Source organism: Felis catus, chromosome D3 (genome assembly GCF_018350175.1).
Source record: "Felis catus isolate Fca126 chromosome D3, F.catus_Fca126_mat1.0, whole genome shotgun sequence".
NCBI classification, from domain to species: Eukaryota; Metazoa; Chordata; class Mammalia; order Carnivora; family Felidae; genus Felis; species Felis catus.
In genome coordinates this window covers 62812976-63966408 of record NC_058379.1, presented here as the reverse complement: position 1 = coordinate 63966408, position 1153433 = coordinate 62812976, and the positions used below count along the sequence as shown (strand labels likewise).

The following is a 1153433-nucleotide window of genomic DNA, read 5'->3' as shown; positions in this document are numbered from 1 at the left end:
GATTCTGTGTCTCCTTCTCTCTGCCCCTTCCCCACTCTGTCTCTCTATCTCCCAAAAATGAATAAACATTAAAAAAAATGTAGAGGATGGAACTGGAGGGTATTATGCTAAGTGAACTTAGTCAGAGAAAGACAAAAATCATATGACTTCACTCATATGAGGACTTTAAGAGACAAAACAGATGAACATAAGGGAAGGGAAACAAAAATAATATAAAAACGGAGGGGGACAAAACAGAAGAGACTCCTAAATATGAAGAACAAACAGGGTCACTGGAGGGGGTGTGGGAGGGTGATAGGCTAAATGGGTAAGGGGCATTAAGGAATCTACTGAAATCATTCTTTCACTATATACTAACTAATTTGGATGTAAATTTTAAAAAATAAAAAATAAAGTTAAATCAAAAAAATTAGAAAATAGGTTAACAAGAATGAGTAGAGTTAATATGCAAATGAGAAATTGAGACTTGTCAAATCTTGTTGGCTATTTTCAAAGTGAAGAATAGGAAAGATTCAAGTGTCCTGGTGAGGAGGGGGTTAAATACAGGCTGAGGGCTTGCAGCTGGCAAAAAGTTTATAATTTCTCTGCCGAGGATGTGCATAAATTCCTCCTCTTACGGCTTTCCAATCCTATTTTAAAAGAGACTGTCTTAGCTAGGCTTGCTTGCTCCATTTTGAAATCTCCCTTTACGAAAGAATGGGGTTCATAGGAGGAAGCTGCCTGGCATCATAAGTAGTGATATCAACAGTTCTGGCCAGTATGCACCCTGCTGGCTTAAATACATTTCCTGTTGTTACTGTAGAGAGATGGTTTAAAAATGAATACCAAGACCCATAAAAATAAAAGCATTAGGAGATGGGAACTACTGAATAAGGAAGGCCCTTTCAGTAATATAAGGAAGTGGGGAAGTCAGTCAGGAAGGCATTAATTCCAGTTTTAAAGTAAATGCATAAACCGAGACTCAGAAAACTTAAGCAGTTTATTCACAGTGCCAGTTTTAAATGCTCAGATCTTCTGTGTTCTATTCTCTTTCCATTCTGCTGCCTCTGAAGTCACAATGCATGGGCAATCATTTTCTCCCTGTGATTAAGGCTGAGCCTCTGTGGGAGTCTCAGAAGGAGTTGAAAATACGCTTTCCTGTGAGCAAGATTCTCACACCCTGAAAATGAGTAGCCTTGAGAAAAGTCACTGTGTCATTTCAAAAGCTTCCAAAGAGAGTCAGAAAGGGTTGGTTTTGCTGGATATAAAATGTCTTGCCATGAAGTCCCATCAAGAAGCTTTCCAGTTAGCCCCCTCCTTCATAATAACCCCACGTGTAGGATTCTTTCCCCTAGAAACAGAACTAAGAATGGTTGATTTTTCTTATATGACTGACACATGTTGCAGACCTGACACTTCTTGGATTTCTGGGCCTTTAATCTTGTTCTTTTCTTCTCATTGGAATATTCATAAAAATAGTAGCTGGCATGCTCTTGAGTCTTTTGCCCCTCATTTTTCACCTTCACCGAAGGGTCTCCTCATCCTCCATTCTCTGTGAAACTCCATTCATTATTCAGGTCCCAGACCAGCCCTCATGACCTCTGTAAGGCTAACTTTCAGAAACCACCCACAAGACTCAGATAACAACAATCATTTGACTAATATAATACTTTCCCAGCTAGTGTAGTTTTAAGACATAAGGTTTTTAAATCAGAAGACTTGAGTTAGCCTTCAGCTTTCATCACATAAGCCATGTAGCCTCAGAAAGGCTACTCATGTTCTTGTGTTGGGGTATTTGTTGTTGTTATTGTCTGTCATCAATGTTTCAATATAAAATTGGATAATAAAAATAATAATAATCAGAAGAAAGAATAATATATCTGAAGATACTTTGCAATACTTTGCCAAGGTATAACTTGACTTTTCAATATAATTATAAGGTCCAGAGGGACCCCCTCATATATTTATATACTTTCCCATATATCTAAACACCGTGATTTGTGCATCATATAATCAATAATTATTTACTGAATAAATATAACTTCAGCTCCAAATTTTATTTGAAAGTGGTACAGTATGTTGGTGTATTCCCCAGCCCTGTTGCAAATTTCATCTATAAGCTAAAGAGTGAATAACGAATGAAAATAGAATTAATAACTACAACTAAAGTTGACACACACAGTCACATGAAGTATTGATACAAGGTTTTAGTTTTTCTACAATTTTCTTCCCTTGGATTGTGCCTTGGCTACAAGTTCTCTTATTAGGCTAATAAAGACATAATGAAATATTAGAAATGAATCACTGATTATATTATGGTAATAAGTAAATTATTTTACCAGACTAAATGACTATCATAATAATAGCATAGCTAAGATTTATAGGTAGTTTTTTACTCTCAGCTGTTAACCTTATTGATGAAATAATAGAGAAATTAGTCTCTGCCACCTTTATCAAATGACATATTTTTTACAGCTATTCTTTTAAAAAATTTTTTTAATGTTTATTTTTGAGAGAGAGAAACAGACCACAAGACAGGGAGGGGCAGAGAGAGAAGGAGACACAGAATCTGAAACAGGCTTCAGGCTACAAGCTGTCAGCAGAGCCCGACATGGGACTCAAACTCACGAACCATGAGATCATGACCTGAGCTGAAGTCAGATGCTTAACCAGCTGAGCCATCCAGGTGCCCCCATCAAATGTTTTATTACCCACTTGACTAGTGAACATTAACTAGGTGCCTGAAAGAATAAAATAGTGCAACTAGTCAATATCTTTGAGAAAGAAGTTACATAGTTTAAAAATATTTACTCTTTGAGTAGAATTACTTATTTGGGAAGAAAAGCTTGATATGCCTGTCAAAATATGTCACACCTCCTTAGCTTACCTCTCTTCAGTCTTAAGGTACCATAAAAAAGAAGAAATGTTCTAATTCTGATGTGTTTATGAAGAGGGAACAAATGGAAAGCTGTGAAATGTACAAACCTCCATTCTTCTCCATCTCCTTGACTTTTCTGCCTGAATTTGAAGAGCAGTAGGACTTTGCAAAAAGTCCTTCTTAAAAAACTTTTAAGAAGACAGAGTTGATTGAGGAAAGGCATCATGTTTACTTGATGTCCTTCAGAGGCCAAATTTTACGCCTGTGGAAACTCTGACCATGTGGTATTTGTCAGGACTTAAGCTCATGATAAATTTTCCATGTTACGATAATTGTTCTATTAATGTTGCCTTTGTTTCCCATAAGCAGACTTGAATTAGGGCAAACATTTTTTAAAGTTTTTATCCTTTAATAGTCTCTCACTTATTGTAAAACAAACCAAAAACTTACTCAGGGCCATACCATAACTGGTACCTGCTTATCTTTACATAGAATATAAAGCAAGACTGCACAAAATGTGTAAATTATATGTTTGCTGTCAAAATATGAAGTGCAGGATTGTGATACTTGAGAAAAGGGAAAAACACTATGTGAGTCCTATGATTAATTCTGCTTCTTTCCTCAAAGCAGAAACATCCATTCATCATACAGAAACTCTCAGCCAGAGAAAGCCAAGAAACAATGAAGCATCAGTAGCAAGAATAGCACTTAACACTCAGATCTTCATTTCTTTTTTTTTTTTAAGATTTTTTTTATTCAAGCGTAATTAGCTCACAGTATTATGTTATTAGGTATACATACAATATGATTCAATAATTCTATACATTTTTCTGTGCTCATTGAGATAAGTATACTTTTTTTTTTTAGGTGATGGATATGTTCCCGCCCCCCCCCATGGATATTTTATTTTATTTTTTAATTTTATTTTTAATTTTTTAACATTTACATCCAAATTAGTTAGCATATAGTGCAACAATGATTTCAGGAGTAGATTCTTTGATGCCCCTTACCCAGAGATAAGTATAATTTTAAACCCTTTGTCTATTTTAGCTCTCTCCCTCTTAACCTCTCCCCTGGCAATCACCAGTTTGTTCTCTATGTTTAAATTATGTTTTTTGGCTCTTCTTTGTTTGTTTGTTTTGTTTCTTAAATTCCACATATGAGTGAAATCATATGGTATTTGTCTTCCTCTCACAGACTTATTTTACTTTGCATTATACCCCATAGGTCCATCCATCTTTTGTAAATGGCAAGATTTTATTATGGTTGAGTAATATTCCATTGTGTATATATTACCACATCTTCTTTACCCATTAATTTATTGATGGACATTTGGGTTGCTTTCATATCTTCACTGTTGGTAAATAATTCTACAATAAATAGGGATGTATATATCTTTTCAAATTGTTTTTTTTTTCATTTATCTTTGAGTAAATACCCAGCATTGGAATTATTGGATCCTATGGCATTTCTATTTTTAATTTTTTTGAGGAACTTCCATACTATTTCCTACAAAGGCTGCACCAATTTATATTCATACCAGCTTTGCATAAAAGTTCCTTTTTTCCCCACACCCTCATCAACACTTGTTATTTATTGTGTTTTTGATTTTAGTCATTCTGTTCAGTGCAAAGTAATATCTAATTGTGATTTTAACTCACATTTCCCTGATGATTAATGATGTTGAGCATCTTTTCATGTATCTGCTAGCTATCTGTATGTCTTCTTTGGAAAAATGTCTTCTCAGTTTCTCTGCCCAAAGATTATATATCTTTTTGGTGTTGAGTTGAGTTGTATAAGTAATTTTTTTTTAATGTTTATTTTTTTTTTTTGAGAGACAGAGAGAGACAGAGCATGATCTGGGGAGGGGCAGAAAGAGAGGGAGACACAGTATCTGAAGTAGGCTCCAGGTTCTGAGCTGACAGCACAGAGCCCAATGCGGGGCTCCAACTCACAAACCGCAAGATCATGACCTGAGCCGAAGTCAGATGCTTACCCGACTGAGCCACCCAAGCACCCCTCTAAGTTCTTTATATATTTTGGATGTTAACTCCTTATTGGATATATCATTTGCAAATATCTCCTCCCATGCAGTAGGTTGCTGTTTTGTTTTGTTTTTTTTTCCTTGGCCTTGCAAAAGCTTTTTATTTTGTTGTATAAAAAATATTGATGAAAAAGGGACCCCTGGGTGGCTCAGTCAGTTGAGCATCCGACTTCAGCTCAGGTCATGATCTCACAGTTCGTGGGTTCGAGCCCCATGTTGGGCTCTGTGCTGACAGCTCGGAACCTGAATCCTCCTTCGGATCCTGTGTCTCCCTCTCTCTCTCTCTCTGTTGCTCTCCCGCTTTCTCTCTCTCTCTCTCTCTCTCTCTCTCTCTCTCTCTCTCTCTCAAAAAGAAATAAACATTAACAAAATTGTTTAAGAATATTGATGAAATAAATTGAAGATGACACAACCAAATGGAAAGATATGCCATGCTCATGAACTGGAAGAACCAATATTGTTAAAATGTCCATACTACCCAAGGCAATCTACAGATTTAACATAATCCCGATCAAAATACCAAAAACATTTTTCACAGAACCATAACAAATACTCCTAAAATTTGTAATGAACTACAAAAGATCCTGAATATCCAAAACAAGCTTGAAAAAGAACAATAATGCTAGAGTATCACAATTCCAGACTTCAAGATATACTACAAAGCTGTAGTAATCTGAACAGTTTGATACTGGCACAGAAATGGGCATGTGTATCAAAGGAACAGAATAGAGAGTCCAGAAGTAAACCCACACTTTTATAGTCAAGTAATATATGACAAAAGAGGGCAAGAATATACAATGGAAAAAAGACAGTCTCTTTAACAAATGGTGGTGGGAAAACTGGACAGTTATATGCAAACGAGTGAAACTGGACCACCTAGGTGGCTCATTCCATTAAGAATCTGACTCTTGCGCTCCTTATCAGGGAAATACAAATCAAAACCACACTCAGGTATCACCTCACGCCAGTCTGAGTGGCCAAAATGAACAAATCAGGAGACTATAGATGCTGGAGAGGATGTGGAGAAACAGGAACCCTCTTGCACTGTTGGTGGGAATGCAAATTGGTGCAGCCACTCTGGAAAACAGTGTGGAGGTTCCTCAGAAAATTAAAAATAGACCTACCCTATGACCCAGCAATAGCACTGCTAGGAATTTATCCAAGGGATACAGGAGTACTGATGCATAGGGGCACTTGTACCCCAATGTTCATAGCAGCACTCTCAACAATAGCCAAATTATGGAAAGAGCCTAAATGTCCATCAACTGATGAATGGATAAAGAAATTGTGGTTTATATACACAATGGAATACTATGTGGCAATGAGAAAAAATGAAATATGGCCTTTTGTAGCAATGTGGATGGAACTGGAGAGTGTGATGCTGAGTGAAATAAGCCATACAGAGAAAGACAGATACCATATGTTTTCACTCTTAGGTGGATCCTGAGAAACTTAATAGGAACCCATGGGGGAGGGGAAGGAAAAAAAAGAGGTTAGAGTGGGAGAGAGCCAAAGCATAAGAGACTGTTAAAAACTGAGAACAAACTGAGGGTTGATGGGGGGTGGGAGGGAGGAGAGGGTGGGTGATGGGTATTGAAGAGGGCACCTTTTGGGATCAGTACTGGGTGTTGTATGGAAACCAATTTGTCAATAAATTTCATATATAAAATAAAAAAAAAGAATCTGACTCTTGGTTTTGGCTCAGGTCATGATCTCACAGTTCATGAAACAGCCCCACATCAAGCTCTGTGCTGACAGCATGGAGACTGCATAGGATTCTCACTCTCCCCCTCAGTCTCTGCCCCTCCCTAGCTCATGGTTTCTCTCAAAATTAAAAAAAAAAATGAAATTGGATAATTTTCTTACACCAAAACAAAAAATAAACTCAAAATGAGTTAAAGACCTAAATGTGAGACCTGAAATTATAAAAATCCTAGAAGAAAATATAGGCAGTAATTTCTTTGACATCAGCCATAGAAGCATTCTTCTAGATGTGTCTCCTCAGGCAAGGGAAGCAAAAGTAAAAATAAACTATTGGGACTATACCAGATCTTTAATATCTTTCTCCCTTAAAAGAAACAGGAGTCCTTAGAAAAAAAGACTGACTCCCACCCTAAGGCAGTGAATGAACCTAGATTATATTGTTGCTCCAGAGAAAGCATGACAATGTTCATGGCACATATCAAAAACACACAGAGACCAGGTTGAAGGTGCTTCCACTTGCCAAACTTGGGGCAATTTGAGTATCAAAATAAATAATGAAAGCAATGAATAAAGTAAGAATCCATGAATCTTTATGGATATAAAAAATGAATAAATTAATTAATGGCAAGAAGGAAAATCTCTTTTAGATACAGAAGGCATGGTACAGTTAAACAATCATCAAGGAATTCATAAATTAGTGGGTGACTGATAAGCATATTAACATTTTCTCAAAGTAATAACTAATTAAAAAGATAAAATGTTAACTTTATGGTGCAGATCCCTGGTGGACACCACCTTAACCAAGTGATTAATGTCACCAAAACTGGGAGTAGCTGACATGTGCATTGGTGATGAACTGAGAAGGGCACAGCATCACTTCTGAGAACACATGCAAGGGAGGGATTATAATGGTTGACCATGGCCTTTCAACTAGCTGAGGAGTGAGGACAACCTGACGGTTGTCTTTACAACTCTTAGCCTCACTTTACAGATAAGGACACTGAGATCCAGTAGGTCAACTGACCTGTTCAAGTTCACCAACGAATGAATGCCAAGGACAGTTTTAAACCCTGTACATTTTTATTCTTTGTATACAATTTTAAACAAACAAAATATGAGATTAAAGAATGGGAATTAAATGGGTTTCTTCCCAGAAAAAACTGCATAAATTTGGACTCTTAACTTCCCAAGATATCTATTACCATTGCCAGTTTACAATTGTGCTGTTATAGAAGCAGAATGCCTGTCTGTGGCATAGAGTTCTTCCTTAAATGGCAGCCCAGCTTCAATATACTCACATCAGGTAAATATATTCTTTGTGAAAACCTCAACACATTCAACATTTTTATGTGAAGCATAAGTCCATTTGGGGATTTTTGTCTGTTGTCTACAAATTGTCAGAAACACAGGAAAGTCAAGCAGCCAGTACTTGCAACATAAAACACTGTGCCAATAGACAATGTTTCTATGAAGTTTTCATTTAAAATACCTCACCACTCAAAAAACCAGTTAAGAAATCTCCCTTCAGAGTTTCCAAATCTGTCACAGCTTTACTTCTGTCTGGAGGCAGTTATAAAGAATTGCTCCAAATGCAGTATTCTTTGTAAGTTCATGTCAATTCCTTTAGTTTAAGTTTTAAAAAATTTACAAAAGTTTCTGGTTTCTTAGAAGTTTTATAGTAAAAATTTATAAAACATAACTACATATAAAATATGGTGCCAGAGTAGAAATCTGTGAAATGCAGTGCTACCTCAAAGAGTTAAAATCTCACTGATCCAATACCTAATATACATGCACACACAAAGGACTGAATGTAGCTATTATAGAGCCAAGGCAAGGTTTGTTAGTTCAAAGGCAAAGGGTGCCTGATCTGGGTCTGTACTCTAAGTATGAAAGTGTATATTTGGATAAGGGAGGATAGGGGTTGCCCAAATGTCCAAATAGAGAATGCATACAGAGGAATTCTGAAATGTAAAAGCAAAAGTAAGCACAAGGAATTATATTTAACAGTTGTATGTAGTATTTCATAGGCTTACTCAACATACCCAGATGTTAATGTTTGTTTGGGTTGAAAATGTCTTTTATCTGAAGAAACTCAGAGATAATCATCCCATAGGTGGCATCCCAGTGAGCCAGCAAAGTATCTGCTTCAGGATTAGTTGCTAGTGGTCCCAGGAAGGAGTCTCACTCCCACCTCTTCCTATGTTTGCTCTGGCTGATATATTCCTGAGTACATCTGAGGCTTTATCACCCTTAACAAACATAAGCAGTAAAGGGGATCAAAGTTCCTTTGGTGTTCAAGGAGAAAACATACTGAAGGTCCTCTGCAGTGATGGAATACAGAAACTCCATATGACCCCATACTAATAAAAGAAAACACTCAAGCAACATCTACAAATTATGTATTATGAAGTGCTTACAGGAGAGATTAACACCTGTATTAAAGGTATTAACACCTGTATAAAAGATAACTTTATTGATTTAATCGAAGCCTTAAGGAGGGAAATGAATGACAAGAGATTAAAAATTTAATACAGGTAGAGTCAAGTCAGGAGAACTCTCTGCATAAGAAAAGAGCAAGGCAGAAAGGTCCCTGCATAAAGGCGAACACTATTTTTATCTCTAACAATTTAATTCAAAAACAGAGACACCTATGTCTTATTCAGCACTTCTGTGCCACAGGTAAGGTCTAGTTCATTACATATATTTAACTCCTTGAATCTTCACCATGACTTTAAACAGCATGTAATATTTTAAATGGAAATGATGATGAAATTAACTGTATTCCAACATTGGGTTTTGAATGAATACTTTTCCTTTTCCAAATCTATTTACACCTATCTCAGAATTTGAACATTCACACAAACAAAGCATTAAAATAAATAGGAATTTTTGCTTATTGTTAGGTTTTATAATAGTCATTTGGAAAAATCAATGAAACTATACATCCTGATTTATGAAGAAAACAATCATTAATTTGTTACATGAAGTTTGCCTAATAGAGTTACCCACAGACAGAAAATGAATCATGATATGTTCCTTCTTTCTTCCTTTTAATCAATGTTTACAAAGAGGGATTTTGCTTTTGTTCAGTTTCCTAAGAAACCTGATTTGAAAAACCTAAGTTCTATTCAATTATATAGCAAATATCAATTTTTTGTTGTTCTTTCTTCAGTAATAAATATCATGCCTATGCTCTCCAATATGGTAAGCACTATGCACATATGGCTAGCACATACAATCTGACTGGTCCAAATTGAGATGTGCTATAAGTAGAAAATGCATGCTGCATTTCCAATATCAGGTATAAAAATTTAAAAACAAACAATGTAAACTGTATCATTAAATTTTTATATTAGTTGCATTTAAAAATGATATTTGAATATATTCAGTTAAGTTAAAAATATGTATTATTGTTATGAATTTCACCTATTTCTTTGTAATTTTTTTTAATGTGGCTACTTGTAAATCTAGGGTTATGTATGTGGCTTGCATTATATCTCTATCAGGCAGTGTGAAGGTCCAGGCAGGAAAAGTGTTCTTTCCATATTGAGCATCTAGTTTATGTTCTGTTACAATGTTTGTCTTCTCTTGTCTACTCCTTTTTTCATCTTTCTTAGTGCTTATACTTAGTGTTTAGTGCTTTCTACTATTAGAAAGGTAAACAGATAGTGAGAGATCATCCCATTTATTCTACAAACTATCAGTGAAAAGAACTTATGCTACACCTATGGTCTATGGTCATATCACTCTCTAAATGAATTTCTTCAATGACTTTCTGTTTTCCTCAGGGTAACATGCAGGTATCTGTCACATAACTTATAAGACCTTAAATAACCTGGCCCTAGCCTTTGGTCAAGCTTCATCTCTTCCTACTTCCCACCTAGCAATCATATCACCTCTATGCAAATTTCTGTTTGTTCCTTATACAGGACATCTGTTTAATCCTATTTCATGCGATTAAATTTGTTCATCCTCTAGTTGCTGGTATCTGGCAAAAGGAATTCCTTAATTCTCTAAAGCTCTAAATTTGGGTTAGACATCTTAATTATATATTGTAATATCCCTGATATGAGCTGTGATGCTATATTTTAATTTATATGAATTATGTGATATTTTAGGTGTGCATTGTCTTTCTCTCCTGTAGTGTTTCTTCAGAAGAGACACTATAAACACTTTGGGCAGGCAATTCTTCATTATATGGGTCTCTCCAAGGCAGTGCAGGACGTTTATCATACCTAGAACTTAACCACTAAAGATCCACAGCACTGCCCAATCATGTCAGTCAGTAGCACCCAAGCTCTCTCCTCCCCCCACTACATATACACACATTCACCTCTTGCCACTTTTCCACACCCCACCTAAGGAGATTAATCACTCCTGGTTGAGACCCGCAGGACTATAAGCCCCATGAAATCAAGAGACCATGTTTATTTCATCATTGAGTCCCTTGTACCCAATGTAGTATCTACCATACAGAAGGAGCTCTCTGCTTATTAAAGCAGGATTTATCCTGGTATTAGTTTGTTCTTTATAACATGATATACCCCTACGCATTTTCTATACAAATCAGAGCGAATTTAAGGAATTTATACTCCATATTTAGCAAATACTCACAGAGGTCACCACTATTCATCCATTCCTTGTTGAATCTACAACCCAGGCCCTGAAATGAGAGTTGAGGAAACTGTCCTTCCCCTCATAGCCTCTGAATTCCAAGCTCTTTTAAATATCAAGGTTTATACACTGGTGCAACTCAAATGAATTTATGCAATATCCAACTTAATAAAAAGTCACTTCTAATACTTCAGATATTTAGTCCATGATTATTGTTCAATAAGCATTTGTTAACTTAGGAATAATATGTAAGGGACAATTTTCTATAAAGATAATAAAAATACGTGTAAAATTTAAAGAAAAAGGAGTAATTGAGTTTAACTACTATGTCGACTAATTCATGGCAAATGATTTCCTGTAATCCTCCAATTATATTGGTTAGTATCTAAGCAGCTTATCTAGAAGAGGTCGAATCTAATGCTTACCTGGGCTATCTCGTCACCATCCTCCATGCTTGTCCCAATGTTCCTCCTTGCTACCCAAGGTATCAGTGTTGGCAAAGCCCCAACATCATTTCTACTACATGCCATCTGTGTATTGCAGCTTTTGTTGTAATGAGTCCTAGATCCTAAGATCTGGCCATTAATGGTGTGAGATAGAAAATGAGGATTCGTATTAGGTGCAGAGATAAAGACTAGAGCCCAGCTTCAATAATCATCATTAAGGCAACTACAAAAATATTCAGAAAATAAAAGCCAAACACTCAGAACAACTAAATGAACAGTATTTTCGTTTTGAAATATCATTATAAGCAACTTAAAATGATTTTGGATTAAAGTTTCAGCATAAATAAACTGAAAGTCAAATGTGTGTTATTATTTTAAGGGGGAAAGATATTATTGATCTTGGTAGCTGCCCTAAGAACAAAAATCAACATCTGCAGGGAAGGAGTGATGACTTTGGATTTTCATTGTTGTTAGACACATTTGTAAACCACCTGGTACACCATCTGTACCAAGAATCTGACAAATTGAAAAAAAATTGATGTGCAAATGTGCAAGCTTAAAAGTAAAACAGTTTCCTCTCCCACGTCCATATTTAATCCACCACCTGAAAATACGTACTTACACAGTTTTTTGGAATGAGCTATTTCAGTTCATTGCTATCTTTTCCCTGCAAGCAGGGGCTTATTGTTCTATTTAGATGTTTCAACAACCAGATTATTCATCCCTGTTGATTCTCAGCCTGAAAAATATCTCACCAAGATTGACTGTCTTATCATTTCATTAGTTTCCTAGACACAGCTCTTCTAACCAATTTTAGAAGTAAATTATGTCTTATTTAAACTAATTACTATTCCATATGTTTGTCTTCCTTCTCAGATGTACTAAGAGAATTTTCAATCTAAGCACCATATCATTACAGTTGTATACATTCATACATAACTTCAGTTACTCATTAGTCATGAATTGAGTGCGTACTGAATAGAAATGCCAACACTAGTGTATATTTGAATAAAATGCAAATATTGCCTACAAAAGGCTGCATTTAAGTGGAGAAGGGATACTTGAATAAACAGCTTCAATTAAAGATAGTGAAAGGAAGGAAGGGGCAGTGTCTGGTATACATTGAAAGTGTAGATAATCATCTCTATTCTGCAGAACCATGTTATTGTACATAACGCCTGAAATCCCTTTTTTAATAGCTACCTATTCAGTTATAAAGCTTAATTACTAGTTAAGAGTCATAAAAGTGAGAATATTTCAAGGACTACCACAAAAACATTATGTTAACTTTTAAAATGTATCTGGGCATCTAAAGAGACCTCACAGTGTTCAGAAGACTCTGGATCCTGGCTAAATATTAAATAAATAATTGTTTAGATATTGGGGCTGTAGTGGACACTGTTGGTGCCTCTCCCAGATCCCCTTCACCAGCCTGGTGTACGTGTTCCCCAGCTGCTGTGAGTGTTGGTTGCTAATGCTCATGATTGCACTGTTCTCTAGAGAGAATTATCTTCAGCCAAATGGGAGCTATCTTGCCTTATGTTCCTCACCTCCACAACTAGTTGTATCAACTGACTGACCAACATGAAAATACAAATTGCCAGCTTCCTGACTTTGGGTTTTTCCTCTGTGTAGCACAATTTATGTTCCAGAGCTCCCATGGAGATCAGGCTAAAGCTAGACTCCAGCTGAGATACATGTTGGCTTTCCTCTTTTCCTTTCCCTGTCCTGCTTCCGTCATGCTCTTACTCCTGAAGGCACTGCCTTAAAGAATCACATGGACTTGAATCTTTGTCAGCTTTTCTTTTTAGGGAATCTAACCTCACACAGAGTTTGAACTAAATTAAAAATACTTGTGATAGTATTTCTGACTTTAGAGAATATATAGTAACCGGCTAGTATCTCATTTTGCCATTTTTCATTATAAAAGAGAATTATGCATATGGTAAATATGATCTAATCCATCAATGTTTGCATACTGAAGGGCTAAGAGAACTTTATGAAATAATTTCCTTTATAAAATATTTCCCTTTTAATAACATTTACTGAGCACTAGTTAGGCATGATGTCAGATGTAGAGATGATTTAAAAATGTAACTCTACTCAAGGCTTTTTTTGAAAAAAGATTACCTGAGTCAGGATAATGTGGAGTTAGTTCTTAAAAATAAAGATTGCTGGGCCCTTAAGAGGCCTTTTATCACACTGAGTAAAGATGGACATGTAAATAAGTACCAGCAATACAAAATAGAAAAATAAATTACTTTAATAAACATAATCACATTTGCATGGGTAAAGAGAAGTCTTTTAATAGAGAAAACTTTTATCATAACATTAAGAGTAGTGCAGATGGTACATGTAATGTATCCTGAAATGGTTGAGGGAAAAAGTACGTGTGTGTGTATGTGTGTGTGTGGAGAAAGGTAGGGAGGAAAGGAGGAAGAGAGAATGGTGAAGTAACCACATGAGGTTAAATGTTAATAAAAGATGAAACTAAATAAAGGGTATATGGATGTGTCTTGTACTATTTTTATTTCTGGCACACTGTGTAAATCTAATAAATGAAAAGTATTTTAAAATAATGCAGAATTTTGTTGACAAAATTTGCTCCATGATGAAACAATGGTGTTACGCTGGAGAATATATCTGGTGCTTGTCCCATGGAGTCCTAGAATTTCCTAAGTAATAGGAATGTTTTCTTAATGCTAATGAGGTGACTAGGTGGGCCCCTAGATAATTTCAGAATGACATATCCCAACTAAAAGATTAACAGTTTGGAACTTTGAACAGCCTGACCTCTAAGTTTAGGGGGTACTACAGATGGAATTCAGTCACCTGGCCAATGATTTAATCAACCATGCTTACATGCTCACTAAAAACTCTGGACACCAAGACATGGTAGAACTTCCTGGTTGGTTCGTGGGGTGATATTCCCTGACTTCATAGAGAGCAGGCATGGCAGTTCTGTGTCTGGGACACTTCCAGACCTTGTCCTATGTGTAGTGCTTATAAGAAAACTGCAATAAAAAGAACAGTGTTTTGAATGAGTTCTGTGAGTCATTATAGTGAATTCTTGAACCTGACAGATTTGTGGAAACCCTCCAATTTATAGCCAGCTTGTCATAAGTGCAGGTGGCTCCTAAAAGTTGGGTTGGCATCTGAAGTGGAGAGCAGTCTTGTGGGACTGAGACCTTAAACCTGTGGGATTTTACACTGACTCTGGGTAATTAGTGGTGAGAACAGAATTAAATTGCAGTGTCACCCGGTTGTCATCAGGTAATTAGTGTTAGAGCATTAATGGTGTTGAGTTGTTCAAAAATATGATTGTACCTTATATCTTCCTCATTCAGTGGCCTTTAGAGTTGGGTTCACCTCATGGAATTGAGTCCTCTGTTACCTCTTACTGTCTCTGATTCTGGAAGCCACCATTGAATTCTCAAATCCAGAGAGTTTTATGTGCTCAAAGAAGCATTATATATTCTAATTCTTCTTGTCATTGGCACAATTCTTGTCTTCTTTGCATTATGGAACCTCTTTGGTCACTAAAAAATAGTATAATTTTATATAAATACATTTACCTCAAGAATATAATTTTCTCATACATGACAAAAGATGGAAGATGGCAGAGTATATGTATTCACCACTTTCCCCACATCCCTCCATCTCTTGCCTCTTATTTCATCTACCTGTGGTCATAAGTGTGTTCTCTGCCGTGATCACTTTGTGACTTGCTCAGGTCCGGGTCAACAGAAACCACCCACATTTCAGAATATGCAATCATAGCTCACCTTTCTTTTCCCAACCAAACATGAAAGATTTCTCCTTACAGGCAGTCAGAGTTTATTTTTCTTGTGAAAGCATGATTAGTGTGTGTGTGTGTATATATATATATATATATATATATATATATATATATATATATATATCTGTTAGAAATTAATGACTAGTATATAGACATGGTAAACTATAGATGAAAACTGATTATAGTGTTTGAATGTTCCTGTTGCTAAAGTTGTCTAACATTAGATTGGAAGAAATATCAAAAAAGTCTGTTCTTTCTTGAGTGTGGCATGGATAGAGTGGCATAGGAAGAAATAAAACCATAAAGACTGGATAGTGTTAAAAGCACAAAGAAAATCTAATGAGAAGTGGAGTGTTTTGGACTTTATTCTGTAGAAAACAAGGAAACTCCAGTGTTTTTAAAGGGAACAGACATTATCTGACTGGAGACTTAGGATGATAAATTGGGCCACAGTGTGAAAGAAAGACTGTAAAGGAGTGATAATAGAGTCAGGAGTCCATTGCCACAATTACCAGGTAGGGGACAATGAAGACCTGAATGGGATCAGCAACAGGGGCACGAACTACATAGGAGTGGCTGTCTGAATGTGGGGGACGGAATCTAAAATGATACTGCAGCGTGGAGAAATTTAAGGCATCATGTTTATGATTATTGAGGGTAACATGGATTTGGAACCAGCCCAAAGGGAGATGGTGGTCTTCTAGAGCTTTGAAACATTTGGACATAGCAGAAACAAGAAATAAGGTTAGGTTTGATGTGGACAGATGTGAAATACAACAAAGGCAAATGTTACATTTCCTTCTTCCAAATATTCATATATGCTCTCCCATCACTACAGCTAAAGCAGTCTAGTAACAGCATCCTATATTATGGAAGATCATTTGAATTCCTAATGTCTTTCTATGAATCCTATTTTATTTTAATGAGTGTCATTAGCTTTCATTGGGATATGATTTGGGGGGGTCATATGGAGTCGATGACTCTTTAGTAGGACTATCCTGCACCTAGAATGCATATAAATACATCAATTATTACTAATTAAAGCAACGCCATCCATTATACAGCCCTGTAGACTGGTCATTTTATCATCTTAGAGCTAATTGGTGGCATTTTGGAAACGCATATGCAGAAATGCAGGCACCAGGTGTGTGCGTGTGTGTGTTTTCATTTTTAAGAAATATATATCTTGCCAATGGACTATTTCAGCACTGAAATGTAAAAAGGACTTGATATCATCTATTTTATTATTCTATCTTTAGGTAAACTTTCCTAGCTTATGTCTTTTTTAAGCTGTCAGTATGCTTTATTGTTATAATACCATGTGATCATTTTAAGCTGAATACCCCATATAAATAATATGTAACAGTATGGTAGTTCAGGCTAGCATGAAGCCTTTATGTGGAGATTAATTTTGTCAGTTGAGCTAAATTATCCCGTTGCTAAAACAGCCCTATGATTTTTGAAGCACCTGTGTAATGCTTATTCAGTTCATTTAATACATTGGGGTTCCTTAAAAATATTTTATATACTAGCTAGTATAAAGAAAAATTGTTGGCAAATAAAAATATATATTTATAAGATTTTTTCATTTTATGTCAAGAATTTTAATATAATTACATTATCATTATGACAGATAATTCTACTTAGAATTATATGCTCTTAAATATGGTACTAACATTTCCATAAGGTAGCAACAGGGAGAGCTAATATCCCTGGGACTTTTCAACCTTCATCACATGACTGGAACAAATTTATTTTTTTCTTAATTTTTTAATGTTTACTTCTTTTTGAGAGAGGCAGAAACAGAGCACGAGTGGGAGAGGGGCAGAGAGAAAAGGAGACACAGAATCCGAAGCAGACTCCAGGCTCTGAGCTGTCAGCACAGAGCCCGACGCAGGGCTTGAACCCACTAGCTGTGAGATCATGACCTGAGCTGAAGCCAGATGCCCAACTGACTGAGCCACCCAGGTACCCCAGTTCTTGAGTCTTAAATAAATTGAATTCTGCTGTTTAAAATCTGAAAATGAGAAATCTGAATAATACCAAACATGTTGACTGATTCCATTGCCTTTTTGAAGTTCTCAGAAGTTAAAAAAAAAATCTAAAAATAGCTTATTCAAGTCACTCCTGAACCAACACCAGCCTGAGTGATAAAAGGTGGGGGAGAAGATGGAAAAAATCAGAGTCAGGAGATTTTCTGTGGAAGGCCAGACAATAAACATGTTAGGCTTTGGGGGGTCATCCAGTCTCTGATGTAACTACTTAATTCTGCTGTTGTAGTGTGAAAATAGCCAGAGATGATCTTTCAATGAATGGGTATGGCTGACTTCTAGTGAAACTTCATTTGCAAAAGTGGGAAGATTGAGCTCATGGCCCATACTTTTGGGATCCCTGCCCTCCCTACACTGTAGGTTTCATGAGGGGAGGAGCTTTGTTTGGTTAGCTTTGTTTGGTTTAATATAATTACACTATCATTATGACAGATAATTCTACTTAGAATTATATGCTCTTAAGTATGGCACTAACATTTCCATAAGCTAGCAACAGGGAGAGCTAATATCCCTGGGACTTTTCAACCTTCATCACATGACTGGAACAAATTTATTATTTTTTTTTAATTTTTTAATGTTTACTTATTTTTGAGAGAGACAGAGACAGAGCACAAGTGGGAGAAGGGCAGAGAGAAAGGGAGACACAGAATCCGAAGCAGTCTCCAGGCTCCAAGCTGTCAGCACAGATCCCAATGTGGGACTCAGACTCATGAACTGTGAGATCATGTCCTGAGCCGAAGTCAAATGCTTACTGACTGAGCCACTCAGGTGCCCTTGGAACAAATTTCTTTGGAAAGAACTAAGACTTCATCCTACTATGACTATTACCCATTGTGATAACTCCTTTTCTGCTATTATTAGTATGGGAGTTAATGAACAGTCTCCTGTGCTTTACAGGAACACATTTTGATAAAATAATTTAAAGCAATGATTTATAAGTATGGCTATGCATCAAAATCATCTGTGAATTTTGTTTATTTCTAAATTTCAGATATACCAAATGGAATTTCTGATTCCTTGGGAGATTCTTACACAGTAATCCCAATATTAATCTACAAATAGACAAGTGTTTAGGTATCACTGATATGATCAATGTAAAGTCTTCCAATTAGTATTACCCAAACAAAGTACTCAAATATCCTTTTAAGAAGCTATGCTGCTCAAAAATGTCAGTACAGTCTAGTGGTCAAGAGCAAGGAGTCTGAAGCTAAATGACCTAAAATTTCATTTGTGCTGTGCCAAGTTCCTTAAATTCTCTGTTCTCACTTTCCTTGTCTGTAAAATGGGTTTATATGCATATTAAATGAGTTAATATTCATGGTATGTATTTAGGGTTATATAAATGTTTGTTAAATGGCAAATCTAGCAGGTTCATTTATAATGATGCAGAAATAATTTTTCAGGGCACAGTTGGACCTCTTTAGGGAATGTACAGCCTTATTCCAAAAGCCTGCATGTCTAATGGCAAATGTCACACAGCAATGAAGAACTGGTTAGCCAGATAGATTTTATTTATTTCTCACTAATTCAACAATATCCCCACAATAAAGCACACAATGGCCTCGGAGAGAAAAATGCAAGAATTAGATACACTGCCTATATTTAACAAACTAATAATTTAGTTGGGGAACTAGCATGTAAATTAATAATTTCAGTATGATATGCTAAGTATGCTAAGAGTGGCAGGTTTATGGGTGGTGATCACAAAAGGTAGAAACATTTGAGCTTAAATTTGAAAGAATTGTGTGAGTTCACCTGAAGACCAGTGTATGGTAGTCATTAGTGTTGTTAGCCAGAGTTTTGGTTCTTCCTCCTCTGGGGAACTTTCTCCTTTCTTCCACTAGATCAGCCAGGACATGGAGCTTCTTCCTTTTCTGTCTGGCACTGTGACTGGCAATGCTCCATGTGGTGGCTACTCTGTGTGTTGGGTCCCTGTGTGTGATGAGCACATGCCTGTCCCAAATGCAGTGAATGTTCACCAGAAATGAAGTTGTGTTGGTTAGCCCTTGGGATTTTAGGGTTGTTATTGTTGTTTTTACCATTATTATTTGCCACAGATAATATAATTCTGCCAGTAAGACAGAGATAGCTGAGATGAAAAGGTGTGAATGTGAGAGCCAGGGTATTTGAGGAGATTATTAATAGTTCCTTGGAGTCTAGGGTGACTTGTGAAAACTGAGACTCATGAAAGAGGCAGGACCAGCTCATCAGTCACTTCTTTAAGGGATTTATAAACTAGTAAATGAGATTTCAACAAAGAGTTCTACTTTGTTGAACAAAACAATAAGATCCACTAACTGAACTACTAACTAGATCAACCTTTTGGCAGTATGGAAGTTTAATTCAAGGAGAAAAATTAAGAAGGCAAGAGGAGGAGTTAGACTGGCTCATTTTTTGCCTACCCATTTTTCCTATACTAAAGACAATCCTCCCTAACAATGATTAATGCCAGTCCTTAAAGATTTTCAAATGCAACAACATAGGTAAGGTGCCAAGACAACATAGAGATGCCATGAGGTTGCTGGAATAAACATCAGCCCTTTCCCCTGAAGGAGTATTCCCTACTACATGAAGGATATTTTAGTATGTTTGTAAATTGTTGTGGACTATGGGTCTGGAGTTGTCTCTTGTCCAGCAAGAGAGCGGGATGCAGGATTAAAAATGCGAGAGAGGCTAATGTCCGGGAGGAGACAAGAGCCCTGAATAAGGGTCCTTGCTCAGGTTTTATTAGGATCAGAAGGCTTACAAGCATGATGGACATGCACAAAGAGACAATGAAATCTTGATCATTAACTCATGGGCGTGAGGGAAAGGAGGTTTCGAAGATATGCTGTGTTAGTGGTTTGGGTCAATACAAAACAAAATCCTGGTGCTGGGCAGATAGTTGTTTACAGCAGACATAGGGCCCCACCTCTGCTTACCTAAACTGGTCGAGGGGACAAGAAAGACAGAGCATGCTACCTCAGGGTCAACAAGGCATCTTTCTTTTACTAATTAGCCCTGCTCTGGGCACCTTCATCCCCACTGGGGTCTATAGCCCTATTTACCTGTTTACCTAATTTGGTCCTTCCTTCCTATGTAAGCAGCTTTCTGCTATTGTACTAAGTTGGGGGGCATTTCTGCCCTGAATACCTAATCTTGTTGAACTCATCTTGGATGTTTTCATCCTGAGAGTCCCTATTCCTATTTCTTTGTCCTATACTGGGACCTTTGCCCCGTTTACCTGACCTAATTTACCTAGTCTTGGATGTTTTCATCCAGTGGCTTGCTGATTCTTTATGCCTTGTTGCAAGTTCAGGGTGCAAGCTCAGGGAATTCCCAAGCTTATTCCTCACAGTAAATTCTATCTACCTCCACCTAGCCCAGCAACCTGCTGTGCCTGCTTGCAACAAGATAGAAATAGATAGCTGGAAAACAAGTGTGTTAGGAAACATCAACCCATTACTCCTCTGACTTGTTTTAATGATTTTTATATCATAACAAAGACTCTGCCCTTGACCAACCTTTAGTCAGGCTCCCCTGAGTTCTCTTCCCAAAATCTTGATCTTGGCCCCTGTCCTTGCTGAGTTCAGATTTAGCAAGAATCTCAGTAATTTAGTGAGAATCCTCCACCCTTGCTATCTGATCACCCTGGCCTGCCTTCAGCAAGAATCCTGTTAAGTGGGATTAACAAAAATGCTTCTATGCTTGATGCTTCCTCCTTGTATATTCCATCCACTAATTCCCTCACTCTATTGGCTATAAATCCTCAGCTGTCTTCACTGTATTCAGAGTTGAGTCGATCCTTCTCCCCTATTGTGAGTCTTGCACCTGTTACTATAGTTCCAATAAAGTCTTTCTTATCATTTTAACAAGTGTTGGAATAATCTTTTTCTTTATAAAAATTACAGGGCATTGATATTTAGATTTTGTATATAATGGTCTCTGTAGTTCAAATTTGTGAGGGAGGAAGCAGGCATGAGGTGAGAGGGCTGTTGGGGAAGTCTAGGTCAGAGGACAGCCAGGTTTACCTTAGAGCAAAAAGACCATAGGACATTTAGCAGAGAGATTATGAAGCAGGCATTTGGTGGAGAGTGAATATCACAAAATTCAGCAAATGATAATGTGGGTTGTGATGGACATGATTGTGGATCATAGGAGATATTTAGAATCATAGTTTAAGGACAGTGTGGAAAATTGGGAATCATATAGAGGTTTTAGAAACCTTATTCCTTAGAAAAGGAATCTAAGGAAGACAGGAATGGAAAGCATCATAAAATTAGTGGTTCTCATCTCTGTGGCAAAGTGGTTGACTTTTGACCTCTTCTTCAAAATATTTACTTGGAATACTATGGAGATTTCTGGAGAGAGGTGGGATTGCACTACTGAAGTTTTTTTAAACTTAATTTTGCCTTCTATTAATTCTAAGGCATAAGAAACTATATTAAAGCTTGTAGAACTACGTGAAAATAAAAGAACTAAAACCTGAGAGTAATATCTGCAATAATTATTATGCACAGGTTTTATGAAAATTTTAAGCTGCTTTTGAGTTGTTTCCTGCTTTTGATAATGTTTAAACTATTAAGAAGGAGCAAGCATTAAGCTCTACTTGGATAAGTTGTAATTATTACTTTAGTTTTTCATACGTATTGTTATAGAAAGACCAGAGGACTTGGAGTCAGATTACCTGCTTATTTGCAACCTTATCCTTACGGCTGTGTTTTGCCCCCCAAGATGTACATCAGAATCACTTAGGAACTTTTAAAAACAACTAATGCCCAGACCCACACTAGAGAAACTACACCAGAATTTCTACATTGGGGTCCAGGCAATGGTAGTTTTCAAATTTCCCCGTATCATTCTTCTGTGCACACAGAACAGAGAATCTTTGCTCTATGGCGTACTAGTAATTGCCAATGTAGCTAACCTCTTTCAACTTTGATTTTGCCTGTCAAAAAAAAAAAAAAGAAAAGAAAATAGGAATGATTTCTCCTACTTAGGTGCTTATTAAAAAATTAAATATCATCCTTCAAAACTTAGCACTGACATTTTAAATACCATATATACGATGTGTCTATCACAATGCCTTATTTTCCCCTAATCAACTGGTTGCTTGCCTCAGCATAAATTACAAAAAGGACCAAAAAAATCACTATGCGCGCTGCAAGTAGTTTAGAAATGATGATGTGTATGATAATCTGCTAATATGTTGCTTGTTCAGGCATTAAACAGGTAATTCTAAGCCAAGACCTAAATGGAGATACAAGTAACTTTACTTAAAGAAGTTATCTGCAGAGGCTCCTGGGCGGTTCAGTCGGTTAAGTGTCCGACTTCAGCTCAGGTCATGATCTCACACTCCATGAGTTCAAGCCCCGTTTCAGGCTCTGTCCTGACAGCTCAGTGCCTGGAGCCTGCTTCAGATTCTGTGTCTCCCCTTCTCTCTGCCCCTCCCCTGCTCATGCTCTGTCTCTCTCTGTCTCAAAAATAAATAAAAACATTCAAAAAATTAAAAAAAGTTATCTGCAGGTCTTGTTTTGTTTTTAAATTGTGTAGTTTTATATAATTTCAAATTTACAGAAAAGTTGCAAAGTGGCACAAGGACTTCCTGTGTATACTTTACCCAGAGTCAAATTGTTTATATTCTGCTTCACTTGCTTTAGAATTTATCATATGTTTGTATTTTTTTCTGAAACATTTCTAGATAAGCTGAGGATAATGTACCTCTTACCACTTAACATTTAAGCTTATATTTCCTAAAAACAAGGATATTCTGTTACAGAACCATTAGAATTATCTAAATTAGGAAATACGATATTGATAAATAAGACCATCTAACCCATACTTAGATTTCGTCAATTGTAGGTATGCTTTCAAATGATTTTTAGCTAAGATTTTCTTACAATCTATTTCAGCGTATGCAACCATATATATGGAGGCACAAGATAAACTATCTTAGAAAGCTGTGACCTTCCCCCAAGTTAATGCAGTTGCCCCAGGACATAAGCAAGATCAAACCACCATCTGCCTATGTCCAAATAAATGTCCTTGCTTTAGTCTGCTTCTTCCAAAAGCTTGGATGGCTCCTTTCATCAGACTAAGAATAATTAGTACCCCCACTAATTTCATCACCATTCTCCATATGGGTCACTAACATAGTGAACGTCAGCAAATGTCTGTTGGTAGAATAAATGAATGAAAGAAGAAAGTCATGTTTTCCACCACTAGGAATGACCCTCTTTCTCTACTCCATACATTCAAAATCTATTCCTGTGTTGATTTACTAATCTTTTTTAAATAATTCAGAAAATTGTTATTAAGTGTCTATTATGTGCCAGACTATGGATTAGGGGCTAGAAATTCAACAGTAAACAAGACAGAAAAAATGGTTGTACCCCATGCTTTTCATTCCAGTGAAGGGTAAATTGTGTCTCAGTGGGTTTCTTCTTTCTTGGCCACACTTGAATACTGACATTTGAATATCTAACTTTTAGTATTTCGTGTTGTGTTTTGTTTTGTTTTGTTTTGTTTTTGCTGTATTCATCTCTAATTGGTTTGTTTGTATGTTTTGTCTTTAAGAAGGTGATACAGCTTAGAGGTAAAAAAAAATTCAAGGTTTATGGTCTTATTGCCTGGGTCTGGGTTCTGCTGTGCTATTTTCTAGCTGTGTGGTAGTGGACAAGTTTATCATTGTAATGAGCTTCCCAGGAATAGAAGTAGGGGCACTCACAACATGGGAGTGAAGCAGATAATGCTTACAAAGCACTTAGCAGAGTGTCAGTCATGTAATAAACATCCATTAACCATTGTTTGTTAAGATTAACTATTAATGTTGAGGCCAAATACTTCCCTTTGTACTTTATTTTTAATTTTTTAAAAATTTCTTTATTTCTGAGAGAGAGTGTGCATGTATGCTAGCAGGGGTAGGGTCAGAGAGAGAGAGAGAGAGAGAGAGAGAGAGAGAGACTGAGAATTAAAAAGGCTTCATGCTCACCATGCAGCCCACATGGGGCTCGAGCCCACCACCCTAGGATCATGACCTGAGCCAAAATCAAGAGTCAGACGCACAACTGACTGAGCCACCCAGATACCCCTGTATAATTTTTTTCATATACCCTTAACAATTAGAATGGTGCCAGGTACACAGGGAGGTAACCATAAATTATTGATCAGTTGAACTGCCATCAAATCAATGTGAAAACAATGTGAAAAATGTGAACACAATGTGAGAACAATGTGAAAAAGGCTTATCTACAAATAATATTGCCTAATAACCACACAAAAGAAATTTTTTACTCTCTTCACTGGTATACAAGTATAAAAAGCTAATTTAATTTTCTAAATATTCACTCTAATATTCACTTATTTCTATTGTGTTGAGGTGGTAGGCTATTTTTAGAAATAATGGTTATATTCATTATTTTTGCTATCATGTAGCAAAACGTAAAAGTTATGAACTTTCTGTCAGTACCATAAAAAAATACTTCTGTGAAAGATATAAGAATCTGAATTTACTAATAGATAGTAGTAAGTCCCTCAGATTTAGAAAGGACTTGAATTTTGTTGAGAGAAATCCCAAGTTCAATCCTGAGAAACCAAATTAACAATATCAACATTCATAAAATATAAACAGTAATAACATATACTTCATAAGTTATGAGGTACAGTGACATAGAACATATGAAAATAATTTAGTGATAATAAAATATACTGACAATTGATTGTTAGTATTTAATCTTACATTATGCTCAAAGGTATAGGATTAAGATTTATTAACACTTTTTCATGGGTAAAGATAATGGAATTGAGAAACAGTTAAGTCAATGGATATGCTGTAAGCATAGATACCATAGGACAGTATTCTTGTTTCTTTGAACATAGTTTGAGATCACAGTCTACCTTCCCCAGGTTAATCAAAAGGCCAGAGTATTGTAAGTGGGAGAGGGGCACATACAGCAGACTTTCAGCAGGAGAGCCCTTGCCCTCCCACTTGCTTGGTGATTCCTGATTGTCTTTAATAGCACCCTACTTTGTTATTAAAGGATCACAGATAAAGGTTAAATTGCAAAGCCCTTTGGAAAAAATAATAGTGATTAACCACTTTCAAATCAACAGATTGCAGGAATAAATCACATCTACAAAATACCTTCATGGCAACACCTAAGGTTTGATTAATAACTAGGTAGAGTGTGATAGCCTAGCCAAGTTAACACATAAGGCTAACCATTACTTCTGCTAAGTGTGAGAGTATGTGCACCAGTGCCAGCAGCACAGGGCACTTCCTTTTGGTTTCTATACACTACAGTTCTAGAGAACCATGGGTGTTGTGTCCAGCATTTAGAGAAGTTATAAACTTGGCCCATGTTTTTATTCTTTGCCTCTCCACCATCTCTGCATCACCTCCCTGCTGCATCCCATCTTGTTGCTGTGCTCTTTGTAATCCTTGGATGCTCAGAGCCCCCAGAACAGTATTGCCCCAACCCACTTCCCCTTAGCAAAGCACAGAGCTTTGGATCTAAACTTTCTTCCATTCCTATTTGATGGCAGCTACTTATTTACCATATGATCTGCTCTTTTTTTGATCTTGCTTAACTAATTAATTATAAATAGTTAATTTTGTTAAGACTAAATACCAATAATGGAATAGCATCAATTTGGGAGTTAGATATGTGGACCTCAAGTATGGACTCTGCCATGTTAACAATCATGTAATTCTGAATGATTTGTTTAATCTCACTGAAGCAGACTCAATTTTCTCATGTAGGTGGGTAAAGAACATTCTATAAAGATAAAATTTATTATTCTCAGTCACAAGCTAGAGCCAATCATGCTTTTTTACTTAGTTTTTAAAGATGCCCTTTTTAGACTGTTTTCTTAAACTTTTTAAATTTTAGAATGGCTTTAGGTTTAGTATATTTAATTTTAGGTAAATATTTCTGTCTTTATTTGATCTTCCTACTGAGTAAATATGGTTATAAATTTCTATAAAATGATATTGTAGGCAAAGATGCAAAGAAAACTATTAATTACCCTTGAAGGCTTGGCAAATAAAGGAAATTATGCATGATATTAAGTCAAGAAGACACTGAACCCCAAAGAAAAAAAATGACAAGGAAAAAAGATGGAAAAAATTAAACTCAATATATCCTATAAATTGAATTAAATAATCTGTATGTAGTTTTGGAGTGAAAAAAGTTAGCATGCCACGTGCATTTCTTTTTCTTTCCTTTTTAATGTTTATTGAGAGAGAGAGAGAGAGAGAGAGAGAGAGAGAGAGAGAGAGAGAGAGAAAGCAGGGGAGGGACACAGAGAGAGGGAGAACAGAATCAGAAGCAGGCTCCAGGCTCTGAGCTGCCAACACAGAGCCTGACACGGGGCTCAAACCCACATATGCCAGATCGTGACCTGAGCTGAAGTTGGCTGCCTAACCGACTGAGCCACTCAGGTGCCCCCCTTACATTTCTATTGTAGCGATGGCCTAAAACAAAGTGTCACATATTCCTGGGTTACTCTTGGAAATGAGTGATAAATATATGCCATTCAACTTTCTAATTCTTGTGTTGGGTGTTTTGTTATATTGGATTTCAGCAACAATTATAGGCAAGTAAGTTACCCCATCAAGATAGCACTGATTTTCTTATGGTTGAATATGAGCACTCCTACCTTGACTTCTACTGGCTTCTTCTGTGTGAGTTCTATCACTAAAAGGAGAACATTAATTCATTAAAGGCCTTAATTAGACTCTGACCCTCATTCACCCTTGCTAGCTATAGCATCCCACAGAAAGCTGGTCTCAGAGAGACTTTGGAAAATTCTCGTTTCTTTGAACATACCACTATTTTTTTTTCAATCACCATACACTAGACAATCAAATAACACTTTTTATAGACTTGAAAACATAAAAACTTTTTGTTGGTTTCAGTAATTACACACAATAGGCATGGCACAATACAGTTGAGCATACTAGACAAAATATCATGGCCAACCTAAAAAGGCATGCAAGCCTCCAAGATTTGTGAAATGATGAAAACAATTACCAATGCTTTCTTTCCTGTGTTTTAGGCACCTGATGCCTACATAAGGATAAACTTCATTCAAATATCTAATGAACAAAGAGTATTTGATAAACTAATGAATGTTCATTGCCTATAAGTATGTGTATGGTATAAACTTGGAGAATCTCATCAACCTTATATCACAGTATGAATTACATATTATCTAGTTCTATAAAAATCATCTATATAAACCATGTGGATAAAACATAATATAGAATGCTCTTTTGCTCCAGTTTCTTACATTATCATTCAAACATTTACAAATGTGTTAATTCATTGTTATTATTTGCACCATGCCCCATCCTTGCTTACTTCTCTTTCTGGTTTTGGTTGTAACTCTGCATTTAATACAGGGCCAGAGCTTTCAGTGTTCTAATAGAAATACTCTGCTGACCACACTATTCAGAAAAAAAAAATCACTGGTCTTTTTTTTCTTTTATTTTTTTTAATGTTTATTTATTTTTGAGAGAGAGAGGGAGACACAGAATCTGAAGCAGGCTCCAGCCTCCAAGCTGTCAGCACAGAGCCTGATGCGGGGCTTGAACCCAGGAATCGTGAGATCATAACCTGAGTCCACTCTGGATAATTAACAAACTGAGACACCCAGGTGCCCCCAAAAATCACTGATCTTAATGACAGTACCAAAGGGGGACACACTGAGTTAACAAAGTAAAAATTACATATTTTACTACTGATTTATTTGCTCTTCCAGTTAGAGCAGGCTGAAATTGTACATGGTCCAGGTGCAGGAGGAAGATACTACAGATGCTTCCATGCCTGGACCCCTTCCGATAGACAAAATGGAATCCCCAGATTAACGTGGCATTACCCAAACATTGTTCTGCCCATACCTGACTTATGCTTACATGTACTTACTGCTGGGTAAATGCTTCATCATCAGTCTTTGAAAAGACTTCTCTTCCTTGGAATGACAGTTTTCAGACCCAACAGGGCAGTGAGACAGAGAGGCAAGAGGGTTGTGGCCCATCAGTTCCAAAGATATTGTCCTACTCTCCTTCAGTAAGAATTGGAATACTGGGAATGACTGTCTCAGTCTCCTGATCTGTCCAGAAGGTTTAATGGGTAACCACAGAGGCCAATAATCCCTTTTCTCTGTGACAATAGAGTTCTGAGTCCAGCTGTGTCAGACTCAAAGAAGAGTGATTCCTTCATATGAATGTCGGGACTCATCTAGTGTGAGAAACCCATACAGTGTTGTAACTTTGAGGAGATGTGGCAATGATAGGGCGGTCCTGGTTGCTGGATCTATGTGATGCATAGCTCAGTGCATATCTTTGCAGTCAACAAGACTCTCAGCCAAGAAGAGAGAATCCTTTTTGTACCAAGTTTCTTTTTACCTCATACTCTTTTGTAGAGGTTTCTGAGTTGCAGTGGAAAGATGGAAATGTGCTGTTTATCACATCAGATAGTTTTCCCTTCAAACACCAGTCTTCTGGGAGTTTGACTGAATTTAGATCAAAGTCTACATGTGCCACATCCAAAGAGGGGACGGAGAATTTAGGAATGGGATCAGGAGTCATCACTACTTGGAAAATGTCCTTGTACTTGCTTGTTAGTTTATCTTTTGCTGAGGGCTTTCTCAGTCTGGAGCTGGTCCAAGCAAACATGCTTCCAATAGCACTCTTCATGGCAAGCTGAGATGCTGCCGACAGCATGATTTCAACCTGAGGGTAGATTGAGTCTCAGACTGTGAGCTGATTGAAATCTCTGTCCTGAAGCATTGGAGGGAGCTTGTCTTTTATTAGGCCAGACAGCACTCACTACGTCATATCTTATCGTGTGTGGTCAGATGTCATTGGCATGGCAACAGAAGATAAATAGCCTGCTAAACTCCAGCTCAGACTCACCTGGTGATTCATGAAGCTCCTTTTCATTAAGGCAACTTAAAGTGTTCCATATAAAACAATGTTTCTTAAGTGTTACTACTGTGAGTTCAGATTTAAGTAAGAAAATGAAGTAAAATTATTAAGTAAATTTATCTAGAAAAAAATGCATTTATAACAATGTAAATTTGCATTAAGTTTGCTGCTAAAATATGAGCATGATGGTAAAAAAAAAGTTTTGTTAATGTAGCAAACGTACAAAAAGATTTAGGTATGGCTGGATTCACTAGAAGGGGCTTTGTCTGTAATTTATAGTGTCTTTTTATTGATGGCATGTTTATTGATGACATGTTATTGTTCATGTTTAGAGCAAATCCCTTTTCATTTCCAGAAGCATCTTGAAAATGCCAAAAGATATTTGTAAAAGGGTAGAGAACTGATATTTTTATAAGATGAGGGAACAAATTGTTTATACATATATATAATGCTTGATAACACATGATAACACAAGAATCTGTCACTTTGTAGTAAGCATGTCCTAGTGACCTTATAACATGCTGACTCACCTGGAAGCATAACAAAACATAGCCCCTGGCTTGCAGAAACTTATACTGTAGACACACATTCATGAAAAATTGTCAGAGAAAAGGAGTACAAATTAAAAGCCTGAGCTATGTGTCTTTCAGATTATATTTGTGATTCTTAGAAGTATGGACATAGTAATTAAGGGAACTCTGGGTGAGAGAGAATGAGGGATCATCTTTAGAAAAAGGGAGGAGAGCATAGAATGTAGCATGGGGCAGGGGTGAGCCCCTAGGCTCTTGTGCAGCTGTTAGTTGGAACCACTCAAGAGGGAGATGGGAAGGAGCAGTGAGGGGATGGGAACAGACACCTAGGGAGAGCTTGAAAGATTAAAAGAGAAGCATAAAATGCACATGCCAGACAATCAGGAGACACCATTGTGCTGAGAATGTAACTGCAGGTGCTGATTAGGTCAAAGATTCCACATTGCCTTTTCATGCACTGATGAATCCTGTGCTTGTTTCCAAGACTGAAGTTTCCTTTTAAGCACTAGTTGCTATTTTGCAGTTCCCAAGATGCTTGAAGTCTCACCCAGTCGCCACTAATCATTCACTCATCACTTACTGTACTCAGCTGCCCCAGATCCTGGTTGGTCTGTCAGCCTATCTGGTTTCCAAAAGACTGCAAATCTCCTGGAGCACTTCAGATTGGGCTTCAGTGGGGCTTCTGATGGAGTCTTCAGTCTTCCTACTCCAACAAGCAATCTGGGACTTGGAAGAAACTCCTTCACTTTTCATTCATTTTTATGTTAGTAAAACAAAACTATATCTTTGGAGTAGGGATGTGTAAATTTCATCTGCTTGTATCCTAGGAAGTTTTGCTATATTCCTTTTATTACTCCCTATTGGAGGCAGCTGACTGAGGGGGGGTGGGGGAACTATCTCCTTAGCTGCTGCTGTTCCTGCTAACAAGGGGGCAGCTGTGTCATAGTGAAAAGCTAAATGACTCCTTATGCAGAAGACCCCACTGGATTCATGCTCTGGATCTGCCTGAGAGCAATTCTTTTGGGGTCTCAGTTTATCTGAGAGCTGTCCCCTGGCATCAGGGTTAAATAAAACAACTTATATAAAATACACTATAGTGGCAAAAGGCTAAACATTTGTTTATTAATAAATAGATTTATCTGTTCAGACAAACACACACTGAAATATCCCCTATGATCCATGCTTAGCACCGAGGACACCAAGGTAAAAATGGGTATGTTTCTCCCTCTCATAGAGCTTCCAAACTAGTAAATTGAGGATTTTGAAGACAAGGAAAATGTCTTTGAACTAGGAAGAAAGAGGAAAAACACAAAGGATGCTAGGCTTAAAAGCATAGAAGAATTAGGTATCTTAGATGAGTTGTGGACTATAATTTCTCCTACAAGGAACAAATTGCAGCAGGACCTGAACTTTCTTCTTCGTGATCTATTTCTTTTCTCTGATACCAGCCCTGCCCTTGCCACACAAGATCTGCTGAAATTCGGGCTCTAGCCATCCTTTATAATAATCCAAGACTAGGTAGACCTACCACTCTTAGAAACCCCATTTGTTGTTCTGGCACGATAAGAATCTTCTCAGGCTCTTGGATGGGAACAGTTGGTTGCAGAGACCAGGAAAATACAGAGAGGAAGAATTAAGGCAAAGAAGACAGGGAGAGAGAGAGGGAGAGAGAGAGAGAGAGAAGCAAAAAAGAAACAGTAGGTCTGGAGAATAAATGGTTAAAATCTTGACATTCTTGTTTATTCCTTTAGAACATCACACTAATATGTTCATTCTTTTAGCTTTTATTGTACTTTGTATCAGTACCACAAAATACAGCACTCAGTCACATTCGTTATATAGTTATGATTATGGTTGCTAGAAACAAAAACTGATTTGAATTAAATTAAGCAATAAACTAATACTAAAAATAATGAGAGTTATTTATTCTAATCTGCAAGGGTGGCACACAGAATGAAAGGGCAGAATTATAGCCGGGTTCAGGAGAATAAAAGCAGAAAATGCAAAGCTATCATAACTCTCTTGTTGACTCTTGTCTCTGCCTCTCCCTGCGTGTTTGCTCTCTCAGCTCTCCCTGCACTGCAGCTCTCTGTTGCAGACTTGGTTTCTGGGAGGGAGGGGCTGAAATGGTGGGGATACAAGATATTTATTAGCAATCACTGTGAAGGAAAGGGGGGCAGAAACACAATCGGGCAAGGAAACTGTCAAACTGTGGTGCGTGCTGCTCTTCTGGCAGCGGGCTCTGGAGCAAGTTATCACCCATCAGGGCTGTCGTCTGTCAGGCTGAAGTGGGGCACCTTTAGACACCCTCTTCTGTGGCACAGGATTTGGGCTGTCCCTGAAGAGGTGTGAAGGACATGACTTCAGGAAAAGGGGGCTCTAGGGCCATGGAGCTAAGCAGGAGCCACAGGAGATGTCTGCTGACCCCGTTTCCCACAACTGGCAGCAAGTCTTTTCTTGAAGGGGGTCTGAGTAGCACCTTGCCATGGCCACCGCGCTTGATTTTCTTGTCTTGGTGGAAGTGTGGACATTCCACAGCAACTGAGTTTCATTCACATGCCTTCTCACCACTAAACTAAGTTTTAGAAGGGAAAAATGTCCCTTTCCCTTTTCCCCACGGGAGCCTGAGCAAGTCAGACACTAGACACCCAGCTCACCACCACTACATGAAGTGTTATGCTCAGGAAGCCCTAGTGAAATTCTTCATTGGTTTCTGGGCAGGACAGACATAGATGAAATTAGGAATTTTTATACTTTGGTTGGACCGAGAGAAAGGATTCTATTAAGAAGGAATAATAGAATAGGGTACTGAAGAACTTTGTGGAACTTCTTTTCCTAGAGAATGTTAAAGGGGAAAATAGTTTTTTAATGCTGATTTATTTTTGAGAGAGAGAGTGCAAGTGGGGGAGGGGCAGAGAGGGGGAGACACAGAATCAGAAGCAGGCTCCAGGCTCTGAGCTGTCAGCACAGAGCCTAACGTGAGACACCCTGGCACGCCAGGAAAAATAATATTTTTAATAAAAACTATGTGCAAGGGTCAAGTGTTGGCAACTATAGTTTCTGCCTTAGTTCTACTAATTTTATGTGTGACATTGTTCAAGGGATCTTATGTTTTAATCTGTTAAGGGGTTGGGATGAGATGTCACTTTCATTGTACTATTTGATGAAATCTGTAAGAACACAGGTGGTGACATGAAGGGATTTGGGCTATTTATCCCTGAAAACTAGGTATCAGCCCCAAGGATTAGTTGTTTTTTGTTTTGTTTTTTCTAAATTAGGGCTTTTCTGATAATAGAATTGAAGGCTTATGTGATAAATGAATAAAGGAATAGAAAGAAGAGGAAACAACACTGAGAAGACAAGTTGAAGTAAGACACTTATGGTTGGCCTGGGTAACTACAGTAGAAAAATATTTTGAAGCCTTGGATTTTATAATAGAGAAATTTGAGTTGGAATTCATCTTCTTCCACTGATCAGCTCTGTGACTCTGGATAGGCCACATAAACCCTCTGAACCATTTCCCATACCACTTATAAGAGCTATGAATAATATCTAACGTATGTAACTCGAGGGAATATTATAAGGTTATAATCAGATAATATATGGGAAAAGGTGCTTTGTAAAGCATAAAGATTTATACACATCATAGTAATCTGGTTATAATTCCTTCAATCTTAGATAATGGATTTGGTATTTTGAAGAAGTTTAACCATTAGCAGCTCAGAGTGGGTGGATTTACGATGCCATGGAATCTGGGATGATCTAAGGCATTAAACACTTGAACAAGAGGTAGAGATGCTAAAATATGGAGAGGTATAAAAATCAGAGTTGGGGTGGAAAAGGTAAACTTCGGACTTCCGATTTTTCTACCATCTAGCTCTGACTTAGCGTATGTCACCTCTGTCATTTCTAACTATTTCTTGATAGAGAATTTGTTTTTCCTCCTCAAGTTTGCTGAAATGCAGTTCATGAGAAGATGAAGTAAAACTTAGCTCTTAAAGAAATAAAGCCAGCCATAAAATGAAAGCCCTCTTTAAGCCATAAACTTCACTGAAGCCAGCCCTTTCAATTAGAGCTCATTCTGAGCATCCCTGATGTTTTCATCTTTTTCTCAGTCATCAGGACTTTTCATGGAGCAGGCATAAACTCAGTAATGGATTAATAGTTCTGTGATTAATAGGAGAGTTGTAAAATCATCATTTTTAGTCGCTGTAGTTTATATGTGGGAAATTGCACAATAATGGTAAATGATGATAATGTTTATAATCCTTTCACCCTATACTCGTGTAATGCTTACCAATTTTGTTTCATGTGTGTAAGTAAAATTGGTATAAATAAGCATTCATGAGCATGCTTTCTCAAGATAATCCTTTGTAAAACAAAGATTAATTTTGTAGAGTGCAGGATTGGTTCATACCTGTGAGGCTTTGCATAATCATCTATTGGGATTTTCAGGAATGAAGTATGTCTCAGTTCCTATTGATATGCAGTCATTTAAAGCTGGTAAGAATACTTGAAATTATCTTGTCTAACCCCTTTTATCTTTCTGGAGGATAAGCTGAAACCCTAGAAAGTAAGGAGATCTGCCCAAAGTGACGGCACTTTATTAGCAGAGCCTGAGCCTGAGCTCATGCTTCTGATGCACAGACCGGGCCACAGACATTGTGGCCTTAGACTTCCATGCCCTCAGTATATGCGTAATCACTTCCATAGAGTTCTGGATACATGAACTCTTTCTTGTGCCCACTAGAAAGCCCCTGAGAATAACCCTTTATTCCATGTGTGACTCCTTCTAACAAAGTGGCCATAAAAACCCTAATGGAGCACCTCTAAAGACAGAAGCTTAACTGCTTTATGTCCCGATTGTAGGATAGTTTGAAGCATTAGTTATTCATCCATCTAAAACCATAATCTGAAGATAAGTGAGGTATCCATTGTTCTTCTTACTTGTTCTTTCCCAGTAAACATAAAGCATTAAGCCATGTGCTGACCCATTATTGTACCATTGTATCTACTAAAAATCTTTGATCTCAAAATTTATTAGGTCATTCACTCATTCCCCATACATTTGAGAACTTCATGGCATCAGAGAAAAGAAAAAATAAATTTATAAATGGTACTATTATAATCAATTCATAGTCCAGTAGAAAGAAAAGTTAGATAACTAAGCACTTGTAAAACTCCTGTTTAATCATAATATAAGTTATGCAGTGCAGTTTATGAATGAGCAATTGAAAGAATGTGCCAAAAAAGCAGGGAGAGGCAGAGGTTTCCAAGATGCATGGGCATTGCAGAATTAACTCAAGGACAAGAAACAGGAGTGACATTAAAGATCACTTCCAATTTGCTCATTTTAGAGGTGGAGAAATGGAATCTCAGAGAAGTGACTTCTCCAAAGTTCTATAGTTTCTTTAGAACTAAAGTGAGGCTTTACTGAGAAACCAAGGTTTTCAGTAAAAGGACTGAGCAGGAATTCAAGAAGCGGCAAGGGATGGGAGGGCACTTTAGATAAAGGGAATAGCCAGTGTGAGACCTGGAGGCAAGATTCTTCAGGAGTTGTCAGGTAGCAATGGTCAGTTCTGTGTGGTGAGGCCGTGTAGCATGGGGGAGAGTAACACTGAGAGAAATCACTACTAATAAACATAAAACTTTAAAACGTCTAGTATTTCCTTCGTTATCCAGTTCCAGTCTTTCCCAGCCTCCACTGTCAGAGAATTCTTTCTTCTGACTAACATCATTTATTTGCTATTACCAATCAGGCAGAATTATAGCAAAGAAATGGGTAAAGTTGTTCTTTATTCATTATTTTCCCTCAAACAAATGACTCTTCAGCTTCAAATGATAGTTTCCCTAATTTATACCATGTAAAGAATAAGGGGGTAGATCTCTTGTTATCACTTTCTTAATTTTCTTATTATCTTGCAGCAGGGAAAACTGGGCTAAGACATTGCAGAAACTTCCTCATCTGTTCCTCAGCCTTTGTTTGGTTGTCCTTGGTTTCCTTCCATTTGCTTTTCTCCACTGACATGGCAGAGCTACTATTGACTTCATGGAACCATTCCTTCTGCAGGCTTTGCTTCTCCTCCACTTGCTCTGATGTTACAGAAAAGGACCTTAGAGGAGATGATCTGAGAAGCAGGCCTGTGTCAGTCACCGCCATTAGGCTTCCAGGCGGGCATATGTGTGGCTGATGTTCAACAGAAAGTAAATAAATGCTACCCTCTGCTGTTTCTCATCTGTAAATATGAGCATGAACTCAGGAGAAATAAAGGTAAAATCCTGTCTGCTTAAAAACAAAATAGCTATGTGAAGCCTTAAAAGCCTATAATTTACCCAGGAGCTGAAACATATGTACTCTCAAAACAACCAAAACAAAGAAATAATCTATTTAAAAGCCATGAGCATTACAGACTCTTAGCTCAAAATTATACCTTCCATTAAAGTGGGAAAAAACCACTTGGATGCGTTGTACAGATAAACAACAAATGTGTGCTGGCGAGTCCCCTGAAAGCTTCAAGGTACTTGTGGTCTATAACTCACCATGAGGAAGAGCGGATTCCCTCACAGATAGCTAGGGTGTCTGCTTCTGAGCAGACAGCCACAGAGAAAGACGTGGATTCTGGATGGGAGTGTCCTGAATATGAACCAGTTTTCATAATGGCAAGATGAGAAATGTTTTAAATGACATTCTGATATAATGGAATTTGGGTGTTTAGATTCTCTGGAGAGTAAAAGATCTCTTTGTATATCACTTCTCCTTTCTTCCCTGGAACCACAGCCCCCACTGCAACACACACACAAACACACAGTCTTATCTGTGGATTTGGGTAAATAAATTCACAAGACAACCCCTCTCCCTACAGTGTCTGATATTAAACACTGAGAGTTATGACTATCTTCTAAGAGCATTCTAAAATAATCCTCAAAATGACTTGGAAATTAGGGGAGTTTTTTTAAATTCATTTACTTACTGGTTAAACCAAGGTCTCACCAAGTGCCACAATTCTTGCTGTGGCAGAACTCGCAGGCTACAAGAGGAGACAGATATGTAAACAAACACCAAAGAAAATAGCAGAATTGAGTCCTACGGTCATGGGTTTTATTCCAGGAGTTGTAGACACATAGGTAAGAGGAAGTCTTCAGGAAGTTCTCCTTAAGCTTTTGGGTTCGCAGCCTCCCCCTTTCTCCTGGCCTCATTCCCTGCTGGCATTCACTTTCCTCACCAGATCCCCCTACTTCTTGCTGCCCCCATCGCCAACATCACCTCCCTCATAACATCCAGATCTGATTTCCAATCTATTCAGTCTAAGATATAACTGTAGAGAGGGTGGCCAGCGGGTTAGGGGCTTCATAAAACTCTAGGAGTATAGTTTTAGGCAAATCTAATGGACAGAAAGTGTTTGTGTAAGGAGTATAGTGAGGGTAGGGAGCAGGCATCAGGCCCTTGTCTAGGACACTTTCACTGTTCATGTCAAATGTGTAGAACTAGGACTGGAAGCACATATGTGGCTATTTCTACTTTGGGGTAAGCATGTAACCCTTTGTTCTATCTTCACATGCTGATGCAAAACCCAGCTCCTTGCCATGTTCCTCTTCCCTGAAGAATTTGGGGGTGTGTGCAGAAAGTAGCTCACAGGGGTGCCTAGGTGGCTCAGTCAGTTAAGCATCTGACTCTTGGTTTTGGCTTAGCTCATGATCTCAAATTTTGTGAGTTCAAGCCCTGCATTGGGGTCCTCGCTTAAAGTGTGGAGCCTGCTAGCGATTCTTTCTCCCTCTCTCTCTGCCCCTTCCCTGCTTGTGCTCTCTCTTTCTCTCAAAATAAATAAATAAGCTTAAAACATAAAGTAGCTTGCATACACTCAATAATAAACACTACTGATGTCACCTGCCATTTATTGCCATATATCTCCTCCACTATTTCAGTTCCTCTTCTTGTGTAGCTCAGTGTCATGGATTTACTCTGCTTTCAGTGATTTCAGAAGCTGATGTTGCTTCCTGTAGTTTATCCTATGCTTGGCTGTTATTCCATTAGGATCTGTACAAGAGGTATATAACAAATTGCCTTCACCTGTTCAGATACAGTAACCATAATTTGCTCACCAAAACATGGGGACTAACAAAGAGACTTTTTCCAATAAGTGATACATTTATCTGAAAACTCTTATGTTCTTATAAAAAAATAAATCCACATTTACTCATACGGTTACATTACTAAGTATTAATGCAGTTCCATTATATGGAAATCATTAAAATAGTTTCCAGAAGGGTGATGGGTATGGGTTGAGTGAAATAGGTGAAGGGGATTAAAAGTACACTTATCATGATGAGCACTGAGTAATGTATGGAACTGTTGAATCACTATATTGTACACCCGAAATTAATATAACACTGTATGTTAATTATGGAATTAAAACTGAATAAAAATAAATAAAATAAAAACAAAAAGAGATTATTTTAATTAGTCACTGGTTTGATGCAGCTGTTGAAAGCTCAGTTTGCACAATAAGCATTTTTTAAGAGAAATGATTCAGTGTGAATCTAGTTGTCTTCATATTGGAATTTTCAGGGCATTTCTATGGTATATGAGGAAAACTGGTATGGATATTTGAAAATGGATATTTGAAATTGCCCTCAAGTTCTCCACAGGAAGGAGATAAGCAAATTGTAATGATTTCAACAGTAAGTTGCAATTATTTTACTTTTTGTTTTAATTTTGAAGTTAATTTACTTTAGGTTAGCAAATAAAACTGTTTTTGTGTTCCTGTTGGTATGAAACTATCTAGTCAGACAGATGTCTGCTTAAACAACAACAACAAATCATTTTGAAAAGCTAATCATAGAAACTATTTTAGTTGCCTTTTTACATTGGTTTATGCCATCTTTAATACTTCATAGGTAGTTTTTCCTACCTGATTACTTTGGAGGCTTTTCAATAACCAGGTTGTAACAGTGGGTGAAGTAAAGAAAGATGGAGGTTATATGTATAATTTTATGATGTGGAAGTCTACTAAGGCATAGTAGGACAATCATGATCACATTTGAGCGCTCTTTGTGCTCACCTAGAATACAACACCCATTGTTCCCATCCTTTATTTTCCCAGCCACATCTTCTTCATAGGGTCCCTTGTTCTTTATACAATAGTGAAATGAGTAATGCAGACAGACTTCTTGGAACATGTCTTGGTCCCTCTCCTTCCGACATTTGAACTTTCTTTGTATTGTTTTTACTAACAGGTATTTTTCTGTATTTCTTAACTAGTATCTACAAACCTCTAGACAGCATAGATGCAGTTCAAGGCATACTGATATTGTATGCACAATTGGGGGTCAGTATATTTTCAAGCATTTTTCTGGGAGGAGATTTGTTAACGTCTAATAAATTCTCTAAAGACCATTCAAAAAATTACAAATCACTCTGTTATATGCCTTGGGTTTTTTTAAAATTGTTTTTAGTGTTTATTTATTTTTGAGAGAGAGAGAGATAGAGAGAAAGAGAGAGAGAGAGAGAGAGAGAGAGAGAGAGAGAGAGAGAGAGAGAATGAGTGGGGAAGGGACAGAGACAGAGGGAGACATAGAATTTGAAGCAGGCTCCAGGCACTGAGCTGTCAGCAGAGAGCCTGACATGGGGTTTGAACTCATAGACCGCAAGATCATGACCTGAGTGGGACACTTAAACAACTGAGCCACCCAGGTGGCCCAGCCTTGGGTTTAGTTTCTGATTATTGATGTAACTTATTCTTTATAAGCTTATGTTTTCTTTGCACAAAATTCCTATGTATTCTTTCTGTAACACCTTACCTCAGTTTTGTGGTAAAATTCAAATTCTTTAAGCTGAAATTCAAAGTCTTTAAAGATACAGTGTTAGCATGTCTTATTATAGTCATATATGAGTATCTATATTTTTTAATTGATTAAACAATGGGGAAATAATCATATTTTAACAAATTAGTCATTTATGGTTAGTCATATCCAAATAAGCAAAACTTAACCCTTAACTCAGATCATATGCAAAAATTAATTCAAAATGGGATATAGACTAAAGTTTGAGAGCTAAAATTCTAAAGCTTTTAGAAAGAAAGAAAAAAAGAATATTTTGGTGACTTTGTGTTTTGACATGAGTTCTAAAATAGAACATGAAAGCACAAACTATAAAAGAAAATATCAAGAAAGTGGGCTTCATCAAAACTAAAAAGGTTGTCTGCTAGAACTGATAAATGAATTCAGTGAAGTTGCATGATACAAAATCAATATACAGAAATCTTTTATATTCCTATACACTAATAATAATGCAACAGGAAGTGAAATTAAGAAAACAATCCCATTTACAATGCACCAAGAACAATAAAATACCTAGGAATAAAATTAACCAAAGAGGTGAAAGACCTGTACTCTGAAAACTATAAAACACTGATGAAAGAAATTCAAGATGATGCAAAGAAATGGAAAGATATTCCATGCTCGTGGGTTGAAAGAAGAAATATTGATAAAATGTTTATGCTACATAAAGGAATCTGCGCATTCAATGCAATCCCTATCAAAATACAAATGGCATTTTTCACAGCACTAGAACAACCAATCCTAAAATGTGTATGAAACCACAAAAGACTTTGAATACCCAAAGTAATATTGAAATAGAAAGACAAAACTGGAGGTATCACAATTATAGACTTCAAGTTATATTACAAAGCAGTAGTAATTAAAACAGTATGGTACTGGCATAAAAATAGATCAATGAAATAGACAAGAAAACCCAGAAATAAACCCACAATTATATGGTCAATTAATCTTCAACAAAGGAGGAGTGACTATCCAATGGAAAAAAAGACAGTGTTTCCAAGGAATGATGTTTAGAAAACTGGACAGCTACATGCAAAACAATGAAACTGTTCTACTTTCTTTCACCATACACAAAAATAAACACAAAATGGATACAGACATAAATATGAGACCTGAAGACATAAAAATCCTAGAAGAGAACACAGTAATTTCTCTGACATTTTCTAGATGTCTCCTGAGGCACCCCAAAACAAAAGCAAACATGAGCTATTGGGACTATATTAAATAAAAAGTAGTGAAGGAAATAACAAAACTGAAAGGCAACCCATTGAATGGGAAACAACGACATACCCTAGAATTTGGACAATGATTCATATTCTCATAGGAATATATCAACATTTAGAAGATTTAAGAAAAAAATAGATATGTAGGCCATCCCTTAGTTTTTGCTCCTATTTTTTGATCAAATACAGGTTCTTCTGTCTATAGTAAATCATGGTATTTCAAACCCAATAATTTACAAACATTTCTTCAAACAGAATGAATGTCTAATTCATTTTTTAAATGTCTAATTCTAATGAAGCACATGAATGATCTGAAGACAGAAAAAGCAGGACATTTAGAAATGATAGATTGAGAAAATGAAATGGAGTTTCTGTGAGATTGTAAAGGACTCCCATCAGGCATGCCTGACTTCCCATGGTCATGTAGGAAGAATGAAACAGAGGAAAATGTTGCTAAAATAAAATGCCTGGCCATTTCTTACCACCCAATGCTTATTCTCTAGAAAGTAATTTGTCCACGAAACTTTTGTTTTTCTAAGATATCAGGCAGGTCCAGAAAGTAAAAATGTTTTCTCTAAGAATTTTATTTTGCATTTGTAGATATTTTAAGCCATCACTTAAAGAATTGCAAAGATTTTTGCAGTGCATCTGATGTATATATATATATATATATATATATATATATATATATGCACATACACACACATCATATCTATCTATATATCTATAGATATCTATATATCTATCTATAGATATCTATAGATCTATAGATATCTATAGATCTATAGATATCTATATATCTATCTATAGATATCTATATATCTATACATATCTAATTATATATATCTGCATATATATATATATATATATATATATATGCACATACACACACACATCATATCTATCTGTCTATCTATCTTATATATAACGTAGAAATAATTATAAAGGGTAAGATTCTCAGAAAATATCAAAAATATCAACAATACTTCACCAATGTGAAGTGTCATTTAATAAATAAAATGATTTACCAAAAATCAATTTTCCATTTTTTTCCCTAGGGGTTTAATTTTCTTTCCAAATAGTTTGACCACAAGGCCAGGAAAAGCCAATAGAGAGGTGGTGAGAATGGATGGATGAAGCCAGTCAATCAGAATATTATTTAAATGACTCTCAGTATACCTTATATCACATCTACACAGAGTTCAGTCATATGCCAAATCCTATTTTAAAGCTATTGGAAAAATTCTAAATTTAAAGTAAACCTGATACATATCAAGTTGTCTTGATAGAAACACTATTCTTCGCATTTATGATTGTGCCATTTTATTATTTTGTTTTAAAAAAAGAAAGATTTGATTATTTTTGTAAACAGGTAATATTGCCACAAAGTGAATAAAAGTCCAATGGGAGATTAATTTTGGGCTAAGTGAAGAAGTATTTGGAGTATGTGGGATGATAGAGAGTATGCATGAGAAGTGTTCCTATGGCCAAAAAAAAAAGGGGGGGGGTGGTGGATCAGGACAAGTCCACCACATGTATTTAGTGCTTGTTATTCACAGGACTGTTCTAGGCCCTGGGAGTCCAGAGATGAGCAAGACATAGCTTCTTCCTGACAGAAGATAAAAAGAAAGAACATGTCAATCCATGATGTTGCCTATGGGTTAGTTGTGAGGGAAACTGGCCCAAGTTTTTAATTCAGGAAAGGTTTCTTTGAAGGGAAGATGTGTGTGCTTACTCTTGAGGAATGATTGAAATTCCAACTGAAGAAAAGCAAGAGCATTGTTCTAAGTGAATGGAATGAAAACACCAAATGTCTGAAGCATGGAATAAATATATAGGTGTAACTTTATAGTATTTAAAGTACAGGATAAAATATGCCTGGGAAAATAGGTCACAGTCTGCTTTTAGATGCAGAGTTTTGTTTGCTCTGATAAGAACCTGCAGAAGGGCTTAAAACAGGGCAGGAAATATGGTTTCATTTTACTTTTTTATATCATAACGTTCATGATCAAGTCTGCTACTGGAACAAAGCAGAATATCTCAATTTAAACATATGTTTTCTCTGTTGGTTTGGGATTGAAATGAGATTGGGAAAAAAAATATTTCATCACAGAATTTGGAAACCAGCTGGCATTGTTCTCCAAATCAAAACTATAAGGTTTGCTGTTATTATTTTAATCACCTTCTATCTAGTGCTTGGTAAGGGAGGGTTCATACCCTCTGGTTATGAGGATGGTCAAACGTTATGATTGACACTGAACACGTAAGATAAACAGCATTTTATTAGTTGTATATGCTGTGAAGTATATTAGTCACATGGCGTGTAAAGTCCAGGGAGGAGAACACTGTGTGCCACTTGTGGCCACACAGGGTTTGGACTGAGGAACAGAGTGAAAAAAAGTGGCTGTGAGGAGCAGAGTCTGTAAATCAAGAGAGTGTGACGACCCCTAGTTGTTGCGGAAGCTATGATTGGCTTGTTTAAATAATTATACGAACTGGCACAGAATTGGAACCACATCATTAGGGGTGAGCAGGAACTATGTCTGGTCCCCCTAACAAGGAGGTTGTTTGGCAGGGGTACTTTATCCATGGAGCAGAGTAGGAGGAAATCTGTGGTTAAGCCATTCCAGGTTCGCCTGGTTTCGGAGATTGAGGCAGCACATACCGGGCCTTGAATTTAAGGATCACCAGTGTCCCAAACAGTGAAGATCATAATCATCCCTAATATTTTTTGGCCATTTTATGTGTCAGGCACATATTCTAAAAGTATTATAGTATTATTTCTTTTAATTAAAGAAAAACCTTCTGAAATAGAAACTATAAGTGTCTTCATTTTAAACACAGGAATGGAGTCAGAGAAAGGTTATTTGATTTTTCGGTTCACAGGTAGTGAATATTAGGATCAGGATTTGAACTCCAATTTGTCTAATGCCAAAGTCTTCAGAATACACATGATGCATCATAGTAGAAAAAAATCATTATTCCATGAATTATGTGTCAGTTAAATCCAGCACAGATATATAATAAATTAAAATATAAAATATGCTTAAATTTTTAGGACAAATTCAGGTGATTTTATGTCCAGAGGGAGTCACTTTGGATTCTGATGCTAGATCTCCTGGTATATACACTGACTCCCTCTGCCTTTAATGATACTTCAGTGGAAATATGGAAAAGCACAGGTGGTAGGAAGAAGTCTGGGTGTTGGTTCCGGCTTTGCCTCCAAGGGTAAAACCTGGTGTAAATCATTTGACTTCCTTTGACTTCAGCTTCCTCACATATTAAAAAAGAGGCTGGATTAATTGTCCTCTGAGAACCTAGACAGGGCTGCGGCCACCCAGACATGAAGAAAACAAACCCTGCCCTAATAGTGCTTACATGCTGGTTATAGAAGACAATAAATAGTTTAAAAATAAAACAAATCAGGGGCGCCTGGGTGGCTCAGTCCTTTGGGTGTCCGATTTCAGCTCAGGTCATGATCTCTCTCGTGGTTCATGAGTTTGAGCCCCATGTTTGGCTCTGTGCTGTCAGCTGGGAGCCTGAAGCTTGCTTTGGATTCTTTGTCTCCCTCTCTCTCTGCTCCTCCCCCACTCACGCCCTGTCTATCTGTCTGTCTCTCTCTCTCTCTCAAATATGAATAAATGTTAAAAAATTAAAAAAATAAAACAAATCATATAATTTCAGATAGTGATAAGTACTCCAATAAAATGAATAATGTTGGAGAGTTAAATCCAAGGGAAACAAAAATTCCAAACAGAGTAAAGAAAACAAGGTTCCTGATATGTGTCTGCACAGCAAGACCAGGGGATCTGAAAGTACAGAAAATGATGAGCAACACAGGAAGGGTTTTGGGGGACAGGCAGGCACCAGACCCAGTGAGAGAGGCAAACCACAACTTTGAAACTTGTATCTGGATTCTTTCAAGTAGGATATGTCATCTTTAGAAATATGACATTAGGAAAAATATGTTAAAAAATGCAGTTATCTGAACAGAATATTTCAGGATCTAGAAGGCTTCTATTTGTTTTGTACACACAACATCATCTAGGATGGAGTCAGGCTCTACCTGGTGAAGGTATGGAATCAATCCCTAGATATTGACACCGCACAAAAAAGCATAGACATCATAACAAATAGACAAAACACAGGCATCAAGAAAGGTAACATGTGCCATAGTTCCATGAAAACACTGATGAGGTCACTGGTTAACTTTACTGTTTCAGTTTAAAATTAGGGACAGAAATCACATTGTCGTTGGTCAAGGCATAAATGAGAGATGGGAAGGAGACAGTGGGGGCTATTCTGTCAGGAGAAGCTTTATATAGTAAATAAAGAACAAACTTAGGTGGGAGAATAAAATTAACTATAAGACTGATGTGAGGCTTTTAAATATGGTAGCTGTTTATGCATATTTTGTGCAGGGAGTACCAATAAGGAGAAAGAAATTGAAGCTTCTAAAGAGAAAGGGTATTTGATAGAAAAATGTCTCCATTTTAGTCTAGACTGAACCAGGACAAAAAAAGAAAAAGAAAGCATGAAAATCAAAATCTAAACCGGCCTTTACAGGCAAGAGGAAGGGGTAGCAAAGGCCCCAGATGTTGGGAAGATAGCAGAGCAGTTGGTGGGGGATTATGGGCAGGGGGCGGGAACAATAAAAACCTGAGAGTGAATACTGGAAGGTCACAAGATTTTGGAGATAAAGGAGTTCTCAGCGGGGTTTGCCATTATTTCCTAGAAGTCCAAAAAGATTGCTTTCCTTCTTCCCCTACCTTAGAACCATCATATGAATCACTTTGTGTCATTTCTGTGGTGCATAGTTGCTTCCTAACATGCTGTACTGAGGGCTTTGGGACGTGCATCCTGTTCTGGCTATAACATACCTAAGGCTAACAGTGGAAATATGAATCTGGATTAAAAGAAGAAGGTGATTTGACTGATATTACGAAATAGAACCCCTCACCTTTTCAGGCTTTATTCTGTATGTCTGAAATTGCAGTGTCTTTTATTGATTTTGAAGTGGAATGCCAGGGACTGTGCTAAATGCATAAACTTTAAGCCTGAGCAAGAGCAGTAACAGCCCCTGTGCTCACAGACACAATTTTTTTTTTCCAAATGCATCATACTTTGAAATTGGCCTAGAGCAATGCTACTCAGAGTGGGGACTGTGGACCTACATCCATTTAGGAACTGTTTGATACCAGTTTGTGATGAGTAATGAAATTAAGAGTGAGTATATGGAAGTCTTTGGGCCAATGTGCAAGCTAAATTTACGTCTGTTGAATATAATAATTTAAAATGGGGGACTCAATTGCATTATGTATGTCTTTGCTATGTTTGTATTTCGTTCTTCTACGACTTTATTTCTATTGTACTTTCTAAAAGTAGTACTCATAACACATTGAAGAAAATAAACTATTCCTTTACCACAGGGAAGGTTATTTAAGAAGGATTACCTTTTCACAAGTTCCAGGCAGTTTTTTTGGTAAGAAAAAGACTTGTGTTTCAGGATCACAGGGCTGATTTACATTCTTGCTTCCTCTCTCAGTCTTCACATAATATAAGCCTTCCCCATAATGCCTGGGCCTGCAGTTACACTTCTAGGGCCCTGACTGGCATAAAATTCTGTAAGTATTAGTGCTCTCTCAATAACAGGATGTTTATTTAAAAATATATATAATGGAATAACATATAGCAACATATAACACACATATACCAACAATAGCAAATAAAACCTGAGAGGTCAATTTATTAAACTCTAGAAAAGGAACTTGGGAAAAATATCCCAATTTTTCAATTAATTTCATTATCAATTCAAAAAGAAATTCACTATTAACTTCTAAGACTGAGGAATTTGAGTAGATATTTACTTTCACACTCAATTTTGAATATGGTATTTTAGTTTCTGGTTACATAAATGAAGTGTATTAAATATCTTTTTATAAAGCACATGAATGCAAGTGAAGTAAATTCAAAAATGTAGAAGTAAATGCAGGTAAATATAAATGTTTCCGAATTGGATTACTCTGAAGATATAGTGAAAAAAACTATTGATATTTGCTCTTATTTTTCTGAATGCTTTGTTTTTACTGATAGCATTATTGAGATTACGTTTCAAGTTTAGAAATTTCATGGGACAGTCTATCCAACAAGCTAAGATTTCAGTTCTCTCAAGAATATAAGGTACTCAGGCAATAAATGTGAGAAGTGGTTTAACTTCAGGGCACCATGTTACCTGGAAACACCATGTACCTAATACTTGATGCTGAAAAGAGACACAGGCACAGAGCTCAACTGCAAAAACAATGCCTGGTTGTTTTCCTCCATCGGCTGCTGAGAAATACCAAATGAGCTCTGTAGGTGGCAGCAGCAGCCTAAAGACTCCTGTTGTGTAAAGAATGTCTGCCTATGTCCAAGGAAAATCCAAGACAAAACCAATGTTGAAAAACAAGCTTTCTCTTTTTTTATGTCTGCAGCATGTTAGAATTTCTTAACTGCACAAAGCATCTTGGGATTTTTTTTAACCAACTGAATAATATAATACAGAGATAATGGCTGCAACACAATAGTAGCAACTCAACCAGGCCACGTCTTCTCTATCTTGGAAAAATAGATGGTTGTTTAATATTTTATTTCAGCAAAAAAGGAGGGTTCCAGGGAATACAAATATCCTCTCCCCAGAACCATATGTGCCTGAAACTGTACTGTAAAAATCCTAAGCATTTTTTTAAGGTTTTGATCACAGTTAAATACAAATTTCCTTGGGTGACATAGCATTTAACAGACCAAGTGAGTGTCTAACTTTAGAGGTGGAAGGGGCACTGGGGTTCTCATCTTGCCTCCTCTCCTCACTTTTCCCTTGTCACCCTTCTGCTGTCCCTCTACTTCTCATCTCTTACTCTATTTCTTCCACCTCTCCTTTCCTTTCTTTTTTTTTTTTTTTTTTTTTTGGTATTATGAGCCATGTCCACAATGTAAAGTCTGTGCATATAGGCCAAGAAGAGAATATTTGGAATTTTCAAAGTCCATAAGAAAACCATTTTTGTAGGTGCTTTTCCTAGAGGAGAGGGTTACGGGAAGAAACAAAATTCATTTCAGACCAAATGTCACTTTCTTAAGGAAAAAAAAATGATCTTGATAATGGAAGGTAAAGCCTGGAGCTAGTTTATAAGGAAGAAAAAGACTAGAAATACACAATAAGTTAATATAATTTAAGTTTTCTGTGGCAACCTGGGAGGTCGAGTTTCAGGAGCCAGACCTCAAATAGGAAGGAAGGTAGGAGACAGTTCCTGCAAAGAGATAGACTAGGTCCTTGTTACTTGGCAGCAGAGGATGTCAGGGAAACAGACCCTTGATTTCGGCATGAACAAGGACATTATGAACACGTTGAAAGGAAAATATTTCTCTTACAGAAGCGCTTACCTGCAGTATCAAAATTGACTTTTGTATTTCTTTTCTTTTTCTTTAAGAGAGAGAGAGAAGGGGCCAAGTGAGCGAGGGGCAGAGAGAGGGAGGGGGAGAGAGAGAGAAGCAGGGCTCACTCAAAGAGGGCTCGAGGTCATGAACGGTGAGATCACGACCTGAGCTGAAGTCAGTCAGATGCTGAACCAACCAAGCCACCCAGTAACCCCAGCTTTTGGATTTAATTCCAAATACTTTTAGCCTGCTGAAGCTGTCATTGGACCATGAACTTTGACCCTAAGACCACCCTTACTGGAACTAACATTTTCCTGACTAGGGAACAAAGAAATTATTTTAACCAACCATATACATCCCTGTGGCCTCATTGCATCCTCTCCAGCGTGCTAGGTTTTAGTACTTACTGAGTACAACCACCATGAATTTCTCCTTTGTAATTCTGCAAGATTCCTGAGTTTTTCCCTCACCAAAATACTCAGTGACTTTAATCACTAGTGTGTATTTCTTGCTTGTCACAGATAATGGAGACTCCGCTGTGTAATTTTTGCTCTGTTGGCATTTGTTTTATTTGACAGGCTGATGGCTAATACTTAATTTGAAGACCTGATCCTTATTGTCTTCTATTTCCCCTTCCTTATCACCAAACTTTAGCTAAACTCCAGTATTCAAAAGAGTATTCTCTCCAGTAATGTTTTGGGAAATGTCTCCTGAGCACCTCACATTTATTCTGTTCTCCTTGTAAAGGCTCTCCCTCATCAATATGACCCTTGAATCAGCCACCCAGTTTTCTCTCTTATTCCCATGAGAGTAAAGTTCAATGACCTGTTTGGAGAGGATAAAATTCAAACTCATGGAGTTTCATTAGAGTTGCCACATCCTGTCTTAAAACATGTTTCCAGTCATGTCTACCTCTCGTCTCCTAAATGTGCTCATTATTGATTTCTTTCAAATGTATCTATTTGTTAGACTTTGAATCTGCCCAACTTAATTACTGCCTTATTTCTTCAGATTCCTTTTTCCACCTAGAATATCATGTTTGCCTCTTCAAACCCTACCAATGTTTAAGGACCTGATTAAAGTCCTTCTATTTCCCAGAAGCCTTTGAGAGTTTGACCCTACTCCTTTCTCACATCCCCCATTTATTTGGTAGCTATGTGAACACTCTTGACTTGTGTTTCTGTATTGTAATTTAGCCTTCCTCATATGGCTTTTCTCAAATTCATGCCACATGAGGGTAGTAGGTCTTTTCTTTTACACATCTTTGTATTTTCACCAGTAACTGAATTGGCCCATTGAGCACCGATGATAAAGCATCCATCTAGGCTCAAGGTATATCAGGATGCACTGGGTTATAAATTTGGTCATATATAACCTGCTAATATTAGCGGCTTAAAACAAGAAAAATTTATTTCCCTCTGAAGCAACATGTCTATCAAGGGTTCTTTGGACATCCTGCTCACTCCCAGATCCAGGCTTCCAGAGTAGAAGCATGTCTGGAACATAACTGCATCGTTGGCACAGGAAAATAAAGGATGGTAAGTCTCACACTGACCCTAATGCTTTCCACATGAAAGTGGTATACATTACTTCTCCTATTTTACTGGCAAAGCAAATCCCATGGTCAAACCTTATATTAAGGGTGTAAGAAAGTGTAATCTTACCATATGCCCAAAAGAGAACTTGAAAGGTAGAGTAGGCAGACAACATGAAACAGAAATAAATGTGTCATCTACTTCCCTCAATCTGGGAAAAATGCAATCTCACATGGTAACCCGGTTGTCTTTTTATGGCATCTATTATAAACTTTGCATATAGTAGTGGGTACTATTGAAACATGTCATATATATTCAATCAACTGGCATTTAATTATGTATTCAGTATATTTTCCTCCTTCTAACAATCAAGTGTTTATTAAACTTGCTAATAGTGAAGGATGACTGCATCCTTGTCCCAGCTTGTTTCTTTGTCATATGCTCCAAATAGTTAAGCCTCATAGTTAAGCACTAGTCAAAGCTGAATGACAATAAGAAGCAATGAATTTAATTATTTCACCGTGTAGTCCTGGAAAGAAGAGCTAGTTAAAGCAGAAAAGAAAAATAATTTAGAACTGGAAATAATCTTATGCTTGTTTTGAAAGGTTACTTAAAATAAGATGTGAATTTGTTTGGAAAATATGCTACCTGTAAAACACAAGCAGTATTTTTACTGTAATTAATATTCAAAATAATGTAAAATACACTAACTGAATTAACCCCTCATAAAATTCATAGGCTCTGGAGCGTATCCTCGCACCTGAGTGCCTGTAGGAAGAGAAACCTTGCCATCTGCATTTAATTGGAAATTGCCTGTTGCTTTTGTTCCATAAAAAGTAATCTTATAAAAGACATCTGTATTAGTAGGGGAAACAGAGAACCTCCAATAAAAACAGAACCCGAAGGCGTTGCTTTCTCCACACAGATATTGGTTCTGTAAATCCAGCCTTGCCTTGTAAAGTTAATGAGGCTCCTCCAAGCCTTTAAAATGACTACAAGGTGGAATCCACATAACTAGAGAAATAAATGGAGGTTAACCATACCGTGGGGTTATTATGCTTCCTATGCTAACAGTCCCATAAAAACCTGGGCTAAGTGAACAGTGATATTAAATATTTTATTGCATATATATTGGGGTTAGTCCAAACTGGACAGTACAGTTAGGTCACCAAATATAAGGTCTTTGTGAAGAGGAAGGAAAAAGAATAGCTTCAGAAGTAATATAAGATAACAGGAAAAATAAGAAAGCACCAGACAATAGCAGCGTACATGAGGAGAGAGGAACAAGAAGTGGAAGAAAGGAGGAAGAGAAAGAGAAAAAGAGAGCACAATGAGCACAATGATATGTTGTGTTGTACTTAAGAACCTGTACTGTAATTGTTAACTAAAGGCACCTAATTTTCTCTTTGAGGTATGTGTGTGTGCCTGTGTGCCTGTGCATGGATGTGTGCATGCATATGTGTGTGTGTGTGTTTGACTCTAAACTATTTTTTTTTAATTTTTTTTTCAACGTTTATTCATTTTTGGGACAGAGAGAGACAGAGCATGAACAGAGGAGGGGCAGAGAGAGAGGGAGACACAGAATCGGAAACAGGCTCCAGGCTCTGAGCCATCAGCCCAGAGCCTGACGCGGGGCTCGAACTCACGGACCGCGAGATCGTGACCTGGCTGAAGTCGGACGCTTAACCGACTGCGCCACCCAGGCGCCCCTACTCTAAACTATTTTTTAGTGAAGTATATTACCATACCTATACTAAAAGACCCAAATTTTAAGTGTGCAATTCAATGAATTAAAAATAATTAAACTGCCTATATAATCACCATGCTAATAAAAATTCAAAACCTTTCCAGAGCCCCAAAGACTCCCTAATTTATTACCTCCACAATTCACTACACCCTCCCATACTCTGTAGCTATATTTTAACTTTTATATCCATACATTGGTTTTGGTTTTATTTGAACTTTTATAAAAATAGAATCACGTGTAGTCTCTTTACCTCAACAGTCTGAGATTCATTCATGCTATTTTATGTGGCTGCCATTTGCCCTTTCCCATTGCTCTATCATATTCTATTCTATGAATATACTGCAACTTGTTTATTTCCAGTATTGATAGTCTTTAGGTTTGGTTCTAATTTAAGGCTATTATGAATTCTGCTGCTAACCAGTCTTCTTGGACATGTCTTCTAAGGCACATGTGTACCCATTCAAATCTGCATCTCTCTCTTGGTGGCCAGAGAGAACTCCAGACTCAGTCTGGACAACAAAGGACTACTTTCTTAAAAGACTATCATTCCTCTCCTGTCGCTTCTCCTACCTCAATGGGGCATCTTTCTCTTTGTCAGGTGATCCTATATGTATAAATCTTTTTCAGGAATCTCTTTTCTGTCCCATTGACTTATTTAGCTAACTTTACACAATAATCAAGCTGTTTTAATTACATAGCTTTATAATAGGCTTTGCTAGTATAAATTCTCCATCTTTGTTCTACTTCTTACTTGCTGTTCTTGGGCCTATGCATTTTCATATAAATTTCAGAATTAGCTTCAGCTAATTAGTTAGCATCAGTTTCTACATGCAAAAATAAATGATTGCTAGTCTTGATTCATATTGGATTAAATCTTTAGATCAATTGGAAAAAAAAGAAATCTTTACACTACTGGGTCTTTCAATACATGAACATGTTCTATCTCTCCATTTATTTAGATCTTCTTTAATTTCTCTCAATAATTCTATAATTTTCAGAGTTGAAATATTACCAATTATTACCAATTGGTGTTGGTATTACCAATTGGTATTACCAATACCAATTATTAGATTTATTCCTAAATATTTGATGCCATTATGAATGGTATTTTAAATTTCAGTTCCATTTAGTTGCTGCTATTTTATCAAAATATAATTGAAGTGTTCATATTGATCTTGTATCCCCAAAATTAACTAATGGTATCTACTAATTCTAATCATTTGTCTTCAAAGTCTTTATATTTTCTACATATATAATCATGTAGTCTACTTATGAATTTATTTTTTTCTTTCTTTATTGGTTTGGCTAGGGTCTTCAATATAGTTTTGAATAGCACTGATGATAACAGACATCTTTATTTTGTTCTTGATTTCTGGGATAAGCATTCAATTTTTCTCCATAAATGTAACTACTGTAGATTTTGCTAATTTTTGGAGATAATCTTTTTATCAGATTAAGGATGCTCTCTTCTTAGTTTAAGAGATTTTTTTTTTTATTCATGACTAGGTATTGAATTTGTTTAAACATTGCATTACCTATGGAGATGACAGTATCATTATTATGTTAATGTGGTGATTAACATTGACCAACTTGTTTTCAAACATGGATTGAATTCAAAAATTGAAATTGGAATTATTAAAATTACAGCCAGTGAAAATATTCTGCATGTTTCAATTTGCTTTATACTTTTATTTGATTTATGATCCAGCATATCATTCATTCTTATAAAAGTTCCATGGTTACTTAAAACATCTTTTCTGCATTTGTTTGTGACCTTACTGAGATCTCAGTCAGGTCATTTTGATAGTAGTGTTTTTTAATTCCTATGCACATCCAGTCCATTCTCATCAGCTTGTCTATCTGTTCTTTGTAAGACAGTTGTTCTTAAACCTCTTATTGTGATTTAGACTCTTCTATTCATCCTTTTATTTCTGCCATTATTTTATATTTGAAAACACACAGAATACTTAAATGTTTCCCATTGAACTAGATTTTTATTAAATCCTCCTCCATCTCCCAAGTAATAATTCTTGCTTCAAAGTATACTTGGTAAATTTAGCTATGCCAAGTTTTTGTTATTTGCATAGTATATGTTTTTGAACCTTTTAAGTCATTATATTTAGGATGTGTTTTGTTCACGAATCAAAATTGTTTGCTTTTTCTATTAGTTGGTCTCTTTATTTTTATCCAGTCTGATTATCTTTTTTGCTTTAATTGGAGTATGTAGCTTACTTATACTGTTTAACTACTGTTATATTTGGACCTAAATCTGTAATTCTGCCCTTTGTTTTCTTTTTAATCTCATACATTCTTTGTGTCTCTATTATTATTGTCTATAAGACAACCTTCTGTTGTCTTAATGTATATCTATATTATTGGCTTATTTGGTTTATATTATTTAGCTTAACACTTAGGTATTCCATTTTCCTCTTTGACTATTAAACTTTAACCTAGGCCTAATAAACTACATTCTTAACTTATTAGGTTCTTCCTTAAATTAGTATTTTTTGTATTTTATGGATAACAAAAAGTCTTATAAAACTTAATATTCATTTACTCCCCCTACTAACTGCTGTCATATATTTTGATTCCACATACATTTTAAATGCACAAGAAGTTGTAAGCAGTCAATTTTCATTTAGATGTTCCCATATATTTACCTTTTCATTGTTCTTCAGTGAGTCCTACATTTACTATACGTCATCTGTGATTATTGTCAATCTTCCCAAAACACTTCGTTAGAATTAATTTTAGTACTTGTCTGCTGGCAATGCAGTCCCTCATTCATTATTTCGCTTTTCTTTTTGAGTAATATATTAGCTGGGTAAACAATCCAATGTTCTGAGTTTCAGCATTTCAAATATGCCATTCTTATCTCTGGTTTACCTCTTTTCAGTTTCTTATTTCTTCTGTGAAAGCAATGTACTATTTCCTGGCAGCTTTTAAGTTTCTTTTTGTGGCTAGGTATAGCTTTTTGTTGTTGTTACTTTGTTTACTTCTTGGAGTTTGCTAAAATTCTTAAACCTATGGCTTGAATTTTTCCCTCGGTTTTGGAAAATTCATACCCAGTTGTCAATGCAAAAAGAAAAAAAAAACCTTTTAAAATTTCTAGAAGTAAGGAAGAGAATTTTATTGGAGCCCACGTTAGGACAGCTGCCAGTGATACACAATCTTCACAAAGAAGAGAATACTCTAGCAGAGGAACAGTTGGTGTAAGGTTCTACACATTTTTTACATAAAAAGTTACAAATCATTAAACACAGGACATTTCAGAAAGTTGCAGATCTTATCTTAAATTTCTAGTATATGCGGGGCTGTATGACTTTAATCTTGTGGGAACCAGGAAGTTTCTTTCTTTTCCTTATCTTTTGTGCTCAGAATGTTCCTTTTTTTTTTTTTTTTTTTTTTTCTTTAACAAAGCAAATGTAACAATGTGTGTTCAGGGCAGAAATAGACCCATGGTTTGAGGTGTTGCTGAGTCATTTTGGCCTTGATAAGTGTTAAAATATAGCTTCCCTGGGAGCCCAGGATCAGGGCCCTTAAATATTAAGTTGAAAATTTTCTTTATTGCAGCATTGCTTTTAATATTGATCCTACCCATTCCCCATTTCCTTTCTTTTGTGATTTTGCAAAGACGGAGAATGGGTTGTATTAAAAAGAGGGTGCTAGGGGCCCCTCAGTGGCTCAGTTGATTAAGCGTCAGACTTTGGCTCAGGTCATGATCTTGAGTGGGGAAAGGGTTAACATTAGGCAGGGAAAGATAAGGGACCTTCAGGAAGGCAGACTGCAGCTGCAAAGTGGAGGATGAAGAAGTGGTGAGGTTTAGGAGAAAAAAAAAAAAAAAAGGATAAAGGTATTCTAGACCTGTTGGAGCAAGGTGCCATGAGTGGAGTCTCACAGACTTTATGATAAGATCCCAAAAAAATGTAGGGACAAAAATCCTCAGTGGCAACCCAGTCAGGACCCCTCTCACTCTTGAGAGCTTTATACTTTCCCTCAATAAACTCTATCGCTTTGCTCGCTCTCCGTTGTCCGGGAGATTTATTCTTCCACTCTGTGAGACAAGGACCAGCATCTCTCCCACCCTCCTGTAACAATCTCACTGCTCTGAGTGAGCTGGATCCCCGACTTGGGCCCTGTGCTGACAGCTCAGAGCCTGGAGCCTGCTCTGAATTCTGTGTCTTCCTCTCTCTCTGCCCCTCCCCCGTTCATACATACATACATACATACATACATACATAAATGGTACTCTATTTCCAGTTTTTCTTATTACTTGGGTTTAGCCTTACCCGCTTCACAACTGTATTGACCTGGGTCCTCTTTACTCGGTGGAAACTTGAATCTAATTTTTTTAATCATCTGATAAAATTTATCATTAGAACAACAAAACTCCAGCTTTCTTCACTGAGGTCTTTGGTTTCTCAGCAGCTGCATGCTCTTTGATTTCACAGTGTTGTGCTGCATGCTCAGCCTAGGAGTCAGCAAATGCCTTGAGAGAACAGTTGTGCACAGAATATGGGGTGCTTTAGCTTTATTTGCCCAATTCTGGCCCCTCAAGTGCTGCCTGCTTAATAGCCCTGAACTTCATTTTTGTGTGTGGCTGCGCTGTTTGTCCTGTAACCTGCAGGAATTTGGCAAATGTCTCAAGAAAAAGAAGCAACAGAGAAATCAGGGTTTACCTCACATTTCCCTGGGATTTCAGTTTCTTCAGTCCTGAATGCTTTGGTTGCTCTCCATTGCATTTGAGCAGCTGTTGTATGCATGGTATCCAGCTTTTATAATTGTTCTCAGTGGGATTGTTAGTCTGATACCAGCTAGTCTGATACAGCCAGCAACAGAAGTCTCCTCTCTTCCTTTATATAGCAACATTAGTCAACAAGAACATGGCCCTGTTACATTTCAGCATATTGAGCAATGTCTCAGGAAAAGTGCCACAAATAAAAATATATTGTTTCTCTATACCCCATGAATTATTGGGATGATAATTTAATCATGAATTACAATTTCACAGCAATCAATGTTGTGATAGAAGCAACTGATGTAACCTTTTTTTCCACAGCCTTTATTTTAACCAATGATTGACTGCCACTCCTTTCTTGCTTGCCAACAATTAAAGAAGTAAGATAGAAGTATGTTTGGGAGTAGCCAGGAGCCATTTTTTGATACAATCATTGACTTCTATGAGACCCAAGCAAAGAATGTGGGCAGAGGGATTATGCATTACTATGTTATCATTTATCAGAGCAGAAACCTCTGAGGACTATTGTCTTGGGTCATTTCTGGTGGATGCTCCTTAGCTGTTCTGTCAACAAAAACACAAGGAAAGCAACACAGTGGGAGTCAATGTACTGAATCTACTCAGGCCACCAAAAACAGATCTCTTTTTACTGATGCATATTTCATTTTCTTAAAATAAATAAGCCTTCTTCTGCTTAAACTGCACCTGGCAATTATTTTAATTTTAGACAAAAATTAAAAAAAAACAATTTTATCAGTTCTGGAGGCGTAGATGCATTTGAGATGTAGTTCAGGAGTCACACTACAGCCTGCCATCCAGATAGAACCTGTGCCTATTTTTGTTTAAAATCTCTAGTTTTTTTAATGTTTATTTGTTTTTGAGAGAGAGAGAGAGAGAGAGAGTACGAGCAGAAGAGGGGCAGAGAGAGAGGGAGACACAGAATTCGAAGAAGGCTTCAGGCTCTAGCTGTCATCACAGACCCCTACGCAGGGCTCAAGTCCACCAACAACAAGATCATGACCTGAGCCAAGGTCGGACACTTAACTAACTGAGCCACCCAGGTGCCCCTATTTTTGTAAATAAAATTTTATGTAACACAACCACACTCATTTTTTTTGTTTGTTTTGCATGTTGTGTATGACTGCTGTCACACTGTAACTGCAGGATTGTGATAGTCTGGGTGTGGTCTGCAAAGTCACAAATATTTTCTATCAGGTCCTTCACAGAGAAAGTTTTAGATGCTAGTTTAGATACTAATAATGAACTTCATCCCCTATCTCATAAATAAGAAATGGACACTCCAAGGCAATGTTAGGAGACAGAATTCTGGTATGAGAGGAATAGTTGAACGCCAAACACACAGCTCAAAGAATGAAAAAGGATCTGTGTCCTCATGAACATTTTCTGGTATGCTATCCAGTCCACTTGCTAACCATATGACTCACCATCTCCAAGCTCTGCTATCCTCAAATGTAATTGAGGATGATAATATTTGCTTCATGATGTTGTGATGATTAATGAAATATTACTCGTAAAATGCTCATGTCTGTATTCCATAGAATAAATGCTCAATAACTTATTATCTCTTCTTTCTCAAAGTCTTTTCAGAGACCAGAAAGAAAACTTTCCTAGGGAGATAGATAAAGGAATTTTAATTAGTCAATTTTGACTTAGAGATGAACTCTTTTGTAGTATGCTTTCTCCAGATGTCAAAACCTTGGCTTCCCAAGTCCTGCTTTAAGATTCATACTGGCCAATGGATAAGTGTTAACATATCCTTCACTCTTCAGTCAAGCAGGAAAGGAGTTATGTTGCAGAACAATTTGTCCTAAAACATATCATCAGTTTTAAATATGACCCATTTAAATCCATAAGGATTTCATAGTTTAAATATCATTGAATTTTACATCTCCAAAAAAATTGAATAAACATTCAGAAACTCCCTCCATTGCATTCTGCAAATTAAAAAAAAAAACAATGAGACCCAAAGACAATGATTGCTTTTGTTCATAGATAGTTAGGGAGTTGGGGTCATCACTGGACCAGTATAACATATTCTTAGGCTAGCATTCACTCTCCTATCTCTGACTCTGCTATTACTAATGCAGCAAAATTCTGAAGACTTTTGTTCTCTTTGTTTTCAATAATTTTGTCGTTGTTTTGACAAATTACCCCTGAGATTCATGAGGATATTATTTAGAAGCATACAATTATGTCTTGATTGCTGTTTGTTTGTTTGTTTGAATCCAATAATGCTTTTTAGTCTCAAAATTCAAATTTTCCCTTTCAATTGGTTTAGCTCATAATTGACAGCAATTATTTATTTTTATTCAGAGAAACTAAAATAAAAGATGTGATTAAATTCTCTACTGCAATGACATGGTATTTATTTGATCATTTCCAAGTATTTTGTTTTTCTTTTTTACATGAGATTCTTATTGGGGTGCTATGAGGATTAGTGATAAACTATATTACAGGAGGGCTGAGGAGGAAATTACCATGCAAGTATAAAATGTAATAGTTTTGTGTTTGGATGCTTGGTAATTGAGTTAGTTTTTACAAGTTTCTCAGAAGACTGAAACATTCAACTTAGCCTTCTTGTGGGCCTTTGGTTAATCTCACTAATCTCTATGGTCACAAAGCATTGACCTTCAAGTATGGGCCTAGCTATCTTGGAGACATATTTTGTACCCAAAGGGTCATAAGTACAATCACTTTTCAGGGTATGCATACTACTAAAGGAAATGAGCAGGGTGCAGTTTTACATTCTCACCTGATAACTTTATTCCACTAGTTAGTCAGGAGCATATTATATGCAGATCCAGCATAGCTTCTAGAGTCAGATAGCCTGGGTTCTAAGCCCAGCCACCACTTAGCTAGATTAGTGGCAGTGAATAAATCATCAATCTAGGGGAAATTTCTCTCATCCATAAGTCATTAACTACCTCAGAGATTTAGTTATCAGGATATTGGATAGAAAACACATGTAAAGCACTTAGCCAGTCCCTACCATTCAGAAAATGTTAGTTATAATAATGATTATGATAATTATCAATATTACTTTTATTAATGATAAGTCCACTTTTGCCATTTCTTTTATCATCAAATCATACAATGTGGAAAAATCTTTAGATCCAAGCCGACATTCAGTGAGCAGATGTGTACCACTGGGATGGATATTTGGAGAAATACCACAAATACAAAAATGATGAAACATCCCATCCAAGACAGGTCAACTTATCATTGCAAAAGAGCCTTCTGTAGCGCTCGAGACATATCTGAAAACCTCTGGTTATGGGAAAATTACAAGTTCCTGACCCAGCATAATTCACTATTGAACAGGTTTTCTCTAAATTTTCAAGCCCAGTTAACCTGAGTGGTCACGACAACAGCAGCATCAGCAAAGAAACAAAAATAAAAATAAACAATAATCTGTTATGCCGAAGTTTATGTTTGTTCCCGTTATTCTCAATGCATAACACACCACCCCAAACACAGTGATCTAGAGCAATATTTATTTTGCTCATGAATTCTTTGGTTTGGGAATTAGGAAAGAACACAAAAGAGATGTTTTTTTTTTATTATTATGTTTTTCTTTTCACAATGTTTTGGAACTCAACCAGGAGGACTTAATGGCTGGAGGTAGATTAATGACTGCAGGCTGGAGTCATCTGAAAGTTCACCCACTCAAATGTTGGGTAATTGGTATTCACTGTTGGCTGGGATTTGAACTGAGCCTCTTGGTTGGAACACCTGCATGTGGTTCCACCACATGGCTATTTGAGCTTCATCCCCGCATGGCAGCTGAATTCTAAGAGAATAAATTCTAAGAAAATCTGATGAAAGCTCTATCACCTTTTATGACCTCACCTTGAAAATCTCATAATATGATTTCTGCTGTCATCAAAGCCCACCCAGCATGGAGCATGGATCCTACATCTTGATGGAAGAATACCCAAGTTACATTTTAAGAAAAGCAGGTGTGATGAAAGGTATTGTTGTAGCTGTTTGGGGAAAATGCAATCTGTCAGAATGATAAAGGAGATTTCACTGACATTATCAAAACTTGAACAGATTTTGGAGTTCATCTAATCCAGTCTTCTGATGAAGACACAGGCTAGAGATATAAGGCAATGCCATTTACTTGGTCAGAAAATTTTTGATATTGCGCACATTTGGAAGTAATTATTTAACCCTTTCCCTATTCTTCCATCTTAGTCTATTCAGGCTGCTTTAGCAAAATGCCACAGACTGAGAAACTTAAACAACAGAGATTTATTTCTTACAGTTATAGAGGTTGGGAAGTCTAATATTAATTAAAGTGCCAATAAGGTAGATTTCACTCTAAAGACTTGTCAGCAGCCATCATCACACTGCGCACTCTCCTCACCTCTTCTTTATGTGTTCGTGGAGAAAGTGAGCTCTCTGTTGTCTCTACTCATAAGAACACATTTCTGACAATCAGGGCCTCACCTTTAGAACTCATTTAAGCTTAATTGCTTCCTTACAGGCCCCATACTGCAATAGAGTCACACTGGGATTAGGACTTCAACATATGAATCTTAGAGGACACATTCAGTCCATACATCCTGAAAAAATTTAATAGACAAAAATGGTATTTATAACCTTATCTTTTATGTTCAAAGCAATCCTAGAGTTGCTGCCAGAAAAAGCTTTCACTAATTCTAATTATTCCCTCCTGGCCTCATTTTTCCCAAGAATTTTGTTTTGCCATGACTTCAGCTCATGACACAGCTTTGGATGTAGACAGGTTATCATCACTTTCCACGTTTATTATGTATTCACTATAATTGAGTAGATCATTGTCTACTTGTCACCTTTTTCTAATAAATACCAAGGATATGAACAAACTGAATATTTTTAAGCACAAAAGCTGAGCTGTTTTTAACTATCAGCACCCATGTCATATTTGGGATTCATAATAATGCATATGAACAAGGAACTAAACACAAAATTGAAAAAATAAAATACCTAAAATGTATAAGTATAGAATACAGGCTATTTTTCCTTTTAAGGGTTTTGCTGTTAGGATATTGTGTAATTCTTTTTTTTTTTAATTATTGGAAAAAGACTCTATGAGATGCAAATATAATGATCGATTTTAAGATAGTTGAGTCTGTCAGCTTACTATTGAATTAAAGGAATATTGTACTCTCATTTTAAAGTTTATTGCTAGTTAAAGTTCATTTTCTTTATCTATTGGGAGAAAACCTTATCATATTGGTCTTATGCCTAGTACAGAAATAAACACTAATGACCAGCAAGTCTTAGTAATGCAAAAGGCATAAAGGAACTGAATTCATGATGACTCTGTTGTATGAGCTGAGTTTGTACTCAGCTTTGCTCTTTATAAAGCTTGTACTCAAGTTGACATGGGGATTTTGGTTAGGAGTCTTTGACCTTTAAGAAAACCAATTGTGCCCCTCAATATGGACCAAAAAAAAATCTTCATGCCAAACACTGAGATATAAGATTTCCAGGCCCTGACTTGGTTTGGCCAAGGATTTCTTTTTAATTGAGCACCTGTATTTTCTTTTGTTGCTACTGATGGGATTGGGGGACATATTAACCACTGAGTCACCATTTTTAGTGATTAGAAAACATGAAGCTTTCTGAATCATTTCCAACTTATTAAACACAAAATGATTCAGACCAGCGGAGGAAATTTATATCTTGGAGTGGGACAGGAACATTGAATGTCTGACTGGAAATTTATAATTTGTAAATCAGGCATAGTTTTTTTTTTCCTTATAGATGAAATTCTTTGCTATCTTTTTTCTTTATCAAAACCCAATACAATTTCATTTGAGTTATTTGACTCTGCAAGGCCTAGTGCCAAATGCAATGAGGCATAATGAGGTTCAGAGGAAAACAATATGTGACCCAAAGGAACTCGCTGCCTACAGCAGGATGTAGTTAAGTACCTGAATATAAAAGAACATAGTAAGTTCTCTGAAGAAATAAAAGCAACATTTCCCATGTAGGGAACTTAATGAAGGTGTGGTGCCTGAGACTTAAGGACAGAAAATTTTCAACATGAAAAAATGCCAGAGGGAGCACACCAGGTAGAAAGAGAAGTGCATGAGCAAAGTACAGAGGTACATCCTCACCTGTGCAAAAAGACATTTTTGTCTGAGGATGCTCCTTACACCTGGAATTACTCCATGAATTTGGATTTCTATTCCTTCGTCATGAATGCCTATTGCTTTTTAACACTAAAATTGCAATAGTTAATTAAGCTTTCAAGTGTGTCCAAATATGAGTTACCCAGACCTCAATAAAAGGAATGAACCACATGCAGTTTATGTCTTCAACTGTAGGTTCGTCTGAAGTCCTTGGGAAGGCATGTTATATGAGCTCCTCTGGGCCTCCCAACATATAGCATAGAGTCATATGGGCCCAGAAAAGGTGGCTGATGCCAAAAAATGGATGACAACAAGCAGAAGGGGAAGATCAATGATCAAACCATACAGACTTCCATCAAAAAATGAAAATTATTGGTCAAAATAATTCATTGAGCCAAACTCCCAAGCTTCTATCTTCCTATTTGTCTACTCTACTGACCTAATTCTATTCACATCTGAACTATTTAGGTTTTCTCAAATGAGGAATGTGGTTCATCTCACAGCACACCCCAAGTCCCTCTTCTGAAATATATGGAACCTACTTTCTAACTTGGTAATTGCCCAAACTCACTTCAAATTTTAATTTTTCTGGGGCACCTGGGTGGTTTAATCCATTAAGTGGCTGACTCTTTATTTTGTTTCAGGTAATGATCTCACAGTTTGTGAGTTCGAGCCCTGCATCAGGCACTGTGCTCAAAGCACAGAGACTGCTTGGGATTCTTGCTCTCCCTCTTTCTCTGCCCCTTCCACACTTGTTGTGTGTGCTCTCTTTCTCAAAAATAAACATTTTAAAAATTTTAATTTTCCTGTGAAATTCTCTGTTTTCATTATATTCTTTCACTATTTATTTAAAGTTAACTTAATCCAGCCTGCCAAGGATCTCTTATGTAAACTGGAACATTAGTCAACAATTATTTGTCTGTCTGCCATCTCCCTCACCATACTTTGACCCTATGAGTTTAGAAACTAAGCCTATTTAGTTTTAAATTTCTGTGGCCCAGTATGCAGTAAATAGTATGCATTTTTCTATTTAATAAAATGTGGGGAATAAATAAAGAAACTAAGGCAGGGATGAGAAAAGCATGAGGAGAGCCAAAGACCAGAGTAGAATGCAAATAAGTGTGAGACATTTTGCTAGAATATTGTAGGAAGAATTGGAAGATGAGATCCAAAGTCAAGGTCTTGTTATTGAACCTTTAACAAGACTTACTCCCTTTGTAAAGTTTGTCCACACATAGCCTTGTAGAGTATGGCAAGACTGATGGGAAAAGTGCCCTTGATGGGGCCTGATAAAATCCACTGGTAATTCAATTAGAGAAGGCAGTTGATGAGGCTAGTACTGTGGCTAAAATAAGTCAATACAAATTGTCTTTACTGAAAGTTGGAATAGATGAGATTGTTGTTAGATGCTGAGATAAATATTAGTCATGGTTCTTGAAAATCTTATAATCCAACAGGACAAGTAGAATTTGAATAATGAAAGAAGAAAATCATTTTTTTTTGAGAGAGAGAAAGAGAGAGAGAGAGAGAGAGAGAGAGTGAGCACATGAGCAGGGGATGGGCAGAGGGAGAGGGAGAGAAAGAATCTGAAATAGGCTTCATGCCCAACACAGAGCCCTGATGTGGGACTAGATCTCATGAGATCATGACCTGAACCAAAATTAGGAGTTGCAGACTAAACTGACCGAGCCACCCAGGTGCCCCCAGAAAATCATTTTAGTTGGGAGATCAGGCAGGGATGGTTGTGGTCTGTCTTGGGGACAGGAAGGAAGAAGGCCAAACTGACTGGACAATGGGTATACATCGGAAAATAATTTTAAGTTATGCTAGATCTGTGTTGTCATAGGCAAGATGGATGTGAGAACTGAGACCCTTACCTGCCCACAGGTTAAAAATCAATCACTAACATTAATTGAGTTCTCCTCTGTTATAGGCACTAATCAAGAAACAGTCAAAATCTTCATAGTAACAATGAAATGTGTTTTGAATCATTCCTGTTTGTGTGGGGAAAATTAACAGTCTTCAAGATTCTTAAGACTCTGGATTTCCCATGATTGAGAAGCTGCTATGAAGCAAAGAATCAAACTCTAGTGTGTCCAACTCCAAAGTCCATGATGCTCCTTTTTCCATTTTCTTCCTTGGAGTGGTGTTCATGAAGTTACTTCCTCCACTGAGCAATAATTTCCACTTCTTTTTTTTATTTAAAGATTTTCTCTTTTTTTCCCCAAGGTTACTTATTTTTATTGAGAGAGACAGAGAGCAAGTGGGGGAGGAGCAGAGAGAGGGGGACAGAAGATCTAAAGTGGACTCTGTGCTGACAGCAGAGATCCTGATGTGGGGCTTGAACTCACAAACCACAAGCTCATGGCTGAGGTGAAGTCAGACATTTAACCCACTGAGCCACCCAGCACCCAAGGCTTCACTCCTAGAGATATTTTCAGGTGAAGAGTTGTTCTTGTTAATCTGAATATTTTCTAGAAGACAAAAAGAAAAAAAAATCAACTCTAATATTAAAATATTAAATGATTTTTTTAACTAAAGGTAAAATCTTATCTTTGAAACAGATATAAAATGAACAGGTAAAGATTTTATTTAACTTGTTATTAATGAGGGAACTCTGGGATGTTATAACCACTTCTAAGCAAAATCCCCCAAACACATTTATAGGTCAGGACTGTTGAAATTAATTTGGACAAAGATATAAAAATAGCTATTTGGGGGGCTGGAGGATTGCCCCTCCACTGAACAGAATTCACCTTCAATAATTGTTTGGCATTTTTATCAGTTATCTACAACTTTTAGAGTTGTAAGTTAGCTCAAAGAAAATGAAAGGCCTCAATCAGATAGCCCAAAAGCGTATGTTCCACACTCTTCAATTGAAAGCACTAGTAATATCCAGTAATATTTATTTGCTTATTCCAAATTCTCTTACACTAACTTAATAAACTTTAAGTAAAATTAAACACTTGGCCATAAATATGTCTCATTACATGGAAAACAGGTCACTCAGAACAATTTAAACCAAGGGCTCTAATGCTATCTTATCATCCTTTTTTTTTTCTTCTTTATTCTTGGTATAATTTTATTCTCTCCCTTTCCACCAATTACCTTTTCTCTTCCTTCGTCTACATATTAATCAGTTTGTGCTGCTATAACAAAGTTCCATGGAGTGGGTGGCTTAAACAACAGAAATTTATTTATTGCGGTTCTGGGGTCTGGTAAGTACAAGATCAAGGCACCAGCAAATGTGTCTGTAAGGGCCTGATCACTGGTTTGTATATGGCCATCTTTACCTTGTATCATCACATGGAAGAGAGCAGAGAGAGCTTCCAGTGGTCCTTTTTATAGGGGCATTCATCCCATTCATGAGGACTCTATTCTAATTACTTCCCAAATTCTCCTCCTCCTAATATGGTCACGCTGAGGGTTAGGATTTCAAAATAGGAGTTTCAAAGAGACCTAAAAATTAAAGCCATTACATTCCATAAAACAGAATAATTAATAAGATATGGAGACTTGAATTTCATTTATATTGAAAGATGGCTTTCCCATGTCTTTAGCCGTGTCTGTATTCAAATCCTTGCTCCAGAGGAGCACGTTATTTTTAGATTCTTTAATATTTTTTCTGTCATCTGTGTGGCCTTCTCCTTTTATTGAAAAATATAATGACAAGTTGATTCTATGAGTATTGGTTATAATTACATGTTTCAAATTCAATTTAATTATTTGAATAATGTAATGTATACTTGGGGAAAATGAATGAATGGCCATAGGTTACAAATGCTCTGAAAACTCGGAGGATGGAAGTCTGTCACTACCTGCCTACTTCCCTGTTCAAATGCAAATACCTTTCCCATAGGTGTTCTGTCTGGCTCCCCAAACTCATTCTCACTTCACATTTACCTTCATTCTGAGGATGCAGAGGAGCTGAGGCTGACTTTTGCCAGCTTTTCCTTCTCCTCTAAGGACTAAGTTCCTAACCAAGTGGAAATGGAGTATGGGTAAAGGAGACAACATGATCGTTAAGAAAAGTCTTTTCCCACAAGGAGTTTACAGTTATGCTCAGGTTTTGCAGCTGGACGCTGAAAGTAGGGGAGGTTAGTAATTAAACCTAATTGTCATAATGGCCAGAGGCCTGGAAGGCAAAAGAACTCAAGGAGATATGCCCCAAATCTGTCCGTGAGCAGGCGGCATTGTATCAGCAGCTGAAGGCAGAGTCTAGCCAGGGAACCACTCAAGCTGGCCAAAAAGTAAGGGAGTAAAAGAAAGGATAAATGATTTCTCATAAAAGGTAGTACCTTGACATACAGGTAGCCTTCCATGTGAATATACACTCTGTTTAGATCAGGCATTGTGGTAAAAACAGTTCCAGGTAAACCCTGGTCTGTAGGGGGTTTGTCCTTCTGTACCTGTAACAGAAGTCCTAAAATTAGCGCCCAGTATTATGTACTGACTTGACATCTGAAACAAGGAGTGCTTCGAACAACCCTTCTTATCTGGAGTCCAGTTCCTGCTTATTCCAGGGTTGTGTGTTTCAGTTCTCTGACAGAGTATAGAATTATCCAAACAAGCCAGTCACATCCTTCAGCGGGAACCGGGGACACCTCATCATCCTCGTCATACTACAAAGCCTGCCACAGCCCCTGGTTGTTCATTGTGTCACCAGGTGCAATATTTGTGTGACTCTGCATGGCTTTCAGGGTCCTCCTTCCTTAACTGGGCTTTGAGTATACGTGGTTGATAAACTCCTATTGATTTCCTCTGTCCAAGTGGCAGGTGTCGAAGTTTGGCCTTCTCCAAAACCTTAGGGCAGAAATTCCTCCCTTACCAACAGGGAGAGGAGGAGGCAGTAAAAAGAGTCTGAAATTGGCTGAGGTGTTTCATAACCTGGTTCATGTGCGACTTCTTATTTGCAACTAAATGTAAAAGTATATGCTTAATGCACTACGTAAGAGTGTAGATTTGATAACCCCTAGGGATGCTGAAAAAACTTAATGGCCAGCTACATAAAGAGATGGAAATTTCCTTGCTTCTTACATGCTGCAGTGTGTATGGTACCACTCAAACACTAAATATCCCACCACATGTATCAGTCTAATACCCCAGGAATAGCGGACACAATTCTCATCCTTTCAGTGTACTTCTTCTAATGAACATGACAGAGAAAACCTACCTTTCAAATCTTGATTTGGTCTTCTTAAGATGTAACTTGTTCCATTTCCTCCAAAAAGTTTCCTAAATACTTTTCATTTTCAGTTATTAATTTATTAATGCCATTTTGTGAGACCCTTTATGAGAAACTACCTGTTTGATATGAACATGTTCTAAATTACCAATAAACTAAGTTTTACAAGGTTGAGGAGAATGTCTTGTATTTGTGTGTGCATGTGCATGTGTGTGTATTCAAACACATGCTAGGCTAGGCCAAGGTCTGTGCTTGTCAAGGATTTGCTGCTTACTGTTGCCAAGAATAAAAGCAGTCATCACAGGGCAAGCTAATGAGTAATCATTTCCAATATCTTGGATTGTTTACCTTTTTAGACCATGCTTGGTACTTTCAGAGGAAATATGTTAACTAAAACAATTCATGTAATTATTTACATAAATCAAGTGCTCCTTAAATATCACTCCTCTGATCCTTTTTACTTCCTCTTACACTAAAAGCAACATGTTCACAAGAAACTTAAACCAAATGAAATCTAATCTCTGTTTGCCACCTTTTCTGCATAAGGCTGAGAGGGTGAGAGAAGCCACCTTACAAATCCTTGGCCAACTATTATAGATGCATGATCTTGCTACATTGCTCAAGCTTTTCAGTGTATCTTCTGCCAAAAATGAATGGTTTAATGAAATTACTCTTACAGTAAATTATATAAATTAGACAAAGTACTTCTGTGCACAGATGAGAACGGTATTGGCAAAACGGTACTGTCACCACACTGGAAAATGCTTTTAAAAATATGTATAAAATTTGACTTGAGATCTAGCAAAAGGATTTTGTAGTTGAAAAGCCCTTAAGTCTTATCCATTAAAAATAGAAAAAAGAAAAAAAGCTACTCAGATTTATTTAAAGAAAACCATTCTAAATATATAGTATCAAAACCAGTTTAAACCAAAAAGAAAAAAGAAAGGAAAAAAAACCTTAGAAAATTTTGAAGCAAAAAGAGCATAGTCCTTGCATATGCAAACAAAAAACTGAGTAGACTTGCAATATTAATAACAGGCAAAGTAGAGCCTCTTTTCAAGGCAAAAATGAGCAAAGTAGGACAAAGAAGGTCATGTTTTAGGGCAAAATGTAAAATCTACAATGATGATAAGAAGGTCACAAACTTTTATGTGCTGAATAGCAGAAAATTAAAATGTATTAAGTGAAAATTCCTGTAAATCAAGGAAAGCTGAGAGGACATAAATAGTGGAGATTTTAGGATATGTCTTTTGGTTCCAGTCAGATCAGGTAACACCATTGTAAATAAGGATAAAGATACTTAAATAATATGGTGAATAAGGTTATTTAATAATTATACACTACATATTAAATTTCATACTCTATACACATAAAATATATCCTACTCAACATGCCCACAAAACACTTTCAAAATAACTGGCTATCCATTAGACACAAATAATATACCTAAAAAGAGAGATAATACAGTACAGGCTCTATTCTTAGATCATAAAGTAATGAATCAGAAATTGATCAAAATCAGAAAGAACAACAATAATACAACTGCTTAAAAATTAGCTTTAATGCTTGTTACAACCCCAATATGGAATAAGCCAATGTGCATTCACTTTGAAGTAATGGTATTTCTGTAGGTAATGTAACTTCACATTAACAGGTCTTCTAGTGAAAAGCCTAGTTTCTTGTCCTTCAAAACAAGGGATGTCTTCTTGCTGTACTATGTAACATTGTTCTATATCCTTGCCTAATGCAAGGCACTCTTTGTTCACAAAAGAATAGGAAGAAAATGGTGGCAAGGTTCTTCTTCTATCCTCCCTTCTTCCTCCATTACATCAAAATCAAGGCTCATAGATGGGAGTTTTTTTCTTATCCACTCAGAAGCAGCCCCATCATTTAGTGTCAAAACTAATTAGATGAGTAATAAAAAAAATGAGCTTCAAACTTATAGTGGAAAGAAAGAAAGAAAGAAAGAAAGAAAGAAAGAAAGAAAGAAAGAAAGGGAAAGAAAGAAAAAAGAAGAAGGAAAAGGAGGCAGGAAGGGGAGGAGGGAGGGAGGAAAGAAGGGAAGAAAGGAGGGAAGGAAGGAGTGTGTATTATTATAATCAAATAAAACTCAGTCAGGGATTGAGAAAACTGAAAAAACACCAATGAATCTAGAAATTTTTCAAAAAAGCTGACTTGTGAGTTTTCACTATATATAATAATCAACATTACTAAAAACACAGAAATGTATGTGATACTTGTATTTACTCATAGAAAAATGAGGTACTTATTTTAATTATTGTCACAAGGATGTGAGTTGCCTGACAACAGAGAACATTTTTTTCTTTATTTCTCTGGTGCCTGGAGCAGTACCTGAAATATTACAGGAACTAAATAAATGTTTGGTAAATATATAAAATAATAAATAATAAATTAAGTCTTTAACTCTTGGGGACAAAGTAACAGCAAAATTTGAGCAATGACTAGTGAAGCATGGAAAAGAAGTCTCCGTGAGGGGCCATAAGGTACACAGGTGAACCAGAAATGTCAAAATGGCATGCAGTGAGACAAATTCCCTCCAAAAACTTGGGCAGATAAAGAGATGAGTGTTCATTTTATCTTACAATGCTTCAACAGCTGTAAGAGGACATGAAAAGAGTGTTCAATCTAAGTGACAAGGGTCATTGCTTTGTGCTCTGAAGTTTCTCATAAAAGGGTACAATTCACATTAAATTCCTCCTACATTTCAGAAGAGCTTTGGGATTTATATTGAGAATCTCTTTATGATTTTTTAGACATAACCAATTAGAATAAGATCATCAGCTGAGTATAATAGTCAGGATGTTCTTTTTTTCTGTCCTGCCCAATATATGGTACACACAATGGTAGATTTGGTAATGATGATCCCTGCTTCACTCCATTCCTTCTATATCTGCCATACAGATACTTACTCTATTGATTGGATAGGAGAAATTAAGACTCAACTTTAAATAATGAACGAATATTGAAATGTACTGCATGAATAAGCTACCAAGAAGGGGTGTGTGATCAGACATGCCCTGGTTGGGGGAGCCAAGCAGAAGGTCAAACCAGTAACAGGAGGTAGGATAGCAAGTCCACAGTTGCACAACTAAACAGACCTCCAACAAGGTCCTTAGAGAGAGAATGGTTTCCAGCTAAGTCAGGTGAGGGAGCTCATACACAGGTTGTAATCCACTTCAGAAAGCACAAGGAGCCATCTGGTCTGTGACATTTTATTGAGCACAACTTTAGAAATACAGCATACCTCCTTCTCTCACTCTCTCTCACACTTACACTCTTTCTCTGCCTTCACTAAATAACTTGCAACAAGGTAAACTGACTTTATTTTCATTGTATTTGCTTTAAAACTCAGTCACTACAGAGTGCCTGGGTGGCTCAGTTGGCTAGGCATCCAACTTTGATTCAGGTCATGATCTTGTGGTTCACAAGTTCAAGCCCCGAGTTGGGCTCTGTGCTGACGGCTCAGAGCCTGGAGCCTGATGCCAATTCTGTGTCTCCCTCTCTCTGCCCCTCCCATGCTTGCACCCTCTCTCTCAAAATAATAAACATTAAAAAAAATTAAAGTCAATCACTGCAGTCTAGGCTAAGGCACCATAATAGAACTGACCTTAAACACTTAGCAGAGCATTAAGACATGTATAATTTCAGAAGAATCAAACCTGTCCTCTGTCAATTGTATCATTTCTATTGTTTGTAAGCATGTGAGACTATAATCTTCAATGTGCATGGGTAAGAATGGACTATTTCTGGGACTTAGCAGCTATGTCATTCAAGCATTTAAGAACTGTCCCAAGAAGAGTGAAGACACATTGATACTCATTTGCCCTTTTAAGATGTGGGCCATAGCAATTGGGTCAGCAGCCAATCTGACTGATTCTGAGCCAGGTGGAATCACCTTATGTCACAGCATATCTATTCAGATCTCTGAGGATAAGTGGGCATGTGTGATACCCTAGAATCATAGATCCTACCCTTTAACCAAGGACTATAATGAAGGAAGATATAATTATCACCAGATAGGATGCTTTGCTTTTGCTAGAATCTGTAGCACAGTGGGGGCCATTCAAGAAATTTTACATGAAGCCAACAGATCTAGTTGTCTTTTTAAATGCCATCTCCCTCTGTCCCTCCTTCCCTCCCTCCTTCCTTCCCATTTTCCCTTTCTTTCTTCCTTCTTTCCTTCCTTTCTTCTTTTCCCAAGCCTTCCTTGCTTTCTCCCTCATTTCTTTCTTTCTTGTAAAGGTTCAGACATTGATTCTGATTTCAAACATTTATTTTCTAGGAGTTTAGGAAATATAAGTTTATTGCTTCAGTGCAATGAAATTATTATTTTTCATTGCCAGATTTGCCCTCCAGATAATGTTAAGGTTCAATTTAAACTTTTCACTCATTCTAGTCCCCTGTTGTCTTTTTTTTCTTTTTCATATGCTGAACTCATAGAAACTGAGCTCTGTATTTGGCAGTCAGTCTATCATCTGCTATGAAGGTCACCAAATTTATGTCTTTTTCATATTAATATTTGCACATTTATTCCTTGAATATGTATCAGAAACATTCAGTGTGTCTATGTTATATGTACATTGCATGTCCCACAGTGCCTACTGCAACATTGGGTACCTAATAAGTGCTGAAAGAATTGAAATGATGGCCAGGTTCACACATTAGGGACATACACACAAAGAAGAAATGAAATAGGAAATGCTGAGGGAAGATTTTACGCTTCTTTGGGGATACCACAGGCAGCTAGAAAGCTGAGGAGACCATAAAGGAAAAGATTGATAGACATATTTTAGTTTCATTTAAAAGTACTCTACACTAAAAAAAAACAGTCAAATTATGAATTGAGAAAAAATGTGTAACATACAAGACAAATAATCATATTTACATCTTTATATAAAATATTATAAATCGTTTAGAAGTAAATATAGGCACTATTCTACATCTGAGGAATACCATCAATGAATAAAAAAGGCAAATTCCATGCACTCATTGCATTGATAGTCTAATACAGTAGACAGAATACATCTTAAAAATAAGTAAATTTTAAGATGTCTTCTGACTGTGGTCTGGGCATTTAAACTATGCTGTTTGCTTAGAAAATAAATATTCTGGTTTTCTTTACATCACGTGTGCACTTGCACATACACACACACACACATGAGAAAACACCTTGAAATGGTAACTGACAGGAAACAGCGGGAAGAACTAGGTCACATCAGGATCACATCAGCCAGTGAGTGCCATCACCTTGCCAGGGGACAGGATGGTCAAGTAGGAACGTGCAGCACAATTGCCTTGTTTGAAACAAGGTTCTTACTTTATCAAAGCAGGCAAAATAAATTCTGTAGGATAGTAGAAGAGAGCAACCAAGCTGGGGAAAGACAGTAAGTTGCTGTCCCATTTCCTTTTTTGAGACCATTAACCATAGATAATGATAAGTTTTAGTTAATGAAACCTGAGGTTGGAGTTGACTGACGAAGATACTTTTTTTGCCTCAACCTGTTTAGTTCAGAAGCTGCAAGCTGCTTGGGAATACTCCACTGAAGCTATCTATCCCAAGCAAAAAGGTGATACAGACAAGATCTGCCTCTGTCTAAAATTTAAATAACTGTTGCAAGGTCCAACACTGTGATATTTCTAAGATGGCAATATGGAATCTTTTTATAAAATGATTGATTTGTATTTCAAAGGAAATCTCTTCTCTTGAAATCTGAGCAAAGTGCTTGAGGCTTTTCACAAGTATGACATATGGAATATTAACACTCTTCCATTAACTGCATTTTACTCCATTCAGAGGCAGAAAAAACTCATTTTAGAGGATCAACCAAGTTTTTAAAGACAAGTAGATGATTTTTTCAACCTGTTTAGGTTTATTCAAAGTCCCCTTAGCGCAGCTAGGTGAAATATTAAAAGCTAGCATCTCTTTCATATGAACATCAGATTCAGTTCTGAAAGCCCTCTGGCAATGCTCAGAGCCCAGAAATCCTCCAATTTTTATTAACATTTATAACTGTGATTCTGTTTTAATGCGGGAAGGGATATCATTATTCTAGTTTCTGTATAGTTAAAAGACATTTCTGAGGTAAAGAACCAAGGATTCTTGAGGTATAGATGTTTCCCACCAAAGGACACACTGAGATTTTTCGAAAAATGTTTCTCAAAATACAGGTTTTAGTGACCATTAGATTTGAAGCTGAGTGTCCCATTTCGTGACTCATGACTCGTAAGAGGATCAGGAACTCAATTTTGTGAATTATAGCTCAGTTTTGTTTTGTCACTGGAAAGTATTGGAATAGAATGGAATGGAATGGAATGGAATGGAATGGAATGGAATGGAATAGAACACAAAGAATAGAATAGACCAGAGTTAACCACATATACAGAGGTCACATGTGGGCAGAAGAGATTACATAGGTTTTTCTAATTGTTGAAGTGACACATGTTTATTAGAAGGGAATGGACACAGAAAGAGCAAGTTAACTTCTAAATAGTCCAAGACACGGGGTTGTTTTAAATAAATGGAAATGAGTATTTAACTGCTAAGGAGGGCCAAATTCCTACATTTCACAGGTGGCCACAGTCAAGGCCCTCCACTGGTGCTAAAGCTGTAAAGATGAAAAAGTCTAACAGCCTCTTTTCAAGGGTTAATTGAATTATAGCACCATTTTTGATAATTCACTCAGTATCATTTTGGTCACAGCATCATTTTGGTCACAGTTTATTTGTAAACTATTAATTTCTACCTAATGTGTAAGTAAGTACTTAATTGTATAGATGTTAATATATTTAAAGATAAGCCTGCAAATCCTGGCGTTTCTGATAATGAGAAATAAGTACCTTGAAATTAGTTCTGGTGGGGTTTTTTTGTTTGTTTTGGGGGGGTGTTGTTTGTTTTTGTTTTTGTTTTGCTTTATTTTCTAGATTCTAGATATTATGGGATTCTATAAATGTTGCTTAATTTGAATCCTGTACTGTCCCCATTTACTAGATTTATATGTGATAGACCGATCTCCTGCCATGAAGACCACATAGTGTTCAGGCTCAGTTTTTATGCTTTTCAGATGAAGTTCATTTGCACAACTCATGGATTTGTATCTATCTAAATATTTATTAAGTTGACATGTTGATATTGAAGGAAATTGTTTCTGATAAATTATGTTCTAAAGAGAAACAGGAAGTAATCAGGAACTGTGCAACATTGTTAATGAAATTTTCTTCTATATGTTTCCAACATGCTGCCTCAAGAATAAGCTTTATAGGGGTGCCTGGGTGGCTCAGTTGGTTGAGCGACCGACTTCGGCTCAGGTCATGATCTCACAGTTTGTGGGTTCGAGCCCCACGTCGGGTTCTGTGCTGACAGCTCAGAACCTGGAGCCTGCTTTTGATGCTGTGTCTCCCTCTCTCTCTGCCCTTGCCCCACTCATGCTCTGTCTCTCTCTGTTTCAGAAATAAATAAACATTAAAAAAAATTAAAAAAAAACAAGAATAAGCTTTATAAAGGATGGTTTGGGCAGCATTGCCTTACCTCATAGTCTCCAAGTCAGCTTCCCCTACCTGAAGGAACATGGCACACTGAATATTCAAGCCCTCCAATAGGTGTTCACAGTATATTTTTTTAAATAATAAAGAAAAAATTAATAGTATAAGTTAAAAAAAAAGAAATCCTACTTATCTAAGAAGGACTTCAAGTACCTGCATTTGATTTTACAGTGAAGAGAAAGGAGACAAGTGAATTCTAGAAGCTCTGTAATCCTGAGGACTTTCACTGTTCAGAACGGAGGAGTAGATGATAGGGCAATTAAGGAAAGTGGCTCTGGTCATTGCACACTTCTATAAAAAAAAAACCTTTTGATGATTGTACACTACAGCTTTAATATAAACACCTCATCTAGGTGCTTGAATAAATTTGCTAAGGCTGTTGTAACCAAGTGCAACAGACTGGGCTGCTTAAACAACACTTTTTCACAGTTTGGGAGCCTGGAAGTCTGAGACCAAGGGCAGAGCTGGTTCCTTCTCAGGGCTGTGAAGGAAAGGATCCGTTCTAGGCCTCCTTCCTTGGCCTATAAATGGCCATCTTCTCCTTGTGTCCTCCCTTTGTATCTTTCTGTGTCCAAGCTCCCCTCCCGGTCCCCCCAGGACACCAGTCACATTGGGATGGACTTACCCTAATTACTTCATTTTAACTTAATTACCTCTCTAAAGACACTGTCTCCAAATATGGCCACCTTCTGAGGTACTGAGGGTTAGGACTCCAGCATAGGAATGGGGAGGGGCACGTGTCGGCCTATGACAGTAATGACTCTGAATACCTTCAGAAATAACTATTTACCAGTGAGGAAACCAGTATTCAAGTTAGGGGAATGGTCTAAAATCACAAAGCAGTTAAGGGGCACATTCAGGACATGAAACTGGGTATCTTGGGTCTAATTGGGTCTTCCTCCTAGTTCCGCACTGTCTGAACTACAAGGAACTTAGAATATGGCCCTGCCTCATGCTTTTCATTTTACCTCTTATTTGCCTTTGTTCCTTTGCAAATGTCTTTCGATTTTCACTTCTATCTCTGCCTGTCAAGATTTTATCTATCCAAAAAGGTTCTACGTCAAATATAACCTATTTCATAATTAAACACCTGATAAGATTTAGAAAATCTTGATGTCCTTCCTACAACCCATGCCAATTAAGTCAGTATCTCTGGAGGTGGAGAACACATGAGTATTTCTTAAAGATCCCTGGTGATTCCCACGTGCAGTTAAAGTTGAGACCCACTGCCTTAAAATCTTTTCTCATTATCAACATTTTTATCTTTAGCAACATTTTTCTGTATTAGATTTTTATACCAGAATTACCTTTTACTCATTTGGTCTTCTCCTTGCCCAATTCCCACCAAACACAATGCCTTACATATTTCAGAAATTCAGTAATAATATTCTTAATTGAAATGAATTGGATTCACCAGAATGAGTATGGGGAGGAAAGGGAGTGGTTATGGACTCATTCTTCAGGAAATAATTTTAAACTTTTTTCTTTGGAAAAGCAACTTGAACTTTTAGCCCAAAGACATCCATTAAGCAAAACATAATTCAAACATTAGTTCCTCTTTTAAGACTTCCCCTTATGATGTTTTCTGGCTTATTCGTTCAGTTGAGACCCTTTAAACTTAATGCACACAATTTGGAATTTACCACTTAAAGCAATTACCCATTCATTTGTAATATCTCTCTTATATTAAAGACAATATGATAATGGCCTGAAACTATATAGCTGTCATGCATCAGAGTATTTATATTTCCAAGAAAGCCAGATGAGGACATTTTATTCTGATTTGCTTTAGATCTTTTATTGCAATATCCATTGCTTGTTGGTGCTACAGAAATGTTCTCACACATATCTCTCTGGCAAGTTGTTATTAATACTATCTCCACCGGCATCCTCTTCCTCCTCATCATAATTGCTTCCTAGCTATTGACCTCAGGGAGTCATTGTTGCTCACTTTGACTATTGCAGGAGATTCCTACTTCATCGCCTGCTCCCCTTCCATTCTCTACTCTTTCTTCTGCTTAGCTTCCACAGGTACTTCCCAGATCCAGATTTGCTTCACTTAGTCCGCAGCTGAAATACCTTCAATGGCTCCTTCATGGCATAGAATCATGTTAACACCTGACATGCAATACCTGGCATTCAAATTCCTGTCAAATATGACTTCACCATGAAATTTGCCTTATTTCTTTTCATAATATACTCCCTACCTTGTACCTTATGATCTGTAGAGAAGCAGTCACCATTCCCTGAATATATCCCAAATATATTTTGCACACACAATATCTGTCTGAGGAAATCCGAAAATTGCTTTAAAATCACATGAAATTGATTGATTGGCATTCTGTGGCCTCAGTACTATGTAACTTTTCTCTAGCAAGTTAGACAATACATGTATAAGAATGAGGTGGCCAAGCCAACTGAGCAATATCATAAGGAACTTTTAAAGAAATACTAATTTAATTTTTGAATTAAAAAAATTTTAATGTTATTTTTAAGAGAGACAGAGACAGAGACAGAGACAGAGACAGAGTGCAAATGGGGTAGGGGCAGAGAGAGAGGGAGACACAGAATCCAAAGCAGGCTCCAGGACCTGAGCTGTCAGCACAGAGCCCCACACAGGGTTCCAACTCACGAACCATGAGATCATGACCTGAGCCGAGGTCGGACGCTTAACCAACTGACAGCCCCCAGGCTCCCCAAAGAAATACTAATTTTAAAGAAATACTGATTTCCAGGAACAAGCAGCTGACATTTTAAAATAATAGTGGAATTCACCATCAAAAGGGTTTGAATTCCTAATGAAATAAAGACTCTGCTGGATGAGAAGAAATGCGAGAGTATTTTATTTTCCTGTCTGCACCTCTCTAACACCTAATCCAGTTCGTTGAGGTAACCGGTACTGGATATCAATTTATGGATTTCATGATTAACTAAGTAAATGAAAAGTGCACATGTGATGGAAACATATATATCTCCTGGTGATAAATTACTGAAACTGGCAACATGGTGCGTTTATATCATCTGACCTAGAAGGAGCAGCTATGCCTTAGGTAAGAAACGTTTGGAAACTATTTCCCTTTACCCCCCACTACATAAGAAAAAGTGAGTTATTTTTTACAGATCATGCAACTATTGCGGTGAAAATACTAGACCAAAAATAAGTAGTATCCCATGTGCATTAATAGCTGAAGTTAAACTCTATTTGGCACCAATTTATCAGGACTGTATCGCTGGTGGGTTATGGCACAGCATAGGTGGTAACTGTGGAGAGAAAATCAGACAAGAATGTGAGAAATTTTGCCTTTGAATCAATGCTTAATATCTAACCTTCAGCACTTTTGTGACCTTCTAATTCTTTCAACACATCTCGATTGATAAAGCAAAAGAAAAGGGGCGGTGTTAGCTTAAATACTTCACAACAATTTTGGGTGGTACCTAATATTGGAATAGGTAAAAGCGAATTTTATGACAATGTTTGATGCCCAGGCTAACTTCTTACCATTACTGACATTTCCTAGATGGGAACAAACAAACAAGCAACAACAGAATTGTACAATTAACTGGGAATTTTGAATTGGAGCTTTGAGAACTGTGGTTTCCCACCACCAGTGGACACCATGGTGGGGGGATGACAGCATGAGATTTTCCAAAGTTAAAAAGTGTTAGAAAGTTAAAAAGACGTATTTCCTGTCCTTCAAACATGCATAGTGTTTGCAGTGTTTAAGTTGCCATAGGCCATCACTGCTGTAGGAGCAATGAAACCAGGATCCCACCAGGAGGAAGAGCTTCCTAACAGCATGTTCTAAGAAGAAAAATCAGTCTGGGTTCTTAGTTTGCTGTGATGTATGGCATAGTTTCGGAACAACCAGATAATGTGTCTGTTGCGCTAGCACATTTCATACAGAGGCAGAGTTGGAAGCTTCATCCAGCCATAGGAAAAGCCCATTATCCTGGTGAAGGCAGCCATCTGATTACAGAAAGAGCAGGAGGCTGGCTCACAGCAGGGCTTGCCACATTAGCTGATGACAGGGCAGAGAGCCCTGCTTGACCACCCCAAACGAAGTAGGCCCTGCTCATCTGATCCAAAGCCTGTTAAAAACCGCCATCATTCCACCATCTCAGATGTTTAAGACAGGTAGTTTCTTTAATTTGGGTCAGGATAAGTAAATATTGTTTCTTAGTCCCTTTGTGATTGCTTTGAGATGCAGTATATGCCGATTGCCATGGTTGTTGTTAAGGTATTGTATGTTTGGTTGCTTCTGCCCAGATTTGCCACAAAACAAAAATAGCTCTGAAGTGCGGGCATATTATAGAGATCTTTGGTACTACAGAGAAGCTATATCGGCTGTGTAGATCAGTGGTTCTTAACTCGGGTGTGACCTGGAGGTGACTTGTTAAAACACATTACTGACCCCACTACCAGTGTGTATGATTCAGTGGGAATAGGTGCTGAAGTAGGAGCTGGTGATGCTGACCCTGCTGGTCCAGAGAGCACACTTTGAGAACCACTGATGTATGGATCAGAGAGGAGATGTAAAATTATGAGGAAACTTGTGCCAGTTCTGAGGTATCTGTCACTTTTGATATGGGAAGATCCTGATGCTGTCCATGGACATGCTCAGCTTTGGTAGTCATCTATTCATCCATGTCTGTTTACCTTCCAAGAATGGAATAGGTTTGTTCCAGTGTAGCTACTCCCTTCGCCTGCTTCCTTCTCCTCCAGTGGTGGTGGTTGAGAATCATCTAAAAGGCTACCAACTACTTTGAAAGACACTGATTCAGACCAGCTCAAAGAATGAAATATGAACTTAATAAAGAAAGTATGTTTTCCCCTATTTTTAATATAAGTTGGTATAAAACATTAATCCTGCTATATTTTTTTATGTTTATTTTTTCTTGAGAGAGAGAGAGTGTGTGAGAGGGGAAGAGGCAGAAAGAGATGGGGAGACACAGAATCCTAAGTGATGTTCAGGCTCTGACCTGTCAGCACAGAGTCTGATGCAGGCCTGGAACCCGGGAGCCATGAGATCATGACCTGAGCCGAAGTCGGACACTTTACAAACTAAGCTACCCAGGCGCCCCAATCCTGCTATATTTTAAAAAGGAACACTAATCATTTTCATGTTTTCCTTTTTCTTCCTTTTATTTTTATATTTAGATTTGCAAGTTTAGTAGGCATAGCCATGTGAATAACCACACACACACACACACACACACACACACACACACACACACACACCCATTGAAAATCACTTGCAAAGAGAAGGTCAGACATCTAATCTGTTTGTTTTATGCTTATTTTAAATAAATGTAACCATGTTTTTCAACCATACCTTTAATTAGCACGTTCCTTTGGGGAAGACACCATTTCTCTTCGTTTAAATCTTATCTTCTGACACTTGCATGACTCCAGAGACTAAGTTCAAGTTAGCACTTAAAACTTCTCACTACTTGTTTATGGGTCTGTCAACTTAGTGTAAAATTATAAAGACTATATACTTTCATAGCCTACTTCTGGAGAAATATAGTGCTGTTTATTTCCTTTGTTTTTAAACTCTTTCTGAAAATACTAAAAAATTACAACATATATCTGCCTAAACAACCGTATATATTTTTTCTGAAGTAGATTATTTCCTACTTGTCCCATTTGAATTTATTTTTTTCAAAGAAACTCTTTTTACTTAATTTGTTTGGTTTTATTAGCTAAGCTATGATAAATCTAAACTTAAAAGATTCACATTTGCTCATAATGTAGAGATATTAATTTGTAAAACTCACTTTATGGCAAATATTTGTTCTTTAAAAAACAGAATTGTCAGAGACACATTATTAACATAGGAAATTTGGGCAAGATTTTAATTTTTTTCTTGTAAATACTTTACATTCTCGAGATCTAAAGTGAATGATAAAAGTGGGATTATCCAATTTGGCATCTGTATATTCTGCATGTTAAATAATTGCATTTTGATGAATAGCATTCCCTCTGAGAAGTTGTGGGGCCAGATTTTTTTAATATATTTAAAAACTTCCTTTTATGTTTGTTAAGATTCAAGAAATTTAACCAGTATGAATGCATACATAGATTGGTATGGAGAACTGACATAATTTAAAGTGTGGCACATCTTTAGGTACCTGATAAGACACTTATGTGCAGGGCACAGTGGGCAAACAACAAAATAGGATTCATATGTGTAGGGAAAAAAACAGAAGGATACACATATGTTAACAGTATTTTTGTTGTAGTTTTTCTGTTTATTTTTCTAGGTAACGGAATTGTTTTTTTTTCTTTTGCTTTCCTTTATCTGTCTGTATTTGATGATTATGATATAGTGAATTCATGTTGCATTCATAACATTCTTGAAGGTCAGTGATTAAAAACACCCTAATTATGACGGTCACTGAGCATAATGATACATTGAAGTGTTACCTTCTTTGAAACTGCTAGTAGAAACTTGGAAGTATTTTTGGTTTGGCTGGTCAAATTGTAAATTTATCCCAGAAAGTCAGAATGGCAGATTTTTTCAAACTATGACATCAATGTCTATATTATTAAACAGACACATAATAGATACATGTTAACCTATTAGTTTAGTGAGTCTAGATTTATTAATTGTTTTATCAACTGTGTTTAAAACATGTCAAAGAACTGTTAATAACTGTCAATTAACTTTGGCAGGATTCTAGACTATTCTATAGATTTTTTTTTAAGTAAGCTCTATACCCAACATGGGGCTTGAATTTATGACCTCAAGATTAAGAGCCGCACACTCTAACAATTTAGCCAGCCAGGTACCCCTGTGGCTGTATTTTAAAATTCTCCCTGACTCGTTTTTATTTAATGTTTATTTATTTTTAAGAGAGAGAGAGAGACAGCACACACACACAGGTGTGCACACACATAGGCACGCACACACATTCACAAGCCGGGGGAGGGGCAAAGAGAGAGGGACAGAGGATCCAAAGCAGGCTCTGGGCCAACAGCAGACAGCCCAGTGTGTGGATCAAACTTGCGAACCTGCAGGGCTCAAACTCGCAAGCCATGAGATCATGACTCAAGCCAAAGTCAGAAGGTCAACTGACTGAGCCACCCAGGTGCCCACTTACTCCTGTTTCTAAATTAGGATCAGTTATGGCATGTTTGTAAGATGTTAATGTATTTATGACACCATTCTTTTTACTTTCCCTACTCCTCTATCTTACTTCACATATGGGCTTCTATTTCTCCTCATTTCCACCACTACCTCTCTTGGTTGAGAATAATAATTATAACTTCCTTATTAGTTATTCCTCTCTCCGCACAGTTTGTTCTACTTTTCAATCAGTTCTACACATGGTTGCCATATTAAACTCAATAAACAATGAATTTCTAGTCTAGACAGATTTCAAAGGATTCTATGAATTAACCCTAAAATGCTTTCAAATTCAATTTACTCCTAAATCTCTTTCATGAGCTGTGTACTGTGGCCAAATGTAACTACTCATCTTTTCCTAAACAACCCTTAAGCATCTGTATGCATAAAGGCAAAGTACTTTGCATAAGCTGGCCCAGAAGAGGTGCTCAGAAATGCTAGCCTTCCTTTTTAGTTGTCCATATTCTCTCTTTACCTACTGTGATAAAAAACCCTGAAAAAATGCCATTGCATTCATAGAACCTTCCCTAAAGTACCCTTACTAGAACTCATCTGTCCCTCTTTTTGATGGTCATAACACTTGGTTGTAGAATTCATGACTATTACCTTTTGTACCCTGTGACATAGCCATTTCTGTATTCCTCTTTATTGAACTGAGTGCCCTGAAGTTCATGGTTTTGATAACTCCAGTGTGCTTAATACACACTTCCACGTTGTAGGTACTCAACAAGTATCTATTTAATTAAGGAATAAAACCTGCAGCCTCCTGGAGATCCTAAGTGGGTTCCCCTATTGATCTGAAAAGTAATCCTTTTCCTGATGATTTCTTGGCAAAATTCAGAATTCAGTTGTTTGAAATTGTGGTTTCAGGAATGGTAATTTAAAACTATCACTAATAATCATTTGTATTTTTAAACCGCTAAAAAATAAAAATTCTCACTTCAGAAAAAAAAATTAATTCTGTTTTATTTCTATGCATACAAAAATATGTGTACCCAAACATGTACTTTTTTCTCCAAGATTTCCCATTGTGTTATAATTAGCAACAATGTTATTCTTCTTAGGGAAATGTTTTCATTGGTTAGAATAAGCAGAATTCTAAGCATCAGGCCTACAAAATTTCTGGAAGTAGAGATTGGAAATTTGATTTTTTATAAGCTCCAGAGATTTATACAAGCTAAATCTTTAGAAATGAAGATTTAATAGGCTATTTCTCTTGAAGAACAGTGACATTCTAAAAGCTGTTTTTTAATTACTAACTCTACATGAAGTGCTAATGATACAAATATTAGCTAAAGCCATGACTCTTGTAAGGGTTCCCTTCCATCTCTAGGATGGTTGGTTCTGTTCTCTTTGGTTCCGTTCTCCTTTAGGAGTAGAAATCAGGAGTTCATTGATAAAACTGTTTAAAAATTTGAATATTCTTTGGTTGTAGGAAAATAGTTGCAGCTGCAGGTCTGCTTGCTACTTGATGAGAACTAACAGTGAAAGATAAGCATATAGAAGCGAGGAAGAGCTGGGAGGAGTAAAATCACATCACATTTGCTTATACACTTATTTGGATTAAATGTATTGGATTTTACTCCATTAAGGAGCAAGGAGTTTCCATTTTCTTCTGACAAGTACAAAAACAAGAATGATTGTCAGTACCATTAATTACTAAGTAACCATTATCCAAAACTACCTTATTATGAATGGGAATTGCCATCCCAAACCTGTCTAAAGGATGTTAATAAACTGCATTAATTATCAAAGATAGCAAGAAAATAGCAAGTAAGAAATTGCTCACCAGATTAAAATTTCCAACATTTCAATTATAACAAGCCATCGAACATACAAATGCAATGAGCCTTGTAACACATATGAATTATGTTCTGGCTATGGGAAATAGCATCCCAGTGTCTCCACCTGATAAATAGCATTCCATTCATTAATAAAGGCTGGCAATGCAAATGTTAAAAGGCTGTTGGAGTGAATGCACACTCATCAACACTCTATCGGTGTCCTAGGTCATTTCCTCTTTTGCCCTTACCTCTTCATCATGTTTCAATGTCAATGGCATCTCTGCAAAGAGAAGGAACTTCCTGATGCTTTTTTTACTAAATTCAGCCAATATTAGATAGTGATTATTGTGAGCTAGGGAAAGCCATTTGATCCTTAAAGTAATTTAAGTAATTAAAGCCATCCTTGCTTTCTTATAAAAATACATGGACAGTTTCAGCCCAACTGTCAGAAAGAGTAACTTTTTTTTCAAATGTTTATTTATTTTGAGAGAGAAAGAGCATGCATGAGAATGCACTCATGTGCAAGTGGGGAAGGGGCAGAAAAAGAGGGAGAGAGAGAATCCCAAGCAGGTTCCACTGGCTGTGAGCTCAGAGCCACATACAGGCCTCATTCGCATGAATGTGAGATCATGACCTGAGCCAAAATCCAGAGTTGGATGCTTAATTGACTGAGCCACCCCTGCGCCCTGAAGATCAACTTTTATGTGAGAAATGGATATACATCTTTTTAGTTATTTAATGTATTTCTGCCTATGATTCATTCCTCTTTTCCCTAAGATTTTTTTAACAGTTTGAATTTCTTTTCTGCTGTATGATAACATGATAATATCTCACTTACTGTTTCCCATATTCTTGGTAATTAATACAGCATGAGTATCTTTTAGGTAAGCTCAGAATGACAAGGATAATACATGGCAATGGTAAAGAAGTGCCACAGTAACAAAAGTATGTAAAGAGTGGCAGAATATGGGGTGCCTGGGTAGGTCAGTTGGTTTAGTGTCTCACTTTGGCTCGGGTCATGATCTCACAGTTCATGAGTTCAAGCCCCATGTCAGGCTTTGTGCTGACAGCTCACAGCCTGGAGTATGCTTCAGATTCTGTGTCTCCCTCTCTCTGCCCCTCCCCCACTCGCACTTGTCTCTCTCTAAAAATAAATAAACATTAAAAAAATTTTTTTAAAGAGTGGCAGAATATGCCACCCCCAAATATGCCATTTGGGCATAAAGATTATTTTGAGCTAAAGGCACTTGAAAAACAGAAGGTACAACAAGGGTATCTATGAGTATTCCCTTTTCTTCCTGAAAATAGGAGATAAAAACTCCAATGTGAAATATGCCTTCCTTGTACTGGAGGAAAAAAAGTAACAGTTTTTGATGAAGACTCTTAGCTGAGAGACTTCTGCACAAACAGACCTTGTTAAAATAATTCTTATCTTCTTTAACTTTCCCACATAATTTGGTTACTTTTCCACAATTGCTTCTCTTTGTTCAACCTAATAAAAAAGACTTCAGATTTTGACATGTCTTTGAATCTTTGTTTCCTTCTGAGGGCTCCTCTGTCACATAAACCTTATATAAATTGGTATGCTTTCCTCCTGAAAATCTGTCTACGTCTGTTTAATTATTAGGCCTACTCAAGAAACCCTAACTTTTGCTTCCCCTACATGTGTGAACAGGAAAACATTATTCCTCCTATACACTTGCTGGAGAATACCATGTTACACACAGTAAAGCCAATTTTTTTTTGTTTTCTTTTTACTTCCACCTCAACACCTTTGTTATTCTTCCTAAAATAAGTTCTTGCTAAGATGGGGCTAGTTGTAGCCTATAGTTTGTATCTTCCACTTCCAGAAAAATGTTATGAAGCTAATCCCACCCCCAGATATTCTGTGTGTTTGTGGCAGTGGAGAAGGGTGTTACTCAGTAGCTCATGGATCTGTACTATAAGCATTATTGTTGTCCACTGTAGATCTGCAGAATTTAAATCTCTTGTGTAGGGCCCTGCAGTCCTTGTTTTAACAGTCTCTCCAGGTGATATTTATGCACAGTGAAGTTTGAGAAGTCCTGCTTTGATTGTACTTTGTATCATTGACTCCTTTGGGAAATATTTATTGAGCACTTTTGAAATCAAGGAGCTAGTCTAAGTGGATCAGATAGAAACCCTCTCCTGAGAGACTACACACCATCTAGTAGAGATGGCAACTAGTGTAAATAAACGTTTGAAGTGGATATTGTAATAAGAGATTCAAAGTACTATGAACAATTACATAAGATTAAGATTCTTTCCAACTAAGATGCTTTGAATAAAATCTTATGGAGGGGTGGATTGCAGCAGGACTTTGATAGATGAATGGATATGGAGCTACAGATGGAAAAAGGAAAGGCCAATGGTATGGAAGACAGAAAACACAAAAGTACAAAGTGGGACCATAGGCAAGAGCAGAGAATAGCAAGTGGTTGAATCTGAATGAAGCATAAAGCTTGTAAATGTTAATGGTTGGAAACAAATTTAAAGAGTATGGCTATTCAGAGAAGGTTTTGAAAGAAAGTCTAATACATGTATATTCTACATTATTTTTCTATATTTCCAGTTTAATCTCAGAAAAAAAAAAAACATGGTATTAACACACAATGAAAATTCCTTAAAGGCTTAACATCTTTGTATCTACAGTTCCTGGCATGGTTCCTACACACTTTAAAGACTTGATATATATTGTTATGTAAATAAGCAAATCTTTATTTGGAAAGTTAAACATTTAACTAAAGGCAAATAGCAGTTTTAACTCTGTACACAGTTTCATGCATCTGGTTAAAAAATTAAAAGTCCCAAGGGAAATTTAGATGGTTAGCTAGGTCCAGATAATAGACATGCAAAATAATGGAGTTCATCTAAGTAATCACTTTTATGATTTATAAAAGTATAGTGGCAGTGAAATGCTTTTTGAGGAATTAGAAAAATGTCAGCATATGCTTTACATGTTCTCACAAGTCTAGTATTGGATTCTACTTCACCTCTTATGGGCAACAGGCAAAATTCTAAAACTTCAGACAAAAAGAGAAAGTTATTAGTTTTTCCAGGACAGATATCACATTTATTAATCTATCCCACATAGTGTCTTGTACATAACAGGTGATCAATGAATGTTTTGTTTTTTAATTAAGTAAGCACCCAGAGAAGTGCTTGGGACAGCCAGATTTTAGAAGGTTTTAAAGACATTACAAATTGATAATGGTTATGACAGAAATAAAAATTTCTGGATTAAACAGGATGCATTTGCAACGGTAGGTTGAGGTGGGGATTTTATTGCTATGCGGGGAAAATATGTTGTCAGCCTTGCTGGGAAGTCAGAGGGTCAGCAGAATGACCCATGCACATCTATAATCAGAATTTTATTGTTGCCCTGGGATTTGGACAGCAAATAGAGACAGTTATGAAGCCTTTTTTGTGAACACAGTATGTCCACCTTAAATGAGCCGAGATAAGTGTAGTAATATTCCGTACCTTCCCAGAAAGGGGTCGTGTTACGCTTAGGGCTCCAAGATAGAAGCTAACACTGTAATGGGGCAGATCTTTTTTTTTTTCCTCCTCTCTTTCTTTTACAACTGTGGCTCAGCAATATTGCAAAGTTGGTTGCTTAATTACTCCTTTATGAGTCTCCAGGGTAGGTTTCTTTTCACAGAGCTTTCAGAAGAAATGGAAATAGAAATGACTGTCTCACCCACTTTTTTGTTGTGAAAAATAAGAAATGAGCAGTCACCTCAGCCTGTAAAGTAGCTAACAGGCAAATCTGTTTCATACAACAGGGCTAGAATTTGATAGTCTTGTAAAGAAAATAATAGTTTAAGGGCAAAATGAACAAGTTCTTTCTCTCATCCACTTTTTTTTCCTCTTTTCTTCCCAAAATGATTGACAGCTCTATTAAATATCTCCTTGGCTAACCGGGAAGACAAATGGTTTGTCACAGAGATTGCTTATCCTGGAAGACATTAAACCTTTGTCTACCAGACTGGATGTGCTGTCAGTGGGGGCGAGGAAGGTAACTTGTTAGGATCTGAGTCCTGCCCTCCTTTCTGTACCCAAATAGAGAATCCCATTTCCTATGGTGGGGGCTAGCTAACTCCAGATGCTCAGATCTTTTCTTGGGGACTTTGAAGTAAGCATGAAGGGTAAAAACTGTCATTTTGAATTATTTGTAGGCTATGATTTAAAGCGGTGTGTCCTTTTAATGATTTGAAAACCACTTGCAATGTAGTGCCATGTAAGAATACTTTGAACTTCCTAGAATTGAAATACTTTCTCCCAATAATGTTTCATATTACAATTTCAAAATATAAAATCCCATCTAAGTCCCTATTATATGCTAAGGAAAATGTTAATAAATTATGTAGCTTATTCTCTCTCTCTCATTAACTATTGCCCCTCTACCACCCCACTCCTCAAACAACTACCACCAGCCAGAATATAAGTTCCAAGAGAACAGAGTTCTTTTGTCTGATTTGTCAATACCTGCTTCCTCTGCTTAGAATTGAGCCCAAGACTTAATAAGTGAAAATATTTTTGAATAAATTATTCCCATACAATTAATAAGGAGTGTGTTGGTTGTATCTTACTCAAAGTCACAGAGCCACATGGAGTTGAATTCCGTTCTCAGCCTGGGGCAGAAAAAGAAGGTGTTTCTTTTTTGATACTCACGAAAACAACACAGGTGCTGGCAGCCCTTGTACCAGAGAGTCTCTGAGCAGGAGTGATCAGCTCAGTTCTCTTGATTTAACAAACTGTGGAGGCAGGAGGCCACACAAGTCCTGTATGACTTCAGCCATGCTTTCTCTGCTATATCAACAGAGAAGTATTCACTTTTTGGTCAGTGCTCTGTACCCATTTCAGAGTTATAAGGTGGTGGGGAGGTACCAGTTCTCTTTGGAAAACTAGTCAAAGCTCAAAGCTCTAAACCCTCTCCAGACACACACACACACACACACACACACACACACACACACACACACATTTCTGCACAATTTTTTAAAGTTCACAAAAGGACCTGAAGCAAAGATTAAGAATGCTTGACTTAGACATTACTCTTGTATAATTATCACTTGTGCTTGTTGTGAGCCAGTTTGGAAATTGTACTAGAACCCCTCCTTTTTCTAATAAGCACCTATACTTGATTTTTAATGTAGAATCTGAAAATAGGTTTAATGTTTCTCAGTAGCTCTGGAAGCCTTATGGGAGAGGGTTCAGGTTTTCCATTGGTTCCTTGTCCCCTGGTCAACTCCTGTTACTCTTACCATCCTACAGTGAGCACTGAGAAGTACACTTTTCAAGGGCAAATTTTATTCATCATAGCACTGCTAGTTTTGAAGCATTCTTCTTTTTGTCTGAAACAGTGCAGCCATGATGTCAGAAATGTGACAGTTAGTTCCAAACATAGGTAACACAGGGAAATTCATTAATAATAAAATGGAAGATATGTACCTAATTTTAATAGGTAAATTTAGCTTTAAAATCTCAGTAGAGATTTTTAGTATTTGAAGATAAAATCTATTCATGAATGTATTATCTCTTTGGATTGAACATTCAACTTTTGTTTCTAGGAATCTAAATGAATAAAATGATAACAAACTTTTAAAAGTTGGAAAACATTTATGAGCTGGACTTATGTTCTTAAGACCTGATTTATTGACCTAATAATTGGTCAGAAGTACATCTAGCCAAGGAGGCTACTTCTGATCTAACAAGGAAAATAAGGATATTTGCCACAGAACTTCATGGTTGCCATTGAGAAAATCTCCCAAGTGGTAAATAAAGGATATTACTAAGAAAATTCTTACTTAACAATCCACTGGAATTTTGTCTAATGTCTTTTTAGAACGAGTTGTTATTCACAAAGAGAATTATAGAGTGATGTTCTTGCTAAGCAAATTTCTGTTTGATTCAAGATAAATGATTACTTTCATCGTGGCATTTCCTGGTAGCTTCATTATACCCACGTGTAAAGACCATTTCCTGGACAATAGTTACTTCATTTGCTTATATCTTAAATGGCTCATGGATTTTTCACCTCTTATTTAAATCTCTTAAATGCAAGTTGTAATATAGCACATAAATGAAATGAGAATAAGGTCTTTAGCAAAGTATTTTCTACTAACAAGTGTAATGATCATGTGTTTTTGTTCATTTGTTATCTAAATCCTAATTGCATTTCTACCCTGAATCTTGACACAGTAATTTGTATCTCAATGCATTCCTAATTTAAGCATTAAAAATAAAAGCAAAATCTGTTTTTGGTTCTTGAATAAAAAGCACCATAGCACCATAATTGTAATTAGTGACAAACAGTGCTGTAGTTTTCTTATTATAGTGATAGATAAATACTATAACTGCATTGCTGTCTCCTAAATGAAGTATAATAAGCTCTGTCAGCACAAGATGGTTCTCTTTTAGATATGAATACATTTTGCCCCATAAAACCACAAAATCCATTTTTGCTGCTATTAATTTCTTGATTATTTATTATACAGAAGACATTTAAATCATATTCCATGAGATAGCTTCACATTGTCCTGCATCCTTTGGTCCCAGAGATTTTTCTCCCTTCCCATCAATGCATACTAGCTATGATAATAGAAATCTAGTCAATTCGAGTATTAAAAACAAGCATAGAAGTTAATTGATTGGAAATGGCTGTTGGTCCTATTCTTGAGATCATCTAACCTCATCTTTTTCTTTGTTAATGTACTATTGTTCATTGCCTGATTTGTAGGGTAGAGTGGTAACTTGCCTACACAGAGATGAAATAATGACAAGAACAGTCTCCTCTGGCTATAGTATAATTTGTCACTAATTTAAAAGTTATATCCAAACAGGTTATTCAATCACTGGTGTGTGGAGACTCGACCTCAAGCTGTTATGCATTCCTTGATTCTGGGTTGAGACATCCTTTCTTCTACCAGGCCCTTGGGAATATCATGGGGTCATTAATTTTCAGTTTGCTTTAACAGCAAGATTTCTCAGGCTCACAAAAAGGGAATTGAACTCTGTGCCCCTTAGTAATTTGGTTCTTTGTGTTTGGGATTGAGGGCAGGGGAATACATTGGAATGCATTTACATCCAATCAATATTTATTGCTTATACAATATGGTAAGGTAAAACCTGGCTGCAATTAAGCCACAGGCTGTTAGAATCTTCCCAAATTCTGTTATATGAGCAACTGGAGGAAAAATGAATAAAGGTGCAACCCCACACCTTAGAGTTTCTTTACAGAGATCAAAAGGGAGCTCGTAGAAAACACCTGGGGTACCATTGCCTCTTCTTCCTTCAGTTTCTCCATCTTCCGTACCCACACACGTAGGCACAGCTTTCTGAGCAATATGTAGCACATACATCATCCCAGATAGCACACAACTTCAGCAAAAAATTACGGCTGCAGAGAGTACATTTTGAACTCTCCCACAGCCGAAAAGCTGTTTACCATAGGATTAGTTGATTGGAGCAGGGGAGATTCAAGCCAGATTCATTCTTCTTGTTTGCATGCCAGGAAGGCAGAGGCCACCCAGAGCCTCCCAGCCCACAGCTGTTTCAGAGAACTACTTTTCTGTTTCTGAGTGCAGAGGTGGTGCCATCTGCACTGCTTGAGGTTTTCTTGTAGGCACATTCTGTACTCTGCTACAGGCTTTTTAATTAACTGAAAGCCAGCTAAAGGGATGCTCATCTATTGAGGCTGGAGAGTAGGAGAAACAAAATCACAGAAGATGAAGAAAATGAAAAAAAGTCTTTATTATCAGAAGACTAATATTCTGCAACAGTACCTTGGATGAGGCCCAATGTTTTGAACCAGCCACCAGGGAACAAGATCAATTGCATAAGGACAAAAACATTTATGCTGTATTAAGAAGGGGAGCAAATCATCATAGTTATGCAAAGCAGGCAGAGCATTATGCTATAGGGCTCTATCCATAAAACATAAGTGTTTGATAATTATCATAAAGGTAAAATGCATTCGCTAAAATAGTGTGCCTTGGAAAGTAGCATGCACCACACAGTTTACTTTTGATTTTGCTGGAGGTGTTTTCTTAAATAGCTCAATTAAAATAATTTTCTCTACTTATGAGTTAAACTCAACATAAGTACAAATCTGTGCATATAATGGCATAATTCAAACCTACATCCATATCTAAGTACCGTAGAAAAAAATTCATAATTCTTTCTTATTGCTTCTGCCAACTCCCTGCCCTGCGGGCCTCCTTCACAATATTCCCTCCCTGCTCCCAATCCAGCAGACTTTCCTCTCCAGCTCTTCTGGGATTTTTCCTGCAGTCTTATAGATGGTTTTCTTTAAGCAGTAACATAAGTTGTTTAAAGGTCAATTTTGATGGAATTCTAATAAACACTTAGTTATTGCTATTAATATTCTGTGTACATAAGTACTACTCATCATAGTTATTCTTTTTTTTCAGTCACCACAAGTGACTCTGAAAAAAAATCTCTGTGCCTGGTCTGATACAACTCTAAGGCAACCGAGTTGCATTTCCTTTTGATTTTTAAAAAAGAGGAAACAAATTGGACCTCTGCAGTCAGATTTAGTCTGTGTAAATAATCCTCACTGTTGATAAGAAAAGATTCCATAATACAGGATTTGTTAGTACAGCAATTTAAATCAGTATTCTTTATCACTGTATTCCTGCAATAAACCAGTGTTTGTTGAACATATTGAAACAAATGAATTATTACTTCTTCATGGGTTTTCATCTTGAATCCCAATTTCAACTCTGGGTTTCAACCCTACCTGTCTAAAGGCTTGTTGGATATTTCTGTTCGTAGTTAGTTAGCACTGCTCTCTCACTTAGCAACACCTTCACCACTAAACCTACTTCCCTTTAAGACTACCCTTCATCCAATTTCCATCACTAATGGGTTGAATGTACCCGCCACCAACATTCATGAGTTTGGTGATTTTCCCCTCTCCCTCTGTTTGTGTTTCATTTGGGTTACTGTCAGCCCGGGTCCTTGAGAGAATGCAGTGAGCACTTCTCTGCTCACCCTTGTTAGACAGGTAGTGTGAATACAATATGAGTTTTTGGTTTTTAAGCATCAAATATTTTGTGGTTCTTTGTTATCACAGAATGATCTAGCCTGTCCAGACTAATATAATCATACTGAATTCTACATAAACAATTTATCTCTCAAGAGTAATGACAATTTAATGTCTTCCTTTTAAATAACCCTATTTTATAGGTTTTTCTTGTCATAGAGCTCTAGCCAAAATCTGCACTATATTATTGAATGAGTAAGGATATAGTGCACACTCTTGTTTTCTTCCTAATTATAAAGAAAATACCATTTAGTATGAGGTTTATCTTGAGCAATTTTGTCAATACTTTTTAGCAGATGAAAATAATTTTCTCTTCCATTCCTAGTTTGCTAAAGGAGTTTATCTTTTTTTTATGATTTAATAAGCTTATATTTTACCGGATACTTTTGCATATTACTAAGGTATTTTATACGACCAAAGAAATTCGCCATAGGCTTTCCTTAAATAACATGCTCCCATTCCTTTTATTAAATCTGAACTATCTGCTCACTTACCAAATGCTAATCTAAACTAAACTTTTTTTTTAATATATATGAAATTTATTGACAAATTGGTTTCCATACAACACCCAGTGCTCATCCCAAAAGGTGCCCTCTTCAATACCCATCACCCACCCTCTCCTCCCTCCCACCCCCCATCAACCCTCAGTTTGTTCTCAGTTTTTAACAGTCTCTTATGCTTTGGCTCTCTCCCACTCTAACCTCTTTTTTTTTTCCTTCCCCTCCCCCATGGGTTCCTTTTAAGTTTCTCAGGATCCACATAAGAGTGAAACCATATGGTATCTGTCTTTCTCTGTATGGCTTATTTCACTTAGCATCACACTCTCCAGTTCTATCCACGTTGCTACAAAAGGCCATATTTCATTTTTTCTCATTGCCACGTAATATTCCATTGTGCATATAAACCACAATTTCTTTATCCATTCATCAGTTGATGGACATTTAGGCTCTTTCCCTAATTTGGCTATTGTTGAGAGTGCTGCTATGAACATTGGGGTACAAGTGGCCCTATGCATCAGTACTCCTGTATCCCTTGGATAAATTCCTAGCAGTGCTATTGCTGGGTCATAGGGTAGGTCTATTTTTAATTTTCTGAGGAACCTCCACACTGCTTTCCAGAGCAGCTGCACCAATTTGCATTCCCACCAACAGTGCAAGAGGGTTCCCATTTCTCCACATCCTCTCCAGCATCTATAGTCTCCTGATTTGTTCATTTTGGCCACTCTGACTGGCGTGAGGTGATACCTGAGTGTGGTTTTGATTTGTATTTCCCTGATAAGGAGCGACGCTGAACATCCTTTCATGTGCCTGTTGGCCATCCGGATGTCCTCTTTAGAGAAGTGTCTATTCATGTTTTCTGCCCATTTCTTCACTGGGTTATTTGTTTTTCGGGTGTGGAGTTTGGTGAGCTCTTTATAGATTTTGGATACTAGCCCTTTGTCCGGTATGTCACTTGCAAATATCTTTTCCCATTCCGTTGGTTGCCTTTCAGTTTTGTTGGTTGTTTCCTTTGCTGTGCAGAAGCTTTTTATCTTCATAAGGTCCCAGTAATTCACTTTTGCTTTTAATTCCCTTGCCTTTGGGGATGTGTCGAGTAAGAGATTGCTACGGCTGAGGTCAGAGAGGTCTTTTCCTGCTTTGTCCTCTAAGGTTTTGATGGTTTCCTGTCTCACATTTAGGTCCTTTATCCATTTTGAGTTTATTTTTGTGAATGGTGTGAGAAAGTGGTCTAGTTTCAACCTTCTGCATGTTGCTGTCCAGTTCTCCCAGCGCCATTTGTTAAAGAGGCTGTCTTTTTTCCATTGGATGTTCTTTCCTGCTTTGTCAAAGATGAGTTGGCCGAACGTTTGTGGGTCTAGTTCTGGGGTTTCTATTCTATTCCATTGGTCTATGTGTCTGTTTTTGTGCCAGCTAAAGGAGTTTAAAAGAGAACTTTCTATCACTTTTATGTACAGAAAATTCAGCAGCACACACTTAGCCCAGTTTGGTGGCCAGTTCTTTAGACTTTGCCTTTTCCAACTTGGTAATGTGAGCCATCAACTTTGGACCCAGGATGCTGTCTCCCCAATAAAGATGGATCTCATCATATCTGTCATTGTCATTGGTCCCAATAGTTTCCATCAGCTTATCCAGAGCTCCTTTGTTTTCCCAGTTAACCTATGTGAAGATGTAGGTCTTCCTGTGGACAGGGTGCCCCAGCCTGGCTTTCCCCTTGATGATGCAGTAGGGAACCCCATCTTATGACACAGCAGGCAGGAAGACAATCAATTCAATGGGATCCACATCATGTGCAATCACTACAGGCTGAGGCTTCTTGTTTTCCACCAAGGTGGTGACAGTATTAACCCCAGCTCAAATGACAGGCAGCCTCTTAGTGGGGACATGCCCTTTGCTGGCAGCTTTCTTCTCAGCCCCAGGGGCCAACAGTCTCTGCTTCTTCTCTTGCTCTATCTCTGGTCTGTATTTGTGAGCCAGCTTAAGCAGTTGAGTAGCTGTTTGGTGGTCCAAAGCCTGGGTGAACTGGTTAATTGCAGGAGGCACTTTTAGACATTTATACAGAATAGTCCTTTGCCACTGCAGCCAGAGGTAGTGGGGTCATTTGACAAAGCGGGTAAGGTCCCTTTTGGGCTGGATGTCCTGTCTGAAGGCAGAATTCTTGGACCTTTTCTCAAACAGGGGAGTGACCACCTTCTTGTTCTCCTGCTTCTTCACGACAGCAGGAATCAGGGCCACCTTTTTCCCCTTAGCCTTCTCTCCTTTTTTTGCATCTTGGATGGCTGGAGGAGACAACTAGACTTTTTTTAAATCATCAGTGGGTTGTCAGATCTTATCAAATGATTTTCCTACATCTGTTGACATGCAGATATAGTTTTTCCTCTTTTAAGTTTTTAATGTGGTGATTTTATTACTTCATTCTTCTAATGTTAAACCAAACTTACATTTCTAGGTTTAATTTAACTATACTATCCTTTAAAATGTATTGCTGGATTCAGTTCATCAACGTTCTTTTAAAAATTTTGTCATTTATAGTCTTGATCAAGATTGGTCTATAGTTTTCCTTTCTTATATTTTCCTTGAGAGGTTTAGGAATCAAGATTACAAAATGAATTGGAAAGTATTCTCTGTTTATCTAGACTCTGGAGAAGTATATATAAGATAGAATGTATCTATACCATGTGTGTATAATTCACAAATGAATAAATATTCATATAGTGGGGTTGAACTAAGCTTTTTTAATGATGAAGGGATGTTGAAATTCTTTGGTGACTAGTGATACACATGAAGCGTATAAATTCCCTAGTTTGACATTTGACACTCTCTACAGTCTAGCTCTAGGCTCTTTTTTCCAATCTTAAGCCTTAGGGGAAAATATTACTCTTGATTTCCATTAGCAATATTCCTTTTCTTTTCCTAAATTTGTAGAACTGGTATTTTAAATCCACAAGAGAGCTTGTATGGTCTCTGGAAAAGTCTTATCCTTTTTCAGATGAATTTATCTGGTCTCAAGAAGGTTGAGTTAGTTTTCCAAAGTCACGTGACTAAAAGAGTCACCCTGTAGGTTCTAACCTTCTTTGTGAAGTTGTCTCTTGTTTTTCTAACCACTTTCCTGCAACAGCAGCATGACTCACCACTGCAGTTATAACACACTATACCAAACTCATCCCCTCTCACAATACATGACTTCCCCAGAAGACTGCTAGTACTTATGACAGTCTGTTATTTATGTGGGTAGAAAATGCAGGGTATGCTATAGACACACAATAACTTGTGGATTGAATGTGCTGTTGAATGCACTGTGTGTTCCATTACACTGTAAACTTCCTGAAGACAAATTCAGTGCACAGAAGGTGTTCAAAACATGTACATTAAGTAAAGGAATGCATGGGATAAACCATATGGTTTGGAATAAACCATGAATAAACATATGAAATAAACCATAAAGTGCTAGAACCAGCCCAGTGATTTTTTTTCTACTCTAGCTTGCTACTCTGTAGACAAAGGACATAAATTCACAAACAATACATATTTGAAACACCTTACTTTATTTTCTGAAAGAGAACTGATTATTCAGGAGTTAACAGGAGAAGAAATTCCCTAAGGAGATTTTTTCTAAAAACAGCCTGTTTCGAAAGGTTGCCTCAGGGATTGTTGTGCTAAATGTTCTCAGCAAAATGCAGAATAACAGGCATCCATGTGCTCTTTGTGTAATCAAAAGGACTGTGCTATTCATGTGTGTGAGTGTGTGTGTGGAACAAAGAAGAATTTATAAATATTTATAAAATATACTCAAAAGTAGTACGTGCTTCCAGAGTTAGAAACGATGATTTGTGCAATAAGATTTAAAGTGTGGTATTTTCTTTAATTAAGCATTTATAAATTAATAACACAACCTAACATGTTCTATTTAAAGTTAAGATTTTATTTTTTATTGGTATTTATAAAACAGCTTTATTGAGGTATCACTGACAATGAAAAACAGTGTAAATATTTAAAGTATACAATTTGAAAAGTTGACATATACACCTTCATGCAACCATGACTACAATCAAGATATGAACATATCAATCATCTCCAAAAGTTTCCTCTTGCCCCTTTGCTATCTCTCCCTTCTCCTCCTATCCCTACCAACTATGTCCAGGCAGCTACTGATCTACTTACTGTCATGAAACATTAGTTTTCATTTCCTAGAATGTTATATAAATGGAGTCATGTGGTATATATACTTTCTTTGTCTGGCTTATTTCAGTAAGGTTAATGACATTGTGATTCATCCATGTTATAGTATATACTAATATTATAATTCTTTTTTTAATTGCTGAATAGTAGTCCATTGTATGGATATACCACAGTTTGTTTTATTCACCTAGTTGATGGCCATTAGGATTGTTTTCAGTTTTTGACACTTAAGATTACTAGATATTAATGCACAAGTTTTTATATGGACACGTATTTTCATTCTTCTTAGAAATACTTAGGAATGGAATGGCTAGATTCCATAGTAAGTGTATTTTGGGGGGAGAGGGTATGTTTTTTGCTTTTCAAAGAAATTACCCAAGTGTTTTCCAAAGTGGCTGCACCACTTTATGTCCCCACCAGCATGCTTAAGAGGTTCAACCTAAAGTTAAGATTTTAAACAACTAAAGTTTATAATGTGCTCTTTGTTTTTTATTAATCTGTGCATTTCCAGAGTACCTATCAGTTATTGAAAATGAAAATGTAATTGAAACACCGCCCTAAGGTTGAGTCATTAATGTTTTTTTAAGGTTATTTGTTTGAGACAAAGAGAGAGCACAAGTGGAGGAGGGACAGAGAGAAAGACAGACAGAATCCCAAGCAGGCTCCTCACCATTAGCACAGAGCCTGATGTGGGGCTTGAACTCACAAACTGCAAGATCATGACCTGAGCCGAGATCAAGAGTCGGACACTTAACGGACTGCGCCACTCAGGCACTCCAAGTCATTAATGTTTTATAGAGGACACAAATGCTGACAAATTTCATGTATTTGGTCATGATCCTCATTATCACCAGGTTGTGAGTCAACTCATGTAGAGATTCTCTAGAGTCACAAGAACAGCATATACCAAGGCCCAGTCAGAGCCTGTGGAAGGTTGAAGAGAAAATAGGATGCAGAAGTATTTGAACTTTGCTTATATTCCAAGGTGACAAGTCTGGATGTTATTCAAGAAATTATGGAGTGGCAGGAATAATATCATTTTATATTGTTTATATGATTGTCAGTGTAGTACAGGGTTATGAAAAGCAGTGTTGTGTAGTGGATAAGATCATGGACTCTGAAATCAGATTGTATGGGTACATACCCAGTGCTGCTTCTTTTAAGCTGCATAACCTTAGGGAATTTCACAGCTCCTTACTTTCTTCATCTACAAATGAAGACAACAATTGTAACAACCTCCTTGGGTTGTTTGGAGGATTGATGAATAATAAATATAAAGCACTTAAGACAATGCCAAGCATACTGAAGCAGCATATATGCTAAGTTGATGATGATGAGAGATGATGATGATGATGATGATGATGATACAGTATTAAAATAGAATTAACATTGAGGTCCATAGTTGGAAGTGGGGAAAGCATTTAGAGAAGCAAAATTTTACCTTAAAGAGAATGACTTTGAATAATGACCAGATATGCTATTATATTTACTCCTTGTCTCTTCTCTTCTGGTCAAACTGGGGTCAGACATAACTCTTGTTAGACAAAGGTGTTGAAATTAAATGTGATTGGAATATAAAATCTGGAATTTAGATGACTGAGATTTGGAATGGACAAGAAAATGTGACCTTACAGTAGCAACTTCTAAGAAGTTCTTTTTATTTCCCCCTATCAAATAGATGTAGGGATTATAGTATATGCTAAGAGGAGAATGACATTGAACAGTGAAGATTTGGGAAATTAATGTGAAGAAATCTTTGTGAAAGACTCTCTTTCTGTCAGCTTCCATCTTAATTAACTCTATTGGAATGGCTGGCAACACAGTTCTTCAAATAGTCCCGAAACACTTGCTCTTAACCATTATGCTACACACGACTGCTGGGGGTGGGGTGTTGAGAGGTGAATAGTTCTAAATGTTTAAAGCAACTAGATCCCTTTTTAGTAAGTTCACTCTGGAACAGTGTGAAACATGGTTTGAAATTGGGAAGCACTGAGAGTAAGTAGTCCAGATGCATGTTCAATAGTCCAAGGTCAGAAATGGTGAAGTTATGGATCATGTCAGTAGAGAAGGAGAAGTATTTTAGGATAATGTTTTGGGTTTGTTGATAGCATCTAAGAATGAGAGAAGTTCATGGGGTAGATGTTGAGAGTGTTAATTTTCCTTAGGAGCACAGAAGTTGAGAGTGTTGTTTGTGTAAGATAATTAGGTGAGAGACATATTAAGTTAGTGTTGTCTGAAGCTGGTCCTATTTGTGATCAATTGAAAATAAATTAGAGTTTCTGAATAGCAGGGGCACATGGGTGGCTCAGTAAGTTAAGCATCCGACTCTTGATTTTGGCTTAGGTCGTGGTCTCATGGTTCATGGAATCGGGGCCCACCCTGCATAGGACTCTGTATTGACAGTGTAGAGCCTGCTTGAGATTCTCTCTCTCCCTCTCTCTGTCCCTCTCCCTCTTGTTCCTCTCTCTCTCTCTCTCCCTCTCTCTCTCAATAAATAAGCATTTTTTAAAGAGAATTTCTGGAAACAAAATGTATGGAGATTTCATCAACCTGGAGCCAAAGGCAAAAATGGATAAAATTACCAAGAGAAAAACATGTAAAACAAACAAACAAACAAATGGAACAATAACAGAAAGCTGGAAAACATTGGCATTCAAAAGGAAGATGAAAAGTAATGTGAGAGGAAAGATGAGCAAATTTTCCTTCAATGACCTCTTCATCCTTCCCTTATATTTTGATGTTCCCAGGGTACCATGTTCAACCCCTGTTCTTTAATGTATATACCTTTGTCTTCAGCTCAGAAGCCAAAAAGCCAACTGCCTACTAGATATTTCCATTTCAGCAGCCCCCACCTGGCAATTCAAACTCCTCCAGGGAGTCCCTCATTTGACCATATTAAGTCCAAAAACTCCTTTTATGCCCCCTCTTTTAGTGAAGTGCACCATCATTCACCTAGTGGCTCAAGTCTAAACAAAGCTCTGGATCATTCTATGGTACTTTCCCTTCCACATTTTCTAAATTTAAGTTTACTGCATTTCAAAAATTCTATACCATTTAGAGCTAACTCACTCCTTCCTCTTATTAACCATAGTAACTCCCTTTTAAGTTAGGCTTTCACATTTATTCATCTGGTTGCTGTGCAGTTTCTTAGTTGTGTATTCTGTCACCTCATCTCCTTCTGCACTTCCCCTGTGATTGTTTATGTCATTTCTCGCATTAAACATAGTATTGATTTCCCCATGGATAAAATTCAAATTCCTTGGAATTGTATATAATGATTCTTCGAGTCTTGGCTACCTATTGATCTTTATCTTTCACAAATTCTTAAGTGTGAAGCCCCTAATATATATACCTTGCTGGTTTGAATTTCAGAATGATCGGATGTAACTGACCATGCATATGTATTTGATTGCTTGAAATGTCTAAATCAGTGGTCATCAATTATGGCCTGTGGACCAAATCTAGGCTGACATCACTTTTATAAGTTTTATTGGAATACATCCATGCCTCTTAATTTACATGTTATATATGGATTCTCTCACACTATGGGGCAGAGCTGAATGATTGTGATAGACATCATCTGCCCCCCAAACCTATAGTGCTTACTCTCTGGCCCTGCACAGAAAAAGCTTCCCTAACTTGGGTCTAAAGTGATGTTATAAATACTAAGGAAACTTGATCCAAAATAGGATTTTGGAAGTCAAGGAATGTTTTTGCAGGGAACTATGCATCAACTTCATATAAGTGCATAAGTTTAAAACAACAACAACAACAAAACTCTGTCTCTCGTATATTATAGGTAGAGCTTATATCTATTGTGTCCTCTTTATACACAAGAGCTGAGATTGTCATGTCATCTCCCAATTTTCCACCCACTCTGACCACATTATTGTCTACTTTGAAAAATCCCTTCATTAATGGCCAGAAATCTGAAACCAAACACTTCAAGGCTTGTGGAAGCTATGGGAAAGGGCTTCACAGACTCCAGTCACAGACAACATGGTTGACTGAGGGCCAAAGGCACTGAGCTCTGATATCCATGGCTGCTTTTACACTGAGGTCATCCTCCCCAAAACTCTTGCCAGCTGATGAGTTCAGTATTGACTCTAAGGGAAACCTGTTCCTAGAAAACACATATTCCTCTGATGCTGACTTTGGCCTGAGGATTCCTTGAAGGCCTTGTCAAACATCCCTTCACTTGCATGGGGTCTAGGATGCTTATACCCAACCTTCCTCTTTCCTTCACTCAGAGACAGACTTGCATCACTACCAACTGCTCTGCCAGCCTTCCGTGCCTCCCTTTCCATTTTTCTTTCATGGGCATTTTCCTACTAAATACTTGCATCTTAGCTCTCTCTAGGTATCTTCTGCTCAAGGGAATTAGATTTTGTTTCCCTTCTCTACAGAGCATGTCTAGTATTTTAACTTTCCCTCATCTTTTCCTCATTCCTCATTCCTCCCCCCTCCCCACTACTTCCAAAAAGAAAATCAACTTTTTTTTTTGTCAAGATGGTTAAAAGTCTATAGTGGAACATTCTTAGTGAAGCAATATAATGGAGACATTCTGGATCTTATTACCTCCTTAAAAGCATCAGAGTCTGCAGAATCTCAGAATGAGGTGAGCATTATTTTCTGTGACTTACTCACACAGCTTCAGAAATAGTAGGCAAATGGGACACATGCATTTCTATTTTCATCTGGGACTTTTCTACTCTGATTAATTAAAGAAATGAAGAGAACTAAACTGGGTTATTCTCACATGGTGTCTAGTCATTGATTTATTAAGCAAATATTTATTGACTACCAGCTATGTGAGAGTCAGGCACTGTTCTAGGTCTGTGAATCAGGCCCTTCATTCCCAGCCTTTGAGAAGTTAGTGCCAAATATATCATGCAGGCTCTGCCTCTTGAGAGTAGCTTTGATGGCTCAGAGATTAGTCAAGAATTTACAAAGTACCCTTTGCCAACATCTACCAGCCCACATAGTCTACAAATTAGAAGTTAATTTTGTCTTATTTTTAAATTGCAAATATATGGGCGCATGGGTGGCTCAGTCAGTTAAGCATCTGACTTTGGCTCAGGTCATGATCTCACAGTTCATGGGTTGGAGTCCCGTGTCAGGCTCTGTGCTGACAGCTCAGAGCCTGAAGCCTGCTTCGGATTCTGTGTGTGTGTCTCTCTCTGCCCTTCCCCTACTAACACTCTATCCTTCTCTCTATCTCTCAAAAATAAATAAACATTTAAAAAAATGTTTAAGAATAAATTGCAAATATATCTTTGAAAAGTTAAGACTAAAATTGGGTCACAACCTGATGTTTTGATTCAATCAAACAATTACATCAACTAGTGACTTGGGAAATCTGCCAGTGTGAGCTTAGCAATGTAAAATAAACTAAATAAATCATACAAGAACCAAACATACATGAAAAAATATAACAAAAATAAATTTTTAAAAAGGAAAGATGAAATACATATGAAGAATGAATTAACAAACCAGAAGAAATAGAAAGAATAAAGAAATAGGTAGAAAAAATATAGCTACGATATACAGAATATAGAAATAAATGTGATGGCATGCAGCTAGTCCAAGAAAGGGTGAAAACTAAAATTAAGAGGAATAAACACTCAAGCAAATAATGGAAATACATTTTTAAAATAATTTTTAAAGAGATGACAGATCTCTGATGAAAAGCGCCTGTAAAGTGCCAATAAGGAAGGCACTTGGACATCTTAGAAATGCAAGATTACTATAGATGCCAAAAACATTCCAAAAGCTTAGAGAAATAACAGATCATGTTCAAAAGGAAAAATGTTTTTAAGATTACACTAAATGCAGCATGGAGTATAGTTTTCAAGATACTGAAGGAAAAGATCTTAGAACTTAGAGTATTTGTCCAACAATACTGTCATACTAGAATAGTCTGTCATACAAGTCCTTGGAAATTTTAGTCCACATCACTGACTAGGGATCAATAAAAAAAAATTTAACAAAAATAAAAGTACCAGCAACATAATTTTAAAATAGGCAAAACAAGTTTTCTAGAAAATGGAACACATATGACCAGTAAACAACCTGAGATATGGTCGATATCTCTCATAATCAGGGGAATTGCAAATCAAGATTGCAATCAAATAGAATTTTAAATCCATTCATTAAGGAAAAAAAAGTATAGGAGGAGCCATCATGGGGGAGAAGTAGGGGGACTGGAATTCCCCTCATCCCTCAAACATAGCAGTATTGAGGTGAGAACACTTGTAATACCAGGAATCCAGGCTACACAGAGTGGCAGAAAAACCTCCACAAGGTACAGACACAGCTTGTGAGACACAGGTGTGTGTTTGCAAATTGAGAGAGATAAAACTGCTGTGTAGACATGGAGGGTATTGACCCCTTTGGTGAAGAAACAAAAGGGAGAGAATTTGGACAAGGGAAAAACCTCACCCGACCACAGAAAGGGGAATGAAAAATACAGAGAGATCTAGTTTCTACTTTGCAAATGGCCTTAGAAGTGACGATCAGAGTTTTCAGGGTTGTGCAACTTTCTCCAGACTAGAGCCAGCCACATACTTGCACCTGGGGGCCGGGGGGAGCCAGCTCTGCAGCGATCTTGAGGGGTGTGCTGGAAGAGAACAGTTCCCTCCCTCGAGTACTGTGGGAAGAGGGTATATTGCTCCCCCCCCCCCCACCTCCAAGGAAAAAAACCCTGCAGGCACCAGCCAGAAGCCCCTTTGTCACTGGGCAGAGTGGTGCTACCCCAAAACCAGGTCCATGTGGAGCTGGATCCTTTAAGACATCGGGTTTTGAATTCCAGTTCATTACCTTTGGAGCAGGGCAAGCCAGCTGCCCACACTGCTCTGTGACAACTGCCTAAACAATGTGGTTTGAGACAACTGGTCTGGGGAGGAGAGATTGGGGTGTCGCCATTTACTCTCTATCACCATCATGGTAGGGCTTCAGGGAAAAAGGTTGGGTCCCCAGTGGAGGTGGACCTTACACCAAACCCTACCCCTCTGTGCCTGGTATCTCCTTATCTACTGGAGTGAGATTGACACTGACCAAACCAGGCAGCCTCTCCTCCAGACCAGCACAGCCACTGGTCCCAGGCACCAACAGACAACTGTCTTGAGGTTTTGTATGTTACTTTGTTTATTTTCTATTTTTTATTTACTTTTTTTGTTTTATTATTATTAGTATTATTTTTCTCTTCTTCTCTTTTCCCTTCTTTTTCCTTCTACCCTCCTCCCCCCTTTTTGCCCCTTTTTCCTTTGGAATCAGGCTCATAGTTTCCGATTTGATTTTTGGTCAATTCTTATTATATATATTCTTTATTTCTATGTTCTGGTTGTTTGTTTGTTTAATCAGGAATTTTTACTCTATTATTTTTATAGCTTTTCTGTATTTCTTCTTCTTTATTTTCCTCTTTCTCTGGATTAAGCCTTATAGTTTCTTTGATACTCTGCCTGGTTGTTTTTTCTGCTCCTGTCATTTCTCTCTTTGTATGGGATAAGGCCCCTTCCACCACCACCCCTTTTCCCATTTTTCCAGGGTTACTTCAATGAACAAATCAAAGCACACCTGGTGGAAGATCCAAACCACCACTATGAACAGTGAGATGCAACAGATATGCAACAACAGAGTACACGAAACACACTCCAAGAACACTTCCTGAAGTTCCAGGCCCTGGACACTGTATGACCCCTTTTTAATATAGTGGTAGAAATTCCAGGAGGAAATGACAGCCAGAGAATTGCTCAAAACAGGTATAAACAATATATATGAACATGAATTTAGAATAATGGTCATAAGACTAATAGTTGGGCTTGAAAAAAGCATAGCAGACAGCAGAGAATCTATTGCTACAGAGATCAAGGACCTAAGAAATAGTCACGGTGAATTAAGAAATGCCATAAACAAGATGCAAAATAGGCTACATGCAGTGACAGCAAGGATGGAGGAAGCAGAGGGAAAAATAAGTGAAATAGAAGATAAAATTATGGAAAATGATGAAGCTGAGAAAAAGAGGGATAGGAAATTACTACACAATGAGGGGAGAATTAGAGACCTAAGTGATTCAATGAAACGTGATAATATCTAGTCCCTGACTTTAGCCTGTACTACAAAGCTGTAATCATCAAGACAGTATGGTATTGCCACAAAAACATTCACATAGGCCAATGGTATAGAATAGAGAACACAGAAATGGACCCACAAATGTATGGCCAACTAATCTTCGACAAAGGTGGAAAGAGTATCCAATGGGAGAAAGACATGTCTCTTTAGCAAATGATGCTGGCAGAATTGGACAGCAACATGCAGAAGAATGAAACTGGACCATTTTCTTATACCATACACAAAAATAAATTCAAAATGTATGAAACACCTATTTGTGAGACAGGAAACCATCAAAATCCTAGACGAGAAAACAGGCAACAATCTCTTTGACCTTGGCCTTAGCAACTTCTTACTTGACATGTCTCTGAAAGCAAGGGAAATAAAAGCCAAAATGAACTATTGAGACCTCATCAAGATAAAAAGCTTCTGCACAGCAAAGGAAACAATCAACAAAACTAAGAGGCGACCAATGGAATGGGAGAAGATATTTACAAATGACATATCGGATAAAGGGTTAGTATCAAAAATCTATAAAGAATGTACCAATATCAACGCCCGAAAAACAAATAATCCAGTGAAGAAATGGGCAGAAGACATGAATAGACACTTTTCCAAAGAAGACATCCAGATGGCCAACAGACACATGAATAGATGCTCAACATTGCTCATCATCAGGGAAATGCAAATCAAAACCACATTGAGATACTAAATCTGGTAAGAGCAGCTAAAAATTAGCAACTCAGGAAACAACAGATGTTTGGCGAGGATGTGGAGAAAAGGGAAGCCTCTTGCACTGTTGGTGTAGATACATATATACATATATACAATGGAACACCAATAGGTGATGAAAAATAATGAAATCTTGCCATTTGCCACAATGTGGATGGAACTGGAGGGTATTATGCTAAGTGAAATAAGTCATTCAGAAAAAGACAGATATCATATGTTTTTATTCATATGTAGAATTTGAGAAACTTAACAGAAGACCATAGGGGAAGGGAAGGAAAAATAAGTTACAAACAGAGAGGGAGGCAAACCATAAGAGAATCTTTTTTTAAAAATTTTTTAATGTTTATTTATTTTTGAGAATGAGAGAGAGAGAGACAGAGCACGAGTTGGGGAGGGGTAGAGAGAGGGAGACACAGAATCGGAAGCAAGCTTCAAGCCATCAGCACAGAGCCCAATGCGGGGCTCAAACCCACGAACCGTGAGATCATAACCTGAGCCAAAGTCAGTCGCTTAACTGACTGAGCCACCCAGGTGCCCTGGCAAACTGTAAGAGACTCTTAAATACAAAGAACAAACTGAAGGTTGATGGTGGTGGGGGTTTGGGGGGTTAGGGAGAATGGGAAATGGGCATTGAGGAGGGCACTTATTGGGATGAGCATTGGGTGTTGTATGTAAGTGATGAACCACGGGAATCTACTCTCAAAAGACAAGACTACACTGTATATACTGTATGTTAGCTAACTTGACAATAAATTATTACAAAATTTAAAAAGAAACACAATGTTAAGATTAAAGACTTTCCAAAAAAAAGAACAATCTATAAAAATTTAGACATAACTCCATTAATTTTGTTAGACATCATAATCTTATTTTCCTCTTTATTTAAGGAGAAAGGATACAAAACTAAAAATTAATCATTCCAGCAATCTGTATGTTTTATGTCTTATTAATTAAAAGTAGAATATTAAACATTTTATAAGATGAAGGTTGTAGAACTACATAATGCATTATATATTGTTGATAAGAATGAAAATTTTTGCAACCATTTGGATAATAGTTTGAATATACCTTTTACATTTGACCATTTTTACATCCACTGGTCCAACAATTTCATGTCTAAGTAAATATCTTAAAGAAAAATGTCTACATGTACAAAAGGAGATGTGTACCAGAATGTTCTCAGAATCACTGTTCACAGTAGCAATAGCCTGGACACAACATAAGCACCCCTCAGTGGGAGAGTAGAAGAATAAACAATGGTATATTCACTCCATTGAATAGTTACCAATTAGTTTCCCAATGCTGATATATGAAATTACCAACAACTTTGACTTAAAACAATGTAAATTTATTATCCTACTGTTCTGGAGATCAGAAGTCTAAAATAGTCTTACTAGCCAAAATCAAAGTGTTAGCAGGGTTGTTCCTTTCAAGGGAAAAATCCATTTTCTTCTCTTTTCTTTTCCAGTTTCTAGAGTTTACCTATATTCTTTGACTCTTTGCCCCCTTCCCTCTTATGGCCATCAATACCTGGTGGTGTCCCTCTCACATTATATAATTCTGATATACTTTCTCCAGCCTCCTTCTTCTACTCATAAGAATGCTTGTGATTACATTGGACCCATCCTAATAATCCAGAATAATTCTACAAGGCCATTAGCAATGCTGTTTTCACCTATGATCATAATTCTCCTCTGCCATGTAATTTAACATATTCCCAGGTTCTGGGACTAGGACAGCAACATCTTTGGATGCCACTATTCTACCTATCATAGTATACAACCATCAAAACAAATAAACTACAGTGATTTAACATCACAAGATGAACACAGCAATACAATATTAAGTGGAAACAATCACTCTCAAAAGATTACATATAACAATATGTCCTTTTTATAAAATAAATAATAATGAGTTTTGAAATGTGTATGGTTGAAAAGCATTGCTAAAAGAGATGGACTGAGATGAGACAAGTGAAATATCAGGATATCTACAGTGATGCCTCAGGGATAGCTTACTTTGTCTTACTCTATCAGGTAATTTTTAACAGTGTGGATTTTAAATCTTATTATTTGTGATAGGAAACATTTTCTATAACCTACAGAAAATTTAAATCAATATTGCTGCTCTTTAGTTAAAAAAAGAAAAGAATATGTATATTCAATTTTACATATATAATTCTATATATGCAATTGTAATGAAAGAAATGGAAATGTGATTTTGTGAATTTGAAAGCACTGCTCTGGGTTTCCAGAGTCAGGCCATCAGCATCATCTTACTGAGTCCTCATATCACACATTGGTGTTTTTCTCATTTGCATGTCTACTACAGTAAGATTAATCTTATTTAGGCCTGACTAAAGTTATAGATTAGATTATGATTGACTTTGTTTTTTAATTTAGTGTTTTCCCTTTGAATGAGCATGCACAGGGGAGTATCTACATGCTGTGGTGTGAGAGGCAGGGATATATGGAACCATGTGCTAACTCTCTCTTCAGAACATCATGATGCTTCATCTATACTAATTAGAATTTCAGAAGCTGAGCAGGAAATCATTCATATGTAGAAGCAAGATCAGTTGGTCACAGAGTGGATGTATTAATTCAATTTATTGGTCACTTAAGAGACCTGGACACCCCAAATTATTTTATAATTCTCTGCACACATATCATATGTCACACTTTTCAGTATTCTCTCTGTTCCATTATCTTATTAGAGCTCTCCTGTGATCCTGTAGGATGGGTTGAAAAGGCATAATTAGTGCTGTTCTACAGATGAGAATGCCAAAATATGGCAAGAGTAAATACTCATCTGAGTTTAAACCTCATCTCTATCTGATAATAGAGCTCATAACAGAATTCCTGTCCTCAAAAGTCTAGCTATATTAACTAATTTTGTTTGTTGCAACAAATACTAAAATGTGCAATAGCTAATATCTGATAGAAGTTTCTCATTCAGGTAAAGTCCAAAGAAGGTGTTCCTAATCAGTAGGCAATTTCTTCAAAGTGTGAATAAAGGACACAGGCTTCACCAGTAGCTTCCAAAGTCACTGTCCCTATCTGCATCAAGCTAGTATAAGAAGAAAAAATATGGAAGATTTATATAGGCCAGGTCCCCAAGTGGCAGGCTTTACTTCTACTCATATTACATTGGTAAAATTCCATTTAAAATCAAAAAAAGATAGGAAATGTTATCTGGTTGTTTCCTGGAAGAAGAAAGTGTTCACAAGTATGGTGAACTCTTAATTTCTTTCTGGCATACTAATCAAGCCCTTTTTTCTTTTCTTTATTTTTTTTTAATGTTTATTTATTTATTTTGAGAGAGGGAGAGAAAGGGAAGGAGAGCAAGAGAAAGTACATGCATGGGGCGCCTGGGTGGCGCAGTCGGTTAAGCGTCCGACTTCAGCCAGGTCACGATCTCGCGGTCCGTGAGTTCGAGCCCCGCGTCAGGCTCTGGGCTGATGGCTTGGAGCCTGGAGCCTGTTTCCGATTCTGTGTCTCCCTCTCTCTCTGCCCCTCCCCCGTTCACGCTCTGTCTCTCTCTGTTCCAAAAATAAAAAAAAAAAAGAGAGAGTACATGCATGCTAGCTAGAGAGGGGCAGAGAGAGGAAAAAAGAGAATCCCAAGCAGGCTCTGTGCTGTCAGTGCAGAGCCTCATGCAAGTCTCAATTTTATGAACCTTGAGATCATGACCTGAGCTGAAATCCCGAGTTAGATGCTTAACTGACTGAGCCACTCGGGTGACCCCAAGCACTCTTTTCATTGTACCAACTCACTGCAAAGGTTAACATACACCTATTTCCCCACCTCCCCGGAACAAGCCACAAGACACTGAAGAATGAGAAGTTATTCCTTGTCAGAATCAGTAACAGATTAAGTGAATTAACATGTTCAATGGATACTCTGAATGTGTTTGTTGACCCAGTTCCAAAAGGAGTTCTCTAATAAGGGGACACAGGGTTTTCATGGCTAACATTGCAATAGACACTTGAATTAAGACATAGATAACAAATTGATCTATTTCTACTTAAAACACTTCTGACACAAAATGTGTGTAGAATTTTTTCCACACTAAGAAGTTCTGCAACTCTTTGGACACCAGCTGGGTGACCTATAATTTAATTCAATTCTGACACTAACTACCCAGAATAAGAGATACATACAGCAAGGTATAGAGGAAGAGATATAAGCCTCCATGCCCTTTTTGGGAGTGTTACCTTCCAGAACCTAGATATGTTCACCACTCCAGAAGCTATCTGAACCCTTTGTTCAGGGTTTTGATGGAGATTCCATTACATAGACATGATAAATTAAATCATTGGTCATTAGTGATTGAACTCACTGCCCCTCCTTGAAGGTCCAAGGGTAGGGCTGGAAGTTCCAAATTTATAATCACTTAGTTGGATTTTCTGGTGACCAGCTCCCATCCTGAAGCTATCTGGGAGTTCCTCAACCAAGAGTCATCTCTACCAAGGCACTTTAAAAAAAAAAACAATTATTTATTTGGGGGAAGGTGCAAGTGAGGGAGGGGCAGAGAAAAAGAGACAGTATTTTAAGCGAGGTCTTTGCTGACAGGCTGATAGCAGGGAGCCCAATGTGGAGCTTGAACCCATGAACCATGAGATAATGACCTGAGCCAAAGTCACATGGTCAACGAACTGAGCCACCCAGATGTCCCTAAAATGCATTATCCAAAAAAAAAAAAAAAAAAAAAAAAACCACACACACAAAAACAAAAAAAACCAATAAAGTTTAAAAATATACAAATAATTTAAAAATAAAGTGCATTTCTACTACGTGAGCTAAGTATAATAGATTCCAATTACCTGTGGTAGTTATGTTCTATAAACTTTCTAAGAGCTGTGAATTAGTGGACACTGAACCAATGCTCTTATGGGAAATACAAAGTTACAGTCCTGTGAGACTCTGGTTACAATATTTTCATCAATCAATCAATACACAACCACATTTTATGTATGTTTCAGTTTGAAGACATCTGATTTAATGTATGATGTTTATTTATTAACATTAAACTCAAGGTCAAGAGCACTATAATTCATGCCTAAATGAAGCTTATCTAGAACACATTTTCTCCATAAGGTTCCTCATATATTTCTTGTATTTAGGGACACTAGACTGCATTTCAGCACTATGGTTGGGAACAGTTTTAAGCAGCAAAATCACTAAGAAGAATCATAGAAATGTGTAAAACATGGCACTAAATATATCATGAAAAGGACAATTGTTTATAAGAGGAGAACTGAAACAAGAGGAAGAGTATCACCTTGTTTAACATAAGCTGGGGACATGAGCATTGGGCAACTCAAATTTTTCACTGCTCTGTGCATGTCTGTGAATGACCATGAAAGCATCACAAATATAGACTTTGGGGTTGCCATAGATTTTAGTGAGTAGGCAAATCTACAATATATAGAATCTGAATAATGAGGATTAATTGTGCCATTATTATGGCCATTTTACAAACAAAGAAACAGATTCTTGCAGACATCAAGTTACTGCCAAATTTATATAATTGGTAAGTGGCATATGTGGAATATACATGGCTCCTGAGGCCAAATTTTAATTATGATGCTATTTATCTCATGATCCCCTGGGTGTGTTCAGGAACCAGGGGCCCTCTCTAAGAATTGTGGATATTTAAGCCTAGAGACCATTAGCCTAGAGACCTTTAAAATATCTCCAAATCTTAAGATTCAATTATTTTAAGAGATATAGTTGTGCAAATTCTAATGCATTATGGGGCCACATTTTTAATAATTTATCTAACTATAGTATATTTTTCTATAAGCTCTTAATAGTTTTTTTCTAATTTTTTAAACATTTACTCATTTTTGAGAAACAGAGACAGAGTGTGAGTGGGGGAGGGGCCGAGAGAGAGGGAATCAGAAGCAGGCTCCAGGCTCTGGGCTGTCAGCATAGAGCCCCCAATGCAGGGCTTGAACCCACAAACTATGAGATCATGACCTAGGCCAAAGTCAGACGCTTAACCGACCGAGCCACCCAAGTATCCCATGCTCTTAACACTTTTAATGAGATTTCATTATGACCTATTTGTTTTGTAAAATTTCTTTACCTTCCACTATAATGTAAAAACATTACATTTAAATTGTTTTACTAAGATTTTTTTAAAAAATATATACCAGAAATTTCTCTGGATTTTGCTGTTATCATTCAGTGAAAACCATAGATCTAATTTTGTGCAGGCTATAGTTTGCTTTTGATTCATATCACATACTTCTGGTGACCCTTTGGCAGGTCAATAATGATGGTCAGGAATTGCAAATATTTAGTTGGCCTTTTTCAGGAACTCAGTTTGACCTCAGCCTTCAAATGTAGGGGTTCTGAAATTCTTCTCCAGAAATGACATTTTTTATTATCATTCCTTTCCTTTCCAGTTTTATTGAGAAATAGTTGACATATATAACTGTATAAGTTCAAGGCATAGAACATGATGGTTTGATTTACATATATTGTCGAATGATTGCCACAAATAGGCTCAGCTGACATCCATCTTCTCTTAAAGATACAATAAAAAAGAAAAGGAAGAAAATATTTTCTCTTTGTGATGAGAATTCTTAAGATTTACTCTTTTTTTAAGTAAAAAAAATTTTAACATTCATTTTTGAGAGACAGAGTGTGAGTGGGGGAGGGGCAGAGAGACAGGGAGACAGAATCTGAAGCAGGCTCAGGCTCTGGGCTGTCAGCACAGAGACCAACACAGGGCTCGAACCCATGAACCGCCGAATCATGACCTGAGCTGAAGCCAGACACTTAACTGACTGAGCCACCCAGGTGCCCCGATATTTACTCTTTTAACAATTGTCCTGTATATTATAAAGCAGTGCTAGCTGTAGTCATCATGTTGTATATCACATCCTTAGTACTTATTTATCTTCTAACTGGAAGTTTCTACCTTTGACTATCTTCCTCCAATCACCTCTTCTCCTACCTCCACATCTGGTAACCACAAGTCTGCTCTCTTTTTCTGAGATTTTTGCTTGTGTATTTGTTTTTGGATTCTACATATAAGCGAGATCATATGGTATTATCATTCTCTGACTTATTTCACTTAGCAGAATCCCTTCAAAGTTTATCCATGTTGTCACAAATGGTAAGATTTCCTCATTTTTAATGGTTGAATAATATCACATTGTGTGTGAATATACTATACTACACTATAATATAATATAATATAATATAATATAATAGTTATTGTATGTATTTGTGCACGTGTGTGTGTGTGTGTATGATGTATATATCATGACTTCTTTATCCATTCATCCTTAGATGGACACAGGTTTTTTCCCTGCCTTGGCTATTATAAATAATGTTTCTATGAACATGGGAGTGCAGATATCTTTTTAAGTAAGTGATTTTAACTCCTTTGAATATATTCTCAGAAAGGGAATTGCTGGACCATATGGTAGTTCTATTTTTAATTTTTTAAGGATCCTCCATACTGTTTTCCATAGTGACTGTACCAGTTTACAATCTCACCAACGATGTATAAGGGCTCCCTTTTCTCTACATGTATGTCAGCATTTGTTATGTCTTGTCTTTTAGATGATAGCTATTCTAACAGGCATAAATAACATCACCTTGTTGTCTTAATCTACTAGTGGAGGGAGGCAACTCTTTAAGCTCTGAGAGTGGGAATGGGGTATGCCCATGGCTGTAACCCACAATGCAGGAGAGAACTGGTTGTACCTCTTGCATTCTCTTTTTCCACTGGAAGAACTGAAGGCTCAGGAAAAACCTCTCTGTGTGGTGCTGTACTAACTGGAGAAGGGGCAGTGTTGTGCAATGGGGTGTTTCAGCCTTACCCTTGTGTTCTAGAACTCTCTCAGTGGTGTCTTATTGTTGGATAGTTGTAAATTGTTTTTCTTGTGAGGGAGAGTGAAGTCAGGAACAACCTGTGTTGCCATCTTGGTGAAATCACTTACCAAAATCCACTTACAGTACTCCCAAAAGTGTACCATTCAGGAAAGGCAGGAGGCTGCTGTGTATGCTTGTGGTGCTGGCAAGTCCCAATTCCATAAGGCAGACCAACAGTCTAGAAACTCATGCAAGTTTTTATATTACAGTCTTGAGATGGAATTCTCTCTATAATTTCTAACTTTAATTGCTCATTTGAATTATCATACTTCTAATTGGATAAGCCACCCTTTTATTTCCATCAACCTGCTTATGAACTCCCCTTCTTGAAGCAATTAGATTTTCAAAGGGACCTTCTCGAATCAGGGAAGAAAGGGCCAGGAATTGAATGAGAAACTTGATGCAATCTCAAAAAGATATGTCCTGGACATTAAAACAAATCCTCCAAATCCCTACTCCTACATGGTTATTACAGTAGGAATCTGTGCAAATTATTTTGGTAGAGGGGTTGCTGCCATGAAATGCAAAGGTTACCAAAAAAAAAAAAAAAAGACTTGTTTTTACAATATAAGAATGCATCCATTTTTTGGCATCTTTTTGGAAAAATATAATTAGAATTTCTTCCTAGCAGCAAGGATCTGGCTCAATTTGTTATTTTCCTATAATAAAAATTACTATCTCTTTATATCCTCTGTCAGGATATTTTTTGGGGGATACTATGTGAATGACCTTTTGAACATATTTGCCCCATTGCAAATATGTCATTGGTCTTGACTTTTCTTAAGCCTTGTTTGAATAAATGAATATTTCATGAACAGCTGCAGCTACAATTATCTATAGTTCAGGGACGATGTATAAAGGAAATAGTACAGTGATCTGTGATGCTTTTAACCTCTTCATGGAAATTGAATTAAGTCAGTAGATCGGATGAAGAACCCATGTACCTTTCCTTGTAGAATCAGAGCCTGATCAAATCCCCTGCAACTGGCAGAGGTCATTTACAGCAGTCTGTTCTCCAGCCTTAGTCCCTGAGAGCACAGTAGACAGCATCCCATGTACCCAACCCACTCATTATTCTGCACTGCCTCTAGGAGTGTCTGTTTGTCTCAGCAGCCCCTGCCCATCCCCTTGATCTTCTCTTTCTTACACAGTCATTTCTGCAGAGGCTACCTCAGTTCCTCAACCTGTCACAAGAGCAGCAGAAGCCTATGTGTCACCATCCATCTTTGGAGGTGAGTCATGCTGCTCACCTGAACAGGATCCAGCCTGGCTTCTGAGATGCTGCATTCCCATCACCTTTGTGGACCAGTCAAGTATTTTTTAGAGGCTTTTTTAATGATTGAGCATTTTCTTCAAGTGAAATCTTTCATGAAAGTCTACTATCCTATACCAAGTAGATGAAAGGTACCTACTATGCACAATAGATAAATTAGATCTATTTTGAGTTGGGGGACCCAGATTTTCCTTGCTTAACGACTGCTCTTACAAGTGGCCTCTGAAACATTACCATAGGTCCCCGTGTCTTTGTGGTCTAAATCTGCTGGACTAGGCCAGAAACCTAATTGTGCCTTGATTTCCTCTTACTTTCTGGAAATTCTCAAGCATTCTTCCTGCTATAACAGACCTCCTTTCAGACTAGTGTATTATACTGATCCCTCAATAATGGGTGGGGCTTTTGGAACTCCTGCAAGCCCTTCCTTCCCTGAAACCAGAGCCCCATTGTGAATGGACAAATTGCTTTTATTGATTTCATCCTCCAGCTTGGACTCCACCCTCCACCTAAGGACTTACCAGCTTCTGATGGCTAGAAGTAGCCTATGTATGTAAAGACAGAGAGATCCAAATTAAGTATAGTCCAACATTTAAGATCTCAGCCTGGGACTCCTCCCAAGTCTTCATCCTCCATCTTAGTTGCACTTTGACCTGGGTGTAGTGCTTTTTACATCTGGCCCACAAGTTCTTCCAGCAGTTCCTTAACCCCCCCATCCCAAGAAAGACTATTAAATATTTTGTCACTTTGTCCCTGGCTGCTGAATATGTGTTTGTGTGATGGCACCTCCTCCTGGCTTCATTCTGTTCAGGGAAGTGGAATAGAAAGTCTGATTTTACTCAGTATGCCTGTTATAGTGGAGACCTTGTAGTGAACCTTTAAACCCTGGTCTGAGGAGTCCTAGATGAGGCTATCTAATGCTGGAGGGGCTACCCAGGAGATTGGGCTACCTTATGTTGAGCATTGCTGTCCTGAGGGCTGACAGGATTAAGATCTTCATACATATATAGCTCAGTTATGCCCAGTGTGCATTGCAGGCTACACAGTTTGGGTTAAACAGTAAGAGACAGAAAGAAAGAAGAGTCAGCTCTGGGGCCCTGGTGGCACAGTCTCCTGTGATATTTAAGCAGTCGGTCTGAAAGATCAAAAGGTACAAAGGTAAGATGACAATGGTGGATCCCTTTAAAAACAGTCATGGTAGTTTCCTCTACCCTTATTTCAGACACTTTTCTAAATTTCATTAGATAGAAGTCTGTCTACATAAGCCATACAAGCCACATACACAAGCTCGCATATATGTATATACATGTACACCTGTTCTTGTCTGAGTAAAACACACACCTAATTAGTAATTTAGTATCTTCGAAGGTTTTATGTTGAGCATTGCCTTTTGTTCTGAATGTTTGACCTTAAGTTTCACCCACTTTAATATCACTCTTATTATTATTCATGAGATGCATACAGAATGAAGAATTCTTACTGAAAATTTTCACTGAAGTCTGATTATAACAACCAAACCCACTTGGCCACCCCCATAGTTTTGATAATTTTATCTTAGGTCAGAGAAAAATGGTTATTGATACCATGGGGTCTAAAGGGATAGAAATTCCAATAGTTGGGGTATAGAAAGGAAACCAATTTTCTCATGTAAGGGAACACAATCAATGATGCATTACTTTAAAACCAAAAGTGAAAGGGGTACAGCTATAGAACTATTTCTACCACCAGATGGTGTTTGTCTGCTTCTGTGTACTAATTGCTATCAATAATTAAACACAGGTCTCTGATTCATATGCACAGAGGCAGTGATTCTTAAATTAAACATTTTAGAATAATTATAGTACATTTTATAGGTTCAGCTAAACACAGCACTCTGGATGATTATGATTAAACATACTGATACTAAATTACATATTGATCCATAAATATCAATGTGCACAGAGAAGCAATGAGAATAATGCTTGTAACAAGAAGGAGCATTTTAATTTTAGATGATAATGGGTACAGCTTTTAATGGGACATCTTGCAGAGGTTTGGATTATTCCAGTTGACTTTCATCATGTAGGAAATAAATTTTATTTTTCCTTTTGTAATATTAAACATTAATTATAGACTATATCTAATTTTCTGAAGTACATATCCAGCAAAAGTAGATTCAAGTATCTCAAAAATGAAGAGAAGAAATAATTTGTGTTTTTCCCCAGCATTTTCTTATAACTTTAAACAGAGTAACATAACTTAAAATTATTTCAACTTCCTTGAATGTTTATCAATAAGAGAGACAGATGAACAGAGATATTTTGAACGGAGATAGCATTGGTTGATTAAAAAAAGAAAAAGTGTGGTTCAAACTGGATTCTACCATGTGTATGACCTTGTACCAAAACTCTATGACCCTGAGTGATTATGTCTCCACCAAGATTTTAAATAAGAGAGTATAAAGATCTCTGAAGTCTTTTCAGCTCTAAAATTACATGATTTTATTATCTTATTAAAATCCACATGTATTTGAGAGGAAGCTGCATTAATGCAAATGGGAACTGAAGTTGCTCATAGAAGCCAGAAGTTGCACTTGATGATTCACTCATTTCCAGTCATATCTTCTGCTGCTCTATTGACTAATGCAGATACTTTACACATTCTGCATCATCATCCTCAATCAAAGCCATCAGATGATGCACATGTATAAAGAACTATCTCTCAATTATGAGTCATGTGTTCAACTTGCTTGAGGAGACAATAAATAATAAAAAAATATATTAGAAGTGAAAGGACACTGTTCTCTATAAAAATAGATAAATGAAGCAATATTCTTATGGCTAAATTGTTCATTGCTCTGAAAAATATTGTGTGCCAGTGTTACTCAGCTGATTAGAAAACTGTGGGAAATTATAGTGTATGAGGTACCTAAAGAACAGACAATACTTTCTTAGAATCTCAGATATTTCATAAAGTTTTTGTCTTCAAGGGGTTCCAAACACTTTGCAGTAAATTTTAAATGTCATAATTGGTTTATTCTCCTTTCTTCTTCATCACTTTGGTTGGCTACCAGAGTGCCTATGCAGGTTGGAGAGGAGACAGTATAGCAACAAAGCACATTGCCTCAACAAGGTCAAAAGTTGAGTTAACAAAAGTTAACAAAACAAACAAAACAAAAGTTAACAAAAATGTATGCAGTGTAAACAAAGTCATTTTTATCTTTTTATTTTCCAGTGTGGCTTCAGGGACTTATCAGTTCCATCAACATCTGTGGAATGCATTTTTTAGCAGTATATTTATAAAGGTAGGTAAGCTACAAAAGAGGAAACCCCTATAGTGTCTATGCTGTGCCTTAATATCCTCATCTATAAAATAGATATATTAATACTCTAATAAAAATATTAAATATATTCAATAATAAGGTTTGTCAAGGAATGGAATTATATAAACCTCATGTTGTATCCCACTGTAACCATTTTATACCCCTTCTGATTCATTTAGAGGTAAACATTGTGCCCACTGTCCTCTGTAGCCTTTTCAAACTTTTCCTACCAAACAGTTATAATGACAATGCTGGGTTTGTTTTTTGGAAATTTTCACTAATGTTCATGAAATGATATTAATGATGTTGTTATTTGGGGTTGATGCAATCATCACAAATAAGCATATGAGGTTTCAACATAAATGTAGGATCATTTTAGATTGCTTGCCCAGGATTTTGAAGAAGCCAAGAGAATGGCAGTGTAAAATTTTTAACATATTGATCTGTATTGTATGAGTTATAAAAATACACATTGCCTAATAAAACAAAAAAATAAAATACCAAGAATAGGCAAGAAGCACAATACGTTGTACTTGTTATAGAAGAGGTCAAGTATGGCATGGAAGTGTCATCCTTACCAAGTTTGGTGATGTAGAAAAATAAGAGAACATATTTTTATTTTTCTAATACTGTGCTTCAGAGTGAAACCTCAATAGATACTGACACAAGGTAGACTAAAGCAAACATCACAACATCACAAGGGACCATAAAAATGACACAAAGATTGGATGATTGTAACTAAATCTACAGAGACCTGGGAAGAGAAAATGCAGCTTGTGGTACATACACAAATACAAAGAACCACATTATACATGTAAGCTGCTGCCCAGGCAGATAAGGAAACATTATTTATTATCAGTTATCTGTTCTCAGGTTTTAGTTTTGACTCCGGAGTTATTGAAGATATTGCAAAAGTAACAAAGGAAAATTACTTTCATCCCTGCCTTCTTGAATAAACCCTTGTTTTCAAGATTCATCTGAGTTTTTTCAAGCTGCTCAAAGACTTCAAAATCTCATGACAGAGAGAAAACATATATCCTCTCCTCTGATCACAGAGAAAAGTCAGCTGAAAGAGAGATGCAGAGAATTATCAAGACAGGGACAATCCTTATAGCAAAGAGTCACCAATGTGATTTTGTATATAGTGTCCCTACCACAGCATTCAAAACTTTTTTCATCTTTTCCTTACAAGTCTCATGTTACAAGTCTCATGGTTTTTCAAGTACAGTATCTGCTAAATTATAAATAGAACATAAGGGGAATAATTACAGAAAGCCATTATGACTCAATACTGAATTGAATCTAATCAATCAGATAAGTCCTAGCAAGGGTGGGGAAAAGCCCAGAAAAGTTTTTTTAAAAAGATGAGAAAAGTAAAGGGGAAAAGCCAAATTTGGGTTTAAGGTAAATTCTTTACTCATTGTGGGTGCCATGTGGTAAATTCTGAGATTTTCAGATGCTTAGAAGATGAAGAAGAAAAAGAAGGAAATGTAGAAAGTGAATAGGAAAATGCTGAACACAAATTTTTCTTTCTTCATTTTTACACCAAGGACCACTCTTACTCATTACCTGGCAGAGGAATGTTGCAAAACAGGTTTCACAGTTAGAATTACCCTCAATACCTTTTAACTCTGTCATTCATTTTCAAGGACAGCAGCAAAGGGAAACTTTAGAAATAGTCGAAAAGGATAGTAAATATTAAATGATCAAAATACAAAACCAGAAGGAGAAGCTTACAGAACTGGATTCCTTTTGGTAGCACTTGTGGTAGAATGTGGTAATAAAATCTGTTTATCTAATAGAATATCAGTTCCTCAAAGGCAAGGACCATCATTATGCTTCTATGTATTATCCCAAAGTTCCTAAAACATTTTTTGGTCCCTACATATGCTCAATAGATATATGTTCGTTCTCTTTGTTAACTCCATAAATGGGGATCAAATGAGTCTAACAAAGGTGTACAATTCTAGAAATGAGCTTGAGTTCTAAATTCATAACAGCACGAAATTTTGGTGATGACTTAATGCAAACTTGAGACCACCCCGGGTGCTGCTAATAATAACCTGAAGACTAGCTGGCATAGGTTGATAATCTCTGGGCAGGAAAGGCATAATTCATGAATGACTGGATTTGGGAAATAGATTGAAATAACTTCATTTACTCTTATGAAAGAGTTACAGTCATTTAAAGTTACCTTAGATAGGCACTCCTTACCCCTTGAAAGCATAAAATATTTTCTTTTTTTAATGTTTACTTATTTATTTTTGAGAGACAGAGAGAGAGAGAGATCATGAGCAGGGGAGGGGCAGAGAGAAAGGGAGAGAGAGAATCCCAAGCAGGCTCCACACTGTCAGTGCAGAGCTGGATACAGGACTCAATCTCGAGAACCATGAAATCATGACCTGAGCCAAAATCAAGACTCAGACACTTAACCAACTGAGCCACCCAGGGGTGGCTTATATTTTCAAATAATCACTTGGTTAGAATGAGTAAATGTGCATTTCCATTTATAACACTTATTGCATGTTATTGTGATTCTTTGATGATGTTTATAACTTTATCTTCCTCACTGGAATATATATTTCTTCTGTATAAACACAGTTTAATCCACCCTTTTAGCTTCAGTCCTTATAGTAGCCCATAGGTAGAGACATACTCAATAAATGTTTATTGAATGGACAACTCAAAAAAGCACAAATCTCTTAATTTGGTGTTTAAGCTGTACCACAAACTCTTCCCAAGCCATTTCCAGTATTTTAAGCACTTCTGTCCTGTCCCAAAATCTAATTTCTGTGTGTAATAAGCCTGTTTAAACCCTTACATTTCAGGGAAACATTTGTTGATACAGATCTTTTATATATATGTGTCATACAGTCATTTGTACACTTTTCCTTTGCTAAACCTTTGTTAAATCATGGTTAAACCAGACGACTGATAACAATTTACATTTGGGGCTAGTATTCTAAAATGGACTTTAGTCCTACCTTACTACAAGAAAAGCCAGAAACTTTGACATTGGCATATGTGCTTCCTATTAATTTTTTAAACTAAACATTTTATATTGGAATAATTTTAGATTTATATACAGGTTGCAAAGATAATATAAATGTCATAAAATTGTATGCAGAAAATCCCAGGGAATAATAATAATAATAAAATAATAATAATAATAATAATAATAATAATAATAATAAAAGACTCCAAGAGCTAGTAAGTGAGTTTTATAAGGTTCTAGGATACAAGGTCAATATAAAAAGTGTAATTGTATGTTTCTATGTACAAATTATAAAAAATTGGAAAACAAGATTTGAAAACACAATATCACTTAAATAACTTAAAAAATGAGATACTTAGGTATTAATCTAACAAAACATGTACAGGAGCAATATTCTGAACACTATAGAATGTTGATAAATCAAAATGACTTAAATAAATGGAGAGAGTTACCAAGATCATGGTTTGAAAGACTCAACATAGTAATCATGTTAGTTCTTCTCAAAGTTATCTATGAAGCTTATACAACACCAAACCAAATCCCAGCTGGAGTTTTATAGATGTAGACAAGCCAATTCTAAAATTCATATGAGAGGGGGGCTCAGTTGGTTAAGCATCTGACTCTTGATTTCTGCTCAGGTCATGATCTCATGGTTTGTGATTTTGAGACCTGCATCAGGCTTTGCACCGACAGCATGGAGCCTGCTTGGGATTCTCTCTCTCCCTCTCCCTCTGCCCCCCTCTTCTCAAAATAAATAAATAAACTTACAAAAATAAATAAAATGTATATGAGAGGTTAAAGGAACTAGAACAGCTAAAGCAATTTGGAAAAAAAGAATAACGTTGAAAGAACCACACTACCAAAACTTAAAACTTACTATAAAGCTACAGTAATAAAGACAGTGTGGTTTTGGCAAATGGATAAACACATAGATCAACGGAATATACTGAAGAGTTCAAGATAAACCTATGTAAATGTGGCCAGTTATCTTGACAAAAAAAATGCACAAAAGTAATTTAAGGAAGAAAGGAAAATCTTTTCAACAAATAATATTAGAACAGTTGGTAATCCATATGAAAACAAAAGTGGAGCTTAACCTAAACCTTATACCTTATTTAAACATTAACTACAAGTAGATTATAAATGGAAATGAAAGGAAACTATTAAGAAAAAAAAAACTTAAGGTAGGGGAATGTGCAAAATGTGAAAGGGCATGGGAGATACAGGCTTCCAGTTAGGGAAAGAATAGGTCACAGGAATTAAAGGCACTGCATAGGTAATGTAGTCAATGGTGGTGTAATAGCTTGTATGATGACAGATGCTACCCTTGTGGTGAGCAGAGCATAATCTATAAACTTGTCTAATCACTATGTGGTACACCTGAAACTAACGTAACATTGTGTCTCAACTATATTCAAGAAAAAAAAAAACCTAAAAAAAATGTTCCGGACTAGGGTTAGATCAAGAATTCTTAGAAATGACAGCAATACTATAATTCATTAAGAAAAAAAATGATAAAGAATTATACTTTTCAAAATTAAAAAACTTTGCTTTGCCAAAGTCACTGTCAGAAAATTCTTAGGGGCACCTGGGTGGCTCAGGTCACCATCACACAATTTATGAGTTCAAGCCCCACATCAGGCTCTCTGCTGTCAGTGAGGAGCCCACTTCAGATCCTCTATGCCCCTCTCTCTCTGCCCTTCCCCAACTCTCTCTCTGTCTCTTCTCTCTCATAAATAAACACTAAAAAAAAAAAAGAAGTAGGGGTGGCTTGGGTGTCTCAGTTGGTTAAGCATTGGACTCTTGATTTCGGCTCAGGTCATAAAGACCCGTGTCAGGCTCTGTGCTGACAGCATGGAGCCGGTTTGGGATTCTCTGTCTCCCTCTCTCTCTGCCCCTCCCCCACACACTCTCTCTCAAAATAAATAATAAACATTAAAAAAAGAATGCATAGACAAGTTTCAGATTCATGGAACATATATGTAAATCACATAAGAGATTGTATATATATGTATATATATATAATTCCCCTATGTAATATATATATATTCCCCTTATAATGTATATATATATAAGTATAGATATTATATTATAATTATTTATATTTTATATATTATAAATAACATATATTCCACCAAAATATACAAAGAAATCTCAAAACTCAGCAATAACAAAACTAACAATCCAATTTTAAAGAAATAATGAAGTGGGCGCCTGTATGGCTCAGTTAGTTAAGTGTCCGACTTCAGTTCAGGTCATGGTCTCACAGTTCGTGGGTTCGATCGCTGCATCAGGTTCTGCACTGACAGCTCAGAACTTGGAGCCTGCTTCAGATTCTATGTCTCCCTCTCTCTCTCTGCCTCTCTGTGTCTTGTGCTTTCTCTCTCTTTCTCTATCTCTCTCTCAAAAATAAACATTAAAATTTTTTTTTAAAATAATTAAATATTTGAACAGTGTTACATTAATTAACCAAAGGAGGACTGGGGAATCTCTCATGTCTTTGTAGCCTATGTAGCAAATGGAAACCTAAGCCAGAGTCAATGCACTAGAATCCAAGAAAATGAAACTTAAGAACATCCAATCACAAACAACAAATTTAGCTTCCCCACATTAAGCAATCACTTAAACTGTAGCCAATTAAATAATCGCTTTGCTTCTAATTCTTCTCTATACAAAATTTGCCCCTAGCTCCTGTTGATAGAGCATTCTAACCACTTTTTGTTTGCTTCTGCCCAATTTTAAATGATGTATGTTCAAAGAAAGCCCTGAATATTTGAATGTGCCTCAATTTATCTTTTAACAACAGACACTCCATCAAAAATGATGTAAGCACATGAAAAGATGCTCAATATAATTAACCACTAGAGAAATGCAAATTGAAACCAAAATGCAATATCTCTATACGCCTTGCACACCTAATAGAAAGACTAAAATGAAAAATGCTAATAATACCAACTGTTGGTGAGGATGTGCACTGGAACACATGTATTACTGATAGAAATGCAAAAATGAACATTTAACTTTGGAAAAGGGTTTAGCTGTTTCTTATAAAATGAAACAAACTTACCACAAGACCCATCTATCCAACTCCTGGGCATTTACCCTAAAGAAATAAAAAGATTTTCACAAAATCCTGAGCATGACTGTTTTGGCAGTTTTCTTTATAATAGACAAAAACTGTAAACAACCCAAATGTCTTTATTGGGTTACTGACACACTATGGTTCATCCATAAAATTTAATACCACTTTGCAATAAAAAAGATCAAACTGTTAATACATGCAAAACTTGATGATTCTCATAAAATGCTATGCTGAGTGAAAGAAGGCCATCATACATATTATTTGATCCATTTATGTGAAATTCTCAAAAAGATAAAACTATGGTGATGGAGAACATATCAATGGTTGCCAAAGTTTGGCAACTTTGTGGGGGGGATATAACAATAAAGGTGTAAAACAAGGAAGTTTTTTGGGGTGATGGAACTGTATCTTAATTATGGTAGCGGTTATATAATCTACATGTGTGTTAAAATTCATAGAAACATACACAAAAAGAAAAAAGTTAATTTTGCTGTATGATAATATAAAAAGTTTAACAAGGGGCCCCTGTGTTGCTCAGTTGGTTCAGCGTCCGTCTTCAGCTCAGGTCATGATCTCGCGGTTTGTGGGTTCCAGCCCTGCCTTGGGCTCTGTGCTGACAGCTCAGAGCCTGGAGCCTGCTTCAGATTCTGTGTCTCCCTCTCTCTCTGCCCCTTCCCATCTTGCGCTCTGTCTCTCTGTCTCTCTGTCTCTCAAAAGTAAATAAAAATATTAGAAAAAAAATTTTAAATAAAAAAATAAAACATTTAACAATAAGCCCAGGATAAAAAAAGACAGCTGACAAAAGGAGAAGACAGAAGAAACAGAGCATAATAATAGCAGGAGTCAAAAAGAAGCATATTTCTGTGGCTACTAACCAGCCATTTGCTGGTGGACTACTAAATTAGATATAACTTTTCTACTCAAAAGGAAATTCTTTTTTCTTTTCCTCCCTTCTCCTTCTCTTCTCTTTCTTCATTAGTTCCTCACTTATCTCTCTGCCTAACTTATTTCCTTCTCCAGTACTCTTGCTATCATTTCTCTGATTTTCCAACCCTTTGTTGTCTCCTTTGTATTGTGTGTGTGTGTGTGTGTGTGTGTGTGTGTGTGTTTTCTTTTCTTCCTTTCTCTATTTGTTTCTTGGCCCATGCTGCATTCTAGACATTGATAAAGTTTAACCTTAGATGTTTTGATGACACTTCATAATTTTCTAGAACTTCAGTAGAAATCAACAATTCTGGGAGCCACGACTACACTTCAAATGGACTAAATGCGTTTGATGCCAAAAGTTAATTAATAGATTATATATCAGTTACAAAAAAGAATGGGAGGGGGACAGGAAAATGTACAAACTAGACTAAATTAATTTTAGCTATTTCTAACTGTGTCACTGTGGTCAGTCTTCTAAAAATACAACATTTTAATAGTTATGATTTGACTTTGATATAACCGGCAGGAGCTGGTTGCCAAGAAGACCAATCTTGTGATTAGAGGATTGAAACTGTGGGGATGGAAGAATCAGCCCCTGGACAATGGCTTAGTCAATTATTACTATGCAATGAAGTCACCATAAAAACCCAAAAGAACTGGGCGTGGAAAGCTTCTGGCTGGGTAAACGGGTAAACACGTGGATATCAGGACAATGGAGTGCTCTGAGAGAGCATGGGAGCTCCTTGTCCTTTCCCTATACCTCACCCTACATATCTCTTTATCTGCCTGTTGATTTGTATCCTTTATTATATTTTTAATTAGCTGGTAAATGTGTTACTCTGAGTTCTGTGAGCCTTTCTAGCAAATTAAATTCCTTTAATGAGGAAACTTTGGTGTGTAGCCAGTGTGTCAGTGGTGACCAGCATTTGGAGTGGGGGGTGGAGGACAGTTTTGTAGGACTAAGCCCTTTAATCTGTGGAATCTGTTATCATCTCCAGGTTAGTAGTGTCAGAATTGAGTTGAGGATACCATCAAGGTATCTGAGAATTGCTTGGTCTTGTGTGTGTGTGACCCCACCCTGTCTATGAAGAAATTGAGTCCAGGAGCCCTAAAAGACTTAAGCAAACTATCATTGACTTTTTCTTTCTCCAGATTATGGACACATTGTTGAGTATCAAATGATTTTCTGAGTTAAACTTTTCAATTTCTTGTCTTTTTTTTTCCTTCCCACTTAAGTAAATATCTTTAAAAATTGATCTTAATTTTCCCGATATTGCTCAAATTTGTGTTCTGCTTTCCAAGAAGAGATACTGTGAAGAGAGATAAAGTAGCATAATCACATTGATTTTACATGATTACATTGAATTATGTGATTTTAGAGGCTCGGGTAGGAAGACAGGTTATTTTTCACTCCTTTATTAATTTCGTGGGGTACAGAAGCATGTTTGGTTATATTCACAGATACAAGTATTTAAAATACATATCTTCTCAAGAGAAGTCACAAAAGGACTTTATTTCAAAGTATGCTGTGAGCAATAGTTATTAGTTTTTCACCTGAAAGAAGGCATGCGTTTGTGGAGGAAAAAAGGGAAAAACCGGTAAGCAGATGAATACTAACTTGGTGAAGAGTGACTCTGTAAGGTAAAGAAAGTTTGCATGAAGCAAGGATGATGATGTCAAAGCCACATTTCACCTTCATTTTTTATTCTGGACATGTGCTTTGCTGTATCTGGACTTCTGGCATTGCAAGCAGTACTCAGTGCAGAATGGGTTCAGTTATGTGAGGATTGGAGCTGTTTTCCTCTGGGATAATGGATTGTTTCTTAGCATTGAATAATTGGAAGGAAGTACAAGGTCATGGAATTCTAAACCATCCCATTCCTATCCCTCCAATCTGATGCTAGATGATGGTTTCAGCACCCTGAACTTTCCCCCTTGCTGAATTATATACATAATCCAACTCCTCACATGTTGTGGAGTTTTTAGGATTGCCAGGTGAAATGTATGACTTTAATCTTCTTCATTTCTTTTGGTAAGTCTGAGACCATGGGAAGAACATTTAAAATGCATATTCATTTTATGTAGAAGTTCAAGAAGTTCACATTTAATATACATTTTCTTTGCATAGTCTTTATATGCAGAGCTGATTCCTAGTACTTTCAGTCCCATACCATCTATTTTTATAACATCTGTACCTGGGTAAGGAAACAGCTTAGAACTGATATATTACTGTAAATCAATAGGGGAACTGGAGGTCATTGTGAAATAGGATTCAAACTGAGTAGGTACTGGGAAAACTAAAGTTCAGAATACTCAGTTTGGGGAGGGGGAAAGATCATAGTTGCATAATAAATTATGCAGAGTCCATCTCTAATTTATTTTTCTGCTTTACATCCAATTACCAGTGATATTTTCCTCCCTTACATGCATTTACTTTAATATCTACCCTACTGTGTTTGTACCTGTCCTTGAAAATATATTTACCCATGTAAAATATGTAGCAAACTGAAACGTAGAAATACACACACACACAGACATACAACATAGTACACAAAGTATTACTGAACAACCTAATGTATTAAAAGAAAATCCAAAGTACTTAGTAACTACTGTCCAGACCAAGACAGGGAATATTATTAACACCACAGAAATCTGTACTGTGCTTCATCTCAATTTTTACCTCCTACAGAGATAATTACTATGTGACTTCTATTAACATTGATTGGGTTTTCTTGAGTTTTTTTTTGAAATTTAAAGAAGTTGGATCTTCCTGTGTTTAATTTTTCTTATCTGGTTTCTCTCATTCAACATTGCAGTTATGAGGTTCACCTTTGTTATATACAGCAACATTTTGTTCTTTTTCATTTCTGAATAGTATTCCAGCATATAAATTTATTTATTGAATCTAGTTGTTTTAATTTTTGTCTACTGCGAATAATGCTGCTAGGAACATTCTTGTACTTGGATGTAGTCATTTCAGTTTAAAAGTTAGCAATGGTTGGAATTGCAGGGCCATAGCTTAGGTCTATGTTCTGCTTTAGTAGATACTGTCAAACAGTTTTTCAAAATGTTTGTACCAATATAAAGACCAAAAGCAGTGCTTAAGACTTAATGTTGCCCCACATTCTTATCAACATTAGGTATTGTCAAAAAAAATTTGGTTTTGTCTTCATTGACCCTTTTAAGCCTTTCAGTGGTTGTGTAGAACTGTCCTGTGGGTGGTTTTAATTTGCATTTTGTAAAGACTGCTGCTGCTAAGCTCCTTTCATATGATCATTAGCCACTGGGATATTATATCTTTCTCAGTGATGTGTCTCTACAATCCTTTTGTCCATTTTAAATTGAAATGTGTCTTTAAAAATTTATTTTTCTTCACATATTTTTGGATATAATTCCTATGCCAGAAATAAGCATTGCAAATATATTCTCTAACTCTTGCTCTGTGGCTTGCCTTTTTTTTACTTTCTTGTATCATTTGTGATTTGTACTTTTCTCTCCCTTTTGTTTTCTTGTCAATGTTGTCAGAAATTATCATTAACATAATCCTATCAAAAAAATTATTTTAGATTTGTTGGGCTTTTCTTTTTTACTCCAGATTTTTTTTTATCTTATTAATTTATTTTTCTGTCATTTTTTTTCTTCACATTCTTTGGGTTGAATTTCCTTTTTATTTTCTAACATTCTGCAATAAATAGTGAGATCACTTTTCCCCATTCTTTTCTATTCAAATATGTGCATAGAAGTCCCTATATTCTCTAAGCACATTTTAAGCTGTATTTCATAGATTTTATCTCTGTTTTATAGTGTTATCATTTTCATTCAGTTTACACTTTTTTCCTAATTTCTGTTGAGATTTCTTCTGTGACCCATTGGCTATTTAGGCAGATTTTGCTTAGTTTTCTAACAGTAGAGTTTTTCAGAAAGTATTTTCCACTATTTTCTTGCTTAATGCCTCTATGGTTAGGGAACAAACCGAATTATTTCTGTCCTTTGAAGTATTTTGAAACTTGTTTATGGGCACCTTATAGTCAGTTTTACTAAATATTTTATATTCACTTGAAATAATACTACGTATGGAATTTGATAATTAGCTCAGACTTATTAATTCATTTAGATTTTGTAGGTTTTTTATTGAGCTGTGTCTACTTCTATCAGATATGAGAAAGCCTGGGAAAAAGTTCCTTCAATGATGTGAATTTCTCTATTTCTCATCTAACTCTTTCAATTTAGGTTTTATATAACTCAAAGCTATATTAATGAGCACATACAAATTTAGGAATTTGTCTTCCTGATATAATTACAAATTTATCATTTTATAATACCCTTTATTGTCTTTCCTGATGCCTTTTTGTCTGAATTAAAAATCTACTTACCTAATATATGTATATCAGAAAAATAAATATTATAGCCCTCTTCTGGATGGTGTACAGGAGGTGCATTTACTATACTTTGATGTTTTCTGTCTTTTAAAATTTTATCTCTTGTAACTGCCATAGAGTTGGGGCTATGGGTTTGTATCTTTTCTCCAGTCTGACAATATTTTACCCCTTTTTAATAGCAGTATTTAGTTCATTTTAGTTAATGTAATTACTGATATCTTTGGGTTACTATCCTCCAAATTATCATTTGTATTCTATTGGACCACCTGTTTCTTCTTTCTATTTTTTCTTTTATCTTTTAGCTTTTATTAGCTTTTTCATATTTGCTAACTTCTTGGATACACGTTTTTTTTTTTTCTACTCTTTGTTCAGAGTTTCCCTGGGTAACAAATTATTCCTTTTACCATTTCTCAGGTTTTAAAACATTGGAACTCAACTTATTTTCTCTTATCCTCTGAATTAATGTTAGCCCTATATCCAGTTATACAATATTTTAGATAACACAGTACATTTTTACTGTTTTGAGCAGTTAATATTATTCATTTATACTTAGACATATATTGACCCTTTTCCATGTTCTTTATTTTGATTGCCATTTCTGTTTTGGTCGGTGATCATTTTCTCTCATTTAGTTAGCATTTGCTGTTAATTAATTCTCTCAGCTTCTACTTTTCTAGAAATTTCTTTCATTCACCTTGACTTTTGCTGATATAAAATTCTAGATTGACAACTATTCTTTTTTATCAGTTTAGAGTTATTGTCTTCGGACCTGTCATCTCTAATGGGATATCAGATGAGTCGTTTTGTTGTTTTTTGAAGATAATATATTGTATTTTCTGATTGTTTTCAAATTTCCTCTTTGTCTTTTGTTTTTAGTCATTTCACTGTGATGCACTATGTGGTTTTCTTTATATTCCCATTGCTTGGAGTTCTCAATGCTTTTTTAAGTATATGAATTGATATTTTTCTTTGGGTTGGGAAATTCCATTATTTTCTTTTCAAACATTACTTCTACCTAAGTTGCCAGATTTCAATCACGTTATTACCTTTTATCATGCCCCATGTATCTCTGAAGCCATTTTCTGTATTTTCCACACCTTTAGTGTTCTGTTCTCTAGTATGGAGATTACCTATAGACTGTTCTTCTGGTTCATTAGTTATCTATACTTTATTTAATCTTCTCTTCATTTATATCTATCCATTTCTTAATTTCAAAAACTATATTTTTCCATTCTGGAATGTTATTCTGCATCTTATAAATTCTAGTTCTCTAGTATTTTATTTTATTTTATTTTATTTTATTTTATTTTATTTTATTTTTTTACTTTTTTTTATTTTTTTTATTTTTTTTATTTTTTATATGAAATTTATTGACAAATTGGTTTCCATACAACACCCAGTGCTCCTCCCAAAAGGTGCCCTCCTCAATACCCATCACCCACCCTCTCCTCCCTCCCACCCCCCATCAACCCTCAGTTTGTTCTCAGTTTTTAACAGTCTCTTATGCTTTGGCTCTCTCCCACTCTAACCAGTTTTTTCTTTTTCCTTCCCCTCCCCCATGGGTTCCTGTTAAGTTTCTCAGGGTCCCCATAAGAGTGAAACCATATGGTATCTGTCTTTCTCTGTATGGCTTATTTCACTTAGCATCACACTCTCCAGTTCTATCCACGTTGCTACAAAAGGCCATATTTCATTTTTTCTCATTGCCACGTAATATTCCATTGTGTATATAAACCACAATTTCTTTATCCATTCATCAGTTGATGGACATTTAGGCTCTTTCCCTAATTTGGCTATTGTTGAGAGTGCTGCTATGAACATTGGGGTACAAGTGGCCCTATGCATCAGTACTCCTGTATCCCTTGGATAAATTCCTAGCAGTGCTATTGCTGGGTCATAGGGTAGGTCTATGTTTAATTTTCTGAGGAACCTCCACACTGCTTTCCAGAGCGGCTTCACCAGTTTGCATTCCCACCAACAGTGCAAGAGGGTTCCCGTTTCTCCACATCCTCTCCAGCATCTATAGTCTACTGATTTGTTCATTTTGGCCACTCTGACTGGCGTGAGGTGATACCTGAGTGTGGTTTTGATTTGTATTTCCCTGATAAGGAGCGACGCTGAACATCCTTTCATGTGCCTGTTGGCCATCCGGATGTCTTCTTTAGAGAAGTGTCTATTCATGTTTTCTGCCCATTTCTTCACTGGGTTATTTGTTTTTCGGGTGTGGAGTTTGGTGAGCTCTTTATAGATTTTGGATACTAGCCCTTTGTCCGATATGTCATTTGCAAATATCTTTTCCCATTCCGTTGGTTGCCTTTTAGTTTTGTTGGTTGTTTCCTTTGCTGTGCAGAAGCTTTTTATCTTCATAAGGTCCCAGTAGTTCATTTTGGCTTTTAATTCCCTTGCCTTTGGGGATGTGTCGAGTAAGAGATTGCTACGGCTGAGGTCAGAGAGGTCTTTTCCTGCTTTCTCCTCTAAGGTTTTGATGGTTTCCTGTCTCACATTTAGGTCCTTTATCCATTTTGAGTTTATTTTTGTGAATGGTGTGAGAAAGTGGTCTAGTTTCAACCTTCTGCATGTTGCTGTCCAGTTCTCCCAGCACCATTTGTTAAAGAGACTGTCTTTTTTCCATTGGATGTTCTTTCCTGCTTTATCAAAGATGAGTTGGCCATACGTTTGTGGGTCTAGTTCTGGGGTTTCTATTCTATTCCATTGGTCTATGTGTCTGTTTTTGTGCCAATACCATGCTGTCTTGATGATGACAGCTTTGTAGTAGAGGCTAAAGTCTGGGATTGTGATGCCTCCTGCTTTGGTCTTCTTCTTCAAAATTCCTTTGGCTATTCGGGGCCTTTTGTGGTTCCATATGAATTTTAGGATTGCTTGTTCTAGTTTCAAGAAGAATGCTGGTGCAATTTTGATTGGGATTGCATTGAATGTGTAGATAGCTTTGGGTAGTATTGACATTTTGACAATATTTATTTCTCCAATCCATGAGCAGGGAATGTCTTTCCATTTCTTTAAATCTTCTTCAATTTCCTTCATAAGCTTTCTATAGTTTTCAGCATACAGATCCTTTACATCTTTGGTTAGATTTATTCCTAGGTATTTTATGCTTCTTGGTGCAATTGTGAATGGGATCAGTTTCTTTATTTGTCTTTCTGTTGCTTCATTGTTAGTGTATAAGAATGCAACTGATTTCTGTACATTGATTTTGTATCCTGCAACTTTGCTGAATTCATGTATCAGTTCTAGTAGACTTTTGGTGGAGTCTATCGGATTTTCCATGTATAATATCATGTCATCTGCAAAAAGCGAAAGTTTGACTTCATCTTTGCCAATTTGGATGCCTTTGATTTCCTTTTGTTGTCTGATTGCTGATGCTAGAACTTCCAGCACTATGTTAAACAGCAGCGGTGAGAGTGGGCATCCTTGTCGTGTTCCTGATCTCAAGGAAAAAGCTCTCAGTTTTTCCCCGTTGAGGATGATGTTAGCTGTGGGCTTTTCATAAATGGCTTTTATGATCTTTAAGTATGTTCCTTCTATCCCAACTTTCTCAAGGGTTTTTATTAAGAAAGGGTGCTGGATTTTGTCAAAGGCCTTTTCTGCATCGATTGACAGGATCATATGGTTCTTCTCTTTTTTTTTTGTTAATATGATGTATCACGTTGATTGATTTGCGAATGTTGAACCAGCCCTGCATCCCAGGAATGAATCCCACTTGATCATGGTGAATAATTCTTTTTATATGCCGTTGAATTCGATTTGCTAGTATCTTATTGAGAATTTTTGCATCCATATTCATCAGGGATATTGGCCTGTAGTTCTCTTTTTTTACTGGGTCTCTGTCTGGTTTAGGAATCAAAGTAATACTGGCTTCATAGAATGAGTCTGGAAGTTTTCCTTCCCTTTCTATTTCTTGGAATAGCTTGAGAAGGATAGGTATTATCTCTGCTTGAAACGTCTGGTAGAACTCCCCTGGGAAGCCATCTGGTCCTGGACTCTTATTTGTTGGGAGATTTTTGATAACCGATTCAATTTCTTCGCTGGTTATGGGTCTGTTAAAGCTTTCTATTTCCTCCTGATTGAGTTTTGGAAGAGTGTGGGTGTTCAGGAATTTTCCATTTCTTCCAGGTTGTCCAATTTGTTGGCATATAATTTTTCATAGTATTCCCTGATAATTGTTTGTATCTCTGAGGGATTGGTTGTAATAATTCCATTTTCATTCATGATTTTATCTATTTGGGTCATCTCCCTTTTCTTTTTGAGAAGCCTGGCTAGAGGTTGTATCAATTTTGTTTATTTTTTCAAAAAACCAACTCTTGGTTTCGTTGATCTGCTCTACAGTTTTTTTAGATTCTATATTGTTTATTTCTGCTCTGATCTTTATTATTTCTCTTCTTCTGCTGGGTTTAGGCTGCCTTTGCTGTTCTGCTTCTAGTTCCTTTAGGTGTGCTGTTAGATTTTGTATTTGGGATTTTTCTTGTTTCTTGAGATAGGCCTGGATTGCAATGTACTTTCCTCTCAGGACTGCCTTCGCTGCGTCCCAAAGCGTTTGGATTGTTGTATTTTCATTTTCGTTTGTTTCCATATATTTTTTAATTTCTTCTCTAATTGCCTGGTTGACCCACTCATTCGTTAGTAGGGTGTTCTTTAACCTCCATGCCTTTGGAGGTTTTCCAGACTTTTTTCTGTGGTTGATTTCAAGCTTCATAGCATGTGGTCTGAAAGTATGCATGGTATAATTTCAATTCCTGTAAACTTATGAAGGGCTGTTTTGTGACCCAGTATATGATCTATCTTGGAGAATGTTCCATGTGCACTCGAGAAGAAAGTATATTCTGTTGCTTTGGGATGCAGAGTTCTAAATATATCTGTCAAGTCCATCTGATCCAATGTCTCATTCAGGGCCCTTGTTTCTTTATTGACCGTGTGTCTAGATGATCTGTCCATTTCTGTAAGTGGGGTGTTAAAGTCCCCTGCAATTACCACATTCTTATCAATAAGGTTGCTTATGTTTATGAGTAATTGTTTTATATATTTGGGGGCTCCGGTATTCGGCGCATAGACATTTATAATTGTTAGCTCTTCCTGATGGATAGACCCTGTAACTGTTATATAATGTCTTTCTTCATCTCTTGTTACAGCCTTTAATTTAAAGTCTAGTTTGTCTGATATAAGTATGGCTACTCCAGCTTTCTTTTGGCTTCCAGTCGCATGATAAATAGTTCTCCATCCCCTCACTCTCAATCTGAAGGTGTCCTCAGGTCTAAAATGAGTCTCTTGTAGACAGCAAATAGATGGGTCTTGTTTTTTTTATCCATTCTGATACCCTATGTCTTTCGGTTGGCGCATTTAGTCCATTTACATTCAGTGTTATTATAGAAAGATAGAGGTTTAGAGTCATTGTGATGTCTGTATGTTTTATGCTTGTAGTGATGCCTCTGGTACTTTGTCTCACAGGGTCCCCCTTAGGATCTCTTGTAGGACTGGTTTAGTGGTGACAAATTCCTTCAGTTTTTGTTTGGGAAGACCTTTATCTCTCCTTCTATTCTAAATGACAGACTTGCTGGGTAAAGGATTCTCGGCTGCATATTTTTTCTGTCTAGCACCCTGAAAATCTCGTGCCAATTCTTTCTGGCCTGCCAAGTTTCAAAAGAGAGATCAGTCACGAGTCTTATAGGTCTCCCTTTATATGTGAGGGCACGTTTACCCCTTGCTGCTTTCAGAATTTTCTCTTTATCCTTGTATTTTGCCAGTTTCACTATGATATGTCGTGCAGAAGATCGATTCAAGTTACATCTGAAGGGAGTTCTCTGTGCCTCTTGGATTTCAATGCCTTTTTCCTTCCCCAGTTCAGGGAAGTTCTCAGCTATTATTTCTTCAAGTACCCCTTCAGCACCTTTCCCTCTCTCTTCCTCCTCTGGGATACCAATTATGCGTATATTATTTCTTTTTAGTGTATCACTTAGTTCTCTAATTTTCCCCTCATACTCCTGGATTTTTTTATCTCTCTTTTTCTCAGCTTCCTCTTTTTCCATAACTTTATCTTCTAGTTCACCTATTCTCTCCTCTGCCTCTTCAAGCCGAGCTGTGGTGGTTTCCATTTTGTTATGCATTTCGTTTAAAGCGTTTTTCAGCTCCTCGTGACTGTTCCTTAGTCCCTTGATCTCTGTAGCAAGAGATTCTCTGCTGTCCTGTATACTGTTTTCAGGCCCAGCGATTAATTTTATGACTATTATTCTAAATTCACCTTCTGTTATATTATTTAAATCCTTTTTGATCAGCTAGTTCTCTAGTATTTTATCATCTCTTTTATCAAAATATTAATTACCATTATATCACTAATCTATGGACCTTTTTTTAATTGTGCATTTTCTCCTTGGTTTAGTTTCTCATTAGGCCTGATATTTTTTATTAAATGATGGGCATTGTATATGAAAAGTTGTAGTAGCTCTAGATGATATTATCTTCTTCAGCTTGGGTTTGGTTGGCTACTTTTGTGGGGAAATACATCACATTAATCCATTTAGGAATTAAACTAAATGGAGCCTGGGTCCTAATTCTGTAGGGCTCATTCTTCCCCTGATTTATCCTCTCTTCTTGATGTAGTTCTTTAGTGCTTCCAACTGAAGCCTATAGTGATTACTAAGGGTCTTTCTCACTGATGAATAGTAAGGCATAATTTTTGTTCCCTCAGCTGCATGAGTCAACTGAAACCATAATTTTGTTTTTCAGTGCCTTTTTGTTTAGCTTCTAAGACTCTTGCCTGCAAAGTTGAAGAACTGAGCATGTGTCTTGGGTGTAAAATCACTCAGTGCAGGAGCTATCTCTGTACCTCCTTCCTTTCCAGGATCCCAGCCACTTCTTTCCTCACTGTCTAGGATTTCCCTAACTCCAATTATTGCCTCTCCAGTCCCGTGAGATTGCCAAAAAATCTGTTTGTTTTTCTGTTTCGTAGCTCAGCTTCTTACCGATTTTTAAGAATCAGCCAATTTTCCTGAGAGGAAAAGTGACTTGCAGAATATCAGCTCATCTCTCTGCTGTTTCACTTATATCTTGGCCCTTGAAGCCTTAGTTGTTTCATCAATTCATAAATGCTTTAAAACAAATTTTTAAAACAGATTTTTACGTGGATTTTCTAATTATTCTTGGCAGGTCTGCCACAAATGAATCCACTAGAACCTGAATAAAATCTGTGTATTTTTTTTTTTGAAAATGTGCAGTGATATTTTTTGTGTGTATGTGTTTATTTTGCGTCAACGATATTTTTATGTAACTTGTTTATTCAATATTTTACAAGATATATATGTATATATATGTATAGTTTGTATATGTGCATATGTGTATGTGTATATGTATGTATGTATATATGTATATATGTAGTTAGTATAGTTTGTTGTTTTTAACTCCAGGATAATATCACATAATTTGCTTTCAACACAAATTATGTATTCATCTACATTGTGCTGGACATTCACATGTTGCCTTTAACTCATTGCTACCAAGGACCATTTTATTGTGTATAATAATATACATATCACCTCATGGTCCTGAGTGATAATTTCTTTGTGATGTATATGTGCTAACGAGGGAATAGTGGAATGAATGTTTATACTCATATAATTATTTACTTCTTTAAATGATGTTCTAATGTAGCATCTTCAAAAATTATTTTGTGTTGATGTTTAAGTCAATATCTTTTAATAAAATATTATCTAGATTTTAATGTCATCTCACTTTTTGAAAAATTCTTAGTAACACTGCATTACATATTTGAGAAAATTTCCCTGCTTTCCAAGAATTTGTATGCTTTAAAAATTAATTGTTTATGGTTTACAAAGACACTGTCAGTAACACTGCCCCACCCTAGATAAGTGGTCTAAACCTGTAATTATGATGATCTGTAAGTGGCTGAAAGAAATGATTATGTCTATTAAAAAGTAATGTTTCAGTTTATTTTTCTTCACCACTTACCATAGTTTTGCATTATGTATTTAATGATAAGTTATTTGGAGCATAAGCCTTAAAAACTTTTATTGTCAGTATATTCTTTTACCTATATAAATTGCATATTTTCTTGCTTTTGATATGTTTTCTTGACTTTTTAACTTTAATTTTTCATCTCCATATTTTTAATAAATCATGATACATTCTATTATTTTAATATTGTAGTCATTGTTTGGTACTTTCACTGTAAGCAGTATATTGTTAAACTTTATTTTTTAAACATATTATGAAACCATTTATCTTGGAGTTTGTAAATCTTTTTGCTTACTTAGATAATTACATTTTAATTATTTTGTCTTTTTTTATATCGCTTATAGTCATTTCAATTTTGCCCTTGCTGTCTGTTCTGTGTTATAGCTATTTTATGGTAGCTATAAATAAGTCCAATGATTTATTAGACATTAATCTTTGTCAATTGTACCAGTGTTTTATTTTTATATTTTAAAAAATAACATTAATTATTAAGTAATAAAATATTTGTTAAATCTCCAGTATTTCAGTTGAAAATTTTAGTATAATCTTTCTGATCCCAGACTTCCCAAAGAACATAAAATATCCCAATTTTTATTGTTATTGGAAGGCTAAGAGAAGTCTCACTTAAGAATAGATTGGAAGACCGAGGATAGATGTGTTGTAAGGAGCTAACAAGAAATAGCTTCAAGGTAAACTGAAACAGGACAAGCTTCTAAAATGGCTCCAGTTTGGGGTGCCTGGGTGACTCAGTCCGTTAACTTTGGTTCAGGTCATGATCTCATGATCTCATGGCTCCTGCTGTAAGCACAGCGTTGGCTTTGGCTCCCCTGCCTCCCTCTCTCTCTGCCCCTCTCCTGCCTTTTACGCACACATACTCTCTTTCTCAAAATAAATAAACATTAAAAATAATAAAAAATAAAATAACATGGCTACAGGTCAAATTCTTATTAGAGGACCAAGATCCAAGGGTTAGAGATGTCATTTCAAAGATTACAACTTAAAAACAAGCCTGGAATGTAAAAATAAAATGAGGTCAGGAGGCATGAAAAAATTGATGCAAAGAAGATCATGAACAAATGGGAACCTTGTGGATTATTTGGAGTGAGCATTGGTGGAGACCTTTGATGTATTTTTATGGGAATTGTTGGTATATAGCCAATAATATGTCAAGCTGACTTAAAGGATTTCAGTAGAGATAGTGTTATAAGAATTTAAATTAGAATGAATCCTTGAGTAACTGGAAAGTCAGAAACTTTGGAGTATAAATGAAACTTTAACTGACTCTTAAAGGAGAGAGAAGATGTGGACAAACATAGGAAATGGAAGAATGCAATCTAACACAATAATAATTAATCTATAATTATGAAGAGAAGGGTCAATAAGGACAGACTGAATATCTTTGGAATATTGTTGGCCACTCTTTTTTTTTAAGTTTTAATTTTAATTCTAGTTAGTTAACATACAGTGTTATATTAGTTCCAGATATATGATATAATGATTCAACAATTCCATACATCACTCAGTACTCATCATGAAAGTGCACTTCTTAATCCCCATCACATATTTAACCTATCCCCCCCCCCACCTCCCCTCTGGTAACCATCAGTTTGTTCTCTATGGTTAACAATCTGTTTTCTTGGTTTCTCTTTCTCTCTCTTCCCTTTGCTCTTTTCTTTTATTTCTCAAATTCCATATGAGTGAAATCTTAGATATTTGTCTTTCTCTGACTATTTCATTCACAATTATACTCTCTAGCTCCATCCATATCATTGCTAATGGCAAGATTTCATTCTTTTCCGTGCCCAAATAATATTGAATTGTATATATATATATATATATATATATATATATATATATATATTACATCTTCTCTATCTGTTCATCTTTTGATGAAACCTTGGGTTGCTTCCTTATCTTAGCTATTATAAATAATGCTGCTATAAACATAGGGTGTGTGTATCCCTTTGAATTAGTGTTTTTGTATTCTTTGGGTAAATATCAGTAGTGTGATTGCTGGATCATAGGGTAGTTCTATTTTTAACTTTTTGAGGAACTCCGTATTTGTTTTCCACAGTGGCTGCACCAGTTTGCATTCCCACCAACAGTGCAAGAGGATTCCTTTTTCTCCATACCCTCATCAACACCTGTTGTTTCTTGTGTTGTTGATTTTAGTTTGATGCCATTTCCCTGATGGTAAATGATGATGAGTACCTTTTCATGTGTCTGTTGGTCATCAATATGTCTTTGCAGAAATGTCTGTTCATGTCTTCTGCCCATTTTTAATTGGATTATTTGGTTTTGGGTGTTGAGTTTTATGAGTTCTTTATATATTTTGTATATTAACCTTTTATTGGATATGCAATTGCAAATATCTTCTCCCATTCTATAGATTGCCTTTTAGTTTTGTTGATTGTTTCCTTCACTGTGCAGAAACTTTTTATTTTGATATAATTTATTTTTGCTTTTGTTTCCCTTGCCCAAGAAAAAAAAGTTCCCATGGCCAATGTCAGAGAAATTACTGCCTGTGCTCTCTTCTAGAATTTTTATGGTTTCAGGTCTCCCATATAGGTCCTTAATCCATTTTGGACTTTTTTTTGTGTGTGTATGGTGAAAGAAAGTGGTGCTGCTGACCAATCTTGTAGGTCATGTAGCAGGCAAATGAAATATAAACATAATTATCATCTATTTTTCCCAGTTCTAGAGGAAAAGCTGCCCATCTGTCCTGTAGTCTATAAACTCCATTAGCGTAGGTATTGTTTTTATCACCTTTACCAATATAAACCCCCTACTTACCAAAAACCTAAGAGTTAGTATATGTTTAATAATTGTGTGTTGAATGAAAGAAGAAAGGAAGGAAGACGATAAGCTTTTTTGTGGTTGGGGTAATGAGTTTTTCACTCATTAGCCATCACAGCCTAATTTAGTTTGTCACAGAGTAAATGCGGAATACGTTGAAGAGAAACAAATGTAGAAATGGTGCATAGTGAAGGGATTTTTGTGATACCAAATGGGAAAGCATTTGTCTTGCAAGGTTTCGAGTTGGGTATGCTTGTAATGGAAATATTTTCCATTAACATCAGAGCCAGCATTCTTAATAGAATGATATGGAACATTACAACAATTATCCATTATCCATTATCAGATACTTCACTCTACTCCACCCACATACCAGTAAAATGTCTTGGTATTACTAATCTGTGCATTACTAAAGATTGCTGAAGATCACTGTAACATTTTCAAAACCTTTTGAAATTTTCTTTTGCCTGACAGAAGATCCTAAACACATCCAACAATACTATTTTTAAGAAACCAGAGTAAATATAGATTAAACTATATAATTAATAAACTATATAAATAAACTTTGTCAATCTATGTATTAAGTAAAATTATTTTAAATGAATAAAATGGATGGAAACAATCAGATAATGAATCATCAATAGTCTTCAACTGGATTTCTTAAAACCAAACTGAATTGAAATGTTCTGTTTTTTTCTCAAGTATGTATAGATATTTGTAATTGAAATCTGAAATAAAGTAGGGTAAATACTGAACCATTTCAACAGTGAAAGAATCATTCTGAAGTAAACACTGCCACTTGTACAGAATGGTCTACGTTTCCCAGGGTGGGAACTTGTTTGAGGCTGTGTGTTTTGGGTGGCAAAAAGGTGGTTACCTAGCAACAACCCCTCCTCCCAAGTCTATGCTGCTAGAATGGTATTGTTCACGTCAGCGAATTGATTACTTGTTTGCTGAATCTAAAGAGAACAATGCAATAATGTGGTAGGGTATGAATTTCAATCATAAGAAACTCAGGTTTGTCCTCTGTGTTGGACCAGTTTCTCACTCCTCATCTGGTGCTGGTAAAAGCTGTCTAAAGAGATTGGATAATAAATAACATACTATTCATCAAGAGGAAATGAGGAAAACCTCTGACATTTTAATTAATAACATTTATTTCAGTTTGCTTTTAAAGCAAGCAATGAAACAGTTACTATATCCACAATAGCATTAGCTCTGGGCAAGATGTAATTTTATCACAATGTGTCCTTAGAAATGAGACAGCCCAGGGTGAGATAGGGTTCTATAGAAACAGAGTTTAAACAATCTAGACAGGTTTTAGATGACAGCATCTTGCCACCTGAAGGTAAAATTAATGAGATACTAATTTATATAGAACATACAAATAAGGTACTTATGTTTACAACAAATGAGTTTAACCATATGTTAGCAATAACTTAGCCAGGAAACACGTTTTAGTGAACCTCACACTATATATTTTGTTTACCTATGCTATGCATCGCAAATAAATACCACTGTCTCTTTCATCTAATGAATGTCTATTCCTAGGGACAATCCCACTAGGTGCAAGCATAACTGAGGAAGCAAGTAATCTGAATGAAGTGAAAAGGTAAGGACACAAAATACAGGTTCTGCCAATAGAAAAAATTAAATACAGTAAATTGGTTTGTGTGTTTTCATAGCATGGCAATATAAGGTTTTAAAAAATCTGTTGGAAGAATTTTAAAATGCCAACTATGTGGGAACAAGTGGAAAGGGAAAGAAAAGGACTTTGGTTCATAAAATTTTCCATGATGCAAAAGACTGAAGCTAATTTTTCCCAAGACACAGTCCTGACACTCAGAGTGACTGCTCGCCAATGTGCAGGAACCTGTCACTTGTATAGTAGCTTTCTGAGAGTCACCCAATGCCCCTTCCTCCCCCATTCCAGTATATACTAAATGTCATTTGCTCCTAAGCTCCAGAGCAAAGGAATTCTTTGTGGAGCAATAATTGATAGTTGGAGTTACAGCCTGAGTTCTCTCCTTTGGAAAATTTCTTAACATTTTTAAAAGGCTCACTCTTCTGATTAAAATTAATCAGAATCTGACACCATATATTGCCCAGTTCCTCAACCCCAGAAATATCATCAGTTTAGAAAAAAAAATGTTTTCCTTTGAAAATAACCAATAATTATCATATCATTCACTTTCAGTTTCAGTCTGATTCTTGTAACTATTTTGCACAATCCTATTAGAAGTCAGGGGTTTTAACCAGAAATGTCATTCCAGGAGCAGTCTCATTATATGCAAAAGTCATAACCGAGAGTGAGTCTGAATACAGAAGGGATTATTCCCATCTGTTCCTAAGTACTTTAACTGGTCAAATGTCAGATATTAAAGGGGAGAGAGCTGACAGACAGATGGAGCAACAGCATCAGCAAAATGTTTAGACTATTTATTAGGAAATAAGTGATTATAGTGGGAAAACTGTTGTCTTATTTCAAATGGATCAATGTGCGGTGGATCTTTTCTAACGAAAATATATCAAAGAAAATTTCAGAAAGCAAGAAAACATATTCTTGCATGTCACAGTGTTCATATGATGCAGAGATTTCTCTCTTCTCACTCTTACCCGAAATCATCTCTGTAAATTGCATTATTCTGATAACTCGCAGGCACATTTTTACTGATCTAGATGATCAGGAGATTTTCTATTAAGAACTGACACGAATGAGTTTGGGGGCTCATCTCCATGTGCTTGTGAGCCCCCACAGAATAGCAAAGCTAATCTCCAGTAGTCCAACAGTTAAAATAATTGATGAGTATGTGTTGAATCCTCAGGAGAGACGGGAGGAAGAAAGAAGGAAAGGGAGAGGAGAGGATTGGAGGGCGGAGGGGAGGAGGGCAGGTGCTGATTTCAACCCTGTAGCGTCAGGATTGCGTCAATTCGGGTTTCAGCCACGTCTAGAGTCTCAGAGACGAGCTTCTCAGAAGAGCCAAAACAGGAACAGGGGTGGCAAATCACTGTGCGAGGGCGAGTGGACCACCCCCTCCCCCCTTTGCCTCCTCCCGGTTCCAGGCGCAGGTCCCCTGGGCTCTGCGCTGTTGTTTTCAGCACTCGGGAAAGCCGGCGCTTCAGATCCAGGCAAGTGAATCAAGCCAGGGAGTTTTCCGTTCAGCACCTCGGACAGAACACGCAGCAAAAAATGGCTCCGATCACTACCAGCCGGGAAGAATTTGGTAAGCAAGTTACTCAACTTGTAACTGCGGTTGTTTCTTGAATACTCCGGGGTGGGCTGTGTTGTTGTTGTTGTTATTTTTATTTTTCCATGGGATGTTGGATATAGATCTCCTAGGTAGTTAATCTGAAAAGAAAATGAGAACTGTAAAGGGGCAATCGTGGCTTATCTGTTGTTTCTCCCTTCCTCCCTATCTTTCTCCTCAAAAAAATTGCCGTCTGCCAGGGAGATTTTACATCCAAGAAGTTCCTAAATGTTCGGGTAGCTCTGTAAATTGCAGCACGCGCTGAGTAAAGGAAAGGGGGTCTGTTGTTTGCAGTTGGTTTCATTAATTCTGTAGGTGATTTTTATTTGTAAGTAAATCTGTATTTAACTTACCAGGAGAAGCCAATGTTTCTGTGATTACATAAGGGTTTGATCTCGGTATAAAACAACTTATATGTTGAGGGTTTGGAATGTATATTTTATTATAGAGTGTACCATAAGGTTGTTTTTCTCTGCTATGTTTTTCTTGTATTCTTGAAATATGTTGCTAGTGAAAAACACAGAATCCTATGATGCTAGGGTGTTAGAGTGGTATTTGAAATGAACTAGCTTGGCCCATTGCATTTCACAGGTGAGGTAACCAGAGCCCAGAGAGATGAGGGACGTATTTTAGGTCAAACAGTTAATGAAAAGCTTTTGGAAAGTAGAATTAGGACTCCTATTTTCCAATTCAATTTCCCTTTTCCTATACCAAATTTTTGGCATCATTGCTCTCCTTCTCTCTTTCAGTAAATAAAAACAGATGTACTTCAAATTAAAAAGTAGTATTTTAGGTCACATTATATTCCAAAGATAAGAGGTAGAGTTTTACTTACTTCACAAGTATTCAAAAAAAAATCAAGAAATTTTATAGAAGTTTGTGAATAATGAATGATATCTATGAGTCCATGATAATTGTTATTTAACTGAGTGAAATGACTGAGGTCTTTGCTCTCAGAAGCTTAAAATCTCATTGATAGAGAACATACAAGGAGTAGGTGAGTCTTTCCATGATTTAGTGAATATTTTGCCTTGTGACTTACGTATGAAATAGGGACAATCTGTGACATTATATTCAGAAATGAGTTTCCTTTACAGGCTTCCATTTGGGTGATTGATTTATATTATTATGATGTGTATTCCCAATTTCTGATTTGAAAATAAGAAATTTTCTAATACTGAGGCATTTTCAGAGATTGTGCTGGTAAAAAATATGTTTCAGCTTGGGCCATTGGTCTGTTTAAGAAAAAAAAAAAGAAGGATCATTTTCTATTGCTTTTATTGTTCTCCTAGCATTGGCTAAAGAATTGCCTTAGTTCATGACTTTGGTTTTGCTCCCTGGCCTTGGATTATTAGAGTCCAGGAGTGGATTCTCCCCTGCCACCCCCCCACCCCCTCCACACACAAAGACTTGAATAGAAGAAAAAAACTGAAAAGCTGATACTAAGTTTAGCTGATTATCTTTAGCTCTTGTTTAATTCTTTTTCTGTAGCATTTGCTGCGTTTTCTACTTGGGGAATTCAAAGGTTTATTTTTCATCTCTACATGATTCAGTTTCTTGATATAATTAAACTATAGAATTTTTATTATTGTTTTTTAATATTGTTATATATGTCTTCTCTTATTTGTCATTGCTGGTTCTTATATTCTTTGAGTTCAGTTTTGAAATTATGAAGTAGGTAGGCAGAAGATTTGGGGGGTGGGGGAGGGGAGTAACAAAAGATTGTTCTTTCAGGGGTTATTCAAACAAGGCTTAACCCTTTTCTAACTGGGACTTTTAACTTTATTATTCACTATTTGGGATAAAAATAGATAAGAATGAAACTAAATGCAGATAATACTACATTAGTTATATTCACTATGACTGTATTAAACATTGACTCAATTGATGCACTGTGTCCAGATATAGCAATACTGCTTTTACTTACACACTGTTACTAATCATTTGTTGGAGAAATATGCTTACATATGGCACATGATAAGCTTCATGCATAATCAGTATTTCCTAATGTCAGTAATTTAATGTGCCCTCATTCAAGAAAGAATGCCAAATTCAATTTGATTACCATTTGCCATGTGGAAATATGCTAGAAAAAATCAGTTATGGATAAAATTGAACTCTAAATTATCTATTCTCACTCTTTACATGTTAAGGAACGATGATTCATTCATAACCATTGTTTTGTTTTTATCCTACTTAGGTGTAATTAATTTGTTCTTTGGGTAATTCAGTGTTTGAGAAATTATGAATCTGTATCCAAGGAGTTTGTAGTGTTAAAAGTTATATAATATTAATATCCTGTTGTTCATCTTTTTTGTTCTTTTTTTCCTAATATATGTAACATTTCTCTTATCAGAATTGGGATGGAAATTATTGATAAGTTTGTGACAATAGCAGATAATGTTCCTCCATTTCTTAAAATTATTGGAACCACTGAGCCCTTAGATGTTTGCTTCTTGAATCCGGGATAAATAAAGAACTACTAAGAATAAAAAATCTCCCAGTATTTCAAAAATGTGTATTTAGAGCTCCATAATCAGTAAAAATTGATGCTTCTGGAAAGCCTCAAAATGTCAAGAAAACATAATGAAATTAGTACTGACCTACCATGCTGTAGTTGACTCATGTTATCTGAGAAAACAAAGGTAGGTCAGGGTCATTTAGCATCCCCCATCCCGACCTAGGCCCTGTTTCATCTTTTCTTTTTATTTATGAAAAAAAAAACTGAAATGAAGAAGTTTCTGTCATACGGTATTTTTTTCAGCATGTCACACAGTGGATGTGTTTATTCCTGAAGGTGACATGAAATGTGTACATAACTCATACCCAGAAGAGTTGGAAAGTAATCCAATCTGTGCAGCCTACAGCATTTGCCAGCTCCAGTATGCTTTTCAAATAGGCTCATATCTCCAACTCTGCTCCTTTAATGTATGTTATTGGTCATTTGATTTTTCAGATGAAATCCCCACAGTGGTGGGGATCTTCAGTGCATTTGGCCTGGTCTTCACAGTCTCTCTGTTTGCATGGATCTGCTGTCAGAGAAAATCATCCAAGTCTAACAAGACTCCTCCATATAAGTTTGTGCATGTACTAAAAGGAGTTGATATTTATCCTGAAAACCTAAGTAGCAAGAAGAAGTTTGGAGCAGATGACAAAAATGAAGTAAAGAATAAGCCAGCTGTGCCAAAGAATTCATTACATCTCGACCTTGAGAAGAGAGATCTCAATGGCAATTTTCCCAAAACAAACCTCAAAGCTAGTAGCCCTTCTGATCTGGAGAGTGTGACCCCAAAGCTCTTTTCAGAAGGGGAGAAAGAAGCCGTTTCCCCTGATAGCTTAAAGTCCAGCACTTCCCTTACTTCAGAAGAGAAACAGGAGAAGCTGGGAACCCTCTTCTTCTCCTTAGAGTACAACTTTGAGAAGAAAGCATTTGTGGTAAATATCAAGGAAGCCCGTGGCTTGCCAGCCATGGATGAGCAGTCGATGACCTCTGACCCGTATATCAAAATGACGATCCTCCCAGAGAAGAAGCATAAAGTGAAAACCAGAGTTCTGAGAAAGACCTTGGACCCAGCTTTTGATGAGACCTTTACATTCTATGGGATCCTCTATACTCAGATCCAAGAGTTGGCCTTGCACTTCACAATCTTGAGTTTCGACAGGTTTTCAAGAGATGATATCATTGGAGAAGTCCTTATTCCTCTTGCAGGAATTGAATTATCTGATGGAAAAATGTTAATGAACAGAGAGATCATCAAGAGAAATGTTAGGGTAATTCGTTTTTAGTGCTTAAAGTATTTATAAACATTCTTTTATTCAGCTTCTTTGTATCTAGGGGGTTTTCATTAAAATGATAAGTTTTATACATATCATCTTTACCATGTTTAATTATTATTAATCATAATCAAATGGGGAGCAAGGGAATAGAGGAGATGAAAGAAAATTTAACCCACAGCTGAAATGTTTAAAGTATTTTAATTATATCAAATAAATAGGCATCCTTTGTGGATATTTAAAGAATACTTATATAAATATTTTTGTTAATTTCTATCTTAAGTATTTTGACTGCCACTTAAACTAAAATGCAGGCAAATATTTCTTATAAGCAAGTTAACAAAGATGTTTCATAATTGAATTTGAAATTGAAATTGAAATATAAAATTAAATCAATTTGTCCTGAGGATTTGGAAGTTATATTGACTTTTCATGGAATTGCTTTTCAAGGAGGAGACATCACATCATATTGAATTATAAATGTCCATGACGATGTTGTATGACAAGAAGTGAGTTACTCTGCCTTTGTAGGTATACTGCTTTGGTAGTTCTGAGACTATTATAAGATATCAAATTAATACTATTTCCCCTTTAAATATAGAACTTAATTGATTTAAACTATAATATTTTAGAAAGATTCTGTAGAATACTGTAAAGCTCACCTTTATTTCTTTGTTGAAATTAATGAAAAGTCAGAGTTCAGAAATGCTAAGTGGATTGTTTGAGATACTCAGATGTTTAGCAGCATAGTAGGAATAAATATCTATTCCTACTTGGACTGTTTATTCATATAATAACCCCATGTGCATATAGACTGAAGAGTTAGGAGCTCTGGCCAGCCATCATTCTTAGTTATAATCCAGCTCTGAGTTTTCATTTTGTTTCATCAGTTAAAACTTGTACTTTGAGTTCTTGGTCATCTTAGCTAATGTCTTTAAAGTGCAAATAAAATCTAAGTAGTGTACAAAGAAGGATCTTATGATACTCTTCAAAAACAAAGTATTAAAAATTGAGTCAATTCCCTCCAAAACTTAATTCATTCCTTGGATTAAATGAGGACTTTGAGTGGGGGCTGAGGATAGAGAATTTTAATTCCATCAGCCCTGTGAGTCAGGAGAGTGGTGGCAGTCAGAATAAATTTCAGTTAGTCTGAATTCAAATTCCAGTAATGTTAGTGTTTTTTTTTTTAATTGAAATCAAATCAAACTTAACATGAGTCATTTTGCCCTATACAGATATTTTCAAATGAATAGACAATTTTCATTACTATTAGTAACTTCTAAAAGTAATTATTTAGTTAAAAAGCAAAAGTAAAAAAAAAATCCTCTGTAAAAGCTATACTCTAAATATCTTTAAACATTTCTAGTAATGGGTGTGGCTAACTCATTACAAATTTTAACAACCTGTAGTACCTAAAAACACCACAAGATGGCAGCCACCTGTTTTTAGAAAGTGGTAGCACTGCACAAAAGCTTGCAGTTACTCAGGTTCCTTAGCGTAGTAAAATAAAAATAAGTAGGAAAATTACATAAAACTAGCAATATTATATTGCTTTAAAATGTTGCTATAAGCACAAATTTCAAACCCAAGAAAATAATGAGAATACTTATACCACATCTCTCTTTGTTTAGAAGTCTTCAGGACGGGGTGAGTTACTGATCTCTCTCTGCTATCAGTCCACTACAAATACTCTCACTGTGGTTGTTTTAAAAGCTCGACACCTGCCCAAATCTGACGTGTCTGGACTTTCAGGTAAGAATGCTTCTGAAAAATTCAGTGTCAGTGAACAGTACATTGGGCAAAATAGCATCTAACGTGAATTTGATTTGCCTTTTACTCATAGTTTCAAGTGATGTGATTGTTTTTCCCTGTTTCTCATTATGGAATAACGATGTGATTCAATGCCATTAGCAAGAAAAATAAAACTACATAGTTCTACCAACTAAGCCATTGCTAATACATGATAGATGTCTGATTGAGTGGGTTTGAAGCAGAAAACAGTGATAAATGCAGAGGTAAGAAGCCATTGCCAGAAATATAGCAATTGTTTGGGAGAAGAGTTCTTCATTTTAGTGTTTTTAATGAGCCAACCTACACTTATTCTTCTGGTGTTCTTTTTATTATTTTTCCTTTAATTCCTTATGTATCTTCTTGAAGAATTAGCTCTTAGTTTTTGTGACTATTAAAAAAAATTCCTCATATCACTTTGTGAAAAGAACACATGACCTATGGGTTGAAAGGATCTGAGTTCAAATCCTAACCCTTCCATTTTAGCATATAACCTTGGCTATGTTTCATAATTTCTACACAAACTAATAAGTAATGATACTTACCTTGAGAGAGATTGTGAGGACTAGAAAGATATGCTTCATTAAATATCACCTACTTGTATTATTATTTTTAATATTATTATTGCTATTATTTAATAATGGCAGTTGAACACATTGTCTTAAATGTTTAGATTAGGAAGCTCAAATGAACTCATATGCTTCAACCAGAAAGAGGCAAAAAGAATATAATTAAATGTGTGAAAAAGTAGCATGATCCTAAGATCCACATATTAAAGGAAGATCAACTCTGAAAAACAGGAGGCAAACTCAGCAGGTGATTAAAGAAGCACAAAATTTAAAGCAAAAAGGACATTGCCATTGTGAATTCTAAATGCCTGTTCAACAGAAAAAGCAGAGAGGTAGAGAGGCTTATCCAAAGTCATACAACTCAGAGAGGTTAGATCTTGTCTAATGTTTTTTTCTTCTATCCTATTTTCTGGAATGAGTTACAAGTAATCAGAGTGTGCCTCTGGAATATTTTGTTTTCTTCTCCTCTATATTATCTCATCTTCCTGCCATTGCACTTCTGTTCTCATCCTCTGGTTTAGAACAGTTTACTCTTCATATTCACGTTCTTATTGTCAATTTGTTGACAGTAGAGAAGCCAAGCTATATCCATGTTTTCACTTTGTTCTGACTCAATTTCACTGCAATCTCATTTTATTGGCACGCAGTAACCTCCAAGGGCACCGTTATATTGAAATCAACTCTCCAGCCAGGTTCTGCCAGTGTAACGTCTGTTGTTTACCATTGCAGATCCCTACGTGAAAGTGAACCTGTACCATGCCAAAAAGAGAATCTCTAAAAAGAAGACTCATGTGAAGAAATGCACCCCTAATGCAGTGTTCAATGAACTGTTTGTCTTTGATATTCCTTGTGAGGGTCTTGAAGAGATAAGTGTTGAGTTTCTGGTTTTGGATTCTGAAAGGGGATCCAGAAATGAGGTGATAGGGCGGTTGGTCCTGGGAGCAACAGCAGAAGGAACCGGTGGAGAGCACTGGAAAGAGATCTGTGACTATCCCAGGAGACAAATTGCCAAGTGGCATATGCTCTGTGATGGGTAGCATCCTAGACATGATGAGTTGGAACTTAATGATTTTTACTAGGCAAGGAACAATTTCCTTTCTCTTTTTTTCTCTGATACATGATTGCAAGCTTGTGACAACAAGCTACTTTTTTTTTTTTGGTTAGAAATGGATTGAATTAGCAAACCCGAAAGTAACTGTCAATGTGTACCATGATCATTTCCCCTGATATTAAAGAAGTTGGGTAGATTTTCATGAGATATTCAATCTCTGCTGCAGGTTACCAAAGTAGCCAAACATTTTATGAATATTACAGTGCAATCCCAAGCTATTGATGTGGTTTAGAAGGTGGTGATCTCATGTCACTAGAAAGAAATGTGATTTTTAGGATTTAGAAATGAAAAGCATGCTTTCTCTTATGAAAATTCATCCATTTTTCTTCAGGTGGGGAAATTACTTTTTCTTTAAATCCAAAGATATTAAAGAAATGTTCTCTGGTTTGTTTTCATCCATTATGTCATGTGAAAATGGTCGTCTTGCATATAAAAGTATATGGTCCTTTCTCTTTAGTTTGTAATTATTTGATACAATTTTATTATATAAGGAGTAACTTGGTTTTCTTTCAAAAGGACAGTGAACAAGCTGAGAAATCATTTTATCAAAGGGCTGAGTTGAGAACACTGTGGCTGAAATATTATTTTTCTCTCTCCTAAGGTTATATGTGAGTCAAATGTTATAAAATATAATCTCACATAAGAACCATGGCCTTGAATTATCCACTGACTATCACAAACATCAGTGTGGTCTAAGCAAGCCCTGTTTACCTTTGTTAAGTTGTGGAATTAGTTAGTGGTAAAGAAACAAACTTCAGTTAGAAATCCAGCTAGAAATGCAGCTTCCTGAAAGGAAATATGTATAGTATGCAAGTGTGCATTCAAGTCTATCCCTTGTACACAGAAAGGGCATGGCTAACTAAGTCTTTGTTTAGCATCTTCTTTCCCAGAAAGGACTAAGCTACTATTTGGAAAGAAACAAACAAGATTTAAGTTTTTTCCATTACTGGATAGAAAGCATCACTTAAACCAACAAAGTAATGACTAAACTATAGTTACACAGCGAGCCTAATATAATTTACACATGTTCACACAAAATGTATTTAGGCTGTCAAATTAGCACAACAGAGTATGTTTCACTATCTTTTCTAGGCTAATTTGCCTTGAGCTGTTGTCTGTGGAACAGTTTATAGACTTGTGTCTTGTATGGTTTTCCAGTGCCAGGGCTCTGAAATTCAATAAAAACCTGCTAGAGCAAAGTGGTGCCCTGTGATTACTTGAAAGAATGAACTTGAGATAATGTCACTATATCTGAGTTTTTAGAGAGTATGAGTGAAACTGGGTACAGTTGAATTATTAAATATGCAAGTTAGAAATAAAGTCTACTGAAAAATTTACATTTTGAGTCAGGTTTTGTGTCCGTACTTTAGCAGTTTTTGAGAATGTGTTTGATATCACAGTGTTTGTAAATTCTCTGACAATGCATTTTCAAAACAACTTATACATGCTTTTTATGACTATGCCTAATGTAAAGAAAATGTTTTACATTCCGTATGTACAAAGATTGAAGTCAACCTCTTTTTTGTGCTTTAAGATGACTTTGGGATTAAAAAAAATATTCCCCGATCATTGTCTTTATTACAGCAGAAAGTCACCTCACAGCATTTCTATGAAAACAACATGAAATGAATTGTAGTCAGTGCATGGTTTGGGGAAGTAAAATGGCCTTTTTATGTATGTATATTTGGTTAAATAGGCCATGGAATATAATATATTTTGGAGCTCTAAATAGTTGTGAGAAGTCAACTCTAAGTATCCTTCACAGAAACCAGAAGTTAATGGTTATACCAAGTAAAGTATAGTTGTTGGAGGGAGATTTTTTTAAGTAGAACAACAAAACCAACAACAAATACTTTTAAAATTACAATGAAAAATTTGTAAATAGTTTTTAGTTTTTAAAATTTAAAGTGTTTTTGAGTGTGAAAAGTTGAGTATAACTCTTTGTAACTGCTTTTAAGGAAAGAAAGAAGGAAAACTAGAAAGGAATTGAAACAGGCAGGGACATATGTGATCCCATCATCTTCTGAAAATTATACTGTTTTATAATGTATTACAATATCAGTGTGAATATCTTGAATTCTGTTACAAATCCTGCGCTGTATTAAACATGTAAATTAATTGTTTGTCTGATTAGCCAATCCAACCACCCTAAAGGGGAGGTCTCCATGTTTGAAGAACTGTGTAACTCAGTAACTGACTTGTTCTGATGTTGTAACTCAATAGAAGTGATTTGGAAGGAAGCATGGTGTATGAGATGGTGTCTGTTCTTTCGTGCCAGCTCTGTATGATGTTTGTAAGACCATGTTTGTAAGACATGAATAAATTGCTGCTTTTGCCCAACCCATTTCAACTCAAACTTTCTGCCAATGGACTCTGTAATAAGACTTCTCTTATATCTTTCTAAGCTTTAAGGTTCCTGAATAGATCCCTTGGCATTGAACAGGGATCATCAGTGATTCCGCACCAAGGTGTTTAATGTGTCTTATTTTATTTTGTTTAATCCTTCATAACAATCATCTGGTACAATTATCATTATCCCTATTATACAGAAGCAAAACCTGAGACTCAAGGAGCTTAGGCATTTGGCTCCAGTGCACATGGATAGTAAATAAAAGATTTTCATGGCTTACCACACTCTTCCCTCTGTGCCACACCACACACTCCTCAAGGAGACTTCATCAACTAGCTCTGCTAGAACCTTAAAGGAGCATATGACCAAATTCATTTACTTTTCCTATATTCATTTTCCATATTTTATTTATCTTTTTCAGTATTTTCTGTCACCATTCTTTATTTCCTCTTCTTTTTTTCTCTTTTATGATCTGTTTTTTTAATATTGATTTATTTTTTTTATGTGTGAGAGAAAGAGAACACAGGCACGTGCATGTGAGTGGGGGAGGAAATCTTAAGCATGCTTTGTGCTGTCAGTGCAGAGCCTGACATAGGGGTCAACTTCATTAACCATGAAATATGACCTGAGTGGAAACCAAGAGTGAGACACTTAACCCACTAAGCCACCCAGAAATAAAATGCCCCCATCTTATTTCTCATTTTAATCTCTTTCATTACCTATTTTATATTACTGCCTTTTGTTTTCTTTTTCATTTTTCCCATATCCTTGCACTGGATTGATTTGGTTAGAAAAATGGTGTGGGAATGGAAGTCTTATTTCTTGTTAGAAAGGGGGAGAAAAAAACCTCATTGATATCTGCAATGTTCTCATCAAACACCAGCTAAGGTGACTGGGAACTATGAGGTCCACCACTGGAGGATCAGCCATCATTTATAGCATCAGTCTATATCTAGAGGTGTTCTGTGTTAACACACTTGGAAAAATGGCTTTGTAAATGGAATGCAGCTAGAACTGCCATTTTATTTTTCTTGCAAATCATATCAGCTGTGTTATGAAGTTGCACAGGTATGTCAAAAGAGTTAGTTGGCCATTATATTTAAGTGTTCAAATATATTTTAGTTGTCAAAAGCAACCAGAGACACTGAGGAGATTTTCCAAGGGAATTAGTCATGAAGGAAATGCTAATTAAAACCACAATGAGATATGACTGCACATCTATTACAATGGTTGAAATTTAAAAGTTTGAACATGTCAAGTGTTAGTGAAGATTTAGAGGAACTAGGTCATTCCTAAACTGCTGGTGGGATGCAAAATGCAGAACTAGTTTGGGAAACAAGTAGTCTCTTAAAAGTTAAACATACATCTACGCTATAACCCAGTCATTACACTTCTGAGTATTTAGTAAGAGAAATGAAGGAATATATTTACACAAAGATTTGTACATGCGTTCCCATAGCAGCTCTATTTGTCATAGACAAAAACTATATTCAACCTAAATGTTCATCAACAAGTGAATGCTTAATGAATTGTGTTATGTCTACACAATGGAAAGCTACTCAACAATGAAAATAAATGAACTACAGATATACACATTAGCATATATGAATCTTAACAATGATTACTTTGACTTAGGCCAGGTAATCTCCCCAAATATATAGAGCATATAATGTAGATTTCATTTATAGGAAATGTTGGAAAATGCAAACTAATCTGTAATGATAAAAAGCACATCAGTATTCACTTGGGATTGAAAGGGGGAGTATGGAGAGGTGTGAGTGAGAGATTAAAAAGGAACAGGAGGAGACTTTTGGGGTGATGGATATGTTCATTTTCTTGCTTGTGATTATGGTTTTGTGGGTATATGCATGTATCAAAATTTATCAAATCCTACACTTTACATGTGTGTAGTTTATTATACCTAAATAAATCTGTTAAGAAAAAAAAGTATAAGAGGCAAGCAACTTATAACCAACATTTTACAAAAAAGGATAATGTTACTAACATCACTACCAGCAATATGATTTCTGAATATTAGTATTTAACATAGGTTGGGGGCAATTAATTTTTCTTAACATGTATCTCCCAGGAATATATAGTTCAATGACTGTTTTATAAGGTCTTTTGAGATGGTTCCTATGTAAGTGTGCCACCAACTACTTAAAGCAAAGTTTTTATTTGCTTTCATTCCTTTTTTCTTCCATTTTCTTTTTTAAAATTAATTAATTAATCAGTTTTGAGAGAGAGAGCATGAGTGGGTGAGGGGCAGAGAGAGAGGGAGAGAGAGAATCCCAAGCCGACTCCACACTGTCAGCTCAGAGTCAGCTAAGGGGCTTTATCTCATGAGCCATGAGATCATGACCTGAGCCAAAATAAAGAGTCAGACACTTAACTGATGGAAACACCCAGGTGCCCCTATTTGCTTTTATTTCTATTTTTAATAAATTGATTTTTTTTTAATTTTTTTATTGCGTTTCTTTATTTATGAGAGGCAGAGAGAAACAGAGCATGAGCGGGGGAGGGGGAGAGAGGGAGACACAGAATCCGAAGCAGTCTCCAGGCTCTGAGCTGTTGGCTCAGAGCCCGACGCCAGGCTGGAACCCATGAACTGCGAGATCATGACCTGAGCCGAAGTTGGACACTCAACCGACTAAGCCACCCAGGTGCCCCAATAAATTGATTTTTAAATTCAATTTTGTTGTATAGTTCTATGAAATATTTACATATTTGATTTAATATGTAAATATTTACATTTTTCAGGGTGTCTGGGTGGCTCAGTTCGGTTAAGCATCCAGCTCAGGTCATGATCTCACAGTGTGTGAGTTTGGGCCCATGTCCAGCTCTGTGCTGAGAGTGTGGAGCCTGCTTGGGATTCTCTCTCTCTCTCTCTCTCTCTCTCTCTCTCTCTCTTCTCTCTCTGTCTTTCTCTCAAAATAAATAAACTTAAAAAAATAAATATTTACGTTTTTCTTTCTTTCTTTCTTTCTTTCTTTCTAGCACATGTGTGAGAGAGACAGAGAAAGAGAGAGTGGGGGAGAAGCAGAGAGAGAGGGACAGAGAGAGAGAATCCCAAGTAGACTCCACACTGTCAGTGCAGAGCTGGACACAGGCCTGAATCCACAGACTGTGAGTTCACAACCTGAGCCAAATCAGAGTCAGACACTTAACTGACTGAGTCACCCAGGCACCCCTATATTTTTCTAAAGATATATTTACAAAGCAAAGTACATTAACAGAAGCCCATCTTCTATGTCTATAGTCAACCATTTCTCTGTTCTCATACATAATAAGTTTTAAAAGTTACAGTTTAATCTTTCTAATTTTTAATATAAACAAATATGTATCTATATTCATATTCCTCTTTTATATGAACAAAAGCATGCTCTACAATATATCATGGAGATTATTCTCTGGCTGCATATAAGGCTAGTCCTTATTCCTTTTTATGGCTGTATATTACTTCTTTACAGTATCAATATTAAATAGCTATTTGGGAACTTGTGTTTATTCTCCCATTATAAGATAAGGCTTTGTGTGTTTCATTGATCTTTATATATCTAAAGTAGCTAGGTTGCATATAGTAAATTCAATGAATATTTATTTAATTAAAGTTTGAGCCATCATAAGTGTCTGATAAATCAAATTTAATTAATTAGTATATGGGAAACATTATAAAAACACTATTGTTAAGAAATAATAGTAGAAAAAAGTTACTACAAGATATAAAAACATTTTTTGTCCTTCTGATGTAATATATTGTATATGGGAAGGAATATTAATATAGTAGGCATCCCAGATTTTTTCAAATTAGTTTTCGGATAAACTATGTTTTATTATTTATTTCTTAGAATTAGATTTACACTCCTAATTTCTAGTATTAAGCTAGTATTAAAGTGGTTCTGTGTTCCCTGTTAGGACATCATATGAAGTCAAGGAAAGACAATTTAAAATCAAGTAGGATATAGATTTGAGTTGAAGATTTACTATGGATGAAAAAAAAAAGAAAATTTACTGTCGGTGATTTGAAATCTTACCATTGAGATTGTACAGGACACATGAACATAACTCAATGAAATGCCAAAGCTCATCTAAGCAAAAGATTTTTTTTTAAGTTTGTTGATGGTAGTAGGTAACACAAACATTTATTGGATTGAAATTTAAAACAATACAATGCATTTTCTAGTTTATATCCTTTCACTTAATATACAGCACAACTCAAGATATAGATAATATTCCTTTAGTTCTATTGATGATAAAGATAAATCTTAGCATCTCATCTAATTTTGAACCACAGAATGGCAGAGGTGGGATGGAACCTAGGACCTCCTGAATACAAAGTCCTTATTGTGTGTACAAGCATCACACTCACCCGCTTTTAAGCTAGCACAGAATCACATGTTTTGCTTCTCTCCCAATTCCTATGATAATGTGAGATGTATGGCAAACAGTGAAATAGTGGGAAATTATGGTTGCATTAATTCCCTAGGTTTATTCATTCATTCTTCCTTCCTTCTATCTTTCCTTCATTCCTTCATTCCTTCCTGCCTTCTTTCCTTCCTTCCTTAACACAGATCATACAACAAAGACTCCGTCCTTGAGCAAACTTTATTCAACCTTCTAGGATCCTTCTTCTTGTCTATGCCTCAACTTTAGCCTGCTGAACCAAGATTTAGTAAATGATCCTACTAAGTCATGGGGCACCAGGAGGGCTCAGCTGGTTAAGCGTTGGACTTTGGCTCAGGTCATGATCTCATAGCTCGTGAATCTGAGCCCCGTTTCAGGCTCTGTGCTGATACCTCAGAGCCTGGAGCCTGTTTCAGATTCTGTGTCTTCCTCTCTCTCTCCCCCTCCCTTGCTTACTTGCTGTCTCTCAAAAATAAATAAACATTAAAAAAAAAGAATACTACTAAGTCATTTTATTGAAAATACCTTCCCCCACTCTTGATATATGATCATGTTCTTCATCACCATATTGGGTATCTAAGTTCTTGGTCTACCTTTAGCAAGAATTCTGTCAAGTCAATTAATGAAGAATCTCTCTATTCTTGATGTCTAATGAAATCCCTCTTAGTAATTTTCCATCCACTGACCCTCTACTCTGCTCACCGATTATAAATCTCCAGTTATCTTTGCTATATTCTGATTGGAGTTCAATATATCTCCCCAATACATTTTTTTTGAAAGAGAGAGAGAGAGAGAGGGAGACAGAGAGCTTGAGTGGGAGGAGGGGTGGAAGGAGAGAGAATCCCAAGCAGGGTCCCCACTGCAAACACAGAGCCCAACACAGGGCTCAATCCCACAATTGCGAGATCATGATCTGAGCCCAAATCAAGAGTTGGACATTTAACTGACTGAGTCACCCAGGCGCCCCACAATAATCTTGAATAAAGGAATAAAGTCTTCCTTGCTGTGTTTAACAAGCATCAGAATATTTTCTCATTAACAGTGGAAGAAAATGAAGCAATATGTGTTTCCAGTAAAAGTTTTTAAGAATTTCTGTCTACTCTGAACATTCACGTTTGAAAGTTTGATCCAGAGGAGGTGACAACACAATGTCATCCTGAATAGCGTTGCTATGCTGTCATGCCTGTTTGGAAAAACATGCTGAGGTAGATTTTGAGGCCAAATCATGTCTTAACAGAAACTTAATGGGCTTAACTATCTATGTACTAGTTTAACTATCTACGTTCCTAGTTTAAACAAAACATTTAGGGGGTGCCTGGGCGGTTCAGTTGGTTAAGCATCCAATTTCAGCTCAGGTCATGATCTCACAGCTTGTGAGTTTGAGCCCCACGTCAGGCTCTGTGCTGACAGCTCAGGGCCTGAGCTTGCTTCAGATTCTGTCTCCATCTCTCTGTCTCTCTCCCACTCATGCTCTCTCTCTCTCAAATATAAATAAACATTAAAAAATTTTTAAAAAGGATACATTTCTATTCAGTCTCTAGTAAGTAAAATTTCATAGTTTTGATTTTATGTTGGTAAAATATGAATTGAGTTGCTTTATTACATCAACTTCTCTTTTATATAAAATATCTTCATTATCTCTTTGTCTTAATGGATAAAAAAACCATGAGCTCCATATTTAGCTTCCCTTGGTCTGAATCTTGACTTCATTTCTTATTAGCTGTGTGAGGACTGTTTATTATTAAACACTTCTGTGTCTCAATTTCTCCCTCTCTAAAAAAGGGCTGTTAATAATTCCATAACAAAATGTCCAGATTGCACAAAAGGATAGTGGTGAAAATGATTAATTCTGTGTGGAAATGGGTTTTCAGAAAATGTGCATAGAATTTCTTTGGATCCAAAGAAACAAAAAAGAAAATCTAGTAAATTAAACTGCAAAGTCTCTTAAAAAGAGGTATTGATATCTGTTAATAGTTCAACTGTTTCTAGAAGTTTACAGTTCTGTATTACATCATATTGTTATATCCACTTTAATATGTGATCCTTACAATGAATTCATGAAGATGGTAGGAAAGATATTGTTTTCTAACATTTGTGAGTTTGGTGATTTATCAGAAATTAACTTCTGTATTTTACAAATGGAGGCAAATTGGGGGATGGGAAAAAATCATAGGGCTGGAAGGACAGAAAATTTCAGAGAGGGTTTAGGTTTAAGGCAGGACAGAGAGAGTCAAAACACACAGAAAACAGAAAAAGCATTATGATTTAGAAAAATTCCAAACCATCATGATGATGACATGGGATGAATGATGAGATTACATGGGGTCAAGGGAACAAGGAGATATTACCACCTGCATGAAAAATATTTTAATTTTTAAAAACAAAATTAGAAAAATGCTTTATTTTGGCATAATTGAAGCATCACATTTTTATTTGTTAACCTACTCTATGGTTATATTAACTCAGCTCTGCCTTCATCCATGCGTATTACTATATACATACAGAACCCTGGGTACTTTGTATCAAACATTTTACTAGGAGCAAAAGCAAAATATTCTACTTTCTTACATTTCCAACACTGTAAAGGAAATAATATTAAGGCAAATGTTTCTGAAGTATTTGTAAAGATGAGCATCATTAAATATCATTTGTTTTACATAATAATTTTATTTAAATGATTATAATGGAGACAAACAATTCAACTTAATTATACGGTGACAGTATATAGATTTGCACTCTGAAGAATGTAAAAAAGACTGATGGTGAATTAGTTTGCTAGGGCTGCTATAACAAATAGCACAAATTGAGTGGCTGAAACAATAGCTATTTATTTTCTCACAATTATAAAGACTAAATCCAAGATTAAGGTGTCCATAGGGTTGTTTGTTACAAAGGCCTCTCTTGGCTTGTAGACGGTCATCTTTTTCCAGTGTCTTCACCTGGCCTTTGCGTTTGCTCTCAGTCCTTCTCTTCTCTTATAAGCAGGCCAGGCATATTGAATTAGGGCTCATCCATATGACCTCATTTACCTTAATTACCTCTTTAAAGGGCCTATCTCCAAATGGTTGCATTCTGAGGTACTGGGGGTTAGGAATTTAGCATATGAATTTGGGGGAAAAAGCACAACTCAGCCCATAATAGATGGAGAGAGAGTGAGGGAGAGGGAGATCTATTTCCTCAATATGTTATTTTATATTCACTACAGTACTTCCGGATACCACACTGTTATCCAGACTTTTCTTACTCTATTTGCTCCTCCCTTTGAAATATATGGGCAACAAGGTCTGTTTAATTATTCCCAAAAGGCAGCCACAAGGACAGTCATGTTTAACCAGAGAGAAAGAGTATAAACATTGTAACCTCCTTCTGTATGTACATTTTGTAGGAATAAACTAGTAAGAAGTATTTCACTATTATTGATACTTATAATACTTTGAGTAAAATAAAAAAGGAAAGGCAGATAGCATGTTGGTTGGCTTTTTTACTACTGAGAGAAAAACTAGTCATTCCATGAACTATAGACAAGATTTTTTGCTTAAAAGTAATAATGAATTTGCTATAAAATGTAAAAAATTATTTTCATAATTTTATCATGTTAATTATCATAGAAATGTGTGTATTAAATAAAAATTATGAAGAGGCAGTGTGAAACAGTGCTACAGTGAAATAGGACTGGTGGTTTCAACAGCAATGTTTTAATCTAATCTTTGTTATTAGCATAGGGAATCAATTCCATTTTCATATTTTAACGTCCTATGATTCTGTATGACCCAAGATAACTTAGTTCTATTGGATGTCATTGAATTCCTTAACAACGCTGGTCAATTCAATCCTTCCACATTTTCATGAAGGACAGTCCAGAAAGGAAAAAAAAAAAAAAAAGACAATAGAGAAATTTCAAGCAACAATGTTGAAACCAAGACTTAGATTTGGTCCATGGGAGCCCTTTATTCTTTCTGTAGTGGTTTCTCCCCAGCTGCTTCTTCATCGCCCTCACGCAGTCATGACAGATGAGATATAAAAGAATCAGGTGACTTCAGAGGCTGACTTGAGACCTCAGCTGCTGTCGTGTTCCCTCAGCATCTTCTGATTGACTGAGGTCTATTTTTCTCTGCAGGTAAAACAGACTACTTCCCAAGCTGCATGTACAAAAAGTTAGAAAACAGTGCCTTTCTTTAAATAGCTATCTAGCTGGAAATACTTTGTTGTTGTTTTCCCTGTTCATTCTTTAGAATTCAATGTTACCTCTTCCAGATGCTCGCTGCGGAATATGCTGACATATTACTTGACATTACTTAAGATACGTAAGAAGCATGATACATAAGATGTTCAGAGCTGAGGTGAGTGAACGTAAATTACTCAGGTTATGTGGCAAGAGGTGCTGGGCTCCCATCTGTGAGGGAGAGGTGGCAAATGAAAAGGGAAAGAACGTGCGAAAGAATGGCAGATTCTGAAGGTAAACCCAAGCTCTTCAAAATTGTCTTACAGGTTTGGCCGTGGAGTTGTTATAGATCGTGTCATCCAGAGATAAACCGATTAGAAAATTTTTAACAGAACAAAGTTTTGTGTGTTAAATCCTTTTTAATACTGATTTGACTCCACAGAATTGTTTATAAGGGGACATAATTTTTAAAATATACTATATGTATTTGATAGATTTGGAGCAAGGAGTTTTAAACCTAGGAGAAACAAAGCTGAGCACCTTAACTTTTTAGAAAGATTAACAAGCCCACCTCTTGAAGTTTCTGTCTTGACAGACTTCAGGTGGGGTTATGTAATAAGTTCAAATTTTTTTAAGGTTTATTCATTTTTCAGAGACAAAGCATGAGCATGGGGGGAGGCAGGGAGAGAGGGAGACACAACCAGAAGCAGGCTCCAGGCTCTGAGCTGCCAGGACAGAGCTGGAGGCCGTGCTGGAACTCATGAACCACGAGATCATGACCTGAGTTTGTCTGACCCTTAACCAACTAAGCCAGCCACCCAGACGCGCCAGTTATGTATTAAGTTTTAAAAGCAAACATACAAATAAACCTCCAACCAAAACCAAATGGAACCTCAGCAGGCACTTTTTATTCCCAGCAACTCTTAAGCAATACTAATTTATAAAGTAACTTGGTAGACTTCGTACACATCAAATATTCAATAAAAAGTCCTGTAAATAATTTAGGATAGTTATTTTTTAAGCCCATTTTACAGATGAAGGCACTAAGGCTCAGAGGCATTATATAACTTGTCCAAAGTGGAAGAAAGAGGGCTTTGAGCTTAAGTCTTTAATCTTTAAATTTCATAGTCATTCTTCAATACCACACTATAGAGAATATTTTTAAAAGCATATTCTTTTGGGTTTTTTTGGTTTTTTTTTGTTTTGTTTTTTTTTCAACGTTTATTTATTTTTGGGACAGAGAGAGACAGAGCATGAACGGGGGAGGGGCAGAGAGAGAGGGAGACACAGAATGGGAAACAGGCTCCAGGCTCTGAGCCATCAGCCCAGAGCCTGACGCGGGGCTTGAACTCACGGACTGCGAGATCGTGACCTGGCTGAAGTCAGACGCTTAACCGACTGCGCCACCCAGGCGCCCCAAAAGCATATTCTTTTGAACGGTGAATAATTTCTCAAGAAATTTTCTCAAGAAGATAGATTTTTTTTTTCAGTTGGCATTTTCTTCTGTTTTATACAGGAATTCTACCTGGATGTTTAAATCTGGTATCTCAAGTTTAGCACATCCAAAACAGAACTCCCAATGAATCAGCTCCCTGTCAGCTGCAAACCTCTTATAGTTTTCTACTTCTCAGTGAATGGCCTTTGCACTCTTCCTGTTACTCAATCCCAAATCATGCAGCCATTTAAATTTCTTCCCTTCTCTCATACCCACACAACCAGTCTGTAAGCACATCTGTCCATTGAAAACAGCTCACCGTCTCTACCAATACCATGCTACTCCATATGTTAGAAGCACTTTAAACACCTGCTCTCTCACAACCTTTATAAGTCCTGCCCCCTCCCCCTAAATTCCAATGTGTTTTGTTCCTGCATTTCCTCCCAATGTATACTCAGTGTCCTTTCACCAGGGAAATTTTCTGTGAGCTCCATCTCCTGCCCCACCTACACCTTCCCTATTTTTCTCCACAGGTCTCATTTCCTCCTGAGAAAGTATTTACTTGTTAATTTTCTGTCTCCAGCCACCAGAGTGAAGTCTCCATTAGAGCAATGACCCACTTTCTTATTCCCACGTCTTATACACTTGAGCACTTAGTCAACATTTGTTAAATAGATGTATACATGAAAGAAAGGAGGCCCACAGATGTTAAAAGCAAACTCCTTCAAGTTACACTTGATCTTTGTGAGTTTTGCCTTTTCACTCAGAACCCTTTTGTGGCAGTCCTGAAGCCATGGAGTTCAGAGAAGCAGATCTGGGGTGTAGGATTCCCTAATGTTCTTTGCGAAGTGATTTGTATTTTCTGATATCTAATAGTGGAGGAGAAGAGTCAGTCCCCTTATTGTTTGCTCAATATGCTACTTTATTCCCAATCTCCTTCTAGGATGCCTTTTAAAAATGTAGTTAACAATTTGACAGTTGGGTATATTCAGAGCCTAAGTCCCTAATTAGTCACCAGTGGGAAGATTGGCAAAGGGACATAAGTAGCTGAAAACACAATTTGGACTCTTCAATTTTTACTTTTATCCGATTTCTTAGGAAATCCCAAATATGAAAAAAAAAAATTTCAAAGGAAACTATATGCAGGACCTTCTCTCCTGAATCTTAAGCACAAAATACTCTCAGAAATTGTGCCTGACCTTTGGAACACGACTGTCATCTGCTTTCAGTTGACAACTCCCACTTTGCTATGAAGGTGAAAAGGCTCGATCTGTCATGGGCATGCTGGAAGCAAAGTGGGATGCAATGAAATCCCACTGAGGGAACAGGAGACTGCCCCTTTTGTTGGGTTGTGATTTGAAATAACTTCCAAGAGATGAAAATGTTACCAATATCATGCTATGTCACATAAGACTTACAAATCAACAGAGGGGGTTTAGGTCTGTGAGCTTAAAGTGGCTGGAGGCAGAGAGTTCCCCTCTCCTGTGCAAGATGCACCATCCTGCAGCATTCTGCCGTCATCCTGGAATTTCCAGGAGTGGCAACAAACATGCAAGGCTCTCTGACAAAATCTCAAGATTCAATCAGAATCCGAGTGATAAAAATTTAGAACTTGCAGATGTTAGAGATCTAGTTAACCTAGCATCCTCAATTAATAGATAACAAAACTTTGGGGAGGTGCCTGGTAAATAATAGCTTTACCAGTGAGTCCTACAGAGCTGGGTTTGCACACCGGCAAGGCATAGTTGGCTTCCAGTACTTTATGGCTCAGACTATCTGAATATCTTATGCATCACCCTTTGCATTATCACAAAGGAGGAGCATGGCCTGGTGGATAATTTAGCTTGATGTGGAGTCAGAGGTTTGGAAACAAATGCATTACTTACTGAGAATAAGAAGTCGGATTCCCTGGCCAGATGAAGAGCAGCAAAAGGGTGTTTGATTTCCTGTGAAAGTGAGGGTGGGAAATAAGAGCTCTAGAATATACTGCAGAAAGACTAGGAAATGAAATGTCAGCTTTCAGTCACTAGTGTAAAAATTCATTTTGCTTGGCCCAAGTTTCCTCATCTCTAAGATGCTATTATTTTTCTGGCCATAACCAGTTAGGGATGACAATGAATATCATACTCACAGCCAGAAGCAGTAGTTGTTGAGATTCTCCCTCTAATGCTCCTGGTTCCAGAATTATGGGCTCTTCTCCCATCTCTCCATCCCAGCCCCACATGATTTTCTGTTTGTGAGAGCTCCCAGGAGCATCACTCTTAGGCACACAAGTGTGCTATTTATTTTCAACACTGGTCATTTGCTCCGGCTCACCAGACAGGTGCTCTCCTGTGGTTATATTCTGGAAGCATCAGGGACTCCAAGGATTCTTCCCTAAAGTCACAGTGAGCTTCCTCTTGCCACGGCCTCAGCTCTGCTGGCAGTGCTCACACTGCAGACAAAAATGCCTCCTGTTTGAAGCTGCTCCATTGGCCTAGACCACCATTACTGCCAGTGCAAGCAGTGTGGCACTTCCCAGAGCCTGGAGGTCACAATCTAATCCTGTCCTTCCATGGACATTCGGAGAATTCCCTGCCTCCTAATTTTGTGTCAAATTAGGTGAGTCCTATAGATTCTCCCTCTCCTGTAGACAAGTTAAGGAAATCCTTTTCAGGGCCTTCCAGTTTTCATTTTGCTAGCTAGCCATGGCCATACTTTGTATGTGCACTTGCCCGGGGATAAGGTGAACATTAAACTGGGTGAGTTCATCTTGTGGTACTAATGATCTTCCTACACTGCCCCCCATATCTGACATACTACCTTTGGATTTAATTTATAGGTCTGATTTTTTTCTGTCTTTGGATTCTATGGTATCATGTAAAAAGAACACTAGCAGGGCCCTTTTAATACCCTTACATGTTTTCTAACCATCCCTGAATCCCAGGGTAAACAGAGGCCAGCTTTGTGTTGGGTAAACTCCTAGTGGGTTAGATGATCCCTATTGTTCTCCCAGCACTAAAGCACTGTCCTCAAGTTAAGCATTTGGCAAAATTATCATGATGATATTATGAGTCATGAAATTCTTATCTCTGAGAAGCTAAATCAGGGCTCTGAGATTTTGAAATTGTCAGTTACCTAGATCTAAACAGTAAGGTCTTTTAAAGATCCAGGAATGTTTCAAAAGTAGCAAATAATATTTGTGTGGTGGCAGGGTACTTTGGAGGCAAGTGGTATACTGGACGAGCAATGGGAATTTCTTTCAAATCAAGGAAAGTATTAGACACACAAATGCTTGTAGATTTGCAACTGATGGGATTAAGAGATCAATAAAACATGGTTCTTGCCCTCAAGGCCTCCACAAAAAGAAAATAGACATTTGTACAAGACTTAAACTACAGGGCAGAATGTGTTGCATGTTATAATAGTGATATAAAGTAAGAAGGACTGTAGAAAATGGACAGAATAATTAAAACAAAAAAGACTACTGGTATTACAGAAATAACTTCAAGCTAAAACTTTTAAAGTTTGATATTGATAGGCACTTATACAAGGAAAAATAAGGGTAAAACAAAAGGAAGTGCATAGCTTGTCAAAAATTATCAAATAATCCACTGTGATCAGAGGTTAAGTGCTTCGGAGACAGAGTGAAAATGTGTGTTTTGACTAGATTTTGGAAGGCTATGAATGATCTGCTAAAGCATCTGAATATTATTCTGTATATACTGAATAAATTGAAAGTTGTTTGATACTGTTTCCCTACACCTTTGGGTTTGATCTTTCACCAAAAAATGAAGGAAACAGATGTAGAGTTTCAAATACCAGGTGGTCTTATTTATTTGTTTGTTCGTTTGTTTCTTCCCAATAAAATATAATCTCAGTAGATGGCTGAAAAATTATCTTTCTCCTTAAAGAAAGATCTCCAATCGTTGGCAAATGGAAACAAAGGTTGAAACTGAAAGTTAAATTTCATATCATATATTTTTTCCAGAGTTGCTTATAAATTTGGAGTGGCACAGTGACAGTACATCTTCATGAGTGGTTGCTATAAAATCATAGAATTCCCCACCTTCTATCCTCTCCTTGACAAGTGGACATCTCAGTTCTTTGTTTGCTGTCTGTATGAAGTATATTATTTCTTGGAACTGTATTGTACGTTAATCAAATGAGCCTGATTCAACATCTCTAAGAGTTCCAAACAAAAGTGACGTCTGTCTCTCACAGTTTCTTAACAAGGTCAAGTGTGATAATAATGCAAATGCATAAAACTTCCAGATATAAAATTATAATTATCATCATAATTACCAACACTATCAATAATAGTAGTAAGAATTAATTTCAGGAACGGTCCTGCCTCATGCCTCTTTCCTCAAACTCCAGAATTTCAGGCTGCTTTTTCACAGCCCTCTATCACATTGAATTCCTGACACCTTAGCTCCCAGGGCTGGCACTTTCCTTCCCCTTCGGAAAAGAGACTTTGTCCCTTTCTTATTATGACTGGGGTCTGTTTTTGGTGTGGTAGAAATAGGTATTTATGAATTAATCCAGTGATCTCAACTATTCAGTTGTTTTGGCTGGTTTGTGCTCCCATCCTAGGGGCCAGAGGGACTGACTGAGTTAAAACCAACCTGTTTTCAGAAGGCTTACAGGAGATAACTCTACTTTCTGGCAGTGATAGTAGTTGGTGCCAGAGTTCCTCTTAAATGGGAAGGCAACCATGTACATCTCATGCTACATCTTCATTCTCAGGAGTGGGGTTCCCGGGACATGTTATAACTTATAACTTAGGACCCCTGGATGGCTCAGTCGGTTAAGCCTCTGGCTGTTGGTTCCAGCTCAGGTCATGATCTCCCAGTCAGTGAGTTCGAGTCCCACATCGGGCTCTGCAGTTAGTGCAGAGCCTGCTTGAAATTCTCTCTCTTTCTCCCTCTCTCTCTTCCCCTCCCCTGCTCACCCTTGCTCTATCTCTTAAAATAAATAAATAAACTTAAAAAAACAGATAACTGATAACTCTTCCCAGCTTCCAAGCTCCCACTCCTTCACCAGCATAAGAAGATTACACTTATCCCATACACTTTAAGTTGGGTGAGTCCATTTGATTTATTTGAGCCAATTAAACGTGTAGAAGTTATACTGTCATTTTATGTGGAATTCTGAAGAGGCAGGAATGCTCTGCCAGATTCCTTTTTCCTTCCCCCAGGTTGGTATTCAGCAATATTTCAGATGGAGCTATTGCTTTGTTATCCTGGTTCCCAGGATGTGGAGTTGAGCTTACTGCTAATCTGCTATGGTTAAAGCCACTGAGATTTGGGAATTGTGTGTTCCTGCTATTATTCCCCAAGTTTCAAAACTGCTAGTCTAAGAAGTAACATGAGTTCCCCAAGGTCAAACTAGTTTGAAGCAAAGTACTCTAGAATCTTACTACCAGTTTTGTGACTCTCTCACTCTGTTCTTCTTCCGGTCTTAAATTCTAACCTTCCCTTGGCAACTCTGTTCATCTAGCCTGTCCTTCTGGAACCATCATACCTTCAGTCTTTGTCAAGACTGACGCCATTGCAGAAGTGCCTTCCTTTAACGCTACTGAATTTGCTCCCTTTGAGCCTAATTTTAACACACCGGAGTTTTTTTTTTTGAAGAGGGCCTCATTCTAACACAAGTGGAGGACCCAAATACTATTTTTAAACCGTGAATTTAGGACAATTTGCTTATGCAAGATGAAAGGAAAACCTGGCAGTGCTGGAATCATATGTTAAAAGTACAACTGGCAACAGAGCTCAGGTAGTCTCCTGCCAAGCCTATTTATTTTCAGATCAGATAGCATGCAATTCAAATTATGCATATTTTGTTGAAATTTATTCCAGAGAATAGAAAGATATGCATAATTCCCTTGGAATACTAAAGAATCTGGAAAAGAATGAATTAGTCAATCATTTTATTGTCGTGGAGGGAGAAATTTATGTTGCATTTATTGAAATGTTGGTGCACATATTTCTAGTTACATTTGTTGAGGAGATGCTGTTTCTTGGTATTTTAAAGCAAAATTTTCATATTATTAATACTTAGTGTCCTGCTTTGTCATCAGCATCATAGCTTTGTAAAATTTTTTGTTATATCTTACTATCTTTTGAAGGGGTTAATCTTGCTATGCTGGCAACCCCATATTAGATGTAAGCATCTTGGCAGTTCTAAAGTTTTCATTTTACTTTACTCCCATTCTCATCAACTTCAGATAATGACCCTTGATCATTTAGCTAGGATTCTGACTGAGCAAGAGGCAACTTGGCATTGCTGGAAAGTGGTATAGACTATGCCAACAGACTGGTCATGGTTTAAACCTTATTTTTCTCAGTTATTGGTTCTTTAGCTTTAAGCAACTTATTCTGAGAACTGTTATTTTCATCTGTAAAATGGTGCAGTGAAGACCTTGCAGGTCTTCAAAAAAATGCATATAAAATGCTTGACAAATTATACATGATCAATGATTGAAAGCAATTAAGATTTCAGCTCCATATCTGAATTGGCTTTCAGGCTGCCTTGCAGAACTTATAAGTGTGCAGAACCCACACTTATCAGCTACACTTTCATTTTCCTCAGATGCCAAGGGTGCACAACACCACAGTCAAGAGTAGATAAGACCTGGTTGGGGCCATTTTCCCCGACATAGTTATGCTTTTATATGCACCTGTACATGTGAATCACCAGGAATCAGCAATACTTGTACAAGTCTCCCTGTCTTGTCTTCATTTCCCATAGGTTAATTGTTTTCTCTTCATATTTTAGACACATACTCCTCCCAAACTTTATACATGGTATTTTTACCATACTTGATTTATGTTATATTTCTCTTGACTCAACATCAGCACACCTACTCATACCTTGTGTCTTCTTGTTTCTTCTGCTTGGCTCTTCTCAGATACCAACAGAATCTCCAGAGTCATATTTATTTTTTATGGTCTCAGTAGCAACCTTAAACCCTTACCTGGTTTTACCTACTGAACTCAACTTACCTGGTTTTACCTACTGAACTTGACTGAACTCAAGTTGGCTTCATATATATTCTTTTTTTTTTTTTACTAACTGTCCCCAGAAGTCCTTGTAAACTATATCTCAGTCATAGAACCATGTCTAGTCCATCCTGTATTTGCTTGCTTACTGCTATTGATAACTTAGTGCTGATGCTAGGAAAGATGAAATGTGGACTAAAATCACAGACACTCAACTGTCAATTATAAGGACACAAATGTGTAAGCACAAGAAACAGACCAAGGGAATTAAATCATGACCACATTTCTTTTTACTTTATATATTTAGAGACCAACGCTACAGCATTCCCACTCCTCAAATGTTTATATCATTAAACATAATTTAGGTCCTATTTCTACCTAGAAACTGATCTAAATGGGACATAGGTTCTGCAAGCTGAGCATATCTGCCCTGTTTTCCATCCAGGCTGATAAGCCCAGGGAATATTCACAGAGAGGCTGAGTTGTGTTTCACTCAGCAGCCTCAGGATTGAGGATCATTTGAATAAGCAATTTTTCCAAGGTTGAGATTCTGACCCTAGAGGGCTCATCAATATCCATAATGTCAAAAAAGACACTACAGTTGTGGAATGCCTAGCATACAGACATTGGGTCTAGTTTCTATTGAGGCCTCAGTGAAAATTCTCTGGCTTTATGTTAAATTTTCATGCATTGATTACTTCTCTTTTAGTCAAATCCAACTACTGAATGTATGTGATTTAAACCCATTAGATTCATTACCATGTAAGCAGAGATTATGTCTCATGTGACATCAAACATTTACAGGTAAATTTAAAACAGAAGTCTAATCCTTGGATGTTTGAGAGGTATCCAGATGACTAGTACATTCACTGTTTCTCTCCCAGCCTCCAGAGTCATGGGAGACTCCATGGGGGCTGTGGATCTCTAGCAATTATGAGGATCCTAGTGACCATGTATGTGTGTGTGTGGGGGGGGGGAGCGACACACATGTGCAAGCACACAGTGGGGAAATTAACAAATATTCGTTAAATACATGGGTCTGACTTACTGGTTTACAAGAGAAGTAGAAAGATAGGTTATAGCTATCCCACTGTACATGTATTTTCTACTTGCCAAGATCTGCTATACATGTTTCATAGTGGTTTATTAGAATGAACTCAAGTCTTAAAATGAGAAGACTTTGATTTTTAAGCTTAGGTTTGGAATTCCCTAATTGCAAGACTTTCAACAAAGCATTTACCTTCTCTGAGTTTCAGTTTTCTTATCTGTAAAATAGGGTAATAATATTCTTCCTTTCCAGTCTATTGAGAAATTCATGGCAGAATATGTTAAAGTGAGTTTTCAAGTCATTGTTGGGATTCTTCTGTAAAATTAGCAATTATCCTCACAATTGCCTTTTGCAGATAAATGGATCCCAAGGGCCATGACATTTGCTCATGCATAATATATTCTATTTGATTCAGTTCAGTTCACATCCATTTGCTGAGCAATAACTAAATGTTTGGTCGTGGGCTATTTGTGATGTATGGTTCCTACCTGAACCACAGGGGAAGCTAAGATATATAGAATTGGTTAGTGTATAGTATACAAAGCTAACATCTTAGAACAATGCAATAAATAAATGTAGGTACATTGAAGAGTGAGCCATTATTTTCATCTGGATTATCTGAAGAACAGAGCAAATGAAACCAAAGCCAGTGTTAAGTTACTGATGGAGTTTTGAAGATATAGGAGAGACATTTTAAGTGAATACTTCAAACTAAATATGTTCTAGTAAAAGCAAAATCAGGTTGGGCTGAAGACCAAGGCACATCTAGGGAGAAGTGAGAGATATTCTGGGAAACATAGATGAGAGCTAGATTGCTGAGGGGCCTGCTGTGAGGACTAGAACTGTGGGCATCATTGTGTAGGAAATATTTTAGAGCTTAAGCAGGGAGCTTTTTGGATCTAAGCAGTGCTAAGATGAGCAAATATCAGTAGTCTATAGGAAAGACAGACTCAGTGAAAAACAAGTAACTAGAATGCAGAGAATAAGGTAATTTTTTTTCCCTATTGTTACAATCAGTAGTCAAATCAACGCATGTTATACAATGTGAGAAAAAGCTGCAAGTGGAGAGCCTGGCTTTGTGTCTGTGATAATATATTACTTGTCATATTATTACTTAATGGCACCTATATGGTCCTTTGACATAAGAGTTTGGTCTATTTTATTTGTGTTTGTGTCCTACTGACTAGTCTCTTCTATTGTCCCTCTTTCTTTCTAAAGTCAGCTCATCCCTTTAATGTCAGATAAAGACCCACCATTTCTATGAAGCTCCTACTTGCTCTTTCAGCTCTTGTTATTCTTCCACTTCTTTGAACCCATTCTTAATTTATAATCTAAGGCACATAAATAAATATCTAGTTTTGTTTATATGGTACATGGTTCACTTATTTATTGTGTATTCATCTTGAATCTCTGATTTATATCTAACACCTTTGGTATGTGCTGTTCTGTAATTTACACTTACTGTTTTGAGCATGTCATAGATATGGGGAGAATTTGTGTAGAGGAATTACTTGATTGAGTTATGGTAATCCCTTTACTGCAATATTACCTATTCTTCTCCAACACTTGAAAATCAGTCAATCGTCACACATAGAAATTTCAATTTGGATAGAGACAAAGAGATGTTCAACTTTTAACTCTCTGATTTCATAGGAGAAATAAAAGAGGGACCAGAAAATAAGGACAGATCAGGGAAAATACTTTCACATCGGTCCTCTGCTAATACTTGAAATCAGAGCTTCAGTTGCTGGAGAAAACTGGATCTATGGATGTGTGTTTAACCACTTACGTTCTTACTTGTTGAATATGCAAGCACAAATATTTCTTCTCAGGGCAGAGAAGGGAAAAAGTTATTCCTTAACAAATTTCACCTAGTGTGAAAGGTGAAATTAATTAATTGCTATACTTACGTTCTTAATTTGAAAGATCTAAACAGAAATTCACCTGAGTTTATAATTGCTCCTGTCTGTTTCATGGCATGAAGAATTAAGCGGTTTTTAAAGCACATCTTACATCTTATAAGCTATAGGACAAGAAAAAAAAAGTAAAATTTCATGATGAAGCCAGTTAGGTCTAAAGTATCCAGATAATTAGTATAAAAACACACACTATAAAAAATATTAATGAGTAAATAGAAACTTAAAGAGATTATGTGATTCTTCCATGGTCATTCTTTAAAATGTGAAAAAATAAAAACAAAAATATCAAATGTGTTTAAATTCATGACATGGTGGATTCTTTCACCTCATTTTGCACTTACTTTATATGGTTATCATCACTCCAAGGGTTAAGACATTTTAAAGTATTCTGAGCCTGTAAGTAGATCTAAGAGGAAATTTTATGGGGTATATATGGATGAAGGAAGTAAAATATCTAATTTTATCATGGTTTCCTCTATAAAAACAAGAAAATATATGGTTTCTACATCACAAAATTTGGGGTAATGACTGAGTTCAGTGAATTCTTGCATTGATGGTGGTGAGGTAGATACAAAAACAAACCCATGCACTAATAGGACTTCAATAGTAATGGTGGCAGAATATTTTTCAAGTTCCTCTAATTTAATTTAAACTCTAAATTTATTTAAAATTTATTAGCTTTCTGAGGCTATGAGCAAATTGAATATCTGAATTTAGTGATAATGTTCAAGCTTCGGATGTATTCAAAACACAAAATTCAACCAGGACAACCAACATGGGACTATTTACCTCAGTCTTCTACTCCAAAGTAGTTGCATATATTTTCTTGAGAAACTGATAGTGAAAGTTGAAAAGACAGAAAAATAGAAGTAATGGAGTTGGAATTTTAAAAAGCATTTCAGGGACCCCTGGCTGGCTCAATCAGTAGAGCATGCAACTCCTGATCTCAGGGTTGTGAATTCAAGTCCCATCTTGGGTGTAGAGATTACTTAAAAACAAAACCCTTGTTTTTTTTTTTTTTAAAGCCTTTGATACAATGTCATATGAAAGAATAATATGTAAGTCTGGCAGGTAGGTAGCCTTGATGAAATAGTGAATTGGGTAAAAATTGGTTGGGATACAGAGGCCATACTACACTGGTAAACTGCCCTCATAATGGAAATAGCAAAAGTTCCATCACTAGGGTCATTTACAATTGAGTTGTGAAAGTATTAGAAAATATTTTTTTTTAATTTTTATTTATTTATTTTGAGAGAGAGAGTACGCAATCGAGAGAAGGGCAGAGAGAGAGGGAAAGAGAGAATCCCAAGCAGGCTCTGTGCTGCCTGTGCAGAGACTGACATTCACACTAATGATGAGATCATGACCTGAAACAAAATCAGGAGTCAGAGGCTCAACCGACTGAGCCACCCAGGTGCCCCAAAAGATATTTTCTGATAACAACCCTTGAAGAGATGGAGGAGACATTCTAGTAGGTTTTTCATTTGTCTACTCTAAGTGCCTAAGAGACAAGTAAGAAGTTGACAGGTAGAATATTCAAGAGAATAATTAAAGCCTGTTAATATGAGATAGTGTGAGAACAAGAGAAAAAAAGTGCTGAATTCTATCTCATGAGGTAGGTAATGACACCATATTGCTTGCTTTAAACTTGAGAAGACCAGGACAATTCAGTACATCTAATTTAGTAGCTAAAAATAAATAAGTAAATAAATAAATCTCTTCCTCCAAGTTTGTCTCAATTAAATACACAGAACCAGATGAAGCTCACAACAATGAGCTTCATAATCTGCTTCATAATAAGAACTATTTTCTTATTCATCTTTGCATTCCCAGTCTCTAGCACAGTGTCAGACATGGAGTAGACATTAAAAATTCTCATTGAATTAATGAATTGGTAATTAATTGATATACTACACGGTAGAAACTAGACGGGTACAGAACAATAGATGTGATGAAGACATGATAGGGCTAAGAAAATTCACATATATGACAATGATGCTATTTATACTACAGTAAGAACTAAAAGCATTTGTTAGGATGAACTTCAAAGAGGAGAAATTAACATCAGTCCAGGGATTTGGAAAGTCTTCATGGAGGGCCCTGCTTGTGATGGACAGGACATTAATCACTTGGGATAGAGAAGATGTCTATAAAAACAAATGAGAACAGCAAAGAAGTAAACAGAATATGTTGGGACAATAAATAGTAAGTGGTTGAATTTCATTAGCTTATAGGTATGTTTAGAGAAATTGGAGGAGACAAGGAGACAGAAGAAACTTCGGGGGATAGTTTTATCATGGCTTTTCTCTCTTCCACCTCATGTGTTCTCAAAGATCACCTTTTAGATAATCAATTTCAGGAGAACTTAAAATCATGTAAAAACACAATAATATAATAAACATCTACATTTTTATTATATCAATTGTCAATGTTTTGTTACCTTTCACCCATATGTATTTACATTTGTATATATGTAAAATAAAGCACTATCTCTTATAATTCCATTATTATTCCCAGATATAACTAGATAGATAATTTCAAGGATATTTTACCTATCCATTTAAAATTTTTATAATAATATAGATGAGAATATGAATAATATATTAGATTTTTCGGTACATTATGTACATACATGTGGAACTATTAGGATACCTTGTATAATTTTTCATTTTGCTTTTTTTCACTCAACATTGTATTTTGTGAACTGTGCCATATTTGTTCAGTATTCCGTTGTATGAATATAGCATCATTTGTGTATCTGCTCACTGCCTATAGGTCATTCAATTTGTTTTATTTTTTTGTCTTAAACTTTGTGTTATTTCAAACAATGCTGCAATCAGCATCTTTGTAAATGTCTCCCTGTACTCAGTTTAGAGGTTCCTCTAAGGCAATGGTTCTCAAACTCCACCATGAATCAGAATTACTTACAGGACCTGTTATAACAGATTTCTGGCTCTTCCCTTGGATTTAAGTAGAAAAAGAATGGAACTCAGAATTCTCATTCTGACAAGTCCCTGTTGATGCTTGTTCTGCTGATCTTGGGGACCAGACTTTGAGAAAAACTACTCTCGAGAAAAAACTAGGAGAATTTCTGCAATGTAGGATAAGTGTATTTGCAGTATGACTGGATACTGTCAAAGTGCTCCTAAAAGTGGCTATCTCCTTATACACAACAGAATATTAAAAAATATGATTTCCTTCATATTGGTTATTACTCAGTAAAATCAGTTTTATTGATATTATTGTCAGTGCTATGACTGAAATTATAACTCATATTTATATTTAGATGGCATTAGAGAAATATATTTTGCCATAGATTTTGGGCTCATCAGTTACCTCCTTAGTGAGTTTCTTATTCACATACTTTGATTATTTTTTCCACTAAATTTTTCTCCAATAATTTGTGATTTTTTCCATTAATATGGATATTAAGAGTTTTTTCCATGTGTCACAAATAACTTTGACTAGTTTCTATCTTATCTTTATCATTTAACATTTAATCTTGTTGACTACTTGATAGCTGGAATGTTTTCCCCATTTTGTAGGTGATAACACATAAGTCCCTATGTATGAGAGCGTGATCACTGGGCAAAAGGGCAGGGTCCAGGCTGAGCCTTTTCTGCTTTCTTATTCTACTTCTACAGTGCCTTTCTAGCATACTTATACTGCTTATCCAAGATCCCAATTAGTACACCTTTCCTTTTGAACGTTCTTGAATATGTGTCCACATTTTGGCATTTTCCTTTGGATGGTTTCTGAGAAAGGTATCGCACTTTAAAAATGGTACAGTCTCAGCATACACAATAAAACAAATGTGCATAAGCTAGAAATCTCAAGCCTGTAGTACACCATTAAGTAGACAGCTGTGTCATTTAAGTGGGAAAAATGTAGAAATTGAAACGTATATAAAGTTTAATTGTTTCATGTTATGTTTGCTCAACCTAGTGGTTTGGTAGACATCCCTTAATTAAATTAAGAGTATGCATTCTCCTATCCAAAAGTAGTTTTAGGCAATTGTTCAGAGACAGGCTGCCTTCAAATTTCTTTTTTGATGATTTTAGTTAAGGTAAAGACTCACTCTATGCTAATTACCTAATTATCTCACTTAATCCTCTCAAAATAATCCTGCATTTCTCATTAAAGTGTTTCATTAAATAAGTAATATAAATGTGGCTCAAAAATGTTAAACAACCTGACTAATGCATAGAGCTAGTAAGAGTGTGAAGCCAGGATTAAATCTTGGTCTCTTCCATTTTTTTTTTTTAAAGCCTGTACTCTTCAGTGATACCAAAACTGCTTCTAAGAAGTGAACACTATTTTAGTTTTCAAAGAGAGAACTAGACTACTTGAATTGAGGGCATGCAAGTTTCATTGTTCTTTTCCTTGGTTGAATCACATCCAGAGCATTGAATTAATTAGAGGAAAGAACAACGTGGCTGGTGAAGTTACAAACAAACCATATCATGGAAGGAAGAAAGAACTTAGAGGTGTTTGGCTAGAAGAGGAGGACTTTTGTCTTAAATTAATTCCAAATCTTTGGAAGGCTGCAATTTGAAGGGAGGTTCATATTATCTTGTGAAGTAATTAGACAAAGAGCAGAAGACATGGAAATTGTTTCAATATATGAAAGGATTTTTCTCTTCTAGAAAAGCCCTAGACACATAATCCATCCATGACTTTATTGCTTTGATCCAGACAAGCTATTGTAGAATGGGGTATTATACTGACTTCTCACATGTAAACAATTGGAGAAGTTTTCTCTCTGACTAAAGGTTAGTTAAAAATTTATTTTCAGAAAGACGTGGTTTTCATCAAGGAAGCTCCCACCAAAACACATGCAAATAATAGTGGCATAAACCATTTAATTTTCCATTTTTTTCTAGGTATATGGTCAAAGTGGACCCAGGGAGGATTGTATCCTTACATGACTTGCCTTAATGTTTATTTCTATACTATCATATATGCCCATTCTTAAGTCTATTCCAGTTCAAACATCAGTGAAGTTTCATCACTTAGAAATCTCCTTTAAGTGCAAAAGTCATGTTAACATGGAAAAAACAAGATAATAATCTCAAATACAGATTAGTGCAAATGACTTAAATAATTAAAATACTAACTCTGGAGTAATAAACTTCCTTACTTTGCCTATTGACCTCAGATCTGCTCAGCCAAATTTGGATTCTACCCTTGACTTCCTAATTTCCTTTTTGTAAAAAATTCAAGTATAACATACGGTGTTACAGTAGCTTCAGGTGTACAATATCATAATTCAACAGTTATATACATTTCTCAGTTTTCCTCGGGATAATTGTACTCTTAATCCTCCTTATCTATTTAACCCTAGTATCTATTTCATCCTCCTTCCCACCTCCCCTCTGGCAACCACCAGTTAGTTGTTTTTTTTTTTTTGTTTTTTGTTTTCCTGTAGTTAAGAGTCTGTTTTTGTTTTTTGTTGTTTTGTTTTTTGTTTTTTGGCTCTTTTTTCTTTGTTTTGTTCCTTAAATTCTACATATGAGTGAAACCATATGGCATTTATCTTTCTATGACTGACTTATTTCACTTAGCATTATACCCTCTAGGTCTATCCATGTTGTTGTAAATGACATGGTTTCATTCTTCCTGATGGCTGAGTAAGATTCCATTGTGTATTTATACCACACACACATATATATCACATAATCCTTGATTTCTTGACCACCACCTGTTCTTAACCTCCACGCTCTCTGTCTACACTTAATTTCTGATTCCCCTGGACAATCTTTCAACCCCTTCTGTTTTTCAGTCCTGTGTCTGTCAACTATAAAATTTCTCTTATAAGTGGGAGAGATTTCAGACATGTGCATGAAATCTGGTTAATCTAATGAGCCAAATACCCTTCTGCAGTAGTTCTCAAATGTTAGCATGCATGAAAATCAGGTCGGTGGAGAGAGAATATACAAATGCAGATTCTGTGGACCCATCCTCCCAAAATTGACTCAATAGATATAGGATGGAAAACACAAAATTACATTTCATCAGCCATTCCAGGTGATTCTGAAGCAGGTGCCTCACACTAGTTGCCTTATCATTGAATTTGGCAATATGATAATAATAACACCATTTTTGCTTATCTCAAGGGTTTTTGTGAGGCTTAAAATGGGTTGATGACTATGATGTTTATTATGATTATTAATATTAGAAATGCTACTTGCATATTTTGTCCCATGCATGTTGCTTATTCCCTTCTTATTAGTCCGGGTTTCCCACTAGTACCTGGATAATGTTAAGAATTGTAGAACTTTAGGAGTGCCTGGATGGCTCAGTCGGTTAAGCATTTGACTCTTGATTTCAGCTCAGATCATGATTTCAAAGTTGTGAGATCAAGCCCCATGTCAGGCTCTGTGCTGAACACTGAGCCTGCTTAAGATTCTCTCTCTTCCTCTCCCTCTGACCCTCCCCCCCTCACACATACTTGCCACTCTCGAAAGAAAGAAAGAGAAAGAAAGAAAGAAAGAAAGGAAGGAAGGAAGGAAGGAAGGAAGGAAGGAAGGAAGGAAGGAAGAAAGAAAGAAAGAAAGAAAGAAAGAAAGAAAGAAAGAAAGAAAGAAAGAAAGAAAGAAAGAAAAAGAATTTTAGAACTTTAGAGGTACAAGTGGTTGTGGAGACTCTGTACACCCAGACTTTTCATTCATTAATTCATTTGTTTACTCAGTTGCTATTCTGGAGGCAAGTACACCATTTACAGAAAACCGTGGAAAAGTGTTAACAATTTCCAGGTGAAGCCAAGAGAGGATTTTCTAAAGCAAACCTTTGATCTGGGTCTTGAATAAAGAGTGAAATTTTGGCAAACAATTAAGTATGGTAGAGGCGTAAGGAATTATTTGGACAACAGGCATTTTAATAGAGAAATTTTATTCTGTCATGCTGTTGGGTGGGTTTGGAATTTGTCCAGGAGGCAACAAAGAATCATTGGAAACTGCTTTTATTGTGTCCACACACACACACACATACACACACACACACGCTGTATGATGATTATGTTAATGTGAAGAACTGTGTGGAATGTGGAGGTGAGGAGATGAGTTAGGAGTTTATTATTGTAGTCTACACAGGGTACAGGAACCTAAATTAGACCTGTAGGAGTAAAACGGAAGGAATGTGACTTAGGAAACACTAAATTAAAATGAACATATTTGTCGATGATAGTCCCTAACAGGGGATAGAATCCAGAAATTCCTGGTGTCTGCTATACTTCATGGTGATAACTGAGCCAAAGAATGAGAAGATTGGATAAGTTGGGGAAACTAACAAAAGGCCAGAAAAATAGGTGGCAGTGAAGCTCTTGAGAGAAGGTACCATTTATCTACTGAGGGTGGTACTGGGTCTGTGGCTGAGCTGGGTTAGACTCTGAGGTTTAAGCCCAGCAAAATCAATTTACCAAAGCAAACCTTAAAGCAAAGAACCATGGCAATACTATGGGGCTCTTGTTCCTAAATTATATACAATATTGCTTTATTTCTTGTGCCTATTTTTTCTATGCAACTTGATCATAAATCATTAGATTTAAAAATGGTAATCTTACACATCTCCTGTAGCAGGGGTTTAAAAATAGTTATTAAGGTGAAAAGAAATCAAAACAAAACAAAATGAAAAGGAAATCTTAATTGTTAGGGACACCAAATCATTTCTTTAATCCTTCCCTTGTTATCCCATTTGTTTTTTAAGTGTCAACTTGACTTGAATTATGTACATTCTGGACTTGGCCTTATGGTGAATATGTTCTTGTTTGTCCAGGGAAGTAAGACTATTGGTCTTAAAGATAAGATAACCACCTACAAATCCATACAATGTAAATACCAGGAGAAAATGCTGAATTACTTGTGATACAAAAGGATATAATTAACTCTTGGGTAATGTGAGGAAACTGCAAAAGAGTAAATTGAAGGAAATCTCAGGGAACTAGTCTCTAAGGGTTGGACATTGTAGAGGTCTGATGCAGAAACTACCCAATGTATAGTGGGTACTCCGGCATTTTAAATACTTCATTCATACCAGGCAGAGGCTGAAAATATTTTTCAGAGAAAAATGATGTCCTGAAAGGAAGGGACAAAGAAAAAGTTAAAATCCAATCCTTGTGATCCTTGGAATCATCATTTTTTTCATTACTTTTAGAAAAGGGAGACAAGATTGAGGTGATCAGGGCTACACATACCATTACAGTAGAGGGTTCAACAAATGTCTAGAAAATTGAACTGAATAAGCAGTGTGTGTATTGTCAAAGCCATTGAAGGAATTTGGCAATTTGTGATTTTTTTCTATATCTCTATATCTCATTTTTTAGAGTTTTTACCTTGAACTGTGCCTTCATCACTTCTACATACACACACAGCATACACATTTCTTTCTCTGAGAAAGCATTGAGAGTTATTGTAAGCGTAATGAAAAATAAATGGGAAAGCTGTTTGCAAACAAGACATGGCACCATAGAGAAGCTTGCTAATAATTGAGGGCAATTAACTATTTCACAATAAAACCACATGCCTATAAGTTAGTAATTGCACTTTTTTTTACCCTTACCTAAATGCAATTAGGTGAATTTGCCAGCAGTTGCCATTGCAATCTTGGTATCTATGGTAACCTCTGAGAAGGAAAAGAATGGACAGCCTTTGTGTTGCTCCGTCCCGATATTTAAGGAGTTCTTGGAATGTGTATGTTTTAAGCTATAAGAACTATAACAATTCACAGAGTGTTTTTGTTTATCAGAAAACAATATCTCTTAGGGACAAAGTATCATGTTGAAAGTGAGCACTACTGGAATTAGTGGTACCAAAGAGATGTACCTTGCCCTTGGACCTGACCAGCCACAGTTGCAGATGCATGCCATGATGTCCTGCTTTCTGACATAAGGGATGAATGAGACAAAGAGAAGGAGGGTGGGGTCAGACATTTCTCCAAACATTCAGTGCACTCTGCCCCATGGAGTTTGAATAGCCTTCATTTCTACAGTGCTCAATTGGATGTTTTCCCTGTCTCATAAAGGTGGTAAAAGGGCTTCCATGTATTCAGGCATTTCTTTCCATTGTTTAGAGTAAAGGAGAACATGTTTCTGATGTCCGTATCTGCTCACTCTGATCACAGTTTCCATTCCCACCAGAGTAGCAGAGTCTGTTACAAGGTGACAGCAAGATGGAACTTTGGAGATCTGATTTGGATTTTACTGTTACTATTGAATAAAGCGTGAAGGATATTGTGTAAGATGGGAGCCCCAGAGAGGGAAAACAACTACCTCAAGATTTATGGAACTAGTCCACGGAAAAGCCCTTTCACGTTTTCTTCACATTGCCCCACTCCAACATCCTTGTAATGAGAGAGGATATAAATATATGTCATGGAAGCCCTTGTAGGAACAAATAACATCGTCTTGCATAAATTGTTTTCCTCACAGTTCAGCAGGAACATGCTCGGATTCATATCTGATTAGAATTTCTGGTTCAATTGCATTTTAATTCTCTAACAATTATTTGGAATTCAATTTTATCCTGAACTGCATCATTTAATTTTCCACCTGCAAATTACTTTGAAGTCCCCAGAGATAATGCTAACTAAGCAGAGGACATCATTACAGTGTTCCTATTACTTGATAGCTACAGGTACTAATGAATAACTCTAAGCATGGTGGTATTTATTTTTATGTAAGACCAGATGTCAGCAGATCTCCAATGGTCTGATTAATGTCAGAAGTTCCCCCTCGGTGATGTAGGAGAGAGAGGAGCATATGTTCTTGTTTTCTGTCTAGATTGAAATATTCTTGAAAGGATCATTTCTCATGTTCTTATAATTCTTCAATGCCTACTATCAATAGCTATCATTTATTGAATCTTAACTCTGTGTTAGTGACTTTAGAAACATCACTAATCCCCATACCCATCCTACAAAGATTATATTAACCATCTATATTCCACCTTTTTTATTACAGATCAAGATACTAATGAACATAACAGTTAAATAATTTATTCAGAATCTCACAGCTAATGTGGGACAGAGCAGAATAAAAACTATTGGAGTCTGTAAGAGTCCGAGCATTCCAATGTTTTCCCATTATGTCACACACAGAGTATCTCATCCCACATAGTACAATTTCAACATGTCTGCAATGTGTAGTATATTATATGAGAGCTAGAACTTGGGGGGAATAAAAGGACTCTAAAAGGAAACAGATGTCGTTATCAATTCCACAAAGAATTTTGCAATAATAATACTATACTGCATTTTCAACATCTCCAATGCATTCTTTGAGTTCACAATAATTTCTTTCTTTTTACTTCATGTTAATAAATGCTGTTATCTGCATTTTTACACAAAACAGTGCAGAGGCACAGAAAAAAAATAACATGGGATCCATATCTGCCAGCCCTGAAAAAGACTGGGAATTATTAGGTACAAGCATATCATTTAAAAAATAATAAAAATGGGGAACATTTGCTAATTGTCTACACTGTCCCCACTGTGTTAAGCATGACAAATTTGTATTAATCTAATCCTCACCTTATTCCTGTGAGGTTGAGCATACAGGAGGTTACAGAGGTTAAGCATCTTACCCAAGATTCCTTACTAGTTAGGGGCAGAGTAAGTATGAGGATTTCTCCTGAGGCTTGGATTCAAACCTCCCAAATCTTGTTTGAGTTTTTCCTTGGATGCTTAGTTACCACCCACCACTTCACTTATTCCAGTGGCTCAATGGTATGAAATACTAAAGAAAAAACCGAAAAGCTTTCCTGTAACCTCAGTCATATTCCCACAACCTGTAGGTCACATGGAAAGCTCTCTTCTATGACTAATAACCAAAGAATCCTCTCAAATCACGTGTCCAAATGTTTTGGGTATCAAGAATGATTTGCTTGTGAAAGTAGGGGGCTTTGCTGCCTTCCACATGGTTGCAGTGATGGAAATACACTTTATGGCAATCTACAGCATAGAAGTCATGCCTCCTCCAAGATCTTTTTCTCACACCAAAACCGATGAACCAAATTTGAAAACTTGATTTCAAAAATGACATTTCCCTGCTTAAAACCATTCTATGTCTCTCTGTCTCATTACAATTCAGTCTGATTTCCTTCCTGTAATGTGAACATCTGCTACAGTTTCGGTAATTTTTTTTTCTCTCTTTCTGGGAATTTACCTCAGCCCGCATCATTGGAGCAGGGCTGACTTTATGCCCAGCACTATTTGAGTCATGTGTGCTCAATCAGCACACACCAGCTTCGTGGTCTCAATAAATGTTTATGGACATGCATGTGACCAAACTTGACCAATGAGAATCTTTGCAGGGGAGTATGGAAACAGGATTAATTTCTCTGAGAAAGCACAGGAGAAGAAAGAGGAGAGTTGCTGATGGCTATCTTTCCCACTACATATGAATGGAGAATGTGGTTGAGAAGAAAGGAGATGGTAAAATTCACCTGAGAGAGGGAGAGAGAGAGAGGAAAAGAGAGAGAGTTTCTCATGACTGCTTGCTTTCATTCCTACATCATGCTGCACTTTCACAGCAGTTCCACATTGGAATTTTCAGTGACTTAAGCTAATACATTCTCTTTTATCACTTTGCTTAGTTTAAATTGGGTTTCTAACACTTTAATCTACACGAGTTCCATCTAACCCACATGGACTATAAATTCCTCCTTGATCTTTATGCTGCCTACTTGCTTGACATCAGTCTTGCTTGACATCACTCTCCTATTTGCTTACTACACTCATACCACACGGACTTTTCATTTTCTATGTGTCAACGTCTTTCCCAACTTCACACATGCAGTCCATCTGCCTGGAATTCCCTCTCCCTGATACTTTACCGGATTGGCCCCTCTCAATATTTAGGGCTCAGCTCAAATTTTACCTACTCCCTGACCACTGTCCCTGACCAATGTTCCCTGACCACTGTCTCTAAATAGATCCATCCCACGTATTGTCAGTTACAGGTTTTCTGTCCATTGTTTTGGTGCACTTTCCCAATTTTAGTTTCATATATATTATTTGTGTATCTGAGTTTGCCTTGCTTCCTCATACTTAAAAGCCTGTGCACTCTATGATAGAACCACATGTGATTTATTCACTACTTTGTCAGAATGTAGCAGTCACTGGTGCATAGTAGCCATTTGTTTTTGAATGGATGAATATATTTAAAAATACCCTCCAAAATATAGGCTGAAACTTTCTGAGGATAACTAAATTTGAAGAGACAGAGAGAATGTAGACTGAGAGGGAAAATGTGAAAGTTTTCCTATCAGGAAACCAGATAGCAATCATCGATAGGACTTCAAGAAAAAAAAACTTGACATATGAATTACTCTTTAAAAATGATGTTACTTATTTGAAAACGTGCTATTTCACTTAAAATAGTCATCTAACTCGGGGCTCCTGGGTGGCTCAGTTGATTAAGTGTCTGACTTCAGCTCAGGTCATGATCTCATGGTTCGGAAGTTCAAGCCGCATCAGGCTCTGTGCTGAAAGCTCAGAGCCTGGAGCCTGTTTCAGATTCTGTGTCTCCCTCTTTCTCTGCCCCCCTGCCACTGACACTGTCTCTCTCAGTCTCAAAAATAAACACTAAACAAAAAAACTTTTAAAAAGTACTCATCTAACTTGGCACTCATTACTTGCTACTTTTTTTGAAGGTAGAATATATATTATAGAATATCCTTTTTAAACTGTCCCATTTTATAGATAATGAAATTCAAGTACTGAGAAATTAATAAACTTTTCCAAGACTATACAGCTAGGTAGTTACAGAATCACGATAAAAACTCAAGCCTTTCTACCCCATCATATTACATTTTACTTCAATTGCATCATAATCAATGTCTCAATCAATGTGGATACCATGTATAGATTACAGCTGATTGGGTACTTAATCAACACTGTGCGCTAATCAAAGGACCCCCTATGATATCTGATCTTTCTGAATTAGCCAGAAAACTTCAATTGTCTCCTCTACTCACCCACAACTAAAGACAATTAACTCTCAACTTGATGTCTTTACTCATTTTACATTTCCCCCTAAACTTCTGGTCCTCCTCTCTGACTAATCAAACCTATAATGCTTTCAAGAATCACCTCTCACAGATACCTCAGCTAGCTATGGCAGCCTACAGTGTTTCTTCCTCAGAACTATTGCAGGTGAGCATCGTTTCCAATCACTTCAACAACGAAGTAGGCCTTGCTTTTTAATTAGCTTCCTATCCTTAGAGATTTCCTCAAAGTAGATGAATGGTATTTCCTTATGTGAAGGTTTCCACAATGCTGAGCATATCCACCCTTAACAACTATTTTGGGGAGGTGCCAACTGATTTATTGGCCTTGCGATAAACCTAGTCATGCCAACTGAGCTTAGGTAGGTTATAAAATCCAAGAAAAATCCCCATGTTGGAATTATTAATCTTATAGTTCAAAAGAAATGTTGATTTAAAAAATCATCATATTAAATTTCACCTTTCTCGTAATGGCCTGATCAGACACCATGAAAGAAAACAAAAACAATTCTCCTTTGGAGAGTTCAGACGCACTATAATACCAGTGGCTTGGAATGTGATCAAAAAGACGTGACCTCCAATTGACCCCTGAGCTGAACCTGTGCACTCAGAGGCTCCTCCCCTCCCCCCCTGTGCTCAGAATATAGGTTCTGCTTGCCTTCCTGCTCCCAGAGACTGCTCCAAGGACATGGCCTTAGGATGATGATGTGATGTTGAAAACACCTGCATGGTATATGTGGCTGAGCCCACTTAGGGCGTCTTTATAAGCTTTTAAGTTTTGGAGGATGGGTGCATGGATCCATTTGTCTTACTGCCACAGAAGACAAGCTTCATAGGTAAGTTCCCTTTGCTATCATTAAAATTGTCACCTACCAGTCTGGAGTGGCCTGTATCTTTCTATGGTTTCTCCTGGCCTTCTAGGTGTGGGAGCTGGTTTCAGATTACATCAGGAAAGGTCCCAGAGGGTTGTGAACCTACATCCAGGAAAGGAGTTTATAGGTAAAATGCTAGTCAACTATGATTATTCATGGTACTAGAATTTTATGTTATACATCCCTATCATGTTTTAAATCCAGTGACCTCTCTTCTGATATGAGACGTAATTGCCAAAGTGCAATTTTGAGGGACACAGACTAAAAAAACAAACTAAACAAAACAAATTCCACCATGATTGGAGATTAAGAAGGACCTGCCAACAGCCATAATATTAAAATAATCATCCTTCAACCAGTAAGAATGATTATACTTGGGGATCTATTATTCAATAGTTGCTGTTCAGAATAAGAGTTGTATTGGGGCTTAAAAAATTAAGCAATAAATAGACTGTAAGAAACACAGTAGTCTGTCTGATTAATGCCGTTTTGTGAGAAAGTCATGACACAAAGCAATCTTTTGCAAGTTTCCTCCCAAGGCTTGTAAAAGCCATTGCTTCTGATTGACTTCTCTTATTTTTATAGACACAATATTGAAGGATGAATTATTTATTGAACATAAGAGGCAAAAAGACTAATGAGCAGTTTCTGGGTGCCCTTATTAAAAAAAAAAAACAACAAACAACTCAGCAAACTCTTGGTGCTGCAACAAGGAATTTGGGCCTTCCTGGGGTAGAAATGTCCATTAACATCTGTGTAATTTTCGAATTCCATTCATTTCTGGAGTTTTACATCAGAAAAGAAAGGGAATTCATTATTGCAGCCTGTCTGGATGATTTTTTTTTTTTTACCTATGTCTTCCATCTGAATAAAAGTTTTATGTCCCAAGAAAGGTCTAATTGCACTGAACAAGAGAGGACAATTTAAACCACATTTGGTGACAAACTTATTCTGTTCAGGGCTCACCTGAAGAAATGTTACCTATCCTCCCCCTGCCAATCTGTGTTTCAGTATATTCCTGATCCTTCCTGCTGTCATTCACCACCCTATGTCTTCTTCTGATGCTGTTTTCATTCTCCTCAATTAATACAGAAATAGAATTCTAGAACTTTAAAAAAATCTTCCTACCGATGTTACTGCTTTTTTCTCCCTTCTCATAAATCATAGAACAACAGTATTGTATATTTGAAAGAAAACTCTTATGTATGCAGGGAGCTATAATATCTGTATTCTCCTTGGGAAGCAAATAAGGAAAGTCAAGGAGAAAACATTTTTACAGGAAGCCAGAGTATCCAATACAGACTTAAAGGATTGATGGAAGAGTCACTGAACACACCCAAGAGATGTATTTTAATAAAGGAGAAGGGGAGATGTCTAAAAGTTCTAACAAGGAGAGTTTAGGGAATGAACACTACCTTTGTGGTAATTATGCATTTTATTACAGATTAGCAGGGATATGAAATGTCTTTGGTTTTTGATTGGATGCATGCAAATTTAGAATATTTTTAAGCTTCTGTCAGATGGTAAAAAATGATAAAAGTTATCTAATTTTTATAGTGAAGTGATCAGAACATGTTTGTCCCTGCCTGCTCTCGCTGTTTTAGTGGAATGGGCTCCTGGACATGGGAACCATTCTCTGCATATATTCTGCTGTTTTTGAATGTTGCCCTGCTACAGAGCTTGAGATAAGGACGTAAAGGGATGGGGTAAAGGATAGAGGCAGAATGTCTATGCAATTTTTAATACAGCTGCAGGTCTAGGCAATTCGAAACCAATCCTCAAAAATGAAAGCCTTCTCTCCTATGTTTGCACTCTGCCAGGGGAATGTGTGCTGGGAGAGAAGATTCAGAGGTGGGGAAGTACTGTGTCTCAAGTAAAGAGATACTGGAATGAAGGTAAGAAAACAGGATTCACTCAATAGCTACATGATCGTGCAAACAATTTAAACTTGGCTAGCCCTGGGATCACATCTGTAGGCAATAATCTTATTTTATTCACATCAGACTTGATTAACTTGAAGTCAGGTGGATAGCAATAAATAGTGCTTCTCCAGCTTGTGCCTGTTGTATTGTGGGAATTTTTGCCTGCCACCTGTCTGCCAATCCCTTTATCATTTGGGAGGAGCTTTTCTGTAGAAACATCCCATGTGTATACATCATTTTTGTCTCTTTTTCCTCTCCCTATTCCCCATCTAGTATGTTTCCCATGAAGCCATGAAAAAATGGTAGCTACTGGTTTCTTCTGTTACAGATGTCCACATATATGAAAAGGAGTCTTACCTACCTGTATCTTTAAGGCCAATACAATTGTTTCCCCGCAGATCGAACTGTTCTAATGCTCGGTTTTACTAAATTCATGGAGCTATTTTGTGTAAGGACATCGGTGGAAGCCTGGTAGGTAGAGGTGGTCTCTACCCTCTATCTGAAATCTATTTTTAAAGACAGACCACACCTGGAATAATTTACCAAGATCCTTGCAGAAAAAACATACAACAGATGAAAGTGACTATTTAGAGTCCAAGCCCTGCCGGAGGTAAGTCACAGCCTGGCTGGTGGATGGAACTGAGCACTTTAACTGCAAAAAGTCAATCAAGAGGAAATGACAAATATAGATTGTGGTTAAGGAAATACAGGATACTATGTTTGGATACTGAGTAAAATCTTGCTTTACTTTATAATCTAATTTGGAGCAGCCCCAGAAAATTGAAAGATCTTCATAGACTGGAAATTGGAGTTGAAGGAATTTGAAAGATTATGAATATTCAAGGTGATGAGAAATCTTAATATACACTTGTGCCATGACATCAACACCTCAGGGGGCCATAGTGCAGAAAGCTGTCAACAGGCTGAGGGAAAGTGAGAGAATGTGTAGGCTGGAGGGAAGAGAAAAGAGGAAAGACCTGAAAAAAAGTGACACAAACTAATGAGGGAGATCCTGGGGGAAAATGAACTGTGAATAGTCCCCAATATTCAAATGACCACAGAGAAAGTAATTCTACTAAGAAGGGAATACATCCACATTTGTTTTGATAGAAGATGACTCTAACAGAATTCTATAACTCAACGTATGCTTCTGAGTGGGAAAATAAGAATGTTTAGGAAGAAAGATCAGCCAAACCCCAGAGCAATTGGAGAAATAATTATTGCCCAAATCACCTGAAGAAATCTCAGCGTGTATCAGATTAGTAAAAGAGAAATTCCCTAGAGAAATCTCATAAGGAGTGCTATAAGTAAAAACAAAAAAGTGATGAATTTGTGCAGTGGACAATCCCCTACCTAACTACCTGAAAAACATTAATACAAGTCAGTTTGTGGTAACTCCTATGTGTTTATAAATGGCTTAAGGACATTTTTTTTGAAATGACAACATAATAATAGTGTAATTGTGCAGATAACTGAGGTAATATAAATGAAAGTTTTTGAAAGTTTTATACATTAATGTAAGTGCTGTTGTGATATCAATAAATCGGATTTAAAAAATAGAAACCAATCACCATATGGAGCCAAATTTTTCCTATAAAAATGAATTGTTTACCAAGGATAGTGATGGAGACATATCCACAGCAGACAAAAATGCTGTGTTTTAACCAACCCATGTCTTTGATTTCCTAAGCACACGGGAAAATTCGATCTCCCACTCCTCCTGGTATTTAAGCCAGGCCAGATAACTCATTCTGGCCAATGGATTATGGGTAGCAATGCTATAAGTTACTTCTAGGTTGTTAGCTGTAAAACCTCTTCTCCTGGGTGTTCTCACTTCTTTCATGCACCTGGAGGCAAAGACCTGTGAATGGCAGAGCCAAAGGAAGTCGGAATCTAAGAAACACCACATAAAGGATAATGGCCCTGTAGAACACAGCCAGTAGCATCCATGTTGGACATTTACAAGCAGATGATATAAATCTTTGTTATGCTGCGTTACTCTGGGAGTTTACCTGTTATCATTGGACACTATCCTAATTGGAGTAACCTATTGCTAATTACATACATATTCCAAGACTGTTTTATAATTATCTTTTATCCCAGGAAGCACTTCCATTTTTCTCTTTTTTCTGACAATGGAAAATGCTGTTGGTGACACAAAGCTTAAAATGTCAACTCCACCCAAGTTTTATAATTAACTTTGCCTCCTTCTCTCACTCTGATACCATCCACTTGGCATATTCATGTGGAAATGTGGAAACAAAGTGACACACCTCTATTGTGGTTTAGGTAGCACTAATTATATTGTAACTATTATCTACTTTTATCCTGAACAAACATCTTCAATTACTGGAATCTAAGATTTGATTAGATGTTTTTAGTAGTTGCTGTTACATTTTTTTCCCCATTTGACTCGTAATATTGTGAATTATAACTGTCTATTTGGTCTTTAACTCCTTTCCTGTCACAGCGCTCTTAAAACCCTTGGAAATTCTTGTGATGAGAGCCATTAAGGTGCCTTTTATTAGGTTAATGAGGTTAACTTTTGAAAAGTATCTAAGGGTGGGGGCTGATTGCCAATAGAGTCAACCTTGTAATTAGAGAGTTGGAATTTTCAGAACTACTCCCAGACCTTTTGGGAAAATAAAGGGATTGGAGATTGAATTTGATCATCAATGGCCAATGGTTTAATCTATTAGGTTTATTGTGAGAAATAATCCCACTGACCCAATCAAAGGAGGGACAGGGAAACTGGGAGCACAGTGAAGCAAGGCTGTAATCAATGTTCTTGCAAGAGTGGGTGTCTGACCAAACTCTGGGCAGTTAGAGCAGGCAATTTATCTTCTAGCTCGAAGTCCCTCCTCTGATTCCTTACTGGATGAGTACTAAAGAGGTTACCATACCTGGAAGTTGCCTATGCCCATGCAAGGCCAAAAAGTAGTCTGATTGGAACAAATGTACATTCCTTGAGATGATGCAGAGACTTCAGTTCTTTGGCACATGCTCATTGCAAAGTCTGTGAAAAATAAGCCTGCAAAATGGAGAGGGGAAGAATAACCAGGAAGTGAAGTGTCTCAGAGTTTGGGGCTCTATTGTGTGTATGGGGGGGTGGAGACGTGTGTGTGTGTGTGTGTGTGTGTGTGTGTGTGTGTGTGTACATACTTCCAATAGGTTGTAAACCTATTGTTAACTAGACAGCTCAGCTTTTTTCCTTTCTTTCTTTCTTCTTTTTTTTTTGATGTTTATGTTTGAGAGAGACAGACAGACAGAGTGCTAGTGGAGACAGCACAGTTTTTGTTTGGTATTTCTGAAAATGAATCATCTCACTAACTTCTCACATTTATGTAGTGAAGCCTCCTCAAAAACCCAGAAGGACAGTGTTTGGAAAGCTTCTGGATTAGTGATAATGTGGTGATTTGGGGAGAATGGTGCTTTCTTGGAGAGGGCATGGGAGCTTCTAGCCCCTTCCCCATACCTTGCCCTATGTATCTCTTCCATCTGGCTATTCTTGAGTTACGTATTTTTATAATAAACCAATAATCTAGTAATTAAAATGTTTCTCTGAGTTCTGCTGTCTAGCAAATTAAACCCAAAATGGGGATTTGGGAAACTTGGATCTAAAACCAGTCGGTCAGAAGCACAGGTGATGATCTGGACTTGGAATTTTCATAAGTGTGTGTATGGGAGGCAGTCTTATAGGACTGAATCCTTAACCCTTGTCATCTAATGAAATCTCCTCGTAGACAGTGACATAATTGAATTAATTATAGAATACCAGCTAGAGTCTGAGAATTGTTTGATGTTGGGGGGGGGGGAACCCATACATCAGAAATGGGTACAAAACTGTAATTCATGATAGGTTTGCATTCCTATTACATATTTCATATTAATTGTAGTTATGATAGATTTTTCCTAACTATCTTTCCTAATTATCTTTCAGTGTGTACTTTTGCTCTTTTGAAGTTAACATTAGGTTGTTGTTCAGAGACAATTTTTAGAGGAGTTTCAGTCTTGCAGGGAAGCTGAACAGAAAGTACATATTTCCTATGTACCCTCTATTCCCCACTTGTACAGCTGCTGCCACCATCAACATCCTGTACCAGAGTGGCACACTTGTTGCAGTCATTGAACCAACATTGAATAGCATCATCATCCAGATCTGTAGTTCACAGTAGGGTTCAATTTTGGTGTTGTACATTCTACGGGTTTTCATAAATGTACAATGATGTGTATCCAACATTATAGTACCACATATAGTAGCTTCACTGATTTAAAAATCTTTTGTGGTCTATTATTCATCCCTCCCTCTTCCCTATGTCCTGTCACCCACTGATATTTTCACTGTCTCCATACTTTCACCTTTTCCAGAATGTTGTATAATTGGAATCTTATGTATTCTTTTCAGATTGGCTTATTTCACTTAGTATTATGCATTTAAGAATCCTCTGTCTTTTTATAACTTGATAGTTCATTTCTTGTTAGCACTGAATAATACTCCATTGTCTGCATCTACAACAGTTGCTTTATCTATCCACCTACTAAAAGATGTCTTGGTTGTTTATACATTTTGGCATTTATCAAGTGAGTTACTATAAGCATTCACATGTAGGCTTTTGTGTGGACATAAGTTTTAACTCATTAGGGTAACACCAAGGAGTACGATTGTTATAGTATATGGTAAGAATATGTTTAGTTCAGTTAAGAAACTGCTACACTGTCTCCCAAAATGGCTGTATCATTTTGCATTCCCATTAACAATGAAAGAGAGTTCCTGTTGCTCCATATATTTGGTAACATTTGATGTTGTCGTGTTTTGGATTTTGACCATTCTATTAGATGTGTAGTGTATCTCATTGTGTTAACTTACAATTCCTTAGTAACATATGATGTCAGACATCTCTTCAAATACTCCTATCTTCTTTGGTAAGTTGTTGTTCACATCTCTTGCTTATTTTTTAAAGGATTTTTTTTTATTCTTCAGTTTAAAGAATTCTTCATGTATTTTGGGTAACAGTCCTTTTATCAGATATGTCTTATGTAAGTATTTTCTCTCAGTTTGTGGCTTGTTTTCTCATTCTCTTGATAATGTCTTTTGCAGAATAGAAGTTTTTAATTTCATGAATTTCAATTTATCAATTATTTTTTAAATGGATAATTCCTTTGGAGTTGTATCTAAAAGTCACCATCAAACCCAATATCATCTAGATTTTCTCCTATATTATTGTCTAGGAATTTTATAGAATTGTGTTTTACATTTAGGTCTGTGATCCATTTTGAGTTAATATTTTTCTATGTCTCCATTCATTTTTTTTTAATGTGTGGATGTCCAGTTATTCCAGCACCATTTATTGAAAGAACTATCTTGTCTCCATTGTATTTGTCAAAGATCAGCTGACCTTATTTGTGTGTACCTACTCTGGGCTCTCTACTCTGTTAAATCAATCTATTTTTCTATTCTTTTGTTTAGTTTGTTTTTTTAACATTGCTGCTGATTTCTATTACAGATAAGAAAGGGCTTTAACATTTTGTGAAGGGAGAGTAGGGTGATTTTTAAGTCTTCCAAGACTTAGTATCTTTGAAAGCTATCCCAGTTTTCCACACTTGGCAACTTCTTTTAAATAGTATTTTGGCACACAGGAATAGGTAATCCAATTTATTTTGCCCAGTCTTCTAGTGAATAAATTAATAGTTAACTCTCTTACAATATATAAAGGAAACCATATATATATATATATATATATATATATATATATATATATATATAATTATTAAATCTAGAACTGAATTGCAGAATAGAGTAATATTTTACTTAAATATTATGATTAATAAAAAGTAAATTATGAAGTGGAAATTGACCAAAATGCCAATTTGCCAATTCCCTTGAGAGAGAGAGAGCAATTTTTATTATCCAAATTAAAATACAACTATTTTAACCTTTCCTTTCAAATCTATTTTTGATTTAATCACTGAATATGCTCAGAAATTGCTAATATTTTCTTCCACATTCAACAGACTTTCAATTATTTGCAGTGCTTGATTATTGCTATTTCATAAAAGTATTTACTTTAACACATAGGAGTAAATCAATTTTAAATATATTTAAATAGGTGTTTTTCCATTTAAATTGTATTTAAGGAAGGACTCTACTTTTGATTTGGCCTTTTCCTTTAATGTAGAAAGAAACAGAAAAAAATTTTTTTCTTATAAGGTGCTTTTTGACCTAGTTAGTTAATTCATTAATTTGAATAATTTAGATAGTGTTTTCTTAATTGTGAGTCCAATATTAGGTATGAATCCAGGTGCAAAATCACCTCTGACAATTATACTCTTGGATAAATGAGACTGAATTGCCGTGATTATGAGGAGATTCTTCTGCTATTTCATTCTAAGGGCAATCAAGTAGCTGGAGCACATTCTTCAACTTCTCAGATGTAATGTTTTTTGAATAATTGATTGAAATATTGAAAGATATTGGTAACATAAGTGACTTATAAACCCAAAGTAACTTACTCTTCAATATTAATTAAAAAAATTTTTTTAACCTTTACTTTTTTTTTTTTTTGAGAAAGATAGAACACTAGCAGGGGAGGGGCAGAGAGACAGGGAGACACAGAATCTGAATCTGAGCTCTCAGCACAGAGCCAACATGGGGCTCAAGCTAAAAAACTGAGATCATGACCTGAGTCGAATTCAGCTGCTTAAACCACTGAGCCACCCAGACATCCCTTTAGTATTAGTTTATATTTGTATAAGCTGTTTATATATCTTTGTGAATAGTTTATCATTATAAAAATATATCAATATTTCTTTACAAATCCTTTAGTGCCTGATAAACATGGAAAACAAAAGTTACATTGCAAACAAAGTAACTTCTATATTCCAGACTCAAGGAACCAGAGAAGAAAAGACAAAGAAGATTGCAAGTCTAGAGAGCTGGGAAACTCAAGACATAAGTCCCCAAATTGTTCCAGTTGTTTCCTTGGAGAAATAACTGACTACAGCCTAATGAGCTAGAATCCAATCAGAACCTAGCAGTTTTGCTGAGATGAGGAGGCATAGATACTTGTGAATGGAAGCTGAAGCAATGCAGCAGAGAGGGGAATTGAAGAAAGAAGGTAATTTCCAGAAACCTGTTTGGGTTTCATGTGTCTTCACCTGGGTAGCACCTGCACAGAATAAGACTATTTGAGGGTCACCAAGAATAGCTGCTGTGAAGCTGAGAGCAGAACAAAGGTACTAAGAGGTCTAGTGATGTTGGGGGTCATTATGTTCTCACAGAGCGTCAGAAATACCTAGTACCTCATTAACATTCTTTAGACACCCTGCTGAGACTTCAGAAAAGTCTCCTGTAAGAAGCAAGTATCACATCCTAGAATAGGACCTACTCTAGATCCATGCTTACAGAGTCTAAATCAAATCCTTACAAGATATGCAAGAAAGACCGTTTGAGTAGCATCTAGTTAGAGAGGTTTGAGAAACATTTTAGGTTTTCCAGAGACCTGCCCTAACAGAGCATCAAAGCAAGCCTAGAGTAGGATGGGGTAATCACTCAGTAGTTACACTGCCTACTACAAAAATCAGCAGTCTGCAGAGGAGAATGACAGAATCCAAAATTTTTGCAACATACTATCTACATTGTCCAGGATGTAATAAAGATTTCCTAGATATGCAAAAAACTGGAAACTTGTAGCCATAGTTCAGAAAAAATGGCACTCAATAAAAACTGACATTGAAATAATCCAGATAGTAGCGTTAGCAAACACCTTAAAGAAGCTATTACAAAATATGCTCACATAATTAAAGAAAAATATGATTTTAATAAGGAAGCAGGAAACTTAACAGAGGAAATAAAATTACAAATAAAGAAAGAAAATGGATGTCTTAGAACTGGAAATTACTCTAATTAAAATAATAATATAATAAATGGACATAATAAGAGAAATTTTATGATCTAATATAAAGTTAAAGACATTTAAAAATAGTCATATTCATATATAAATACATATATAAATCAATAGAACAAAATAACAACCTAGAAATAATTTACATGTATATGTTCAAGTGTTTTTTAATCCTGGCACTATGGTAATTGAAGGGGAGAAATGATACATTCTTTTAAAAGAAATGGGACAGACATAACTAAATATTGATATTAAAAATGTGAAAATTAACCCTTATTGCATATCATAAACAATTTTATTTCAAAATTAGTAATTAGTAATGATATTAAGTATCTTCTGATGACTTTCCTATATCTCCTTTTGTTAAGTATCTAACACTTCACGTTTTTAAAATGAGTTGCTTTTTTTGTTGAGTTCTAAGGGTTTATATAAATTCTGGATGCAAATATTTTGACAGATACATGTATTGTGAATACTTTCTTCCACCCTGTAACGATTTTATGCTTATAAAAATTTGTTTCATTTTTTTATTCAAATTTTATTTAAATTCCGGTTAGTCAATATACAGTGCAATATTGGTTTCAGGAGTAGAATTCAGTGGTTCATCACTTACATATAACAACCTGGGCTCATCATAACAAGTGCCCTCCTTAATACCCATCACCCATCTAATCACCCATCTAGTAGCCCATCCCCTATCCACCTCTCTCCATCAACCCTCTTTTCTCTATCATTAAGAGTCTCTTATGGTTTGTTTCCTCTATTTTTTCCCCCTTCCCATATGTTCATCTGTTTTCTTTCTTAAATCCCACATATGATTGAAACTATATGGTATTAGTCTTTCTCCAACTGATTTATTTGGCTTAACATAATACACCCTAACTCCATCCACATTGTTGCAAATGACAAGATTTCATTCTTTTCAATGGCTGAATAATATTCCAGTGTGTGTGTGTGTGTGTGTGTGTGTGTGTGTGTGTGTCTGTGTGTACACATCTTCTTTATGCATTCATGAGTCAATGGATATTTGGGATCTTCCCATTATTTGGATATTGCTGATAATGCTGCTATAAACATCTGGGTGTACGTACCCCTTCAAATCAGTATTTTTGTATCCTTTGGATAAGTAACTGGTAGTGCAATTACTGGATTGTAGGGTAGTTCTATTTTTAAGTTTTTGAGGAAACTCCATGCTGTTTCCCAGAGTGGCTGTACCGGTTTACATTCCCACCAACTGTGCAAGAGGGTTCCCCTTTCCCTACATCCTTGTCAACACCTGTTGTTTCTTGTGTTGTTGTTAATTTTAGCCATTCTCACAGGTATGACGTGGTATCTCATTGTGGTTTTTGATTTGTATATCCCTGATGGTAAGTGATGTTGTGCATCTTTTCATGTGTCAGTTAGCCATCCAGATATCTTCTTTGGAAAAATGTCTATTCATGCTATCTTCCCATTTCTTAACTGGATTATTTCTTGGGTGTTGAGTTTGATAAGTTCTTTACAGATTGTGGATACTAACCCTTGATCAGATATGTCATTTGCAGATATCTACTCCCATTCTGTACACTGTCTTTTAGCTTTGTTGATTGTTTCCTCACTGTGCAGAAGCTTTTTTCTTGATGAGGTCCCAATGGATCATTTTTGCTTTTGTTTCCCTTGCCTCTGGAGATGGGTCTAGTAAGAAGTTGTTATGGCTGACGTCAGAAAGGTTGCTGCCTTTGTTATCCTCTAGGATTTTGATGGCTTCCTGTCTCACATTTGGGGTATCTCATCCATTTTGAATTTATTTTTGTGTATGGTGTAAGAAAGTAGTCCAGTTTCATTCTTCTGCATGTTGCTGTCCAGTTTTTCCAGCACCATTTGTTGAAGAGACTGTCTTTTTTTCCATTAAATATTCTCTCCTGCTTTGTGGAAGATAAGTTGACCATAGAGTTGTTGGTCCATTTCTGGGTTTTCTATTCTACTCCATTGATTTGTGTCTTTATCCTCATACCATGCTATCTTGATGACTACAGCTTTGTAAGATATCAGATCATGACGAATAAGATACCTGTATATCTGTAAGATACCAGAATCATGATGCTCCAGCTTTCCTTTTCTTTTTTGGAGTTGCTTTGGCTATTTGGGGTCTTTTGTGGTTCCATACAAATTTTAGGATTGTTTGTTCTAGCTCTATGAAAAGTGCTGGTGGTATTTTGATAGGGATTGCATTAAATGTGTGGATTGCTTTGGGTAGTATAGACCTTTTAACAATGTTTTTTCTTCCAATCTATGAGCATGGAATGTTTTTCCATTTCTTAGTGTCCTCTTCAATCATAAGTGTTCTATAGTTTTCAGAGTACAGATCTTTTACCTCTTTGGTTAGGTTTATTCCCAGTATCTTATGGATATTGGCACAATTGTTAACGGGGTCAAGTCCCTGATTTCTTTTTCTGCTGCTTCATTATTGGTGTATAGAAATGCAATAGATTTCTGTGTATTGATTTTATAGTCTATGGCTCTGCTGAATTCATGTATTAGTTCTATCAATTTTTTGGTGGAGCCTTTTAGGTTTTTCCATAGAGTGTCATGTCATTTGCAAATAGTGAAAGTTTGGCTTCTTCTTTGCCCATATGGATGCCTTTTATTTTATTTTTTTATAGTTGTTGTTATCTGATTGCTGGGGCTAAAGACTTCCAATACAATGTTAAATAGAGATGGTGAGAGTGGACATCCCTGTATTGTTCCTAACCACAGAGAAAAAGCTCAGTTTTTCCCCATTGAGGATGATATTAGCTGTGGGTCTTTCATAGATGACCTTTATGTTGTTGAGGTATGTTCCTTCTATCTTTATTGAGCATTTTTATCAAGAATGGATGCTGTATTTTGTCAAATGCTTTTCTGCATCTGTTGAGAGGATCATGTGGTTTTTATCCTTTCTTTCATTAATGTGGTGTATCACATTGATTGATTTACAGATATTAAACAACCTCTGCAGCACAGGAATAAATCCCTCTTGATTGTGGTGAATAATTCTTTTAATGTTTTGTTGGATTGATTTGCTAGTATCCTGTTGAGAATTTTGTTCATAATAATTTGTTGTAAAAAGATTTTTATATTGCTGAATTTCAACTTATCTATTTTTTGTGCTTGTTTTTTCTTCCAGTATTTTTTATATTTCAGCTTCTATATTTAGATCTATTACTAAATAATGATAGATGAATGATAGATGAAGTAATTGGGGAAAAAAGTTAAAAGTTAAAAAAAAATACTAGCTTGTATGGAGGCAAGTTTTTTTCTTAACTTCTTTAAAGACTAAATCATTTATTTACTTCTTACACTGTTCAAAAGCCCAGAAAAAGAAAAAAAATACTGCACATTTATTTTACTAAGTTAAAATATATCTGATTCCAATATTGCATATAGAGGTACAAATTTAATTTAAAAATTAGTAAATTCAGTCAGAATAGTGTTGCAAGATCACTTATAGCTTATTGCAAAAATAAAGGAAAGATGAGGGTATTGGGAAATATATTATAAAAAGTAAATAAATCCACTAAAATTACATTTAAACCACATTTGGAGCTTGCTTTAATTTAAACAATTTCTGATAATAATATGCCAGCTTTTTACGCTACTTAAAACCTATTTGACCTTTTGGATTTTTACTCCGTATCTCGAACTTGTTACAGAAACATGTTCATTTCATTAGAATGTAAATCCTCAGGTAACACTTTTCAAATAGTGCTCCTTCATATGTTTATGTACTACTGCTTACTTAAAAATTAGTTTTAACATATTGCTGATAATTTAGGGAATTAACAAGATCACTTTACAAATATGTATTAAATTTAACAAACAGGAAATGAATTGGTTTGGCTGCCAAGTTTAATTTGTTTCCATGAAGTTTACAGAATAAAACTCCTACTAGTGCTGTACATACAGTTAAGTTTCTTGGAAATGTTTTGCTGTGCAAGTTTGCAGCTCTCTATTGGTGTTTTCTTTTGATTATTTCCTTTATTGTTGTGTTTGTCGGTTTTGCCTATTCAGGCCAACTAACTTGAGGAAACTTAAAACCACAAGGCCAGCTTATTTAAGCTGAACATGGGAAAGGACTCAGATGAGCCTTCTAGATTCATTCTCTTGCTTTGGTGTGATTGTTGTACAATAACTGGTGAACATGGAACCAGCTTTCTTTTCGTAATAGTGCATTATAATTCATTAACTTTTGGATAGTCCCGATTATAATTTAGAAAGATAAAGAATCACCATTCAGATATACTGGGTCTTATAGTTAGCCTGCTTAAAACTGGACTTAACCTGCAAAACTAAATAAATTATTACATTTTTAATTTATTGATGAGATAAGGGATGTATTATCTTTGGATAATTTGTTAATATCTGTTGAAGTTACCTGAACATGAACTTTGGCAAAGTAGTATCAATTCTAGGATTTATCTGTGGTAGAGGCTTCTATTGCTCCCACACATCCACCTCTGTCCTTCTGGGCAAATGAGAAAATTATAATTTTATGTCCCTTGGCAAGTAGAATTATATAATTAATTCTGGCCAATGGCTGGGGAGAATAAGTGGTAAGTGTCATTTACACACTGAAACATTTAGTTACTGCTGTGATTCTTGAGTCTTCTCTTGCTGTGGTGATCATGGAGTTAGCCACTGGTCAGGATAACGGAACAAAAATTCAAAATAACAGAAGCACTGTGTCACCACATGGAGGACAATTCCTTATGAGATTCTTTGAAACTGCAGCAGACTTTGTAGATAAGAAATAAACTGGTTGAACCACTGACGCTGTGGAATTGTTACTGTAGCCTAATATACTTCATAAAAACATCACTTGTAGGGTGCCTGAGTGGATCAGTTGTTTGAGTGTCTGACTTTGGCTCAGGTCATGATCTCATCTTTCATGAGTTAGAGCCCAGGATCAGACTCGCTGCTGTCAGCACAGAGCACACGTCAGATCCTCTGTCCTCCTCTTGTTCTCTCTCTCAAAAGTGAATAAAATAAAAAAAAAAAAAACACTCACTTGTGCACTCCAAAATATATGTACAAGGATGTTGATTGCAACAGTGATATAATAAAAAGACTGGGAAAAACTAGTATCATAAATAGGAAACAGATCAAATAAATTATAGTAGTCCATACAATGCATATAGAAGAATACACAATATATTTTTGACAATAATAATTTGTTTTTTTAAATGTTTTTATTTATTTTTGAGACAGAGAGAGGCTGAGCATGAGCAGGGGAGGGGCAGAGAGAGAGGGAGACACAGAATCTGAAGCAGGCTCCAGGCTCTGCACTGTCAGCACAGAGCCCTACATGGGGCTTGAACCCACAAACTGTGAGATCATGACCTGAGCTGAAGTCAGATGCTTAACCGACTGAGCCACCCAGGCACCCCTTGACAATAGTAATTTGTGATGAGTCGTAGGATTTGTGTCAAGATGGAGTGAAACTCATTTTGCATGATAAAATCTTCACTTTTTGAACTGTAGCACATGCTAATATGTTATTTTTATAACAATCCTTGTTTAAAAGTTTATAGTAATCTCTATTGAATCCTACCACATATACGGCATTTTCAATCTTAAAATTTTATAAGATATGTTAGAAAAATTATTTTGGCTAAACAACGAATATTTATAAATGTCTGACTATATTATTCAATCTCAAGTTAGAGATCAACAAATATGTAAATTATTAAAATTAAAAATTAAATTTGAATTTGAAAGTTCAAAACTATTCAAAATTGAAAGAAAATTCCATTTTTCAAATTGAGACCAATTCATTGGAAAATAATCCTAGATTTCATAGATTAAAGGGTTACACTTTGTAATATTATAGTTTGTTATAGCAGGATTTCAACCTAAACAAATTACAGAAATAAATATTTAGCCGAATATTTCAGGTATAAAACTGTAGCTTTGAAATTTTTTGGTCATAAAATACTCATTCCTTCTATTTAGTTTTGTAATACATAATTAATAATTTAAACTCATAATATAAATTTATGGTAATTAAATACTTGTCTTCTTATGTATTGCATTACTGCCTAAGTTTTTACTTGCATAAACTGTTTATTTAATGGAAATGATCATGATGGATCATTTTCCAACTTGAAGATTCAATAATTCCATGATTATTTTCTAATAACTGCAAGCCATAGTTTATAAAGTTTGTTCATTTACTTGACACCTGACACAGTAAGTATACTTCTTCAAAAGAGCCTAAATAAGAAAATTAATTACCTTTTTTGAGTCTGGAAAACTAATATACATGATGCACAAATGCTTAGTGCTGAAATAATTCACTCAGTGAGGAAAATGAAAATAAGAACATTTGACAAGTTCCTAAAGAGCAGTCTTCAGGGGAAGTACCCTCTTTATATTCATTTGTGAGGTTCCTAATAATAAAAGCTTCACTTAAAATACTACCAGTTGTTTAACAGGGGAATCATCCCTGAATTGCCGACAGCTGTCAGTTAAAATAAATTTTTGTAACTAATCTTCAAGTGTTACATTCATTTTACACAGCTTTTATTGGACTCTAATTTCAAAGAAACTTAAAAAAAAAACCCAATTTACAGACTCAAAGCATTCGTCTCTTAGTTTTTTTTTTTTAATGTTTTTTTTTTTTCAACGTTTATTTATTTTTGGGACAGAGAGAGACAGAGCATGAACGGGGGAGGGGCAGAGAGAGAGGGAGACACAGAATCAGAAACAGACTCCAGGCTCCGAGCCATCAGCCCAGAGCCTGACGCGGGGCTCGAACTCACAGACCGCGAGATGGTGACCTGGCTGAAGTCGGACGCTTAACCGACTGCGCCACCCAGGCGCCCCCCTAATGATAAAAGCTTCACTTAAAATACTACCAGTTGTTTAACAGGGGAATCATCCCTGAATTGCCGACAACTGTCAGTTAAAATAAATTTTTGTAACTAATCTTCAAGTGTTACATTCATTTTACACAGCTTTTATTGGACTCTAATTTCAAAGAAACTTAAAAAAAAAACCCAATTTACAGACTCAAAGCATTCGTCTCTTAGTTTTTAAGGTGATTTTCATTGGCAACAAAACCATCCATGGTAACTTACTGACCCCACAACGTCTCTGTTCTTTCATAAAATACCTATGGTTAGTTATTTTAACTATAGTTTTATTTAAATAAAGTTTCCTATGTGCCAAGCACAGCGCTTGGTCTGAAAATCTGACTGCACTAGGTCTCTGCCATTGAAACTAACTTCCAGTTTATATGTTAGTCTGGTCTCTAGTGCTTTCTGTCTCTCTGTCAGTCTTTTCTATGCAGACATACACAAATTCATGCGCAGAATTGCATGTGCACACAAACATACACACTCAGACTCTTGCACACAAGGCTGCACACCCCCCCCAGAGCTTTATTACTAGTTTTTGCTGAGGTTCTTTCTTGTATCATTAATTTTCAGTGTTATAATAGCTGTGTTCAAGTAGAGAGGTGTTCGGATGCCACTCAGGAGAAGCACGGTTTCCTGTCACAGCACATATTAGTTGATCATTCTGTTCCTCAAACCAAATGATGGGTTACTTGTAGGAGTCTAAGTGGCTCACATAGTCTTAATGAATGAATAGAAGGAGCATCTGTGGAAGAATTTGGTGCAACAGTTGGCAGCTGGGGAGATTTCAACTAATCCTGCCTTCTTGTGATCGGCGAGGTGTCTCTGAAATGAGTAAAATTGATTATGATGGGTTTTTTGGAAGTGTAAATAATGTCTTCTCTTTTTATTTTTAAAGTCAGCTCCTGTTCGTATTTGCATGGCCAATATTTATTATCAGCCTGCTCTGTCTATTTATATTGATCATTCCAATTATGGAAAGTAAAGGGAGGGTATGGGAAATATGTTGACTACTATTACCTGGCATGGTGAATTATAATGACTAGCTCTCATTCAAACGTACATATTTCTCTTATTTTTGCCTTGTCTGGTTTGCTGTTGGCCATGATTTGGAAGCAGAAGACAGAAAGATGCAACTCTGAGAGCAGCAAGGAACATTTGAGAATTATGCAAAAACGGCGTCCAAAAGTTTTACCAGGGATTTGAGTTAAACACGGAGTGAAATTCTAGCCTGAGATGCTGACTGAATTTTAATGATATCATTTCGTTCCTAACTTATGTCTCAGGCAGTCAAGTTTAGAAAAATGTAAAATATCTTGGGAACTGAAGATGACATAGCTTGATGACACCTGTCTCCTCACTTAATTCTGAAGCATTTGTCAGTTTTACCTGCATGTGGCATCTTTTTGTTATCATCTCAGTAGCTAAGGTTTCTAGTTCCAGTCACATGAAGTTTTGCTCAAATTAGACTTTTCATTAGAAAAGCATCACTGGTAGATTAGAGTACTCCAGAATGCATAAGTAAGCACCCACTTAAGTTCAGGTTTCCAGAGCAATAAAAATTAAAAGTAGCTCAAATGTAAAAACAAAATCATAACTTTTTATTTACTATTATTACAATAAGAATATTTTCAAATAGGCATGCCAACATTAAATTAAGATAAAGGTAAATATTCATAAAATTCTTTTAACAGGTACACATTCATTCTATCAGTGCTTCTTTTCCTAAACCTGTTTAGTTCAGAGACATCCTTGGAGTTTATCTTTAAAATAAGACTATACATTGTATAAGAATATTAACATAATTTATCTGGGTTCCTATTTTTGCCAGGCCCAACAGAAATCTATCTTGGTGTGGCTATTATGCATGTACCATGCACCAATCTTAAGTGTAGGGGGTATAAAAACACAAAATCATACACTGATGAACATTCTGGATGTTACTGTTCTTATCATAAAAAATGGTGCAATAAAATTTACGTTCCATTGGCAGACAAAGATATTAAGTAACCAAAAAAATAATCCCCAAACTTCCTTTGAGATAAATGCTATAAAGGACAGAACATAGTGGTATGAAAATGTGTAACAGGTGGACCTAATTTAGAATGAGGAAAGTGATATTTTATCTGGGGTATAGAAGATGACTTTGTAAAGTTGGAGGACATTGGAGTTAAAAAAAATTCCCAGGAAAGTAAATCATATAAAAAGTGTCCCTTGGAAAGCAATATGTATACAAGGAACTGAAATGGGTGCTGTGTCTGACTTGTAAACCCTATCTCGTTCCTATTCCTGTTTGTCCCTCTCTCCTTAACCCATTTTGCTCAACCTCCTAACCCCTCCCCTCTGCCAACCATCAGTTTGTTCTCTTTTATAGGTATGATTCTGCTTTTATTTGTTTATTCATTTCTTGTTATTGTTTTTTAGGTTCCACTTATGAATGGAATCATATGGTATTTGTCTTTCTCAAACTTATTTCACTTGATAATACCATCTATGTCCTTCCATGTTGTCTCTAATGGCACAATCTCATCCTTTTTTATAGCTGCATAATATTCCTCTGTGTTTGTGTGTGTGTGTGTGTGTGTGTGTGTGTGTGTGTGTACAACACATTTTCCTTACCTTTGGTTAAATACCCAGTGGTGGAATTATTGGACCGTATAATATTTCCATTTTTAATTTTTTGAGGGACCTCTATAGTGCTTCCATAGTGGCCACACCAGTTTACATTCCCACCAATAGTGCACGAGGGTTCCTTTTCCATATCCTTGCTAACACTTACTATTTCTTTTCATTTTGATTTTAGCTCTTCGAATTGATGTAAGGCGGTATCTCATTGTGGTTTTTATTTGCATTTTCCTGATGATGAGTGATGTTGAGCATCTTTTTATGTGTCTGTTGGCCATCTGGATGTCTTCTTTGGAAAAATACCTATTCAGGTCCTCTGCCCATTTTTTTTTTTTGGATTGTTTGTCTTTTTAGGGTTAAGTGTAAGTTCTTTATACATTTTGGATGTTAACCCCTTATTGAACATATGATTTGCAAATATCTTTTCTCTTTCAGTAGGTTGTCTTTTTTGTTGTTGATTGTTTCCTTTGCTGTGCAGAAGCTTTTCATTCTGATGTAGTCCCAACCATTTAGTTTTGCTTTTTTTCCCCCTCTTGCCTCAGGAGAGGAATCTAGAAAATTGCCACAGTTGATGTCAGAGAAATTACTGCTTGTGCTCTCTTCTAGGATTTTTATGGTTTCAGGTCTCACATTTAGATATTTAACCCATTTTGAGTTTATTTTTGTGTAGGGTGAAAGAAAGTGGTCCAGTTTCATTCTTTTACATGTAACTGTCCAGTTTTCGCAGCACCATTTATTAAAGAGACTGCTCTTCCCCCACTGTATATTCTTGCCTCCTTTGTCATAGTGTAATTGACTATATATGCATAAATTTATTTCTGGTATCTCTGTTCTTTGATCTGTGTGTCTACTTTCGTGCCAGTACTATACTGTTTTGCTTACTACAGATTTGTAGTATATCTTGAAATATGGTATTGTGATACTCCAGCTTTATTCTTCTTTCTCATGATTTCTTTGGCTATTTGGGGTCTTCTGTGGTTCCATATAAATTTTAGTATTGTTTGTTCTAGTTTTGTGAAAAGTGCTATTGGTATTTTGGTAGGGATTACACGGAATCTGTAGATTGCTTTGGGCATTATGGGCATTTTAACAATATTAGTTCTTCCTATCCATGAACATGGACTATCTTTCCACTTTTGTGTTATCTTCAATTTTCTTTTATTAGTGTTTTATAGTTTTTGGAATATAGGTAGTTGACCTCCTTGGTTAAGTTTATTCTTAGGTATTTTATTCTTTTTCATGCAGTTGCAAATGGTGTTGGTTTTTAAATTTCTCTTTCTACAACTGGACCTAACTTTTAACCAACTGTTTGCAAATCTATGGAATCATTCTATCCTATCCAGTGTGCTAATATGTATGACAACCGTGAACTCTCACTTTTTAGAATTAACAGCAATTATGACTTTTTTTTCCTTCAGTGGGCTACTTGATGAACTATTTCCTTGTCAGTTGTGTACTTCCTTCCTGGTAAGTTAATAGACTCAAGATGAAATGTTTTATCTCCAGTCTTTCCTGTGTGATATATCCATGATAGTTTTAGAAATCTTGTAATACTGGAGGTTCTTCAGAGAGGCCCGTTTGATGTACATTACTAAGTAAAATCTTTTAATGTAGCCACTTACCTCTCCAGATGTCAACAATACAATCACTCTCAAATTATAATATATTTAGTAATATTATATGATTAATATCTTTGTTCCTTACAAATAAACAAGGAAATATAAGAATCTGCTGCTTATTTAGTCATTGATATTCATGTGTATTTTTCTGTCTTTTCCTTCTAGAAGGAAAAGCAAAGTTTTTGTCTACTTATTTGCCAGTGGGTTCCCAGTGACTGTCTTGGGAATAAATTGAGCCTTTTTCTGAATTCTTAGATTGAGGAGAGGAGAAGCATGACCTCTTACAATGTAACAATTACTTGGCTTCCTCCAGCAATTTACTGTCTTTGTGTATGACATTGTACTTCTCCACATTAGGTGCTTTCTTGAAGTTCTCTCCTCTTTAAGAAAATGGATACTGTGAACCATATATTACTCACAATGCCTAAGAATGAGCACTCAGTATTTCCTAGATTCTATACTAAGCATGTTACATGTATTAAACAAAGTGGTAGTCACAACAACTCTATAATTTAGGTCCTAATAGACCTGCCTTTGAAAGATGAGAAACCTAGAAGTTGAAAAGATGAATTTAATTGAGATCACAGAAAAAATCAAGTAGTACACAGGAAACATAAACTCAGAAAGTTTGACTCTTTTTAAATTTTTTTTTACTGTTTATTTATTTTTAAGACAGAGAGAGACAGAGCGTGAGTAGGGTAGGGGCAGAGAGAGAGGGAGACACAGTATCTGAAACAGGCTCCAGGCTTTGAGCTGTCAGCACAGAGCCTAATGCAGGGCTTGAACCCATGAACTATGAGATCATGACCTGCACCAAGGTTGGACACTTAACTGACTGAGCTACCCAGGTGCCCCAGAAAATTTGACTCTTAACTGCATCTACCAGTCAGCAACAGATTTAATTTTTCTTTATCTTTTTCAAATAATCTACAGGAACAATAATTCGATTTATGTTTCTCATCACTAGAATTCATATAAATTTTGTACTCTCTCTATATATATATTTAAGCAAAGTTCTATTTATTAAGGTTCCTCTTAACTGGATCTGTGCTTGATGTTTGCCTTTTAAACCAGAATTTGGATGAGATTTAAATATCAATTGGGCAAGAAATTTTGGGTTTTTTTTCTCTTGACTAAGGGTGCTAATTTTTGAGTGTTGAAGTAATATCTGAAAAATATTAATAATGATGGCAATGGTGATGAAGATGATGATACTAGGATGTATAATAATGTCCAATTCCTTCATAGGCCACATCTAATTTGATTGTCTTTTCTTTATTATTAGATGATTATTTTGTTCCCACTCAACTCAAAGAGCTTTGGTGTTCTCTGATTCAGAAATTGACTTTTCCATGAGCTTAGGCATACAAACTGGTCATTTTAGAGACTTTATACAGATAATCTTGTGAAATGATTTCCTTGGAATTGTACTTTATCTCTTTTATTTATGGAGCAGCTTGATTGTGACACTGGTAGATTATTAATGAGGTATATAAGCTTATTTTTAGAAGAGAAGACACAAATTCACACAGGTGTTTTATTCTTTCAAACTGTATAATGAGCTATTATAAGACCTGCTTTTCAGTTCTTTAGATATGAGAGAAAACGCCATTGAGGTAAAACCCATTTCCAAGGAACACGGGTACTTTAATGATGTTGATTTAGTAATTCTGCTTCCCAGGGCCTATTAAAAACTAAATGTTGATCTCATCTATTTACATTAATCATAATCCCATCCACTTATGTACCTGAATAAAACAAACAAGCAAACATGAGTCTGTTTTTTAATTCAGGTATATAAATAAAAGATGCTAAGTAAATTAATAAAAAAGAAGAAACTAGCCTGAGTTAGTTTGAACTCCTTTGAAGGACCTTTAGTTTATCTACTTGAGGAGACTAAAGCAACCCCAAACTTTATTAGGTTAATCAATAATCATTTATTTCCCATTAATTAGTTTTATATATGTATCTGCATCTCAGTGTATATTTTTAAAAAGTAGCTCCTTTTCAGTCAAGTTATTTTCAGACTTAAATTGTGTCTAATTTAAATTGAACTTCTCTCCCAATGGTCTCAAATGTGTTGGATGTAACTTGAGATCATGCTGACAGGGAATTGATTTAAGAGAAGAATGTCATTTTAAGCTTTTCCAGTGTATCTACACTGTAACTTGAAAGTGAATTCTCAGAATGATAATATCTGTTAATATTTGGCCCAATGTCCTACAGTAATCTAATTTGCTTGTTTGCAAGCCAGTATGGCTAATGAACTGTACAAATGATGAGAACCAGTATTTGAAAAGTCCATATCGAAGATAGCATGCAGCTTTGTGAACAGCCATTCCTCAGGGCTCATTTTTGGCAGACAATTACTGAACTGTGGTGGGTTTAATTCAGAGCCCACCTACAGTGGAAGTGGTGCTCATAAGTTACTTCTGGTATTTGTTTTTATTGGCTTTGGAAGTAAAATCTACAGAACACCAAAGTAAAATCTCTGTAATAACATTTATGATAAAAATATGGGCCAAGTTAAGTTCATCATATGCACCATCTTGTTAAAGCAAACTAGGGACATATTGTGATGTTACCAGTCAAAGAATATTAGTTCAATTGATTTTCGTTCATAAAGAATCTGATATTCAGGCTTTATTTCTTAGGTTACTTTTTTTATTCCACAAATTTGAACTGAATATCTACTGTGTACCTGGCACAGGTCCTGGAGAGGAATCAGAGGATGTTGTAGAAAATCTACAATCTTTGGAGACCTATGTCTGTGGCCATGTTCCCTACCTATCAGCTCTTTAGCATTAAAGGACTTACATCTCAGAAAAAGTTAACAGCACTTAAAATAGCTGGAAAATGTTTAAACAGAATGTACAACACACAGTAGATGCTCTGTTAATACTGGTTTATTCTATTATTGACCTTATTTGGGGGATTTAAGTATTAATAATAAATGATCTTGGCCCACCAGGAGCATATCTTATTCATAAAAACTTACTCCAGTTTTTTAACTCCTTGTGGGTCAAGATCATGTATTATATGGCTAAACCTACAGGAGATGATGGTGATGATGATGGTAACACTGTGCCTAACATTGTGTTAAATGCTTTATGTTATTTTGGGTATCTTCAATATGGCAGAATAAAGGAATAATGTTTATATTATTAAGATTATTGTCAAATGTAGAAATTGAGTATTATAAATGTAAAATGACTTTCCCCATATCACACAGCATGTGTGCGAAGAAGGGATTAAACACAGCTCATGTTCATAAAAGACTAATCTTTTATTAACATTCCAGCTTAGTCCTACAACTCCAATGTAACATTCTCAATATCGTTTGTTTGTTATCGAAAATGAAAAGGGAAATATATTTTAATATTTGTAATATTAAAATACAGCTAGTGTAAACCCAGATTGTAACTAGACATTGGCAACACAATCACTTGTAAATTTTTAAAAAAGACAATTTCTTACTGATATATGAATATACCATTCTATTTGTAAACACATTTATTGTACACAATGTTGTCTTTATGTGTGAGACACCTTACAAACAACCTAAAATACACATTCATCTACCTTGTAATAACCTAGAAATTACTGAATTCAGCCAACTAGAGGCCTTCCAGCTGTTTTTATATATAAACTAATCTGACTTTCATTTCTTTCCCACTGACTTTCTTCTCTGAGGTGAATTTTTTCATGATATTATATTGTTTTCTTCCTCCCAAGGTGCCAACAATAATACATTTTTTGTACTCTAAGAGCATGCATTTCAAGTGATATCTTTTTGAAATTAGTTTTATTTTTATTAATTTAACAAATTTAAGGATTATTAGTAATCTAAAATGTTTTAAAATGTATATATACAGAATTTATAATGTTTATTAGCTAATTAATATCATATAACTTCTTACTGGATAGAGCTATTGCATACTTTCATAAAATCATCTGCATAAACAAAGACCCACCTTCCTACTGCTCTGAGAAATAAGTGTGGCAAAAAATAATTGAAATACACAGCTAATCCCAGGGTAATGTATGTGTGTGTATTTTTTAGGGAGTTTTATAATAATACATATAAGAATGAAATGGGCATGAATAGCACATTGGCAGTGGATTGAAAGAAAGCACAATTGAGAAACATCGTGAACTTTTACTTTGGACTTCACTAAATTTTTAGAAATGGTGGGAGGTTGCCTGGCTGGCTCAGTTGGTTAAGTGTCTGACTCTTGGTTTTGACTCAGGTCATGATCTTATAGTTTTGTGAATTTAAGCCCCGCATCTGTGCTGGCAGTGTGGAGCCTGCTTGAGATTCTCTCTCTCCCTTGTTCTCCGCCCCTCCTTAACTCACTGTGTCACTGTCTCTCTCAAAATAAATAAATAAACTTAAAAAAATGGTTGGCCATATGTATAAGGAAGCATATTAAAATTATTTTTGAATTTTGAACTGACTTGGAATGCTATCCAATCATTCCAGCACAGAAACAAACAAACAAACAAAAATCAGAGTTCACCTACTTCCGAGATTTGGCAGTTAACTGACTGGGTTAAGGTTTCCAATTTGTCCCCCCCAAAACACACAACAAAATGAAAAGAATCAGGATATTGGAGTAAGAACCCCAAGCTGCAAAATGTTCAGTCAAGTACACTTTAAGGCATTTTTTATTCATAGAAAACATGGGAGAATCATTAGAAAGAGGTGAAAATGTGTGTGTGTGTGTGTGTGTGTGTGTGTGTGTGTGTGTGTGTGTGTGTCAGTGGGGGGAGCTGCAGGTGATAATTTTTATTGGAATCAACAGACTGTAAGCAGAAACTTCAAGTGTTTTTGTAGTCTACTTTGTTTCAGAAGCAGTGAATAGTATGACTGATTCAATTTGTTTGTAATCGGATTCACCATTATGTTATTTTATTTTTAGTACTTTGACATGTAAAGATGTAGGTTTCCACTAGCTGAACATGCAGCTGAACATTTCCAGTAAACTGAATGTTGCTGCTTAAGGAGACTCTTTCCTTTAAATATCTGATAAATATGATGGTGATGGTTTGTCCCATATAATACATACATATATATATATATATGGGGAGAGATTTTATATATATACATATATATACATGTATATATATGTATATATGTATATATATAGTTAGGATTTACTCTGAATGATTTCTATATTTTCCTAAAATAAGAGCACAGAAATTTGACTAGAATTTAGAAATCTGACTTAAATTTCAGTGTTTAGCTCTCCTACTTGCTGGTTAGAGTATTGATATACAACTTCTGCTGAGGGCAACATGGCCTTAGGATCCATTGATAGAGCAATTCCAGTCCTCAGAAAGTTGTTTCCGCTATACCTCTAAATGTGCAATAGAGTAAGAATATGTGATTATTGATTTCATCATTGACTGAAGGAATAATAGGTTAGAGTCATTCCAAAGTCTTAATGCAGAGTTTCATAAATACAGAAGAATGGAATCCTTTTCCATTTTACTATGAAATGCTATTCAAGGTGCATTGGTAAATTAAAAAAGCAAAACGGGCACCTGGATGGTGCAGTTAGTTAAGCATCTGACTTTTGTTTTCAGCTCAGGTCATTAAAAATTGTGATTTAAACTATTAGCAAATACAGTTTCCTGAATTTATTTACCAAAGTCCACTGGCAGGTTTTTTTGTTTTTTGGGTTGTTTGTTTGTTTGTTTGGTTTTTGCTGCCATGTGCAGTCTAAGGATGGTACAAAAAGGTACTCCAAGGCATAGCAGTGTCACTAAGAAAGGATTTCTTGGGCTTCTTTGTCTCTTTTCCAAAGCTATAAGCCACAATAACATGTCTTCCACAGAATATCATATAAACATGCACTTAATTTATGCCTCTTAGTTAATTCATATATCTAAGCCTGCCTGACATAAGCTTAAATATTAATGTACATATTGCAATACAGCTAGTAAACTTGGAAAAGTATGTGAAATGTATTTAGAAATAATGCAAATTGGAAAAAGAAATTCTTCAAAAATATCTGGAATGCTTCTGAATGCAGAATGAGCATCCTCTGGGAATATTCCAATTTCACCTGCTGTCATCTCTCTCCAAATTACTTCAGAAATGCCGTGCTTGGTTGAGTGCTGTATACACAGGTGGCTCTGTATCAATGGTGTTTAATGATGGCATGCATGGGGAAGAGAGAGGAGGAGTAAAATACCATTTTAGACTATGTGGCTTTTAGTAGAACTACATTAGCAAATGTAAAGCACATTATAATAAAACCCTCATCATCTGGAAAGCTATTGAAGAAGGGAAAGTATTCTAGCCACCTGAATTTCCTGGTCTTTGGGTGATTACTCTGTTTCATACTTGTTGAAATACTTTGTAAAATACATATATTCACTTCTCAGATTAAAAAGTTGGCATTAAGAATATTATTGAATTGGGTTTTTAGACCATGTATTATTATGAAAGGTTGAGAGTAGAAAATAAATGAGCTATAGTGGATTGAACTGAACTGCACTGAGCCTAACACATGCCCCAGTATGGTGTGTGCCAGTGATATACAGGAGGTGACAAATGTATTTGTAACTCTGACCTATGTTGTTGCCATGTACTACCAAACATTGTAACATGGTGAATTCAGTCAGTTGAGGGTATTAATAAATAGAAACTGACTTAGCTGCACCTAAGTACTCACTTGCAAAGTGGAAAATCAGTGCTGGTGCTTGTACTCTATTCTTTTAACTCTTCCTGGCTCGATGGCCAGCTGAAAGTTGGTGGCAGATATGCCTGTAGTTATTTGAAAATCCTTTTTATAATTCTATATGAAACCAGGAATGTCAAAGAGATAATTTCAGAAACCATAAGGTAAAGTGTCAGTGTAGCCACTAACTAGTCATGTGACTTTTAAGTGGCAGTTTTTCACCTTCAAAACAAAACATTTTGATTGAATCAATAATTTCCATATTTGAGTCATGTATATTAAATGACCCTACATCTCAGTTTGCCCAGAAAAGATCTGATTTATGCCTGGCCTTACCAAGTAATTATTATTTGTGTTCCCTTTCACTTTCAGAGTATCCCAGTGGGATAATAAATTATATATGTGCTGTATTTATGGGCGTTGTTAAGAGGCAAAAACTTATTCCTGGATCCTCAGTGTGCAAAAATAAAGCTAAAACTAAAATCTACATGAGTATAATTCTTACATAACCTTACAAGCAAAATAAATTTATAAATGAGATAAAGAACAATCTAGAAAAAACATAAATTCTAATAACCATTAAAGATCTGTCATGGATTGTGTTTTTTTTTTCCTGAAATTAAATCACTGATATTAGATCTAATGTTATGAAAATGTAGCTTGGGAGGAGGTTCCACATTTAATCTTTGGGTTGTTATATTTTTAAATATATAAATATTTTTTCTTAGAATAATGGTCTCATAAGTTTTTTCACACGGTTGTAACCAATAATTTCAAAGCTTTTTTGTTCGGGGAAATCAGATTTCAGGTTTTACTGAACTCTTCATTTTAAATGAAGTTAACTTGATAACTCTGTGAGACTTTTCCAGTAGTGTTGCAACTTATTAAAAGCAGTTACTAATCTAATAAAATTATTTGCCAACATGGGCAGCACAATATACCTCAGTAAGTATTCATCACTTATGGCCAAGAACCATCACAAATTGACTTGCCTAAAACATGCTGTGGTTCCTTGACCTCTGTGTGCCTTCCTGTCATCATCAACACTGTGAGCCACACCCCAATACTCACTAAAATTCTCTTTCTTAGTTCAGTGGACCCATCAGATGTTGGAAGTACTGAGAGATGATTGGACTTTCACTTGGTGGAAATAATATCTCAGGTCCAGACTTGAAAGTGGGCAATAAAAGTGAATGGCTGTTCTGGGTTACAAATATAACTGGACACTGCAGGTGCTCAGAATATACACTATTATGACAAATAAAGCACTCAATTAAAAAACTTTTTCCAAAAAACCTCAGTAACCTCTCAGAATATGCTTGAGCATCTCCTTAAATGCTGTATTAAGAAGCCATCCAATTGGAAATTCCAGTTATAATTGGTGACTCTAGTTGTAATTTGGCCTTTGGAAACTGAATTACAGCACATTGTTCCCACATATTAAAATTGCCTGCTTTACAGTGTCTTTAAAATGATTTGGAGATCAAGTTACATTTAAAAAAAAATGGTTCATTGTGTCCTAAAAAATTGTGAATTTTGTACTTACTTTTTTTTTTAATTTTCTTAATTTTTTTTCAAGCAAATGAGACTTTGAGAGGATTGAACAAAAATCACAGGACAATTTTAGAGGTAAGTCTATGAATTCTTGTTGACCATATATGGAGAAATCGAAGTTGTGAAGCTATATGAAAACAAAACAAAACAAAAACCCAAAAAACAAAAAAACCCTGCAGTTCAGAGGCCCCAAACCTGCCATGTCCTTGTTTTCCATTTCTGATATTGCTTTTGACATGTCATATTGTGTGGTGTCAAACACACCATGCACTATAGGAAAAGATATAATCAAGAAAACACAGTTTGAAATATTTGCAAAATGATCTGCCAGCTAAAATTTTTCAAATGAGTCTCCCTTTATTTTTTTCCCTTCTATACATTTTCCCTACTCACCTTTTCAAAGGTAAATCAATGCTTTGAACTATAAGTAGGATTTCTGTTTCATTCCAGTAAGCATTCATAAAATTCTTAGTTCCTGCACGATGGCTATTGTGACTAGTGGGATTTGGAATGGAATATGGTATAATGACTTTTCTTATCTATAAAATAATTATGACCAAAATGCGTTCCTCAGTCTAAAGCTGGAGGGCCTGTTTATTGTAAAAAAAGGTTGTAGGCAACCCTGAGTTGCTGAACACAACTTGGTTGTTAGATTATTTTGAGTCCACTTGGCAAGAAGGAGGAATATGCAAGTGTTTTAAAACTAGAGAAATTTCTCCTCTGCATTTTGAGAAGGAATAAATATAAAATATAGTATTCCTAAGAGGCAATACAGGCTGAAAACTATACAGTCTTAGGTGCTTAGACACTGTGGGAGATTAGGAGGTTAATGAATGGCTTGACCCACTATTGACTTATAAAAATACAAACATTTTTTAGTATCATATTAAATTATAAATTTCTGTCAAACCTAAAACCAAGAAACCCGTTCAAGAAGCAAGATGTTTATTTGGGATCAAAGAATTGCATCAGAGTACACAAATTTAGGTAGAAACCCAGATAGTGTCCCATTTATAGAAGGTGAACTCAGGGCTTTTACGGGAAAAAAGGAAAATCAGGTAAGTTGTTTCTAGTAAGAGTTCACTGGTGCTGACAAGAAGGGCTATATTTCTGCGTACTTCATTGATTTGTCAGGTTAAGTGGTCACTTGGCAAAAGTTCACTTTTATCAGTCTTTTCAAACAGGATATTCTTACTCTTGCTGACTTCTTGGAATATTGGTGGTTTGCCCCAGTTCAAAGGTTTAGAAAACAAGACATGCAAGGCAGTTCCTCCCAAATGGAATGGCTGTCGGTCTCGATTTTAAAAAGGGCTCAACTTATGTTATTTTTCACACTTTATAGAATCAAAGAATCTTGTTCACTTATGTATCCACAGTGCCCGCACAGTTCCTTAACACAGCAGGAACTTAACACAGTCTTTGAATGACTTTGAGTTACTGACATAAATCCAAAGTGGGTCCTAACCAGGTTATCCAGTTGGGAAGACACAGAGCAATAATATGTTTTGGACACAAATGATCAAAAGCCACCTTAAATAATAAACCTGTTAATTTTAACATCTTTAATAACTTCATACTAATTTCCTACTCTGAAATTCTATCATAGGGAACATTACAAGTCTACTAGACAAAAACAAATGGGAAATGATGCCCAGCACATTCAAACATTTTGATGAGCCACTTAAAAAATAAGTATTAGAAAATACCATTTGACTCCTGGTCATGACACCATGTGTGGCCATGGTTGGCCCAAACTGTCTATTCTTGCCGATCATCTAAATTATGACTTGTATGAGATGCAAACTGATTGATTAAAGGGATTTTTCATGAGACACCTGGGTGGCTCAGTCAGTTAAACTTCTTACTTCGGCTCAGGTCATGATCTCGCAGTTCATGGGGTCAAGCCCTGTGTTGGGCCCTGTGCTGACAGCTCAGAGCCTGGAGTCTGCCTCGGATTCTGTGTCTCCCTCTCTCTCTGCCCCTCCCCTGCTCATGCTCATGCTCTGTCACTCTCTCAAAAATAAACATAAAAGTTTTTTTTTTAAAAAGGGATTTTACATGACTAGTCATCTCTATGGCTATCCAAATGACCTAGTGTCATTTACTGATAAAACCATCCTTTCTTCACTGCTCTGAAGTAATATTTTTATTGTAATTCTTATTTCCACATCTGTGTGGGGATATTTTGTACCAATGGTTATATTGGTTTCTTAATGTCTCATTACCATGTTGGTTTTATTACTATTTTATTTTAACCTTTGTTGATAGCATATCAAAGTCTTACAATATTGTTCTCCTTCAAAACTATTAAGTTTTCTTCATCTTTTGTGTTTTCTTATGGATTTTAGAGCCAGTTTGTCAATATCTACAACAAACTTCTGCAGGGAGTATGATTAAGATGGCAGTGAATTTAAAAACCTATTTAGTGGGACTGATGCTTTTGTAATATCAAGTGTTTTATATTATAATTTAAAATTTATATCAAAATTTTATGTTTCCTTGGGTAGAGACTTTCCACATCTTTCATTGAATTTTTCTAGTTAATTGTTTCTATTTCACATCTATATTTAACATTTTAAAAGTCATCCACTTAATAGTTTTTAATTATTTATTATTTGTATATGGGGAAAGAGTCTATTATTCATATTGACCTTATATCAGCTAATAAAAATTTCCTCAAGCAGCCCTTAACGGCCCTTCAAAAGTTGAGTACATATTTCCATTATCATTTAATTTAAATCGTATCTTATTTCAATCGTGATTTCTTCGTTGACCCATAGTTTGCTTAATATGCAAGCTGATTTTGGTTTTCTCTTTCTAGGTCAATTCTCTTGTGTTCAGATAATATTTTCTAAATTATTTCAGTCTTTTAAAATAGAAGACTAGCTTCTTGGCTAACGTTAATTTTAGTAACTTTTCCATGTAAGTTTTAAAGAAATATGTACATCAAAAACATTAGATCAATTAGTTCACATCTATGTAACATATCGTTCAACTCTTCAATATCTTTGCATTCCCACCAACTTGTATAAAGGTCCCAATTTCTCCAGCTCCTTGCCACACTTACTGTTTTTTATCTTTTGATTATAGGCATTCTAGTGAATGTGCAATAGTATCACACTGTGGTTTTGATTCAAATTTCTCTGATGGCCAGCAATGTTGAGCATCTTTTTATGTGCTTGTTAGCCATTTGTATATGTTCTTTGGATAAATGTATTTTCAAACCCATAGCCCTTTTTGAATCAGGTTCTCTTTTTGTTCAATTATAGAGTACTTTATATATTCTAGATACAAATCTTTTATCAGATAGGTGACTTACAAATATCATTCCCTATTCTGTGAGTTTACTTCATCGACAGTGTTTGGGAAGCTCAAAAGTTTTTAATTTTGATGAAGTCCAATTTATCTTTTTGTTGTTGCTGTAGATTGTAGTTTTGGTGTTATATCTTAGAATGTCTTGCCAAATCCAAGGTCATGAAAATTTACTTCTCTGTTTTCTTCCAAGAACTGTACAGTTTCAGTTGTTATACTTCAGTTTTTGATCTATTTTGAGTTAATTTTTGTAAATGGGATGTAACTTTATTCTTCTGCATGTGGATATCAAGTTGTTTTAACACTATTTGTGGAAAAGAATATTCTTTTCCTGTATTGAATTGTTTTGGGACCCTTGTCAAGAAGCAATTGACCATGAAACTAATGGTTTATTTTTGGATTCTTAATTATATTCCATTTATCTATACATCTACCTGAGCTCATACCACACTGTCTTGATTGCTGTTGCTCTGTAGGAATTTGTTTTTTTAATATACTTTGTTAAAGGACAGTTTACCATAATTTATATCAAAGGCTTAATTAATTAAATATTGAATATATTCTTTTAAAGAATGCTGCTTTACTCTTAATCCAAGAGCACAGATATTAGAGTCACCCTATGAAATTTTGGGTGTTTAAGCTGGCTTCTCCATTTGGCAGAGTTCTGAACTCCTTCCCTCCTTCATCCTGTCAGCCACCCAGAGTGCTGTTCAGCTCCTAAGACACTGCATTTCAATTTGAAAACGCTACAAGAAAAAGTGGAGCACCAATTGTCAGACTCACCTATATGTATTTCTCTAATGTCAATGAACTTAGCCCTTCAGATCTTGGAGGCATGGTAATTTTCTATTTCCTTCTTAAAGTTTTGGGTTTTTTTTCCAAAATATCTTATCCAGTTCTTCCAGTTCTTCTCAGTGGGGGTATCAGTTAGATATAACCTTCTGCCAAAGCCAGAAGCAGAAATCAAAATTGCCTTTAATGTGTATATAAGAATAGAACAATCTTGTTGGAGAACAATTAACAGATTCAACCTTTGAAAGACATTATGTAAGTAAATTTGAGAACTATCATAGAACAATTCTCAAAATTAAAAAAAAATATTGGATTACCCAGGGAGGTCTTCCCTGAGAATGTAGGAACAGAGTTGATCCTAAAAGAAAAATAAAACTCTCAACAGGCAAAGAGTTCTGTGGAACGAATTATTCCATAATAGCTTTTTGATAAACAGTATAATGAAATAAAACATCAAACAACAGAGACCTCAGTGAGAAAAGTATACCTAGCAAAAAAAATCTGATTCATATTATAAATCCTGCAATTATTCTATGATTACAATTAAATCAAATATGTCAGTTAAATACTATGGATTCTATTATCAGAATTAATGATGGGACCTACAAAAATAAAATGTATCAACTGGGGGAAAATAAAATTCACCAACACAAAATAATAAGAAGAATAATACTAACCCTTCAATCAGTAACTAATGCTAAGTCAATTAATGCAAATAAAGCTCCCTAAGATGCTTTGATGGAAATATCTTTGAACTATCAACCTATTATTATTGCGTATTAAAAAAGAGCTTATTTAATTCATTGTTCTCTCATCTGGAGGTGGCATACATTATAATATAAACAAAGGGGGTTAGTGATTTACAATGCACAGTTTTCTTTTCTATAAGAACAACTGCAGTGTTCTTTGGATGAATTCCTGGCAAACTGCAGAGCACTGTTCTTTTCTTTGTATGCCCATGTCAGTGCATTTGAATCACTCTATATTCTATTAAGTTGACAAGGGCTCCTCACACCTTGCCTGAAGCCAGTGTAACCCATATTACGAAGCAAGAAGCAACGCCAGGCTTTCTTCCAGCATTTTAGGAAGAAATTTCTCTCTGCTTTTGAATGGTTGAAAAGTAGGAGTAAAGAGATGAGAAAGGTGAGGAAAAGCCCCACTGAAATCCTTATGGACCTGTTATGGTCACAGTGGCAGACGATGGCTTTTGTAACTGGTAATGTACTATCAAACTTCCTGGTGAGATTAAATGTCTCAGGTCTCAGTTCACAGAAGCCTACTTTCAGAATTTGCTCATAGTTCTTTGCCAGGTAAAGACCAAACTGGCATTATTAACAAATTCTCAAAAAAAAAAAATCTTGATTCAATTAGAATTTCTGAGAGAGTCAGGATTTTTTAAGTTTACAAACATGAGAAGGTAATCCAACCCTGCGAGGATAAGCAACACCTCCATGGACCATAACCATTTCATATTCTCTGAAAACAGTCCCAGACTCTCCCTTTTTCCATTCAGTGTGCCAACATTCTTTCTATCTCTCCTGAATTCTAATCAATCACAAGAAGGCAGGCTGCCAGGAATGATTTCCTCAAAACTGGGAAAAAGTTTAACTATCTCAGGCTAAGAAAATTATATATATATATATAATATATATATAGTATATACTATAGTATATACTATATATATATTATATATATATATATATATATACATACACAGACACACACACACATATATATATATATTCTATGTTGCTTCTGGACTTTCTTGATGTGCATAAACTCATAGCAGTAACAATGTGTGTGCTGATAAGAAGAAAAATTCAGACAATCTGATTTCACGACGATAAAGCATCAGACAAATGATCCCGACTGCTCAGAACATATATTCTGTCAAATTATAAGATCATTTTTTCATATTTCTGCTTAAGTTTTAAACTTCATAGACAAATGTGGAAAGCCTCCTAAATATGTACTAGGTCACAAACCTAAATATGTACTAGGTCACAATATGTAACTCATTGCTGAAAGTCTGATCATCTTCAAAGTCAAAGTCATATATCTCCTCTTCTTTAAATGCTCCCCAACGTCCTCTCTTACCCCCTGGCCAGAATTAATTACTTTTTTTGTGGGGGGTTGTTCTCACGCAGTCGTGTCTTCTACTTAAAACACAGCATGTACTTAGAACTTTGCATGAATTATCTCATGTAATGCCCATGCCACTGCGATGAAGCAGGTATTGCTTTCCCTATTTTACGGAAGAGGTAACAGAGACTCAGAAAAGGCTAGTGACTCCCCTGTGGTCATTTGTGAACTTTCTTCTGATTGACTCAAAACCAGAGGGTCGGTCTACTCTGCCATTCTCCTTGGTTCTCATTATTTCATAAAAGAATTACGTACGATACTTGTTAAAATGATCTAAAAGCCTTCAGCTTTACGATATACAAACTTTCATAATATCCACATCAAAGTTGTGTAAATGATTTTTAAGCTTATCAAAATCTGTCATTAGTTTCTCTTAACAAGCCACAAGGAAGTACATGCATTTCTGCACCTGATTTTAGGAGCCTCCATGCTTTCGTCCTAAGATTCCCTGTTAGCTTTCTCTATCAGTGATCGCTTCTCCTGTCTGATCCATCCAAACTGACTTTTCCTTGTGTCCTTAAAACACTTTGCCTGTTCCTGCCTCCCTGTTTTGGTAAAGTTGTTATATGATATACATATATAATATATGTTATTGTACATTATGTATATGACATATATCTATGTATCTATGTATCCATATATTTTTAAAAAATTTAATGTTTATTTATTTTTGAAAGAGAAAAAGTGTAAGGGGCAGAGAGAGTAGTGGACAGAGGATCTGAAGTGAGCTCCATGGTGACAGCAGAAAGCCTGATGCGGGGCTCAAACTCACAAACCATGAGATCGTGACCTAAGCCAAAGTTGGATGCTCAACTAATGGAGCCACCCAGGTGCCCCTATCTATGTATCTATCTATCTGGAGAGAGAGAGCCAAAACTAAATCAGTACCAAGAACCGTGAATTATAGCTATTGTAAATTATACTTCAGTAAAAAAACAAAAACAAAACAAAAAACCTGAATACAAACAAAAATCCCACTATGGTTTATACCTCTTTGTCCCCTTCACAATGGTGTGACTGATTTTTCAAACTATAGATGTAAAAGTTGAAATGGTTAAAATATATCCATAGTTATTTCAGGGTATTCCTTGGATATTAACTCTTAAAATATAAAAATACAACCAACGTCTCAACTCCTCCACCCTTGGAATATCCACTTTCTGCAAAGCATATATAAGAGAATTCAGATTCCATTAACACGAGGACCCAGTTAGGTGAACCCCAACAAACTGAGGGCCTTGCAGTGAGTGAAGGTAAGAAGGGCTGCCGAGAACTTTCCCCATCTCTGATGCTACCTCCTGAACAACTTAACCTTTCCATACCTTGTTTTCTAACTCTTGAAGAAGAAGACAACTCTACAAAACAGTTCCAAAGTTATTTTGAAGTTATGGAATAGAGTCAGTGGAAAAGTGAAAATTGTATCTGGTAGTAACTGCTTTGGAAATAATGTGGTATTTAAATAAGATATAATAGTAAATTGTTCTAATAATAACGTTCTGACATGTAGAATTCTTAATGCCAGATATGTTGATAGTCTTTTCTTATCTCCCTCTATGTTACATTATTTTCTTTGTGAAATGGTTTTATTATTCCTCGTACATTAAGTTTAAGCCAGTAACCATATTTCAAGCCTTATCGTTCTGAAGCAGCTATCTTTAGTGCATTTCAGATGGTATTAAGACACCAGACTGAAGTTCCACTGATTTCAGCTATGCAGGATTTCCTGAGATAGCCTGTCTTATTGCTGTTCAAAAATAAAATTGGGACATAAAATATGAATTCTGATTAGTCTTCCCTGCAGTCAGCACCTTTATGGTTAAGAGTATGACTTTACTGACAGCTGCTCAGAATACCTCATTGTTGTCTATTACAAACCGACGAACACCAATACTGTTGCCTGAATTTGCTAAAAGAATTAAGAATAAAAATATAGAGAGATTTGTTTTATGTATAAGGTATTCTAACACCAAAAGTATAATGCTATTGGATTTCTGCATAAAAAGCAGAGAATGGCATGTGAAATTAAAAGGAATGTAAAGGAAATTTCCTCCCCTATAACCTAATAATAATGTCAAATAAAAACAAATCTGGACTTAGGTAAGGAAAAACTTTATTTATTTAAATTTTTAAATGTCTGTTTATTTTTGAGAGAGAGGGAGAGCAAAAGAGGGGCAGAGAGTGAGAATCTGAAGTGGGTTCTGCACTGACAGCAGGGAGCCCTATGTGGGGCTCGAACTCAGAGACCAAGAGACCATGACCTGAACCGAAGTCAGATGCTTACCCCACTGAGCCACCAAGGTGCCCCAAGAAACTTTATTTTTAAAAGGCTATTGCAATAGTGTCCCAACCAAAGGATTTTCAAACATCTCAAAATCAAGCAGGAAAAGACTTTTCTCTATAGGGAAGGGCAAGCAGGGCTGTGGGAAATTTTGAGGGAGAAATAGGCAAGCAAATGGAGGTGATCACAGTGGTCTGGTGGGAAATATTTTTAGCTATGGTCCTCAAAGTGAACTAGTAAGAGGGTATTTTCTATACTTTAGTTGTTGCTTAGACTCGGGGGCAAGCCAGAGTTCAGGGACCTGCAGGAAAAAGAGAAGTCTGATTAAAGTTTGGTCAGGTTAAATCAGTGAGTAAGTGACAGGAAATTATGAACAGTTGGTCAATGATTTGCTAGAAATCCTATTTTAAAATCAAATTCAAATGAAATCAACAAATACAGTTGAGTGTCTACCGTCTATAGGACACCACGTACTATGGAGAATGCTAGACTCTGAGGTAATCTTAGAATTGGAATTGGAATTAGAATTAGAATTGGAATTGACCATTGGGAAATTTGTATTCTACTCACCTTGATCACACTTGTTTCCTGATGCTTGAAATGCTTCAGTGAATGAGGGATGACAAAGCAATAAAAGTAAACAAAGTTATGATTTGTAAGTTCACAAAAATGACCAAAGACAGTAGTAGGCATATTGTGTCTACAGATGCATTTTTCTTGGCTGAACTTATAAATAATTTATGCCAATGAAATGTCATGGTGTGTGTGTGTGTGTGTGTGTGTGTGTGTGTGTGTGTGTTTGTGTGTGTGTGTGTGTGTGTGTGTGTGTGATGGCATCAAAAGAGACAAAGTGTCAAGATGTAAAGTTTCTGGCAGGGCAAGTGGTCTATGTTTGGATTGAGTGCCTTTTCTCTAGAACATAAGCTGGGTACTTCCTAAATAAAATTAACCACATGTATTGCCAAGGAGATGACAGGAAGGAGCATTAGGCAAGAAGCTAGATATCTATTTTATTTTTTTTCTGGAACTGCCTGTAATAATTAGGGTGATATTGTACAGTCACTTAAGCTCTTTGAACCTCACTGCTAATATCTTCAGAATGAAGGTATTTGATAAACTTTAAGGTTGTTTCCCCTCAGGTTTAACTTAACAAACTGTGATCGTCATTAATGATTATACAGTTGCATGAGAAATTGTATGTGCATTCATAGAGGTATATGAAAAGTTAGCGAGCAGCATTTCTTTGCTTAAAGACAACAGAACAGATCTCAAATAGTACATGTGATTAATTATAAAATAAATGCTACAGATATTCACGTAATAGTAATTCATATAAGAAGGAGAACACTTCCAAAATACATGGCAAAAAATGAAAAGAGGTCTTTGAATTTTCAGTTTAGTAGTCTTTTTGTTTCTGTTTTGAAGCACATTAGGTAATCTTATATGCTGCATGTTTGGAAGCTAGTATATCAGAGAAAAAAAAGCATAATGTTTAGGGCATCTGGGTGGCTCGGTTGGTTAGGTTAAGTGTCTGGCTTTGGCTCAGGTCATGATTTCATGGTTCGTGGGTTTGAGCCCCATGTCAGGCTCTGTACTGACAGCTCAGAGCCTATATCCTGCTTCAGATTTTGTATCTCCCTCTCTCTGCACCGCGTCCCCCCTCCCCACTCATCCTCTGTCTCTGTCTCTCTCTCAAAAAGAAATAAATGTTAAAAAAATTTTTTTAAAGCATACGGCTTACAGTTTTTCTATTTTGAGAACCATTTGTGAAAATATTTTCTCAGGCCATCCACATTTATTTATAACAATTGGGGTCTGAAATGTCTGATCCCTCTATATGTCTGTATGGATGAAGTTTTAATCAACATGTGTAATATTTGTATTTACCAGCAGGGTGATATAATGTTTAACTATAAAATATAGCTTATGCATAATAATATCAACTTTCAAAACCTAAGAAAATGAAAAGTGAAACTTGATACCTTTTTGATGTGATCAACCTGGAGATAAATGGTGGTTAATAATTAATTGTTTAGCTTCATATTAGGCTGAATTTCTTAGCATTTTTAATAGAATCTATTCAAGTATATCAGAGGAAAAATAAATTTTCTAGCAACACACATAAATAAGCTATAAATACAATTCACTTAAATGTACTGAAGTTTAATACAAGCAGTCCCCTTAAAGCGGCTTTAAACATGACATATTTAAAATAGGATGTGGTTATTATAGCTAAAATAAGAATGAACTTCGAAATAGCTATAGAATGTGGGAGAATATTAATCTATGTTTAAAGAGACTGTCTGACATTTGGGCAGTAGTATTTTGGTATAGGTAAGATCAGCATTACATGATTTGCTATGAACCAGAAAACAAGATTAATCTGTACCCATCTATCAGGAAGACTGATGGCCCCCTTTTGCTGGTTAATGCTGGGTCCTTTTTCAAGTATCGGATGTCTTGTGATGTGAATTTTATGGCTCAACAATTTTCCAAGGTTACTCTATTTATGGTGGAGAGTAATTTGCCAATTCAACTACTGTTGCTTGGAATAACATTCATTCTGATCTTCAACTATAAGTTTATATTTATTGTGATATATGATGAATTGCCTGTCACTGCTGAGTGAGGCCCTGAAAGTTTACTGTGATCACTCAGAAGCAGTCAAAACTCATCACAAATTGTTCTTTGGATTGAAAACATAAATGGCGTTACATTCACATCCATTGTTAACTAAGTCTCATACTTACTTGTTGATGCTACGTGATTTCCAAGATCTTTGTTCTGTTCCTTGTTATAGTTGCTGCAAATAGAGCCAGTATTTTTCAAAACTTTTGGAAATTTATATCAAAATTCAGTGAGTTTCAATTATGCTTTATAAAATACATTTGGTCTGGGAGGGGGAGAGAAATGTAAACTTACAGCTGACATCAGCTGAGAACTTCCTGTGTACTGTGCAATATGTCACATAGAGTATTTCATGTAAATCGTAAAACTTCTTATTACTGTGAATATTCTATGAGTGGCTGGAGGACTCAATTGTCTTTTGGAGGAATGAAATAAATACACCCATGTCTCAAACACAAGGCATTTCCACAGCTAAAATGCAAAGCTATATGAGTAGTAATCCAGTATGAGCAGTAATCCTGAAATATAGAAGACCATACAGAGAAGTTTCTGAATTCAACAATTATTTACAAAATACTGCTGAGTGTCCAGAACCATCAAAGTGTAGGTGATTTAAGAAAATTTCAATGTAAGAAATTTTAAAAGGAAAAATTCTTAGTAAAAAAAAAAAAAAAAAAAAACAAAAAAGAGGAAGAAAGTGTTAAGGAAAGCTATTACTAAATACTGTATCACTTCCTAAGTGAATTTTTAAGGAGTGCAAGAAAGTTTGCAAGGGAAGAAAAGTAGTGAAAATATTTTTCAATAAAACAACAGCAGTTAAATCCTAGCAGTTAAAACGAACTTGACTGTCAAACCCTAAATTTGGTCACTCTATTGCAGGGGAAATTGGATGGTCCATATGTTCCTCAAAACTCAACTACAAGTGATTTAGGTTTCTTGACTAGCTTAGACAAAAGGAATCTAATGTTTTGGACATCTTAGAATATTTTATGCCTTTCTCCTCTAGTGGTCATAACTCTTACAGATCACTTATTGCTAATGCTATAAGCCAGAGGCAAAATTGAAATAATAAAAAGTAATTTGTGAAAGTCAGGCCTAATTCACAAGGGCCCTAGGTTAATGTGAACCATTAAGAACAGGCATGTTAAATATTCACTTGCATTTTTTCTGTGTTTTATGTTTTTTTCTTTAACTTTTAAATTTAGCTTAAAATCCTTTTATACACAGTATAAGATGTGATCATTCATTTCCCTAAATAATGTGTTATGTAATGAGTATTGTGATGTTTCTCTTTTCATGTATTTCCTAATTTCCTATATATTTATAATTTTACATATGTATATATATGCATACACTCACATGCATATCTGGTACAGGATTATGTTTTGTTTTATTGATTTATCAATTCTTGCAAAACCACCACATTGTTGTTTGGGAATTGAGTACAAATGCCACCATTTATTAGTTTTTATTTTTTCAGAATATTTTAACTGCTCACTGTTTTAGGCAAAGGGATTTCCTCATTTTATTCAAAAGCAAATGTTTACTGAGACTCTAACGAGCGGCTAGGTGCAATAGAACAAGACCTAAGTGGTCTTGAGGCTCACAGTGTAGTACCGCGTGTCCAAATTCTCCTTTGTGTTTCTCCTGAGGTGCACTAAGCCAGACTCAGAAGAAGTCTCATAAATATTATTTTATCTTCCTCCCTTTGTGCCTTAATCAGAGCGTGAATTTATCAGCCTGCTTCATTCCACTTTTCACTCCTCCACTCATCAGGAACTTTTGCCTCCTGAGTTGAAACAGTTGCAAAAGTAAGTTGTATCTCTGCAGTCCCAGATCCCTGAGGGCAGGAACTCATGCTTCCCTGTTCATATGGTCTCTCTAGCTCATGACACTCTTCCTGGCTTGTAGCAGGCAGTAATTGTTTAATATGGCAGACTGGCTACCACTATCTCGACATCTCTTCCAAATATATAACATTGCCACCACATTGATACTCTTTTTAAGCCTCCTCAATTCAGAATCCATTTATTCATTCACTCATTGACTCAGTCAACAAAGACTATTGGTTGTTTCCAATACACAGGTGTTTTCATGCCTCCACCATTCTATTCCTTAATCCTGATGCAGGGAAAAGTCAGGCCACATTCTATAATGGTTTCACACTGAGTGTGCCCTTGTTGTATGCATTTAGTCTTTGGCACACCTTAGACCGCTTTTTTCAGGAGTTTAGAATCAGAATAGGAGGAAGAGGCTGAATGCAGGTATTGATATCTACTAAAAGCCTGATTTCTGGGGGTGCCTGGGTGGCTCAGTCAGTTAAGCATCGGACTCTTGATTTCCACTCAGGTCATGATCTCATGGTTAGGGAGATCAAACTCCACACTGGGGCTCCATGCCTGCAGCGAGACCACTTGGGCTTCTCTCTCTCCTCTCTTTCTGCCCCTTCCCCACTTGTGTGCACACGTGCACATTCTCTCCTCCTTTCTCAAAATAAGTAAATAAAAACTCAAAAATGAAAGCCTGATATCTGGCACAATGGATAGAACTACTTTAGATATATATCCATCTCAGATAGACTCTTTCGTTAGCTCTTTCTATTAAGATCATAAAATGGGAATGGGTGAGGATTGTTTTAAGCTGTGGACTTTTCCTAGTGAACTCCTCTCTTTTGTACTGCAGAGGAATCCTTTCCACCTTCATTGTGTCATCTTTCTTATCCTGCCTCCTGAGGGTAAGTATTTTCAAAAATTTCCCCCGTCATTAACCTCTATTTCCACAAAATCATCAAATCCTGTTTCCATTTAACATATCGCTGGACCCAGCACCTCTTTTTCCCTTCCCCTTACACTATTGCAGATCTATTACACCACCCACCCCGACTTGGCCAAGTGGTCTTCCTGCCATCTTGTCTCCTCTAATTAATCTAAACATTGCCACCCAGCTGCTCTTCTAAATCATTGCTCTGATTTTGTTCCTAAGACAAGACCAAAAAAATCATAAGACATAGGCTGCTTCTCCTGAAAAATTCTCTATTATAATATGAGATAAATAACTCATCAGATTTCTAGTTTTCCAGGATGCCTTGAATTAAAATTAATGCCCAATTTCAACAAGAGTCCTTGCCTGAGATTTTCTTTTGGAATTATCACACCCACTTCAGTTTTGGCTCTCCTCTTTCATCCTTTTGCAAGAGTGTACTGTTAAATGTAAGATCCTTTTGTGAAACCAGTTAGATTAAAAAAAATAAAAACAACTGAAATTAAAATTTGTAAGTATTTTTGTTCTCTTCAGAAAGTCACATTTAAATATAAAATAGAATTTTCCTTTAAAGTAAATTATTTCTTTTCATTCTCAGAAAACCTCTTAGCAGAGCCATGCCTCTGTGGTCTTTAAGTCTGTCTGAGAATAGAAAGCTACATCTACATAGGTCTACAATATATTATAAAATATCTACTGGCCACACTGAGTTATGTGTTTTAGTGAACAGTCTCTATTGGTTGCCCCAGGTCTAGGGTACAGTCTTCTGTCAGTGCTGACCTTTATAGACTTCATCAAGTAGGTCCCTTGCCCTTTGTTTCTGGTTAGGTTCATCAAAGGGGACATACCAGCAAGAGATCAGAAAAAGAGAGAGGAAAGAATTTGGTTATTTATCTCCTTAGTTCTCGGCCTTGCTGATGGGTGGTTGTGCAGTAGTGGCTGAGCTTCTTCTGTGAAGTGAGCATCTCTTATGCCTACAGGTCTCACTGGGTCCATAATAGCATTTTCCACTTAGAATGGCTCCCTTGGTGTCATTAGCTTTACCATTCCTTGGTGGCTCCTTTAATACCGGTCAACTTTGTAAACAGTATTTATTAAACACTCTTTCATTACCTTTTTTGAGTTGCTGTAACTTTGAAGTCTTTGCCTCACCAATACATGTAAGTTCTTATTTGCTTGAGCAGGAAAACAGAATTAAAATCTCTGCCCATCTGACCTAATCTGTCCTGGCTGCAGAAAGTCATGAGCTTCACCTCACATGAGACAAGTCAGAAAAAAATTAGCTAGATTGGTCCAGTGATGTGATACATTATAAAACTGACTAATTTATGATGTCCTGAACATAATGGGTTAGTCTATTATCCTTTGATGTAATTTCATTGTCCAAGTGAAGGTTCTAAGCCAATGCAATAACCCATGGGAATAGAAGCTTTTGCTGTTCATCATCAGTGGGAGGAATTGATTCTATGAAAGGGCATGAGAATGTGGAAGATGGGCTCTAGGCAAGAGTAAGGAAGAAACATTGTCTTCTCTCTGAGACATAAGTCAGTTGGGCTTAGAGCATAGGGCATGATAGGGCCTGGGCATTTCTGGTGAGTGTAAGCTGAGTTTATATGGAATGAGTACTAGAATAAGTACTAGTCTAAGGCTTAGGAAGGCAGCCTTAGATAGTACTGCTTTTCAATTAGCAATAGTTCTCTATGTTCTACCTGCATTCCTTAGCAAGATTTTACTAAAAATGTTTGGATTAATGGAATGATTGTGTCTACTGGTGGATTAAGGTGTACATGGCCCAGTGGTGAAAACTGAAAGATAGTTGTATCCAGGAGAAAGTAATTTTAGGAGGGGCATCATCAAATGAGATCTCAACAAAAACATACAGGTTCCAGGAGGCTGATCTTGAGCCTACATACAGTAGCAACTGTGGGTACTTTTAGAAGTCAGGGAAACATTTGAGGTAGGCTAATTTTTGGCCATCAACCTAGCAAGAGTTCATGTATACAAATCATAGTTCCTAGAAGAACTGTTGACTCTATTTTATATTTAGTTATTGATGAAACCAGGCCATTTGTAGTATAATTGTTTAATGTTTGTCTATACTCTAAGTTTACTGGCTGCTAACCTTTTACTTACCTCCAATTCCTTCTGGCTGCCAAGATATGAGTAAAAATAAATCCTTAGATACATACTCAATAAATATGTATACAAAGTGGGAAATATTAGATAGATAAAAGAGGCAATATTATAGGGTGGATGAGATCCAAGAGTTTCAATAGCTGTGTGACCATTGGCAAGTTGCTTAACTCCTCTCTGTCTCAGTTCCTTCATCTGTAAGTGAGCCTAAGGAAAATACAAAGGATTGTTGTGAAGAATGAAGTCATTTAATATATGTAAAAACCTGGGCGCCTGAGTGGCTCAGCTGGTTAAGCAACTGACTTTGGCTCAGGTCATGATCTCGCAGTTTGTGGGTTCAAACCCCACATCGGGTCTGTACTGACAGCTTAGAGCCTGGATCCTGCTTCAGGTTCTGTTTCTCCCTCTCTCTCTGCCCCCTCCCCTGCCTGTACTCCATCTCTCTCTGTCAAAAATAAAATAATAATTTCTAAAAAGTATATATGTAAAGTCCTTAGATCCGTGGCAGTCATTTGGTAAGCTCCAAGCATGTCTGCTATTAATATTATAACGACCTAATTGTTATAATGAATTGTTATTATTGCCTTTATGACCAATATTTAAGAAAATGACTAAAGAAAGTATTTGGATAGAAACTGGACAGTTGTAACAGCTGAAACTCTTACTTTTTTTTTTAATTTCTAGAGAGAGAGATAGCATGCAAACAAGGGTGAGGGAAGAGGGAGACAGAATCTGAAGCAGGCTCTACACTCAGCATGGTGCCCGATGTGGGGCTCAATCCCATGACCCTGGGACCTGAGCCAAAACCAAGAGCCAGACACTCAACTAACTGAGACCCAGGTGCCCTGAGACCCTTCCCTTCTAAGACATATTCCAATAATTGTCTCCAACTATTTTAGTTCACAATCAACTCTCCAATATTTGAGCTACTCTGATTTTATTCTACTTATATACAGCTGTGTAGGGAGTAATATGCTTTCTTTATTTTCATTTGTCTCATGTTTTACTGTCGTAAGAGTTCTTCAAATTTACCATTCCCTTGAGGATGGCGTTTTCTCATGCTCCCTTTGCTTTCCTTCTTGTTTCTCTTACATTGTTGACTGAGAGCTTGGGCACAAATTGTACTTACAAAACCACAGAAAGTGATTAGATAGGAAATTGTTATGAACATTTTTATCATCACTACATATCTCTGCATCATTAACCTAGGTTTAGTAATTGGAAATTATAACTTTTGCATTAATAGTTTTTATTGGACAAACAGAATTTGATTATTTTCCTCTTTAAAAGTTCAGTAATTTCTCCTTTACTACATTACATCAGATAAAGCCAAAATGCAGGGGTTAGAAAGCCAGAATGTACCTGTCAGTTTGGGGAGAAACAATGGTGAACATGACATAGATGACATCCATTTATGAAAAGTACAGATACCCTGAGGACAGAGGAGCCCAGTTTGCTTGGACTATAGCATTATCACTATCCCAGTACACTCCCTGGAGAGACTGGCTTTATACAAGTAGAGTTGACAGCTGTTTACATTATGCAACTTACGATCTTTCAGGAAGGCCCTACTTGAACAAAACCATTTCCCAATTACTGTGACACCTGAAAATTCATCACAGCCTTTTTTCCACCTCCTTTAAAATAAAGAGGAAAGAGAAATTAAGACATTATATAGGCCAAATAGTCCTTCAAGCCTTATCCATAGTGACCAGTACTTTGGAGTAAGTTGCAACAGATCCAGGTGATAAAGAATCTGGCATCATGAGTCAGGCAACCTGGGTTCTAATTCCAAGTCTGCCACTACTTTGGCATACAACCTTCTGCAGATAAGTTCATTGCTTTTAATGTCATCTGTTCACTCACAAAGCACATCTGAGGGTAAAACTGGGGTAACATGGATTCCAGTTTTGAGAATATGATGGGCCATTCCAGGAAACAGGACGGCCTATGTCAAAAGTTAAGTACCAGAGCAATGCAGTATATAGTTCTCAAATGACTGCTACAAAAAAATATAAAAATTACAAGGTTAGGTGATCACTGTGGACTGAGGGGTAGGGGGAATAAGATCAGGGAAGTCTGTAAAGGGTGAGGTGGGGGGAGGTCTGGGAGAGAGTACAATGGGAGCTAGTAAAATGCATTATATTAGGTAAGACTTTGAGTATAAACTCGGGATACAAACTTTTTATGACTCGTTTAAAATAATTATAATGAGGGAATTTAGTTTTATGATCTCATTAAAATTCCTGATAGCTTATATAGAATCTATGCCTCTATTTTCATTCAGTTTGTTAGCCAAGAGGTAGCATTCACTGTTTAACTCAGGATTTATATCGTAAGGAAATAATTGGAAGATCTAGATGTTTTTTTCTGCTTTAATAAAACTTAAAAAAAAGATTTTTTAAAAAACAATGCCAAATGGAGCCATCGATTTTTATTTCAAACTAAGCAACTACAGTCTATTCTCTGATAAAAATGAAGAATTCCCTCTTCAGCTGATAAGGCATAGAGTGTTTATCTTTGGCTGATCATAGAAAGAAGTTGGCCTGTGCTATCCATCTGCTTTTATGAGGCTTTGTTAACACAAAAAGACAATGAGGCCAAAAGTGGCCTTTGACTTATTGGGTCCTTATTATATCTGGCATCCCTACCTGAAGGAAAATAAAAGTCAGATGGCAGTTAAATTAGGTGAACTTTTCTAAAATAAAAACAAATGTGGGATATGGTAAGTTTCTCTCCCCATTCTCAGGAGCTATATGAGAATTAATGTTGCTAGTGATTTTGAAGAATGAAGTTCACTTTATTTCCCTGGCTTAGCAACATGTGCACATGACGTGTAGTTAGCATAGCACAGGAACAAGGAAAAAAACACAGGAATTAATCCCACACCAATTCATTTTAAAATCCTTCTTGACAAATGTGTACATGGTCCAGGTTGTCCCGTGTAGCCAAATGTGATATAGTCATTGCACAGTGAGGCCAAACATACCCTAGGGACAGGATATTGTTTTGCTCTAATACTGTAAGTTTGCTCTGTGTTGTATGCAAACCTCAATATACATTTTTTAACATGTTAAAAAGTTAGTCTCAAAAGCATTGAACATTTTAATGGCAAATTTGAATTTTATTATGGAAGTGAAGTCCTTTTCATTCTCTATTGCTGCATCTGTATTTCAGGATGCAGAGAAACAGCCTCAATGGTCATCCTGTCTACAGAATTAGAATTCCTTCTTAGGATTTTTAACAGGTGCTTCTTTGATATCTAGTGAACAGCTCCACTATAGGGAGTTTCTATCTGTGGAATCATCTGGTCCTACTGTGCACAGCTCAATTTGTCAGGCAACCTCTCTTTGGCTGAGTTTTCTCTTAATATACATAAATTAGCAGTAGTTTTTACAACACAAACAGCACTCTGTCTACATACCAGTGCTTGGAATATTTGAAGAACTCCTCTTTATCTTATTTTTCTTACCTTTCTCTTTTATTGATATACTTACGTCCTGTAATTCTTACTCATGCAACTTTGTTTCTAAGTTTGTTATCATCCTGAACATTCTGCTGTGGATTTGCCTTAATCTATCAATAACTCTTTTAAATAATTTACCCAGAACTGAAGGCTATATTGGTATGAGCTGATGAATGTAGAATATGGGAAAGTGTGATTTAGACGGCATTTTTGTTAATGTAAGCTAATGTTGATTTTCATAGCAGTCATATCCGTAACTTATAGCCAGCCAAAATCTCAAGACTTTTTTTCCAATTTGATCACTGATACATACTTTCAGATAGATACTTAACACACACACACACACACACACACACACACACACACACACACACTAGGTATAAGGGTTAACATTATTTCTGTTAAATTTCAACTTGTCCTTTGGACCCTGAATTTGCATTGTATTTATTTTGTACATTTATGATTCTGGGACTTCTGGGACTTCTGGGACAGTAATTACAAACATCACAGGCAATTGTCATGGAGAGAATTCTTGAATAAAATGAAGTCCTCCAGGATTTTCTTGTCAATAGTCCTAGGAAAATGTTCTTCTCTCACAGGCTTCCTATTATTCCTTGGCTTTCCCTAAACTCTGCAGGCCTTAGCAGCCATGTTTCAGTTCAAGTCAAATGCACACTACAGGGGAGCCTCAGGAACAAAGGCCTGTCTCTTTCTCCTAAACCCAGAGATTTTGTCCAAAATTTCAAGTGTCCAAAAAGAAAGTAAGACAAAGGAATGGAAAATATTAATAAAATTGCAGTGCTCTCGGAAATGGGATTTTTACACTGACAAAAGAAGCAAGTCCGTGCCAGGAATACTCATCAAATTATCAATTAACAAGTAACATTAAAACTATTCATGGTGTAGGGCATAGAGAGGAGGGTCAGATATGATTTGTGTTCTAAAGGAACATATATTCTAATCAGGACATTCAGGGGGACAAGGCCAGCAAGTCAAGAAGTTAAGGAATATTAAATGTTTTAGATAGATATTTCAACTGACAACATAGCAGAGAATGATGAGTGATGGTGAAGTGAATCTCATAGATAATGATACAAGTAGTTGTGTGGTGGCATGGTCCAAAGAAGTTCTAATAGGAGGGACCACTTGAACAGAGCTTTTAGGAGAATTGGGGACAGCATTCTAAACAGAAGAGCAGCATGAGTTGTCATCATTGGCACCTACTCAGTTATATTCTAGTATATTTTGCTGTTCATATGATCAGGCTCATATTTATTTTAGAAAATGAATTTAATTCCACTCCAGCTCTTGAGACAGTCCATTATTAATTATTGGTTCCAAGTAATGTGACTGAGTTTTGGGTGTTTAATTTATTTTTAGTGTTTATTTGTTTTCGAGAGAGAAAGAATGCGAGCAGGGGAGGGAGAGAGGTGGGGGGTGGGGGACACAGAATCCAAAGCAGGCTCCAGGCTCTGAGCTGTCAGCACAGAACCCAATGGGGACTTGAACTTATGAGCCCCAAGATCATGACCTGATATGGAGTCAGACGCTTAATTGAGCCACCAAGTCACTCCTTTTTCATTTATTCTTTTTAGTCTTGTGACTGATTTTTAAACAAACATTGGACTTATATATTCCAGTGAAAGCTATTTTCACTTTTTTTCCAAATGAGGATCTTGGAAAGTGGCATGTCACTTCTGGAATCCTATGAGGGTAATGAGAAGAATCAGGGGCCAGAGCAGGACAGTATATGAAGCTCAGAGAGGCCAGATCTGGGAATGGCCGTAAGACCCAGTAACAGAAATTCAAAGGCACCCGCAGAATTTTTCTAGAGAGATTTGAACGCAAAGTCTAGGGATAAGACTAAATTCAGGAATATTCCACTTTTTATGAGCTAAAGAATGTAAATTTGGTCTTAAATTTTAGAATTTCTTCAGATTTCCTTCAGTTCCTCTGAACTGTTTTTATACAACTTCTTATCTTAGATGCTGCTAATGGGTACCAATGGGCCATTATACCATATACCTAGACCAAAGAGGCTATTTTGCTGAAAATAATCTTAGATATTTTCTTTGGAAATTTATATACAGTATGAGGTAAATTTTTTGGATGCAGTTATTAGATAAGGTAATTAATAACTTGGAACACAGTAAATTTAAGAGGCTTATGCTTTCTGCATTTTGTGAACTGAACCTGAAAATGAGCTCAAAAGAAGAATTGATGAAATATTTAGCCATCTTGCAAATAGCTATAATAACAATAGACTGCTTTAAAGTATAATATTAACCTGTGTGCATGAGCTTCAATCTATTTATAAAAATATCAGTCGCATTAATTTAAAATCACACCAGATATTGTAGTTATGAGCCTACAGAATTAAGAGGCACACCATTATATGTTTTTGAAAAAAAAAACTTATCTTTATTTTTCAATTTAGAAATCATTTTCTTCATATTTAAAGGCAAAAGTTGTGCTCTTTTTATGACTAAGGCAATTGTAATTTTGAAAAGTTGAATGAAATAAAATTTGGCTGCAACATCTACATTTCAAAATTCTATCCATTAGAAATGGTCTCTGGAAAACTCCCACAGAGTGCTACACTAAATAATGCTGGTGGGGGAGGAGGGTGAAGCAGGGAATGGAAAATCATGGGATATCACAGGGATTATTTTACCCTTCACCTTGGTTTATAGGCACTTTTAAAATTCAGTAATTATCACCTTTGTCTCTATTAACATGGTAATAAAGAATGGATATGGCAAAATGGGATGGAATTTGATCATCCTGAGGCTCCCTATGCTTGCAGAGAGCATGAATATTCTTCCTTTGGGTTACTTTTCAGTCTCAACACTGACATTTTTTTGACCAACTTGAAAGCAATTATCATGGGATTTCTGAACTAACAAATTTCTAAATTCCTAGCAAACTATAGATTATGTACAGCAAATTTTCCCTCAGTACACTGACATGATGCATATGCATTTTAATTAGTATCAAAGTGAGAAATAGTATGAAAAAGTAGGCTGTCTGTTGCAGAAGAACAAGTGTATTAAAGAGTTCAAACATAGATTTTCTATTGGTTAGAGAAGTGGGAGTCCCTCTGACCTACAGGAACGGGTCCCAGACTCATGGAGAAGGATTGTGTCCAATGAGTAGAAAGATCCTGGGAATACAGTGGTATTGATTTCTCCTTCATGTTCTGGGTAAGGTGCTTGCAGGAATTTACCCCTATAATGTGGTATCTACTCTTACTATTCCATAGCACATAGTAGAAAACCTCAGAGAATGTTTCCATATTTTTTATTTGCTGTTTATAATATGTCTATGTAGAATGGAATGAGGAACCCTGAGGAATAATGGAAAAGCTACAAACCAAGTTTTGAATTCTCTTCCTGGCATGGTAATCCTGGAGGTGTTACTAACATCTGTGGACCTCTCCTTCCTCATTGACAAATGGTGATATTAATCCTTACCTCATCCCCACTAAGTTGAGGATTAAATAAGAGAGGAGATGCAGTATATGCCTAAGAGCCACGTGTGCATTATATCACCATCTTGTTGAAGTTCCACATCTGGATTAACTTTCTTTGAGTTTCTCGTAGTGTGCATGTCCCCAGTCAAATGCATCCCCCTCAATGAGGACATTGTTTCTTTCCCCAAAGTCTAAGGGGTCTGTCTTAGGAAAGTAATCAATGGTCTCCTCACAGCATTGTCTGTGTTTACTTTCCTCTGAGTCATCTATTTGTTTGGTCATCTTTCCTGTAAGGTGTTAATGACTAGGCAGTAGGACCAATGCATGTTACATGTACTCACATGTACTCACACAAACTCACTCCCTCAACAACACTGGTCTCCAGTCACTTCTCCAGCCAGCCAGCGTTCCTCTGTGGAGAAATTAGAAGGTTGGAAAGGTGCATATTAATAGAGGCAAAAGCTAGCTCCTGTCCAATTTATTTAAATCCCCTCTGGTGTTTTTTTCTTTTTCTATTTTCCAGCTAAGTTCCTCATTCCTTCTTGCCGTTTTTAGACTTTTGCCCTCTGGACACATCCAGAGTATTTGGCAGCCAGCTTATCACCCTGTCTCTAATCAATCCACTCCTGACCCATCAAAAATGAGCTGGTTCTTGCTCCCATTTACATTGATCAGGCGTGTGATATTTTTTATTAAATACCAAAAGAGGCACAATTATAATGCACTTTATACAATTAGATGGTGGTAGTGGGGGAAATCTCTTCATTAAAAAGAAAAGTGTCAGCACTTCCACACCTGATAGGAAGCCTCCAGGGCCTGCCTGTGCCATCGCCCCCTGGACTGCCCTTCAGCATGCAGAAAATTCACTTCCACACCAGAACTGGCATGTGAATGGGACTAGCTTCTGCACCTTGGCATTCATATTCATTATAGCATTTTTCCCCCCTAGGGACTGAGGAGTTAGGAAGGAGATAGGGAGGATCAAATAGAAAGGGCATCATCAGAGAAATCCTATCTTGAGAGAGCTATGGTGGTTTGATTTAATATTTCTCATAAGCTGCAGTTGCTCTAAAACATGTGTAGATGTTTCACCTCAATTTGACTGGGCCATCTTGCAATCCCTAACCCTCCCCTGCCTGTCATGGGCTCTGACAGCAAACCCACAGTTAGGAAGGTAACAAGGAAAAAAATTCTGGGTTGTCTGAACCTAACTTGTTTTAGGAAAAGTCAGGTTTTAAAAGTAGAACTTAGGAAGAAGGGAAGTGTAGTCATTAGACTAGAAATCAAGGTACCTGGGTTTAAGGTCTTAACCCAACTACTAACAAGATAGACAATGAGCCTGGTTAAATCACCAAGTCTCTTTAGATTTCAGATGTTTAATGCTTAAAATATGGAGATGGAAATAAACCATTTCTAAAAATCCCTCTCAGCTCAAAGATGTATCTAAATCACTAGACTTCATTATACAAGGACATTTGTGTGGTGTAGACATTTGAAGGTGAAATTCCAAATCCCTCAGAAAGGAGACCATATACCTGCTTACCTGTAGGACCAATCTATAGAAGATTCCCAGACAATCTCAGTTCACAGGTAGTCCTGAGCCAAGTATGCAAACTCATACACAGATACACGAGAGAATGTGACTTGACACAGGTCGATGTCTGAAGCAATATCACAGAAAGTTCTGCTGTACACATTCTAAGTACTTGAGAAGTGTCTTAAGATGATTTTTAAATAAAATCAGCAAAAAGTGCCTGAATTATTTTCTATCTGCAAATCGGTAATTAAAATTTAGCATATTTTGTACATCACAGTAAAATTTTATTTTCCCTTCAAAGTTTCCTATTTCCCGTTCAAATTAAAATGCATATTTCGTCAGGCTGTTATTCAGAAGTAGTAATCAAACACTTACATTAAAAACAGATCATTCACCTGTAGCGTACGCTGCTATAAAGTGTGAGGTGAACTTTTTCCAGTCTGTCAGCTTACTTCACGTATATCTTCATGAAAAATAAGGCCATATCTGGTGGTGTTAATTCTCAAATTCCTCTTCAAAATGTAAGTATTTCTCTGAGTTTTAATTTTTATCCTAGTCTTCCTGGGCTTATCTGTATCTGTAAACTGTGCACAAGTGTAACTTTGATTCATTTTTTATTTTTATTTTAAACTTTTTAACGTTCATTTTTGAGAGAGACAGAGACAGATGTGAGTGGGTTAGGGCAGAGAGAGAGGGAGACACAGAATGCAAAGCAGGCTCCAGGCTCTGAGTTGTCAGCACAGTGCCCCACGTGGGGCTTGAACTCGCGAACTGTGGGATCATGACCCAAGCTGAAATCGGATGCTCAACCGACTGAGCCACCCGGGTGCCCCAATTCATTTTTTAAAGTGCTAACATATTTTTATTAAAAACATTTTTGTTAATGTTTATTCATTTTTGAGAGAGAAAGTGAGACAGAGCTTGAGTGGGGGAGGGGCAGAAAAGGGAGACAGAGAATTGTAAGCAGGCTCCAAGCTCTGAGCTGTCAGCACAGAGCCCAATGTGGGGCTTGAACTCACAAACTGTGAGATCATGACCTGAACTGAAGTAGGACGCTCAACCTACTGAGCTACTAGGTGCCCAGAGCTACCATATTTTTTAAATATTTATTTATTTATTTTGGAGAGAGATGGCGTCAACAGAGGAGGGTCAGACAGAGAGGGAGAAAGAGAAAATCCCAAGCAGGCTCCACATGGTCAGCAGGAGAATGACATGGGACTTGATCTCACAAGCTGTGAGATCATGATCTGAGCTGAAATCAAGAGCCTGATCTCAACTGACTGAGCCACCATGTGCCCCTAAAGGGCTAATATTTTTATTTAGACAGAAAAATGACAGGGAAGGAAAATTCCAATTAGGCCTGTTTGCACGCAGGGTTGATTTCTGTCCATTTATAAGTACAGGTCTAGCAGAAGCTGCATGCAAATTTTAATGATTTCGTGAAAATCAACTATATTCAAAGCAAAATGTAAACATTTTCTAGTGCTGAATCTTCCCCCAAAGCAGTGTGCCACGAGCTGGCGGTGACAGGCTATTTTCTTACAGACAGCTTGGTGCGGAGACACCTTGCTCAAAGAGGCCTGGTTGCTCTGTTTGAAAACATTCATATCTCGAAGATCCTCTCCAGTGGAGCTCCCTGGGGGGCTTATTAATCTCAAAATCACAATCCGGAGAATCCAACCTGACCTTTTGCCTTAGAAAGCCCCATGTTCCCTCAGCTGCAAAGGCAGCTTGACGCTCCACTGAGGGGGAAATCCTCCCCCTGCTGATGCCAGGGGCAGCTGGCTCATTTCTTGGATTTCCTATAGCTGACCTGTGCAAACCTCCCTCTCTGGGACGCCCCTCCAAATCTAAGGGATGTGACAACGAAGTCTTCAACTGTCTAAAAATACTTCTCTGATCTGAGAAAAATGTCAGAATGTCTGTCACACAAAAGTTGGATATTTTCCTAAAATGGCTTAAAAAAAAAAGATGAAGAAGAAAGGAAAAAGAAAGAAGAGAAAAAAAGGAAAGAAAATGCTCATAATTTGGAATACATCAACTTAAGAATGCTGAGAGGAAAATAAAAGAGGGAAAAATATAGGAATGAGGGCTATAATTCATGTGACACACACACACACACACACACACACACACACACACACACACACACACAGGAGAGGATAGAGCAAAAACCCTATCATTTGTGGAAAGGATGGGCCAGGATACAGAAGAGCAGGCTTAGTGGCAGAAGCACAGTGAGTCCACTGTTACTTCCGAGAAACAGCCCCCACCACAGTGGCAGGGGGCTGGGGAAAGTCTCAGCACCTCCACCCTATGCAGTGCCTTGTGCAGCACTCTGAGAAGACAGACTGCCTTTGCAAGTAAAATCCGTGCTTGCTTCTGACTTATATCTTCATTCCCAGATGCTCAATAGTTTTCGGGTTGACCTTCAGTTAGGAAATGCTCCAAGGCTTTAGCTTTGAATTCCATTTCCCCTTCTCACCATTCCCTATGGTCTCTCAATCACATGTTTGATGATCTGGAAATAATTAAAGGTACTGGGAGACTGGGATGCTATTCAGGGAAGCAAAGATGGGGATGCCAAGTGGATTTTTTAAGAAAATTTATTTAAATTCAAGTTAGTTAACATACAGTATAGTATTGGTTTCAGAAGAACCTAGTGATTAGGGAATTATCATTTACTAACATATTAGTATTAGCAAGTTCTGATCAAGGTGTACCCATTTTTTAAAAGAAGCTAGCCTGTCCTAAGTCTTGACATGATGCAATGGCAATGCTCTTGTATGGCTTACATATGGACACTGAATATTCACAATGAAGCCTTTTAGTGAACATAGGTTAATTGCATTGGAGGCAGGTGGTCTTTGCCAGCTTCCTTTTTTTTTTCTTTCCTGAGATTCTAATTTTCTTACCTTGTGTGAGAAGAATATTTAAAGAATTTTCCTTTAGGAGGCTTCTGGGATATTAGCTAGGCTGCTGTTCTGTTGAAGTTTCAAGTACAGTTTAATTAGACTCAATTTAACATATAATCTCTCTGAGGACCTACTGTGAGCCCAGAACTATGCCAGGTAACATTAGGGTTTCAAAGGAGCAATCTCCACTCTTAAAAGTTTGACCATCAATTTAGTGAAGTAACAGTCACAAAATACACAGTAAAGGGAAGAGGATTTGAATGAACATTCATATGCAAAAATCAAACAAAAACTATTTTAACAAATGCACAGATAACTAGGCTAAAAGATGCCTAAACAAAAGCATACAATTCTGGTTCTGAGTCATCCCACCAAATCCAGGAGCTCTCTGTGATACAGGAAGTGTTATGCTCACTTCTAGCCCAGTATGGTAAGCAGCACTGAGAAACCAGGTATGATATGCTCAGAGGAAGGTAGACAGTACAATGGAGTGTGTGTCAAAAGGAAATCCTCATAGCAACTGAGGGTACTTTCCTCCAAAAAGACAAATCCATGCTGGAGAAAGTAACTTCTTCCAAACATTTGAATATTTATTTTTGATAAGGATTATATTTGCACTCTGACGCTGCACACGGTAAAACTCAAGCAAGTAGGAAGAAATGACAAAGAAACCACTATCAACAAATTAATAATGAGAGAACCATATGCCATAAGTTTGTTTTACATTTTGGAATAAACAAAACCCAAGTAATATTTGTATAGTCTATGATGGATGTTATTCCTAATTTTAATTTTTTTGATTTGTTTCTATTTTATCTATAATGGAAATGTAAAGCATCTTGCTTCATCCTTGGAGTACATGTCAAAGCTGAGATTTAAATAATGTCCTCTGGTGCTGGGTCCCTAACTGAGCCATTACTGGCACCTTAGATTCATGCTGAAGACTGGTTTGCTGTCTGTCACTGAGAGGATTCAAGAAGACACAGCAGGACCATCTGTGGGAGTCCCTAATTAGTTGGCAAATTTTGCTGGGACAAACTCTCAGCACTTTTGCAGCTCTGAGACTATTTTTTTAAATTATTCATTGTAGAGTCCTCAAAGTAAATTCGTAAGACAATTTCTGTTAAACTTGTTCATGGCTAAGAATGACTTGGATAAGTTATTTTCAACTGATCCTTTTCTTATTTGAAAATCTAAGTTTCCTAGTGCTACTCTATGTAGAAAGCCCAACTGGGTTTCCGTTTGGGAGACTCTTACTTTCTACTTCAAGCATCTAACAGATATCTAATGATATTTCTGCCTCAGTCCTTAGCCAACTTCCTTCCGTTCACAGACTGCAGAGAACTGAAGGCTGTAATTCTTAATGAATAGTAACTTTTTTCATCAGGTATCCTAATCTTTCTTCTGCAAACCCAATAATACCTCAGCAGCATTTTTGATGCTTTAAGAGGCTTAATGTGTGTACTTAGTCTCACAATGAATCAATACCTACCAATCTCAATAAGGACTTTGTCTTACTTTTTAATTTGTCTAACATTTAGTCCACATTATTTCCTTGAAGTTGCCAATGTCTTCTCCCATTGGAGATTGAGATTAACCACCCAAATCCACTACACTTTACATTTTTGGTCTATTTTGGGGTGTTTATGAGAGGCAGTAAGTGCATCAGCAAGCAAGGAGAAATGCACACCTCATGAATATTTCATGGCTTCTGCTGTCCTGGAATTTGGTTGAGGCATTTCTGTATCCAAGCACAAATCCACTTTTGGAAAAAAAATGGAAACTGTTCCTATATATATATATATATATCGCACAGCAATTAAACCCAATAATTACTTCAGATGAGTTTTGGGGCCACATGGAACTGTGCAGGATGTTTTTTGAATACTACAATTGCATCAGTTTCTCCCGTCTCACTGTGAGGAGTTTAAATTAGCTGACTGGGTGGACAGGCAGATATTATGAATTTTCACAGCTATAGCAATAGGAAGAATTTAGAAGTGGACCTTTATATGAGGGTGATTAAGAATACTAAAAAGTCTTAATCTGTGGCATAAAACTGTTATGGAAATTTTGTACCTGGAATGAAAAAAAAAAGGAAGATAGAATCATTGTACTAAATGATGCAAGGGGCTTTCTCATCAAAGCGGGACCAGACTATTTCTACCTTGCTTCTGAAGACAGAATTAAGATAACCAGAAGATAATACAAGAAAGACTTCATCTCAAAATAAATCAATTATTTGTAATAACCACAATGATTAAACACTGAATTAGTTCATCCTGAGCTCTCAGTCTGTGAAGTATCAAACCAAAGCCAGGTGAATGCGTCTTTCACTCTGGGATATGAAAGATATTGCAAGGATGAAGAAGTAGGTCTAGGTGACTGACAAAGTCTTTCTGGAATTCAGGCTTCATATTATCTTCTTCAAAGGGCAAATTTAAACCAGAATTCTGCTTGATAAATGCAGAACTAATGTGATCCAAGTGCTTAAGGCAGTGGCAAATTTCTTTGGCTCCTGGAACTCTCCTGATCACAGACAGGGGCTCCTAATTTGACATAAGGTACATGGTTGAAGCCTTGTTCTCCACTGACTTCCATTTCATTTTTTAGGTTTCTTCCTGGCCATCCACCTTCATGTAGACCAACATACTCTTTCTTATGCATCTTAATGAACTATGCTCAGTAACAAAATAAGACCTCTTATGGGGGCTGAAAACCTGACACATGAATTAATTATTTGGATTTAAATAATTAACTTATATTTTCTGGAAATCAGATCTTCTCTAAACAAAGTTCACTCCTGGATGAGCTATTTCCCATATAACACATGAAGGCACTAGTTAAGTATGGATTGATTCATCAGTCCAGGAAATTTCTCTTGGCTGGATCCCACAGTGTGTGATTTGGGTTCTTTTGTTTTTGCTGGAATTTCATTGTTTCCACATTGGTGTGATATTGGACATCTTCCTCAGAGTATCTTCTTTTAGCTTCTGTTTTGATATCTTTCCAAGATGTTTTTCTTTATATTTCTTGCCTAAGAAACACACATATCAGTTCAGTGGAGAAAAAAATTCTACTTCCTCCCTGCCCTACACTTGCTCCTATAGCAGTTGGCTTTGGATCTTATGGTTTAACTGGTGCTTTGCATCAAATCCAGCACTATGCCTAGTGCACTCATCATTCCTGCTCTAAAAGGAACGAGGAGAAGAATGAGTCAATGATAGTCCGATATCCTCCACCTCTATTATTTCTATCATCATTGTTATCAACTTTCTTTCCTCTGCATCCTGGGAAGAGTTCTTAAGTTTCTCCTCCACTTTACTGATTGAAGTTTTAATAATTTCAGGTCTAATTTTACCACCTTTGGTTTGGGTTTAAACTCCTTTATTGAAATAGAAGTTTCTTTACATTTTCAATAATATTTTCTATTGTTACTATTTTTCATCAGCCTATTGTCATAGCATATAGGAACTGATATGCTATGTGCCAAAACTAGTATCTGATACTATAGTAACATTCATTACTTTATGGTTGATAAATTGTATCTCTGCTCTGCTCTGAGTTCCTTCTGTTTGGATAGCATTCTATTTTTGTGTAGAGACTCTTCTCATTTTAGAGCTTTCTCCTTTTCTAAAAAGGCCATATTCTGGCATACTCTTAAAAATTTGTAAATATTCATTTCAAGCAAAAATTAAAGAATTTTAAGATTTCTAGAGGTCTTAGTTTTCTCTTTATCATCAGGATAACTTTTTTATGGTGCTAATAATTTTCAGAAAATCCCTTTTTGGTTACTCATCCATCCTTAGATGTGTGGATCTGTCTAAACCTGTTGGACCAGACTAGTTGTCCTCACTCTCACTTTCCTGAACAGGAGTACTTAGATAATCGACAATATCTAGCATGCCTTCCTTCTAGGGCCATTCATTTATCTGGTTTTGTTGAAACTTACTTTCCAGGGCACAATACTTAAATATCCATACCTCTCTCACGTACCTGACACACTGCCACTTTCTGTGAGTTGCAGTTATGAATATATTTTCTTGAAAGGTGTTAGGAAAGTGGGCTTCTGACCATTTCAAAAATCAGCATTCGGAAAGTGGAATAACCCATGTCTCGTTTCATGTTTGGTGCAAACCTTCATCTCTAAGCTGAGGGTGGATGCAAAGAGAGTATAAATTTCACAAATTTCCCTATTACTTTTTTGGACCACAGACTGATTGATTTCATCAAGCCAAGTCCAGTAAAATGCTATTGTTTTCTCTAGTTAGCCTCATTGTTCTCTGACTTTGTCTTCAGAGCACTTGCTTTTCTATTTTCTTTTTTTTTAACTTTTTAAAAAAATGTTTATTTATTTTTGAGAGAGAGAGAGACAGAGCACTAGTGGGAGAGAAGCAGAGAAAGGGAGACACAGAATCTGAAGCAGGCTCCAGGCTCTCAGCTGTGAGCACAGAGCCTGATGCAGGGCTTGAACTCAAGAACCACAAGATCATGACCTGAAGCGACGTTGGACGCTTAACCGAGTGAGACACCCAGACGCCCCTGGTCTTCTATTTTCTACATCTTCATAATTATTTTAGTTAGAATGTTAGAGAAGCTAGATATTACTTCAAATTATTCACTTTCTATCATAATTTCTTTTTGCAATACTGGCAAGCTATAGAGGTGAATTGAGAAAAAAATTCAGAAGGTCAACAAAATATATCCCAGGATTAGGGGACAAGACATATGAGTTTAGACATAAGGGACTAAATTTACACAGTCTACAAAAGAGAGGTCTCCAAGGGAAGATCTCTGTGACATGATCTATAAATATCGTCAAGGTAACAAAATAAACAAAGCAAATTATTTATAGTCACAAAAGATAATAGGACAAGAATGATTGTCTTGAGTTAAGTGAGGGAACATTTATAATAGGTTATAAAAAGAGAAAGTTTTTAGCTGAAAGCAAAACCAAGCAATATAACTAACACACAAAAGTCAACATCTATCACAGACCTGTAATAAAATGTTATTTTAAAAAATTTACAAGACTAGAAAAAAATGTGTATTTAAAAAATAAAGGTGAATGATCAGTAAGTATTCATTGTCAAAATTAAGATCAAGTCTCAGTATGTCCTGTTCCCTACTTGTAGCATCTTTGACAAGCTATTTTTAAATATGCATAATGATAAGGACATTAATTGATACGTACAAATATTGTGCCCACTATATTTTAGTAATGATTTCCTGTCAGTTCTATAGCCATTCCAAGTCATATCTTCAACAAGAACAACATATGATCTTATCACATTCTTTTCTGTCACTATCAAATTTTTGAAATGAAAAGTATATCATCTGTGCTTAATTTCTTAACTCCTACTCATTTCTTCATCTTTTACTATCTCACTTCCATGCTTACTTTTCTACCAAGATTGCTTTATTCACAAATCATCTCTCATTTCCTAAATGGAGTGACATATTGTCACTTCTATGCTTATGTGACCAACCACGGTTTAGCACCTCTTGCTTCAGGAAGGCTCTCCTTGCTTGGATTCTATTCTTCTGGTGACTTTGCTACGTCTCCGTATGTTTCTTTTTTCTCCTCTTGGCAATATTGACAGAGGCCTCATAGCATTATTGTGCAGATTCAATAAGAAAATGACCAAAGATTTCTTATCCAAGTACCTTGCACAGAGTACTCAGCAGTTGTTATCTTGGTCTATTATAGTCCATTAATAAAGACACCCTTTATTCTTTCAACTTTATAGCAAGCACTCCATAGGGAATCTCATCTCTTGCTGTGTTTTCATTTACCACTAATAAGCTAAAGATTTCTTAATCTATAATCTATATCTCTAAGGCTATGCTTTTCCTCTGAACTCCAAACCTATCATTTGAAACTATTCTCCTTATATATCTAACCAGATATTCCAAAAGTACCTTAAATTTAATACAATCATAATTTGACACATTATTCACATCTTTCTCCTTTACTTCAGCCCTGCCCACTCTTTCTCTATCCTATATCTCAGGCAGTGATACTGTTAAGTTCCTGGTATAACCAGGGATCCAAGCAAAACATGTCAGCCAGTTTGGTTCCCCCAGGTTGTCAGCCATGGACCCAGTTCATCTAGTTTGAATTATTATATACTCTCTGCTGGATGACTAAAACAGCCACCCAAGCCATGTTAATGGTTTCTAGCTTATTCTCATTGTAATCCACTCTTCACACGACCTTTAGAGACAGCTTTGCAAGTTTTGTAAACCACACGATTGTTCATATTATGCCTCTGCTTAAAAACTATCCCTGGTTTCATGTGACTTGCCTGGTAAGTCCAAACTTCTCAGAATTACATAAACAAACAAACAAAGTCATCCATATACTTCCAAACTATGTTTCCTGATTTCTCTTCTGCCACCCCCCTACAACATGCACATACCCTCCTACATAGCGCACACTAGACAAAGCAATGGCCTCAAGCATTAAGTGCTGTTTCTTCTATGATTTTGTACAAACTGCACCTCTCTCACTGACCTGTCTGTGCCTGCTTCAATTCGGTGTTCACCTTGCAGGGGAACGAAATAACCAAGACTCTCAGGCCATTTTTCTCTTTCTTGCTTGGTGTGTGATGAGTGAACTTTCTAATATTCCAATTTTATACCATGAATGAGTGTTCCCAGGCACTGAGTTTATATCATCTCATTTGAACTTCACAAATACCAAACATGTTAGGTTTTTGTTTTGCAGATGTGAAACTAAAGCTCTCAGAGGTGAGATTTGTCCACTTTCACACGGTTAGTAAGTTGGTGACAGAAGTCAGATCAATAATGACGCCCCTCCTTCAATTGATGCAGAAAAAGCATTTGACAAAATTCAGCATCCTTTCTTAATAAAAACCCTCGAGAAAGTCGGGATAGAAGGAACATACTTAAAGATCATAAAAGCCATTTATGAAAAGCCCACAGCTAACATCATCCTCAGTGAGGAAAAACTGAGAGCTTTTTCCCTGAGATCAGGAACACGACAGGGATGTCCACTCTTACCGCTGTTGTTGAACATAGTGTTGGAAGTGTTAGCATCAGCAATCAGACAACAAAAGGAAATCAAAGGCATCAAAATTGGCAAAGATGAAGTCAAGCTTTCACTTTTTGCAGATGACATGATATTATACATGGAAAACCCGACAGACTCCACCAAAAGTCTGCTAGAACAGATACATGAATTCAGCAAAGTCGCAGGATACAAAATCAATGTACAGAAATCAGTTGCATTCTTATACACTAATAATGAAACAACAGAAAGACAAATAAAGAAACTAATCCCATTCACAATTGCACCAAGAAGCATAAAATACCTAGGAACACATCTAACCAAAGATGTAAAAGATCTGTATGCTGAAAACTATAGAAAGCTTATGAAGGAAATTGAAGAAGATACAAAGAAATGGAAAAACATTCCGTGCTCATGGGTTGGAAGAATAAATATTGTCAAAATGTCAATACTACCCAAAGCTATCTACACATTCAATGCAATCCCAATCAAAATTGCACCAGCATTCTTCTCGAAACTAGAACAAGCCATCCTAAAATTCATATGGAACCACAAAAGGCCCCGAATAGACAAAGTAATTTTGAAGAAGAAGACCAAAGCAGGAGGCATCACAATCCCAGACTTTAGCCTCTACTACAAAGCTGTCATCATCAAGACAGCATGGTATTGGCACAAAAACAGACACATAGACCAATGGAATAGAATAGAAACCCCAGAACTAGACCCTCAGACGTATGGCCAACTAATCTTTGATAGGGCAGGAAAGAACATCCAGTGGAAAAAAGACAGTCTCTTTAACAAATGGTGCTGGGAGAACTGGACAGCAACATGCAGAAGGATGAAACTAGACCACTTTCTCACACCATTCACAAAAATAAACTCAAAATGGATAAAGGACCTGAATGTGAGACAGGAAACCATCAAAACCCTAGAGGAGAAAGCAGGAAAAGATCTCTCTGACCTCAGCTGTAGCAATTTCTTACTTGACACATCCCCAAAGGCAAGGGAATTAAAGGCAAAAATGAACTATTGGGACCTCATGAAGATAAAAAGCTTATGCACTGCAAAGGAAACAATCAACAAAACTAAAAGGCAACCAACAGAATGGGAAAAGATATTTGCAAATGACATATCGGACAAAGGGCTAGTATCCAAAATCTATAAAGAACTCACCAAACTCCACACCTGAAAAACAAATAATCCAGTGAAGAAATGGGCAGAAAACATGAATAGACACTTCTCTAAAGAAGACATCCAGATGGGGTGCCTGGGTGGCTCAGTCGGTTAAGCGGCCGACTTCGGTCAAGATCAGGTCATGATCTCATGGTCCGTGAGTTCAAGCCCCGCGTCGGGCTCTGTGCGGACAGCTCAGAGCCTGGATCCTGTTTTGGATTCTATTTCTTCCTCTCTCTGACTCTCCCCCATTCATGCTCTGTCTCTCTCTGTCTCAAAAATAAATAAATGTTAAAAAAATTAAAAAAAAAAAGAAGACATCCGGATGGCCAACAGGCACATGAAAAGATGCTCAATGTCGCTCCTCATCAGGGAACTACAAATCAAAACCACACTCAGATATCACCTCACGCCAGTCAGAGTGGCCAAGATGAACAAATCAGGAGACTATAGATGCTGGAGAGGATGTGGAGAAATGGGAACCCTCTTGCACTGTTGGTGGGAATGCAAACTGGTGAAGCCACTCTGGAAAACAGTGTGGAGGTTCCTCAGAAAATTAAAAATAGACCTACCCTATGACCCAGCAGTAGCACTGCTGGGAATTTACCCAAGGGATACAGGAGTACTGATGCATAGGGGCACTTGTACCTCAATGTTCATAGCAGCACTCTCAACAATAGCCAAATTATGGAAAGAGCCTAAATGTCCATCAACTGATGAATGGATAAAGAAATTGTGGTTTATATACACAATGGAGTACTATGTGGCAATGAGAAAGAATGAAATATGGCCCTTTGTAGCAATGTGGATGGAACTGGAGAGTGTGATGCTAAACGAAATAAGCCATACAGAGAAAGACAGATACCATATGTTTTCACTCTTATGTGGATCCTGAGAAACTTAACAGGAACCCATGGGGGAGGAGGAGGAAAAAAAAAAGAGAGGTTAGAGTGGGAGAGAGCCAAAGCATAAGAGACTCTTAAAAACTGAGAACAAACTGAGGGTTAATGGGGGGTGGGAGAGAGTGGAGGGTGGGTGATGGGTATTGAAGAGGGCATCTTTTGGGATGAGCACTGGGTATTGTATGGAAACCAATTTGACAATAAATTTCATATATTTAAAAAACAATAATGAGGCCCCTCTTACACCAAAATCTGAGAGCTTTTCCATTATCTTGGGTTGTCATAGTGGACTATTTTGTAAACTAATAAACTCTCTAATACTCATTATTCAAAGAATTGATCAGTAATCAGTGAGTATGAGATATCTTCCCTAGATGGAAGGTTCTCCTAAATGTATTCAAGGTACCTCCCAAATTCTAATTTCTTAGCTCTCAGGGGAAACTAAGGCAGTCTCACAAGTAACTCTTGGTAGAAATGTAATAATATCTCAATTTTTAAATGCCAGAAAACTATTATCTTAATGATAATAGCAAGGCTGTGTGGTGGTATTTGCAACAGAATATATAATTATGCAAGTACAATATTAAAAAGCTTCATTATCTATTCAGTCTGGTATAGCACCATTTTTTTATATAGCACCATTTTTTACATTAATGTAGTTTTAGTAGTCTCTTATTTATGCAGAATTTGAATAGAATATATTCTGGATATTCAATAATTCAAGCTGATAATTGATAGCATCTATTATAAGATAAAATCATAACAAGTAGAATATATCAAAATCATATTGGATAAAATTATTTCTTGAACACTACATTATATTACATCACATAGCCTCAAAAATATCACTGCATATATTAATGTAATTATACCACAGACATACAAAAGTAAAAGACAACTGAAGTCTCTAGTCAATAAAATGCAGGTATAAAATTTGAATATTTCTTGGAAATTTATTAGTATACAAAATTTTATATTTTTCTATGGTATTAATACTCACTCCCTTATCTTGTCCATATGTTTAAATAGCCTGAGCCCTAATTTTTTGCTTTTACAAGGTGAAAGTCAATTCTGATGATTGAGTAGTAAAAATTGCAATCTGTAGTAACGATATCAGATTTTACTATGAAGTATAGTGGCCAAAAAAGCCTTAACATGTTTTTATTGATCCTTTTTGATATGTCAGCCCTTGGCCCAGAACCATGGGAAATATAAAGAAAAAAATAAGGTACTGCCTTCTCACGTAGACTACAATTTAACAAATTGTGGGATGCCTAGTGAAATGAGTGTCTACAATAATAATAAATATAGAGAAATTTAAATTTTTTTTACCATTTATTTATTTTTGAGACAGAGAGAGACAGATCATGAATGGGGGGAGGGTCAGAGAGAGAGGGAGACACAGAATCGGAAGCAGGCTCCAAGCTGTCAGCACAGAGCCCGATGTGGGGCTTGAACTTGTGAACCACGAGATCATGACCTGAGCTGAAGTCGGACACAACCAACTGAGCCACCCAGGTGCCTCTAGAGAAATTTAGCTTAGTTTCAAATCTCAGGGATTTGACAAAGCCACAAGAGCTTAATGAAAAAAGTAACTTGAGCAATAACTTGATTTTCCTCTAATCAGAAGCTTGTATTTTTACTGTTCAAAGTTGGCACCATGCTTTTTTTAAAGATAAAGGTTAGAGGCTCCTGGGTGGCTCAGTCAGTTAAGCGTCAGACTTCAGCCTAGGTCATGATCTTGCAATTTCCGAGTTCAAGCTCTGCATCGGGCTCTGTGCTGACAGCTCAGAGCTTGGAGCCTGTTTCAGATTCTGTGTCTCCCTCTCTCTCTCTGCCCCTTCCCCACTCACACTCTGGCTCTCTCAAAAATAAACATTGAAAAAAATTTTTTAAAAGGTAAATTTTAAAAAAGAAAGAAAGAGAAGAAATTCAAACTCTGCTATAATTTAAAGCTTGCAGTAATTCACCTACCATCCAGCTGTTGTATCATGTTCTTATGTTCTTCCGTATCAACCAGATGGCATTAATATGCAAGTCACCACTGTTCTCTCTAATCTTTGGCCACCTCTGTTTTTGTTATTTCTTCCATTTTAAGTCCTATTTTAAATCTAGTCCAAGTTACTCCCCCTTCCTTGACACCCCACCTTGTTTTTTTTTTTATTTGAATCATTCTCTCCTTCCCCCATGTTCCTATCAGACTCTGTTCATTTATCTATTCAATTACCTGTCACATTCCGACTTATTCCAGAAACTGGTATGCAGGTGTCTCTCCTACATGAGGATATAAACACTTTGGACTCATGGACTACATTGTGATTTTCCTTATTTTTTCTAAAAACCCTAATGCAGTTGAATGAATGATTTTGAGAAGAAGCAAATTAATCCATATTTAAAGAATGAATCCATGATAGAATAAATAAATGAAAGAATGCAGGTTATTTAAATCACATATAAGAGCCCTGCTTTCAGATATTTTAACCTTAATAACCCTTTAGGAAAAGTGTTGAATTATTCCCCAAGACTTATTAATACCTAAGGTGAATTTTACTGAATATGATTATGAGGAGGTCAATGTGATACAAAGGTCTATGCTGTGCAGATGGAACTCTGCCTTCCATCTGCAAAATTAGCTGTTTTCCACTTGATGTTGCCAGCTTTGTTTGTTTGTTTGTTTGTTTGTCCTGAGCAGTTGTGCTATCTTCTGGTTTCCAATAGTCTTATATTTCACAGTGAGAATGTGCCTGCCAAACCTGAATTTACCCAGAGGTTATCAACTAAGTTGCTATTTCTTCCGTCCATGACTTCTCTTTTCATTAGGATACAAATGGTAAATAATACACTTTGGAAAGTTAATTTAATTAATGGAGCAATAGACAGTCACCCAGTTGGCACAATTAATTCCTTCATTTAATAAAAATGTCTTGTCAGGTAGTACACACCAGGCACTGTGCTAAACTCTGGAGAGATAAAGATGAATATGGTGGCAGGGTCACTGCTTGTGAGTAAAGTGAAATAGAATGTAAATAAATCATTGTAATAAATATCATAAATACTCTAACAAAGGGAAGAGTGGCTTTGCTGACAATGGCGTCAGGAGCTCTGCTTTTAAGTGAGTAGTTAAGTAAGAAAGGAACTCTGAATGTGCCTCACTTCCCCCTAGAATGAAGTAGGATGTCGTCCACAGTGACTGGATGCCTTAGATGTCCCTAAAGGACTTTAGAAAGATATCCATGTAAGTAGGTTAATGCAATCCTTCAGAAGGAATTGCTTGTCCTCTAAGGACTTGAAAGGTGAGCAGCCAGTGACAGAAAGGAGGTGGCATGTACTTTGATCTTACTCAGGGAGTCAAGTGGCTCTGAAACAACATGCAACACCTGGGTCTTCATCTAAAGGACATGAACACTCAGTGGGAATCATGTGACATCCTAAAAGGATGGCAAGTGCCAGGGTGGGTTACAGGAAGCAAATACAGACTTTAATCATTTAATAATTTTCCATTGAATAATTTTATATAGCAAAGTAATCTGCCATGTACCGACTTTAGTTGCTTAATTATTATATTTCAATTACCATTTATACACTTGGAAAATACCTTTCTCTTTCTTCATCCCTCCCCTGTGTCTTCCCCTTTCTTTCTCTCTTCTTCCCTCTTCCCCCTCATCTCTGCCATGTACACACATACCCACATACATGCCCTTAGACTTTTGGGTGCACCAGCCAAGGAACCAGGCACACAGATTCACAAAAGTTCACTAACTAAAACTGAAAATCAGTAGCATTAGGATGCTCCAAAATTCAAACATCAATCAGGAGGTATTGTGGCCCTTAGTAACTCAAGAGAAGGCACCAGAGTGGAGTACCTTTGAATTTCAAAGAAGAGGTAGACAAAGAGAGCTTTATAACTAGGGAAGTCCCCCTGTACCTCATGTTTATCATCTCCCATGTAAATAGGGAAATATCTTGCTGACTTCCATTTGAGGAATATGGACAGATGAGTAGACACTGAGGAGAAACTAATGCACTAAATTTCCCTCTCACAATGCCCATTGGTATTTGACAAGTCACCCATCCATTTACTGTTAAGGGACATTTTCATGTATCCTTTTCTCTTAACCGATATTAAAGTAATTGTAAAAGAGAACACCAAGGACACAGCTGGCATGACAGTCCCTATGTTTTACCACCAAATCAGAGTGGCTGACATGGAAAACAGAGTAACAGATGGTGGAACAGATAGCCAGAGGGTCAAGTGATTTGCTCAAGGTCATAAGAATTTTGTACCAGAAGTAGAAACAAAACCCAGAAAGACCTTGAAGCTAAATGCTGCTGTTTACATACCTCTTTTCATGGAGGAATAAAGTTTCAATGAATCAATTAAAGGGTAATTACACTAAAGCTACCGTTTTTTATTAGATCCAATTATGGAAATGACTGTTTTGTTGGAAGAGAGGCAAGTAGCCCACTCTGCCTGACTCTGTTCTATGGAGTGTGAGGACACAAGAATGGAATAAATGCTTCGTGTCCCTATGTCCCACTCTAAGCTATTGGATCCATTATTTAGGCATTTGACTCATGAATATGTGTACAATAGGGTTGGTCAGGTCGACACTTAGGTAGATTTCCCTGACATAGTATACAGGATGAATTCAGCAGTGTGGAAGGGGGGAGGGCAGAGAGACCATACTCAGAGAGGACAGGTTGGAGGACTCTTCAGTCATGGAGATCAGATATGAGAGAGGCTAAACTACAGCTAGGACTTAGCAGGTGACAGTGCTCCCTGCAAAGACAGAGAACAATGCTGACCTTGTTATTGAGGATTAGAGTGATATATTCAGGGTGTCTGATGGGAGCATCCAGGAGGCAGATTCACTTTTGAAGCTCAGAGGGAAAACACAAATTAGACTCCATCAAAATTTAAAACTCCTGCTCTTTGAAGGATACTACAGAAGAGCCATAGAATGGAGGAAAATATTTTCAGAACATATATCTGATAAAAGGCTTATATAGAATATATAAAGAACTATTAAAACTCAGTAATAAGGAAACAAACATCTTGATATATCTGTCTATTTGACATAAATTTTGAACAGATATTTTACTAAAGAAGGCATGCAGATGGAATAAACACTTGAAGAGACGATTTTCTCTTTGGGTGAGTGTGTGTAAACAGTGGGCTGGGAGCACCATTAACTCAAAATTATCATCATCATCATCATATCATATAGTTAAATAGTGCTTATAATTTTGTAGACACTGTTTGAAATATTGCATAAACATTAAACTCACTTAATGAGTTAATAGAGTAGGGATTTAATAAACCATTTTGTAGATGAATAAACCGAGGCACAGAGAGGTGAAGTCATTTATTCAAGGTCACCCAGCTAGTAAGTGGCTGAGTCCAGATCTGAACACAAGCAATGAGTCTTCAGAGCCTATGGTCTTGGCTGTAACTATGTACTACCTCCCCATCTATCAACAAAAATACATTGAACATCTCCTCTGTGCCCAATGCGTGATCACACACTATAAAGTCATAGGGAACTGATTAAAAATAGTTCCTTTCCTAGACAAGCCTGTGTACACCAAACATTTCACTGCATCTAATCATGATCCGATTTCAGAATCAGAAAGTCGACAATAAACATGCAGAACATCATCATCACTTGTTTGAAGAATGGGCTCTAACTATGACCATTAGGGATTCTTGAAAGCATCCTAAGACCTCTAGAATTTAGAAGGTTTCCAAAGAAAAAGAGACAAAGCAGAGGAAAGCAGAATTTGAAAGAATTCCAATAAGAGATAGGAGTTTGGACATCTGAAAAAGAGTCTTCTAGGATCTTTAATACTGCCATAATTGTCATCAAAAATGTTAAGAATCTCTTTCCTGCTTGACAGAATTGTTGTGTTTTAGATTATTCTTAATAAACTAGTGTAAACAAGGATGATCTATGTCCAGACATGACAATGACCTAATTCAAATACCTCCTTATGTGAGAACTGCAGCTGTCAAGCAGCTGAAATGATTCGTGCTAGCCAGCTATTATTTTGACAACACTAAAGACCGGACCTTAAGAGCCCTGAGTTATGTTTTGTTTTGTTTTGTTTTGTTTTGTTTTGTTTTGTTTTTGTTTGTTTGTTTTCCCCCTTCTAAATTGGTAACATCTCTTTTCCCCAGAATAAAAACTGCAAGAAGATGGTGAGAAAAGCAAGGGGATAAGCAACAGACATCTTCCTTCATTAACTGACTCTGATTAAAAGAAAATAATGTCTTTGACGCTGTAGCTACAGAAGTCAGCCTGTGAGACGTAGCATCCTCCAAGTCTCAGATTCACTCTATTCTAGCAGCCCAGGCTGGAAAGTAGCCAAATGTGTGCTTCTAACAACTGCCACCAAGCAGGGGGCAGGAGAGGGAAAGGAGAGAGTGAGGAAGGGGAAGGAAGAAAGAAGCAGAGGAAGGAAAGGGGGGGGAAAACCCAAACAGACAGAGACAGAGAATGAGAGAGATCGCGGGAGACGGGAGAGTGAAGGATCGGAAGGAGGGGGGATATAAAAGCCAGATTTTTATTGGAAGCAATTGACGTGGTTGCTATGAGACCCGCTCCTGCACAGGACCAGCAGCCAGCCCGGCGCTGATGGTTCTTACCTCCTACTAAACCTTTCTTTTGACACAGTTTTAGAGTTGCTTAATATCTGAGCGAGCACCTGACACGGGCGACTTTTTCTTTCTTTTTTCTCCTCCCGTCTCTCGGGTAAGATGGAGGTAGAAAGCGAAGCCAGCTGCTCCCCCAGCCGCGCATCAGGCGGGTCCAGAGAGTACAAGGTGGTAATGCTGGGAGCTGGGGGAGTTGGTAAAAGCGGTAAGTTTTAATACCAAATGCTGGGGAAGGAGGGAGCTCTGGAGAGGCAACTCTATAGAGTCAATAATGATGATAATGATAATAATACTGCCGTCGGGGGCTAGCTAGCTATGGCAGGTAAACACCAAGTATCTGGCAGGATGTTTAAAAGTAATAAGGACTGTTAAAAAGATGTAGATGAGTCGGGAGAATGGAACGACAGCCAGTGATAATGTGTAGAACTTAAGATCTTTTTTGTTGCTTTGATTTCTGCTAGGTGATATTTGATCGTAATTTCTATGTCCTTTTTAAAAAATAATTAATAACATATTTATGAAATAGTCCTGGTATGGGAAAATATTCTCCTGTTCTCAAAAATACTCCCATAAAGAAAAAGGTGCTATGAATATGCAATGAAACACACATATGCAAAGGCAGACACACAGGCAGGATTATCAGTGCTGATGGTTGTGTTTATTTCTTTGATTAGGAGCTTCCTGTCCTCTTTCCTTATCTCTGATCTGATCTAGCATGGTGTGGTCTTTGAATGTCTGGAAAAAAGTGACAGAGGTTGAAAGATGGTATTCTTTGTGGGACTTGAGCAGGGTGATCAAATCATATTTTGTGGTTAAACAGATTTAGAAGAGAAAGCTACAAACATAAAAGGATATGGGATGCTAATGGAAGTAAACACTGGTACATTTGTTATGCTACATTAAAAAAAACTTGTCAGTGGTTGGGTTTCTTGAGGGGCTCAAAAGGCCAAATAGAACAAATTAAAACAAAAAATAGTAGTGTTTGAGGCTGATCAAATGGTGAAAGAATATCTTGGGGCTATGGTTATCAATAGAAAATAAAAAGGCAAATATAACTTTTTTTCTATAAATACAAAAAGATCCCCACGGGGGGATACATCTGTGGGGATGCCAGAAGACAAAAGAAATATTAAGAGTTAACGTTGACAAAAAGTAACAACAACAAAAAACACCTCAACAGTTTTATGCTTGACAAAAAGATTCAAAGTTGAGGCAACACTCTTGGCATAACCCCCCACCAAAAGGCTGATAACTTCGGTAGTGAGTCCACAAGTGGTAAGAAAGTTGATCAGTAAAGGAAAGAGAATAGGGAGTGAGATTCTAGCAGACAGCAAAGGTAAGGAGGTTAGAAAACTGGGAAGAGACATAAAGTTGAATACCCCCAACACCCTCCTAAAAAAATACCACAAGGTATTATAAAAAGAAAATAATAGGTGGATCTGGACTTGGCCAATTGTTAAATGCTTGTCCAAGTGAGAAAAATAAATCATCTCATGTAGTTAGGAAATGTGAAGTGTAACACTTCGAACTGTGTAGGAGTGAGGAATTTTCTACAAGCTTTTCTTCTTCTTTAATGTGATGATTTGAAAGGGGAAGAGTCGAGATAGGTGAGGATTAGGGAAGGAGGGGAAGGAGGAAGGATAAAGAGAAAATAGTCCATACAAAATAAAGCTATCTTTTTAAAGAATATAGTCAGTTAGATACAATGAGGTAGAACAATTTGAGAATAAAACAGGAGAGAAACAGATCTAAGAAAAAGGCGGGAGCCAAATGAACAGAAATGCCACCAGGGGTGTGTGAGGTCAGAGACCTGCAACAGTCCCATAATGTGCCCATGTATTACCTTTGTTTGCTGGCTTGTTGTTTTCCTGTTTCACCAGGAGCTTGGGGGATGTGGGAATAGAGTGACTAGTTTTTAGTCATATTCCATGGAAATGGACCTTGGAGACAGGAGGTGTAAGACAGTGGCATCCTTCAGCAATGTACTTATCCTGGAGGTGGTATTAGTCTACTGTTTTGACCTTCCCCATATACTATTTGTAGTGACTAATCATTGTCACCTTTCTAATAACCAGGCATTTTTGACATAACAAAATGTTGGCAGAAATTTTTGATGTAACAAAATGCTGGGTTGCTCTCACCTTCAGTGTGCACATTAAATAGTTGAGCGAAACTTATTCAGTACGATTAAGACAGGAGTAGCCAGGTCACCTCTGAGATGGTCAAGGATAAAAGAGAGCAAATAGTTCCATTGTACTGATTTTATTAATAGTGTACTTAGCTGTTACTTTAGAGAGAATAGAATTCCTAGTACAGTTCCACGTCCAAAAAAGTCTGTCCTTATGGCTAAATGTTGGGAATCAGAGTGATGGAATCACATCTTGCTCTTGGGTTTTGCCCCTATGATTCATTGGTGTTAACAGTTGATAAATGTTCAAGCACTGATTCTCACTATGAACCTTCCTTTGAAGGTTAAAATGTTTGCTTTCAAATGAACTAAAATATTTTTTTTAATAAAAAAGCCACTTTTTGTATTGCTGAGTATCTGGGTCAACAGAGGCCAAATTTACTTTTCTCCCCACAGTTTCAGTGGTTTATGTTAAAGAATTGTACAAACCAATTAAGGGTGATTGTATGAGGGGATTTCAAGAAGTCTGTGTTCTGAAGAAACTAAAGAAGATGTATCAAGCTATCATCTGCCTCTAATTCTGACTCATTCCAAGTCAGCCTTGTACATGAATGAGAAATTCAATTTACAGGAACCATAATTTTTAAATGAACAGAATCTTGGAGATTGTCTATGCTTACTGTGAAATTAGCTTTTTCTCCCTGTCCCTATTTTACTAAGATATCCTTTAGTGAGTAGGGAATTTGGGGGGCGGGGGGGCTTATAACTTTACTAAAACAGGAATTCCCACAAGATTTAAAATGCATGGGTAAATAAATGTACTGTGATAAATCTCCAACCACCAATCAACACGTTTTTGAGCACATACTATGCATGGGCCCTGTGCTAGTTCCTACAGAGAGGAAACAAAAATGAAGTAAACATTTGTGTGGCAGATATGGGTATATGGTTTTCATGCTTATATCCAGTCTTAACCACAATCTAATTAGCTGTCACCATTTTGCAAATGGAAAAACTGAAGCCCAGAGTGACCACTTGTGCTTGGTCATAGAGGTAATAATAGAAGTCTGTGAAGTTTTAACTGACTCTTCTATATTATATTTAATGCCACGGAGGGAATTGCAAAGATTTTTAACACTTACAGTCAAGAAGAAAATAGGCCTGTTGGTAAGGCATTCTCTACTTGAATGTTATAGCTAAAAAATATTTCTGGGCGCCTGGGTGGCTCAGTCAATTAAGCAGCCTACTTTGGCTCAGATCATGATCTCTTGGTTCATGGGTTCAAGCCCCGCATCAGGCTCTATGCTCACAGTTCAGAGCCTGGAGCCTGCTTTGGAGTCTGTCACCTTCTCTCTCTGCCTCTCCCCCACTCACACTCTTTCTTTATCTCTCTCAAAAATAAACAAACATCAAAAAGTTTTTTAAGGGGCACCTGGGTGGCTCAGTTGGTTGAGCGTCCGACTTCGGCTCAGGTTATGATCTCACTGTCTGTAAGTTCCAGCCCCATATCGGGCTCTGTGCTGACAGCTCAGAGCCTGGAGCCTGTTTCAGATTATGTGTCCCCCTCTCTCTCTGCCCCTCCCCCACTCATGCTCTGTCTCTCTCTCTCTGTCAATAATAAATAAACATTAAAAAATTAAAAAAAAACAGTTTTTTAAAACATAAAAGAGATTTCTACCATCTAGACTAACACTTTCATTTACACATCTATATATTTTTAATCTTTAAATGAATATAAGTAAACATACATAACATTTATATTATTTATAAATAAAAACATTTGTATCATATTTATATACACATAATTAAAAGAAATACCTAATAGTAGCTAAGAGCCCTATAAGTACTGAGTAAACAGGATAAACAAGAAATAGTCCTCACCCTATTTGAAAGATGAGGAATTGGGGCACCTCTGTGGCTCAGTCCGTTAAGTGTCTGAATTCAGCTCAGGTCATATCTCATGGTTTGTGAGTTCGAGCCCTGCATCGGGCTCTGCTGACAGCTTGGAGCTTGGAGCCTGCTTTGGATCCTGTGTCTCCGTCTATCTCTGCCCCTCCCCATCTCATGCTCTGTCTCTCTCTCTCTCTCAAAATAAATAAATAAATAAAAACATTAAAAAATATATGGGAAATCAAGTCCCCAGGAGTTGAAAGAACATTCCAAATTCATGCTACAGTTGTGGCAGAGTCACATCTGGAACACAGTTCTCCTGACCCCCACGAAGCTGCTTTTACTCCATAACCAAGTTTTTATACAGGGTATTATAAATAAAACTTGGACCTATTATGCAATTAATTTGGTATAAATTAGGCACATTCTAGTCTCCATCGCTCTTTGTTCCACTGCCTACCATCCCTTCCCCTCCCTCAAAACAGAAAATAATAAAATCTCACAGCTATGGCTTAAGAGTTTAGTGGAGTCTAAACAATCCTCGTAGCTGTTTTAAACATTTTCCTTTCCCTGTCTCTGTAGTTTTATAATACAAAGGCTTTTCCTCCATGACAGAGCATGGCAAGTATCTGCTTTCTTCCTCTGCATTCGCATCTGGTTCTTCCAGTTCAGACTCAAATTATTCAGCAAGTCTCATCCAATAATAATGTGATCTTACTTTCCAAGATACATTCTTTTCCTATTCTGTTTTATGATCTGAATTGAGGGTAAAATAATTTAAGGGGAGTGGGTCATTTATTCCTTGAGGTCAAATGAGGCATCTGAGGCAAAGAGGTACTGATTTGTCCGAGTACACAGAAGTAAGTAAGAAATAGGGGGCTTAGTCAGTTAAGTGTCTGACTCTTGATTTCGGCTCAGGTCATGATCTCACAATTCCTGAATTCAAGCCCCTCATCGGGCTCCACTCTGACAGCCGGAGCCTGCTTGGGATTCTCTCTCTCTGCCCTTTCCTGCTTGCTCTCTCTCTCTCAAAATAAATAAACTTAAAAGAAAAATTTAAAAAAAAAGAAATAGGAGAGTAACTCATGTTTCTAACTCAAAATTGTTTTCTATCAGATTTTGTGAGAAAAGTAGAGAAAGTATCCGAACATCAGATGAGGTCTACATGGTCTTCTTTACTTCCCGGGATACATTTTGGAATTACCTTGGTAAAATTTTGTGTGAAATTTTGTCAAGGGTGAAATTCGTATGAAATATTTTGCAAGTGACTGGGAAGAGACAGGGTGATATCCCTCTTTGCTATTGCAGACATGACCCCTGGACTCCAGGAACTCACTATCTCATGGGGGGAAATATGTTGCATACCACAAAATGATAAGTTTATATCAGGCCTGTGTCATAAGAACTGTGGGAGCTCAGGGTAAGCGGTGTCTAAATCTGCATGCAAAGGCTAAGAAGGAATCTCAGCAGAGAGGATACTTGAATTGAGTGTTAAGTGATGAGCAAGATTTCTTGAAGTTGAGAAGGAAAAGTACAGACAGCGTGGGGTATGGAGAGGAAGATAATTTAATGGGAACAGGGCATACAAAGAAAAAAAGCAATGTGAAGACTATCACTTTTCATGGAGGGGTCTTGATAATTTGGTGTCTATGGGAGCATTTGGAAAAATCTCCCCGAGTTATGCTTTAAAACTCTTTTAGAGAACTGTGAAAAGTAAAACCAAACAAAGCAAATAAGGTGAAAACATAAAAAGTATTAGGGAACTCAGAATTTATTAGAATGCATCTATTGTGAATTTTTTGTAAAGAGGAAACTCATTTATAAAACAGGCAATCATACTCTGCCCCACATTCTTCTGCAATTTGTCTCTTTTATACATTGAGTTTTGTGAAGCAGGATTTTATCAAATGAGAGCAGTAACAATATTTTCTGAGGTAAACAGAAAGCAGCACAAAACCAATTCCTTCAACCGCAATGAATTGGTATAAGCAGGTAGAAAATCGAGCCTTTATCTGATGAATTAAATCAAGGCAAACAACCAAGTGCATCACCCATGTCCCTAAGGCTCTGTGTTTTACCTCATTAGCAGAACTTTGGATCTGACAAAGCTGAATAATTGTCACATCATGACCACGTGTTATTTGAACCCTCTGGAATGCAAAAGCAAAGAAAAATAAACAAGGGAAAAATGAAAGGATTTCAAGACTCAGAGGCCCTCCGTTCTCACCCTTCATTGTCACCACCCTAATTATACTGCACATCATCAGTCACTGTAATCCTGTCAGCAAGCATTGGCCAAGAGGTCCAAGTAAGGCTAGTAGAAAAGTAAATTGGTATCTACTTGCTCAAATAATGATTGAAAGTGTAATTTAGGTAAAAGGTGTTGACGAACAATATTTCCAAGATTATATGCACTCTATAGATTTTAAACTGATAAAAGAGACTTAGTACCTTCCTGTGTCTTTATCAGAAAAAGGACCTGGAGATGAATGAACTTGTATTGACCCCTGGCTATCCATATGCTGCTGGGCTTCTTACATTTACACATTCACTTTGGAGCCCCAGGGGCCAATGACCTATTGCATTCATCCGACCCCATTCGCTCCTCACCTTGATCTTGTGAAGTAGATGTTAGTGTGTGCACTTTATACATGAGAAAACTGAGGCTCACAGAAAAAGTAATGTGCCCAGAAACACAGAGATATGAAATGATGAGCCCAAGGCACCCACACATACATATATCAGTTAAGTACTTATTTTCATTTTCCCACCCTGAGAGTTTTTGTTTTATTTCTTGAGGAATGATGCAGTGAATGTGAGTCCTGATTTCAACTGAATCTTCACAGTTATATTTGAGACAGACAAAATCATATATACCAAAGTATGTGGCAAATTTTAATTTTCTACAGAAACAACAAAGACTGCCCTTGTTAGGTACAGTTGGGGGTGGCATGGGAAGTTCTGACCAACAAGATGTAGGCGCTGATGATATTTCACATCCTGGTCTATTCAGGGGCCTGGACAAAATCAAGTAACTCAGTAATAAGAAACTATTAAAAGCTGGGATCATGTTAATTAAGGAAGTAAATGAGTAATTGATGTATCAGGTGGATTTTTGTAATCTCTTAGGTACTGATCTGTCTTAGGGAGAATGTTTTCTCTATATGTGTATATTACAAGAGTAATTGAAAGTAACTCCAGGTCACAAATGGGAAGTAACCTTCTTTGTTCATTTATTTAATAAGAATAGATGGTGTGTGTGTGTATGTGCATGTCTGTGCACATGTATATGTATCTGTGTGTGTCTGTGCATATCTGTGTATGTCGGTATATCTGTGTACATCTGTGTGTGCATGTGTGCAAGTGTGTGTATCTGCATGTGTGTCTTACGTGCTTGCATATCTTTGTGTGTGTGTGTGCATGTGTGTGTATTTGTGTGTCTGTGTATCTGTGTCTGGCATGTATGTATATCTGTATGTGTCTGTGTGCATGTGTGTATATCTGTGTGTGTCTATGTGTGTCTTGCATGTGTGCATGTCTGTGTGAGTCTTGCACGTGTGTGTGTGCATGTGTGTGTGTGTATCTGTGTACATCGGTGTGTGTCTGTGTGCCTACACCTGCGAAAGGCCTTGAACTATTAGCAGGAATTACAACCCCCACCCTGTCTAGTGGGGTGAAAGAGGTGAACTGTAGTGCAACAGGGGAGGTGCAAAGGGAGAGATGTACTAGTGGTATTTTGAAAACAATGTACTTTGTGTGTCAGGAAGTTAGAAGAACTTCCCATAGGTGGCTCACTTGCTCAGCTACAGCGCTGGAACCAGAAGCCTCATGACCTCTTGGCTTCTTGGATGATGGACTTTTCCATTGAATCATGCTGCCTTTTGTAAACCAGCATAAAATCTGCTTCTCTTAACTGAAGTTTGGGCTGCTGATGGTGACTGGTGTGTGTGTGTGTGTGTGTGTGTGTGTGTGTGTGTGTGTGTCTTTGCGCTGCAATGGCAACATGAATGTATGTACACTGATGGAGGGCAGTCCTCTGCATTGCTTATAAGAATGTCTGAAACTCTCTTATCACTGAATTTGGCTGTTATTTACAAGGCCCAGCAATGTTCTCAACTCAGTCACTTGGGTTTTGTTCATAAATGTCAGCCCTCTGACAACCATCACCGAGCAGTGCCATCTGCTCTTCTGGTTCATCAGCAGGCACCAGCTAAGTGTCCCTACTGCCAACTGTGCCAGGTAATCCCTCCTGCCCTTTCCGCCTGCCATGACCCTGCTCTGCCAACACCACCACATCGGCATTGGAACGTGACATGCTCGAGCCTCCACACTCGCAGGTCCCTGAGCATCCTGCCACGGCCAAGGTCCCGGAGAGATAGTAGTCTGTGCCAGATTCTCCCTGGAGTGTACGTGAAGCATGGAGTATGCGGAAGGATGTGGGAGGAAACTGAAGATGTAGTATTGAGAAGGGAATCAGAGGATGCACAAGGTTTAGAATCCCAAGAAAAAAGTTTTACTTGAGCTGGAATAAGACTGTATAGAAAATTGGTGGTCTCACAATAAGACACCAGATCATTAGGTAAGTTGTGTGGTAGGGGGAGGTCTTTGTTCAGAAGACTGCTTGTACAGGGAGGCATTGTTCGGGTGTTTGAGTAGTTATGTATTGAATAGATAAGGAAACCTTACATGATTTATCACTCCAAAGTTTCTCTTAACATGCTTTAAAATGAGAAACAGGGGTGCCTGGGTGGATCAGTCGGTTGAGCATCTGACTCTTGATTTCAGCTCAGGTCATGATCCTAGGGTCATGGGATCGAGCCCCATGTGCTGAGTGTAGAGCCTGCTTAAGATTCTCTCTCTCTCTCTCTCTCTCTCTCTCTCTGTGTGTGTGTGTGTGTGTGTGTGTGTGTCCCTCCGCCCCTCTATCTGGCTCATACGCTCTCTCTCTCTCCATCTCTAAAATAAATAAATAAATAAATACATAAATAAAATTAGAAACAAACATGTCAGCATATGCCCATGCTCAAGCCTCTGTGTACCCACAAGGAGGGATGATTTCTGTTCTGTCCAAACTATTGCTCTGTCTTTTAACTTCTTGGCCCAGGGAAGATAAGAGCCCGTATTTCTGAGTCTTCAATGGGCCCAACTCTGTTGTAAGTGCTTTCTGTACAGTAATTCATGGAGTCCTCACAAAACACTGCCGTGTAGCTGTGGTGATTATCCTTAGCTGACAGAAGACAAAAGTGAGGCTTGTGGAGGGACTGGAGGAGGGGGCCTGCAGGAGTCAGCCTCTGCCAGATCCCAAGCTCTGAAACATTGTACACTAGACCACTCACCGTCCATGCTCTTGATCTGCCCTTCATCTGCAGTCTGAGGCCTCAGCAGAGAAATTAGAACAGAACAATGTGAACTTCAGGTTTGAGCATGCAGAAACCCAGATTTTATGTTTTCTCATCTCTAGATAGGGATATTAACTTTACTGACTGCAATGATTCATGCTTGGGTATTTATAACAAAACCTGGCACGTTGTAAGTGCTGAATAGCACATATAACATGAATGGACATTTTTTTTTAACTATTTGTCTTTAATAGCATCTGACCTTGCATGGACCAAGCAAGCCCTTTGACTCTCCATTTTCCCCATTCTAAAAAGAATGGTGTTATTTATAATTACCTCAAAGAGTTGCTACATAGATGATATTAGAAAATATTAAATAGGGGTGCCTGGGTGGCTCAGTCAGTCAGTTACGTGTCCAACTTCGGCTCAGGTCATGATCTCACAAATTGTGAGTTCAAGCCTCGCGTCAGGCTCTGTGCTGACAGCTCAGAGCCTGGAGCCTGCTTTAGATTCTGTGTCTCCCTCTCTCTCTGTCCCTCCCCTGCTCGCTCTCTCTCTCTCTCTCTCTCAAAAATAAAAAAAAATAAAAACATTTTAAAAATGCTTTAAAAAATAAAATGTTAAATAAAAATGTGAAGTATAGTGCCCAAGAAATTCCATTCTTATTAAACTTGTTACTTGCTGTCCTCCCTCCCTTCCTCCCTTTCACCTTCCCTTCCTTCCCTCCTTCCTATCTCCACACCTCCACCTAAGGCAGTTTATCTCAGTACGATGGGGGAGAGTGATGGAAGATCTTTCAATGTGTTACAGGAAAATGCAATTTGGGTTGAATATTGTAAATGTGTCATTGTATATCCACTTGCTCTCTGCCTGCTCTTGCTCTCTATGTCCTTATATTGATTAGATTCAGCTTTAGTCTCTTGAGTAGTAATTTCGGTGACAATAATAATGGTGGTTTGCTAGTTACCCTAGTAAACAATCCCTTTATTCATCCTAATTGACCCATCACACACACACACACACACACACACACACACACACACACACACACACACCATTGCCTTGTAGGGAAAGGATTTGAGGATTTGAGGACAATTGCCTGCCTGCTACAATAACTAAAAAGGGTCTGCTTGTAAGGGCTACTGTTTATAAAAGAACATGCCTGTGCCTAAATTTGGACTGAAATGAATTTTTCTGATACATGTGTTGTTTTAATAAATTTTGAATAATAATATGTTCCCTTTGTTCTCCATACTAGCAGCATTGCTACATTGAAATGGAGAGTCCTATTTAATGGTTGCAGGAACAGCTAATAATAAGCTACACATATAGATTTTTTTAAATGGAAAAAATCAGACTCTTTATTTAGAAGCGCAAAGGGCACATCTGTTATTTGAAATTGAATTGTACTTTAACTAATTGGTCTCCTCCCATCATTTTTTAACCCACCACATCCCATTGCCTTTTGCTCCCCATATCACCATCAGGACAACTGTCTGAGATTCTGTTTTGCTTCTTTCTTCTCCTTCTCAGATGTCATCTGTGGCTTGCCCATTGCCAACAGGCTGACATCCAAAGCCCACAGGATTCCTGATGTCTGAGACCATGTGGGACTATCCATCAACTAATCATCAAGGAGGCATCCCCAAGGCTGGACACATAGGGAGAGTTGTACTGGATGGCACAGAGGAATCAATCTGGATAGGGCAGAAATTTGGGAACCACAGAATAGAAACAAATGTTAGAAGCCAGGAGGGGTCAGTGATGGGTTGAAATGGAGTCAAGAATACTGTGCTAATGGAATCAGATGAAGTATAAGCCAGGTACTCAGATCCAGAACTGAGGTTACAAAGGCCAGGGTGCTGCAGAAATGTTATTTTATGTTGGCCCTGGTATGATATGATTTGTTGCACCGTATCTCTCATTTCTGTCTCAGTCTCTCTGTCTTTCCCCCTCCCTCTGTGTGAGCTATGCCCTGATCTAAAAAGATCCATGAGACTACCAGAATGATCTGTCTTCTAGACAAATTATTCTACTTTTAGCCCCTCAAATCCTTGAGGCTTCTTGCCTATAGTATTCACATAATTATCCCAACGTGAGTTCTCTTTTCCTTTCTCTCAATTTATCCAGTTTTGTATTTCCTTCCAGATTCTGCACAAGTATTTTCTTCTCCTTAATATCTTCCCAGTCTACTCTAGTCTAACATTTGTCCTCTTACACTTAAAATTCTTTCTGATTGTTCATTTCACAACTGTTCACAATTATACAGATTCTTCTAGTATCTGGTTTGTGGTCTTAAAATGTTATTTAAATCGTTCATTTTTATGTAACTTGCAGCCTTTTTATACTTCCCATCTTGAATGCAAATTCCTGCAGGATAGGAAATAGATTTTATATTGTCTTTTCTCTCCCATGAAATGCATGGTAGTAAATTCTCAAAAAATATTTATAAATTCAATTCCCCCCCTCATCTTTGAGAAAGGACAGGGAATAAGACACCACACTTATGTAGTGAAATAAAACTAAGCAATATTCTAAAATTCTGTAATACAAAGACCCATGAATCTAAGAGAAAGAAATTGGAACCAGTAGAAGTATAGCAGGTATGTGAGTGTGGGGCAGGCTATGGCTTGGGAGGAACCTAGGCTCAGACTAGCATGAATACTTTTTGGTGGCAATGGATTTGAAGATGAATAATTCCACTCGATGTACGGGATGCTCCATAACATTAAGAGGTCAAAGTAAGGTTGTGGATCAAATTTTGGCAGATAGGCAAGAATAAGTAAGATGCACATGCCATGTTGTAAGAAGGGATTATGTGCCAGGCAGATACTGTAGAATCGGAATGGTACACATTCCTCGAAAGCCGAGAGACTGGGATATCTGACAGCTGAGACACTGATAATAACTCATTTTATTTACCAAACCACTTTCCCCTGGACACCAGGAGGAAGGGGGGATGGAAGAAAATCATTTTATGAAATGTTCTGGAAAAACCTTAGTAAATAGCCTGTAGAACTTGGCTTACTCCTGCATTTTTTTAGTTCAAAATGCTTACGAACATCTCTATGAAAAATTATTTCTTGATTAATACTGAGAAAAACTGAGTTAGATTGTGATTGTAACTCTGAATTCTAAAGCAACCACAAGTTTCCACATAGTTTTCCTTGTGAGGGTGAAAACCATCCTGGGTCATGATTTAATTTTGCCAATGTCTATTCTAAAATGAAGGGAAAAGAGGAACCCCTGAGAATAGCAGACAATCACAGGACCAGATTATAATCAAGGTAGCACACTTTCCTTCTGATTTTAGGAAGCTCTAAAATCAAAAAGGCAAAATCCACTTCATAGGTAAAATGGTTGCTACTATTAAAATAATAAAATTTTCTGTGCTAGTATTAGGAGCTTTTTCTTCCTTTTGTTTACCTACTCACTCCACTCTATGTGCTTGGTTACAATCAAAGAGCTTAAGCAATTTAATATCAGCTTTTATAATTTCTTTAGGCCCACGCCACAAACACCTTTCATATTTTTCTGTCCTTTGACAATGTATCTCCCACTTACTTCATTCATCACACAAAAGCAAATGGAAAACATTTTTACAGAGAATACTCTGCTGTGACAAGCACACCAGTTATCTGCCTCTCTGAACTTATTTGCATTTTCCTGGGTATAATTCTGAGACAGCCCAGCATGTCTGAAACAGTCTGGACTTTGAAGATGAATAGACTTGCATTGAAATTCAGTTCTGCTACTTATAAGGTGAATGACTTTGCTGGCTCTTTTTTCTTCTTCTTCCTGATCTCTTCATGTTGAGGATCCAGGGTTTATTCCTTGAAACTTACATCATCTTTAATTTCTTAGAATATTTCATCCAGCCCCATGGCTGTATTTATGTATCTTTGTATCTTTAGATGAAATGAAATTTGACTTATGTGTAGATTAAAACCAGAAGGAGACATCATTAAAATGACCAAAGTGAGAGACAACAATACCAAATGGAGACGAGGTTGTAATAGGAGTATAAATTAGTACAACCACTGTGGAAAATGATTTGGCCCTATGTATTAAGCTGAAGAAATGCATAAGTTGATTGTATGATCTAGCAATTCTATTCCTAGCTATAAATACCCAACAGAAACTTACACATGTGTGGGCCAAGAGGCATTGCCAGAGTGTTTATAGTAGTATTATTCCTAATATTAAATTAGGAATAATAATTAAAGTATGTATATGTATGTATGTCTCAAATTAAAAGTGTATATATATATATATGCATATATATATATATATATATCACAAAAGAAGGAAATAAATAAAATATGGGTTTATTTTAACATTATAAAATTTGGATGTTAGCCACCTATTGAGGGAGGGAGTTGGGGACTCGAGTTCAGGAAATGTTCTTGTTTCCGAATAGGTGGTGGTAGCAGGAGTGTTCTCTTTGTAATCAACCAGAGAATTGTAAAATTTTCTCTCATGCACATTCTTAAACTAAATTCCACACAAAAAAAGTTTATGAAGTTCTAAAACATTATATCTCCATTGCAGACTTCCTTCCTGAACTCCGGTTAGGTATTCAACTCTCTGTACTTGACATCTCCAGTTAAATAGCTAATAGCAATTTCAAACTAACTTATTTTATTGAAAATCTTGCCGACTTCTAACACTTTCTTATAATATCCTTTCCTCGGTCCACATTTTTTCTTAATATACCAACATATTATTTTCTGACTTAATTGTTTATTATGCTATTGGTTATTGTTGGCTTTCCCCAACTAGAATGTCTTTGTTCTCTCAAGTTTCCAGTGCATAAACGAAATACAATTACCTAAACTTGAGAAGCTTCCATTTCTTTATCTCTAGAGCATGAATAATAACACCACGCTTGCCAGTGCGTTGTAAGATTCAAGGTAGTAGCAGTGAAGATGAGAAGTAATAAGATTCTGGGTAGGTTTTGAAAGAAATGCCAAAAAAGAAAGCAAAGGATTTACAAGATAGGAAAGAGTTGTTGGCCCAAGCAATTAGAAGGATAGTTTTGCCATTGACTGAAATAGGATTGTATATATAAAGTTCTTGGCACTAAAAAAACCCAGAAACTTATCCTCTTAATCTTATGTAGCTAAAGAGAACATACATAGCTCTTAACATTGTAAAGAGACACAACATAGACCCATTTTATAATCGCTAAATGCTTATAATCCAGTTGGGTTTGAGACTTTTTCAAACAGAGCTTATACTGCAGTTGTGAAATGAAGATTAAATCCAAATAAAGCAGTGCCATACTTACAGTAGGTGTTTGATAAATATTTGAAATTTTTCTTTATATTAATAAAATGGCTCATACTTGATGTGAGGAAGAAAGGGAAACGTTAATAGGTATAAGATAAATGTACAAATTTATATTTACCCATTCTGGAGGGAAGAGTAAACAAAACTTATGTGTAGATCAGAGTGATCTTGGAAATCTCCATTAAAGATATTTTGAACCAAACTATCTGTGCATTTAATATGCGGCTTCTAAGTATTGAACTCTTGCTTTCCAGACATTCCTCTCAGTACTTAGAAACACAACAATGAATTACCTTTTATCCACCTTCACAAAAACTGGCATAATGGTAAAGAGAGACAGGGAAAATTGCCATCACCAAAGCTTTAAAGCTGATACTGTTGGTGTTCACTTTCCTGCTTATCTTTTCACATAAATGTGCCTTATGTGATTTAGACAGAGGCAAAAATCAGAAATCTCCATCCCCTGCTGTCCTTATTTGATCCTTTCTCATCAGTCTTTGCCAATAGCATGGAGGTTTCTCCCATGTGCACAGCCCAGATGTTATCTTCTATTCTTGCTTTTTCACCTTCTCTATTTCATCCTAAACACCCATGTGACGGTCCACTCATCCAAGTCTGGGTTTGTTTTGTACAGTGTGCTTAAAGAGCACAGTTTTGAGATCCTGTTTCCAACATTCAAATGCTGGTTCATTCACTTAGTCTTGGTGTGATCTTGGGGATATTGCTCAGCATGTCTGTATCTCAGCTTCCTTCACAGTCAAATAAGGATGATGACACACTGGTCTTGCAATGAATTTATGAGAATAAAGTGCTTAGAACAGTACCTGGCACTTCTACAGAAGTGCTAGCAACTGCTGTTATTGTTGTTGCTTTGTCACTATTATTATTATGTCTTTCCAAGAATGTTATTCAGTCTTATTCAGTCTGAAGACTAGGTTTTCTGCATTTTGTCCAATGCTGAGACGACTTCCCTTTCCCCTTATTCTCAGAAGAGCATTTTTAATTTACTTCCCTACCTGCAACAACCGCTATCTGGAGCCTAGCGTAAAAATATTTATGTAGCTCTGAGCAAATGGGCAACAGTGATGGGGAGCCAAGGCCAGTTTTTCTAATTAGTTTCTAGGGAATTAGGTGGCTCATGATTTCTAAGCCTCCAGTCTTTCTCAGAAAGGATGAGACATGTTTCTGCCCTTTTTGAAAACTCTGTTTGACCATAAAAGGTCCCTACATGGAGTCATCTTGAACACTCAGAGAACTTTCTAATACTTTTTCCGACACTGTAAGATTTGGTCTAGTGTGTTAAGTGAAAAACCTCACATGCAATGGGATTTTAGAAACAAATGAATTCAAAGGAGAATTAGAGAAGCCAGGATAGTTTCAGTAGTTTGGTTCAGTTTGAGCTTATCATGGAAGGTCACAGCTTTTACATCTCTCTGGGTTGCTTTCCATCACTCCTGGCATGTGCAATTATTTTTAATTTTCAAATTTTATAGCTAGCACTTGAGCTACACCAGCTAATCCCTATCTAAGTAATAAGGTCCTCTGCTTCCACCTTTATTGATTAATTATCTGTTGCAGTTTTTAATATCCATTTGTGTTTAATTTGCTGATATTAAAAATGCCTCATTCCTGAAGGTGATGAATTGTCTTCCAAAGGATAGGGCTCTGATTTTGATTTATGTAATATTGAGTTCACTGGAGTCTAGCTGGAGGCCTGCCATGGGAGATCATTGTAATAAACAGCCCAATAAGGGACACTCTTCAGGTCTTTGAGAACTTCCCTACTGCCTGGTGGATAAACTTGTTTTGTTTTGTTATGCAGACTTCTATGTAGATCATTTAGCATCAACTTCCAGTAAGATGCTCTCAGTGTGGACTACTGTTTCCTTGCACAAATGGTTTGTTTCAGTCCGTGGGACCCAACTGTCTCCTAAATAAACCTTATGCATACCTACCTAATTTTGGCATGAGTAGTCCTACTCAATGACCATCCAGTTTCAATGACCTTATGAAATTTTCTCTGCCTTTTTAAATTTCATTTGTTCTTGGAGAACCAGGAGGTGAACATCCAAACCTACTGTAATTTATTCTTCCTTCCAATATTTCTAGCTTTACTTTATACTGTTCATTTAAAACTTAACATATTCTAATATATAAATTTAACTTTCTCTGTGTATATACTATGTATTCACTATATTAAAAATTCCTTACTTTAAATCTAGTTTAATATGCTCTATGCCAATAGTTCTTTTCTTTTTTTTAAAAGTTTATTTATTTATTTTGAGAAAGAGAGAGCAGGGGAAGGGTGGAGAGAGAAAGGGAGAGATAGAATCCAAAGCAGGCTCTGCACTGTCAGTGCGAAGCTGAAGGCGATGCTCAGTCTCACAAACTGTGAGATCATGACCTGAGCAGAAATCCACAGTCAGACACTCAACCAACTGAGTCACCCAGGTGCCCCATATGCCAATAGTTCTTCAAGTGTGATTCCCTGGTCCTTAGCCTCTGCAGTATAAGGGTATTTGTTAGAAATGCAAAGTCTTGGGGCTCTTGGGTGGCTCATTCAGTTGAACGTCCAACTCTTGCTTTTGGCTCAGGTCATGATCCCAGGGGCCAGGGACTGAGTTCCACACTGGGCTCTGTGCAGAGCACGGAGCCTGCTTGGAATTCTCTCTCTCTCTCTCTCTCTCTCTCTCTCTCTCTCTCTCTCTCTCCCTCTGTCCCTACCCCTTCCCCTGCTCATGCTCCCTCTATAAAATAATAAGTAAAATAAAATAAAATAAAACAAAATAAAATAAAATAGAAATACAAATACAAATTTTCTCTTGTCCCAGGAATACAGAATTAGAAGCTCTGAGGTTGGGAGCCAGTAATTTGTGTTTTAACAAGGTGTTTGGATATTACTGATGTAAAGTCAAGTGTGAACACCAAACTTGTCCTCAAACTTGGTTGCACATCGGAATCACCTGGGAGGTTTTTTAAAATACTCACACCTGGGTACCATTCCCAGCGAATTGGATTTTACTTGGTCTGGGGTGCAACCTGGGCATTGAGATGTTTTCAAAGCTCCACATATGATTGTATTTGGGAATCAGTATTCTGTATCACACTTCTTTTTCCTATTTCTTCCTGATTCAGTCTTGGTAGGTTGTGTGTTTCTAGGAATATCCATTTCTTCTAGGTCATCTCGTTGGTTGGCATATAATTGTTCAAAGTAGTCTCTTAGGATCCTATGCATTTCTTTAGTATCAGCTATAATGTTACCACACTGCTTTCTTTCTCTCCCAGTATTGCCAAGGCTAAGCATATACTGGACACTCATATATTTGTTTATTAAAATGGGCAGTTTTATTGTTTCATTAAATATATTTAATTACCAAATGAACATGATTTCTAAACCATTTTAGATATTATAGTGTGGCAAAAGAGTGACATAGAAAAAAAGTATCTCTCCAGCAGTCATCAAAACAGAATACATATATAACATGTTTCCATGCGAGTATGTATCTTTGAATGGAACAAAAATATAAGTATATATTATTGTCACTTGAACAGGAATTTGCCATGTTATGAAATAATCTTTAGAATCCTATGATATGATGATAATGCTTTTATTAAGAACGTGGATTCATTTTTAGGTTAAGGAGGACCGTCCCCTTTCTAAATCTGAAGGGATAGTGTTTAATAACCTGACAGGGGGAGAACATGATCCTTGGCTCAGTTCTGTGAATTACTAATGTGGACCATGACAATTCAAATCAGCCAAATTTTATAGTTCTAGTCAATTTTTTCTGTGTCTGTTTGGTTGATGCTTATCTAAGCTGCATTAATTAGAAAATGCTCTTTCCTATGCCTCCTAACACACCCTAGGTACATACTTGTTGACAAATTGGTGTTTATATTCATTCCTTTGTTTGCTTCCTTCCACCTTTTACTCCAGTGTGAAGTGTTCTCCCTGCTCTGGTAGTTCTATTTTTTGAAAATGTTCCCTATAAGAGAATGTTCCTGATGATTGATACATCTGCATAGTTTTGATTATTATAAATATAGATGTTGTTATGTATAAATATTCACTGTGCCTTGGTAAGTCAGAGTCTCTTAACTGAGAGTGAGGGAAAAAAGTCTCCTAATTTTAAATTCCTCACCTTTGATATGAGAAAGAAGCAAAGTAGATAATATCCAAATTCCACATAAATTTTTTTCAGAAATAATAATGTTAAATATCTTGTCCAATCAAACTGTCTTGGCAATCGAGTTAAATGCTTAGAGTCCACATCTTTGAAGTACTACTCAATTTACCAAATCAGTCAGTGCATGAAGTTATAGTACAGATAAACACATAAATAGGTATTAGAGATATAATTTCACTTATGCCATTTTGGTTTAGATAATATGATTACATTAAATTTTAAATGAAGTTTGCCTTTCTACATGAGCTGGTAGTTTGAATACATTTTCTCCTAAGTAGTAAGTTTTAAATTTATTTGTATATTTGTCTATGTTTTCATACTGGATGTACCATCTCAGCTTTTCTAATTGATGGGAACAACAGCTTATTAATTTATGACTGTTATTTTGTTACTTTTTAATCCCTCATTTCTTGATGCTATCTCTCCATATGCCTTTCCAAATATCTACATTAATTAATTAATTGTGAAGCTTTTATACCAACAGTGCATGCATGTTCTCAACACACGTTTCCCCAAACATTTCCATGTGAAACTCGCTGTCATTTCCCGTGTCATCAAACCCCTGTTGTCCTGAATGTCATCTTTAGTTCTTCTAATGACATTCAATTCAATCCAAAGTAATTAAAAATCCATAGTGCTATCAAGAACCAGTTAAAGAGAAAATATATTACACATTATATGACCACTGATACCTACACAGTATACAATGACTGGAAGGCCAGAGGGAGATAAATATAAAGCCAATCTACATACAGGCCTTTCATATCCAGCTCCAACCAAAATTCTGTAAATACTCAGCCTCTATAATTCCACTGCTATGATAGTCAATGCCATGAAAGTATACAATCTCTCAATTTCCCTCCAGCTTTCCTTGATGTTCCATACTCTCCATCAGGCCATACCAGCCACACAGGAGCCTGAGGCAAAATGAAAAACAAAACAAAACAAAACAAAACACTAATAATGACTTTGATAAATTTTTTGCATTACTTTTAAATTTTAAGTATTGTAGTGAAATTATTTTTTTATTATTGAATTTTTTGGCTCCCCCTAAATTTTGTGCTTGCCTCACCCTATTCCCATCTTGACTTTTAATTTTGCTCCACGTATACATTATTGTCTGTGTAACTCCAAACTTGAAAGCTCATCTTGCTCATCAATGTAATGTAAAAATGAAGATTGCGTGATGAAAATAACATGGAGTTTTCCAAGAGACAGTGGCAGTAGTGACATTCTGAGGGGCAACTAGACCCCACAATTTGCGTGGCCTTCATAGGTTACCACAGATGTCCCTGTTTCCGATTTATCTCCTTAACCAAAGTGCTAGAAGTAATTCATGCAGAAACAAAGTTTTCTTTTCTTTTCTTTTTCACTGAGCTACCACAGAACTGACTTCTTTCAAAATTTCAGTTCTGAAGAAAGCATTGCCTTCTCCATGCTAACAGGTTCCATCACCTGCAAGATATTCACTCTCTATTCTCTTGTCGTGTATTTAAATGTGTCTGCTTCTGAGAAATGCATCTCCCACCAGTCCTCAGTTACTAGAAACAGAGAGGGGGGATCACTACGAGAGCAGGGTCTATAACATTAAATTGTTGGTGGTAATAAACATTTTAAAAAACACATTTCCCTGAGATATAGTCAAAGTAAGTCTGATTTATTGCTACAGAAAATCGGGGAAGCACATTTTCATCTCCTCAATGAAAACCAGTTGTTAGGCTTTGCCATTGTTAGTAGACAGTAAATTACAGCAGACTCTGATGGACTCAGGAAGATGAGCGTTTTTCCTTGATTGACAGTGACACAATGTAATAAGAATTACCACAGTAACCTGCACTCCTTTGGGGCTCACTTCTCTCATTTAAAAAATGAAAGCACTGAATTAGTTTAACTCGAGATGCTTTCTAGCACTTAAAAAAATTTCCCACCTGCTCACAGGATTCCTCAAGAAGTTTCTCTGTTTGACTGAACCTAATAAATAAGTGTTAGTAGGATTACCCTGTAGTTTCATTCTTTGTTAAAATTATGATACCCATTGTATAGAAATTGTGTAGAAATAATCCCACTTCCATATAAAAATACAGCATGCATTTTCACATGCTTACATTAGCTAATGTTTGGTGACGAAAATCACATCGTTCAAATGGTATCTTTCATTAACGGAAAGATTGAAACTTCCCCTTGCCATTCCACACTGGCCCAACACAAAGGCAAAATAAGCTCTATATCATAAGACCTAAGTTCCAGCCATATTTCCTTGCTTTAATAATACTATATTGTTTCCAGTTATATAACACCATCTTATCTCACAGTCAATTCTCAGACATTTACTTGATAACAAATAACATGTTTGAACACAAAATGTTTCTTGCCCACGGAGCTTCTGTCCTTACAAGTCAATATGAGCTTATATTTGAAGCCTTTATCCTTCCATTTTACGATCACATTGGTTTCTCATCCACAAGTCTAAAATTCTCCCATAATGGCCAGTTAATCTTGAGACTATATTTAAGTTATAGAAACTCAAATGTACACTCCATATTCAGTGTGATACCATTTGCATGTGGCGAAATAACAAACATTTAATTTTAATTAAATACATTTCAGACAATAAGAGCACTTTTATACAAAGTATCTCATGGCATCTCATTTAAATCTCATAACATTGTGAGCTGGTCAGGCAGGTATGATTTCTTCATTTTAAGCATGGAGAAATAGGTCTTGGATTGTGGTTCTTGAAAACAGATGGGACTTCGAGTCTCCTAAATCCAAGAGCCCTGATTTGGGGGATTAAGGATTTATATCTCTATGGAGCCCTTACTAAAAAAGCATGTATCTCCTAGGAAGGATAACTGTGTGTGCATCTGAAGACCAAAAACTCTGTTTCTGTGCCCTCTAACAACTTTACAAATGTGGTGGATATCCTGGTAGCTTGAAAAGTAGGCATTTTTTAGAAAATATTATGTTTGCATGTGATTCCATAGATAGTTCTGTGACCTGTTCTAACCATAACTATCACTAAAATCATCATGCGGTAATGCATATGGAATGACAAATGATTCAGCATATCAATATTTGGAATTATTTAAATCCTTGGAATTGTTTCATATAGATATATGTTGCTAGTGCTTGGCTCGATGTAGCTAAGATCCAAGGATAAATGGACTCAGAGGTTTTAAAAATATTGCTAAAGAAGGAAAGGTTAAATAAAACAGATGATATATTCTCTTAATTATCACAGGCAGGAATAGAACCACGAGCATTAAGAATCCTAAATAACAGATAATCCAAAGGTCATCTTTGTATTTGGAGCATATAATGTAATTTCTTTGTACCACATCTTCTTCCTGCTATGGAACCGAAAGGCCAATTTTGTTTTAATTTCCGGAGAATGATCCAGTTTAACGTGAAGGACTCAGGGGCACATGTGGCTCCCTGGAAATTGGACTCACAGCCCCAGTCACAGGAGGGGGTCTGAATAAAGATGACCATTAACTACTGCTTATGGCCACATTTACCAGAAGGAAGGAGTTTCCCAGTGGTCCACAGGAAAGATGGCATTATTCAGCATTTTATTTCTTCAGCATCTTTCATACGCTCATTTGTTATATCACCCAGAGCAAATCCACAGTATAAGTGACGAGACAGATGTTTAAACTTTGAGCTAAGTATGTTAGTGAAATTCACTGGTCATGGTGAGAAAAACAAAAACAAAAACAAAAAACAAAGCTTGCCTCTGTCTCAAGATTTGTGTGTACAGTCTGGTCTTTCCTTTGAATTAGTATATGAACATTTTAGGGCACAACAGTTACATTGATTTTTAGTATAGCACAGAGGCCAGTGCCTTGAGCAGAGTAAATATTCCATGTATATATGTTAAAAGAAACAATGAACAAAACATATTCTCTTTATTTACTTTTAAGTTTAGAAGAAAAAACTGGGGACTTGATTTAAAAAGAAAAAAAAACCTACCTGGAGAAGTATAGATTGGCTTTCAGTAAACTTTATTTTCAGTGAAACTTCATTCTATATTTTCCCCCAGTAATCGATAAAAAAACTTTTACAATATCTTTTCCCCACAATTAACACTTTCACATAAGCCTCCTAGACTGCCTCTTTCAGGGACAAGTACCATATGGAGAATACCAAGCATATGTTCCAATTGAGTTTCTCTTTGTTGGCTACTATGGATTCAGGTAATTCAGTGTTGCTGTTTGTTAATGATCCAAGGAAAGTGGAATGAGAACTGTGGAAATAACAACAACTATATATGTGTATATATATATATATACACATATGTGTGGAACTGTGGAAATAACTATATATGTGTATATATATACATATACACATACATATGTATATATGTATATATATGTATATTTATATATATACATATATATATTTTATATATATGTATGTATATATATATATATATATATATATATATATATATATATACCAATGTGCTGTGTTCATCAAAGTTCACTTCAAGTTCAAGAACGTATTTGTGGACAAATGTCATGAATAATTCATTTTGAATTTTGCTATTAGCTGTTAATAAAATCACAAAATGATTTATGATAGATTAGTTTGGTACAACTTAGTATACTTCCTACTATCCTGTTTCTATTCTTGCCCTGAATTATACCAGTTGTGTTTTATTTTTTATGATGAGAAAATTTATGTAAGATAGGCATCATAAAAGTCTACCTCCTATGTTCTCACAATATAGGGATGAGGCAACTTTTCATACTGTTTCATTTTTCTGATTAACTACTCTTACTGTACTGCCTACAAATAAAGCACAGTTTATTAGAAATACTTCAGCACTGAAGAACTTGTAATTGGGCATCATCATTTTATACATCATCATTTAAAAAATATTAGGTAGCTCAAAACATCTCCAGAAATACTGCTTTCAAATACTAATTCATTAATAATCCTTTAATAACATTTGGAAGTCTACAAAGTTTTTGCCCTGGCTTTGCACAGTCCCTCTGAGAGCCAGTAAAAGCTGGTATAGAGAGTAGTGTGCCTATTTCAAAGATGACAAATCAGACACACTGTTAGCAGTTTTGCTCAAGACTATGCAGCTATAAGGGGCGCCTGGGTGGCTCAGTCGGTTAAGTGTCTGACTTCAGCTCAGGTCATGATCTCACAGTTTGTGAGTCTGAGCCCTGCGTCAGGCTCTATGTTGACAACTCAGAGCCTGGAGCCTGCTTCGGAGTCTGTGTCTCCCTTTCTCTCTGCCCCACCCCTGCTTGTGCTCTGTCTCTCTCTGTCTCTCAAAAATGAATAAATTAAAAAAAAAAAAAAGAAAAGAAAAGAAAAACTGCAGTTACAACCTAGTCTTAGGATTGGCACTTGACTAATAAAATTGAAACAAAATGCCATAATTAAGACACAATAGACTAATGAGTATGTTTAACTTGAGGCAAATTTTAACTTCTAGATTTTATCTCTGATATCATTTCTGATTGGTGTGTTTCCAAAAGGAGGTTGTTATATTTGTGGATGTCACTGAAACAGCACATGGTGGTACAAGAAGTGGGGTGCCTTTCCTTACTCTCTTCACATCTGTTTGCTTCTCTACTCCAGCCCCTCTGGGTCCACTTGAACAGTGCTATTTAGACTGGGGAGCAGGAGAACGGCAGCCAGCCCCCAGCACTATGGGACCCAGAACCACGAAAGGACAGCAGCAACTTTATTGTAGGAATGATAAAGAGCAAGTTGATCCATTGTGATCCAATGAGTGTTCTCTGCACTGTTGGGGTAGTTAAGTAAATTCCCTCAGTCTCATAGCTGCAACTAAGAGGTCTAAAGGGACACGAAAAAGATGTCTTCTGAAGGGAACTTTGAAATAAGGCCATGTGTGGTTTTTAGTCACAGTATTACTACAAACAGATGCTCTGGGTTGAGAGAGAAGAAAGAATTAAGTCCACTACTTTTGTGGGGAGGAGTTGTGAGAAAGGTCAACTCACAATTAATTAAAATTAGTCAAAACCTAAAAAAGTTGTTTGGGGCTCAAAGGGAGAAATAGGTGCTTAAGTGATTCATAGGGTTGTTTTGAAGATTAGCTACATTAATATTAATGTATTAACAGCAGTACATAAAATGCTCAGAATGGTGCCTGACACATAGTTGAGAGCGGTGTGTTATTATTTACAGCAACTATTGAACATATCCTAGAGTTATAGGGCATGGTCTTCTCAGCCAGAGGTCTGGAGTCCATGGGCTTCCTGTTGTATGTCTGTGGCCCTCGCTGTGCCTCCCTCTGCCTTCCTTATTTGACTGTCAGCATAGCTGCTGAGCCTCTGTTCTGGGCAGCTCTTGAGTGCCTTTGGTGGAGTGTGATGTGGTCACCATTCTCAGTCTTCACGTTAAATTGTACAACCTATAGTGGGTCAGTCAAGGCCTTCAACGGGTGCCTGGGTGGCTGTCAGTTGAGCAGTGGACTCTTGATTTTGGCTCAGGTCTTGATCTCACGGTTGTCGACATCCAGCCCCACATGAGGCTGACAGTGCGGAGCCTGCTTGGGATTCTCCCTCTCTGCCCCCTCTCAAACAAACAAACAAACAAACAAACAATTTTTTAAAGGCCTTCAGAATCTGTTTCCTTTTGTCCCACCAGCCACTTGTAAGTCCTACCACAGCTATCTCTACAGAAACTCTCTTCTTTCATTCTTCAATTGATCTCCTCCTGCCTGCCTGCACTGCCACTATGGGATTTCCTCAAAGAAACCTTTCCCTTCCTTTCCTTTCCTTCCTTCCTTCTCTTTTTTCCACCTTCACCATCATCCATAAGGTGATAAGGAGCTCCCACTGCTCCTTACACATGACTGTGATGCAGGCTACAGTCATCCTTGATTTAAGCTTTGAATCCCCCCATAGAGTACAGTGGTCCCCTCCCCCACATCTGTGGTTTTTGTTTTCCCCTGTTCAGTTATATACAGTCAACTTTGGTCAGTCCAGTGTGGTAATAAGTGATCCTCTTGGAATCACCAGAAGGTGAATGATCTCCTAACACTATGTCACAGTGCCTGCATCGTTCACCTCATTTCATTCATCATGCAGGCATTTCATCATCTCACATCATCACAAGAAGCGTGAGTACAGCACAGTGAGATATTTTGAGAGAGAGGCTGCATTCACATAATTTTTGTTGTAGTATATTACTGTAATTGTGGCAACTTATTATTGGTTATTGCTGTTAATCCCTTCCTGTGCCTAATTTATAAGCTAAACTTTTAGCACAACATAAAATAGTATATACAAGGTTCAATATGATCCTCTGTTTCAGGTAGCTATTAGGGGTCTTGGACATGCCCCCCTCAGATAAGGGGGAACTAGTAAACAGGAGTGGCCTGGTCTTTGAGTGCCTGTACTTAGCCTATGCTACGAATAAAGCAGGTCCTCACAGATGTTGGCTGATAGAAGACAGGAAGGAAGAAAGGAAGAAAATGGGAAAGAGGGAGTGTGGAGGGGGGATGGATAGAAAGAAGGAAAGCTCAGGAATGTAAGAGGAAATGCAGCTTGTGTAGGCCTTGAAGTGCACAATAAAGGGTCAGAGCAAGATTCTGTGAGGTTTCATGATGATTAAAAGGAAATTCATTATTCGTGAAGTACTATTTGGCAAAAGAGGGAAAAATAAACAGGAAACAAAAATACCTCAGTTTAAATAGTGCTCTCCCGGGGTACCTGGGTGGCTCAGTTGGTTAAGCTTCCCACTTAGGCTCATGTCATGATCTTGCAGTAAACAAGTTCGAGCCCTGCATTGGGCTCTGTGCTGACTGCTCAGAGCCTGGAGCCTGCTTCGGATTCTGTGTCTCCCTCTCTCTCTGTCCCTCCCCCACTCATGCTCTGTCTCTCTCTGTCTCTCAAAAATGAATGTTAAATGTCTCCCATGTAATAATTAGAAACAGTTACAAAGGACTTGTTGGCCCCTCTTTGCTTTAGTTTGTTCTTCTGTGAAAGAAGCAGGAAACATGGTACACTTCCTGTTTATCTCGGGGTGAAGGAACCAATAGCACACAGTGGTTAGGAACACATGTCTAAGAATCAGACCTACCAGCAGTATGACAATGAGGTTACCGTACTTCTCTGTCCCTCACATTCTTTCTCTGTAATATAGAAAAAACAATAATGCTCTTTCCTTAATTTACTGAGAGGGTTGATGGAGAGGATGCATTTAAAGCAGTTAAGACATAATAGTTGTTCAGTAGATATGAACCATCATTATTATGACCATGATAATTATTATATACTTTCTAAAATAATTATATATAGTATATATAAATCACAAAGTGTTGTGGCACAAGCAATGCTATAATCATTATTCTAAGTATTTCTATGTAAAAAAATAGTTCAAAAGCCCAAGGAATTTTGAAGTCTCCTGACTAGTGTTTGTAGACATCCATTAATAGACATGTATATGATGGTTGTTATATCAATGACTGATAAAACTAAGCTAGTTTTCTTACCTAACAGAGACCATCACATGTCACTTGAACTTCTGGCAGTTTGCTAATAAGCATTGTGATTTTTCAAGAGAACTGCAAGTTCCTTACAACTGGGGTGACCGTCTGCTCAGGTCTGCCCAGGGATCCTGGTTTATTCCTGTTGTGCTGGCTTAATTACTGACAGAAGGCCCTTTCATTCTCAGAAGTGTCCCAGCTTGGATAATAAATCAATGGGCATCCTTCATAAGAAGAAGAACCCCCAGAAGGTACACAGATCACGATAGGAATAGGAGTCCTGGTGGGCGGCAGCAGGTGACGTTAAGCCAGTCACTGAGCTGCTTCCTAGGGTTTCAGTTTCCTCTGCAGAATATCGAGAGACTCAGTTTTCCTGTCTCCCTTGCTTTTCAAGAGTATCAAATGAAATAAGCACATAATGGGTTTTGAAAAACAAAATGATGTCCATGCTGATTTTTTAAAAATCTAATGGCAGCAAAAAACAAAGCAGCAGTACAGCAGTAATGGGGGATAAGGAAAAAGTAGAGGCAGTGAGGTAGGTAGGTAGGTTATTTCGACATTTAGCTCAGGGTTTCTCTGGGCTGGATGTCTGGGTCAGTGTGATCAAATATCCAAATGTTGTGCAAAAGCCCTACCCAGTGGTGGAATTCACAAGCAATAAATAAGTGAGAGGAGAGTGTGAGGAAGCAGAAGGTCATGGGTTCAAATCCCACAGCTATTACTTACAAGGGGTGTGGTCTTGGGGAAAACACTTAGACCATCTGTGGACCCCGTTGTTCTTATCAGGAGAACGGAATAATATTTGCCTTTGCAGTGTCAGGGTGAGGAATTAGAGCAAGGTGCACACATTCTTTAACAGAGGATGATGTTCTGCACAGGGTAGGAACTGAATAAAGATTGGTGGTCTAAAAGTCAGTAAGATCCAGATATTTTAGTTTCTAATAAATAAATAAATAAATAAATAAATAAATAAATAAATAAATAAATAAATAGGTAAGAACTGAGTGTAGTGAATGTTGCACTGAGTGAAGTTGAAGGCCTTGATGCCTCAGTTCATTGATTAGTTTTTGGAGATGGAAATTAACCAAAATGTTAACGAACTTACAGTGTCTGATACCATTTTTCTTCACATGTGATGACAGTGAGTTTTGCAGTCTTTGTGACAAGACTCAAGCACATGACAGAAGGCACTTTTTGCCAGCAAAAGCAGTGCCCTAATGCTCAGGAGTCTCTCATCTTCTAATTTGACAAGAGCTCAGAAATTTGGAGACAGGCGAGACCTCATTTTCTTTGTAGGTGAGAAGTCCAATAATGATGAACTCACCACTGGCCTATAGCAAGCCTGACGAAACCAGAATGGAGACTCCAAACTTCCTTTTGCAGGCAGTGTGTCCTAGCTTCGTTGCACGTGCTGCTGCCAGAGCTGAGAATAAACAGGAAAACTAACACTGACTGCAGATATGAGGAAGGAAAACCATTTTGGGGACTCACCTGTCATAAATCAGGTCATCCTCATTTTCAATTAACACACGGTGCCCCCTTGATGGCTTTAGTTCTTGTCACAGCTCCACTTAAAGATGACCCTTGGGGATCCTGTCAGCCCTACAGACAAAAATGGAAGTTCTCCCCTGGGAAATGAGTTTTATCTGAATTCAGATGAAAATATCAGAATGATGAACATTTGCTTAATGTCTGGTCACTTGGCCACCAAATTTCCATGGTGGGTTAAAAATATATTAGTTATATTGCACGTCCCTTTCTTTTTTTTATAAATATAAATTCTATAGATCCTTTATTATTTTTCAGTTCAATCTTTGTCCCCCCCCCATTTTATTAGTCAAAAATGAATAAAACAAAGCAAATCCACACACACGCAAGTCTTCTTACCTCCAGCATTCACTGGTGGATGGTCCTGAGTGAGTTTTACAAACCCCTGAGACTTTGCTTTATTGTCAGTGGTAGTGGTTTTTTGTTTTGTTTTGTTTTGATTCTTCATTTGAAAGACTAAAAGGTTAAATTAGAAGACTTGTGAGGCTCTTTACTTCTATAAGTAATCTGGATACCCCTTGGAACAATAAAAACAACCATAAAATACTTGTCTTCTTTTTAAATGAAACAAATTATCTTTAGTGTTCACCCTACAGAAAGAGTACTAAATATCCAAACAGAATGTAATGTATCCGACTTGGATCTCCTCTGTCACTGGAATTATATTTCATTACAGACTAGATCCTGTGGTACAACCAGGGCACATCCTTTAAATTGACCATGTCTCCTGGTCTGCTGAACCCTGGTTCCTCTTGGTCCAAACACAGACTGATGCTGCTCAGATGGAAATGATGCAGTCACAGAGAAACAACAAATCAGAAGAATAATTAAGAAAGAAAATCTGAGATGTTGCCTCCTGCTCTCCTGAGTCCAGAGCTCCTTTGCTGAGGCTGGTAATGATTGGGGGAACAGGAGTTTGGGCTGCCCCTCACCCTTCTCCTTGCTTTGCCTCAGCTCTGTATCCATTTGCTATCCCTGCCTCCTCCTGGAGGAAGTTAAGGAATGCTGGGTGGTTGTGGAGCCAGGAATATTTAGCATGTATACAATCCAAGGATTAAGGGGGCTTAAAGGAATTTACAGACTATTTGGGGAGCTCATACATATCCATAACAATAGATGCCAGCATTTCTGGAATTCAGAGGTTATAGAGTTACAGAGGTTGCAGTCATCAGGAAGGGCTTTCTGGTAAAGGTGGGAAATTAGCTATCTGTGGAAGAAAAACTTGCTGAAGGAAAGGAGCAGGCCCTTCCAGTCAGGCTTGCACAAAGCTCCAGAGGCACAAACACCCCTGTCAGCCGGAGGGGTTCGGCAGAGGTCTGGCTCAGTGCGTGGAGGGTTTGGGTTTGTGGAGAGTGGAGCTGTTTGAGATGGGGACAGACTGTGGAGAGATTTGAAATATCAGCCAAGGAGATTACAATCAGTGAAGTTGATGTTAAAATCACAAAGTAAGTATTCACAGTAATAACTTAAAAAGCAGAAAGCTTGGGGCGCCAGGCTGGTTCAGTCGCTTAAGTGGCCGACTTCAGCTGAGGTCATGATGTCGTGGGCCTTGAGTTCAAGCCTGGCATTGGGCTCTGTGCTGACATCTCAGCCTGGAACCTACTTCGGATTCTGTCTCCCTCTCTCTCTGCCCCTTCCCCACTCATGCTCTGTCTCTGACTCTCTCTCGAAAAGAAGAAATGAATATTGAAAAAAATGTTTTTAAAAAGCAGAAAGCTTAACTGTTCATGACATGCAATTTGCTGGGGTTGAGTATAAGATTGGGCCTGGACAGGGGAAGACCGTCCTTCATTTGCAATCCTTTAGAAAGAAATGTCTTTGGAGGAAGCAGAGAATGTCTGTCTGAAAATAAAAATGTTTTAGTAAATGCAAGGGTTTGATGGCAACAGTAGGCTGGATTTGCTGGTAAGAAGTTAATATCTAGGTAAATTTTGCCTCCCTTTACACAGAAAACAGAAACATAATACCATTAAAAAAAGTCAATGTCCTAGAAAAAAAAAAAACAACAACTATATACTACCTGCTCTGGACACTACTGTTTTAATCTCCAGTGCAGTCTAATAAAGACTACCTAGGTAAATGCACAAAGACTTTGTGTAGGCTATCGACATAGACAGGATGATAGCGTAGGGGACACAATAGCTGTCAGATCAAAAAAGACTTATTATGTTGCTCATGTTACAGTTTAAATCCAAAGATGTTACATGAGTCATCACAGCCATAAAGGTAGCTAGTGTTCAATACTGGACTAGAACCTGAGTCTCCTGACAATATACTATTCTCACTAAAAATGTAATAGAGATAAAACAGATATGATCTCAAGTTACAAAAGGCCAGACTTAAACTCAACATGAACAAGTGTTTCCCTGGGATAGAAGCTATCCAACAACAACAATGGCACAGAGGGAAGTGTTTAAGAAGATGCTTTGGCCATCCAGTCAGGGAGACAAGCAAAGAATTTTTGTCTCAACTGTAAGTTTACACTAGGTGCTATTAGCTACTGATGGATTGATGATTTGGAGGTATAATTCTGTGATAAACATTTACATATGCCCAAGCAGAATCTTGCCTTCTCAATAGCTACCTATAGAAAGTTGTCTTATGGGTCATTTTCACCGCCATCATCCCATACCTGAGCTTGCTCTAACAGTGTTTGTAAAGGAACAAATTATAAGTCATAGCAGTGTTTGATTGAAGATTTTGAAAATGAGCCTCTTAAAAAGAAACAGCTAAATCTTTGATGTTGTTACCTCAGGACAAAACACGCCTCTCTCTGTCTTAATAGATGCTGCTTTGGGAGGGAGGAAATCACCCCTGCTGACTGTAGGAGGCAGGACCACTCAGGGAGTCATAATACAGCTCTAGAGGCAGACACCCCTCAAACCCAGGCCCTGAAATTCACATATGATGTGAAGGTAGCAACTTAGTTAATGGTTCTATGGCTTTGTTTCCTCTTCTGTAAGGTAAGATTAGTATGTGTACCTACCTAATTGCTATTAGGACTAAATAAATGACTTAATGTTTTGAAGTCCTTACACATATTTTGTGTTCATTAAATATTTGCTGCTATAAGATTCATTATGGTTGTCATTAATATGGTATTTCCCTTTTGGGGGGGGTCTGGAAGTAAGTCAGTTCGCCTTTTATACTTCATGTATTCCATGGTTTTCATGCAAAAAATATGTTACAGGAATTCAATATTTCACTGTTATGGAATATATGTGGGTCTTTGTGTATGTGTTTATATGTCTGCATATTGTTAACATTTTCACGGAGACCATTTTAAGTACTGCTTTATATATAATAACAAGATGTTAAGTATGGAAATATAATGTACTGATGATTCTCAGCTATGCCTACTCACTCGGTAATTTTAGAAATGAACTTTAGAACTAGTGGAAAAAGTTGTGGACTCATTGTCAAAGAGCAGGATTCAAACCAGATGCCATTAATTATTAGGCATGCAACTTTGAGAAGATATTTCATAATCCTAAGCCTACTCTTCATTTGGAAAATAAGGATGACACTAATTTATCAATGTTATGAGGTGGTGACAAGAGACAAATGAGAAATAAATGTAAGATTAATTTGAAAATTGAAGGCCCCATATATATGTTATTTATTTATTATAAATATTATTCAATGTTATTTATTATCTATGTGTATATGTCTATACATGCATTTCAGGACATGTGGCTATTTGAATGGCAGAGAAGTCAGGAGTTCACAATACAGAAGCATACGGACCCCTGGCTTTGGGTCTGAGTTTTTATCTGACTCTGCTCTTCACTGGCTGAGTACAGATTTCAGTGCCCTCCCTTGGTAAATAAGCTGCCATGGTTTGTCCCAGAAAATTGATGAGAGGATTAAAATAAGCACTGTATATAGAGAACTTAAAGTACTTAGTAAGTATGAAGCACTCAAATGGTTATAATAATTCCCATTATCACTCAGAAAAGAAAAAATTGACAAAACCCCAGCTGAGCCTCCCCGTGATGTCTAGTAGCTCAGCAGGTTATCAGATTGCAGCACGGCAAGAATGAAAGTCTACAGTGTAAACTGAACTTTCCTTAGGATTTAACTCATGCCTAGGTCATTTTGGTTACAGGAAACTTCCCTTCTTTCCTCAGACGTGGAGTAGAGACATCCCTCTAGGTATGTGCAAGGAGTGTCCCTTTATCTCCAATAGGGCTTTAATAAAATGTTACCTTCTCTATGAGACTGTCCCTGGCAGCGGCCCTGTCCCCAACCCCTGCATATAGTTTAAGTATCTTCTTTGCACTTACCACATCCAGCATAATTCATATTATACCTTTTGTTTTCCTATTGTCTACTTCTTATCACTATCTGGAGCAGGAATTTTTTTTCTCTTCTCTTCACTGCTGCTGTATCCCATGTAGTAGATTCTCAGTAAATACTTATTGACGTGTGTGTGTGTGTGTGTGTGTGTGTGTGTGCGTGTATAAATTAAATTTCAGGGAAAGAAGTTTATAACTGTGCAGCTTTAGTAGAGGGACATTTCATAAGCACTGAATGAACTATAGCAATCAGTCAACACATTTTGGGGATTGCCCTGTTTCTACCAATATCCTATTCATCCAGGTTTCACTCCTATTTTAAACTCTTTGGAAGAAAGAAATAATATATTCTCAGAATTCAAATAATGCAAAGTTGTAAGTACCCCATTATAAAGCAGAGGAAATTGAATAGAACTTAGATAGTATCACAAAAAAAGAAACCTTTCCAGGAATGCCAACAACACTCTAAAGCCAGGCCTATGTGTTCCTGTCCTTCATCTCTGCTTGCTTCTATTGAATTAGCTCCCCATGTTAAAATGATAAAAGATGATACTTGGTACTGCAGGATTTTGCAAATATCCTTTTATTCACTAAAGCCAGAAAGGAAATGAGCTTTGGATTCATACAAAATTCAATCATCTTCAAAAAACCCATTTTTCTCTCCTTTCCTTTTTGTCTAGTACTACAGCTTGAAAAAAGCTAGGGCATTTCTGCTCATTTGATGAGGCTGACAGAGTTCTTAGACAAAGTGGAAGGGCGGGGGGCAGAATGAAACTTTGTGCCAAAATGCAAAATGGCAGCAATTTTGAATGATGGTTGCAACTATAATTCCAATTATGATTAAATTATGCTGAAAATAATATGCATGTATATTTAGGCTTAGAAACAAGTAACATATTTAGGCAAAGTCCACAGGACCTTCATGTTTTAATTTGTATGCTTTAACACAGAATTCAATTTAATTTTCTATAAAAAGCCAATCTGTAACAAAACAAAATAAAATATGTATATATTGAGTATGCTTGGGGCTGGCTATATCTAAGCCTCTTACAATTTCTGAACTAATTAAACATTAACATTTACAAAGGAGTCAGTTTCTTGTCAAGAATTCCTTCAAAGACACACAAAAGAAGAAAATACTAGTTAAATGTTGTCACCATCATCTCTGTTCATAGCCCTTCATGAGAGGTCAAACTAATATTTTTTTTACTTGTATCATACATAGATTGGTGTGCAAGAATGGGTTTTTCATTGCTAATCATGGACATATGAGAAATATAAGAGGTAGATCTATTTATTTGAAAAAAGTAAATATACTCAGAGAATATGTAAGCATGATACCAAAACATTATATGTATTTGTATTTATTTTTATTTTTATTTGGCTTTAAACAACCACCACAAAACTAAGAATGATAAATAATTTAAGACACATTTTGGTACTATGTCTTTATAAAGAAACTTAAGGCACAAAATAAAATGGGACAATGCACAGTCCTTGATGGAATCCGAGATTAGACAAATGGTCCGTGAAAGATATTTTATGAATTATTGGGGAAATTTGAAGAGTCTAAATTTTAGACAAAATCAACATTTATTGAAGTAGAAACATGGAAAGTATTAGCTGCAAAAGGCAAGTTATGAAACAGTATGCACAGTGTGACCTCATTTTGGCTCAAAAATACGTATACAAGCTGGAGCGACAACTTGCTGGGTCCTCCAGGACTGAGACTATGCAAAAGGATGCAGGACTGTCATCTGGCTGGAGAGACAGGGACATTACATTTTCCCAATTATGCACCCCATCTTTCTCCTCAAATAGGTAGAATATGGCCCCATTTGGAAGTCCTATACTTAAGTTGCCCTTCTAGTTAGAAATAGCAATTTACTGGGAGGTCACTTTTAAAATTCAGATACTTCTGGTATCTGTTAAAATACAACAAAGGGGTGTGTGGGTGGCATAGTGCGAGAGAAGAGAGAAGTGGGCAGCCTAACAGGCTTGGAAGAGAGGCACCAAGCTTTATTCTCCTTACTCCCCACAGCGCCAAATTCCTAGCAGGTGTTCAGCAAATGTTAAATGAAAGAAAAAGTAAATGCAAAAAGAATTTCTCCCATTTTTTTCCTATCAATATCACTTTCATTAAGAGATTACTTACTTACTACCTTGTGAAGTTACAAAAAGCCTGAACAAATGAGGATTCCGAATAAACAGCTATAATGTAGAACAGAGATTTTTTAAAAGGGGAAGACCTATGGAAGAAAACAGCATAGGGGGATAATCCCCAATGTCCTGTGACTAAAAACTAGAATAAGCAATTCATCCTAGCTGCTTGGCTGGAATTGATGACTAGTTTGCTAATTGATTGTTTTGTTTTACACTGTAATATTACGATTGCGATTTTCTGAGGATTTGAAGAGTTTCTTTCCATTTTTCTTGAAGAATGATATCTTATTTCCTTTACGCAATTCTGCATAGTCATTAAAAAGCTCAAAAGAACCCTTGGTACTAAATGACTGGCTGAATTTTTAACTCTGCCAACAATCTTAGGAGCAGATTGATCTGGAAAAAGATTTAGAAGATAGATTCCAACTCTGGAAATTTCTTGGTGAACGACACAGGAATATTAATACCAACAATTTGAGCATTAGATATATGAAGGAATATTCCAAAAACTAACAATTCTTTTGGCAATTGCCTGATTCAAGGGAGTCTAAGTTTGTGAATAAAGAAAGGAATAGGCCACACCAATCTTTCGGGTTTTAAGTTATAGACCCTTTGAGAGTCTGGTAAAGCCTACAGCACTCCTCTTCAGAACAATGCTTTCAAACACTGGAAATAATGGACATGAAGTTACGAAGGAAACCAATTATGTTGAAACTCACTTATCACAGTATTAATAAATGTGATACAGTAATGTAAATGCTTGCCTAATAGCACATTAAATAAGATCAATCAGAAGGGAAAAGAACTACTGTAATTTTAAATTGTGATAATCATCAGCTACATCTTCAGAAAGCTGCACAACTTGCAGATGATTTGAAAGTAACTGTCATTTCTATTTCTATTGGTGACAGAGTCACAGGTACCATTAATAGTACTCCAGTTGGTTGACTGTATGCATAATGGAAGAAATTGCCAACAGTAGAGATTAGTTAAAATAAAGATGCTCTCTTTTTGTCCTATTCAAATTCACAGATCCTCCCCCCCCCCCCCATGAGAACCTGTGATCCAGTTACATTTATTTTGGCCTCTCCATGGATAATACTCTACGTTAGAGTTAAAATAAAATGTAAGACTCTAATAATTCAGAATTATCAAAGAAAAGGCTTACTCCAAAGCAGTTTTGAAGGAGAGGATCTTCAGGAATTTTAAAGATAATTTACTTCCAAATTTCAGAGGAACTGAGCCGCTTCAGCAAGCTTGTAGAACTGAAATTCTCGTTCTTCACAGATGTAATGGAATAAATCTACATGATCTCCATCGTTCAGATGGAGGAATCCAGAAAATGATTGAGAAAAATAAACATTTCTCTTTGAAGTAATAAAAACCACAGAAAAGCTACTACTCTTTTATGTTTCTATGCTAAATTGTTTCAGAGGCACATTTTATACTAGTGTAACAAGAAAAGGTTAATTACCAGCTCCTTTACAGGGATAAGGGGTGATAAAATTGGTTGTATATGGAATATAAGCTGATAAATATAGAGCAGGCTTGGAAGTGCTGGGAGCATGTGGACTGTTTTAGCAATACCCAAATCTATGGGCAGACATTTCACTGACTGGGTTACTGCTGTATTTCTCCTAGGCATCATCCTTCCATAAAAGGGTTGCCCTGGTAATTTTCAACTGGATATATTCATTGTGTTGGAGAAATTCACTACATAATAGCTGATGCAGTTAATGAACACTGTGGTAAACAGGCAAACCATGTTTTCATATAAATAACAAGATCAATAAAAGCTACTTCTCTTATTCCCTGCTGCATTCACTTTGGTTAAAAAATGCACCCCATGTGACCGGAGAACAAATGTGATTTTTGGTCAGCCCATAATTTTTCGTTCTAAAAGGGCACGTTATTGTTGTATCCAGCACAGACCTTGGCACGCAGGGACTCACTGTAGTTTTATTGAGTTGAACCCAAATAATCACTCTTTTAATTATATCCTGCACTGTTACAAATGAAGAATTTAGAGATCCGTGGCAGCATTTGCCTCTTGAAATATTTCTATGTGAAGAAAGAGAAATTGTGCTTACAGCTTTCCTTTGCATTCTTACGCTTTTATATCCTGGCGAAGTGATCGCAATCTATTGATTATCAATTTCTGCTACCTCATATTGTCTATTTGACAGTGCAGTGTTATGCCTTTTCAAATATAGCCATGGGAAATTATTTACAAAGAAAACTTCTAAAGGGAATAAGTATTCTCCTTATTTGCCAACAATGTACAACATTGTTATAAGCATTCTTTCCTTTCTCTGTCTATTCATTTCACACATATATTTTAATGTTATTCTGTGCAAGACTTTGTCTAGCTGCAGGGGCCTATGGAATAGACATTTTATTTTATTTTTTTAAGTTTATTCACTTATTTTGAGAGAGAAAGAGAAAGAGGGGAGGGGCAGAGACAGAGAGCGAGAATCCCAAGCAGGCTTCTCACAGACCATATGGAGCCAGATGCAGGGCTCAAACTCATACCGTGAGATCATGACCTGAGCCAAAGTCAGACACTTAACTGACTAAGCCACCCGAGCACCCCTGGAATTGCCATTTTAGAAGATGTGTGTGTATGTGTATATATATATATATATATATATATATATATATATATATATATATCTTTCTAAGCATAAGTATACTTATTTATATGTAATGAAGGTAATGGGAAGTGCTATGACAAAAATAAGAGAGGTAGAGAGTCATGGGAAGGTTATAACCTATTGTGTTCAAATATGTCCTCTCTGAGGCAATGTCACCTCAAGGAAGGAAATGAGGCTAGAAAGAAATGAGGGTGAAAATATGTATGAATATCTGGGGAAAGAATACTCTAGAAAGAGGCCCATTAAAGTATAAGGTCACAGAGATAACAGTGGACAGATCAGGAAGGCCATGAAGATATTGGTGAGGATTTTAGACTTTATATTAAGTGAAAAAAGAAGACATTGGCGGGTTCCGAGCAAAGATGTTATGTGATTTATATTTCCAAGTATCATACTAATTGCTCTATGAACAATAGACTTAGGTGGGCAAGGAAAAAAGCAAGAAGGTTGTTTAGATGATGGACACAAGTTGAGTCCAGCTGGGATTAAAGAGGAGGTGATAACTGGTTGAATTTCCAAGTTAACAGAAATAACAGTAAGGATTATCTAGAACAAGCTGAATTTAGGAAAAAAGTTACATAATCATATAGACTGGCATCAACACAAATCAAAGCTTGTAGTCTTCCTCCTTGATTCTCTCACTTTTCTGAACTTTCAAAGCACTAGCTATAGTCACATCAATCATTTGCTTACCTGTGATATTCCTTGTATTCCAAAATTCTATGAAAGCTATTTTCACAGAGGTCATCTTATAGTTGCCAAACCAATGATGAATTTTTTTAAATTAAGTTTATTTGTTTATTTTTGAGGGGGGAAGGGGCAGAGAGAGAGGGAGATACAGAATCCAAAGCAGGCTCCAGGCTCTGAGCTGTCAGCACAGTCCCAACACAGGGCTTGAACTCATAGATGCGGAGATCATGACCTGAGCCGAAGTCGGACAACCAACCAACTGAGCCATCCCGGTGCCCCCAAAATGATGACTTTTTAGTGGCTTCTCAAACACAGTTCTACAATTGACCCCTGCTTTCTTCTCCAGCCTCTTGACCACCATGACACTACGCAGTCTGGTTCTCCATGAATCCCTCTGATCTCTGTCTCACTCATAGGCTAAACTTCTAACAAAATAATAAATATCAAACACAAATGCTGGTGCTCCCCAGGGTTCTGCCATTGCCCACAATTCTTCCTACTACACATTTTCCTAGAAAAGTTATATAATGAAGTGTCTACAGGTGGATTCCATGGAGTCAGATTTCCTGAGCTTCAGTCTAAGCACCAACCCTCCACAGCCATGTGACCTTGGGCCAATTTACCTCTTGACACCAATCCTCAATTTACTCATCTGTAAAATGGGGATTTTACTAGTACCTATTCCATAGATTTGTTGTGAGTCTTAAATGAAATAATTCATTTTAAGAACTTTGGAAAGAGCCCAACCCCTCCTATAGTTGTTCAATAAGTTGTATCTCTCACTAAATTGTTCAACTAGTAAGTTGTTGAATCTTAAAACTGTATTTCCAGGTCATACTATTTTAGGTTTATATATACATCTGTCAATAGAGGCTTTAATTGGATATCCCATAAGCCTTATACTCTCAACATGTCAAAAACTAAAATTCATCATTTTCTCTTCAAAGTTTTTTTTTCCTTCTTATATTTTTATTCTCAGTTGATGGGTATCTCTAAGCTGGAAAACCAGTTTATCCTTGATTTTGTCTTTTCTGTCACTCCTCATTTAAGGTCAAGTATCCTATTGATTTTACCTTTTAAGTATAATTTTTATTTTTCTATTATCCATCCCTATCACCAGTATTCTAGCCCAAGGACTCATCATCACTTTGAGTAATGTTACAAGAGTTCTCTGTCTACACTCTTTATTCTTTTCCCAGAGTTATCTGATTAAAACACCCAGCCAACTGGATCATCCCTTGTGTTCCATGCTTCACTAGGTCTTGATGGTTAAAGACAAAGCACCTTGACATCAATTTACTACAAGCTGCTGTCTACCTTTCCAGTTTCATTCTCTATCATCTACTGCCTCAGAGTTTTCACTTTGGCAGTGTTAAAGGAATGTTTATTCATGCTGTTCTTTGTTGTTTATATGCCCCACGCCTCCCTCTATACATACACACATGCTCAAACTTAAACACAATTTCAATTCACTATTAAACACGTAGCTTACTCATTTCATCTTTCCTGGCCTCAAAGTTCTCTATCAACCTCTCTGCCATTGCACATCCTTCTTCTTCTATGTCAATAGGACTGTTTCCTCAGTTAGACCATGGACTTTGTGGCAGAACCATGCATTCATCTTTATTTCTCCAGCACCTAGCATTCGGGTAGAATCTAGGGGCTTAGCTAGTTAGTTGATAGAATACTTAAATGAACAACTTATTTCAAAAGTTCCTCAGTGTCTCTTAAAATGAAATTCTCTGAAATATTTATTCTAAAGTGCCAAGTTGATGGTACTTTTAAACTCTAATGGGTCTACATTGACTATAAAACAGTGCCTCTTAAATTGAGGTTTACAGATCTTTGCTATCAGGGTATGGAATTTCTCTATGTTTTTTTTTAATTGTGTGAATTCATTTGAATAACAATTTATAAATCAATATAAGCATATTCTGGATCATTCTGGATAGCCACATTGTAATCCAGATTTGCCACTTAGTTTCAGTGCCTGTGCTTATGTTTTTAATACAATAATGATGCGTTCTTTAAGTGTTCACTTAGAATCATGTTCACCCAGAATCCACATCTGTCTTACCATTAAGATATTTTTGTTGGAGATCCACCAGGTTTTAAACTTGAGAAATGTTGCTATAAGTTAAAATGTATTGTCTTATAATATAAGCACTCTATTGATCTGAATATAATTTTATAGTAGAAACATAAATGCTACTCACTAAAGCATGTTTGTTTGTTTGTTTTTTACCTTAACTCCACACTTTGGAGTTTTATCTACATATATGAAAGATTTTCCACCTGCCATTTCTGCCTCTCTGAATTCTATTTCTTCTTCATTTTTTTACTCAAATGCTCTATGACTGTAGGAAGTTCAAGTTACCTAGTTCTACGTTCTTCCCCTCTTTTTTTTTCTTACCACACAATTCCTAATAGCCTGTATATGTATCCAATATTTTCCATTTTTTAAGCCAAAGGTTGGGATGGGTGGGTGGGATTAGAAGTATTATTTATTTTTTAATGAATAAAGAGAAACCACTTTGATTACTGTTACAGTGACTGTGTATGTACTACTGATTAAAGATATTTGCCCAGCATCCCAGAAAGTTGTACTGATTCGCCTTGACATAAGGAAAACAGAGAAGTACAAGCAAAACCAGAAAAGTGTCCATTTAAAATAAAATGAGTTGCCATCCTGTGATTTATTTTACATGCTTAGGAAAGGTAAACATGGGGGGAGGACAGAGCTCGTGATGACAAAACTCAGTAAAACCTAATACCTCCCAATAAAATAAATCTATTTGGATTTTTATTGTGAAGATGATAGAATATAAAAACTTTGGTTGCATTGTAGTTACACTGACATGTGGTCAATTAACTCATTAAACATTAGAATTTGATGCTCTGATTTCTAGAAAAGGATCCTTATCAGGACCATTGTTATTTCAGAACTTCATTGTAAAAGGCATTTCTGTTTAAAATACATCATATGAACACAGAAGAAAAATTGCTTGAGAAATCATATTGCTCTGGTTTTATGGAGACCTGCCTGGCATCTACTGATCCCAAGTACCGTGTTCTGTGTGAAATTGCATCTCTTTATTTAATTCCCATGTTATCCTGAGGAAGTGTGCATAGCTTAGTAATAGGATGTAAAAGGAGATTTCTCACCTCCAAAATATATATTACTTAGAGATACTGCAGTCTGGGGAATAAGCTATTCACCAATAATAAATGCACTTAACTCTCTTCGGAAAAGGCCATGCATTGCTCTAACTTGAAACAAATGCTTAACAAATGTTTTTATTAGTTTATTATATATTCTGGCGTGTGACTTTACAGTGAATTGGGATTTCTGGAGCTGGGAAGATGCCAGTTACCCCTGACTTAATCTGTTTTCTTTCAACAAATTTAAGATTGGATTCCACTTGTTTCTGTTCTGAAATTTGTGATCACTTTATGAGGGCATCCATCCATTAAGTTAACAGCCTTTATTGATTGAATGTTAGGGAAGTCATGAAATCTTGTGACTGCGTCTAGTACTGCCACTGCTTAGCTTATGTCCCTCACCAAATCTCTTAGACATTCTGGACATAAGTGTTCTCATTAAAAAACAAAAACAAAACCAAAAACAAACCAAAAAAACCAGTTGAAGTTTTAAGATGCTTTTCACTCATTCCTTCCTGTGATTTCCACGTATTTCAACTCGCAGCTCTTGTGGGTTCCTAATAGACGTTTCCATCATCATTTTCATGGCCCACTTTTCATTTGTAGCATACCATGCTGTTTAGTATTTAGTATTTTGTCTGTTTAGTAACAAAATGAAAGAAGTATATAATCCTTGATTTTGAGAAAAGCGTTTTAGTTCTCACTATTTGTTAATTTTCTCAGCTGTTATTTGAGAATTGTATTACTTTCATTTTCATATTGACAGGAAATCTATACCCTAAACAAAGGAAAATAACTTTGAATCAAAATTGAACTTCAAAGTCTTTGGATTGGATTCTTAATTGGAACATATTACTGTGAGAGGGGGCCATAAAACTTCTCCCTAAAGTTAAAAATCAGTTCCAAAACAGAAGTAAAATAAATGACTTCTATCAAATGTGTGAGTGGCTTAGAGTTAGCAGTGTTCCCATTTCTTACAGGAATAGAAAGGTCTTGGTTGGGTATTGTGTTTTAATTCCCTGCATGTAAACAAGATGTTTCAACCCCAAGAATCACCCATGGAGCCAAGTTAGTCAGTCCATATTGGTCAACACTCTTCAAGCTGAAGGTGTAGACCCTATGCTTTCAATGGCTGGTTGGGATAAAAGTTCCAGACACACATATGGTGACTCTTATTTTAAACTACTCTCTCTTCCAATAGATTGATTATGCAATCTAACGATTTCATACTGTAATTTATAAAATATATTATCTTTTTTTTTGCTCAAATCTTATTTACTGGAAAACATTAAAAAAAATTTTTTTTTAACATTTATTTTTGAGGCAGAGAGAGACAGAGCATGAATAGGGGGAGGGTCAGAGAGAGAAGGAGACACAGAATCAGAAGCAGGCTCCAGGTTCTGAGCTGTCAGCACAGAGCCTGACGCGGGGCTCAAACCCACGGACCGCGAGATCACGACCTGAGCCGAAGTCGGACGCTTAACCGACTGAGCCACCCAGGCTCCCCGGAAAAACAATTTAAAAGAAAGGCATGATTCCAGCCATACTTTAATTTTTATGGTTTTACTTAAACTTGCTGTTTTGTGACTCAAGCTTCTTGTTCTTGTTTTCACCCTCAAAGTAACTGCTGCCGGAACCATCTCTTCAGTATGTCCTTACCTTCAGTAAGTCCCCAGCCTTTCCCCTTTAAAAATAACCATAAGTTTCTGGGTTTTTTTCTTAATAGAATTCATTTATCTTGGCTGCCACACATTCTCTATTGTCTACACTATACTCGACTTAGGGAGACTTCGTCTAATCAGTGCTTTATATGCCACTCTGGATCCCTATTTGCATGTCAGAATTGCTTTTTCCTTTTCATGCACTGAGTTGATACTGCATCACTAACACATATTTAAGCATGTAGTCATTCCACTCTGTCAAGTAAGATGAATATTTATCAAAGTGTATTAACTTTTTTTTAGTAGTGTGCTAGAAAGTCTAGGCTGTTGGAGAGGCTATTTAAACTAATGATCTTAGTGTTGTTGAGCTCCCAGATTTACTGGTTCTCATGGTGGGGACAAAGGATGGCTAATCAAATTTCTGGGAGTATTATACAATTTGAAAGTGCATATTTAATATTATAATCCAATTTTCTTTCCAATAGAATAGTAGGATTCATAATTCCCATATTATAAACTACAAAAAATAAGGCTCAACAAAATCTCTTCAGCCACTGAGAAGTGTAGACTATATTACAGTATATGTAGAGATACACAGAACATATAGAGGGAAAGGGAATGTAACATTCTTATTTGTAATTGGAACATCTTGAGGTATTTCCTCTTCCATGTGTTGAAATATGGTATATACATTTACTCTCAACTATCCTGAAGGGATATCAAATATGTTTCCACAATATATTATACACCAAAATTAATGTTTTATTGTTATCAGTCTATAATAATAAAAAATATAACCATAACCCTATAATAATTTTTATCCAACTATATCCCTAATTTCTGAATAGCAATTCATATTAAACACTAAAGACATGTTACCTTTCCAGGGTCCATGTTACAGAACCATGCAGAAAAGTCTGGTCCCCCACACTTATTATTTTTCTCTCACGAACAAAAGTCATGGATTTTCTGTGAATCAATTTATATATTACACCAAAACATTTGAGAGCTCAAAAAGATTTAGAAACAGCAATATATTTTGTGGAATATTCTTTCACAGGAGTCTAATTAATAGAGTTGCAAACTTATCATTATGGAAAAATAATAAACCTAAAATGTCTTAGGGAGTCAGGAAATAATCTATCATAAAATGATAGTGAGTACTAGTTTTGGAATCTGGCAAATTTGAGGCCAAATTCTGTCTCAATCATTTATCAATTATGTGATGTGCTGGTTACAGGATCTTGGATTCTCAGTTTCTTCATCTATAAAGTGAGGATTATAATATCTGGTCACAGGGATTGCTATAATAATTTAAATGAGTGCGTAGTAAGAATTTTCCATAGAGTATGCCATGGTCAAATATTTAGTTGCTGTATTAATGATTTAAAAAGTTCTAGACATCTGCTCTCTACCGTACTCATCCTTGGCCTGTGTGAGGAATAAAGATACTTTCCTCACATTGAAGTGGGGTGGGCCACTTGGTTTTATAGAAGGATGGAACTTAATTAAGACTTATTTTGATTGCCAGTCTAACATGAGATTCTTTTCTTACCATATATAAGAGATTCTGTGATCATTTTTTAGTTCATTTGCTTATTTTTGCTGAATTACCTTGGATGCACTTTATTCAAATAAAATATGACTATATATTTTTTTCAGTATATGAAATTTATTGTTCAATTGGTTTCCATACAACACCCAGTGCTCATCCCAAAAGGTGCGCTCCTCAATACCCATCATCCACCCTCCCCCCCCCCCACCCCCCATCAACCCTCAGTTTGTGCTCAGTTTTTAAGAGTCTCTTATGCTTTGGCTCTCTCCCACTCTAACCTCCTTTTTTGTTTTTCCTTTCCCTCCCCCATGGGTTTCTGTTAAGTTTCTCAGGATCCACATAAGAGTGAACACATATGGTATCTGTCTTTCTCTGTATGGCTTATTTCACTTAGCATAACACTCTCCAGTTCCATCCACATTGCTACAAAGGGCCATATTTCATTCTTTCTCATTGCCACGTAGTACTCCATTGTGTATATAAACCACAATTTCTTTATCCATTCATCAGTTGATGGACATTTAGGCACTTTCCATAATTTGGCTATTGTTGAGAGTGCTGCTATAAACATTGGGGTACAAGTGCACCTATGCATCAGTACTCCTGTATCCCTTGGGTAAATTCTTAACAGTGCTATTGCTGGGTCATAGGGTAGGTCTATTTTTAATTTTTTCAGGAGCCTCCACACTGTTTTCCAGAGTGGCTGCACCAATTTGCATTCCCACCAACAGTGCAAGAGGGTTCCCATTTCTCCACATCCTCTCCAGCATCTATAGTCTCCTGATTTGTTCATTTTGGCCACTCTGACTGGCGTGAGGTGATATCTGAGTGTGGTTTTGATTTGTATTTCCCTGATGAGGAGCGACGTTGAGCATCTTTTCATGTGCCTGTTGGCCATCCGGATGTCTTCTTTAGAGAAGTGTCTATTCATGTTTTCTGCCCATTTCTTCACTGGGTTATTTGTTTTTCGGGTGTGGAGTTTGGTGAGCTCTTTATAGATTTTGGATACTAGCCCTTTGTCTGATATGTCATTTGCAAATGTCTTTTCCCATTACGTTGGTTGCCTTTTAGTTTTGTTGACTGTTTCCTTTGCTGTGCAGAAGCTTTTTATCTTGATGAGGTCCCAATAGTTCATTTTTGCTTTTAATTCCCTTGCCTTTGGGGATGTGTCAAGTAAGAAATTGCTAAGGCTGAGGTCAGAGAGGTCTTTTCCTGTGTTCTCCTCTAGGGTTTTGATTATTTCCTGTCTCACCTTCAGGATTATGACCATATTTTTAAAGCTCATCTGTTTATTTATCTTTTGCTCCATGGACTTAGTGTCATTGGCATCAACCAAGATATCAGATTTAGCTTTGCCAGTGGAAGCTGTACCAAATACCGTCTAGAATAATACTGAGGGATTGCGATTTCTCTCAGAGCATCTCCTTATCCCCTTTCCAACCACTTAGGCACTGAAGTAAAAGCACAATATTATCTGTTCAATTATTCTGGCCTCATTTTAACTGCATTGTGAGGTTTGGAATCAAGTGCCTCATTGCAAGAGATTAATGGCGTTCAGCATTCTACCTGACTGGGGAGTTTATTAGTCAAAGCAGTAAATGTATTTGACTATGGATACAGCATCAAATAAAGAGGAGAATATTGGACAGGCTATCAGGGTACCAGACTTCATTCTTTACTCTCTATGATTTCAGATTCAGGGAATTGGAATGCTGTACTCTATAAAGTTTTCCCCTGCTCTAAAATTCTATTGTTTTCTCAAAAGTACTTCTCACTACATCCTTTCAAATGACTTATTTGTTTAAAACTCTGTGTTTTCACAGATAAAGTTCAGTTAACAAAGGGAATAAAGACTATGCTTGAAGCCTAACTGTCCCTGATGCAAATGTCCCTGAACTTGCCTTGGAGGCAGATGACCTGTCGCTTACTTCCCACTTGGTGTAAATTTCTAAATTCTAGGACCGACTCTAGGGCATTTTTAAAAATCAGAGGTTGTCCAGAGCCTGCTAGTCAATTAATCTATAAACACATTAAAAGCTAAAGGCAGGAGGGGAAAAAAAGCTAAAGGCAAGACACAGTGCCATCTACTCTCTGGGATAAAAGACAGAGGTGTGGGAGGTCCCCATCTCCATTAAGAGGTTCCCAGTATAGCTGGAGAAATTCCACGTCTGGTGGCAATAGAGCAATTCAAGTTAGGAAGTAGTCAAAGTGATGTGAGTCTAGTAAGGTTTTACAGAAGCTCAAAAGAGGTTGGAATAGATGTGTATCAGTTTAAAAAAAAATCTCCATGCAAGTATAAACATTGAATTGATTTAGGCAAGATGAGAGGATGGAGGACTCATGAGTTCTGTTTGTCTTCGTATTTTGAACACAGTGATGTTTTCTTAGTCAAATTTCTGATGTATATGTAGTCTGGGGACAGTTCCTATTAAATCCTGATATTGCTCAAGCTTGAACTAGTACCAAATCCTTGTAAATTGGTGGTATGACCCAAAAGGAGACTAACATAGTGCTTATGTTGAATGACTATTATGAATATGAATATGAATAGACTCTTGCAGGTCTACTTTGACCTTAGGTAATTTACTAAAGTTTTTGAAACTTACTCTCAGCATCTATAACACGGGGGAATAATCATATCCACATCGTAGTGTTATTAGGAAGATAAATGAGATGATGTGTATGAAAACCCTTGCAAGGCAGTTTTGTACACTGTATGTGCTCAATAAATACTAGTGATTACTCTTACTACGTTAAGAAAATTTCAGAGCATCTTTCACTGCAAAAATGGGGAAGAATCTTTATTCCCACATTCCTCAAGCCTACAGCCCCTGTGAAAGCTTTCCCATGGTGTAAGGCCAGTAGGGATGGGAAACCAAGGTAAAGATTGGGGGCAAATGATTTCTGAGAAGCAGAAGACAGGGAACAGTATTAGTTATAGGCTCAAGGCTGTAGTGTGCTGAAAAGTGAAACAGCCTCTTTTATGAACTGTGATTTTCAACGACAGTGTGCTTCTTATGTATGTGTCCTGCACACTCATGTTCACAAACACGGACACATCACCTACGTTAGTATAATAGAGCAGTGTATTCACACTTCAGTGTCCATACAAATCACCCAGGGATCTTGTTAAAATGTGATCTAAACCAGTAGGTCTGGGGTGTAGTTTTAGTGTCTGCATTTCTAACAAGCTCCCTGAAGAATCCAAAACTGAACCACTGTTGGAAGAGCAAGGTAATGTAGAATCTTAATTTCTGAGTCATAATTCACAGCTGAGGCTTTCATTCATGTTTGCCACATATTTGATTCCTCCTTCTGTAGATCCAAAGGTAATTTTGGGGTCAGTAAGTACTTTTATCAAATATATATATGGCTCAATGTGACCACAAAGTTACAGTCAGACTATGATTCTAAACCATCTAACATGGCAGTGAAGTATTTGACTTCTAAGCCACTGCTCACTTCATTTTTTTGTTCATTTTAATTACCACTTTAACTTAGATATAATAAACTGACCAGATGCCATGCTAAAAAGAAAATCTTCCCGATACAGTTCCAATTAGCTTTGTTTGTCCATTGGGTGCAGCCTCTTCTCATATAGATCCAGAAAGTCCAATATTGTATCGTGTGCCCAGCAGGACACACAAAAATCCTCCTAAGGATATTTGGCTTCTGATCTAATTCTAATTTCTCGGCCAAAGCCATTTGCTGCATCTGGCTCTGCTTTAAATGATATACAAAAAAGGAAGTGTTGATCCTTTGGAGGTTAGCTCCATCACTAGAGAAAATATCAACATCTGCTGTTCCATGATTGTTTGATGCTCTGGGGTGGAGTGTGGCAAATTGAAGAATGCTATCACCAAATCTTAAACCCAAACTAAAATGCCTTTTGTTTTGCATGCTGACTAAATACTGAAACCCTTGTAAGGGAAGGGTTTAATACACACACACGTGATGAATCCTCACCAAAACCCATTCAAGATGATCCATGCTTAATACCCCCATATCCTTTACATTATTGAGAATGTGTTGAAACATGAGATTCATAAATGCCTAACTTTAATAGAGGCTTGCCCTTTTTCAATGCGAGGTAATATCAAGAAAGTGTGTGGTGCTATTTGGAAAGAAAATCCTGGAGATGAGGTTGACAGGTTTATGGCACTGGCCTTGTCTTATTTGCAGTAACTCATTTTATATATAGTGCTTCACATTGGGAAAGCCAAGGGCTAGAGCCTTCTGTGATTTAACTCAAACAATAAGTAAGATCGTGGTATCAAAGAGGGCAGAAAATAGGTCTGCTGATTAGAACAATATATTAGGGGACAAGAAGAGACCAAAAAAAATCAGGATACAACAAATATGAATAAGCATTTCATTCTGGTAGCAATTCTCCCTGCCTTAATAAATGGATAACACAATGTACTATGTATCCAGAAATAGTCCGCACTGGCACCCCACATTTATATAACACTCCGGGATGGTTCAACTTGCTTATCTAACCTACATCGTAAGAACAAGAACAAAGAACTTTCTTGCTTGCCTGCTTCCTTGCTTTTTTTTTTCTTGCTTTCCTTCTTTCTTCCTGAACTCAGATCATGGAAAGACAAAACCCTATGAATATATTTAAATAAAAGTTTATTTTGACATTAGTATCACAAGGCAAGAATAATGAAAGAGGGAGTTTGCTTTGTTTGCTGAAGGTAACTCAAAACCTGTAGCAGTTTTGGTCAGTGAAAAGCTGTTGTCCCGGTCATTCTTCCTGGCAAGGCCTAGGGGACCCATGATGGCAGAAGTCCTTACTGACGCCCAGAAAAATTCACTCGTTTTCAGTGCCTACAATCCATCTTCCGAGACTCCATGGGGTTTGGGTTCCCAAGCGTAGGGTTTCAGAAATCCAAATTCTTTACTACCTTCCTGATTTATTTCTTCAATATGTTCAAAGTGTAATAAAACGGCTGTCAAGGGCTGACTTCTTGTTTCATAAGTGCTGCCGCTTACACTGTCCCCTATTGGTCATTTCTCAACCTAAAATATGATGGGTGATCGAGTTACCTTTAAACCACCGCTTCTGTAAGTACTTATTTCCCTGGGAGAAAACAGCTCTGGGAAGCTTCCCAATAATCTTTTGCAATAAATGTTTATTAACTTTGATGACAGTGTCTGTGCAGTCTTGGGAGGAATATTACTTTTGTTGGTTTTCAGATTCAGTGTGCTGTGGTATTGATGGGTTTTGCAGTGATGGCCTAGCTTTACAGAGAGCTTGAGTCATCCTTTAGCACCCTGGACTTTGTCTTTAGCAGTAAGTTTTAAAGTGCAAATGCTGGGGCGCTTGGGTGGCGCAGTCGGTTAAGCGTCCGACTTCAGCCAGGTCACGATCTCGCGGTTCGGGAGTTGGAGCCCCGCGTCAGGCTCTGGGCTGATGGCTCAGAGCCTGGAGCCTGTTTCCGATTCTGTGTCTCCCTCTCTCTCTGCCCCTCCCCCGTTCATGCTCTGTCTCTCTCTGTCCCAAAAATAAATAAACGTTGAAAAAAAATAAATAAAGTGCAAATGCTACTGGTACTATTAAACATATACGGTGCTGGGCACTGCTGGTCAGCTCTGGCTTCTTTGGGTGCGATACAACTGGGCAGTTACTGAGTGTCTACTGTGAGCAGATGTAGACATGTTACTGAGATGTCCTCATTTAATCTTACTTTTACAAAGAGGACTGGACTCTTTCTCTGTGTAAACATTCATCTCTGTGCTCTAGGTCACCCACACATGGCAAGGAAGCCAATAAAATTCAGAGAACAGTTGAGGGCTAAGTACAGAGTTCACCGAATTGAGTCCTGATGTTTAGGCTGATATTGCTAACCCATAACTTTTAAAGACCTGTTTGCCAACACCTAGAGTGTCTGCCTACCCCTGGCTCATTTATTTTCCTTTCCTGCACCTATATCCTTGTTTAGTAGACCATAGTTTCCCATAGTTTGAACTTTTACGTTCCTTTGTATCCAAATTATTCCCCCCTAGGCCAATGGCATGCACAAAACCTCAAAATCAGTCCTACAGTAGTACCCCTGGTACTAGACAATGTCATCTATTCCATGTGGGAAGTGGATTTTCACTTTGTGCTATATTTTAAATTATATCATTTTCCTCAAACACAGTGAAGAACCATTTTAGTCTGTGCCTTTAAGGAGTTACTGAAGGAAATACCAAAAAAAAAAAAAAAAAAAAAAAAGTAGCATGCATCCTCCCTATTGTGGACAGGGTTGAATCTATTTTATTTAATCATTTAATCAGGTTCATTTTTTATTCTTTTCTGGGGAACTTGAAGAACATCATGTTTTGACTTGAGGTAGATACACTTGGAATTGAGAGACTGACCTAACTTATCTGCTTATAACTTATAAGCTCATCTGCTTCTAATGAAGCCTCTGGTACAGATTTCTTAAGACCCATGAGCATGATTTCTGTCTTGATTTCTTAGTGCCATTTCATCATTGTTTTCATCATCAGGCATCCATCAGGCACTACCGGAGGACGTGGCCCTGCATGAGGCCCTACACAGAGGGAATTAGGCTGCTCGCACAGGTTTTATCCATAAGGCGAATATGCCTACCTCTTTCTGTTTTTTGAGTTTTTTTTTTTTTTTACATGAACAATTGAAAAGCTATCCTAATTTATTGGGCTGCCCTTTTCTCAGACACATGGCGTTATTGTAATTCAGAAGGCACAACAAATGCACCATCAGAATCAGCTGAAGAAATTTTCACAATAACAATATATCAGCCCCAGGCGTATTCCACAGGTCTGGAGGGTACCTATGAACTGATGCATTTAACAGCAACCAAGGTGAATGCAGTGCACACAGCTAGATTCGATAACCAGAGAGTAGATGAAAATATCAGCAGATCGAAAGCCACAAATATCACCATGGGAGCATCTCTACAGAATCAAGATCTTCTTTGCTTTTCAGATTTGAAAACAAACTTTTATGAGTGCACTATGGGATTAATAAATCCTGAGACTAATTCACCCTAATCAAATTTTTTTTATAAAATGAAGAGTAATTTAAGAAGCAGAATGGCTAATTTACAATGAGAGTGATTCTTTTTCAAATGACCAGAAACGTATTTTCTGTTATTCCAGGAAGCTCTTCTATTATCAAGATACCAAACAAACAGAATAGGAAAGCAAACAGTTTTTAAAAATTGAAACATAGTATAAGAAATCAGAGAGGTCTGTGGAAAATTTTACCCAGATTATTCTAAGAGTCCACCTTCCTGATGATTAAAATAATCATTTGGCAGATATCATTTATATTCCCTTAGACATTGTTAGATGAGTCCTTACATGTTCTCTTCAATTAATTTTCTTGATTCCATAGAGACCCTCTTGTTTTATTACAGATGTTTCCTGACTTATGATGTTTTGACTTATGATTTTTGACTTCCCAATAGTATGAAAACGATACTGATTCAGTAGAATCTGTACTTTGAATTTTGAATTTGGAACTTTTCCTGAGCTAATGACCCATGATATGACAGCCCAGTGATATCTGGCATAGACAGGGAGCCCCAGCTCCCAGTGAGCCAAGGGATCACAAGGGTAAACAATGTATACATTTACAACGTTCTGTACCCACACAACCATTCTGTTTTTTCACTTTCAGTATGGTACTTAATAAATTACATGAGAGAGTCAGCAATTTCATTATAAAATAGGCTTTGTGTTAGATGGCTTTGCCCAACTGCAGATTTATGTAAATGTTCTGAGCTTTAAAGCAGGCTAAGCTAAACTATGATGTTTAGTCTGTTAGGTATATTAAGTACATTTTCAACTTATCTTTTCAACTTAAACAGGTTTATCCAGCTGTAACACCATTGCAAGTTGAGGAAGATCTGTGTACCTCTTTTCTTTTTCTTATTTTAACATGTTACTTAACATCATCCAATTTAGCTCCTAGAAGTTACAGATTAGTCTTCTTTCTGAGATACAGTAATCTTTTTAATCTTATTTGTAACACATTTATAAATTGCCTCAAAGGGACACTTTTGGATCTCATTTTGGAACTAACCATGTCCTCAACTGGGTGATGTCATTATCCTGTCTGCTGTCAATTCTTCTATTTTTTTCCAGTATTTGCATCCTGACCCAGCTGCACACTCTAGCCTTGTCATCCTTGCTATGAGACTGGCTAGAATTTGGAGGTAGGGACACAGTAAAACTGTCAACAAAGGGAAGATCCCAACTTTTCCTCTCCTGGTATAGAATTGCAAATAGAGAGTACCATATACCTGATGCATGCCAGGTGATCTGCTGAGGGTACTTTTAAGTATTAGAATATCCCAAAGGGAGTAATGATAGAAAATGATGGAGCAGAGTCCAAAATATATTTAAACTGCTGTATTATAGGCAAATACGAGTAAGGCAAGTACTCAGATTCTGAGGCAGATTATATTGATGGTTTCTACCATTAAATGGATGTCAGATTCAATGAGGGAATTTCTCCCACAAGGAGCATAAAGCAAGGCTCGATTATTTACAATGATTTAAACCTAAAATAATTTAGTACTATACAAATGTATCTGTCAATATTTGAGAGCACCCTACCTTTTTTCTCCTCACCATATTTCAAAATGGCTAGTATTAAATAATGTAATCAATAGGTATTTATGAGGCAGTAACTATATGCACAGAATCACTTTTTGATAAAAAGAGGGAGATAAAAGATTGAATTCATGTCCCCTCCCATTCTTCAGGCAAATAATGAAGACAATGACAAATATGATACATCTAGTTACTACTATGTGCAAGCTACTAAGCTTAGTCTTTCCCTATCATCCCATTCAATCCTTCGAACAATTCTATATCCATTTTATACAAAAGGGCACTTTTGCTTTTTAAAGAAGTAATGGTAGTTTCCCATAGATGCATAATGATGAACAGAGTGATTCAGAGCATGGGCTTAGACTGCTGGGGATTCAAGTCCAGTTATGGCTCCCATTTTATGACCTTGGGTAAGTTACCCAAATTCCCTGTGTTTCAGTGTCCTTATTTATAAAATGAGGATAATTTTAGTACCATGGCTTAGAGTTTTTGCTCACAATCTTACCAGTAATAGGTGTGTGAAATCCTTAGCAGAGAACGTAGAAAATATTTAATAAGATAGTCCACACAGCTCATGAGCAGCAGCACTGCCAGCACCCTGACTTCAGAGCCCACATCCACTACACTCTGGCCATGGTTAAGAGGAGGAGGAACACATACCAGAAAGCATTGGATTCAAATGCAGCTCCCCATTGAAAGACAGGTGGTGTGTGTGGGAGTGGGGGGGGGGGGGGAACTTGGCAAATTATTTGAACCTCTCTGGGACTCAGTGAATTATCCACAAATACTTAATGTCTATATAAAATTACTATTGAGAGTTGAGAAAACATGCAATGTGCCTGCAATGAGCAAGCAAGGTGTAACAGTTATCTCCTGTTTGCCCCTAGCCACTTCCTGACCCTCTCCCTCATAGGCTACTTGGGAAAACAGACATGAGTAAATCAAGAAATTGAGAAAGGAGACAAAGAATAAATGCTTAAGGTATTTAGAATACCTGAAGATTGGAAGGATCAGAGAAGTTCTCAGAGAATAAGAAAAACTGAGCTAAAGGGTGCTGAGTTTAGGCAAAGAAGGAAACAAGCACCTAAGAGACATGGCTGGAGACAAACCACAGGTGTGGAGTTCACAGTTTTATGTTCAGATTCAATCTATCACATTAGGAAGGATTTTGAGCATCAAACCAGAGAGTTTGGAATTGATTCAATATGCAAGGAGAGTCTTGAATGGAGGATTATATGCTAAATCCCATGGATGATTCAGGAAGTTAGAGTTAGGAAATATTATCATCTGTTTTCAAATTAGATTTTACATCATACGAATCACCATGGACACTGTGATAGAAACAAATAAACCCAATTAATAAATCATTTCTATATGTAGCTCTTCATTCTTTACACAGTCCTAATTAAAGGCCTTAGAGCATCCGTGTTTCTGTAGTGATTTAGGTTCATATCTTTTTCACATATATTAATGGTATTATTTAACTTTTTAATTATGTATGTAATAAAAGTTAATACAATAATTAAATGTTGACATAGTAAGAAGGAAAAAGGACTTGATTGTTATTTATTAGCCATTGTTGAAGAGAAGAACAATGACAGCAAAAGGAGGAAAAGCTTAGGACGAATTCACACTGAGAGTGTCACTGTTCAGGGGCTGTTGTCTGGCAATACTTGGTTTGTAAAACTTTGGTAGAGCTCTGAGTACCCTGTCTGTCTCTAGGTCGTATAGGATACAAGCAGTCTTGTGATAATCCAAAATGCCACATACAAAGATAGGGGAAGAGTGGGAAGGAAACAAAGGAAACTCAAAGGAAGCTCTAATTTGAAAAAGTATCAATCTCCTCTGGGAAAAGGTAATAGAGGAGTATCCTAAAATACATTAAAGACTTGAAAATTGAGCATTTCTTTTGTGTTCCTGATTTCGTATTTTGTGGGTTAATTATTAGACAACAAGTGTTACATACCTTTGAGTTAATGAGCTACTTCAAAGCAAGAGCAGTGCATATGACAAATACTTAAATGATATTTATTTGTTCAATTATTCATATTTAGACCAATGACTATAGCTAGCATATAGTTAGTTAACTATATACGGTTAACTATAACTAGCATATAGTTAACACTAAAATTTTTTTCTTATTTGAGTTTTTTTGTAAACCGAGTTATAATATTATTTAAAAAGATATTTGAGGGATCATCTTCTTATTTCTAGACTCATGTCCAATTTTTAGATAATATCTTCCACTATAAATTAACAGGAACTTTAAACTGAACCTGTTCTATATGAAAATTTATCCTCTTTTTTGACCTTTTACCACTCCTGTGACCTCTCAGCAAGAGGTACCACCCCATACAGCCCCAAAACTAACTCTCTTTCACATCTCATACATTTAATCAGTCTCTAATTCCAGTAAATTATCTTCCTGTAATATTTATCAATCCCATTCCTCCCTTCCCACTTCTGCTGCTGGAGCCTTGTGTTGACCCTTCATTTTTTTTACCTAACTTTCCCACCGCAGTTTCCTAACAGGTATCCCTGCACCCAGGAAGGCCACTTCATATCTATCACTTCATTTTTGCTATGGGTTTTGTTTTCAATATGCAATTCTGAATATGTCACTTCCCTCTAAAAAATCATTTCGTGATTACCCATAATGTTTAGCATGGCATAATAGGCCCTTGGTAATATGACCTTGGCTTCTCTGTCTATCCTCCATCTGGCCCTTCCACACCCTGGGCTCCATCTATATTGAGTTACTAGAAATTCCTAAATGTAGCATGTTGCCTGAGCTTTTGGGATTCCGAAGCGTGCCTGGAAGTCTCCACTAGTCCTACTCTATGCACATTATTAATACATATTCACTATTCAAGATTCAGAATTGCCTCTCTCCCAGTCAGAAAAATAATAACTCACCTCTGAGATTGGATTACATTTCATTCTTCTTTGCCTAAATAAGAACATGTGATTATCATAACATTTAGTGTCCTGCACTCTACTGTGCATTCCTTGAAAACAAGGTTTACCTATTTCAACACTGTGTCCCAACATTTAACAGAATAGCTAAGTGTAGTGCAATTGCTTGTTAAATAAAAGTACAGAAGAATAAAAGATGAATACTGTATCTAGTATGGCCCTTGTGGATTAGCACTAAGGAAATTGAACTAGAGTTGTTTTTGTGATTTGTCTATATTAACTTAATGAGCCAGCATTAGCCATTGTGAGAAGCAGCTCTCTTGACACCATTGCTCAATGATCTTTCTATCAAACCCTGGACAAATTCCAGGTAATTCTTACTGTGTCATTGTTTATAAAGGGAAGTACAGCCTGTCTTTGAGATTTTGCATGCCAGTATTCACCATCATCATGTACTTCGATGCTGGTTTGTCAGTTATTTCTTCATAATTCATTTAACTTTTATTCCAGAGAGTTTTATTATTTCTTCATAATTCATTTAACTTTTATTCCAGAGCTGTACTAGTAATGTTGCAATTTGTATACTAAGAGAGCAAATAACAGAAAACAACTCTAACCATTTTTTTTCATTTTAGTGTAATGTGGTTGAAACAATTTTAGAAACCAGTACATTGATTATATTCTCTTCTTTACTAACTCATTAATTCAACAAAAAATAAATGAACAACTGGCATTCCCAGGATACTACAAGGACTATCAAACAAAGTGTACTCATAAAAGCAAAACACCAGTTGATTGAAATGTTATATTTCAAACAGATGGGATAGCATCATATGAACATATGTGAGTTGTGGTTTACAAAAACATTGTATTCTAGCTAATTTGACCCTGACACCACAATGCAATATTGGAAAAGAGAAATCATATAAATCATTCAAAGTAAAAGAGTTTTAGAAATCTTGATAAGGGGCGCCTGGGTGGCTCAGTCAGTTAGGCATCCTACTCTTGATTTCTGCTCAGGTTATGATCTCAGAGTCATGAGATCAAGCGGCTCCACACTGAGTGTGGAGCCTGCTTAAGATTCTCTTTCTCCCTCTCCTTCTGCCTCTTTCTCACTTGTGCTCTCTCTCTCTCTCAAAAAAAAAAAAATCTTGATAATAATGGTCACTAAGGGCATAGAATCACCCAGTCATGAGTTTAAGTGCTTTATATATATTGTTTCACTTACTTTTTATAACAACATTTATACATATTATTATTATTATTATTAATCCCACTTTGCAGATGAGACAACTAAGAAACAAAAGAAAATATTTCCTAAGTCCCCCAAAGACACAAACATGTAATTATCAAAGTCAAGAAAATGGCCCCAAATCCAGAAAATGTGTTAATCCTCTTAACCATTTCACCAAACTGACAATTGAGTGTAATCTTACAACCTAAAAACATCCATCTCTTTGAATTATTGGTTTCAAAAATTTTGATGGATTAATTTGTATCAGTGGCAAGTCAGTCACCAGTCTTTACTGAATACCTACTACATTTAGTGTCATGTTTGATAATGGATATTATCCATATGGTTACAAAAGAGAAATGCAATCCTTGTGTCTGATCTCAGTTAGCTTTGAATCTAACTTTACATATAGTGGAAGATGACACTAATTAATATAATACAATGATAGTTAAAATAACTGTGTTACAACTTTGAAAATCTCCCAATTTAATGGTTCAAGCCCCAGCACAACACATGATGGGAAAGTCAGATCCTTTGGTGAGTCCACAGGTGACTTAAATTTCCCTGGGTCAACCTCCACCAGTTGCTTCACTGGTGTCTTATGCTTCCAGGTTTGCTCTCAAGTTCCTAAGGCTGCCATGATCTGTAACCAGTCATCTTCCACCCCAGGGTGGGTCTAACAGGTAGAGCACCCCGACGTCTTGTGTGTAACATCGTTTTAGTAAAGAAAAGGAACAACAGAATGTTAATTTCAAAACAAAGTGAAAACAAACTCCGAATTTAACATCTGTCTTTAAGTTGCCTCAAATATTCTAGCCATACCCCACTGCAGAGTCTCTCCCATGCGTGTCCCTTCTCTCTGGGAGAAATCGTTCCAGAATAAGAGTTTAAAAACAAATCTTGATATGTAATAAGCTCCTGGCTTCAGACTTTGTCATAGCAATTTCTTCCTTTTTTCTTCCCATTTCACTTAGTCTTCATTTCCCACTTCATAAATAAAATATTTATTTTAAATGTTTATTTTCCCTTTATGTTGTTTCTAAGAATATTAAAGATGTGTCTATGGAAAAATTCAAACATTACATTGAAGTATAAACTAGAAATTTAGTTGTGGTGTTTTGTTTTGGTTTTTTTTGTTTTGTTTTCAGAAATGTCACCAAAATTTTAATTTTACCTATCCTGAGGGAAGAGTAGGGGAAGATCTGTTAGAAATACATGAAAATTTTATTTATTAAACAAAGCATTTATTTTTATTTTTTACAGTTTATTTATTTATTTAGAGAGAAAGAAAGAGAGAAAATCCCAAGCAGGCTGCATGCTGTCAGCACAGAGCCCAAGGTGGGTCTCAAGCCCACGAACTGTGAGATTGTGACCTGAGCCCTAAATAAAGAGTTGGAAGCTTAACCAACAGCCACCTGGGTTCCTCCAAATAAAGCATTTATTTTTAATTCCATAATTTGATATTATGTGCATTTGTGATACTGGTAAAGTCTACTTCTGGCAGCAACTTCTGGGAAGAAAGAAAGAGAGGAACAGGGAGAAACAGTTGTGTGTAGAAAGAGACACATAGTGAGGGGAAAAGGGAAAAATGAAAATGAAAAAGGAACATATGTCAGCACAATGGTCATGAATATATGACATAGAGATGTAGAGGAGGAAAGGTAGAAAACAGAAGGAAATGAGGAAGAAGAAAAACACAGAGATCTGGAGTTATAGTTAGGTATCTTGACCAAGTGGGCTTCCCTATTGTTTTATCTTTAATTTTAGGCTTTCAAAATGTTATTACTTGAGGTGTGAATAATCATAGATCTTTTCACCTACCTTTGTTTAATCAGGGCTGAGGTTTTGCTCTAGATCAGTGGTACTAAAGCATTTTGGTCTTAAAATCATTTCAGTCACTTGACAATATTGAGGACCCAAAAAAACTTTTGACTATATGGGTTATTTCTATTGCTGTGTACCATATTATAAATTAAAAGTAACAAATATATAAAATTGAATAAATGCATTAAAAAGTTATAATAAGTATTAATTAAAAAATATATTGCAACAAAATATAAAAATATATTTCAACAAATAACATTTTTTAAATCTGTATTTTTCAAAACAACAAAAATGTTTGAGAATAATGGCATTATTTTACATATTTTAAGATCTCCAAAGATATCTAGCTTAAAAGACAGTTGGAATCACCTATCTGCCTCATAGAACTTCATTAACCCTTGTGAAAAGGTCTCTCAGATCCCTCGGAGTTATTTGACTGCACATTGGGAACCATTGCCCTAGACAGAATAAGCAAGATTAGATTCTATAAATGTTGATGGATCAAGCACCTGAGTTGTCCGCCAGTACTGTGCTTTCAGTCTCCAGGTGGCCAAGGCCCTGACCTATCAGGTGTTTGAAAGCCAGCTGAAGAAGCCCAGTTGTAGGCAGACCTCATGTCAGAGTCATGTTGGGGTGGAAGCATGTTTGTCATGGAGGCTGGATGAGTGCTAAATCCAGCTCGTGGATTTGTACATGTCACCGTAACAAATCCAGTATAAAGAACCAAACAGCAATATGTTGAGATTTAATAATGAGATTGTGACAATCTGCCCTAAATGGTGCATCTCCTTTAAATTTTATCTTGAGTCATAATTATTGAGACCTAATCCTAACCTCCATGTCATTTTTCATTTGAAACAGGTATCATACCAGGTTGAACTCATTCTATGCTTCTGTAACTGTAAAATTGATTATTCTAACTAAAATGTAAGACTTTTGCATTCATATTTCTGGCTTTTTCCATTATTCCATTCTGCCAGGATTACCCTAAATCTTGCTTCTCATACCCAGTCTATTAGCCTTTGCTTTTAGATTTGTCATTTCATATATGCTATAAAAAGAAGCATATAGTTTAGATAATGTATAAACCAAAAAATGCCCTTAAAAGTATATGGCATTATATGTAAAAAAGTATAATGTTATAAAGTTTATTATTACTAGCATTATTAATGTAAACATAGATGATCTGGGTAAGGCCACAGAAAAATTGTACCTTTTATTCAAGGTATCACCCTTCTTCCCTTTCCAGAGCTTTTCTCTCTGGGTGAAGCATCTACTCTATCAGGAAGGACTATAAAAACTGATAGAAGCTAATGATGTTTTAAGAAGAGGGTCAGGTAATCCAGGTTTATTTAAGACATTAAATGGGAAATTTCAGTTAAGAAGAAGGGAGATATAATGGGGCAGGAGAAAATAATTCATTCACTCCAGTGTCCTTCTGGTAAGGTCGGCAGCTGGCTAGTGCAGGGGAGGAAAAATCTCTTCTCTACCCTTCTCAAGCTAGAACCCTGTAAGCTAGACTTGACAAGAGATTCACAAGAGAAAGCATACAAATTTACTTAAGTTTTACAAGACACTGGAGTCTTCATAAGGAAAGGAAGACCTGAAGAAGTGGCCAAGCCTAATTATTTTTATAGGTTTAAGGAAAAGTGAAAAGCCATAAAAATGTGATACGACAGAAGGGTATACCCTTTTGGTATATGGGTAAATGGGGAGTACTTACCAAGTCCTGTTTGTTCTGATTCTCTCAGCGTCCCTCCTTCTTCAGAGGTAAGGATGCTCTTTTCCTCCAGGTATAGGAGGGCAGCCCTCACATGAGGGTCTTATGACCTGCTTCAAGAGAGACTGAGAATCTTTCCTACACCTACTGCTTCTCAAATTCCTTCACTTTAAAATATTCAATATGCCAACATACCATATTCGGGGGTAGCATGTTCTGAACTTTATTACTAGTCTATGACCTAGTCTATAAAGAGTATCACAAAATTCCTAGAAGTAAGATGGAGATTCACCTAATAAAGAAAAATTCTTAGCAAATATGAAACTATTACAGTAACATAAGTCACAGGTATTTTATGCTTTGGGAATCTTATTCCAAAAGCTATGAAAGAAAAACCTTCAGCCCCAAGATGTATGATGTCTATCAGTTACTAACATGATGAAATGCCAGCAAATGCTTTGACTGCAAGATCAGGGTGTCAAGACAGAGTAAAATCTTATTGTAGCAAATAATGAATATATAAATTCTGATATAGACTAGATATTAATGTCTATCGTAATTCCATGACAAATCAAATATGTCCTAAAATCTGAGCACTTTAAGACTCTTTCTGGTTACTGTCATCCATTCACATGAATCAGACTTCAATAATTGTCTCCATTATATTCTAAGAATAGAGTTAAGTAAGGAGAAAGATATTTTCCTATGTTAGTACATGTGTGTAAAGCATTAATAGTATTTCATTTACCTAAAGAGATGAGGTTTATCCTAAATGATAAAATACTTGGAAAATGATTGGTGAAAATATCTATTTTTCTTCTTTGTTTCATTGAGTACAGAATAAACTGTCAGCAAAGAGCAAAAAGGAATGAGTGGAAATATTGAGTTTTAATATCCATCACTTCTTTTTGTGTGGCATCAATCATCCTTGAAAATCAGTCAGTGAAGATAAATAGAATTTTTAATGTCCTGAAAAGCACCATTTCTCTCTGTTGGCAGAGAGTTTATAGGGGAGAGGAAGAGAAAGAGAAGTGAAGGGAAGCTCTCCATGGAAGGGAAAACCCTCTGGGAAGTGGAGAACTACAAGGGCTGCCTCTCCCATCCATCTCTCTGATGAGGTCCCATTCCCCCAACCAAATGGTGCCATTTTCGAATCTACCCCTTACCCTTCAGATCTCAAGCCCTTCCCTCTCAACAATCCTTATCCTATATCCACAGATGTATGGGAACAGGGAAAAATACCAGACCTGCAATAAATGTTTTATAACTAAGTGAAAAATTATTAAGTTACAGGGCGCCTGGGTGGCTCAGTCAGTTAAGCCTCTGACTCTTGGTTTTGATTCAGGTCATGACCTCACAGTTTGTGGTTTCAGTCTCTGCACTGAACTGACAATGTGGAGGCTGCTCAGGATTCTCTCTCTCTTCCTCTTTCTCTGCCCCTCCCCTGCTCGAACTCTCACTCTCTCTTTCTCATAATAAATAAATAAATTAAAAAAAAAACATTTTAAACTCTTCAATTATTAAAAGCTGCAAAGAAGAAAGGAGGAATCTTTGAATGTCTTTGATAAAGACCCTCTTATACTGTTATTGTTAATACTTCCCTATCACCTTGACTTTAAAAAGATCCCATTATTCCTGTTTGGGAGCATTACATGTTGAGAGCCACCTTATCTCTCTCAAGGTAATGAGGAGGGTGGCCTGCCCACCTTGGGAAATACCCCCATGCTATGTCTTTTCACGAGGCTGTTTCTGACCCCTAGATTCAATGCATTTTAGAAAATGTTTGTACCTGTGAACGCTGGTGGAAAAATAAGAGAACTATCAACCATTTTTACCTGAGTTTTAGTATAAGTTACGAGACAATTTTAGACTTATTCACTTATTTATTCATTCAAAAATATAAAGATTTCTCACATATCCATGCTTTTATTCAGCAAATGAGCTGCTCATGAGAAAGCACAGGTTTTCAGTTAAGAGAAGGGAATTAATAAGGAGCAATTAGCATAATGGAAAGTGACTGACTTTGGAGTGAGTACTATGGCCCAACCAACTTGATTCTGTAATAGATTTGTGACCCTGGTCAAGTTAATGCATAGATTTTAAAACATTTTTGTTAAATTATTCCTTAAAGGGATTTTGAAAGATTAGGTACCCAACTTGTACACTTTTATGTATTTAACTAATTTATTTATATTTTTTAAAGAGAGATAGAGTGGACAAGCAAGGAAGAAGGACAGAAGGAGAAAGAGGGAATCTTAAGTCCCAATGTGGGCGTGATCCCACAACTCTGGGATCATGACCTAAGCTGAAATTAGGAGTTGGATGCTCAACCAACTGAGCCACCCAGGTGCCTCCCAACTTGTACATTTTTAGATTGATATTTAAAAATTTCATCATAAATTTAAATTGCTTTAAAGGATACAATTCTCAGCTTATTTTAAATAATGATGTTTTAAATAATGATATATTTCTTATAAATATATCAATTGAGTCATAAAAGACATTTTCCTTTTAAAAACTAAATGAACAAGTTCTCGAATAGTGAAAAATGTGACCTTGTTCCTCTTCTTCTTGGAAATTGTATATCCATTAATTTTTTCCCACAGAACTCCATCTTAATGTAATATATCTTTATATTTTAATAATGATCCTATAATAATTTTACTTTTCTCCATAGTAGTATTTGTCACCATCTAACATACCATTGATATATATGCAAGTGTGTGGCATTTTTATTTTTGTCTCCCTTTCCAATTCCCCCCCTTCTAGAATCTAAGACCTTAAAGGGCAGGGGTCCATTTTCTTCAGTGCTGTGCCCAAAGCACCCAAAGTAGGGTATGACACATTATATAAAGCAGTGTCTTGAACCTAATAGTTTTAATAGAATGAATGAATGAATATCAAGAAGGGAGCATAGGGAGTTCTAGTGAGGAGGAATGGATTTTGATTTAAATTCACTGGTGTGAGAACACCTTTCAAAGGAGGTCACATGTGAATCATAATCTGATACAGACAAGCAAAGCATTTATCTAGGTATAGAGCATTCAAGCAAAGTAAATAGCACCAGCAAAGGCTTCCCTGGAAAGGATCACAGCTGGAATGGTTTGAAAAACTCCCAAGAAGTCAGTATGGCTGGAACAGAATGACTAAATAAAAGAAAGAACTAGAATAGAGACAACAGAATGAGATCCTAAATGGAGGAAGAACAGATGATGGTGGGGAAGGCAGGATGAACAAAGAGGGATTGCAAAATGCTTGATCCGGATGCATTTTTTAGTTGTCTTTTCTCTTCCCCTCATTTTGCTAAGAAAAATAACATAGAGAGGTTAAGTAATTTTATTAAGACACCACAAAAAAACAAAAGAGAAGTGGAAGTACATCTTAGTGACCAGATTCCCATCATCTTTCCTACTCCACTGACAGGGCTTAACGTCCCAAAGGGAAAGCAATGACTTGTCAAATTCTATCTTTGTGTAATTAGATTGTATCATTCTCCAAAGTGTTTCAGCTCAGTACTTTCCATAAATATTAAACTCCTTTGGGGGTGGGGGAGCTGAGGATAGTAATAATAAAGTAGTGTAATTTTATGCAGTATTTTAATCTATTAAAAAATTGTAGAAAATTTTTCCTTTCTTTCTATAAATTTTCTTTTTCATAACTGATAGTCTCTGCCTCAGGGCAAATACCATTGACATTCCAAGCAAGGTGATATATAATATTGTCAGATTTTTTGTGTAGGTAAATTTGATGGCTTAATACTGAATTATGCAAAACGAGAAAGCGTTGATTTAAATTTAACTTTAAAGTGAAATAATAAATTATTGGAATATCTGAATAATAAAATGGAAATTTAAATAAAGAACATATGCATGCAAAAAAGGAGTCCAATCAAAATGGGTTTGTTTTAAAAAAAAAAAAAGATTGTATTTAATCTCTCACCACTACTTTGTATGAACATCAAAATGCAATTGCCTATTATTTATCATATGTATTAAATGAATGTTTTATAAAGTTCAGGCAAGCGCTACATCTACATAACGTATGTTAATGGATGGCCACTAGTAATGGAAAAGGTTCTTTGATACAAAACCATCAGGTACTTCCTGATCTGTAACTTAGTATTACATAAATGTCCATTTCAATGGAAGGGGAGGGGAAGTATCTTGTTTGCTAATAAAGGTCATCCACTAACTGTAATAATTTTAGATATGAAAAAGAGTATGAGTCCACCAAATATTCTTTATTTCTATCCCTAATTACTTTTTTAAAGATTACAGTGGATGACTCAACTTTTTGATCTTTAAATGTCTTCTCTACCTGTATGTACTCTGTTCTTTCTTTGTATTCCTAAGCCAGTGATAGTCAGACTGACTTAAGGAGAAGTGCTTGTGTGTATGAGCATGACAAACCTCCCACCACTATTTCCTGTCCAGATTTTTCATGATGGTCACAGAGTTCACCTGCAAAAAACAAAACAAAAAAAAAAAAACAGCAAACAACAAAGTAACACTTTACCCATCATTTCAGATATACTCCCAGCTAGAGAATTAATTTTTTTAAATCTACATTATCAAATTATGTAGACTTCCACTATGTAGATTACTTCAACTTACAAAAATTTAAACAAGTATGTTTTTTGTCATAATTCCTTGAAGTGTTCAGCAAAAATTAAAAGATGCTTTATTTAGAAAAATATTGAATTATCCCTCATGGAAATTAGTAAGAAAAACAGTAACATAAGACCTTAGTTTTTCAGGGAATGATTATTCTTTTGGGGAGGGGAAAGTGACATTTTATTTTTCTTCATTTGACATTTTCACATTTCTTTCTGACGGTCTTTTCCCCTGTATGCCAGAGACTCCTATGTGTTCACCAAAATCCATTTCCTTTCTTTCCTGACCTACACCTCAGGTTCATAGCCCCATAAATATAGCCAACTGATCTTTGACAAAGGAGTAAAGACAATATAATGGAGGAAAGATAGTCTCTTTTTTTTATTTTTTTTTAATTTTTTTTTCAACGTTTTTATTTATTTTTGGGACAGAGAGAGACAGAGCATGAACGGGGGAGGGGCAGAGAGAGAGGGAGACGCAGAATCAGAAACAGGCTCCAGCCTCCGAACCATCAACCCAGAGCCTGACGCGGGGCTCGAACTCACGGACCGTGAGATCGTGACCTGGCTGAAGTCGGACGCTTAACCGACTGCGCCACCCAGGCGCCCCAAACATAGTCTCTTTAACAAATGGTGTGGGGAAAAAAACTGGACAATCCCATGGGGGGGGGGGGGGGAGAAAAGATTCTTGACATAGACCTTATAACAGGTCAAAAAAATTAACTCAGAATGAGTCATAGGTCTAAATGTAAAATGCAAACCTGGAAGATAACTTCTAGATAAACTTCTAGAAGATAACATAAGAGAAAATGTAGAGGACCTTGGGTATGGTAATGTCTTTACAACATCTTTACATAATCAATGAAAAAATAATAAGCTGGACTTTATTAAAATTAAAAACTTCTGCTCTGCCAAAGACAATATCAAGAGAATTAATTAGAAGATAAGTCACAGACTAGGAGAAACTATTTCCAAAAGACACTGCTGATAAAAGACTGTTATCCAAAATATACAAAGAACTCATAAAGCTCAATGACAAGAAAACAAACAACATGATTTAAAAATGGCCAAAGACCTTGCCAGATACTTGCTGAAGAAAAAACATATATGGCAAATAAACATATAAAAAGATGTGTCACATGATATGTCACCAGAGAAATATGAATGGAAATGAAACACCACTATATACCTAATAGAATGGTTGAAATCAAGAATACTGACAATACCAAATGCTGGCAAAGATGGGGAGCTAAATTTCAAATAAATTAACTTATATTCATTTTCGGTGGGAATGCAAACTGTTACAGGCACTTTGGAAGACAGTTTAGCAGTTTCTTACAAAAGTAAACATATCTGATATAAACATAGCCAGCAATCATACTCCTTGGTATCTACCCAAAGGAGTTGAGAACTTATAGCCACATAAAAACCTACAAACAGATATTTATAGCTTTTTTTCATAATTGCCAAAATTTAGAAGCAACCAAGATGTCCTTCAGGAGGTGAGTAAATAAGTAAACTGTGGTATATCCAGACAATGGAATAGTACTTTGTGCTGAAATGAAATGAGCTATCAAGCCATGAAAAGACATGGAGGAAAAATAAGAATAGGTAAGTGTGAATAAAATAAACTTACCTATTAAAAGAAAACAATTTTCAAATTGGCTATTAAACAATTTCCAACCCTATGTAGTATACAATAGACCTGCCTAACACACAATAATTTAAAATGACAAAAGGAAAATAATTGGCAAAGAAAAACTAAGCAAATAAAAATAAAAATAAAGCAGTGATTACAATCTTGATATCAGATGAAAAAGACAAAAATTACCAAATGAGATGAGGAAAGATACTTTTTAATAATAAAAGCCATAAACCACAATGAAAATATTACAGTCACAATATTTATACACTGAATAAAACAATAGTTATGTATAATGTGTGAAATATACACCGTTATCAACACGAGACAGATCAGTAGACAAAATATAAGGTTATAAAACAGTTAAAAATAATAAAGTAAATCTTACTGATGCATATATCAAATACTACTTTCTTATCAATATACTTTATTTTACTAAACACATTAATTATATATTAAGATGCCAAAAACATCAGCAAGTTACATAGAGTTATTAGAAATAATACTCTCTGATCATAAGGCAATAAAATTAAAATTAAAAATAAAATAAGCAAAAAATCTCTTCCAGCTTTGACTGAAAAGAGCTTTCTATTTATTGACTCCTAGGTAAAAGGAAAAATACAAATATAAATCTTAAATTTCTGAAAAATAATATCAAACTATTGATAGACAGAAAACTGAGATAATGGATAATTCATATCTACAAAAAAATTACCAACAAAAATTAAAATGATAAAAATAAATGAACTGAGTTAACAAAAAAGTAAACCAGAGAAATACAACCAGGAAAATAATAAAGAAAAAGCAGCAAAGGAAATAAAAGAAAGCCAGTGGATAATATTATTAATAATAGTAATCATTATGAAATAAAAATTAAAAGTCTTTCAAAAAATCAACAAAATAGACAAACTAGTAACTAATTTAAGCAAACAAAAAATTATGAGAAGGAAATAGCTAATGATACAATCAAAATTTAAAACATCACAAGGCACATTTCTCTGAAAAGACTGAAAACCTAGATGGGTAAGTTCTTAGGATAATACGGTTTCCTAAAACTGTCCCCAGTAGAGTTAGAAAACTTGAACAGATAAATATGCACGGAATAAATAGAAGAAAGTTAAATCATAGTTTTTATGGATGTCCTCTTTTTAAGCAAAAGACTGGTTTCTGACCTATGTGGGTATTTGCTAGGACAAGTGTTTTTACTTAGGACCTAATGGTCCCCACATATCTCTTAATATTGTATACATATGTTTATAGGAATGTATACTTTGGGAAGAAGACATAGACCTTCATTTTCATTAGATACTTGAAAAACAATGTATTAAGATATTATAAAGGCAATACAATAATTCTCTAAAGAAAAAGGAGGGGCTATTTTTGAGTTTCTGACAGAATGACTGTATGGCAAAAGAAAATAGAATCCCCTGATTTTGAGGATGTAAACCTGTGTATCATAAAATAAATAAAATTTAGGTTCCAGGACAATTGATAGATATTTAGCAGATTACTTATTTCAACATTGAATCTGACATGTATTTAGGAGAGATTTTTCAAAAATTGTTTGTTTTACATATTATCTCCACAAAGGGAAATGGCTCTTAGATATCCCATCAGGCATCCACTTTGTAAAACACAAAAGAAACTTTTACAAATCAATCTTTCTAAAATTATCTTTTGAAGTTCTGGAACAAAGCTCAGCTGGCTCTCTCTTCTTTGGTTCTGTCTCAGTGGTAGGTCAGAGGATTTGAGAATTGAAGGGCTTTTCCAATTATACAATAAGCAGCAGGTTTCCATTAAAGCACAAACTCCATCATCTAAATATATGCTAGGTATTCTTATAAATAAGTGTAAAAGGTAAATCTTTGGCTGATTCATTTATTTCTGACACTGGCTTTGTGAATCTCAAGTCTAGTATCTTATATATCTATCAGTTCTTAAAATGCTTACATATTCTTCCTTACAGTTGTTCCAAACTTCACCTTCAAAATTCTTTGCTAGGTTTATAGAAATTAACTTAGCCCCTAAGTATATACAGTGCTTTCTAATGCTTCTTAGGAACTTCCATGGCTATCATGTATTGGTACCTGGTCAGTGAAGAGTTTAAATGTGTTGATTGAGTGGTATGACAGTTGAGTGGAGATATTAACATTGTCAAAGAAAAGCAGAGCTGGACAGTAAAGTGGTAAAGATGGATTTCATTCAGGAACTATTACAATAGGGGAAAAAGGCTTCCCTCAGTACAGAACTGGGCTCAATTCTGAATACAGGAAGGACAAGTGGGAATGTATAGCCAAGGAGTGAGTTGGGGGTCAGTGGATAGAAAATCACTAAGAGGGTAAGGAGGATTCTGGTTAAATAAACTTAATAGGATTCTTGCTGAAGGTAGGCCAAAGTAATCATGGGGGATGAGGAATTTGATCAGTTACCAAGGGTGACCAGATATCAAGTGTGGAGAATTCCCTCTAAAATGACTTTGTAGGATTCTTGCTAAAACTTGGCAAAGCAGAGATGAGCATGGAAGCCTGAAGGTCACAGCCTGGTTGAGAGGAGGGTTCAGAGGAGCCTGATGAAGGTTTAGTCAAGTAGAATCTTTGTTAGTATGATATAAAAATGAGGGAGAAGGTGAAGGCCATGCTATGCCATAGGACAAAGGCATCCTCATAGGTGGAAAATCCTTTCTTCCATAAGTCTGAGAACAGGGAGAAGCTGTTTGGGCAGTACTGGAAGTCAAGCCTGAAGAGGTATGATGGGCACATGAAGGACCACATATGCTAGCATGGTTTTATCTTAGCAGTTGCTGACATATGAGTAGCAGGATTTTTTTTTAAAAAATGACTCCGGTGTCTTTGTGGAAGGTTTAATGGAAGATAAATAAAATAGCTATGAGAGTCAATTTTAAGTCTATGGCAATAGGGATTTAAGATATAAGATTTTGAACTAGAGTAATATCAGAAAGAAGACATACTGGACAGATATTTTGGAAATAAAATAAAAATTCATGGAGACTAGATGGAGGATATGAAAGGGAGTATATCCAAAGACATTTTTCAAGATTTTAGTCTAAATAATTATCATAAGATGGATGATGCTCTTGTCACATTGTATAGAGTTGTATATCTCTCTGCTTTGAGTAGAGTGGAGTGAGAATCTCCTCATTTTAGTTCTAACTTTAACAAGTCTGAACTATCTTTGAAATTTAGTTGATTGACTAGCCAAGCCAAGTGTTCACTGGGAGGCCAGGCCTCTGACCTTTGTGCTCTAGCTGGGAATAAACCAACAGGTGGTAATAGATAGAGGAGACTGCTCTTTTTAAAACTCATGAAAATGTTTTCCAAATTCCCCCTGATATCTACTTAATAAACATGTTGCTTTCAGTTTTGTTTACGTGAAATATCCTAAGTCCTAAAGCTATCTGTTAGAAATGTTCATTTGCATTTCAAAAATTTGCCCTAAACTGTCACATTGAGTAATATTTTCATATGGAGACTTCCTTTGTCAATTCGAAGACAGGAAGTAAACACTATTAAAGTGTAAACAGAAATTCTTTTTCACTGGGTCAGGTTCTGTTTCTTTGCATTTCAAACTGAGTTTAGACTAATGTCTTATACAAGTTTGTTGAATTTAACTGTCTTCCCTGTTCCAAACATTTGCTGAAGCATGAACACATTGTTAAAGGAAACCAGAGCTGGACAGTAAAATGGTAAAAATAGATTTTATTCAGCAACTGTTGCAGAAGGGGAAAAGAGAACTCATTAAAAAACTGGACTCAATTGTAAATACAAGGGAAAATGAGAATTTATAGGCAAGGAGTGGGGACAAGCATTGGTGGAAAATTGTTAACAGGAGATATCAGAAATAGGGGAATTCTTGTCAAATAGACCTAAAAGGATTCTTGCTGAAGGCAGGCCAGGGGGATTCGGTATCAAGTGTGGGACATTCTCACCAACATTATTTAGCAGCTTTCTTGCTATCACTGAGCTATGCTGGTCTAGCAGGGACAGGAACCTAGGTCAGGGTTTCCTTGAGAGGAAGACTCAGGGGAGGCTAACTAAAGTTTGATCAAGGAGAGAGTCTTTGTCACACGCGCAAACACACACACACACACACACACACACACACACACACGCGCACACACACACACACACACAAACACAGACCAAGAGAGAACACACAAGAGAGAAGGAAGATAACTATATACTAATTCTTTTCCCAAGTTTGTTGCTTTACTTCAGCATTGCATTTGTCTACTAATAATGAAAATTTACATGAAGAAGCTATAATAGAAACATTATAAATATTTTATAAAATTATTGATTTGAAAAGAATGTGGAGAATTTGGAGGAAATACCTCAGAAAGTAATGAAAATTAATAAAAGGACCTAAATAGCATGGATTAGGCAAAATAAAAGTGACAAATAATTTTAATTAAAAAGCTGGCTAAGGATAAAAATTCATACAATCATGTACCTTTATAACTAATAGAGACTTCAGAGATTATCTCCTTATCTTAACAATGAGGAAGATAAGTCCCAGAGCACACACCCGACCTGCAAGGAAAAGAGCTTCCCAACTAATACCAACTGTTACACCAGAGCAAGCCAAAAAGGCCCTTACAGCTACTTTATATTCTCATTATGTCAATATCCTTCTTGTTTTTACCACAAGGCAATTTTTCATTAAAATACACTTACAATTTAGACATATTTATTCCAGAGAGAAGTTTCTGGCATTGTTTTCCCTTTAGACACATTTTTTCTCCTCTAGAACTTTCCCTATCATTTGGTGGTTCATGTTGCATAATTAAACTAGTCACTCACTCGGTCACTCAGAGAAATAAGTCACTGACTAGATCTTATTAAAAGACTGATATTTTTGGAAAATAAAACTTTATTAAATAAAAAAAGACTGATGAACTACATTGGTGAATAATTTATTGATGAGCTGGTGAGTTGTTATTAAATTGCATTTATTTTTTTTCAGCAATGACAATGCAGTTTATTAGTCATCAGTTTCCTGATTATCATGACCCCACTATTGGTGAGTATAAGCCTCTTTTCTCCTTTACCCCAAATAAAGAGACACTATATAAGTGGCTGACAAATATTGTTGATGTCTATAGACAATAAGAAATATGTTTTACACTTTGACCCAGTACACATACACATAAATACAGAATACTTAAGGTCCCACAATACAGACTTTGAGAAACGATATTTGTCCTTACTTCTTGATATGCACTCTTGTATTTTCCATTCTATTCTATTTTTTTTCTTTTTAATTTATTTATTTAAATTCAGGTTAGTTAACATACAGTGTAGTATTGGTTTCTGGAGTGGAACTAAGTGATTCATCACTTACATGCAATACGCACTTACATACAGCACTCATTCAAACAAATGCCCTTCTTAATGCCCATCACTCATGTAGTCCTTCCCCCCACCTGCCTCCCTTCAAGCAACCCTCAGTTTGTTCTCTGTCTTTATCCTGATAAACGATGGCTGGAGTACATTAAGTTGATTTCAGAATCCACTAACAGATATCTACCTGCATTTGAAAAGCTCTGCTTTGGATAAGATAAGTGATGTTACTGTATGCTTATGTGGTCATTTGCCTACTTTATCAGTGTCTAGATCTTGTATTGCACAATTACTTAACCATGTTAATTGTTCATTTGGAAAGTACTTTAGGTATAGATATAATTTTATTCACCATTCTCATTGTAGGTGGGGAAACTGAGACCCAAAGAATCAAAACATTGTTAGAGCCAAAAATCCAGCCATGTTTCATTTTTCCTGTCCATTTTTCTTTTTTTTTTTTTTATCATACTAAGTATAAGAAGATTGTAATTGGGAACAAGTTTTCTCCCTCAATCAGAGCAGAAAAGATGTCTTTAAAACTGCTTTACTCCTGCAAAGAGCTTACTCTAAAGGATCGGTTGAAAATTCGCAGAGTCTGCCATAGTGCTAATGGCACTAATACACTAGCACTGAAAACACATCAAAGTGTTAATTCATGGGAGAGGAAAACACATAGTTCTGGACCCCTCATGGTTGCCAGGTTGCCTGGACTACACATCTCATCACTTATCCTCTTTCTTCCCTTTGTCTGATTATCACCTATCCTCACTTCCAATGGGTATGATCCTCTAATTCCTATTTTGCTCATCAGGCAATTTCAATTCAAGGTCCTACTGTGTTTAAAAAAATGTTATCCTATATGTGATAGGATATAGGACATTTGCCTAAATACTACTACTGAAATGAATAAAATGTACTTGTTTCTAAATGTTCTACAATTCAGCAAGACTTCATCAGTTGAACTGATTAGTAAGATTTCAGTGCAGGAAATTTATACATCATTAATTAGAAAATACTTCCTCAAGGAGTTGATTTTTGTTTCTGAAGAGACAGTAATCACTTTGTAAAGTTTTAGAAGCAATCCTCTAAATCCATTTTCCAAACATCTTGATTCTGGAATGCTGGTGACTTTGCCTAACACACTATGAATTACAGAAGAGGAGAAATCTCTAGGCAAAAGCTCTGAATCTTTTATCTTGTTGGAAAATCCAACAGTACAGTATATCATTTATTAAATCACAAATTCACTCTGTTGTTCATTACTTTTCATCATTGTTTAAGCTTTATATGCATTGGTGTTTGCAAAAGCTACCTTTGCTCACCAGCCTTTCATCTAATGGCTTGATTAGGGCAATATGTGTGAATAAATTATAAATGGTTCTTTCAAGGGGAAGAAATGAGAAGATGATGATGATTTCTTTAGATTTCTATGAAGTACATCCATCATTTGAAATTAAGATAACTGGACATTATGTATTAACAGACATCTAAAATCATACCTTTATCTGGCTATAAATAAAATAGCTTTAGAGGAAGAATTTTGAAAGTGGAGACACAGAGCACTTTATTACTATCAATTCAATTTTCCCATCATTTCATTTCCTGTCTTCTCTAATGAAAATATTGGTTAATAATTTTCCATTGGTATCCTGTTTGAAGAAGGTAAAGGTGCCAATAATTCACCTTTCATCTGCTCAAGCTACATAACTATAACTCAGGCTGGCTGACTTAATAACCCCTCAAGAGGAAATTTGTATTAGTGCATTTTGAAAATCATACAAATTAGAGAAGAATATGCCTATCAAGGATACTTATTTCACAATTTATGTAGGAAATGAATACCTTTTCCATTCTGTGCAGATCTGTTTGTCATCCTACTGACTGAGGTTTTTGGAGAATTTTTCTCTGAAATGTTTGAAGGATTTGCATAATTTCATTCTCTCCCTTATATTTATCTTAAAATTATTTTTCTCTCAAATCTACATCAATTCTGAAAGTTTAGGTTTCCTTTATTACTGACAAGAATGAAGGATATTATCTGGTACCAATGATCTAGCCGAAGGAGTAATTGCTTTCCTTATTAACTGAACATTTTCAATGTCAGTAACCAGTGGGTCTAGCATCTGCAAATCCACTGAAGATACTACGAAAGGGATATTGAAAGGTATTGATTCTATTCTTTCATAAGAAGACCTCTCAAAAATTAAATTAAGTTTCTTAATTTAATTTAATTTAATTAGGTGCCAAATGTGGATAAATTGAAGCTTTAATTTAATCTTTAAAATGAGTATCTCTAAGCATTAGGCATTAAGTACAGTTTGATTTTCCCATAGTAAAGTAATTATGGAATAATAAGAAGAAATATTTTGACCAAAGCCTTGATGTTCAACCCTTTGTAATAAATACACATGCTATTTTTAATTAGCAATAAGTCATTAGAGATAACCATTGCTTACAATTAAATTAGCAAAAAATTTAAATGCCTACTCTTTGCCAAGCAATCTGCTGGTCCTCTAGAAACAAAAGTTTAATATAGCACAGTTCAAGCCCTCAAGGACTTTTCAACTCAACAATAGAAATTAAGACAAATACACAGATATTTAAGCCATCTATGAAGTCAGTTATTACTATAAGAAAGAAGCAAAGTGCTGAAGGATTTTGAAAGAATGGAGAGAAAGTTCGGTGACCCCCTCTTAAAGTTGTATTCACTGTGATTAGGATCACAGTTTCTGATGTGTTTTAAAAACCAAGACATTCCTGCTATCCATTCTAGAATTCAAATCCTTTGAGGAGACTTTTCAGAGAAGTCTGGATTTCTCAAAAGCTTGAGATATTTGAGAGAATGACTTAGAACAATTTGTTTTGCTGTGTTCTTTAAATTTTATTGTAACTTGCTCAAAATTAAAAATGTTATTGTATGTAATTTTAATTTATTATCCATTAGATATCAAGTTGTTGTTTTTTTCTGAAATATAATATGGTGTTACTTTCCTCCAATCCAACAATGTAAATATCAGGTTCTCATTTGTGGACTGTATATTTAGTCCACATTACTGTTTATTAATGTCTTTATATGTTGAGAAGTGTTTCTATTCATGCTTTTATTCATAATCAAATGAAGGCAAACGTGAACATAGAAAAATAGGTAACTTTGCTTGGCAAATTATGCAGATGGAAAAAGATGTAGTATCAAAAAGATTGCTCTCAATATAACATTTAATATTGGATGGAAAACTCTGAACCGTGAAGGATTTGTGTTCACTCTTCATTATGGAATGTCATAACTTTGATCAAGTCATATTCATAATTATCTCTCCCTGTCCTCAAAGACTATTGTTTTAGCCTCCTTTCTCTGCAAGCCTGTTTACAGGAACCACCCAGGCGCCCCTGTAAATATATGTAAAACTCATATATCTATTTAGTACATATTAGGTGTCAGGTATGATGTTACACACTCTATACATAGAGATAAAAACACAATCTGTGCTTTCAAAACACTCCCAATTAGGTGGAGAAGATAAATCAGCAAACAAGATCATCAATGAGTTTATGAAAGAGAAAAACACAAGGTGCAGAAGAAGGACAATATAGGAACATCTCACCCAACTAGAAGGGGTACAGAATACGTGTAGAGCAAATGTTTTCTGTACTGAGTTTTGAAGGGTGCATAGGAATTAGGCAAGTGAAGAGGAAGGAAAAATAGACATTCCCAGAAGAACAAAAAATACTGGCACCAAAACAAAAAAATACAGCATGTGACTGAGATGGGGCATTTCTGGAACCAGAAGTCCTGAAGATGAAATAAATGACATAATGTGCAGAGTGGCAGGAGGGAGGTAAAGATTTGTCAGGGATCAGGTCTTCAAAGGTCTTACAGGATTGACTAAAAGTTTAAATATCTGAAGTCTTGTACTCTTACCTGAGATGAAAATAAATATTATTGACAGACCACTTAACTTTGTACATTTAGATAGCTCCAAGGCAGATAAAACTAAACATGCCCCAACTTTAACTAATAACTGATGATGCTTAGTAGACTTCCTTCAGGATTATTCATCATGGTAAGCCCCTTTATCCACCAGGATCTCACGCCAAAGCCCAACAGGAATCCTTGATACCTGTCTCAACTTGTCCTATATTAATCACTCACCAAAGTCTGTTGTTACTACCTCCTGAAACTATCTTGAACCTATCCCCATCTTTCCATAACCTCTGCTGCCTTCTTATTCTAAGCTACTTCCATTTCCAATTTAGACTAACTCGTCCAGTTGCTTTTTACACAGAATCCACAAATATCTTTAAAACATAAATTTGCTCTTCTTAACAATCCCCAATATTGTCAATCGTGATTAGGATGAAAAATAAAAATTTAAGCATAAAGACTCTCATGGTTTGCTATTGTTGCTTACACACTTGTACACTCTACCCCCTTTTGGGCTTCAAATACATCTACCACTTTTTAGATTAGCCAACTTCCAAGCCCTTTTTTGCCTTAGAACATTTATGCATATATTTTAACCCTGAATGCTCTTTACCTCTCCACTTTCCATCTTTGCCTGGGCAACTCATACATTGGTGAAGTTTCAGCTTAACTATTGCATCCTCAAGAGAGCCCCCTTTGATTACCCAAAATAAAATATGTCCTACTTTCATACATTCATTCAGAACCTTGAATATTATGTTAATATCATTTATCAATATATAATTAAATAAAATTTAAAAATTTTAATGTTTATTTATTTATTTTCAGAGAAAAAGAGCAGGGGGGGCAGAGAGAGAGGGAGAGAGAGAATCCCAAGCAGGCTGTGTGCTCTCAGCATAGAGCCCAATGTGGGGCTTGATCTCATGAACTGTGAGAACCTGATTTGAGCTGAAATCAAGAGTCAGGTACTTAACCAACTGAGCCACCCAGGTGCTCCTTTAATTAAATAACTTAAACAAGTTTATGTTTATTTATTTTTGAGACAGAGAGAAACAGAGCATGAGCAGGGGAGGGGCAGAGAGAGAGGGAGACACAGAATCTGAAGCATGTTCTGGGTTCTGAGCTTTCAGCACAGAGCCTGATGCAGGGCTCAAACCCACCAACCATGAGATCATGACCTGAGCCAAAGTCGGACGTTTAACCGACTGAGCCACCCAGGCGCCCCTTAAATAACTTTTAAAATTAGTTATCTGTTTAATTAAAGGGCAATAAGGTTAGGAACTGCAATATACTATTCACTAGTGTTTGCCAAGGCCTTGGTAGGGTGCCAGACATATAGTAGATCCTCAATAAGTATTTACTGAATGAAAAATGGATGAACAAATACATTTCTAGAAAAGTATTAATTTTACACTTTGTTACAGTTAACTTTAGAGTCCTAGGGAACAATTAGACTAATAATTAATCAGAGGTGTGTTAGGGTCGGTGTGTTAGGTATGTTGATAGCTATTTCTTGACCTAAAATGGTTGCCAAAAGAAAATTTCTTTAAAAATTAAAAGGACTATGCTAATGTCAATTATTATTTCTTCTTTCTCTTTTTACTCTTTCTTTTCTTCTGCTTCTTCTTCTCCATTCAATATTAATTTATTAAATATTTCTTGGGTAGCTACCATGATTCAGGCATTGTACAAGGCACAGGAATGAATGGTGCACAAAATGGTAGGAGTGCACTGTGGAACATTCTTCACTGAGCTTCCCTGCCTGATTTTTTAAAAAATATTTTGTCTACTTTTGAGACAGAGACAGACAGAGCATGAGCAGGGGAGGGGCAGTCTCCAGGCTCCGAGCTCCAGGCTCCGAGCTGTCAGCACAGAGCCCAACACAGGGCTTGAACTCACAAACTCACAAACTCACAAACCGCGAGATCATGACCTGAGCCAAAGTCGGACGCTTAACCGACTGAGTCATCCAGGCGCCCCTCCCTGCCTGACTTTATTTCATTATCTGTAAGAGTTGATCATATCTCTTTATTTGGAGTCCAACTGTCCTTTTTTTCCGCGTCGCATTAGGATGACTTGAGGTCATTAAAAAATGTACAGCACATAATTTGGTTACAGGAAACTGGCCTTAAAGACCTATCCAATTGTTTCTTTGTGCTGCTCTTCCTGCAGAAGGAAAATAGCTTTAACAAGCCAGGAATCAGTTATCACTATATTAGTCTACCTGTCCATATAGTTATTCAATTTTCATAGTGCCCAGAAATGTATATGACCAACAGGTTTCCAGCTGTTCTTACATATCCTATCTTCAAGGAACACATACTTTTGTAATTGACTCAGCTGTGAATGCTTTTCCTCTTTTAGTGTTTTAGACCTCCAGTTTCACTTACTGGCTATGAATACTGCATAACACACTCATCTGAAAGATTTATATTCTTTCTGAACAATCGGTAAGGACTGTAACACACTCTACAAGAAAAGAATAAAATGTCATATAGAGATTTAAGTCTCCCTGAATGATTTGGGAAGCTTGAAAAAACAGGGGCTTTGCATAGGTGGCAAAGTACATCAAAAATATACACAGGTCATCTGTGGATAGCATTCTGTCTAATGATTGTGATTGCACTGCAATGTGTGAGCATGAAATATATCAGTGTGATTATACCAGTGTAGGAGAGATATACCACATTAAGTATACATTTTTCAGTATCTCTGGTGAAATACAAAGTTCTTAAGCTAAGGATTTTAAAGAAATAGTGTGTTTGAATCACACTGAAATGGCCTGTTCAATGTCTAAAATGTGCACTAATAGAGTCACTTCTTTGTGTCACTAGAAAACCTGTGTTAAAATGTAAATGCTCAGGGGAGAGGTAATGCCCAGAATCATTAGGAGTCATTTATACATTAGCATAGATTAATGTATCCAATTATTCTAGTGAGCCAACCACAAAGCTATGGTCTACAGAGCAGCACTGAAGGGATAACATGAGGTTTGGAGAATGAGGTGTATTATTACCAGGTAGAATAAGTGCCAGAGTAGAATTCTTGAAGGAAATCAAGTCTTATAAACTGAAATTGAAGAATTACATTATTGAGTGACTCTGGAAAGCCAAACATGTTAAAATAGAAAGGAAATTAGTACGGAATCAGATCAGAAATTGAATTCTGCCTACACACTGGCCCCTGATCTTTCCACTCATCCTGTAACACCCTCTTGTTTGCTATGCCCCAGCCACACCAGTATTTCCTCAGTTCCTTAAATATTATAAGCAAGCTCTTCCTTGCCTTTTGGCTTTTGCCAATATGCCATTGTCGACCATGAATACCTTCCCTTTGCTCTTCACCTAACAGGTTCCTTTTCACCTTGAAGGTGTCAGTTTGTGTATCACCTCCTGAGACAAGTCTTCTTTTACCACTGCACCTGAATTAACTGCTCAACACATAAACCACACACAGCCATGTGCACGTGTAACGTACAGATTTATTCTCAACATCAACATATGGCTTTTCTCCTTAATAACATTTATCAAATTCCACATCAAAAACTGTGTTATTTTTTTGTCTGCTTCTCTATGTGGGATGCAGGTTTAATGACCATGTCTGCTGTGTTCACCGTATCTCACATAGCACCTAGCACAATGCATGGTTTACAGAGAATTCTCAGAATACTTGTTGAATTAGAGAATGTGTGACTGACTTTGGTGTCCTTTTTTTTCCTTTTTACCTAAATTATGTTCCATAATCATATAATTTCTGATCACTTTGCCCTTTCATGTACGATGTAGTAAGCTAAGTGCCACCTAGGCTAAATCCAAAGCTTTGCTGTTCTGAAACTGCATCGGGTTAGCTGAACATGACCGTGCTCCCTGATCTCACTTTAAATGTATTCTCTCAAATGGGCTTGGAGTTGAGCCTGGCAAACACATGCAGGTCATTGTCTACTCTCTCACTCTAGCACCAGCAACTTCCCCCACCTTCACACTCACTCGATGGTCTTGCTAATTTCTTTATGGAGAAAAATGAAAGCAATCAGAAGAATAAATTTCCAAAGCATCTCATCCAGAAGAATTTTCCAAAGCTATCCACCTCTCTTTACATATACTTGGTGCTCCTACTAATTTTAGTACTTAGTTATTACTTAGGTGAACTATCCAGGCTCCTTTATAAGCCAGTACCACACTTTCCATTCAGTAGGTCCCATCCTCCTCTTCTGCTGAAGCATCCTGCTCAAATTTTCTCTGTTATGGAGCATTTCCCACCATATTAAAAAACATGTGCTATTTCTGGCATCCTAAATATTTTTTAAAACGTTAAATTCTTGATGGATTTTTCTCTACCAGTGTCTGCCTCATTTTCCCACTGTCTTTCTTTGCTGTAAAGCCCCTCAAAGAGTTGTTTGTAACATAGGTTCTAATTCCCCTTCCCCTTCTTTTACTTTCTTCAATCAATTCTAGCCAGATTTTAATCCTATCACTCCACTAAGAGTGCGTTTATCAAGGTCACTTTGTCTCTGTAGTGGCTAATCCAATGGTTGATTTTCATTCTATCCATTTTGATCTACAGCAGGATTTGATACGGGCTACCACTCTCAGATTTCATCCACTTTTTTTTTCACTTAACATCCAGGATACCACACAGCTTTGGTAACTATTGTGTCAGCTTCTCTGACTCCTGGACTGGTTCTGGCTCTTTCTCTTCTCCTGGATATTGGAGTGACCCTAAGACTCAGTATTTGGTTCTGTTATCGTCTCTATCTATGTATCCTTCCTTGCTGGTTTCCTTTAGTGTCATGGCCTTGGGTGTTATTTACATGCTACAACTCAAAAATATGTATCTCCACCTCCTATTTCTTTCCTGGATTCCAGACTTATATACCTAGCTTCCTACTCAACTCTGCCACTTGGATGCCTAATAGATATCCCAAATTACCCTGTCCAAAATTTGCTTCTGGCTTTTTCCACAAAAAGAACTTTCCTGTCTATAGCCTTTCTCATCTCTATTACAATCCCATCCTTCAGGATGCTCATGCCTAAAATTTTCGATCTTCCTTGAATCTTCTCTTTGTCCATATAACATGCCCTCAGGAAATCCTGTGGGCTTTAACCTCAAAATGTACCCCAAATCTGCTTATTTATTACTACCGCTACTGATCCTATCTTGATATGCACCAGAAGAATCTCCAGGCTAGATTATTACTCCAGTTTCTAAGAGATCTCTCTGTTTCTACTTTTGCATTGCTCTCCAGTCTATTTTCACCACAGCAGAGAAAATGGTCTTTAAAAAAAAAATAACCTGGATCATGTCACTCTGTTCAAAACCCTCTAGTAGTTTCCTAATATAGATATGACTGCTTCACAATCTGCTCGAGACAAAACGTATATTATAATTTCCTCAGTGGGAATCAATTGAATTGTAAGATAAAAATGGTAATAAGGAAAACTGTCAGTAAAAGGCCACCTAGATTTTGTGTTCTTTTTTGAAGGCCCAGAGAACCAATCCGGGAAAGAGGGCAAAGTAACCAGAATGACAATTTATTAACTTTCCCACTCTTAGGAAAAGCTAACATATTGACAAAGGCCTATAAAGTCCTCAGAACTTTATTTGTTCCTCTGACTTTATTTCTTGCCATTCTTCCTCATTCATTTGATTTCGGCCACATGAATCCCCTTGCTGCTTCTGGAACATGCCAGATAATTTCTCTTCTTGGCCTCTTTGCACTTGATTTTCCCTTTCTGGGAACATTCTTTCCCCAGGTGCTCACAGCGCTAACATCATTACCTTCTTCAAGTCTTTCCTTTGGATTCAGAAGCCTCTTCCCAATCAGGCTTATACTAAGCACCAGCAGAACTCCCTGATTACACTCACTGTCTTCTGTTTTTCTCACAGTATATGTTATCTTTTAATTTACCTTATAGTTACATTTGTATTCCTTAGCTAGAACATCAACTGTTTTGGTCACAGAAGTCTCCCAAGAATCTAGATCAGTGCCTGGTTCATAGCAGCGGATCAATAAATTGAATAAATGAATGCTTAAAGTACTTACTGACCTTTCAACCTTGAATAAATTAGCATACATTGCTGACCTTTCCTCATCTATAAAAATGAGGTGATGACACTATTTCTCATAATTGTTCTGTGAGATAATATAGATATGACTGCTTCACACTCTGCTCAAGACAAAATGAATATTATAATTTCCTCAGTAGGAATCAATTGAATTATAAGATAAAAATGGTAATAAGGAAAGCTGTCAGGAAAAGACCACCTAGATTTTGTGTTCTTTTTTTGAAGGCCCAGAGAACCGATCCAGGAAAGAGGGCAAAGTAACCAGAATGACAACTTATTAACTTACAGCGATGTTACTGTCACTGCAACTGGAATTACTCAAAGCATTTATGATTATGAACATTTTTCCTGTGGCCAAACTACATAAAGGAGAACAAATCATAATTACAAATCCCTGATTCAATTTGCCATGTAAAGTTTCTATCAAAAAACCGGACATGAGCAGCGTATCATCTCCATGACGGCTATCTTACATGGAAATATAAAAGTTGCCTGTTAGGCATTGCATCAGTCTAAAGGGAATTAATAGAATGGGAAGTTTAGTGATGTCAGGCTAAGAACAAGGGAACACATCCACCAAGACTGCACTGGTTTTGTGCTGTAGGCTACAGCACCTCCTTCTTGCCTCCAGAGTAGACTATATTTAGGTCATTCCTGGAAATAATTAAAATAACACTTGCTGTTTTCACAGTATATATGATAAACTAGTCCCCTTTCCGAATGAGACACACATTGTTTATATAAGTTAACAATCTTTTTTCTGTTAAGTTCTGTAGGTTGGGAGTAATTCCATTTCTTTCAGGTTGTGTTGTTGCTTAATATCCTCACTTATGTCCACTCATTCTTTAATAAATAATTAAGAAGCACCTAATGTGTACTGAGTACTCTTTTGGGAGCTGGGCTACAGCCATGGGCAAAACAAAGTTTCTGCCCTCATGGAGATTACAATTCAGTGGAGGACACAGATCATACAAATTTACAAATAAATACCTAATATCAGGAGAATAATTGGAGGACATAATTTATTTGAGTGTAATCACACATATTTATTTGATTTTTGATTTGTAACCACTTCCACAGATAGTCAAGTTTTTGCTAACTCACTTGATATGGCATCCAGAAATACTCCTATCTCTTTAAAAAATAGATACAAATGTGGATATGAAATTAGGAATAGGCCTTTGGAAGGGACCCCTGCAAGTGAGCAGCCCTGAAAATGCAGTTTTCTTTATTCATGTCACAGGCTATTGGCCTGAACCAAGTGCAGTTGCTCTGACAAATTTTATAAAACTCTTTGACCTTGTGCTCACATTGCTAGGGCACCTTCCTACCAAATCCTAGAGAGGTTAAAAAAATGTGAGGTGGGGGAAGAAAGTTCACATCAGCACAAATACAGCGACACTGCAGCAACTCTGCTCTGTGATTCTGGATTGTGTGTGTGTGTGTGTGTGTGTGTGTGTGTGTGTGTGTGTGTGTGTAAGGGTGCAAAGAGAATTATCTTCCTTTAGTCACCCAAATTAATAATATTATTAATTCGTTGTAAATAAGGAGAACCTTATACCACTAAAAGCCAGTCCCACCACCTCATATATGAAATGCTAATGGATCTGGCTTTAAATACCATGTGATTCTCAGCTGCTTGACCCAGGGAAGATGCTTATATTCAAACGTCTGATGTATTGGACACTATTTCTTCACTTGAAAAATGAAAACAATAATTGTCCCTACATAAGGCTGCTATGAACGTTAGTTGAGATAATAGATGTGAACTGCCTAGCATAGAACATAGCATATTGTAATCATCCCATAAGTCTAAGTAATGTTAATACTTAAATAAATCTTAGTATTAAGTATACTGTTGGAGGAGGTCATCAAGAGGACATGACCCCTGGTTGACCTGAAAACTCATCTGAGGCAATAGGTGGCTCCTGCCCCTTGCCCTTCTCCTTGGGATGTTTCACCCACCATTCCCACAGCTGAAGCTATTTCAAGGATCCAGCCTTGAGAGAGTAATGTATTATTGACACCACCTGGATGGTACATGTGACTGAGCCCAGTTAAGGCCTCTATATAAACTCTCACGATGGTGGCAGGCAGGTGTAGAGATCCACTCGTTTTGTGGCAGCCCAAACTCAGCTTTGGTAAGTTCCCTTGCCTGTTAAAATTGACACCTACCGATCTGGAATAGTCTGACTCTTTCCTTGGATTCTCCTTGTCCTCCACAGACAAGCGTTGTTTTTGAAGCAACGATTGGGAAGCTAGTGAGGAGATCAAAGAGATGGGTCTTGGGAAAGAGGCAGTAGGTCTGGGGAAAACCTCAAATTGGCCATCAACCTCCACGGGGGAAGAGGTGGCCCATGTGGTAGATGCATGAATACAGGGATGCCCCCAAAACCCCAGCTGCTCTGATGCTCTTGTTTGAGGAACTGCGCACTGTGGTAAAGAGTGGAAATGCATAGCTGTGCCGTGGGATAGGCTCTTTTGAGGGCACTTTGGTCATTCATGCCCAACTATAGGCTGAAGCTCTAGTTGGAAAGTTGGAAGAAGGGCTAAGGTTAGAGAAGGACATAAGTGTGTCACAACTCTGTTAGCCTCAGGGCTGGCAGACAATGTGGGAGAGAAAGAGAATAATAATAGAGAACTTAGAGTGCCATTTTGCAGAGCTAGGAGAACACAAAGTGCTGCACATGAAGGTTTGAGCACTTGTGACAAAGCCAAGAGGTGGAATCCCCAGGGAAATGAGGAGTGCAAAGGGGAGCATGTTATTGGGATTAACAATGAAACAGATGAAGAGTTCCATGCTTTCTGACCCCGCTGACAAAGAAAAAATTTAGTAATTATCCTAAATTTCTGATAATCAAGAAATACACCCCTAAGGCCCTAGAACAAACATGTGTTATCTGTTCCTTGAAGATAGAAAACTCATCATCGTCGTTGAAATATAAATGCCCCAGGAGATAACTAAAACTCTGCCCAAAACTGCCTAAGACTGAAGAGGAAGAAGTGGGGTAAAGAGGCTTTTTAAAAATAGACTGATCTAGAACTCTTTGCCCCCAAATCTAGTCCATAACTAAGTTACATAACAACAGTGTTCTTATTACTCTCAATACATTTGTGAAATAGTACCATAAGCATGGAAACTTCTAGTTCATCATCCGTGATGACTGTTTTCAGCTGATTAAAATGATCTGTGGTCAACCTAAGCAACAAGACACATATCAATTCTGTCATTTTGTGTAGATATAGATATCCTTGAGGAAAATCATTTGCCTACAGCAGAAGCACTTCTCAACATTTCTTCTGCCTATTCAGTGGTTATCATGAGTGGAGACTTACTATGAAGTCAAATAATTTGTATTAATACTTTGTCTTTTTTCAGAAGTTTATTTTTAAAGACCTCTTTGCTATTCTATTGGCTCCTAATGAGCACACTCCATAAACAATTGCAATAAGAAAAAAATATTCATACTGGTATGACCTAAAAATTGGCTGATTGCTGATGGTTGCAACTTGTGATATACACAAATTATTTTAGGCCTACCTGAAAAGAGCTAACACAACTTTAATTTACCTTCCTCAGTGCATGCAATTTTAAAAAAAGATGGAAAGTGTAAAATATTCTACTTAGAAAAACTTTAGAAATGTACTCTACCTCTTGGTACTTCAATGTCATTTAGATCTACTTACCCAGTGGTATATGTTTAGAAATTTGTAGAACTAGATTTAAATCCGTATTTGACCCCAAAGTCATAACTTCTAATGCCTCCAAATTTATGCTCTCTTCAAAGAGAATCTTTATTATTAGCCGTGGCTGATACTACTTAAGTCTTCTAATTTAACTAGTGTAATTTTAAGTATTATGTTAAGATGATTCCTGGAAAATAAAGAGGTCAACACTTTGACATTTCACTTCAATGTTGTCCATATCAGCATGTATTTACTCAGTATGAAATGAGGACATGGGGAGAGACCTTTAGAAATACTTGGTTTGTTGGATTCATGTAGATAATCAAATTGAACATGTCCTATATCTGTCCGTGTTCTACAATTTTTTTTTCTTTGATTAAAGACCATCTCATAGTGTGGCTTCTCACTAGGACAAACATAATCGCCTTTTAACATGGGATATTTCCCTGACTCAGCAATTTAAGCTGGTGTGCATGGGATTTTTCTAGGGAAAAAACACAACCTTCTTTAATAACTTCATGTTATAGTATATCCTGCACAGATAGAAATTGTGGACAGGGAGTAGATTAGATATCAGAAGCACAGAGTCCAATTAGCCATGTCTTCTGGAAGAAGACATTTTTGCTAACGGGTATCTGAATATTTCATATATTAAAAAACAAACAAACGCCCTCACTGTTTTTATTTAGAAGCTAGATAATAGCGTTAAAAAAATGTTGCTTTTTGTAAGTTCCTTTATGTCCTGCATCTAGGAATAGTGAAACCTCCCTTAATCAGAACCAAGTTAACTAATGAAAGCTGCGCAGCAATGGATACATGGGAGCATAATAGACTAAGAAAGGCAAGGGCTCCAATTAGCATGTGGTTGGTGCAGCTGTCTTAAACTTCCATATATTCTCCCATCTAGGTTAATTTTCCAAGTTGTATATTTCCAGTGAGCTGCTCCTTTGTTCTCTCCACTCTCACCTTTCTGAGAGTTTATGCTAGCTGTTTCCACCTTTCTAAACAACTATTAATTAGCTTTTCAAAATACTGTAATCTGGCTTCCACACTACTATTTGACTGAAAATACACTAAGTCCTCATCATGCTGTAAATTCAAAAAACATTTGATTGTCTGTTTACTTGTATTCTAAGGTGTAACAACTACCACTGATTATGCCCTTTGGCATAATCAATTAGTGTTTTTTTTTTTTCAACGTCCTAATCTCCTGGTTTGTTACTTATTTTCAAGCAGTCCTCTGTTGCTTTTGAAAACTCCTCCTATATCTGGCCAGATAGACAATTATCAGAGTTTAGTCTTAGACTCTTTTCTCACTTTTGGCTCTTTTTCCAGATAACTTCACCCATTATCATGGTGTTAATTAGCATTGATATGTCCATGATGCCCAAATTTGTGTATCTAACATACATATAAAGAATTCTGTCCAATTTATTTTCTGTCCTCTAGAACTGCCCATTCAACTACTATCCTGACCTTTCTATTTGGCTGTCCTGATGTATCAGTTTTGACCCTTTCAGTTTAAGCTCATGATCTGACCTCTATCAAAATTGTTGTTCTTGTAGTAGTCTGTGTCAGTGTATGGCAATGTTATCCATCTAGCAATTCAAACTCCCAACTAGAAGTCCTCCTTAACTCTTCTTACTCACCCCTCATAGCCACGTCATCATTGACCTACTAATTATAACTCGTAAATACCTTTCAAATAAATGCTCACTATCACAACTGGGACAACATCTTTCTCGAATTACTGTAACAGCTTTCTCAGTGAGGTCACTGTATCCATTTAGTCCATGCTCAGCCTTTTTATATACCCACCCTGTAGCTAAAATAGGAAAATTGTAATTATAGTATATATCTATATTAGCTTACTATATATGTGTGTGTGTGTGTGTGTGTGTGTATATATATATATATATATATATATATATATATATATATATAATCTTTAAGCATCCACTTGGAATATCCCCATATCCAGAGATAATGACTAGTATCAGTTGGGAAAAGATGCTATGCCTTCACATAAAACTGCATATTTGGGAAAATAATTTATTATCGCTCTTAGGTCTTTGTAAATACATGAATGATTTTGGATCATCTGCAACATTCTACAATTTGTATTTTTTTTAAATTTTTTTTAACATTTATTTATTTTTGAGACAGAGAGAGACAGAGCATGAATGGGGGAGGGTCAGAGAGAGGGAAACACAGAATCCAAAACAGGCTCCAGGCTCTGAGCTGTCAGCACAGAGCCCGACGTGGGGCTCGAACTCACAGACCGTGAGATCATGACCTGAGCCGAAGTTGGCCGCCTAACCGACTGAGCCACCCAGGCGCCCCAATTTGTATTTTTAAATCAAAAATATGTCTTGGGGGGAAAAGTTCTTAGAATTGGTTGTGTCAGTAAATAGAGAACTTGTGAGATCAGAACATAGGAAGCTATGTCAATCTTATTAGCTAATATGGAGCATTTCATCCTATATCCTAGTCTATTTGGTAAACAATCATGGACTATTAAATTACAGTTATTTCTCAGTGATAATTTTTAGCCACTTCCTAAGGATGGACAGCTTATTTCTAGTTTTCTCACATATAAACAATAATAAACATCTTCCTTGGGCACACATGAGTGTTTCTATAGGCTACATACTGATACACCAAAATTGCTAGGTCATCAGGCATATGAATTTTACATCTTAAAGAAAATTACAAAATTACCCTTTGAGCAGGCATATTAAATCCCATGTGGGTGTATGTCAGTTCTTAATTTTTTATAGCTTACCCAACACCTAAAATTGACTTTTCATTTTTGGCCAAATGAAATAAATATATCATTATTTTTTTAGTTACTTTAAACTTTTTTTTGAATACGAAGAATAACCTGCCAAAGTATGTACAAAGTAAAACACCAATCACTCATTTATCACATAATAGCTACTCACATGTAGTATACAGCTAATATGGCGTATGGTCAGCATCTCAGAAGTACATCATCTCACCGTCCAATACCTGCCCTCTATAGAACCTAAAATTTGTCCTTGTTTTTCTTAAGTCTAAAATACCAGCAAGCATCCCTAAACATTTGAATTAATTTTGACCATTTTTTAATACTTATATAAATGGAATTATATAATCTCTATTCTGGATCGGCTTCTTAACACTTAACTCTTTTGGGTGTATGAAATGCATATTTGTTATTGCACATGGCTATCCAAATTTTTGCTTCTCTGATATGGCCCTGCACAGATTCTCAAATGTTCTGTTGCTATTTACACATGCAGTTTATATGAGTTTTTCTAATTAGATAATTTCTCTTTTTAATAAAATGGTCTGGTCCTTCACTTTGTTGAATTTACTGGTATGTTTGGATACATTCCTGCTGCCCTATTTTGTGACTTCCATTCATTGTTTTTTTTTCTTCTATTCCACTTTTCCTTCCTCTTTAAACGTATTATTCTGTTTTTAATCCACTGAGTGTCTCTTTCTTGACAAAGTTAGGGATTATTAGATTTTTTAGAAAACTGATTTCTAATGTTTAAGGCAAGAATAAAGGTCTCCATCTTAAGTCTCCAAAATGATCTTTTGAAAATTCGCATCTGACCTACCTTCACATATATTCAAGCAATACAAATACACATGTACACATACATACCTTTCTTTCTGCTGAAGATTCTTCAGTGACTGTCTTAGTCAGTTTGGGCTGTTAGAACAAATTAATATAGATTAGGTGGCTTTAAGTAAAGCAATTTCTGGAGTCTGGGCATCTGTTATGGAGGTGCCAATATAGTCAGGTTCTTGATAAATGCTCCCTTCCTGGTTTATAACTGGCCATTTTTGGCTGTGTCCTCACATTGTAGAGAGAGCTAGCTCCCTGACTCCTAAGAAGGGCACTGATTCCGCTCATGAGGGTTGTGCTCTTATGACCTAATTACCTCTAAAAAGTAATTAAATGTTTCTAAATACCATCACATTGGGGATTAGGGTTTCAACATATGAATTTGGGGAGACCTTAACATTTGGTTTATTGCAATGACTTTTCTTGGCATTTAGGAGAATAAATTAATACATCCTTTAAAGCCTTGGTTGGGCTGCTCTTCATCAACCTTTTAAGCCTCCTCAGGTATCACTCTCTCCTCTTTTCTCTTTGCCCTTAACTACTACTATCTGTCTTTATGGTACAAAATCCAATGCCTTTCCTATATTTTCAGTGTTCCTTCAACAAATGATCTGTGAGTTTAAAATATGTTGTTGTGCCTTACCCCACCTCCACCTCAATTTTATGTTTTGCTTAGTTAACACCTGTTTTTGCTAAGAACTCACTGCAAGTATCACCTTTTCAAGGAAAAGTTGCCCTCCCTTCCCCAATCTCTTCACCATGAGATACCATGTTTTCATGAATGTGACCATTGGTTTCATGATCACCTTTACCTTTGGAATCTGAGAGTCTTGTCCAATTATGGAACTTTAAAGGAACTTCATTTCCATTTGTGGAATTAATTTAGATCATCTTAGTCCACAGAGAAACTTGGTATTAAATTATGGCAGCATTCCATATACCAAGCCTATAACTGATGAATCTTGAAGAAACCATATATAACTGATATATATATATATATATCAGATATATATATAACTGATATATATAAACCATATATAACTGATGAATCTTGAAGAATCTTGGGTCTTTTTAAAAATCTGTTTACCTCTTTGCTTTATCCATCCACAATTAAAATGCACTTACCTGGTTTCCAAGTCCATAGCATTAGGTATCAAAAATTTTAGTGGAATAATAGATAATACAGATAGTCACTCTTATGGTATTAAAGTCATAGCTGTGTAGGAGACAATGAGTCAAAAAAGCACAATGCTTTGGGTCCATATGACAGAGAACAAAGTGGTTATGTTACAGGAATGTGTTAAAAATTTTCGCAGTGTAACAAATATACCTGCTGTCTTGTACCCAAATGATTGCATGCTCTTCTGTTAGGGTTGTATCTTCTTTTTCTGAGCTCATCTACAAATAGTAGGAGCAATAAACTTTGTGAGTAGATAATGAAAGTTTAACATTCTACCCACTAGGAATCAAGCTGCAAGAGCAGTAATGCTTAGTCCTGGTCCCCAGATACTATAGTATCACTAAATAGCACTAGGCAAAGTGAAAATGCCATATTCATTACACACATGTGTACTAGCTAGCTATATTCATTTTGCTCTTGACAAACAAAAATGCTAGTTGATATTCAATTTGCTCTGAAAACAACAAACAAAAACACTAGTTGATCATAATAGTATAGCAGTTTGTAAACAAAAGTACCAGAATCCTCTATTCAAGTAAGTTTCCTTCAAAGTCCTCACTTTGAATAGTCATCATTTCGATGATGTTGTAATCTTGGGAAATAGGACTATTGTATACTATACACATATGTACAAATGTTCACTTTGAAAGAGGACTGGACATCTGGTAAAATATGAGGTAGTTGGCTTGAAGAGGTGTGTTTTATATACAAAAGGTGTGCTAATGATTTTTCCCCTTTATATGATTTACTACCAAGTCACATTGGAACTTACGTGATAGAAGAATTAACATATTTATAAAATCAGTTTTGAGAAGTTTGTAGCATTTGTCTGGGATGGATTCTTTTTTTTTTTTTTCCCCTCCAAAATTGTCTGTTTTTAGCAGATTACTTAAACTTTTGGGACGAGAGTTTCTTCCATCGTAAAATGTAGTTAATATCAGTCTTATCAAAAGGTAGGGGTTGTGATAAGGACTGAGTCAGATAATATGTGACTTGATAAACTACCAAAAGTCCTGGTTTAAAAAATGTAATCTTTATAATCCTACCATGTAAATATATGCAAACTCTTATCTGCATATAAACACACAATATATTTAGCTGAATTATCCTTGGGATGGAGTATAAAAAGTAAAAACCAAAAAATTAGTGGTGATAACTTTCAAAAAGTCAGGAATGGGAAAAAACAGATAATAGAATAAAGATACTACCATTTGTATTTCCAGAAGTTTAACTGAAATCTGAATTTATTTTTCTTGTATCCTCAGAAGTATGATACAAAAATCTCCCCGGTAAATGATCTGTACTATATTTTAAAAATAACTGCTCTATTGTACATCAATTAGAGCTTAGAATGCAGCTCTGAAGAAGTCACATATAGTGTTTTTCAAATGCAAAAAGTACTAATTTTGTTTTATAGAAGCAAAGAAAAGCAGAAAATGCAATAAGGTATTTTTCCATTGCTTGGCCATCTAGTAAATTTTAAACAAATAGTCTTGACCTTTACAGAATAATGCTCAGTCCACAGTAATTTATATTTCAGGGTCACACCATATATAAAAGAAATGAGATGAACACTAAAGAACCTTAAATTTTAATGTTAACCCTTATACAATTGGTGTGGCTCACAGCTCTACTCTTTAATGCTGTCCTGGACTGAGTTAAGCAGACCTAAGAATAGCCACTAGAGTAATATCAGAGACCCCAAAAAGCTTTTCTAACCCCAATATCTTACGTGTATAACTTCTAGAATCTTCGATTATATCAAAATATTGATGACACCTATTAAAATAGAAAAGTACAGTTGACTCTTGAATAACATGGGTCCAAACTGCATGAGTCCACTTGTATGGGGACTTTTTTCAATAAATCAGAAAATTTTGTGGACATTTGAAATAATTTGAGAACTGGCAAAGCACCTAGCCTGAAAATGGTAGCAACAAAGTTAGGTATTACTGCAAGAATACAATACAACATACAAAACATGTAGTGTAAGAATATAGTATATAGTACATAGAACATGGAATGTATTAGTTGACTCTTACTGGTAAGGGTTCTGGTCAGCAGGGTATTAGTTTTTGGGGGGAGTCAAAGTTATATGCCAATTTTCAACTGCATGGTGGGGAGTGGTTGGTGCCTCTCACCCCCATGTTGTTCAAGGGTGAATGTATAATGAACTATTAACACTCTACTGAATATTTCAAGGAAATAGCATTTATAATTGTTCAGGAACTGCAGAAATCAAAATGATCCCTCAGAGTCAAAGACGTTTGAAAGTAGTAGGAACACATGAAACTGGGGCTGACCCTGAAATAACGGTAGGATTAGAAGGAAAGTTGTATTTATGGGAGTAGAGGGGAGAGTGAACAGAGATGAAAGGACCAAATTCGTATCAGTAGAGCTTAATGTAAATTTCTTCAATGAGACCTAGGAGTAGCTCATTTTCAGGATGAAAATGATTTGCCTGATTTTAATTTCTCTTTTTCCTCTTTACCAAAACCCTCCTTAAATTTGAGACAAAACAGAAGTGGGGGGAGATGATGTGATTTATGCTGTAGATTACAATACCCCCTCCCCCTCCCGCCCCCTCCTTCCCACTTCTCTTGCTCCACTCTGCTCTGCTATCTTCTATCCAGCAACCTGAGAGACCTCTCCATCTCTTGCTTCATATTGCAGTTCGAGTAATGACCGTCGGGCACCTTTGGTTGTGTTCTGTAACTCTGATCTGCATCCCGCCCCATGCTACCCCTTACAGTGTCAACTTGATGCTCTACCTTGAACACACCAAGCCTCATCCTGATTCTGGTGCCTGTTCCCGCTAGTTGTTGGTTGTACCTGAAGAATTTTTCACCTTCTTCCCTGGCTGAATTCTTTTTGTCACTCAATTATCATCATAAATGTTTTCTTTCGAATCTCTCTATCATACTACCTTCATGAAATTCTTCAGCGGGTGCCTGGGCGGCCCAATCAGTTAACAGTCCAACATCGGCTCTGGTCATGATCTCACGGGCTCATGAGTTTGCACCCCATGTTGGGCTCTGTGCTGAGAGCTCAGAGCCTGGAGCTTGCTTCGGTTTTGGGTCTCCCTCTGTACCCCTCCCCTGCTCATGCTCCGTCTGTCTCTCTCTGCCTCTCTCTCTCTCTCTGCCTCTCTCTCTCTCTCTGCCTCTCTCTCTCTCTCTCTCTGCCTCTCTCTCTCTCTCTCTGCCTCTCTCTCTCTCTCTCTGCCTCTCTCTCTCTCTCTCTGCCTCTCTCTCTCTCTGCCTCTCTCTCTCTCTCTCTGCCTCTCTCTCTCTCTCTCTGCCTCTCTCTCTCTCTCTGCCTCTCTCTCTCTCTCTGCCTCTCTCTCTCTGCCTCTCTCTCTCTCTCTCTCTGCCTCTCTCTCTCTCTCTCTGCCTCTCTCTCTCTCTCTCTGCCTCTCTCTCTCTCTCTCTGCCTCTCTCTCTCTCTCTCTCTGCCTCTCTCTCTCTGCCTCTCTCTCTCTCTCTCTCTCTCTCTCTCTCTCTGCCTGGGAGGGGGGGCAGAGGGAGAGGGGTGGCAGAGGGAGAGGGGGGGCAGAGAGAGAGGCAGAGAGAGAGAGAGAGAGGCAGAGAGAGAGAGAGAGAGGCAGAGAGAGAGAGAGAGAGAGAGGCAGAGAGAGAGAGGCAGGGAGAGGCGGGCAGGGAGAGGGAGAGGCGGGCAGGGAGAGAGACTGAGGCAGAGAGAGGCAGAGTCGCCCAGTCGGTTGAGTGCCCAACTTGGGCTCAGGTCCATGTTCTTGTGGTTCGCGAGTTTGAGCCCCACATAGGGTTTGCTGTCAGCACAGAGCCTGCTTTAGATCTTCTGGCCCCTCTCTTTCTGTCCTTCCCCCACTTACACTCTCCCAAAGATAAATATTTTAAATAAATAACCATTTAAAAAATTCTTTAGCACATGTATCAATGTTATTTTGCTTGGATATATATTTCATCGTCTTAGAAACAGACCTGGTCTACCTCAGTGCTGTGTCCCCAGCACCCAAAATTGTATATTTTGAATGCTATCTCTTAGAAAGCAATTGTTCTCTCCTGTTTCTCACCAAATTATATAAAGCTGAGCATGTGGAAACTTCCCAATCACAACACAATTACCTCTGCATTTTTTTTTCTATTCCCATAAAACTTAATCACAGCCTAGAGCTCTGGGTGCATTTTCAAATAAAAGATCTAAAGTTCTTCAATTAAACTGTTACTGTACCCACACTTAGCATAGAACCACGATGCCCCAGTGGTCCTTCTTCCTTCGGGAAAGAGAAATCCAGCCTGGTACTTCCACTGAAGATGAAACCATCTTAAAAAGAAACTACTTGGGGCGCCTGGGTGGCGCGGTCGGTTGAGCGTCCGACTTCAGCCAGGTCACGATCTCGCGGTCCGTGAGTTTGAGCCCCGCGTCAGGCTCTGGGCTGATGGCTCTAGAGCCTGGAGCCTGTTTCCGATTCTGTGTCTCCCTCTCTCTCTGACCCTCCCCCGTTCATGCTCTGTCTCTCTCTGTCCCAAAAATAAATAAACGTTGAAAAAAAAATTAAAAAAAAAAGAAACTACTTTATTTTCAAGAGTTTGTAATGATTATTAATGGCTCCAACCTGAACAAAACTGTTACAGAAGAAATATGATAGCTTCTTTTGTGGATATGTGTGAATTGGAAAAATTGTCAATTAAATTGAAATGATATGAAAGGCAGAAAAAGGGAACTTGATTTTCATATTATGACTGAATGTTCAAGGAATAAAAATTTGCAAAGACCAATTGAGTTGTGAGAGGGAGGAAAAAAATAAAATATGATAGTAAGAAAACAATAACTTACCTCTTCATTTTCCTCATTATAAAGCCATTTTTACATTAATTTCCTTCTAGTAGAGTCCTGAAACCCAATTCACGTTTGACAGCAATAGCTCATTATGAGAATTTCCCTGCAAACCTGCAGTGTTTTATTCAGAGACCAGAGATAAAGCTTGTGGAGTACAAGTTTGGTGTGTGATAAATATTGAATATTGAATAGTTGAAAGGTTTGGTCTTTGTAGTAAGGGGAAATACTTGCTGAAACACATTTTAACAATTAATTATCCTCACCAATGGAAAACAATTTTTAAATTGCAGTGGACGTGATTGTTTTCTGGAACAAATGAACAAGCATAATTTATACTGAGTGCAACCACTTGGCCACAGCTGGGAGAGTTAATTGAGTCTGGTGAGGGGAATAAGGCGTTCATGACAGAGTGGATAAAACTGGACACTCTCCAAGAGGCTCATTAATCACGTGACTGATCTGAAAATGAATGCATCATGCAAATTAGAGGTGAAAGTGCCTTCCTGGTTTGGAGAGATACCAGTCTGTGAAATCGTGTGGATTCTAAACACTGTATCAGGTGGGGGCATGGGATGTGTCAATGTCATGCTTTAATTGGAATAGGGTGGTGGGTGGAACATGTCGTGGAATTAAGCATAAATTTCCATAAGACTTACTCTGGCTAAAATGGTATCCAGTGATGCAGAAAAACATTTCTGAAATTGTCTTTAATAAGACCATGGAAATATTCAAGCTGTTGAAAGAAGTGGGGATGCGTTGTGAGAATACTTGAGCTGCCGAATTTCTGTAAACTCCACCGGTGACTTTCTGTTGCCTGACACATCTTTTTCTACTCTATTTGTATTGAAGGTAGAAACATTTTAACTCTTTAAGGAAGTCTGCTGCTTTCTATCCTTGCAAAGATGGCATCAAAGTACCCTAGAAAAATGAAGCACACATTCCATTCGGGCTATTTTGTCTTAAATGACCCACCCACACAGTCAGATCAACTTACCGAAAAATAAAACTAAAGTTTCTCACATGTGTTTTCCTTCTTTGAAAAACAAAAATACTACTTTTTCTGAACATTTTTTTTAAATGTTGGACTAAATTGTATATATTTAACCAAATCTTTACCAGTTGGACATGGGGATTAAAATGCTTTAGATTATGTTTAGATAAACTTGAGATTCGTTTTTGGCATTCCTATCGACTCTTGTCAAATTCGTACTTCAGAACAAATACGAAATCCTTAAAATTTTATTAAAATTTGAAGATCACTTGGAATGGTGGAAGTATCGTACATTTCCTATTGGTAAAGTAATGATTTATTGCTCTTCCATTTCAATTTAATCTGATCCCCACACAACTTCAACAGGATAGACCTAATCCCTACTTTTTTTTAACTGATTAGGAAATTGAGCTCTACAGAGACTATAGATTTCTCAGGTTTATAGTTATGAATTTTTCTGAATCCTTTCTTTGTTGTAAAACAAAAACATACAATTTTTTAAAAGAGTATATTACAGGGGTGTTGGGGTGGCTCAGTCAGTTAAGCATCTGACTCCTGATCTCAGGGTTGTGAGTTTAAGCCCCATGTTGGATTCCATACTGGGTGTGAAGCATACCTAAAAACAAAGAAAAAAAATTAAGGCAATATTACTACCATTTTCAGCATATTTTTTTTTACCTAGGACAGAAAGACCTTTATATACAATTATCCAAAGTTCTTAAGCTCATGAAAGTACAAGATGTGCTCAAGGGGTTAATGTTGAATGGTATAAGGTTTATTCCATAAAGAAATAAATGATCTACATAAACAGAATGACCAATTTTAGTTTGTTTTTCATTTTTATTGCTTTTTATTGAAGACAATATAAAGTATGATAGCTGAATGAATTACCAGGAAAACATCCTTGTAATTCTTATAACCACCACCCATGAAAGAAAACTAAACTTTGCCAGGTACCTCAAAAGCTCACCTTATGCCCTCCCTTACTACATGTAATCTGTATTCAAGTTTTATGAAATCATTTCTGAACTTGCCTTTATAATTATTCAATTCACTATAGTTTAGCCTTGTTTTCTCCACCCTTCCCAAGTAATTATATTTCTATATGTATATATTGTGACTTCATATGCAGGGATTTATAATCTTATAATCTATAGATCTCCCCTGTATCATTTTGTTTCCAAGGGATTTATTGCTTTAAATGTATAATTATGCTCTAATGTTATATATTGTATGGTTTGAGGCATTAATCTCCATGCTACTTGGTTACTCAGTGACTTGGTTTATACAGGAATAGCAAAATATTGGTTGAGTCTTTCCCCTTGTTTACTACTATTCAAAGACAGGAGTTGGTTCCCTGGCATCCTATAAAAGTGATTAGATTTTTACATCATCAATTTATAGATTTAAACATATCTGATAGGTTTTATTTCATATCAGTCATTGTTCTCCATGATGTTTATATTGTACCATCTTTTGCCAGTGGCAGCCTTTTTTTTTTAAATTTTTTTTAATGTTTTATTTATTTTTGAGACAGGGAGAGACAGAGCATGAACGGGGGAGGGTCAGAGAGAGAGGGAGGCACAGAATCTGAAACAGGCTCCAGGCTCTGAGCTGTCAGCACGGGGCTCGAACTCACAGACAGTGAGATGGTGACCTGAGCCGAAGTCGGACGCCCAACCGACTGAGCCACCCAGGCGCCCCCTTTTTTTTTTTAATTTTTTTTTAATTTTTTTTTTTTTAACAGTGGCAGCCTTTTCAAGTTGACTTGAGTCAAAAGACGCAAAGGCTTGAGTCCTTTGAATATCCCTCTAGTTATCATTGGTAGCTTTCTTATCTGCTAAGACAAGACGTTCTAGGGTTGTGTTGCTCATTTCCCACCGCACAACTGGATATAAATATTTCTCTAAGAAGCCACTGGTTATTGTCATGCAAAATGGTGATTGAAGATCATAACCTATGTGCTAGGAATAATCGTAGCTATTGAGCTATCAGTGCTCCCAGACCTTTCCAGTGAACAGAGCTGGGAAATGATTACTGAAATTTAAATTTTCACACATGCTGTCCTCATTATCTTCATTTTTTAAATAGTTGTAGTGTATCCCTATCATCTGACCACATGGGCATTATGTAAACTCCCTCATTTAGTCATAATTACAAATATAAATATAGTCTATAAATAAAGCTTATTTACATCCATGTCTCCAGTTTTGGTGACACCTGAAGGTCCTTCTTGGGTATACTCTTAAGGCAGGGCTTCCCAAAACAACATTAAGTTTTGGTATGCAGATGATAGTGTGTCCACTGCCTTTACACTTGGAAGTTAGTTTATTTCACATTCTTAAGTACCTAAACATATAATACTGTCTTCTAATAACTATGATGACAATCTAATTATCTTTTTACTTTTTATTACTTCTTTTTGCCTGGATACCCCAGGAACTATTTGTTTTTCTGTAAAGTCCAATGACCTTATGAGGCATTGTCTTAGTGATCATTCAGGGTTGACTTCTCAGGCACACAATCTCTCTTTCTAATATGCAGTTTCAAAATCTTTTCTTAATTTTAGGAAATCTTGAATTATAGATTTTAATATTCTCTGTTCTCCTTTACAGGCTACCACTAATATTTTTGGAACTTCTATGTCTGTTTTATATATTTCTAGTTCTCTTGACTCATTTTCATTTTTTATTTTTTCCTTTACAAACATTTTTTTAAATTTTTTTAACGTTTATTTATTATTGAGAGACAGAGAGTGAACAGGGAGGGGCAGAGAGAGAGGGAGACACAGAATCGGAAGCAGGCTCCAGGCTCTGAGCTGTCAGCACAGAGCCAGATGCGGGGCTTGAACTCACAAACTGCAAGATCATGACCTGAGCCGAAGTTGGATGTTTAACTGACTGAGCCACCCAGGCGCCTCTAAAAAATATTTTTAATCTTATACTATTCCTGAGGTGTTACACTGATTTATTTACTTCTGTGTTCTTTCCCCCTTAGCCTTTATTTCTGACAGTTGTTACTTGCTATCATGTTACTTTTTAAGTTTTCCTAATTCTGATTTATTAGATATTTTGTGTTTTCTTAAAGTATTTTTAACTCAAATGCTTAGTAACCTTTCCAAATGTTGGTGGGCTTTCTTTCTAGCCTGCTTTTCTTGTCTACAGAATGTTTTATGGAAATTGACTTCAATATTGCTAGGCATTTTTACATTTCATTTTCCTGAACTTAGAAAGAAGCACCATTTATGGTAGTTTCTTCTAATTTTACAGCTACAAAGCACAATTTTTCTTTTTGAGGCTTATATTCTGGTTGCTTCTCTTTGTTCTCTTCCCTTCTTTTATCTAAAGCTTCTTTTCCTTTGTCTCTATTAAGCCTGTCATGCTTAATATCCAACCCCCCCACAACCCCAAATATTTTCCTAGTATAGAGCTTGTTCCTGGAAGACAGCTGCTTAGTTTGGAAGTATCTGCAGAATAGTCTACTCCACTTCTCTACTCACACTTCTTGAGCATCCCTTGTCGTCTTCGGCTACTGAAGTGTGCAAATACATCTCCCTTGGAGCTATTGTACTCTAGTTGGCTGTCTGACCTTCTGAGTGTGTACCAGTTAGCATTACTGAACTTCTCAGATGCATCAGACCTCATGGTGATTGATCCACTTTTCTTCTGCCCGGACGTCAGCCTTAACTATCACTTGCAGTTCTTTAGGGATACTTTGTCATTTAAGTTATGGTTTTGCCTTGGGGGATTATTTTAGTAGGGGTTAGGGATGAGGAAGATTCAAAATTTATGTTACCATCCTCTTCCCAGAATCCAACTTTGACTTCTTGAGAAGCATAACATGATTTGTTGTACATCACTGCCACAGAGTTGGGCAATGCCATCCCTGCCATGGAGATTAACACCATGAAGCACCCATAATGGGAAAATAGATGTGTGTTTGTTACATTGTTTTCTCACTATCCTTTCAGGCATGTGATCTCCTAGCCTCAAAACGTGGTCTTCTAATCTCAGTTGACAAAAACATTTAGTGTGGATATTTAAAATATTGTTGTAAACAATTGCTTCTGTATATAGAAATACAAAGCAATGATACTTTATTAGCCAATTTACACTCCATTTTTGTAAATCAACTTTAGAATAACCAACTTGCAAATAATCCTCTTTGTACAATCAAATTCTTGGCCTTTGATTACCAAGAGTTCATCACAGCAGGCTTTGAAACCAGATTGAATAAAATGAGATAGATTTATCTCAGGCATTGGCTGTAAAGCATTGAAGACTGGCAACAAAATGATTCAGTAGTTCTACATGATTATCCCTGTTTCATTTTCCATACTTACCTACCCTACATTGTTCTTCCTCCCTCCCATAGAAGGGCTATCCTATATTTGGTTAAAAGTATCAGATTTTTATTTCTGTAAAGACTTAGGAAGTACACCAGGGAACTTCTATTCTGTGTACTATTCGTAGTGAACTGCGTTGGGAAGAAGGGATGCCAATGATACCATTTCTGAGTGCTGCCATAGGGGGATGCTGCTCTTGACTGTGTTACCAACTTTATTTAGCTATGATAATAGAGACTTAAAGGGTTTAATCAGAAAAGGACTTGTTCTCATATTTTTTGAAATATAAGTTATTGTCAGATTGGCTAACGTGCAGTGTGTAAAGCATGCTCTTGGTTTTGGGGGTAGATTCCCATGGTCCGTTGCTTACCTATTAAAAGCACTGGAGGCATGGAATCCAGAAATGGGGACTCTGGGCCCAATATTATTATGAATTTCTATTCCACCTTCTGGTTTGTTATAATCCTTATGAACAAAAGGTAGCTCCAGAAAGTCTAGACATTAAATGTACATTTAAGACAGAAAAAGCCTACAGCAAAGGACAAAACGGATGCAAGACCATTCTTCCCCTTTGAAAATGCCTTCCTGAAAGCCTCCTCTGGGAAATTGACCTAAGACAGTCCTATTGTTGTCCCCTACCTGCAAGACAGTGTAGTATTAGGGGCTAGTAAGTATTAGAATGCTGCTAATCTGAACAGAACTGGAATTTTCCTGACTATATTATAAGATGATCTCAATGACTGATGTCTTCATGTAATCCCCTCAACTTGAGTGTGGGAGGGAGCTGTAACTTCTAACGACTAGATTATGGCAAAGATGATGGGATGTTATTCCCATGAAATGTTACATGATTTGACAAATGTGAAGGTATCTCTCGAATGTTGAATGTCTTAAGTTTCCTAATCAGTTGTGTTTAACTCCCATTTATGATAAAGTCTGTCAACCAACAGGGAGATTATAGGATAAACCCTTAGAGTCTAGAGGGGAGAGACTAGGAAGTCAGAATTTCTCTTGTTGGCATTGAAAAAGGCACTGTGTTGAGATGACCACATAGCCAGACTGGGGGAAGAGGGCAGGTGGCTTCTGAGAGCTGAGAATGACCTCTGGTCAGCAGCCAGTAAGAAAGCCAGGATCTCAGTCCAATAACTGCAAGGAGCTGAATTCTAGTGATTTAAAGGACCTTGTAAGAGGATCCAGAGTTAGGGATTATAACCTGACTCTGCTCATCCCTTGTTTCTAGCTTTGTGAGACTGCGAAAAGAGCAAGTGTGCTATATGCAGACTTCTGGCCAAAAGGAACTAGGGTTTAACAAATGGACATTTGTATTAGTCTGCTTGCTACCATAACCAAATACCACAGTTGAGGTGCTTAAAAAACAGACCTTATTTCTAAGAATTGAAGGTCTGAATTCTAATATCAAGGTGGCAGCAAGGTTCACTTTTGGTGAGGCCACTTTTCCTGGCCTGCTGATGGCTGCCTTCTCATTGTGTCTTCAGAGGCCTTTCCTCTGTGTGTGTTTGTGTGTGTGTGTGTGTGTGTGTGTGTGTGTGTGTGTGTGTGCAGAAAGAGAGCTCTGGTGTCTTCTTTTTTTTAATTTTTTAAGTTTATTTTTGAGAGAGAGAGAGAGCATGAGTGGAGGAGGAGCAGAGAAAGAAAGGGAGAGAGAGAATCCCAAGCAGGCTCATACTATTAGCGCAGAGCCCAATGTGGGGGTTGGATTCACAAACTGTGAGATTATGACGTGAGCCAAAGTCAGACGCTTAACCTACTGAGCCACCCAGGAGCCCCTGGTGTCTCTTTTTTAATGTTTATCATTTTTGAGACAGAACGTGAGTAGGGGAGAAGCAGAAAGAGAGGGAGACACAGAATCTGAAGCAGGCTCCAGGCTCTGAGCTGTCAGTCCAGAGCCCAACACAGGGTTTGAACTGACAAACTGCGAAATCATGACCTGAGCCCAAGTCAGATGCTTAACTGACTGAGCCAACCATGTGCCCCTGGTGTCTCTTCTTCTTCTTAAAGAACACCAGTCCTATCTGAGTAAGCCCTAACCCTTATAATCTCGTTTAAGCTTAATTTAAAGGCTTTGTCTCCAAATATAGTCACATGCAGGGTTAGGACTTCAACATAAAAATATTGAAGGAATGCAGCTCTGTTCATAACTACATTGTTTGAAGCTGGTAAATTTGTTGTAACTTGTTTAGTAGCAATAGAGAATGGATACAGGAATAGGAGGAAGAGGGTGAGAGCAAGCACCTTACAGGGTCCACCACATATAAAAGCAGTTGCAAATACTGGCAAGGCTGAGAGAGGGAGTGGGTGTATTAGCAAAGGCTTGTAATGTTAACATTTTAAAGAACTTTCATATCACATAAGCTTATTACATTAAAAAGTATAAGGTAGGGAGGTTACATAAATTTCCCTTTCTATTTTATATACAGTCAGTTCTTTGCATGAATTCCTAAAGAGCACTGTGCTATGTAAAATTACACTAACTGGAAAAAAATGGGCTTATAGGAAAAACAGGGGCTCAATACTCTAACTTCATCAATGACCTATTAAAATTTTAAAAGCTAGGAACCTAGTAAGAGTTTCACATGTGTTAAGTAGTTAAAACAGAAGTACTATATTAATTATCTTTTATTTGAAAAAGATCCAAGGTTCCTGGTGGAAGTGGGTATTAGAAGAATTGTAGCTTATAAGTCACTGTGAAGTTATAGAAGAAAAGTGGTCAGAAATTCGACAGAAAGTTGTATTAACCCAGTGCAGGTGGGTGAGCTCATAATACATGGTGAACTGAGGTTGTAGCTAGATCATTGAGAGGTGTATGTGTATGTGAGTTCATGCACGTGCACTCACCTGTGTGAGTGTGTGTTGTATTTTTACTCTGCTCAGTTCATGTGGGTCAAGTTCTTTCACCTACTGTTTCTCAAGGACGAAATTTTGCTTAAAAAGAAGAAACTCATTGTCTCCTAATGTATCAATTGCTTTGAAACAATTTTGCATTTATAAAAACGGGTGATTGGCATTGAGGAGGGCACTTGTTGGGATGAGCACTGGGTGTTTTTATGTTAGTGATGAATCATGGGAATCTACTCCCGAAGCCAAGAGCACACTGTATATACACTGTATGTTAGCTAACTTGACAATAAATTATATTTAAACCCTTAAAAATATTATAGCAGAAATTGCTATATAAGGAAACTAAGTCTCAAGAGGACTGCAATGATTTGTTTAAAGGCACACAGTTATGGAATCTTAGAGCTAACATACACATGAACATTTTTCTAGATTCTAGTACAATGTCTTTTCTCTGCCTGACCCCTCTCTTGGTAGTTGGATTGCCATTCTGTCGCCCAGTTAGTATGATCCATGCTGTGAAGACAGGCAAACGTGAAGACAGTCAACAAGCCTGAAGATCTACTGGTCTAACAGGGAGATAATAGACAATATGAATAATTACAAAAGAAAGTGCAATGTGAAAAACTTTACAACAAAGGACAATCAGTGAGTGAGAGTTAGCAAAAGGCAATTATTACTTCGATCTAGTGAATGGCCTCATGAAAGAGGAAGTACTTAGCTGGAGTCTGGGAGGTTGGGTTGTGAAGCAGAGGTGATCCAAGGGCATTCTAGAGGGAAGATCAGTGTAAGAGCAAATCCCAGAGTCAGCACAATTGACTAATTGTACTTCCCAGAAAACTCAGGGCACATAGGAGGCATTTGAGGTCTCCCAGTGGATTTAAATCTGCTTATTGGGAAGTCCTGCTACATGGCTCATGCTAGCAATAAAAACAAAAAGCTTTTGAATAGTCTTAAATGTTTATAGCACCCCTTGAGATACTGGAAATAACATAATGTACAACAAATATTGGAGGTCACATCTCCATAAAACAACTCTAACCACGGTTCTGAATGAGCTGAACTTTAAGCAGGGCATGAAAAACTGACCTGCTAGAGTGTGCCTCCCTGTGATAGTCATGTTGAGCCAGGCCTAGGAAACAGGGATGGGGAAGTTTTAGTAACTGGATCTCTTATTATATAGAGACCCTGTTCTTCAGAGCTTTCCAACCTCAAAGGTATGCTTATAAATACTAGCATGAAATGAAAGTTCTTTTCATAAATGCACAGGGTTTTAAGCAGAAAAGTTCTCAAGACTAAGCAAAATAGTCATGACTACTAATGAATACAGGACCTCTGTACTGATCCTGGCAGTTGAAAGAGGTACTTTGGTGGAGTTGGGAGGGGGAACAATATCTATCCTACCACCAGATCCTTCTCCTAATGTGCTGAATGGGACACAGAAGCATCAGAGAAAGAAAATCGGTTGCTACAGAAGGAGCATGCTGAGTATTTGGGAAGGTGGCATGGGTATGAGAGATTTTTCAAAGTGGAGGGTGAGCCACTCTATTCTAGACCATAATGAACGTTCTTTAAAATTGTGTTTAAGTCCATGGGAACAACATCAAAATGTGTCTTTGCATATATCACGGAGGAGAAAAAAATTGAAAATGATAAAGTGGAGGGAATTAGAGTTCTAGGATCGATAAGACAAAGGTGTTATTCTCAGGACTTTAATTTATTAGCTGGCTAAGCAGAATAAGCCCTCAAAGAATTGTAGCTTCCTTTCAAATTATTCAAGATGTTGGCATCAGCACCAACTAAGTGGAAGTTGAAATAGGTGTGAGTAGCATGGAAGAAATTTATTTTGATTTAGTGAATTTTTGCAAGGGGAAAACTGAGGCTCATCCTTAACATATCAAGAGGCTTCCTTCTGAAGGGATAAAATAAATCAGCTCTATTATTCTTTCTGTTTGTATGTTTTAACTTTTTAACTTTTTATTATATAATTTATTGTCAAGTTAGTTAACATATGGTGTATACAGTGTGCTCTCCGTCTTGGGGGTAGATTCCTAGGATTCATCGCTTACGTATGACACCCAGTGCTCATCCCAAGTGCCCTTCTCAGTGCCCATCACTCATTTCCCCCTCCCCCACCCCTCAGCTCTATTACTCTTAAACTATTCTGAGGTCCTAGTGTTTTCACTCAAAGATAAATTACATTTGTGCAAATGAGGGGAATCTAGCATTGGCAAATTTAAAACTGCATTCAGGTGAAATTCTAGTTGTTTGCTTGTTTAGATATGTTCCTTTGTTTCTTGAATAACAGTTATGATTGGATGTTCCAGTTTTCTATTTCTGCCAATAACAAATTATAAACCACTATGTTAAACAACGTAAATTAAAACAACACGAACTTGTAAGTTTCTGGAGGTCAGAGTCTTGATACACGTTTCACTGGGCTCAGATCCAGGTAATTAGCACTGCTGCGTTTCTTTTTGAAGTCTCTAGGAAAGAATTTTCCCTTGCCTTTTTCGCTCCTAAAGACTGATGATGTTGGTTGGCTTGTAGCTCTCCACCCTCAAAGCTGCCAACATGGCATTTCTCTAGCCCTGCTTCCTTAGTCCTGTCTTTCTCTGATTCTCCCCTCTGGCCTCTTTTTCTTTAAAGGCCCTTGTGGTTACATTTGGCACATCTGGATAATCCAAGATAATGCATCTATCTTGAGGTCAGGTTGTTAAATCTATTTGCAACCTTATTGTCCCCTTGCCATATAACGTGTTTATAGGTTCTGAGGATCAAGATGTATGCAGCTGGATGGAGGTGGGGGGGGGGCATTATTCTGCATACCGTAGATATTATAATGGATCATGATTTCTACCCCAAATAAAGTGGCTCAGAATATTCCCTCCTCCAGTGATTCAGTGATGTTCTAGTCCCTACAAGGGCTCAGCTGGAAAGTGAAGCCAGTTTCTTCTCTTATCAGTACCTTGAGGTCCATCTTCAGGAAGAGGGCAATACTGGGTCAGTAACATTTGGGTTTGTCTAAAAATTACCTTTGATATTAATTGTTTGTGCCTACTGACACTCTGAAATTTCAGTCCTGATATGTGTGCACACGCCCTAACAGCAGCAGAGATAGAAGAGATTGATAGTTATCTTAATTTTGCCAGACCTAAAATAGGATTAAAAATAATTCAATCCTAGGGGCGCCTGGGTGGCTCAGTTGGTTAAGCATCCGACTTCAGCTCGGGTCATGATCTCAAGGCTTGTGAGTTTGAGCCCCACATCTGGCTCTGTGCTGACAGCCTAGAGCCTGCTTCAGATTCTGTGTCTCCCTCTCACTCTCCTCCTCCTCCTCCTCCTCCTCCTCCTCCTCCTCCTCCTCTCTCTCTGTCTCTCTCTCAAAAATAAAATATTTAAAAAATCTTTTAAAAATTCAATCCTATGGTAACTGAAAAATGGCTCTTTGCTAAAAGGATAAAAGAAAATGCAGTAAGAAGACATGTAACATAAAGAGAAACAAAGTTTAAAAGACATGAAAATGTTTAAGCCTCCAAATAAAACCCCAAATGCCCTATGAGGTAAATACTATTGCTCATTCAATTTCTATTCCCATTCCTTATTCCTTATCCCATATCCTTATGGCCATTTTGCTCATCTGTTTCTGTGGTTCCGTCTCAAGAAGATGGAGTAAATCATAAACTGGGCAGAGAGACTGGATCTCTTGTTTGAAACTCGATTTACTGCATCTCTTTTAACTACAATCCGTGTCTGCCTGTACTCCTTTTCTTTCAAGAAAATCCATCCTATTTTTTGACAATTACTCTTCTTACCTGTATCTTCCCCCTCCCATATTGAGCTAATATATCTTTCCCTGTCCTTGAACCACTTTGTCTTCCTTCCCCGCCCTTACAGCCCCACACATAAAAATGTCTAATTCTTGTCCATGGGAAAACACTTAAAATATCTGAAGATATTAAACATCTAGTGAATGATCTTTATCCTCTCCAGGCTGAACATCCTCTATTCCTTAATCTCGTCCATAGCAAGATCTCAAATTCAGATACTCCTCCCAGCCCTCCCCGTGTACATCAGTCTATCAATATCCCACTCTGAATGACATTCTGCTGCAATGAATAAAATAGTTGACTTGTGGCCTGACCAGTAGAGAATATGACGGGTCCTTAACTCCTTGTCCTAAATAAATGGAGATTTTTGCACTTTTCCATTCCCAACCTGCTACAACCCAAGAGACTTTGTCCAGTTTTTGCAAATACCTTACTTCCTTGACTCATGATAGGATCCTTATCAATAGAAAAAATTTCAGATAGTTGATAATACTGAGTTCAAATTCTATGCTGTGCATAAACATTAAGAGAAGTAGGAAATACTGTCAGAAAATTATATCAATCCCCAGTGAATGTCGTGCTATTATAAACAGTCCATTTTTCAACCCTGTTAAGTGCCTTTTGCATGTCAATTCTATAATTTAAACTATTTGCTCTATTTTTCAGCATCTCTCCATGTGAATATGTATCATTTTGTACCTTCATCACAACTATTAAAAAACAAATGGAAAACACATTGCTGCAAATGACAGGGTATAGAGCAAACTACTAGAAAACTTCATACATACTGAAACAGTTTACCATTTATCATTGTGGATAGAGTAATTTGAACATTTACTAATCCCTTCAATCATGTTTGGTCCCAGTCTATGCTTCTCCATTTTATCAACTGAGATCACAAGTCCAACACCTATCTGAATCCCATTTCCCTGCACAGCAATGGTTCAAAATGCCATTCATATGTTTTGTAGAAGCCTAAAATGCCATTAATCTAAAACAGATTTGCACTCCATTGGAGTAGCTACATACTCCTTTAAAATCTAATCACAATCTTAGGATATCATTCTCTTTACAAATGTTAGTTTTATCTTTTGATTCTCAGTACGATTCTCCTGGGGGCGGGGGGAAGAATTCTGGTGTTTTTGCCATTCATCAATCAGCAGTATACACTCCTTTTGTCATCTTTCTGGATCTATTGTCTTTTGTATCTTTTGCAAATCTTCTCTAAAGTTTGGAGGAAGTAAAATTAAAACCTTCAAGTCTCCTGATAAAATCCCCAGTGTCCCCATGGGCCAAGTACAGCTTCTCATCCAATTTCTTCTCCTAAATCACTTCATAATTATCTGGGCCATCTCTGGTTTTGAAACACACACTTAATTTGCCAAGTTAGACTGCCTGACTTTATCTCTCCAGTAGAAACCTCCTCTTCTGCCCTATTTATCCCAACACTTCCTCTAGCTGCAAGTGAGTAAGACATGCACATGTGCACCTAAATATATTACCTGTCCTCACTTTTCCTCACATCCGGGCCTTTGTTTTTCATAACTCCAGGTGGTTTCTTTCACATTGGAGCTTAAGGGAACAGGACCATCTGGAACTATACCATATATAAGCTGTGGTATTTTTTTTAAGAAAATGTGATCCTGCATTTTGAATTTCAGATTTATATGAACTGATCGAAGTAGTGAAGAGGTATTGTTCAGTGCCTATTGTTCAGTAGTGAAGAATGTTACTGTTCATAGCAGAAGCAGAAGTTAAGTGTTCTCATAGAAGCGTGCTAAATTGGTTTCGAGCAGCTGAAATGAGATACCTTAATTATTCAGAAAAGGACAGGCAAGGCAAACCCTAACAAAGTAGAAAATATTTGGGCTGGGCCTTAAAGCATGAGCAGCATTTTGCATAATAGAGATGTAGAAGAAGGCATTTGTTAACAAAAAATAGCCCAGTGTTTTGAGAACACAGGATGCATATCAGTGAGTGTAAGTCAGTTTGGAAAATTATTTTGAGCCTTCAGCTCAAATAAATTTTCAGCTGAAGGCTCAAAATAATCCACATGCCAAAGTGGCACATCCTTGGGGGCAGGGGGTGCCCTGAACCCCTCAAAATCATTGGCTATTTTACAAGACTTGGTGGAAACACTTTGACTTAATAAAAACTATACTTGAGTATCACTGTGTATTACTTTAGGTTTTCTACCTTTAGGTTAAAGAACATGTGAGGGCAATGAGGATATCTGTTTTGTTAACATGATGCCCCAAAACAAAATATGTATAAAGTGGTCAAAATATTTTTTTGAGTGAGTAAATGAAATCCATGATTATACATATGGTTTACAAAATTATCGTCACCAGCTGTGTCTGGCATAAACGTGCAGAATGAAGTGAACTGTTAGACAGGTAATAACTCCGGATCCATTTACTTCTTAAACATTGTTCTTCCAAAATTCAACAGGGGAGGTAAGAGGGAAAGGAAGAGAGGATATGGGAAAAGAGACACACATCTGTAAGCAGCTGAATGTGTAGAGACAGGTGCCAGTCATGTAGCCTCCAAAATTGGCATATACCTTCCACATTTGGTGCCTGAGGAAGGAGGGAGAAAATGAAATGTAAATTATGTACTATAAAAATCAGCAGCTGTGTGCCCCTGTCTTCTGCTCTAATGCATAGCTCTGAAACCCCAGGTTGCTCCCACTGAGTGGTGGAAAGGTAAAAGGAGACCAGATGTTTGAAGGTGACACACAGACTCTAAATGAGAAATGCTGCTGTGGACAAGATGAGAAAACGAAATCTTGCCTGGTGTAGAATCCTAAAAGAAGGAGGTGGGATCAGTGCTAGGTCATCTCACTAGAAGAGGCAGACTGGTGGGTGGCCAAGCTCAAGGCTTCTTGTAAGAGGTATGGGTAGTCCCTTATCTAGAATGATTTGAAGGTGCCCCCAACTGGAAAGAACTTAGGCATGCATCATTCATATAACTTCCAGGGGACACAGAAGTGAATTCCAAGGATATGCGTTCTGAATGAGGTCTAAATTATACTGTGCTTGCCCCAATTAAGTAGTGATACTACCATTGCTTCCCTCTGTGCCTGGGGGTAGTGGTTGGCATCTTTTATAGTGCTCCTAGAAATTCAGATATGCATGGCTTAGGCATCCTCATATGGCTCATATTTGAATCAAGGGTTTGATTGGACACATCTGCTTGGCAGAACCTAGGTCACATGTCTGTAGCCTTGTTGCAAAGGCAGCTGGGAAAATGGATTGCTGCTTCTATTTCAATCATGGAATGTAGGGCCTAAAAGATGCAGGGTGACAACAAATTTACCAATTGTCTGCTATACTGGTTTCTGTGGGTTTGGGTTGTTTTTTGTTTTTGTGTGTGTGTGTTTTTGTTTTTGTTTGGACTTATACTAAATGTAGTTTCATGAAAGATTCAGTACTACATTTTTGAGTATTAAGATTGGTCCAGTTTTAGAAGTTGTGTGTTCACTCAATTTAAGAAACAGCACTTAAACATCAAAGTAAAATCCATTACACATTTGATTAATCTTTGACAAACAACCAATGTAGCAAAATAAAAACAGCTTCTGGTGTTTAATCATCCAAGTTTAGTTTCCAACCACCTCCCACTTTGTGAACTTTACAAATTTTAATACCTCTGCTCTTTTTTTTTTCCATACTTAAAGTGGGCACGTTGCTATATATGCAGTGTGATATACAAGTTAAGCTATACATGTGAAGAATTGAGCAGAGTGCTAGACACAAACGGTAAACTGAGTTTATTGATCACTTATGTGCCTGCCTCAGTGATAGAAAACATGTATACAAAGATGAATAAGCCATGTTCAATGTTTTCAAATAGCTAAGATTAAGAAAGCTATTAAGAACAGAATGGTTAACATCCTTTAAAAGAGCTATTCGCAAGGTATTATGGGAATGGAGTATAAAGTTTCTCATTGGGCAAGTACAGGAAGGCTTCAAAGGGAAATGTGATGGTTAATTTTGTGTCAGCGTGACTGGGCCATCAGGTGCCCAGACATTGGGTTAAATGTTCTGGATGTGTCTATAAGGGTGTTTCTGGATGAGATTAGTATCTGAAGTCATAGACTGAATAAAGCAGACTGCCCTTCCCAACATAGGTGGGCTTCATCCAATCAGTTAAATCTGTGGATAGAACACAAAGACTGCCTAGGGAATTTTGCCTAGCTGATGGACTGAGCTGGAGAAACATTCTTTCCTACCCTTGGACTATAGCTTACACTGTGAGCTGTCCTGTTTCTCCAGCCTTTGAACTACAACTCCAACTACTTTGGACTACAACTTACTATTAGTCTCCAGCTTGCCAACTGCAGATCTTGGGACTTCTCAGTCTCTATAATTGCATGGACCAATTCTTTAAAATTACTCACATGTTAAGATTGTAACTTAAAGATGTAAACAGAATGTTATTTAAAGATATTACATACTGTGTTCCTCTGGAGAACTCTAGTAGAGGAAATTATAAAATATCACATAAAGGGTAGGAGTTTGCAACATAATTAGGAACATCATTCACTTGTATTTTATTTTATTTTTGACTACATTGTAGTTAACATACAGGCCCTTGCATTTTAAATTCACACCTGTTCTTCTACAATGAAAAGGCTACCAATGACTGACAGAATATTCCATATTTGTATTTTGAGTTTACAGAGATACCTGGTTTTGCAACAGTTGATCTGTTCTCTAGATTTGCCATAATCAGTACAGTAGCTATGAGTTAATGGGGCTCTATTGCACTTGACATGCAACTGGCCCAAACTGAATTCTACTGTATCTTATTGTGTAAAATACATAGTGGCTTTCAAAAACTTATTACAAGGAAAAGAATCTCTGATCACTCACATTTTCCTATATTTCTTACACAGTTAAATATCTTAGATAAATTTAGTTAAACATATTAAAATTCATTTTATCCAGGGACTCCTGGGTGGCTCAGTCAGTTGAGCATCCAACTCTTGATTTTGTCTCAGGTCATGATCCTGAGGTACCTGAGATTCTGCCCCGTGCTGTCAGCCCAGAGCCTGCTTGAGATTCTCTTACTCACTCTTTCTCTGCCCACAACCCCCCCCCCCCATAAATATTTTAAAAATTCAGTTTCCTTATGGCTACCAGAAAATTTAAACTGTGAAGGTAGCTCATATTTCTGTTGGACAGCACTGCTTTGTTCTGGGACCAGTCGCATGATAGGACATGGTTGTTTACTTGAAATACAGAATCTCAGCCCCAGACGTACTGAATCAAGAATGTGCTCTTCAGCTAGATCCCAGGGAGACTTGTCTGTACAGAAGAGTTTGCGAAGTACTGTTCTAGCCCATTGTCCTCAAAATACCCCTTTTAATCCTCCAAGTGTAATAGAAGCTTCCTTTATGCAGCTCTCATTCCTAGAGAGGCAGACAGAGTAAAGATTATCCAACTTCACAAGAGGCAAGACTAGAATTTTGAATATCCTCTCCCTCCAGATCAGGTTTGTATTTAGTATATATCTAGGGTTCGGTTGTTAAAACACCATGCTTAGCAAGCTTCTGGCACATAACAACTTCATCATGTCATCAGTTTTAAGAAAGAGGGAGAAGGAACAGTTTCCTCTGATATGCCCGTTTATCTTCAGTAGGCTCCTGCCCCCAACCTGGGGTCATTTCTGGTCCTCAGGTGCCCACAGGCCTCCTGCAAGTCCTTTGTTCACCCTCCCCTCCCAGTTTCTGCCCACAGCTGTTAGCAGGTTTCCCTCCCCATAGTTCCCCTTTATCACCTGGGCTGATCAGCCCCCCGGGCCCTGCTTTTCTGCTTTCTCTCATGACAGCTAATTTTGTGCAAAAGTAATCTCAGAGTAAGGTGTTTGTGCTTGATAATAGCTTAATATTTTACCTCTCCTGTAGTTTTATTGCATTTTAATAGAGAGTTCCTGGAAATAAAATGGCTTATCTTAACTAGAGAGAATGAAGCAGAAGGGGTGGAATTTGGGGCATCATGCCAGGCCAGTGAGAAAGATATTTTGGACAGAAAGGTCCTTGAGCGTCATTCTGTTTTCCATCTCTATAATCTGTATTCACCAGCATTGTCAGAAATTATTTCATATGAATATTAAATATCTTAGAAATTATCATTTTAATACATGAGATAAAATTGATACAGATTAAAGGAAAAAGAATCATTACCAAACAATAAGTCATCATTTAATTTTGTGCAAATGTTGTGTTGCTGTTACCCAAAATTGGGTCCCCTTCTTGGTGGGTGTCAAGCCAAAAGACAACCAAGCCAAAGGATAGAAAAATAAAAGGTTTTAATTACAACAAGTAAAAGAGAACACAGGGTATATTTCCCAAAGCAGTGTCTGCCATGAACAACAAAACTGGGGCAGTTGTAAGCTAAAGGTGCATACATATTCATGAGGGGGTTTGTGTGATGGGGAATTCAGCATGGACTTGGGGCGAAAGTCCTCTTAGGTGATAGAATCCAGGTCAAAGTCATGAGGAACCAGCAGGGTTCAATTCTGTCTTCAGTTAGTCTGGTATTTGAGTGTTCAAAGGGGTTTAAAACCTACAAAGATAACTTAAGAATGTGTGCCTGGTCAGTCTTTACTCTGGAACCAGCACTGGGAATTTGACCACTATTACTGTTGCTGATATGATTAGGCTAATCTCCTGGCCTGATGGTGGCTTTTTGTTCTTCCATTCTTTTGTTCTCTTAAAATCATTATCTACTGGATTCTATTCTTTTTTATATTCCAGGAAGTTCTGCAAGAAATGTGCTTTGGACAACTGGTACTGGTCAGGCATATATCACAAGAGGGCCTGGGGCCTAAAGTGACTTATATGTCAAGAAAGCTACCCCTTATCTTTTCCCAGAGACCCCTAACTCTCTACTTCTATCACCTTAAACAATATGAACAATTAGAGAATAGGAATGGGATATTTTATCCCATTTTACGCTTGAGCTCAAAACATTCCCTTTTAGAAACACTTTTAAAAATATAATACATTTACAGGAAAACATATGAAGTATTGAAATTTTACAAAGTAAATATCCAAATAATATTCCACTCTGGATAAGAAATTATTTTCCAATAAATGTATTTTAGTTTAGATGTTTAGTTTTCTATTTTATATAAATAGAAACATGTCTAGCTTTTTCAAAACGGATTATTAGATTCAGGCATGTTGTATGCTCTGGCTATCTATATTTCAAACAAAAAGAATCCGCTGTATGAGTAAACTAGAATTTATTTGTATATTATACTACTGATGAAGTCTGGGTTTTGTGCAGTTTAGAGATAGTATGAATAATACTGTTGTCAACATACTCATTCATGGCTTTTGTGCACTTGTGTAATTGCACATGGGCATGTATTCCTGATGAATGAAATTGCTTATAACAAACTGCCCCAAATCTGATTAAAAAAAAATGTATTTGTCCCTCATACACCTCTGTTAGTTGGAATGTCTTATCTTCAGATTGGTATATATCTTCTTATACCAGTGGGTATCTCAGGGCATAACCTCATGGTGATGGGAGAATCAAAAGAGCATGAGCTCCACTGCATGTGTGTGTTTTCATGCCTCTACTCACATCACATCTATTAGCATTCCATTGGCCAAAGTAAGTCACATGATCAAGCCTAAAACCAGTGAGTATGTACACTCTACCCACTATAAGGTCATGGTAAGGGTGTACAGATATACTATCTGTACAGAGAAGAATGGAGACCAACAATCTATCTAACATGTAAGTTATAGGTATGATGAGCTTTGGTAGACAGTCCCAAGTAATTTTCTGTTTGTGTATCACCTGTAGTAGATGATCATTCTCTTTGGCTCCACACGTTCACTATTTGGTATTGTCTGTTTTTTAAACCTGCTCTTCTATTTTGACATTTGCATCATGTAGTGATTTTTAAGTGTATGTATTTTGAGAGAGTGTGCATGTGAGTGGGGGAGGGGCAGAGAGAGAGGGAGAGAGAGAGTCCCAAGCAGGCTCTCTGCTGTCAGCACAGAGACTGGCATGGGGCTTACTCCCATGAACTGTGAGATCATGAGCTGAGCCGAAATCAAGAATCAGGCACTTAACAGACTGAACCAATTAGGTACCCCGGCATTATATGGTTGCTTTTTTACTGATTATTAATATGTTTGTACAGCTTTAAATTTGTCAGCCATCTGAATGGTGTTTACTTTACATTTACTAAACTTGGAACATTTTAAAATTTAAAGTTGAATTTAAAAATTTTAAATTGGAAAGTTAGCATGGTCCTAAGCAAATTTGGGAAGCATCTATTTTTTTACCCTATTATCTCCTCAATACCTGGTGTCAATATCAATGCCCCTCACCCCAAGAAAGAGGAAGAGACTTCATACATTTTGATACTAATCTCTCCACCTAGGATACTCTTTTCTTTCCTTACCCTTCTGAGTGAGATAACTTTAAGATAGCCCAAAGGTCAGCTGTCCTATGAAGTCTTGGCCTATTTACCAACCTCCAACTTTAAGTGGATTTTGTTATTCTTCTGTTGTGCCCTCATTTAATGACAAGGACAATATATTACTGAACTTTGTATCCCTAGTACCTAGTATCTATAAGTGGATAAGTGAAAAGTTTTCTAAAATAGCATGCTTTTTACAAGTTGTGTGATAATAGGCAAATGACATAACTTCTAATGACCTTTAACTTCTCATCTGTAATTGGACGTGAGAAGAGTTCTTCATAGCTATTACAAGATATAAATGACATAATGAATGTAAAATATTTATATATTTATGAAGCAAGCCCAATTTCAGTGCTTAATGAATGATAGTAATAAATGTTATTACTTAAAACAAAGAACCTCAATATCTTGCCCACTTTTTATTGGAGAAGATTGCCTCTTCCTGAGTGACTTGTAGAAATTCATTATACATTCTGGATATGAGTCTTTGTTGACACATATACTTTATTCCACACTAGGGTTTACATTTGCTGTCTCTTCATAGAGCCTGTGATAAACTGATCTGTTTTAGTGTACTCAGTTTTAACAAATGTATTCTAATTTGTCAATCTTTTATTTTATAGTTAGTGTTCATATAAGTTTTTGAGAGGTCTTAGTATTCCAAACCATGAAGGTATTCTCCTACATTATCTCCTAGAAGTTTTGTTTTGTTTTGCATATTTATACCTACAATCCAACTAGAATTGATTTCTGTGTATATTGTAAGATAGCAATCAGCTTCCATTATCTTTGATATTTATACCTATTCAATGGTGCTACTTGTTGAAAATATTTTCTTTTCAATATTTTCTACTTTTCTACTGCTCTGAAATGCCATTTGTTTCCTTAAAGTGTTCATTTGTGTGTGCATTTTCATTTTGTCGGCTTATTTTCCTATGTGCCAAAATCACCTCGTTCTAATTGCTGTAGATTAACACTAAATTGTGATCTACAGCTTATGTTCTTTTTTGAGATTCTCAGATATTTTTGTCCATTTTAATTTCCATATTTACTTCAAATCAGTTGGTGAATCTAGTCACATTTGCCCACCACCTAAGTCTGTTTGGTATGTATTTATAGATCAATTAGGGGAAAGCAGGCCTCATCAAAATATTTAATCTACCAATACATAATTAGGACCTATGCTTCTACTTATGTCATCTTTAATTTTTATCATGTCCTACAACTTCCTAAGTAGAAGTCTTGCAAAACTTTTGCAAGATTTATTCTTTGAGATTTGATATTTTTGACAGTATGTTAATACAATAATTTCATTTATTCTATTTGCTGATTGTGTATAAAAATGACTTTTCTTTCCTGTATTGACCTTGTTGCCAGAAAACTTACTAAATTGATTGATTCAATCTACAAATTTATCCGTAGAGTCTTTGAAATATTCTATATACCCAACAGACATTTTTCTATGAATGGTGACATTTTCCCTTTCTGAGTTTCTTTTTTTTTTCTTTTTTTTTTTTTTTTACATATTTTTGTCTAGCTGAACAGGTGGAACCACCAGCATAAAGTAAATAAAAGTATTTATAATCACTATTCTCATTGTGTATCAAGTCTCAGAGTGAATGGTTTTAATATTTGTCCAGTGATCATAAAGTTTGCTTTTCGTTTAGCCACTTATTACTAAAGATAAAGCAATCTGCTTTGATGCCTAGTTTGCTAAAAAGTTTTTGAGGTTTTGGAATTCTTTATACATAAGAAGATATTGATAGGTCTATTTTTTTCATCTGAAATAATTATAAATTCAAATGGCACTGTAAGATATAGATCCTCTCCCCTTCCCCAGTTCCCCTCAATGGTAGCACTTCTCAAACCATAGTACAACATCACAATCAAGATACAGATATATTCAAGATACAGAACATTTTCATGACTACAATGATCCTTTATGTAGACTTTGAAAACAACACCCACTCCCTCCATAATGCCTGGCAACCATTAATCTGTCATCCATATCTATAATTGTGTCACTTCAAGAGTATTATAAAAATAGAATCCTAGAATATGGAAACTTTGTGGATTAGCTTGTTTCAATTAGCATAATTCTGGTAGAGATTCATCTAGGCTATTGAATGTATCAACCTTACATTCATTTTTTTTATTGTTGAATAATAGTCTATGATATGGATGTACCACAGATTGTGTAACTATTGAAGGGTATTTAACATGTTTCACATTTTTGGCTATTATGAATAAAGCTACTACAAACGGGAAAAAAATAGTGTGTCTTTATGTGAACATAATTCTTCATTTCTCTGTAATAAATCCAAGACTACAATTGCTGCTTTACATATTACATGTGGAAAATAAATACATGTGTAATATATTTTTTAAAATATACACTGTAAAATTTTATGAGTTTCCACATTCATATTTCATGTTTCCACATTCTTACCAGCATTAAGGGTTATCATTTAAAAAAAATTTTTTTTAACATTTATTCAATTTTGAGAGACAAAGGTACAGCATGAGTGGGGAGGGGCAGAGAGAGAGAGGGAGACACAGAATTTGAAGTAGGCTTCAGGCTCTGAGCTGTCAGCACAGAGCCTGATGCAGGGCTTGAACCCAGGAACCATGAGATCATGACCTGACCCAAAGTAGGACACTTAACCGACTGAGCCACCCAGGCACCCCAGTTGTCACTTTTTCAAAGCCATTCTGATAGGAATGTAATAATAGTTCATTGTGATTTTAATTTGCACTTACCTAAGGCTAGTAATTTTTTCTTTTTTTAACAAAAGGAAAGGGATTTCTATTTCCATTATCTTCTGGTAGTATCTCCAGAATGAATTGGATTCTATCCTGAAACATCTAAGACACTGGTCTGTGGAGTCTTATCTTCCAATTATATTCACATTTGGAAGTCATTCACTTGGTATTCATTCTTCTTTTCCACCATCAGTGTCACTGTGTCCTAGTACCTCTAATTTGAATTCCAAATTTTTAAAAACTTTCTCTAATTTACCCACTTTGGTTTGGATTCTTATTTCAATATTAGACCTATTGGTCATTTTCCCCACATTATTGTATCAGGATAAACTATTTAATTTTCTGGATCCAGTGGAAAAAATGCAGACTTCTTATTCTAAAATTGAGAATTACAAACAGTGATCATAGAGCATCAAACAAAGCATGGATTCTTGTAAGCGTAGAGTACTGTGTGACTGAACAGGTGGCATGCCCATGATGCCAGCTAAAGCTAATGATGTTGAACATGTTTTATGTGCTTATTTGCCATCTGTGTATCATATTTCATGGAATGTCTATTCACGTCTTTTTTTTCCACTTTCTAAATGGATTGTTCTTAAGATTTGAGAGTTCTTTGTATATGCTAAATAGTAGTCCTTGGTCAGATATCAGGTTTGCAAATATTTTCTCCTATTCTAGCTTCTCTCTTTATCTTCTTAATGGGGTCTTTCATAGAGCAAAAGCTGTTTTAAAATTTTGAAGTCTAATTTATAAACTTTTCCTTTTATGGACTTTGTGTGTGTCAGGTCTAAGATTTTTCCTGGCCTTGGATCTTGAAGATTTTTCCTATGTGTCTTCTAAAAGTTTGATAGTTTTATGTTCAAGCTTCTGATCCATTTTAGATTGATTTTTCTATAAAATGTGATCCTGAGTTAGAGGTTTGCTTGTTTTTACCAATGTAAAATTTTTCCTATGCCATTTGTTGAAAAGGCTCTCTTTTCTTCACTAAATTACTTTTGCACTTTTGTCAAAATGTAGTTACACTTTTGAATGTTTATTTCTGAGTTCTCTGTTCTGTTTTATTGAGCTATGTGTCAATACTATGTAGTCTTGATTACTATAGCTATACAGTAAGTCATGAATTCAGGAAACCTGATTTTTCCTACTTTGCTTTCTAAAAATGTTTTAGTTTTTCTAGTTTTTTTTGTTCTTCTCATAAAAAACTTTTAAAAATGGTGCCCATGTCCACACATACATATGAGTGTTCCAAAATTTTGATAGGCATTGTGTTGTCTTTACACCAATTTGTGGAGAATCAACATCTTTACAATGTTGAGTCCTCTAAGCCATGAAAATGATATGCTTTTGCCTTTAGATTTTTAAGTTTCATTCATCAGTGTTAAGGGCTTTTAGCATATAAACCCTGCATATGTTTTGTTTAAACCTCAGTATTTAATTTTTTGAAGTGTTCTAAATTGGTTCACTGTTAGATCCGTTATAGTCTAAATGTTTTCTGTCTTGCTAGGCTGCACTTGGTTTCTCCTGGGCTTTTTTGTTTTGTCTGTACCCATTAGTGTTTCCAGGCTGCCATCTTCTTCAGTTTCAAATTTGTGAGGCAAAAAGAAAACCTAGAGAACTCACTACACGGCTATTCCTTGGATCTCAGAGTTCCTAGCCAGGCTGTCTATTCCTCCCCAACTTTCAGAGTCATCTTAAGCTTGTTCTATGTACAGTTTTCATGGTTTTATTTTATGTAGCAGGAGGAATAGGGAAAAGTACATCTATTTCATCTTCCCAGAAACCACAGTCTTGGTTTAAACCAAAACTCTGCCACTAGATGTGGCTCATATTGTATCTGAGCTCCAAAAGCTCCTTGGAACCCTTTTGGAGGTGTCCATTGAGGGAAGGTGAAGAACTGGCAGAACTATGGGACTCCCACAACTGATCTAACCATAAAAGTTAGTTTTTTCTGTGAAGAGATAATCTGTATTTAAACACATTCTATCTTAAAATACTCTGGGACACAACCATTTTACAGATCATGGCCATAGGATTGTGCAGTCATTCATCATGATTATGGTAAATGGGGGAAAGAAAGGTAGAACAAGATGTCATCATTTCTTTCTGAAGGAACTAGGGAGAGGAGAACATCTATTTTTTTTCTTTTCCTCACCCCCCAAACAAGAAGTGAGGCAGAGACAAAGGACTTGAAGCACTCAGTGTCAGTGCCTGTAGCTCAACCCCGTTACCTCTCATTTCTGTTTAGCAGAAGAGAGCCAAGGAATCAGGTTTCTCAAGAATCCCTCTATCTGGCTGAAAAGAAAGTGTTAGAAGGCTCTAACATTGAAAGGATGTGGATGTCCTGAAATATTTTCTGTTCATGACCGTTTTGGGAAAGAGCATTGATTTTGCTGCTCTTGCCAAGCTGCTGCAGGTCTACTCACTAATGATGACTATTAACTCTTTTCAAAGACCTCTCTGTTGGCTTATCCTTGCTATGAGAAGCCATTGTTTAGAATGGCCTCTTTCAGTAATGGCCATCTGCAGGTGCAAATCTCCAGGTAGTGTCTGTTATTCCAAAGGAAGCACTACAGCTTGTACCACCTCAATAGGTTTGCTGTGGAAAATCTACCTGAGGAACCTATAGAATGTATATGGTTGTCCCCTTGGAGTTAAACTTCCCAGAGCAGTGACATTGGGCATTTTCCTGGGAGCAGCAGGGAAATGTTGATTGGTATGAACTACCACACTAAAATCTGTCTATAGGAAAGATTTCAATTGCTGTGTAACTCAGATATCATTACCCCTTACTCTTCCCAGACCTAAATAAACTTGGCTTACTCCTCAATTTTAAAGCATAATAAAAAGTCTAAACTCTGCCCTATAATTCCCGTGTATTTTCAGAATTTACTTTTTAATGACACCCCTTTCTTCAGCTCTTATTTCCATGGTGGGGAAGTATGTTCTCATAAACTTTTAGTCTTCTCTGAAGCTAAGTTCAGCCAGTTTTCTTTTTCTTTTTTTTATTTTTTTTTTTAAATTTTTTCAATGTTTATTTATTTTTGGGACAGAGAGAGACAGAGCATGAACGGGCGAGGGGCAGAGAGAGAGGGAGACACAGAATCCGAAACAGGCTCCAGGCTCTGAGCCATCAGCCCAGAGCCTGACGCGGGGCTCGAACTCCCGGACCGCGAGATCGTGACCTGGCTGAAGTTGGATGCTTAACCGACTGCGCCACCCAGGCGCCCCTTCAGCCAGTTTTCAAAACCATTTTCAAATCCAGCAAGCTTATATACCCTTATTAGATTTCACTGAATATTTATGTTCAAGAGGATGGGCTGTGCTAGAATCAATGCAATTCCCTTTCTTTCTTGGCCTCTCACCAGTCCTCCCCCTTCCAAACTCTGTTTTCTATCTGTTACTTTTGAGGATTGACTTCAGCTCAACTTGAGCTCCTCTGGGTGTCTTCTGCTGTCTTCCTAAATAAGTACGTTTCAAATGTTTCTAATTTAACACTCATTACAATACAGTTGAATTACCTGTTTATTTTCATGTATTCTCCCAAGATTATAAACTATGTGGATAGAAATCAGCTGTCTTTTTCAACATGGTAGATTCTGTACCTATCAGAGTATGTAGCACAGATTACACACTCAAGCACATATCGATGTCATTATTGATAAATATATTGATATATTAGATTTGTATCAGTACTGGTTTAGTTTCTCTTTCTGCTCAAGAGAAAATTTCTAGTACACTGTGTTCTAAGATGCTTCTGCTTTATACACATATAAACACACAATTAAGATGATTTGCTTAAGTAATTGAGAAAGTTCTTATAAATTATCTGAACCTGAACCTTCATGTTGTATTTTTTTAATTGGGTTAATGATTAATATCTTAGAGATGTATACTACCTCAGAGTTACAGAAACATATCTTCAGTGTAAGGCCAGTTATTACACATTTCAGGTTTTCAGGCAAACCATGTAAGAATTTTTCAAGTATCTTAAGATTTTCAAAAAAGTCTTCTAGTGAGGGGCACCTGGGTGACTCAGTTGGTTGAACATCCAACTCTTGATTTCATCTCAAGTCATGATCCCAGGGTCCTGGAATCAAGCCCCCTATCAGGTCCTGTGCTGAGCATAGAGCCTGCTTAAGATTCCCTCCCTTTCTCTCACTCTGCCTCTCTTTCTCTGCCTCTCTCTCCCTCTCCCCTGCTTACGCTGTCTCTGTCTCTCTCTCTCAAATAAAGTCCTCTAGTGAAAATTCAACAATAACCTAATATTTTCTCAGTTAAATATTGTGGTTTTAATATATCCAAATTTTGCATTTACAACTAACATCTTAAAGGTATTTGAATATATTCTGCAAAAGAATTAAATTTTTGTATAGATTATTCAGAACATCTTAATGTTTTTTAATTATAGACTTTATATTTTGGAAGATTATTGTAAACATATACTACCAAATTGTCTGATTTCTTAGTTGGGTTGGCGGGGGGCGGGGAAGTGGAGCGGGGAAAATGACCACATGGGTAAATAGAAATGGCAGAAGTAGAAGTGATTTAGTTTTAATATAATTTAAACTTAAAGCAATATAGTTACTATATAACATGGCTTGGGTTTAAATTGTGGTCTTTTTTTCTTCCTTACTTCCTCTTTCTTTTCTATTTTTTCTCTCTCTCATGCTCTCTTTCTCTCCCTCCCTCTCTCTTTCCTTTTTAAAGCACCATTGTTATATTCCACTTTAGTTGATCCTTCTAGAACACCTGTGCATTGACTAGTATGTACTATTAACTCCATATTACAAGTAAGATTAAGTGGTTGGCCAATTATAACAGCAGTATTTAGTGATGGATGTGAGGCTTTATACAGGTCTTTGGTGGCTTCTGCCTGTAAAATTTTAGAGAAGGAAAGTGAAGAAGACCCATCCTAAGAGAAGCAATGGTGTCCAATCAATCATCAGTGTTTTCAAATGAATTTTAAAGTGGTATTTTAAGGTAGAATTTTAGAATTTAAGGTGGAATTTTAGAGATACCTCTAAGAATGTGGCTCCACTGTGCTTTTCAGTACAAATAATATAGCAGGCAGTTACTATTATTTCTGCCTGATAAAGCTTTGTATATATACATTTGGCCTCTTGCTTTAGAAGATAAATGAACTCACTTCAGGGCTGCATCTATAGGCAGATGATTGAAATTCAGGGAGGTGTTTATATGTATTCAAGAGAGAATTTCTGTCACTGCATTTCTACATGGGAGGTCTCAAAGGGAGTGGATGGATGGAAACAGGAGGGAAGATTGTTTATTGGAAGGAAATGAAAGGGATTAGTTTCTATGGAGGCCAGGGAGGTGACCTAGATTCACAACACTGGAATGTGTACTGTGATAGACACTTCTTAAAAGAGAGAAAGAAATCTTGGATAGAAGGCCTGACTTAATTTCCAGCCAATTCACATCAAGTCTCTTTGAAGGGGTTTTCTGATCCCAAGAGAAGCTTTTATTTGATATATGTTTCATGTGCTGGGTTTATCTAGGGCTCAGATAATCACACAGAGCAGTTCTTGTCTGGATTACTCAGCATGCTCCTGGCCTCAGCAGGCTCTTTTTGGGGCCTTTGAGTTTAAATAAACAAACATGAAATCTGAAAGGCTCACATATGATTCTTAGGTCACAGCATCCTTTCAGAGTAGCTATTCTTATTTCCCTATGAAATTGAAAAACAACCCTATGCATTAGAAAAAATATCCACACGATTTCTCATGTGTAAAAGGCAGATCAGTGAAAATACAAAGAGCAGTGGAATAGAAAATAGAAAGACTGTGTGGTTGCTCATATATTGAATGGTGTCACAGAATGGTCAGTAGTTGCTGAAACCACACCTGATTGACCAGCCTGCAGATTATACTTCCCACAATTTTCTTTCTGGAGCACAGTCATAAGGTATGACTTTTCCTTGAAGAGGTAGGCTTATGTGCCTCTAAGTTTTTGGATCTTAACTTCCCATTGCATATATGTGTGTCTTCCACTGTGATTGTTTAAGTTCTTGAGACCAGGATCGTGTGTGTGCATGTGTTTGTACATCTTTGCATCTCCAGCACCTAGCGAAAACTTAGTTTTGGGGAAGTTCTCAGTACTGTGTGTTTAAAAAGTGTCTCCTTGGTTGACCATTACTATTTTCTAAACCAGAAGATTCCGAAAATCACATGTGGTTCAAAGCCAACAGTATGAATAATTGTTGAAATTGTGCCAAAATTCAGTGCTGTCCTAAATGCTGTTAGTAGTGGTTCCGTTTGCTCTTTACTTAAAATATAAATGGTGGATGGGGCACCTAGGTGGTTCAGTCATTTAAACATCTGACTTTGCCTCAGGTCATGATCTCACAGTTTGTGAGTTTGAGTCCTGCGTCAGCTGTGCTGGCAGCACAGAGCCTGCTTGGGTTTCTCTATTTCTCTCTCAAATAAAAAAAAGAAAGAAACATTTTTAAAAAAATAAAGAAATTGGGTGGTGGGGAAGTCATTAAACCCAAAGTAAATAGAAGGAAGGAAATACTAAAGATTAGAAGAGAGGTAAGTAGAGAATACGAAAAAAAAAGGAGAAAATAAATTATACTGTTACTTCTTTAAAAAGATGAACAAAATTGACAAACTTTTAGCTATATTAACTAAGAGTTTACTCAAATAAGAAATTAAAATAGGGAACTTAGTACCAAACTTACAGAAACAACAACAACAAAAAAAATCTGAATTGTATGCAGAAGAATGAATACCCTTACCAAACATATTGAACAAAACAACAACAACAAACTGAAAAATGGATCAATAACGTATAGGCAAAAAGTTAAAATTATAGAACACTTAGAAGAAAACATAGAGTTAAATATTCATGACCTTGAATTTTAGAATAGATACTTGGAACACCAAAAACATTAACAATAAAGAAAATTATCCTTCATAAAGATTAGAAACTTTGCATCAAATGCCATTATTAATAAATTTTAAAAACCTACAGGGGCGCCTGGGTGGCGCAGTCGGTTAAGCGTCCGACTTCAGCCAGGTCACGATCTCACGGTCCAGGAGTTCGAGCTCTGCGTCGGGCTCTGGGCTGATGGCTCAGAGCCTGGAGCCTGTTTCCGATTCTGTGTCTCCCTCTCTCTCTCTGCCCCTCCCCTGTTCATGCTCTGTCTCTCTCTGTCCCAAAAATAAATAAACGTTGAAAAAAAAAATTAAAAAAAAAAAAATTTTTAAAACCTACAGAATAGGAAAAAAATATTTACAAATCATTTGCAAGTGTTTAGAATCCAGAGTATATAGGCAGGTATAAGTTAACAAGTACACAAACATATTAAAACTTCTTACAATTTTTGGTGTACAATTCTTGACCTTCTTGGTTAAGTTTATTCCTAAGTATTTTATTCCTTTTTGTGCTATTATAAATGGAAACATTTTGTTTTCTTTTTAGATTGTTTATCATCAGTGTATAGAAACACAACTGACTTTTCGTGTTTTTGTATCCTGTAACTGCTGAATTTATTAGAAGTTCCAAAAGTCCTCCCTTCTCCTAGCCCCACAGAATCTTTAGAGCTTTCTATTTATAAAATCATGCTATCTGTAAATAGAATATTCTACTGCTTCTCTTCCAATTTGGATGATTTTTATTTATTTTTCTTACCTCATTTCTCTGGCTAGGACTTTAGAACTATGTTAAATAGAAGTGATTAAAGTAGACATACTTGTCTTGTTCCTGATCTTAGAGGAAAAGCTTTCAGTCTTACATTGAATAGGATGTTGCGATGCGAATATGCAGTGCATGATGAAGAACAGACTGATAAATGTGTTTCACAATTTGTTCTGTAGGTAATATGACCAAGGTACCTCAAATCATAATATTGTCCTAATGAAGGAGAAATAAATCTTGAAGCGGAAATTCTTTCCTATATTTTCCTGGGTTATCCTTCTCACTTTGTGTACTCAACTAGAATCTCTGATTCTTTTATTTAGTTAACCTATTTAGAAATTCTTGGTTATGAAATCTAAAACTCATGCCTTTCAGGTTAATATATTTGAGTATAAATTCTGTCTTGTGTTTTTCAGAAGACGCTTATAAGACCCAGGTTAGAATTGACAATGAGCCAGCTTATTTGGACATTTTGGACACTGCTGGTCAGGTAGGTAATTTTCATAGCTTTCTCTAATCTTTGAGTCCAGTTTAGGCTTTAATCTCAAATCCATTTATCACAAAGAAGAGTTTAACAGTTCAAACAGGACAAGAACAAATTCACAATAGTGATGGGGATTAAATAAGAAAAGAATTGGAAGGGAAATGTGACTCTTTGCCAACAGAATATTTCAACATTCCCATAATGTTTTAAATATAAAAATATAAATGTAGATGTAATATTGTCATCTAAGATGATAAAATTAGTTTATTCCTCAGATGTATGTAAAACTTGTCTTAGACCCTAATATGATGATAATTTTTATTAGAAAAATGTAGTGAGGTAAAAAAGGAAGATCTACTCAGGAAATATGCTCATGGAACCAAGGCTAGAGACAGGCAGAATGGGTGACATAAGCAAGATGCATCACAATCTAATGCATTAATTTACAAATGTATAGATAAGAACAAGGACAAAAACTTCTTTGGTTTAAAAGATACATAAGAAAACAGAAAGGTGGCAAATCAAACAATGATTAGAAAAAAAAATAAGCAAAATATAACCAACCCTCAAGTGGGCATACCTGTATTAATATCAGACAGAACAGATTTTATTGCAAAAAAGCATTAATAAGGTGTGAAAGTGTCCTTTTGTAATGGAAGAATAATCAAAGATAATTTCTGGTCTATATTCAAGACAAATGTGAATCCAAAACACATAAATCCAAAAGCATGTATAATGGGAAACTTTAATGCACCTCCGTGAGTACGTGCTATGTCAAAAAGTAGTGCAGTTGTAGATTTGAGAACTCATTTAGCTGAAACAGCATGTTGCAGTCGATGTGTGAGTAGGCATTCTTTTCACATAAGTTTTTACACATTTTATTGATGTCTAATACAATTGCACAAAATGTAGTCTGAGATTATTTGATATATATATAATTTTGCTTTGTGACTTAGAATGTGATAAACTTTTGGGATATGTTTAAGCTAGTGACTACCTCTCCAGTGGGAAGGGAAGAGTGACAAAGTGGACTTCAACTATTATATGTAATGAGCCATGTTTCATAGAGTTCTGATTAAATATAAGAGAATATTAATAGTTGAGAGCCTGGATCATAGGTTCACAGATCTTCATTATGTTATTTTCCTTTTGTACTTAAAGGATTTATATGTTTAAATGTTCTATTTCATCTCTTTGATATAACTATTTAAAAACACTACATTAACTGGTACATTGGTATATGCCCCTGGCAATACGTGGTCTGTTTCTATATTTATGAGATTTATTAAGACTATTCGAAGTCCATATATTAGCAAACTCATTTGTTCTGAGGGATATTAGGACAATGGGCTTATGGTAGAAGAGGAGGGCTGAAGCCATTGGGGCTATTTAGAGTGGGGAAATTATTTCAGTTACTTGAAAGAGCTGCATTATCCAAGGGAAAATATACTTCTTTTCAGGGGAACTTTAAGCCTAATTACAAGAAGATTGAGTAGATTAAATGTCATTCAATGTAATAAAGTATTTTTTAACATAATGTTATCAAGATCACTAGCATACAGTATATACAGTGTGCTCTTGGTTTGGGGGTAGATTCCCGTGATTCATCACTTACATACAACACCCAATTGTCATTGCAACAAGTGCCCTCCTCAATGCCCATCACCCATTTTCCCCTCTCCTCCACCACCCCCCCATCAACCTTCAGTTTGTTTTCTGTATTTAAGTGTCTCTTATGTTTACCTCCCTCCCTCTCTGTTTATAACTAGTTTTCCCCTTCCTTTTCCCCATGGTCTTCTGTTAAGTTTCTCAATTTCCACATATGAGTGAAAAAATAGGATATCTGTCTTTCCCTGACTGACTTATTTCACTTAGCATAATACCCTCCAGTTCCACCCACATTGCTGCAAATGGCAGGATTTCATTCTTAGTGCCAACTAATATTCCATTGTGTATATACACCACATCTTCTTTATCCACCCATCAGTTGATGAACGCTTGGGCTCTTTCCATAATGTGGCTATTGTTGAAAGTGCTGCTATAAACATTGCCCCTATGAATCAGCACTCCTGTATCCTTTGGATAAATTCCTAGTAGTGCTATTCCTGGGTCATAGGGTAGTTCTATTTTTAGTTTTTTGAGGAACCTCCATACTGTTTTCCAGAGTGGCTGCACCAGTTTGCATTCCCACCAACAGTGCAAGAGGGTTCCCATTTCTCCACATCCTTGTCAGCATCCAGTGTTTCCTGAGTTGTTAATTTTAACCACTCTGACTGGTGTGAGGTGGTATCTCAGTGTGGTTTTGATTTGTATTTCCCTGATGATAAATTATGTTGAGGATCTTTTCACGTGTTTATTGGCCATCTGGATGTATTCTTTGGCCATTTGGATGTATTCATGTCTTCTTCCCATTTCTTCACTGGATTATTTGTTTTTTGGGTTTTGAGTTTGGTGAGTTCTTTATAGATTTCGGATACTAACACTTTTTCAGATATGTCATTTGCAAATATCTTTTCCCATTCTGTTGGTTGCCATTTAGTTTTGATTGTTTCCTTTGCAGTGCAAAAGCCTTTTATCTTGATGAGGTCCCAATAGTTCATTTAATATAATAAAGTATTTGTAACAACTGAAAACCTCCTCTGACAACAACAACAACAACAAGCTTCTTGGGAAATAGCCAACCTACCTCACTGAAAATAGTCAACTAGAATTATGCTTTGGTAGAAAGTGAAACCCTTTGTATTTTTTTAAAGTTTTTTAATGTTTATTTATTTTTGACACAGAGAGAGAGAGAAAGAGAGACGGAGCATGAGCGGGGGAGGGGCAGAGAGATAGGGAGACTCAGAATCCGAAACAGGCTCCAGGCTCTGAGTGTCAGCACAGAGCCCGATGCTGGGCTCGAAATCAGACCGTGAAATCATAACCTCAGCCGAAGTCGGACGCTCAACCGACTGAGCCACCTAGGACCCCACCCTTTGTATTTTTAATAGTCAGTCTACAAGAATGTATGAACACTTACCTGGTCACATTTGGTATTAATGTAATCATGGATAACTAGATGTTTTTCCTCTCCATTGGTGTAGGGTTGGCCATATTACACTGCCCAGGTCAATGAATTGTCAGCAGATGAATCAACCTGCTAGTTCTTGGTTGAGGTCTTAGGAGGCACTAAGGGTGCTTCTGCTATGCATGAAGAGAAGGCATGAGGCAGGTAACCCTTGGTTACAGGAAAATGAGGGAAACACATGGAACAGACCTAGACTGAAATCAAAGACTAGAGCAAAGCCCAGCTCACTCACAATCTGACGCACATCTGTTCTAGCCACCACACAAACTGATGAACTAGAAAAAATCATGAATACTAGTAGCTTCAAGCTCCTAAGTTTAAGTAGCTTTGTCATGCAGCATTATTATGATAATAGCTGTCAGTGCAGCAAATTAAATGAGCCCTTATTAGTTCAATATGCCTAGAGATGGAGACTATTACTTGTTTGTAGATGAAGTGGTGAGTGCAGAGAGAGAAATCTACACATACTGACTCCAGTGCTTTGTAATGCTGAGAGTCTATACTCTGGAATCAATGAAAAACTTGTAAATAAACAATTTTAAAAATGTATATACCCTTATTTTTCTGAGCTCGCTTCAATTGCAGCCAATCATATTCAGAAATGCATCAGTCTCAAAAGACGATGACTTGTTGGCTTCCAAACTATTAATCTCTCACATGCAAGAGATAATCTATACAGTTGATTTAATGAGACTTAGGCCACATAGGGAACAGTAGAGAACACCACTGAAACACATTTAATAATACAATATTGTTTTCTTTTGTAAATATTCCTATTAAACATCTGTTGAAATTTATTACCGTTACAACAAACCCAGGAAATAGAAACGTTACTGTTGCCACGTAGAATTTGAGTAAAATAGTATACAAAGAAATGACTGTCCTTTTGGAGGCAATGTTGGTAGTAGGGCCAACTAAGTGTGTTTGAGCTGTACACATAGCCCTGCAGTACTTAAATAATTCCATGGAGGAATCATTGGCCATCACGAAACAGCATGTTGGAAAGGACTTTTACCTTAACCATTCTTCCAGTGCTTCAATTCTCAATGCTCCTGCCAAATGCTCATTAAGCTTATGTTTGACCAAGTCAGATGATTAGGTACTCTGTTTCTGGAAACAGACAAGAGCTTTTAGGAAACTTTAATTATTTGAAAGTATTTTCTTACAATGAGATTACATTTTCCTCTCCGTACTTTCTACCTATGGGTCTCAGATCCCTTGAAAAAAAAATTGTTACTCATTTTATAAATGAAAAATTTAAGTCTTACAGAGGTTAAATGACTTAACTAAAATAATAGAGCAAACCACTGAGCCAGCTATTACTAGATTCTATCTACACTCCTGTGCAAGCTATTTCTTACTTCACTCCTCTTATGGAATCCCTTTGTATGTATGAAGGTACTATCCTAGGTCAAGAAAATGCAGGATAGAATAGAATTTTGCTTGTGTTCTTAAAATGCTTAAGGTTTGGAGTAATTGGAGATGCTAAATTAAAAATTGCAACAAATTGTGATAAGCAGTATAGCGGAAGTGTAAAATTTTTGGTAATGAGTTATCTCTGATACCTAAATTATTCTTTGTTCTGACCTAAATATAAAAAAATCAATAAAAATAGACTTAAATAACAATATTTACATTAATTTAGATGAAACTCTAACAAAGTAAGTTCAGTTTAATTATAAATGTATTGAATTATTCTCCTCCTTATTAGAAATGATACAAATAATTGTCCTCCAAACACTTCAAATTATATATTTTTTGATGTGCTATATATCTAGTCACTGAAACTTCCTAGGAAGAGCAGAGAATTCCAATTTGGAATATGCAAGCTATGGTAAAGCCATAAGCAAGTCCAGTGAATAAATGTTACTTTATGGGGAAGGAGGAAGTTGGGAGAAGGTGCTTTAAATGAAAGTCCGTTGTTAAAAAGCAAGAATTCAGAGTGATGATAGTTTGCCATTGGCTGAGTTGCAGGGTTAGTAAATTTCTTCTAGAAGATTCAATGTATATATTTTCTTGTTGAGGCCTATAATTAATAATTCTTTCCTGTTGACACTTGTGTTGGGGTGTATAATGGACAGTTCTTCATGTAACTGATATGGTAACTTTTAGCCCTCTGACACTACGTTAGTGAGGATTCTCTTTAATTTTCACATTTCCTGCTTTGATCAAGACCTTTCTCTAGAAGCACCACTGATCAAAAGTCAGTTTTTCTACCACACTAGTGATTTTGTCCTTCAATGCCAGGAAGGACCTTTCCTGGTTGTCATGTTCTACATCAAAGGGCAAATACATAAGCAGTTGGAAACCACTTATGGCCACATTTGGGTGACTAGGTAGGTAAAGAGGGAAAACTCTCAGGCATTTTTCTTCTATAGTCCATATTTATCAAGATTGTAAACATTGAAGATCATCTCCTTATTAGGTACATCATTTTTACAAAGGTTTTACAGGCACCAAATACAAAACTTAAGAACAAAAGAAATACAATACAGAACAAAAGAAATAGCAAATCCAAATTGTCTGGTGGTTCTAAACTGGGACCATAGATCTGAAAGTAGCCAACTGAAAATATTTATTGACATTTGTTCCAACTTAAGGGAGAAAAATTCTCCTTATGGAGGCAAACATACAGTCATGTATGCCTTCTGGAAGTCCCAGTTTAAAGCAGGCACTTAAAACAAAATAGTAAATACTGCAAGAGCACACTGAAAGAATTAACCAAGTGCATTCGGAAAGATAGAGTGCAGGTATAAACATGAGGCAATAGCTAATGGACTCTTTACAAGAATGGCAAAACTTCAAGGATATATTAAACTAATATCTAAAAAATGCTTTTGGAGACAAATGTTATCCAATAATATAGCCTATAAGTTTGCAAATTCAGAGATCATAAAATTGAATAAAAATCCAGCCAGATAATAGTACATATGAAAGAGTTTTGTGAATTCTGAGCCTTGTAACCCTTCAGAAAAAGCAAGTAAAAAATTAAATTGTCACAAGGTCATGATGAGGCTTTCTGAAAGCTCATAATCGGGGGGAAAGTTTCCCCTTCCTCAAGGACTTGGGAAATGTGGACCAGGGCATTTTCTTTCCATAAAAGATATATTAGAAGAAAACAGTGAGGAAAAGGTCTGGTCTGGACATCTTGGAAAAGCTGTCTCTTCAGATGTTTTCTTCTTCAGTGCTGGGAAATGTTTATTTTCAGGTCACCAGATGGTGTGTAGGTCGAGTCAGAGTTTGGTGCTTTCTTTAGATGGGCCACATGAATCCAAGAGTCTATTCCTTGGAATTTGACAGTACAAGGATAAGTTAGCAATACCTGATAAGGGCATTTCTAGTGAAGTTGAAAGGAGTCTGTCTGGAGGTGTCTTTTTCAATAGACAAGATCTCCAAATTGCAAGGTATTATGCTTAAAGTCCTCCCCCAGGAGTGCACTGTGAAAAGATTGCCCTGCTAAAGCATGGTTATTCTTAACAGAAGCAATTAGACCTTTACAGTGTTTAAGTATATATCCTTTTATTAACTGTGGGTCAGAGAAGTCAGGGGCCATGTACATTGGACATCTTGTGACTATCTCAAAGTGTGAGAGTCTGAGTTTCAAAGAGAGTGACTCTGAGATTTAGAAGGACTAAAGGAAGTGCTTTGGGCCAAGGTATTTAGAGGAGCTCTACAGATTTTATCAGTGGAGTCTTAGTAGCATAAATAGTACATTTGACTCTGTGGATTGAGGATGATAAGCACAATGAAAGTGTTATAAAACCAGCCAACAGCACAGACTTGTCAAAGCACATGACCATTAAAATGGATTCCCTGATCACTATAAAGTTTAAAAGGGATTTCCCAAGTAGGGTTCATCTTTTCTAACAGAATTTCAGCCACAGAAGAAGCAGTGGCCTGTATATAAGGGAAATTTTCAGTCCAGTGAAAAATGCATATAAGCCATGACTAAAACCTATGAATAATCCATGAGATGGGGGGAAACTATCTAGCCCATTTGTTTGAGCAGGATTTCCTGCATTGTAATTTACACAGGTGGGACAACTGAGGTAGGGAATTTTTGTGGCCTTATTAATATTTTTATACCAATATTGGTTCATGAATTCTCTTAATGTATCAGTAGGCCAATGGTTTAATGACAATGGTATAGTGGTAAGTAGTGAGAATTTTGGAATTTCTCATAGTACCAAATTGCTACTTGGCCCAAACCAGAGTTCTCCCTTTTTTTTGAATGAGCACTTACTAGGTTGTCAATATTGTATTTCTTTCCTGGGTCCAATTTCTGAGTATCTTTGGGCAATTTTTCCAAATTATCATTTGGGAGAACATCTTTTTCAACCACAACTGAGTTTTGGCTATTAATTTCCTTGAAAGCAGTGTTTTTGGTAGAAATAATAGTGGTTAGGGTTAGGGTTTTCTTTGGTCTCCAGAGAGTTGAATTTGGAATGCCTAGGAACCTTAATAACCAGAGCATCCAGCAAAAGTATGGTATCTAGTAAATCTTGGATAAAGGATCCATTTTTAACTTTTCCACACTGGAGGTAAGAAAACATTAATATTTCCTAGCATCCCAAAGTCAGGAGCTATCCTAAAGGCATAGGGACTAGGGGTATAAATGTTTGCGGTTTTACAGTTGGTGAAGATACAAGGACGGTTAAAGGGTATCCCATGATTTCTTCAGTAGCCTTAACTAAAAGGGGAGTGGTAGGAATGGTTCTGAGGCAAGAGGGATATCCTTGGGCTACAGTACCCTATGGGTTAATAATGGTCTGTATGTTTTGGGGTGGGTATTCCAATGGCATTCATTCCCTTTCTTCACATACAAAGAGGAAAAGGGGAAATTGATAATTAGGATGTCTGAGGAAGCTTTATTAGACTTTAAAGTCCCAAAAGTTATATCTTCTGGATCCATATAATAGGATTAGGTATGTCATTTGTTTTAGTAAAGGATACAGAGGTTGAGCCGTAAGGGAGAAGCCGGGAATCTAATTTTGAAAGTAGCTAGCCACTCCAAGAAAACCTCATAATTGGCACTTACTTAGTTTTAGGTTTGGGGAAGTTCAGGATGCTATAAAGCCAACCTGGGTCCAAATGTAGTTCTTGTTCTGAGGTCAGGTTCCATAAGTATTGAATCTGAGTTTAGCAAACTGTAATTTTGGGGGTATCTCATGTCTCTTTAAGGCCAAAAATTATAATAGATAGATGCTGCCTGTCATTGAAGAGGTTTCAGAAGACAGAGAGAATAAAATCATCTACTTACTGTAACAAAATAGAGTGTGCAGAAAACTTATCATCCAAATCAGCTTTTAAGGTGTGTGAAAAGTAAGGAGACTCTAAAATTCTGGGGCATTACTATCCAAGTGCATTTCTGTTCTTTCCAAGTGAAGCAAAAAGATAGTGGCTATCTTTATCAACCTGAATAATAAAATTCACTGTATAAGTCAATTACATGAAAATTCGCTTTTAGTGGAAATGGATTCTGGTAGCAAATGGGGAGGGGGTGTTAGGTAGGAACAACAAGGTGCCAAGGGATAACAACATTAGTTATTTCTTGGTGGTCCTGGACAAATCTTCATCCATCGCTGTTGGGTTTTCTTGTAAGTAAAAGAATGGGTATTATAGCCACTAGTGCAGGGGATAATGAGCTCCTGCACCTTGTAATCTTCTATTATGGGCTTGATGCCTTGAAGAGTTTCTTTATTTATGGGGTATTTATTAATTCTGGAAAGAGGGTTTTGAGGGGCCTATCTGAATCTTGATGGAAGGTACACCATGGATTCTGCCAATATCAGTTAAAGATCTTGCCCATATAGAGGATGATAGCTGAACCAATAAGGACACATGATTAGTATCCCAAGACTCAGCTAAAGTGTTGTCAAATTGAGCAAGTAAAAGATGTTGAAAGGTCATTTAATTCACCTGGTTGGTTTGATTACTATTGTCAAATTCTAGAATTATTTCCTCCTTTTGAGAGAAAGGAATTCTAGCATATTTTTCTAAGAACTCTCTACCCCCCAAGGTAGAGGGGTAGAGGAACTAAGGACAAAGGAGTGTTTATCTCTCAAAGGGCCTAGGTGATGGACATAGGTTCAGAGACAGGAACCTGTTGAGATTGACTAGATACCCCCATTATTGAAACTCTATTAGTACTCCTAGGCAGGAGTTACTTTTAAACAGTGGGGTTCAGCCCTGAGAATGTAGCTCTGGTGTCAGTAAAGACAGAAATTCTTTTCTGGAGAGTGGTTTCTTTGATCCAATTAAGAGGGAGGATTGGGAAGAGCCCCTGTAGTTCCTCAGAACCCCTTATTGAGACTTAGGGGGCATAAGAAAGGCTGGCTAGAAGGCTGAAGGTGCCTGAATCACTTAAGATGGTAGCAATCTTTTTTTCTAACATCCTGGCTCTTGGCAATAACAGTAGAAGCAAGGAGGTTTTTCGTTTTGTGTAGGGGCCTTCATTTGCCAAAGTTGAAAATTAAGAATTTTAGAGGTGTCTCTCTCAGGTGACTTACCTAGGGTTCAAGTGAGCTGGTTTGCCAAGTTAACTAAGTATGGAGTGGACATAGTTTTCCATTCCATTCTGGTCCCTTACCTAAAAAATATCATGGTTCAGCCCATTAACAAAGTTAAATACTACTTGAGTGGATTCAACGTCTAAGAAAGACCAGAATTATTGTTAAAGATAATTTAATGTTGATTATAATAGTAATAAGCAGGTTCATGAGGATTTTGTGTGCAAGTCTGAATTTTGTTTTAATCAATTTAGGAAAGGCTACTGTAATTGCTCAGTGGAGATACCCAGGGAGTGTTCTAGCATTTTGTCAAAAATTAGGGGTCAGTTTCTCTAAATTCCTCTAAAACATTTCAAAATGTTACTATCAGAGGTGTGTGGGTGGCTCAGTTGGTTAAGCATCTGACTCTTGGTTTTGGCTCAGGTCATGGTCTCACAGGTTGTGATTTCAAGCCCCACTATCCATACTGAGCCTCCTTGGGATTCTCTTTCTTCTTCTCTCTCTGTCCCTTGCTCCCATCTCTCCAAATAAATAAACTTTAAAAAAATGTTCCCATCAGGCTACTTTCACCAATGTTTGGCCAACTTAGATGTAAATCCGAGAAATCAAGTTGGTAAGTTTGAATAATTATGACAAATTCTTAGCAAACCTATGGGAACCTCCTAAGTCATTTTAGGAAATTCTGCATGGCTAACAATTCAGCTTTAGTCCAAGGAACAGAATAAATTTGGGGTTTATTTGAATCATCAGAAGACTTAACTTTAACGGGGCAGGTTTTAATATGTTGGGGAGGAAGGAGGCGAAGGGGAAGAGATTCAGACAATAAGGGAAGTTTGGCAAGAGAATGAGAATGGTGAAACAGCTATAGAGGAGGTGGACCCAGTGTAGACAGGGAGGATAATGTCATGGAAGGTGGGTCCTCAGCAAAAGGTGGCTGCCATGTGTTCTGAGACAAGGAAGATGGGGAAGAAAAAAGCCTCAGAACCCTTTTTGTTGTTCTTGAATTGTTTGCTTCCCTCAGTCTAGCAACTGGATTTTTCACAGGGCAATTTTCACAGGGCTGATGATGTTTGGAAGTTTCAAAATACCAATCAAAATAAACATCCAATCCACTGACAATTTAGAGCCATGCTGTCCAACTCAGTTTTGAGAAAGGTAATCTTGGGCAGATCAAAAGTTCTCCATAATAGCAATTGATGTTCTAAGTTACTTTTGGTTGGGTTGGTCCATTTAGTGAGAAATGCAGATAAAGGGGCACCTGAATGTGTCAGTTGGGTAAATGTCTGAGTCTTGATTTGTGTTCAGGTCATCATCTCATGGTTCCTGAGATTGAGCCCCATGTCAGGCTCTGTGCTGACAGCATGGAGCCTGCTTGGGATTCTCTCTCTCTCTCTCTCTCTCTCTCTCTCTCTCTCTCTCTCTCAATCCCTCCCTCCCTCTGTTCCTCCTCCTCCTCCTCCTCCTCCTCCTCCTCCTCTTCTTCTTCTTCTTCTTCTTCTTCTTCTTCTTCTTCTTCTTCTTCTTCTTCTGTCTCTCTCCTCCCTCTCCTCTCCTCCCTCTCTCTCCTGTCTCTCTCTCTCTCCTCTCTCTCTCTCCTGTCTCTCTCTCTCTCCTGTCTCTCTCTCCTGTCTCTCTCTCTCTCCTGTCTCTCTCTCTCTCTCTCCTGTCTCTCTCTTCTGTCTCTCTCTCTTCTGTCTCTCTCTCTTCTGTCTCTCTTATGTCTCTCTCCTCTGTCTCTCCCTCTCCTCTGTCTCTCCCTCTCCTCTGTCTCTCCCTCTCCTCTGTCTCTGTCTCTGTCTCTCTCCTGTCTCTGTCTCTCTCCTCTGTCCCTCTTCTCTCTCTCAAAAATAAACAAATTTAAAAAACAGAAATGCATATTAAAAGGAAATGCCTATAATATTTAAACAAAAACCTGGTTAGGGTCCAAGAATGGGGGAGGCAGCACACTGAAAGCGTTTTGATGATTGGGATCATATTTCTTAGAGGGTTTCTCTAGAGAGAAAGAGAGAGAAAGAGAAATCCTAAACTGCACGGTTTCAACAGGACAAGCCCAGCCCCAAAGGAATTGAACAAAAGACCAGCATAGTTCCAACAGGAAAGATCTAGTCCCAAACAGGAGTCAGGACCAAAGGCAAAAGGAGTATTCTCAGAAAAGATAAAGCCTTAAAACATATCCTGACTAACATCTGGAGAGCTCAAAACACAGAGTGGAGCTCAAAATCCAGGAGAAAACTTAACTTCAAACTGCAGGGTTGGTAAGAAACCAGGGAGTTCAATCACCTCTGTGGGTACCAGCACCTGTTTGCTAACTAGTTTCAGTTATTGGGGGTCATCTCTGGATACCACTTATCATCAAATAACATTTACCTTCAAAATAAAAAAAAAGTTATTTTACCATCAGAGATGAATTTTTTCAGTAATAGCAGATAATAGCAGTCAGGATATGCAAGCTATGGCAAAACCATAGACAAGTCCAACAAATGTTATTTTTATGGAGAAGGATGAAGCTGAGAGGGATTGTTTTGAATGCAAATTGATTGCAGAAAGGCAAGAGTTCAGGGTGATGATGGTTTCTCATGGGCTGAGTTGCAGAGATGGTTGATTTCTCCTGGAAGATTCAATGTACATCTTCCCCTATTGAGGCCTATAATTGACAATTCTTTCCTGTTGATGATTCTTCCATTGGGGTCTAGAATTGGCAATTCTTCATGTAATTGACATCGGTGGTATGACATCCCCTTCTAGCTTCCTGACTGCACTTGAGTAAAGTTTCCCTTTAATTTTTATGTAAACTAGAAATAAAACTTTATCTTAAGGGCTTGCCATAATAGTCAGAAATATATGAAGAAAAAGTAAAAGAAAAAATTTTAAATACATTCAAAAATATAGACAGAAGAAAAAATATAGGCAGAGATTAAAATACAAACTGATATTAACAGTATCAGCATTAAGAGAATAGTTCAGTTCTAAATATGACAAAAGAGAGCATGTTTACAACCAGACTTGTGTCCTGAATTGATAAATCTCGATCATACACTTTGATTTTTGGGAAAACAGGCTTATGTCATGGTGAATGATTATGTTGGCTCTGAGACAATTCACTATTAACAGTACTACAAACAGGATGGTCCTAAATCCTAATTTTCCAAGGGCATTCCTAGTTAGTACTTGGTATAGATGAATCAATGCTTGTTAATTTTTTTTTTAGCATTGCTATTCCTTCAAAAATGCTCTGTTTGGATTATAATTTATATATTCATCCGAACTATAAACTATTAGCTTTCTTCTCCAGTAAAGTGGCTCTAAAAGGTGACTGTAAAACACCTGTAGGGAGGTAGGTGGAGGATGGGACAAATAGGGGATGGGGATTAAAGACTACATTTACCATGATGGGGGCGGGGGAGGGTGAGGGGGAAGAAAAAAAAAAAAACACTTGTGATTTAAAGCAAAGCCAGGAAAGCAAACCACTAAGCAAATAAGCCCAGAAACCAGAAAAAAAAAAAAAAAAAAAAAACCCATGACTTGTAATAGCCAAACCAAATGTCAAAAGAAAAAAAAATCCATGGAATAAATTTCCTATATTCTTTAAGAACTTTCTCATAATGAAAGAGACTCTCAGGTCCTCAGTCTCTGTCATTTTGATATTGGAGTCAGATATAATACATGCTGGTTCCTTTTTCCTGAAGAAGTTTTAGAAGCAAAATTTCAGAAGTGGGTTTCTGTAAGTAAATATTTTTATAGTTGAAAAAGAAAAACTGACAACCTATAATTTAGGAGCAAGATAAAATTTTTATTTTATTTTATTATTTTATTTTATTTTATTTTATTTTATTTTATTTTATTTTATTTTATTTTATTTTATTTCAGAGAGAGAGAGAGTGTGCAAGTGGGGGGGAGGGGCAGAGGCAGAGAGAGAATCTCAAGCAGGCTCCCCATTCAGTGCAGAGCCCAATGCAGGGCTCAATCTCATGACCGTGGGATCATGACCCCAGCCAAAATGAAGAGCCAGAAGCTCAACCAGCTGAGCCACTCAGTGCCCCAAGAGAAAATTATTTTAAAACACAAGATGAAATGCAGTAGTTTAGAAGTATGTAAATCTGGGACAAACATTTCTAAAGCCAGATACAATGATATTCATAAATAACATTATTAAACTATCAAAAATTGTAAGTTATATTTTGGATTTTCTGCTAGTACAATATAAAAACAAACTTCTACAGGATGACCATTAAAAATTGGTTTTCGTGTTTATTTTGAAGAGAGAGAGGGCTCATGCATGCAAGTAGGGGAGGGGCAGAGAGAGAGGAAGAGAGAGAATCCCAAGCAGGCTTCATGCTCTCTGTGCAGAGTCCACCATGGAGCTCTATCTCACAAACTGTGAGATCATGACCTGAGCCAAAATCAAGAGTCAGACACTTAACAGACTGAAGCATCCAAGTACCCCAAGATGATAATTTTTAGATGTTCTAAATATAAATTTCTATTAACTTCAGGAGGTGAGGGGTGGGGGAGGAAATCGCTAGACAGTGAATTGTATAAAAATACAAAGAAGACACAGAGGCCCATAACCATGTCCTTAGTAATTTAGTGTATGTACAATGCAACAATAAGATGATATCTGTATATATCTATCTATGCACATATCTCATTCTCAACATGATTAGTTGGGCATCCATAGGTTTACACTGGATTAATCATTTTATAAGGACAAAAGAAGCAAAATCACTATAGTCTCTGGCCTTGAAAAGCTTGCACTTTTATTTTTGCATATGTTTAAGAAAGAATCTAGATTCAGAACTGAGGGAAGCGATGTGAAATTTATTGCTGTGTCTTAATCATATTACCTCTTTAGCTTTCTCTTATAAACATTGAGTGTTCCTTATTAAACCATGTTTTAAGCATCTAATTACTCACCAATGTGATATGTGGAACGTTAAGATTTATATTTATCATTTATATTTTTAGCTGAAACTTGGCAGCCCAAACCTGCCATATTAAAAAAAAATTATATACACTTAGCCTAAATGTACCAAGTAAAATGACTACTAAGACACTTTAAATATACTTTTGATCAAAAATAACTGAAAAACGGGCTGTCATTCAATGAACTCATCATTCAAAGTATTTCCTTTAGTATTCCACTTTTGTGGTGGACAGTGCAGGGCTTTGCATCCTATAATTACTGCTGGACTACTCTGCAAACAACTTACACAAAGAAAAGTCCTTAGTAGAATCTCTACTCAATTCCTAAATGTTTTTTCTTAATACCCATGTAAATGACAATAATTATGAACATGTAAAATTAGAAGGGGGTTTAGAAGTCACATGTCTTCCTCTGTTTATAAATAAAAATTCTGGGGCTCAGAAGAGCTAATTGGCTTATCCAAGGTCACATGGCTTTTAAATGCCTATATTAGAGTGAATGTCATGCTATGTCCATAAGTCATTCCTAAAATCGTGCAGTGATGCATTACCTCCTCTAAAAGCCATTTCTGTGGACAGTATTGAACTATTCATGACTGCTTGCTATTAGTGTATCACTTTTTTGACAGTACTAATGATACTTTGATTAAAAGAATCTTAGTTGAAAACCCCCAGTACAGGAAACTGACAAGAACAATGAATCAAACTCGCGATGGTAACACCAAAGAAGAATCTAAAGAAAAAGAATGCCATCAGTACAGGAGTTTGTTTGCCACCATGTTTTACCCCTTTATATATTCTATAACATTTTGCATAAAGAGCTTATCTTCCCTACTTCTAAATGTCAAGGGGATTTGTAGTTTTTTTTTTCCTTGAGTTACATTGTCATGTTGATCCATTAGGAAAAGATTTGAGTGATAAATTAATAACAATATTGCATCCATTTGGCATCTCTCTGAATGATCAAATTAGCAAGAATAATAAGGTCAGCCCATACCACTTGTTAGGACTCCTGTACAGCTATATCCTGAAGGAAGAACCCAATTATGAATAAGTACTCCATAGAGGCACCTGGGTGGCTTAGTTGGTTAAGCTTCTGACTTCAGCTTAGGTCATGATCTTGAGATCTGTGAGTTCAAACCTCTGTGCTAACAGCTCAGAGCCTGGAAACTGCTTCAGATTCTGCGTGTGTGTCTCTCTCTGACCTACCCCACCCTGACGCTCTGTTTCTCTCTCTCTCTCTCTCTCTCTCTCTCTCTCTCTCTCTCTCTCTCAGTAAACATGTTTAAAAAAAAATAAGTACTCTATAAAAGTGAATGAAACATTTGGGCATATGACCTATATATTCCCTATATCTAACATGAGTGGGATATGTAGAATTAAACAAACATTATCTCTGAATCACTCTCTTCTCATTCTTAAAACAGATTAAATGTTACTTAAAACATTTGTGTTCTATCATTCTATCGTTCTTAAAACTGTTTCGTTCATTCAACAGTGAATTATTATGTACCAAACACTGCTTATGTTCTGTCAACAGCTAGTAGCTATGACAGATTCGAACAAGTTTCAAAAATGTCTCCTGTCTTTAAGAAATTGGGAATTTAGTATAGTAGAGGCAAGAGATACCTGGTTTGTTAACAGAAAATGTCACTAATGTGTCATAAAGGTACCTCTCAAATTAAAGAATGAAAATGAACTAGTTTTGCTCACACAAAAGGATAAGCAGAGAAAGATAACACAGGAGGGCTTTTTCCAATTAATGGTTAATTTCACTGAAAGATATATTTATACATAAAACTTCTAACAACTGAGTTTGTTAAAAACAAGTGGGTGATAATGCCTATCATCACAGGCATTCTAAGGAATAGATCATTTTGATGATAAAACCAAAGGTATTACAAGTTTTTTTATTTGATTTCTCTTTTTCTTCAGGAATATAGCAAGATTATGATAAACATTTTTTTTTCTGTGTTCTTTTGGGGGAGAATAGAGTGAGATATTCTGGATGTGTTGGGGCATCGTGTATAATTGAGAAAGCTACAAGGGGTAAAGAGATGAATTAGAGGAAAGTTGGGAAAACTGACCTCCATGCTTGGGAAACAATATAACAGGGAAGACAGAATTTGGGATAAGGAGGAACAATAGCTTTATTTCTTTGCCAGGCAAAGGAGGTTGTAGCAGGCTATGACCTTCAAAAACTGTTAAGCCTGCCAGGGGTAAGGGGCTAGGGAGTTTTGTAGGGATATACAGGCTCTAGCCAGTTTCAGCAGTAATTGTGTGTGTGTGCTCCTGATTTGTCATTTTCAGGGTGGTACTGGGGTCCTGAAACAAAACGTTGAGGAGGGGAGATTTGCGGAAGAGAGGAGAAAAGTTGCTTTAAAATCAAGCTTAACTGAAGCATTAGTGCAGCCATTTTGATTTTTGTTAACCTTTATGCTTTTAAGCAGTTTCAAAAGGAAATAGAAAATAGAGTTCTTACAACTAAATCCAGACTTTAAAGGAAAAAGTTTGATGTTACTTTGTAGATCCTCTTTCTATACTTGATGCCCAGGTTGGCACATTGGGACCATAGAACAAGGGGAAGAAAACTTATTCAGAAATAAGGACATGAATTTGGCTGCCATGACTATGGACACTGAGTATGGTAAACAGAATACTGTAGAAAATCACTTAGGAAATACTAGCAGTCTGTACATACATCATAGTTAACATATCAAAATTAGTGTCTGGTGTCTCATTAGGTTTTGGTTTTGGTGTTTTGGTGTTTTCTTTTGTTGGTTCAAAACTCCTGGTGAACTTATTTTCTGTTAAACTATTCTTATGCCTAAGAATCCTTAAAAGCCCTGGAAAATAAATGTGTTGCATTTCATATGAAATTCAGAAACAGATGGAGTTTGGGGAAACCAAACTTCTCCATTAGAAATCAATTCTGCAATTAGGCAGTAGAGCTGCTGAAATGCTCTGTCATTCAAGGAACTTGGGTTATTCATAGTAGCAACTATTGTAAATAGCGTGCTGATTTTGGCTTCAACAAGTAACTGGAGACAAACTGTGACCAAAAGAATTAGAAAATATATTGCCCCAGAACCATGAAGTACCTTCAAAGTAAGAAACTTCTAATCAATAGAATTTGATGAGGAGCCACTTATAGAATTGTCCTGGAGACTCTTTAAGTTTATCTGTATTCCCAAATCCTCTAATTTCTGAATTCTTTTTAATACAAATGAAAATAATGAACACCTCATTCAGTGATTACTCAAAGTTATAGGGGGTCTCAGACTGGCGGTTTGAAACTAAATGATGAGTCCACCCGCTAAGTATCTTTAGTATCACTAAAAAATCAAAAGACATGTTTTTCCTGCCAGCCTCCTAAACCAAAAAATGTGCACCCTACTTTCATCTTTGAAGCAAAGCTTTCAACTCCCAAAGGCTCTTCAGATAAATATACTTTCATACCTAAACATAATACTTGTGTGAGTTGCTCTGACAGTTATCTAGGTTCTTGTAGCTTATTATCCAAAAGTGCTGTTCTCTCACCCTGAATCAATTCAAGTTTCAAATGAAAGCTAAAATATCTAATGGAAATTCAAAATGCATTTTTATCAGTAATATTTTTAATGGCTCGTAAGCTGAGTCCCTCAAACGATAGAAATAGTTTTAAAACCATTTTAAATGGGTTCCTCTTCCCACTTTTTTTCCCTCCCAACTATAATACAGGAAAGCCTCATTACGATAAAATGCTATTACATTTCTTTGCAAATGTTCAACTTTGATTTCAAAACCAAGTTGCTGTTCTGGGAAAGCCAAGATGCTTCCTGTACAATGACTATTTTATTTGAGGCAGGTCTCTTGTATAAATAAGGTATAGGTCTGCCGTTATAGCTACCCGTGTTCCTAAACTTTTTCTCTCCTTTAGTCTCATGCCTAAAAAATAAAATAAAATAAAAAAGAATACTGAGTTATAGAGCAATAAAAAATAGACATGAAGTGAGATAGTTGTTTTTATCTAATCAACTACAAAGAGCTAAATTCAGTCAAACATCTTCTCATTTAACTATAGAAAGTCAATGAAACTAATACATTTACAGGAAGTTTGGTGCCAGTGCTGTGGACTACCATCTCTCCCCTCTGAGAGAATACTGTATTAGTTAGGGTTTTCCTGAGAAACAGAACGAATAGAATATTAATATTGATATGGATAAGAGGAACTTTATTATGGTAATTTGCTCACACAGTTATGGAAGCCAAGAAATTCACAATATGCTTTCTTCGGGCTGGAGAATCCAGAAAGTCTATGGTGTAAATTCAAATCTGAAGGTCTGAGAACTGAGGTCCTGATGGTGTAAATTCCAATATGAGCCCAAAAGCCCAAGAACCAAGATCTGCAGTATCTGAGAGCAGAAGATGAATGTCTCAGCTCAAGCAGAGTGAATTCATCCTTTTTCTACTTTTTTGCTCTATTTGGACCCTCAACAGGTTGATGAAGTCAACCACATTGGGGAATGCCATCTGCTTTACTCAATTCAGCAATTCAAATGCTAATCTTCCTGGAGACACCCTTAAAATTAGACCCAGAAATAAAGTTTTATCAGGTGTCTGGGTAACCCTTAGCTCCATCAAGTTGACACCTAAAATTAACCATCATGAATACCATTTGTGGAAGCTCTTCCATTAATTGGAATCAAAATATCAGATGACTTCATTCTAGTACTTGTGGTAGTTAGAGAAGAATTTATTGCTGCTTTCACTTTGTGGTTCTGGTAAAATCATAGGAAATATAGCCTTAATAGTGATATAAGTGGTGGCTCCAGGAATATGCTTAAAAAACTTACTGGGGGTCAAATCACTCATGTGGTCAAATATCTTTACACTAGATTGTGATGATGCTAACTGTTCTCTTGGGCATAGGTGCCAGGTCTTCTCTGACATTGATCTTGTGCTCCAGTAGTACATGAGAGAAATGTGTAGTTACAGTTGAGAGTCAGCAAGGCAGTGGGATGGGGTAACATTAAAGTAAGCTTGCTTGATACTTGAATAGCTTTAGCTAGGTCTTGATGAGAACTCTCAGTATTTATATAATCATTTTAGAATTTCTGTGTTGAACCTGAGTTAACATGTCCAGCAATAACTGTGTAATCATTTCCAAAACTCCACTTCTGCAGTAACTGATAACAACTTTAATAATATTTCCAGCCAGACATTTATTCCTCTTTGAGGGAAGAAAGATCATGCAGATTGGGGTCACTTCAGGAAAAACTGAAATTCTTGAATTGTTTTTATAGTAGAGAATTGAGGCAAATGCTTGGTGGGTATATAGTGACTATAAAATTTATGCTTTTTGATTTTTATATATAAACCTTATAAACCAGAATGACTTTTAAAATAATCCCCAAAGCTATATTAGCTGTTCAACCTATGAATAACATAGTCTTTAAATATGGCACCACATCTGGAATCCTACAAATCAGACTCTCTAAGATGCACTGAGAAACTTTAAGAGCATAAAAAATAAACAAAAACTAACAAGTAATTTTAAATGTTAAAAATATTAGAAGAAAGGTGATTGATTAAAAATATGCAAATAGGATATTTTGAGAAGCATGTTTAATAACACAAATAATTTTCTTTCTTTTTTTAATATAAATATTTTTCTATACTCAGGGAATAATGAGCAATGCCTTGCCTGGGGAAAAAAAAACATAGTCAACATATTTTCTGGTAATAGTAAACTGTACATAATCTTAATGAATAGTGCTAACCTATGCCATGGGTATAGCATCTGTTAAGAAAGTTAAGTTGGAAAATACCTTCATAACTAATTAATATTAAAGGGGTGGAGTTAACTGCCAGCTTGGACTCAGGATCATTTGAGTACTGCTGCATACATAGGCAATAACTCAAAGAATTTGCCCAAAATCTTCTAAGTGTTACATGATTCCTGAGGGTTTTGCCCATGTAAGTTTGTTCGTGATGTTGGGTAATACAGATTCCGTGACAATTTTTAAATTTCCTTTTTTTTTTTTAAGCTTATTTTGAGAGGGAGGGAGACAAACAGTGGCAGGGCAGAGGGAGAGCATGAGCAGGTAAGGGGCAGAGAGAGAGAGAGAGAGAGAGAGAGAGAGAGAGAGTGTGAGTGTGAGTCAGAGTCTCAGCCAGGCTCTGTACCGTTAGCACGGGAGCCTGATGGGGGGGCTTGAACTCATGAACTGTGAGATCATGACCTGACCCGAACCCAAGAGTCAGATACTTAACTGACTGAGCTACCCATTCCCCCTGTTAAATTTCCTTCTGAGTTGTTCCTCAGAATAGTGAACCCTCTTGAAGTTTCTGTGTTTTTAGAAATCTCCTACAGAAAATCAAAGCTTTAACAGGGTTTGAGACTTTCCAGTTAATATATTGAAATGAACTTGCTAATTATTTGTTAATATTATTTACTTTATTTTTTTAATGTTTTTTAATTATTTTTATTTTTGAGAGCGGGGAGGGGCAGAGAAAGAAGGAGACACAATCTGAAGCAGGCTCCACGCTCTGAGTTGTCAACACAGAGCCCAACACAGAGCTCAAACTCATGAACCATGAGATCATGACCTGAGCTGAAGTCAGACACTTAACCAACTAAGCCTCCAGGCACCCCAATCAATTACTTTTTAAAAATGTTTTCTATCTCTTGTTTGGTAGTGTGTTTAGCCTCATTTATATTTTCTTGGAAATTGACTTTTGCTAAATTTACTTTAGTGAAGAGGTGCCAACTGATTGCTTTAAGTGGTCCACATGGACAGTGACCTCCCTAGTCATCATCTCAGAAATTTCTTAGACATCCATGTAGGCATAAGGTAACTGACTGTTATTTTCTAAAAGCTGTAATGTCTTCACTAGGCTATTATTCCCCCTTTGGAACAGGTAAACCTCTAAGCAATGGTTCATAGTAAAAGTAAATTATAAACTTTTATTAGTGTGACAATTTCATCCTATGATTTAATCTTAAGTGGAGTGCAATGACCTAAATTGACAAATGAGTGGTCCTTACAGCCTATTAGGAAAATAGCAACCTTCTAGCCTTGGCCTTCAATTCTCTTTGCTTCAAAATAGAATAAATTGCCTCTTAATATGTAAACCCCAGAGAGTACACTGATGTATGAAAATTTCCAATAAGTCAAAAAGCTGTCATTTTAAACTTAATGTCTGTTGAGGATCTAGCCTGAAGGCTGTTCAACTGTAGAGTTTAAGAGCAATGATCTAATACTTGTCATATTCTCATTTTATATATATTTTATATATGAAAAATATACATATTATAAGATATGGTATATGTGTATATTTTAATCCTTGACCAGAAATGAAATGCTACTTTAACTTTTTAAAATCCTATAAAAGTATTTTCTTAGTTGTCTTAAAATGACCATGTCCCAATATTGACAAATCTCCTGCAGCTCTTAATTCTAGCAATTAAATGGTCAAACAGTAAGACCCCAAATTATCTTGTAAACAATTACAAATAACTTATTCAATAAGAAAATTTTGATAGGAGACTATGTTGTTAACATATGACACTGGACCAAGGAAGTGGATAAGCAAAGCAGAGATGGGCTCTTATCTCATGGAGCCTGGTTTTGTGCAAAAGAGAGATGAAAAACTGTAAACTATAGAATACCAACTATGCAAAGGAAACCTGGCCTAATATAGAGGGTTGAGTGAAGGCTTTAAGTTGAGAAGTGAGTTTGAATTCATAAGGCAGATAAAAGGGGAAAAAAGTATTCCAGATGTGGAAATTGGCTTGTGGAGGTGTCTGTAGTGGGGGAAATGATGATAGGTTGCAAACTGAGAAGTCTAGTACTTTCCAGACAAGGAGCATGAGACGACGCATGTGACAAGATGGGGTGAAAGAGGTCAGTCTGATCATACCAAGGCAAAGTAATCATTCAGAATTTTATTCCAAATGTACTAGAAATTGCTGATGAAGAGTAACAAAATCAGGATTGTATTTTTTTAGCCAAATTTAGCAGTGGGGGGTTGTAATCAGGGTTGTACATATTTTTTTTTCTATTTCACCCATCTTCTCACCTACCGTTCCCTCCCCTCCCCATGGTAACCACCAGTTTGTTCTCTGTATTTGAGTATGTCCCTTTTTTCCCCTTGTTTTGTTTATTTGTTTTCTTAAATTCCAAATTAGTGAAATAATATGGTATTTATCTTTCTCTGACTTATTTCACTTAGTGTTATACCCTCTAGATCTATCCATATTACTGCAAATGGCAAGATACCATTCTTTTTTATGGCTGAATAATATTCCACTATGTGTGTGTGTCTGAGTGTATACACCACATCATCTTATCCATTCATCTATTGGTGGACATTTGGGTTGCTTTCATATCTTAGCCATTACAAACAATGCTGCAATAAACATAGGGGTGTATGTATTTTTTTGAATTATTGTTTTCTTACTCTCTGGGTAAATATCCAATGGTGGAATTACTCAATCACATGGTAATTTATTTTTAATTTTTGTCTACAGTGGCTGCACCAATTTGCATTCTCACCAACAGTGCATGAGGGTTCCTTTTCCTTTATATCCCTGCCAACACTTGTTATTTCTTATCTTTTTTATTTTAGCCATTCTAATAGGTATAAACTGATATCTCATTGTGGTTTTAATTTGCATTGCTTTGATGATGAGTGATGTTGAGCATCTTTTCATGTGTCTGTTGACCATCTGTATGTCTTCCTTGGGAAAATGTCTAATTTGTCCTTTTCCCATTTTTAAATTACTTGTTTTTTTGTTACCGAGTTATTTAAGTTCTTTATATGTTTTCTATATTAACCTCTATTCTATGTATCACTTGCAAACATCCTTCATTCAGTAGGCTACCCTTTTGTTTCCTTCAGTGTGCAAAAGCTTTATGTTTTGGTGTAGTCCAATAGTTTAAATTTTGCTGTTCTTTCGCTTGCCTGAGGAGACCTATCTAGAAAAATGATTCTATGGCCGATGTCCAAAAAGATTATTGCCTATGTTTTCTTGTAGGTGTTTTTGGTTTCAGATCTCACATTTAGGTCTTCAATACATTTTGAGTTTATTTTTGTGTGTGGTTTAAGAACATGGTACAGTTTCATTCTTTTGCATGTAGCTGTCCAGTTTTCCTGGCACCATTTGTTGAAGAGACCACCTTTTCCCCATTGTCTGTTCTTGCTTCCTTTCTCATTGATCAATTGACCATAAGAGCATGGGTGTATTTCTGGACACTAATCTGTTCCATTGATCTATGTATCTATTTTTGTCCCAGTGCCATCCTGTTTTGATTACTATAGCTTTGTGGTATATTTTCAAATCTGAGATTGTGACACCTCCCACTTTGTTCTATTTTTTCAAGATTGCTTTGGTTATTAAGGGTCTTTTGTGGTTTCATGCATATTTTAGGATTATTCTAGATCTGTAAAGAATGTATTTTGATAATGGATTGCATCAGGCTTGTATTTTTAGACTTGGTATACTGTAGAGAAAGAACTATAAGGAGACAGAGTAAAAAGAGAAAGATCATTAAGAGGCCTTTACAGAATTCCAGGTGAAGTATTATATGCCAGCCAGGTAGAAAGAAGTGGCAAACTCCAGAGTTAATTCAAATGTGGAAATAAAATGTAGAAATAAGATTTGGGGAAATGTTTCAGAGTTTAAAAAACCTGACAATATCATTATACTCTAGTAATGGTCTGAAATTTAATAATTTTTCATGGTCAAATTATGTCTTGTTCTGTAAAACGAATTTATTATAAAAAACACTACTCCCATGATTCTGATGACAAACACTCTTAGTTTATTTAGGTACTTGTTTTATTTAGGTACTTGATCATTCTATTAACTCACTCCTGGCTTACTGATACTACTATGCTGATCAGACTACCCCAGCACCTGGAGCTATCTAAAAGGGCCATTTTTTGTCTCTGAATGCATATTTAGGCACTGGAACACTAATACCTTACTCAATAATTTTCTATATATTTTTATAACATAATAGTTCTGGACTTTCTGCTCTATATAGAACAACAGATGAAAATCACTAAATGCTGTTGAAAAATTACATTTAAAAACAGAAATGTAGATCTAAGTTTACAAAACTGCAAAATTTCCAAATTTCTGCTCTTGAAATAAAGCCTTTATAAATAAGAAACTCATGTATATAGACCATTTTTGCCTTGTAAAAATGGGCAATACTTTGTCTCCCAAAGCCTATGACAGAATACCTCACCCTGTTTTTGCTACCTGTTACAATAGGAACTCAACCAGCCTTCTCTTTAATTTACCCATCAGGTTAACCAGTGTTCTCTACTTCCTCTCTAAATTATATGATCAATCCTGGCAAATGATTCTCCACTTCAGCTACCCCCACAGGCTTACCAAGAGTTGGGGATATTGGCTCCTCAACCAGTTTATCACAGTTGTACATAATTTTGTAATGATATAATTTAAGTAAGTTACATGGACTGATAAAATATTGTGAGAGGACAGCCAACATTTAAACAAAGTTGAGTGTTTCAAAATGGCATGTTAACGATGACTCTCTGCTCCCCCACCTCTCAAATGGTAACTGAAACAGGGGTGGCCAAGATGATTTAAAAATGTGGCATTAAAAATCTATGATTCTGAACTATGAATTCATAAGTGTCTTAAATTTTTGCTCCATGTTAAAGATATCAAAACTTTAAAGCATGAATGATGCATTATGGATGTTACATGCAAAAATATAACTACATTTGGCAGACTTATTTTAAAAAAGGGGTGTGCTGGCTCATCATCAAAGATTGGAAGATGAATACACATTTGTATGTTTAAAATGAATATAAAATGTTTATCATCTAAAATAACCACACTTTTTAACTGATGCCATTTAGAGGGGTGAAGTCTCACCAGGTTTTTATTGTCCCTAAGAGTGCCTGGCCATAGGACAGCCCAGACACCAAATATTGTTTGCCCAAAACATTAGTAAATACTTTCTTCAAGATCTTTACTTTTTGGGGCTAGAATATGGCTTCCGTGATTCACAACAGTCTACCTCCTGCCAAATGTCTATGTACTTTGCTCTCATCTCCTCTCTTAGCTGCCTTTTCTGATATCTGGATTCCATGGCAATTTGTGACACATACCTGATCAAATATTTCACCTCTGCCACAGACTGCCTATTGTAAGTAGGGAGAAATGAAGTACATCTGAGCTTTTTGGTTATTTTTCCTCTGATAGATACCGAGAGAATACTAATTGAGATAGCACCAGGTGCAGGCAAACTCTTACCCAAGAGCCTGCTGCCCATTGATGGTGCAGCTCCTTGGAATAATTAAAACAGGCAATTTGACTACAGATGCATTTCCCTTGTTAATCATTAGGTCATTAGCCTTAATAAGATCAATCTGTGATTAGATTCACTGTATCTCAAACCAATGAAATGGGGCAGAGAGGAAATCCAATTTCAGTACATGTTTCATTTATCTCTAAACTTCATTTTATGCCATAAAGCCTGAATAGTCTATAGAGGTTATAGATGCACTATTTTGATACCTAAATGATCAAAGATTCAGCAGAAAGACAGCAAAAGGGGGACATGTAGAGGAATAAAAAGCAATCTGTTCCTATTTCTGGACACAGAGTCAGTGTTGGCTGGTTTAGTGGGGGTTTGATGTATTTCTTCTAATCATTAGTGTCCCCCAGCAGGGGTGTGGGGTGTGGGTAGAAAGTAGCATTGCTCTTGTGATGCTAAGGGAAGTTGATCTCTCCTGAATGTCCCGGATTGCCTCAACACCTGGAATAAACCTAGACTCACTGATCACCCAGTTATTCAGTTTTACATGAATCTTGTAGTATAGGCAAATCCATAGAGACATAAAGTAAATCATTGGTTGCCAAGATCTGGGGGAAGAGGGAATAAGACATGACTGCTAATGATTTGGGGGTTTCTTTCCATGATGACACTATTGTAGATAAAGTGATGATGGTTGCAAGGCTTTGTAAATATACTGAAACACTAAATTGTATACTTCAAAATGGTAAATTTTATGGGATAAGAATTAAACCTCAACCAATTAAAATTTAAAAATATCCTGAAGATCATGCTACACCAGACCAGTTACATGAGAACATCTGACTCAGAGACTCAGGAATATAGCTAGGGAATAGAGACTCTTGTCTCTGCTCTAACACTTAGTAACTGTTTCACATTAAACAAAACCAAGAACGAAAAAAAAAAAAAACCCAAAAACATGAAATCATACAAGGTGAGAAATGGAAGTATTCTGTGACTCTCTTATGTTAGGCTTTAACCTGATAGTACCCTCTTTAAAACTTTACTGGGGAAAGTTTTGGGGTAACTTGAATACCAAAGAAAGGTTAGGTCATAATGAAGTCATTGTTGTTCAGGTGTGATTATGGTCAGTGCCGTCATGATCAACTGGCTTATATCTTTACATCAACCTAGTATCTTTGGGTATTTGTTTTCTTATTTGTCACAAATTTTATCTGAATTCTTGGGCATCTCCAGGTTTGGGTGCCAACAGCAGTAACTCTTGGCAGAATTAGCAGGAGTGCTACTGAACCATTTCAACCTGTGGTTATGGGTCTTGTGGTTTCTGCATTGAAACAGATGGAACTATCATGCACAAATTTTTTTCTGATAATTTGATCCCTGTTTAAATGGCTTCCTCAGAAATGTGTTAAAATATGACATTATATGATCTTCTTTAGTCTTTTCATCTCTAACATGGAAAGAATAGGGTGCCCTACTAGCTTTCCAGAGCTCCATTTATAATAAGCTGTCTGGTGTAAAATGCTTTGATAGGCTCTGTAATAACAAGTATGGTTAAGAAAAATACATCCTGTTTCTTACTTACTGTGACCTAATTCTGCTATATATACAGGTATAAGTAATGAAGATGGTAAGAAAGATGATGAATACACAGTGATTTATATTTTTGAAAGGATAAAGGTGAGGAGAAAGATAGAAATTTTTAATGGAAATAATAGAGACTGGGCATAACAGGCTCCATTTGATAATTGAAAGAGGCAAAATCCAGTCTCCCAAAAAGTTTGAGTGCAGTTATATACCTCAGGGAGTAAACTAATGAAAAATACATTTTTAAACTGGTTTAGCTGTATCTAGTTCATGAATATATTTATTCGTAATTCTACCTGAATTTAAGCAACTCCTTTACACTCATTAGTATACTTGCTTTTGGCAATTCCTATCTATTCTACATAAGTTCTCAAACTTTTCTGGTTGATTCTGAGAGAAGGGCAGAAAAGAGTGGGGGCAATTTCTTGTATATTGACAATTGTTTGCATAATCCTTAGTAACATTTAAAAAAATGTTTATTTATTATGAGAGACAGAGAATGAGAAAGGGAGGGGCAAAGGCAGGGGGACAGAGAATCCTAAGCAGGCTCTGTACCATCACCATGGAGCCTGATTTGGGGCTTGAACCCATGAACCATAAGACCATGGCCTGAGCTGAAATCAAGAGTCAGATGCTTAACTGATTGAGCCATCCGGGTGCTCCAGTCTGTAGCAACATTCTAATTGGCAGTGTTGCTAGTAATTAGGACACTTCCTCAGCAATGGTTTTGCCAACAATAGGTGTGAGATAGTATTTCTTATATTTGTTCACTAGAATTGAAAAATCAGTATCAGAAAAAAAATTCAGAGTTTCACATTCAGTCCTTTTCAACCAAATAAATGGATGAGAATCATTGCTCCATCCTACTGTGAGCCAGGTCTGTTCTAGAAAGACCTTCTGGTAGAACATGGAGAAAGCACTGGCCCATGGGATGGACTGAATATTGGGGACTTAAAGAAAATGCACTGGGAAAATAAGTTAAAACGCTATGTGGTTACCTACCTCATTAAGACTTTGAAATGTTATTTTTTTAAAATGAAAACAAAAGATACTCAGCTTCAAGCTAGTAAGAAACTCAAAAAACTGATGATTTCTACATAACATGGAACTTGTTTGGGAGTCTGTATTTTGAATGAGAACGAACATGCTTCATAAATCTATACAAGACCGAATTTTTATCATTAATCTATCTGGTTTCTTTTTGAAGTTGATGCCCACCTAGAAATTTTATTAAAGTATATTATACCACTTTTATTTTTTTACTCTTTGAAACTTTTTCCTTATGATTTAAGAAACTTGAGGAACATAAACCCTATACTTTGCAAGGGACTAGTGTTCAGCAAACTTGTGAGCCTTTCTTTTCAACTCTCAGTTGAAAAACAGAATCCCTTTTGGAAGATAAGGAAAGAATGTTGTCTGTGCTCAGCCTGGGACATTGTAGCTGAAAAGATTCCAGATATCATCTGTTCTCTAGTGTTACTTCAGTATTTTATTTTTTAAATTCCACTCTTTCTATAAACCTTTATTTATGAAAATAATAACTCAAGTTTTTAAAAGGATGGCATTGGGAACCCCAACAAAATTTGGAAGAACTGGGAAGAGAGACTGGATAGAATATCCCAAGGCTTTCAAGTCACCATTTAACAAGGAGAACAAGGCCCTTCCATGGCACATGTATTGGTGACTCTGTAAGAAGCAAACAGTCTTGACCAAATGTTGGGCTCTGGACACATTTTGAGCATTCCTGCCCCTAATAGGACAGAATCAGAGGGCCATGGGAGTCACACCAGCACTGGCTCCTCTGCAAATGCCTCCCACATCTCAGATAATCTCCTGTTTGTCCTCATCCCATACTTCCAAAGCAATTGCTATGTCTGGCCTTAGCATGGAATACACACTTTTAGGGCATATTGAATTGTCTCACTCTCCCATAAAACATCTTCCCTTCTAACTGTTGATTCTTGGAATGCTGTTGTCATGGTCAATACCGTAATCAATGATAAGGCTTTGGGAAAGATTTAAATTTATATTTAAATGTGTATCATGATGTACAGATAAACATGATAGTCAACATGTGTCTATTTTCACTGTTTCAAAACATTAAACTTGGAAGAATGAAACTTGATACTAAAAGACTAAAATTATACTCATGAAAGAATACAGTACAGGAGAGTGGACAACAGATGAAAGATTCAGCACACTTTTGGAAGAAACAAAGCAGATGAATGGGGCTGATTTTGTAGATTATTGGAAACTACAATCTAGGTGTCTGTGGGCAAAGGTAACAGTGAAAAATGTGATTTATTCTATGGACTTCTGGAAAAGCTAAAAAGTGTAGATCTAATGTGCTGAACAAAAGGAGGAGCCTAAAACTGTAAAGGAAGGGAGGATAAAAATGTAGGATAAGTTTAACTCAAAAAGAAGAGCCTTGTTCTCAAAGAGATTTATAGGAAATTTCAATAGCAAGAATAATACTGCATTTCTTAAGCTGGGTGGTGCCTATATTATTCCTTACACATTATAGATATTACATATGTAATAACTATATATCTGTGTGTTTATATAAAGTTTTGTATTTAGTTAAATTGTAAGAATACCTTGTAAGAACTAAAAGGGTAAGGCTTGAGGTTAAGTATAGAGGAATTAGCTGAAAATTGATGCAGAAGGATAAAGTATTGGAAAGAGTAGGGATAGTTAACTGGTGCTTTGGGTATATGTCTTGAAATACTCAATTTTTTACGTCATGTACATGAGTTATTTTAATTCAAAAAATCTAGAACTGCTAAGAAATGCTTCTCTATCCCATGTATATAAATGAAAAGCAGATATTGATGCTTCTTGTGTGTGTATATATAGTCCATACCCTAAGAAAGCCCCTTTGGGGAATAGATTGTGATGCAGATCAATTGGAATGGAGATTCAGTGTGATTTTTTCCTTTAGTATTCAACCAAATTGATTATTCAAACATTCTCCCCACTGGTAGGACAGACAGCTCTCAGGCTATTAAATCCGAAGCCCTATGTTGTTCTGCCCTTTTGCAGGTCCTCAAGTCAAAGGGGATGGATTGCCACTTCATTAGGTACCACCTCCCACCCCTCACACCCTTCCACACAGATTTTTGGAGCAGGAAGATGTGTGATGTAGTTGTTTTTGACTTGGAAACCCTGGTCTATGTCGCAGGGCATCTAATTAGAGCTCCTAGTTGTGAGTATTGCTTCTGCAATCTCTATTTTAATTTCTCCCCAGCTGTGCAACTGGCTGAAACACAGATGGGAAGTAGAGCTGTGGGAAATCAGGAGAATTGAAAAGTGAGTTGAAAAACCAATGAAGCTTTAACAAGAGCAGGGTTGCTCTGAGAGCTACAAGCTCCCAGGGTGGACAGGATTCTCTAACTCTCTCATTTCTCTTCCTGTGCTTTAGGGTGCAGCTGTGTCTTGTGTAATGGAGAAGAAAGTGGGTGGCTGGAGGGTGACTTGGAAGAAGGGTCCTGGTACTAGAATGTTTTGCTTGCTTTAGATTTGCTCCAGCTGATGGAGCAATCCCCCTTGAAATGAAGTATTTTTCTCTTGACTTTTTCCTGATTCAAACAACCATCTAATTTATCATCCAAAGCACTTTTCAGCATATAAGAGATAAGGATTAAAACAAGTAAGGCATAACACATGCCCATAATCCTTGGGCAAACTGGAATATTCCCAGGGCCATTAGTTGGAACACGTGTGTACTTTTTGAACTTATATTTTGTGTCCTGATTTCCATTCTTATCTTCCCATCTGATGTGGCTCATTCTTAGACTCATAATTTAATAATAAGATACCTGTCTGTCATGGCCCTAGAACTTGCCACACTGGTACTTCACTCTAGAAGATCCTCCTGTGCTTCTATAGATTTAAGACTATTGCTGAGAAAGATAAAATATCAAAGATCTGGCACTGGGTGTAAACTTGTAACTGCCAAACCTCTCCCTTTCTCCTTTGGGCTTGCTAGTGCCTTTCAACATTTGAACATATGAGACCCTTATATTTATAAGAAAATTATCCCCAACCCTTGTTTCCCAGCTTTCTTTATGCTTAACGATATCACAAATGTTTCAATATTCTCTGCATAAAATTAAATTTAATTCATTCCAATTAAAAACATATTATATGTGCCACATTTAGAACGGTAGGAGGTATGATGTATCACACAGAGACAGAAATAAGTCTGTTGAAAACTGCATTCTGTAAGTAGTTCTAACTTTTTTTTTAATTAGGTACAATCCATCTAATTTGTATAGGTACAGACACAGATATAAATACATACAAATTATACCTGGAGGTATTTTTAGTTCAGATATTTAGGCATAGGACAAATAATGGAAAAACACCTATCCTCTAGAATAAGAATGACATTCATTTTATTCTGTTTACTTCTACTTTCTATACAATTACAACAAATATTATACTTGTGTTGTATATCAGTTTTTAGTTCATTTCTCTGTTCTGACTTTGAACCATACTTCATTCATGTGCTACTGACCCTCTTTTCTATGTGTAACTTCGTTGACTGCCTCATTTTTAAGGAGCTATTCTAATACGCTGTGCAAAACCAGTTGTCAAATGGCACCGGAAGTAACAAAAGTCAATACAGGAAATTCAACACAAACCACTGGAGAAACTCAATTCCATTTCCTTAATGTGCTCAGCCATGGGCAATGAAATACTTGCTCCAACTGAACTGCAGTTGTTCCCACTGAATTGTAAAGACTCAACTGATCACAACATTCACAAACAATTTGACCTGGGCTCCACAAATGAATTAATCAGTCTAGCTGTCAACCTTGTTTCCCAGACAAAGGAATTCACTTTGCCCTCTTAAGCTTCCTCTCCAAGTAGAACCACTAATCATTCATCATTTATGCATCTCAATTTCCAACCTCCTTGCTTTTGTGAATACCCTTTGTTCCTATAGGGTCATTTCCCCCTATATCTGCAATGTCTAAATTCTATCCCTGAGACAGGAATTAACACAAACCTAGCTTTTCTGTGAATTGCTCCCTGATCTGCTCAGCTGGAAGTTCCAAAATCCTTCCTCATATTCATAGTCAGGCTTTTTATGTAAGGGAGAGAGGTATGAGAGATTCCCTTCCCTTATTTGACTCAAATCCCTTCTTGCCAGGCAAAGAAAGCCTAAAATCAACCAAAATAGGGTTTGTTTGTTTGTTTGTTTGTTTGTTTGTTTGTTTTAAAGAAGCAAAAAGGGCCATCATTCATCTTTCAAGCTTCTAAAAGCATGATTTGGTCAGGAAATTCAAGGCTACTAAGGGAGTCTCAGAGCTAATTTTGGCCCTGCATATTTTTATTTTCTTTACTATCTTTGGATCCTATTGATAGACTAAATATTCTTTTATTTTACATCTCTTCAGAACTGATAGAGAACATCATCTTAAACCTGCAGCAGGAATTACATTTTTGATATTTTAGGTCAATGCATTATCCTTGGTCATTCCTAGTTCCTGGGTGTTTTAAAACTCCCTTAGTAAGGACAAAATTGGAAACATTTAGATTATAAAGCTGCTTATACAATTTAGCAAGAATACTCTGTTCTGTCCCTAAAATAATATCTCCATTAGCAAATAAAAAATACGAATAGCTTTTAACCACTGGAAATCCCTCTGAATTGTAGGTATAATATACATAAGTAAATAGAATGTTTAAAAAATATACACTGTAAATTTCAAAACTGACAGGAAACATTAGATTCACTGTGGTTATAAAGAGCATAGACTACTTCCTACACATAAGAATTTTATTCTGTGTTATGTTTAATACAGTTTTAACAGACTTCCCTGAAAGAAGGGAATATAGAAACACATCAGATACATCAGTGATTTTCAAAGTGTAGGTCATAGACTAGTAGCATCAGTATAGCCTGGGAACTTGTTAGAAAGGCAAATTCTGGGGCCCAGCAAGCTGTGTGAAGAAGCCCTCAGAGCGATGTTGCTTGCTAGTTTCTAAACCACTAGTCTATGATAGAAGTTGACTAAAGCTTCATTTTTTTTAAATGTTTATTTATTTTGAGATGGGGAGAGGGAGCGTGCGCAAGGGAGGGGTAGAGAGGGAAGGAGGGGGGTAGAGAGAATCCTCAGCAGGCTCTGTGCTAAAAGTGCAGAGCCTGACATGGGGCTCAGACTCACAAACCATGAGATCATGACCTGAGCCAAAATCAAGAGTCAGGTGGTCAACCAACTGAGCCATTCAGGCACCCAAGCTTGACTTTTTTAAAAAATATTTTTTTAGCATTTGTTCATCTTTGAGAGACTGAGACAGAGCATGAGTGGGGGAGGGGCAGAGAAAAGGAGACACAGAATCTGAATCAGGCTCCAGGCTCTGAGCTGACAGCAGAGAGCCTAATGCAGGGCTCGAACTCATGAAATGTGAGATCATGACCTGAGCCAAAGATGGATGCTTAACCGACTGAGCCAATCAGGTGCCCCCCAAGATTGACTTTGATAAACATAGTATATCAATTGAAAGTTTTGTACTCCTTTAGACTAAATGACTATATTCTTTAATACTGTTCACATATCATGGCCAGTGTATTAATTTAATTAACGAACTTTAGTTTTGTTTTAAAGGATAATGTACAGTTACATAAGATGTGCATTCAAAGTATTCATAACTTAAAATTTGATTCTGCATTTTTTAAAAAGAACTAAAAACTAAAAACATTACCCAATCAGTGCTTTTTTTGGGTCTACAACAACCTATTTACCTGGTAATCCTCGTTTCTGTGTTTTCTCAAACAAACATTTCAAATACAATAACTATTTTAAAATCCATCAAACATTTTGACTAATTTTACCTTTCAGCTGTTGATAAAGTGGTTTGATCTTATTGTCAGATTTGCTCTGTGTAGCTTTCTCATCTTATAAACACTGCCTTTAATAGATAAGATAAAATGAGTCCTTGCACAAGTCTGAGAAGCAAATAAAATATATTTTTTTTAAGACCAGAAGTTAAAGGTCACACTGAGACAAAAGAATTAATAACCAAACCAAATTCAAGCTTATCACTGCCTGATTGAAATCAGCCTGTTTATTCTGTCAAAGGGAAACAACAAAACTTATGTTTGCTCATGTAGTGTCAAAAAGCATATATCCAGTTCACATGGTTCTGGTAGTCAAATTCTCAGAGGCATGTTCAGCTTGCAGTAGTCTAACACAAGAAATCTTTGCCAATCTGCTTGGACTCTTCAAAGAAAGAATCCTATGCCTAAATGTGGGTTAAACTGGTATCCCAACATTTTGTCTTCCGTAAGATAAGAAGTTTGAAAATAGTAGATTCACTTATCAGCAATTCATGTTGGTAGAATGTGATTGCCCTTTGCAGGAAATTTCTTATCAAGTAGATATCAATGAGAAGTTTAATTGAGTTAATTTTAAGTGGTCAGTGACAAAAATGCACATATAATATATTAAAGCAGAATGCTGAAGTTATCAAATGGAAAGAAATTACATTTGACAAAAAAATTTAGATAGAAATGTACCACATTCAATAGTCATTAAATAAAATGTTGAGAAATGTGGTTTTATAAACAAAACTCCAAAACTAATGCTTGGGTTTTATTAGTCTGCAGTAATTATAACAATCCCTCTCAAAACTACTTTAGTTATTATAACTGCCTTCTTGCCTCTCCTAGAAGGCTTAATGGAAAAAGACTTTCCAGAAGTGATATAATCTCTCTCCTGGGATATTTGAAAATACTAGCTCTAATAAATTACACATCTTCATAGAAATAAATGTGATCTAGTAAATGGGACTTGGGTAAAATCTTTGAGTGTTAGATCAAAAGGGATTCTTAGCATCCAAGAGGCTCAGAGTAGAGCCCTAAAATTGGTGACTTATGAGCATAACTGTCTTTGTCTATATAACATTTGTTTGATTTGAAGAGTTAAAACAGCAACAAAACTTTTTTTTTTACATTTTTGTTTATTTTTGATAGAATAGGGGAGGGGCAGAAAGAGAGGAAGAGAGAGGATGCCAAGTGGGCTCCTCACTATCTGCACAGAGTGCAATGTGGGGCTTTATCCCACACCCCACGAGATCATGACCTGAGCTGAAATCAAGAGTCAGACACTCCACCGGCTGAGCCAGCCAGCCTCAATCTCAAAATGAGGAGACGCATCACAAAAATCCAGATTTCTGGCACTCCCTACCATGTGCAAAGTACTCTAGAGCTAAGCAGGTGCTGCCTCATTGAGATACACACTTGCTCTCCAAATCATAAATGCCCACCAGGACAATCACCCCTTCCTCAGACTCTGTGATTACCTGCCTGTGCCAGGCATGGCCTAGGGACTAGGGTTACAGCTGGAAATAAAAGTGATGCAAATCTTCTACCTCACTAAGCTTACACTTTAGTAGGGGAGACATATAAACAAACTGAATGGTCTGTTAGATGGACTGGGAATTGCGGAGAAAAAAGGAGCAGGGAGTGTGGAGGGGGTGAGGGAGGAGTTTTAATAAGGTGGCCAGAGGAGGTCTTTCTGGAAGCTAACATTCAAGTAAAGCCCTGAAAGAGATGAGGGAGTATGCCATGTGCATATCTGAGGGCCAGTTAATGTTATAGCTTGGAGGCAGGAGCATGATCAGCATGTTCAAAGCACAGAGAAGAAGCCAGCATGGCTGGCATGTGATGAGCAAGGGGAATGTATTAAGAGACCTGATCAGAGAGGTGAGGGGTGAGGGACAGTCTGCATAAGGTCTCCTGGCCCATTGTCATGACTTTGCTTTTGTACCGAATGATATGGGGAGCCATTAGCCTGTTCTCAGCTGGAAAAAGACCTGATCTGACATACTTAAGAGGCTCACTCTGAATGTTGTGTTGATAAAGACTTCGGCTGAACAAGTGTAGGAATAGGAAGAGCAGCTGAGAGGCTAATATAATAAGTTGAGTGAGAGGTGATGGTGACCTGTACCAAGGTGGCATCAGTGGTGAAACAAAAGTAGCTGGAGTCTGGATATATCTTGAAGGTGGAACTGACAAAATAGACTGATTTAATGTAAGACACGGAAAACTAGGGAAAAGTCCAGGATGATTCCATAATTAGGACCAAAGCAATGGGAAGCTAGGGTAACTCTTAACTAAGGAGAAAGACTGCATGTAGTTGTGACGTTCAGTGGCATATTGAGTATATGAGGCAAGTACACTCAGCAGAAAGTGGGTTCAGAAGTGGAGACTCTACTCCTCCTGTACTGTCCCGATAGTGGAGGGGCATGCGTATTGCCTAATTAAAGAGACTCAGAAAAGGCACCAACCACTCCTTTTGGGAAAGACCTCGTGACAGTACCCTCCAGTCTCTGCATGAGATGAAAGCAGTCCATATGCCAAGCCAAAATGAGAAGTTGTTGTGTGTTCAATTGTTATTTCTAGGTTCTAAGGGAGTGTTTCTACCTTGAAAGGTAAATGGTATATCAGTGTAGGTATTTGATATACTATTTTGTTAACCTGAACAATTAAGATGACAGCTCTGAAATGGCATGTCTAAGGATTTACACTTAAATGATGTCCTTGAGAATTTGAGTTACCATTAAGAGAATAGCTTATTCTTTTATAAGCCGGTATGGTGGAAATGAGAAAAATAAAAGTACCTATCACAATAATCCTAGTTCTACCACTTAACTAGCTGTGGGACCTTGGACAAGTTAATCTCTCAGTTCCTTAGTTTCTCTTCTATTTAGTCCCTTAGCTCCTTCTTCATAGGATCATTATGAAAATTAAGTGAAATTTTATGTAATTCCCAGAATAATACTTGACTGATAATAACTATGAAATGTTAGTTCTTAATTCTATTTAAATGTTTCAGATATTAGTATTTTAAAGCCAATCTATTACCATTTGTATAGCACTTTTTTTTTCATAGGAAAGAAGTTGATGTGGCTCATTCACAAAAATCCTATTGGTTAGGAAGGATAGTGATTATCATTACCTTTTCAAAAATCTGAAGAAACTGGGACCAGGAAGACTATTCCTTAACTGAAGATCACATACCAAGTTGTGGTATATATTGCTATTCTTTCAAGGGCATCCTATTTCCCATGGAATGTCATGTAAGGGGGATGTAGTATCCTGAGACTATACAAGTTATGATTGTTTATCCCTAACTGCTCTTGACAACTCTGTAAATGGGTAGGTGAGTAACAAGAGCAATGAATTCAAGCAGGTATTTTTAGAAAGATTTGTCCACGTGACTATTCTGGATTTACTTTCACTGTTCTAAGAAGTTAATTACCCTTTGCATTACTTGTTGCTAATCAACTATTTCATATTATGTCTATAAGCAGCAAACAATGGAAGTTTCATCTCTCCTAGAAAACTAATTTGTCTGTAAACCGAAACTTTCAATGCTTCAACTCAGAAAAATAAGTAATGCTGGGTGGGAGGGAGGTCAGTAGGGAAAGTATTTTTAGGCAAGGGAATGGCTTTTAGTGTCCCTCAAATCATACCATCTTGACAGTTTCCTATCCTGATTCTATGTACAACCAGTCTATTTTCTTCCCTGACAGAAGCTCTTGGCTCCGGTCATGCAAATCTGCTTAAAATGATATACACCACTTGCTCATTTCTCTTTTGCTTCTATAAAATCTCAGTCTGGATATCCCTTCCCCACATTCAAGATTAAACTATTCCTTCTATCCCTTAGATGTGGTTTAAAACTCCCCTTCTGCTGAATGTCAGTAAGCCAAATATATGTATTAGAAGCCTGAGTGTCACGCCTGAATGAATGAATGTTATTTTCTAAGATCTAAACTGGGAATAAATGGGGCCTTGGTTTACACTATCAGCAGTTGCATTTACAGTCCTAGATTATTGGAATTTTATACAAGAAAACAAATGGCATTGTTGCTTGTAAGAGTTAGCAAATTTACCAGCATGGAATTGTGGGAAGTGTACCAGAATTAGCATCAGGTGGAGTTAAAATTCCAGTCTTCACCATCCACTGACTAATTCTGTGACTTTGGTCCAAGTATTGAATATTCCCGAGCGTCCTTTTCCTAATCTGTTAGGTAAAACTCTTAATAGTTTTAAATCCCATTGTATCAACCAAGCTTATGAAAGAGCCATATAAACTGTGTAAAGTGTGATTCTTCATTTTTTTAACAACTATTTGTAGAAGATCTACTAAGTACAGTGTGCCGGCACCTTATCAGGCAGTCTGCTGTGCAGTAGAGAGCATAGAACAGGAGAATATATAGAATACTTTGTGAGATATTGAAAATCTAAGAACATTTCTATTTTTTTTAATGTTAATTTTGAAAGAATGAAAGTGAATATGAGTGGGGGAGGGGCAGAGAGAGCTAGATGATCCAAAGCTGGCTCTGTGCTGACAGCAGACAGCCCTATATGGGGCTCAAATCCACAAACCGCAAGATCATGACCTGAGCCTCAAGTTGGATGCTTAACTGTCTGAGCCGCTCAGGTGCCCCGAGACCATTTCTACTTTCAACAGAAGCTTGAGAATATTGGACCTGCAACATTTAAACTGAACTTTGAGGAATGAAAAGGGCACGCAAAGTACAGGAGCTGCGTAAGCAAAAGCATAGAGACTTTAAAATATACCTTTCCTGAGGCGTTGCTATTCAGCTTCAGTTACATGACTTGAACAAATATGTTAAAACACAAGTGTTGGCTGCTTCTCAGAGTGTTAATCTATATGATTTATACCTACAAGACCTTCATTCAGGTAGACAAACAACAGGGAAATGGACAGATTAATGCAAATTGCCATGAATTTGTATTTCATCATCTCAAGCAAATCCTCCTGGCTTGAGTCCTATATTCAAACTACGGTACTTATGGAAATTAAAAAAAAAACTGAAGTATTTTTTTCCCTATATTATATGATGTGCCAAGAGCTATCAAAGTTATGTTGTTTTCTAGCCTAGTGCTGAAAGGGAGAATGAATTCTGTAACCAGAGTTGCAATTCAGTTTTGGGGAATAAAAACTAATGCTGAAGAACTAAAACTAAAAAGGACAAATCTGGAATCAATGTGAAATAAAACAAAAAAATTTACATTTAAAACAGTTATTTTCTTTCAGTAGTTAGACCGGGTTAAAGGTCAGCAAGTCATTTTAGAGGATAATTAAGATGTCCTTCTGTAGGAAATTATCTGTGGCTTTAGACTCATTTGTAGCCTTCTGAGTCTAAAGTAGGTGATTAAAAAGGGCAAGTCCAAGTTGCAACTTCTACGTCTCTTTTTTGATGACTATGACAAGTAGAGCTAGTGGGTCTACCTTGGGTTCCAGAGGAAACAGACCGAGGGGAACAGGGGTAAAGGGATATTGGGTCGTACTGCATCACAGGAACTCTTGGAAGTGATTTACATAGAGAAATCTTCACAGAGCTATAGTTGTATTAATTCACTTAATCATCATAAAAACCTTGTGAGGTAAATGCTCTTGTGCACAAATGAAAAAGCAGAGTCCCAGAGAGTTCCAGAATTCAAACGCAGGCAGGCTGGCTTTGAAGCCCAGCGGTCTGTTCCCTCTCCTCCTAGTCTTAATTTTCTGGCATGTTTCAGACTTCAAATCCTCTGCTTTATGTTTTGAATGACTTCATGCAAAAATTTCCAAGTCAATTTTACTGAATCTCTTCCAAGCAAATCAGATGTAATCTATCATGTGTGTTACTAATAATCTTTTGTCAGAGTAGGTTGATATTTCTGTTGATTTTTTTTTACCTAAATAGAAAAAGAATAGTTTCCATATTCAGATCATTCTTCAGTAAATAACACTAAATTCTAACACTGGACTAGACAGTTTGCTGTTTGTGTAGGCAACACCATCTTTAGAGCGAGTTTTAAAGTGAAACCTGTCACCATGTTCAGCTTTCCTTCGGCATCTTTGAAGGATGCTTTTTTTTAAGAAGGGAAGGAAAGGACTTGGAAACTTCAGAAGTGCCTACCAATGTGCTCACCTCTACTGAATCCTGAAGACCAGGTGTCATTTGGTTTTTCTCCATCTAGGACAGAAATCTCAAATATGTGAGTTCACGCTTGCATAGTCTCACTGCAGGTATCTCCTAGATAGGCTTTTTTACCATAAAGTTTTCTGCATGTGTTGATTAAAAGTGTCTTGCTTTATTTTCTTTTATTATTTTATACCCTCAGCCATAATCCACACATGATTTATTTTCTCATTTATAACGTTCAAATATCAAATTTTAAGCATCTATTGTGTTAAGAGCACAGTGGCAATTATTTTTGGCCTTTTTTCTCACATCAGTCATATTACCTCTGTGTTAAGTACTAAACTCTTGGACTGTTTTGGAGACCCATATTTGAACAGTCTTCCATTTGTCTACTCTGTGCCTGATTCTGAGGTTTTGTTAACATGAAGCAACCTTGTAGAGCCTTTGGAGTCTTCTATGAGAGGTAGAAAACTCTGGAGGCCTTGGCCACCATTCTACATCTGCCTTTCAAATAACCATGGCCAATCCCTTGCCTCTTGAAGGGTTTTATTTATCCCATTACCTCCCTAAAGAGGCACAAGTACCATTTCCTGGGTTCTTTGATATAAGATTGGGTAGGCTTTTATTTTTCCCCAATGCAGTTTTATCCCTATTTGTAAATTTATGTAACTCCAGGAAATACTTGATCCATGTCTTATTGCTCTTTTTTATTCAATCTAGATTTGAGCAAATTGGATTCAACTCTGAAATATGTAGAGCAGGAAGCTTTGTGGTTAGTTGATAACTAAATCAGTTTTGCAGATGGATTTGATGTTCTCCAGAACACATCTCCTACCTTCCCCCCCCACCCCGCCCTTTCCTGCTTACCTCTGAAATCAAGCAAGACAGCTTACTTTACGACCATATTTCTAGGATGTCAAACTCTTACTATTTCCCTTTTTCAGCTTCTCTGATAAACCTCTGAAGTCCAAGTAGCATAAAATATAATTTTAGATCCACTCTGATAACAGTACTCTCCACACAGGCACTGCATATAAAAGGAGATATATTTTCAAGGACTTTGGAAATTACATTGGTGAATAAATTATTTAGTAATAAAACATTGAAATTAGAGTTTGTTACTTTGCTTTCCAAAAGGTTGGATATAAATGACAACAGGGATATAGCTAGTATTTTTCATTGACAAACCATTTTAGAACCAAACATACTATAAGTCATTTTTATAGATAATGACACATTATATCATTTAATCTCCACATTGGTGGTATTAGAGAAGCATTGATTTTCCGTATTCCAGATGAAGAAATAGATGGTCATCAAAGTGAAGAAACTTGCCCAGCAAATTCAAAGTCATGTTTATGGTGCTCTTAAGTCAGATTCTCTTCATCAGATCAGCTGTACTCTGACCTTGATGTGGAATTGGAGTGATAAGATCATCACATGTAATAGAAGAATGTGTTTCAGGATTAAATTGTTGTTATAAGTATGATACTTATAAAAAATGGGTATCAGAATGACCAGGACTGAGGAAAAGTGTTGAGAAGGTTAGAAAAATTTGTAGTGTCTCTGATTTTTCACCTCCATCATCTAAAATTTGAGAATGGCTCTTAGTTATGAGTTTTCTGGGGGGAAAAAACATGTACTTTTCTTAGTTGTTTCACATACTTAAATGGAACTTCCCTAATATTATTCAGTATGACTAGAAATTTGGGTTCTACTTTTGTTATAACAAAAGCTGGTTGAGAAATGGAAGTTGATATGCATCCTAAAAATTCCATCAGTTAAATGATAATGCTCTTGATACTGTGATCTGAAAAGTGTATCCATCTGTTAGCTTTAAATACCTGATATATTTAATATATCAGATGCTATTGTGTGAAGGGCATATAAAGATGAACATACTAGATAAGTTCTCTGCCCTCTTGGATCTTAGAGTCCCACTGGGGTACCACAGAAAATGGTAGTAACATTGTCTATCATGCACTATGATAGGTTAGTAAGGGCATTATGGCTCTTAACCATTCCAGAGGCATCCATATATGCTGAAATCTGAAAGACATGGAGGCAGGTCTTTTTCTACAAAAAGGTGAGGAGAGAGCTGTTTGCTTTAGGGATGATGTTGGGAATTCTGTTAGTGCATTTTCCATCTAAGAAGGGTCTCATTCATTTGCCACTGCCCACTGTGTTCTCCTGTGAAGCAGTTCAGAATCACCTCAATATATGCTTTTCCCTCCCCCTGCCCTCCTCAAATCCACACCAAGATATTCTCCAGCTAGATAGTCCACTTTCCTTAATAGCATTAGCAGGGCTTTGCACAGAGGGCAACAGCCATAGCTACTGAAGTGGGGGTAAAGAGGTGTCCTGTGTCCCAGCTATTCCTTTAGTGATCATAATAGCTGTCCCTTGACCCACTGTTACTTATTCTGTATGTTGGTGACTCAGTGACAATTCCTAAGATTTCATTAGAAAGACTTCTGATAACCTTGTTTCTGCTTTCATCTTTTATCTTTTATAAATTTTGAGGTACGGTTGCCATCATTTTGTTTTCCAAAGATACTATAGATGTATTTAAAATCTGGTATTACAATTGCATTTTTGAGGGGGCATTTTGAACAGGAAATTTCTAATTTTTAAATATCACTGCAATAGAGATGGGTTCAGAAAATGTCCTAAATTTTTATATGGACTAGGCAATGAACTGAATTCTTTTAATATATGTTATATAAGCATATATTAATATCTATTCTCTTTTATTATGCAATTTAAAATTCATAAGAACTATCATCTTCTCCACCAAATCAATTTTGGGGCATCTCACAGACAACATGATGAAAGTAACCCATGTTAATAGTTTCAAAATGCAATTCTCCTCATTATCTTTTTCATATCATTTTTCTTATAGTCAAATGTGTAAATTTTTAATTATTGCATTTTAAATAGCTACATGAAAATGATTCTAAAATTACCAAACTAGAATTACAAAGTTATTTTGTTTTTAGGAACACATTGAGAAACTCACTGAATTTAAAAATAAAATGAAGCACAATTATGCTCATGTAACCAAGTTATCTTGTAAGCACAGTTACTGTAGGAAGTTGAAATAATTCAGGGCAAATAATAATTTTTAGTATATTCAGTTATTTTTATATGTTGGTTTATAAGGTGGCAAACTTTTTAAACAGGGGATATTGGCTGACAGGAGCAAAAATTCTCCTGATTTTTCTTGTGTAGACATGTTCCTTAAAAATATAAAGTTTTAGGGGTACCTGGGTGGCTCACTAGGTTGAGCATCCAACTGTTGATTTTGGCCCGTGTCATGATCTCACAGTTCATGAGTTTGAGTCTCACATCAGGCTCCACACTGACACTGTGGAGCCTCCTTGTTATTCTCTCTCTCTGTCTCTCTCTCTCTCTCTCTCTCTCTGTCTCTCTCTCTGTCCCTCCCCTACTGGTGCTTTCTCTGAAAATAAATAAACATTTTAAAGTATAAAATTTTAGAACTTTTTCCTCTAAATTTTAAGGCTGATCAAGGAAAATGTGTCTTGTAAGTCTTTTTACACACTCCTGTAGTACTACACCCCTGTAGTTCTAAAAGTAGTAATGACATCACTACTTTGCTTATTATGTCTGTTCCAGAAATATTCATTCAATGTAGAAAAAACATAATTTATCTGAAATGGCAGCCATTCAAACAGCAGCAATTTGATTGAAGTTTTCATATATCTAAAATGTGGGAAATATAAACATAAAAAGAGTTTAAGCCTTGATGTTGACTCTCAAAAATACTTAAAATATACTTGATGACACAAATCTAACTCAGATAATAATATGAGAAACAATTAATTGCTAAATTTTGAAGTTTATAAGTGAGGAAAATATAGAAAACAATAATACATACAAATAATACAATACAATACAATAAAAATACAAATAATAGATACAAAAGTATGTACTCAGGTCACTGAAGATGAAAATTGGCTTTCCAACAATATAAAAGAGATTAGAAGTCTAGTTTTTCTGACCTGGCATGAAAAAATGATGACATCACTACTTTTGTGGGCCCAGATTTTCTCATCTGCAGAGTAAAAGAATTGCAGTCAATAATCACTAAAATCTCTATTAGCTAGAAAAAGTTCAAGTGTGGGGAACAATGAATATGAAGGCACAATTAGGAGAGGAGAAAACTAATATGATCAAAACATTGAAGGAAGTGACCCCATTACAGCAGAGAGTGCATATTCAGGATTAGTTGGAGATAAAAGTGGATAGGCAGCATGATATCAGATTATATAAGGTCTTAAAATCAGGCAGATAAGTATAGATTTGATGTGAAAGCAAATGGATAACCATTGGACCTTGGGAGGCAGATGAGCTACATAATGAATCTATAGTGCTTAAAGAAGATTAGTTGGACAGGGAAATAAATGAATGATGGATTGATTGGAAAAGAGAGCCTAGGGTTAGAGCAGCAACACAGGAGGTTGTAACTAAACTGGAAGGTAAGATATAGCTAGTACTTTACAAGGATCAGGAACCCTGCAATCTCTGCCTCGTTGTTGAAGGCAAAACAGAGCTGGAAAGTTAAAGTGGTAAAAGGAAAATAGGTTATATTCAGGAATATTGTAATGGGGAAAGGGGCCCTTCACACATAACCAGGCTCAATTCTGAATACAGCATGGACAAGTGAGACTTTAAAGCTAAAGAACAGAGTGGGGAATCAGTAGATGGGAAATTGCTAAGAAGAAACTTTAGGAGATAGGGGAGTTCAGGCTCAACCAAACAAAGTAGGATTCTTAAATGAAGGCAGGCCAGGGTGATCAGACATCACCTGGAGGACAGTAGAAGTTACGGACTCTAATTAGATATTGAGGATGATGAGATAGGATATTGGGAAATTCTAGTTAAATCAACTTGGCAGAAGTCTTGCTAAAACTTGACAATGTAGAGACACAGAAGCTTAAAAGTTGAGACCTAGTTGATAAGTTCAGGGGAGCCTAAGCAGAATTTGGTCAAAGAAAAAATCTTTGTCACTGTAATTATGATATTATGGAGGACAATACATCTTCTCTGGGTGTCTTTTCCCCATTTGTATGGTGAGAATGTGCCATCTTCTCAATACGATTCTAAAATTTAAGTTACTAGAGACAAATTATTGTATTACAATACCAGATGATTTGCTTTTTACCTTGGAAGTAACTAAAGAGTAATTTATTTTTGCCATTCAGCTATGGAAACATGAATTACTTTGTGTGATAAGCTTGTTTGAGCATGTGACCTATATAGGACATATTTTTCGTAAATAGATACTATATATATCTTGCATATATCACAATTTTTCTTTAGAGTAGTATCCTACCACATGCCTTAAGTCAATTAGCAAATGCAATTTTGTCAGGTGGGTTTTCTTGTTCACTGTGTTTTTGTTGGGATCATCATTTCAGTATCACATTGAGAAAGACTAAAATGCAATGGATGAAATCCTTTCATAACACAGGTACACTGTCTTCTTCCAAGATGCTCTCCTGTAGGTTTTATCAGCAGGAAAGCAGCTCCCAGTAAGAGTGACCTCCAACATAAACAGGAAACCAGCTGTGATGAGAAATCTCTTTTAGTGGATTTGTACCACCAGAGGCAGTCATGAAACTGCGTCTTTGAGGAAATACAAATCAAACAGATGGGGGAAAAGCAAACAGACTTCTATGGGAAAGAAATTTGATGCATCTGAAGACTATATGACTCATCCTTTGTTCTTAGAACAAGACAAATGATTGAAGGTAGAGAATGAGATAAGGAACATTAAATTACTTTTTAATTGATGCAGAATTCAGTGGAATATATGTTTACCTAAAAGTTAAACTAGATCTGGCCTTACATGTACAGGAATGAGTAACTAAAAATCTTATCCATTTAGTTTAGAGATTTGATTCCTTTTCTTTTTGTCTTCATCCTCTAGCCTCTTCCTAAATGTACATCACCCAGGGAATAGTAAAATCACTTAAAAACATTTAGCTTTAAGTAATTAACCAAATGATAATATAATTATCAATTGGGCTCTGATCCAGGCATGGTCCCTAATGCTTTGGAAAATACAATGCTGAATAGTCCTCAGGTAGTTTGGTCTAGTGTTGGGAATGAGAGTGAAACATATGAATTACAATACAAAGAGTTGCAAGTGCACAAACAAAGCTTAAGTACTGAGCATGTCTGGCAAGAAGTAATTAAACTAGAAAAATAGCTGTCAAAAACTGTTTTCATAAAATTTCCTTTACAATAGATAAATACACTCTCAATGTGACAAAGCTCCAGATTTCAAAAAAATGGTGAAAATAATCCTGGTCCCTGCAAACTGATCCAGACTAGTTGGCTTTACACTCGAATTCTTGGCCCTTTGGTCAATCCAAAAGATGTGTCCCCTGATGGTGGCTTTCAGACCTCTCCCATTCAGTTGTTATTCTTTCCTATAAACCAGATTTCTAGTTACTTGTGGACAGTTCCTTTCAGATATCTAGTGTCATCTCTAACTAGACAGGTGCACTTCTGTATGAGACAAAATACCTTTAAGTTATTTACTTTCTAGATCCACTTTTTCCTGTTACTACTTCTGCAGCTGTCTGGCCTCCAGAGCTACAAAAACTAGAGCTATATTTAATTCTTCCTTTCTTTGGAGAGGAAGTGCGGTATGATGTCTCTCTAATTTCCTAATTGGTATCTGTAGGTCTTGGGCCGTATCATTTAGTATCTCTATAATTTCCTTTTTTCCCCATATCTAATGTGGGAGCTAATAATGAGTTAGAGCATGTGCAAAAGTCCAGCATATTGCCTGGTATAATTGCCTGGTATAATTGATAGAACCATCAATAGCATTTTTCCATTTCTTCTCTCTCATTCCCAAACTGGTGGGCATCAAGTCTTGCTTTTTTTATTCCTTGAAATGTCAGAAATATTTTTCTTCTCTCCATTTCTCTGTTTTTCAATCTCTCATTCAAGTGTTTTCCCTTTTATTTTTCCTCCATGGAAAAACACTTCAGGATTACTGTAAAAGCCTTCAAAATTTTTTCTCTGCCTTTAACTTCTCTTTTCTCCTTTACTCCTGTTGCCAGATTAATCCTACTGAAATAGGGATACATTAATTTCCTCCTTTAAAAAATTATCTTGAGTTCTTCATTTCCTATCACATCAAATCTGAAACCAGGTTATCTGGGCTTTCCAGAATGTGACTTCATTCAACAACAGAAACATGTCACCCCTTTGAGTAAGCCACACTCATGTCTCTTTCTGTAATAACATTTTCCATATGGAGTACATATTTCAGTCCCCTACCACATATCCCTCAATTTTTCTCCAATCCCACATTTCTTCCCACCCTATATATCTATCATTGTCCAGTCTTGTGTCCCTCACTGGGGCCAGGAAACTTCAGTAATGACTTAATTAATGTCCGAACACAATTGCCACTGCCCCTTCCTCTGACAGACCTGCCCAGGGACCCTCTCTTTCGAGTTATTCTCACATGTATTCTTGGCTACTCTTTTCTGGTTCTACCATGCTAATAGGGCTGGCTTCATGGGCCAGGAATCTGTGCAATCACCTAGGACTCCATGATGAAAATGTCCTGTACTTGGTTTAATGCCTTACTGTTGCTATCTTGAAATGCTTAATTTTTGAAAAAGTCCCCACATTTTCATTTTGCACTGGGCCCCATGAATTATGTAGTTTGCATTGCAACCTCAGCATTTATTTTGAGTTGCACTGAGGTAAGAACTTTACATATGGGAGTAATGTTTGTTATATCCAGATTTTAGGTAGTATAAATCCTCCAGTGTTGCATGCCATATAAGATTCTAGGAACTTCTTAGTTTTTCAGCATTAAAATCAAAATATTTTTAACTATCTTCCTCAATCTTAACATGTTGTATTTTCTACAAAACAGCTTTTCCATTATCTTATTTGAGTGTTTTAGCAGTATCATTGAGTAAATCTACAAAATGTTTGGTGAAACTTAAGTTGAAAAACACAGACTTACTCTTAGAAAACCTACTACTGCAGATCCTGTTGACATTGAGGGTATTGTCCCATTTGAAACCCCATAAGAGAAAATGCATTCAGCTCTAAGTGCTCAGGGAGAGACTCATGTCACCTGACACATGAATATGTTGTTGTTGACCACAAAAATGATGGCATTGATCATGTTCGCAGTGTAGCTTTGGTTGTCTGGAAGTTAAGTCAAATTTGCAGATCAAAGCATTTTATTTTGGTTTGAGTGTTCTAATTTCTATTTTTTCTTTTCCATATTTACTCATATTTTTGTTATATGTATTAAGTCATCTCAAATTTGACACATATAAGTACTCAAAAATATTTGGTGAATGAGTTAGGCAGTATTCCATGATTTAGTGCATTCTTGAAAGTACATGAGTGTCAAATATTGAAAGACAAGGATAGACAAATTTATAATGGAGATGGCTATATTCTCTGAAAACTACAAAATAGTATAAATTCATTAATTATATTTTGCCTTTTGGATACAATCCTTGACAATTTACTACCAGCATTTAGAAAGGCTCTTTGTTTGTTTTAATTGAACAATCTTAGCCACCTGAAGGCATCAAGTTGAGACTGAAGAACCACCTTTAGTATTGATTTCAATCTTGGTACTTTGCATCAATTATAGCAAATTTATGATACCTACACTTTGATCACTTTGATAATTTCATTTTTTCATTCCTTCTCTAAAAATACAAACAAAAGCATCAACAAACACTTTGCTCCTCCGACAGCCTCCAAAAAACTGAATTGTGGACTGGTATGCAGGCATTTGATGTTTAAGTGCCATGCAAATGCTGAATTTGGATCATGAAAAGTTACTTAAGGGTAACAGTACATAATCTTTGGAAGTAGAGTTGCATGAAAGCTGAGGAGCCCTTTACAGTTGACAACTTTAAGAAAAAACTAACCCATCTCATTTTTTCCACCAATTCCTCTTTGCCCTCCTCCTGCAAACTGCCCTTGCCTTTCTCTAAATCTCCATGGTTCATGTAGTCCTTAATTGTTCTTCATTTGTTTTCTCCTGGCCTAGTTATGTTTCCGCAGCCTGGACAGGGCCATAAGTTTTTTTGTTAGTTTATATGTCTGACCATTTGGCATAGTATCAGCTGCGTGAATGATTTATTTTTTTCATTTACTTTTTGTGTACTAGAAAGATAAGTTAGGTGTGGAAATGTCATTATCATGAGTATGGCAACCAGTGTAGACCGTGGTATGTGTGTGTTGTGCTAGAAAGAACTTGATTAATCAAAATACTTCGTGTTCAGAATAAAGAGAATTATCACACTATTTTAATAGAAGAAAACCTGTATAATAGAAGAAAACCCTTTAATAGAAATGGAACTGTTGAAGCTACAACATTTTACTCAGAATAGTTGGAAAATATTAGAAATGGTTGTGTTTGCAGCATTTTACATAGTAGGTCTGTTTCATAGATATTTTGCTGGTTATGGATAGCAAATGGAATCTGGTAATGCTCCTGAATAATTAACCAACAAGTTTCATTTATAGCAAGAAGCAAATGAAGAAGATATTAACATTCAGGATACACAGAACATAAAGCACAGAGATCTTTAATTCATGGGTGAATAAAGACGGAAGCAACATGTTGAACATAGCATTTTTTTATAAAGTGATTTCAGTTATCATATATTATTAAGTTGACAATAGCTGTAAAGATTCTGCTCAACTTTCTGTTCCCCACCAGCCTATAGCCATAGGCTTCATATGCTCCCCATAGCCTTCATATGCTATGAAGAGTTCATATGGATAAGATCAGCTAAATGGAAAGTATCCTCCTCGTTCATTGGGAGAGCTTAACTATATCTTTTTTATCGGTGGAAAGATTCTCCTTTTTGGAAAAAAAAAACACACCTTAGTTTTTCCAATTAAGCATATTTGATAAATGCTTCCACATTTATATTTAATGCAGCTAAAAGAGGATTTCATGACTGTTCTCCCAGTGAAAGGTTCTATTCTGCAGGATTTGTACCAGAGATAATCATAGGCTTAATTTGTATTGTATTTTAAAAATTGATCAAAGCATTTTCACATTTGTTCTTTCATTTGATCCTTTCTACAGCCCAGTAAGGTGGGTTAAGTGTGTGTCCTAATCCCTTTTGACAAGGATATTGAGGCACTGAGGGGTTAGGTGATTTGTTAGAGGGCATACTCTGAGTAACAGACATAGGAGGCAAGTATGTACTGTGCTTGCCAGGTCCTATGCTCACATTATAAAGACCAGTTTGAACACAAACACAGTTATAAACCTCTACATCTAGATGCAAAGCAAAATCGAACAAGGAGCTCTTTAAAATACTAATGCTATAACCTCATACCTAGAGACTTCAATTCACATCAGATGGGAGGACTGGTGGATCCATTAATATAACATATATGTGATTTTGAGTCTAGTTAACCAGAACAATTGGATATTCACTCACTCATTCATCCAATATTGTTCTGTGAATTTTACTTTCCAGTCCTTTGACTGTCTAATAGGTTGTTGGATTTATTCAAATTTATCAGTCTTTCCTCTACGATGTAGTGATTGTTAATGTACTCAAATGTATTGTTTTTTTTTTCTTTTGTCTCACATAGAAATAACCTTCTCCAGTCCAAATGTACAAAAAAAAAATACTCAAAGTAAAAAATAAAACATATCTAGAAGAGAATTTGTAAATAGCTAAAAAACCTCGGAGATGCTCAATATGACTCTCATACAAATACAGATGAAAGAAACAAGATTCTATTTTGTACCCTAAAATTTGCCAAAGGTAGAAAAATTTGATAAGTGGCATTGGTGAGAATGAGGAGAAACAGGTACTTTTACATAATGTTGGAAAGAGTTATTGGTATGACATCTTTAGTGGTGAGATTGGTACTATTTCTAAAAAGTAAAAATGTGTGTTCTCTCTCATCTAGCAATAATACTTCTCAGATATACATCTGTGCAACATGGATGTTTAAGAATCTACATTGCAGCATAGTTGGTAATAGGAATAAAAGGAAGGCCTCTGAATACCTGTTCATTGGCAACTAGTTACATAAATTATGGTACATGCATTAAAGGACTTATGATACATTCATGGCAAATAATACTTACCTGTGCTTATATGGAATGATCTCCAAGGTGTATTAAGGATATTAAATCTTAATTAAGGTTAAAAGTAAAAATTATATATACCATGAGCCCATTTGAGAATAAGAAGTGTGTAAAGGTGGAATGTGGAGGTCTTTGCTTATGTGTCCATAGACTATTTCTGTAAGGGTAAAGACACTATTAACTGTCATGCATTTGGGAAAGAAACCTGGGAGTTTGTGATAAGAAAATTAAATTTTATATACTTCTGTACCTCTTGAATATTTGCAATGTGTGGGTTATTTTTTAATAGACAATTAAAATAAACAATTGTAATGCTTAACGATAGTAATTGGCAAATACAATGAACTGCAAATTGTAAGATAAATTTCTTCTGGTTTAGTTTGTACTTTTGTTGTTTTGATCATATACACTGATGTAATAAATCCTTAAATATCATGTATACTTCTATGGTAATTGTATCATTTCTATTTAAAAAATGTAATTATAAGTTGGAGAAACCTCATTTAACAATTTAAATCCATAGGTCTCTAATCAATCCACATCAACTGCGGGATTCTGACTGAGGCAAAGTATTATTAGAATTAGAGAATGTCAGTGGTGCCTGGGTGGCTCAGTCAGTTAGGCAACCAACTTCAGCTCAAGGCATGATCTCATGGTTCATGGGTTCGAGACCCGCATTAGGCTTTGTGCTGACAGTTGAGAGCCTGGAGCCTGCTTTGGATTCTGTGTGTGTGTGTGTGTGTGTGTGTGTGTGTGTGTGTGTGTGTGTGTCTTTCCCTCCCTCATTCACGCTCTGCCTCTCCTTCTCAAAAATAAATAAACATTAAAAAAATAAAAAGAATTAGAGAAGGCCAGAACTGTGAGGGACACCAGAACTTTTATAAGTCAACCTTATCTTACAGATGAAGAAACAGGCCCAAAGGATTTTTTTTCTCCCATGTTAGTGCATTACACTCACATGGTGAAATTTAGAATTGAGTTTAAATAAACTTTAGTACTAAGTAAATGGTGATAGTACAAATCAGAGAATATAAGTTATTCAAACTAATTCCACATCAGCTGGCTGTTAATCCTTGGGTAAGTCTTTTATTTTTCCTTTCTGGGCTCAAGTTCTTAGAACTTTTTTAATTTGTTCTTTTTTCCCCGCTCTAAAATAATTTTAATCAATTTAAATATAAGAAAATTTAACTAGTATATAAAACTCAGCAGAGATAAAGTAAAATTCTATATCCTGACTTTATAAATTGCTGTCTTAAACTAATTTGTAGTGGCCACCAGTCAAGTTCTTAAAACTTTAATGATAGATTAAACCCAGCGATACTGTTTGTACCCAACCCATGTTGATTCAAAAAGATTCACCCACTAACTCAGGACCTATTAACTTTATTACCCTCTCTACACTCATAAGCACCTCAGTTTCCCAAAATTTTTGGATCTATGTAAATGCTCCTACCCTTCAAAAGTCAAGCCATGTTAAATCAAATTAACATTTATTTCAACAATTACTCTAAAAAAGACATTTTAGTAATTCTTATAAATAGTTCACTGGGTGAAGAATTCCCATCTCTGCAAAATCTTCAAATACAGCTCAAGATCATGGGATCCTTCCTTTCTTTGAGGACTTATTTCACAAACATTCCGAGTCACAATATATTCTTGTGTTCTTTTACTGTTGAATATGGCTTGTTCCACAGCCAGGATCTAATTTTTATACTTCCCATTGCATGTATCTAACTAGCCCTTGTGATTTTAACCATGGATTCAGCAGAATAACAGTGAATGAAAACAGATATTTAGACTAAAAGGAATGTTTTGTATTGCAGCTCAGACCAAATGCAGAATTTTGAGTTGCCTGGAAACTGTAGGTCAGGTGGGCTGCAACATGAAAAACTAATACAGCAGTGTCTCCCAGGTTGGGACAGTGGTATATTTCTCCCTGCAGAAAAAGAAGAGGATGTAAGAGTGAACAGAACTTGGAAAGGGACCCATGACTCAGCCAACAAGTTCCCTTTGTTGATGCCCCTCAGGAGACAAATCTAAGAAAACCCAAACACATAAACTGGGTCTTAGATTATCTGTGCTAATAGCTTCCTCCATTCACAAGGATAATCAAAGTTAAACTTGTGTTTCTTTTCATCTTTTTGAGGAGAAAATTATTTCCTCTAGGTTTGAATGTTCAGAGTACACAAAATTAGATTCCCTTTCCTAAAACGAGATCATTAAGTAGAAAGCTATTAAAAAGATGTGCATAATCCCTGAAAGTTCATTAGTTAACCTGCTATTTAAAGTCTCTCCCCCCAAGATCTCTTGAATCAAATTTTCTATGATTAAATATCAACACTCTGAGCACGTTAAAGCTTTCAGATTTCATGTTTAGACCCCATACTGCTTTTCTATATGCAAACCCCAGAAATAACTTTTAAAAATTTCTACCCAAACTACTTGGTCTCATAATTTATATACTTTTTACCTTTTATTGATGTGTCGGCTTCACTATCTTAAATTCTGTAACAATTTTGTTCTTTTTCTACAGGCAGAATTCACAGCCATGCGGGAGCAGTATATGCGAGGTGGAGAGGGATTCATCATCTGTTACTCTGTCACTGACCGCCAGTCATTCCAGGAAGCTGCCAAGTTTAAAGAGCTCATTTTTCAAGTCCGCCACACCTATGAAATTCCCTTGGTGCTGGTGGGTAACAAAATTGACCTAGAACAGTTCCGCCAGGTGAGTGCCAAAATTTTTTTTCAGTTTGCTTTTAACTCCGAGAGTACGTAATACCAAGTATGCCTGCTTTCCAAGGTTCATACTGAGAATTATGAGAAAGAAATGATGCATGTGATTTTCTAAAAAAAAAAAATCTTTTAAAATCTCTGGTGGATTGTGTTAGCCGCCACAATATATCCCAGCCCACATGCTACTTTGCGGTATGTTTATTCCATCAGGATGATGGAATCCTCCTGTCTGTTTTTCCCACTCCTTAGATTTGGGCTGGCCCTATGATTTGTTTTGGGCAGTAGAGTATAGTAGAGATGATGCTGTGTACCTATAGAAGTAGAGTCATAAGAGTTCTGCAGATTCTACCTTTGCCACTTAAAATGCTTGCTCTTGAGATCCAGCTACCATGTAAAGACCAATGTAATCATTAGAGAGATCCATGTGAACAAAGCAACATCCAGCCTCACCGCAGTTCCTACCAAGGCACCACATATGTGGGCAGAGCTACTTATCATGTTCTAGAACCAGATACCATCTGACTATAACTTTATAAGATAACCTAGTCAATCCATATGGAAGAGAGACAACTCTCAGCTGAGCCTGGTCTGGGTGGTTTCTGATCCACAGAATCATAGGCAAATAAAATAGAATTGTTTAAACCACCATATTTTAGAGTAATTTTTCATGCAGTGATGGATAATCAAAATAGGACTCCTCCTACCTTCCAGAGTCAGAAGCTACTACTTTTCAGGTTGAATAAGAAACACCTTCCATATACCATAAATCTGCTTCAAGCTGCCCCTACTGTATCATTGTGATCCTCAGTTCCTTTCTCCAAACAAACAAGATTGACAATACAGAAACTATGGCTAGCTTCTGATAACGCAGAAACCACAGACTGCAATCCTTTACCAGATTTCATGTGGTTCATTATAATTTATTCTTATCTGATCAGACACTCTCAGGGCCTGATGGGCAAACTGATGGCCTCATCTCTACAGGGTAATGATACTTCAGTTGTCCTTAGTACTCCTAAAGAGATTAAATGACCAAAACCTAGTTCAGGGGCCAGGCAAATCATCTCACAATTCTATTGTCATGACTCACTTTGTATAAAGTTAAATTACTAAGTCATGCAAAACAAATTTTTGTAAATTGAATTACCTAAATTGAATGGTTTAGTTATAATTTTAGATACTTTATCTTTATTTAAACTGCCCTTAAATTTGAGCTGGATTTTAATAGTTTGTGTGTTTCCAATTAATAATTTTTATTCTTCTTAAAGTAACGTCGTAAATTGTTTTTCTAAGGCTAGAATCTTCACTAAAACAGTTTACTCCTACTTTAAGTGTTAAATATATTTGTATTTTTGTATCAGATGACTTTTAAGTTTTCTCAAGTGAAAATATCTCATATGGAGCCAATGCTTATAAATCTATTTTTAATACAGAAACAAAATTTCTACGATTTCGTGCAGTACATTTTTGTAGTGGCATTTTTTGTATATCTGACTTGAAAATCTAAGCATCCTAAAGTGGCAGCTGACTATTTTTTAGGAGCTATAATATTTGTCTCCTCTGTACCTGTTCTTCTGCATTGCTTTATTTTTTTCCCCCAAAGTAGTGTTTAGTATGACATGGTTACATTTCTATGAGATAGGAATTCAAGTTTATCTCACCAGTGAAATATGAATCTCTTCTGTGATACTTGACAAAAAGGAAAGAAAAAATGAGAGGTATAGGTCTAGTGGTGAACTCTTCAGATACTCCTCTGAAGAGTGGGGAGGTTCTAGGTTTTTTTTTTAATTTTTATTTTCTTTTAGGACTTGTGGGAAATGACATGTGGGAGCACCCTGAGATGCAAATATACCATCAGTGATTACATGACCACATTTAACTGTACTTCTCAGAATTTCTAGGAAACATAAACCTTTAATTGAATGCCAGTCAAGAGAGCTACAAGTGACTCTTGTAAGCCAGTACATTTGAGAACATGAGGGAAACATCTTCAGGCAAAAGTTAATCACATTGTCTGCAGAATGATTTCTCTCCATGATTCCAACACTGGCTGGCATTTGCTTTCCTCTCCCCATCCTGGCTCTCCTTCTGCTTTCCCAGGATCAAAGGTGTTCAACAGATACCCGGTCTCAGCCTGGGTAATTGCAGATTAGCAGTGATGTGACTCACAGGCATCACAAACATCACTGAAACAAATAACAAAAATAATATTAAGCTGAGTAATTTAGCAGATTTGACATACTTTCCCTTTTAGATAAAAGCAAGTAAACAAGATAGTCATAGAAAGTGCAAAAACCATGAAAACTCAAATTACAATCTTTTTAAAACTGCTCATGTACCAATGTCTCCAATAATGAAGTGTTGATATGCAAATTTGGCTTCTGGCTGTGGTGTTTGTGATAGAAATAATTGTTCCTATAATTGTAGAGTGGTTTTTCTTTTTCAAAATGCTTTCAATTCTCACTTTATTTTAATCCTGTAACTGCCCCGTGTAGTTGTAAGGCAAGCAGTTGATGGATGAGGATATTTGAGAAGTAAGTATACGGATAGAAATTGATTTTAATAAAATACTGCTGTTAGTGACAAATTTAAGACTAAAACCCTGATCACATGTACTCTTTTTCTTACATCAGTCTTTAAAGGATAGGTCTCCATTTTAGTTTTGGGTTTTTTCCACATTTCCCCCCCAAAACAAAGATGTTGACACCTGCATCATCTATAGCTCAAAGGAGTTTTGTGAAGAGTCCTAGAGTGATAATGTTAAACTCTGGAAGCTTCTGAAGGAAATCATGCTAGTGCTTATGTTCAGTGTTAGGAGGCAGAGAAGCAGGGTTTTTACTTGACAGCTCTTCTTCCTCATAGAAAGTGGTTGAAAGGGAAGTGCTGATGATAACAGCTGCTTCTTATCATGCTTGTGTGGTAGAGTGGGTGGCTACATTTTGAATCCATCTTGGTGAATTCCAAGTCCCTTTTTACCAAGAAAAAGAAACACGTTTTGTTGCCTGATGTCCTTCATCATAAATGACGTCTTTAAGAAAATATATTGAAGCGCTCTGTTTAACTTTGAGTATTTTCTCTGACAACAATATTCATTTTGACACTGATCCTGATGATGCATTTAGTATTGCAACACTCTGTGCCAGGCACTTAGCACACATAATTTTATTTCATCTTTACCATAAGGCCACAAAGTAGGCTCCTTTATGGTACCTATTTACCTATGAGTTGTCTGAAACTTCAATACATTCAGTGACTTGCTCAAGGTCACATAGCTAGTTAGGGCTGTGAGAACATGTCCAGTGTCTCTGATTTAAAATCTCACTATTTTATAATTTGGGCCTGCAAACCATTATTGTTTTTCATGAAATTTGTTATATTCATTTCGGGATCTTAGCATGCTCCTGAGAGGATAGAAGATAAACAATTGCATTTTACTGGAGCAGGAAGGAGCAGAACAATAGCTCTTTGGAGGTGGAGTGAGGAGCTCCAGGGCAAGGAGCTGGACAAGGCAGTAATAGCCAGAGTTGGGAAGAATGTGAGGAAAATTAAGGGCAAGGAAATGGTGCTCAAAACTACTGAAAGGCACTGTTCTCTAATCAGGGGCACCATCTTGTCCTGAGTCCAGCCAGACTATTCTAAGGCCCTTTTTAAAGTCCTAGGCTTCAATAGGTCCCTGAGCTTGCGTGGCCTTTCTCCCTATTGGGTCTTCTGCTGTCACACTGGGGAGTGGAAAGTAATAATTTCTGCCTTTTTTCTGTTTTTGCAAAATTCTACAGAGTAAAAATGGTGCTATAAATGGAGTGAGTCCCAAAGATCTGAAAGCTGGGTTAGGAAAGTTTTATATCTGTTGTAGACCACAAACTGTTTTATACTGAAGGTAGACCATGACAAACCTTTCAGTGCTGACAGTCTAATTGCAGCTTAGTACTCAGTTTGAAGTCTTGAAACTCAGCTTTCCACAGCCTAACTCTTCGAATGCAGATCTGGAAATATGAAAGACCTTTGTTTATTCTTCAGTTATCTACGTAGTGAAAATAGTTCAACTCCTTTATTGAGAGGGGCATATGAAAGCTGTAGAGATCAGAAATTTCTGTGTTAAGAAAAACATCTATTTAGAGTTTTTGTCAAGCATGTACTTCCCTTGGCAGAGCGGTGGCAGTTTGGGGACACAGTAAAGGAATGAGTAAGCCAGTCTCTGTCCTCAAGGACTTTCTCTTCTGAAAGGATCAATGCATGTGATGTACAACATTGTATTAAACAACAGAACTAAATGTTGAATGATATGACACATGCATAAGTGCAATTGTCGTTGAAAACCAGGAAAAATCAATGTTGGCAACATTTTGAGGAAGGGAGATGCTGAATGGAGTGGCATCCTGACCAGGTAGGAAGGAGCAGGTGAATGATGACAGTCCTTCGGGGAAGGAACAACAAAAGTAGGTGTAGAGAATAGGCAATGTGAACCAGGGCTGTGAGTGTGCACAAGGCATGGAGTGTTGAGGAGGAGAAGTTGGGAAGACCAGCCTGCCTGGCACATGTATATCAAGCATCCTCAGGATAATTTGATAGATAGGGCCTACCTTGAAGACACACACTTGGTCAAACACAAAGCATAAATATGTACCAGAGTATGTTGGATATGTTATAATGCAGTAGTTGCAAATGCCATTCGAGTTTTTAAAAGTGCAAAGGAGTAATACTTCATCTTTAATCAGTATATTAGATAATTCATGCAAACACATTTTTCCAAATGATGAGGGTTTTTTTGTGGGAAAAGAGTTTTGATAATTCATGCAATGTAATGGGAATACACATTTAAATTTGACAATTATCTAGCCTTACTTATCCTTTCCATAGCATCTTCTTGATAGGCTATTTCATTTCATTACACATCCAAATATATTAACTCCAATTAAAATGGGAAAAAAGCTTAGAATTTGATGTAATTTATCTAGATGGGTAAGTTTTGAAACTAGAATTTGGAGGTGGAGTTTTGCTGAAACTATTTTTTAATCCAATTTATTTACCAAATATTTAGTAATTACTCAATAGGTAACTGGCACGTTTTTAGAATCTGGTTGTTCTGGAGTGAGCATGACAAATTCAAACTTAAGAATCTGAAATTATAGTAGGGGAGACAGATAATGATCAATTTGTGCATGTATGTACCAACTACACACTACAAAAATGGTGTCGTGAGTAAAATTATATGCAAATTTGTTTATATTTATTTCTAATATTTATAATTATAAATATATTTATATATTTATAAATACACACATGGGAAGAAAATTCTTTGAAATATTTGAGCAGAGGTGTGGCAAGAATGAGTTTTCATTGTCCATCTAGTTGATGGAGGAGGGCAAGAATGGAAGCAGGAATACCAATCAGGAGATTTAGTCATCAGGATGAAGGATGATGGCAGCTTGGGTAAAAGCAATGGACTATTCATGAATTCCATACTCATGCAGCACGCTGACAGGATGACAGGTGACAAAATTACAGTGAAGTTTGGAGACCTTTCATGTATGGACAAACTGCTACATCATTCAGTGGTACCAGAGGGCACTGTTGCACTGTCACACAACACAGTGGGTGTCCATGATGAGACTCCTCAAGACAAAGTGAAGACCTATATTTAGCAAATACATTTTAGAAAATAACAAAGTATATCATCAAAAGAACCAGATAGTCCTGAGCTTGAATATTCACTGAGACAATCACTGTGTCCTTGGACGCATGAGTGGCAAACTCAAGATGAACACCCAAATTCTCCTTCAAAAAAGTATATCCCTCCCAGCACAGAGATAGGAGACATAGTCAGTAGATCACTTCAGCTGTCAGATGCTTCAGGGTCATCCTCAGTAACAAAGCCTCCTTGACTGAGGTCCTACCCTTCCCAGGGATACCCACTTGCAATGAGGCATGGGCAAAAATTTCCAGCCATTGCAATCCAGTGGGACACTGCGACAAGCAAATCTTGCTCCAGATCCCCATGCCGGTTTGGCAAAGACTCCGTTGGGCTTGCATTGTCATTGACCTTCTCCCTGTATCCAATCCAGCTTCCTACTCCTTCCTTCACAAGCGTTGATCTCTAACCAGTACCATGTGCTACCAAATCCCTCTCAGTGTCTGCTTCTGTAGAATGGGGATAATATTACTTTCACAGGTTTTTAGGTAGTAGATGAGATAATGTTATTAGATTAGCATAGTCCTTGGTACAAACTAGGGACTTAATAAATACGAGGTACTACCATCCTTATCCCTCACCTGGATTGTTTATTCTTTGGGTTATTCTAACAGGTTTCACAATTTAGACCCTACCAAATCAAATATTTAGGTATTGTGTCAAAAGGAAAGGTGGTTAAAACTGGGAGAAGGCCCAGTGAATTTTTTAACTGCAGTGTATAGGCTTCAGTGCACAGATTTTGCAAAATGTATTTTGAAATTATTTTCCTACTTTTCAAATGTGGAACAGAATAGCCATCTTGAAGTAACTGAATTTTGAACAAAGCTTTGGAGGAATCAATGTTAGGAATTTCTGTTAGATCATGAACTAAGTCAAACTGAGTAAAAAAATGACAATAAATGAGAAAGACCTAAAATGATGTTTTGCCATTTTAGAAAAGTTAATTTTTCCATGTATGGACAGCCTCATCCTGAATGAGGATGAATCTGTATCACCTAGAAACATTGTGGGAAACACAAATTCTCAGCCTCTATCCTAATCCTCGTAAATCAGAAACAATGGGAAGAAGGCACAGAAATCTATTTGAACAAATGGGGTGATTCTGCAGCAAGCTAGAGAGCCACAGGGCTAGAAGGAATATAGATGGAAAGACATGAGATCATTTATACTTCAGACTCCATAAGAGAGAATCTAGACCCTATAAGCATTTTTAAAGTCTTAAATGAGATATTGGAGACCTGAAAGAAAAACACACATGCTCTTTTTCTCACACACGCACGTATGTACATAGACACATAAAAAATAAAAATTTTAAAAACTGATACAAAAAGAACAGTGATGAAAATATCCTAAATTAAATCCACTTCTCCATTCAAATATGTCATAAGAAAATCTAAATTTTACTGCATATATTGTGCACCTGTGACTAAATGGCTTCCCATTTGGCAGTTTCATGTTTCATTGGAACAGAGGTTGTGTCTCCTCAGTTTGAAGTGACATAACTGTTTGCTTCCCTTCCTTATTTAAATGGTGTTACAGTGAATTGTTTGGTTTTCATGGATCATTGGCCACATTTGTAAAATTGACAAGTCAGTGGAAGTATATAGAAAAGCTTAAAGCTTTATGGGAAGTATAAAGAAAAGCTTAAAGCTTTCAAAGATTGGGGCTTTGAAATGAAATCCCAGATACAAAGTTGTTCATATCTCTTAAAAATTTTCAGACCAATCACTTAACTTCCTCAGAAGAAATACTGAGTAGGTGAAGTTTTAAAATTCTTATTATTCTATTTGAGATTTCTGCCCTCCTTGCCCTTTCCTAGGTATCCTGGTATAGCCAAACTCTGACATTTGTGATAATTTTAGTTCTCAGGCTTCTGGTTGTATTGAAAACAGACCAAAAAAAACCCTCAGTGTGTTTGTGCAGCTATAAGTATAGGTATCATAGAGACCAAGACGATCCTGTAAATCCAAAAGAATGATATTTATAGGTTGAATTACAAAAACAGGTTTTGCTTGTTATCTGAAAGTACAGTGTTCCTATAAAACCTTTTGTAAACTGAAAGGACATAAAGCAAGGAAGTAAAGAGTATTTTGTAAAAGTGAAAATCATCATTAGATTTCATTTTGATGAAAAGAATCTGAAAATCAGATACTAATGTAGGTCTTAGTAAAGGCAAGTTTTCTGAAGTAAACTTTTCAGTAGCAAAGGAAACCGATATTCTGAAAGAGGAACATTTCCTGTTTGCACACTGGGAACTCTTACCCTTTATTCGAACACATGTTTGGGAAATTACATAATCATCTTGCTTTTATATTTGTTTTGAGAGGGGCGCGTGGGGGCTCAGCCGGTTAGATGTCTGAATTTGGCTTAGGTCATGATTTTGCAGTTTGTGAGCTGGAGCCCCACTTCGGGCTCTGTGCTGACAGCTCAGAGCCTGGAGCCTGCTTCAGATTCTGTGTCTCCCGCTCTCTCTGTCCTTCTCCTGCTTGTGCTCTGTCTCTCTCTCTCTCTCTCTCTCTCTCTCTCTCTCTCTCTCTCAAAAATAAATAAAAAATATTTAAAAATGTGTTTTGAGATAATTATACAGAACAGGAGGTTACAAGCAAATGTGTAAAGACCCGTGCACCTTTCTCTTAGCATCCCCAGTACTATTTTCTTACGTAACTATAAAATATCAAAACCAAGAACTTGATATTTGTTCAATCCATAGAGAATATTGAATTTCACTAGTTATAACACACTCATCTGGGCGTATATTTGTATAATTATATGCAGTTTTATCACCTATGTAGCCTGTATAACCACCACCACAATCAAGATACCCTGTTGTACCATTACCTTAAGACTCCCTCATGTTACTCCTTTACAGCCATACCCATTCGCTACTTACCCCAATTTCTAACCCCCAGCAACCATCAGTCCACCAGTCCATTCTCCATCTCTGCACACATGGTTCATTTCTTGATTGTTACACACGGAAATCACCCAGTATGCATCCTTTTGAGATTGGCTGTTTTCATTCAGCACTATATCCTGAAGTACATCCAAATTTTGTTTATCAATAATGTGTTCCTTTTTATTACTGAATAACATTCAGTTTGGATATAACTACAGTTTGTTCATCCATTCACCCTTTAAAGACATTTGGGTAGTTTCCAGCTTTCATTTATTATAAATAAAGCTGCTGTGAACATTCATGTACAAATTCCTGCATGAACTCAAGTCTATAATTCCTTGGGATAAAGGCCCAAGAGTGAAATTTCTGGGCCTTAGGATGCATCTATTTTTAGTTTTGAAAGGAGATACCAACATATTTTCCGGAGTGTCTGTACTTATTTTACATTCTCACCCTTGCCAGCATTAGATGTTATCACTATTTTTCATTTTAGACATTCTGTTAGGTGTATAGTGGTATCCCATTATGGTTTTAATTTGCATTTCTCCAATGACTAATAATAATAGACATCTTTTCATGTGTTTATTTGCCATCTGTATAGCCTCTTCAGTGAAATGTCTGTGCATGTCCTTTGACTATTTTATAATGGGGTTATTCCTTTTTTAATTTTTTTTATTTTTATTTATTTATTTTTTTTAGTATTAAGCATTGAGGAATTCTTTGTAAACTCAAGATTCAAGGCCTTTGTCAGATATACGATTTGCAAAAATTTTCCCCCAGTCTGTAATTTGCTTTTTGTTCTTTTAACAAGCTCTTTTGCAGGAAAAACTTTAATTTTGTTGAAGTCCATTCTTTACTTAAAAGAATCATAATTTTGGTATCAAATCAAAGAATACCACTTAGTCCTAGGTCTCAAAGATTTTCACCTATGTCCTTTTCTTGAAGTTTTATGTTTTACATTTAAGAGCATGATCTATCTTGAATTATTGCTTGTATAAAATGTGTATTATTATTATTATTTGCTTTGTTGTTTTGGTTTGTTTTGGATATCTAATTGCTGTAGTACCATTTACTGAAAAGGCTACCTCTTCTCTACTGAAATGCTTCAGCAAATGATTCCATTTTTTCTTTTGGTCTATATTCTCTTTGTTCAGATTGAGTACATTCTATTGATCTGTTTTTAAGTTAAATAATTCTATTCTAATACTAGAGAGAGATTGAGTGCGAGTGGGGGAGTGGCAGAGAGAGAGGGAGCACAGAATCTGAAGCGCAGAAGTCACATATAGGTGGGATAAGGGTTATGGTAGATTCTTCTCTTTTTTTATATATATATTTTTTTAAACGTTTATTTATTTTTGGGACAGAGAGAGACACAGCATGAACGGGGGAGGGGCAGAGAGAGAGGGAGACACAGAATCGGAAACAGGCTCCAGGCTCTGAGCCATCAGCCCAGAGCCTGACGTGGGGCTCGAACTCCCGGACCGCGAGATCGTGACCTGGCTGAAGTCGGACGCTTAACCGACTGCGCCACCCAGGCGCCCCGGGTTATGGTAGATTCTTCCCAGTCTGTGTCAAACACCCTTAGTAGGTCCCTGCTTTTGAGCTTTTTGTTTGTTTTTCTGAAAATGCATATGATAATTTTATCCTTTGTACTCAATTGTTCTGATAGTCTGTGGAGTAAATTCCAACGCCTGATCCCATCTAAACACAGTCCTTGTGCACCTCTCTCATGCCAACTTCCCATGCCTTGAATTTTAAACCATAAGCATACTAAACCATTTGTTCAGTGAACATCACACACTAGTGTGCCCTTCTTGTTGTGACTTCTCCACTTGCTAGTGCCTCTGCACTGTTCACGCTGGATCCATTTTGTGTACATCTGCCCACACAGCTTGTCTGTGCACTTAATGGAAGGACGAACTAGTTTATACTAAATGAAAAAAAAAAAAAAAAAAAAAGAAGAAAGATGTTTAAAAAGAATAGGCAAAGAAATACTTGGTGTTTTTTTTTTTTTCCCCTTACTGGACACAAACTGAGGGAAGATGGAGACAAAGTTTGAGATAATTCCATGGAACATCACCATCCTAAGAAAAGGTGATTCAAAAATATGTGTGTACATCCTTTAAAGCACCAATGCTAAGTATGATGCTGGATATGTTGAGAGACACCAGGCAGAAAGCTAGGTCTCTTGGTCCAATCCTTGAGTGTAATATAAGGAAACAGGAATAATTGGAAATACTGCATTGTTTTCAGTAGTGTTTGTCCTAATGGAGGAGACAAAGCCATTTTTGTAATAAACAGATAAAATCTGGGGCCAAAAAAGACAGGTTTTGAAATGCAGTGTTCTCTACACAGCAATTAATGATGTATATCCTCTGCTTCCAATCTATCAGTAATACTACAAAATTAGAATAATCTGCAATTAAAATGACCATGAGGAGCAGCAGGGGAGAGGCTGGATAGAACATGGTTTTTCTCTAAGAAACCAATAATGTCAGAAGCATCGTTGGAATATCTTAAGTATAGCATGCTACTATTTAAATTAAGATTTATACTTTTCTTATATTTTTTTAGATAGAAAAGATCAAGGAATAAAGACATATAATCAAAGATGACATTTCTTAGGAAATTCCTGCAGTAATGACATTAATATGATTTCAGCACTTTTACGGTTCTATTTTGCTGTATATTCAGCATATGTGTCTGTATAAAAAATGAGACATTATGAGACAGGATAGATTTGGTTTTTATTTTGAGAATAAAAGAGAACTTGTATTATTTGGTTCTTGCCTGATGGAAAATAGAGTCATAATAATGGGCAGAGCATATAACTGAATATGTAATGTGCATTCAGGCTGGCTGGCTGTTCTCAACCACAGAACACCTCTCTCCCTGCTTGCTTATTGAACCTGGTATTCAATATTAGGGAGTGCAAACTTTCATTCCAAGAGAGACAGGCTTAAAATGAAAATGCTCCTGGAATAGGCAGATATATATATGTATATCAGAATATGTATCTGCCTATATACACGTAAATGTGAGTGTATACGTTTTTCTCAGTTATTTTTGTTTAATAAAAGGATAAATATTGCTTATAAACGTATGTTCTTCTTCCTTAGTCTTTATCCCTAGTTCTGGGTTCTAGAGCAAGCCTCCTTACCTGTTACCTGCTCTCTAATCACCAATACATGTTTCTGTATATTTACAAACCATGTGTAGTTAGAAATAACAAGTATTATAATTTTGCCTATTTGTATATATTTAAATACATCATATGTATACCCACACATATTCGTACATGTAAGTATACAAGTCTACCTATGTATCTATTCAGGCAACTTGTTCTTGTTTCACACACGGTTATTATTTTGATATATATGTTGATATATATATAAACCTAGTTTATGCATTTTAATGGGTTGCATAATCAATTAATACATTGAAATTTATATTGACCTATTGTAAAATGCTTCCACCAGGTTTTTCACATTACTAGCAATGCTGCCACAAACATTTCTTTGCACATCCATTCAAAAACATGTGCAAAAAGAACCTTAGCAGATATGGCTGAAGTGAAACTGAACTGGGTGAAGGCATGCAAATTTATAGTTTACTGGGTATTGAGGGTATTGACAAATAGCTTTCCAAAATAATTGTACCAATTTACACACCCTCTAGAATATATTAAAAATCATTTTCTGCATCCTAGTTATTGGGTTTTACATTTTTGTCAGTCTAACTAGTATGAAAATCTGTCATCACTTTGCTTTGATTTCTATTCTCCTGATTGCCAATTAGGTGGGGGAACTTTTTCATGTACCTTTTTTGTATCCTCCTATGAGTTATCTTTTTACACTTTGCCACATGTTTATTGTTACCTACCCTTTGTATATGAGTTAATAGGAGTTACTTACATATTCTGATGAATTTTGTTTTTATGTTTTATGTGCACATATACATACATATGTACATACATACATCCATTCTATCACTTCCTTTTTTCACTTTAAGTTTTCTTTGTGAGTTGCATTTTGAGATTTGCCTAACAATTTCTTCTTTAGCAAGACAGAGCTGGTATTGCTGGTCAATCTATTACATAAATTTCATAATTGTTTTCTTTACTATATCAAATACTAAAGAGATCTGACAAGTACATACTAAGACTGAAGATCTGTCCACTTTTTCTTGTAATTTGGTTAGACTGTGTCCTATATAGGATGATTTTCTTAAAAGCACATGGGTATATAACTGTTGGATCTCCCAGATTGCTTCTTTTTTTTTAATCAATGAAATAAGAAAGACTTTATTTTTATAAATTCACCAAAATGCATTGTAAACTTTAGTCCTGCTCTGGTCCAAATTACTTTTTAAGAAAAAATTAATTCTAGTGTAGTTTATGTGTAGTATTGTATTAGTTTTAGGCATACAATATGGTGATTCAACAACTCTATACATTACTCAGTGCTCATCAGGATAAGAGTACTCCTAATCCCCTTCACCTGTTTCACCCATCTCTGTACCAACCTCCACTCTGGTAACCATCAGTTTGGTCTCTATAATAAAGAATCTGTTTATTGATTTCTCTTTTTTTCCTTTATTCATTTGTTTCTTCTCTTAGGGTATTTGTCTTTCTTTGACCAACTCCACTCAGGATTATACCTTTTAGGTCCGTCCATGTTGTTGCAAATGGCAAGATTTCATTCTTTATGGTTGAGTAAAATCCCATTGTGTATCTATATACCATAGCTTCCTTATCCATTTATCTATCAGTGGACCCTTAGGATGTTTCCATAATTTGGCTACTATAAATAATGTTGGAATAAACATAGGAGTGTACATATCTTTTTGAATTGTGTTTTTGTGTTCTTTGGGTAAATACCAAGTAGTGGAATTACTGGATTTTATGGTAATTATATTCTTTTTTTTTTAATTTTTTAAATGGTTATTTATTTTTGAGACAGAGACAGAGCATGAACGGGGGAGGGTCAGAGAAAGAGGGAGACACAGAATCCGAAGCAGGCTCCAGGCTCTGAGCTGTCAGCACAGAGCCCGACACGGGGCTCGAACTCACCGACCGTGAGATCATGACCTGAGCCAAAGTCGGATGCTTAACCGACTGAGCCACCCAGGTGCCCCTATGGTAATTCTATTCTTAATTTTTTAAGGGACCTCCATACTGTTTTCCACAGTGGCTGCACCAATTTGCATTCCGACCAACAGTACACAAGGGTTCCTTTTTCTCCACATCCTTGTCAACACTGGTTGTTTTTTTTTTTGTTTGTTTTTTGAGTTTAGCCATTCTGACAGGTGGGATCTCGTTAATGGTTTAGATTTGCATTACCCTGATGATTAGTGATGTGAGCATTTTTTCATGTGTGTGTTGATCATCTATATGTCTTCTTTGGTGAAATGTGTATTTATGTCCTCTACCCATTTTTAAATTGGATTATTTGGGGTTTTTTGCACGTGTTGTATAACATTTTTGTGTATTTTGAATATTAACCGTTTATTGGGTATGTCATTTGCAAATATTTTTCCACCATTCAGTAGGTTGTCATTAGTTTTGTTGATTATTTTTTTTGCTATGCAGAAGTGTTTTATTTTGATGTAGTCCCAATTGTTTAATTTTGCTTGCCTCAGGAGATATATGTGAAAAATGTTGGGCAATGTCAGAGAAATTACTCCCAGTGCCCTCTTCTAGGAGTTTTATGGTTTCAGGTCTCAGATTTAGGGTTTTTTTTTTTCAAATTTTTGTTCAAGTTCTAGTTAGTTAACATACAGTGCAACATTGGGGTGCGTGGGTGGCTCGGTCAGTTAAGCCTCTGACTTCACCTCAGATCATGGATCTCACTGTTCCTGAGTTTGAGCCCCCTATCAGCCTCTGTGCAGAAAGCTACTTCGAATCCTGTGTCTCCGTACCTCTCTGTCCTTTCCCTGCTCATGTTCTGTCTCTCTCTCAAAAAATAAACGCTTAAAAATTTTTAAAAATTAAAAAAAAAACAGAGTGCAATATTGGTTTCAGGAGTAGAATTCAGGGATTCATCACTTATATACAATACCCAGTGTTCATCATAACAAGTGCCCTTTTTAATACCCATCACCCACCAAGCCCATCCCCCACCCACTTCCCTCCATCAACCCTCAGTTTGTTCTCTATCTTTAAGAGTCTCTTACGATTTCTGTCTTTTATTTCTCCTCCCATATGTCCATCTGTTTTGTTAAATTCCACATGTGAGTGAAATCATATGGTATTTATCTTTCTCTGACTTATTTCGCTTAGCATAATAAACTAACTCCAACCAAACTGTTGCAAATGGCAAGATTGGATTCTTTTTGATGACTGATATTCCAGCATGTACACACACACACACACACACACACACACACACACACACACACACCCCTGCCTCACATCTTCTTTATCCATTTACCACTTAATCCATTTACCACTTTGGGCTCTCTCCATAGTTTGGCTATTGTTGGTAATGCTGCTATAAACATCGGGGTGCATGCACTCCTTCGAATCAGATTTAGGTCTTTAGTCCTTTTTGTGTTCTTTGTGAATGGTGTGAGAGAGTGGTCCACTTTTATCCTTCTGCATGTTGCTGTCCAGCTTTCCCAACACTATTTGTTGCCTTTTTCCCGAAGTATATTCTTTCCTCCTTTGTCAAAGATGCTCTGTTCTGTTCTATTGATCTATGTGTCTATTTTTGTGTCGATATCCTATGGTTTTAATTATTACAGATTTGTAGTATATCTTGATATCTGATTGTGTGCTCTCCAGTTTTGTTTTTTGAGATTGTTTTGGCTATTTGGAGTCTTTTGTGTTTCCATACAAATTTTAGAATTGTTCTAGTTCTGTGGAAAATATTTTCAGTATTTTATGGGGATTGCATTAAATCTGTGGATTACTTTTGATAGTATAGATATTTTAACAATACCTTTTCCTCTAATCCATGAGCATGCAATATATTTACATTTCTTTGTGGGTCTGCATGGCTCCTGACCACATGCCTGCCCTTCCTATCCTCTCTGATGTGACCTCTTCTTTAGATTTAGCTGTGGGGAGTCCATTCTGCCAGTCTTCAGATTATTTTCTTGATTATTTACACTGATGTGGGTGCTATCCAGCTGTATACATGGGTTGAGATGAGTCTAGGACCCTCTACTCCACTATAATCCCTGGAAGTCTCCAGATTGCTTCTCTATTATTTTTCCCTTTTCCATCTTTTCAAAGCTGCTTTATACACCACATTCTATTACTATAGCTTTTTTCAGTTCTCTTCTCTAATCCTTTAACTTCTGTCATGTGGTTTAAATTGGTCTTATAACTAGCATATAAAAATATTGTATTAATATAAAATATAGACTGAAAAACAATGTCATATATTTGCATTTTTATAATTATTGGTATATTATAATTTATGTTTCTGCATTTGTGATATTTCTGTTTGTCTCTCTTTTAATGCATTCTTGTCTTTAGTTAACTATTATTATTTTTTATCTCTTATTGTTTGGAAGTTCTAGTTTATACCTCATATGTTACCCTCCAGTTTTCCACAAACGTATATATCTTTTTCCCAAGAGAAGCCAAAATTTGTGAGTGTTTTTATTTTTTGGAAAACATAGCATTAGCATGCTTCAACTGCCCTCCAATTTTTCCCATTCCTATTTTCTAATTAATTGTTACTTAGAATCTTCTAATTTTAAAATTTTGAAATAGTTGATGTAACAGAATATATGTAAATTATAGGTACATAAAAATAAAATGCCAATCAATAAACTCTACAACCAGTTTGTGAAACACAGAACTATGGGTATTCTATGGGCCTTTACATAATATCATTTTCCTCTTGTACTCTTCTGAATTTATATTCATAATAATTTGCTTTAATTTAGACTCATTACATGTCTATGTACTGATCATCATGACATATTTATATACATTTTATAGGTAAAAAAAAAATAAAGCCTACTGGAAAAGGTCTCTTGGAAAACATTGGTTCAGTAAGTTATGTAGATATTCCAAATGATTCTCAAGGGTTATTTTACATTCATACAATTATTAAAGACCCACAAGGCCTTCTGTTTATCTGAGATAAGCAGATATCAATAAATATCTATATCTATTGCTATTTACCATATTAAAAATTAAAACTCGGTTAAGTATCAATATATATCTATTGATATTTACCACATTAAAAATTAAAACAAAACTTTAAATTTATTATTTTTACATTACTTAAATAATAGTAACCTGATTATATGTTAGTATCAATAACTGATTTTTAAAAATAAGATCAACCTATATTTTCCTCCAAATTTACTCACAGTGATATTGTTTTATACTATTTGCAAATCTCACTAATGTCTGGCCAAAAAGAAGACAGCTGAATTCTCATATCTGCTTTTTTATTCAGGCTGCAGTGCACATTTGGTTTGGTAAGTATATGGAAAAAATCCAAGGTTAGAAAAGGGAACATATTTTCAAAGTTCTTCCAGGTAGTGGTGGAGATTTGTATTTGATGATACAGGATATCCTAGAAGGGATATTTTCTTAAAAATTAGTTGCCAAGTAGAATCTATACCCATGTTAGTTGAATTTTATACTCTTGTGGCTTGTTTGTTGGTTTATTTATTTTTGATACTCTTGTATCTTAAAATTTATTGGTTTACCTTGCATTTTTAAATAGACCTTTTACAAAAATATACATGGTTTTGTAATACCACACACTGGTCTGATAGAAAATATTGGTTCACTAAATTATGCCTATCTTCCAAATGGTAACATATTTGATTATATAATATCAAAATAGTAGGTTCATTAATTTTACTTACCAGTTTCATTTTATTGTTTTCTAATTTTTTTTAACGTTTATTTATTTTTGAGACAGAGACAGAGCATGAACAGGGGAGGGGCAGAGAGAGAGGGAGACACAGAATCTGAAACAGGCTCCAGGCTCTGAGCTGTCAGCACAGAGCCCAACGCGGGGCTCAAACCTACAGACTGTGAGATCATGACCTGAGCCAAAGTCGGACGCTTAACCGACCAAGCCACCCAGGCACCCCTACCAGTTTCATTTTAAAAGTCTTCTAGAATTGGGAAGTTCATGATAGAGGATACAAGGTTGCCAGAATTCTAATTTTTGTGTGAATGCTTAAGTTTTGTTATTGGCCACAAAAACTGTCAGTAGTACTCCTTGAAATGAAAATTTCATTTTCTTAATTGTCAAGAAAATGTATGCCAGGTATTCAAACCTGAATAACGATGGCTTATCTGTTAAGCATTCTTTCAGGCAAAATCAGTGTTTTCTAAAAATGTGGCTATCTCAGCTCATAACTCCAGCCGGCTGTGTAAGTGCTTTAACTCAAGAAAACCATTGTATATTGGCAGCAGAGAGCTGTTTTATGTGTATGTGCACTTCACATTTCCTTAAAAATGTTAATTCAAGGGTCAATATTTAGTGAAATTAATTTTGACAGCTTCAAGTTTATTCTAAAACTTTATGAGTATGTGGCAGCAAGTGATACTGCACTTGTTCAATCTGGTATCACTACCTTGATTCATGCCAAAGCAACAGTCCTTTTACCCAATATTGTTTTTGTACACATCAGAACACATGCCAGCACAGTAGAGAAAAAAGCCAAATAAAATCTTAACGGTATTATGGAAATAGTTTTGACCTCTTGAATCTACTGAAAGTCTTGAGAATGCCGATAGCTGTGTGTTTCATGCTTTGGGAGTCACTGCTAAAGATAAGCCTTCTTTATTTTCTGATTGCATCCCTTGGTGTTTTTTCTAGTGTATCATTCATTTTTTTTTTCCCATTGAACATCTTCACATTTTCTCTTTACTGTTGAGTCCTTCTGCCTCAGCCTACAAAGTTGAATCTCTACTGTCCTCAAATATCTTGTTTACTGAAATATGATTGATATTGATCTTAAAACAGAGAAAATTGTTTCACAGAATATTTATACGTATAAGGAAGTCTGTGGTAGAAGTTTGAACCAGGGGGATGATGGCACGATATTTAGATAGAGCCAATACCATCAAAAGAAACTCTTTCACTGAAAGGTAATTGTAGGTGTGCTTTCTAGCTTCTTGCTTACTGATAGCTGTGGTACAATGTATACAATAGCCATGCAGTGCCAACCTGGCACATCCTAAACCTAATTGTTTATATATGGGGATTAGCTTTATTTCAACAAGTGCTTGCCTGCCTCTCTCATGGCATGGACTACGAATCTCACTTTCTCACACAGAATCTTGACTCTAAGGTAGGTTTTGTGAACAACTCCAGAGACATTTTAATTTTAAAACTCATTAAGTGACTGTGCAGTCTGCCACATGTGACGTATTGTAATAATACCATCCAGCTAAGAAAAGCAGAAATTTACCCAAGTTATACAGCATTAAATTTTGTAGAATGAAAAGCACATCATTAAAGATAAATTATCTTACATTTCTTAATCATACACTTAATTTAGATTAATTAAGAAATATAATGCATACTCTATACTAATTGATTATTAAATATTATTACTGAGATTTAGTTAATAACTTAATTAGTTTCTAATTATTCATTTTTATTAATTTAATTTATTAAATTTCATTAATTGTTTTGAAATTGTATAGTTTCATAATAGTCTAACTTGTTCGATTTAGTGATATATGGGATTGTATGCTATTGAGGAAATATTTTACTAAGCTTTTATAAAAATGTAAACTGTTAAATGGTGCTACATATTTTAATGACATTAAGTAATCCAGGTGTTTTATGGAAATTTCTTCAATATTTTTGAATGCTGTCCTTTGACTTAAATACAGTAATCATTTGAAAAAAATACTCTTTCCTGATGATGTGTTTAACTACATAAATGTCTCAGGTCATGTTTTCTTAGCTATTTTATAACCAACTCATCTGAAAGAGTGAAATGTATAGAAAATTGCCCTGAATTTCTTCCCTTACAAAGAAAAAGCAATGCTGCCAAGATAGGCTTTTGCTTTTAAGATTGGAATATCCAAATTACAGAACATGTTAGCATGCTTTTATAGCTTAAGTGATATTTCCAGAAGGAAATGACGACTCCAAAGTTGAGCTCTTAATGCACCTCAGGCTTGCATTACCTCACACATTTGTGCATCAATATAAAGGTGATCATCTTAGAACTCATGCAAAAAAAAGAAAAACAAAACAGTATGAGTGGAGTCTTGAAGATTGGAGAATCTTTTCTTAATAGATACTAGAGGAAAAGATTTTTAGGTATAGAACAAATGAGCAAATAAGGAGGAAGAACAGATATCAGGGGAACAGAGGCAGCAGAGGTGGGCACCACAAACACAGACTTATTCTCTATATAAGGGATCTCAAGTCTCTTGATCTCTCTTGCCAGCCTACATCTCTGTCTCACCCACTGAACCCCATAATTGAGGCATCATGGCTTTCAACTACCTCAAAATTTGTCACATTTCAGTGGCCATACAAATTATCTAGCATCAAATTTGAAGCTTCGCTATTCCTTATCTGTAGATTCAGACTCGTTGTGTCTGTGATGGGACAGCAGAATCTGGTGACCAGCACTCAGTGTAATGCTAATGTGGGTAAATGATCTGTGGACCACTTTGTGAGAAACACAGCCCAACTCAGCCTCCCTATGGAACCCATATTATACCTTCCAATCTCCAGCTAACAAGTCAGACTCACTGTTGTGATGTTTTGACAGCTCTGATCTAGGATTCCAGTTCTACCCAAGGACAACTTGTCCTCTTCATTTTGCCCAGGCTGTCAACTTACGTCCGCCATTACATCATTTGTTCCTTTCTTATTCACCCCCTGCTCACTCACTTGCTTATTCTTTGTCACTATCTTGATAGGTTTACAGGTACTCAAATTCCTTTTTACCACTGACCTTGGTTTCTAGTTGGTCAGATGTCTTATACCCTGTACTGTGTTGAATATTGTGACTCCAAAATATATGTCTGTATTTTAACCCTCAATATTTGAAATGTGACCTTTTAGAAAAGGGAATTTTATTTTTAACAAATTGGAATTATAGTTTTAAATATTTATTTTTTCCAGCTTTACTGAGGTTTAGTTTTCAAATAAAAGTATAATATATTTAAAATTTACAACATGATTATTTGATTCCCACCATGGGGTTAATTAAATAACCCATTACTTCACATATTTAATTTTTTATAAGAATACTTAGTTCTACCCTCTTAGCAAATTTCAGTTATCTAAAAACAGTATTATCAACTGTAATCACCATGTTAGACATTAGATCCTCTTACCTTAATCATCTTATAACTCAGAGTTTGTACCCTTTTACCAACCTCTCCCTGATACTTACTTCTGAGATAAAAGTTTTTCTTCCCTGCAGATTGAAATCTTCCCATGTGTCTTGCTGATAATTGGGTTCCCATTGGTTTTCTGTTGACTTCTGCTAGAATTTGGCTCCAAGAAATTCATAGTCTGTGACATATATACCTTTCTGATAGACAGTCTTTTTGTTTTGCCAGCTACCTTACAAAGTACTCACTGCTTTGACTATAGCAATGTCCCTTCTCCACATTTTTCTATGTCACTGACACCACAGGGTACATTGGAACCTGACAGTAGTGATATACAGCTGCAAGGGTTCAGCTAAGCTGTACTGTTGCCACTGAATGCTGTCAGCCTTCTGACATAGACAAAGAGCTCTATCAGGCTTGCTATCCTAGATAAAGCTCACAATCTCTCCATTGGTAAATTACTATTACTAAGGTTTGATCTTTTAGATACAAAGACTTCATGAAGAAATTAATCTTATAGCCTATTCACATTCCAGTATCAATTGTTTTAAGCTGACGAGCTAAAAACTCTTCCATAAATGAGTTTTGACTGAGTAAGAGCAAAAAAGATCAGAGGACTAAAAATGAGAGTGGTATACCAGCCCATGATAGGATAAAGATGATGGATCTATCTTTGACTTCCTCTTTCCTGTTTCTCTTTCAACTTTGTTACAGGTATTTGTAAACTCCCTACTATAAAATAACTTTTTTTATATATAAACTATTTTAAAGGTGGTGTTTCATTTCTAATATGATTCATTTCTTTTTTTTTTTTAATATTTTTTTCAACGTTTATTTATTTTTGCGACAGAGAGAGACAGAGCATGAACGGGGGAGGGGCAGAGAGAGAGGGAGACACAGAATCGGAAACAGGCTCCAGGCTCTGAGCCATCAGCCCAGAGCCTGACGCGGGGCTCGAACTCACAGACCGCGAGATCGTGACCTGGCTGAAGTCGGACGCTTAACCGACTGCGCCACCCAGGCGCCCCTAATGTGATTCATTTCTTAACGTAACCAACTCCATGTATTTAAGGTCCTATAATCAGGGTTAGTTTTTAAAAGCCTAATGTAAATCTGAGCTCCAAATGTCCTGGGCTTTGGGTTTTAGGGTTCATTGATTATGTATATGTAATAAAAATTCAGGAAAGTCCACTATACTGTAGTAATATATGTATTTTTTTTTTTTGCCTCAAATTCTGGTAAAGGTTGAAGCAGTAGGCAGAGATACAATGCTAGTTCTCACACTTCAAGGAACCTAACTTACACCACTTTGAGAATGGGTCAACCAGAGACCTGCTTAAGCAATGCTGTGAATTCAGTATGCAAACTTCTTTCCAGGCAGAATAGAATGAGTTAGACAATGTTTTTATAAGACAACAGAATTGCATGTAATTTTATTTAGCCATTTTTCTTTAAAGGAAAAATATTCTTAGTTTTCTTATAAGCATTTTGCCACTAATGCATATTTTATATACAGATTTCTAGTCTCTTTATTTCCCAAACAACTTTGGTGTTTTCTCCAACTACATTTACAAATGGTGTGCTTCGTTTAGATTCAAAGCAATTCCAGATTCTGAACATCGAAGGTTCAGGCAGCACAATGGCAGATAAGATTTAATATGAGTAAAATCCTTTCAGAATGCAGATCTCAAGTTCTTAAGCAGGATTATTTTCTCTGAAGCAGCAAGATATTCTGAGAACAGAGATTTTTCTTTTTTAAACAGCTTAAGGATCTGTATAATTCAGTGGGCTCCAATTAAGTTAGTATTAAATACATTAATTTATGAGAATTTCTTAATCATAGTAAGCCCAAGCCTGGGTTAGATTTTACAGGGAAAAAAAAAAAAGTTCACTTGATGGGAAAATGTGGCCTACCCAATGGAAGAGTTTTTAACAATGCAAGCTAGAATATATGACAAGGTCTGAATGAGTGCTCCAAGTGAGAAGTGCTATAGAGTTCAGAAGTGAACACAGAGTGTAGATCGGAGGAGGCAACCATGAAATTTGGCAGGAGGTAACACTGATCTGGGCCTTCGACCTGGGCCTGAATAAGTTCATTGTTGTTTTTACTGTTTTTAGTAGATTTCATTTTTTTAAGAGAAGTTATATGTTTACAGTAAATTGAACATAAAGTACAGAGTTCCTCTATAACCTCCATCCCTACACAGGCATAGCCTCCCCCACTATTAATTTTCCCCACCAGAGCAGTATATTTGTCACAATTAATGAATCTACACCAATATATCATGATCACGCAAAGTCCATAGTTTACACTGGTGTTATACATTCCATGACATGTATCCACCGTTGCAGTAACAGAATAGTTTCACTGCCCTAAAACTCGTCTGCTCCTTAGTTCCTCCTTCCTCCCAACCTCTGGCAAACACTTAACTTTTTACGGTCTCCATGGTTTTGCCTTTTCCAGAATGTCATGTAGGTGGAATCTTACAGTATGTAAAGCCTTTTTAAGATTGGCTTCTTTCACTTAGTAATATTTGCTTAAGTTTCCTCCATGCCCTTTAATAGCTTGACAGTTGATTTCTTCTTGGAACTAAATAATATTCCATTGTCTGGATGTACCACAGTTTATTGTCCATTCACCTACTGAAAGACATTTTGGGTGCTTCTACTTTTCACAATTATGAATAAGGCTGCTATAAACACCCATGTACAGGTTTTTGTGTGAGCATTGGATAGGGTTTGTATGACCCATGTAAATAAGATGCAGAGAAAATATGTTAATAAATTGAGTAACTTATTTCAAGATGATGACAATCATCTGTTTTTAATATGGAGATAGAGGAATATATGGCAAATAAAAGCATGTAGATATCTATTAAGTTTGATGTACACTCAACTGGCTATTTTTCAAATCTGTGTAAAATATTTAATTTAGGATTGAGGCTGAGTGCAGCATTAGGGAAAGGCAAGGAAGAAGAATTAATGGTGCCAGTGCTGGTCTTTGCTTTGTCATTTTGGCTTGTCACCGTATTCTGGACTTTGTCAAATACAAGCTTTGCAGTTAACTAGATGTTTCCTTTTTTAAGCCAATGAATGAAGATTTGTTTTCAGTATGTCGGTCAGAGTGCTCAACCTTCCCCTTGACCCAAAAAGGCTTATCAAAATCTTATAACTACAAACTGAACATAACTTTTGGGAGATATAAATTTTTTATTGTGTCTATTTCCAATGATATTTTAGATTCCCTCACACAGTTATACCCCAGGCAGCTGTTCTACTCCTTAAAATAGCTCTGTGTTTATGGAAGCTTAAAAAGGCAGAGGTGAAATGATTTATCTTTATAATTTTTTAATTTGATGTTTGATTTTTCAGATCTGGCAACATAGCTAAGAGAACGTGGAACCGAACAGAGTCTAAATTACCTGACGATATTAATGACTTTGGCCACTACATAGCATATGCCTAAGAGGGCAGATATTCTGGATCTTTTTACTGGCTCTTAAGTCCTTTTTCCTTCTTTCCCTTTATTCACATTTAAATAATTGGAAAAAAACTAAGTTTGTTTTGCCAAATAGGCTTTACACCATCTAGGAAATAGTATTAAAAAGAACAATTCTCAGTGTTAGGTACATTTTTCTATGCTTTTTTGCTAGTGGTAACTTTGAAAATTTTCACTTGCAAGTTGCTTAAAATATGATAATGAGTAGTAAAAAGTAACTGTGCTTACTTCCTAAAGAAATAAACAATTGGAAGGGAATATAATGATAAACTACCATAAAATTCATGTTTTATAAATTGAAACCACTCAAGTCAAATGATTTTCTTATGGTCATCTTACTGGTAGCCAGAAATGGTGCCACAATCACCCAGCTTCTCATATGATAATATAATGTCTAATATCTAATACTGTACTGCCTAAACATGTCAACATATTTAATGATAATTAAATCACTCAAAAGGATCTGATCATTTGGAGGAAAGGAGAGGAGCATTCATTTCTTAAGATGTATGTCCTTAGAAGAAAACACAAGGAATTCATAGACCAAGGGCAAATCTGGGTAAGCGAGTGGTGATTCTTATCCCTACTTGAGAGTATTCAAAGTACAAGGGTATAAATATCAATGCAACCTAATGTTCTTTCTGCATTTCTCTGTCTCTTTGTTGTCAACACACATGCCTGCTTATGTTACATGAGATACAGTGTGTGTGTTTATCTTCTGTAATTATATGTATAAATGTTTGATAGCAGTATACATTTTTAAAAGGAAGCTTGTCAATAATGTGTCCATCACAAAATGACTTTTCTCCTTCTCTTTGAGGCATACTTGCCATTCATCATCCCATACTAAAGCAGAGAACTGACTGACTCACCAGTTGGGACATTGTAAAAAAAACAACACCTTTCTTCTAGTAACAACACTTATGAATTAACATGTTGAAGACCATAAGTCTCCCACTATACAGGGATATTAAGAAATTAGATACTCATCATGGTGTTATACAGTCAAGGGTGAGTCTACTTATTTCCTTGCAAGAAAGCAATGCAACTAGCCACATACAGTTATAATGATAAAAACAATATAATCCATCTAAGGTGAAGTGAAATAGAATATTTTAGCATGTGGTAAAACGCAAGGAATCCTAGTTATAGAGAGGCTATTTACATTAATTTACATACTATAACTACTCCTGGGAAAATACAATGATTAATGTTGGGTCAGTAGAACCCCTTCATATATCAGTAAACCTGAGGGAAGCTAAATACCTAGAAGTTTTATAAAGGGTATATAATATGCAATTGATTAAATTACTGTCCATTATATTAAAATGCAATCTAATTGTTATATCTTTTTAAATTAAACTTATTTTTTAGAGCGGCTTTAGTTTTATCGCAAAACTGAGAGGCAAGTACAAAGAGTTCTCACATACCCTCTCTTCTAAATACGTACAACCTTCCCTACTACCAACATTCCACATTATAGTGGTATATTTGTTAAAATGGATGAACTTATATTGATACATCGTTTTCACTCAAGGTCGATTGTTCACGTTAGTATTCATTCTTGGTATTATACATTCTGTGGATTTTGACAAATGTATAATGACATGTATTTACCATTGTCATATCATACAGAGGAGCTTCACTGCCTCAAAAATTCTTTGTGCTTTACCTATTTACTGTCCCCAGTCCTCACAATGTCTAGCAACCATTTACCTTTTTACTGTCACCATAGTTTATGCCTTTTCTAGAATGTCATGTAGTGGAGCCATACAGTTATGTTGCTTTTTCAGATTGTCTTCACTCACTTTGTAATATGCATTTGTTTCCTCCACTTTTTTTTTAATGTCTTGATAATACATTTCTTTTTAGTGTTGAAAAATATTCCACTCTTTGGATGTATCACAGTTTATTTATCCATTCACCTCCTAAAAGACATTTTGGTGGTTTCCAAATGTTGAAAATTATTAGTAGAGTGCTATAAACATCCATGTGCAGGCTTTTGTGTGAACATATATTTTCAGCTCCTTTGGGTAAATATCAAGGAGCGTGATTGCTAGTTGATACGTTAAGATTCTATCGAATTTTTAAGAAACTGCCAAATTGTCTTCTAAAGTGGCTACACCATTTTGCAGTCCCATCAACAATGGATGAGAGTTTCTATTGCTCCACCTCCTCACCAGCATTTGGTGCTGTCACTATTGTAGAGTTAGCCCATTGTGATAGGTATGTAGTGACATCTCATTGTTTTAATTTGCATTTTTCTAGTAACATATGATGTTGAACATCTTATCACATGCTTATATGCCTTTGTATATCCACTTTTTGTGAGATATCTGATTAGATCTTGGGCCACTTTTTAATTGAATTTTTAGTTTTTTGTCTGGTTTTAAGAGTTCTTTGTATATTTTAGGTAACAGTCTTTTATCAGGCAGGTCTTTTGAAAAAATTTTTTTCCAGTCTGTGGCTTGTATTTCCATTCTATTGGCATGGCCTTTCACAGAGCAGACATTTTTAATTTTAATGAACTCCAGCTTACCACTTAATTTTTCCATGATCGTGAGAAAAAATTTATCTAAAAAATCATCGCCATACCCAAGGTCATCTTGGTTTTCTCCTATGTTCTTTTGTAGGAGTTTTATAGTTTTACCTCTTATAAGCCTATCACCAGTTTTGAGTTAAATTTTGTGGAGGTCGAAGAGTCTGTGTGTAAATTTATTTTTTTCCATGTGAAAATACAGTTGTTACAGTAACATTTGTTGAAGATTTTTTGCTCCATTGTATTGCCTTTGTTCTTTTGGCAAAGATAAGTTGACTGTATTTATGGGGTTATATTTTGGGACTCTGTCTCCTGTTCTGTTGATCTATTTGTCTATTCTTTCACCAATACTGCATTGCTTTAATTACTGCAGCTTTATAGTAAATCTTGATGTCAAGTAATGTTAGTTCTCTGATTTTGTTCTTGTCCTTAAATATTGTGCTGGCTGTTCTGGGTCGTTTGCTCTCCCTATAAACTTTAGAATCTGTTTGTCAATATCTACAAAATAATTTACTGGGATTTTGATTGACAATGTACTAACTCTATAGGTCAAGTTTGGAAAACTGCTATCTTGACAATACTGTCTTTCTATGCATAAACATAGTGTATCTTTCCATGTATTTAGTTATATGATCTTTCATCGAGTTTTACCATTTTTATTACATGAGTCTTATATATATTATATTTATGTCTAAATATTTCAGTGTGGGGGTGTTAATGTAAATGGTATTGCATTTTTAAAACTATAACTGACATACAATATTAATTTCAGATGTATGAGGCAGGGGTTAGATATCCTTATTCATTACAAAATGATCACTATGATAATTTCAAATTCTACTTGTTCATTGCTGGTATATAGGAAAGCAAGTGATTTTTGTACATTAATCTTGTATTACATGACTTCACTACTGCAGCTTTAGTTCTAACATTTTTGTTACTGTTGTAGTTGCTTCATTCAGATTTTCTGCATAGGTGGGGTCATGTGACCTATGAACAAAGTTTTACTTCTTCCCAATCTGTATACCTTTTTTCCTCCCTTCCCCCGCTCTTTTTCAAATTAGCCAGGGCTACTAGTACAATGTTGAAAATAAGTGGTGACAGGAGATATCTTTGCCTTGTTCTGATCTTAGCTTCAACTTTCTCACAATTATGTATGATGTTAGTTGTAGATTTTTTTCTTTGTAGATTAAAAAAAAAATCAAACTGAGGAGGTTCCTCTCTATTCCTAGTGGGCGGAGAGCTTTTATCAATAATGAGTGTTGTATCTCATCAAATGATTTTTTCCATATCTATTGATAGGATCACATATTTTCCCTTTTTAGTCTTTTGATATAATTAATTGCATGAATTTGTTTTAGAATGCTGAACCAGTCTTGAACCCTGCGCTAATTTCCACTTGGTCATGGTGTATAATTCTCTTTACACATGGTTAGATTTGATTTGTTAATATTTTGCTGAGGATTTTTGCACCCCTGCTCATGGAAGATACTGGTCTGGAGTTTTCAGACTGGTTTTGGTATTAGGGTAATGCTGGTGTCATAGAAAAGGTCTAGGAAGGATTTCCCCTACTTCTGGAAGAGAGCATAGAGAATTGGTATAATTTGGTAAAGTTCTGCAGTGAACCCATCTGAGCCTGATGCTTTCTGGTTATCACTTATTGAAATATTATTACTTTAATAAATATAAGCCTATTCAGATTGTTTGATTATTTGTGTGAATTTAGGCAGATTGTGTTTATCCAAGAAGTTGATTGATTTTATCTAGGTTGAAATTTATGGGAACAGAGTTCATAATATTCCTTTATTTTTCTTTTAATATTCATGGAATCTGTAGTGATCTCTTTTGCTCTTAGTGATATGTGTTCTCTTTTTTCTTAGTTATTCTGGCTAGCAATCCATTTTATTGATCTTTTCAAAGAGCAAGCTTTTTGTTTTGTTGACTTTTCTCTTGATTTCCTATTTTCAACTTCATTGATTTCTACTCTAATTTTTATTTTTCTTCTGCTTACTTGGATTTAATTTGCTCTTCTTTTCCTAGTTGCATAACATAGAAGTTCAGATGATTGATTTTAGATTTTCTTTTCTAATAGATGCATTCAATACTATAAATTTCCCTCTAAGTCCTGCTTTTGCTGCAGCCCATAAATTTTGATTGGTTGTGATTTCATTTTCATATTATATGTATATTTTTTTCTTTGAGATTTTTCTCTTTGTCCAATATGTTACTGTTATTTAAAAGTGTGTTCAGGGGTGCCTGCATGGCTCAGTGGGTTAAGCGACTGAGTTCAGCTCAGGTCTTGATCTCGCGGTTGGTGAGTTCAAGCCCTCCATTGGGGTCTGTGCTGATGGCTCAGAGCCTGGAGCCTGCTTCAGATTCTGTGTCTCCTTCTCTCTCTGCTCCTCTGCTGCTTATGCTCTGTCTTGCTCTCTCAAGACAAATAAACAGGAAAAAAAATATCTTTACAAAATAAAAAATAAAAGTGTATTTAATCTCCGAGTATTTGGGGATTTTCCAGCTATCTTTTTGTAATTAATTTCTAATTTAATTCCATTGTGGTCTGAGAACAGGCATTGTATTATTTTTATTCTTTTAAACTACATATGTGTTTTATGGTTTTGGATGTGGTCTATGTTGGTGAATGTTCCATGTAAGCTTAAGAAGAATGCATATTCAATTGTTGTTGCCTATGGATGCCAATTATGTCCAGTTGGTGTTGTTGAATTCTTTTTATTTTTTAAAAATATTTATTTATTTTTGAGAGAGAATGAGAGAGAGACAGTGTGAGCAGGGGAGGATCAGAGAGAGAGGGAGAGGCAGAATCTGAAGCAGGCTCCAGGCTCCGGGCTGTCAGCATAGAGCCTGACATGGGGCTCAAACTTCTGAACAGAGAGATCATGACCTGAGCCCAAGTTGGACACTTAACCAGCTGAGCCACCCAGGCTCCCCTCGTGCTGTTGAACTCTGTTATGACCTTACTGATTTTCTGCTTGTTACATCTATCCATTTTTGTTAGGATGTTAAAATCTCTAATTATATTAGTGGATTCACCTACTTCTTGCAGTTCTACCAGTTTTCTATCAGTTATGTCTCAGAACGCATGTCAACAGCAAAATTAATACATGTGTAAGACCAATTATAGGTGTAGTGGTAGATATTCATGTATACACTGGTAGAGAGAGGATGTGTAAATGATTAAGTTATAAATCATTCACGTTTATTAATAGCTAAGGCACTGAAAAGATATTAATTAAAGGAAAATTTCCTGTTTATTTTTTTTCAATATATGAAGTTTATTGTCAAATTGGTTTCCATACAACACCCAGTGCTCATCCCAACAGGTGCCCTCCTCAATACCCATCACCCACCGTCCCCTCCCTCCCACCCCCCATCAACCCTCAGTTTGTGCTCAGTTTTTAAGAGTCTCTTATGCTTTGGCTATCTCCCACTCTAACCTCTTTTTTTTCCTTTCCCTCCCCCATGAGTTTCTGTTAAGTTTCTCAGGATCCACATAAGAGTGAAACCATATGGTATCTGTCTTTCTCTGTATGGCTTATTTCACTTAGCATCACACTCTCCAGTTCCATCCATGTTGCTACAAAGGGCCATATTTCATTCTTATTGCCACGTAGTACTCCACTGTGTATATAAACGACAATTTCTTTATCCATTCATCAGTTGATGGGCATTTAGGCTCTTTCCATAATTTGGCTATTGTTGAGAGTGCTGCTATGAACATTGGGATACAAGTGCCCCTATGCATCAGTACTCCTGTATCCCTTGGGTAAATTCCTAGCAGTGCTACTGCTGGGTCATAGGGTAGGTCTATTTTTAATTTTCTGGGGAACCTCCACACTGTTTTCCAGAGTGGCTGCACCAATTTGCATTCCCACCAACAGTGCAAGAGGGTTCCCATTTCTCCACATCCTCTCCAGCATCTATAGTCTCCTGATTTGTTCATTTTGGCCACTCTGACTGGCGTAAGGTGATATCTGAGTGTGGTTTCGATTTGTATTTCCCTGATGAGGAGTGACGTTGAGCATCTTTTCATGTGCCTGTTGGCCATCTGGATGTCTTCTTTAGAGAAGTGTCTATTCATGTTTTCTGCCCATTTCTTCACTGGGTTGTTTTTCGGGTGTGGAGTTTGGTGAGCTCTTTATAGATTTTGGATACTGGTCCTTTGTCTGATATGTCATTTGCAAATATCTTTTCCCATTCCATTGGTTGCCTTTTAGTTTTGTTGGTTGTTTCCTTTGCTGTGCAGAAGCTTTTTATCTTCATAAGGTCCCAGTAGTTCATTTTTTCTTTTAATTCCCTTGTCTTTGGGGATGTTTCAAGTAAGAAATTGCTACATCTGAGGTCAGAGAGGTCTTTTCCTGCTTTCTCCTCTAGGGGTTTGATGGTTTCCTGTCTCACATTCAGGTCCTTTATCCATTTTGAGTTTATTTTTGTGAATGGTGTAAGAAAGTGGTCTAGTTTCAATCTTCTGCCTGTTGCTGTCCAGTTCTCCCAGCACCATTTGTTAAAGAGACTGCTTTTTTCCATTGGATATTCTTTCCTGCTTTGTCAAAGATGAGTTGGCCATATGTTTGTGGGTCTAGTTCTGGGGTTTCTATTCTATTCCATTGGTCTATGTGTCTGTTTTTGTGCCAATACCATGCTGTCTTGATGATTACAGCTTTGAAGTAGAAGCCAAAGTCTGGGATTGTGATGCCTCCTGCTTTGGCCTTCTTCAAAATTACTTTGGCTATCCGAGGCCTTTTGTGGTTCCATATGAATTCTAGGATTGCTTGTTCTAGTTTCGAGAAGAATGCTGGTGCAATTTTGATTGGGATTGTTTTGAATGTGTAGATAGCTTTGTGTAGTATTGACATTTTGACAATATTTATTCTTCCAATCCATGAGCACGGAATATTTTTCCATTTCTTTATATCTTCTTCAATTTCCTTCATAAGCTTTCTATAGTTTTCAGCATACAGATCTTTTACGTCTTTGGTTAGATTTATTCCTAGGTATTTTATGCTTCTTGGTGCAATTGTAAATGGGATCAGTTTCTTTATTTGTCTTTCTGTTGCTTCATTATTAGTATATAAGAATGCAACTGATTTCTGTACATTGATTTTGTATCCTGCGACTTTGCTGAATTCATGTATCAGTTCTAGCAGACTTTTGGTGGAGTCTATCGGATTTTCCATGTCTAATATCATGTCATCTGCAAAAAGTGAGAGCTTGACTTCATCTTTGCCAATTTTGATGCCTTTGATTTCCTTTTGTTGTCTGATTGCTGGTGCTAGAACTTCCAAAACTATGTTAAACAACAGCGGTGAGAGTGGACATCCCTGTCGTGTTCCTGATCTCAGGGAAAAAGCTCTCAGTTTTTCCCCATTGAGGATGATGTTAGCTGTGGGCTTTTCATAAATGGCTTTTATCTTTAAGTATGTTCCTTCTATCCCGACTTTCTCGAGGGTTTTTATTAAGAAACTTTGCTGAATTTTGTCAAAGGCCTTTTCTGCATCGATTGACAAGATCATAGGGTTCTTATTTTTTCTTTTATTAATGTGATGTATCACATTGATTGATTTGCGAATGTTGAACCAGCCCTGCATCCCAGGAATGAATCCCACTTGATCATGGTGAATAATTCTTTTATATGCTGTTGAATACGATGTGCTAGTATCTTACTGAGAATTTTTGCATCCATATTCATCAGGGATATTGGCCTATAGTTCTCCTTTTTTACTGGGTCTCTGTCTGGTTTAGGAATCAAAGTAATACTGGCTTCATAAAATGAGTCTGGAAGTTTTCCTTCCCTTTCTATTTTTTTGAATAACTTGAGAAGGATAGGTATTATCTCTGTTTTAAACGTTTGGTAGAACTCCCCTGGGAAGCCATCTGGTCCTGGACTCTTATTTGTTGGGAGATTTTTAATGACTGATTCAATTTCTTCGCTGGTTATGGGTCTGTTCAAGCTTTCTATTTCCTCCTGATTGAGTTTTGGAAGCGTGTGGGTGTTTAGGCATTTGTCTGTTTCTTCCAGGGAGTCCAGTTTGTTGGCATATAATTTTTCATAGTATTCCCTGATAATTGCTTGTATCTCTGAGGGATTGGTTGTAATCATCCCATTTTCATTCATGATTTTATCTATTTGGGTCATCTCCCTTTTCTTTTTGAGAAGCCTGGCTAGGGGCGCCTGGGTGGCGCAGTCAGTTAAGCGTCCGACTTCAGCCAGGTCACGATCTCACGGTCCGTGAGTTCGAGCCCCGCGTCAGGCTCTGGGCTGATGGCTCAGAGCCTGGAGCCTGTTTCCGATTCTGTGTCTCCCTCTCTCTCTGCCCCTCCCCCGTTCATGCTCTGTCTCTCTCTGTCCCAAAAATAAATAAACGTTGAGAAGCCTGGATAGAGGTTTATCAATTTTGTTTATTTTTTCAAAAAACCAACTCTTGGTTTCGTTGATTTTCTCTACAGTTTTTTTAGATTCTATATTGTTTTTTTCTGTTCTGATCTTTATTATTTCTCTTCTTCTGCTGGGTTTGGAGTGTCTTTGCTGTTCTGCTTCTATTTCCTTTAGGTGTGCTGTTAGATTTTGTATTTGGGATTTTTCTTGTTTCTTGAGATAGGCGGATTGCAATGTATTTTCCTCTCAGGACTGCCTTTGCTGCATCCTAAAGCGTTTGGATTGTTGTATTTTCATTTTAATTTGTTTCTATATATTTAATTTCTTCTCTGATTGCCTGGTTGACCCACTCATTCTTTAGTATGTTGTTCTTTAACCTCCATGCTTTTGGAGGTTTTCCAGACTTTTTCCTGTGGTTGATTTCAAGCTTCATAGCATTGTGGTCTGAAAGTATGCATGGTATGATTTCAATTCTGTATACTTATGAAGGGCTATTTTGTGATCCAGTATGTGATCTATCTTGGAGAATGTTCCATGTGCACTCGAGAAGAAAGTACATTCTGTGCTTTGGGATGCAGAGTTCTAAATATATCTGTCAAGTCCATCTGATCCAATGTGTCATTCAGGGCCCTTGTTTCTTTATTGACCATGTGTCTAGATGATCTATCCATTTCTGTAAGTGGAGTGTTAAAGTCCCCTGCAATTACCACATTCTTATCAATAAGGTTGCTTATGTTTATGAGTAATTGTTTTATATATTTGGGGGCTCCTGTATTCGGCGCATAGACATTTATAATAGTTAGCTCTTCCTGATGGATAGACCCTGTGATTATTATATAATGCCCTCTTCATCTCTTGTTACAGCCTTTAATTTAAAGTCTAGTTTGTCTGATATAAGTATGGCTACTCCAGCTTTCTTTTGACTTCCAGTGGCATGATAAATAGTTCTCCATCCCCTCACTCTCAATCTAAAGGTGTCCTCAGGTCTAAAATGAGTCTCTTGTAGACAGCAAATAGATGGGTCTTGTTTTTTTTAATCATTCTGATACCCTATGTCTTTTGGTTGGCGCATTTAGTCCATTTACATTCAGTGTTATTATAGAAAGATAGAGGTTTAGAGTCATTGTGATGTCCGTAGGTTTCATGCTTGTAGCGATGTCTCTGGTAGTTTGTCTCACAGGATCCCCCTTAGGATCTCTTGTAGGGCTGGTTTAGTGGTGACAAATTCCTTCAGTTTTTGTTTGTTTGGGAAGACCTTTATCTCTCCTTCTATTCTAAATGACAGACTTGCTGGATAAAGGATTCTCGGCTGCATAGTTTTTCTGTTCATCACATTGAAGATCTCCTGCCATTCCTTTCTAGCCTGCCAAGTTTCAGAAGAGAGATGGGTCATGAGTATTATAGGTCTCCCTTTATATGTTAGAGCACGTTTATCTCTAGCTGCTTTCAGAATTTTCTCTTTATCCTTGTATTTTGCCAGTTTCACTATGATATGTCGTGCAGAAGATCGATTCAAGTTACGTCTGAAGGGAGTTCTCTGTGCCTCTTGGATTTCAATGCCTTTTTCCTTCCCCAGATCAGGGAAGTTCTCAACTATTATTTCTTCTAGTACACCTTCAGCACCTTTCCCTCTCTCTTCCTCCTCTGGAATACCAATTATGTGTAGATTATTTCTCTTTAGTGCATCACTTAGTTCTCTAATTTTCCCCTCATACTCCTGGATTTTTTTTTTTACTCTCTTTTTCTCAGCTTCTTTTTTTCCATAATTTTATCTTCTAGTTCACCTATTCTCTCCTCTGCCTCTTCAATCCGAGCCGTAGTTGTCTCCATTTTATTTTGCAGTTCATTGATAGCATTTTTTAGCTCCTCGTGACTGTTCCTTAGTCCCTTGTTCTCTGTAGCAGGAGATTCTCTGCTGTCCTTTATACTGTTTTCAAGCCCAGTGATTAATTTTATGACTATTATTCTAAATTCACTTTCTGTTATATTGTTTAAATCGTTTTTGATCAGTTCATTAGCTGTTGTTATTTCCTGGACGTTTTTCTGAGGGGAATTCTTCCATTTGGTCATTTTGGATAGTCCCTGGAGTGGTGCGGGACTGCGGGGCACTTCCCCTGTGCTGTCTTGAATAATGTGCGTTGTTGGGCGGGGCCACAGTCAGACCTGATGTCTGCCCCCAGCCAGTTGCTGGGGCCACATTCAGACTGGTGTGTGCCTTCTCTTCCCCTCTCCTAGGGGCGGGATTCACTGTGGGGTGGCGTGGCCCGTCTGGGCTACTTGCACACTTCCAGGCTTGTGGTGCTGAGGATCTGGCGTATTAGCTGGGGTGGATTGGCAGGGTGCACAGGGGTGGGAGGGGCAGGATCCGCTCGCTTTTCCTTCAGAGATCTGGTTAGGGAGGGGCCCTGCGGCACCTGGAGGGAGTCAGACCCTCCGGAGGGATGGATCCGCAGAAGCGCAGCATTGGGTGTTTGCCTGGTGCAAGCAAGTTCCCTGGCAGGAACTGGTTCCCTTTGGGATTTTGGCTGGGGGATGGGCGAGGGAGATGGCACTGGCGAGCGCCTTTGTTCCCCGCCAAGCTGAGCTCTGTCATCCGGGGCTCAACAACTCTCCCTCCCGTTGTCCTCCAGCCCTCCCATTCTCTGAGCAGAGCTGTTAGCTTATAACCTTCCAGATGTCAAGTCCCTCTTGCTGTCGGAACACACTCCATCCGGCCCCTCTGCTTTTGCAAGGCAGACTCGGGGGCTCTGCTTGTCTGGCGGGCTGCCCCTCTGCCCCCGCTCCCTCCCACCAGTCCGTGGAGCGCGCACCGCCTCTCTGCCCTTCCTATCCTCTTCCGTGGGCCTCTCGTCTGCACTTGGCTCCGGAGACTCCGTTCTGCTAGTCTTCTCGCAGTTTTCTGGGTTATTTAGGCAGGTGTAGGTGGAATCTAAGTGATCAGCAGGACGCGCGGTGAGCCCAGCGTCCTCCTACACCGCCATCTTCCCAGGATCCTCAATTTCCTGTTTATTTTGATACACTTTGGACAAGGCAAATGGATCTGAAGGAGCATATAAAGGAAAAATATCATTTTCCTGCACTATTATAAAGTAGAACAGCCACTCTTCTGATCATGATAGTATGTCCAGATCTACAAATTAAGGACAGATGAAATAAAGTATCACAGAACCAGCTGTTCTTCATTTTGAAAGAAATTGCATCCATTAATTAGTTCATTATTAAAATCAAATATTACAATGTGAGATTGAGATCAGCAATCGTCTTGGCAATTGTCTAAGAAGGGATTAACCTAAGGATTTATACCTTTCACCCCATTTTAATCCATGCATGTGGAAATGTGGTTTAATTCCTTTCCCAAAATTCATGCTTTGAGACTAAGTAGACCACTACCATATAATATGATGAGGTATTTAGAAATATTGATCAGCCCCCAAATCTAACCCTTTCATCAGCTGGAAAATTACTGGGGAAACTAAGATTAGCATCGGGCCATTAGCTGGGGACTCCAGGTTTGAGGCTATATTACAGAATATGAAAAGGAAGAGAAGAGAATCTTCAGCAAATTATAGAGAAAACATTAGCACCTATTACACAATACAAAGGAAAAACACATTAGTGCTTTACCACATGATTCCTAGTCCTTTGCTTTCTATTTCCTCTGTTAACAGACAAGAAGTGAAATTGGAGTTTTTCAGTGACATGGCTGGCTCCTGATGATATCTTTGGGACTTATTTTATCATTCTGATATATTTAACAGTCCCTGGGTTATAGGGCCCAGAGCAGATAATTTGTTTTCCCTCATTCTGTATGATAAAATTCTGCCTGAAAAGAAAAACTTTTTCTGTCAAAGATTATAGACATTAAGAAGGATCCTGTTTCTGTGTTCAATTTGATAGCCTTTTAGTAAATAAGATCCTAATGCTGCCAATTCCTTTGTATCAAGGTGGTAGCAGGTCTGGCATTAAGTTATTTTTTAAAATGTAGTAAACAATTAAACCTCTAAAAAAATCACCCAGGAATCTACAGAATTATGCACTGTTATTTGCAAGATGTAGCGATGATGGTAGTTTCTTAGAGTTGTTCTATGATACACAATTATGAATCAGTTATCACAAGGGTACAGAATCAGTTGGGGGTTCTGAACTTTGAGCATATTTGATGCTTTTGATGCTGTTGATTCTGAACAGTTTTTCATAGTGAAAGTATAGCTTCCAATAGCCTTTCATCAGTTGTTATGACCAGTACCATATAGCACGCTTTTGTTAGCTTATTGAACTGTGGAAACTGTCTTCATCTTAACTCCCAAGGAAAGAAAGAGGGGGAAAAAAAAGTACAAGCCTTAAGAGCCACAGCTTACTGATTAACTTGGAGCAATCTTAATAGCAACAATACTAATAGAAGCAGTTACCATTGATTGTGCACACACTGAATGCCAAGCATTGCTATGGGTAAATATGAATATATAAATATAAATAATTTAAATATAGTACACTATTAATACTTATAACCAAATCTGTAATATATTTGTTTTTCAGATGAGAAATCTAAAGCTTAGAGATAATTCAATACCTTTCCCAAGTTTTACAGATAATATTGGCATACTCGATTCTGATAAAGGTCAGGCTGACTCCAAGGCCCATGTTCTTGTTAACTTGGCACTTTCTTTTATACCTGGCCTCTAGACTGTTCTTCCATTATCAATATGATTTCTAAAACTATATTGTCTTCCCTTTGCTTGACTCAGTTGCACCTTTTTACTTCCCAGTCTCCTCCCCATCCTGGTAGTTTATATTTCTGGGTACTGGGGATATCTTGCTATGAATGTCCACAAATGATGCTCTAATGACAAAAGCAGGGAGTTGAGTAATAGTGTACCCACCTGAGACTACATGGTGGGGGAGAGGTAGTTTTTTGAGAGTACCCTTGGGCAAGATAGATTGCTTCAAAAACTAAGATGCCCCAATAAGTGGGGATTCTTAAAAAATGGATTTGAGAAAAGGAAGGACATCCAACCCAGAACAGATAGATGGGGAGTGAGGTTTAGATGTACTGAATGGTTTGAAACTAGACTACATGATTTTAGGCACTATATCTTTTTTAACATGCAACTTGGCTCTCTCCAGTAAGGACAGACTATTCAATTTCTCTACACTGAATTGCCTATTCCATGTTTGAGCCCCTGGAGCATGTTGCCAGTACCCTCACCTTTCCATGACATTATGTGTCAGCCACCTCTGAACCTTTCTGAACTTGGCCATCTGTTTCCCTGGATCTCCGGAGGCTATACTTGACCAGCTTCTTACATCAGAAACTAAACCTGAACACTGAAAGTTCCTGTTTCATACCGCTCATCAAATTTAAGGAGAGGTTACCCTGGAATCATGTATGTATGTCATCCTATATAAAATCCTGGCTAAGATTTCTTTTTCTATATAGAAGGTATATTTTTTTAAAGGAAAACCCCTCTTTTCTCTTTTCATATTTGTGTAAGATTTATTGATTGCTCATATTTTATATATTTTATCTCCATAGTAACTCCACTAACAAACCCTTAAGGTTCTGGGTGCTTTTATTTAGCCTATTGGGTATGATTAGTCTCAGTGTCATTACATCTCTTTTTTCTCCAAAACCACATTTTAAAATGAACTAAATGGAACAAATAATTATTCTTAAATAGATGTAAACAATTTTGAGTCACAAAATTATTTCATACATCATAAATTTATAGCACACCAACCCTGTCAACTTCTATTTTTCTTTGTATAAACAACACTGAAAGACCTGAAATCTGAACTCCAGTTTTTTAGGGGTGAATATATCACTGAGGTCTTGCAAAGAGAGAACAGTAGACCTCTCTTGTGTGCTTTTCTAGATAAACTGTTTCTAATCCAAAGAAATTTGGGGCAGCCAGGCATCCCTACATAGTTCATAATTAGAAAACAGCCGATCTTACTACCGTGATTATTTGTAGTTTAATTTACACATTCCCCTCCTATTACTCTCTATATTGGTTCATTTCATTTGTTGTATTAATACTCTGCACCAGAAATTATGTTAGCATTCATTATGTGCTACAAAATAATCTGCTAATCCACTCATATACTGCATCGATTCCATTAAAAAAAGAAAGGGCATTAAAACTTAAGTGCCCAGTTACCTTCTCTTTTCTAATATTCACAACAATGTATGTAATTTTCCAAATGTTCCTGCAGACCTACTTGACCATGACAGAGTGTGAGAGGCTGGCATTGGAATATCTCTGTTCATAATAGAGACAAAGTATCTAGAATATGGGTTCATAAAATCCAGACAGCTCAATTTATTAATGACTATCTTTTGCTATTTTGATATCTAGCATGCCATCATTTTTGTAATAGAATCTATTTATACCCCACACTTTGTTATTAAACTCATTAAATTATTATGTTCACAATACAATTACTAAAATCTGTTTAAAATATTCATCCCTCTGTTGCCTGATGGAGTTTTCATGATGCTTTTGATGGGAAGCAAATGCTGCAACTGACAGAAATGGTAATATATTTCAAAATTTATACTTTTAAAATGTTTGCTTTAATCAGCAGCCTACCATGGAAAGCCATAGGCAGCAGTAAGTCAAAGATGACCACTTTATCTTTTCCCAATTTCATTTGAAGAAGAAACTGAAAGGAATTCATTTTGAAGAAAAAAAAACATTAATTTAATCACACATTCTTGTTGCTAATAAAACACTTTCTAAGGAGGAGGCAGTGTTACTTTTACACTTAGATCCTTTAATTGTCATGTGAGAGAACTAATGTAATAAGTTCATTTCCATGTCTGGTCCCTTGCCTATTGGTGAAGTTTGTGAAATATAGGAGCATTGGAAGTATAAAGCTGTGTAACCAATTATTAAGAAATTATATATGCAAATAAGTTTTGAATCTTTCAAAAAAGTCTTGAATTTATTTTAAGGGACTTTGATTGTTGGTCTTTAATATCTCTACGGGAGTCTTTTAATATGAAGACTAATGGGATGTTATTGCTATCTCACCAGCCGCCTCCTGTGATAGTAAACTTTTTTGAAAATGTATTCCTGATGTTTTCTCTCTCTCTCCCTTTTCTCTAATTGTGGATTCCAATCGACTCTTCTCTAATTGGCAATAAAGTGCTCTCCCCATCTTGTTTCATTAGTGATTGGTGTTTTTTTTTTAAGTTTGTTTATTTTAAGAGAGTGAGAGAAACAGGGAGCATGGGGGAGGGGCAGAGAAAGAGGGAGAGAATCCCAAGCAGGCTCTGTATTGTCAGCACAGAGCCTAATGCTGGGCTAGACTCATGAACTATGAGACCCTGACCTAAGCTGAAATAAAGAGTTGGACACTTAACCGACTGAGCAACCCAAGAGCCCAGTGATTGGTGTTTTTATTACAGGGGTAATAGAGTTCAGTTTGTCACCTCTGAAATGGTTTTTACCTATAAAAGCAGCATCTAAAGTTTTTTAGTTATTTGTCTGTGTTTGCTTTCTGTTTCCACTTCAGTGCTCTTTTTAACTTGCTTCCAGCCACACCTCTTTTAACCAGTTGTTGACATCATTTAAGATGAAGTAGCAAACGAAGCCATTCAATTGAGAGTCACTCCAATGGAATGATCTAATGGCTATCAAGCCATTCACTTTGATAACATTTGTGAGAACAGTTTCAATGGGACTCTGTAGTAGAAGCTTCTGGCAACAGAGTAAAGAGTGAACTAGAGCCTGTTAGATGGCATTTTGTTCATCTGACAAATTAACTTGTGATCTATGGACTATAGTTACTGGATTACTATTCAGGTAACATAAATATGCACCGACATGACTCTCCAGGCAGATTGAATGAGCATCTCTAGTAATGGCGGTGGGATTGGAGAATGAATATGGAGAATGAGGCACCCAGCATGTCTTGAATAACACAATCTAAGAGGTGTACATAACTTCAAGAGCCATGGTGAAAAAAATATGTGATAGAAATCTATCAACTATGATGAAAGTTAGACTTTAAGTTCCTTTTGTTTATTTCAGGGTTCTATATGGGGATTTCCAAAGTGAACTTTTCTCAGATGACTAGTATTGCTTTTGGGTTCTCATACTAGTAATCATAACTGTTAACATTTGGGAAGCAAAAGGTTGATTTCCTTTGAGAGTCTGTACCCTTTGTGCTTCGGAAATTCAACTGACAGTCCATGGGGAAAGTCAGCCTCAGAAGATATATAAAGTTCAAGAGCTGTCAGCTCCCAGGAGGGTCTGCTTTAGATCCTGGGTTACCCTTGTCTTCTTAGAAAAGCCTTTGAGATTCACTGCTACGCTCCATCTTTAAACTGGCAGGAGTTTTAAGAACATATTTCTAAACTATTAAGTCTCAGGACATTAGAACTCTTAATGTTCTGACACTTATAATTTACATTCATTTTTATGATTAACAGTTTGGAAGACAATAAAAATATATGTAAAGATTCTTTTAAAGCTGAATGACCCTTAAATTCTATCATATACAGTATAGTTGAAAAGATACTCATCTGCCACTAATGAGCCACATCCTTTTAGAGATGATACTATTTAACCCTACTGGAATTCTGATCAGAAAATGAGGATATGACTCATGACCTCGAAGAACTCTTTTTTAGAAGTAAGTTTTACTAAAGAGTCATCTGAACAGAGGATCCACTGGGGAGTCAAACATCTGAGTATTTGGGATCCCCCAACATTTGAATAAAACTTTTCTCTCTTTATATGTTCAGAATCATAAAATGCTACTTCAAAGAATTATTTACGTATTCACAATTCAAATATTTCTGAAAATAGCATTGGGGCTTCCCACTGAGAGAAAAGATTTGCTTTTTCTTGCAAATGCTGGACAAGGCAAAAGGAAATATGAGAAACCTCAAGCATTCACCTATAGTAACCATTTTGCCAAAGTGCTATTTGGAATCTGTCTCCTGCTGAGGCTCTAATGTCCAATTTCTTCGACAGAGGATTTACACATGAAGTATGATAATGTTTGGCAAGGAAATTAACATAGTCATAGATGGAACAAATATAGAGAGTACCTCAAATTAACTACAGAGCAATTACAATGACATCGTGCACTGTGCAATAGTCCATTAAGCAATATTAGATCACCAGCTTCCTGTGTTACTGGCTTTATTGTCAGGAACAAAACTAACTTAGTTTAGTAGTATTTTGTGTAGTACTCAGAATTTTGCATATGCTAATACCCTGGGTCTGCTTGGGGTTCTGAAATGGATTTTTAGAAACACACATCATTCATTCTTCCTTTAGCTGCAATTCAAAAGTGCTCTTATTTTGTAACTTGTAGACCTCAGTATTGGTTTTTAGATGTGTGGTGAGATTTTTTTAATTCTTAAATGATCCTATTAATATAATTTCTGTTATAGTTTCATATATGATAATTTCGTATTTGTATGTCATGTAGAAATTTTTTAATATCAGAGGGATTTTACCAAGAAAAATTATACTGAAATTCTACTACCAAATAGTTTATCCAAATTCTCCTGTATACTATCTTTATTTGGTTTCAAAATGCTCTAGACAAAACAAACTTACAACTCTTCTGTATGTACAATTCCAGAGGAAAAACGTTCCTGGAAGAAAATTTCCTCACATAGTACTATAAATATAATCTCTTAAGTCTCCCCCACCCCAACTATTTCTTTTCTATGTGGAGAAAATCAGTACTCCTATACATATACACCCACACCTGCATATGCAACTAATGTAAGCTTATAAAGGACTTTAGACTATTTATCACTATGACATAAGTACCTAGAATAGTTTCTAGCACACAAAGAATGTTCAATAAACAAAGGATATTTTTATTGGAGTGAGATGCCTATTTGGAAAAAGACAGCTATAGGCAGGTGCTGTCAGTAAAGGCCCTTTCTGCAAAACACATGTTGATCCTACAATGACCCTCTTGGTTACCAGCCCTCCTACCTACTGTGAAAAATTAAGTTTGGGGGAAGACATATTATAAATCTAAAAATGTTGGTCTCCGTAACTTACTAGAATTATAAGCAACATACCCATAGACGCTAAGAGGTGTTCTGGGACCAGAATTAATTATCCAAGTAGAATTCTAAGCTCAGCATTAGACTGTGGTCCTTCTCTCATTCAGATGCCCCATTTACCAGTAGCAGAAATCAAAGCTTAGAGTTTCACTGATTGACTCAAGTCAAGCCAGCTAACAGTACCAATGACAAGACGTCATAATCTTGATACCAATTTTTAGCCTTTTCTCATGCTAACATGAAAAACGTCATCCCCTTTAACAGAATCACATAGTCAATTCCACCAGCCAGTGTACTAGAAAAGGTAATATAAAGCACCAGTGTGAATGAACTGTTTAAGAGGACTGATGATTCATTCCAGGTCAAAGTACTTAAAATATACAACCAGAGTCCCAGTTTTGAGTAATTGGTCATCATTGAATTTAACAAACACTGCTACAAGGATAGCATTTTTAAATAGAAAACCTGGAAGATGCAAAATTCTCAGCTTTATAATAAATAGCACACCACAGTCTGAGATCTAACCTACATTCTGGCTGACAAGCATTTTCAGACAGATGTCAAGTATGGAGAGAATGGATCAGCATTGCCTCTAATTCGATGTCTTCAATGCCTCAGTAGCTGGATGATTTCCCATCCTTGAATACTGGCCCATTAAGCTTGTCTTTTACTGCTCAGCAATAAACTTGAATGGCAGAAAATAAATAGTTAAAAACTAATCAAATGGAAGGCAAGGGCCCAACATGATCTCATTCATCTGAAATGGGGAGGTGTAAATGGCAACCAGAGGCTAATTTGGAAAAAGCATGAAATGCTTATTTTCTGTAGCAAGGAGAAAATAAGATCTTTATAATCATGTGGAAAAAAATTAAATGAACAATGAACTTGGAATGATCCATTCCTATGCCCGGGATACAATTAGAAATTTAAGATACATACTTCCATTATAAGACATTCAGATGATGTGATTCAGAGCATAAACTAAGTAGAGGAAAGCAGAATGGAAATTCAATGTGAACTTGGACAATAGTATATGGAGGGTCTTGGCTGACTGGTTGTTTTAAATTTGCCTTGCTGCATGGTAAGTCCAATCAACTGCCTCACTACTCATTATAAAGCATGACTGAATATAGTAAATCAACTGTTCTCTGTTCAGTTCAAGAGTGGTCATGCCATAATCTGAATTAGGTATAAGCCCTCTTTTGTTCCACACAGGCTGATGGAGACAGACAGGAATAGATTTGAAGAAAATTATAAATAATTCAAGTTTTTGTCTTATCCCTCCCAGCTCCTTCTTCTCTTCAAATGTGTCTCTTTGGATAACCTTTCCTACTCATTGCCTGGACATACAAAACAGGTGGTTTTCTTTACCAGAGTCAGTTTGCTCATTGAACATTGCTCTCATTCATTAAGCCAATAAGCATTCCTTACCTACTACCTAAGTAATTAGTTACTGGACATGAATAAGATACAATCTTCACCCTTAATCTAATGGACCATCAAACTCTTGACCTAATAGGTCATAATGAGAATAATGTTGAAAATGCCTAGATAAAGTTCTAGAGAATCCAGAAGAGGGGCATGTAACCAGCCTGGCTATGTTGAGAATGCTGCCTCAGGGGAGATGATATCTGAGTTGAAATTTTAAGAAATAAGAGCACATTAGCTAAAGACACATTAGGGAACAGAGGATGCAGAAAAGAAAAAGAGCTTGGAAAATTTGAAGAATTTTAAGTTATTTGCTGGAATGCCACATGCATGTAGAAGAGAGAAGCAGCACAGAGTGACGTAGGTGGAGAACGCTAAGACAGGATCACCAAGAGCCATAGCCATTGCTGCAAGAACTCAGACAGTATTACTGGATGTTTTAAACAAGGAAGTGACTTATTTTTATTTATATATTAGAAAATACTTTGGAGATTAAGAATCAAAAAGGGGCAAAACCTGAGATATTTTAAGAAAAATACAATAATAATAGCTGAACAAGATAGTTACAGTGGGAAAGTAGGGAAAGAAGATATCGAGGCAGCAAAGTCCATGGGATTTATTGACCAACTGGCTGTGAGAAACCAGTGAAGGCCAAGTGTTTAAGCAAACTCCCAGTGCTTGTTGTTTATTTTCTTTTGTCAATTGGTATGCTGTGGTGCCATTCACACTGAGGTTTTAAGTACCATAGAAGCAGCAACTTTTGGGGAGTTAGGAAGAGGTGGAGAGGGGAAGTGTGTGTTAGACACATGCACTTGCAGTTATAATCCCTGTTCTGAACCAGGGATGGAAACCTCAGTTAAGACTCCAGTTTCAAACTCATCAATGTATATCAAGTATATGAAGTATAATGAAGCTTCAGAGAAGGCAAAGAAGAATTGGAAATCGGAAACTCTGGGGAACATGATTGTTTCAGAGACAAGAGGAAAGATAACTACATAGGGGAAAAAATGAGAAAAATAACCACACACAAAAAAGGAGAAGAATAAGGAGAAAACAATGAAGCCGATAACAAAGGCAAAAGTAATGCAGTTTCAAGAATGACAGATTGGTTCCTGCTAAATGTGTTTATTTTCAACCCTTTTGAAACCCCACTAAACCAACAGTAAGGGGAATTTTGTAAAGGTGGAAACCTACAAGGATCAAGAAAACTAAGGACATGAACAGTAAAAGTTTGGAAGCTGGAAAGCAGATTGTAAACAAGCAGTGGAAAGAAAAAAAAAGAAATTGACATATGCCACAGAACTCTCAGAAAGCCCTACATATATGTCTGGAGATGTGAAGGTAGGGAGGGCGTAAACAGGAGTATTGCTGGGAAGTCTGGAAGTACCTGTGATACTAAATACCATACTTTTGCCACACAGCTGTAATATTACACCTCTTCCATGTACAAAAAGATTGGATTTGGGAAGAGTGAGGCCAGGATCAGAGAGAAAGGTGGGACCATTCTCAAGAGAGGAATTAAGTGAACATTTGAATATTGCATGTTGCAAGCCTTACCCTGCTTCTTCCACTCAGCTCTCAGAAATTCAGTAGCCATATGAGGAGGTAGAATTGATCTATGAGGAAAAAAAGGGCAGCCTATGAGAATTTATCACAAATATATTGAGATCAAAACTCAATCACCCAATCCCAAACAAATCACCATAATAGGAAGCCCACGATTGACAAGTGTTCTGAGTTTATCAGCTTTTTTTTTTAACAGCTTTTTAATGCCCCACTTTTAACGTTTATTTATTTTTGAGACAGAGAGAGACACAGCATGAATGGGGGAGGGGCAGAGAGAGAGGGAAACACAGAATCGGAAGCAGTAATGCCCCACTTTTAAACGTGAACAGACTGTATCTGATCACCTGTCATTTGAGGAAACCTTCAACATAAAAGCTAGAGACCAAAACAAACACATGCAAAGCAACTTGGTGGAAGTGGAGGATACTTAAAACAACCACTACTATTATCCTCGGAGAGATTAAACAATATTGTTCCCATGAAACAAACAAAAGACACTGTAAAATAAAAACAATGCTTACAGAACAAAGTGATCACTTTGCAGAAAGAAAAACACAAGGAGGTCTGGTAACACACAAGTGAGTGGTTATGAATGAAACATTTCTTCATCATAACACTTAATAACAACACTGAAATTTTGAAAACACTGAAGCTGTGCTTTAAAAATTCTGTAAGCGGGGCTCCTGGGTGGCGCAGTCGGTTAAGCATCCGACTTCAGCCAGGTCACGATCTCGCGTTCCGGGAGTTCGAGCCCCGCCTCGGGCTCTGGGCTGATGGCTCAGAGCCTGGAGCCTGTTTCCGATTCTGTGTCTCCCTCTCTCTCTGCCCCTCCCCCGTTCATGCTCTGTCTCTCTCTGTCCCAAAAATAAATAAACATTGGAAAAAAAAATTAAAAAAAAAATTCTGTAAGTGAATTCCAATAAAAGGACATGGATTCAACTCAGCTATTAGGAGTGATATTTCAGATTTCAAGCTATCAGGTATATTTCCTCCATGTACATTTTTTTTAGGAAACTCTGGGAAATGTATGCCTCATCACAATGAAAGAGGAAGGTAACAAAAAGAAAAGCATTTAGGGAAGTGAAGATTTGGCTCAAGGGAAAAGTAAATGAAATCCGCAGAACACCAAGAAAGGGTCCAGGATGAGAACTATACACCAGTTCTACAAAGAAACCCTCCAGAATGGAACAGATCAGGAGTTTCCAGAAACAGCGGCTTACGGAGAATTTCAGGTAAAATACCTGATATGTTTGCACACAGTGAGAGGAAATGAGAATACTTGGAGGAGATTTTGATTGTGAATTAGTGATAAGTACACAGAAACAAAAGCAAAGACCAAATAATTAACTCTAGGGAAAACAAAAGGTTGTGGAGAAATCAACAACGTTCACTTAAAATAATATTTAATACTCTAATCAAATTATGGGAGATAAGTGAAAAGGAAGTCAGAGTTGGAGGGGTACAGAAAGCGAAATCCTCGTCTTCTCTGGGGCGATGTCAAGAGAAAACGCCTGACAGAAAAGTCAGGAAGTTGCGATTTAACCATGGTTTATGGTGATATTTTTGGTGTACACCAAAGGAATAACTAAATGATTTGAAAAGTGGTTTCCAGAGGGAGTGGAAAGTTTGGAAGCAGGAGGTGAGACAGGCAATTTGTGTGTGGGTATGGGGGAGGGTTGTGTAATTGTTCACTCATGCATGGGTAGCATCTAGACCAGAACCTAATAGCACTTAAGAAATATTCATGATGGAAAGATGATAATAGCAAAAATAAAATTAAGTTACCTTCATACATATGACCACAAAACTAACAGCATTTGCAATTTCAAAGTCACCTTTAAAAAAAAAAGAATTTCAGGGGCGCAGAGGTAGTTCAGTCAGTTAAGTGTCTGACTATTGGTTTCAATTCAGGTCATGATCTCATGGATCGTGAGTTCAAACCCCAAGTCAGCTCCACGCTAACAGTGCAGAGCCTGCTTGAGATTCAGTCTCTCTCCTTTGCTCTCTGCCCTCTCTCTCTCCTTCAAAATAAATAACTTAAAAAAAATTAAAAATAAATATTTCAGGTCAAAGTGCTAGTAGGACTAGAACATTAGATGAAACATGATTGAATATTAAGCAAATCACATTAACTTCACATGTATATACATCCTAATCCTATATTTTCTACCTATATCTGAGCTGCCTTGATCCTTTTAATAATTTGATAGTTTTCTTGTTTTGTTTCAAAAATGCCTCTCTCTTTGATAGAAAGTAAAACTTTGAAAATGATACCTCCCATGGGTAGTGGAAGGTGAAAGAAAGACAGAATTATTCTTTACTCCTTGGGTGCCCTGGAAATATGGAGCTCTGAAGACAATCTGTAAAAGAAAAAGGCTTTGAAAAATTAGGAGAAATTTCCTTCATGGCTAATGACCCAGGCCATTTTTCAGTACAGAAAGTTGTCCATCTAGTTAAAGTAGATTTCAAAATGTTGAGGGGTATATCTTAAAGGGCTTAGACTTTCCATTGCAGTTGCCAGGGCTGGCAGGAATTTAAAAAATCTAGATCTCTGAATTTCCTAAGAATTGACCTTCAGATATTTTAATGCATGTGATAGCCATTAATTTTCACAAAGCATTAAGTTGTGTAAGGACAAAAAACCTGAATGTGCCCATAAAAAATACCTAAGAGTACAATGCTATCACCTAACAATTTGCTTTCTAGACAATTGTCTGTTACTAATGAGAAAAAAAAAATGTACTAAAATAAATTTGGAATTCTAAATAAATAAACATGAAGAATGCATTTCTCAAAATTACTTAGAAATATACTTTATAGTGTTATTTACTAACTTTACAATATTCAGTAATAATGTTATTCAAGGTTTTTATTTCTTCTACCCTTCGTGATTACTTTTCTTACAAGTGGTGGAGACCCAGGAGAGCAAAGAGGCATGAAATTGAAAACAAAGTTAATTTAATATCTCATTCCTTCTCTGAATCATCCTGGATACTCCCTTTGTCTCTACTCCCTTAGAAGTAATAACTCCTATGAACAATCTTTCTCAACAAGTCAGTGTATTTTCCTGAAAAAAAGTTTCATAGACAATTCAATTAATGTTTGATTTCAAAATACATTATGAATATTTGAATATGTGATGAAAATAAGCTGAACTGAGAGCCAGAAGGTCTGAGTTCTATAATCTTGGCTATCCTCATGAGAGATGTACTCATCATCTCACTTCTTTAAGACCTAATTTTTATACTAAGAGTCAGAGTATTGAACTAGTACATGGTCTGTAAAGACCTTTCTAACTCTAAACTTTTTGACTCTAATATAATTCCGTGACTAATTGAATTGAGTTTTTTGTGTATGTTAGTGATTTGACATTTAGTCATTATGTTGATGCTTTAGGAGGTAAAAACATCAGTTATAACGCAAGAACCTCCTATTGCATTATAATACGTAAAGTACTATGTGTACTCTCTCATTCAAACTTTACAATTCTATGAAGTAGGTAGCTTTCTTTTTTTTTCTTTTTCTTTTTTTTTTATTATTTGTTTTTAATTCTAAATAGGCTCCATACCCATTGTGGGGTTTGAACTCATGATCCTGAAATTAAGAGTTGAACGCTCTGCCAGTTGAGCCAGCCAGGCCCCCTCTCTTTCTTTTTTAAGTATAGAAGACCAACTGGGCCTTGGAAAGAGTAAATTAATATTCCCAAGGAGGAGAGCCATAATTTGAAACTAAGTGAGACCATATCCATTGTCATTTGCCTCAAAGAACAAGAATACCATGCTAAAGCTACAGAGAATACAAAACATGGAAAGAAGGAGAAGACTGAGTGGAAGGGGCTGCAGAATAGAGGGGCCATGTGGGCAATAGGGACAGCTGAGAGAGACAAAAGCAACGGGAAGAAGTGATCTATTTTAGGCCATGGCTCTTCAAGGTGCCAGTCATAGTGACCTGTTGATTATGCTGACTCTGATTTTTTTTTACCTGCTTCTATCCAAATTATGTGAGTATACTATTACACCAGAGGCTTCGTGTAATGATGAGATCAAACTTTGGAGGAACAGATTCCAGGCTATGTGTTGTGAATCTCAGGTACCAGACAACCCTGAAGAAGCCTTCCCTGTAATCCTTGCAAACTTTCCCTCACATGTTTCACCTTCTTTCCTCCCAACTACAGACTGGTAGGCAAAATCATTATAACTACAGCTTTACGTTTTGGTCCCTAAGAAAATTTTAATTCTCCCTTAAAATAAAGTTTTTATTATTATTATTCTTGTATGATGAAGATTCTTAACAAGAATTTTATTAAAAAGAAGAGTGCACTATATTCCAGGAAATAAAACAGTGGTTTCACAGTGGCAAGAACCAGGGAAACACAAGATAGGTTCTTGGTTCTGTACATGCATAAATAAAAATTAAGCATTTAACAAACCATTATTTTCCTGTTAAAATCTAATGTCTTCAAATCTAAGGATTTCAACAATGCAACAGAAAAGAAGGCACCATCTATTGTAAAGATCCCATTTCCATCACATACAAGTATTAGTTGTGTTTATGCAAAACAGTTTGACTAAAACACAGATCTCCACAAATCTGCAAGTATAAATATGAAAAAAAAAAAGAAAATCTCTTTTGCATAGACCTCAATTAAATTACAATATTAAGAAGGCTGCAGCAGGAGTCCATTAAAGATTTAGTTACCTTCTGTGGTGAACATTAAGAAGCTATTACTCAAATTCTATTTAAACTGTTAAAGGAATTAAAATGTATAAGAAGGACCATTACATATCACGAGCTAATTTTCTAACGAAAGCTTAGCAGCTGATAGATTGTTTAAGCCTCTCCAAGGTTTTAGTTTTATACTCAATAATTCAGAGGCGAGAGCAGGGTTATGTTGATTCATAATTTGCTCCCGTCCATCTCTCAGCGGAATGATGCTGTGATGGAGAATCAGCCTTCATTTCCCATTCTGTATCTAAAGTTGCACTCTCCAAGTTAAACTTGGCAATTATCAGCAAGAAAGTGACATTGTGTTCTCCCAGGGACCACAGATCATTCACCATTGTGTTTTCTGACTCCCATATCCATATTCTCCACACTATGCCATCTAGCCTCTCTCTGCTTCAAACCATTGCCAAGGACAGAGAAGTTAATTTTCTTTTATTAGCTTAGAAATGTGCCCCTTCCTTTCTGCAGAGAAATTACTTTTTAGGAATGTAAGGTTTTTCCTTTTAATTTTATCTTTGAGGAAGAATTGCTTTAAAAATTTTCCCAATATCTGCTTTCCTCATCTTGAATATTCTTTCTGTTCAACCCAAGAAAAACATTCTTTCTCCTAAATATGCTTTATTTTATTTTATTTTATTTTTAAATTAAAACATCAAGGAGGAGTGCCTGAGTGGCTCAGTCAGTTAAGCCTCTGACTCTTGATTTCAGCTCAGGTCATGATCTCACCATCATAAACTTACCATGCTGAGTGTGAAGATTGCTTAGGATTCTTTCTATCCTTCTCTCTCTCTCTGTCCCTCCCTGCTCGTGTTCTCTCTCTCTCCTATTTCTCTCTCTCTCTCTTTAAAAAATAAAAATTAAAAAGATCAAGGTACAGCAAGGAGAAGAACAAAAAAATTCAAGAACTATACAACCACTACAAAATAAAACTGTAAAATAAATGTAGGGAATGTTATTTAGACTGAAAATGCTCTTTAGTTTGCATCTTTGTTTTCACTGATAAGAATTCCTCACACTCACTAATCAGTTCCTGAATACTGTTCCTGAATACTGTTACCTGATCAGCACTGCTCTATCAGGTACAGCACTGCTCTACTCACAGAGGGGAATCTAATGTGAATTTTAAGGACTTTAATGTAGGAAAAGTATGGACTTTAAATTGTAAGTGTTTCAACTGTAGAAAGGTTTCTTCCTTTGGGGAACCAAAAGTTTAATTAACTAGATAAAACACAAGAAACAAATAATAGTTACATTTCAATCTTTAGGAGAACAAACTGGATATAATGGGCATTTTACTGCCCAGCAACACTCTGAATCATTTTAACAAACAGCACCTTGAATTATTTCCCTTGGGGAAGCACCTGTCCCCAATCTCAGTCATATAAAGTCAACTTTACCCTGGGGCCAGGGACTAAGTTATAGCAAGCTAAACCTAAACAGTATATTCCATCATTTTGCTGACATTTCTATTTCTCAAACTATGGACTACAGGATATTCTAAAATTTTGAGAAAAAAAAAGTGAAACATTACATCTCTTACATATCACAAACAACTTTGAAATGTAAGGACTTACTTTCCATGGCATCATGTTTGTGTAATTTGTTTCTTAGTGGTGGTTCTGATAAAAGTAATCAGTGCTGAGTGGAAAATCAAAGTGGAACAGGAAACAAGGGTGGAGAATCCCATCTGATCCCAAGGTTCGAGAAATTGTGCAAGGCTCCACACATCCCATGAGTAATTTTGGTTATTTAAGTATAAAAATAATTCTGGGTGCCTGACTGGCTCATTTGGTAGAACATCCAACTCTGGATCCCAGGGTTGTGAGATTAAGCCTCACATTGGCCATGGTGCCTACTTGAAATAACCAAACAAATAAATAAAGTAAAAATCATTTTAACTTAAGCACATTATATTTTTTGAATAGCTACGATGCTGTTTGAACCTTAGTTACCTAATAAACAGAAGTGTTTTGTATTTTGTTTAGCCTGGGGCATGAAAAAACTATTGAGACACAAAGGTGATGTTTAGCGAGAAAGTCTGGGCTCACCTGGACTACAGTGATGCATTCGGGGTTGGGTACAAAATGCAAATGTAGCCGATGAGTTCTAGGACTAGACTGCTACTCAACTGTTGTGAAGAGGAGTGGCCCTCCTTTGGCAGCAATTTTGTGATCATGGGGGTAGAGGATTTCTGAATTTGTATAGATATACAACGTGGACTTTGAAGATGAAGTCAAATACAATGGACCCAGAGGAAAAAAAGAGAAAAATTGGGGTCTTGTTCAAATGCCAATTTGAACAGTTAAAACAAGATGCATCTGAATATTGTGACATTCGTACTTCTCAGTCCGGTCTCTGGGCTTTTAAGCTATATGAATTAAGCATTACCTTTATTGTCTTAGCCAATTTGAGAACCAATTAATTTGTAACTAAAAGAAGTTAAAAATGTTACACTGAAAGATAACAATCTGTAAAATCCTAGGTTTTTTGGTTTTTACCTAACATCAAACTTAATATGAGGGGATCACTTTTTACAGTATTCTGATGAGAGACCAGTGGAGAAGGCCTTGGGTGCTCATTCCCTTCCTTCATTTGGCAACCTAGCAGGGAGCTAGTTTCCTGGATTGAGCAAGTCTGTGAGATGGTGTCCATATTCTTGACACATAGTATTTCCAGGACCCTTATATGCATTCTCTTCTATGGTTCCTGGATTCACAGATAATTTGAAATACCTTGTTACTTAGAAAAGCTAAGAGTTACTTAGCAGTTCTTAGGCTGACACATACATTTTTTGCATGTGAAGGGATGGAGTTCACTGTTTCTCTGAAATGCTTCCACTTGCAAGCTATTCTACTTGTTGGCCAAGGCAAGTCCCCCACCCACCGCACATGCACACACACAATATACATACATATATGTACGCATCATAAATACTTTGAATTTATGCATTATACAAAGAGCTTAAAACATTTTTTAAAGTATGGTTTCTTTGATGTAAAAAAATCAGACAAATAGAGGAATATTAAGAAATAATTATAAAATGTGTCATTGCTTAGTGCAATAGCATTTAGAGGGTATAGGTAACTATTGGTGGGAACAGTTGTAGATTTACTCTTGAAATTGCTTTATAGGGCACCTGGTGGCTCAGTGGGTTAAGTGTCAGATTCTTGATTTCAGCTCATGTCATGATCTCATGGTTTGTGAGTTTGAACCCTGCTTCAGGCTCTACACTGACAATGAGGAGTCTGCTTGGGATTCTCTCTTACTCCCTCTCTCTCTTCCCCTCCCCTGCTCTCTCTCTCTCAAAAAATAAATAAAGAAAAGAAAAAGGCTTTATAAACATGAACTGAATAATTATCTCCCACTGTGAGGTAGTTATTGAAAAAGAGGCCTATTGTGTGATGTAGGTCATCATGTCAGCACATACTTGTTAATAGCTTGATAGCAGTCCACACAATAACAATAATAATAATAACAGACCTGTTTCTATTGATGAGAAAGTTTATCTCTAAAATGAAATAGTCTTTTGGAAGAAAATTATGTCATTAAGGAGTTGTTAACGTACTATAAAACTATTAAGTGGGACATTGGCAAAACAGCTGAAAGTAAAGTTCCCAAAATTTAAGGCAAAACTTCTATCATGAATATTGTTGGTAATGAGTTTCTTTTTAGATCATCTCAGTAGAGCTGTTGTGTTACCCAACTTGATAGGGAGCCATTCATATAGAATACAGTTAGTGAGGTGATCTTGATGATTGGCTTCCCACTCAGAGTCTGCTCAAGGATGGTATCTTCATTAGTGATACTTTAAAGATGAGTTGGGACACCTGGGTGAGTCAGTTAAGCATCCAATACTTGATTTTGGATCAGGTCACAATATCACAGGTTTGTGGGACTGAACCCCTTATCGGGCTCTGCCTCTCTCTCTCTCTCTCTTTCTCTCTCTCTCTCTCTCTCTGTCAAAATAAATAAAAAAACATTTAAAAATAAATGAGTCCTTATGGAGTGCCTGGGTGCCTCATTCAATGACTATTGATTTTTGCTAGGGTCATGATCTCACTATCCTGAGATTAGGCTCCCCGCTGGGCATGGAGCCTGCTTAATATTCTCCCTCTCCCTCTGCCCCTCCCTTCCTTGCTTGCTGTCTTTCAAAATAAAATAAAATTAAATTAAATTAAAATAAAATAAAAGAGTCCCTGTTTATAAAGTGTTTGATACTTTTTAGAATGTTGTTTAATAATTAACAAAGTGCAATCCTTGGAAAGAATAATTATAGAAGGTAGAACATTGTCAGAATATTAACAAGGTAAACCTCACCTGGTTCTATTATTGCAAAGAATTCTGATTATCAATATTTGCTTTGTATTTAAACTTGAACCAGATAACAAAGTCATCAGAAGACAAACTATATTTTCTAATGCCCAGCAAAGTATTGAGGCAAATAGCCCCTAAATAATTATCATTTAAGAAACAAGAATTTAAAGACTATCATGTAGAAAAAAGAGTTTATCTCTTCCACAAATGATGCTATGACTTAAGCCAAAGGGAGAATGTGCATATGAACACATTTGGGGGTATATCTGGGGAATAATTCACTAATTAGAGCTTCTATCAATGTGATAGGCTGCCTAGCAAGGAGGATAGAACCCCTTCATTCTGTGTTCAAGTTAATACTAGACCATCATCTGTCAAAGATGTTTTCTGATAGGCATTGACTAAATTGGGAGAAAGTCTGAGAAAAAAGATGGCCATTAAAATTCTTGGTTCTATAGTGATTCTATGATATTCTAATTTGTAATGGAATGCTACCAGTAATAAGTTCAATTCTAGCATCTGGTACATGGTTACCTCTAAGTCGTTCATCAGCCTTTGCTGCACAAATCCTTTGGTTTGGATGTTAATAAAGATGGAACTACTTCCGAAAGAGATCTGTATATATTCTACTTTCACATAGTTGAGAATTCATCTACAAGTATTTATTGACTTCTCACAGAGTTTAAGATAAGAGCATATGCAGGGCCTATACTGCTATCTAGTAAATAACAAGCACTCGTTTAATAAGTTTTCAATGAAAGAATATATGAAATTAAAAATACTTTTTTTTTGTACTTCAACTTGCTAGTCATAAGACCTTCAAAAAATTATGGAATATCTTTAAGCCAGCCGCCTTGGTTTTCTCAGTTTCTTTAAAATTGGGTTTTTAAATTTTTTGTTTTTTATTTATTTTTGAGAGAGAGACAGTATGAGCAGAGAGAGAGAGAGAGAGAGAGAGAGAGAGAGACAGAGATACAGAATCTGAAGCAGGCTTCAGGTTCTGAGCTGTCAGCAAAGGGCTCGAACTCAGGAACCATGAGATCATAACCTGAGACAAAGTCAGATGCTTAACCAACTGAGCCACCCAGGCACCCCTAAAATTGGGTTTTAAAGTATAAACTAGACCCCATTTGTTCCCCAAATGGCCAGCATAATGTTGGCTGTCATTATTAATAAATTATTACATATGGACATGTAAATAAAGGAGCACATATGAGAGATCCTATTGAGAAAGAAAACACAGGAATATACAAATGAATGACCATTGATTTAAATCACTTCTTAATGTGTGTGATTGGGCAGGGGAGTAGATAGACTTAGTGACTTAGAAAGAATATATGGAAAAATCTGCCTGTGTCCATTTTGTAGATTGGTAAGTCACATGGTGTAAATTGGTAAGACAAGTTTTATCGTCCCAACTTTCAAACTTACTGATTTTGACTTTCCTTGTGAAAAGTACTCCTTAAAGTAAGATGGTGGTTCTGAAGGTTGGTTACACACTGGAATCACTTATGGAAACTACTATGCCTTAGGTCTAACCCCAGAAATTCTACTTTAATTGACATGGGGTTCCAGAGATTTAAGAACTCCCCAGTTAATTTTAATATGCAGCCATTGCTGAGAACCATGTGGGCAGGAATACCACTTTTTAACTTTTTATTATTATTATTATTATTTTTTTAGAAAGAGAGCACTTGTGTGTGAGGGAGGGGCAGACAGAGGGAAAGAGAGAATCTTGGGCAGGCTCTATGCTCAGCATGGAGCCCCACGTGGGGCTCAATCCCACAATTCTGGGATCAAGACCTGAGCCTAAATCAAGACTCGGGAGCTCAACAAACTGAGCCACCCAGTGTCCCAACACTTCATTTTGGATCACCTGCTCCGTTTAGGATATTGATTGATTGCCTATTGGACTAAGTGCTTATAGAGTACAATGAGACTGAATTCTACAGGTCTTTGTTTCTTTTTTTTTTTTTTTCAACGTTTATTTATTTTTGGGACAGAGAGAGACAGAGCATGAATGGGGGAGGGGCAGAGAGAGAGGGAGACACAGAATCGGAAGCAGGCTCCAGGCTCTGAGCCATCAGCCCAGAGCCCGACGCGAGGCTCGAACTCCCGGACCGCATGATCGTGACCTGGCTGAAGTCGTACGCCTAACCGACTGCGCCACCCAGGCGCCCCTATAGGTCTTTGTTTCTCAAAGTATGGTCCTCAGACCATTTCCATCTGCTGGGAACTTGTTAGAAGTACAAATTTTTAGATCAACCCCAGGTTTTCTGAAACCTAAATCTAGGGTTAGGGCCCCAAAACTGTTTTGTTCAAGTGATTTTAATTCACTCTCCTTGAAAATAACTGCCATAGGAAATATGAAATTTAAAGAATCCCTGCAAAGCCTCTTGTCACTAGCCACATTTAACAAATATTCTCAGGTTAGCAGAATTGGCAGTGCTAAAAATAAAGATTTAAAGTGAAAACAAATCAGGAGATGATCATAAAGAAGCTGCCCTCCCAGTTAAGATAAAGAACGGCTTTGGGAGGAACATTAAATAATATTTCAAGTTGAGAAAATAATGGCTCAATTCTGATGAAATAAAGGTTTTTAAACTTAAAATGTGAAGGTATTAAATTTGAAGCAGAGGACTCAAGGAGTAAGTGCCCTTGGTGACCTAGCACTGGGTATAATCTGGCAAAATAAGGCAAAAGAAGTATGTAAAATGAATATAAGAAACATGACTCTATATTAAGGACTTTTTGAATTGCCTCAAGATGTTTAAATCCAAAAGAAAATGAACCTTTTACATATATGTATCAAATTATTGTTCACCTGAACTAAATAATACTGTAAATGTTTAGAATAAAAAAGGGTTGCACATATCTTTTAAAGATTACAAAATTACATTCATCTATTATCTGAAAAGAGAATGACCCCAGAAGACCATGTATTCATTATCCTTATTTTACCAGCACAAAATAAATACTGAAATAATTGTCGTCTTGAATAACACTAAAGCCAGTTCTCAAGGGAATGTGACCTTAGAACATGGAGAAGAGGTATGCCATTCTCATAATGAGTAATGGGGTTGTACCTGCTTGATTTGGATATAAAATAGACAGGAAAGACAGGAGAGGAAGGGTAAAGTAGTTTCACAGAGAACTTAAGGGCTAGAAGGGGCAGGAATGTAATCTTCAGAGTTTTGCCCGGCATTGACTCTGCCCACAGATTACTTATCTATGAGTGAGTGTATTTTTGTTTTATAAATATTAGCCAATATTATTGATGTCTCAATATATATTAATATATTAACCAATATTATGGATTCATTTTTAATCATTAAATATTTTTTGAGCAAGGACTGATAAAACACATGTATTATTTCAAGTATACTTTGGTAACTTGAATGTTTTGAGAAGGTGGGGATGGAAAGAAATAACCCGTCAGCTTCTCATACCAACTATTTCTAAACCATGATCTCTTCTTAGCATTTTAATTTCTTATTTTCTTTTCTTTTAAATCAGATATGGCAAAATAAAGTACTAGATTATTTTGCTGCTTATTTTCCTATAAAAGGATCTAGGAATATGCCCTTAAATGAATTAGTAGTATCTAGGATGTATTACTAATTTGGGGAAGATCGTCTATGTTAAATTTCATGGTAATAGATTTATACATTTTTATCTGCTCATTTTTTAGAAATACCATTGCATACCATGTGAAAGTCACAGGGAAAGCTTTTGTTAAATAATTAAATTCAATCTGTGTATGCTGGTAACCACAATAAGAGATATACTTGGGTCTGAGGTACACAGGGACTTAAACAGCAAGTCCTTAAGAAGAGCAGTGACTGAGACCCAGAAGACCATGGTCTAGGGAGACATAGGGGATGTCAGCTATCACAATCAGTCCTCAAAGTTTATGCTGGATTAAGATTAGCATTATTAGGCTGGGATATAATATGAGGCGTCATCAGGAAAATTAGATAACAATGCTCATGGCTCAGGTTGAGTTAGTTCAGTTAGTAACTGAAATGTAAATGTATATGTATAAGCAGCTGTGAATATGAACTACTGAGTCCAACCTGTTGGGGATGAGAGCTGACAAAAATGAGTCACAAAGTCTGGACTTTAGTCAATCACATTGAATTTCACAGGGATGCTCAGGTACCAGAAGAATAGTTGGCAATCTATCTAGTAAATGAGGGAGGCATTTTGGTCTTGATACTAGGCAAAAATTTTCATAGATCAGCAAAGACCATGGTCACATAGGTCATATAGTGAGCTGAGTCTGTGGCAGTGCTCACCTGCCAATAGATGTAGAGACTCCTAAAGATAACCTGTCTTGGTAAGGCTTAGTAGGTGGCTGGGCAGTGTTGAACCTCACCTACAGTGAGTGAGGAAAGTAGTATAGACTCAGGCTTAGTGAAAAAAGGATCATGAGTCTTTACAGTGCATAGAGGGAATGGCAGATTTAGTGATATGTTTCTAATAGCATAGGATTTCTTATGAAAAGACCAAGAATTTCAATATAAGTGAGTCTCTTTGAAAAGTGTCAAACTAACTAAAGAAAGGACTTTTAATTTCTTTCCTGTGCTTCTTTCATTCTGAGACAGGGCCCAGAACTCTAATTTCTGTGGAAGAACTGTAGCTTCTGCTCAGACTGTAGCAGGTGCAGACCATACAGTGGAAATGCCAATTGCTCTATTAATGATAACTGTAGAAAGGGTTGAATAATTAAATGACTATTGTACACAGGGGTTTCATGGGGATTTGTAATTTATAAAACTGTTTTTCAATTATTCAGGGGCATAATGTGGAAAAAGATGAAATTTAAAGCAAATTGAAAATCTCATTAGTGATGTGGGTATCTCAAGAGCTGATACCAGGTCCTACTTCTGTGATGGTTTAGGCTTTTCAAGTAAAAGGCAGACAGGCATGATAAGCAGCAGGCAGGGAAGAGTGATTGATAAAAAAGTATTATTTAGTGTGTTCTGGGTCAGGAAGTTATTGAAAGGGTTGATTGATTCTGTTTAATAGTATTACCTTCCTATAGTTTTTCTCCGTTTCTTTAAACAGTATTTTTATTCAATTTATGGATAGAGTTACTAGTTCCTCAGATCATTGTCTTATGATATTTCATTATTGTTTATTCATTTTTGATGAAACTAGTCCCTAATTCAATTAGTTTTTTCAGTCTCCAAATTCATAGGTATCAATTATTTATGCTTTTCTCTAATTTAGAGTTATTCTTGAAATACACACCCTTTGATGGTTACTTAAAAATAATTAGATAGCATGGCCTGATCAGGATTAGGAGTGAGTTTTTATAGACGTATTCCAAGTTTATGCACTGGGAGAGTAACTCAGCAAGCAGTAGTGGAAACAAGTCTGGAGAAGTAGGGAAGGCCCCAGTGAATATCCTGGGAGTTAATATAAAAGAGTAATTGGGAAATCAATTTCTCAAAATTTCTGAGGGAGCATGTTTGGCTTTCAACTTTAACTTGGAAGGTATTTGCTTTACTATTTGATAAGTGGTCCAGCTAAATTCCATGTTACTCTCATCCACATAATTTTTATCTAGCTTAACTACAGGGACTAGGTAAAGCATAGAAGCATAGAGGAAGGATTTTCTTTTCATTCCTAAAAACACCAAAAGGAAATCAAGAAGGGTCAAATATTGATATATTTAATGTGGGAATAACGGTGAACTATGACAGTTTGGATTAACAGCCCTTTGATTTTGTCAAGCTTCACTGAAGGAAGATTTTAATTCGTTCTACACTACCTATACTATGGCCAACCTTGGACTGATGCATCATACTGATGCAACCTTTGGATTGAATCAATACCCCCAAAGATCCACACAGTATTTAAAGTAGTGATCCAGAAACTTCCTCTAGTCCAAAAAGCTTTGTGAAGGATTTTTGTTTGTTTTAGAAAAGCAGATTGAGTTTCTACTCCCTACTCTGATTCAGTATATCTGGGATAGGACCTAAGATTTTGCATTTTAAAACAAGTACTCTTGAGGATTGTGAAGCAGTATGCATAGATGGAAGCCTTTCTGCCATTACTGAATCAAAATAAGCCTTCATCAAAGTGGCCTTTCAAATGATGAGAAGTCCAAAATATTTAAACACATGCATGCACGCTTGAATGCCAAAAGTCAACAAGAGGAAATTCTGCTAAAGTATATCTACTTCCATGAAAATTATCATCTGTAATGGAGTTTATTTCATTGGCATGTCAACATAAATTCTATGAGGGTGATCATGATCATTAAATATTAGTCTACAATTACCTGGACTGAGGCTTTTGTTCAATTCATTGCCTGAAAATACTTAATCTTTTTGATACCTGTCTCCCTCCAAAACAAGAATAACAAAATAAAACAGGAATCATGCAAATCCAAAATTGATATCTTTGTGGGGGATTTAAAGATACTAAGTATTAATAGATTATTTTGTATGTATTTTATGCTCTCCAGCATTATGACCAACCTAATCATAAGTGTTAGTGAAAATATATATAAGACATTTATTCTCAGAAATTTCATGGTTTTATTAGGAGGGTTATATATGACCACAATAGAATTAAGTTACAGTGAAAATTAATACCTGCTCAGGATGCTGAGTCACTGATGTTGACTGGCACAGATGTGAGTTCACACAGGTTGAATGTTGGGTTGTAGAGCACAATGCATGATGTATAACATACAATAAGGATACTAGAGGAAAATGTATAGATATCCTGTGAGAATTAGAATTTGGTTAGGTTTGACTTTTTTTAAATTTTTAAAAATGTTTGTTTGTTTTTGAGAGAGAGATACAGACAGAGTGTGAGCTGGGGAGGGGGCAGAGAGAGGGAGACACAGAATCCAAAGCAGGCTCCAGGCTCTGAGCTGCCAGCACAGAGCCTGACGTGGGGCTCGAACTCACAAACTATGAGATCATGACCTGAGCCACTCAGGCACCTCAGAATCATGTTAGGTTTTGATGGACTCACAAAATGAAGAATTGACTTTACAAATTCACAAGTTATAATTCAGAAAATATGGACCTCACATTGTTGATTCCTGCTCTTTGATAAATGCAGTTATATTAGGTGCTATGGTAAATTGTGTTTGGCTTCATAAATCACAGCATCTCTCTGGATCACATTACAGATGTATGTGATGGCAATATTTTTTAAAAGAGAAGCAAAGTAATGTGTTTTTCTCTTTTGCTTTCCAACATGCTTGTCCTTGTCTCCTATTCCTCCATAAAGTTTAAAAATCCAACTTCCAGAGTGGAAGGTGGGATTAAGATGTGGTAGCAGGAATACAAAGAAAGCTAGAACTTCTAAAATTCAAAATCATAGTATGCTTTGATATGATAGGATTAAAAGTCAGCTATTATTGAGAGATAATTTTCTAACTGCCTTTAGGCCCTGTTTAGATCTAGTGAAGAAGAGAGAGGGTACATTAGATTAACTGACAGAAATAGAAGACCAAGATTATTGACACACTGTTAGAAACTCTAAAGGAAGATTTTTCTGCAGGATCTCTGAACAAAATGAATGATCCCAAACCAACATAAGAAAAGTGTCAAATTATTAATAGGGGTGGAACAGCATTGTCAGACAAAGAGGACTCTTGGTATTACTGAGGCTTGCTTTGATCTCCTGTCATGGAAATGCTCCATTGAGAGCTAGCATACCTGCTATGGGCTGTACTGTGTTGGAATACCTTGTGGTATCACCACAGAGATGTGGATTGGAGAGTCTGAAATAAGTATCTAATTAAACACATGGCAGAGACATAGAGGCATGAAAGACAAGAGAAAATTGAAGCAGCTGCAGGCCTTTACAGAATATCAAAAAAATAGGTAAACACTGCTGTCCAAATAATAGTCTCTTATGGTAGAATCCAGAGGTAGAACTTCAGTCAGATATATCTCAGAGGATGCCACCCAGGAATGGAATCATAAATCTCCTTGCCTAGTCACTGGGTTACTCAAATGCTTTGTCCATACTCACACGCCATTTGAGAGTATCTGGCAGAAGAGATGAGTGTGGAATATTGAGTAACTCTTCCAATGTAAAACAAAAGGGATCATTTGAATTAAGTTCTAACAAACTTGAAAGCAGATGGCCCCAAATACAGTTGTTTTATTTCCTCCCTATGCATAGGTATAAGTCTTATAACAAAGATCAGATCAGTTATAGGAAAAATAAGTTATTATATCTTCTCTGTACATTTGGGCATGGTATGAATAGACTGTGACACACACACACACACACACACACACACACACACACACACACGCACCCTTCATAAAGATTAAGATTAATTCTCAGAGATAGGTGAAAGGAATAAAAGTCATTTCCTTACATAAAGTACAACTGAGAAACCCTTGCCATCCTGAGAATATATGAACATGGCTGGACAGACTGAGGCCATTTTTTTCCTTTGGTTCATTTCTTTCAGGCTCTGCCTAAGGGCTTGCACTGGAATAAAAAAACAACACAAAACAAAAACTGCATAACCAGTAAATTTATTACAAAAACCTCAATAGCCTACTGAGGGCTACCCAGAGACTGGCAGAAATGTTTCTGTATCTCAGGCTAGGAAGAATTCCTCCTATAAGGGTATGCTCACTCTATCATCCCCATCCTCTCCCCAACTAGAGATCAAAGGAAACCACATAATAATTTTTGTTCCAATTATAATGGAACAGAAAAGCACTTCTGAATTGGCGAAGTAAGGGCCTCCAAAAATTACCATAAACCTAATAAGAGTAATTTCAAAAAATGTCAGAATCAACTTTTTCAAACCTCTGAACATTAACCGTATGCTTGCAACTGTTCATGAGTAGTAAAGAAAAAAGCTTGACTCCAAGATTTGTATCATTTTAATATGCCCAATTCACTTTCTCTCTCTCTCCCCAGCTCTAATGCCCTCTGATGCTTATACTCCTGAGAGCTCTCAAGTTCCAGAGCAGCATGTGTGTTCATAGAGAACATGCCCTCTTCCTATAACAGTGTCACATTTTTTAGTTTATTTATTTTGAGAGAGAGAGAGAGAGAGAGAGAGAGAGCGCACACAAGTAGATGAGGGGCAGAGAGAGAAGGAGAGAGAAATTCCAAGCAGGCTCCATGCTCTCAGCACAAAGCTGGAACCCAAGAACTGTGAGATCATGACCTGAGCCAAAATCAAGAGTAGAACACTTAACCAACTGAACCACCCAGGTCCCCCCCATCCCCCAATAACTGTGTCACATTTTATTGCCTAGATGCCAAAGGACGTTCTACCTGAGCCCAAAACTGTAGTCTTTAATGAATTTAATAACATCAGCTTTTTCTCTTACCTTTATATCCATAGACTCTTTCCCAGATACCATGTAATTCCCTCCATAAAGCTTTCTTTAGCCTGTAATGTACTCCTAAATAAGGCATCCCATGTACCTCAGTTGCAAAAAGTAAGGACCTCATTCAGATCAATAGATGTAAGACCATTCTGGGACATAGCCACTCCATTGCACAATTCTAATAGTGTGAATTATGGAGGCCCTTTCCAGGGATTGGCTGTGATGTGTGGGGGATGTAGTTGTACAAATACACTAGCAAGTCTGAGCTCTTTGATCTAAAATTTCTTGTTCTATAAATATGTATCCTTTTTTTTTTTTTAGCAATTCATTTCTATTTTGTTTTGTATGTATAATGATAACTTCATGGGCTAAAGATCTATTAGGCTAGGTCAGAAAACATAACTAGAAAAATAAATTTTTTTACTAGAGCATAAATAGAGTTATTCATAACAACTCAGTGCTGTTGTGCACACATGTGTAGTTTGACGTAAAAAAAATGAGCTGAAAAGAATTTCATGGACAAAACAGTTAGGCAGGAATTAGAGAATGTGAATGGGGTCTCTAAATACTTTAGTGCAGGATTCACAACTGTGCAACTACTGACATTTTGGAATGGATAATGCCTCATGGGAGGGGGTGTTGTGGGATGCTTAGCATCCCCTGCCTCTCCCACTAGGTGCTAATCGCTCCCCCACCCAGTTACGACCACCAAAAATGTTTCTTTGAGGGGAAAGGGCAATAATTCCTCTCCCCCCACCGAGAATCACTTTTTAGCCTAATCCCTTTGTTTGTTTGTTTGTTTGTTTGTTTATGTTTATTTATTTTGAGAGAGGGGGTGGGCAGAGAGGGAGTAAGAGAGAATCCCAAGCAGACTCTCTGCTGTCAAAATGGAGCCCTATGCAACTATGTGGAGCTCAGTCTCAGGACTGTGTGTTCCTGAGCACAGTCTCAGGAACCATGAGATTGTGGCCTGATTCAAAATCCAGAGTTGGACTCTTAACTGACTGAGCCACCCTGTCACCCCACCCCTTTATGATTAGAAGGGAAATTGAAGCTTAGTGATTTCAAATGACTTGTTTTTGGTGACAAACTAGTCAAAGCAAAAAATCTGGTTAGAGCACTCTTGTGACTTCTTGCCCAATGTTCCTCTTGATATCATCCTCAATAAAGACAGTGAAGACATACTAGATCTTAAAATACTGATGTTTTACTAATTTTGTAACTCAACTGAACTAGTGACAGGTATATGGTTCAATATCAAATGTTTGCCTATCTTCCTTTTTATATTGTCTTCAGTATAATGTCTGAAACAAGGTAGTACTATAAACAATAGAACTGGATTCAGTGTGTTCTTTTAGGTTAAACTCTGTAACTATTGTCTGCAATGCTGACTAGACTTCCTGAACTTTTTTAAATGGGCGAGAGGTAAGACTTATAAAAGATATATTGCTAAGTAATCTAAGGAAAACCATGAGATTACAGTTGAATGGTGACTTTTAGAAGGTGTAATTCTGTGGCATTTCTCCCTTTCTACTTATATTCTGGGTCAAGTGAATCGATGAATTTATTCCATTTTCTGTTCTCATTACAGATTTTGTCAGGAAAAGTGAGTTATCACAGAATTTTATTGTGTGATACATTTGGTGAATTATAGCAGTGAGCAGAAGATGGTTAACCTCTCTTATAATTGTATATCTTGAGTGACTATTCTGCCCTTTCCAAGTGCTTCTGGAATAAAAATTTACCTCTTAATCTCTATATAAATTTCAGGTGGTAATGCTTAAGTGACATTCTTAGGAGGGTGGAGTATTTCCCTCATGAAGAAAAGTTTTTACCGACAATCTGATTTCCAACAAAAGCACGATCTCAATAGGTTTGTTATGTGAAGAATGTTAAAAAAATATTTTATATTTCATAAAATAACATTGGATGTAGACGTGTCTTAACTGTACGAAACTTTGTGCTGGTTTTCAGAAAGGAGAACACTTACAATATGTAATTCAGCTGATTGATTTCCTACATGGCCTAAAACTTTGTTTACTGTGGACTCTCTCAAAAGATCACCATAAAAACTGGTTAATAAAATAAATTTAAGTGTTTTATATCAATTCAGTAACAGAACCACCTTTAGAGGCTCTTAGTTGTGTCTCAGAAGAGAGAGATCAGAGGAGGTAACAAGATTTTTGACTTGGGATGTGTAATTTTAGGTGGGTCTTGCAAAGAGAGTAAATGGTTGAGAAAGTTTACAATTTATGACATGCTGGCTTTGGGTTGGTAGGTACAACAAGATGAAGGTCTTAATGCATATTTGGTAAGCAAGTTTTAAGCCTTCATACAAAGCTATTTTAGTTGGGTCACAGTCTTACCTTCTAGAAATAAGTGTTTCTTGGGGAAAATAATGTAGTTATGTTGCTCGTTATCAGTATTATTTCACTGTATGCCTAGACCCATAATGGTTTAACACATGGACAGGAAAATATCCCAATAAGGCCTGGAAGGAAAATTATGTCCATTTCTGTTCCAAATGCCAATTTGAATTCACAGTTATTAAGACCCTAAAGGAAATGTAGAGACGAATATTAAAAACAGAGCATCCTGGGTAAGAAAAAAAGGCTCAAAACAACCCCACATAAGAATGCTATAGCCCTGTGTTTATTGGAAATATTGGGTAGAATTCTGTCTCTCAGATCTTTAACTTGCCAGTCAATTATTATATGCTCACTATATTAAAGATCCTAGGCAAGGAACTATAGTAGTATAATATGAACAATACATAGGTCCCTGCCAATCAAGCAAAAGTTACATTATCTTTCTCTCCAACTTATTGGTTGGGGAATTGGGATCCTTATTAACCAAGAAAGCAATAAAGGAATATATAGTGTAATCACTTTGGGCAAAGTTCTGGGCTATAGAATATGGAAACCAAAGTAGTATAAGATGTGGCTCTTGCCCTCAAGGAGTTCACAACCTAATTGTAGAGATAGCAAATTTGTAAAGAATAATTTTTTGAAGTTATAAAATAAATTGCTAAATTGCATGTTACAGTTAAAGGATCAAGCATTGTAATAAACTGCCAGTTGTGAAATAGTAAGAGAAGGTAGAGAAGGAATAATGTGTTTTCTTTGAAGTTCAACAGAAATTCCAAGTTGAGGATAAGGTTCTTTTGCACAGAACAATGTTCCATTGCAATGCCCTTTAATCAGTGTATGAACCCAGAATTTCTCTCTAAGCATTTACTTCAAGCTATTTTTAAACACACATGTGAGAGATTTAGGAAGAGATATTTGAGTTGCATTTTTGCAGAGCCAAAAATAGCTTGAAAACCTATGCAATTAGTTAAAACTACTGAGCATGTACACAGGACTTTAATAGCTTTGAAAAGAGCTACAGATCTATAAGAAAGCCACCTCAGATTTTCAGAAATTCTGCTGCAGAAGCAGAATTAAAACAATAATAATAGCTTAAAGTCTGAGGTGAGGAGCCTAAAATATAGTCGTAGGTGATAAAATAGATCCAACAATACTGACAACCTGTTCAAATGTAAGATTCCATTTCCTTCATATTTTATGCTTTTAACATGCAAATGTTAGAAAATAAATACTCATGATGAAGTAATAGGAATTCAGAGAACAGAGACTTTATCCATTTATTCTAAATGATGGATTTTGTTGCTATGCTTAGACATAGCCTGAGTTTATGCAAGTGATTCATTTGGATTCTGACTTGTGCATGATCAAGGTTTATGAAAATATAATAGCTTGTCACATGCAGCAAAGCAGACTCAATTGTGACAATCCTACAGCAACTCATTAAATAGCCCAAATGTCTTAGCAGATCGATCTGTTTTTTAATCATTTTATCAATAGTAAAGGTATAAGGAGCTAACTTTAAGCATACATACAAGAAAAAGTATCACAAATTTATCTCAAGCTATTAGAGAATAATTAAAAGAAGATTTCAAAAGAGAATTAAATTGAATCCACTTAATTTTACAGAGACATGTAAATTATAAGCTGTACAGGCAGAAGCAATATCGTTGTAGAGGGCATGTGATCACAAAAGATGGTGAATCTTTGAAATGGAGAACATTTGTAAATGGATTTCTTTGTCTCTTACTTTGACTCTGTGTTGCTCAACATCTCTGAGCAACAAACACATGGTGCAAGTGAGGAAGGAGCCCCAGTCTGAATATTATGTGATAGAAACCACATTACTTCAGTCTTTCTCAAACTCCATATTTAGCTACATTAGTTCAACTGCTCAGGGCCTTATTGGTATTTCCTCATGTCCTCTAATTCACTAGGCTTTATATCTGTGGTTGCTTATACTTAAATTCATTACAGCCTTTTTACAACCTTCAATTTCTACCAAAACTGGTCTTTCTTAAGTTTTAGAGCCAATTTATGGATTTTAAAGCAACAGCTAGGAGCCTGATTAATTCATCTAGATGCATTAAACTTTAAATGAGAGTAAGCTGTATCATAATCTACCACTTTACTATCTTAAGGTACACTTTGTACTTGAATCAATGTCTTGGGGAATGCATGACTTAATGTAGAGGTTACAAATCCACGGTGGAGAGTTGGGAGTGATAGTGTTCAGAGGTTAGCACTGTTACATCCTTGTGCTGTACTTCTAACTGGAGTCAGATGCACAGCCTAGTTTCTGCTAGCAGGCAGGGATCAGGGATGACTATGCATGCATACACAGAATCTCATGTACCCTGCAGTCTGTCTCATCTATGCACCCCCTCACTGAGCAAACTTTACCTGTAAGTGTTCGTTTCCTGCTGTGAGACACAGGGTGTCTTTGAAGGGTGGAGAGATGGAAAGGAGGAAGGAAAGGAAGAAAATGTTGAAAACAACTGCCTTTCCACCCTTCTACCTATGTCTCTGGTTCTATAAATAAGATCTGATAGGCACTATTAAGCACAATTCTGGAGAATCTCTCACCTCTTGTTTCTGTTTTGTTATGGTTGTTGTTGCTATTGTTTTAGATTTCCAAAACACATTATTTCCCAATGTCCTATTTTCTAATACTAAGACAATTTACAGAAAAAATTAGGATTTTTACATTTGCTTCTACCTTATTGTGAAGATTAAAAAAGATTCTATATTAGTAAGTTATAAATTATAAACATGTCACAAAAGTAAAGTGTCAAGTGGTTCTGCAGATGTATGAAAGAGAATGACCTCAAATGGTCAGGGATATCTGAGTAAATAGCCGCATTTTTGCTGGATTTTTAGCATCATATGGGTAAAATAATAGAATCAATTGAACAAAAGTAGGCAAAGGTTTTTTTTTCTGGTCATTGGCATTACCACTTAGTTCATGAATTCGTGAATTCATTTATTTTATTCATTTCCTCAGTCATGACCACCTTTTCTATGTACACTATGGGAGGCTATGTGGAGGATATAAAAGAATATAACCTCTGGTTCTGACTTCTGAGAGTTAGAAAGTAGTTGAAGAAATGATGCAGATAGCAGTGACAAGACACAGTAGTAGAAAGAATGCCTGATGCTGTCAAGAGGTAGATGAGATCATTGGGCATGGGAGCATGGAGTTAAGGAAGCATCCTGGACAAAGTGGGACTTTCAACCAGGAAAAAAGGATAGGTAGGGGCCTGAACCTCTGTCAAAGAAAGAACTTCAGTTGATCTCCTATGAAGGCCAAAGGAATATCAAAGGGTAAATTGGAGTTTTCTACACATGGCATCTATGGAAATTTTTTTTCTTTCCATTCATCCATTCTCAGTTACCTGCCCCAACCTTTAAAATCACTCCATCTTCTAGGAATATCTTTGTCAGTGATTCTACCCAACTTGTAAAAGGGATTCATGTGTAAAGGCTATTAACACGTTCATCATCAAATAAGGTCTGCCACCAGATTTATGTCCAAACCAACCTTACTCTTAACAATACAATCCATTAACTGTGCATAAACATGTTCAAGCAATTTAGATAATATGGGTAATGGTGAAACTGAGTGATAGCCATGCCCCAGGGTAAAATGATTCAAAACTGGTGGCATTTTAAATTTCCTGGCCAGATGTTAACTGATTGTTTTGATAGCAAATTAAACAGAGAGAGGTAAAAGGGGGAAGGCTCCAAAGAATTATCATCGCCAGATATCTTTCTTCCCTAGATGTCCCTCTGTGGCCCCAAAATGGACTTATTCACATTTTATTCACCTGGTTACTTTATTCACACACACACACGCACATGCACACACATGCACATGTACACACACAGGGTGTTTTTACTTAAATACAAATTTTGCTCCCTAGAATATTTTAGATAAGGGAGGGAAGTGTACTTTGGGCCTTAGTTTTAGAATACTTAGGACAAAAGTTATATATTATTACATTTCAAAGGAAACTTGGAATTTATTTAATGCAGTCCTAATTATATAGATGAGAAAACTGAGGTCCAAGAGGGTTAAATGGGTCACCCCAGGTTGGATCATTATTGGCTGTTGAGCTGAGAACCTGGTATATTTCCTGCCTCCCTAGAGTTTTCCAGCTCATCATGCTTGATTAGGTTAGAGGTAGATAACTCATGGACATTATCCTGCTTGGGTTTATAGGAGATGATTCCCTAATGATATATCCCCATGATTGCCTGTATGATTTAGAAAGTTCTGTGTTGAAGAGGGTTTTTCTTGTTGTTCTTCTTGATGAAGCCCACTCTCAAATATAATTTGGTGCTTCAGTAGTATGAATATAGATATTAATAACTGTACTGAGTGCCTAACACATGTCACACACATGATGAACACTTAACATACATCATCTCAGTTTGTCCTCACAGTTAGCATGACAAATATTGTGAGTCCACTTTTAGCCATGGGAGAACTGAGGCTCAGATGAGTTATAACTGCTTAAGGTTGATAAGTGGGGGTAGTCTGACTAAAATATGTTTAGATGCACTGGCAAACACAGACACTAAATCAAGAGGTATCTTTCTGATTTCTTATAACCTAATTCATAATTACAAAGGGATAGAAGGCCTGGAAATAGTGACCTACATATTTATGGACTTATCTTAGAAAAATCATAATAATCAGTGATTTCATTAGGTCAACAATTGCAAACACCAAAATAGTTGTTTAAATCAAGTGTTTCCAATTACTAGTTCCTAAAATGGAACGATCTAATAACCCCTTCAGAACTATACTTTGAAACTATTTATCACTATTTAACAAAACTTTACAAAGTACTTTCCGTCAATGATAAGCAGTTTAGCCTAATAGATGAGAGCATTCTGTGGCCACATAGCCTGTTTGGATTTTGGCTCAGTCACTTTCTGTCTTTATGACTTGGGCTAGCTCTTTAGTATGTACATCATCCATTTTCTCATCTGTTAAAAAAAGTGGTGATAATAACAATTCCTATCTCACAAGACTGTTGTAAGGAATGAATACATATACAAAAATGCAGAATCTTGCCAGGGAATAGTACTGTGTAAGTGTTAGCTATACTATTATTCCATGCTATGTGCCAGGTTCTAATTGCAACTATCTTAAATCTGTAAATATAGGAAGATGTTTATGTGATGAGATATACACTTGTTTAACTTACATTGAAATAGACCTCTCAGGCTTCACATTCCTGGACATGTTAGACTACTGTAACCCTTTTAAAACCATAGGACTGGGGGGTGCCTGGGTGGCTCAGTTGGTTGAGCCTCCGACTTTGGCTCAGGTCATGATCTCACAGCTTGTGAGTTTGAGCCCCACATCAGGCTTTGTGCTGACAGCTCAGAGCCTAAGGCCTGCTTTGGATTCTGTTTCTGCCCCTCTCTCTGCCCCTCCCCCACTTGTGCAGTCTTTCTCTCCATCTCTCTCTCATAAATAAACATTAAAAAAAAACATAAGACTTGTAGGCTGGATTTTGGAGGAAGCACATGAAATTTTAGCATGTACAACGTTTATTAAGGAGTGCTTCTGGGGTCCCACAACTGTGAAAGGAAAGAGAAGAAAGGAGAAGGGAACAGAGGGAGAATTTGAGCTGCAATGAATTTTCAAGGACTATCTCAGCCAACTCCATTTGAGAGAGTTACAATTGTCTTCTTGGGTTGTCCTCAATTGTATCAAGATGGTCAGGCCTTTATATTTCAACATGGGTTCAGACCTTGGGTCATTCTAGAACTGCCCTGGGATGGCATTTAGGTTAGCAGTTTAGAGAAAGCCAATTCCCATAGGAGCTAATAGGTAAGACTATCCAGTGACATCCACATTCCTCAAAGCTGGTCAATAAGGCCTTCATTTTAGGGGGCCCTAAGTGGAGCATCACTTAGATATCACATGTCTATGACAAAACTATAAATTCATGAAAAATTAGGTTTATAAATCTGACAGTCAACCTGATAACACGTTTAGTTATCTATCTTACCTAGGCTCTGCTGACTGACTGACTACCCAGGATCTATTCATATCACTCTGTTAAATTCAAATGCTCATTTCTTTTACTTTTATAAAATGTGTGTATGTGTGTGTCTATATTCATAGATAGATAGAAAGACACATATATATATCCACACACATACATACATACATGTAATGTCTTCCTTCTTAGAATGCTAAAATTTATAATACTCCAGACTATAATTATTACTCCCCAAAGGCCTACCTAGAACGCAGTTATAAATAATTTCAGCTATTTGTCCAGCAAAAAAAAAAGAAGTAAAAGTTAAGTCTCCTTGTTAAAAATATATGTATTTTTAAAGATTAGAAATTATGGTTATATAGACTGGAGACTGGGGGAAAAATGACAGTTGTTGTGGAGGAAAAAATTTACTCTCTTAAATTCTTCTGGCTAATATAAGAATGAAATTGATGAGATAGATTAATAGGAGAAAAACAAAATTAATAATTTGTATATCTCTTAATACGTGGGAGAAACCCAGGAAAACTGAATAACTCCCCCATATAATTGAAGCCATCATCATGAATACCATCTTCACCCAAAGGCAAAAGATGATGTTGGGAGTGGGGAGTCAGTTATGAGAAGCTATCAGGAGAAGCACAGTAAACAACATTATGTTTCTTATACAGGTTTAAATCCATGCCTTCTCTATTGAAAATGGCTTATCGAGATTGAATTATCTTCCCTTCCTAGTAGAGCAAAGGAGATAGCTTAACTAATGGAAATTTCCGTTATAAATGTTTCTTACAAAAGGGTAACTTCTACTAGGTTTTCAGAACTTTTCTTGTACCTGCAGTTTCTTTAAAATGACCAGCTTAAAATAATATGTCAAAGAGCATAGCTTGATGTGGTAAAATTTGCTCCCCTACATAGGTTTGACCATCTAGATTGGGGTGCATTCTATTTATTAATAGAATTACCTACAACTTATTTAAAAGAGAAAAATATCCTTAAGGGCAATTTGCCATGTTTTTTCCTTTTAACTTAAAACCACTTCCTATGGAGTCTGATAGAATGCAGAAAAACAGATATGGCTATTCATGGAGTTTTTCCAAAGTCAAGGGAAAACTCAACCTCAACTCAAAGGAAAAGTTTCAACATTTATTTTTTTATTTTTTATTTATTTTTTTACTACTTAATTTTTATTTATTTGTTTGTTTGTTTATTTATTTATTTATGTTTTAAATTTACATCCAAATTAGTTAGCATATAGTGCAACAATAATCTCAGGAGTAGATTCCTTAGTGCCCCTTACCCATTTAGCCCATCCCCCCTCCCACAACCCCTCCCGTAACCCTCAGTTTGTTCTCCATATTTATGAGACTCTTCTGTTTTGTCTCCCTCCCTGTTTTTATTTTTTTCAACGTTTTATTTTTATTTTTGGGACAGCGAGAGACAGAGCATGAACAGGGGAGGGGCAGAGAGAGAGGGAGACACAGAATCGGAAACAGGCTCCAGGCTCTGAGCCATCAGCCCAGAGCCTGACACGGGGTCGAACTCACGGACCGCGAGATCGTGACCTGGCTGAAGTCGGACGCTTAACCGACTGGGCCACCCAGGCGCCCCCCTCCCTGTTTTTATATTATTTTTGTTTCCCTTCCTTATGTTCATCTGTTTTGTCTCTTAAAGTCCTCATATGAGTGAAGTCATATGATTTTTGTCTTTCTCTGACTAATTTCACTTAGCATAATACCCTACAGTTCCATCCACATAGTTGCAAATAGCAAGATTTCATTCTTTTTGATAGACGAGTAATACTCCATTGTGTGTGTGTATGTATATATACATACACACACACCACATCTTAAAAGTTTTTTCTCCTATTCGTGAGGTGAATTACATTGTTTGACTTTTTAAAATATTCAACTTTGAATTCCTAGGATAAACTTAACTTTTGATTTATTGCCCTATTTTGATGGATTTGCTAGTATTTAATTTGCTAATTTGCTAATATTTAATTTAGGACTTTGGCATCTGTGTTTGTGATTGGTCTGTAGTTTTTCACTCTTGTAATTCCCTTACTAGACTTAATTATCAAAGCTGTTCTATAAATCAGTTAGATCAAGTGTGCTAACAATGCACCTTAAATGTATATTTCTACTGAAATTTTTGTTCATTTTATCTGTTGGTTATGTCAATTTTATCGTATGTTTTGAGTCTATGTTATTAGGATTATCTACATTTGAAACTATTATATTTTTCTGATGCTGTAACCTTTTCTTTGGAGTTCTGAAGTATACTACTTAAATTCTCAACTTTATCTTACTACTTGAATATGTTTGTCTTCTTTATACAAAAGTCTATGCTGGCTAATCCAGTATTGGCTGGATTCACTATTGTTCTGTTTATGACACCAATTGTTTCTTTTGGATTTAATTTAAAATGGTCTCTTTCCCTCTAAGCAGCTACATGAGAGTCTAGCCCAGTTGATATCTTTATTTTGGCCTTATGAGATTCTAAGCAGAGAAACTTGGTGAGTCACCCCATGATACATGACTTATGGAATTGTGAGATAATAAATGGGTATTATTTAAACCATTAAATATGGTAATTTGTTACACAGCAAACAAAATAATGTAGGCTACCTTTGATAATCATCACATAGAGAAGAGGTCAGGGAATCTTTGTGGAAGGTTCTTGAAGGATGTTTGCTTAGCCACTGCTAATTATCCAAGAGACCATGGCAATTACCTGCTTCATTCTTATTCATTCTCATTGTATTCAACCCTCTTTTCCACATACCATATTGGAATCACCCTAGTCATGCTTATCAATAACATATTTGTTGTCTAATTTGATGGACTGTCTTCATTTAGTATCTTATTTGACCTCTTCACACTATTTTAAAAGGTTAACTACCACCTAGACTCTGTAATCTCTTTTCCTTTTAGCCTTTAATTTTTACTGCCCTATGGAGTTTTATCTTCAACTCTTTATCTGTAAATAAACATCTCAGCAATCTCTCCCATTCTCATTGTTCCAATTATCTTCAATATGCTAATGCTACTAAATCTATGTTATCAAGAGTTTTTTACTGATTTTATATAGGACCTATACAATCCTATATATCCAGCTTCTCAATTTTTATATCCCATAGGTTTCTCAAATTCAAGACATTCAAAATTGAACTTATTATCGTCCCTCAAACATTCTTATATTTTATGGCAATAAATAGTAGCAATGTACACTAAGATGCTCTATCCAGAAACCTTAATATTACCCTTGATTATCTCACCCTCCTTCTATACAATTAATAATTGACTATTTTCAAATGTCTCTTATGTGTATGGAATTGTTTTAGTTATCATTTCTGTCTCTTTAATACTTCTTAAATCATTCTAGTCCTATATCTTCTTCAAGTAATATACATCCTCTTCCAAGAATATTTTTATTCCTCTTCTTTACCAGAATAACTCGAATTGTCTTTCAGATGCTGCCTTATACATCAATTCCTTTGGGAATCTTAATCTGTGTTCTGAGACTTCTCTTGAGCTGAGAGACCCTGTTTTACCACTGTCTCTGCAGTCATTGCTACAAACCTCAACAATTTTCTGATAATCCAAGTCTCAGTTGTATGCCTGCCAAAGTTCTATAGAAATAGGTCACAATAACTTTCTAAATTTGGAAATCTCTGAGCTTGCTTGCTTTATTCCAATGTCACGGAGGCCAATAAAATGATAAATGAACAGAGCTGTGCTTTAGATCTGGAGCTCTGAAGGTGTGTGAGTATGTGTGTGTGTGTGTATGTGTATTTCTAGTTTAGTTCTTTTCCTTTGTGACTCTATGTCTGAGTTCTTTGCACCAAGTTTTCAAAGAGTTTCATAAAACTGTATCTGATAATCTCAAAATTATTATCCTGAGATTAATATTTTATTGCTTCCTTTTGGTGTCTTACTAGTGAGAACACAGGAGAAGTTCACAGAAGACACTTATAAGCAGCTGGGGATTTTTGAAAGGCAGAGATGGCAGGTTTTAAAGTTCACAGGTTTTAGGCATTACTTATTAATACAAGAAGTCTTCATGGATGATGGTTTTAGTGGAACATGTTGTCCCTTTCTTATTCTCTCCTGTAATTCAAGTATGGTGTGTCTCTTTGGAGTTCCCATAGCACTGTTCTTACCCCTACTGTAGCACTCATTACACTTGGTGATTACCTATTTACTGCATTGACCAGAGTCAATAGCTCTTTGCTGACAAGAGACTTAACATTATTCCCCATTATATCCCTAATACTTAGAATGTAGTTTCTGAGTAAATATGGCGAATTTAATTGATTCCAACAAGGACATTATAATAGAAATATCACTTGCTTAGAGATTGGTGGAGACCTAATAAATTCACTGAACTTCCTTGGGCCTCAGTTTTCTATACTGTAGAATGATATTAGAAGAGACAATCTGCAAGTATTCTTTCCACTCTAGCCGATTATAATTCTAGGGGGCTGAAGTCACCAGAACCTGGTCTTCTTCATTTCTTGAGTACATTTTCTTTTAGATGACTTCATTCCTAGTCATTCTTTATGCTCACACGATGGTTGCCAATAGTACATCTCAAGGGCTATATAAGCAGAAAAGAGATATTCTCTTCCCTAATAGCTTGAATTAAGTCTTATACCTGATTCTCATTGACTTGAAAAATGTGGTCCTATGACCATCATCACTGTTATGAGGGGAGATATAATTCACTAATTGATTTAGGCCTGGGTTAGTACTCACATCTGGGTTGGGAGGTCGAGTCAGCCTCATTTAACCCATATAAATGTTTATTTAATACAATAATTACTATATGGAGTATTTGATGTTGTTAACTTAGGGAGAAAGCATAGTGACTTCAAAAATTAATTTCACAAATATCCACTACAATGAATGAATGTCATAACTATTAACACTTAATACCACAAACATATTAAGTGAAAATTTAACATCTGGAAAGACAGCTTTCCTCCCTCCTAATGTATGTCCTTTGCAACTTTATGTTAGGTCAAAAAGAATATGGAACCAAACCAGTATTGTAATTGGTATTTTCAAATTGTACCTTATTTTACTTACATTTGTTATTGGTTTATATCATTAAAAATAATTTTTCATCTTTATATTTCCTTACATGTATCCTAGCTTAAGGCCAATCGTGGGCATTCACCATATGCTAACTACATTTGCATTGACTTATTTATAGATTAAGCTACTGGGTTATTTGGTGGAAAGTTAGTTTTGCCATAGTGGAAACTATCAGGACTGAGTATTTTCTTTATCAAGCTGTAATACATTTCTTATTAGAGGGAGGAATTGAAATTTTATCTCAGTTTGATGTGGGAAGATGAAGTAAATGAGTTTTCTCTTAAAGTCCCCGGCTCTGCCTATATGTTTGATAAACATCCGAGGAATATATTTATGACTTCTAGTCACTCAACATCCTATAACATAGATGTGCATAAATTAATTTTTATACGGTTACATTCAATAAAATGGTTTGAGAGAAAAATCAAATATTTTACATCAGTAATTTATATTTGCATCTTCAATTTCAGCCTCTTTCTGACTAGGTAATTTATACACTTTTGTTAGAGGATGACAGACATCAATAATAAGAGACCCAAGGCAATTTTATTTCCTAGACAATTTGATAACATCCCTGTACCCTTTCCACCAGATGGAAACTAAGTTAAGTTGTGGTGCGATATATATTAATGGATCAATGAACACAAATAAAATTAACAAATGACAGTCAGACGTGCATCACAGCAGAAGGTGAATCTGGCAAAGATCCTGAAGGAATACTTTCCCCTAGAGGAAAATGTCATTAATAGACAAATTAGTTGCATCTCAGCCCAGAGCAAATAAATGCTTTTTTACCTCCTCAATTGGCTAAAAGTTACCTGGCACGATGGGGAAAGACTGCAGAAATGAAATTTAGTAGGAATAAATGTAAAGCTCTAACTTTGTCTAAAAGTGTCCATTATATGAATACAGGGTACAGGATATATAAGACTTACGTGACATGAGTTACACGACAAAACTCTGGAAGGTTGAGTGAAAAGAGACACTCAATGTGTTCTGATGGCATAAATCAACTGCCTGAAAAGCTTGAGAAATCTTAGACTGAATTAATAAAAATAAGGAGTTTGCTCTCTTGTACAATCATGGAAGCATATACCTATTTTATAATATTAAAAGAAAAATATTAAATCCATAAGTGGAAAGAAAAATAAATATGACAAAATCTAAATTAATATACTTAGTCCATTGGTGTAATAAAGTTACTGAATGGTAGATATTGAAATATATAGAGAATATAAGCTCTCAATGGCAGCTTAGGGTATGCAATCTGAAACCCAGTGTTTAGATTAGAGTTTAGATTAATCTTAAATTAGACTCTAATTCTGAGGATATAAAGAGAAAAAATTATGGGTTATATATTTTTATTGTTACATGAGAGAAGCAAACTATCAGGAACAAGAAACATTTTTTTAGAGGAACCACATTTCTCCTAAACTCCTCATACAGCAATTTAGTGAAAGGAAATTAGAAAGCAATTATCATTCCATAATTTAAAAACTACAAATTTTCCTTAAAGGGAACTGATGGTTTATTTAGTTTAGGCTTTAAGAATGAGAAGTTGTTATAATGCCAACTGAAGGCTGTGTTGTTGTTTCTTTTCTCCAAGTTTATGGTGAGCAAGGTATAGAGAGAAAGGAAAATATGTGTTTCTCAGATATGTCTATCATAATTATTATGCTTGTTATTTGAAATTTTTAAATGGGTCATTTGTTGTGACATGCCATTCACATCATTCACTTACTCTCATTTCCTTTCTGTCCCTGATCTAGCACATCAGCTGTGTTCCCTCTACTTAGGATCTTTGTGTCCCAATTTCTGTCTCCTCTGTGGCTCATAGATAAGCATTCAGGTGTTCCTAAGTAGGAATTTTGTGCAAATTTTATTGTGGAAATGCCAGTCTTTGAAAGGTAGTTAAGTAGTAAAGAGCATGGGCTTTGCTCTCTGACAGATGTAGCTTTTACTTTCTTGTTCTAGACTCAAGCATATTGCTACACGTCTCTAGACCACAGCTGGCCCACTTGGCAATGGCAATACTATTTCAGGATACTGTGAGTTAAAACCAATATATGTCAAACGCTCGTAGCAGTTCTTAGTATAAATTAAGTAGGGTTGCCAGAATTACAGATAAACAAAATGCCTGGTTAAGTTTGAATTTCAGATAATATTTTTTTAGTGTAAGTAGGTTCTGTGAAAATAAATGAAGACCAATGCATGTGAATAAGAAAAGTCTACTTACTCATAGCAAGGAAATTAGTCACTGTCACCTGCATTTTGGCAGAGATTCAAACACAAGTAAAGAAGTAATAAAGCTTTGCAGTAGAAAAACCAAGTTTCCAGGTATGCCCTGATGGAAGAAAGCTGTTGGTTAAACAAAAACAAAAACAAACAAACAAGCAAACAAAAAATGCTGCAGGTGTACTAACTGGAAATGGGCATCCTGGTTAGGGGTGCATATTTTGCTTCTTTTGGGTGGTCCTAAATTCTAAGCAGGGACAAAAATTAGGCAAGCTTAATCAGTTATTAATCAAGTCCTGGCCATTTGGGGCCAATGGATAAGAAAGTATTTGGCTACCTGGATTGTCACTGGAAATAGAAGTCAGACTTTCTGCAAGTCTGATTAATAGCAGCCTGGCTTCTTGGGCTAGTCATTGTGGAAAAGGGGTTGGTTTTTTTGACAGGCTGCTGAAGTCTATGGGTCAAAGTTCTATTTAAATATATATAATATTATGTATAAATAAAATTATATGTAAAAATCAGGCTATTTTCCATTTGTATATTCAGCTTCTTAGCCCTGAGTATTGTATGATGTCGTGAATTTTATCTCACAACACTAATATTAAGTACTTGCTAAGTAGTTGATGCTGAATAACTAATATTTCAGGGATAATGATATGGCATGTGAGTCTTCCAGAAGTGCCTGCATTCTATAAGAAGACCAATTTAAGTGTACAGAACACTTAAATGTACAAAGTGAGATTCTCATGGTGTAATTCCAGACCATAGATTTTCTTGAGAATTTTCAGGTCAATAAAGTCCTCAAGTCACACTGCTATTAACCATCTGCTCATAAAGTCAAAGTCAAGAATAGTGAGAAACAGGTGGTTTCAAGCCATTCCCATACCTCTCATTTCAACAAAGTACGGTATTCTCACTGCCTTTTTTTCCCCCTTTCTTCACTCTTTGCTCCTCTAATGTTTATTGATTCTGCTTCCTTTATCACTTTCCATTGATTGGTGATGTCTATAGTTATGCATTAGGGGTATTGATTCTGAAGGAATGGCCCTCTAATGGGGGTCAGCTGAAGTCAGACATAGAGCTTGGCCCTTTCTTGATTTTTGTTATTGGTTTATTGGGATTTTGCTCCTCTCATTTTCCAGTGTACAATGGATTGGTTTGGGATGAAGGAAGATTTTTAACATGTTTACTAGCTGGGCTTATTTCTGTCATGTTCATATCATCCTGTCATTCCGGGCCGGGTGTTGTGATGCATATTGCCGGGACCCATCTGGCTTGAGTGGTTGTTGCCCGAAGTTGCTCGGCAAGCTGAGGTGTGCACTAACTCTGGCAAGCTCCTTCTTCTCAAACGAGAGAAAGTTGTGTATGCCAGTTTCAATAACATATGTAGCTGTTTCTGATGCTTGTTCTTTTTGGTTGTAAATAACAGCTGAAGCAAACTATCTAGTGCTTGATCAGAACCAATGGGCTTGAGGGTTTCTAAAAATTGAAACTTTTGGCTTTCAAGTTCTGAGGCCTTCAAACAAAAAGATACTGGAAATTTAGAAAGGTAACATGTTCTATAGGAAAAACAAAGCAATATGAAGAAAAGGAGTTTTGGGTTCAGACAGAGCTGTTTTAATACTTCATACTAACACTGCCACTGAGTGAGCAGCTGTGGGAACAGGGGCAAGTTATTGGACTAAAACATAAAATAATTAGCAGTACAGTGGAAAATATAATCAGGGATCAGATTGTGTGTGCCACGTAGGATTTCCAGTACTTCAGAGAAGAAATTCATCATTCTTAAATTGGTGAAGTTTTCATATTGCCATGACATCAGTACTCCCTTCTTCCATAATCCCCTCCCCCTCCCCAACATTCATTTAGTAAGTATTTCCCTTCCTGAAATATACTTGGTAACATGCTTGACTTACTTTTCTCCTTAATGTTTTGCTGTTACTTATCTACATTTACCTAGTCTCCTTGGTACTATGCAGACACAAACCTCAAGCATACAGGTTCTTAAAATGCCTAATTTCAATTAAAAGAATATTTTTTTAAATGTGTAATTCAATTAAATAAGTAAATTAATTAATTAATTAATTAATCAATTAATTTTTGTCCTGGTTTTATTTGCAGCTCAAACCAGGACTACAGAAAGACCATGATTTGCCCTAAATTCTAGTATTTTCTTTATCCATCTTCCTCTCATGTAGCTGTGTTCCCCTAATTCAGAGAATCTTGTTACTGGAGAAGGCTTTTTAAAATTCTTATTCAAATCAACTAGCAGCTTTGAATAGCATTTCTGCTCAAAGTAGTCCTCTGAAAAGGTGCCAGTCCATGAACTGTATATTAATAGTATGAGATGAAATAATACAAAACTTAAAAGTATTTCAAAAATTTGAGACCATTTGAACATTGCCATGGTATTCCAGGGCATAATCAGTTGAATTGTTTCACTGAAGAGGGTTTAGACCATTTTGAATGTGACTGAATTCACATGGTTATTTGCATATGGCTTCACCTACATAGGAGACCAGCATACTAGGACTGTTTATCTACCTGTGATGGCTGAAAAAAGAAAACAAACAAGTGGACCTTATTCACAGAAAGTTTGAAAAACACTACATTAGTGAATTTCGTGGGTCTGTCTGAAATTTTTCTCTTAGTCCAGGCCTGTAATACACACAGCCACAGTCCTTACCGTTGAGAACAACATTCTTGAGATTCTTGATATTAGGGAAAAGCATGATTAAATCCTTATGCAAATCAGAAAACATTTAAAAAACTGTGAGGTACTCAAATTTTAACTTTTTCCCTTTTGAATGATGGGATAGAGGATGATGTAGCCTCTCAGAATAATTTGATAATCTCAAAGAGAAGTGAAAATTACCAGTAAATAGCTATTCCTCAGAGAAGTTAAAAGCCTGGTGGCATTTTGGTTCGTTGTTACTATTCATATCATTTCCATGGGCTTAATTATCCTTTGTGTTTATTAACCTGGCATGGAGAAAAGTTGAGTTGTTATCCCCAGAAGTCTCTCCTCAGTACCATTTTAAGGTAAAACTCTAAAGTGAGGTTGGCCTATTCTGACTTCTCATCATCCTTCTTTCTTTTATCTTCTGACGTTCTGGTGTCCAGCGTCCAGGGATGTCATGCTGCCTCCTGGCCTCTGACTATTCCACAGGCCCAGGCTCCTGAGGCAGAGCAGGGCACTCCAGCTGTGCCTCCAGCCCCATCCGTAGGGGATTAGTCTCCTTGAGCCTCCATGAGACACCCATGAATCTAAACCTAAAATGGTGGCTGTGTAAATCATTGCTTCCAGTGAGCCGAAAGTCAAGGAAGTACTGACACTTTCTTGGAAAAAAACTACAAGATGATGAAGTATGAAATGAAGGTTTACTTATTTATTTTTGGTCTGGTTAAAGTTTTGTACCATATTCCCTTATGGATTTTTACTGTCCCAATTTCTTTTCTATATGTAAGAAATAAGTCTTAGGTGAGAAATAAGGTTATCACACCTAGAAAGAGAATTTAATGATGACACAGTTCTTTACCATCATTTTACAAAGTAGAAAGATGAAGCCCTAAAAAGTGAAATTATTTGGATTCTTTTATACAGATACATTATTGTTGATAAAGAAACAATTTCATATTTAAATTAATACAAATTGGTTAATTTTATTTAAGTAATTCCATTTTGAACAAATAAAATATTTGAGCTAGGGCAATGTGGTGCCCATTCATTTAAGTCTCTTCATTAATCTTGGGCCATCTGAAAGCATATGGTCTGCATGTTATCTGTAGAGTTAGTTTTAATATTTGTAGGCATTATTTCCTTTTCAGAGGTTATCATTCTAAGGTACAATTCTAACTTCATGTGTTTTTATGCACATGTTTATACATGACCTGCTGTCATATCTATTGAATCTTGGGTAGAAACCTTTGAATCAACAAATAGAAGTGGAAGCTTTCATTTTTTTTCAATATATGAAATTTATTGTCAAATTGGTTTCCATACAACACCCAGTGCTCATCCCAAAAGATGCCCTCCTCAATACCCATCACCCACCCTCCTCTCCCTCCCACCGCCCCCCCCCCCCCGCCAACAACCGTCAGTTTGTTCTCAGTTTTTAAGAGTCTCTTATGCTTTGGCTCTCTCCCACTCTAACCTCTTTTTTTTTCCTTCCCCTCCTCCATGCTTTCAAAAGAGAATATCTAGGGGTATCTAGGTGGCTCAGTTGGTTAAGCATTCAACTCTTGATTTTGGCTCAGGTCATGATCTCACAGTTCATGAGATCAGGCTCCTCATCAGGCTCTGTGCTAACAGCACGGAGCCTACTTGGGATTCCCTCTCTCCCTGTATCTCTGCCCCTTCCCTACTTATGCCCTCTCTCTTTCAAAATAAATAAATAAACTTAAAAAAAAAAACAGAGAATCTAATGAATAGTGTGGACTAATGTAAGCTTAGGAGAAATAAATGTATTTACAAGTGCTAATTAAGTATGGCCAAAGTAGAACATGGATTTCCAGAATCATTTTGACCTGAAATTTTACTCTGGTTAGAAATAGTTAAAGTGAGGGATCTTAACAGGAAGAGTTGTGAGTTATAATTGCATATGGACCTCAAGTAGAATCATTTGTCTCCTTATGTTGAACTATAGAGTGAGGACAGTTTGAGGACTCCTGCTTGACCAGTTCGTTCAGCAAAATTTAATGAATTTTGTTTTGTGCTTAGGTAGTTTAGCAATCATGTCTGTTATGGGACTAATTTATGTCAAGCATGTCAAAAGCATTCTGAAAGATGCAATGAATTCACTGTGGCACCAACCTGTTTTATCTTAATTTTTAGGTATATATTTAAGTGGACAAAATTACTGAACATATCTATTAGTGGGATTTTTTTTGAGAAAAAATATGATTGATTCTCCACTATATAACTTTACATTTAAATATCTTCCAATTTTTAAAATCTTTATTGCTGTAATTCAAATTATTTTCCTTTATTATTTAGTAGAAAGTAACTTATATAGAAATAATCCTGTTTTCACTAGAAAGAATTTTGAAAGCTATTAAAAACCATTGTGGGGGCACCTGGGTGGTTCTGTTGGTTAAGTGTCTGGCTTTGGCTCAGGTCATGAACTCATGGTTCATGAGTTTGAGTCCCGTAGTGGGCTCTGTACAGACAGCTCGGAGCCTGGAACCTACTTCAGATTCTGTGTCTCCCTCTCTCTCTGCCTCTTCCCCATTCATGCTCTCTCTCTCTCAAAAAAAAACAAATATTTTTTAAATTAAATAAAAGCAATGTGGAAATTGTGTGTGTGTGTGTTTGTGTGTGTATGCTGGCGGGGAGGGGGGGCGATGAGATAGAGAAAGAGAAATAGGGAGAACATGTAAAATTCTATCCCCTAGACTATTGCATATATAAATAGTAAGGTTGCAAATATTCAGTGATGTAATTAATGTAGATGGACCAAGATCAGTTAAAGCATTATTTTAGAAATAAGATGGAACTTTGGGTAGGGTTCATAATATATTTTACATGAATTGCCCAATCAGCTTAAAGCAGACACGAATCTAGATTGTAGACTTTTTGATCCTTAATCAAGAAAACTTGCAACCACACCATGAACAAAACAGGGACCTTTGGACAGTCAATCCTATTCTTTCCTTGTGAACTCCTATAGTAGATGAGTCTGCCTTTTATTTCTACATCATCTCTGAGAAATAGCATAGTATGGTGGGAAGATGAGGCTGACGGAGTCACCTCCACACCAGTTTCAAAAGGGGTGCTTACAAGTTATATAACTTTATTGTTTGCACTTCCACCACAAAAAAATGGAGTGATATATGCTTTGAATGGTTGCTTGTAAGATTAAAATAGCACGTTTTAAGTTACCAAGCATCTTACCTGGCAGACAATAAGAACAACATGATGTTTCTTCCCCTTTCCACTTTTCTCAGATATATACCTTTCACTATCTATAGCCCTCCTGTACAATTTCCCTAGGAGCAGCACACTATCTTCTTTCCTTTTTTTCTTTCTTTCTGTCGATGCTTACTAAACTGCTGGACATAGTTGGTGCTTGAACTGTATTCACTGTTTTGAGTTGAATTGGTAAGAATACATTGAGTAAGTGAAACTAGTTTAAGTTGCAATTGAGATAACTTGAGATTTTGACTCAAGAGAATCCTTGTAAGCCCCTCTATGACTTTCAAGCTTCAAGGGTACGTTATTTTACTTATTTTAGTTAAATGAGCCAGGATATGTGAATTCACATGTACTGTAAAATGCTATACAAATTAAAGTAACTTCATTGCTGACAGTTTATCTTTTCATTTAAAAGTTAAGACTTGCATTCAGGACCATTTATTACTATTTATTCAGAAGACACTTAACCCACATTCTGACAGTGGGAATTGCTTGAAAATCAGCTTTTGAGAAGAAAAAATCCAAGGAGGAGAATATCTGTTTTGGATCACTTTGTAAATGGTGTGGAGAAGTGACTAAATTTATTTGATCGATGTTTTCCACTGGGAATTTATATTATTTGGAAACTGCTTGATCATATATTTATTTAAAATACTGGGCTATTTGTCACTGCTTCAGCCTCAAGATTAAGACTGATAGCTGGGTCCATTCTTACCTGGGTCAAACACTGAATGATTAAGGTCCAAATCTATTGGCACACACTGGGCCACGAGCTGCCTCCTCCTTGATTCCTCATGTCCAACCCATTTCCAGGATTTTCTGTAAAACTGGTCCTCTGGTGGTAGTCTGCCCTGAAGCTTTCTCCCCCAAGTCTACATCTGACCTAGGAAAAGAAACGCAGGTATGAAAATAAGAGACATGATCTGCTGTGGCTTGGGTTTGCCCAAGTGCTTGTTGGGTCAGAAGAAAATCAGATAAGTTTCAAGTTTTATCATCCAAATCAGTAGTCTAAAAGCCAGGAGATCATTGAAGGATCTCAGCTGTAACAGGGAAGGGGAGAGACAGCAAAGAGTAGAAACAAGGTTGATCATTCAGATGATTTTCCCCACCATGATTCCTGCTTGACACTAGGGAGTGGAGAAGAACCAAAAGTCAACTCTCCTTGGAAATCCCTGTCCAAGTTTACTTTATGTTTTGTATATCTGTTTTCCAGACCTGCAAGAATTGGACTGAATGTAAGACTCATTAACATTCACAGATATAAACTTAATTTTCTTCTTCCTTTAATCTTCTTTCTCCCAAGAAGAAATGTCCTTTGATTCTGTCAGTTTCTGCTCTTTGGAGGTTTGTCCTTTAGGACAACTCTGTCCTCACAATGAGCATACAGACCCTGTCCTCTTCTCACTTAGAAGAAGGGATAAGATAAACCATCCTACCAAGGGAAATATGTCCCAACCATCAGTGGATTTATATTTTTAAAAAATTGGTATGGGTGGGGCTCCTGGGTGGCTCAGTTGGTTAAGTGTCCATCTTCAGCCAGGTCATGATCTCACAGTTTGTGAGTTCGAGCCCTGTGTCAGGCTCTGTGCTGACAGCTTACAGCCTGGAGCCTACTTCAGAGTCTGTGTCTCCCTCTCTCTCTGCCCCTCCCCCACTCATGCTCTGTCTCTCTCTCTCTCTCTCTCTCTCTCAAAAAATGAATAAACATTTAAAAAAACAAAAAAATCGATGTGGGCAAATTTTAACTCAAAAGGAATAATCTGGGAGAAAAGCAAAGACCAAAACAGGAGCTAGTTTTGTGAAGAATGGGAGCTTCCTGCTGTCCTTCAAATCAATCTTCCTCTGAAGCATTTGCCTATTTAGATATAAAGCCAGCTTTATGAGAAAACAAGCATTTTAACACTGAGATGATCCTAAGCACAGATGTTTAATTCATTTTATTTGAGAAACCATTCTTGCCTCTCATAGTATACACAAAGAAAAGAATAAACTATCAGGCACACTCATTTACATAATCTGTTCAGTTTAAAATGGTAATTAGTTAGTCCCAGGCTAGAATGTACAACTCAGCAGGCAAAAGTAATTTTAAAATCATTAGACTTATATATCACGGTCAAGAGGTCAGCACACTAGAATTTCATTATGCAATAAGGAAAAGCATTTCCAGTTCCTACATCTTTGTTCTGTGCCCTTCTTCAGAAGAGTAAATTAGAAAATACTATGGGAAGAAGAATCCATTTCTACCAATTACTTTCAGAAAGAAAGTAAAATTGGCAACCCAGCATTTCTAGTTTAACTGGAGACCTTGATCAGCTTTGATTCATTTAATGGTCCTGGTAAGGGAAAAAAACCCAGCAGATTATCATCAAAAGCTTTTATCATAAGCCTATCTATGACTAAATCAGGATATAATCCCAGTCTTGCCTCAAATTCCTAGCTCACCTATCGTTTTATACTTTTACGGCACTCAGCCAAGATGTACAGAGTGATGGGGAATATCCCTGACTTTTAATTTCTAATAGAAGTCCTGTTTCCAGCTCCAGATGATTAGCAAATTCCTGTTTTTTATTTAGTTCCTAGGGTTTGGGTGTATACACTTTACAGATCCAAAGATTAATCATCTTCCACTTTTAGCAAGTTTAATTAACAGGCAGTATATAATTTTCCCTCAGCCATTTATAGAGGCTCTTCCTCCCTGGAATATTCCACAGCAACAAAGTGAAGTTTTTATTGAAAGAGTTCTCACTGGCATACATTTATGTGAAACATGCAAAACCATTACTGTGCTGACCATGTTATAGTAAAGAGTAGTATAAGCTGCTGTTCCAAACAATTGTTGTGAATAGGAAACAATTGACAAGACAACACCAAACTAGGGTGTTATATCAGCCTAGACTGGCAGCAGCTTTTGTAATTAGAAACTATACCAAGAGCTCTGTGATATAAACTCATGTTTTCACCCTTACAGATAGTAACTCTATCAGCTTGCTCCTTAAGGAAGTGACAGGTGAATAAATACAGCAGACAAGTCACTGTTTCCAAGTTCTACCCATGAGTATCATGCAATGGGGTGTTGTGGAGTATCAAGAAGGAAAGCTGGACATCTCTGAGACCTTTTACAAAATCTCACTCCTTGGTTGCTTCTAGGAATTTTAATTTTTCTGCTTTCCTTATCTGTCACTCCTCACCTTTTTGTTATGTAAATATGGCTTTCTTCCATCTTATTTATTTTTTATGCTATATTTATTTTTAAATTCCTACTGTTGGTTTTTAAACCCATCTAATTTTATATTTAATTTTTTCTTTCTAATTTTGCAATAAATTTATTTTCTGATTATTCAAAATCTTTGAATAACATATATTTTGTTTTTACTACTTTTATTTATTTCATTTTTTTTATATATGAAATTTATTGACAAATTGGTTTCCATACAACACCCAGTGCTCATCCCAAAAGGTGCCCTCCTCAATACCCATCACCCACCCTCTCCTCCCTCCCACCCCCCATCAACCCTCAGTTTGTTCTCAGTTTTTAACAGTCTCTTATGCTTTGGCTCTCTCCCACTCTAACCTCTTTTTTTTTTTCCTTCCCCTCCCCCATGGGAGCCTGAAGCAGACTCCAGGCTCTGAAATTTAAGCACAGAGCCTGATGTGGGGCTTGAACTTGTGAACTGCGAGATCATGACCTGAGCCTAAGTTGGTCACTTAACTGACTGAGCCACCCAGCTGCCCAATTTTCCTTGTTTTCTTAAATTTGATTGCTCTTTTTCCTTTTTTAAGAGACATATTTAGAAAGATGATATTGGTTTGAGAAAGTCCAGTCCAACCATAGATAGGCAGGGGGCTTTCTCCTTGACCTTTAGCTGCTACCAGATGCTGCTCAGTACTGGAAGCCAGACCTGAGCTCTTCTCCCCTCCCTCAGAATATCTCTCTAATAGGCTCCACCTAGCAACATAGGAAGCACACAAGTCAATCCTCCAGTAAGGACTAATTATCCTTGGATAGATAGCATAATTAGACTTTTGTGAAGGTACCATTTCCTGGCATCTTACACTGGCTACACTTCATATGAGAGGATGTGTATTTTCTAGTATTAATAATATTTTTACTTCTATAATCTTAGTTTTTAAAACTGTGTCTTAAGAGCTGTGATCTCTCAAAATATATTATTCATCAAATTCTAAGTGTAACCAGAAAGACAAAGATTTAAAAAAAAAAAAAAAGGCAGGTTGTCCTCAGAAAAGTGCCTTATTTGCTCTGCACCACCCTCTTCTTAAAGGACTGATTTTGCTAAAGAATCAAATAGAATTGAGCTCCAGGAAAGGACCACGTAAGAAGAACAGTCAGGTTCTGGCACTGACCTGTCTCTAGTACACTTACTTCTACAAAACTAAATGTCTCCTCTGACTGTCCAGACAGGGTGTCAAGGCACTTCTGTGTGTTCACTGCCAATAGGCCATGGTGAAAGGAGTCCTCAAATTTGGCAATAGCTGCACCCCTGTTGGAAAAACAAAAACACTTTTTCAGAACTTATTATACTCTCTTCCTGCCCTGAATATCAGAGCTTAAGGAGAAGGATGCTCATTTTACTTCTAGAACATAGATTTAGTTTTTAGGCAATGAGCAAGACTCAGGCTAGCCTTTTTTGGTCTTCTGTTTGCCATGGGAGATCAGGATTCTGTGAATCTTCAGGCTCCAGGATATGATGACAATTCCCTTGACTTTCTGCATTTCTTTCCTTGGGATTGATGTTGAAGATACTACCATGTGTCCATTCTCATTCTGTGAAGAGTCTTGACCCATTATTGTGTATGCTGGCTGATTGATTGTCTTACATTAACTCTACAAATTAAATTGCTCTAATAGCCAAATGATCTTCTTAGTTAATTTCTGCCAGAATGAAGGGCTATGTGTCAACTGTTCTAAAACTAAAGTTACCACTTTAAATAGAAGCCTCCCATCATATAATTGGATGGTAGCTGAGAAATCCACTGGCAAATCAAACAAGTCACCTTAAGTAGATATTTTGCAAACATACAATTTTCAAGGGTGTTTCAAGTAATGTTCAAGATAATATATTTATTCTATTGGCACACAACTGTGAGGTTTATTTTAGTGACTGCTGTAAGTGTTGGATAATAATTGCACTAAATATTTCCTAAGCTATTTTTAGGATTGATGAATATACATGTAAAATATATTAAATATTGACAAACCACTCTCCAAAGTGGCTGTAATAATTTATGGTATTGCTAACAGTCTCAGAGTTCCTCATCAACATATATCCTTATCAACATTTAAGATTGTCAAACTTCTTCCCTTTTTTTCTTAATCTGTGGAGATGAAATGGTATTTAATGGTAGTTTTATTTTATTTTTGGCTACTTATGGATTGACTATCTTCATATGTTTAGTGACCATTACATTTTTTTTGCCTACTAATAGCCTATATCTAATTTCTATTGTGTTCGATTTTGGTTGCTTACCACATTGTGTGGAAGTTCTGTATATTTTCCCCCAAAATTAATACCTTATTTACTTTATGCTTCAAATATTTTACCTAGTTTTTTTTTTACTTATCTTTTGATTTTTACCTTCTTTGAATCCTTTTTTATAAAGAGGTATTTGATTTTTTATACAAAAATGTTCCTTGGAGCACCTGGGTGGCTCAGTCAGTTAAGCGTCCAACTCTTGATTTGGCTCAAGTCATGATCTCACAGTTCATGAGTTCAAGGCCTATGTTGGGCTCTATGGTGACTGTGCGGAGCCTGCTTGGGATTCTCTCTCTCCCTTTCTCTCTCTGCCCTTCTCAATCTCTCTCTCTCTCTCTCTCTCTCTCTTTCTCTCTCAAAAAAAAAATAAACTTAAAATTTTTAAATGTCTCTTATTTTGTATATGATTTTTGCCTTTTAAGTCTGATTTGAGACATTTTACTACCCTGAGATCTTAAAGTCAGTCTATTATAATTTCTGTGTTTTAAAGTTTTGTCTGAGTCTTTAATCCTTTTGATTATTTTGTACATTATTCAGTGAAGGAATATCATGCTACTTTTTTTTTTTAGATGGAAAGCCAATTGTCTCAAGACTATTAGAACTTTGTTCTTTTCTCTAACAATTTGTAATACCTCTTCTAAAATATAATATTTCCTTAAGCTTTTTGGTGTCTGAAACCTCTGTTCTGCTTATTCTTGCATGAATACCATTCTGTTCTAGTTACTATAGGTACATAGAATTTCAGTAAACCTTGAACTCACTATGCATGTCTTCTCTGTTTTTGTCTTAAGATTTGAAAGCTTGGACCTGTCCATGTGAATTTAGGGAATTGACATATTTCAAATAATCCAGTAACTATCGTAATGTTGATTTGTCGTCTTTTGTGTTCTCAATTGTATATATATTTTTTCTTTTAAAGACTTAGTTTTATTAGGTTTGTTCCTAAGTATATTTTATTTTGCTAACATGAATTTTTTTTCATATTTTATTTTTCTAATATTTTATTAGTGTATAAAGTGCTATTGATATTTGAGAATTTGTCTTATATCCAGCAAATTTGCTGAACTCTTACTTATTCTTATATTTTTTCTGGAAATTCTTACTAAATTCTATATAGATAATCCTAATTGTATAAATAACATTTATTCCAAATCTTCCATTTCTTAATCTTAATGCACTGCCTAGAACTTCTGTGTCATATCAGATTGTTGGGGTAATAATACTGTTTTCAGTATAATTCTAAATTGTCAACATTAAACGTGATATTTGCTCTCAGTTTATCAGGTTGCTAGGAAGGGTTTTTTTGTGCCTTTTTTTCTCTATGTAAGGAGGCATAAATATAAAATTATATGATATATTCTCTATGTATTTCTTTTCAAATGTTTATTTTCTCTTAATCTGTTTTTTTTTCCTATTACAATAACAGATATCTTGATGGTGGGACAAACCTAACTAACCTCATGTTTCAATTCTGGCCATATCACTTCTACATGAGTAGCCTTGGAGAAGCTACTTAATATCTGTACCTTTTAGCTTATCTTTTGTAAAATGAAGTGCCTACCTCATTGTGTGTGTGTGTGTGTGTGTGTGTGTGTGTGTGTGTGTGTACAAATAACTTTTGTAAGAAAAATATCCTGACTTTCATACAAATATGAAATGAACATGTATCAATAATTTTATACAATAAATGAGGGACCCAGGAAAGTGTCACAACTGGTTCAAAGGAGAATTAAAAATATCACACATATAAGCAATTTTGAAATAAATTTACAAAGATATTCAATCTTGGTCTATCCAAAGGGCAATAATAAATTATATTCCACAACACAAAAATAATTTGCATTTCTATATTCAAAAATTATTTGCATTAAATTAGCTTTCTGTAATTTTCAGAGTTGTGAAATAGCTCAAAGACAATGAAAGACAAAGATTCTACAGAATCAGATAAACCCAGAGGATGTGCTAGATAATCCCTACTTTTCCACTGAATAGTATCTTTGCATTTTATTTAAAAATCCATCCTAATTTTTCCTAGCTATTGCTGTGAATTAATATATATATAATATATACTGTTGCACATAAAACTCAAGCTGTCTTTACAGCTATTGTTGTCATTGATATTATTTTACATACTAGTTAAATTGGTTTATTCATATGTTACCATTTTTATACATATATGCTTGAGTAAATTGGGCTGTAACTTCTAACATTCTATTGAATGTCTTGTTTATATATTTTTTAATAAAATATGTTCTAGCCAATGTTATATGGTAATGTACCAGTGGCGTATACTTGGAGGATGTTTCAAGGAACATTGATTCAACACATTACTCCTTTAAGAAAATTTCTGTTTGGTACTAGTACTAGAAATACTAGTATTCATCAAGTAATCATTTGCTATCTATCTTAAAGACATTGACTCATGTGGCTGGATGGCCATGCTTCCCTGTTTGCACTTTTAAAGAAATTCATAACCCACCTCTAGCTTATATTTAAAACATTGTGGAAAGAATTTGGTTCCCTGTATTTTTCTTCCTGTTATCTTTTCCTTGCCCCATTTCCTCCATATAATTAATATTTGTTTTGTCTTGATGAATTATGTATATTTATGGAAATTACTTTGACCAATTAAAAAAAACTGAAGTGACCATTATTTTTCATTAAACTGAGAAACATAACTAAATCATCAAATTATTTGGCTAAACAGAATTATGAATTCAGTCAAAATTGTAGAACTGGTTATATGTGCAAAATGTCAAATTCCTGCAATTATTGGAATTAAGGAGAATGGTCCAGTCCAATATTTTTCCTTTTAGCCTATAAATGGAAGTTAATTCAACTTCATGTACATGGCCCTCTGAACGTGACCTTCTATCAAACGCAGATATAACTTGTTGAAATTTTACAAATAAAGCAGTGATATTATGTGGTCTACATTTTTCATCTTTCTCACAATTTTTCTCCTTAGTTCTTTCTCCCTGTAATGAAAAAGGAAAAAAAACAACAGGATTTAAACTAGCTTTAGCAAGAGATTCGCCTAGGAGAATAATTTGATATGAATATCATTATTAAAATCCCACTGCTTCAAATGGATTTTTAGATTAATATATCTGCAGAGATATAAAATTATCTGATTTATAACTATGCATTATTAGATCTGAAATGTCAGTTATTATCTCCTCAGCTTAATACTTAGATTACCATATAATTTTATGCATCTTTGAGAAAAAAGGTTGAGAAGTAGCATGGATATGAATCTTCTGTCTACTGTTACAGTTGAAAATGTAGTGTCAAGAATAGCTGTGAATATTGCACCCTCATATTGACTTAATTCCAAGCAGGAAGAGACAATGGAGTGAAAGTAGCATACATCTTCATAAGTCATTCCTTGTTTATGGCTATTCTTTGTTACAGTTTAATTAACTTCCTGGGTTATGACCTTCTACCCATTCTTTTACTTTTAAGTAGTGAATGTACAAAACTAAACAAGAGAATTTGTCCAATTCCACTTTCACTTCCTTCAGTGTATAGCATTTAAGATTAACAATATGCTACATGTTGAAAGAAAGAATTGAAAGTTCAAATTTCTCTCACAAAGTCTTAAATTTGTGAATCTAGAAGCCATTGGGAATAGTAAAATTGATCTTTTCTTGTGATTTATTTACCAACAGTTATTTTGATACAAATAAATAAATGAATGGAGGCTATATGAAGATGAACCAAAAGACCTCATCTGAAAAGACAATAATTGATGTTATTATGCTTTACATCTATCGAATCTTACAAGATGGTAGTAAGATTGAACACATGTTTGTTCCCCATCCCCGATCCCCACTGTCCCCTCCACGCTAGAATGGGAAAAAATTAGGGTGATGGGAAGAGAATAGGCTTCAATCTCAGTTCTGTTTCTTGCTCACTTGGTGAATTTGGCTCCATGAATTCACCTCCAGTTTCTTTCTCCATTAAACATGAATATCTACCTCAAACATTTGCTGTGAACATTAAATAAGTTATAGATGTAAAAACTCCTGGTATTGTAGCCATGCATAATGGACAATAAATTATACACATTGTGTTTGCCATTATTTTTTTCCAATCCACGTCTCTTTTTACTATTAGCAAGCTTATAAGTTGGTAAATTGCCAGCCTCACACATAAGCATATTAGGCAGATCTTAGAAGAAGCTTGATCATTTGACTCTTACAGTACTTTCCATCAAATATGCTTTTTATCCTAGCAATTATTTAATTGCCTAATATTTGTTCCTACAGTGTTATCAAAGTGTTTCGCACAAAGTAGGCATTTGATAAATGCCCTGTGAAAGTCAAATGTGTGGATAACAAGTTGATTTTCCCTTGCTGATTTTTCATCCAGGCTGTGTAAGGAGAAAGCCTAAATATTAGTTAGGGATAGTTATCTGCCATATCCATTCCACAGTTTTGAAGCAAATGTATGAAACATTCTCTGATCCATGCCCTTACATTTGAATTTGACTAGCTCTGCAGTTTTATTTCATAAAGTAGTACAGTTGAGGGAGCACTCATAAAACTTTTTCTGATGAAAGATCTAAGTATTGTTTGTCCTTACCTTTCAAAAACAGACTTCAGAGTTGTCTCATTTGAAATTATCAGTACATCCGTCCTAGCAGGAACGCTACAGGATCTAGATGCCATATTGTGGCTCTCCTAATGTTGATTTCTTTGCCACAGATGGGCTTCCCACAATTGCTTTCTCTGGCAGTCTCAGCAGTGGGTGTCAATCGGTTTCTTTTTTGTGTCTGAACTGTGCTTCCAAGGGTAGATGCCTGCCTTGCCAATTTTATTGTAGTTGTTTTTCTCTTTGGATGTTGGCCAATGTTTTGCATTTTGAATTTCATGTGGATGCTTTTTAAGCTATTAATTTCCAATTCTTTTTCTCAGATTGCTGCATATGCCCTTATATATGCATAGCACTTTGCGTATTTTAGTATGGTCTCAAAGAAATGGTGTTATTGTTGTCTTAAAATGTAGAATGAGAATTTTATTAGTAGACCTCTTTAGTAAGAAAGACACAGACATATGACTTTAGGAAGTTTCGGTATATCAGAGTTGTTAGAGCAAAGCTGGAGGTAGGTGCCAGATCTTCTGCTCAGTTTCAACCAGTGCTCCAGATTGGGACAGAGTGCTCTGGTGTCTTTCTTCATGTTGTACTATAGCATACTAGAACCAAGCATTGCAGATGAAACAGTCAAGAATATAAGGTCTGAAGAGATTTGGGACAGCTCCTTTTTAAACTTCCACCCTCCTCTCTCCATCAACATGAACTCAAGTTTTCTTTAATATGAGGGACATTGTCAAAAACTTTGGATCTAGAGTTTTGCACAATATTAGCCACTGAGCCAATTAATACCATTTATAGAATATTCCCCATAAGTATGAAAGCTTTGAAAGGAGTAGGAACTATCTCTTAATTCTGACAAATTTATTTTTTAGTTGGAGATAAGACTGTTTCAAACACAAATGCAACCATGAAATCAAAATACCTTAATAGGAAAACAATATACTTTATAATTTAAGTGAGTGTATGTATGTGCGTGTACACACACACACATACACACACATATGGATGGGGTTGGCCAGTTGTTCATATCTCCAATAGCTGTGCATGCTGCCTCCTCTGGATTTAGCTCTCTTTCCTGCCTTACTTAATTCCTACTGGATTTCTGTTTAGGCAAGTCTTTTTTGACCTCATTAATTAGACCAACCCTTCCCACCTCCCATTAGAAGTTGCTAGATTTTCAGTGGCCATACTTAACATAGCTTCTGTTTCACATTTATTTGTACAATTATTTAAGAAATATCTTCGTTCTCCATGTGATTCAAAGCTCTGGGAGGTTAAGGACTGTGTTCTTTTTTTGTGTACTCTTATAATACAGTGCTTTTCACCATGTTGTTTGCAAAGTATGTAATCAGTAAGCATTTGCTAAAGTAATTCATGAATCTTCCCTGCCCAGCTGAATTTACATGGAAGGACAAGCAGTGGAGGAGTATTGAATGTACTCCATAACTGTCTGTGAAGTAAGGTTTTGTAACCTTGGCACTATTAACATTTTAGGCTAGATCATTTTTGTGTGTGCTGTACTGTGCCTTGTAAGATGCTTAACATCATCCCTGGGATCTAGCCACTAGATGTCAGTAGAATTTCCCTTACTGCCCATTCCCCACCCTCCCACCACCCTCTCCCCACCTTCCTGCCCCCACCCAGTCTTGACAACCATAAATGTCTCCAGACCTAGCCAAATATCCCCTAGGGTTAAAATCCTCTCTGGTTGACAACCATTGCTTTAAAGTAATAATTACAGCCTATTGCCCACATTTTTCACAGCATGAATTGTCTGTTTTATCAAAGCTAACCTACTTATAGTCATGTAAATCTACCTTGTACCATTTTTAGGCCATTGTTTAAGGTGGTATTTCTGTTCTTTGCTCTTTCTTTTAATCTCTTCCTCATTGGCTTCATTTCTTCAAATCTTCTTCATTCTACAAAGCCTGGTTCCAACTGCCATTAGTTACATGAAGCTTTCTCTATCAGTCAGGGTCCTAGCAAGAAAAAGAGGACACACTCAAAAAAGATAAAAGGACTATAAACAAAGGTGGGCAGAGTATAGTCAACAGACAAAAAATAGTATTCCATATTTGTTATGATCCTAAGGCCTAATGAGATAAAGAGATGGAGTGGTTATAAAACCAGGAAGAAAGGGCACCATGATAGGCTATGACTCTCAGTAGAGGGTTCAAGGCAAACCAAGGTGACCCCTTAAGGAGGAAGCTAGGAACATAGTCTGATATCAGCCTTCTTCACATCAGTCTTTTCCATGGTTCTCCACTGGGTGAATCCTACAGAAAATTAGAGTAGGAAAGCCTGTTCATGTGGCCCCTATGGATCAAAATCTTGTTGTAGAGATCAGAATGCAGAGGATAGTGTGATGCTGCAGATAAAAATGCAGACTGTTTAGCCCAGCTTTTCTCTCTACCTTTGTAAACAAAATAGAATAGCCTTGAGCATTTATAACACATATAATTTGTATTATTCCTGTGAAATTAACTTGTAGGGCAGACAATAGCTCTTCAAAACAAATTGCCTTGATTTGTTTTTTTTTAAAACAAATCCTCCCTTGCTTATGTGTTAGCACACAATTAGAGTGAATCTAAACATCTTTAAAAGCAGGACTGTGTTTTAATTTTAGTATATTGCCCTGGACACAGTTGATTACTAGAGACAAGTTTTAAAACTGTAATATTTTGTTACTGTTTAAATTAGTTTTGATTTCTAAGTGGAAAGTGTGACAAGTACAAACATCTCATGCTCTTCTGATCTTGACCAACTTTCTAAAGCAAAATGTCCCTTCTTTCTTGTCACTTCTTTTTTTTCTCTTCCCATATGATTTTTAATTTTTTTTAATTTTTATTTAAATTCCAGTTAGTTACCACACAGTATAAGTTTCAGGTGTACAATATAGTGATTCAGTATTTGTGTACAATACCCAGTGGTCATCACGAGTGCACTCCTTAATCCTTATCACCTATTTCACCCCCTACCTCCACCCCCTCTCTAGTAACCATCAGTTTGTTCTCTATAGTTAAGAGTCTGTTTCTTGGTTTGCCTTTCTCTTTTTCTTTCCTTGTGACTTTTTTGTTGTTGTTAAATTCCACATATGAATGAAATCATATGGTAATTGTCTTTCTCTGACTAACATGTTGCTTAGCATTATACTCTCTAGCTCCATCCACATCACTGCAAATGGTTGTCACTTCTTATTTACCCTTTAACCCCGCTATAATTAGTATGCCACCTTCTTCATGGGACTGAGTTTGGTCTGATATAAGTATGTATCAGTAGACATGCTATTTCATTTTCCTATCAGAATCCCCTGCATTGTTTGACAGACAACTCCTTTCCTTAAAACTGTCTTTTATCAGTTTCTATGGCAATAAATCTTTTATACTGCTCCTAAATCTCTGACCATTTCTTCTTCTTCTTTGTTCCATTTTCTCTATAAACTCTATAAATTAATTTCTGTAGAAATGATGTTCTCTAGATTCTTTTCTCTTTTTTGTCTAAATATTCTTCTTAGGTAATACTATATTTACTCATTGATTTAAATTATACTAACATACTCCTAACTCTCAGTCTGTACCTTTAAGCATCATCATGTGAAGTCACAGAGGCTCTCACACTAAACTTTTCCAAAATTAAACTTAGTCTTTCTTCTTTCCCAAAGTAGTGTTTCATCCTGGTTTCTCTGTGTAAAATGATAGCAATGCCATCCACTTCAGAAACATCAAAAAACGAAAACCTCAGAATAATCCTAGCCAATTCCCTAGCCAGCTTCCCTTTCTGATTATCTGTAGTTAATCCTTTATAAACCTATGGGTTTATTTTCTAAATAACTTTCAAATATGTTGGTTGTATCTCATTCTCCATGCAATGTGCTTTAGAGGAAACTCTGGGTCTCTGTGCAATATCTATTATGAGAATCTCCTGTTGTTTGTGTGTTTGAAGTAAGAACTGGCTGGAATCTTTCCTGTCCTTACAAGTCCAGGGATTTGAAGTAGTTCTCAAAAAGTCAACAGTATTAGCAAGTTAGTCAAAAGCAGTGAGGAAATGTCAAATAGGTCCAAGTTAGATACAAAAGGTCGGTAGCAGAAAGACATAATGTAAACATGACTTCTAAAGAGAATCAAACAAGATGATAAACCAAGGAGAGAGCCAAAAGTCAAGAACAAGAGGGAGACTCATCTAAAATGAGAGGTAAATGATGAGCAAGATTAATATTCAAAATAGTTTAAAATCTGTATAGTTTTTACACCCACCCACCAAAAAAGATGCTGGCCATAGGCTTAGAGCAGGTTCCTATAGATTGAGAAAATCGTGGGATGCCCAAGGAGAAATTAACATGACTAGAACATCAAGTGGAGGGCTTTTCTGGGCTCAAAGTAGTGGCTTTCTGCCATCTGGTATGGAACTAGTATAGCTTAACTGTAATTTGGCTGTATGTCAGCCCTGGGAGAAAGTGAAGGATGAATGGATAAAATACCAATGGAGTAACTGCATCCCATAATGAACTACCAGGTCCTTGCATATGCTGTCCTTAATAAAAACTATATGGTGGAGATAGACTATAACGTGCTAATTAACATCTGTCCTCTAGTGGTATCTCACTCCCATTCATACTCCATAATGCCACTTGTGATGTTTTGAAACATATATGCTATCAGAGAGCTATGTAGCTTCTCCACGATTTTGCTTTCACTAATCATATTTGTGTAAGTTCCCATTCTTTCTCAACTTGTACTTTACAGCTTGTTGATTCTGCACAGTCTTGAATTTTCCAAGTATATCAGGCTTGCCCATTCTTTTGTTCCTTTGCTTATGCTGTTCCTGCTTCCTGAAACATCTCACAGGTGCCCACAAAGAAAAATTCCTACTTGTCTTTCAAGAGACTAAAGTGTCCTCTAATCCTCACAAGGCTTCGCTGACCCCTGCATCCTTCACTCTTGAATGAATGTATGTGCCCTCTTTTCCTAGCCTGAAAAAGAATGAATGAATGTATGACCTCTCATGCATTCTTTTTGTAAGAACCCTCAGAATTTGGCATGATGTTAAACTGCCTTGTTTCTTTCTCCTATATTAGACACATATGTTCTGCTCAAGGTCAGGATTCTGAGGATATTCATCTATAAATCTCTAGCTTCAAGCATAGTGTCAGATGCTTGAAAGGTAGTGAACAAATGAATGAGTGAATGAATGAATATTCATCAAAGCTGAACTAAAGGCGAATGCCAGTGATGGAATAAAAATGTAATTGAATACTCAGGTTGGAATCTCATAGAAAACAATCCAATTTCACTAAACTGTTCAAACAATTGGGTAAAAAAATAGTGCACAAATAGTCATTTGGGGGGCTTGTTTGTGTGTGCACATGGTTATTCTGTACCTATTGCTCTTTGGTTTGTTTTGTTGTTGTTGTTTTACTGCATTCTCTATTGACTTGAAGGAATTAACCTGGTAGATGGAATTGGGCAATGAATCCAGGCATGTGGTCAGTGATACATGTTAATAAAATCATTGTTTTCCTATGTAATATAAAATAGGAACTCCATCTTTTGAGACCTGGGGATAACATGACAGGGTGAATTAATTCATATATGTAGAGTACAATGAGTTATACATATGGATATACATTATTTAAATATAAGAACAGTTAATAAAAGCCCATTGTACTGGAGAATACAATATGATAAAGACAGGCTTACTTTAGAAGAAGAAAGACAAAATCATATCTAAAGTAAAGATTTAACAAGATATTCTTTGGAAATAAACAGTTTATGAATTGCAATATTTTCTATGTTTGACATATTGCTTACATGGTATTCCAAATATCTGGTGATTTTAATGAAATGGAACTAAGGGGCTTCAGTATCAAGTGTTAGAATACAAATGCAAGGATTGTAGCATTTATGTTGTTTCTGCATAATCCTATCACATGCTGAATACAAATTTCGTAACTCATGATTTTGGATGCTACCAGTTCCTGTTCGCTGTATCATCTTGTCATATAATGCAGAAAGAGAAACACTTGTTTTGTGTAAGAATATCCCATTTTTGCTTACAAACTGAGTTTCTTACCATCTTTGACCTCATTTGTAATTTGTTTTCTTGCATAAACAGTTTTTTGATCTAAGTATTGGTATAGCAATGATATGGCTCTTTGTCCTCTTCTCAGTTCTGTATTCTCATCACAGTTAACACTTGCAATACAAATGAGAAATTGAAAACTACTCTAAAGATTCAATATTTATAAGCTTTTTGGTGACTGAATTTTTCTCTATTCCAATTCTTCCTACATAGAACCACCCTAATTGTTGACTGTGTGCACTGTCTTTATTGTGTCATTGTTCTGGCTATCACATTGCTCCCAAATGTTGCTGTATTTTAGTCCAGATGCTCCATAATTTGCTGCATGCAGCCCGCCCAGCTATATTAACCATGTTTTCCATGTATCCACTTTCACTACAATTAGTGATGTGCTTACAGTGCTCTTTGCTTATTGTTCATTGCTCTTTGTGCTCCTTGACACCCTCAGCTAAGCGAAGGTAGATCTGTTGCTGCTTGCAGCAAACTTTCCCAATCCAACCTAACCTTCAAAGCCAAAAAAATAGATACCAAGACCTCCAAGCATTTATTTGAATATTGTGTTATCGAAAGAGTTTACATATACAGAAAAAAAATGGCACCATACTTTCTACCATTTAAGAGTCTAATTACTTCATGTATAAACTCTGTCCTCAAATTCTCAGGGGAAAAGGGTCACATTTTATACTTCTAAAATGTTTCTCACAGTACCAGTTGTAATACATAATAGAAGTAGGCAAAAGTAGAATTAGTTCCCTTGTGGATCTAGCTTGCCTAGCTAATGGGCATCAATATTTTGACTGTGTATGTCCAGTAATACATAGCCAATTTATTCTGATTCACAAGTTAACTCATATTTACATCATACTTTATAGTTTTTAAAAGAAGCTTCACATATAGTATCTCAATGTATCTTAACTGAGCATATTTAGTAGATATTTCATTAATAATAGTGATTACTGGGGCACCTGGGTGGCTCAGTCGGTTAAGCGACCAGTTTTGGCTCAGGTCATGATCTCACTCTTTGGTTCATGAGTTTGAGCCCCACACTGGGCTCCACAATGACAGTGCAGGGCCTGCTTGGGATTCTCTCTGTCTCTCCCTCTCTTTGGTCCCCCCTCCCTCTCTCTCAAAATAAATTAATAAACTTTAAAATAATAGTGATTACTGTTTTCAATAAAAACTCATCTAATGAAATATCAAAATAATATGACTAATATATTGCTTTAATAATACATACTCTGGTATAAATGTAAGTTTTATATTTAAATTATTCATATATTATTTAATAGAAAATGTAGCACAGGAAATGATATAAAAATTTCCATACTAACCATGATAATAATTATTATAAACAACTAATTATTGAATGCCTTGTGTATGTACTCCACTAGATACTTTATAAATATTATATCTTATTCTCACAACAGTCTCAAAAGTTAGGCATTCTTATTATTTTATACATAACAAAATTGAGGTTCAGACAACCTGGCTTGTCTCAGGTCACAGAATTATTACTTGGCCAATAGAAATTTCAAGCCCAGATATCCATGGTTTCAAACTCTTCCTTCTTTTGCCTAGACTAAGCTCCATCTCTCAATCTCCATTTAAAGATAAGTAACAAGAAAAAAAAAAAACTCCAATGCAGACAGATTTTGCATTTCAACCAGTTTTACTTCCATCATGTTGCAATTGCCTTCAAATCTATGCTAATCTGTTATTTTAAACTCCTTTAGTACATATCATAATTATGACATCTAATAAATGTTAACCTTTTGATGGAAGTAATTTCAAACCTACATGAACATTATTCAATTAATTACTCAAAGACATTGTTGGATAATAATTGTGAAACTAATTATTATAGATCAAACTGGTCACGAAATGGATTTTCTTTTCCATTATGCCAACAAAACTCTGCAAATCTAATCCATTGTCTTTCACTCTGTGAAACCACTTATGTAGATGAAAAGTATTAAAAGAGAATAAACTTTGAGAACACAGTGATCAAATGATCAATTTAGCTTCAACTGAATTGTGAATGTTTTACCTACCAAGTGAGTTCAGACCTGTTAAAAATGCTGATGTGGTTCAAACACATTTTCTCTCCCTCTACCAATCCTACATGCTGCCCATGTGAGTGAGTCTAGAAATGCCATTTTCTGAGACAATGAGGAGTTATGTTCAGGCTATATCTGGGCTCTGATTTCAGCTTGACCAGGTTTGAATAGGAAATTCAATCTAGCTCTTTCACTTTTTCACTTCAGAGACAGATTGTAGTCCAAGGAAACTAAACAAATATTTTACTAAAATCTAGATTTTTGCTATTGGAAGCATGGTCATCAGACCAGCAGTATAGCACCCTCAGAGTTTGTTGGCAATGAAAATAAGGCAACAAGTTAAACACCTCCAAATCAAAATACCGAGTATAGAAAAATAGCCTTCAGTAAAAACTCTTCATTTACTCTTACTACTTATTCAACTGCTATTGCATTCTTAGAAGTTTGTTTATGCAAAGTAAGAGTTGCTCATTACATTCTTTTATACTTCTCTTTTACTCTTTACCATAAAATCACTTAGCTTTTAAGTGAATTGAAATAGACTAGAACACGAACTTAATTAACCTCAGGATCTAATATCATTGAAGTGGTCATGCAAATAAAACAGAGTATCCTTTAAAACAATATGGATATCCACTGGAAACTTAAAATTTAAGATTTGTTGGATAACTTGTGGACAATCTAAAAGGTTTACAGACTCCATTTTTTTGAGAAATATTCCCTGTATGATTTCAGCATTATAGCTATTTGAAGGTTTTTTAGGGGTGCGTAGATGGCTCAGTCGGTTTCAGTTCAGGTCATGATCTCATGGCTTCATGAGTTTGAGCCCCGTGCCAGACTCTGCACTGGCAGCACAGAGCCTGCTTGGGATTCTCTCTCTCTCTCTGGCCTTCTCCCACTTGTGCTGTCTCTGTGTCTCTCAAAATAAATAAACTTACAAAAAAGACAGATTTATGAAGTTTTTTTAGAATGGATTCCTCTCTGGGAGGGAAAAATATAAGTCACAAACCCTCTGGACTAGATTGCTCTTTCACATATGCATTCAGCTTGAGAAGCCCAAGACTTGGATCAATCCTTTCTTTCTACTTTTTCTCTCTTCCTCCTTCCATAAAAATGCATTAGAGGTCTTGTTAAAAGTCAGGTATTGTGCTAGACCCTAGGGTTGCAAAATATGGAAGATATGTATCCTTTATTTGAGAAGGTAAAGAATTGAGGCATACTATGGTCATAATCCAACATTTGCCATGTTGTATGATAAATATAGCAAATACAGGAAAGAGATGGATGCTTTCTAACAGTTCTCCTCAAGGCAAACACAGTAAAACCTTGGATTGCGAGTAACTTGCTCTGTGAGTCTTGTGCAAGACAAACATTTTTAACAAATTTTAACTTGAAAAACAAGCGATGTCTTGTAATACAAGTAGTACATGATGCCGAATGTCACATGATCATAACTGAGCCAATGATTCTTCTTTCCCTCTCTGTGGGATTGTGGGTAATTTTCTCTGATGCTCAGTCTCAGGCTGCAGTGTTTGGCAGAAATCAGTGATTTTTCAGAATGTTGGAAGGCGCCCAAATCTGGCACTACTGTATTTGTTGGCACTTCAAAGCACCTATGGACAGTTCTTTGCTTTTGCATATGAGTAAGTTTAGGAATGCTTTGCTTCATTCTAGGTCAGGCTGCATGCAGATATAGACCCTTTTCTCTGCTGCCTTATTATTACATTAAATACAGTATATGACGAGTTTATTAATACTGTACTGTTGACCACTGTACTGTAGTCAACATCCATGTGAGCATGTACAATGGCCCCCATGCAGAAAAATGTTGAAAAGAAAAGCAGTAATTAGAAGGAGATGATTATGGTAGAAATTAAGAAGGAAATCATTGAGAAGTACTAATGAGGTATGCAAGTGGCCAAAATTGCAAGATTTTATAAGAAGTCCCACATCTGCAAAGGAGGGAGGAGAAAAAGAGGAAGCCCCCACTTCAAATGAGATTAGGGATATGTGTAAAATGTGGGAAACAGTGCAAAATCTTGTAGAAAAGCACCACCTGAATAAGGCTGTAGCAGTGAGATCAATGAATCTGTTTAACGACAACACGATGTCACATTTCTGCAAAATCCTCAAAAGGAGGCAAAAGCAAGTGTCAGTGGCACGAAAAGAAAAAGATTCCATGGAGCCAATAGACAGCAGTGATTCAGTTAGTGATAGTGAAAGCTGTCCTACACAACAGGACACAATAGGAGGATAACCCTCCTCTTATCTCCCTCACACCAGCCACGAAGATATTCAAAGGTAAGTGCAGGTTAATTAATTTATTTTTCTTTATATTTTTTATTTTATTATTTTGTATTACATTACAGTAGTATAATCATTTTTATTCATAATATTTTTGGATTGTGAAATGAATCATCTGTATTTCCATTATTTCTTATGGGGAAATTTGTTTTGTATACAAATGCTTTGGATTGAAACCAGGTTTCCGGAATGAATTATGCCCTCAAACCAAGGTTTTATTGTATATCATTCAAAATGAAGTAGTTTATGCTGAAGATGTTCCTCGAATTTCAGTGAGTTAAAACAACAAAACTTTATTTTTTCTTCACACTCTCGTCAATTTTGGGTTGGCAGAAAGTTCTCCTTCACGTGATCCTCACTAAGGGACCTAAGTTGAGGGAAGCTCCTTATCTGGATATCCATGCCTCTCAAGGCAAGAAAATGGGAATATGAAGACTTGTACACTAGTTCTTAAAACTTCTCATATCTTATTTAGTCAAACCATGTCATATGGCCACAACTAATTTTAAAGGTAACCAGGATATTCAATGCTACTATATCCTAGAAAATAGAAATAGTTGATGAACAGCATTAATGATGTCCACACCTGGGCACCTGGGTGGCTCAGTCAGTTAAGCATCCGACTTCAGCTCAGGTCATGATCTCACGGTCTGTGAATTTGAGCCCTGCTTTGGGCTCTGTGCTGTCAGTTCAGAGCCTGGAGCTTGCTTTGGATTCTGTGTCTCTCTGCCCCTCCCCAACTCACACTCTGTCTCCCTCTGTCTCTCAAAACATGAATAAACATTAAAAAAAATAAAAATAAAATGTTCACACCAAGAGACTTGGGTTGCTCCTATCTCAGATCGTGTACTACTGTACATAATTCTAGGTCTCTGGGGTTTCTTCTGTTTGCAAGTATCTTCTTTATGTACTTATAGGTCCACCACTTCCATATTAGTTTAGAAACGTTCAATACTTATACACAAGTATTTCATACTTATTTACCTTATACTTGCTTGACATTAAGTATGAGTGCTTGTATTCTTTGGGTAATTATTCTTCTGGAACATTTGTTGATTTTTTTTCTTCATCACTGTATATATGTTCTCTTGGTATTTCATGCCTTTTTGTCAGTGATCAGATATCCAAAATTCTAGAACCTTACCATGTGTTTTAAATGAAATCATTCAAGTCTAATTATATTGTTCAACTAAAGCATGGCAATTTGTAGAGTTATAGATAGCATTATCTATTGGCTGTTTATCACTTTACCTATTTAAAAATTTTACCTATTTAAAAAAAAAGAAAGAAATTTTCAGGCCCTACTATCAAGGAGATTAAACAGAAAGTTTAACCATCTGATTGCATTTAACTTTTCAATTCCTACCAGATCTTTATAGCCTGCGTGGCATTCCCAGATTATTAACACATTGTCTTTCGTGGCCTAAAGCATTTGTAAGACCCTCCAACTTTAGTTTAGCTCTTTATTTTCTGGCTGTGGCCCTGCTTCACAATTTCTGCTTTATATATCCTTGCACATAGTTGTCTTCTATAAATATGCCTTCAATGTGAGCAGCTTGTAAACTCTGAGAAAGGTTTTCTGTTATTGGTGACATGGTCCTATCGTTTAATATTCAGTGGGAAACCACAGATAATGCTAGAACAGCTCAGGAAGCCAGGGCAGCATTTAAATTTTAATCATGTCTATGCTAATAATCCCATTCAAGAGCTTCTATTTCTCTGTATGGTCCATTTGATCTGAATGACAGAGGACATCTCAGGGATTGACAAGAAATGAAATAATAATATCTGAGTATTAGAAGAGGGTTTGGGGGTCATATGCTCTAACTTCCCAGCCAAAATCTGAAATTCCCTGCACATTTGTGAAGCTGAAGGGAATGAGTCTGGCATTCCAAACTGGGAGCATGGCATGGACTAAAGCAAAACTAGAGAAAACTGTAAATCCTGTTAGAGAGCTACCACTGGGGAAGATTGATCTGAAGTTTTAGGATTCAGATTAAGAGAGCAGACAATTCTAGGAAGCTGAAACTAGAAAGCTAGTGTGGCTCACACTGTTTGAAGGCCATGCAAAGGAAGTAGTTTAGGTTTCATATCTTAAGATTGGGAGGCTTTATACTGGAGTTAGTGAGAAGGCATTAAAAATTTCATGTGGAGAAGTTGCTCTGAACGTTAGCTCTGGATCTCCTCTTAAAGAAATCAAGGGATTTTCTTAGGAGTAAAGAGATTTAATGTCATAGGTAGGGGTTTTTAAAGAGGAAGCTGTTATTTATAGCAGAGTCTATGAGATTCCTTGCTTGAGATTAATGGACTGGTCATTGAGGAGAATAGCCTCTCCATTTCCAGGTAGTTGAATGCAGATGACCTAATGGTTCTCTTTCATCTGTGATTTTTTATGGTACTGATTACATTAATTAGGAGAAGATACTGTATAATGAAGCTCGTCAGGAAAAAAAATTAATAGGTTACTTTAATAAGTTTTTTCTGTGATTTGTGTTGCTGATATGAACAGCAATTATCCCTGTAAGTAATGAGCCACTAATGAGCATGTCTTTCTTAGATTGTGTTGCAAGTTCACTTGTGGAGTTATACTACAAAGGCAAGCAATGATTTCTTTTCTGTAAGTAAGTAATTTTGACAGGGGTATTTGTAATAACGCACAACAATGAATCCCATTATTAGTATGACCCAAATCATACCTTAAATATTACCCTACAATTCTTTAATTCTCTACCTCCCTCTGTCTTTAGACAGTTATTTTATTACATGCAGATTCATGTAATACCTTTTTCAGGACTAGTAGTAATTAGTTGTAAAAAGTAGACACATATAGGTGAGATTAAAAGGGCTGAACATTTATCCCAATGGATGGATATACAAGATTTCATTTAGAATTGTCTCTTATTAACTAAGTAAATAATTTAATATGGCTTTTAATACTTTTTTGGAATTTTCTAGTTTCATGGCTCAAAATGAAGCTTTGTTTGATGAAAATCCACATATCATGATTGGGTAGGTTAGTGTGATGGAGAGAAAATAACAGGGATTTAGGAGATTTGAATATAAGTAACTTAAGTCTGCCTCTAGTTACAGAATTTTGGTTGTTTTATAATCTTGTCATCCCTTTTTCATTTGAATAAATAATTTGCCTCATATTTTCTCTCAATTTCTTTCCAGTACTAAAATATTATGACTCAAATTAGATTATTTTCAAAGCACAATATAATCAGAATTTTTAAAATTGAATTTAGCATTTCTGCTATCTTTGTTATTAAAATAAATTTAATGTTTCTGATATCTTTGTGTTACTATTCATATACTGTGATAAGTACATATGACTTTAACTTTTTGTTCTGCCTATCCTATTTCAACAGTATTGTAAAATCCTTGAAAACAAGGTCAAATCTAATACAAATTCCACCCCCCCCCCAAGTAAACACATTCTAAATAAAGTCTTCTTATTGCAACAGTACTAGTATAAATTTTGGGAAAGTCATATCTTTTTAATAAACCTTAAAAGGCTAACATTTGTGACAGTATCTGTATCATTTTACATTTAGAACTGGTATTGGTAGAGAACTAGTCTAAATGGAACAGTAGAATTGTACTTTGGTTATTGCTAGAATTGTTGGCAATTATTTATTGAGTCTAGTCACTATAAATCAGTGATGATATATATATATATATATATATATATATATATATATATATGTATATCCTACTTTTCTTTTAGACATTTACAAAATAAAGCCAAAGTAGTTTTAAGAGGTAACTACTAAACACAGATGACTTAATTTTCCCCTTAATCAAACTTTCAGTTGATAACCCCCTTTTCCTCTTGATCTACAAGTAAAAAGAATTAAATCTTTTTTTTTTTCTTTTGGCAAACTTTTTCGTTCAAATGATGTGTACATAAGTTTATTAAATACAGTTTTTTTTTATCATGGCACATATATTGAAATAAGATACAGAACTATACTTTCTCTTTAGAGAGGAAATAATAACTCTTTAGCGATAGTATACTACAAGATCATGATTTTACACATTCTTTACGTATGTTCTTTGCGTGAGTACATAATCTCTTTTCTATGAAGTACATAATTCTCCAAATTCTCTTGATGTGTTGTAGCAGAATGCAGACTGCAAGGCATGCTAAGTAGCCAGCATCTGTGATGTAGAACTTTGTTTTAATATTTTACTTCTTCCTAGCAGTAACTCCATGTTTTCAGTTAGCTCATTCAACACTGAAGTGAGAAAATAGATGCTAAATGATTTTGCTTTTGCTCCATTGAGCAAAACAACCTTAAGAGATGCCATCCTAAGCCTTCCAGATATTCATTAATCCTTTGTTTGTATTTATTCCGGCATACTGAAAATTCTGACTATCTGGCCACCTGACAGCTCATTAGGGTTGCTTGGTTCTTCGTAACACATCATCCACATATGCCAAAAGAAGAATTCCTGAATATTTTTTCATTTCTCTATAAGCCAGTATAATCAAAAATCCTACCTTAACATCTTTAGCATCGATTGTTCCTCATGCCAGTACCTGCTGAAGCTCCCAAGCAAACTCACATCTACTTTATTTTATTTCAGATGAGCTATGTACTCACTTTGTATTAAAATAATCGTGTCTCTAGCCTTTGTATTTCTAAGGGACAGTACAGTAGTTTCCATAATAGCAAAAACACAAGGACTGTAAATGTTTTATTTTTTCAAAAGTTCTGACTCAGTATTTATGATACAGTTTTCAGATACTATGTTTTAAAATAACAGTATTGTTCTCAGAACACAAATGCTTTAAAGGCTGCTTTAAAAGTATCAAATGGCATAACCCATTCTAAAAACAAACAAAACAAAACAGAATTGTCTAATGACTGTGTCTTATCAAGAAAATTCTAAAGGAGAAACGCCCCACGCTGAATAAAGGTGTCTTTTTTTTAAATTTAAGGCAACTTATAAATTGAAAACTTAGAGACACATAATTTAAAAGATCAATTCCACAGGGATAATACATCAACACAAAAATGTAAGAAAATATGAACATGTGTGACCAATACAAGATATTTTTAAAAGCCATACACCCCCCATGAACATAAGAATCATCCTTCAAAATTACTGTGATAAAAAGTTATTTCCTTCAAAAGAAAAGTAATTCTACTCACATGCTGAGCATAGAAATTCCTATTTACAATGAACTGTCTTGCATTTCCTCAGTATTACTTAATATGGCCTCCTCTATCAGGGGAGTATGGAAAATTTTATAACTATTTCATTTGCAAATTCAGTAGTCATTTACTTAAGTCAAATAAATGTAGGGTTAATTCCTCTGCAAAATGTTAATCTAGAATAGTTACAGTGAAAATGCAATCCACAGACCCCTGAGACCCCATGACATCAAAAGTCTAACTTGCTATTAGCCTCTTTTACTGTGAAGCTTCTGGCTCTTTAGCAAAAATCAAAGCTATGGCACTAAATTGTATTAGTAGTCATTCTATTTTTCATGGGCATGCAGTCCTAAAAAAAAGAGGAAGAGGAAGGCAGGCAGGCAAGGCAGCTTCATTTAAAAAGTCCCTTGATGAATCAGTAAAAATTATGAATTTTATTGAATCTGTACCCTTAAATACATGTCTTTTTAAAAGTATTTTATTGACAAAAGGGGAAGTCCACAAAAGACTTTAGATCTTCTGCGGTATATAGAAGCCCAGTAGTAGTTGCAGCTACTCTACATAAAGATTTCTCTTATGAGTTCAGTTGTGATATTTATAAATGTGATTTCTTTGACATTATATAATCAATGTGTTAACATTTGGAAGAACAACATCACTCAGTGAACCAATATTTTCCAATGATCAATATATGAGATTATAAAATCAGGCATGAGTAAAAAATTCCATTCAAAATGTAAGATAGACAAATAGATTTAAACATAAGAAAGTGCAAACCAGTCACTCATATGGTTTCGGGTTCCATGTTGCAACTATGTTAGTTGCAAAGAACAATATTCACAATTACCCAAAAAGTCTATTCAAATACTCCTGCCTTTTTCAACTTCATAAGCCCAGACTGTCTGCATATACTACCAAAAACAATATATTATAACATATTAAATGAAAAACAAATATCAGAGTCCAACTTCCTTATATTTGCCCAGACATTAACAAGATTTGTAAGGTTGTAACACAATACAATTTGTCTCATAAATCTGTTTTATTTTGGAAAAAACACTTGTAATAAAAAGTTATTTTATGGTAACAAACAATGTTATATCATTGTTATTTTTAAATGAATTAATATAATTAAAATTATTAGTTTTAATTTCTAATATGGTACATATCAACAGGTGTAATTCATATAAACCATTAGGAACCATTGATCTTGAACCTTAGTCTCATATTTTGATAGCCAAAAAAAGACAAAGATAGGTGTTTTCTTTTATACTTGGTTTTGCTTTTGCTGTTAAAAAAAAAAAATCTGTGCTAGTGAAAGTTGTCTCAATAACCTTAAAGCCTCTCTATTAAGAACTCTTGGTCTCCTGTCTAATGTCCTCAAACTGCCTAGAACCCTTCACACCCTACCTCATATGCCCCTTTCCTGATTAGGACACAGCTAGAAAAACAGAATGATACAGATTTTTAAATTCATCTTACTTGGAAATCAAAACAGGAGTTTAGAGACTATCAGTTTTGGTCAGTTGATGATGATAAAGAGTAAACAAGTAGAGACAGTTGGTTTGGATCAACCAAAGTAGTTAACACCTACTTTGAGGACCAAGGCCATAAGCTAATCATTTGTATCTTGTTAGATATGGGTAAAACCTTGGGGATACATGGAAGACATTTATCTTCAATTTCCCAAGAATATAAACCTTAATCCATATCAGGATGAATGTACCTTCTTGTCCAGTTTATGTCTTTTGATATGTATATTGTTAGCCTAGAAATGCAGATGTATTTATAAAAAAGTCCCCTTGGGACATCCTGTCTTTAAACGTTTATTTTCATCTTTTTTGATATCTAACCCACCATCTTGACTCCCTTCTTCAATTATTACTATAATTCTTCACTTTTAAGTGGCTTAATTCACTTGCTACCCAGAATGCCTTAAGCCCCTTTGGCTCATGATTTCCTTTTAGATCTCAATGCAATAAAAATTGCGATGTTAAAAGACTGTTTTAAAGCAGTGTGATGCCTCAAAACTTACCTGTACTTTGTCCTATTCAGGGTCCAGTCTTATGCCCACTAATAATCAGATTTTATTTCTTAAAATGGAAACATCTCTGAAAAGTAATTAAAAGAGTTCTTGCTGAAATTGAATTTTTAAAATGAATGCTTCCATTTTTATCAGAGCAATGTTGTTTGCAAATGCTTTATAGGACTATTAATAAGCACCTTGGGCAGCAAATAACATCAGGTTGAAATGTACCAAAACATGTATTAATTGCCCCATAAAACATGCTCTGTTGTGTCTTATTGCTTAAATCAGGTGGAGTTGCCAAGGCAACACTTGCATACTATAATGCCACTCTAAATAAAAGAGGGCATACAAAATTCCATGCTCCACTTACAGAATGACTCACAGGAACACTGTATAGAAATGAAGAGTTCTCATTGTTTACACTCGACTGCAAACACACTCATACTGACATAAAGTATTCAGTAACAAACAACATTAGATGGAGATCAAACCAGGTCAGATACCAGCTATTTTCAATGAACTGTTGAAACTGACAGCAAAGACTTTCCATATGGGCACTAAAGTCACATCACATGAACATGAAGATATTCTTTTAACTTTCCAGCTTTACATTCCCAGTGCATGATAAAAGCAACTGATCATTTGTTTCAAGTGGGAGTCTAAGCATGATCTACCTTAGGGTATTTGAACTATTTCCTCATTATTTATTCATTCATTGTTTTTCTTTAGTCTGTTAAGTGCAAAGTGCCTTGATAGTGGCTAAAGGGTAGCTAGTTTTTGATTCTGAAGTCTAGAAGCTTATACATTACTAGAGTAAGGGCCCTAGTGGGGGTAATACTTGCTAGCTTCTAAAACAACCAACAAAAATCTTGTGATTTAACAACATAAGGATTTATTCCAGTTCATGCCATGATCTGATGTAGGTTGAGCAACTCTGTTAGGTGGCATTTCTCCAAGCAGTGACACAAGGATCTAGGCTCCTTCCATCTTGTGAAACCGTCATATTCACAGAGTATCTACAGTTGCCACAGGGGGTAAGAAAACATGTGATTACACAGGTGGTTTTATGGTAGAAGTATAGTAATTTTCATGTGTTTTGTGATTCTTTGTCCAGTGACCTATGCACCAGAAAAAGTTATGTACTTCTTGTCACATTTCATGTACAGGGACAGAATAGAACCTGAATAATCCAGTAGATTTTACCATTCACAAAATGGAACAGATGAGAAATATAGCAATTGCCACTCCTTAGTAATTCTGAAATTCAGCTTGACAGTTATTTGAAAAGACTCTCTATCAGGAGTCAAGGTAGGTTACTTGATTAGAGCCTCTTTCTTCTCTTGCCCATTGATCTCTATAATACCCGATTAATCTTTGATATTTGAGCATTGGGAAGCATACTTTGTTCAGAGCCTATAGAGACCTGAAAGCTGACTCTTGTCTATTAAAAGTTGGGAACTGAAAGCTCGATTTTAAGTCTTGAATAGTCCACCATATTTAAATTGAACATATGGTTTCTTTGGCAATGCTTATCCCAGAAAAAGTTATTAAACTTCTGATCAATATGCTTTAGTGACTGCTCTTAATATTCGTTGCAAGATATAACTTTTAAAACTGGTTTGCTTATTTGTTTTCTCACACTATGTGTCTCTTTCTATGATTAATGGCAGCCACTTTAGAGATGTCCAAAATAATATAGTTGAGCCTTAACCTCTCTCCTGGTCTCTCCTCAATCAATTTACTCAACTGAGAACTTTAATTGGCCCATTGTTACACAAAATCTTTTCAAAATTCTGTATCTATTTAGATAGTACTAATATTGTAGTTACCAGTCACATATGTCTCCTGAGTACTTAAGTGTAGCTAGTCCAAATTGAGATGTGATGTAAGTGTAAAACACACTGGATTTTGAAGTCTTAGTATGAAAAAAAGTGTAAAATACTTAACTAATATTTTACATCGATTGCACATTGAAATATTTCATATAAATTTTAAAAAGATATTATTAAATTTTATTTAACCAAGTTCTTTTTACTTTTAAATATGGATTACTAGCCATTTTTCCTAGTGAAAAATTTAAATTACCTGTGTGACTCAGATTTCTACTTGGAAATACTGGTCTACAAGTAATTGCCCAAGTAAGGTACCACTTTTCTGGATTCTCTTTGTTCTCTTTCATATCTTTTTGAAAACTAGCCAATTATTGCCTTAACTTATCTCTATCTTACAAACCCTTGCCAAGCACAGACAATAAAAATATAATGCATACTGCTAACATTTTTAATTTCCAAATCTTGCCTTAGTGCCACAATCTCATTAGGCAAATGTGTTGTCTTCTGAGATCTGTTGAGTAACAACTTTACAATTTTTTTTTGCCACTGTATATCACTGAATTCCATCTTTCTAGAATCTCATATGTAGCATGTGATATTAGCTTGCAAGCCACCCAATTACCAAACCAATTTCATGAGCTTGATTTTGGGTTACAACACCCCACTTCAGACATCAATTACTTAGTAAATTGAAGAAGGTTAGACTCTATTATAGTAAAAGGAAACAAACTCTCAGTGACTTAATGCGTGCTACTCATATTAGAATCTGATGAAGTTTGGACAGCTTTTGTCCACAGGATGATTCAGAAGTCCAAGGTTCACTCAGGCTTGTGACATTTCCACTGTGGTTTGTAAATGAAAAGAGTGACAGTGACACAGGGGTCTATGCCAGGCCTGGAAGTAGCTTATATAACTTTGACCACCCTACATTGGTCATCTTCCAGATACATGACCCCTGAATACATACAAGGAAGGATGGGAAATAGTTTTCCTATGTGTCCAAAAAGAAGAAATGGGATTGGTGAGCATTTAGCCTGTCTCTACCACAGTAGAACTCAAATACCATATGAGAAGTATCTAATAAAAGATATATGGTTATTCTTCAGAGCTTTTGCCAGTGTGTCATATAATATATGACTTGAGCAAATTACATATATTGGCTGATATTTGAATCCCTCAGTGGAGCCTGGTGAGAACAGAGGTGTTTCAAGCCCCAGGACAAATCCTAACATGAAAACTGAAGAAACCTGAGATGGTTAGCACATTGCTCATAAAACTACCAGCACTCAGTCAGTGCTTGTCACTGGTATGAGATGAGGCCTATATTTAAATAATGAGAGAAGTGCCAGTGAAGCAGAAATTAGACTTCCTTATGTACAGTTCTACAGGAGGAATTGAGACTGTTTGGTGGAGAACAGTAGCAGGAAATACTATTCAATAGAATAAATTCTTTGGTAGATTTTGGAATCCTCGAACCACTTTAAGAGTTGCCTTATGAGGTGTGGAGGTTCTTAGTACCAACAGCCAAGTATGTCTGGAAACCATCAGGATCATTTCTGAGAACTTTCCTGGATATAGTAGTTGGCCTCTGATTTCCCTTCCAATTCTAAAAGCCTAAGCTAAGACATTGAAGAGTCAGATGTATGTATATGACAAATAAAGTGATCAAGTTTGACCACAGTTTTATCTACAGGGGGGTCATATGCTATAAAACCAGTTAACGACATATTAAAAAAAAAAACTTATTATCTGGAGACTTTTAACATGTCTTACCAACAGAGATTTTATGTTTTAATTTTTTTTTTAACGTTTTATTTTTGAGACAGAGAGAGACAGAGCATGAATGGGGGAGGGGCAGAGAGAGGGAGACAAAACCAGTTAACGACATATTAAAAAAAAAAACCTATTATCTGGAGACTTTTAACATGTCTTACCAACAGAGATTTTATGTTTTAATTTTTTTTTTAACGTTTTATTTTTGAGACAGAGAGAGACAGAGCATGAATGGGGGAGGGGCAGAGAGAGAGGGAGACACAGAATCGGAAGCAGGCTCCAGGCTCTGAGCCATCAGCCCAGAGCCCGACGCGGGGCTCGAACTCACGGACCGTGAGATCGTGACCTGAGCTGAAGTTGGCCGCTTAACCCACTGAGCCACCCAGGCGCCCCAGAGATTCTATGTTTTAAACTGACACTAAAATTTATTATAACTGCGGGACATTAGTTAGGCATTGTCTAGTTCCCTGTTAAAACTAACTCTTCTTTCACCAACTTATTCCTCAACAATCAGCAAAATAATTTTGCCAAGATGTTAAAATTAATAAAGTGATTTTAACATTTAAAACAGGGGATGGAATATCTGGATCTTTGTCTACTTGTCTCCTTTATAACTCCATCATGTTGCCTGCTCACCAATCAGATCACTGGCTCAAAGACTAGAACAGTTTGAAAAGGCAATTGATTATTATGACATTATATTGTATGAAATACTCAAAATGGCTCTGTATAGGACTTTCTTTAAAAAAAATGCTTTCCTAGGTTGAGAGATTATTTTAATGTTATGTAGAAGTTCTCAATATATGATCCAGAATTTATATCCATTTTGCCTATGGTTGGTTTTATGTAAAAAAAAAAAAAAAAGAAAAGAAAAAAGCCATATTACTCCTCAAAACATTGTTTCACAAAGGAAAAGTCTATAGCACATGTGAAATGAACTCAACAAAGAGTAATTAAAATCCTACTTATCCCATGACAACTTCCTTGAGCATTCTACTTTTATCTATTTTCTACTTTTCTGTTCTTCTTTGGGAAATAAATATAAATTCATGCAAATCCAAATTTATATGCACTTCATTTTCAATTAATCTTGTTATGAGACAAGATCTGAAAATCTTGTCTCATTATGGTATGAAGGCTTTGAAGAATCCCTTGTACTGAAATATATAATTAATAACCAATTATTAACAAATAATCAATTGATAATTTCTTATTTGTTGATTAAAATATATCCTAGCATGTGAATTATATGGAAACACGTGAAGTCTTTCTGCAATATTAAAATATAAATTTGAAAAAATAATCTTCCCAAATGGATCTTCTCATTAATAACCAACACTGTCTCATAAATATTGAAAAAAAAAACATTTGGAAGAAGGACAATCATGCTGCTCAGGATAGTCATTACATTTCTCTTTGAGAAAATTAATATATATATAACTGATTAAATCAAGTTTTATTTTTTTTTTACTCCATTATTTTAACATTCAGAGAAAGGAATCAAGCAACTTTGAATTTACAAGGATTTGAGTAAGTCAATACCTTAAATAACTACAAAAGTATGTAAGAATTTTTTTCCAGATTTAATTGAGGTATAATTGATATATAACATCATATAAGTTTAATGTGTACAATGTGTTAATTTGACAAACTTGTGTATTGTGTAATGACTACCATAGGGATAAGTAACACCTCTATCATCTCAGAGAATTACCACTTTGGGGGTGGTAAGCACATTGAAGATCCACTCTCTTAGCAACGTTTAAGTATATAATACAATATTGCTAATTACAGTCACCATGTTATAGCTTAGATTCTTAGACCTTATTCTTTCTTATAACTGGAAGTTTGTACTCTTTGACCAACATTTCCCCATTTCTTCCACTCCCAGCCCTGGGCAACAATTATTCTACTCTCTGTTCTTATGAGCTTATTTTGTTTAGATTCCACATACAGTATTTGTCTTTCTCAGTCTCGCTTATTTTACTTAGCATAATATCCTTAAGATCCATCCATGTTGTCAAAATGGCAGGAATTCCTTCTTTTTATGTTTTAATAATAATCCATTGTATATCTATACCACCTCTTTATTATGCATTCATTCATGCATTAACAGACAGAGATTATTTCCATATCTTGGTTATTGTGAATGCTGCTGCAATGAGCGTAGGAATACAAATCTCTCTTCAAGCCCCTTATTTCATTTCTTTTGATATATACTGAAAATTAAGATTACCAGATTATATTATTGTTTTCCATAGTGGCTCTGCCAATTCATATTCTAACCAACAGTGCACAAGGATTTCCTTTTGTCCACATCCTTGCCAACACTTATCTTTTGTCTTTTTGATAGTAGCCATTTTAACAGGTGTGAGGTGGTATCTTATTGTGGTTTTGATTAGCATTCTTCTGCTGATTAGTGATAGCATATTTTATGTACTTGTTGGTGATCTGTATATGTTCTTTGGAAAAATGTCTATTCAGGTCCTCTGTCCATTTTTTTATCTGGATTTTTTTTGTTATAGAGCTATGGGAGTTCCTTTTATATTTTGCATATGAACCCACTGTCACATATATGGTTTGCAAGTATTTTCTCCCATTCTGTAGGCTGCCTTTTCATTTTGTTGATTGATCTTTTTGCTGTGCAGAAGCTTTTTAGTTTAGTGTACTTCTGCTTATATTTTGCTATTACTGCATGTGCTTTTGGTGTCATATTGAAAAAATTATTGTTAAGACCAATTTAAAGGTGCATTTCTCCAATGTTTAGGAGCTTATGGTTTTGGGTCTTGAAGTCTTTAATCTGTTCAAAGTTAATTTTTGTAACTGATATAAGATATGGGTGTCCAATTTCATCTTTCTGGATTCAGTTTTCCCATTACCACTTACTGAAGAGACTATCCTGTCCCCATTGAGTATTACTGGTACTTTGCTAGGTAATAGTTGTATGTGAGGGTTTATTTCTGGGCTTTCTACTGTGTTCCATTAGTTATGTCTGTTTTTCTCTCTGTGCCATACTGTATTCATTATTATAGCTTTGTAACACAGTTTGAAATCAGAAAGGGTGATGCTTCCAGCTTTGTTCTTTTTCAAGATTGTTGTGGTTACTTACGGTCTTTTGGTTTTCTATAAGAATTTTACAATTTTTTTCTATTTGATGAAAAATTCCATTGGATTTTTGATAGGGATTGACCTATAGATAGCTTTGAAGAGTATCAACATTTTAACAGTATGAGTTCTTCAGATCCACGAACATTGGTATCTTTATATTGTGTCTTCTTCAATTTCTTTCATCTTATAGTTTTCAGTGTACAGATTTTACACCTCCTCAGTTAAATTTAATCTTAAGTATTTTGTTGTTTTTGATGCTATTAATGGAATTGTTTTATTTCTTTTTTAGATGGTTTGTTGTGTATAGAATTGTAATTGATTTCTGTATGTTGATTTTGTGTTCTGTGACTTTACTGAATTTGTTGATTAGTCCCAGCAGTTTTTAGTGGAGTCTGTAGGATTTTCTATATATATGATCATACCATCTATAAAAAGAGACTTTACTTTTTTCCTAATTTGGATGCCTTTTATTTCTTTTACTTGCCTAATTGCTCTGGTTAGTACTTCTAGTACTATGTTGAATAAAAGTGGTGGGATTCCATTACTTGTCTTATTCTATCTTAGAGGAAAAGCTTTGAACCTTTTACTGTTGACTATGATGATAGCTGTGGGCTTACTGTATATGGCCTTTATTAAGTTGTTACACTCCTTTTTTTTAATGTTTATTTGACGGGGGGGGGGGGGGGATGAGCAGAGGAGAGGCATAGAACAAGGGAGAGAGAGAATCCCAAGCAGGCTCTGTGCTATCAGCAGAGCCTGATGCAGGACTCTATCTCACAAACTGTGACATCATGACCTCAGGTGAAATCAAGAATTGGATGCTTAACCCACTGAGCCACCCAAATGCCCCAAGTTACACTCCTTCTATACCCAATTGGTTGAGAGAGTTTTTCATCATGAATGGAAATTGTATTTTGCCCTTTTTTCTATTTATTGCAATAATCACATGATTTTTATCTCTCATTTTATTAATGTGGTGTAGCATATTTTTTGGTTCGTACATATTGAACCATTCTTGCATTGCAGGGATAAATCCCCCTTGATAATTGTGTATGATCTTTTTATGTGCTGTTGAATTCTGTTTACTATTTTGAGAATTTTTGCATTTATATTCATCAGAGATATTGGCCCATAGTTTTTTATAGTGTCCTTATCTGGCTTGGGTTTGAGGGTAATGCTGGCCTTATAAAATTAATTTGTGAGCATTCTCTCTTTTTTTTTTTTTTTTTTGGAAGAGTTTGAGAAGGATTGAATTAATTCTTCTTTAAATGACTTTGGTAGAATTTTGGTGGAATTCACCCATGAAACCATCTGTTTCTGAGCTTTTATTTGTTGGGAAGTTTTTGATTCAATCTTGTAAGTCATTATTAGTGTGTTTAGATTTTCCGTGTCCTCATGATTCAGTTTTGGTGGGTTATGCATTTCTAGGAATTTCTTTTTAGGTTATCCAACTTGTAGGTATGTAGTTGTTTATAGTCGTCTCATGATTCCTTGAATTTCTGTAGCATCACTTGTAATGTCTCCTTTTTTATTTCTGATTTTATTTGAATTTTCACTTTCTTAGTTTAGCTAAAGATTTATAAATTTTGTTAATCTTTTTAAAACAACCAGATCTTAGTTTCATTAATCTTTTCTGTTGTTTTTCTGGTGTCTATTTCATTTATTTCTGCTTTATATTTTTCATTTCATTCATTGTATTTTTTAGCTCCTGGAGTTTTGCTTCCTTTTTTTATGATTTCCATCTCTTTAAACTTCTCATTTTGTGTATTGTTTTCCTGATTCCACTGAATTGTCTGTTTCTATAGTTCATTGAACTTCCTTGGAACCACTATTTTGAATCTTTATTGGGTAAATTGCACATTTCCATTTCTTTGGGGTCAATTACTGTAAGAATTTTGTGATCCTTTGTTGGTATCATGTTTCATTGATTTTTCATGTCCCTTAACATCTTGCATTGCTATTTTCACATTTGAAGTAGCAGTCACCTCCTCTAGTCACTATTGACTACTTTGGGAGAGAAGAAAACCTTGTGTCAGCCCTGCTAGGGAGTCTGAGACTTTCTCAGACTGTTTATAGATGCACCTACTTTGCACTTATTGCTCCTTCCCATGGCAGAATTCTTAAGATTGTATGCTTTCTTGTAAAACAGCATGCCAGGTGCTGACACCCTCTCTTTTGCTCCTCCAAGGGCAGTGTTAAGACTAAAGTTTATGGTCTTTTCCTGCAGATTTAGCAGGCTTTCTGTGCATGCTCACTAGCCATTTGTGAAAGCTTGCTTTCACAGCCAGTGGGTAGTGCCCACAGGGAGCAACCCATTGGGTTGGGAGGTGTATGGGTAAGTCACGTGGAGTTCTGGGGTGCCCTTGGGCCATCTGGGGAAATGCCCAGGTAAGCCACACCTGTGATTTATGGGTGGGCTTCCCAAAGGAGTCCATGACACAGTTTGTAGGATCCACATACTTTTAGATAGATTCAGAGCCCTGGCTGCTCTTCTCCCAGTAGTTCACTGCCCCCTGGTTGTACAGCTCAGGACTCAGTACCCGAGATGAGAAAAGAGAGAAACGGGCCTCTGTGGCAGTGTCCCACATGGCTAGGGAAGCTGGGCACTTGCTCGCATGCTGTCACTTTCCCACACAGAAGAAATCATAACTAAAAAGGGTTCTTTTGAGCTGTGCCATGTTGTAAGACAGGTGATGTGGGAAGCATCAAATGGTTTCTCTTCCCTTATCCAATGTGTCCAAACTTGGATTTTATTTTTTTCTCTAATGGTGGTGTTGGAACTTTTCCAGTGGACTTTTGGACTCCACAAAGACTTTCTCAACCATGGGCAAATTATCTAAATCAGAGTTTTCTAGAGGCTACTGGACTGTAATTGAGAGGGACTGGAGCCATTGCATGAGCCACCTCAGGACTCAAGGTGGTACTGAAATCTACAGGCCCATTTTTCAGTGCAGGGTTCAGCAAGACTCCCACTGAATCCCTTCGTGTATTGTGCTGGATCCCAAAGGGACTTTGTCTATGGATGAATGCCAAATTGTTGTTGAGGGAGAAGGGATATAGACACGGGGCATTTTATTTGGCCGTCTTGTTGATGTCACTTGTCTGCATGGAATTTTTTATGCTTACTTTATCTCACTAGAAACTTACTGCTTGTCATCTAATAGGTCATAAAAAGATTAGCTTATTGAGAAAGTTCAACATTTCCTTCTCTAATTGGTGAATAATTTAAAATTTTTTTCAGATACTATTTTATCTGTGAGTGATTTTTAGGTAATAAATCCCTTGCCAGTGTAAGAACTCTTAAGTTATCAGAATATCGAATTGCTACATTGTGAGACATGAGCCATTCTTCAGTTTAACTTAAAACATGAGTGTTATTTAATCAGTTGAAAAAACATAATTATATCAAAACTCATTAAGAATTACCTTATTTCCATTTTAAACCAAATGTTTAATTTTTACATTTCTTAATTTGTTTTACCTTTAAATAACATTGTGTAGCCTTATAACATCAAATGTAGTTGCTAAAAAAACCTCTTTTTAGATTATTTTAAAATATAGAGATTAATAATTTACTTTCTAGCTTTGTTCATCACCAATAATCTATATGACAAAAGTTACTACCACAATCTGTTTGAATATATATCTTTTGAATCTAAGTTGTAGTAATCTTACCAGAAAATGGAGACATAATGTTGGGTAACTTAAGTGAAAGTTTCAATAAAGACGTAAATGGAACAGAAAGGTAATTAACTCCATCATCTAAAATGTCACTTTTGCTATATTATTCCTAAGTAAATACAATGAATAATTAACAAATGGCCATTTGAGAGGTAGATAATAGGTTTCTGTAAATAAAAAAAAGATGTATTAGTGAATTCAAAAGGTAACAAGCTACTTCCTTTCTTCTCTTATTTTAGCACTAAATAATGTGGCTCTTAGTTCTTTTCTCTGAATAATGTGACACTAGGAAAATCTGGTACAATGAGCCAATGCAAAGAAGTAAACAAAACTGGAATGAAAAATAGGGTGAGATGATGAAGTCACTGGAATTTACTGTTGACAGGAAGAATAGTTAATGTGTATTGAATCAGGGAATAAAGGGATTAATGGCACTGTTATCTCCATTTTAAAGATGAGGAAACTAGACTTAGTAAAGTTAAGTATCTTGCACAAGGTCACAGTGCTGGTAGGTGACAGAGCCACCATTCCCTGAGGGCTAACTCCCAAACCCTTAGTTTACTTCCACTTAAGCTTAAAATGTTAGAGGTTTGTTTTACTTTGTTTCATAAATAGATCAGACATAAGCTTTCAAATTGCCTGACATCAACACAGCTTTGGGATTCTAGGACCCCTACATAAATAGAAAATGAGAGAGAATATAAACATCTATGTAATCTGCACAGGTTATGAGGACAATCAATCTTAGCCATGAATACAGTATTAAAAAAAAAAAATCCCTGTATGTGGTTTAAAGAGTTGCTTTGTGATAAAACATAGTCTAAATCTTTCTTATAAAAGAAATAATGCCTCCATCCTTTTAGCCTTTACTTTTTTTTTTTTTTTTTTTTTTTTTTTTAGCAGTGTTTCCTATTTTTATCTTGTCACTGTGCACACAGGAAATGATATTAGACATTGTTGCTCATCAGGACTTCCATGTTAGTGCATACTTCAATAAGTATCTTCCTCAAAACACGATACCCAAAACTGCAGACACGACAGCAGATGTTTTCTGACCTGTGCCAAAAGCAGTACAATTGCTCAATTTCTTATTTTTACTGTTTTTATATTTATATATATTTATATATTTCTTTATATTTATTCAGCTTAATACTGCATCTAGTATTGTAATGACACCATATTCCTGGCTCTGCAGTTCATTTTCCATGAACTGGTTTTTAAATAAGACCTCAAGCATCTCTGCATTTTTTATGATTTTTGAACCCAAGTATAAGACTATTAGGATAAATGTTATTTATCCTAATTATAATCCTAATTAAAATTCATGCTTTCAGTTTTGACCCTATTTCTAATTCTATCCAATTTTGATTCTGATATGTCATATATTTTGCACTGGAGCTTTGCAGTTTGTGTTTCTTGCATTATTTACATGCCTGCTTTATAAGTCATTTTTATGTGAAATAAAAATAGATAAATACAGCAAGCTACAAGACAAAACTGCAGGAAAAGCCCTGTAGTTCTTCGGATCTGATGTCCAAAGTGACACTGGGCCTCTGCTCAGTGAGTACATAAGCTGTGAGTACACTGTTCAAAAAACTGCAACTATATCTAATAGCAGTAGCATCCAATTAATATTTTTGCATATTAAAGAAAAGACTGTCTTTAGAAACACTTAAAAATAGCTGTTTAAGCTTCTCTGTTCTGTAACTCAGAAGGTGAGTATGAGAAAGAGATAAAGAAAGGAAGTCACCAGTCATTGGTGCTAGTGAAGCTTAGGGAGAAGATGAACTTGCCAAGGGAATGCCTGCAGAATTAACAGAATGGAGTAGAGGATATGATTGTTAATTCGAACAAGGAGGAGCCATTCAGAGGGAAAGGGCCCAGTATAGGATACTAAGAGGAAAATGTAAGGGAGGTTGAAGAAGTAATAATGCAGTGTCCTGAGAACAAAAGGAGGGACAATTTCCCTAAGGATTCAGCTGTGAAGTTTACCTCTTGGAGCAATTTAAGCAAGTTAAAGCGAATGTGCATAATAGTTTAAATATAAATCCATAAAGTAACATAGAAATCAAGATCCTGAGGGAGGGAGCTAGCAGTTAAAAACTAATCCTTTTAAAGAAGATAAAGTGAGAGTAAAAGTCATCTGAAAAAAAACAGCAGTAAGTGCATAAGGGGAATATACTCTCTTAACACCCACACAGGACCAACTGTGTGTAGCTTGAGAACCAGACTAAGGATGGATGGAATTTGTTGTGCCATTAGTGGGATGACCTGTCTCAAAAGGAGTACTTGGAAATGGTATTTTTTAAGTGAATGTTACTGGGGCACCGGGGTGGCTCAGGTGCTTAAGTGTCAGACTCCTGATTTTGCCTCAGGCCATGATCTCACACTTTATGAGATACAGCCCTGCTTTGGGCTCTGTGCTGATGGCATGGAGTTTGCTTGGGATTCTCTCTCTCTCTCTCTCTCTCTCTCTCTCTCTCTCTCTCTGTCCCAAAATACATGAATAAACTTAAAATAAAGGAAGGTCATTTATTCAGCTACTCTTTTGATTAACCAATGCTTATTGAGCCAGACCATATGTCAGGCACTTTTTTTTTTCTTTTAATTTTTTTTTTCAACGTTTTTATTTATTTTTGGGACAGAGAGAGACAGAGCATGAACGGGGGAGGGGCAGAGAGAGAGGGAGACACAGAATCGGAAACAGGCTCCAGGCTCCGAGCCATCCGCCCAGAGCCCCACGCGGGGCTCGAACTCACGGACTGCGAGATCGTGACCTGGCTGAAGTCGGACGCTTAACCGACTGCGCCACCCAGGCGCCCCTGTCAGGCACTTTTTAAAGTGATCTCACGGTCCTGATCTCAGGACCGTGCCTGATCTCACGGTCCATGAGTTTGAGACCCGCATCGAGCTCTGTGCTGACGGCTCGGAGCCTGGAGCCTGCTTCAGATTCTGTGTCTCCCTCTTTCTCTGCCCCTCCCCCATTCATGCTCTGTCTCTCTCTGTCTCAAAAATAAATAAACATTAAAAAAAATTTTTTTTTAATAAAAAATAAAGTGCCAACAATACAGTGGTCACTGACATAGAAACAGTCTTTACTTCATGGAGCCTATTGCCTAGTTGAGGAGAGATATAAAACCTATATACAAATAATTAAGTTTAAATTATGATAAACTCAATGAAACCAAGTGCAAGATTTCTCATAACATGTTTTGGGAGAATTAGGCTGGCCTGAGAGACTCTAGGAAGACTGCTCTGTATGGAGGTAATGTTCTAGCTGAGAAGCATGCAAAATGAAGAGGCAGAGGAAGCAAATAAGCAGGAAACAAAAAGTTGCTCATTGCAAATAAGAAACTAAAGAAAGCCAGTACGGATGGAGATGGGTCATCACGGGGAGGGATATTCTTAGATAGGACTAGAAGGATATGCAGGATCCAGATCATGCAGGTTTCTGTGAGATGTTAGTCTTTATTTTAACATTCAAAAGTAATCATGGGGGCGCCTGGGTGGCGCAGTCGGTTAAGCGTCCGACTTCAGCCAGGTCACGATCTCGCGGTCCGTGAGTTCGAGCCCCTCGTCGGGCTCTGGGCTGATGGCTCAGAGCCTGGAGCCTGTTTCCGATTCTGTGTCTCCCTCTCTCTCTGCCCCTCCCCGTTCACGCTCTGTCTCTCTCTGTCCCAAAAATAAATAAATGTTGAAAAAAAAAAGTTTAAAAAAAAAAAAAAAAGATCATTCTAGCTGCTGAGAGGAAAATAGGTAAGTGAGGTTGAGAAAAAAGAGATAATAATTAGGGTATTACAACAGTTTAATCAGGAAACAGTGTTAACCTGGGCTACTGTAATGGCAGTGAAGATGAATAAGTGAATTTAGTATATTTTTACACATTTATTTTGGTGGATGTTTGAATGGATATGAAAGATGAATATTAGAAATGCAGGAGTGAGAAATTGTGCTTTGGATAAAGGGTTTGACTAGGTTATTTCTAAGATCCATTCCAAGAAAGTCTATAATCTTACTATTCTGTAACACTTTAATACATACTTATGTTGGAATTTCATGAAAAGAGAATAAAGTTTGAATCCATTGTTATACCTTCATAGGGGCAGGGAGGACAAGGAGGTAGAATTTCATTTGATCCACTGTATTCTTATTTTTTCAACCTCTGAAGGCCTGACAGAGGGCCCTGTTTATTTATTTTTCAGAATACTTAATTCCCTCCTGATAACTGCTGAAGTTAATATGTTGACAGTGTGACAGTAGTGGAGGTTAACAAGTAATTACAAACAAACACTAAAACTAAAATAAACAATTTAAGCAAAAAGGTTGGGTGCATTTCCTTGGGTTGATCAAGATTAAAGACCGATGAAAATCCTTTTTCCAGCATGCTGAGATCCCGAGGGGAGGGTTCTTTATGGCTCTATCTGCATCTGAGTTATCACTAACCTTTCCCTAACAGAGGGACAGGAGGTTTCCAATTAAGCCTTTGTGAATAAAGACAAAACCTTTTTCTGAAGCAATTGTCTGGAAATCAGTGGCAACCCCGATTTTCAACAAGCATTGTAGCCATTAATTGGCTAGGTGCCACTAGTAGGGGGAGGGGTTAGGGAGAGACTATGTCAGAATTGAGCATCAAGTGCAATTTAATGTCCTTTAACAAGTTTGCTGTCCTATAGCCCCATTAGATGGGACAGTCTGATTGAAGGAAGATCTGTAATTATCTTTCCAATTTAGTATCTATTGGTTATGTGCTCTATTCTATTTATTTTTGTAATACTTAATTTTAGCTCAATAGACTTTATTAAGGAGGGAAAGGCAATATTATAATACTATTGGAAATTAAATAAACCAAATTAGTTTTCATCAACTATAATCTCAATGCTTAAAAAATAAGGAAAAAAAAATAAGAAAAGGACTGTTATTTCCTGGAAGTGATTTCAGTTTTAACTTCATTATGACTGTAGAGTAAAATTTTCCATAATATGAAGTTCACAAATCCTAGGCTGTTTTGTTTCCTCCACAACTAATAACGATGAGTCCAAAGGGAGATTTCTTCAGACAGTTGTTTAGGGCTTTCTGAATTCAGGACGGTACTTCAGACCTGGGGTTACTTGAGGATGAGTGGTAACGAATGACTGAAGACAGAACAGCAACCTCAAACACCTATGCTGAAACATAGGCTAAAGTTCTGTGGGGGTAACGGCTTCAAAGATCAGATCATTAAAACCATATATTCTGTGGAATTATATAACAGCCTGCATATCTTTATGGAAGTTAAGAATTATGATCTAGAATAACAGCATATGCAGAAATGAGAGGAAATAAAGAAGTTGGGTAAATAATCTGATATCTAAGTTATGTAAACTCAAAATCCTAATCAAAATGGATGGAGGTATAATTTTATTCTAGGTCTTAACTTCATATTTACCATGATTTCGCTACTGTATTCTAGGGGATCATACCTTGTCATTTTGGTGTTCTCTAAAACAATTCAAATTGCCTTTTAAATAAGTAAATTCCTTAATTCTTCCCACTAGTGACAACTATGTTGTTTCCCATGGGTTCTTCCCATGTAAATCCAGTTTATAGCAAGGGAATATTTGTGGGACTCAGCTGAAGAGGCAAATATACTCTGAAAGCCTCAGGGGCAGTCCTGCTTCAAGACCAAACAGTGACCCTCAGCAACAGTCACAACCAAGTCTTGATTGTCTTACATCTGACAGTGCTGAGATGGCATTGTGAGGGCTCTTCCTCATGACTTGTAACAAACAATATATAAAATACCCACTTTTTGAAATTAATTACTTTTAACAAAATAAAATAGAAAGCCGTATGTAAACTAATCTCCATAATACTATCAATCTTATTCACTCGTGGGTGTTTTTTACCTTGTGGGAAAGGAACAGATGTAGTTTTGGCTATAGATTCCAGGATTTCGTAGAAGTGTGTCTTCTTCCTGGTTGTTGAGTGAAAAAAAGTGACACCTCTTAAGTAAATCCATATTCTCCATCCTTCCAGTACTGTAATTCCCAACCATGAAGAGTTTTCTGATTTCCTAAGTAACCCTTCCTTGGGATCTTGTGTTCCTTTTTAGTTTGTTTGCCTGGTTTCCTGCCCTTTACATTTCTTCTATACAGCTCCAAAGTAAGCTAAGGAGTGAAGAAGGAGATTACTATGTACTGAGGGCCTACTGTGTAGATGCTGTCTGTAAACACGTTTATGTTCCTTAAATCTGTCATCTATGAGGTTCTATTATTTCTTGTTACAAATGGGTAAATATGAATTGGGGCATATCTAAGATTAGGCAGCAGATGAGTGCAGACAAAAATGGGATCTTATTTGTATTGCTACTATCAAAAGTCCACTTATTCCACTGTCTTGATGTTCTGAGCAAATACCTCTCTTAAGGAGGCAGGAACCATAGCTGGATGTTTTACAAGGCAAGTGTCAAGTAATCCTCACAATTTATTCCATTTTGGTCTTATATTGCAGTTCTGGTAGCTAAACTCTTTGGAGGAACCCAGCATTCACATATGAGGGAAAGTTGTGGACAAGGATTTAAGAGACACAATACCAGTCCTGAGCAGATTCTGAAGAATTATGAGGAGTTCAGTTTAGAGGAGGTTGGATGAAGGTCTTATGTGAAAGGAAAAAAAAAAATTGAAACATGTGGTAATAACATTCCAAGGTTTAAAAAAAAACATTAAACAAAAAGATGCACATATTTAGAACTGTGTTTAAATCCTGTCACATACTACATGAACTCTCTTTTTTTTTGAAAGCCAGGATAATAGTGTCCACCTCAGAAGGATGCCTAATGAAAGACAACCCAGTGATAAAAACTCCCATAAACCCCTGTACTTAACACTCAGCTCACTGAGCTCAGGAGCAGATGTGGGTGCTGTTGGCTGTCCCTCTCCTTAGTTCCAAGAGAGAGGAGCCATATAAATGTTCAAGACAATTTTTCTACAGCCTTTGGTATATTCAAGATTTTTCTCTGGAAAAGATGCCATAGGTAAACAGTGTATGCCTCTCACCAGTGTCAACTTACTTGACAGTTATTTTCATCATTTTTATTATGTTTTATTTCTCATAATGTTGAAAGAAAAATTGCATCCTCCCTGGTTAGCAAGGCAGGACTTGAAGATTTTTCATTCTTCTTTTGATAAATGACAGGATATGAATCAGCTTTTACTGTACAATATGAACTGTTTACTATAATAAAAGTGTACCACACAACAATTCCATTGCCTTTATTGGATTTAGAGTTTTTTTAGCTGTTTGCACTGAGACATCCATGAAAACCGTTTTTAAAATCAGAAGTAGAAATCAGAGGTAAAACCTTGGCCTCTAAGACATCACTATCTATTTTAACCTTTGAAAAAAGAGGAAGCCTATGTTACATTATTTCTAACCCTCATAATCCAGAAAATTGTTAGAAGAATTTTGGAAGAATAATGTAGAGGCAAGCATTGTAACTAATGTAGAACTGGATAGTTAATTAGCTGTACCCATTATTTTCATATAATAAATTATTCAATGATTTATACTATTCAATGTGATATAGTATATATGACTTACTTGATGTGGCCTAGGTAGATATTTGTGCTTTAAAAATGAACACTCCCAGGTGGCTCAGTGGGTTAAGCATCCGATTTTTGATTTCAGCTCAGATCATGATACCATGGTTCCTGAGTTTGAGCTCTGCATGCGGCGCTCTGTACTGACAGCGTGGAGTTTGCTTGGGATTCCCTCTCTCTCTGCTCCTCCCCTGCTCACACACACATCTCAAAAGTAAATAAAAATTAAAAAAAGAATAGGATTCCAATGATTAAAAAGACAAGTGACTTCACTGATAGTACCAAGTCCCTGTTAGAGCCAGGACTAGTACATCATACTCCTGACACCAGGTGCAGGTCTCTGCAGTTCTCACTGTGTCTGAGTAGTAATGTGTGACTGATCTCCCTGCTGGGCATCGTGGAAGGAGGAGGAGGATAGCCTGGCTCTTTTAGAGGTAAATAAAATGTATACATTTATGAAATTACTGTGTTCTTTCATGTTTACAAATTAAGTGCTAACCTTGATAGCAAAGAAAATAGAAGTACAGTAAAACCTTGGTTTGCAAGCATAATTAGTTCCAGAAACATTCTGGTAATCCAAAGCACTTGTATATCAAAGTGAATTTCCCCATAAGAAATAATGGAAACTCAGATGATTTGTTTCACAACCCAAAAATCATATAAAAATGATTACAGTACTGTAATACAATACAAAATAATAAAGACAATATAAAATATAAAGAAGAATAAACAAATTAACCTGCACTTACCTTTAGAAACCTCTGTCGCTGGTGTGAGGGAGACAAGAGAGACGAGGGTTACTGTGTAGGATGACTTTCACTATCACTAACAGAAATACTGCTATCTATTGGCTCTATGGAATTTTTTTCTTCATGGGGGCCATGCCATATGCTTGCACACATGTTCACTACAGTACAGTCTTAATAAACTCTTGTAATATACTCTATTTAATGTAACTTGCAGTAAGGCAGCAGAGGAAAGGGTTTACATCTGCAGGCAGCCTGACCTAGAATGAAGCAAAGCATTCCTAAGCTAACTCGTATATGGAAAAGCAAAGGACTGTCCATAGGTGCTTTGAAGTGACAAAAATTACCCTAGTGCCAGTTGTGAGCACCTTTTCAATGTTCTGAAAAATCAATGATTTCTGCCAAACAATGCAGCCTGAGACTAAGCATGGGAGATGATCACCCACAATCCCACCGTGAGAGCCAGCAAAAGAGAGAGAGAGAGAAAGAGAGAGAGAAGAACCATTGGCTCACATGTGATCATATGACATTGGGCATCACATACTACTCGTGTTGCAAGACATCACTTGTTTATCAAGTTAAAGTTTATTAGAAATGTTTAATCATCTTGCAGATCACTCACAGAACAAGTTACTTGCAATCCAAGGTTTTACTTTATTAGAAAAGTGCTAACCGTGTAGTGCTAAAGGGAAATACAAAAAGGCTTAGCTATGAGAGAAGGCATTCCCCAAAGTTATCAGGCTGTCCTGGGAATAATGCAAAAAGAAGAATAAAAAATCAAGAAACTTTTTAGTTAATCTCTAAGGTCATCTCCCTCTATCATATAACAAAGAATATGGGAATAAAATGACTCATGATTTATCATCAGTATTTGGAGGAGTTGATCACTCTCTCCTCCTTGAGATACTGTCTTTTGATTTTTTTTTTAATTTGGGTTTCTTGTCTGATTCTGGTTCCTCTTTATGTTACCAGTGTTCAGATCTTATTTTCTAACTGCACTCAATTGGTATGTGATCTCATTTAGTTTCATGACATTATTTAGCATCACTATACTTCAGTCTCCCAGTTCTCTAGGTAAGACGACTCCCTTAAATAAGAAGAGTCCAGATAACAAAGATGACTGGATTTTAAGAAGTGGGAATGGGCATAATGGAACTTGTGAGATCTGAGCTAGTTTTAAATGATGGAGTAGGTTCCTAGACTGAGAAGAAGGATATGTGTAATTTATGAGGAATGGTTAAAAATGCCTATGTTCTATCCATGGGGCCAAGAAGTAAAACAGTTCAGTTTAAATGGAGAATAAATGCTGGGCAGGATGGAGAAAAAGACTTCGAAAATTTTATTAGGATCATTTTATGGATAAAATTAAAGTCAAGAGATAAAATTTTACATGTAGCTGCTCCCTCCTGTAACCTACCCATTTGAAGGAACCACTTATAATACCTCTGGTTGGCCTAAGAGTAAATTCAGTTCAAACAGTTCTAAGGAAGAGTTAGAAACTAATGAAAACATGAGCCTTAAAACACATATTCATTTTGAAGTCTCTAAGTAACAGTGAGGAGGCTCATGGGGAAGTAGTGTTTCCTCAACTTCCCCTGCTGTTTGGATAATCAGCTATTAATTTAGAGAGGAAAATATGGCTAAGAAAACATGACTTTTACTAGAGTTTTGCACAGGAGGGCAGAAAGAGTAGAATTAGACCTTTCAATAAAAGCTGACATTAATAAAGCAATTTCATATATCTTATTACTAATAAGAAATGAATTTGGGGTTCAGTTTTTCACCCTTTTAACTATCTTTTAAGGTGATAAGCAAAATGACATTTATTTATTTTTTAAAGGTTTTTATTAAGGTTTATTTATTTTGAGAGAAAACATGCATGTGAGTTTGGGGAGGGGCAGAAGAGAGGAGAGAGAATCCCAAGCAGGCACAGCATTGTCAGCACAGAGCCCAACACAGGGCTGGATCTCATGAACCATGAGATCATGACCTGAGCCAAAGTGAAGAGTCAAATGCTTAACCAACTGAGCCACCCAAGTGTACCCAGAATTACACTTTAATAGAAAATATTAAATATCTCATTATGGCTCATAAACCCAAAGAATTTTAGAACTATTATCTGCCCTATTCGAGTTCCATGCACATGACAATCTCTTTGAATCTTAATGGAAATAGAAAAATATTTCATTAAAAAAAATCGAACAGTATGTTCAATAGTAAAATGCCCACAGAAAAATATATAAGACAAAGCAATGGAAAAATTCCCAATAAGAAATTGAAGACTTACAGTTTTGTTGATTAGTTTTTCTAAAATTTTTTTTTAATGTTTATTTTTGAGAGAGACAGAGACAGAGTGCGAGTGGGTGAGGGGCAGAGAGAGAGGGAGACACAGAAGCAGAAGCAGGCTTCAGGCTCTGAGCTGTCAGCATAGAGCCCGATGCAGGGCTCGAACTCACGAGCTGTGAGATCATGACCTGAGCCAAAGTCGGTTACTCAACCGACTGAGCCACCCAGGTGCTCCATAGTTTTTCTTTTTGTTTTTTTTGTTTTTTTTTTTTAGATTTTTTTTATATGAAATTTATTGACAAATTGGTTTCCATACAACACCCAGTGCTCATCCCAAAAGGTGCCCTCCTCAATACCCATCACCCACCCTCTCCTCCCTCCCACCGCCCATCAACCCTCAGTTTGTTCTCAGTTTTTAACAGTCTCTTATGCTTTGGCTCTCTCCCACTCTAACCTGTTTGTTTTTTTTTTTCCTTCCCCTCCCCCATGGGTTCCTGTTAAGTTTCTCAGGGTCCACATAAGAGTGAAACCATATGGTATCTGTCTTTCTCTGTATGGCTTATTTCACTTAGCATCACACTCTCCAGTTCCATCCACGTTGCTACAAAAGGCCATATTTCATTTTTTCTCATTGCCACGTAATATTCCATTGTGTATATAAACCACAATTTCTTTATCCATTCATCAGTTGATGGACATTTAGGCTCTTTCCCTAATTTGGCTATTGTTGAGAGTGCTGCTATGAACATTGGGGTACAAGTGGCCCTATGCATCAGTAGTCCTGTATTCCTTGGATAAATTCCTAGCAGTGCTATTGCTGGGTCATAGGGTAGGTCTATTTTTAATTTTCTGAGGAACCTCCACACTGCTTTCCAGAGCAGCTGCACCAATTTGCATTCCCACCAACAGTGCAAGAGGGTTCCCGTTTCTCCACATCCTCTCCAGCATCTATAGTCTCCTGATTTGTTCATTTTGGCCACTCTGACTGGCGTGAGGTGATACCTGAGTGTGGTTTTGATTTGTATTTCCCTGATAAGGAGCGACGCTGAACATCTTTTCATGTGCCTGTTGGCCATCCGGATGTCTTCTTTAGAGAAGTGTCTATTCATGTTTTCTGCCCATTTCTTCACTGGGTTATTTGTTTTTCGGGTGTGATAGATTTTGGATACTGGTCCTTTGTCCGATATGTCGTTTGCGAATATCTTTTCCCATTCCGTTGGTTGCCTTTTAGTTTTGTTGGTTGTTTCCTTTGCTGTGCAGAAGCTTTTTATCTTCATAAGGTCCCAGTAATTCACTTTTGATTTTACTTCCCTTGCCTTTGGGGATGTGTCGAGTAAGAGATTGCTACGGCTGAGGTCAGAGAGGTCTTTTCCTGCTTTCTCCTCTAAGGTTTTGATCGTTTCCTGTCTCACATTTAGGTCCTTTATCCATTTTGAGTTTATTTTTGTGAATGGTGTGAGAAAGTGGTCTAGTTTCAACCTTCTGCATGTTGCTGTCCAGTTCTCCCAGCACCATTTGTTAAAGAGGCTGTCTTTTTTCCATTGGATGTTCTTTCCTGCTTTGTCAAAGATGAGTTGGCCATACGTTTGTGGGTCTAGTTCTGGGGTTTCTATTCTATTCCATTGGTCTATGTGTCTGTTTTTGTGCCAATACCATGCTGTCTTGATGATGACAGCTTTGTAGTAGAGGCTAAAGTCTGGGATTGTGATGCCTCCTGCTTTGGTCTTCTTCAAAATTCCTTTGGCTATTCGGGGCCTTTTGTGGTTCCATATGAATTGTAGGATTGCTTGTTCTAGTTTCAAGAAGAATGCTGGTGCAATTTTGATTGGGATTGCATTGAATGTGTAGATAGCTTTGGGTAGTATTGACATTTTGACAATATTTATTTTTCCAATCCATGAGCAGGGAATGTCTTTCCATTTCTTTAAATCTTCTTCAATTTCCTTCATAAGCTTTCTATAGTTTTCAGCATACTGATCCTTTACATCTTTGGTTAGATTTATTCCTAGGTACTTTATGCTTCTTGATGCAATTGTGAATGGGATCAGTTTCTTTATTTGTCTTTCTGTTGCTTCATTGTTAGTGTATAAGAATGCAACTGATTTCTGTACATTGATTTTGTATCCTGCAACTTTGCTGAATTCCTGTATCAGTTCTAGTAGACTTTTGGTGGAGTCTATCGGATTTTCCATGTATAATATCATGTCATCTGCAAAAAGCGAAAGCTTGACTTCATCTTTGCCAATTTGGATGCCTTTGATTTCCTTTTGTTGTCTGATTGCTGATGCTAGAACTTCCAGCACTATGTTAAACAGCAGCGGTGAGAGTGGGCATCCTTGTCGTGTTCCTGCTCTCAGGGAAAAAGCTCTCAGTTTTTCCCCATTGAGGATGATGTTAGCTGTGGGCTTTTCATAAATGGCTTTTATGATCTTTAAGTATGTTTCTTCTATCCCAACTTTCTCAAGGGTTTTTATTAAGAAAGGGTGCTGGATTTTGTCAAAGGCCTTTTCTGCATCGATTGACAGGATCATATGGTTCTTCTCTTTTTTTTTGTTAATGTGATGTATCACATTGATTGATTTGCGAATGTTGAACCAGCCCTGCATCCCAGGAATGAATCCCACTTGATCATGGTGAATAATTCTTTTTATATGCCGTTGAATTCGATTTGCTAGTATCTTATTGAGAATTTTTGCATCCATATTCATCAGGGATATTGGCCTGTAGTTCTCTTTTTTTACTGGGTCTCTGTCTGGTTTAGGAATCAAAGTAATACTGGCTTCATAGAATGAGTCTGGAAGTTTTCCTTCCCTTTCTATTTCTTGGAATAGCTTGAGAAGGATAGGTATTATCTCTGCTTTAAACGTCTGGTAGAACTCCCCTGGGAAGCCATCTGGTCCTGGACTCTTATTTGTTGGGAGATTTTTGATAACTGATTCAATTTCTTCGCTGGTTATGGGTCTGTTCAAGCTTTCTATTTCCTCCTGATTGAGTTTTGGAAGAGTGTGGGTGTTCAGGAATTGGTCCATTTCTTCCAGGTTGTCCAATTTGTTGGCATATAATTTTTCATAGTATTCCCTGATAATTGTTTGTATCTCTGAGGGATTGGTTGTAATAATTCCATTTTCATTCATGATTTTATCTATTTGGGTCATTTCCCTTTTCTTTTTGAGAAGCCTGGCTAGAGGTTTGTCAATTTTGTTTATTTTTTCAAAAAACCAACTCTTGGTTTCGTTGATCTGCTCTACAGTTTTTTTAGATTCTATATTGTTTATTTCTGCTCTGATCTTTATTATTTCTCTTCTTCTGCTGGGTTTAGGCTGCCTTTGCTGTTCTGCTTCTAGTTCCTTTAGGTGTGCTGTTAGATTTTGTATTTGGGATTTTTCTTGTTTCTTGAGATAGGCCTGGATTGCAATGTATTTTCCTCTCAGGACTGCCTTCACTGCGTCCCAAAGCGTTTGGATTGTTGTATTTTCATTTTCGTTGTTTCCATATATTTTTTAATTTCTTCTCTAATTGCCTGGTTGACCCACTCATTCGTTAGTAGGGTGTTCTTTAACCTCCATGCCTTTGGAGGTTTTCCAGACTTTTTTCTGTGGTTGATTTCAAGCTTCATAGCATTGTGGTCTGAAAGTATGCATGGTATAATTTCAATTCTTGTAAACTTATGAAGGGCTGTTTTGTGACCCAGTATATGATCTATCTTGGAGAATGTTCCATGTGCACTCGAGAAGAAAGTATATTCTGTTGCTTTGGGATGCAGAGTTCTAAATATATCTGTCAAGTCCATCTGATCCAATGTCTCATTCAGGGCCCTTGTTTCTTTATTGACCATGTGTCTAGATGATCTGTCCATTTCTGTAAGTGGGGTGTTAAAGTCCCCTGCAATTACCACATTCTTATCAATAAGGTTGCTTATGTTTATGAGTAATTGTTTTATATATTTGGGGGCTCCGGTATTCGGCGCATAGATATTTATAATTGTTAGCTCTTCCTGATGGATAGACCCTGTAACTATTATATAATGTCCTTCTTCATCTCTTGTTACAGCCTTTAATTTAAAGTCTAGTTTGTCTGATATAAGTATGGCTACTCCAGCTTTCTTTTGGCTTCCAGTCGCATGATAACTAGTTCTCCATCCCCTCACTCTCAATCTAAAGGTGTCCTCAGGTCTAAAATGAGTCTCTTGTAGACAGCAAATAGATGGGTCTTGTTTTTTTATCCATTCTGATACCCTATGTCTTTTGGTTGGCGCATTTAATCCATTTACATTCAGTGTTATTATAGAAAGATATGGGTTTAGAGTCATTGTGATGTCTGTATGTTTTATGCTTGCAGTGATGTCTCTGGTACTTTGTCTCACAGGATCCCCCTTAGGATCTCTTGTAGGGCTGGTTTAGTGGTGACAAATTCCTTCAGTTTTTGTTTGTTTGGGAAGACCTTTATCTCTCCTTCTATTCTAAATGACAGACTTGCTGGATAAAGGATTCTCGGCTGCATATTTTTTCTGTCTAGCACCCTGAAAATCTCGTGCCAATTCTTTCTGGCCTGCCAAGTTTCAAAAGAGAGATCAGTCACGAGTCTTATAGGTCTCCCTTTATATGTGAGGGCACGTTTACCCCTTGCTGCTTTCAGAATTTTCTCTTTATCCTTGTATTTTGCCAGTTTCACTATGATGTCGTGCAGAAGATCGATTCAAGTTACGTCTGAAGGGAGTTCTCTGTGCCTCTTGGATTTCAATGCCTTTTTCCTTCCCCAGTTCAGGGAAGTTCTCAGCTATTATTTCTTCAAGTACCCCTTCAGCACCTTTCCCTCTCTCTTCCTCCTCTGGGATACCAATTATGCATATATTATTTCTTTTTCGTGTATCACTTAGTTCTCTAATTTTCCCCTCATACTCCTGGATTTTTTTATCTCTCTTTTTCTCAGCTTCCTCTTTTTCCATAACTTTATCTTCTAGTTCACCTATTCTCTCCTCTGCCTCTTCAAGCCGAGCTGTGGTGGTTTCCATTTTGTTATGCATTTCGTTTAAAGCGTTTTTCAGCTCCTCGTGACTGTTCCTTAGTCCCTTGATCTCTGTAGCAAGAGATTCTCTGCTGTCCTGTATACTGTTTTCAAGCCCAGCGATTAATTTTATGACTATTATTCTAAATTCACTTTCTGTTATATTATTTAAATCCTTTTTGATCAGCTCATTAGCTATTGTTATTTCCTGGAGATTCTTCTGAGGGGAATTCTTCCACTTGGCCATTTTGGATAGTCCCTGGCGTGGTGAGGACCTGCAGAGCACTTCCCCTGTGCTGTGGTGTATAACTGGAGTTGGTGGGTGGGGCCGCAGTCAGACCTGATGTCTGCCCCCAGCCCACCGCTGGGGCCACAGTCAGACTGGTGTGTGCCTTCTCTTCCCCTCTCCTAGGGGCGGGATTCACTGTGGGGTGGTGTGGCCCGTCTGGGCTACTTGCACACTGCCAGGCTTGTGATGCTGGGGATCTGGCGTATTAGCTGGGGTGGGTAGGCAAGGTGCACAGGGGCAGGAGGGGCAGGCTTAGATCGCTTCTCCTTAGGTGATCCTCTTCAGGAGGGGCCCTGTGGCTGCGGGAGGGAGTCAGATCCGCTGCCGGAGGTTTGGCTCTGCAGAAGCACAGAGTTGGGTGTTTGTGCGGAGCGAGCAAGTTCCCTGGCAGGAACTGGTTCTCTTTGGGATTTTGGCTGGGGGATGGGCGGGGGAGATGGCGCTGGCGAGCGCCTTTGTTCCCCACCAAACTGAGCTCTGTTGTCAGGGGGCTCAGCAGCTCTCCCTCCCTTTGTCCTCCAGCCTTCCCGCTTTCCGAGCAGAGCTGCTAACTTATGACCTCCCAGACGCTAAGTCGCGCTTGTTGTGGGAACACAGTCTGTCAGGCCCCTCCGCTTTTGCAAGCCAGACTCGGGGGCTCTGCTTGGCCGGTGAGCCGCCCCTCCGCCCCGGCTCCCTCCCGCCAGTCCGTGGAGCGCACACCGCCTCGCCGCCCTTCCTACCCTCTTCAGTGGGCCTCTCGTCTGCGTTTGGCTCCGGCGACTCCGTTCTGCTAATCCTCTGGCAGTTTTCTGGGTTATTTAGGCAGGTGTAGGTGGAATCTAAGTGATCAGCAGGACGCGCGGTGAGCCCAGTGTCCTCCTAAGCCGCCATCTTAGATTTTTTTTTTTTAATGTTTTCTAGTTTTTCTTTTTGAAACTATAGTTCCCTAAGCAAGAAAATGTAGTGAGTGAAGCATTTTATCTGGTGACTCTAGTGAGAACTCATGTCAGGTCATTTATGTCAGTCTATTCAGGCTCCTGGACTATCTGACAAATGGGTCTACTTTTTCTCATCTCAGAAAATACTGTCTTTGTTATAGAAATTATGTTTATAGCCGATACAAAATCAAGTGAGGAATCTGTAGAGCCATCTCATCATCAGGCGAGTCAAAGTAGTGACAAAGAAGCTGTTTTTCCAAGATGTAGAGATTTATTGAGCATTGGGGTTTTGCTTTTGTTTTTTCATCTCAAACACTGTTTAAAACCACACACCCTTTTTACCCATATAGATAGTTCTCCTTAACCCCACTCCCAAAATATTTATCTTTGCATATATAGTTAGAATGTGTTACTATCAACTATCAATATATGTACACTCTTCATTATATTCTCTTTCCCTTGTTTGCTGTTTGCTTCCCTTTTGAAAGCTGTCCGCTCTTGTGCAAATGTAAATTCTCCCTCCTGTCAGAGTGCTACGTTACATAAATAATCTTGAAATAAGAACACAGGGATACCTGATCAGCTCTATCAGTTAAGCATCAGACTCTTGGTTTCAGCGCTGGTCATAATCTTACACTTTTGTGAGTTTGAGCCCCGAGTGAGGCTCTGTGCTGAAGTGCAGAGCCTGCTTGGAATTCTCTCTCTCCCTCCCTCTCTGCCCCTTCCCCACTCTCTCTCAAAACAAATAAATAAAAAATAACAGGGGAAAAAGAAAAAAAAAGTGCTTTTAAAAAATATATTTATAATACTCCATGAATTTCCAAAACTGCTATGAAGAGCTTAGTGGCCATAATTTGATAGTTGAGAGTCAAAGTGGTTGCACAGAAGAGTGGGCTACAGTCAGGATAATAGTTATTATCTACTTGTAACTTTATGAATCTGTACTTGATCCTGAGTTGGTAGCTCAGAGTGATTATCAGGTGACAAATAGAAAGCAAACACTCGGGAAACCCCTGCTACTAGAGACCTTATAAATAGCATTTTGGGGGTTAAGAAGTGGAGATAATTATTTTCTGAAAGTATAACATTGCAATTGCACTGCTACTGGCTATGGAAAACATATTTTGGCCAAGGTAGTGGCATTCATGTGTCTCTGTCTCTCTCTTTCTCTTTCAAATATAAAACTTTAATCAGTGGATCTCAAAGTGTGGTACCTTCACCACCGGGGGATCCCCCAAGACCTATTCAGAAAACCCTTAATGTCAAAATTCTTTTTATAATAATACTAAAACAGTATTCTCATTTTCTCAATGTGCTGACATTTACAGTGACAGTACTAAAAAATTCTAGATAAAACTGCAGGTGCCTTAGGACAAGTCAATGTGGTGGCACCAAATTATACTACCAATTTTTTAAATTCTTGATTCGCCTCACACTTACAGTAAACATATGCCAGTTTCATTTAAGAATGTCTTTGATGAATTAGTAGAAATTTCACTAAATTTCTACCCTCAGAAATATCTCTGTAATATTCTGTATGAGAAAATGGTAGGTGCACATAAAGTTCTTCTGTCTCATAGTGATGTTAGATGGTTATCTCCAGGAATATCATTTGGGCAATCCAGTGGCATGCTAAATTAGCCCCTCTGTTCATAGAAAACCACTTTTTTATTTGCAATAATGATTATCTGACAAAAGATTTAGACTTAGGTATTAGGCAGATATTTTCCCAAAAGTTGAATGAATGAGCTTATTACTTCAAGGAGAACAAATGATGGCATTATCAAACTTTCAAATAAAAATTAGTATTTTGGAAAATATATGCCACGTGAACCAGGATAGCTTTGCAATACTTCAAAACTTTTCTAATTAAATTAGTGGCAATGTCAATGAGTCTGAGATTTTGACATCTTTTGATGAAATGTGTCAACATTTAGAAATTCAGCTTAGGTCAGTAAACCAGTGTTTTCTGAATGAAACTTGCAGGATTTCTCAAAAACAACTTACAAACAAAGACTCATTCAAAATTTAAGATTGACTGGGGTGCCTGGGTGGCTCAGTTGGTTAAGCATCCAACTTCAGCTCAGGTCATGATCTCGCAGTTCATGAGTTCGAGTCCCGCGTTGGGCTCTGTGCTGACAGCTCAGAGCCTGAAGCCTGCTTCAGATTCTGTGTCTCCCTCTCTCTCTGCCCCTCCCCTGCTTGTACTCTGTCTCTCTCCCTCCCATTAAAAGAAAAATTCAAGATTGACATGGATTTTAAATGTAATAAGTTTAAAGAGTTTACTGATGTGGTCTCAAATTTCCACATTGCAATTAACTTTTAGGAAACTACTCCTTGCCAAGTTCTGGTGTAGTATCAAAAGGGAACATGCACAATTATCTGGAAAATAAAAATACTTTCTTTTCTCCAACTACGAATCTGTGTAATCCCAGATTTTCATATACTTTAACCAAATAACATATTGGCTAATATGGAATTAAGAAGCTGTATCAGTGAGGTTGTAGCTGCCATTTGAAAGCTGGAGGACCAGGGAAGCAGGTAGTATAATCCAGTTTGAGTCCGAAGGCCTGAGAACCAGGGGATCCTGTGGTGCAAGTCACAGTCTAATGTCTGAGGGCAGAAGATAGATGTCCCAGCTCAAGTACAAATAACGACATCACCCTTCCTCTTCCTTTTTGTTCTATTCAGTTTCCCAAGGGATTGGATTGGATGGAACCCATTGTTGTGGTGAGAGTGGATCCTCTTCAACTCAGTGGACTGATTTAAATGCTAATCTTTTCCAGAAACACCCTCACAGACATATCCAGAAATAATGTGTTACCACACATTCCTTAGCCCAGTTGACACATAAAATTAGCCATAGGAGAAGCAGAAATGAAAACTTAGCTTTTATTAAGCCACATGGATTTTCAAAAACATAAAACAATTTTACTTTTCTCACCAAATATTCTGTAAATTATTTTGTTTCATAAAAGTTCTTTCTGTTAACATAATTTTTAAAATGTATTAAGATTTTAAAGTGTGTTTTAATTTATAATATGGAAATATTAGTATATAACCCATATTAACAAAAGATCTGCAGGAATTTTAATAATTTTTAAGACTGGGGACCTGATCCTTATCTTAAACCACTCACAAAAATTAACTCAGAATAAAGACTTAAATATAACACCTGAAAATGTAATAAAACTCCTTGAAGAAAACAGAAAAAATGCTCATTGACATTGATCATGGCAATAATTCCTTAGATGAAACACCCACAAAAGTACAGGCAACACAGGCTACAATGAACATATTCCTCCTATCTGGCAATTTCATTTCGACCTTTGGAACTCCAGTCTTCCTACTGATAATTTTCATGATCTCTCAGGTTTCATTCTTTGAAACTCTATGTCCTAGTATGATGATAAGAGGTATATGAGCACTGAACAAGATGGAAGTAAAACAATACAGGGTCATAGGAAGTTCTCTGGAGTGGTAAGAGTGGATCTGAGGAAAAAAAAAAAGAAGGCAAGTCTGATGGAAAGAAAAGTGATAGGCTTTTCAGGTTTACACAGTCATAATACTGAGAATTTTTGTAAGAATGTTTGAGTGAAAATGAGGAGCTCTATCTCACTAGAGGGAAGAGTTCACACAAGAGACCAGTGATAGAGGTGCCTTGGTGGCTCTGTCAGTTAAGCATCTGACTTTGGTTCAGGTCATGATCTCACAGTTTGTGAATTCGAGTCCTGCATCAGGCTCTGGACTGACAGTATATAGCCTGCTTGAGATTCTCTCTCTCTCGGCTCGTCCACCACTTGCACTTTGTCTCCCTCTCAAAATAAATAAACTTAAAAAAACAAAGCAAAACCAAAAAACCATGACTAGTGATAATTACCACCAGACCTGAAACGAGATGATCATCAGTCCTGAGACTTAGAACTTTGTCTATCTAATTGCCAGACATGTGCTCCCAAACTGCTGTGTGAACTTTAATGTGGCACTGCATTACAAAGACAAGCACATTTAAATAAATATCCATTTACATTTTAATATCTGTATGTTTTGATAATTGTGTATTTTAATGAGTGAATTTTATTTAAATTTCCATTAGTGACAAATATACCAACTAGTTATAAAGTTATAATTGTAGTAATATAAAATTCTTCTATGAATATAATTACATCTGAAATAGTCAATTTTTAAATGCCTCAAGTAAACAATAGTACATATGAAAGGCAGATATCTAATTAAACAATTTTGATCAGAAAATTCTTCTTATTTGAAAGGTCATACATGATCAGAATAAATTCAGATCCTTTGTGTACCAGAAAACTAAAACTTACACTAGTAGGGATCAAGCAAATATCAAACAAAAAGTCCTAACAGATAACATAATTGTTAATGTATTGTCTCCTTGCCAGTCAGTTTCCCAATCATTGACCTCTTTTTTTTTAATCTCCGTATGCCACAGACTTTAGCCACTCATCTCTCTTTTTCATCTTTTAAAAATCTGCTACAAATTACTATTCCACTAATCTAGTTCTGAAATGATTTATTTTCATCCATAGTACATTAAATTTAAACAAGGAGTTTTAAATGCTTACCCAAGGGTGAGCTGAATATAGATTTGGAACACTTGGGTTCTCATTTTAGCTGCATTGCTTTGGGCAAATTATCCGGGCATCTGTATTCTTTGATGATAATTGTGATTCCTTATAATTCTAAAATGTATACAAAATGCAAAATGTGCTAGACACAATACCAGGTGTTCCACATGCCATCTCATCTAGTTAATTATCCAACAGTTCTGTAACTGTAGATACAGATAGCACGATTTTAGAAGTAAAATGGCTGATGCTCAAGGAAGGTAAGTTCTGCATATGCTCAGATGTGAAACTATTCCCTGTAAAAGGAATTGCCTTATGGTTGAGCTCTTCAATTGAATCAAAATTTGGAGTATTTTCTCAAATTATCTGAATCTACACAACAAAATGGCTTATGAAGAAGATACCTAGCTTGAAAAACCTCAGTCACAGCTAGTATTAAACCTTTACAGAAATAGAATTGGAGGAAAAAAAATACTTAATGATACTTAATGCCAAAAATTTTAATATGGATTTAATAATGATTCCTGGGGATATAATCTCACAACTCCAAATAATGGGGATGAGTATAAGCAAGACTTCTGAAGATCATTTAGAAAATCAATCCGGTGATTCATTAGGATCCCCATTATTCCTACAAAACAGATGGAAAAACAACAACAAAACTGTGCCAAAGCTTTGGAAATGAAATTTGAGACTTGAAGTAAAATTTTTCCACTGAAGCCTTTTTCAGAAATTTGAAAAGTGCAGTGTCTCAATCATATCTGGAAAACAGTATTTGATGGCCTTACCAATGATTCTATTTATAAGACATTGATGTCAAGATGATTATGAAGAGTTTAAATACATATTTTATAAAATAGGAGAAGAGAATGCTTTAAGTACATTACTTTATTTAATAAATCCTTTTGAATCTGTTACTAAATTTGAAATTAAATGTTATAAGCAAATATATAATTAAGTTTACAAATTTAAAATTTCTTTTGGATTCTCTCATTTGGACCTTGGAAACTCCCTTGTATTTGATCAGTTATAGATACTTGCTAATGATACATGGCTAGGAAATTACAGAGAAGGGATTCAAGCATAGGTATGTTGGAATTCAAAGCACATTGTGTTCAATAAATCCTGTTGTTAAAATTTTGTATAACATCCTCTGACTAGTAGGATATTTCAGAGGAGATTACTGGTTACTGAGGTATTTGAGAGAGTCTTAATGATAGATGTAAGATTTGAATAAGTATTAAAGGATAATTAGGATTTTTATTAACAGAAGAAACATTGTAGTCACAGTGAATATCAAGAATAGTCATTGCATTTTTAAAAAAATTCTCTGTTTTGGTTGACTAATAATAATATCATTATTACTACCACTCAAAATGCCTGAAGTTTATTGAGAATTTAGTCAAGCGCCATGAATAGCATATTGGAAAATGGTCTCATTCAATTCATATAACATCGCTGAGGGTTGCTGTTGTTCTCATTCTAACAAAGAGAAAATTGAGGCTATGGGGAGAGTAAGTAATTTGCCTGATAGCATAAAGAAAATCACAGAACAGTGGTCCAAACCCAAATATATCTAAATCCATTACCTGAGTTCATAAACCATCATTCTCTGTTGCCTTAATTTTTAAAGTTGAAATACAAAAAAGTCTAGAGGAAGAGATTAGTGAAGATGAGAATTGTCAAGGAAGGGTTAATTCTGGGACTATATTTTGAGTTTGGCCCTAAAAGACTTAGATATACACTGTATAATTTAAATATGCAAAAGGGGGTATGGGAAGATATGACAATGTGAATAAAAGGGTGTAACTATAATGCCCTGTGTATGTACAACCACATTTATTCTAACTGACCGGCCAAAAAGGAAAACATGGCTTTGCCATTGTTAACTCTTTGGAATTTTCTTCCACTGAAAGCTTTCATTCAACAACTAGGAATACCTGGGTGTTGAGTTATGATTGACAAAAGATTCGAGGAACAAATTTTCATAATATATTACCCAAAAGGGAGTAATAAATAACCTTACCCTAACTGAATTGCCACCTTCCATTGAATGTCAAGTTATAATCTGGCTCTTTTGTCTCTGTCCACTAAATGTTCACACATAACTGTTTTCAATGAGAAATCCACATTGACAGGTACAGTGTTATGTTTTGTGAGACATGCCTGATATTTAAGAAAAACCCAGGGAAAAACTATTGAGGGCTCTCTTCTCCCTCTTTGGACTCACTCTTCTCCTCCACTTGCCCATGGAAGGCCTTAAGAAGAATGAAATAGTATTTAATGTAACTAAGAACACTTACATTTCACATGCAGGCCTCACTCAGGCTGTGTATACTCAGGCTGTTCAGCCTCTGCAAAATTAAAAAATAATAATAAATAAAAAATCAACATTTTTGCTTCAACTAGCAAAAGTTTTGTTTTGTCATTTCAGTTGGGAAAATCATAAAATTTTTGTTACTCTTGAAGTTAGTGTTTGGGAGTGCATTTAAAATTCCACAAGCCAACTATAATTTGGACCAATTCCATGTAAAAACCCTCATTTCCTTCTACTTCTCTTGACATCGCTGTATTGCTGCCTCCATACCCTGACTCCTAGAATTTTTCTTGTTCTAATTTCTTCCTCGCCAGTCTCTGCCAATCCATTTTTGCCCATTCATTAATGCCCAGCTCAGGTTGCATTTCATTCAGGAAGCCTTCCCTAGCCACAGCAGCCCTCACTATCTTCACATGCCTCTTAATTTCTTGAGTATTTTGAGTGATATGTACACATGTAACACAATTCCACTTCTAGTGTTAGAATCTGCATAAGCATTTGTTTGGTAAAGCACTAATATTTGGAACCAAAGGAATGGAACTCAAATGCATTTCAAATACAAGTATCTATAGACTCTCTAAGTGCCAACCATGTTGCTGGAATCATCTAGCTATTCCACTAATTGATGATTGATCATGTACAATGATACCCACTGTGACTGCCCAGTTTCTCACCTTCTGTTAGTAGCTCCTTAGGATCATTCACTTTCCAGCCTCTGTAGAAATGATCTTCCTTATTCTGTGTCTATCTTTGACACTTTTTCCAGGAGAAGATATGATTCCATTTCCCCTAGGCCCTACATTTAAGGCTCTCTGTGTTGTCACTAGATTCTCCTGGGGGTCATTTTGTGCTTGGGCTTAAAATCACTAGACCTTACCGACTTTTTAGTTTCCTGACACACCCTATAAGCATTGACCTCCAGAAATCTTATTCTCAAAACATTCATTTTATAGCTTGTATGGTGTTTTGTATGCTATTCTTTTTTTTAATCTGAATTGTCTTACATTTATTCAACACCATTTGTCTTTTATTACATACATGTATCATCTATCTACCTACCTACCTATGAATTGTCTTGTTATCCAGGCAGCCAAATATATGAAGGGATAAGAAATTATATAGGAGGGGGTTCCTGGGTGGTTCAGTTGGTTAAGTATCTGAGTTCAGCTCATGTCATGATCTCACAGTTTGTGAGTTCGAGTCCTGCATCAGGCTTTATGCTGATGGCTCTGAGCCTGGAGCCTGTTTCCGATTCTGTGTCTCCCTCTCTCTCTGCCCCTCCCCCATTCATGCTCTGTCTCTCTCTGTCCCAAAAATAAACAAACATTAATTTTAAAAAAAAGATTATATAGGATAAATATCTACATTAAAAAGATGGATCATCTGGCTTCTTGTTTGGCATAACAATTTAGTTCAAGGAAGCTGGGTACCATATCATGTAACTGGGATACATGGATACCATATCATGTAACTTATAACTGGCAGCATATTAGGTGCTCAATAAATTTGTACTCAATAATACATAAGCAGTAATTCTTCACTGTTAATGCTAATAATATATAGGAGCAAGAGAATTTTTGAGCAGCCCAACTTAATGTCTGTTGAATCAATGGTTAAGCAGTTGTCTTCCAGACTTCTAGGGTTGATCCAATACATTGTATCCAGGTAAAATCAATATTGTACATACAAAAAAAACTGCACACTTTGCTTATGCTTTGAAAGATATTGAACAGTTCAGCTTTTCTGAAAAGTGAAGCTAACACTTAATGTATTTATGAGGTGTTATTAATATTTTATTCACAATTACAAAATAAAAACATACTCAGTGGTAAAAATAGGCCAGGAAAGAACAGTACAAAAAACAAGAAAATTCCCTATTGCCCCACAACTAAAAGTCAAGCAGCAGAAGCCTGTCATTTCTATCTTGGTCCTGTCAGACACTTACTTACAACTGTACCTGGATGGTTTCATTTAAGTTTGCATGTCTCTTCTTGTCCTTGCTTGTCCTACAGGATGTGTGTTAACAAGCATGCAAATAACTGAAAAGCAAAGAGCAAGAGAGGGGTGAGTCAAGAGAACAGAAATTCCTCTCCTACATCAGAACTAGCTCATATGCCCTAGTACGTTTTCACACACAACTATCAATATTTATCCATAACCCAGGTCAATTCTACCAGTCTTCTGCCTGCAAATCACAAGAAATATAGTGACAGATGTGTGGAGCACAGACCTGACCTTCAGAATAGCTGTCATGGGGGCTCTCAGGGAGAGATCCAAGAAGCTGCTATGGGCAGGTAGCCAGGCAGAGTAAACAATCAGGAAGGGTTCCCAGCTCCAAGACTTTCTCCCTGTTGCTTTCAGTGGAGAGAAGGCACAAATTCCCATCTGTCTTTCTCAGTATTATGAAGAAAAACATTCACGAGAGATGATGCTTCTGATCCAAAAGTATAGATATTTAAGCAGCCTTTAAAAACACAGATTTGTGTTCTTTCAGAATGCAGAAACTGGAAGGTGTAACAGGAAATTACAATTTACAGAGTTTATGTTGATTATCCCCACATACCAGAATGCAGAACATTGGAGAAATGTCAGAAGTCAGCTAAGTTTTTCCCATTTTCTCAGAGTGGACATTCATTTCTTTTTATATTTATTTATTTTTCATGTATTTGTTTGGTTTTGGTTTGAAAGCATTTTCATAGACTTGAATGAAGTAAGCAGTAGGGAATAGTGCTTGGATGTTCACTGTAGGCCAGCCATTTGTGTGACGATACTTATGATCAAGATGTTTACTATCTTAGTGCCTTAGTTTCCTCCAATGTAAAATAAGGATGAAAATAGTACCACCTAATGTTGTAAGAATCTAATGAGTTAGTATAGGTAAAGCATTTTAGAACATAACACCTGCCACATTGTAAGTGCTCAATAATTACTGGCTATTTTTAAGTCTCATAACATAGTTAAATCAGCTATTTTCCCTATTTTATCAACAAAGAAGCACAGATATTATCAAGTAACCTGAGTAAGGTTAAAGAGTAGTCAATGGCAAAGTCAGAGATGCTCTTTGCAGAATATTACTTTTGGGTTCACATAGGTGTTAATTAATGATTTTATTTGTAGAAGAATTTCAAATCACATTGACTTCTTTCACAGAAACTCTACTGCTCTTACTTTTTCATTAATTCTTTTGTGTATTTAAAAAAAAAATTTAATGTTTATTTTTGAGAGAGACAGAGACAGAATGCCAGTGGGTTAGGAGCAGAGAGAGGAAGACACAGAATTAGAAGTGGGTGCAAGGCTCTGAGCTGTCAGCACAGAGACCGACACGGGGCTCGAACTCATGAGCTGTGAGATCATGACCTAAGCCAAAGTCGGACTCTCAACCGCCTGAGCCAGCCAGGCACTCCTCTTTTGTGTATTTTTATTTTTATTTATTAAACAGATTATAAACTCTGTAGAATGGGGTAATAGTATTTATATTTCTTCCACATCTTTCTCAGCCCCTGCTATAATACTATAAAAGAAGAATTGCACTGGATGCTTGTTAAAAATGGAAAGACTATCCAAGACTATTGCAATAGAGGTCAAGACACTGCATGCAATAATGGAGAGAGACTGAACTCAATTCCCTGGAAACAAGAGGTGGGAGGATTTTTAAACACTGTGGTGAGGTAATGGGGAGAAAAACACAACCTGGAGGTTAGTGGAAGGAATTTGTTCAGTGTGCGTAGGCCATCTGTGTTTCCTAATTGTCTACTTATTGAAGTTAGGTTCCTACCCTTCCACTGAGATGGGAGATGTTGCTCCTATCTTTTTTAGTGATTACATCTCAAAGGATGGCTCCCAGGACCTAAAGGAAAACATTCCTGAGTTGTAGAAGATTTACATCTCAAAGAGGTAGAGAATGAATTTACAATTGCAAATTTTCAAATGTAAATGTTCTAATGCTTTATTATTCTTTAATTTGTTCCTTGTAATCCAAAAAGATCTTAGTCAAACTTATTTTTACAATGCATATGGGTTGTGTTAATATATTTTTGTCAGGGAGGGAGTTACATGGAGAAGTCAAATGAATCAGTCAGTGAGTTTAATGAATCATAAATAATCTCTTGTCCTGGGCAAAATTTTTTTTCAGTGCTATGATTTACAGGGAGTCAAATACATTGCCTCTTTGTGTGTATGTGCTGTCTTTGCCCATTTTCTGGTGGAAGTGTTCAAAATCTTTAAGATGCTCTAAAAATAATTAAGGAAAATACATGAAATAAGAAATTGGCTATTCAGATTTAGACATTTGGGATGTTTACAAAGTGGAAACAGTAGCATCTAGGACTCAAGGGAAAGGTATACAGACATCAAATGGAAGATAATAAAGTCCATAATGGTGACTGGAGAGTCACTGACATGGTGTGATAAGGGAAGCCCTGGAACAGAATGTAAAAATGTGAGGTTAACTCTGTGTATGTGTATTGTCATTTTTACTTCAAAATATACTTACAGTGTTCACCAGGAAAATATCTTGGTCTTTCTTAACTGTCATTTTTAACCTGTGTCAGTATATTTTAGAAAAGGTCCCTGTGAAAAGTCCAGTAGATACTTGTATATAATCATTACTGATCACATGTTAGGATATTTTACAGGGTATCTAAATGAAAAGGAGAGGAGAAATGACTGTCAGTGAGATTTCCAAGGGTTAACTAAAATTATCTGTTCTCTTAATTGACAGAAACTCACCATCTGGAGCTGCCATATTTTCTGTAAAGAATTTTTTTTTTAATTTTGGTGACACTATAAGAGAGAAAATGAGCATATAATTCCTATTCTGACTGCTGAAGGGAGCAGTCTAGACCTAATTAACTAAGGGGTTAATGATAGTATTTTAGAATATGTGTATACATCATCCCTCTCTGTGCCTTTGCTCTTAAAAGCACAGCAGCCAACCACAGACAACATGAGAACTTTGAATAGCAAAGTTCCTAATGGTAGCTTATAGGATGGACCAAAAAGTTTCCTGAAAGTCAATTTGCAAATAAAGTTCAATAAGGGAAACAGTACAGTTGGAGTTAGAACAGTGTACTGGCAATCACTTTATAAAATATATTTTGCATATCTACAATTATTTTGTACTTAAGGGTTATATAGTTTATGCTTCCTGCAATAGTTAATGCCTATAATTTTAATGCTTGATTACTACACTAGAATTCGTATTATTTCTATAGTCTAGCTTTCTATGCCTGTAATGAAATTAATCTTACAGTGTTCACATGATAACCAGACACTCCTTCTGGCAAGGATATGATTTTAGGAGAAGGTAGCCAGCCTCCTTAATGGGGTAAACTGTGAAAATTCAATTTTTGTTAATATTACATTCCGCAGATAGAATAAGATGACAGAATAAGGCTTTGTTTCTAAAATTTCCAACAAATCAGAAATGATGGATGACCTCTACTTAATGATAAAATGAATATTACCAATGAATTCCATCATTTTGAATCCCAAGCTTAGTTCTCAATCTATCTTACTTGACCTATAAGCAACATGTGCCACTGGTCTTTTTTTCCCCTTGAATTTTGAAGCATCCCTCATTTGGCTTCCAGGTTTCCACATTCCCAGGTTATCTTATTATTTTATTGGCCACTGCTTCTAAGTCTCCTCTACTGGTTCTCTTCCTTTACCTGCTATGCAAATGTGGAAAGTGCCAGGGATTTATTTACACTCAAACAAACACTCAGGACCATGGCTTAAATACTATCTACATACCTTTGAACCCTAAATTTATATCTCCAGGCTGATTTTTCGTTACTTTGAAAACTAGATGTATATTTTCAACTGCCAGACTGACATCTCTTCTTCTCCATTGGAATAATTAATAAGGCATCTCAAACTTAAAGATTTATGAACATTCTTAATTTCCTTACCCCTGAAATTTTTCCTACCATGCTTTTTTCATTTCAGTAAATAATACTGAATGAATAGTACACTGTTCACCCCAATTGACCAGGCCACAAAACTAGGAGCGATCCCTAATTTTTCTTTAAGCACACTTGCAATCTGGGGGCAATACCTTCACAGTCAAATATGGCCATTTCTCACCACATTTTCTACCATCATCCTGAACCGCTACCATATATTTTCTAAACACTTTACTATATTCCTACCTTCCTTTTTTTCTACTGTAGACTCCCTGTGGTCTATTCACATGCATATTGATCTTTCTGAAAATGTAACTCTGGGAATGTCACTTCTCTTCTTAGTCTCCCCGTGACTTCTCATTACACTTAACTCCTGCATAGGACTTAATGTATGCTTTTTTTTTTCCTTCTGTAATCAATAATTGACATAATTGCAATATGGGGTCAAAATCCTTAGATTTGAATCTAGACTCTATTTTGGAACTTTAATCAAATTACTAATCATTTGAGCTTTCAATGTCTTTATCTCTAAATCATGGTAATAGTACTTCCTTGTAAGGTTTTTAGTTGTGATAATTAAATAAGGTATTTGATAAGAATCACTTAAAACTGGCATTTTCTACTTTTCTTGTATAATTTTTAAGAAACACAGAGAGTGAGTTTGTAGTACATACTCAACATTAAAGATTATCATGATGTTGATATTTCCTGCACGGAACCACTGAGTTTCATGAAGACAAAGACTGGGTTTATCTTGTATATCCCACATCCAGAGACAACTTTGGGGTTAGCACATATCCGGGGACCAGTAAGTCACTGCTGAATGAAAGAAATAATGAAATAATCTAATAAAAATTGTTGTCTATCCTTATCCTCAGTTCCTTTTTCTCCTTTTGATTCTCTCTTTACCAACTCCTCATATACTTACATTTTCCTATGACCTAGAAAAACCCTTCTTCAGAATCCACCCTTCCTCTCTGTTCACGCTCTTTTCTACTCTGCTTTACATTATACCCAAAGTAAGCTGAATGTACCTTTGAGCTTTTTTTTTAAGTTTACGTATTTATTTTTGAAAGAGAGAGAGAAGAGAGAGAGATACAGAGAGACAGAGGGAGAACACGAGCAGGAGAGGGGCAGAAAGGGAGAGAAAGAATCCCAAGCAGCCTCTACACTGTCAGCACAGAGCCTGATGTGGGGCTTAAACTGCGAGACCATGACCTGAGTCAAAACCAAGAATCAGATGCTTAACCTACTGAGCTACCTAGGTGCCCCTACCTTTGAGCTTTTAAGGCATTTCTCATGTTCTCATCACATCAATTTATTGCCTTAGATGTCATACTTGTTTCTCTATTGAATAGCACTAGGAAGAAGAAAAGAAAGTATAAACAGCATGTGTGTGCACATGTGTGCATGTATAAGTTTTCTTCTGTCTGGGAACTAGTTTTGGGAAACTGAGCAAACAGGAAATTCATAGATGGCTATCAAAAATCTATCACTTTTCCTCTTAAGAGGGCATGGCAGTCATTAATATCATATACAAAAGATACTTGGCTCTTTGCCTTCTGGACAAGAGCAAATCTACTAGATTTTCTTCTGTTTGCATGGAGCCATGTGATTGGTTCTGGCCAGTGAATTTTAAGTGCGATGACACGTGTTACTTCTAATCCAAAGCATCTAATTATTACTGTGAGGCTCTTCAGAGGTCTTTTTTTCTTTAGTATGGTGACTGACCTTATTAAAGATAGTAGCTGTTTCAATAGGTAGTGCCCCTAAGTGACTACAAGGAGCAGAGTCCTCCGGGAATCTGTGATAAACATTTGGTGTAGGTAACAAACTTCGGTCATTTTGTACCATTGAGATTTACAGTGTGTGTTATTTCAACATAACGTTGCCTATTCTGACTTATCATAAGTTGATCTTCTCAACAAAATTGTTATTTTCTACTTGTTTCTTTTGCAGTAAGAAAAATATAAATAAGGAACATGCTAAGTACTCAAAAGCATAATATAATTTTAAGTCTCAGTCTCTGCTACCATACTTTTGCATATAAACTTAGTAGAAAAACAAACATATGGTCATGGTTGTGCTTATGCTTCTATCAGTACAGGTTAAAGATCATGAAATTTCAGAATCTACTCTGAGCCTCTCATTTACAAAATGTTTGCTTGTGGGAAAACTACACCTAGTTAGAAATCTAATTTTCCTTCTATTTTATGTTAATACCAATATTAAAAAATGAACAAATGAAATAAAGCTGTATCTCCATGGTACCAATTATTCATTTGATTTGGTTCATAAAAAAAAATCCTAGTCAATTTGAACACTTGATTCTATGTCGAGAAAACATCTTGTTAACTGACTGACCATATGTCTCTGTACCACATAGATACTGTACAGGGAAAAGATAGAATTGTAGTGTTTCTGTGATTTGTCTTCTGGGCTCAGACCCAGGCTTTCACAGAGAGTGGAATGATGTTGTCAATTTGTGGGGCAGAGACAGAGCATGCTACTCTCCAAGGAAAAGGGAGAAAATTCTCCTTCTGGCCTCTTAAGAGATTTTCACCCTACAGTCAAATTATTTGATAGTATCTAAGAAAATGACCCAGCTAAGAAAAAGGAGTAAAATAAAATCAACCCCTTTGAGTCTACCACTTATATATGTAGACATTGAAACAAAAGAATTACTTTCTTTCTCTTAAATTCTATGGGCTTGGAAAGATCTTTTTAACTTTGTTTAAAGGAAGTGCTAACCTATTGGCTCCTAATGACACTGATTAATTGCTTTTCCCAGCATTGGTAAAATTGTCAATTCCATTAGTTTCTCATGCATTCCAGGTCCAAGATTTCCTACAAACTCTTTTATGTAGCTTTTAGAACTTACAGAAAAATCCAATAAAATGAAAGGAGATATTTTCCTGTATTTTAAAATAATTATTTAAGAATAAAATAGAGAACTAATCCAGCTTCATATTATAGACGTTGGAAATCTAGTTAATACCACCTGTTCTGTCCTCATCTACTCAATTATTACTCCTTCACGCTCCTTTCTCTGCCTTAATTGACAGGATATATTCAGATATTTGTATTCATTAAAGCTTCAATCAATTATCTTTCATGGCAATTATTGTTATTTTATGTTAAATTGAATAATTAATTACTATGTGTCCTACATAGTGAATATAGATTCATTGAGGGCAGGGACTATATCTGATTTTGTTCATTGAGCATACAGCTCAGATCTTGCACTAAGTACTTAAAACAGATTTGCTTAAAAAAGGACATATTTCAGTCAGTGTATCTCTACATGGGCTAACTACAGAAGTCCACCATTGTTAATACCTTAGCTTGCCATGCTTAAGATATAGAAAATAAACTGTTTTCTCATCCATCAGTATATATTCCTGATATTCTTAAGTTGTTTGCCACTGCTGTTACTCTGCTTCTCTCATTTATTCCAAGCATATACAAACAGCTCCCTTCCATTACTTCGGTCTGAATTGATTTCCTTTCGATCCGTTTTTCTCAGTGAGCCAGAGATGTCAGTTTTGCCTCAAATTTTATGATCAGTTCATAAATATCAGGAGTTTTAAAGACTTTTACTTATTTACATGCACATAAATATTTATTAAGAAAACACCAATATTTACTCTTTGCCTTGCACAGAAGGGAGCCAACAGACAATTTTACTATTCCTTGGATGAATAGATATTTAAAGTGTATTGAAAAAGAGGCTTTCTCTATACTGAATACACATGTGGCTCTTTTCAGAGGATAACTCATGTCTAGCCAGAGGAGAATTTTAAATATATGCATGTTTGCTCTCCTCTCCTGACTCTTTACCTTGACCCATGGTTCCCCAAGGTAACCCTAGTTCTGATGTGTGGCAACAGCATATATGGAATGTACCAAAGGTAAAGGCAAACATCCTTCCAACTACCCCAGCCCTTCCTTTCCTCAATCCACTTTTGCTGAAAACCAATGCTTATGAATTAATATAAACAAATTTAGTGTTGGGTTCTGTATGGAAGGAGAAAGTATTCTTTGACTCTCCTAGGGTCTCTGGCTTAGTCTGAAAACTAAACTGACAAAGACATATTAATAGGAGAAAAACATAACAATTTATCTAATATAAGATTTGCATGACATAGGAGACTTCATAAGGAAAGTGAAGACCTGAAGAAACAGTTAGACCTGACTATTTTTATGCTGGGTTTGATGAAAAGTGGAAAGTTGTAGATGGACAGGATAGTTTAAAGAGTATGAGGGTAACTAGGGGAAACTCAGCATGGCCTGTTTGTTTGGAATCTTCTCAGTGTCCCTTTGTCTTTGAAGATAAGAATGTTCCTTTCCTCCAGGTATAGGGAGGCCCCCCTTCACATGAGGTTATTAAGATCTAAGTCAGGAGATAGGGGTGGGGGAAATGTCAGAGTGACCTTCCTGCTTCTGTTCTGATGGACATTTCCAATGGGAAAATTTGCTCACTCTTTACTTGGAATCAGTTTTTTCCAGAATGATCCTAATTGTTTTTTTTTTGGTGGCTATAAACACTTTTTTACACAATGCATGTTTTGCCTCAATAGCCCATGTAGAAGGATAAACATTCATCTGGCCTCTAAAATCTACCATTATCTCCTGTTCTTGAAGTTATCACAGTAGTTCTTGAACCTTACATTTAGGATTCCTGGGATAGAATGGGACATTATTAATACTTGTTGGGGCTGAAGGAGAAATAGTGATTTACAATGAATCACTAGTCGGTTTGCTATTAATAAGGTAAAAGGGCAGAAGGGAGTGTTTGTGAGAAAGGGGTATGTTGAATTTATTTTAAGACTTTTATTTTGAGACTAGGGGTAATCCAGGTGGATATTTTCAGTGGACAATGAGAAATTCAGGTCTGAATTTTCACAGAGGGAATATGGCTGGAGGCAACAGATGTAGGAATCCCAATGTAGGTGGAATTTTAAAATATGGGAGTGAATAAATGTGTCTGGGGAATGTGCATAGTCAGGCCTGCCTCTAGTAACCTTGACTCTTGACCCAGGTCAAGAGTAAAAATGAATGCCCATGGAGGTTCCAAGGGCTAGGTCTATCCTTTTTTTTTTTTTTATCTTGGACTTTGTGCTTTATCTCAAGAGAACTTCTACCCACATATCCAAGCTCTCTATACCCTCTCACACTCTACACTCCATTCCCCTCAGAGAGCCACCATTTAACAACCTCCTACAGGGGCATACTTACTGGTGAAGGGAAGACTTCCAATGGGAGAGTAGATCTAGAGATGAGGCCCACGAAGTAGATAAGATCATCTGGGTAGGCAATTCTGAGGTCCCTTATAGAAAGTTCTAGAAAGGTATGTAATCTAGGTTAGTAGCTAATCTTGACCTCTTCACCCTTTGTAGATGGGTATCAACAGAGGAGGGCCAGAGAAGTGACCTCTTGTGAGCAGGGACCACCTGGCAAAGGTCTTAGGCATTAAAGCCCGAGGACATGACTACAAGTAACAAGAGGTTGAGTTTAAATTTCTGGGCAATACCTATCTTTAGTATATGAATAGAAGACAACCAGCAGGAGAGAGAGAAAGAGAAAGGTATTTCACAAAATCCAACGGAGGATGAAATTTAAAAGAAGACTAGTAGTAATAAATAATACAGAGAATTTTTTTAAAAGCTAACACTGCAAAACAGTACTGGGTTTGGAGATGATAATAAAGTATTTTTAAACTTTTTTTAAAGGAATTAATATGTAAGTAAACCTTTAATCCATTTTTTCTAGTAACATGGGGTAGAATCTTTTATTTTAAAACATTTTTAAGAATTGTAGAATAAACATAGCATAAAATTTACCATTTTAACCATTTGTAAATGTACAAGTTAGCAGTGTTAAGTACATCCACACTGTTCAACTAATTTCCAGTAGTCTTTGCCATATTGCAAAACTAAACTATACCCATTAAACAACTTCCCTTTTGCTCCTTTATCCAGCCCTTGAAAACTATCATTCTACTTTCTGCCTCTATAAATTTGACTACTGTATGTACCTCATATAAGTAAAATCATATGGTGTTTGTCATTTTGTGACTGGTTTATTTCACTTAGCATAATACCCTTTCACCCATGTTGTAGCATGTGTCAAAATTCTTTTGAAGGCTAAATAGTATTCCATTGTGTGTATATACCACATCTTATCCATTCATCTGTCTGTGGACACTTGGGTTGTTTCTACCTTTTAGTTAGTGCCAATAATGCTATGAACAGGGTGTACAAATATTTCTTCAAGACCCTGCTTTCAATTATTTTGTGTATATACACAGAAGTGGGTTTGCTGGATTGTATGTTAATTTTAAGATTTCTTGAGGACCTGCATTTTCCATAGGGGCTGCACCACTTTAATTCCTACTAACAGTGTACAAGGATCACATATTCCCATTTCCTTGCCAACAGTTTTCTTTTTTTTCCTAGTCACCATCCTGATAGGTGTGAGGTGGCATTTCATTGTCATTTTGACTTACATTTCCCTAAAGATTAATTATGTACTTATTGGGCATGTCTATTCAAGTCTTTTGTCCATCTTTTAATCAGGTCATTAGCTTTTTTGTTATTGAATTGAACAAGTTCTTTATGTATTTTGGATATATATATAATAACCAAAATATATAATATATATAATATATTTATATTTATATATATATATTTAAAATTATATATATATAATACATATATATATAATATATATTTTGGATATTATATATATTATATATTTTGGATATTAATCTCTTACCAGATATATAATTTATAAATATTTTCTCCTGGGGTTTGCCTTTTTGTTCTGTAAATTATGTCTTTTGATGCACAGAATTTAATATTTATGCAATCCAATTAATTTTATTTTCTTCTATAACCTGTGCTTTTGATGTTATATCCAAGAAACTGCCAAATCATGAAGTTTTTCCTCTTGTTTTTGTCTAAGAGTTTTATAGTTTTAGCTCCTACATACAGGTCTTTGTTCCACTGTGAGTTAATTTTTGTGTATGTGTAAGGTAAGGGTCCAACTTTGTTGTTTGCATATGAACATCCAGTTTCCCAACATCTCTTGTTTCAATGAGTATCCTTTCCCATTGAAAGGTCTTGCAACTCTTGTCAAAAATCATTTGACCATATATGTGAGGGTTTATTTCTGGGATCTCTATTCTATTCAATTGGTCTATATGTCTGCTTTATGCCAGTACTATACTGTTTGGATGACTATAGCTTTGTAATAAGTTTTGAAATCTGGAAGTATGAGACCTACAGCCTCATTGTTCTTTTTCAAGGTTGTTTTGACTACTTGGCATCTCTTGAAATTCCACATACATTTTAGGATGGATTTTTATTTTCTGTAAAACACATCATTAGTACTGATAGACTTCATTGAATTTGTAGATTACTTTGGCAAATATTAATAACTTAACAATATTAAGCTTCTCAATCCATGTAAATGAGATGCTTTTCTATTTATTTGTAATTGTTTACTTTGTCAGAACAGTTTCAGTGGAAAAGTAAAGCAGATAACTAATTTTAGTGAATTAATCTATGGATAGTATGTGAGTATGGAATGTTCTTTGAGTAAATGAAACCTGGAGAAGGAGAGAAGCTAGACAGTGACAAGAAGGAATAAAAATCATTTGGGAAAAAAATTGTCAAACATAGAAAATACAGTGAAATACATAGAAAATCCTTCTTAGTGAAGGAAAGAAGCCAGTAAAGAAGAAAAAGTTGAGGGCAAGAGGGAATGGGAGAAGAACTAATTTTTGGAAGAAATGAAAAGCAATCAAATCCTTAAGTCAAGTGTGAAAAGTGGCCTTGAATAAATGAGCATTTAAATAGAGCTAAAAAGGAAACAATGAAGTCTAAACTCAGAAGTTTGATGATAGAGAATAGAGAGAGCTTTTGCCCAGCACACTTACTTTCTTTGTGAAGTAGAGGGGCAGGCCATCTGCTAGGCTGGAAGGAGCTGGTTCTGGGACAGGAAGAATGTGTAAAGTAATTACATGACATACAAGGGGTGATGGCCACGGAAAAGCAAAAGAATGGTTGCCAAGGATTGAAGATCCAGCTGAAATTGTCAAGGACCAACTTGGAGGTTTAAACAATTTTATCTGGCAGGATTTGAATACTTAAAGAAGACTTAGAAGTTTGTAGCATTTTTGTATCAAAGAATAGAAGGTTGGAGACTTGAGGGTGCTACTGAGAGAGGCCTTCATACTGTTAAGCAAGAAGTGACTATACAGGAAGTAAGGAAGTAAAATTTAGGAGGAAGATGATTGTTTTGGAAAAAAAAAAAAGTAAGCTCAAAAGACTGTCATTGAAAACAGTGAGGAGGTTTGTGTCAGTGCCCAGTATTTTCCGCATCCAAAGAAACCTATTTCTGGGGCACCTGGGTGGTGCAGTTGGTTAAGCATCTGACTTTGGCTAAGGTCATAAACTTGCGGTTTGTGGGTTTGAGCCCTGCGTCAGGCTCTGTGCTGACAGCTCAGAGTCGGGAGCCTGCTTCTGATTCTGTGTCTCCTTCTCTCTCTGCCCCTCCCCTGCTTGTGCTCTCTCTCTCAAAAAGAAACATAAAAAAAAAATCATTTCCAAGGAGCAATCTAAGGCAAGAGGAAGCACTTGCTATGTCATGCTCTTGTCATTAAGCATTGAACGTGGTGTCAGGAGACATTGGGGCTCATGTTAGCTCTGCCGTTAATTTGCTGCATGACCTAGGATGAGTCAATTAATTTCTGGAGGTCTCAAGTCCTGTAACTGGATAACTTCCAAGTTCCCTTCAATTTCTAGTTCTTTGACTAAGCTCAATGGAATTTCTTCTGCCATCATTATCCAGTGACCCTATTTGAGCTATTTTATATTTCTTTGGACCTCGGATAAATGCCATGTTAACAAGTCATACATGGACTGACAACCATTAAAAAGGTTGCAAAGGGAAGTGTGTCAATATTTCTAATTCCCTCCTTACATGAAAGGTCAATGTAATTCTTTTCACTACAATATAGCTCATGTTGGAGGAAGGAAATATACCCAGAATCACGTTGCTACCAATCAATAAGCACCAAACTCTATTACTTATGCTACATTCCAACAATATAAGATAATTCCAGTTCAAAAAGAAAGAAAATTTTACAAATTATTTAGTGACGTTTTCCCCTTATTTAAGGTGAAGGTTATCTCAATAAGTTCAAAGTATTTGTTTACATAAATTCACTCATAATTTTAATACTCAAACACATACACAATCTGGTAAGCACTATATTGAATTCTGGGTAAAAATGAGTAAGATATAGTCTGTCTAATGCAACTAACTAGCAAGTGACTGAGCAAGAATTTGAATAAGCATTTGAATTCATATTTATAAGATTTCATTTGAACTCTTAAGTATAAGAATTCAGGCTTAACCATTAGGCTTCTCCCCTTCTTCAAAAAGTGTACTTTCAAGTTAATCAATATGAAAACAAATATGGAAAGAAATGTGATAAATACCATGTAGAAGGATTCACAAGGTACTTAAGAGAAAGCTTTTAACTCATTTTGGAGGGGTCAAGAATGCATCACAATGAAAGTGACATTTCATTTCTGTCTTGATATATGATTATTGGTTGTTAAGGCTGACAAGAAAGGAAAGATAATTCCAGCTAAGGGAAGAGCAGGTACAAAAAGAATGGAGGGAAGACAAGCAAAGCACATTCAAGAAAATCTGTATTATTTGGTATGCTTTGGGCCAACAGTCCAGGTGCAAAGTGAGAAATGGTTCTGAAAAGGTAAATAGGCAGGAATCACAGAAATGTCATGCAAGTCTGTATTGTGTCCAAATGCCAGTCCATGATGAAATTCGCCCCATTTTGGCATGAAATAGGAAAAAAAGGACCATGTAGGTGATTTTTAACATTTACCTATATGAAATTACATCTTTTGTTTTGATATTACTTTTCTTCTCATTTGACAGTTTGCTTTGAAAATGAACTTCCTTAATGAATTGATGGTACTAATAGGTTAATTTTTTCCTCCCCCACCCCTTCCTTTCTTCATTCTTCTTTTAGTGTCTGTTCTTAGATGGGAAGATTGTATTGAACAGCTTTTTCAAGTCCCTACCTGTTGTATACTGGTGTAGGAAATTTAATATGGCCATTAGCACTATCTCTACCCCTTCCAAAAAAAAAAAAAAATAGCAATCCTGTTCTTTGTCTTTTTAATCAGTTCTCTTTAAAGCTATCCTGTTTCAGGTAAATATTTAACCAAGTCTAGGTGTTAGGATTTGCCACTGTCTGGTTCAGAGTTCCATCCTCAAGAGCTTGGGCTGAGGTTTCACAAATCCAGAATGAGACTCCTGTCAAAGTAAGGGAATGCTAATTTACCTTCCTCTAATTCTCTCCCTCCCCATTCCATCAATCTTAAGAAAAGGAGTTACAGAGAAGGGATTGGTATCTGTTTCTAGGTCACTGTGGACACTAGTGACTACTCTACAGGTTGGTCTTTGGCACTGAGAAGATTATCTCTGCTGTGTTAGCTTGTCATTCAGTTCCCAGGTGATCTGAAAGAATGCTAACATTGGAGATCCCATGTTGCAGTTTCACTTCTTTTCTATCCTCATACAGTAATCTCTGCTTTATCTCCCAGACATCAATTCCTGGTTCTCTGGGAGAGTCTGTGGCCAACCAGAAACAGAAATTTCTTCCCACACCTGATCTAGGCCACAAGATAGCCTAAGAATTTCAGCCATGACTACCTTGGATCTGTGGAAATCAGGACTGGAGGTCCCCAATGTATTATGTTGCTTTGCTCTTTATCTAAGTTCATTTACCATAGTTCAGTGTCAGCATGTTGGCATATTCTGCAGTTCAGAAAACATCCAGTGTCCAGCTAGGAAATGGGATACAGATACAATAGTATTTTATAAACAGTCACACAAAAAGTAGCCCTCTAAGACACATCAGATGGAAAGCAGAAAAGAGTGTCCTGATCACTGTTTCTTGGCACACAAAGAATTTTCTTTTTTAGATTCCTTAAAAATATTTCTGGAAGCAAATAATACCTAGCTAGTCTGAAATTTGATGCAAAATATGAATGCCTGGCACCAGGAATCAAACTCTCATTGAACGTGGCCATTTGAAATCTATCTTTGTTTCCAACGGTGGTTTTTTTCCAGAGCATGTCATATAGTTGTTGATAACCCCAGGGGATCAGAAAGGAGTCCCAGTAATACTTTACATCATTTTATAATATTTGCTGAAATAAAAACTGGACAAGTATATAAGTCAGAACCCATTCAGTGCTAATAGAACTCCATATATGGAGTTCAAACAACAACAACAAGGCATACAAAATGAATTTATTTGGTCCTTTAACTGGAAAACTCAATTCAGTTGGCTTCAGGCATAACTAGATTCAGAGCCCCTAACAATGTCATCAGAATCTTTCCATTTTTGTTTTTCTTACTTTTCTATTGACTTTATCCTCAGGTAGGCACTTGAACTTCACAAAGTTAGCTATTCCTATCATGATTTATTCTGAATAGTGCTAGCAAAATTTTGAGGGAGGTACATGGCTAGTCTTGTTTAGGTCATGTCTAATTTCACAATCAAAAATTTACATAGGGATATGTAGTCTCTGAATATTCAAGCCTAGGCTGTTGGCTTACCCTTGGGGCTAGAAGTAGGGTCAATCTCATCAAAATTATTGGGCTAATAGAAAAAGGATAGCTGTCCCAAGGGACATGGAGATACTATTTCCAAAAGAGAGAGAAGGTCTTTCTTGGCAGGCAAAAATAGACATCTATCACTGCAATGCCTACAGAACCCCACCTCACTTCTAATTTAAAAAGAAATACCTTGTCTGTAACAGAAATCTGGGAATTTCTGTCTTAGGCAACAGGGCATCATTCAATAGTATCAGAGGAGCAATAAAACCAGATCTGAGTTTTAAAATTTTCCTTTACTTTCTTCTGCAGTTTCACTTTTCATCCCTTTTTGACCTTTAATTAAAGTGGGCTTTGGAAGCCATTCATAGAAACCTGCTTCCCTCTGGTAACTAATTAGGCTAACCTCCACTTAACTTCAAGCCATCCTGTTTGTGCAAAGGGCTTCTGAAGAGTTATCATTTCACCTGTACCCAGGATGAGGTATCCATGGAAACCCTGAACTTCTAATGACTGGTAGTTGGCAGGCTTAGGCACCCAGAGGGCAATTTATTGCTCAGCTGCCTCAAGACCAGCACTTGGGCCTGCCATCCTGATTTAGATGATTTTTGTTAATGGTAACTCCCCACCAAAATCTATCTTGGGTTGATCCCAGTATCATTCTGACAAACTCATTCAGAAAGGTAAATGTATAAACTCAACTAGATCAGGATGTGGAGCAGAAATCTCCTGTAAGGATAAGTCAAGGACATGGAATAATCATTGCATTTTGTTTTTTACCACCATGTGGATACATACACACACACACAATATACTATACACAAATCGTACATAAATTATATAAATAATTATGTACCCGTTTAAGTAATAAATATGCAAGGAAACATTTAAGTATATATATGCACATACATAAAAAAAATAGTCTTTTCCCTTAGGCCAGGGCTCGAGATCACTGATGTCGACACACTTTGTTCTTTCAGCCTCCTGGCTCTCCCTGGACCTCGTGTTTTGCTTTTGTCCTCTCAGTATGTGAGGGCTGACCTTAGCAGAGAGCTGGCTGGCTGTCTTAAATATGGCAGGTCATCTATCAATCCCTCCCCAGGCTGTCAGAGTTCCTTTTAATCTCACTTGTAATTTTCCAGGGGAGGTTTACAAAAGCCACAAACAGAATTTTAATGTTGTAAAATACCTCATGGAGACAGTAAATATTTCCTTTTTCATGAGGACAGGCTGTATGGCAACTGGTCTCAGAAAAGATGAAGACATTTTCCAAGTTAGTTTACTATACTTAAATTGTCCATGAATTGGATCATTTGCATTACTCTTCTGAAGTGATTCTCTTTACATACAGTTACAACAGGCATAGGCATACATTTCTTGTTATTGGATGCCTGATTACAGAAAGGTTTTTTCTTCTGACACAAAATATTAATTGGTTTCATAATTGCAAAATATTCAGCCTACTAATTTGCAAATGTATTCATTATGCATTCCAAACATCAGATCCAGAACCTAATGGCAAAATTAATGGATATTCCAAGTCCCCACTGGGGAGAAAACATAGGCTCAGGGAATCTTTCTGATGAAGGATAGATGAGTGCCCCTAAATATTAAGTCAATAAGGACATTTCAAGATAGGTAGATAAATGGACTCTCAAATTTCTTAGATCAGCTAGCAAGTAAATGCTATGAACTAAATAAGGCTGCATCAAAAACTAGTTTGGTAAGTGAGACTTTGTTTTAATTGTTTATGCTAATACTTCATAGCTTTCTTGGAGACAGCACAGACTTAGTGAAATGAGGTCAGTAGGAAATTTTCTCAGCAATCTCTTATACAACTCTAAAGAAGATAACATTAGTGATTCTGTGACTTTATTTGTCAATCCAATTCATTCAACAAATATCATATCACTGCTATGGTTAAATTCTGAGAATACAAAATGAACATGATTATTTTTTATCCCGAAGAAGTGCTATTTATGAGGACAAAGGCTATTTAGCCCACAGAGTCCCTGGGAAGATACACAAGGTGGATTGGAGGTGGTAGCTAATGCTTTATGTCAAGGACAGTAGAGGTTAAACTTTTTTTTTTTTTTTTTTTTTAAATTTTTTTTTTTTTTTACCGTTTATTTATTTTTGAGACAGAGAGAGACAGAGCATGAATGGGGAGGGTCAGAGCGAGAGGGAGACACAGAATGGGAAGCAGGCTCCAGGCTCTGAGCCATCAGCCCAGAGCCCGATGCGGGGCTCGAACTCACGGACCGTGAGATCGTGACCTGAGCCGAAGTCGGACGCTCAACCGACGGAGCCACCCAGGCGCCCCGAGGTTAAACTTTTAACAGATGTGAAAAATTCCCTGCAAATGTATCTAGGCAAAGGGAATGATGTGTTTGGTAAAGTGAAAGGACTTTTAAGTGGCTGGGGTATAGAATATGGAGGATAGGGGGTAGTTAGCAACTGGGTGAATGCTGGTAATACGCTTGGAAATGGGACATAAAAATTAAAAAAAAAAAAAAAAGGGCAGCCATGGAGGGAGAAAGGGGAAAAAATGAGTTTGAGAAATCATTGAAAACTGGGTGTGGAACTTTAGATATCATCTTCCTTGATTTTATAGATTAAGGACACTGGTGTCCAAATAAGTATGGTCAATATGTTACCTTGCAGAGCACAACTGTGGAATGAAACTCATGTGCAGAAATTATTTCTAAGTTCCCTGGTTTACTTGGTTTACTTTTCCCTGGAGTATTATTTATTTGATCCAGATCACCTTCCTCTTTGTCAATTTAGGGTTGCCCACCTTAGACACACAAAAAGAAAATATATTATGCAACTCTTGCTAGTGTTCGCCTCAACTATTCTAGTTTAGTAAATATTTATTGAGGATCTACAGTGTACAAATGCAGTGTATTGGTTAATTTGAGATGAATAAATACATTGTAACTATTCATAAGAGGCTAGATGGTAGGGAAGATGTATTTTGAATAAGTCATCAAAGGAAGCTATTTCCTAGGAAGTAGACAGTGCTAGTAATGACATTGCAAAGGGTATATGTCAGCCTTTTATATTTTTGCTTGTTTATCAAAGAAGTTAAAATGTAGTGGCTCCCTAGCAGAGGGAGTAACAAGCATAGTGTAAAAAAAACCATTAATGTCTAGTGTGGTTAAGCAGTTATTCATCCTCTGTGGTTAGAAAAGTAATGACCTTACAACCAAAGTTTCATTGTTGTTGATGCTATTTATCTGCTTTATAGATGCTTTTTTGGGTCACATATTACTCTGTAAGAACAAAGCAAAATGGAACCATCTGCTTATTTTTCTTCTGAGCCTTTTTTTTCAGTTTAACATTCTACAAGACCCTCCTCTGAAAATAAGACAGAGCCATCATCTGAATATAATCAGTAGGAAAGTCATAAGTGGAAGACACCATTTATGTTTTCCAGTATTAAAAGAGATGTCTTATGGAAGAAAAGGGTGGGAAAGGTATATTCTAAATGTCTTTACAAGGCCAGAATTGAGACAAGAAATAGAAAATATAGGGAGCATACTTTATTCTTAGTATTATTGACTTGCACCCAGTGAAAGCTACACATCATAGCCTGGAATTCTGTTATACATGAATAAACTCATCACTGTAAGTGTCCATAAAATGTCTCTGTGCCCCATCTCACAGGAATGCTTTAAAAGCAATGATGTCTGACTTCCTTACAACACTAATTGTCTCTAATGTCTATGATTCCATGATCTACCTTCCTACTCAGCATGGCTTGCTCTTAGATCACAATTGGTTAAGGGAATTGGAAATTTTGCTCAATTGGATGTCACTCTGAAATACCAAGATCTGATCACAAAAGCAAATTTAGGTTGTGTGGATAGTCATATATTATATGAGGGGGATAAACTAAGAAAAACTGAATCCCTAAGGCAAACATTGCATTGATTGGGAGGAGGAAGAGGAGGAGGAAATAGCAGAAGCCAGGTTTTGAAGCCAATTTGATGATGATTCCAAGTGTAGGAGACGCAGAGGTGAATGAAAGGAGCCCTGTTTGTGTGCCCATGAAACGTACTCTTGGTACAGAGTAAGAAAAACATTAATTGTAATGAAACACTGAGTGATAAAAACCAAATGCTTAGGGATTTAAAAAGGGAGAAATCATACTCAGGCTTGGGGATCAGCAAACAGTTCATGGAACAGAATCTGGGAATTACTGTAGAAAAACCTAAGGGATTAGTAGAATGTTGGCTGGTGAAGACCTCAAAAAGGACAGGAAGGAGGAGAAGAAAACATAATGGAAGAAAATAGGACAATGGAGGAAAACAAGAGATTTAAGAGGCTATGGCAGAGAAAGGTGAGGAAAACAACAGAGGAAGAAAACAGTGTTCATGGAGAGAAAGTAACTCCACCCCCCACTGATTAAACATACTGTGGCTTTTAGCGGAAAAAAGAGACTTGTGGTTTTAGCAAAATGCTTTTATGACACATTTAATAAAATACACCCAAAGGAGAATTCAACCATTCTGAAGATTGATATGGTAATGGAGTCAAGTGTATCAGAGTAACTGTGATAGTAGAAGGTCCCCCTCCCCCACTCTGGTACTTGTTCTAAAGACGAGAATCATACTTCTAATTCATCAGTGTGATTTCTGACTGGAGAAGAGCCAATCCTACGTATTAAATGAATAAGTAAAATCCAAATTATAGTACATTTAACATGTAATAAGCATGAGGCATTCTGTTTCTCCTTTATATATCTTATTAACCCCATTTTAAGACAAGGACATTGAGTATTAGAAAGGTTATGTAACTCAATTGTGGTTACTCAAACTAGTAAGCAACAGAGATGTGATTAGAACTCACGCCATTTGATTTCATAAACCCTCCTCTTAAGTAGAATACTTTTTTCCCTGTATCTTAGTAAAACCTGCTGTTTTGACTAATACAGACTATGTATGTTCTCAGCTGCTTCTGTGGAGGATGGAGCACAGATAATGTCAGTGAGCTGACAAGTCACTGCAGTGATAGTGTTGTTTGCTCTGTGCTCTGACATGACCAGAATCTGGAAGAGAAAACAGGTGTCACTGACTTGGAGATGCAGTCTCAGACCACTGCTTCTTAACAGACTTGTCAAGGTTACCTTCCTTTCTCTGGCATGCTGTGCACACAGCCATCAGGAGGCAGGTCATTTTGTTCACCTGGGGAGGGATTGGGCAACTGGGCTTGAGAAAAAACAAATGGAAGGAGTTTCTAAGGCCGCAGAGGGGTTTCTTGTAACAGTTAAAAGCTGTCATCTGTGCAGCCACTTGAATCTACATATATCTTCCAGATCCAAAGGGATGGAACTGGCAGATAAATATTCTATTACAAAAAAAAAATTACAGGATATAAATTTCAAAAATATAAATATAAATTTAGTAAATTTAAATTCAGTAAATAATTTAGTAAAAAAATATATAAATTTAAATTTAATAAATTTAAAAATATAAATAAAAATTTAAATTTAGCTGCTCACTAAACAGGGGAAAGGGGTAGCAGCCTGGAGTCTCTGTCATCCTCTCTCCATGCAACGCTGCTTGCTTCAGGAAGTTGCTTCTCTGTACTTTTACATCTAGTGTGCTCTACTTGTCCCATGCACTGTCTCTTCAGGCCAGTCTTCTGTTCTAGACAAAGAAGCATCTGTAGCTGTATAGAGAGAATCTTGTGTTTTAGTGCCAACTCCAGCACTGAAGAATGGTACTATCTCAAAAATTAAGGAATTCTCAATACTGTTCAAGATTTGAAACTAGGGAAAATTTCAGCTCTATAATTCAAATTCTCTTCTGGCTAAATTTAAGAACCTAAAAATGGGTCATTTTACAGAGGAATGTGCAATAGGTATGTGCCTACAAAAAGTAGTCATTGACAGAGATGTTGTAGAATGACATGTAATGGCTTAAAAATGACCTTGAAGGTCATTGCAAGCCTGAATTCTTTTGTTTTGAAAATATTCCATACCCTTTTAACTCTGGTGGCCCAACAAATGCCCTTGATTCATCTAAGAACCTAAACTGCTTCATTACTAATTATGACTATGTACATATTTATTAAATTCTGTGTGCTAGAAGGTTATTGACCGTACTACTATACAATCTATAATTTGCATAGAAACCTTCTGAAGTGGATAGTATTATCCTTTTTATCTTGAGGAGGAAATTGGGGTTTGAGAGGCAGAGTTACCCAAATAAGAGGTGAATCTGACTTCATGTACTAATACCTGTAGGAATAAATAAGTCACTGTTTTATGAGCACTTATTGTGTGCTACTCACTGTGTTAATGATGATGGGGGAATCACAGAAATAAGTTAAGTTGGAGAGCTAAATATCTGCCTTTATGTTATGGAAATTTCTCTCTGATTAGAGTATGAAGGATAGATTAAGGTCAGATCTAAAGGCACAAAAATCATTTAGGGGATAAATAAACAAGAACCCTGAATTAGGACAATGACCATGAAAATGGAGAGGGAAGATATAATATATATAATAATAGTAAGATGAAAATGGAATAACTTGATTATCAATTAGCTTTAAGGATATGGAAGAATTTTAAAGATCTTACCTAGATTATTGGGAGTATTGGTGCCATTAGCCACGATGTAACATGTGGTGAGGAAAAATAATTAATTTGATTACAAATTTGAAGTGCTTATGGGACATTTCAGAGAAACTCCCCAGAGAGAGTTGTACATATGATTCTGGACTTAAAGTGAGAAATGAGGTTTAAAGACATCAATAGGGGCTCATGAGCACTTGTGATGATTAAAGTTATGAACTTGAATAAAAAATATATAAGGAACAAATGTGAAATAAGAATAGAAACAAAGTAGAGGTCAGAATCCATGGGCACATAGATACAGAAAGAGTAAACAGGATTTTCAAGATATTCAGAAAGAGCTTAGAAAAATCAGGAAATAAGGAGGTCACCAACTCAAATGAGAAATTTAAAGAAGAGAGTAGTCAATCTGTCAAATATTGCAGATACTGAAAGATCACTAGAAGCACCTATTGGGTTTGGCAGCAAGGGTGATATTTATATTTGAAAACCATTTTAAGAGAATGGGGAAGGAGGGAAGCAGAATCCAGGTTCTGAATGTTGATGTGCAAATCAGAAGTGATTAAATAAGGACACAAACCTGATATGTTTTTTTTAATTGAAGTACAGTCGACAGTGTTACATTAGTAATAGTTTTACAACAGTATTTCAACAACCCTGTGCTATGCTCATAAGTGTAGCTACCATATGTCACCATTCAATGTCAGTATACAATACCATTGACTATATTCCCTATTCTGTACCTTTCATCCCCATGACTTATTCATTCCATATCTGGGAACCTATACCTTCTATTTCTCTTTCCCCATTTTTCCCATCCACCCCTCTCCCCTCTGGCAACCACGAGTTTGTTTTCTGTATTTATGGGTGTGTTTCTGGTTTTTTTTTTTTTTTTTAGATTCCACATTGAAGTGAAATCAAATGGTATTTGTCTTTCTTTGTCAGATTTAGCAGAATTCCCTCTAGGTCCATCCATGGTGTTGCAAATGGCAATATTTCATTCCTTTTTATGGCTCAGTTATAGTTCACTGTGTGTGTGCATACACTACATTTTCTTTATTCAGTCATCTCTCAGAGGACACAGGTTGCTTCCGTATCTCTTCTATTTTAAATAGCATTGCAATAAACACAGGAGTGCATGTCTTTTTGAATTCATGTTTTTGTTTCTTTGGGTAAATACCCCGTAGTAAAATTACTGGATCATAGAGTGTTGATATTGTTAATTTTTTAAGGAACTCCATACTGTTTTCCACAGTGGCAGTACCAATTTGCCTTCCCATTAATAGTGCCTGAAGGTTCCTTTTGCTCCACATCCTCACAAACGCTTGTCATTTTTTGTCCTTTTGATACTAGCCATTCTGACAGGCGTGATCTTATATATGGTCTTGGTTTGCATTTCCATGATGATTAGTGATGTTGAGCATCTTTTTATGTCTGTTGGCCATTTTGTAGGTCTTCTTTGGAGAAATGTCTATTCAGGTCCTCTACTCATTTTTTGGATGTTGAGTTGTATAAATTCTTCATGTATTTTGGATAATAATCCTTTACTGAATATATCATTTGTAAATGTCTTCTCCCATCCAGTAGGGTGCCTTATTTTAAGACTGTGCATCCTTCTCCCACTTTTCTGCTTCAGCCCCATTCTATCTTTCTTTAATCTTCTGCAAGTGTTTTCCTGAATAATCTATACTTAATGGTAAACTGAAGGACAAACATAAGAAAGTAACTAGAATCAGACCCTTAAGATAGGTGACTTGCATATTTTTCTGGGAAAAATAGAAAGGCTGAAAATAAAGAACAGAGTGGGAACAACTCATGTGGCAGGACTGAAACAAGTACTGAAGAGGACAGAACCCAGAGCCCAGATGGGACAGAATCTGTGACTTCTCTTCATTTGAGCCTGGGAAAGTAAGATAATACATATAATGACACAAGTGAGTTTGTAGGTGCTAGTCTTGAATGTTATACTCTTTATTTTTGGATACTTTTATTTTCTCATTGAGGTGAAGTTAAAGGGCAAGAATATCTGCTGAAAATGAGAACTGAAGGTTTTGAAGAACTAAATGAGGAATAGAAAAGGGCACTAGCTAATGATAAATAAAATGATTGACAAAGACATTGATGGTTTTGCTAAAATTGAAAATTAAATTTATAGTAGTGCCAATAAGCATAAGCTTATAAATTTTTCAAAGAAAAAATGCCAGCTCCCTAGAATACTTGTTCAGTTTTATGTTCTGTAGATCCCAGAGTTAGAACTTGTATCAAACTTACTTTGTTCAGGTTCATTCTTCTTTACAAGGCATATATTTTCTGAATATAATCCACAAGAATACCTATGTTGACCACGAACATGAAAAAACCCTGATACCCCTGGCTTTCCTTTGGACCACATCACAGTCACCTACCACTGTGTTCCTTAGACCCCCTCATTCAAAAAGGATCATGACACAACCCTCTTTTTTTTCCCCCTGCTCAGAGATTCTGCAGTGCGCATGTCTTATAGAGAGAGTATATGTAATAGAGCATTTGTGGCACTCAAAATCTTTAGCAGTTCAAATGAGATTTGGGCTTTTGAGCTTTCTAGTTAATTCATGGAGAGTTTTTCTGTAAAAATAGGTTTCTTCTTCCTTGGTTGCCTTTTGATCCATTTATTCACCCATTTCTTCAAGGAAGAGATATAAAGATGGTTACTGAGCTTGGTTCATGTGCAAAACAGTGAGGTTTTTGTCCCAGTTGCTGGGAAAGCAATTTTCCTTGCCCTCATGGTCTTTTTCTGCAGGAGATCCACACTTTACACACCTAAACAATTTATTGCTTAATTATAATTGTTATATGTGTTATAAGTATAATACATAAGCTCCTTCTATTTTTACCTAATATAAATTTATTAATGTAATGAATTAACTGTTGAAATATTTTTTGACACTTAAGCTCTCCAAGTACTCTTTAAAGTATGGGAAAACCATTCATCTAATATACATCAAATACAGACATTTACTTATTTGTGCAAATATATGAAATATCTTTGGGCATGGACATACATATATGTATACTTAAACTTACATATTCTGGCATATATATTTCATATACTGCCTAACTTTATTGATTTATAATTTTAACAAGATATTTTAAAAGTAAAGTCCTTAGGAGCAAAATTCAAAGAAGCAGCCAGATATTGCTGTTAGCAAAATATTTAGCATTAACTTTCTCTTTTTTCCCTTCTTAGTAACTACTGGCTGCCATGGCAACCTTCCCCCCACCCCCACCCCCCAACATACCAGGGCTTCCTGGATGAAAAGCACAAGGCCTTGGAGATTTCAAATGTCTCTTGTACAAAGCAGTCTAAACCCTTTACCCTAGAGCCATTACCATCCTGCGCCTCAGAAGGACTGGCTACACCATTTAATTATGTCCTGCTTTTCTCTCTATTCAATCAATATCTCTCCAGAACAGCAAGAGAGAGAAAACCTTTTACATGTCTTTGCACAGAGTAGGCACTCAAGAAACAGGCTTTTTAAAAATTACTTGATGGTTTTCAAGCAAATTTCATATGAATCTATATAAATTAGGCATTTAAGCTCACTAGTTTGTTCTGAGAGTGCTGCTCTTCATTCTCTACCTTCTTCTTCATGCTTTGGTTTAAACCACATTAACTGCAGATGATCCAACAAAAGCACCATTATCACCTCTGCCTTAGGCCATTGTTAGTGCTTCCATCTGAGACTACTTCCAGTTCCCCCCAAACACCCAACCCCCTCCAACCTAGGTAATTGCTGCTTGTCATTCAGGCTTCCTACAAAGATATCCTCCCTGAGGATATTCTACCTGAGAACCAACCACTAATAAGGGTCTGGGCACTACTTACAAATGTCACCATAGTGCTCTGTGCTTGCCCCTGTCATGGCACTGATTATAGTGATTTGAAATTTCCTTTATATTTTCCTATTGCTCCAAAAACTAACACTTCTATTTAATGTAACCCCAGCACTGCCTATTGCCAGGCATCCAATAGTGTCATTCTAAGTGCTGGCCACTGTGCTGGAGCCAGGTACAGCAGTGAACAAGACTGACAAAATTCCTGTTATAACAAAGCTTACACTGTACTGGAAGAAGACAGAACATAAACACAGGAATAAATTAGTAAGATGATTTCTGAGGGTAATTAAGTGCCAAGAAAACAATAAGGTAGAACAATGGAACAGAATCACTGGCAATGTGCAGAATATTTTGTAGAGAATATAGTTAGGCAAAGTGTCTCAGTGGAGGTGATATTTAAGCTGGGGCACGACTGATGAGAAGAAAACAGACACAGAAAGTATAGGGAGGAGCACAAAAATGTGCAAAGGCCAGAATTTGCAGTGGGCATGCAAGGAAGTTTGTTTCAGGGCTGGTCTGAGCATGTTCTGGAGGGGCAGGAATTCTTGAACAACTTCTGTGGGAACCGGGCCAACTGGGCCAACGATCACTACCTAACTTGCTTACACCAAGCTCTGCCCCTCCTCACTTCAGCAGATCTACCCTTCCTAGTCACTTTTGCCTTGGTCCTTGCACTGGGGAGATCCACTCTCCCAGAAGACTAGTGCAAACCTTGACAACACCATTTCTCCCAAGTTGCACGTTTTTGCAGGGTCTGGGTCTCAGTAGGGGCAGGCCCTAAGAAGCCCACATGCACCTTGTTAAAATCATGTACCCGCCCATTTTGTTGCTTACAGATCTGTCCAGCCCCAGTCCCAGTTGTGGCTGCAGGTTTCATTTTAGAAACAGACCTGTATACACCTTGTTAAACTGGGAACCCTACCCTGGTGAATGACCAAACACTGCCCACAACAGCAGGACACATGCAACACCCACATAAGATACCCCCCAAAATGCCAGGTTCTGGTGAACAGGAACACTGCATCGTAGGGAACTAGAGGACTTCTTCATAAGGCCATCATTTTCAAAAGCAGGAGACATAGCTGACTTTATTAACATAGAGTTAGACAAAATCAGGAGACAGAGGAATATGTCCCACATGAAGGAATAGGCCAAAACCACAGCAAAAGAACTAAATAAAATAGAGATAAGTAATATGTCTGATAAAGAATCTAAAGTAATGATCATAAAGATACTCACTGAACTTGAGAAAACCATGTAGGACATCAGCAAGACCCCTATAGAGATTAAAAAAAAAACAGAGATGAAGAACACAATAAATGAAAAATACATTAGATAGAATAAATAGCAAGCTAGAGAAAGCAGAGGAACAAATTAGTGACCTAGAAAACAGAGTAATGGAAAGTAATCAAAGTGAGCAGGTCAGAGAAAAAAAAATGCCAAATAAGAATAGACTTAGGGAACTCCATCAAGCACAGTAAGATTTGCATTATAGGGATCCCAGCAGGAGAAGAGAGAGAAAAGAGTTGTAGAGAATTTATATGAAGAAATAATAGCTGAAAAGTTCCCTAATCTGGGGAAGAAAACAGATATCCAGATCCAGATCCAGATTCCCTCAACAAAATCAACCTAAGGAGGTTCACACCAAGACACATAGTAATTAAAATGGCAAAAAATACTGACAGAGAATTTTGAAAGCATCAAAAAAAGACCATTACATACAATGGAAACCCCAGAAAGCTACCAGCTGATTTTTCAGTAGAAACTGAAAATGGATAAAATGGATTTAAAAAAAAAGGACCCATCCATATGCTGTCTACAAGGGAATCACTTCAGACCTAAAGACATGCAAATAGATGTCAAAAGAAAACTGGGGTAACACTACTTATATCACAAAAAATACACTTTAAAACAAAGACTGTAACAAAAGACAAAACAATCCAACAAGAAAATATAACAATTATAAATATTTATGCACCCAAATACTTAAAGCAGCTGAAGAGAAACATAAAGGAACTAATTGGTAGTACTACAATAATGGTGAGGGGCTTTAATTCCCCACTTACATTGATAGATCATTAAAACAGAAAATCAACAAGGAAACAGTGGCTTTCAATGACACATGGGACCAGATGGATTTAACAGACTTATAACATTCCATCCTAAAACAACAGAATATACATTCTTTTCTCACAGAAAACATTCTCCAGGATAGATCACATATTAGGCTGCAAAACAATTCTCAACAAATTTGAAGAGACTGAAGTCATACCATCCATCTTTTCTGATCACAACACTATGACACTAGGACTCCACCAGAAGAAAAAAAAAATCTGGAAAGACCATAAATATATAGAGGTTAAAAAACATGCTACTAAACAATGAATGGGTCAATGCGGAAATCAAATTGGAATAAAAAAAATGCATGGAGACAAATGAAAATGAAAACACAACAGTCCAAAATCTTTAGGATACAACAAAAGTGGTTTTAAGAGGAAAGTTTATAGCAATACTGGTCACCTCAAGAAGCAGAAAAATCTTGAACCTACCTTATACCTAAAGGAGCTAGAAAAAGAGCAAACAAAACCCAAAACTAGCAGAAGGAAGGACATAATAAAGATTAGAGCATAAATAAATGATAGAGAAACTAAAAAACAAAACAAAACAAAAAAAAACACAAAAAAGCAATAGAACACATCAATGAAACCAGGACCTGGTTCTTGGGAAGAGAACAGCAAAATTGATAAACCTCTAGCAAGACTCATCAAAAACAAACAAAAAGCACAGAAGGACTCAAAAAAAAAAAATGAAAGAGAACTAGCAACTGACACCATAGAAATACAACTGTAAAATAATATGAAAAAATATATGCCAACCTAGAAGAAATGGATAAATTCCTAGAAACATATAACCTACCAGAGGCAGGAAGAAGCAGAAAATTTGAGCAGACTGATTAGCAGCAATGAAATTGAATCAGTAATTTAAAAACTCCCAACAAATTGATGCCCATGACCAGATGGCTTCACAGGTAATTCTACCAAACATTTAAAGCAGAGTTAATACCTATTCTTCTCAAGCTATTCCAAAAAATTTAAAAGGAAAGAAAACTCCCAAATTCATTCTATGAGGCCAGCATTACCCTCATACTAACACCAGATAAAGATACTAAAAAAAGAGAGAACTATAGGTCAATATCCCTGATGAACATAGATGCAGAACCCTCAATATTAGCAAACTGAGTACAACAATATATTAAATAAATCATTCATCATGATCAAGTGAGATTTATTCCTCGGATATAAGTTTGGTTCAGTATTTGCATATTAAAAAAATAATACATCAATAGGAGAAAGGATAAAAATGATATGATCATTTCAATGGATGGACAAAAAGCATTTGACAAAGTACAACATTCATTCATGATTAAAAAAAAAAACCCTCAACAGTGTAGGTTTGGAGAGAATATACCTCAACAAAATAAAGATCATATATAAAAAACCCACAGGTAAGTTCATACCCAATGAGAGAAAGCTCTTAGCTTTCCCCTGAGGTCAGGAATAAGACAAGGATGTCCACTCTCACCACTTTTATTCAACAGTACTGGAAGTCCTAGGCAGAACAATTAGACAACATAAAGAAATAAAACGCATTCAAATTGGTAAGGAAGAAATAAAATTTCCACTATTTGCAGATGACAAGATACTCTATATAGAAAACCTGAAAGACGCCACCATAAAACTACTAGAATTGATAAATGGATTCAGTAAATTTGCAGGATACAAAAATCCATGTACAGAAATATGTTACATTTCTGTATACCAGTAATAAAAAGCTACAGAAAGAGAAAATAAAGCAATCTCATTTACAATTGCACCAAAAATAATAAAATACCTAAACATAAACTTTACCAAGGAGGTGAATGACCTGTATTCTGAAATTATAAAATATTGACGAAAGACATTGAAGACAACACAATGGATTGGAAGAACAAATACTGTTAAAATGTCTATACTACCGAAAACAATCCACACATTTAATGAAATCCCTATCAAAATGCCAATAGCATTTTTCACAGAACAAGAACAAACAAACCTAAAATTTGTATGGAACCACAAAAGACCCCAAAGAGCCAAAGCACAATTCCAAATTTCATTATTTTAGAAAGCTGTAGTAATCAAACAGTATGGTACTGGCACAAAAATAGACATATAGATCAATGGAACAGAATAAAAAGCTGAGAAATAAATCCATAGTTGTATGGTCAATCTTTGACAAAGGAAGCAAGAATATGCAATGGGAAAAAGACATTCTCTTCCACAAATGGTGTTGGGGAAAACTGGCCAGCAACATGCAAAAGAATGAAATTGGACCACTTTCTTATACCACACCCAAAAATAAGTTTGAAATGTGTTAAAGATCTAAATCTGAGACCTGAAACCACAAAAATCCTAGAAGAGAACACAGGTAGTAATTTCTCTGACATTAGCTGCAGCAATGTTTTTCTAGATATGTATCCTAAGGCAAGAGAAATAAAAGCAAAAATAAACTTTTGGGACTACATTAAAATAAAAGCTTCTGCACAGTGAAGGAAACAACCAACAAAATGAAAGACAACCTACTGAACAGGGGAAGATATTTACAAATGACATACTTAATAAAGGGTTAGTATTCATGATATGTGAGGAACTGATACAGCTCAACACCCAAAAAACAAAAATGGCAGAAGAGATAAACACACATTTCTCCAAAGAAGACATCCAGATGACCAACACATGAAAACATGCTCAATATCACTCATCATCAGTAAAATGCATATCAAAACTATAAATGGCTTTTACTAATCACTTGTCAGAATGGCTAAAATAAAAAACTCAGGAAACAACAAGTGTTGGAGAGGATGTAAAGAAAAAGCCCTTGGGCACTGTTGGTGGGAATGCAAACTGGTACAACCACAATGGAAAGCAGTATGGAGGTTCCTTAAAAAATTAAAAATAGAACTACCCTATAATCCAGTAATCACACTACTGGGTATTTACCCAAAGAATACCAAACACTCATTTGAAGGGATATATACACCCCTATGTTTATTGCAGCTTTATAATTGCCAAACAATGGAAGCAGCCCACGTGTCCATCAACTGATGAATGGATAAAGAAGAGGTGGTGTGTGTGTGTGTGTATGGAATGGAATATTGCTCAGCCATAAAAAAGGAATTAAATCTTGCCATTTGCAATGACATGGATGGATCTAGATAGTATAATACTAAGTGAAATTGTGAAATTTATCAAAGACCAATACCATATTATTTCACTCCTATGTGGAATTTAAGAAATCAAACATATGACCAAAAAAAAAAAAAAAAAAAAAAAAAAGAGAGAGAGAGAGAGACAAACCAAGAAATAGACTCTTCACTATAGAAGACAACTGATGACTATCAGAGGGGATATGGGTGGGGGTGGGTGAAATAGATTAAAGGGATTAAGAGTACACCTGATGAAAACTAATATATGGAACTGTTGAATCACTATATTATACACCTGAAATTAATATAACACTGTACGTTACACTGTAATGAAAATTAGAAAGAATGAGTTTCTCACATGTCAGTGATTGCAGCTGAAGGTGGGAAATTCTTCCTGGTGCTTTGCTTTGTTTTGGTTTTCCCTGCAAAGAGTCTGAGATGACATATATGCACTTACATTCATTCATTTATTATGAAATTTATTGTCAAACTGGTTTCCATACAACACCCAGTGCTCATCCCAACAGGTGCCCTCCTCAATGCCCATCACCCACTTTGCCCTCCCTCCCACCCCCCAATAACCCTCGGTTTATTCTCAATTTTTAAGAGTCTCTTATGGTTTGGCTCCCTCCCTCCCTCCCTCCTTTTTTTTCCCCTTCCCTCCCCCATGGTCCTCTGTTAAGTTTCTCAGGATCCACATAAGAGTGAAAACATATGGTATCTGTCTTTCTCTGTATGACTTATTTCACTTAGCACAACACTCTCCACTTCCATCCACGTTGCTACAAAAGGCCATATTTCATTCTTTCTCATTGCCAAGTAGTATTCCACTGTATATATAAACCACAATTTCTTTATTCATTCATCAGCTGATGGCCATTTAGGCTCTTTCAAGCTGTTACAAAAAATAGAAAAGGAGGGAAAACTTCCAGACTCATTCTATGAAGCCAGCATTACTTTGATTCCCAAACCCTACAGAGATCCAGCAAAAAAAGAGAACTACAGGCCAATATCCCTAATGAATATGGATGCAAAAATTCTCAACAAGATACTAGCAAATCGAATGCAACAGCATATAAAAAAAGAATTACTCACCATGATCAAGTGCATTCCTTCCTGGGCTGCAGGGCTGGTTCAACATTCGCAAATCAATCAACGTGATACATCACATTAATAAAAGAAAAGATAAGAACCATATGATCTTGTCAATCGATGCAGAAAAGGCCTTTGACAAAATTCAGCAAACTTTCTTAATAAAAACCCTCAAGAAAGTCGGGATAGAAGGAACATACTTAAAGATCATAAAAGCCATTTATGAAAAGCCCACAGCTAACATCATCCTCAATGGGGAAAAACTGAGAGCTTTTTCCCTGAGAGCAGGAACACGACAGGATGTCCACTCTCACCGCTGTTGTTGAACATAGTGTTGGAAGTGCTAGCATCAGCAATCAGACAACAAAAGGAAATCAAAGGCATCAAAATTGGCAAAGATGAAGTCAAGCTTTCACTTTTTGTAGATGACATGATATTATACATGGAAAATCTGATAGGCTCCACCAAAAGTCTGTTAGAACTGATACGTGAGTTCAGCAAAGTCATAGGATACAAAATTAATGTACAGAAATCAGTTGCATTCTTATATACTAGTAATGAAGCAACAGAAAGACAAATAAAGAAACTGATCCCATTCACAATTGCACCAAGAATCATTAAATACCTAGGAATAAAGCTAACCAAAGATGTAAAAGATCTGTATGCTGAAAACTATAGAAAGCTTATGAAGGAAATTGAAGAAGATACAAAGAAATGGAAAAACATTCCATGCTCATGGATGGGAAGAATAAATATTGTTAAAATGTCAGTACTACCCAAAGTAATCTACACATTCATTGCAATCCCAATCAAAATTGCACTTACCTTTAAATGGAAGATAGGTGCAAAAAAAAAAAAAAATAACATGCAGATTAAAAAAGCAAATTAAAAGTACTTTCATTAGAGCTGGTCAAGGAAACTGGTGAGGCTACTCATTGTTAAAACTGATCAAAATCACCTATACAGCTAAACAAAATGAAAACTGAACAAGCTAATTTTGGGCAACTTTTCCTTCTTATTTTCTTATTTACAAATAAGATGTTTTGGTCCCAAATTTTCCAGGAAACTCATTCCTGTTACACTGATGATGTGAGATCTGTAATGAAAATTATTATCTTCATGGGTAACAATGAATTGAAACACAGACAGAAAGATATTAAAAAATGTAAACAAATCCCAAAGAGATATAGTTCAGTAGGCTGAACCACAAAGATATTACGCTTGTAAAGCTTCTCTTGGAAGAGCCAGACCCATTCTAATGCCAATCTCTCCTCATTCAAGGTTAGCAAATACAGCAAAGCAGTATCAGAATTTCCTCCTGGGTTATTAAGAATTATATAGCTGACTAGACCACCACCATTACCTTGAGTACCTTTACAATAAAGCACAATGAAGCCCCTAAAGTCAGCAGATTGTTGGGACTCAAACTCTAATTGACCAGCATGCTTGCCACTTCCCACTGGCAGCTGGGCCCACCACTAGAACAGGCTGTGATCACCATCATGCCCCAGTGGTCTCTTCAATCCCCCATGCAGCTGTGGCTGTGCTCTAATGCCTCCTTGGGAAGATAGGAAATGGCATTTCAGGGAGTACCTGGTGCATTATACAGTGATCTTCTTCAGTGAAAAAGGTCATATATATTAAAAAGATGGTTCCCATGGGTTATTGAAATTTTCTATTACTTGTATAAAACATTTTTCTTTATTCCCTTTTTTCTACCAGTGCTTTCTAAAGCCTCTGGGTGGCACATTTAATCACAAACTTGCCTTGCAATTGAGGGGCATGGTGGTACAAAGGGATCTGCATCAATTGTTACTTCCCCAACCCCCCAATAACCTTTCTACATTTATTTTTCCCTATGTTTCTGTATTTAGCATTTTCTTTCTCTGTAAATGCAATACAAAATGTTCTATGTTATTTGTAATTTAAGAATCATCTCAAGTTATAAAACCTCAGATCAGAATAATCAATTACATATATGTGGAATACTGGCAGAGGAAATTGGAAAGACACCATGAGAAATAACAAGGATTGGAAACAATACTTGATGGACAAGAGTAGAACTTGATGGGTGTTTTAATCAGGTGTGTGACCTTAAACATTGCTTAACCCTTCATGGGCCTGAAACTCTTCATTTGGGAAATAAAAACTCTTAATTTGCTTCTAACACTGTGCTTCTTCCTTGGCAGTTCCTGTATGGCATGAATATTTATCATTTAAAAATCTTTTATTGGGGCGCCTGGGTGGCGCAGTCGGTTAAGCGTCCGACTTCAGCCAGGTCATGATCTCGCGGTCCGTGAGTTCGAGCCCCGCGTCAGGCTCTGGGCTGATGGCTCAGAGCCTGGAGCCTGTTTCCGATTCTGTGTCTCCCTCTCTCTCTGCCCCTCCCCCGTTCATGCTCTGTCTCTCTCTGTCCCAAAAATAAATAAACGTTGAAAAAAAATTAAAAAAAAATCTTTTATTTAGGGGTGCCTTGTAAGCTCAGTCGGTTGAGCATCTGACTCTTGATTTCAGCTCAGGTCATGATCCCAGGTTCATGAGATTGAGCCCCATGGTAGGCTCTGTTCTGAACACAGAGCCTGCTTGGGATTCTCTCTCTCCATCTTCCCCCCTCCCCTGCTCACAAACATGCACATTCTCTTTACCCAATTAAATAAACATTACTTAAAATTTATATAGATAAGATATAAAACATTGGAAGAATATGTTACATATCCTGGTTTTGAACCCTAATATAGAAGCTGTTATTTCTTATTATGTTACTCGGGTTCTGAACCACTAAAAACCATTAGTGGACTAAAAATTATTCCTGGTGATACTGTTGAAATATTTATAGCCTTTAAACAGACCAAAATTACTAAGCATAAAGCCCAGAATCTGTAAAAATAAATGTTTTTTGGACTTATTTTCTTCTTACGTGTTTGGATTCATGTTCTTCCATTGAATCTATAGTATATTGATTCCAATATCTGATATAGGGATGACTAATTATGGTTTGTCAATATTGATGTGAGATCAAATTTATTGAAATGTTGGAATTTTACAGTATGTTTTCAATTTAACATTTTTCTTAAAAATAAAAACTTTAGGTGAATTTTTTAATGAATATAAATAGATAAAATATTTACTAAGTTTAATTTCCTTTTGGATTTCATTATAACGAATGTGAAAATTAATGACTTGTAACATGGAATTAATATTCTGATAATGAATCTAAGAATATACACTACTACATTTCATGCTTTGAAATAGCGTGTTCATGATTACTGTGTTACTTACCAAAGGAAGGAGTAGCTACAGAGTCAAATATACCTCAACTGGCTACAATAATATAATAAGCAGTTATGTCATCTATCATTTGCTTATACATTTTCAATACAAATCTATGGATGGGATTTTTCTATTTTTTTTCATATTAAGATTATTACATTGGACTTTTAACTGAATTTTGATGTTTCCAATGATGTGTGATAGTTACAGTTTTGTAATTAGGAAACATTTCATAAATGTGTTTGTATAAAAATATTTTTCAAATGTGTAAGAAAAAAATATACAGATTTAAAGACTTTAACCCTCTTCTACTCTTTCCAAAGAAAAATTATCTTTGCTAGAAGAAATAATATCCATACATAAAATATAATCCAAAATGATGATAACTCAATGGTAGGGTATCATTGAATGAATCTTCACTTCCCCCACTGATTTGGAATGCTACCCAATGCTATATCAAGCTCCTATATATTTTATAATCTTGTTTCTAGACTCTCCATCACATTGTATTGGTCTGTCTAGCCCTTAACTAATAACCCACTACCTGAACTGCTACAGATTTACAGATATCTGTCTGTAGTAGGATGAATCCAACATTATTATTGTTCTTCTCTCCGCCTCCTTACTAGAATTCAAGTATTTTCTTTCCTATTTTTACCTTTATTCTTTCCTATGAATTTTACTATCTCTGTGTAACATTCAAATCCTGAAATCTTTTGAAACTTAGAATGTATTTTTTATTGAAATTACACATTACTTTGAGATGATTTATAATCTTTGTGATATTGAACCTTCCCACTAGAAACGTAAGTCCATAATGTTATCTGACTTCAGAAACTAAAATAAACAGGTTTTAATGTAGTTTGCAAAATCTGACCAGACCTAATTCATTTTGTGACTAACCAGGATCTGATGTGATCTGAGTCTTCAATATATCCTGTTTACTGTGAATGTTAAAATATTTAGCTATAGAAATATTACTGTACTTGAGGAAATGGTGATGCCCCAAATTCAGAGGGGGACTTATTATATAGTACATTTGTTTGAGTTTTTCACTAATGTACCATACAGAAAACGTACACAAATTATAAGTATACACTTTGTAAATTATCACAAAGTGAACTCACCTTAAACCACCAAAGGAACTACATATTATCTCCTAACACTAAAGAATAGTTTTCTTGTGTTTCGATTTTCTAAAAGTATATTAATGTAACAAGAGGAGAAATTGGATGTGGGGTATATGGGAACTATCTGTACTTTGTCACATTTCTCAAAAACGTTTCATAGATTTGATTTCTGTCACTAAACACTATTGTGTAAGATTTATAGAAGTTTTATATAGCAATTTCATTCATGTGCATTGAACAGTATTCCATTCTATTAATGCACAACAAATTATCAAATTCACTTATAACACTTGTGTTGCTTTTAGTTTTTTTTTGTTATTTGTGATAATGCTGATATGTACATTTTTATAGAAGTTGTTTGGTAAGTATATCCATACATAGTCACTGAAGAAGGTTTCTGGTCACAGAGACTTAATTGTGGAAAGGTCTTAATTACATATTTAATTCCTTATATAAGGTATAGAGGATAATAGAGATTTTCTGTTTCTTCTTGTGTAAGTTCTGGTAAATTTTGTTTTAGGAATTTGTCCATCTAACTTGTCAGATTTCTTGACACAAATATAACATTCCCTAATTACTTTCTTTAAGATTGCAGGATCTGTAGTGATGTCCACCTTGTCATTCTTTTTTTTTTTTTTTAAGTTTAAGAGGGAGAGTGTGCATGTGAGTGGGGCAATGGCAGGGAGCAAAAAAACCCAAGCAGGCTCCACACCGTCAGCACAGAGCCCTACATAAGGCTCGAACTCCCGAAACATGAGATCATGACCTGAACCAGAATTGTTAGTTGGACTCTTAACCAAAGGAGCCACCAGGTGCCCCTCTCCTTTGTCATTTTCAATACTGTTTACTTGTACCCTTTTTCCACCTTTAAGCTGTCTTGCCTGGGGTCTATCAATTTAACACCTTTGGACTTAGAAAATAATCATGCAGTGGAAAAGACTACTTCATTGGTTTCTGTCTTTATCATTCCTTCCCCTGGCTTCCTTTCAGTTTAATTTCCTGATTATTATTTTAACTTATTGAGGTTGCTTTTGATCATGAAATTTGAGCGTTTCCACTTTTCTAAAACATGGATGTAGTGCTATAAACATCATTCTGAACACAGCATTAGATATCCCACAAGTAGTGATGTGATTTTCATGTAATATCTTTTTTGACTCAGTGACTATTTAGAATTCTATTTTACAAAAGTATTTGGGAATTTCTTCTTTTAAAAATTAATTTATAGCTTATTCCATTTGTTTAGGAATATACAATGACTTTGATTCTTTGCAGTGTTTTGAGACTTTATAGCTTAGCATGTAGTCAATATCTATAAATGCTTCAGGTTCATTTGAAGAAAATGAAGTTTTCAGTTGTTGGGTAGAGCAGCTTATATGTAAATTATATAAAGTGTGGTGTTTTGTTCAAACTTTCTACATCCTTACTTATCTACATAATCTTTCAATTGCTGAGGGAGAAGAGTTAAAATTTTTAGTTCTGTGCACTTACAAAATGAGGCTGTGACTTTTAGTACAAACAAATGTAAAATATCATCATGATAGATTCATCTTTTAAATTAATAACTTATCTATTTTGTCTGATATTATATCAATATAAAATCTTTTTGTATTAATTTCCATTCAAATTTCACTGTATATCTTTACATTCAAAGTGTTTCAACTGCAAGTGTTAAAAAAAAGATTGTCAGACCAACTTTTTTTTAAAACTAGATAGGGTGCTGCATTTACATATAAATGGTTTTGGTAGATTCTATTTCTTTACAATTCTTTGTGAGCTGAGTATACATCCTGCTTCATTGACTTCAGGTTTCTCCATTTGTCTTTTGACCTCTGGGATGTAGGTAATTGCCCACTGCTCTGTCATGGAAACATCATATCCCAGATAAGATGTGCTCTTTGGGCCTGAGTTTTAGAACAAGAAGACAAGAGAGACAAACCAGATCCCAAACCACAGCCTGGAGCTGACTGTCACAGTCTACCCTCCAGCTGCTAATAAGCAGTGAGAGCAAGAAACACTTTTGCAAGCTACAGAGATTTTGAGAGGCTGTTTTTGTATATATATAGCCTAATGAAAGCTGATTAATTTTAGAAAATCATACCATAATGTGGTGTTGCTATAGAAAACACATAAGATATGTGTCCATTAACTTCTGAGTTAGGAAAAGGATTAAAGGACTCTGAAAAATAAATGGCATCTATGCAGTGCCAAAACATTTGGTAAGACTGTCACCTATGATTCCTTGGAAATCAGACAAGTTAATATATGACTTTGTCTAATTGCTGGTAAGAAAGAATCTTAATAACTTTAGTTGGTTGGTTTTAGCTGTGTTTCTTGAGTTACTAGAAGATACAAATGAGTTCGAAAAAGGATTGGGGTGTTGGCCAGCAGGAATGAAAGCCCTTGGTGAGGTTGATATTTCACAGACCAGAAAGGACCTGGCTTTGAAATCAGACCTGTTTTTATATACCAACTCAACCATTCATTAGCAGTATGACATGGTATATCAGTTAAGAAAAAGTGGCTTATGCTCTGGTTACAAACAACTCCAAAATGTCATCAGCTTAAAAGAACAAAGTTCCTTAGTTAGGTCTGGTGAATATATCCACCCTGGTGAACCAGGAGCACTATTTCCCCTTATCCTTGTCATAGTTCCTCAAGTGTCCAGGCTGATGGAGTCTCTAGTTCACCATATACTTCCATTTGGCAGGAAACATGAACATATAAATATATAGACATGTGAGTAACTTTAACAAATAGATCAATAAAGGGGCACCTAAGTGGCTCAGTCAATTGAGCATCCGACTTTGGCTCAGGTCATGATCTCATGGCTCGTGAGTTCAAGGCCCGTGTCAGGCTCTGTGCTGACAGCTCACAGCCTGGAGCCTGCTTCACATTCTGTCTCTCTCCCTCTCTCTGACCCTCCCCGAATCACGTTCTCTTTCTTTCTCTCTCAAAAAGTAAATAAAATAATAATAATAAATAAATAGATCAGTATGGGCATAGAGGTCATCAAAACATATTGAGTCAAGGCAGCCTTATTCCTGCTTTCTTCAAGCCAATGTGAATAATCTGGTAGAGCTTCATGGGAGTGCTAACATTTGACCAGAATTATTAGCACACAGCTACAGTGACCTATAATCCCCTGTTTAAATTTATTTTTTTAATGTTTATTTATTTTTGAGAGATACAGAATGCAAGTGGGTTAGGGGCAGAGAGAGAGGGAGATGCAGAAGCAGGCTCCAGGCTCTGAGCTGTCAGCACAGAGCCCGATTGGGGCTCGAACTCACGAGCTGTGAGATCATGACCTGAGCTGAAGTCAGACACTCAACCAACTGAGCCACCCAGACACCCCAATAGTCCCCTGTTTAAATATTTGTCCATCACTTATGTTTGAATCTTAATTCACAGTTATTAAATCCAGGTATTTTTATTAATCATCCTTTCTTCTCTAATCTCTCTAATGGTGATTTAGGTGCTGTGTCTGAGACATTAAAGAGGTGATAAGGCATAGTTCTTGATCTCACTCAGTTTGTAATCTCTAGAGGACCCACTGCAATAACATGCACCACAGCATGGATTAGTACCACAGAACTTGTAAAGCTCTAACCATGCTCTGAGGGGTTGGCCAGAGACTTATCTCATAATAAGTGATGTTTTGCTTTTGTTTTCTTTTGCCAGAGGATTGTTTTTAAAGTTCACAGCAACGTCAGATTGGCTTATTCTTAACTGAAACCTCTCGACTATAACAGTGGTTACAGAGTTTTAAATATGTACTCAGCATATATGATGCACCTTTTATAGAGAATGTCACTAACAAAAAGCCTTGAGGTAGATGTGATTATCCTACATTACAAATGAGAAAACTGAGACCAAAAGGTAAAAGAAATTTATCCGAATTTGCAAAACTCAAATGCAGGAGAGATGAAACTTGGAAACCCAGCAGTTTTATTTGAAAGCCATGGTTTGGGCCATGGTGCTTTGGTACCTTTTACTGAAATCTGGAGAATTGATTTTTAGTAAGTTCTAATCAATTTCCCTTTTACAGATTCTGATTTCTCATTTGTTCTTCAGGTTTAGAAAGTTTTTGATCCAAGCATTCCTCCCTTCTTCTTTTTAATATTATTTATTTTTTCCTTAGGTATCTACAGAAGAAGGCTTGAGTCTGGCCAGGGAATATAACTGTGCTTTTTTTGAGACTTCTGCAGCCCTCAGATTCTGCATTGATGACGCCTTTCACGGTCTAGTGAGGGAAATCCGCAAGAAAGAGTCCATGCCATCCTTCATGGAAAAGAAACTGAAGAGAAAAGACAGCCTATGGAAGAAGTTAAAAGGCTCACTGAAGAAGAAGAAAGAAAGCACGACATGATATCCTTGCTTCTAACTCCCTTATTCTCTTTCTGAATTTTATCAGTTGGACAATTCCATGTGTTGCATTTGGCTTCAATATTTTCTGTCTCTCTCTCTCCTTCTCTTTAAATATCTGCCTATAGGTAAAAGCAAGATCTGCATAACTGTACCTCTTGAGATAGTTTTGTTTTGCCCTTAACAGTTGGATGGATTTTGTCAATCAGCTGGATATGCTGTTTAAGTTTTTACAATATATTACTAAATAAAATTGACATTCCAATTGCCTCATTTCCCTTTAAAGAGTCTAGCTTCATTTGGTATGCTGTCTGGTTATAGAGGAAATTCAAAATTGCAGACAGAATGATAAAAGGCTCAGGGGATCTGCCTTTGCCTGATAAGACTCTGATTGTTTGCATTTCAGGAATCTCAGTAAATAATGAAGAAGCTCAGGAAACAATTCAGAGCAGGAGTCTGCAGCCTTGTTTTTCCTTAACTGTAGAAGGCTAGGTGCTTTTTAGTGAAGATAAACCTTAGTGGAATTATTAATAATAGGAACCAGTTGTGGCTTGTTGGAGGGCTGAAAGGAAATATCCCGGTATTTGCAGGGCTCTGCCCTGTTAGGCTTTGGCAAAATTATCACAGTAAAGTCACTGAGCTGTGGCAAAAGGATATTTTTCTTGTAGCCAGAAGAGAGGCTAATAGGAACTTGGTGGTTCAGATATTCATAAAAAGACACACTGTTCCCTCTCAGTGGGAGTCCCTCTTAGGACTGCTTCACCTACAGGGCAAGAGGCTTTTTGACCCAGGGACCCTATATTATCATGGGGTTAATTTCCCATCTCTTCTTACTTGAACCATGAAACACTACCAGTTAGAGGATTCTTTTTCTTACTTTACAATGGATCATCATGCAAAATGAAATTGTCTATTCACTCATTGATCCCACTGTGTAATTTGGTTTATTCCAATTAAAGCTTAGAAAGTACCTAACTTGAACAGTTCTGAATGTCTAACAGACAACTGTTATTTAACAGCTAAACATGGGTTGGAATCCATCCAACCAATCTTCATGTGTTGGGGCAGTTTTTATTATAAATTAGAAAATAGGATGAAGGGTACACATACAGCATTCAAACACATATTTTTTTTAATTCACAATACCCCTAGCATTTGTTAATCTCTGAAAATGCAGGAATGACTCAAGGTAGCTTAACATATAGTGGGAAAACTCACTTGGCTGAAGAATAGTTGGATTACACATTATTAGGTAAGAAGACGCATTTCATATAGTAACATAGTTAACTGGAAGGAATTTAGAGATCATAATTTTTCAACTGGCACACTAAAATTTCAGCTTTAGTAGTGTACTTGTGGGTCCTTTTATTGCTTGGAGCCAAGGCTTTTGTCGAAACCACATGGACTTCATTGCTCTTGCTCCTATGCCCAGGGATCAAGGCACCAGGCATGCGATTAACTGCTGCCAACTCCCCTCCTTTGGTTTTTCTTCAACCCTCATATTCCATGGTGTAGGACACAAATTAATCAATTTTTTCCCATTCCATAGTGTCCTGAAACCAAATCCACTATATATTTTCATTCTCAGGCATTCATAATTAGGGGAAAAAACATTTTAAAAAAGAACACATGGAGATGATATAAAGATATTCCTAGAGAACTGGTTGCTTCCTCCTTTTCTTGGTCCTGAATGTTTAATACTCTGTTTCTGTCTTGTTAAAAATGGTTTAGTACATTCTTTGCCTTCTGTACATTCTTCTCCCTTTGCAGCCCCTGACCGCCAGAATTTTTCCAAGCCTGAGAAGACCCTGTGAATACTATATTCCACCAGACTCTTCTGTTTGCTAGAAGATGCAATCTAGGAAACATAGTACTTGGCACTTAGTTTTAGATGATGAAACTATATCTTTGAAAACCTGATTACTGCCCAGTCTATGAATACTAATAGTATTTGGTGCATTTCCTAACATGACGGAGTCTTTGTAAGTTTTATTACTGTAAGCTCCACTGCCTTTGGCTCTAGAATTTTGTATCTCTTTTATTCCTTCACTTTCTTTATACTCCTTGAGTGCTGATAAATAATTTATATAGTTTAGAAATTTTTAGTGAGGTTTAGATTGGGTAACATTTGCCAGGTCTAACCATTTCACTCTATGGAAGGAAGAAGGTCTGTAAATTATCACCTAGGGCTGCATGAATTTGAGATAGTTATCACAAGCAGAGATTGAGGCAGACTTCAAACATTCATTTAAACCATTCTTCCTTCTTTCTTCTGGAAGACTGGGCAGAAGGAAATGTTCCAGAAGAATACAACCTAGATATTTCTGCCCAAGGTCTATTGATTCACACTCTCCTGGCATAAGACCAAAATGTCAGAATCTTGTTTTTGATCATTATCCCTGAAAACTTCCAACTGGAACTAGAAAATCTAAGTCAATCTCAAAAGCTCAGGAGAAGAAAACCACAAACTACACATGCCTACATTGCCAAGGAAGGGTCAAGAAACTCTTGAAAATAATCATCTGTATCCATTGTAGATGAATGTGTAATCACCAACACATTTTATCAAATAGTAAAAGCCTACTATGCACTAAGCACTTTTATAGATAGCACACTCACGTATATATGGTGTAAGTGCGTGTTTAATGAGGCACTTAGGAAATCCTAAATACAGTTTTCTGTCCTCTAGAAATGTATCATGTATCTATTTCTAGGTGCTTTTCATTAACATATCTTGTAGGTCCCCGTGATAAAATAATTTCTCAGATCAGCTATAAGAGCAGTCTAAAGTATTATATTTTGTGTTTAGTTGAGCTTGGGAGCTTCTATAGAAAATGCCAGTGAGGAAAAAAACATGGACACTTGGGCCAAACATTACACACATCACATTCAGATGTGCAAGGAACAAATAGCTGCTTATTTCTAACTCATCTGTTCTTTCTCAAGAGCCCCTGACTAATGGGTAGTTGGGCGGGGGGTGGGGGTGGGTGGGAAGGGGGGGGTTAGAGGGCACTAAATTTTAGTTCAGTGCAGTAATTTAATGCTAATATGGGGCAATCATTTAAGAAATATCTCTAAGTAATACAACCTCTGCCTTGTGTACTTAGGTCAGTGTTTTATCAAATTTTTGCCCTGTTTATTCTCCCTTATCAAACTGCATCTGTGTACAAGGGAAAGGTGTGGTTTACGGGACCTTATGGCAGTAGAGTTCCCTCGTCATCTTCTAAGTCCCACAGTACCCTTTGCATCCTCTTTAATCTTTTTAAGCAAGGGTCTGCCAACAAATTGGAAAACTTAGAAGAAATGGATAAATTCCTAGAAACATAACCTACCAAAACTAAAGCAGGGAGAAATAGAAAACTTTAGCAAACAGGTTACCAGCAATGAAACTGAATCAGTAATCAAAAAACTCACAACAAACAAAAGTCCAGGACCATATTGCTTTACAGATGAATTCTACCAAATATTTAAAGAAGAGTTCATACCGGGGCAGCTGGGTGGTCCAGTTGGTTGGATATCCAACTTTGCCTCAGGTCATGATCTCGCGATTCATGAGTTCGAGCCCCTCATGGGGCTATGTGCTGACAGCTCAGAGCCTGGGTCTGCTTCGGATTCTGTGTCTCCCTATCTCTCTGCCCCTCCTCTGCTTGTGCCCCGGCCCCTCCCCTCTGAAAAATGAATAAACATTGAAAAAATTTAAAAAAAAGAAGAGCTCATACCTATTCTTCTCAAAATATTCCAAAAAATGGAAGAGGAAGGAAAACTTCCAAATGATACTCTGAGGCCAGCATTATCTTGATAAGTAAAACCAGATAAAGGTATCACAAAAAAAAAGAAGAAGAAGAAGAGAGAGAGAGAACTATAGGCCAATATCTTTGATGAATATAGATGTAAAAATCCTCAACAAAACATTAGCAAACAGAATCCAATCATACATTAAAAAAAATCATACACAACAATCAAGTGGGATTTATTCCCAGGATGCATGGATGGTTCAATATTTGCAGAACAGTTAACATGATACATCACATCAATAAGAGAAAGGGTAAAAACCCTATGATCATTTCAATAGATGCAGAAAAAGCATCCAACAAAGTACAACATGCATTCATGATAAAAACCCTCAACAATATACGTTTAGAGAGAACATACCTCAACATAATAAAGGCTTTACATGAAAAATCCACAGCTAACATCATACCCATCATTCCTAGGTCAGGAACAAGACAAGGATGTCCACTCTTACCACTTTTATTCAACACAGTACTGGAAGTCCTAGCCACAGCAATCAGACAACACAAAGAAATAAAAATTACCAAATTGGTAAGGAAGAACTAAAACTCTCAGTATTAGCAGATGACATGATACTATATATAGAAAACACTAAAGACTCCACCAAAAAAGTACTAGAACTGAAGTGAATTCAGTAAAGTCACATGATACAAAATCCATGTACAAGGGTCTGGCCAAGTTCTTTTTTTTTTTTCAATTTTATTTTATTGTCATAAAATTGTCATAATTGTCAAAAAAAACCCACTTGACATGAGATCTACACTCTCAATAAATTTTTAACTGTACAATATATTATTGGTGACCAAGGTACAATGTTGTACATCAGATCTCTAGAACTTATTCATCAGCTTGAAACTTTATGGCCTTTCATTAGTAATTCCCCATTTCGTCCCCACCCCCCAAGTCATGGCAACTATCTGATTCTGTTACTGGACTCATTGACTCAGTGGCATGTTGAAGGTAGGCAAGTTGGGCCATGACAAAAAAGCACTTTCTGCTAGTGTCCATGAAATTGCTCTTTGCTTTTGGGTCTAAAGGTCCTTCCCAACATGGTGCCTTTATTCTGACCCCATGTCTCCTTCAGGCACCTCTGTCAGCACCTGTGCCTCTCTTTGGGATAGCTTTCATGCCACACACAGGCCATGGGGATTCCCGAGTGCTGCCTCAGTAAAGCTTTGCAACTCTGCCCCCCACCTCTGTCTAGTTCATGTGGGGCTGCCCACAAGGAATCTAGCTTACTCCTAGTATTAATGAGCAAAAGTGATATATATACATAGATCAATGAGAATGTGTTCTATCAGCTGTAAACAATAAGTGTGCCCATGATCATGGGACTTGGTTACTAGCCCAAGTTTGAAATTTCCCTGTGGATGACTGTAGGGAATCCCCCACCATTAATCAGCCTGAGGGACCTAGGGTGCAGAATTAGGAAGAGGATCTCAATGTATAGTCCATTTGCTTTTTAGTATCTCTTTTCTGCAGGCCATCTGTTTGGAGTAGGCTGCATGTTTTTCTTTTCTCTAAGTATTTTTTTAACAACATGCTGGCATGTAAAATAAACAAGAAAACAGAATTTAATAGTCCAAGATGAGAAATGATTTGCTTGTTATAGGTGGCTTCTATTCTTCTGCTTTTAAAGCACCAAAATACACTGCTTTTAAATATGGGAACCCATCTCAATAAAGACGTTACATATTTTTTTAAAAAGCCATGGATCTAGCAAAATTTTAAGGTAGAATATATTTTAAAATATTTCAAAACAGAGTGTTCCCCATCACACATGTAATATCTAAGAATAAGTCTTTTGAACATCTTTATATAAATTGAAGTTGTTCTTCTGGTTTGGGTCTTTACATGGTACTAGAAGATACACTAAAACCTACCTCACCTAAATCCTTTACTGTCAGCTCGCACTTGAACCCTTGAGCTTTGCTTGAGATTTTCCCATTAGAGTTTCTATCCAAGGTTAGATGGCAAAGTGCCCATCATTTTATTCGGGCTATAGATCTACTATAAACGTAAATTTAAGAAAGTAGAAAATTTCTCATTAAAATATCAATGACATAAATATATTTGTCCTATGGTTGCTACTTTTAACAGCAGAGCAGAGGGGCCTATGATGGAAAGGACAAAGAATGTGTGAATTTTTATGGGTGAAGAAGAGCACCTAGACCATGCATCATTTAGGGGATAGCAGGTCCACGTAGCCTACTGTACCTAAAAGTGGGGGATGTACAGGATAGAACAATGCAAACAGCAAGGTGAGAGGATCATGAAGAAATTAAAGGAATGCTGTCCAGCAAAGCTAGCAGTAAGAATGTGCAGAATGTACAGAAAACTCACACTGTATCCTACTTCGTTTGACCTTTTGCTTCAGTCCTTTTCTGCCTCTAATATTCCATTACATATCAAGATAATTTGGTGTAACCCTCTCCTTTCAACATACTAGTGTAAATCATGAAACTGTATGGATAAGAAAGGACATCAATAAATCAACATTTCAGCCCTGTAAAAAATAGGCACAAAGTTCTAATATCTGTGACATATGTATCCAATTCATTTAAAAAATATATCCTGTAGTAATTAACCTTTGTTCCCCCAAAAAAGTTAAATAAAAATAAGTCAGTTAATTAATCAATTAAATACTAGTGTTTCAAGCAACCATAAAAATCCTGATAACCTGGTTCCCTCCTATAGGAGAGGGAACTGAGGTTTAGAGCAAAAAGAAGAAGCCTGCAGGCATGCAAGGTCAGCCAGGCCTCTTCACCTTCATTCTGGTGATCCTTTTAGTGCCCCTCAATGCCCTTTAGGGACCAAAAAGGCTAAAAACCAATATGAAAATGCCTGTCCCTTTAATGTTTTCTGGTCTTTCAAGGAAGAGACAGAGAGGGAAGAGATATGTGACAACTTCAGGCTCATGAGGTGTCAGCAACTCCAGACACCAATTTCTGCTAGAATAACTTTAGGTTACTATATGTTCCATTTTTAGTAAAAATTATCTCAAAAGAAGGAAAAAATTCTTCTGATATGCCCAGCATGCCACTAAGATCACAACAACAATTTATTCTGTGGACTGTCTGTGTTGCAATTTGGGTATCATTCAGCTTTCTCTAGAGGTGTAATTAAAACCCGCTAATAAATAAATGAAAAAAAAGGTGGTTTCTAGAATAGATCCGCAGTGTCTCTTTAAAATCTATGAAATATGAGGACTGTTTACCTCCTTTTTTTAGCTTAGGCCAATAGGACACTGAGAGCAATGCTATTGTAAGTCATCCTTTGGATAGTGCTTTAGACAAGGGAGCAAGCATGTCAACTAAGGGGAATTTACCAAAGATTTAAAATGTATCATTATTGAGAAGTGCTGGACTTACAGCAATTAGAGTGTATGTTTATGTGCAGAAGAGGTAAAGAGATGAATAAAAACACTATCAGTGTGCCACTGCCCTGGAGACACCTGAAAAGCTCAAAACTACTATGAATTACACATACAAAAGTTCTCTGTTCACATCATGCCTAAATCACACATAGACTATAATTTTCGTTCACTCAAGTCCTTCACCTTTCTGAGAGCTAATCAGCTGCCACATAACATGGAGATGAGACCAGGACACAAAAAGGATAGTCTTTGAATGGTTTATCTTGGCCTTTGGCATACGTTATTTTCTCTTCCTTCCTCCCTCTCTTCTTCCCTCCCTCCCTTGCTTTCCAGAGACAAAGAGCATGAGCAGGGGAGGAGCAGAGGGACAGGGAGAGAGAGAACCTCAAGGCTCCACACCCACCACAGAGCCTGATGCCAGGCTAGATCTTACAGCCATGAGATCATCACTTCAGCCAAAATCAAGAGTCGGACACCTAACCAGCTGAGCCAGCGAGGTACCCCCACATAATTTATTTTATAGCATAACCTGTGAATTTATTAGGTTTTTTATAGGTTAATAATAGAAATTATTTGTATCCTTCCTTCTGTCATTGAGAGGAAGGAAGAACTCTATAGACATAAATATAGGACCAAAAAAGTCAAACTAAAATGATAGATGATCCACTAATTTGCAAATAGCTAATTCACTGCATATATGCATATAACATGCATATATTCATGCATGTTAATCCACTCAACATTCATTTATTCCTGTATTTGTTCACTTAATATTTTTGAGCTCCTGTTGTATATAGCATACCTTGCTTGGCATTTTTTAAATTAACTTCTCAGTAATCACATAATAAACCAAACCATTCAAATATACATTGAAGAATACTTCCTGAGTACCTACTCTGTCAAGTACTGAACTAAGCTCTGGGGATATAATTATACAAAAACAGGGCTGGTCCTTGGACTCTTGGAGCTTATAGTCTAAAGAAGAGGGGCGCCTGGGTGGCTCAGTCAGTTAAGTGTCCGACTTCGGCTCAGGTCATGATCTCACAGTTTGTGAGTTCGAGCCCCACATTGGGCTCTGTGCTGACAGCTCGGAGCCTACAGCCTGCTTCAGATTTTGTGTCTCCCTCTCTCTGCCCCTCCCCTGCTCATGCTCTCTCTTTCTTTCTCAAATAATAAATGAACATTAAAAAAATTAAAGAAGAAACAGAGCAATGAACTATTTAGATTTGTAATTTTAAAATAGGGACTATAACCAATACTATAATAGGAAGCTATGGAGTGAAAATATTTTCCATTAGTAGGGGAATTTTAGTAGGTGAGGACTTCTCTGAAGACATGAAGATTGGCTTGGGATACCAAGGAGAAGCACCATTTATTTAGGCCAAGGGGAGAGGGATGATGTTAAGGTGTTCTGGGCATCAAGAGTAGCATGCACATCAGCCCCAAGGTGAGTGGATGCATGGTGAGTATGGGTGATTGGCATAGCAGGGATGGAAAAGAGTTCTATGATATGAGTAGACAGGAAGAGAAATTGGGAATAAGACCATGCAGGTCTGTTCAGGGTGAGAGTTATGAGTTTGTTCTTCATCCTATGAAAAATGAGATCCTGTTAAAAAGATTTAAACGGATGAATTAAAAATTATTTGCCTTGTAAAATAGTAATTCTGGCTCTGGAGAATAGATTAGGAAGAGAATAAAATACCATAACTCCATTTTATCAGAAATTATCTAATTGAATACCTATAATTTACTCAGGGCTGAATAAAAATTTTCGAAAACTGGTCACCCTCTGGAACATGTGATGCTGTCATTTTTATAGCAATGACCATACATTCTTTCCTCTTATTCACATTGAAGTTTACAAAGCCCTTCTCTGAACAGACCAAGGAATTTATTCATTCTTCGGGATTCTTTCAACTATATCCAGGAAAGTATGGCTAATGCATGTCATGATTTCATTGAACATCCTTATAGTGTTCCCTAATATGCTGGTATTCCCACACATCAGTCTTATGCCTATTATGACATCTTGATTTCTGCAACTCATCCCAATTCATTAATGTCACTCCTTGGACATTCAGAACACAATCTATAGGAATTGATTGAGGTTATTTTGTTGTACTGTGTTTTATTGTTAATTGAGAAGCTAATCAAGTTCGTAGAGATCACGGAAGATGAAGGTATCAAACTTCATTAGTAGAAAACAGGATGTGTTTGCCCAATAACTGGAGACTCTTGTTACAAAGAAAGAAGATCATCAGACCTTAAGAGGTTGTGCCCAAGGAAAATGAATGTGGTGAGGATACATCACATCTGTGAGAAACAAGGAAACAAAACTTATTTTTTTTTCCTCAAAGTTTTTCTGAACCTCTAGTTTGACCCTGTTGTTAATCTCAGTAAAAGGAAGGAAAGTGAACAAATATTGTGATCTTTCATTATATGTCTTGTTTTTATGTTTCTGTTTCTAGTTCCCTAATCTAATGTAACCTAAATGGGTTCATATTTTCCAAGAGAGCTTTATCCCTTTGGAGCTCTGAAGGAGAACAGAAAACAAAAGTAAACAAAGTACATGATAAAGAACATAGTGATTCTCACAAAGTTCAGGTTATTTGTCCTATAAAACTAACCCCTGACTAGGGATGCAGTAAATATACATTTTCAAAACAAGTTTGAGGCTCCCAGCTTAGAATCTTAGGCTCCTCCTATTTCTTATTTCAAGTTCCTTTATTAGCCATTATCATTCAGAAAAAGGGCCTGAATCAGATTTTTTTTAATACACCATGGAAGAGACAAGTAGGGGGTTGCTGTTACCCCTTATTGGCTATTATATAAACCATCAATAGTCATCTGTATGAATGATCACAGAAATTTCAGAAAGAAACCCAAAGTTCCCAGCAAACACATACTGATTAAAGTGAATTTAGGGAGACTGCTATTTCCAAAATAGGGCATAGACTTACTATTTCCTGATTCTCTCCCTTGAAATTCTTCATCAAACAATGATAATTCTGAAAACTGGAAGAGGAGACCACCTAGAAACCTCAAAAACTAAGAGATGACATTATAAGTTTCTAGAGTCTCTATTATTTCTTAAAAATTCCCAAACTATGTGCTGGAGAAGACGGAAGGAAGGAAGGAAGGAAGGAAGGAAGGAAGGAAGGAAGGAAGGAAGGAAGGAAGGAAGGAAAATAGAAAAGGAAGAGAGGGGAGAGGAGGGGAGATGGAGGGGAGAGAAGAAAGAAGGGAAGAAGGAAGGGAGGAGGGAGGAGGGAAGATGATGTATGAAAGGAGAAATGAGGGAAAGAGAAAGAAAAGTATGCTCTCCCTGGCCAAAAGATGGAGAAAGAAAAGTCCAAAAGAGACATAATGGGGAGTCCCAGGCCCTGATTCATAACCAAAGTCTCAGCAATTGCCAATCAGCCAGCAACAGCACCAGAAGTAGGACCCAAACTGTATAAGCTTCTACTTTACAACTTGGTCTTGCAGCAATTTGATCCACTGGTAGTAGGAAACTCCAGGACATCACATCTCTACTTTGGAACCAGGGCAATGTGGGTAGAGGACCACCATTACCAATGGGCTACAGCAAAACTTCAAAAGACTACAGCACCCACAAGTGGGGTACTAGGTGTCAATCTGATCTGGAAGTGACAGCATCAGTATAGCCCTTCTTCTCTTTCCTCTACCTAGTGACATAGGGAGACCCAGGCTCAGTGGCTTCTGCCCTCTTGCTTACCCAGAATAGGGATCAGTGATAGAAGAGGAGTGCCTTTTGTCTATGCATATAAGCACCATCAGAGACTAAGTCCCAGCACTACCAGAATAATGAAGCAAAGCAAATTAACATCGGAATCTGTAAACTGTCATTGGAACTAAAGCCCATAAAAGTAGAACAGTACCTATACTGTACCTAAGCAGCACAACTATCTGAAATAGGAAATTAAGTGGGATCAACAATCTTCTATCAAGAAAATTAAAATGTTCAGGATAAAATAAGTCATTTGTCATACCAAAAACAAGGAAAACCATGATCTGAATAAGACAATCAATTGATGCCAATACCATGATGACTCAGATGTCAAAATTATATGAAAACTATTTTAAAGCAGCTTTCATAAAATTTCTTCAACAGTCAGTAATGAATTCTCTTGAAACAAATGAAAAAAAATAGAAAATATAGCAAAGAAATAAAAGATTTTGAAAAAGAACCAAATGGGAAGTACAGAACTGAAAAATACAATAACTGAAATTAAAAAAAAAACTCATTAAATGACCTCAAAAGTAGAATGGAGATGACAGAGGATACAATTAGTAAATCTGAAAACATATCAATAGAATTCATATAATCCAAACAACAGAAGTAATACTGAAATAAAAATGAACAGTCTTTTCTGCACAGTGAAGGAAAAGATCAACAAAACAAAAAGGCAATCTACTGAATGGGAGAAGATATTTGCAAATAATATATCCAATAAAGGGTTAGTATCCAAAATATATTAAAAAAAACTTACACAACACCAAAAAAAACAAATAATCCCATTAAACCTGGCAGAGGATTTGAATAGAAATTTTTATTTTCTTTCATTCTTTTTTATTTTAGAGAGAGAGTGTGTGTGAGTGGGGGAGAGGGGCAGAGGGAGAGAGAGAATCTTAAGCAGACTCCACTCTCTGTGCAGAGCACAACATGGGGTTCTATCCCATGACCCTGGGATAGAGCTAAAATCAAGAATTGGACATAGAACTAACTGAGCCACCCAGGTGCCCCAAATAGACATTTTTCCAAAGAAGATACACAGATGGACACCAAACACATGAAAAGATGCTCAACATCGCTAATCATCAGGGAAATTCCAATTAAAACCACAATGAGATAACACCTCACACCAGTCAGAATGGCTAGTATCAGACAGACAGGATATAACAAGTGCTGGCAAAGAGAAAAGGGAACTCTCACACACTGTGGGTGAGAATGCAAACTGGTACAACCACTGTAGAAAAACAGTATGGAGGCTCAAACAATTAAAAATGAGAAATAGGAATATTATATGATCCAGTAAATTTCACTACTGGGTATTTACCCAAAGAAAATGAAAACACTAATTCAAAAATATATATGTACTCTATGTTTATAGCAGCATCATTTCTTGAAAAATATAATCTATTGTCAAATAAACAACAACAACACACAACACCCCGTGCTCATCTCAACAAGTGCCCTCCTCAATGCCCATCACCCACTTTCCCCTCTGCACCACTTCCCACCAACCCTCCGTTTGTTCTCTGTATTTAAGAGTCTCTTATGGTTTGCCTCCCTCCCTCTCTGTAACTTTTTTTCTCCCCTTCCCCTTCCCCCCGGTCTTCTGTTAAGTTTCTCAAGATCCACATATGAGTGAAAACATATGCTATCTGTCTTTCTCTGACTGACTTATTTCACTTAGCACAATACCCTCCAGTTCCACCCACATTGCTGCAAATGGCCAGATTTCATTCTTCCTTATTGCCAAGTAGTATTCCATTGTATATATAAACCACATCTTCTTTATCCATTCATCAGTTGATGGACATTTAGGCTCTTTCCATAATTTGGCTATGTTTGAAAGCACTGCTGTAAACATTGGGGTACATGTGCCCCTAGCAGTATCATTTCTAATAGGCAAAATATGGAAACAACTTAAGTGTCCACCAAGAGGTGAAAGGATAAAGTGCACACTCATGTGCACACACACACACACACACACACACAAAGGAAAAATACTAGGCCATAAAAAAAAAAAAAGAATGAGATCTTGCCATTTGGGAAAACATGGATGGACCTAGAGGGTACTATGCTCAGTGAAACAGGTAAGACAGAGAGAGACAAATAGCATTTGACTTCACTTATATGTGGAATCTAAAAATAAAAACAAAGAAACAACAACAACAAAAAGAAACAGACCCATAAATACAGAGAACAAACTAATGGTTGTGATGGGGAAGGGGGTGGGGAGATAGGCAAAATGGGTGAAGGGAACTGGGAGGAACAGGTTTCCAGTTATGGAATGAGTAAGTCATGGGGATGAAAGGTACAGAATAAGGAATATAGTGAATGGTATTGTACTAGTGTTGTATGGTGACAGATGGTAGCCACGCTTGTGGTCAGCACTGCATAATGTAGAGTTGCTGAATCATGATGTTTTAAACCTGAAACTAACCTAACGTTGTGTGCCAACTACATGAGAGAGAGAGAGACAGAGAGAGAGAGAGAACGGAGTGTCAACATTCTATGGCATAATGACAAAAGATCTAATATTCATTTTACCAAAGTCCCAGAAGGAAAGGAGAGCAAAGACTGAAAAATTATTCAGAGAAGTTATTGTAGAAAATTTCTCAAATTGGGTGAAATGCATAAACATACAGATACAAGAAGCTGAGAGAAGTATAAACAGGATAAGCCCAAAGAAATCTATATTAAGACACATGATTAAACTGAAAACAAAGAGAAAAAAATCTTTAAAGCAACCAGAGAGAAATGATGCATTAACAATAAAAGGAAAACCAATTTAAATGACAGGAGATGTCTCATGTGAAACCAAGGAGACCAGAGGGAAGTGGCACAACATTTTTTAAATACTGAGAGAAATGAAGTGGCAACCCAAATCTTATATCAAGTGAAATGACCCTGTAGGAATGAAAGGGAAAGAGACCCATTCTCAGGTGACAGGAAAGGACGATAATTTGTTGCTAACAGATGTTTTATGTCCAGCTTTCAGAATGGCTAAAAGAAGCTCTTCAGAGACAAATAAAATGATGATAGTGTCTGGGACCTTCAGAAAGGAGAGAATTGGGTAAATATAGAAGAGGCTAAACAGAAGAAAAGTGTGCACAGAGGATAGGTCTTGGGCTAGGCTAGGCTACTTTGTGGACCAGGGTATGGCAAGGCAATGAAGTCAATGTTTCTAGGGCCTTCTCTGCCTCCTCCATGTTGTATGTTTTATCTGTCCTTTTAATCCCATTAAACAAGCTTCTAGTTTTGTTCTTTCAAAACTGCCTATCACTTGATCCTCACTGATTTCAAACAAGTGGTCTTAAGCAACCAAATAAGCAGTATATTAGGCAAGTTACAATCTTTCTGAGCCTCAATTTCTTAATCTGTAAAATAGGAATGATAAAAAAGAGTATTTCACAGATAGATGTGAACAATAAATGAGGTATATACATTAAAATACATTGCATAGTTTCTTATACAGTGGGTGTTAAATAAGTAAGTAAATGAATAAATGTAGCTTGTGTTGGTGAAGTAACACAATTGTGCCCTGGGCTTTCCAGAGACAAGATGGGAAAGTCTTGCCATAATGTACTTTGACAGAGAGTACATGAGTCTATTTGGAAAATAATATTAGCCTTCCTCCTTTTAGAAGTCAAAAGCCAGCATGCTTGGAGCAAAACAAAATAATTTGTGATCTTTAAAAGATGGAAGCAAGGGGAGTCTTTATTTTTGCTTTTGTACTCTATCTACAAAAGAAGGTCAAAAAGGAGGGTTCTCCCATTACAACTTCAGCCTGGTAGATACCAATGCTAAAATGCCCAGAAAATAGAGAATGAAGTCTCAAATGGATGTCAAATATACCCAACTCTATTAAAAGGCAGGTCACCGCTGCCTATGTCTCATTTCTTAATCAAGTCACCGACCTTTAAGTAAATCAAGGCCTTAAAAAAAAAAAAGAACCTTTTCCACTGATGTCATAACATCAGTAAACTTATTATATGCTCTATAATTAAACTGATGTTCAACCATGCAATTTCCCCAATGTAGTAGAACAGCCAACAGGTTTGAAATCAATGCCCTTGTGATGCACAGATCTGGTTGGTTCTATTTTAATTATTCAAGGAAATAAAATCTAAAAGGTCTTTGATGAATATTGTTTAAATGTTTAAGCGGGCAGATTCCAGAGGATATGTAACAGAACACAACATAATTGCAGGGAAGAGGAAAAGGAAAAGACATCTCAATTTTAAATACATCGTATTTCACCCAAGCTCCAAATTGCACTGAAATATAAGTAGCAAATTTAAGTCTTCAGAGAGGATCTAAGGACTCCACACTATGAAAAAGAGGAAGAGTTGAAAATGGGGAAAAAAAACATATTCATTTGTAGGTTAGCCTTTCTTAAAAAAAATCAATCCTAAGCGTGGAAATTCAATTTAAAAGGAAAATTCATTCAAGAGTAATTATTTAGTTTGGAAAGAGATTCTTCAATTACATTGGTATTCACTTCAGTAAATGCAGCCCTCACCCTGACCCTGTGCATTTAAAAGACTTTTATATTTGCAGAGACTAAAAGCCTTGAAAGCACACCCAGAGCCAAGGGCCAAATAGAAGAGAGAACAGAAGAGAAATACGGTCAAAAGTTGAGAGCTGGATTAATAGCATTAGGGTTAAGATCATAAGACTTATAAAAGATCAATGAAAAGGCAAATGGCTAAGAGAAGAGATAGGAGGAATAGAAGCAAACAGCTTTATTATATTTGGAGAATTAACTCCAAATAGGAAAGAGGAAACTCAACTGTGGGCACACAGAAATGTATTAAAAATAGCAGAATCAAATCTTACCACTTTCTTGTTCCATCCAAACCACTAACAACTTCTCATCACTGCAAAGCTTTAATGCAGATCATAAGCTCCTGCATGAGCAGGCCCCTATCTAACTTTCTCCCAGCACATTGAGTCCACTGATAGAACACAGACCTCACATAATACTTGAAACTGAATTCATTTCAATAGTTTCTTTGCCTTCAACATTAGTTCAAACTATTTGAGCAACAGAATATTTGACTCAGAAGAACTTAAACCATACAACAGCTCTGTCACTTCACATAAAAAGAAGTATAAGGTAGGATGGCTCTGGGGTAGCTCCTATTCAGTTAATTCAGGATCTCAAAAAGCGTCTTGAAAAAGACATACATTCTTTAGAGCTTTTACTCTGCCATTCTTAATGTGTGACTAGCTTCTTCATAGTTGCAAGATGGCTGTAGAATCACATCCCCCCCAACATCTATATCCATAAGAAAGAACAGGCATTAACTCTTCCCTATTACTTTAAGAGCTAAGAACTCCTCCCAGAAGCAACATCTGCAGACTTCTGAGGTATCATTGATCAGAATGACATCACATATCAGTGGTGAGGGGAATGTTACTACCATGACTGATTTAGATACAGCAAGATTTGCTTTCTGATCCAGCCTTTTTCGAAGTGCAGAGCCTTTTGCTATAAGACAAAATCAGTGTTATCTTAGCAGGGGAAGGCTGCTGTCCAGGAGGAGAGTAGAGGGTAGGCTTCTGAGTCAGTCACAATGGCTGCAACCACCTTGACATGCTAGAGACTTCTCTCTTAGCCAGGCAGTAGCCATGAGACGGTAAAGATATCAATCATCATTTGAAATGCAGGGCATTTTAATGTTGGTAATTCTATTTGGAAATCTTACCTAGTTTACTTTGTGTGTTAAGGCATGCCTCCCAGGAATTCACCAGCAAGGGATTTTTCATATTTCATATTTTGTCTCTTTTAGGACCCAGAACTATGAAGAACTATCCTCGCATTTGTAGAATTTACCTATACACGGTAACTTCTAAACATGCAGTGTGTTGCTACAAGACAGAGGAAATTAGCAAGGTCTATTAGTATATGCCATTCTTTTAAAATAAGGAAGGGGAGGCGCCTGGTGGGCTCAGTTGGTTAAGTGTTCGACTTTGGCTCAGGTTATGATCTCACAGTTCCTGAGTTCGAGCCTGATGTCGGGCTCTGTGCTCACAGCTCAGAGCCTGGAGCCTGCTTCAGATTCTGTGTCTCCCTCTCTCTCTGCCCCATCCCCACTCATGCTCTGTCCCTCTCTGTGTTAAAAGTAAATAAAACATTAAAAAAAATTTAAAAATAAAGAAGGGAATTTATTTTGATGTTTTCTTTTCCCCATTTTTCCAATGAGTTAGTACCTTTATCTTCAATATTTTTAAACTTCTGATAGACAAAATAAGATATTCACTATTTTGCAAAGAGAAAGATCAATATGACATTATTTATGTATTTCATTGCATACAGTAGATATATACTTGAAAAGTCGTATGCATAATTTCATATTTTGTAAGTTTATAAAATGAAGGCTACCCTTTACAGATTGTATGTGTGTATATGTGTGTGTGTGTGTGTGTGTATACACACACATACACAAATTATGTGTGGTTAGTATGAAGTTCTATATGCAATAACTTGTTTTTTTCACTGAATTATTTATAAACATAATTCTTAATGACTACAAAAAAGCCCATCATATTTATCTATCATATAATACTTAATCATTCATATAATTTTGAACATTTAATTTGTTTAGGTTTTCAATTTGAGACTATCACAGTGATGGCATATTTATACACGATTTTTGTCTGCTTTTCAAATTATGTCCTCAAGATTTTGAACAAATTGCTAAATGCGCCAAACTGTTCCCTAGTAAAAGTATGTCATATCAATTTACAATCCCCCAAAAATGCTATGAATAACAATTTATTTCAGCTATAAGCACAGTTAGAACCTGCTATAGGGCAAGATATAAAACACCAGTAATTTTTTTTAAAGGTTTACTTTTCTTATCATTCTAGTTTCAGGTTGGAGTGTTCTTGATTCTCTCTGCCCCCTTGTTCAAAAGTCAACTCTCAATGAAAAATTAATTTCACCAAACTTCTAAGGCCAGCAAGGAACAATAAGGGCTGAAGATCACATAAATACAGATAAAGATCTGCACACACTTTTGCTCCTTGACCGAATTATCTCCTGTTTTCAGGTCAAAGCGCCCCTAACTCTTCCCGCCATCAATAACCATCATCTCCCTGGTCAGGCAGACTTTAGCAGACCCCCATCTTCATAGAAAGTGCATCTCCATACCATTCACACTATGCTGCCTACCTATTCCATACAGTGCATTGTCTGAGATTGGACTTAGAGAAAAACTCCAGGTCTTCAAAGTAATCTATTCATTGGAATTAATACAGGCAGCACAAAACAGGATATTGGTATCTGACTGGGAAGATATCAAGGCCCATTCACAAATTCACCACCTTCTAGATAGTGTATCTGCTTCCCTTTGTCTATGTCTGTCAACCATATTTATTCTCACTTTTTTTGTTGTTCAATATTACTTTACCTCCCGCCTTGCAACAGCCCTGAATCCCAACCCCCTAACTTAATCCTCAGATGAAATATGGGCAAGATGTCTATAACTAGTCCCCTGAACATCACCTGACAGATAGACATACAATGGGAATTCTTTGAAATTTAAGAATAAAAACCTTTTTATTATAAAATCAATATGTATGTACTATAGAGAAACGATAAAATAATGTAAAGAAAGATAAAAGCCATCTTTAATTCTTGTGATCACAGAGAACTACAAGTAACACTTTGGTATATAACCTTTCAAATATTTGTAATGGCTTCCCAGTATCTTATCATTTAAAGGTAATATAACTTATCTAAAGTAATTTTCTATTGTTGGAGACTTAGCCATATTTCAACATTTTACAATTACAAATAGAATTATGTTGAACAGTGTGCCATTTTTAACTGAGAGGCAGTGAAGACTGATAAAGGGAGCCCTGGGGTCCTTAGGAGACCTTAACACCTGCCGTGGTTCTGCTACTCACCACACGTACAGCTTTGGGAAGCCAATGGAACTCCATGGTCTTGAGCTTTCCTCTTTCAAATAAAATTTTTATTGAAATGATCTCTAAGTTACCTTAGGGGTGAGGATGATGATTTGGCATTGGGAAAACCATTTATATGCTTTTATAAGTCTTCAGTTAATCCTCCTACTTCATTCTATGCTTCCTAATTACCTAAGTTTCTCATTAAAGTGCTTGTATTAGTTTCCTGTGGCTTCTGTAACAAATTGTAACAAACTTAATGGCTTAAAACAACAGAAATGGATTCTCTCATAGTTCTAGGGGTTACAAGTTCCAAAATCAAGGTGTTGGCAAAACCATGCTCACTCTCAAGCCTCTAGGGAAGGATTCCTCATTGCCTCTTTTAACTTCTGGTGGCCGCAGGAATTCTTTGGTTTGTCCCATCATTCCAATGTCTTCCTCCCTGGTCACATTACTTTTGTCTCTTCTGTCTCCCTGTTTTGTGTTGTCCCTGTGCTCTCCAAAAGGATACATGTGATTGCAGTTAGGGCCAACCTAGATCATTCAGGATAAGTACTTCTGCTATCCTTAATTTAATTATCTTTTACCACATGTGGTATTACAGACTAAATGTTTGTGTCCCTCTAACATTTTTATGTTGAGGGGTGCCTGGGTGGCTCAGTCAGTTAAGCATCTGACCCTTGGTTTTAGCTCAGGTCATGATCTCATAGTTCTTGGGTTCAAGCCCTGCAGTGGGCTCTACGCTGACAGTGCAGAGCCTGCTTGGGTCTGTCTCTTTCTTGCTCATGCTTTCTCTCTCTCTCTCTAAGTAAATAAATAAACTTAAAATTTTTTTAATTAAAAAATAAAATTTGTATGTTGAAATCCTAATCCCTGGTATAATGGTATTAGCAAGTAAGACCACTGTGGCAGGTGATTAGGTCATTAGGGTGAAGCGATAATGAATAGGATTGGTGTCCCTACAGAAGAGATATAAGAGCTTGCTGCTTCTCCCTGTGTTCTCCACCACGTGAGGGTATGAGAAAACAGTTATCTATGATCCAGGAAGAGAACCCTCATCACACACTGGATCTGCCAGCACTTGATCTAGGACTTCCCCACCTCCAGAACTGTGAGAAATAAATTTCTGTTGTTTAAGCCACCCATATATAGTATTGTATTATAGCAGCCCAAACAGACTAAGCCATGTAGTAATTTTCAATTTTGCCATATAAATAGGTAATATGCTCCAGAGATTAGTGCACAGATGTATCTTTTTTGAGGCCATCATTTAGGCCAGTAAAATGTTCAATATAAATTATTTCTCTCTGAGCTGTGCTCCATGATCATGGCCAGTTGCAGACATTCAAGTTCAACTAAAACCAACCCTACTAGGAATACCTTACTCAGGACTCTGTAAGCTGACTGACTTCATTAAAAATTTGCATTTCAGTTTTCATTGTTATTGAGGACCTGTCTAAATTGAAAAACTACCAGTAGACTAACAGGGTTATATGCAAGGTATGCAGTGAGATGGGGCAAAGGAAGAAGCTAGAGAGCTTGGAAGGGCCTCTCTCAGGAATGGCATTTTTTAATTAAAAATTTTTTAATGTTTATGTATTCTTGAGAGAGAGAGAGGGAGGAAGGGAGGGAGGGAGAGGGAGAGAGAGTGCAAACAGTGGAGGGGCAGAGAGACAGAGGGAGACACAGAATCTGAAGCAGCTCCAGGCTCTTAGCTGTCAGCATCGAGCCCGACGCGGAGCTCAAACTCACAGACACCTAACTGACTAAGCCACCCAGGCACCCCAGGAATGGCATTTTTAAAACAATGCCAAACAGATTGGGTTTTATTTTGAATGATGTAAGAGATCTCCCAGAAAAATATAGCAGTGTATAAAACAGATTTGAGATGGACAAGACCAAGAGCAAAAGTCTAGTTAGAAGGCTCTTGCAGCAAATTAATGGATAAGTGATGAGTAAGTAAGCTATGTAAGACATGAAAGAAGGATAAATTAGAAAAACCTTGATGACTGATTAGAAGGGAGCATCCTTGGCCTCTCAACTCATTCTGTTTTAAAAGTAGCTCCTCATAGTAATTTGGTGTTAATTTCCTTTCACATGGACTATTTAACATGGTGCTTTGAAAGGCTCCATACGTAATAATAACAGTTATGTTTTGTGCAGCCACAAGGCAGGATGCTTATTTGATTGTCAATCATCCATCCCACAATCCATTTGGCACTGTGCCACAAGCAGTGGCCTGGAAAGCCCTCAGAGGATCCTGCCAACAAGAGCAGTTGGCAATGGCACAAACGAGTGAGTGTGGAGTGATTCACAAAGAGAAACAGCATCAGCAATATAGCAGGAATTGGCGAGGACAGACGTGTCAAAATCCTGCTTCAAGTCCTTCGGTACCCTTTGCCCTTAAGATGCTGAATACTGTTATATTTAGGGTCATATGAGCCTACATTCTGTAGGAGAGTTTCCTCCTTTCCTTCAAGGATGTGCAAGTTTCTTACCCTCAATGCCAAAAAGCAAGATGGAATTATTCACACATCTGGCCTGATTGTTACCACCTCCTCATCCAGTGGGAGAGCAAAGTCAATGAACAAAAGACAACTAAATGTGTTAGAGCAGAGAGGGACTAGAGAAAATCAAACATGACCCCCCCTCTTTTTTAAACAATGAAGAAGGTGACCTTCAGAAATGGTAAGTTATTTGAATATTTGTATGAAATAACAAATCTAGTAAATAGTAATGCTATGGCTTGAATCTAGTTTCTCTTATTACCAACACACTGTCTTTTCTGGTACTACAGACTTACTACTTAGTTGTCGGCAGTTAGGCCTAGATTAACAATTCAGAGACCTGCGATCCAGTGTCAGGTCTATCAGTGATGAATTTTTTGATCATGAAAACATTTTACATTTCTATGGACTTTGGTTTTGTCTTAAAAACAAAATAAACAAAACAGAATAGTGAACCCTACCAACCTTCCTACTATAAGAAACAAATGAGGTTTAAAAAAGAAAAGTTTATTTCATTAGGGAAAATTTAGCATTGTGTTCCTTAAATTCATTGTTAGGAATCTCATGAGAATGCTAAAGCAGGATGCCAGCTTTAGGTGGAGAAGAGATGGATAGGAATGCAGAGCAGAGAGAGATTATCATTACAGAAGCAAGATGCAGTCAGGCCAGAGACTTGGACAGGTTGATTTGGAAATTCTAACTTTTAGGAATAATAGCCCTTGAAAATCACATTTGGTGAGAGGAGGAAGGGGAAGGAGAAATAGTAATAAAATGTTTAGAGAGATCAAGTGGAATGAGAACAGGAAAGAAAAAAAAAGAGCAGAGCTACAAGAAAAATACTCATTTTTTACAAAGAGCTTTGAGTCTAATAAAAATGGACCTACACTCTAGCCTGAAGTATATGTTAGATGTACAAAAGGATCTGGGAGAATGATGAGAAATCCTTAGAAGGAATCCTTAGAAATAACTGAGGCAGGATCTACTTGGGTTTAGAGGCAGTCATTGTGAACAAGAATGTTAAATTTCTTATAAGGCAAGAGTTTTGTTTACAAATCTTTTTTGTGCCATGAATTATTTTTGAGAGTCTGGTAAAAGCTATAGAGTCTCAAGAAAAAGAAAATAAAAATATTTACCTACACATATGTGACTGTGTTCCTATACATGTATGTACACCTACACTTACCCAGTTCAACTACATTTACAATTACACCTACAGAGACTTACCTAAGTACTTATACAATTTCATGGAGTTGACAGATCGCCTGAAGTTCATCTCTAGACTGCTAGACCAACCCCCCCCCCGAAAAAAAAAACCCACCAAACTTCTATCCTACTCGAGAAATTGAATAGAATCTTTGTTTTTACGATTTGGTGATAATTTATCTAAGTAACAGAGGAAGAAAAATGCTGAGACAGAGAACACATGAATACATTACATAGCATTAAAAAATCAAAGTTTACCCATAACTTGTTAAGCTAACCAAGTTTACCCATAACTCTGAGGTAAATGGACAAGCTTCCAGCAATTCTACTCATTTATAATAGACCTCATTGCAAATAGAGCTCATTGGTAATTTATGCAAAATAGTTAGTTAGAACAAGATATTAAAAAACTCATACACATATCAACACAATATTTTAATTTATAAATATATATTCACATATATAAATTATCTACCAATATTTTTATGTTTTGTAATTTTGACAACCTTGATATTGATTAAATAAAGAAAAAACATTTTTGCAGGTCCAATTTCTTTGCATTTTGGAGAGTCCATTAGCTTTAGAATCAGAATGGCTGAATAAAATAGCTGGATGAGATATAGGAAGATGAGCGATCACAGTCAACTTAATTTATATGACTGTTACTCTCTGAAACCTCATGGGACTGTTAGGTTTGAATGAAGTATGTGTCCAAAGTATTTAATAAAATTTTACATAATAGGTGTTCAGTAAATAATTTATTTATTATTGCAAAATAAATAGAAATACAGTAATAATAACTTTGTGAATAAGTTAGACAGAGGTTAGACTGGTTCTAACTGTAGAGAAAACAAGTATAACACAGATTGAAAGAAGTCAGAAAAGATAAAAATGGAAATGGTTGCAACCATATGAGAGCTATAAACATGGTAGTATGAGGCAACTAACATAAGAGTCTACTTCTCTGAAGGCTTTTACCTGGGCATTCTCCGGCCCACAGGTGGAAACATAAGGACTTGACTGGTGTGACCACAAAGGAACAGTTCAGACTCAAAATGGTTTTTAGTCAAAAGGTAAGGTAGAAAGAATTCTGAACAAGAGTCAGCAAATGGCTTGTGAGTGCTAACAACACCAACCTGATTCACCCTGAGAAAATAATTTAAATGTTTCAGCTTCATTTCCTTATCTATAAAAGGACAAGGCTGAAAAACACCAGCCCAAACTTATCAGTTATTATTCTCACTATGTTTGATTTTTCTGCAAAATCATTTTTGCATATTTCTATCAAAGATCAATATGTAATTTATATTAGGTTTTGAAAATATTTGAAAATAGCTCTTCAGGTACCCTAGATTAGGAATCACTACATAAAATAATCCCCAAGCTAACTCTCTTCCAGTTTTCCAAAAATTTATGATTTTAATATATTCTATCAATATACCTATGTGGCAAATAAACAGCACCATTTGCTAGGAACAAACATATTTTTTTCTTTGTATTTTATTAGCTGCAAAAGTATGTGTGTGTATACACACATCTATCTATCTATCTATCTATCTATCTATCTATCTATCTATCTATATGTATAAAGACTTTAAGGTAACACAGCTAGTTGCATAAATGAGACTAGGATGTAAAATAAACTTTTACTACCTTTCAAATAACCATTTACCCCTTTGTTTCTTAGACCAGCACATAAGCTTTCAGTCTGCTCAGGAACCGGAACACACATAAAAGCAGTTTTTGTGTGAATACACCAGGACTTTATCTGTGTCGTTAAATTTGCATGTCAGACTACTCATGTTGTAAAATCAAAGGAAGGAGACCGAATTGAGCATTTAAAAAGTCAATTTTATTTGTCCCATAAGGAAATAATTTCTTATAATACAAGCCAGAAAGGGACAAAAAGACTAGAGTACTAAAATTCCAATCTCTTTGTCTACTGCAGATTAACCCTAGACTAAAGATGAGCTAAGGAAAGGATGACTTTCATAAGTAAGTGACATCTCAGCCTAGATTGAAAGTTGAAGAAACTAAGTTCGTGAAGTTGAGTGACTTGACCTGTCATACAGTGAGGGAAGACAAGAGTCTAAGCAAACCCAGGGGTTTGTTTCTCTCAGTAGCAGTATAGAAGTCTTTTTACAGAGATTTTAAGAACATGGCTGGGGTGCCTGGGTGGCTCAGTCGGTTGAGCGTCTGACTTCAGCTCAGGTCAAGATCTCATGGCTCCTGAGTTCAAGCCCGGCATCAGGCTCTGTGCTGACAGCTCTGAGCCTGGAGCCTGCTTAGGATTCTGTGTCTTCCTCTCTCTGCCCCTCCCCTGCTCACTCTCTGTCTCTGTCTCTCTACTTCAAAAGGAAATAAACATTAAAAAAAAAAAAAAAAGATAAACACTCATCCATCTGGGGTGACCTAATTTTCAGCGAGATTTGAAAAAAATTAGCCAGTATCATTTTCAAAAATTATTTAAACACTTAAGGTACAACTTGACTCAACGAACACAATTATGGAGTTACTTACTTGAAGTTACTTACTATGTATAAGGCACTTCAAAGAAGAGAGAGATATGACACTATACTAACACAAGATTATTAGGAGGTAGATATAATTATAAAAGAGCACAGTAAACCCCCTTGGAGAAGAACAAAACAGTACAATCAGGTTTCAAAAGAAAGGGACTGTACTGGAATTAGATAAACACAAAAAAACTCCCTAATTAAGGAATAGAATAACAATAATAAGAAAAGGTTATAAAATGGTACCATGTCAAGTACTAAGTGTTTTGTAGTATCCTAACCTGTACATCAATTCTTTGAAATAGACAAATATTCTGCACATTTTTTAGATATAAAGATGTTATTCACTTGGGGTCACACAACTTTTAGTGATTAGAGTCAGAACTCAAACTCAGTTCCATCTGTCTCAAAGACAATGCATTTAAACTTGAGCATATACTGCAAATGATCTGCATTTGGAACTCTGGATAGTTTGTTGGGAAGGGCTCTTTTTTCTTCCATTCTAGTGAAAACCACCTACAAAGCCTTAGTAGCCTAAAAACCTAATTTCAGCAAAAAGTCAAGTTTCACTTATACCACAGCTCAACATATAGAAATAAGAAATTCATATAGAAATAAGTGTCACAAATTTAGAAAAATAAGTTGAAATAAACTTTACAGATCAGATTTAAAGGTGTTTTACTTCTTAACAAATGAGATTTCAAAGAAATGGAGTGCAAATTTGGGAGGGGCTATGCTTTATCCCTGTATTTACTACCTACTGCTACATAACAGGTTTCCCCCAAATTCAGCACCTCAAAACAACATTTTTTATCTCCCATTTTCTGTGAGTCAGAGTAATCCAGGAATGCTTAGGTGATTTGTACTCAAGGTCTCTTGGGAAGGTCTGGTCAGGCTGTCAGCTGGTGCTGCAGTCTCATCTGATGGCTCGACTGGGGAACAATCTACTTACAATCTCAATCAAGTGTCTGTTGGTAGGCCTCAGCTCCTTGGGAGAAGGTGGACTTGGGGCCTCAGTTCCTCCCTGGCTCTTGGCCTGAGACAACCACCTCACCACACGGGCTTCTCCAAAGTGCAGCTTTCAACATAGCCACCAGCTTCTCTCAGAACAAGTGACCAGAGAAAGAGAATGAGAGAAAAAAGAGGAAGGTGGAAGACTCAGTCCTTTTATGATGTATTTTCAGAAGAGACAAATGATAATTTTTGCTATGTATTCTTCTCAAAGTTAAGAGTGTCAAATAGTTTCTGGATTCATTTTTATAAAGCACCCCGACTTTCCTGCCTTCAAATTAGATGAATAATAATTACCCAGCACTGTTGGTTATCAATTATCTTCTTAGCTACCTCTCTTAACATTCCTTGCCTTTTCTCTGAAAGTCAAGACACTCCTGCTTCAAAAGTTTAGGCTATGTTTTCTTTGTTCAGGAACTTACAAAATAAAAAAATCCTACATGAGTTTTATAGTCACTTCCTGTCCTGAAAAAGAAAAGGTAATTATGTCACATCTTAGTATTCTTGTCTCTAGAATGAAACCATTCCAGAAGTAAGAATTATAAAATTGTGCCTCTGGAAAAATTCAGGGGTCATCTCCTCTAAATAAGCTTGTTTAGACCATATAGGCAAGAAATATTTAGACACTACCAATATTCTAACCCAACTGGCTAATTGGGTTATCTGAATTTAATGGCTAATGACGGCTGAAGATAATTTCATGGCTGAAGATACTAAAGTTCAAAGACGTAACATGATTTACCCAACTGGCACTACTGGTAGTTATATCAACATTAGAATATGGATCTGCCTCTATATCCATTTCATCATCTCGCCATTTCATATGCTTTTTAGCCATTGATTTTCTTTTTCATCTTTTCAATTCTAACCTAAATTCTTTTAGCTTTATTTTACTGCTTCTATAATTTGCACTGTGACATTTTCAGTGAGTGTAACAGTGGCCTAGAAACAGTTCAATTTCCAATGGAAATGACAGCACACCTGAAGTTTGGTTGGGAGCATATATCTGCACTCAGGATCTTAACATGAGTATCCTAACTTGTGAACCTTGGTTCAGGCAAAGACTGGGGGAAGAAATGGAAGCCATAAATGAATATTAGCTTGCTGGAGTACCTTTATCATTACCTCACTGCGAATGGAATTTGAAAACTATTTGGAAGTTTTTCAGGAACAAACAGAATCAAAAGACAAAATTTACTGGTCAGCACTTCAAGATACAGGCAAAAGAAAATATGAGTAACTTACAAATTTCTAAAGAGGTAGATCACTCAGGACAGATACCTTGCCCAAAATAGGCAAAAATACAAGAGTTACTGAGGCTTGGGATGGAGAGGTTTTTGTTTTGTTTTTAGTAGAAATAACTTTTCTCCATGCTATACTCCCCCAAACACCACTTTGGGACCAAATTCTCGTATCTCCCTACATCTATGAGGGCAACCATACTTCCCCCATTTCATCGATAAGCCTCTTAGTCTATTTCATGATGATTCCTTAGTTGTAGAATTTAAGGTCTCCAGGACAGAAACCTTTTTGTTTACTGTTGGATCCCTGGTGCTTAAAACAATGCTCAGCTCATAACAAGAGCTCACTAGTAAATATTCAGAGAAGGAAAGCATGGAGAAAGCCTGCATTAATGATTCAAGTGAGCAAGCTATTCACTGATCACCAACTTTTTCCACAACTCTCTCCCTTGCCTTGATTTTATACAATAGTTATTCTTCCCAAATAACTATGACAGATGCAATTCTACGTAAAATTAAAGATACTTTTGTGGGTAATAATTATTTGATTGATATCATTGACAGTTGAAGGTATTTGGAGATAAATTGGCTCAGAGCTAAGATTTACCAATTTAAGTACTTTTAGAGGCATAGATGAGTGTTTGAAGGGATCCCAAAGACTGGCTGCCTACCTCCATAATTCTGGAAAGAAAGACAAGCACACGTTTAAGTGATTTGTCCAAAATTGCTGAGGTAAGTTAAGAAAACCCAGGTTTTTTTTTAAAAGTTTGTTTGTTGTTTTCACTAAACTTATTAGTAACTCTGACATGCCTGTTTATGAAGCATGTGTGAACTGAAAGAAGACTTAAATGTTGATGTTTGTTAACAAGAGAGATGAAAACAACCAATTGGTTGAGAAGTAAAGTAAATACTGGCTCTCAGGGAAGAAATGTATCTAGCTTAACAAATTTTTCTGAGGGTAAAGAAAAACTACTTTCAGAAGATGGCCTATGTTTTCAAGAGCACAGTTATGAATCACTAAACATACATGTCCTGAAGTGGTAGAGGATGTACAAAGAGGAAATGATATCTGATATGCTTCTACAGAACCATGCAAAGCTCTCTCTTCATCACGAGCAGGGGAAGCTATATTACTGCATTCAGAAAAAAAAATGCTCCTATAATATGAACTTGAATTGTCTTTGTGAGAATTACTGTTTGTAGTGTATGTGTGTCCATATGCATAAATGTGTATACTGAGTTTGATCTAATAGTTTCCCCCATGAAGACTGGAGAAAGATAAGAAATGAAAAGCTCATCTGACACTGGCAAAGGACACAGGGGATCAGACCTGGAACCTCACCACCTCCAGCCTGGACTGGTCTTCTGGGAAATGTACACTAGTCCCTTTCCATATGACCTCCCTTTATCTACTTCTGTGTATTTTTGAAAATAAATAGCTCAGACTTGGGAAGTGTGATGTTTTAGGACATTTTATCCTTTTTGGGTAATGGCAGGGTCAGGGAGGGCAAATCTAAAGGCAGTGGAGCAAATCAAGGCAATGGTGAACCCAGAGAGGTTTTAATGTTGGCTACTGTGCCTAAGAGTCCAGGAAATGCCATAACTGGAATCCAATTTACCTTCTACCCTACTCCCTGTCCCAGAACATTAATCGCCTCTGGTTATTCTCCATCCTTCAGTAAATAAAGTGTGTTGTACACATAGCTTTCTTTTTGTGATAGGAATTTATTTATTTGCTTTTTAGAGAGAGAGGGGCAGAGGGAGAGGAAGAGAGAGAATCCTAAGCAGGATCTATGCCCAGCACGAAAATCATGAGTCAGACATTTACCAACTGAGTCACCTGGGCACCCTGATCTTTTTGTGACATTCAGAAAAAATCACAAATAGTGCTTTCTCTGCATTACCCACCCCTTTGGTGAGGTCAGCAGTAGTGCCTGAACTGGAGGAGGACAGAGTTGCTCTGGAACTAGTCACACAGCCTTTGAAGAGGCAATAGTGGACCCAGAAGGGCAGCAAACTCGCAAAAGGGAGCACCTGCAAGATGAATGGATTCAGGGACAATTGTCTGGCAAATTCTACCTTGTACAAACGTCTGCTAGTAGAAGACCCTTGAAAGAAGTGAGGTTAACACTTGGGGTTACTTACAATACTAAATTTTCCACAATTATTGAGGAAAAAAAGCAAGACCCAAAACTGTATATGTAATGTGATCATACTTTAAGATGTACTTATATATCTATGTCTATCTATATCTATGTATATGTTTCATATAATTATATATACATGTGGTTATAACTATGCCTGACATACAGATAAAATAATCTTATGCACATGGATTTTACACAGTTTAAAAGTGAAACTAGAATTTAATGACTAGGATATTCTACAGTTTTAGCAATGGGTTTGTATCTAGGATTAACGTCATACAAGAAATAAAATTTTAAATCCTGGATAATAGTCCCTATTTGAATAGACATCAGGGGTAGTGGTGTCTTTAGAAAAGCCTTGAGCAATATCAGAGATCTTCTCTATAATAAATTCTCACTTGATTGCTTTAAAACCAGCCTGAGCTCCCTGTCAAAGTGAATTGCCATTATAGCACACTAATTAAATCTGGCCTCACCCTGTAATATCTTAAGGTTTATTTGGTTAATTCTTTTTAGCTTGATTATTTCAGGAGAAACCATATGATTATTAAAAAAATATATCTGTTGTTATTCTTCAACCCAGTCTCTACTCCACTGGAGTCTCTTCTCATCCCCCAGAACATTATGCCCCAGCGCCTCTCACACTGCTGCCCACCCTGTAATGCTGACCTCCTATTAGTTCAGGTAGCTGTTTCTTCAAGATCCAATGCAGTGAGGGATTTCCTGATTATGCCTCCAGACTATTGTTTCTTCTTAATGATTACTCTCACTTGGCGATTTCTCAGATATCACCTTACTTTCATACCACTTGCTTGTGCTGTCTGCTCTGCACCGATTTCAGATGTGGGCTGGATCATAAGTACCAACAAGATCATGAGCCCCTGGTCAGCAGAAGCTGCCTCATGTCTTTGCTCTCTGTTGAAATGCCACACCTTTCAGGTAACCTCTTCCTTCACTCATCCGAGTACACTCTTCTTTCTCCATCTACTTGATGTTAGCCTATCACATGACAGATGTTACATCGCAGTTTATAACAACGTGTGCCCTCCCCCCACTTGAGACAGCAAGCGCTTGTGTAATGGAGAGGAAAGAGCACTAGGTTGAGAAATAGATCACCTGCTTCACCACCAACTTAGGGACTTTGGGAAAGTCACTTTGCCTAGATAGTCTTGGTTTTATTATCTCTACATTCATAGACCTTGTTCTGGGAGTCAAGTAAGAAAATGTCTACAAAACCACTTTTTAAATTACAAAATACTCAAAAGTACATGCAAAATGTTTACACCATCTTCCATATTTGAGGTGTTAACCATGGTTAATCATGCTTGTGGCCACCAGAACACCCAAAGAAAGCAAGACTTGGTACCTAATGATTACTTTGTAAGTATTGCCACGTACATACATACATACATACATACACACATACATACATACATAAATGGTCCATAAGAAACCCATGGAATGTGAACCAAACCAAAAAGTTTGAGAATAATCCCATCCCAGGACTCCTTTTTGAAGATCAAATTTTTCCCACTTTCTTAAAAGTTAATGCTTTGATGTGTCTCATGTGCCTCACACCCATTTCTTCTTATTGCTGGTTTATGGGAACTTGCCTCATTCATGGACAGATTGTTCCTGTCTCAGATGCCTTCCATTTACAACCAGCTCTCATGCTGCCCCATATTTCTTCTTGATGGCTTTTAAAAAGCAAGCCAGCCCTTCATCCCAAGACAGCCAATGCAGTTTCCCTTTTGGATCTTGTTCATCTGTTTACAAGGCAACAAAACACACATAAACATCCCTGACACAGCCCAGTGGTGGAAAAATATGATAGTAATAATCTTGGTTTTCAGGCAGGTACTGAACGGTATATCTATATCCCTGAAGAGAGAACATTAGAAATGATTACAGCATCCAGCTGCCATATGACCTACCTCATACAAATGATGCTGAAAAAAGTGTCTTGTGATACTATTTGGCTTTGTAATGATGAAAACAACCAAGATCATGATTAGGGTGATAAAAATACCTTATTTAACTGTCACAATAGACTTGTCCTTTCCTATATTTTATTTGTTGCTCATGAAGATCTTTTAAGGTGTACAGGACATCGATTATTACTTCAAGTAACAGATGAGAGAACTGAGGTACTAGGTAACTTTTTCATAATCCCTTAATTCATTTATGAAGTTTATGCAAATGTGGGTAGCTTGTCCTATGCAACCAACACTATTCTACAGAAAATCTTTAAGCTCAGGTATCCTGTATTACAGTCCTGGGAATTACACAATGCCCAAATAAACAAGTAACATTAAAGGAAGTACAGATAGTGACAGATGTAATAATGAAAATATAAGCCTAATTATAACTTTTTAAAAGACATAGAGATTTCTGGGAGGAAGGGTAGAGAGGGAGGCTACTCTCACAGTAGGTGGTCAAAAAAGTTCTCAAAAACAAAAAACAAAAAACTCTGCCTGAAGGTAAATAGTTGACCTGAGATGGGATAAAGAGGAGATAGCCAATAGGAAAGCTGTTGAAAAAATCCAGGAAGAGGGAATTACAGGTACAATGGCTGTAAGTCAATAAAAAGCTTGATGCTCTACAGAACAAGATAGCTATTTATGTGGCTAGAATCTAGTAGCAATGAAGAGAGTCATAAATTAGGTTGAAATGGGTAGACATAGACCAAATTATGCAAGGTTTATGCCATGGGTAGGGGTTTGAATGGTAATTTATTGTTAACCATCTCGAATACTGGTATAAATCCTATTTAATCATGGTATATATTTTTGCATTGCATTGCTGGAATCAATTACATAATCTTTGCTTTTGAATTTTTATACTTGTCTTTTATTGTGTATATATCTTATTGGGGATAACATTTATATAAACCCCATAAAACAATTAAATAATTACTCCTTGTTTTCTGGGAAATATTATATAAGACAGATATTATCTATTTCTTAAAAGCTTGATATAAAACATTAAAATGCTATCTAGGACAAATATTTTTATATTTGGATAGAGGAAGGGAAGTGGCTTTTATTTTCTACTTAGCATTTTACTATCATTAAAATTTATGATCTACTAATTTTTCAGTTTCTTCTTGGGTCAATTTAGCATTTTAGACTTTCCATTTTTCTCATTTTTTTCTTGGCAAACTTATTGTCATATATTTTATGATATTTTTAATTCTATTATAACATACCTATTTCTTTTTTAAAATAATGTTTTACTTACACCTTAAAAATTTTTTTTTAAGTTTATTTATTTTTGAGAGAGAGAGAGACAGAGCATGAGTGGGGGAGGGGCAGAGAGAGAGGTTATACAGAATCTGAAGCAGACTCCAGGCTCTGAGCTGTCAGCACAGAGCGTGACACCAGGCTAGAACTCACCAACTGTGAGATCATGACCTGAGCGGAAGTTGGACGCTTAACTGACTGAGCTACCCAGGCGCCCACAACTGTCTTTTGATTTTTATCACTCTTGCCAGAAAGTTGATTCTGTATTTAAGAATAAGGTTTTTAAAGGAGTAGCTTATGATTTTCTTCCTTTTTGTTTCTCTGTTAATAGATTGTTGTTTCTAATTTTCCGTTATAAATGATTCTGATCATTTATAGATGATCAAATGATTATTTATTCTATTTTTTATTAAGAAAAACTTTTACAAGTGGACCTACGAAATCAAAGATTATAAATATTTCATGCTTTTAATGCATCTTATGAAAATTCCTCTGAAACGGTGATCCACTAACACTATTCCCAGTATACAATAAGCCTTTAAACCCCTATTTCTTCTCACATTTTCCAGGGCTCGGTGTTATTAATCATTTTAACCTTTGGTTATCTCAAAGTACAAAACAAAATCCTAAAATGTCTGTCCATCTTACCCAACATAAAATATAAAATTCTTAAAATACAAAGTCCTTACATACCTACAAAGTCCTACATGATCTGGCCATCACCTCCCCAGCCCTTTACAACCCTGATAACCTGTCTCTCTTCATTCTCTCCTCTTCATTTGGTTTCACTCAGGTCGCACTAGATTCCTCTCTGTTGGTCAGGCTAAGTAAATTCCTGCCTTAGGGTTTTTGTACTTGCTTCTACTAACTGGAATACTTGGATTTGCTAACCTTGTCTTCACTTTCTTCATGTTACTTTTTCTATCAGGACCTCTCTGAAAGCTTATTTTAAAAGCACCCACTACCAGGTACAGACTTCCACTTATGAAATGAAAAGTCACAATGATGAAAGGTACAGCATAGGGAATATAGTCAAGGGTATTGTAATGCTGTTGTATGGTGACAGATGGTACCTACACTTGGGGTGAACAAGTGGTGTTATATAGACTTGTCAAATCGCTATGCTGTACACCTAAAACTAATGTAACATTGTATGTCAACTATACTTCAATCAATAAATAAACACAATCACTGTCTACAATCACTTCCTACCCATATCCACATTGTAATTTAGCACTGATTTAGAAGTAGCAATCTGCACTCATGATTAAAAAAAACCTCTATGTATTCATCAAAACTATCAAAAATCAGGCCATCCCTATAATGTAAACTAGATATATATTCCAATAATCCAGGTTTTCTTAATATATTTTTCAAACAAAAGAATCTAAAATTCCTTGGAAAGTAGCTAAATCTCATGTGTGAGGCAGAGACAGTAAAAGGGGAACATGGGATATTTTGTACTAGCAAATGGAGAAGTTTTAAAAGATGAGTGTGATCATATCAAAAGAGCAAAGGTGACAACATGAAGGGGTTCCTCTGACCAAAGTTGTAACAATGTGAACATCAAAAAGATAATAATGACTATATTTATTGAAATACACTGAGACCATGAAAAGTCATTGGTGTATAATGATCCTCAAAGTGAGTAAATCAATATGAAGCATATGAAATCACCTCTGATGTCTCCTTGGGAAAAAAAAATTAACTTATATTTAATTGGATATTTAGAATTAACTTCCAAATTATGAGAGTCACAAGATAAAGGAAAAAAATTAAATGATACCACAAGGAAGTAATCACATAAATCCCAAATTAACAATTTACAGGTCAATTGGTAGAATGACATTGCAAAAGTGACTTAAAACTTGAAAGAAACTTAAGGGATGTAACAATCACATGTAGTACTGTATGGTTTAGGTTGGATTATGACTGGGACAGAGAAAGGACAAAGGACATCTTTGGGCAGAAGGGGACATTTCATTGGTTGTTAGATGATGCTGAAGATTTGTTGTTTATGTGGGATCATGTTTTATAGCTATGGAAAAAGAAACTTTTATATTTTGGTAAATACCCTGAAATGTTTAGGGACAGATAATTATGTCTACATATGTCTACATTTGTCTTTAAAATACTTCATCATAGGCAATAGTGTGTATGTGTGTGTGGCGGGGGGAAGAAGTTGGTGTTAGTTTTGATCTACATACCAGAGTGGTCAAAATGATGATATATATTGTCACACTTGGGTTCTAATGAATATTTACCTTAACACTCAATCATTTGGCATTTCAGCCAAAATGTACATTTGATATACAAGTTAGTTAACATAACGAATATCAGAAATGAGTTTGCAGAGTAAAATTAGTGATTTGTTAATTAAAATAAAAATGTAAAATTTTAAGATTTTCTTGGTGAAAATAATGGTGGTTGAAATACCTGAACTGTCTAAAATATTGAGACAGTTCACATTACTGCCTGCATATAGTATAATAATCTAGTGAATTATTCATTATTTTTGTTTCACAATTCATAACTGGCCTTTTGTCTAACCACTGGCTCTTGGTAACTTGATTTTGACTATCAGGGTCAGCTGGAAATTGCCCCATTAGGTATTGTCACATTTATGTTCAGTGCACTTCTCTTGCAAAGTGCTCTTAGAAGCCACAAAAGGGCAAGATCTGAAATTCTGTCAAGTCTATTTAAAAGTTATGTGCCTACTTTATGCCTCCTTGCTAAAAATATTTGTATGTGCGAAGTTAGTTTTACCCATAAATGCAGAAGAAAAGTGTACCTATCATTTATCTCTATTAACACATTCTGATTTTTACCAAAAAGATTGATATTGTTCATAACCAAACTGGTTTAGGTCAGTTCATAATACGCCTTCCTCAAAAATTCAAAATAGAAATGTGCTCATGTGTGCGTGAGTGTACACACACACACACACACACACACACACACACACACACACAACCATCCTCATTGTCACCCTTTCTCTTTCAGTTATAGTTCTTACCTCTTGTATCTTTTCCTTTGGGCAAAAATTGGCAAATGTTAATGGAAAAACATAAAGATTTACATAAGCCATGGATGTCCTCATTCCACCTCAAAGTGTAATTACGCTTGGTTATAAAAGTAGGTTAAGTGGGTATAACTTAAACGAAATGTTTATAATCCATGCTACAATTGATGTTAAATATCTCAAAGACAGGTTCAATAACATTAATACAAAAGTGAAAAAAAGAAAGAATGAAACATTCTTGGAGAAATGGTTGAGTCTAAAACTAAAGCACAAAAAAATAGCAGATGAGCCCAAAACAAATTATAACAGGAAGTAAGCAAGTACGTAGACAATGATGGAGGTATGCCTAACAGACAAAGGAGTAAGATTTAAGGGTCTCTTATTAATCAAGACAAGGGTAATTTGAGCATAAGCTATATTTATATGTATAATATATATATACACACACACGTACAAACACATATACATCCCACATACACAGATAATAAATTATAACTAAAATAATAAGAGCCCATGATTATATTCTGGCGTAAACAAGTGGAAAAAATAATAAATGGGAAGATGGGATAGCTCTCCCATAAAAAAGTCTTAATATTTTCTCAAGAAACGTTTCTTATTAATAATTTAAAATACAGTAAGTATTTACTTTTATACTTTATAGACATGAGTCAGATATCATCTTAATCAAGTGATAAAAGTAAATATACCAGCAGTGTAACAAACTGACATCATGTGTCTCTTTTTTTTTTTTCCAAAATTTTTAGGAGGCCAGTGCCTTATCCATTAGGCCACTAGGCCTGCTTTTCTTTAAAATTTTTAAAATTTTTTTATTATTTATTTTTGAGACAGAGACAGTGCAAGCAGGGGAGGGGCAGAGAGAAGGAGATACAGAATCTGACGCAGGCTCCAGGCTCTGAGCTGTCAGCACAGAGCCCAATAAGTGTTTCTTAATATGATGCAATGAAAAAAAACACAGCATCACTTTTAACATATTTTTGCTCCTCCCAAATTATTTGCATATGCATAAATTCAGCATAAATTATAAGAAAACACAACTGAGTCTGAAGTAAGTGGGCTATACTCTTTAAAAATATAAACATCAAGAAAGATAAGCAATGATTGAGGCACTATTCCAGATTGAAGGAGACTCAAGTAATGTGGTATCTAAATGTAACACATAATTCTGGAGATTCTAAGTATCACTGAAACACAGATAACATTTGAACCGGATCAGTTGATAAGATGGTAAAATTTGATTAATATTAATTTCCTGACTTTGTTGGCTGTACTACGGTTGCCAGGAAGATGTCTTTTTTTGCAAATATACATTGAAGCATTAACAGTTATCGTGACTGCAACTTACTCTTATGTGGTACAGAAAAAAATGAAAATGAGAGAAAATGCGAAGGCATATGTGTCAAGAGCTAAAATAGTTGGGGGAGCTACGTAAAGGGCATAGAGGAGCTCTTTGTACTATTACAATTGTTCTGTGGATTTGAGAATATTTTAAACAATTCAAGTAAATAATATTGCTAAAACAAATAATTTTACAATTGCAGAAGCAACTGTCCTCATTCTCTCTTAATCCTAGAATGTGGGGATCCCTGATGAAGTTAAAAGAGAATTCAACTACCCTTGTCCACCAAACATGACAATTTCAGTCATCACTTACCTTCCCAGTTTCTGTAAACACCCTACTCACTAATAAACCCTACATAATTACAGGAGAAATTACGCAATTTTAAGTCTAAGTTAGGCACATCTAAACAGATTAAATACAGTACATAGAAATCTGTTTAAGAAGCAAAGTATTTGCTAGCTAGTCGTGTTTATCTTTTCTATCTGTTTCTTTAAAAAACCAATAAACCTGAAGATGTGGGAGAGGAAAGAAAAAAAAAAGTTGGCTCACCTGCATTTTTACCCATGCAATCATCTCTAAATGGTATATAAGAAACAAATAAAGTAGATTAAAATCACACTAGTCATTTATCATCAATTGTGTTATCTTTTTCTCTCAAATACTCATAGTAAACTTCTTCAAAGAATGACACTGATAATGTTCAGATAATAAATTTTCTAAAGGTGTATAAAGTTAGGTACAAGCATGTGTGAGGAACAAAGTAGTTTCAGCTCAGAATGAAGCTAACTTCAGAGTTCCATTGTGCTTTCTCTGTGGAATCTTTCTAGGCTGAGATGACTGTATCTTCAAACTATGGCTAAATCAAATTCAGGGTACCTTCCTTCCTAAAGCAAACTTGAACCTGCCAGCCTACTGTCCTGGAAGCTGTCTGTTACATTCCAGTTCATTACTCCTAAGAGATTGCATTTTGTTGTTGTTAAATAGAGGTGAAGTGGAATACAAAGGCTACAAGGAGAAACAGTTTCTTCTTCTGGGATTCCATGGTGGTTTTTCATCCCATTGTGTACACCTCTTCCTGTGTTGCATTATGGTAATGGTAAACATATCTGTCATGCCCAGCCAGGATGAATACTCCTTGAGGGAATACATTGTGTTTTCTTTATCTTGGCATTTCCAGGGTTTTGTACATGTCTGGTACATAAAGGCACTTAATAAATATTTGTGTTGTTGAATGGCAAGACAGTCATTCCCTTTGGAGATTCACAAAACTTAAACACCTAAGTTCAAGAGAATAGAATGCCCCAGAGTAATAACACATTAAGAAAATGGCTTTTTAAGAAAGTAGAGAGAGAGCTCTGACCTATTATTTGCATGTTTCTCTAGTGGATTCTGGCCTCAGTAAAAATTACCAGATTAAATTAACCAGAAAATATGAGAAAGATGCTAAAAGGTTATGCGAGATGTCGAGGAAACATGCTAAAGGATTATGTGGGGTCTCCTTCCCTGAAAATGTTCATTAATCCTTCTTTTTTTTAAGATACCAGGAAGACAAATTAGAATTTATAAGGGGAAATAATTAGAGACACATAGCCTGTAGGTAACCTACAACTGCAGCTGAATGTATATCTATTCAAAATTCAAGATGCCTATTCTTTGTTCTGCTTTTTGTCTCCCCAAAGGGCAAGGCCAGAAAAGATACTTTTGCTTCATAGACAAATGTGTGTGCCAAAGGCTCTCTTTCCTGCTCTCTATAGATAAGAAAGGAGTTTTTTTTTTTTGGTATTAAATAAAACCTATCTATGCTCCTGGCAAATTCTGCACTTGGGTCATTTGCCTCAATTAGCTGGAATACAAGGAAGCTAGAATGAATGCTTCCAAAGACATTATTATTATTATTATTATTATTATTATTTTTTTTTTTTTACCTATGAAGTTGGTCTTTTCAGGGAGTTAAAACTCAAAGCTCTGACAATTTGGGGGTAGTGATTTAAAGGCAATGTATCTATCGGGCAAGGGAATTTTTTTTCTCATTTTCCCACAATTGAGTCTGCTAACTAAACCTTATCAGCTATAATATAAACTAGGCGTGTTTACTAAATCTAGACATATATGTGTTTTGAATAAGAAATAATTATCAACTTTGCTTCTGGCCAAAATATATTAATAGGGACTGGATTTACCTTCCCATTTTGTATCAGTTTGCTGAGAGGGGTAGGGAGGAGGTGGGGACTGCAACAAAGTACCACAAACTGGGTGACTTAAATAACCGAAATTTACTGCCTCACGGTTCTGCAGACAAGAATATGAAAAAGAATCTGTCTAGACCTCTCCCATAGCTTCTGGTGGTTTACTGGCAATCTTTGTTTTTCCTTTGTTTATACATGCTTTACCTCAATCCCTGCCTTTGTGTTCATATGGCATCGGGCTATGTGCTGACAGCTCTGAGCCTAGACTCTGCTTCATATTCTGTCTCCCTCTCTCTCTGTCCCTCCCCATGCCTGTGCTCTTTCTTTCAAAAATAAACATTAAAAAAAAACTTTTTAAAGTACTGAGTATTAAGACTTCAATATATGGCATATTTGGGGGAGGATGGGGAGCATTGTGAGAGGGGAGCACAATTCAACTCATAACACACTGAAACAAACAAAAAATACACAAACTATTAAAACGAATATTAGAAATAATAAGTGACATCAGAACAACTCTACACCAGTAAATCTGAAAACATAAATGAAATAGATGATTTCTTTGAAAGATAAAACTATTAAAGCTTATTTATGAGGGTGCCCTGGTGGCTCAGTCTGTTAAGCATCTGACTCTTGGTTTCAGCTCAAATCACTATCTCAGGGTTCAGGGGTTCATGCCCCACGTCAGGCTCAGCGCTGACTGTGTGGAACCTGCTCAGGATTCTCTCTCTGCCCCTCCCCCACTCTCTGTCTCGCCAAATAAATAAACTTTAAAAAAAAAAGTCTATTTATGAAAAAATAACTTGATTGGCCCTATATCCATTATAGAAATTGGCTTTGTAGGAAAAAAAAATTCTCACAAAGAAAAGCCCAGAGCCAGATGGGTACAAGTTATATTCTAGGGTTGTCTGCATGGCTCAGTTGGTTAAGTGTCCACCTCTTGATTTCAGCTCAGGTCATGATCTCACAGTTTGGGAGTTTGAGCCCCACTTCGGGCTCTGCGCTGAGAGTGTGGAGCCTGCTTGGGATCCCCTCTCTTCCTTTCTCTCTGCCCCCCCCACACTCTCTCAAAAGTCTTATGTGAACACTTGTCTTTGGATTGGAAGCCAGTCAGATAATCCCAAATAATCTCAAACCTCTCAGTGTTCTTAACCACATTTTTGGTCAAATAAGATGATATTCACTCTTTCACCATATAAAATAATATTTGCAGGCTCTGGGTATCAGATGTATCTTTTTGATAAGTACCATTCAGCCAACTAAACCTTGATGTCAAAACTGGGCAAAACTGTAATGATAAAGGAAAACTACAGACTGACATCCCTCATGAATTCAATGCAAAAATTCTAAAGAAAATTTCTGAAATTTGAATAATACATAAAAAGTACACTATGACCAACTAAGGTTTGATCACAGGAATACAAGTTTGGTTGAATATTTGAAAAATATTTGAAAAACCAATCAATACAGTTCTCCATACTAATTGATTTAAAAAGAAAAAAATATGATGCAGAATTTGACTTAAATTAGTAGCTTGATATCAGTGAATAATAAAATGTCCCTTCTATTTTTTAAAAAAAAATTTGAGAGATAGAGAGAGCATGAGCAGGGAGGGGCAGAGGAAGAGAGAGAGAATCTTAAGCAGGCTCCACACCTGGCACAGAGTCTGACACGGGGCTTGATCTCATGACTGTGAGATCATGACCTAAGCTGAAATCAAGAGTTGGACGCTTAACTGAATGAGCTACCCAGATGCCCCAACTTTCTCTTTTATATTGGAAATATTTAGACTATTGTGTTTCTTATGTTAAAACTTCCTTTATGTTATCAAGTTAGGAGAATGGCAGATGGTATATATAATTGTATTTATTTATATATAGATATACGTTGATGTTGCAAAATAGTACCAGCATGCTTATATGAGTACCTGAAAGCGTTACTGATCCATTAAATTCCAAAGTCTGGGAACCACTGTCCTAAAACAATGCACACATTATTTTTCATTGTATATTATATAATATTCTCCACTGTCATGAGACACAGACGCAAAGAGAGAAAGGGAAATAGAGCACACAAAATGTTCTCTCTCTGAAATAAGTGGGAAGAGTAACTTCATTTACTAGAAAACATAATCGACTCACTGTTCTGAAATCTTCTGATCCACAGAATTAGTAACCCCCTCTCCCCACCCCACCATCACCAACACCTCTGGTGAAGGGAATGAGTAAGAGGAAGTCGTAAGATAGTTCAGTTGTTGACTCTCCAGCAAAAGGGAGATCATTCTTGTGCCAGTCTTTGCTTAAAGCCCCTGTCCCCTTATTTGGTAAACTGAACAAACAAATATCCTGTAAGGTCTCCACAAACTGCAAACTCTTTGTTTCCCTATGGGCCTCACCCTTCTTACCTCTCTAAAGCAAAAGTCATGCATTATCGCCAAACTGTGCCCTCCCAGTTTCACCACCAAGAATGTCACGCCAAACGGCCTGAGAAATGGGATGGGTTGGGAGTGGACACGACGCTCCTGCACAACTGTTCTCTCTCAGCCAACACCACCATCTCAATCTGGAGAATATTGTGTGTCTGGTGTCGACTAAGCCTCACATGGATGAGGGTGGCAGGTGGAGTGGGGAGATGTGAAACCAACCTAGGATTTCAGAAAATAAACTGAAGTATTAAATAAAGACAGAAATCACTTGGGGATATGTTCTTCAGCATGCCTCTGGCCAGGTGTGCAGTTCTGATCATCTGAATACCTTTGGTGGGAAAGTAAAGGATGGGGATTGCTGTTTGTTTTCACTTCCCTCTGCCTCCACTTTCCAATTTCATTTTGGGATGCAAAGGTGTCCCTCATGCTGCTCCCACCATAACAAACCTCCATGTGTCCTGTTCACCAATGTAACATGTCTCAGATAAAGAAAATACAATGTTGTCATCTCAGTCTAAGGTTGTAATTCCCCTTTAACTAGAAAAATAAGGAACAAGAAACAATGACAGATACAAATATCAGAGCACAGATTTTTTTTTTATCATACCTTAACTCAGCCTGGCCACAGATGGGATGGCTGGCACACAGTGCAGCAGCCTGGTGCCAGGCTCTTATTCATTTGGGCCCACACACATCTCTTTACCTCCATCTCTTGGGTATTTCTCTCTCTTAATTCCTTCCTTGGATGTTTCTCGCTCCAGTGGCACAGCTCAAGCCTAAATAATTGATCATTTTAGGAGGAACATGCTACACTTTCACTTCCTTGGTATCCTGATACAAGTTTCTGATCCTAGAACATTCTCTTTCCATTTAAGGTTAAGAGAGCTTTTCTTAACTGTAAATAGAAAGTAGGAGAGCCAACTGAATTTAGAGTGAGCAAACTGTTTTTATCCAATATAATCGAGCACAGAGACACTTGGAATTCATGTTGATTATGCAAATTGCTTATGGATGCCTCGACAGAGTTTGTGGGCAAGCTGTCTTTTTTTTTTTTTTTATGAAAACGGTGATAAAAAAAAAGATAATTCCTTTCTTTCTTTTTGTCTATAACCACATAGAGAAACTGGGAACAGAGCCACACCTATCCTTTTTTTTCCTTTTAATAAATATGAGACCTTTGATTCTTTTCAGAATGAGATTTTGCAAAGCAAGCAGACTGAAAAGGCTTGAGAAAACACAGTCAAGCAAATCTAAAATGGTTGAAGCCAACATCAAAATCCCCAGCCTATTCAGAGAAAGGAGTTCTGTAGGCTATACCCAGCTAGCTCTGAACTGCCAGCTGAAGGAATTTGGATTTCATCTGTGAGAAATAGGTAACTGCTGAAAGGCTGTACATTGGAGAGGGACAAGACAAATTTGGGGATGGGGGACCATGAATCTGTCAACAGTATACAGATGGATACAGGGAGGGGAAGGAGTGGGTTAAAATGCATCCATATTCCATCCACATAAGAAGCCCTATATAGCCTTCCCCATTAAAGAGAACTCTTTAACAGATTACCATGTGCCACTTGCAGGAGCCTTTTAATTGTTGCCCCCTCCCTGCTCAACATCTAAGGTGCGTCCTGACAGTATGCATCTTCACAGAAAATTAGGTTGAGAAAAATATACACATCCACATGCACATATATATTCACAACGTAATACTCTCAATCTGAAGGTGAGCATTTTATAGCATATAAAATGTATATTAAGTTACATTTCAATGACAAATAGCATCCAGGTTGTCAAATGATTTAATACAAGATGTCCTCATTAATTCAGGTCTGTGAATCTGTGCTCAGAGCGCATCTAAGCTCCTGACGTGCTTTTGGCAGCATTATTTGTTTAATGCCACTTTCCCAGGTGCCCATATTCTTCTCCCAAAAAGGAACTCCTCAAAAGTGCTTCCAAAAGTGTTGCTGTTATTTCTTCAAATCTGTATCATCATTTAATAACATCTTTCTTCTTAGTTATTTCCCTTAGATGTCCCATCTTCAACTGTGTTTATTTGTTGAAAAAAGAGAACTTTTTCAGTGTGAGCTCCACATACACCTTCAAACTCTGAAATAGCAGCAAAACTCAATCACTTCCTCCAAATCTCTCACCTCTTGGTCAGCTACATGGCTTAACATACCCACGAAAAGTTGTAAATCCTAAGCAAGGAAACTGACTCAGGTCAATTTGTGCCAACTCTGAGGTTCTTTTAAAGACCATGAGAGCCACTGAAGTATTGGAGGCTCTGTGATGCTCTCTTCAAAAGTTTGCAATCAGCATTTACATTGAAAACCAATCGCAAATCAAATTTTGACTCATAAGCAATGTTTATTTAAAAAATAAAAACACCTTATTTGTAAGCAGGCAGAACCATTCACTCAACCTGTAACTCTGTACGCTTGCAGTCCTTGCTGTCTTTCTCAATGTTCCGACCACCACCTCATCTGAAAGATCCATTCAAGACACACGGAGGTGTCTTTTATCCGCAGAGGTAAAATTCTGTTACTCTTACCATCACAATCAGGCAACCATCTATTCTCTTCAGCCAATGTCAGGACCACCTGGTCTCGGGGGCCATCCCTAAAATAAATACTGGTGATCTAACTAAATCTGTACACTGTTTTTGCAAAGATGGGAAGTGATTCTGATTTTTTAAATCTATCTGTATATCTCAAATACCTTCTAATTTCACCATTAAGCATCTATTTTATCATTTACTAAGCAAATTACAAAATAACTAATTTTCCCAATAAAACAGTTTCTAGCACTCACCAGCCTAACTTGAATTGGAGTTGTTGATCAAGATACCTTGCAGTAGCTGCTTCTAGAATACAGACTTTTTCACACAATGCTAGCCATCATGCCTGCAGTATGGACTCTCAGTGAGGACAATTGCCCCTAAAGCTGAAGCTTAAACTACTTAGCATATACACAAAATCTCAGTGCCCATGTCAGCAAATTTTAAAGTAAACTGTAGATATAAGTCATCTAGCATATCTGAAAAATTCTGGATCATGAATAAATAAAACTGACATCTACTGATGGATTTGTGACAAATAATACTTACGATCTTAGAAAAGGCACTCATTTTAGTTACCACTTTCCTTCCTTCTTCTTTTTCATTTATTGAATAGGTAATCTCTAATATTCTATTCCTGCCATTATATACCAACTAACAATGAATAACATGTTACCATTTACCACATAACATACTGGTAATATCATTACTATTTTATAGATGGAAATGAGGCTCAGAGAGGGGATGCACTGGAGCCTCCGATGGTCAAAATCTGGTTGATACTCTGGTCAAGAGCAAGAAAATGTCACTATCTCTTTTTCTGTGATGTTCTATCAGAAGTTTACTGCTGGAGGACCACCTTACTCTGTAATATTAGACTTAGGTCTTACTGAAAACAGCTTGTTCAGACATTTTCTCACAGTCCTCTTTCTCTCTACTTTTTAGGTTATACTATGAATCTCAGTTTAAACCCAAGAGGTACATCCTCTCTCTTTAATAACTAAGGCTATGTTACTAGGTCAAACTTTTCTGTTTGATTCTTCTCTTCAGAGAAAAGTTTCTCCAGTGAGGCTTCTCAGGCCCTCAGAGATGAAGACCTCTGGGAAATATGCCCTACAGATTGATCAGACATAGCCAGACTACATGAATCCACCTGTCATTCACTTCTGGCAATGAATATTTCTATATCTACATAAACTTCATTGAAAAAACCTTGTTGGAAAGCAGAGACACTGGCAATCTTTAAACTCTTCCCAGAGACATCAATAGCTAAGATCAAAGGTCCTGAGCCATCTGGATGGTTCCTTTTACCTGCCTGGTAGAGCATTAGTTGTTTCAATGAATTGGGGCAAAGGATAGATATCTTGCCTCTTTGTTCTAAAAATGTCCAATAAGCTTTTCTTTTATTCACATAAATTTTCTGCTTCACGTAAAGTTTCCCTCCTAGATAATGGTGTCTCTGGCTCCTTTTTAGTCCTTCCTGCTTTGGGGGCTAAACAACATATTCAGAGGAGATGTGGGCTGAGTAGCCATTGTACATTGGATTGATGCCTATATGTATGTTTCCCTGGCCCACAATTTAATGAGAGCTCCTTTCTCCTCTCTTGTCTTTTCTGTTTCATAAAGAGATAAGAGAAGAAGGACCTCTGAATCCTTTCTGCAGAGTTCTATGTTTTCCGTGACTTGCTATCTGCCAACTGGGCTTCAGGGTAGAAAGCAGGGAATGCCATTAGTCTTCACGTAATCAGAGGATATTGTTTTATCTTCCCAAATTAGAGACCCTTTCCTCCTCAGAACTAGAGTGAATTTTGATTATGTAATTGGAATGAGCCAAATAATGGAGGAATCAAATAACAGAAACTGCTGAAAGTGTTTTACAGAAACTTTTACTCCACATCACATGCAGTGCTAGACTATATTTATCTATTTACTACCTTGTATTCAATCCTCTGTCTCAAGGTCAGACACCTCACTTCTCTGAGTGCACCTGGCATTGCTCCCTTGTGATTAAGGGTAAACAGTCACAGTGTCCAAGGCCTTTGGCAGTGAAACCATTCCAGCAAAAGGCAGAAACGTCTTTTACTTGTTGGAATGAAGACTAGAGAACCTATGATATCCCTCCACCTGTGGTAAGATCTCATTAGACCTTTCTTTTCTGCTGTATCTAGTCAAAAAAGTGACAAATCTCTACTCAAACAGGTTAAAGAACTTACATCTCAAATGGCAAATAAGCTCAATTCCAAAAGGAAGGATTTTTAAGCAGGAGAGAGTTTGTGTTATTCATTCTCCAACAATGCAGTACTTAAGGGGAATAATTTATGGGCAATACACAGAAGCTTGATTCCAAAAATGACCAATATTTATTTATCTCTCTGTTCCAGTAAGATGGAAACAGTGCTCATATGGAAAAATCCATGAAGTTTGGACTCCGGTAGAGCTTTTCCCAAGGATCTTCTCTTATAGTGAGGTCTGTGTCTCTCCTAATTAAGTCTGTGTTACTTTCCACCTGCAGTTTGATCTGTTCTTTTGCCATCACATATAGAAATTAATTTTCTTAGAATTGATTTCATCCTTTTCATACATATCTATGATTTTTTTTATTTAGAGAGAGAGCAAGAGTAGGGGAGAGGGGCAGAGGGAGGGAGGGAGTTTGGGAAGGAGGGGGTGAGGGAAGGAGGGAGGGAGAAAGAGAGAGAGGGAAGGAGAGAGAAAGAGAGAGGATATCTTAAGCAGGCTCCACACTCAGCATGCTGCCTGACAAGGGACTCTATACCACAACCTGGGATCATGACCTGAGCCAAAATCAAGAGTTGGATGCTCAATCGGTGCCCCAGATATGTCTATGTTTTATACAAATTTTAGCACTGCCTCAGAAAACCATTCTGGGGATTAAAACTTTTCAGTGTTGCCGTTGTGGTCAGTTGTTCAACTTCTTAATGCTTGTCACTTAATTTAAGCTCATACAGATTGGGGCTTGTTGAACCTTTACTAGTATCATTCATTCCACAGTAGAGGCCTATGTTTTCATTTCTCATGACACTGTAAGTATGCACCAGGAATGTTACTTGCAAGCTACTTTATTCTAGACATATTCAAATTTATGAGTGGATGTCTTAAATGGTAGATCCATCTACATCATAAGAAAGCGATGCTAGTTTATTAAACATCATTCAATTGATTCCCTCCTTGGAGGGAGTATTGTTTTCAGCTCCACCACTTAAAGGAAGAAGTCCCACCCCTCAGGATTCTCAATGGTCCTGACTTCCTTCTGGGCATTTATTCTTGGTGTTCCTGGAATATACCCACTGAAAAGAGGAAACTGTTTGCTGAGCCCAAATCTATGATATGCATTTTACGGTTACAGTCAAGTAACACATCAGCCACTACTGACCAATTCTGTCTAGCTTGATACTAGTTATAAAACAAATTACAGAATTCATTACTTTACATCTAGAAAGAAATGCCCTATGTTTCTTTTGAGAATTTCTCTGATTCCTAACTTTGGAATCAAGAACTTAAATTTATGATAAAATTTCTTTTTGTAAAAGCTATAGGCTTCTTGTTTATCTTTATGCTCATATACAGCCGTAGCAATCTTAAAACTGACATTAGAGAAAAAATATGTAAGTCTTAGTAGGATCCATAAGTATCTGGCCTGCAGAGTGAACCAAGAAGCCTACCAAAGTCTTCTACCACAGCTTCATTGATTTGCATTCCCATATTGATACCCAAAGGTTCAAAAGGTTGAATGATCTTCCTTCTTTTTAGTCCATGAGAAGTCCCTTTTTTGATCTATTTTCTAACAGGATCCAAGATGAACGCTGCAATACACTGGTCATTATTTCTAATGATGGACTAGTTCTTTATAAATATCCCAGAATATAAATTGCACTCAGAGAAGTCTTTAACCCTCAGTCATTAGTGATAGGTAGCCAGTGAAGAAATCTGCCTGGTTAATTCTTATCTCTACCTGGGTCAATACACCTCACATATTTTAAAGAAAGCCACCAGAATTGATGCCTATTCGTGGGCAACTTCAAACCAGCTTCACACCTAGAAAATTGAAATGTGAAGAAATCATGTCTCTTGCAATGTCCTGACAATAAATCTATAGAAGTGTATACTACAATATTTTCCAAGTTCATGTCAACCACAATCTTCTCTAGTGGCTGTTAAGGATCTCTGCTTTGCCCTTCACTAACTTTGTGACCTTATTTTTATTCCCAGATTTAGCAAAAGTACAGGACACCCAGATAAATGTGAATTCTAGAAGAACATGTACTATTTGAAACATATGTAAGCAAAAAAAATGTTTATCTCAAATTCAACTACATGCCCTTTATATTATCTAACAATACTTATTCCATCATCTTCGCCAAGCTAAATTTCATTTCTCTCATCTCTAAAATGTGACTTGTGAGATTAATACATTAAATGTGTAGATGGCTTAAGAAAAGTTTTGTAAATGGTAAAGGATTAGTTACATATTATTAATGTCATTATTCCTATTATTTTTTCCATCTAATTACCCAACTCTATTTCCATAAGGCATAGGTGTAATCTACTTCCAAATTGATTAAAGATATTAATATTAATGGTATTTCCCCCCCTCCCCCAAGACCAAAATAGTGGTCTATGTTGTTTTTTAAGCAAGAAACTGTGTTTTGGTGTCTATGGTCATGAGAGCAGTTTCCTTTTTGTTTCTCCTGGCATTGATGGATTGCCTGCATCTGTTGTGCAAACAATCATGGTGAAACAGCAGGAAACATGGTTCCAATTTGACTTTACACCCTGAAATATTCTAAGCATATGGTGAGGTGGCAAGATCTTAGTCCCAGGGTGGGAATTTTGAGAAAGCAGGGGGAGCCTACACTTTTACATTGCTCAGCTGGATTCCTGGATCCTTCATTACCAGGACACTCTCAGGCAAATATGCTCAAATAGCTGGGTTCCTCTCCACTTGTACCTAAGATGACAGAATTTTGGGATTATTAAATGCCAGAAATCAGTGAAAGAAATGTTATTAAAAAGAAAACTCTTCACCTGATTTTCAAATAAGAATTTACATTTTGGTAGGGTAGAAAGCAAGAGAAGTTTAAAGTTTAAAAAGACTAGAATGGTTGGTTTTGGATTAAGGATTAAACCCATATTTATGGGTTTCACAGTCTGAATACTTTCTAGATTTCAAAATAAAACAAAAAATCTTCATACAAACATTCACAGTCTAGAGAAAAAAGAAAGAAATTGAAGAAGTAGTATTATTAGTATGTGGTTCCTTTGTAGTTTAATATACTCTTAGCAGATAGAGCCTCTTTTGCAAAATCACACAAAGATGTCTGTTCTCAAGAAATGGAGGATTGTGCATCCTGGCCAGAAAGGGTGACTTTGTATTTGTAGAGCTTACATCCAGGGCATACTAATAACCTGTCATCTTAAATTCCAGTAACAGCAATCCAACTCTAACTTCAGTAAGAACAATGCAGAGGCTGAAGTATTTCATAAAATCCGCTTATCTCTAGGAAGATCAATGTTGTAATGTTGCTTCTGGAACCACTAGAACCAGGCACCCAAATACTGCTGAAATTCTCCCTCCTTTTCTCATATCTGATTCTTTCTGCAAGTCAGCCCCATTCTCTCCCATGGTGGACATCTATGATTTCACCAAATTGTGGAGAGAAGGCTATCCAGAGTACCAAGTGCTACCCAAGAGAAGGCTGATTATGATAACTGCAGTTTGAAGAATCCTAGGGAAGAACTCTGATTGGCCCCCTTTCCAATCAATTGTGGCTAGAAGGTGCTCAGATGGAATTAGGTGTCCATCTCTCTACTAGAAAATTGTTTGGGTAGGTTTACAAATATATAAAAGACATTTCTAGTAAAGACAACATAGATGGAATGGGGAAGAAGTTTCCAGAAAGATATTTCTGTACAGAAGAATGCTGGGCAGATAAAACAACAGGTATTCACTCCAGAGAATTGAAAAATATTAAACTAATAATTGGGGCACCTGGGTGGCTCAGTTGGTTGAGCGTCTGACTTCAGCTCAGATCATGATCTCACAGTTCGTGAGTTCGAGACCTGCATCAGGCTCTGTGCTGAGAACTTGGAACCTGGAGCCTGCTTTGAGTTCTGTCTCTCTGTCTCTCAGCTCCTCCCCCATTCTGTGTGTCTCTCTCAAAAGTGAACAAATATTTAAAAAATTTAAAAATAAACTAATAATCAAATACAAAAGTAAATTATAAACACTGATAAGTACTCAGTTATAAGAGAGCACCATATTTGAAGACTTGGGAAAGCCTTTTTGAAGAAATGTCATTTAACTTGGATGTAGAAAGAAGTGGGGAAAAAGTATTCCTGAAAAGGGAACAGAATGGTATAAAGCCTTAAGGTAGGAAAGTGCTTAAAGTATTAAAAAGAAAAGAAAACAAAATTGACCAAAAAAAAGGGAGGGGGTAGAAAGTCTACTGTGTGTAGGGAATGATGAAAACATATAGTAGCACAACTTCCAAGTTATGAAGGCATGGACCTCATCACTTCCATTGTGGGCTAAGTTAAAGATTTTGTATTTTTTCCTCAAGTGCTATGCATTTTGATTTTAAAATGTGATAGGGGCGCCTGGGTGGCTCAGTTGGGTAAGCAACCAGCTCTTGATTTCAGTTCAGGATCTCATCGTTTGTGAGTTTGAGCCTTAAGTAAGGCTCTGGGTTGACAGCCTGGAGCCTGCTTGAGATTCTCTCTCTCTGCCCCTCTCCCACTCGTTCTCTCTCTCTCTCTCTCTCTCTCTCTCTCTCTCAAAATAATACACTTTAAAAAATAAAAAAATAAAATGTGACAGAATCCAATGGTTATGTTCATAACTTATAGCACACAGCTGAGAACGCAAGGGCCATGAAGGATAAAAATAGGTATATAAACAGAGAGAAGAAATTTGTAGTTGGGATAAGGTGGGAGATGAAGACTGAAATTATATATTACTGTATTGCTATTTTGACAGATCAACTTCTTTTCCCTTTCCTACTACACTGAAAATCACCACGTGGAATGTCTATATTCAGTCAAACTGATGGAGTTTGACATTTCCTAATATGTGCCCACCTGTTCTAAGATCATAAAAACAATTTTAAGTGTATTGTTGACACTAGATTAAGCTGTTATGTGAGGAAAGAAAAAAACACTAAGTTTGAAATGATGTCTTTCTGCAATAATTATCTCATGAAAATAACCATGTCCTAGCTGTAGGAAGTTAGAAATGCCCATGAGAATTCATATATCACATTGCCCCATTTTCAGCAAGACTTCACCAAACTGATCAGTAATAAAGAAGGTCTGACATTTTTAAAGACATCACAGAAATTAAATCTACAAAATGGATTACACAAACAAATGCTAGAAATACTTGTCTTCATTTTTCTTTTTTATTAATGTTTCTGGAGAAATAATTTGTTTGAGGTAAACACAGGAAACAGTTACAATGGAGGACAGCAAAGGAATAAAAATACTCCTGCTTGTATGTGGTAAGAAAACATTTAACATGCATCAAGTCCACACACTACTTTTAAAATAGAGCAGAAAGGGAAAATAGTCCAAAATCACCAGTTACTTTTTCTACACACTGACCACTAACCAGTTTGATGGAATCTTTTTTTTCCCCTTTTTGAAATTCATTGTCTTGATAGTTAATTTGGCCATGCATAAAGATACCAATTTGATTAGCAGGATAAGTTCACCAATGAAACATATTTATTTAAAAGTGTACCATATTTTTACACAGTAAAATTCAATACGTTAATTCAAAACATATAGAGTGCCCCATGGTTAGGACAGACTACACTATTCTGCAGCCACAAGAGACCCAACATGAATTCACTAGATTAAGACATAAAAAGGTCTGTTTCTTATTCATGTAATAGTCCAGGGTGGGCGCTTGGGGCAATGGGCAGCTACCCACATGCCAAGAGTCAGAGACCCAGGGAAACAGTGGATCTACTATCTTCATGAGTGGGGGTGCTCTGCTCATCTCAGCCAGTAGGAAGACAGAAAAGGGTACATACAATAAGACATCCAAATTCTGGGGGGCCAAGAGAGAATTCAGTTACAGAGCAATGTCTCTGCAAAGAGGGCACAGGTATCGGGTCTTCAGGAAGACAGCTGAATCTCAAACCAACTCTATACTTTTGAAAGAAAAAGAACATGGGTTTTAATGGAGACCTGTCTCTGTTGGGTATTTAAAAGAATGTGTTTTTTAGAAGAATATAATTTAAATACATACAGAGATTTGGAATTTAAGATACGGAATAATTCAGTTCTGATGTGAGTCACCTTGGCCTGAAGAGCAACGATGAAAGCTGTGTGTGGGGGGTGGAGGGGGTGCTTCTTCAAGGGGGGAGGACAGCTCTGACACTTAGGGGCTGAGTGATCTCAAGTGTTCTCATGACAGTGGCTACCTGACAAGACTATGGTGTGGATTTAATGGCTTTAAGTAATATAAGAGAGTAATATAAGCAACTTAGTGGTGGGTACAGATGATAGGTCAAGAGATAAAATTTTGTGCTTCTCTTTTCTTTATCTTTTGCTCAGAGAGGCACCATCTTCTGAAGGAACCAGACTTAGACACCTTCAAGGAACACGGAGCTGTCCCCCATAACCCTTAACAAATTCAATTATTAGGTTATTTTGGAGATAAGGTAGGGTTTAAGGTTCCACTCAACACTACTGGCTTAATCCAAAATGGCCTGTGGCTCATCTTGCCCTTCTCACCTTAGTGTCCCCAAGGGAGCTGCACACATCAGGAGGAAGATCACTTTATTTCAGCCAGGCCCCCCAAAAGACTTAATATGGAAGTCCTTGGGATGGGCCAGAGCCCATAACCTGGGCTTCCCTCCCTTGAGGAAAATTCCAGATTTTTATCAATAAAGCATTTAAGTGAGAAGGAAGAGGTGTGGTGAGACAGAAAGAATACAAATAAAAGAATTGGTACAATGTAGTCAACTTCATTAGCCAGCCAAATAGAGAAAATAAGAGAGATCTATTAGCATGTATATTTATCAGAGTTCAGGACCAAAAAGATTACACACACACACACACACACACACAGGAGTGTTGCTATGTGTCCGTGTGTGTGTGTGTGTGTATGTGTGTGTGTGTGTGTAGGCAGGGGTAGGTGACAAGGCTACTAAATAAAATTTACAGGGAAAGACCACCAAATCAAATAAGGAGGAATTATCCTTATATAGGCATTGCAGTAGAGTATGAAAATCTCTAAATAATGTTATAACAAATGTATCCTGAATAAATAATATCTCTGCCTTTTTTACAGGGAGGAGAGTTAATATTTAATATTAAGCTTACTCTTGTCAAAATCAGGCAAGGAGAAACTAGGTTGCTGGTCTTAGAAGCATGCTAAACTGCAAGCAATGTGATAAATCTTTTGTAAGTTTATTTTTATAAGTGTGCTCTAAATGGCACTGCTGAATATTGTCTGATATATTGTACAGGAAATTGGCATCCTTTAAATCTTCTGAGAAACCAAATAGTAAGAGAATATATTAGAAAAAGCATGGCTGCAATTTATGGTAATCATCAAAGACACAAGATAAATTTGTTTTAAATGAGAAAAGTTTATAAAGTAATTAAACTATTTTTCTGCCTAGGAAAATATAATTTAGGCCTAGTCTTGTAGAACTAGCATGTTCTTTTGTTCTTGAGGGATGAAATTTTATGGAGATATTAACAACAAAAGGAACTGACAACCTGTAATATGTCTAAAGAAGGGAATACTGTATCTGCATAGAAATTGTTAAAAATGAACACTTGTTCACTCTTTGGCATATTTAGTCAATAGATACTCTGAAAGCCTGGAATATGCTGGGCCCTCATGTGTAAGATAAAATCTCAACCCTCAGAACAACTGTTCTTAGCCTCATGTTGTAGAAATATTCTATAAGGCATCCTTTCTCCAGTTCATCCCATCAAAACGTTTGCCCTGCTACAATGCAATCATTTTTGATAATAAAGAATTTCATGAGAGTGCTTCATGGAAAAGGGAGAGTGAGGCAGAGTTTCAGACTCAATATATAAGAGTTTTTCTCCTTCAAAGAACAGTGGTAACACTGCACATTAAAAGAAAGCTAGAAGAATATAATTCTAAAACCCAAACATAGCCGAAGAAATAGAGCACTGATTATCTCTCTCATTTGCTCAAGAGTAATGTCCATTGTCTTCCTATTATCACCACATGGGCTAGGGCAGATATTGCACATTATAGATTCTCTTATGCATATTATCAGTTACAGAGACAAACACAACAACTCTGCTTGGGCTTTTCATAGTATTAATCCTCTCTTGCCATATAAATACAAGGACTGTGAGTTTATATAAGGAAAATCTCCTATATTCCCAATTTCAAGTTGTAAAATAATGAACTACAGAAAAAATATCCGTGTGTGCGTGTGTATGTGGTATGTATGTACGTGTGTGTGTGTAGATACCTGCTGAATTAGCAGTTTGTGGTATCACCTTTATTCTAAGTGCTTTAGGACAGGCCTGGACTTCTCTGTGATAATTTCAGTTCCAACAATTAAAATTTGTATTTTAAAGTACATATAAATGTCTTATATCCTAACAATATCTGTGTTTTTCATAAAATTTCCTCAAATCCAAAAGAATACGCTACTTCTCTCTGAAATAACCCTCACATCCAATCCCTAAGGAAACTTGCAAAAATAAACACACACACACTTGCAAACACCCAAATCTACTGTTTTCTATAATATATCTTAACTTCTGCTTCTTTATATTATTTCCCTTCCTGTGCTTTCTTTGGCTGGTCCTTTTTCTAGTTTCTTGAGAAAGTATCTGTTTTCATTTTTTTACTGGTGGAATGGTTTGCATTATGATATTTTCTTTGCCCAATGCTTGAAGCATATCCCAGAGGTTTTAATTATTTGATTGAATTCTGTAGCTTCAATCTATGTTTTTCTGTTTCATCCAAGAGTTTCCCAATGGAAATTTTTTTAAAATTCCTGGTGGAAAGGCCTTTTAATTTTTTGATTTGTTAAGAAGTTCTAGCTCTATTGCACTGTAATTGGAGAGTATATTTTTTTAGTACTTCCACATTATAGGACATCTTGATGTTTTCCTTGTGAACTAGTGTATGGGAAACTTCATTAAGTGTTGTATAAGCACCTGAAAAGAAAGTGTATTTTCTATTACCAAAGTCAAAAATGTGGTACATAATGGTAAGATCTATTTTTTATTAGGTTGTTCAGGTCTTCTGGCCCTGTAATTAATTTTTGGTTTGTCCACCTGATCTGTGTTAACCTGATACTGGTGTACTAATAACTCCTATAATTGTGGTGTTTCTATCTATGTTCTACAGTTTTTATTTCATAAACATGGTTGCTGTATTCTTTCATTCATTCATAGCCATAACATTCTTATCATCATTTTAAATCATGGCATTTACTACTAAAACATATCTTTCTACAATTTTATTGTTTTTTAGCTTAAATACTACTTTATCTGATATCAAGTTCATATCTCTTCTTTCTTATTTTTTCTGTGGGCCCAGAATATCTTTGTCTGTTTTGTTTGTTTGATTTTTTGAATCACTTTAATTATTCCTTTGTATATAGCATATGGCTGGCGATATTTTGTAAACCAAAGTGAAAATAACATTCTTTTAACAAGTAAATTAACTTCATTCACGTTTATTCTTTTTAATTAATTTATTTCTTGAGAGAGAGAATGCATGTGGGGTAGGGGCAAAGACAGAGAGGGAGGGAGGGAGGGAGGGAGGGAGGGAGAGAGAGAGAGAGAGAGAGAGAGAGAGAGAGAGAGAGAGAGAGAGAGAAATCCCAAGTAGACTTAGCACCATTAGCTCAAACTCATGAACCATGAGGTTATGACCTGAGCTGAAATTAAGAGTCATGACACTTCACTGACTGAGCCACCTTGGCATTCAAATTATTCACATTAATTGATATGACTGATACGTGTCCTATAACTTGTATGTCTCAATTCTATTGGTCTCAATTTTATCACAATTTTTTAAGAAAATCTTTTTATGTTTGTTTATTTTTGAGAGAGAGAGAGAGACAGGGTGCAAGCAGGGGAGGGACAGTGAGAGAGGGAGACACAGAATGTGAAGCAGGCTCCAGGCTCTGAGCTGTCAGCACAGAGCCCGACACGGGACTCAAACCCATGAACCATGAGATCATGACCTGAGCTGAAGTTGGACACTAACCTACTGAGCCATCGAGGCACACAGTCACAATAATTTTATAGTTATGTATATTAGGTTATACTTGCTCTATTTCTTTACAAAATATGCATTTGTTCTTTAATTAAAATGATAATTAGAAAGAATTATATTTTCCTTCTAATGGTTACCTTTGCATTTATATCTTCTATAATGTCCTTTCTATATTTCCTCTGGGAAATAGTTTTGAGTAAAAATTTAGTTTGGAGTCTGCTATTATAGTTTTACTTTCTGGTTTGTTAGTTTTTAACAATACCCTTTAAATCCTACCCATAGCCAATACATCAGCCAATGAGCTTATTCTACTTTCTACCACATCTCTGTCTTCACTCATATTTAGTTGCTTTATTTCTGGTTTGTCACAACATATAGCATTTCTGTGTTATCTTCCACCCTCATTTATGCCTTTGTTTTTGTCTTAGGTCTACATTTATATGCATTAAAAAGCCTAGCATCAGTGTTTGGTGAAGTTTTTCCACTCATCTATTAATTGAAAAAAAAAACTAACCTCATGAATCCTTCATGGAAGGCCCATACACAGAGAATGTTCTAAGTTGTATGAGCTTAAAACTGTTTTGTGGGTTTTTTTTAAGTCTTGATGTTTGACAAACACCTTAGCTGGCTATAAAAATCTATTCATACATTCATTCATTTTCTATTTCTAAAGTGACTCTCTTTTTGCCTCTCCTTGTATTTTTATTATTATTATTGAAGTATGACTGACATATATTAGTTTCAAGTGTACAATATAATAAGTCAATATTTGTGTACATTATGAAATAATCACCACTATAAGTCCTGTTAACATCCATCACTGTAAAGAGAATGTTTTTCCTTGTGATGAGAGCATGCAAGATTTATTCTCTCAGCAACTTTGAAATATACAGCACTTCTTGCTTGACCTCAGAATCTTGTGGCATTGTAGGAACATAGGAAATCATTTGCTGGGAATTGTGGGGTTTCTGTTTGTTTGTTTATTTTGTTTCTCTCTCTCTTTTCTTAATCTTAAGTTTGGGTACAGTTATTTTTCAGTTAAGCCCTACTCTACATTCAAGACCATTGAGTGTGTTGTTCACATGCAGATCTTTTATCTTTGTTTTTCTCTACTAAGCTGTAGGGAATATTGAGGGAGACAGACTTAAGTACCACTAGTTCTTGAGTTATTCTCATTGCTTGTCTTTCCTCCAAGAAGCCAGAGTCAAACCCTCCCTGCTGTGAGTAACTAGAAGGCACTACCCAACTGTTTCTCAGCCTTCACTTAATTCTTGAGTATTTAGAGGGTATGAGAATCTAAGGTTCAAGGTAAATTTACTTTAAAATCCTCTTTATTAGTAGTCTCTTACTCATGCCCTTAAAAATACTTTCCCCAAAGTGAGGAAACAAATTTCTTAGTCTTTAGAAGCAGACCTGCAACACTGAATATGCCTAAAGTCCCAGTATAAATAACTCCAGGGTCATGATCTCCTAAATATCTTTCTTGAGAAAAATAAGCACATTAAGCAACAAAAAATGTAGCTTCATCACTCAAGTTCATCACTAGAAGAGGTTTAGAGATTATGTGGTATGACTAGAAATTAAAAACTCAGATAAATAGGAGAAGCCAAGATGGCAGAACAGCATGGACGTTTTTTGTCTGTCTCGCATCCATGAAATACAGCCAGACCAACACTAAACCATCCTGCACACCAAGAAAACTGATCTGAGGATTAACACAACAATCTGCACAACCTGAACCACAGAATTCAGCAGGTACATGGCCTGGAGAGGTGAACTTGGGGAGACAGAAGCTGTGGGGGGCATGGAGCTGCTTTTGCATGTGGAGAGAGGACAGAGACAGGGGGAGAATACGAAAAAGCACCCCACCCCAAAAGTGGCTGGAGAGAAAGTGAAAAATTGGAAACAGAAGCAGGGACTGAACTAAAAAGGGAGAAAGGAGAAAGGAGAGGGTTTAAATTCCATTAAGACTATAAATGGGGGAGTGCAGAGTCTGCAACTCCACAGCTCTATACCTGGCGGTGCTCTGGTAGGAAGGGCGAATGAATCCCTAGGAGCAGAGTGGGGTCTGGGAGGTTCTTGGGGCACAAGGGGAGAAGCGGTTCCACCGCTGGAAGGACATTTGGTAGAGGCTATGAGGCCACCTGGGCCCAGCAGACCCCAGAGAATGGCCACATTTGCTGGTGATGGAACAAGGTCATTGAGGGTGAAGCCTGGTGCCAGATGTGTGTTGTGATTTTCCATAATCCCTGAAACGCTGGTGCCACACTGTCTCATGAAATTTTTCTGGGGCACCCTAGCACCTGGCCACAGTCTTTGGGCATCAGCAGCAGCACGGTCCCACAAACATTCTTGGGTGTGGCCAGCATTTGGCCATTGCTTGTTAAGACCCTCCACAGAGGGGCAGAACAGGTCAAAGCTGTAGTACCTCAGAAGTAAGGGACTGGGGAAAACAGTCACATCTGAGACAAAACTCGGGAGAGAGGTACTACCTGGGACTTGGTCACGGACAATGTAAAAGCGGGGAGTGGATGAAAGCTGATGACAAAAGATGGACGTATGACTGCTGATTGGGGAGAAAAGAGTTCCAATACTAGAGACCGGATAGCTGGGTGACACCATTTTCACAACTCCCGCGCATGTGCATACGCACCTATAAGCACCTCAACAATCCACCCCAGTAGATTAGCAGCACCATCTAGTGGAGAATGGAGGTGTTACACTAAGCCCCGCCCAATTGGGCCAACCTCACTCTTCAAGAACCAAGTCTCACTGCCTGCTTAGTTTAAGGACTATAAAGCGCTTCATAGTTTGACTTCCAGGGGACAACGAAGTAATTCCAGTCATATTTCAGTGTGTTAGCAAGTCCAACTATTCAATTTTCTTTCTTTTTTTTCCTGTTTTTCATTTTTCTTGAATACACAAAGAGGAAAAAATTCATTTACATTTTAAATTTTTATTAAAAATATTTTTCTTTAATATTTTTCTAGTATATTTTATACTTTTATGTAAATTTTTTCAAATTCTAGTTTACTTCCATCATTTAATTTTAGTCTACTCCAGTGTATCCATTTTTTCAAATTTTCAAACAATTTCCTTTTTTTTCTTTTTTTTCCCTTTTTTCTCCATCAAGCCACTTTCAACACCCAGACCAAAACACACCTAGGACTAGCATCATTTATTTGATTTTTTTGGTGAGTCTCTTTTTAATTTTTTAATTTTAATATTTTTTTAATTTAATATTTTTTTAATTTTAATTTTTCTACCTCATTAATTCCTTTCTCCCTTCAAAATGATGAAACAAAGGAATTTACCCCAAATGAAAGAGAAGGAAGAAATGACAGCCAGGGACTTAACCAACACAGATACAAGCAAGATGTCTGAACCAGAATTTAGAATCATGATAATAAGAATATTAGCTGGAGTCAAAAATAGATTAGAATCCCTTTCTGCAGAGATAAAAGAAGTAAAAGCTAGTCAGGATGAATTAAAAAATGCTATAACTGAGCTCCAATCTTGAATGGATGCCACAGCAGCAAGGATGGATGAGGCAGAACATAGAATCAGCGATATAGAGGACAAACTTATGGAGAATAATGAACAGAAAAAAAGAGGGAGATTAAGGCAAAAGAGCACGATGTAAGAATTAGGGAAATCAGTGACTCATTAAAAGGAACAAAATCAGACTCATAGGGGTCCCAGAAGAGGAAAAGAGAGAAATAGGGGTAGAAGGGTTATGTGAGCAAATCATAGCAGAAAACTTTCCTAACCTGGGGAAAGACACAGACATCAAAATCCAGGAAGAACAGAAGACTCTCTTTAGATTTAACAAAGCCCGATCATCAACAAGGTATATCATAGTCAAATTCACAAAATATTCAGGCAAGAAGAGAATCATGAAAGCATCAAGGGAAAAAAAACTCCTTAACCTACAAGGGAAGATAGATGAGGTTTGCAGCAGACCTATCCACAGAAACTTGGAAGGCCAGAAAGAAGTGGAAGGATATATTCAATGTGCTGAATCAGAAAAATATGCAACCAAGAATTCTTTATCCAGCCAGGCTGTAATTCAAAATAGAAGGAGTGATCAAAAGTTCCCCAGACTAACAAAAATTAAAGAAGTTTGTGATCACTAAACCAGCACTGCAAGAAATATTAAGGGGGACTCTCTGAGGGGAGAAAAGATGAAAAAACAAAGAAACAAACACCAAAAGCAAAAAAGATTAGGAAGGACCAGAGAACACCACCAGAAACTACAACTCTACAAGCAACGTAATGGCAATAAATTCATATCTCTCAGTACTCACTCTAAATGTCAATGGACTCAGTGCTCCTGGACAACAGAATAGGGCAACAGAATGGATAAGAAAACAAGATCCATCTATATGCTGTTTATGAGAGACCCACTTTAGACCTAAAAACACCTTCAGATTCAAAGTAAGGAGATGGGAACCAACTATCATAATAATGGTCAACAAAAGAAAGCCAGAGTAGTCATACTTATATCAGACAATCTACACTTTAAAATAAAGACTGTATCAAGAAATGAAGAAGGGCATTATATCATAATTAAGGGGTCTAACCACCAAGAAGACGTAACAATTGTAAACATTTATGTGCCAAATGTGGCCGCACCCAAATATATAAATTAATCACAAACATAAAGAAACTCATTGATAGTAATATCATAATGGTAGGAGACTTCAACACCCCACTCAACAATGGACATATCACCTAATCAAAAAATCAACACTGGATTTGGATGACACACTGGACCAGATGGACTTAACCGATATATTCAGAACATTTCATCCTAAAGCAGTGGAATATAAATTATTCTCCAGTGCACATGGAACATTCTCCAGAATAGACCACATACTGGGACACAAATCAGCCCTCAGCAAGTATTTAAAGATCGAAATCATACCATGCATATTTTCAGACCACAATGCTATGAAACTCGAAATCAACCACAAGAAAAAAATTGGAAAGGTAACAAATACTTGGAGACTAAAGAACATCCTATTAAAGAATGAATGGGCCAACCAAGAAGTGTAAAAGGAAATTAAAAAGTATATGGAAGCCAATGAAAATGATAACACCACAACCCAAAACCTCTGGGATGCAGCAAAGGAGATCATAAGAGGAAAGTATATAGCAATCCAGGCCTTCAAAGAAGGAAGAAAGATCTCAGATACACAACCTGACCTTAAACCATAAAAAGCCGGAAAAACAACAGCAAATAAAACCCCAAACCAGCAGAATACAGGAAATAATAAAGATTAGAGCAGAAATTAATGCTATTGAAACCAAAAAAAACCAGTAAAACAGATCAATGAAAACAGAAGCTGGTTCTTTGGAAGAATTAACAAAATTGATAAACCACTAGCCAGTTTGATCAAAAACAAAAAGGAAAGCACCCAAATAAATAAAATCAAGAATGAGGGGCGCCTGGGTGGCGCAGTCGGTTAAGCGTCCGACTTAAGCCAGGTCACGATCTCGCGGTCCGTGAGTTCGAGCCCCGCGTCGGGCTCTGGGCTGATGGCTCAGAGCCTGGAGCCTGTTTCCGTTTCTGTGTCTCCCTCTCTCTCTGCCCCTCCCCCGTTCATGCTCTGTCTCTCTCTGTCCCAAAAATAAATAAACGTTGAAAAAAAAAATCAAGAATGAAAGAGGAGACATCACAACCAACATGGTAGAAATATAAACAATAAAAAGAGAATATTATGAGCAATTACATGCCAATAAAATAGGCAATCTGGAAGAAATGGACAAATTCCTAGAAACATATACATTACCAAAACTGAAACAGGAAGAAATAGAAAATTTGAACAGACCCATAACCAGTACAGAAATTGAATTAGTAATCAAAAATCTGCCAAAAAACAAGAATCCAGGGCCAGATGGCTTTCCAGGGGCATTCTACCAAACATTTAAGGAAGAGTTAACAACTATTCTCTTGAAGCTGTTCCAAAAAATAGAAATGGAAGGAAAACTTCCAAACTCTTTCTATGAGGCCAGCTTTACCTTGATTCCAAAACCAGACAGAGACCCCACTAAAAAGGAGAACTATAAACCAATTTCCCTGATGAACATAGATCAAAAATCCTCAACAAGATATTAGCCAACTTCACCATGACCAAGTGAGAATTATACCTGGGATGCAAGGCTGGTTCAATATCTGCAAAACAATGTGATTCATCACATCAATAAAAGAAAGGACGAGAACCATATGAACGTCTCAATAGATGCAGAGAAAGCATGACAAAATACTTTCTTGATAAAACTATCAAGCATCCTTTCTTGATAAAAACCCTCAAGAAAGTAGGAATAGAAGGATCATACCTCAATATCATAAAAGTCATATATAAACGACCCAACGCTAATATCATCTTCAATGGGGAAAAACTGAGAGCTTTCCTCCTAAGGTCAGGAACAAGACATAGATGTCCACCCTCACCACTGTTATCCAACATAGTATTGGAAGTCTTAGCCTCTGCAAATCAGAAAACACAAAGAAATAAAAGTCATCTAAATCGGCCAGAAGGAGGTCAAACTTTCACTCTTCGCAGATGATATGATACTGTATATGGAAAACCCAAAATATTCCACCAAAAAAATGCTAGAACTGATTCATAAATTCAGCAAAGTGACAAGATATAAAATCAATTGTACAGAAATCGGTTGCAATCCTATTCACTGACAATGAAGCAACAGTAGAGAAATCAAGGAATTGATCCCATTTACAGCTGCACCAAAACCCATAAAATACCTAGGAATAAATCTAACCAAAGAGGTAAGAAATATATACACTGAAAACGATAGTAAGCTTATGAAAGAAATTGAAGAAGACAAAAAAATGGAAAAAGATTCCATGCTCCTGGATAGGAAGAACAAATATTGTTAAAATGCCAATACTACCCAAAGCAATCTATTCAATGCAATCCCTATCAAACTAACACCATCATTCTTCACAGAGCTAGAACAAATAATTCTAAAATTTGTATGGAACCAGAAAAGACCCCGAATAGTCAAAGCAATCTTGAAAAAGAAAACCAAAGCAGGAAGCATTATAATCCCGGACTTCAACCTATACCAAAAAGCTTTTAATCATCAAAACAGTACAGTACTGGCACAAGAACAGACACTCAGATCAATGGAACAGAATAGAGAACCCAGAAATGGACCCACAAACACATGGCCAACTAATCTTTGACAGAGCAGGAAAGAATATCCAATGGAATAAAGACTTTCTCTTCAGCAAGTGGTGCTGGAAAAACTGGACAGCAACATGCAGAAGAATGAACCTGGACCACTTTCTTACACCATACACAAAAATAAACTCAAAACGGATGAAAGACCTCAATGTAAGACAGGAAGCCATCAAAATCCTCAAGGAGAAAGCAGGCAAAAACCTCTTTGATCTTGGCTGTAGCAACATCTTACTCAACACGGCTCCGGAGACAAGGGAAACAGAAGCAAAAATGAACTACTGGGACCTCATCAAAATCAAAAGCTTCTGCACAGTGAAGGAAACAATCAGAAACCTAAAAGACAATCGACAGAATGGGAGAAGATATTTGCAAATGCCATATCAGATGAATGGTTGGTATCCAAAATCTATAAAGAACTTATCAAACTCAACACCCAAAAAACAAATAATCCAGTGAAGAAATGGGCAAAAGACATGAACAGACACTTCTCCAAAGAAGACATCCAGATGGCCAACTGACACATGAAAAAATGCTCAACATCACTCATCATCAGGGAAATACAAATCAAAACCACAATGAGATACCACCTTACACCAGTCAGAATGGCTAACATTAACGGCTCAGGCAATAATAGATGTTGGCAAGGATGCTGAGAAAGAGGATCTCTTTTGCATTGTTAGTGGGAAAGCAAGCTGGTACAGCCGCTCTGGGAAACAGTATGGATGTTCCTCAAAAAATTAAAAATAGAACTCCCCTACAACCCAGCAATTGCACTACTAGGTATTTATCCAAGGGATACAGGTATACTGTTTCAAAGGGACATAATGTACCCCAATGTTTATAGCAGCACTATCAACAATAGCCAAAGTATGGGAAGAGCCCAAATGTCCATTTATGGATGAATGGATAAAGAAGAGGTGGTATATATATATATGTGTATACACACACACACACACACACACACACACACACACACACACACAATGGAGTATCACTTGGCAATCAAAAACAATGAAATCTTGTCATTTGCAACTACTTGGATGGAACTGGAGGGTATTATGCTAAGCAAAATGAGTCAGAGACAGGCAAATATCATATGACTTCACTCATATGAGGACTTTAAGAGACAAAACACATGAACATAAGGGAAGGGAAATAAAAATAATATACAAACAGGGAGGGGGACAAAACATAAGATATTCTTACATATGGAGAACAAACAGAGGGTCACTGGAGGGGTTGTGGGAGGGGGGATGGGCTAAATGGGTAAGGGGCATTAAGGAATCTACTCCTGAAATCATTGTTGCACTATATGCTAATTTGGATGTAAATTTTTAAAAAAGTACAATTAAAAAAAAAACTTAGGTAAGTAAAACAACTTTTTAAAACTGTCATGGATATTGACCGTTATTGTCAGAAACCAGGTTTCATGATTCTCAGTCCAGGGCTAGTGTTTGTTTTTGTTTTGATATCAAATGCACATTCCTTTATTTTATACTTAGGAAAGAAATCACCCACTCTTCTTCTTTATTCCCTCCCCAGTCTTCTTCTGCAAATATTAAAAATTAAAACCAAATGAAGTTAATTATTATTATTCTTCAACGTGGTTTTCATAATTGTTAGGGTTTAAATTTTTACAAGTGGCCAATGTCCAAGCGACTTATAGAGTAATACTGATAAAAGGAAAATTCCATATTACAAGTTAGCAAATTCTAGTACAAAAATAGTTTGTGTGTTAGAATACCCTTTCCTTTTTAGAAAAAAAATTAAAGTGTATTTTTTTATTTTTGAGAGAGAGAGAGCATGCACAAGTGGGGAAGGGGCAGAGGGAGAGAATCTCAAACAGTTTCCACACCACCATCATAGAGACTGATGCTGGGTTGGAACTCACAAACCATGCGAGATCACAACCTGAGCCAAAGTCGCGCACACAACTGGCTGAACTACCCCGGCGCCCCATAATAGCCTTTCCTTTTAAAACTGTGGAATCTTCACAAATTCGCATATCATCCTGGCTCAGGGGCCATGCTAGTCTTCTTTGTATCATTCCAATTTTAGTATATGGGTTGCCAAAGCAAATACCAGTACTGTTTCTTATGCTTTAATGCCTGGTTTAGATAAGAAAATGCTTCAACAGTATCAAGAGCTACATAGTCATCAAGGGTTAAGTTTAGTTGACCAGCTGAATAGAAGATTCAGATTTTATGTACTTATCATAAATTACTTTACTGCTAACCAGAGTTTCTGAATAGCAGTGAGAACACAGATAATAGCATTACTTATGCCCTGAGTTGGTATCAAGCCAGTCAAAAGCAAATAAAGTTGATCCTTACATCAACCTGTAAATGTATGATTTCCAGCAACTTTTATGAAATACTGAAAATGATTTTCAACCTACATTCTACTTTTATAGACTGGTGATCCTCTGTGGACTCAGGAACTAGATGGGAACCCATGAACCCATGATTTTTCACATCCCTTTTAACAAGGACATTCGTTGTCTCTAATATCCTATATCAAACCATCATCTTACGTAACAGGAGCCCAAGAACACCTACTTCATAATAAATATAAGGACTATATGAATTTGGATTTTGATGTATTCATTGAGAACTTTTTTTCATCATGCAAAAAATGAATTTTTATGGTAAATACTGGTCAAGGTGGACTTTCCAGTCTCAAATACTCAAGGCTTTTTTTAAATATAACCTTCAGATCTAGGATAAAATAAACAGACTGGTTTTGTTGTAGACCACATATTTGCCACCAGCATCACCTATGGGTATTTCATAGGTAGGTGCACACAGCTCTCTGAGAAGGGAAGAAGGTAAGACCCTATCTTTAAAATATGCTTTTTATATAAGTGACATTTTTTCATGTTGTCAGCCTTCAATTTTCCACCGATGCACTTACAAGTTTTCACCAACACCTGAATGCAAATGTGACACCAACCCTGAATGAAGCATGGCTTTCCTTGCAGAGCCTTTGGTGCTGAAACAATGGGGAGTAATAAACACTCACCACTGGCCCTTTTCCACAGTGAAGTTACTCATTGCAAACTCACCAACAACTTTTGACCTCTAGACCCAAAGACTATCAATTACCCAGCTTACAGAGGTGGAATATAGTGAACCAGCAGCATCATTTGGCTGTCACCCAGTTAACATTCTATCATAGGTTGAAAAGCAATTTGTCCAATATTTCAACTGCCAGGGAGAATTCTTTATCAGCTTTTGGATAGGTTTGCCTTTCAATCGGATGATTTGAATAGCTTCTGTGGTAGGAGAGATGCTGCCCTCAGATAATGATTTTGCATTTCACCTCATCATTAATGCTGTGGACCTCAAGGGAAGTCACTGTGCCTTTTATGAAGGTCGAAGCATTTTATAACCTTAATAAAGACTCATAGCCTCAGGAATAGCAAGTGTGAGCAAGTGTGGGGGATTGAATAAAAATATAACTAAATTGGCACTTTAGACTACACTCTTTGGAGGATTTCAAATGCAAATCAACAGTTAAAGAGTACAATGGCACCCCAAACTTCAGTGCTATTCAAAAAAACACACACACACACAGAGAAAGTGGCATTATTCAAAGAAAAATGAGAGAAATTATCTTTTTCTTTTTTTCCAGAAAAGCTTTTGTCTGTAGTGTTATGTTTAATTGCTAAATATTTTACATTGGGTGCTATAGCAGTTTGATTGATTTGAATTAAAAACAATAATCATGGTGATTCTTAGTTATTGTAAATTTATTTGTATATATCATGTAGGTCACTGAATCTTGAAGTGTGAAATGAATACAATAACCAAGGGTGATTATGAGAACTACTCCACCATCTACATTTCCCAAGGTCACTCTGTCCCAAATATTACTAACAAATTACTGCTTTCAATAACTTACCTAAGGATACTCTCCAGAGGAATCATTTCAATTTAAAAATTCAATGGACTCTTTCAGTTTTCCTAGGCTTCTACTTCTTTCCTTCAGGCATAGTTTACTGGCTATACTTCTGTTCACAGGAACTGAGTAACAAAAAACAGAAGCCCCAATGACAGGCATTGTGATAAATTATATCTCATCTTCTTTGACTGTTGTAGAAACTTTTAGAAAAAGGCATATTATTCCTATTTACAGACTGGGGATTGGAGAGATGAAATAATTTTGCAAGGTCATGTTCCTGAGGAGTATCAGGGCTAAATTCTGCTGAAATCATCCAGTTTTTCAAGTGTAGAAAACCATACTATCTACTGCAGCAATAGAGAGCACAAACCAGGAGGGCAGGGGAATGATCTAGAATAGGACAGTGCTTGGAATACCCAAAAGGATCCTACAAATGATAAGACACCTGACTAAAAGGCTGGTTCTCAGGGTTAACCCTGGGGAGTCTGACTGTGACAGGCCAAGCCTAAGGCAAGAAAGGGTCTGATTTAAGTTATCAGCCTGAAGGTGAAGCTCAATAGTCAGCTTTGTCCACTGGCAACTGCCTAGAAGGCTACTGAGTTTTCTAAGCAATTATCCCATAAACTACAGGAAAGTTACAAATTTTCAACTTCATTTGTGCATTACTGTATGAATTTGAGCTATGTGAGGGCAGGGTATGGATCTTTCACTTTATCTCAAATATCTAGAAAATGCTTGCTAAAAGGTTAAGTTCTCAATAAATTAGTAATAAATGAAGGTGATCAAAATTCAAGCTAGGCAGAGGAAAAAAGTCAGGGTTAGGGTTCAGATACCCATCCTAAACCCAAGGCCACGGTTTCTGGGGATAGGTAGCACTCAGCAACTGAAACATGTTAGCGTGCCCAAGAATTCCAAAATAGGAGCAATACTTATTAACTAACTCCTTCATTAAGATCTGCCACGTCAATATATTGACTTTTAAAATCAGAGCTTCCTTTGAACTGGCTAGACTTGCATTACAGAGCAGAAAGCCTTTCAATTATTTGAGGTTTATTCAATATATTTCTACTTTTTTGAAATTTGTCAATATACCCACGATTAACCTAAACCTGGAACTGACCTATCCTGGGTCATTCACTCCAGTTTCATTAAGCACTTTGTCTTAGCACAGGCCCTAAAATGTCTTGATGCTCCTAATTTAACCTTTGTTCATTCACTCAGTAACTCCTTTGTTCTCAAATATTAAAACCAAACTATTTTTGGTTTGGTTTTTGTTTTTCTCAAATATTAAAACCAAACTAGGCTGGGGCGCCTGGGTGGCTCAGTCGGTTAAATGGCTGACTTCGGCTCAGGTCATGATCTTGCGGTTCGTGAGTTCGAGTCCCACATCAGGCTCTGTGCTGACAGCTCAGAGCCTGGAGCCTGCTTCAGATTCTGTGTCTCCATCTCTCTCTCTCTGCCCCTCCCCCGCTCACATTCTGTGTCTCTCTCTCAAAAATAAATAAAATTTAAAAAAATTAAAAAAATAAATAAATAAAACCAAACTAGGCAAAGGGGAAAACATAGCTAGCTTAGTCGGCCATCCTGGAGCACACCGCTTGTCGGGGAAAACAGAAAACAATGCAAGAATTTACAATGTAAAAGGCTTTCATAAGGACAAGTACAGAATGCTAGCAAATTACATGCCTGGTATTGTTTTGTCTTCACAGACACTGCAAATCTTGAGCTGATCTATATTCCTTCTTTGCTTTTAAACTGGGACAGTTCAAGCTGGATGTGCAGTATGTGCCTGCAGTGATAGGAACTAACTTCATCCTTTCCTGATCTTGGTTTCCAATTGTCTCATTTCCTTCACTACTAACTTCATTAACATCCTTTCCAAGTTGCTCAATGAGCAGGATGAGATGGGGTATGATAAATATATACACCATCCCAGAAATACTCCTCTTATCTATTAGGTGTATGGTGACTTTGTACATAGCAAATTGTTCTATTTATTTCTCTACACTGAGAGTAAGATAGAAATTTCCCTAATATTTAAATGTTTGAGGGGCCTGAGGTATTACTTCCAATACAATGAAGTAAGACAGGGGTATAAACACTGTACATTCATTTATTCATTCATACCTTCCTTCATTCACCACTTAGTTATTACAGGGCCATTTTGCACTAGGGACTTTTTTAAGCACTGGGAGATTAAGTAGTACAAATTTTAAAAAGGTCAAAGTCTTTGCCCTCATGGAGACTGCATTCTACAAGAAGAGATAAACAAAATATGCTGTGTTCAAAGATGAGACATATTATGATAAAAGATGAGCAAGGAAGGGGAATACGGATAGGTTATCGTGCAAAAACCATGGCTTAGATGAGAGTGGTGTTTGTAGAGATGTTGTGAAATAATCAGACTCCAGAGACATTCCAAGGGGAAAGCTGAGAAGTTTGGCCAAAAAATGTGAGGCTGGACGTGATCAGCCAGATTTCCAGGAATAGGAATTAGGCAGAGCACTGGTCAAGTTGAGAAGATTGAGCAAAATTCAGGTGGGCACATACACTCAAGCAAGGGAGACCCTGAGCACAGAAATGAGGATTTGGGTAAAAGCCAGAAATGAAAAAGGGGCAACAAAGAATGGAGTAGTAGCAAGGAGATGGAGAAAAGCAATCTCAGGACCGAGAGCAACCTCATTTTAAGCTCAGGGAAACCCAAAAGCTGTGCTGATTGCCAATAACCAGGAACCATTGACAGCAACCACAGGGCCAGCTCTCCTACTGCCTTCCATCAGTTGCAGGCACCTCATCAAGTCTGCCCACAGAATTCTGGCCTTGGACCTGTCTTATGGAGAAAAGTGACTTACAAGGAGTTACTTGAGTAACTATCACTAATACATTCTTTACGTGAATTTCTGCATTAATCCACCTGTAGGTGAGTTCTCCTTGAGAACAAATTGGTCATGATGTCATGTGCCTTTTCTTTTCATGTGTACTTAAGTGTTTCTTCATGAATATGATTACATTTTCATCTGTGTGTTTGCTCTGACATTCCCGATGACAGGAGACAGTTTTAAGAGGTGATAAGTGTGGGACTCTTTCTATTCATACCTCCCAAACTATCAGTCCCTCCATACTGGCCAAAACCAAGGCTGATTTGTGCTACCCCAAGACAGAGGGAGCCCCTTAGATTTGTATACCAACCAGTCTCGCCCCCCAGGGCCAGAGCCTTTATTTCACTGACAACTGATAACATTTTTAACTCTTATAATGAGATATTTAGATCACAACAATGCTATTAGGTTGTATCCATCGGGGATTGTATTCATGAGGCTAAGCATAAGCTCTTTTAATGTTAAAACACTTAATATACGTATTAAATATATTGATAAAATATATTCTAAATGTAACATTTTATGTATTTTTATATATATTTTATATTATTTATTTTATATATGTACTTTTGCTGCATTATAATGAATGATTCAGCTCGCTCTAGGATAAGATTCCTATTTTCCAACTCTACAAATTAGGTGTTATTAAAATAAAAATATGCATGGCATTTTAAATTCTTTTTTAACCTTTATTTATTTTTGAGACAGAGAGAGACAGAGCATGAACAGGGGGAGGGTCAGAGAGAGAGAGACACAGAATCTGAAACAGGCTCAGAGCTGTCAGCACAGAGCCGGACACCGGGCTCAAACTTACTGACCGCAAGACCATGACCTGAGCCGAAGTGGGCTGCTTAACTGACTGAGCCACCCAGGCGCCCCATAAATATGCATGGTATTTAAAGGGCAGAACCCTCCTTTCTCTTGCTTGAAGAAAGAAAAGTTTTTTTTTTTTAAGGTGTGAATGATATGGGAAAAACTGATGGAAGTAAAACTGTTAAACTGAAAGATTAGCAAAAAGAGAGAGAGAGAGAAAAGAACTAATTTCATGAAGGACTATGGGGGAAAAGGAAGAATCTAAGAGTGAGATTATACCTCTGGACAATGATGCTCTTATCCCTGGCCTGTGGGAGGAAAGAAAATGAATGAGTAAGCTAAAGACTCCCAAGATAAAATTATGTTTGTAAATATTTCCATGCACTTAAAGAATAATTCTTTCTTCCTAATATAATGAAATGTATCATCTGCTGTCACCTACACAAACAAAACAAAAAAACAAACAAAAAACAACATAAAACAAACAAACAAACAAAAAAAGCGTTTTCTTCCAGAAGTTTGTGTCTGAATTTCAGTAGCTCCTAGCAGGTAGAAGGTTCTGTGTTAGAAAGTGATGAAGAGAAACAAACAGACTTGGGACTTGAAAATCAAATCAGTTTTCAGAAGAAAGTGATCAGCCTCTAAAGCTCATGTCTAGTGACTTGAATCTATTTTAAAATGTGTTTTTAAAAAGCCTTAAGATTCCAATTTTATTCCTATGATATATGGTTTTGGAGTACAGAAGTCCTGAATATAATTCTTCATTGATTTCCAAAACAGATTTGTCATTATTAGAAGTTTTATGAGGACCATAAAAATAATAATTGCTGTTAATAGTTACAGAAGCCCACTTACAAAATAGAAAAGTGAGCAAAGGTTATAACAACTCACATACATACACATACAAACTCTACACAAAGATCCATGAAAAGAAAACCGTTCAACTTCATAACTAACTCAATAAAAACAATGCCATTATTTTCACCTATCAAATTGATAAGATCTCTCTAAAAGATCATATTCAAGTTGACAATGAATCTTTTATGAAATAGATGGGCCTTCTCATCCATTGAATGGATGATAAATTGGTATTTTTGGGGGACAGGTTTGGCAATATGACCCAAAATCACTAAAAATGTTAATACATTTTGATCCAGATATTTTACATCTGGGAATTTACTCTGAGAAAATAAGCGTTGAATTATACATTGATGTCAAGTGGTGTTATCAAAGTGTTAATTGTAATAATGAAATATTATGAAGATGCAAATCCTCAAGAATAAAGAATATTTTAATAAATTATGGTATGCTATATGGAGATTAAGTATAGCTTGAAATGACATACTTTATTTTAACAATTTTTAGGAAATCTTTTCTAACATAACACAAAAGAAAAATTAAGATATAAACTATAGATTTGGTAGGATTACTGTTATTCTAAACACATATATATGTATGGATATACACACATAAATAAATAAATGATCTCCACATGCTATATAGGGAAAAATTTTTTTAAACATCAATTAATCAAAACATTAGCTGTGATTTCTTTGTAAGACTAAGAGTGACTTTTATTAAATTTTCTTATTTGCCTATTTCTCTAAACTAGTTTGTAAGCCAGAGAGATGGAGATAAACATGGGTTTTTGAAACCTTGTATTCTGTGCAGAGTGGGTGCTTAGTTGTTTAAGTGAAGGCAAAAAAATGAACAGGCAAATGCAGCCATTTAATATCTCTGAAGCCCAGCCTTGCAGAGAAAGCCGCAAAATGACAACTCTGAGGATAATGTAAGGGTGACCAAGGGAAGCAACATGAATATTTTCTCTTATGAAAGAACCATGAGATTTTGCATATTTAATGTAAAGCTGTGAAAATGTCTGCTTTCATGATCTGATATGAAAGATCTGCACACATAAAAACTCCTCAGAGTTCCATTTGTCTATTTTGCTGGAAGACTGAGTCAGTCTCTCCTGGGAGGCCACCTTACCTTTCACAGATTCTGGATGCCATGGTGAGCCAACATTCACCCAAATAGGACACAGGCTCATTTTATTGATATATTTTTGTGTGTGAGAAATAGGAATGCTATTTTCCACATGCCTACTGATGACATAGCATTACAGCATACTTTCACTTTCTTCAAGTGTTGTGCATTCCTTTCTCTACACTTTTGTTCATTTTCTTATTCCTCTTAATATGAACCTTATTTTCTCCTCTGGTCATACAAGTCTAATATCTACTCCAAGTCCCAAGATAAGTCACCCAGTACCCATGAAAACCTCTTGACTCAATAGTCCTCAATGTATCTCTCCTTCTATCATTTAAAGCTCTACACAACTCAACAACTGATCACAGAGTAGTTTCTTCCATAGCTTTCCAATTAGTCTGAGGTTATTAGAAAGTAGAAAACTTGAGGTACAATTATCCTGTTTTTTTTCCCCCAATGCCTCAGTGCTGATCACACTCAATAAAGGCTAATTGAATGATTTCCAAACATGTTTGAAGTAGTTCAATGTTCCTTCAGCAGGTTTTTAGCAAAACATTTCAATGCACTGGGTACCATGATGTTTTTAGAGAGAATACTCCAAGGAACATAAGAGAACTTGGACCAGATGGGTCCTCATTTCAATATGGCAGGGGAACATTTCCAAGGCTGAAGGACTACTTTCCACCTCCTCCTGTGTAAACTCTGGCTTGTCACACCTTAATTATTTAACAGCCCCTGCCTGGCATGAAACCAGAAGAGACTGGCTCATTAATGTTCCATTCCAACACACATTCTTTCCAAAAGCCTTTAAGAAACTCATGAATATTTCATTGTCTCTATAAGTGCCAGGAAGATGGCACCATTATCTAAGAAACCGAATGCTACTTGCTAGGTTTGCTTCCTTGAGCAACTTAAACCCAAACAGGGTACATTCCCTTCAACAATCCTTTCTGTGAGCCCATACCCATTAACAGGTGACATAAATGAAAAGCAGAATCTTAAAGAGGGCATTTAATAAAAGAAGGCATGGTGGGGGGTGGGAGGGAGGCGTTCTTCTCTTTAAAGGCAGATACCTGCTTGAGATTGTATATACAAACTCAATTAGAGCTGAGGAGAGATTAATAAAGTTTAATCTAATCTAATTTCTTAGAAGCACTTAATGAAAATTTAAAAAAAAAAGAAAGAAAGAAAAAAAGAAACTGAGGGAGGTAAATCTGACCACAGAAAATATTTTAATAGACAAGGGAAAAAAAGACTCAGGTCTTTTTCCTTTCTTTACTACCCCCCCCCCCTTTTTTTTCTTTTTAGAGACAACTTACTTCAAGCCAAGAAAACTCTAGGGAGTTTGCATATTTAATGTTATGCTTTCCCACCCTCTTCTTTCACACTCTTCCCTATATGCTCAAGAGCCATATGATTGGGGCCATAAGGAAAAGCTGCTTTACTCAAATATATCCAAGCTGTGAGCCAATTTTGAAAATAGAAACTAAGAAAAAAAAGAAAAAGAAAAAGTGTACCACATTTCGAAGTACCCCAGGTCCACAATGGCTAGTGAATTATGATTATGCATTAGGGCATAATCATAAATCTTGGGCTTGTTAAATGAGATTATATTTTCCAAATACTTATTCTATTGAATATGTATATATGACACCCTAGAATTCCTACAGAAGGTATAGGCATTGTTTTCCCATTTTATAGGTGAGAAAATGAACATGGAGAAGTTAAAATGATTTGTCTCAAGAAAATACATACTTATCTGATGGTAGATCTAACTGTAAAATGCACACCTTCTATTCAGTCCAGATCTCTTTAATTGAAACCACGTGCTGTATTCGTAAGGGACATTCTTTTCCTGGAGACTTAATATTCTCTGGGGAAAGATTAACTCCAATATAAGCACTGCTTCAAAGTATTTTAAAATTGGGTGCAAGACCTAGTTCAAAACTGGTATGAAAAACTTGGAAAAATCTCCAACTGACAATTATCTTTTTTTCCATCATTTAAAAATAAATGTTTGAAAATATATGACCACTAAGAATGACATTTAGAACACAGAACTGGATGTAAACTCAACATCCCAGTACCATTCATCTGAATTCTTCATTAGACCGTGTTCCTTTCTTTTTGTTCCCAAAGGCATATTTTATTCTATCTTCATGAAAAGGACAGGTCATTATCTGCAGTATGACAACAGAAGAGATGAATGAAATGTAGACTGGCCATAACTAAAATAATAATAGAGTTACCATATTACAGCTTTGGCTAGTAGCATGCACTTTTTTATGTAACTAAATATAATTCTGGATATAATCTCTGGAAATTAAAATTTGCTGTAGTTTGGGATTGTTTCCCTGATAACCAATCCAGTACTTTTACCTACAGCACTCATTCTTCCGTGGCCAGTCAACTTTGCATGTAGGCAGTTGCATACAACAAATAACATTGAGTGATTTCAGGGTCACAGAAAAGACACTAACCCTACTAGTCCCCACCTAGTGACAGAAAGTATTGCTAAGAGCAGTGGTGCTTGTAAGAGTCAGCCACTGCAGTGCGGTTCCCAGAAAACCCTGACATGGGACACAGAATCAAGACCTTACACGCTAGCCCTGCAGAGTGAAAAAAAGTTTCAGGCTACTTGAATGGATTTCTCAGGCAGAAGTGGCCCTCAAATCCTCACCATCTATAGCCATCTACCAAATGAATATTGGATGGATGTGTTAAATCTATTTAGGTGAGATTAATTATTATTCTTTTCAAACATTTCAAAGAAACCAGGAAAAGGAAGGCAGACACAAAAATTTGCAAGACTGTATGAACTAAATACTTTTGACACAAATGTCACAAATGCATTGATTGAGCTTATATAGGGCAAGATCCTTGGACTGGGAAGCAGAGAAACTGAATTGTAATTCCAGATCTGTCACTAAGTAAAAATAAATGTATCTTCCTAGCCTATCTTCCTAGGCTGTGTCAGGATTAGGTAACTAATGTGAAAGTCAGACAATAATATAAATGCAAATGCTCATAGTAGTATATTAGTATAAATATTATTAATAAAATGTTAATATACAGTTATAGAAATATATAAGTATTTTATCACATAATGTAACTATGCAGCTTTATAATTTGCACAATACATATTTATAACTAAGGAGATTGTTAGTGGCCCAAAAACTAAAATTAAAAATTATTGTACTAGAATGTTCTAAAAATTCCCTGGTAACGTTCATCAGAATTCTGGGAAATAGGAATTGTTTTCTTTTCTAACTTATATCCTAGATTCCTAGTTCTGAAATTTAATACCATGTCTTTTCTTCAGAATCTCATTTCCCAATTAAGCAATTTCAATGTCTATAGTGGTTAAACATCAATAAAATATGTACTGCATTCACTTGTGTTCAAATCTGCTTTTAGCCCTGGGGAACATACAGAAGTAGAATACAACCCTAGCACTGAAGACGTTTAAAATGTATCCTCATGGGAGTTTACAATAAGTTACAGATTTTTTTTTTAGGATTAAAAGTGAAGTTTAGAGCTAAAATATGGTGTAAGACAGGATTCCCTATAATCCGCAATGGAAATGAGGCACTGTGGATCACTCATACATTCCTTCTCATCCTATCATGTTTTAACATCTCCTTTAACCCCATACATACATCTAGTGACGATATCACCTTGCTCCTTACCTTCAGCCAAGCTTCTTGGAAGCCTGCTGTTTCCTGGGGTCTTGCTTGCATTGCACCACTTACTCAAGGCAATCACTAACACCAGTTACACACAACTGAAGTTTTATCTGAAAAATTCTACCTAGAAATGCTAGTTCCACTTGGGAAGTAGTCTACACATACCCCAAGTTATTACAGGAAAGAGTTTTTCTTTCTGCCACTACAGTACATAGCCAGGCATCTTTTCCATCTCCACTGTCAGGTTCCTCTCTCTTTGCTGCATGACCTTGATTCCTTGTCACATGCTACAGGTGTTTGTTATGGTAGCACTCTACTTCTGTATTAGTGAGTATAAAGATAAATTCTATTTTAAACACCCAATGCCTTAAAATAATGATAAAATCTCTTTCTTCCACCAGGACAAATGGAACCAAAGGACTCTGAAACAGTAGAACCACATGATAGAAGGAACCCAGATCCTTAAGTTGCAACTAGGGAAACAGTCTTCTTCTTCTTCTTCTTCTTCTTATTATTATTATTATTAAGCTGTGTGATGAGCAACACAAAATACTCTCAGTGTTTAGTCACTGAACTTTTCGGATTGTTATAACAAGTAGAATTAACCTGACTAATAAACTATTCCTCTTAAAATCCTACCCATTTCATTGAACACTACCATTATAAACCCAGTTGCTTAAACAGGAAACCAGGATTGAGTTTGGTTTTTACTTATTTTTTATTCCCTTCTTCTAATCTCTCACAAAGACTTTTTGATTCTACTTCCATATGTAGCATCTTTGATATGTGTGTATTTCTTTGTACCACCAGTACACAATCTCATTTCTGGTTACCAATATTCTTTCCCAAATTTCACAGCTGCAAAAAGCACTTTATCCTTCATTTCAACTTCTAGACCCAATAATTCATTTTCCACATGGCATCTTGAGTGATCTTTTAAGGGTCCAGCCTGGTCATATCATTTCCCTGCTTATTATCTTCCAAGCAATTGCTATTGCCACAGGATACAGTTCTAATTACTTAGATCAGTTATTAAGACCTCTCATGACCTACCCCTTTTCCTCATCAGCCTCAATTTTCCACTTCCCCTTCAACTTTACACACTTTCTTGAAGGCACCATTCTCTGTCATGCCTCTGAGCCTTTGCAATCTTTAACTTTTACCTAAAGCTCTTACCATGACTTCATGTCCTCTTCCTCTTTGTTTTCCATTTTAAACTTTGCTTCTTGAAAGTCCTTCTTGACTCCCTAAAATAACTGGATTATGTGACTCATGTCACAATGTCACAGAACACTGATCTCATCTGTAACCACTGTCTTTTTGTCACTTTCCTTAAACCCTACATTCCTTATGGTCAGGGACTGGGGCTCAGAGTGTGCTCAATACATATTGAATAAGTGAAAAATTAACCCTCTCTTTGTATAAACAGTTACTTGCAGAGATATCAGTATTTTAAGACTAGAGTCTTTAAAAACTCCAAGGTTTATAAGAAGTCCTACCTGCTGTTTTAAATGCAAAACATTTTCACAATTTTGCACCTCTTTGGTATATGGAATATATATAGGGCTAATGGCCAAATATCTAGAAAAAAAAGCTAGAAGTTTGATATTACTATTTATATTCTGACATTTCTTTATTTTAAATATGGAATGCTTCATGAATTTGTATGTCATCCTTGTGTGGGGGCCGTGTTAATCTCTATATCGTTTCAATTTTAGTGTATGTGCTGCTGAAGCAAGAACTATATTCTTACATTTCTATTCCATAAGCTAATTATTTAAAAAAGTTTGCCTATGGCTACAGACACTCACAAATACGCATAAATGAAAGTACTGCACTTTTCAAATATAGGTGAAATTCGAAAGACCTGCATGCCTATCTAGAAGCACATTCACCAGATATATCCATATAAACACAATTCCAATCAAGGCAAAAGATTGAACTTAAATTAACAAAAGGCCCTTAGAATCAAAATAAACAAGAAAATCTAATTTAATCATACTGCAGTGTTCATCCTTTCAGTAGTCCCAATTTTACCCTTGACAATCATCAACACCATTTCTTATGATTTTCTTTTTGTGATTTATCCAAAAAAATGTAAACAAACTCATCTAAATGGGCTCATCTCAAAATGCTGAGTTCTATTTAATAAATTCCCTTTTACTGGAATCAATTTCTTTGTGCCAAAAAACCCCAAGTGAGTCATTAAAGCAATTATTGTGACTGTGTAATTTTACTGCCCAAATTACCTAAATAAATAGTATTTACTGCAGCAAAATGCAAGCTTACTGTCTTTTCATTTACTTTCAAATGGTAACTAAGAAGAACTGCTCCTGATGTTCTCAAAAATTCACACTGCTGGTAGACACAATGGTTTCTGATTCATGAGAACTCCATTGCTTCAGCCCCATAGGTGTTATGTGCTTTTAAAATATATTTACATTTGTTGTCTTATTTTTTCATATTTTATATTTAACAATTTTATCCTAACTTCATAGTTATTGGAGCTATGTAACGCAGGAGTTCTACATCAGGGCTTGACTTGCTGCATACAACATTACACGTTTGCCACCTGCCCTAGAATTGATTCTCTTAGTCTTTTTAAAGGCATGCATAACTGTTAAAGCATCCATGCTTGTATATGAATCTGATCTTTTAAATTGGACAGGTTCAAAAATTTTACCTATTTTTTATTTTTATTTTTGCATTTTAATATGAATTTATTGTCAAATTGGTTTCCATACAACACCCAGTGTTCATCCCAACAGGTGCCCTCCTCAATACCCATCACCCACCCTCCCCTCCCTCCCACCCCCCATCAACCCTCAGTTTGTTCTCAGTTTTTAAGAGTCTCTTATGGTTTGGCTCCCTCCCTCTCTAACTTTTTTTTTCTCCTTCCCCTCCCCCATGGTCTTCTGTTAAGTTTCTCAGGATCCACATAAGAGTGAAAATATAAAAGATCTGTATGCTAAAAACTATAGAGAGAAACTATAGAAAACTATAGTTTTCTATATAGTTTTCTAAATATAAAAAAAAACTATAGAAATTTCCTTCATAAGAAGGAAATTGAAGAAGATATAAAGAAATGGAAAAACATTCCATGCTCATGGATTGGGAGAATAAATATTGTTAAAATGTCAATGCTACCCAAAGCTATCTACACATTCAATGCAATTCCAATCAAAAATTCTAAATCAAAAATTTTATAGATTGGCATCTATAAAAAAGGAAACACAAAATCTGACCATTACTGAGGCTAATTTGAGGGGTTAGGAAAGGGCTTCTTCCCTTTCATTCCAAACATTTTCTTGCCCTGCATGAAGAAGGCTCAAACCCCTTTGATCAGGCACCAATCTTCCTTCTATTCCTACGTATAAAGTGGAAAATGCAAATGTTCTCAAGGGGAGAAAACTAGTGACATATATTGTCTTGTATTTAAATAAGGGTTACTATCAGTTTCTAATGAGTTTTTCAGAAGGAAAAGGGGAGACAATGAGGCCAATAGACATGGCAGAAAGGAGAGGCCAGGATACCAAAGACTAACTCCATCAATTTCAGAACTTTGAGGCCATTAACTCCTTCTTCTTCAACTATGATTTACTCACTCCTGACTCTAGCTGATTCACAGTTGGTGAAGGAAAGACTTCAGATCATGTGGTTCATTGTTTACCCCTCAAAATTGACACGTATTCATTTTTTTAAAGAACAGATACCCTTTGGATACTACCTACAAATTCAGTCATAGCTTATGAAGTATCCTAAGTCCCTCAGGAATGACTAAAAAAAATAAAGTAATTCTTTGTCTAGTTTTAGAATTTGTTAATGTATTATAACCTCAAGAACTTTGGTTGTTTTTTTTTAAGATGTTTTGTTGACTTCAAATGTCTTCATAATCAAACATATCACACCAAGGTAAAAATCAAAGCCAGGAGAGCCATCATTTACTAAGATTTGAGCATATATACAAAACTATGTATTTTACACAAATAATGCTTTGAGTCCTTACAAAGACCCTACAAAGAAGATGCTATAGTCCCATTTTAAAGACAAACAACAAACCAATGCTGAAAATGGTTAAGTAATCTACTGACCAAAATCATAAAATGCGCCTGCAGAATGTATTAGATCTCAGTTCTGTATGACTCAGAGCCCCTTATGGAAAGGGGCTACCCTGACAGAAAGGTCTGTGTCCCACAGATCTGGTGCTGAATAGAAAGCACCAAGAACAAAATAGAGCAAGAAAACATCAGGAAGGATCTGGAAGCTACTCTTGGTCTCCTAGATAAGCACAGTACACACTGGAGACTCACCAAGGGGCGGGCCTGTAAACAATAACACTTAAGTTGTGTCCTGATTCTACAGCCAAGACTTCAAGGTTTCTGTTATGAACTCTGCTAGGTATGGGTGAACAAGTATTTATCTAAATGTGTTTGGAACATAGGAAAAAGAAGACCTTGGCACCTGATGAGGACAGTCAGGAAGTCCCTTCCTAGAAGGAATTACCATCTTCTGAAGAAGTATCTGGAGATGGAGTCGAAGGAAGTAGTATCTCACAGAGAAGAAGAGCATATCAAACCATAACTCTGGCCATTCTACGGGTTTCATAGCAATCTAACTGTTGAAGGAAGAAGGCTTCAAACTTTCTGGGATCATACTTGGCTCTCTACAAGGTCACTCTCAACGTTGGACTTTGCATACGTAAACTGGACAGCCCATCACAATGTCATATTAGGGGATGTCAATAGCTTTTTATATCTCCATTTGTGGCCTCCTACAGGCATTTAAGTTTCCATGATGAGAGACCAGGGTGTTTCTCAAGAGTCTACTACTAAAATATAAATCCATAGAGAATGGGTAAAATTCAGATAATCCCTAAACATCTTGGTATAATTTGGTTTGGAACCACACTCACAAGGGTATGCCCCCATCAGAATGAAAGAAGACTTAAGTTTTGATTTAGGAGAAGAATGGAAAAGTCTGGAACATGGAGCCTTGCCCAGAGGGAGCACTGGTCAGAGCAGTGAATAACTCAACTACCAGAAATTTGGGAAGAGCTCAAGAAATAGAGATGCTTGGTTCTGGAGGGCACTTGCAGATGTTATAAACAGTTAAAAAAAAGTGGGTGGGGGCTGGCGCATAAAGACAAAATACAGAGTCCTCTATCTTTGTTGCATTTGCACGTACTTTTTTTCTTCAAAGTGAGTATAAACATTTCTCAATCCCTTCATGGTTTGACATAGCAAAGGAGACACAGTCAAAGCTTGAAAATTCTTGTTGACTTGAAATATCTATTTTTTAATGAATTAAAAAAATTAATTTAGTGAAATCTGCTGCCTATTGCCCACATCACATTCTCAAGGACAAAACGTACCAAAGTGTAACCTGAGCACCATGGTAGGCATTACTCTGCCACCCAATTCTAGTTCAGAGAAAATTCATCTTCTCTTAATACATTCTTAGAAAAAGAAATCATATATATAGCATTTGTAATTAAATACAAACAACTTGGAGCCCTCAACCCAGCTAGCATTTAGAGCATTTCATTTAATCAAACATATGATATATGAGTCAGCAGACTGAGATCTAATGATCATAACTCTCAAGAAAAGGGTGATTCGAAAATAGCAACCTAGGGAAGCCATCCACCAAGGGGAGCAATTAACCCAGAATGACATTCTATTCTGCTGCTTCTTGCAGATTGCATGCCACAGCACTTCACCCTGTAATTCCCATCTAGCAGCTAGGGTAGTGTGCATAGTCAAGCACTCTTCACTATAGTTTCCTCATCTATCAAGCAACTTTTCAAATGGGTTATGAAGAAGGGACAACTGGGGACTGCTGATTCATAAGATGAAACATATTTTGGGATCCTTCCTAAGCAGGAAATTAACTACTTTTTTTTCTTTTCTTAAAAAAATTCCTGATCTTTGGAAAAGATGAGAAGGTAATTAAAACTGCAATTAGTGACTAGGTAATAAGGAACAATGAGAATAAAAGGAAACTGGAAAGAGCTATCAGGTTAAATCTGAATCCACCCAAATTCAAAATACAGTCTGTAGTCTCAAAATAAAGGAATTGCTCAATAAATTGTGGCCAAGATTCCACATAATTCTTCCTCAAAAGTGTGTGTATAGAGGTAAACCTACAATAATTTTAAGATTATTTATTATGTTCCAAAGGAGGAGGAAAAAAGCATTAGTGTCACATTTGTAGAAATAAGCAAAGACCAACCAAATAAAAAAAGCAAAGACTATTTATTCAGATGTTGATACAACAGGAGAACCAGCTATCATTACTTGCACTGTGACAGAGACTCAAAGACAACAAAGGAGAGAGAAAGCTTAACAGTGAAAAAAGAAGTCTTCAGGAATGCCCTGACTGGAGGCTGGTGGAATTGGGAGGATGTAGGCAGCCTAACTAGAATGCGGGAGAGAAATCCTGTGTGATTGGTTAGGGATGTCTAATTGGCTTTCTCTGTGTGGTCCTAAATTGGTAGCTGGGACAAAAATTAACGAATCGATTGGTTACTAGAGGTAGCAATCTGGCTTTCTACAAGTAGGACTTGTAACAGACTGGCTTCCTAAGTTGTTAACTATAGATGAGAGGATGGTTTCCTAGGCAAGTTGTTGCAGGTTGTGGGTTAGAATTCTTTAATTCTTCAATTCTTCGATTCTTTGATTCTTTCTTTCTTTTCTTTTCTTTTCTTTCTTTCTTTCTTTCTTTCTTTCTTTCTTTCTTTCTTTCTTTCTTTCTTTCTCTTTTTCTTTCTTTTCTTCCTTCCTTCCTTTTCTTTTCTCTTTCTCTCTCTCTCCCTCTCTTTCTTTCTTTAGAGAGCGAGAGTGCACATGGAGGAGGGGCAGAGAGAGGAAAAGAGAGAATCCCAAGCATGCTGACAGCCACACTGACAGCATGGATCCTAATGTGGGGCTTGAACCCACAACCCTGAGATCATAACCCGAGCCAATTTTAAGAGTCTGATGCTTAACTGAGTTACCCAGACACCCCTAGAGTTCTATTTTTATGGATTGCCTGGGTATTATTCATTTGTAAAACGAGTCTCTCACATACAGTTAGATCAACAATAAAATCTTTTAAGTTCTATAAAAGTGGAAGCCAGATGATTTTATTATTTAATAAGAAACAAATGGTAATATTAATATTAAGGTGGCCACAGAACCTATAATATCTATTAGGGAATGGAGTAAATTTGTTGGGATATGATGCAACCATTACTCCAAATATTAAAAAAAAAAACCTACCAAATCGGGACTTTATAATTATAGAAACAAAAGATTGCCCTCTCTATTGTAAAAGTATTAATAGTCCATTAGATATTGTGGCATGCTGTTTCTGAAGGAATATATTCATTTTTGCCATTTGCTCCTTTTCAAACAAATCTTGTTTAATACTGATACATATTAAATCTCAAAGTAAGTCAATCCTTATATTCTAGGTGTGTTTAATTTTTTTTTACTCTAGTATGTTTTATTTCTAATTACAAAAAATTATAGAAGACCAAGACTGCCTTCTCATGGGGCTCTGAAATGGCTCCAAATTTTCATAATGGGATTTCCCTAAAGAGTTTGGGCAGAGGCAACATCTGCAGAATCATGGTATTCTGTCCCAAGTAACCATATGGAAGGGGATTGTACACATCATTAATTTACTCTCTCAACAACATATAGGAAATATATGCCACGTGCAAGACACTAGTTTCTGGGGTTGTGGAGAAAACTAATATAGACCCTGCCTCAAAGAACTTAGAGTCTGAAAGAGGGAGACAGATTTCTAATCAAAATGGAGTAAATACTAATCAGTCATTCTTCTGCAAAGTCACTTCAGAAGTGTGAGATACAATAAAGATCACAGAGGAGGGTGTTCTAGGTCCTTGGAAGAGGGACATGATAAAATGTCAACAAAACTCTATCTTTTACCACTTGGACAAAATCAGGAAAGGCATTTAAGACAAGAGGACAGAGTAACCCAAGGCACAAAGCATAAAGTGGCCTAACTCATTTGAGAAACATAAATAGCTATGAATGGCCAAAAAGATAGTACATGTTGAAGAAGGGTAAAGGGAAAAATAAGAGGGTTAGTAAGGACCAGATCATGGAATGCAAGAATGTCTTACCAAGGACTTCACACTTTATCTTGTAGGCAATGAGAAGCCTTGGAAAATTTTAAGGAGGATTATATTTTTATAAAATAGCTTTTTAGAAAGATACATCCACTGCTGATACATATATACTTGTTCAAGACTAATTTTGCTTCCTGTTGCTCTTGTAGTCAAAGGAGAAGTCTAATTTTCCAATAAGAACATTTACAATGAACCTCTTGATCAGAACCAATTTGTGTAGCAGAAATGAGATGCCTAACAACTCAGGGGACAAAATTGACTTGGGACAGGAGAGAAGAAACTTGAGTCCCAAAGAAATACAGAAAACTAGCCTAAGAACAGACTTTAGAGATCATCTACCCCAACCTCTTCTTCTACATAGACAAAATGTTAACTAAGAAATTTTGTTGGAAGATACAACAGACAAGATGCACTGAAGTGAACTACCAGACCACAGTGAAAATTTTCAAAGGAAGAAGTAGAAACCCAATTATAAGACATAAGGGAATGAGAGAATTTGGTCATTGGAGACTGAATGAGGGAAATGTGATGAACACTTCTTTGGAAGGAGGTGTTTCTTTGCTGTGAACCCCTGCCTCTAGGGGTAGCAGTAGGAAGTATCTGCCCCTACTGCAGGCTTAGCTAATGGACATCAGGGTAACCTCTCTGAGCATGTGATATATCAGATGCTGATGAAGAGGCACAGTGGACTGGTGTCTGACCATGGGCTGGAAAAACTAAGAGCAAGACACAGTTGGCTAGCAGCCTGGATAGCAGGAACAAAAGTGAGGTAGTAAAATTGGTGATGTGTATTCCCAGTATTAACCAGGGCAAAGGTTGCATAAGTGTTTCTTACTGAACAAATGCAGGCCAAGCATAAGAGAGTAGCCAAGTGAGTTGTCTTAGATCTAATCTAATAAGGCATCCACAGAGGCAAACAGACCCCAGCAAGGTATCCAAGGGATTTTTGTCAGAATGGAAAGATCACCCACATCAAGCAAACTATAGCTAAATGTCCCCAGTAATAATGGGAGTCCCTGGGCATAGAGAGTTGTCAGATTTAGCACATAAAAATACAAGGTGTCAGGTACATTTGAATTTCAGAAAAAAAAAACAAATAATATTTTAGTAAAGGCAGGTGTTAAATATTGCATGGACCATAAGGAACTAAAAATCTGCTGTTTATCTGGAAGTACAATCTAGCTGGGCATCCTCTACTTTATCCAGAAACCCTATTGGGAAAGCTACATCATCACTGAACAGTGGCCAGACTCAGAGAGCAAAAAACCACCACGTGCCTGTACCAGCCACGTAAGAACTTTTCTGCTCCCTTTACCATTCCTTCTTCACTAAGATTCAACCTCAGAGGGTTTGAATTGCAAATCTGGGAGAACAATCAAGGAAAGAAAGAAGAATCTGCCTGGATCTCTATTGCCCTCTGCAGCAACCCCAGCTGGGGGAGCAAGTAAAGGAACTGTAACTGTGAATGCATTTGACTGTTCATACGCTGCACATTCTGAGTTCAGGGATAAATGTTTTGTGACTCCAACTTCACAATGCTGGATTAAAAGATCAGAAAAGTTATGGGTCTGCCTGAGATTTCCTCTAGATTAAAGAGGATAAATAATTCCTTATCTCCTAAACAAAGTAATTGGGGCAATGGAAAAAGAAAACTAATTTGTGCTCTGATTGCATGTGTAAGCCTTCAATAGGCAGTTATGTGCAATCAAGTTATGTGTACTTCCATATACCAGTGAAGCCTAAAGAGATCTAATGATTGCTCTGACAGCAAACTTCTAGAGGTGGATGAATGTGTGGAGGATCCCAAGGTTCTCACATGTGCCCTTCAACTCTTCCCCGTGGTGACTTTGTCATTCTTTGCCAGCACTGAAACATCCATTCCTCCTCCATAAATTCCCAAGAACTAGAGAAATCATAACTTCTCAAGTTGACTCAAAAATACTCAAACAATTATCATTTGAAATCTCTCTAGAGAGACTTGCATGAAAACTCAAAATAAACTTACAAGCTATATGAACTAGGAATATAAAACCATCTCTCGGTTGTTTTTAACCAGGGCTCTGCCTCAATGTGCTTACCAAAAGGAGAAGCCCATCCCCAGTGGGTGTAGAAAGTGAAACATCAAAAGAAAGTAGTTTATTCTCCTGAGCAGTTAGTGATGGTTATTTTTCAACGCTGTGGTCTCACTTTCTAGGGAAATATGAGCCAATTGAAGATCCAGGAAATTGGGGTCAGTGACAGGGAAGGAGATCAGGAAAAGAGAGATATTAGAAGAATGCATACATATAGTAGTTTCCTGTGACTGCTCTAACAAATTGCCACAAATTTAGTGGCTTAAAAAAATAACAAAAAAATATTATAGCTCTGAAGATCAAACTCTGACATGGGTATCACTGAGCTAAAATTAAGGTGTCATGGGTATGACTTGCACTCCTCTGGTAAAATCATTTCCTTGCCTTTTCTAGATTTAGAAGCCAATATACATTTCTTGGACTGTGGCCCCTTCTCCCACCAAGAGCCAGCAATGGTGTCACATTCCTTCCTCTACTTTTATTACCACCTCTCCTTCGTTGACTCTCATTCCCTGCCACCCTCTTTCACTGATAAAGACCCTTGTGATTACTTTGGCCTCACAGACACCATCCAGGATAATCTTCCTATCTCAAGAGCCTTAACTTAACCATAGCTGCAAAATCTCTTTTAGATAAAAGAAATATATGCACTTATTGTGAGGATTCAGGATATAGATACCTTGGAGGACCATCATTCTATTACAAATGTGTTCTCTCAGTCTTCCTTTTTGGGCAAATTCTGAATTTTGAAAGGACAGTCAGGAATGACTATACTGGCTGGCATTTCTCCCTTTACTTCTTTCCCCCTTCTAATAAAGTCATTCCTCAGCCCCATTTTATTAATTCAAGGAACTCCCAACTTTATGATTAGTTTCTGCCATCTTGTCAAACTTGACATCTGCTTAACAGTTACCTTTCAGTGGCACTTTATATCACTCCTTAATCTGGTTGCTTTCTTCTCCCAATGACTATACCTCCCTGCTCCTCCTGGGGACCACTGTTCTTCCCCTTTTCCAACTGTGTGGTTCTGCTAGGGATACCAATCTAAATCCCCCATATCTACATCCCTTATCTACAAGTGTTGACTTGTGGTCCAAGGGTAGAGCAATAAAATCCTGTTGGAGATCTGTATACTGGTGAAGTAGGGACATGTAAACCCACTGTAACCATTCACATTAAAAGGTAGGATGATCTCTAGAAGAACCTGCATTGTTGTGTCTCCCAGCAGAAGAAAGAAACTAGTCTGTAGTAGGAAAAGAATAAAGCAGAGACTCTGTGGAGGACGATGATCAAGCTGAAGAGGCAGCTCTGCCCTTCTGGCAATTTGATTCCCTGAATTTATTTTGCCTTAAAATCAACCTCACCTCTCTCTTTCACTGCAAAGTTGACTCAAAAATATTCAAAAAAAGAAAAAAGAAAAAAGAAAAAAGAAAGAAAGAAAGAAAGAAAGAAAGAAAGAAAGAAAGAAAGAAAGAACTTTTGTTTGTTTAGGCTAACTTAAATTTGACTTTAATCATTTGCAGCAGGAATATTCTTTATTAGTATAGTCCTGAGCTAAGTGTCATACTTACAACATCCCATTAAATTCTCAGGACAATCTTGAGATGGCATAATACTTAACTCTATTTTACAAATGAAGAAACTGAGGCAAGGATTGGCAAGGTTAAGTAACCTGCCAAAGTTCATATTGGTAGTATGAAAAAAGAGTTAGAATTTAACCCCAGTCTCTGCATCAAAAGCCTACTCTCCCAACCACAACACCAGACTGCCTCCTTTTCTCCCCTGCAGTGAGACAGCATACCATGCCAGCCAAGATGAGTCTCCTTGGCACTCTTGGAGTATGTTGTGCTCAGTTTGCACATGCTGTTTCTTCCATCCTGCTGGATAATCACCACAATGCTGAAGACAGAAAATGGTAACTGGATAAACCCTTCAAAGAAGGAATATTCGGCATTCACTGCTTATTACATTAGCTGCTGCTCTTTAAAAAAAAAAATTAGACCACAAATTGTTGATTGACACTCATAATGCCCAATCTCCTGTACCTCAAACCCACAATTCTGCATTGTAAGCTTCCTTCAATTTGTCTTAGTACAACTTTCTACTTCAATGTGATGTGCTACACTTGAGGGTCTAAAATTAATAATGGGATCTCAGAGAATATATAAAAAATAAACATGCAGCTTTCCAATATTTTCAGAGCCTTAGGGGGAGTCAACCATTCCAAGAAAGTTACCAGGCTACTGTTAAGAGGAATCAAGGGATAAGTTCCAGACTTGGGACAAAATGAGTAGGGGTGGTGGGAGAGGCAGAAAAAGGATGTAGTTCTCTATGTGTTCAGAGTTCTACAGTAGGCTGAATCCAGAATAAATATCTCTACCTTATAGACATTTTCCTTGAATCCCCAGTCCAGACTGGTTCTCCAATTATACACTCTCTTAGCAAGCTGCACTTCTCCTTTAAAGGACTTACATAATTCATAGATCAATTATTCATTTGTTTTCTGTGTCACCACTAGATTTGACCACAAGCTCCATTTGCTGCTGTGGTTGTGCACTTCCCCAGGACTTAAGAAGAGAACTTTGTACTTGTTAAAGGAAAAGAGAAAGGGACAAAAAGCAGTGATGTTGACTCATACAGGTGATGACATAGGAAAGTGGATAAACACCATTTTCCATGAGACTTGTGGAAGTCGATGGTGGCATAGAGATTTTGATTTGATTCTCTGCTTTGGCTTTGTATCAATAGTCTGTATCTTGTCATTTCATTTTATCTCCAATAGAACTTCTCATAGCATCCAACAGACAGACAATTTTGATCAAATTACTATTCCATACCTCACCTTCAATCCCTATTATTGGCTGTAATATCATTACTGAACGTGCCAGAATCAGTTTAATACACAATATGTGATGATATTTTGCTCTGGTATTTGAGGATTTGCTGCCATTTCTTTCTGAGTTCCAAGTCCAACTCTTAGTTTCAGAACAAAAGTACATTCTTTTCCATTAACAGAAATTGAAGCTGGGCTTTACACTAGACATGTTTGTCCTTAAACATTTGTTCTCGGTACTACCGTTCTACAAACTATCCTCTCTCATCTAATACTTGGTCCTCCAATCAATACATGCCCTCTCCTAATCTCTTGGAGCTACTCTTCTTTTTTTTTTTTTTTTAATTTTTTTTTTCAGCGTTTATTTATTTTTGGGACAGAGAGAGACAGAGCATGAACGGGGGAGGGGCAGAGAGAGAGGGAGACACAGAATCGGAAACAGGCTCCAGGCTCTGAGCCATCAGCCCAGAGCCTGACGCGGGGCTCGAACTCACGGACTGCGAGATCGTGACCTGGCTGAAGTCGGACGCTTAACCGACTGCGCCACCCAGGCGCCCCTTGGAACTACTCTTCTTGAGTGCTCCCAACTCCATCATGTTTCTAAGCAAGTTTTTCTTTTAGTACTTTTTTACTCGTTTCATGATTTATTCACAAGCCTGACTATTCCTCTTTCTCCTTGCCTCTTCCATGTCTATCTCTGCTGCTTCTTATAAAAATAGTATCCCAAAACTTCACATTTGCCCCAGGCATATAAATGCTCATCTACAAAGTTCACGCTAAGTGAGGGGAGACAAGCATTTAAATGATCAAGTGAAGAGCTGGATGCAGGAAGCCGAGCACGCATAAAATGAACAGACCAGAGGCCATGTAAACAAGAATGAAAACAATAAGGATGAGCCTATGAAGAGAAAAGAGCAAGTCAAGGAGTCAATTGTCCATGAAACAGTCAACTGCAAGACAGCCTCAGAGAAAGATGGATGGTAAAAAGTCCTAGTAAATTAGCCAATACAGAGAATGTGTCCAGGGACTGGGAAAGAAGGGGTCAGTGAGCAATGGAAGTTCAACAAGTTCACCACAAGAAGAGTCTCTGGTGCTGAAGCCTCTTTTGCCTCAGGCTTGGGTGCCTGCCGGTCGTCTTGCTCCCACTCAGAGCCAGCTTTGGATTAACCTGTCCTGAAGATAGCAATCTGGCATGCCAATGCCCTTTAGGAACTGATCCAGTGCTCCCTAGAGTGGAAGAAGGAATATTCCATGACACTGATTTCATCAGATATTTCCCCCACTTTGCTAAATTCAACTATCACCTTAAGAAATGGAACGGGGTTATAATTTTGAATAAGACTGCACTAGAAAAACCAGCATATTTTTAATCTCACTTCAAATAGAAACCATTCCCTCCTAACCCTTTGTCCAAGTCAAGCTGTGATATCACTAAGAACGTTGTCCTGCAGAGAGAACTGCCACCTCCAAAGCCCTAATTCTATTTACCTCTCATTGTTTCTTCAAGACCACATGGTGATATTTTAAAGGTGTTATGAAAAGATCAAAGGAATTCAACTTCATATCATATTTCTCAAAGTACACCCTACAATATTTCCCTCCTATCTCTAATGGAAGGATTTTTAATCAAATTTTTGATGCGTTTGTTTTAAACCATTTTAAACCACTGTGATGCGTTTATTGTTTTAAACCATTTAAACCCTTGTGAAATATAACATATTACAAAAAAGTGCACAAGAAATGTACAGCTCAATGAGACATTACAAAACAAACTACACAAATACCATCCAGGTCAAAAAACAGTGATGATACCCCAAAGCCCCTTCTCTGTAATGCCCCTTCTTTATCACTACTACTCTCTGGCACTCCCCTGAAAAAAAGTTTGCTTGGGGCACCTGGTTGGCTCAGTCAGTTAAGTGTCTGACTTTAGCTCAGGTCATGATCACGGTTTGTGAGTTTGAGCCCCACATTGGGCTCTGTGCTGACAGCTCAGAGGCTGGAGCCTGCTTTAGATTCTGTCTCCCATTCTCTGTCCCTTCCTCTCTCTCACTCTGTCTCTCTCAAAAATAAACAAACATTAAAAAAATTAAAGAAAAAGAAAAAAAGTTTGCTAGCACCTACTGTACAGTATTCCACCATCAGATACACAAAATTATTAATCTGTACTATCGTTGACAAAACATGTATGCTGTTTTTATGTTGAGGCTATTACAAATAAAGCTGTGTAGGGGCGCCTGGGTGGCGCAGTCGGTTGAGCGTCCGACTTCAGCCAGGTCACGATCTCGCGGTCCGTGAGTTCGAGCCCCGCGTCAGGCTCTGGGCTGATGGCTCAGAGCCTGGAGCCTGTTTCCGATTCTGTGTCTCCCTCTCTCTCTGCCCCTCCCCCGTTCATGCTCTGTCTCTCTCTGTCCCAAAAATAAATAAATGTTGAAAAAAAAATTAAAAAAAAAAAACAAAGCTGTGTAAGCATTTGTATACTTATCTCATAGGGTACTTGCTACTTTGGGGTATAAAGTCATATGAGTATCTATAACTTTAGTGAATAATACCTAAAAGGTTTTATAAGTGGTTGGGCCAATGAACAGTTCCATCAGCGGTATGTGAGAGAACCCAGTGCTCTTCTTACTCTCCAATGAATTGTAACCAATCTGGTGCTAGTATCTACGGACATCTAATTTGGGTTTTAATTTTAGTTGTTTGTTTGTTTGTTTGCTTTTGGTTATTAGGGTGCCTTCTTTTATGAAGTGCCCATTCCAGATCTGACCCAATTTTTATTATGTTCTCTCTTCCTTACTGATTTGTAGATTTTATATATTCTGGATTCACACCCTTCAACAGTTAAATGTTTTGCAAATATCTTCCATTTGGTGGCTTACCTTTTACTTTTCTTAAGAGAAGTTCTTCATGTCATTACACTCAATCTTTTCTTCTATATAACATGCTTTCTATAGACTATAGTTTTTTTTTCTCTGCCCCAAATCTTGATAGTACATGACAATATTCTCTAAGTTTTTGAAGCTTTGTTTTTTAAACTTAAATATTTAAAACTACAATCCACCTGACACTAATTTTTGTATACAGTGTGAGGTAGAAATCAAGGTTCATTTAAATAAACATGTGTATTTCACTGTTCTAGTGATATTTACTCAAAGACTATCTTCCCCCTGCATTTCTATTGGGCTAACTTGATTTTAAATCAAACATTCATATATACAAGTATTTGCCAGTAAACAGGCAGAATCTACTAAAGCAAAATGTATTCATATATTATGATCTGGTAATTACACTCATAGGTATATAACCAATAATGAAGCATATATATTTATAAAAGTCATGTACAGAAGTATTTCAAAACAGCATTGCTTTTAATAGGCCAAAACTAGAAACAAGCTAAGTAATCGCCAACAGTAGAATGAATAAATGCATTGTATGAATTTATTCAGCATAAACATCCATACAATGAAAATACTAAACAGCAATAAAAATGATGAACTGCAGTTACATATTTCAGGAACAAATCTTATGAATATAATGTGGAGCAAAAAAAAGTCAAAAGAAAAAATATATACTGTATGATTCCCTTAAGATATAAAAATAAGCAAAATTAATCTGTTTTAATATTTTAAAAAACTACCTTTGGGAGAATATAGTAGATAGTGATGAATGGGAAAGGCAGCAGGGACTTTGAATTACTGATAATGTTTTTTTTTTTACTGCATTATTTTTTTACATGGTTCATTTTGTGAATTCACTAATCAGAGTGCTTACAACTTGCACATTACTTTTCTGTACCTATGCTATATTAGAGTAAAAAGTTGATTTTAAAAAGTCAATAAGGTAAAATCCCATGTATTTATGTCAATGTGGCGTGTATCAGTTTTGAAGAAAATAGGAACACTTTGTGATACAAATGAAAGAAAGTAAGAAAGTCTTCAGGAGAGAATGTTTTTGTTGTGGCTCTGTCATTTGTAAACTTAAAAAAAAAAAGTCCCTTGACCTCTCTGGATTATGGTTTTCTCATCTGTAGAATGAAAGGCATTGGCCCCTCAATATTCACTTCTAGAAAATCTGTTCTGAAATTACATTTACCTGGATAACTAGAGCAGAGCTACACACCTCCTTTAGGCCTGTCTTCACAGGGACTCTAAGTTTCATTTCTGTTTCTTGTGCATTCTCCACTGGTTTTATTGTTGGCCTATCTCTATGGATTTTTTCCATAATAGCTTTCATCTTCTAATAATCATAAGATAGTTAAAAAAAGGAAGAAAGAAAGAAAGAAAGAAAGAAAGCAAAATCACTTCAGTGTTTCTCAGAGGCGTGTGTGACTGGCCATCTGGTCGCATTCACAACTATGGCAAGAGCAGAGGCTTTCTCTATCTTATTAATTCAGTGCATGTCTTTCTTTGAGAAGTTAAATGGTCATATTCAATTCCAGCTTTCCTGTCAACACTTATGAGGAACATGTGGCCCTTTGAAATTGTAGCACATGCCCATCCCTTCACAATTTCTTAATGACGTTTCAGGGTTTGGTAGGCTAGAGGATACCTTTCATGCACGTCAAAGTAAACATCTATACAGCAATATTCTCTATTTATCACCACGATTTAGAGCCACGCATCCACTCAAACTCCTAGATTAGTATCTGTCCTCATGCCCTTACACCTGCTTTTGAAATGCAGTAACTTTCTAAATATGTCATGGCCCCGAGTTTCTCCTTATCCTAATCCATTTTGTACATGCTAGCACATTAATCTTCCCAAAATGCAACTTTCAAAACTCTTCAGTGGCTTCTGATTTTTCACTTTATATAGACATTTAAAATTTTTAGCAAGCTAAAGAATCACAGTGGGGTAGGCACTGTTTTAAAAGGCAGATTCCATGCCCCCTACTTGAGATATTGTCAATCAAGAGTGAGCCCCCAAATTTACAGCTGTTTGCCTATCTAATTTGGGGAAAGATGGGAAACCCAGAACCATTTCAGGCATTTTTTAGAGATGCTTCTCTACCCACTGCAAGTGGAGAAAGGACATGTAAAAATAAACTCTGTGCTTTGGCCAAATATCCTATAGCAGTGAATTTGGGCACTGCCAAGAAACCATCTTCCTTAGCAGGTTCCTCTAGATAACTTTAGAACTTACCCTCAGCTATTGCAGTAAAACTTAACCTGCCTTGGAAAATAGGAGTTAAAAAAAAAAAGTTAAAGTCAACAAGGAGTATCACAGGAGGGCCTGTTTCACAGACTTCTTAGAGGATAGAGTAGGAAATTTTGGACAACTTCCCCAAAAGTCAGATCAAACAGCTGCTTGGAGCTGTTCAGTAGCCCCTTCAAAAGAGTCTGTCAGGAAGGATCAGGAATTGATTTGACACCATTGGAGGAGACAGGAAACTCTCAGAATTCTATAGGAAGTATCACTGTAGCTCCTGGAATAATGGAACAATGAATGGAAGCCCCATGTAGAGATAAGCAAGGAGACACTACGAAAAGAATGTTTTGTTATCTGGAGACATCCATTTCCTCATCCCTCCATGCAAGGAGATTACCCATGATGGTTTCACATGGAACAGTTAAGAGGACAGATGGAGGAAAGTGTACTTCACTATAAGCCCAATGAGAAGGGAGAACTATGTTTCCCATAAAGAAATATGGTGGGAATGGAAATAATCAAGATAATCACATTATTCTGCCTACACCACTCATTCCAATTTCCTCTCCCCCACCTACTTAATACTATGACCAAACAAAAAGTAATTTGTTTTTGTACTGCATATGTTTTCTATTTCATTCCTTCATATATTTACATAGGCTCTTCTGCCTGGTACTCCAAACTAAGTGCCTACTCATCCTTCAGAACCCAGTTCAAGCTCCATTTCCAATCCAGCTCTCTCAGACCTCCTAGAAATAATTGATCATTTCATTCTGTTACCCACTACTAGCATCTTACCATTTACAAACTTTTATTGTGATACATGCATCACTATACTAGGATCATTTGTTTTCCCCACCAGACTGACTCCTAAGGATAGTCTTTATAATCCTTTATAAACACTTATGAAAATAGAGCATGATCTATTTGTTGAATTAAGTAGAAGTGGAATAGTTGATAGAGGTAGTAAGTTCGTTATAAAACATCCAAACAGTACCCAGGTGTTCAGGTCTAGGTAAAAGAGTAATCCTGACAGAGAAACATAAACATTGCATCCTCTACAGTGGCTAAGACAGGCAACATATAGGTGGTTTTCAAAACCTGACTATACAATTAATGCATTATTATACAAATGACATTGTGAGTTCACTTAAATTGGCCAGAGAATAAAAACTAAAGGGTAAATTCAGAGCATCAATCAATGTGACTATTTTGATTCATTGTGCCACTAAAATAAAAGATATATTTAGTCAGAAAGGATAAATTGTTAAAACTTTCATCTTAAAATAATAATAGCTAATGTATACTGATCACTTAGAATGGACTGAATGTATGCTAAATTTTTCACATGCCTTATCTCATTTAATACAGTAAGTTGATAGTATAGGTATTGTTACTATCTTCTTTTGGGGAAAAGTGAGGCTTAGCATGGTTGCACAACTCACACAAGATCATGCAGTTGAATAAAGCACTTTTGGAGTTTGCAACCAAGAAATGTCATTAAAAGCTATACCCAGGGGGTGCTTGGGTGGCTCAGTCAGTTGGACTTCTGACTTCAACTCAGGTCATGATCTCATGGTTCATGGGCTCGGGCCCCGCAATGGGCTCTGTGCTGACAGCCTGGAGCCTGGAGCCTGCTTCTGACAATGTGTCTCTCTCTCCCCCTCACACACTGTCTCTGTCTCTCAAAAATGAATAATAAACATTAAAAATTAGGGGAAAAAAGCTGTACCCAAAACAATTGTATCTTGTAGCATATCACAGGATGAGGTTATTAAGAAGGTAAGGTCCAATGCAAATTATGAAATTTTTTTCACATCAAATTAAATTTTTATTACACTGCTCTTTGAAAACTCAGTAAGTGTAAATAAAATTCTTTTTTTTCCTGAAGATTCTGTTCATTAAAAATTAATTTTGTGGATTTTTTCCAAATGTATATTTATATTTAAAGGCCAGATGGCAGAGGGCACTGTTAAATTGCCAATTTTAAGAGCTATCTCCATTGGAACTGATCATCTCATAACAAAATTCCCTTCATCTCATACGGGAAAACCTATAAAAAAAAAAAAGCCTTTCTGGCTGGTACATTATGACCATGTATACAGAACCAAAATAACATGTATTTACCCTCCAAAAGAAAACAGAAAAGAATATGGAGTTCTTCCAAGCCCTTGGTCTTCAATAGATTTCCTCAAGCTAAAGGAAATGGAAAAGTGTTACAGAAAAAAAAAATGGGCTTGCCATTGTTTGTGGCATTTACCAAGTAAGAGCCCCAAGTCAGAGACTGTAAATGAACTGACTCCTGTTAATAAGAACATTCGTCTAACAGTGCCAAACTCACAAACTTGAATTCCCATAACTGAACTTCCTTAGTTTGGGTAACTCAACCGCTTCATTCCTTCCCACATTTTCATGAAGAAATCTAGTTGATATTCACTGACTGAAGTGAAAAGAAATTCTCTTAATCCCTCACTCTAAATGACTAGAAGATTTCAAAGTATCATATTACTAGTCAAGTTTCATTAATCCTTATAAGAGAACTTAACATTGAAGCTAAAACCTTATATTGGCAACACTAACAAAAACGACCAATAAATACAGAAAAATGTTTCATCAACCTAGTAAATCCGCTCCATCCTACATTAAGTTAGAGATTTAAAATCATTCATAAGTAATTGTTTGGTAGTGTTTCTGTTGACAGTTATAGAAGGTTTTTGTTGTTGTTACATTTTCCTTTTGATAAAATTTCAAATTTGGAGAATAGTTGTAAGTATAGTACAAGGGACTCCTATATTGTCCCAAAAGTCACTAATTGTTTGCATTCTACCACCAAGTATGTTTTCATTTGGTTAAATGCAAGTGGAACATCTTAAGTCTTCACTTTTAATAAAGACGGTATTTGTTCCCTGAACCATCTTTTCAAGTCTGTATCTGGTTAAATATATTGACTGCCTCAGTTTATCTAACTCCTGCAGATGTGATGACCCCTAAACAAGCATGGTCATTCAAGACTTTCCCTCTCAGTCACTCAGCTATAATTGCACCTGGCATCTGATCTTCGCCACTTAGGTACTCTAACCACCTCACACTCTCTTCAAAAACAGAACACAATATCTCCACTTCCCAAGCTAATCTCCAACTGCATACTCTATCTCGATTGGTAGCATCAGTGATTAAAACAGTAATCTAAATTATAGTCATCAATTAGGTGAGACTTGACAACTCTGTGTCTCTCATATTCCATATCTTTCTGAAAATCTAAGTTCCTTCCCCTTATATTTACATTTTTCTCTCCATCACCACTTTCTTGGTCAGATAATCTAGCTCTCCCCATGTCTCACTTGGACTCGAAATAGTCTCCTACACAATGTCCTTACATATCATCTTTCTCACCTAAAATTCATCCTTAATAATGCTACCACGAAAATCTAAAACACAAGAAAACCAGTTTGTGTGTGTAGACACAACTCAAGTTTTGATAGCTACTTGTTGCCTGTAAGATTAAATTTGAAGTACATAGATTTGTAAATGATGTCTCTCAAAATCTGGCTCATCTCCTTTCCAGATTTATGCCTTTATATTCCTCCTCAAACTCTATAAATACTAAGAAGTAGATAAATTAAATCATGCATCATTAATTGGACACAAAATTACTTTGAAGCGCATGTAAACTCAGCTTCTGTTAGTATTAAAAAGCCAAACCTTCTCACTTACGATAATTTTCTTCCAGGAAAATTCCAATTTATTATACAAATTAGGGCTCAAATATCACCTCTTCTACTTAATGTTTCCTGAATTTGCCACCTGCCATTATTTAATTCCTCTTCCATACACTGATAATGTCTTACCCATGTTTCTTTGTTCTTATCATATTACAAGGCTTATTAAATTTTTTTAATTTATTTATTTTTGGAAGACAGAGAGAGCACTAGTGGGGGAGGGGTAGAGAGAGGGAGGGAGACACAGAATCCGAAGCAGGCTCCAGGTTCCGAGCTGTCAGCACAGAGCCCGATGTGGGGCTTGAACCCACAAACCGTGAGATCATGACCTGAGCTGAAGCTGGACACCCAACCGACTGAGCCCCCCAGGCGCCCCTACAATACTTATTTATTCTATGTCTGTTGCTCCATTACACTGTGAACTACTCAGTGTTACTCTGTCCTCAAATTCTAGCTTGCTGCTTCCCCATAAGAATTGCTTAGGACATATTTTACAAATACTACTACTTACTGCTATGGAGGACTAATGATTACTGTACCCTAACTATTTTCCAGGAACCACATGTATTATTATCTCACTTCCCTTCCCTCAAAACTTTCCAGGAATAGATCATCACGTGCTATTAACAGTCCTCTGTTGCCCAGGGAAGTAAGTGAAGATAAGTCATTTTCCTAAACTTACACACACATTACAGCCATAGTCAGGAGTCATCCTGAATGTGCTGATCTGGAGCTTGGGTTCTTAAGCCTTCACTACAATGAAATGAGTGATGTAATTTAGTACTTGTATTTAAAGTGAAGAATTTTCTTCCCAAACAGCAATATCCTTGACATTTCTGTTTGTGTAATAAAGTCTGTGTTTTAAAGAATGTTTTTCAGAATTCTAAACATCTTTCCAAATAGCTTTATCATCCTTTCAATTTCTTTTTTCTTTCCCCGATATACCCAGTCAAGGAACAACTTTTTTTTAAAGCTCAGGATTGTTTCAAATGTGAATAGTTGCTATTCAGATCTTGGAATGACGCATTCAGACCTTTAAATTATTCAACCCAATGTTTCCATTATTATTGCAAATAATGAACTGAATGGCTCTTTAAAACACTCATCCACTCTGCTACACCGGGAGAGCAGTTCTTCCCTCAAGAAAGACTCAAGAGGGAAGTCTGTAAAGGGTAAAGGGGTTTTTCTGTTAGCACTAATTTTAAGGTCATCATCTGCACTTTAAACAGAATTCAGAGGAGGAGGTGCACTCAGCAAGGCACATTACTGAATTTGAATATTTATGACCATATTTGAATATGTATAACCCCATTCTAAATTACTCCTTAATTTATTGCCACCACCAGTATCCCCTGCTAAACCCAGTTTGTTTATGTAGACACAACTTAAGTCTGTTTGGTTTTCCAACTCTATCATCTCAGAGTTTGGATGTGATACACAAACTTATGGCCATCTGCACTGAGAGGTCCCATGTTAGAGAACCCAGGTGAATGCACTATGATTTGTGTTTTTTTTATGCTCCTTTTGGCACTCCTAGACTTGTAAGCTTAAAATGACTATAATAAGCAGAAGAGACACTAACACTTATATTCAGTGCTTCTTCTGCATTAGTTCAGTTTGACTCTCTCTGAGCAAAATCATGAAGACTACAGGGTTATCTGAAAATGTATCCAGTGTGTGATCATGTGAAAATGTTACAGGTTCAGACAAATTTCTTACGGTAAACCTTTCTTCACAAACTCTTCCATTTCTCCCAGATTTTCTTTCCCTGATTCACTCCTTTGGAAATGAAATCCACCCCACTATGTGATTTGGGCAAACAGATGAATCCTCACTAGAGTCCCTTAGAGACAAAATAAGGTTGACAGAAATGGAAAGAACACAAGTTCTTCTTGGAGTGCTTTACATTGGGCCCTAGGAAGTTAGAGCTGGAAGGGCCTAGAAGATAATCTGACACACGCTTTATGTATATGCTGAGATCCAGGAAAAGGAAAGGACTTGTGAGTCACATGGCTTGTTAGGAACAGAGCTGGGTGCCAAGCGTGCCCACTCTGTGACTCTGGGCTGACACTGATCATGCCCGCTCAACAAGCTGGGAAAGTGAAACAAAGTGGGCAACATCATCTCTGCCAGACCCAGGGCTTCATAAGAAAAATGTACCCATGTAAATGGGAAAGCAATAGATATGAGCTTCCCCTAATACTTTTTTTTCATTAACACTAATTTCTATTATACATAGGGCTAAGGAAATAATGCTTAATTAAATATGACTTATAATTTCACAATTAACTAAATGTTCCTTTCAGGATGGCAAAGTGCTTTTAGTGCCAGTTCTAATATCCTCCTTCCCTGTCTTCAATGATCAAAAGTCCATCTGTGAAAATAAAACACACAATGTTATGACTTCTTCTTCTGGGAGATGGGATTAAATGGGTAGGTCATCTTATTCTCATGCATATATTTTTTTCCATTCTCATGCATATTTCCATATTCTCATGCATATTTTTTTTCCATTTTCCAAGTTTTATGCTGTGAGCATGTGTTATTTTCATTTGAAAAAGAAATTTATAAAAAAGTGAACCATTCTTTTAAAAAAATGTTTATTTATTTATTTTGAGGGGGGATGGAGGGGCAGAGAGAGGGGGTGCATGAGAGAGAATCCCAAGCAGGCTCTGCGCTGTCAGTGCACAGCCCAACACAATGCTTGAACCTACGAACTGTGAGTCACGACCTGAGCCAAAATCAACAGTTAGACACTCAACCAGCTGAGCCACCCAGGCACCCCAGGAACTATTCTTTAACACATATTTTAAAGAGGACCCCATATTAGTTTCCTATGGATGCTGTAGCAAATTACTGCATATTTCATGACTTAAAATAACATACATTTATTATGCTACAGTTCTGGACGTTAGATATTCAAAAAGAGTTGGCAGAGCCACATTGCTTCTAGTGGCTCTAAACAAGAATCCATTTCTTAGCCTATTCGGGCTTCTATAGGCCACCTGCCTTGCTTGGTTCATGGTCTCTTCCTCCATCTTCAAAGCCAGCAGTAGAGAAATTTCAACTCTTTCTTTATTTCTCACCTTTGCTTCCATCACCTCATCTTCTCTGATTCTCTTCTGCATCTCTTTTATAAAGACCCTTGTGTTATACTGGAGTCACCTGGATAATCTAGGCTGACAGTCCCATCTCAATATCCTTGACTTAACCGTATCTGCAAAGTCCCTTTGCCATGGATGGTAACATACACATGTGTTCCTGGAATTAGGATGTAGGCATCTTTGGGGGGGGGGGGCATTTATTCAGCCTACTTCAGACCTTCTTTATCAAGCCTTTCTGATTTCTTTCAAACATTCTCAGTCTCTCCTGTGTCTCCACCTACTACTCCCTGCCACACAAACACACACACACACACACACACACACACACACACACACACACATACCATTGGCTTTTTCTTTTTTTAATATCTCTATGGATATATTTATGAATATTTTTTATTTATGAATATTTTAAATATTATATCAATTAACATTCTTGATCCCTTCCCTTCTGGACTTTAAACATTATCATTTTTTTCTCTTGGCTTCTCTCTTACTCTCCCTTTGTTTTAGTCAATAATCAAATATAAATTGAGCAACTACATGGCCTCAGGCACTGTCTATGTTCTGAAAATAGAGTGGTGGACAACACAGATGAGGATCCTGCTCAGGGAACTTTCACAGTGGCAGGAAGGGTAGAATAAACCTGCTGACAAATACATAAACAAAATAATTAGAATTCTTCCTATATACCAACAGGAAACTAGGCAGGATATAACGTATGCATAACAGAGAGATAGATGAAGTGCTTTCTGAAGAGGGAAACGGAGTCTTGAGGCATGAAGTAGGGGCACAAGTGGAGTAAAACCAAAACAGACTGAAGCACTGTGGATAAAGTATCCTCTAAGTCATTTCTTCTAACATCTACAGAGGAGCCATGAATAAACCAGCATTGTTTAGTGGCATAAGTACTGATTTGGGACTTGGGAGATATAAAGAAATAATAGAGGTAATAGAGAAATAGCCCTCAGTTTCCTCATCTTCCATATTAAAGAGTTGTGTGATAAAATATTCTACATGTTTAATATGTATACAATTTCCTTTTACATAGTTTTAGATGTACTGTCCTTTGGGACATTGAAAGTCAAAGGCATTTGGCACTAATATATTGCTCTATTTAGGTTGTGTGTGTGTATGTGTGTGTGTGTATGTGCATGTGTGCCCAATAAATGTCAAGTTGGAAGAGTATCTCATTCCAGGAATCATCAAATAGGCCAATTGACTGAAAAATAATTACAAGATTATTATGGTTATCTTAGCCCATGTTATTATCATTTCTGAAATGAGGCTTCTGATTCCTTTTGTGCTCCTAATAAAAGTGCATGCACAGCTGAAGTTTATTGCTCTAACTCAGATATGCTGTCCACAGGCTGCGTTCATCCTTTCCCTGCCTCTCAACGCCAGGAAATTGTCTAACACTGCTGACCCCAATACAGTTTGGATTCTATTCAATACCCCGGAAAACATTATAGATCATTCTTATTTGATCATAACAAGGCAGCTCAGCCCTGTTTTATAATGGTCATAAGTAAAAATAAATAACCAATTTTGTCTGAATGAAATAAAATCAATACTTCTCTTTTGCAATATGCTTCTCAGGAAGAAAATCCACAAATTTGTCTCATTTCTAAAGGTCTGGTGGCAAATCACTCAGAGGCATAAGGGCTTTTTTCAAGTCAGCATGAAATGGGCCAAAACACACCATCCAGATTTTGCATGTGCCCAACAAAATCATAGTGGCTCAACGTAAAGTAATTTTTACGGATGATTACAATGGATATATATCCTTGTGCCTGATAGAACAACACAATCTAATTCTTTTTTGTGACCAAGCATAACGTAAAATGAGATTTATCTGTGTGCCCACAATATCTATTAGGTGCTGGGGAGATGGAGATCAGGTGAGCTACCCACTTATTCAGTAAGACATTATCACTGATAGTGTTCTGACACTTACGATAAATGCAGTTATGGCAGCATGGCTATAAAAGTCATTCCTGGATTTTTTTTTCCTTCTTAAAAAAGCACCTCCAAGATTATGGTGCTAGTTATCAGGAGAAAGTGTGAACCTTTCTTTTACAGGTATTCATCAACTTTTCAGATTCCTTTATGAATATTAAGGCATTGGACAATGTAGAGAACATAAATGTAATTGAGCACCTAAGTTTATTAAGGAATAGATGAGAGAAGTAAAAGTCACGCTTTTAGAAGTTAAAAGCACATATGTTTCACCCAATGATTTGTCAAAAATAAAAATGGAGAGAAATAAATGCACTTTCAAATATTTTCATAGGTTATGTTTTCCAAGCAACTCAAAAAAGGTGGGGAAGTTTGCATATTGCATAAGAACCAAATAAAAAACATATGGCAATAAAATACATTATTTACTTTGTCAGGGCTTCTGGCCTGTTTCATTTTTTTTTATTTGATTACAGACTATTGTGGGAATAAATGTACAAAGGCAAAAGCTTTTACTTCTTTCCCTAAATATATCATTAAGGTCATAAAGATAACTAGATAAACTAGTTTAAAGATAAAATAGAGTTTATCTTTAATAGTTGAGGAAGTCCTCCTGTCTGGTCCTTGCATAACAGAAGAACCACCTGCTTCTTAATTCTTTGTCCTGGAAATCATGTAGTCATCAGCATTTGCATATCACCTGGGTGGCATAAACACAGGTACAGCTATTTTTAAGAGTACCTTTGCCTGTATAATTTTAGTAAGACATGTAAAATGGAGTCTGATTCTGAACTCTGAACTGAAGACTAAGCATTCTGCCATCAAGAGGGAAGACACTCTTTCCCATGTTGGCCCCAGGTCTCATGGATATCAATGGTACCTCCTTGGGAGGCTGATGTTGCTCTCATCCTCCTACGTATCTTTCAAGTCATATCAGCCTTGGGGTAAAGTAGAAGAGAAGACTATCTCAGTTCCAACTTTGGGAAAAGGAAACATTGGAAGGATGCAGAGAGTACCCTTCCCTTGGTTAAGAGAAGAAGACTGAATAGGAAGTTGAAACCCTGGGTTCTCTCCTTAAATAACAGCGAAGCTGGCTAATGTGTTCATCTTTCTACTTCCATTTCCTTATAGATACCAGAAAGAAGTTAGCCTAGCTACACTCCAAGATTCCTTTCAGAATTCTTATGAATTCCCAATTTCAGTGCTCCTAAGAAGCTGTCTTCTTCCTTTCACCATGTGGCTCATTTCATATAAATGACCTGGAACCACAAAACCCTTCAATACTTGCCAGCTCAGTGTGCATAGCTGACCTCCATTTTAACTGTGTCTCTAGAGCTGACTGCTCTATTTGCAAGTCAACCTCCTAGGAATTCATATCATCTTTGCAAGCTGGCAACAACAGTTTAGTGTTTAAGATAACTAGGGTAACCTGACCGTGAAATGGCCACTCTTTAGCTCCACTTCAGCACAACCAGGCTTTTGTTCTCTGATGGAGCTGAGCCAAATTCCTATAGTACTGAGCTCAGAACCTTACCATTCTTAGACTTATTTTAGGGAACATGATGGAGAGGCTGCCTAGACATTTTTACTCTCATACAGGTAGAGAGTGGCATCACTGAAGTCCAAGAGATGGGCTACCCCAAGGGAGGACCACTTTGCACATCGTTCCACTCATGCTGAAGCAGGTAAAACCTCATCTCAAAAAAAAAAATACACAAAACAAAACACAAACAAGTCAATAGAGGAACCGAAAAATGACAAAGTTGTGAAATAAAAAACAATCAGGAAAAATGGAGGAAAATGCAATTAAAAGTTCAGTACTTCAATGTTCACAGTAAATTTCTGCTTAATGAAAAGACACATTTGTCTCGGGAATGGTTAGGGGTCAAATTAATACCACTGACTCAAAGGTCAGAGTCAAGAAACAATTCATGTTTATTCTAACACGATGGTACATTTTTATGGAGCTATAAAGTTTTAAATGTCCTTTTGTAACAAGTGACCCCTAATAATGGAGATAGTTTTTCTTATGACATCAGTTGTCAGGACTGCTGACCCATCCATTCTGGAGAATACTGGACTGTAGACCTTATTTTGAGAAACACTGTCATAAAGTAACTTTGACTTTTAGCAGTGAGAGAACAACTCTTAGGTTGAATGTTACCTGAAAAAACGTATCTCACTCTGCAGAAGTCACTGACTATGCTTCCCTCCTACATCACCCTGTTGAACTTCATTCACTCCCTACCAGAGTATATAGCAGCCCAAAGCAGTGATATTAACTGTTTCCTAACTACTTCATTGGCTACAAGTTTACAGGAATTATCTCATTTGAATATTACAATAACTCTACTCTCAAGAAAACTGAACACATCTCAAGATTATATAACTGCATGGAATCCTGACTCCAAAGCTGGTACCTTTTCCACTGCACACAAAAGTACAACTCAAACAACTCACAGAGCTGCTCTGGACAATCAGAATAATTCAAAGGTAGCACTGGAAACATAATAGGAATGTAAGAAAATGGACCAGAGAGTACACTCCCAAGGTAAGAGCTCCATTCCACATGATAGGTGAGATGAGAAGAATGAGATAGGACTGAGCACAGAGATTCTCTCATCAAATCCTACCTCATAAGTCTTTTTTGACCCATGAAATGAAGGTTTCCATCAGCCTTTATGTGACTTTTACTCTGTAGGGAGTATTCAGCTTAAGAGAATGATGGAATGCCCTTTTCTCCTCTCAATTACTTTTCCACCACAAATGATAACTACGGATCACTGACACCTGACTGCTTTGTTTGTAAGATATCAACAAAACATGTTTAAGGATTTAGAATTTAGTAATTAATCGAAGTCACGTATCACTTTTTAAAATTAAAATAAATTGAAAAAAAATCTTTGTTCTCTACAACCTTTGTTTTCTATAATTGGGTGAATGGCATCAACGAAACAAACAGGAGTTGGGTTAGCCCCCCATTTCTGAAATAAGCTACTTAAAAATGAAGTATGCATATAGCCTATATTAGGCTAAGGCTAAGTCATGTTGTGGAACCTGGCTACACATTGATTCTGTTGTCTGAATCCCCAACATCATTCATTTCAAGGAAATACCCTTTTTGGTCAGGCAAATGATACTGACCAAAATAAATTGCTGTGCACATTCAGTGAGGCTCACGTTTAAAAAAAAAAAAAAAGGAAAAGAAAAAACAAAAACATCTATTCTCGCCAAGAAAAAGCAAGCTCATATCTGAATGGAAGCATGCCACTCGAAAATTTTCTAAAAGTGGATACTATTTAAAATATAGCCAAGATTTTCAATGAACATTACTAAACAGGCAAGTGAACTTTGGTGATGGAAGCATCCTGCTTTATTCGCATGATCGATGTGTGGATTTTGAGAGATGGATTTGTATTTTTCATTTCTGGGTATCAGAAATAGTACTAAGAGGTGGGCACTGTTCCAACAGATGTTCAATAAGATGTGGGTCACACAGGTCATACTTCTAAATATTTCAGAACTCTGGAGAATTCACCCATGCTTCATGCATCATTTGTTTCCCTGGTTTAGCTAGACTTTTTGTCAAGAATCTCAGTAATGTTACCATGCTATGATGAATTATTGCTACAAGAATAATTTTTCCTTTTAACTCACACATGTAGCTTTTTCTAAGGCTGTGTCCATATAATGCGCAAAGGGCTCGTTGAGAGGTTCCTATATGTCCATCAAAAATTGCTTTTTTAATTCATGAGGCAAGTATCTTGAGTTACTTATTTGGAATGGATTTGGCTTTCTCTCTCTCTCTCTCTTGCTTTGTGAAAATGCAGCTTTAGTTTTAACAAGGATTTGCTACAAATCCTAGAAAATGGACTTGTCAGCTGACAAAGGCCTTTACATGGTCTATGGTCTATTTTTGAGCGCTAGAGAGTTCAATTTGGTGAAATTGTGCAGATAACTGGATTTTATGATATCTAGGCTGTAGAGTTCTACAGAAATACACCAGGAATTTCATTAAGGAAATACTTTACATTTCAATTTATATATATTTGAACATATTTAAATGGTAACAATAATTCACCCACAATTTCTATTTTGTATTCATGAAAATGTTATTCTTCCACTTATCACTTATTCCACAACTCTTTTTCCTTTTCTGGAAGAATAATATCCAAAACTTCAGGCTCTAAACCGGGAACAATTTGTCCAAAGTTTTCTAAGGGTCAGACAATGCACATGGTTGAAATGAGGAAGACATGGATGCCTCTTATATACACTGGGGAGGGGAGGAATGGGTGGAAGAAGCAGGCAGCATTTAACCCCACTAACTATTGTTGTGCTTATTTCTGGCCTGATTTGTTCACTCCCATCTTGGGAGGTGAGAATAATTTTGTTGTCTTTATAGCCCATGTAGAAGAAAACATTTCCATGTACCTTGAAGTTTATACTTATATGCTGAGGTTGTAGGAGGAGGGTTTGAAGACACTACCTTGGAAAAGAAGTGGTCTCAACCACAATGGTGATGACTGAATGGGGGTTTTCAGAAAAGGTGAGCTCCTGATTGTCTCAGCTCGCTAATCTTGATGGAGATGCTACAGTGAATTTTATTTCAAGATTGGGGCATACAGATGGTGTTCAAACTGGTGAACAGTATGGGTTATGTCAGCACCATTAATACACAATCCTGTGACTTCTGACTCCCCATTCACTGATCCATCCATTCAACAAAGACAGGAAGCATTTTTTGTCTGCTAAGTTCTACGTTACATATTGGGGACACAAAATACTCTTAAATGAAGAGGAACTCAAAGGAGAAAGGGTTGTTTCTATTTGGGAATTAAACACCCAAAACATGAAGACAGAGATTAAATGGAGGAGATAAGATGTAACGCTCCAAAAAATGACCTAGTGTTATCCAGCTGGCCAAGGGAAAACCTGTTTTAGACACAGAGAGCATTGGAAGAGAAAGCAAGGATGTAGGAAACAAGGTGGCATGATGGTGGCAGACACAAGAAGTGAAGATGGCTGGAGGTAGGGGAGCTTTGTGAGCGGTGGGTGTGAAGGAGGAGTGAGAAGTACCACTAGGTCAGAGATAGGAGTTCCCAGCACTCTATGTTAGATATTAGACCTTGTCTTACAGGCAAGAAGATGTCTTAAGGTCTTGAAGTGTTTTGAGCAAAAAGAAGATGAGAAGCAGGGTTTGTTTTGAAAAATATATTTCTATTTTATTTTACATATGCAGAATCTGAAGTTCAGAATTATAGCAATTTGCCAACAGCAACACGTTTATTAAGCAGAAATGGCACTCAAATCCAGGATGTAAACCCTAGCAGTGCTCTATCATAAGACAAAACCTTTACAAAAGTGCAGTATGGCACCCTGCTTTGAACATCCTCAAGTGCTCACAGATGCCTCTGAAAACCATAACAATAAAAAAGGGAAACAAAATCCATATGCAGAGTTTTAAAATGTCATTTAGTTTGGATGACACGGATGCAATTATGTTTAATCCTCCACCTTCGTCCTGCTAACATGTGCAGAGCCAGGAGCCTCTCACTTTGGCCCATCTGAGCACTTTCAATGGAGAGCATCTGTGCCTACCAGACATAGCCAGGGCCTGTGCTGGAAGTCCCACAATAGCCCACCAAAGGTCACACGTGAGCTACCACGGCCATAGTCAGAGCCGGGAGAAAGTCTGTTTTCAGAGATTTTCCTACCCAATTGAGCAAATCCAACTGCTTTAGTCAAACTATTAAAAAAATACAGTCATCCAAAACAGAAGAGTAAAGAAAAATGATCTTATTACATATTGTCTAAGTATTTCAAGGTTTTCCCCTCCACATTGTGTTTTAGTGGTACAAAGGGTGAAGGGATCTTCATCGAAGGGCTGTTGATCAATATTCTTCTTGATTGATCAAAAAGGAAATTACCCCCATGCTTCCACTTTTCTCCACTCTCCAGTCTATTTCAATGTCAATCTCACAGTGATCCACACTGAAAGGACACCTGCCTTCTTCAGGTCAGCCAGCCAATGACATTATTAGGTAAGTTCCTCCCTGGATGGTCTCCGGTTTCCTAGTTATGGTCTGGCCATTTAAGCAAAAAAGAATGGATGGCTGGTGTTCCCAGAGTTTTGTCTATTTATTCTGGTTAAGATAAAACAAAATGTCCCCAAGTTTTCCAGCCTTCAGGAGATCACCCTCCCTTTAGCATCCAGTTAACTTATCGTTTGATCCCTGATACTGATTCACTGCAGGCAGTCCTATTTCCATGTTCTAAGGAGGAGGAGTCTAAGACTATTGTTAATGGTGGTTATCTCTCTCTGGTCTCTAATCTTCCTTCCTTGTCAGTCCACACTTGTACTCCTGCTCCACATTGCTTTGGCTCACCTTTTTCCACCTCACTCCAAGCATGGCCCTTTCCTTTATCCCACCCAGATACAGCAAACAACAGCCTAAAACTTAGCAAAATTTTCTAAAGATTTAAGGGTAGGATAAGGAAGAAGAAATAAACTGTGTGCCCAAGGATACTTTTCTTGGAGTCCACTGGGCATAGATATATCTGCCAAAGGCTTCCTCCTGCCTTTATTCTTCCTTAGCCCCTTGCCTGTCACCACACAGATATTTTATCCTGTGTAAAATCTGTGTAAAAACACAGATATGTGTTTTTAGTGGTGGGGGTGGGTTGGTAATCTTACCTTCAACAGATGGAAGTATGTTTAATCCTGCCCCCTACTTGGAAAATAGGTTTCCACCCTCTTTTGATCCCCACAAAGAGTAAAACCCTCCTTTCCCTACTGTACTTTCTTTAGTCTACTTCAAGTTCATCCTGTAGTCAATCCCACAGAGATGTCACTCTGCTCCAGTGATGATATCTGTTTTTATAATTATGAAGTGTGTATTTGTATCTCAGCTTCTACACTATCTCCATTTCAAGGAACATATAAAAAATCAAAAGACCCATCAGAATGAATATTTCCAAATAAATCCAAAGATGAATAGAGAAACCTGAGGAAGCCCTTCAAAATCATCTTATTCCTGAGATATTACTTTGTTCACAAACTGTTTCCAGGAATACACTGTTCTATAATCATATCCTTTGGAGTTTTGCCACTTCAGCCTAATTCTTCCATTCATGCCTGGTGTAATGGGACAGATTACATCCAGTTGCCATTATTTTGTGGATAGTCTAGCTAAGAATATTCCAACAATTATAGTATATATTTTTTCAGGATCTTCATACAAAGGACATACTTACTGATTTTAGTGGATTATCCCATAAATCCCATAAATCCTCCAGAAATAAGTATCATGACAAGCATAAGGACACTATTAACCACTGGCACTGTAACAAGTCAGTGCCACTACTTCCTTCACTAGTAAGGAAGGTGGACAATACGAACACAAATACCAATAAAGGTGAAAATGAAGCTCAGGGGAAACTCAGAGAATAAGAATGTACTTGAGGAGTGAATAAGGCTTAACACTGGAGATAATATTTTGACGGGGCATGAAAAACGAACAGGATTTGAACAGGTAGAGTTGAGGAACAAAGGCCAGCAGTGGAGGTAAATAGGGTTGAGGGAGCAAAATTTTAAGGGAAGAAGAATAAAGGAAGCAAGCATTTATTAACTTCTAAGGGTCAGAATTTTGGTGGCAGGGTGATGATGGACATATCTCATTTTCTGGGGCTGCAAATTTGGGGAAGCATTTCCTGTCTCTTCCTCAGCAGATGCATACCAATTCTCAGGGGAGGCCCTTTCCAGAATAGGCAGAACCAATTGCTTTCATCTTAAAAAATGCAGCCTTTCAAGTAGCAATAGCCAGCCGTTGAGATTAACTGAGAAACAAATGCTGTGTTCGGTCCAAACAAAAGGGGTGTCCTGTGTCATAGTGCCTGGAATTGCCACTCTGAAAATAATGAGATAGTTTACAAAACATGTGCCTACAATGTAATAAAAAAAATCAGACCAACAGCCATCCCAGTGTTCACTGTGCCTCTCCAGATCTGGGTAGAACGCGTGTCTGACGACCTCATTAGTTTTCTCAGGGGTGGGAAGTAGCACAGACAGATGTCCTGGGCCATGTGACTGGGTGAAGACGAATAGCCAGGATGCAGCTGTGTAGACAGCTGTCTAAACCGATTAAAAAATAGATCTATCCATTCCCCTCGGTACTCTCAAAGACTCTGGGATTATCACAATTTATACACCAGTCCAAATATGTCTCCTGCATAATAATACACTTAGCTCTTCCCTGGCACTACAATTTTTCAAAGCTCACTGCACATACAGCTTCCATTTTGGAGTCTTTAAGAAAGGTATGTAGAAATATCGAGCTATGCAGATATACAAATGGATTGGAGCATTACCCCTCATTAATTAATTACATCTCTGAACAACATTTTAGGATGTGTGATCCATGATCTTATGACTTCAGTCAAGGAGATGCAGCCACAGAGACCTAGAAGCAAATTGCTCATCCTATGCTATGATTCTGTATAACAGAAACCCACGAAGCAGGCTTCAAATTCTGGGTATGGTCATCCCACAGTCCCAATCCTAAATATTAACCCAGGAGACACAAAAGCAAAACAGCCCAGTTGTCATAAGTAGGAAAATGGAAAAACTGTTAGATGTCCATCCAATGGAATTCTAGTCAGTAATGAAAATGAACGATTTACTGTTTCCATCAGGCTTCTGATGAGATCACTGAAGTTGAGGTATGAAAAGACATTTGTTGCATTACAGTTAGGGAGGTCTGTCACTTTATCTGTTTTTTTTTTAATTTTTTTAACATTTATTTATTTTTGAGAGACAGAGACAGAGCATGAGCAGGGGAGGGGCAGAGAGAGAGAGAGAGAGAAGGAGACACAGAATCCAAAGCAGGCTGCAGGCTCTGAGCAAGCTGTCAGCACAAAGCCTGATGAAGGGCTTGAACCCACAAACTGTGAGATCATGACCTGAGCCAAAGTCGGATGCTTAACCGACTGAGCCACCCAGGTGCCCCTGTCACTTTATCTGTTTATTACACAGCCAGAGAAAAGGGGACTCAGACCTTTGCAACAATGGCTGTGAAAGAGTGCTCTGCTGGAGTCCTTTGCAAAACTTTTTGTTGCTATTTTCACCTCCCTAAATATAATCTTTTTTCACATTTTTTTTTGTTTTCTGACTTGTAGAAAGGCAGTTAAAAAAAACATGTACCAAATAAAACCTATTTTATTAACTTGAATATTTGTAAATTATTTGGGGTCCTCTATGTATATGATCAATCACCTGAGAGCAATGATAATTCGGTTCGTCTTTTCTAAATAAGAAAAACTAATGTACTCTGTATTTGGAAGATTTTCATCCAAAATTATTGAAATAAAGGAGAACAAAAAAACTTGACCTTTCCAAAACAAAATAAAACATCTCCTCATGAAGCTGATACTCTAAAAAATGGCAATTTACAAAGGTAAAACAACAAAGTAGTTTGGCCTTGAAAGTAAATTGCAAAACCCTAATAATATATTTAAGTACAACATAAAACAGAAAAAATATGTTTAATTAATGAGCTCAGAAACATAAAGCATTATTAATCTGACTGGAAAAATCAAGGATAAGGAATCTAGCCATACTTTTTATTATTTATGATACGTATTATGAAGTAGAAAAATACCAATGCTTTAAAAAAAAATCTGGGCTCTCTTTCCAGCCTAGTCGATGACTTTATGGAAATTATTTCTCCAGGATACTGATGAGGTAACACCCATGATCCTTCTCTATTCGAAAATTTTACTTACTGATAAATACTCAGAAGTTATCTTATGGGGCGCCTGGGTGGCTCAGTCAGTTAAATGTCTGACTTCAGCTCAGGTCATGATCTCAGGGTCTGTGAGTTTGAGTCCCACATCAATCTCTGTGCTGACAGCTCAGAGCCTGAAACCTGATTCAGATTCTGTTTCTCCTTCTCTCTCTCTGCCCCTCCCCTGCTCACACTCTGTCTCTCTCTCAAAAATAAACATTGAAAAAAAATTTAAAAAAGAAGTTATTTTAAAGTGTTTTCATATGATTGCTATAGCTAAATTGACTATGATAATTCCTGCAATTAAAAAAATAATTCCCTATACAATATTGTCTTTCACCATACTTTTGCAACTCTAACTTTTTTTTTTTTTAACTCTGACCATAACCCTATATAGTAAGTATGCTGGGGAATTTGCAGACAGTATAAGTGAAACCCAAAGCTGAGAAATGATTCATCCTCTGCAATATATTAACAGAAGATAAATAGTACTTAAGTCCTATTAAGCAAAACATAAGGCTTTTAGTTCACATTTCTCCCACAATGGTGCTCATTTGAAGAGCAAGTAATGGTTGAGTGATATTCAGGTTGGTATCTTAATATGACGACAGTGGCTAAGAAGACACATAAATATGATGTAACAATGTTTGTATTTGAAGAGCCTATAATTTTCCAGAGTCCTGAAAATGGGAGAAAAGTGATCAGCATGAAATCACAGGGTTAGTATGTAGAAGTTTAGGCATCCTGGGGTACTTTACCAGGTGTGAAGAAACAAGATAGACCACGAACTTTGAATGAGTAAAAATGCACATGGATATACTATGTTTAAGAAATATTGAGGGCGTGTGGGTGGCTCAGTCAGTTAAGTATCCAACTTTGGCTCAGGTCATGATCTCACAGTTCGTGAGTTTGAGCCCTCTGTCGGGCTCTGTGCTGACAGCTCAGAGCCTGGAGCCTGCTTCAGATTCTGTATTTTCCTCTCTCTGCCCCTCCCCTGCTTGTTCTCATTCTCTCTCTCTCTGAAAAATAAACATTAAAAAATTTTTAAAAAAGAAAGAAATATCGAGGTATGCTGTGCTTCAAAGGTGAATTTGATTAGCAGCGTGACAAGAGAGTTGGCTGAAAAGTAACAACATCTACCTGTGTGGCCAGGAAGCAGAGTGAATGCCTGTTTAAATAGAAAACTCCTTGATGTTAAGATAAACCCAATTGCTAGATGCACAGACAAGGAAGGTGTTCTGCCAGACAAAGAACAAGATGCCAGGCACTCATGGTGACAGTATGAAGTTGCTGGAGCCCTTCTTGACTTCACAGTGGGTGACTTGGGGTGTTTGAGCCAGGGTGGCTCAGTGGGTTAAATGTCTGACTCTTGATTTGGGCTCAGGTCATGATCTCATGGTTCATAGGATCAAGCCCCATATCAGGCTTGGAACTGACACCACAGAGCCTTCTTGGGATTCTCTTTCCCCTCTCTCTCTCTGTACCTCCTCCTGCTCACACTATCTCAAAATAAATAAACATTAAAAAAAAAAAAAAAGAAAAGGAGGCAGCTCCTGCTGACCTATCAGGGGCAAGGTGGGTGTTCTCTAATAAATCTGCTTTCAAGAGTCTGAGTCCATGCTTCAGAGTATCCCCACTGATACTCAAAAGTGGGCCCTATGTAGAAGAATCTCAGAAGCAACAAATAGTGTCTATAAGATGAAAATGAGGCCAAACACATACTCAATAATCCATTCTGAATTATTCAATTTTCTACTTCCAATTCTGGATATATTTTCCTCATTTTTGCCCATCTTTCTAACACAGGGACTGATCATATTCTAGGAGAAAATATTAACAGAAGAAAATTAAGTCATTGCAGTAGAAGTCTGTGATAGGCTGCACAATGGTTCCCAGAGATATCCCCGCAAAATATCCAAATTCCCTGAACCAGTCAATGTTACTTTATACAGAAGTGACTTTGAAGATGTGAGTAAATTAATGATTTTCAGCTAAAAAAATTGCTTTGGATTATCCAGGTCATAAATGAAACCACAAGTCTCCTTATAAGGAAGAGGGAGATTTGACACTGATGAAGAAGGAAATGTAACCATTGAAGCAAAATGCTATCCTGCTGGCTCTGTAGATGGGGGAAAGGGCCATGTACCAAGTAATGCCAGGAATGCAGCTCTAGAAGGTGGGAAAAGGCAAGGAAATGAATTCTCCCCTAAAGCTTCCAGAGGGAACACAACTAGTGACGCATCGATTTTGACTCAGCATAATGAATTCTGGACTTCTGATTTCCAAAACTTTAAAAGAATAAGTATGGAGAACAAACTGAGGGTTGCTGGAGGGGTTGTGGGATGGGTTATGGGCTAAATGGGTAAGCAGCATTAAAGAATCTACTCCTGAAATCATTGTTTCACTATATGCTAATTTGGCTGTAAATTTTAAAAAATGAAAAATAAAATTAAAAAAAACTAAAAGAATAAATGTGTGCTCATTTAAATCACGAAGCCTATGGTAATTTAAGTAGCAACATGAAAAGAATACAAAGTCTAAATAATCAGGAAAATTAACCTGGTAGGAATCACAAAATTACATAAGATTCTCACAAAAGTAAACACAGAATGCTTTGGATGGTTCTCTGTGGGTCACCCACATCACTTGCAACTTCCATTAGGCTTAGTTGAACTTTTTTTTGAAAAAAAGTTAATGTTTATTCATTTTTGAGAGAGAGAGAGAGATGGAGCATGAGCAGGGGAGGGACAGAGAGAGGATCAGTTGACCTTTTATTCATGTCAGTAACATACTCTGTAATGGCCTATTCCACACATCTGCATTCTACATGTATTTTAAGAGTCAGTATCTCAGAGTCTCCTCCTCCACTAAGAACATTGCAAGTCTTGGACTCTCCATCCTTGAGGGCAGATACTATGTTTTGCTTCAGACTGTTGCATATGGGGCTGTTTAATAAATATTTGCTGGAGCATCTGGGTGGCTGAGTCAGCTAAGCATCCAACTTCGGCTCAAGTCATGATCTTGCAGTTTGTGAGTTCGAGCCCTCTGTCGGGCTCTGTGTTATAAACTCAGAGCCTGGATCTGCTTCAGATTCCATGTCTCTCTTTCTCTCTACCCCTCTGCCACTTACTCTTATATTCTCTCTCTCTCAAAAATAAAAAGTAAAAAAAAAATATATTTATATATATAAATACATTTGTTGAGTCACTCAGTGATTGATTAACTGTTCTAAGCAAGCATTGAACCAAATCAACCATGACATTGGTAAAATAAATAGATTGGTCCTTTGTTTACAGTGAGGAATAAGGCCTTTCACCAGCTTAGGAGCAGACAATATAGAGCAATTAGTGCCAAAAAGGAAGCAGTCCCACAGAATCACATAGTCTTCAAATTCTGTGATGTAGAATTAGAACCTTTGTAACTAACACCTCTTGAATGATTTTGAAAAGATGCTAATTCCAAAGACTAGATGCTGGAACCAGAGGAAATAACAGTGGCCACTGTTGTTAGAGAGCCACTCAGTTATAGATTTCAAGCCAAACCAATCACGTTGAAAGAGTAAATTATGCATGAACAGCAATCTAAGTCCATGCACACTTAAGGGGGAAAAAAAAGGTTTAACATGAAGAATATAACAACAATCTCAGTTCAAAAAGACAAATTCTCTTAGAATCCAGAGAAATTACTATGATGAAATGTGACAAGAAAACACTTATACAATAAGAACAATAAGTCATGTTTCTTACTTAATTTCAATCTCTCATGACTACATGACCATTGCCAGCAGACAAAAATGCAACCTTTGGTTTGATTACAAGCATATACTTTTCCATTGTTTGTTCAGTTTAGTATTTTTGAATAAGCCCAACTTAGGCAAACTTTCTCTAACATGTAGATTACTTATAATTTTACACAATTATGCAAAACTGTAAGTAAAGGAACCCTTTCAATCTTTTTCAAGCTATTAAGCCTAAAGGAAATTTGTCAGCTTTGATGATTTGAGAACTGTTCTCACTGAGTAATCTGTGAAGCCTGAAGGTTCTACTTGAATCATCAAGGGAAATTTGTTTTGGAAAGGAACACACACATCTGGAGACGTGAGAAAAGGCAATGAATAGTCGGGCATTTTCATGTAAGGGCATCTTTTTCTACCAAGTATGGTCTCGCTGCTTTGAAGACTTTCTTTACCTGTTTGATGTCAACTCAAGTCTGAAGAAGAGAAGAGAAAAAACTCAAAACTTCATGAGATTTTTATTGTATTGCTCGCTGGCCTCTCCTCACCTCACTTTAATGCTTCTTTCCTTGTACTGACTTCCAATCGGTTCTTCTCTAACTTCCTACCTCATCTGGTATCTTCAGTTTGTAGTTCCAGCTGACGGACAACTCAAGCTCACAATCACCCGTTTTGTCTCCCCTTCTTCTTCCCTTGTAATAGCATATGTTTTCTTCTAGCTCATACATTTCCTTTCCACAATTCATTTTAATCTTAACTGTAAATATTTCAGTGGGATCAAAATTTACAAAGTATTAATCAGATTGCCAAAAATGTAACTTTTAACTTAATTTCTGTGTTGAAACTCATCTATCTCTTTCATCTCACAGCTTTTTTTATTTGGTAATTATTTGGCCTTTTGGAATTTCCCTTCTACACTTAAGACTTTTCATCCTTCTCGCATTTTGAAGAGTGGAGTCATTCCTGATAAGGGAAAATTTTACAGCTTAAAGGTTGGACAATTGTTGCATGATCCTGGCCTCTCCCTTAGGTTCTTAATGTGCGCACTATGGTGCCAGGTGGATCACCTCATCCATTTTACCCTGAATTGATATGAGTGAGATATGGCTGGTCCCACCTTGTCTTTGAGACAGGATATTGACAATTGCTGAAGTCAATGGCCATTCCTTCCTTCCTGACTTATTAATTGCTTCAATTATAATCAACAACATATAGCCTCATATGAACTAATATATTCAATATGGACCTCATAAGTATGTACTCTCCACTAGCTGTGCCTGAGAGGTTAAAAATCCAACATGATGTTCCTGAATCTTCCCAAATGATTAGCATTTTCTACTCCTCACAGTCCATCACATTTGCATCTGGCCTCTTGAACATCACTTCCTGACTCTCATGGCACCACCTACCATTGCTAAGAAGGATTTTTCTTCCCCTGTATGAAACAAACTCCATCCATTTATGATATACTCTTGCTCTTCCTATTTGTTGACAACTATGATCAAATTTCCAAGTATTAGTATATATATTTTTTGTACTTCATTTCTTTCTGCTCTAATTTTTATTAGTTATTTTTTCTGTTAACTTTGGGCTCAGTTTTTCCTTCTTTTTCTAGTTTCTTAAGGCATAGAGTTAGGTTGTTTGAGATTTATTTTATTTTATTTTTTATTTTAAGGAGAGACTGACCATGAGTAGGGGAGAGGGGCAGAGGGAGAGAGAGAATATTAAGCAGCCTCCACGCTTAGCACAGAGTTGACGTGGGGCTCAATCCCATAACCCTGGGATCATGACCTGAGCCGAAATCAAGAATCAGACACTCAACCAACTGAGCCACCGAGGCACCCTGAGATCTTTCTTAACATAGACATTTACTGTTGCAAACTTCCTTCTTAAAACTGCTTCTGTTACATCCCATGTTTTGGTATGTTGCATTTCTACTTTTATTTATTTCAAGATACTTTTTATTTTACCTTTACTTTCTTCTTTGATTCAATGGCTGTTCAGGAGAGTGTTTAATTTCCCTGTATTTGTGAGTTTTCCAGTTTTCTTCATTATTAATTTCTAGTTTCACATCATTGTGGTCAGAGAAGATACTTGGTATGGTTTCAGTCTTCTTGGATTTTCTAAGACCTGTTTTGTGGACTAACATGGTCTATCCTAGAAGATGTTCCATGTGCACTTGAGAAGAATGTGTATTCTGTTGTTGTCATATAGAATGCTCTGTATATGTCTATTCACTCCATTTGTTCTATAATGTTGTTCAAAGCTGCTGGTTCCTTATTGATTCTCTGTCTGGATGATCTACCCATTATTGATAATGGGGTGAAATCCATTGGTGATTAAGTGTTTTAAGGGGATAAAAAAAGAGGCAACTAAAGGCTGGTGGCTTGAGAGAGAGGACAACTGGCAAGAAGAGATGTGTCAACAGGATTTAGTCATGGACTATGCTGAAGGGCATGATAGGCAAAACACTCTTCTATTGCTTCTACCATCTGCTCAATAAAACCTATGTAATTCACTAATGATTCTGAGGGGAGTAAATTCTAGCAGTGGAATGTCAAGAATTGCTGGATCTACCCAATTTCTGGGTGCCACTGGTTACTGGCCCAAGCCACAGTCGACCAATATCTCAGTTACAAATATTTTCTATCCTGAGAATCTATCAACATATTATACTTCTGTCATATCTTATTACATTTATACAAGGAATGGTATAAAAATGCTTTGCAAGTTAACTTAGTTACATTAGTTTTTTTAAAGGGATTTTTAAGCTATGAGTACTTTGCTGAAATAAAATATTATGAAGTTCACCCATACAAGAAAAGGAGCCATGCAAATGTAAAAATAAGTGTAATATCTGTGTACTATTTGATTACTTATAGCAGGGAAGGATCAGAGTGAAAAGGCAGTTTTATCCTTAAAACCAAAATGTTTTCATTTCTATTATAGAAGTTGAGGAAATTTAGTTACAGAAGACACCACACACCCAGTAAGAAGATCCAATGACCTAGACCTGACTCATCTTCTCTACCAGTCCCTTTAAAAGCCATTTGGTCTAAATCCCTATGGTCAATGACAGAATTTCTCTGAATTCCTAGCAAATGCTTTGCCTAGCAGACAGAGTATTAAATATTACTTTTTGGTTGAACAAATCTTTAACCACCTAAGTGCACAATTTTCCAATTACCTTTTCAGAAATCATGTGCGAGAATAATCCAACTAGAAGGTGAAACCTTAGCTCTTTCACTGATGTGAAATTGATTGCTTCCTTTGTTCCCAGTGATATTTTTCTTAAAAGGAAAGAAAAAAGCAAATCATTTTTAAGTACTGAATTGACAGCCTTGAGACTACAGTGCCAATAGACATTTATTTGCTAAAAGATAATATAAAGTAGATGTAAAGATAAAGCAAATTTTCCTATGGTAGAAATTAAAATGCCTGAAACAAATTTGTACTGACAGCTGGGTGTTCGTAATTTCCAATGCTGGGTCAAACATCTTACCCAGAGAGGTATGAACACTGATATGGAGGGTTGCACCCCTTCTAAAATACCTCAGTAATTTGTTTCAGATTCCTACTTCTTCCTCAGTTCCAAGTACTGATTTACCAAAGTTGAAATAGAATAGACTGACATCTATTTGTTATGCTTCATATTGCTTTCACTTGAATATTGCCAATAATAAAGCATTAGATCTCTGGATAGTTGAACATATCCTGATGTCAACAGAGGAATGAATGGACAGTCATTGATGGTACAGTTAAATAGCAATACAAATCCTTTTGCTTCAGGTTTTGTTTATATTGAAAAACACTTATAATACATGCTTGAAGTAAGTAGCATGTTTATCTTTCTTTTTTTTTAGATACTGTCCAAGATAAATAGCTAACTATTCTAAATATAGAATCTGTTATGACAGATCAAAATCAAACCAAACAATATAAACATTATTAGGAATAGATACCAAGATTTATTCTTAAGTTATAAGACAAACTAGAGGCACAAATCAGAATCTAGATCATGTGAAGTTCATATAAAGTTATATGATGGAAGTTATATGAAGTTATAAAGATGGAAACTTCTTATAGTTTAGTGGCTTTCAGAAGATGTAAAGTTTGTGGAAAAAGTTTGCTAGAATTATAACACCCAGAAGGGCACTCTCAGAAACAGACCACACTGTGTTGTCAGTCAGTCCCCAACAAAGATGACATACTCAGTTCTAGTTGCTGTGTGAAAGGGGATTCTTACACTCCATGGAATCCATCCAGAGAGAAGGAGGGTAAGAAGATTTTTACTAAATAGAAGACTCAACTATACCATGGTGTTGTCGACAAATGATAGTACCAACAGCCAACATTTACTAAATGCTAACCTGTGCCAGACACTGTATTAGACACTTGTATGCATCAAGTGATTTAATAATAATTTTAACAATCTACTATTACTACAAATAGTGGTAGTTCTAACCCTACAACTTGATACTAGTATTAATCTGCATTTTCCAGAAGAGAAAATTGAAGGAGAAATAAAGTAACTTTCGTAGTGTGCAAAAGACCACCACCAGGAAGACAGATTAAAGTTGTTTCACTTGGCTAAAAAGAGTACAGCAAAGACAGAGAGCTGCAGGGAGGCAGCACATAGCTATGTTAAAGGAAAAAAGCTTTAAGAGCTGGATCTCTCTAAAGACTCAGGTGCCATCCCTGGGAGGTTGTTCAAGAGCAGTTAAATGGCCACTGAACAAGAATGTAATGGAGAAAACATCTGCTACAGACCCACCATTTCTCTAATCTCTGCCCACACCCTAGTTTTTTATGAGTCTATGAAAATCATTAGTATTGAGGTCCTTTGAATCAATTTATTGAACAAAATGTAATTTCTGACCTCAGGACAATAGATTTCCTGATACCCATTTCTAAGTTTGATGGAAAAAGAGAGAGAAGGAGATATGAACATCATATCCACTGGATTATGTTGCACGAATGTGAAAAGCCATGGCATACAATGGCAAAATAGACACCCAACTCTAACCTCTATCTTTATTCCTGGTCTTCTGTGAGAGTACACTCCTCCTTGAAGAGCACTTTGTACCCATAACTCCGAGCATTATGTAGTTCCTTGCCTGAACAAAAGAGAATGATCAATTTCTAGCATCGTGTCATTTTGAAAAGATAGTTAACAGGCTCTGGGCTTGGGAGCAGTTTGTTTCCAGAGAACAAGAAAATCTTTTGAGAGGGAAAAAACCCTCAACAAATTTTCTACATTTAAACAGTTGGCATTTCTCTCTATATTTTAACTGCCCCAGTCCTGTTATGGAATGTGATTCATTTTATTAATAATATTTTTAGTACTCCGATCTCTAGCTACCAAAGGTAATGTATTTTAATGAGATGTTTCAATTTTATCAAACATAAATGCTTCTAGAAAAAAACTAAATTCTTCCTTTCTGGTCAATTACCTATAAGAAGTTAAATACAAGACCCTTTGTTTCCTGATAGACCACTAATGGGAGGGTAAGATTTTCAGGAAGCCTTTCAACTCTCAGTTTCAACTAAAGGAACTTTCTCAAGGTCCAAGAGGTCATCTTCTGAAAGGGAAGTTGCATTTTTCGTACAGCTACAAGGGACAGAGCTAAGACCAATGTGCAGCAGTGCAGGCAAGGGAACAAGTGAAGCAGCTGACAGGGAGGGGAGTGGATTTAAGGTCAATAACGTGACAACACAGTGGTGTGACCTGACCATAGTGCAAGTAGGATGATCAAAAAGTGAAATCCCCTATCTGCATCCCTAGTTATTCCTTCTCTTCTATCTTTTCTTCTCACTTTTAGAATTCTGCCTTCTTTCTTCTTTAGTTCCACAGCACAGAATATCAGAGTTAAGGTCAGCCATGAAGAAAACAAAATATTTTTTTTCTTGCTAAGGAATTATTTCTTTTTAAGAAATATATATAGTTTTAAATTAGGTAGTGATACTACAAAGATTAACAAATTTATTTCTACTCAGAGTATGTGTGACATAAAGGTGCAAATGGACAGTTATAAAAAAATGTTAAGAATAATGTCAGCAATAATTGAGAATTATGGAAGGAGTAAGAGTCCCTCAAATCGTCAAGAGAAGGGACTCAGGAAAAGACCCTTAGAAGCCTTCACAAGCTCTGATTTTTATGTTTTAAAATTTGTATTTATTTTCATTGTAAATTAAGTTCCAAGTCCATGGAAAACAAATTCAGGAGACACAAATGAGCAAAGAGAGAAGGTTAGATCTACCTCCTACTGTTTGACTTGAGATCCTCCCAGTTTTCCCCATAGGATATAACCCAATTTTCTGCATCCTTCCAGAAATAGTCCATGCATTTAAAAATGTGTATTTTTTTTCATGTTATGAATGAAATCATAATGGATAGCAGCATTGTCCAAAAAAATATAGTTTCTAGCCACATGTGTAATTCTAAATTTTTTAGAAGCTGCAGTAAAGAGAGAAGAAACAAGTGAGATTTATTTTAATGTTTTATTTAACCCTGCATACTGAAAACAATTTCAATCTGTATAAATTTTTTAAATTATTGAGATTTGTTTTTTATACCAAGTCTTTAAAACATAGTATGTATTTTATACTTTATAGTAAATCTCAGAGAGTGAATTCCATCTGAAGTTTCATCTTAATTTCATAAAGTATGAATATAAAGCAACAGTTTAGTGTTTATTTTTTTTAAGTTTATTTATTTTGAGAGAGACAGAGATAGCACAAGTGAGGGGGGGGGAGCAGGGAGGGAGGGAGGGAGAGAGGGAAAGACAAAGAATTCCAAGCAGTCTCTGGGCTATCAGAACAGAGCCCAATGCAGGGCTTAAACCCATGAAACCCCGAAATCATGACCTGAGCCAAAACCAAATGTTAGATGACTGACTGAGCTACCCAGGTGCCCCTAAAATTAACAGTTTAAAAAGGAGATTCCCATATCCTAATTATGCCAAACATACTTAAATGTTTCTTTCAATAACTGAACCCAGTATCAGATGTGAATTTTAATTAAAATAAAAAAATTTATTTCTTCAGTCAGTCACACTATCCACATTTCAAGTGTTTTGTAGCCATATGTCGCCAAAGACAACTACCATGTTAAACAGCTCAGATCTACATGTTGTTCTTTATCTTTTTTAATAATGTATCTTAAAACTTTTTCTCATGTTAAAACATAGAGTAGACTCATTTTCATATAGGTTACATAAAATTTCCTCGTATGAATGTGCCATAATATTCAAGTAGACCCTACGGATGGACATTTAGGGTATTGTCCAATCCTTTGCTGAAATGCTACCATGCTACAGTGAATATTCTGTGTATACTGGCCATTTCACATATTTGAGTAATTGTATCTTTAAAATAAATCCTTAGAAGAAACACTGCTCGTTCAAAAGGCTTTTGCATTTTTTCTTCCTGAAATATGTCTAAATTACCAAGCCAAAATGCCAAGATTTCCTATTTACTTACAATCTTCCATACCTTATCAAGCTTATTTTTGACTTTCATAAAAGTGAAAAAATGGTGCTATGGTATATTCTTAAGTGCACTTCTATTATGAGAGAAGGCAAGTATCCTTCCCTAAGCTTAAAAATTATTAGTGAATATTCCATTTTCTATGAACTGTCTGTTCATTGCCCTTATCATTCCGTCATGTTAATTCACAGAACTCAGAAAATTTTGAAGAATTAGCCATTGATATGTCATATTAGTTACAAATACTTTGACATTTATATTTTGTCTTTGTCTTGGAACACATGGAGTGTGCCCGTTTCTGTATGTGTTGCCATACTGGCATTATTCTTTTTATGTAATCAGATATTTCAGGGTTTCATTTGTTGGTTGGTTTTGTTTCTTTATAGATTATTGGTTGGGTATTATGCTGGGAAAGGCCTCCTCAAATCTTAACATTTTTATAAAAGTTTTCTCCACCATTTTTACTTTTATTCTTTTTAGAATTTTACTTTCATTCTTTTTATAATGTTATTGATTTGATAATTAAATAATTAATATGCCAAGACTTTATTTTGGTACAAGATGTAGAAAACCATTTTATTTTAATGGCAACTATTCTGTCACAATACTATTTATTACATAATCTATCTTTTGTTTATAGATTTCATTTGTAACCTTGATCATACGCTAAATTCTTATAGGTAATAAAACCTTCCAAGGGAATGGTCTATTCATATTCCTGGCATTAAGTCTTAAAGAAGGAGTGTGCTTGGTTGGCATAGGGAAGGTGAAGATGTTGCTCATAAAAGAGTAGAAATAGGCACAGGAACAGAATAAAGTAAGGTAGGTAAATAAATAAATAAGCAGAGAACTACAGTAAGTTCTATGTCACTAAGATGAAAGTTTGGGACAAGAATTAGAGAAAAATAAGTCTATCAAGATGGGCTGGCAGTGGCCTATGAGCCATATTACATGCTGCATTAAGTAAGCTATACTTTATTACGGAAGGGGTCAACTGAATGACTTTCAGCAGAACAGTATGGTTCAATTTATGTTTTAGAAAGATTGTTTTAATGACAGAGTAGAGATTGGGTTTGAACAACCAGCCCGATAGATTGGTAGCCAATTGAAAGGCTGCCACCACAGTCCACATGAGAGATGGAACTATATAATAGATGAACCCTGTAATAGGGATGGAAAAGAAAAGGTGGACTAGAGAGAGATTTGGGAGGAAAACTGTGGCATGTTGTGATTGATAAAAAGGAAAATTGATTAAAGAACCAAACAGCAAGTATATTTTGGGTTTGGGTGCGGGTGTGAGATACCTGCTGAATATATGTACCATGTAATTGAATATGTGAAAATGAAGCTTACAGTAGAGCTCTGTAGTAGAGTAGAGTAGAGCTCTGAGATAATGATTGGGATGCAGTATATTAATGTTAATTGATACCATGAGGAAACAGGAGATTAACCACAGAGTAAACAAGGAGAAAAAGGGGCACAACACTGAAGAACAAAGGATCATCAGAGAAAGAAGATACAACAACTATACAATAGTGGTATAAAATAAAAGAAAAAAAATGAAGTAGACAGTGATGAGGAAAATCAATGTAGCAGAGATGTTCAGCAATATAAAAATCTAAAATATCTCCTGCATCTGACAACTAGAGCCCTTGAAGAGAACCTCTTAGAACATGTCTGGAAGTGGGATTAACAATGGATCCCAGTCATGTGAAAAGATGAGACTGGAAATGAATGTAATAGGAATGGAATGAGAGATTAGAGGATGTGCAAGGGTTGAGGAGGAAATCAATAGAGAGGTTGAAGAAATAGGATAACCTATCATGGCACAAAGGGCACAGATAGAAAGGTCACCCTTGAGCAGGAAAAAGAGCACCTTATCCTCTAAAACCACAGAGGAAGACTCATGCTTAAAAGGTTTGCAGAGATTGAAAATATTTTGAAATCACTGTTGAGAATGTTCAGAGAAAGGAAAAACAAGGGTGAGGGATACCAAGGGTCCAGCTAATAACTTAATATAGAGGATGGTTCATTTGTTTGAATAAAATAGTGAGAAACTAAGTGCCCAGGAAATATTAGCTATCAGGAGAAGAAAAACAAGTAAAACTCTGATGTTGTTGATGGTCAAGTTGGAAAGGACTTGGCAGTACCCATGAATAACTAATTTCTTCCTAAGAGCTACCAGGGAGTGATTTTGACATTCAATGTAGGGGATGAACTTGGAAGGTAACAGAGGAAGCCTTTGTTGGGTTGAGAAATCTAGTATCATCTGCTCTCAGGCATTGCTGTGCAGATAATTTTCAATAGATCGAAAAGGAGACTGTGGAGTAGAAGGCACATCAGGAACAAAGCTTCAGAGGTGGAAACGGTATATGTGTTAAGGAAGAAGTGGTAAAAAAAAAAAAGCATTCATTGGAGGACTGAGAATTAGGAGAGAAGGTTGGGGAAGAGAGTAGCAGACTTATGGAATGCTCATGGAAGTATGACTGGGGCTGTGCATATGTATGTATAGGTATGTGTGTGCCATACAAAGTCATATATAAAAAATGTGTAACATATATACATAAGTAAAAATGTATATTTATTAAATATATATATTATACATAATATACGTTATGCATACAATATCATACTTAAAATCATTGGACCCCAAAATACAAAATCTAACAATCTCTTAGATTTGTATCTTGTGTAACATGTAAAACGTTAGCTTCACATTCTTAGTGAGTGTGAATATATATATTTCATATATATCACATATATATGAAAATCAGCTCCAGGGTACCTCAAGGCCAGTGCCTCACATCCAAACTACAGTTTTAGAGACCAACGTTTTGCAGCTATTCCTAAGAACCTGTGTGTTTGGATCAGCCCTGAAATGGAGATGAAGGCAATTTAGAGGATTAGAGGAGATCTGGGCTTTGAACGTATTACTCACGTTTGCATTTTTGTTTCAGTGATGTTACATCCATGGTATCAGCACTTCATGGTATCCATCCCTTAGTATCCCAAGGATAAATGTAAAAACTGAAATGATCCCCAGACTCTGAGGGTGAGTGCTTCTTTCTAAGTCAGAGTTAGTTGCCAAAGTCTTTACTTGACTTTAGCAGTCCAGCAAATAAGAGGCTGTATATCTCAATAAGGATACAGGTGAGCTTGTTTAGCAGACCCTCCTCATGAAAATGTGTATTCCTGTTTCTCCAGAACAACTAAAAAAATTAAGACCTCTTCATGAATGCTGTATTTGTCAAGGAAGAATTTCTGTTAAAATAAACAGTGAAAGTGTCCTAACTTGAATTTCTCCCAAATAGACAAAGATTCACAAATTCAAATGAAAGTACCTTAATTAGACAATGAAGGAAAGGCTGGTAGAGGAGTGGAGAATTGAGATAAAAAGAGAAGCACACTAAAGGGAAGGGAAGCAGGATATAGTAAATTTTCAGGCCAACCACCACCACAGGAAGCTGGAGATTAAGCCAACAGGGTAACTCTAGGAGTTAGTGGAGCACACACACTTCAGAATTATTCCACCTAAAATATGCAAACCTGGGGTTTCCCACGGCAAGGAAAAGTGTTCACATAAAGAAACCCTGGTGCTGGCAGTTGGAAGCACTGAGGAGAGAGAGATAGTTAGGTGGGGAAATAATAGCATCTGCCTTCCAAAGATGAAATGCTTTTGTGAGATTATGGGTACCATAAATGATCAGAAATAGAATTATTGGAATTTTTTTCCAAGTCTTCCTACAATTCAAATGAGTTTAGTTATTATTATTCTTTGCAACACTCCTTCCCTTTTTCGATCTTTTTTTTTTAAAGGTTTGTTTATTTTTGAGAGAGAGAGAGAGAGAGAGAGAGAGAGAGAGCGCGCGCGCAAGTGGGGGAGGGACAAAGAGAGACGGGGACAGGGGATTGGAAGCAGACTCCATGCTGACAGCATCAGACAGCCCACTTGGGGGCTTGAACTCACAAACTGTGAGGTCATGACCTGAGCTGAAGTCCGACACTTAACTGTCTGGGCCACCTCGGTGCCCCAACACTCCTTCCCTTTTTGTAAGCTGAGTATATACAGTTAGTTTAGATGCTAACTTAGTTTTACAATAGAATCTCATGATATAAATCTTATGTTGTACTATAGTCAGTAAAGATCTATTTAATTTTCCAGGAAGAAGAATTAACTTCAACCACTTCTTTATCATGATGGAACTTCCCCTCTTTCTTTTTATTGTAGAGCATCATTTATTAACACCTACTATATGTAGAACAATCTGGCTTTCAGCCTAGATACAAAAGAACCTGAAAATGTAATTGCTGGTTTGTGGAATTTCCATCAAAGAAGAAAATTCTTGACAAGCATGCAAGAGAAGATACAAAACATGCAAAAGATAAAACATAAATATATGTAAACAAATAATCAGAACATATATAAAGTGTCCTTCTTCTACTAAATCACATATTAAATGCTACGTGGCTAAACCAAAGCCTTATACCCCTAGAATTTACGATATGTATGCTTGGAAGAAATCCTAACAATGAAATGCTAAGAGAATCTGACAAGAGAACACACACCAAATTCATACACAGGGTAGTATATTGTCAAGTGATTTCACAATAAGGAGCCATGAAAATGGGTTATCTAGAAAATGCTTCAGGGGCACCTGTGTAGCTCAGTCAGTTAAGCGGTGGAAATTGATTTTGGCTCAGGTTATGATCTCATGGTTCATGAGATTGAGCCCGAAGTTGGGCTCTGTGCTGAAAGTGCTGGAGCCTGCTTAGGACTCTCTCTCCCTTTCTCTCTTTCTCCCTTTCTCTCTCTCTCTCTCTCTCTCCCTTCCCTTCTCTCTCTCCTCTCTGTCCTTCCCGTTTGCACATGTGCTCGCCCTCAAAATAAATAAATAAAATTAAAAAAAAATCCTTCCTGTAGTAAAACAGAGAAGATATTCCAGATTAGCGTTATCAAAAGAACAAAGAAAAGTAATTGTGTGGATGTTTGTTTTCCTTGAATTCACTGGCATTTTTCTGAGTTAATCAAGCCCATGTTTTCTTGGTGACAAAGGCGTATGTTCTGGCATTAGTTACAATTTCTCATCATTATTGATAAAATATAGTTTTGTACAGACACCAGAAATAAAATTCTCATGTCTAAACGTGGTAATTTGTCCTCAGAATACATTTAGCAAATGTGATACCAAATAAGTCTCCTGGGAACCAGCACTCATATTTCTCTCAATGGAACGTAAGGATTATCTTTTGTTCCCAGGACAAAATAGCCAGAGCTACAAAAACAAACAAAAAAGCACTCAAGAACATCTATGCTAGAGATCTGAATGTTTAGTGTGTACTAACTCATAATTATCAAACACCTCCTATGATGGTGCACTGTTGTAACATCCTCCTTGTCCAGAGAGGAGTCTAAGAAAGTAAAATGTAGAGAAATGGCAAGAATAAAATCTAGCCAGTGACCAAATAAAACCCTTCAGCCATGGGAAAGCTACTGGAATTATTAATAAGGAGAAAAGCTTAGGAACATTTAGAAATGCATTATTTATTAAGAAACTGTCAATGGGACTCATAAAAGGCAGGCTGTGAGTGAAAAATATGCTTGTTTGGGTTGAGTATATTACTGCAGACAGGCTGGAGATAAGCTGGAAACAAAGGGGAACATTAATCTACTCTCAGGAAAGCATTTGTTATGGCAGCAGCTATTGCAGTGGTTTTAAGCAAATGAATCACGATATGTGGTGAAAGCAAGTAGGAGTAATTAAAGAACAAAGGTTGTATGTTGTCTCGGCAATGGAGGTGAATTTAGTCATCTCATCTTGGGGCCAGTTAGAGGTGAGTCAGGACACCAGACTGTCTGACCTGCCTCTTGGGAAATGAGAAAATGGAAAAGAGACAATCAAATACATGAGGATTAGGCAACGAACACTTCACTGAGCAACTGAATGATGCGTCTTACCCACTAACAAGAAGCATGAGCAGTATCGGTGGAAAGCCCTTCTCCACTCACCACGGATGACTGTGAACCTGCTAGCCAGGACACATTGGGGTGAGGGTGGGGATGGGGGGGTGCATTTTATCTCCCGAGCTTCTAAGTATTTGCTCATTTCAGGAAGGAGCAGAAGAGTCAAGTCAATGCCACAGGGAATAATGCAACGAGCTCAGACCTTAGAACAAGCAGATCTGGATTTGAACCGGCTTCTGTCACTTACTAGCTACATAATTTGGACTAGTGTTCTTGGAGTCTTTTTGTATACAATGGGAATACTAACCCAATCTCACATATTTGTAGGAAGGCTAAAAATTTAAAAGAGATATAATGAACACAACATGTCCAACAGAGCTGCTGGCACATAGCAGAGGCTTGGTAAATATTATTAGCTGCTTTCTTTTTTGGGGGCCTAGTATATAATGCCTTCTTAAACACAAGGAGAATAATTTGGTGTGGATCTACTCACTTACATTTGGAATTATATCATTGATGTACTCCAAAGTTTCATTATTTCTCTATTTGGCTTAGCATATGCTGACAGAAGTAACTTAAAATCTCACAAAATAATTCTGTGTTGATTTCTAAAATGTTTGTTTTATACATGTAATGGCACTTATGCTTGGTAAATGAAGTTATTGATTTTTCTGTCTTCGTTGTGAATTCTACCTTTAATCCTTATAAAATAATCTCTTTTCTTAAAATAATTCTTATATTGGGTTTTCTTGAATTCTAGAATTTTCTTGAAATTAGTATTGTCAGGAGTGCTTGGGTGGCTCAGTCAGTTAAGCAATCAACTTCGGCTCAGGTTATGATCTCATGGTTTGTGGGTTTGAGCCCTGCATTGGGTTCTGTGCTGTCAGCTCAGAGCCTCGAGCCTGCTTTGGATTCTGTACCTCTCTCTCTCTCTGCCCCTCCCCCACTTGTGTTCTGTCTCTCTCAAAAATAAACATACATTAAAAAAATTTTTTAAAGAAATTAATATTGTCAACATTTTATTTCTGCTTGCATATTTCCAATTTCATTTCTAACTATTGTATGTCACTTTATTCTTTTTTTTAATTTAAAGAAAAAAAAATTTTTTACATTTATTTATTTTTGAGAAACAGAGTGAGTGGGGGAAGGGCAGAGAGAGGAGGAGACACAGAATCCCAAACAGGCTCCAGGCTGGGCAAGTGGTCAGCACAGAGCCTGATGTGGGGCTCGAACCCACAAACCGTGAGATCATGACCTCAGCCGAAGTCGGACGCTCAACCGACTGAGCCACCCAGGCGTCCCTTTCACTTTATTCTTAATGAATTTTTTATTTATTAAAAAAAATTTAACATTTATTCCTTTTTGAGAGTGAGAGAGACAGAACAAGAGTAGGGCAGCGGCAGAGAGAGTGGGAGACAGACAATCAGAAGCAGGCTCCAAGCTCTGAGCTATAAGCACAGAGCCCGATGAGGGGCTCAAACTCACAGACCGTGTGATTACGAACTGAGCTGAAGTTGGATGCTTAACCAAATGAGCCACCCAGGTGCCCCTTAATGGATTTTTTTTTATAAGCAGAATAAAGTTAAAAAAACAAAACAAAAAAGCTTCTGACTTTTCATATTTTTATCTGCTTCAATTAAGTGGTAACTGATACATTTACATGTTCAATGTTAACAGTCATCTTTTTATTTCCATTTTTAAAATATTTTAATGTTTTTGCTCTTTGTTTCATTTTATTTTTTCACCATATAAATTATATTTCTGTTGTTTATTTCTTCTCTAGGAATTTATAACAAAATATTGTTTTAATTTTACTAAAGTTTTATCTCTAGGTTTTCCCACAATATTCTTATGTTTTTTCTAATTATTAAAATTGAAAGTGCAGTGTTATCTTCAGATACCTTTCCTCTCACCCAATAGGAGTATTTGGGTCTTTTAACTACCCTTTCTCCAGTTCCTAGTCTCAGTCTCTTTTTTTTTTTATAATTTATTTTTATTTTGTTTTTGTTACAAAAACATGAGTGCACACAAGCAGAGGGGAAGAGGGGCAAAGAAAGAGAGAGAGAGAGAGAGAGAGAGAGAGAGAGAGAGAGAGAGAGAGAGAGAATCCTAAGCAGTCTCCACACTAGGCACGAATATGGGTGGAGCCTGACCTGGGTTCAATCCCACGACCCTGGGGTCATGATCTGAGCAGAATTCAAGAGTTAGCCACTTAACCAACTGAGCCACCCAGGTGCCTCAAGTGTGTTTCTTACTCTTTATTCTCTTGCATCCCTCTATATGTGGTATTAAAGCCATGGATGTGATGGGGAAGAGACCTTACCCTCAGCTTCAGACTCATCTATCCAGCTGGCTACTGAAAACTTCAAAAGGATATTTGTTAAACATCTCAAACTTAATATGCTCAAATTTTATTTTCTGATTTTTTTCCCCTAAAAATCTGCTTCAGCCAGAGTCATCTCTCTCTTGCTGATGGACATTCTGTCTTTCTTGTTACTCATGCCAGAAACCTCGGAGTCCATCTTGACTCCTTACTCAATTACTTACGAAATCTTATTGGTTGTCCCTTAAATTTTTCTCTAATATCCTGTCCCTTCTCACCTGCACCTCTCTTTTCTCCAACCATCACCTCTCACCTACCTGGATTGTTGCAATAGTCTCCTACCTAGTCTCCTCCTTCCCTACCTAGCCTCTCATAGCCTACTGTCCATACAAATAGCCAAAAGAAAACTGGTCATAAACTATCTTCTGTGATTTTCATACTCAGTTTTCCTCATCTGCCTGCATGAAGAAATAAAGGCACTCTAAAAAAGAAGCCAAGGTTCCTGCATCTTTGTTTGGAAGAGTGTCAGCTAGGAGATTCTCCTCACTCACTATATGACACTAAGAAGGCAACTTAAGACATCCTTCCTTCAAGCTAAACCATGAGATTTGGTTAGCAAGTGGGGTGGGTAATGATCCAGAGAAGTGGGGTGGGTAATGATCCGAGAATGATCCAGAAATTACTTCCAAATTTGAGACGCCACTAAAAAACATCCTAAAGTATATGGTAATGGCTTAGAAGTTAGGCATCAACTGGTGAAGAGAGATGTAGAGTCGACTGACCTGCTGGAGATTGTCACACATGGCAAAATATGTGCTAGAACCACCAGTTACTATAACTTAGAAAGCAGATCATGTGCTTACTGACCCTATAGGTCCAAGGGAAAGATTAGAAAACAGAACATTAGTAGCTACATATTCACTAATCCCATTTGACCTAGCTAAAAATACATAGGAACACTGCAATAACAAACTTACCTTGAATTAAAACTATATGACTAAGTACTTGACAGTGAAATGTGGGCAGAAGCGATGATGTTCACATTCAAATAGCCTGCAAGATCTCCAATATGCTCTCATTTACCCATCTGTAGAGTAGACAGAAGGTTTTGAGGTGGCAGTCCACACATGAGAAAAAAATATGTGAGGGGCATCATTTCTTACTACCTGAGAATTTTTTTTCCTTCTTCTAATGAACAATTCTTAGTCCTCAATATTTTTGCTGAAAACTCTACACTCATGTAAAGTTTCATTTTCTTCTAACATTTGGTATTGCTAAGATAAATGCTGATGTCCACATAATGTTTGACTATGATATTAAATTGTTCTTTTCAAACTGATAACTTGTGGGAGATTTTTCTCATGTTCTTTACTAACCACTGGTCTATTAAATCTATCTCTTTGGGACACACTGAGTCCTTCAATCTAGGAAAGGCTTTTCTTTACATCGTAGATTATTATTTCCTTCCCATTTGCTTTTTCTAATCCTCCGGTTTCATTTTGGAGGAGAGCCATAAATCTGTTTGAATCATTACCACTTTAAAATATATTTTCTCTGTTTTCATGTAGTAGTTATATCCCTTTACATTGAGGTGTGTCTCAATTAATTTTTTTAAAAAAGTTTATTTATTTTTGAAACCGAGAGCACAAGTGGGAGAGGAGCATAGAGAGATGGAGACAGAGGATCCTAAGCAGACTCCACACTGACAGCAGAGAGCCCAATATGGGTCTCAAACCCACAAACTGCAAGATAATGACCTGAGCGGAAGTCGGACACTTAACTGACTGAGACACTGAGGCGCCCTGATGTGTCTCAATTTTATACCCCATCCTACCGATTGAACTTTCTGCAGCCTGAATTCTGACTACGTGCATTTCCAAATATTACTCTTACCGTTTTCAATAGCACAATCACTCCTTTTCTTAGGCACTTCTATGTCCACGGATACACCTTTTAGCATCCTCTTCCATTTTAGTTTTTTCTTTCCTTGTGAATTTGTTGGTCTCTTGCATAGACACAGACCATCAAAAACTCCTTTTGAATATAGCAATTAGTTTTCTCAAGTTTCAGCGGAACATTTCCAGGTGTTTTTTCTCACAAAGCTTCATTATATTTATTTCCTTTCCCACGTTCTACTACATAATTTTTATGTTTGCATATCACTCACTCACTCATAAGGAAAATCTACTTAACTCTCAGTACGTGTCAACAGAAAGAGTGTTTATATATAGATATTCCTTGCCTTCCTTCACCATTTACTTAGGTGATGGAAGAACCCACTTCCAGATGCACAGTTACAGGGTGGCTGTAAATCCCCAAATCCCATGATCTTGTACCCATTTGTCTAGTGAGCTTTACTGGTTTGAGGTAATATTTTTTCTTTCTCCGTTGCTTATCTGATTCTCTAAATGGTTAAAATACTTGAAAAACTTTATTTCCAACTATAGAATTTTACCAGAACTCATGCTGTATCATATTTTGTTCATTTGTTGATTCGTCTCCCCCTCTCTCTGCCTCTCCCATGCTCATGCTCTGTCTCTGTTTCTCAATAAACGTTAAAAAAAATTTTTTTTAAAGATCACTACTTTTATCATTTCCCTTTTATAGAAGAAGATCCTAATCCTATCCGTCAGCCAAGCTTGAAATCTTAGAAGCACTTTCCTGTTCTTCCTCTTCCTGAGTACATTTCCAATAAGAGTTCTTTTCAAAACACTGTATCACTTCCTCCAGAATTTTTCTGAAATGCTTAATCTACAGCAATCATACTCTTCATCATATTCATCATTATCATATAATATAGACTGAAACTTCTATAGGTCAGAAACTGTCCTAAGAGCTTTATATTTAATCTTCATGACAATCCTATGTGATGGTTACTATTTTTATTTCCAACTTACAGATGAGGAAAACTATATCCTAAGGAACTTAGTTTCCCGAAGTTAATATAACTAGTTAAGTGTTAGGAAATGTTCCTTCTGGAGGGTAGTAGATTATAGAAATAGGCTTCCAGGTCAGATGAATATACCTCTACCTTGGTTCTTTTATTTAGTTTCTGTGTAGCTATGAACTTTGGTCTCTACATCTATAAAACATGAATAATAGAGTTGTAGTGAGAATTAAGCACAAAGTATCTCTAAAACAATGAAAATACGGTTGATCCTTTAACATAAGCATTAAGGGCACTGACTCCCTGCATGGTCAAAAATCTGTGGACAACTTCTGACTTCCCAAAAACTACTCCTGACCAGAAGTCTTACCAATAACATAAACATTTCAGTAACACCTATTTTGTATGTTAGATGTACTATATACCATATTCTTATAGCAAAGTAAGCCAAAGAAAAGAAAATGTTAAGAAAAACAAAAGAGAAAGTACATTTACAGTACTGTACTGAATTTATATTTAAAAAAATTCTACATATAAGTGGACCCACAGAGTTCGGACTCGTGTTGTTCAAGGATCAACTATAATTTTAAATATTAATTCTCTTTAGTAGAAAAACAAAATGACCTGTTGAACTTCTGTTGGTCAACTAATTTGGAATAAGAGAGTTTCATCTAAGAGGCCAATATACATGAATATACCTTTTGGTCTCCTATTTTAATATGCAGCTTTAAATCTTGACATTTAAAAATGTTAAATTAGTGGCTGATCAATTCCAAATAAATTACCATCTTTAGAGGTGATGCTAATCAATGGAGGACATGGCAGGGTTGGTTGGACAAAGGCTCATTTGACATTGAAGAAGATGTGATAATAATGGCTTGGTATTTGTGATTTTAACTCACTTATCATGTCATTACCACAGCAAACTTAATAGCTCTAATTAAACCCTTTGATGCTATGACTTCCACCAAGCTGATGATGGTAATCATGCTATTATATAGATTATGCTAATAATAGGACTGGCTTTCTTAGAAATAAGGGAGTAATAACTATAATAATTTAATTGTGTCCATATTCTCTATGTATCAGCAGAGAAGCACAATAGTAGACATGTGTTGTGTAACAGGGTAGCCTAGGCACACTAGTTGTAGAAGGTGACTTGAACATAAGGTAAATGGCTGAGAACAGGGGAAAAAGAAAGAGGGAGAGAGAGAGAGGGAGAAGGAGACGAAAGAGAGAGGAGAAGAGGGGGAGAGGAAGAGTGAGGGAGGGAGGGAGGGAGTTGTCACACAATAGTACCTCAGAAACATCAGATAAATTCACCTATACCCAGAAAAAGTATTTGCATGATAGAATCATGACACCAGAAAAGGAGTGTAGAAGTGAGAACCTTATGATCTACGACCCCAAAATAGGACAGTGGATACAGTGGATAGCAAAGATTCTAAGAAACAAAGGGCAGAGTCCAGACAAAGAATTTGAGAGATTAATGGACAGGAGAAAGAGGAAAGGAGGGACAGAGAAACAGACAAAGATAGAATTTAACAACCAGATATTAGTCTACATCAGTTGAGGAAGCAATTGAATGTTAAGTTTAGCAATGGTCTGAATTTGAGGAGTAATGAGAGAAGTCTGAGATGAGTCTCCCAGTAGCCATGAAATTCTCTCCCAAACCTTGCCTTTACAATACAGCTATCAAGGACTGACAGAAGACATTCTAGTAGACTAAGAACACCAACCTAACATGATAAATGTCACTCTGTTTCTCGAGTACTTTCCTGGCTCAAAGTTAAGAAGTTCCTGTAACATTCCACGTAGGCATCTAATGTTTCTCAGATAAAGTGATTACAGTATTTATATGTTTAATTAATTTGCAGCTAAATAATTATAATCCTATTCTTCCCAGTGAGGAGGAATAACTAGCATCAAAACAGTAAAAAGTTTTTCTTTTCAAACACTAGACAAAAAAGGGACCAATGAGGTTACTGATTCTAATTCTACATCATTTTAAATCTAAAGAAACTCTAATAAATAAGATACCGGACTTTCCTGCGGTGGTAGTATTAGCCAGTGCAAGAGTTAGGCCTAGTTTCTAATTCCTTGCCCATTGTTCTTTCTCTACTAGTAATACTATCCTTATGTTACCCTGTGTAATTTCTGCAACCTTTTTCACATTTTTACCTTATTTAATTCTAAAAATATCCCTGAAAATTAGCTAAGGAGAAAACTGGGACTTGAACTCAAAGATTTTAAATATACCCAAGTAACTTGTCTCTTCAACTTTATCTTTACTCTTTAATTGCCACTGGATACCCAGGCTCATATATCTACCTCCCCTTATGACTTACCTAATTGAATATCTAATTTGGTCTCAAACTTAATATGATAAAATAGGAATCTTGATTTCTTGACCCAACCTCTGCTCTTATCTGTTGGTCCCCTGGCCTTTCTTATTAGATGGCACTGCTAAAATCTAGGCATGGTGCTTGAGTCCTCTCTTTCCCTTCTTCCTAATGTCATGACCATTCAACACATTCTATTGACTACCTCCAATACATATCCCAATGTGTCCACTTCTTTCCAACTCCACTTCTATCATACTATTCCAAGCCACTGTTGTCTCTTGCCCAGATTATCACTACAGTGTGTATCTGGTCTCACTGTTTTTATTATTGCCCATCTGCAATTCTCTCTCCACATAACTGAGAAGAAATTTTCTCAGAAATCCAGTGAATAGAATTTCATAGTTCCTAGGCAATGGACACTCTGAAAATATTTGCATATTTGTTCCTATGTTCGTCTCTCCAACCAGATAGCAAGAATAATATGAAGTACATATTAAGGTAATTAATTAAATTGTAATAAATATGTCTGTACCTACCATCAAGGCAATCTTGAAGCTCCTAATGTTGCTGGCCACTTCGTCTTTGAAACTACTATCCTTCCCATTCCCCTCAAAAAAGGAGGCATGATGCTGAACTTTGTGTGTACCATTCTTATGCCCTTTATAGTTTAGATTATTACAATCCAAAATACATTTGTAGTTTTCTTGTATTTAAATAATTGGAATCATACTAGTTATATTCTTGTGTGACTTGCTTTTCCTTTTAACTTAACATTTACTCAACAATGCAGTCTGTGAAGTTTACACATATAGCATTCCTTTCTATGCCTGTATTGTCCATTCTATCACTTTACCAATGTTTATTAATTTTAAAGTTTTTGGGGGTTGTTTTATATACTAAATACTATATAGCATTATATAGTAGTTTTATATAAAAACATTCTTACATGCCTCCTGGTGCACATGTCCAAGATTTTCTTCGGGTATATATCAAAGGGTAGAATTGCTGGGTTGTAGGATTTAGATATCTTCAAATTTACCAAGTAGCAGCAAATTGTTTTAAAATTCTTTTTTCAACGTTTATTTATTTTTGGGACAGAGAGAGACAGAGCATGAATGAGGGAGGGTCAGAGAGAGAGGGAGACACAGAATCGGAAACAGGATCCAGGCTCTGAGCCATCAGCCCAGAGCCCGATGCGGGGCTCGAACTCCCGGACCGCGAGATCGTGACCTGGCTGAAGTCGGACGCTTAACCGACTGCGCCACCCAGGCGCCCCAGCAGCAAGTTGTTTTGTAGAGTGGTTATATAAATACACTGTTCTATTCACACTAGCGGTCTATAAGATTCCCCATAGTCTCACATCCTTGCCAAATCTCGACATTGTCAGAAATTTTAACCTCTCACCAAAATGATTAATGTGAAATGAAAGCTTTTATGATTTTAGTTTGAATTTTCCTGATTTACAGTGAACTTGAAAATCATTTCATATTTATTGGCCATTAATTTTTCTTTTTCTATGAAATGTCATTTTAGACCTTTGAATTGTTTTTTTACTTAGTTGATTCATAAGAGTTTTTTACATAGTCTTGCTGAAAATCTTTTGTTGATTTTATATGTGGCATATATCTTCTTCAAATGGGATAGAGCTTGTATTTTCACTTAAAACATGTATCCTCATAAATTGTAATGTTAAATTATGATTAAAATTATTTCAAACAAGTCTATGTAGTTTCTGCTTTCAAAAAAAAAAAGTTCTCTTCCCCAAAAGGGGAGCTTTAAAGTTTTAAAATTTTGCATTTTACATTAAGCTTCCATCTTCTTGGATTAGATTGTTCTATACTGTGAAAGGTAAGCACCCACATTTATATTTTCCCTAACTGAAAAACCAATTGCCTCAGCACCATTTATTAAATGGGCCACCCTTTTCCCTGACTGATGTGTTTTCCACCGTGGTCATATAGCACAATTCTGTCTATGCCAGAGTCCGTTTTTGAGGTCTGTTTTATGTTCCACTGGTTATCTGTCTATCCCTGAGTGAATCTCATCCTCTTTTAGTTACTATGACAGAATAGAGAGGCAATGCAGTGTCATGCTTAGGAGTGTGGACTCTGACACCAGTTACCTTGATTTCTAGTTCAGTTCAGTGTTACTTGTGTGACCCGGGGTAGGTTCTCTATCCTTACTATTCCCTGCTTATAAAAATGTAGATAATCACTCTATTCTAAAGGTTAGTTGTGAAGACTAAATCAGTCAATATATATATTTTAAAAACTTATAAAAATGCTGATGTATAGTAATGCTTCATATACATTAGCATTTCTTTAAAAATTAATTTTTCATAACATGCATTTCTTTCAGACTGTCAAGAAAGCTGGGCCAAAAAAGCAAAGTCTGTTATTAGAAAGGCAAATAAAAACCATTTTCCATCCTCTCCCCATTTTAAAAATGTAATTAATATCATTACTTCTCAGGTCATACCTGCTGTCCTCAAACCTGCTGTCATTTCTCTGTGAGGAATTGTCCTTGACAAGTATTTTGGCCCCTTGCCCTGGCCTGCTACCAGCCTTCTGCTTATTTCCTGGGACCTGCCGTGTGATGTATTGTTTCCAGCCTCAGCATTGTTTAATGTTCATATACCAAACACTAATTGAAGTTTCCAGGAGCTTATTCCTCCAAGCCAACTTTGTGCTAGTGCTGGGTCCAATCTGTCCAAGGCCCCTTGGGAAATCATCCATCCAAATACAGGGATGCACGGACTTGGTTGTCTGGCTACAAACCAGAGGTCTCTCCATGGTCCACTTGGCCTTTGAGTCCTTGGCCTTGAAAGCCTACATTTTAGGAGAAGGTCTGTTTGTTAATGCAGAGATGGAAGCATCTCTGAAAGTCCTCTGAAAGGCTGTCTGAATAAAGGATAGGCACAGATGTGCACAAAAAGTGACTAGATTCTCCAGGTTGCAATATGCTCCATGTGATCTGCCTGAGACAGGGTAAAAAGTATGTGTTGGATGAAGGGATGGTGATGATATATTTTATCTTTGTAAATTCCCTTCTCCAAAAGGTTTTCTCACACAATCTTCATCTTATCATCTTGCAAAAAACAAAGTTTGTCACTCACTCATTATCAGCCTCGTTTTTACCATTTAAAAACTAAAGAAATGGCAAACACGGGATTTCATCAAAGTTAAACAATGACATGTCTCTTCTCTCATCTTCTCATTTAGCACTTTTTGAATGTCTGGCAGGAACTTTAGCTACTAGACAAGCAAAGATGATTAAAACAAGTTTCTTGACCCCACTTTCTATCTTGTCCAGTCCCCTTCAGCTTCATGTTGCAGAGGTAAAAGTGTAAGTACATTTGTATGAAATATATGTGCAAATGCTACCACAGATATATGCAGAAAGCACTAACAGGACCAGGATTACAGAAGTCTAAATTCTACTTAGAATGACCAAGGTCTTAAAGAACCAACAGAAGCTTCCAAGGTAAAAAAGCAAAGACATGAAAGAATAAAGCATTAAAGGAGAAATTAAAGAATAAAGCATTCCATTTCAGGAATGGAAGAGAGTTCAATTGGGATTTAAAAATGAAGCGGATGCAGCACAAAAGGAGGTGAAAAATTGAGGTTAAGAAAATAGAGAATTTATTTGTGAAGAGTGAGGCTATAAACATGTCTACATATTACGTGAGCACCAGTTTTCAATTATTTTGGGTATATACCTAGAAGAGGACTCGCTAGATCACATGGTAATTCTATGTTTAAATTTTTGGTGAATTTCCAAACTGTTTTCCACAGCAGCTGACACATTTTACATTCATACCAGCAAGGGACATGGGTCCAGTTTGTCCTCATCCTTGCCAACATTTGTTATTTTCCAAATTTTTGATTGCCAACAATTCTTACATTCCAGCTTTGTTATTAGAACATTCTAGTGGATGTGAAATGATAGTTCACTGTGGTTTTGATTTGTATTCTTCTACTGACAAAGAATATTGAACATCTTTCAGTATACTTGGTCATTTGTAGATCTTCTTTGGAAAAATAACTATTCAAGTCTTTTGTCCACTTCTGACTGAGGGTCTGTTTTGGTTGTGAGTTTTAAGAGTTCTTTATAGGTCTTAGATAGTAGACCCTTGTCAGAAAGATGATTTGCAAATATTTTACCCTATTCTATAGATGATCTTTTCACTTTCTTGATAATGTCCTTTGATATAAAAGTTTTGAATTTCTATCAATTTCAATGTATTTTTCCTTTTATTGCACATGCTTTGAGTATATACAAGAATATAATGCCAAATTTATGGTTATAAAGATTTACCTCTATGTTTTCTTCTAAGAGTTTTATGGCTTAGAACTTATATTTACATTGTTGATCCATTTTGAGTTAATTTTGCATATGGTGTGATGTAGGAATCCAACTTCATTCTTTCACAAATGAATAGTCTTGGAACTCATCAAAAATCAGTTAGCTATAAATGTATGTGTATTTGTATGTACAGACGTACATATCTCAGTTCTGTTTCATTGATCTATAAGTCTACCCTAATGCCAGTACCATGCTATTTTCATTACTGTAGTTTTGTACTAAGTTTTGATATTGGGAAAAATTAGTCTTTTAATTTTGTTATTCTCTTACAAAGTTGTTTTCGTTATTTCGAGACTGAATTACAGTTTGCCAGAGAAATGAAACTAATAGGTGATAGACAGATTATGATAGATGGATAGAAGTAGAGGTTTATTTATAGGAATTGGCTCACTTGAAAAGTCCTTAACCTGCTGCTGCAAGCTGGGAGCCAGGAAAACCAGTGGCATAATCCAGTCCAAATCTGAAGACCTGAGAACCAGCAGAGCTGATGGTATAATTTCCAGTGTGAAGTCAAAAACCTGAGAACCAGGAGCTCAGGAAGAGAGAGCGCAAGAATTTGCCCTTCCTTACCTTTTTTGTTCAACTTAGGTTCTCATATCAGATGAGGCCCACCCACACTGATAAGGACAGATCTCCTTTACTCAGTCTACAGATTCAAATGCTGAATCTCTTCCAGAAATGCTCTGAGAAGCATACCCAGAAAGGATGTTTTAGCAGCTACCTGGGCATCCTTTGGCCCAATCATGTTGACATATAAAATAAATGATCACAGGGCTCCTGGCAGTTACACATGAATTTGAGAATCAGCTTTTTCATTTCTGCAAAAAAGACTATGGGGATTTTGACAGGGATTGCATTGAATAGATGGATCGTTTTGAGAGTATTGTCATCTTAACAATATTAAGTCTTTTAATCCATAAATACTGGATGTCTTTTCATTGGTTTAGGTCTTTAATTTCTTTCATCAAGTTGTTATAGTATTCAGTTTACAAGTCTTTAGTGTCTTTGTTTAAATTTATTCCTAGGTATTTTCCTTTTGGATACTAATTTCAATGGAATTGTCCGAACAAACAACAGTCAGGCGTAAGGAAGACACCACATATATAAGATCTATCAAAACCAATAGAAATTAGAATAAGATCTATAGGGCTATACCTGGAAATGGGAATTTTCAGATGTAGATTTTACAGCAGTATGTATACTATGTTTTAAGAAGGTAAAAGTTTACAAATTTCAGCTTGTCCATGAAATTTTATGTAACTTATCTGAGAACAACAAAGTAGAGTTTCCAATCAGAAGAAAATCTATGACCATGTGTTCAGCTGACTCTGCTTTCATTATAACAAGAACAACTATTATTTTTGGAGTACTTATTACTGCCAGGTTCTATTTAAAATGAATTATATATTTTAACATGTATAATCTTTATAGCAATGAGATAAATACTATTACCTCATTTTTCAGATGAGAATACAGAGGCAAAAAGACCATAAAGCACTTGCCCAGTATCACAAAGCTGGTAAGAACTAAAGTCAGGTTTTAGGCCCTAGTCTCCAAATCTTAGGATATTAAAAGACTAAATATTCTTTTAACACAAGTACATCAGTTCCTTATAGCAATACAAGTAACTTTTAAGAATCTGAGATTTTTTTTAAGAAAGCTATTTCATTTCACAAACATATACCACACAAACTATCAGATTCTCAAAAATTTTATTCTAGAAAAAAATTGAAAATGTACATTATAAGCTGAAGCTGGGCAAATAACTTTAAAAGAAAAGGAAGCAGAGAAATAGAAAAGTCACACATGACCTGGGTCTTCATGGATGGAAATGATTTGTACATTTGGAGAAAGAAAAACAGAAGGCTCTCACAGATAGAAGGAATAACTCCTGATGTGTTCAGGGACTATGTCTCTTTCCTTGTGCCTGGAACATTGAACATATAGACTCCCTTGAAGGGAGTTTCATTGAGAATGGAGGAAAAAGAGTTAAAAAAGCAAACAGTGGTGCCTGGGTGGCTCAGTCAGTTAAGCTTCCAACTCTGGCTCAGGTCATGATCTCACAGTTCGTGAGGTTGAGCCCCGTGTTGGGCTCTGTGCTGACAGCTAAGAGCCTGGAGCCTGCTTTGGATTCTGTGACTCCCTCTCTCTCTGCCCCTCCCCCCACTCATGCTCGCTCTCTCTCTCTCTGTCTCTTCCAAAAATTAATAAACATAAAAAAAATTTAAAAAGCAAAGATTCAGTTCTGAAGTGATAAACTGAAGTTGTAAAAGGTTTCAACTAATTTTAATGTGGCTTTCATATTAATCTTTTAGCAAAGTAAAATTACCAGGAACTTTGAACAGGGCAGTGATGTGATCAGAGCTATATCTTGGAAGATGACAGCAATTCTCAGTATAGACTGAGCCAGCAGACCAGCTTGGAAGCAACCACCACAGTTAGGGAAAGAGAACCTTACAAACTCTTATAGGGTAATGGCTAAGAAAAAGAGAATCCATTTTAAAATGTAGTACTTAGACAAAGCTTAAGCAAAAAGAGGAATGGAAACAATCTACTAAATCAGAATTTTAAAATGTAGGAAAATGAGACCCTTTGCTATGTGGCTAGAATTATCTATGCAATTGCTTCAAACATCTTTTTTAATAAGAGTGACTGTAAATTTAATTTCAGTATATTTACATCGAGAAAATTTTTGCATTCTCTTGACTTCTTTGTTCAAACTGTTTTGATTACATATATTGACTCATCACATGTCGACTTTAATAGAAAAAAATAACTTAAAATTTTTTTTCATCCCACTTTTGCTATAATCAAAATGTTTGAATCCAAGAAGGTCTTTGGAGCTCAGTTTTTCTTAAAATTAAGGAGACTGGGAGCACCTGGGTAGCTCAGTCAGTTAAGCATCTGACTTTGGCTCAGGTCATGATATCATGGTTCATGAGCTCGAGCCCCACGTCTGGCTCTCTGCTGTCAACACAGAGCCCACTTGAGATCATTTGTCAACCCCTCTCTCTGTCCCTCCCCTGCTTACACTCTCTCTCCCTCAAAAATAAAATAAACATCTAAAAAATGTTAAAAAAAGTTAATGAAGGGAAACTGAACTAACCATCTCTCTAAAATCAATTCCCTCTGTACAGATTGTCACATGAATGATATGGTTATTTACGTCCCACAGAGAAAAAGTCATTCAAACCTACATTCTAAATAAGGCTCAAGCACCTATAACACCTGTATTAAAGTGATTTTTAAGAACATCAGCAATCCCATGATCCCACTCTCTGCAGGAAAGGGTTCCTCATCTTTCTTTGCTCTTTGTTGTGCTCTTTCAATCTTCAGAAAGAAGGAAGCTAAGATTTCTGGACTTAACAAAAAACCCATTCCCAAAAGAGCTGCTCTGTCTTCCCCTGAGATGACTGGCTGAGGAGCTGGGCAGAGGAACCTTCAGACTAGAGCATTAGCCAATGGTGCATGTGACCGGATGTAGGGGAGGAGCAATGGCAGATTTGTTTCCAGGGCTGTAAACAGCCTCTCAGCGCCTTAGAGATTGTTCCTGTAGAGGAAGTGGCATTCAACAGTATTTGCTGATTACTCCTGACAGCCTCAGCTGGCGTCACACAAACCAGAGAGGACGAGGCTGCTAGTAATTGTTTAATTATGTGACCTTGTTGCTCTTCAGGTCTCCTCAATCCTTGAGATTGGCTAGAAACCCTAATATACCCTGTGTGAACAAAGAGCTTTCCTGAAGACTTCTGCTAGTTCTGTGAAGACTTCTCACACACACACAACCAAAATCAACAAACATTCTTAATAAAAATGATTAAGAATGCAAGGGTTATTACTGAATAAATGGAGAAAGCTAATACTAGAAGGTGGGCATTGACTATTCCATCTGCACAATCACCTTCAACTTGCATAGAAAAAGGTCTTGTTCTTTTTCCTTAAAAGTTTGTGAGACAAACCTCAGGGAGTGCTCCCCTTCCACAGGAATTCTGGTTCAGTTTATTGGGATGGGACTCAGGAATGTGAATTTTCAGCAGTTATAGAGGAACTGATACAGGAGACCACTGGGCCACACATAAACTGTGCATTCGGGTCTCATTTTCCCCCTCAGAAGCTTATCAATGAATTTAAGGGCAGCTCATGACCTGAGCCAAAATCAAGAGTCAGATGTTCAACCTACTGAATCTCTAGATTTTGAGTTCAAGCCCCATGTTGAGTGTAGACATTACTTACAAATAAAAATCTTTAAAAAATTAAAATACACAAAAGAGTAAAATTTAAGTCTTCCTTCTAGTCCACTCTCAGAAGTAACCACTATTAGTTTTATTAGAGGTTTATGTCATATTTATTTAATACTCATATAAAATCCGCTTTTATACTTATTTTGTATCTATTTCTGAAAGTTTTAAGGTTTCTTCTTTTCCTTGAGAAGTTAAATTTCACAGACTGTGTCTAGGTATGATGTTTATTAGAGAGTTTTGTTTTGTAATATGTTGGTTGTTTTTAAGTTCTTATGATGGGGCTCCTGGGTGGCTCAGTTGGTTGAGCATCCGTCTTCAGCTCACGTCATGGTTTGTGGGTTCAAACCCTGTATTGGGCGCACTGCTATCAGTGTGGAGTCCGCTTGGGATCCTCTGTTCTCATCTCTTTCTGCTCCCCCCACAAAAATAAAAAAAATAAATTTGTTCTTCTGATGATTTCAATCAAAACTGTGAATAATTTTGAAAAAATATAGCATATTAACAATGTGTTGTTTTTTCTTAAAGTATTATTTTTGTTCTTCTATTGCTCAATGTTGTAACTTTATACTCCCAGTTGTAAACTACAACTCCCAGGCTTTGTCATATAAATTTCAGAGTGTATTTATGAAATCCTTGAAAGATGGTGAGCACATATACATCCTTCCGTTTTTCTGCTCTCTTTTCCACTTCCTGGTTTAAACAATTCTCCACTTCTCCACTTCCTGGTTTAAATGATTAAACATTTACAGCTTGTAGCCTAATCAAAATCATCTTCTATGTTTTCCATAAAAGTTGATTCTAAAATTTTCTCACCCAATGAAAGTATTAATAATATTAGTATTATGTAAATATTACTCTCTAGAGAAGCAAGTAGTGAAACAAGATCCACAAGGAAGGAAAATTAATCTTGTGTCCTTACCTCAGTGTTGCTTGAGAGAGAATGCCTCAGGCACCCAGGCCAAGGAGTTTTCTTTGGTTTCTTTACTTTTTTTTTTTAATTTTCTTTTTAATGTTCTATTTATTCTTGAGAGAAAGAGAGACAGAGCAGGAGTGAGGGAGGGGCACAGCGAGAGAGGGACACAGAATCCAAAGCAGACTCCAGGCTCTTGAGTTGTCAGCACAGAGCCCGGCGTGGGGCTTGAACTCACAAGCCCTGAGATCATGACCTGAGCTGAAGTCAGACCCTCAACCAACTGAGCCACCCAGGCACCCGTTTACTTTTTTACTTTGATTGCTGCAACTCATTGTTATTGTTGTACCTTAAGAGTTATTGCCATTGTCGGTTTACCAGAATATGTCCTATGGTAATATTTTCAAGTTGAGTATAATATAAATAGTTCGATATCTAATACCATGCATATTTGAAAAATACCTGTGTGTGTGTGTGTGTGTGTGTGTGTGTGTGTGTGTTTTGTTACAGGAGGGTGGGAGAGACGCTGGTCCTTGTCTCACAGAATTGAAGAATGAATCTTAGGACAACAGAGAGTGAGCAAAGCGATGGAATTTATTGAGAGAAAGTGTAAAGCCCTCAAGAGTGAGAGGGGTCCTGATTGGGTTGCTGCTGAGGATTTCTGTCCCCGACTTTTTCTTGAGACCTTATCAGAAAGTTTGTGAGACTTCATGCATGGCACCTCACTCGGGTAAGTCTGGAAAAGGTTTATCTCATCCCTTTTTTTCCCCCAAACTCTGCTGCCATTGCCTCTTCCTCAGTTTCCCACTTGTAGCTGCAGTCTGCCTTCCTGAACGTCCCTTATCTCTCCCTGCCTAATGTTAACCCTTTCCCTATTGACTTTCACACCTGATTAGTAGTTGTGCAATGCATAGAGATACTGGAAACTGGTAATTCAGATACTTCAGAATTTTTAAGGAATTTCTATGTCATTTTAGTGTGTAAGCAGATGAGACTTGGAGGCAAATGGCAGAGGATTAAAGGTGGGCCTTGGTAAGTAGCTCCTTAGCCACTTTGGTACATTACTTTGCTTTTCTGTACCTTACCTTTCTCATTCATAAAATGAGAATAATATTAAGATTGTGGTGAGAATGAGTTAATGAATGCAAAATATTTAGCTTAGTGCCTATGACTTAGTAATATTCAGTAAAGGTTGACTATTCTTTGAGGTAGCCAGAATTGCTAATGAGAGGTTGATGTTATATTTATTTCATACTCTCATATACAACCTGCTTTTATATTTATTTTGTATCTATTTCTGTAAATTTTAGATTTCTTCTTTTCCTTGAGAAGTTAAATTTCACAGACTGTGTCTAGGTATGATCTTTAATCATCCATCCTCCCCAGTTATAGATAGATCTTTGAAGTATGAATTCTGTCTTTGCCTTGGGGAAATTTTATTTTTTATTTCTTTGATTACTTATTTCCTCTACAATCTATATTCTCTATTTCTGGAAATGATTTCAGAGAGATATATCTATCCCGAGTCTATTCTGCATTTCTCTTCACGTTTCTTAACTATTTTCTATTTCTACAGTATTGCTGTAAATTGCAGATGTCCTTAGTTTTTCTTCCCTACTGACAAACTGCCCATTCATTGACTTTTTTATTTCAGTAGTTAAATACACTGATTTTCAGGAAACATCACTTGTTGCCTGATTGCTAGTTTTTCATAGCAGCCTATTCTGTTTCTTGGATACAATATTCTCCTAAACCTCCCACAGGATGCAAATTAGAATTGTATTCTCAATTTTCCCTGAATTATCTCACCCTCCTCTGGGATTGGATGCTTTGTCATTCATCCAGCTTAGTTATTATCCATTCTTTTCCTGTGCTCCTCTAATGCCTGGTGAACTTTGTGTGTTTATTTATATAGCGATGTTTTACAGAATTGCGATCAAAGTTATATATATATATATATATATATATATATATACACACACACACACACACACACACACACATATACACACACACACACACACACATATATATATGTAGGAGATATATATATATATATATATATATATAGGATATATACATATATATATATAGGATACACACACACACACACACATATATATATAGGATATATATATATATAGGTTAAAATTTCAAATGTGGCCTTAAAGACAATGCTGTCAAACAGCAATCACAGCACCCTTCCATCCCTGGAAACTTCCTCCAGGTCTCAGACATGGAGTGGTCACTTTCTAGTCTTTCATCTTCTCTTGTATGCAACTCAGTTTTTCTAAATAATGTGCTCATATTTCTCAATGTTCACCTATCAGTTCTAGGCACCCTGTACTAAGTTTTTACTATGGAAGATGAAAACTTAGCTCTCATATTATGATCCCAGTATACACTTGCCTCTTCATATTTTTAGATCACAGTATTTGGTTAAATCAATACGCAGTATTTACACTATTATTTCACAGACATACTTTTACATTGTATTCATTCTTTTTTAGGGTTTGTTGTGCTTCTTGAAGCTGTGGGTTACCATCATTCTCTGTGGAAGAATTGCTCAGCCAGATACTAGTCTAGAAGCAGAAGACTCCTTTTGACTTGAGTTTAAAACTTGTTAAGGAGTCAAGATCTTTAGATTTGTCTTCAAGGTAATAAACATGTGAAAAGTTTGTCTGCAAAATCAGTATGTTGGCTTGAACTAGGTAGATAATGAAAAGAAAAACAGATTTACATGAGCAAAAGATTCAGAGTATTTTTCCATCTTCCATTAACTTTTTTTAAGCATGCAATGCAATGAATGTCTAGGAAGGGCTAAATTGTCATGCTTATCTTACAATCCAATAAAAATCCAGTAAATAATTTAATACTAGTCTTATTAAAATCAGGCTTAAGTATGCATTTGACAGACTTCCCATACTATAGCTAACACCTTTTTTTTTTTAATATTCTAAGGAAAGTATTCAAACTTAGACTTCTGTTTGGTTAAATATAAATCCACAGAGAATGCAATCAGTTTCCTCAGGTTCTAGAAACAAAAAATCATTAGTTAACTCTTTAAATTTCCTTTCATTATTCAAGTCATACTCCATTAGCAAATGTTTCCTAGTGGTGCTATAAAAAATTTCTCAACACTAAAGATCATTTTTGGTCTTCACCTGTAGGATAGTCTTGTAACAGGAATCAAATAATTACCTACATCAGTGGTAAACAACAATGTTGAACCAAGACCAACTAAATTTCAAGGAAAATTAAAAAATGAAGCATGAACTACTTCCTATTTTCCCATTCCAATGGAACTTTTTTTTTCTTTTTAAGCCCACAGAGAAAAACATGGGTATTCTGATAACTTAAATCAAGGGTTAGCAAACTATGTGTAAAGGTATACAAGAGCCGAACAGTAAATATTTTAGATTTCATGGGTATAATATCTAGGCCTTTGTAACTCAAAAGACAATACATTTAGAAAAAGTGGATATGGCTGTGTTCTAATACAACTTTTATTTAAAAAAAAAAACTCAGTTTTCCATAGTTTTCCCTACATCAGAAAATCATCCTTTCCATCACACTCAGCCTTTCTTCCAGTCCCATGAAATGCTCCAAAGGGGCCAAACCCTCACCAAGCTCAAAAACTGTCTAGAAATTCCACTAGATGACCATGAAGCAGCATCACCATCTGTACCTATTAGAATGATGATTCTGTGTGTGGGAGACTTGTAACTGAGAAAGCAAAGAGTAAAAGTCCACATTTACTCCCTCTTTGCAAGAAATCACCCCTTCCCATGTGGTTTAAGACACCTCATGGATCTCTTGTCTCATTGCCCTTAGGATGAACACTTCAGGGGAAACAAACACTAACCAGTGGAGTGACAGGTTGACAGAATTACTTATGTTTTGCTTTTTCTCATATGGGGCTCACTCATGTGTCTGCTGTCAACTGCTGGGTCAGTTTAGGGCTGGGTAACCCTGGTTAGGCACCTCTATTCCCCATCATATGGTCTCTCATGCTCCAGCAGATCATGGTGGGCTCCTTCACTTGACATAGCAGGTTCCAGTAGAAAGCAAGAGGGAAAATCCACTGAAAAAGTATGTGTCATATATTTGTTCTATCTCATTGGCTAAAGCAAGTCAAATGGCCAAGACGAGAGTTAGTATGGAAGGACTCAGGGAGGCATGAATGAGCTGAAATCATGGTTGTGTTTAATCTTAACCCCAAGAAAGGATATTAAAAATGAAAGTCTGGGTGATAATTATTCATTAGGTAAACTCTAAAGCTACAATATGTCTAGATCTTTTCAAAGTGTTCTAGTTTCATAAATTTTCAATGAATATGATTTACTAGATATATTACTAATATACATTAATCTCAGTTATTTACAGATAAATTTGAAAATCAATTAGCACTTTTTCAGTTTTATTATTTATATTCAATTTGGGAAATATGGCTACTGTCCTTATTCACTCTTTAAAGATTTATTTCTAACTGACTACTGATAGGTATTAACATGGCACTTTATTATGGAGGGCTGTGTCATTACAAGGGCATTTTTCAATCAAAAACTGATAAGGAGAGCTAATCCAGTTTGCAACTAATACCTCTAAAAGACAAAAACCATAATCCTTTCCAGCAGCTTTCTGGCTCCTATGTTCAGAGTTATAATAACTGCTAGAAAAAAGAAAAATAGCCTCTTCTTGCGTTTTCCTCTTACAAAGGGCCCTACTAACTCAGAATTTATTTTTAGTCTATTTTTTTTTTCTGTTGTCAACCCAGGTCATTTAACCATGTATAGTCAAAACATTTTTTTTTCCTAAACCTGAATACCACGTTTCAATGAATTCAGAAGACCATAGCAAAGGGACTGCAGAAAGCTTTGTATGCCTTTAACCTGGACAAACAGATGGCCACAGCAGACAGCTCTTTAGCAGAGACTACTCTATCCAGGACCCTTCTACAAATTAGAAAATCATTTAGAAAAAGAGACATAAGCAGAGCCTTTGTTCATGCCACTTTCTTGTCCCCAGATGAGATGAGATGATCTTCTTGTTTAATCAAAATGCTGTTAGGTAGATTAACTACTCTTGCAGAAACCCAGGAGAGGGATTTGGCAAAAGTGGGAGCAGAATACATGTGCCATCAAAAACAGCAAGTGTAAAATCCCAACATTAGGGAAGAAATGTCTCCTGAGAAAGTTGGGGGACTGCCCTTCATTTTGAGGAATGATCCATTTGGAGTCCTCATTTTCCCTGAAGTTGTTAACTATTTTCCCTGAACGTAAGAGGACTCTGACAAGGGCACTGCTACTATCTGTTTACAGAGGCACAGAGGGTTTTATCTGGACCACAGGGATCCTTTCCTTGGACTTAAACACTTAGAACTGTGTGTACGTATTAGTTTATGTTTCTATGTCTTAAGGACCAAACTTGGCTTGTTCCTAAAATACATTATTGGGCATTTAAATCTTACCTGGTGATTTTGAAACAAAAATTGATCATAGTAAATTCCTCATTCTGAAATTTAGTCATTTTCTAACACTTTCTCCTCTTATAGAAAAGGATCTCTCCCTTTAATATCATATGTTCCATGCTGGCAATGAATGTTTATGGATGAATTAATTTTTAAAACAATAATGCTAATAGAATATATGCATGGTGTTGCAACAGATTTGGATTTTATTGGGCAATATATCAGTAAGCTTGTTCCTTTCTTAGTAGTTGCAAATAAAACGAGTAAAAAGAAAAGCTGTATATAAAAATTTAATGAATGCAAAGACCTTCAAAGTGTCACTGAGACTGAAAGTACAAAGCTTATCCCACTGATGGAATATGCAGGAGTAAGACTATTAGCACTTAAAACTCTCTGGCCTGATGATTCTGTGTACCTGCACCATGCCTCCTCATTGTTCTGAGTACTATTTTTGTTTACCAATGAATCATAGTTTGTCTCTTTCACTTGTAGTCTATCATAGGAAAGGGGCTTCTGCTAATCCCTCACGATGCCCAGTGTCCTGGAGGAGAAGTTTAACATTCTACATTGTTTGGCCCTTTGCTTTTGCTTTATTATATAATCATTTATTACATGGACTTCACTTCAGAGATTGCCAGTGTTGGGATCCAAGAGCTTTCCTAAAATGTTATCAAAGCAATATTTTCCATTCTATCCCAAGGCTTTAAAGAAACATTCCTACTTTAAAATTGATGATCTTAAAAATAACACACCTCACACCTTTTGGGATGAGCACTGGGTGTTGTATGGAAACCAATTTGACAATAAACTTCATATATTGAAAATAAAATAAATAAATAAACAAACAAATAAACAAACTAGTGAAACATGGAAAAAAAATAACACACCTCAGGAGGAAAAAACGAATAATTAAAATGCAGAAGATTCCTGTTTGAGGGTTTTTTCCCTCCCGTAGAGGGTTCCTTGGGGAAGTTAACAATCTGAATAAAAACATTTCAGGTATCTACTTATGACAAATGACCAAAGGAAAAAAAAAAGTCCTGCCCCATCCTGAAAAACTAATGATTTATAGGCAACAACAACAAAAAAAGAGAAACACTTCCCTGCATTGCCCAACACTCACACTCAGTTACACAGATTCACATACATGTATGTATCATACATACACACACACTCTTAATTCTTCATGAGAAGTGTGCCCAGAGGAAAAAGAAAATGGTGAGAAGGGGGTTTTTGTCAGACATTAGACAGCACACAGAAGCCTCGTTTGTAGAGGAGATAAATACTGAGATTTATATTTTTAATATATACTTCTAAAAGAAAAGTGAAAAGGAAACATCACCCACACTCTACCTTTTGTTATCATAATGAGAGCCAGATGGGGTTTCACACGTAAATGGAACTCCCAACTGCAGCAAAATGCCTAACAGTGAATTGGACTCCATCAAGCCCCCGCCACCATTTCGAGTGTTTAAGGCCTGCTAGAGCACATGAAGGGTGCATAAATCACCCTGCGAGAGTGGAAAAGGAAACAGCTTCAAGAGTCTAGGGAGCCATTCCTGAGTTACAGAAATCCCAATGTTCCATTATGGTTTCATTAGCTATGGACAAACCCCAGCAGGCCTAGCTTTCCAGACTCTCTGAAGAATCAAAACTCTAAAAGCTCCTCCCCCTCTTATCTGAACCACTCATACTAATCCTGAGAAGGGAGGATGTGGGTGCAAAATTGCCAACTATTCTGAGATTTCAGCTCAAGTGGGAAATGATGCAAAGGGACATCAGCATACAATGTTTATGAGCCAGTTTGGAGTTCCAGTAAGTTTCCTTCTGTAACCAGCTACAGGATTTCTGGAAAGGCCCTGTAAATAATATGAAAGCTTCTAGTATACAAAAAAAATAAATAAATTTTATGAAAAGGAGCTTGTCACAGACTCTGAAGACATGGGTTTCGTTTTTTACAAACTATCTCAATAAGCTGTGTGAGCAACTTGCTTGATTGTTCATTAGTAAGATGGGGAATATATGTATATATTATCATGTGACATCAAGGAAAAGTCCTCTGAGCAGTATACATGTACAATAGAACTCTCCCTTTAAAGAAAAGGTAATGATCCAAATATTAAGGGGAGTCAGATCCCATGCCAACTTCTCAGGTCAAAGGGACAGATCAATAATTGGTTGGAAGAGGAGATACCAGGAACAGAATGAGAAATGATGGAATAAGGATAGAATCTTAATCCTCTAAATCCAGGGAGGACCTCAACAGAGCACTGATTCTCAGACTTGCTTGTAAGTCCACATACTAATAACACATTTATTATGGGATGGTTGTGTATTTCCCAAATTCATATGTGGAAGTCTTAACCCCTACAGCCTCAGAATATGACTGCATTTGGAAATAGGAACCTTAAAGAGATAACAAAGTTATCAAGTATGACTTGAATCCCTTTAAGAAGAGTGCATACACACACACACACACACACATGCAAAGATCACATGAAGACACAGGGAGAACACGGCCATCTGCCAGCCAAAGACAGAGGACTATGAAGAAAGCAAACCTGCAGACACATTGATCTCAGGCATGCAGCCTCAAAACTGTGAGAAAAAATTTGTTTTGTAAGCCAGTCAGCCTCTGGTACTTTGGCAGGCTAGCAAACTGATAGATCATTTTAAATATTTTCTTTGCATTCATTTAACAAACACTTATTGAGCATCCGCTATTTATCAGACATTGGGTTAAGAAAAAGAAATCCGCAAAAGAAAACCTTTTCCTGCCCTCATCAAGCTTAGAGTCTAAGGGAAGAGACAAACATGCCATCACACGCAGACACCTACAATCACAGTTGTGACGTCTAGTGTAATGAGAATGTAAAACAGAAGGATGTACCCAAGGAGGTCAGGGAAACTCTCAACAGGAAAGAACACTTCGTCACACATGTGAGTCAGGAGTTTGTCCGGCATTGAAGGGAGATTGCTGAACAGGCTTCTCGCCTCCTTCCTGGCGTGCATTTCAGTCATTTCTCAGCAGTGCCCAGTAGAACCCATCAACAGCACGTGGCACAGACAAATCTGAGTTCAATAACCCATTGCACTCCCCTTCTGGACACACAGAGAACTACTCTGCAGCCTTCCTTGAATGGAGTTGAGGCCACATGCTCAGTTTTTGTCAATGGAATATGAGCAGAAGTGCTATGCACAAGGGTCACCCAAAGTGTGGGGACAGCAGAGAAGCCTGGTCTCAAATTACTTGTTACTGGATTGTGGAGAGATTGCAGCAGCATGTCAATCGTTCACGACACTACACACACCTAACTTGGCCGATGTTTTCTTTTTAAATTTTCCTTTTAGAACAGTTTTAGGTTAGAGCAAAAATTGATAAGATCATACAGTAAGACCCCATGTACTTTATACCCAGTTTCCCTGATTATTAACATCTTATAGCAACATGGCCCTTTTTTCAGTGATTAATGAACAGATACTGATACATTGTTATTGCCTCAAGTTTATATTTCATTCAAGTTTTCTTAGTTTTTCTAATATCCTTTTGTTGTTGTTGTTTCTGAATCCTATCCAGGATACCACTCTGTATTTTTTTTAATGTTTATTTATTTTGAGAGAGAGTGGGGTAGGGACAGACAGATGGAGAGAGAGAGAATCCCAAGCAGGTTCTGCACTGTCAGCACAGAGCCAGACGTGGGGCTTGAACTCATGAACTGAGAGATCACGATCTGAGCCGAAACCAAGACTCAGACGCTTACACAACTTAGTCCCCGCAGGTACCCCTGTATTTGTTTAATAGTCATGTCTCCTAAAACTCCTTTTGGCTGTGATAGTTTCTTGGATTTTCCTTTTGTTGACATTGGTAGTTTTGAGAAGTACTGGTCATGTATCTTGTAGAAGTCCTTCTCTTGTGACCTTTAGGCTTTTCTCATGATTACACTGTGGTTACATGTTTTGGGGAGAAACAGAGATCAAGTATCATTTTCATTACATCATATCAAGAATATATACTATCAACACGATGTCACTGCTGATGTTCACCTGATCACTAGGCTGAGACAGCATCTGTGAGGCTCCTCTACTGTGCCATTACACTCCCACCCTCTTCTACACTGGGCTTTAGGAAGAAGTTACCACACACAGCCCACATTTAAGTAGTAATCTGTGCCCTACCACCTTGAGGGGAGAGCATCTACTTAAATTACTTTGGATACTTTGCAAAGGAGATTGGTCTCTTCTCCCAGATGTACTTATTCATTATTCAAATCACCATGGGTTCATAAATATTTAATACTTTGACCTACAATCTAAAATACTTTATTGTATGTTTATTATTTTGATTACTTATTTTTTTAAATTTTACTCATTATTTACTACTTTAGTTTATTACTTAAAGATGCGTAGTGAAGTCTCCAATTATAATAATGGCTTTGTCTATTTCTCCTTTCACATCTATCAGTTTTTTCCTCATGTATTTTGACACTACTGTTAATTACATACACATTTAGGACTATTATGTCTTCTTGGAGAACTGACCTCTTCATGTAATGCCTCTTTTTTCACTCATAGCTCTAGCTTTATTGAGATTAGTGTTCCCGTGGTATAGCTTTCTCTATCCATTTACTTTTAACCAGAGTCTATGTATTTACAGTGAGTTTCTTGTATTCCACTCAGTAACCAAGTTTTTTTTTCTTCTTATAGAAATGCCTCTTATTTAATATTTAATTACTTGAAACAAAGGCCTTCCTTTGAGAACACACCCACATCACCACCTCCTGAAATGAGTTTAGCTGAACCTACCCATTGTTAGGACTGGGACTGAAGTAGAACCGACCGCCAGCTCAAGTTTTCATATTTGAAACTTTTCAAGGAAGTTTTAGAGGACGGAACTTTAAGTAGCCAGGACAGGCCACCCCAAAAATGTTCCACTATGGCATGTTGATTATTTTGATTTAAAGTTACTTAATAAACGGCTAGTGCAAGAACACTGTGACCCTCCCTGGTCTTCAAAAAGCAGGAAGGAAAAAAGCCAGGACAGGCCACCCCAAAAATGTTCCACTATGGCATGTTGATTATTTTGATTTAAAGTTACTTAATAAATGGCTAGTGCAAGAACACTGTGACCCTCCCTGGTCTTCAAAAAACAGGAAATCTATCTTCCTTATGAAATGTGCCCGCTCCCTTTCCTTACACCAGAAGGCAGAGACACATTCTTATCACCAGATACAGAGAATTCAAGGCCAAAAAGTCTGTATAAACAAAGGTTGTTACTTTTACTAATTTATTATCCCAGTCCAAATCTTGTTAAGAATGCCTCACTAATTAAAGCTCCTAAACATAAGATATAATTGTCCTGTAAATTCCTCACAGATTTATGCGTTTGTCTAAAATGTACAAAAGCTGCCTGCCTTGGTTATTCTTTGGGTCTTAATTTCATTATTGGGCCTCCTTGTGTACTGTATAAGGCTTTTTCTTCTCTTAAAGGGAAAAATAATAAATTAGGTTTTTTTGTGGATGTCATATAGTTGGGTCTTATTTTTCCTTTAACTAGTATGTTTAGACATTTCACATTTAATGTAATTATATAGTTTAATATAGGTTTTCTATTTGCAATATTTATTCTTTGTTTTCTCCCTATTTTTCTGCCTTCTATGGTTTTGAGAATTTTATCTTATTTTTCTTTTATCTGTTAGCATCTCAATTATACTTTTTTTTTTGTCAGTTTCTTCCAACCTCTTTGATAAGCCCAAGAAAAGTTGTTCACTTTCAGATCATTCAAGAATTTTCATGTTTTAAAGACAGGCATGATGAGGGGTGCCTTGTGGCCCAGTGGTCAAGTGTCTGACTTTAGCTCAGGTCATGATCTCAGGTTCATGAGTTTGAACCTCACACAGGCTCTGTGCTGACAGCTCAAGCCTGGAGCCTGCTTTGGATTCTCTGTCTCCCTCTCTCTCTGCCCCTCCCCCATTCACACTCTGCCTCTCAAAAAACAAAAGAACAAAAAAAACACACTAAAATATTAAAAAGAAAATAAGATGGGCATGATGAATTCCAAGCTTTTTACAGGTCAAAGTGGAAACCAGAAGTACTCATTTTTTTCATAACACAAATTTCTTGATGAAAGAAGCCATGTATAGATTTATATTCTGGTGCAAGCTCTCATAATTGTCACAACCAGTGATATATACCACTTCCTAGCCTTCCCTGTAAAATTTATCAAATATGATGCATAAAATTATAATGTAATAATTCAGATAAATATATTTGTGATCTAGTTTGCTGTATATGCAATTAGCTAGTGTCTCCCAATTAGACACAAGGTCAGGAACATTTAATTTGTGAGAAGGTGGACTGGAGAACAGGAGAAATAACAGCAAATAATATAAAAGTCTGGAACAATGGACATTCGAAGGGAGAGGCAGTGGCCTGATATAGAGAAAGAAATATTAGAGTATTACATGTACCTTTGCCTACTCCTAAAATATAATAGAGTCCTATAATAGCTGACACTGAGGCTCTGTGTGCTAGTAGAACATTCTACATGGACATAGCATCCCATGGACTCATGGTTTCATTCATTCATTCATTCAGTTGTCCAAAAAAGTTATAAATAAAAATACAAATTCCTAGATTTTAAAACTGATTGACTCATGAATCATTTCTTTCAAATAACTATGCCACTTAGTCTACAATCACATAAGACACATGTAGCCAGCCTTATCTTTGTAAGTTAATGTCTCTGAGTCCAATGAGAGACTGGGAGGCAGTGGTCAGAGCAATGTTCCTGATGCAGCTTTCAGGCAGTTTGATGAGTAGCTCTACATCCCAGGCCAGGCCAGCTCTTCGTGAAATTATCACTTAGCCAGTTCTACACCCCCCTGCCCGTTCAGCACTATTTCCCCTCTATCTGTCTCCTCTGTTCCAGGTGACCTGGTTTTTCCACTAATCCATGAACTAGCTACTTACATTCCCAATGCAGCTATTAATTCACATTCCTAACCTGACCCAGAATCACTTCTCTCCTCCATTCAAATTCTTTCATTGTATATGATATATTCCACATTCTGTCCCTTGCAGAAAACCTCTGGGATTGTCCCAGCCCATAAGAATAGCCAACAATTACTGGGCACATGCTGTTTGAGAATATTACAGTTTTTAATGGATTTAATCTTCACAGTTGCTATAAGAGTTGACATCATTGTCTCGATTTGGCAGATAAGAAAACCGAGGCTAAGAGTGGACCCAATGGAGTTAGTGAGTGGCAGAGCCAGGGTTTGAATCTGGACAGTCTGACTCCAGGGCTCCTGTATATAGTCTCTGCATGATAGCAGTTTTTACCATACTAATTTCCTACTTCATTCTTACCATCAGTAATGTATTTTAGAATTTCTTTAGTTATTAGTTTTATAGATGAAAATATCACCCCTAGAATATGCCAGAACTGGAACCTTGTTTCATATTTTTCTGTATCTTACCCAGTATATAGCGCAGAATCAAGCTCAGAGTCATTAATAAGTAAATGTAATTTGGCTGATTAGCTATTCTTAATCTGGACTACTGAATTTCTAATCCATCCAGGCAAATGAACAAAATGATAAAAATAACATGACACATGTAAATTGTATTCTTTTCCATATATACCTAAGATACACATTCATACATATTTAATAGGCCTCAAAGGGACAAGACTTAAACATAACTACCATCACAACAAAAAGACTTCACATCAACATCCATAACCATTGCTGAGAAGGAAAATATATAGAATGTTCTAATATTTCCCCACTTGACTCTGAAAGTCAGAGAACTCTCCTGGACCCCAGCTCCAATTTCATTCTTCCTTTCATATAATGCCACACATGACTGCATGGAGTGAGTCAAACTTAGGCATTTTGCAAAGACATCACATATCAGGCCCATGGAGACTCAAGACAGTTCCCAGCCAACAGCTCCAATGTATATTCTGTCTGACTTTGGCCAGAGTCTTGAAACTTCAGTCTCCTTGGAACTAAGTATTCCCACTTAAAAAGGGAGTTTATATGGTACCCTAATTCATGGACCAGCAACAAGGAATTTAAAAACGCATGTGCTTAAATACATTGAAAATAGTTTAAAGCATTAATGATAAAAAACAAGTGCAGACACATTTCCCAAGTGTGACACCCTCCTGGCTAAGCACAGGGATCCATACTGCCTCGTCTATACCCATGTTTTAAGTTAGTCTCTGACACATGGGGTCCCCATCTACAACCCCCGAAGAGCCTGTCACCTCCTAATCAGAGAATCTTGTTTTGATTTTTTTTGTCCCTCAGTGACTAAATTAAAAAAAAAATTAATGTTTATTTATTATTGAGGGAGAGAGACAGAGTGCAAGAAGGGGAGGAGCAGAGAGAGAGGGAGACACAGAATCGGAAGCAGGCTCCAGGCTCTGAGGTGTCAGCATGGAGCCCGATGGGGGGCTCAAATTTACGAACTATGAGATCACGACCTGAGCCGATGTCAGACACTCAAATGACTGAGCCACCCAGGTGCCCCCCTCAGAGACTAAAATTAACTGTATACACGTAAGTGAGAAAATTTGGGGAAAAAAAATCACTTTCCCCAAACCCTGAGCCCCACTTTGCTTCAAACCTTTTGGACATGTAGAACAACTATTTTCATACCTATGATTCACAAAATCTAGGAGGGAAGCCCATGATATCAGCACATTCTAGCTTCCTAACAAAAGTCCTCTAATCCCCAAATCCTGTGATCACTGTTTTGCATAGTAAATCAAGTTAACAGTGTTTTAATTAAATATGTAAACTACTGACTTAGAAGATGCTGACTTTCACTGCATTATAATTCATTAGCTAATAAAAGTTACCTAAACACACATATCCAGCATTTTCAGGAGGAAAAGGTATTAATTTTCCAATTTATTAGGAAATGTAAATGTTGACACACACTTGATGTTATCATTAGTTTTCACAAAGGTCTCTGATGATACAACACTGATTGTCCAGGAAGGATAAGAGCTTCAAGAATAATTTTCATCCTGCCTCTGCATTTTTCAAACCATGTTGTCTGAAACACATTGACTGACACAGCCATGGAAATAAAGCCTGGCTCTCATGCTGTAGGACAAAAAGAAATTGAATGCTTCAAAAAATTTCAAAATTTCACCTTTTGTTTGATAATCACTGTAAGCTGTCTTTGTACATGTCTTTGTAAGTATCCATTTCAAGGCCAAATGGACACTTATTAAGGTTATTCAGGCCAATAAAGTCAATACTGTGAGAAATAATAAAACCAATCAACAGTATTTTGTGCTATTTTTTAACCTCTATTATCTGAAGAATTGCCTCAATTATCCACTCAGTAGATATTAGAACTGTCCTAGACTAGTGAGATAGCAAAAGGGTAGAAGGTGGTTAGAGGAGAACAAGATGCTTCCAGAAAATAGAAATGGACTACAAGTGTTTTAATATTGTTTTTGCATTCAAATAATTTTTAAAAAATCATGATTAGATTCCTAAGGAAAACTAGCAAGGACTTTCTAGTGCTAATAATTTCTTTTTTCAGTAATTATCATGTATCATGGTAAGATTTCTATGTGGCCGAAACCCTTCCCTCAAGATGGTAGGCACTCTAAAAATCAAATCCTGGAAACCAACTTATTCTATGAACAAATGGGAAAAAACACAAATTAAGAATTTGAGTACTCATGTGTATGCTTCAGATGACTTATAAATCCTTACTTTCAGAGGTACATATTTTAGAATGTGCAGTTTGAGTTCATGGCCAATGGAAGTTGACTTCGGTGGTATTTAGGAGCAGTAATAGCTTTCCCCCTTGCTTTTGCTGCTAAGGTTTCTACTGAACCTTCCTACTGAGGATATTAGATCTCCTTTCATCATATGTTAAGAATTCAAAATTTACCACAAAGAAGTTCTCTTCACACACCTCTTCATCTTTTCTCTTTCCTGGCCTTGCAATGGTGCAATGAGTTCTAGATTTAGCTAGTACAGTGTCCGTCTTTCTGAAGTTCCTCAATCACCCCATTCTCCATTTCATGACAGTAAAAGAGGTCTCCCTATATGACATTATCCAGGGCAGAGGACACACTACCAACCCTTCTCCTGAGAAGACATCAGGAAAACATTCACAGAGGCTTCTCAATATCTTTTTCCTCCTTCACGAGAAGAACAAGTTCAACCCAATGTACCTCCCATAGCAGATTCCAGGCATCCACCCAATTGGGGAGTGGAAAGAAGTGTTACAGAATATCCCTTTCTCAGTGATCATGCATTTTTATTCTTATTTTCTCCTAAGACAGATACTGGGTGTAGCAGAGTGGGAGGACACTGAAAAAAAAAATTGATCTCATTAAGTCTTGTGGGTTCCTATCACACACACTTTAAGATATACTTAAAAGAAGAGTACTCAAATCACTCAATTTTCAAGAAAATACACTTATCATAATCTCCTAATTTTCAAAGACGTGAACATACTCACATAGTTGGCACCCATATCAAGAATCAGAACATTATCAAACTGTGGAAGGCATCTCCCTGTTCATGTCCACTTCTGATCACTAAGCACCTCCCACTCAGACTAAGGAAAACCACTATCCTAACTTCTAATTCTAGAGATTAATTTTGTCTTTCTTTCAGTAATATGTCTGAAGAGGCTCATCCACATTATTGCATGTACTTAGAGCTCATTCATTTCAGTTGCTGTATAGTTTCATTTTTGAATCTATGACAATGTATTTATTCATTCTACTCTTACTGGTATTTTAGATAGCTTTAACTCTGAGAGGATTATCAATAGAGCTGTTGTGATTTATTCTCTTATGTGTCTTTTGATGGACAGGACTCATTTGAATATACATTGAATATATTCATTTGAATATATGCTTGCTGGGTCATAAGGTATGCATGTGTTTAACTTTTGTAGATATTGTAAACTGTTTTCCAAAGTAGTTGTACCAATTTACATTCCTACCAGCAATGCATGGGAAATTCAGTCACTCCATATTTTTATCAGCAGTTTGATACTCTTTTTGCTTTAAAAGTTTGAGAGAGCGAAAGCACATGCATGTGCATGAGCAGGGGAGGAAAAAAGAGAGAGGGCAAGAGACAGAATCTTAAACAGTCTCCTTCCTGTCAGCATACAGCTCATTGTGGGGCTCCATCCTACAAACTGTGAGATCATGACGAGCCAAAATAAAGAGTGGGACACTTAACCGACTGAGCCACCCAGGTGCCCCAGAAGTTTGATACTCTTTATCTGATTTTATTGTGTTGAGTTTTGATGTATTACATTATGGTTTTAATTCGCATTTCCCTATTAATAATTCTTGTGTTTACTGGCCATTTAGATATTCTCTTTTATTAGGTGCCTATTTAAGTATTTTGTCCATTTCTATGTTGGGTGATTTTTTAAACTGATTATTAAAAATTCTTTCTACATTCTGGCTATGAATTCTTGTTGAGCATATGCTTTGTGATAATCTTTTCCCCCTCCTCCTGGGCTGCCTTTCACTTTTTTTTTTTTAATGTTTATTTATCTTTGAGAGAGACAGAGACAGAATGTGAGTGGGTTAAGGGCAGAGAAAGGAAGACAGAATCCAAAGCAGGCTCCAGGCTCTGAACTGTCAGCACAGAGCCCGACGTGGGGCTCGAACTCACAAGCCGTGAGATCATGACCTGAGCTAAAGTTGGATACTTAACTGACTGAGCCACCCAGGCGCCCCTTTCACTCTTAATGGTGACTTTCCATGACCATAATTTTTATATTTCTATAAATTAGCACTTTTTAAAGTAAATTTAAGAAGTTTTGTTTACTACAAGGTCATGATATTTTTCTCATATTTTCTTCTAAAAGATTTATCATTCTACTTTTAATATTTAAATCTGCGATCCATCTCAAATTGGATTTGAAAGTATGCTGTGATTCACTCTATTCGCACTCTTAAATTTAGTTCATCGATTTCAGTGATTAATTTCCCAAAGAGCAAACTGTTCTTAATCTTTTAGTTTCAATTTTTATTAAAATTTTTTTTAATTTTTATTTTTTTTGAGACAGAGCACATGCACAAATGTGCACTGGGATGGGGCAGAAGGAGAGAATCTTAAGCAGACTCCATGCTGGGTGCAGAGCCCAACAGGGGACTCTATCTTCTGACTGAGATCATGACCTGAACTGAAATCAAGTCAGATGCTTAACTGACTGCACCACCCAGGCACCCCATTAATTTTTATTTTCAAAAGAATCATCTCAATTATAATGCTCCTGATCATTTTTTATAGTACAGATATAATTCACTATTAAAAATATAGTGTTCTCTGTTGAGTTACTTTTTTGGGGTCATTTTTCACAAATCTAAGGTTTTTTTTTTTGTTAATGTTTATTTTTGAGAGAGAGAGAGACAGACGAGCATGAGCAGGATAGGGGCAGAGAGAGAGGAATAGAGGATTTGAACTGGGCTCTGTGCTAATAGCAGAGAGTCTCATGCAGGGCTCAAACTCATGAACTGTGAGATCATGACCTGAGCTAAAGTCAAACACTTAACCAACTGAGCCATACAGGCACCCAAAAATCTAAATTTTCATAAGGATTTGGTCATTTTAGAAAATATATTTAAAAGTCTATAGTTTCAATCACTATCACTTCAGATACTATTTATACAGGAATTAGATATAGAATACCAGCCTGAGGGGTCCCTGGGTGGCTTAGTCAGTTGAGTGTCCGACTCTTGGTTTTGGCTCACTTCATGATCCCAGGGTCGTTGTATTGAGCATATGCTTTGTGATAATCTTTTCCCTTTCCTACTTGATTTTGGCTCAGGTCATGGTCCTGAGGTCATGGATTTGAGCCCTGCATCAGGCTCTGCGCTGAGTGTGGAGCCTGCTTAAGATTCTCCCTCTCTCTGCTTAAGATTCTTTGCTCCTCTTCCCTGTTCCCACTCTCCAAAATAAAATAAAAAATAAAAAAATAAGAGTTTGTTTTATTTATTAACATGAGAAACTTGGGAGTTTTCTTCAACAAGGAAGAACAGAAAGCAACAAGATGGGCTTGAAGAGTTAGAGACACAGTCTCACATGAGTGTGTTTCCAAATATGTAATACACAGCAATGACTCAACATTCTTAAGAACACAACAGAGTCAAAATGTTGGAATATATATCCTACTCCACTCTTAGGACATGGAAATTCAGTATTCTATATAGGAGTTCTCAAAGACTTTCTAGTGTCTGTCCTACATCTACTGATGACACCTGACATGGCAGGCACACTTTGAACTTGGGAGGATTTAGTTCTTCAACCCAGCACTAAAACACATGTATAAGACATGTGAAATCGTTAAACATAATACAGCTAACTCTGTTATCTTTCAGATGCCTATTTTAGTATCTGAAGATTATCTATGTATTTTTCTTTCTTCTTTTTCCCCCGAAAGAACATTCTTAAATGGATTGGAACTTGCCTAGTGAAGTGTACAAGGATTCACTGATGAATTAATGGAATTCATTTACAACAGCCAAAGTGAGAGACGGCATGGCTTCTTAGATCTGATTCTAACAGCTTCCAAATTTAAAAATAATACTGGTATTTCAAAGAAAATTAAGAAAACCTGCAGGACTGTATACATAAGGGTGTGGAAAGAGTGGTGATAAAATTGTCCAAAAGCCAACTCAGTATTCAAAGTTTCTAAGTTTCCTTCTTCCTTCAAAATGATGCGAGCTCTTTCTCCAGCACTCCTTGACTACCTTCCTTCTTCTGGATCCTTCTGCAAGGCACTGTACAGCATAGCAGAGTAATTATGTATCGATTGGCTTGACAATTATTTCACATATATTAATTCTATCTCTATATTGTATGCTCCTTGAGGACAAGTGAAGATGCCATGATAGTAATATAATAAGGTAGCTACATTTCTTCAGTGGTTTTAGGGAACTTTGAAAAGTATTTTGGGGGCGGGGGCACCTGGGTGGCTCTGTTGGGTAAGCATCCAACTTCGGCTCAGGTCAGGATCTCCAGGTAAATTTGAGCCCTGCGTCAGGCTCTGTGCTGACAGCTCAGAAGCTGGAGCCTGCTTGAGATTCTGTGTCTCCCTCTCTCTGTTCCTCCCCTGCTCGTGCTCTGTTTAACGCTGAAAAAATAAGCATTTTTTTTACCCTAAATATATTCTTTTTAATTTAAATTCCATTTCCATAAACCAAAGCTTTTCATTACAGTTAGAAAAATACCTTAAATGAGAGTGATATACTCATCCCGAAGTACAAAAAAATAATTTGACAGCCTATTTGGATAGTGGTTTAAATAGGGGAGATGGATAAGGGATCTTGAAGCAGGTTATCTCCTGAAGAGAATCTCAGAAAAGGTTATGATGCGTCAGAGACTGGCCCAAGGACATAAACAAAAAGGAGTTTCAGCGAGAACCTAGGTGGTCAAGGGGCATTTTATTTAAATGAGATTTTTCTGAGAAGCTGGTCCTAACGGTAGCTATTGTATGCTATGCTTTTATTATGCACCCCAACAGTATTTCAGATTTTAATTTTGACTGATAAAATGAATGCCGCTAAACATGTCTATCATTGAAATAATTATAGCATATAAATTTATAGATAATCAAGTAACTTTCTGTCAGATAAGAAACATCTTCAAATTATGGCTGTTATAATTGGGTTAATACATTCTCATTATTGTATAATATGCCAAAATAAGTTTGTTTAAAAAAAATAGTATTACAAGCCTTTCCTTCCTAACAGACTAGGTAGATGCTGCTTCTAATTCTGAGCATTGCCTTTGCTCCCAAATAATGAATGTAAAAGGAAGTGGTTACATAGATTTATGATGTGATTTCATGGCATTATGGTGAATACTCATAACTATGGGACCTTGTAGAAAGCGAGACCTGATATTTAACTCAAGCAGTCTGGACCCTATCCCTCTGTGGGAAAGCATATATTTTCTTGTAGCTTAAGGCCATCTCAGAAGAATAGATACACACGGCATGAATGTTGTAACATTTTGTGAGTGTGTGCACAGAATTTATCTTTTCCAGTCATTCCTGGCATCATTTTTCACCATTGAAAAGCTGTAGCCTTGTTATGCAATACCCTATTTCTAGCTATAAAAATGAAAAATGTTTTTTTTCCCTCCAGAAATGTTTGATTAAAAAAAAAAAAAAAACAAGCAACTTGCTGTCAAATTTTGGTTTTCAGATACAAATTGCGCATTTTACAACTTCACCCAAATAAATGTTATTTTTCCCAAGAGGTCACTGTTCTGAAATGCATATATAAGAGTCATTGATAGCATAAAATTAGTTGTATTTTTTAGAAAAGGGAGAAAAAAGCCTTAAGCATATCCAAATAGTCTTCCTATTGTCTCTAGTTTCTACTTCAAAGCTAATCACTATGAATTATGGAAATAACACATCTAACACCAGGAGGATGTATCTTCTACAGACCCCTTCTTTTCTCAGGGTTTTCCTTTCTGCCCTTCTGTTTTATCACTGCATAAGTAGATGCAACAGGTACTATCATTCGAATTTGTCTCTCTGCTTGGAGTTGCTCACCCCTAAACCCTACTTCTATATTCTTGAAAGATCTCTTGAAAAGACTGTTAAGATGTCTATCAATCCAATCTTAATACCTTCATGAAGAGACACAAAGGCAAACTCAGTAGTATTTAATTTTTTTTAATGTTTATTTATTTTTGAGAGACAGAGACAGGGCACGAGCCAGGGAGGGGCAGAGAGAGAGGGAGACACAGAATCTGAAGCAGGCTTCAGGCTCTGAGCTGTCAGCACAGAGCCTGATGCAGGGTTTGAACTCAAGAGCTGTGAGATCATGACCGGAGTTGAAATCGGATGCTCAGCTGACTGAGCCACCCAGGCGCCGCTTAGTAGTATTTTAACAAGATCTACCCAGCAGACATCTTCCATTTCCACCACAAGCATTTAAAAATGTAAATACATGATCAATACTTAAAACTGGGAGAGTGCACAAACACGCACACACATATAAAAGGCAGCATTCTAAATGCCCTTGACCATCAGAACACTCTTTCCATGGAGAGCCCCAATTGTGGTATGGGGCAATCATCTTCCAGTTCCCATCCCTACTCTTTAACCATCTGGAGAAGTAGTAGGTCTCCATTCCATAGATGCAAAAGATCACTAGCCATACTATTCATCCCTTATTTGTGTAACAACCACATTTGATAATGCCCCTAACCCACTCAGGATGCCCTCCTTTTGTCCTGGTATTAATTTGATTCTTCAAACCCCATCTTCACTCAAGAATTTTTCTAAACTTAGGCAGTGGCCCTACAAGCCGATACTTGATCAGCTCTATTACGCACAGGGCGAAGGACAGTGTTTCAGCTGGATCTGTGACCGAAGTCATCACCAGTTAATTCACAAGAGGCAAGCAGAGTTATCTATCAGTCCTTCTTGCTCTCGGTAAAAAATGTTCTGGAATCCGTTTCTTTAACCTTTTCCCTCAGGGAATCTTCTCTCTACCCTCCATGCATCCTTCCCTGACAAATGAGAAGAGCAAAGAACCCAGGTGAGAAAACAGTGAATTTCCCTTTCATTTTCAGGGAGGCTGTTGGAAACCGTTTCCTTCAGAACAGGAATTGTATCTTTCCTCATGGGTACCAAGCACATGGCCAGGAACACTGTGCATGAGTAACGAATAAAAGTATTTGAATGAACAAATGAGGACATGAAGTCCAGGCTAAATGGAAGCATGAGCTGAATTTAGCTGAGTCACTTAAGCATGATTGGCATTAGCAGGAAGTAGAGCAAGTGTGATTTAATGAGAAACGGTTTCTGATCAGAAATATCTATTTGACTATTTCTCACTATGTTAAAAGTCTTTCCTCAGAACCATTTTTCAGAATCCAATACAGTGAAATATCCTAATGAGAGGCAGTTCTGTAAGTTAAATTTTCTTCTTTTGGCAGAATTTCATTATTGGAGTGGCTTCTAATGACAACAGCTGGAGAGCTGCAGACAATTTATCCCACAACAGGCAGACAGGAAGATGAGAGAGACTGGGTGACAGGTTTTGCACGTTGGCAGAACCCACATACACGAACTTTATTCTGCAATGAAAACTCATAATATCATACACAAAAGAGACATTAAGTCTATCTTCTCCTATATGAGAGAGCACATGAGCCTACCCCACACCCAGCATAAGTGACTAACCCAAGACCACGTCACTCATTAGTAGCCCATGTACAATGTTGGTCTTCACCCCATGTTCTTTCTTCAGTATTTCTATTAGCAAATAATATTTTCTTCCCCACATGTTAAATCATTTTTAAACTGATTAGCGGCCTGAGCCTCATTTTCCCAGTATCACTTTATAGCAGGCCTTTGTGACAATTCTTGGCTGAAGAATAAACTTAATTTTCCTTGTAATAGGTACAATCTTCCAGGCTCTACTACTGTGAGGAAGGGCTGGAACTTAGCAATGGGCAGGGGCAGGGTGCTGAAATCCCTGTAGTATGCAAGAGAAGGCAGCCTGAGGATGCTGCAAGGAGACTGGACTAATTCAAAAGCTGATTATCTGGTCACTTTTTCTCTGGCATTTGTGCCTAAACTTCATCCTGGAGTGCACAGACACATACACACACATCTCAAACTATATATCTATATAGAAGCAGAGAGATTTTTATGGACTCACCTAACAGTTAGGGAGATGAAACCTGGAGGAGAATGTGTAAGAATATTGGAAAAAAATAACAAGCGTGGAAAGGAGAAGGAAAAAAAATACATACAGCATTGTAAATCTATTTAAAAACAAATTCTAAATGTCACACTATATATCATCCTGTAATGGATCTCCTGCTGTGTCCTTCACGGTCTCCTTCCTGCTTTGGCCCATGCTAGCCAGCATCAGCCAGGGAGTAATATCTGTATATATTTTTCTGCCAGCAGCACTGGTGGTACTTTCCCAATTTGAATTTTAGAAAAAAGGAAGAGTATGTCTTTGGCAAAACTGTGAATTAAGCCAACACCCTGTTGGCACTGACAGCCTCTCAGTTCTCTGTTGCTCTCAGCTCTGATGATTCCTTGGGCTGCTGTCCTTCCTACAGTGGTCAGCGTCCACGGGCCCTACCCTTTTTGTTCACTGTAAGACCTGCTTTCTGCAAAGCATTAGGAATTCATTTACACAAACACATGGGCATCTAAGGGCAGCTTTCTGCAGATAACATGTACAAACAAAATAGCTAAATTCTGACTAGTGAAATTGCAAGTGACAATGACCAAGCGATGTGTATATACAAAAAGGGTTGGGCTGACAGTCTGGGCAGGGATTTGAGAGGAGTGCCCCTTCCCTGGGAAATCACCTTACAAAGTCTGGTCACTCCTTCTAGGTCCAGACCATTCTTTTCTAAGGGAGAAGAGGGAGGGAGGTGGGAGACAGAATGACCACTCCAGAACCGTAAGTTCAATCATCATCTCTATTATCTTTTAGGCATGGTTCCACAAAGGCAAAAACTGGATTAAAGCACAAATTGTAAAATCAGAAATTATGAAACGATCGCCTTATTAAAACTCAAAGTAGATATTCGATCTATCCAAATGGCAGAAATCATTACTTTCCCTGATAAAAAGAAAGAAGGAAAGAAAGAAAGAAAGAAAGAAAGAAAGAAAGAAAGAAAGAAAGAAAGAAAGAAAGAAAGAAAGAAAGAAGGAAAAACACAAGAGAATGAGTATAAGGGCTCCTACGCTATGTCTTTTGACACAGGCTTTGTTTTTAGTTCTAGCCCTTGTCTGATGAAAAGAGGTTGGGGTTTGGGATTGGCAAAGGAGAAGATTTCTGAGAAGGAAAAAGGCAAAGCAGGCATCAATAATACATAAATAGGATCTGCACAAGCCTGCCAATTGCAGTCCTAGACCTCTAATAAGACCCCATATAGCAGGCAACCCTTTAATAAGAGGCATCCTGTTTTCACTGTGCCTCCAGACAGGAAGCAGAGGTGAGAAGTTCATTGCATACTGTTTCCTTCACACTCTCCCTCTAGACTCTCAAATGCAAGTCGGTGTTTGGGGGCTTGCAGGGGGCTGGCAGCATACAGTCTTAATATTCTTTATTAAAAACCAACTAAAAACACAAAAGGAGAGGCAGACTGAAGGGCTTCCTCATGGCAGGGGGCCCATCTCTTAGAAAGAAGGACCATCTCTTGCTTTGTCTTTGTCTTCCCCATTAGAGGCTCCTGGAGTGCTCCCTGGCATCATCTGTAATCACACATCCTCAGTAGAACTCTCAAAGAGTGATTTTTCTTTAATGAAAAAGATTGAGGCCACTGGGAGGGGAGGAGAGAGGGGAGCTGGTGTGTGTGTTTGACAAGCAGAAAGAATATGATATTCTTTAACTTCATGTCACATATACATAAGTGGAATAAGCTAACCTATTAAAATTTTAATTCTGTACTTTCAAAGAGGTTTCACTGAAAATACTAGGTAAATATATTTCCATTTCTGGTGAACATTTTATATAAAAGCACATTAGTAAACTGAATTGCCAAATAGCTTACATCAGGGGACAAATCTCCCACTGATGACATTTTGAAAGGGACTTTGCAAACATCTCTGTCTTCTATCTTCATTATATATCTATAATATCCAGTAGCAGAGAACTTGGGTAGCTCATCACTGCTAATGATAGTAATGTGGTAATTCAACGTAAGTGATCTTTTCTTTTCTCCAATGTCTCCTCCTCAGCTCCAGATTCATTATATTAAATGGGCTAATCTCTTTTATCCCTGTGCCTGAGTCCTGTTTATTCATTTATTCATTCAATGCATATTTATGAACAGGCCCTAAGTATTCAATTGTGAACAAAACAGAAATGGATGTTAACTTCAGAAAGTTTATATTTGAGTTGGGAAGACAGGCAATAAAAAAATAAATGAGCATAAATGAGTATATACATACTGTGATAGGTTACACAAGGGAAAAGAATCAGGTGTCATAAGAAAGACAAACAGGAACAGAGATAACTATTATAAGTTGGGGGATAGGGGTCAGAGACTCTCTGGAGGGAAAGAGCCAGAGTGGAAAGTATTCTAGAGACAAAACAAGTGTGTGAAGATCCTAAGCCTGGCTTATCTTGTTGTGGTATCTTCCCCTCCCTACTCTGTTTTGGTCTTCCCTTCCTGATGGTCAAAAAGGATTGGAATTAGCTCTGGAAACAAGCTATATGTGTGTAGTTTGCTTCTTACCTGCAGAATTCTCTGCCAGTTATTTTATATCTGTCTGCTTACACCCTGTGTCCTTGACTAGACCTTATCATGTCTCTAATGATTCTGCTTTCAATTCCCACGTGTGGATTTTCCCCCCACACCATCAAGCAATTCTCCTATTCCAGTGGGTGTTCTACAACTCAACTCAATTCTGACACTACCTACTTACCTGGAGATAGCATCAGATCCCACAGGTTAAGGGCCCAGTCCTACAAGACTGTTCCCACTTAAGGTACCAATTGCCAGTCCAGGTTGTTACCCGTACTCCTGACCAACTTGGTATCAATCAGAACTTCCCAAGACTCCCTCCTTGGGTTGGATTAACTTGCTAGAGTGGCTCACAGAACTCAGAGAAACATTTTACTTACTTACAAGATTACTGGTTTATTATAAAAGGACACAACTGAGGAATAGCCAGGTAGGAGAGATTCATGGAGCAACATATGTGGGAGAGGGCACAAAGCTTCCATGACCTCTCTAGGCAAACCACTCTCCTTGAATCATGATGTGTTCATGGAGAACCCAGAAGCTCTCTGAAGCCCATCCTTTTTGTTTTTTGTTTATGGAGGCTTCATTACTTAGGTCTCATTGATTATACCACTAGCCACTGATGATTGAACTCAATTTCCAGCTCCTCTCCCCTCTCTGGACATTCTTGCCATCTGTACCCTCATTCCACCAAAGGGGTCTAGCTAGTGTCCAATTATGTTCACTGAGATGACAACAAATACCATTTCTTTAAATCAAGTCAAAGAGTCACATATAGGCTGTTTATGAGCATGAGCTCTGGAGCCTGGCTTCTGACTGTGAATACTGGCTCAACTATTTATTGGCTGTGCGACCTTGGGAAAAACACAACTTTTTCCTCCCTTAATTTTTTCAACTGTAAAATGGGGTCATAGTGTTTACCTCACAAGGGAGTTAGAAGGATCAAAGAAAATGCACATGAAGCACTTAAACTGGTACATGGAACATAGTATCTGGAAATATTATCTAGAGTCACAAAAGGAAATTAATTGGTAATTGGTTATGAAATCCAGCATATATATTAGCAGACTTAACCAAAGAAGCATAAAAAATTAGACTGTAAATACTAAAAATCTAGGTATAAGATTCGAATGTATCTACATTAAGGCTGAACTGTTAAAGTAATGAGTTTTGTGCCATAATTTTCCTTAATTTTTTTCTAATCTGAAACAGGAGTAATACCACTTTGTTATGACTGAGCACGAGTGAGTTATCCTTGACTTCTGGAAAAAAAGATAGGTGGAGATCCAACAAAACAAGTAGATGATTTTCCACTTCGGGCTCTACCCCTACCCTAGTTTCCTCTCATTCTCGACTGAGAGGTTTGGACTGGATGATCCATTATATAGTTCTGTGATTATTTCTAGACACTCAACAATGCCTACAGCTTTGAATAATTTAAATATGAAATGGGTGCTTCCTGAAAGGACCTCATTTATCTCTGAAAGATGCATGACAGACATAAGAATCTAAATAGCAACATCTGACAATAACACCCAACTCTATGAATTTGTTATGTGAACAACAAATGGATCATATTGTGACATGAGAAGACTTACTGTAGGACATGGAAATTAGATCAAGGCACAAAAGTCATAAGTTAAGCCTGTTGGCTTTCCCAAAAGCATACGGCTAGTTTGAAATGCTGTTTGCATAAGAACATGACCGCCAACTCCAGCCAGCTACGGATTCCTGTCATTAGTAATAAATGACCATGGCAGTCTCAGAAATGAATAGCATCCAGAGTTATGAGATTCCAGATGATGTTTGTTTATGTGCAGCAATTAGAGCCCAGCTGCTATAGGGGGACAGTCATATTCCCAGCTGAACTTTAGGAAATGTGGCCTTTCATTAAAGAAACTACTCCCAGGGCACCTGGGTGGCTCAGTCGGTTAAGTGTCTGACTTCAGCTCAGGTCATGATCTCACAGTCTGTGAGCTCGAGCCTTGTGTCGGGCTCTGTGCGGACAGCTCAGAGCCTGGAGCCTGCTTCAGAATCTGTGTCTCCCTCTCTCTGTCCCTTGCCCACTCACGCCCGTCTCTTTCTTTCTCTCAAAAGTAAATAAACATTTTTTTAAAAATTTAAAAAAAAAAAGACTACTCTCAAGAAATCGAATTTATATGAACCAAAAGAAGTCGACCTTGCAAAGATGTGTCAAAAGTGTTGTGTAAAATCACGAACCCCCTCTGGCTCATCCTGACACCCCAATGACAACAGCTTGAGCAACAGTAGATGACATTTATTTAATGAGAGGACCTGCCCTGGGACCGCCACAGGCTACAAAAGAAAACCATCATGAACTTACATTTGGATTATAGACCCAAACCTCTCTTTGAAAGAAGTTTCAATTCTAAGATCCTCGATTCCATAAGGAACTGATGTAGTAGAAAGTTACGGGTGGGAAGAAAAGAGGGAAAGCTGGGAAGAAGCCGCCCTAGGAGGAAACTGGCAGGAAGTTTATCTGGGAAGCAAGACAGAACTCCAAAGATGATTCCTGGATCAATGGGGGTGGTTTTGTCTTGGAGAGTGTACAGGCTGCATTACTACTATCAGTGTTGTTTTTATCCTGTATACATTGCTCCATACAACAGTTTCAGGTTCTGGCACTGCTCGACCTACAAGGATGTGGGGTGTATTTGCAGTAGGCGTTTGAAGAGATTTGTCATTGGGTGGAAGGCAGAATCTGTTGGAAAGACTTTCTCCCTACGTTTCATTTCCCAAAAAACCCTTATTCCGAAGATTATCCTAGGTGTTCCAGAAAGAGGCCATTTGAAAGCCTCCTGGGCCTCTAATTTACTTATTTGACTTTGAGAGCTACTTGATGTGATAACTGCTAAAAGTGGATTTGAGAACTTCAAAGGGTGACTTCTATGGGGGAACTGAAGATAAAGGATCCCAGGTGATTGATGAAGCAGGCTCTTCCTCTCTAATCTCTGGCAATGTCCAGGGGAAGAGGGAGGGAGTTGGAAACCTCTGGATATATGCAGTAAATCACATCTCCTGACCTCACCAAAAATGCCAAAGCCATTTCAAGGCACAGGAAGAGTGGAAGAGTGGTGACTCAAGACTTAAGGTTCGATGGGAGCTAAGCCAACAGCCATCTCCACAATAACCACCATGAACAAAACCCCTGTGATCAGATGGGTCTCCATGGAACATTAATTCTGCCTACACATGCAGACCTGGCACAACCCTTAGCAAAACTTTGGGGCATAGACCTCAAATGATCTAATGTAAAACTTTGCACCAACCTCAGAAAGTCAGGTTTGGAAATTAAGAAAATAACTAAAATCCGTATTTCTTCCAAACTGAAGCCAGGGACCTGGAATTGTACCCACCGCTGAAAGAGTTCCAACAGCTGAGAGGAAAGGATTCCATTTTCTCTGCATCAGGACCTAGATATTAGTGACATCCAAGTGACACATTATCTTAATAGCTGGAACTACACACGATTTTTGTTTTTTAGAAAAGCAACAAAATTGAATTCAAACAAGTAGCTGTTTGAATTTTAATTTTAATGTTTATTTATTTTTGAGAGAGAGAGTACAACCAGGAGAGGGGCAGACAGAGGGGGACACAGGAAATGAAGCGGGCTCTGTGATGACAGCAGTAAGCCCAATGTGGGCTAGAACTTGTAAACCCAGACATCATGACCTGAGCTGAAGTTGGATGCCCAGTTGCCCTGTTTTTTATTTTTAAAGTTTATTGATTTGTTTTGAGAGAAAGTGTACGTAGGCACATGAGTGAGGGAGGAAGAGAGAGAGAGAGAAAGAGAGAGAATCCCAAGCAGCCTCAGCACTGTTAGCACGGAGCCCAACATGGGGCTTGAACCCACGAACTGCAAGATCATGACCTGGGCCACAATAAAGAGTCGGATGCTTAAACAACTGAGGCAGCTAGGCGCCCCCAACAAGTAGCTGTTTTCAAAATAGCTAATTGGGACATTTGTTTAATAGCATCCCTCTGTCTTTCGGAGTGAAGGAATTCCATTGTCACCTTCTTTGTGATACTAGACTGGGGGTTCCTGCCCTGTGGGCTTTGTAATTACACAGAACCAGAAGGAAGTCAGCTCAGGGAGTGCTCTACACACTGACTGACAACCCCCAGAGTACCTCATGCACTTGACACAGTCAGACCTACTGTATTGAATTACATTTAGCAGACTCCAATATAGCCTTTAAAACTTTTTTTTTTGTTTTCTGATAGTGTGACCTCTGAAAGCGCCCCAATAGCATAAGTGCATTAGCTGCATGTATGCACCAAAGGAGATAACATTTCAAATAACAGCGCTGGACTATCTAGCTTTATCACATGTAACATCCCTTTTGAAGTTAAAAACAAGATTATCCTGTAAATGCTTGGCAAGCCACAGTTAATCCTCATCTTCATGAGGAGACATGAAAGGACCCCCCTAACAATCAATACTGGCTGGAGGTTTTGTGTCATTATTTTGAGAGGTGAATTTGGTGCTCTTGTGGTAGAACTCACCCGTGTCACTATTCTAGATGATTTTCCACTGGTCATAACAATAAGGCATTTTTTTTCCCCATAAAATGTCTGTATTGGTCTTTTTAGTATCTGAAAATCTGAATATTTTGAACAGTGTTGCCTCAGCTTTGAGGAACTGGAAACTGCAAACTACAGTTTGTGGCAAAAGATCTCAAACAAATGATAATACTGATGTGTGATTTTTGGTTGTACAGTATGTTTCCAGGTGGGTATCTTTGTCTTTGCATAATAGTAAACCAGAATGGTCCATTTCCCAACAGCCTATAGCTTCTTTGTTATTCCATGTTTAGGAAAGAAAAGGGGCAATCTACCTGAAAGAAAAGAAGGCCAAGACTGAATACTGAATGAGGAATTCAGTTCTCCTTTGTAGGTCATTCTGATCCTGATTATCATGTCAGGGTCAGAGCAGACGGGGTGGGGGGCGCTAAGTAAGACCTCACATATGATGTACATGGTAGAACTTCATTGCTAATTTATTAAATCATGAGACATACTGGTCTGATTTTGATCAGATATTTCTGATTTGTTGACAGAAGACCCTGCATTTCTCAAGCGGGTGTGAATTAAAGGCTTTCTTGCTATTTTAAACTAAACTTCTGTAAGTATCTGATAAAATGATTTAATCTATTTATCTATACACAGGCACACACACTCCAAAAGAGTTGAACTTATATCATTTAAAATTGACCTCTCAAAACAACTGTTTTAAATTTATCTGGGAGTTAGTTTATAGGTGTGACTGAGTGATGACATGGAAAATTCAATGCCTTTGAAAGAAGAGTTTATTGGGACGCTTGGGTGGCTCAGTTGGTTAAGTGTCTGACTTTGGCTCAAGTCATGATCTCACAGTTCGTGGGTTCAAGCTCCATGTTGGGCTCTGTGCTGGCAGCTTGGAATCTGGAGCCTGCTTTGGGTTCTGTGTCTCCCTCCCTCTCTCTCTGCCCCTTCCCCACTCACACTCTGATCTCTCTCTCAAAAGTGAATAAACTTTAAAAGAAATTTAAGAAAAATAAAGAAAGAAAAAGGAGTTTATTACTTACAATGCCCAAGAGGAGACGGCACAGCATACTATGCAGAGCCACACGGAAAAGCACCACAGTTGTCCGGGAGACAGGTGAGTGCAAAGTTTGGGGAGAGCCATTATTACTATAGTTGGGGGAAAGTGTGAGGTGGAGACACGCCCTATCGGGTAGTAAGAAAAACCTAGATGTTAAGGTTTGTGGTCAGATTTTTTTTTAATGTTTCATTTATTTATTTTTGAAAGAGAGAGAGACAGAGCATGAGTGGGGGAGGGGCAGACAGAGAGACACAGAATCTGAAGCAGGTTCCAGGCTCCAAAGTCTCAGCATAGAACCCCATGTGGGTCTTGAACCCATGAACCGTGAGATCATGACTGAGCCAAAGTCAGAGGCTTAACTGACTGAGCCACTCAGGTCCCCTTGTGGTGAGGGTTTTTAATAACATTTTTGTGTACCTATGAAAGCACAGGGATGGCAAACTGAACTTTGCTTGTTAGCTTGGCCCATGTTTCCAAGATGCCAAATCATCAATTATAGAATATTAACAATTCCACAACAATGTAGACTAGCATTAGTCAACTTACATGTCTTTGCTAGGTATTTGCCAATAAGTAGTCTTTCAAATATTTGAAATTATGTTTATGAAATATTATCAACTTTCCTATAGATGCTTCAGAAAACCTTAGAAACTTTCTTCAAAACTTTTTTTCCCAACTATACTAACTAAATTACTTTTTTTCTTTCCTTTAATGAGTAAATAATCAATATTTTCCCCTCTCAGATTAGTATTCTGTATTTCATCATTATTCCTAATCTGGTTAATTAACTGTCCTATGTGCCATTTTGAACCACGTAACCTTTTTTTATAGCGTAAATTCCATATTTTGGTAGAAAGCAATTCACCTTTTAAAAATTTCATTCAACACTAACCAGAAACTATTTAGCAACACTTAAACACTGCTATTTTGCTTCTGTTAAGGTTAGGGATAGGCTCTAGTTACACATACACTTAAATTGTTATTTCTTGGTGCTGTGCATATGGGAGGGAGAGAGAGAGAAAATGTAAAGGGTTCAATTAGTATTCTGTGATAATCTGCTCATCACACAGAAACAGCACCTAAGCAGAGGGCTTGACATTCAAAATCAATACTGTGCTGAACATTTAAGTGTCACAGCAAATATCAATAGGCCCAAAGTCGTTCATGTGCTGGACAGTCTAACTGGCAATGCAACCAGAATGACCAATGTATTTTCAAGTTCCTCCCACCAGATCTTTCCCCCTCACTTACATCTAGATACTGAAATATCACAGGGTCAACAAATGCAGAGACCTACATTGGCTCAGTTCACCTGAGCTCCCTAGGATGGCAGCCGCTCATCCCATTATCACACAGGACTTAAACTCAAGCTGCCAGCTTGTGGATCTAATACTCCTCATCCAAGTATACAGCCTTTTCCTCTTAAATTTCATTCTTTTATTTGTGATGTGGTAAAAGAATTTGAAAAAAAAAAGAAAATAATGTTTAAGCTAATTGAACAGAAAAAAATCCAGTAGTTCCTAAACAGCATCCCATAGTTTGACCAATGCGGATGCACACTAGAATACCTTTAGGCTGAGTAGACATTGCCAAAATAACCTTACCATGTAACCATTCAGAAACTCCAGGTGACAAGGACCATGGCTGTGTTCAGGAAAGAGCAGGTGACTAGAATAAGACCTCAAGTCCTAACATGTTCATTATTTCCTTGTTGTCTTTAATTTTTTTTAATGTTTATTTTTGAGAGAGAGAGAGAGAGAGAGAAACAAGCAGAGAAGGGGCAGAGAGAGGGGGAGACACAGAATCTGAAGCAGGCTACAGGCTCTGAGCTGTCAGCACAGAGCCCGACGCAGGGCTTGAACTCAAGTACCCTGAGGTAATGACTTGAGCTGAAGTCCAACGCTTAACTGACTGAGCCACCCAGGCACACCATTTCCTTGTCTTTAACAGTGTTACTTAAGTTATGAACCTCAGTTTCCTTCTAGGACAGGGGAAGAAAATTATCCATGTCTTGCCTATCTTACAGTAATCAAATGAGATAATTAGAATGTGCTGTGCAAATGTTACAAGTTCTTAGTACCATGTCTCCCTCATTTGTTGTAAGGTTTGGATTTATACTATCTAAACATTATTTTGAGTTTGGCCAAACAGCTTGTTATCAACTAAAAATAGCTATTTGTATCAATGACCTCTTATTTTAGGTGGATTATCTCTATAGATATTCTTAAAACAATTCACTCAAAGACTGGTCTTTCAAGGGCACCTGGGTAGATCAATTAAGCTTCCCACTCTTGATTTCAGCTCAGGTCATCATCTCACGGTTTGGGAGATCAAGCCCTGAGTCAGGCTCTGAGCGGGATGTGTAGAGATTCTGTCTGTCTGTCTGTCTGTCTCTCTCTCTTTGACTCTCACTCTCACTCCACCCCCTACCCCTCTCACCTGCATGCTTTCTAAATGAATGAATGAACCCTCTCACCTGCATGCTCTCTAAATGAATGAATGAATAAATTTTTGAAAAGACTGGTCTTTCAGTAACTTTGCTGAAAAGTTTGCTGATTTCTCAAAGCACTGCCTCAAAATTCAAATAAAAAAAAATCAAGGATATACCAATGAGGTGATTAGACATCAGAAACAAAGTCTGGCAGTCCCAGGAGACCAAGGCATCAACAACCACATACTTCCCACCACAACTGCGGAGCCAAAACAAAGCTCCATTGGAGGTATTAGAGGACCATGGAGGGGAGCAGCCAGGAGGCTCATGAGCGGCATTCATTTATTCAAATTTGTATTTTCACTATTCAATAAATATCCACTGTATAAAACCATTTGTAACAATGGAGAACATAAAAATGATTACGGCATAGTCCCTTGTGAAAAAGCATCTGTGAAACAACACTACTGACTCTGAAAAATTCTGCAGACCCTCCTCAACAAGGTCCTTGGTCTGAGCTAATCCCACAATAGTACTTTGGGTCTCACTACCTGTAGTGGGTTCAGTAATACTCCCCTACCAAATTTGCATGTCAGAATGTACAAATGTGAGTTTAAGATTCTTGCAGATATAATAATGTTAAGATTAGTTCAAAGTGGATTAGAGTGGATGGTCTTAAAAGAAGAGGGAAATTTGGAAACAGAGAAACATGAGGAAAAGACCATGTGAAGGTAGAAGTGGAGACTGGAAGTATGCATCTACATGCCAAGGAATGCCAAGCATTGCTGGCAAATACCAGAAACTACAAAGAGGAAAGACACATTCTTTTCTAGACTCTTGAGAGGAAGCATGGCCCTGCCAACAACTGTATTTTAAACTTCTCACCTCCAGAACTATGAGAAAATAAATTTCTGTTGTTTTAAGCTACCCAGTTTGTGATACTTTGTTATGACAGCCCTAGGAAACTAATTTACTATGGACATTAAGACCTGCTCTTTCTCTTTTAGAACAAATGTCATTTAGATGGCACGGAAAATTGATTCAACAGATATCAATATAGTATAAAATAGGATTGAGTGCCAAAAGGATTAGAAAGGAATAGAGAGATCAGGGGACGAGAAAATTACAGAATGGAATACTTGATTAAAGCTAATTTCTTAGGGTTAATTATATAACACTTAATCTAACTCACTTTACTGAGAAAGTCCTGAAGAAATGTCACTTGAGCACTGACAATATTAATATTCTCTTTAGGGATTCCATTCACTGCACCACTCAGTGTGGCTGGCCCTGCCTCATTTCACCCATCATTCTGGTCTCTCCTAGCTTCCAAAGAGAGGGTCTCTAAGTCCCCCAAGAACCCATATCCATCCCACAGCCAAATGTGACCAGTTTGAAAGCAGCATCAACTCCATCATTTGCTATAATTTATAAAGGGAGAGAGGAGGGGAGGTAGGTCAAGGGTCTAAAATGTCAGACATCATAGTAATTACTTTTACATGTATAGATTAATCATTCATTCATTGGACACTCATAAATGTCTCTCCTATTTTTATTAAGCATTTCTTAAGTGCATAGCATTAAACCAATTTTCCGGGACTCTAAGTTGGACAAGAGAGTAATAGTCCTTGCCTTCTTTTCCATTTACATCCCTTTTTGCCTGATTCTGGGAGTTGTATCTTGGTCTGACTGCTGGGTTCCTGTGTTGCCTCCAAGCCTCACCTGACACCAGGCCAAACTCCTGTCAGCCTATCAAGTTCCCTAAAGTATGCTTACCAACCTGAATCTCTTATATTCGCCCAGATGACTGGATTGGGCTTCCTCCTTGACACTTCACATCACTCCAGAGTGTTCCCCATTGCCTTTTTTTTTAATGTTTATTTTTATTTTTGAGAGAGAGTGAGGGACAGAGAGAGAGGGAGACAGAGAATCTCAAGCCAACTCCATGCAGTCAGCACAGAGCCTGATGTGGGGCTCGAACCCATGATCTGTGAGATCATGACCTGAGCCTTGATCAAGAGTCAGACACTTAACCAAATGAGCTACCCAGGCACCCCAACCCTGTTGTCTTTTTTTAAGGCTTAATCTCCACTGTCACCAAGGTCAAGCTTAGAACCTTCTAATGGCTGAGGATCCATGGCTAGCATCTGATGGCTTTCTTTACCTAGAGCTACATTCTTCCCCTCATATGCTGCATTCCCCTAAATCATTCATTCCATCTGTCAGGTAGGCATTGAATATTTATGTAGAACTTACTGTATGTCGGAATCCACTCTAAAAGTAAGTGCTAAATGTGATAGTTACAGTTTTTCTGTCATGGAACTTAGGTTATACATTAAAAGACCAAGAGAAAGAAAAAGAGAAAAAATGTCTAAGTAGTACACAAATAAAAACACTGCTAGGACTAAGACATTTTATTTGGAAAAAAAACAAAAACAAAATTCAAGGTGATGAAACAGAACGTTGAGTAAGACCTTCCTAAGGAAATGTAATTTAAACTGATATTAAAACAACAACAACAACTAGCCCTGTGGAAAAGCACACAAGGCCCAGCAAACAGCCTGTGCAAAAATGCTGAGGAACTACAAAGCATATCGTATTCCAAAAAAAGAAAGAAGACATATAGGCATAGTGATAAATGAGAAAATTGACTATATCAGGTTCCTACCGCTGCTGTCACAACTTTCCACAGACAACACAAGTTCTAGAGGTCAAAATCTGAAATGGGTCTCACTGGGCTAATATCAAGGTGTCATCTGAGCAATACTCCTGTTGGAGGCCCTAAGGGAGAATCCATTTGCTTGCCTTTTCCAGCATCTAGAGGTCACCTGCATTCCTTGGTCTGTGGTCCCCTTCCAGCAATCACATTGTTCTAACCTCTGCTTCCATCACCACTTCCTATCCTCTAATTCTGACCCTCCTTCCTCCCTGTGTGTGTGTGTGTGTGTGTGTGTGTGTGTGTGTACATACATGAATGAAAATGGGAAGGTACAAAAGGTTTTAGGAAGAAAAGTGTTGTTTTCTAACTTAAATTTTTAAAAAGATCACCTATACCATTATGTGGAAAAAGAATTCAAGATGGAAGGGAGGGCTAATTAGAATCAGTGAGAAAAGACGCTATTTCCTGTAAACTGGGTAGAAGATGGTCAATGTCCAGACTAAAATGGTGGCAGTAGAGAGGAAGAGCAGAAAGAAAATTCAATTATACCAACTCATCTAGATATTGGATTATATAATGATGAGTGAAGGAGAGAGCAAGAATCCAGGATGACTTTTAAATTTTTCAAAATTAGTTTATGATGAAGCTATTTGGTGAGATGGGAAAGACTAAGGGATAAGTTAGGGAAGGGCTTAGAATTCTATTTGAACATGTTAAATTTTAATTGTCTATGGAAAGTAAAGGGGAGACATATCACTAGTTTCTCATGTGAGTTTAGAAGTCAGAAGGAATGGGGCTGAAGAAATTAATCTGGGAGTTACCTAAAGATAACTTTCAAACTGATAGTGATTGAAGAAGTCACCTAGGAAGAAAGTAGAAGTGAGGAGGTGGGGAGGTGAGGGAGAATGAAAGAGGAGGGGGAGGGGAAAAAGAGAGTTCTTATCACATAAGATTCCTTGAACTCCCAGATACCAACTGTTAGTCTCCGACCTTTTCAGACTTAGCTGTCATCTTACACTTGGCCTCTTACTTCTCTGGCTGATTCTTCCAGTCCTTCCAAGTTACATTCCTACCCTCCTGGGATATTATACAAGCCTTCTCATGCCCATTTGAACTCAAATTCTAGCTTTCATTTACCTGTTCTCTACTGTCACCATCAATAATTCCTACTCATCATTAAATGTGAAATTTTCTATGTTCCTCAGCTAGTGACTTACAAATGAAGCTACCTCCCATCAAAGGGTCACCTATTAAAATACTAATCCCTTCCTAGGAGAAAAGCCTTGGGTTCCCATAGTTCCAGAATTATCACAAGACCATTTGGCAAATGTCTTGGAATCCAATAAAATAAGAAGAGAGTCTGACTTCAGAAATCCAGCGTAATGTCCTTTACCTTTCACATAGGGAAACTGAGACCTGAAACCATATTCAATGTTTTACAGATAGATGCTGACCAAGAATTCAGGTGGCAATAACCTTTACATAGATGCTTTCTGCTAAACCATGTTATTTCTAGACAAAAGGAACGATCTGGTATCAGCATGCTCTTGTCCCCCTAGACAACGACAAAGGCTATGGAAACTCAGGGCTTTTTCTGTACTGTGAGATTTAAAACAAAAATCCCAAACCTCTCCTAGAGATAACTAAGCCCTCAGATACTTCTTTATACAAAGAAAGAAAATGGGGGTAATCATACTGCCCAAACTATAAGAAAAAAGCTAACATGATTGTCTCCATTGTGTTATGCTAATGAAATATAACCAGTCAGCAACCCTAGAGCTTTAGATTGTTCTCTTCTAGAGACGGGCAAAACTCTAAGTCTTAACTGCATGTTTAAAAGGAGGACCAGAGATGAGCTAATTCAATTTCCACAACCAATTCAATCTCTGACCCTCTTTCTAGACTTCAGCAGCTCCTGATGATCATCAATTGTGAAGGTGTTTTTTGGCTATGCTAGGAACTTAACTAAACCAGTAACTCATTTCATAAGTCACCGAACAGTTGACAAAGGATAATGACTTCCAGTCAATCTTAAACTGGGGATAGATTCGAACCAAAGACATTAACAGAGAAAGTCCTCTACCCAGTGTCCATTATGCAGCTCAAGGTAAATTTATGCTTAATGCAAAAGATCTGAGTGGTAATTAATCTTCAAGGATGCATTTAGCTGTGACTTGTCTTCCTGAAAGCTTTGGAAAGTGGCATTCGCAAACTCCTCCACATTAAATAGGTGTGACTATGTGTCCAGGGGTTAGCCAAGCACAGCATGTTTTCGTAGTACTCACTGGAGCAGCAAAGTAAAATTCAATTCAAGTTGAGGATACATGATAATATTAGAGCTTTGGTGATTTTTTTTTTTTAATATTGTGCTGTGAAAGATTTCTATGGTAGGTGATAGGAAATTTTTGACATCAATCAGTGTTTCCCAAATCTAGTATTTAAAAGATCTCTGTAATAAATATATCCATTATTATAAGTACATTGAAACTTTTAGGTAAGAATATTCTACTATTAATAGATTTTTTTAAAACATTTCATGAACACTGAGATTCTTGGCAGAAAATTGCATTAATATTCTGTTAAACAGAGTGAAGTTCTTTCTTTGCAGAGCACAGAGACATTCACAGAATTATTCTAGCTGGAGGAGAGACCAAAAATCTCTGATTTAAGCAACCCATTTTGTACCCGAGAGAATTGTAGTCCAGGGTGCTCCCATGATTTCCCTACACTCACCCAGCTTAGACTCTAAACCAAATCTTTTTATTCGAGTCCAAAGTAGTTTTGACTTTATCATACTTTCTTACCCACTGCATATCTGGTGAAATAAGGCAGAAAATAGATTATCACATAATTAACATGAAAATATATAATTATTTTTAAAAACATGATTACATTTTAATCTATGCATTATTTGTAAAATAACTATTGCTCCTGCCAAATGAAATGCTTTCTTCCAGAAAAACTCATCAGTCCAGTAGCCTGTTTATTGAGTATGAGTCACGTACTTTAACAGTACTTGTGGTAATTTGAGAGAGGGCTCAAAAGTGAACAAAGCACCATTCCTGCCCTGGAGGAGCTTATGATCAAACTGGGAATAGTAATAATGTCACAGCAAAATCAGCACTGGGACAGCAATTTAAGGATGGGAGAGGGAAGATAACGGTGTCAGAGGAGGCCTTTTAGTAAGAACTAAAATTGAAAATGGTTTTGAAAGTAGGATTCAGAAAGATGGAAGAAACTAAACATCAAAAACTGGAAAAACAAAATAAGCAAGTGAATGAAGCTGGAATCTGCAGTCACAGTGTGACAGGGACCCGAACAAGCCAGTTGAAAGTTAAGCAATTATTTTGCTTTGAGAAAAAGAGTGGAAGACCTCCTGGCCCAGCCTCTTTGGTTTCAGCTCCTGGCTCATGACCATACTTTCCACTTAGATACAATGTTTGGAAAATCATTTGGGGACTCTAATTTGCATTTATCATTTTGCTTTTTGTTGCTTTCTGCTTTCCACAAAAACTTTGCCTATTATAGCCTCAGTTTTCAATTTTGCTTTATCCATATGCTATAATGCAGACACTATGAGAGATCCCAGAAAACAAGGATGCGATGAACACGATCTTAGCTTTTTTATGGGAAGACAGACACTTGGGAGTAATTACAATGAAATCGGGCAATATATATGTATGATAAAAGCAGGACAAAATGATATGGCAATGCATGGTATGTGCATCTATTCAAGGTCAAGTACCTTAGAAAAGGTTCCCATTGAAAAGGGGAAGTTGGTTTGATATCTAAACAATGAGTGATGGGTAGGAGGTAACTAAAATAAGAGGATCAACATGGAGGTTTAGGGTGAAATGTTCTAGGCAGAATTATCAGCATGTATAATAGTATAGAAGCAAGAGAGAACATGAGAAGTTCCAAGTTCTGGAAAAAGTATAGGAAGTGGGTCAATGGCTGATAGATGAGGCTAGCAGGTTACAGATAGAAGGCAATCACAGAGGAACTTAAAAACTGAGATATGGAATTATACTTACTCCTTATGATAAAAGCTTAAATGATTTCAAATAGGTTCTTTAGGTCAGCTTTCTTGCTGGGCTTGTACCAACCTTAGTAATAGAACTCATAAAAGATGGTATTAAAAATGGAACGATGTTCTGCAGAGTTTTAGAAACCAAAGCAGTGGTTCAGATTGCTATCTCAAAGGCAATAAGGAAGGGAGACTCATTAAACACTGTCTAAAGAAATGTGACATAAAATTGTGTTTTATATATAAATTCCATAGAAATATCCCCCCCCCCCAAAATGATGGCAATGAGAAAGAGAAAAAAAATTACATGGCAGATGCTATGTCCATTAGATGATATAGCAATTGGCACAATGTGAATTCAGTGCACTTCTAGTGCAATAGCCCCTTAAAGTTTCGGTAGTTCACCTAGGAGATTATTCTCACCTTCCAGTTATAGCTTCAAAATGATGATTTTTGAGCATTTAGAATAGCCTAAGTCTTATAATTTCGACTTTCTCATATCTGGCTAGTAATTTTGGAAAATAATTGGTTCAAAGTCCTCAACTTAATACTGTATACAGTTAGGAAAATCTATAAAGGTTATTGTAATTTTGAAATATACACATTTTCTAGAGGAAATTAACAACCATGGTATGTAGTAGACATATTTAAAGAGCATCTTCTAGAATATGAGTAAGTAAATCGCACTCACCTTTCTTACTCTAAGTGTTCATGGAAACATTAAGACCATAGGCATCAGCATCAGGGTTAAAGATACTAGCCATTCTAGGTGTGTCAAGAGACAAGCAACCCAGCTATTCTACTGTGAGTCCTGGTTTTACTTAAGGCTCATGGCTCTCACAGGTAAAATTATGGTAGCCAAAACTCTTGCATTTTTTTACTCACTTCATAGCCCAACTAAAGAAGCTCTCCAGAATTATTTACTCCTTTCTTAGTATTTCCAATTAAACATACTATGTGCCATGTAACAAAAGCAGACCCTCAGAATGCAATTTGAATGGAGCCAAGACCTATGTGGTTCTATCTCTTCTTGGACCAAGAAACACAATCCAGAAAATAAAGTCATTTCAAAATAACTCAACATTTGTGCTTCTATTTCCCAAGAAGCATAAGGATGGTTTAAATATATAATCCATGGGCAACGCTTACTAAAATTCATTGGACTCTTAAGTTTACCTTCCTCATATTCTGCAACTGTTGCTCCAAAAACTCTCTCTTTCACCCTCCTGGAAAAAAAAATGAAATGCTAAAGGAAGCAAAGTCCAAAACTAAATAAAAGCCTTCCTCCACACTCAGTGTGATGAATTTTCTTCTCCTTTTTAGTTCTTTATTATATGAGTCAAGCCTTCCCTTGAATCATATTTTTCCCTCCAGCTTAACTCAAAACTCACTTTTGTCTTCTGAAAATTCATTTCCAAAGTCCAAAGATTCAGTCTGGCACAAAGAAGTCCCCTCAGAAAGATAAGCAGGGCAAAGAAGGCATGTTGGCAACATCTGGGTGGAATGACATGAGAAGGGCAACCAAGGCAGACAGAGACCCAAAATTATTTTTGAAGAGTGAGGACTGCAAACTCTTACATGGTAATTGTATTCTCCTTCAGAATACCACATGCCCTCCAGTCTCCACCTTTCACTTCTTCCCTCCTCTTTTCACCATCCACCCTCTCTGATTCTTGCCTGCTTGTTTTCCTCAGTGCTCTGGCCCCAAACATGTGACTCTATATCCGGGTCATGGCACTTAAATCTTTCACTCTCTTAGATGCCCATCCTCCCCTGCAGGGTCCCTTTCCTAACTTCAGTATCTCCACTTTCCTGGTGATGATTCCTAGCCACGACACATGGTAATGTTATTTTCCTCTTACTTCTACTTGAACATGGCTGTAAGGGTTGCTGGAACTTCTTTCTTTCTTACTTTTGCATACAAATGCTCAGATTTCTCATTTAATCAGGATCAGCAGTCTGACAACTCTCAGAAATTTGCAAATTTTGATTTTGAGATTCAAAATAATTTGCAGTCTGATGGTGTGTTATGAAATAATACAATGTGGCAAGCCCATTTTAAAAGAATCAAATAAAGTGATAATGGTACAGAGAGTTTCATGTATTTATTTCTGTTGTCATTTGCATGCCTGACATACAGCCTTCCTTCAAAGGATCCAAGAGCACTTTTAGTACTTTGGCTTGAGATTTATTTGACAAAAACTTGTGCTTTTAAATCACTACCATGTCTTGTCTAGATAGGTAATGTTTACCATATGGGCACATTTGTGTTTTTTCAGTATTGAAGTCTTCATGCTTAAAGACATCTTTCTAAAAAAAAAAAAAAGGTTAAGTGATTGGACGGGGAACATTTAAATGATACACAAGGTAATAGCTTCATGGTCTGATAACAAGGTGTAGTTGTAGAAATTGCAAGAGGTAAACTTGAGAATCATTTCCCAGACTCAACAGTCTGGGATGTTATTTTGTTTACTCGGCTAATACTGTTATTGATGAAAATTCTCTAAACACAACACTAGGCTGTTTTTGATATTGGGAAATCTGACCAAAGACCTCATGAAAGGTATAATCTGTAGCCTTGCTAAATGTAGAGCACACCCTCAATGCAGCTAGTTTGAGTAGAGGAAAGTCTTGCCTAAAAACAAGAGGACTTAATTTATACTTAAGGAGACCAGAAAATAATTCCAAATGGTCGGGTAGCCTAAAATCTCCACAGCAGGAATGTCCAAGATTCAATAATAGACTGTTTTTGTTGCTGTAAACATCCTCCATTATCCCAAATATTTTGCATATTCACAGACATTTCATACAGTGGGTTTGTTGGCCAATTTCATCAAGATGCTGAGTTCAATCTTTGGTCAGCATAGTGCGTAGGGAAGAGACAAATGGGAGGGAAGCCACAATGTAGTCTAAGCCCAGATGCAGGAAAGATGTGAGGCCAGAAATGCTTAGGAAATGACAAGACTCTGGGATTTCACCAAGTCTTAGGACATGAGCCATTCCATAGAATATGGGAGTGAAGTGGGCTGGTTGTTTTTCATCCTCATGGAGTATAGTAACTTCTGCTGATATCGAAGTTATATTCCATTTTCTCCTGGCATCTTCTGTTATGTTTTAAGCCAAAAAAATGAACTATCACAGAAGTTTTTCTCCCCTTTTATGTTTCTATTTATTCAAATCCATTCATGATTGCTCAAAGTTATATCTGTGTCATTTGCTCAAACAGATCTTATGGGTATTTATAACTCTCCAGCTATTCTCTCATTCTCATTTTGTTTCTCTCTGCCCTCTGCCCCTCCTTTCTCAACCACTTGTTTCATCCAAAGTTTGTGAATTACCAATACTCTTTCATAAAGTCCCAATTTAAGATAAATACATACAATTAGCCACTTATTTGCAGACTTCATTCTGCCAACTGGAATCAAAGTTTACAAGTGTCACTATTGCTCATAATTTAACTAAAAATACCTTTTAAAGTTCTTTCATATTTTGAGAATTTGTTCATTCATTTTGCATCTACACATTACACAATGACCTAACCATCATAGTGTTGCCAGGGCATAGGCAGTGTTCCATCAAATCTGTGAGCCTAGACAACATTTCAAAGAAATAGATCACACCTTCCCTAAGTGAATTTGATGCTGTATGTAACATCATGTAGAGCATAGAAACACAGGCAGGATACAGATGGCAGGAAACTGAAAGGTTATGTAATCCATTCTTTTATTTTATTTATTTATTTTTTCAACGTTTATTTATTTTTGGGACAGAGAGAGACAGAGCATGAATGGGGGAGGGGCAGAGAGAGAGGGAGACACAGAATCAGAAACAGGCTCCAGGCTCTGAGCCATCAGCCCAGAGCCTCACGCGGGGCTCGAACTCACGGACCGCGAGATCGTGACCTGGCTGAAGTCGGAGGCTCAACCGACTGCGCCACCCAGGCGCCCCAGTAATCCATTCTTTTAGATGAAGAGACTGAGCGTTTAAGATACTTGCCTAGGGGCACCTGCGTGGCTTAGTCGGTTAAGTATCCACGTGGTTTTGGCTCAGGTCATGATCTCACGATTTCGTGGATTCAAGCCCCATGTCAGACTCTGCACTGACAGTGCAAAACTTGCTTGGGATTCCTTCCCTCTCTCTCTCTCTGCCCCTCTCCCACTTGCACTGTCTGTGACTCTCTCAAAGTAAATAAACTTAAAAAAACAAAAAAACAAAAAAACAAAAAAAACAACTTGCCTACAAAGTTAATGGAAAATCTTGGACCAGAAACTGTCCCTGGTTTACATCAAAAAGAATAAACAGGAAACAAGAGACTCCCCATAATTTTTTAGGGAGATTATTTCTATTTTCTATCTCCATAGCATAATCCTATGGTGTACATGAAACTGATCAAGCTTTTGGGGGGTGATGAGGAGGGTAGATTTACTCTATTTCAAAATCTTGTAAAACACTATAGGAAATTTTTTCAAGCATACCAAAGAGTTCAAAAAATGGAAATGTTTGGATTTGTTTATAGCCTCCTGTGATAATTATTTTAAAGGGAATAGGACCTTTTGGAAAAATAAATTATTTTATATTCAACAGAAGTCAGTCACATTAACTTAGAAATAACTCATGAGACAGTGCACACTCAAACCATATCCTCTGGACCATCATGTTCAATGGGACCTTTAAGTGAAGCAAAATGTCATTAGCATCTTATGCAGTACCATGATATGCCATTATCCTTCAGGCAACTTTTTCATTCACAAGATGTTAGCCTTTAAGACGTCAATGCCAAATCAAGTATGTATTTATTAAGTACCAAGCTAGGGGATATTGCTCCACATACCAGTTCCTGACACAGAGCCATAGAATGAGAAGAATCTGATAATGGATAATGCAAAAACATCATGGGATTGACCTTAACGCATCCTTGAGAACACATCAATGATGCATTCAGGTTACACAAAAGAAGAGGATAAATTCTACAAAATTTTATTAAGGAAATTTGTTTGGATAGTCTTTTTTTGTAATTTTATTTTAGAGAGACATGGGCAAGGAGAGAGGCAGAGAGAGAGAGAGAGAGAGAGAGAGAGAGAGAGAGAGAATTATAAGCAGGCTCCATACTCAGCACGGAGCATGATGTGGGTCTCAATCCCAAGACCCTGGGGTAATGACCTGAGTGGAAACCAAGAATTGGACACTCAACTGACTGAGCCACCCAGGAGCCCTGGACAGACTATTTAAGGCCAAAAACCAGAAAGATCCAAGTTTTCAGTCCTGCTATATACTTTGATTTGTTCCAGTTACCATGTTTTTCTTATCACATCCATGTTTCTGTATCCTGTGTGACCTTTGTCACAGGACTTACCTTGTTTTGGAGCTGTCCTTGATGCTTACCTCAGACCTGGAAATCAGCTTTTGGGACAGATCCAGCCTTTAATTCCCTAACGATGAAGAGTCTACTTTTCATGAACGAGGTACTTACCTCTCTGCCCACTTTAGGTTGCACCACTACCCCCCTATGGACCTGGAAGAAAATGTGCCAATTCTACCTTCCCCCACTCTCCTCTGCCATGTTTTCCCAAGTCTGACTCTCCTTACAAATTCTTCCTCAGTCCAGTCTTCCTGCCACAGCTCCCTACTTAAATACACATATAAACAGTAATTACTATTATAAGTGAAAGTAGTTTGGTACAATGGGAACAACACAGAACTGGGTGTTAGCAAATCTGGTTTTTAGTTATGGCTCTGATACTAATGAGCCATGTGACCTGGACCAAGTCATGTAGAATCTCAGAAATCAGTTTTCCCATTTACAAAATTGAGACAATGACATATTCTCTATATTACTACTGAGGGCAGTTGTAAGGCTTACACAAGAAGATAACATGAGACCAAGTCTGAAAAATAAGTATAGTTATCTATGTTTGCAAAATATTTAATGTTTTAGTCAAAAGGATCACTAATTACTATGTTCTTTCTTGAAGCTTCTAATCCCTAACTTTAAGAGATGGGAGATGAAGTTTTAATATTCATTTAATATTCATCCCCTTTTTGGATGTGGGGAGAGGTAGTCTTTTATATTGAATAACAATTATTTTCTAAGTTTGGAATTGAAAGAGAAAGATATCAAAAATAATCTCACAACACTAAGAAGATTCACAGGAAGGGCAGAAGAAAGAAAGGAATGGAAAAATAAAAAATGGTAAAAATAAGGGAAGAAAGGAAGAAGGGAGGAATGAGTGAAAGAAGGAGAGAGAAATGTAAGCAGGCAAGGAAGGTGGGAAGGAGGGAAAGAAAGAGGTTGTTCATTAACAAGCCACGTTACTGGAGTCACTCAACTTTGCTGGACTTGATTCTTTAATTGACAAAAAGACTGGGACTAAAGGACTACTAAGATCTTTTCAAAATCTATGGGAAATTCTGCAATTTTAATTCTCTTTTTGAACTCCATGGGGCCAAGAACTGCTTGCTCTGTGTAAGGGAAAGCTGGAAAAGCACTATTATGAAGCACCACTCTCCAATACATTTTGTGACAATGAAGAGAAAAAGAAGGTCAAGGATACTTCTGCCATACAGTGTTAGACAGCAAATAGCTTTTCACCTTATTAAAAATTATCAAGTCTTTCAGCATGAGGCTAATGTGCTGAATGCAGCCGTTGAAGCTGTCTGTTAACCATTAAACTAAACAGAATACCATTTCATGCCTGACTTCCTTCAGCTATATGAAGACTGCAGTGCCAAGAAAGGTAGTGGGGAATCAAGAAAATCAAGAATTTCTCTTTGTGATGAGAGGAAGGCTATTCTGATTTAAGTCTTCTACAAAGAGCACCAATACCCTATCCATGGGAGAACACTTTTGCAGATGGCACTGCCTACTCAGATGATAGCACACTTGTCTGTCTTCTTCACAGTAAAAGGGAAAGGAACAAAATGAGGTAACACAAAGCTTCACAGATGATAAACACAGTGATAATACACTGATCTTGGGATCAAGCAATTAAATACACACTACTTTATATTTCACAAAACTATTCTGGTCCAAGGAAAAACTGAAAATCAGGTGGGTCAAAAATTCCCTCTGTCACTCCAAGATTTCTCTTTTAACCTCTCTTTCCTCAAACTCCCTTTTCCTTTACAATTTTCCATTTCTCTCCATTTATTAGGATCCAATAATACCGTAACATGGTTCCTCCATCTTGCAGCTTATAACTTATTCATACTGAAGTGTTAAGAATTTACTGGGTGGTCTTTTCTGAAATTGTATGACTGTGAAATAGAATACTGACGAGTGCAATGGTTAACCCAATGGCAACATGACATGATAAAAGCGTATAAAACTATAATTCACAAGTTATGCCTTAGCTTTGTGTGGCTCTTGCCAACTTCTCTCTTGTGAAACTCAGTTATCTCCCATTGCAAATGATCTAGGGATTACTGATGATTCAGGAATTAACAAGGCAGAATTTCAGGCTCAACAGAAGAAAATATGTATGGACTTAGAAAAACTCAAGTATGTTTCATGACATGACAGGTTTCCAAATGCTCCATATCCTGTCGGAGATGGGCAGGCTTGATGAGAAGCAAGTGTAGGCACTACTGTTTACTTGCAAATATAAGATAGTTATTTTCCTATTATCTACCAAAAAATGTTCCATAACTCACCAACACAGCTATCTGGTTGACGTACATGCCACTTTAATCTCCCTCAGGCACAGCTGTGCATCACTGCTCAAATTGGCAAAAGTGCCCACTCTCCTTTTGTTTCATCCTGGCAGTGTTAGTAAATCACTTAGAACATAATTCCTGCCAAGCCTGCATGCACTTGACAAAGTAACGGGACAATATAATGTTGTGAGTCTATTGATGACATTCTACAAATTCAACAAAATATGAGAAGTTGATTTTTCAAGTCCATTTAAATAAGGCCAATGAATTTCTCTTTGTCTCTTGAGAGAGGTTAATCTCAGGATAAATGGTACAGGATTGAGAGAACATTCCCAGGTGGTATCCGAGGAAACCATGAGCCATAGACCAGCAACTGAGTAGATAGAGCACTGCATGAGACAGTCTGTGAGAAAAGATGAAGACAGATTAGGGGAAATGGTGCACAGTGACACAGAAAAAGTCATTTTTCAACTACTTCTGGGAATTCAGGCCCAGGGCTCTGGCTGATATTCGGGAAGACATAAGAAATCTTAATATTTGAGACCTCACCATTCTGTGGCCCTATATAAACAGATTCAACTCTAAGCTGCCCATCACTAGGGTTGTTATCCTTGGTTGTACAGTATGTATACTGTACAAAGGTATTGGTCAAGGAGCGGGTGGGACTTGAAATAGTCAATAGTGCACTCACTTAGTTCTGCATCTTAGCAAAAAGTTGGATCTGCCCTGAGTGGGGGATGGAGTAGTATTTGTCCCTCATTTCACAAAGATGACATAAAATTTAGAAAAGGCCTTGCCCCTCAGAATCACCTGGGAAGCTGTTAGGTTGACAGTTTATTCTGTGTATATATATTTTAAACCTATACAGACCTGCTGAGGTAGACTCTTTCAGAGACGTGGTCCATGTGCTTATTATTTAAAGAGCAATGCAAATTATTGAACAGGCAGACAATTCTGTCAACTACTGACCCAGAACATCAACACACACCTTTTCAACATTCCTATTTCCTCAATTCATACTCCTCCTCCTTCCTTCCTTCTTCCCTCCCTCACACACTCATTCACTTTCATTCTATCATGCCTTTTACCAACTATTTCCCATTGGCAGGAACCCAGGAATTTACTATCTGTCAAAAACAAAGCCATCAAAGACAATTCTCCCGGAAGACATGATCCTTTGGCGAGAAAAAACAAAAGTATCAAGATTGTTTTCCTCCTTGTTGCCCTTCTGCTGTTCCTTTCTTTCAGAGTGGTGCAATGGGGTTAGATTCTGAGAGGCACTTCCTACTATTAAGGGCTTGGTGAAGTCATGGAGGAACCATTGCAGAACCATTGCAGCTGGGTGTTCAGGTCTGGCTCTAGTTTAGGCCTTAAGGAAAAAGAAGAGAAGAGGTTCCTGAAGTTTTAGTTCTTTCAATAGATTCTCAAGGCAAGAAAGCCCAAAAGGAATTCAGAGCCTTGCTAGAAAAGTGCTAAAGTGTGCATTTGGATGTAGCAAGTGCTCAGAAAACCAATTACGCCAACACAAGATTATATTGAACAGGTCTCCCTGAGCCCACAGATGAAAGTCTAATGATTTTAGGAATCCTTAAAATACCATTTTCTTCCAAATACTGAGCAGCACAATTCCCCACATCAAAGTCTTCCAATTGACTAGTCAAAAGTCAAAGAAATCCATGAAGAACTTTTTGCTCTTCAGAATTTCCAGATACAATTTGACACACTACCAAAATACACACTTTTTTAATGTCAAATATCTGCATCTAGGTGGTCTGATTGCTCTTTTGGCTTCATCTCTCATCATGCCCAGGTAGAGGATTCTCAAGCATTTCCTTTTAATCTCACCTTTCTCATGGATTCCAGTCTCATATGTCAAATTATGGGGAAAAAAATGGACATTGTCATCAATGTCATGAACTCAGCATATCAAAAATGTTGACCTCATCATAGCCATGCTCAAAGGATGTCCAAGTTTTTGCTCTCTAGTTCTGAAACATATTCCTAGTTATGCTAAAAAAAAAATTCTCAGAGTTTCATTTTGTTGCCTTTTCTTTTCATCGTTTTCACATCTGATCAGGACTCAAGACATGTCCTCTATTCACATTATGTCTTGAATCCATTCTTTTACTTCCATTCTCATTACAAGTACCTCAAACCAGTTCCTAACCACATTCAGCCTAGATTTTTACAACTGTTTCCAAATATATTTTATTGCTTTCAGACTCCTGATCTATTTTACACACCAATATGTAGCTAATATTCTTAATCAGCCTTCTCTACTATAAAAAGAACCAGAAGAAAATGGCAACTTTCAAGAGCCCCCATGAGATTGATTCAACATTTCCAACTTTACCTCACCCAAGATTGTTCACTTTACTTGTAATTACACAATAACACAAATAACATACTACCATGCTTTCTCTACCACCATACACTCACTTTTGTTGCTTTACCTCATTGACTCTCCCTTCCTGCAGCTAAGTTTTTATTGAAGTATTTTCATCTTAAAGCAATAAACTTCATGCTTCTTCCCTAATCATGACAACTAGAATGGTCTCTCTGGCCTCAGTAATTAGTTCTCCCCTTACCAATTACATTTATGCATTGCTTTTAAGTGCTGATATATATGTGTATCACATCTTTCATGCTAGGATTCTTCAAATCAACATGAGGAGAGTTTCTCAACAAACAGGACTAATCAAAACTAAAAGTAGACCTCCAGAGAAGGAGACAGTTACAATCACTGAAGTTAATCACAAACAGAAGCAAAAGTTATAAGATGACATGGGGCAAATGGTATAGAGGTCATTCCAGCATCACAGAGATAAGAATACGTTATCCAAAAATTATAAAATTTTCCTGATGAAGGCACACTTTACTTAAGGATAGGAAATAATAATAGTTCATTTATTTTAAAAAGTATATTTATTGTCAATTACATGTAAGATATTATGAGATATTATACATAAATACTTAAAAACATGAGATTCACTCCTTTAGAAAGCTGGCTTTAATAGGAAAGGCAAAATACTGACAATAAAATGGGCTAGAGACTCGCATTGGTCCTGCTACTAAAACAACAATAATCTTTTATATTTAAATGCATACTATTCCTTAAATGCTTCCAAGATAAAAAAGAAAGGAAGGGAATGGGGAAGGGGAAGGGGAAAGGAAAGGAGAAGAGAAGAACCAAGATCTCAAAGAATTAAAGGGAATACTAAAGTCTGCTTTTACCTTAAGGGCATTTGTCAAACCTGTGGTTTGTAATAAATATACAAATCTAATGACACAGACATTTATGGTAAAAATATACTTACCCCTAGCAAAAGAAGTATAATATAGTTATATTAATGTTAGATGAAATATGTTCTTTTTTGCAAAAAGCTTCACTAGATACAGGTATTTCACAAAAATAAAAGGTTAAATTCATTGGTAAGATATAGAAATTTTAAACTTAATAAGAAACTAATATTGTGGTCTCAAAATGTGTAGGCAAAATTGACATATCTTCAAGAAGAAAGAGACAATTCATTATCATAATGAGAGACTGACACATCCCTCATAAAAACAGAGTTAAGAGTATACAGGGAGACTTTCACAATGATTAACACATTTAGACTACTTATATATAGAATACTCCACAAAATAATTTCCCAGCTTACACTGAACATTTACAAATAATAATAGTATGCAATTATAACAAAATCTAGAGGGAGATCTATAGCCTTATATGTTTATAGTAGAAATTTTAAAAACCTGTATCTAATAAGCTAAATGTGTATCTTAAGTACTTAAGAAAAAGAACAGCAAAGTAAACCTAAAAATAATGGAAACCAAATAATAAAATTAAGTACCAAAATTAATAAAATGAAAAACAGGTATGCAACAGGAAGAATCAATAGGCCCAAAGTAGGTTCTTTGAAAAAAAAAAAAATTATAAAATAGAGAAACCTCAGAGAAACTAGCCAAGCCAACAAAAACAACATAAATGATTTAGGGAAATTAAAAAAAAGGAAAGGTCACAACAGATGTTGTAGACATTAAAAGTTGTATTATGAACAACTTCAGTCAGTAAATTTTAAATATTTGATAAAACACGTTATCAGGAAAATATGATTTATGAAAACTTCCCCCCAAAACAATTAGTATACCTGACTAATTCTATGACCATTAAAGAAACATAAGGTCAAAAATATTGCCATAAAGAAAATGCTGAACCCAGATATGTTCATTCATGAGCTCTACCATACATTAAGGAACAGACCATTCTAATTTTAGATTTATTTTATAATTTTTATAAGGCTACAACATAATTTCTCACTCTCAGCACTATTAACATTTTTGGCCAGATAACTCTTTGTTGTTGTGTGCTGGCCTGTGCCATAAAGGATATTTAGCAGCATCCCTGACTTTTACCCTCTAGATGTCAACAGCATCCCCCTACCAGTCGTGACCATCAAAATTTCTCCAGATATTGGCAAATGTTTCCTGGGAGAGAAAGGCAATCTCATTTAAGAACAACTAGTCTATAAAGTTTCTTGGTTTCTGGCAAGGAGGTTATGTGAATTAATAATTATAGCCCACTAGGACTCATGAACATAACTACAATTATCTAAAACACAGAATAAGTAAACTGAATATAACATACAAAAAGGATAAAAATTATGACCAAGTCTGGTTACCATAATAATTAAAGATTGATTTAACATTAGAAATATGATTCACTGCATACACAAATAATCATAGGTTCTTTTTAATAAATATTAGATGAATATTTAATAATATTCAATATACTGGGGCACCTGGGTGGCTCAGTTGTTTGAGCGTCCAACTCTTGATTTTGGCTCAGGTCATGATCCCAGGGTTGTGGGATCAAACTCGTATTGGGTTCTGCTCTGAGCATGGAGCTTAAGATTCTCTCTGTCTCTCTCTCTCTCTCACTCTCTCCCTCCCTCTGTCCCTCTCTCCTACTCATGCTCTCTCTAAAGTAGTAGCAGTAATAATAATAATACATAGTCACAATGAAAAAAATATTGGTCAACTACAAAATGAAGAAAATTTCTTTTCCCTGACACATAAGTATCTTTAAAAACATAAAAGAAAATAACTAAAGAAAAAACAATCTTGAGGCAAATATAACAATTAACATTGCTGTATTTAAAGTATTCCCTGAGGTGCCTGGCTGGCTCAGTCAGAAAAGCAAGTGACTCTTGATCTCAGGGTTATGAGTTGCAGCTCCCCATGGGTATAGAAATTACTTTAACTAACTTTAAAAATAAATAAGTAACATTTCCTTTCAGGAAAGTTCTATATGCCTTTTATCACTACTTCTATTTAGTCAGCATACTGATGCCTTTTAAAAAAAGTTTAAAATAAAGGCATAAAATTTGGAAAGGAAATTTCCTGCATTTGTAGGAAAAAAAGTACAATTAGTAATGATATTTGTTTTATTAAAAAAAATCCAAAAGAAACTATAAATAAAATGTTGGCATTGGGAAGAGCGTTTAACAAGATTGCTGGGGACTAAATTGTTCCACAAAAAAATAAACAGGTCAAGGTCAGAAACAAATAGTTAAAACATGAAAACAAAAATCTCAAAGCTAGTGTTTACAATAGCATCAAAAAGAGGAGGCACCTAGAAACATTTCTACAAAATGATTTGCAAACCCTATACAGAGAAAATTATGAAACGTGACTGAGAGATACTAAAGATGGCCAAAATAAAAGGAGATTGTGCTCTTGGATCCTGTATTTGGAGACCAAATATGCTAACACTGTCAGTCCTCCCTCAAGCTGATATATATATGTTCAAGGTAACCCCAATCTAAATTCCAACATTTTACCCTGGAACTGAACAGACTGACTCTGTGTTGCCAAGACATGGATAAAGAATACCCAAAACATTTTGAAGAAGTGGATTCAAGATGGAAGACTCATGTTATTAGACGTCAAGACTTATTATAAGGTATAATAAGGAAATGTGGAAGTGATGGATAGCCATCAGAATACCCATATACAATACAATACAGAACAATACAGAATGCCCATATACAAATGGACATAAATATGGACATGGATGGGCTATATGACAGAGGGTGTAATGCAAATATACAGAGAAAGTATAGAATATATAATAAATGGTGCTGAGACAATTGGTTATCCTTGTGGAATAAAATAAATTTAGATCATTTCTTCCCACAACATATAAAATTCAATTAAAAAAAAGATTTCAACTTAAAACCCAAAACTCCAAAAACTTTAGGAAGGATGGAGGAGAATATCTTCATTATCTTAGGCTAGAGAAAGCCTCATCACACAACAAAATGCAGTGACCATAAAGGCAAAACTGATTAATTCATCAGAATCAAAGTTAAGGTTCTTTATACTTCAACAGATACCACAGACTGAGAAAACGAAAAGTGTATAACTGACAAAGGACATCATTATCTGTAACATATAAAAAGACATTTTATGAATCAATAAGAAAAAAGCAAACAAACTAATGGATAAATAGGAACAAAGTTATTAAGACAATTTACAAAGGAAGAAACCCAAATAACTTTCATATATGAAAAAATATCAACTCACAATAATCGGGGAAATGCAAATTAAACCCTCAGTGAGATACAATTACACAATTACCAGGCTGTCAAAAATTACAAAGTCTGACAATACAATAAGTATTAAAACAGGATGGGCTAGGCTAAGCAGTAAGTTTTTTTTTTTAATTCTCTGGCTTCAAACAATAAAAGATTATTTCTCATTCACAAGCTAAGGCCAACACAGGAGGTTGACAGGGGATTCTGCACATGATAATAACTTAGGGACAAGGCGAAAAGAAGTCTCACCATTTTATGACACTGCCATCTGGAATTGCTGCAGCAGGAAAGGAATATGGAAAATTACTAAAAAAAAAAAAAAAAATTAAATACTTCCACCCAGAAATGAACTTTATTGTCCAAAGCAGGAGCAAACTAAGTCACTACTTTCAAAGAGGTGAGGAAGTGTAATAAGCCTTACTGTTCCTGAAAAAAAGAAGTGAAAATACTGTTCCTGAAAATACTGATGGGCACTAGTAATATCTATCACATTAAGTGCTGCCTTGCATATGCATCAAGGGGAACTGCTGGAAGAGGTATAAATTGGCACAACCAATGTGGTCAAAGTTTGGTGTTGCCTAGTGAAGTGGAAATGCCTGTGCTCTGCAATCCAATCCTGCTTCTGAGTATATACTCTGGAGTCCTAGCAAGTATTCGTTATATGTGTACTGGGAGAAACTGTACACAGGTCTACTGCATCCTTGTTCACAACAGCACAGCTTTAAAAACAACCAAAAATCCATCCACAATATAACAGATAATAAGCTATAATCTATTCATGCAAAGAAATCCTATAAAGTATTGAAAATTAATGATGTAAGCCATTCAAATCAACAAGAATAAATACAATGTTGAGTAAATAAACAATACATACAGAATAATTCCATTGATATTAACTTCATAACAGGCAAGACTACTATGTATACATACATACAATCACACACATATGTATATTTATATAATATCAGGGATATATACCTGTGTATATATTTTTATATTTAAAATACATACATAATATTTAAGTACATGCATGTGTGTATATTATATATCAATTCATTTGTAAATGTTTTATTAGGTGGAAAAGCTGTCCAGAAAAACAAGGAATTATCGCCAAAGTCAGGACAACAGTTACCCCTGGGGTAGAAGTAGGCAGATGAGCTTAGAAAAACACACAGGAAAAACAAAAACAAAAACAAACAAGAAAAACACACAGGGGGCTTCTTAGATATGGTCTATGTTCTTTTTCTTACCTGGATGTTGTTACAAAAGTCCTTGATTTATCCTTAATGCTGTTCTCTGTCCATCTGTATTTATACAAAAGGAAAACAAGACAAACATGCTTAAGTAATGTATAAAACACTTGAAAATAGAGAAAACAACATTCCAGCAAGAAAAGGCACTAGCAATAAGTTATAAATAACACCAAATGAGAATCTAGTCCCTGAATCCAAAAATGTCAGAGAAGGATGGAATGACTGTTGGCTGCCATGGTCAGGGATAGATTAGTGAATGAGCCAGGACTTGGTTTAGGCACTGAAGGATACAGTTCTAGTAACTGGGGAAGGAGGAATAGTTTGTAAATTTATTGCCTAAGAAGGAAAAGACCAAGAGATAATTTAAAGGGTGTTAATCACACAACACAGGCTTAGGTGGTAGGCTTATGCAGAGTAGTGGCACTGATTTGCATTCTTGTTTTCTCTTCAGTCGATTATTTCACTTCTCAGGAAGATGTATACACACATACACAAAGGATATGTCATTGCAAAGATATGTACATTTTTGCTTAATTTTTTTATTTTTATTTATTAAGGATTATCTAATGTTTTTTAAAATTTATTTATTTATTTGGAGAGAGAGACACAGCACATGAGTGGGGGAGAGACAGAGAGAGGGAGGGAAAGAATCCCAAGCAGGCTCTGCACTACCAGCACAGAGCCTGATGTGGGGCTCAAACCCACAAACTGTGAGATCATGACCTGAGCTGAAGTCAAGAGCAGGAATGTTTAACCAACTGAGCCACCCAGGCACCCTTTCCCTTAATTTTTTTTTAAATGTTTATTTATTTTTGAGAGAGAAAGAGCATGAGCAGGGAAGAGGCAGAGAGAGGGAGGATAGAGGATTCAAAGCAGGCTCTGTACTGACAGCAGAGAGCCCAAAGCAGGGCTCCAACTCAGGAACTGTGAGATCATGACCTGAGCTGAAGCTGGTCACTTAACTGACTGAGCCGCCGTGGCACTCCTTAATTTTTTAAAGATATAGAAGATAAAAGTATAACTTTTAAGATTCCCTCCCCCAATATATAGGAGATAGGAAAAGTAGAACTGGAGGATTTGAAAGAAAGAAAAAAAAGCTTTTCCTGAAATCTCTGAAATCGTATCACCCAGACCAGTTTCTTTAAGCATGGTCAGCATAGACAGGTGCTGGTGCCTGAGCTGTTTGTTACTGTTCGTGACAAACTCAACAACTGAGAACAGACACTTAGAAATTGTTCTATCTATTTAATAGAGTAATCTTACATTTATTGAATAAAATTCTAAAACTGGGGTCCATATTGATATGCCAGTTTTTTTTTATTGAAAAGTATTTGACATATACTTGTGTAAATTTAAGGTATATATGTTAATTTGAAACATTTATATATATATATATTGTAATTTATATATTGTGTATATATTTATATATATATTTATATTGTATTATGTAAATATATGTATATATTGTAATATGATTTATATATATTGTATTGTAATTTATATGTTTATATAGTGTATATATATTGTAATACGATTGCCATTGTAGAGATGATGAGCACCTCCATCAAGTTGTATATGCTAGGTTTTTATTCATTTTATTTCTGCAGGATTTTATAGCATTGATGAGTAATAGGAATTTTTTTTAATGAAAGGGCTCCTCACCACAGATAATTTGAGAAATACTGATACCTCATTTACCTAGACATTCAGTCTAACACTTAGAAATACTTGGATGTCTTCATTAGAGCAAGAAAAAAAACTGAATCTATTTTCTGTAGTATTTCTGCTAATGCACACAGTGATATTACTTTTTTAAATTTTTTAACATTTATTTATTTTTGACAGACAGAGACAGAGCATGAGCAGGGGAGGGGCAGAGAAAGAGGGAGGCACACAGAATCCGAAGTAGGCTCCAGGCTCTGAGCTGTCAGCACAGAGCCTGACGTGGAGCTAGAACCCACAAACCATGAGATCATGACCTGAAACAAAGTTGGACGCTTAACCGACAGAGTCACCCAGGTGTCCTGGGTGATATTACCTTTTAAGAAATGAATCCTTTAGGGGCACCTGGTTGGCTCCATCGGTTAAGCATCTGACTTTGGCTTAGGTCATGATCTAAGGTTCGAGGGTTCGAGGGTTCGAGCCCTGCGTCGAGCTCTGGGCTGACAGCTCAAAGCCTGGAGCCTGCTTCAGATTCTGTGTCTCCCTCTCTCTCTGCCCCTCCCCTGCTCATGCTCTGTCTCTCTCTGTCTCAAAAACAAATAAGCATTAAAAAAAAATTTTGGGGGGGTGCATGGGTGGCTCAGTTGGTTGAGCATCTGACCTTGGCTCAGGTCATAATCTCACGGTTTGTAGGTTTGAGCCCCGCATTGGGCTCTGTGCTGACAGCTTGGAGCCTGGAGCCTGCTTCAGATTCTGTGTCTTCCTCTCTCTCTGTGCCCTTCCCCTGATCACACTCTATCAGTCTCTCTCTCAAAAAATAAACATTAAAAAAATTTAAAAAATTTCTTTAAAGAAATTTAAAGAGGGGCACCTGGGTGGCTCAGTCGGTTGAGTGGCCGACTTCGGCTCAGGTCATGATCTCGCAGTCCATGAGTTCGAGCCTGCGTCGGGCTCTGTGCTGACAGTTCAGAGCCTGGAGCCTGTTTCAGATTCTGTGTCTCCCTCTCTCTGACCCTCCCCCGTTCATGCTCTGTCTCTGTCTCAAAAATAAAATAAACGTTAAAAAAAATTTAAAAAAAATGAAATTTAAAGAAATGAATTATTTAATTTATTTTCACACTGTATCCTCAAAGAATGCCTTTCTCTGTCCCTACCTCAATGGCACATATAATCAACTTTCTTTCCACCCACTCAAAAGATGGATAATCTTTCAAATACTGCCTAAATTCCTAAATTTTCACCATTCTTGTTTTCTCTGAATCGCAGCACCTCTTAATGCATGCAAGGGAGAACAACAGAATTGGTATGTCATATGATTTTGATCTTGCCATTTTCCTGCTCTAAAATCTTGGGTTTTTCCTAATTATACTTAGTAATTTCTTTTAGTATCAAAGCACTTTCACACATCCCCTTCCTTCCATGTCTATTGCCCCTATCCTATCTAAGATCATCATTACCTCTAGCTCAACCTTTTATAATAACCACCAATGTGAATCCCAGCCTACAACTCCCTTTACTATACTCTGTCCCATTCAGAACAGTCAGATTTATTTACCTGAAGTCAAAATATGATTCTAGCCCTGGAACCCAAAACTCTTCAGGGTTGCCTACTGAACAACTGCTATTGATGAAATATAAATTTCTCACACCTGGAAGGCAACATTCTCCACATTATGACCTCAACTGACCTGCCTAATCTGATATTCCGCCATTCCTCATCATATAATTTATGATGCTCTACACAAAAGGAATACTACTCTCTTAACACAGCATAACCTGTAAAGCCTTTCCTGCAGTCTTCAGTAGAATACACAACACCTCCCCCACCTTTACACCCATATTCTCCTTCTTTCCCTCCACGATACTTTGTTGGATGGGTTACTCATCTTCCCCTACAATAGGTCACAGTTATTGGTCTTACAGCACACTGGAATTTAACACCACGGAGAAGCTGTTGTTATCCTCACCGTGCCTATGATGGAGGTTCCATGAATAGGAGTCTCCTGTGGATAAATCAATTTCCTCACTGAACAGGAGACAGGGTTTTATAAGAATTTTTTTTATTTCTGGGGCACCTGGGTGGCTCAGTCGGTTAAGCAGCCAACTCTTGATTTCGGCTTAGGTCATGATCTCACAGTTTGTGATATCAAGCCCCGCAACAGGCTTTGTGCACTGACAGTGCAGAGCTGCTTGGGATTCTCTTTCTCTCTGCCCCTTCCCCACTGGTGCACATGCTCTCTTTCTCTCTCTCAAAGTAAATAAACATTTAAAACAATTTTATTTCTCATTTGGCAAATCAGTATTAAACTGAAACATGTTATCATACACATCTTTTTCATAGTCACTCTAGACCAATATGTTTGTCATTTATTATTATTTGAAATTTGAAGTGCCTGTGACTTGTCTGCCATACAGTGAGACGGACATAGGGTGTAGTACCCGGGATTATGCATTATGGACCCAGGTTGCCCTTCTGCTACTCATTTGTAGCATGAAAAAGTTTATTTTTTACATGCCTCAGCTTTCCATATCTGTAAAGGGAATGAGAATCTATCTCATACGATTCTTGTGGAGAGTCTATGAGCCTATACAAGGAAATACCAACAACAGGGCCTGGCCTGTGACAAGTGCTAAGAAAATGCCACCTTCCATTATTATTGCTGAAGAACAAGGGTTTTGTTGTAATTATGGGTTTTTTTTTGTTGTTATTGTTTTTCTATCCAAGCATACTGCCTATGTGTATTTAGTACACATAGTACTTTAGCAGTGATATACATACTGGAGTTAGTAGAGTGAACAAGATGAAGCTTATATTCTGGTAGATATATTTGAGCTTGTTACTTATCTCAGTTCCCTACCACTCTCACCATTTGAACGTTGCTTTATTGTCTCCAAGGTCCTAATTCCAGGCTGTCTTTAGACCCATCTCCCCAACTGAGAAAAACACAGAGTGAACCTGAAGTTCTAGGAAGCTAGTCTGACTGAGTGGAAAGCCCATAGACTTTGAAATAACAAAGACCTCAGTTCATTGTTCAGGTCTACCATTTATCAGACGGCTGATGTTGAACCCACTGACTTCCCCGAGCTTCAGTTGGAAACTGAATCTGTGTAATATCCACCACTTAGAATTATTGTGTAAATCAACGGAAATAAATATTTAAAGTGCCTGGCATATAGTTACATACCCAATAAAAGCAAGCTATTATTGTTTTTATGGAAGTGTACATATTTCTTATAGACATCGGAAACTTTTATAATAAAACATCCTAGAATGCCTACCCCACAATCCTGCTCCACTAAAATTAGATTTAATTACTTAAATTTAATGTATTAGAAGTACATTAGATAATCTCAAAAACTGAAGGAATTATGTGCTTTTTAATAGATAACATTTAATAACCCTTGATGAGGCTTAAAAATATAAACCGATACCTTCATATTAACTCTGTTCTCATAAAACAAAAATGGCTCTCATATCTGTAAGTTTATACTTGCTCATGGCTTTATGTTAATTCCTTTCCCTAGGCCTCTACTCATCAATACAAGCATTCACAATTAGACACATTCTTAAGTCCAGAAGGAGCAAACTTTTTCTCAAGCGCAAACCCACATGGAACTGTAAGGAATAATGGGGTATTTATGCTATGGTGTCTCAAAACTAAGAGGTTCTTAGTCACTGGTTTTTGTCCTCTCTTCTGATATTTTTCCAAGTGGTGTCCATTGTGAAAAGTACCACTCTATCACCATACTTCGAACAAATTAAAGAGTTGTAAACTTGCTTAAGAAACATGTAATTATCTTTATTACCTAGGAATGCATGGTCCAGTATGGTAACTACTAGCCATAGTGGCTATTGAGCAGGGGTGTGTTGATGAATATTTAAGAATTAGCTATACCTCCATCCCTTACGTCGCCAAGTTGTGACAGTTGATGATATCTGTGGAATAAGTATTCCCACAGTGCCCAAATTAAATCTACCCAGCAGGTCATGAAATTCTGAAAATTTAACAATTGGCTCTAGCAATCCAGTACAAGTTAGCTCCAGCATACCACCAAGATAGCTAGTCCAAATTGAGATGCATTTTTAAGTGGAAATGCACATTATATTTTTAAGACAGTAAAAAGAAAAAGAATGTAAAATATGTCTGCTTTATATTGAATACATTGAAATATTTTAGATACATTGAATAAACTATATCATTAAAATTAATTGCAGTTGTTATTTACTTTATTTTTTTTAATGTTTATTTTCGAGAGAAAGCAAGCACATGCGTGTGTGCGAGGGGCAGAGACAGAGGATCTGTGCTGTGCTGACCGCTCCTCTGACAGAGGAGACAGAGCTCTCTGTGCAGACCGCAGAGAGCCTGATGCAGGGCTGGGGCCCAGAAACCTCAGGTCCATGACCTGAGCCGAAGTCTGACAACCAACTGAGCCACCCAGGTGCCCTGTTATTTACCTTTTTAAAATGTGGTTTAGAAAATGTAAAATTGGATATGTGACTTAGTTCACATTCTATTCTGATTGGGTGACACTGATTTAGGGAAGAATTTTTTTAATTAACATGTTTACTTTTAAATCATATTTTGTTGATGCATATCATTTTCTTAATTACATTTGGTGACAAAAAGTTGGTTCAAATTAAATTCCCAAAATTCTAACCTGAATAAATCAGAAAATGGTCTTCCAAAGTATGCTATATATTCCAGTTTACCCACCCACCCCCCAAAAAAGCCCACAAAAGCAAAAAACAAAAACAAAAAACAAACCTGTGAATACACACACATATACACATATATATATACATATATATATACACATATATATATACATATATATACACACACACACACACATATATATATATTCCATTAGTACTAAGTGGCACTTGAAAAGATTTCATATTCGACACATCTAGTAAAGATGAGGTTGGTGGCAAAATTTTAAATGTCTAATGTGATCAGACTGCATAACCTTGAGCACACCTATAAGAAATAATGGGTGAGGCAAATTGAAAACTGTAGAGCAAGGCCTGAATTCAGGGACATGTGGTTTTATGGAGTCCTGTAATTTTCCAGTGGCTCACTGATGGCCTGTGAATATACTATACGTGAATATGAAAAGCCTTTGTACTTCAGTGAGCCAACAGATCGGCTTGAAGGAACGGTAATGCATCCTCACAGGTGAGCTGCACCTTAATAAAAGAAGGGAAGAAGTACCAGGACACAAAAGGATGGCTTCAGGTCTAAAAGTCACAGCTGCAGATGACATATAAGCTTTCCAGGGTTACCATGCCCTACCAAGCTTGTCAGAAAACATTTCTTGTAACCCTGCTCAAACAAAAAAGTACAATGATTTCACTTATCAAAAATATAAATTCCAGATTTAATAGGCCTTTCTTACTGGGAAATTCGTAGCATCTGGTATATCATTGTAAGTCACGTTTTTATTATGCTAATATGCATACAATTATTGCTCTCTTTAGAGAATGCCCTGGTAAAAAGGTACAAATGGATTAGAGCTCCACACTGGGTACAATAGAGTGGAAGTTAGAAAGGTGTCATGGAATTTGTGACAGTGGGGTGGAACGTACTCCAGACTGAGCATCAGAAGCCTTCTGTTCCTATTCTGTTATCTCCCTAACCCTATTTAACCCTGGACACTCCATTTAGCCGCTAGATCTCTCTATCTGAAAAATAGGGATAATAGTAGATGCCTTATGAGCTGATTGTGAGCCTGAGTTATGCATTGACTTAAAAAAGGGCTTTGCATGTGGACTATTTTATACAGACTATTCCTGTGAAACAGCTTTAGGGAGCAATCGAATGTCCCCAAAGAAGAGCTAAAGAGGGGAACTTCCTGAGAGAAATCTATCAAGATATGTTCAGATAAATAATTCATTAAGTAAGGCTGTCTAAAATTGGGAGTTCTCTGCAAAGTGTTGAGGAAGCTTCTTAAAACACCAGTTATTTCCCCTGCTCTTCAGAGTTTATAGTTTAGTTTGGAAACTGTGAATAAACACATAAATAGAGGACAATTCTAAGAAACAACTTACACAACAAGCATGTTAGCGTGAATTAGCTGAGTTCTCTTGGCACTTCTGTTGTGAATGAGACCAGACTACGTGTTACTCTGTGTAGGTTTAAGGAAGAAGGTAAATGCTAGGCAGGGGCTTACAAAATGTTTGGATTTAACTGGAAAAGGGAAGGCACAAAAAAGAAACTGGAGTAGTCAGAGCCAAGGATACAGATTAGAGAGACATGAAAAAGTCACAAAACGTTCAGAAGTAAGGCATGGAGGTTTTTTTTTTTTTTTAATTTTTAAATTTTTTTTCTTTTTGAGGGAGACAGTGACACCGTAAGTGGGGGAGAGGTGGAGAGAGGGAGAGAGAGAGAATCCCAATCAGGGTCCTTGCTGCCAGCACAGAACCTGACATGGGGCTCAAACTCATGAAACCACGAGATCATGACCTGAGCCGAAACCAAGAATCAGATGCTTAACCCACTGAGGCACCCAGGCAGCCCAGACATGGAAGCTTTTGACCACTGATGAGGGTCTGGAACATCACACCAAACAATTTGGCTGAGATAAGCTATTCAGTGGAGAAATACTGAAGTTTCTGAGTTCAGTCATGTTTTAAGTAAATCGAAGACCATGATCCCTAGAGCCAAATATTCCAGAGCTGGGAAAGCCCTCTATGAGACCCTCTGTTTATCTTAAAATGGAAGCCTCATGTTTGGATTTTATAAGATTGTTTATTTAAAAACCAAAACTGCCTGCCATATATGTCGATATTTAATAGAGTACCTTTTATTTTGCCTTTAAATAGAATTTTACATTTTAAAAAAGGCTTTCCTCAAGAAGCTCAGCCTAAAAGGCTCACTGGCTGAACACAGAGCAATGTCTTGTCAATGGTGGGGACTGAACTGGCATCTGAGCATTTGGACTCACTCTCACTGGACTGAGAATCACAGAGGAGGATCGGGAAATGCAACAGAGCATCATCTATAGACTGAACCATGTCTTGCAGAAGTGTTAAGAGCAGGCCAACATGTTATGTTGCTATTCTACTCCCATCAAACAGATACTAACAGCTTCACCACTGGGGAGCAGCTGTTCACAAGCTCTGGCCAGCTGTGAGGATAAGCTATACCACAGTAATAGTTCAGGTATGTATCTTGTAGACTTGGGTGGTGACAATGGGGCTGAAGAGGAGGCTAGAGGTCCCCCCAAAAAGCAAAAAAGTCACCACTGATCACAGAAGTGTCATTTCGAATGGTTCCCAATACTGGGGAGACAGCGTGAGGTAGAGAGGGTGGTTGGTATCACTCCTTAGAGGCATTTTTCTTAGAACAGAGTGTTGCTCTATTTCAAATAGTGTCTTATCTTTCTTAGGTATGCACCCCACAGGCTTGGACTGCATTTACCTACCACGATGTGTTGTTAGATTAGAAACCTTATTCATACATTTATGCATTCACTCACTCAACAAAAATGTGGTAAGTATTCCCTCTGTGCCAGGTCTAAACTAGACACCCCACCACAAAAATTTGAGACTGGTCTGTGACACTCCGAGTTGGGGTTATACCTTTATCTTTTCTTATTTTAGACCTTGATCAAGTTCATTCTTGGCATTCCTTACAGGGGAGGGGTGTTCAGCTCTGTTCTTTACCTATAAGACAGCAATTCTCTTTTTTTAGGAAACTGTGGCTTAAAAATAAAGTTCAAGTCTTTAGATATTCATAAAATGTAAGAGGAGATGGTTGCTAAGCATTTTAAAATGGTAAAAATATCAGACAATTGGGTTGGAAACAGGTTTCTATTCAAAGATTGTGCTTTATAGCTATGTTGCCTTTGGCCAGCCACTGGAACTTTCTGGGCACATTAATGAGTTGCAAAACAAATTCTATTTGACCTACATGATAAGGCAGCTATAGAGATGAAATGAGGGAATGTATGTAAAAAAAAAAGTTGTAATGTATAGTATGCATTACAGAGATAGAGATATACACCTCTGTGTGTTTGGCATATACTGAAGAGTGAGAAATATAGAACTCTAACTACAGGAACCATATTTACATAATTGTCACCAGTCAGCTCAGGTGTTTTCTATGAGGGCACTGATCTCACTGTCATGGCTGACATGTGGCAATTCTGAAACTGTAAATAAAGACAAGTAGGATGAAACTTTTTTGATTAGCAGAGGGAAGCCACATGGCCTACAAGTGTTCACAGGGACACACTATGCACATTTATCAGCTTCTTGGGAGCAAAAGTCTCCATCTGTATGTTAAGACCTTATAAGGTTGAGGTGCTTGTATAAAGCAAAGGTTTTTCTTCTACATGGTAATAAAATACTAACAAACACTGGGATACCCAGGCTGTTGCAAATGGGGCCGCCACCTTGGGGGGACTTTGTCCTTAGATGGAAGCTCACTGCTATCCTTGACTGTGGTTGATGCTGTTCTTGTTGTCATATGGCAGAGACAGGACCACTTCTAGAACATTTTAAATGGGAAAATCTTTATTGGTTTCCTGCCCTGAGAATTTCCCTGAGTGGCCTCCTAAGTCAGAAAAGTGTGAAAAGACACTGGTGGCAAGCTGGGTTGTGTAGAGGGAAAAAGCACAGGCCAATTTCTGACCCAACTTACTATGTGTTTCAACTGCTGTTTTTCCTCCCCCACCCTGAGTCAGCTAATCCTGACATGTGAGTAAACGTGCTTCCTTGCATGCACTCAGGCAGGTGAACACATTTATTTACATACTTCATATGGAAAGCACTTATGAATATATACTATGCTATGCACAGAGACAGAGATATGAGAGAGAGAGAGAGAGAGAGAGAGAGAGAGAGAGAGAGAGAGAGAGAGAGAGAGAGAGAGAGAAGGAGAGGTGGGAAGTGAGAGGGAGAGTATTCTCTCCCTGGGAGGAATTGTGATTGTTTTGTGCAGTACTGTATCTCCACCATTCAGAACAGTGTCTGACACCCAGTAAGTGCTTATATTAGGCAGCTTTTACTGAAATTATGCTGCATTAAAAATAAAGACATTCAATAGCTTATAGATCTGAGCATTTGCTTCTTGCTCCTGGATCTGTAGGAGTGCTTCAGCCTGGCTTTTCTCTGCTAAGAGCAGACTTTCCTGGGCTTGCCTCCAGGCTGAGAGCCAGATTCAGATCTTCTTCATGTCTTCACATTAGGGACCCCAGGATTAAACACCCGAGATATAAACCCACTCTCTTTTTTCATAATTAAAATAGTAAAGCACAGATAAAGTCTGTGGGGCTTAATGAAGACCTGCTGGGAAGAGGAACTTGAATTCCCTGTGACTATAGAGGAGTGACCCCTGGAAAGAGATCGTAGACAAGTTACTGTGCCTCTTGGAATAAAGAGAATGGTGGACTAAATCAGCAGTTTTCAAACTTTATCTGGAAAGCTCATTCAGGAAACCTGTGTGCACAACATGGCTTTATCAGACCTAATGGAGGCTCCTGGGCTGCCAAGATGGTCCCTAGGTGGCCCTAAGCATGAGCAGTACTCTAAGGAAGAAGGAAGCCTTGAGCAAGTTTTAAACCCCAGGAGTGGATGTCTGTACAACAGAAAGCATTCTGCCCACGTGCAGCAATGGTCCTCTAAGCATAGCAAGTGCAGAACAGCACTGATGCGTGACCCCACATGTCACCACTCATTTTCCTGACCAAGGGGAGAAGCAGACACCACAGTAACCATAGACTCCTGCCTGCAGGAATGGAGATTGAAATGCTAGAGATAAGTAACAGGTCTCAAAAAAAGAGAGAGAGAGAGAGAGAGAGAGAGAGAGAGAGAGAGAGAGAGAGAGAGAGAGAAATTCTCTCTGTTCCAGGTCATACGATTATATAATGACAGGGTCTGGGGAAAGGCACTGATATTTATGCTGCTCCTCATTTCTTTTACCTTAAAATCAGTTCAGATGTGTTAATGCATGCACACACTCCCAGGGGCATCCCTAAGTCAGCCCCATCGCAGACTAAAAGAAATGAGTCCCCTAAGCTCCTCAAGAGGTTTACCTGCCATTCCAATTTGCTTCTCCTCAAACACTTGCATGCCTTTAAATAAGGATGCTGTGTCAGTGACTCTGTCCAGTTGCTCAGAGCTGGGAGGGATTGAAGATAAATTCTAGAAATGCATTTAATATTTCTTAAGATTTGCAAGCCAGAGACCCTTGACTTGTATTTTTTTTTTATCTTAAAACTGTTGTATGGTAAACAGCTACAAAAATAATCTTCAGAGAGCAGCAGTGTGGCACACACGGATAACACTCAGATGATCTTTTATCATCTCTAAAACCAGAAGACTAGAGGATCTCTAAAACCCCTTCTAGCTTTAAGTCAGGGTAGTTGTGTTACAAGTTAAAATTCAAAGATTTAGTTCATGATCACCAGAGGAATGGGCAAAACTGAGAAAACTATTCTGATTCAGAATCAGAAGGCCAAGAAAGACCAGTGTAGGAGGAGAAGGCTGCTCTGTGTCCTTGCATCCTTGTAAAAAGGCATAGATTCTATCACAGCTCACTGCATCAATACTTGGTCACTCTCAAGGACCGCCCTATGGTCCTTAACATCTTTTGAATTAAGGACCTCTTTTTTTTTTTAACTTTGTAATTTTTTTTAATATATGAAATTTATTGTCAAATTGGTTTCCATACAAGGACCTCTTTTTAAAATGTATCAGTGCAATGGACCTCTCTGCAGAAAAATGTAACATGTTCTCGGGATCACAAAATTGTGAGTTCAGTTTTACACAGTTTGAGGTCCCCTGGAGCTCATCATTAAGAAGTCATTTCCAGGGTAGGAATCCAAGCGGACTCAAAATAATAAGATGACTTTGGAAGGATATAAAAAGAAAACATGATTACTTCAAATTATAAAAAGTATCATCAAATTACAAAGTTTAATCTTTATTATTCTTAAATGCATTTATTTAATTTACAAATAATACACATGTTGAAGGCCACACATCTAAAAATCACAGACACTACGTAACAGTTTGAAGAATAATGTCCTAGTCTCTCTGGCTATTTGCACAGTTAGGTAGGGGTGTGATTTCAGGGCTTTCTTATATTATAACTTTTCTGTAATCCTACTATGGTGTCTAAAGCCCTCATTGCCTGTTCCTTTATAGTTGTTACATACTAAAAGCATGTATTTAGATATGTGCAGTATATAAATCTGATAGGGTTAACCCATGCAGCCAATAACAGTCTATTAATAGAAGATTGTGAATATGCACATTGTTTCTCCAGCCAGCAGGATTCCTGGAAAACAGAGTAACAGCAATGTTTCTTGAGTATTAGAAGAGAAATTAAAGCCCAAAGAACGTACAGAGTCAGCAGGAGAACCAACTTTGATCCAACGTATAGTATGGGACTCGTGTGCTATAGCATGGCCGATGAGCACTAAGTATCAGTGAGCAGGGTAGAATAAGGGTTTAGGATGGAAGGAGAGGTAAACAAAACAGAATTTTAAAGTTATCGAAAATGTGCTTCCCCGTTTCACAATTTTGCCAGTCGGTCCCTATTAGTGAAAACCATCAAATGCTTTCACGCCTACATCTTATAACTTAGATTCATGGTTGAATTCTCTCTAGAGAATTAATTTGAGGGAGTCAAACCCCTGGCCTAGAGCACGGTTTTCCAACTGGGAGTGATTTTGTACCCAAGGAAGATTTAGCAATGTCTGGGGACACTTTTAGTTGTTACAACTTGCAGGGTGTGCTTCTGATGTCTAGTAGGTAGCAACCACTGTGCTGCTAACATCCTAGAATGAACAAGACAGACCCCCCCCACACACACACAACAAAAAAATGAGCTGGCCCAAATATCAACAGTGCCAAGGTTGAGAAACTCTGTCTTAAAGGAAGTAATGTCATTAAGTTTGACCCATGGTAGGTGTCGAGTCCAGAAATGTGTGTTCATCTGGTAACTCCTTGTCTGCTGTCCTAGCCCAGAAATCTCAATCCTGTGGAGCAGCCAGTTTTCCCCTAGTAGAGTCTGAAATATCACTGATTCATCACCAACTATCTATCTCACAATAGGGAGGAAATTTAAGACCAGCTCTATCAAAGGAAGCATAAATCTGCCCTTTCCATCGGCCTTAAAGAAACAGAATTTAATGATCTCAGCTGGGGCCTAATGAGCCAGTGTCGACATCAGAAAGCTGCTCTATGTTTGACGTGCTTGACAGTGTGTTAGGGGAAAATGGGGGCGGGGGGGGGGGAGAATATAGGAAGGCTAATTGAGCACTGCAGCTGAGCAATCCATGGAAGTCTGGTCCTCTAGCTAAAGGTTGTTATGCTTCGATGGAGCCAGAGACAGACTCTGCCATGAGGATGTCACTCTGCCACATGGAAAAAATACGACTTTAAACATAACAAAAGCTGAGAGTATTGGGGAGTCTTGGTTTTAGTTGCAGGAGCTGCTGTCAAAAAGAATCACCCAGCTGTGGCTAACGGTCTGACTTCGATGTAAAGTACACCAGACATTAAAGGGTACCAGGTGCTTCATGTTCTGCTTTGGGACCAGGGAAGGAGACGTGAGGTGTGTGGGGGCTACCATCACAGAGCTGACTGGGCCAGTTCTATGAGACAAGGTCACTGTGCAGCATTTCTGAAATGGTCAGGGGCTTCCAGCAGAGGGGACTGCCATCCCCCCCAATATGGCTGCTCCGGGTGACAACAGAGAAAGACATCAGGAGGATATAAGGAAATGTCAGCAGAGAGGGGGGGATAAATATAATTCTGAAACTGCCTCAGGCAATATACCTCAGCTCTGGGCTGCTGGGAAATGACTGAGGCCAGGACTGGTCAAAAGTGTCACAAGCATTTATGCGCATCGATTAAGTCAGACTTGGATGTGAAGACTGATCTGTCAGCTGCTAGATGTCTGATAATTAACACCTCTCACTCTTTGTTTTCTCATGTTCAAAATGGAGATACTAACAGTTACTTAAAATTTAACTGAAATCATGCAAGTAAATTACTTATGAAGATTATCTGAAACCTTGCCTATAAATCTAGCACAAATAGACCCTTTTTATTGGAATATTTATGAACACATGATTGAAATTGGCCGAGATAAGCAGGTCTGGGAGTGGCATAGGCAACAGACTAACTGGATGAGTTAGTGTTCTATCACCATCATCTCATAAGGGTTGCTATACCACCTGGGACACTTTGTAAGTGAAAGGACTGCCCTGGCTTAAAGCATCCAAGGTCTTCACTAAAATGTGAGCATCCCCAAAGAAACTGACCTATTCCATCTACTAAAAACCTCACTGAAAATTGTTTTAACACATTGAAAAGTTGTGTAGAAAAATGACAAGTTTCGAATGAGTGGATCTGGAATCCTGACTCCAAGTCTAGATGACTGTGTGATGTTGGCCAAGTAACTTCACCTGTCTGAGTTGATGCATCATTATCTGTAGCACAAAACAATGCTAACTACTTCCCCAATCCTTAGAGGCACTGTGACAATCAGATAAGACAGTGAAGACATAAACGTAGCAAAAATTTCCAAGTCTTAAATAAGCAAATAACAGCATTACTAGTACCATTATCTGATTAGTTACACACACATACACGAATGCTACAGAGTGCACACCAGTAGCGAACTCACTTTTGGATGTAAACTAAGAGAAAAACACAAGTCATTGAATTGCCAACATTAGGGTTGAGAAAATGAGCCACATGAGATAGCATTATTCAGGAGCATCTTCCAGAAATGAATGGGCTGAAAGAAGGAAATAATGTGGAATTAGAGAGACCCTGGATCAGGACTTTGCAGACGTTCATGTCAAGCACTGGAGGCAAATGCCGGCCCTGGGAAGTATGTCCTCATCCCCCCTCCACCCCCTTCTCCATCCCTGAAACGACTATCACAAACCTGAGGGAGGAGTGCAAATGATCACTCTCTGAATTTATTGGTTTGTTTAGTGTATTTCTCAGCTATACATTATTAACATCTGGACGCTGGATTTGGCAGAAGTTCCTGAGTCAAACCAGAAAAAGCCTGGATCAGGAGTGTTGGATGTTATCCAAGGGAAGTGTAGGCTAGAAGTAGATTAAGAGGGGAAAAGAGGGACTTGAATGAAGATGTTTGAAACGAGGTGATCAGTCAAGGAATAATGAAATAATGATGAGCATGATGACTGTGTGGATCCCTACAGCGAGGAGAAACCCTGAACTGACAGGAAATTCAGTAATGCCTCTTCTAAAAGAAGCTGGAACAGGGCAGTGATTAAGGACACTACTAAGAGACCCCACAACAGAGGAATCACTGCTATTAGAAGTCTGTTCCCAGGAAGTCTGGAGTTTCAGTTAAGAAATTTAGTCCCTGGTAACCCAGAATTCCAGGTAGGGTCTTAATCACAAGGCAGAGAGAAAAAAAAAATCTTGTATTCAATAAGTGCCCATTGTGTCCTATGGGTTGAACAAGCTGCTATGAAGCCATCATGTTAAAATGTGATGAGACGCTTTCTATCACCCTCATTTTACAAGGCTCAAATAATCTCAGAAATTCAGGTGGCAAGTGGCAAAGACCATGTTCTTTCTAATGCACCTCCTACTACCATGTGCTTCATAAATGTTTAATACTAATTTACTGAAGCAATAATGAACTGAATTTTACTAACCATACTGTCAAAGTACACATGCCCATGTACATTCTCCCTACAAGGCTGTAAGTTCAGAACCCTTCTCCTATATCTCTATCAGCATAATGAAGTATATGGAGAAGCTTAATAAACACATGGAATTTTAAATGACTGAATCAAAAACTTGAACTCTTCTGAGACCTCCCAAATATATAAGGCAAAATCCATACCCCCAAAAGAAATAAAGTAAATGTATCTACACATTAGGTGGTCATTTCTCTCATTTATGAAGAAAGTATTTTGTTTTAACCTTCAAAGTACTTCTCTGGAGATTGCCATCATCCCTCAGAGGCCACCTCTTCCATTCTTTTTTTCATCTAGCAGGTCTAAGGCTGGCTGACTCACTCTACACAGGCAATTACACCCATAAAGACCTTCTCTTCAGGTTCACGCAGTCATAAGCTTCTGGGATTCTCTGCCCTACAACCGCACCCCCCCACCACCACACACACACCCCTGAAGTTCATTCACACTATCTAAAGACTAGGATACACAGTGGGCAGCAGAAAGATCTAGCTGCTGGCATCGCTGTTGACCATCCAGTCTTGAACTTAGAGGCAGAGCACAGTGCTGCCAACAGAAAGCACCCGAGTGTTACTATTTTGTTGAGTGGAGATACAGGGACAGACAGATGGACAGACGGATGGAAGGAAGGAGAAAAACACATATGTATAAAACATGACCCACATTTCTGAATTCAAAGAATCACAGTACTAAGTAATTTCATTTCTCACCCAGATTTTATAACTGATGTCATATTGCTATTTTTATTGTGTACCAAAATATGTAGAATAAAAGGAAATGGTTGCCCCAGGAGATATGGATCAGCACAGAAAGCTCTGTGGAACTATTAAACATTGTGTTTAATCATGTTACATGGGAAGGAGTGACACTGCTTATCATAGAAGACAGGTTTCTGCTTTCCATTTCTTTAAATGTATGTGTGTGTATATGTGTGTGTATATATACATATATATGTATATATACACACATATATATGCATGTGTGTGTGTGTGTGTGTGTGTGTGTGAATGTACTGCATCTAATGTACATTCACATTTCTGCATGCAACATATTCACACCCATTTTAATGAACCCCACTGGGCATTCATTCTTTTGTTAAGCTGGGTTTGGACTAGAATGAGGGCTTCCCTAAACATCAAGCAAAAACTGAGTGTCTACTGATGGCCAAACTGAAACCACTTGCCAGCCCATGGGTACAGCTTCCTACCCTTTGCATATACTCTTTCCTAAAACTTTCTTCCACAGCTTGACCTGGTTATGTGTAAAGTATTTTTCATAACTTACTTCAGTCCTCTATTTCTTCCAAAAGCTCTCCCTGGCCCATTTAGTACACAATGTTTCCTACCATACGTGTTCATTCCACCATTTGTTTCATCCTGCTTTCATATTGTCTCCCCCTCTTTCCTCCTCAGCTACATGCCCACACACCCACCCACCTGAGCTCCCAAGAGACAGGGACCAACATTCATATTTCTATTCCAGTGTTCAGTACTGTGCCTGAGTAATAGTGGGAACTCCTCAAAGGAGTAAAAAAGACATCTATGTTTATGCCTTTATATGAATGAGCTCTAAATAAGATAGAAAAATTATTCGGGCCAAATTTTGGTTATTTGGGAGTCCACTTTGGAGGGGGTGGTTAGCAGATTTAAACACATTTTCTACTGGGGTATAAGGAGTTAAGAAGAATGAACATGAGAGCTTTTTAGCTCTTTTTTTTAAAAGGGGCAGATAGCTGTAGAATCTTTTACTCCTGTTGTGAAACTTGCCAGGGGCACAAGATTTGTGCTATAGACAGTGACTGCTTCATAGGCTGGCCACGAATAAAACTCTCTGATCATCTGTTCTGTGGGTTTTCATTGTAGTGAGTTATAACCAGATTAGCAAATTTCTACCACAGGCTTATGCTCTGAAACAAAGATATAGCTTTGTTATATGGAACTTTTGTTAGAATGGCCTCTGCTATCATGGAATTTTGAGACAATAAGAGGCTGTATTGTTTTCCCCTACACCAACCTTTTCATTGGATTCATGACACCAAATAAGGCAGCACTCTATTTCATAACCTTGGTCATCCAATAAATATTTACTTATCCATCACCTCAGGTGTACCCTGAGTGAAACAAGGCATATAAGCAAGAAAACTATTCTATAAACCAAAAAGGCATCTTTGAGAAACAAGAGGGTGCTAGAAGCATGTACATATGGGATTGTCTATGGCTTTGCCCTCCTTCCCTGCATTCTTTGGGCCTTATCTCAAACAGATCCAGGAAGCAGCGGTGGGGGGGGGGGGGGGCGGGGAGCAAAGATCTCAGACACTCAGGAAAAGGAAAAAGTCTAATTGCATAACTCACTGTGGTATCCAGGCACACACAAAGGTTCATTAATCAGATCTGGCATCCATGGCAATGATAAGAGCAATGGAACAAGCTTCTTACCTCAAAATACCTTCCTCATCTGTTCATGGATAACTAATACCTACACTTTTTCTTTGAGAACAGCCTTTCCTTCCATAAAAAAAAATAAGGTTTTCACTGGCAAATTACCTCTGAGGGGGTGGATCCAAAATTTTAATTCATAATAAAATATGAGAACAGACCGGGGGTAGGACTTCAAGAGGGTAGTGTTTGGGTGGGAGGACCTCTATTTAAGGGGCAAATATAACGACACAGGAAAGATTGAGAATTAAGTCCAGATTTAGCAAAGACTGTAGAATTATTTTACCCTGGTTTCCTCAGACCTTCAGCAGCTGTTCGCTAACAAAGAAAATGCCTACTGAAGCAGCACAGAGCTTAGTAAGCTACACATCCATCTCCTCTAAAATTGGCTGCTGCTACACAACGCTAAGTATTAATCTGGGCATGTGTTCACAACTTTCATTTTTCCTACTAGAAGTAGATGGTGAATTTCTTTTTATTACTCAAGTGTTGTGGGTTGAATTGTAATCAAGCTGAGCAAAAGGTCATATTGGATTACAGTGGGACCTAAATCCAATGACTAGTGTCCTTATGAGGAGAGGGATATTTAGAGACACAAACATAGAGGAGAGAGGGTCATGAGACAGAAGACGCAGTGATTAGAGTGAGGCAGATACAGCCAAAGAACAACAAGGATTGCCGGAGCCACTAGATGCTCAAAGAGGCAAGGAGAATTCTGCCCTAGAGCTTCAGAGAGAACATGGCCCTGCTGACACCTTGGTTTTGGACTTCTAGCTCCTGAACTGTGCAATAATAAATTTCTAATGTTTTAAGTCAACCAGCTTGTGGCAATTTGTTATGTCACCTGTTAGTTAGAAAACTAACACAATGAGTATCATCCAATTCACCTGTATGTTTATCTGTGCGTTGGAACAGATTTCTCCATGGGTCTCACATTTCTGTGTATCTTGTGAACAGAGGCACTGACCAGCTTTTGATCCACACTGTCTTTTTAAGGATGTCTGAACAGCAAAAAACTTGGAAGATAGAGAACCTACCTCTTGATTGTTGGGGATTTGGGGGTTTTTTGAGCCTCCAAGAAAAGGCAGACATTGGGGGACTATGGGTTAAGGAGGACAAAGGCACAGTGAACTATCAACTCCAGTTTGATCTCCCAAATAAACTGAAGATTCCCAACCTCTCAATATCCCCCAGGATATGGGTAGCCTTGCTAGAAGGTGGGGGACTCAGACCTGGAGGGCTTCAGAGAAAAAGAACAGGTATTCAAGCTTCTGTGACTCAGGGGAGCATATCTCAGGCTGCAAAAAGGCTGTGGGTTCGTAACAGAAAAACATAGTTCAAGGGAAAGACCAGTGCTGACATATCTCTCCCACATTTAACCGATTCTCTAACCTGTTTTATGTCTTCTAGTAGACCAAAAATGTCAGCTTTCTTCTCACACTTTAAATAAAAGTACTTCAAGAGTTAGGCAATTATAACAGACTTTTAGGTACCACCAAAGCATTTATGGAAGGAAGTTACACAAAGAACAGCAAAGCCAAATAGGACGAACAGTCAGTCAGCAACGTGGAGGTGGGCACTGACACCTCCTGGCTCTGCAGAACCTCTGGCCTCCCAGTGCAGCAGCATTGCCAGGTAAGAAAGCTTGAACCACCCTCCTCCCCAGCCTCCATCCCTAATACCTGAGTGTGCCTTCGGTCCTGCCAGACCTGCCACAATACACAGCACAAAAACAGGGATCACTGTAGCAGCTAAAAAGGCTTAGAGTTCCTCGAAGTTTCAAGACCAACAGAAAGGTTTTCTTGTAAGAAAATTAAAATGCAAATTGCAATGTCTGCTTAATATCCTTTGGAGAATCCTAATGCTATAAATACACTATTTACTCCTAGATGTGTGCATAGGTGCATAATTGTGTTAATATGCAGGAGGGCAGCTCATCCTGCTTGTTAAATCTCCCCCTACATTTTACAGCTTTACAAATGTCAGGCCGATAGGCCGTAACTCTCCTGTGAGGACCTCATTACCTATAAAGCATTCATATCTGCCACATAAAAGATGCAGGTGAGACACAGATTCAGCAATTAACCCATACATCTTTATCCATCTGACTGGTCTGGCCTACTTTTTTTTTAAACAACAATTATATTTTCCTGGGAACCTTTTACAAAGTACCACTCTTTCTCTTTATGTTCAATTTGGGGACTGGAACTGTCAGTCAAAAGACTTATTTCCTCTAGTAAGTGGTCCAGATGGGGCCCCTTCTCAAAAAAAAAAAAAAAGTAATAATAATCCAAGTAGAGTCCCATATTCTAAGAAATTTTGTAGCACTTCCATTGGCAGGACATCCCCAAGTTCCTTGAGGTGGCCCAGGCAAAACTGCCAAGAAGGAGAGGCTTGCCCTGGACTCCTCCAGGCTCCCTACTCCTGTGCTGCACCTGGCTGGCCACAAACAGGCCTCCTAGAGGTCTGAAGCTTGCCTCACAGACTCACCTCTCAGGGCAATGCCCTTAGCTCTGGTCTTTCTTTACTTCCACCCTCCCACCCCCTTGTCACAACCCATTATCTCAGCAATCAGAAACAGAGGTACCCCAGAAAGTGACCAAGATTCTCTCCCTGACAAAACTCCAGTTAGGTTACCCTGAACTCTTTTTGAGTTAGGCCTGAATTTTGTACTTCTGTATTCATCTCTGCACTGTCCAACTTTAGCCAAGAGTCTTGCTAAGTCAGTTTAACCAGACCCCATCCTCCTGTCTGATCAGGCTCCTCATCCTACACCACCTCCCAGATGGTGTCTGATCACCCTGGCCTGCTTTCAAGAGAATCCTGTCAAGGTCTTGTTTAGCCATACTTCTCCCTTAGCCTTGATGTTTTCTTGTCCTCCTTTTCACCACCCTGCTCCTTGCCCATAAATTCCCACTTGCTCATGACATATTTGTACTCAGAAGTGAGCCTGATCTTTCCCCACCACTGCCAAGTTCTATTTTCCATTGCAGTGGTCCCCATACTTGCTGTCACAGCCACTCCACCAAATCTTCCTTATGATATTTTATTTTATTTTTTTTCCTTATGATATTTTAAATAGAACCACTGACTAAAACAAACAGACAAACAGAAGTTAACAACCAATTTTTGGGAATGGGGAAAAGATTAACATTGGCTCAAAATCTGTGCCCACCCAACAGTCTACCACTCTACTACGCATACAGGAGCATATATGAGCTCCTGTAATCTTTATCATTACCCTCTAGAGAAGAGCAAGTATCTTCCTTATATTTCAAATGTGGAAATGGATACTCAGAAAATCTAAGCAATTAGTCCAAAGTTGCCTGTACTCTATAGGACCTCAGAGCTGAGGATTCCTTCCAGCAAGCACTTACACTCTCCTTTCAAAGGAAGGCTCAGTTATCACTCCTTAGCTCACACAGTGAATGAGAGCCTTTTGTCAAGCAGCCCAGTAACTATTTCACGATTACTTTCTCCTCAGGAGTAAGACATTAACCTAAAGGAATGGAATTAATGACCCTGATAGGTGAAATATTTTTCTCACCATGAACAGACCATATTGCCTCCCCAATAGTTCTACACACAGAAAAACAATCAAATCCGCATTTGCTTTCTATGCTGGGGGTGATGACAAAGGGGTGCTGCTTTCCTCGTACTGCATTAATGTGGAGCTCAACTCGATTTACATTTCTGAGAGGAATCAGCTCAGAACATTTCTATACTCAGCCTGAATGTGAATAGGTTAATTCCCCAGGGAACACTTACAAGAATCTTACAAACAACCCCCAAGAAATGAGAATGTAAGTGCCATTTTTATGACAACTCTCAAGTCCCCAGGATAAAATCTATAATGTCTTACATCTATTAAGGCAATTTATTACCAGCCTGCCTCACTTACCAGGTTCTTTAGATTTTTGAAGGACAACTTTCAGTCACTTTGCCAAAAATGTTTTATCTGAAGCAAAAACTCTTTTTCTCTCTAAGGAGTGTGGTTAGTCAGGTAAGTCAATCATCTTGAACTGTACTGGAAATAACCCTACTGAATTTCACTAATTTTTTTTTAAATGAACATTTATTCTAAGCCAGTATTAGACAAAGTGATCATGATGGATGTTCCATATACTGAAGTTAAAAAATAATAATGCCCCTATGTTTGTATAGAATGTTCAAAGCATTATTAATAATATCACCAACCATTTATTGAGCCCTAAGCACTTTTTAAAAGCTTACTTTACCTAATCATTATAGCCACATTGATTATTTAATGTCCTTAGATAAATCTTAGAATTGATGGAGGGCAAACCCAAGTTCTGAACCAAGTCTGTCTCATTCCCAAACTCATACTCTTCATCCTGGCCAAATACAGCCCTCTCATTTGTAAGATTCTAATCTATCTGCTTCTTGGAACAAGTCACGGACCTATAAGGCACAGCTGATTAGTAAGATAACACAGGCACACTCATGAGGTTCCTGACTCCAGACCTGAACTCTTTTCTCCAAAACATGCCAGCAATCTGAAATAGGACTCAGATTAGGAATTTGCTCCTTGGGCTCACTCTCCAACCTGTCTCCAGTGTAACTAAGGCCAGGGACATTTATGAGTACCATATTTTAACACATTGAACACCTGAAAGCTTTGAATCATGATATATAAATAGGATATCAGATAGAAACACCTGTAATAGACCATGTTGCTGGCCATGAGCGGTAGTACCAATTGCCTGGTAAACTGGCTTTCCAAAACAGCAGCCCTGATGTGTAAGGTCTACCAACTGCCACTGTCTAAACACACCCACTACAGTCAACTTCAAACTACCAACATCACTGGACACGGAATGGGAAAGAGGTGTGCACACTAGGCTTCACAAGCCAATGGGAGCCAGATGGAGCGCAACACTATCAAAGCCACCAGAAATCATCAATTCTGAATCCTTTCTTTGGAAAAACACCTCATGTGTTAGCCATAGCCATCATCCTCACAAATGTTCTGAAAAGGAGGCAAGTAAGAGAGGTACTAATTTCAGGGTTTCTACAACCTTAGACTTGAGATCTGTGCTCTCCTTGGTGGTTTTTGACAACAGGTGAAGAAAGAGCCACTGGAAAAGCAGCATCAACAATGATGGTAGGAGACACAGGATAGGCATGTTTTGTCATTTATGAGAGATTAGACTAAAAAATGACACTGTATGCATACAAAGACAGCCTAAAAACGGAAAAAAAAATCCATCAATAAGGCGCAAATGCATAATTCCAAGTAATCAGAAATGTTCTGAGTAAATAGAAATGTTCTCAGCTGATTCCTCTCAGAATCAAGATTTCAGCCTGAGGTGCAGAGTAAGAATGAGAAAAACAGTTTCACCTAAGTCACTTGTCAGGTTAGCAGGGTTTGCATGGAATGCAGCCAGGAATCCTAGGGATTGGTTATCTTGCATATCAGCCATGTCATTTAAATATTTGGGAACCTAGTTTATTATGCAGTATGAGTAAGTTCTTGAGATCTGCTATACAATATATACCCATGGTTAACAATACTGTGCACCTTAAATTATGCTGAGGATAATAAAAATCAACCAAAGTGGTAAGGAAAGAAGTAAAATTTTCACTATTTGCAGCTGACATGATCCTATATAGAAAACCCTCCATCAAAAAACTACTAGAATTGAGAAATGAATTCAGTACAGTCACAAGATACAAAATTGATGCACAGACATCTGCTGTATCTCTATACACTAATAATGAAGCAGCAGAAAGAAAAATTGAGAAAACAGTACCATTTACAATTGCACCAAAAATAAAAAATAAAAAAATACCTAAGAATAAACTGAACCAAAGAGGTAAAAGACCTGTACTCTGAAACTTATAAAATACTGACCAAAGAAATTAAAGATGACACAAATGAAAAGGCATTCCATGCCCATCGATTGGAAGAACAAATACTGTTAAAATGTCCATACTACTCAAAGCAATCTACAGTTTTAATGAAATCCCTATCAAAATGCCAACAGCATCTTTCACAGAACTGGGAAAAAAATCCCAAAATTTTATGGGACCAAACAAGACCCCAAGCAGCTAAAGCAATCTTGAAGAAAAAAAACAAAAAACAAAAAACAAAAAACCAAAGTATCCACAATTCCAGACTTCAAGTTATACTACAAAACTGTAGTGATCAAAACAGTATGGTACTGACACAAAAACAGACATATTAATGGAAAAGATAAATGGAACAGAAAACCCAGAAATAACCCCATGCTTTATGGTCAATTAATCTATGATAAAGGAGGCAATAATATACAATGGGAAAAAGACAGTCTCTTCAACAAATGATGTTAGGGAAACTGGACAGCTACACGCAAAAAAAAAAAAAAGGAAGAAACTGGAACACTTTCTTACACCACACACAAAAATGAACTCAAAATCAATTATGTATCTAAATGTGGGACACCTGAAACCATAAAACTCCTAGAAGAGAGCACAGACAGTAATTTCTCAGACATTGGCTGTAACATCTTTATAGATATGTCTTCTGAGGCAAGGGAAACAAAATGTATTGGAACTACATCAAAATAAAAATTTCTGCACAGCAAAAACCAAACAAAACTAAATAAGAACCTGCTGATGGGAGAAGACATTTGCAAGTGACCTATCATACAAAGAATTAATACCCAAATTATATAAAGAACATACAACTCAACACCCAAAAAGTGTCTCCCTCTCTCTCTGCCCCTCCTCCCATTCACACTCGGTCTCTCTCTCAAAAATAAAAAATAAAAATAAATTGGGTAGTGACATGAGCAATGAACAAACATTTCTCCATAGAAGACATTCAGATGGCCAAAAAACACATGAAAAGATGCTTTAACATCACTTATCATTAGGGAAATGCAAATCAAACCCCCCAATGAGCTATCATCTCATACCTGTCAGAATGGGCTAAAATCAAAAATGCAAGAAACAACTGTTGGTGAGGATGTGGAGAAAAAGGAACCCTCATGCACTGTTGGTGGGAATGCCAACTGAGGCAGCCACTGTGGAAGACAGTACAGAGGTTCCTCAAAAAATTAAAAATAGAACTACCCTATGATCCTGCAATTACACTACTAGGTATTTATCCAAAGAATGCATAGACAGTATTTCAACAGGACATGTGCACTCCTATGTTTATTGCAGCATTATTTACAATAGCCAAATTATGAAAGCAACCTACGTGTCCATAAATAGATAAATGGAAAAAGAAGATGTGGTATATAGACGCAATGGAAAATTACTCAACCATAAAAAAGAATGAAATCTTGCCACTTGCAACAACATGGATGGATCTAGACAGTATAATGCTCAGTGAAATAAGCCAGTCAGAGACAAACACCATATATTTTACTCATACATAGATTTTTTTTAATGTTTATTTTTGAGAGAGACAGAGACAAAATGCGAGTGGGTGAGGGGCAGAGAGAGAGGGAGGCTCAGAAGCAGAAGCAGGCTCCAGGTTCTGAGCTGTCAGCACAGAGCCCGACGCGGGGCTCGAACTCACGAGCTGTGAGATCATGACCTGAGCTGAAGTCAGACGCTCAACCGACTGAGCCACCCAGGTGCCCCGATAATACACAGAATTTAAGAAACAAAAGCACAAAGAAAAAATAAAAGAGACAAACCAAAAAATAGACTCTTAACCACAGAGAAGAAACAGATGGTTACCAGAGGGGAGGTAGGTGGGTGAATGGTTGAAACAGGTGAAGGGGATTAAGAGTACATTTAACCTGATGAGCACGGAGTTAATATATGAGAGTGTTGATTCAGGTTGAATCACCTGAAACTAATGTAACACCATATATTAATTACACTGGAATTAAAATTTTTTAAAAATATGTGGAGAATAGAGCTCATATGTTCTTACCACTACCACCACCATCACCAACAAAAATAAGGACATTTTTGGAAGTGATGGATAGGTTTTGTACCTTGGTTGTGGTGATGGTATCACGGGTGTATGTATATTCCCAACTCATCAAGATGTATACATCAAATGTGTGTAATTTTTTGTACATCTGTTATCCTTCAATAAATATACACGTACACACATGCTTTTTTTTTTTAAAGCATTTCCTATTATTTTCCAGTCTGGCTGGGTCTCCTTGCTGACACGAGAATGCCTGACAGAGGTCAAGTGACAAATTCAGCATCCTGAAAGATGCAGAACATTTCCACAAAGCAGTCACTAGGGACATTAATTGTTGCCATGCAATTCCTTTCTCTATCCTGTCCCTTGTCTGGTCCTGTGCTTTTCATCTCATGTGGCTCCTCCCTGCCATTTCTATGGCACAGGGAGCCCTTCGTGAACAAGTGTGGAGGCAGGCTCATCCTCCAAATTCTGCCACACTTGGTCATTTGGGTAGAAGGTCAAGGTCGAGGAGACTAAACTGCCTGTTCAGCACCCCCTTTACTAGTCTAGTGGGAACCCTGACTAGCAAAGGGGGGTATGGTTTGAAAACAGTGGAGAAAAAGGAAAAGTAACAAGAACAGAGAATAAACAGCTTAGTTTGCTTCCCTCCCTTGGTGCTGGGCATGCGGCCTCTACCACCTTTCCAGAGGACCTGAGGTCCTATTCATTTGTCTACTCTCCTTCCCTAACAACCTGAGCCTTGGAAGACTCTCTCATTCCTGGAAGTCAGTATTTCCAAAGGAGGAGGTCCTCACACTATCACCTCCAGAGCAGATGGCCGCTAATTGCCACAAGTAAACAAACATAGGCTGTGACAGATACATCTTGTAGCACTGAATATCATTAATTTTCAAGAACACCAGGGGCACCCATTCCCAATTAGTGCAGAGAACAAGGCTTAAAGCAGAACTCAAAGGAGCCGTGCCAGGCTGGTGATGCAGGGGGGCCCAACTCCCATCCTGCCAGCCTCAGACCCGATAGGAAAAATTCAGGAAGCCACTTAACCTTGTTGCCTTTGTTTTCTCATCTGTGAAACAGTGGGTAATAAAATCCCTCTGCTTCCTCACAGGGTTTTATGTGAGTGAACTAATTAATGATTGTATAAAGCCTAATACAATGCAACATATAATTGAAAAGTTTAATCATCAAGGTAATAGTCCAATAATAGTAGGTTGCGAAGCAGTGATAAATAGCCCTTTAAAATGCAGATATTACCATTTTGATATTTTCTCTCTGATCTGCATATTCAAATTAGTAGCATATATAATTTCAGTTTTATGCCCATTTTTACAAGATTGTTTAATTCTACAAAGCTTCTTCCTCTATTGTTTTAATTGTGATATTTCAACCAAGCAGAGAATTGCTGTAGATTCCAGTTAATAACTAAACATTCCAACCCCAAAAGCTTTTATGCCCAGCAGTCTTCACATCAAACTAGATGGTCAAGGATATTCCTACCCTTACACAGTTGGAGAACCCACTACTTTCATTACCATTTTCCATAGAAAATAGAAGGAAGTCTTCTTTCTCAATCATAATTTCTTAGCCCTTTGACCTGTGTGTTCTTCCAGAAAGCTCCTATTTTACCTTTCCCTACATGTAAGCCTTTGAATGAGCTGTTCCTTCCTCCTGGAATGCCCTCTACCCTCCTTCAGAGCAATGTTTCTTTCTCGAAAGTTCCTACTCCTTTTTCAAAAGGTACATTAAGCCTTATTCTGTGACATTTTTTTTTTCCTGAAACCTCCAAGAAAAACTAAGATCCTTTTCTTTCAAGTATAATTAACATCCAGTCTTATATTAGTATCAGGCATACAATATAATGATTCAACAATTCTATACACTACTCAGTAATCATCATGATAAATGAACTTTTAATCCTCTTCACCTATTCCACCCATTCCACCCACCTCCCTCTGGCAACCACCAGTTTGTTCTCTGTATATAAGAGTCTGTTTTGATTTTTTTCTTTGTTCATTTCTTTAATTTCTTAAATTCCACAAGTGAAATCATATGGTATTTGCCTTTTTCTGCCCTATTTGGCTTAGCATTATACTCTCTAGCTCCATCCATATTGTTGCAAACGGCAAGATTTCATTCTTTATTATGGCTGAGTAATAGTCCATTTTGTGTGTGTGTGTGTGTGTAGATATATATACACCTCACCATTTTCATCCATTCATCTATGGATGTACACTTTGGTTGCTTCCATCTCTCATTATAAATAATGCTGCAATAAACACAGAGGTGCATATAGCTTTTCGAATTAGTGTTTTTGTCTTCTTTGGGTAAATATCCAATAGTGGAATTACTGAATCTTATGGCAGTTCTATCTAAAAAAGTTTTTTTTTTAGGAACTTCCATACTGTTTCCCACAGTGGCTGCCTCAGTTGGCATGCCCACCAACAATGCATAAGGTTTTCTTTTCCTCTACATCCTGCCCAACACTTTAGAAACATGTTTTTGATTTTAGCCATTCTGACAGGTGTGAGATTATATCTCATTGTAGTTTTGATTTGCATTTCTCTTATGATGAGTGACGTTGAGCATCTTTTCATGTGTCTGTTAGCCATCTGGATGTCTTCTTTGGAAAAATGTCTATTCATGTCCTCTGCCCATTTTTTAATTGGAGTATTTGTTTTTTGAGGCTTTGAGTTGCTTAAGTTCTTTACATATTTAGGACATTAACCCCTTATTGGAAACATTTGCAAATATCTTCTTCCATTCAGTAGGTTGTCTTTTAATTTTGTTGGTTTCCTTCACGAAATCTTTTTATTTTGGTGTAGTCCCCATAGTTTAATTTTGCTTTTGTTTCCCTTGCCAGAGAAGACATACCTATAAAAATGTTTCCATGGTTGATGTCAAAGAGTTTACTGCCTATGTTTTCTTTCAGAAATTCTATGATTTCGGGTTTCAATTTATCTTCTTAATCTATTTTGAATTTATTTTTGTATGTGGTATAAGTGATCCAGTTTCATTCTTTTTCCTGTAGTTGTCCAGTTTTCCCAATACCATCTGAAGAGGCTTTTTCCCATTGTATATTCTTACCCCTTTGTCATAGATTGACCATAAAGCATGGCCAGAGCTTTTTATTCTATTCCATTGATCTATATCTGTTTTTGTGCAAGTGCCATACTGTTCTGATTACTACAGCTTTGTAGTATATCTTGGAGTCTGAGACTGTGATACCTCCAGTTTTGTTCTTCTTCTTCAAGATTACTTTGGCTAGTGGGGGTCTTTTATGGTTCCATACAAATTTTAGGACTATTTGTTCCTGTTCTGTGAAAAATGCTGTTGGTATTTTGATAGGGATTGAATTAAATCTACAGACTTCTGGGTGCCTAGGTGGCCCAGTTGGTTAAGCATCTAACTTTGTCAGCTGTGCTGACAGCTCAGAGCCTGGAGACGGCTTAGGATTCTGTGTCTCCCTCTCTCTGCCCCTCCCCCATTGTGCTTTTCTCCCTCTCTCTCTCTCAAAAATCAACATTAAAAAATAGTATTATAGAAAATAAATCTATAGATTGCTTTGGGTAGTATGCACATTTTAACAATATTAGTTCTTCCAAAAGGATCCTCTTATCTTTTTAGTGCCTCTAATATTTACAGAGGCCTCCATTATGGGATTGATCACAATGTGTTGTTCTGATTACTAACTATTGCTAGACACTAAGCAATTTAAGGACAGGAAATATCTCTTCTAACCTGATGCATCTCCTTTTCCCGGTGCAGTAAATGGCACAATATAAGTATTCAACAAGTACTTTGGTACTGATTAATAAAGTATGAAATCTTATGAATTCATTGCTGAAGGAATTATAGCTTTGTGTCAGGTATTTTCTCATTTAATCCCTATTTCATCATGTGTGACTCTGCAAAAAAAGAAAATGTGATTTTAAGCAGTGTTCTCACACTTGATACAGTTGAACACTGCATCTTGCTCAAATCCATATGCCTTACAAGGAAAGTCTTCCATGATTGGACACCTACCTTTCTAACTTTAAAACCAATCACTTGTCCCCAAAAGGATACCTACTGGAATCAGACCAGGCTTCCTACAGCCTCCTGAATCATCCCTGCTGCATGATGCCTATGCCTATGCATCCATCACACTCTGCCAAGGCCTTTCCACCTTGCTTGATAACTGAATTGAGGAAGGAGTAGGGGGTTATTATCTCCTTTGGGCTTTGCCCTTGACACTCTGTGCCCCACCTAAAAGATGGGTGCTTTATATTCTTTGTACTTACCCAGGGTCTTTACAAACTACTCCTCTTGATTTATCTCATCACCCTAAATGAATATTTCTATACCTTCTCTGCTTCAAGCTGCAAGCTCCTTGCAGATAAGGACAGTGTTTGATTCTGCCTTGAAAGAGAAGATCTTATCACAGGGCCTGACACATAGTTAATGCCCCCATGAATAGTTGTGGAATGACTGAATGAATGGCTGATAGTTCTGCCTGTTACACAGGCTGTTTGGAAGGGGACAAAAACTATAGTGTCCTGATCTTCGACTCTCTAACTATGAAGCATCAAGTTTTATATGTAAGATATATTTGAACACTCAACTTATTTCCACTAAATTCACTTGCCATCATTTTCCCAGGATACAATATGTCTGCACACCTTCCCCCTTCCTTTGACCATTATGTCCAGACACCCCACTATACAACTTCCTGGTCCCAGTTGTAGAATCATTTTCAGATTACTCTGAAAAGAGTTATTTCTAGCCTGCACAACTCTAGCCAATAAAAGGAGATTTCCCAACCCTACATGAAAATCGTCCACCTCACTTGAGGCTTGGAGAGCTTGAAGGACAGCGATTGTGAGCACTCAGGAGTGATCCAGCACATGCTGAAGTTGAAGAATCCTAGAGATTGAGAAGAGACTTACAGTTTGGATAACAAGTTTAAAAAAAATGTCTGCATTTCAGCAAACTTCTCTAATATATGCATTTTGGAAAAAAAATTATTTCTGCACCAAAACTGACAGACTAATAAATTTCTCCATTTCTTTCACTGAAGCATTTCATTGTGCAGCTCAGAAGCGGCTGCTAATTAAAACTAAATATAAGCATTGGTGATATAATCTTGTTCTAGAATTATTATATAGAAGATGGGAAACCAAAGAGCATTTTTTTTGTACAGAGTGTAAAAAAAACCCAATATCTTCATTTTCAAGGAACGACCCTTGTTCAAGGCTGAATAGGATTTGAAATATACATATGTCTTTTACCGTCATCATCAACTATCATTTCCTGAGCACCATTTATCCATAGTTTACTGGATGGGAGGGCATTCCCCTTTGCAATACCATTAGAATAAGGGATCATGAAGGGATTCTCCATGACTAAGTCTCCAAGATGTTATCAAAATGATCCAGAGCTCCAAACCCAAGCTCCAAACAGAATATTAGAGTTAAGTTCCTTTGATGTCACGTAAAAGAGAAAAATCCTAGCTTCATCCTGACAGAAAATTTATCAGTTATTTATAAACACCTCAGAAGACCATGTACTAAGGCTAGGCCATAAACTTCTTTTTCATTGTATCTCTTTTCATGTCTATGCTTAAAAAACCAAGGAGCCCTCATTTTCTAAAGCACACCAATTCTTCCCCTGATAGTAATGATAAGAGTGCACCTCAGCTGAGTCCACTGAGTCATGTCTTGATGCGGCCCATAATGGCTACTATATGACATTTTGGTGGCTGGTCCTTTTAGGAGATAAAGCCCACAATTATGTCACTATAGCTTTACCTCATGGGATTTTTATCTATCTTGCTTCTAGATCAAGAGAATTTTCTCAAGCGAGACTGCAAGATGTCAAGAAGAGAAGAGAAACACTGCTACAGTTATTTGCCCTGGTTCTCAGTTCCTTTTCAGAAGAAAGTGACTTCTGAGCAAGATTTAGAAATAAAACTGTGAAGTTAAGCACAGCCCTTTTTGAAAGCCCTGGTTTACTTTTCACACATGCTCTTCCTGTTGGGCTACTTCGTCTTTCTTTCTTCTTCCTTCCTCCTCTACAACTACTCCTGGTGAAGACTCTCAGACCACTCATTTATGGCTTCGTGTGACTTTAAGTCACACTTTAATAGGACTGTTTTTAAGTACTTTTAACATCACCATGACATGCTTAGACCACTGCTAAATATATTCTGTTAACAGTGAGTGAACAGAAATAGTCTTTTTGGAGCAAGAAACTCTACCCTTGTGTAATCAGAATTAGGTTTCTAGCATTTCCATCTAAGCATATATAACTTAAAGTAGATGTTTTTATCATTACTAATCACCTCAAATCATTTGCTCATGCTGTTTCCCCTCTTCCATCCTCGTGGAAAGAATTCATTCCACCTGCTGCCAAGATAGGATAACTTATGCCCTTTACTCCCCTGGGGAGACATGGAAGCCCTTTAACTCTAATCCCTACATACACAGGTCTGTTGGGGGCTGTTTACTAGACTAAAATACAAGTTTTCTGAAATGCTTCTGATGCCTCTGTTCAAGATATTATTTTAACTCTGCACAAGAGATATAAATAAATCTCAGACTTTTATCTTGATTCAGTCAATACTTGGTTAGTCACAAATGAATACTTTACCCTAAATTTGTTTTCACTTCAGACTTCTCACTGTACAAAATCTGATTCTGTAGAAGAAATAGCATGCAACCTTAGCAAGCATCTCAATGTTCATTTTTTTAAATTAGTGGTTTTTATCATAAAACTTTAAACAAAAACTGAAGTGTACAAAGTTATGAGATATATTTAATTATGTGGTTCTTGAAACAAGCTATGAATATTGGCCCCTATGGTAACATTTATAAATATTTTAGATATTGGAAGTTTCAGTAAAATAAAGCATGTGGCTACCCTTGCTGAGCACTTATATGAAAAGAATATTGATTTGGATTATGAATTCAGTAACTTAAAATCATAGAGTGTTAGCACTGGAAGAAAAGGGGCCTTGGAGATATTGCTGATATATTAGAACCTGTACCAAATGCTTTCAATGAAATTGAAGGAATTCTCAATCAGTCCTATGGGTGCTCAGGATAAGGGAATAAAGATTCTCATATCTGTTCTTTGACACAGCATTTAATTTCCTGGGGGTAACATTTTTCTGCTCATCATTGGCACCAAAACTTCAGTCTGTAATCCCTTAACCATAAACTCATTATCATGCCTTATACATGATACTAATGTTAGCAACAGACTGAAGAAATTATGTTTACACCATAGCACCCCTTCTCTGTCCTTTCTCTATCAATAAACATTTATTGAGCATCTACTAGGTGCTGGTCATTATTCTGGGTGCCACGGATGACAGGCACAGATCATTGCAACCACAGTCTCTCCTTGCAGAGCACCCAGTTTAGCAAGTGAGTCAGATTTTAGCAACCAAATCAATGGGTGAATGAATGATGAATAAGATACCTGGGATAGTAAAAAAGTTTACAATGAGAACAGGGTAATATATTGTGCTAGAACATTACTGAATTATGCATAGAAACAGAGCTTTTTGAGAGCCTGATAAACAAGGAAGAGCCAACTCTGCAACATTATGGGAGGACAGCGCGTCAGACAGAGGGATCAATAGAGCAATGACCCTGGGAAGAATGTGGGTAGGGATGAGAGGCCAGATACTTGTGAGGCAGCCAATTCTCTTCTCCCAGTGGGGTCCTCTCACCTATTCCCACTGCACAGCATCTATTCAGACCCATTCCCTTGGGCTTTGCTGCCTTCCCATCAGACGCAGTTTCCTTGCTTTCATGCTTTCCTCTTTCTTTACTGCCACTCAAAATGTCTTCATGTACAAGAGTTCTAACTATGTCCCCCTGTCCTGAGCAGAGATTCCCTCTGGAGTAGCGCAAACTCCTTAACCTCAGCTTCCACAACCCCCATATCATGAGGTTCTGGGCCCTCATGTTTCCATTCACTAGTGCATTACTATAGACATGCCATGCATTGTGTTACCCCCATGTGTTTGTTCAGACCACTCTCAGTCCCCTTACACATTGCTTTACAAAGTTTGTCCATATATTTAAATCCTACATACACTTTAAGACCTATACTTAAGACACTGAGATCTAAGACCAAACAAGTCTTTTCCCTCAAAGTTTTCCTTATTTATCATAGTTTGAGGTACCTCATATTCTTTCAAAGTCAATTCCTGTCTGTATAATTCATTTGTCCACTAATCAAGTTCCACTTTGTAACACCTTCTCTTTAATTACCGAGAAATACTACATATTTTATCCTTACTCATTTATATGATCACTTTGGTCTCCCCAATTATAAATTGAGAACAAAACCATGTTTCATGTTTCTTCTTTTCACCTAGACATCTCAGCACAGTGCCTGGCACGGAGTAGGTGTTGAATATCTGCTTCTAATTTGAATCGATGTGAACACAGCTCTGCCTAAACATGCATAAGAATGTTTTTTAGTGGTCATTCACTTAATCTGGGAGTTCCCTTCTTCAAGACTCACATAAAACAAATGAATTATGGTACATCCTTAGCAAAAGGAAAATGTCAAGCCCCAAGCCCCTTCCCAGCAATATACATGAAATGTACATTAGTTTTCAGGTTTATTGACTCAGGAAAAGGAAACCTCAGGAGGTAACACTACACAGGCAAATTAATGATTCTGTGAATGATGAATGGAATTTCATAGAATTAGACAAGAGACCCCAAGGACAGCTGTCTAGCCAGCATGGAATAAGCACAGCAAAGAAACAAATGCACTTAAATAAATGTCACACCTCATATAAAACCTGAAGAAACCCACAACGATGAACACTAAGAACTACTTTCTCATGCCAAATTTGATAATAGTATAATTTTCCCAGAAGGAAAAAAAAGTATTTTATGAAAGGTATAATACTTGGAATTATACATTTTTACATTGGAGATAATTGACAGTAACCATTCATTTTGAAGATGAGGAAAGTAAGCTTAGACAGGAGAATACCTCTTGCTGGAGAGAGGTATTCTAGAGTGGAGATATTGCTTCCTCTATCTCCACTACCCACTGGAGAGAAGAGCTGTTTCTAGTACATGGTGACAGTTCCAGGGACTGGTTTGTGTGGTCAGCCTCTCTGCCATGACCACCATTCTCTCCGGAGCACCCTCACTCTAGGTCACCAACTCCTGAGGGACTCAGATCCTCTCACTCATATCACGTCCTTGGGTGCTGGCAGAACTCATCACTGGGAAGTCATAAGGCCATCTAACTACCACTCCACACTCAAGGTATCCCTAACTCATGTCCTGCCTCTTCTCTCAACTCCACACTGCTTGGGCCTTCCTCTTTCCAGGACTCAAATCCCAACTGCTTCTCAAACACAAGCATTTCACTTGAGACCGCAGAATCCTCTGTCACCATAAACCCCACCATCTTCAACTCCTTCAAGAATTGTCCCGCCCCTCTCAGGCTTTGGCAGATACCACGCGGTGCCTGGAGGATATTACGCATAATAAATGCATCTCAAATAGAAACTTCTCATTCCCCATGATCCCTGTCACTAGGTCTCTAGTGTTCCTTTCAGAATATCCCTGCATAAGCCTTTAAAAAGACAAGAAACAAAAACAAGCAAAAAAGAAGATCTCTTGTGGCTCTTTACACCTACTCATATTTTTCAATACCTCCTTATCATTGGAATCTCTCATGCTCCTCGTCATTCACCCATATTCCCTGAATCCTTTGAGTCAAAGCTCACCATCCTTTGGCCCATCCCATATTCTGCCTTCACTGTGGGCGCCCTCAGTACCCCTGGTTTTCAGCCATCTCACAACCAGTACCACCCCCCTACATTTTTATTATCCAAGGCATCTCAGCTCTATTTCTGCAATCAAATTGTCTGCCCTCACCCTGGACTTTGTCACTGCCCAGTATTGTTCCACCTCTAAAACATTTGATCTAAAACTTAATTCTCAAATAACTCAATGGCCCAGTCACAGGAAAATGGTTAAACTATTGTAAATGTATTATACAAATAAGCTATATATAAATGGAAATCCACTAAAATATATTAATTTAAAAGTATTACAATATATTTTTGTAAAAATAAATAATGTGCAGCAATGTGTATATATGGAAGTGCCCAGAAAATTTTCCAAAAAAAAAATAAATAAATAAAGTTAACACCAAATTGCTGAGTGTGGCCACTTTGGGAAAGAAATTGCTAATAGGGAAGACAGATGGTACTTCAGTATTTTACCCTCTGTAATTCACTATGCCCTTTCAGTAAGAATACATTTATACATGCTTTGTATAATTTTTAAATGTATACATATGAAAAATAATTCCACCCTGGGCACAAACTTTATTGCTTTTAGCGCTCACAGTTCTCTTAGCTATATTTTGACCACAGTGAGATCTACTGTTATGTTTCTTATTTTTGTTTCCTTCCTCCTATTTTTTAAGTTTTGGTTTTGTTTGTTTGTTTGTTTGTTTGTTTGAAAGAGTATGCTTGAGCAGAAGAGGGGCAGAGAGAGAGCGAGACAGAGAGGATCCCAAGCAGTCTGTCAGTGGGGAGCCCAAAGCAGGGCTAGAACCCATGAACCCTGAGATCGTGACCTGAGCTGAAATCAAGAGTCAGATGTTTTGTTTTTTTTTTTTTAACGTTTATTTATTTTTGAGACAGAGAGAGACAGAGCATGAACGGGGGAGGGGCAGAGAGAGAGGGAGACACAGAATCGGAAACAGGCTCCAGGCTCTGAGCCATCAGCCCAGAGCCTGACGCGGGGCTCGAACTCACGGACCGCGAGATCGTGACCTGAGCTGAAGTCGGCCGCCCAACCGACTGAGCCACCCAGGCGCCCCAAGAGTCAGATGTTTAACTGGCAGAGCCACCCAGGGGCCCCCCTCCTATCTTTCTTTGTGCATCTACACTCCTTTTCTGATCGCTTCAAATATCTTACTATAATTTTGTACAACTTTTACATTTTCCTTTTATCACCTCTACCTACTATTATCCCAAATTAGGATGGATTCAACTGTTCACGTTGTCCTCCTATCCAGACTACTGGCAGCACCTCTTCCTGCTTCAATGACTCCTCTCCATTACAGGTTATTTTCCTCTAACTGTACCTACAATACTGGGGTTTCTCAGAGTTTTGCCTGAACATCTCTTCTTTCCTCATTTGACAAGCCCTTCATGCAGATCTCATCTACTTCTGTAACTTTAAGAAAAGCATCTGGGGCCCCTGGGTGGCTCAGTCAGTTAAGCATCCAACCCGTGAAATTGGCTCAGGTCATGATCTCATGGTTCATGAGATACAGCCCTGTGTTGGGCTCTATGCTAACAGTACTGAGCCTACTTGGGATTCTCTCTCTCCCTCTCTGCCCCTCCTCTGCTTGCACACATCTGCTTTATCTCTCTCAAAATAAACAAACATGAAAATAATTTCCAAGTCTTTACATCATCTTATGCCCTTCTCCTAAATCCAGCCTCATGAATTCAGTTGGCTCCATGTGATTCATGAATAACTCAACCTCCATGCAGTCAAAACCACATTCTCTTTCTTGTCCCCAAATCTGCTCCTCTTCCACTATTTGTTATCACTATCTCAGGGGTGACTCCCATGTCCTCTAGTTTCCCAAGCCACCAGATCTTCTAATTTGAATGTTTTAGCTCTGAATTATGCTACTTCTTTGCTCTCCACATTCACCCATTCACTTATTTAAATAAGTGAAAATGTTTATGTCAGATCATCATCTCCTCCTGCCTGTATGATTGCAAGGACTCTTATCTAGTTTCTCCCATTTCTGCTTTTCTTTCCTCTAATCCATTTCTCACACAGCCTGAGTAATCTGATTCTCAAATGTGATCATGTCGCTTTCCCTGATAAAAGTCACTTAATAATCTCCCTGATAAAAATAAGTTCAAAGTCCTTTATAGGGCTAACAACACTCTTCACAGTGGACCCCAGGTTGTTTCTTCAATTCACACCACTTTACTCACCCTTCACCTTCTATGCTCCATCTGAAGAAGCTTCCTCAAAGTACTGTGCTTTCTCTTTCCGATCTCCATGTCTTGACCAACACTGGAACTTCTGTCTGCACTGCCCTCCCACCACTCTGCCTTGGGCAAATTCTCACTCTCCTTTTTAGTCTTGAGGTTGAGGTTATTTCTTCCTCTGATTCCCTAAGAACCTTAACTACTCTTTCAATATTATCCATGTCACTCTATATTATAATTGACTTTTTATTTCTCTGCCTCCTTCACTGGACTATAAGTAAGTGCCCTGAGAGCTAGGGCAAGGCAATCATAATATACAAGGTCTGTCACATGGCAAGAATAGGACACCAGCCAAACGTAAATGACTTCAGAGTTTATCCCTCCAAATGAAGTCTCTACCTTAATCTTCATACACATAACTCACATCATCTATTCGACTTAACATATCTCAGTATTTCAAGTGTTGTGAGTTCAACACATTTAAAATCCATGCCCAATTCCCCTCAGAACCACCTTCTCTGCCTCCTGGCTGAGTTTCCTTTACTGGTGACTTGCAGCAAGTCCACCCAACATCAGCCTTCACATTGGTCTCTCAACCTTCAGCTTGTTCTCCTCTGACCCTTTCTTCATCCAGTCACCTGAGTGACTTTACAGAGGCTCAATAAGAATATGCTACCCTCCTACTTAAAACCATGTCCTCACTCTTTTGGTAGGAATGTAAACTGGCACAACCACCGAGGAAAATAGCATAGAAGTTCCTCAAAGACTCAAAAGTAGAATTACCATATGATCCAGTAATTTCACTACTGAGTATTTGCCTCAAACATACAAAAACACTAATTCAGGGGTAACTGGCTATCTCAGTCAAAGAAGCATGAAACCCTTGATCAGGAGATTGAGACTTCAAGCCCCATGGTGGTTGCAGAGATTACTTAAACAAATGAACAAAAAACTTTAAAAAAACCATTATTTCAAAGGTATACATGTACCCCTAAGTTTATAGCAGCAGTATTTACAAATGCCAAATTGTGGAAGCAGCCCATGTCCATCAACTGATGAATGGGTAAAGAAGATGTGGTATGTCACAAAAATAAACTCAAAATGAATGAAAGACCTAAATGTGAGACAAAACCTTACAGGAGAAAGCAAGCAACGACCTCTTTGACCCCAGCTGCAGCAATTTCTTGCTCGACACATCTCCAAAGGCAAGAGAATTAAAAGCAAAAATGAACTACTAGGACCTCAATCAGATGCCATATCAGATAAAGGGTTAGTATCCAAAAATCTATAAAGAACTCACCAAACTCCACACCTGAAACACAAATAATCCAGTGAAGAAATGGGCAAAGACATAAATAGATACTTTTCCAAAGAAGACATCCAGATGGCCCACAGACACATGAAAAGATGCTCAATGTCACTCATTATCAGGGAAATACAAATCAAAACCACACTGAGATACCACCTCATACCAGTCAGAGTGGCTAAAATTAACAGTCAGAAAATGACAGAAGCTGGTGAGGATGTGGAGAAATGGGAACCCTCTTACACCGTTGGTGGGAATGCAAACTGTTGCAGCTGCTCTGGAAAACAATGTGGAGTTTCCTCAAAAAATTAAAAATAGAACTACCCTATGACCCAACAATAGCACTACTAGGAATTCACCCAAGGCATACAGGAGTGCTGATTCATAGGGGCACATGTACTTCAATGTTATAACAGTGCTTTAAACAATAGCCAAATTATGCAAAGAGCCTAAATGTCCATCAAATGATGAATGGATAAAGAAGATGTGGTTTATATATACAATGGAATACTACTTGGCAATGAGAAAGAATGAAGTCCTGCCATTTGCAGCAACGTGGATGGAACTGGAAGGTATTATGCTAAGTGAAAGTCAGTCAGAGAAGGACAGGTATCATGTTTTCACTAGTATGTGGAACTTGAGAAACAACACAAGACCATGGGGGAAGGGAAGGGGGAAAATAGTTACAACAAAGAGAGAGGGAGGCAAAGCATAAGAGACTCTAAAATACAGAGAACAAACTGAAGGTAGATGGTGGGGTGGGGGAGAGAGGAAAATGGGTGATGGGCATTGAGGAGGGCACTTGTTGGGATGAGCACTGGGTGTTATATGTAGGCGATGAACCATGGGAATCTACCTCCAAAACCAAGAGAACACTGTACACACTATATGTTACCCAATTTGACAATAAATTACATTAAAATAAAATGGTCAAAAAATTTAAAAAAAGATGTGATATGTGTATGCACATGCACATAGACACACAATAGAGTATTATTCAGCCATAATAAGAATAAAATCTTGCCATTTGCAAGGACATGGATGGAGCTAGAGAGTATAATACTAAGCAAAATAGACAAAGACAAATACCATATGATTTCACTCATATGTGGAATTCAAGAAATAAAACAAAGAAGCCAAGGGGAAAAAAAGAGAGACAAATTAAGAAACAGATTCTTAACTATAGAGAACAAACTGATGAACACCAGAAGGAAAGGTAGCAGGGTGGTGGGGGGATAGGTGAAATAGATCATGGGGATTAAGGGGCATACTTGCCATTATGAGCACTGGGTAATGTATAGAATTGTTGAATCACTACATTGTATACCTGAAATTAATATTACATTGTGTGTTACTAGAATCAAAGTAAAAACTTTATTTTAAAAAGGACAATAGTGTTTGGAGTATCTTAATGCTGGCATCTTTGTTACAGAAAAGCAACATCAGGGATTAGCTATTAAAATTCACCATCCCTTGGATGTAGCCTCATAACTAATCATGGTTAATTTATTTTTATTTACCCTCAGGGCCTGAATCAAAGTCGTTGCTTAACCGACTGAGCCACCCAAGCACCCTGGGCCTACTACAGGTCTTAATCAGAACCAGTGCTCAAATATTCTTTGTTATATGGTTTTTATTTCTGTATTTAATTGTCCCACAAGTGCTGTTTTGTAGTTATTTTGTTGGAGAGATTAATTCAGTATTAAATTACACAAGAAAAGCAAAAAAATAAAAAATAATCCCACGCCCCCAAAAAACTATGTGCTCACTAAATATTTGTTGCATTGAAGAATAAACATTAAATGAGTGATTGAAAACATAGTTCTGATAAAGTGGAGAGAATTTTTGGCCTAAAATCAGGATATGACAGGACTACCACTGTTGTTTGCAGTTGTGTGATACAGGGTTGCCAGGTGAAACACTGCATGAGACATATTTATCCTAAAAAGTATTTTGTTGTTATCTGGGATCATATTCAATTGGGCATCATGTTTTTATAGCTGCCAAACCTGACAACCCTAGACCCTGGGTACAAAATAGGGTTGAGCCTCAGCTTCACTATCAATGAAACTGCTAATTATATGTACCTCATCTGGAGGGACTAAATCAGATAATCTGTGGATTTCTTTATAAACAGTAAAGCATTTAAGAATCCTAATAACTACTATCCACTACACAAACCTTCAGGTCTCTGCATACTGAGTGTAGTGGTCTTTCCAATTCATTTGCCATCCATTCCTCCAACACTAACCAACTCAACAAAATATTTGAGGAAAGTATTTTAAAATTATAACATTTTGCCATTGATTCAGATCTGTTACTTTTACAACAATATCTTAGGTGGAGACAAGAAGATGGCAGGTAGAGTAGGAGGACCCTAGACTCGCTTCATCCCATGAATATAACTAGTTAAGTCTCAAATCATTCTCAACACCTGAGAAATTAACCTGAAGACCAGCAGAAGAAACTCCACATCTTAATATATAGAGGAGGCCACATAAAAGAAGGTAGGAAGTGCAGAGACACAGTTTGGGAGAGAAATAGATCCTGGCCACGACAGTGGGGGAGGGAGCCATGGTCATGGAGAAGGGTGAAAGGCTAGCACATAGGAGAATGCACAAGGAAAATGAATCCCCATACCAATTGGCTGGGAAAGTGAGAAGGGATGAATTTCATGAGTTCTTTCAACCAGTGGGACTTAAAACCTAGAATTTTAAAGGTCAGCATGCTTGGCTCTGTGAAGGTTCAAGGGCATCGGGGCTGCTCTTGGAAAGAAGGCAGGCAAACAGCCAGGGAACATACAGAGTGAAACAATGATCTGAACAGTGCCTGGGACACACAGAGAGACCCCTCTTGGAACAAAGAAACTGGTGGGTGCCATTTCCCTCCCCTGCCCCTCAGCCTAAGCACAGGGTCACAGGCAGAACCAGTGCAGCACCAACACTGGCTAACTAGCTTACATCAAGCCCTGCCCCACACATGTACTCCACAGGAAATGCCCTTCTCAGTCACATTTGCCTCAGACCCAGGACAGCAAGCTCCCTTCCCTAGAAGGCCAGCCCAACTCCTGCTCACACTGTGGCTCCCAACACAGCATGGCGTGGGGGTAGGGGTGGTAGTTTGCAGAGCCTCAATTCTGGCAGCAGTGGTGACCGGTCTCATCTCACAAAGAGATCAGAGCCCACGTAATCAAAACTCATGACATTCAGGCCAGGAACCAAACACTGCCCACATCAGGCAAACAGAGCCTTGGTAGACAACTAGCATGAAGGATAACGCAGCTATGACAAAACAGCAGAGCACACACAGCACATATTAGAGACATCCCCAGAAGTGCCAGGCCCTAGGGGTCAGGGGGCACTATACAGCAGGACACTACAGGAGCTTTTCTTCATGAGGCCATTACCATTAAAAACAGAGACCTAACTCAATTTCCCAACACACAGACACAGAAACGTACACAAAATCAGAAGACAGAAATTTATCCCAAATGAGAAAACAGGACAAGGCCATGGCCAGAGATCTAAGCAAAACAGACATAAGTAACATGTCTAATGGAGAATTTAAAGCAATGATCATAAGGATACTCACTGGACTTAAGAAAAGAGTGGAAGATATGAGTGAGACCCTTAACACAGCAATAAGGAATAACATTGCAGAGATAAATAACATAGCACAATAACTGAAATGAGAAACATGCTTGATGGAAAGAACAGAAGGCTGGAAGAAGCAGAGGAACACATTCATGACCTAGAAGACAGAGTAATGAAAATTACTCTAAATAAAAGAGAAAAAAAGATGCAAAATGAGAATAGATTTAGAGAACTCAGTGACTCCAACATATGTAATAACATTCATGTTATATGAGTCCCAGAAGAAGGAGAGAGAGAGGAAAGGGGGCAGAGAATTTATTTAAACAGATAATAGCTGAAAACCTCTTTAACTGGGGAAGAGAGCATATATCCATATCCAGAGGGCACAGAGAACTCCCATCAAAATAAACAAAAGCAGAACCACACTAGGACATACTGTAGTTAAATTGGCAAAGTATAGTGATAAAGACAAGCAACAAGACAAAAGAAGACAGTAACTTACAAGAGAAAGCCCATAAGGCTAGCAGACTTTTCAGCAAAAACTTCCCAAGCCAGAAGGGACTGGCATGATACATTCAAAGGGCTTAATAGGAAAAATCTGCAGCCAAGAATACTCTATCTAACAAGACTATCATTCAGAATAGAAGGAGAGATAAAGAGTTTCCCAGAAAAACAAAAACTAAAGGAGTTCATGACCACTAAACCAGTGCAGTAAGAAATATTAAAGAGGACTCTGAGTGAAGAGGAGGAACAAAAACTGACAGTATAAAGGTAGGAAACACAAAAGCAGTAAAAATGAATATTTATTTTTAAAAAAAGCAATCGAGAAACTCAAAAACAAAAGGATATAAAATATGACACCATATACCTAAAACATAGGGAGGAGAGGAGGAAACAATGGGTTCAAACTTAAGTGACCATCAGCTTAATGTAGACTGCTACATGCAGAGAAGGTTTTATACAAACCTAATGGTAACTGTATACTAAGAACCACTATTAAATATGTGAAGAAGAGAAATAAATTCAAATATATCACTAAAGAAAATCAGCAAACCATGAAAGAAAGACAATAAAGGATCAGAGAAAAACTTCAGAAATAACCACCAAATAATAAAATGACAACAAATGCATACCTATCAATAATTATTTGGAATGTAAATGTACTAAACAGTCCAATTAAAAGACATAGGGTGACAGAATGGATCAAAAAGCAAGACCTGGGTGGCTCAGTCAGTTAAGCATCTGATTCTTGATTTTGGCTCATGATCTCATGGTTCTTGAGTTTGAGCCCTATGTCAGGCTCTGCACTGCTGCCTTCTAGAAACTCATTTTAGACCATATTGAAAGTGAGAGTATGGAGAAACATCTATCATGCAAACAGATGTCAAAAGAAAGCCAGAGTCATAATCTTTGTATCAGACAAAGCAGACTATAGAACAAAGGCTATAACAAGAGACAAAGAAGGTCACTATATAATAAATGGGACAATCCAACAAGAAGATATAATAATTGTAAATATTTATGCATCTAACATAGAAGAACCCAAATACATAAAAGAGCTAACAACAAACATAGGAACAAATCAATAATAATAGTAGTAGTAGAGGACTTTAACTTACATCACTTACACCCACTTACATCAATGAACAGATCATCTAAACAGAAAATCAACAAGGAAACAATGGCTTTGAATGACACACTGGATCAGGTGGATTTAACAGATATATTCAGAACATTCCATCTTAAAACAGAGCACACATTCTTTTTAAATGCACATGGAACATTCTCCAGAATAGATCACATATTAGCCCCCAAAACAACCTCAAAAAATTCAAGAAGATCTAAGTCATACCATGCATATATACTAACCACAATGCTAAGAAACAAGAAGACAACCACAAGAAATAATCTGAAAAGACCACAGATACATGGAGGTTAAATAGCATGCTATTAATGAATGGGTCAACCAGGAAATCAAAGAAAAAATAAAATGTATATAGAAACAAATGAAAATGAAAACGTAACAGTCCAAAACCCCTGCTATGCAGCAAAAGCTGTTCTAAGAGGGAAGTCTTTAGCAATACAGATATACTTCAAGATACCAGAAAAATCTCAAACAGCAAAATTTACACCTGAAGCAGTTAGAAAAAGAATAAAACCTAAAACTGGCAGAAGGAAGGAAATAATAAAGATTAAAGGAGAACTAAATGATATAGAAACTAGAGAAACAATAGATCAATGAAACCAGGAGATGATTCTTTGCAAAAATCAGTAACATTGATAAATCTCTAGCCAGACTTATTGGGAAAGAAAAAGAACTCAAATAAAATTACAAATGAAACATAAGAAAAAAAACGACTAATACCACAGAAATAAAACTTTAAGAGAATATTATGAAGAACTATATGCCAACAAATGGGATAACCTAGGAGAAGTGGATAAATTCCAAGAAACATATAAACTAGTAAAATGAAACAGGAAGAAACAGAAAATTTGTACAGAACAATAATCAGGAAAGAAATTGAATCAGTAATCAAAAAACTCACAACAAACAAAAGTACAGGACCAGGTGGCTACATGAGCAAATTCTACTTAACAAAAAAGAGCAGATACCTATTCTACTCAGACTATTCCAAAATACAGAAAAGGAACACTGTCAAATAATACTATGAGGCCAGCATTACCCTGATGCCAAAACTATATAAAGACACCACAAATAAAGAAAAGTACAGGCCACTATCTCTGATGAACACAACAGATGCAAAAATCCTCAGCAAAGTACTAGCAAATAGAATCCAATAATTCATTTACAAAATCACTTACCACAATCAAGTGGGATTTATTCTTGAGTTGCAAGAGTGTCAATATTGCAAATCAATCAACATGATACATCACATCAATAAGAGAATGGATAAGAATGATTTCATCATTTTGATGGATGCACAAAAAGCATTTGACACAGTACAACATCCATTTATTATTAAAAAACCCTCAACAAAGTACGTTTAGGGGAAACATACCTCAACATAATAAAGGCCATATGTGAAAAACCCACAGTTAACATCATCCTTCGTGGCAAAGACTGAGAGCTTTTCCCCCTGAGATCAGGAATAAGACAAGGACGCCACTTTCACCACTTTTATTCAACCTAGTACTCAAAGTCCTGGTCAGAGCAATCAGACAACAAAAAGAAATAACAGACATCCAAATTGGTAATGAAGAAGTAAAATTTTCACTATTTGCCAGTGACATGATACTAAATATAGGAAGCTCAAAAAAACTCCATCAAGAACCTACTAAAACTGATAAATTCAGTAAGGTCACAGGATACAAAATCAATGTACAGAAATCTGTTGCATTCATATACACTAATAATGAAGGAGAAGAAAGAGAAATTAAGAAAACAATCCTACTTACAATCGCACCAATATTGCTTAGGAATCTCACCAAAGAGGTGAAAGACCTGTACTCTGAAAACTTGTAACACTGATGAAAGAAACTGAAGATGACACCAAGAAATGGAAAGACATTCCATGCTCATGGGCTGGAAAAACAAATATTGTTAAAATGTCTTTAACACCCAAAGCAATCTACACATTTAATGCAGTTTCTATCAAAATATCAACAGTAGGGGCACCTGGGTGGCTCAGTCAGTTAAGCATCCAGCTTCAGCTCAGGTCATGACCTCATGGTTCTTGAGTTTGAGCCCCATGTTGGGCTCTGTGCTGACAGCTCAGAGCCTAGAGCCTGCTTTGGATTCTGTGTCTCCCCCTCTCTCTCTGCCCCTCCTCTGCTTGTGCTTTGTCTCTCTCTCAAAAAGAAACATTAAAAAAAAAAATACCAACAGTGTTTTTTCACAGAACAAGAACAAATAATTCTAAAATTTGTATGGAACTACAAAAGACCATGACTAGCCAAAGCAATCTTGAAAAAGGGAAGCAAAATTGGAGGCATCACAATTCCAAACTTCAACTTATATTACAAAGCTGTAGTTATCTAAAGAGTATGGTACTGGCACAAAAGCAGATACATAGATTGATGGAACAGAATAGAAAACCCAGAAATATTTTTAAAGAAAGAAAAAAATTTTAAAAAGAAAACCCAGAAATAAACCCACAATTATGTATATATAAAGACAAATACCATAGGATTTCATTAATATGTGGAATTTAAGAAAACAAACAAATGGAAAGTAAGAGGCAAGACAAGAAACAGACTCTTAACTACAGAGAACAAACTGATGATTCCCAGAGGGGAGTGCAGTGGGGTGGATGGGTAAAATAGGTGTTGGGGACTAAGCAGTGCACTTATGATGAGCACTGCGTGATATATGAAAGTGTTGAATCATTATACTGTACACCTGAAACCAACATAACATTGTATATTAACTGTAATTAAAATAAATTTAAAAATCTTATAAAGCATATATGTATGAATGTATATAAAAATATATATTGTTTTGCTTCAAACTTTACAACCTTTCCACAAATAATTGACATAGATTAAATATTATTCAACTTTCTAATATCATACTTTTTAAAATTTGTATGTGTTTACACATCTGATGAATTACAGTCTAATTCTTTTTTAATATTAGCATAATGTTCAATTAAGGATTTTTTAATTTTAGTGATTATAGTTTTCATCTCTCAGATTTACAGTTAATTTTCATTTCTGTATGTTTGAATATTCTTTCCTCTCAATGGTTATGTATTTTTTTATTCCTTATGAAGTTATTTCTTTACTTATCTCATGTTATTGTATTTAATACTCAGAACAATTTCTACAGCAGTATGAAATTTACAACAATAATATAAGGAAATTGGCCCTCAGAGGAATTAAGCAATTTGCACGAATTTTTATCACTATCAAGTAACATAGTTGAAATTCAAAAAAAAAAAAAGCTCATCTTTTTTCACTATGCCTTTTAACTCCTCCATATGAAAACACTTTATTCTGAGAGCCCTCAGAATCTGTTCAATCACTTTAATAAGGGTGGTATCAAGAAATAACGAGGAACAAGAAGGGAATGGGAGGGATTATCTCATTTAAAAATAAGAAAAATGTCAAATCAAATTAAAAATAAAAGAAAGCTTTTGGTCCCTTATACTTTCCTTGAGTGTTTGTACTCCCTATAGCTTTCACCACCTTTGAGTAATCAAAATCTTTCACCTGTATTTATGTTTCAACTGGACAATAAACTTTAGCCCAAAGGGATGGGTCTCTAACGTGGAGGTCAGCAAATTTGTCTATAAATGGATAGATCATAAATACTTCTGGCTTTGTAGGCTACCTAGTTTCTGTCAAAGTAGTCAACTCTGCCACCGTAGTATAAAAGTTGAGTACAATAAGGACAGTAAGGAAATGAATGGGTATAACTGTGCACCATTAAAACTATATTTTAAAGACAAGGATTTGGTAATACAGCCTATTGGTCATGATTTGCCAGTTCCATCTCCACAGAGAATTAATTTATTGGACAATGTGTTGCTGATAGGCAAATGGTAAACAGTTTTAAATAGGAAAAACTTCCTCTATTATGTCACATAATTAACCATACACTCTTCCCTCACAGATGGTCAGCTCTGCCTCTAGGTTGGCTAATAAAGGGATCAGTGACATCTTCCTTCTATCAATTCCAAAGCAACTCACCCCCCTGAAGGGAGCCATGAGACCACACATGTTCTAACCATCTCAGTGTCTTGTAGGGAAAAAGGTGAACAGACACAGGCCTTGAGAATTCCTGCCTCACAATATATTTTCAAGTTTCTGCAAAACACAATTTCCAGAGCACAACTGGGGAGATAATACTTCTATAATACTTCTATAATACTAAAATACTTCTATAATCACATGAAAACTTTAAATATAGATACCTTGACTTAAAGGTACTTTTCAACAATTTGCTCATTCAAGTAGCTTGTATGTATACTGGCCTTAGGAAGGAAACGAATTTGGAGCAATCAGTTAGGATCCCAAGCCTCTTAATTTCCCACACTTAGATTTCCAAAAATTACACCAAGAAAAGAAAGAAAACAAAGGAGAAGTAAAGGAGGAAAAGAAGGTAAAGGACAAAGAGGACAAGAAGAAGGAAGGAAGGAGAAGAGGATGATAATGACTAGGAGGAGGAGGAGGAGGAGGAAGGGAAAGAATCTGTACCAAACATAACCATTATTTTTTTGTAAACATAATTTGGATCTTTTTAATTAATTTATCTATCTATTGGTCAAATCACATATGGGCTGTATTTTCCTACACTAGATATCTGGCCACACTATCTCATACACACCTCACAGGCACCTAAAAATTTATATAATTGCTTGTATGCTTGTCTTTCTCTCACTATATTATGATTTCCCTGAAAACAAGAACTACACATATTAACCTTCTTTGTTTCTTCAGTTCACCTGTAATAGAGCACATTACTGGCACCAACTCTTGACCTCTGTTTTCCTAACTTTTTCATGTGATTTTGTAGTAATTTCCATAAAGTTATATAGCTAAGTCCCTTGACTTTGGACTTATCCACATGACTTACTTTGGCTAATAAAATGAGATGGGGATGATGTGTGCATGTTCCAAGCTTAGGTGCTAAGAGGTCTAGTGTGCTTCTGCTTACTCTTGTGTATCTGGCATCATTGTGAGGAGAGCTTCCTTTAGGCAGTCACTGCACCCTCAACTTGAACCCAAGAATGATATACACTGAGGGATCCTAAGCAATGAATTTAGTGTGGAGCTGGGCCCTGACAAGTCCATGGCTTGACGATTAGCTTCTCACCTAAACCGGGATCAACCAACCTCCTCCTGACCTGAAGACACAGAAGCTATGATAAATAATTCTTGTTTAAAGCTATAGAGTTTGGGAATGGCTTAGCAGTAGTAACAGACACACCATTCCAGCCCTATGTCTAGCAAAGGTGTGGCACGCAGTAAGTGCTACTTAACAAATGGGAAACCTAGAAGATTCAACTATATCCATTAAGTCTTGATCTCCCATGCCTATTCTAGGCATACAACCCTTTTTTTCATTTTGTCTGGACTTAACATTCCAAACAATACAGAGTTTACTGATATAAGCCTCAGGGATCCTTCAGAAATACATTTAAAATCTTCTTATCTGAAGGAGATCTTTATTTGAAGAAAATTTAAAAAAGAGAATAGAAGAGAACGCAATGCCTGATCATTTCTCTGGTCTAGTTTGGTTTTGTTTTTTTTCCTATTGAGTGGCTCAGCAATGAATCCTCTGTCCTTTCTCTTTCTGTTCCTAGATTACATACAACTTTGGCATACCTATCACTGAGAAGATGTGGTATAATCTCCTTGACTAACTCAATTTGTCAAATATTTTTCTGGCTATTGGGAATAAATCCAAGAGCAACATTCATGACAGAGTCACTTTCGGAGATAATGACAAATGTCATTCAAGCTATGATCTTGGTTGTCGTTAGGAAAGAGCTCTTATCCTGAAGTTCCCCAACAGGCATTCCTTTTATTTTTCTGGATGTGTTTAGTTATCAACAGCAGGCAATTAATGTAATAGGTCAAGAGAGGAGAGATTTCCATCACACAACAGTGCCATCTACAGGAGTGAGCGCCCAATCGATGGGGGCAACAGCCCCTATAAAACAATTAGTAGTCACCTAATTTGCCTGTAGGATTATTCAAGCTGGCACATGAGAGCTTTCCCTCCACTCTGCTAATCGGTGTCCCTACATGTAATGATTTTTAAATATAAACAGATACCCAATAAAATGTCTATTCTCTAAAAACAAACACAACAATGTATCCTGAGTTTTAGAGAAAAGACATTGCTTTCAAGTGCCTCCCTGAATCTTTCTCTTAAGATAGGCAACACAGTAGTCTTGACTAGGATGTTAAGAGTTCTAATCTTTGTCCTAATGGCTGCAAATGTGGTTTGATTTTGAGACCACCACTAGTGATACTCATTTTTTCATTTGCAAAAAGATTTATATGATCTTAAATTTATCCTCAAAATACTCTTTATATTTATTATTTATATTCAGTATTCCACGCTAATTACCACTACTGGCTCTACATATATGCTGAGAGTTCATTTAGGATAACTTTAGCCAAGTCAGCCAAACAACTCAATCAAGGCTGGCAACTTCACTTCAATTACTGTGATTACAGTCACTTTGTTATAGTGCACAGGTATGTAAAAAATATTCCAAGACAGTGTAGGATGAACATGAAAGATTCATTATCCTTATCAAAGGTTTGTTTAAACCTTAGAAATACTTTTATTTGGGGCACTGAGTACCAATCTTTAACCTCATATTAAGACAGTAACCAGATACATTTGTTAACACATCCTGCTTCACAACCGTGGGAATACTAGCTTCATGGTATGAATTGGTATCTTCTGTTATAAGAGTATCTCCCACAGCAGTTGCTGACGCTCATGGTTACAAAACCACTGTCAATCATTATGAACATAATGAGAGAGGGGGACTGGAAAACTGGATACGCCAAAGTAGTGCAGTTTAAGTGAATATTTATTAAGCATCTACTGTGGATCAGATTCTTCATGTACATTGTTTTACTAAAACATTGTAAGCCCTCTGCAAAGGATGTTTTTACAGAGTAAATGGGAGCTTAAGGGAGTCAATGATTTGGCAAGAATGCAAATTCAAGATCAGAACTATCAAAATCACAAAGTCTCATAGTCCTTTTAAAAATCAACAAAGTAGGGGCACCTGGGTGGCTTAGTCAGTTGAGTGTCTGACTTTGGATCAGGTCATGATCTTGAGGTCTGTGAGTTTGAGCCCCATCCAGCTCTGTGCTAACAGCTTGAAGCACAGAGCCTACTTCTGATTCTGTGTCTCCATCTCTCTCTGACCCTCCCCTCTTCGCACTCTATCAAAAATAAATAAACATTTAAAAAAATGTATAATAAAATTCACCAAATAGAAAAATGAAAAAGTAATGAGTAAGAAATGAAGAGGCTGATGATATATTTTATTGAATAGTGAACCATCACTTTCTGTCAAAATTCCAAAAATTATCATTTCATGACATGTCATTTTTGATGTGCCCATTAAAATGTTCAAACTATTATAATTGGCCTATTACATGTTGATTTCAGGAAAGCTAGCCCTTCATGACTTCTTTGTGGACAAGATGAAGATATCTGGACTAAATGCTAACACAACCAGAAGAGAAGATCTGATTAAATATTTGTAAACCACAAAATGTTAATGGATAAGTAGCAGTTTGGAAGACCTATTTCAATTAAGTTCATACACTCACACAAACTTACGAGAGTGTTATCTTCTAGATGCTTAGACTGTAGGGTGACCAAATGCTAGTTTGATTAGGACTGAGGAGGTTCCCAGGATATGAGGTCTTCAGTACTAAGAAAATTCTAGGCAAAATAGGATGAGTCTGTCACCCTATCAAGGTAGTATATATACACACTCTATTTCTATATGCCCTGATATTTTGGCTGTGTTACCAGGGAAATAATCCTGGTTCCAAAGCTAAGAGAAAATGGGGTGTTGTGTCTGTTGATAATTAAGACTAGAGAAGAAGTTTTTGCCTTGGCTACAATACCCTTTGCTGATATATACAATCTTAATCCTCCAATTTTTCCCTACATGTTTCTCTGCCCATTTATGGTGATGATGCCAATCAAGAAGTCACCATCCTCAAACCATATCCACCATCCCTAAACTGCCTGAAGTCCAACCATGAGCAGACTTCACCACTCCCTCTGCACTGCCTAGCAACTAGAAGAGCATCATTATTATTTGCTTTAGCTGACTACTGAGTAGCCACTGAGCATGCCAGTTCTATTCCTCAACAAACCTAATGATAAGGACTAAGGTCTGAAAGGTCAAAGCAAATCTGCAGGTTGTCTCACAAGCTAAGTATGAACTTCGTTCTTTTTTGGCTGTTGACCAGGAAGGAGAGACATCACTGACAGGCAGAAAGTATGACAGAGCATTTCATGAAATGTAAGCAGACACTCAGGGGCTGGAACTGTACAATGGTGGACACATTCAATTTTCTTGCCAAAATCCATAGACTTTTGATTAAAGGTAATCATTTTTAAGTTGGTTTTGGTTTGTTTGTTTTTGTTTTTTGGGTTTTTTTGTTGTTGTTGTTTGCTTGTTTTTTAACAAACCCATGAATGGGAAGAGAATATTCACAGATATCCAGGAGTAAGAACTGGCTTATATTTTTAATACCCTCTCTTCCCTGTGGCCCACAAACAGACATAACCAGTAAAGCTGGGGTGTAGTCCCTAGTGATGCATTGTGGGGCTTACTATTAAGTCCTGACTTAATATATTTTTGTGGTGGTTGTGATGGTGGTGGCCACTGCTTATTAGAATATCCCGGTTTTGAAGGACAGGATAATTAAAAGAGATAAAGTCATTGTGGTGTCAAAGCCAGCCCATCTGGCTGCCAGTGGGTGACATTTCAGGAACCTTCAAGCCAGTGGTTAAAGCAGAAGACCGAAATCAGTGTTGGTATTCACACACGGAAACTGGCAAACACGGTCATCAGGCTTTTATTTTTCCATTTTCTTTTTCCTGGAAATCCCATTATTAAACATTTACGAACACACAACTAGGCAAAATCTCCCCCAAAAGTTGCAGTCTGGACTAGTGTCAACTACGATTATACTCAGAGCATCAGGCAAAACAGGTCACCTATATCCATTTTCTCATCCCTGGTTTAAGAAGATTATCCTCATTATCTAGAACTCTCGATTATCTCATGGGAAAATAAAAGTTAACCTTCATAAAGATCCTAGCCCACGTGAAGCTGAGGAACAACCAAAAGGAGTTAACATGAAGTGTGAAATGGTTATGAACACTGAGGGCCATTTATTTTAGCTGAAAGCACATAATTTATTAAGAATGGACAAAAAAGGAAAGTCATCATTTTTCTTCCAGTTAATAATGCCCTCCACTTCCCTTGTCTCCAAATGCTTTGTGCAGTGAAGTTCAGAAGATTAAAAAAAAAAAAAATCCTGATACAGCTTTTCTACCCAGAGGTCTTCTTAAAAGCTTACAAATCTTTTCTTAGATTAAACTTAACTTCAAAAGCATCAGCTTCGGTCTCTGTTTGTCACTGTGAGAAGGAATTAAAGCATTGCAGAACTAAGATCCCAGGGTGATGCTTTTTTTTCCCCTCCCTAAATACATTTTCTTTCACGTCACCCCATGGACAAGCCTGAAAAGAAGTGTTAGGAAGAATACCTTTTGCATTTTGTACTTACGTTATGGATCTCAGCATTCGATTGAGTGGGTTTTTTTGCTCATCAATCTGAGGGATCTGTTACAAACATACCAAAATGTGGCTCATTTATTTCTCATTTCCCTTTTCCTTTAGTTATATACTTGGGTGTGGGTTTCTTGCTGAGGGGATTTGCATTCCCTGGCATTTGTCAAGGTCAAAACACAGAGCCTTTGTGTGTATTCTAAGCCCTTTCAAATATGTGATCACCCCCTGGTGTGATGCATTAAAAAAAGATACCTTGCTCAGATTCAACCCACAAACTCCTGCATTTTGTTTGTCTTCTATTAAAGACTAAGCAGCTACATTTTCATTTCAAATTCCACATAAATGCTTTTAGAACAGCTTACACATGGAGCTGTCTGAAGATAGGAAAAGTATTAGGTGACCTTCTGCCCTCCTTGTTCTCAGTTTTAGGCACTGTAGGGGCTTCCTTTTCTCTGTACACACAACTGCTTGTGACCCAGGACTGAAGTTTGGGAGCTCCTGGGCATTAACCCTCCCCCTTTCTCTAACATGTTCCCCTATCCCCCAGGTGCTTTTGTATAAGGTCCTGATGTTTTCAGATCTCAACCTGTTCTCAACAAAGTCCCTAATAAATAATGTACATAGTGTGCATCCACATGAGTGATTGAGAATATATACCTCTTAACAACATCTAATTAAGGTGGTGTAAAATCTATCGCGATTCACAATAATGACTCTTTAATAAGATGGACTTTACAGACAGACATAGTTAAATTCCTTACAAATTCCTTATGCAAAGACAGGTAATTTACTGAACATCTCTCAATCTCTAGGCCTACTGCCCTACCTGTAAAATTGAGAAAATCATAATCACAACTACACAGGTTTGTTATGAGAATTAGATTATAAAATGTGTATGAGGTGCTTGCTCTGGCATATTGGAAATACGCGAAAAAAAATGCAAATCATAGAATAACTGTTACTCAAGTTACCTGTGCTTGGAAAGGCTCAGCTCATCATAAGAAAGCAGGATATTGAATTCAGATACAACCTCCACTAACTTCAACCTCAAACACAAAGCAGCAGCAGCCTTGGGCATGCAAGATGCTCCTCTAGGAAGGAGACTCACACGCTCAGAGGAAATATTTATCAAAGAACTGGAGGTCAAAAGGAAAACCAGGCCCCAAGCTCCGTGACTGACCCCAGATTTTCTTAGTTCCTCCACCTTTCTGTTTTCCCGGATGTACAACACACTGGAATGTCCTCAAGGCTAGGGAATCAATGCAACCAAAATACTACAGATGTATCCCACTTCTTCATTCTTAGAACCCAACACTGATTCCACTGATTCAATGAAAGGTTTTCAGGAAAAAACACTTTTTTATGTGCTCAATATAATTATTAGTAATAGGATACATTGATTTCAAATCAAAAATGTAGCAAACAAGTGTGTGTTTCAGAGCCAAGGAAATATCTGTGGTCTGTTCAAATTTCCACATTGTGATCCATCCTTCTCAGCAGCTGTTGCTCTCTCCTTCCCTGGTTGTTATGGAACTTAGTTTCCAAGAAAACAACTTCTCCATGTTGCTAGGCCAGATGTGATTTGTAGAGGCCAAGGGCAGACCACTCCAAAACGTGCCAGTTTGGCATATTATTTTAAATAAAAATTACTGAAGAGACACCCTCCTTTTTCCCCCTGAAAGCAAGAAATACATCTTCCATGTGAAAGGTACTTTCCCTGTACCAGGAAGTAAAGAGACATCCTTATCGCCAGAGATAGGAAATTTAGAGCCAAGAAGGTTGTATAAAAACAAATCTTGTTATTTTCCTTACTACCACAGCCAGATCCTATTTAAAATTCCTTAAGCTCCCAAAGTTTTCTTTGCCCTTTCAATTCCTCATGAATTTATTGTTTGTCTAAAAAGTATAAAAACCACTTGCTGTGGTCATTTCTTTAGGTCTCAATGTCATTATTGGGTCTCTGCATTCATGTAATAAACCTTTGGGTTTTTTCTCTTGATCATCTGTCTCACGTAAATTCAATTCTCAGTCCAGCTAGAAGAACTGGATGGGTAGAGGAACAATTATTCCTGTGCTAGGACTCAGGAGGTGAGAGACAACTCAAAGGCAGGTAAGATTTAAGCTTGTAATGTCAATACATGTGGACAGTCAAGTGACATGAGCACCGAGAATGGGACTTTCTTGGTTACTACATTTGAGCCCAGGGGCTCCTTTCACACATCCGTTCTAGAAGAATTTCAATGCATGGAATATGGATAAGTGTGCCCAACTATGCAGAGGAGGGTGAGGGTAGGCAGTCTGATGGGTTGGCTAGTGGAATTGCTGGGTCCAGTGTAAAGTCAGAGGCCTAGGAGAATCAGTTATGACTAGCACTTCAGCACTGCCAATGTGGTCAGGTTTAGGCCTTGGATGCCTAAAAATTTCAGGATCACAATTTGGGAAGGAGTTGGTACTCAGACATAAGACAGACAGCAACTAGGATAGTGCATAACATGGACACAACTCTCTATCCCATACTAACTGGAGCCGGGGCTGGGATGCCTCCTTAAGTACTGACAGTCCTTTTTTTTTTTTTTTTAAGTTTATTTATTTTGAGAGAGACAGCACGCGCTGTCTCACCTTTCTTCAGAAGTGCAACCAGTCATATAAAGTGTCTGATATGATTAAGTATAAACTCAACATATTCTCTGACCAGGGATCTTCCACTTTAAGTAAAAGATTACCCCAGCTATAGAATCAGAAGTCTTTATTCCTCAGTAGAGAACTCAAATCAGATGGATGTTGTAGATTTAGTAGAAAGAGCTAGAATAGTCCTCAGAGAGTCACCTCCTCTATGTACAAGCAGTCTCTGCCCTTAGCTTTGGCATTATCACAAGCTCCCAAGATGGTACACAGCTAGGAGGCTGCTTCCTGCTGTAGTGAGAGCATCCAGTACTCAGCAAGCATGTGGCTTCTCCACCATCCTGGCCAGGCTCCAGACTATTTCCCTCTGTGAGACTTGCTGCTCATGACATAACTGGGTCACGCCTCAACCACAATGTGACACTTCTGAGGACCAAGCCAATTTCCTTCCCTCCCCAACCCATTCACTGCTCACTGGGTCAGTTAGTATAGCAAAAGATAAGGAGCTCAGGCAAGCAACAACGGTGGTAAGGGGTACCAATGCAAATTGTGATTTCAACCAAACCTCCAGGTGTCTATGGCCTTCAGATCTCAAGGGCAATTCTCTTTGGCCATCTCTCTTTTTTTTTCCCCCCATGGAATAGTATCACCCTCTATGTTATTGTGCAAGTTAGTAGCAGTATAGGACAGAACATGATCCTGGGTATTGCCCATCTGAGTTCTAGCCCTGTGGGTGGGCTAATCAACTGTGTCACTTTGGAGAAGAAACTAATCCCTGCCCCTGTGCTTCCTCATCAGATGAATAAGGATGCCTACTCTTCCTAGTCTGGAAGGAATACCTGACTGTCAGAGAGATCAAAGCATTTTCAAAAGTTTAAGACACTAAACAATATTGAATTAAGCCAGGAAGTTGTTCATCCAGAACATTTGTTGAGACCACGGAGAGCTGGCAGGCCTATTTTCTAAGGCAAATGGGTCATTTGCAGTTGTCACACTTTTCCATCCATGCAAGATATGCTGCCTAATTTAGAAGGAAGTCTGGGATCAGGGAAGTTAAGTTCACTCCACTGAATACTAAATATTCATTGAGAGCCTATCATGCACAATGTGCTGTGCTATATGTTTTAATTTCAGTGATTTGTCCAAGGTCAGAGAGCTGGTTAGTGTAGGGCTAAACTAGCTGCCCTTGCTCCCAGCTCTGTTATCCATCATTCTATTTCATCACACGTCCTGGAGCCAACCGTTTTCAATCGGGCAAATAACACAGAATTTATCTGCTTTAGGTCCACAACTGTTTCATCTGAAAGTTCTATATAAAGGATATAGGTTTTCCCAGAAATATTTCATTGGAATTTCTCTTAATTTAGGGAGAGGAAAAAATACATTTAGTGACACCATGACTTTTCCAAAGAGAGACAAACAATATCTCGGATATACAACTGGATTCCTAAGGAAAAGCAGCAGGAGCAAGGGCAGCACAAGATGCCAACACAACCAACACATAAATAATTCTACGACTATTGGCAGGCCTAAATTCACTGGCTGTCATCCAAAAAGAAAAGGAAGTCAGACCCGAGGTCCGGCAATATGAACTAAACGATCATCTGCCACTCCAGCCTTAATCATTGCTGCCCGTAGCTGGATGCTCCCTCTATCCACCTAGCTGCAGCCCTAACCTCATGGAAATAAAATAAAGAATAGAAAAAGAAATTTGGCTCTTGTCACAGAGTACGTCATGCTGATTTATCAACCTGAAATATAGTTTAATCTGCATAAAAATGGGAGTCTTGCAAACTGACTGCGATTAATAGGTTGCAGCTCTAATTCCTTCTGGTGGTCTCATTTAAATAGGCCATTCATCACTGTGACCTCTTTTGGTAATAGCCTTACTGTAATATTTAATTTTACATTAATTCTGTTGTAACTTAGCCAATGTTCATTTGCTGAATAATCACCAAGGAATTAGCTCTGGCCCCCACCTCCACCAGCATTCTCATGAATGCCAAAACAAGTGAAGACAGTCGATTCCCTTATTTTCTAAAATACACTGCTCAAGAACCATGTACTTTTGGGTAGAACCGAGCATAAGAGAAAGGGAACATTAACACAATCTTTACCTGGATTGTAAGGTAGGACACTTATTTTGAGCCAATGAAGACATAAAATCAGGTACGATGGAAAAAATTCACATTATTAGGTCAAACTGCACATATTCGTTGATGTTTACTTATATTAGGGTGAGCAAAGTCCTCTATATTACTATTGCTTCTTAGAACATGCCTGGTCTCGAGCAACATTATGAATTCTAATAAATTCAGTCCAACTGAATTTAACGTAATGTGTTTATGGAGCAAGTATTATGTATCCTCTGTACATGACAAAGCTAACAAACAGTTGTCCTCAGTAGCCTTACAAAGGACAGTTCATGCCACATCTGAGTCATGGAGAAATTACAACCAACGTTTCTACCAACTTGGGCAGGGGCGGGATGGGACGCAAGTCTTCTTTGACCACACACTGCTCTATGGAACAGTTGGCAGTACACTGAAGGGGCAGAGGCAGAAGCCCGAGAATCAGGGTTTATGTGTGTTCACACATAGTTCTATGGACAGTCAGAGAAGCCAGAGTGCTGTGTCTGACCAGAGAAATTCGTATGAAAACTGACCTCCCTGGCAAGAATAACCCAGAGACAGGTGAAATTTTTCTCTCCCATTCCTGACAGATAGATCTTGCAGGGGCCTGACATTTGACACCTAAAGGTTACCTAAAGGCTCTGGATCTGCTCAACAAGCTAATGTGTCAGCAGTGTTCTGGGCAAGCAGAAGCTGGTAACATGATCTCAGCATTTTTTTCCAATATAAAAGATGATCAACATCATTCCACAATGTGTTATTCCCTCTTCCTGTAGCTACATCTTTTTAGGTCATATGCACACAATTAATAATGGAGTTACTCTCCTAGTTTAAAATTTAAAGTTATATTAAAGATTAATCCAACTCTAGATAAGACAGTATTGACCATAAAGAATAAGTTACTTACTCACCAGTTGCAGGTAAAAGAGGTGGGAGGTGACAGGGCCCAGGCAAGTACCCACATCTCTTGATTCCTGGCCCACTGCCCTTTCCACCTCCCATGCACCCATATGCCACTTCAACCATCTCTCACTATGAACGGTCATTTGGGCCAGAGCTCCATTAAGGAGTGAACCAGCTGGGGAGCTGCTTGAGAGCCAATTTATACAGTAAATTAAAACAAATTCATCCTCACCTTCACTACTTAAATAAAATCATTTTGAAAGAACACCAAATTACTAGCCTACCAAGGATATTTGCGCCTTTCAATCTAGCCCTCATACAGACTTATACAAGAGAAAGTCATTACTTATAACACAGTGGCCAAAGACAAAAAAGAGGAATCTTTCCCTGGACCAGCAAGCTTTGCATGCTATGCTGAGATGTATTAAAAAAAATCAAGAAAGGAGTCTGATAAAGTTGAGAATTGACTCATTTCCTAAATAATCATTTAACATAATTTTCTTTCTCCTTGTCTCTCTCCAACAGCTTTTCCACAATCTATCTCAGCTAATGACCTTACTTCATTTGGTATGGCGGTGTGGGAAATTAAGCAATCAGGAAAAAAACTTGCACACATGTCCACCCTGAATTCTGCATGCCTGATTACATCTGTACCCACATACTCTACCTGGAAGAAGCACTGAACAGACAGCCCATGATTCCTGTCTTAGGCCAACTCAGATGGGGGAGCTCTCCCTCCCCCTCACCCCTCTCTCTCTCTCACACACACACACACACACACACACACACACACACACACACACACACCATCTGTAAAGATGAGTTTGGGAATGGGGCGCCTGGGTGGCTCCGTTGGTTAATTGGCCAACTTCAGCTCAGGTCATGATCTCATGGTTCATGAGTTTGAGCCCCATATCAGGCTCTCTGCTGTTAGCGCAGAGCCAGCTTTGGATCGTCTGTCTCCCTTTCTCTTTGTCCATACCTGCTTACATGAGCACATCCTCTCTCTTAAAAATAAACAAACATTAACAACAAAAAGGGTTTAGGAAATATTGGGTTAACCGAAGTTGACTAGTTATCTTTATCTTCTCTGTGGGATTAGACATGCCAGTATGCAGTGTGTTCTTTGGAACTGTACTATGTCAGCCTAAGAAGACATGCGTGGGAACTCCTAACTTGTTGAGTAACTATCCTTCTTATACTTCAGTCCTAGCAATGGTGTCTCTGTCTCATTATCCTGGACATTTGTACTTAACATGGGGCCCTAAACGTACCCTCATGGTTCTTTCGAACTGGCCCCAACCTTTTCCAAGAATACGAGTCATGCTAGCAACACCAATCATTCTGGCTGAGTCCATGCTATGTGCCCTTCAAAGCCCCGATACTCATCATTTATCTGTGGGGACTTTTCTCTGAATGTCTACTGTTGGGACTCTTGACCAAGCTTGGTCCAGAATCATTACCATACCCCTCTCTACTTTTGCCTCATTTTAACAAATGTCGACCATTCAGTTTACAAATTTAAGGTATCAAATCCAAAAAGAACTGAGAGACTGAGGCTTCCTTAATAGACCTCTAACCATCTCTATTATTATAATATCAGCTCGAATATGCACCCCATTAATAAATGGCAGATATTCTTTTTCCATATATGAGAGTTTGCTCATTAATCACCCCAGACAGTTGGAAAAGATACTATTAACTGTAGCTTTCAGCTCTGACAAGGAGATTCTATGAACTGTCAGCTCTCTGGGACAACCAACCAATTGCACATTATTAGCTATACTTGCAACTTGGGGACTTAATGGCCCTAAAACATGAATCTCATGGACTGGGTAATTCTCTCTCTCCTAGTCTATATGACTCCATAAATATTCACAGGAAAACATAAAGGATAATATTCATAGAGGAAAGACCTATATGGAAAAGGTAAAAAGTTTTAAATAGGATTAACAGCCTTGCCTTCAACATAAGAACAAAATTAGGACACAAATATCCACTTAGTCTGTAGCTTATGGATAGAAAGAACAGAAGGGAGGGGGGACTTCAAACAGGAATCAAATGTGTACAGACTCTCGGGGCAGAGACCAGAGATGCATATGCACATTAGGGAAACTAAGGTTGGGCAAGTGGGATGGGGTCTGATTACAGAGGCAGAGAAATTCAACTCTAATTTTTCTTTTTGTCCTTAAAAACTCCTTTTGCTCAGAAATAAACTGTCACCATACGCAGTATTTTTATCCCTAGCCTGAACTCTTTTGCAAGCTCAACATGCTTGCTGCCATCCCCTCACATCTGTAACATTTAACTTTAATGCCTCTGCCCCTGAGAAGGGAAGGGCTGAACACATTTTGGCCTGAAGAACTAGCCGCTTGGCAGCATCTCAGCTGGTGACCTTTCTTATTGACACTGTCTGCAGGCGGCTCTACCACATGGACAGGAATACATTCCTTCCCGAGCAGAGCCTCGGGTGTGGGCTGGGAAATGGCAAGGCGTTGAGAAACCACAAAAACAGACCCAGAGAGTGGATCCTCCCCACTGTGGAAGCTCCAAGGGCTGCATTTGTTGTGGCCCGACTTGGGAGTGAGACACAAAGGTCGTGATGAGATTCCCCCCCCCCCCATCGCAGCTGGAGTCTGGGTAAATGCACTTCCTTCCTCTCAACCCTGCAGATACCTGTCTTCTGAGCTCCATGGTTAAAATGAAATGGTGAAAAGTTCTTCATCTCGTGACCCCTTCCACAACAGTGTTGTGTAACTTCAACTTGAAGCAGGCTCCAGGCTCCAAGCTGTCAGCACAGAGCCCGATGTGGGGCTCAAATTCACAAACCGCGAGATCATGACCTGACTCATAGTTGGACGCTTAACCGACTGAGCCACCCAGGTGCCCCTGTAACTTCAACTTGAAATTAAAATTTGGGACCACTGCTTATTTGTGGGTGGCTTTGGATGGAGCATTATTTGGGGAATATAATGAGGTGTAACATTTAAAGATGCTGTAGATCAGAGGATTTTCAACATTTTGGGCTGCAAATTATATAAATATACACACACACACATATATATACGTATATATGTATGTGTGTGTGTATATATTTTAATAAAACCTCAATCCAAATTACAAACAGATATACTGTACCATTTCTGGTTAAAAGGGGTTAGTGACCGAAGGACTGTAAATTCCCCTTTCCCCCAAAGCAGGTGCAAGGCTAAAGTGTACAATTCTGGACCTCTGGGAATGACTGAAGAATGCTGCCCTGGGTAAGTTTTCATCAGCAGGACAAGAAGGCCAGTTCTTGGAGACAAATAGGGATGTGAATTACCCAAAGGTCTGTCCAGCTTTCTCAGCACCATTTACTGAAGACGTATCATTTTCAAGTTGAGAATTCTCAGCTCCCTTGTCAAATATTAGTTGACCATACAGGTGAGGGTTTATTTCTGGTCTATCAATTCTGTGTCACTGGTTTGTGTGCCTGCTTTTAGTCCAATACCATACTGCTTTGATTACGACAGCCTTGTAATCTAGTTTAAAATTAGGGAGTATCATGCCTCTAGTTTTGTTGTTCTTTCTCAGGATCGTTCTGGCTATCTGGGACCTTTTGTGGTTTCATACAATTTTTAAGTTTTTTTTTTTCTATTTCTGTGAAAAAATGACATTAGAATTTTTACAGGGATTGTAAAAAACTATAGATAGCAGGCCAATCTCCGTGAAGTTGGGGGGAAAATGTTGATATTGAAAGGACATTGATCTGTGCAATGCGTTCAGTGATTTTTGAAAGAACAGTACATCCCTAGTTGAGAGTTAGCTTGCATTTTTATACTTCATAACTGTTAGAAGTAATTTAACCTCCCGGAGTTATTTGGGGTTTATTAACCTTTATGGCCTCATTGTGAGGATTAAATTGGATAGCATAAGAAAATTACCTGGAACAGTACTTCTCTTAGATCCTCCCCCCCCTCAACCCCCGACCCTACTCCCAGCTCAGCTCATTGTTTTCAATGAATTTATAATGCTGGGGGGAAGAGTACGTATCTAAACCACCAAGAACATTTGTGTTTTCAGTGCTAAAATTGAAACACACATAAAGTGCCCTGGGAACACTAACGAACAAACAAGTATATACAACTTGGATCATAGAAGAGGCTTCAAAATGCAAAAGGCATCTGTATAAGTCTTAGAAGGAGGAGTTCACTCAACAGAGAAAGGAGGCAAGTGGATGTTTGAAGCAGAAGGAAGACTAAGCAAAAGCAGAGAGGCAAACAAGTTTATCAGGTCTCAGTGCAGCCATAGCACAGGGTAAGGGGCCCTGAGAGACTGGGTCTTGCCTATGCATGTGTCCTCTAAGTATCATTTTTGATGTAAAGTTGACTAGTACCTGGAGATAAGGCTAAAACAATAGTTCTAATCAGTTTTCAATTGTATACCTTGGTAAGGATTTAGACTTTATTCTACTGATAAGAGGAACCACTAAATGCTTTTAAACCATAGTAGCATGATTAGAACCTGATTTTACAAAGATAATTCTGGCTTTCCTCAAGAAGACCAGTGGAATTTAAACACTTATGTCAAGGAGGTAAAGGAAGATACTTTAAATAGTCTAGCAATGATGATATTGCCATCATAGCTATCATTCACCTTAAGATGTGTCAGGGACATTTCAAAACATATTATTGCATTAGCTCATCTACTCCTCATCACAATACAATGGGAAAGACACTGCAATCATCCCTATTTTAGAGGTGAGAGAACCAAGGCACTGAGAAGTACAGCAATTTACCAAGATCTTGCACTACTTAGCAGTGACATCTACTTATGAATAAGAGATCTGATGACAAAGACAAAAACAGAATATTTCTAGCTTGAACCAGAAAGTAGATCATAATGCTTTTAGGCAAAATAAAACACTTAGTGAAGGGGTAGATGTGATGAAAAATATGGGAGAGGTTAGGAAAATAGATGATCAGGACATTGGGGATGAGTAGCCATACATTTAATAACAAACTGCTTGATATTTTTACAATGTTAATTTCCTTGTATAGTCAATTAAGAGTTATAATTACACACACACACACACACATACACACACACACACACACACACACATATATCAGATGGAATTGGATAGATTTGAATTTGGATTTATGTCCTACTATCATTTTGAACTCTGAACGGTTAGTTTATTACCACATTTTGTGTCCTCCAGATCTTTCAGAATTTTCTATCTAAACAAGCAGAAATGGATAATAATACGTATAATAAACTACACTAATAGGTAAAATAAAAACATGAAAAAACATTAAGACATTTGGAGAATGTCCCCAAAATATAAGATTTTAAAAGATATTTTGATTAGGAGAGGAACTCAGATCTTATCAAGCACAAATCTGTTTGTTTTTTGTTTTTTGAACAAGGAACATAAAGACAAGAAAGATAATGTACCTAGGTCAAGTTTTCATTCCTGCCTATCTTGGGTACCCATCAGAGTTAAGCATAGTAGTAAGAATAACTGGAGACAGGCTGGAAAGAATTTTCAGTTAACACTGTTTTTAAAAAAGCTACTGAGAATGAAAACGTGTATTTTTTCCTTTCTTTTTTTTTAATCAGATGATGGCTTGCATCTTCTCTACTGGTGTATTTTAGTAAGGATAGTTTTAGATGCAAATTGTAGAAAAGAACTATATGATCCTTCCAGGAGCATGAGCCCATAGCTGTAGGGGTCATACCATACCAGCCCTTGAAGACAGGTGGACAGGGACATTTGGATGCATCCCACAGATAACAATCTTTCCTACCTTGGTATTTTCCTGAGACTCTGAATGGCATTCACCTGCTTTTGAGACAAACAGGACTCCCAACAAATGTAAAATGCTAAAGCATTTGAAGTCTACTCTGCAAACTCTAGCTTTTGATGCCATCCTGTCTTCTTTTCTAGATTTATTTCCTCTCCAAGGCAGCAAACTTCTGGAAAGCAAAGGTAGTATTTTTCTTTTTCTTTTACTTCACAGCCTATTTAAGAACAGGAAACATCATAAGGATTCAAAATATTTATTGATATGCCTTGCTTAAACATGATTTAGTCAACTTTCCAAAACAAATTCTGCAAAAGCATTCTGTAAGTAAAAAAGAAAGATTATTTCCAACAGTGACAATGACAGTTCTACATTTTAATGCTTCATTTCTTAATTATACTGCTTTAAAAAGATATACACTGTTAGTTAGGAAATGCTGGATTCATTCAATAATATATAGCTGGTGATTCTGGTCTTATGATCACAATTCATTAAGAAACCCTCTCCTCTTTTCATATTCAAGCATGGCACTTCCATTTTTCTCTCCTAAGCCAAGTTGCTTATTTATACCCAGTAGTCCTTGGAGGATAGCTCTGTGCTTATATATTTCCCTTCATTGTTTAGTATAATAAGCATCCATAAAGTATTAAGTTTATCTCAAGTTGCAGTTTCGGGCTAGAAAAGAAACCACTTTTAAATGTGAGTGACATTAAGGACTAGAAAGTAATCTGGTAGGACAGCCAGGTAGCTGAGCCTCCAGGAGCTTTGAATTCCCATCAAGGAAGGATTTTTGGTGATTGGGAAATGGAAGCAGGGGACAAGTGTGCACCCAATCCCAATGACAAGTGTTATTGAGAGTCATTTTAAGCCTAAATATGGGCTTTTCATAAGCTCAGAAAATCCAAAGGTCTCAGCTTTCACAGGATTTCTTGCCTTCTGTGAAACTAACAGGAAGCTTTGTACAACCCAAATAAAACCAACAACACATTCATCTGAAACTTTCACTGTACTACATTACATTTTCATATTTGCTTTTTAGAAACAAAAAAAAATATCTCTGCTTCCTTCTTTATAGCCACTAAATGAAGGTCCCATTGGGACAGAATGGGACATATTTAAAACGAGAAAGGCAGGCTGAAGGGCTGTTTGCAGAACTAATTTTGCCATTCTGGTTTGGTCACTGCCTCCACATGGCTTATACTAAACAGAAATTTCCTCCATGTTAAATGTCACTCCTTATCTAATACAAATTACATTATTTGCTAGCCACCCACTAGCCCCCTAGACATCTCTCAAATAGGTGGCATCAAGTCTTTGTTTTACCAGAGTATTATCTGCCAGGCATCCACATGCAGTATTATCTTTTGGTAAAAAGCAGATTTGAATACCAGTATTAAAATATTATATCTCAAAGGGAAGCCATCAGGCATTTTAGTAGTGTATTGCCATGATTTGATTTCCATTTTTAAAGAGTCACTCTGACTCTTCTGTAAAGAGAAGATTCTAAGGGAAAATGAGATGAGACAAGAGACTACACAATAGTCCTGGTGGTAGAGAGCAGTGGCTTCCTATTGAGAGGTGGCTAAGGAAATGGAGAAGAGCAGACAGATTTGCAACATATCTTGGGAGTGGAATTACATATGAAGAGTGAGGGAGGAGAGGATGATACTTCAGGAGATGCAAGAGATCATTTTTTGCAGTCAATTCTTGGGATTCTTGGCTGATAAATCATATTACATAGCATCTTGTTTATTCTAAAGAACCTCTGGTCTTGCCTAATACTTCCTATTCTTTTTTTTAAATTGTCAGAACTTTTTCATTTACTCATAACTTCCTCTATCACATCTTACTTTAATAAGATAATAAATATTATAAGATTATTTATTAAGATTATAATAACCTTATTATAAGACTATAATCTTACCAATAACACATAAAGAAAACTGCATATCTATAATTAATAAACAGATATGTAATTAATAGGGGAAGCAGAATAGTCATCTACCTATCTGTCTGCCTTTATAAACACATCATTTTCCAGGGGCTTTGTAGCTAAAAATCAGATCCGTCTCATACCAAAGATTTTGTTCTTTCCCCTACACCGCACTGTCTCCTGATAGGCATGATACTTTACTAGAGAGTATAGGTAGCATAAATATTTATGAGGAATCCACTTCTGTCAGATAACTCAGTCTTGTGGGTGAAAGGAATTTTAACTTAATCAATATTGATCAGTAAAGGGCAAACAAATGAGTAGTCTTACAAGTACGTAAGATATAGAGAGATGTTTCTGGCCTGTAGACTTCCAGGACCAGAGACAGTATCTACTGCTCTTTTCAGTTAATTGGCTATGGGACTCACCTTCCCTAACCAAATACCATATTTGTGATAAAGGATACACATGTAAGCATATGAAAATATGTTTACATTCTCATTTTTGCCTTCCACAATGTCTTTAAATGGCCACCATGAGGTCAGCATTTGGGGGAAAAGGAAAAGAAGTTTTTATAGAGAAAGTGTTACCTTCAAACACAAAGAAATGGGAGTTGTCAATAACTCATGGGATACAAGGGAAAGAATAATTTTGCTTTTTTTCTATGCTGATGGTAGCATAACCGGTAAACTTGTTCACGTAAAAACCTGCACTCAAGCTGTTTGATCAAGTATTTTTTTCTTGGGCTCCATCCTTCAGGTAGAATTCAAGAATTGCCTTGAATCTTACCTATTTTCCCGAGAATGCTTCCAACTCTGTACATATAACAACCTCTGCTAAAGGACCACAGGGCTTTTTCTCTGCATTATTCTCAGACCTCCATGACAGCTGTGCTCTGAAAGCCCCACTGCCAGCCTGGGGCAACCAGGGCACAGCCACAGCACTAGAAGGCAACAGCTGGAGGAGCACCCAGGTCCTGCCTTCTCTAATAAAATGTACCTCTGGTGGGACTGACTGCATCTGACAGCATCCCCATCAGGCCAGCCTACGTCTCTCACCCTGTCAGCCTGTGGAATACCAAGGTCCCCCATGTTCCAGCAAGAGGGGAAGCAGGCTAGCACTGGGCCAGAGGAGGGAAGTAAAAATATGAGATGGTTGTCAAAGTTAGTGAAAAATGAAGATTTGGGCCATTGATTCAAAGGTCTCCAATGCTCTATAGTGTTCTACCTAAGTCAAAGGAGGAAATAAAAGAAACACACTACCAACATAATAGCTGTCAAAATGTCAAAATAACTCTCTCAGAGTCACAGGGTAGAGAAGGCAGGGAATTCTCTTTGGTAGTGTTCAGAGAGAACCAGGAGGAACTACATGTCTTGCCAAGAAAACAAAATAAGGATAGGTCAGTACCAGGCTATAGGTGTAAAGTAAGATCACGGACACTGCACCCTATACAAAGAAATGCAAAGCAAAGCCATACACATATGGATAGGAGATTGGGCCACATTCAGGCTTGCAAGCCAGTGGTCCCAGTATGATTCTAGAACCGGGGAAGTCAGAGGAGAAGAAATTTACTACTAGCTGTAGTAAAGAGTACACCCCACAAGTTAAACAAGACAGTAGTTGATAACAATATTAGGCAGCAGGAGTTTGAAACAACTCAAGAATGCTAAAGGCAGATAGTGAGAAGGCACTAGAAGCTTCAGGTGAACAAAAAACAATTTAATATTATTGGGGGAAAAAGTAGCATAAAACTTTTCACCCCTAGTAGAAATACAGTGATTAGAACAAGGGAAATAATAATCATGATATTTTTTCCATGTTGATGGTAGCAAAATTGGTAAACTTGCTCACATAAAAAAAAAAAAATAGGTGCCTACCCACAGGAAGGCTAATTGATCAGTAAGAACAAAGTAACACGAGGTCCTACGAGGACTCTGGAAGAACTGAGGCAGTTCTGCCTGGGAAAACATGCCTTCAAAAGGAAAATAAGAACCATCTTTAACTATTTGAAGAACTACTGTCTCAAAATAAAAATGAGTATTTTTTATAGCTTCATAGTCTTACCATTCAGGTTTTATCTACTTAGACATTTCCTTGTATCTTCCTTCGAGTTCCCCAACACCCAATTTTTTGGAGTTTTATTATGTAAATTAAATAATGAGCAGAGATCAATACAATATGGACAGGAGGAAAGGGCAAGAGCAATGATGAAATGACACTGACAAATCCTGGGGAGAAAAGGAGCGTGATCTGAAGACAAGTGCCCTTGCAAGAGGAACAAGCTGGAAGGGTGACTAGGTGGGATGCCAGGTGAGGGTGGTTATTTTGGAACTGAAAAATGAGAAATGTCTAGCGTATAGGACAGACTAGGTAGGGGCGCACTCTAACAGCTCTGAGTATGGTATAAAAGTATTCTCTGAGAGTGCTTCAAGAGATGAGAGCTCAAGTGCAATGGAAGCAAAGTATAGTGCAAAGCACTACATGGTGGATGAGGGATGAGAGTCCTTGAACTTTAATATCAGCTGTACCATTCCCTAATGCTGTCACCTGGGGCAATTCACATACCCTTTCTTAGGCTCAGCTCCTCATATGTCTAAATGTATAGGAAATAAATGGCACATGATCCACTTTCCACAAATCATAGATCCAAGGCTCCCCCTTCCCTGATGAGTATGCTTCATGGCAAACCGATCTTAATATTGCCTCCTTAAGTTCTGTATGTTTCCCATCCCAGAGAAAGCCAAAGCCAAAGCCAAAGCCAAAGCCAAAGCCAAAGCCAAAGCCAAAGCCGGAGGGCTATTTCTCAGAAGACCATCCCAGCAAGTGCTAGCCACATCATCTGCTCAGGCACACTGATAGGTGAGGCATAATTTCCAGCAGCTTATTTTGTGCCATCATGACTTTCCTAGGCCCAGATCCTACCATTTGCTGACAAGTACTGTTGGTTTCATCTGATTTTATTACACATTAGGTTTGATTACACCCAGTTTAAAATAACCAGCTTAAGTCTAATGTAACAAGGTATTCCTTGATTCCTTCTTTATTAGAATCCACTAGCAAGCTAAAAATTCTTTCTCAAAAGGGAATTGTTTTTGAATAGGAGGCCTTGGCTTTCTTCAAAAGTCTAGAGACCTCAACTATGATTTCCTACTGAGTTTTTAAAATTTTAATTCCAGTGAGTTAACATACAGTTTCATATTGGTTTCAGGTGTATAATGTAGTGATTCAACACTTTCATACAACACTTGGTGCTCCTCGTGACAGGTGCCCTCCCTAATCCCCATCACCTATTTAACCCCTCTCTCGGCCCCCATCTCCCTACTGGTATCCATCAATTTTTCTCTAAAGAGTTTATTTTTTGATTTGTCTCTTTTTTTCCTATGCCTGTTTGTTTCTTAAATTCCACATGAGTGAAATCATACGGTATTTGTCTTTCTCTGACTTATTTTCCTCAGCACAAGGAAAATATGCTCCATCCATTCCTAGTTCCATCCATGTCATTGCAAATGGCAAGATTTCGTTCATTTTTAGGCTAATGTTCCATTGTATGTATGTGTATATATACACACACACACCACATCTTCTTTAGCCACTCATCAGTCAATGGACACGGGCTGTTTCCATAGTTTAGCTCTTGTAGATAATGCTGCTATAAACATTGGGGTGCGTGTATCTCTTTGAATTATTAATTTTTTTTTGCATTCTCTGGGCAAATACCTAGTTAGTATCCAAAACATATAAAGAACTTTTAAAATTCAACACTCAAAAAATGAATAATCCATTTAAAAAATAGGTAGAAGACATGAATAGACTTTTTTCCAAAGAAGACAACCAGATGGCCAACAGACACATAAGATGCTCCACATCACTCATCAGGGAAATACAATTCAAAACAACAATGAGATATCACCTCCCACCTGTCAGAATCACTGAAATCAACAACACAAGAAACAAGGTGTTGGCAAGGGTGCAAGAAATGGGAATGCAAACTGGGGCAGCCACTCTGGAAAACAGTATGAAATTTCCTCACAAAGTTCAAAATAGAGCTACCCTATGATCCAGCAATTGCACTACTAGTTATTTATCCTACTAAGTTTATGACAGGTCTGTAAACCATTTTGTTCTGCTTCAGATGTTTTGGCACCATTGGATTCTCTGGCTCCAAAAGCAGTGCTACTTGTATTACAAGTTGGACCACCTGTTGACCCTTCCTTTGTTCAAGGCTATAAGCACTATGGGTAAATAATCTGGAATAATGTATGTGGTGTATGTTGCTTCCAAAATCAAAACAGAGCCATTAAGCATTGTGCCTGTTTCTTAATGAGAAGGGATTCCATGTGCTGTAACTTGTATTTCTTTTTGGCAGATATATCCTCATATGCTCAAGTATATATCCCCAACATTTTCACTGAGGTGGTAGGCATACATATATCTCATTGAACTATTCAGGATACTCACTACTTCCTGCTTATTTGGTTCTATCAGCATGGTGTCAATTTGGTAGACTAGCATGTTGTCCTGAGGAACTGTGTGATGAATGTTCCTGAGGAATAAATTAAGGCAAATAGTGATTGGCACAGCCCAGATCAAGTTAGTTACGGTACACTCACGTACTGCTGTGTGAAAAGAAACTATTTCTGATGTTGTTTATTAGGATGTGGGGAGAAGACCAAGAGTTTCAAGCTAAACAGCTGAAGAACAGAAGCCAATAGCTGGGATTATCTAATAATTAAAATAACACATCCAGAACAGTGATCACAGTTGGAGCCATTACTTAATTACACTTAAAATAATAATCCATTGTTAATCCCCATATTCTTCTGTCATACTAACCCTACAGGAGAATTAACTAGGATATAATAAAAATTAACCATTTTTTAATCTTACAAGTGTATAAAAGATGGACTAACCTCTGAAATTATTCTACATATCTATTTCCTTTAGTTCCAAGGGTTTCCACTTGGTTTTTAATGGTTACCATTCCACAAGCCAGACTAACCTAGGTATCCTGCCTGTTTCTAAGGTTATACCTTTTCCATCTAAGCACCAATGATCATAGTTTTTGGACCCACTGGGCCGACTACTACACAATGCCAGACCGAAATTCTCTTTATCACCTGGCATTCCTAAGTCTCAGTTCTCACCTCTAAATCACAGTACTGACCTGAGTTACCAAAGAGTAGTGTTTTCATAGAGTCAATGTCCAATAATTTCTCCCCAAACAAGGTATTTCCCAGTGGTCAGTAAATAAATAAACTTGAATTTACCACAGTTCTTTTTGGGGAAGGCTAGGAGCAAGATTTACAATAAACACTTGGAAAGTTATAAGAATCCTTCCTTATGCATGCCCAACTTCTCCTTCACTTCAGTGGTGCTAGGTCAGGGTTGTAAGTTAGTTGAAGGTCTCCAAATGTGTATAGTGTAGTTCAAGTCAGACTTATATTCATTAAGTCCTGAGTTATGAGGTGTACACACACACACACACACACACACACACACACACACACACGTATATATACACACACACATACACATAGTCTTTTTTTAGGCATACATTGCAAAAATTCCACGTAGATTAAATTATTCTGATTTCCAGTTATGCCCTGCTGCCTTCAGTGGTAACATGTTTATCTTGCTTCTGAGCATTAATGGCTAATAATTTGCCTGTGATACTCTGAGTATCCAACATTTCATTGAAATCAGGAAGCCATTTAAATAGTTGCTTTTCCCACTTTTATCCAAGCCTAGAGAGGATAGCCAGTGAAGTGATTTTTAAAGTCTGATGCTTCCCTCATCAGTGTATTTTTAATGTGAGATAAAGTGAGTATCATCTAAGTTCTCTCGTAGGACATGTTTTGGAAAAATGAGCTGATTATACACCTCTTCCAAATCCCATGTCTTCCAAACGCTCTGGATTCCTTGCTTTATATTAAACCCAAGGCATTTCCATCCTCTTCATTCAATTCATCTGGCATAGGTTACAACTGAGTCCAGTTTTAATCAACAATCCCAGAAAATAAATAAATCCATGTCCAATTATTTGAGTTCATCTGGCATAACACAATTAATCCTGAACCTCTTGTAAATGTACCAAAATTGACAAATTCAAATGCATCTAAAATATATTTCTCCCTCACTGGTCTTGCATCCTTAGGACTAATTCCTATCGGTATTTCCCAAGATTTTTTGTTGACGTACAATATTGAAATGCTTACGTCAACACCTAGATTTGATTTGTAATTGATCCCTGAGAGCATACTGGAATATAACTCCAGATGCCAGATATGGTGGTTGAGGGGGGCAGGAGGAACTTGGCATCTTATTCCATGAAGTCATCACAATGTCTCAGGCATCATAGAATCAGCCTCATTAACAGGAGACAGGGGTGGCTTCTGCTGCCCTAGGATATTAAGGGAAACTGGACTTACTCAGTGTTCCAATTCCATTCTTCTAGGATCCATTTCTTTACCAACCAGTGTCCTACCTTTTACCTGAGAGACCTGGTAAAGCTATGAATTCAGCCTATGTTTTAACCCAGCACCCTACATGAACAGATTCTGTGGCCATTTTTGCACATGTCAGCCCTGGAACTATAGGAGATTATTTTAGGTGAGACAATGAAATGCCTCTGTTCCCTAACTAAGCTTAGGATTTAAAATCCTGAGTCTGCTATTGTTCAGCTCTTTAATGTAGTTAGAAACAGCCAGTCTTTCCCCCTATAACTGTGTTCTCTATAATGGTCTCCTGCAGGGTCTTTCTTTCCTTCCTTTCTTTCTTCCTTCCTTTCTTCCTTCATTTCTTTCGGCTGTCAAAACCACTCCTTCAGTCCTGGTGGCCACAAGGGATAAGTTTAACAGTTTGCACTGGGTGGCAAAGAATAATACTAGTGCCCCACCTTTAGTGGTAACTGGAGACTTCCCCATCCAAATCAGAGAGCCCATCCCCCATTCCCTTTCCTTTCAGAATGTGCAACCACTTTCAGTCCCAATTATTCTGTGGGTCAGTTCTTAGTTGCAGGCAAGAGAATCTAGTCTTCATTATAGAAAAAGAGATGTCCATCCACAATACAGAGGTGTTCCAGTAGAAATCCCACTGATAGGGCCACCTACTGCTTAACATTCAAAACACTAGGGACTAGACACCAGAACCTCCAATACAAATGCAGTTAATAAAAAAATCTAAGTGACTCCACAAATGCACTTTCCACAAAAGCTGCATATCATTATGTTCTAATGTTTACATTGGCCTTTAAGGTCTCATCCAGGTGCATCTGTTTGGCCAAATCAGATCATAAATCTGAGCTCCAGGAGTCCAACAAATGAAGCATTACACTACAGGAAACACAGGCCACAAGAAGGCTGGCATGGTGTGGAGTGAACCTATCTTCAGAAGCTGCCACAGTGACATTTACCTTTGTGTGGTGACTTGTGATCCATGATACAGTTGAGACAGAAGCTACTTACTAGTGGAACCTGGAATACATTTGCCATAGCTGGTCTTTTTCTCTGGTAGAAAAAAATCTGCAGAGGAAATTTTCTACTTCCAAAATCTAACTTGCCTTATTTTTTCTAATCTCTCATATCCAAGCTCAGACAAGTACAGAATGTTAAGAAATAGCTTATTCAGTCTCAGTCCCTACTATCATGGATCTGCAGTCAAATGAGAAAGGCACACAAGTAAATAGTGATAAAACATTATGGTAAGTGCAAAGGGTGACAGGTGCACAGGGAAATGTTGTGGATGTAACTATAATGATAATGAGGAAAGCTAAAATGGATTGAATGCATCTAGCAGTGTTCTAAGGACATAAAATATAAGTGTTTTATGTCACACCATGATCCCTGACTAAAACTCAACTGGATCCTTGTGCTGTTACTATTCTGCAACTCACATGTTCTCTTGGTCCAGGAGCAGTCTGACCATCATCTCCCCAATCATACCACAGAAGAAGCTGGTGTCCTTTACACCCTAAAACCGGTAGCTCTAGTCCTAGGTCCTGACATTCTATCCTTCTAGACTGAACGGTGACGACATCCCTGCTTACCTTTGGTCCAGTTCCTCCCCTCCCGAAGGTAAGAGGATACAATTTGGAGTTTATAGAAGTTTATTTTCCAGCAACAACTTTATTTTTAAAAGTCTGCACCTGACAGATTTGGGGGTGGGGGAGTATCTTATTTGCTCCAAATCATTTCATCTTAATCTCCTAAAATTTGATTGATGCCAAATAAAATAGGGTAATTTTGCCACATACCTGGAAAGCCATCTGTTGCAAAGAATAACATCTTGCAGCAGTTCCACACTACAGTAACCAAAGAGCAAAATTGAGTCAGCTCTGCCAAAGCAGTGAGTGGGAATGTCATCCATCCGGCATCTTGTAGGCAACATCTCCTTGTAACTGCCTTCAAGTTAAAACACCTTTTTCTTTAATAAAGACAGCTTATGCTGAGTCAAGTTCACCAGGGCTTCCACATTTACACCCATCCTCATTCCTTCCCTGCATTCCCTGTGCCATGGGAGCCTGAGATCAAAGAAATCACCTTCAAGCTGCAAAATAAAATCATTTACTCTAACTTCCTCTTTCAACCAATGAGGAAATACTATTTCCAAGGTGACTCAGCAAGTCTGAGAAAGGACCTAGGACAGCTACCCTAAAATAAATTTATATTTTTTTAATATTTATTTTTGAGAGAGAAAGACAGACAGACAGACAGAGACAGACACACAGAAGCTGAAGCAGGCTCCAGGCTCTGAGCTGTCAGCACAAAGCACCAAGGGGCCTTGAACTCACAAACCTCAAGATCATGACCTGAGCTGAAATCAGATGCTCAACCAACTGAGCCACTCAGGCACCCCTAAAATCCCTAGAATATTTTAATACATATAATGCCCTTGCATGCAGCTCAGGCGCCCCTAAAATCCCTAGAATATTTTAATACATATAATGTCCTTGCATGCAGCTGGTAACTCTTGATCTGCTATCAGTGTTTTGTTTTCTTTACCCCAGGGGAGGAAACGGGTCAGCCTCACTGGATGTAAGCCTGTCAAACAATTTGATTTATGGGGCCCGCGTCCTAGTTTCTCTCCCAAAACATTAACCAAATAGGCTTTCATTCAATCATTACAGTTTTATTCCTTTGAGGTTTGGAGCTTTTAATCCTCAAGACATTGATTAAACCCCTGTTAGCAGTCACAAATTGTGTTATTACCGGTATCCTTCGCAGAGATTTTTAAGATTGAAACATCAGATAGAAACTTGAGGAGGGAATTTGGGTGGAATGGCAGGCAAAGTTTACATTTTACTGACTTTCCAATTTTTCAAAAGGATGCCTATGATGATATGGCATAACAACAGTCCTCTGGGATCCTCTTGGTTCCAAGGATATTTATTTGGAGTAAACAGCCCAGGTTGCAGGCACTCTAAAGCTGTAGAACAGGTTTAAGAAAATCAATGTCTCCTACTTGGGAATGATTGTCATGACCTTGTATTAGGGCAGCTCTCTCCACACAGATAACCCACACCTGATGCAGACCGCTGAAACCAACACCATACATTCAGCATTGCCCACATGGTGAATGGAAACATCTCTCCGTTTCACACCCATTACAAATCCTAAAATTTTTTTCCTAGGAATGACCTTTGAGGATTTTCACCCAGGATACATGCCTTTTCAAAACCATAATAAAGGCCTGTCAGATCAGTGTGACTCTCTAATGTATTACCCCAGCATTGGGATCAATCACAACCCAGGGCTAGAGATTCAATACATCTTGTCGAAAGGATGCAAAATTTTCCGAATACATTACAGTGAAGTTTGTAAATCCCACAGACATAAATTAGGAGATCTGCTTGATATACTTGCAGGTCACTGAATCTTTGCTGGGCACCTTCCTGGTGCAGAGAATGAACAGGGACGCTAAGGGTGGTTCCCCAAACACATGTATCTACTTCTTCTACCCAGAGGGGTTCTAGGGTTACTAAAACTGCATTTCTCACACCCTATTAGCCCTACATAACCTTGCAAGTGCTAATTTCTTCAGCAAAAGGAAGAAGGAATCAAAGATAGAAAAGGAAAAAAAATATGAGGGAATAAACAGAAGCAAAAGTGCATTTATTAGCTCAGTGAAAGAAGTGGAGAAGAAAAATGTTTTCCCTGGGAATTTTGGATTTGTTAATATTAAACTATTTTTTATATCCATTGCTCTTGCTTCCGATAATGTTTGGTGACCCAGGAATTGCCCTCTCAGACATTTTCCACTCCTGATTTGCTCAGAGGCTGTGGTTTTATGACCTGAGTGAGACCACACTTCTCTCCTTCAGAGTCTAAGGCTGTTTTGAAACCTATCCCTGCAGACCTGGAAGGACACTGTTACAAGGTTGCTAATCTTTGGCCTCCATCAGATATGACTTCAGAATCAGAGGGTGGGAGAAGCAGAGGAAAACAAAGCAGGAGTGAACACTGAGTGACTTTTGAAAAGTATTTGTTCCCTCAAGAACATTGTGCAGCCCGGAACTTCTCTGCCCTCACCCCCTGCACTTTTTAAAGGCCACATTCATCGGGGCGCCTGGGTGGCTCAGTCGGTTGAGCGTCCGGCTTCGGCTCAGGTCATGATCTCACAGTTTGTGAGTTCGAGCCCCATGTCGGGCTCTGTGCTGACAGCTCGGAGCCTGGAGCCTGCTTCGAATTCTGTGTCTCCCTCTCTTTCTCTGCTCCTCCCCTGCTCATGCTCTGTCTCTCTCTCTCCTTCAAAAATAAAAAAAAATAAAAAAAAAAACACTAAAGGCCACATTCATCAATTATTTGGTGTTAATGAACTCAGAGAAGTGAAATTATGAAACCCAACAGAGAACAAGCCTCTGTGTCACCAGCTGTGATAAGCTGGCTAACATGAATGACCCCGCACAACAGCTGCTGGCAAATGATTACTCCTTCTGGGTCTTTTGAAAGTTCAAAGCAGAAACACCATAACCCTTGTAATGAAGTTATAGGCCTCAATGTTTTAACACCCAATTTCAAAAGAACTTCCAAACTCAGGAATATAAAATAAGCAACTCTATTCCTCTAGTTTAACTACAATAGTGATGCAAAACACTCTGAAATAGCAAGCCATATATTTGTGGTACCTTACTCCACTATCAACATGAATGAAGAAGGGAAAAATATAGATGGGACCGTGAAGCTGCCATCTTTCCTACAGAGTGAATTATGCCTGAGGCCAAGAACAAAACCAAATTCTTCACAAGAAAATGTGATCAGATCACATGCTATATGCATGTACACTGAAACACCTTTCCCTAATTTACTCAAGTAATCAGTACATCTTTAGGAAGCATACACCAAAATGTGAACTTCTTAACAACAATCACAATGTAAAATACACCCCCCAAAATATAGTGGCTTAAGTCAAAAAGTAGCACATATCCCTCTTAAAGACAAGTTTGTTAGTCCAGGCCTGGCACAGTGGCACCACGGAAGTAGAGACTCAGATTCCTTCCATCTTATGGTTCTACCCTTTTTAGGGTGCTACCTTGTCCCTGAAGTCTGAGAGAGCTCCTCATCAGATCCATACTCCAGCCCACAAAAAAAGAGGAACAAGAGAATATAGAGGTCATACCCACTCTCTTTTAAGGGCACGGCCTAGAAATTCAGTGCATGAATCTGCTCATATCCCACTGGCCAAGTCTTAGACAAATTGCTGCACTTAACTACAAGCAAGTCTGGAAATTTTAGTGTTTATTTTGGGCAGCCATATATCTGGCTGAAATGTAGAGGTTCTAATCATAAAAGAAAAAAACAGAATAGAAACTGAAAGAAATACAGTCATCCAGAACCTGTTATAAAGTACTAAGGGACAATAGTCTTCCAATATCCTGAATCCTTCTCCATGCCAACCCCATGACCTCCCACACTGCCTCAAACACTCTGCGCCTTCAGAACCAAACCTTTTAGTTTGTTTTTTTTAAAACAAACTCTTTCCCTGGCCCCATTTTCTTGTGATTTTTTCTTAGCATTGTTACCCTGTGTCATTAACTAAAATGCGTTAACAGACACTATACCATGAATACTCATCTTGAAACTTTTTCAACACAGGGTGGCCTCTGAGGCAAATACACTCAAGGCATTGTCTTCTCTAATGTTTCTGATCGCCCCTAAAAATCTCTGTCCACTGTTGTTTCACAGGAAACTTTAGGTAGCTTCTTTAGCTCATGATGCCTCTATGAATTCTCTCAAACTTTCCATTTATTTCAATCAATCAAATCCATTATGATGGCCCAAGTTTAATCCCACCTGAAGTTCTCCTGACCACTTCAGGTCTTGCTGACCGTATTTTCCTTTAAACTTCTCTTGGCTCATACAGTAATTTTGTCCCACAACTTACACATACATGCTCTCTTACACAAACTATTCACATCATGTGATGTCACATGTACTAACACTGCCTTCTCAATATTATGAATTCCTTAAAGACAGTGGTCTTCATCATCATGCTCAAAACTCCAAACCAGATGGACTATTTAAAAGCATTTAAAAGGTGCTTATTGTAGGACTATCACTGTGAAATCACAACTAACATCTATGAGAAAAAAAAACTGTTGGAGGTGATGGGTATGTTGATGGCAGAGACTGTGATGACGGTTTCACAAAAGTGTACGTATATCCAACGTCATCAAATTGTCTACAATAGGCAGACTTTTGTTGATGTCAACCATACTTCAAAGTGATTTTTAAAAATAATCAAGAACTACAACTTGATTTTTTAAAGATATACTCAAGAACTATATCCCAAAGCATTAAGGCTACAAGGCGAGCAAGAAGGGGAACAATGAGGTAACAAAATACTTGGAGACTGAAGAACATCCTACCAAAGAAAGAATGTGTTAACCAAGCAGTTAAAGAAGAAATTAAAAAGTATATGGAAGTCAATGAAAATGATAACACCACAACCCATAACCTCTGGGATGCAGCAAAGGTGGTCATAAGAGGAAAGTATATAGCATCCAGGCCTTCCTAAAGAAGGAAGAAAGATCTCAGATACACAACCTAACCTAACGCTTTAAGGAGCAGGAAAAAGAAAAGCAAATAAAACCCCCAAACAGCAGAATACAGGAAATAATAAAAATTAGAGGAGAAATTAATGCTATTGAAACCAAAAAAAAAAAAAAAAAAAAAAAACCAGAACAGATCAATGAAACCAGAAGCTGGTTCTTTGAAAGAATTAACAAAATTGATAAACTACTAGCCAGTTTGGTCAAGAAGAAAAAGGAAAGGACCCAAATAAATAAAATCATGAATGAAAGAGGAGAGATCACAACCAACACAACAGAAATATGAACAATAGTAAGAGAATATTATGAGCAATTATATGCCAATAAAATGGGCAATATGGAAGAAATGGACAAATTCCTAGAAACATATAAACTACCAAAACTGAAACAGGAAGAAATAGAAAATTTGAACAGACGCATAACAAGTAAGGAAATCGAATTAGTAATCAAAAATCTGCCAAAAAAAACAACAGTCCAGGGCCAGATGGCTTTCCAGGGGAATTCTACCAAATGTTTAAGGAAGAGTTACCACCTATTCTCTTGAAGCTGTTCCAAAAAATAGAAATGGAAGGAAAACTTCCAAACTCTTATGAGGCCAGCTTTACCTTGATTCCAAAACCTGACAGAGACCCCACTAAAAAGGAGAACTATAGACCGATTTCTCTGATGAACATGGATGCAAAAATCCTCAATAAGATATTAGCCAACCAGATCCAACAATACATTAAAAAATTATTCACCACAACCGAGTGGGATTTATACATGGGATGCAGGACTGGTTCAACATCCACAAAAAAATCAGTGTGATTTATCACATCAATAAAAGAAAGGACAAGAACCATATGATCTTCTCAATAGATGCAGAGAAAGCATTTGACAAAAGACAGCATCCTTTCTTGATAAAAACCCTCAAGAAAGTAAGGATAGAAAGATCACACCTCAAGATCATAAAAGCCATATATGAACGATCCAACGCTATTATCATCCTCAATGGGGAAAAACTGAGAGCTTCCCCCCTAAGGCTAGGAACAAGACAGAGATGTCCACTCTCACCACTGTTATTCAACATAGTATTGGAAGTCTTAGCCTCTGCAATAAGATAACCCAAAGAAATAAAAGGCATCCACATCGGCCAGGAAGAGGTAAAACTTTCACTCTTCGCAGACAACATGATACTCTATATGGAAAACCCAAAAGATTCCACCAAAAAACTGCTAGAACTGATCCATGAATTCAGCAAAGTTGCAGGATACAAAATCAATGCACAGAAATCGGTTGCATTCCTATACACCAACAATGAAGCAACAGAAAGAGAAATCAAGGAATTGATCCCATTTACAGTTGCACAAAAAAAAAAAAAAAACATAAAATACCTAGGAATAAATCTAACCAAAGAGGTGAAAAATCTATACACTGAAAACTATAGAAAGCTTATGAAAGAAACTGAAGAAGACACAAAAAAATGGAAAACGATTCCATGCTCCTGAATAGGAAGATTGTTAATATGTTAAAATGCTGATACTACCCAAAGCAATCTACATATTCAATGCAATCCCTATCAAAGTAACACCAGCTTTCTTCACAGAGCTAGAACAAACAATCCTAAAATTTGTATGGAACCAGAAAAGACCCTGAATAGCCGAAGCAATCTTGAAAAAGAAAACCAAAGCTGGAGGCATCACAATCCCAGGCTTCAAGCTATAATACAAAGCTGTAATCATCAAGACAGTACGGTACTGGCACAAGAACAGACACTCAGATCAATGGATCAGAATAGAGAACCCAGAAATGGACCCACAAACGTATGGCCAACTAATCTTTGACAAAGCAGGAAAGAATATCCAATGGAATAAAGACAGTCTCTTCAGCAAGTGATGCTGGCAAAACTGCATAGTGACATGAAGAATGAACCTGGACCACTTTCTTACACCATACACACACACAAAAAAACCTCAAAATGGATGAAAGACCTCAATGTAAGACAGGAAGCCATCAAAATCCTCAAGGAGAAAGCAGGCAAAAACCTCTTTGATCTTGGCCACACAACTTCTTACTCAACATGTGTCTGGAGGCAAGGGAAACAAAAGCAAAAATGAACTATTGGGACCTCATCAAAATCAAAAGCTTCTGCACAGTGAAGGAAACAATCAGCAAAACTAAAAGGCAACCAACAGAATGGGAGAAGATGTTTGCAAATGACATATCAGATAAAGGGTTAGTATCCAAACTCTATAAAGAACTTATTAAACTCAACACCCCAAAAAAAATAATCCAGTGAAGAAATGGGCAAAAGACATGAATAGACACTTCTCCAAAGAAGACATCCAGATGGCCAACAGACACGTGAAAAAATGCTCAACATCACTCATCATCAGGGAAATACAAATCAAAACCACAATGAGATTCCATCTTAAACCTGTCAGAATGGCTAACATGAACAACTCAGGCTACAACAGATGTTGGCGAAGATGTGGAGAAAGAGGATCTCTTTTGCACTGTTGGTGGGAATGCAAGCTGGTGCGGCCACTCTGGAAAACAGTATGGAGGTTCCTCAAAATACTAAAAATAGAACTACCCTACGACCCAGCAATTACACTAGTAGGCATTTATCCATGGGACACATGTGTGCTGTTTCAAGAGGACACATGCACCCCCATGTTCATAGCAGCACTATCAGCAATAGCCAAAGTATGGAAAGAGCCCAAATGCCCATCAATGGATGAATGGATAAAGAAGATGTGGTATATATATATACAATGAAGTATTACTCGGCAATCAAAAAGAATGAAATCTTGCCATTTGCAACTATGTGGATGGAACTGGAGGGTATTATGCTAAGTGAAATTAGTCAGAGAAAGACAAAAATCATATGACTTCACTCATATGAGGACTTTAAGAGACAAAACATGAACATAAGGGAAGGGAAACAAAAACAATATAAAAACATGGAGGGGGCAAAACAGAAGAGTCTCATAAATATGGAGAACAGACACGGTTGCTGGAGGGGTTGTAGGAGGGGGGATGGGCTAAGTGGGTAAGGGGCATTAAGGAATCTACTCCTGAAATCATTGTTTCATTATATGCTAACTAATTTGGATGTAAATTTAAAAACTTAAAAAAAATGTTTTAAAGTCAAAAAAAAAAAAAAAGACGAGGAACATTGAGCACAGACTAAAGGCAATACAAAGGCCTCACGTAAGCTGTGAGAACTCAGACTCCCCTTCAGATTAGCTCTGCAGATGAGTCAAGATTTTGGTAGTAAACAATGTGGAATGATGTATGAAGACACCATCGTCAGAAGTATTATTTGTCTATTCTGTAAGTTCTAGGATCCACAGTTTCAACTTCAAATGTCATTTGCATCAAGCTTTCAGAAACGTCTCATGACATTTAGTGATTCTTTTTCCTTAAGACTTTAAAAAGATGATGAAAGGGATCTATAAATAGATTTATTTTGAAATATACACATACATGTATATGTTACCTATGTAGATAATTGTACTTGATGCATACTATATAGTTATGGCACTAACTAGAATTCTTCCCCAAAATGGACCATGAAAAACCTTCATCTACCCATCCTGATGATCCCTCTCTACTTTATTTTGTCATATAATTCCATGTTATCATTACTTCTCTTGGTTCCAGATCATTCCATGTCCCATTATGATTCACAGGCCTATTTTATTCTATCAATTCTGAAAACCAAGAATAGTTCTCAGTTCTTCCTCTTCCTCCTCCTTTTCCTTCTCTTCCCTGCCCTGACCCCACTACCCCTTTCTCTCCCACCCTTCCTTCTTACTCTGGCAATAGCTTCCTTTCTTTGTTGTAGCTATGGCATGAACGTTATAAGAAATTCTCGTTTGGGCAGGAGTTAAGTAATTTTCAAGAGAAGTGACACATCAAATATTCATTATTCTTCAAAAATTTATTATTTTCTATCTCAAACTTCTACACTTGTTTATGCTCATGTGTGTGGGCATAGCTCAATATACCGCAAATGATGGTTGTTTTGTCCTTTCTATGCATTTAAAATGATCCACATAACATATACAAAACTTTACCCATTTTGGGCATTTTGAGACACGAAGACCTGAATATAGAAGTCACTCTTTTTGTCTTCTTTTTTGTTCCACATTTTGCATTCTGGCCTACAGTGCAACTGCTCTAATCGCTCCAGCTTTGGAGTGATACAATTCATTAAAGTGGCTTTTATGATTGATTAAATGCTCCAGCTCTGCTACTACATTTAATCAATGGCAGCAACCCAACACAGCTTCATTGGCTACAGGGCATTACAGATTAAGCTTCACACATTTTAGCTATTTCAGAGCAAATTATAATTTTTGTAACTACAATATTTTTTGAATTTCAGAGATTGACAATTGTTTCTAGGAAAATAGCATGTTCACTTTTATTAGAATGCTCAGCATTATTGTAAGGTATATTTCACTAATACCTGGCCTTTACAAAACTATAATAATGTTGATTCCACATTTATTTCAATGGTTTGGGGATGACTATTCTAGCAAATGGTCTTAAGGAAAGTCTGAGAGCTCAGTCACCAGACACCAAAATTGCTAGATTTGGATCATTTACATGGAAAAATTTTCATCTGCTTAAATCTTCTATGATAGGCAAATCTCCCTTGGTTCTGGTGATACAAGAGATACTTGCTCTTTCTTATGCATTTTTCTAGAATTAAGAACACACTTCCCCCCTCCAGGACTCCCATTTAACTCCCTAAGCAACTGCCCCAGATAGATCACATGCTGGTTAAAATAAGACTGTAGACATTTGGCTACAACTATTAAAAGATGTATGGACCACTGTTTACTGTCCTCTAAAGATGTATCTCAATGTTACCTTTCTCTTGAGAGCAGGCACTATATCATGCCATCAAAGTATTTTACAAGAAGTACAATTTCTTGCTCCTAGTAACTTATGTGTATTTGCACAATATGACTTTTATGGCCTCAACTCCAAAAAAATGCTGAAAATTTCAAAAGACTGTTGAAAATAAGACAAAAGAAATAATTAAGACAACATCCTTTTTGTTTATAAAGCTAGAAAGTATTCCTAAGTGAACTCTTGTACTAATGTTGATTGACACTCTCTTTTAAGGGACAATGTTTTCAGGACAGGCGACTACCAAAGAAACCAAAAACACTGAATAACTTACATTTGTGAATACACCAAAACTGGCAAAACTCTTCAGTTTGAAAATCAGAGCTGAAGAACTGTAACCAGTGATGATGAAAAATAACTAATCAGCACTTTCCCAAAATACGAAGATATTGAAAGACAAAAGAAGGAATAAGGTCCTACTACAGATTAGAAGAAACGACAGAGAAACTGTAACAAAATGCAATGTGGGATTTAGGTAAGATCCTACAACAGAAAAATAGTGAAACAAGTGATGGAATTTAATTAAGGTCTATATTTATTAATAGCATATCACAGCTAATATCCTGATTTTGATAACTGTACTACCATTATGTAAAATGTTAACATTATGGAAACATGGGTAAGGATTTTGAGAACTCTACTACTTTGTTAACTTTTTTGTCAATATAAAATTAATCCACTATAAAAGTAGAACAGGTAGTGAATGAAGTTCCCAGTCAACTCCTTCAGGATTAGGTTATCAGAATGCTTTTAGATATAAGCAAATCCAACTGAAACTATCTTAAAGAGGAGTTTTATTGGCTTCCTGGAAGTTCACAGGTAGGTGTCCTTCTGACTTGGTCCAATTCATATGCCTGCTTTATTTCTGTTATTCTTTTCTCCTGTCTCTATGGATGCTCTTCAGGCTGGATTTTTTCATGACCTTATGATGGCTGCCAGCTGTCACTGAGGCCAAGCTTTCTCATTTGCTTTCTGAGAAAGAAGGAGAAACAAACTCTCCTCCTTTCTCCTAGGAGTAAGAATCTTAGCAAAGGCCTCCAACCTTTTTCTCCTTCAGTCTCACAGGACAGACTTGAGTCACATGCATATTCCTACACCAATGGCTGACAAGAGATCCACATGATCAGTTTAACTGGACCTCATCTTTGAAACTGAGGGTAGACTTTGCTTTTCTTGAACAACACAACTGCATAAAGAAGAGACAGAACCTGAGGAAAATTAGATCTCTGTCAGGAAGAAGCAAATGGATGTTTGGGAGGCAACCAATAACATTCAATACCATTATAATGAAAATAAATGTTCTTGACATTTGAAAGAGATCACTGTTGAGTATATAAGATGAACTACTACTCTACAGGGCTGAGAGTACATATGTAGATAAAAGTAACCTAACAGTTGGAACAAGGAATTGCTATAGTTCAAATGTGTTTCCAGCTGAGAACCAGGTAACTTTGGGTCCCTCCATAATTTACAGATCCTATGTTTAGATTCCTTACATATCTACACTCTCCCAGGGCAAAGCTCCTGCACCTCCAATAACCAGCGTCTTCGAAAATACCTTACATATGTATACGCTGGCCTCAGGTCTACTTGTCAGGAAGCTATGTTTTATGTTGCTTTCATTCTGTCTTCTGGATCGTCAATAATACAAATGCACTCCTTTTTCCTGTGGCAGGCTTCCCAATTCTAGAAAATAACTTCCTCATATCTCCTCTTCATCACACTGACTGAGGTTGTTTTTAGGCATCTCATATGCCTAGTCACCCTCTGGACCACCATGTTCTCTACCTCCACATTTGGGCTCAGTAAAAGAAGCACAGTTGGACTACAGTTTGCAGGAGATCAGAACACTATTAATTAATGCAGCCTCACATTATGTGCTTAATGTGTTAACATTATTGCATATTAAGTTCCTAGGGGGTGGGGTGGAGAGGAATGAGTTCCCAGATAATAAACTGCCTCAATGTGCTGAATAATGATACAAATGTCACTTCCATTCTTCCTCCCACCAACTCCTGCTTAGTGGCCTCCTGAGGGCAATAATAATAAAGAAAAGTTAAAGAGAAAGTTGGGGGAGAACTTAGCAGATGTTTAGCCTATTTGAGCCAAGGGACAAGCTCTCCTACTAAGGCCCCAAACAGCCTTCAAACTGCAATAAAATAAACCTTGTTATTGTAGCTGAAGGAATCGGCCTGAGTTATTGCCCTGCAGGCATTAGGAATTAGAATATGCATCCATCTATTCTGTGGCCTTGAGAGCAGTTCTAACTCAATCTGTGAGAGCAGAGGTGAGAGAGAGAGAGAGAGAGAGAGAGAGAGATGGAAAAATCGCTATATGCAGCAAATCCCCATCTCTCACTGCACACACTAAGGTGTCCTTCATATAGACATGGCTTCCATACAGAACGGCCTCAACTGGAGAATAAAATTCTCCATCTCACAAAGACAAGCAATCTTTTCCTCTAGAGAGACAAAGAATTCCTTCTCTTTCCCCCAAGTTCTAGCAATACTCTGGTCTGCACTACCTGCATTGACCAAACAGCTTGAGGGGGTGGGACAGCCCTAGATGATACCAGTGTTCTGTTGTCAATATTAACAGAGGCCCCTTTCCATCCTCAAAGGTTCGGAGTTGAACAATAAATTATATGGTCATTTGAAAACAAGATATTACCATTTTAAATCGGAAATCAGGATATTTTAAGTCCCATATGAAGATCTGATTACCCAATAAAGGCCCTTATAAAGTACAGGTTGATCATAATAACCATTTGCCAGATGAGAGAGTGACACCCAATGTTCTACAACTTGGTCACAGCAGGACCAGCTGTAGGACTCAGGTCACCTGAGTCTTACTTGCTACAAAATGTTGTTGGAGGCCATTTGTGCTTCCCCCTCCTTTCCGACAGCCAACTGAAGGGGAGAGAAGGGCAGCTAAGGAGATCTTGTTATTTCCTCTATATACATTGTTTTTCAAAATTCTTCTTTTGGATGAATGAGACGGTATGATTTAAAGAAACAAATTATGGAGACCTGGGAAGATGGTGGTGTAGGAGGATGATGGGCTCACCTCGTCCTGCTGATCACTTAGATTCCACCCACATCTGCCTAAATAACCCAGAAAATGGCCAGAAGACTACCAGAACGGACTCTCCGGAGCCAAGCGTAGACAAGAGGCCCACGGAAGAGGGTAGGAAGGGCAGAGAGGCAGTGCGCGCTACACGGACTGGCAGGAGGGAGCCGGGGCGGTGGAGGGGCAGCCCACCAGGCAAGGAAGAGCCTCCGAAGTCTGGCTTGCAAAAGTGGAGGGGCTAGATGGAGTGAGTTCTGATAGCCAGCGGGACTTAACATCTGGAATGTTAAAAGTCAACAGCTCTGTACTTGGAGAGTGGGGAGGGCAATAGGACACTGGGAGGGAGAGTTGTTGAACCCCGAAAGACAGAGCTTAGCTTGGCAGGGGAACAAAGGCGCTGGCAAGCACCATCTCCCTCTCCCCTCCCCTAGCCAAAGTTTGAAAGGGAACCAGTTCCTGTCACCAAACTTTCTTGCAACGCACAAATACCTAACACTGTGCTTCTGTGGATCCATCCCTCCGACAGGTCTGCCTCCCTCCCGGTGCTGCAGGGACCCTCCTGCAGGGGACCACCATCGGCAAAGCTAGCTAAGCCTGCCCCTCCCACCCCTGTGCACCTTGCAGATCCACCCCAGCTAATATGCCCTTGGCCAGATCCCATCGAAGCAGCACCACAAGCCTGGCAGTGTGCAAGTAGCCCAGATAGGGACCACACCACTCCACAGTGAGTTTTGCCCCTGGGAGAGAGGAGGATAAGGTACACACCAGTCTGACTGTGGCCCCAGTGGTGGGTTGGGGGCAGACATTGGGTCTGACTGAGGCCCCACCCACCAAGACAAGTTACTCTGGACAGCAAAGGGGAAGTGCCCTGCAGTTTGGAGCTACCATAGGGACTACTCAAAATGACAAAATGGAAGAATTCTCCTCAAAAGGAACTCCAGGAAGTAGCAACAGCTAATAATTTGATGAAAAACGATTTAAGCAATATAACGGAACAAGAATTTAGAACAATAGTCATAAAATTAATCGCTAGGTTTCAAAAAAGCATAGAGGACAGCAGAGAATCTATTGCTGCAGAGATCAAGGGACTAAGAAAGAGTCATGAGGAGCTAAAAAATGCTATAAATGAGGCGCAAAATAAAATGGATGTGGCCATAGCACGGATTGAAGAGGCAGAGGAGAGAATAAGTGAATTAGAAGATAAAATTATGGAAAAAGAGGAAGCTGAGAAAAAGACAGATAAAAAAAAACAAACCCAGGAGTATGAGGGGAGAATTAGAGAACTAAGTGTTGCAATAAAACAGAACAATATCTGTATCATAGGAATTCCAGAAGAGGAAGAGAAAGGGGCTGAAGGTGTACTTGAACAAATCATAGCTAAGAACTTCCCTGATCTGGGGAAGGAAAAAGGCATTGAAATCCAAGAGACACAGAGAACTCCCTTCAGACATAACTTGAATCAATCTTCTGCACGACATATCATAATGAAAGTGGCAAAATAAAAGGATAAAGAGAAAATTCTGAAAGGACCTAAGGATAAACAGGCTCTAACTTACAAGGGAGATCCATAAGACTAGTGGCGGACCTACCTACTGTAACTTGGCAGGCCAGAAAGGAATGGCAAGAATCTTCAATGTGATGAACAGAAAAAATATGCAGCTGAGAATCCTTTATCCAGCAAGTCTGTCATTCAGAATAGAAAGAGAGATAAAGGTTTCCAAAACAAACAAAAACTGAAGGAATTCATCACCAGTAAACCAGCCCTTCACCACTAAACCAGCCCTACAAGAGATCCTAAGGGGGATTCTCTGAGTGAAATGTTGCAAGGACCACAAAGTACCAGAGACATTACTACAAGCATGAAACTTACAGACATCACAATGACTCTAAACCCCTATCTTTCAATAATAACACTGAATGTAAATGGACTAAATGCTCCAACCAAAAGACATAGGGTATAAGAACGGATTAAAAAAAAAACAAGACCCATCCATTTGCTGTCTACAAGGGACTCATTTTAGACCTGAGGACACCTTCAGATTGAAAGTGAGGGGATGGAGAACTATCTATCACGCTACTGGAAGTCAAAAGAGAGCTAGAGTAGGCATACATATCAGACAAACTAGACTTTAAATTAAAGGCTGTAACAAGAGATGAAGAAGGGTATTATATAATAATTACAGGATATATCCATCAAGAAGAGCTAACAATTATAAATGTCTACGCACAGAATACGGGAGCCCCCAAATATGTAAGACAATCACAAACACAAGCAACCTTATTGATAAGAATGTGGTAATTACAGGGGACTTTAATACCCCACTTACAACAATGGATACATCATCAGGACACAGGATCAATAAAGAAACAAAGGCCCTGAATGATACGTTGGATCAGATGGACTTGACAGCTATATTTAGAACTCTACATCCCCAAGCAACAGAATATACTTTCTTCTTGAGTGCCCATGGAACATTCTCCAAGAGAGATTACATGCTGGGTCACAAAACAGCCCTTCATAAGTATACAAGGATTGAAATCATACCATGCACACTTTCAGACCACAATGCTATGAAACTTGAAATCAACCATAGGAAAAAGTCTGGAAAAACTCCAAAAGCATAGAGGTTAAAGAACACCCTACTACATAATGAATGGGTCAACCAGGCAATTAGAGAAGAAATTAAAAAATATATGGAAACAAATGAAAATAAAAATACAACAATCCACATGCTTTGGGACGCAGCGAAGGCAGTCCTGAGACGAAAATACATTGCAATCCAGGCCTATCTCAAGAAACAAGAAAAATCCCAAATACAAAATCTAACAGCACACCTAAAGGAAATAGAAGCAGAACAGCAAAGACAGCCCAAACCCAGCAGAAGAAGAGAAATAATAAAGATCAGAGCAGAAATAAACAATATAGAATCTAAAAAAACTGTAGAGCAGATCAACAAAACCAAGAGTTGGTTTTTTGAAAAAATAAACAAAATTGATAAACCTCTAGCCAGGCTTCTCAAAAAGAAAAGGGAGATGACCCAAATAGATAAAATTGTGAATGAAAATGGAATGATTACAACCAATCCTTCAGAGATACAAGCAATTATCAGGGAATACTATGAAAAATTATATGCCAACCAACGGACAACCTGGAAGAAATGGACAAATTCCTAGGCACCCACACACTTCCAAAACTCAGATAGGAAGAAATAGAAAACTTGTACAGACCCATAACCAGAGAAGAAATTGAATCAGTTATCAAAAATCTCCCAACAAATAACAGTCCAGGACCAGATGGCATCCCAGGGGAATTCTATCAGACATTTAAAACAGAGATAAATACCTATCCTTCTCAAGCTGTTCCAAAAACAGAAAGGGAAGGAAAACTTCCAGACTCATTCTATGAAGCCAGCAGTACTTTGATTCCCAAACCAGAGAGAGACCCAGGAAAAAAAAGAGAACTACAAGCCAATATCCCTGATGAATATGGATGCAAAAATTCTCAACAAGATACTAGCAAATCAAATGCAACAGCATATAAAAAGAATTATTCAACATGATCAAGTGGGATTCATTCCTGGGATGCAGGGCTGGTTCAACATTCGCAAATCAATCAATGTGATACATCACATTAATAAAAGAAAAGATAAGAACCATATGATCCTGCCAATCGATGCAGAAAAAGCATGTGACAAAATTCACCATCCTTTCTTAATAAAAACCCTCGAGAAAGTCGGATTAGAAGGAACATACTTAAACACCATAAAAGCCATTTATGAAAAGCCCACAGCTAATATCATCATCAATGGCAAAAAACTGAGAGCTTTCCCCCTGAGATCAGGAACACGACAGGGATATCCACTCTCACTGCTATTGTTTAACATAGTTTTGGAAGTTCCAGAATCAGCAATCAGACAATGAAAGGAAATCAAAGGCATCAAATTTGGCAAAGACGAAGTCAAGCTTTCACCTACTGCAGATGACATGGTATTATACATGGAAAACCCGACAGACTCCACCAAAAGTCTGCTAGAACTGATACATGAATTCAGCAAAGTCTCAGGATACAAAATTAATGTACAGAAATCAGCTGCATTCTTATACACTAATAATGAAGCAACAGAAAAACAAATAAAGAAACTGATCCCATTCACAACTGTACCAAGAATCATAAAATACCTAGGAATAAAGCTAACCAAAGATGTAAAAGATCTGTATGCTGAAAACTATCAAAAGCTTATGAAGGAAATTGAAGAAGATACAAAGAAATGGAAAAACATTCCATGCTCATGGATTGGAAGAATAAATATTGTTAAAATGTCAATACTACCCAAAGCTATCTACACATTCAATACATTCCCAATCAAAATTGCACCAGCATTCTTCTCGAAGCTAGAACAAGCAATTCTAAAATTTGTATGGAACCACTAAAGACCCTGAATAGCCAAAGTAATTTTGAAGAAGACCAAAACAGGAGGCATCACAATCCGAGACTTTAGCCTCCACTACAAAGCTGTAATCATCAAGACAGCATGGTATTGGCACAAAAACAGACACATAGACCAATGGAATAGAATAGAGACTCCAGAACTGGACCCACAAAAGTATGGCCAACTAATCTTTGACAAAGCAGGGAAGAATATCCAAAGGAGAAAAGACAGTCTCTTCAACAACTGTTGCTGGGAGAACTGGACAGAAACATGCAGAAGGATGAAACTAGACCACTTTCTCACACCATTCATAAAAATAAACTCAAAATGGATAAAGGACCTGAATGTGAGACAGGAAACCATCAAAACCCTAGAAGAGAAAGCAGGAAAAAACCTTTCTGACCTCAGCCATAGCAATTTCTTACTTGACACATCTCCAAAAGCAAGGGAATTAAAAGCAAAAATGAACTATTGGGACCTCATGAAGATAAAAAGCTTCTGCACTGCAAAGCAAACAATCAACAACACTGAAAGGCAACTGACAGAATGAGAAAAGATATTTGCAAATGACATATCAGACAAGGGCTAGTATCCAAAATCTATAAAGAACTCACCAAGCTCCACACCCGGAAAACAAATAATCCAGTGAAGACATGGGCAGAAAACATGAATAGACATTTCTCTAAAGAAGACATCCAGATGGCCAACAGACACATGAAAAGATGCTCAATGTCACTCCTCATCAGGGAAATACAAATCAAAACCACACTCAGATATCACTTCACACCAGTCAGAGTGGCTAAAATGAACAAATCAGGAGACTAGATGCTGGAGAGGATGTGGAGAAACAGAAACCCTCTTGCACTGTTAGTGGGAATGCAAATTGGTGCAGCCACTCTGGAAAACAGTGTGGAGGTTCCTCAAAACATTAAAAATAGACTACCCTATGACCCAGCAATAGCTCTGCTAGGAATTTACCCAATGGATACAGGAGTGCTGAGGCATACAGGCACTTGTACTCCAATGTTTATAGCAGCACTCTCAACAATAGCCAAATTATGGAAAGAGCCTAAATGACCATCAACTGATGAATGGATAAAGAAATTGTGATTTATATATACAATGGAATACTACTTGACAATGAGAAATAATGAAATATGGCCTTTTGTAGCAACATGGATGGAATTGGAGACTGTGATGCTAAGTGAAATAAGTCACACAGAGAATGACAGATACCAATGTTTTCACTCTTATGTGGATCCTGAGAAACTTAAGACCATGGGGGAGGGGAAGCATGAAAAGAAAATAAAAGAGAGAGAGGGAGCCAAACTATAAGAAACTCTTAAAAACTTAGGGTAAACTGAGGGTTGACAGGGGTGGGAGGGAGGGGAAAGTAGGTGATGGGCATTCAGGAGGGCACCTGTTGGGATGAGCACTGGGTGTTGTATGGAAACCAATTTGACAATAAATTTCACATAAAAAATAAACAAACTATGTATTTTTCTCTGCTTCATAAGGCATCACTTATTTTTTTTAAAGTAATGCCTATTCCTGAAGAATATTTGGTGGGTACAGAAAACGTACAGAGAAAAATGTTTGGTCTCAGAATATGGGAGGTAGAGAGTCTATGAAGAAGAGAGTCAACATTTTGTTTAGGATCATACTTTTATCTTCCCAGAACATCCTTTCTGCTTTTCTGCATTAGTCTACATCTTTACATGTTCTTAAGGCCTCTCTGAAATGTTTCCTAAGATCCCTGATCTCTAGTAACCCTTCTCCCTCTACTGGGTTTCAACCACTTATTTTGCACATGGTATATACACCTATGCACTTTCCCAAGGCATGTGGTCATATCTTATACCTCTTTGTATCCTTGGCACTTAGGCTACACGGTCCGTGTTTAAGGGCTATCTTTTTAATTGTAATTTATGATGATGACAACCATCATAATGATGCTACTATCAAGTGGGTTTCCATCTGATTGTTGAGTCTTTGCACATACACTGCCTTCAACTTTGTTTGATTATTAGCCTTGATCACATATCTTAAAGGACTTTTAAATCCTGTAAATAATACCTGTGTCTCCTCATAGAAAATTACATTCAGGCCTAGAGCTTCTCAGATATAGAAAGATGTTGACAAATTGCTGCAAATTCAGTGGAGAGTTGCTGGATTGATTAAGGGGATGCAGGACTTGATTTATGAGCAAACATTAAAAGAACTAAATATGTATAGCCGAGCTCCACAGCGATTCAGAGTGGGCCTGGGGGATCTGATGACTGTGTATTAGTAGCCAGAGGACGAAAACAGCATTGCAAGAAGAACCACTTAAACTAGGGAAAGAGGCCTTTGGTGACACTCACCAGGGATTCTAATTACTGGGGAATAAATGTCTCGATGTATGAATTCACTTCTCAAACTTTCATGGGCACACAAATCACCTAGGGATCTTGTTAAAATGCAGATTCTGATGCAGTGAGTCAGAGACTCTGCATTTCTAGTAAGCTTCTAAGTGGTCCAGAGACTAAATGCACTCAGGCAAGCCTCTTTTCTTGTAGAATTGTATAGATCTGTTGAATTACAGAGTGGGATGTTTAGCCTAAATAAAGTATCCTGGAACCCACAGAGACACACTCGAGACAAGCAGGGCAGGGAGGGAAGTCCTTTTCCCACGGTGTTCATCTGCCTCTTTTGGCATCCATAGAGGACCTGCATACTGTGATGAACTACCCAGGCCCATTGCTTTTTCCGTATTTATCTTTCCACTTGTGCCAGATGACAGCATAAGAAGCACAGTTACTGCCAAGTTATGATTGTAGGCTACCAGAAAGTTCCTTTTTGCTTCCCAAATAGCTTCCCTACCTTTTCATTAATGCCTGGAAGTCTACAGCTTCATTCCCTTAGCTTAAAACTCCCATCCCCTTTATAATGGAAACCCTATTGGTTATTTGTACCTTAGGGCTCACAGCTTTAAATTCTTTCCTGGTAGATTTTAGTAGAGGACAAGAAGACATCTTAAGGGCACTAAGTATGGGGAGAGTCGGAGAGTCGACAAAGATGAAGAATGTGAGGACCACCCACCCATTTTACACATAGGAATGAATTCAAAAGAAGAGTAGGCACTTTGCCAAGGTCACCTACTCCCTTGTTGCTTAAATCCACAGTTCCGGATTTGCAGGCCAGTATTCTTTTACAATGCACAAAATCCTCTTTCCTCCTCTCTTAGAAATCTGCACTGTTCCAATCTTCCTCTGTTTTGGGCTATAAGCAAAACCAGGGCTTCCCTCAGCCCTTAGAACAAGTCACTGATGGACAGTTTTTCTCACTTGAATTATGCTTAATCAGATAACTTAAAGATAATGTTTCCCTCATCAGATATAACCCCTAAACAGGTGAGCTTCAGTTTATTATACCCAAAGCAATTAGGATGGAAATTGGGAAGGTAAGCCCAGCTGCTTCCCATCAAACAGCTCAAGGAGACTTTGAGTAACTCACTAATTACTGAATCACGCATCATCTCCTATCTATACATATGATCATTCAAAGGAGCACAGTAAGGACAGTACACCCACATCCCATTCCACGCCACCCCCTCATGCACTCCATGTTTCTTTCCATTTGATATCCCACATAATGACACCCCTTGTTGTCCTAAGTTTGCATGCTTCACACAACTCTTAAGTGCATCTTCTAATTTTATCATCATAACTTTTAAGTATTACTACTTTTTTCCATTTTTAGAAGAAATTGGTTCACAAGAAAAGTTAATGTCATACCCAGTGTCATAATCTGGAATTTGGACTCTTGCCTTTGGACTTACAATCTTTATCTCAACATACCACCTTGGTTAAGCCAGTTCTTTTAGTCCTGGGATAAGTTCAGAACTTGTTGCTTTTACCTAATAAAGTAGATGTTATTAAGTCATGACAAAATATGGATTTTATGTATTCTTGTTTGATTTTATGATTTTCATCTTATTTCTAAGCTGCCTCCCACCATGAACAACTACATTCATTAGCAAATGATGATAAAGCTTCAATTAACTGGAACTGAAAGAATCAGAGCTCACAAATAGTATTTTCTTCAATTCAGTGGATTAAGAGAAAGAAGCAGAAGGCAAGAAAACCAAATGGAGCAATTTTACTTCAAAAATCCAGTGAAAATCCTCGTCATTATAAATTCAGTGTGAACTCTTCATTTTTCCGTGTCTATCTTTAGTACAGAACACTGAGAATTCATAGTCATTAAGATGTCACCAAGGCTCTAAGATCCCTTGCATCTGCAGAGACAAAGTCAATCATGTTCAATATGCTCTCCTTATTGAGACATAAAACAAATGTGGACACAAAGACAATGCCCAACAATAAAGGCTGATGAAAATGTGTGAATCTGGTTCAGATTCTTGATCCCCCATGAGCTGTAACTGATGCTATTTCCACTACCTATATGTCCTACTTAACCTAGTCTTCACTCCCATTTCTTTTTTTTTTTTTTTCCTAGTTTGGCTACTGTAATTCAAAATACCTAAGTAGCCCCACCTCCTTTCATTGGAATGAGCTTTTGGATCAGTGACACAAAGCCTAACTATCACTTAAGGGCTACTTGGATCTGTATAAATATCAACATGACTACTTGGATTTGTATAAATATCAATATGACTCTTTCCAGTGATCTTAAATTGGCAATGTTTAGAGCAGGTGGTACTGGCATAAAGTAGCACTTTTTTTTCACTCTATGTACTTTTACTATGTATTTCTTAATATGTAAGCCTGAAGAAAAAAATATAATACATAGTAAAATCACAGTTATACATATATACACACACATATATACATAGCCTTTTAATTAAAGAAGTGAGCAGTAATAATGTTTATTATACATTTTAGTTGTCCTACCTTATTTTTGAGGTATATATGACTGACTAAAAGCTTTCAGTGCCTAGAAAAAGAGTAATAAAAATAAAACCAGGGTTGTACAGGCAGAACACAGTTCCAAACAAACATACTGGAGCACACTGGAAAAAGTGACATCAAGGAGGGCAGCCAGGACTAAGATATGAAGATAGCAAAAAAAAAAAAAAAAAAATGCTGTATGTGAGGGTAAAAATGCTAGAGTCACAGACCATGTGAAAATCTAAAAAAGTTACTCACAAAAATATGTTACATACGCAAATAGCTACAAGTAAGATGATGGCCAAGACCAAATGTCAACAAAACCTGAAGTGACTGGAACTCTCACAGATTTCCTACAATAGTATATAAGGACATAACTAAGTTGGAAGACTAGGTCAGTATCTATTTAACGTTGACTTACCCTTTGGCATAGAAATTCCACTCCTAGATATATACCCAAGAGAAATGAATTCATTTGGCCACCAAAAGACATATAAAACATTCATAATAGCTTTATTTAAAATAACCAAAACCAGGATGTAATCCAAACATTGATGAGAAAATGACCTACAAATGGTATTATTTTCATAGAATGCAACATTATATGCTAAAAAGAACAGATACATTTAACACTGATGAGTTTAATACACAGTATGCTGAATAAAAGAATCTAGACAAAAAATATATATCATGTATGATACGAGTATATGAAAGAAGCCAGGGTAGTGGATACGGGGCAGCAGTGGGGAGGGGTGAGAAGGGTGCCAACTGGAAAGAACCATACAAGAGTCTTGTGCCTTATCTTCTGATTACCTAGTGCATAGGTATAAAAATTCATTGAGCTTTACCCATAATATTCATGTACTTTATATACTTTACTAAGCATACCACAAACTGTTACACCACAATTTTTAAAAACTGTCTGAAGGTAACAGTCATTCTCAACACAGCAACTGAATAGAATCCACATTCCCTTCCTGTCTTTGCTTTGGAGCTTCCTTTGAAGGCCCAAGTTCCAATTTAGGGAAAGTAACTCCAACACTCTTAAAGACAAAGACCTTGGTTAGGATGCCTGACAACGAATGCCCCAACACACTCCTAATCCTTAAAGTGTCTTCATCAGATAGCATTTGGCTAATGAGCCAGGCTTTTTACAGAACCTAAGTACATATCAGACAAATGCCCACTGGCCAATGAGTAAGGCTGCAGTAATTGTCTTTCTTATGGGTATTATGTATAACTTTTATCACCAATGCAAATTTTTCTTTACTCACTGCATCTCCATTGCCCTATTTTAAAACTGCAAAATGTGGTAATTTGCCATGGGAATTCAGGATACTTGTGAAAATGAATAATGTTCCATTATATTTTAATCACCTTTTATATGAGTTTTTATATCTCATCTGTGGATTGCTAGTCTATTAAAAATTAGTCTGGAAGAAAATTAAAAAAACCTTAGAGATAGTGCCAGAATAAGATTTTAAAAAAGGAAAAAGGGTTTTTAGGTATAGTACAAACATACTACCCTCCCTATCAATTTTAAGGTAAAACTGAATAGATAACAATTGTTTGGCATAATCTCTGGGCAAGGTAGCAGATTGAACAAGGTAGTAGAATGAACAAACAAGTCTGAGAGGATAAATATAGCTTGATTTTTATCATGGGAAAAATTAGCTAGAAAGATCACAATGATTTTTGGACACGGATGTTGCTTAGAAAATTATACCATTGAGAATATACCATTAATACTGTAACTATTATTATACTACTAATTCATGATATATACCATTAATAACTAATTAATATTAATATAATACTATCAACAGTATAATTGAATATACTATTATATTAATACAGTATTGTACTATTAGTTATACTGTTAACTGCTATTGACTCAAAATACTAGGATCTTTCTAACAATCATTCTGAGAATTCAACATCAATGGTAGCCAAAGCAATATCCTCCACTATATGTTAAAAAAGACCAATTATTTCCATTGTAAAACTCATCTTAGAACCACTAATTGTTTCCACAAAGATCTGTTACAATATCCATCTCTTTCAAGTCAAAAGCCTGATTAAGCCAAATTACTTTTGCCTCATTATTGAAAACACAGAATAATACATTTCACCTTTGTATTGATAAAAATATTACATTTTAGTATATTTCTGCAACTACTCATGATAACCATTATATGAACATTTCAAGGCGATTCCAAAAACTAAAAAGGAAATAAACCTGAGCATCACCAATGCAAAAGTATTTAAATCAACCCAAGTCTCCATGTAGGGAGTACGTACTTTCTTCACAAAACTTATATGGAACTCTTACTATGTGCCAGACTCTGTCCTGGTTTTTAGGGATGCAATAGTAACAATGGAGTTTGCAGTGAAAGCAGGGAAAAGACTTCAATCAAAGCATCACAGTATTGAGTGCATAGCTACAAACGGAGATAAAGAAATAGGGCCTGATGAGAGACTGCTCTAGACTGAAGGCACAAGAACTGACAATTGAGCACACATCTGTGAGGATGGAGACAGGTCAGAGGCTTGGGGCTGAGAGCATTTCAGATAGACGGGTGAGCACAGGCAAGCTCTGGATGAAGAGGACAATGGACTTTTAGGCTATTACAAGACAAAGGATCCTGGAGGATGGACAGTAAGGAAGAGAGCAGAGTGAGAAGCGGCTAGAGAGGCTTCAAGAAGTAGATTAAGGATTTTCACTTTCTATTGCAAAAGCATACCATAAAGAGGTCTTAGAAGGACATGGTTTACAAGATCATGACAACATTAAAAACAAAAACAATAAACCCAAATCAACCAACTATTTATGTTACAGTGTGGAAGACAAATTGAAGTCAGGTGGATCCAAGGACATCATCAGTGTGCTGTCACAGAGTCCAGAAGAGGGACAAGAATGTTTTGGTGACACTGATCACCGTGTTGTTTCAAGTCCAGACTCTACAAACCTAATGCCCCAATTCAGGTTTCGAATGCATTCTCCACTAGGAAGAACAAGGGCTCTTTAGAGAATGGTGGATTCCAGAGCTGTGGCTGGAGAAATGGATTATAACTTCTTAAATAAGAATCCCTAAGTCCAATTTTATTAAGAAAGGAAAGAGAAAGAAGTTTCTTCTTTACAGAATGACTAATAAATGCAGAAAGAATCTTAGAATTAGGTAAGTAACATTTTGTAATCACCTTAACTATAACTGATTCAGGCAAGAATGATCAGTGAGTGCTGGTCATTTCACCTACTAGGGTTTGAAATATCAGAGTACCCGGACTTTTTATAGCCTCAAAGTATCTTCTGATGGGGCATGTGGGTGGCTCAGTCGGTTGAGCATCCAACTTCCACTCAGGTCATGGTCTCGTGGTTAGGGAGTTCGAGCCCTGCGTCAGGCTCTGTGCTAACAAACAGCTCAGAGCCTGGAGCCCCTGCTTGGGATTCTCTCTCTCTCTCTCTCTCTCTCTCTCTCTCTCTCTCTCTCTCTCTCTCTCTCTCTCTTTCTCTCTCTCTCCTCTGCTCATGCTCTGTCTCTGTCTCTCAAAAATAAATAAATGTTAAAAAAAAAAGTATCTTCTGACAAGACACTTACTGGTTATAAAGGCAAAACTAATGGGCCACCTGGGTGGCTCGGTACATTAAGCATCCGACTCAATTTTGGCTTAGGTCATGATCTCACAGTTTGTGAGTTCGAGCTCCACATGAGGCTCTGCACAGAGAGTGTGGAGCCTCCTTGGGATTCTCTCTGATGGCTCTCAAAATAAACTTTAAAATAAAGGCAAAATAGTAACTTTACAGTGGAATCACTTAGAAGGCACCATCCTAAAGTTAACCTTAGCAATCTTGGGATAGATTCAGATGATGTACTTCCTGATATAATGCACTAAGAACACATGCTGGCTTCTATAGTACTCCTGCCCAAAATGCATAACCTGAATCTAGGTATGGGAAAACACCAAACGAACCCGGATTGGAAGGCATTCTACAAAATAACTGACCTGTATGAAATTTTTAAGTATATTTTTTGTTTTATTTAAAAGTTCATGTCATGAGGGGTACTTGGGTGGTTCAGTCAGTTGAGCGTCTGACTTTGGCTCAGGGTAGGATCTCACGGTTCATGAGTTCAAGGCCGGCATTGGACTCCCTGCTGTCAGCATAGAACCTGCTTCATATCCTCATCCCCCTCTCTCTTTCTGCCCCCATTTGTACTCTGTCAAAAATAAACATTAAAAAAGTTAATGTCATAAAATAACTTTTTATGCATAACTGATTCAAATTAAAGAATAGTCAAGAAACATAGAAGTGAATGTGATACATAATTGGGACAAAAAGTAAATTCTGACTAAGGTCTATAGGTAATATAGATAATATTATTCTAACAATGTTAACATCCTGGTTTTAGTGACTGTACTAGGGGTGTGTAAACAAATTCCATATTTTTAGGAAATAAACTGTGGTATTTCAGAGTAGAAAGACAGCATGTCTGTAACACAGAGAGGAAACAAAAATGATGAAGCAAATATGTCAACATGTTAGCAGTTGGAAAATCTGCGTGGAGGGCTTCCAGCCCTTTTTTTTTTCCTCAAATTTTTCTTCAGTCTGAAATTAGGTGAAAATAAGAAGTTAACAGAAAAAGAAATAACACAAGGCAGAAAAAAAGTGTGGGTTTGACTCCTGGCTTTCTCACATATTAACTGTACGATCCTGAGCAAGTTATTTAACCTGTCAAAGCTTCACTTTTATCATTTATAACATGTGGACAGACTTCCCCTTCTAAGGTTTTTATGAGAACTAAATATTACATGTAAAACGCTCAATCAATTTATTATTAGGGTTGAGGCAATGCAGAGAGAAATGGGTAGACGCAAAACTCAGCAAGGTTATAGGAGACTCTGCGTGCTGCATTGGGCACTATTTTGTGTTGCTCCAGACCACCCAATGCTGTCACCAGAGCTTACTGGAGGCAACCCTCTGACAGTGTTTCAATATTCAAACTAACATGCTCATCCTTACCCTAACACTTACAGCTCCAACACACACACGCACACACAGCTTTCTCAGAACTCCCTCGTCCTCGGTGTGCTGAGATCCATGAGGTGATGAGAAAGAAGCATCCTGAGTAGTAAAACTAAAAAACTAAAACAAGCACACTGTAATAAAGAGATGACACTGTAAACAGTAACACATTGGTGTGGGGCATTTTTAGAACTTATGAGACACCTAGCATTGGTCACAATATTTCAGATGTGTCCCTAACTAGCTCAGAGCACAGAGGAACTGTTACCTTCCCAGGTACCAGCACTCTATTTCTATTTATGGGACCTAGGTAGCTGTGGGCAAAGGCTCAGTCTGGATGTCACTGAAATCCGCCCCCCAGAACTGTTTATAATTCAAACAGTTCTCTTATTGCAGAAGTAAATGTTTTGTCCTTAGTTCAAAAAATGTTAAAAGCCATCCATCCATCAGTCCTGTGGGGAAGAAAATTTCCCCAAACTCCTGAAATCATACTATACGGAGGACCCTACTTCTCCCCCAGACGAAAGGCCAAACCTGTTAAATAACGTCCCATTGTATGGGACAATCCTTTTTTATAGCTCTCTCCCTTGGCCCTTGCAGTAAAGCGTGCAGTCTTATTTATCATGTCACGTTTCAAGGAAGAAATCAGAAATCTATCAGCTTTCAAGGCCTGAGTGATGGGGACAGGAACAAAAAACACCTCAAATTGGGGCTGGATAGGAGCAAAGTTGACAACAGCTCCTGAGAGGCTATTTGTTTTATTTATTTATCACCTGTCAGGGCAGGAAGGAAAAGGGAACCAAATTGCCTATAGGGCTCAGCAAAGCCTCCATAATGTGCCCTTATTTAGAGAACATTCATGAGGGTTACAAAGAGAATAGGACTAGGAAAAATGTCTGCTATCAGGAGAATGATCACGTATATTATCATTTTAACAGAGTAAAAGGGGCCCCGTTAATAATTATCCCAGCACAGCAGACATGAATCAGGACTGCCCCAGGCAAATCAAAGTCTGTGGCCACCATGGTGATGAAGATGTTAGGTAGAACTGTGTGTGTGTGTGTGTGTGTGTGTGTGTGTGTGTATGTAATGAAATTTATTGTCAAATTGGTTTTCATACAATACCCAGTGCTCATCCCAACAAGTGCCCTTCTCAATACCGATCACCTACCCTCCCCTCCCTCCCACTCCCATCAACCCTCAGATTATTCTCAGTTTTTAAGAGTGTTTTATTGCTGGGAACCGAGCTATCCAACCAGCCTGATGGCAGGGCCCGGGCGGTGGACGGATCGGGACTGCATGGCGGCCCACCGAAAGCGAAGCTTCTTGTACTCCTGCTTTTATGTAATTTGGCCTTAGCATTGGTCAGGGCAGCCCCCCTACCAATGAAAGTGCCTGGGGATTTGTCGGCTGGGGAATTGCCCACTACAGGCCCCCCAGGAAAAGAACCATTGAGGAAAGAAATAAAAGTCCGCAGGGAAATTATGCGGCCCTACATCTAGCCCTTGCCACCCCCTGTAAAGACTCCTCTATCTAAAGGAAGGATAGCCCCATATATTTCCCAGCCAAGGAGGTGGACAAAGGGGTTCGAAACCCCCCACTCCATCAACAAAGGAATGTATCTATGGATACAAGTTACTCCAACCCTAGGCCCACTTGGCCTCCAGGAGGCATTCCAGATGATAACTGGACCTGGTGGGTTAAGACAAAGAATGGTTTCTTAGTTCCTAGCTAGGTATACATTGTCTCTGTTGGAGCACATAAGGCTTGGGTTCTCAGGGCCCTCCTGGCTCCCTCCTGCACCCCAGACCAAAGTGAATACTTTGTTTCTTGTGCCACAAATCACACAAAGCAACAATTTAGAAATCACGTCCTTGTAAAACATTCCACTTGAGGTGTCTTGAGCTAGATGACCTTGTAAGGGTAGGAGGGAATGTTACAAGAAAATAACTATGTTGTTCCTTTATGGGTGATCACACAAAGGAACATTTTTAGAATTAGGTAATGCCAAGAAACATAGATAACACATGCTACAAGGAATTTGCTAACAAATATAATGCCATGCTTGCTACAATAAAGCGGCCAGTCTAACACACTGCTGTTGTCTGTGCCCATTCTATTTTTGTTTTATTTTCGCTTTTTCACCGAGGCGGTTCATCCTCTGGGAACCCCTGGACCTGCTGGAGCTGGACTCCGGCATTTTATGGCTTAGCTCCCGCCCTCTTTTTTTTTCCTTCCCCTCCCCCATGGTCTTCTGTTAAGTTTCTCAGGATCCACATAAGAGTGAAAACATATGGTATCTCTTTCTCTGTAGGACTTATTTCACTTAGCATAATGCTCTCCAGTTCCATCTACATTGCTACAAGAGGCCATATTTCATTCTTTCTCATTGCCAAGTAGTATTCCACTGTGTATATAAACCACAATTTCTTTATCCATTCATCAGTTGATGGACATTTAGGCTTTTTCCATAATTTTGCTATTGTTGAAAGTGCTGCTATAAACATTGGGGTACAAGTGCCCCTATGCATCAGCACTCCTGTATCCCTTGGGTAAATTCCTAGCAGCTGTGCTTTTATTTTGCCAGAAGAATGACAGAATAGGTTTCAAGCTCTTTGTTTTAGAATATGAGAATAAGCAAAACAGAGATCTTTAGAGCTCAAATAGCTTCATCTTTCCATTTTGCAAATGAAGGTAAAAAAACAAAAAAGGAAAGGAACTTTATTAACAACTATAGAACTGCAAAAGCATAAAGATCAAAGTGTTTTTGGTATGGTTAGTTTAGCTAAGAGCCTGGGATCCAAGTTTCCAAATTCCTGCATATGATAAGGGAAGCCAATCTATACCAAGAAAGTTATTGTCTGCCTATTCCATTCATCTGAAAAAATATACTCAAATACCATATCCTGAGCCTACTTACTTACCCTCATTCTTCAGATTCTAGTACTTATACAAATGAAGACCCACATAGAGAGCCAATGGGTTCTCATACAACCATGGGTACTCATAAAATAACATGTCCACTTTTTTTCCCCAATTTTACACACAACAAACCTATCTAGTTTCATAATCCAGATATATCCACCTAACGTGGCCTCTGTTCTGTATTAGCCAGATATAAAAATCAGGACTCATATACACATGCTTGCCTGTGCATGAAGCAAAGCATATACATGAACCCTAACTCACAACATTGATAGAAGTATACCAGGACCTATGTAAAAGAGATCATATGCCGATAAGTGAGGAGTTCTCTGGAGAGGTGCATGTGTTGGGTATAAATAAGAGCACTGGAGGGCTGAATACACCCCTCAAGACCACCACCCCGAAGGATTCCAGAAAAGCATGGTGCTCAATCTTCTGCCTTCAGACCAGCCAGGATCCTTCTTTCTCTGTGTACATCTAGACTTACTTCATCTGTGATTTCCTGGTACCAAATCTTCTTGTGCTCATACCCAGTATCTCTAATAAACCTCTGCTCTGCCATTCCAGATCTATGTTGCCATTCTGCTTGGAAAGTAATTAAGGAATTAACTTGAAATATAGAATGCAGAGAGGGAGTGTGGGCAAAGATGATGCATCTCCCATTCTATGTCTTAGGTGCTACTTCATCTCTTACCTGCTGTCCCTGGTCTGTCCCGAACCTAGACTCTGTCTTACCTCTGGACTCCAACTTGTCTCCCTCCACCCACATCCCCAAATTGTAGAAAGAGGGAAAGAGTATGTAGAAGGGAGGAAAAGTCCAGGAGGGAGTAAGGACAGATGGAAGCAGGAAAGAGGAAACAATTCATAAAAGTAGAGGTAAATGTATAATTTTTTAAATGAAAAGTCCAAATTATATATTCCCAAAAGTATTTTTAAAAAGTCCAAATTGGACATCCCCTCTTAGTCAATTTCCAGAACAAATGATTTACAGATGGCTTGCTGCATAAAAAGAAAACAAAACTCTCAGAGAATCTTCCCAATTTTACTACGGATGCTACCAACATTTTCCATCTGCCATTTCAGCAGCTCCATAAAGGTTGTTGTAAACTGTGGTATGGTGAGAGTAAGTGTCATTCTCTAATACAATCTGATCGATGATCCCAAGCCAGGCTGGTCCTCTACAGGCAAGGCCAAAATACACTATAACTTCCTCAGCACCACACAGTAAGCAATGCATTCTGCTAGTCAGTACTATTTATGCTATTTTATACAAATCCACTGGTCCTTTTTTGAACTCCTTGGGCCACTTATGTTCCAAATTCTGATTATTTCAGAAAGACAATACTGTGCAAATAATATACTGTTCGATTTGAGGCGGTTAACTCATAATCAAGCATATTAAGTTTTCAACACAAAATATGTATATGTTCACACTAAGTAGTATAAAAACTATAGATTCTTTCAAGTTCAGATCAGGTTTGACTGTCAAATAGGCTTCTCAAATCCAAGACATAGAATTTGGCATCATAGGTAAGAGATTGTGAAGCTAGCTGTAATTATTCTTAATACTTGAAATGGATGATGAACAAAGGGGAGAATACTGTATTATAATTTTTTTTCCAGAGAAATGATCCACTATCAATCTCTTTCTTGGGTGTTCTTATCACTATTCTTAGCTGATGACCAAAATAAATTTAAAATTTCAATACAATGATGTATTAAGCTTGGTTTATCCTAAGATAGAAGAGCAGTATGAACAGCACACACTGGGGCTAGTGTGGTGAAGGCCTTCCAAGCACACAGTGGGCACCAAAGAAGGGTCAAGCATTTTCATTATTCAGTTCACAGTGGTCCCAGCCTGACATCAAAATAGTGACCATTAAGATTCAGTCTTACATATGATATTGAATTCCCTGGAACAATCTGGAAAAACCAAGAAGAGCCTCCTGCTCCCAAGAGCATCTTTCCACTGGCTGTTGGAGACTAACATACTTCTTTATAATAACCCTTGTTCAAATCCATAATCCTTGGAAGAAGTCAAGCTTCCATGGGACTTCAAGTACTTAACTGAATTTATGTAAGAGAAAAGACAAGAAAGAGGACATGGGTCTTTGGAACCTTAGCATCATGTCACCACTCAAAGAGAGTGGGGAAAATCCACATTCCATTTCTCTCCTTGGAGGCCAAAGGCTAAGCATCCAAGCATCTCTGAGACTCCATCTGCTTGGGAATAAAATTAGCCTCACTTTCCTGGTGACGGCACTGAAACCAAAGTTGTTAAGTGACTTACCCAAGGCAACACAGCAATAAATTAATTTATCTTACACATGCCCATTTTGCCAAAATTTGGCTCTTAGAGAGACCCAATTACAAAGCCAAGTTGTGTCTGGACACCTAAGGGCAAAAAACCAACATCAATGACCTAGGCATGCACTAACAGAGCCTGGCCCTGGAGACAAAAATGATGAGTCTAAGGGAAGAGGGTGGCCCTGGATGATATGCACAGCCAGTGGTCATCTGTTTCAATGACTCTTCAGAGGAACTATTCACAATGCCCCCTGCAGACTCTGGTCTTCCCATTTCTCCCTAATTTTTCCTCACTTCAGGATGCCATAATGATTCAGACTCTAACTTTGCTTCCAGGCCTGCTGTGATGAATGCCTGCTCCTTCCATGCCTGTAACATAAATCTCGCCTGTGGCTGTGACAAGTTCTGACATTTGGCCACCTGTCGAGGTCAGGTTCTCCCAGAAGCCGACCCATAGCCAAGGGTTTAAATGGAAGTGATTTATTAAGCAAGTGTCCTCAGGAGACAGCAGCAAAGGAGGGGAAGGATGGGATAAGGAAGAGGAAGTAGTCAAGCACATCTCGGCCTCAGCCCGATCCCATGGGCAGCTCTGGAGCATAAATCACACGTCAGAGTTTGTCCAACTGTGAGATAAAGGAGCTGGGTGTTAGTACTCCCACAGTAGCTAGCCACTGGCTATGATGGCCTAGGTTTCAGAGTTGCGGTGGTGACATGAATTCCTGGACATTTCCTGTTTTCATAGAAGCAAGGTGTTTCTAATACCCAAGGGTAATTCTCTCAAGTTCATAGGTACCAGCTGCTAGCAGCAAACCTGGGAGGTAGGCTCACAGAACTGCTAAAAGGGACTGGACTTGATCTGAGCAGACAACAAGAGTCCCCTACATCACTTAAAAGCATCATTCCATGAATATTTATGCACTAAAATCATAGAGTTGTATACATAAAGTGGGCCAATTATGGATATATAAATTATGCCTCAATTATGGATACACAGAGACAGAAGAGCAGTTGGAGACAGTGCATGAGCTACTCATGGACAATGTCACCATGAATGGAAAAAGGACCCAAGAAATGGGTGGTATCTTAAGAACAAAGTGGGGCTCTAGTGAGAGCCTTTATCAGATGGAAGAAAAGTCATTTTGTATGCTATTTTAAATGACACAGTGGAGAAGAAAAAATGATGCAAGAAGGGAAAAATTGCTGAGTAATTGTTTTAAAATAACAAATATTTACTAAACCCATAAAATATGTCAGATGCTAGACTCTATATTGCACATACTATTTTCATGCATTCCCGAATTGCTTATTCCCCAGGAAATAGATTAGTGCACATATCCAATCACTAGGTATGTAGGGTTCAGAGAGGTTAAGTACATTACCCAAGGACATGCAGCCAGTAGGTTCAAGAGTTAGAGTTCAATCTAATCTTTGACTCTAAAGCTATTCTTTTCCTAAGACTCTAGCCCACCTAAATTTGTGACTGACTTGAATCTTCCATACACTAAGTATACCATAGTACCTAAGGCAGAACAGGACCCAACCTTATAAAATTAGTAACCGTAACTTTCCTCAGGAAACTAAGTTAGCAAGTGATACTTAAACTCTACCCTAGCCCATCATGAAAGTGACGTGGATGTGGATATGAGTACTTAAGCTGGAAAACTCTGTGACAAAATATCTAGAAAGGATGCTAGATGGATTTTTAGCAAGTATCATGGCATTCACTCCTCCACCCATGAGGCAAACCTTTCTACTTTAGACCCTGATGCATAGGTTTTCCTTCAAACGGGGGGAATTTTAAAAACTTCCACAGAATATAGAAGACAACTAAATGATGCAGCCTGAGCAGAGCTGGGTTCTGTAGGGTGAAGCCTCACATATAAGAACAACACTGTCTTCATAACCAGTGATAGGCACTTTGCTGAGCATCTTGAAATGATCAAGGGATATCTAATTAGTCATTGGAAAGAACTCCATTCATAGAGTAAATTTTGGCAAGTGCCGATTCACAGATTAGATCTCACTAATTGTAAACTAAATTGATACCAAAAAGTAAAATTTCAGCATACCTTGGTATGATCATCACAATAATGGCTCCCCAAAAATGTCCTCATCCTGGTCCACAAAACCTCTAAATATGTTTCATGACAAAACAGTCTTTGCAGGTTAAGGGTCTTGATATAAGGAAGTTATTCTGGGTTACATGGATGTGATTAACGTAATCACAAGGGTCCTTATAAGAAGGAGACACAAGGGTCAGAGTTAAAGACTGGGAAATGCTATGCTATTACCTTTGAACATGCAGTTAGTGGCCCTCCGTTAAGGAATGCAGGTGGCTTCTCTAAGATGAAAAAGGCAAGAGACTCTTGAAAACTGAGAATAAACTGATGGTTGATGGGGGGTAGGAAGGAGGGGAAAGTGGGTGATGGACACTGAGGAGAGCACCTGTTGGGATGAGCACTGGGTGTTGTATGGAAACCAATTTGACAATAAATTTCATATAAAAATAAAATGTAAAAGAAAAAGATGAAAAAGGCAAGGAATGGATTTTCCCCTTGAGTCGCCAGAAAGTAATACAATTCTGCCAATACTTGTATTTTAAGCCCAGTAAGACCCATTTCAGTTTCCCGACTTACAGAAGTGTAAGAAAATAAATTTGTATTGTTTTAAACCACTAAATTTGTGGCAATTTGTTATAGCAACAAGGGGAAACCAATATGCTTGGCATAGAACAAAAACAGCTGGAGACCTAGAGAAAAGTATCAACAGATGTAAAAGGTCAATTTACATAAACAATTCTGTTGGCCCAAGCTGGACAGAAATTTAAAATACTAGTCTCTGAAAGAAGGGAGTTAATGTCTTGACTTAAAATCCCTTAAACACAGAGCCTGAGACAGGCCTTGAGTGCTTATGTACACAGTGACACCAGGGAGTAGAAATGAGAGAACAAGGGAAAGGGAAAGTGGAAAGGAAGAGGAAACAAACATCAAAGTCATTGCTGAAGGCCAAGGTAGCCATTGGGACCTGTGAAAAACACACAACATGGTGTCCCAAATTAACCAACCAGGGCAGGGACTCTGGAGCTCTGCCCCACGGCTTCCCATCTCCCATTAGTTAAGGATTAACCCATCCCACCCAGGAAGGTGGTGAGGCTTTGGAGAATTCCCTAATACAGAAGGTAAACAGACATAATATGCAGGTCAGATAATCTGACCTTGTAAACAACTACTGTCCACAGCCATGACTGAACTCAGAAGTAGGTCAAGGGTATGTGATGGAGGGCATCAAAAGAATTTGCTAGTTAGTGTGTTATAAACACAGTGAGTTCTAGGAAATAAGTTTAAAAAAGTTATAAGCCCACAAAAAGATAAAAGGTCAAAGAAACAGGCATTATTTCAAAGAATTAATACAAACTAACAATAGGCACATGAAAAAAAAATGGTAGAGCGTGTTAAGTAATGGAAGAAATGTAAATGAAAACAATAAATAACCTCTTGGCTATTAAATTGATATTTCTATACTTGTGAAGACAAAGTAAATTATATCAACTTCTCTGGGAGTTATTTTTGTCTTATGTATTAAAAGAATCAAAAGCATGAATTCTCTTTGAATCAGCATTACCCATTCTAATAATTTAACCTAAGGAAATTAACAACATATTTAATAACTGAAACACCCTAAAATAGGGGACTGGTTAAATAAATCCTAGTGCAAAAATATAATGGGGTATTAGCCATTATCATGTAGTAACTATTTTTAGACATGAAAATATAGTCACAACTTTTTATAAAATGAAATATCTAAGTTACAAATAGTAAGCACTCATGGAGCGAGTTAAGTTTTCTCTAGAAATGTTTTATTTTATATCTGAAACTATACATTTCAAAATTTTCAGAAGTAAATTATCTTTGGGATTTGTTTGAGTTGTCCATATTTTGTACAGTGGTTATTGCTTTTGTAATACAATTCAAATTAGGATTTCTAAAAGAAATGATTCTTAAGGTTATTAGGGAGTAAAACCTATATAGATAGTAGACACTTGATAGTCTCAGAAGATCTGTCCCGAGGCAATGGAGGATTTACAAATTTAAAAATAGTTTAGCCATTTAATTTTCCTCTTGTAATACCATAGATTATCTCACAAAAAATTCAAGTGGCTGTTTTATATCCTTGATAACTCTATAGGCTTTAAAATTAGTAAAACTCATTTTGAGCAAAACAAACCATATTGCATCAGTGCTCTAGGACTGGAAATAAATGCTTATGATCAAGAAACTCAAGCAGTGACTACTTGGAGCATATAGTAGGATGAAATCAAATGTCTGGAGTTCATCCAACTTCTTCCAATCATACTGCATGTGAAGAAATGAGGAAAGAGCAGCCCAATTGCCTTGAAATGTGGATGGTAGGTGCTCAGCTATGCTTTGTCACTCAAATCAGCACGTAAGGCGCTGTCCTTTCTATAAACTGATTGAAATCCATGCAGAGAGCCAAGTTCTACTGGAACATTCCTAAATTCAGTCATTCTCATACTGAAATAATCATACTGTTGGTATTTAGAGATCCTAAAATAAAGCACCCGCCATGTGCATATTCATCTTCTTTTTCTCCCTGATGTTTTGACATCTGGAGCCCTGACTAGGGACAGACTACTTCCTCCAGGCCTTGCTAATTCCTACTATAAACACTTGCTCTAGGAATATACCTTTCATCTGCAAACTAAGCAACCCAGAGCCCATCCCCATCCTCCTCTTTGGTGCTCTCACACTGAAGAACCAATATTCCCCTTCCCTAAACACCCCAGGACCAGGTATCAGGAAGCTAGGAACATACCCTAGGCCCTAAGGCTGGATGACATTATTCATTTAGTCAATCCTAAATCAGTTTACCTTGCCTCACCCATTCCTTCCCTCAAAGGTCACAAGGAAGAGTCTAGCCCATGTCTTCTCCTGGCTCCTGACCTACCCTAGTGCCTCCTAGCACAGATGGCCTCATGTGATGTGGTGTGGCCCCCTCCCCTCGCAAACTATAACAAACTGTAAGTAACAAACTGCCTTTTTGATGGTAATCCTCTCTTCCATCATCTGTGGGCCTTACCATACCAGAATAATACTTACATTTTAAAACAATCGATAGCTACAGATAGCACCTGTTAATGAGTCTGGAAAAGGTAAGTTCAAGTAGGCAGCAATGCCACATGTCATGTTAACTATCTAATTCCTGTTTGATGTGCTCCATATTTCACATGGACTTTCTAACAGCTTTTTCTTCAATGTTAAGATAGGTTTACTTGAGAGGTCAATGGTAATATCCAAGAAGAAACGAAGGTCCCTGAAAACCAATGAGTTAAAGGTTTTAATGTGTCTGTTACACTGTCAAGGCTAATTGGTTCTGTCTCACCTTTGGTGCATTTGCCTGTTCAGAAATGACTTTTGTGGCCAGTGCTGTAAGTTGCTACACAGCACATGAAGCAAGCAGGGCTCATCTAGCTGCCATAGCCCCAGTATCTCTTGTGCCACCAGCTGTCGCTGTGCCCCACTTACCTTCAAGATTCTGCTCTTGCTTTGCGTGCATCAGCCCCTCACCGTTTCCCACAATGATGCCCCCAAATGCCCACAAGAATATTTGTTCAAGTTAAAGATGCCTCCAAAATACATTCTACTCTCTGAAGAAAACTTCACTTTCTTGACCATAAATTCACCTGATCCCAGCCTCAAATGAGAGAAGGAAGGGTGGCTAATTAAACTGTTCTGGTTTGGTGCAAAAGTCCAGGTTCACCGACTTGATTCCACTGTACCTGGATTGAAGCTGCTCATACAGGGAGCAGAGGCCTCTCGATAACTGATGGTCGTTGAATATTCCTCAGACTCAGGATCCTTGGCAGCCATCCTGCCAATTTCTAGATCTCTGGGAAGCTTTTACATGGGACCAGGGGCTTGAAATACAGCCTCTCCACAATGTTTCCTTCATCCTTCAGTGGCAACAGGGTCAGCTGAACTCTATTTTTGTGCGTAGGGACTATACTATAATTCTCACCTGCTTTTAACAAAAATTTCAGTAACTCCTTTTCAGGCCATTTATAAATTGTGTTTATAGGGAATTCATCCATGTGTTCATATGAATCTATGAGTCTGTCAGAATTAATGTGCTCTTTCTTCCTTGCCTCTGGCTTAGAGAAAAAGTGGTTTGGAGTATAGGGCCAGGAGTGAGACTGCCTGTCCCCAGATCTTAACTCTGTCACTTACTATCTGTGTGACTTGGAGCGAACTGCTCAAGTTTCCTGTGCCTCAGTTTCCTCATCTGTCGAGTGGGGATAATAACAAAGCACCTTGTAATTTTCATTTGGGGGGAGTTTAAAGAATATAATGCACTTAAACCACTTGAAACAGTGTCTAGCATTCAATACGTGCCAACTACTAATCCTATCCCCTAACCCCAACCCATCTTAAAAGGCCTTGCTTATTTTGCCTCTACTGCATCAACAGTACTCCAGCTTTGTGTACAAAGCAAAGGCTTGAAGGGTCTATTTTTTAATTTTTTTTTCATGTTTATTTATTTTTGAGGGGGAGGAAGAGAGCGTGAGTGGGGGAGGGCAGAGAGAGGGAGACACAGAATCCGAAGCAGGCTCCAGGATCTGAGCTGTCAGCACAGAGACTGACATGGGGCTCCAATTCATGAACCACGAGATCACAACCTGAGCCAAAGTCGGACACTTAACCAACTGAGCCATTTGAAGAGTCTCTTTAAAGGGCAGATTCCCAGGCCGTAGCCCAGAGAGACTGACTGAGTGGGCCTGGATGTGTCCTAGGAATCTGCATTCTCAACACTCCAGGTGTTCTCGTAAAGGTGGCTCACACTGCATAAAACAGCACCATTCTACCTATGCCATCTCTCATTACCACTTGTGCATAGACCAGCCTTGCTATTCTGAATTCACCGCAGCTAGCATTTGGTGTTGACTGCCATATGTTTCATGTTTAAGTTTTATCATCAAGATCATAAATCACTGAAAGATAGGGATTTTATTTTCTCCAGTTTACTATCCTCCATAGCAGAGAAGAGTGCCTTTCTTACACCAATGTAGGATATAAATTAGTTTTGGGATAGATTGATCATCGAATCTTAAACCCTCAAATGCACAAACCCAAATCTTCTAACTGAATTTAGTTTCAAACAAGCAGCAACAGGCTCTGCTCTTCAATATGGTCTCAGGACATCACTTCAGTTGCTCTAAAAATAGTTATTTAATATGCTACAGTTAAATTCTGATTTTCATGAGAAGGTTGTGAGTTAAATCATGAGTCCTGTTAAGCTGCAGATATCTTTCAGAGTAGTTTTATTAAGGTCCTAAGCAGTTATGCAGCATTCTCCAAATAATTTAGGTAAGTTTGGATACTGTGACCCACAAGGAACCACTTGAACATGGCCTAGGTTAACCATAGTTTTCCATAACCTAAATGCCTTATTCCACTTTATCATGTCAAGCTAATGTGAAATAATAGATTCTTACATAATGGTAAAAAAAAAAAAAAAAAAAAGAAAAACAAACATCTTACATTTGTCCAAAACCCATCTGCAAACACTAGTCACATGATTACCCTGGGTACAGCTCAGTGGTGCTTGCTTCGGAATTACTTACACTGAAACTGGAAGGATACAAGGAAGATTAGCAGGGCCCCTGCACAAAAGTGACAGTATAACTCAGTGGCAAAATCACCTAAAAAGCTTTAAAGAATACTGATGCCCAGACCATATCCCAGACCAATCAAATAAAAATATCCAGAGTTGTGACTGAAGTATCAGTAGCTATTAAAGCTTCTCAGGTGACTACAGTGTGCAACAAGGCTGAGGACCACCAGGCCCACTTCTTGAGAATCTATCAAGCTTGGTAAGCATACATACCTAAATCCCAGCCCTGAAGACACATAAAAAGTAGAGATATTTTAAAAGCCCCCATGGTTATTCTGATTTACAGTGAGAAGTAAAAACCATCGATGTCCCCCATTTTATAGGTGAGAATTGGGGACAAAGAGATTGTTCCCAATCTCTCCTTAGTGGAAAAGCATGTCTTGGGATACTATTCTCAATGCTTATTAACACTCAAGTTGATGTAAATGACCTGAACTGTCCTCTCTTAACAGCAGCCTGGTTTTTGGAAAACCAGGGGAAACGAGTACACTGGAGTATTCAAATGGGGGCAAGGATGGATTTAAGGAATTTAATAGACGAGTAAACCTGACAACATAGAAATACGACACAGTTTTATTAAAGTTTCGCTGAATAAATCTATTTAAAGCACTTAAAACTGTACCTGACATATAAAAAGGACTATTTAAGTATCTGTTATATAGAATAAAATGGGAAGGATGTCCTCACCTCTAATATGTACTCTTCTAGGGAAAGTGCCTGACAAGGCTGTCATGCTACATAGGTAACTGGAACCATAATCAGGAGCGTGAGTCCAATAGACCACCTCACAGGGGTCAGATTCAGGCCACTGACTCTTCTTATAAATCAAGTTTTACTGGAACACAGCTATACCTATTCACTTACATACAGCTTATGGATGCTTAAATTATTTTTTTCTTTTTAATTCCAGTGTAGTTAATATAAAGTATTAGTTTCAGGCATAAAAATACAGTGATTTGACAATTCTATGCATTACTCAGGGCTCGTAATTATGAGTGTGCTCAATCCCCTTCATCTCTTTCACCCATCTGCCCACCCATCTCCCCTCTGGTAACCATCAGTTTGTTCTCTATAGTTCAAAGTGTGTTTTTGGTTTGCCTTTTTCTTTGTTCTTTTGTTTCTTAAATTCCACATATGAATGAAATCATATATTTATCTTTCTCTGACTTGTTTCATTTAACATTATACCCTCTAAATCCATCCATGTTGTTCCAAATAGCAAGATTTCATTCTTTTTTTATGGCTGCGAAATATTCCATCATAGGTATATACCACATCTTTATTGTTCATTAATAGACACTTGGGTTGCTTCCATAATTTGGCTATTGTGAATAATGCTGCTAAAAACATAGGGGTGCATGTATCCTTTTGAATTAATGTTTTTGTATTCTTTGGGTAAATACCCAGTAGAATTACTGGATAATATGGTAATTCTATTTTTAGAAAAAAAAATGCATACTGTCTTCCACAGTGGTGGCACCAGTTGGCCTTCCCACCAACAGAGCACAAGGGTTCCATTTTCTCCACATTCTCATCAACACTTGTTGTTTCTTGTGTTTTTGACTTTAGCCATTCTGACAAGTGTGAGGTGATATTTCATTGTGGTTTCAATTTGCATTTCCCTGATGATGAGTGACATAATTATCTTTTTATGTCACCTGTTGGCCATCTGGATGTCTTCTTTGGAGAACTGTCTGTTCACGTCTTCTGCACATTTTTAAACTGGATTATTTGATTTTTGGGGTGTTGAGTTGTGTAAGTTCTTTATATACATTGGATACTATCCCTACATAGGATATGTTTTTTGCAAATATCATCTCCCATCCTAATTGTTTCCTTTGCTGTGCAGAAGATTTTTGATTTAGTCCCAAAAGCTTATTTTTGCTTTTGTTTGCCTCAGGAGACACATCTATAAAAGTATTATGGCCAACGTCAGGGAAATTATTGCCTATGCTCTCTTCCAGGATTTTGATAGTTTCAGATCTCACATTTAGGTTCTTAATCCATTTTGAATTTTTGTGTTTAAGTCAGTATTTCAGTTTAATTCTTTTGCTGTCCAGTTTTCCCAACACCATTTGAAAAGACTGTTTTTTCCCATTGGATATTCTTGCCTCCTTTGTTGGAAATTAACTGAGCATGTAATTGCAGGTTTATTTTTGGGCTCTCTATTCTGTTCCATTGATCTAGAAGTCTATTTTTGTGCCAGTGCCATATTGTTTTGATTACTAAAATTTTGTAATTTATCTTGAGATCTGGAATTGTGATACCTAAGTTTTGTTTTTATTTTTCAAGACTGGTTTGGCTATTTGGGGTCTTTCATGGTTCCATACAAATTTTAGGACTTTCTGTTCTAGTTCTGTGAAAATACTATTGGTATTTTGATAGGGATTGCATTTAATCTGTAGATTTGGGTAGTATAAACATTTTATCAGTATTTATTCTTCCAGTCTGTAGGTAGTATCTTTCCATGTGCTTATGTTGTCTTTAATTTCTGCCATCGGTGTTTTATAGTTTTCAGAGTGTAGGTCTTTTACCTCTTTGGTTAAGTTTACTCCTTGGTATTTTATTATTTTTGATACAATTGTAAATGGGATCGTTTTAATTTCTCTTTCCTCTATTTCATTATTAGTGTATAGAAATGCAACAGATTTCTATCTGTTTTTGTATTCCGTGACCTTACTGAATTCATTTATTAGTTCTAATAGTTTTTTGTTTTTAGGGTTTTCTATACATAGTATGTCATTTGCAAATAATGCGAGTTTTACTTCTTTATCAATTTGGATGCCTTTTATTTCTTTTTCTTATATGATTGCTATGTCTAGGAATTTCAGTATTGTGTTGAATCAAAGTGGTGAGAATGGACATCCTTGTCTCATTTCCCTTTAGGGGAAAAGCTCTCAGTTTTTCATATTGATTAAAACATCAGCTGTGGGTTTTTCACATATGGCCTATAAAGATATGTTCCCTCTAAATCTCCTTTGTTAAAGGCTTTTTATCATGAATGGATGTTGGACTTTGCCAAATGCCTCTTCTGCATCTATTAAAATCATCATATGGTTTTTATCCTTTCTTATGTTGATGCGATGTGTTTATGGCTATTTTTATACAGAGGATCTATGACCTACAAAGCCTAAAGTGTTTATTCATTGGCCTTTTATAAAGTTTATGGACCCCAATCTAGATAATTCTCCTATACTATCAAGATAACAAGAACAAAAGTATTTGTACTGAGCCTCATTCTTCATGCCTTTCCTATAATTATGTACCTCATTCTGAGTTTTGTGCTTTTAAGTCAGATATACCCTAACATAAGAACAAACTAAAATATGCTATCACAAGAACATGTTATAACAGCAGAAACCACAGACCCTGAATGTTTTTTATGAGACTAACAAGGAGACTGACATATTCAGTGGTTAGAATTCTATGAAGTTGCTAAAAACAATCTTTCTTTAAGGTTAAACTAACACGAAAAAATCCTTATGTTTCAACGTTAAATGAAAAAGTCCAATTCAACGTTGTATAAAGTATGATCACAACTATATGAAGCAAATTACACATTTTCACAGGAACTCTCTAAAGAAAAACACATCAGAATGTGTTGGCTTTGAGTGACAAAAACATGACTTTTTTGGTCTATTTTTTATGTGGTAAACTCTATAATAAGCAGGCATTATTTTTATAATAAAAATAAACTTGATTTTTAAAATATGGAATATGAATTGTTTGTTTTTAAGTCTGAGATCAACAATTTCTAGCACTTATGTGTGAGACATGGCACGTGATATTTAAGTGTCTCACAAACAAAAATGGTGCGACTACTAACGTGTCATATATGTACAACTCTGATGTTTACAAAGTTTTTCCAGAAACATTATCTTACTTGGTTCTAACTACTTCAAAAAAAAAATTGGCTGCAATTGACAAAAACAGGATACCAATTCAGATCTTGTAGTTAGTGTAGAACACTCTCAAAACTTTATCTCACTTATCCAATTTCATGCTAACTTGTTTCTCAATATTGTGTAAGATCTGAAGTTAGTGAGGATTTTCCTTCTTTTACTTGAAGTCCTGGGGATTCACAGTAAGATATAGAGGTCACTTAGAATCTCTTAATCCTGTTTGTTCACACTTCTGTAATAATGCAAGTTGCGTTGAAACCCCAAAATATGTGTGCAATGGCCTCCCAGCCATGGTGCAATCCTGTAACCCTTTAAAGCCCCAGTGTCAATAAAAATCACACTTAATGCAAGCTGGACACATAGAATTCTCTCTCTCTAGGGCCTGACCATCTTGAAGGGCTTCCTACCATTCAGTGGTGCTTAATGGGCCAATTATGCTTCAGAGAAACTTACAAGGATAAGCACACAGATTTCCTGAGCGCGTGGTAGGCAATCTTGTATCTTGTAAACTAGAACGAGCCCTTGAGGGAAAAAAAAGGGTTTGGGGGCACCAGGATGGCTCAGTCAGTTAAGCGTCCAATTTGGGCTCAGATCATGATCTCAGCTGAGATCATCATCTCCTGCTTCAAGGGTTCAAGCCCCGTGTTGGGCTCTGTGCTGACAAGTCAGAGCCTGGAGCCTCTTCAGATTCTGTGTCTCCCTCTTTCTCTGTTCCTCCCCCACTCATTCGTGTTCTCTCTCTTTCTCTGTCTCAAAAATAAACAGTAAAAAAACAAAATTTAAGTGAAAAAAAAATTAAGGTTTTTAAGTTATAAATTTTGGGGCACCTGGGTGGCTCAGTTGGTTAAGCATCCGACTCTTCCTTGATTTCAGATCAGGTCATGATCTCACAGTTCATGGGATCAAGCCCACATCAGGCTAGGTGATGACCGCATGGAGCCTACTTAGGATCCTCTCCACACCCCTCTCCTTCCCCACTCGTGTGCATATGCTCATGCTCTCTCTTGCATCTGTCTGCAATATCCCCAGCACCAATTCACTGTTGTCCTTGCTGCTACAGTTAATTGTCCCATCAACCATTCTCAAACGCCTTGGTCTCAGCTACTGCCAATTAGTAGACACTAAGATATTAGTTGAAAAGGGTTTCCTGTTACTGAAGAACATAAAAAGAAATTTCTAGATAATAATTTCTACCTGTTATTTTAACCTCAAAATTCATCCTTCTAATTAGGTTTACCTCATCTCTTTCCTTGCTGTCTCCCTTATTCCATTTTCATAACCAGAACTAAATTATACATTCTCAGGCATTTTGTTCCTCAATTAAATCCACTACTGTGATTCTTCCCTTTCTTTCTAGAGGCACCTTTCTCCTCCTTCAACTAAAAAAAAAAACAAACTCATAGTATCAGGATATTCAAGGCTTCCACAAGCTGGACTCAAATCTGTTTAGCAAAACTCCCCTGCTCTCCAAACCCCCACCCCCAACTTGATTTCCATCTCTACAAAGAGCCATTTGCCATTCATTGAATATACCTAATTCTGCCACTTGATTATGTCTTCCAAAGGAATTTTCTTCCCTCAAACCTCCCCACCCTTCTCTAAGAAGTCTTCCAACCTCTCCCAGGCAGTGTGAGCTGATTCTTCCCCTATATTATCATTTAACTCTTCACCTAAGTCTATCATATAATTCACTACATTCTACTGTAGTTGGAAATTTATGTTTCTATGGGCCCCGTTTGATGTGAGCTACTTAATGCCAAGGTCTCTATCTTATTCATGTTGTGTTCCATTCCCATCCACATTATCTCTATGCCCCTAGTAAAGATTTGGGTACATACAATAGCAAAAATAATTATTGAATTAGTATGGAAAGAGTAAGAATTCATGAATGATTAATGACAGCATTTGATTTATCATAAAAGGCAATGTAGCAGGGAGTTCTTGGTTAGGCCACTGAACCTTTTGGGAAATTGCATCAACCAGTTGCCTTACTATGTAATCATAACAGCTACAAGAGGAGTCAATAGCACAATATTCTCTCTCCTTCTTAAATTAAAATCAAACAAGCTTGTACTTTGAATAAGCAACTATAAAATTTAAGTTAAGTGCTATAATTAAACAAACATTACAACCAAATTAATTTAGACTGTGCAGAATACTTATTGGGATGTAGTTAATCAGCCATTAATACTGCTAGTACATCCTATAAAGGAAAATAGGCTCAGAAGTCTAACAAAATTACCATTTATAGTATTTCAGTATTTCAGTATTTATCCCCACCCAATCTATGAGAGGCAGTTATAAATGTAGTAAATTTTATATGAAATTAAATAAGTAAAAAACCATTTTCCAAGCAAGAAAGAGTTGCATTATGGTTAAGGTTATGATTTGACTAAGATAGAAAACTATGTGACCATTTCTGACATTCCACAGCAACTGTAATTAAATCCTATTTATTTAGAGCTATCCTTAGAAATTATGAACATAAATAAATGTATCTGTTTAATATATATATTATTCCTGGCCTTGTAAAATTCAAGTCCCTACATATAGTGAAGGGGCAAGACATGTGTTCTCTGACAATTCCAAAAACTAATTAGTAATGAAAACAAGTTTTCAGACTTAAAAGTCTAATACCCAGGTCTGTTTTAAAAATTTTAATATTCCTTTGTATTCCAACAGATTTTTTTTTCCAATTTAGTCTAAGAAACAACAGACGCATGCATCATTAGGCTGGACAAGAAGATGATAAACAACATTGTTATGGTTCTGTGGTTGCTAGGTTGCTAAAGGCTCTAAAGTGGTGACTCTCATTATTTGACATAGACAAGTTGCTAAATGAGTGTCAAAGCAATTGTTGATGCCTGAAGTGGTTGGAGAGACCTAAAGCATATTCCCCATTCCAAGAACACGGTCTGTTTCTCTCCCAGGGTACAGTCTGTCTCACTTGCAGATTCTCCTGACTCAAGCACATCAAGACTTTCTTCTTTCAGTACCATTTTCATCACACCATTTTTCTGCCAAGCAAAGGCACAAAATGGTTCCCAACTGTGTAAACATAAATTTCAAACTCCAAAATATGCCTTTCAAGCAATAGTTCAGTCTATTCATAATCATCTTTCTAGTATTATAGTCACAAACAACACAATAACCTGGACAAACTTATCCCTGATCATAGCATGCATATTCACACTCCCACCTTTTGTCTGCTTCATAGTTGCTATTTCTCTTTATCTTACCATTCATTTTTCCCCTCAAGTATTTTCCATGAGTTTTTATTTTTTGGACTCTTCCTGCCTTTTGTGATTATCTCATCCTAAATGGATAGCATGCATTCTCCAAAAGGCTTATTATATAGATGTTCATGTTTTTATATTTTGACTCCTAAACTAGATTGTAAGTATTTTAGTTTTTTTAAGTTTATTTTGAGATAGAGATAGGGGAGGCGGGAGGGGCAGAGAGAGAGAATCTCAAGCAGGCTCTGCACCACCAGCACAGAGCCCAATGCGGGGCTCAAACTCACAAATTGAGATCATGACCTGAGCTGAAATCAAGAGTGGGATGCTTAATTGACTGAGCCACCCAGGCACCCCTAAAGTGTAATTTTAAGAAACTTTGTTGTACTTACCTTTTAGAAAATCTATGTATGCATTCTATCAGTGCATATTACATGGTAGGTCCTTGGTGTTTCCTTATTTTAGCATCTAAGTTGGGTTAAACACAAAGGACATCTTCCTTCAAAAGATATCTTCTCACCTACCCTGTCATGCTAGACATTCCAGCCTGGAACTTAAATCTGCCAACAGTAGAATGTTCACTTTTTAAGAAGTTCTTTCTTATTTATACTAAGACAAATTCTGCTTGCTTTCCAGCACCTTTCAACTGAGGGTCTTAGCTATGTTTTCTGAAGTGACATAAACTAAGTCCAACTCATTTTAACTGATAGTATGACATTCACTTGAAGGCAATTACCGTGTATATGAAATTTTTTTCTCCCTAGTAAAGTATTTCAAATTCTGTTATTCATGTTAACATAGCTTCTCAATACCCTGGTCACTTATCTTAGCTATTTATCAACTTTTCTCCTCACTGTGGTCATGTAATCAAAGCACAGTACTCTAGATGTCATCCCATCAACACAGATTTCAGTGGAACAGTTAATTTGCTTCACCTTCATACTATACTACTAGTAACAAAGTCTAAATTTATGTTATTTAATATCACATAATAATCTTGGCTCAAACTAAAGAAGTATCTACAGATATTTTCCACAGAAATTACTTTTCACTTCTGTGTTTGCATCTTGAACTTGCATGGAGATTTGTTGCTACTCATCTCCTAATCTTTTTCTCGACAACTTTCATACAGGGAGAAGATGTAGGGTTGTAATAATTATTCCACTTTTGACAAATGTTGTTGAAAGTGGATATGAAAGTAGGGATTTTCTTCTAACAAATTTTAACTTGTCCTTATATTTAAAAGGCTACCACTTAGGGGCACATGGGTGGTGGCTCAGCTCGTTAAATGTCTAACTTCTACTCAGGTCATTATCTCACAGTTCATGAATTTTAGCTCCGTGTCAGGCTCTATACTGACAGCTCAGAGCCTGGAGCCTGCTGCAGATTCTGTGTCTCCATCTCTCTCTGCCCTTTCCCCGCTCGTGCTCTGTCAAAAAATAAGCAAACATTAAAAAAAATTTAAATAAAAGACTACCACTTATAAAGGAAACAAAATTTATCTCTGCATCTCCAGATGAAAAAATAAGTAATAAGTTGTATTTAAATAAAAAAAAATTACTCTAAATGATGTGTAACAATTAAAACCACCCAGTAAAATGTGTTATGCACTCCTCCCCCACCACTAGAAACTATCTCATCACTGACTGTGTTCTAACAGAAGTTGATAGGTACTTCATTACTAAAATTTTCAAACTGGAGTGTAACATCTGTCTAGTGGAGAGAGGCATAAGGGGAACACCCATGTAGAATTCCCATAGCTCAGAAGCATGGACTGAAAGAAGTCTTGAGAGTAACTTGAAAGGATGTTCTCTACCAGCCCAAAGGTTACTGTGTAAACAGTGCTTGATAAGCATTACAAATGCCCCTCAGTAATCCCTTGGCTTTGCTGGACTTTGGTTTTCGTGGCTCTAATTTAAGAAAGACCCACCTGTATAGTTACGATGCCCCCTTTTGAATAGAAGACTCTAGAGTCTGCCCTTTCTATAGTCTTTCCTTTCCTAAGTACATTCAAGCCATCTGTTAAAGAATTTGTTGTGAATGTTGATGGATATTGGTGTTGAATAAATTAGTCTAAGATTTCCAACAACCTTGTTTTCTTCCAATGGGAAACTGGAGATTTTGTCTTTTTATTGTATTGATGATTAAACAATTAAGTAATTTGATCATCAGCTTCTATGACAAAGTTGATTCTTGAAGAAACGAATGCCTGGCAAAACCATGAACATCTGCCTCAGCACGTTCTCCATTAGCCATTCTGACATTATCTTTCTGGACCAAACTGGCTTTAGGTATTCAAGCTGAGCCTGAACAGAAGCATCTTAGGGTGTGTGTGCATGCGCACGTGCATGTGCGCACGTGTGTGTGTGTGTGTGTCAATCACAACATCTAATCATCAGAAACCATCATCTCACACCCCCCACTCTCCTCTCAGTTCAGATTTTGCATTTGTCAAGTGACTGACTAAGTGTTAACAACTAGCAGATGGACTATAAGGGCAGATGGGGCTCTCAGGAAAGCAGCTAAACAGTGATTAAAATCACCAAGGATGGCACTCATTATCCCCCCCTTCCAAAGGATACTATATTTTTCTTACTGGTAAATCTGACTAAAATAGCCAAACAGACAACAGAAGTGAGGCATTCCAGGTTTTCTTTTTTTAAGATGACAAGGTACTTCGGAAATATTTCAGATAGAATTTATACGCTTACATATTGCTATCATGGCCTTCCCTAAGACTTTAGGATGCCCCTTAAGGTATTTCTCATTTTTATAAAATTTTAGATTTGTCAACTCACTTCTACATATATTTGGTGTCTACACCATTATTTTCTCCATTCAATCCTTTGGTGTATATGTATGAATCAGGCCCTGTGCTGGGTGCTAGCAGTAAGTACCTCCCTAAACACAGGCATTCTTGGAACAGTAACACCCACATCTGCGTCAACACACCATTCAGAACTTTTATTGTGGGATATTGTACACTTAAAAGAACATGGCTCTTTTCTATGTTATTGGGTCACCTCTGTATTAAATGCTTTCAGAATCAGATTAATAGCTCCAAAAGAAAACCTGCCTCATTATTTTGTAGTTTTGCTCAGCTTGATTATCAAACTTGTTTATGAAAGACATCTGGTGACAGGACTTACATTTCTATTATTAAGGATGTTTTAAAGAATACACGATGAGAGAAAAAGAATATATAAAAAAATCACTTTGGAAAAACTTTAAGCACCTATGGTAGAACAATAATGCCCTCCCCCTAAGATGTCCATCCTATAGTCTTTAGAACATGTGAATATGTCACCTCACATGAAAAAAGGGGAGATTGCAGATGCAATTAAGGATCATGAGATGAGCTGATTATCTTGGTGGGCCTAGTATAATCATGAGGGACATTAGAATAAGGAGGCAGAATCAGAAAAGTAGATGTGATGATAGAAGCAGAAGTTAGATTTGAAAATGTTATACTGCTAGCCTTGAAGATGGAGGAAGAGGCCACTCCCAAAGAGTTCAGATGGTCTCTAGATGCTCTAAGATGAAAGGATTCTCCTCTTCCAAAGGAACACAACCCTGCTAGCATATTTTAGGACTTCTGACCTCTGAAAATATAAGGTAATATATCCATGTTGTTATATGCCACTAAATTTGTGGCAATATATTATAGCAGCAATAGGAAATTAGAATAGCACCGAAGATACACACATGATAATATCAGCATTAGAAATACATTTAATCAGCTATGAAACTGGAATAATAGTCATATTATGACCTACACACCAGTTTAGATTGAAGAGTAAAGCTTGTTGGTATGCTGTATTGATCCCTGAAGCCACATCCTGACTGAATGGGAGAGGGTATACTTCTTGATTAGCAATGTCTGCAATAAAAGTAGGGCTAGGAAAGGTGGGGCATGTATCTACCACACATTTGACATCTCTGGCTATTCAGAAGTGGCAAATTTGATCATTCTCTCACAGGATCATGGGATATTAAGGCTAGAAGTTAGAGCTTCTTATATAACCAAAGAGGGATTTAAATTCTAGTTCAGTAGAAAAAGTTAACAAAATCACTTAAAAAATCACTGGTGAAATTAGATCTAAAATGAAGCGTCTTTTACTTTAATCTGAAATTCTTCCTACTGCATCTTAATCAGTTTTGGTATCTCGATGGTTCAGGTAGAAATAATACTGATGACAATAACTGTGTTCCCTCCTCTCCTGGACACCTCTCCCTCCTAACTCAAGGCCTCTATGTGTCCATGCTACCCTATTTAGGCTCTGTCCACATTCACCCTTGATGCATAATCCCTAACCTATAAGTATCATATTTCTCTACTTCCAACCCAGTAACCACCTTACATACTATCCTCATCGTCTCAACTGTCTCAAAATAGAGACCTAATTTATATATACGACTGTGTTTCTAAAAATATTTTGATAAACATTAGCAATTTTCAAATACATGAAAAAAAGAGGTTTAAATCAAACATGCATCTTTAATTTCATGCAATATGAGGTCAGCAGAAGTAATAACAACTGGTAACAAATGATAAATATTTGTTAGAAGCCTAACAGGTCATCTGCTAGGCAGTGATAATTCTACTTTGAACAAGAAAGACAATTCATATCCTTGAAGAACTTAGGTTTTCAAAAGACCCTCATATCGCAGCAGTTGATTTGTATATAGATTATTTCTGATCTGTCAGTTTCTTATGCTGGGGAATAGAGAGGCTCAGACACAGCTTGTGGAAACACAGCCCCTCTTCAAGCAGTCAGTGTGAGCCCAATATCCCTTTCTGAATGCTTCAATCCTCTCAGAGAGGACAGAACCACTGATTTCTTGGAAGAATATAATTATTTCACAGGAAAGTAGAATGGTATATCATTAGGCATTTGTAACCTGAAAAACAAATGCCTGAGTTTGAATGTGAGGTTTCTTACCCTTTCCCTTTGAAAACAAATTATTTCGGGGCGCCTGGGTGGCGCAGTCGGTTAAGCGTCCGACTTCAGCCAGGTCACAATCTCGCGGTCCGTGAGTTCAAGCCCCGTGTCAGGCTCTGGGCTGTTGGCTCGGAGCCTGGAACCTGTTTCCAATTCTGTGTCTCCCTCTCTCTCTGCCCCTCCCCCGTTCATGCTCTGTCTCTCTCTGTCCCAAAAATAAATAAACGTTGAAAAAAAAATTGAAAACAAATTATTTCAACCTGAGCCTCAGTTCTCTCATATATAAACTGAGATGAATTTTATTTGTTTTCTCATGAGGTAAGGATTAAGTGAAATAATCCATGTAAAGAACATTAAGTAGTACAGTCACTAGTACTCAATAGATGCTGATAATTAGGAGCAATTAGTATGATTAATATTGTCATTATTATTAAAACCATTCTCTTCCCCTACTTCTTGACTGTGATAGGATACCTCTGAAATAAAGCCCAGAGGAATATTAAAATATGTTATCTTCATCTTGGCAAACATGGCAGCCACTTTTTGATTGCAGTTCCCCTTAACTTTTTTCCTTGTTGGAAATGCCTCAATCTACTAATGTACTAGCAGGTAGTTTCCAAGCTTGGCATCCAGGCAAGGGCATGTAGATCAGTAAGATGTAAGAGGAAGGGATGGAAAACTTATTTAAAGAAACAGATGCTGAAAATTTCCCTAATCTAGGTAAAGAAATGGACATCCAGGCTCAAGAAACAGAGAGTTACAAATAAGATGAACCCAAAAAGGTCCACACCATGACACATAATTAAAATGTCAAAGGTTAAGATAGAGAATTTTAAAAGCAGAGAGAAGCAAAAACTTGCATGCAAGGGTAACCATAGAAGGTTACCAGCTGATTTTTTAGCACAAACTTTACATGGTATATTCAAAGTGCTGAAAGGGGAAAAGAAAAACTAAAAAAATTAAATAAATACATACACACATACATACATACTCACCCACATCACTGAGAATATGCTACCTGGAAAGGTTATCACTTAGAATTGAAGGAGAGAAAAAGTTTCCATAACAGAACAGTTACAGGAGTTTATCAGCACTAAAACAGACTGATAAGAAATGTTAAAAGGACTACTTTAAGTGGAAAAGAAGAGGCCATAGTTAAACATAGGAAAATTCCAACTAAAACAAGGAAAATATGATGGCATATACATAAAATGTGGAGAGAATATTAAAACCAAAAGTTTATTTTAGAAGGTGTTCGAGCTTCAATGACCACCAACTTAATATAGACTGCTATATACTTAGGATGTTATGTATGAACCTCATGGTAATCAAACCCCAAACTTGTCATAGATGTACCAAAAAATGAAGATAATCAAAGCCAAACATTAGAGAAACTCATCAAGCACAAAGAGAGGAAGGAGGAACTAGAAGAACTATAAAAATAACCAGAAAACATTTAACAAAATGACAAGTAAATACCTATTAATAATTACTTGGAAGGTAAATAGACTAAATGTTTCTATCAAAAGACATAAGGTAGAATAGATTAAAAAAACATGCCCACCTATATACTGCCTACAAGAGACCTACCTCACCTAAAGATATTTATAGACTAAAAGTGAAAGGATGGAAAAACATTTACAATGCAAATCAAAGTGAAGGAAAAAAGCCAATGTAGCAATACATATATCAGACAAAATAGACTTTAAAATGAAGACTGTAACAAGAGACACAGACACTACATAATGATAAAAGGATCAATCTAACAAAAGGATATAAATGCTCTAAATATCTATTCACCCAACACTGAAGTACCTAAATACACAAAGCAAATATTAACAAAAATAAAGTGAGAAACTAATGGTAATGCAATAATAGTAAAGGTAATACAATACAAACGCATAATTTTCATTAATGGATAAATCATCCAGGCAGGAAATCAGTAAGGAAACAGTGTCGTTGAATGAACCATTAAACAGATGGACATAACACATATACAGAACATTCTATTCCAAAACAACAGAGTATACGTTCCTTTCAAGTTCACATGGGACATTCTCCAGAATAGGTCACTTGTTAGGCCACAAAAGAAGTCTTAATAAATTTAAGACTGAAATCATAACATGCTCTTTTCTGACCATGATGGTATGAAACTAGAAATCAATCCCAGGAAAAAAAAAAACATCTGGAAAGAACACAAATATCTGGGAGGTTGAAGAACATGCTACTAAATAACAAATGGGTCAATAAAGAAATCAAAGATCAAAACAAAACAATAAACAAAAACATGAAGACAATGAAAATGAAAACACAATGGTCTGAAGTGATTGGGACAGAACAAAAGTAGTTCTAAAAGGAAATTTATAGTGATACAGGCCTACCTCAAAAAATAAGAAAAAGCTCAAAACCTCAAACCTTATACCTAAACAAACTAAATAAAAACAAAACCCAAGGTGAGTAGAAAGAAAACAATAATAAATATCAAAGCAGAAATAAAGGACAGAGAGTATAAAAACAATAGAAAAAAATCAGTAAAATCAAGAGCTGGTCTCTGAAAAGACAAAATTAAGAAACCCTTAGCCAGACTCATCAAGAATTAAAGAAAAAGAATCCAAAAAGTAAAATCATACATGAAAAAGAAGTAACAACTGACATCACAGAAATACAAAGGATTGTAAGAGAATACTATGAAAAATTATATACCAACAAATTGGACAACCAAGAAGACATGGATCAATTCCTAGAAATATGCAATCTTCCAAAACTGAATCAGGAAAAAGTAGGCTATCTGAACATAGTAATTACTAGTAACAAAACTTAATCACTAATAAAAACACTAGGGAAGTGTTTCTGGTACTATCAGTACCAGATGGATTCACAGGTGAATTCCATCAAACATTTAAATAAGAGTTACTACCTAGTCTCCTCAAACTACTCCAAAAAAAGCAAAAAATGAAGGAAACTTCCAAACACTTCCTACAAGGCCAACAGTTATCCTGATACCAAAACCAGACAAAGATACCATGAAGACAAAACAAAACTACACACCAATACCCTTGATGAATATAGATGCAAAAATTCTCAACAAAATACTGGCAAATCACATTCAACAAGACACTAAAAGTATCATTCACCACAAATTATTAAGATTTATTCCAGGGATGCAAGGATGGTTTGATATTCACAAATCAATCAACATGGTACACCATGTCAACAAAATGAAGGATAAAAATCATATGATCATCTCAATAGATACAGAAAAAGCTTTTGACAAAATTCAACATCTGTTCATGATTAAAAATCTCAACAAAGTGGGTTTAGATACACAACAAATATAATAGAGTCCATATATAGAAAAACTCACAGCCAATTTCATATTCAATGGTGAAAAACTGAGAGCTTTCCCTATAAGGTCAGCAACAACACAAGAATGTCATCTCACCACTTTCGTTCAACATAGTACCAGCAATCTTAGCCACAGAAATTGAACAAAAACAATAAACAAGCAGCACCCATATTAGTAAGAAACAAGTTAAACAGTTACTATTTGCAGATAACTATTACAACAAATAAATGAATTCAGTAAAGTTGCAAGATAAAAAATTAATACCCAGAAATCAGCATTTCTATACACCAATAACAGAGTAGCAAAAAGAGAACATAACAATTCCATTCACAATTGCACAAAAAATAAAATGCGTAGGAATAAATTCAACCAGGGAGATAAAAGACCTGTACTCTGAAAACTATAAAACATTGATGAAAGAAATTAAAGATGACACTAAACAAATGGAAAAATACCCCTTGGTCATGAATTGGAAGTATACTGTTAAAATGTCCATACTACCCAAAGCAATCTATAGAGTCAAGGCAATCCCTATGAAAATAGCAACAGTATTTTTCACAGAACTAAAACAAATAATATTGAAATTTGTATGCAACCATAAAAGACCTGAAATAGACAAATCAAATTTCAGAAAGAAGAACAAGGAGGTATTGCCATTCCAGCTTTCAAGATATACTACAAAGATACAGTAATAAAAACAGTATGGTACTGGCACTAAATAGACACATGTGTCAATAGAATATATAGCCCAGAAATAAATCCACACTTATACCCACACTATGACAAAGGAGGCAGAATATACAGTGGTAAAAAATCTAATAAATGGTGCTGAGAAAACTGGACAATTACATGTACAAAATAAATGGGGGATGTGAAACCATAAAAATCCCAGAAAAGACCACAGGCAGTAATTTCCTTGACATTGACCATACCAACTTTTTTTTAGACATTTCATCTAAGGCAAGGAAACAACAGCAGAAATAAACTATTGGGACCACATCAGAAAAAACCTTTTGCACAGTGAAGAAAACCATCAGCAAAACAAAAAGGCAACCTACTGAATGGGAAAAGTTATTTGCAAATAATAAATCTGATAAGGGGCTAATACCCAAAATACATAATTTTACAACTCAATAACAACAAAATCCAATTAAAAATTGGTAAGGACCTGAAGAGATATTTTTCCCAAGACAAGAGATGCAGATAGCCAACAGGCATATATAAAGTTGCTCAACATCATGCATCATGAGGGAAATGCAAATCAAAACCACATGGAGATATCACCTTACACCTATCAGGACAGCTAAAATCAAAAGACAAGAAACAACAAGTGTTGGCAAGGATGTGGAGAAAAAGGATCCTTTGTGCCCTGATGGTAGGAACATAAATTGCTACAGCCACTGTTGACAACAGTATGAAAGTTCCTCAAAAAGTTAAGAACACAATTATCATATGATCTAATAAACCATTACTGGGAATCTCATTTACCCACATAAAATGAAAACACTCATTTGATAAGATATATGCACCCCTATGTTTATTGCAGCATTATCTGCAAATAGCCAAGACATGGAAGCAACCCAAGTGTCTATCAATAGTTGGATAAAGAAGATGTAATACACACACATACCCAGAATATTACACAGCCATAAAAAAGGATGAGACTGTGCCATTTGTGACAACATGAATGGACCTAGAAGGTATTATGCTAATGAAATAAGTCAGACTGAGAAAGACAAAACTGTAGGTCATTACTTATTTGTGGAATCAAAAAAAAAAAAAAACAATAACAAAAAGCGGAACCAGACTTATAAATACAGAGAACAAACTGGTGGTTGCTAGAGAAAAGGGGTGGAGGATGGGTAACATGGGTGAAGAACAGTGGAATATACAAGCTTCCAGTTATGGAATAAGTCATGGAAATAAAGGACACAGTATATATGAAATACAATCAATGATATTCTAATAGCACTGTCTTGTGACAGATGGTAGCATCATTCATGAGCATAGTATAACATATAGAGATGTTCATTCACTGTTTTACACTTGAAACTAATTTAGCATGCATGATCTAGACTCAGGAAAAATAATAAAGATCCAAGAAGACTTCTGTTGAAGATCTCTTAGAAACATATTCCTCCCTGGTAAATATAAAGTAAAATTAATGGAGAGCCTTCTTTAATTTCCCTTCCCACCTGGATTGAAAATTATTGTAGGAGGAGGTGATGCTTGAACCCACCATCCTCTAACCATGAACCATGAAGGGAAAGGCAGTAGAACTTCTGAAGAAAGAAAGGAGAGATCTGATGAGGTTCAGCTGCTCAATAGCCAGTCAGAGAACCACTACTTTGGAGCTCCTTGTTGAGACCTTGTCAGTCAAATCTATTCTTTCAATTCCTTAGATACTGTTTTTGAAAAGCTTCACTCCAAATCATTACCATTGAACTACGTTAATGAACAAAAAACTTAATCACCTGGGTCATAATGCCCTGTTTCCTCTGCTCATGAAAAGCCTAAACACTTATTTTCTTGTTACTATTAACCAACACGGTCTCTTGTGGTTGGAGCCCCCACAATTACAGATTTTTTTGAGTAGGCTTTAAACTTGTGTGATAGCTCTAATGGATTTGTAGGGAATACCTCAAATCATCTTGGTGAGACAGACTCCAAGGCTGTCTATAGTCTGAGTGACAGAGAGAACTAGTTAGGCTAGGAGAAGGAAATGGATTTGCCTTTCCTGACCTGGGATAAAACTGCTAACTCCTGAAAGCATTCTCATAGTCTGGAGAATCCCCACCTATGAAGTGTGGCCAGTGGTACAAATGACTAAGAAATCAACATGACAACTCACCTGACTACAGGTATTGGTCTTTTTGGCTTATTTTGGTAATGTTCTATTTAAAAGATGTCATTCTAGTATTGTGCTGTTTGTGCTGCCTCCAAATCTCAAATCTCAAGATTTATCATGTTTTAGACCTAAAATAACTCTGAATAAGAACATTGAAAAAGACCTAAACTGAGATGCACACGTTCACCCTATTTCTAGTAGTGAAGCAGCCTAAGTTATATCTATAGTAAACCAAAGGACAAAAGAAGTTTCTGAATAAAAGGTATGGTTCATAGGGTACATATTAATATGTCAATCTGTTTTGTGCTATTTGTGTTCTGTCTCCCATATATTTATAACTTACTCATGCTCCAAGATCTAGAGAATATCCTGTCTTGCAAAAACACTTCCACATCTATCAGCTTTCAACTTCTGTGCTATTGATGAATATTTCAGCCTATAACATTTCTTGTTTTCTATGGAAATATTCAAAAGATTTAATTTCTTTAACATGAACGTTCCTAGTTTTATTTCTTATGTCAAACTGTGTTGAAATGTTAAATTATGTTTTGTTAAATTGTCCTTTATTTTTTCATTTTATTAAAATGTTTAAAAGGTATTGACTTAAATTCATAAGAACCTTTCATTACATTTGCAACAAAAACTGTTTTTATACACATTTTCTATTTGTGTCTTACCTTTTTTTCTTCATCACTGTCAACCAGGCTTTATCAAATTTATTGGTCTTTTCAAAGAAACATATTAGGCCCTACTGACCCTATTTTATGTTTGTCCTCTTTCAATGATTTAGGTTATCCTAATTATTTGTTTACCTCTACTTTCTTTGTCTTTACTTTGCTTAACTCAACCTTTAGTCACTCTCAGGAGAACGGTTGCTCCAAATATGAGGTTCTGAATTTTGGCTTAATAATTCTTACTGTCTAGCTGGCTTTTCAATACTTCAAGCAGATATTTTCAAAGCATTAGCTTGTCTAACTGTCCTCTGAGACAGTTGTTTAATCACTACTGCCCAAAGTGGACGTCATTATTTTTTTGGATGATATATTATTTTTTCTTTTTATTCTGAAAACTTTCCCAGAAGCTCTTGGATAGAATTAAATTATCCAGTTGAAACTTTATTAATTAAAAATATAAAACCTTCTAGAGGCATTGTAGAGTAGGGGCAAGGGACGAGTGCCTTAGACAGGCTGTTAACTCCTTTATTGGCTTGCATCTGTTCCTATGCTCATTCACCATTATAGCTCAAGAGTGTATCCAAAATGCATCAATTAATAAGTGCTAAGTATGATGGTGGATAAATACAAGGGGTGGATTAATATTTCTAAGTGTTTCCCATGCCTTCCATATCCCTCCATTAGCATTTCTGGAAGTCCTCTTTTATACACCAAACTCTTAGACATGAAGCACCTACTATAAACTATAAATGGAAGCTAGAAATATCTACGTCTTAAAAAGCTGCTGGCTGGGGCATCGGGGTGGCTCAGTTGGTTAAGCATCTGACTTGGGCTCAGGTCATGATCTCATGGTTCATGAGTCTGAGCCCCACATCAGGCTCTCTCCTGTCAGCACAGAGTCTGCCTCGGACCCTCTGTACCCTGTCTCCCTCTCTCTGCCCCTCCCCCTCTCTCAAAAATAAATATTTTTTAAAAAGCTGCTGGCTTTCATGTAAGAGTAAAAGCTTCAGATGCCTATTTGCTAGATAAAAATGATACCAAGACTGAAGTGAGGATAGAGGAGCATGACTATGTAGATAGCAAAGGACTGGTACTGAGCCATCTCTTGGTCAGTTGTGCTGCTATGACAACCTACCATAGACTGGATGGATTAAACAACAGGCATAGGTTTCTCACAGTTCTGAAGGCTGGGGATTCCAAGACCAAGGTGCCAGTCAATTCTATTTGTGGTGAGGACTTTTTTCCTAGATCATCTTCCTTCTGTGTCCTCACATGGTAGAGAGGTACAGAGAGCACTTTTTGGTGCCCATTTTTATAAGGGAACTAAATCCCATGGCAATTTCACCTTCATGACCTCATCTAAACCTAATTACTTCCCAAAGAACCCACCCCCACCAAACACTATCACACTGGGGCTTAAGGCTTCAACATATGAATTCTGAGGGGACACAAACATTTCGTCCATAACAGAAACTGAGATATGCTGGACCAAGAGCTACCAGAGCTAGGGAGATTCATGCAAGCTTGGTCAGTATGAGTAATTTTTCCCACTAGCATGTGGTGATACTGCCTGGTTGCCACGGGCTAGCCTGTTGTTTGCACCATTTTTTTAAAAAAAATTTTTTTTCAACGTTTATTTATTTTTGGGACAGAGAGAGACAGAGCATGAACGGGGGAGGGGCAGAGAGAGAGGGAGACACAGAATCAGAAACAGGCTCCAGGCTCTGAGCCATCAGCCCAGAGCCCGACGCGGGGCTTGAACTCACGGACCGCGAGATCGTGACCTGGCTGAAGTCGGACACTTAACCGACTGCGCCACCCAGGCGCCCCTGTTTGCACCACTTCTAATATTCTGAGCTGCACTGCATGATTCTGCCTTACCCTGGGGCAATACATGTGCTGTGAACATCTCCCATGCTTCAGTATAGGCATTTTTAAGACCCAACCTCTCCCCCACAAAATAGAATTCTTGCACCCTTTGCACTACAGGCATTGAGGTAATACCTCACCCCTGACCAAATTGTGCTGCCAAAACTAATTTGTAGAAATTTGTAGTGGTAGCAGGCAAACATACCACTGCCACTTTACATACATAAAATGCCTACTTGAGCATTTTTATATACATATTCATGTATTCATAATTCATTGTTTTTTCTCTTGTAGAATTCATGGTATGGTTCAGGAGGGTGCATACACACACACACACACACAGTGGCAGAGAAAGGTCACTGGTAAACCGTCCACCAATAGCCCAGACGTTCAAAGGGGTGGGCTAGAGTTTTAAAGAATTCTTTTTGCATCACATGATATTCTCTAGGTCTTGGAGCATGTGTAAGTTACAAACAGATAAGGGATATGAGATTAACAGCTCAAAATAAGATTGCCATCTTGACATGTACCATATGAATGGTGACCTTTTCTTCAGAAATAGCTCAAGTCTTTTGGTTTAGTATAGATAGGGTTTTGGATGCTTCACTATCAGAAATAGGGTCAACTTGTGCATCTTAGTTTAGATTTTTCTTTAGCAAGTAACTTTATCAACAAATTCTCCCTAACATTTAAGGAATGAATAATGCCAATAATATATAAAATTTTCAAGGAAGGAGAAAAAGAATGTTTTAGCATCATTTAAGACAATCAGCATAACCTTCACAAAATAAATTTGATAAGTAAACCATGAAAAAGAATACCAGCCCATCTTATGCAGGAATATAAATGCAAAACTCCTACTAAACTAAATATTAGCAAAATGAATTCTGTAATATATAATAACCAAAATAAACAAGATGGGTTTATTCCAGGAATGTGAGGTTAAGAATTTAAAAATTAATCGGTGTAAGTCACATTAATAAATGAGAAACATCATACCATCATATCAATAGATGCAGAAAAATGTTTTATTTAATTAAACATCCATTTGTGATTTTAAAAACAAATTAATGGATAGAAGACAACTTCCTTAGTTTGATAAAGGGTATTTGTAATAAATCTATAGCAAATACCATAGTGAATAAAATAGTGAAAATCTTCTCTCTGAGATGGGAACCATGCAAGGATGACTACTATTCACTTCTTCCAGTCCATATTGCAAAGAAGTTCTAGCCAGCACACTAAGAAAAAGAAATAAATTCTACAAGGATTGGAAAACAAAATGAGTGCTAGTGGTGCTTTGTCTATGCCTCCTCACTTTTACCACTTTGATACACACCAGCCAACTACCAGGTACCTTCATTCCTCTGATGAGGGCTTTCTTACACTGTTGGAATCACTTCCCCTGTTTTTTCATGGCAGGGTAGAAGTGATTTGCCCCTGCAAACTAACTCATCCTTGGGAGGATCTCTCAACTACAGATGCATAGGACTTAAACAAAACAAAACAAAAAACAAACTTCACTTTGCTTACCCCTTGGATGTGATGAAACTCTTAAGTCAGGTTTTCTAAACAATGAGTACATTTCTCCAGTGCAATTAAGCCTTCAATGTCACTTGCCGGATATAGAATTCTGTACCAGCTGTCTTCTTTCACTGTTTTACTCCCATTGTTTCCTGGCATTAACTCTCAAATAAGCCACTGCATTATATCCCTACCTCAGGGTCTACTTACAGGGAGAGATCTAAACTTCAATATATAAGGTAAATAAATCCATCATTGTTTTAGTTGATGACTATGGATATAAAAATCCAAAAGATACACAGATAAATTATTATTATTGAGTTTAACAAGGTTTATGGATACAAGATCAAAATAAAAACATTGTGTTTCTAAGTCAACTTTTGGAACAGCAAACACATATAAGAATAAATATATTAAATGTGTGCAAGTCTACAGAAGTACAAAATAATATTAAGTCAAACAAATGAAAACCTGAATGGAGATATATTCTATGATCATAATTTTGAAAAGGTTTTTATGTAAAACTTGTCAAGCTAAATCTGAAACTTACATAGCAATATAAAGGGTTAAGAACAGCCAAGATACTACTGAAGAACAAGGGCAGCAAGTCTTTCCCAGTTAGCAAGAGTTACCATTAAACTACAGTAGCTGAGACAGTGTGACATGGGAACAAACATAGAAAATTAGTGGGTATAATAAAAAGCCCAAAAAAGAGACCCACACTTAAATAATCTATTTATTTACAACAAAAGTGCTTCTACAGACCAATGGTAAACAATGTCCCTTTCGGGGCACCTGTTGGCTCAGTTGGTTAAGCATCAGACTTCCGCTCAGGTCATGATCTCATGGTCTTGGAGTTTGAGCCCCGCGTCCGGCTCTATGCTGACAGCTCAGAGCTTGGAGCCTGCTTAGGATTCCCTCTCTTTCTACCACTACCCTGCACTTGCTCTCGCTCTCTCTCAAAATAATAAACATTAAAAAAAAATAAAAAGGTCACACCACTCAGAGTGGCCAAAATGAACAAGTCAGGAGACTATAGATGCTGGAAAGGATGTGGAGAAACGGGAATCCTCTTGCACTGTTGGTGGGAATGCAAACTGGTCCAGCCGCTCTGGAAAACAGTGTGGAGGTTCCTCAAAAAATTAAAAATAGATCTACCCTATGACCCAGCAATAGCACTGCTAAGAATTTACCCAAGGAATACAGGAGTGCTGATGCACAGGGGCACTTGTACCCCAATGTTTATAGCAGCACTTTCAACAATAGCCAAATTATGGAAAGAGCCTAAATGTCCATCAACTGATGAATGGATAAAGAAATTGTGGTTTATATACACAGTGGAATACTACGTGGCAATAAGAATGAAATATGGCCTTTTGCAGCAACGTGGATGGAACTGGAGAGTGTTATGCTAAGTGAAATAAGTCACAGAGAAAGACAGATACCATATGGTTTCACTCTTATGTGGATCCTGAGAAACTTACCAGAAGTCCATGGGGGAGGGGAAGGGAAAAAAAAAAAAAAAAAAAAAAAGAGGTTAGCGTGGGAGAGAGCCAAAGCATAAGAGACTGTTAAAAACTGAGAACAAACTGAGGGTTGATGGGGGGTGGGAGGGAGGAGAGGGTGGGTGATGGGTATTGAGGAGGGCACCTTTTGGGATGAGCACTGGGTGTTGTATGGAAACCAATTTGTCAATAAATTTCATATATAAAAAAAATAAAAAAATAAAAAAATAAAAAAAAACTGAGAACAAACTGAGGGTTGATGGGGGGTGAGAGGGGTGGGAGGGATGGGAGGGTGGGTGATGGGTAATGAGGAGGGCACCTTTTGGGATGAGCACTGGGTGTTGTATGGAAACCAATTTGACAATAAATTTCATTAAAAAAATAAAATTAAAATTAAAAAAGTAAAAAGTAAGGTCTTTTTCAATAAGTGGTTCTGGGTCAATTAAATATTCCATTGAAAAAATAAAACTTGACTCCAACCTCACTTCATACAAAACATATCTGTGAGATGCAAAACAATGTGGCTTCTATAAAATTATATAGGAAAATATCTTCATAATCCTAGGGTGGCAAACAATGTCTTGAATAAGGCATATCATCTATTAACTATAAAAGAAAAGTACTGATACGAGGTACTACCTTAAGAAAAATTCAGTGTAGGAAATATAGTCAATAATACTGTAATACATTTACTGTGGTGAGCATTTAATAATGTATTTAATAATGTATATAATTGTTAAATCACTAAGTAGTACACCTACATCTAAATGTTGTATATCAACTATGCTTCTTTTTAAAAAATTAAGAATTTCTCTTGACCAAAAAGCACCTTTAAATGAGTGAAAAGTATCCACACAATGGGAGAGTATATTTGCAACATATATATCTGATGAGTTATACCCAGAATATAAAAACTGCCATAAATCAATAAGAAAAATAGAAATCAATAGAAAAATAGACAGTAAACTTGAATAGATGACGCTTCTACCCCACTGGTCAATAAACGAGTGAAAAGATTTTCAACTTCCTCCGTAACAGAGAAATACCCATTGGAGATGGTTACATACATACATATGAATGTGCCTAAACATGACTAGCAGGTTTTAGAAGCACCAGTTGAAACTCCATTTTGGACTCCCTCATCCAAAATATCTCATGTACACACTGATGGTCCAAAAGAGAAAAGTGTCTCCAGGAGGACCCTGTATCGTAAGACAACTGGAGCCTCCATCTGACCTCTCCGGGCACTTTGCTGGGAGATAGCCTTTGGCCGTGATCCACAGCCTTATTTTGATGCTGTATCCTTTCCACTGTGTATTTGCAAGCATTGCCATTTTGGGTCCTAGGTATTTTTCTTTTTAGTAATTTAGCTCTAACTGCCACCATTAATGCAGGAGTCCACATGAGTTAAGTAGAGAAATTAAGAGTAAACATTCAGAAAGTTCATCTGACCAAGTAATTTCAGGTCTTTTGAAGGGGGTCAAGAGGTACAAACTTCTAGTTTATCTAGTCATGGGATGTAATGTACAACATGGTGATTATAATTGATATTCTGTTACCTATCTAAAAGTTGCTAAGAGTAGATCTTAAAAGTTCTCATTATACACCCCCCAAAAAATTTGTGCAGTGACAAATGTTAACCAGACTTAGTGTGGCAATTATTTCACGATATATACACATATTGAATCAATATGTTGCACACCTGAAGCCAATATATTATATGTCATTATACCTCAATAAAAAACAAAACCCCAAAAAGTAAAATGCTAAGTTCCTTCCTATCAAACTTAAAAACTGACATATATAAAGGGTTTTGTTTTTCTTTCATTTTTACTGGTTTTCCAAAAGTATACATTTTTATCAAAAATTTTTAAATTTATTTTTACTATTTTATTTCAATTGCTTTTTTTAAACTGCTGCGTTAGGAAAAAAACTGGTCTTTTACCACAGATTGCACCAGATTTCACTGCTCTAATTTTCAATTTGTAATAAACCTTTATACATATTTTATACACCTTTATGTTGTATTACATGACAATGTTTTGTAGTAAAAAGTAAACAATTCTTTGAGTCTTATTTTGCTCTCTTCTGCTATCTCTTTGCAAATGTCCACATCATTTGCTGGCTGTGTGTTCTCTAACATTTTAATATAGCTTCCATCACTCTGGAACGTAACTCTTAATTGGGGTGTTACTAAAATAGACTCTGAGCTCCCAGTGCCAAGAGTAGATTTCAGCATATAGCCCAGTGCCCGACATATAATATGTGCTCAGTAAGTATTTGCTGAATCAACAAATGTTTTTTGGCCAGTGTTTGTTACAAACTCTCTAACACCTACATGACAGTCCTGCTTTTACATTACACCTGCCTAAACCAGTCAGCAAATTTACTGAACATCTAGTGTCTAGCATGTGCAGAGATACAATATCATGACAAACACTTGGCCAGGCTGCAGAAAGTATATTTATACCCAGCTACAAATACATAAGTTGCTTCATGTGTCTCTTCAGCCAAGATGATTTCAACTAGAATTTTGACATAAAATGACTTCTCTACCAAAATGAGAAAATAGATAAGAAGGTATTTTGACTAATGTGAGGTATCATCCAAGTCAAGTACCAGTGTGAAATGGTGGTGTGGTCCCAGTTAGGAATCTAGGAGTCAAAACACCGATAGAATGACTTGACTGTGAGTTATACCCAACCTGTAGTTATCAGCACCTTTAATATGCAGGCTTTATACCTGATAATGGGAATCTGAGGACACTGAGGTTAATGGTCTCGTTGAGCGGACCTCTGAGAAACTCCTCCTCTCACCAACACCTCCTGAAAACCCTTTTGCTCAAATACCAAATCCATGAAGTTTTGCTGTAACTCTCCATTTATAGAGGCTATCTTCTCTGGCTTTCTAATTCAGCAGCATGCATTATTTCCACCACCCTTCACACACTCACACACACACTCACACACACACACATACACACACACACACACACACACCCTCCTATGTATTTGAAAAATCATTCAGTTTATACTGCTTAGACTTCCAGCTCACATTCGGGGCCCTCCATCTCCGCCAGGGCCCTCCTTGTTATGCACAGTGGGTACCGGGACATTATCGACAGTGCTATATTGGTGTTAAATGTGATGCATACTTGCTTCCTGATGGATTGAGGCCAGCAGAGAAAATACCAAAAGTCTGAAGCTCACCCTATAAATCAGAAACTACTTCATGTTGTGACCATGATAAATAGATCTGAAAATATCTACCAGGAAAAGTTTACAAGAATCTTGCGGCACTATGTTATACCTGAATTAAAAGGCAGCTTTGCTACAAATGAACTTTTCTCCAGGCCAGTATTCTTGTTTTAAGTTTATAAATGAAATGTAGTAAGATCCCTATAAGGCATTAAAGAGATTTTGCAGTTCAAATCCAGGATGCATTTTGCTAAGGGGTGGCCATCATATTAGGCTGACAAGACAGAGGGGTTATTTTTCATAAAGCTAATAGATGGCTTAAAAGCCCTGTGTTGGTCAATTTCTTGCTTTCATGGACTGCACAAATTTTCTTTCATCTTCTCATTTTGACTGATATCCCTCCTGTCAGATTCTGATAATAACCCATTGAAGACAATTATTCAGTATTGTACAAATCTGGGAATTTAATTATTATTTGAATTTTTATTTGAAAGTGCCATACAACATCCCTGGGATATGCTCTGAAGAATGTGTTCTAAACTTATTGTAGCAAATGAGTTAATTGAAATCACACAATGTCTAGATTTCACTCAATGTCACAAAATCAGAGGTCTATTTCTTCATGGATATTACTTTGAACTCATTTCATATTTTGGTCACAAATTGGTCTTTTTTAAGATAAGCTGAGTTCATTTTCTTACCCCAAATTATGATTTTGAGTTCATGGATGGCCTTGGTAAGTTGAGAGGGTTCTGGGGACAGCAGCCTCCAAGAAACAAAATGACCCCTTCCATGGCAATAATCTAGACAAAAAGCATGGTGTCAGAACACCCATATCCTGGGCTGAAAATGTTCCCTTACCAAAATCGAGGAGTATCTTTAACCTCCTTATTTGTTAATAATACCATGATATAATGGAAACAACCAACACAGGCATTCAGACAATGGAGCTGTATTCTTAATTACTATGCAATACTGATTCAGCTTCTGGTTTCATGAATGCAAACTTGAACCCATTTACTATTAGTAACTAAATACAAACCCGATCTACTTTACAGAACTATGGCGATATAGTTAAAGGCCCAGCTCTGGAACCAAAATAGGGTGCTCTACCATGTGACCATGGGCAAGTTACTTCAACTTACTAACCCTTGGTTTTCTTTTCCGGTTAAGAGAGATGTAAATAGTAGCTATCCATGTGGTTTTATAAATTAAATAATGTATATAAAAAGCCCATGCAACATTTTATATATAGTAAAAGACTCAGAAATGTCAAATTATAGTGATATAATGACGAATTATAATGCAGCCTGGTGTATGTTACAGCACACAGAGAAAAAAATAGAAGCACTACAAATAGTCAAGGTGAATACCTAACAGTGCATGATAGAAGGCTATCACCCAGCTTCTCCAGCATGAGCTGATACTGAGACGTTAAGAAGAATGTGTTACTCTATGGCTGGGAAAACACAAAACAAAACCCAGAAGAAGCCAGTCTGCACATGGTTGCCAAGAGGGGAAAGCCTCCTACCTGCTAGGCATTTTCTGCATTGGAGCCAAAGAAAGTAATGAAAAGTTGCACTTAGAGACATTTAATAAAATGAAACTTTACCCAAATGATATAAATATTGCTTAAATAATTTAGAGCCTTTTAATGTTTAGCAATAACTTTACTGAGGGGTAATAGAGCAGCAAGGCAAGGAGATGCCCCAATTTGTGAGGATCACTTTGAAATCAAGATGTACTATTACAGAGGGAAAGCAGTTTCTGGACCATGTGAATTACAAAGCAAACAAATCCGGCTCCAAAAGAGGCCCACACAGATTCAGGTAATGTGAAGCAATTATCTAAATGCACTTGAGGGGCGCCTGGGTGGCTCAGTCGGTTAAGCGTCTGACTTCCGCTCAGGTCATGATCTCACGGTCTGTGAGTTCGAGCCCCGCATCAGGCTCTGTGCTGATAGCTCGGAGCCTGGAGCCTGCTTCAGATTCTGTGTCTCCCTCTCTCTGACCCTCCCCCATTCATGCTCTGTCTCTCTCATGCTCAAAAATAAACATTAAAAAAAATAAAAAATAAATGCACTTGAAAAACCATTAGAAAATTCTTGGGGGGCGGGAAATGAACATTTCAATGTTGTTTAATTATTTAATCTGTACCTGGAGAAACCACCCTCTTTTTTCCCCGATACCTTCACTACTGCCACCTCACCACCTTGACAGTCATTTTGGATTTTAAAAGGCAAAGCCTCGGGGCGCCTGGGTGGCTCAGTGGGCTGGGCGTCCCACTTCAGCTCAGGTCACGATCTCGCAGCCGGTGAGTTCGAGCCCCGCGTCGGGCTCTGGGCTGACAGCTCAGAGCCTGGAGCCTGTTTCGGATTCTGTGTCTCCCTCTCTCTCTGACCCACCCCGTTCATGCTCTGTCTCTCTCTGTCTCAAAAATAAATAAACGTTAAAAAAAATTTTAAACAAAAAATAAAAATAAATAAAAGGCAGAGCCTCATAAAGTCTTGTGCTAATGGTTTACCTGGTTTTAATTGGCTATTAACCTTTTATGAAAAGCCATGTGAAAGCAACTGTGGAGAAAAGAAGGGAATGTTCTGAGGATTGAAAGGCGACATTCATTTGGCCACGGGGTGGAATAGATGTTAGTCTTAGATGGAGAAGTCTAGAAGTCTGGACAACAATCCAAAAAAGTTTCCCTGGAAGAGAGCCTGGGAAATGCCTGGACAAGAAGATGGAGTAGAGAACATAGATGAAGGACATTTTAAAACATTTTTACTTACCTCCTAGTCAGTAAGAGTCATTTTGGTCGGAATAAGAAGATGCCAGCTCTGACCTGAATGATTTCTTGCCACATCATCTGACCATCTAATGAGGATGTTTCCCCAGGAAGCTTCCAAGTTACATACGAAATTTTGGGGTAAATATCATTAATAACAAAACCTTCTTCCAACTCAGAAAACCTCTTCAGAATGGTGGTAGAAATTTGATTACTGAATAAACATTAAACCAGAATGTGATGCACATCACAGATAATCCACAAAGAAATCGCAAAAACCGAACAAAATCTTACTCTTTTATATACCCAGGCAGAAACAACCTACCACCTATGTGTTCTCTAGATAAATAACAACTAGTATTCAAGTAAGAGCAGCCAGCAGCACCATTTACTACCTATCATTTATCCCAAATTTACCTGGAAATTGGAGTGACCCATCCATACTAGTCCCCTGGTTTTATGCAAAGGAACAATAAACTTCCCACATCTTTTTGATAGGAGGTAGTTTTGCAGCCTGGAGGACAGGCACTGCTGAAGTTAGGCTGCTACCTCCCACATCAACTGGAAAATAGGGCTACTATGTTCTTTGATTTTTACATTTCAAAGAGATGGCTCCCAGGTCCTTAAGACAGACATTCCTGGATCATAAAGCTGACAACATTCTTACTTAGTTTCTAAAAAGATTTATGTACATTTCAAAGAGCCAGAGAAAGAACTTATAAGTTTCTTAAAGTCAATCTTCTAAGAAAAGGGATGGAGAGAAGTCTCTTTAATTCAAAAAGGAGAATTAAGTCCCTCCCACTTTTTTTTTTAATTTTTTTTTCAACATTTATTTATTTTTGGGACAGAGAGAGACAGAGCATGAATGGGCGAGGGGCAGAGAGAGAGGGAGACACAGAATCGGAAACAGGCTCCAGGCTCTGAGCCATCAGCCCAGAGCCCGTCGCGGGGCTCGAACTCACGGACCACGAGATCGTGACCTGGCTGAAGCCGGACGCTTAACCGACTGCGCCACCCAGGCGCCCCCCCCCCACTTTTTTAAATAAGTATCTGTATGGGGACCCCCGGACCTCAGTGCAATGGTGGGGAGGACCTCCCATGCAGGCACTCTGGTAGAATAAGCATGGGTAGAGCTCTCCCACTGAAATAGCAACACAGGTGACCACTCCAGTGAAGACAATAGTGCCTGTAATATTTATTCCTTAAAACGTTGTTGAAAAAAGTAAAAAAAAAAAATCTAACATGTAGCTTAAATAAAAATGCACATGGATAATGCACGTTAATGCCCCATGTCATTGTTCTGGGTCATTAAGAAAATGTGAACTATGTCATTATTTCTCCTTGGCTGGCCAATGTGGCTTTTTATTACCTGGTAGATACCCAAACACTTCTTTCCTCCCACCCTGGTTTTAGATTTGTTTTGGGGTTTTTTTCTTCCACCAGGGCACAGGAATTCTAACTATCTCACAGCACCTCACATTAGTTATGAACAGCAAGTGAGAGCAAAGATGGGGAAAGTCTTCTAAAGTTAAAGTATTACTATTCCTAGACATAAAAAGCAAGAATGGATACTCCCAAGACACATTAGGCTTTCAAATACATTATACAGACATATATTTAAGCAGAACATCAGACTAGGTGCTATTCCCTGAGAATGTTGAGTAAAAAGGCTTGTAAGAGGCTGGCTGGGAGAAAGCTGGAGAATCATTTTCTATTACAATGTATCTCTCTTCCTCATGGATAATGCATAAAACAACAATTGTTTACATCTTGGTGTCCGTTCTCCCAAAACTTTGTGTTTATTATCCTTCACAAGCCCTTGTAACCAAAGAAGGCAGCCCCTCAAATTTTGTTGTGAGGGCTCTGGTTACAGACCAAATCACCTGGATCTTACAGCTTAATTTTCCTCCTGCCATTTTCTCTGTCTGAACTACAGTTCAAGTATCTGATATTGTTCTTGCCAAACTGAGCTTCTACAATCAAGTCACAAATCTGATTTGAGGTATTTATTGAGGAAAAAAATCCAGGATATGTCCTGAAGTAAGTAAATACAACCCAATACCAACATCCTTGTTTCTATCTATTCTGGGTAATTAAATTTATGTGTAGGATGGTGACCCTAAAGCTTTGGGAGGTCTTCAGATTGTTAAACATGTTGTCAATGATATTCAACAGAATTTTGGTGGACACTGATTTCACTGTACCCCATTTCTTTGCCAACTGGTCATCTCAACATAATATGGTAAATCCTAGTTAGGCAGAATATCCACTTGATTTGAATATTCTTTTTCTTAAACATATTTCTGGAAAAATTTTAATTTTTTACTATTTATAACTTTTTTTGTTATATCAACAAAACATATAGGTATTGTTGGCTAGGTTTTTCACCAAACTGATATCTGGGCATCATATGGATGGATCCAAATGGTCCTTAGAACCCACACATCAGACACAGATGCTGAAATGCTATGATGTATACAGTAAGAACAGTTTGGCTGTTGTTTAAAAATTGTAAAGATATCTATACATCAACCACGCAGCAAAGCTTAAATATTTTTCCTATTGATTCATTATACCAAATGCTGACCAAGAAGAACGCCATATTGTCACCCAACATGTTTTAATGAAAATAACCAAGAAAAGATGTATCTGCAGTATTCCTAAAATATATGCCGGTGATAAAGAGTGTGTAAGGGAGTTTGTAAACACACCAGCACTGATCCAGCTTCTAACAGATGGTGAATACCGGGCTGTGCTTAGCTCAATTTTAATAATAAGCTCTTTGAGAACCGTAAGGCTGGGCTTCATAAAAGAGTAGTTGGCAGTTGGCAAAGATTAAAGGACCAAGTATGTGTTGAAGGTTGGTCTAAATGGGTCTCCTAGAGCATTTCTTCATGAATGGTTTGGTGGATCCCACTGGACCTTATCCCACAAACTAAGATTTCACACCGTCCCTCACATTCCTAAAATGAATGCACACACAAAGCCCTGGGAATAAAAGTCCTCTTATGACAAATGCCTTTTTCAACTTGTGTTTCCAACAGGAAGGGAAAAAAATTAAATGCATTCCACCGAATATTGTATTCATTCCCACACTGACACATATGTGTTCAGAAAATAAAGGCATCAGTCTTTGTTCAGGAAGAGTTCCTTCAAAAGATGGAATGGAATTCAGGGGTGTGATGTTTGTTCTTAAATAAATAGTCAAATACAAGTTATTGTGTTGATTTCATGTTTATTCTCGATGCTCAGTATAAATATGAACTGGAGCAGATTTGCCAAATGCCCGTTGGATGACTGGAGAAATCCCTGTAATGTTCAGAGTGGAAACTGGGAATACTATGGTTCTAGATGTCAGCAGCAACTCAGTAACAAGGACAGAAGATAGGCAACATGCAGAACTCAGCACCTATTCAGCAGGCTTTTTCCTTTAACGAAAACAACATCCTAATAAGACTGTGTGGGATACTCCCTAAATGAATGAATGTATTCCAAAGACATGGAAAGAATATCCAGTTACTTTCAGGGAGCTTAAGGTCCCCTTCTGGCAAAATTCTAGAGCTGGTTATTAAATAGGTAGATTTTAAAGCTAATCACTGGAGGAAGTAACCTAAATTAAGAAAACTCAGGTAAAACTCATCACAGCAGAGATTAACACGCTGGTAGAGAATGGCAGTGTGCTCTGTGCAGTGACAGTCTCTTGTGTCCCTGAGAATTGTGTTTGAACCTTAGCTCAGTCTTGTGCTGACCTGGCACAAGTTATTGGCATCCCTGAGGCTCAGTTTTTTTTTAATATGTGAGATTGCTATAATAAATGTAACAGTATTCAGGGTTAATAGTTCATTGAGTTCATGATTGTAAAGGGTTGACATACTATGTATATCCTATCGCTGTGTCAGAGTAATTACTGGTAACATGCAAAACAGTTTTAAAAAGGAGAATCTAGATTTATGAATAATCGTGAAGGAACCTAAGGGAACCTTGAACTATTGGAGGCCTTAATATTTGTACAAAGTCATTCATAGTCACTGAAAGAAAGGGATGATGACAACACCATTATTCCTCCTTCATAAAAAAGCTATTTAGACACGAGTGTTCTGTTCTCTTCATCCAGCTATTCCACAAGTCAGGGCTAATATTTGCCTGTGCCTGCTTCCAAATTATAACCATTATATAATATCTTGACCTATAGTATGAATCCATTATTTAAAATGCCACTTAAATGTCATTATTAAACAATCTTTCTAGCTCTCAAACCTGAGGAATCTGGGACAGGAAAAAAAAAAAAAAACAATCAGAAAGACTGACGAATTTTAAACCAAGAATAGAGAGTCTAGGGTTGAAGTTTTTTTTTAGTGGTATTTCCCCCTGCAACAATAGCCATTTTACTAGGATTATTCTTTAAGATGTGCTTTTCAAAAAAAAAAAGTGTCGGAATAAAAAAAGAAATCTATAAAAGTAGTATGGCTGTATTTATTTCTCTCGTTATCTATATAAAAATGCTCTGTTTGGAAAATCATGAGCTCGTAGTGGCTTGCTATTAAATCCAGTTTTATCCACAGACAATAGTTCCTTCTGCTTTAAAATAAAAGAGACTGCTTTTGTGATCATGGTTACCTAGTATAAATATTGAGGCCACATGCTGTCCCCTGCTGTCATTCAGGAGTTCATTTGGTCACAGCTCACCTATTTGCAATATCTGATTGCCTCAATTACCAGCAAACAGTGATTCCCTGAACACAGACATTCTTCTATTAACTTCTGAAGGAAGTAGCTTGCTAAGAAGCTCCACCCAATCTATCAATCATAATGAGCCAGATCTCTTTTCAAAGGCATTCCCACAGTGAGAATTCATTCCAGTGTCAAAGCACACTTCTAATTGCGAAGTTAATTTTTAGCCCAGTAGACATGAAAGTCCTGGGATTAAATCTGGTTCCCCAGATCACACTAAAATGTTAAAGAATGTTTCATAAATTGTATGGAAATCCCAGGATAACATATTAGGAGACCCTCAAGTCAGAGGAGAATCTGAAAAAAATCATTGAGATGCTCTCAACGATGGGGATTAGAGTACTGATTACAGGGAAAATGGCTGATGTTAGCAGAACTCCCCTGTCTCTCAAAAGTGTAGGGGAATATTTGTATCTTCAGAGTAAAAGAATAAAGGAGATAAATGTCCAAGTGCAGAAAAGGTCAAGTCACACAAAGGATGCAGATTTAGATGTGGATTATCCCTAGGGGTTCCCATCTCAATTAGGAGAAAAGGCATAGTACAGATCACCAGTCACACCTGCTGGGGAAGGAGGAATCCCGAGTCAGCAGGTCTAGGAAGGCAAGTGGGGACCTGAAAAGAAGTCACTCCAAGCAAGGCCAACCCCCCCCCATTCAGGGGCAAGAAGTAAGCTATACCTACCTCCCTTAAATCTGTCCATCACCTAGACCTGTCCACCCAAACCTGACTTATTACTTAGGCCTGCAGTCATAGCAAAGCATTAGCATCCACTATCAAGAACAAGACCCTCTTTATTGAGGGGATTCAAGACATGCTAGCCCCAAATAGGACCCCTTTGCAAACTGAGCATATCCAGCTGAAGGAACTTGGAAAAGGCACATGGAAGAAGAACTTTCTAACCTTCCACTGAAGCAGGTCATAAAACCCTCACATGAAAAGTATTCTTGCTCCCTATACCTGGAGGAAAGGAACATCCTTATTTCTCCAAAGAAACACAGAAAGGAATCAGAACAGGCCTTGCTAAGTTCCCCCTCAGTTTATTACACTTAGCACATACTCTTGGTGCTAATTTACCTACAATTTTCTACTCTTCATCAAACCTAACACAAACACACTCAGGTTTAATCATCTCTTGGGGTCTTCATTTCCTTATGAAGACTGTAAGGTCACATACAACTTATATTAAGTAACCTTGTATGCTTTTCTCCTGTTAAAGTGTCTTTGTCAGTTTAATTTGCAGACCCCAAGCCAGGAATCCTGAGAGGGTCAGGGTCAAGGAAAACTTCCTCCTCTACATGCTCATCTTCCCGATCAACTCATATGACTATTCTCTGCCTTCTGTGTGAACCCTTAGCACCGCTTACAGTTGCCAGGCTAACCAAGGTCACCCCATACCTCCATGTTGAGTCACACTGATCTTCCTAGAGACAGTAGCCTGGAGGCTGCACTGTAATCAGAGAGAATCAAAGAGAATGCAAGAAAGACTGTGCCGTACCTCACCTAAACCATAAATTCCCAGGACAGCCAGGAAGCAAAGTCTCCACCTGCCCTTAAATACAGTAATTACAGCATCACCAAACCCCCCAGTCACCCAGCAACTGTATAGATAGATGCCTGGTCAGTGGGCACTGAGGTGAGCCCTCCTCCCACCACCACAGACATCTCTATTCATGTATTTTCCTTACACATTTTGGGATAGACATTTAAAAATACTGAAGGAAGAAATGTTATCTTCTCTACAATGGTAGAAGGGTATATGGATTAAAATCACCCAGCAATTTTTTTCCACAGTGTAAAGCTACCCTCACCTTCCTCGAGATTCTGAAATCACCTGTTATGGACTGCATGTTTGTGCCTCCTACCTATATTCAGTGTTGAAACCCTACCCCCTGATGTGACAGTATGTGATTAGGCCCATGTGAGCTAATTAGGATTAAATGAGGTCATGATAGGAGTATCCTCATGAATGTGATAAATGCCCTTGTAAGAGTCACAAGAGAGCTGGTTTTCTCTCTCTGCTTTCCATCAGGTGGGGACACAAGGAGAAGACAGCCATCTACAAGGCAAGAAGTATGTCCTCACCAGAGTCAGCACAAGATCTGCCAGTGCCTTAACCTTGGACTTCCCAGCCTCCAACACGGAGAAATAAACATTTGTTGTTTAAGTCACTCGGTCTATGATATTTTTGAACTAAGACAGCTTGTTTCTCCCTACCCAATTAACCACTAATCGACATATTTACATACATATGTTACCTGTTTTGCTGTGTGCCTCTCTATTGGTTTCCAGTGGTAACAGTCTGGTCAGTGTAGAGAGACCTGACGTCAGTCAGTGTGAAGCTTGCTTCACTTCTCTGTGGCAGGCTCCTCAATAAGAAGAGGGAAGTGGGTGAGGGGATCTCTATTGATCCCTCTATCTCCCACATTCTATCATTTCCTTCCGGGCCTGGCTAAGTCACAGAGCCGCTGGGAGGAACACGTAAGAGAATACACTTGACACTGTGGTGAAGAATATTCACCACTTGAGTAATGTAGCTTATTTCAATGTGACACTAATAGTCCTTTTCTTTTTTTTAATTTCCAGGCCATGTGGGCCCATTCAAGCGCCCTCCTGCCCCAGTAAGTCTGTTAGATGATGACAAGAAATTTTTGAGAGAACACAAGGTGACATAGAGAAAACACGTTTGGAAAAGCCCTGTGACTCTAGCCCTTCTATTCCAGTTCTCTAGAAATGATGACTGAACTTCTGCCTCTAGTAAGGGGCAATCCCTGTCCTTGTGAGATTTGCAGTGAGACATCAATGCTATGAGAAAATCGCATTGTGTCTGTCTTTTCTGACACCTGGTTCCGAGTCCATCCCATGCTCTCGCACATGTGGAGGAGGATAGGAGCAGGCAGGTAAGTCACTTCACCAGCACTGGCAGTGTGGGCCCTCATTTTAATGTAATCATCAGGAGCGACCGGATTTTTACTGGTAACAAATCATCAGGCCCTTTTGCCTGTGCTGGTTTTACACTAGATTGAGCCTCATCATCCTTCATGCTGCATTACATCTACACTTTCACAGAGAGGAAACCCAATTTGTTTTGGATCATTTGCACACCTTGCATTGAGAGTGGCCAGTTATTTTCTGAAACTAACTCTCAGTAAATATTCGGAGAGTGATTCTGTCATGGGCAGATTACACATTCTATTTGAGCAAGGCTGACATTTCTATAACATGGAAAAATTACTAAACCTTCCCTAAGAAAAAAAATTATTTTAAATAAATATTTCTGTAATAAAGAGTTCACAAGCCCCAAATACACATAAGCATTTTTTTCTTGTTTATTCTCATATAAGGGCAAAGCAGGGCATGCGGGTCTCTATGTAATTTTTATATGTAGTAACAGTGTTGGACAAAAATGTGAATTAAGAGAAACTTTTATAAAATGTTTATTTTGAGAGAGAGCATGAGTGAGTGAACACAAGTTGGGGAGGGGCAAAGAGAGAAGAGAGAGAAACCCAAGCAAGCCCACACTGTCAGCTCAGAACCTGATGAGGGGCTCGATCCCACCAACAGCAAGACCATGACCTGATCTGAAATCAAACATCAGATGCTTAACCGACTGAGTCACCCAGGCCGCCCTCCAAGATAAACTTTAAGGAGTGTTTTCATTTTGCCTTTCTGGATCCCCCAATTCCCATGCCTCCCTGCCAGTACTCCGTAGGTGACAAGCATCAAGCCATGGGCAGAGCCATCTGTATCATGGATGGAAGAGTCTCTAACTCATGCACATACTTTAAAAGAAGATCCTCAAAGAAGTAACAATTGCTTAGGTCAAAGGAATCGATGACTAAGGTTTATTTCCAAAAATCAACTGGAAAAAAAACCTTTGTAAGTATGGAGGATTTCTCTGTGTCCTGATTCTCTTGACCAACAATTGTTTCTTCTTCATCATTATCCCCGTGTCATGTCCAACCGTAACAAGAATTGGGCAAACTTCCTGGGGTTCCTGCCCTTGGGGAACCTGGATCTAATTAGAGGTGCAAATAGCACCTACGGTCTTTGAGATAAGGCCAAGATTAATTTCTTACAATAAGTTACCTGTCCAAGGTTATATAGCTAGTAGTGGAAAACAAGTAGTTTAAATCCAGATTTAGACACCAAATTCCATTTCCCTCACATGCATGCTAGGGAAACATTTAGTCAGTGCTCCATGATTTACTGTTAATTGTCCTTTAATTGATTCAAGAATGACAGACTTCCCTCACAAGAAGCTTGCAACCACCTAGAGAGAAGGACACTGTCTCATCCTTTCCTTCCATCCTCCCCCACAGTGTGTGTTAGACGTTGACATGAAGGCAGGAGAACATTCACAAGCATGGAGAGGAATGTAATATAATCACAATAGCTATGGAAAGTGTGATACGTGATACAGAAGCAGAGTATGAGAATGATGGATCAGTCTGAGGAAAATAATGCTCCAATGTGAGTTTGAATAGGATCGTGAAAGACAGAAAAGACACGAAGCGGTGAGAAGAGAGCAGGTAATGATTACAGGCACAGAAATGGCCCCAGAACCACATAGAGAAAGGACAGCACATAGCACGGATTCACATAGTTACTAGCTGCACAGAGGCATCATCAGGAATGCATGAGCCGGGTTTAGCTTGATGCCAGCCTCAAAGAAAATGAGATCCATTGTAACACCATTGTGTGAAACAGTCACAACTTGTGTCTGAGTGGAGCTCACAGACACATTCAAAATAAGGCAGGTTTCTTGGTAAACTTTTCTATCAACCTGTTAGAAGGGACTCAGAGAACATCTGCTAACTATGCATGATGTGTAGTTACACCACACAGAATGTCACCATGAAGAACAAATGGCATCAGCTGCCACCATGCTGTGGCATTCCATTTTACAAAATGATATGTCGTTATTAAGCGGCAAGGGATATTGATTTCTCAGTATGTCTCCTGTTTGCTCAATTGCTTTGGTTACAACACCACCACCACTATATGTTAAATACACTGAGGAGATACAGGCTTATCCATGGGTCCTCAATAATGTGGGATCTGCTCTTTGCCCTGGCAAACAATCAAATCCCCTGACACTCATCTTGATTTTGTTCTCTCATAACAAACTTTTTCTCCCTGTTTTCTTGTCCAAATATTTAAAATGGGAGAAAGCACCTCATATGGAGCTGGTCATGTGGTACAGGGCACAGTCTTAAAGTCAGAGGAGCAGCGTCAGACCCAGCCTTACTACTGATCAAGCTACCCCAGGGGTCATACCCACCTCCCTGGTCTTCTGTTTCCCCCCTCTGTAAAGGGAAAGGGGGACTATATATATTATATATATTATATATAATATATATATTCTATAACATTATATAATATTATATAATATATATATATAAATATAATTTATATTATATATATATATATATATATATATATATATATATATATATATATAAATAAAGTGTTTCATGTGTGCCAGGGATTGTCCTAACCCTAGGAATACTACAATTAAAAAACAAAAACACGGGAACCTGGGTGGGTCAGTTGGTTAAGTGTCTGACTCTTGATTTCAGCTCAGGTCATGATCTCACAGTTAGTAAGACCCAGCACAGAGACGGCCTGGGATTCTCTTTCTCTTGCACACGCTCTCAAAATAAACAAGCATTTTAAAAACACAAAAAACAAAACCAAAAATGAAAAGAAAAACCAAACACCTGCTTTTCTGGAGCCTAACTTCTAATTGATGGAAATAATTAAAAAATACATATATTATGCCAAATGTTAAGTACTGTGAAGAGAAATTAGGGTAAATGGAACAAAGTGGGGGGTTGCGGGAATAGGATGGGGTGAGGAGAGGGATGCTTATTTTTATGTAGTCAGGAAAGCACTGGCTGATAGTCACATCAGCACAGAATGAAGTGAGAAAGTAAACCATATGGGCATCTATACGAAGAGTATCCTAGATAGAAGGATCCATAAGTACAAAGGCACAGAGGCAGGAGTGCACTTGAAGTGTGCTAGGAATCTGTCTCTGAGTGCTCTGGCTTATAGGAACAGCCCGAGGCTCAGCTACATGTTACTGTATTCCCTGACTTCCCTTCTGCTACTGCCATTGGATCAACACAGACTTGAGTGATGTTCTGGGCAGCATTGGGAGCATTCTGGAAAATGCCTACACTTGAGTATATGGAGAGTTCACAGTTGCCCCCTCTGAAACCTGATGCACCAGCACAGAAATCTTCCAGGAATGCTTAGGAGACTGTAATTTTCCTACAAATAAATCAATTCTTTTTATATATAATGAATACTATGAGAATTTTTTTTCTTCTCAAAAAGGTGAAGTTAAAACTTAGGTTGTTATATTTGAGAGGAAAACCTAAAATCAAAACCTGCTTTAAGAAGGTGGAAATGGTCCTCTGCCTAAAAGTCTGCCATGAAGAGAGCATTTGTAATTACAGCCACACAATCACCTTGAGGATACTTAATAGCTTAATAAGATTTTAATGAGTCTCTTTGAAAATGAGAAACCCCACTATATAAAATGGGCCTATAAAATGTTATGCAGCTGTGCTGTGGCCTCAAACAAATCACAAACAGATCCCACCACAAACGGTACTCTGCAATATTAAATGCCAAGTTTAGCCGGCAAGGATTTTGTCTACACTGGTGTCTAAGCACCCTTAGGAAAGACGTCAAAGGTCTCCAGACAAAACCCCTCAAACATGGACACTGGGTGGTGACTACATGGGGAATCCTGAAAAATCCAGTCTCATATTTCCATCTCTTCTAATTACCTCAACTTACACCGATAACCCTCTGCTCTGAATTCCTACATTTCAAGACCACTGATTCATTTAACATTCGTCTTCAGAACTGACCGGTCAGGGGCACATGGGTGGCTCAATTGGTTAAGTGTCCAACTTTGGCTCAGGTCATTATCTCATGGTTAGTGAGTTTGAGCCCTGTGTCGGGCTCTGTGCTAACAACTCAGAGCCTGGAGCCTACTTCCGATTCTGTGTCTCCCTCTCTCTCTGCTCCTCTGTTCATGCTCTGTCTCAGTCTCTCAAAAATAAACAAACATTAAAAAAAATTTAGAATTAACCAGTCACCGCTATTGAGAAGATCATACAAAGAATAACATCACTTTATCTTTGTGCTTTGGATTTTTATCCTCTACCAGTGCTTGTAACATGATTTTAGGTATCATGAGACATGCAAACCAAGTTTTGTAGGAATTTAGAAACAGGGGGACAAATTATTATGGCAAGTAATCAGAAAAGGCTTCATGGAGGGGGCAGTGTTTTTTTTTTTAATTTTTAAATTTTATTTAAATCCCATTTAGTCAACATATAGCACAATGATCTCAAGAGAAGAATTTAGTGATTCATCACTAACACCCAGTGTTAAATTTAACACCCAGTGCTCATCCCAACAAGTGCCCTCCTTAAGGCCCACCACCTACCTAACCCATCAAAGTTTTTAATGAGCCTTGAGGTGAGCACTCTCCAGAAAAAAGACAGAAGGTATTGGCAAAACTGCACATAAGCTAACATGGAAAGAGGAACAAATTTCAGTGCAAAAGCACTAAAAGCTCAAGGCTAGAAAGTGGTGAGAAGGCAGTGCAGACCCTTGAATTAGAAGTGTTAAGAATTAAGACTTTAAACCGCTGGTAACTGAGTAGCCTTTGAAGGCTTTTGAACAGAAGTTACTCAAAGACTAACATCGTGGCAGTGGGCATATGTTAGTAAAAGGAACCTGGGAAGGAGTTTAAAAACTTAAGAAAATCAGCACTTCAAGTACAGCAGTAGCAACAGGAAGGTTACAGCAAGATTAAAAATGACATTCTGGGGCGCCTGGGTGGCACAGTCGGTTAAGCGTCCGACTTCAGCCAGGTCACGATCTCGCGGTCCGTGAGTTCGAGCCCCACGTCGGGCTCTGTGCTGACGGCTCAGAGCCTGGAGCCTGTTTCAGATTCTGTGTCTCCCTCTCTCTCTGCTCCTCCCCTGTTCATGCTCTGTCTCTCTCTGTCCCAAAAATAAATAAAAACGTTGAAAAAAAAATTAAAAAAAAAATGACGTTCTACCAAAATGTTAAATTCTCTGCTGACCATTTTGTGCCAAATAGTGTGGGGCAGGATTGTTTATTTTTTTCCTTCAACTCACACATCTAGCACAGGATTGGTCACAAACAAGATGCTCCATAAACAACTGCAGATTGGCTAATGTGAATACCTCCTGTCTCCCACTCAGCCTCTCCAATGGGCCACAATAGAGGGCACTCCTAGGATCCACCCCAGGCAGAGAAGGGGACAGATAGAGCCTCAGCCTTGTCCTGTCAATAGTCAACAGCTAGAAAGTTCCCTCCATGACACTCTCAAATACTGGGTAATGCAGCACTTCAATCACCATCATCCAGCTTCCTCCTCTTTGAGGAGGCAGAACAGAATCCTCTGTAGCACACAAGACTTCTATGTGAAATTTCTGATCCACCTGTGGTGCCCCACAAGGGACTATGGTCACACAACGCCGACATGTTCAGATAAGAAGCACAGTCATCTAACATCAGCATTTTTAGACTATCTTAGTTTTTTTTTTTTTTTAAAGAGGACTTCATGATCCTATTCAGAACTGTGAGTGTGGGTTCTCAGAAAACTCCATATAGAAAATGGGGGTTCATTCACAGGACGCACAATTGGAGTAAATACTGTAGTCCCACCTCAGGAATGGCTCTGTGAAGCTGTGTCTATCACTGAGTGAATATCGGTGGAAATGGGGGCATGTGAAGTCTCCATGCTTCTAAAAGCTTCACAATTTCTGCCCCATGAACAGACGCAGATGAAGAAGAATTTCGTGTCTCAAGGGATGAAAACAAAGGCCTGAAAGGCCATGTTTGTGAAGCTGTTTCTACTCTGGGTTGCCATAAAAATAAGTACTAATCGACTAACCACGTTTGCTCCCTCTTTGAGCTTTACAGCTTGGCTGAAGTAGGACTGATGAACCCATTTTGTAGATTCTGCTGAGACGATTCAACAAATAACACTGCCCTAGGGTCTCAGGGAAAACTGCTGTAACAAACTGTGTTACCCTGACAGAAAACTTAAAGACTGATAAAATCCAGTACTAGCAAGTGTATGAAAAATGAGTGGTATAAATGGATATAACTTCTTAGGAGGAAATATTAAAAATTACCTATGATTTTATCATTTGATCCTGAAATCGTGCCTCTAGAAATGTATCCTGCCAACATACGTGCACATGTACACAAAGACGTGTGTGAAAATGCCCACCACTACAGGGTTTGTCACCTTGGAAAAAATGATGCCAAGATCCATGGTTGCATCATGGTTCATCCATATTATGGAATATTACACAGGCATTTTCTACAACAAGATTTTAAGTTTTTAATTCTATATACTTATCTGTAGCTTGAAACTTTTGATAATGAGTATGTATTTATACATTAACTTTATAAACGTTTTAACATGAAAAAGGAACTGGGCTAGAATCCAAAAACTCTGGGTACATATCCAGTGTATATTCCATGTTCTAGAATTTGTAAAGAGCTTTTTAGTTTTCTTCCCAGATTTAGGGAGATATCATTGATAAATAACATTGTGTAAGCTCAAGGTGTGTGTGTGTGTGTGTGTGTGTGTGTGTGTGTGTGTATATATATATATATAACACACACATAACAGGATGATTCGATATGTGGATATATTGTGAAATAATTACATAAAGGTTAAAAGTTAACAGATCCATCACCTCACATGTTGAGCCTGCATGCGTGTGTGTGTGTGTGTGTGTGTGTGTGTGTGTGTGTGTGTGTGTGTTGAGATTTAAGATTGACACTCTTAGCAAATTTCAGGCATGTAATACAGTGTTGTTAGCTATTGTCACCATGCTGTATATTAGGTCCCCAGATCTTACCTCAAAATTCCAAGTTTGTACCCTTTGACCAAGATGTCCAATTTCCCCTACACCCCAGGCCTCTGGTAACCACCCATATGTGGTTTCTAGCAGTTTGACTTCTATAGATTCCACATATAAGTGAGATCATGCAGTATTTGTCTTTCTCTGACTTATGTCACTTGGAATATGTAAAGTGGTTTTTAGATCCACATGTCAAACAACTCAGTTTTCCCAGTATCTGTAGGTCACATAAAGTTCAATGTTAGAGCATCCAGGGCAACTGTGTTATGAACTCAGACACAGGAGTGTGCATGTAACAGTTGCCCCCCCCCCCCCCAGGAGATCTGCACTGAGTGTAGTACTGAGCATGATGTTGCCTACAGAGAACAAAGAAATCGGGTATAAGAGATAACACATGGGGCCAACTTGGATTTCTTCCTGGCCCAGTAGTTACCTTGGTCTCTCCACTCTTCCATCACCTGTTCTGTGAAATCTAATGTGTAACTCATATATTCACTGTCACTCATACACTGAAATATTTGACTTCTTACTGTGTGTCAAGCATGAGATGACAATGATACTATCCTTTGTTTTTCCTTCAGGGAAGACAGAAGAGGGCACAGATGTAGAAGCAGCTCTCAATGAGGGTGAAAACAGAGGCTGCATGGCTCCTTCCGCCCTTTCCATTGCAGCTCCAAATGGACTTCATTCATGTATTGACAGTACTTATCTTTAAGAAGGGAGCAGAGATAGGGGAGAAGCAGATTCTGGACTGTGAAATAAGAACTTGGGCAAACCAGGCAATTTCCAACAATGTGACCCTAGACTAACTGTTTAATTTCTCTAAAACTCAATTTCATTATTAATTATGAGTAAACACATCCTGCCTCCCACACTGAGTTTTTCATGGAAATCCATATAACGTACATGAAAGCACTGCCTAAACTACAAAGTAGTACACCAGAACATGAATTATTTTCACTTTTTTTTTTTTTGCTGTGTTTTATAGGGCTTTGTGGAAAATTTCTCAAGTTGTGCAGTCATCCTTTTTTTCCCATGTTTGTTTATTTTTGGGAGAGAAAGAAACAGCCTGAGCAGGGGAGGGCTAGAGACAGGAGGAGACACAGAATCCAAAGCAGGCTCCAAGCTGTCAGCACAGAGCCTGACCCAGGGCTCGAACTCACAAACTGCGAGATCATGACCTTAGCCCCGAAGTCAGATGCTTAACCAACTGAGCCACCCGGTTACCCCAGGCTGCCTTTTTTTTTTTTATACCATGACACACTTTAAGGATGCCACCTCTGGGTCAAGGGTGCTGAAGCAATCACTCAAGTAACGTGTGCAGAATTATAAGATATAAGATTACTTATTAGAACCTATTTATTACATGTAAGTACACGTGTACATCACTCAAAGTTCACCTTGGTAAATTACCACAATGATGACACAGGAAGATGTTAGCCAAAATGTTAGGCTGAGAATAGACCCTAAAACACAATTATCTGTGATCTCAAATAAGCCACCTGTCATGCCAAAGAACTCAGAGAACCAAAAAGAATGAGGAGTAGGCTACACAGACAGATGTAGAAGGAAAGAACCCTGGTCAAGGTTTGACAACTTGGGAGTAATCATCCAAACTCCCAGTTATTGCTTGACACAGCAGTCAACATTCAGGTCAAGAGATGAAAAGTTTCCAGAAAAGCACTCACAGGAGCCTCCACAAGAGAATTCCTCTCCTTGTGAGCCCCAAAGAGACCGACTGGATCTGCCTATTAGATCACCCAAAAAGTGAAAATGGAGCAGGGCGCCCCTGTCCATCAATCCTACTATCAAAATTACATGCTACCTGCCACCACCTGCTTCCCCCAATGTCTGGTGCCCTGTTCTGGATAAAAGGAACAGAAATAAGCTTCCAAAGTCTCCTTCTGCCTCATGCACTTAGAACCTAGTTACTCTTGGGGGAGAAACTGTCCATATTAAGAAAACTGAAAATAAAGTAAAAATCTTAACTAGTGCTTTGAAATCCCAATCTCAGAGACTTTCAGAACAGAGATGTGACAGGTTTCCTTGGTCTTCCCTTAACAAGGGTGGATTCAGGGATCACAGTAAGCTCCATAGGTGAGGTCACCTTCGTGGTGCCTGCTGCCCCATCAGCATCTCAGAGAGATCTCCTTCCACTATACTTCTGGAGGGGCTGAAGGGATCCTCCCCAAAACACTATGTCCTCTTTCTTCAAAATCTGGATTCAATCCTGATTATTCTTCAGTTTTCCCCCAAAGCCCTGAAATTTACACAAATCAAGGAGAAATCCCTCACCTACCATCTGAATTTAGTTTTGTCCACATTTTTATGGTTTTTTTAAGCAAAGGAATTTGGAAGAAATAATGGGATTCTATTTCCTGATAAGAAGTTTACCACAGCCCAGTTAGTTTTCGAGTTGGGCTTAATAAAGAACAAGTCACTGCCCAGGAATGGACTCCTTTCTAAGAGGAACCCACAGTAAAAGATTTCCACTTATCCTGTGATGCACCAGGTGCTGGTGACAAGATGTTGGGTACTTGGCGAGAACGAGGAGGCATGTGCTTCAGGGCTGAGAGTGAGGTGTTCAGTTGCTGTCACTTTCTTTACTGTGTACGACAACTCTTGGCAGTGGAAGTAACAGCTTAGTCTTGGAAGAAAAGGCATCACTGGAATGAATGTCACCTCTTCAAGGAGAGATACTATTGAGTCTTGCCTGATTTTATTTAACTTTTTTTTTGAGAGAGAGAGCGTGAGCAAGCACATGCATGCAAGTGGGGCAGGGGCAGAGAGGGAGACAGGGGAGTTTTGTCTGATTTTTAGATGTAGGAGATGCCACTGACCTAAAGCTTAAGTGCTCACTAATGATGTGGTCTTCAAAAGGAAGGAAGCAAGATGAAGGAGTGGAACAGTTTCCCTCAGCCTTGCTCTTCAAATGGGGCCTTCTTAGTAGACACCACAGATGAGCAACAGAAATCAGTTATACGATATAAACTTATCTGTGGATTTGACTAAAAAGAATAGATCATCAGGAAAGACATGAAATTATAATGAAAAGCAATTCTAAGTACCACAGACTCAGCAATTAAAATGGACAAATCCTGGCCCCCAGAAGCTTCTGGGTTCCAATATGGACACTCCATATCAGGGGCTCTTCAAGTAGGTCCAGCCACCTAAAATAGCCTATTCCAGAGTCTCAGGGAAGGAGGGCTCCTTGCTCAAAAGTCATCACCTTCTTGCTTCATTTATGCCTGAATCTCCTAGGACAGGAAAGCTAAGCCATTTCTTCCTAGAGATATGGTTAAAATGGCAATTGAACTGAGAACCATAAATAAAAGAGAATAAATACAGATGTAGAGTGGAATCATCCATTGTGGAGAGATAGATTTTCAAGGAAGGAACAGAGAAAGTATGAGGACACTGAAGATATGAATTGATGAGAGAATCTGGCACACATGAAACAAATCCCACCTAATCAAATCATTGGATTCAATTTGCCAAAATTTTATCGAGAATTTTTGTGTCTAAGTTCATGAGAGATGATACTCTCTTTCTCTTCATATGGTTTTATTTTTTTGTGCTGTCTTTGAGTTTATTATCAAGGGAATAACTGGCCTAAAATAAGTGAATGTTCCTTCTATTCTCTAGAAGAGATTTCAGAAAATTCATGTTTATTCTTCATGGAATATTTGATCAAGTATTTGATAAAACTCTCCACTGAAACCATATGGGTCCAGGGGTTTCTTTATGGGTAGGTGTTTAATTAGAAATTCAATTCCCTGAATCATTATAGGGCTATTCAAAATATCCATCCTACATGGTGTCAGTCAGTAGTTTGCGTTTTTTGAAAAAATGGTAGATTTCACCTAAGTTGTCAAACATGTCTGTAGACCTGGCCATAGCAATTTCATACTCTCCTCTTGAGGTCTTCTCGGTCACTATGCCCAGTTTTATTCCTGATACTGGTAATGATACCCGTTGGTTGGGAGGAGTAAATGTGCTTTATCACTGGTCCCCGTGTGGTCTCTGTAAAGAATTAGAAGTGGGGGTGACCTCATTACTGCTGGGGCTTTGTGAAAATTTTGACTGTACTAGGCACCCCCCTAATGCCATCCCAGCAAGATGGGTATTATGAACTGAATAACTGTATTCCCCCAGATTCCTATATTGAAGCTCTAACTCCCATGTGATGGCATTTGGAGATGGGGCCTTTGAAGGTAATTAGGTGAAGGGCAGAGAGACCTGGTCTGTTGAGATTAGTGGCCTGATCTGAAGAGATACCAGACAGCTTGTTCTTTCTCCACCATGGGAGGAGACAACAGTGGCAGCCCTCTGCAAGCCAGGAAGAGTTCTCACTAGAACCTGACTATGCTGACATGCGGATCTCAGACTTCCAGCCTCCAGAACTCTGAGAAATATATGTTTGCTATTTAAGCACCCAGCTTCAGGTATTTTGTCACGGCAGCCCAAGAAACTAGACTATGACAGATCTCTCACTGTCCTCCCAGTCATTGGCTAAAAAGAGCAAGTCTTTTTGGGGGGCTTTTTATGGTCTGTATCCATTGACATTTCTACATTTTCAGCTTCTCCAGAACCCAATCTGAGATAAATGAAAAGAAAAACCAGGGAACTCACCACCTTTTTGTTGGGTCCCAAGTTCCCTAGCAGGTCTAACTTCTCTCCTTATGTTACTTGCATACAGAATATCGAAGATTTTTAATCATAATGGGAGAAATCATGATGGGAGAAATAGAAAACTATGTCTGTTCCATCTACCGTAATGAGAAAGTCTTTTTATGGCTAACCTTTGAAAGAACTAAAGTAACCTAACTTTTTTAACAAAGATGTTGAATCTAAATTCCAGGAAGTAATAATCTCATTGTACTCTGTGTTACACTGGGCCTGAAATGCAAGACTCCATCTTCAGAGTCACATTTTTTGAAATGAACATTAATCATTAATGCACAAGAGGAGTACAAGTACTACCCCAAATAGAATCACATTAGAGAATCTTGTCACATGAGGAACAGTCAAGAGACCTAGATCCAACTGAAGGGTTGATTACTGTACAGGTTTGTTCTTTATGAATCCTGAGGGGGCAAGTAAGATTAACAGGTTTTATCTAGCTAAATGAGCCAATTCAGTCTCAGTTAAAAGGACTTGTTGATGATGATAGTAGTAATAATAATGCATAGCTAACCCTGAGTATTTTACACAGCCAGGGTGCCAAGTGGTTTACATCTAGCATCTCTGTTGGTTCCTACAACACTCCATGATGTGGGGATTGTAGAGTCTCCATCTTTGGATGGGGAAGACCAAAGCTCTTCAAAGTTGAGTCACTTATCCAAGTTCACATAACACGTATGTGGTGGAGTCAGAACTCAAACCCAAGTCTGTCTGGCTCCAGAGCCAGCATTTTCAACCACAATGCTTCTCCTGCTCCCCAGATAGACTTCTCAGCCATCCAGCAGGCTGTATCCAGGCTCTAAAAACTCTGTCACTACAGAAATAAGTCCTTCTTGGTGATGAGCTATGCCTGACATCTTATAGTGAAAGCATCTTTCATTACCATGTTCGTAAGAAAAGGCTTTACTAGCTACATGCTTCTCTTCTTTGCATCTCAGCCATTTAATCATTTGAAATTGAGTCAGTCTGTGCACACATCTGAGATGTGCTGGCCTTTCTTCCCTATGTGTCCCAGATGGTTTATTTGAGAACTGAATTTCTCAAGCTGTGTGTGTCAAGTACAGGGAAGCTCCTCACAACCAGGAAATTAGAGCAAATGACTGATTTTTTTCTTTTTGCTGTTTTCCCTTTTACATCTTTTTGCTACAGTCTCTTTGAAGACTGTATTAATCTACATGCATTTTACACCGAATGTTTTTCATCTTGTCCTGAAGGGAGGATATTCAAAATGGGAAAAGAAGTTTTAATCATGGCAAATTTTGTTCAATTCCTGCTTTGATAGCACTTCTTTTCAATCTAGTTCTTAAGTCCACATAAGTCATGAAAAAGCAAATCTAATACTTCATGCTTAGGGTCTGGCAAGTACTAATGAAAGTAGTATTTATTTTAAGACATAATAACCATGTGTGCGTGCGTGTGTGTGTGTGTGTGTGTGTGTGTGTGTGTACACGTAATGGTTAGGGGGACTAACTTTGGTGTCAGACAATGGAGCTAAATTTGAGTTTTTTCTTTCACTTGTTAATCGCTGGACCTGGGTCTTCTCTACATCTGTCAAAACTGAGGTAACTGTATACACTGTATGTTAGCTAACTTGACAATAAAATATATACATATAAAAAAATCCCAAACAAAAAACAAAAACAAAAAAAAAAAACCAACCACCCAGATAATTGTAAAACATCTCTCACAGGTCTCATGTGTCATTAGCAGGGTGACTTACTGTGGTATTTTTAATATGCCTAGCACAAAATGCCTAACATACAGGAAGCATTCCATTAATACCAATACCCTTTCTTTTCTCAATTGTTATTAATTTGATAAGAAAATATTTCTTTGCCATGCTCTATAACTGGACACACCTGAGCAGCAAATATATACAAAAAGCAAAACAAGTATTTCCAGAGAAAATACTGAGCACTCATCTAATGTGCCCTTGTCTGACTGAAGGCTCTGATTCTCACATTCTCTAGAATGCTGTCCAATGAAACTTTCATTCCAATTCTTTGCAATGCACAAACCACTTGCATTTCCTGAGCACTTGAAATATCACTAGTGCAACTGAGGAGGTGAGTTTTAATTTCTAATTTAAATAGCCACACGTGGTTAGCAGCTATCTAACTGGATGGGACAACTGTAGAGACTGGTCTCACTGAAGACCTGATTGACATTTTTTAAAGTCTCTCAAAGCATTAAAATGCTACTTATTAAGGATTCTCTGAAGATGTGAAAGGTCTTCAAGGAGTTTTAGAAGCTTTGGCAAACAGATGATGCTACAAGCTAGGTCCTCCTGTTTTCTCTTTTTAGCTCCATACTCCAACTTAACACTTTCTCATATTGCTACCCACACACAACATTATTTAAGCAAGTGAAATTAGATTAAACCATACATCAATTATTAATCAAACAACCCAAGTGCTTGAATGTAAGTTTTCCTTAGAAATTCTTACTCCTTGGGGTGCCTGGGTGGCTCAGCTGGTTGGGTGACCAACTTTGATTCAGTTCACGATCTCGTGGTTTGTGAGTTGGAGCCCCCGCGTCAGGCTCTGTGCTGATAGCTTGGAGCCTGGAGCCTGCTTCGGATTCTGTGTCTCCTCCTCTCTCTACCCCTCCCCTGCTCACGCTCTGTGTTTGTCTCTCAATAATAAACATTAAAATAAATAAATAAAAAGAAGTTCTTACTCCCTTTAATGAAAATATAGGAGAAGGAGAAATGTGGGCTGGTGTTTCTAGCATCTACACATGCCTTCTCTCTCCTCAAAAGGCCCTCAGGGCAATGGATCAAGCACAGTCACTCCCCTTGCAGAAGACCACTTGCTGAGGGCAAAGGGCCAGTGAAATCAGACAGGCTTTGGTGGTGGCTATGCTAGTAAGCCAAGATGCAAACATAACCATACCTCACATTTAAAGAGTACTTTGAAACTTTTTAAAAGAAAGATATCTGAAAAGTCTAACATCTTGTTGGATTTTTAAAAATTATTCTATGCATCAGGTTACACAAGTAAGGCACAGAGAAATTTGTGACAGATTGAGAAAATCCTAGACTTCCCAATTCCTAGACTGTATTTTACCCTTGACTCGTTAGCCTAATGCACGCTTGCACTGGACAAGGCACTAACACTCCCTGACTGCTTCTTATAATGACCAATTACAAGGATCATTAAATGACCCGGTTGTATTCAGAAGTTTGACAACTATAGAATAGAGAGTTTTTTCTAGTATATAAGCCAACAGATTGGCAAAGAGTTCTTAAAAGTAACCCTGACTTCCAGAGAAAGGAATCTACCCTGAAACACAAGGTTGGCCGTAACACTTTCTAACACTAAATCCAAGTCAGAGAGATACAGCGACGGGTTACAGAGAAGAATATAATATGCGGAAACACTAATGAGTTGGCAAAGTCCTCCTTGCAAATGCAAGTTAATATGTATTAAGTAACTCCTGTCACGGGAGTTTCATAGAAAGTAATGGGAGGAAACTACCTGGTTGTTTTGGATTGTGCCTAGTCTAGGTTTAGAATCAAATCACTTATGATACAGATGAAAATACCTAAAATGGAGAAACGCCATATTACTTTCATTAAAAAGAGCAGTAACGCTATTTATAGATTGTACCACTTCTCAAGGCCTATGGGTTTTCAGAGGAACATCTCAAAGGATTGACTAAAAGCTGGTACAGAGTCAAGGTCATGCTCTTGAGAAGTTAAAAGGCCTACCTGATGGGAAACAACCTCCTGGTAATGAAATAAGAGAAGGAACACACTGTAGTCTGCAGTCCTGATAAAACAGATGACCCAAACAGTGCCACCCAGAGGAGAACATGGTTTGGATAACACTGTCTGATGAGAAATGTGATTGACCATTACCAATTGCATTTAGAGATCAGGACCACAAACTAATGGACAGCTCAGTGACATAGCCATTGACATACTGCACAGATGAAGTGAGCCAAATCTTGCTGCAAATTCTTTTTCTATCTCCCATCCTATTAAATTGAAATTAATGCTTAAATATGGAAACGACAACCCTGACCCACCATGTATACTGAAACATTCATTGTATTTCAGAAGGGAGGAACAAATGGTAGTTTGTACAGCTCTAGCCCTGCTGCATTAGGTAACGAGTTGGAAATCGTTTTCCTTGGAAACAACAAGAAAGTCAAATCCATGGCATTTTTCTAATCAGCTTCACTGAATTTGCCATACACAATGCATCCGACTGAGTTACCACCCCAGTTGGGAGACCTATTAGGAAGACCCCAGGGAATGATTGGCTGACTTCCTGAAATGATTCCAGCAGGTGGGTCTCTAACCTAACAGAACTCCATCCAGGGCACATGTGGGAAGCCCTAGGACACAACAAGAATTCTCCCAAAAGGCCATCTTTATTTTTATTTTTTACTGTTTTTTTTTTTTTGAGAGAGAGTATGTGCAAGCAGGGAGAGGGGCAGAGTGGGACAGAGAGAATCCCAAGCAGGCGCCACACCATCAGTGCAGAGCCCATGTGTGGCTCTATCCCACAGACGGTGAGATCATGACCTGAGCTGAAATCAAAAGTTGGACGTTTAACCAACTGAGCCACCCAGGCACCCTCCAAAGGGCAATCTTCAAAACACTATATCATGTTTTCACTCATACGTGGAACTTGAGAAACTTAACAGAAGACCATGGGAAAGGGAAGGGGGAAAAATAGTTTCAAACACAGAGGGAGGCAAACCCGTAAGAGACTCTTAAATACAGAGAAAAAACTGAGGGTTGATGGGTGGGGGGCAAGATAAACGGGAAAATGGGTAATGGGCATTGAGAAGGGCACTTCTTGGGATGAGCACTGGGTGTCTTAACTAGGACACTCGGGGAACCTACTCCCAAAACTAACAGCACACTGTATACGATGTAGGTTAGCTAACTTGACAATATATTAAAAAAAAAAAAAGAAAGAAACTAAGGTAAATATCACTTTCTACTTCTATGAAATGTCATTTCACATTTTACCAAATCTAAAATTCAAAGGCCTGTGTTACACTGAGTGCTAAGCTCAACTATTCTTAGGCATTTTCACGTCTTTTGTAGCTGCTGGATTAATAGGCAAACATGTTACTTTTTAAACTGCATTTAAAGGGCATTTAAAGGTACTTAAAAGACAGCCGGTGTTAACTATTCAGGAAAGGAGGGAGGGGAAAAAAGAGGAGGGAGACTAGAATGAGATGGGACATCTATTCTGTCACAGGAAATAGACAGTAGTGGCTAAGAATATTGATGAAAATATTGAAAATCAATTTTAAGTGTTTCCTACATGGAAAATCAAAAGTAGGACATTTCATACATCACTACTGGCCTGATTCTTTCATTCCTTGCCTGTCATTTTGACTTTGTGATTTTTTTTTTCTTGTCAGGCTGTTTTCTTCTTGACTAAAGAAAAAAAGAAGCGGACTTTCCAGCCAGAAATTTCTCTGCAGAAGGAATCTCACAGGTTGTGGTTCCGCCAGCTCTCGCAAGTCAAGTCAGACACAGAATACATGCAGTAAGCACTGTGTCAGAATTACATGAGTGTTGAGTGTGAGAGGGATCAAGCAATTAATGAGGACATGCCCATTCTGTTCACTATCGGGGATCAGTTAAATGTATTTAAAAAAATGAATTTGGGACACCTAGGTGTCTCAGTCCATTAAGTGTCTACTCTTGATTTCAACGCAGGTCATGATCCCAGAGTCATGGAATAGAGCGCCGTGTCGGGTTCCACACTAGGCATGGAGCCTGCTTAGGAGTCATATATGCTCTCTTTCTCTCTCTCTCTGCCCCCCCCTCCCCCACACGTGTATCTGTGCTCTCTCTTTCCCTCTCAAAAAAAAAAGTATATTTTGGTTTTCAGAGCAGTTTTAGGTTTGCAGCAGCACTAAGCAGAAAATACACATTTCCCATATACTCCTTTTTCCCCACACATGCATAGCTGCCCCCATTATGGACACCCCCCCACGCAAGTGGTACATCTGTTACAACTGATGAACCTACACCAACACATCATTAGCATCCAAAGTCCATACTGAAACATTAGGGTTCGTGCTTGGTGTTGCACATTCTATAGGTTTTGACAAGTTTATAATGACTTGCATCCACCATCAGTATCACATCCTGGAGTATTTTCACTGCCCTAAAATGTTTTTATGTTCTGCCTGTTCATCCCTTCTTCCTCTCAACTTCTGGCACCACTTATCTTTTTACTGTCTCCATCATTTTCCCTTTTCCAGCCTGTCATATAGTTAGAATCATTAAGTATGTAGCCTTTTAAAACTGGCTTCCTTCAATTAGTAATACTAGCCTTTTCATGAACTGATAGTTCTTTTTTTTTTTTTTAATGCTGAATAATCCTCCATTGTCCAAGCTATCCATTCACCTTATTAAGGACAATTTTATTGCTTCCAGAGTTTTGGTACTCATGAATAAAACTACTGGGGCGCCTGGGTGGTGCAGTCGGTTAAGCGTCCGACTTCAGCCAGGTCACAATCTTGCGGTCCGTGAGTTCGAGCCCCGCGTCAGGCTCTGGGCTGATGGCTCAGAGCCTGGAGCCTGTTTCCGATTCTGTGTCTCCCTCTCTCTCTGCCCCTCCCCCGTTCATGCTCTGTCTCTCTCTGTCCCAAAAATAAATAAACGTTGAAAAACAAAATTAAAAAAATAAAATAAAATAAAATAAAATAAAAAACTACTATAAACATCTGTGTACACATTTCTGTGTAGTCATAACTATTTTTAATTTCTCTGGGTAAATAACAAGAAAGCAATTGCTGAATAAAATGGTAACAGTATGTTTAGTTTTATAACACAGCCAAAATGTGCCTGTGCCATTGTGCCTTCCCACCAGCAGTGAATGAGAGTTCCTGTTGTTTCACATCTTCACTTGGCTATTCTAACAAGTATGTAGTAGTATCTCCTTTTTAATTTGCATTTCTCTGATGGCATGTGAAGTACAGCATCTTTCTATACTCATGTTTGCTATCAGATCCTCTCTGATCTATTAAGGGTCTATTAAGGTCTTTGGCTCATTTTTTAATCAGTTTTTTTTTTTTTTTTTTTTTTTTTTTTTTTTTTTTTTTTTGGTAACTGAGTTCTAATGGTTCTTTGTATAGTTTAGATAAAGGTCCTTTAACAAATACATCTTTGGCCAATATTTTCTACCAGTGGGCGGCTTTTCTTTATTCTCTTTACAGTGTCTTTGAAACAGTAGAAAGTTTTAATTTTAATGAAGTACAGCTTATCAATTATTTCTTTCATGGATCTGGCCTTTGGTGTTTTATCTAAAAAGTCATTACCATATCCAACGTTGTCTAGATAGGTTATAAACTAGCAGTTTATAGTGCTGTTTTACTTTAGGTATTTGATCTACTTCTTTGTGAAGAGTGTAGAGTCTGTCTACATTTTCTTTTCATGTGGATGCCCAGTTTTCCTAGTACCACTTGTTGAGGAGATGGTCTTTTCTGTTGTATTGCCTTTGCTTCTTTGTCAAATTTCCATTGGCCATATTTATGTGAGTCTATTTCCGGGCTCTCTATTCTGCTACACTGATCTACTTGTCTATTTTTTTTTACCAATACCACACTGTCTTGATTGCTGCAGCTTTATAAGGAGTCTTGAAGGCAAGTAGTAACTGTCTTCCCATTTTGCTCTTCTCCAACATTGTCTTTGCTATTAAGTGCTTTTTGCCTCTCCATATAAACTTTATAATTAGTTTGCTAAAATCCACAAAGTGACTTTCTGGGATTGGGATTGCACTGAATCTACAGATCAAGATTATAAAGAATAATAAGCAGATATTATGACTTGCTAAATTATGCAAAATTATGCCCATTTTATAAGATATTATGACTTGCTTTGGCAATAACACATCAATGCAATGTAAGTAGAAGTACCTTTATATTACTTTTGCATATAAACTTGAAGCACCAATGCATAGTTTCTAATTTCCCTTTGCCCACTGCTTTAGCTTTTAGTAAAAGCAAATAAACACTATTTAGTCCTCCAAGATTTAGCTCTTTGAAACCTACATGTTCATTTTTTTAATTTCAAAAATCCTGCTTCTTGCAAATGAAAGCTTTACACCGGACTATGGTTTCCATTGTGGGCTATACAAAAATCAAAGCTGACCAATGATCCCTTATTTCCAGCATATCTGTCATACCCAAGTGTAGTACCTACAGAAGTCTGTCCCTGCTGCCCAAGAGATAAAGGAATTAAAGAAATTCAGGAAGAGGACCCCTGTTTAATATCTGCAAATACCATCCCAATACATGTAATAAAATAGATCTTAGGTACTAAAATAGCACAGGCTTGTAATTCTTCCTACACACAAAAAGTCTAATATTACCTGTTTACAACCGCCCCATCATGGTAATACAGCCATGGCTTTTTGACATTTTTACTCTCAGGGGCCATGTGTATCTCCTACACATCATCATTTCATGTTCTGTGTACTCAAGGCAACAATTCCAGTAAGAATTTTCTCTGTAGTTCTAGTTTTCCTTAATTACAAATAAAATTCATCAATGTCAACAAAATATCTGATAAAGACTGAAATTTTATTTTTTGTTGGAGGGGTGGTTTAGAAGCTGGGTAATGGTCTTAGTTATTCCCATCTAAGATTACAGTCTGTCTCTTATTTTGGAGGATAACTGAAGGCCATGAAGGGATGTGAATGCAGGTACTTATGACTCCTTTCCTGTTCTCGTGGTCAGAGTGCTAGAAAACAGGCAGAATTTTACAAATTTATACAAATGATAATATCTGCTTAGACTTTATACATAGATTAGGATTTAAATTCATCTATACCAAAAGTTCTTATTCTCTCTCAGGACATGCACACAAATGCTCTTGCTCAATATTTGCTAATTGGAAACTGGAAGAAGCCATAAGAAGGTAGAAGTTTTCATCTTCTCTTCTTTCCAGGCTATGGAAAAGGGTTAAAAAGGGCTGATGGGGCTGTTCTCAGGGTAACCTGGAGTGGACTTCTAGCATCCTGATTGTGGGGTAATCTATAAGAAAGAGGTCCTAACTTGGGAAATTGTGAAAGCTGGAAGTGGTCTTACAGTTGGTGGGAAATAATCAATGAAGACATCCTAGCCCTGGAGGAGAAGACGGTATTTTCCTTCCTCTGGGCTTTAGACAACGGAGTTCCAGGTTTTGAGAAGAACCTTATTCAAAAGCTACCTGCTAGATGTGGTTGTTCCCTCCAACAAGTCAAAGATAAGGGACCCACTGGAGATTCTGAGGACATCTGTAACCAACAGACTTTGGGAAGCACCTTAATTTCTAGATTTTAGTTTCTCCGCTTTTCCTTTAAGTTTTTGTCAAGTATTATAAACACTAGAAGCTGTCCTCAGTCATTAACTGTGTGGAATTATAAGCCTGATCCTGGCCTACACCTTAAGTAAAGGGGCATAGAGAAAGTAGTAGCTGTCTAAGGGAAGGTAGTTTCCCAGTAGCAGAAATGACTAAAGAATTGTTCAGCAGTCTGAAGCTAAAGGCTGCCTGTGGGAGGCAACTAAAACCTGGAAGTATCCATGGAACCAAATCCACCTGTCATCTAGAATATTTCTAAAGACATGTAGGGAGAAAAACATAATCAAAGTCTGAGTCTTTGTGGGCTTGAGACATGGAAGACTGTGTCTTAATGATTTGGACGTCAAACCAGGACATGACTTTAGTCACAGGCCAAAGTCTGAGACATCTGAGTTTTACCAATAATATTTTCCCCTATCTTTGGCTAAAAGTCTACCTAAGATACTGAAATACCTTCAGAGTAATTAGAAAATCATGACTGCCCTTGGCTACTCCAGCCCCAACTCAAGCACTTCCTGGACATTCCCACAATCCAATAACTAAAGGGTATACACAGCCGGGGACCTCTAGAGCCAGTTCCATTGCCACAACATGCTAATTAGTAAATTCTTTGGCCATTACCTTTGCCCACCTGTAGCTGAGTCTGACTGTAAGCAAAGAAAATATTTTAAATGTTATTTATTAAGAAGTCACACAGGAGGAAAAATAGAGATCAATCTATAGAAGATAAAGTAAATGCCTTAGGAATACAGAGCCAAGGGGAACTGTATGAAGTTAGAGTGATTAGAGGCTGACGGAGACCAGGTGAAACACAAATCTTCCTAAAGTAGTATGGGCTTCTCTCCTGTGCTAGGCCAGTAGTTTTGCATTACTCTCACTCTAACAATTCAAATTCCCTTGCCACATGATAAACTCCAACTTTCTCTGGGCTATGCAATGCTACAACTCAATCCCCTCGTTTATTTGTCAACAACTCAACACCACGATGATTTTTCTATGCAGTGGTAATTAGAGAAATTATGAGGTCACAGTATGAGGAGAGAGGAAATGGTCCATTCCTTGTCCTAAGTTATGGAGATGCCAAAATTATCAGTGCCAACTCTTTCATTACTCTATTCCCAATGAAGTTTGGAATCAACTATGTATAAATAATGGCTCAATTAATTCATTTAAATGAATTCACTAATTTAAAATGAATTGTGATCAATTGTTAAGAGCAGCTTACATTATCCCAGCATCTTGCATATTATATAGCCAGCTTAGTATGGAATTAACTCACAGTGAAGGCAATAAAAAGCAAAGCCATGAAATACAGAATACATAGGAATAAACTACAGAAATTGCAGTTATACATACTTCTTTAAAGTTCTTAAAATTGTCTTTTTCAGTATCAATATACTTATATATATGTGTGTGTATGTGTGTGTATTACTTCTATCACTTATCAAGAAACTGATGGAGAAGTTATAATAGAAGTACAATAAATTTTCCATTCCCTTCAGCTGACCAAAGCAAAAGATTTGCTTAACTGGGTACCATAGTTGACCCTTTCACTATTTTGCAGCCCAGTAAATAAAAGTTGTTCTCAAAAGTCAGATAATTAGGTATCAGACCATGTGGTATTCAAGCATGTGGGGGGAAAACACTAAGATAGCATCCCATCATCACCCCACCAAAACACACACACACTTTTCTTAAAAGAAAATGTCCTTGGGTGCCAGTTGGTTAGGCATCCGACTTCAGCTCAGGTCATGATCTTGCAGTTCCTAAGTTCAAGCCCACACCGAGTTCTATGTTGACAGCTCAGAGCCTGGAGCCTGCTTCGGATTCTGTGTCTCCCTCTCTCTCTGCCCCTCCCCTACTCTCTACCTCAAAAATAAACATTAAAAAATTTTTTAAAGAAAATGTCCTGTAGAAAATTATATATAAAGCATGTGCAAGGAATAAAGCATAGCCATTAGTGAACACTTGTGCACAAGTTACTATTAAAAATAATTGGATTTAAAAATAAATTCCAGGAAAGCAAATGGTTCTGGTAACAATTTTTCTATCAACTATTATGTTCCTTACAATGTATGACGTTCAGGGGGGTCCCCATTACCCTACCATAAGCTCATAGCCATGAGTCATGCAATGCAGTGTTAAATCAATCATTCCTTCTCTGATGGCATGAAGGAGAGGCTAGCAACAAGAATCTCCCCTTTTCTAGTCAGAAGTGTACTGTATGAAATACTAGACACTGGGAAAGGTTTTAAAAATTGTGCCATAATTTTCAGGCCACTTGAGTACAGTTTGGGACAAACACATCTTTTCTTCCCTCTTTCCCACCACACCTCAATGTCTCCAGTCACTTTTAAGCTTATTTCTAGCATCTGACTATGCTAGGACCTTCTGTTCAAGTTGGGAAACTTCCATTCAATGGATCCTTAGTAGATACCTTGCCTGCCTTTAGAGTTCAAGGGACTTTACTGTGAGATAAAGTTGGCTCATCTTGTGGCTGGTACCTCATTTCTCCAGAAGTCTTTCTCTGAACCCTGGACCAGGGTCCTTCCTAGTCCCCTCTCCTCCCACACAGACACTTCCTAAAACTCAGCACTTCTTCCTCCATCATGGCTTGATACTGATCCCCATGCTGTACCATGAGAGAGGTGTCAGTGCTATGTCTCTGCTGTAACCACAGTCACAAACCAGTGCCTGGGCCACATATGTGTCAGTGTCAAAGGGTTTCCTTCAATATATGTTTTTATGTGTTATGTAAGTTTTCTTACATTAAATATTTTATGTTTGCTATATTTAAAATTATACATTAATTTTATAAATCTAATAGATGTTCTATATTAATTTTAGCTCTCATAGGCAATTTCTAATCAGATTTCCATTCATGAAATAGTCATTTTTCTATATGGAAGATTTTTCTTAAGTAAAATTTAAAACCACAAAATACTTAATTTTTTTTTATTTTAGAGAGAGTGAACAAGCAGGGGAGAGGGGCAGAGGGAGAGAGAAAATCTTAAGCAGGCTCCACACTCAGCATGGAGCCTGACATGGGGCTCAATCTTACAACCCTGGGACCATGACTTGAGCTGAAACCAAGAGTCAAATGCTCAACCAATTGAGCCACCCAGGCACTCCAATACTTGTTTTTCAATAAAAAAAATTTTTTTTTAATTTTTTTTTCAACGTTTATTTATTTTTGGGAGAGAGACAGAGCATGAACGGGGGAGGGGCAGAGAGAGAGGGAGACAGAATCAGAAACAGGCTCCAGGCTCTGAGCCATCAGCCCAGAGCCTGACGCGGGGCTCGAACTCCCAGACCGCGAGATGGTGACCTGGCTGAAGTCAGACGCTTAACTGACTGCACCACCCAGGCGCCCCATCAATAAAAAATTTTTAAAGCTAAGATCATAACTTTTTTAAAATAACTATTTTATTTCCTCTCATTTTATTGTATGCCAAGCAAAAATAAGATGGTTTTAAGAAGAGTCTGAAGCAACTCCAGGTGGTAGAACCCCAATGAGCTAACAGAAAGGCTCCTAAATGCAGCAGGGTCCTAACCTGTGAGGATGTTATTCTAGAAGGAAAACACACCTTCCCGTCTGTACTGCCCTCAGCCCTAGCAGGGGGATTTCTGGTCTCCAAGGTCAAGGGTGAGGAGCCAATCCTTCCACTAAGACTATCACTGGTTTAAAAGCCTTAGTGATGGGTCATTCACATCTGATGTTCATCGGCTTCACTCTAGAAAGGAAGTTTTCGAGAGAAGGGAGAGAGGAGGAGGAAGCGTGCAATATTTCTTGGGGGAAAAAGGGCTTCCATGTGAAGATGACAAATTTCACTGACAAGTTTTGCAAGCTTTTATGAGACCTAGGAGTTTTTCTATGTAGTAAAGCTCTGCCCAAGCTTGAGCACCATCCCTAATGCTTTTATTTTTTTTACCAAATAAGAACTGATAGAAAGCTTTCCAACAGTTGAGAGGTTGCACTGTCCAGGAATAAGCCCCACATGACACTCTAATGAGAAGACAGAGGCTATTTGTTCAGTCAGCCAGAACCAGCGTTTACTTTACTCAGCCCTAATCATGATTAAGAAAGCAAAACTTGCCTTGGAAGCTGTTCTTCTGGATAAAAGAAATGCTGGAGAGGCCAGCATTCATGGTTTCTGTCTGAAGCTCAAGGATAGTTCCTTTTTCCTTCCCACTAAAAACAAAAAAAGAAAAAAAAAAAAACCCAAAACAAAAATAATGGTTATCAACTGTTAATTATATCTTGTAATAGTCATAATCCCAGAGAATTTGATCATTAACATAGTTAATGACCACTTTGTTAGTGTGTTAACTGCTCTCTGCTCCATCCTGGGATACACAATTAGCAAGCCAGTCATTAAATACTAGTAATGACTAATTATTCCAGGATTAAAAGCTTAAATATAAATAAAAATGAGACTGAAACTCTTTAAATTAATGGGTTAATGTGAATTCCTTTTACCATGGTTGTACTGTATATTACATTCTTATGAACAATGTTATTTCTAGAGGGGATATGGCTGTTTCCAAGTGGGACTCAATTTATGGCTGCAGCAGATGTTTAATCTACCACATATTGGCTATTGTTTTACAAGTCCCCACACTTCCCTTTAACGCCATCTCCTTAACTCACATACTCCTCGAGTCTTTAGGGAGTCATTTGGGGGTGTTCAGGTTCATATTCTGGTGGGGGTTTTTTGTTCTTGTTTTTATTTGTGTTGTTTTTTTTTTTTAACTTTGCCCTCACAATCCAATTTTCAAGCTTTATTCCTTCCAGGAGCTTCGTGAGCCCCAGGATGACATATATACAGACATCTCTGCCACATTATCAATGTCATTATTGTCAACCAATATTGACTTCACATAAGCTTGGTCCATGGCTATCTCAATAGGGCAATATATTACCCTTGGATAGAATTTCGTTTTATCAAAGTGATTTTAGATCTAGTCACATAAATGTGAATTCATATGTCTCCTCTGATCCACAAAGCATATCTGAGATGGAAAGAATCAGATTTATATTAGCCCCATTTTTTTAAACAAGAAAGCCAAGGCAAAGAAAGGTCACGTGAACTGCCTGAGGCCACCTAGCAGGTTTATGTCAGAGCAAGAGTTAAGACTAAGTGGTGTAGTGGAAGGAGCCCCAGGCTGGGATCAGGGGACCTGATTCTTTCCCTAGCTCTGTCAAGCTAGAAATATGTGTAAACTTTGAGGGCTTCAGCTTTTAGATTGCAGTTTCCTCACAAGTGAAATGAGGTTTTAAACTTGATAACCTCCCAAGGTTTCCCCCACTACTGCATTCGTAATTTACAGGTCTGTCTGGTATTACACCATAAGGCAGTTTAATTAAAACTGTGATATAACTCAGTTGTGTAAAGGAAATGCATTAAGGTGAACTGAATTAATTGAGGACACATTTATAAGGAAGCAAAGATATGGCTTAGGTCCTAAATGACAGGTGCTGGGGAACAGGACAGTGTTTTTGGTTAAGACAATGTTAAAACATGGCTGTGGAAACAGGACAAATCCACATATAAGCAAGACAACTACATGATGAGAAAAGATCACAACTATATTTTAGTAGTTTAAATTCTGTAAGGCTTCAGAAATGGAGACATCAGTAGGCATTTCTCATATAGCTGGTGGCATTTCTATCTTCCATCATGGTATGAGTGAATCTTTCTGGACATCTCTCACTCTCCCTTCCTTGTGTTACATTCTAAGCTAAGCAATCCAGACTTTTGACCTGTCAACTGGCTTCCAAGACAAATTGGATCATTCATATGAAGACTCTGCTTTTCCAATATTCTGCACACTCCCAAATTATGCCTAGAGACATACATGTACACAGATACACATTTTTTTTCAGAAAAATTAATGACACAAGCATACGACAAAGCCAAAGTTTGACTGAGATAGGAGAGCATCACTTGAATAAAACAGGTTGAGAAAGTTACTGACAAAGCAGAGAAATCCCATGATCTGTAATTTATTCAGTCAATATGGACAAATTTTTCCTAAACTCATCTGATTCCTAAAATGCTTTATGCTTTTCAAAGTTTTCAACTATGTTATCATTGGAAAAGCACAAAACCCTGTGAGGTTGGTAGATTTAGAATCAGGATTCCCAGTTTACACACTTTTCAAGAAAGAGTTGGATGGCGTTCCCAATGAGAGCCACACAAACATGTTCTTCTCATCACTGATAAATAGGGAAGCAAGCTGAAAAAGCTACTTACTTAACTTCTGATATAAAAACATACCTTTGCGTGGGGTGGGGGGGGGGGGGTGCCTGGGTGGTTCAGCCAATTAAGCATCTGACACTTGCTTTCACCTCAGGTCATCATCTCAGAGTTGTGAGATCAAGCCTGAGGTCCGGCTCCACACTGGGCATGGACCCTTGCTCTCCCTCTGCTCCATCACTAACCTGCACACTTTCACACGCTCTTAAAACAAAACAAAACAAAACAAAAAAAGTGCATTTGCAGAAGAATAAAACATACACAAAACAAACTTGTAATGGATGAAAGACCTAAATGTGAGACAGGATACATCAAAACCCTACAGGAGAAAATAGGCAACAGCCTCTTTGACCTCAGCTGCAGCAAATTCTTGCTCCACACATCTCCAAAGGCAAGGGAATTAAAAGCAAAAATGAACTATTGGGACCTCATCAAGATAAAAAGCTTCTGCACTGCAAAGTAAACAATCAACAAAACTAAAAGGCAACCGATCGAATGGGAGAAGATATTTGCAAATGACATACTGGATAAAGGGTTAGTATCCAAAATATGTGAAGAACTTACCAAAACTTAACACGCAAAAACCAAATAATCCAGTGAAGAAATGGGCAGAAGAAATGAATAGACACTTCTCCAAAGAAGACATCCAGATGGCCAACAGATACATGAAACAATGCTCAATTTCACTCATCATCAGGGAAATACAAATCAAAACCACAATAAAATACCACCTCACACCTGTCAGAATGGCTAACATTAACATCTCAGGCAACAGCTGTTGGCGAGCAGCTGGAGAAATGGGAATCCTCTTGCATTGTTGGTGGGACTGCCGACTGGTGCAACTGCTCTGGGAAACAGTGTGGAGGTTCCAGGAGTGCTGATTCACAGGGACACATGTATGCTACATAGAACTACCCTACAACCCAGCAACTGCACTACTAGGAATTTATCCAAAGGATACAGGAGTGCTGACGCATAGGGTAAAATATACTCCAATGTTTATAGCAGTGTTTTTAAAAATAACCAAATTATGGAGACAGCCTAAATGTCCATCAAATGATGAATGGATAAAGAAGATGTGGTTTATATATACAATGGAATACTACTTGGCAATGAGAAAGAATGAAATCCTGCCATTTGTAGCAACCTGGATGGAAGTGGAGGATATTATGCTAAGTGAAGTAAGCCAGAGAAAGACAGATATATGTTTTCATTTCCATGCATATGTGGAACTTGAGAAACTTAACAGAAGACCATCGGGAAGGGAAGGGGAAAAAATAGTTTCGAACGGAGAGGGAGGCAATCCCCTAAGAGACTTAAATACGGAGTACAAACTAAGGGTTGATTGGGGGGGGCAGGGAGAGGGGAAAATGGGAGATGAGCATGAGAAGGGCACTTGTTGGGATGAGCACTGGGTATTGTTTGTAAACGATGAATCATGGCCATCTACCCCCGAAACCAAGAGCACACTGTACATGCTGTATATTAGCTAACTTGACAATAAATTTTTTTTAAAAGTGTGTGTGTGTATATATATACACACATATACACACATGTGTGTATATACATATATATACATACACACATACACACACATGTATACACAACACACGTGTGTACACACATACACACGTGTATACACACACGTGTATACACACATACATACACGTACAAACATGTGTACACACATACATACACATACACACGTGTATACACATATATATACATATATATATATATATATATATATTGTATTGTCCCTTTAGCTGAAACACAAAACGAGTTTTCAGTGAAGTAGTTCTGACCAAACCTAACCAAGGATATGATTATTTTAAACTGTTAAGTTATAAAATGACTAGAATATTGTTGAATCTGAACCTAAAAGGGAATGGAGAATCTGTTTTGTAATAATCCACTTTACTGTTGTGATTTTTAGGATTTTGGTCCTGATAATTAAAGAAGGTAGTTGTGGTCATACATGGCAGGAGGGATAGTTTCTGAAAATCAGGGGATAAAAATGAGAGTAGTGAGAAGGCGAAAAGATGAATGACAAACTGGAAAATATAGTTGCAACTTCTATGGCAGAGAAATGATTAATGTCCCTGAAATATTAATAGCTTCTAAAGCCCAACAACCCTATAGAAAAATCAGCTGGAGAAATGAACAGACAGCCACAGAAACAGAAATTCAAATGGCTTTTAGGCACATAAAAAGATGCTCAACCTTGCTCACATAAAGCAAAATGCAACTTGAAACCACAATGAGACATCATTTCTTACATGTTAGATTACCAAAAGTCCAAAGCTGGCTGCACACTCTAAGTGAGGCTGATGGGAAATAAGCATGCTCATATACTGCTGGTGGGAACAGAAGCACGACTGCGATGTAATTTGGGAAAACGTGCTTTTACCTTTTGACCTAGCAATTTCAATTGCAGGAATCCAACCCAAACTTCACTGATAAAAATGCAAAAAAGACATAGGTAAGATATTAATTTGTCTATTTGTAATAGACAGAGACAAGATGCTAGATACAATGCAAATGTCTACCAATAGAAGACTAGTTGAAAAAAACCATAGAATATCAGCTGCACACTATAGTATTGTGTAGCTATAAAAAAAAAAAAAGATTTATATCCAGGCAATACTTTAAGAAAACAACAGGAGACAAAAAGTATGCTCCAATCTTTTGTAAAAGAGTAGAATACAAATATGTAAATATATGTTATATATAAGTATATATAATATATATGTAATACATGTTATGTATAATCTGCTTAGAATTTTTAAATCCCCAATATTAAAAAGTGGTTACCGAAAAAAAAAAACAAAAAACCCCCACAAAAATGAGGGAATCAGGAGGAAATGACAGAGACAGATGCCAAACTTCTTTCAGTATACTCTGTTGATTTGACTTTGAAGCCATGTAAATATTCTATACATTAATACAACATATTTAAATTTTAAAAAAGCAATCCCTCCAATTTCAAAATAAAATTCAACAAATGTGCCGGAACATATATCCAGTTGGTACCATAACAGGAAAATGTTCCAACGGATTTTAAAACACAGTATTTTTACCATATGGCTCTACAGAGATATATCCTAAAAACAAAATACCAATACAAAATTAAAAAATCTTAAACAGTTCCAGTAATCATATTGTTATGCAGAGACCATTACTGACAGGATGTGGATGAAGCTGGAGATTCTTAAAATTGAAGAGATTGCAGATATAAAATGGATGAAATTCTGTAAAATCCCAATAGCCCTGAATTTTGATTGCTTTATTTTATATTTTAAAAATATTCCCAGTTCAGTCCTCAGAAAAGACCTAGAAATAAAAACAAACCTTCTAGCAGAGTGCCTCTAGCTAGAGGTTTCCAAGGACAGAAGATCTTAAGGAAGATGATAAGTTTAGGTCTGGAGCACGATGGACTCAGAAAATGGTCATAAAAACTGCCATAATGGTATCAAAGATAAACAGGGTCTTGTCCCAAGTACCGGGAACTGACTATAGAGCGGCCAGTAGGAAGACATTCTGATCACTGATAATGGAAATAATGGATTTATTTCCCTTGTGTTTCAGTCAATGAGCTCATAATATTTTTAAAAGTATTTAATTGGAATTCATTAGAAGATGATAGCAGTTTTAATCATTATTATGAAAACTGGTCAATAAAGTCTGACTTTCCTATACAAACTGAACCACCAGGATACCAAATAGAAGTATTTCTTTATAGCAGTACCCTAGCTAATATACTATGAAACCCCGTATGAATTAATGGACCAAGTCAATAAGCATCAATGGCTGCTGGCATCATAAAAAGAGACAGCCAGATAGTAAATTTCTTCTGGTGGAAGAAAACATCACCATCTTGGGTTCATTTGTGGGCGGGGTTACCATGTTAACCAGAAATAAAGAGAAAGAGACGAAGACAAAAATGTTAAGTGATAGTGTTGCAATCAGCGAAATTTTGACTATGTAAAATTCTACAGAACAAATGATGAAATCTCTCTTGCAAATAAAATTCAAGGGAAATAAAGAGATGAAAGGAGAACTTATAATTTAAGAAGGTGCTCATTCAATATAGTTATCAATAACCATGCATTGCCTTATTTGGATGCTAATTCAAATAAATGAGGGAGGTGGGGAGAGATAATCATGAAACTATTAAGAATTTAAATACTGACTGATTAAGAAACTATTTCAGGGGCATCTGGGTGGCTCACTGGGTTAAGCGTCCAACTCTTGATTTTGGCTCAGGTCATGTTCTCACAGTTCCTGGGATCAAGCCCTGTGGGCTCTGTGCTGACAGTGTGGAACCTGCTTGGGTTCTCTCTCTCCCTCTCTCTCTCTCTGCCCTGTCCTGATCGCTTTCTTTCAAAATAAACATTAAAAAAAATAATAATAAACTATTTCAACATATTTTACATATGCCAACAGTAGTATATTTTAAAAGTTATCTTTTAGAGATGCATCATGAAATATTTACAGAATAGATGGGATTTCTGGAAGGGGCAAGTCTGGATACAGAGGACACAAGATTATCCATGAGTTGATATACTTTGAGCAAAATGATACATGCAGGAAGTCTCATCATACTTCTCTACCTGTTTGGGCATATGTTTTAAATAATAAAATGCTTTTCAACATGTGAGATAGGGGACAAAGTAGAAGGAATCCATTTTTATCATTAGTAAAATGTCCCCTTTTTAGTAACTTTTCCCATGTCACTGGTTAACCAATGATTTGTAGTCATGTGGACACAATCCTAGGTCCTTCTAAACAGAACCTTTGCTCAACTAATACCTGAACATCACGTTTTTATATACATCACATAGTCTTCCACTGACAATCAGTACAAATAAACTTCTGTATATCCATGTAGTTCCTTAAGCCTCATACTTAAAACACCCTCGAAGTACAGCTTCAACTGCAGGGGCTTCAACAGCCACAAGTGAACTTTGTTCAGAATCCCCAGTAAAAGGATTTCTAACAAGGAGGCCTTGGTCAAGTTGAACTTAAGAGGGTGCTTGAATTTCTTTTTTTTTTTTTTTTTAACAGTTGACACACAAGGCCTGACATAAACGTGCCTAATCAACACCTGATGAGTAGATAAATGAAAGTTCACATGGTACAGAGATTAAAAGTGTGGACTTTGTATTTTGGATATGGAAGTTGGAACCCGAGCTTCTTTGCTGAGGAATCATAAAACGTATTCTCACAAGGTGGTTCTGAGAACACTATTACATGATAATTTGCATGCAAGATAGTCTGGCATATAGTAAACATTTGGTAAGTAGTTAATGACACAGATACTGAGGTTTCAGAAAATAATCAATGCATCATTATATATATGATCCCCAAAAAGATGGATAGATGAGTGGGTAGATCATGTAGTTGATGCCATGAAGAGAAGCATAGTAAAACTAAACTTGTGTACTGGGTAAGGAACTGGATTTAGAACTTAACTCTGCCATGAATTACAAATTTGACATTGGACCAAGCACTTAACCTTACTGTGCCTGACAAAGTTAAAAACACAATAACAGGATTTATTTAAATGCCATGACTAGTTCAGCAGTTCAGTCTTTTGACATGAAATATTTAGCATAAGGCAGATATAGATCACCAGAGCACAGAAAAGTTGCTGCTATTTATGTCTTTCCTAAGCAGTAAAAGAACACAGTTAGCTGTAGAACTCCTCAGGTCTCCTCACTGTAGTTTCTACTTTTCAGTAGGAGATGTTCCTCTCCTGTGGATCACTAGGCCAGCTGACCTGCATCCCATGCATGCTAGCTTATATTGCAATGAGTCTATGGAGTGCAGATGTGAATTAACTGGCATCTGGAAGGCAAAGTGAGGTGGACCAGATTAATTTCTATAGAAGTCCAGACAAACCCAAGACGTCCCCCAAATGCTGGTCTCCTTAGGCTTATTCTGTACACTATTCTTTACGCTAGCTAATGCTACCCCAAAGTGTTGGTCCAGGTATCCAAAAAGCATACAAGGACAAGAATACCAGCTATTAGTTCATAGGTATCTTACTTACAGCTTTCAGTACCAAAGACCTAAAATTCTCGGGGCGCCTGGGTGGCGCAGTCGGTTAAGCGTCCGACTTCAGCCAGGTCACGATCTTGCGGTCCGTGAGTTCGAGCCCCGCGTCGGGCTCTGGGCTGATGGCTCAGAGCCTGGAGCCTGTTTCCGATTCTGTGTCTCCCTCTCTCTCTGCCCCTTGCCCGTTCATGCTCTGTCTCTCTCTGTCCCAAAAATAAATAAACGTTGAATAAAATTCTCTGCCAGGGAGTAGACCAATAAACAGCTGCTGGTATGAGCTAGGGTTCCTGTAGTTCTTATTCTGTGACATTTCAACATAAAACCTCATATACCCCAGAGAAGACAACATTGGGTGTAAAATGTTGTTTCTGAAGTATAAGCTACCATTTTACACAACATAGACTCTGGTAACTAAGAGCTAGGACCTGATTCAGTAAAGAACAGAGTTCCCAGGACCCAGAATCCATGGTGACCTTTCCAATTGGTCCTTCCACATAAGTTAATTAGGTTGTAAGCAAGCAACTAATCAGACTGTGTCCTCCAGGAAATAGAGTTTTCCTTCTCTAGAATATCCTGGAAAAGAAATAACTAAAACCTTTTGTTAAGTATTCCACATCAAATAAAGAGACGAACTAATATCCAAGCCTCACTTCTGGGTCCAGCCAGAGTACTGCCAGACATCTGTAGAAGAAACACCTTTTTTTTTTCCTCTGGCCCTTATAGATGCCTGGAACCATGAAGCTGCAAAATCACAGGCAGATCAAGAAGCAAATAGGCACAGCGGGCTGACTTCTTCACAGTACAGCACAGAGAACTATGCTCCACTGCCTCTCCCCTCAGTGTCTCTTCTTAGCCTCTAAGTGAGCAACTTCCACACCTTCAGAAAAATTCTAAGAGAATCCCACCTCAGTGACTCCTTGCCAAAGGGTTGAGGAGTGACTTGGGTGACCAGTGAGGAAGCAGGAACCGCACAGAGCTGGCTCAGGATCCCATGGGATCTCTAGCAAGCCAGCACATATGCTGGTTAGGTGTTTGTTCTGCTTCTGCCTCCTATGGGGAATTGCTCATGTCTGCCTTCTAGCAGGAAGTTGGGAGGGCCTTCTCTTACTGTCTCTACTGGCGGCACTCACAGGAAGAAGGCAGGAATGCTGCAAAAGGGCTTTTGCTTTTCATGCCCATACTCACCCTTGAACAAATGTGCATTTTGGGGGTGGAGGAATTATATCAGGACCTCAGTGTGAAGGAAGCTGTTAAAAATATGCACCTTTGACCTCAAGTCTGTATTCTTCAATCTAGCTTTACCAATAATACTCATCTATCTGACACCCATGTCTCATTCTCACTTGGTTCATGAACCTGTGGAGGTAAAGAGAAGGTCTTAATTTCATCTCCTCCATAAAACAAACAGTAGCCAAAAATCTTGGACAGATCTAGCATAGCCCACTTCTTCGGGAAAAACTGTCCTGTCACCTGTCTCACTGCACACACCCCCCCCCCCCCCCCACCGTGAGATTTACTGGAAAAGGCCATAGCTAGTTCCTAATTCCTGTGTCCAAGCAGTGTCTCACTATTTGACACTGTCTGATCTGTGCTCCTGGGCAAGCCATTTGTGCCCTGGTTTTCTTTTGAAAGACGGAAGGTCAGGAGAGATACGAAACAGATACAAAGTCCTTCCCAGATCTAACATTCTCCAAATCCACATACCATATAGACAATAAGGGTAATACACAGTCAGAAAAGGTAATGCACCATAGGCATGGAGGAGCCAGAGCTTAAGCTGGTACTGTTGAAGGGGTATATTTGGACAGGCAGTAAATAGGTGATGGTATTTCAAATAGGTGACATAGCTTGAGCTAAGTAGCCTTAGAGTTGTGTAAGACCTCTAGTTTACAAATCTCAAAATCGGTCAAATTTGTTTTATAGAAAATTGTTAGCAAATTCATGCTCTGACAAGTGTAATGATCCTATAGCTACAACAGTACAGGGTAGGGATTCTCTACCCCCAACTGCTCCACAGGGGACAGAGACAGACAAACAGATGTAGAGCTCATGTTTACAAGGGTTGTAACAAGTGAGATGGATTGAACAGGGCAGAGGATTCAGATAGAGCAACGTGGTCAGATTGATTGCTTCTAGGTCAATCATCAAATGAGGATTTGGAGTGCCTTAGGTTCTATCTAATTCTCTCATTAAGATGACTGGAATAACCAGGCCACTGAACAGTCAATATGGTTATTTCATTCATCTTAATGACCCAATCAGATCAACTCTTGGGACATCTTCAACACCAACCCGAGGGGAAAACTCATACAAACGTAAGGGTAGCTTTAGTTGAGCTCTCACAATTTAATGATGGACTTAGTCACAAAGATCCCAGGAGGGATGCAATATGACCATTTATTGTTTATAAACAAAGATACTAAGGGCCCTATCTTAATGAAGCAAAAGGAGAACACTGATTAATTAAATAGACAAAGGCTGGGATGATCTGAATATAGAGGATCAAAGGACATATTTCCAAGTCACAAAAGAATAAAAAGATAAGCAAGAAGGCAGAGATGATGAGCAAGCTGATGAGAGAAGAGGAAGGTCAGATGTATGATGCATTAATGTATCGTCAACAGAGCTCAGACCCTAAAAACATAGGGAAGTTTTAATAAATGTTGGTTTTGACGATATTAAAAGTGGTGATGATTTTAATGATAATAATTTGATCTTTGGCAAGAAGGAACAATAGTAATCAAGAAAGATTAATGCAAAAATTATAAAACAGAGGTCTGGAAAAGCTTCTGTTGGCAAAAATGAGACAGGCACTAGAGGACAACGGACCTAAGAGGCAGGTGATAAGAGAGCAATAGCTGTGAATATATGAAAGAGTAAGCAATTGAGAATAAATTTTTTATGAACTGAATTGTATGCCACCAAAATTCATGTTATTGAAACCCTAACCCCCAATGTAGCTATATTTGAAGCCAAGGCATTTAAGAAAATAGTTAAGGTTAAATGAGGTCATAGGGCAGGGCTCTAATCCCATAGGGCTGGGGTCCATTTATGAAAAGGAAGACAAACCAAAAGCACATACACACAGAGAAAAGGTCATCTGAAAACACAGTGAGATGGTGGCCATCTGCAAGCCAAGGAGAAAGGCCCCAGGAGAAACCAACCAGGCAGGCAACTTGATCTTGGACTTGTAGCCTCCAGAACTACAAGTAAATAGGTTCTGTTGTTTAAGCTCCCCAGTCTTCGGTATTTTGCTATGGCAGCCCAAGCAGACTAAAACAGAGACCAACCCCAAAGCCACTTACCTCAGATCAAGAACAAATTTGTGCAGTTCCTATCATTGAGAGATGAAGTAACCTGCTTGGAAAGAGTCTAAGATAAGGAGAATGCCCTCCCAGATTTAGGCTGTTACAACGAACAAGGTACAATACCCAATCTCTAGTATCACCGTGGCAATCCAGACCTTTGCCAAGAACATTAAAAGATGCAAACCCAGACCACAATATTTGGACACTGGAACACCAAATGCAACTATTTGGATACCTCAGACTTCAAGGCTGATTTTTTTTCTTTAGCTTATCAGCATCAGTCCAGCCTAATAGTTGGAACTATAGCATTAATATATCAGAAAGGCCATATATCAGAAAAAGACAAGACTATAAGGCACAAACAGCCACAAAATTATTTAATTCTAACAAAGTTGTTTTTCTCATTCACCAGGCTTCCAGGTAGCAACTCAAGGGGATAAACTAGAGAGGCCAATGTATTGCATTCCTGTATTAGAAGTATAGGCCTATGTGGTTGAGAAAATGAAGGGTCAAATGCCATCAATTAAAAGCTTAAGCCAGGAAATGGCATAGAACACCGGTGTTCTCAGCCCATTGCCAGAAGTAGTCACTGACACTACCTACATGCAAAAATTGTGGGAAAGCCTCATCCTCCCAAATCAAACAGTGGGTTTAGCACAACCACTTGGAGGGATTGTTGAAAACTCAGATCTCTGGGCCCACCCTTGGACTTTGATTCTGATGCAGAGGACTGGAAATTTGAATTTCTAGTAAGTTCTCAAGTGAGGCTGATGCTGCTAATCCTAGGAACCCCCTTTGCAAACTCCTATTAGATCAATGGTTCTCAAGCCTAGGTGTACATAAGAATCACGTGGGCAGCTAGTAAAAAGACACATGCTGAGGCCCTACCCCTAGACACTGATTTGGGCAAGAGTGATGCCCTGGCATCTAAAAATACCCCTATGCTATCATGTTTTCTAGTTCCTAAGAATGTAATTTAAACATTGTTAGGGGATAGTCTTCCAAGGGCTCATATCACAGATGACCAAGTTCATTATCACATAGAACAGTGGCACCCCTAGGCCTAAAGACCAAATATCCTGGGTCCCAGGTGGTACCGCCTCCTTTAATGGGACAGCACACAGAACAAGCACTATTGTTTTAAGGCCAATTTACTCCCCGCATTTCTCTTACTCCACTTAAAATGCACCTGCCACTCTCCAGGCAGAGCCTGGCCCTCAAAGCAATAGCTGCTGTTGCTGGGAGCAGTGTGTCCATTTCCAAATTCTGTGTAGCTGAGGATGCAGCCCAGAAGAGACTACTTGGGAGCTCTCCTCCCTTCTCCCTACCTATCCCTCAACCTGAGCCACCTGGCTCTGGTTCCCTGACCTAGCCCCACACAGGCTCTGTCTCTGCCCCAGGAGCTGGGGGCCAAAGTGGCCTTCGCTGGAGGAGAAGCCCACTTCTAAAGAAATTTAAAATAAAATTTAAAAGCTGCTGTCAGAGTGCCCTTTTGTTCCACGTCGACTAGATCCAGGATGCCAGAAGGCAGCACAAGAGGAATCTCATTTTGAAAAGCAACTGCAAGAGATAAAACTGACTTACCCAACTATCTGAGATTCAGGTCCTCCTCTACTCCCATTCCCAACACAAACACACAGTGTTCGTTTGCCCATTATGGAATTTTACTGAATTCATCAACTCTAAGTAAAAATAAGTAAAAGGTGATCTACCGTGCCTTTACAGATTTTGAGCTGATTTAACAGCCATCTGATAAACACGCCCTGCATCTCTAATGGCCTCCTGGCCTGACACCTTGATGTAAAACTGAGAAACATCGCCATCTGCTGGCCAGAGGGCCCACATGCGTGGAAATTTCCACTTCTCCATCGCTTTCAAAACAGCAGCATCGGCTGCAGGCAGCACCAGGTCTGGGAATTCTTTGAAATGGTTCAAATACACTGCCCATCACTCAATTCCTTTCACCAAACTGCAAACTACAACATAAAATTTTGGTTGACTTTCTGGTGTGAACAGATGAGTTGGGAAGGGGAGGCTTTTTGCATGGTACTTTTTTTTCTTTTTCCTTTTTTTTTGCCACCTATCTTTTCTTTAAATTCTCAATGTTGGGAATTACACAGGTCTATCTAACAAACATTGACTGAGATTCTTCAATATGCTAAGTATCTATACCAAAAGAATCAAGTGACAGAAACTGAGGAGTGGGAAATGGAGGTTTCACTTGTATAGTGACTAAAAAACTGAGGTTCTGTGCTTTGAATCTCTACATCTCTACAGTGAAACACACATCAACCATATTGGAAGGAGGCTTTCAGCACAACCAGGTGATTTATCCTTTAGATAGCCAAAATAATGCACTCTTGTGGCTTCCTCTGCACTGTATCATTCTTAGACAATAGGAGAGGGACACATTTTGACCTAAGAGAAGGGTGGTTGGGTCCATGATTTAGGTGTGTCTGATTTTTACTTCTCCCCACTTCCTCTCCCAGTCTTCAGGTAACTTCCCAATCAAGCCCAACTCTCCATTCTCCATCTACTCCACCGACCTCACATCTGACAGCCCAAAGCAAGTTGTCTAGCATGGTTGTTCTTGCTCTAATGCTTGTTCTAGGGGAACTTATTTAAAGTGTACACCAAGATTAATAAGGAAAGTAGTAAGGGAGGGAGTACCTGCATAGCATGCAAGGTACAGAAGTGGGAACTGTTTTTGTGATGAGGCTTGGGGGGTGAGTGATGGTTTCCCAGCTCATGATGCTTTTATCCCATGGAGCACCTTTGCATTCAGCCTCACTGGCTGTGGAGTAGCTCCTTTTTTAAAAGGAGGGGTGCACAGGTGGGAACCCAAGGTAATCAATCCTGACTGTGCAGTGCCCTGGGGACAGCTCTGACAACTCTTTCTAGTTCTCTGTTGCCCCTTCTCTCTACTCCCCACATCTTCTCTACCCCAATAGGCCAAAGAGGAACCTCATCTCACATGACTTGGAGCAGGGAATCAAAGGGAATAGGTAGAAGCAATGCCAGGCACCATAGGGATTCCCTGCCTGTGATGGGCTGGCTTAGAGATAGTCTTGCCTGCTTTGTCACTGAGAAATGACTCAACATAAAAACAAGAAGAGCTCACTGGGAACATGGAGGGGAGAGTCCAAGACTGCACATGCTGTCATCTGCAGATGGTTAAGTATTCTACTTTCCCAGAACACTGGTCCCGTGGGAGAAATGACCTTTAAAATTCAAGATAGTTAAAGCAAGAAGAAAACAAAGATGATCACACAGATAAACCCAAGGTCCTCAGAAGGTAATGTGCCCAAGTTCACACAGTATTTAAGTGGCAAGGCTGAGTCTTCAGGCACCGAGGCAAGATTTCTCACTTGCAATCTGCCACTTCGTCACAAAATAGGGCAGTGCCACTTGCCATAAGAAAATTTTGACCCTGTCATCATCTTGAGAAGCCCTAGGTTGTTTTCTTTTATATCACCCTATCCTAATCGACCCTCTAACCCCAGGACCTCCTTTCTCTGAGTATCTCCTTACATCAGAGGATAACAATTAAAGTAATTCATACTGAAGCATTAGAGATTCAGGTCACATATGTATTTTCCAGCATTGAGGGTGGCAATTCTAATAATAAGCACCCAAGAGGAAAGTACAGGGAAATAGGCCATCTTCTATAGCAAGAGTCTGCCCTGTTCAGTGGTAAGTACCTTGGATTCTGAAGGCAAAATGCTGAAGATGGCAATCTGTATGTGACCCTTGAGACCTGAGAAAATAATTTAACCTCTACTAGTGTTGTAGTAAGAATAACACAATACACATATGGTGTTTTGAACAGTGTATGGCCCGTGATAAACAGTCAATATTAGCTTTTGTTTTACTGAGTGACCACTGTCAATTGCGACTAAGAGAAAAGCTACATTTTTCTCATTTATGTACCAATATTCTTTCTTTTCCAGGATTAAGAATTAAAAGGTAAAAAGAAAAAGCCATTTAGATATTGTACCAGGAAGTTCCAAAGGAGACAACATTCAGAGTAGGTATGCTTTACAACTAAACCCAACAGCAGACCCCTCTGCAAAACACTTGCTCCTATTTCCCCTCCCCAAAACATGGTGTTTGTTTTCAGCAATAATTAGAAACATGATTCAAAAACCTGTAAAGGTCTCAAGACATGATCCTTGAATAAGAACCATGGTACCACTACACAGGAAAGGCATTTGAAACCAAGTTACCTGAGGTGAGTGAATATGCAGTGAATTCAAGATAGCTGCAGAGCCTAGAAAGTGCACTCTAGTACTGGAATCGCCCTAAGTCACAAATATCCACTTGACCTCTCTGGGCCTCAGTTTCCTCTTATGTCAACATTACACTCGGATATAGAAACTTAGCAAAGTTGCAGGATATAAAATCACTGTACAGAAACTGGTTGCATTATATACCAATAATGAAGCAGCCGTAAAAGAAATCAAGTAATTGATCCCATTTACAACTGCACCAAAAACCATAAGATACCTAGGAATAAATCTAACCAAAGAGGTAAAAAAAAATCTGTAAGCTGAAAACTATGTAAACCTTATGAAAGAAAACGAAGAAGACACAAAAAAATGGAAAAACATTCCATGTTCATAGATTGGAAGAACAAATATTGTTAAAATGTCAATACTACCCAAAGCAATTTACTCATTCAATGCAATCCCTATCAAAGTAACACCAGCCTTCTTCACAGAGCTAGAAAAAATAGTTCTAAAATTTGTATGGAACCAGAAAAGACCCCAAATAGCTAGATTAACGTTGAAAAAGAAAAGCAAAGCAGGAGGCATCACGATTCCAGACTTCACACTGTATTACAAAGCTGTAATCACCCAAACAGTATGGTACTGGCACAAAAACAGACACATAAATCAATGGAACAGAATAGGGAACCCGGAAATGGACCCACAAATGTATGGTCACCTCATCTTTGACAAAGCAGGAAAGATTCTCTAATGGAAAAAAGTCTCTTTAGCAAATGGAACTGGGAAAACTGGACACCAACATGAAGAATGAAATTAGAACACTTTCTTACACCATACATAAAAATAAATTCAAAATGAATCAAAGACCTAAATGTAAGACAGGAAACCATCAAAATCCTAGAGGAGAAATCAGGCAGCAACTTCTCTGACCTCACCACAGCGATCTCTTAGTAAAAATGTCTCCGGAGGCAAGAGAAATAAAAGCAAAAACGAACTATTGGGATAGTTTTATCGGGATAAAAAACCTTGTGCACAGAGATGGACTAGGGTATATCTTAAGTCTTTGGGGTTTTCTAGTCATATCCTTCCTGGAAGTATCTGTTTTCATATAGGCATATTACAAGGCAAAGATGGTGAAGGGATGAATTATTTGAATTATTAAATGAATTGGATGAATATCGATGGATTATTTGTGGCACATATCCATTTGTCAAGGTTGGGGTTCATCCCAGTTTGCTCCTTTTCCCTAGTATGTGACCCATCTCTATGGCCATTCTCTGTGTATCTTCCAGGTTTCACTAATGCAGCCCTGCCCTTCCTAGAACAACCACCCCGTGAATTTGACCACCAAACCTCACCACATTCCCCACACACCTTGTTTCTATACTAATGTTTTTCCTTCCATAGCTCAGCTTAGTGTATCTCCCTGTTCAGTCCTCCAGTGAAATCCTTGAGATTAAGTGCAGAAGATCCCATTAAGATAAAATCTAACCTGAAATCAGGCAGCGTAAACTTAATTTCCCTGGCAGTTCTTTTTTACTTGAGGTCTATAGCCCCAAAATTCACCACAAAATTTAATCACTACTTTTGATGCGCAGGTGCATACCTGATTTGGTATTTAGCACCATAAGCATGTAACATGTTTTAAATGACAACTGGTCTTTCAATGTAATTCTAAACTACTTGATTTTTCTTTAACGAAACCAATAGGGTGGGTGAGTGGTACTTGAGTGTTTCAACAACTACTCTACTGTGGGTCAAACTAATCTACACGAATCCTTCTGTAGGACAGTTCATTTTGACCAGCTGGCCTGGATTTCTGTGGTTTTGCCAAACTTACCTGGGGGAAGAAAGTTGTGGTCAACCTGTTTGTCCAAACCTATCCGTTCAAATCATCTGCAACAATTTCAACCACTGTAGGTGCCTTCACTCCTCAGAAGTCTGGACACGTACCTTTGTCATTGCTATGAATTTTAATCGAATGCAATGCTGCAAAAGGCTATTTGAGTCCATCTCAAATTCCGTTTTCACTGAACAATGGGGAGTATATGTATGGAAACTGTTTCACATCCTTGTTTTGAAGCATTTTTTTTTCTTACTTTGAAAGGTCAACGTGCATCTTCCCACCTTTTGGTCTTAGGGAGCACAAGCCTTCCGAATTTTTATGAGCTCCAGCTGGAGTTGTGGGAGCCATCCACTGCAACATCAGTGTGATTTGTGTAGCATTAATAGCCCTTTTGTTCCACGAACTTCAATTCCCTTTGAAATAGAAGAGTATTGAACTCACCATTTCATATGGAGAATGGAGGGAAATGTACGCCCGGATGTGAGCTTATGCGCTCTAGTTATTGATACTGACATCAAGATCACACTCCACGCCAGTCCTTGGGCTCCAGGGAGCTCAGGGCATTGATCTGGGGAACATAGGATGTGTTACAGGTCAGACTGAAAAAGCACGACGTTACAACACTGCTCTCAGCAGCAGGGTTCTGTGGGTTGCTGCTATGCTGAGACACCTGCCCATTTACCCAGCAAGAACCAAAATATTGCACATGTACTAAGGTCTCACGTGTGAGTAAGTGTTGTAGCAACAAAAGGGGTTTCAACTTTGAGCCTATCTTACTACAAAAAAAAAAATCACTATCTAAGTCTGGGTCAATATTTTTAAAGGAATTTTGTTTTTTAGTGCTGCCTCTCAAACCAATGATAGCAGAACAGGAGTGAAGTTCATAGGGAAAAAAAAAAATAGTTGCTCCGTTTCAAAGCATGCTCTAGAGAAACCTTACAACAGAACTCTGTCTCAAGTTAGTGCCAAAGGAGAACTGCAAGAAATTAAATTATTTCCAGAAAGCAGAAGTTACAGTAAGGCAAACAATCACCATATACTCAATAAAGGTGAGCTGAGCTATAACTTGTAAGGAAAAAAAAATGATCCTATGTTGACTGATGCCAGGCTCTCCCTAGGAAACTAACCCTCACAATTGTGTTGCAAAATACCACCTGCATTAGCCACTCTTTTGCTCCCCAACTTCCAGATCAATTGCCTAACTCCCATACCAGGCTCTCAAGGGCCTCCTAATGGAGCCTCAATGAATTATCCAGCCCTCTCTTAGGCACCAGGCCACTTACCCCACTACCTCCATCATTAACCCCTTATTTGTCATCCCCCCCACTGAGCATGCTAGCAATTGCTCAGTTAAGCAGCCAAAAGCTACTTTTATTAGGTACTAACTATGCCATGCCCTGTGCTAGGTGCTTTATTAAGAAGTGCAAAGAAATAAGCTACTATTCTTACAAGGAAGGATTTCTAAGAGGAAAATATTCTGGGATAGGGTGATGCTTACCAAATTGCATTTAAATATGACTGGGGGAATTCTCATCAAAACTCAAGTGTCCTTAAGGAAACAAATATGTGTTTAGAGAGTTTATTTTGGGCCAAATTATTAAAGAATCTTGAATAAATTCCATTGATCTTTCAACACTCAACAGAAAACAAACTCTTTCCTACTCACTTCAGAAACCTACTTTTCCCACAAAGAATTCTTTAAAACCCAGCCAAAAGTGCAATCTTTTTCTTTTCTAATCTCTTAAGTATTAAATTGTGGTCTGTACTGTACCTATGGCAGTCGATTTAAATGCTCCCTTGTATTTTTGCCTCACACATTTTCCAGGCAGCTGTTTATCCATTTTATTAAAGCAATATTTCTATACAAGTTATGCATTTTAAGTTGGGGAAGTATCATACCACATAGTGTGAGAATATTCTCACCACCCCAAAAAAGAAACTTCATCAACCTTTTGCAATCACACATTCACTCACCCCTCTGACTCTAGGCAATCACATATTTACTTTTCATCTCATGAAATTCACCTTCTCTGATCCATTTCCTATGAATGGAATCCTATGGTATGTGATCTTCTGTGTCTTCTCTCACTTAGCCTAATGTTCTCGAGGTTCATCCACATTGTGATGAACATCCACAGAGTGTCGGTACTCACTCTTTAATTGAGTAACACTCAATTAAACACTCTTTAATTGAGCAACATTCCCTTGTATGGATACATCATGTTTATTTGTTCATCAGTTAACGGAAATTTGAATTGGTTCCCTTTTTCGGATAATGCTGCCATAAACATTTATGTGCAGATCTCTGTGTAGACATAGGTTTTCATTGCTCCTGGGTAGATACATAGGAGTGGGAATTCTGAATCAGGTAACAAATATGTGCTTAACATTTTAAGAAACTGCCCAGCTGTTTTCCAAAGTGGCTGCACCACTGTCCATTTCCATCAGTCAGGCATGAGAGTTCCTAGGCAGATTTTTATCCTAGTGACAATTTATGAAAAAAAAAAATTGAATACCCTCTCAAAAGTATTTTCACCAAAAGCACTCCAAAAAATACATACTTCATTTTCCACTTTATATAGGATGAGGATGAGGCAAAAACAAAAAAGACAAGAAATAAAAAAAAATATACCTCAATTTCCCACAATGAATTCATCCTAACAAGCCTAGGAAAATACAAGGAAGAAATAAACTATTAAAATGTAAAATTTATATAAAGTAAGTATCCACCCAAGTGTAACAGTTTCTCTGAATATAACTTTCAAGTTGCCAGTATAGTCTCAAGCTACATAGGAAAATTAATTTTATTATAGTCACGCCATATATGATTTCACAGGGTTTTTACTTGTAAAGAAGAGGTCAATCTGAGCTAGTCAAAGAATGGAATTATAGAGTATTTGAAAAGAAGTACGAATCAATTTAAATTCATGTAGACTCACCAAGTATTAAAAAAAAAAAAAAAGCGGACTCTTCATCACAATGGCGTATGCTATCCAGGCTGACCCTGCTCAGCTTTCTGACTTTCTTTGTGCTCAGGGTCAACTTTATCAACCGTGCTCTAGATTCCTTAAAGGTCCCTAGGCTTTTGCTCATTGTTTTTTTTTTTTTTGTTTTTTTTTTTTTTAGTGTGCTATTTCTTGTTTCCTCTTTTCTAAATATTAACATATCTCAGATTTCAAGTCTCCATTCAAAAGCCAACACTTTCCATTCATGCATTGACTTAGTATAAATTCTTCACTTATATCTCATTTAATTGCACAAAGTGGGTGTTATTTTACAGATGACAAAATCAGGGTTTAGGCAATCTGTGGGAGCTGCAAGGTATTGTACAAATAAATGGCAGAGTCAGAATTCAAACCCAAGTTTCTGGACCCCAAAATCCCAGGCTCTTCACCTGGGTGTTGCCCTACCCTCTAGTTTTACCTTATTTCACTGTTATTTAATCATTCCTTGAGTTCTACTGAGCTTTGTTTCCGGTCCTCTGCTACTGGTTGTAATTGCCTACAAGGCAAAGATTCCATTTCACTCATTTCTGTATTCCAGAAGTTTCTAGCGTAGCTTTGAGTAGTCAAGATTCAGTAAAAATGTCCCAAATGGATACAGATATATGATCCATAGGACACCAACTAAACCTCCTGGAAGATCACCTTACTCAAAACATTCCCTTGCATCTAAGTACTTGATATCAAAGGCTCAAAACAAAATTAACATTGAACTAAAGAAAAACAGTTAAGTTTTTTTTTATCATTTATTTATTTTGAGAGAGAGAGAAAGAGAGAGCGAGTGAGTGCATGTGCATGAGAGGGGGAGAGAGAGAGAGAGAGAGAGAGAGAGAGAGAGAGAGAGAGAGGATCCCAAGCAGGCTATGTACTGTCAGCACAGAGCCTATGCAGGGCTCGAATTCATGAACTGTCAGATCATGACCTGACTGAAACCAAGAGTCAGAGGCTTAACCAACTGAACACCTAGGCACCCCTCAAGTTGTAATTTACATTAACACTCTTCTTTCAGAAACAGAAGAGAGGTAAGTTTCAGTTGAGTTCTTCACAAATTACCATTATTTCCAAAGTTAGGAGTTTGACATTTCTGAAATCATAACAGAAATTTATTGCTACTGTGAATACAAGAGAAAACCTGGTTCCCAGCTGGTTTTCAAAATAAGAAAAAACAAAGCCACAGAGTGTCAGTGCAGTGCTCTAGTTCAGGGTTAACTAGCAGCAAACCAGTCCTGTGAGTCTGATCACCAGTGCATTGGATACAAACCATCTGAGGATGTGTGGGGAGCTGGGGCTCTCTCAGGACTGTTTCCAAATCTTCTGCCATTTCTATAACCTTGGGCAAGTCACTTAACTCTCTCTGTTTATAAAATAAGGATAATGCAGCTATTTGAAAAGCACTTTGAGTCGCTGATTAAAGATGCCATTTAAAGTGCCAGGTGCCATTCCACAAATAAATGAAAAAAGTAGCAAGAGGAAAACTGCAGTCAGTCACCAAGTCTTGTTTGTCCCTGGTCTCTCCCGGCACCAGGCAAGCACTTAGTCACATGGAAGAAGGAAGCTAAACAGAAGATGATTAACCTTGGATCAAACCTCCTCAGCACAAGATAATTGAAATATTCCATTGCAATCTCCCTCACATACTTTTTGCTAGAACACATGATTACTTCCAGATCATTATTTTGCCTTTTTAATTGGAGAAATACGATTGAATCATTTTGAGCAGTATATAGCCAACTGGATATTGGACAAGGACCTTGAGATTGTGTCTGAACACAGGGAAAACTGCATAATCCACAGATGAGGACAACTGGGTAGTTAGTATTTTCAACACTGCTAGGATATGTATGAAGAATGATCCACTAATACAGTTTAGTTAGGAGGAGACGATGCATCATACCAAACTCTGGAGAGAATCAATAGGCCGGTTCACTTGTGGACTCTGTTTTGACACTTTAACAACCACTCTCCTGCATGGTTAAAATAAATGTTAGGTAAGTTCACATGTAAATTCAGTAAGCATGACTAATATAGTAAAATCAAGTTTTGACTTTTTCTTTCTACCCTCAGTCAATGCAGTGGGGTAAGCTCAGTAACAGAATGAAAGTTCTCATTTAGGAGGCTAACAATATGTTAAAATAGAGTCAAATATAGATCTAGAGATTTGATCTATAGTCTCATATGATTTATTAATACTTAAGTCTCATTCATGATATTCAATGGACAGAGCCTGGCACAGCATCTGGTAAATGTAGGCACTCGACTAAGATGGCCTGATACATAATAACACAAAAGGAAAAAATGCATTAATTACTGTTGAAACAAGGAATGAGCTACCATTTAAAAAAAAAGTTTCTTTTCATCTGTTGGTGTACAGAGAAATTCAACTCCACAGGTCTGCTTTTTATTACATAAATTTCAAATGGATTCAAATTTACATCTGTGCCCAAACATCACCAAACTGATATCCCAAATACACCCTGAATCACTGACCCACTTTGTGTGTGTGCACCTGGCCTGGAATGGCCACACTTCTCTTTCCCACTGAAATAGTTACTCTCTAGGCTCCTGCTTCAAGCTCATTTTTCCACCATCACTTCTCAGCATTCTCTCTTCTCTGAACCTCTATAAGTCTTATTCCATCACATATACAGCAGTTTTTTCATTCATCATCTTTGTGCATATGAGTGCCTCAGGTACAGTTTTATCAATCTTTGATTCAGGACTTTTTAGAATCCTCTACAACCCAAACAACAATGCCAAACATCTAGAAGAAACTGGAAAATGATGGACTAAAGGAAGGAAGGGGAGAAGTTGGGAAGAGTAAGGAAACAAGGGAAGGAGGAAATAAGGGGGAACCACCAAGCCAACATGATCCTGTATTGTGACCAACTTCACAGACTGAGTAACTTTCCAAATAGGAAATTGTTTCTAGACAGGTAAAACAGAGTTACCTATCATCACCTTCATTACATGATTCTCTAAGAGTCAATCTGTAGAAGTCATGTGTATACATCACATATTTTTCCTTCTAATTATCATGTGGTGTGGTTAACATACTTGAGGCCAGCCTGGTGTGTGCCTGCATGTGTGCTGGGTTTTTTCAGGTAGTGTTTGGAAGGGATGGCATGAACACTTACCTATCCAAGCCGAGTCTCACTAACCAGCAGATGCTACACTTCAGTTGCAGTGAGGAAGATAATGGGCTGCGCATCCTTGTTTTCAGCACAGCAACCATGTTTTCAAAGGCACAAAGTTGAGAAGAGAGCTCCCCTGGATGGCAGATGTTCAGTGTGGCAGGGAAGAAAAAGCCATTTCAATGGTTGGTGGGAGGTAGAAGGAAGGAAGGATGGCACCAATTTTAGAAAAAGCCTTCACTAAAGTCAAGGAATTTCTATTTTTATCCTACAGATAAAGAGACCATAAATAGAATTCTGCACAGGGATGTGATTTAAAGAACTACACTTTGCCTTGAAGAACTATGACCCAGGTTGTGGCGTGATGGAAGACCAGCATCATCAAAGAGAAAGGGCAGGGAGACTGGTGAGGAGGAAACCGTGTTCTGGGAGCGAGCATGAAAACTAAAGACAGGCAGTGTCCGCGGGTCCCAGAGACATTTCTGAGCGTGGCACAAGACAATCTAGAGACTGATTAGCTGTTGACAGTGAGGGACAGGGGCCATGGTTGTTCTTAGGTGTGTACAACACAGGCTCTGGGAAGTGTTCTGGCCGCATCCCCTCCTGGAGGCAGGAAATGGACAGGCCCAATATTGAGAACAGCCTTTATGTATGGTTTTCCAAGGACCGCTAGGATTTCCCTATATCACACGTTTGTATGACAAAGGATAATAGAGGGATCTATTCTGGACACAAAGAAGGAAGACAGGACAGGGAAGAAGAAAGGAGATGTGCCAAAATGACCCCTATGAGGAATGACCTTTGTTCTGTTTGTTGTCTGGGGATATTTTTCTATGTTGTAACTTCCTCTGGTTCCTCCTGAACTTTCAGCAAAATCTGTCACTCCAGATGGTCTTGGGCCAAAGGTGCTCTGGGGACCAAGGCTAATGTTCCCCATTTTTCCTATGGAAGCCAACAGGGCAATAGCCATATGGAGAATGGAAACTTCCCCATTGCAAGCAATGGTCAGCAGCAAGGTGAATGGAACATGAAGAGGCAACTGTAAGTGACTATGAGGACAATAATGAGAATAAAGGAGATGGTTTCAGTTTGAACTGACTCAGGAACCGATGGCAGAAAAATCCTGTCCCTTGTAAAGGTTGGTGACCTTCTCAGGTTAATGAAATAGGCGCTATCCTGATAGTAGACACTGGAGTAGGCTTCAACACACTTAAAGTACTCGATTCATATAGCTGAAATTCTCCTGTATTTATTAAAGAACAATTCTATAAGATGTTATCGAGTAAGGGTTGGAAAACTACAACCACAAGACAAATCAAGCCCACAGTCTGCTTTGTAAATAAAGTTTATTTGGAACACAGCCATACCTATTTGCTTTTGGATTATCTATGACTGCTTTCACACTACAATAACAGAGGCAAGCAATTATGGCAGAGATCATAATCCCCCAGAGAGCCTAAAATAGGATCTGTCTGGCCTTTTACAGACAAAATTTGCTGACCCTTGTTACAGATAAAGGGACAAGAATGCTTAACTAGTACTCAGAAGACCTGGACCCACTTAGCTCTACTACATAATGTGTCCTTGGGAAGTCACTTAACATTTCTAAGTTTAGGCTCTCAAATCAGTAAGGTGAAGCTGTTGGTTAAGAACACCTGCATGACAAGGTTTTGACAAAGCTCATAGATAAGGATATAAGGATACTTAGTCTATACAAATATATATGAATGTTTTGATTTAATCACACCCGAGGGCATTGTTAGAAAGTACGTTGTCCAGTAATTTTTTGGTGACCACAAAGTAGAAATGGTCACTTAAGAGACTGTCATGCATGAGGCGGTTGGGTTACAAGTTTGATTACATATGCATATTTGTAACTTGGAATTCCTTTCTCCCCAGAAATGCAAGTACAAAGCAGCATCCTCTCTTTGCCTCAGCCTCCAGCCACATGGACATACTAGCAGTTGTCTGAACGTGGAGTTCCATGTACCACCTGTGCCTCTGCCCATAACAGGGCTTGGTCTGAACCCCTCCTCCCACCAGCACCTCCCCCACCCCTCTTTAGTCTGAAACACTCGCTGAGACTTAGAAGGTGCCACCCCAGCAGGAAGCCTTCCCTGACTCTCCTGCCCCTTACTATGCCCAGTGTCCATCTCTATACTCCCTCTTTCAAGGATTATAGTTAACTAGCACAGGTTTTTATCAAATATTTATACAAAAAGGACTTTCTTCATGGTGATATGAAAGGCAGATGTAAAGCAAAGGATGCTTGTTGTATTATCTTACAAGACTGTTAAATGTTTTTTCTCTTCTAAGAATTAGCTACTAGTTGCAATTAAAACATGTTTCTCATACTTTTAAATCTTTAAGATATTTTCTTATAAAACTTTTCATTACTTGCTGAAAATTCTCTATGGATCACAGGACTTTGTTGAGGACAAACAACCTGACGCAGGAAGAGCCCAAGAATTTTAGAATGAAAAAGAAAAGCATCTGGTTGCCCAGACTAACACATGCACAGCTAGGGAACAGTCTGTGCCCAGATTTCCTGCCATGTGAACCAGAGAAGCTGAAAAAGTCAGTCTGCAGAGACAGACTAAAGCAGGAGACATAGCAACAAGAGAAAAAATGGGACCCTATCCTTGGCACATTTGTGCCCTTGGGTCTTCCCAGTAAACCTGAAATAAATTCTCCTTTTGGCTTCAATGGAGTTCCTTGTATCCAAGTCACAATCAAGCTATCGTGGCCTCTCTAGCCACAATAACACTCTTCTAGCTACACCCTCCATAGAAACCCCGGGGGATGTGTCTCTACCTGGAGCCTGCGTTCCTCCGCATCCCCCCCATATGGGCCTCTTCTTCGGCCTATCCTCCCAAGGGTGTACCAAGTCGCATGTGTGGACAACTCCAGTCCCAATAAATGGACCCAGGGAAGCTGTGGCAACACTGCAGGTAAAGCTTGAACTGGGTCATTTACCATGTATGGTCTCTCATACATGTGTATAGAACACAGCCATGGGTGGGAAGTGAAAGGGTGTGGCCTCAGACCAGAGGGTGTATTCAAGGATCTAAACTCAAACCAGTCATTCTAATTTATGAAGATATATTAGCCAAGCAGGCAGAATAGAAGGTGTTAGAATTAATTCACTAGCTTTGTGTACAACTGTTAAATATACAGAAACATGGACTATGAGACTCCATTTTTATTTTTGCCTGTATACTATAAACTTCAGGGGCAGGCCTAACACAGTGTGACAAAGAGTAACTTGAATTCAACCACAATGAAGTAGATACCATACTCCTAGCACTACAGTAGGTTCTGTGCAGGGCTTCAAGTTCTACATCATGAAAGATGCTCAATTTCAATGAGCTACTTTCCCAGGAATAATAAAATTCTTATAGGTCATACCAAACCAGTGTCCATTATATAAAGATCCTGGGTAAAACAAAACTAAGAAGATAAGTTAGCATATGGGTGTGTGTCTCTTGACAGAATAAAGGAAACTGGTTTACACGTTTTCAGAACTATTATGGGCACAAACTATGAATCATAGAATCTGATCCTATCAGTTTTGCCTGTTTCATGATGAGAGAAGGAAATTTACCATCACTTTTTAATTGAATTATAGGTAGAACCATCCATAATTCACATTTGATAAAAACTAAATTTACTCAAGGCCTAAAATGTCAACTGAATTTTTTTTTAACATTCTGCCAACAGTAAATAGGGCTTAATGTTCCCATGAAGCTTTCAATCAATTTCTGATAAAGAATGAAATCACAGAAATTTATTAAATAAAACTGAAGACTACTAGGGTGGGAATATCCAACCCTAGGATCCTTTAGCTCAACTCCGTCACCCCCTTTTTACAGAGAATCAAGTTGAGCTCCGCAGAAGTGAAGGAACTGGCCCAAAGTAACAACTTTTCATTGACAATTCTTATTGTATTTTTTTAATGTTTATTTGGGGGGGGGGGAGAGGAGGGCAGCGAGAGAGAGGGGGAGAGAGAATCCCAAGCAGGCTCTGCACAGAGCCCAATGCGAGGCTTGATCCCACAAACCATGGGATTATGACCTGAGCTGAAATCAAGAGTCAGATGCTTAACCAAGTGAGCCACCCAGGCACCCCAATCCTTACTGTATTTTTTATCCATCTTTTAATATCAGAAGTCTATTTTAAAACAGTTGCTTTTTAAATTTAAAGACAAAATGTCATCTAAAAATAATTCATAGGACACTAAAAATATTATAAGCAGCTTGGAAATCAGTTTTCTGCTAAATGGCTTTTCAACAAATATTCCTTCAATGTTATCATTTCTGCAAACACTTAGCATGAAAATTTTCCTAAATTTATCGTGTATGTAAGTACTTGTAACTAGACTTGAAATATCCATCTAAAGTAGTCCTCTTCATCCCTGCCTTGGACCATGCCTCCTACCCGATTTCAGAATGAGTAGTACTATTTTAATGATCATTATCAGGCTTTTTCTGCAATTGTTGTACACACTTAGGAAAATATTTGATGGCCACCACACCCAAAGTAAAAGAGTGCTAAAAATAAAGAGTTTAAATTTAAAAGCAACCTAACAATATACTGTACTGGGTACAAAGCTAAAAAATCCAATCATGAAGGGGCACCTGGGTGGCTCAGTCTGTTAGGCTTCCGACTTCGGCCCAGGTCATGATCCCGCACTTCATGGGTTCAAGCCCCGCATCAGGCTCTGTGCTGACAGCTCAGAGCCTGGAGCCTGCTTCAGATTTTGTGTCTCCCTCTCTCTCTGCCCCTCTATCTCCCTGTCTCCCAAGAAATAAATACTAAAAAAAAAAAGAAAAAAAAATCCAATCATGACATAAAGTATTGGATGAAAACAAACCAGCAATCAGGTTTAGAGGTGGACCATGTAATGTCTGCCCTCCAAGAACTTGCAATAGAAGCTTCTTGAAGAGACACTAGTTTCCAATACAAGAAAGCACATAAGTAATAAAAGCAATTACAAAATAAAAATTAGTGTCATAGGAGTTCAAGTGAAAAAGATGAACATGGGGTACAGTCATCAGAGACAATATTCAAAACAAAAAACAGAACTTCGGTCTTAAAAAAATCAGGCCAACAAATGAAATGTGAAGACATTTTTTTTTTTAAGTTTGAGAGATAGCATGCAAGTGGGGGTGGGGGGAGGGAGGGAGGGAGGGAGGGAGGGAGGGAGGGAGAGAGAGAGAATGAATCCCAAGCAGGCTCTGCACCACCAGCACAGAAGAGCCTGACCTGGGGTTTGAACTCACAAACCATGAGACCAGAACCTAAGCTGAAGTCTGATGCTTAACTGACTGAGCCACCCAGGTGCCCTGTGAAGGCATTTTTAAATTTAACTTGTAGGTCTTATTGCCCCTTAAATCTCAGCTTATCTATAAAAGTGAGACGAGAGTTCTCATCACAGGATTGATAAGGACTAAATTAGGTGCACTACATAGCGTTGTCTCTCACTCTAGTTGGTAGTGAAAGTTAGGTTTGCCTAGCAGTTATCCCCTGGCAAACATCAGAATGGAAAATACCATAAGGTTATCCAATCTGCCCTCCTTGCCTCAAGCATCGGTGCCCTTGAGTGGTACCTGATCTAAGCTGGTTCTATCATGGTAACTCACTCCCTAACCGTGGTAACTGCTCCTCTAGGGTGGACAAATAACCCAATCAAAATCAAATTATTTTTTGAACTATAGCCTAAAGAAAAAGCTCCTGTCCTCTCTGGTAACCAACTATCCAGATTTTGCTGATATTGAGGGATTTGACAGGATGCAGGACTTTGAGCACTAAAACTGGGAAATTTTCAGGCAAACTCAGAACTATTGATCACCAGCTGGAAAAACAGAAACCCCAAACAGCCTGTGGAAAAAGCCAGCCTCCAGTCAAGAAAAAAAAAAGGGGGGGGGGAGCCAATATACAGACAGAACAAAGATAGGAGAGGAAGGAAGTATAGTGGCTTCTCCTCTTTAGACCAAACTGTTTCGAAGCCAGCCACTCTTCTGGTTTACCCAGCTTTAATTATATGACATGGTACTCTCCCTTGTGCCTGAGCAACTGGGTTGGGATTTCTGCCACTGTAACCAAAACAATCTTGGTTGACACAGGCCCATGAAAATGCATCATAAATATTAGCCGTTAAAATTGTGCTAGTTATTATTAGAATGAGGCAGATTTTCCTAGTTTATATTAAGATGAACTGAGAACACAAAAGAAGTAATTTTGCACTCATGGATACAGTCAGAGGCCATCTGGGCTGGTTTGAGTCCCATTGTTCCTTGTGCTTGTCTTTTATCTCCAAAGCCCAAGGAATTTCAAACAGAAACCTGCATAAAGTCCAGACAACTGTCTGTGTGTGTCACTATTCCAGTGGCTCTCTACACTACTGCGCATCACGGCAAGCTTCCCAGTGTTAGCTGCTACTCTGATTTCTGAATGATTTCGGTGTCCGGACAGGTAAATTCTTGCTTGTGAAAAATAAATAGCTTTTCTTTTTATTTTTTTAATTTTTTTTTAACATTTATTTATTTTTGGGACAGAGAGAGACAGAGCATGAACGGGGGAGGGGCAGAAAGAGAGGGAGACACAGAATCGGAAGCAGGCTCCAGGCTCTGAGCCATCAGCCCAGAGCCCGACGCGGGGCTTGAACTCATGGACCGTGAGATCGTGACCTGAGCTGAAGTCGGACGCTCAACCGATTGAGCCACCCAGGCGCCCCGACAAATAGCTTTTCAAAATAACATGAAACTCCCTGCAGGTTCCAAACAGGAAGTTCTCCCTGATTATTCCTTAAATCCCAAACTGTTCAGAGTTGAAAGGTAATATATCACCACCCAAATGAACTTCTCTGATTACTTTCCATTTCAGAATTTACTGAACAGTAATCTTCAGCTACTTCCATGCATTCTCTAACCAGAATGAAAATATTTTCAAAAGAAATATCTGTAACTTGTCAGAATTTATCAATGGATACTCAGTCAACATTTTCCAATCTCTTTTATCATATATAAACGCATACACGCACACGCGCGGGTGTGCGTGTGCATGTAAGTGTGCGTGTATGTGTGTGTATATATGTGTATATGTGTGTGTATATAAGTATATATATGTGTGTGTATATATGTATATATGTGTGTATATGCGTGTGTGTATGCGTGTGTGTATATGTGTGTATGTGTGTGTATGTGTGCGTATGCGTGTGCGCATATGTGTGTGCATGCATATGTGCATGCGTGTGTTCGCGCGCATGTGCACGCGTACATGTGTGTATACATATGGGTTTTTTTTATTCTTTTAACCTTTATTGATTTTTGAGACAGACAGCATCAACGGGGGAGGTTCAGAGAGAAATGGAGACACAGACTCTGAAACAGGCTCCAGGCTCTGAACTGTCAGCACAGAGCCCGACGTGGGACTCGAACTCACGGACTATGAGATCATGACCTGAGCCGAAGTCAGACGTTCAACCAACTGAGCCATCCAGACGCCCCTATATGTATTTTTTTTAATACAGGTCACTTCATTTTATCTCTGGAAGCTAGAGAATGCTAGCTTTACCTTTGGTTCCAGTTTGGGAAAACAATTTACTTAGACCAGAGGGATGCTGCACAGCACAAGTTTCTCTAGAAAACCTTTTTTAAGGTTATTAAGCTTTCACTGGGTGACCTCAGCTCTACGTGCATCTTCATCCTGAGACCGGCCTGAAGGAGCAGGATCCACATGGAACATGCTAGGTGTGTATCAGAAAGAAAAGACCAACAGATCAATCCCACAATGGTTTTGAAGCTTTGCTTAGAAGTAAAATATCATTTCTGTTCACATTTCATCAGCCAAAGTCAGTGATGAGAAAGGCAATGGAGGAGGAAATTATTTGCTCACTGGGGAAGGGGAAGGAGAAAATCTCTCGGGACAATAGGACAACTGAATACAGCTTCTGTTACTCTGATAGGCCCCGCTCTTTTCCTTTATCTCCCTTCTCTCTAGCAAGTTCCAACCTGGGCTCTCTTCCTGCTCTCCTCTTATCCATACTCCCAAACTAGGTCTTCCATCATTGATGCCTATTTCCTATTCTTATTCTTCCATGACCTATGCCTCATGCATCCATTATTAAAGAACAAGAATTTATAAGATGATTTATCAATTTAATAGCTAATAATCATTCAGAAAATAATAGTGTTCTTTACACGGACTTCAAATTATCTCCACAAATAGTTTTAAGCCCTACATAAACAAGGGTATGCTAGAGATTTTACACAAAATCTACTCCCTTAAAAAGCCTATTAAACAGTTGGGCATAAAAGACCTAAAACACAAATGTTAGGTAAATTAAAATATCTAAATAGCATATATACACATATATGTGTGTGTGTACATAGGTATATGTATATATGTATATATTGTTTTCCAAAACTGGAACCAAAGGCATACCTAGCATTCTCCAGAGCCATTTTCAACTTCAGAGGACCCGCTTTCTCACTTTCCATATTCAATACCAATTCCCAATTTCCTCAGGAAGGCATTTCAGAGTGGATTTGCTAAACTTCCCACTTAAGGCAACCTCAAAGTATGACAACATTTAAGGTGAACATTTACTTTAAATACACCAAATCCAAGGCCCCAAGACCCAAGTCTAAATGGTTTATAGAGGTTTTATGTAGAATATAAAGCATTCAAGAAAAATACCACTATAGAGGGGCATGTGGGTGGCTCAGTCGGTTATGCATCCAACTTCAGCTCAGGTCATGATTTCATAGTTTGTGGGTTCAAGCCCAGAGCCTGGAACCAGTTTCTGATTCTGTGTGTGTGTCTCTCTCTGCCCCTCACTCACTTGTGCTCTCTCAAAAATAAATACATGTTAAATTTTTTTAAAAAACAAGGAAAGAAAACTGCCACCACGGGTCACTGGAATTTACACACAGGTAAGTAGTAACAAAACCCAGGTCTTCTTATCCCCATCCAGCTCTCTTGCCCCTTCCACACACCAAGTTCACTATCAGGTCATAAAATTGTCATCCAAGGTACCTACCTGTAATAGTGATTTCCCAAATACCCTCCCTCTTCTCTATCCAACACACTTAGCAGACCCACATTCTTGGTCTTCCACCATAAGTCACCACATTAAATCCACACAGATTGTTTAAAGGCAGCTTGGTAGGTCAACTACTGCAAATCTGCTTTGTGCCTTTGAGCTGCCGCCCAGGGAGGGAGTGGGTTCTCTGAGCTGCTTATTCCATCTCCCTTCTCCCCACAAGTTACAACATGGCCATAAATATCATTCGTATTTGAGTACAGTGGAAAATAGAAATTTTAAATGATTAAAAAAGAATCATTTAAAAAATAATTACTAACATCTTTTTATTTGAGAGGAAGAGAAATATACTGTGAATCAGTAGAAGCCTTGGCCCACAGTCTCTAAGCCTTATTTATCGGGGAGTTATCTCCCTGAGTCCTCTCTCAGAGGAAAGAATAATTATTGCTTAATTATAGAAGTGAATTTTCTCTTCCAGTTCTAAAGATGACTCATAGCCCTTTTTACACAAAGTATCTGCGGGTGGGGGGCAGTTGGGTGAGGGGGAAACTTTAATGCCAAATATCAAAGGTGTTGAAGGCTTCCATCTGGGACAGCAACATGGCACATGACTCCCCTAGGTCTTGTCAGCGAGTTATGTCCAAGTCTATAAGAAGTGAAGTCACAAGATGCGTCTTCAATCAGGAACCATCTTTCTGCTTCTCATGACCACAAGGGCAGAAGAAATCCCTCTAGAGGAAGTCTCTTAAGATAGTTTCAGATGAGCTATCCCATTACTGGGTTTTAACTATCCTCTGAGCAACACAGGGTCCATCCATGTATATCCGATTCTATAGTAAACTTAAGTTGTCCAAGTGGGTGATTCAATTTCTGCTTGTTCTCTGTGAGGCTGGCATTTAGGTCCCTTCTCAATCTCTAACTCCAGTAGGATCCCTCAGCCCCAACTAGCATTTGAGTCTGTCCTCTCTCCCCAGCCTCATCAGGAAGATTTATGGTTCAGCCAGCTCCACTCTAATCCTGAGTCTTTAGATTCATTGGGAAGAAATCATGGTGAGGTCACCTTCATTCATTTCCAGAGAAATGGAACAAAGACCAAAAGAAAACTCAGCAAGACACTACGCTATTTCATGTACTACTTCCTGAACATTTCATTTGCAAGAAATACTGTTGATATATTACATTATATAGAACTTTACCTTATGAACTTTTCTTCTCATTTAAAATGTAGACTGAGTTGGGACCTTTCCCAACCACCCAGCTATCAGGCTTCTGGAGTGGTGGCAGGGGCAGGGCAGGGCATGTGTGGGGAAAATAAAAGGAAAACCAGTGGCAGGATTCAGACCACATACAAAACTTCTTTTTGATTATGAAGTCTCAGAGTTTCATTTAACATTCCCTTTTGTGATCCATTAAGAAGGCAGATAGGGTTTTTCCTTCTGTGTGTTAAGGCAAAAACACCCACTACATGTTCAAGGGCACAAATGGTGATTTTACAGTGCTGGCAGTGAAGGACTCTCAGACCAGGAGAATAAATTTATCTATCAAACACCGTACCTGATAGTGTGACCTTAGTACATTAGGTAAGTATCACCTCAGGCTACAACGAGTATCATAGCCAAAATACACACACACACACACACACACACACACACACACACACACACACACTGTATGATTACAAAGACAGAAACACTACTAGGAAAGGTAACAGATCATCATTAACATCTTAGTGTAAATTACTTTAAACAGATCTGAAGAAAGAAGAAATTATAGAAAACCGAGCTGATAGAACAGGTTGCCTATGTGTTCATTTTATGAAGGACTGGGCCTGGCTAAAGATATAGGCACTCTCTCCCACCAAAACCACACAACACAGGTCTTTTCCACTACATAGCCCCCATCTTGAGTTAGTCCTCATCTAATCATTAAAATCATTGGAAGCTGGAAAAAGAAAAAAAAGTTTGCTATACCAATCTTGTGGTCTGTGGCAGGTCTAATCTTCACAACATTTTCTGAGGAAGAGAGAACAATACTCTTTCATTTTCTCCCTTGACCTATTTTAGCATATTCTGTCCCACTTAATATTTTCCTTCCTTTGCATTCTCTCTCTTCCATGTTATGCAAACGAGCTGCTGAGCTGGAGAAAATAAACCCCATTTGTCTTACTGCCACCCTCCCTGAAGGGTGGTAGAGAAACCTGAACGCCGTCATTGATCATACCTCCCACTGTGCAGATTGGCCTGCATATAGCACCCATCTCATAGAAATACCTTGTATTCAAAAAACAAAAACAAAAACACAAAACACACAAACACATAAAGGAATGTCAAACTACTCATTCCAGCCCCATCTTCCTAGGACTGCCCATTTCTTTATTCCACCTGGAACAGTTCTACCCAGACCTGTCTCAAAACATTCATGAGACCACTTCACACTTGTCCCCTCCACTACCTGATTAATGCTCACAGAAGACAGGACGGGCTGACATGTTATTTCTCTCAGTGAAGCTGTTTTTAAATATTGGCTGTGAGTCACCCAGCTAGGCAGTGGCAAAAGTGAGTCTAGAATTAGGTTTATGACTCTTAAACAGAATGAGAAAAGAGCACTGATTTTATCTATTTGGAAATGGGCTTCTCATCAATAGTCTGGGCCCTACTTTCTGAGACGTTAGCTGAGTAACAACATCTGAAACAACAGCTGAGTAATGATTAGCCAATCTATGTGAATGTGACAGAGCGAGTCCACTGATTTCCAAGATGGCTACTGAAGAGAACAAGCAGTTCTTTCTTACTTTCCTACTTCCTTTGCTTGTGGTCCAGCAGAATTGGTATTACCTGGGAACTTTTTAGAAGGCACATCAGGCCCACCCAGATGTACCTTACCAAAGCCTGCATTTTAACAAGACCCATGGGAGATTCATATACATCTTATAGCTTGAAAAGCCTTGACCAAGTTGCCCCTGAAAACTCTTTCCTTCTTGTTCCTAACTGCCTCGGTGAAAACGTTATTGGGCAGAGTGTTTCAAGGAACCACTTAGTGAACAGAGATTCATCCCACCATGGGTCCTGTCAGACACACCAGAAGGAGTGGTGTCTGAGCTTTGTCCTTCTGACTAATGAAGGTTACGAACACCTGCATTCAGCATTCCTCTTCCCAGGAGACACGATAGCATTTTAATAGCACAGTGTTTCAATCCAATGGTCTCCCAATGTTTTCTCTCTCTGCACTTATTTGAGTATATATTCACCTTCATGTGACTGAACCAAGAAGGTATTTGCATATTTCAGGGACCTAATCCACTTCATTAAAGTAATGCTCTTCTAAAGATTTAATTTTGAGCCTTCTCTAATATATGCCAAAATCAGTAGTAAACTGATGCACTGACATTCCTAGTAATAAGTTACAAGATGTCACATCTAGTCACAACCCACTGTGGGTCCACCCCTAAAACCTACAACTACCACCTTCATCCCTTTAAGTGTCTATTACAGTAGCTGACAGAGGAGCTATCTGGGAGCCAGGAGTGTTCCTGGCAGCAATCAAGTGACTATAGACAGGACTCAACCAACCTTTTAACTTAGGCCAGTAACTAAAGAGGAAAGACTGTCTTTACCACAGTGTTCTGGTATGGATTCAACTTGACTAACCTAGAGAAAGATTTAACAAGTAGCTGAAAGCAGTAATAGCAGGGCGCATCAGATATCCCAAGCATGTAAATCTATGCAGAGCCTCAAGAGCAGGGGAAGGAGCAGTTAAAATGCTTTTCAAACAGGCTTTTTGGTTGAAATCCAGGGAATATGACCATAGCTGTCTCGTTAAATAAGGTTGTAAGGTAGTTAAAGCTGATCTCTGAGGCCTATTTTCCTTTAACTTACTGTACCCCACTCACCCCACCTCAGGCAGTTTTTCATTCATACCTTTAATCCTCTTTTTTTGTTCTTTAGGTATTATATATCCAACCCCTCTCTCCTGCTGCCTCAGACCAAAACAAAACAAAACAAAAAAACTCCCAGGAAAGAAAGAAATGTCTCATTCACTTATTTAAGTTACTGTCACTAAGGTTCTGACATTTTTAAGTTTAACCTCTAACAACTCTTCAGAACCCCTAAACTCACACCCCAGAGGCCATCCCAGTTAGCTTATGTGTGAAGCCTAGCTTATATGGGAATATGTACTCCCTAAGTTTTCAGCAAAGTCGAACACTTTGTTATAAAAATCACTTTCAAACTACTATTTTTGAATCACCATTTTGGTGAGATTCTTCCTCCTGAATTTTCAGTCAACATCTTGGAATTATCTTTTTATTATAGTAAGAAAGACAAATGAAAGACAGTTACATTATGCTGAGCTCAGAGAGACAAAAATCAAGACCTATCCTATTTACAGAAAAAAAGTCAATGTGAAATTCCTAGCAATTACTTGAGGGGAAGGGCCCTAACACCAATTGTCAACTCTTTCCAGAGACATGAAGAATGTCCCTGTGGACCTCCAGAAAGCTGACTCCTGGTTCACAAGAGGTACCATTGCCTGTGCTGCCCAGTGATCAGCATCTGAATACATATAAGCAGCAGGCATCCAGCCTATTGATTTTATTGCTGAGCATTTATTGACTGTCGAGCAAGTCCTATTTTCTTGTCATATGTGTGTTCTGATAGCAGTTACATGTTTTTTTAAAAAAAATCCCATCTGAATATATATCCTATCTTTCCATCCAGCTCCACTCTTCAGAAACATTACCAACAGATTATGTTAATTTTTTTATTTTGCTTATCAATTTAATAGTAATCTTCCTCTCTATATTATAGGTTGAACTTACCTGTAAATGCCAGTGGCCAGGCACCTTATGATCTTTCACTGTTAAAAAAGGTGTTGTGGGACTGGTTTCTCACACACACCTTGAGAAGTGCTAAGGATTCCCTTTAGCCTAAAGCAACATCATCCTCCCTGATGCCCAGGTTTGGAACCTTCAAGGTATCCTCAATGCTGTTCCCTTTCTCATCCCTGAAATCCCATTTGTAGTCAACCCCTGATCATTTTCTTGCATTATGCCCACCTCTTCTAACTATCACCTCCTTGTTGTAGGCAGAGCTCCCTGGGAAACAGGCCAAGTTGAGATTTCTGTTTGGGAAGTTGATTACGAAGTGATCTCAAGAACATCTCTTGGGGAAAATGGATTGGGCAGGTAACAGTTGAACCCTGATGTACTCATAACAAAGGCTTCAGCCAATCACGGGGTAAGCTGTGGAGCTGGGATGGCCCAATAGAGAAGACATCATTTGAGGAAAGAGGCCTTCTCACCCCAGTCTTGACCAATCATTGAATGCAGAATGACAGAGGAAGCAACTTAACCTTAGGCAAGGCATTGCCCTTCAGCAGGGCTATTTCCAGAAAGGGACCATCTGGGAGCTATCAGGAGCTGTCACTCCCAAGAACTGGGCAAACTCACTGTCTTGGTCTTTAAATCTGAGAGGCCCACTACAGAAACCATTATCATTTGTAAATTTTCCAGTCTTTGTTAGAAAAATGTTCTATGAGCTATAGGATTCTTCAAAAGAAAAAGACCCTAATTTTAATCTTTAAATTACACTGTTTTCCCACCGTTTGGGGGAACTAACATTCTTACTCCACACTGCAGACACTTGTTAACTCATTTCAAATTAAAAAGAAAAAAGCAAATAAAATGTCAAAGTATAATTTTTGCCTTAAGGATCTGTAGCTGAACAGCAGACTTATATATTTTCCAGGAGCATTCTACTGGTCAAATGTCACCAAAACAATTTCCAAGCTAACCTGCCCTCATTAGTTCTCTGAGATCTTGATTACAAATTTATAAGAAACCTGCCCCAGACAGCCAGAGAGCACCTTCAAGACAGCCATGCTGCTGGCCCTCAGCATTTCCCACTGGGAACATTAGAAACCTTGCCCATCAACCAAAATAAACAGCTCCTCTCATGAATAGACCCAATAAAGGTCCTATAAATCATAGCTGTCAAAAATGTCAGTAGCATTGCAGAAGACAGAAATCAATCCAAAATTCATTAGTTTGCCTGACAAGAGCTTAATCTCATTGTTTAATACCAACCATGGCACTTCAGGTAGAAGAGGAAGCTGCAAGAGATCATCTTGGTTTCCTGTCACAGAAACGTTTAATGTTTATGGCTCAATCTGCCCTTCAGACCATTCCCGTTCTGTGGGCAGAAACCCTCGCCCCCTGCTTGGGGTCAAGTTGCCTGTGGTAGGAGGCAGGAATCATTCTAGTATTGTTACCATTTTTCACAGATATTAGTGTTATGGTTGGGTGGTTTGCAGGCACTTCAGGTAAAAAGGACACAGAGGTTACAGTGTAAGTGAAGTGTTTCTGTACGTACATGACTCAAAGTTTAAACACAGTTTTCTCATTATCAAAAATACTCCAGCTGACCCGAGGTCAGCAGGAATACCTCCTTCCCCTTCACATAACCCCTGATATAGCAGCTCTTTTCTAACTATCTCCTTTGAGCCTGCCCTAGCTAATTTTAATCAGATTTCAAATGCATACAAATATTCAGGATTAGTAGTTATTAAGAGGTGGTAAGCAGGTGCAGGAAAAGAAAGGAAGTCTAGAGATAGATGAATTGTGAGATCTCACAAATAGCCTCCTGTGCGCAGGAAAAGGTCAAACTCCTTTTTCAAGTCATAGAGAAACCCTGCAAACTGGTAAACACTCTGGTCAGGTTAAACCTCCCAAATGTCCCCCCAGCCAACCTACACATCCTGACATCCCTTCTCTTACTCAATCCCACTGGAATTACTTGGCTTCTTTACTACCTGTCCAATGCCTTCCTGGACATAAGTTTCTTAGAAAACCTAATTTCTACTCATATTAATGTATTCCACTAGTAATCCTCCATGTGTACCTTATGGCCCCTAATACTGTCTTGTACTGTGACTGTCTTTTCAAAAGAAAAGCATTGATTCCCAAACACCTTGTTAAATACCAAAGGTGTTGAATCTGTTAGGTATTTTGACTAAGGGTGTAAAAATTTCCATTTCCCAGCTGAAGTGTTACTACCATGAGGTGAATATTTCACGCTGCAGTTTCTTTTAAAATTATGTAATATTTTACACACATTTTAGTAATGTAAAATATTTCATACAGAACCATCTACTCCAGTACCCCTAGTACATCAAAAAATCCAGAGAGTAGGAATTGTAACCCCTACCTATGAATGTTCTCCCCCATCGTCTAGTACACAGGGCTTGACAATATGTTTACTATTCACTGTTTTTAAAAATGTTGAAACTCTCAAGTTCTATTAATATCACATGACTAATAATTCTATTAGTGTCACATGACTTTAGGCTAAAAAGACACATAGTGGAAAGTCAGGGTGGCTTATCGTCACAGATTAGGGATGCAAGTTCATTTTGGATTATACTTCTTAATGATATTTGTTTAAAAAAGTTTTCAAAAGGTCCAAGTCCCATACAAAATAGCCAGAACATGAAAAACAGCAGTAAGTTCAAAACTATAAGTTATTATTTTAAATGTTAATACACTAAATTCTACAATCAAAAGACAGTGGCTGAATTGATTAAAAATACTCAAGAAAAAACAAGACCCATCTATATGTTGCCTATGAAAGATTCACTTCAGAAGTAACACACACACAAAGTTAAGATGTAGAAAAAAATATTCCATGCAAACAGAAACCAATAGAAAGCCAGGGTAGCTATATTTACATCAGACAACACAGACTTTAAAACCAAAACTGTAGTAAGAGACAAAGGATGGTATTATATATTGATAAAGGAGTCAATCCAACAAGAGAATTTAACATTTGTATGTACTGATGCAGCCAACATATGCACACCTAAATATATAAAGTATTAACCGAACTAAAAAGAGAACTAGACAGCAACACAGTTAAAGACTTCTTTTTTGAGCAGGCATATATTTATTTTATTTTTTTAATATATGAAGTTTATTGTCAAATTGGTTTCCATACAACACCCAGTGCTCATCCCAAAAGGAGGAGATGCCCTCCTCAATACCCATCACCCACACTCCCCTCCCTCCCACCCCCCATCAACCCTCAGTTTGTTCTCACTTTTTAAGAGTTTCTTAAGCTTTGGCTCTCTCCAACTCTAACCTTTTTTTTTTTCCTTCCCCTCCACCAAGGGTTTCTGTTAAGTTTCTCAGGATCCACATATGAGTGAAAACATATGGTATCTTTCTCTGTATGGCTTATTTCACTTAGCATAACACTCTCCAGTTCCATCCATGTTGCTACAAAGGGCCAGATTTCATTCTTACTCATCGCCACGTAGTACTCCATGGTGTATATAAACCACACTTTCTTTATCCATTCATCAGTTGATGGATATTTAGGCTCTTTCCATAATTTGGCTATTGTTGAGAGTGCTGCTATAAACATTGGGATACAAGTGCCCCTATGCATCAGTACTCCTGTATCCCTTGGATAAATTCCTAGCAGTGCTACTTCTGGGTCATAGTGTAGGTCTATTTTTAATTTTCTGAGGAACCTCCACACTGTCTTCTAGAGTGGCTTCACCAATTTGCATTCCCACCAACAGTGCAAGAGGGTTCTGGTTTCTCCACATCCTCTCCAGCATCTATAGTCTCCTGATTTGTTCATTTTGGCCACTCTGACTGGCGTGAGGTGATATCTGAGTGTGGTTTTGATTTGTATTTCCCTGATGAGGAGCGACGATGAGCATCTTTTCATGTGCCTGTTGGTCATCCGGATGTCTTCTTTAGAGAAGTGTCTATTCATGTTTTCTGCCCATTTCTTCACTGGGTTATTTGTTTTACAGGTGTGGAGTTTGGTGAGCTCTTTATAGATTTTGGATACTAGCCCTTTGTCCAATATGTCATTTGCAAATATCTTTTCCCATTCCATTGGTTGCCTTTTAGTTTTGTTGGTTGTTTCCTTTGCTGTGCAGAAGCTTTTTATCTTCATAAGGTCCCAGTAGTTCATTTTTGCTTTTAATTCCCTTGCTTTTGGAGATGTGTCAAGTAAGAAATTGCTACGGCTGAGGTCAGAGAGGTCTTTTCCTGCTTTCTCCACTAGGGTTTTGAAGGTTTCCTGTCTCACATTCACGTCCTTTATCCATTTTGAGTTTATTTTTGTGAATGGTGTGAGAAAGTGGTCTAGTTTCAATCTTCTACATGTTGCTGTCCAGTTCTCCCAGCACCATTTGTTAAAGAGGCTGTCTTTTTTCCATTGGATGTTCTTTCCTGCTTTGTCAAAGATGAGTTGGCCATACGTTTGTGGGTCTAGTTCTGGGGTTTCTATTCTATTCCATTGGTCTATGTGTCTGTTTTTGTGCCAATACCATGCTGTCTTGATGATGACAGCTTTGTAGTAGAGGCTAAAGTCTGGGATTGTGATGCCTCCTGCTTTGGTCTTCTTCTTCAAAATTACTTGGGCTATCCGGGGTCTTTTGCGGTTCCATATGAATTTTAGGATTGCTTGTTCTAGTTTCGAGAAGAATGCTGGTGCAATTTTGATTGGAATTGCATTGAATGTGTAGATAGCTTTGGGTAGTATTGACATTTTGATAATATTTATTCTTCCAATCCATGAGCATGGAATGTTTTTCCATTTCTTTATATCTTCAATTTCCTTCATAAGCTTTCTATAGTTTTCAGCATACAGATCTTTTACATCTTTGGTTAGATTTATTCCTAGGTATTTTATGCTTCTTGGTGCAATTGTAAATGGGATCAGTTTTCTTGTCTTTCTGTTGCTTCATTATTAGTGTATAAGAATGCAACTGATTTCTGTACGTTGATTTTGTATCCTGCAACTTTGCTAAATTCATGTATCAGTTCTAGCAGACTTCTGGTGGAGTCTATTGGATTTTCCATGTATAATATCATGTCATCTGCAAAAAAGTGAAAACTAAACTTCATCTTTGACAATTTTGATGCCTTTGATTTCCTTTTGTTGTCTGATTGCTGGTGCTAGAACTTCCAAAACTATGTTAAACAACAGCGGTGAGAGTGGACATCCCTGTCGTGTTCCTGATCTCAGGGAAAAAGCTCTCAGTTTTTCCCCATTGAGGATGATGTTAGCTGTAGGCTTTTCATAAATGGCTTTTATGATCTTTAAGTATGTTCCTTCTATCCCGACTTTCTCGAGGGTTTGAAGAAACGTTGCTGAATTTTGTCAAATGCCTTTTCTCCATCAATTGACAGGATCATATGGTTCTTATCTTTTCTTTTATTAACATGATGTATCACGTTGATTGATTTGTGAATGTTGAACCAGCCCTGCATCCCAGGAATGAATCCCACTTCATCATGGTGAATAATTCTTTTTATATGCCGTTGAATTCGATTTGCTAGTATCTTACTGAGAATTTTTGCATCCATATTCATCAGGGATATTGGCCTGTAGTTCTCTTTTTTTACTGGGTCTCTGTCTGGTTTAGGAATCAAAGTAATGCTGGCTTCATAGAATGAGTCTGGAAGTTTTCCTCCCCTTTCTATTTTTTGGAATAGCTTGAGAAGGATAGGTATTATCTCTGCTTTAAACGTCTGGTAGAACTCCCCTGGGAAGCCATCTGGTCCTGGACTCTTACTTGTTGGGAGATTTTTGATGACTGATTCAATTTCTTCGCTGGTTATGGGTCTGTTCAAGCTTTCTATTTCCTCCTGATTGAGTTTTGGAAGTGTGTGGGTGTTTAGGAATTTGTCCATTTCTTCCAGGTTGTCCAATTTGTTGGCATATAATTTTTCATAGTATTCCCTGATAATTACTTGTATCTCTGAGGTATTGGTTGTAATCATTCCATTTTCATTCACAATTTTATCTATTTGGGTCATCTCCCTTTTGAGAAGCCTGGCTAGAGGTTTATCAATTTTGTTTATTTTTTCAAAAAACCAACTCTTGGTTTCGTTGATCTGCTCTACAGTTTTTTTAGATTCTATATGGTTTATTTCTGCTCTGATCTTTGTTATTTCTCTTCTTCTGCTGGGTTTAGGCTACCTTTGCTGTTCTGCTTCTAGTTCCTTTAGGTGTGCTGTTAGATTTTGTATTTGGGATTTTTCTTGTTTCTTGAGATAGGCCTGGATTGCAATGTATTTTCCTCTCAGGACTGCCTTCGCTGCATCCCAAAGCATTTGGATTGTTGTATTTTCATTTGTTTCCATATATTTTTTAATTTCTTCTCTAATTGCCTGGTTGACCCACTCATTCGTTAGTAGGGTGTTCTTTAACCTCCATGCCTTTGGAGGTTTTCCAGACTTTTTTCTGTGGTTGATTTCAAGCTTCATAGCATTGTGGTCTGAAAATATGCATGGTATAATTTCAATTCTTGTAAACTTATGAAGGGCTGTTTTGTGACCAAGTATGTGATCTATCTTGGAGAATGTTCCATGTGCACTTGAGAAGAAAGTATATTCTGTTGCTTTGGGATGCAGAGTTCTAAATATATCTGTCAAGTCCATCTGATCCAATGTGTCATTCAGGGCCCTTGTTTCTTTATTGACCGTGTGTCTAGATGATCTATCCATTTCTGTAAGTAGAGTGTTAAAGTCCCCTGCAATTACCACATTCTTATCAATAAGGTTGCTTATGTTTGTGAGTAATTGTTTTATATATTTGGGGGCTCCTGTATTCGGCGCATAGACATTTATAATTGTTAGCTCTTCCTGATGGATAGACCCTGTGATTATTATATAATGCCCTTCTTCATCTCTTGTTACAGCCTTTAAAGTCTAGTTTGTCTGATATAAGTATGGCTACTCCAGCTTTCTTTTGACTTCCAGTGGCATGATAAATAGTTCTCCATCCCCTCACTCTCAATCTGAAGGTATCCTCAGGTCTAAAATGAGTCTCTTGTAGACAGCAAATAGATGGGTCTTTTTTTTTATCCATTCTGATACCCTATGTCTTTCGGTTGGCGCATTTAGTCCATTTACATTCAGTGTTATTGTAGAAAGATAGGGGTTTAGAGTCATTGTGATGTCCGTAGGTTTCATGCTTGTAGCGATGTCTCTGGTAGTTTGTCTCACAGGATCCCCCTTAGGATCTCTTGTAGGGCTGGTTTAGTGGTGACGAATTCCTTCAGTTTTTGTTTGTTTAGAAGGAGAGATAAAGGTCTTCCCATTCTAAATGACAGACTTGCTGGATAAAGGATTCTCGGCTGCATAGTTTTTCTGTTCATCACATTGAAGATCTCCTGCCATTCCTTTCTGGCCTGCCAAGTTTCAGAAGAGAGATGGGTCATGAGTCTTATAGGTCTCCCTTTATACGTTAGAGCACGTTTATCTCTAGCTGCTTTCAGAATTTTCTCTTTATCCTTGTATTTTGCCAGTTTCACTATGATATGTCGTGCAGAAGATTGATTCAAGTTACGTCTGAAGGGAGTTCTCTGTGCCTCTTGGATTTCAATGCCTTTTTCCTTCCCCAGATCAGGGAAGTTCTCAGCTATTATTTCTTCAAGTACACCTTCAGCACCTTTCCCTCTCTCTTCCTCCTCTGGAATACCAATTATGCATAGATTATTTCTCTTTAGTGCCTCACTTAGTTCTCTAATTTCCCCCCTCATACTCCTGGAATTTCTCTTTTTCTCAGCTTCTTCTTTTTCCATAATTTTATCTTCTAGTTCACCTATTCTCTCCTTTGCCTCTAATCTGAGCCGTGGTTGTCTCCATTTTATTTTGCAGTTCATTGATAGCATTTTTTAGCTCCTCCTGGCTGTTCCTTAGTCCCTTGATCTCTGTAGCAAGAGATTCTCTGCTGCCCTTTATACTGTTTTCAAGCCCACCGATTAATTTTATGACTATTATTCTAAATTCACTTTCTGTTACATTGTTTAAATCGTTTTTGATCAGTTCATTAGCTGTTCATTAGTTATTAGTTATTAGTTAGTCATTAGTTATTTCCTGGACATTTTTCTGAGGGGAATTCTTCTGTTTGGTCATTTTGGATAGTCCCTGGAGTGGTGCGGGACTGCAGGGCACTTCCCATGTGCTGTCTTGAATAACATGCATTGGTGGGTGGGGCTGCAGTCAAACCTGATGTCTGCCCCCAGCCCACTGCTGGGGCCACAGTCAGACTGGTGTGTACCTTCTCTTCCCCTCTCCTAGGGGCAGGATTCACTGTGGGGTGGCATGGCCCATCTGGGCTACTTGCACACTGCCAGGCTTGTGGTGCTGGGGATCTGGCATATTAGCTGGGGTGGATCGGCAGGGTTCACAGGGGCGGGAGGGGCAGGCGCAGCTCACTTTTCCTTCAGAGATCCACTTCGGCAGGGCCGTGCGGCACCGGGAGGGAGTCAGACCCACTGGAGGGATGGATCCGCAGAAGCATAGCGTTGGGTGTTTGTGTGGTGCAAGCAAGTTCCCTAGCAGGAACCGGTTCCCTTTGGGATTTTGGCTGGGGGATGGGCGAGGGAGATGGCACTGGTGAGCGCCTTTGTTCCCCGCCAAGCTGAGCTCTGTTGTCCGGGGCTCAACAACTCTCCCTCCCGTTGTCCTCCAGCCTTCCCGTTCTCTGAGCAGAGCTGTTAGCTTATAACCTTCCAGATGTCAAGTCCCACTTGCTGTCCAAACACAGTCCATCCGGCCTCTCCCCTTTTGCAAGCCAGAATCAGGGGCTCTGCTTGGCCAGCGGGCCACCCCTCCGCCCCTGCTCCCTCCCGCCAGTCCATGTAGCGCGCACTGCCTTGCCACCCTTCCTACCCTCTTCCGTGGGCCTCTCGTCTGCACTTGGCTCCAGAGACTCCATTCTGCTAGTCTTCTGGCGGTTTTCTGGGTTATTTAGGCAGGTGTAGGTGGAATCTAAATGAACAGCAGGATGCGCGGTGAGCCCAGCGCCCTCCTACGCCACCATCTTCCCAGGATTCCCACAGTTAAAGACTTCAGTATCCCACTTGCATTAATGGATAAATCATCCAGACAAGAAAAAAAATGTTAATAGAAAAACATCAGCTTTAAACACATTAGACCACATGGACTTAACAGATATACATAGAACATTCCATTTAAAAGTAACATAATACACATTCTTCTCAAGCACACATGAAACATTTTCCAGGACTGTTCATATGTTAGGCCATTAAACAAGTTTTAATAAATTAAAAACTGAAATCACATCCAACGTATTTTTCAACCAGAATACTAAAGACCATAAAAAACAATTCTACGGCAGTAAATGTGACATTCTAGAAGAAACAGATAAATTCCTAGAAACATACAAGCTACCAAGGCTGAATCAAAGATTTAGCTGAATCAAAGATTCAGGTAAACTGAACAGACTGATTACTAGTAAGGAGATTTAATGACTAATCAAAAAACTTCTAACTAAAGTCCAGTACAAGACAGTTTTATTGAATTCTACCAAACATCCAAATTAGAATTCCAACCATTCTCAAACTCTTTCAAAACACAGAAAATGAACAAAACTTTCAAAGTTATTTCAAAGCCAGAATTACCAGATATCAAAATCTGACAAGGATGCCACATCAAAGAAAAATTACAGGCCACTATCCCTGTACACAGAGAAGTGTACACACAGGGATGATCAACAGACAAAAATCTTCAAAATACTAGCAAACTAAACTGAACAAAACATTAAAAGAATCATGCAACATGATCAAGTGGGATCTAGTCCAGAGATGCAAGCATGGTTCAATATCCACAAATCCATCAGCTTGATACACAACCACAGCAAAATGAGAGTAAAAAATCATGATAATCTCAGTAGGTACAGAAAAAGAATTTAACAAAATTCAAATTTCTAATAAAAATTCTCAACAAAGTGGTTATTAAAAACATATATTTTTATATTTATATATATAAACAATAAAGGCCATATATGACAAGCTCACAACATCAGACTCCATAGTGAAAAGCTGAAAGCCTTTTTCTCCAAAATAATGAAAAAGGCAAGGTCTACTCTTACCACTTTTACTCAACCTACTATTCAAGTACTAGCCAGACAGTCAGGAAAAAAGAAACGACAGGCATCCAAATTCAAAAGGAATCCTGTAACTATTTGCATATGATGTTTTATTTTTTATTTTTATTTTTTTTAATTTATTTATTTTTAAGACAGAGAGACACAGTGTAGGTGAGAGAGGAGCAGAGAGAGAGAGACACACAGAATCCAAAGCAGGCTCCAGGCTCTGAGCTGTCAGCATGAAGCCCAACACAGGGCTCAAACTTGCAAATCAGGAGATCATGACCTGAGCTTAAGTGGGAAGCTTAACCAACTGAGCCACCCAGGCACCCTGCATATGACGTATCTTATATAGAAAATGTTGAAGACTCCACCGAGAGTCTAGAATCAATGAATTTGTCAAGTTGCAGGATACAAAAATCAACTTATGAAAATTTCTTGTGTTTCTACACCCTAAAAAACTATCAGAAATTAACAAACCCACTTACAATTCTATTAAAAGTTTCTTAGGGGGCGCCTGGGTGGCTCAGTCGGTTAAGTGTCTGACTTCGGCTCAGGTCATGATCTCACAGTGTGTGGGTTCGAGCCCCATGTCAGGCTCTGTGCTGACAGCTCAGAGCCTGCTTCAGATTCTGTGTGTGTGTGTGTGTGTGTGTGTGTGTGTGTGTGTGTGTGTGTGTCTCTCTCTCTCTCTCTCTCTCTCTCTCTCTCTGCCCCTCCCCGGCTCAAACTTTGTGTGTCTCTCTCTCAAAAATAAAGAAACATTAAAAAAAAATTTTAATTGCTTAGGTATAAAATAACCAAGGATGTGAAAAACCTGTACACTGAAAATTAATGGAAGAAACTGAAGACCAATAAAAGGCAAGATATTTCACCTAAGGGATATTATTAGAATGTTCAACCCAAAGCAAACTACAGATTCCATGCAATCCTTATCAAAATCCCAATGGGATTTTTCACACAACTAAAACAATCCTAAAATTTGTCTGGAACCAATAAAGACCCTAATAGGCAAAGCAATTTTTGAGAAAGAACAAAACTGGAGCCACCATATCCCCTTGATTTCAAACCAATGACCAAGCTGTATTAATCAAAACAATGTGGTATGCATAGAAACAGACACAAGATCAATGCAAGAGAATAGAATCCAGAAATAAACACACATATATATGGTTAATTTAGGGCAAAGGAGGCAAGAATATACAATGGGAAAAGGACAGTCTATTCAATAAATGTTTGGAAAACCAGGCTAACACATGAAAGAATGAAACTGGAAACCACTAACTTATGCCATACACAATATTAACTCAATATGGATTAAAAGCTTTACTTTAAACTGAAACCTTAACACTCCTGAAAGAAATCCTCAGTATCAGTCTTGGGAATGATTTTTTTTCTCTAACACCAAAAGGCAACATAAGCAAAAATAAATAAGACTACATCAGACTAAAAAGCTGCACAAAGGAAACTATCAACAAAGAAAAGGCAACCTATTGAAGGTTGTATCAAGAACCTGTATCAAGAACTCATATAGCTCTTTAGCAAAAAGCTATCAATAAATGGATGGAGATCTGAATAGATGTTTTTCCAAGAATAAATACAGATGGCCAACAGGTACATGAAAATCACATACTAATCATCAGGGAAAGGCAAATCAAAACTCCAATGAGTGATCTCCTCAGTTATTGAAATGGCTATTATCCAAAAGATAAGAAGTCAGTATTGATGAGGATGTGGAGAAAGGGGAATCCCTCATGCAGTGTTTTAAGGATAAATAATACCAAGGGATGGACTGAAAGGGTTACACAGTAACCTGGGTAAGCAAAGAGTCTTAGGAAAGTCCCACTTCTCAAATTATCAGTCTTGTGGACTTCATCACTAGAAGTATCATTTTGACTAATGGGTCATCTTATTTGAAGAAAAAACATTCCTAAAAGGCTAAATACAATTCACTCATTATGTGAATTCAAGTAACAAATTTTCCAAGTTTTTCTGCTAACAACTAGCAAGGACCACCCATAGTACTATTTTATTGCTGTATTAGAGTTCTATCACTGCTGTAACTGACCGCAATTTAGCAACTTAAAACACCTGTTTGTTATTCAGCAGCTTTACTGCTCTGGGTTTCACAAGGCTGAAATCAAAGGGTCCATACTGGAGGCTCTATGGATGAAACTTCTTCTGAGTTCAGGTTGTAGGCAAAATTCCATGCATTTTTATAGGACTGAAGTCCTGTTTCCTTGCTAGCAGTCAACTAGGAGTTGTACTCAGCTTCTAGAAGCTGCCCCCATTTCTTGACTTGTGGGCCTTTTCCTCGCCCACAAGGTCAGCAACCCTGGGTTGAATCTTTCTCATGGGTTGAGTCTCTCTGATCTCCCCTTCTGATAAACCTCTAGGATTTCCTACACACATGGTCTCTCCTGGGAGACTCTTGCAATTTCATTGAGCTCACCCAAAAAACCCAGGATAATTTCTGTATCTTAAAGTCTGATTCATAATTCTATATCCAAAGTCCCTTCATAGCAGTGCCTACCTTAGGGTTTAATTAACAAAGGATGTCAACACTGGAATTCTCGCTTCCACAATTAAGGAAGCTGGGATTAGAGATCAACTGGTTCTTAGGAAGACCTGGTGATACAGTTGGACAACTTTAGGTAAGGGATCTATGGATATGACAACAGGTCAATTTTAAAAATTTGGTTTTTGAATGTTTTATTTATTTTGAGAGCAAGCGAGCATAAGCAGGGGAGGGGCAGAGACAAGGACAGAGAGAATTTCAAGCAGGCTCTGCACGGTCAGCACAGAGCCCCCCATGGGGCTCAACCTCATGAACTGTGAGATTATGACCTGAGCTGAAACCAAGAGTCAGACACTTAACCAACTGAGCCACTCAGGTGCCATGGACAATAGGTCAATTTTAAAGAGTAATAAACTCCAGTCAAAATAATCCAAATACTCAAGCATGCTTTGTTTGTTTATGTTATACCTCTAAAAATTAAGGTGCCATAGGGGCACCTGGGTGGCTCAGTCAGTTAAGCATCCGACTTTGGCTCAGGTCATAATCTCACCATTTGTGAGTTCGAGCCCCGTGCTGGGCTCTATGCCAACAGCTCGGAGCCTGGGGCCTGCTTCAGATTCTGTGTCTCCCTCTCTCTCTGTCCCTCCTCCACTCACACTGTCTCTCTCTCAAAAGTAAATATTAAAAAAAAATTTAAGTTAAGGTGCCGTAATTATTTATATTCTTTCTACTAAATAATTTTCCTAACATAATGACACTTCCTTTTACAATTCTTTGGTTTTATCAACTCTTTACCAATGTCCTTGGAAACTACATAAATTTTACTGATGATTTTACCCTTCCTTGAAAGAATCCTATTGCCATCGTAAAATCTGAGAATGTGAACTTAGGAGGATCAAGTCATTTAACACAACTTCTCCCATCCATACACCAACTGGTTGTGGAGTCACACCCAGCATTTGACAACCCTGCCAGATGGTTTTCCAGCCTGTGTCTCAACACTTCACTGAAGAGGAACTTCCTACTTCATCAAGCAGCAGTCCCATTGTTGGACAGTTCTAATTAGAAAATTCTTTAGTAATTTCCAACCTTTAGTTTTCAAAGCCACATATGACTGTTACTAACATGATGATCCTTCAAAGGAGAGATGGTGGTGATCAGATCTCTCCTCACCAGTCCTATGTTTGCTAAATATAGGACTAAACAGCTAAATTTTATCTAAATTTTATCTAAACAGCTAAATTTTATCTTCTTCTTAGAGGGCACTTCCCTCCCCACCCCCTCCACCCCATACACACACATTCCTCTCCATAAATAGCTACTAAAATACACCCCCTTCTGTCACACAGTACCTAGAGTTTAAAAAAAGAGAAAGACAACTTCAGATGTCATCTACAATAAAGGTTTACCACAAAATCCTAAATCATCAACTAATAGTACTTACACTCCTTTATACCACACAAATTTTTAATCTTTTACTTCTCTTCTGAATTAACTTTGCCTGTTTTTCTACATATTAGTCACCCATCATCCAAAGGGATTGTAAATATACACAACCTAATTAAAATATGAAAATGATGAAGGCACTTTAAGTGAAGGTCCCCGATTTCCCTTTAAATTCATTATTCCTGAAACTGCAATTTCCAACTGAACAACACAATTTTTTAAGTTGCAAAAAAAGAGGAAAATACAACAGAAATAATCATGCTGCTCATTGGTGAGTCATCTTCGAAATATTTTCCACCATTGGCTGGCTAATTATCTTACTGAATTGGGTTTTTATGCCTGAAGGAGATAGTAATTAAAAGTTGTACAATTTAAATAGATCAGAAGCTTCACAGAAAAATGTACCTTTTCCTTATTATTCTGCTGATGTTCTGTTCATGGGTTTCTTTTTTTTTTTTTTTCTTTCCATTTTGGTCTTTAAGTGAATTAGACATGCACACTTCTTACACTCATTCCAGGAAGACTAATTTAATTTCGTCATGGCAAGATGCAAAAACATGCAGGAACATCATCTTTGCCCATACTCATTCTCATCTCTCCAGATCTGTGCTTGCATTGTCCTATTTTACACAAAAATTCTGACCCCTCTTACCCTGCCACACACAGAGTGCCAGTCCTACTTCCTAACACACATCTTTCCTCCCCACCAGTCGATACTACTTCCCTTGTGGAGAGGTCTCAAGCAATGATTTAGTAAAAGTCATTCTAAGAGGGAAGAATGAGACAGGAGACTAAGGTACCTTGAAGTTTCAGGGGATGAGTTTTACCAGCTGATGGTGGGGGAAACTGTTTGGACTTACTGAGTTTTTGAGGTAAAGAGGCACCGCTTTAGAATCAAAGACTGGAGTTCTAGTCCTATCTCCATTTTGAGCCTAATTTCCTCATGATACATACTATCATAGGCAATATAAAAAGGTCATGTGTATAAAAATCTTGGCACGCTTCCCTGGTACTTAATTCTCAGCATTTTTATTCCTTACCATTATTATCAATCACAAAAGAAATGCTACCTCATGCAGTCTCAGATTAGGTTTCACGCTTTCCTGCATGGTTGTGTCTCTGCTTATGTAAGTCTAGAAAATCTCAGTTGTTTTTAGAAGACATTTTATGTTCTGGTTTTAGGAGGTCTACTTATTTTGAGAAAGAAGGCTGCAGTACAGGAGAAAGAGTTGCAAAAGCCAGTAGAGAACCAATCAATTCAGGCAATTTCCAGATGCCCTTCAAAGCTCAGAGGACAGTGGCCTAGGCTGCACAGGGGTCAGGGATGAAGGACCGCTCTTTCAGTTCCTTCTTTCCAATTTTGGAAAGCTGGGTGCTGTGCACAGTATAGGTGGGTCCCTGGCAATGGAATATAGTAACATGGCTGTGTTAAACTGATAAACAAGGAGGCCATTGGGTTCATGTGGCTCTAATGCCCTGGCAGACTTTGTAAACCAACCAAAATTTCAGTCTGTAAAAGCCTCAAGGTTACAAAGTCGAAATGCTAAGGATGACCGATCAGAGCCAACTAGGCTTCAAGTTATAGCCAATCAATAATTTTCTTACTTTGCTTCCACCTCTTATCTGCAGAAGTCTCTCCCTGAGCTCTTGTTAGGAAAGCCCTCCTAAGTACTTCTGGGTTTGGTACTGCTGAATTGGAATCAATTTTTGCCCAAATAAATTCTTAAAATTAACAGGTCTTACTTTTAATATAATGTAGAGGTGCAAGTCTTTTGAAAAACTGTATTATCAGTGGCGGGGGGGGGGAACAAACCAACTACAGCTTATCTTTCTCCTTCTCTAGCCCTTATTTCCCTGTTTCTTCCTTCACAGGAAGGACTGGTCTCAGAACAGAATTCACATGTTACTGCTTTCTTAAGCCACCTAACATTTAGAAACAACATTTTTCAAATGCAAGGTAAACCAGGTTTTTAAAAATTTTTTTTACGTTTATTCATTTTTGAGAGACATAGAGCCCAAGTGGGAGAGAGGCAGAGAGAGAGAGAGGGAGACACAGAATCTGAAGCAGGCTCCAGGCTCTGAGCCATCAGCACAGAGCCTGACATTGGGCTCGAACTCATGAACCGCAAGATCATGACCTGAGCTGAAGTCGGATGCTTAACCGACTGAGCCACCCAGGCACCCCCAGTTTTTTGGTTTTTTTTTTAAGTTTTTAAGTAATCTACACCAGACATGGGGCTTGAACTCACTACCTCAAGACCAAGAGTCATATGCTCCTCTGAGCCAGCCAGGCATCCCTCAAGGGAAACACAAACACACACACACACACACACACACACACACACACACACACACACACAGTTAGAAAACAGCTCTAATGTCCTAATATTTATACGTAAGTTTTCAGATAAGAGATTCCACTTCTTATTTTACTGCTTCAACACTTATGTTAAAACTAGATGTATGCAAAAAAATTTTATGAGTAACAAGCTTGCTGGGTGGTTTGACTGTTCTGCATTTTATTCAACAGATTCTCTGGTTGTCCTGCTAATGCAGGTATAGCTGTTATGCTAATACTGAAAAAATTAAATAAAATACTTGCCAGGAATAAAAACAGTATTTCCCTTGTTTTTCTTATCCTAAGTTTATCCTTAATAAAATTGCTCTTGAAACATCTATCTCCCCTTGAGTGCCTGAGGCAATGAAGTCTGATGTTCTAGCAGCCCAAGCACTACATATTTTTCAGCTGGCCTTGGCTCTACCCTGTGATCTGACAGGAATGGAGACTCTTCCTACAAGTCACCTGGGAATATTGCCTTATGGAGACAAATGTAACAGAGCCTCTTCCACTTTGCACAATGCAACAGGAGGCTCCCGGGATGCTAAGCAGAGTACATTACAAATTTAGTCTGAACTGTCCCCCATCATCTTCACTTATAATGCAATATCCCTGTGGCTTTACCTTGTAATATATGTTTGAGAGCACAATTCAGCATTTTAAGTGTTTACCAAGTTTAACAATGCTATTAGAAATCTAAATAGAAGCCATGGGAGATAAAAAACAGAGAATCTAAAAGCAGGGGGCAATGGAATAATTCCAAACCAGACCTTAAATGATACATCCGCTTTAAGACAGAAAGCCTTCTCAGGCTCAGACTGTGAAACGGGAAAGGAGTTTTCAGCTTCTCTCTTCTTTTTTTTTTTTTTTTAATTTTTTTTTTCAACGTTTATTTATTTTTGGGACAGAGAGAGACAGAGCATGAACGGGGGAGGGGCAGGGCAGAGAGAGAGGGAGACACAGAATCAGAAACAGGCTCCAGGCTCTGAGCCATCAGCCCAGAGCCCGACGCGGGGCTCGAACTCACGGACCGTGAGATCGTGACCTGGCTGAAGTCGGACGCTTAACCGACTGCGCCACCCAGGCGCCCCTCAGCTTCTCTCTTCCACCCCTGTTCTATCATTTCATGCCATACTCTTACCGTGGAGCACACAATTTTCTTTTGTTGAACAGACTCTACTTTTCCTTGGCACAAATGAAGTGATAACCTACTCACACTGGAATCCAATCCTTCCAGACCATACCCTTGACAGGGTGTTCAATTTTACAAGAGGATAGGAGAGGGCAGTGGATTTAAGCCAGAAATGACCACAATTATATAGTAACCTGGAGAGGGGCTCTGAACTATGTTTTCCATGACTTTCACATCACAGACGCAACTCTATTGTTTCCTGAAATCACACAATCCTCATTCCTATTGTTCATGGTAGGCCACTGGAATTCTCAGAGTTTATTTTCCCAATTTACAGTTTGAACCAAATCCCTAAGTTAGTTGATGCCTAATATTATAAGTTTTTTTGCAGGTCTGAAGTATGTAAGTGGTTTCCTGCATTGAGCAGCCCAAAATGGGGGTCTGGGGGAGGGATTAGAAATGAGTTTTCCTCACTCATCATGGAACATCTCAAAGAATCCTCTTCCCGAACAGGCTTTTCTATTGTGACCAGAGGTGGAAACAGGGTTGAAGATTGGCCAGAACCTCTACTGACCTCTAAGGCATAACCATAAAGCATGCTTTCCTTTTTAATAAAGCCCTAAAATAAACTTTAAAACATTTACTCTTCTTCAAGGTGGTTTCAGGGTCAAAGGCTCTATGAGGCAAGTCAATTTCATCAGATGATTTTACTTTAATTTAAAAGGAGTCACACGTTTTCCCCAAGGCCTGTGAGAAGTTCTCCAATAAAACGTTTAATGTTTAAAGAAAACCAGTGATGGTCTAACTGGTTCCTAAGTAAAGACATTGCTGTATCTACTGAAACTTCCTATAAACCCTCTACTGAAGCCCTCATCAGGAGACATAGGTAACTGACCTAGGACTTTTTTTAAATTTTTATTTATGTCTATTTTTGAGGACAGACAGAAAGAGCGCGAGCAGGGGAGGGACAGAGAGAGACAGGGAGACACAGAATTTGAAGCAGGCTCCAGACTGAGCTGTCAGCACAGAGCCCAACACGGGGCTCAAACTCACTAACCATGAGATCATGACCTGAGCTGAAGTCAGATGCTTAACCAACTGAGCCACCCAGGCACTCATGACCTAGGACTTTCTACCTCAGTCCCCTGTTGTACTTGTTGATTCATTTTGTAAGTGGCTTAACCCAAAAGCAAAACACCTGAGGGAGCAACACTGATGTTCATAAAAACATCCTTATTAATATCATCTAATTAGAAAAATAAGCACAAGGAAAAAAGAATCCTGTTTAATAAAGGGCTGCTATTGATAAAGGTATAATGAGATACTGGTCATCATAAGTGAGCAGAATTAATCAAATCAAGCAATAATTAATCAAGTCAAGTAAATAAAGGATGCTGTCTGATACAAATATTTCTTGTTCCAGTCATGAGGAGCTTGGCAATTCAAAAGAGAACCATTACTTCCACCCAGCAACTCTGTTAGAGGCTCCTTTTGAAATTACACTTAAGAAAAAATTGAAGGAACAGAAGGTCAAAAAACTGTTAAGTGACCTACACATTTCAGGTCAGAAACTGGGGAAAGGTCCAGGTTAATGACTGATTGTGAAGCAAGCAGCAAAGTGATGACTTACTTCTCGGGTTTCATGGTCCAGCATTTAATTCCTTACTTTTAGGACAATAATTTTTTTCAAGACTAAGATGTTCTCAAAGTTTTTTCCTTTTCCAAAATTCCTGTAATGCCCAATCCCCTCTGAAACATTTCATACAGGTGTTTACAGAAACTGCACATTCTCCTCCATTAAAATGCATAATTTTGAATTTTCTATTCCATCTAGGTAATTCTAATGGACCCATCTAAGTACTCTGAAGAATGTAAAAGAAACATAGGACAGAGTCCCCAACTTTAAGCTTATGACTTAGTTGGAAATAAACATCAGCAAATTCACAACAAAGGAAAGTCAATGCTTTCCACAGGCTGCCCAAGGAAATATGTCACCCTTCCAGGTACCCTCCAGCCTTTCTCATCCCTGTTCATCTGGCCTCATTTTCCTCATCTTCAACATCCACAGCTTTCAAAGTGAAGCCAAGTTTGGCAACATGGGTCTTAAGAAAAATTATCCACAGCTTGTTAAGAAAAACAATTAAAAGTCATTATTATATGAGAGTACTAATAGGTCTTCTCCCAAATTATTTGATTCTCAATGATGATGCACGTGTTTTGATGTAAAACATCATTTTTTTCCTGTAAAAAGTTATTTCAACCAAAGGGTCATTTCCTAGGTGGGGGAAAGGCATGTCTCTATTGAAAACCTGTGTAGAGTGGACCCCTTTCTTTTGTGGCCCACTAGATAGTGTATTTTTGGGAGAGCACACAACGACCCTATCTGTAGCCCTAACATTCAAACACATTTTTGTGTTTGAGGCACAGTCTCTAAGTCCTAGTAATCCACAGCTCAGTTCTATGCTTTTCCTAATGATTTTACTGGGTACTCTCTTGATTTCATGTCGCCCTCTTTAACAGCAAATTCCATTAAAGTTTGCACACTTGTCTGAAACCCCAGGGAGTGGCTAAAACCACAGTGGCTAGTCTAGATCCTTCTAGCCCTTCATTCCTGTACCCAGCATCTCATCTTTGTACTTTGATGTTGGTAGGAGCCCCCTAATTTAAGAAAAATTTTCAAAATGACTCCAAATGCAGTATGGTTTGCTAACAGATTCTGTTTCTGTTCTGCACCGGTCAGACCACATGTGAACATAGCGTAACTCCACCTCGTGCTGCGCACCATTGTTGAGACCACTTTTATTCATTTCAGTTATGAAGTATTTATTCATCAACCATATGCCAGGCACTTAACTGGGCTCTGGAAATTTGAGGGTGAGCAGGATTAAGCTGTTTCCATTACTGAGCTTACAGTCCAGTTAGGAAAATGATCATTTTCTTAGTAAGTATACCACAGGATCAGAGAACAGAGTACTTTTTACTGGTGGGTTTGGTCCCTGGAGGACAGTCAACCCAGGCCTTTCCCAACCTCCATGAGCATTCCATGACACCAGGTTTCCTCCTCCTTTCCCTCGGCTATCTTACTGACATATTTCCCACATTACCTCTCACCTGAGTCACTTTACTAAATTACAGAAGGAAAATGTAATGTGCATTCACTTCATACCCTCTTCCCTTGGGATATTCAGGACATACAATTTCCTCCTGTAAAGTAAAAAAATTCCTCTTATATAAAGGCAGAGTTAATGATCCAACATCCAGATCTTAAGACTTCAGCAACCACAGTATGCCAACCACTGTGCCAAGAGACTCATGATCTGTATTTGTATGACACACACTTTGAGTTAAGACACATCTATAGTCGAACAGCTCCATGCTCCCTTCCCAGGGCAATTTGGGATCAAAAGGCTTCTTGAGAAAGCAAGAGAAACGAACAGAATTTGTGGCCCATTAAGAGAATAAAGTTAACAATTTGGGGTCAAACTGCTGACTCAGGTTTTGGTAATATCATGCTCTAACATATTTATACTAATAAATCAGTGAGCTACAAAACTTAACCAGGGATAAAGTCAGGCTGAGCACACACAAAGTGTTTTTCAGATTTAGAGTCATTAAAAGCAGCAATCAAGAAGCAATCCTTGACACTTTCCTCTTACCCCAGATCCTGTCACCAAACCCTCTTAATTTTTCTTCTTGATAGATCTTTCCATCTCCAAGGCTACCGTTCCAGTTCAAGATACCTTCCCCTTACCTCTCACCTGGATCACTCAATCAATTACCAAATTCCAAGGAAAACCTGCTTGGGCCTCTCCTATCTGCTTTCCCAAATCCATGTAAGAAATGGTACCACCTACATAAAATCCTACAAGGCCTTTTCAATGTTGTTAGGCAAGGACCACAATACTTAGCATGGTCTGCAAGGTTTTCTGTCTGGCACCTGCCTGTTTTTTCCCCAACCACATCTCACATTTCCCCACCTGCCAGCCCTATCAAGTTAGGGTTTTTGTTCTTGACCTTAAAGAACCATGTCCCTGCCCTTCCAAGTCCTTGGATTGAGGAGTTACTCTGTATTATTTTCACTCACCATAACCTAATATGGTGTCTAGCATCTATTAGGTGTTTATTAAACGTTTCATCAGGGAATCATGGAATATGCCCAATGAAGTAACAGACCTGATGACTTTACTGCTTTCTATTCTTTTCCTTTCTATAAAATACATTAAAAATTTCTCAATGTCTTTGACAACTAAGACTTTTGTTCTATAGGCACATCATATCTATCTAGGAAGGATGATTTCACAAGTTAACATGATATATACACACGCATTTCATGAAGTGAAAGCGTTTTGAACACAGAATAGTCTTGCTATATTCTAAAACTTGTTTTTACAAGTTGTCAATTCACCTGAGGAGCATAATGAAATATCCACTGACATTAATTGTCAAGTAGTTGAGTTCAATAAAAATCTTTATCCAGTCTACAAAAATACACAAGTAACCAACCTGGTGATTGATGCACCTCTGAATTAAATAATTGAAAGATTTTTTGGTGTCAAGTAGAGAAAGACACCAAGACTTTCCTAAGTAATGGGTCATCCCTAAATTGGGCAACAGCAAATAAGAGTATTTCCAGTTCTATGAATCAAGTCCATTTATTGACCTAAGATGTTGACAGAGTGTCAATAAAGCATGGTGAGAAAGTGTTACACAACTCTGCCTTGGGACACCTCAAAAACTTCAGGCCTTACAAAGTTTTGTTTTTATTAATATGCAAACTGTTTATCATTTTAAATCGTCTTTAAGCCCTCATCCAGTAATTAAATTCTACCATTCCTCTGTTCCTCAAACTAGGATGAATAGCTGTCCAGCCTTCTCTCTTCCTCCAACAGGTCTCTCTTCACTTCTGTTCCAATCACAGCAGCTATTAATCCTTTTCTCCTGCTTGGAGAGCAGGAATCTAAAGACCTTGTTGTTTTAGGAGAAGTTAAAATTAGTGGAAGTGAAATTTGTGAAGACAAAAATTTATGGAACATGTGACAGCCTTTTTCAAATGTCTCAATCCTAAAATGGGAAATGCACTTAAGGATATCCCAGCAACTGCAGAAGCTTCTGCTCATGAAACTGAGACTTTGTTTCTCACTATAATATGTAAAAATCTGTGGGAATAGAGGAAAACACACTAATTTTGTTGACAAGTTACTCAAAGTGTTTAACTAACATGGAAGTAACCTGTTATTTTCATGAAAGAAATAGTTATTTCCTTTTCTTGCCAGCAGCTTGCTTTCTTCAATTTGGGATAAATAACTAACATTATCCAAAAATGGAATACTTCCCCATGTAAATAGAGAACCAAAAGAAATCGTAGCCTGCTCCTATTAGGGGATATGGAGATGGTGGCCATCACAATGGAATAGAAAGAGTTAAAGACTATGTCATCCGATAAAGTGGAATCCCAGCACAGAGGCATTTCATGTCTATGATTTAACCATGTATGTTTGGCAAACAAAAAAAAAAAAAAAGAAAAGAAAAGAAAAAGAATTTAAATAATGGCAATCCACCCAGGTGTTCCTCTCGAACAAATGCCTCAGTGTGCTTGACGTGACAGCCAATTGGATACTCCTCAGTCTGGTCTTCATTCCCTTATGTTCTCATGATTTAGCCTGAGCTTCTCATCACTTGGGTGAAAATCTAGTGAGAAAAGAACGTCTTTTATAGTATAGCCCTAAGTGCAAGCTGACCACTTCATGTAGTACTAGAACAGCCATATGCTTCAATGCTCACGACAGTGTTTTTGTATTTATCAAGAAATGGCCTGCCTCCAATACAGCACCTTCCCATAGCACTACTAAAATAGACTGCTAAAATTCACAAGACTGACCTAGGTTTGTTGTCTACTTTTCCATCCTATCAACTTGTTGGGTAGGTTGCCTTCTCCATGAATGTCCCACAAAAGAAAAAGAAATGCACTTCTTCATTTGGGTTCTATACAGTAGGAGTTTAGGAAAGAGGGATTGAAGTAACAGTAAGCTATTATCCTAGTTGCCTTGGACTTATACCTTTAAGAAAGTTTTTTGTCTCTTTTAGACTTTTCTCTTCTGATTAGTTTAAACCCCTCTTCTGTGCTGGTCTCTCATGGCCATTATGTTCAAGATCCTAACAATGAAGACATTAGAGTGTGTATTATATTCATCTGACTAGTTTATTAATTCTAGGGAACAGCATTTTTCTAGGTTGTTAGACACTATGTTCCATTTAGTATCAATTTTTAAAATGGCCACTTTAATTTTTTCCCCCATAAATGTATTTAGAGTCCATTTGTCAGACTCTATGGAAAAACTTGCCAAGATGGGGTTTGGGACTATGCTGAATCCATGAAGGAGTTTGTAGTACTGCATCTTTCAATACTAGAATCAGTAGTATGGTCTATTCTTTATTAATTTCTCTTAATGGTGTTTTCTAATTTTCTTTGTCTATTCTTTATTAATTTCTCTTAATGGTGTTTTGTAATTTTCAGTATGGGGGAAGGAATTGAATGCCAAGTATGCACTAATTGATACTTTATAAAACTATGAAAAGTATCATTGAGATTTTGTCTTCATCTATTTTTGTCCATTCACAGAAATACAATTTTGATATATTTACTTTGTATCAATTCATACAAAGAAACCTTGTTAAATTCACTTGCGTCTAACAGTTTTAAGATTCTTTTGGATTTCACGCACACATCATGTCTCCTGTTGTATTTTTAACAATGCTTGAAACCTCCAATAAAATTTTCAACAGAAGGGATTCCCAGTGTTAAAAGCTTTTAGTATTTTACCATTAAGTAGACATGTCGCTTGGCAGTATATGCTAGAACTCAACATACACATACCCTGTGATATAGTGATTCCACTCCTAGGGACATATGTTCACTGTCAAATATTTCTAAGGCTTATCATTGCAGCATTTATATTCATTTCAAACTAAAAGCCACACATGGCAACCAACACTAGAATAGAGGCAGATATACTCTTTGTTACAATACAGCAAAGAGAATGAACTCCCTTCAACCATACACGTGAAGATCAGACTTATAAGAGCAAAAGGCGGCAGATACAGGAACGTATACTCCGCATGATTCCATTTAGGTACAAGATGAAAAGGAGGCAGAACTAGTCTCTGCTCTTAGAAGTCACAGGAGTAGCTATCCATGGAGGAGATAATGAATGAGGAGAACAGAAAGAAACTTCTGGGGGGTCTGGTCATGTTTTGTTTCTTGATCTAGGTGCCAGTAACAAGTGTGTCAGCTTGTGGAAATTCATCGAGCTTAACGTTTATGGTGGGGGCATAAATTCCTTACATACCTACTTTAAATTACATAGATAAGGCTCCACTTGTTTCCCTCTAAGATCCAAAATCCATACCGCCTGGGAGGCCCATAGAACCTCCCCTAACCACTTGCTGCTATCCAACCTCCTGCTTTAGGTTCAAGACATATACATGGAGATCCCTGAACGCTGTGCGTACCTTGTCTCACATTATTTCCTCTCGGTAAATTTTTATCAGAGGCAGAATATAGTCATAAAAGCCATGCCGAGGAGAAATTTGCCTAGGTTTGAACACAGGCTCTGCCGCTTCTTGGTTCTGTAACTTGGGGCAATTCATACAACTTTTCCATGCCTCAGTTTCTTCCTCTAGGAAATAAGGATAATAGTAGAGTTGCCTCCTAGATTATGCTCAGAGGCCACCTCTCTGCCTTGTCTGAACTCTTTAAGTTTGGGGCTCCTTCTCTGTGCTTCTCCTCTGTCACCCAAGGGGCTAACTTCCCCACCACAGCTCTAACTGAATTATTGACATGTACTCATTTTCTCAAAGGACCCCAAAGTATCACAGACCAGGTGGCTTCAACAACAAATTTTCCTCATAGTTCTGGAGGATATCCGAAGATCAAGATGTCTGCAGATTGGATTTCATTCTGAGGAAACCGGCCTTTGTCTTCACATGGTCTTTCCTCCTTATATGACTGTGTCCTAATCTCTTCTTCTTAGAAGACCACCAATCAGATTAAGACCCACCCCAAGGACCTCACTTAATTTTAATTATCTTTTCACCCTTTATTCAAACAGTCACATTGTGACATTACCAAGATTCAAGACTTCATAGCAATTTGAGGGTGGGGGGAAGCCCATTCCAAGGTATTTATTCTTCTCTCCCTCCGTCTCAATTATGGTTCCCTAAAATATTTTTCTTAGTATCTATTCCCAGATCTCAACAGAGCAAATGATACTTTGGAGACTCTTAATAGAAGCTATTAAGGAAGTTCACACAAACAAGCTCATGGGACTCAAACTGCTCACTTCTTGAAAAACACCTATCTAAAGAAAGCAGAAGAGTTTCATTCAATTAAGTGAATTCTTAGAGTTGAAAACACAAGTCTATGAATGTAGCATGCTGACCCAGCTAGGACTGACACAGGCAGAGTTCAAAATTCTAGGTCAATTACTCAAAGTAAAGCATGACTTCTCCTTAATAACAGTTAATATTAATTATCCAGTAATTACCACTCCTGTGCCTTTCTGCATATAAGCAAACAGGGATGACCTCCATAATTTCTTATTTTTAGTTGTATTTTGATAGGTAATTCACTCAAAACAATGTGATAAAGTAGAGGTTAATAAATATTCTCACTTCTGTTCCTGTCTATACTCTTCTCAACTCCTTTCACACTCAGCTCGGGGTCTCTTCATGCAAATGAGAGCATATGAAAATATTTTATCTCCTTTTAAAAGGAATGATAGCATACTATACAGATTGTTCTCAATTTTGCTTTTTATACTTGCCAATTTATGTTCTGGCAATATTTCCTGAACAAAAATAGACTTCCTTATTTGGTTCAGCTATACAGTATCTCATTGTATAGATTGTGTTTCATAACATCCCTTGATTAATGGATACTTGGAATGCCTCCTACATAATATTCTAGATGGTGCTAGAAGGGAGAATTTTGTCTACATAGGATTTCAAATACATGCAGGTGTGCTTAGGTCTAGATGTGGCTTTGTGAGGTTAATGACTTAATTTTACTATTTCCTGCTCTCTATAAAACTGTACTTCTTGACACAAATGTATAAGCAAACCTGTTATACAGATGTTCCACATCTTCACCAACAAATATATCAAACTTGAGTTTTGCCAATCTGACAAATGAAAAAAATCATTTCTCTAAGCTATGCAAATATAGCCAAGGCCACACTGTCCTACAGGACATTTGACCTGACAGGTAAATCTCAGCTGAGGTTAAATCATTATAAACTGGAAGTCAAGACAATTGAGAAGTTACTGTTAAGACCAAATGAAGCAAGACTGGAGCAAAGAGAATAAAGGAAAGAGATCATGGACGATGGAGTGAAAAACCTGCAGGAATCCAGTTCTGGAAGCAGCATACATCACCATTACCCACATTCCACATTCCATGGCCCAGATCCAGTCCTATGTCCCATGAAATAGGAAGAGCTAGAAAATGTCCTTAAATGTGCACCCACTTCCCAGAAACAACCCTCTGACATGGAAGGGAAGAAGTAACATTTGGAAGAGGGCTGGCCGTCTCTGCCATTGAGATCCATTACTGTGCTTCTGCTGCCATTATTTAAGTGCTTTACTCAACAATCATATAACACCCTTTTTGTTAAGCTGTGCAATTGTGTGTTTTTAGACATACATATCCTTCCCAGGACAATTTCTTCAAAACTGGACATTCTCTAAACTCCCTGGCCTCAACATCCTTATCTATAAAACTAGGCAACAGAACTGGATCATTTCTAAGAATCTTCTAAGCACCAACTGGATGAATATGGAATTCTAAGTTTAATGGGCCTTGTAGTGATTGAGCTGTTGGCTACCAGCCAACATCACCACCACCACAAAGCTCACAGTTATTTCCTTTTTCTATCCCTCCTGGAACAGTTCTATCCTTCTCTAGGAATATAACCTTATCGTAACAGGATGCTAATGTTAGGGAGGCAAAGACTGCTATATCCCCTAGTCTCTACACTTCCCAGATCAGATTCCCCATTTACTTCTAATTAAATCAGTGAAGCCAAGATCTTACAGATAAAAGGCTTCAGTTAAACCCAAGAAGTATTTACCAAGTTCCATTATAAGAGATCATAAAGGACATCCTATACTAACCTGTATTGGAGATACCAAGACCAACGACATTTAAACCTGGAATAAATTTATGTTCTGATTCAAGAACTCAACATTTAAGATTAAAGAGATATAAAAACAGAGCTCCTGACTCAAAAGAACTTAGATTTTCTTCAAGTGTGTAAGGCACACCCACATAATAAGGTAACAATAGGAAGTGACAGACGATTTTCTGCTCAAGTGAGTAAACAGGGAGAGCAAACAGTACAAATGGGGGCAGTAAGAGGCCTGACCTAAGTGGCTTTTCTAATATCAAGATGACATCCAAACTCTTTGTAATATTTAGTATGAAGGAAGCTTAAGCCTGAATAAGCAATTCCCAACCATGCAAAGCAAACTTGATCTTTCTTGGGGTTTTGCCCTCTTGAGTAGCTGAGATCAAAGTTCCTTCCATTTCTGCCTATAATCAGTCCCTTGGTCTATGATGGGAAATATATGCCTGTCAATCATGTGTTCTTACTGGGGGAGAGACTAAAACCCATGTAGTCCAAGAGAATCTTTTCAATGATGGATAAAACTCAGAAAGATCAAAGATTATCTTGCCTGGATAGACAGAATTTAGAAAAACTCCATCAACTTCACCTCCATCCTCCTCCTGTTGACACAGTTGATAGTCCAGGGCACGCAACTTATGATTTCCCATTGCCATTTGACTTAGCAAAAGAAAAAAAAAAAAAGAAATCAGTTAAGTGTAAATTGAAATACAAGTTTAACAAACTATATTACCACCATGCATCCGTCCCCACCTTGTTCAGCAGCCACGAGGTAACACCAGTTCTGGTTATGCATGACTTTGTGAACCAGTTTACAAAGAAACTGAGATACGACTTGGTTATATTAGTAGGTCCAACTTCAAATGTTGAAGTGAAGCTAGGACTAGAACCCAAGTCTTTGGTTTTAAGTTTGGTGTTTTTCCTACCCTAACTCACTGTTGGGATGGCCTCTCTTCTACCCTATAGCAGAGAAACTGGTCTTCAACAGAATAGTATATAAAGCAGGTCAATGTTACAACACACAGGTCCACGGTCTCCACATGAAGCCCAATATCTGATCAGTTCATTTTAGATCTAATGGATACTTAGCCTATCTGCTCCATCCCCCTTCATTGTACAGGTGGGAACAGAAAGACTCTAAGACATTAATTACACAAGATTAAATTCAAAAGCATTCCCATCTCCTGGTACAGACTTTACCCTAAGCCATGAACTTGCTGGATATTTTGTCACATTGTTTGCCGCCACCAATTCTTCCCATTATTGCTGGTAATTGTTTAAAACTAACTTCCATTTCTCTTTTGGATACACGTAATTCATTCTTATTGACACCTCCCTCTCTTTTTCTCTTCCAATCATCCGCCCCACCCCCTTCCTGCTTCCTAGCTCAGGGGGATTATAATCCTCAGAGCAAAAGCCAACAGGCTCAGGCTTGCAGGCTATCAGGCTAGAGAGCCCCTAAGCAGAGGGAAAAGGACAACAGCTGCTTCTGCTAAATAGGAAGCACAAATGTTTCAACAACAGAATAGAGACCAGAGTACACAATGAACAGAACCTTACCCACAAGTGGGGTGGCTTCAATGTGAGCATGTTTTAAGGCACCTTGAAATATACCCTCCACTTGGAAGATACTGTTATTACTTCATTGCTATAGTCAATGAGAGACTCATTTCTTTCATTACATTTTTTAACATACCTGCGATGATTGGAGGGATGGGGTTGGGGGCTAGAAGTTATTTATACCTTAGTGGGAGGCAATTTAATTAAATTGCTCTTCCTAACACATATTTGAGTTGAGCCCCAGGAGGGGTTTAATAGCTGTAGCCAGAAATGCAACGAAGTAATTTTGAAAGGTGGGCAGTTCTGGAAAGGGCAGGCTTGCACTAGGGAAATGCAACGTGAAGTCTTGGTAATATGAGAGCTTTGTTACCTACTGGGAGTTAAGATTCAAAGACAAGACATGAGGGAGGGAGCAGATGTCCCAGAAGTGGAAAAAGGGAACTAAAGGCAGAGGGAAGTCACCACAGGTGGATGCCCAGGAAAGTTCCCCCATTTTCCAATCTCACGGTTTGTGCTGTTTTAGAGATCTCCAGAACTTGAAGATTTAAGGCCTCCTGCTTCTTTATTTGCCTCCTGGATAAGGTCCGTCAGGCGCTTTACCCTCCCACAAAATAAACAGAAAGGTTTATGAGGGGGAAGCAAAGCAATATACTGCCAGTGAAAGCAGAGCTGCCAGACGCCTACACTCACAACTCACTCACGGCAGCTGCCAGCTGGGAAGCAACGTTTTTAAATTGTGACTTGGCTCTCTTGGCCTCATGAGATTTTATTAACCCCCTGTAGCAGTGAGCAATGGTTTCCATTTGAGGACAATTCCCTTTGTACTGAAGACGAGTGTGGCTGAACCGTGGTCAGAGGGTCAGGGGTTTAGAAGCCGACCAAAACCATCTCGGTCACTTTGTCAACTGATTAATACCTGATCGTTCTAAAAGGCAAGCTTGATCATATTTCTTACATGCTTAAGCTCTCTGTGGCTTCTACTTGCCTAACTGGTAAAAGCCACACTCCTCAGAGTGGCCCTGCTAGGGCTCAGGCCTCACAGCTGAGCACCCCTTGCCTGAGCAAAGATCACACCCACTCCACCTCCCACAATTTCCCGAACCTCCCCCAAAACAATTAAGCACCCCTGAACCTCCAAAGGCTTTCAACACTCCATATACCTCTACCCAAAATGAATTCCTGCTCCACATCCTTCGGTTTTTAATTCAGATGTAGCATCCTGCATGTAGTGAAATACAGGCAGAGTAAGACCACCTGAGCTCGAATTTTGGTTCACTGGCCGGGCAAGTTACACCTGGTCTCTCACTGCCTCCATTTCATCTTCTGCCACGTGAGAAGGAATACTACTTCCTTCATGGGACTGTTTTGAGGATTAATTAAATTAAGCCACGTGGAGCACTTAAACGGGTGCATGGTGGTTTGTGGAGTTTTAAGTGGTAGGTTCAGGATTTGGGGGTGCCTCTAAGTAGGAAAGAGCCGATAATCCCCTGCCACATCTTCACATCTGTCAAACTACATGGAGTCTGTCATCCATGGATATCTTATTTAAAACCAAAAAGGACACAATTTCAACGGACAATGGTTTCAAGTTTTTAAAACTGAGTCAGTCTGTCTTCCCATGGGTTGTGAATTCCTAGAGAGCAAAGGTTTTTGTTTATGTTTTGTGTCTCTAGCACCTGCCTAGATCAATGTCTGGAATTTATCCCATGCTCAGTGAATGTTTGTAAAGTAGGATATATTTTTTCCAGACGAACATGTGGAATGAAAAAATTCATTAATTGGCACCAAGAATGGAGGATCTCACTCATGACATTACCTCAGATTTGTTCTTTGGCCTTAACTCACAACTTTTCTTGGCCTCATTTTCCCCATTTCTAAGTTAGAAAAAAAAAAAATGGAGGTCGGGAAGATAGGTCAGGGACATCTTGGGAAAGGTCTTCATGTTCAACTCAAGAATTAAACATTTTTTTCTGAAACAAGAATAAAATCCAATGAGGGACCAAACTATTGTATTAATGGTTAAAAATAAGATCCATATTCAAAGTTCCTGGCGTAGTGTCTGGCATACAATAAATCCTCAGTGGTAGCTATGACTGCACATTGTTAACATCTTTCTACGCCTAGATTCTATCCTAAGTACGTAGTATATTTAAAAACACTGGGGCGCCTGGGTGGCGCAGTCGGTTAAGCATCCGACTTCAGCCAGGTCACGATCTCGCGGTCCGTGAGTTCGAGCCCCGCGTCGGGCTCTGGGCTGATGGCTCAGAGCCTGGAGCCTGTTTCTGATTCTGTGTCTCCCTCTCTCTCTGCCCCTCCCCCGTTCATGCTCTGTCTCTCTGTCCCAAAAATAAATAAACGTTGAAAAAAAAAATTTTAAAAAAAGCACTAACATTGCAATGAATCTCTTTGAATGTCAATTTTAGTCTACTTCTATAAAACTATCATTTCTGCAATAGATCCTGAAGGATATAAAGGTTTAAGACTTTTACACGTAATGTCAAACAGGTTCCCAATTCTTATATAATGTTTCCCACCAGGTTCATGTGGATTGTTCCATGTTTCTGCACCTTCATCAGCAGGACCATTTTTTTTTAATTTGAGAGAGAGAGAGAGAGAGAGAGAGAGAGAGAGAGAGAGAGAGAGAGAGAGAGAGAGAGAGAAACTAACTTAAGCAGGCTCCATACTCAGCACAGAGCCTGATGTGGGGCTCAATTCTATGACCCTGGGACCATGACCTGAGCTAAAATCAAGAATTGGACACCTCAACTGATTGAGGCGCCCAGGCACCCCATCAGCAACACCCTTTATTAATACTCACATTTTTGTCAATTTGATGATAAAAATTCTCATTATATATGCTTTTTTAGTTATAAGATTAATTTATCTTCATCTGTAAGTTTTCTTCATGTTCATTATGATTAAAATGCATTTGGTTAGCCAAGAAAGTTATGTGTTAATTCAAGTAGGTAATCAATACCCAGATAATCTGGTTAATCTGGTTAAATATTTCTGAGTGTGTAAAAATGTTTTTGGAAGAGATGAGTATTTTAATTGATGGACTGAATAAAGCAGATGGCTCTGCCTAGTGTTGGTGGTTGTGTCCAATCTGAGCCCTTACACTGGGACTTGGACCATCTGTGCTCCTGGTTCTCAGGTTTTGAAGATGGACTAGAACTACACCATCAATTTTTAAATACTGATAAAGGATTTAGTATTGGAAATATAGAATGAATATATCCAGCTTATCAAACAGTATGGCCTATAGAAGGGATTGGATTTGATCCTATAATTGGCCTTAAAGTGGCAGCTTGTCTTGCTTTTCCTCAAAACTCTGGTCAATGAAACCAACAACAGAGCATCTTCCAATCAGTGATGACATGCTGCAAGCCTAGCCTTGATGATGACATTGCAGGTTGGCGATTATAAAGAAGAATATAACATGAGGACAGCGGTAAGCCATTTTAAGTAATACTGGTATCATTTTAAGCATCAATTCCATCATCTGAATGGAAGGAAACTAATGAGACTAAATTTCACCTGGCATGTTTACTTGTGTTTTAGGACCTGGGGTCAATTTGCTGAGATTGGTTTGGGAACACAGGCACAGTTAACACTTGGAGCTCTGCAAATGTCCTTCCCACCCATATATCTTCAGAGCACAGGATGGACCCAAAGCCTAGGTAGGAAACCCAGAGGCTGTAATAACTCCTGGTATACCCAGGTAATTCCAGATCAGAATGTTCAACTTTACCAAATAAGCAAATCAGTGAGAGGAGAAATCTACAGATGGTAAAAACAAACGAGTTTATTTATCTGCAGAATGTAGGATTATTTCATCCAGTGAATTTCCCCAACAATTAAGTATTAGTTTTAGATCATCCATAAACTGATAGAAAAGCTTTGATATCAAAGGGGAATAGGGGCCCCTGGATGTCTCAGCGAAGCATCGTACTTCAGCTCAGGTCATGAGCTCATGGTTCGGGAGTTCGAGCCCTGTGTCAAGCTCTGGGCTGACAGCTCAGAGCCTGGAGCCTGCTTCAGATTCTGTGTCTCCCTCTCTTTCTCTCTGATCCTCCCTTACTTGTTCTGTCAAAAACTAATAAACATTAAACAATTTTTTAAAGGGTGAATATTCATCCTAGAATTTAACAGTCATTATGAAAGAACCTGACCACTGAAGACGAATTCAGAATTAAGATGTAGTATAGCATAACTCAGCTACCAAAGCCAGTAAAACAAAAGGTTTGAGGTCCAATTTCACTTTATAATTAACTGTGTGACCCTGCACAAGTTACTTCATCTCTCCCAACCTCATTACCCTCCTTAAATATCTAACTACACTCTTATTTAAGGTTTCTTTCCTTTTAGAATCCCAACACTCAATTATTTGAGTTCTGGACTTAATACCAAGTGATCTGTTTTGTTTTTTTATCCCTTAGTGGACTTGTCTATAAAGCATTGGTGGTGACAACTTTCACCTAGGTGTCATAGGAGATCATCGCTGTAGAAATTGCTTAGAAATGCTCTAATTCATTCTCAAGCATAAAGTAATGATGTCATTACCACCATTTTTTTAAATTTCTAGTTTTTCCAAGGACTAGAATTCAAGACTGTCACTTGGTTTTGTCTTTCAAGAAAGAGTCCTAGTTTTGCCTGGATTTCCCCTGAGAGATACAAGGAGAATGGCTGGCTCAGAAGAAAACTCAAAGGCACAGACTATTTCTGTACCTGCACAGTGCAGTAAACAATTTGTAACTACCTAAGCCTTATCAAAGAGCTTTCTCAAATACTGTTCATTCTGTCTTTACAGCACTGAAGACTTTTTACTAACAAGTAGATAAGCAAGCTGAAATACTAAGAAGTTCAACTTTTCTAAACTCATCCAGTTCTTTGGAAGACCTGGGATCAAACCTCAATGTCCTAATATGTGGCCTCCATTGATCAGGAAATTATAGTGCCTGATGTCCACTCTTGTCTTACTTCCGTCAGCTGTGAAGCCTCTTCCTCCTCCCTAGAGGACATAGTCAACCTCCTTTCATGGAGTCCATAATTTTTCTTATGGATTTTTAGTAAAACATGCTCATATATTTATGTATTTGTCATCTTTCTCACCACACTATGAGGTTTCTAACCCCGGTAACCACAGTTCTAGCCATAGCCCCCAACATAGCTGTTAACAAGAGCTGGGGCTCAGCCAATGGTCATAGAATAAATGACCAACAAAAAGGCCATCAAAAGTTAGGAGAGTGAGCAACAAAGAAACAGGGGCAGGGAGGAGAGAAGGCAGTGGGGAGAGAGAGGAGGAGGGAAGAGGCAGGCTGGCTGGTTCTATCTGACCATGTTTCCAAGCCCGAAAGCACACTGTAAATGTTTAGCTATGGAGTTTGCCTACCCACATTCTGTTCACCACCATTAATGAGAACAGTTAAGAGGTGGTGTATTTGCAAACATTTCCACCCAAACACAACAAAAACTGGCAAAAATGAACAGGGTGTCCTAACATTTCTGTTAGTCATTTACCACGACTGTCCAGAGAGCCTTGGATTTTCTAGAGCTAAGATACAGTACTCTTTTCCTGGGGTAGGATAAAGAAGCCCAACAGTTTAACTAGAAGTGGGGAACATGGGACAAAGACAATGTCTATCATCTTTTCACATATGTAAGAAATGCATTGTGTGTGTGTGTGTGTGTGTACACACACACTTAGTAGCTTTTGTGAAAGCAAACTGAAATATACTCATGAGAACTTATGACCTACCTCATTCACCCACTCACTCTTCTCCATCTGTGCTTCATGCATACTACAGTGCTTGTCATATAGCAGGCACTCAATAAGTGACTGAATTCAAGTATGCACAAAAGAAATCAGAGCAGATAAAACCATTAGGTGACTTGAGCAGAGTTTTCTTGCTGTTTAAAAGCCATTATCCTTTATGGGCTAATACTCAAGTAATGCCTCTGTTTCCCCAAAATGATCAATCTCTACTAATAGGTTAATGGTCATCTGAAGATGCATAATGAAGCAGACAATTTTGTGTGCATTCTCATACAATTATAGAAAGTAAACCCTTAATTACAACTCAAGTGTAAGTAGTTGACCAGATTGCATCAATAGGCTTTTTTATTAATTATTACATATTGAAAATCTATGTACCACAGGCTGCGTGGGTGCTACAGATACACGTTTAAGACAGATGTGATCTTTACTTCTACTTTAGTGAAGAAGATGGAGAACAAAAATCCCAGCTCAGAGAAATTGTTGAATTACCTAAATAAATAAATAAATAAATAAAATTACAACAACATTATTTCATTCACCCTACCTGTCCCTTTGGTACCGCAAGCATATTCTACTTCACCATAATTCTTTCCCCTTACGTAAAAAGTAGAACTAAATTCACTTCCCTCTTAATAATAAATGCATCTTATGTTCCTGGGAAGCAAGCAATTACATTGTTTAGACCTTCACACTCCAGAAGCATTTGCCTCACTGTCAAATGCTTTAGAAGTTCTATTTTACCCCATTTCACTTTGGAGAAGATGCTTTGGAGAGGATGTCTCCCTCCCTTGCAAGATGATAGGACACTAAAATTTATTGAATTAAACTACCTTAATACCTAAAAATCACCTATCAACCAACCTATAATATTCTAATCACCAAGAAGCTTTAGACACTAGTCAATTACCAAGTGACATTTACCGTTCAGGACACAGACACCAAGTGATCCTTTCTCCCACAGTAAAAATATGTCTATCTTTTTCAGAAGTGGCATCTTTCCAGAACTAATAAATTGGTTATCTCATTCCCCAGCCCACATCAGATTAGAAATAGCTAAGAGGGAGGTGCAAGAGGAAGCAGCCAGATGTAGACGCAATTACAGCAGAGGAAAATAAGAGCCTCAACAATGTGAACAGGCAAAGAGTGGTCGTTATATGCTAAGCACCTTACTATGTCATCCACCCTCATTCTCTCAACAAGACTGTGAGGCAGCTACTATCATACCATATGCCACAAGTTCTACACAATTGTTCTCTCATCCTTAGAGCAGTTTGGCATTATTGTCCGTGTATTCGCAAATGACAAGACTGATTCAAATGATCTAAATTGCTTGTGGCAGGACTCTAACAAGTAACTCGACCAGTATTTGGAGTTGGCTCCAAGTAAAGTTACCATAGACCCCAGTCTGAGGTAGCTGCATGTTCTTCCCTTGTTCTGCTCAATTAGAAATCATGCCCCATTTCACCCTCTACAGCGTCCTGGTTTGAATGATGTGGCTCCCCACACCGAAGGGGCACATCCTCCTCCATTCAGCATACCTTCTACATACCACAGAGGCTTTGAGTGCTGACCCCTTGACACAAAGTCAAGAACAACATACTGTAAAAAAGAACCTCAATTGGCACAAAAACAGACATTCAGATCAATGCAACAGAATAGAGAACCCAGAAATGGACTCACAAACATATGGCCAACGAATCTTTGACAAAATAGTAAAGAATATCCAATGGAGGGGCTCATGGATAGCTCAGTCGGTTGAGCATCCGACTTCAGCTCGGGTCATGATCTCTCGGTTTGTGGGTGTGAGCTCCGCATCGGGCTCTGTGCTAACAGCTCAGAGCCTGGAACCTGCTTCAGATTCTGTGTGTGTGTGTCTCTCTCCGCTCCTCTCCCACTCACACTGTCTCTCTCAAAAATAAACATTAAACAATTAAAAAAGAATATCCAATGGAATAAAGACCATCTCTTCAGCAAGTGGTGCTGGGAAAAGTGAACAGTGACATGCTGAAGAATGAACCTGGACCACTTTCTTACACCATACACAAAAATAAACTCAAAATGGAAGACTGATCTAAACATAAAAACAGGAAGCCATCAAAATCCTAGAGAAGAAAGCAGGCAACAACCTCTCTGACCTCAGCCACAGCAACTTCTTACTCAACACATCTCCAGAGGCAAGGGAAACAAAAGCAAAACTGAACTATTGGGACCTCATCAAAATAAAAGCTTCTGCACAACAAAAGAAACAATTAGCAAAACCAAAAGGCAACCAGCGGAATGAGAGAAGATATTTGCAAACGACATATCAGATAAAGGGTCAGTATCCACAATCTGTAAAGAATTTAGCAAACTCAACGCCCAAAAAACAAATAATCCAGTGAGAAAATGGGCAAAAGACATAAATAGACACTTCTCCAAAAAGACATCCAGATGGCCAACTGACACATGAAAAAATGCTCAACATCACTCTTCATGAGGGAAATACATATCAAAACCACAATGAGATACAACCTCATACCTATCAGAATGGCCAACATTAACAGCTCAGGCAACAGATGTTGGTGAGGACGAGGAGAAAGGATCTCTTTTGCACTGCTGGTGGGAATGCAAACAGGTGCAACCACTCTGGAAAACAGTATGGAGGTTCCTCAAAAAACTAAAAATAGAACTACCCTACGACCAGGCAATTGCACTATTAGATATTCATTCAAGGGATACAAGTGTGCTGTTTCAAAGGGGCACATGCACCCCAATGTTTATAGCAGCACTATAGATAATAACCCAAGTATGGGAAGAGCCCAAATGTCCATTGGTGGATGAATGGATAAATAAGATGTGATGTGTACAGACACACACACACACACACACACACACACACACACACACACACACACACACAAAATGGAGTATTACTCGGCAGTCAAAAACAATGAAATCTTGCCATTTCCAGCTCTGTGGATGGAACTAGAGGGTATTATGCTAAGCAAAATAGAGCAAGACAAAGATCATATGACTTCAGTCATAGGAGGAATTTCAGCTATCAAAAAGATGAACATTAAGGGAAAGGAAGCAAAAATATAAAAACAGGGAGGGCGACAAACCATAAGAGACTCTTAAATATGGAGAACAAACAGAGGGTTGCTGGAGGGGTTGTGGGAGGGGGAGATGGACTAAATGGGTAAGGGGCATTAAGGAATCTACTCCTGAAATCACTGTTGCACTATACACTAACTTGGACAATTTTTTAATTTACAATTAATTTAAAAAAAGAACCTCAAACACTCAAAATGCCCGGCAATTCCAAGTCATTTAGAAAAAGGCAAAAAATGGATAATTCAGTTTAATTACCCCAGGAGCAAGAATCAAAGCAATACTTCCAAAATGATGCTGTCTTAAGCAAAGATTAAGCTGAATGTAAATAGAAGAACGTGTAACATTGTAAACACTCTAAAAAAGTTTTTTTATGCCAAATTAAGGTTTTAACTTTTGAGCCTAAAGAGAATAAAAATTAGTTATCTAGAACATTGTTTTTTAACCCTTTGTTCGTAATGCTAGAAAGAGGAATTGCTTTTATCACCCCCAACCCCCAAAAACATCTCAAGGAAAGACAGGTTTCCAAGCTCAGTCTCAGGTATGACAGCTTTGGTTCAAACATGCACTACACACTGTAAGACTTTGGGCAGGTTACCTGCCCTCCCTGCCATTATCCTAATCTGTAGGATAGTAACAACCCATCATCACTGCAGCACAGGGACGGCAGTACACAATAATGCAGGCAAACACTCCAAAGGGTGAGTAGTGCTCAGCACACAAGAAATCCTGAACAAGTTTATTTATGGTAATATTAACCTTATTAGTATCAGTTAAGTTAACCCTAGTTCAAATCCTTTCTCCCTTTGGAAAGTAAAGTTATAGGGGCGCCTGGGTGGCTCAGTTGGTTAAGCATCCAACTCCTGATTTTGGCTCAGGTCATGATCTCATGGTTCATGAAATCCAGCCCTGTGTTGGGCTCTATGCTGATAGCATAGGGCCTGCTTGGGATTTTCTCTCCCCCTCTGCCCCTCCCCCTTCTTTCTCTTCCAAAGTAAATAACTTGTAAGTAGAAAAAACAAAATGAAGATCTATCCAAAATGTATTCAATACTCTTTATAAGTGATACTATTGCTACTATTAGAATGATACTATCAATCATGGTATTAGTAAGCTATACCCCCCAAATATACTCAAAATGTAAAGCTAAAGGGGTCCTTAAAATCATGTGGTCCAACTAGATCTTATAGAAAAGGAAAATGGAGCTAAAAAGTCGACTTCCACTTCCCCAAGACATAAAAACAATTAATGGCAAAACTAGATAGGGTGTTGTGTCTACAAAGTCCTAACTATGGAAAGAGCATGAGACTGTGTGATGGACAAAACTCATCTTCCTTAGTGTAGCTGTGTAACCTTAGGCAAGTATACTTCACATTTCTGAAGCTTGTAATCCTCAGTTGATGAGATTAAGAATTATGTTTTTGTCAGAGTATTCTGAGAACTAAAATAAGTAATATACAAGGGGCCTTGGGTCACTGTTGTACCCAAGATGGTGGGCAGATGAAGCAGTACAGCTGCCGGAAGGAAATCTGTCTGCTGAAACACTGCACAGGTCCTTCCACACTGGAATTGTACTTCTAGAAGTGTATCCTACGGGCAAATGCATGTTCAAGGATGTACTGCAGTTCTACCTGTATTAACAATTAAATACCTACCAAGAGGGAAATGCTGCCTAACCCAAGATTTTATAAAAAGTGGCAATGGCAAACCTTTCAAAACATGTTAAGTAAAAAGAGTGTCTTTGAATAATACATTGACTAGAGTTTTGAGCCAATTTTTGTCAAAATAAGTCATAAAATATGTATAATTATGTAGTATTTTTACATACGTTCTTATGAAGCCTCTTATGAGGCAGTGGTGTTGGGAGGGGGGAGGCAAATCAAGATAATTTTCATATTATATACACCTCTCCCTTTTAAAATGCTTACTATAGTAATACATTCATTTACCAGAAAACTTAGAATCTCTGGCATATAATGGATACTGAAGGTCTCTAGGTCCAGAGACCTCTATACCTAGTGTGAAAATCTGGTGTTAGATTGTTCCTATCATTGTCATTTTAACTTCAGACAATGTTAGAAAACAAATATTTCACAGACTACTCTGCCCCATTACAGAGCTTTTCAACAGTGCTTCAGATCTGGCTGTTCATTTATGACCCACACTAAAGGCCTGCATCCCAAAACCTGAGCTAGGAGATGAACAAAGGTTAATAAAAACACATAAAGGAAAGGCGGGGGCTGTCTCCCTCATCTGTTTGCTGTGTCATTTGTCTCTCTGTTAAACTGCAATAAAGACAATAAAAGGAAATCAGCTGTGAAAAATGAAAGAGCCTTCTATTCATAAAACAGTTCAAATGAGAAAAGTCTTTTAATAGGAAAAGGGCCACTACCATGCAAAGCAGTGAGTGGGAGAGTGACACATAAAACCCTTAAGACAATTCATTAACCACAAATTATTGTAGGCAACTCCAATCCTTTTCCCCAAGTCATATTTATGTTCTAACCATCAGAGTTATGGATGCCTTTAAACAAATTCTAGGACTGAGGTCTTTGCTGCAGAGAGTAGGCAATGGCACTCTGTTGGACTACAAGATCTTTCCTACTGATAGGAGTCCTTACAGGAAAGGTGGCCCCATAATAGGCATGGAGACAATGCAGTGTAGATGGTGGGCCAACCAGCTCACAAACAGATCTGACAATGTACTTCACTTAAACCAACTCACCCTCATGAATGATTAGATCAATGATCCTACAAAAGCTTACCACCCTCATCTCTGGACCACCTCACCTAAAATGAAGGTCATAATACATGCCAAACCTAGCTCTCAAAGCTATAATGATGCTTAGATGATAAAATATCAATACTCCAAATTGCTCCCTTTAAATTATCCACCCACCCAGATCCCACAGAGAGCACCCTGTTAAAAGAAGGAGGCCTATTCCCAGCCCTGATTATGGACCTCTCATTTTTCCACCTCTACCCTTCCCCCTTCTTCTCCATTTGTGAATTTACAAGACTGCAAATTAAGTAGTATGCTGAACAGCTCTGTATGTGATGGGAACAAAGACAACTTTATATTTTTATCCTTCTGCCCCCAAGTGCCAGCCCCACATAAAACTTTGGCAGACTCCTTCCTGTTCAAATTGATCCAAGGCAAATCTGTTCTTATCCTCTGTGGGACTACCCTTGAAAGGCCTCCCACTGGTCTTCTTGGAACTGGATGCATTTCAGTCGAAGTACTGACAGATTCAGCCTAATCTTTTCACCCTTCCTTCTCTCCATCCACAAACTACAATTTGCAAGGTAAATGAGAACACCCGGTTCAGAAATAGGACCTTACCATTTGGCAAGGGTTTTTAACTGGCAAAGAAACCTTCAGTCATGTTTGCTTGATTAGACTAATTGAAGCATGAGAGAAGGTTAGTAGATTGGGAAGGATATTTGTCATAAAGCCTCAAAGCCAAGTAAACACAATTGGGTGCTAGAAGACCGCTCTCTACTCTGCCATCAACTGACTTGTAAGAACAAGAGGTTCCCACTTAGGGACATAAGTTCTCTATAGCTACAAATGTAGCTATAGATATGTCCTTCAGGGGCATATTGCCCCTCTCCCCCGCCCCCCCACCCAACATCCATATCCTAGGGCTATTGTTCATGAGCCAGATCAGATTTCAGTAAGCCCTGTTTCTCATTCAGGCTCTCCTTCTGCAGTTTTGCTGTTGACTATCATACATGGACACCAAAAAGACCAAAACTAAAACGTGTTTGATATGCAATGTTGAGCCAAGTCAACCTCCATTCTTCCTAGGATAGCCAAGTAAAGCTTATTTTTATAGATAAAGGATTTGAACCAGTGAGCTGTCAGACAATGTTTCAGGGGGTGGAGGGAGGCAAAAATAAAACAACACTGCCTTAGTAGCATAACTGCTTTATAGATTCAGATAGTGCTTGGTTGGTTAGGACTAAATGCTTGATCTACCATGAGTATCAGTTGCCTATTTGTAAAACAACTAGGTTGAATTTTATCTTATCTAGGATTGCTTCAGAGCTAAAACTCCATCACTATGTGGGATGCAGATGTCATTTTTAAAATTTATGTTGCAGTTTTGTAATTGAAGTGTTTGTTCATCCACAGGAAAATACAGGATCGTCTGCCACCACTGCAGTTTTGTTGGCTCTTTGAAAAATCAAGGATCGGGTATCATAAACTTTAGATTACAGTCAAGAAATCTAAGGGACTCTACAGTTAGAACACACCCATGTCCTTTACCTCCCCTGGGTAATTTCCTTTTCTTTTTTTCCATTTTTCATTTTTGAAGGTGGTAATTGTATTATGACTATCACTAGAATGCAAGCTCCATGAAGCCAAGAAGTATTTTGGTTCTATTTCCTACTATCTCCTTTAGAAAACCACTGAGGTGTAAGTGGTATACTCTAAAACTCAAAAGCATACGGTAATTTCTAGTCAGAGTTGTGACCTGTCACAAGGTCTTCACTTGGGATGATAAATTCTGTGTCTAGATAGCAAAGGTTGTTGCACAACACTGAATGTACTTAATTGTCCTGAATTATACACTTGAAAACAGTTACAATGGTAAGTCTTGTGTTATTTGTATTTTACCACAAAAAATGCACAGAAGCTCACTAAAGCACTTTAAACATTATTTGTGCTTCCATTTTGCAGCTTAAGTATCACTGTTTACAGTTGCAAAGATTTTACATCACCAAGCAATAGTATCAACACCCTTGGACAGTGGTTTTCTCCAGGCAATGGAATCACCTAACTTCTCCACTTTTCATGTTTATGTTTAATAAACATGTGTAACTTTTTGGACTGAAGACCATTATAGCATTTTTTTTAATATTGAGAATGTATGTGGTTACATCTTTTGCACAGAGGATTTCAAAGAACTTTAAGTATGAGGAGAATATTAACCATTTGGGGATAATTGCCATGGGTATTATTTTCTTATGACATTCCACAGCCTGTTTCTATGTTTATGGCTCTTTCATTAAATGTTACATTTCGAGTTCATCCTGCATTTTGTATATAAACTACACCATTGGGTTTCTAAAAATTCCACTTAGAGGTTTATTTCAGAAATACATCCATCCACACACCTATATATACCTCTAATTTTAAACATATTAAGTTAGAATAGCCCTATTTTCTAAGTTTTAATGAATTAATGCACCTAGTCATGGACCATCAATAGCTGTTAAGGGAGAGGCAGCCAGACAACCAATGCCAAAAAATGGAAAAAAATCATTTATCGAGTAACATTGCTTTAAATAAGAAAAAAAAGAAAAAAAAGTCTACCTAAATCTGGTCAAGCTACATTCAATCCTCCATTTACAAAAGATAGACCAGAGGAACATACTAAATATAACAGAGGGGGATGCCATCATCAAAATCCAGACTGAAACTCTGCAGTACAAAGAACCTTGTTCCATCAACAAGGCAAAGTACCAAAATTTCAGACTCAATTCATACAGATTGTTTAGGAATTAGGATACACAGAAGTATTTGATGATAAGTTATTTAAAGGGGGTCCAAAATTGCAGCATAAAAAGATTCTAAACTCAGCTCCTCCCAGATATACAACTATGTGAGGATCATTTTCCTCTGAATAAGATCTGAAACAAGATAAACTGCTCTCCAACAAAGGATAAAAGGACTACATCAAGACAGGTAGAGAGGCAGGAACATAATCTCACCAAAAAAATCCTACCCCTTGAACAGTGGCCCTTATTGGGAGGGATCTCACCAGAGGGACACTTCTCCCAAAGGAATAAAGGGTTGATGCCCCACCTGGAGCATTCCGACCCCTGGGACCTGTATCAGAGAGGGGAGTCCCCAGAACATATGGCTCAGAAAACCAATGGTGTTGAGGTCCAGGGATCCCAAAGTGCAACAGAAAACATTCCTCTCTGGTTGGGCTCATGTGTGGACTCACACACCCGATGTAACAGGGAAGTGGGGAGGGACAGCACAGATAATAACATCAACTTCCTTGACTAGATGTAAGGGAGTCTCATTTGCTGATCTGGGAGCAGGGGACAGCTGAGATGCTCCCTAGAGAAGGAGGTGTTACCAGACACCATCGTTGCAGTCTCCACAGTCTGCTAGCATAGGCAGGGGGAATTCAGACGCATTGCCCCCTGCCTTGCTGTGACAGGCTGGGGCAAGCAGTCCCCACTCTGAAGCAGGCAAGCACCAAGTCATGATACTCCCCCACTCCCAATCCAGGACTGGTGAGGCAGAGTGAATCTGGCATTCTCCCACCAGCAGCCCAAGCCAGTGCTCCTACACAGATAAGGCACTCTCCCACTGCACTGCTGAAGCCCCGAGTGGGTGAGAATAGTCATTTTCCTCTCTGCGTTTAAAAGGACATTAAGAGTATCCCACACCCTGCACTCTCCAGCTGCCTAGCTAAAGCAAATAGGCACACACAGTCCATACAGGGACACCCCTTCACTTTCTGGCCCTGGTGGCCAAGACATCTGGTGTTTCTGAGCTCCATAGGACTTTAACAATCATAAAGATAGTTCTTTGTAAGCCACACACCCCAGGGCACTGCAGGGACAGCAGACTAAAACATAACCCCAGTCTTCCTGTGAAAAGGCCTATTTAATTGGCCTGGAGCTCATACCTGACAGACAGGATTCATGTTTCCCACACATCTAGAGACCAAGGAGGCACTCCCAGGGAATTTAACCAGGAAGACATCATCCTTGTACATACCTTAGCCTCCCCTACAGCTCAAGGACACTTCCTAGAAAGGAGTTTATACCCATGTCTGGAGACCCATTTTTTTTCTTCAACAGTCATCCAGAGAACACTTCCAAATCTCATCTGGAGGCCAGCAGGGACTACTATTGCTGTTCCACAATATTTACATGTTGCAAAACTGCTGCCTGAGGATCTGGTTTATAATCTGCTAAAACTACGTGTTAAAAGAAATTTCTCCCCTTGGAATGACAGGTTGTGGTGGATCCCCAAAAATTGTGTCATATGCATATCAGATAAAGGGTTAGTATCCAAAATCTATAAAGAACTTATTAAACTCAACACCCAAAAAACAAATAATCCAGTGAAGAAATGGGCAAAAGACATGAATAGACACTTCTCCAAAGAAGACATCCAGATGGCTAACAGACACATGAAAAAAATCCAGTATCAGAGAAATCCAAATCAAAACCACAATGAGATACCACCTCACAGTCAGAATGGCTAAAATCAACAACTCAAGCAACAACAGATGTTGGTGAGGATGCAAAGAAAATCTTTTTTGCACTGCTGGTGGGAATGCAAACATGCAGCCACTCTGGAAAACAGTATGGAGGTTTCTCAAAAAAATAAAAATAGAACTACCCTACCACCCAGCAATTTCACTACTAGGTATTTATCCAAGTGATACAGGTATGCTGTTTCAAAAGGGCACATGCACCCCAATGGCTATTGTTGACAGTGGTGCTATAAACAAAGTATGGAAAGAGCTCAGATGTCCATCGAAGGGTGAATGGATAAAGAAGATGTGGTGTGTGTGTGTGTGTGTGTGTGTGCATGTGTGTGTACACACACACAATGGAGTATTACTCGGCAATCAATGAAACCTTGCCATTTGCAACTAAGTGGATGGAACTAGAGGGTATTATGCTAAGTGAAATTAGTTAGAGAAAGAAATATCATATGACCTCAATCATGAGTAATTTCAGATACAAAACAGACGAACATAAGCAAAGGGAAGCAAAAATACAAAAACAGGGAGGGGAACAAACCTAAGAGACTCTTAAATATGGAGAAAAAACTGAGGGTTGCTGGAGGGGTTGTGGGTGGGGGTACGGGCTAAATGGGTAAGGGGCATTAGGGAGGACACTTGTTGGGATAACCACTGGGTGTTATACATATGGGATGAATCGCTGGAATCTACTCCTGAAATCATTGTATCATTATGTGCTAACTAACTTGGATGTAAATTTAAAAATAAATTTTTAAAAAAGTATATGGAAAAGAAAAAAAAATGGGGTCATATGAAGATTAAGTCAGGCACTTTGGACAATCCGTAGGAAGAGTAAGCCAGGTACTTTGGACAAAGGTTCAAGACACAAGCAAAAGCTAGGGCAAAATTGAGTAAGAAGGATCATCACCTAACAAGGCACTCCTTCAAGACAGAGGTAGCTATTTTATCTAATACTGAGAAACACAGTCAAACAAAATGAGTAAACAAATATACCCCCAAGAAAAGAACAAGACAAAATCTTAAAGACATACATGATAGGGACATAACTAATTGACCTGATTATGAATTCAAAGAAATGATCACAAAGAGATGCTCACTGAACTAGGGAGAAGAATGGATGAATATAGTGAGAACTTAAAGCAACAGAAAACATGACTAAGTACTGAGTTAAAGTTAGTACTAAGTCAGAGTTAAAGAATACATTAACTAAAGGGAAAAATATATTAGAGGGGTTCAACAGACTGGATAAAGCAGAAGAATGGCTCAGTGAGCTCCAAGAGAAAGCAATGGAATGCAGAACAAGAAAAAAAATTTTTTTTAAATAAACTTAGGGGGCCTCTTCTACAACATTAGGTAGAATAACATTTGTGTGATAGGGGTCCCAGAAGGAGAAGCAAGGAATAAAGGGGGGAAAAATGTACTTGAAGAAGCAATGATTGAAAAGTTCTAGGGGTGCCTGGGTGGCTCAGTCGGTTGAGTATCCGACTTCGGCTCAGGTCATGATCTTGTGGTTCGTGAGTTCAAGCCCCGTGTTGGGCTCTGTGCTGACAGCTCAGAGCCTGAAGCCTGCTTCAGACCCTGTGTCCCCCTCTCTCTCTGCTCCACCCCTGCTTGTGCTCTCTTTCAAAAATGAATAAACATAAAAAAAATTTTTTAAAAAAGAAAAGTTCTAACTTGGAGGAGGAAACAAACATCCAGGTCCAAAAAGCTCTGAGAGTCCCCAATAAGATAAATGCAAGGACAGCCACATCAAAACCCATTATAATTAAAGTGTCAAAAGTCAAACAATCTTAAAAGCACTAAGAGAAAAATTGTTACATCAAAAAAAATCCCAGAAGGTTATCAGATTTCTCAGCAGAAACTTTGAATATGTCCTGCCACTCCCTTCTGATCTGCAAAGTGCTAAAAGGAAACCTTTTCCAAACAAGAGTTTCCTAGACAAACCAACAACAACAACAAAAAAATTCACTACTAAACCTGCCTTACAAAAAATATTATAGGTATTTCCTTAAGCTGGAAAGAAATAGCACTAATAACATGCAAAGTAAAAATCTCACTGGAAAAGGTGAGATACACATAGTATATAGTAAAGGTAGTTCATATAGTATATAAAAAAAACGTACTAAGGTTAAAGAAAAAAATCTGTAAAACTAAGTACAACTCCAAGAGATAGAGAAAACAAAAGTGTAAAAAGTGACAACAAAGTGCAGCTGAGATGAGCAAAAATTTGTTTCAAATGTGTTCAAAATTAAGTTGCTATCAACTTAAAATGTACTCTAATATAAATAGAATGACACGTGTGAGCCTCGTGATAAACACCGAGCAAAAAACTGACAGAAAACGCACAAAAAAAAAAAAAGAATCTAAATATAACACTAAAGTTATCAAAGCACATGGGCAAAGAGAACAAAACTGAACTACAACAACAACCAGCAAACAATTAGCAAAATGCCAATAATTACATACTTACCAATAATCACTTTAAATGTAAAAGTGATTCTCCAATTCTAAATTCTCCAAGTCTAAATTCTCCAATTAAGACTGTAACTGAATGCATTAACACACACACACACACACACACACACACACACACACACACACACACACACAATCTATATGCTGCCTACAACGGCTTCAAGAACTAAAGAACACATAGGCTGAAAGTGAAGGAACTGAAAAAAGTCTGTGCAAATGGAAACCAAAAGAAAGCTGAGGTAGCTACACTCATCACACAATATGGACTTTAAAACCAAGAATGTAGGGGTGCCTGGGTGGCTCAGTCAGTTAAGTATCCGACTCTTGGTTTCAGCTCAAGTCACTATCTCAGTTTGTGGGATTGAGCCCCAAGTCGGGCTCTGTGCTGACAGCAAAGAGCCTGCTTGGGATTCTCTCTTCCCTGCCCCTCCCCTGCTTACGCATGCACTGTATCTCAAAATAAATAAAGTTAAAAAATAGTTAACACAAAGAATGTAGTAATAGACAGAGGAACACTTATAATGATAAAGGGGTCAATCCAGTGAGAAGATACACAAAATTGACAAAACTTTAGCTAGATTCACTGAGAAAAAAAAAGCTCAGATAAGAAGTGAAAGAAGTTGAAACTGATACCATGGAAATACAAAAGATAATGAAGAAACTACTATGAACAATTATACCCAAAAAAATCAGGCAACCTACACAAAAATTGGTAAGTTTCTAGGGATTTACAGTCTTCCAAGACTGAATGATAAAGAGATTAAGACTGTGAAAAGTGATTTAACTTCCTTGCTAGTCGTCAAGAAACCCAAGTCCAGAACTAGACAGCTTCACTGGCAGATTCTAAAAAACATTCAGAGCAGCATTAATACCTATCTCTTTCATTCTTCCAAAATACTTAGGTGGAAGGAAAGCTTACCAACTCATTTCATGAGGCTCACATTACCCTAGTACCAAAACCAGACACATACAAACCACACCACAACCCTACCCAAAAAAGTTACAGGCCAATATCCCTAATGGACATAGAGACAAAATTCCTCAACAAATTCAATACATTAAACAAATCCTACACCATGATCAAGTGAGATTTATTCGAAGGAAGCAAGAATGGCTCAATATCTACGAATCAACATGATACACCACGTTAACAAAATAAAAATCATATAATAGATGAAGGATTTGACCAAATTCAACAGCCATTTATGATAAAAGAGATGTAAGTGGCTATAGAGAGAATATACCTCAACATAATAAAGACCATATATAACAAACCCACGGCTAACATACGAGATGGTGACATACTGAGAGCTTGCCCTCAAGATCAGGTTCAAGGGAAGAATTCTCACTCTTGCCACTTTCACTCTATAATATTAGAAGTTCTAGCCACAGTCATTAGGCAAGAAATAAAATACCAATTAGGAATAAGTGTAACTGTCACAATTTATAGAGGACATACTATATACAGCAAATGCTAAAGACTCCACCAAAAAAAAAAAATAGATTTAGAAAAGTTGTTGGATACCAAATCAATAGACAAAAATCTGTTGTGTTTCTAGACACTAATATACTATCACAAATGTATCAAGAAAACCCATTTATAATAAGAAGAAGAATACACCTATGAATAAACAACCAAAAAGAGGTAAAAGAATGAAGGCTTTAAGATCTTGGTCAAAGAAATTGAAGACAAATGGAAAAATATTGCATGCCGATGGATCAGAAAGATTAATATTGTTACAAGGTCTATAGTACTCCAAATAGTCTACCAATTCAAGGCAATCCCTATCAAAATTCCAGTATTTTCTTTCACAGAACCAGAACAAATACTTCTTAAGTTTGTATGAAACCCACAGAAGACCCTTAATAGCTAAAATAATCCTGAGGACAAAAAAAAAAAAAAAAAAAAAAAAAAAAAAAAAAGAACAAAGCCAAAGTTTCACATTCTGATTTCAAACTATACTACAAAGCTGTAGTAATCAAAAGTATGGTATTGGCATAAAAACACACACATATGTCAACAGAAAAGAATGGAGAGCCCAGAAATAAACTCACACATAATTAATTCACTTGTAACAAATAAAGCCAAAAATATATAATGGGGAAAGTACAGTCTCTACAATAAATGGTGCTGGAAAAACTGGTTACATGCAAAAGAATGAAACTGGCCCACTACCTAACACCATATACCAAATCAACTCAAAATACATAAAAAACTTGAAGACAAACCTGAAACTACAAAATCTTTATGAGAAAACATTGATGGTAAGCTCTTTGACATCAGTCTTACCTGTCTAATTTTTCATTTGACTCCAAAGGCAAGGGAAACAGACAAAAATATAGTATTGAGACTACATCATACTAAAAGGATCTGCACAACAAAGGAAATCAACACAATGAGAAGGCAACCTATCACAGAAGATCTTTACAGATCATATCCAGGAAAGGGCTAATATCCCAAATCACTAACAACGTCAATTCAACAGCAAAACAAAAACAAAAACAAGTAATCCCATTTTAAAAGTAGGAAAAGGACCTGAAAGAATTTTTCCCCCAAATAAAGACCTCCAGTAGCCAATAGACATATGAAAAGATGCTTAATATCATTCATCAGGGAAATGCAAATCAAGACCACATATTACCTTACACTGCCAGAATGGCTATTATCAGAAAAAAAAAACAAGAAATGTGTTGTCAAGGATATGGAGAAAACGAGAGCCCTTGTGCACTGTTGGTGGGACCATAAACTGGCACAACTACTGTGGAGAACAGTATAAAGGTTCCTCAAAAAATTAAAAATACAACTATCATAGGACCCAGAAATTCTACTATTGGTTACCCATGCAAAAAGAAAAAACTCTAAATCACGAAGATATATGTCCTTATGTTCACTGCAGTATTTACAATAGCAAAAATATGGAAAAAACCTATGTGCCTATCAATGGATGAATGAAGATGTGTGTATATAGCCACAATGGAATGCCACTCAGCCATAAAAAGAATGAAATCTTTTGAAGAACATGGATGGGCCTTAAGGGTATCATGCTAAGTGAAGTCAGATGAAGAAAGAAATACATGTTTTCTTCTATATGTGGAATCTGAAAACCAAACAAAACCCAGACTCATAGATACAGAGAACAGATTGATAGTCACTGGGAAACGGGCGAGGGTACAAATGGGAGAAGGGAACTAATAAGTGCCAACTACCAGCTGTAAGTCATAGGAATGTAATACACAGAATGGGGAATAGAGTCAGTAACATTCTATTAATTTTCTAAGGGGACACATGATAACTAGACTTCCTGGAGGTGACCACTTTGCAATGTACACAAATGTTGAATCGCTATATTGTACACCTGAAACTAATATGTCAGTTATACTTATTTTAACCTGTGACAATACTTTTAAAAAATAAGCACAGCTGTATTATCTTTGGCAGTACTTAAAAATGCTTACAGAATAATCTGATATTTGGTGTTTGCCTCAAAACCAATACTCAATAAAGGGAAGCGGATAGAGGTATTCATTAAGCAATTTCAGTTTAGATCTTCTGAAGGTGGATGGTGAGTGCCTGAGGTTCATTTTTATCATCTCTACTTTAAATCATCTTCTGGATGATTTAAAAGTTAGGCAAAGTTCGAATAATTTTTTTTCCTAATTAAAAAAATGGTGGGGAGGGGCACTTGTAGGTTATTAGTTGTTTTTTTTTTCTTTTGAGTCTGGAGAACAAGATATAATTCACTCTAGTTAAATTCTGTAGCTATGTTCCTCCACTTACCACTGTCACATGTAGAAACCAAAAGAGTCCCTCATGACCTGTCTTCCAGGAATTGCAGAGATGTGACACATCCAGAACGTTCTAAATGGTCTATATCCTGATGCCATGTGGCTCTCATAAAGTAGGAAGAAACTATAAAGTGGCACAAAATAACCAATTTTACAAACTACTTTGGAAAATCTTTAATATTCAGTATTATTAAAGTACATTAGTCCATCTGACATAAAGTTGGAATGTAAACTGCATCAGGTTTGGAGAATTATGGTGTAATAAAAGTGTGCAGCAGAACTGGATGGTGGAATAGCTCTCTCAATCTCATTGAAATGTGTTCTGTTATCAATCATGGATATAAAACAGCACAGTTAAGAATTTGGCAAGGTAGAATACACAAATTTCCCCCCCCCCCAAGATGAGCATATATATCATGACTCATGTAACAAATATACAAATACATAGCAGAAAAAAAAATTTAAAAATCAGCATCAACATATTATAAAACATACACCACAGTTCAAAACACACTATTTGGTATAATTCAGGGACAGGGTACATTTGTACTGTGAGATAAAGCAATTATGTTGGTGTTATTAAGGACCATACTTTTGGCATAGGAGAGAGAATATATAGATGTTAAAAATCAAAGATTACATTTTTTTTTAAATCCCATCACCCTAAATTTGAATTGGCAGTGTCACTGTGCACTTGAAATATTATATACATATAAAAGCAGGAACTACACTGATAGCAGTGAGTGCTCCCAGTAACAAGATGGTCTATAACTTCTAAAAAGATTCTAGAAAAGGAGGCTTACAGTATGGAGAAGTGCATCTTTAGAGGTTAATAATTCCTTTCCCTACCCCCACCAAAAAGGATACAATTGTCTAACAACTATTTTGTTACTCTAAAAAAATTAACCAAATGCAAACAAGTGAAGATTTATGGAAAACTGCTGGCCCTTCAACTCAAGACATTATGTACCCTCCTTGTTTGGGGCTAAAATCCACCACTCACCTTCAGTTTTGTCAATGATAATGCAAGTACTGCCAATGTGGGGATGACCAAGATACCAGTAGCTCTCTCTGCCAGAGAGATTGGGCATAATTCCAGACACAGGAATTTTTATATATATATATATATATATATATATATATATATATATATACACAGAGACAGCATCATCAGTAGGACATAAATGGGAAACAGTTCTACTAGCCTAAGAGTGTGGTCCTGATTGGATCAAGAAGTGAACCAGACAGAAACTCATTAGGAAGGTCCTTGGAAGGAACACCCAAAGAGAGCTAAACTTCCCACACATCCCTGACTGGCGATCCATGCAAATATGGAAGATCTACTCAAGAGAGAGGAGTTGAAAGTACAAGTCAAATCTTTTCAGAATAGTGTGTTCATTTTGAGTAAATACCCAGTAGTAAATTATTGGATCATACAGTTATTAGATTTTAATTTTCTTGAGGTGGAATTTAAGAAAAAAAACCAACAATGAAAACAAAGACAAGCCAAAAACAAACTCTTAAACATTTTTTTTAAATATTTTTCAGGGACAGACTGAGCAGGGAGGGCCGAGAGGAATAGTATCAGAAGCAGGCTCCAGGCTCTGAGCTGTCAGCACAGAGCCCAATACAGGGTTCCAACTCATGAACCCAAGATCATGACCTGAACCAAAGTCAGACACTTAACCCACTGAACAACCCAGGCACCCACAAAAAACAGACTCTTAAATGTAGAAAACACACTAGTGGTTGTCAGAGGGGAGGTGGGTAGGAGGACTGAGGGGGGTAAAGGGGATTAAAGTACACTTATCTTGATGAACACGGAGGAATGTATAGGATTGCTGAATCATTAGAATACACACCTGAAACACTAGGTTATACTTGAATAAAGTAATTACTGATAAACAAAAAGAAAAAAAGACGACTGGGTAACTAGCACAACTCTGAATGTGTTCCCCATCCAACACATCATCAGCAGAGGGAGGAAGATTTACTGGCTTAACATATTTGAGCACAAGCTATTGCTTATCCACTGACTGACCATTAAGCTATGCGGATGCTGGGTGACTCCTAGGAAGCCAGGCTAGATAATAAAAAAAAAGCAGAGACACAAGCAACTACACACTGAAGGGGCAATAAATTGTGAAGTTTAAGTGCAGGTAAGTTACAGAAAATAAGACAAAAAAGAATATAAAATTTCTATAATATATTGTCTCAGCTGTCCAATTTAACAAAATATTACAGGATAGCAAAAAAAACAAACAGGCAATTGTAACCCATACTTGAGAAAAAACCCTCCATAGAATTAATGAGGAGAACTACATGTAGAATTTAGCAGCCCCAAATTTCAATGCAGCCATTATTCTGTCCAAAGAATTAAAGGAAAACCTATTCAAAGCACTGAAGGAAAATTTGATGACAAGACTCAAATAAGAGATCTAAAGAGAAAGTTCAAGACCAAAATGGAAATTCCAATTTAAAAATGTAGTAATGAAAATGAAAAATTTGTCAGATGGCCTCAATAGATTTTGATGGCTAGAGGAAGTAATGTGAGAAATGAAAGATTAAAGAAAAAGTGACACTTATCAGAAAATCACGAAATACCAACACACATGTAATGTGAATTGCAGGAGAAAACGAGCATAAGTGGCAAAAAAAAAAAAAAAAAAAAAAAAAAAGAAACCTGAAAAGATCCAAGTCATTACTCCTATCCTCATAGCAAGGGGGGGGGGGGGGAATCTTTAAAAAAATGAAAAATTCATCAATTTTCACAGACTCAGAACTGTTTTCACAGGGCAACAACCACCCTGAATATGAAGAGACAGTTGAATCTAGAGACTTACAGTAATAGTCTGTTTACTTGAGCAGAAGCCACTGGAGCAATTAACTGGTTGGAATATTTAACTGGTAATTTTGATCAATTTCTGGAACCTAGAGACTAGCTTGAGAGTGAAACTCCTGGGGGATGCATACTTAGAGGAACCTCCACACTTTTTTTTATGATTGGGAATCCCACTGTGCTTTTAGAGTGAGGAACTAACAAAAATCTTGTGTGGCTCTGTCAGAGGAAGGGTAAAAGTAACCATTGTGAAATGTGCCCATATCAGTCTCTATAACAAAGGTATGCTGCACAGTGGGAGAGACTATCCTACCCTATCCCACTTGGGAGAAGGCAATTTCCACTACTCCAGACCTATATGGCCCTTCCAGATCCACTTAAGAGGGAAATAAAATCCCAGCAAGCTCTTTAGTAGGTACTGACAAACTGATTCTCAAGTCTATTTTCTGAAAGGAAAAAGGTCTACAATCACCAACACAGCTTTGCGGAAAGTGGTCAGAATTAGGAGACGTTATTCAATACCAAGGATCACTATAGAGCTGTAATAATCAAGACAGCATGGTAAGGGCAAAAGCATGCTTTCATCATTAGAATAGAGGGCTCAAAAGGAGAACCACACAAATACAATCCATTGATCTTGACAAAAGAACAAAGGCAAACCAATACAAAAAGGAGTGTCTTTTCAACTAATGGATATCCACATGCTAAACAAAGTTTATACAGACCTTTTATCTCACACAAAATTTAAAAAGACCATAGACCTAAATGTAAAACATCAGACTATAAAACTTAAAGACGTAGGAGAGAATACCTAGATTACCTCAATCTGGCAATGAATTTTCACATATACCATCAATAACATGATCCATGAAAGAAAAAAATGGAAATTGGACTTTATTAAAATTAAGAAATTCTCTCGGAGTACCTTGCTGGCTGGCTCAGTTGGTAGAGCATGTGACTCTTGATCTCAGCATTGTGAGCTGGCATCCCACATTGGCCGTAGAGAGGTCTTAAAAATAAGGTTTTTTTTAATTACCTCATAGACCCTTAAAAAACAAATGATACAGTAGGAGAAAATATTCTAAAGACATGCATTTGATGAATTACTTGTATCTAAAACAAACAACTCTTAAAACTCCACAAAAAATAAAAACCAGATACTCACTGAAGAGGATACATAGATGGCAAATATATGGAAAAGACAGACATTAGTCATTAAGGAATTACAAATTAAAACAACGAAATCCTCCTAAGCACAGATTGGACAAAGTCTAAAAATTTGCCAATACCAATTGCATCCAAGAGTGTAGAGTAAAAGGAGCTCCTATTCATTTCCTGGTGAATTTCCTGGTGGCAAAGTGGTATGGCCACATCAGAAGACAATTGGGCAGTTTCTTACTTAACCAAACATAGGCTTAGCATACAATCCAGCAATCTCGTATCTACATATTTACTCAAGTGTTGGGGTAAACATGGCCACACAGAAGCCTGCACATTTATAGTAGTTTTATCCATTATCAAGAATCAGAAGCAACCAAATTTCCCAGAATAAGTAAGTAACGTAACTGTGGTAGGACTATACAATGGAAAATTATTCAGTGATAAGAAATAAGGTATCAAACCATGAAAAGGCATGGATGAATACTAATTGCATACTGGGGAATAAAATAATTTGAAAGTCTTTAAAGACTCTAATTCCAGTTATTTGACATTCTAGAAAAGACTAAAGTAGAAGAACTGTGAAAGTTCTGGGAGAGGAGCAGGAGGGCTGAGTAGGTGAACCACAGAAATCTTACAAGGATAAAATTATTCTGTATGATACAGTAATGGTAGTTACATGGCATCATGCATTTGTCAAAACCCACAGAACTCCACAGCACAAAGAGTATATCTTAATGGATGCACATTTTTTTTTTCAACGTTTATTTATTTTTGCGACAGAGAGAGACAGAGCATGAACGGGGGAGGGGCAGAGAGAGAGGGAGACACAGAATCTGAAACAGGCTCCAGGCTCTGAGCCATCAGCCCAGAGCCTGACGCGGGGCTTGAACTCACGGACCGCGAGATCGTGACCTGGCTGAAGTCGGACGCTTAACCGACTGCGCCACCCAGGCGCCCCAATGTATGCACATTTTTAAAAGTCATTGAGGATGTTAGGAGAATCCTAGTATGGAATATAGAATGTGATTCAACTAACTAACGTGTATGTAACACGTACAATAAAACCTCACTGACTTGGTTTTGGGAACAGCACGCTGATCTAGGTAATTTTGGCAATGAGTCATCTGTAAAACTAATAGCAAAAAAGACTGCACATAAGCACTGCTCTTTAACTGATAAAGGTGTTTCCCATGGGGGTAGGAATTAATTCTAATATATACAGATAAACTGTGTTTGAACAATATTCAGAATAAATGGTAGGAGCCAGGTCTCCCACTATTGCAGTCAGTTTACAAATAAGGGTGTGAAAGAGGCATAGAACGATCCATATGGTAATGGACTGGAGTCCGAGACATCAGCATGAACTCAGGTTCAGCTTAAAATACAGATGATTATATAGGGAATTACTTCTAGTTATATGCATATACATGAGCTAGTAAAAACACATTTCCTTGCTCTGTTAGCTGAGAGGACATACAAGCAATGATACTCCAGTTAAAAAGTACAAACAGCACTCAGATCTTAATTCCTGATTCTTAAATACTCCATTCTTAAACACCATTCTTAACATTGTAAGACAGGGGAAGGAAATATACAAGGTGAGCCTAGAGCACATCGTAGTGCCATAAACTAAGAAAATGTACGCTCAGTCAGTTAAGTGTCTGACCCTTGGTTTCAGCTCAGGTTGAGATCACAGTTTGTGGAATCAAGCCCCACATCAGATTCTGCACTGACAGCTCAGAGACTGGAGTTTGGTCACACCAACACTCATCATTTAGTTTGATAATATGTGCCACTGATGCATGTGAAATGGCATTTTTTTTGGTATTCTTCCCCAAAACACTTAACACCAGTCTAACCACAAGGGGGGGAAAAGGCAAATCCCAAAGTAGAAATATTATAAAAAATATCTGACCAGTACTCCTCAAAATTATGAAGGTCATCAAAACCAAGGGACATTTGAGCAAGTGTCACAGCTTTGAGGGATGTAAGATAACATGATGACTAAAGGTAATGTGATATCCTAGATGAAAACATAGAACAGAAATAAGACATTGGGTAAAAACTAAGCAGTTCTGAAAATCTTATGAACTTTTGTCAATAGTAATGTCTCCTAATCAGTTCAGCAACTTTAACATACCATAATAAAATATTAATAGGGGAAAAAAGGTATTAGATGTACAGATCTTGACTTCCCAGGATGATGGGGTTAAATCCTTAGAAACCCATTTTAAGTTGGAAAAATCTCAAGTCAAAAATTCATCTAATAAACCTAATTTATCTAATAAAGCTATGAACATCATAGCTCAGCCTAGTGTACCTGAAATATGCTCAGAACACTTATGTTACCCTACAGGTGGGCTAAAATAAAACACAAAGCCTACTTTATACTTAAGTGTTAATATCTCATGAAATTTACTGGAAATCTCCTTGGAAGTGAAAAATAGAATGGTCATATGGGTACAGAATGGTTCTAAGTGAATGCGTTCTTTATCACTGTGATTACATGTCTGGGAACTGTGGCTCTCTGCTACTGTCCAGTATTGTAGAGTACCCTAATACATATCGCTAGCCTGGGAAAAGTTCAAAATTCAAAGTACAGTTTCTAATGAATGTGTCACTTCCATACCATCATAAAGTCAAAAAATTTTAAGTCATGAATTATAGGAATTCTCTGTACTAATAGTGCTCTATAAATTTTAAGCTGTTCTAAAAATATATATATTTAAGTATTTAAATGGTTGAAACTTTATAATTTGATTTTAAAAACAACCAAGAAGCTCAATGAAACCCAGATATTATAAAAACACAAATACCTAGACACATCATTGCCCAAGTCCAGAAAACCAAAGACAAAGAAAATCCTGAAAACAGCAAGAGAGGAAAGAATCCCATGCAAAGGAAAACAGTACTATTTAAGGTTGACTTCTGAATCAGAAGCAACAGGGGCCAAAATACAGTGGACATAGTCAAAGTGCTGTCAAACAAGAATCCTAAATCCAGTAAATCTCTTCTTTTAAAAAAAATAAAATGGAAAAAATAACGCCCTTCCAGGTAAAGTCTGAAAAAAGTTGCTGCCACGAAGTCTGCCTTACAAGAAATATTATAAAAGTCCTTCAGGATGAAATAAATTAAGCCTGTAAAATAACCTATACCCATTAGAAAGAAATTAATACATCCAAAAATTGTAAATATATAGGTAAATAAAAGACCACATAGATTTCCTGAAATTCTCATAGTACTTTTTTGAAGATTGTATAAGACAATAAAAACACTGTATTTAGGGGATTTAAAATTTATAGAGACCGCTTATATAGTACCATAATAAGAGAAACAGGAGACTGGAAGACATTAAGCCATTTTAGATCAAAGTTGCCATATTTTACAGTAATTAAGTCCCTATTTATCTGAAGTAGATGATAAAGATGTATAATGTAATCCCTACCAACTACTAAGAACTCCAAAAAGCTATTTAAAAAAATAGCAGATACAGTTACAGAACTGAACTCCCATGAGTCAAAGAAGAAACCCCAAGGACTAAACATCTGAACAATTGTCCATGGAAATATAGAAGCCTGGAATAGAGGCCAAGTGGCAGCACTTAACCATCTCAAGCAAAGTGGTCAAAATCACCGTAGTAGGCAACAAGGATGGAACAGCCTAGTGTTGACCTAGGAACAGGGTGGACAGACATCAACACTGCTGATTAACAAGTCACAATGAAAACAGATAATAAGTGGGTAAGCATAAGGAATAGGTCATTCACCTTATGAAAAATCCTGATACTTGGCCTCTTTCCATAACAAAGTCAATCCTCAGACTCAGGACCCATCAAATCCAAGAGAATCCAGGTCCTGAAGATAAAGTAAACCCACAGAAAGTATTCATACTCATGCTGTCCACAGTCTTCCTGACATGTGACTATGGCTCCTTATTCAGACAACCACACACTGGAGAAAGAATAACCAGATATTTCTAAGCTAGGTGTCCACACAGGCTATGAGGTGATGCTGAGAAGCAGTGACCCCAAGAGTCCTCATGATCTCCTGCTAAAGTTTGAGTGTATGGGGCTCAGGCAGTAAAAAAAAAAAAAAAAAAAAAAATACTGACCCACGTCCAGCTCAGAGTGCCCAATATGCCTAGGGGCACATCTGGTAAGAATTTCTCAATTCCAAATTGCTTAATTAGAAGGGACATGAGTAACAGTCCAGAAACTTCCTATTGGCTCCTAAGCCTAAAAAGCAAGACCTAATATAGTAGGAAAAGTCAAATGGAATTCCCTGAGACTTCTCCTTTCAGTCAAGATAGGAATCAACAATATCGTATCATGGAAATAGAGGAAATCAATGCCACTTTCAAAGACTTAAATACGTGATGGCAGTGCCATCTTTCCCTATTCAATTCCTTGATGTGGCTCCTGCAAGAAGCCCAGCGAATCAGAGAAATGGATAGTGAACCACTGCAAACCTAATCAGGTAGTAGTCCCAAGTACAGCTGCCATAGCAGAAAGGTTATCTTTAGTAGAGCAGATTAACACATCCCTGGTTATATGATAGTTCTATACCTGGAATATTTACCAATACAGTCTTTTGGTATTCACCAGAAAGGAGAATTAGAAGCAGTTTGTTTTCACTTCGGGCAAGCCATATAAATTTGTAGGTCTTGAAAAGCCAACTTAATTATCCTGCTTTCTCGGGAACCCTCTTGCACTGTTGGTGGGAATGCAAACTGGTGCAGCCACTCTGGAAAATAGTGTGGAGATTCCTCAAAAAATTAAAAATAGACATACCCTATGACCCAGCAATAGCACTGCTAGGAATTTACCCAAGGGATACAGGAGTACTGATGCATAGGGCCACTTGTACCCCAATGTTTATAGCAGCACTCTCAACAATAGCCAAATTATGGAAAGAGCCTAAATGTCCATCAACTGATGAATGGATAAAGAAATTGTGGTTTATATACACAATGGAGTACTATGTGCCAATGAAAAAGAATGAAATATGGCCCTTTGTAGCAACATGGATGGAACTGGAGAGTGTGATGCTAAGTGAAATAAGCCATACAGAGAAAGACAGATACCATATGTGTTCACTCTCATGTGGATCCTGAGAAACTTAACAGAAACCCATGGGGGAGGGGAAGAAAAAAAAAAGAGGTTAGAGTGGGAGAGAGCCAAAGCATAAGAGACTCTTAAAAACTGAGAGCAAACTGAGGGTTGATGGGGGGGTGGGAGGGAGGGGAGGGTGGGTGATGGGTATTGAGGAGGGCACCTTTTGGGATGATCACTGGGTGTTGTATGGAAACCAATTTGACAATAAAGTTCATATATTGAAAAAAATTTTTTTAATTAAAAAAATTAAAAAAAATTATCCTTTCTGTTAAAATATAGTTCAACAGGATCTGAACCATCTGGACATTCTGCAGAACATCACACTGTCCATTATATAGATGGGAGGTTTATCAAACCTGATAATAATTGACAATTACAGATGCCTTGGTAAGATAAATGCATTCTATAACATCAAAGATACATCTCTAAGGTTCAGAGACCTGCCTTATTGGTCAAGGTTTTGGGGGTTTGGTGATCCAGAGCATACTAGAATAGCTCCCTCAAAGTAATTATACCTGGCAACTCCTACCATTAAGAAACAGTGATTGGTAAGCCTCCACGTTTTGGAAGACACATATTCCACACTTGGGAATCCTGCTCAATCCCATTCATCAGGTCACAAAGACTGTAAAGTTTTAAGTGAGGCCCAGAGCAATACAAGATGTTTATATACTGGAGTAAAAAACAGGAAACTCTACTAGAGTTCTAATAGTGAATTGAAAGCAAAACTTCAAGGTTTCTGAAGCAACACCATACCAACTTTAGCAGATAACTACAGAGGATTCGAAAAGTGGCTCTGCATGCTACTTGGCACTGGTAGAAACTGAACATTTATCGAGTACCAAGTGACCCTTAGACCACAAATGAACACGATACACTCCATACTATTAGATGCATCAAGCTGGAAGTTTGCATGGGCCAAGAAAAACCCATCATAAAGTGGAAATTGTTTCATAAATCAGGTTTGGGCTAGTCCAGAGGTCCATACATATGGTCTTATGAGACATTCTCTATCAGCAGCTGGAGGAGGAGTAAGACAACCAAGCTTGGTTAACAGGTAAATCAGCTTGGTCTGTGGATACAAGACAGAAACAGACTGCTATCTCATTACAGATCCACTCATACAGGTCTTTGAAAGACAATGGTGAGAAGAAATACTCTCAATGTCAAGGATTCAAATGGAACAACTTGCTACTCACTTTATGTAGAAAATACAGTGGCCCAAAATTAGGATATACTTGTACTTACATGAAGTGGTAAATGATTTGCCTATCTGATCAGAGGCCTTGAAGTTGCAATATTAGAAAACTGAGTGCAAGAATATCCAAGAGGTGAATGTTGGATTTAGGGGAGTGGGCACAAAATGTGAGCATCTTTGGACTGCACATAAATGCCCAACAGAAATTATCAACTGCAGAACAAGTCCAAGCAACCAAGTGGAGAGGTCTTCTCAGGGATCAACCAGCTTCTTTCTTCTAACAAGGGCTCCTCCAATGTGATCAACACTGAATTAGCCCAAGTGACAGACACAGGGCTATGCATGGCTCATAGGGTTCATAATGTCAGTAAGGCTAATGTCCAATATCCGAGCAATAGAGGGCAATGCTGAGAGCTTCCAGTAAAATACCAAATCTGACGAAGACCAGTGTCTCATGGGAAGTTGATTTATTGGACATCTAACTTCTCAGAGTCTTGTTTTATCTTGGCTGGCTCATATTCCAGATAGTTTACCTTCTCTACTCACAAAGCCTCAGACAGCATGACCATCCGCATTGGTTTCCTAGGGCTGCCACAAACTGGAAACTGCAAACAAAAATCTATTCTTTCACAGTACTGGAGGCCAAAAGTCTGAAATCGAGGTGTTGGCAATTTTGGATCTTTCTGGATGTTTGGAAGGAGAATCTATTCCAGGCCTGTCTCCTAGCTTTAAGTGGCTGGAGCAATCCTTGGCATTCCTTAGCTTGCAGACACATCTGTTCAAACTCTGTTTTATGTTACCTTCTTTAGGTATTCTTCCCTTCTCTTTTCCTACACACAGCACTTGTCATTGGATTTAGGGCCTACCCTAATCCAGGACAATGATTTCTGCCTTGTCATTTTGGGTCCCTTATGTCAAAGAGCTACTAGGCACAAAAAAGGAGTCACCTTGCTGGAAGAAGTAATTAACCTGAATCATTATGAAAATGTACAACTGATACTACATGATGGGGCAAGGAAGAAATTTGATACTCTGCTAATCCACTGGGGCATCTTGGTGACTTCATACCCAACTGTCACTATAAATGGGAAGATTCAGAAACCATAGTCTGATAAGGGTATGGTAACCAGAGACTAAGACCCCTCAGTAATGAGGGTCTGGATGGGTCACCCTATTAAGCCAGCCATGAAGATCAGAAGGGATAACCAATTGGGAGCCAAACCTAGAATGGGTAATGGGTGAGGGGCAGAATTACAACTCAATTTGAAGTTCAGGACCAATTAAATTCAACTATTCTCCTTGCTTTTTTAAACAAGATTATCCAGAAAAGGTCACAAACATACTGGCACAGTTGTGTTTGAATGAAGTCATCTGAATGTGAGAAAGGAATTTAAATTGTGCAAGGACTGTACTTCCCTTGAAGCCCTTGGTGCCTGGAGCCAAATCCCCTTCCCTGAGCTTGTATACACAGACCCACCCATTGTTAGTAATGGCTGACAAATGCTCAAAACTGTCCCTTTCTCCAAATTTCCCTTGGCTAAATGCCAACAGGAGCAGTCTCATTCAAGAGGTTAAGCCTTGCCACCAAGGATGCTCAGGGATATGGTAAGTACAAAAGGTTTGTCCCTTTGCTTTACATAGCCTATCTCTACACTATGATTTGTGCTACACAAAGAGCTTAAGACCAAAATATAGCTCATCTTTAGCTATATATAACTAATCTTTAGTTAATTCTCCTGCTAGGCTTTCTTTTCTTGCTGTATCTTGCTTTCCTCAGTATTCTTCTCTTGAGGAGTTATGCACTCAATAACTTACAGGAATCACTAACCCTGACTCTGCTTCTAGAGAACATATGTAAGGTATAAACCAAACATAACATGGTTTCTGAAAGACTGAAAAATTAAGCAGAAATTTTAGTACTCTCACAATGTTAGTAAGGAAAAGAAATGGTATTCAAAGCCCATAAAGTAAAGGGATCCTGATAAATATTTCAGGCTTTTACTTAGGATACCCAAAGAGCTATACACTCAACTTCTAATTAGCTCAATCCTAACTAGCTTCTAACTATATTGATGTGATCTGCCACTATCTTCTCTGTAGGGAGACCAGAATCTCTTCCTTTTTTCATAAACTATGTCTGGCATTCAATGACCAGGCATAGGAAAAAAAAAAAAAAAAGGACCAAGAGTTTAAATAGCAAATAGAAATAGACCCACAAGTGATCCAGATTTTTAAGTTAATAGACATAATTAAAGTATTACAGTCAAGACACTAAATAAGATATAGTATTTCAGACAGTAACTTTTTTACTACAGTGAAAATTCTAGAATTGAAAAACAATTGAAATTAAGATGGGAGTTTAACAAAGTTGAAAAAAAATTGATGAAACGAATAAAAAATGGGAACACATTGGGGTGTCTGGGTGGCTCAAGCTGGGCATCCAACTTCGGCTCAGGTCATGGTCTCAACGGTTTGTGGGTTCAAGCCCATCATGAGGCTCTGTGCTGACAGCCTGCTGCGGATTCTGTATCTCATTCTCTCTCTGCCCTCCCCCACATGTTCTCTGTCTCCCAAAAATAAATTTTAAAAAAAATTAAAAAAAAATGGTAACACAGGGCTAGGAAGCATACAGACTTAAACAAGGAGAAGATAGGATAGGCACAAGATATATGGGCTACAAATTTTTATAGCATTAATATACATCTAATTCAGTAGTTAATGTCAGACAATTCTGCCTTTTAGCCCAGAGGACATGTGGTAGCATCTAAAGATTTTTTTTTTTCCAATCAAAACTTCTAGGAGGTTGCTACTGGCATCTAGTAGGTAGAGACCAAAAGTACTGTTAAGCAATCCTATAATGAATTTGACTCTCACAGATATTAATTATTTGATACAAAAATTTCCATAGAGCTGTTGACAAGCTTGGATATAAACAGTCTAAGGAAGAGAACAGAATCTGGCAGAAGCAATATTTAAAGAGATAATGGCTAATATTTTTCCAAAACAAAATACAACAACACAAGTACTTAAAAAAAAAAAAAAAGCTTAAGTCTCTTGTCAGCTAATTAATCATATGCACTTACTGGATTCTATCCCAAAGAGGCAAAAGAAATGTCATTCAGGGAAGTTTTAACACTGGCTAAACCTTTAATAGTTTTTAAAAAATCATTTTTTAAAGATAGTGTTCCTTTTTTTAATCTATTTTTTAAGTTTTATTTATTTCAAGAGAGCGAGTAAGGGATCAGAAGAAGGGCAGAGAGAGGGACACAAAGAATCCTAAGCAAGCTCTGTGCTAGCAGGGGCTTGAACCCATGAACCACGAGATCGTGACCTGAACAGAAACCGAGAGTTGGATACTTAACCAACTGATCCACCCAGGTGCCCCAAGAAATCATTTTTCAAAAGTTTTATAGTGTATATTTGTTTGTTTTTTGAGAGAGAGAGAGCGAGAGCGAGCGAGCATGAGCAGGGGAGGGGCATAAAGAGAAGGAGACGCAGAATCTGAAGCAGGCTCCAGGCTCTGAGCTATCAGCACAGAGTCCCATGTGGGGCTTGAACTCATGGACCTCAAGATCATGACCTGAGCTGAAGTTGGAAGCTTAACTGACTGAGCCACTAATACTTGCCTACCCTGTCTTAATCCATGATGCTGCTTTGAAATTCAGCAACTGGATATACTTTCAGTTCAGACCACCCACCCGCTTTCAAAATCACTATCAAACTATTCTGACTGCATGTTTCAGTCACACAGACTAGACATACAGTAGTGCAGTCACCACAGACACTAAAATACTAGTACATCTAAGTGGGACACAGTGTCAACCATAGCTCACTGGCTCCCACCTCTTTAAACACTCTGTAAAAACGAGGCTTTCCTATAGCAAGTGCTAAGCACGTATGTTGGTGCAATGCATGTACTGATTGTGACTGGCTAAAATTTTGTTTGAATAATAAAACTTTATACTGGTATGTCCCATTCTTTATAAAATCATTGAAAATACAAACCTATGGTCATCCCTTAGCCTATCCTTTAAATACCCTTCTCATGCAGATTTGCCATACTCACTTCCAGGGACAAAACACAACTGCCCAGCCTCCTCATGACCAGAGTGATCCTTCTTCTATTCTCCAGAAAAATATAGCCAGTTTCTCATTCTTAAGAGATCTATCCTCAGATATTTGTACTTTTAGTGTCCATTCTTCCATATTTAATCTTAGTTTGTAAGCCTCACATACTAGCTAGCATAATGCTGTGCACCCACATTACTTAATATGTACTGAATAGCTGAATAAGTGAACAAATACATGTATGTATGTCCCTTCAAAATAGAAGTGAATTATTCAATAGTAATCGATGTCAAGTCATCGCCCCACAGAGTAAAGGACATGAATTTGTTAAATTGATGTTCTACTTGGATAGAGGCCACTTTCCAAATGAATGTGTCCAAATTCCCATTATGAGTGCCTGGATATGGGGCCGTGCTGTGTTTTCTGCAGAAAGCAACTGTTAAGAGTGCCAAGAAAGAACTCCTGTGAAACCTGGTGGGACCTTCATTTTATCCAGTTTCCAGATTGTAAAGTGATTGCTTTGGGTTTCTACTATTTCCCATTCTCATTACACTCTTTGTCACCAGAATGGATTTATGTGGTGCCATATTCTGCACACATTACAATGTTTGTCAAGATAATGAATAGTCTGAAAATTTGAATTTCCAATACAGTCAGTGAATTATGAAAGTGTGTCTTAAAATATTTCCTCATTCTGCTCACTCACTCAACAGGCTCAGCTCTCCCTCCTCTCAAAAACCTAACTGTTGCCAGGAAGAGGTCTAAGAGGTCAGTGAAGCAAAGATTAGAATATTGAAAAGGTCAGTGTGGCACGGCCACTTCTTTAATTCACACCACATATTAGACATTAAAATTCTAGGTTCTCACTCTTATGACAAATGAGAATAGAAAAATAGCATAAAATTAATCGGTAACACTTTTTAAAGTGACAAACGGTTATTAATTTCTTTGGTATTCATTACAATAACATTAATCATAAAAAACTCTTTGAATGTAAAAGTAGCTATGTGCAGTTCCATAGGAATTTGGTGGTAATTTAGCATTCATTAATGTCCATTTACAATGAAGTGTTACTGTATTAATCCACTTTCCTGTGACAAAACCTGTAATGGGAGAAAGACAAAGTCTGCTCCTTCTGTAGACTTCCCATTTCAATTGTGAAGCCAACTTGTGTCTTTAGTTAAGACTCAAATTTTAAGTGGTCTCTTGGTTATTATGGTTATCCCAAGTCCAACGTTCAAAGAATGTGAAAAATTAAGAGGATCTGGATACCAAGGAGCATAATACTTTTAAATTTATGTCCATGAGTTTCCATATTATCTGCAAGCTACTCTCGCAACTTAATGCCACTAAACAGAAGATTCAATCCTCTTAGAGGTAGATGACTATTCCAGGTGTAAGCCCTAAACTTAATTCTGGCTTGTCGTCTTGTTGCGAATCATTAAAATGGAAAGATAATGTCCATTCTGGAGGCAGAGAAGAATATAGATGGAAAAGTGAAACCCAAAACAAAGACCACCATCTCGTAATTCATTAAAGCTATTCAGATTTCATAACCTTGTTTATTCCACTGAAACCAATTCCATCAAAAACAAAACTACCAGAGTACTAGCCAACTTCTCAGAAACGCCTGTAACATCAGCTTGTTGTTCTTGACAATTTTTCATCAACCAATACCATCAGATACAACACTAGACACTATTTTAAGTAGTTAACATGCATTAACTAAGCCAATCCTCTCAGCATTATCATGATCATCCCTACTTTATACAGATGGGGAGAGGAACACAGTGCACACAGCTAGCAACTGGCTAAGATCTGGCGCCTGCCAGTCAAGCACTTGAGTCTCTCCTCTGAGAAATTACACTTTGCTGCCTCTTGTCTTCCCAAATAGGTGGTCTGCAAGAACATCTGGTATGACAGTAGACTGGTATTCCAGAAACTTTAAAGGAAGCTCAATTTCCTACAAAATCAGGAAGAACAAGAATTTATCCCTCCAAATCAGACCTTTCAGGAAGAAAAAAAAAAAGTATGCTGCAACAGGTACCAGGAGTTACTGATCCCTTCAGCTCTAGGGCAGCCAGATGGAGTCTAGTGTAGCCTAAGCCAACAGGCCAGTAGTAACCATCATCTGCCTCCTCCAGGCTGCATGGAGCATATTAGAGAGGAGCAGGTCTGAAGTACCACACACCCCCAGGCCACTGGCAAGATAAGTGACGCCTGTCAGGGGCTGCTGTGTGCACTGCTGGGCTGAATGCAGATGGGGAGGTGCTGTATTCCCTGACAATAAACTTCAGAGGCCAGCTGCAAAGCACAGCACTGCTGTTGAAATGAAGAGCCAACAAAGCTGTGATAGGTCGTATTCTGGGTAAACAAGGAGCCTTTCTACCTGTGGCCCAAGGTGTGGCCACTCGGGGTGAGGTAGGGGCTCAGGTGGAAGTGCCTGGTGTGTAAGTCTTCAGGCAGCGCCCTGAATCTCTGCCTTCATATACACAGAAACTTCTATCAGTCTGCAGCTGACATGCCCTTTTATTAGCAACCAAGTTATCTAAGAGTGACAGCTCTAACAATCCATGCACGTTCTGCAAATTAGAACTCCATTATTATTTCTAAATACTTACTATCAAGAAGTTCAATTAGATTTTAATCTTTTCACATTATCACAAGAAATGTCAACATTTAGTCCATGAAAGAAAAGAGCTGTTAGATCCTTAAATGTAATTTCAGCAGTTGTAAATTGTAAAATAATTGCAAAAATTGTTTTAAGTTTCTTCTGAAACCATTTGTGGAATAAGATTTCTTGGTTGACAAAGACAATCAACAGTTTGAATATATCACTAAAATCTTGATCAGAAATTGTATGTAGTCCTTGCAAACATTAACTCTGTATTAAAAAGCTGAAGCCATCAGGGTGCCTGGGTGGCTTCAGCTGGTTAAGCATCCGACTTAACCGACTTAACTGAGCTCAGCTCATCATCTCACAGTCCAAGGGTTTGAGCCCCGTGTCGGGCTCTGTGTGGACAGCTTAAAGCCTGGACCCTGCTCTGTCTCTCTCACTCTCCGCCCTCCCCTACTTATACTGTTTTTCTCTCAAAAATAAATAGAACAATTTTTTAAATGTTTATTTTTGACAGAGAGAGAGAGAGAGAGAGAGAGAGAGAGAGAGAGAGAGAGAGAGAGAGAATGAATGAGCATGGGAGGGTCAGAGAGAGAGGGAGAGACAGAATCCGAAGCAGGCTCCAGGGTCTGAGCTGTCAGCATGGACCTGACACAGGGCTCAGACCCACAAACCATGAAATCACAACCTGAGCTGAAGACAGACACTTGAGGTGCCCTCCACCCCCAAAAGTTTTTGAAGCTGAAGCTCAGATTTCTCTAAAAATGAGTTTAAGAAGTATATTTTTGTTGTTGTGTATTAGCAGAAAAGGTAATGACTGTTTTCACCATTTCACAGAGAACTCCCTCAAGTCATGAAAATACCCCAGAATGCTATACAAATATTCTCATGAATAGGTCGCGAAGTACCACTCCAGAAGGTACCTGGAAATGAAGACACAGCAGGAGCAAGCTCATAAAAACCTGAAGCAAAAGCATCCTAGGAACAAAGGAGTTTTAAAGTTCCCCTGACTTTCTAAAGGTTTTAAAATATTTATCATGCCCATGAAGACTTTTTTTCAAGTGATAAATTCTCATCAGATTAAAAAGTAAACTCAGCTGAGAACAGGGAATCAGGTTTTGAACTTGATAGGTCAGGGAGTGCTGCAGGGAGCCTGACAAAAACCTCCCTTTGAAGATCCTTGTTATGTACATGCAAGCACCTGGCACCTTGCTCTGGAGAAGGGACATTTGCTTTCCTTCTGATTCCAACATCTCTGCCCCTCTAGAGTTCATCTGTGAACCTCCAGCATCACCACCTTGGCTACCCCTTTCGTACGCAAGCAAATGAACACAAGTTCTGGGGCTGCCCTTTGTTCTGTGCCCCTGCCGCACAGTCTCACTTCCCCTATGTAGGCAGAGGTGCTTGATGACCTAGTCTTCAGGATTGAGAGCTCCTTGCAGGGAGGTTCTTCTCACACCCCGTGCTCCTGATAATACTTCGCAGAAGGTGCACATGGCATATGGTCTCCCTCTGCCACACATTTGCTGACTTTCATTGTATGAAGTACTTAACTATATTGAAACTCCGTTTCCTCATCTGTAAGATGGGTATGGTTACCTATGTTATAGGATCTTTGTGAAGATTAAGGAGATACAGTTCACTAGTTCTAAGACTGCAAAGCCCTCAATATGTTTTAACTAAGATAAGGACAGCTATTAATACCTTTAACATTCCAGTTCAACCATTATTTGAAGTGCTAATGTCAAAAGTTCTATTCCAACCTAGCTTATCTTCACAAGATAACAGGGATAAATAAAAGTGAGGATTTTCTTATCAAAGCAGCAGGCTCTGTAACCCTGTAGCTTAGGCCTAAAAATCTCAGGTGAGTTTCAGCTTCTGATGCCTTCCACAACATGCGCTGAAAGGAGGAGGTCAAGAGAATCATCCTCCTTTGCCTCCTCTTTTTCCCCTGAAGTGGTTGGACTGGGAACCTTTGAAGCCTGTGACCCATCTTCCAGCCTGCAGTCTCCACTAATCTTCTTACCCAGAGCTTCCCCCAACCCTGATCCAGGAACAGCTTTCTTAATTTTTTTTTTTTTTTTTTTTTTTTTGCTTTTTCTTTTTCTGGGCTTATGAATACTCCATTTTCCTTGTATCAGCTCCTAGGATTAATTTTCTGGTTTCCCTAATTCATGGTTTTCCACTTATTAGCTGCCCCCTTGTCATTGCCCTCATTTCCTGATTTCCTAGCTTGCCCTCAGTTTTGAGGCCTCCAAGTCCTTATTCACTGATCACCAGCCCAGAACATTCCCCTCATGTCCACCATCAAGACGCAGGAACTCCTCACCCCGTCACTGGAACCCCTTAGCCCTTCTCCATTCTTTGTTCCCAATTCCTCTCTCTCCCTCCCCTCCACCAAGAGAGCTGTAGGGAAATCTTTTGTTCTTTCCCACAGATGGGCAGATCAAGCTTAAGCAAACTCAAGACCAGAGGTCAGTTGCCTGTGTGTTCTCCCTCTTGTCCTCACTTTAACTAGCCAGCATGGAAATGCAGAAGGCCTACACTACCGTGTTAAGTGAAAAGGCAAGATATAACTAAACTTACAAACGTTTCTAACTATGTAAAAATCAACTATTTGCCCACATTTTTTTTGTGCCTATCTTAGTTGCCTACACATCATGGGTGCTCCAAAACCGAGTTACAAATTTATTAGTTAACGGATGCATTGATAAAATACTTGAAGCAAATATGCCAAAATGGTTGCCTTTGAGTGATAGGAATAGGAATTGTCTTCTTCCTATTTTTCCATTTTTTTCAAACTTGCTATATTGAACAAGCATGATACATAATTGGGAAAAAAAACAAAGCACCTCTGAAAAATAACCACATACAAAATCATTCTTAGCACCTAAGCAGGTTTCCTTAGAAAATTTACTTTTTGGAAAAATGTGAGTCAAGATGGCGGCGTAGGAGGACGCTGGGCTCACCGCGCGTCCTGCTGATCACTTAGATTCCACCTACACCTGCCTAAATAACCCAGAAAACTGCCAGAGGATTAGCAGAACGGAGTCGCCGGAGCCAAACGCAGACGAGAGGCCCACTGAAGAGGGTAGGAAGGGCGGCGAGGCGGTGTGCGCTCCACGGACTGGTGGGAGGGAGCCGGGGTGGAAGGGGGGCTCGCCGGCCAAGCAGAGCCCCCGAGTCTGGCTTGCAAAAGCGGAGGGGCCGGGCGGACTCTGTTCTGACAGCAAGCACGACTTAGCGTCTGGGAGGACATAAGTTAGCAGCTCTGCTCGGAAAGCGGGAAGGCTGGAGGACAAAGGGAGGGAGAGCTGCTGAGCCCCCTGACAACAGAGCTCAGTTTGGCGGGGAACAAAGGCGCTCGCCAGCGCCATCTCCCCCACCCATCCCCCAGCCAAAATCCCAAAGGGAACCAGTTCCTGCCAGGGGAACTTGCTCGCTCTGCGCAAACACCCAACTCTGGGCTTCTGCGGAGCCAAACCTCCGGCAGCGGATCGGACTCCCTCCCGCTGCCACAGGGCCCCTCCTGAAGTGGATCACCTAAGGAGAAGCGAGCTAAGCCTGCCCCTCCTGCCCCCGTGCACCTTGCCTACCCACCCCAGCTAATATGCCAGATCCCCAGCATCACAAGCCTGGCAGTGTGCAAGTAGCCCAGACAGGCCACGCCACCCCACAGTGAATCCAGCCCCTAGGAGAGGAGAAGAGAAGGCACACACCAGTCTGACTGTGGCCCCAGCAGTGGGCTGGGGGCAGACATCAGGTCGGACTGCAGCCCTGCCCACCAACTCCAGTTATACACCACAGCACAGGGGAAGTGCCCTGCAGGTCCTCACCACGCCAGGGACTATCCAAGATGACCAAGCGGAAGAATTCCCCTCAGAAGAATCTCCAGGAAATAACAACAGCTAATGAGCTGATCAAAAAGGATTTAAATAATATAACAGAAAGTGAATTTAGAATAATAGTCATAAAATTAATCGCTGGGCTTGAAAACAGTATAGAGGACAGCAGAGAATCTCTTGCTACAGAGATCAAGGGACTAAGGAACAGTCCCGAGGAGCTGAAAAGCGCTTTAAATGAAATGCAAAACAAAATGGAAACGACGACAACTTGGATTGAAGAGGCAGAGGAGAGAATAGGTGAACTAGAAGATAAAGTTATGGAAAAAGAGGAAGTTGAGTAAAAGATAAAAAAAATCCAGGAGTATGAGGGGAAAATTAGAGAACTAAGTGATACACTCAAAAGAAATAATATACGCATAATTGGTATCCCAGAGGAGGAAGAGAGAGGGAAAGGTGCTGAAGGGGTACTTGAAGAAATCATAGCTGAGAACTTCCCTGAACTGGGGAAGGAAAAAGGCATTGAAATCCAAGAGGCACAGAGAACTCCCTTCAGACGTAACTTGAATCGATCTTCTGCACGACATCATAGTGAAACTGGCAAAATACAAGGATAAAGAGAAAATTCTGAAAGCAGCAAGGGGTAAACGTGCCCTCACATATAAAGGGAGACCTATAAGACTCGTGACTGATCTCTCTTGAAACTTGGCAGGCCAGAAAGAATTGGCACGAGATTTTCAGGGTGCTAGACAGAAAAAATATGCAGCCTAGAATCCTTTATCCAGCAAGTCTGTCATTTAGAATAGAAGGAGAGATAAAGGTCTTCCCAAACAAACAAAAACTGAAGGAATTTGTCACCACTAAACCAGCCCTACAAGAGATCCTAAGGGGGATCCTGTGAGACAAAGTACCAGAGGCATCACTACAAGCATAAAACATACAGACATCACAATGACTCTAAACCCGTATCTTTCTATAATAACACTGAATGTAAATGGATTAAATGCACCAACCAAAAGACATAGGGTATCAGAATGGATAAAAAAAACAAGACCCATCTATTTGCTGTCTACAAGAGACTCATTTTAGACCTGAGGACACCTTTAGATTGAGAGTGAGGGGATGGAGAACTATTTATCATGAGACTGGAAGCCAAAAGAAAGCTGGAGTAGCCATACTTATATCAGACAAACTAGACTTTAAATTAAAGGCTGTAACAAGAGATGAAGAAGGACATTATATAATAGTTACAGGGTCTATCCATCAGGAAGAGCTAACAATTATAAACGTCTATGCGCCAAATACTGGAGCCCCAAATACATAAAACAATTACTCATAAACATAAGCAACCTTATTGATAAGAATGTGGTAATTGCAGGGGACTTTAACACCCTACTTAAATGGATAGATCATCTAGACACACGGTCAATAAAGAAACAAGGGCCCTGAATGACACATTGGATCAGATGGACTTGACAGATATATTTAGAACTCTGCATCCCAAAGCAACAGAATATACTTTCTTCTCGAGTGCTCATGGAACATTCTCCAAGATAGATCATATACTGGGTCACAAAACAGCCCTTCATAAGTTTACAAGAATTGAAATTATACCATGCATATTTTCAGACCACAATGCTATGAAGCTTGAAATCAACCACAGAAAAAAGTCTGGAAAACCTCCAAAAGCATGGAGGTTAAAGAATACCCTACTAACGAGTGGGTCAACCAGGCAATTAGAGAAGAAATTAAAAAATATATGGAAACAAACGAAAATGAAAATACAACAATCCAAACGCTTTGGGACGCAGCAAAGGCAGTCCTGAGAGGAAAATACATTGCAATCCAGGCCTATCTCAAGAAACAAGAAAAATCCCAAATACAAAATCTAACAGCACACCTAAAGGAACTAGAAGCAGAACAGCAAAGGTAGCCTAAACCCAGCAGAAGAAGAGAAATAATAAAGATCAGAGCAGAAATAAACAATATAGAATCTAAAAAAACTGTAGAGTAGATCAACGAAACCAAGAGTTGGTTTTTTGAAAAAATAAACAAAATGGACAAACCTCTAGCCAGGCTTCTCAAAAAGAAAAGGGAGATGACCCAAATAGATAAAATCATGAATGAAAATGGAATTATTACAACCAATCCCTCAGAGATACAAACAATTATCAGGGAATACTATGAAAAATTATATGCCAACAAATTGGACAACCTGGAAGAAATGGACAAATTCCTGAACACCCACACACTTCCAAAACTCAATCAGGAGGAAATAGAAAGCTTGAACAGACCCATAACCAGCGAAGAAATTGAATCGGTTATCAAAAATCTCCCAACAAATGAGAATCCAGGACCAGATGGCTTCCCAGGAGAGTTCTACCAGACATTTAAAGCAGAGATAATACCGATCCTTCTCAAGCTATTCCAAGAAACAGAAAGGGAAGGAAAACTTCCAGACTCCTTCTATGAAGCCAGTATTACTTTGATTCCTAAACCAGACAGAGACCCAGTAAAAAAAGAGAACTACAGGCCAATATCCCTGATGAATATGGATGCAAAAATTCTCAATAAGATACTAGCAAATCGAATTTAACAGCATATAAAAAGAATTCTTCAGGGGCGCCTGGGTGGCGCAGTCGGTTAAGCGTCCGATTTCAGCCAGGTCACGATCTCGCGGTCCGTGAGTTCGAGCCCCGTGTCGGGCTCTGGGCTGATGGCTCACAGCCTGGAGCCTATTTCCGATTCTGTGTCTCCCTCTCTCTCTGCCCATCCCCTGTTCACGCTCTCTCTCTGTCCCAAAAATAAATAAATGTTGAAAAAAAAAAAAAAAAGAATTCTTCACCATGATCAAGTGGGATTCATTCCTGGGATGCAGGGCTGGTTCAACATTCGCAAATCAATCAACGTGATACATCACATTAACAAAAAAAAAGAAAAGAACCATATGATCCTGTCAATCGATGCAGAAAAGGCCTTTGACAAAATCCAGCACCCTTTCTTAATAAAAACCCTTGAGAAAGTCGGGATAGAAGGAACATACTTAAAGATCATAAAAGTTATTTATGAAAAGCCCACAGTTAACATCATCCTCAACGGGGAAAAACTGAGAGCTTTTTCCCTGAGATCAGGAACACGACAGGGATGCCCACTCTCACTGCTGTTGTTTAACATAGTGCTGGAAGTTCTAGGATCAGCAATCAGACAACAAAAGGAAATCAAAGGCATCAAAATTGGCAAAGATGAAGTCAAGCTTTCGCTTTTTGCAGATGACATGGAAAATCCGATAGACTCCACCAAAAGTCTGCTAGAACTGATACAGGAATTCAGCAAAGTTGCAGGATACAAAATCAATGTACAGAAATCAGTTGCATTCTTATCCACTAACAATGAAGCAACAGAAAGACAAATAAAGAAACTGATCCCATTCACAATTGCACCAAGAAGCATAAAATACCTAGGAATAAATCTAACCAAAGATGTAAAGGATCTGTATGCTGAAAACTATAGAAAGCTTATGAAGGAAATTGAAGAAGATTTAAAGAAATGGAAAGACATTCCCTGCTCATGGATTGGGAAAATAAATATTGTCAAAATGTCAATACTACCCAAAGCTATCTACACATTCAATGCAATCCCAATCAAAATTGCACCAGCATTCTTCTCGAAACTAGAACAAGCAATCCTAAAATTCATATGGAACCACAAAAGGCCCCGAATAGCCAAAGGAATTTTGAAGAAGAAGACCAAAGCAGGAGGCATCACAATCCCAGACTTTAGCCTCTACTACAAAGCTGTCATCATCAAGACAGCATGGCATTGGCACAAAAACAGACACATAGACCAATGGAATAGAATAGAAACTCCAGAACTAGACCCACAAATGTATGACCAACTCATCTTTGACAAAGCAGGAAAGAACATCCAATGGAAAAAAGACAGTCTCTTTAACAAATGGTGCTGGGAGAACTGGACAGCAACATGTAGAAGATTGAAACTAGACCACTTTCTCGCACCATTCACAAAAATAAACTCAAAATGGATAAAGGACCTGAATGTGAGACAGGAAACCATCAAAACCTTAGAGGAGAAAGCAGGAAAAGACCTCTCTGACCTCAGCCGTAGCAATCTCTTACTCGACACATCCCCAAAGGCAAGGGAATTAAAAGCAAAAGTGAATTACTGGGACCTTATGAAGATAAAAAGCTTCTGCACAGCAAAGGAAACAACCAACAAAACTAAAAGGCAACCAACGGAATGGGAAAAGATATTCGCAAATGACATATCGGACAAAGGGCTAGTATCCAAAATCTATAAAGAGCTCACCAAACTCCACACCCGAAAAACAAATAACCCAGTGAAGAAATGGGCAGAAAACATGAATAGTCACTTCTCTAAAGAAGACATCCGGATGGCCAACAGGCACATGAAAAGATGTTCAGCGTCGCTCCTTATCAGGGAAATACAAATCAAAACCACACTCAGATATCACCTCACGCCAGTCAGAGTGGCCAAAATGAACAAATCAGGAGACTATAGATGCTGGAGAGGATGTGGAGAAACGGGAACCCTCTTGCACTGTTGGTGGGAATGCAAATTGGTGCAGCCGCTCTGGAAAGCAGTGTGGAGATTCCTCAGAAAATTAAAAATAGACCTACCCTATGACCCAGCAATAGCACTGCTAGGAATTTATCCAAGGGATACAGGAGTACTGATGCATAGGGGCACTTGTACCCCAATGTTCATAGCAGCACTCTCAACAATAGCCAAATTATGGAAAGAGCCTAAATGTCCATCAACTGATGAATGGATAAAGAAATTGTGGTTTATATACACAATGGAGTACTACGTGGCAATGAGAAAAAATGAAATATGGCCTTTTGTAGCAACGTGGATGGAACTGGAGAGTGTGATGCTAAGTGAAATAAGCCATATAGAGAAAGACAGATACCATATGGTTTCACTCTTATGTGGATCCTGAGAAACTTAACAGGAACCCATGGGGGAGGGGAAGGGAAAAAAAAAAAAAGAGGTTAGAGTGGGAGAGAGCCAAAGCATAAGAGACTGTTAAAAACTGAGAACAAACTGAGGGTTGATGGGGGGTGGGAGGGAGGAGAGGGTGGGTGATGGGTATTGAGGAGGGCACCTTTTGGGATGAGCACTGGGTGTTGTATGGAAACCAATTTGTCAATAAATTTCATATAAAAAAAAAGAAAATTTACTTTTTGAAACCAAACACAGGAGTACATATTGAATTATTACATAAATTTCAAAATCAGGCAAAACTCATCCATGGCACTAGAAAGAAATAGTTACCTTTGTGGGGATGGGGTGTGGACAGTGATGGAGGAGGGGTGCAAGAGACTTACAGGAACTGGGTTTTACATTCATGTGGTGCTCGTTATACACATCTCTTCACTTTGTGGAAACAGATATACATTTTGTGTACCTTTCTGCATTAAACCTTAATGGAAAGTTTACTTCTAAAACTTAGAAATTCTTTTAAGTAAATCCCCTCAGAAGAAAAGAATTTTAAAGTTTTGATAGGTTGCTTCTAACTTCACTCTGTTCATATAAAGGAAAAACAAGTATGAAAATTAAGAAATTGAAAGCTATTACATTGTCAGAAGAGTGCTTATTGCCATATTAAAACTCTAGTTTTCAATCTTTAAAGACAATTATGCAATTATCTAACATACAAATACACTTAGAGTAGGTAATAATGTTTGGTTGTTTTTTTTGTTTTTTTGTTTTTTGTTTTTTTTTTTAGTAATAGGATTTAACAGATATCTGATCCCTCTTTTCCTCCCTCTCCCAAAACCAAAATCCTTTTATATCTGCATGTTAGAGTTAAAAAAGACCAAAAAACACATTCCCACGCGATCACTGGTAGCAAACTGCTCATGGTGGGGTCACCCATATCTTTATCTTATGTATCACTTTATACTTACGATGATTCCAAGTGCCTGATTTCTTTTGAGTCTGGTGGATACACAAGCATGTTATCCAATAAATGACACCCCCACTCTGGAAGCATTATCTAGACAGCCTGATAAGAAGTAAGCTGGTGCTGGAGGCTTCCACCAAGGAGGACAGGCAGGCTGTGTACAAACCCAATGTCCCACAAAGAAAGCAGGTGCCAATAGTTGACATTTAAGGTCAAAGTGCTCAGGGCTGAGCTGTCTGGTCTCCAGCTGCAAAGGCTATTCTGATCGTCTCCTCATTAAAAGAGAAAGCAGCGGAGAGTGAAACCTTCTCTTAGAGCAAAACTCCATGGAAAGTCCAGGTGTGCCAGACTCATGCACTTCTCTCTTCCAAGAAAATGGGGAACCCAGCACACAAGGGCACTGAGGGAGTTAACTGGAGCCCTTTGCACAAGACCCGCAATAGACCTCCCCCCAAAAAAACCAACCATATATAACACATGGAGAATTATCCCCTTTTAGAGAGATACAGTCTAATTATGAGCACCATTGAGAATACAAGCTGTAACCTAAACTTTATCCATCATCGGGATTCAAACCTGTTTGGTAAGTAGTTCATCAAAAAAATTTTTAAGTAGGTAACAGGTCAAACAAAAGGGGAAAAAGCATATGAAAAAAATGCCAAAGACATGGGAAAAAATTTACCATTAATGCAAAATGACAAATGTGATAGCATTTTGCATCAAAGTTAGCAAAATAATTACAAAATAACCCTTAGAATGTTAGGCCATGACTATAGGACCATAAGCTTGGCACATCATGACAACCCCTTCGGAATGCAATATGGATACATGCAGCTTGTCACATAGCAACAGGCCTTTTTTACCTAACAGTTTCTGGAAGTTAATACTAGTTTTATCAACAGTCACTGTGGAATTACCTAAAGTATTTTTAATTACATAAACTATTAAACTCAAAATATAATTTTCAAAAAATAATGGCAATGAACTCTAACTACAACAGAGATGTTTACAGCATATTGTTAACTGAAAACTTCAGATTAAATGTGTAATTCCTACTATTAAAGTCACATAAAATGTGGACATCCAGCAACCAAAACAAACATGCTAAAGTGAAATCAACTATCCTCTTGGAGCTGTGAAATAAGAGATTTATTTCTTTTAAAAACCCATCTATGCACAGTTTATGTATGCCTGTGCAATAAAAATACATTTAACTAGACAATTAGCTCTTGGGCATTACTGCAAATTCTATAAACAATAAAATAAATCTTATTTCATTATACTCAAAAGACAATGAAACCCAAAGGTATTTTGTTTAAATACTTAGAAATTATATGGTGACGGCTAAGTCACCTAACCTTTCTGGGCCTTTTATTTCCTCATTTACCAAATGGATAAGATAATGCCCATAACTCCTATCTGATATATTTTACACACCTCAAAAGAGTTGATACATACAAAAGCACTTGTTACTCATATTGTCTTAGTCCATTAGGCTGCTATAACAAAATATCATAAACCAGGTGATTTATAGACAAAAACATCTATCTCTCACCATTTCAGAGGCTGGGAAGTCCAAGATTAAGGCACCAGCAGATACTCTCTCTTGACCGTAACCTCACAAAGGGGAAAAGGGGCGAGAAAGCACGCTCTCACTGCTTTTATAAGCATGCTAAGCCCATTCAAGATAACAGCCAACACCTGGCTTAGCCAGCATTCAAGTGAAAATTTCTGGTTGACTGCAGGCCCAGTATCAACCAATTATGTGACACTGATATTTTATAGTTTGTGCAATCTTAGTCTATATCAGAAGTGTAATATTTTAATCACAGGTGGCAAATTACCACTGTACTCAGTGATCACCCAAGGATTCTGAGGGCCACACGTCAAAGCCATTTTTGAGAAGATAAGTCGGTAAACAATAAAACCAGAAAAGCAGACACAATAGAAAGGAGTTTGGAAACCATGCAATAGAAGCAGCAGTTGAAGAAATAGGGGATTGTTTGGTAACCAGAAGGAAAAAAAAAAGATGTAATTATAGGGTTTCCATCTTGAAGTAAACTTCTGTTGTTCTTTGGGTGTAAAGAACCACAAGTTAGTGACTGCTATGGCAGCTCACATCAACATCTTCCTAAGAATGAAGGCTAGCTTCTTAGTTGGTAAGCTTATAGTAAAAGGCATTGTTATGATAACAGCATCGCTTACACTGTGAACTATGAAATGGACCAATGTTATACTTCCTGTATGTCCTCGTGTGTGCACATGTTTGTGCTTATGTGTGAATGGTTAGCAGACATCAACCACCAACTTAGAACTTAAATACACCCAAAGAAGGTGTTTTATGAAGTGTAACAGGAAAGAGTAGCAGGCCTATGAATACTTTGTGAAGATGCATGTGACCATCATCTTAAAGACCATGTGAACAAGACCACATATATAAAAGAAAAAAATGAAATGAAATTAGCACATCCCTTAGAGGAAAGAAAACAAACTCTACAACCAATCCAGGAAACTTCTATTTGGGAGATTACCTGTACTTGTACTAAGGCTTCCTCCATATTCCCAGGTGAGCATAATTAGAATGTAAATAATCTATCATTAGAGGTTTTACATAGACACTGAAGTACCTACCAGAGCAGAGAAAATGCCTGCAAAGGGCTAAAAATGGTTTCACATCACCTCAGAGGCTAAAGCTTAGATACACAATAATTCAGTGGAGATTGCTTAGGATTCTCTCTCCCTCACTTTCTGCCCTTCCCCTGCTTACACATGTGCATGCTCTCTCTCTCACTCTCTCTCAAAAATAAACATTTTTTAAAGGTATTTATTAATTAAATGCTATTTTCATTGATTTATATGACAATTTCAAAATGCTTTCCTTTATTTATGCATAATTAATCTCCAATGGAAAAAATAACCTTTAATAACCTATAACTCCCTAACTATATGTCTCTGCCTGGAAGCTTCACCATTAAGTTTTAACAACTGATAACAGCTGAATACCAGGGAAGAATACAGAAGGTTGAATCTGTAATCAACTGTTGAGGAAATCCCTCAGTGAGAGGAATCACAGTAATAGAGTAGAAAAAACAAAAGCTTTGTGTTTGGATCCGGGTCATGTACTAGCTAACTTTTCTGAGCTTCAATTTCCTAGTACAGAAAATAACAAATTACCTGTAATGCAAGATTTGGTTCGTATGGTAATTAAAATGTTATACCAAATAGCCCTCCACAGAGCAGATATTCACTAGGTGAAGATCCCTTTCCTCTAGCCTCTAGACTACAGAGTGCCCAGAGTGTCTGCACAGCCCCATTACTCCAAGGAAGGTGCAGGAAAGAGGAAGAGAACTTATTTCAGACCTGCTAGCTTCCAGTTGAGAACTCCCACTGTTTTCAGTTAAACTGCATCCACCCAAAATTCCTATATTCAAGCCCTAATCCTCCCTCTCTAAGAAGAGACACCAGAGATCTGTCTCTTGCACACACACAGAGGGAAGGCCTTTTGAGGACACAGCTTGAAGGTCACCGGCAAGCTGAGAAAAGAGCGCTCACCAAAAACCACCCCTGAGGGCACCTTGATGTTGGACTTTTGGCTTCCAGAATGTGAGAAAATAAATGTCTGCTGTTTAAGCCACGTGCCTGTGGTATGTTGTTATGGAAACTTCAACAACTAAGACACCCACCTACAAGAGTTCAAGTTTATCCTTACAGTTGGGGATGAGGTGGGCAGGCATCCCCACAGCATTACTGAAAAGTAAGGTGTCCTTCCAAGAGCTTCATATTCTCCTATGAAGCTGGAGCAAGAGATTATTTACATGGTACCATACAAGAATCTGGAATCACAGTCCCTATCAAATATTTCAGAACTGTTTTCTTTTTTCCCCTTCCCTAGTATGAACTTCACTCATCCAAGTAGAGACTGACCTCCTGGCCTCATCAACACCGTGTTCTACCACCAACAGACCTTTTGCCTTGCCCTCACCACACAACAGACAACGTGCATTTTTGCACGGCCTCCTTCCCCACTCTATTTTGGTTATAACCCCACCAAAAACATGACTACTAGACAGAGACAGGCATATTGTCATGTGTTTGTGTTCTCCCTTCAAATACATCATGTCTTAGGCACTAAGCAAGTCTTCAAATCCTGCCACAACAGAAAAATATGTGTGCCATTATTTATATAGCCATAATTGCAAGTTAGCTTTAAGCAGAATTTTTACTTATCATTGAGCACAAAATATTCTGTATTACAGCTAGTAGGCTTGGGACTGCTTTGCAGATTCACACAGAGCCAGATTCTCTACTGAGGAATCATTAAATGCATTACAATCATTAAATGTATTACAAGCAACCCCCCCTGAGGCTGAAAGTAGAGATGCCCCCTCCGAGATCCCTTCCCAAGTTTAATGAGGTGGGGTTTATTGACATCTCTGCTGGCCTTCTCATGGCAGTTGTGAAAAGAGGAAAGCAGTCTGCTGAAGATAACCCTCCTTCTTGACTTGTCTGTCTTCAGAAGTGCCCTGTTTGACAGCATATCACCTTACACTTTGATAACTAACACCAAGTCTTTAGGGGGTTAGTCTCCCAGGAACACATGAATTCTAATAGAAGACTCCAGAGAATGCACAGCTTAAAATCAAAAGGTACAGGTATGCCCAATAAAGACCATGAGTGCAATGGTTTATTGTGAAGGTGATGTGGGTGTGGAGTATGGAGAGTGGGTGATTTGGATGTGGTGTGGGTGCGGAGAGATGGGACAGGAAAGAAAAGGACCAATGAAATTTGTCAAGCAAGTCACTACAGTGGACAGCTGGAGTTTAATTCATTTTTAGAACTGTAAAATCTTTTAGAACATGGGTCTCAGTGTTATCCCAACCCTTGGGGGAAGGATTTGGGATATTTACTATTCATCTGAAGGGGAGTGGTGAATATATGAGCAGTTCTGGCTTGCTCAATGGGTAGCCACAGCAGGCTCCAACAGCCAGAGAGAACGCCCAGGTAGAGTCACAGGTGCTGGCAAGTGGAAATTTGGAAGGCATGCAAGGAAGCATTATTGCCATGAACATGTGGGTAGGGAATTAACAATGTCAGCTGTAGGGACCTACTGCTTACTGATTTATTCATGATAACCTGCCTCTTTTTAAAAATAATTTAAATCTCAAAAATTTACATTAAATGAAGAGATGAAATTGAATGCCATGGTTATTATAAGCCTAACAGCCTCCAATGAATGAGATATTTTAAAGTATGTATGGATTCTTGAAGAGGTTAATATCCTTGAATATTTTAAGGCACTCCATTAGAATCACAGCACAATCTGGTTAGCAGTTTTGAAAGAGAATTTTCTAAACAAATGGCAAACTTCAGTCCAAACATGATTTAAACACAAATTTCCAAAAAATCAAAACTGAATTTGTGGTTTTTAAATTTGTTGGTTGTTTGTTTTTCGTTATGACAGCAACATTTCAAGCAGTTGTTAAACCATGGCTTGAAGAAACCAAGCTGCTTTACATTTATTCAGCTGATAATGCATCTTTTAACCAATGGTCTCTGCCCAGACTATAGCTTTCTGTATCTCCTTGCTGGTTTCTTAGTAGTATATAAAGGCCTTTCCATCTGATCCAATCCACCCTTGGAAGCAAGCAGCCTTTAAGTGTCAACCAAGGCTTCAGAATGCCTGAGGCTAACAGGAAACTTTTCTATGGTCTTACCGAAGACATTTAAAAATAGAATAGTAGTACTCTTTCTCCCTGTAGCTCCCTGGGCTTTCATATCAGACTAAGGAGGAAAAGGAAACTGTTTGAAAACAATGCCATCAATAGCACATTCCATATGGAGAGTTTCTTGAAGCTTCAAGAAGATATTTGTTCTTTGAATTGCTGGATGCCTGCCTTATTAAATTAGTCAAACCCTTTTTTTCTGGATTAAGGAAATATGCATTGTATTATTTGAAAAAATTAATATGACTGAACTTTCCAAATAATTATGTTTTTCCAGTCCAAAAACTCATAGTCAAGGTTCTCATTTTATGATTAAGTCTTACTCGTTGCTTTGTGTACATGGGGAAGTTCACATTTCTGTAAGTAACTTCTGTAAGCAGTGAGTATACAATTACGTTGGCAGTTGAATTACTCCAATGTGCTCTAGTTACAAAGTTTGCTCTTATTTCAAATGCCAAGATTTAAAAAGCAAGATTGGAAAATCCTTGATAAAGTGTTTTAGACTCTTCTACCAACTAAATTGAAACAAGCAAATGGTGACTGAAACAATGAGGGTGTACTGAGCAACTGTTACACCTACTCCTGGCTTTGTGGAGAAGGCAGAAGAGAAGGGAACTGATCCTTTCATGGAATCACTGTGCTAGCTGATTGCCTATACTGTGTAATCTCCCCATCAGTCTTCTGCGGTAATTGTTATTACACCTGTTTCCAAAAGAGAAAACTAAGGTTCTGAAACTCAAAAGAATTTATACAAGTCACTCCTCTGGGAAGTTGCCACTTCCCCAGAACAATGGTACAAACTCACCTCTACATAACTCAGGAGCCCATTTTCTTCATATCACAACACCTGCCTTCCAAACAGAAACCAGAAGATTACTTTGAAGCTGTAAAACAGATTACAAAAATATAATTTGGGGAGTAATTTTTTAATAGTTGCATTAAATGTGAGGCAATATTGACATACGGTAAAATTTAAAGGGTAGAATCTGACCAATTTTAGCATGTTATATACCACCATGAAACCATCATCACAATCAAGAAATAAAAACCCCAAAATCACCATCCCCAAAGTTGCCTCATGATCATTTGGAATTCTTTCCTCCCACCCCTCTCCCCTCCCCCAAGCAATCACTGATCTAATTTCTTTCATTATAAATATTTTGGGTCACATTTTCTAGAACTTCATACAAACAAAATTATACAGCATATACTCTCTTTTGTCACGCTTCTTGCAGGCAGCATAATTAGTTCGAGATTTATTCATGTTATTGTATGTATCAATAGTTTAAGTTTGATGCTAAATAGGGATACTTAACAGGAATATACTATGATTTGTGTATCTCTTGTTTCAGTTTTTGGCTACTGCAAAAGAAAATGAGTGTTTAAGTCTTTGTGTGAATGCATGCTTTCTTTTAAAAAAAAAAACATTTATTTATTTTTGAGAGACAGAAAAAGGCAGAGCATGAGCAGGGGAGGGGCAGAAAGAGAGGGAGACACAGAATCTGAGGCAGCCTCCAGGCTCTGAGCTGTCAGCACAGAGCCTGACGCAGGGCTCAAACTCATGAATCACGATATCATGACCTAGGCCTAAGTCGGACGCTTAACCGACTGAGCCACCCAGATGCCTCTGAATGCATGCTTTCTTTTGTTTCCTTGGGGAAATACTTAAGAGTGGAATGATGGGATCATATAGGAGGTGTATTTTTAACTTTTTAAGAAAACGTCAAACTGTTTTCCTTTTCTTTTTATTTACTCATTTTGAGAGGGAGAAAGAGAAAGAGAGAGTGGGGGAGAGGCAGAGAGAGAGAGAGAAATCCCAAGCAGACTCCACACTGTAAGAACAGAGCCCGACACCGGGATGGATCTCACGAACCGTGAGACCCTCACCTGAGCGGAGATCAAGGCTCGAACGCTTAACCCACTGAGCCACCCAGGTGCCCCCAGAAACCATCAAACTGTTTTCCAGTGTAGTTACACCTTCTTACATCCCCAGCAGCAGTAAGTATACAACAGCTGCCTTTGTTCCACATTCTGCTACCACTTGGTACTGGCAGTCTTTTTCATTTAGCCATTTTAATGCGAGTTTAGTGGTATCTTACAAAGGTTTTAATTTGCATTTCCTTGTTAACTAATGATTTGAACATCTTGTCATGTGCTTATCTGCCATTTGTAGCTTTGTACATTTTCTATAATAAAGTATCTTTAGAATCTCTTGGTCTTTTTTTTTTTTTAACTGGGAGTTTTCCTCTTATTGAATTGTGAGAATACTTTATATGCTCTAGATGCAAGTCCTTTATAGATATATGTTTTGCTGTATTTTTTCCCAGAGTGTGCCTTTCTTTGCCTTTTCATTTTCATACATGAGAAAAGCAATTTTTTTTCAATTTTGATGAAGTCAAACTTTTTTATTTCAATGCTTTTTCTTTTACTGGTTGTGCCTTTTGTGTGGTATTTAAGAATTATTTGCAAAACTCAAAGTCACTAAGATTCTTCCTCTGTTTTAGCTTTAGCTATTACATTTAGAAATATAATCCATTTCAACATAGTTTTTCTATATGTTAGGTAAAATTGAGGATTTTTTTTTTTTTTTGGTTCTAACCATTTGCAAATCCAACTATAGCTCTCCAACCATTCTAGCACTATTTGTTGAAATGATTACCCCTTCTCATGGAATTTCTTTGACAACTTTGTCGGAAATAAATTAAGCATATATGTGTATATCTGCCTCCAAAAAGAAACTCTAAGGTTCCTTTTTGGGTTTTTTTTACCATCCACACACCCTTTAATTTAAAAATTACTTATGTGTATCTGCCTCCAAAAAGGAACTCTAAGGTTCCTTTTTACTTATTTTTACCATCCATATACCTTTCATTTAAAAAATTACTTAAGGTGGGGCACCTGGGTGGCTCAGCTGGTTAAGCATCTGACTTTGGATCAGGTCATGATCTCACAGTTCATGAGTTCAAGCCCTGTGTTGGGGGACAGCCCTGTGTCAGCTGTGTTGACAGCTCAGAGCCTGGAGCCTGCTTTGGATGCTGTTGCTGTGTCTCCCTCTCTCGGTCCCTCCCCCACTCATTCTCTCTCTCTCTCTCTCTCTCTCTCTCTCTCTCTCTCTCTCTCTCTCTCTCAAATAAACATTAAAGAAAAACTTAAAAAAATAAATATTACTTAAGGTACTATAACAGCAAAATAAAAAAAAATCCAAGTAAATAAAATGACAAGAAATACAGAAAACAACAGCAGCTAGATATAAACCAAGAAGTAAAGGAAGAGCTAGACAGAAATGAAGAGAAGTTGCTTGGAAGATTCTCTGTCAACTACAAAATTATCACACAGTGTTGTTTCTCAACAGGGAACAACTTCGCTCCCTGGGACAATTTGGCAATGTCAGGGAATGTTTTTAATTTACACGACTGGTGGGGTACCAGGTTGGCTCAGTCGGTAGAACAACTCTTCTTCTTAGGGTCATGACTTCAAGCCCCATGGTGGGTGCAAAGCTTACTTAAAATATAAATAAAATAACATAAAGTAACATAAATAAAATAGAATAGAATAGAATAGAATAGAATAGAATAGAATAGAATAGAATACAATACAATACAATGCAATACAATACAATAAAATACAATAAAATGTAAAAACAATAAAATAAGTACTGATGATTTTCACAAGTAGAGTAGGGAATGCTACTGGCATCTAGTGAGTAGAGAACAGGAATGCTGCTCAACATCCTACAATACACAGGACAAATGATAACAAAAGCAAGTCGGCCCACAATGTCAAGAGTGCTGAGATTGAGAAACTCTGATGTAGACTATTACACTTTTCTCACCTTGGATCAAGCCACGCCGATTAGTTCTATGTAAATAACATCTAATAGTTATAACAATAGTATCAAGAGTCCCTGAGATTCTTTAAGTGTTAAAAAAAACAGACTGAATGGGGGGTGGGGTGTATGAGTTAACTGGGTGATGGGCATTAAGGAAGGCACTTTTAGGGATGAGCACTGGGTGTCATACATAAGAGATGAATCACTGGGTTCTATTCCTGAAGCCAAGACTACACTGTATGCTACCTAACTTGAATTTTTAAAAAGACCGGAAATATCAGTTTGGGCAACAAATTTTTAAAATGCATTTTTCCTAGACTAATTCATTAAAATGTTATATCCTATCATGACCATTTTGCTCTTAAATCTATAAAGTTCATTACAAATTTCACAAATTTGACAAAAACGGTTCATCAAAAAGCAAGCTCAAGTCCTGTCCTCATGTGCTTGACAGATCAGAAGAAACAGGAAACATACTTATTCATGCTTATCATACCAAGTAGGAAGTGAGAAGGGCCATAGAAAATGTACAGCTAAAAGTATTTGAAGAGATTAGAGAAGGTGCGAGTATATCCCCAATGGGAGCAATCAGGGCAGCCTTCCCACCAAAGAAGGATCTGAGGTAGACCTTGACAGATAGGTAGGACTGGGATACACAGAAATGAGAAACAGTGAATTCCAGAAGGAGTAGAAAGCATGAGCAGATATATGAAGGTGAAAAAGCATAAGATACATTATAAAAATAGATATTTAAGGTGAAGAAAAAATGTGAGGGGTAGCATGTTTTTCATTCCAGAATGTTCTGTGCAGACAAGGATGCTTAAAGGGTTGCCTTATCAGGGAGAAAATTAACCAGTGAAGAACAGAATTCCAAAGCCCAACATCCCAGTACTCTGCCCAACCCACCGTACACATTCAATTGAGCAACTGAAAATTAAAAATTCAAAGAAAAGAAATTGCTTATTTCTTTAAAACAGTTAAACATTTAAGGTAGAAAATATGCAAAACTAGATACTCAGTCAAACCACCAAATACTCCACAAAGTATTCCCTAGATTTTTCCACACCTTGACAACCCTGTTCTCCTCTGAACACTGCCTCCATTATAGCGGCTTACAAAGAAATACCCTGGACCATTAGCCACCTTCCTGTGTGTTTATTCTTGCCTCCTAAATAAATGTCTCTTCCTTGTTTGAATACACGTTTCCTATTTTTAATTGATAAAATTTCTCACAGTACACCCTAAATCATAACAAACATACAGGGAATATTTTTGTCCAGAAATATTTTTGTCTTGTGATCCATCCAGCAGAAGCTGGATACTGTTAGAATTAAGGTTATGTCTCGCAGACTAATCTGTGTGTGGTTTGTTTTGAACCAGCATGCTAGCATCCTTTTTATAGCTCCACATCAGGTTTATGTATAATTCAATCAATACCTTAGGGCACACTATTTGATGATTACAATAAAAAAAGATCCATTTTGTTGTTCTTTGTGAAGGTACTTTCATTATCACATGTCACTCAGTTACAAGAGTTTATGGGACCATTTACACCCAATGGACGCTTTAAACACACAGTTTTTATGACAACTAAACTCCAAGATAAATGAAAACATTTTAGAAAGATATTAGGATCCTTTCCTTGGTCTTTGATTGATATGAATTGGGGCAGTAAAAAGGGTTTTCTTTTGTATAGTCCTGCCTGTTACAAGGCGCTAGAGAAATGGAGCAGAGATGAAGTATTCCAAATAGCTAATGGCCCAGACTTGCTCACTCATTACCAACAGGGCTCCCAAAGCAAAGCTAAGAATAAAAATATGAAAAACAAGAAAATGGTTTTTTTAACAAATGTTCAAGTACTCTGGGTCAGTTAAACAAGTATTTCTTGGACACTTACCAGTAAACCAAGCATATATGTGGTCAATCGGTACCCCTCTTCTCCCAAACAGCAGCTCTATGACCTATAGGTCTGTGACACTATCATTCTCTTGAATCATACACTATTTTCGTTTTGGGAGAGTCACTTGAAATGTAAGCTCCTGTAGTGGAAGAAATCTGAATGTGAACTGCATGTCAGATTGGTACTATTACATCAATGTTAAATTTATTGATTTTGAGAATTACACTATGATTATGTATTTAAAAAAAATGTCCCTGTTCTTGGGAAACATGGGCTGAAGGGATGAAGAGTCATGACTTCTGCAAAATACTTCAAATGATTCAGCAAGATGATAATAATTATTAAAATTGCTGTAAGAATAATACTTTGGATATTTCATCCAAAGGAGAGATAAAGAAAAAGCAAATGTGAATTTGGGTTGAATTTAGGTGAAGGACTTATGGGTGCAATGTAATATTCTTAACACTTTTATGTAGATATGAAAGGGTTTTTTTAAGTTTATTTACTTATTTGGGGAGGGGAGGGAGAGCAGAGAGACAGGGAGAGAGAGAATCCCAAGCAGGCTCGTGCTGTCAGTGCAGAGCCCAACACAGGGCTAGAACCCACAAACCGTAAGATCCTGACCTGAGCCGAAATCAAGAGTCAGATGCTTAACCAACTGAACCACCCAGGCTCCCCAGATATGAAAGTATTTTTTAATAAAAATTTAATTGAGCAGAATCGAGGTTCTGCCTGATCAAAGAAGAACCCATAGAAAATGGTGCCCAGATGCCTAACAGAACAACTGACCCTTCAATGCTCCTTTGAAATTTCTTTTTTAATACCATGTTGTTGCTGTGTTGCATCTCATCAAACGATTATAAACGTTTAGCACACTCCTGAGAATCCCCAAGTCTATCCATGCTGGTCACTCTCATCACATGACTAGAGTCTTCACCTCTAGGTTAAATTAACCTGCTAACAAGATCTATTCTAACTTGCTGTCCCAGAAGCAGCAGCATCTCCACCCACCACCCTTCCCAAAGCCAGCCACATATTCCATCTTCCTACCTCCAGGATCAGGATCTGCTCCATCAGCAATACTCAGTCCTTTTCCCCTTAGCCTCTTCTTGCCCCCCATCTCCTCTTGACCCTTTCCTGCCTCCCTGCGTATATACACATATAATCTCCTTCCATAATTCTTTAATTTTTTTTTAACATTTGTTTATTTTTGAGACAGAGAGAGACAGAGCATGAACGGGGGAGGGGCAGAGAGAGAGGGAGACACAGAATCAGAAGTGTGCTCCAGGCTCCGAGCCATCAGCCCAGAGCCCGACGCGGGGCTTGAGCCCACGGACTGTGAGATCGTGACCTGAGCTGAAGTCAGACACTCAACCGACTGAGCCACCCAGGCGCCCCATTCCTTCCATAATTCTTAAAGCATAAAGGTAACAATGAGATGCTCCCCATCAAGAACCTTGGTGGGGGGAGGGGGGTGGGGGGAGGGCTCATAGAGAAATGAGCTAAACTATGATCACATATAAACCACGTTATAGATCAAAGTGAAAATCTACACAACTACCTTAAAGAGACAGAATGGCTCTAAGGTTCCAAAGCCTTGGCTAAAATGAGATTTGTAATATTAACATAGATATAGAAACAATGTGGTAATTAGAAGGTTAGTTTAGAGTTATAGCAGAAAGGAAAAACAAAGACAAAACTGAAACCATAGAAACCATAATGATGGAAAGCAGACCAGTGAATACCGGGGAGGGGGGTGATGGGAACTCACTGTATAAAGGCACAGGGAACATTTTAGGGTGATGGAACTGTTCTACATCTTGATCATATTGGTAAATACATGGCTATACACATTTGCCAAAACTCATCAAATTGCATCACTTACAAAATTAGTGAATTTTGGGGTGCCTGGGTGGCTCACTCAACTCAGTTGGTTGAGTGTACGACTTCGGCTCAGGTCATGATCTCATGGTTCGTGAGTTTGAGCCCCGCGTCAGGCTCTGTGCTGACAGCTCAGGGCCTGGAGCCTGCTTCGGATTCTGTGTCTCCTTCTCTCTCTGCTCCTCCCCTGCTCATACTCTGTCTCTCTCTCAAAAATAAATAAAGATTAAAAAAACAAGTTAGTGAATTTTACTGCAGGTAAATTATAATTCAACCAAGTTAATATTTTAAAAATGGAGTCATCACATATACTACTGTTCATTAGCAATAACAATATTGGGAGGACATGTATCACAATTGAATCATTACACACCCATGGGATGGCACCCTGTTTACGGGTGCTCCCCCCTTGCTATGCCCCTCCCTGTCTGTGGCAGTTGCTCTGAAACTGCTTTCCTCTGGGAGCTTCTAGTTCTGCACAGGAGCCTTACTACATGGTATCATAATAAAATTTTCCTTTACTCTATTTGAATATATTGAGAATCTCCCTCCTGCACAGAGTGTATTCATGGCATTACAGCTTTTTCAGAGAGCACACTAGACCTTTTATTTGTTATATTATCTCATCCACACTGGGCTTAAAATTACCAACAACAGCACTAAAACTCCTGTCCTTCACATTTTTTCCTCTATTTGTGTGGGGGTTGCGGGGCGGGGGGGGGGGAGAAGACAACAAAAAATGATCTAATTTCATCCAGGATAGATTTTTCTCTTTTGTTAGCCTCAAATAACAAACCTAGGAAATTCTAAATCCTAGAAGCCCGTCTGTCAGCATCTAGCTCCCCAGAGACCAAGAGAATGCTTTCATTTAGCTGAAGGTTGCCATAGGCAGCCACCTGCCCACTTGGGAAAATACATCATTTTTTGCAAGTGTGAAAATGATGGCTAAGGGGAGTCAGAGCCCTGGTTACATGCCCCATTGCAGAGCCCTCAGCCTCAGCTATAGGGACCAAATAGGACAGTGATTCAGAAATTCCATTTCTGCTCTGACATCCTCCCAATCCCTAGGCCGCACTGAAGGAGAACTACCTCTCTCACGAGCTCAGAAAAATCATCAATGGTAGGCTTGGCTCCAAAGGAGTCACCGTCAGCCCCTCACTCACCTTCCCCAGGCTGGACACTTCTGAGAACTATGAGTAAGTGCTGCCATAAAAAGTGGTTCTAGGGGTGCCTGGGTGGCTCAGTGGGTTAAGTGTCCGACCTCAGCTCAGGTCATGATCTCACGTTTTGTGAAGTTTGAGCCCCACATTGGACTCTCTGCTGTCAGTGCAGAGCCCGTTTGGATCCCCTGTCTCTCTCTGTCTCTGCCCCTCCCGCCCCCAAAACAAATTTGTTAAAAAAAAAAAAGGTGGTTCCAGACCAACAGTCTCTTCCTTCTTGCCCCAGCATCCAGCTAAACTGCTCAATCCAACCTGTCTGTTCCTCAGCTTAGTTCACTTCCTGACCCTACGTCCTTGACCCTCGTCTGCCCTCCCCCTTTCTGCCACCTTCTTCCCTCACATCTTAAATTCTGGCAATACCAAGACTGAACAGGCCCCAGCTCCAACATGATTCATCTGCACCTCTGATATTCTCATTGTGTTCGTAACTTTTACCACTGCCTAAGTTTGCAAACAGCACTTTAGCATAACATGTCTGCCAGAAGATGCAGTAAATTCTGAAGGGAAAAATTCCGTATCTCCTTCAAACCCTCCACACAAATTAATGTGCACAGGAGAATGATGAAAAAGGAAACACTCCGCCATTCTGAGATGAAAATACTGGGTGGCCAGCCAGGTACACACCGAACTTAACCCGCTTTCACCAGGCTTTTTGCACCTGCTTCCCAGCATGTACAAAACAGGTGCAAGTGGCCAGGGAGCTCCGAGTCCTTCACAACAAAGAAGGCCAGGGCTGTTAAATCTCAGAGCCTTGAGACTCCTCCACAGCCACCACCTGTTACCTGGCAGGCCCATCCCAGCTCCACTTACAGAGTGGCAGCCTCGGGCTACATTAACATCCCAGCATGACCAGCCGGCTCCTGAGCCCAGCTGGATGCAGAGAGGGACATCGGACCTCTTCCTATTAAAGGGGGTCTGGCTTTACATGGAGACAGAGAAATCTGGCTGAAACGGAGACATTCCAGTGGAGAAGCCCCTCACCACTGCCAGAAGTTTGTCAGTTGGAGGTTGGAAGTTTGTCAGTTATTTACAGTTGTCTGTCCTGTGATGCATTACTACTGGTTTTCACTGACATTTTCCTCTGCAAAACTGTTTTCTCTCCACATCCTCCTCATCCTCCTCACAGGTCAGTCCCATCAAGTCCTGCCTGGATTATTATGCTAATCCTTTTTGGGCTTCCTTCCCAATCTCAACTCCAAAGGCCAGATGTGTACTAAAGCACCCCATTTATCTTTTATATTATTTTCGAGAAACACCGGGGGACCCTTTTGATTTGTATCAACTCCAAATGTCTTGGCCGGTCTTCCAGTGACCACCAACATCCTCCCTCCCCAGCCATTTCCCAGCACTTACCTGCAGCTCCACTTGGACAGACTTTCCCTGCCCCCTCTCTTCTTACCTCTGGAACAGAAATTTGTATGGCATCAGCACAAAGACCTGGTTTCTCTGTGAAGCTTCCTTGCATTTTCTTCAGCTGACACTGTCCTTCCCGCCCTCTCTAGGGCTCCTAATGCATCTGTAATCCACACCACATAGGTTTTCATATTATTATTTGCAAATTATTTCACATGTGTGTTTCTATGTACTTTGAAACTTACCCTGTATCACTCTAGGACCTGGCAAACTGCTGGAAATGAAGGAGAGGCTTTCCTACTGATTTCTAAACTGAAACACTTCAGAGAAAATTGTTGCCAGCTACTTCCTTGTATCTGAAAAAAAAATTACACCTAATCCACTCAGAGCGATGCTCAAAATTCAATAATCACCCTGTGAAATATTCCCATTCCCCATGTGATTTGACACTTTTCCCCAGGAGAACATCTCTCATCTCCTACGCTGCTACTCCACGGCTTTGACAAATAGAGTTCACCTAGAATCTCCCTTCAAACCATATTTAAACCTCCACCCTTTCCGCAAAGTCTCCAGGCTGGATCTCACTGAGCCAGTCAGCTTTGCTAATTTGTAACCAATTTTTGATTTACTTAATGCCAGCGTTCAGCTGGAGGACAGATGGAAAAGCCCCAGGTAACTGCTGACCTTCTGATTAGAGGAGCAAGATAACCATACCCGATTTCACATTCTGATATCTACAGAGATTGGATGTAAAAGATCTTTCCCAGGGTTAGAGGGAGGAAGGAAAGCATATGGCCCAAAAATGGCATGTGGTTACAGGATTTATGAATTAACAGAAGGAGGGATTTATTATAACCTTCAAAGCTGATAAGAAATACGCTGGTGCTGGGCTTTTCTGAAAACCTGAACACCATTCTGCAAAGGCTTGGTCTAGCAGGGGACTTCTACCTTACACATAAGTGGAATCTACCACTAACAATAAGGGATTCTGCTCCTAATGAGAGGGACAGGTGGCTACTACCATGGCTGAAGCATTGTGAAAACCTTTGGCTGCTCTGTGGCAAGCAGGGCCAGCTCGAGGCAAAACTGTGCCATCTGAGGCATTTGGTTTGGTTCTTTTCTGCCCTCTGTGTGTGTGTACCTGTCCCAAATCCTCTCTCCATTCCCTTCACGGACATCTCCCATATTAACCATCTCACCCCCTTGTACATTTTTCCTCCCTTTCACACCTATCACAAACTCGTCTCAGCTTGGTCTGAGATTAACACTATGGACGACGGAAAGATGGCTTGACATGTATCCTCCCCAGGAGCATGTGCATTTGAATGGGGACAAGGTGGCATAACCCAGGAAAGTGGTATATTTACAACTGTTATCTCCAAAAGTATTTCAGCTTGAGGGATTGATAAAAATATATTTTTTAATGTTTCTTTGTTTGTTTATTTATTTATTTATTTATTTATTTATTTATTTAAGACAGACAGATAGTGAGTGGCAGAGGGGCAGAGAGAGGAAGAGAGAGAGAATCCCAAGCAGGCTCCACGCTGTCAGCACAGAGACCAATGCAGGGCTTGAACTCACCAACCATGAGGTCATGACCTGAGCTGAAATCAAGAGTTGAACCCTTAACTGACTGAGTCACCCAGGTGCCCCCAGCTTGAGGGATCTCTAAATGCAAATTACATTGCAGACCATCTGGATGTAAGACAACTCTGGAAATAGAATGGGGTGGCCACCCACAAGGCAGTGACCCTGAAGAAGCAGCAGCCAACGTGCACCATGGAGACCTATGGCTGGGCTGCATCAGAGCAGGCTGCAGGTCACACAGACTGGCTGGACTGCAGAGAGCGAGCAAGGAGGATTCTGGGGAAGAACCATTTGGAGACATTTATGTCATGTCTGACTCATAGCATGGAGGGCAGGAAGACCTCTGCCTGTCCCAGGGGAGGCCCTGAGAAAACCACAATAAGGAGCAGCACTGACCATCACATATAAGCTTCAGCCTCAGTGGGGAACCAAGACTCTCTGTATAGTTAGGACAGCCAGAATAGTGACAGAAACATACTTGAACTTTAACCTGGTTTTAAATAATAAATAAGTACTTTCTATTCCTGTACGTCCCTAGGAAATGCAGAATTTCATCTTCAATTGCATTCAGTCTTTCTTTTTGCTAAGAGTCTATTTTTATATTCAGCGTGGACTGGTAATGTTTCTACTTCAGAGACTCTCTAGAAAGACTGCACTGTCACTGGAGGTTCCACAGACGGGAGAATAATGTGGAACAAGTACAGATATGGGACTATGCCAAGGGTATTCGTAGACTGGAAAATACAACAGCCAGTAGAGACTGCATGAGCTGTGTTAGGAAGAGGTAAGTGATGAGCCTGCACGCCAAGAATATTGAATAGAGATTGTTACAATGCCAGCTAAGCATCTTCCCTTATTACTTCATTCAACACACAGAGCAACCTAACAAGGCTGGTGTTTCACTACTCCTCGTTCATGGATATGGAAACTGAGGCTCAGGGATACTAAGCACCTTGTTCAAGATTAAGAGAGCAAGCCAATGTCAGAGTCAGGATTTGAACCCACTCCTGAACACCTCACTCTATCCAGTAGGTTTCTGAACACTGGAGAAATTGGAAGAAATGATTTAGAAACATCCAAGGGGGCGCGCCTGAGTGGCGCAGTCGGTTAAGTGTCTGACTTCAGCCAGGTCACGATCTCGCGGTCCGTGAGTTCGAGCCCCGCGTCAGGCTCTGGGCTGATGGCTCAGAGCCTAGAGCCTGTTTCCGATTCTGTGTCTCCCTCTCTCTCTGACCCTCCCCCGTTCATGCTCTGTCTCTCTCTGTCCCAAAAATAAATAAACGTTGAAAAAAAAAATTTTTTTAATAAAAAAATAAATAAATAAATAAAAAACACCCAAGGGGATGTTAGTTGAATAACAGGAAACCATAAGCCCTGGGCGATACATTAGGAGCCATCTACTTATCTGCTCTTTTAGGGAATGTTTTAGTTTCACAGTACCAACAAAAATGTCTTCAATCCCAAAAGACTGAGAGAAGCGATTTCATACTCTTGAATGGTAATGCTTTCTTATTTTCTGTTGTTCTTAGTCTAACCTAAGTCCTTCTTGGTAGTAGAGAATCCCTACTGCTCAACTGAATAAATGATAAAATTTATTCAATAAATGAATTGATAAAACAAATGACCTTGCTGCCATTTTTACTTACTGTGCCATCTACTCAGCCCCTGAAAACAGGCCATAGACTCACTGCCTTTTCAAAATATGGACCATCTAAGCTTATATATGCTCAACAACCCTCTTGATGTGTTTATTCAAGAACCCTTCTCCTAATTGTTAAATTTGGGTGTATTTCAAGGGACATTTTAATCTATCTCTGAGTCATTTACCTTTGAGCTCTTTGAAATCATTCAGAAGTAGACTGTAAGTAGTATTTGCTTTTTAGGTAGGATGAGAGCCACCACATACCTTAAAACTTGGTTCAGTGGGCCATGATAAAATGAAAGTGTCAGTTTCCAAGCAAATTTTGGAACTTCGAGGTTAAAAGAACAGGTCGTTGGCAGACAAATACATCCTAACTTTATTTTCTGTGCTAAAGTCTATAGTCGCTGCACAACATCTGCATGCAAGAGGCAAAGCAGTGAGTTAATTTTGTTGGTTGCTGATATACCCACGGCACCATCACTTCTGCCCTGTATTCATGTGCCTGGGTCACTATTCATGTTTTTGCCCTGAGGCCAAACTGTGCTCTTTTTTTTTTTTTTTTTTTCCCCCCGCCATGCAGCATATTTCCACATGAACCTCTTAGGAAAAGTCAGCATTTGATAAAGGAAAGCCAAGTCAGAAACAAATCATAATATTAAGTTACAGAGGAGCAAGACTGAATACTGAACAAGAGGTATACCAGCATAACACAATTTAGGGCAGCTCTAAGTAAAATCCAGGTCAGCATCAGGAAGCCATGCAGGGTGTTCCTTGCTGAACACAGAGCTACTATGTAAATCAGAAATCAAATGAGGAGTACGTGTAGGATATTTTATCCCACCTGAAGATCAATTTTCCTAGAGTCACATAAAATGATATTTTTCCCTGTGACATTGGCACTGAGAAATAAAAATTAGTGGTCTCCCAACAGGGATGTGTCCTCCAAGTTTGTTATTGAAATGGTTGAGAAAAAACACAAAAAGCCCTCAGGAGAATAATGCAATGGCTAAGGCTTGATCTCGGGATGTTTTCGATGTAGGACCTACTATAGCCTGAATTCCTGCCTTTTTTTCCCTTTGGGTTTATGGAGAGCCACAAACTTTGTAAATGGCAAGGATGATCTTGTCATCCCAGGTCTGAATCTTCTGTCAGCCACACAATCTCCCCAATATCCACAGTTTGATCTATCAGATCCTGGAAGGCCTGGCCCCTTCTTGCTTCTCATACTCTCCTCCAGCCACTTGCTTTCGTGCAGGCCAAAATTTCCCAAACAGACTAGAATCTTTTTGTATTCTATGGTGCATCCAACTGGGAAATCCTTTTATCTCCTCTATGCAACATAACCTTTTACTAATATCGTCAACTGGACCGACTGGATAGAAGCCATAGTTTAGGGACCTTCATACCTCACACTCCAAGCAAAGGGCCTGGAACCCTCCTGAAAGTTCTAGATATAAGCCGAATAAAAACCTTTATGACCACAGCATTCTCACCCAAGAGGAATCTATTACTTTCAAGGCTTTGAA

General features: G+C 37.4%; 2 protein-coding genes, 2 long non-coding RNA genes, 2 other non-coding genes and 2 pseudogenes across 17 annotated transcripts; 4 read left to right on the top strand and 4 right to left on the bottom strand.

Moving 5' to 3' along the window:
- Positions 1 to 57532: 57532 nt before the first annotated feature.
- Positions 57533 to 63307, top strand: LOC123381259. The gene is made up of 3 exons (XR_006588088.1): positions 57533 to 60444; positions 63067 to 63151; positions 63243 to 63307. It is a non-coding gene; the product is annotated as an uncharacterized LOC123381259 (long non-coding RNA).
- A 32011-nt stretch (positions 63308 to 95318) lies between these two features.
- Positions 95319 to 100907, bottom strand: LOC101083624 (annotated as a pseudogene).
- Positions 100908 to 144394: 43487 nt separating this feature from the next.
- On the top strand, positions 144395 to 154317 carry SYT4 (synaptotagmin 4). Of its 3 annotated transcripts, none has more exons than XM_011288026.4 (4): positions 144395 to 144711; positions 147692 to 148500; positions 150141 to 150261; positions 151596 to 154317. In XM_011288026.4, the coding sequence occupies exons 1-4, from the start codon at positions 144678 to 144680 to the stop codon at positions 151901 to 151903; spliced, it is 1272 nt and encodes a 423-aa protein (XP_011286328.1). In that variant the 5' UTR covers positions 144395 to 144677; the 3' UTR covers positions 151904 to 154317. The 3 variants fall into 3 exon arrangements, with proteins under 3 accessions (XP_011286328.1, XP_011286327.1, XP_003995201.1); XM_011288025.4 differs by having other exon boundaries at positions 147692 to 148506; positions 150144 to 150261; XM_003995152.6 differs by having other exon boundaries at positions 144400 to 144711; positions 147692 to 148506.
- A 33633-nt stretch (positions 154318 to 187950) lies between these two features.
- RIT2 (Ras like without CAAX 2) lies at positions 187951 to 633964 on the top strand. Of its 10 annotated transcripts, none has more exons than XM_045042155.1 (9): positions 187951 to 188115; positions 188201 to 188278; positions 189972 to 190046; positions 190472 to 190683; positions 217362 to 217411; positions 333101 to 333157; positions 388084 to 388157; positions 442159 to 442350; positions 633468 to 633964. In XM_045042155.1, exons 6-9 carry the CDS (start codon positions 333103 to 333105, stop codon positions 633693 to 633695), a joined length of 549 nt encoding a protein of 182 aa, XP_044898090.1. In that variant the 5' UTR covers positions 187951 to 188115; positions 188201 to 188278; positions 189972 to 190046; positions 190472 to 190683; positions 217362 to 217411; positions 333101 to 333102; the 3' UTR covers positions 633696 to 633964. The 10 variants fall into 10 exon arrangements, with proteins under 10 accessions (XP_044898090.1, XP_044898089.1, XP_044898091.1 ...); XM_045042154.1 differs by having other exon boundaries at positions 190402 to 190683; XM_045042156.1 differs by lacking the exon at positions 188201 to 188278.
- Positions 588732 to 1146169, bottom strand: LOC109493429. The gene is made up of 9 exons (XR_006588324.1): positions 1146110 to 1146169; positions 1144222 to 1144363; positions 1134328 to 1139379; positions 1034783 to 1034909; positions 837626 to 837679; positions 601711 to 601814; positions 592512 to 592605; positions 590553 to 590603; positions 588732 to 588880 (listed from the first exon to the last, which is right to left on the bottom strand). It is a non-coding gene; the product is annotated as an uncharacterized LOC109493429 (long non-coding RNA).
- Positions 699381 to 699487, bottom strand: LOC111557432. The gene has a single exon (XR_002737470.1). It is a non-coding gene; the product is annotated as a U6 spliceosomal RNA (small nuclear RNA).
- Positions 712314 to 712413, bottom strand: LOC111557438 (annotated as a pseudogene).
- LOC111557382 lies at positions 954072 to 954177 on the top strand. Its single transcript, XR_002737434.1, has one exon. It is a non-coding gene; the product is annotated as a U6 spliceosomal RNA (small nuclear RNA).
- Positions 1146170 to 1153433: the final 7264 nt, after the last annotated feature.

Bases quoted from the DNA above. Each gene is read 5' to 3' on its own strand.
- RIT2 (XM_003995151.5), top strand. From the start codon at position 260,637: ATGGAGGTAGAAAGCGAAGCCAGCTGCTCCCCCAGCCGCGCATCAGGC. The intron at 260,740-333,100 runs GTAAGTTTTAAT...ATTTTTTTTCAG, and splicing joins TGGGGGAGTTGGTAAAAGCG to CAATGACAATGCAGTTTATT. The intron at 388,158-442,158 runs GTAGGTAATTTT...CTTTTTCTACAG, and splicing joins TTTTGGACACTGCTGGTCAG to GCAGAATTCACAGCCATGCG.
- SYT4 (XM_003995152.6), top strand. From the start codon at position 144,678: ATGGCTCCGATCACTACCAGCCGGGAAGAATTTG. The intron at 144,712-147,691 runs GTAAGCAAGTTA...TTGATTTTTCAG, and splicing joins TACCAGCCGGGAAGAATTTG to ATGAAATCCCCACAGTGGTG. The intron at 150,262-151,595 runs GTAAGAATGCTT...TTACCATTGCAG, and splicing joins TGACGTGTCTGGACTTTCAG to ATCCCTACGTGAAAGTGAAC.